At 44.6% G+C, this 1,153,433-nt stretch overlaps 9 protein-coding genes and 7 long non-coding RNA genes across 32 annotated transcripts in view; 9 read left to right on the forward strand and 7 right to left on the reverse strand.

The window, feature by feature from the left end:
- Nucleotides 1-3,362: 3,362 nt before the first annotated feature.
- PWP1 (PWP1 homolog, endonuclein) lies at nucleotides 3,363-28,338 on the forward strand. The gene is made up of 15 exons (XM_045466206.1): nucleotides 3,363-3,587; nucleotides 6,309-6,367; nucleotides 6,737-6,921; nucleotides 8,501-8,586; nucleotides 8,687-8,783; nucleotides 14,589-14,699; nucleotides 15,539-15,669; nucleotides 16,290-16,351; nucleotides 21,589-21,685; nucleotides 22,348-22,409; nucleotides 23,847-23,958; nucleotides 25,551-25,641; nucleotides 25,732-25,853; nucleotides 26,854-26,959; nucleotides 27,754-28,338. Exons 1-15 carry the CDS (start codon nucleotides 3,516-3,518, stop codon nucleotides 27,861-27,863), a joined length of 1,503 nt encoding a protein of 500 aa, XP_045322162.1. The 5' UTR covers nucleotides 3,363-3,515; the 3' UTR covers nucleotides 27,864-28,338.
- Nucleotides 28,339-48,319: 19,981 nt separating this feature from the next.
- PRDM4 (PR/SET domain 4) lies at nucleotides 48,320-75,384 on the reverse strand. 4 transcript variants are annotated; one of them, XM_045466209.1, is made up of 13 exons: nucleotides 75,109-75,270; nucleotides 74,641-74,907; nucleotides 72,140-72,273; nucleotides 69,463-69,648; nucleotides 66,348-67,142; nucleotides 62,299-62,448; nucleotides 60,727-60,845; nucleotides 59,644-59,729; nucleotides 58,904-59,031; nucleotides 57,729-58,043; nucleotides 55,956-56,124; nucleotides 55,563-55,680; nucleotides 49,924-50,006 (listed from the first exon to the last, which is right to left on the reverse strand). In XM_045466209.1, exons 2-12 carry the CDS (start codon nucleotides 74,649-74,651, stop codon nucleotides 55,608-55,610), a joined length of 2,166 nt encoding a protein of 721 aa, XP_045322165.1. In that variant the 5' UTR covers nucleotides 74,652-74,907; nucleotides 75,109-75,270; the 3' UTR covers nucleotides 49,924-50,006; nucleotides 55,563-55,607. The 4 variants fall into 4 exon arrangements, with proteins under 4 accessions (XP_045322164.1, XP_045322163.1, XP_045322165.1 ...); XM_045466208.1 differs by lacking the exons at nucleotides 55,563-55,680; nucleotides 75,109-75,270 and adding an exon at nucleotides 75,277-75,384 and having other exon boundaries at nucleotides 48,320-50,006; XM_045466207.1 differs by lacking the exon at nucleotides 55,563-55,680 and having other exon boundaries at nucleotides 48,320-50,006; nucleotides 75,109-75,295.
- Nucleotides 75,385-82,250: 6,866 nt separating this feature from the next.
- Nucleotides 82,251-102,729, forward strand: LOC123590848. Its single transcript, XR_006709003.1, has 3 exons — nucleotides 82,251-82,535; nucleotides 97,672-97,676; nucleotides 102,718-102,729. It is a non-coding gene; the product is annotated as an uncharacterized LOC123590848 (long non-coding RNA).
- Nucleotides 91,049-93,234, forward strand: ASCL4 (achaete-scute family bHLH transcription factor 4). Its single transcript, XM_045464402.1, has 2 exons — nucleotides 91,049-91,608; nucleotides 91,853-93,234. The coding sequence occupies exon 2, from the start codon at nucleotides 91,990-91,992 to the stop codon at nucleotides 92,509-92,511; it is 522 nt and encodes a 173-aa protein (XP_045320358.1). The 5' UTR covers nucleotides 91,049-91,608; nucleotides 91,853-91,989; the 3' UTR covers nucleotides 92,512-93,234.
- A 12,177-nt stretch (nucleotides 102,730-114,906) lies between the features above and the next one.
- RTCB (RNA 2',3'-cyclic phosphate and 5'-OH ligase) lies at nucleotides 114,907-137,118 on the reverse strand. The gene is made up of 12 exons (XM_045462466.1): nucleotides 136,913-137,118; nucleotides 133,810-133,888; nucleotides 132,570-132,637; nucleotides 131,146-131,245; nucleotides 127,938-128,094; nucleotides 126,516-126,672; nucleotides 125,360-125,519; nucleotides 123,827-124,002; nucleotides 123,151-123,339; nucleotides 122,127-122,237; nucleotides 120,411-120,530; nucleotides 114,907-116,017 (listed from the first exon to the last, which is right to left on the reverse strand). Exons 1-12 carry the CDS (start codon nucleotides 137,003-137,005, stop codon nucleotides 115,910-115,912), a joined length of 1,518 nt encoding a protein of 505 aa, XP_045318422.1. The 5' UTR covers nucleotides 137,006-137,118; the 3' UTR covers nucleotides 114,907-115,909.
- A 1,696-nt stretch (nucleotides 137,119-138,814) lies between these two features.
- BPIFC (BPI fold containing family C) lies at nucleotides 138,815-194,500 on the reverse strand. 7 transcript variants are annotated; one of them, XM_045463696.1, is made up of 21 exons: nucleotides 193,462-193,904; nucleotides 191,652-191,753; nucleotides 191,502-191,558; nucleotides 185,634-185,734; nucleotides 181,343-181,553; nucleotides 180,263-180,356; nucleotides 172,706-172,829; nucleotides 168,416-168,536; nucleotides 164,522-164,650; nucleotides 163,228-163,383; nucleotides 163,041-163,104; nucleotides 161,163-161,223; nucleotides 156,581-156,672; nucleotides 155,413-155,589; nucleotides 154,179-154,232; nucleotides 153,268-153,438; nucleotides 152,516-152,583; nucleotides 143,706-143,748; nucleotides 141,178-141,241; nucleotides 140,108-140,184; nucleotides 138,815-139,393 (listed from the first exon to the last, which is right to left on the reverse strand). In XM_045463696.1, the coding sequence occupies exons 7-21, from the start codon at nucleotides 172,827-172,829 to the stop codon at nucleotides 139,271-139,273; spliced, it is 1,524 nt and encodes a 507-aa protein (XP_045319652.1). In that variant the 5' UTR covers nucleotides 180,263-180,356; nucleotides 181,343-181,553; nucleotides 185,634-185,734; nucleotides 191,502-191,558; nucleotides 191,652-191,753; nucleotides 193,462-193,904; the 3' UTR covers nucleotides 138,815-139,270. The 7 variants fall into 7 exon arrangements, with proteins under 7 accessions (XP_045319652.1, XP_045319650.1, XP_045319651.1 ...); XM_045463694.1 differs by adding an exon at nucleotides 194,392-194,500 and having other exon boundaries at nucleotides 191,502-193,601; XM_045463695.1 differs by having other exon boundaries at nucleotides 191,502-191,750.
- Nucleotides 194,501-194,824: 324 nt separating this feature from the next.
- On the forward strand, nucleotides 194,825-217,371 carry FBXO7 (F-box protein 7). Of its 2 annotated transcripts, none has more exons than XM_045463691.1 (9): nucleotides 194,825-194,946; nucleotides 198,557-198,851; nucleotides 204,013-204,240; nucleotides 205,599-205,740; nucleotides 208,587-208,670; nucleotides 211,739-211,834; nucleotides 213,625-213,801; nucleotides 215,670-215,707; nucleotides 216,679-217,371. In XM_045463691.1, exons 1-9 carry the CDS (start codon nucleotides 194,825-194,827, stop codon nucleotides 217,066-217,068), a joined length of 1,572 nt encoding a protein of 523 aa, XP_045319647.1. In that variant the 3' UTR covers nucleotides 217,069-217,371. The 2 variants fall into 2 exon arrangements, with proteins under 2 accessions (XP_045319647.1, XP_045319648.1); XM_045463692.1 differs by having other exon boundaries at nucleotides 194,918-195,136; nucleotides 198,709-198,851.
- A 542-nt stretch (nucleotides 217,372-217,913) lies between these two features.
- Nucleotides 217,914-683,268, reverse strand: SYN3 (synapsin III). 2 transcript variants are annotated; one of them, XM_045463689.1, is made up of 14 exons: nucleotides 683,147-683,268; nucleotides 641,941-642,401; nucleotides 623,076-623,133; nucleotides 590,067-590,158; nucleotides 529,156-529,312; nucleotides 525,619-525,708; nucleotides 294,270-294,332; nucleotides 247,604-247,746; nucleotides 242,843-242,917; nucleotides 238,398-238,500; nucleotides 233,646-233,780; nucleotides 232,730-232,817; nucleotides 226,587-226,878; nucleotides 217,914-223,630 (listed from the first exon to the last, which is right to left on the reverse strand). In XM_045463689.1, the coding sequence occupies exons 2-14, from the start codon at nucleotides 642,249-642,251 to the stop codon at nucleotides 223,498-223,500; spliced, it is 1,740 nt and encodes a 579-aa protein (XP_045319645.1). In that variant the 5' UTR covers nucleotides 642,252-642,401; nucleotides 683,147-683,268; the 3' UTR covers nucleotides 217,914-223,497. The 2 variants fall into 2 exon arrangements, with proteins under 2 accessions (XP_045319645.1, XP_045319646.1); XM_045463690.1 differs by lacking the exon at nucleotides 683,147-683,268 and adding an exon at nucleotides 676,521-676,703.
- On the forward strand, nucleotides 265,146-266,677 carry LOC123590467. The gene is made up of 2 exons (XR_006708774.1): nucleotides 265,146-265,286; nucleotides 266,620-266,677. It is a non-coding gene; the product is annotated as an uncharacterized LOC123590467 (long non-coding RNA).
- Nucleotides 401,623-409,656, reverse strand: LOC123590468. Of its 2 annotated transcripts, XR_006708776.1 has the most exons (4): nucleotides 409,419-409,654; nucleotides 409,054-409,155; nucleotides 408,752-408,870; nucleotides 401,623-401,778 (listed from the first exon to the last, which is right to left on the reverse strand). It is a non-coding gene; the product is annotated as an uncharacterized LOC123590468 (long non-coding RNA). The 2 variants fall into 2 exon arrangements; XR_006708775.1 differs by having other exon boundaries at nucleotides 409,054-409,656.
- LOC123590466 lies at nucleotides 410,176-429,606 on the forward strand. Its single transcript, XR_006708773.1, has 5 exons — nucleotides 410,176-410,447; nucleotides 416,119-416,181; nucleotides 418,427-418,524; nucleotides 421,476-421,530; nucleotides 429,264-429,606. It is a non-coding gene; the product is annotated as an uncharacterized LOC123590466 (long non-coding RNA).
- Nucleotides 464,564-523,576, forward strand: TIMP3 (TIMP metallopeptidase inhibitor 3). Its single transcript, XM_045463700.1, has 5 exons — nucleotides 464,564-465,045; nucleotides 509,703-509,785; nucleotides 517,626-517,737; nucleotides 518,445-518,566; nucleotides 519,646-523,576. Exons 1-5 carry the CDS (start codon nucleotides 464,925-464,927, stop codon nucleotides 519,841-519,843), a joined length of 636 nt encoding a protein of 211 aa, XP_045319656.1. The 5' UTR covers nucleotides 464,564-464,924; the 3' UTR covers nucleotides 519,844-523,576.
- Nucleotides 683,269-683,331: 63 nt separating the features above from the next.
- Nucleotides 683,332-780,416, forward strand: LOC123590674. Of its 2 annotated transcripts, none has more exons than XR_006708913.1 (5): nucleotides 683,332-683,591; nucleotides 694,037-694,177; nucleotides 765,006-765,064; nucleotides 774,656-775,061; nucleotides 780,001-780,416. It is a non-coding gene; the product is annotated as an uncharacterized LOC123590674 (long non-coding RNA). The 2 variants fall into 2 exon arrangements; XR_006708912.1 differs by having other exon boundaries at nucleotides 780,004-780,416.
- A 33,133-nt stretch (nucleotides 780,417-813,549) lies between these two features.
- Nucleotides 813,550-1,153,433, reverse strand: part of LARGE1 (LARGE xylosyl- and glucuronyltransferase 1) — a 543,301-nt gene continuing 203,417 nt past the window's right edge. For 2 of the 4 annotated variants that reach the window (XM_045467269.1, XM_045467268.1), the window contains exons 3-15: nucleotides 1,111,455-1,111,756; nucleotides 1,095,094-1,095,176; nucleotides 1,077,332-1,077,455; nucleotides 1,043,565-1,043,736; nucleotides 932,833-932,937; nucleotides 895,563-895,675; nucleotides 893,736-893,861; nucleotides 870,148-870,303; nucleotides 855,315-855,478; nucleotides 844,703-844,981; nucleotides 824,079-824,225; nucleotides 818,131-818,326; nucleotides 813,550-815,079 (exon numbers count right to left, since the gene is read on the reverse strand). In XM_045467269.1, coding sequence (XP_045323225.1) covers nucleotides 814,882-815,079; nucleotides 818,131-818,326; nucleotides 824,079-824,225; nucleotides 844,703-844,981; nucleotides 855,315-855,478; nucleotides 870,148-870,303; nucleotides 893,736-893,861; nucleotides 895,563-895,675; nucleotides 932,833-932,937; nucleotides 1,043,565-1,043,736; nucleotides 1,077,332-1,077,455; nucleotides 1,095,094-1,095,176; nucleotides 1,111,455-1,111,756 — 2,165 coding nt within the window. In that variant the 3' untranslated portion in view covers nucleotides 813,550-814,881. The remainder of the gene's footprint in view (nucleotides 815,080-818,130; nucleotides 818,327-824,078; nucleotides 824,226-844,702; nucleotides 844,982-855,314; nucleotides 855,479-870,147; nucleotides 870,304-893,735; nucleotides 893,862-895,562; nucleotides 895,676-932,832; nucleotides 932,938-1,043,564; nucleotides 1,043,737-1,077,331; nucleotides 1,077,456-1,095,093; nucleotides 1,095,177-1,111,454; nucleotides 1,111,757-1,153,433) is intronic. The other 2 variants (XM_045467270.1, XM_045467271.1) reach the window with 2 other exon arrangements.
- On the reverse strand, nucleotides 929,901-932,819 carry LOC123592218. Its single transcript, XR_006709636.1, has 2 exons — nucleotides 932,201-932,819; nucleotides 929,901-931,157 (listed from the first exon to the last, which is right to left on the reverse strand). It is a non-coding gene; the product is annotated as an uncharacterized LOC123592218 (long non-coding RNA).
- LOC123592217 lies at nucleotides 943,482-972,784 on the forward strand. The gene is made up of 4 exons (XR_006709635.1): nucleotides 943,482-943,953; nucleotides 944,595-944,663; nucleotides 961,138-961,191; nucleotides 972,528-972,784. It is a non-coding gene; the product is annotated as an uncharacterized LOC123592217 (long non-coding RNA).

Below are 1,153,433 nucleotides of genomic sequence, written 5' to 3' on the forward strand. Positions count from 1 at the left end.
TCCACTCCTCATCAGCTACTATCGTGGGGTGAGCTGGAGGAGGGGTGAGAAACAGGGCCTAGTACAATGCGGAGGAGGGTACCCAGACTTCACTTCCCTCCCAGAACTCACAGCCAATCCAATATAATGTTTATGAGCCTAATTACACATGGCACCGAGCTAGAGAGTGTATAAGAGCCTCACTTGGGCCTGGGTCCAATCCTTTGGGACTTTTAGCTCTAAGAAGAGTCAACATGCATTTTTTCTGGCCTCTGGCAAAGAGACTTTTTTGAGTCAAATATGCTCATCAGTGTTCCCAAGAATCAGGCTTGGAAACAGAGCTTCTTAAGCTCCATTGCTTTCATTTCTTGTTACAAAGAACAAATGACAGGGCGCCTAGGTGGCTCAGTTGGTTAAGCATCCAACTCTTGATTTTGGCTCAGGTCACGAACGTGAGATCAAGCCCCAAGATGGGTTCTGTGCTGACAGCATGGAGCCTGCTTGGGTCTGTCTCTCTCTCTCTCTCTCTCTCTCTCTCTCTCTGCCCCTCCCCCACTTGCTCACACACAAGTGCGTTCCCTCTCTCTCTCTCTCAAAATAAATAAATAAACTTAAAAAAAACCCAAAGAATTAATAATGCCAACCACAGTTGGATTATTTTTGAAGGGAATTCACAACTTGGGTTGAAGTGGCAGAATGTCAAGCTTAAATAAGTCCAGTATATGAGTGTAAGCTTAGCAGGCCAAAAATAACCCGAGACCTAGTCCACCTTCTGTGATTTAATTTGCTCATTCGCTTAACAAATATTTACCAAGTGCCCACTCTGCACCAAACACCATCATACAGCAGCAGCTGGCTCCTAAGAGGGCAGCCCCCAGAGGGAATAGATCCAGAAGCAAATATTCAAACATAAACCCATTCCTTGTATTCCCATGCACACACCTGACTGAGCCCAGCCAAGTGTTAATAAATCAGCCTCTACTAATAAATCAGTGCATGTGCCCTATCCTAAATATAGCACAGGTTCTTGCCTGTTCATTATTATTGCTGCATTTAAAAAACCTCAAAATTTAGTGGTTTGGTACTTGATGCCACGGAATAGTACACTTAAAAAAGGTTAAAATGGTATTTTACCATAATAAAAAACCTAGGGAAGGATAAAAAAAAAAACTTAACACTTTGAAACAACTATTTAAGCTCACGGATTCTGGGGGTCAGAACTTTGGGTGGGGCCCAGTGGGGCCAGCTGATTTCTGCTCTGTGGTGTCTGGGTCTCAGCCAGGAAAACTTGAAGGCTGTGGGTGAATCAGTGGCAGGGTGCTGGCATCATCTGAAGGCTCTGACATTTACATGTCTGGGTTGACTCAAAAACTAGGGACTGTCTATTGGAGCACCCAAATATGGCCTCTTCATCTGTGGCTTTCTCACAGCATAGTGGCCTCAGGGTAGTGAAACTTTTTATAGGATAGCTCAGAGCACCTAACATGAGTATTTCCAAAAAAGGGAGGAAGGAAAGGCAAAACCTGTATCCCATTATGGCCTAACCTTGGACATGTCACTACCGTCATACTCTATTGCTCAAAGCAACCATAAAACTACCCAGATTCAAGGTTAGGAGGTGGGTAAGAATTAGAGTCCGTGTTTTGTTGGGGGACTATCCAAATTACGTTGTAGGAAAACACGTGTGAAGGAAGATATTGTTGCATCCATTTCTGGAAAAATACAATCTGCTAAATCACCTTTTTAAATGGGCCAAAAGCAAAGAAATCACAGAAGAATCAGTTTAGAGAAATAGCAGTGGAAGAGGCCTTAATGAATACATAGTCTGAGAAATGAAGTCCTGAGAGGATCTCTCCTCAGGCTGGTAGAGCACCCAGGGCATTAGGCTGAGTGGAGAGAGATGGTCCTGTCTAGTTGCAATTCTATCAATTCTGTCAATTCCCAACTGTGTGTAATCTCAGGCTAGTAAGGCTTTTCACCCCCGAGAACTCTAACTTCCTCATCTTTAAAATGGAGGTAATTCTTGATCATGTTTCATCAGTGTTGTTGTGAGAACCAAGTAAAATATTTTATGTGAAGACAAGTAGGTTGCAAAAATGCCCACAAATTGACCCCCAGGTGGACAGCCCACTTTAGCAATGCAACAGCTGAAGGCCATGTATTTCCCGTTTATCTTTGCCACCTCTCTCTCCAATTGCAGCCCCTCTCCTGGTTTTGCTTGCCCATCTCAGAGATAGGAGCGGCAGATGGAAGCTCACAGAGGGCAAATGACCTAAACAGAGTCACACAGCCCACAAAGGTCAAAACCCAGATTGTTCTGGGATGCGAAGACTTGCCATCCTACAGTGCCCCAGCCCCTGACATTTTCTACAACAGGTGACTCTGACTTTAGCTGAGAAGCGTGACACAGATTACAGCAAGTTTCTAGAGTCACACAGTTACAGGAGGGTGGGACAAAATGCTGGTCCTCGTCTCATGGAGCCAAAGAATGAATCTCCCGGACAACAGAGTGAGTAAAGCAATGAGTTTATTGAGGGAAAGTATGAAGCTCTAGAGTGAGAGCCCAGGTAGGGTCCCAAGTAGGTAGCCACAGAGGATTTCTGTTCCTGACTCTATGGGGACCTTATCAGAAGGTTTGTGAGACTCCATGCATGGTGGGTCTGGAATACTTTTACCCTTTTTTCCCCCCAAACCCTGCTTCTTCTTCAGCCTCCCGCTTGCAGCTGCAGCCTGCCTCCCTGAAGATCCCTGATATCGCCCAGCCTAATGTTAACCCTTTCCCCACTCAACACTGCCTGGGTTTATACTCTAACTACATCAGCTATGTGACCTTAGGAAAGATCATTAATTCTCCCCCATGTGTAAAGTGGGAATAAGACTTCCCACATGGGGCTAAGTAAGCAAATTAACAGAAGGCTTTTAAAAAGTGCCTTGCACATAACAAGCGTTTTATGTTTGCCGTTGCTACAACCACTACTGTGTACTTAAGTATATAATAAGTGCTAAATATTTTAAGCTGAGGAAGTAACACCCAAGAATGTGGTGAGATGTAATGGCGGAAGTATCTCCTTGAAATGACAAATCCGTTTTGGAGAAAGATTTAAAAGAAGAAAACGACAAACTTCTACCATTTGTCAGCTTTAAGACTATGGAACTTCAGGCAAAATAAAGACCTATGAAAATCCGCCTCTGACCCCTACAGTTCCAGTTTTATTTATTGCCTCCATGAAGCCTGCAGAGACCATCCCACGCGGTACAGTCCTAAAAAGCCCAGCCAGATCACACAGCGCAACCCACCCACGTGGAGTCCCCTCCCGGCTGCTTCCGCTTCCACCCCTTTCCCCGCCCCTTTCCCATTCGGCGCCCTGGCATGACGTCATAAGTGGGCGCGGACTCGCGGAAACCAGAGCCCGCGCGTGCGCCGTGCGCCGGCAGCGCACCCGGGGTTGTGCGCTGAGTGCCGGCTGGGAGTCGGTGGGAGTCCCAGTGCTGCTGGGGGCGAGTCTGTAGCGTGAGGTGCCCTTGAGCTGACGACCATGAACCGCAGCCGCCAGGTGACGTGCGTGGCCTGGGTCCGCTGCGGCGTGGCCAAAGAGACTCCGGACAAGGTGAGGCCTGGTCGCTGGAAGGTAGGGGGAGCGGCCTCTTCGCAGCATCCTCGGTCAGCCCCGCCTGGAGAACCAGGACCCTCTACACGCGGCCTTGGCCTGGCTGCTGTGACTGGACGGGGTGAGGCCGGCTTTGGCCTGATTGTCGTGAGGAGGCCTGAGGCTCCCCAGGCCTGGGAGTTGGGGGCCGCGCCCCCTCACGGTCCCCTCCCCCGAGTCCAGCCCCACCCCCGAATTGGCCGGCACGTGGGCCTCTTCGGTGGGAGGAGGGCGGGGTATTCCTCAGAGTGGGAAATCTCCCCAAAGCCTTCTTGACAGCACCCTGGCTTCGCGCACACCCCAGTGCGTTTTCAGGCATAACGGGAAGAGGGAGCACGTGTGTGAAACCACTTTCCACTCCTGCGTTCGGAGGAGTGAGCGGGGATGAGAGGTGTAGGGTAGGAAAACTGGTGTGGAGACCATGATGCCGTGAGGCCCGGAGTTGAATAAGGAATTTCCTGCGGCGATCCAAGTGAGATGTTGATGCGGCAGTGGGGGATGAGAGGTAAACGTGACACATTATGAAGGAAAGACCTACAGAAGTTACAGAATGAGTCTGTAGTGGAGGTATGACTTAAGTTGTTCAACTGATACTGACAAGTGCTTTCTGCGTTTTGGGCATTGTTCAGGGTCTGGAGATAGGCATAAACAAAACAGAAAGATTTCCGTCCTTTATGGAGTTGACAAGTGCATGTATGTCAGTGGGAGTAAAGGAAGGGGCGGGGCGTTGGATTGAATGTAATTGGGCCCGTGATGACCAGAGATGAGAAGTGATAGGAATGTAAGTGGCTGGGACGTCCAATTAACAGGAATGAGGGATTGGAATAGTCCCCGGGAGGTGTAAATTCCACTAAGGCACAGACTTGCTTGTTTTATTCACCAGTGCTTGGCTCCAGTGCATATTTATAACGGGGCCAGAAAATGATCTCATTAGAAGTTATTGAAGGAGGTAATAGTTGTTAGTAAAAAGGGATATATAGGCTTTTAAAGGCTATATGAGTTCCAAACATGTCAACATACTGGAACCACTTGGGGGCGCTTCAAAAAATACTGATGCCTAAGATGTCTGTCTGGCTCAATTGGTGGAGCATGCGACTCTTGATCTCAGGGTCATGAGTTCAAGCACCCCCCACCCCCTATTGGGCATAGAGCTTACTTAAAAAATACCGATGCCTGTGCCCCACTCCCAAATACGTGCTGTAATTGGTTTGGAGTGTTCAAAGATTTCCCCCATGTGATTCTAATTGCCAATATGTTTGGGAACTGCTTGAAGAGTTTATAGGTAGAAGAGGTGAGTTTATGCTACAAAATCCCAGAGAAACCCAGATCAATGAGAATAATTAGAAAAATAAGTATCTTAAAAGGGGGGGGGGGCGGTGCCTGGCTGTCTCAGTCCGTTAAGAGTCCGACTTCAGCTCAGGTCATGATTTCGCAGTCCATGAGTTTTTGAGCCCCTCGTCGGGCTCTGTGCTGACAGCTCAGAGCCTGGAGCCTGCTTCCGATTCTGCGTCTCCTCTCTCTCTGCCCCTCCCCCACTAACACTCTGTCTCTCAAAAATAAATAATCGTTTAAAAAAAAAAAAAAGAAAAAGAATTATCTTTTTTTTTTTTTTTCAACGTTTATTTATTTTTGGGACAGAGAGAGACAGAGCATGAACGGGGGAGGGGCAAAGAGAGAGGGAGACACAGAATCGGAAACAGGCTCCAGGCTCTGAGCCATCAGCCCAGAGCCCGATGCGGGGCTCGAACTCACAGACCGCGAGATCGTGACCTGGCTGAAGTCGGACGCTTAACCGACTGCGCCACCCAGGCGCCCCAAGAATTATCTTTTAGTTAAACTTAAAAACCCTTAGTTTCTGGAACAATGGAATGTCACCCCTCGAGGATTTCCATGTTACTAGAGGTGGTTTAGTGCAAACTGAGTGAGTGACTGATTCATACAAGGATCCCTACCATAAGCTGAGCATTGAACTATATGCATAAACACACAATGACAAGTTGGTTTCTGTCTTCAGGGAGCTTACAGTTTAGCACTGATGGGGTGTTTTAAAAGGTACTGAAGCACTGATTAGGCAAAAGACTGCAGTTTTGAAGAGAATGATTCCAATTTTGTACAGGATCTCCCAAGTGGAGAGGATCTTAAAGGCAGCTAGAAAGATGGAACTGGAGTGTGGGGCTAGAGAAGGGGGAATTTGGGGTAATCAGTTTGTAAGTGGTAGTTTTAGTCTTCAGAATGAATGAGCTTCACAAGAAAGCAACAGCATGATGAGTGAATTGTTGGCAGTGAGAACCAGAAAACGAGCAGGGGAGCAAGGCAAGGATGGTTTGTTTAGGAATACCCACAGGGAAAATGAGAAGTAACCAAGAAGAAAACAGAATAATTAAAAGAAATGAGATGGGCTATCATAGAAGTCAGTTTATGCAAGTCAGTCTTTTTTAGAAAGTCTGGGAAGAGGTAGACTGAGCATAATTTTTTTTAACAGTTTGAGGTAGGAAAGGATTTAATTACATAAAGACATGTGAAAACTCCCATTTACAGTGAATTTAGAGAGTCTAGATTGAAGTTTAATTCTTGATGTCTTTTGAAGTTATATTTTACATTAGTTTGCAAACTTCTTTGTAATTCAGAGATTTAGAATGATTTCCTTAGCCATGTCTCAATGAAATGTTTGCTCTCTTACAGGTAGAGCTTAGTAAAGAAGAAGTAAAACGTCTCATTGCTGAAGCAAAGGAAAAATTACAGTAAGTTTAAGATTGTTGATAATCTGGGGCGCCTGGATGGCTCATTCGGTTAAGTGTCCGACTTCGGCTCAGGTCATGATCTCACAGTTTGTGAGTTCAAGTCCTGCATTGGGCTCTGTGCTGACAGCTCGGAGCCTGGAGCCTCCTTCGGATTCTGTGTCTCCTTCTCTCTCTGCCCCTCCTCAACTTGTGCTCTGTCTCTCTATGTCTCTCAAAAAATAAAAAAAATAAAAAGATTGTTGATAATCTACTTTCGGTAGACTTTAAAGTCTAGGTGAAGTGGAAGTCTTAAACTGTGATGACAGGTGGTCTTGTTATTGAATGGTACCATTTGGGTGATTTCTTTATCTTTTTGCTCCCTTGGCTTAGAGAAGAAGGTGGCAGTGATGAAGAGGAGACAGGCGATCCTTCGGAAGATGGCATGCAGAGTGCACGTACCCAGGCACGACCAAGGGAACCCCTGGAAGATGGTGACCCAGAGGACGACAGGACGTTGGATGACGATGAACTGGCCGAGTATGACCTAGATAAATACGATGAGGAAGGTGACCCAGGTTAGCATTCACTCACTTCTTCTAGTTTTTAATCACAAGCTTCGTGTATTAGATCGTGCTTCTAGTGTTGCAGACTTTTACTGTGAGATTTCGTTGTCCTTTATGCCAGTTAAATAATCTGGCTCAAGGCTCGGGAAGATCGTGTGTTTCCTAAACTAGTTTAGAAAATAAGTTAACCCACTAATTTAAAACTAAAAAAAACACAGTATCATATATTTTATTGTAAGTAGTGAATATAACCCGTAACTCGGGTTGGGGGATGGGCAAAATGGGTGAAGGGGAGTGGGAGATACAGGCTTCCAGTTATGGAATGAATAAGTCATGGGGAGGGGGATGAAAGTTACAGCATAGGGAATATAGTCACAGGTACTATAATAGCATTGTATGCTGACCGTCAGTAGCTACACTTGTGAGCATGGCATGATGTATAAGAGATGGGAAATCCCTGTGTTGTACACCTGAACCTAATGTAATACTGTGTTTCCACTATACCTGAATGAGAAAAAAATTTTTTAATCTGTAACTCGTTTCTCTTTGTGTTAATGAGAGAGGAGTTATTACCCCCATTTTACAGAGAAAACTGAGGCTTACACAGATGAAGTAACATTACCAGTGTGACACAGCTGCTGAACGGTGGAGCTGAGGGTTTTCTTGCTCTAAAGCCTTTATTCTCTCCGTGTACTTCATTAGATGCAGAGAATAGTGTTTTCCTTCGGACTCGGGGTTGTGGGCCCCTAACCTTGCTCCCATCCTGCTAGGACAGAGTGCCATGGGAATACAAAGAAAGGAAGAGCTAACCCAGCCTGCAGAAATGGCATTCAGAAACTGCTTCCTCATTATCCCCACACTATGTGGACTGTTGGCTCTTTCTCATCCAGTTGAAATTCCCATGTCTGTTGCCGGTCAAATGTTCAAGAGTGATTCGTCCTCTTCCTTAAAGTAGCTTCCCCCAGCAATTAGAGTATCTTTCTTCTCCTGAGTTTTCCATTATTTGGGGTGTACTCTGTGTCACCCTTGCAGATAATGCCATAAGAGAATGCCAGTTGGAAGTACGTTTAGTGGAAAAGGCACAGTAGTGGTTCTTTCAGAGTCCTATGGCAAATTAGCATATCAGCAGTTCTCAGAAATCTTGCAATAAAGAAGCCCATTTAACTTTGTGAAACTCACCATTTTTTAAATTTGATTTGGCCAGGCCACCCTTATTTGTATCAATTCTAGTGTTTTAGGGTAATTTTATCTCCACATTTTCAAGGCCACCTCTCTGTAGCACTTTTTAATAATAACTACAAGGAGCAAGTTAGAGAATCTGAGCAGAGTTGTAATATTTTCTAAGAGAGAGCTTCACAGTTTAATTCTTTTATTGGAACATTGTGAATACCAAGACTATCAGATACGCAGTCCAAGATCACATATAAATGGCTTTTAAATTCCTGTTGATTACTCAGTATTTCCTTTCCTGACTAGGGATGATCCAGTTAGTTATGAAATAGACAGTTGGAGTTTAGTCTAAATATTGGATACTGTAGGAAAATGCTTTCGTCAAAATGACTTACTGGTTTCAATTTATGAATTTTTACAGATACTGAAACTCTTGGTGAGTCTCTTTTGGGTCTTACAGTCTATGGAAGTAATGATCAAGATCCTTATGTTACTCTGAAGGATACGGTAAATACTTACATGGCTTTTCTAATTATGCTTCTTAGTAAGTCTTTGGGAACCTTACCAAATATATGCTTCTAGTTAATGACTTTTTCTTCCCACTTAGGAACAATATGAACGTGAAGATTTCTTGATCAAGCCCAGTGACAATCTCATAGTCTGTGGCAGAGCTGAACAAGACCAGTGCAATTTAGAGGTGCATGGTAAGTGGGGGACATCGCTTGCAGAAAGGTCCTCTAAGATTAAAATAATCACTATAATAGTTGCTATTATGAGTTTTTAGGTGCCAGGTCCTGCTAGATTTCGTTTCAGTTACATGGTTAATTACATATAGTCTACAGAAATTCTGGTCATTGTGCCTGGGCATGTGTGGTCTGGTCTGTCACTTTGGTATCTGGCTTTATTTATGGAAATAGGTCTTCTGGAAGGTGCTAATGGGGTTTTTAAATCTTTTATCTGAACATTTTTGCCACTTTTTCACTCCCCTCCTGCCATCCTCCCCTCACCCCCCACTGGAGAAAACCTAGAAGTAAAACAGAATGAAAATGCAGGAAACAATGATAGTCTCATTACCCTACGGTAACTTGTTGCCCTGGCTTTTTACTGCATTCTCTTTTTTGGGTATTTTCTCTCTATGTGGTAAAGATTACCTTCAAAAGACAGGTTTTTATCCTACTTTCCACAGTCAATTCAAATATTTCCCTTTTTGCAAAACATTTTATTTCTTCACAATAATTCAGTGCTAAGGTCTCCATTCCTCTGGTCACCTTTCCCAGTTCAAGGAATGTTTGTACCACTGCCAGAGGTGAATGTTTTGAATCTGAAGTAGGCACTGACTTGAATTTTTCATTTTCATTTGGATTTTTGTATCAGATGTATTTAATGTTGATATTTATTCAACAAACATTAAATAACTGTTTTCTAAAAAATAGACCTTCAGGATGTCTACAATATTCTGCCTCTAGATTTTCCCTTTTGTTTTTCTTGCCCCTTTTCCCGTGCACACATCCTCAGACATGTCTGTCCTTCTCCAACAGTCTTCTATTCATCTGTCTTTAAAATTCGAAGCTCTACAGATATTATCAGGCAAAGGCCTTTTATTATAGGAAACATAGCTGCATAGCTCAAAAATTAAAATCTTTAGGGCACCTGGGTGGCTCAGTTGGTTAAGCATCCAACTCTTGGTTTCAGCTCAGGTTGTGATCTCACGGTTCCTGAGTTCAAGGCCCACCTCAGGGTCTGCACTGACAGTACAGAGCTGGCTTGGAATTCTCTCTCTCTCTCTCTCTCTGCCCTTCCATCTCTCTCTCTCTAAATAAATAAATACACACACACACACACACAAACTAACTTAAAAAAAAATTAGGGGTGCCTGAGTGGCTCAGTCAGTTATGTATCTGACTTGGTTTCGGCTCGGGCCATGGTCTCACAGTTTGTGAGTCCAAGCCCCACATTGGGTTCTGTGCTGATGGCGCAGAGCCTGCTTGGGATTCACTCTCCTCTCTCTTTGACCCTCCCCCACTTGAACGCACATGCTCTCCCTCACTCTCTCTGTCTCTCAAAAGTAAACATTTTAAAATGTATGTATTTTTTAAAAATTAAGATCTTTATGTTTAATGTTTTTTGACATCTTCTAGGTTACTTTGTCACTTATTCGATTTCGTAGCTTGGATTTCTGGAACTCTTTAAGGCTGCCTGCAGGAAGCCTGTAGATTAAGCCATTTTAATCCCATAGCCCATTGTGGATCTATTTATAAAATGAAAAGGCTTTAAATAGCAGATACCTCAGTGTGAAGTTATTCTTCTAATGATCTTTGATCTTTATGTATTTCAAATGAAAACCATGTTGGTGAAATTTTTAAAAGACCATTTTTTTAAAAAAAATGTTGGCTCTGTGCAGCTATATCTCGCCATCTCTCTCTCTCTCTTTTTAAGACCAATTCTAATTTCAGAAAATTGAAACTGTTCGCATTTGCCATCGATTTTTATACATTCTATGTGAGCTTACTGGAGTCATTCCTTTGAATTTAGTATCAGGAGTTAAGTTAAATAAAGCAGTTGCATTCCCTCTTCCTTCTAAGCTAGGTCAATAAGGATATATTTTATTTGGATTTGGTTGGATCTCCAAATTATTCAGCATCTCTCTAATCAAGAATGAGTTCAAGGGGCGCCTTGAGTGGCTCAGTCGGTTAAGTGTCCAGCTTTGGCTTAGGTCATGATCTCGTGGTTCGTGAGTTGGAGCCCCACAGTGGGCTCTCTGCCATCAGTGCAGAGCCTGCTTCAGATCCTCTCTGTCCCCTTCTCTCTCTGCACCTCCTCTGCTCATGCACATGTGCTCTCTTTCTCTCAAAAATAAACATTAAAAAAAAAAAGAATTCAAAATTGCACTCTAAAGCTGATCTGAATGTTGATTTGACATGGTTAAAAGAAGATTGTTTTGAAGCATCCTTATCCTTTTTATCTAAAATGTAAGCTGAGTACATTGACCATAGTTGAGATTCTTGCAGGATCACAAGCTTATCATTTTGAACATATATCTCAATGTGAAGTCATATGGAAGTCACATGACATGGAATCTGCTGATCCCAGGATCTATCCCAGATGCAGAAGTTTGAGGACTTCTTTCTTTTTTAATTTAAATTCCAGTTAATATACAGTATAATATTAGTTTCAGGTATACAATATAGTGATTCAACGCTTCCGTATAATACCTGGTGCTCATCACCACAAGTAAACTCTTTAATCCCCATCACCTATTTTACCCTCTCTCCCCACCCCCCCTCCCCTCTGCTAACCATCACTTTGTTCTCTGTAGTTAAGAGTCTTGGTTTGTCTCTCTTTTTTCTCTGTTGCTCATTTATTTTGTTTCTTAAATTCCACGTATGAGTGAAGTCATACAGTATTTGTCTTTCTCCATCTGACACATTTCATTTAGCATGATGCTGTCTAGCTCCATCCATGTCACTGCAAATGGCAAGATTTCATTCTTTTTTGTGGTGGGGTAATGTTCTATTGTGTGTCACACTCTACATCTTTTGGGTTTTTTGGTTTATTTTGAGCGAGGGAAGGGCAGAGAGAGGGAGAGAGAGAATCCCAAGCAGGCTCCGCGCTATCAACACAGAGCCCTCTGCGGGGACTCAGACTCACAAAACGTGAGATCATGAGTTGAAATCAAGAGTCAGACTCTCAACCGACTGAGCCACTCAGGTGCCCCTATACCATATCTTTTTTATCCATTCATCAGTCAGTGGACACTTGAGCCGTTTACATAATTTGGCTATGGTAGATAATGCTGCTATAAACAAGAGGTGTTATAAATAATAAGAATTCACCATAGCTGCACTTTCAGTTTCATGGAGGAAGACTTTATTAATTATAAGGAAAAGGAAGTATAAGTAAACAAGAGGGAGAGAATTACAGTAAACAAAGAGGGAGAGGTATAGAGAACAGAGAAGGCTTAATACATCAAGTCGGGTACTTATAATAGCCAACCTTCCGGCTGGGGAAGCCCAGCAGCAAACAGCCTGGTTGGACTCCCAATTGAGGTTCCTGGGCAGAGTGTCCCCCAGGTGAGATTTCCAACTAGCTGCTCCCTAGGGGCAATATATATATATATATATATATATATATATATATATATATATATATATATATATATTACCACTCGGGTGTGATTTATGTTTAGTTATTAAGTTTGCCTAAGTGCAGTCCCAAGTAAGCTGTTTTTTCCTGTTTCTCTTTTGGTATCAACAATCTTAGGAGCCCGGGTGTCTGCATATTCCTCTTCCCTCCCTGATCCATTCCAGGGGGACAGGCTGGTCTGGCTCAGGGAAGAATGTGAGGCACATTAATCCCTCTTAGTGTCAGGAACAGAAGGGCCAGTTTTGATCCTGAGGCCACATACAGAGTGTAAGCCAACTAAGCCCCCATGATTGTGTATGTGTGGCTCCAGGAGGAAATGCATAAGTCACACAACATCTGTACAGAACACCAGGGTGCATGTATGTATCACTTTGTATTAGTATTTTTGTTTTCTTTGGGTAAATACCTAGTAGTGCGATTGCTGGATCATAGTAGGGTAACTCTATTTTTAACTTTTTGAGGAACCTCCACACTGTTTTCCAGAGTGGCTGCACCAGTTTGCATTCCCACCAACAGTGCAAGAGGTTCTCCTTTCTCCACATCCTCGCCAGTACCTGTTGTTTCTTTTTACAAGCTTTTTTTTTTTTTAATTTTTTTTTTCAATGTTTATTTATTTTTGGGACAGAGAGAGACAGAGCATGAACGGGGGAGGGGCAGAGAGAGAGGGAGACACAGAATCGGAAACAGGCTCCAGGCTCTGAGCCATCAGCCCAGAGCCCGACGCGGGGCTCGAACTCACGGACCGCGAGATTGTGACCTGGCTGAAGTCGGACGCTTAACCGACTGCGCCACCCAGGCGCCCCATGTTGTTTCTTACATCATTGTTTAGCCATTCTTACAGGTGTGAGGTGATACCTCATTGTAGTTTTGATTTGCATTTCCCTGATGATCAGTGATGTAGAGCATCGTTCCATGGGTCTGTTGGTCATCTGGATGTCTTTGGAAAAACATCTGTTCATCTCTTCTGCCCATTTTTAATTTGGATTATTTGCTTTTTGGTGTTGAGTTTTATAAGTTCTTTATATATTTTGGATACTAACCCTTTATCAGATACATCATTTGCAAATACCTTCTCTTATTCTGTAGGTTGCTTTGTAGTTTGTTTTTTTTTGTTTGTTTGTTTTTTACAGAGGGCAAGAGCGGGGAGAGGGTAAGAGAGAGAGAATCTTAAGCAGCCTCCACTCTTAGTGCAGAGTCCAACACGGGGCTCAATCCCACAATCCTGGGATTATGACCTGAGCCAGAATCAAGAGTTGGACGCTCAACCAACTGAGCCACCCAGGTGCCCCTGCTTTTTAGTTTTGTTGATTATTTCCTTTGCTGTGCAGAAGCTTTTTATTTTGATGTAGTCCCAGTAGTTTATTTTTGGTTTTGTTTCCCTTGCCTCTGGAGACATACCTAGAAAGTGGTCTGAGGAATCTTTTTAAAAAATCCTTGGCCTCTCTTAATAATGCTTCTTTCTAATAAAAAGCGTATTTGGAGGAATTTCTGATTGGGTTCTATTTTATCAGTGTTTCATTATATAATTTTTGAAAGACTTTTTAGTCACTGATTTTAACAGTATTTTTTGCTCCTTAACAGTATAACTGCGAATGATAAGGAGCTGATTCTTTTAGTTGTCCGATTCCAATAGTAGTCTCAAGAGCTTTATTTACATTGTTGGTCTCTAAATATTAAAGAAGCAATTTAAAAAATAAAAGTAATTTTCGACAAGCTTTGAGATTTCTAAGTACGAGTTCTTTCCAGTATTATTTTCTGTTTCTTCTTATAAGCAGATAGACCTCTAAAAGATCGTAATGAAGTACTCCCTACGGAGCCCTTATGAGTGTTTTCTGTAGTGGGCAGACCGGAAGGTAGGACCGTGTGAACAGTGCGCATGCAGAGTGCTCAGGCAGATGTCCATTCTCTGTCCTTGCTCCTGGCTCCTTGGAGCGCACCAGATGACAGGAATATATGAGATTTGCACAAGTTTTGCTGAGCAGTAACAACTTTGGAGGCTCCTTTTAATGCCATCAAATGTGTCTCACTTTAAGCCCATGGCTCCGGTAGGTTTAATAGGGAGAGTCTGGGGGCGCCTGGGTGGCGCAGTCGGTTAAGCGTCCGACTTCAGCCAGGTCACGATCTCGCAGTCCGTGAGTTCGAGCCCCGCGTGGGGCTCTGGGCTGATGGCTCAGAGCCTGGAGCCTGTTTCTGATTCTGTGTCTCCCTCTCTCTCTGCCCCTCCCCCGTTCATGCTCTGTCTCTCTCTGTCCCAAAAATAAATAAACGTTGAAAAAAAAAAAAAAATTAATAGGGAGAGTCTGTTCTTTTCAGTGGGATGTGATTTCTTATTCTCATGCAATAAAGTCTTATCCCAATATTTTCAGTTTATAATCAGGAAGAAGATTCTTTTTATGTGCATCATGATATACTGCTGTCTGCATACCCTCTAAGCGTGGAATGGCTGAATTTTGATCCTAGCCCAGATGATTCTACAGGTAACTAGAACAACTCAGATGGCTCAGTGTTCCTGTATGTGATTCCATAGCATAAGTCATGTGTCCTGTGTGAATGTTTTCACAGTTGATGATTTTTTTATGAAGTTAATGTTACTTTATGAAGTTACATAGTTCTTAAAACACAATCACTTAGTTGTTTTGAGTCTGCATGTGTCTGGATGTCAGATAAAAAAGAGGTGGCTGCTCCACTGAGGGCAGAAGAACAGGGCCTGACAGCATTAGCCTCTGTAGAACTGGGTGAAGTTTAAAAAAAAAAAAAGCCCAGCATAAAATAGCATGAAGTGTCCAGGAGTTTAATGGTATGACTGTTTTCAGAAAACATCAAGTAAAACCAAAATGAAGAGAGAATTAGGTTCTCATGTTGGTGTTTTTGGCCACAGCTGCACATTACTAGTTGCACCCCCTTCTCCCTAAGAAAGGTGAAATCTGGTAATGCTCCTACCTTACATCTTGTTGGCCAAGCTTATTCACATTCATGATCTGATTAGATCTTCCTCCTCACAACACGGGTGGAGGTGGCAGAGGGTTTTTGTTCTCCTGACTTAAGTGAGGACCCTGGGCCAAGAGACTGAGCCCTCGTTATTCAAATTATTGTCTAAGGACCAGCAGCACAGTATTGACATCACCTGGGAACTGGTCAGAAATACAGACCTAGGGCCCCCCGCTCAAGAATTTCTGAAACAGAATATGGATTTTAACAATATTCAGGTGGTAACACATGCATATGGAAGTCTGAGAGAAACCACTCTGAGCCGTTACTCAGTCTGCAGTACAGTATTTTTAATTATTTAAATCAAACACCTCGTTTCCTCCTGTAGGAAATTACATTGCTGTGGGAAATATGACTCCTGTTATTGAAGTGTGGGACCTTGATATAGTGGACTCTTTAGAGCCAGTCTTCACACTTGGAAGTAAACTGTCAAAAAAGAAGAAAAAGAAAGGAAAGAAGGTAAACAAGTTAATTACTTAAAACTCCAATGACAGAGATAAATTTACTGGTTGGGGGGACAAAGAGAACATACACTTTTTCAGTTAGACACTTTGGTGGAACAGGACAGATAGTTATGAAGTTACTGTAGTTTCTGGTTTCAAAAAGCCCGTCCAAGGAAAAACTGATCTCTGATTCCACAAAACTTCCATTGGTACATTATACATCCTTACACAAAACAGTTTACTTACTCTTTGGTTATGATCCTTTTTGATAGGTGGTAACTATTCTTGCTAATATGCTGGTTTTGAACTTTTGAAAAATTTCTATTTAGCCTTTAGTATGTTGAATTCCAAATACCCATGGTATTAATTTCTGTAGCTTTGAAAGCTTGACTTTGGGGGTCGGGGGTGATATTTATAGAACTGTACCACCTAGATTAAGAATGACTACAGTTTCTCTTCTGTAAGGAGTATTTATCATGGGTCTCTAATAGGAAGACAAGGTATTTCTTTATCTAGGTCTTCAAGCAAGTTTGCTTAAGATGGAACAATAACCTTAAGATTGAAAGAATCTTTCAAATTAACCCATCAATTACAGGGGGCACTTTAATACAAAAACTAACTAAACAATTATTACAGAGTTCCTCAGCAGAGGGGCATACCGATGCTGTCCTGGACCTTTCTTGGAATAAGCTGATCAGGTAAAAAGCAGTAACATTTGGAGGATTGTTAGAGACTGTAACCACTGTCCTCTCACCTCATGCCTACACCTGTCTCTGTGTTGTGCGTTGGGGTCTCTGTGTCCAAGTCTTCTTTCCCTTTCCTGCAGTATGTCCACTTGAAGGCAAGAGCTCTGTTGTCTGTGTCCTTGCGGCCCCCACACCACCTGCCAGCTCTACGCTTGGTGGGCGTTCAGGCTCGTTACATACGTGGCGAGCAGGTGCCCTCTCCAACACCACTGGAAAAATTGTGTGTGTTGCGGCATCCACGGTGCCAAACTATATCTCTTCCTGGGAGACGTTGCCCTCACTTCGTTTAGTTTTCACAAAATCTCACCCACATTTGTTAAAATCTATGTAATTGTGGTAAAATATACATAATATTTACCATTTTTAACTATGTTTTAAGTGTATGGTTTATTGTTACGCAGCCATCATCACCATCCAACTCCAGAACTTTTTTCGTCTTCCGAAACAGAAGCTATGTGCCCTTGAAACCAGCTCTCCATTCTGGCCACCCCCAAGCCCTACGACCCACCACTCTACTGTGTGTCTCTGAATTGACTCCTCCGATTACCTCATATGGGTGGAATCCCGGTACCTGCCCTTTTGTGACTGGCTTCTTTCACTTAGCGTGAGGTCATCCATGTTGTAGCATGTGGCCAGCTTTCCCTCCTCTTTAAGGCTGAATGATACTCCATTGTACATATAGCCCACATTTTGTTTGTCCATAAATCTGTCCATGGACACTTGGGTTGCTTCTACCTCCTGGCTGTTGTGAATAATGCTGCTGTTTTGCACATTGGTGTAAATAACATGGGTGTACCAATATGTGTTTTCAGTCCCAGATTTCAATTCTTTTGAGTATATACCCAAAAGTGAAATTGCTGGATCATGTGGCAATTCTGTTTACCTTTTTGAGGACCACTCTTCAAGTGCTTATTGGCCATTTGTATATCTTTGGAGAGATGCTGACTCAAGTCCTTTGCCCCATTTTTGAATTGAGTTGTTAGGGTTTTTTTTTTATTGAGTTGTAATTCTTTATTCTGGATAGAATCCCTCATCAGATTTACGATTTGCAAATATTTCCCCCCATCTGGTGGATTGCCTTTAACTCCTTTGATAGTGTTCTTTGATGCACAGAAGTTTTTAATTTTGATGTAGTCCATTTATTTTTACTTTTGTTGCCTGTGCATTTAGTGTTCTATCCAAGAAGTCTTTACCAAATCCTTGTCATGAAGCTTTTCCCTTAAAAGTTTTACAGTCTTGGGCACCTGGGTGGCTCAGTCCATTAAGCGTCTGACTTCAGCTCAGGCCATGATCTCACGGTTCACGAGTTCGAGCCCTGGGTCAGGCCCTTTGCTGACAGCTCAGAGCCTGGAGCCTGCTTCGGATTCTCTGTCTCCCTCTCTTTCTGCCCCTCCCCCACTCATTCATTTTTCTCTCTCTCTCAAAAATAAATAAAAACGTTAAAGATTTAAAAAAAAGTTTTATTACAGTCTTAGCTCTTGGGTTTAGGTGTCTGACCCATTTTGAGTTAATTGTTCCATACGGTTTAAGGTAAGAGTTCCACTTACTTCTTTTGCATGTTTCATCTGCATATCCTTTATATTCATCCTTAAACAACAGTTACCCCAAAAGACCATTTTCCTAATAGCATAGTCGGCTTAAGGGGCTACTAAGGCAAAGAAGGTAAGCATTAGGTTGAGGGGTAAAAACAAACTGGGTTGTCCGAGGCACATTTTCTTAGCATTTCTATTACACAGGATACTTTGGAATTGTGAGCATTCTGGGGAGGATCCCAGCGTGCTAGCTTACCAAGGGACATCTGCATCTCGTTTGTGTTCGGACCTCTTTAGAGTTAGAACCTTTTGGTGAAATGGACCCAAGAAAGTTATGTAGGTTAGTATCTCCCAAACTTAACCTGCCAGTCAGAATCTTCTGGGTGACCCTTTAAGGTACCAGTTTCTAGGCTCTCATCCTCTCAAGATTGAGTCAGATCTGGAGCAAGGGACCAAAAATCTGTTGTGCTTTGTTTTATTTTGTTTCTGAAAGCTTCTCCAGGCTTTGTCTAAATTGGGCCTGTTCCTGATGAATGGGCAGATAAATGAGATCGAATATGAGTGTACCGTGCTTTGAGGAACCTGCTCATTTACAGATCTGAGCTGTCACAGTAATTACAAAAACTAAATTTTTATTGTATAGCAGCTGTTACTTTGGGTAACTGGAAGTTTGTTCTGATGGAACAGCCCCTCATCATCAAGCTGATTCCACAGTCCCTGTCCCCAGCCACGGTGGCTCCCTCTTCCCGCTCACATTCTGCCAGCCCCCCTGCTCCTGTCCCTCCCCGTCTGCGCTCACGTCTCCCTCACTGCAGTGCCTCATGTGTCTTCATCCCGAAACTCTTCTGCTTTCTCCATCTTATTTTAGACCTGGGTCTTCCTTTACCCTTTCTTTACCAAAAAGGTGCAGAATGCTTTTAAATACTTTCCATCTTCTGGTGCATAGGGTTTGGGATCATGGTGAAGAACAACATGCTGATGTTGTCTTTGTTGGGGACCTTGGTTTCTCCTAAAATGCTCCCAGTGACCAAATGCATGTTCTCTGCTCGTACTCTTATTGAAGAGTGCTCTTCTTGGGAATGGGTAGCAATTGGGAGTTTTGTGGGGGGTATTTATTTTTAAGCCTCATACAAGAAGAATTTTAATGTGGAAGGAATCTCAGATGTTTGAGAAAGGACTGGGATGAGAAACAAATGTACCATAAAATTCTTAACTTTCTGCTGTTGGCAATCATTGAATATAAATAAAATATTGGGAATTTAACATTTAGTCTGTGACATGCCGAGGACTTAAAACATTAATGACTTGTTTATGGGACTTAATGTTAGAAGGTTTGAAATTCATTGAGTAGGGGAAAACGCTAACATGATCTGAATACACATGATCATCTTAAAGAGAACCCTACCCGTGTCACTGAAATGGGAGTAATAAAAGTGAAAGCAGTTTGTATAATGGAAATACTTCTTGAGGAAATAATATCCAAAAATGAACCCATTGACATTTTAAGAGCATACTAGTTTTCTGAACAAATACTACTATCACTAATGACTTGATTCTGTATCAAGCCATGTCAAACTAGATACTGAAGAATGAGCTTTCAATTTCAGGAATATCTATATTTTTACAAGGAGAAAAGGCGGGCAACTAACATCAGGGGCCTACTGTATTCTGGTCATTCAGCCATGTGCTTGAATAGTAATAACTTTAAATTGATTGTAGCATTCTCATTGGTAGGCAAGGGGGTGTGACTGACTTTTAAGTCTTTAGCTAAGTCTTATAGCTAATAAATGGCAGCACCAGAAATCCGTCTCAGGTTTCCTGGGCTCCAAGCCTGTGTTCACTTGTAGAACTACATTATTAGTGCTTGATCCCTAAGAGATCGGCAAATTGGTTTTTCCTATTAATAGCATTTAATGCTTTTTTTGTAAAAAAAAAAAAAAAAAAAAAAAAAAGTTGAGGTATAAATTTACATGTCCTAAAATTCACTCTTTAAAGTGTGCAATTCAGTGATTTGGAGTATATTCCCAAAGTTGTACAACGATCATCACTGTCTAATTCCCTAACATTTTTATCCAAAAAGCAATCCAAACCATTAACAGTCATTCCTCGTTCTCTTGTCCTTCCAGCCCCTGGCAACCACTGATCTTTCTGTCTCTATGGATTTGACTGTTCTGGACATTCCTAGAAATGGAATCATACCATATGTGGCCTTCTGGGTCTGGATTCTGTTACTTTGAATAATCTTTTCAAGGTCCATCCTATTGTAGCATTTATCAGTACATCATTCCTTTTTATTGCTGAATAATACTCTCTTGTGTGGATATACCATATTTTGTGTATCCATTCACCAGTTAATAGACATTGGTTTGTATTTGCCCTTTGCCTATTATGAATAATGCTACTGTAAACATTCATGAACAGACTTTTGCACAGACCTGTGTTTTCATTTTCTAGGATATATACCTAATTGCTAGGACATATGGTAATGTGTGTACCGTTTACATTCCCACCAGCAAGGTAGCTAATTTTTCTGTTTTGCTGGCACTTCCTGTCTTTCTCATTATAGTCATCCTGTGAGTATGATGGTATCCCATGTTTTCATTTCCCTAGTGAACAACTTTTCACATGCTCACCGGCTATATAGATCTTTCGAGAAATGTCTGTTCATATTCTTTGCCCATATTCTAATTTTGTTATTTGTCTTCTATTTAGTTGAGAGTTCTTTATATATTCTAGAATCAAGTCCTTTATTATCAGATATATGATTTACAAATATTTTCTCCCATTCTGTGGATTGTCTTTTCAATTTCTTGATGGTATCATTTGCAATACAAAAGTTTTTCATGTTGATGATGTTTTATTTATACCTCTTGTTGCTTAGGCTTTTTGTGTTATATCTGAGAAACCATTGCCTAACCCAGGGTGCAAAGATTTATACCTCTTTTCTTCTGAGAGTTCTATAGTTTTAGCTCTTATATTGGTAGTCCATGATCTCTTCTGAGTACAGTGTGAGATAGGGGTCTAACTTCATTCTTTTGTGTGGGGATATCCAGTTGTCCCTGAACTATTTGTTGAAAATACTGTTCTTTTCCCCACTGACCAGTGAATAATATGAACCTTCTTGTCAGAAACAAATGACCATAAATTTGAGGGTTTATTCTTCATTCTATTGTGTTCACCTGTGTGTCCTTAAGCCAGTAGCACATTGTTAGGATTATTGTGGCTTTTCAGTCCATTTTGAAATCCAAACTGTGAGCTTATCAATTTTGCTCTTCTTTTCCAAGATCATTTTGGCTATTCTGAGTCCCTGGCATTTTCATATGAATTGAAAAACCAGCTTGTTCATTTTCTGCCAAAAAAAAAAAAAAGTTTGCAGGGATTTTGAAAGGGATTAATTGAACCTAGATCAGTGTGTAGATGGCAGAATTTCTGTCTTAACAACATTGTCTTCCAATCCATGAACATGTGATATCTTTCCATTCATCTAGATACTCTTTCTTCCAATAATCTTTAGTTTTGTATTTAAATTTTGAATTCTTTTTAAAAATGTATTCTTATGTGTTTCATTCCTTTTGTCGTTATTGAAAATGGAATTCTTACATTTAGTGCTCTTGACTTTAAAAAAGGATTACCTGATTTTTCTCCTCCCTTTCTCAGAAACGTGTTGGCAAGTGCATCAGCTGACAACACTGTAATTCTGTGGGATATGTCCTTGGGGAAACCAGCAGCTAGCCTTGCCGTACACACAGACAAGGTATGGTGATTGAGTGGATAAAATGGATTCTAAAAAAATCTGGGACACATATTGGCTACAAATAATCCCAAACATTTATGTATGGCTTTTTGTGAATTACAGAATGCTTTGACATACTGTCTTAGTGGATCCTCACAGAGCCCCGTATGATATAATTAATTACCCACCTTAGAGATGCAGACATGAAGACAAAAAGATGAAGTGACTGGAAACACTAGTACATTATAGCATGTTTACCGAGACCCTAAAAAGAGACAGGGGTGTCAGTCACCAGATGAGGTTAAAGAATGTAACAGATGTGTTACTGCAGAACTCGGGGATCTAATGTGCTGGTGTACATTGTGGGGCTTCCGGAGTGTGTGGAGTTGTCCAGGTAAGCTTGGCCACTCCCTGTTTTGTTCTGCACATATTTAGCATTTGAGGGACATCTGCATTCTGTGAAACACAACTTGAGAAATGCTGCATTATGTCTTTTAAGTGACTGCTTTTATTTGAAAATGTGTTTTGTCCTTTTGACTATGTAGTGCGTTTGTTTCTTTAAATAGTACTACATTTCAAAGGAAAAATTTATGGAAACATTGCCAAATTGATTCTGTTGAGTATTAAGCAGTTTTACCAAAACCAAACAAACATAGATCTGTTTTTGTGTTTCCTTCTTTTAGGTCCAGACTCTGCAGTTTCATCCATTTGAAGCACAGACTCTGATTTCTGGATCCTATGATAAGTAAGAAAACACTGCAGGAGTTGTCCCTGTTGTTTTTATCCTCTTGATATGATTTAAAAAGTATCACTTGATACTCAGAATATATTACTGAGTGTTTAAACTTTTAGTAATACTTAGTTTTCCCTTTCAACTTTGGTTCTTTCAGTCTGCATGGGAATGTGTTTTTGTCATAATAATGTAGTTCCTAACTAGCAGCTACTTTGATTTTTAGAGGGTGTATGAGTTAGCCATTGCTACGAAACAAGCTATCCCACAATTCAGTGACTTAAAATAATAAACATGTATTTCCTATACCACTGCAACATTGAGCTAATCTAGGCTAGATTCAATCGGAGGTCTGCTAATCTTGGCTTGTTTTGGTAGGGCCATGAAGATTCATCTCTCCTTGTGTTTCACATCCTCGTGGGACCAGTGGGCCAGCCCACACATGTTCTCAGGCTGAGGTCAGAAGCTTAAGCAGAGATACCAAGGCCTCTTGAGACCTAGGCTCAGAACTAGTATACTTCTGTCTTGCTTTCTTGGCCGAACGAGATCACATGGAGCAGGAAATTAACTCTGCCTTTATGGAAGGATTCCAGCATTATTGACTGAGGGCATGGATTTAGGGACAGGTGAAGAGTTAGACCCATTACAGTCCATCACGGAGGGTTTCTAGTCATGCGTCTGCATCTTTTTATGGATTGGGTCTGAAGGTAGAGATAGGTAATAGAAGCAGAAACCAATTAGCAGTCTTTGATTCCTTCTTCTTCTTCTTCTTCTTCTTTTTTTTAATCTATTTTGAGAGAGAGAGTGAGCCCAAGCAAGTATACTTGGGGAAGGAGCAGAGAGAGAGGCAGAGAGATAATCCCAAGCAGGTTCCACACTATCAGCGTGAAGCCCAACATGGGGCTCATACCCACAAACCAAGAGATCATGACCTGAGTCAAAGTGAGATGCTTAACTGACTAAGCCACCCAGGAGCCCCAGGGTCCTTATTTTTTTTTTGAAGAGTGATAGGTTTATATTTTTTGGTTGGGATTCATTCAGAATCACAACGGTGTATCCATTAGCTTCCCCCAGCACAGAAACCTACTTGTAGAGAGTAAATGTAGCTCAAACATGGGTTATCTGGCTCTGAGCACTGCTGGGAAAGGGGAAATTAAGAAGTTGTCCTGTCTTTTGCAGATAGGATTCATCTTGTAAGTGGAGGGTTCAGCCTGGAGACAGTTAAGGCTACTGTGATATCCAGAGCCACCAATGCCTTCAAGTGGTAGAACCAGAGTCTGCCAGTTAGTGAAAATCAATTCCTCTTTTCTGCTTTTAGAACCTTAAAACTGTCTGTAAATAATTGGATCTCGAGTTCGCAGGGTTGTTTTATTACCATTTCATTATAAATAAACATACAACATATAGAAGAATTGAGCTCTTAAAACCCTGACTTTGCTTGTCTGTGTTCAGGTCAGTGGCTTTGTATGACTGCCGAAGTCCAGATGAAAGCCATCGGATGTGGCGTTTCAGTGGGCAGATTGAGAGAGTGACTTGGAATCACTTTTCACCTTGTCATTTTTTGGTAAGACTACATACTACTGTTTTGCTTATCCAGGTTGCTAATGACTTATTTTTTTAAGTTTATTATTTAGAGAGAGAGAGAGAGAGAGACTATGGGGGGAGGGGCAGAAAGAGAGGGAGGGAGGGAGGGAGAATCCCAAGCAGGCTCCACACTGCCAGCACAGGGCCTAATGCAATGCAGGCCTTGAACTCAAGAACCTTGAGATTATGACCTAAGTGGAAACCAAGAGTCGGACGCTCAACTGACTGAGCCACATAGGCTAGGCGCCCTAGTAACAACTCATTTTAATTCCACTGTAGAGAGAATTTCTGAAAAGCTTTTTCTGTTGTTTTGTTTTCTTAAGTAGGCTCCATGTCCAACATGGGGCTTGACCTCATAACCCTGAGATCAAGAGTTGGCATGCTCTGCCCACTGAGCCTGCCCTGTTTTTCTGTATTAATCTTGTGAAGTATTTAGATCTAAAGATAAAAATAATAACATTCCACTGACATTTCAATCCATGGAGAAATAACATCCCAGCTTTCATCCAGAAGATTAAAGAAAGTGTGGCACATCCATATAGTTCCTAACTTTCGTAAAGTACATATCTAGTGCTTTATAAATGAGAGAACAACCGCTTTCTTAAATATGTGGACAGTTTTGATAAGGTTCCTGGAACAGTGATTCTGAGAACATTTAATCTCAAAGGTGCTCAGAGGTGCAGTGTCGCTCCCAGCTGTTATCTGAAGCCAGACTCCACTTAACTGTGATCGGGAGTGAGGTCCCGGTTGTATTTGAATGCCGTATTGTACATTGGCTCTCGACACTCCAGCACACATTTCCTGAGGTTATTTGCTGACAAGTTGTCATTGGTACTAAAATCACAAATATTTAGGAAGATGGGAAGGGATTACAATAAAATGGTGTAACCACCTTCCCACGCCTCCCAAGGATGAGACTTCTGTCCTCTTCTGTTTTTGTCCCCTTCCGCAGCCCTGGCTTCAAGACTGAGTCACTTGTCCTTTTTTTCTCCTTTTCCTCTAATGGCTCTTTTGCCCTCAGCCCATATATAGGCTCAAGTCTCTCCCATCCTTGACTAGGTCTGTCTCTTGGTTCCTTCTTTCCTGTCCCTTTCTTGGAAGTGTAACAACCCCCTGCTGCCTTCCAGTCCTTAGGGGATTAAACCTTTCCACCAAAATGTTGACACCATTCATCACTTTTCTTCAGAAACACAATTTCCTTGGCTTCTCTGACCTCTGTTATGCCCTTCTCCCTCTGATTCTTCTGTGAGTTCCTCCTCAACATGTACCTTAAATGACTCTGCCCACCCCCCCCCCCCCCCCCGCCCCAGGCCTCTGTTCTCTTGGATCTCACCTCTGCTTCCACATCTCTAACTGTAGTCCATACCATGACCAGCGCTTTGTCCTCATACCCAACTGCAGAGTTGTCTAAGAGGTGGATTAGTTCACGTAGGAACAAATTCAGCTTGTCCACAAGTAAATTTTGTAATAAGCTCCTCAGGTAATAGCTGGGTTTCATTATAACTTACATTGTTTACCCATTGCTAAGTTTTATTGCCATGTAGCATGATCTTGCCCATCTTCTCTTTCCAGGCCAGCACAGATGACGGCTTTGTGTATAATTTGGATGCACGTTCAGATAAGCCAGTTTTTACACTCAATGCACACAATGATGAAATCTCCGGTGAGCAAGAATAGTGTTTCATTTCTTTTAACTTAATGATAAAGTAAATCTTCATGTCAGAGTCTGAACTGATCTTTTATCTTCCTTCAGGTCTTGATCTAAGTAGTCAAATCAAGGGTTGTCTTGTGACAGCATCAGCAGACAAATATGTGAAAATCTGGGACATATTAGGAGACAGGCCAAGTCTGGTTCACTCTAGAGACATGAAAATGGTAAGACTCTCTCTGGGCATTTTTTCTGCTTTTGACCTGTATTGTCATCTTTCCCTAGGAATCACTGCATTAAAGAATGTGGATTTGTTGGGAAGTTAATTTTGAGCTTAGTTCAATTTGGTGCCAGGTTTATGACTTAATCTTTTGATTTCCCCTATCTGGCTCCTTTCCCACCTGACATGATTAACAGTTGCTTGGTAAGAAGAGTGGAAAGAGGCTTGTCTGGGACTCAAGTGGAATGGCCACGGTTTTCTTTTTTTAACTCTAAATTGAGGACCATCCCAGGAAAGCTTGGACCATTAGGGCATTGCAGCTATTAGGGTCAGCTTATTTAAGCACTGCCTCTTTGCATAACTAGTTTTGACTGCACTGAAATTGATTAGCATGTAGTAGGAAAAATTCAGAAATAACCAGAATTCATTTAGCAAATATTTAAATGCCAGGCACTGAGTTATATAATTGCATATGCAGATGTTTACAAACGTATGTGAGAAGGTAGGTTACAGACACAATTACATGGTACTATCCCATGCTTATATTTGAATGCTTAAGTCCTTACGAGACCTTGTCCCAAAACATGATGGTGATTATCTTAGTGATTTTTATACTTTTTCATGTTTGTATTTTCCATAATGTATATGCATTACCTAGTAATAAAGGTAAAAAAATTATAAGTTTAAAAAATGATTCAATGGTGACCCATAGTAACATCGTTGCTTAAAAGGGAAAATAAAGTTTCTGGGAATACTGAGCAGATTAGAGACCTGAGTGGTCAGAGTGCACATATCCTCACAGAACAGCCGTATCATGCCGAACTTGTCTGGCTTCATTTTGTAATATTCCTTCCACCTTGACTCTGAACTACTTCATAGGCTTAAAAGAGATACTGGTGAATTGGTTCTCTGTTACCATTCAGATAGGTTCATATAGATAGGAACAGGGCTTTACATTGGGGTTTGGAAAGACTGAAATCATTAACCTTCTGTTTTCATCTTCCCAGGGAGTTCTCTTCTGTTCTTCCTGTTGCCCCGATTTGCCATTTATTTATGCTTTTGGAGGTCAGAAGGAAGGACTTCGGGTCTGGGATATAAGCACAGTCTCATCAGGTGAGAATCTTAATTTCCTTTTTCTGAACGAGTGCTCTGTGGGCTAACACAGAGTGTGTGGCTTGAGTATATTTGGTAGATCCAGTGTTCATCCTGTAATATAGTCTGCTTGGGAAACAGACAAGATCACATTTAATTTGGAGATGTTCATATTCACAAATAAATTTGTCTTCATAATTTAAATGTAAACTGCTTTAAAAATATTTTATGACAAAATTTGAATTTCTAGAAAAGCTGGAAGGAAATGTAACATGGTCTCAAAGAACAGCCCTCCCCTTCCCAGTGTGAATCATCTGCCTTTTCTCAACTACTTCATACAAAGTCCTGCCTTCCTCAAGAGACCACTCACCTCCCTTCAGGGGAACCTGGCCACTTATTTATTATTTGGAGTTAATCTGGTTTGTCCTATAAACACAGAAGACATAGCTCCACTGATTCCTGAATCTTCCATGTAGAGAAAAGGTCCTAAATCCATAAAAAGTTCTCTGCTGGTTATGATACATACAGAGAAAGATGAAAGAAGAGACACTTTATCAAGGTGGATTACATAATCCAGGACAAGACAAAACACAGAATAAATGGTAGACCAATCTAAAACACTATTAACATCATTCAGAATGTTACCTTGGACTTCTTGGTAATTTCATTTCCCATTTATAAAGCATTAAATATATTTTCATAAACTAATTTCCACACTAGGGCAGAGAATCATACTGTTCATCTCTGCATCTCTATTTTATATTATAGGTTCTTAATCTTCTGATCTGGTAATTTCTTAACTATTTGTGTTTTAGTAAATGAAGCATTTGGAAGACGAGAGAGGCTTGTTCTCGGCAATACAAGAAGTTCATCTATTAGTGGCCCTTTTGGGAGCAGGAGCTCAGACACACCAATGGAGTCTTAATGAGGATCATAAACTTTTTATTACTTTAACTCCGTTTTTTAAAAAGCTAGCCTAAAAACATCCATGTATGGCTACAGCCATGTAGTGACTGAAACAATTTCATCTCCTACTGCCAGACATTTCTCCTGCAGCTATGGGGGCAGCACAAACAGGGTTGATCTTTGTGCTTGCCTTTTAAATGTGGTGTTTAGGGCTCCCACTGCATTTCTTAAAAAACAAAAAAAGTCTTTAAAAAATAATTCCTTAAATATGCCATCTGTCATAGGTAACCTAGGTTTGTAAAATAGTCATTTATGGAATTTTAGAAGAACAGTGATTTGGCCAAGATTTCACACTAGCCATGAACACCCAGGAATTGTTCTTCCTGAGTTGATTGTTCTCCAGTTGATGTTCATGATTTTAGAAGTGTTCTCTATGCTACTCATAAAGTTTAATCACTAAATTAAAAATGGCCTGCCTTCCCCGCCCCCCCCCAGCATGGTATTCATTGTTATCAAAGACAGGGGGCACAACATTATGATGGTATCAGTCCAACAAGAGGCTAGAACATCCGTAAATATCACAACCTAAGTATATAAAGCAAATATTAACAGACCTAAAGGGAGAAATAGTAATACAACAATAGTAGGGGACTTTGGCCTTAACAGACATGTACAGAACATTCCCTCCAGAAGTAACAATACACATTCTTCCCAGGCACACATACCACATGTACCACAAAAAGCTTTAATAAAAAATAATTTCCACACTAGGGCAGAGAATAAATTGCAGAAAATTGAAATACCAAGTATCTTTTCTGACCACAATAGTATGAAACTAGAAAATTACACGAAGCAAACTGGAAAATTTTCAAATATGTGGAAATTAGATAACAGGCTACTGAACAGCCAATAGATCAAAGAAGAAATTAAAACATACCTTGGGACAAATGGAAATACAATATACCCAAACTTCAGGGATACAGCAAGAGCAGCTCTAAGAGGAGTTCACAGCAGTAAATGCCTATATCAAAAAAACAAGCTCTCAACCTAATTTTACAACTCCAGCAACTACAAAAAAAAAAAAAAAAAAACGAAGCCCAAAGTTAGTAGAAAGGAAGGGAATAAAGATCAGGGAGGAAACATGGGAAACAAAAACAGGAAAAGATCAATGAAACCAAGAGCTGGTTTTTTGAAAAGATTGACAAACCTTTAGCTGGACTAAGGTAAGGAAAAAGGATGCAAACTCAGACACGAGAAGGAAGTTAACAACTGATACGCCACCAAAATGCAAAGGGTCATAAGCGACTTCTGTGAATAGTTATAGTACAACAAATCAGACAACCTAGAGGAAATGGAAAATTCCTCAAAATATACTACCTACCAAGTCTGTATCATTAAGAAACAAAATCTAAAGGGACCAAATTACTAGTTAGATCAACTCAGTCATCAAAAACCTCCCAGTAAACAAAAATCAAGGGCCAGACAGCACCACGCGTGAATTCCACCAAACATTTGAATAAGCATACTTAATCTTCTCAAACTCTTCCAGAAAATTGAAGAGGAGGGAATACTTCAAACTCATTTGATAAAACCAGCATTACCCTGGTACTAGACTAGAAAAGGACATCACAAGAAAATTATAGGCCAATATCCTCATGAACATAGGTGCCAAAGTCCTCAAAACCCTAACAAAATTCAACATGAGACGGATCAGACGTCATAATCAAGTGGGATTTACTCCAGGAATGTAAGGGTGGTGCAATACCTACAAATTAATCATACATCTCATTACGAAGGATAAAAACAGGGTCATCTTAATAGATGCAGAAATGATATCTGACAGAATTGAATAGCCATTATAAAAATTCAACAAAGTGGGTTAGCAGGAATATACCTCAACTAATAAAGGCCGTATATCACAAGTGTGATATGTTCAGTGAAAAGCTCAAAGATTTTCCTCTAAGATCAGAAACAAGACAAAGATGTCCACTCTCCCCACTTTTATTCAACATAGTATTGAAAGCCCTTACCAGAGCAATTAGACTTTGGAAAAAGTAAAACAACCAGGTCAGACCACCAAAAAACCTGAAACTAATAAAGTTCAGTAAGGTTCCAGTGTACAATAATCAATACACAGAATAGAATATAGTTGTATTTCTATACACTAACGAGCTAGCAGAGAAGTTTCTTCATCCCATTTACATTTGCATCAAAAAGAACAAAATAGGAATTTAACCAAACGGGAAGACCTATACACCGAAAACTATAACAACGTCCACACTACCCAAGGTAACCTACAGCAGTACAATCCCTTTCTAAATTTCAGTGGCATTTTTCACAGAATCCTAAAATCTGTGTGGAACCACAAAAGACCCCAAATAGCCCAAGCAATCTTTTTCAGATTTTACTTTCAAGTAATCTCTACACCCCACATGGGGTTCAAACCCACAACCCCAAGATCAAGAGTAGCACACTCCACTGACTGAGCCAGCCAGGAGCCACCAACCAAAGCAATCTTGAGAACAAGAGCTGGAGGCATCATGCTTTCTGATTTCAAACTATATTACAAAGCTACAGTAATCAAAATAAAATGGTATGAGCACAAAAGCAGATATACAGATCAATGAAACAGAATAGAAAAATTAGAAACAGAAAAGAACATACAATGGGGAAAAGAGTCTCTTCAATAATTGGTGTTGGTTAAACTGGGTATCTACATGCAAAAAAAAAAAAAAAGAAAGAAAAACTGGGCCACTATCTTCTACCACATATAAAAACCAACTCAGTGGATTGAGACTTGACCATAAGACCTAAAGCTATAAAACTAGAACATAGGTGGTAATCTTGACATTGGTCTTGGCAATGATTTTCTAGATCTGACACCAAAAACAAAGGCAACAACAATAAAATAAATAGGATAACATCAAATTCAGCTTCTGCACAGTAAAGGAAACCAACAAAATGAAAACGCAACCTACACAATGGGAAAAAAATACTTGCAAATCATCTGGTAAGGCATTAATGTCCAAAATATATAAAGAATTCACACAACTCAATAGCAAGAAAACTTTAAAAATGGGTAGAGGGGTGCCTGGGTGGCTCCGTCACTTGAGCAACCGACTTCAGCTCAGGTCATGATCTCGCAGTTCGTGAGTTCAAGCCCCGCATCAGGCTCTGTGCTGACAGCTTGGAGCCTGGAGCCTGTTTTGGATTCTGTGTCTCCCTCTCTCTCTCTGACCCTCCCCCACTCCTGCTCTCTCTCTGTCTCTCAAAAATAAATGTTAAAAAGAACTTTTTAAAAATGGGTAGAGCACTTGGAACACTTTTCAAAAAGATATACAGGTGGCCACAAGTACACGAAAAGTTACTCACCATCACTAATCAAGGAAATGTAAATCAAAACCACAGTGAGACAGTATCTTACATTCATTAGAATGGCTGTTGTCAAAAAGAAATAAGGGTTACCAGAGTGGAGAAAAGGGAATCTTTCTTTGTGCACTGTAGATGAGACTAACTTGGTGCGGCCACTATAGAAAACAGTACATTAGAGGATCCTCAGAAAAGTAAAAAATAGGGCTACCACATGATCCAGCAGTTTTGCTTCTGAGTATTTATGCAAAGGAAACAAAAACACTAACTCAAGAGGATATGTACACTACCATGTTCATAACAGCTTTATAACATACACACACACTGGAATATTACTCAGCCATAAAAAAAAAATCTTGACATTTGCGACAACATGGATGGAGCTTGAGGGCATAAATTATGCTAAGTGAAGTAAGTCAGAGAAAGACAATACCATATGATTCCCCTTGTATGTGGTATCTAATTTTTCTTTTAAATCTGAGCTCAGATACAGAGACCAGATTGGTGGTTGTTACAGGTGGGGGTTGGGTGAAATGAGTGAAGGCGGTCAAAAGGTACAACCTTCCAGTTATAAAGTATGGAGATGTAATATGCAGCATGGTAACTATAGTTAATAATACTGTATTGTATATTTGAAAGTTGCTAAGAGTAGATTGTGAAAGTTCTCATCACAAGAACATTTGTAAGTATGTATGTGAATTGATATTCGCTAGAATTGTGAACATTGCACACAATATGTACAAAAATCTAATCTTAATGTCCTATAACTGAAACCAGTATAATGTTATATGTCAATTATATCTCAGTTTTAAAAAGTGAATGTGAAAGTAAAGATTGCTCTCTGAAGCAAAAGACAGTGTATCTTAACTGCTTCTGTCAAGGTCAAACTATATTCTCTCAAATGAACTACTTCTTCCAACACTAACTTCCTCTCCCCCCAGATGAGTTAAATATAACCAAAAAAGAAATTGTATATGATGACTATATTAAAAGCAAATGAAACAGACGGGAACTCTACAGTAGATTAATTGGGAAGTATTCTAAAACAAAATCTGTAAGGAAATCAGAAAAGCAGAACTGGGCAGAGGGAAGAGCTGAACCATTATGAAGTTTCAACAGATGTCCCTTGCAGATCTCTAGTTCCAAAGCTGAAATGACCCTTCACAGAAGTCCTAATTGAGTCACTGTGGCTGAGACATACTCCCATCTCAACTAATCATTTAGTTCAGGCTATCTTCCCAGGCAAGGCAGCTGCCATAAGCTGAGCCATTTCCAGAGAAAAATTCAGCTGCGAGCAGTCACTAGCCAGTGTTATGTGGTACCTCTGGAAAGAGCTTATTCATGAAAAGGATTCTAGGTGGTACATCCCAGCATCCATTACACAGTTCAACATCTATTTCCGCAGATGCTGGATGGAAATACAGGTCATAGAAAGCCCAGAGGTACTGAGGAAAGAAGTCATTGAGAAAATAACGCACCAATAGTCCGGAGAAAACGTAAAACCCAGAAAAGAACCTGGCATTTGGGACGATTTATCCCTTAAGAATATTGTGGATTCCAGAAAGTGGCTAAGGGCCTGAGAAATATAGATTTTTTTTTTTTTTTAACCATGCAGTGCTAGTGGGAAACGAAACTGGTATTGAGAAGGATCAAGTAGGTGGTGCTTGAATACCCACCCCCCCCCCCCCCGCCAAGGCTTTGAGTTGGCCTAGAGCTAATGACTAACTAGAAACTGTTCCTCCCACAAACAGAAGTCCAGCTTTAAATCTTCTGAATTATAATTCATTACTGTAATCCAGGATTACTATTACCCTTAGCTGCCTACCAAAAATGTAAATCTTCTCTGGAGGAAGAAATGTCATATTGGGCCACACACTTTTATTATAATTTTTGATATGTACTAATCAGGGCATGAAAATAACCATGTACATAAGGAAATAAAACACAACTGTAAACTGAAAAATATAGACACTAGGAACATACAAGAGATCTAAATAAAGGCCCTACCAGAAACATATTTTGCAATATGGTCAAGCAAATTTAAAAATTGAGAATTTTGACCAAAAACTAGAAATTGAATTTTAAAATGGAAAACCTGGAACTGAAAGGTATAATATGAGAAATGGAAAACTCAGTAAGTGGCATTAACAACAAATTAGATAAAACTGAAAAGAAAAGCAAAAGGCCATGTAATTTCTCTGAGAAGGAAAAGCTAATAGTACAGAAGAGATATGTGTAAAAATACTGGCTAAAAAGTTTCCAGAACTAATGACATCAAACCAGATTTGGAAGAACCACTAACCCCAAACAGAACAGACCAAAGAAAACCACATCTAGACATACTGTGGTAAACTAAAAGCTAAAGCAAAGGTAAGGCACAGCCATGTGAGGCATGAAGGAGTGTATTATCTTGAAAGGAGCAACAGTTCAACTCCTGGATGACTTTTTTTTTTTTTTTCAACGTTTATTTATTTTTGGGACAGAGAGAGACAGAGCATGAACGGGGGAGGGGCAGAGAGAGAGGGAGACACAGAATCGGAAACAGGCTCCAGGCTCTGAGCCATCAGCCCAGAGCCCCCCGCGGGGCTCGAACTCACGGACCGCGAGATCGTGACCTGGCTGAAGTCGGACGCTTAACCGACTGCGCCACCCAGGCACCCCACCTGGATGACTTCTTAACAAAACTATGGAAGTTGGGAGATAATGTATAGATTCAAAGTGCTATAAAAAATAGCAGCCAAATTTTAATACTAAGTGAAAGTATGCTTTATGAAAACAAGTGAAAGTTTTTTTCAGATAAATAAAATGAGAGTACTTCCTATCAGGAGACCCACATCAGAGTAAGTGGAACAGGCAAATATTAAAATATACGAAAGAAAAATAATTCTACAATAAAGAGAAACGTTAAACCAAAGAATGAAAATGCCCAGAAGTATACTTAGCCATAAGGTGTTTCCTGATTACTCTGACCTAAAACAAGGGTTGGCAAAGTTCCAAAAATTTTCCAAAAAGTAGACATTCCTTTTAGCTATCTAGTTGCATCTGTCACTACACTTAACTCTGTTGTGGCACAAAAATCGCCACAAACAATCCGTAAATGGAAACCTTAAAAAACAGACTGTACATTCATTCTCAAACACCGAATGCCTATCCTGTGCCTAGTGCCATATAGAGCATGGGAGATTCAGTGTGAATAAGAAAAGTCTTTGCTCTCTAGCTAAGGGACAAAAGTTCTCTTAGGGGACCCGATCCTAACTTAGTCGGATAAAAGAGCTATCAGTCTTTTATGAACCATTAATATTTTCTGTGTGATTCAGGAATATGACATCAAGCAACACCCCGTCTCCTGACCCAGGCCTTTTGCATGGCCTCAGTTCTGGCAGCAGTGGTGGCAGGCAGCAAGTTGTATTTCACAAGCAGGCCAATATACTCCTTTAAAACAGGCCCGACGCAGCCAGCGACCAAACACTGCCCACAACAGGCAAAGAGAGCCACAGAAGACAACTGGGCTGAAAGAAAAACAGGCCAGGACTCAACAGCAGGGCACACGCAACACACACGGGAGACACTCCCTGAACTGCCGGGTACTGGGGAACAGGAGACACTGCATGGCAAGGCACTACCGGACCTCGTCTTCATAAGGCCATTACTTTCAAGAGCAAAAGATCTCCATCTTTTGATTTCCTAACACACAGAAGCAGAGAAGTAGACAACATGAGGTGACAGAGGAGTATGTCCCAAATGAAAGAACAGGACCAAATCACACAAAAGACCTAAGCAACACAGATATAAGTAACGTGCCTGATGGAGAATTTAAAGTAATAATCATAAAGATACTCACTGGACTTGGGAAAAGAGTAGAGAACATGAGTGATATCCTTAACAAAGAGATAAAAAAGAACCAATCAGAGATGAACACCATAAATGAAATTAAAAATACACTTAATGGAATAAATAGCAGGCTACAGGAAGCAGAGGAATAAATTAAAGACCTGGGAGACAGAGTAATGGAAACTGAGCAAATGAGAGAAAGAAAATTATGCAAATTGAGAACGGTCTTAAGGAGCTCAGTGACTCCATTAAACATAATAGCATTAGCATTATAGGAAGGAGAGAGAGAAAAGGAGGCAGAAAATTTATTTGAAGAAATAATAGCTGAAAACTTCCCTAATCTGGAATGATATTCATATCCAGGTGGCACAGAGATTACCCTAAAAACAAACAAACAAAAACCCAAGGAGGTCCACAATAAGACACATAGTAATTAAGATGGCAAAAAGCAGTAATGAAGAAAAAAAATTTAAGTAGCAGGAGACCGTTACATACAAGGGAAATCCCATATGGCTATCAGTGGATTTTTTTCAGCAGAAAATTTGCAGGCCAGAAGGCAATGATAGAATATGTTCACAGTGCTGAAAGGGAAAAATCTGCAGCCAAGAATACCCTATCCAGCAAGGCTATCATTCAGATTAGAAGGAGAGATAGTTTCTCAAACAAAAATTAAACAAGTTCATGACCACTAAACCAGCTCTACAAGAAATATTAAAGGTGACTCCTTGAATGGAAAGACCATAAGTGAGAGTATGAAAAGTAAAAAAAACACAAAAGCAGGAATAATAAACATTTCTGTAAAAATCAGTCAAGAGATTCATAAAATAAAAGGATGTAAAATATGATGCCATCTACCTAAAATGTGGGCGTAGGGGAGAGGAGTAAAGAATGGGTTCAAACTTAAGCAACCATCAACTTCATATAGACTGCTATATGCAGAAGATGTATGCAAATCTAACACTAACTACAAATCAAAAAGCAGTAATAGATATGCAAAGAATAAAGAGAAAGCAGTCCAAATATATCACTAAAGAACGCCCATAAACCATGAAAGAGAGCAAGAGAAGGATCAGGGAAAAAAAAAAAAAAAAAACTACAAAAACCATCACAAACAAGTAACAAAATGGCAATAAATACACATCTATCAATTTCTTTGAGGTGCCTGGCTGGCTCAGTTGGTAGAACGTGAGACTACTAATCTCAGGGTCAGAGTTCGAGCCCCATGTTGGGTGTGTAGCTTACTTTTTAAAAAAATTAAATAGTGGAAAAAAATACTTTGAATGTAAATGGACTGAACACTCCAATCAAAGGACATAAGGTGACAAAATATATTTAAAAAAAAAAAAAGACCAACTATATGCTGCCTACAAGATACTCATTTCAGACCTAAAGACACCTGCAGATTGACAGTAAGGAAATGAAGAAACATTTATCATGCAAATGGATGTCAAAAGAAAACCAGGGTAGCAATGCTTCTTTCAGACAAAATACTTATTTTAAGGTTTTATTTTTAAGTAATCTCTACACCCAGTGTGTGTGGGGCTTGAACTCACAACCCTGAAATCAAGAGTCCCATGTTCTACCAATTGAGCCAGACAGGCACCCCCAAACAAAATAGACTTTAAGGGGCAACTGGGTGGTTCACTCAGTTAAGCATCCGACTTCAGCTCAGGTCATGATCTCGCGGTTTGTGAGTTCGAGCCCCACATCAGGCTCTGTGCTGACAGCTGAGAGCCTGGAGCCTGCCTCAGATTCTGTGTCTCCCTCTGTCTCTCTGCCCCTCCCCTGCTCTCTCTCTCTCAAAAATAAATAAATGTAAAAAAAATTTTTTTAAAGAAAACAGTCCCATTTACAATTATGCCAAAAACAATAAAATATATAGGAATAAACTTAACCAATTAGAAGTGAAAGACTTGTACTCGGAAAACTATAAAACACTGATGAAAGAAAATGAAGAAGAGTTACCTGGGTGGCTCAGTCAGTTAAGTATCTTACTTTGGCTTAGGTCATGCTCTCACAGTTTGTGGGTTTGAGCCCCACATCAGACTCTGCTGACAGCATAGAGCCTGCTTCAGATCCTCTGTCTCCTTCTCTCTCTTCCCCTCCCTCGCTCGTACTCTCTCTCTCTCAAAAATAAATAAACATAAAAAAAAGAAATAAATTGAAGACAACGTACACACAAAAAAATGGAAAGACATTCCATGCTCATGGATTGAAAGAATATTGTTAAACTGACATACTACCCAAAGCGATCTACAGATTTAATGCAATCCCTATCAAAATACCAACAGCATTTTTCACAGAATTAGAATAAACAATCCTAAAATTTGTATGGAACCACCAAAGACCCAAAATATCCAAAGAAATCTTGAAAAAGAAAAAAGAAGCCAGATATTACAAAGCTGTAGTAATCAAAACTGTGGTACTGGCATAAAAATAAACACATAGATCAATAGAACAGACAAGAAAACACAGAATTATATGGTCAATTAATCTTTGACAAAGGAGGAAAGAATATACAATGAGAAAAGGACAGCCTCTTCAACAAATGGGGGTGGAAAACTGGACAGCTACATGCAAAAGAATGAAAATGGACCACTTTCTTACACCATACACAAAAATAAAACTCTAAATGGATTAAAGACTTAAATGTGAGACCTGAAGCCATAAAAATCCTAGAAAAGAGCATTGGCAATAATTTCTCTGACATTGGCTATAGCAACATTTTTCTAGGTATGTCTCTGAGGCAAGGGAAGTAAAAGCAAAAATAAACTATTGGGACTACATCAAAATAAAAAGCTTCTGCACAGCAAAGGAAACAATCAATGAAACAAAAAAGACAACCTACTAAATGGAAGAAGATATTGGCAAATGACACATCTGATAAGGGGTTAGTATTCAAAATATATAACCAACTTATACAACTTAACACCCAAAAAACACATAATCCAATTTGAAAATGAGTAGAAAACATGAACAGACATTTCTCCAAAGGTGGCATCCAGACGGCCAAGAAACACATGAAAAGATGCCCAATATCACTCATCATCACAGAAATGCAAATCAAAGCTACAATGAGATACCACCTCAGACCTGTCAGAATGGCTAAAATCAAAATCATAAGAAACAGTAAGTGTTGGCAAGACTGTGGAGAACAAGGAACCCTTATGTACTGTAGGGAATGCCACTGTGGAAAACAGTAGAGGTTCCTCAAAAAGTTAACAATTACCCTGCAACTCAGTAATCACACTACTGGGTATTTACCAAAACACAAAACAAAACAACAACAAAAACCACTAACTCAAAAGGATATATGGGGGTTTCTGGGTGGCTCAGTCGGTTGAGCATCTGACTTTGGCTCAGGCAGGTCACGATCTCATGGTTCATGGGTTCGAGCCCCACGTTGGGCTCTGTGCTGACAGCTCAGAGCCTAGAGCCTGCTTGGGATACTGTCTCCCTTTCTCTCTGCTCCTCCCCTGCTCACCTCTGTCTCTGTCTCTCAAAAATGAATAAATATTTTAAAAAGAATTTTTAAAGGATATATGCACTCTTGTTTATTGCAGCATTATTTACAATAGCCAGATTATGGAAGCAGCCCAAGTGTCTGTTGACAGATGAATGGATAAGGAAGATATGGTATACATATATACGGTGGAATATTCTACCACACAATGGAATAAAATCTTTACTTTTGCAACAACATGGATGATGCTAGAGAGTATAATGCTAGGCAAATAAGTCAGAGAAAGACAAATACCACACAATTTCACTCATATGTAGAATTTCAGAAACAAAAACAAAATAAAAACATGATAACTCAAAAAACACACTCTTAACTATAGAGAACTGATGGTTACCAGAGGGGAGATGGGTGGGGGGATGGGTGAAATAGGTAATGAGTATTAAAGACTACACTTATCATTATGAGCACCGAGTAATTGTATAAATGTTGAATCACTATATTGTACATCTGAAACACAACACTGTATATTAACTATACTGGAATTAAAATTAAAAACTTAAGAAAGAGTAGAGGAATATATATTATGCAAGTACCAAAATTAATGTGGTATGGCTATTTTGCTATCAAAATAGACTTTAAGGAAAGATACATCATAAAGACAGCATCCTTTTTATTTTATTTTTTTATGTTTACTTATTTTGAGAGAGACAGAGTAAGAGTGGGGGAGGGACAGCGAGAGAGAATCCAAAGCAGGCTCCAGACTCTGAGCTGTCAGCACAGAACCCAACACGGGGCTCAAACTCATGAGCTGTGAGATCATGACCCGAGCCAAAGTCAGACACTCAACCAACTGAGCCACCCTGGCACCCCAAGACAGCATCCTTCTTATAACAATAAAAAGATTGGTCCCACAAGATACATTTCTAGATTTTTAAACATTCAGAAACACAGTTTTAAAATATGTAAAGCAAAAATGACAGAACTAAAAGGAGAAATAGACAAATGTACAATCAGAGTGGGAGAACTTAATATATACCTTTCTTGGTAACTGATTTAACAAGGAAACAAAAAAGTAAGTTGATTATCAAGTTAACTATCAAGTTGACTTAACAGCTATTCATAGAACAATGTACCCCAAAATAACAGAACACACATTCTTTTCAAGTATGAAAGGAACATTTCCCAAAATAGTCCCAATACAGGGCCATTAAGCAAATATAAACAAATTTTAAAGAACTGAAATTATTCAGAGTATCTTTTCTGATCATGGCATTAACCTAGAAATCAATTTGAAAAGAAACTAGAAAACTCCTGAAAATTTGGAAATTCAGGAATTCATGTATAAATAATCTAAGTAGACTGTCTAAGGCGAAAGCACAGCAGAAATTAGAAAACATTTTTAACTGAATGACAATGAACGTAAGGCTCGTAACATCTTGTAGAATGTAACTACAACTGTATCAAAGAGATGACTTTCAGCCTCAAATGCCTATTAGAAAAGTCAGTTTTCAGTAGTCCTCATAAGATGAAAAAGAACAGCAATTTAAATCCAAAAATGTAGAGAGAAGGAAATAAAGAGAAGAAAATGTCATAGAAAACAAACATACACTACAGAAAATCACCAAAGCAAAAAATAGATACTTTAGAATGCTAAGAAAATTGATAAACCTATGAGCCGTAGTGATCATAAAAAAACACACGTTATCAACATCAGGAGCAAAAAAAAGGGACCTTACAGGTCCTATAGACATTCATAAGATATAGAACAACTGCATGTAACTAAATCTGAACATGTTTAGAAAATGGGCAAGTTCCTAGAAAAGCATAGTTTACTAGAACTGATACAAGAAAAAATGGAAAACCTTAATATCGAGGCAAACTTCATATTCCTATCCAACTGCCTAATAGACATATACGCTAGGTCAGAGAACCAGGAATCATCCATGACTGTCCCGATTAGTATCTTCCCTCTGGTAGCCATAAGGCTGATATGGTGATAAACCAGAAGCAGAGTCTGAGCCAGTTACTGATTTACAGCACAGGTTGGACTCACAGTTTCAACAGATTTCTTAAATGAAAATTATTATATTTCAGTGGGAAAAGTACAATCCCGAAACAGGGAATGGTGATACTTGAGAGAATTCCAATACTGTAACTCCAAGTACCCCAACAGAAGCTCCTCCTCCTCCCCTATCTAATGAGAATGGTTGACTTTCTTGAATACCCTCTAATGACCACACCAAAATAAAATTCCAATTCTCGTTTACCATTCATACACCTCTTACTGCCTCTGACCTCTGACTAAGCCAAACCCTGGAAAAGAAGGCTGACATATTAAAAGAGTTGCAACAACTTTCTAGCTGTTGAGGAATACATGTCAAAAAAATTCTGAGGATACTAAGCCAGGGGAAGAAAAACATAGTTTAGATCAAGCTGAATTGATTGAGTACATTTCATAGCAAGTGATCAAAGGTGAAGATCTAACACCATTCCAGCACAATTCTGTGTCCCATCTTCTAACAGTAGCTGGGTTCTCGCTGCCTTGAAATGCACCCAGGTCATATAACTAAAACTAAGATCACATTTCCTTGAGGATATGTTTCCTGCAATATTTCTGATACCAATTACTTAATCAATATTTGTATTTTCAAACAACAGAATCTCCTCAATCTAGTTTAAGCAGTATCGTAAACTCACAGTATCATTGAAAACGTTTGATAGGATTCTAGGCTGAATTCTAGGAATGACTCCCAATCCCATAACTGTAGAAGTAAACTCACCAGGCGCAACAGCTGCTTTTATGACCAAGGAGCTACCTGCCACGTCAGAGAACCTCCATCCATCACAGCCACTAGCTCCCAGATCACATCACCCTTGGTAAGAGCCAAGCCTGCATAATAAACAGATGCCTCAGGCCTTGCTTCTCTCCCCACATAACTCAGTTCTAAATCAAAATCTCATACAAGTCATCTGATCAGAGGAACTTTGGTTTTGTTTGGCATCTTAGCTCTGGAGGAGTCTGGGAAGCAGGTTTTAGCTTTAGCATAGCACAGGAAAGTATAAAACGGGACTGACAATCTATAGTATATTCTTTATACAATTCAGGGTTTTTTAAATATTAGATAGATAATAGAAGGTTAGACAACATACTTTTTCACTTATTATATTTTGGAGATAATTCTATGTTAACATATGGATTACCTCATCCTTTTAGATGGCAGCACTGTATTGCTTCATACGGATGTGCCATAACTTACTCAACATCACCTTTCTGGAGGATACTTAGGTTTCTTCCATCTTTACTGTTTGTTTATTTTTTTTTATATGCAATTTATTGTCAAATTGGTTTCCATACAACACCCAGTGCTCATCCCAAAAGGTGCCCTCCTCAATACCCATCACCCACCCTCTCCTCCCTCCCACCCCCCATCAACCCTCAGTTTGCTCTCAGTTTTTAACAGTCTCTTATGCTTTGGCTCTCTCCCACTCTAACCTCTTTTTTTTTTTTTTTTCTTTTTTCCTCCCCCTCCCCCATGGGTTCCTGTTAAGTTTCTCAGGATCCACATAAGAGTGAAACCATATGGTATCTGTCTTTCTCTGCATGGCTTATTTCACTTAGCATCACACTCTCCAGTTCCATCCACGTTGCTACAAAAGGCCATATTTCATTTTTTCTCATTGCCACGTAGTATTCCATTGTGTATATAAACCACAATTTCTTTATCCATTCATCAATTGATGGACATTTAGGCTCTTTCCATAATTTGGCTATTGTCGAGAGTGCTGCTATGAACATTGGGGTACAAGTGCCCCTATGCATCAGTACTCCTGTATCCCTTGGATAAATTCCTAGCAGTGCTATTGCTGGGTCATAGGGTAGGTCTATTTTTAATTTTCTGAGGAACCTCCACACTGCTTTCCAGAGCGGCTGCACCACTTTGCATTCCCACCAACAGTGCAAGAGGGTTCCCGTTTCTCCACATCCTCTCCAGCATCTATAGTCTCCTGATTTGTTCATTTTGGCCACTCTGACTGGCGTGAGGTGATACCTGAGTGTGGTTTTGATTTGTATTTCCCTAATAAGGAGCGACGCTGAGCATCTTTTCATGTGCCTGTTGGCCATCCGGATGTCTTCTTTAGAGAAGTGTCTATTCATGTTTTCTGCCCATTTCTTCACTGGGTTATTTGTTTTTCGGGTGTGGAGTTTGGTGAGCTCTTTATAGATTTTGGATACTAGCCCTTTGTCCGATATGTCATTTGCAAATATCTTTTCCCATTCCATTGGTTGCCTTTTAGTTTTGTTGGTTGTTTCCTTTGCTGTGCAGAAGCTTTTTATCTTCATAAGGTCCCAGTAATTCACTTTTGCTTTTAATTCCCTTGCCTTTGGGGATGTGTTGAGTAAGAGATTGCTACGGCTGAGGTCAGAGAGGTCTTTTCCTGCTTTCTCCTCTAAGGTTTTGATGGTTTCCTGTCTCACATTCAGGTCCTTTATCCGTTTTGAGTTTATTTTTGTGAATGGTGTGAGAAAGTGGTCTAGTTTCAACCTTCTGCATGTTGCTGTCCAGTTCTCCCAGCACCATTTGTTAAAGAGGCTGTCTTTTTTCCATTGGATGTTCTTTCCTGCTTTGTCAAAGATGAGTTGGCCATACGTTTGTGGGTCTAGTTCTGGGGTTTCTATTCTATTCCATTGGTCTATGTGTCTGTTTTTGTGCCAATACCATGCTGTCTTGATGATGACAGCTTTGTAGTAGAGGCTAAAGTCTGGGATTGTGATGCCTCCTGCTTTGGTCTTCTTCTTCAAAATTCCTTTGGCTATTCGGGACCTTTTGTGGTTCCATATGAATTTTAGGATTGCTTGTTCTAGTTTTGAGAAGAATGCTGGTGCAATTTTGATTGGGATTGCATTGAATGTGTAGATAGCTTTGGGTAGTATTGACATTTTGACAATATTTATTTTTCCAATCCATGAGCACCATCTTTACTGTTTAAAACAATGATGTAGTTCTTCATCCTAACCACACACCTGTAACAAAGGCCAAGGATGCTGTCCATATGTTTTTTTTTTTTTTTTCCTTCCTTTTTAGAAGCTTGAAATTGAGTTTCCTGGTCAGAGCCATTGTTTTTACTTACACATGCACCTCTCCCCTTGCCACCCTTAAGGTCTAACATGTTCCTTTCCCAAAGGGTATATATGCTGACACGCTTACTTGCATTTGGGGAATTTCAGATACAAAATAGCCGGGTTTACTTTCTTTTTGCTGCAGCATATCTGAGTCAGTCATCTTGGAAAAGTCCCTAATAGAGCACTGTGTCCTCTCCCACGCTTTTGAATAATTCATCTTTCGTAGAGTGCCAGTTCTCTAAACCAATTAAGAACAGTGGCTCACAAAGGCATTCTCTGTTTATAAAAATGCATTTCACAACCCCAGGGTAAACATACAACTACTACAGGGAGAGTGTGATGCCCGCTGAAATGAGCAGTCACATCATCAGATTAACATGAAAAAGAAGCTAGAAGAGAAATATACACATTTTAAGAAGTGCTCCCAGGTAGCAAATCATTGAATATGAAATGCAGAAAATCAATTTTTCTGAACTTCATTTTCACCATTTATAAAATGGGGTAAAACCCACTTTCATAATGCTTCTTAAGGACTAAACAAACATTAAAATAGCCTACTACTACTGGGGTGCCTGGGTGGCTCAGTCGGTTAAGCATCCGACTTCAGCTCAGGTCATGATCTCACAGCTCCAGCTCAGGTCACGAGCTCACAGTTCGTGAGTTTGAGCCCCGTGTCGGGCTCTGTGCTGATAGCTTGGAGCTCAGAGCCTGGAGCTTGGAGCCTGAAGCCTGCTTCAGATTCTGTGTCTCCCTCTCTCTCTGCCCTTCCCCCGCTTGCTCGCTCTCTCTCCCTATCAAAAATAAACATTGAATAAAAACCTAATAAAATACACTAGTACTATTACACACTAGATGTACAAGTAAATGTATCAAAATGCCCTAGGACCATGTTAGCTAAGAAGGGCTGTAAGTTGTCTATTGACCAACTTCTCCTAACAGTACCTTTATCCTTAAGTGATTTTCTCTTATTCTGGCTATAAACTGATTATATGTTTGTCCTACCCCAAAGCCCATCTCCAGCCTGTGCCTCAGCAGGTATGCAGCCAGGACAAAAGGGCAGGGGGAGGTGCTCCAGCAGAGACCAGAGACTAAAGCATGCTTTTCATGAGCTCCCTAATTCGTGTATACACATATGCTTTGTGTAGTGGAATAGTTTAGATTTTGTGATTTCCTTGCAAGACTTGTAACCTGGATATATGCCATGGTGAGATCCCAACTTTCACCAAGCCACTGCTGAAGAACCAACAAGGCACACACTACCGCTTACTAGCCGTGGAACCGTGTGCCACATAATTCTGCACCTCAGCCTCTTCTTACGTAAAAATAATCACAGGTCATCGTGCAGAGTAAATGTTATTTCTAACGCATTTAGCAAAATGCTTGCCACAAGGAAACAGTATCACTGTAATCAAAAATAAAATAATCAAAAAGCAGCTATTGATTTGGTAAGCTAGGTATTCTCTAAAATTTTTAGTCCTGGATCTCAAACGCATCGCCCCATCTTCATTTATTACACCTAGACCCAGTTCTCCCCCGTTTTACTAGGCTTCTCTTACGACTTTTTCACTCTTGCTCTTAGATTTTAATAATACTTATACCTGTAACACTCACCATGGTATGGCTTGCATCAGGTACAGACGTCTACAACTGTATCTTCTGTGGTCTCCAATAGAAGACTCCTGCAGACGGGTTCAGGATCACCTGGGGAGTCCAGGAGACTCATCAGTAGGTCTGGGGCTGACCCAGACACTCAACATTGTTTAGCTCCTTAGGTGAGCCAACTGTGCAATCAGGTCTCTAAGATTTTGAGTTCCAGGGGGCAAGGGCAGAGTCCTGGCTGTTCTGTTGTCCTCTACAAAGCCTTACACTGTGCTGGCGCTTAATAAATGTTTTGTTTTAAAAGATTTTTTATTTTTTTACTTCTGTAAAGTTTATTTGAGAGAGAGAGGGCAAGCATGAGCAGGGCAAGGGCAGAGAGAGGGAGAGAGGGAATTCCAAGCAGGCTCCATGCCGTCAGCACAGAGCCCCATGTGTGGGCTCAATCTCATGAACGGTGGGATCGTGACCTGAGCCGAAATCAAGAGTCGGATGCTTAACCAGCTGAGCCGCCCAGGCACCCCAATAAATGGTTTTGGAAAAGTTGTCCTTGTGTGAGGACTACACAGGCCTGGGGGCCTCCAGGACTCTCAAGTGTGTATACACGAGAAAAATGAAGGAAGAAAAACATAGCTGAGAAGTGATGCAATCCCTTTCAGAAGCACAGAAACCTGCCAGCGGCAATACATTCCACTACGAACTGTCGCTGCCATTCATGTTGCGAGTGATAAACTGTAAAGCTAAGGTTATAGTTATAATCACTGTACTGAAAGCTGTTCGTTCAGCATCCATCATAAAGGTGATACCTTCAGGTGGACAGTGTCTAGCTCGCCAGGGCTGCCACAATAAAGTACCACAGACTGGGGGACCGAAACAACAGAAATTTTCTCACAATTCTGGAGGCCAAAGGTCCGAGATCAAAGGATCAGCATGGTTTCCTCTGAGGCCTCTTTTCTTGTCTTACAGACGAGTGGTTTCCTTCCCGTGTCTTCACACGGTCTCCCTGTATCCAGATTTCCTCTTCTTAATTGGATCAGTCATACCAGATGAAGGAACTCACTTTTAACTGAATCACTTCTTTGAAGACTTTATTGCCGAATATGCTCATGTTCTGAGGTATTACAGGTTAGAATTTCAATATATGAAATTTTGGAGTAACACAATTCAACCCATAATAGTAATCACTTGTATACCTGAAGACTCATTGAGTAGTTGACTCTACGGGGTAGCGTTGGTGATCAGATACCGTAAGTTTACAAACCTGATGAGAGGTTGACCACTTCTGGTACGCTCAAGACACAAAGGAGGGTTTACTAGGAAGTGTGTATGGGGCACCTGGGTGGCTCAGTCGGTGGAGCATATGACTCTTGATTTCAGCTCAGGTCACGATCTCACGGTGAGTTGGAGCCCCGTATCAGGCTCCACATGGACAATGTAGAGCCTGCTTGGGATTCTCTCTCCCCCTCTCTGCCTGTCCCCCTGCTGTCTCTCTCTCTCTCTCAGAAACAAACTTCAAAAACAAAACAAAAAAAAGAGGAAGTGTATATATAGGCCAACAAGCTGAAGAGGTTGAAGGAAACAAATTCTTGTCACCTCTTTGCCGTTTGATGTGCTAAGGACCTGAGTTCACACACACAAGGTTATAAGCAGCTCACCTTTTAAAGAAGGAAACACCAAGTACTATATACACTCACATACAAGAAAACTAAACCAGCTTCTAGGCTTGGCCTTGAAGACTCCAATCATGCCAGTTTTACTTGTTTCACTAAAACCTGGAGCATCTTGAGTCAACGACAGACCTTAAGGCTAGAAATCTATGTGTGGCTAATTTAAAACTGAAAGACTATTAGCTAACACTGCTTTCTGTATGTGGGGCACTATAATAGCCCTTTACATTAAATAACTAGTAATTAGTATTAAATAACTTTAACATCGAACAGTATTATAAAATGGGAACTCTTATTATTCTCTATTTACAGTTAAGTATAACAGGCATAAACTGGTTGCAAAACTAGGCTAAGGATACGAACCATCATGCAGCAAGGCCCACGCTGCAGACATTCAGCAGGGCTCCAGAGCCCACACTCCTATCCTGTCTCTCAATGTGACTATCTTCCAACAACAGACTGACCCCAGCAGCAGCAACAGATGAGGCCACCTTTAATAGGTAGAGAAGGCAGAGTAAACTCTTGTCAAAAGGGCAGTTACCAGGTGGTTCATTTTCTGGGAACAACTTAGAACGTGCCATTGAGGTCGAAGACGTAAAAAAGGAGAGGCGGCACGCCTGGGTGGCTCAGTTGGTTAAGCGTCTTGATTTCCGCTCAGGTCAAGATCTCACGGTTCATGGGTTCGAGCCCCACACTGGGCTCTACGCTCACATTGCAGAGCCTGCTTGGGATTCTCTCCTCCTCCCTCTCTCTCCGCCCTTCTCCCTCTCTCTCCGCCCTTCTCCCTCTCATGCTCTCTCTCAAAAGAAACTGAAAAGATTAGAAAAAAAAAAAGGTAAAAAATGGAAGAGACAGTTGTAAATAAGCAACAGCTACATTCTCAAACTATTTTCCAGGCTTCCTGTTTTCATACCAGGCTTAACTATCTGTGATGGCATTTCAACCAGTGCTGGGAGATGAAGGAATTTAACCCAGCCTGAGCTCCGGAGACAGAAGGAGCAAGGGGGCCTGTAGTTCCAGCATCAGCAGTTTCCTGAGAACAGAGGTGGCCGGCCACTAGGATGCCTTCAGCAAAAGGCGGAGTTTGGAGCTGCCCCAGTCCCACCAGTGCTGCCTGCCAGAGGCTTCATGAGCCAGTATCAGCAGCCAGCCCTCACCCCATCCCTCAACTGTAGACCTGCCACAGTTCTCCAAGGAGGCAGCATAGTAAGGGACCCTCAAGGAGGAAAGAAGCAGGAGAGGAGAGTGGGAAACACAGGAAAAATAGTTTGATCAAGCCTTGTTATGCAGAAATACATTATCTCAAAGTTACACTACTTAGGAAATACTTTCTCCACTTCTAACCTTAGGGGGAAAAAATTACACCTGATTTTTCCCTAAATGACTCATTCTTCTTCCTCCACAAAATGAGATTACAAGCAGAATCCTGTATTTTAAAAAAGGCTTTTATTTTAATCCTTCCTAGAGGAATACAGATTTGAATGAAATACATTCATTCCATAAATACATTAGCAGCAAAACCTTCCTACCAGAGTCCTCTCTGCTCCAGCCCCAAGGCTGCACCTTAGAGCAGGCGCACGTTCTAGCAACCGTCAGCTCAGGAATGTGTCTGCCTCTTGCTGTGTAAACAGGGTACGCATGTGAGACCAAGTGAAGGACCGGAGGGATGAACTAAGCTGGGACCCTGAAACACACCCATGTGGTGACCATTAAGCCTTCTATACCTTCAAAATCCTTTGGCACCTGCCATGCTTAACAGAGGAGATCCTTCACCACGGACAACTGAGGTCTAACCTTGCAAATGCCCCAATGTGTTTGGAATCATTTGTCATTCCGTGCTGGCAACATTTTCATGGTGTCTTGTTCTTTTTCATAGGATAAATCAGATATAAAGGATCTTTCACTCATTCCTTCCACGGTCCAAGATACCACTTTGCCAGCTGAGTCCACATGTGCTTGTTGTCAGGAGATTATCCAGCAGGCATTACTTGGCTCACTACACCTCCGGGTCCCCTCTGTCTAGAGGCTGGAAGCTTTACTGGAGACAGACACATGTCTGAACCTACAAGGATCTCTAAGGAATAATAACCAGGTGGCTCAACATGGCTTCCGCCAAAGCTAGTTTTCTGGACAGTGACCCAAGTGTCTCTCCTTTTCTTTTCTCCACCATTGCTTGCTGCCTGGCTAGTCCTTTTTAATCTGCCCTCTCTAGGCATCTGCTGAAATTTTGGGAAGCAAGGTCTACCCTAAATTCCCAAGAAGCCAAGAGAGATTAAGGCAGGTGTTGCTTTAACTTTGTTAGCTGCAAAGTAACAAGTTTACACTGCCGTGTTCCAATCCACTCTGGGATGACTTAAGTCACGATAGTCTACATAAAACGAAACACCGGAACCACAATCAGCAATCAGGATGGCTATGAGGCAGGGACCAAGTCATGGGGCTGGGAGGAAAATAGAACAATGGAAGAATCTAAAATAAATCTGATTGGTCTGGGCAGAGGACAGCTCTGACTCAGGTATAAATGCACCACCTAGTTTCCCATGTAAATAAAGAACAGACTTCAAAAGCTGACGCTTTCCTCCCCATACATCACTTAAAAATAGGTTACCTGCTCTCTTTTCCCAATCTGTTCTAAAGTGTTTTCATTAGGATACTCTTCTCTAAGTGCTTTATCCATTCCCAGTCTGCTTTGACTGTCGGCTGGAAAAAAAATCAGAAACCATTTTATACAAAAACCACTGTAGTGGACAGCTAGTTGTACGTTTTTCCCTTTTGCATTTTCCATCCAAAATAGTTGGCTTTTATTTATGTGCCGAGAGAGACTCATCTGCTGAATACACAGCACTGTTAATTCGACAGTCTTCTGTCCCCACAGAGTCTGCTAGCTCTTCCTCCTCGGAGTCATCCTCTTCTTCCTCCTCTTGTGCTGATGAACTGGAGGTGGGACCTTTGCAGGTTTTCAGGTGGCGGGTGAGATGATATTTGGTAAGATAAGCCTTTGTACACTTTTCACAGACATAATCGCGTTTTCCTTCGTGAGAATTGAGATGTTTCTTTAAATGATTTGTTCTCAAGAACAGCTTATCGCACTTGGGACACTTGATCTGGCGCTCTCTAAGAGGAACACAAGGAAAAACCTTTGACTTGGGGTTACACACGACAACCGAGGCACACAATTATTCTGCACAACCTCACGTCTTTGTTAGAGGAGCTCTACTCTTCTGGAAATCAGGCTTTTTTTCATAGCAAACAGCAGAGTCATAAAACATTTGTATAGTTTAAACAGCAGAGATGGATTCTGCCTACCTGTATGTATCTCCTTTGTGTTTAATGTTCATGAAATGCACGCAAGTTGCTGTGAGAACGAGTACTTTGCTCCTTTCCACTGCTGTGCGCTACTTACAAATATACCACAACTTCTCTGTGGTACTGGATTTGTCTACTGTTTATGGATGTTTGGGTGCTTTCCAATTATTATCACAGGCAACAGTACTATGAATATTTTTATACTCGCATGTTGTTCTGCATATGCACGAGTTTCTCTAGGGCATGTACTCAGGGCGCTAGAGTTAGATGAAGGGATATGTACTTCCTTAGCTTTACTGAATAATGCTAAACTCTTCTCCACTGTGGTGGGCTGGTATTGTGGTTTTTTTTTTTTTAAGATTTTATTTTTAGGGGCATCTGGATGGCTCAGTTGGTTAAGCATCCAACTCTTCATTTCAGCTCAGATCATGATCTCATGATGCTCATGAGATCAAGCCCCACATCGCACTAGGCACTGGGAGAGGAGCCTATTTAAGGTTCTCTGTCTCCCCCTGCCTATTCCCTGTTCAAGTGTGTGTGCGCAAACTCTCACAAGCTCTCCCTCAAAAAAAGAAAAAAAAAAGTAATAATTTATTTTTAAATAATCTCTACACCCAACATGGGGCTTGAACTTACAACTCTTGCTGTTGTAGAGCAAGAGTTGCATGCTCTACTGACAGAGCCAGCCTGGTGCCCCTCCAATGTGGTAGTACGAATACACATGTCCATCAACAGCCACTTGAGAGCTCCTGTTGCCCCACATTCTCAACAGCTGGAAGACTCAAATTTGAACATTTGTGCCACCTGGCCAATACATAATGGGATCTCACTGTGGTGTTAATTGTATCCCATACAACAAAAATTACCCAGCTCAAACTGTCAGTTGTATCAAGGTTTGAGTAATCCTGGCTTAGACATTTGAGAGAGAAAAAACAGAGATCATGAAAACCTGGAATTTTTTAACTCTAGTTGAACAAAGCTTAACAAAGGCTCAGTATACAAAACAGGTAAAAGAAGGTTAAGATCCTCGAAGAGGTAGGGTGCAGTGAGAAGTTCTGAAGCCTGAGCCCGTTAGCATTTCTACCACCTTCTCCCAGCAGGAGAGGGCACAGAGGGATTCTGTGTAGCTACAGGATAAGGAAAACGAAGTCCCTGCCTTCAAGGAGTTTATGTTCTTTTTTTTCTTTTCTTTAAAAATTTTTGAAGTTTATTTATTTATTTTGAGAGACAGAGAGAACTAGTGGAGGACGGGCAGAGAGACAGGGGGACAGAGGATCCAAAGCAGGCTCTGTGCTGACAGCAGAGAGCCCAATGTGGGGCTCAAATTCACGAACCATGAGCTCATGACCTGAGGTGAATTCTAACACTTAACTGACTGAGCCAGGCACCCCTCAAGGAGTTTATGTTCTAATAGAGGAGTTATACCATAAACAAAAATAAGCAACATGATACCAAACAGTAAAAAGTACTATGAAAAATGTACTATGAAATGTACTATGAAAAGTACTATGAAAAGTACTATGAAAAAATGAAACCAGGTAAGAGCAATGGAGTTCTATTTTAGATAAGATAGTCAAGAAAGGCTATTCTGAGATGACAACATTTTTGAGTAAAACCTGAAATGAGACAGAAAGACAGATGTCTAGGGTGGGGGGATGTCTAGGCACAAACAGTTCAGTGCAAAGGCCCCGAGACTGAAGTGTGTTTAGTATGCTGAAGTACCTTCAAAGGGAAGGCAATGTGGCTACTGCAGAATATGAGGAGAAAAGTAATAAAGATGAAGTGGGAGACACGGCACTGCCACACCATGAAGGACTTCCAGACTACGGTAAAAACCTTCTAACCCAAGTATGATGGGAACGACGGAGAATCACGAGCAAAGAACGTTAACAGTCTGACTTGTGTTTTAAATGGATCATTCCAAGGGCGCCTGGGGGGCTCAGGCGGTTAAGCATCCGACTTCAAACCAACTTTGTGGGCTTGAAACCCGCATCAGGCTCTGTGCTGGCTGGCAACGAGGAGTCTGCTTGGGATATTCTCTACCCACCCCCCCACCCGCCAACTCACACTTTCTCTCTCTCAAAATAAATAAACTTAAAAAAAATAAAAATAAGCCAAATAAATGGATCACTGTGGCTGCTATGACAGAATACAGTGTTTTTATGTGTGTGTGTGCCTGGGTACCTGTGTTAGGGAATGCATGAGGAGAGAGCAGGAGCAGAAAGGGTGGCTGGAAGACTACTGAAATGGTCCATACAAAAGAGGCTGGTGGTCTGGACTGGGTAAAGCTGAATGAAGAATGGAAGACGGAGTTAAAGATGGCTCCAAGGCGTCAGACTTGAGTCACTAGGATGAATGGTGGTACCATGTACCGAGCTGGTGAACACTGGGGGAAAATCAAGTTTGTGGAGGTAGTATTAAGAGCTGAGTTTTGAACACACCAGCTTTGAGTTGCTTTGGTGGACATCCAAAATTCAGAGATGGTGACTGGTTAGATACAGAAGGTTGGAGATATAAATCTTAAAGCTGATATCCAAAAACCAATGGGACTAAGAAGATGGCCTAGGGAGTAAGTGTCCCTGCTCCTGTTCTCAAGTTCCTCTTTCTGAAAGGACAGGCAAAGTCAGTCTCTGCGATGTGCCTCACACTCTCCTCACACTGTGGGAGGGAACTCCTCCTGCATTTGGCTTTAGGGCTGTAGCCAGGTTTTTTTCTAAGAAGATAAAATGCATTCTAATAGCACTATATCCATTTTGAAATGTCTAAAGGTAAAAATACAAACATCTGAAAATTTTACCAATGACCTCCATAGGAAAGGAGCTGTGCTGACAGCTCAGAACCTTCAGTCTGCTTTGGAATCTGTGACTCCCTCTCTGTCTGCCCCTTCCCCACTCATACTCTGTCTCTGAAAAAATAAATGTTTAAAAAAAATTATAAATAAATAAACATAAAAAAAATACTTTACATATTGCATTATGCTGTGAAATGGCTACAGAAAAAGCAAGCGCAAATTCAGGCATCATGTGAAAGAAGAGAAGGTCAAGGTCAATGAAGAAAATAACTCCACTTTATTAATGTTCATTTCTGGGTACCAAATTTGAAACCAGGTGATGAAGGAAAGTTGCAGAAATTAGACGCATGAAGGCTGATGAAAAGAGGGCTTAAAGGGAACATGACAGCAATCCCAAGTATGACAGTCTGTGAATTAAAAGACATATTAAATTTATGGGTATCATTCCAGAAGACAGATGTAGCATGAATGGAGGCTGACATAAGTGGATTCGAGCAAAACTTTCCCTCAAAGTATATCAGTTGTATGGTATTCAAGAAGAAACTATTTAACCACTTGTCAGAAACACTGTGGAAACAAGTGGAGCATTTGGATGAACTCAGTAGCTCTCAACCCTGGCTGGACATCAGAGTCACTTGGGGAGCTTTTAAAAAATAAAGTCCAGGGCTCTCCCCCTAACCAACTAAATTAGAATCCCTGGAGGTAGGGTCCTGGCACCAACTGGTTTTCACATTTTCTAAGTGATTATTATGAACAGTGTTACAGGTTGAATGTCTGTGTGCCCCACCCCCCAAGAAATTCATGTTATAGACATAAACCACAATGTTATGGTATTTGGAGATGAGGCTTATAAGAGGTAGTTAGATTTAGATGAGGTCACGAGGATGGGATCCCCATGATGGATAAGTGTCACATGAAAAGGCAAACAGACCAGAGCTCGCTTGCTCTCTCCCCAATGTGAGGACAGAGCAGGAAGTTAGCTATCTGCAAGCTAGGAAAAAGGCTCTCATCAGAACCCAACCATGCTGGCACCCTGATCTTGGGTTTCCAGTCTCCAGAAGGTATTTTGTTATGGCAGCTCAAGCTGATTAACATAAGCAGCTGGATTAAATGACGCCAGAGATCTCTTTCAGTGCTAATATGTATATTCTATACAGTATTTGATAATTAGTGTGTCTAATTTCTAAAATTCACAATAATGAAAGTATTTCATGAAAACTTTGTTTTAAAAAGTCATTTTGAGCATTATAAATGTAGACCTAGACTCCTTGTTTTAGTGTCTCAGGCTGCATTTGATTAGGAATCAGACAAAAGAGCTAATATCTTTACTAAGCCTTATCAGAATATCAAGTTTCCATTGAACATAACTTTCTAAATAGTACCTCCCATAATATAAGCTAATATTTTCTCCTTCTTCTGACACTTACTGTGCTCAGGACCACAAAATCTGTTCTCTTCTCTTTACCAATACTGTAACTAACAAAGCCCAGACATTTAATTACACTTGGATTCATGTAATTTAAAAAAAAATTTTTTAAGTTTATTTATTTTGAGAGAGCAAGTGAGTGGGAGCAAGGGAGGGGCAGAGGGAGAGAGAGAATCCCAAGCAGGCTCCATGCTATCAGCACAGAGCCTGATATGGGGCTCAGTCTCACAACTGTGAGATCATGACCTGAGCTGAAACCAAGACTTGGACGATTAACCAACTGAGCCACCCAGGCACCTCTCATGCAATAATTTTTTTTTTTTTTTAATGTTTGTTTGTTTATTTTTGAGAGAATGAGAGACACAGTGCATGCGTGCGCACATAAGGAGTGGAGGGGCAGTGAGGGGGGTGGCTGGGGAGACACACACAGAATCTAAAGCAGGCTCCAGGCTCTGCACTGTCAGCACAGAGCCAGACATGGGGCTTGAACCCATGAACCATGAGATCATGACCTGAGCCGAGGTTGGATGCTTAACCAACTGAGCCACCAAGGTGCCCCTCATGCAATAAATTCTTAATGAGTCTCCTAACATTTGACCTTCTCCTTCAATCCTTTATAAAATGGAATATCTCACCTTGACATTTTTCCTCAAAGTCCTTCAACACTTGTATGAGTGTGAATACACTTAATATTACTGAACCGTACACTTAAAAGTGGTTAAGACAGTAAATTTTATGTGTTTTTACCATAATTAAAACACACACATGGCACAGAACGGTGCCTGCGACATGGGGAGGTAAAATCCTTCAGTGGCTCCCCATTACCTCCAGAATGAAATTTAATTTTCCCAGTTGGATAAAAGGCTCCTGACTTTACTGCCGCCTCTCTCTCCATTGTTCTCACATGCACACTATGCTCTAACTGTAAAGAACCACTTGCATTCCACAGTCCTTCTCGTACATGTATTTCTAAATATGCCTTTCTTCTGTCTAGAATACTATTCCCATCCTTTATCCTTCTCTGCCTCCCTAAATAATTCTAACTTAATCTTCTTTAATACTTAGCTCAGACTACCAGGAGGCTCTCCCAGACACCCTGGCCAGGTCGGTGACCCTCTTCCACAGCCTCTCAGGATCTGATGCTTACTCTGACTGCAGCATGGTATGGTAGTGCTGTACTGTTCTGCTTCTCTTACCGGACTTTGAGCTCTTTAAAGACAAGGTCTGTGTCTTTTATCTCTGTATATTCACCAGTTGGTATAATGCTGGACATCAAGGGGATGCTTAAATATTTGTTAAATCAAATCAGACTATGTGTTGGAAAAAAGCAAATACAGAGAAGTGAAAAATAAGAAAAATAAAGCAAACAAGTAAAACCTTCCAGGATAAAACCAAAAACTTAGGTTTCCAACCTTTGCTTGGCTGTGTGGACACAAGCAGTGGCTACCAGGGTGCCAAGCCAGGAGGCACACAACGGGTCAGTGCGAGCGAGCACTCGAGTTCACCACCCCAGGGGCGTGTTGGCTGTTGGAGGACTTACTGTGTGTGGATGAGTACATGTTGCTTGAGGTCCTGCCTCCGCATGAACAACTTGTCGCAGTAATCACACTTGAGATTCTTCTCGCCCGTGTGGATAACCATGTGGGACTCAAGGTGAGCCTTCTGGGTGAAAGACTTGTCACACAAAGTACATCTGTAGTTCTTCTGACCTGCACATGAACCCAAATTGCCACACTGTGACTAACACAATCATTAGCACTCCCAAGATGAATAGGCACATGTATGGGCATGTGGCAGAGGCAGAAATGAAAGAACTGACTGGTAACTGGAACATCACTTTCTAGGGCTGTCTACCAAGAACCAGTCAGAGAATATGAACTTATATTCTGTGACTAAAGCCAGGGAAGCTAATAAATCTGACCTCCTTCTAGGACCACTTACCTGGATGTATATAAATAATTTTTTACTGTTTATAGCTGACACAGGATATAAAATCTGAAAAAAAAAACTACTTATAAGCCTAGAGACCAACCTAACTCAATTATGTTTAAAAAACCTCATAAATTCTAGCACCTGTCGACAAACATACTTTTACAACCTAAATTTATAGTTTTCCATTTTTTAAACATATGACCTCATAAACCAGGGATGAAATAAAATACTAAGAATGCAGAAATAAGATTACTCTAAGTCAGGGGATGGCAAACTTTTTCTAAAGTCTAGTCTGTATCTTAAGCTTCGTGGGCCGTACAGTCTCTGTTATGACTACTCAGTCTTAATGCAAAGGACAAGAAAGAATTCTACTTTCAAAGATTTGGAGAACCAATGACTCAGACAAGAAAACTAAAACTTCATCAGATATTTTGTAGTATGTATTTTTAAAAGTGTTAAAACAGGGGTGCCTGGGTGGCGCAGTCGGTTAAGCGTCCGACTTCAGCCAGGTCACGATCTCGCGGTCCGTGAGTTCGAGCCCCGCGTCAGGCTCTGGGCTGATGGCTCAGAGCCTGGAGCCTGTTTCCGATTCTGTGTCTCCCTCTCTCTCTGCTCCTCCCCCGTTCATGCTCTGTCTCTCTCTGTCCCAAAAATAAATAAACGTTGAAAAAAAAAAAAAAGTTTAAAAGTGTTAAAACAAAGGGGTTGGTTTACATGGAATTCAGAAAACAGAACCTCAAAAAATAGAATTTGGCAGTGTTTACTGAGCAATATTCACAGGAGAGAAACTGGTTCTGGCTGGTGTCTAGGAGTGAGCTCTCATGAAAGCTCAGAGTGTTTCCTTAGAATTCCCTTTGCTTTAACGTCCAAACACAGGGGAACCTGGGTGACTCAGTCAGTTAAGTGACTTCGGCTTAGGTCATGATCTCATAGTTGGTGAGTTTGAGCCCTGGGCTGAGCTCTGTGCTAACAGCTTGGAGCCTGGAGCCTGCTTTGGATTCTGGGTCTCCCCCTCTCTCTCTGTCCTTCCCTGCTTGTGCACGAGTATGCTCTTTCTCTCTCAAAAATAAATAAACTTAAAAAAAAGTCCAAACATGGATCACCTTTCTAATTCAGTACATTTTCCCAGTCACCTTCACACTATGGGGTGGGGAGGGGGACCTGGAATGGGGAACACTATAATAACTGGAGGTAACACTCTCTGAGGAAGCACAATTATTCCACCCAGATTTATCACCCAATGAAGTCCTGCTGAGAGCCAGCTGGATTCATTCTCTAATATCTCAATTCTATACCTGCAAGACTATCTTGTTGCAATTTCTTTACTACCGCAATTTCTAATTGTCGTGAAATTCCATTTTGATGGTCCAATATAACGTACCTGTATGTATCTTGAGGTGGGTCCGCAGGTTGCTAGGATCACTAAAAGCCTTGCTACAGAAATCACACTTGTGGGGCTTCATACCCATGTGACCCATAAAGTGGACGTGAAGTTTGGAAGGAGAGATAAAAGCCTGGGGGCACATGGAGCACTTCCACTTCCTCTCTTTGCTGTGGCTTGGTCCATGGCTGCTGCTGTGGCCCTGGCTATGAAGATGGTTATGGATGTGGCTGGTAAGGTGAGCTTTGAACTCTGTATAGGAATTGCACTCCTTGCCACAGTTACAGAGGTGCACATCTGGGTGTTCAGGAACACCTTCAAAAAAAAAAAAAAAAAATTACTCAATGTCTTCTCGTAGTTAAATTTTAAAACTCGTTCTAGGTATTAATAATGTTGCTTGCATTCTCCATTCTACCAAAATTTCCACCTTGCCCATTACCTGTAAAACTAAAATGTCTTGTTCATTACTCCCAGCATCTCACAGAGCATGCCAGACACAAAGGAAGCACTTGGTAACACTGGATTGTAATACATCTTTCCCAGGCAAAAATTTTTTTTTTGTTAAAAAAATTTTTTTAGTGGGGCGTCTGGGTGGCTCAGTGTGTTAAGCATCTGACTTCGGCTCAGGTCATGATCTCACAGCTCGTGAGTTCAAGCCCCATGTCGTGCTCTGTGCTGACAGCTCAGAGCCTGGAGCCTTCAGATTCTGTGTCTCCCTCTCTCTTGTCCTCTCCCCCAATCGCACTCTGTCTCTCTCAAAAATAAACATTAAAAAAATTTTTTTGGTAGTACAAACTTTTAAACTTGTCATCATGACACAGGGCAAAGGAAAAGACTATGAAGATTAAATCCATTAAAGGAGATTGTCTGTTTTTTATGAATTTAAATTACAATGGTACTGGCTCAAAAAGCAGCCTCAGGAACTTCAAATACCCCAAATCAAAATCCTAACGCAAAAGTTCCTTTCATATGAATACTGCTTAATCAGTAACATTCAGTTTATGAAGAACCTCACAGATTTTAACACTTCTAACATAGGGTAATATCCCACTTTTATATATACGAACGTATGTAATTTGGTTCACCTAACATGTAAACCATTACCAAAACTACTTCTGGTTCTTGGTGTTTTTATCATGCTAGATTCAGGAGAAATAAGTCTTATCGTAACTTACCAATCTGCTGAGCATAATCCCGGCTGTAATAAAAAAGCAGTTCATTTTCAGGAGGGATATCTTGTGAAGTGCAGAAATAGATTTTTCCATCATGGGGATAAGCCACCAAATTCTGTTCCTCCCGGTTCCTAAGTTATCACATTTAATAAATCAAGCATATCAATTTTGAAATATATGCTAAACACATCATATCCCTAGAACAAAACTCTACATGAATACTTAGACATAACTATTTTCTTTAGGTTATTTTTCCAATTCCCTACCCTAGTGATTAGGAGGGACTCATATAGAAACAAAATTCATACTTGTGTACATCAGCTGATTGCCCTTTATAGTCAGAAACACTAGAGAGTTTTTCACCAGAAGAAAAGTTAATAAAATGAAATATTAAGAGCATATGACAAAGACACAGAGATAGAGAACTGAACAAGGACTACAACAGCCTGAGGGTTGATTAACAGTGGATATAAAGAGAAGGTACCCACTTGCAAATTCAATGATAACTGTATCATTCCTTATTGTTTAAATAAACTAGTTTTAAAAAGGATAGTTTCTTGTGTTTTGACTTACAATTGCCATTAATCAGCAACTACTGGAGGAAAGAAGGTAAAAAGCCTTAGGCCTTAACATATGTTCAGACAGCAGTATAATCTGGACTCTGACTCTTCCCTATTTTATACAAAGCTTCCTACTGAAAAACATTCAAATCGTAACTATTTCTTCATCCAGACTACTCTTACCTGGCTTTGCGCACAAACATCATCCAATTACATTCATTTTCATCAGTTGTAATGATGCAGAATTCTAGGACACCATTGTGGTATATCTGTCAACAGAAGGTAAACATACAATATCAAATGAACTAACAGACAACACAAAGCGCTATTAAACTTAGGCTAGCAACAATCGCATTTACTCTGCAGTAGATCTCAGGTTTCATAGTCAGTGTGGAAATCCATGGTTGCCTTCTCACACGTTTGTCATTCCACTAGTCCCCCGTTTCCAGCAACGTCATAAATACCATCAGAGACTGACAGTGCTCAAGGTACAGAATGACCTTGCTCTTGATTATTCACATTTTGGCTTGACTGGAAAACACAGAAACAGTCTACTTGTCTTCATCACCTACCATATGGTGGAGGTGGATCACTGAATGGACAAAAAGGTCAGAGAACCATCTCTTCTCATTCTTTTTCCACTGGACCTAGCGTTCTTCTGTGTTCTTTCTGGAAACCAAAATTCAAGTCCCCAGTGCCAGCAACACCATACCTTTCCACTGATCACAAGACCAACCTTCCTCTCACTCCAATTCTGCAGGCATCATTCCCAATCTATTGACTACAAGTGAATCTCTACAAACATGTTACAGGAATAGCTATTTATGTCAAAACCCTGCATTTCCAGCCCTCCCATTAGAAAACTAGAGAAATGGTCTCAGCTTCCAATCCCAGAACTGTTTCTCAAGCTATTTGAGAAACGTTTTCGTTGATTACAAAATAAGACTTTCATCATATAAACAAAGTCCATGGCCTCAGCTGCCACAAGGAATTAGAATGAAGAATTACTGGATTATCTAACAAAAGAAAGACTAAAAACAGTTTATCTTCTAAATTCAATAGCTGGTATTTTGCTAAATATTATAATTTGGTTATAAAGAACAAAAAGGACATAATATTAAACAAATGACTGACAGGTGAATGGCACCATGTGAGTCTTGCCCAATTTTGACTTTTACTACGTCACTTCTACTGCTTTTACACTTTTAACTACATCACTGTAATAAAAACATCCAAAAGTCACAGAAGAACTTCATGAACGCTGACCTTCCATATATGGTTAACCGCCTTGTCTGTCCATTCTGCTACTTCCATGGAGTGACTCTGCTGGCCAATGAGAGGCCCAAAGCAAGTCCGCACAGGAATGGTTTCTCCAGTCCATACACCTAGCAGGGGAAAGACACCAACTACCCAGTCAATGATTTATTTATTTATTTTTATTTATTTTTTTTTTTTTTTAATTTTTTTTTCAACGTTTTTATTTATTTTTGGGACAGAGAGAGACAGAGCATGAACGGGGGAGGGGCAGAGAGAGAGGGAGACACAGAATCGGAAACAGGCTCCAGGCTCTGAGCCATCAGCCCAGAGCCCGACGCGGGGCTTGAACTCACGGACCGCGAGATCGTGACCTGGCTGAAGTCGGACGCTTAACCGACTGCGCCACCCAGGCGCCCCAATGATTTATTTTTTTAATTTTTTTTTTTTTTTTTAATGTTTTATTCATTTTTGAGACAGAGAGAGACAGAGCATGAACGGGGGAGGGGCAGAGAGAGAGGGAGACACAGAATTGGAAGCAGGCTCCAGGCTCTGAGCCATCAGCCCAGAGCCCGACGCGGGGCTCGAACTCACGGACCGCGAGATCGTGACCTGGCTGAAGTCGGACGCTTAACCGACTGTGCCACCCAGGCGCCCCCCCAGTCAATGATTTAAACATCTAATAGGATATACAAGAGAGAGTAGCTTAGCTCACGTAAAGAATCTTATCCTCAGTGAACCAGAACTAACTGATACTCCAGCACTCCTGTGAGGTAGCTAAGTTTTATGGGTTCTATCCTATAAATATGGAAAATGTAATCAACAGATTAAAGGGAACTCAGAAGAAATATGCAGAGTAAGAACCACTATCAGAAATTCCTAAACCCAGTTTTATACACAAGGAACCAAAACAAGTCCTTCCCAAATGACTAGAGAACATTACTTGATGATAAAAACATAGACCAATTACTGTAAGTCAAACTTATGAAATCATCTGTGCTTAAAGCACTGCTCTATATTATCTAAGCTTTTTAATGCTTTCAACTGACTCATACCCAAACTACAGCTGAAAAATAATGAACCTAGTTCGGTATTTTCAAAGAAAAGGCACAGTAATTTAGAAACCATTTTAAATTCAAATATGGGTAACCAAACTCTGGCAGTCTACACTTCTTATTCCTTTCTCCTAAGGAGTATTAGGAAATTTAAAAACACTTGATCTTATTTTTGTGACAAAAGGTTATCAGTGGTGAATTTTCCATGTCTTAGAGAAGAAACTTAAGTTTCGAGGAGTGTTTTGTCATAATTGTTAGAGGATGATACAGCCAAGAATCAAAGTCTTCAGACTCAGGCCAAGAGTTTCTCCTTTATTCAATTTTGATTCTAAGAAAGGGGAATTTTCTCAATAAAGTTTCAACTTGATTCATTGCTATTACTACACAAATGTTTCTAAAAGAATAATGCTTAAGCCATAAATTAACTTTTGATCAACCAAATAATGATGAAATTACACCTATCCACTTTTACAACTCTACACTACAGAGAAAGAGAACTGATGGGCTTTGAGAGTTCCAAGGTTCTTACCAACTTCTGCTCCCACAACTGACTGGCGAAGAACAAGCTGCTTTGGGAGAGAAAGCCTCGCCCTGCTCTCTATTGGAGTGTCAGGAACAAAAGTCACTGGTCCGTGATCAGGGCAGTCTGAGGGATAGGCTCGGTCACAGAGCGTGCACCCTATGGATGAGAAATTTGAGAGACACAAACAGGGTTAGTTCAAGCAGCCTAAATTGCCACCTGCTTTTTAATTTAAATGCTAATTACTAAAACATAACCAACAAGAAGCAAAGTTCTAATAAAAATATTCTGATCAAACAATCACTTTCTTACACTAAAATACATATCCCAGTCTTAGATCTCTCTCTGACAGGATCTGTTTTTTTTAATCCCACAGGACAATTTTACTATTCAGTCCATAAGAGACTGATTGAAAAGTAGATTAGTTTTTACACTAATAAAAGTAGATTACACTAGATTACTTCAAAAATGAATTACATTATTCCTTACATCAGGTAGATACCTTTACATGTGATATCTAAAGTCCCAAGATTCCAACTCTACCCAACTATATGAGGACAGTGAGTTGAAATGCTGTCATGCAAGGCCAAAACGGAGAGGACAATACAGGTCAACAGAGTCAGAGACAGCAGCACCACTGTTCACTTTTCTTTCACTATCAACAAATTGGTCAACCAGGTTTTTATAACAGATTCTTTTTAAAAAAAGGCGGGGGGCAAAAAATGTTCTTTGGGACGATAGGTAGAATCAGATTCTTGCAGATATGTTTGCTTAAAATTCGTAATTTCTTACTGTTCATACTTTCTTTTTGCATTGTCAGAAAGGGTGCTGCCTTTATATACTGATCTCTATGCTTACTGTAACTTCACTTTTACAACAAGTGTCATTCTCTATAAATCTTCTGTTTTATTTCTGTTAAGGAAGAGCATACATGAGCCCTTTTTGTCAATGATTATGTTCAAACTTTCCGAATTCGCCCACAAATAGTTGGAATACATAAACCTTAGAACCACAGCCATCAAAGTGTCTTTCTCCTAAGCAATCATTACACATTTCCACTTATATGACATAAAATATCAAAGTTTTCATATTTAGGCAAAGCGGAGATAATATCTTACTTCAACTACTACTTGACTAAAAATTCCTTGAATATTAAAGATCCCCTACAGTTGGTGAGAACTGACTCTCCAATGCACTGAAGAATCCATGTTAAATCTCCAAATGAGATTCAGATTTCATACCAGAAAAATGCTTAAAGGCTTCTCCGAAAATACACAAATGGCAAATAAGAACAGACAGAGGTTCAACATTGTTGTCACTGGGGAAATGCAAATCTAATCCACAATGACATGCCACCTCACAGACACTAAGATGGCTATAACAGAAAGTGTTTAAAAGATGTGGAAAAATTAGAACACTCATACACTGATGTTGAGAATTGAAAATGGTGCAACTACTTCAGAAAACAGTCTGGCAATTTCTCAGAAAGTTAAACATAAAGCAATTCTACTCTTTTTTTTTTTTAATGTTTATTTATTTTTGAGAGACAGAGAGAGACAGAGTGTTTGGGGGGGGGGGGGGGGCGCTGAGAGAGAGAAAGACACAGAATCTGAAGAGGCTCCAGGCTCTGAGCTGTCAGCACAGAGCCTGATGAGGGGCTCGAACTCACAAGCCATGAGATCATGACCTGAGCCAAAGTTGGACGCTTAACTGACTGAGCCACCCAGGCATCCCAGAGCAATTCTACTCTTAAACATATATCTAAGAGACTTAAAAACATGTTCATACAAAAACTTGCATATGATTATTCATAGCAGCATTATTCTTAATAGTCAAAAGTAGAAACTAAATGTTCGAGAATGAAAGGTAGATAAACAAAATGTGGTTATCACCACACAATGGAGTAGTACTGAACCATAAAGAGGAATGGGGTACTGATCCATGCTACATGGACGAGCCAGGACATTATGCTAAGGGAAAGAAGACAAGGAAAGCCACAGGTTGTATGCTACCACTATATGAAGTGTCCAGAATAGGTGAATCTATAGAAAGATTAATGGATGCCTGAGAATGATGGCAGGGAAAGGAGGAGGGGAGGAGGGGTTAGAAGGGAAGGAATGATGAGTGACTGCTAGTGGGGTATCTGGGGTGATAAAATTGTTTTGGAATAAGATAGTGGTGCTGGTTCCACAACCTTGTCAATATACTAAAAGCCACTAAATTGTACAATTTAAAATGTACATGTGAATTAAAAAAAAACACATAGGAGCAAGAGGTTCTGCATACCCATATAAAAAAGGATCGATAGGCTTATTTAGGCCACCTCTTAACTTCTGCTAAGTTAATGAGCCTACATTCCTAAATTATTTCAAAATTATAAATTACAGACTTTAAAAGGTTAACATAAAAGTCCTCCTCACTGCTTGGCTTCTGAGGCACCAGAAGCTCTGTCCTACTTTTCTGACCCTCCTGTTCAATCTACTTTGGAAGCTCTTCCTCTGCCATCGCATCTTAAAATCCCTAACCCTCTTATATGCCATACTCGCACTAGGAGCTAATTTCACTCCACTTCCATGGCTGTAATTAACGTCCTAATGCTGAGGATCCCTAAATATCTGCAGACAGATCTCTGTGTTCCAGATTAATATTCTCACTAAACACCTCTACTGGGTATTTTATAGACACTAAAATCAACAGGTCTGAAACCAGACTCACCATCACTCCTCAAAAAAACAAACAAAAAACAGAAAACTACAATAAAAAACAACAGTCCTCCTCCGCCATTCATTATCCTAAGGAGTGGTACCACTACCCCCTAGTCTCCTGCCAGAAACCAGGGGTATCTCCCTAACCCTTCTCTCCCAACTTCTGTAAATATACCCCACTTTTCCTCACCATCATTCTTTCTATTTTAGGTTAGAAAATCACCTTTCACTTAAATTATGGCATCATCTCCTTTACCTGCTACTTGCCTCTAACAAACTAGCCCTCACCTTGCAGCAGAACCCCCATCCCAAACCTCACTCCTTCAGATCCTTGACTGGTCTTAGAAAACCCTTCGTGTTCTGGCTCCTACTTCTTTCTCATCACCCCCATTTTATGCTTCAGCAATTCTGAACCATGTAACATTCTCTTAGTTCTAGGCAGTTACGGGTGGCAACTCCTGTCTGGGATGCTGTTCTTCCTGATCCTCTGCTGCCAACACCTTTGATGTCCTTTGAGTCTGTGCTAACACATACACAGTGTCCCCTGATAAGTCTTCCCTATTGCTTCCATGGCGTTGTTAGATGCCCACCTCAGGCTCCTTTAGACCTGGCACTTAACCCCACCTTCCCACTTATCATACCGTATCTCGACAGCCCCTTTACTTGCCCACGCTTCCCATCAGATTATAAGCTTATTAAAGGCAGCTGTCCTCTGCTGCAGACTGCTTTCTACCCCGTGTCTGGCACAGAGGCCGGCATATACTAAGCACTCAACATGTTTCCTGCATGAATGACGCATGTAATGACACCCACAAACCAACAGTTTTTCTATTGCTTTTTGTTATTCTTGACCCATAAAAAGAACTTTTACATGCCCAACTACAGTAATTTATACGCAATCTGAGCAAAAATAAAATTTGCATTTGTATCTACCTACTATTTCCATAGGGATAAAGAAGTACATGTGATCTAATAAATCTTATGTTGAAAAAGCACACAACCTGACACACAGAATGCCTCAGAGAACACCTCACTACAGTTCTATAATTAACTCTATTTTTGAAACACAGGGATAGATCTTGATTACTGGGCTGAGAGTATCTGTAAAATACAGAAGGAAATGACTATGGTTTCATTACTTCAGGATACTGTAAGAACCAACAAAATGACTGTATGTGATCTGACTTACTTAAGAAAAAGCCATTAACATAACGGACAATGCACAAAGAAAAATTCCAAAGTCTATTACTTTCTATACTCCCTTAATCAACACCTGACTTTGTGATTAAATCTGTTAGAGATGATAGCCCTTTCTACCAATATTTCCAAAAGAAAAAGGCTAAGCACACTCACAAATTGTAAACAAGGTTGCCATATTTTCCTTGTTTGAATTGGAGTCTTCCATTTGCAGTGAAGGTGGTACAAAAGAAAGACTGTCTGAAGATACATCTACATGACCTGTCCCCATAGCAACCTCCTGGGTGATGGAGGAGACAGCCACAGGTTCTAGGCTTAGGCCAACTTCATGGAGGGAAACAGATTCTAAGGAGGCGAGGTTGTGTGAGGTAGAGAGTGCCACGCTTACAGAGTTGGTGCTCATGGCCACGGTGTGGATGGAGTCACTGAGGGCACTGTCAGACATCCCGTTGACCCGACTTGCAATGTGGTCTGTCTCCATGACCACAGGGAGCTCCAGGCCATTCCCATGAATGGGTATCACACCACCATGTCCTACAGTGTCTGCTGCAAGGTTGTTGCTCACAGAATCTACAGACAGAGGTTCATGACTTCTGGAGCCATTTGGGATTTGGGCATGCTCGCCTGCAACTCCGTCCATTGTAAGCTCTTCTGCCATTCCATCTGTAGAGATTGGGCTGGTAACCCTAGAGACGTTCTCCATAGTGATTGTTGTGTCCAAGGCCACCTCATGGCCATCACTGGGATGAAGACTTTGGGCACCATGTGTGTTCACAGAGCGAGAGTCTATTGAAACAATGCCTGGTTCTAATCCAACATTTCCATTGGACTGATAGGGATCTAGAGCTGAAGCGTTATTGGCGATAGATAATGCTGTATTACCATCAACATTTATAGAGTTAGGGTGGATATACTGAGGTGGTGGTCTGTCAGCTAAATAAGATAAAATGCCTGAAAAAAGAAGAAGATGAGATTTTAGAGACTTTTTAGTACATTGTTAAATATAAGGAATTCCAAATCTTAGAAGCTACTTTCCTTAAAAATGTAACTAAATTAATCTCTTATCTACTTCTTTGGTTTAATTAACATATATGCTTTATAAAAATAGCAACATAGGAGTGCCTGAATGGCTTAGTTGGTTAAGCATCTGACTCCTGATTTCAGCTCAGGTCATGATCTCATGGTTCATGAGTTCCAGCCCTGTGTTGGGGCTCTACACTGAAGAGCAGGGCCTGCTTGGGATTCTCTCTGTCTCTCTCTTTCTCTCTGCCCCTCCCCAACTCATGCTTGCTCTGGCTCTCAAAATAAATAAAAACTTAAAAACAAAAAACAAAAAACTTTAAAAATAGCAACATAAATAGGCCATAAAATAATCTCCTACCTATTTGGTTTAACTGATATATACCTTATAAATAGCAACATTCATATACCATAATTCAGTTTTCCCTGTGAAACTCAGAAATCGTAAAAAAAAAAAAAAAAAAAAAAAAATTAACTATGTTCCTTTGAAGTCACTGGAAATAGAGCATTTTTTTTTTCCCCCAATGTTTTTATTTATTTTTGGGACAGAGAGAGACAGAGCATGAACGGGGGAGGGGCAGAGAGAGAGGGAGACACAGAATCGGAAACAGGCTCCAGGCTCTGAGCCATCAGCCCAGAGCCCGACGCGGGGCTCGAACTCACGGACCGCGAGATCGTGACCTGGCTGAAGTCGGACGCTTAACCGACTGCGCCACCCAGGCGCCCCTGGAAATTGAGCATTTAAATGACGCCTTTAATATATATATAGTTGGAATTCCTGAAACCTAAGATACTGAAATTTCCTCTATTATAGTTAAAAGGTAAAAGGATTTAAAAGCAGATCTTCCACATGAAAATGTTAATTAATTTAATAAAATTTAATTAAATACAACTAAGTTTTAAGTTATTAAACTATCATAACACATTACGGTCTATTCAAAATAAGTCACAATTGTATCTGCTTTATTAAAACCGAAAGAAACATTTAAACACTCATGCTTGTAAGGATGTGGTCAAATGGTACTTGCTGCACTGCCAGTGGGAATGTAAATTACGAAAACCTCTCTGGAAAGTATATATATCTTAATATATAAAAGTATACATATACTTTTAGATATATATATAAAATTAAATATATACAAGTACATACATACTTAATACATATACTCATGTGCAAGAGCATATGAACCCCAAAAACACTTTCATAGGCTCTTGCACAAGAAATTCCACTTAATGGTAATCTTCACTAAATGCATTTCATAAATATTGTACACAAAGACATTCCTATAATAGTAATAAGAACCTGGAAAAAAACAAACTGTCCAACAATAAAGATTAATATAATAAACAAACGATGGAATATCCATTCAGTAGATTGTAATGCAGCCTTAAAAAGAATAATTACAAAAACCATGCAGAAGTTAGGAAAAATAACTATGTAAAAACACAGGAAAATATTAAGTGGAAAAAAGGACACACAACCATATAGAAAGTACAGTCTTAGTTATGAAAAACAGTAAAAATCTATACACCAAAATAAAAGACGGGAAGAAAGTACACCAAGAAGATGGATGATAGGACTATTGGTGGTTCTTCTCCCCATTTGCTAAATTTTCTGAAACATACACTGAGAATAAGAAGTCAATAAACTTAAAACCAATAAACCTTAATTTATAATAAATAGTGACACTAGCAGGACATGTGGTTGACAGGAATTACAACTGCAAAATTATAAAAATTAAATCAAGGAAACACTGGAGGAGAAAGGAAAAAAACTGTTCATCTGTCATTAAGAAATCATGCTTAGTCTGGGGCGCCTGGGTGGCTCAGTTGGCTAAGCGTCCGACTCCGGCTCAGGTCATGATCTTGCGGTTTATGGATTCGAGCCCCGCGTCGGGCTCTGTGCCAACAGCTCGGAGCCTGGAGCCTGTTTCGGATTCTGTGTCTCCCTCTCTCTCTGACCCTCCCCCATTCATACTCTTTCTCTGTCTCAAAAAATAAATAAACGTTAAGAAAAAAATTAAAAAAAAAAAAAAGAAATTATGCTTAGTCAAACTGCCATATTAATAATGTGTGATCTGTATATGCTAAAAGGAAAAGTACAAAAACATATAAAGATTTTTTTTCCCCACCTAGAGATTAATATCTAATACTGACAAACAGAAAATAGGGTTACTCAAGTCTTCAAGAAGTGAAGTTAATAGGAGGCTCTATTCTTTCTTCAAATTTCCCAAATAACTATAATACTTACCAGGTAGAATGGTTCTGAAGTAACTGCTCTCCAGGTGGGGGTAAGGTGGTGGAGGTAGGGTGTAGTTTCTTTCGGGTAACCCACACATCACCCCTCGATCCCCAATACCCATTGGGAGCATCAGAGACAAAGCAGAAGGCAGAGAGCTCAGGGAGGGACCCAGGTTTGGAATTGCCACTGGCAGGCCTACAAAAAAGTTTTTTTCTCAATTAAAAGAAAGTTAAGTACTTAAAAATTCTCTCAATAATCACTAGCTAAACTCAAGAAAGTTTCTGCAAATGGGGAAAAATCTCACCTAAAAGCCCTTTATATCCCCAGACAGGAAGTGTTGTGCAAATATCCACAAACAGGCCCTAAAGTTAGTTCTCAAGTCAGTTTTAAAATGGCCAAGTTGATCCTCCAGTTGTCTGTATTGCTTTTAAGTACTACAACATTTAATTACAATTAAAAACCTAGTTTAAATAAAATTTAAAAGAACAAATCACACAGAGATAAAAATGGGAAAAAATACCAAAGCTCACAGGAGTAGTCTTTGAGTAATGATATTCCAGATTTTTAATTTTTTTTTAATGTTTTTATTTATTTTTGAGAGAGAGAGAGACAGAGCATGAGCAGGGGAGGGGCAGCGAGAGAGGGAGACACAGAATCCAAAGCAGGCTCCAGGCTCTGAGCTGTCAGCACAGAGCCCAACACGGGGCTCAAACTCACGGAGTGTGAAATCATGACCTGAGCTGAAGCCGGACACTTAACCAACTGAGCCACCCAGGCACCCCTACAGATTTTTTTTAACCTCATTATTTATATTTACCATTTTATATGGTGAGAATGTTTTACTGTTTAAAAATTCTTAGCCGGGGCTCCTGGGTGGCTCAGTTCGTTAAGCGTCTGACTAGGCTCAGGTCATGATCTCACAGTTCATGAGTTCGAGCCCCAAGTCAGGCTCTGTGCTGATAGCTAAGAGCCTGGAACCTACTTCGGATTCTGTGTCTCCCTCTCTACCCCTTGCCTGCTCACATTATGTCTCTCTCTCTCTCAAAAAGAAATACACATTAAAAAAATTAAAAAGGAAATTCTTAGAGGGGTGCCTGGGTGGCTCAGTCAGTTAAGCATCCAACTCTTAATTTTGGCTCAGGTCATGATCTCACAGGTTGTGAGATCGAGCCCCACATCAGGCTCTGCACTGACAGCATGGAGCCTGCTTGGCATTCTCTCTCTCCCTCTCTCTCTCTCCCTCTCTCTCTCTCTCTGTCCCTCCCCCACTTGTGTGTGCATTCGTGCTCTCTCTTTCAAAATAAATAGACTTAAAAAAAACTTTAAAATTTCTTATATATGCTTCTACTTGGAAGTGCAAAACTGTACAAATATACAGTCTTTTGTACATATGCTGTATTTCATGATTTAAAAAAATTCAAACTTTAGATTCTATGTACCTTGGATTATATCTGCAAGGTGTGGAAACGACTCTTACTGCACCTAAGTATAATAATGAATACTGACCAACTTGAGCAGTGATTTATGTTTGCCCATGGCAATATTTTTTAATAGGCTCTTCCTCCTTAACGAGAGTGTTCACTAAAAGGAATGCCTAAGAGATAATCAAATGAACTCACTAATATATTGTTTAATTTCTTTTGTGGACACTGAAAGGAATGTGGAGACCCTAGTTCAGATGAATTTATTTAACTGCTGCACAGTAGTAATTAAGCAGGTAATTCCCTACAGAGAACTATTTAAACAACTTATAGATTTAAAATATCCTTAGGGGTGCCTGGGTGGATCAATCGATTAAGCATCCATCTTCAGCTCAGGTCATGATCTCACGGTTTGTGAGTTGGAGCCCAATGTCAGGCTCTGTGCTAATAGCTCTGAGCCTGAAACCTGCTTCCAATTCTGTGTCTTCCTCTCTCTGCCCCTTCCCCACTTGCATTGTTTCTAAGATAAATTTTAAAAACATTAAATAAATTCTAGGGAAAAAAATACCCTAAACATTAATTCTTATTTCGATAAAGAAAGTCCATTACGATGTCACAAATCTTTAACGACCACTAGCTTACCACTGTAAGAACGAACAGCTTATCTCTTTTCTATTTCAGTAGAAAAAAGAAAATAAAGCAGATAAAAAGGTTTTAAATGGACAGTGATAGAGAAAATGGGAGCTTTTTCTGCACAACTCCTCTCTGGATACTGAGGCTCCTGGGGAGCCCTACCTGGGAGCTCCATCTCTGCCATCTCCTCTTATAATTCTCAGCCTCATGCATTTGCGGTTGTTCCCGGTTTTGGATGTAATAGAAAATAAAGCTCAATTCCTCCTATTTACTGAGAATGCTTAATAGAGTAACTTTCATCCTCTTCTATTAACCCAGGGACAGAGCGCCAAGGGAGTGAACCAGATGAATGGGTAATCCTAGAAAAAATGCCAAGCAAATTACAGCTCTAGGTAACAGGCCACCCACCCCACAAGAGGACTAATCAGAAAAAGCTGCCACTCCTGTCCACTAGAACTCCAGGACTCCACAAAAACATTCCTTCCATTATGCTGCCACTCGTGGAACTGCTGTTCACACCTGCCTGGCTTCCCCTTCACACTCGTAAAGGGGCTTTGACCCCCTGCAGGCTCTATTTAGAACTGATAATACAATTAAGTGTTCAAATCCAGTCGCTCTCCCTTCCCACTCACCTGGGGCAGGGATGGCATTGTGAGTGGGTGAGGCAGCCAACCCTAGGTGACTCCCTGAGCCTGGCAAGGCATTGCTCACAGAGGATGAAGTCAGCTGCTCCATCCCCACTGGGCTCAGGTTCATTTCATTCATCCTAGGAAAGAGCACACACGAGTTAGGCAAAATCTTACCTCAGTGATTCCGTTTTTTGTTTTTTTAATTTTTTTTTTCAACGTTTATTTATTTTTGGGACAGAGAGAGACAGAGCATGAACGGGGGAGGGGCAGAGAGAGAGGGAGACACAGAATCGGAAACAGGCTCCAGGCTCTGAGCCATCAGCCCAGAGCCCGACGCGGGGCTCGAACTCACGGACCGCGAGATCGTGACCTGGTTGAAGTCGGACGCTCAACCGACTGCACCACCCAGGCGCCCCAGTGATTCCGTTTTAAGGTACTGCACAACCTGAGGCAATCAGGATAGGGAAATGAGAGCGGACCAACTACTAATTCATTTTTATGCTCACAGCTCTGAGACAGCGAATGTCATATTCTTTCTAATCATAAAAACTCTGGGATTCAGAGACGCTAACTCAGTCAATGTCACAAAGCAAAAATATGATTTAACTCAGGTGTGCTTTGTTTCAAACCCTACACACACTACCTGAAGCAAAGCACAATCCTTAGAGCACATGGCAATAAGAGTTTGTTTTTGTTTTTTTTAAATACCCAAGCTTTTTCTTTCACAGTATTTTCTCCAAATGGCCTATTACTTCAAACCAGACTTTTGTAGATGGTTTGGTTTAATTCACTCAAAAGAATTTTTACTAATTCTTTTTACAGGAGTTATAGTGATACTGGGTCTGAATTAAATTATTAATAATGAGGGGCACCTGGGTGGCTCAGTCGGTTAAGCGTCCGACTTCGGCTCAGGTCATGATCTCGTGGTTTGAGAGCTCGAGCCCCGCATCAGGCTCTGTGCTGACAGCTCAGAGCCTGGAGCCTGCTTCAGATTCCGGGTCTCTTCCTCTCTGTGTCCCTCCCTTGCTCATGTTCTGTCTGTCTCTGTCTCTCAATAATAAATAAATGTAAAAAAAAAAAAAAATTTGAAATATGTGATCTGGATGAAGCAATGCATCTTCATCCTTACTAGAAAGGCAACTAGAAGCATAGGATAAATGAGGTGCATCAAGGACAACACATTAATAACAGTACAAGTATTTAATTATGCTATAAAAGAATGCAAAAAAAATCCTATAGCCTAAAGAAACAACAGCTACCTATAATTCTGAAAGTTTCTAGGTGAGTTTGTTTAAAATGGACTTTTCCTGTAATTTCTTACAGCTATAAATGTAATTAAAACTCTACAACCACCAGAGCAATAACCTATAACAAATGGCTACAATATTTTTTTTAAGTAAGCTAAAAGTCTATAGCTTCAAATCTCAGTCTAAAAATTCCTGAATTTAATCTGTGTACCTAATCTCCAGATAAAAATCAAAATGGTGTTTCTGGGTTGACTCCTAGGCCTTCTTCTCAAACCAGTTCAAACCAGAGTTTAGCGTGAGGCTCAGCAGATTTCTGCTTTGTCGTGAGTCACTGAAATGTGATGACCTCAGCAGCCATAAACCAAAGGTAACAAATATCCCACGGAAAGCAAGCAGATGAAGGGAATTTACAATAAGATCCAAAGACTCTCATTCTAAAGTGCAATTCTATTCTACCTACCTTTCTCATACGGGTTCCTAAGAAGCAAGCTTGGAAGAAGAGCTAAAAATCAAGATACCAAGCTCCCTCTTCTTCCCTACTCATTCCTGGTAAAATCATTTCCGTCACACTTCTGCAGTTTGTATGTGTGTGTTTCTAACTGACTTACAGAATAAACCACTTGCCACTTGTTAATCTTACAACTTTTTCTTAGAATGACATATAAAAAGCTAACTGAAATGCACCCACTTTGCAAAAGGCATGGACAGGTTCAGCAACTTCAGTGAATTCGTCTTCCTCATCCTAAACATACAGCCTATGAAAGGGTCCCAAAACAACAGCCAAATGTAACTCTATCTGGCACCGATCTGTACTGGCATGGTATCATCAAGTACCTGAAATATTTGCATGAAACCTGCAAAACTAAGAACTTAATTCCCCCACGTTACCATCTGAGCCACAGGGTAACCAGCAAAAGTCAAGGTGAAGCATGGTGTTAAGCTAAAAATACACTCTGGAATCCAGATCAAGATATTAAACGCTCAAATAACTCAAAGGCACAGGGAAAAGGTGTGAATGAGCCAAAAATCAACGTGTGGCTATCTAAAACGATTCGCATTTGGAGTAAATTTGGTTGCATGAGGCTGGATTCAACCCAAGTCTGGTTTCTGGATTTCTGGTCTCCTTTGGGACATAAATCCATTTGCAAATCGCACCTGTAACCTCCCTCGTGGCACCAAAACCAAAGAAAGGCACTCTGAACTCTGATTTGCCAAACGCTTCCCAAAGATGTCACCAGCACAGGGCCCATCACTCACCTGTGATGCATCTGCTTGGGGCCAAGTGTCAGAGAAAAGAACACACGCGCGGCGGGGAACCGGCATCAGGGTTTGCGTTCCAGGGTCACGTGCTACCGCATCTTGCTTACAACCGCTGCACAAACGCGGCCCCTCGGCCCCGCGGCCGCCCGGGGCCGCCCAACTTCTCCCGAGGGCCGGCGGCCACGCACCCCGCCGCGAGATGGGGCATGCCGGGGGACACCCGGGGCTTTTCCTCCAGAAGCTTCGGGAGGGGGGCTGCCCAACCTGGGGGGTGGGAGGGAGGAGAGGACAAGGGCGGTCACCAAAACGGAGTGGATGCAGTCCCCGTCCCCTCGCCAACGGCGCGCCCGGGCGCTTCGGACACCGCCTCCCAGGGGCGGCCGACTGACTCGCCCGCCCGCCGGCGTGAGGCCCGCAGGCCCAGCCGCCCTCGCCCAGCCCCGGCCGGGCCCGCGCGCAGCCCACCTGCCGGCCGCGCGGGGGGCGCGCGCGCCTGCCCCACCGCTTTGTTCCTCATCCGGGCAGACCTTGCCTCGGGCCCTCCCCGCCCGCTCGACCCCCGCGCCCCGGGGGCCGCTGGCCTAACGTTTCCCGCCCGGCCCGGCCCAGCCCGCCGACTCCTCAGGGCCGCACCCTCCGAGGCGCGTTTCCGGCTCCTCAGCCACTCGGGACGCCTGCCGCTCCGCCCCTCGTGCGTGCGCCCCTCCCCGCCGTGGCCCGCTAGCGGCAACTGCGTTCCGGCGCCCCTCCCCCAGCCGAGCCCCTTCCGCGCGTGCGCACCGAGAGGACCCAAGCCCGAGGGGTGCGGGGCCCGGAGAGGCTCCGGAGGGAGCGTAGCGTCTCAGGCCGGCTGGATTGCGTCGAGCGCCGAGCTATCGACCCACAGTTGCTAGGCATCCAGCGCTGCAGAGCATGTATTGAGCGGGTTCTGAGTCCCCTAAATCCTCAGACTCGGTTTCAGTGTTCGTAGCGTTCTCCTGCTAGGGAAGCGTGGGTCCACGCAAGCCCAAAAGATTCGAAGTAAGGGACTTAGCCCAAAGATGTTGGCGCTGTTGCCCAGGAGGAATTGGGACTCTATCCTGAACAGTTTTCACCTTATGTTACACCTGAAGGTTGCCCAGTTTCCCTGCTTCAAGTCATAAATAGGAGTGTGTGGGATTTTGTACAAATTTTCTTCCCCTTGTCTCTTTGCCCTTCTTCTCTCCTGCATGCCAAGCATTGTGCTAAGCTCCGGGAATACTGAGGCGGGACAGTTTTTCTCTAAAGCCAAGTTCATGAGCACTGACATTAGAACTACAAACAAGCGGCCTGGTACCTTCCACACCAGCAGAGCAGCAGAGACCCAGGAATTCCTCCTTTCATTCAGGAAACATTTACTGAATGTTTCATCTCAAACATAGTAATACAAAATAAGACCTAGGTCTTAACCTTGAACAGTTTGTAGTCTAGTGGAGACTGGTGGGTTTTGAAAATATAATCCCAGGTAAAGGGCAAAGGCATGCACAATGTTTTGGATGAGAGGTGGGAGTGGTCTCAACTCAATATAATGTTTCCTTTACCTTCTCATAAAAAGAAAACACATTCCAAATGAGGAAACTAAGCACTTAACATTGACAGGTCATACTGGTTTTGCTCTCTTGGTAACAACAAATAGAAGTCTAAATCAGGAAAGTTATCATATCACAAGTGTATGAGACACAGTATTCCATAAAATGCCACTTCAAACCTGGGACCTAGAGAATGATGATGTGTCTTATAAAAGGCTGAATAATTTCACTCTGGTTTTCCATGCCTATTCTTTTTTTTTTTTTTTTTTTAAGTTTATTTATTTATTTTTGAGGGAGGGAGGGGCTGAGAGAGAAGGAGAGACAGAATCCCAAGCAGCTCCTCACTGACAGTGTGATGCCCAATGCAGGGCTCAAATTCACAAACCAGGAGATCATGACCTGAGCCAAAATTGAGACTAGAACACTTAACCGACTGAGCCACCCAGCCACCCCTTGAACAGTTTTATTAATTTCAGAGATGTAAAATCCATGTAAAAAGTCATGATTACATATAATACATGATTACATATAACCTAAAACTATAATAGTTACAGAAGAGAATATACAAGAAAATCTTTGTAACTTTGATAAGACACCAAAATCAAGAACCACTAAAAAATTGACAAATTGAACTTCATCATAATTAAAGCTTTTTGTCTTGAAAAGATGCTATTAACAAAATTAAAAGTCACACCAGACATGTGTATAAAATATTTGCAAAACAAATATCTGACAAGTGACTCTTATCTGGAATATATAAAGAGCCCTTTAAACTCAATAATAAGAAGGCAAGCAACCCAAATTTTTTAGGTGGGCAAAACATTTGAATAACCACTTTACCAAAGAAGATATGTGGATGGCAATTAGGCACGCAAAAGGATGACCAACAGAAATAGTTATTAGGGAAATGCAAATCAAAACACAATAAGGTAAAATGGGCAAAGTTTAAAAGTCTATAACAACTGTTGGTGAAGATACAGAATAATTGGAATTCTCACACTTTGCTAGCAAAATGCTACAGCCATATCAGAAAACAACTTAGCAATTCTGTATACCATATGATTCAGTAATCACATACGTAGGTATTTACCCAAGAGAAAATAAAAGCAGATGTACAAAGACTTGTACACAAATGCTCGTAGAAACTTTGATAGTATAATAGTCCCAAACTGTAGACAGCCAAAATGTCTATTAACTGGTGAATGAATAAACAAATTGGAGTATATCTCCATAGTGGAACACTACTTGGCAATAAAAAGGGGCACGCTATTGATATGTGGATGAATTTCATCCTTCATACACAAAAGACTGTGTTTCCGTTTATATAAAATTCTAGAAAAGGAAAAACTATTGTAATAGAAAACACGTAAGTCATTGTCAGGATTTGGGAGTGAGTGGGAAGGATGAGACTGCCTATAAAGAGGCATGAGGAAACTTTTAGGGGTGATGGAAATTATCTTGATTGTGGTAGTGGTTACACAACTGTGTCCACTCATAACAATTTGTCAAACCGCACACTTAAAATTGGTGAGTTTTACTGTATGTAAAAATACCTCAAAAAGTCAACTTTTAAAAAATGATGTCATGGGGCGCCTGGGGGGCTCAGTTGGTTAAGCGTCCAACATCGTCTCAGGTCATGAAATCATGGCTCATGGGCTCAAGCTCCGTGGAGGGCTCTGTGCTGACAGCTCAGAGCCTGGAGCCCACTTCGGATTCTATGTGTTTCTCTCTGCCCCTCCCCCACTTGCACTGTGCCTCTCTCTCTCTCTCTCTCAAAAATAAATAAACATACATACATACATACATAAAGTAAGTAAGTAAGTAGGTAAGTAAGTAAGTCATGGTCACCAAAACTTGAAGGATCCTAACCCTATTCCCTAGACTAGATTAGGTCCACTGTGTGCTCTCTCATCATTCTTGTCTTGATTGTAATTACTTGTTTCATTTTCTGTCTTGCCAAGTAGATTTTAAGTTTTGGGAACAAGATCCATATCTATCTGATTTAATGCCATATGAGATAATACAATACCTGACATATACTAGGTGCTCAGTAAATATTCGATTAATAAATGAAAGTCAAACTGGCATAATCCTAAACTATGCTTATTAACTTGCATATTGCCTTCCTTGGGACGATGCCCAAAGCAATGAATGCCCAAAGGTTGCCTAAAGAGATGATTTAGGGTGACTTGTCACTTTAAGGAGATAGCCAGGACCCAGTAAAGCAATAAAAACAATGAGAGAATTACTGACCTATCAGATCAATAGAAATGAAGAGTGTAGCTGTTTCCAGGACCCAAGTGTTCAAAAGACTGTGGAACAAAAATGTAGGTTTGCAACCACAGAGTGAACCCTAGAGATAAGTGTATATAAGACAAACAAGATGGGGCCCCTGGGTGGCTCGGTCGATTAAGCGTCTGACCGGCTCAGGTTGTGATCTTGCAGTTTGTGGGTTCAGGTCCCACATGGAGCTCTATGCTAACAGCTCAGAGCCTGCTTTGGATTCTGTGTCTCCCTCTCTTTCTACTCCTCCCACGCTTATGCTCTTTCTCTCATTCTCTCTAAATAAATAAATAAATAAATAAATAAGCATTAAAATTTTAAAAAGAAGAGACAAGATAACAACCATTCACATTTCTGCTGGATGGAAAAGGCAGAGGCAGAAAGCAAATTAACTTTAAACATTATCTTCTATCACTAAAGATATGGACAAGAATGGGTAAATTGGGGCCTGGATTGGGCTGCTCAGAATATCTCTTTTTTCACTTAACTCTAATTAAGGTATAAAGCCCTGCTACTGACCTCCCATGTTAGGGAGAGTCTGGAAATATGACTTTTTATGTGGATACACCTGTTCTTTGGCATTTTTTGAGATTCTCCCTATATGCCTGAAACCATTATAATTTATTGTATCAGATTCTAACTGACTCATTTCCTTATTTAATATTTTCAGAAAGGCATGGGAAAGCTAGAATTTATTCAAAAAACATTTGTTGAGTACCTACTATATGCGAGGTATTGCTCTAGGCACTGGGGATACAGCAGTGAATTAAACAGGGGAAAAAAAATGCCTCTCTCTAAAGAGCTAACCAACAAGCAACTAATTAAAACATGTAACATTCTAGATGGCAATAAATACCGTGACAAAAGTATGGTAGGGATAGAAAGTGCTGGCAGATAGCTGGCAATTTAAAATAACATAGAGAAATCATCATTGAAAAGGTCAAATTTGAACCAAAGGAGGTGAGAGAATGATCCATGTGCACATCTAGAAGAAGAGAGTTTCAGTCAGAGGTAAGGGAAAATGCAAAGACCCCGAGGCAAGAGAATGTCTGGCAGGTTTGAGGAATGGCAACAATGCCAATGACACTAGAATTGTACCTCCTACATGGCAGCCATTAGCCACATGTGGTTATTAAACCCCTAAAATGTACCTAGTTCAAATTGTGTAATTATTTTAGGGCAAGAGACTAAAATAGAGTCACTGTGTTAATGGCTCCAGTTTTGTACTCCTCCTTGAGACCACGCCCTTTGCAAGGTGACTTTACAGCTCATCTCAGTATCAAGTAGAATCCTTTGTTTCTGCCCCTTGATTCTGATTGGCCATACTAGACATTTACTAGAACTCAGCCTAAATCATTGCCCCTCAGGCTCAAGAACTAAATAAATACTCCTTGTCTTAAGCTACTGAGCCTTGGGATAGTAAACTTGGTGGCCACTCTGAAGGAGGCTGGCTTCCTTTTCTTGGATGCCACTGATTTTCTGCCACGATCTTTGGAAACTGTTACACGGGTATGAAAGATTCAGCTCTAGTATTTGGAACATTATTTCTCTTGGGTTAATGTCCAAGCACAGGCATACCTCATTTTATCGCACTTTGCTGATACCATGTTTTTTACAAATTGAAGGTTTGTGGCAACCTTCAGTCAATTGGTATCAGTCAGTCAATTGGTGCCATTTTTCTGACAGTATTTGCTCACTTTGTGTCTCTGTCACACTTTGGTAACACTCCCAATATTGCAAAAGTTTTCATTATTGTTATATTTGTTATGGTGCTCTGTGATCAGTGATCTTTGATGTTCCTATTGTAGTTGTTTTGGGGGCCAAAACCTCACCCATATAAGATGGTAAACTTAATTGATAAATGTTATATGTTCTGACTGCTCCACCAACCAGCTCTTCCCCCTTCCCTCCCTCTCTCCTTGGGCCTCCTATTCCGAAACATAACAATATTGAAGTTAGGCCAATAAATCATCCTACAAAGGCCTCTAAGTTTTCAAGTGAAAGGAAGAATTGCACGTCTCTGCCTTTAAGTCAAAAGCTAGGATTGATTAAGCTTCGTGGAGAAGGGATGCTGAAAGCTGAGACAAGCCAAAAGCTAGGGCTCTTGAACCACTTAGCCAAGTTGTGAATGCAAAGGAAAAGATTTTGAAGGAAACTAAAAAACGCTATTCCAGTGAACATACAAATGGTAAGAAAGTGGATATGGAGAAAGTTTTCACTGATATGGAGAAAGTACGAGTGGTCTGGACTGAAGATCAAACCAGCCACAACATTCCCTTAAGCTAAAGCCTAACCCAGAGCAGGGCCCTAAGTCTCCAATTCTGTGAAGGCCGAGAGAGATGAGAAAGCTCTGGAAGAAAATTTTGAAGCTATCAGAGGTTGGTTCACGAAGTTTAAGGAAATAAGCTGTCTCTATAACATAAAGGTACAAGGTGAGGAGGCAAGTGCTGATGTAGAAGCTACAGCAAGTTCTCCGGAAGATCTAGCCAAGATCATTAATGAAGGTGACGCCAGTAAACAACAGATTTCAATGTAGACAAAACAGCCTTATGTTGGAAGGAAGAAGATGCCATTTAAGACTTTCATAGCCAGAGAGGAGAAGTCAAAGCCTGCTTTCAAAGCCTCAAAGGACAGGCTGATTCTCTTGTCAGGAGATAATGCAGCTGGTGACTTTAAGTTGAAGCCAATGCTCATTTGCCATTCCAAAAATCCCGGGGCCCTGAAGAATTGTTCCAGATTTACTCTGCTTGGGCTCAATAAGTGGAGAAACAAAGCCCGATGACAGCACATCTGTTTACAGCGTGGTTTACTGAATATGTTGAGCCCGCTATTGAAAACTGCTCAGAAGAAAATATTCCTTTCAAAATATTCCTGCTCATTGACAATGCACCTGGTCACCCAAGCGCTCCAATGGAGATGGGCAACCAGGTTAATTTTATTTTCATGCCTGCTTAATGCAACATCCCTTCTGCAGCCCACGGGCCAAGTTTTGATTTCCACTTTCAATTCTTATTATTTAGGAAATACATTCTGTAAGGTGATAGCTACTATAAACAATCATTCCTCTGATGGATCAGGGAAAAGTCCATTGAGAACCTTCTGGAAAGGATTCACTATTCTAGATGCCATTAAGAGAACATTCATGATTAACTGGAAGAGGTCAAAACATCAATATGAACAGGAGTTTGAAGAAGTTGATTCCAGCTCTCATGGAGGACTGTGAGGTTCAAGACATCAGGGATGGGAGTAACCCCAGATGTGGTGGAAATAGCAAGAGAGCCAGGATTAGAAGTGGAGCCTGGACATGTGACTTCATTGCTGCCATCTCATGATAAAACTTGAATGGAGGAGGAATTGTTTCTTATGGATTAGCAAAGAAAGTGGTTTACTGAGATGAATCTACTCCTGATGAAGACGCCATGTAGATTGCTGACATGACAACAAAGGATTTAGAATATTCCATCAAATGAGTTGACAAAGCAGCAGCAGGGTTTGAGAGGACTCATTCCAATTTTTTTTTTTATTAAAACAATTTTTTTAATGTTTTTTAAATTTATTTTTGAGAGAGACAGAGCATGAATGGGGGAGGGGCAAAGAGAGGAGATACAGAATCCCAAGCAGGCTCCAGACTCTGAGCTATCAGTGCAGAGCCCGACATGGGGCTCAGACTTGTGAATCACGAGATCCAGATCATGACCTGAACTGAAGTCGGCCGCTTAACCGACTGAGCCACCCAGCTGCCCCACGACTGATTCCAATCTTGAAAGAAGTTCTACAATCCTATCAAACAGCATCACATGCTACAGAGAAACCTGTTCATGAAAAGAAGAGTCAGTCAACGTGGCAAATCTCACTGTTGTCTTATTTTAAGAAATTGCCACAGCCGCCCCAGCCTTCAGCGACCATTGCCCCGACCAGTCAGCAGCCATCAACATTGAGGCGAGACCCTCCACCAGCAAAAAGACTGTAACTCGCTAAAAGCTCAGATGACGGTTAGCATTTTTTAGCAATAACATATTTTTTAACTAAGGTATGTACATTGGTTTTTTTAGACACAATGCTGTTTATTGCAAACTTACTGGCCTGCAGTGTAAACATAACGTTTATAAGCACTGGGAAAAATTCATCTGCCTTGCTTTATTGTGATGTTCGTTTTGTTGCGGTGGTCTGGAACTGAACCCGCAGAATCTTGGAGGTACTCTGTAACGTGCAGAATGGCTTATTTTCCAAAGGTAGCAGATGCAGGACTGGAGCTGACATAATCCTATGTGTTCTGTTAACTCTTGAGACCTCAGAAGCAGAACACATGTGGCACTGAACGAATTCAATTTCTCAGATCTGAAAGAACTCCACTAGTTTCAGTGCAGGAACATCTAGGCTGTGCCTGATGAAGGAACCCTGACTCTGCCCAGGCTTTGGTGGAAGACCCTTCTAGGTGAGCCTGAGAAGAAGAAGAAACTGGGGGGAATGATCTGTGGAGTTTAACCTAAGAAATTTTGATGTTACCTTCAAATTTTAACCTATAAGCGTAAGGCTAAGGTTATTTAAACTTTGGGTTTTAATTTATCCCTAGCAATTTGATAATGGGAGATGTCTTTTTAAATTTGCAGTATTCTCTCTTACTGATGACTTATTTGATTATATAACCTCCAGCAAGCCATATTGGAATGGTCTCCATTAGAGAAAGGAAAAGATTCAGGAATGAGTTAACCCTAGCACACCAGGCTCTGGGGTTCATTTAACTAATGTATTGTTCTGATCTATTTTAGAGATTTTTTTTTTTTAAGTTTTCTGTTTATTTTGAGAGACAGAGAGAGGGCAGGGGAGGGGCAGAGATTGAAGGAGAGAGAATCCCAAGCAGGCCCCGCACTGTCAACGCAGACTCCTACACAGGGCTCGAACACATGAACCATGAGACATGACCTGAGCCAAAATCAAGAGTCAGATGCCCAACCCACTGAGCCACCCAGGTACCCCTATTTTATGGATTTTTAAGGGGCAAAAACTAGACTGTGATTCTAGGGTGATACCCAAAAGAGTCATAGTTGCCATTGAAGGAGGGTGGAAACTGGGGAGGAATAGATAAGAACATTACTAATGACCTCCAAAAATTCCAACAGTAATGATAAAATAAAATTTTAAAGTACCTGAAAATTTAGCTCTAAAGAAGTTCCGTGCATTTTTTGTTTGTTTGTTTTTTGGCTTGGGGGGGGGGGGTTGTTTTGTTTTGTTTTCGAGAGAGAGAGTGTGAGAGCAGGGGAGAAGGAAAGAGGGAGAGGGAGAGAGAGAGAGAGAGAGAGAATCTTTAGCAAGGGCTCAATCTCATGACCCTGGGATCATGACCTGAGCTGAAACAAAGAGCTGGATGCTCAACTGACTGAGCCACCCAGGCTTAATTCCACCATGTGGTTTTTTAATGGGTTTTACCAAATCTTCAAGGAATAATTTCCACCATTTACCAATGGTTCCAGAGCCTAGAAATAGATGGACATCTACTCAACTTATTAAGAGTTTGATGGGGCGCGTGGGTGCCTCAGTCGGTTAATCGTCTGACTTCAGCTTAGGTCATGATCTCACAGTTTGTGGTTGAGCCCCGTGTCAGCCTCTGTGTGGACAGCTTGGAACCTGGAGCCTGCTTCAGATTCTGTGTCTCCCTCTCTCTCTCTGCCCCTCCCCCGCTCATTCTCTCTCTCTCTCTCTCAAAAATAAATAAACATTCAAAAAAAAATTTTAAGAGTTTGAAATAATCCTAGAAAATCCTAAAAAATCCCAGAAAAGGAGAACATAAGAAGATAAAACTATGAGCCAATATGACTTGGGACTGTAGAAAAAAATTTTCTAGTGAAATATTAACAAATTGAATCCAGGGGCGCCTGGGTGGCGCAGTCGGTTAAGCGTCCGACTTCAGCCAGGTCACGATCTCGCGGTCCGTGAGTTTGAGCCCCGCGTTGGGCTCTGGGCTGATGGCTCAGAGCCTGGAGCCTGTTTCTGATTCTGTGTCTCCCTCTCTCTCTGCCCCTCCCCCGTTCATGCTCTGTCTCTCTCTGTCCCAAAAATAAATAAACGTTGAAAAAAAAATTTTTTTATAAAAAAAAAAAAAAAAACAAATTGAATCCAGCAGTATAATAAAAGAATTATGACCCCATAAGGTTTAATCCTAGGAATGCAAGACAGCTCAACCATAGCAAATCTATTGTCATAATTCATGGCAACAATAAAGAAGAAAATATACATGATTATCTTTGTAGATGCATTTGATGAAATTTAATAGGCATTAAATACTGATAATACTCTTAGCAAATTAAGAATAGAAGAAAATGTCCTTAATTTGATAAAGAATATCTCCTATACGGTGGAACATTAGAAGCTTTCCCATAAAAAATACAAGGATGTTAACTATTACTACTATGATTAGCATTGGACTGGGTCTCTCAGGAGGTGAAATTTAATAAGAAAAATAAATGGTGGCGTGGGTGGGTGCCCGGATGGCTCAGTCAGTTAAGCATCTGACTTCAACTCAGGTCATGATGTCATGGATCATGAGTTCGAGCCCTGCATCGGGCTTCTCACCGACAGTGCAGAGCCTGCTTGGGATTCTCTCTCTATCCCTGCCCTCACCTCCCAACAAATAAAATAAACTTAAAAAAAAAAGAAAAGGAAAATAAGTGAATTACATTAAAAAGAGGAAACAAAACTATCATTGTTAGTAGACAATATGATTATAGTTTAAGAAATCCTAGAAAATCATTTTTTAAAATTAACCATTAGAATTATCTTAAGTGGGATGTTATTTCACAAGTGAACACACTTATCAACACTCATTGAATTATATATTTAATATATGTACATTTATTTATTTTTTTTTTTTTTTCAACGTTTATTTATTTTTGGGACAGAGAGAGACAGAGCATGAACGGGGGAGGGGCAGAGAGAGAGGGAGACACAGAATCGGAAACAGGCTCCAGGCTCTGAGCCATCAGCCCAGAGCCCGACGCGGGGCTGGAACTCACAGACCGCGAGATCGTGACCTGGCTGAAGTCGGACGCTTAACCGACTGCGCCACCCAGGCGCCCCTAATATATGTACATTTAACTGTATGTAGATTTTGTCTCAACCGAAAACCAGTAGAAATAATAAGAGGTCAGTGAACTGACAGTTAAGTGTAGGACTCTTGATTTCCATTCAGGTCGTGATCTCGTAGTTTGTGGGTTCCAGCCCTGCCAGGTTCCATGCACTGGTGGCATGAAGCCTGCTTGAGATTGTCTGTCCCTTCTTCTCTCTCTGCCCCTCCCTGTCCCCCACTCACACATTCTCTCTCTCTCTCTCTCTCACTCTCTCTCTCTCTCAAAATAGGTAAATAAACTTTAAAAAAAAAAAAAAAAGATTAACATGCAATAAATCAATAGCTTTGAAAACCAGAAAAGAAAGTTCTATTCACAATAGCAACCAGACCTATCAAATGTCTTGAGATAAATGTTATAAGAAACACATAAGATCTGCACTAAGGGGCTGCCTGGGTGGCTCAGTTGGTTAAGTCGCCAGCTCCTGATTTTGGCTCAGGTCATGATCTCCAGGTTTATGGGATCAAGCCCTTCCTCAGGCTCTGCACTGACAGCACAGAACCTGCTTGGGATTCTCTGTCTCCCTCTGTCTCTGCCCCTCCACCTGGTCTCTCTCTCACACACAAAATACATAAATAAACATTAAAAAATACATAGAAAAAGAGATCTACACTAATAAATCTGTGGAACTTTATTAAAGGACAAAAAAAGAAGACCTGAATGAATGGAATTGTACTATGTTCATACAGGAGTCAATGTTTCAGAAAGTCAGTTCTCTCCAAACATATTCATATATTTAACACAATCCCAATTAGAATCCCAAATTTTGTTTCTGTGTCTCTTTACAGATGTCAAAATTGCATGTTACCTTCTCTGTTCTTCTTTCCAGATTTAGACCTCCTGTTCAACAATTGTTCCCCCAAACGAATTGGGCGGTCAGCCATCTATTCACCAAGCCTTGTGCTTGTCTCCTTTCTCTAATTCACACCAAGCTGCCAGACTTAGACAAGGAAAAGGCTTTGCGAAACTTGGGGCAGGAGAAGGTAGCCTTAAAGAAGAGAAAAAAGATAAAAGCCATAAGGAAAGGATGAATGTATTTGACTACAGCAAAATATTACATTGTTGCATGACCAAAGAGTGCATAGACAAGGTTAACATGCAAATAGTATTTGAGAAGGACAGAAAAGCTGGGAATAAATTGTACCTAAATATTTGCATTTCTTTAAATCTTGCTGTAAGTTATCTTTTTTTTAATGTTTATTTATTTTTTGAGACACACACACACACACACACAGAGTGCAAGTGGAGGAGGAGCAGAGAGTGAGGGAGACACAGAATCCGGAGCGGGCTCCAGACTCTGAGCTGTCAGCACAGAGCCCAACGCAGGGCTCTAACCCACGAACCATGAGATCATGACCTGAGCCGAATGTGGAGGCTTAACTGACTAAACCACACAGGCACTCCTCTTGCTATAAATTATCTTTAAAATAGAATGGAATGGTGTGGGTAAAGGATACATGAAAGTTTTACCCTTTTGGATGATAATTTGACCTTCAGTTAACTTTCTGTTTTCTGGCCCTCTGAAACATGATAAAGAGAGAATGTCAGCTATGTCATTAAGCAACCTCAACTTACATTAAAGCAATCACCTGATTGGTAGATTGCATCTGGACTGGCACAACTATAAATACCAGATGGGGGAGTATAACTCTGGGCTTCAGAATGTGAAGCCTCTTCCACTGGCCCCTGGTGAGACGTCCCTGGAAGCTATACCTGTGGGGTCCTTACAAGAAATACTGGCTCCTGAGGGGTGTGCGACTTCTAAGTCAGGACAGCTGGCCACATGGGTCTGTTGTGAGTCTTCTTTCCTTGCATCTGAGCTGTTACTTGGCTCCAGGGGGTTTGGGAGGAGCGCCTGCGTGGATTGCTGCACAGATTATCGCAAGGACTCCTGGAGAGGTAGAATGCCTAATTCTGCTCTGCTCCAAGCGCTGTTCCTGATCTATATCCTTCCAAGAAAATCTGATGTCAAATGTGGCCCCCCGAAGTCTTAATGAGTCTCAGTGTTTAGTTGTATCTAAGAATACCCCTCGAGGATGTTGCACGTGAGAATACAGATAGCTTATACCTGAGCTATATAGAACAGGACCAACAGAATAGAATCGGATTCCGTGATCAGTTTGATCATGGTTATCTGCACCTGTTTCTATCATGAGGTCATAACATATGTTTCTCTGTGTCCCCTTATGGCAGCTGATGCAGACTGCAGGTATGGGGACAGACAGGTATGTAATACCTCTGTGCCACCAGCCTAGGAAAACAGAATCTGTAATGTGATATCAAACATTTCAGAAGAAGAGCCGATCTAAGTCTTCATCTCACGTGTTTCAAGCAGGTGGCAAGGGCCCGCCTGAATTTTAGGGGTGGAAGTCTACCTTGGCCTTAGAGATACCTTTGAATCTGCTGAGCCTGATCTTCAGTGAATCTCCATTTCCCCTTTTACAGGCAGATCCGAGTAGGACAACCAAACATAGTTTCAATTGTCCTTGGAGGTTTAGTGTTTAGTCCCTTGATCTAGACATAACTATAACATACCTAGACTTGATCTAGATGGGAGACATCTTTAAAGTTGGAGAGAACATTTGTCTGGGTCAAAACTGACCAGAGAGATGGGGAGTCAGAACCTCCTCTTTGGATCTCTTATGTAACAAGAACGCAGCCCCTCCCCACCTCACATTGTGAAACAAAACGTTTTTCTCACTGAAGAAGCTACCTATTTCAAATGCACTTGCACCTTCAAAAAGCCTAAGGAAGACTAAGCATTCTTCATGACCACGTCCATACCTCATAACAGTATTCGGACCCTATTAAGGATGAGTAGAGAACCAGGATTTGACTTTTTCTGATGACATTTCAGTAAGAAAAGAAAAAAAAAAACAAAACAAGTCTTGTAGGTATTTATTCCTCAGAGACAGACTTTATAAGGAGCCAGAAAACCTGGCCCAAGACCTTTACATTACAATGATAAATACAAAAGTAATATGTGCTTTTGGTAATGAATTAAACAGTAGAAAGATCCATAAAGAAAAATGCATAACACCCCTTCTCCCCAAAGCCACCTTTCTTTGGCAACGAACGACAGAAATCTACTGTGAATCTTTCCACTTCTCTGTGTGCACATAAACACATATAAAGACATATATATCATGTAGAACAGTTTGTTTTAAATTCACACCGCATATATTATTCTTAATTTGCTTTTTTTTCACTTAACACATTATGTATAGCTCTGCAAGTTCTTATATATGGCTCTAGCTCATTATTTTTAATAATAGCATAATATTCTTAAAGTATTAGCCCTGTATTTTTTTTTTTGTTTTTAAATTTTTTAAATGTTTACTTATTTTTGACAGAGAGAGACACACACACACAAAGTGTGAGTGGGGGAGGGGCAGAGAGAGAGGGAGACACAGAACCTGAAGCAGGCTCCAGGCTCTGAACTGTCAGCACAGAGCCCAATGCGGGGCTCAAATGTGTGAACCATGAGACCATGACCTTTTGCTGAAGTCGGAGGCTTAACCGACTGAGCCACCCAGGTGCCTTGTCCTCCCACTATTTTTAAAAAATGTTTATTTATTTTGAGAGACAGGTCGGGGAGGGGGGTGCAGAGAGAGAGAGGAGAGAATCCCAAGCAGGCTCCACGATATTAGTGCAGAGCCTGGCATGGGGCTTGATCTGTGAGATCTGAGCCAAAATCAAGAGTCAGACACTCAACCAACTGAGCCACCCAGGCACACCCAGCCCTCTCTCTATTGGCGGACATTCAGGCTATTCCTTTTTTTTTTTTTCCTTTTAAGAATCACTATAAACAATGCTGCAATAGATATTATTGTGCAAGTAAATTCACACCAGTGCATTTATTTCTGTAGTATCTTTTGGTCAAAGGACATGTGATGTATGCTATTAATTTTAATAGTTATTTTCCCAAAAGCTTGTAGCAATTACGCTTCTGCCCCTTCCCCAAATTCTTGCCTGCCCTGGATGTTAACAATCTTTTTACATTTTCCAATCTGAGGATGAAAAATGGTATTGCTTACCTGTTTTCTCTTGTCCTCATTTCTAGTCTATTCTCCAGTCTGCAAATAGAGTAATTAAAACATTTTTTTGAAATGTTTATTTATTTTTGAGAGAGAGAGAGAGAGAGAGAGAGAGAACAGGGTAGGGGCAGAGAGAGGGAGACACAGAATCTGAAGCAGGCTCCAGGCTCTGAGCTGTCAGCACAGAGCCCAATGTGGAGATTGAACTCACAAGTGATGAGATCACCACCTGAGTTGAAGTTGGACGCTCAACTTACCGGGCCACCCAGACACCCCTAGAGTAATGTTTTTTAAAATCAAAATCTTACCATGTCACCTTTCTGCTTAAAATACATCATTTATGTCCCTTCACTCTTTTTTTTAATTTTTTTTCTTTAACGTTTATTTATTTTTGAGACAGAGAGAGACAGAGCATGAACGGGGAAGGGTCAGAGAGAGAGAGGGAGACACAGAATCTGAAACAGGCTCCAGGCTCTGAGCTGTCAGCACAGAGCCCGACGCGGGGCTTGAACTCACAAACTGCGAGATCATGACCTGAACCGAAGTCGGATGCTTAACCGACTGAGCCACCCAGGTGCCCCTATGTCCCTTCACTCTTAGAACAAAGGGCAAAATCCTTAACATGGCCCAAAGCATCTTGTGGTCTAATAGTCTTTCCTTCTCTATGGTGGGCTTGTCTCCCAACAGGAAGGACTTTTCTATGGATTGTTCTCAACTCTACTGAGAAATCAAGGTGACACATTAGGTTCTTTCCTGGCACAAGCCTCCCAGGGAGTTTTTAAAATGTGACTAACTAATGCCTAAAAGGAATCATTATTTCTATTTTATTTGCCTTGATGGAGGTGTTTTTGCAGTTGCTTGGGGCAGATCATTTAAGGTAAACAGGTAAGCGCAGCACTTGTCAAAAAAACATGTTAGGGCGACACCCCGGCTCCTGAAGAACAGGCTGAAAGTCTGATCATAAACGTAGGGGGTTTTTGCTTCTCTTGTTTTTAAGTTGGACTTTTAAAAGTAGAGGCTGCCTTTAATGTGCTGGTTTGCAGAACAAGAGATCTGATTTTCAGCGTGATAACGCATTTTTTGACATTAACCACTGTTGGATTTTTAATGACACTTTTATCTTCAAAGCCCTTCACCAACACGGATGGATTAATTATTCTCTCTCTCTCTCTCTCTTTTTTTTTTTTTTTTTTTTTTTTTTTTTGGTTGTGTGTTAAAAAGACAAGTCTTCAAAGCCATCATCCTTGATCCTTGGAGTTGGGGATCTCCACCTTTCAAATGTTGCTTTCCTGCCCCCAAGGGAGAAAATAAATTGCATCTTTGTTTCTTAAGACAAAAAGAAGAACACAATAGAAATACATTCTTTGCACTATGGAAAAATGTTCTTCTATCCTGGGTGGGATTAGAAGAGGTCGGGAAGCAGTGTTTAACCTGTGTTTACAGTAAGCACTGTGAGAAATAACTGGCTGAAAGTGTTTGTTACTGTTCAACCTTTTGATGTGCTCTTAAAAAGTAGCACAAATCCATAAAACGCCTTGCGATCAACATAAGCGGGAACACAACATTCGAATCCATCTACTCGTTGCTAAGGTATAGTCCTTTCCTCTTCTCTTCAAAACATGTCTAACTGGGCTTTTAAAAGATTTGGTTTTGGAGAAGAAAACCCTCAAGCCTGCCCGGAGGTCCTCCTTTGCTGGACACATCTTACAACCACAAGGGAGCAGTCTTTCCTTTGATGAGGTCTTCCCTCCACCTCCACAGAAATGGCAGAACTAGCGTAACTTTGCACACCGTCTGAAAGAGATTTCCATTAGCCCTGGACGCCGGAAACCGCAAAGGACAGCCAAGTTTTGATTTTCAAGGGGAAAGCCTTCGCTAAACTTTCGCTCAGCCGCCAGACCTGTTGGTTCCTGGGAGGGGCTCTTTGGAAACCTCGAAGATTCCTACACTCTCGAAGACCCAGAGCGGTGGATTACGGTAATTGAAAAGCTTGGGTGGTTTTGAAAGATTACTCTGTGTGGTGTGCGCTCACATTTCCAGGCTAAGGGGACCGAGCAGAGGAACCCCTTTCGTCACCTTTTGAAATAAGATCAGAGGGGAAGACAGGATCTGAAGTATGGATTAGGAGGTCCTAAATCTTTGCTTATCACCTCCGCCTGGATCATTATAAATGATCGAGTAGTGCAATGAATTTAGGAAATCATGCAAAGTTTCCTTGCAGTCTGTCCTGGAACCAGAAATTAAAAGCCCGGCTGTGCCAGGCTGTCTGAATGGACCAGCACCTACGCTTTGAAGATCTGAAGTCTCGCCTTGCAAGAGATCGGTCTCTTGGGTGATTTGTTTGCTTCCCCGCGAGGGATGGAGAAACGTAAGCCGGCCGGACTGCTGCCCCTGCGGTCGTGCCACCTCCGCGGCGAGCCCCTGGACCTGCCGGGGTCCCTGCCCCGCCTCCCCCTCGGGGACCCCTTCAGGGTCTCGTGGCGTCTCGACGCCGCGTGCTGGGAGCGGGCGCCCCGGGACTGCGCCGCGAGGCGGTCGTGCCCGCCGCTGCCGCTGGACCGCGCCTTCGAGCCCGCCTTCCTCCGCCGGCGCAACGAGCGCGAGCGGCAGCGGGTACGCTGCGTGAACGAGGGGTACGCGCGCCTGCGAGACCACCTGCCCCGCGAGCTGGCCGACCGGCGGCTCAGCAAGGTGGAGACGCTCCGCGCCGCCATCGGCTACATCAAGCACCTCCAGGAGCTGCTGGAGCGCCACGCCCGGGGGCAGGAGGGCCCCGCCGGCACCCGTCTCCCGCGCGCCGCCGAGTGCAACAGCGACGGCGAGTCCAAGGCCTCGTCGGCGCCCTCGCCCTGCAGCGAGCCCGAGGAGGCGGGCAGCTAGCGCGCGCCCGGCCCGGCCCCGGCCCTCCGCGCCCGCTGCAGCCTTGGAGCCCCTGCAAGGGTGGTTTGCATTTTTGCGCTGGTTTTTTAATCCAGGGCTAAATTTTAGGAAAAAGAAATGCGTGTCTTCCGGCGGGGAACGTGTCTTCTGACCTTTCTGGCTGCCACCCCCGCCCCTCGACCCAGGCCCCAACTGGGTATGTGCCTGCAGACTTAAAGGTGCTTATTAAGGAAACTCTCCAACGGTACTTCTCAAATGCACACTGTACCGGATCCTGAGCACCTCACTCTAAAAACTCAGAGGGCGATTGGAATTTCCCCGTCAGCGCTGTGGGTACGTTATGCACATAAATATTGACTTCAAGCCAACCTTCACCGAAGAACTTCCCAAAAATGAATAAATAAAAGACAGCCCTTAAGACGAAAGGAACGTTTTTCCTGCATTCCTTCCTTGGGGAGTTGTATTTGAGATTTAATTGACACGGTCGCTTTGGGTGAAGGGGACTCCAGGCCGGCACTTGAGCACCCACACAGAGCCCGCTGCTAGCCCAGCGCAGGCTGCGGACCGAGTTTGTGCCTGGCGGTGGTGCGGCCCACGTGCTGAATTTGATACTTCCGGTTTTATCAGAAAGTGGCCATCTGGGGGGCGCCTGGGTGGCTCGGTCGGTTGAGCGTCCGACTTCCGCTCGGGTCATGATCTCGCGGTTCGTGGGTTCGAGCCCAGCGTCCGGCTCTGTGCTGACAGCTCAGAGCCTGGAGCCTGTTTCTGATTTCTGTGTCTCCCTCTCTGTCTCTGTCCCTCCCCTGCTTGTGCTCTGTCTCTCTCTGTCTCAAAAGTAAATAAACATTAAAAAAAAAGTTTCTTTTTAAAGTGGCCATTTGGAAACTTCGTAGTATTTAGGCAATAGTAACATATGTTATTGTGCTAGAACTCAGATTTGTATAAAAACTTATTTTCCTCTCCGTTGTTTTTGTCCACTGGTTTTTCATTTTCCTTTTCCCCCTCCCCACTTCTCACTAAACCTAACCTTTGGTTAAATTAAAGTGACATCCTTGACTTTATAAAAAAAAGAAAAAAAGAAATGCATAGATGGTGGAACAGGATGGACTGAAGTTGGTATGTTCTCAGACTTTCATCCCCATGAGGGCTTCTAGATGTACTGGAATTACCCAGTGACTTTGGCTTTGTTCTCAAAAGTCTTTGAAGAACGTTTAATTCTGGTCATTTTTGTCTTAGAAACTATTACGATTTAAGTAGATATGTCACGTGCTTGTTGACCTACGAAGATAAACTTCCTCTCTCTAAAGCTGTTTTTTTTTTTAAGTTTATTTATTTATTTTGAGGGAGAGAGAGAGAACGAGCAGGGGAGGGGCAGAGACAGAGAGAGAGGTGGACAGAGGATTGGAAGTGGGCTCTGTGCTGACAGCTCATAAACTGATGCAAGACTCGAACTCATGAACTGGTAGATCATGACCTGCCCTGAAACCAAGAGTTGGAGGCTTAACCAACTGAGCCACCTAGGTGCCCCTCTAAAGCTCTTTTCTAATAACTTGGATTGACCTTTCCACAGAGGCAGTCCTGTATGGTGGCGGGGAGTGGGGCCAAGACACAGGAAGGAGAGAAAACTGGGTATGATTTCATCCCCCACACTGGCTCATGAGGTAGGCCAGATGTATCAACTTTTTACAGATGTATCAACTGAGAGAAGTTAATGTTCAATGAGTATCTTTTATGCGCCAGGAATTTGTGTGTGTGTGCTTTTTACATGTTGTTCTTTTAAATTCTCATAAATCTGGGGGTGGATGTTACACATATTTTGTGGTTAAAAATAATGAGGGGCGCCTGGGTAGCTCAGTCTGTTAAGCGTCAGACTCTTGATTTTGCCTCAAGGGCATGATCTCACAGGTCCTGAGATTTGAGTCCCAGGTTGAGCTCTGTGCTGACAGCATGGAGCCTGCCTGGGATTCTCTCTATTCCTCTCTCTCTCTTTCCTTCTCTGCCCCTTCTCTCTCTCAAAATATATAATAAAGGTTTTTGTTGTTGTTGTTTGTTTGTTTGTTTGTTTGTTTTTAATGAGGCCTTGTCCAGGTTTGTGTTGCCATGGTTAGTTGAGCTGTGACTCAATGCTGAGTTTGTCTGACCCTAAAGCCCAGGCTTGCTGTGTCCCTTTCTATACCCTCCCTTGCTCCCTCCTTTGCTAGCTGAGTGACAGAGCAAACATTTCTTAACCGGTGAGCAACTCAGTTTCCTCTTCTGTATTGTTTCACAGGAGAAGGTATAGATGAATACCTTGGTAGTCTGCAAGGTACTAACCAATGGTAAGTTAGTAGTGTATCATCTTTTGGAGAAAATACTATTACTCAGTTCTATGGAGAGTAAAGCCTGACCAAAAATGATCTCTAGGTGGGGGCGCCCGGGTGGCTCAGTTAAGTGTCCAACTTCGGCTCAGGTCATGATCTCACGGTTCATGAGGTCAAGCCCCGTGTCTGGCTGTGTGCTGACAGCTCCGAGCCTGGAGCCTGCTTCAGATTCTGGGTCTCCTTCTCTCTCTGCTCATGCTCTGTCCATCTGTCTGTCTGTCTGTCTCTCTCTCTTAAAAATTAACATTTAAAAAAATTAAAAAAAAAATTTTTTTTTAACATTTATTCATTTCTGAGAGACAGAGAGCATGAGCAGGGAAGGGAGAGGGAGACACAGAATCTAAAGCAGGCTCCAGGCTCGGAGCTGTCAACACAGAGCTCGACGTGGGGCTCAAACTCACGAACTGCGAGATCATGACCCAAGGTGAAGTTGGACGCTCAACCGAGCCACCCAGGTGCCCCTAAAAAAAATTTTTTTTCAATGATCTCTAGGTGGAATTAGTGTGATTTCTTCAGTGTGTCAGAAAGAGGACAGAGTAACCACATTGTATTAGGATTTTACCTTCTATTGGAAGGTTCCAGGGGACAAGACTTGACCTGTGGAAACTGAATCCATGTTAAAACATGTAATTACTAGTATTTGTAACAATGGGTTATAGTGGTGTCTGTGTTTCTGGCTGCACAGATAAATGCTTTGCAGTGATTCACAACAAATCTTTACTTTTTCTTTTTAATTTTTTTTTTAATGTTTATCTTTGAGAGATAGAGAGAGACAAAGTACAAGTGGGGGAGGGAGAGAGAGGGAGGGAGACACAGAATCTGAAGTAGGCTCCAGGCTCCGAGCTGTCAGCACAGAGCCCGATGTGGGGCTCAAACTCATGAACTGTGAGATCATGACCCGAGCTGAAGTCGGATGCTCAATGGACTGAGCCATCCAGGCACCCCACTTTACTTTTTCTTAAGAACCGCATGGAGTCTTTTAGTTTGAAGGATCAAGATGTAACCCTGCTCTTACCCGTTACTTAGTTACAGCCTCTCAACACCTGTAATATATCCGTTTTGGTCTCCAGGCAGGTTCTTATTCTATATAAAGGTTTCAGTGAAGCAAGACCAAATGAGATATATTTACTACTGGGAGGGGGGAGGGAGTTGGAAAACTTCCTGGCTTGATTGGAGGAACAGCTAATTAACCAAGTTGTTCCTAACCTTGAGAAACTTCTTAGGGGTCTTCGATGAGCAGTAATAACACTCTCCATTCCTTTATTCTACTCTAGCCATGATCAGCATCTTGACATTCTCTTTTCTACAGTAGGAATAATAACAATAAAAGAGTATGTTTTGTTTAATCTGGATACCGTGGTTGCTTTTAAATGTGGGAAAATGAAATAAAGATTTTTCTTCATTCACGTCTCTAAAATAAATGTGTAAAATGTGTGAATAAATATAATATACCTTGCTGAGATGAGCGGTTTATAAAGAAAAGGACAAAGGCAGTTTTAAAGGAGAACTTTATTGTGGATAAAAATGCCTCGAGAGATTTTTAATGTGGTTTTGTTCAAAGCCCTACTGAGAATAAGGCAATGACTTTGAGAAGCCTTTTGGGAAAAAAAAAAAAAAAAAAAAAAAAAAAGCAATAAAATTCCATCAAAATCATAAAACTTTTTTTAGAGAAAAAAAATCAGGCCATTTTTCTGGAACCTTCCTGATGACTTATAGGAGGAGCACTAATCCAGGAATGAGACCTTTAATTTTTTTTGAATGTTTATTTATTTTTGAATGTTTTTATTTATTTTGAAGGCTCCAGCTTGGAGCCTGGAGCCTGCTTCTGATTCTGTGTCTCTCTCTCTCTTTGCCCCTGCCACCCCCCCCCCCCCCCCCCGCCCCTGCTCTGTGTCTCTCTCTAAAAGAAAAACCAGGGGTGCCTGGGTGGCTCAGCCAGTTAAGTGTCTTCAGGTCATGATCTCACGGTTTGTGGGTTCGAGCCCCATGTCGGGCTCTGTGCTGACAGCTCAGAGCCTGGAGCCTGCTTCAGATTCTGTGTCTCCCTCTCTCTCTGCCTCTCCCCTGCTCACACTCTGTCTCTCTCAAAAGTAAATAAAACGTTAAAAAAAAAAAAATTGAAGGAGAGAGAGAGAGCATGAGCAGGGGAGGAGCAGAGAGAAAGGGAGGCACAGAATCCAAAGTGGGCTCCAGGCTCTGAGCTGTCAGCACACAACCCGATGTGGGGCTTGAACTCACAAACCGTGAGATCATAACCTGAGCCAAATTCAACGCTTAACTGACTGAGCCACCCAGGTGCCCCAGGAATGAGACATTTAATATGTTCGATCTTCCCTTTTCCTGTGGATGAATGCTTAATTAACTATTAAACAATTTGAGTCTTAAAAAGGACAAAATAGATTACAAAAAAGTTAAGTAGAAACAATGTGGTAAGCAGAGTTTTATGGAAACAGTGCATCCACAAAAGAAGAAACATTTACATGTCCTTTAAGATCTTTCCTGTTTTTTTTTGTTTTTTTGTGTTTTTTTTTTTTTTTTTGCCCCTCAGCCCAGACATACCCATTGATTATACTGTATTTCTTCTAGAATATTCCCTGTGGTTTGTAACTCTGACTAGTCGAATCTCTGTGACACCCCACAGCATACCACCCTGAGGGTGCAAAGGAGGAGGCTGTGGGTTGTGGCAGAGTGTGCCTGGCCTGTGGTGTGGTTCAGCACTGCCATCACCAGCCCGGTGACCTTGGGCAAGCCCCTGACTTCCGTGGTCTCAGTTCTCTATGCTAGGACACGTGAAGTTTAGATTGCGTGATCTTTTAGGCTCTTCCAGCTCTAGGATGCCATTCAGCTAACATGTGCCGGGTCTGGACTTGAGGAAACAAGTGTCGGCAAGACATGCCTGCTTCCTGCTACATAGTGTGGGGACAGCTTCTGTATCATCTTTTCCCGCTAGAAAAATCCAGGTCCAGAGCAGCAGTTACTCTTTTCTGAGTCCTTGTTGCTGTTACAATGCCCAAAAACAAAACAAAACAAAACAAAACAAAACAAAACAAAACAAAACTACATAATTTTTTGTTGAACGGAATTTGAAGAACCTTGCAATCTGGAGGGAAAAGTGGTATGAAAAAAGGTATAGATGGTATATCTGATGTCCAAAATGAAAAATGGTATCTGGGTACAGGAGTGCCTGGGTGGCTCTGTCAGTTACACGCACGATTCTTTTTATTCTTTAAAAAAAAAATTTTTTTTTACATTTTATTTATTTTTGAGAGACAGAGAACAATGGGGGAGGGGCAGAGAGAGAGGGAGACAGAATCCGAAACAGGCTCCGGGCTCTGAGCTGTCAGCACAGAGCCCGATGCAGGACTTGAACTCATGAACCAAGAGATCATGATCTGAGCCAAAGTCGGACACTCAACCAACTGAGCCACCCAGGTGCCCCAAGCATCTGACTCTTGATGTCAGTTTAGGTCTTGATCTCAGGATCATGAGTTCAAGATTTGCACTGGGCCCTGTGCTGGGCATGGAGACTACTTGGAAAAAAAAAAAAAAAAAAAAGAATGAAAAATGTTATCAGGATACAGAGAAGAGAGGGAGTTATTTCAGCCTCAAGTGAGTAGAAAACTAGGAGGAGATGCTTTTGGGGGTGCAGCACTTGATAGGTGAAACGGAATGAGGATTATAGGCAGAAGATCCAAGGGTGAGGAAACAGGTGCCTTGGAGGCAGGAACTATGTTTGGAGAATAGAAGCTAAGTAACAGGAGACTAGGAAGATTCTAGAAGGCTTTGAAATCCAGGCTGAACTTTAATTTTTAGACAATGGGGAACTATTGAATTTTTTTTTTCTTGGAGAGAGGGTGAACTGTTCAGTACTGTGGTTGAGGATCAGTGTGGTGGCAGGAATCAGCAGACCAACAGGATATTACAGTAATGAAAAGAGAGGGAGGGAGGGTCTCTGCCAACACAGTGGCCCTGGAAATGGGGAGGAGGGACAGGCTGGGAGGGGATGTGGTGTGGCCCCTCGGAGGCTGGGGGTGGGAGAAGGGAAGAGGGAGAAGTTAGAGATAACTCCTATGAGCTGCCATCAACTGAAACAAGGAACACAGAAAGAGGAGCAGATTTATTCATTTTTTTTTACATTTTTTTAACGTTTATTTATTTTTGAGACAGAGAGAGACAGAGCATGAATGGGGGAGGGGCAGAGAGAGAGGGAGACCCAGAATCCGAAGCAGGCTCCAGGCTCTGAGCTGTCAGCACAGAGCCCTAAGTTGGGCTCAAACTCACGGACCGCGAGATCATGACTCGAGCCAAAGTCGGATGCTTAACCACCGACTGAGCCACCCAGACACCCCAAGAGGAGCAGATTTATTTATTTATTTTTTTTAAATTTTTTTTTCAACGTTTATTTATTTTTGGGACAGGGAGAGACAGAGCATGAATGGGGGAGGGGCAGAGAGAGAGGGAGACACAGAATCAGAAACAGGCTCCAGGCTCTGAGCCATCAGCCCAGAGCCTGACGCAGGGCTCGAACTCAGGACCGCGAGATCGCGAGATCGTGACCTGAGGGGCTCGAACTCACAGACTACGAGATCGTGACCTGGCTGAAGTCAGACGCTTAACCGACTGTGCCACCCAGGCGCCCCAAGAGGAGCAGATTTAAAAGGTAAAAGTTGTCTGTTGGAGATGCTGGATTACAAACACCGACAGGCTACTTCTGTCTGCAAGCAGCTGGAAATGCCAGTGTCGAGGTCGGGAGGGAAGACCAAGACAGCTGTGGATTTGAGAGTCGTTCACCTTTGGGCAGTAAGAGGAGTGGCTTCGAGCTCCCAGGCTGAGACTGAGGGGAACATTAGGAGAAAGCTGAGGCAGGTCTCACTGAAGGAGGGGCAGAAGAAGAAATGGCTTTGAAGAGGACTAAGAGGTTGGACGGAGAACCAAGCTAGTGTGAGATCACGGCAACTACAAGCAGGTGTCATTTTTTTTTTTTTTTTTTTTTACAAGCAGGCATCATTTTATAAGAAGGAAGAAGTGGCTGACAGCATCTTATAAATCAGAGGAGTCAGCGAGTTTAGGTGTGAGGGGCACTGATTGGATTTGGCCACTAGAAGATGGCTAGAAACCTTTGTAAGGGCATAACAGGGGCGGGAAGAGAAAGCAGAGGTGAGGTTGAAGCCCGCCCTTTCAAGATGCTTCTCAGCGAATGAAAAAGACAGCTGGAATGATGTAAAGGGGAAGCCAAGGCAGGAAAAGATGGTGTATCAAAGGCAGCTCTGAGCCTGGGGTCTGACAGGTGAAAGAGTTCTAGTCGATTCAGAGGCTCATAGGTGACAAGGCTTCAAGGAGTCTCAAGTAAGGGGAGGGTCCTAGGAATTGGAAGAAGATTGACGAACTGGAAGGGCAGGGGGTTGGAAGGTAACAAGTTAAGACTAAGGTAGGTGTTTACGTCTCTCAAAAGATGGAATAGGTGTAGGCAATGGCAAATAAAATGAGAAAAAGGTTGTGTGCAAGTAGGACACTGGGTTTAATATTGATCCTTAGGTACTGCCTGGCTTTAAAAACATTGAGATAATGGTGTTTAATGACTTGGTTAAAAAGTTGCACAAAATCCTCTGTGATGACATAACACTTTAAATGATATTTGTGGGACGCCTGGGTGGCTCCGTTGGTTAAGCATCCAACTTCAGCTCAGGTCATGATCTCATGGTTTGTGAATTAGAGCCTGGCGTCAGGCTCTGTGCTGACAGCTCAGAGCCTGGAGCCTGCTTCAGATTCTGTGTCTCCCTCTCTCTGCTCCTCCCCTGCGTACGCTGTCTCTCTCTCTCTCTCTCTCTCAAAAATAAATAAACATTAAAAAAAAAAAAAGTCAACGATGGTGCTCCTGGGTGGCTCGGTTGGTTAAGTGTCCAACTTGGGCTCAGGTCATGATCTCGCAGTTTGTGAGTTCAAGCCCCATGTCAGGCTCTGTGCTGACAGCTCAGGGCCCAGAATCTGCTTCAGATTCTGTGTCTCTCTCGCTCTCTGCCCCTCCCCCACTCATGCTTTCTGTCTCTCTCTCTCTCTTAAAAATAAAATAAAACATTTAAAAACATTAAAAAAGAAAAAATAGCCTAGGGAAAAAGAACAGAGTCTGGAGAGTAGAATTGGGATGCCCTTTAGTTACCCAGATGCGTAGAGATAGTGTCTGCTCTTTTGGCCAACAGTTTTTGATCTGTGGGGAATATAAAGTCAACCTTGGCGACCTGAACCTACCTCTCATTGTCTTGACTCCAGGGGTTATTCCGCTCTTAGTGGAATTTGAGAGCAAAGTCCCACGAGGCCAAGGACAGCATTTCATGGGATGAGTCAGTGTTACCCAGCTACAACCAAGCCAAACAAGGTTTCAGATGGTGCCTTTCAAAAGCTTTTGAGCTGTTTCTGTCTAGACAAAGGTTTTCTTCAGAGCTTCCAAAGTCATCATTGTCATCTCCAAAAATGGGTGGCAATGAGACTTCTGATGGAGATGTGGACTGGTGGTGCCCTTCTCTGCAGAGCGATCGCTAGAAAGGCAGACTCTTTCCCTAGGCGAGCTCTCTGGACCCTTCTCTGTCAGCCACCGCCAACCCCGCCATCTGCTCGTCAGGCACACAGGCTGCTGGGAGACAGCAGAGGTGCCTAAAAGGGCTTTGTGTTTTCCTTATTGGCCCGTGAAACCATAGAACCATTTCTAGCTCTGTGATTATTATCGCTGTGTTGTGTATGTGCTTCACTGGCAGGCTCCCTGGGTGGTGAGATGGGTTTTTAATCCTTCCGTAGTTATTTAGCTGTGTCCTCTGGTGAAAGCCTGTCAGCAGCCTTTTCATGTTGGGTTACTCATTGTCATTAACCATGGCCAAAGTGAAACCACAGCTGCTGCAGAAGGAAGTGCGTCCAGACGATAAAAACTCTCCAAACTGGTTTTTGCCTCCAGAGCAAGCCTTGAGGGAGGCCACTCCTGAAGACATTTCTCATTTCCCTGACAGTGGGGGAAAAACCTCTCTGAAGGAGGAATCCTATCTCCCAGGTCATGAGACTAGAAAGAGCCTTGGAAAATGTCCTGATGCAGCTCTGGGGGTTTTAGTGAAATGAAGGATTAAACAGTGCAGGGTCAAAACGTATCTCTTCTCTCCTAAAAGACCTCTAATTGACAGAAATTCTCCACCAGCTAACATTTCCTGGGGGCCTTCCTAGATGGCAGGCTAGCCCTTTATATGTAGTATTCTCACCTGATCACAATCATCCTACGAGGTATGTATTGTATATCACTCCCATTTTAGTTTATGTTTTTAAAGTTTATTTACTTATTTTGGTGGGGGGGGGGGTGGCAGGGGCAGAGAGAGAGAGGGAGAAAGAGAATCCCAAGCAGGTTCCATGCTGTCACCTCGGAGCCCAACACGGGGCTTGAACTCACAAACCATGAGATCCTGACCTGAGCCGAAGTTTGATGCTTACCCGACTGAGCCACCCAGGGGCCCCAGTTCCTCATCTTTAAAATGGAAGTGACATGGGGCGCCTGGGTGGCTCAGTCGGTTAAACATCCAACTTCTGCTCAGGTCATGATCTTGCAGTGTGTGACTTCGAGCCCCACGTCAGGCTCTGTGCTGATAGCTGGGAGCCTGGAGCCTGCTTTGGATTCTGTGTCTCCCTCTCTCTCTCTGCCCTTCCCCCACTTTCGCTCTGTCTCCCTCAAAAATAAATAAACATTTTTTAAAAAAAGGCAAGGAACTGAAGCTCAGAGGTTAAATAACGTACACAGAAAAGTGGTAGCAAAGTAAAATAAGCCATACAGAGAAAGACAGATACCATATGTTTTCACTCTTATGTGGATCCTGAGAAACTTAACAGAAGTCCATGGGGGAGGGGAAGAAAAAAAAAGAGGTTAGAGAGGGAGGGAGCCAAAGCATTAAGAGACTCTTAAAAACTGAGAACAAACTGAGGGTTGATGGGGGGTGGGAGGGAGGGGAGGGTGGGTGAGGGGTATTGAGGAGGGCACCTGTTGGGATGAGCACTGGGTGTTGTATGGAAACCAATTTGACAATAAATTTCATATTAAAAAAAAAAAAAAAGAAAAGTGGTAGCAAACCATCTTCATCCATCCATTCATCAATTAGCAAACATCAATTATCTACATGGAGGAAGAGAGTCAATAAACAAACGTGAATATATGTTTCAGGTGGTGATAATGACTAAGAAGAAAAATAGAGCAAAGATTTTTGTAATTCAATTACTTTCCATCCTTATGTTCAGGAAACACATCTTCACAGTCCTGAAGCAGGGCCGTGTAGACATAAACGACTGGATAACTTTGAATCATAACAGCAAATCTGAAGACTGACATTAAGTAAACTCTTCTTGTTTAAGACCCATGGTTACCATACAGCTGAATATCTATGTAAAAAAAAGAATAGTAATGAGGGTCAAGAGAGTAAAGTGTATTTGGGATCCTGCCTGACCAGGGGATCCCAATCAGCCACCATTCACATTCACAGCCACCAAGCTTGATGCGGGGCTGTAGAACACTTCCCTATATTTTCGTTTGAGCTCTGAAGGGAGAGCAAAGTGTTCTCTACAGAAGGCCCATTAGATTCCAGTCCTAACTTTGGTGCTTACTGACCGTGTTTCCTTGGGCAAGAGACGTTACCTCTCTGGACTTCTTTCCTCATCTGTAAAATTAAGGCTGAGAACCTATTCCATCTCATAGGGCTGTGGTAAAGGGGAAACGAGTCTCCATAAGTGAAAGGTTCCTATAAACTAGAAAGTGCTGTCATCACTAGCCATATGCAAGTCCGTTCTCTGGAAGATAGGGATAGCTTCGCAGAGAAGCACAGCTACTCTATCCACTCTGAGGAAAATGCTTTTCAACATAAAGTCGGTTGATAAGATTCTGAAGTAGAAGGATGGAAATGGTGACATACTAGGTTTTCTAACGTTGTATAGCGAGCCATTCTTAGACTTAACGATGGCAGCAACTTGTTATCTCTCACCATTGAGGCTGTGGGATTGACTGGGAGGTTCATCTGCTGGTCGCCCTGAGGCTCACGGTTGCTGTCAGAATGCAGCCCGACTTGCCGATGGCCCCACACGGCCTCTCTCCATGTGGTCCTTCATCCTCAAGGAAGTCTGGGCTTCTTTCTATGATCATCTCAGAGCAGCGACAGGAGAATGGAGGCTGTCAGGCATTGGAGGCCAAGGCTCAGGAGTCACACAGTGTCTGCATTCTTTTGGCCGAAGCCGGTCAGAAAGCCAGTGCAGATTGGAGAGACTGCAGAGAGGTGTCCAGGGTAGGAGAAATTTTCATGGCCATGTTGGTAATTGACCTACCACACATACCTTTTAAAAAAATGTTTATTATTTATGTAATTTTTGGAGGCGGGGGGAGAGAGTGTGCACGAGTGGGGTCAGGGCAGAGAGAGAGGGAGCGAGAAAATCCCAAGCAAGCTCTCAGCTGACAGCACAGAGCCTGATGCGGGGCTCTATCTCACCAACCATGAGATCATGACCTGAGCTGAAATCAAGAGTCAGACGCTCAACCAACTGAGCCCCCCAGACATCCCTACCACCAATACTTTTATATGTCATTACAGTCTATTTTTAAATTATTTCAGACTTACGTTAATACTGCCAGAACAGTACAGAGAACTCCATACCTCCATTCACCCACATCCCCCAATTGTTCATATTTTACTGCATTTGTTCTTTTGCCCACTCTGATTACGTGCTAATAATCTTTAGTCATTTTTGGAATCTTCAAACATGATGTCCCAGCACCCTTCAGCACTCCAGTACATATTTTTCCCAAATGAGATCTCACGTGTGTTTTCTCCAACACCACCAAGCAATTCTCCAATTCTCAATGGACAGTAGCGTGTGTCCCACAATTTAACTCAATTCTGATACTAACTACTTGGAGATAGCCTCAGTCCCATAAGACTGCCCTCAATTCAGATATCAACTGTGAGTCCAGGTTGTTGCCTGTGATTCTGACTCACTGGCTGTATATCAGAGGTTCCTCTGACTCCTCTCTTCAGAGGGGGACCCTCCTCTTCTCATCAATCAATTTGCTAGAGTGGCTCATGGAACTTGGGAAACCAGTTTACTGACTAGATCACTGATTTATTACAAAGAATATTAAAGGATATGAATGAACAGCCACATGAAAACATCCATAGAGAGGTCTGGAAGGGTCCTAAACAGAGAAGCTTCTGTTGCTTTGGAGTTTGGGATGGTCTGCCCTCCTGACATGTGGCTGCATTCTGGTTCGCCAACCTGGAAGCTCTCTGAACTCTGTCCTTTTGGGTTTTTATGGAGGCTTCATAACATAGACATGATTAATTAAATCATCAGTCATTGGTGATTGAAGTCAATCTCTAGCCGTTCTCCCCTCCCTGAGATCAGAGGTGGGGCTGAAAGTTACAACCCTCTGATCATCTGGATGGTTCCTCTGGCAACCACCCCTGTCCTTTGGGGCTTTCCAAAGTCCCCTCATAAACCTAGGTGTGATTGAAAGGGGCTTGTTATGAATAACAGACCCCTTTATCACAATTGTCTTAGGAAATTCCAAAGGTTTTAGGAGCTCTGTGCCAGAAACCAGGATGGAGACCAAATATGTATTTCTTATTATAAATCACAACCCCACACAAGGATACTAACATGCATAAACACCAGATCAAGAAGTCAACATTTATATATCACTACTGACCAATTTACAGATTCTGCTCAAATTTCACCACTGTCTCAAGGATGTCAGTTTTTCCTTTTTGGTCCAGGATCCTATCCAGGAATATATATTGTCATGTTGTTCAGACTTCTTCAGTCTGAAGAACAGCCTCTCCCTGTCTTTCATTTCCTTGACAGTTTTGAGGGTACATACCTTCATTCTGTAGGAGGACCCTTAGCCTGGGTCCATCTAATGTTTGCTCACGACCAGACTCGGGCCATGCACTGCAGAGAACATCTCAGAGATGTTGCTGTGCCCTTCCCAGTGCCTCATGCCAGGAGATATGACTAGTCCTATCGTTGGCCATGTTAACCATGACCACCTATTTATGTTGGTGTCTGCTCTGGTTTCTCTACCTCAAATTCACCTTCTTCTTCTTTGTAGTTGAATAGTATTTGGGTAGAGAGAGGTAGCCCAATATTATGCCAATATCTTGTTCTTCACCAGACCCCCATCAATTAATTAGCCTTGGTGTTCACTGATAACTCCCATTTGCCCCAGTCATCCCCACAGTGGCTGCCAAATGATGATTCTCCATTTCCATTAGTCCTTCCATACTTATCAGCTGACATTCTTCTATAAAGAAGGGCTTCCCCTACTCTGTTATTAATTTACTCATTTATTTTTATCAGTTTGGACTCATTCCAGAGAGTTGTAACATATTAATCTTATTATTTTTGACAAATATTGTTTCTAGTTATTGAACTTGTTTCTAATTTGACTGGGGGAGGAGGAGCCCCTTCAAACTGGTTCCTTTTGACATGTCCTGTCATTAATTGAGCATTTGATTATTTTCTGGTACAAGATGACTCTCATCTCTCTCTCTCACACACACACATGTGCGTGTGAGCGTGCACACACACACACACACACACACAAACCTAACAAGGATTAAAACCCACAAATGACATGCAAACGTTTGTGTGAGTGTACGTTTTTCTGGGGAGAGAGTCGAGCCTGGCTTTCATCAGATTCTCAGAGAAGGTCCCCAACCTCTGAAAATTTAAAAACCATCACTAATACCTCAAGGAATTCCTAGCGATTTTTTCAGATCAGCCATTTTTCAGGTTTCTTATCATCAGGTAGCTTGGAGGGGCTTTAGCCCTCTTGCTACCTTAATTACTTCCATCCGAAAACGGTCTCCAGCTTATGAGAAATGCTCAGTGAATGTTAGTTGTTAAGACTGTGAGGGAGGATCCTCTGCTGGCAGTGGGGGGCTAGACCATTCAGAGTCTGAGTCCTGAGTATCTTAGTGGAATTTCCAGTCCAACTGGTTGTAGAACTTAGTGAAGTAAAGATAATGAAAAAAAAAAAAAATGTTGCTACTTGGACCTCGAGGAGGCGGGTGTTACTTCCCACTATGCCCCAAATAGAGGTTTCTCCAGTGTTATGAACTCAGCAACACAGCACCAGGACAGCTCTGGCATGCGAAGATGTCCCGTGGAATTATCCAGATGGTCCTGGCTGCTTCAGTGTCCTCCCTCCCAGTCCCCTAGGCTGTCAGTGGTTAGTTTCTTTCAGTTAAGATGGGAAAATACGTGTTCTTCCACACATCCCACACCCGAGACGATTTTGCTCTCTCTTTCTTGAAAGGCCAGAGCATGTGAGGTTTTATCTTCAATGAGTTGTGAATTGTTTGCTGGCGTTCGTTTCACTTTATCACACTTCACAGAATATTTACTGGAAGCTTCCTACAGGCAGGATTAGGCATTCTGTTGCTGTCAAATGTAAGACAATGTGAGGTGTAGGAAAAGCTCTCAACCAAAAACGAGAGCCCTTCACTCTGGCCCCAGCCCCTCAGCAACTTGCTGTGCGAAGCTGGACAAATTAGTTGAGGTCTCCGAGCTTTGTTTCCTCATGTGTCACAGGCAGCTGGATTATGGGCTGTCACAGTCAGTATTATGTAACTCTACCTTATTTAGTTCCTGCAATAGTTGACCTTGCAAATGTTTATCTTGTTCCCATGTGTAAATGAAGAACACCATTTAAACTTGTTTCCTCTTTGAGAGAAGGGACCTCGTCTGCCTTTGTCTTCCGCTGGGTCCCCAGGACCCAGGACAGTACTCACACAGCGCAGACACAGTGAACCAGGGGGGCACAATCCTGCTTACATGGTGTTCACATTCTTCTGGGGAAGACAAAACAGAAGTACAAACTTCCAGTTATAAAATAATAAGTCATGGGAGTAAGTACAGCATGGGGAATATAGTCAATGATACCGTAAGAACTTTTATGGTAACAGATGGTGACTACACTTACCGTGGTGAGCACTGCGTGATGTATATGATTGTCAAACCAGCCACTATGTTGTATCCCTGAAACATACTGTATGGTAAAAATACATTATAATACTTTTGTAAGGTGACAGATGCCAACTAGACTTATCAGGATCATTTTGTAACGTATAAAATATTGAATCATTGATGTACACCTGATACTAACAGGTTCGTTCTTTCTTTTCCTTCCTTCCTTCCTTCCTTCCTTCCTTCCTTCCTTCCTTCTTTAAATTTACATCCAAGTTAGTTAGCACATAGTGCAATAATGATTTCAGGAGTAGAATCCAGTGATTCATTCTCTACATATAACACCCAGTGCTCATCCGAACACATGTCCTTAATGCCCCTTGCCCATTTAGCCCATCCCCCACCCCCAACCCCTCCAGCAACCCTGTTTGCTCTCTATGTTTGTCTCTTATGTTTTGTCCCCCTCCCTGTTTTTATATTGTTTTTGCTTCCCTGCCCTTATGTTCATCTGTTTAGTATCTTAAATTCCACATATGAGAGAAGTCATGATATTTTTGTCTTTCCCTAATTTTGTTTAGCATCATACACTCTAGTTCCACCCATGTTGTTGCAAATGGCCAGATTTCATTCTTTTGGATTGCCTAGTAATACTCCATTGTGTGTATATATATATACACACACACACACACACACATATATATATATATACATATATACACACACACATACACACACACACACACACATATATATATATATACATACACACACACACACACACACACACACATATATACATATGCCATATATATGCCACATCTTCTTTATCCATTCATCTGTCAATGGGCATTTGGGCTCTTTCCATACTTAGACTACTGTCAATAATGCTGCTATAAACATTGGGGTGCATGTGCCCCTTCAAAATAGCACACCTGCCTGTATCCTTTGCATAAATTCCTAGTAGTGCTATTGCTGGGTCGTAGGGTAGTTCTATTTTTAATTTTTTGAGGAACCTCCATACTGTTTTCCAGAGTGGCTATGCCAGTTTGCATTCCCACCAACAGTGCACGAGGGTTCCTCTTTCTCCACATCTTCACCAACATCTGTCGTTGTCTGAGTTGTTAATTTTAGCCATTCTGACAGGTGTGAGGTGGTATCTCATTGTAGTTTTGATTTGTAGTGATAGGTTTTGTATGTCAATTATACCTCAATTAAAGAAATAGAGGCATAAACTTGTCAAAGAACATTCTTTATGTGTATTTATTTTGAGAGACAGAATGTGATCAGGGGAGGGAGACAGAAAGAGAGAGAGGGAGAGAGAGAATTCCAGGCAGGCCCCATGCTGTCAGCACAGAGCCTGATGTGGGGTTTGATCTCACAAACCATGAGATCATGACCTGAGTGGAAATCAAGAGTTGGGTGCTTAACTGACTGAGGCACCCATGAGTCACCAAAAAGTATTCTTTAGTTGAACCTACATTGAGCAAGTTAAGCTTCCTGGGGATTTTCAGTGGGTTTGTACTGACATGAAATCTTTGTTAAGGGCATAAGTCATGTGAGAATCACATAAGCGTTACTTTGAAGATCTTTGCAGCACACACTCTTCCAAGTTTGGTAGGAGAATATTTACTTTCTTAGAGCAAATGGGAATAAAATGAGAATAGTATGAAAAATGGGAATAATAGTATCTATTTCACAGAGTTGTTCTCAGGTGAAAGGGAGTAACTACATGTAAAAGTCTGTCACCAGTGCCTGGGACACAGCAAAAGTTACGAAATGGTAGCTGTTGTTTTGCTATCAAAATAGTCACTTGCCCAAATATCCTATTGAAACTGGTTAGTGATTTGCTGGTCACTAAGTCCAACGACTCTCAGATTTCCGTTTCTCTGCAGCACCGAACGAGGTTAATTGAGAAACTTGCTCCCATTTCTGTGGCCACGCTGTTTTATAATAGTCTATAGATCTGTTCCTGCTTAGTCCCTGCAGACTGAGCCTTGAGGGTAAGAACCAGGTCACCAGCCCCAGCAATCAGGACAGAGGCCGGTTCATTGTGGTTCTCAGGAATTGCCGAAGGACTGAGAGCACCACCAAGGCAGAGATAGTTCTGCTAGTCTTGTGTCCTGGCCTTGACTTCTCATTTTCCTCTCCTCAGTAAGCAGAGCTGTATCCTAAGACTCACCTGCAGCCCTCTCATCTCCAACCTGGTTCTCCTGAAAACCTCGTTTTCTCTGAAATCCAATGATCTGTTTAGAGTCTCTTTTCTGAGCTCCTGTAATACAACTTCAGCTGTCACCTCGATGTCCTGTAGCATCTTAAATTCAACAGGTCTAACTCCAAACTCACAGCCCTTAGGAAATCAATTTTTCCCAGCACCTCCTGGTTTCTGAGAGGGGGACCACCTGTGTTCAGTACCCCGGGCACAAAATCCTGGATTCACTGTCAACTTGTCTTTCTACACTTCCGTCGTCTTATCGCTGCATGAGCTAGGAATCTTTTGGTTGCAAGGAATTTCAACTCAAACTGGCTTGGGCTCTTACATAACTGGGAAATCCAAGGATATCCTGCTTCCACACACAGATGAGTCCAGGAGTTCCAGTCCAAAGTTACAGGGGCTCCTGCTTTTCTACCCCTCAGCTCTGCTTTCCTTTATGTGGGTCCCATTCTCAGGCAAATTTGCTCCATGTGGCACGATGGCTGTCAGCAAGTCCGGACTTCCATCACATCCTCCTAGCAACACCAGGGGAAAGAGAGCACCCTGTTGTCAGGTAATACAGAAACCCCGCCCCGGATTAGCTTTTATTCTAACTGGATCATGTGCAAATCCCTCAGTTTCTGGGGCTGGGGGCTTGAGGTGGAGGAAGCGATGCTGAGTATCCAGGTCTGAGCCTAGCGGTGGAGTCGATTCATCCAAACCACATGAACAGAGACTGGGGGTGGAGTGGTTGTCTAAGAAACATATGGGTCTGTCACCAGGAACAAAGAGGACTTATGTGGGGGAGGATACCAGCTAAGGAGACACCTGCCACAGTCTGAGAGATGGCAGATGAGGATGAACAGGTAAGTGATGTGGGCACAGAAAACGAAGAGAAGCATCTTAAAGATAGCCAGGAGTTAGAACTGACAAACTTGTATGAGGGTGAGAGAGAGGCAGGAATCCAAGATGACACTAATTTCTGGCTTAGGTGATCAGTAGGTGGTAACGTCTTTCCCCAGACCTGGAACATATTTTAAAGGAGGAAAAGTGATGACTGAGTTTACATGTTCAGTTTGAGGTTTATGAATCCTTAGGTGGAGATGTCCAGCAGATGTGGGCTGGAGATGAACGTGGGGTCACCAGCCATAGGTGATGGTAAGTCATGGAAATGGGTGAAAATGAGCCATGATGAATGTAATGTCCACAGTGAGAAGATGGCGAAGACCTAGCCCAGTGAGAACATTTTAAGGAGTGTGCCAAGAGTGGTTAACAGCCTCAAATACTACAGAAGGTATATAAAAACTAAATTGGTCCATCTAATTAGCAACTACAAAATAACTGGTGACTTTGGTGAGTAGTTGCATTGGAATGGTAATGGCACAAGCCAGGATTAAGCAGAATCAAGGATGGGATGGGAGCCGAGGAAGCATAGGCTTAGGGCAAGGTATTCCTCTGAAGGAGCTTGGCTGTGATGGAAGATGGGCCAGAATATAATGTCTTTCCCCTAAAGCACGCGTTCTTTGTGGTTATCAATCAACACTTAAATTGCTTTTAGTAGCTTTTATTTTAAGCATATGCACATCTGTTCTACATTCTCAACTAGACCAAGTTCTTTTTCTTTTTTCTTCCTTCCTCCCTCCCACTTTCTTTTTCTTTCTTTTTCTTTCCCTTCCTTCCTTCCTCTTCCTTCCTTCCTTCCTTCCTTCCTTCCTTCCTTCCTTCCTTCCTTCCTCTTTCTTTCCTCTCCGAGAGGGAGCACACATGCAAGTGAGGGGACAGAGGGAGAGAGAGAAAATCTTAAGCAGGCTCCATACTCAGTGCGGAGCCCAACATGGGGCTTGATCTCGTGACTGTGAGATCATGACCTGAGCCAAAATCAAGAGTCAAATGCTCAACCAACTGAACCACCCAGGCTCCTCTAGACTGTACGAACTTCATTAGGACCAAGAATGGTACTCTGCACAGTAAAAATACAATGCTTGTCGATTGATAAAACACAAATTTTGAACTGGAGCAAAGGGTATCCTTACATCAGTAACCTGTCTTGGTGCCAGACTACCCGGTTTTTCTTCCACTCTGGGAAAGAAACGTGCAGCAATTGAGGTGAGGCAAGTCCAGAAGACCTTCTAAAGCTGACACTCTAAAAGTGGGAACATGGTTCCACGGTGCTGGAGTCCCTGGAGGTGCTTGGTATTTTGGGGCTCCCTGTATTTTACGGACATGTGGACTATAAAACAAGGCAAAAGGAGGGGCCTCTTTCACACATTCATCCAGCAGAATAAAGCCTTTAAAAAAAAAAAATTTTTTTTTTTTTTTCAACGTTTATTTATTTTTGGGACAGAGAGAGACAGAGCATGAACGGGGGAGGGGCAGAGAGAGAGGGAGACACAGAATCGGAAACAGGCTCCAGGCTCTGAGCCATCAGCCCAGAGCCCGACATGGGGCTCGAACCCACGGACCGCGAGATCGTGACCTGGCTGAAGTCGGACGCTTAACCGACTGCGCCACCCAGGCGCCCCCCTTTTTTTTTTTTATTTTAAAAAAAATTTTTTTTTTTTTTTTTTTTTTTTTTAGAATAAAGCCTTTATAGTTCATCACAGAATCCTTAATGGTGGTCAGAATCTCTGACCTGCCTCAGCAAGGCCGAGCAATCCCATTTAAGAGATGTTTGTGAGTACTCCACATTAAAAGTTCCAGACTGGACTTGGCTGGTTCCAGTATTGAATAGGAAAAGCAGCACAAAATCGTTCCAGGAGCTAGTGTGACGTCAGGAAAACAGCATAAACATGATAGTCACAAGACCTTGTTCTCTACGCCTCTGTCATTAGTTGGGTGCCCTTGGGCTAGCTGCTAGACCTTTCTGAGGCCATATTCTAATTTGTTATTAGGGGATAATACCTACATTGCCAACCTCATTAAACTCCAGTGAATGGCTCACATAATCATCCTTTCTTTCCTCATTCAGTAAGAACTAAAACTTTATATAAAAGCATTGGGTTAACTACAGAGCAGGAATGGTGATTTTTAACCTGTTAAGTACCTACTATATGCTTGGCACTTGGCTTATGCACTGTGTCTCTGTGAGGTACAACTGAAATCACCACTCACTTCTCTGGACATGACCCTCTCCCGTAACATTCTCCTCTCCTTGGATCACTGGTGTTTCACATAGCAGATACGAGTTTTAGAACAACAGCTTTTAAAGATCCAGATCTATTAAAACCACTTGGCAGTATTCCCGATGTGCCTGATTGGTGATTCACAGCATCTTCATAACCAGCAAATCCAGATGGCCACGGATCATGTTCTCTGGATCTAAAAATCCCACATAGTCGAGCACTGGAGCAGATGCAAAAAGAATGATGGAAGTTAAGACGTAAGTACAGATGTGTGAGTTGTGTGCTGGAATTAGAGGCACAGGGAGCGGCATGTGTCTCAGCAACACAGGTGAGGTCTGCGAGGAGCTTTCAGAAATAGGAGAGAGGAAAACTTTATCATGAACATGGGGAAAAAATACGCAGTCTCAAGCAGGAAAGACAGGAAAAGCTAAAAGAAAAAAAAACACCGTGCTTCGGTGGTTTTTGAAGGTTATATGAAGTATAATTTGGAGATCAAAGTAGGATTTGCAAGATGAATTCAGTATTTAAACCTTCATCTCTTTGCTGCCCCAGGAAAGCTGTAACATTAGAAAATTAGCGATTGTTCCTATTTTGCCTAAATCCATGGTTTTCCCAACCATATACTGACGACAGGGATGTACCAATATACATCACAACCAATGTGAGGTTTTGAGAATATTAGTTATAAACAGACTGACTTCAGAGGTCCTCAGTGAGGGACCAAGATGTGCAGTGCTAATGACTCCTCTCCATGCCTGAAGGAGCCACACGGTGCCTTATCAAAGGGTGTTCTGGCTGTGCGTGAGCACGGGACGGGCCTAGGGTATTTTTACTCAGGGCGAAACAGCTGGTAATGTCCGCTTCATTTGAACATTTATAAGTGGCTTTCTGCCTCAAATGGGAAAATAACATCTTTAGAACAAGGAAAACAGTATCTGTGTCTTCCTTTCTGAACTCAAAATATTAACCATTACCCCCTATGGTCATTAACAGGGCTAAGCTCACTGCAAATGCGGCAGACAAGAAAAGCTTATACAGCAGAAATGCCATTGCATAAAGGATTCTCTGTAGTTCTCCTACGTGTTCCTCCTCTTACTTCTCTGAAGAGTAACTTTCAAAGCATCTAATAAAACTCAACATACGTATTTAAGATGATGCACAGCATTTCTTGCAATGACATCAGTTTTGGGAGGTGATCTTGCTTTGAATTAGTTTCAAATGACATGTCACCAAGCAAGGCCTGGTTAGAGGGAGGGAGTCTACACTCCAACACTGTCTCACCTCTAGAGTCTGGCGCCTGCCAGAAGCCTGTTCCTCACGTTGAAGTGCCCTCCAGTGCTCACCAGTAACCTGCATCCTTGTCATCTGTGCACAACAGTGGCTAGGCCAGACTGAAGGCGTTAGTAACCTAGAATTACTGCATTAAGATTCCTAACTGCTTTATTTTCAAACTCTACCATCAAAATATTTAGATTACTGAGTGCTCAGAGTAAAGACATGCCATGCTATTTCAGAACATCCATTTTTCAGAGGATGTCTACCTTCTCCAGCCTTCCAAATGGCAGCATGTACAAGATACTCTAGTGAGGATTTTTTATTACAAGTTGAAGGATAAGTTTTAGGATACAATATTTTGGAGTGAGTTGCTGAAAGTAACCTGCGAGAAAAATGAGGGAACAGCAACGCTAACCCAAGTGAATCAAGCAAAAATACTACTTGTCCTAGGCTATAAACTACTAAGCACAAAATATAAACAACATATTGTAACTTTATTAGATTTTTCTATTTTACTGGCTGTTTGGACTCAACAAAGAAAGGCCTTAGTAACCTGTAACTTTAACACCTCAGGTGTCACAGTACAGAACACAAAATCTGATTGGGTGGCACAAGACCAGTCAACCTGTCACACGGCACCCACTGACATCGCAGCTGTGATCATATCATGTTTTTATAATTCAATCACAAACGTAAGACATTCGGTATTATGTGAGGGTTCTCTGCTGCTGCTGTGCAAGGCATCACCCAACAACAGTTTACTAGACAGGCCTAATTAATGACAGATACTAGCAGGTGCCACTGTGCAGGGAAGTCAAAACTCTGCCTCATATTTAGAATGAGAAAAGTAGCAAGTCTATGAAAAACTATGTCCTCTTTTGGGCTCCTATTCCTACACCTCCATACACACTCCCTGCTCAATGTGTCCCATTATCCATTCATCTAATATCCAGGTAGGACTCCGTGGGTACTTTCCAAGTGAGAGCGGTGTTCGGGGTTTTGCTGGGTTCAGGGGAAGGGGGCAGATGTGTGGATAAATGGACAAACTGACAACAGGAGGAGGGCAAGGAAAACATTTCAAAACTCTTAGTTAATAGGAGGCTCTTCACAACACCTCTCAGAATGTAAACAGAACTTGGTGTAAACAGGTTCATTCTGATGAATAAAGACTTACAGGACTGAGTCAGGCAGTATCTTGGCCTATCTGCACCCCTCAACAGATTTTCCTAAAACCTGGGGGACAATCAGGGAGGAAGTATATCCACCCTTTCCAAAGGAGGGCAGTGGGACTCCTCCCAGAAAGTAATGTTACAACACTGGCTCCTGAAAGCAGCAGCCGCCCGCCAGCTACTTTGCAACAGGCAGTTATAGCTGCACAATTTGGAACCCGTCAGGTCTCGAGTCTGGCGTCTGAGGAGCATTTCAGTCCACCTCCATTCCGTGAGAGGCAGTGGCGTTCGGCAGCTTCGGTCAGTGCTCTATCCTTTGATCACGGCAATTGGTCTCAGTTTAATGGCCTTCTTGCTGATCCCAGCATCATGGCAGGTGTTCACCACGTCGGTCACATTCTTGTAGGACTCAGGAGCCTGCAAGGGAGGAGTTAGACATCATCAAAGTCTATTAAAATGGAATCATTGAAAGCATTAAACTTCATGTGGGATTAAAGAAATGCACATTAAAGTAATACTGAGTATTCTTTTGTCTGTCAAATAAGGATTAAAATGATGAACGAGCTCAGTGTTGGTAAGGGTGATGGTAAGATAAACACTTCCATCCTGTTTTGTATTTTTTCTGTAGTTCTCGTAATTTCCCCATAGAATATATATTACTTGTATTACTAGGAAAAGCAGTAATTGAATAAAACATATACACCAATACCCGACAGAGAAGACACGCACCAAACAATCCTGTTAGTGGTAATTATCTACGGATGGTAGTTACTGGCCATTTTGATTTTCTTTCTTTATATATTTCTGCAGTTGTCAAAATTTCTGGAACGCACATATACTACCTTCACAATAAGGGAGAGTTCTGTTCAATGCATGTGTATTACTGTCAGTGTATGTGCACACATTCATGCGCACACATGTACACACACACTGTTATCTCTGACTTTCCAGCAAAACCACCACCCACCCCTCCCACCTGGTCACTGTCCTGCCACCATGAGAACCAGTTTCCTTACACATGCCCTTTCTTTCTGGTCATGTCAGCACAGACGCTCAGGCCTCCCGCCGACTCCCACAGGGCTCTGCACATAGCCCTTTCTAGCTCATGTCCCATTCCCTGCCAACTTCTAACTTCCCCACCACAGCCTCTGGAACTCCCTCCAGGGAGTCATGTGCAGAATCCTTTCCCTCTTCCCCTCTTCTCTGAACATTCCCTTTACCTTCCCATTCTTGCTGAAACACAGATACTAGGGATACTACTTCGACCTCCAACTTTCTGAAGTAGTAGCTGTTTTCCCTCCTAAATGGGGTCCTATCATTAGGCTCAGACTTGTTGTTCTTGATTCTTTCCAGACCATTCGTGCTCCTTCCTCCGTAAGTACTCTCAGCTTTGAGTCTCACAGTCATAACATTTTTCTACCCCTTCTTGATGTAGTTCCCTGCTAGACTCTGAATCACTCCCTAGCATTACCTGAAGATTTCTTGATCCTGGCTCAGTGTCCCTCTCTCCTGCTAATAATTCCAAAGGATTTCAGTATCTAGGAAGAGGATCCTTTCAGTATCTTGGCCTCTTAGTTCCCCGAGTTTTGCTCCTTCAAGTTTATTTTTAGAGAGAGAAAGAGAGAGAGCGAGCGAGCACGCACAAGCAGGGAAGAGGCAGAGAGAGAGGGGGAGAGACAATCCCGCACTGTTAGCACGGAGCCCAACGTGGGGACTCAATCTCAGGAACTGTGAGATCATGACCCGAGCTGAAATCAAGAGTCAGATGCTTAACCAACTGAGCAACCCAGGCGCTCCGAGTTTTGCTCCCTCAGTGCTTACCTTGGCCATTCACTCCCACCCAGGGCCATACCAGTGATCACAACTCCTCCATAATCACATACCAGTTATCATTACCAGTGATCACAACTCCTCCATAATCTCAATTTCAAGCATGTCATGCTGGTGACGACAGCTAGGTTTCCAGCTCACTCCCCTCCTGTGCTTCATCTCCAACAAGACCTATAATCCTTTTGCAACACCCGTAACAACCTTGCTTCTCTCCCACTGCACCGTACTTGCAAACCTGGTTAAAGTTAGTTCAACATCTATTTCATGCCTGCACCTGCACGGCTGAATGTAGTTGAAAAACGCCCCATCACTGAATTTAGCTCAAGTAGGCGCCTGCTGCTGTCCTGGCAACCACCCAAAACTTCCCCAGGCTGATTACTATTTCTCTTAAATGGTCATCTCCTACCTTCTCCTGCAGCCTTACTCCTAGTTGCTGGTACTACTTTCTATACACTGAAAACAAGAGAAAAGCCAGAATACAATCTCCACAAACTCTCACCATATCTTCCCTGACTACCTGCATCCTACCTTCTGTCCTTTCATTAGTAATTCATTATCTGAGCTCTTAGCCAAACCAAGCCCAACCACCCGCACATCCGATTCCATCTCCTCTCCTCTACCCAAGCACACTGCTCCAGTAATTTCCCCTGCTTTCCTGCATTATCAATTTCTCTTCTAGAATATTCTCATCAGGGTGCCAGACCCTGTTACTCTTCCGCTCAAAATTCTCCAATGTCTTCCCATCATCTCACTCAGAGTTAAGAAGAGCAACAGTCCTTCTGTAAAGGAAAAGGCAAGGACCCACATGATCTGGTGCCCCTGCCTCTCTGACCTCATCTCCCTCGCGGTGGCCTCCTTGCTATGTCTCAAACACCCAAGCATAACCTCGCCTTAGGGTTTCTGCACATGGCTGTTCTCTGTGCCTGGAAAGCTTGCCCCTAGATCCCCACATATACCCACACGGCCCACCCCCTCACTGCCTTCAGGTCTTCACTCAAGTATCACCCTCTACACCCTACTTAAAACTGCACCCACTTCTGATTTTTTTCCCTATCCCCATCCCATTTGTACTTTATAGCACTTACTGTCATCCAACACACTACATCTTTTACTGTGTGCTGAGTTTCACAAGAAAGGGATTTGTTGGTTTTGTTCTCTGCAGCACCTAGAGCAGCACCTAACTATAGCAGATGTTTAATTAAGTGTTTCCCGAGTCAATGAAAAAATCATATGCAAAACATGCAACTAAGGAAAATACCAACTGTTAATAGAGGTTATCTCTGGCTGGTGGAATTTTACATAGCTTGTTTTCTTCTTTGCATTTTCCAAAATCTCTTAATTAAACAGGTGTTATTCTTAAAATCAGAAAAAATTAATAGTTGTTAAAAAATAAGGCTTTGTAATACTCTGTGACTCAGCCTACTTTTAGGACTTCATTCTAATTATTAAAACAGCTGGAAAAAAGCTTCATGCATGAAAACACACATTACAACTTAATTTATAATAGCAAAATCTGGAAGTCAGTTAAATGTCAAATATGGGCAGAAACTCATGGTACTTAACTGGGAGACTATTTGTCAATTATTAATTAAATTATTTTAATGATTAAATTATTAATTTGATCATTAAAATAATTTAATTAATGATTTGGCAATCATTAATAATTGTTTTATCTTTACAAGCAATACTACAGTAATGTGCTAAATTTAAAAAAGGACTACAAAATGTTTGTAAACTATGATTACAATTAGTTTTAAAAAAAGCATTTAGGGAAAAAAATGGCAGTCAGCATCCTAAAAAAGGAGGTAACAGTTGTGTTAGGGCACTGAGTTTCTGGATGACTACCTTTCTTTTCAACTTCAAAAAAAAAAGTTATGGGGCGCCTGGGTGGCTCAGTCAGTTGAGCGTCTGACTTCAGCTCAGGTCATGATCTCGCAGTTTGTGAGTTTGAGCCCCATGTTGGGCTCTGTACTGACAGCTCAGAGCCTGGAGCCTGCCTCAGATTCTGTGTCTCCCCCTTTCTCTGCCCCTCCCATGTTCATGCTCTGTCTCTCAATAATAAATAAAAAAAGTTGGGGCGCCTGGGTGGCTCAATTGGTTGAGCGTCCGGCCTTGGCTCAGATCATGATCTCACAGTCTGTGAGTTCAAGCCCCGCGTCGGGCTCTGTGCTGACAGCTCAGGGCCCGGAGCCTGCTTCGGATTCTGTGTCTCCCTCTCTCTCTGCCCCTCCCCTGCTCATGCATTGTCTCTCTCTGTCTCAAAAATAAATAAGAACATTAAAAAAATAAAAAATAAAGTTAAAAAATGTAAATGTTTAAAAAAAAAGTTATGTTGTTTCTATTTCCAATATGTACATAATTTCCAATATCTGTACATAACATACATATAATTTAAACAAAATCTTGGCTCCCTTTTGAATCAAAACTATTTCCCTAAACATCTTACCCTTCCCTTTTCAAATGTGCTTTCAAGTTTATTTTATTTACGTATTGTATGTATTTAGAGAGTGTGCACAAACATGGGAAGGGGGGAGGGAGGGAGAGAGACGGGGGGGGGGGGGGAGAGAGGGAGAGGGAGAGGGAGAGAGAACATTTTAAACAGGCGCCACACCCAGCGCGGAGCCCAATGTGGGGCTTGATCTCATGACTGTGAGATCATGACCTGAGCCAAAGTCAAGAGTTGGATGCTTAACCGACTGAGCCACACAGGTGCCCAGCTTTCAAATTTAAGTATACAGCTGTGCAAAAGAAAAGTTAAAATGAGTCAGCTCAAACAATTTTTAAAGTTTAATATGTAGAAAGGTAAGAATCATTCTTATGTATTTGGCTTATAATTAATCTCCACACAAAAGACAAAGATACACTATAACTGAGGTTATTTAAAAACAAACAAACGTAATACAGCAATACTAAAATTGTTCTGTGTAGTGGCATAAATCAGAGACAGTTTTATGCTGAATATTTATCAAAATTCACTTACCTCTTCCATAACCAGTTTGGGCGAGGCAACGCGGATTGCGATTCCCATATCTGCCAGTTTGTCCAAGACATCCTGGAAATCTAAATTACGTCGAGATTTTGCTCGGGATAATGCACGGCCCTGGATTGGGGACAGAATGAACTTCACTTTATAAATTCTGAGCTACAATTTATGTTCAATTCCAGCAATTATTTCAGTCCTTGGGATTATATGCCTTTTCCTTGACTTCTTTTTAAATTAAAAAATAAAAAAAAGAGTAAAAAAACAATCTTTTTCTGTATTCTCAACCTTATTAGGTGTCTTTTGTTACAAGTCTCATCATATCCTTCTGGAAAACAAATTTCCACCTATACAAAACTTCAGTATTTAAAGATTCAGGTTTGTGTTTCTAACTACTATTAATTATCAATTCAATATAAATACATTGATTTTAATATAAACAGTATGTCTATTATCACAAAAACTTTATGCTTTGTGATTTAAAACAGTTTCTCAACATCAGCACTACTGACATTTTATTAAATGTTTATTTATTTTTGAGAAAGAGACTGAACATGAGCAGGGGGAGGGGCAGAGAGAGAGGGAGGCACAGAATCCGAAGCAGGCTCCATCTAGGCTCTAAGCTGTCAGCACAGAGCCCAAAGCAGGGCTCGAACCATGAGATCATGACCTGAGCCGAAGGTGAATGGTTAACCGACGGAGCCACCAAGGCGCCCCAACACTACTGACATTTTGGACCAGATACTTCTTTGTGTAGAATGTTCAGCAGCATCCTTGGCCTGTACTAGATGCCAGCAGCAAAGCTACTCTCCCTCACTGTGACAGTTAAAAAAGTGCTTCCAGGTGTTGCTAATGTATGGTGTGCGATGTGCTGGTTTTGATCACTGGGTTAAAATTAGGAATTGGGAGGCAGCTGGACATGAGAAAGGATCAGAGAAAAAGGAGGATTTAAATATTATTTGTGAAGGTCTGTCCTATAAAAGATACTTTAGTTTCCATTTTCTACTCCATCACGAGCTAAGCATTCTCATGGCTTAGAACAGGGGTTGGCAAACTGGTTTGTGGGCCAAATCTGGTCTACCACCCGTTTTTGTAAATAAAGTTTTATTGGAACACAGCAATTCCCATTTGTTTATGTATTGTCTACGGCTACTTTTTCATTACAATGGCACAAGGGAGTAGTTACTACAGAGACCCCATGGCCCAAAAGTCTAAAATACTCACCACCTGATGCTTTACAAAGTTTACCGACACCTGACTTAGAACGAAAGAGGCGATATGGTAAATAGGTGTGTATGCAGTCTATGCCTGGGCTGTGATTTGCAAATCCCCCAAATCTTGAGTGGACCTACCTAGTAAGGAGCAAATTATGCAAATGACTAGGTCCAGTGAATCACTGAGATAAGCTTTGATGTAAACTTGCATCAGTTAAAGTTATATCCATTGTGTTGGTCTGACAATTTCTCAGTCTGGATTTTATAGACCTGCAGAGATGAGGAACAGTCCCTGGTGCTACAATGACTTCACTAAAGTAGAGACACTAGGTGACTTTAGTCAGTTCATTAGACAGTGTATACTATGGGAATAAATTCAGGTAGAAAACAAGACAGACCCAAACTTCAACTTTGTTAATGCTCAAATACATTTACCTATCGAAATGCAAAGAGACGATTAAATGGAAGAGGGCATTTCTACCTAAGTTTCTGTTTTCCTTACCGCTCCATGACAAGTTGTTCCGAAGGTCTCAGTCATGCCCTGTTCAGTGCCAGTAAGAACGTAACTACAGGTGCCCATGGTGCCACCAATGAGCACTGGTTGTCCAGTGAGCTGAGGATACACAAATCAAATATAATTTAGAAAAGCATGAGCTTTTTATGCCTGAGATTTACACTTCCTCTCACATTGTAGGACTGTGGGAAAAACCTGGGCCTCTAAATACATTATTTTCACAACTGTATTATGAAATTATTTTAACTCTTTGATAATCAAGAGAGAAGTGGAAGGGAGTGAAAATGTGAGGGCCAGGAAGGCAGCAGAAGACACACAATGTAAGAGCAAAGCCAAATCCAAACATTTGGGGAAGTGTTATTAGGAAGAACCATCCCAGGGAATGCACTTGCCCTTTTCAAGCTCTGGTTTTCTCATCTGTACAATGGGAGCAGACTAAGGGCCCTTCTACCTCTATCACAGCCAGCCAGCAAGAGAAGAAGAAAAAAAAATTTTTTTTCTTTTAATTTTAATCTTGCTTTCCGATCATTCAAAGGCCTTGAAAAGATCACCTTTATGGAGTAAAATAATGTCCATGCAGGACTTTTTAGACAGTCTACTGCAAGCAGATGATAGGGGGAGTCACTGCTTCAGAGAAGACTGGAAATCACTGTTCTCATGGATGACAGATTTTCTTTTCACAACTGCTGCCTTTCTCATTATTTTTTTTAAGTTTATTTATTTAGAGAGAGAGAGGGGAGGGAGGGAGGGGGAGGGGGAGAGAGAGAGGGAGAGGGAGAGAGAGAGAGAGAGAGAGAGAGAGAGAGAATCCCAAGCAGGCTCCACACTGTCAGCACAGAGCCTGATGCGGGACTCGATCTCACGAACTGTGAGATTATGACCTGAGCCGAAGTCGGATGCCCAACTGACTGAGCACCCAGGCACCCCAGCCTTTCTGTTTAAATTCACCCATGTTTAGAGCCACCTAAATCATGCCCCCATGGCTTGAAACCACAAATGGCTTAGTACATACTTGGTAATCAACAGCAATAAGGGGATGGTGAGGAGGAAAAGCTCGGGTGGATCCCTTCCTGTGCACCAACAGTGTCCGTTCCTTTCCATCCACCACGTGCTGTTCGACTTTGGCAATATTGTGAGAAACATCATAGATCACGTGTAGGTCCAAGTCATCAGGAGTTGTGTTGAAGACCTTGGCAAAAGCCTAAGGGGAAAAGCTTGAGTTAAAAGCAGCCAGAACCAGCTTTTTAGAACTCACCTAACTGATTTCAGCTCATCTGTTTCTGAAGGGAGTGAGGGGTTTAAGAGCTCAAATACAGCAGTATTATTAATCTTCACATAAAAGACAAAAACCATGTTTTACACCACATCGCAAATTCCACTCTGTAAATTCCAATGCTGGTTGAAAAGCTGCTGGGCTACTCTTGATCCCACCCTCAGAACTTCTTCCTCAGCCTTCTAGTCTTCGTGGATGGCACTTCTATCCTCTCTGCTGCTCAAGGCAAACTCTAGGAACAATTCTGGCTCTCTTCTTCCCTCATTCCCCATGCCTGATTCCCTGCTGATTTGGTTTCAGGAGACACCAAGAGCCTGGACATTCCCAATATTATTTGTTACATTTTGAAAACCAAATTCTATAAGCTCTGTTTTAAACTTCACCGTGAGTAACAGAAGAGCAACTTCAACTGTACCTGACGGGTTAAGAAGGTCATGGAAGAGCGGTTGACCCAGGCATAGTTCCCAGCAGCTGCCATTCCCTTCAGGTAGTCCTGACCCTCTGGAGAAGCGATCCGAGCACAAGCCAACTGCCGGTCGTTGACTATGATCTTGTCTCTCTTCATGGCTTTTTCCATAGCAACCAGTGCATCTGGACAAGAGAGAAGCAAGTCTGAACCAGCCAGTTTTTCCCTTTGTAATTCAGATTGCAAAAAAGCAGGCTATACTCAAGCCCATTCTTTGAAAAGCAAAATGCAACTTTCCCTTTGAAGTGTTTCTAAGTTCATCTTGGTCAAGACATACTTATTAGGCATCTTCTGTCAGAGCTGTGTGACAGAAGCTACGTGGGCTGCAAAGACAACACCTTCCCTCCAGGAACTTTTTAAGGGGAATGAGATGTGTACTCAAACAGCAACAATATGATCTTAGTTATTCCTTTCTTGGCATGAGAATGTATGAATAGAAGCAGTAAAGTACACTTTATTACCATCATGGTTTTTAAAAATAATCTTTGAATGACTTAACAGAAAAGAGTTGGAGACAGGTTGCTAGAACTGCAGAAAAACCAAATTCATGACGAAGTGCTCAGAATACTCAGTAGAAAGTTCAGTATTACTAGTCAATGCTCCATATATTTGCTAGATTAAAGATTCTAATGGGTCAGTCTGGCCCAAATTATTAAATTCACATAGGATGAAACGTGTATAGAAGGATGAACTGGGGCGCCTGGGTGGCGCAGTCGGTTAAGCGTCCGACTTCAGCCAGGTCACGATCTCGCGGTCCGTGAGTTCGAGCCCCGCGTCGGGCTCTGGGCTGATGGCTCAGAGCCTGGAGCCTGTTTCCGATTCTGTGTCTCCCTCTCTCTCTGCCCCTCCCCCGTTCATGCTCTGTCTCTCTCTGTCCCAAAAATAAATAAACGTTGAAAAAAAAAAAAAAAAAAAAAAAGAAGGATGAACTGTGTAACATGCAACTTAAGGTTAGTTATAATTTCCATGTGTCTACATACCTTTCCACATATTCATAAATCCTTTCACACACACTATCATCAGAGACTTTGCTATTCCCTGCCTCCTCTTTTGTCCGTGTTGTCTTTTGGCCATGAATGTCCTTTGTGCGTGATTGTCCAAACTGCAATAGTATGTGTTCACGCCACTCCCAAAATCTTTTTCCTACAGACTCTAGATCGACTCTTCTATAGCATTTTATCAACTACTATCTTTTCATTTTAATCAACGTGACATCTCTTTCTTGAGATAATTTGAGGGCAGGTCCTTGCCCATTTCCTCAGTGAATCCACCGTGATACTTAATCTTGCACTATAGGTACGTTAAGACATATTTGTTTATGTCATAAATGTATAAACACTTTACATATACTATTTCATTTAATCTTCAACATGACGTGAAATAGTAAAACCTACAGTATGGTTTGAGAGCTTTCTCTCTTAAATCTCTATTTCCATAAACACATGTTTGAGCACTAAGTCAAAACTCAGGTCCAGAATATACCTGTGGCTACTTGGTGGCCCAAGCCTCTGCTTCCGCTGTGGATCATCACACACACCTGTCCCTTATGGTCAATGCCCATTTTCTTAGCAGCGTACTCATTGAAAATCTCATCCACAACCTGGATTTCTGCATAGTGGTTTCCTGCTCCCAGGGTCCCCAACTGCAAAAGTAAGAATGATAAAAATATCTTCAATTCTGCTTTAAAAAAAAATCCATTTAAAAAGCAAATAGGTAAAAACAACCAGTAACAAAAAATAATCACAATGTTTTATATAACAAAGACATTTCTGAGCCTTAGAAATGCTTCATGCATTTAAAGCAATACACAGTAAAAAATATGGTACAGTAGTTCTTGGAAGTTTACTGTATCATTATCTGCTTGAGGTATGCACATATAAAAAGCTTCAATAACCAAAACTCAGACCATTAAAGGGCTCATAGGACACTTTAAACATCGTGGAGAGAAAGGTCAAATTTTGGGATGAACTCTGGTGAATGTGGACTCCTACACAAGGTCCAAATTCAAATGTTTTTTTTGAAACATCAATGAGTTCACTGACACCTACCACTATCCACCACTGAAAGAATATGTTCCGTAACTGGAATTAACAGATGTAGGGACCATGGAATAGAAGTGCTGGAAGAGTCTTTAGAGGGTGTCTAGTTTTAACTATTCCAATTTTCAGATAAGAAAACTGACCCAGAGAAGCAAAAGACTTGCCCACAGTCACAGCGAATTAGTGGCAAGCCATCCCAATTAGCTGTAGATTTCAAACATGTGGTATATTCTGATCTCATGAACACCATAAATTGACAACGTATGTCTTCTCACTTTTGGCTCCAGAAAATTCAGCCAAATCTGCAGATTGTCAAAGTACGTTCATACGCAATTTGAGCATACATTTTAAGCCTTATAATCATATCCCACTTTCCTCACATTCATTTCTAATTCAGCACACTTTGTTTTATTTTATGAACATCTGCGAGATCCTAATACCTTTCCAAAAGAGTAACAACAAAACATAAACAAGTTTGTGTTCTTTTTGATATACTGTAAAAAAAAACCTGGGGATTGTATTTGCCACATAGAAGACAACTTTTGCCCTCAACAAAAATATATGGTAAAAATGAGCATGTTGTTTTTCCGAAGTGTTACCTGAGGAAGGCCTCTTTTCTTAGCCCTTGCGGAGACCTTATTGGGATCGGCCTGCAACATCCTTCCGTACTCCTCACAGTGCTCCTTGTCTTCAGCCCAGGCGTAGCCTTCCCTCAGGGACCAGTCCACACCCATCTCCAAGGCCTCCTCCAAGTCTCTGAGCGAGTAATAAGGTCTGGTCATTTCACAGCCAAGGCAGAGCAAAAGCTACGATGACCACATCTCAACAGCGTAGAGGGAAGCAGTCCCATTTACTATCTGTCACCTGCGTACCAGACACTGTGCTGGATGCAAAGTTTATGCTCTCAGCAATTCCAGTATTTTGAGGAAAGCACTTACATGAATAATTGCAACATAAAATGGTAAGTGTCGGGGCGCCTGGGTGGCTCAGTTGGTTGAGCATCCCACTTTGGCTCAGGTCATGATCTCACGGTTTGTGAGTTCGAGCCCCGCGTCGGGCTCTGTGCTGACAGCTCAGAGCCTGGAGCCTGCTTCTACTTCTGTGTCTCCCTCTCTCTCTGCCCCTAACCCACCTGCATTCTGTCTCTCTCTCAAAAATAAATAAACATTTAAAAAAAAAATAGTAAGTGCCATACAAGAGATATTATAGTTTTATTATTTTTTAAAATTTTTGAGTTGTTTTTTGTTTGCTTGTTTTGTTTTTTGTTTAGAGAGTGAGAGTGTGTGCCAGCAGGATAGAGAGCTTGGGATTCTCTCTCTCCCTTTCTCTCTCAAGATAAATACACTCTAAAAAAAATTATTTATTTAAGAACGCTCACCCAACATGGGGCTCAAACTCATGACCCTGACTAAGCCAGCCAGGCACCCTACTATGATCTCTTTAACGTTTATTTATTTTTGGGACAGAGAGAGACAGAGCATGAACGGGGGAGGGGCAGAGAGAGAGAGAGAGACACAGAATCGGAAACAGGCTCCAGGCTCTGAGCCATCAGCCCAGAGCCTGACGCGGGGCTCGAACTCACGGACCGCGAGATCGTGACCTGGCTGAAGTCGGACGCTTAACCCACTGCGCCACCCAGGCGCCCCTTACTATGATCTCTTTAAACCTCAGTTTCCTTTCGTGTAAATTGGGAATAATACCAGGTTTACTATCTAGATGAAACGACAAGATATACATACACTATAGCACAGCGCCTTCCATGTGGGAAGTGCTCAATAACTGTCAGTTGGTATTATTCTATTATAAATTCTGTACGTGAAAAGCTGTTCTAATGAACATCTGTTGACTAATGTCTCTAATATATGGGCAGGGCCTCATGCTTAAAAGAACAATGCATTACCACTTCCTAAAAAGTGACTGAATAATCCCCATCTCCTCAGCGTCCTACATTAGATATGAATTTGAGGGTCATTGTGGTTATTTTCTTTCTCACTCTATTTATTGGAAAGTTGTCTTCTTACTTGGCATTCATGGGGATGACACCTTTTGATCCCACCCCAACAGGAATGTGGTCAAACATAGCCTGGGCAAGCTGCTCCTTCACTGGCTGGACATCGCTTTCATCTAAATTGGTTCTGAGCAAGCGGACACCGCAGTTGATGTCAAATCCGACACCGCCTATAAAATAGAGAAAAGTTAGTCAAAAATCAGCAAAACCAAGTAGTTGAACAATGTTACCTGTGGTTTTTCACCATTAATACAGGGTGTGAAAGACAGCTATTCTTTCAAAGGTTAACTTAAAACATTTTTTTTTTAGTCTTTATTTTTGAGAGAGACAGAGTGCGAACAGAGGAGGACCAGAGAGAGAGAGAGACACAGAATCGGAAACAGGCTCCAGGCTCTGAGCCATCAGCCCAGAGCCCGACGCGGGGCTCAAACTCACGAACGCGAGATCATGACCTGAGCTGAAGTCAGACGCTTAACTCACTGAGTCACCCAGGCGCCCCAAGGTTAACTATTTTTAGGAACCCACAAAGTAGGTAAAGTCTGATGGCATCAAGATGTTTAAAATGATGTACATACTACAGGTACTTGGTGGGCCAGGAAAGTGGTAATGAACAAGGAGTGTCATCTAGGCTAGAGATTAAAATGGGAATTATGTGCTTCTCTTTTTCTGTGTATCATTCTTGTTGGGGGTTTATGAGTTCTATTAGCTTTTTCAAAGGGCCAATATTTGTCCTTGTTCATCCTTTCTACTATATATCATTTCATTAATTTTGTTAATTATTGCCATCTTTCTATCTTTTTTGGGTTTGTTGTTCTTTAGCTTTTTGAGATGGATGCTTAGATTACTGATATTTCAGCCTTTCTTCTTTTCTAATTTGTACATTTAGGACCATGTGTTTCTATCTACATTTGGCATTAATAATAACCCAGTTTTTAGACAGTATTTTTTATTAACGTCAGTTACAATTATTTTGTAGTTCCCATTACGATCTTTTTTTTGACCACATGGGTTATTTATTTACATTTTATTATTTATTTTTAGAAGTTTATTTTGAGAGAGAGTGGAGGAGGAGCAGAGAGAAAGGGAGAGAACCCTAGGCAGGCTCTGTGCTGTCAGCACGGAGCCCGACATAGGGCTCGAACTCAAGAACTGTGAGATCATGACCTGAGCCAATACCAAGAGTTGGGCGCTTAACTGACTGAGCCGCCCAAGGTCCCCTATTTATTTATATTTTAGAGAGAGAGAGAGAGAGAGAGAGAGAGAGAGACAGACAGACAATGCATGCCCGTGAGGGGTGGGCAAAGGAGAGAATCTTAAACAGGTTCCACACTCAGCTCAGAGCCTGACACCAGGCTTGATCCCACAACTCTGGGATCAGAACCTGAGCCAAAATCAAGAGTCAGACACTCAACCAACTGAGCCAGCCAGGCGCCCCTGACCTGTGGGTTATTTAAACACACATGCTTACTTTGTAAATATATGAGATTTCCCCCTAGTTTTTGTTGTTGTTAATGACTTCTAACTTAATTCCACTGTAGTAGGTAATACCTTCGGTACCAGGAGTACTTAAGCCACTTTGTGGTCCAGGAGAGCTTTAAGGTCTGTAAGAGTAACTATAATAATGCTGGGGCATCTAGGTGGCTCAGTTGGTTAGGCATCCAATTCATGATCTCAGCTCAGGTCTTGATCTCGCGTTCATGAGTTCAAGCCCCATACTGGGCCCATGCTGGGCATAAAGCCTACCTACTTAAAAAAAATTAATGCTATGGGGCCCCTGGGTGGCTTGGTCAGTTAAGCGTCCGACTCTTGACTTAGGCTCAGGTCATGATCTCATGGTTCGTGAGTTTGAGCCTTTCATCAGGCTCCATGCTGACAGTATGGAGCCTGCTTGGGATCCTCTCTCCCTCTCTCTCTGCTGCTCCCCCACTCGTGCTGTCTCTCTCAAAATAAATAAACTTAAAAAAATAATGCTAACATATTATTTACATTTTAAACTTTTCTCTTCTGTGCAGTTTTCCAAAGGCTACGTGACAGATGATGGATAATGAAACACGTACTTGTGTGTTACTGTCTTAAACACTTCTCAGTTTTAATTTCTGGTAAGGTAAATACTGATAAAAGCCTTTGAGAACAGCCCTCAATCATTTTTCAGAGGATAAAGGGGTCGAGTCCAAAAAGTTTGAGAACTGTTGTTAATTTCAATGCTTTAAAATTTGAGACCCGATTTATGGCTCAGCAGTGTGGCCAATTTTGTGAACATTCTGTGTGCACTTGGAAAAATGTGTATTCCACAGTTCATGGATGCACTGTGACATGTGTGCACACACACCACACGTACATATTAGAGGTCAAGGCGTCAGGTTTGCTAACTGGATTGTTCAAATCTATATCCTTACTGACTGAAATCTGCCATTACCTCAGGAGAAAAAGAGAGCTAAATGCAGTGCTCATGTATTTGCACTTTTTCTCTGGTCTTTGCCTCACAAATTCTTATTGTTTCAAAAGCTTTCCTACGCTTCCAATCAGATGTGTTTTTCTCTCTTATTTTGTTTTAAAAATACTTTTATCTCTTTTATTTTGTTTTAAAAATTTTATTCAGCCTTTCTTGTTATTCTTGGCAGAGGATTGCTCTGAAACAAGTTTATCCGCCATCACAAAAGGCAGAACTCTCCAGATATAATTTAAACTTTCATTTCTTTTTCAGACTCTGAAAGCAAAGACATTATCTGGTGTGAAATATTTTCAGTGAAAGCACCCCACACCAGGAAAGATATATACAACTAGACATCAATCATAATGATGATGATGAGGGCAAACACGTCCCAAACACTTCCTACGTACTTGGTACTGTGCTAAGTATCTTACACAGCTTAACTCATTCAATCCTCATGGTGATGCTACGTGGAAATAACACTGGCTCCAATTTTCCCAAGAGTTAACTGGGACACAAAGAAGACACATAATTTGCCAGTGAAGTGTTTCAGTTCGCTCTGTAGCCAATGTCTAAAAAGTGCCTGGCACAGAGGAGGAGCCCAAATAATTTTCAATAAATGTATGCTTTACTTGACGTTTTAATAGCTTCTGAGTGCTCACAATTAATTCCCTCAGTAAATGAGAAAACAAGAAAGGATAGAACATGATGAGACTGAGAGATGTCCATACTCTGTTCCAGAAGGGCTATGCTTCACACCTGATGGCAGACGTGCACAGTGTGACCTTACCTGGGGATACCACTGCTTCGGGGTCATTCATATCAAAGGCTGCCATGTTCCCAATAGCAAACCCATAACCTGAGTGGACATCAGGAAGCCCGATAGATCGCTGAAAGAGAATTAGAAAATGAAATCCAGCTTTCTCACCCTGGCTCTCTGGTTGCCTGACAAGTCATATTAATTCTCAAATAGGTTATAGGCCAAAGTCTTCCCAAATCAAGATTTTGTTTTCAGGAAATCTTCTCTATTGGTGGAAAGAAGTGTAAAGTCTCCTAATCATAAAGCTAGCTACAGCTAGAAAAACTCTTTTTAATAAACTCTGACCATTAACTGAGGTAACAGAAAACAGAAAAGCCTCAATGTAACATGATATAGGATGGCCACATACTAACTTTAAGGTAGTATTACGTTTTGTTTTTTTTTTTTTTAAGTTTATTTTGAAAGAGTGCGCAGGAGGGGCGGGGTAGGGGGTGGAAAGAGAATCCCAAGCAGGCTCTGCACCATCAGCACAGAGCCTGATGTAGGGCTTGAACTCATGAAGCGTGAGATCATGACCTGAACTGAAATCAAGAGTTGGACACTCAACCGACTGAGCCACCCAGGTGCCCCTAAGGTAGTGTTACATTTTAAAGATAATCTTTAGACATGGACAAATTGTGGTCATGTCAGGCTACATGAAGGGAAATAATGTGATTTATACAGATCCTTAGTGCTTAAGCAATCACAGGAAAATATAATCCATTTGATGGTAGGAATACTGTATACTGTCTATATCTGGGGCCTGGAAACGGCCCTGATCCAGGAAGAATGCAGGTCAAAAATGGTCAGGACATATGGAGACACCTAGACACTTAAAAAACGCACAAGCCAAGTGCCAGCACAGTAAATGGTATAAAGACCTCAAAAAAAGTCTGTTGTAAGGATTTAATATCTTCTTCTGATGGTAGAACCTGAATGTCACACTGTGGAGGGGGCCCCACGTGGAGCTCCACCGGGCCTCCCTGTTACCGCCACCACCCTCCTTTTCCAGTCATGTCTACAACAGCTACATGTCCTTTTTTCTGCTCCACAGTCCTAACCCTTAAACTTCCGTCCATTCTTTCTCCAGTCATCCTCCCGAATGGGGCCAGAGTGAAACTTTCAATGTTGGTACACATTGAATCCAGGATCCAGGAATAATGATGGACTGTGACAAAGAAACAAGAAAACAACACTACTTCAAAGGTTTTTGAATGCTTACAGATTCTAGCAAAAGGGAACCGAAACTGAGATGTTACCCAGACTCAATTACTTAAGTCCCATGGTTATTTCTATGTGTTTGAAAGTCACTGTCTAAATGACACCACTATCAGTTATATGTGGCCAGTCATCCACTCAGCAAGTTTTTAGACGAAGAGAAATATAAATGATTAAAACTCTGAACATGGACTCACATGAACAATCCCAGGCAGGGCTGCCACATTGCCAATTTGTTTCATGGCTGGCAGGAAGCCACCAACACCTGAAGACAAAAATTCAATATTAGAAAAGGAGACACGGTTGATTTTTAGCATTCAGGATATTCATATGTTTCTAGCTTGCATGAAATGAAGGGTGGTGGTTAGGACTACCAGAACAACACAACATGAAAGGATGTTTGAGATGAAGGGGGAGGGCAGCACACACGAAGGAAGGTAGTGAGGTCAATCACAGGGATTAGAAACATGGCGTCAGTGTTCTGTGCATACCACGAGAAGGGTACTTGCAAACACTGTGCTGGGAAATGTAAAACAACTATTAAATTTTATGTTGCCCATGTAAAAAAAATGTATTCTTTCAACAGTTTATATTATTTACCAAAAAAAAAAAAAAAAATCAACACTGGATTTACTGTAAGAGACAAAGAAGGGCAATGTGGACAAGCTGGGAAAACACTGGACTGAGAGGCAGGGGATAGGGGGCTCTAGGCCCAGCTCTGTCACTTGGTTGCTGTGTCACTGTAGGCAAGTCAGGATGTCCTGGTGGGGAGAGGAGTGGGATTTAGTTTGTCGAGCTGAAAATAAAAGGGTTAAAACTAGGTTCCATTTTTGTATCATCACCATTAGAGCGTTATATTAGAGCTTTATACATTTATCTGTAAACATTACTGCAGTTCTGCAAGATAAATGTAATAAAATTCTCTTTTATAGATGAGATTAGCTGAAGTTCAGTGAGGCTACTCAGTGTACTGGTTAAGAATATGGACTTTGGAATCAGATAACTCTTGGCTTTGAGTTCTGGCTCTGTTACCAAGAAGCTCTGCAATCCTGGACAAATTGAAACTACTTAATGTCACAGAGCTTTGACTTACACATGTGTAAAATGGAGATAACATCTTCCTCTTAAAGTGACTCTAAGAATTACATGAGATCATCTATGTACAGTGCCTGGCACACAGTAAGTGCACAATAAATGATAGCTTTTATTGCCCAAGGTTAGCTGAGAAACCAACCAGGTCCACCCAGCTCCAAATAGTTTCTAGAAAGCCAGGTGGCTAACAATGTGATCACAAATAAGTAACAGGTTTTGGTCTCATTTAAGTCTTGATCATCAGCTACAATACTTTCGTATTTTAAATTATCACTGAGTTACTATTTTCAGACCACAGAGAAGACACTATTTATGTGGCCACACGTAAAACTCTAATGTACTTACCACCACCTCGACAGGCATTTCTTAATTCCTCAAACATTAATTTTTCCAGAGCATCATTCACATAGAAAACTCCTTCAACCTGGTACCAAAGAAAAGGAAAAACTATGTCTGAGCACATGCCCAGTGTCTAGGCAATGGATAGAATATAAATACTGCATATAATACTTACTTTGCTTTATTCTTTATAAAACACTTTCTCATTACCTTAAGCAAGCAGAAGATTTCCAAAGACTACAAGATGTTCCTATCTTTAAATGTATTTTAATGTTGCAATGTTCACAAATTATTTTGTTTTTCTCCTACTCTCGAAGCCATATTTTAGAATTCAACAGGTAGGAGCGCCTGGGTGGCTGAGTTGGTTGAATTCCTCTCAGGTCATGATTTCATAGTTCGTGAGGGGCACAGGGTACGTGAGTTTGAGCCCTGCATCGGGCTCTCTGCTGTCAGCACAGAGCACGCTTCAGATCCTCCCTCTCTCGCCGCCCCTCTCCTGCTCGCTCTCTCTCAAAAATAAATGTTAAAAAAAAATTCAACAGGTAAAATATTTTTTGCATGTGTGATGAAGCACAGTCTTCCAACTATGCTCTAAGGTCAAAAGTCCTACTGCTCTTGTGCTTCTAAAAATCAGTGGGTCTTGATAAATAGATGAATAAAAAAACAAAACAAAACAAAAGATTCTAAACATAAAAATGCAGTCATCTGACCTTAGTGTACTTTGCTCGTGCTTAAGACAATAGCACATTACACTTTATTGTGTCCTATGCTGATCTACAGATCTATACTTAGGTAAACAGCAAAAATTTAACATGTAGCTATGCAGCTGTGTGTTTAGTTCTATAATCTATATAGTTAGTTTTAATAGGATAAGAAAGCTTGATAATAGAACATAAAAAGGCAATGGGGGACATAATTATGTAACACCAAAGGCCAGAACATTTTTATCAAAGATCAAATATTATGAAGGAGCTGCCCACAAATGGATAACGGATAAAGACTTAACACTTAATCATCTGGACAAATCTGTTTCTTTTATAAGAGGATTTCTCCATGAACAACACTACTAGTTGAAGGAAAATGTCTCCAGTACAATTTTCTAAGTGCCACATTTATTTTTATACACATATATCTTAATGGCTATTTATTTTTGAGAGAGAGTGTGTGTGTGCATGTGCATAAGCCGGAGAGGGTCAGAGAGATCCCAATCCTCTGCTGTCAGCGCAGAGCCTGATGTAGGGCTTGAACTCATGAACTGTGAGCTCATGACCTGTGATGAAATTAAGAGTCGGACTCTTAACTGACTGAGCCACCCAGGTGCCCCATAAGGGCCACATTTATTAATTCACCAAACATTTACCGAGGACTCATGCTTCAGGCACTGTACTGGGCCACTAGGGGAGAAACAAAGAATATGAAAGATCCCATTTTTGAGGAATTTCCTGTCCAGGATGCAGCCCAGACTAGAAAATTAAGAGTACCACGAGGCAACTGCCATGACAGGTGCGTCCCATGGGAGAAACTGATGCAGAAGTGGTTCAGCAGCCTAGGGAGCCCGCAGAGGTTTCACGGGTGTTCACTGTTTGAACTAGCGTTCAAAGAACAGGGACATGACCTGAGCTTAGGAGACACTTAGGAGACAAAGGAGGCACAAAGATGACAAAGGTGGGAGGGGGGTGTTTTAGGGAAGAGGAATTTTTAGTGCATCCCAGGGGTCTTAAGGGAGGAACGGAGATTAAGTAGGATGGGGCAATCTCTGTGAAGTCGCTAATCTCAATGAGAATGGGAATACAATTCAGGGTTAGCAGAATCTGTATCTTTTTAGGAGCAGTATATGGAGATTTCAACTCACTTAGGCGAGAAGTGGTGGTGAAGTGTTTGTTGTACAAATAAACCACAAGTGCCTAGCAAAATGAGACTTGCTCCTGGGCAGAATCAGCAGCCGCGTGTGTATCACAGGTCAAGCCAGAATCACTACCAGACACGGACAGTGTGTTACCATGATCATGCCATGGTTAGTTCCTATTCCTTCTTTCAGGGAACCAGATTCCATCAATAGGAACTGGCTAAATGTAAAACAGCCAAAAAGAATCTTGGGACCGGAGCTTTTTCTCTCCTCTCTGCGTCTAGCTAGGTGCTTTGCTCAATGGAGGACACTCAGGAAGTTTTGATGTTGAGTAAAAGAGTGAAATGGCTATCAGGAGCTTTTACCAAATCACAAACCTTCAATACACTTACAAGGCACCTTAAGTGATTTCAGAAGCTATTTAATAACATATGCACCAAAACCTTACAAATGCCTTTTTTCCTTCACTTTAATGGAAGATAATAGACACAAATGGCAATGAAGCCCGAGAAATACAGTTGAGCCCGGGCTTTCACACTCCCTGGGACTGGGTCCCCAAGTCTCCGTCGGGAATACATCACTCCGCTAGAGGAAAGCGAAGTAAAATGGGTATCGAGGCCTGGCTGGGCTTCTTGCTGGGGGGGTGGGGTGGGGTGGGGGTAGAGGAAGCCGTGTCACCACCCGATCCTTAGCGAGGTGATTAAAAACAGGCTACCCTGACCTGTGAACTTAAACTGCTGTGAGACACAAAAACGTCTCATTAAAAACCCACACAGAACAGTGAAGGCTAACAACTTGCTTCTGCGTTCTGTAAACGTCACCCAGATGACCAGCATGACTCAGGAACGGAGTTCGTGTCCCAGCAACTCCACCCCGGACCGGCTGTGCCACCGGGTAAAAAAAAAAAAAAAAAAAACCCACTAACGTCTCTGAAGCTCGGGAGTGTAACATCTTACGGGGCGTTTTTGAGACTTCTGTGTCAAAGCGCTTCGCAAGCGCCGATTTCGTGTTCACGTACATTTCCCAGACACGCTCCGCTCTGCTGGTCCTCGTGGCCTAGGGACCGTTCCGGCCGGGAGGTGGGGCCGGCCGGAGGGTGGGGGTGGGGGCGGTCGGAACACTGCCGGGGGGCAGGGGCGGCCAGGGCGCTAGCTAGGGGTAGGGAGAGCGACGGGGAGGCCGGGCCGGGTGGGCAGGGAGGCGCCGCGGGCCCCCAGGCGAGAAGGCCCCGCCACCCCACCGGCTCCTGCTTCTCCGCCTCACCTGCATGTTGGGCACGAAGCCCTTCTTGATTCTCCAGCAGTTTTTATTGATCTTTTCCAAGAACTGCAGCTCATCATTATAGCTGCGACTCATGGCGGCGGCAACGATGGCGAAAACTCCCGGCTCCGCTTTGAAGAGCTACTGCCGCGCTGTCCCGCAGCCTGAAGTACCACCTTCGCGCAGTCAACGCGCAGGCGCGGCCGCCTCCGCCGCAGGACCGGCGACGGCAAGCGCCGAGGCTCGAAACTCGTGGGAACAATCGCTTTCCTCGCGTAAAATTAGACTGCCCTCTAGTGCTTACCTTTTCGGATATTTACTTGTCCTTCTCTTCCAGGTTGAAAGCTAATCTAAATGCAGTCGTTTTAAGTGAGATCTAGTCATCCTTCGTTTTGGAAGTGCTTGTCTGGATCGGGCCCACCTGCTGTAATGAATATCTGCCTGGGGTTTACATTCCCAGCAGAGAGGGGAAGAAGATATCTAGACATGAGAAACATGTCTTGGGGCTCCTGGGTGGCTCAGTTGGTTAAGTGTCCGACTTCAGCTCAGGTCATGATCTCACGGTTCGTGAGTTCGAGCCCCGCGTCGGGCTCTGTGCTGACAGCTCAGAGCCTGGAGCCTGCTTCAGATTCTGTGTCTCCCCCTCTCTCTGCTCCTCCCCTGCTCACACTCTGTCTCTCTCTCTCTCTCTCAAAAATAAGTGAACATTTAAAAAATTAAAAAAAAAAAAAAAAAGAAACATGTTCAACAAGTATATCTAGAGACTTGTAATGTTTCAATGAATTTATGGATGCAAATGAAGTAACTTTTCTGTCGGAAACGCACATTCCAAAGAAGGAAAGTGACAGTTCATCATTTATTCCACCAGACACCGATGAGGGTGGTAACTGTGGCCGACGTGCACGACAAAAATGAGTAAATCCAAGCCCCTGTGGACAGCCAGGCTTCCCTTCTGGGACCACTAGGGACCCTATGCTCATGCTCTTTTATACGCGTGTCACTTGCTTGCAGTAGTAAGTGATCTTTACATGATTATGTCTTCTAGTCCTACCTCACGTAAATAGCAGTGACTTTGGAATCAGTAAGACTTGGATTCAATTTCTACCTCTGCCACTTACCAGCCTTGTGTGATTCATTTCTCTTCACCTTTGTTTCCTCATCTGTAAAATGGGACCACAATTCTTGAGAGTGTCTGTGAAATGAGTGACACTCGTGGAGTAACCAGCACGGGGCGTGGTAGGCACTCCAGGAAAGGGCTCTCTTCCACACCTCGGCTGGACTGTCAGAGCCACAAAGGCGAAGTTTGCAGCTTCTGTTCATTTCTTAAGTTATCCATATGGGTTCTTCTTTCCTCCTTTTCTGCCTCAGTTTCACCCGATGATTAGGTCTCTAACAATTTAATATCATCAACTACCAACGATCTAAGTTTGGTACTCTGCACTGTCATTTCATTTAATGTGGCAGGAAAAACAGCCTAAAACTTAAACTTCCAGAGTCTCCTATGACCACTGTTTCTCACCAGAAACATCTAAGAGGCAAAGTATTCCCTTTTATTTATTTTTATTAAATTTTTTTTAGGTTTATTAATTTTGAGAGAGAGAGAAAAAGCAAGTGTGCGCGGGCAGAGAGAGAGGGAGAGAAAATCCTGAGCAGGTTCTGCATAATCAGCACAGAGCCTGACAAGGGGCCTGAACTCACAAACTGTAAGATCATGACCTGAGCTGAAATTGAGTCAGATGCTTAGTGGACTGAACCCCCCAGGCCCCCTAAAGTATTCCCTTTTCAAACCTTGAAATCTGCACAATCTCACTTTTCATCAACTTAAGGATGCTAATTCTCTCATCTTTGTCTTATTTTATTTAAAAAAAAATCCAAGGCAGGGAATTTTTCCAAAAAAAGACAAGGTTGACATTGATAGAAAACAAGTTTATTAAAAACAGAGGACAGTAGCAGTAAATATAAAACATAAAATCCAATATGCGGGGAAGTGTGGGAAACCCTGGGTTGCTGAAAGAGCTCAAGGGAGCCGTCACGCAAATCAGTTTCTCAGGCACCTCCTCAGAAGCGCAGGCCTAGCTCTTGGCCCCAGCACCTTATTAACACAGGAGCACACAAATGTGCATTCAAACACGAACACACATCCAAACACCCACCCCTCCGTACACGTGGAGACACACACCCTGATTTAGCTCTTTAGCCCAGTTTGCCTCCCTCTTCCCTGAGGGTTTGAGAAAGAAAACTGTCAGCCTAAGCATTTCACTAGGGCTTACAACCCAGTGTGTACTGTCTGCCCCTTCCGGGTTTACAGTAGCTGTGGGATTAAGGGCCATCTACTTCCTGGAGTGGACTCCCAGAAGGCAATCAAGCAGCTGGCTTCCCCCTCCACTGTCCATTTATGAAGTTCAGACCTTCCCAACCATGGAAACTTGGCTGCTGCTTTAAGGACGTTTCATACTTCAGGTCGGTGGAAATCAAAAGGAAACCCTGAAAAGGATGCAAGGGTGAAGACAACGTCACACTCTGTGGACCCGCAGCCATGGGCTATCTGAGTTTGCTGAGGAGTGAGGGAGAGATGGTCTCTTTATTGGGTTCTTCTGGGTCAAACCCACCCCACCCCCATCCCCTTGTGAGTGCCTCAGACATAGGAGCAGGCCACTTGGGATAACTGTCACCTTATGAGACTTAAGAGACTATAGAAGGAGAGGTGGGGAGGGAAGGGGGTGGGCAATAGTGTACAGGATTGGAAAATTCCATCAGAATCTTACTTCCACCCCCGTCCCCCGCCCCCCCCCAGAAGTGTCGAAATGGAAGAAAAAAGGTGTTCTGAAGCTTGTTTATCACGATTAATGAAGAAATAGCTCACAACAGATCCTGAACCTAGAGGAGGGTCTTTGGTTCAGGCAAAAGTTCAATGAGAGAATAAATGAAACAGACACACCACAGTGTACCGTCTCGTACTGTGGTGTGAATAGGTCTGGCTGTGAAAGGAAATCAGACTCGGGTTGATTTTTCAACTCAAGTTTAAATGCTTTTCATAGTCGACTGCAAACTTTAAGAGCTAAATGTTTTGTCTGTAAAATGTGGGCTGGAAACACACGAAGCGGAACAAAGTAGCGTAAAACAGAGGAAGCAAATTAGGAAGAGGCTTATTCTAGTATGAAAGAAATTGGGCAGTTAGGAGAATATTCACATTCTTACCTCAAAAACTTCAATATCTGAATTGACAAAGGAGATTTTGTGTGGGTTGGGCAGCGGAAATCCTTGCTGCAGTTTTGCTAAAATATAGAACAAGGTGTAAGATAACTAGGCACAGACACAGCAGTTTTAGCAAACTTTTTAGTAAAGGACAAATAAGCAGCTTTTAAATAATATATATTTTCCTTCTTCCTGATTTCTGTGTTTTCATTCTTTGTCCCTAGCATTTTCCTAGATGAATGCTTACTTAATTAACGAAGTGCTTAATAAAAATGCACATGCAATTATGTACATTTGGATGGCAGAAAAATGCTGGCAACTTGTCCAGTTTATATTTTGAAAATTCTGTAATATGTAGGTCTGAGAACATTTTGGTCTCTGATACAAAGTGTATTTTATTTTATTTAAAAAAATTTTTTTTAAAGTTTATTTTTGAGACAGAGAGAGACAGAGCATGAACGGGGGAGGGTCACAGAGAGAGGGAGACACAGAATCTGAAACAGGCTCCAGGCTCTGAGCAGTCAGCACAGAGCCCGACGCAGGGCTTGAACCCACGGACTGTGAGATCATGGCCTGAGCCGAAGTCGGACGCTTAACCGACCGAGCCACCCAGGCGCCCCTACAAAGTGTATTTTAACCAAGACAAACTCAAGATGTTGCAGTTTGTGAATGGTTGCATACAGGGAGAGGGACTAGGATTGTCCTTCATTAAAACTGTCTATCCAGATGGTGGTCTGTGTATAAAACCACAGAGATGCCCTCTAGGGAGAATAGTCTCATTTCTGCCTGACCCGAAGGAGATTCTTTACTGCCTCAGGAGGGGAGTTTCAATCTCTTTAACTCAACCAGAGTTTGACTGTTCTTGCTGAGTTCTGCACGTAGTGTTGTTAACAAGGCTTGGACTGGAATAACTAATTTTGCAATCACATCATTGATGGTACAAACTGTAAATTCTGCCATTGGCCTGGATTTACAAAATAACGTGCTACAAGTATAGGCCTTGGGGTGGAAAGTCCCAAACAATCCCCAATGTTTGATTACCTCAAAGTCACATGTTCCCCAGAATGTCTTACCGTTGGCCAGTGGGAGGATACCAAAGTGGAGAATGGAGGACAGAATATTCTCAAACCTCAAGACCTAAAATGAAAGGGGATACTAAATCAGTTGCCAAATCCTGGCATTTTGAAAGTACCATGCCTGGTCTGGATGTGCACTTCCCCAGACCTTATCACGACAGAGGGCGATAGTTACAATCTCCCCATAGAAACAGTCTCGCTTTCCAGACACTGAACACTATTTTGCAGGAAAGCATATTAAACAGTTTCCCAATCTTTTTTCCTCCTTGAGGATGGACATTTCTGCTCTTTGGGTATGCTAGATCATGGTGACAACAAATGTAGAGGGACCACACGGTGGCAGCGAACATGGCAATTAAGATATTTACCAAGTAAGACCATCTAAACAATTGATAAATATCCCAATTAGTAAGTAGTCTGCCCTAATTGAGGTCCGTTGCATTATGTTATGCTCTATATTTAACAGTCTCACCAGAACATCCAGTTTATCTTGAGTAAACTATGGTAGTAAATCTTAGCAGAGTGTCAGCTCCTGGGAAGGTTCAGGTATTCAAAATAAATGGACATGATGAACATTGATTCACTCAATGAATATATTTTGAACATCCTACATGCTTAAGCAAGCTATGCAGCCTAGCGAGGAGGGCTCTGAGGCTGCCTTCCTAGGTTTACCTCTTGTTTTTGCCACTTAGGTCATGTTGGGAAAGTCTTTAACCTCTTTATGTCTTGGTTTCCTCAAGTGTAAAATAAAGGTAAACAGCACGAATGTCACAGGGTTGGTCTCATGTTTGAACAAGTTAATATTATGTAAAATGTCCAGTATTAACCACTGTCATTTGTTTCAGAAATGTCATTGTTAGCATTCTCTGTTGTTGATCCTAAGCAGTTTTTTGGGGGGTCTTCCTAGAAGGCTTGGGACATTTGCCTTCTCTAGGCTCAGGAAATATTTATGAGAAAGTCAGCTATGCTTTCTCACGGACTATAGTTTGTCTTCTACCAAAGAGCTGTGCCACGGAGGCGCTAACCCACAGTGCATGAGACAATCTTGGTATTTTAAATTTCAATGTCTGGCATGAAAGATGTTATTTCCAGCACTGTTGCCACTGGCTCCTCATGTTCCCAACCTGAAAATCAGGATGCTCCTATAAAATTAAGCAAACAAACAAACAAACATCTTGTTTGGTCTCCTGGATAAATTCTCGGGTTTCTTCGCTATTTTCCGCAGTTCTATTTCTCTCTTAGTGGCTGCTTCTGGTGAACGTGGTAATAAATTCAGTACTTACTGTGTCCCAGGACTGCCCTGTGGGAGGTGAAGTGACCTGGCCAAGGCCACAGAACCAATAAGTGGGAAGTTTGGTCTCAGAGTCTGTATGGGTAACCGTTATGCTATACTGCCCCTTGACACAGAGGTGGTAATAGCTGAAATGAATTTTTGTAAAAACAATGGCCATCATTTATTTAATACCTGCCATGTGTTCAACGTGCTAAATAAATTTCGTATATAATCCCAGCTAATTGTCCCAACAACCCCAATGCTGTAATCACCACCTCCATGTTTACTTGCACCACCGATTCTCTTGCCCTGACTTGTCTTTCTCTATAATATTTTTCAGCACATACAATATAAATTTGCTTGTTGTCTCACCCTACCCCTGTCTCACTTACATATACACACGCATACTCACGCACTCACTCACTCACTCACTCACACACGTACATTCTAGAATAGGACTGCCCATCATTGGCAGTATTGACACTTTGGGAAGGATTATTCTCTCCTGTGAGGGTTGTCCTGTGCACTGTGGGATGTTAAGCAGCATCCTTGGCCTCTACTCACTAAGTGCTTATAACACACCCCAGATTGTGACAACCAAAAAATGTCTTCAGACATTGGCAAATGTCCCCAGGGCGGGGGAGGCAAAACTGGACTTAGGTGAGAACCACTGCTCTGGATTATGTGTACCATGAGCATAGGGACATCAATTAGTGATTTGGATGATCTTCCGGAAGTTTGGGGAGGGGCTTGTTTCCATGAGATAATACTCTTCCAATCAGGAGGTCACCAGGCTGGGGCCCCCAAAAAGGTATCTGCATGACCAGCCCTGATACGATTTTAGGAGATGGCTAGAAAGGCTTCAAAGAGCAAACTTAATCATGGCCTAAGAATTTACAGATAGCCTCATCTTTGGGAGTTTGGATATTATATTTAATTCTTAAAGATTCTTTATCCAAACAATGAAATATCCCTGAAAATGCCTGTTTTTTTCTCCCAACATTACATAGGTCTTAGTTTTAAAAAAGTTATTTTAAGTCTTTCTGAATTGATAAAAGTGAATTGGAGAGTTCCTGTCCTGTTTAAAAGTTAATGGGGTTGGTAGACAAGTAGCTACACGAGGAATTTTAAAGTTAAAATCTATGTTCAAGGGGAAACTAAGTACTCAGGGGCTTAGAAAACAGTCATCCAGCTACAATATAGGAAAATTCTCAGTTTTCCCTTGACAGAGAACCCTGTCTTTGACTCCTACCTCAATGTTGCTGCGATTGGACTCTGGTAAAGAGAGGCGGAATCTGAAACAAAACAAAACAAATGGGGAAATTTTAAAGGATGGAAGATTTAAAAACGACCATCTCAGTAGAAAGGCACAAAAAGGAAAGGGCATTTTTTTTAAGGTCCCTAAGCCACTACTTAAAAAAAAAATGCACAGACTTATAAGGATATAATGTTCTATTACATCTTTATCCCTGTATTTGCTACTTAAGAAGCAGAGCAGGAGTAGCAGAAGGCTTAGGTTTGTAACCAGGATGGATTTCTCAAGTGCATTTGTTATATGGGACTTACTGATGGCAACTCTAATGCAGCACAATCGTAAGAAACCGTTTTCAGTCTCCAGCCATACCACCCTGAATATGCCCGGTGTCATCTGATCTCTGAAGCTAAGCAAGGTTGGGCTTGGTCAGTGCTTGGTGGGGAGAAATAGTGTGCACAATTTCTTGGTCTGAACTCCCAGAGTACACATTTGATTTTCTGTGCATAGTAATAGTAATATGAAGCAGTAGTCAACAGGGAGGATCCCATCATTTCAAAGATGGGGAAACTGAGGCCCACAGAGGGGAAATATTAATGGCAGATTTAGGACCAGAACTCAGATCTCTGGATGGCCATCCCAAACCTCCCTTCCATTGTAGGATATTGTCTTACGTTGCTTTTCCCCTTAGCTTTCCATGGCTCACTTTTGCCCAGGTATAGAGCTTTACTTCTGCATCAGCCTTCTAATGCCTCTCCCTGTCTCCAGTCTGATCTCCAATCTGTCTTCCACACCATGCCCAGAGTCAGCTATATGAGAGGGATGTCTGATGAGGACACGCTCCTGTTCAAAATTCTTTAATGGCTTGTGATAGAGTTCAACTCACTTATATGGCACACAAGCTTTTCTGTTTTCTGGTGTCCAGTTACCTCTCTGCTCTCACTTCTGTTCATTCTCCACCTTGAACTTTATATTCAAGAACTCTGAACTGCTTAGTGCTATGCTGTTTTATTAATCAGGCACCATATATCTGAGGTTAAAAAAATATATTGGCTTTAGAACACATAACAAAAAATCATGAATAACTAAAATTAACACACGCCCACAATCAGTAACATTATGGCCACTCAGCACTTTAACTCAACTCCACTCATGGGTAAATTTAGATGACATTAAATGTGGAATAATGCACTTGAATATATGCAACATATTTTGGGCTGGATTCTCCAAAATTAGAGTAGATAAGGTCATAAAGATCTTAAAACAACTGTAAAGTATTTCCTTGCATATTCCATGTTTCTGGCCTCCATGCTTTTCGCTCATGCTGTTCCCTCTTTCTGAAGTTGGCCCTCCCCTTTTCTTTGACTGGTTAACTCCTTTTAATTGCTTAAGATTTAACTCCAGTGTTACTTTTTCCAGGCATCTTTATGTTATTACATTTAAGGAGCGGATAGATATTAATAGAAGAGGTAAGCTTGCTTGTTATCAGGAAATATCCTGTTATTATGAATTAAGTTTTGAGATTGCTTCAAAGTGACAGGCAAGAGTAAAAACCAAAAAAGACGGTTAGATCTGACAGGGATCAGAGATGGCATCAGTGGCACCGTGGCTCAAGTGGATCTCAGTGGGAAGTGAAGACCAGAATCCTTAGGGCATCTTTAGTAAAAGGCGAAAGATTTATGCGATCTGAAGAGAAACCAGAGTACAGGGCATCTTTAAAGGAGGAAGGTGAGCAGTTGAACAAACACTTGAAGGCATTGCTGGAGAAATGTGAGGGGGGAGTGTCTCCTCTTGGCCAAACTGCCATTTATGATGGGGAACCTAGGCCAGGTTTTAGAAAGTCATCTGACTGAGAGGTGGAACACTGTAAATTTCTTTCTTTCTTTTCTTTCTCTTTCTTTCTTTCTTTCTTTCTTTCTTTCTTTCTTTCTTTCTTCTTTCTTTCTTTTCTTAAATACTTTATTTTTGAGTAATCTCTTAAGTTATCTCTATACCCAACACGGGACTTGAACTTACAACCCTGAGATCAAGAGTTGCATGATCTGACTGAGCCAGCCAGGAGCCCCACGTTTGGAATTTCTGTCATCACAACTTCAAGCCATGACTGGCTGTCTCAGGATCACCTGCTGTGAGTAGAACTTGTCTGGAGTTTCCCATGAACTGATTATCCTTTCCTCCTAAGGCCATCTTTTTTCTATCTGCTTCCTAGTTCTCTAGGCATACTTACCAGGTTAGTTTGCTAATGGACACGTCTTACTAGCTGCAGAGAAACGGGTGGAGCAAAGAGCAAAAACGCTGGGCCCTCGTTCTGAAAAACACGCAAGCTCAACTATGGCCACTAGGTGGCGACCGAGTTCAGAGTTTTGACCTTTCATTCTGTAGGGAGCCCCTAACCTGTTGCTTAAAGCACAACTACTAGCAACTAATTTTTTTTTTTAATTTTTAAAATGTTTATTTATTTTTGAGAGAGAGGCAGAGACAGAGCGTGAGCGGGGGGGGGGGGGCAGAGAGAGAGGCAGACACAGAATCCGAAGCAGGCTCCAGGCTCTGAGCTGTCAGCACAGAGCCCAACGCCGGGCTCCAACTCACAAACCGTGAGATCATGACCTGAGAGGAAGTCAGTCACTTAACTGAATGAGCCACCCAGGTGCCCCTACTAGAAACTCGTTCGATTACAGAACCACAGAACTGGGGAGAAAGGGAGCTCAAATAGCCCTACCTTGCAGACATATAAGAGTAGAGCCTATTTAAAAAGTTTTGGAGAAGGTTTACTGCCCTGATTGAAAACCAGAGCAAAAGTGCAAACTCTTAAGCATGTCAGATGATGGTGGGGTCGTGATGTGGGTCGATATAGCAAATAGGACAGAATGAAGTTCAAGTGGACCAAAGTACGGGCACTCACAATGCCAGTACCCCAACGCTGTGGCCACAGCCGACATTGAAAATCGATCTTTGCATTCAAAATCTTATAACAATGGTTAACTGAGTTACCCAGGCACCCCCCTCACCCCATTTTTTGCCTTTTAATCTGAGTGTTTCTCTTACCAGGCTATGGACATGGAAGGTAGAAACAATTGCCTTTTGTTCTACTCCCTGTATCAAGAACAGTGTAGAGCACATAATAGGTGCTCAATAAATTCTCATTGAATTGACTAGATAAATGAGCAGATAAAGGATGGGTGGGAATTGTTTATTGGAATTGGGGTCACTCTGAGGATGAGCCAGTCTAAAGCAGAATGTTCATTTTAAGGAGCTGTGAGAGGTAAGATTGGCTGGCTTAGAAGGTAGTTGAAGAGCTTGACAACCCCAGGCTGTGGATTTAACCCAACAATGAAAGATTTTAAAGTGAGGAATGTGTTGAGCCCATTCCAGTATTGTAGAACTCTCTTGATGAGGAAGAGTTCCCTGATGTTTTATCTTTATTGCCTTCTGCAGACTGGAAATTGTCCCAACAAGTCTGGGAGAAGGGGAAGGAGTCGTTTGGGGTTTCCTCCTCTGACAGGGCGTCCCCCTATGGCACTCTTGTGCCCAGGCTTCCCCACAACCTCAGAGGAAGGGTGGAGATGGCAGTCAGCCCAGGTGCCAAGCCCTGGCTCTGATGGACTGTTGAGAGCACTGTTCCAACAGAAACTGAATCCATCCTTCCAGACCTGTTTTCTTTTCTGGGTTTCTCTCCAGAGGGCTCACATTGGGAAATGTTTATCTGCCCCACATGTGAGGGGTAGGACTGGGTGGTGACTCTATCTGCTTGTGGCCAGCTATATTTGCATTCTCTGATGGTGTTGGCTGGGAGGGGTTGTGGGGTGTGTGTTTGTGTGTGTGTGTGTGTGTGTGTGTGTTGATATTACTGGTGTGAGGTGCAGTTTGGGAGAGTCCGATGCCTCAGTCGTGTCAATGTCAAAATTGTTCCAACGTTCTAAATGGTTCAACAATAACGTATATCCGATTGCCTTGAGCTTTGCATGTGATTAAGAAAAAGGGTTAGAATTAAGTCACCTGTATGGGGACCAAAAAAAAAAAAAAAAAAAAAAAAAAAAAGAAAGTGTTGAAATAGAACTGTGTTTGGAATAAAAGTCTCAGTTGTAGATAGACCGGTACAAATCTGGTTTATGATTGTGAAGGCCAATTCTATAGCTTTTAAGGCTGTCCTGACTTGTCATGTCTCTTGGGATCAATTTTTCCCTCTTATTTGGTCAAAATGCGATCTTAGAAGGGGGAAAGAGAATAGAATACCACCACTAGTAGTAATGAATATTTCTTGAGCCCCAATTATGTGCAGAACATCGTGTTTTTCTCATTGAATGGGTTCTCATCTACCCATACAATAGCTCTGTGGATAGGTGCTCTGTTTTGCTGATGAGGAAACTGAAACAGGGAGGTTAATTAACTTGCTCAGGGTCCCACAGCTAGCAAATGACTGAGGTGGAATTCACAATCAGATATGCCTGACCACAGGGCTGTGCTCTTAATTAGACATACCCATAGAGGTCAAGTTGATTACTTAGTACTCCCTGCTTTTGCCTTCTTTATTTTTTCCTTCACTCCATTTCTCAATGCAGTGAGAAAAGGGCGGTGTGCTTTTTCCATCGCAGGTCACCCACTGCCAGCGGCTTCTCTGTTATCAATTCTTAACTTTGAGAAAGGACACACTGCCTGCTTCAATTTTGTGTGACTCCACACCCATGGGTTCCTCTTCTGGACAAGGGTATTTGCTGTCTAAATCTTCTAAGTCTTGGCTATGCACCACATCAAAGGCAGTATATTGTCTTAAGTTGAACACTCATGGGTGTGAAAAACGCTCACCCAGGTTCAAGTTCTGGCTCTGCTCTTTAATAGCTCTGTGACCTGTGAAACTCTACAAACTGTAAAACAGGGTGATAAGCTACCTCCAGGTCTATTCATTCAGTCTCAGACATGAATTGAACACTGTGCCAGCTCCTAGAGATACAGGGTTGTGAGGTTTAAATGAAGTAATACAGGTGAAGTTGTTGGCCTGGGACCAGTAGATGGCAAAGCCTCAATAATAAAGTAGCCATAGGGGCGCCCAGGTGGCTCAGTCAGTTGAGCATCTGACTTCAGCTCAGGTCATGATCTCACAGTTTGTGGGTTCAAGCCCCATGTCAGGCTCTGTGCTGACAGCTCGGAGCCTGGAGCCTGCTTTGGATTCTGTCTCCCTCTGTCTCTGCCCCTTCCCCACTTGTGCTCTGTGTGTCTCTCTCTCTCAAAAAGAAATAAACATTTAAAAAAAATTAAAAAAGTAGCCATGAATAGTAAAATAAAAGGCAATTTCTCCAATTGCCATCAGTGGTCAGGAGACAGGGCAATGAGGTGTTTCCTGACTCTTAAATGATTTTTCATAATTGAGCACCTCCTTCCCCTGGCTGAGGCCAGCCCCAAATTTTAAATAATAGCCATAGCCAATCTTCTTGAACACTTTACACATACTTTACATGTATTAACTCATGTATTCCTTACAATAACTACCTGAAGTGGTTTGCATTATATCCTAATTTTATAGAGAAGAAAATGGAGGCCCAGAGAGGTTAAGTAACTTGCCTGAGATCCCACAGCTTATGAATGGCAGGGTGGGGATCTGAACTAGCTAGTCTGACTCCAAAGCCCGTGATCTCACTGCCTATTTTATTTTTAAAAATTTAATGCATATTTATCTTTGAGAGAGAGAGAGAGACAGAGACACAGACACAGACAGAGACACAGACAGAGACAGAGAGTGAGCAGGGGAGGAGCAGAGAGAGAGAGAGGGAGACATAGAATCCGAAGCAGGCTCCAGGCTCCGAGCTGTTAGCACAGAGCCTGATGCGGGGCTCAAACCCACGAACTGTGAGATCATGACCTGAGCCCAAGATGGATGCTCACCCTACTGAGCCACACAGTCACCCCTCTCACTGCCTCTTTAAACTCACTACACTGGATTCGCCTCAATTTCTGTGTCTCCTGTCTACGTAGCCTGCAGTGAGCAGCTCTAGAAGGAGACACATTCAGGCAGGGGATGTTTACAAAGATGTTTTGGGGGTTGGTGTTCTGGGAGCCTGTTTTGTAGACCCTGTTTCTCAGGTTCTTATCAGGGATGCTTCACTGATCTCTACCTCCTTTATACCTCTCGGTGCTGTGTCTCTCTGAAATCACCTAAGACCAAATCAGGCCTTCCATCTGGAAAAGCAGTGCTTGTGGAACCAGGAGAGGAGGGCAGTCGTGGGGGAGGTCGGGCTGCCATTCTCGTGGCCAAAGGCCAGGGCACTCCTTCAGCACAGACTCTGCTCTTCTGCAAAGCCTTGTATCAGCTGCCTTGGGACTGAGTGATGCCTGGCCCATCTGCCTTGCCCACTGTCTTCTGACTGCCCCAGGTTTGCCATGGCACCCCTGCAGGAGCCACCTGCAGACTCAATGCTGGTGACCTGTGCAGTGGGACAGTGCCTCACTCAGAAGGGCCCACACTTGGTTTAATGCCTTGCTGTCTCCATCTGGACATTCTTCATAAGTTTTTGGAAAGGGGCTCCACATTTTCATTTTGTGTGGGGCTTTGCGAATTATGTATCCAGTCCTGCTCAGACCCCACTAAGGCCTCAGGAAGCCTAAGGTGCAAGAAGCCTCCCCAGCAGGAAAATCTAATAGGGATAGCAGGGAAATGGGGTGGTCGTCGGGGGTGGGGGGTAGGTGGGAGGAAGGTGAGACTCCAGGAAGGCAGGAGTCTTGATTTCAGCTTGTGCTTGCCAGGTCAAAGCTCGCTTGTGGGCTATAGGAAGCTGGAGAATGGATCCACATGTTTCTTTGGATGATGTGAACTTAGCAGTTTGTAATCCATTTTTGCAGTTATTCCCCATAAATAAACCTAATGTCCTCCGAACGTGCAGTTTCTTACCAGTAGGAACACTGGAGATGAGAGTCAGCACGATTTAAGCAGAGAAGTGAACCTAGTCTCTCTGCTCCTTAAGGTCTGTCCTACCTCTTGCCACAAGCCCGAGGCCCCATCCTTACTAAATCCTTCCTCCAAATCCTGTCAGTAAACCAAAGTCCTGCTCAAGTGCAAATGGCCTTTCTCCCTTCTCAAGAGCTTGCTGCCTCAATTAGTGGCCTTGCCCCCATTCTTCCCCATTCCCCCAGATTTCCAGGCCCCCTTTCCTAGCAGCCCTGTCTTCAGGCTGCAGACGGAGGGCTCCCCAGTACTTGTGGCAGTGCTGCGCAGGCAAACTGAAGTGCGAATTCTCTGCTTTTTCTCCTGGCCTAGTTCCTACCCCTCAGCTGCCACCCTTCCCCTCCTCCTCTCCTGCTCTCTGGCTTCCAGCCCCTCAGCTATTAAAAGATGCCATTTCAAAGATGACCCATCAAGGTTTAGAGTTTCATCAGCCTTGACCTTGTGGAGACAGGACCAAGTTATGACTTCGGGGGCCCTCAGGCACTTTTGCCTCCAGGAGCCCTTCCTCCATAAAAAAATTTTAAAAATCATATTTGAAGACCGTGTTGTTATAAAGTATAATCCAACCTGGATTGTATTCATTTTCTAATTCTTCTTTCAAAATATATCAAAACATTTTCATGGGTCTCTAAGGCATCCATGGGCTCTAGGATCTGTGCCTTTTGAGACTAATGCAGAAAATCAGTCCTGCATTGCAGAGCTGGGTAAAACGTAATAAAGCCTTTTTGAACTCTTTTCTCTCTGGGAAACCATACTACCTTTTTTGTTGTTGTTCCTTTTATTGCGAAAACAATATAGTTACAGAGAAAATTTTAAGGAGAAAAACCCACTCAATCTCATATCCTAACATAACTCTACATCTGTGATTCACTTCCTTGTCCGGATGGAAAGTTATTTCACACAGCTGACTGCTGTGTTTACGCAGTTTTGTATTCTGTTTGTTCCATTTAGTGTCATTTTATTGAAAGCATCTACTATGTTTCTGCAATAGTCTTCATAACCATCCAGTTGACTTATGGTGATTGACTTACTTTTCCCCTCTGCCGGTTTCCTGTTCTTCCCAGACTCTGCTTTCTCTGGCCTTTTTATAGCTTTTCTTCTTCCTTCCATGGATTTAGTCTGGGCCCTCTGATCATTCCGAATATCATGTCCCCTCCCCCCAGGAAGTTGGATTCATGGCTTCAACTATCTGCCTCACAGGGCAGAGGAAAATGGGCTTTGCAGACAGTTCTTCCAAATGGGAATTACTGTCCAATGGTCTATGTATATGACCTGCCGAATCCCTTCTACCCTGCATGGCATTCATTTGAGAGCCAGCTAGGCTATGGGGCATGGTTTTGTTAAACTCTACATTCTAGTAATGGGGTTGGAGTTTCAGAGACTGAAACTACCTCGGCAATGCCCCAGTCCAACGTCAGTATTTTACAGACAAGGAGACTGAGTCTCAAAGCCGTTAACAGACTTGATCATGGTGATGGAACAAATGACCAGATATTTGACATTTTGTTCTTTGATCTCAAAGTTTCATGCTCTTTCCTCAACAGCATGCTTTCTGAAATGGTTGAAGAGGAACATTAATTTATACTGGTGTGCCATTAGAATGTGAATTTATATTATGGATTTATATTTACAATTATATGGCTCCCTATTTTATCTGAATATTATCTAATGGGAAGGAAAAAGAAAAAATCCACAGCACAGTTTTTAGTGAAGCCCATACTTTGAAATTATCTGGGTCATTACAGGAGAAGTGCCTGTGTGATTCATGTTCTAGCCAATGGTAACTTCACTTGCTCTGTTAATGTTCACTTTGTCTCTATGGTCTGCTGACTCACTTATGACTAACGTTTTCAACACTCAAATCAATTAAACTTACCTGTTCAGAGACAATGAGCAGACCAGTCTTTGTCCCAAAATAACCAGGCCAACACTGGTACTGGCAACCTGGAGATAACAAAAGCATTCATCACTAAGAGAACTGAATCTGTCTGTTTTGGACACAAATATCATTTCTTATTTGGAAACAAGAAACGGAAATATTGTAAGCTCTACTTTCCCTTTCATTCCTAGAGGTACTAGAAAAAAAATAGCTCTGAAAATGCTGTCTTGCAGGTAGGGAAACTAATTATAAAGACTTTTTAGGGACCTCTCTTAAATTATTTTTCTATTTTCCCCCAATCTCTCTTCTCCATGTACTGTGTGTTTGTGTGTGCATGCGTGTGTTTGTGTGTATATGTGTATACGTGTGTGTGTGTGTGTGTGACATTTCACTTGGATTCAGTGTATTAGTCCCTTTCCATTGGGTTGCATTTGGCCTTCATCTACTTAAATAACCTTCATTTCCACCCTGACTTATTTTGGGGAAAAAAGAAAGTCAGCTATCAATGTAGCTGAAGTGAGAGAATGGCACACAGGAAGCTGAGGAAGGGAAGAGGTATTTTACCACATAGGGGGTATGAGCACTGGCCTCCCACACTTCCCCCACCCCAGTCTCACTCCTGTCCTCACTACTAACTGACGCATCAGATCTCATGCCCCCAAACAATGAGTATAACACTGCTGGTCAGTGGCCCACTGTAGGAACATGATTTGTGTCCACAGTCTGCCCTCCTGCCCCCACAGGCTTACAAAGTCCATGGAAACGATGGCTTCAGCAGTTGAGTTCTTGGACTGGGTGAGGATCATGATGGAGGCAGGGATGTCCAGGGTGAAATTACCCGGTAGTAAACTGATCACAGGAGGCTCCGTTGCCATGACTCGTACCAAGAAGGGCTGGGACAAGATGTAGATCTCTGCGATCTGCCCATGTCCAGGGAAAGAAGTGGAGAAGGGGGTTGAATTGATGAGGGAAAATCACCAGTTCAGGGTGGCATGGGGGTGATTAAATCTTACATCATGCAGTTAGGAACAAATCTCTTCAATAATTGTAACAACACCACACAAAAAACAAAGAATACCAGCAGCTGACATTCACTGAACATATCAGAATTATCTGGTTTAATCTTCACAAAGTTCCTGTGGGCAGGTTCTATCAGAATCCCTGTTTCACAGCTGAAGACAGTGAGTCTTCTTTGGTTAAATAATTTCCTTAACTTCCAAGTGAAGAACTGGGATTCAAATCTAGGACTGTCTGACTCAAGATCCTTGCTCTAAAGCCAGGATGCTCTATGAACATCTCTCTGTCCTCAGAGCAAACCTGAACCTTTCAGTATACTATGTCCAAATGCAGGTGCTACAAAGGCACAAGATTAATAGTTGCTTCACTAAAGGTACAAACATGGGCACTATTCCCTCATTTCCCATTTAAGCCAATTATTTCAGATGTGTGGTGGAACCTTATGGAAGGGAGAGTTGATTTATTTTGTAAACTTATAATGCCTTTAATATTAACTTGTTTCATAAATATTTGTGGATATCTTATTAAAAGAAAAGAAAACCTCTTCAGAATGGAAAAGTGGATTCATATTTGGACCAGAAAGGAATAGAAAGAACCCACGAACCTTCCAGAACTATCTAGGAGTTGAACCCTCAGCACTCACCCTGGAGAGCACGTTGCCAACACCTTGAGAGTTTTGAACCAAATGGTTGGAAATCTGGAAAATCAAGACCATCATGTCACTGTAAGATTTTTACCTGGGTTCTCTTTTCAGGGAAAACCTAGATTTCCTTATATTTTTAGGAATCATGAAGTTGTTATACCAACAAATGATTAGTGTTTAAAGGTAGCTTATCATTTTATAGCCCAACCACAGGAAATCTGAGGCCCAGAGAAATAAAGTAACTTGTCCAAGGTCACACAAGAAGTACGTTCCTTTGGAGTAATTACTTTCCTTTTGAGTAAGTGCCTTTTAACTTTGGCAACACTGTGTATGTCATACATGTATGATCCATGTGTAAACATTCTACAGTGGTTAACAGTAAGTCTTGTATTATTGCCCACCTTTTCAGAGATTACCGAGACAAAGGATGCTTAAGTAATTTATCTTCACAGATGAATGTTTTTCAAATCTGAAGCTAAACCTTTCTAATTCTCGGCACTCTATGGTAGCTGGTGTGGCCACACCTACTGTTTTGAACACAAGTTTTATAACCACTTGTATAATTAGGACCCATGGAATAAAAAGATTAGTAAGGGATGCTTGATAAAAGTTGTTGGTTGACTGGAGAGAGTATTCTCATCATAAAAGGGAGGGGCACGGCAAAGAGAATCCATGAGTATGTGTACTATTACCAGTCATTATAGACAAATCGGTTGCAATAACAATTTCTCCTCTTTGTGTAGGCATAACACAAGCCATAACAACAATAAAGATAATAAGCAACACTTATAGAACACTTACTCTGTGCTAGGCATTGCTCTGAATGCTTTACGTACATTTAAACCTCCCTAATGTCCACAGCAACTTTAGGAGAATGGAATTATTATTATCCCCATTTTCCAAATGATGACACTCTGGCACAGAGAAGTTAAATAAATTGAAAGTGCCCGAAGTCACAGGTCATAAGTGGTGAGGAGAGTCCTGGCCTTATTTAAGATCATTCTAGAACAGTGGCCTGGTATCACACAAAACTGAAAATAGCAGAACTGGAAACCCAACAACTTCCAGTTAATAAAAACATTAAATTAACAATTACTTCATTCATGTGCTGGTAGGATTGAGGGTCTAAAAAGGCCCAGGAAATAGAAATTATGACTTAAAATTCCTGTAATGGGCTACTTATAGTAAGACTAAATGCTGGCGCTGATTGTCACCATCCATTAACTCTCCTCACCTCTTTTGTGGAGAGAGTGACGTTGAAGGCTCCAGCTGTAAAGTAAGCAAAGGATGCAGATTTAAAGAAAAACTCAGAGATTCCAACATACAACATAGAGTCACTGCGTTCCGGCAGCACAAAAGGAACTGGCGAGAAGGGAGGGTCAGTGAGGTCTTCCAGTGGGTAGACTACGCCCTGTGGGAAAACGGAGAGAAAGATCAGTGTATCAGGTGAAGACTCAGACATACAGCACTAAAGAAAGTGGGTCCACTCATGTCAGAATCAGGAAAATACCAGAAACTCTCTGGGGATTAAAAGACGACAAGGCCTTCTGACTCCCTGACCAGCAACTTTGGTTTCGCAGCTCTGCTAACTTCTTGAGCAGGTATGGACATGTCTGTCCACCCTGGGATGTGACCTTCTCCCAGAGAAAGGAAGGCAGGGGCATTTAACTGGATATACAGCTCTGCATAGTTCCTGAGGTGCCACGTAGAGATACCAAACCCTCCACCTTCAAACACTATGACTAGCGAGCATCTGGGGTGTCACAGAGAGACTCAGAAGGACCCAGGACTTTCAATGGGTTAAAGCATCTTTGTGGCATTCCTAATGCTGCCCTCATTACCTATGTGGTGTTATCACAAAATGTGCCTTGAGTAACATTTAACTGATTTGAATGACTCTCAGTAATTGAAATAAAAGTCAATATGCGCTTAAGAAAACAATGATATTAACTTTGGGGCAAAACTAAACATAAAGACAATTAATCTCTTTTCCAGAATCAGCAAACACCATTTTCATCTGTGAATGGGCCTGACCAAGGTCAACATCCCTCAGTTAAATTGACTAACCGGTCAGGAATAGGAGTATTGATACATATGATCTACTGATGTATTAAGTTCTGATACACATAGAACCACTCTACCTCCTGCCCCTTAGCATCGGACCTGTTCCCAGAGACAAAGGCATCATGAAACTTTCCATGATACCCAACACTAGACACGTGTTGGGTAATAGTTGAATGTTGAATAGTCTTTTGAAAGAGCATAAGCATGAGGGAATTGCTTGAAGGGAAATTAAATTATATGAAAGATATGTAGTTATATTTCCTTTTGCACATAATATTTGTTCTTTGAATATTGGCAGTTGAGAGCCAGGATGAGAATTCTGATGGTGATAAAGTTACCTTCAAATTCAGGTCGATGTAATTCTCAGTAATTTCTGGAGAACTGATTAGGGAATAATCCAGGAGAGTATAGTTGTCTATCTTGGTTAAAACTAAATAACAAACAAATACAAAAGAAAATTTATATTAAAAGCATAGTATAGCAAATGATTATTATCCATCCAGAACAACATAATTTTAATTCTCTGTTATTCAAAATAATGATTACCCTTATTTATAAGTAATACATGCTCACTTTTCAAAACACAGGATAAGTAGGTAAGTCAAAAGAAGAAAGTAAAAACCCTTCTTAATCACATTACACTGAAGGAAACATTAGTAAAATGTTGTCGGATAGCCTTTTTTTTTTTTAAGTTTATTTATTTATTTTGAGAGACAGAGACTGAGCAGTAGCAGGGGAGGGGCAGAGAGAGAGAGAGGGAGAGAGAATCCCAAGCAGGTTCTGCACTGTCAGTGCAGAGCCCTGACATGGTGAGGTCATGACCTGAGCCAATGTCAAGAGTTGGACACTCAACCAACTGAGCCACCCAGGCACCCCAAGTATAGCCTTTTATATACACACATACACACATACACACACACACGAACACAATGCATATATACTTTTTTTTTTTTTTTTTAAATTTTTTTTTTCAACGTTTATTTATTTTTGGGACAGAGAGAGACAGAGCATGAACGGGGGAGGGGCAGAGAGAGAGGGAGACACAGAATCGGAAACAGGCTCCAGGCTCTGAGCCATCAGCCCAGAGCCTGACGCGGGGCTCGAACTCCCGGACCGCGAGATCGTGACCTGGCTGAGTCGGACGCTTAACCGACTGCGCCACCCAGGCGCCCCTATACTTCTTTTTAAAAGAGAAAATTAGACAGGGGTGCCTGGGCAGCTCAGTTGGTTAAGCGTCTGACTCCTGATTTCGGCTCAGGTCATGATCTCGTGGTTTGTGAGTTCAAGCCCTGCATCAGGCTCTGCGCTGACAGAGTGGAGCCTGCTTGGGATTCTCTCTCTCTCCCCCTTTCTCTGCCTCTCCCCTGCTCGCTCACTCTCTCTCTCTCAAAATAAATAAAATTAAAAAAAACATTAAAAAAAGAAAATTAGACAAATAAAATTCACTTATTAATATTAAACTGCATATATTAGGCTGGTATAAAGAGAGGCTTTCAAGTTCTATATTATAGCCTTCTATATAGTTAGAACTTTAAGTTTTTACAATGAATATGTATTATTATTATAATTAGAAATAATCTTGGGGCACCTGGGTGGCGCAGTCGGTTAAGCGTCCGACTTCACCCAGGTCACGATCTCGCGGTCCGTGAGTTCGAGCCCCGTGTCGGGCTCTGGGCTGATGGCTCAGAACCTGGAGCCTGTTTCCGATTCTGTGTCTCCCTCTCTCTCTGCCCCTCCCCCGTTCATGCTCTGTCTCTCTCTGTCCCAAAAATAAATAAACGTTGAAAAAAAAAATTAAAAAAAAAAAAGAAATAATCTTTAGAAAGAAATATTGAGACAGATAGACAGAGAGAGACAGATAGACAGGAATAAAATTCCCTAAGTTAAAGAGGCCAAGAAAATTTTCATGCAGAATCTATTAATTCAATTCATGTTTTGTATTATAATTTTCAGAGCACAGCGGAAGGCCAGGGGACCAGGGGACAGTAGGTGGGGTTCGCAGGAAGCATGATCTCAGAGTCTGAGGCAGGTTGTACACACAGGGGTGTGGCGCTTGGGGTTCCAGCCTGGCCTGGGAGAGCTGCTCTCCTGACCACCACCTTGTGTTCTGTGATACAAAGACCCCCTCCCTGTTCCAGAGGAAGGCATCTGAGAACCACATCTTCTCCTCTTGTGTGCCATGCTTGGTTTATTCCATGGGTGGTGATAAGAAACAAGCAGAGATGAAGGGACTTGCAAGGTGAGGGCCTAATGCTGCCCTATGTCACTACAGTTTCTAAAATGCTTTTAAATTCACAGTCTGAACAGATCCCATCACCATGCTAGGAGGGGAGCAGGACCATGCCCATTTTACAGGTGAGACAGTGAGGTTCCCACGAATAGAGAAACTTGCCCATGGGAAGTTAGAACATGAGTCCTTGACCACTTCTTTCCTTACTACATCTTTCTCTTTCCTGACCTCCCCAATCTTCATCCATCTGCACCCACTCTGATCCACTTGTTCAACCACCATGCATCCCTTCATTGGCCTCATATTCATTCACCGAGTGCAGGTTAGGCACTATTCCTAGTGCTGGGGACATCGTCAGAGAGTGCCTGTGCTTGTGGACCTCATCGTCTGAGGGAAGAGTCAGACATATGAACAGGAAATTACAATACAGTGAGAGCAGGTCTAAAACCGAGCTCCTCTACAGACTTATGCTTACAGTCTACCCCACCTTGGTAAATGGCCATTCCACTCTTCCAATTTTCTAGTTGCTCAGGTGAAAACCTGGGGTTGTCCTTGACTCCCTTCATGATGCACATTCAGGGTGTCAGCAAATACCACTGTCCCTACCTTCAAAGAACATCCAGAACCTGAATGTGTCCTATATCTTCATTACTCCATCCAGGCCAACTGCCATCATTACTCACATAGGTCGTTGCAGGAGCCTCTTAAGTGGTCTCCCTGCTTCCAGCCTTGCCCCCTTTCTGTCTGTTGTTAATAGATGGAAGCCAGAGTGAGCTTCTTACAATATAAGTCGGATCATGCATGCAAGCCTTGCTCCGAACTCTCCCAAAGATCTTCATCTCAGACTAAGAGCCAGCCTTTGTATTGACCTGCAGAGCTTGGAAGATCTGACCATTGCTTTCTCCCTTTCTGACCTCATCTCTGGCTGCCTTCCCCCCAACACCCTCTACTCCCAGTATGGCCTCCTCGTAGTTCCCCCGACATACTTGGCATGCTCCCTCATGGGCCTCTGTGCTTGCGGTTTCCTCTACCTGGAGTGTTCTCCGTCCAGATCTTGGAGTGGCACACTCCCTACTCCATTCAAATTCTTACTGTGATGTCGCATGCTCAGTGGTGTCTTTCCTGGCCATGCTCTTTTTTTTTTTTTTTTTTTTTTTTTTAAAGTTTATTTATTTTTGGGACAGAGAGAGACAGAGCATGAACGGGGGAGGGGCAGAGAGAGAGGGAGACACAGAATCGGAAACAGGCTCCAGGCTCTGAGCCATCAGCCCAGAGCCCGACGCGGGGCTCGAACTCAGGGACCGCGAGATCGTGACTGGCTGAAGTCGGACGCTTAACCGACTGCGCCACCCAGGTGCCCCTGGCCATGCTCTTTTAACAGAAATGCCTTTTCAGCTCCTTCTCTGCTTTATCTTTCTTCTTATCACTTATTGTATCAGTATCATAGATTTTACTTCTTATCTTGCTTGCTGTCTCCTCTGACTAGTCCCCATCTTGCTTGCTGTCTCCTCTGACTAGTCCCCATCTGACTTGTCTGTCTCCTCTGACTAGTCCAAAGAGGGCAGGGATTTCTGTCTCCTGGGCTTACTGCTGCATTCCCAGCACCACGAACAGCATCCAGCCTGTAACAGGTTCTCAGGACAACTTTGGTGAATGAACAAATAGAGTGCAAAGAGAGAGATACACCCAAAGTATCATGCGAGCATAGAGGAGGCAAAACCTTGGGGTACAGGCTATCAGGTAAGACCTGCTGGAGGAGACTATGTCTGAGCTGAGCCTTAAAAGATAACAAGGAGTGGACAGGATAAGGGATGGCTCAGGAGCAGCAAGTAGAAGGGACCGGACCCCTCGGGGCTTAGCTCAGTGCTAGCAAAGAAATGGGTGTTCAATAAATATCTATTAAATGAATAAATGGGTGGAGGGGAGGGGAAGGCAGGGAGGGTAGTGTGAGCCAAGCAAGGGCCTCGGGGACAGTAGAAGCAGTTTGATTGCTGGAGCAGAGAAAGGTGCAAGATGAGGCTGAGAGAGGTAACTTTAGCCAGAGCATGGTGGGCAGGTCTTGTAGACCATGTTAGAGCATTTGGACTTGATCCGGAGGCAGAAAGGAGCCACTGAAGGGGTTAGAACGGGGTCAGGGGTGTATTACTCAGTCGAGATTGGCATTAATCATCCTGAAGAGGATGGATTTAGTGCCAGAGCTGGGATTGAAGCCTGAGACAGTTTAATTCTCTGACCCACACTTAGTCGCCAGCAGCCCCCTGCCTCCTGCTCTGAAGTTGGTTAGCAGCAGAAAAGAGCAGGCCTGGGGCACCTGGGTGGCTCAGTTGGTTGAGTGTCAGACTTTGGCTCAGGATATGATCTCATGGTTCATGAATTTGAGCCCTGCGTCGGTCTCTGTGCGGATAGCTCAGAGCCTGGAGCCTGCTTCAGATTCTGTGTCTCCCCCTCTCTCTGCCCTTCCCCTGCTCACACTCTGTCTCTATGTCTCAAAAATAAATGAAACTTTTTAAAAACTACATATGAAAAAAGAAAAGAGCAAGCCCTATACACAGGCTTCCCGTGACTCAAGTTTGCAGAGTGTAAAGCAGGCAGGAGAGCTGGGGGATCTCACATTGAAACGCAAACCTGGAGAGCACCAGAGTGTGAAGGTGGGAAGAGACCCATCCCAAAGAGGCAGTTCTAGGACTCACCCTCTATCGTGCTGAGGTTGGCATTCAGGGCTTCCACCTCATTCATGATAATGGGACACAGCTGGCCACAATAGGAATAAAAAAATTGCAGGTTATCATATTGCACTTGAAACCTCTCTTTATGGCTTAGGTCCTGCAAACAAAGGCCTTCTGGTTAGGAGACATTCTCCCTTTGGTCACCAGGACTTTTCCTGAAATTAGTCGATGCCCTTGGGCCTCACGTTACGTACGTATGGCTGGCATGTCAGTGAATGCTGGCTAAACTTCAGAGCAGCCAGGACGACACCCAGTTAGCCCCATAAAAGAATGAGGCCTTGGCTTTTCTCTCTGAGGCATGATGGGACATGTGCCTGGTACCTGCTAGTGCGGTCACACCTGAGAAACCTGCTGCTGGAACAGCTGCCTTCCTGCTGTGCCGTGCTCTGCTGGGAGAGGCTACAGCCAGGGCCTCCACTTTCCTACTTGGCTGGCTTGAGATCCCTCTGGTTGGCAAATCAATCCTGAATCAGACTCAAGCTCATCTTTACGAAGCCACTGTGTGCCAGGCGTGTGCCAAGCTCTCAGCATGGTGGTTACGAGCAGAGGCTCAGAAGCCTGACCATCTGGGGTTGGCACCCTTGGCAAAGTTGTTTGTACTGTGTCCACAGTTTCCCCATCTGAAAGATGGGGATGATAATTGTACCCACTCAATTATGTTGCTGTGAGTAGAAATTGAGGTGATCCATGTAAAATTGCCCAGCACATGGCAAGTATTCAGTCAATGTCAGCTGTTGTGTTTCAACCCCATTGCCTCACAATGGTGCAGAGAGATGGGTGCCACTGTTGCCCATTCACAGATGGGAAAGCCAAAGTTTAGAGAGCCTCTGGGAGTTGCCAGGAGTTACATTACTAGGATTGGAAATCTAGATAGTTGTGCATGAGCATTCTTTTCTATATTCCCATGGCACAGAGGGAATACTAGAAGCAAAGCATCCGTGGTCTCTAAATCATACATAAACCTCAGGCCAGCTTAACTAGTGGCTTCCGTCAGAGGCCAAAGAACCATGTCTTGTTTCGAACGGAGGAACCATGGGGAGTGTGGGGCCTGTGAACGGGACAGCACTTTCCCAGTCACTCTCTAACACACATGTGCGCTGGCACTCAGCACCAGTCAAGTGAGGATGGAGAAAGACCGTGAAACTTCGGAGTCCCTCGACCAGCTGGGTAATTCCCTTGGACGAGCTGCTGAATGTGTTTGCATGTTGATTTCCTCACTGACATTCATTAAGCACCTCCTTGTCACTTATACTGTTTCTGGAAGTAACCATTCTTCTCCCCCACTCCTTACCTATCGAAATCATACGTGTACCTCAAGGCCCAGTTCAAGTCCTCCGTCCTCTAAAGAATACCCCTGCCCCCCCGCCCCGGAAACTTTCAGGTCCTTTTGGTGTAATCTTTCCATTTCTCTGAGCCTCTTCAGTTCAATCTACTGATCATGTAATTATGTATTAAATTCAAATACTCATTCAGTTATTTTTCCACAAGACTGAGTTGGGTTTTCCTAAAAACCTTTCTTACATTCCCAACAGCCTGTAGCCTAGTGCTGGGCATGCAGTAGGTACACAGTAAATAAACTCTTGCTGATTGTTGCCCCATCCTGTGGTGAGCGCTTGAAGGCAGGAATGCTGTTTTATTTATCTCTGCATCCCCAGCACTTATCACAGCACATGGTAGGCATTTGCGAAACTTAAATCGCAGAGGATGTGTGTGAAAGTGCCTTGGGTGATGCCTAGCATACAGTAGGTGCTCAATAAAGGTTTATTGAGTAAGAAGTAAGTAAAGCATGGCAGAACTGCTGCTGAGCATTTTACTGTGGCCATGTCACCTCTAAAGACTTACCATTTCATTTAAGTTCTTTAAAATGGGTTTCTCCATGGGCTCAGCGAAGGAGTTGTACAGGACACTGGGGAAGAAAGAAAATATGGGCTTATTCAGGAACTTTATCTGCCAGTTATAAACCTCTTCCTGCGCTGCTGGAGAATCCAGCCCCAGACTAGTGACCGCCTACCACGGTGCTATCACTCACCTGAGTTCTCCGGAAAATGAGACGTGGGCATGGTTCACTTGGGCATAGCAGTCTTGGAGCTTCAGGATTGGGTGACCAAAGTCATTTCGGGCAAGAACAATGATACCGGTGAAGTAGACCCCAGAGAGAAACAGATCAGCTCCTCCTGTGTCTTGGCTGTTGACAGAAAAAGTGCAAGGTTACCCAGGCCTGGGCAGGGGAGAGGGATCATTTCTCTGACTACTCACAGCCTCTAAGCTCCTGGAGGGCTTTGTCACCTCTGGATTCCTGGCACCAATAATGGGTCAGAGCAGAGTAGGTGCTGGATGGATTTACTAAACAAATGAAGCAATGAATATGTCAGTGGTGACAGTGTTAGTTTAGCTTTTTTATTCCGAGTGCTTTCTGGTGCCTACAGTGGCTGAGCACCTATCAAGCACTATGTGTATACAATGCTTGGAGAGAGAGAACACTGAATAGCCTTATTTAGGACAGGCACTGATGGGGATGTGACAGACGTAGTCTATGAACTCTCTGAGGGACTGGAGTGTGTATTATTCATTCCCTTGTCTCCAGGATAAGCACACAGAATAAGCACTTAATAGGTGGCTGATGAGTCAGTGAAGAAATGAATGAACCCTGAATCTATGTTACTTATGGCAGAATATATCATTCCTCTACAGTCTACAGGACTGGAGTTCTTGAGATGGGGATAAATGGTACTTGGTAGGCACTCAATAAATGGTTGTTGAATGACCAAGTGGATGAGTGAATGTGCCATTCTGGGGTGCCAACCAAGACAGACCTAAACATTACACCCAAGACATGTAGTAGGTGGTCTGCAAGCGTACCTTGAATGTGATACCTCCTTTCTCTAGGAGGGTGCAATTGGGCTCCAGCTGACTATTATCCTCTTACCTCCTTGTGAGGTACGAAGGTCCCATCTCTTAATCAGTTGCCCCTGTGGATGGGGAAGTATGTGGAATCACCTGAGATCCTACAGACTCACTGAAGGTCTGAAATCTTGAGTACGTGTTCATTCCTTCTAGCTCTTAGGAAATCTTAAATGACATTTTGCTCTGCCTTCAGGGGATGGATGCTTTTCAGTCCTCCCACAACCTCCCCCCCCCCCAGCCCCCAACAGAGATATTCTGATTTAAATCTCTCTTGGGAAAAAAAAATGCTCTTGAGAAAGACTGCTAATGGCTAAGGGAAATAAGCCTAATGTCAAAAACATCACCAAATTTATGTACTTCCAGTTTTTGTTCCACTTCTTCCCAGAATAGCGGCAGACTTTTTTCAGTGGGATACTCACAAGAGTGGAGACTTGATCTCCCAGTCGGTGCTGATGTTGGCAGTGCCGTGGTTAGTCAGTGCCTTGATCCCCACCCCAGGCACAAAGGCTAATGAAGTATTTAGAAATGAAAAGGCATTGATTTTTATGCTGTAGAACAAGAAACAGAGAGGTCAGTGCATATCTTCTAACACTTCTCTAAGTGAGGCAAAAATCAGAAAGGAGGTTTGTGGAACCCCTAATTCCTGTAGAGGAAGGAACCTCAGGTCTGCGGTGCCTCTGGGCATTGCCTTCTAATTCCCCTTTGGTCCTTGCCAGGAAGCCCCTTGTTTCTAATTGAGGGGGAAGTGAGCAAGTTTAGAAACAAATGTGAAAATAATACACTTCTTTAGTTTCATTAAAGACAATACAATACTAGTACAACATCGCCATCATTATTTTTTCCTTCAGCTGTTCCAGTGCTTCTCAACAGGGTGGGGAAATTAGTATTTGGGGTGGGACAATTAGTTTTGGAGAGGACTTTATATACATTTTAGGGTACCTGGCATATGTACCAACTACATGCCAGAAGTGCCCCTCCCCCATCACTGGACAATCGCAAGGGTGCCTTTCTCCTATTCCCAGATGCCCTCTATATGGACAGAATTTTCCCTAGTTGAGAAAGTTAAGAGTCTTCCCTAGTTAGAGCAGAATCTTCCCTAGAGTATTAACTTCCCCTAGGATTCTCTGAGCATAAGAGGCAATGGGCTGCAAGTAATCTATATAGGTAGATAGCTCATGTGTTGAGTGATTACTCCATGCCAGGCACCATCGTAAGCACTTTACGTGCATTAGCTCATTTTAGTCCTCATGATAATCCCATGAAGCTGTTGCTGGTTTTGCAATTTGCAATTCAGAGATGAGAGGATAAGGAAGTCATGAGCACTTGGTTGAAGTCATATGTAAGTGGTAGAACCAGACCTGGAGCCCTCCTCAATCTGTTTTCAGACTGTGTGCTTAACACTGGGCTATGCCACTTCATGTATTCCACAAGGGGCACTCAACTTGGAGATGAGTTTTGTGCCAGCCATGCAAACTTAGGTAAGGCACTTAACCTCTTTCAGGCAATCACTCAGAGGAAGGTTTACTCATGGGTAGGCTGAGAAGACAAAATGAGATCATCTATGCATAACTGTGGCACAGGAGAAAGACATTGTTCTGAACCAAGGTTAGGAAAAATGTAAAAGGTAAATGTGATAGCTGATAACAAATGCCTATCTACTGTTTCTTGTATTTTGCATCCTTTCCTACCTGTTCTTTGTCACACACCCTGAGTCCCACTGTGGGAAGAGGATGGTAGAGATTCATTTAACAGATCTTAGAAATATTTTCAGTTTGGTACCTATAGGCCTAGCCCATTCTTTATATTCAAGCTATGGATGTATCATGGAAGAGATAATTTCTTTGTTGGTGGACACCTACGTTATTTCCAGTATTTCTGTGTTATAAACAATGACACACAGAACATTCTTACATGCTGTTTACATGTGTGTCTTTCTAGTGATGATGCTGAGAAGTGGGATTAGTAGGTCAAAGGGCATGCATTAAAAAAAAGGTCCTTGTAAATTACCTTTTAAAATAGCACTGCCCAACAGAAATAGATAGTGAGCCACATATGTAATTTAAAAATTTCTAGTAGTCACATTTTAAAAAGGGAAAAGAAATGGGTAAGAGTGATTTTATTAGTATTTTTTTTTTTTACTTAACCCAACATAATCTAAAATGGTATCATTTCAACACATAGGCAATATAAAAATGATTAATGGGATATTTTGTTTTCCTTTTTTCAAAATAACTTCAAAATATGGTCTGTATTTTTACACTCATAATATGACTCAAGGTGGACACTGAATTATTGGTGTTATCAGAAACACTTGTTATCAGAATTATCAAGTGTTATCAGAAACACTTGACCTATATTTGATTGGATAAAATATTCAACTGATAAACTTACATACGCAAATTGTCCCACACATACTTAAAAGCTTTTCAATAACTGAACTGAGTACCAAGTTTTAAATTAAAATTGATTGAAATTAAATACGTAAAATTTCAGTGCCTTCATTGCACTAGTCATATTTCAAGTGCTCAGTAGCCACACGTGGCTAGTGGCTCCTGTGTGGGGAGCACAGATCTGAAAGTACTGTACCAGTTCACCTGCTCCCACTAGCAACGCATGAGGATACCTGTTTTCCTCATCTTCGCCACACTTCATAATATATGATTCACCCTGGATTTTTCTGCTGTGGGATTATCATCACAGTAATTAAATCATTCATTCTGTAAATATATCATGTCCATCTCTCTTACTGGACATTAAGGGCAGGAGATATATCTGTGTCATTCACTGTAATATCCCCAATCACTAAAACAAAGCCTTGGTATCTAGCAGTAGGTCCTCAATAAACACTTGTTGAATGGCTTCCTTTATTAACAACTAGAGAATTTGCCAGGAGCTTTACCTAGATTACCATCCTTTTCCCTACCCCATGCCCCAAAAAACTCATGATTTTATAGAATATTATCCTTGATAGCAGGGAAATTATTACTCCAAAGGGTTGGAGCCAGCAGGGAATTATCAGTGGATTGATAAAGCCTTGGGGCAAATTGTGAATCACAGATAATTCCTTATAAAATCTTGACTCTCTGCTTTACCTTTAAGACTGACCTCCAGATGGACAAAGACATCTTCTCTGTACACCGTCTTTGGGGCTTTTGTTGGCAACTGAGGCAGAGGTTGCCGGTTGTTGTCTGAACAGCCATTTCCCCTTCTTTCCTAACCGTCCCTGAATTTGTTCAGGATGTCAAAGGTGTCTGGTTAGAAAATGAATATTCCAGTCCCTCTTGCTAATAAGTATGGCCATAAGACTAAGTTCTATTATTGTATAGGCAGAGTATTATTAGAGCAGGGCTTCAGAAAAAAACTCAGTGAAGAGACTAACCCAGCTTACAAGAACCCTTTCATCCTTGCCTGTTGTTCCCTCTCAGGCTTGACAAACGGATTTGATGGCTGAGCTGCAGTGGCCATACTGGACCATGAGACAACTTTGAGGACAGAAGCCAGAAGTAAGGATGGTGGGGCAGAGAAAAACAAGAAGCCTGGGTTCCAAAGGATTTCTCTAGTCTTACTTTTGAGCTTCTTATGTGTGGCCTATTTCTTTTTTTTTTTTTTTAATTTTTTTTTTTTTTTTTTCAACGTTTATTTATTTTTCGGGCAGAGAGAGACAGAGCATGAGCGGGGGAGGGGCAGAGAGAGAGGGAGACACAGAATCGGAAACAGGCTCCAGGCTCTGAGCCATCAGCCCAGGGCCTGACGCGGGGCTCGAGCTCACGGGCCGTGAGATCGTGACCTGGCTGAAGTCGGACGCTTAACTGACTGCGCCACCCAGGCGCCCCTGTGTGGCCTATTTCTACGACCTCTGAAACCTTAACCAAACTTTACTAAAGTAAGGAAAGCCTTGATGAGAGTAGATTTGTTTTTGAGACTGTGGTTGAATCCTACATCTAGGTTTAGGGTGTGGGGTCAGCAATAGGATGGACAAGAATTTCACTTAGAAATTCAAGGGGCAAGGAGTTCTCATTTTAGGAAAGAGGCAAGGACATGGGACTCTGACTATATTCATCAGACACAACACACAAAACTAGTGTGCAGCAGGGATATGACTTAGACCCAGGTGTTCTGACCCAAATGCCACAATCTTTGTCAGCTTCATGACCCCTCTTTCTTGGGTCATTCATCTGATAAGCCTCTTACCAAATTTCGTTTACCTTCTACTGTGCAGGTCCTGGTATCACACCAGAAGACGTGGTGGCATATCCACAACCCTAAGGTTTTAAAGATTAATTTCACGGCTAAAAATGTTCTTTTTTACTTACTTTGAAAAATTGTAGTTCACATAATCAACCTTCAGAAATTCCAGAGATTCAGAACCCTGTAAGTCTGGGATGTTTTTTTCCTTAAGCATTTGCTCAATCATCTCCATCCCAGCTTGAACGCCTATGAAGGAACCAAAGAAAGCATTTATTGATCATGCCAGAGATGATAATGGCATAGCGCCATTAAACATATGCATGAAATTTACAGAGTACGTGCTCTTAGAAACTTAGAAAACAGCGACCCTACAAAGTGGATGTTACTGTCCCTGTTTTACAGGTGAAAGCACTGGTCCTCAGAGAGGCTAGTGAAGACACCAGGACCCCAGAACTAACTGTATGAGAAATTCTCATTATGTAGCCAAGACTAAAGGCCTGTTACTACAGGCAGTGTGAGGGGGAAAGTACAAAATTATTATCATTATTATCTCCATTTTAAAGATGAACAAACCAGGGGCGCCTGGGTGGCGCAGTCGGTTAAGCGTCCGACTTCAGCCAGGTCACGATCTCGTACTCCGTGAGTTCGAGCCCCGCGCCAGGCTCTGGGCTGATGGCTCAGAGCCTGGAGCCTGTTTCCGATTCTGTGTCTCCCTCTCTCTCTGCCCCTCCCCCGTTCATGCTCTGTCTCTCTCTGTCCCAAAAATAAATAAACGTTGAAAAAAAAAAATTTTAAAGATGAACAAACTGAACCTAAAAGGCATGAATTCGCACCTCATTCACACAGCCAAGAACTGGGAGCCCAAGAGTGAAATCTGGGCAGTTTGGTTCCAGACTCCATGCCTTATTAGGTAGTTATTCCACATTCTCCCTTTTCCCCTAGATTCTTTAAGCTCAGCAACAGCATGGGCTGTTGGGAGCTTGTAACCCTCCTGAAATTCCAGTAAAATACCATGAATAGGTTGTGTGTGTATGCGTCCATTTGTATCTCATATTTCAGGGGAGAGGGTCCATGTTTGCTTCAGACTCTCAAAAGATCCCGGGACCCCAAAAATGTCCTTAGTAAGCCCTGCTTTTGTGCAATTCAGGAATAAACCTGTCCCAGGTTTATATGGTAGTACCCCAGGACACATTTTTCTGAGTTCACGGAGAGAAAGAGCCCTTTTCTACATAAAGAGCTTGAGAAAAGTAACTTACATAGTAAATGAAGAACAGGATTTTCATTTTAACCTTCTTTTTAAAATTTTATTTTTATTAAAAAAATTTTTTTTAACGTTTATTTATTATTGAGAGACAGAGACAGAGCATGAGCATGGGAGGGGCAGAGAGAGGAGGAGACACAGAATCTGAAGGAGGCTCCAGGCTCTCAGCTGTCAGCACAGAGCCTGATGCGGGGCTCAAACTCAGGAACAGTGAGATCATGGCTTGAGCCAAAGTCAGACCCTTAACTGACTGAGCCACCCAGGCACCCCTTCATTTTAACCTTCTTAAGGAGGAAGCTTTGCCCTTATGCCTTATTTTGCAGCTTAAGCTCATTTCCACTTAGGCTGTCCTTGTGGAGATGGAGAAGAGCAGATTTTATCTTCTGTAATACCATGAGTAATGCTGTAATATAGGGATGTAGGGGTAGAGTGTAAAGGATACAAAGATGGAACCAAAGGCGCTATCAGACAGCTTAGTTTCGAATCCTAACATTGTCACTAGCATTGCAGGACTCTGCAATTTACAAAATCTTGCTGTCCCTTGCTTTCCTCATCTGTAACATGGGAACATTAGTAACTGTGGAAGCTTCTGTTCACACATGTGAAAATAACAGTAATTGATATTTGTTGGGCATTTGCTATTGCCAGACCCTCTTCCAAAATTTATGTCAATTCATGTGTTTTCCACAATAGCCCCATGCGTAGGAACTATTATTATCACCACCATTTTAAGAAATACCTTGAAGGTACTACTGATAATAGGGACATAACATTTTTCTGGAAAAATGTGGCAACATAAATATTTGATGAATTAATAAGAATAGCTAGTTTGTGTGCTTATATGTGCCAGGACTGTCCATACTCTACACATATTCTCTCCTTTGATCCTTATGGCAACCCAGTAACATAGGTATCATTATCCCTATTTCACATAGGAGGCAGTTGAGGCTCAGAGAGGTTCACCAGCTTGCCCAAGAGCTCACAGGTACTTAGTGTCATTATTGACAGTTTGGAGGAATAGGGAGCAGAGAACAAAGCGTAGGTTTTGAAATCGGCAGAGCAAACCTGAGATCTGATCTTGCCTTGCCCCCTTACTGGTGTGTGACTTGGGAAATTTAATTCAGCCCCTCTGAGGCTCAGATTCCTCCTCTGTAAAATGACTATCCCTTCTTTGTAGGGTTGTTGTTGGGATTAAATCAACCCAGAGCCCATAACACACATATCAAAGAGCCTAGCTATGATAGAGGCTCAAGAAATGGTTCTGATAGAAATCATAGCCAAGAAATGGTTCTGACTTTAAAGCCTGTCCTTCTTGATTCTATGCCATATTTCCACAGATGATCCCACATGATCCTCATGTTATTACACGGGGGCACCATTGTTGTCATTCCCCCATCCTGTTTTCCAGAGGAGAAAACCCACTGGCCCAACACTATGTATTGAGGAAAGGGGCAGAACTGAATGAGATTCATACCCATGTGGACTGACTAGTTCTGTTCTTTTAATTGCTCTGATCTTGAGGGTGGAATAAGCTGTTTTCACAATTTTAATACAGTTTCAAGATATCTATTTCTGTGCATATTAGTATATTAATAGAGTAACAAGATACACATATATGTACATATATACATGTGGATACACACGGGAATACCTGGTATGTAATTCTCATTATAGCCAGCTCCTATAACAATCATACAGATTCCCTGTGCCACATGAGGTACTGGGGGAAGGAAGGACAAGGATTTGCCACAAACTCAGTCTTTCCTTCCTCCATCTCTCCCTTCCTTTCTTCCATCATTTGTATTTTTTTTTTTTAAAGTGTGCTCCATGCCCAGCATGGAGCCCAGTGTGGGCCTTGAACTCACAACTCTGAGAACAAGACCTAAGCTAAGATCAGTAGTCAGACGCTCAACCAACTGAGCCACCCAGGCACCCACATCCTTCTTGTACTTCTTTTCTGGTGTAGCAGGTGAAGAGTTTCCTGGTTACACTTTGCTATTTCTGAGTGAGACTAGCAGTGCTTTAGTTAAGAAGGGATGGAGTTTTCTGTTGCCCGGATTCAGCTAACCTCAGGCCAAAATTTATAGGAGAAAACCCGGCCTACACATTTTGATTTTGCAGTCCCTCTGCTGTACAAAATCTGCCTTCGCCCCAGCTCTGCCCAACATTTATAAACACCTCTGAAGGGGTTTTTCTTCATCTTTCAGCATCTCAGGCCCCTTTTTGCATCTAATGAATGCAAGGAGCTTCTCTCAAGAAAAATACATGATCATCATCCACATCAAATTTGGCACAGTTTTAGGGGACTCTAAGTTCTTTTTGGGATCAAGACCTTTCTGAAGCTCTAAGCTACTTCTTTCACTCTCACATCTCCTCCCCTCTGTCCTATGTTGTATCCTCCTTTAGAGCAGAGATGTTCATTGTATGTGCATGGGGGGTAGACGTGGGGGAGGGGAGAGAATGAATATCTGTGGCTGTGTTTGGATAGGTCTACCATCAAGGTGATTGTTTTCTGTCTTATTTTATTTTTTTTTAATGTGTATTTATTTTTTAAGAGAGAGAGAGAGAGAGAGAGAGAGAGAGAGAGAGAGAGAGAGAGTGTGTGCACAAAGTGGGGAGGGGCAAGAGAGGGGGACAGAGGATCCAAAGTGGGCTCCTTGCTGATAGCAGAAAGCCCAATGCGGGACCTGAACTCACAAACTGCGAGATCATAACCTGAGCCGAAGTTGGATGCTTTACCAACTGAGCCACCCAGGTGTCCTTTTATTTTATTTTCATAAAATGTTTATTTATTTATTTTTAGAGAGAGAGAGAGAGCAAGCATGCATACACGTGAGCAGGGGAGAGGCAGGGAGAGAGGGAGAGAGGGAGAGAGAGAATCCCAAGTAGGCTCTGCCCTGTCAGTGCAAAGACTGAGGTGGGACTCGAATGCACGATCCATGAGATCCATGAGCTGAGATGAAGAGTTGGATGCTTTAACCGACTGAGCCATTCGGGCGCCCCAATATGACTGTTTTTTAGACACCACTTCCTTTCCAGCCATCTTAGCAGCCTCTGTATTAGGGGCTGGATCACCTGCAGTAGAGCTTGCCTCAGTCATGAGACAGTCTAGTATGAGCTTTCAGGTTTGGAGGGCTGAGAGCACCCCACTCACCATAGTCCAGAGCCCGCTGAGTAGCCCTAGCCTTGATGCCAGGGTAAATGGTCTGGGCGGATGAAGTGTAGAGATTCCACAGGAAGAAACATCCCCAGAGGACTCCGACTATCTTTGTATGCATCTGCAATCAACCAACATTTATGGTTCCTTTATTATTCTTGACTTTTTTGTTGGTTAGTTCCATCCAACTTTTCTATGATGTCTTGTTTCATTGCTTACTTCCAAAACTCACTCTACCCACCCATCTGTCCATATATCCATCCATCCATCCATCCATCCACCCATCCAGTAGTCATTTATTGAACACACCAGAACATGTGCTAGGTGCTAAGGATGCAGAGATGACCTATGTGTGCTCTCAACCTCTGCTTCCCACAGACTAGTGGGTGAGTCACACACATACACACAGATGATTATAACTCAACACAACATAATGCAATGCAACACAAGAGCCTTACCGTAAATGTAACAATTGTGATATGCCTTGGAAAGGATAATGGGGTGGAGATTCGGGATTCTTGACAGTTTTAGAATAAGAGTCAGTAGTTTAGAAAGGTGGCTTCAGTGGGTGTGAAACAATCACTCATCTGCTTGAAGACCCTTAATGACTCCCCGTTGCCCACAGGACGGGGTTTAAGCTCGCAGGCCAGCCGCAAGGCCCTGCCCTTCTCTACACCTCTACTTCCTCATTGACTTCCTTCCTTAACACACATGCTTGGCTTACCCCAGAGTCTAGTACAATGCTTGGCACATAGAAGATACACACAAAAAAATCTTAAATCAACATCTCCAAGGAGAGGGACCACATGTTTTCACTGCTATATTGCTATTGCTTGGCATATATTAAATATACAATGTATACTTATTTAATTAATGGACTCAATTAATTAATGCCAGCCCATTTTCCTGATGAATGAAACACAGGTTACCAACAGCAACAGTGACATGGGTTATTTTAATGACAGCGGAGTGAGTAATACATTCATAAGTCTTGTTTCTAGTTCTGGGAGTTTACAATCTGGCTGAACGACTATTGCTGCATTCATATGTGCCAAAGACCCACAGGTGACAGATACCCACTGAGTTAGCATACAAATGTGAAACAAACCAGGGAAGCATTTGTGGGGGTGTCAGGGAAGAGGAAGGTGTGGGAGTCATGCAAAAGGAGGGGTCAGGACAGGTGAGCAGGGAAGGATTTAAAGAAGGGCTAGAATTCAGGAGCAATCTGCATGAAGGAAAAGATCATTGAGAGGGGTGTGTGGGAGGTGCTTGGCCAAGACAAGCAAGAGGTTTGATAAAGGGGATTGTGTGGGCTTTATGGAGAAGGCCATAGAGGTGGGAATAGAATGATGTAGACAAAGGGGGTATTCCAGAGAATTTACTTGAGAGGAACAGAGCAGTCTGACCAGGGAAAGGAGTGTCCAAGCAAGGCTGTTGCTAGCCTACCTTGGTCTTTTGTTTGGAATGGGAAAAGGTGCCCTTTGAAGATATACCAGCCTTCTGGCACAAAGGGGCCAGCAGAAAATGTTTTAGGAAAATCCCACACCAGTGTGCCCAGCTTGGTGGGGAGAGCAGGAGCTGCCCCCCCGCCCATCCCTTAGGCTGGCATTTTGTCTAGCGCACAGGCTGCCCAACCTACACAGAGGACCTATGTTCAGATTAGTGAATGGTCATGTGGGTATTTTGCTGGAGGGCCATGAGGTTGAGAACTGGGATCTTGACCTCTCTGTTCTGTGGTGCGTAAGTCCACCTTTAGGTGTGAGAAGAGCCTGGCTCAGTCAACATGTTTACATTTCTCACCCAATCTCCCAGGAGCCCTCTCCATGTACCCCACTGTCCAGACAAACTGGACTCCTGGTTCCTAAACACCCACCATGCTTCATGCCTAATGCCCACGCTTATACTGTTCTTCACTTAGGCCGTCAGAAACCCTGTGCATCCTTAAGGTCCATTTTATATTTTTTTATTTTTAAAAAAAATTTTTAATGTTTATTCATTTTTTTTTAAATTTTTTTTTCAACATTTATTTTTGGGACAGAGAGAGACAGAGCATGAACGGGGGAGGGTCAGAGAGAGAGGGAGACACAGAATCGGAAACAGGCTCCAGGCTCTGAGCCATCAGCCCAGAGCCTGACGCCGGGCTCGAACTCATGGACCGCGAGATCGTGACCTGGCTGAAGTCGGACGCCTAACCGACTGCGCCACCCAGGTGCCCCAATGTTTATTCATTTTTGAGAGAGAGTGAGACAGAGAGAGAGAGAGAGAGAGAGAGAGAGAGAGAGACAGAGAGTGAGTGGGGGAGGGACAGAGAAAGAGAGGGAAACACAGAATCCGAAGCAGGCTCCAGGCTCCGACCTGTCAACACAGAACCCGATGTGGGGCGCAAACTCACGAACTGCGAGATCATGACCCAAGCCACCTGAGCCGAAGTCGGACCGACTGAGCCACCCACGCGCCCTTCCTTAAGGTCCATTTTAAACACAGCCTTCTTTCTGAAGCATTTCTGACTTCCCTAAATTAATTAATCTCATTTCCTTCTGAATGAGAAGGAATCTTTGGTCAATATATATATTTATTCATGTGTGTACATTTATTTTCTCACATATTGTCTGTCTCTCCTACCAAAATGTAAGTGCCATGAGGGCAGAGACCTCATCTGGTTTGGAGGTCCTAGAGCCAGCTTAATGTCTCAGATACAGAGTGATTGGTAAACATTGGTAGAATGAATCAATGAATTCTAAATGAAGAGTCCTTACCTCGCTCTGAATTATAATACAGTTCTTTGCAGAGGCGATTAGCAAAGCATTTGTACACTAGTGAAGCATAGGCACCCATTAAAACAGATGTTGGCCACAGTCTGGGGGCAGGGTTGGGAGGGTAGGTACTGGATCATGGGGACAGGAGAAGTCTTGGATGGACTGGCCAGTGTGGTTGGGGTACTGGGGATAGGGTGAGGGACTCACAGTGACTATTTACTATTAGAAACTGAGGCATTTCAATATCTTAACACTGCTATGGCCTTATGCACTCCGTGTGATGTTTCGGCCCTATAGAGTTGATTTGGTTGTACAGGACAATGTACAGAAAGGGGCAGCAGTGCTGGGGGCAGGGCTACAGAGGGGTGGCTTGGGGATAGTCAGGGTGCAGAAGACACCAAGGGAAGCACAGAGCAATGACAGTAAGAGCCAAGAGGGAGGGACTCGAGTAGGGGGCTGATCTCTGGTCAGAGAGTTGGAGGAAATGTGGGGAGTAGGACAAGCAAGTGGGAGCATGGTGATATCAACATCTTATACTCAGTTAGAATGGACGCAGGGGTTAGGTCCTATTGCCATCTGCACTAGGCTCTCTTTGATCCTTGTTGTCCAGGGGTCTCAGAGAGCGGGACAGGCAGAGATGGATGAAGCTATGGGGGTGAGGGGAACACTCCTGGGGCTGAGGTTAATGACTATTCACCAACTAGTATGAAAGTATTTCCACATTTTAACAAATGGTGAAGCCATGCTGATGTGCAGGCACACTGACATGGCTGTGGGCAAATAATTGTAAATGGATGTGCCATATACCCAGGAAGGCACAAGAGGGATTTTTTAAAAAGAGGGAAACATTTTCAAAGCAGTGGAAAGCAAAAGGAAAAAAAAATGTTAGACCAAAAATTCTATACACACTCCACTGTATCCAGATTAAGGTTGAAATGATCTCTCTGCCTGGCACATAATAGGACCTCAATAAATATTTTCTAACTGACCAACTGACTGGCTTACAAGATTTTGGTTAACTAAGAAAGGTTCTAGAAAAGTGTGAAAAAAAATGAGAAAACCAAACCATCATCTAAATAGTTCTTCATTACTACAGTAAAAAAGCACAATAAGCCAAAGCAGAGTTGTTACTTATTAATGGAGTAACAACTAAAATAATAAATTTGTATTTTTTTTTTTTACCATTTACAAAACTCACAACAATTCTTGGAGGTAGATGTTACTATTATCCTACCTCCATCTTAGGCATATGGACACAGAGACTTAGACAGTCTGGTGACCTATCTGAGACCATGTAGTAAATCAGGCACCTGGCAATCACAACTTGCTCTTCTGGCTCCCAATGTTAGTGTTTATGAATTTAATTACTTGATAAGTGCTAGATTTTTCATTTTTATCTGGGAACTTAATTTTTTTTTTGACATCTACATTTATTTTTGAGAGAGAGAGAGAGACATACACAGAGTGTGAGTTGGGGAGGGGCAGAGAGAGAGGGAGATACAGAATCCAAAGCAGGGTCCAGGCTCTGAGCTGTCAGTACAGAGCCCAACATGAGGCTTGAACCCACGGACTGTGAGATCATGACCTGAGCCAAAGTTGGTTGCTTAACTGACTGAGCCACCCAGGCGACCCTTCATCTGGGAACTTTAAATATGAGTTATGTGATGCCATTTTCTATGTAGAAAAAAAAATCATTAAGCATCTGGAAATTTTCAAGCACCAAAGTGCAAATGCTTTTGTATTTTCTTGGGCACAAATGGAATTTTAAATTCCCTTCCAGCAGCAAAAATCTATTTATCTTCTTGGTTAAAGGACATTTATGAAATGGTCTACTTTGATGGAGATCCAGGAACTCAAAACTGTACATAGAAAAACATTTTTCCTCTAGAAATTTTATGAGTGAATGAAATTACTGGGCTACAAAAGGATAGACTGTATGTAACTTTCAGTTGAATTGTTTGTTAGGATGATAATTTATGGACAGGGGAGGGAAGGAACCTTGTCAAGCAAGGAGATGAGTCCTAAAAGGTTAAGTAATTTGGCTGACAAGTAAGGGCAGGATAAATTGCCCTAAAAGAAGGAATCCAAGATGACTTATATATCCTGCCAACAAGTTACCTATTTTTTTGGTTCTAAGGATTTGTTTCTTTCCAAGATTCAAAACCTCATTAAATTTCTATACCAATGAACAGACAGAATAACACTTCTAAATTAGATGGCCCTACCATAGCAACATTTTTCTAGATATGTCCCCTGAGGCAGGGAAATAAAAGCAAAAATAAACTATTGGGACTACTTCAAAATAAAAAGGTTTTACACTGTTGAGGAAACAATCAACAAAACTAAAGGCAACTTATAGAATAGGAGAAGATATTTGCAAGTGATATATGTGATAAAGGGTTAGTATCCAAAATATATAAAGAACATATACAACTCAACACCCCAAAACCTTACAAGAATCTAATTAAAAAATGGGCAGAAGACATGAATAGACATTTCTCCAAAGAAGACATCCAGATGCCCAACCAGACACATGAAAAGATGCTCATTACTGATCATCAGGGAAATGCAAATCAAAACCACAATGAGGGGCACCTGGGTGGCTCAGCCAGTTGAATGACTGACTTCGGCTCAGGTCATGATCTCACTGTTTGTGAGTTCGAGCCCCGCGTCAGGCTCTGTGCTGACAGCTCAGAGCCCGGAGCCTGCTTCGAATTCTGTGTTCTCCCTCTCTCTGTGCCTCTCCCCCACTCATGCTCTGTCTCTCTCTGTCTCAGAAATAAATAAACACTTGGGGCGCCTGGGTGGCGCAGTCGGTTAAGCGTCCGACTTCAGCCAGGTCACGATCTCGCGGTCCGTGAGTTCGAGCCCCGCGTCGGGCTCTGGGCTGATGGCTCGGAGCCTGGAGCCTGTTTCCGATTCTGTGTCTCCCTCTCTCTCTGCCCCTCCCCCGTTCATGCTCTGTCTCTCTCTGTCCCAAAAATAAATAAACGTTGAAAAAAAAAATATTTAAAAAAGAAATAAATAAACACTAAAAAAAAATTAAAAAAAAACACCACAATGAGATATCACCCCACACCTGTCAGTATGGCTAAAATCAACAACACAAGAAACAACAAGTGTTGGCAAAGGATATGGAGAAAAAGGAACACTTGTGCGCTGCTGGTAGGGATGCGAACTGGTACAGCCACTGTGGAAAAACAGTATGGAAGATCCTCAGAAAGTTAAAAATAGAATTACCATATGATCTAGTAATTGCACTACTGGATATTTACCCAAAAAATACAAAAACACTAATGCAAAGAGATACATGCACTCCTATGTTTATAACAGCATTACTTATAACAGCTAAATTATGGAACCAGCCAAGTATCCACTGATAGATGAATGGATAAAGAAGGTGTGGTGTATACACACACACACACACACACACACACACACACACTCACAATGGAATATCATTCAGCCATAAAAAAGAATGAAATCTTACCAGTTACAACAACATGAATGGAGCTAGAGAGTATAATGCTAAGGGAAATAAGTCAGTCAGAGAAAGATGAATACCAGATGATTTCAGTCATATGTGGAATTTAAGAAACAAAACAAATGAGCAAAGGAAAAAAGATCATATATTATATAATATATATGTCATATGTACATGACAAACTAAGAAAAAGACTCTTGACTAAAGAGAACAGATTGTTACCAGAAGGGAAGTGGGTGGGGGGATGGGTGAAATAGGTGATAGGGATTAAGGAGTACACTTGTTGTGATGAGCACTGGGTGACGTGTAGAATTGTTGAATCACTATTTATACACCTCAAATTAATATAACACTGTATGTCAACTAGCTGGAATTAAAGTTAAAACTTAATAAATAAAAACACAAATATATTAGATGACCTTTGCCTAAGCCATTCTGATGACCAGAAATAAGAAAACTCCAGGACAATTTAGAAAATTCCTGAGACAGGTTGACTTACCATAAGTATTCACAGAGGGGACCTTTGACAGACTTTGGAAAAATCAGTTAAATGAATGATAAATGAATTAGATGTAGCCTTTAAAACAAGGGAAAGGTTGAAAAATTAAGCCAATTGGTTTAAAGGAGCCTAGGCTGTCAGAATATTCCAACTTAATGGTTAAGACAAAATGAATGTAAGGAGTCTAAACCAACAGGTATTGAATATGGGCAGAACTGGGGACTAATTTCAAGGGATTCAGCCAACACATCTGATTTTACCAAGATCTCTAATGACAAGGCCTTGAAAATTTACTTAGTCTTCCCCAAACTCTATACTTAACACAAACAGGTTAAACAATTCGGGCAAGTGGGAGTGTCCTTTGCTCTGGCAAGATGTAGGTCACTGATGTGGTTTAAGACCTGCCCCTAAAGCACAGAGATCACAGCAATTCCTTACTCCTACATCCGCGCTAGTTCAGAGATCAGCTAGAATTTTCTGCCACTGAGCTGGGTTCCTCACTGAAATGAAGGCATAAGTAAGTCCAGACGATTGAGCGACCATCTTAATACAACATTGCTGAATGATGCAAAACTAAGTTTATCCTCCAAACAAGCTCTCTTTTCTTTCTTAGGCCTATTCAGAGTCTTCTGGGGGAGACATGAGTGACAGAAAAACAAACACAAAACAGAAAAACCTAGGCAGACAGTAAGGACTCAGGCTATGTGACAGCTGACTGTCCAAGGTGTTCTACCAGATCCGGGGCATCTCCAGTAAGAGGGTAATCCCTGTTGGGAGATGTTGTGCTGGCAGAGAAGTTTGTTCATGATTCTTACCTCAAGTGGAGGAAGCGTCCAACGCTGGGGAGCACCTTCGATTCCTTCTGCCTTTGAAGCTATGTGTTCTCCACTTGAGCCTTGAACTCAGCTGCTGAAAAGACAAGATAATTAAGTCTGAATCATCTAGTGGTGGATTTTTTTAAATGCCTCTTTCAAAATGTAATGTATAATTGCTACACTTCAATTGCCCAATAACATGAATGAACACTACAGCCTCTACCTAGATGAGTAGACAATGCCACCCATGCAATGATTACCCCCTGCCAACACACACACACACACACACGAAATTATTACGACTACATTACCAGAATGATTAAGTTGAGACTTCCAGGATACTGGAAAAGGTGTCAAATTGTTTTGAATTGGAAGAGGAAGAATTTTCCTCTCTGGGAAAATGAGCCAGTTTCTCCTGGTCAGGGTCCCTGCAGTGGGTGGCCCCCCACTGCTCACAATACCTTTTGGACTTTTGGTGGATCAGATTCAGTCTGAGAGCATGAGGCTTGGTAACCGGGCTGATCTAGTTACCACCTTTATCTTGCAGGGTAGGAGCACAGATGATATCTCTAAGTGTCTGTTCCTTTTCAGGTTGTTAGTGCCTTCCGCTCCCAGCATTCCTTTGAGGTAGGTTGGGTGGGTGCAGCCACTACCATGTGACTTCACATCTGTAGGTTCTAAACCTCGTCTGTACTCCCATCCCCCATATTTTACTCATTACATTTTACATGGCCAGGGAATCTGCTTGTATAAAGTGTCTAACATCTTACTTACAGTTTTCAGGGTAAGATACAGTGACCAAACTGCCGTGGTTCCCCAGGATGCAGGGTTTTCCGTACTAAAACCAGGGCAGTCCTGGGAAAACCGAGGAGATTGGGAACCCTAATAAGAACAGGCACATTTCCAGGTTTCTCATCTAGTGTGCCTCCAGTTACATTTGCCTTTTTAACTTGCATTTCCTTAGGGACAAAATGGGAGTAAGAATAGTATCTACCTTGATAGGTTCTGGTGAAAAAAAGTGCTGTCAACCATCAGTCTGTTTGGGCTGCTACAGTGTATGAACAGAAATGTATTGCTCACAGTTCTGGAGGCTGGGAAGTCCAAGATTAAGGAGCCAGCACGATCACATCTTCCTGGTTCACAGCCAGCGCCTTCTGCCAATGTCCTCACGCAGTGGAAGGAGGCGGGGATCTCTCTGGAGCCTCTTTTATGAGGCATTAATCCCATTCATCAGGGTTCCACCTTCATGACTTGAGCACCTCACAAAATCTCCACCTACAGATACTATCACCTTCGGGGACTAGCATTTCAACATATGAACTTTGGAGGGACACAAACATTCAGACCATAGCAATAAGCCATAAGAATTTGCTCTTAAAATGGTAAAGTGCTGTAAAACTTTATTTATTAGTATGTGGCCTTATCAATGGCGATACAAGCCGGAAGACATTTTCCTCATAGAATCTTTTATTGTCTGTCATCACAGATTCCATGCATTAAATTCACAAATATTGGGCACCTACGGTGTGCAAAGACCTCTTCAGTAAAAAAGACAGAATCTCTGTCCATGTGGAGTTTATTAGATGAAGACACAAAATAAATACGTAAACAAAATAAATAAAAATGTATACATTGTGACATGTGCTATGAAGGAAATAGGGAATGTGGTTGTCTTGTAACTGGTAGGGTGATGTCACTGGTGGAGGCATGTTTACTTTGCAAGATGGTCCAGGAGGGCTTCTCTGAGGAGGTATATTTGAGCTGAGATCTAAGCACAAGAAGCCAGGTGGGCAAAGCACAGAAGGGAATGGGCGGAGGGAACAGCAAAGGTGGGCTGTGCGTCTATGATGTAGGAAGGGCAGAAATACTGGACATCTGAACAGCGGTGTCACGTGGGGAGTTGGAGTTCGGGGAAAGGTCTGCTGGAAATAACGAATTTCTAAGTCATCATCCTAGAGGCGAAGTGAAAGCCACAGAAGTGGACAGGTGCATGTGAGAGGCGGTTTCCCATGGTGCACGTGCTACTGGAGGGATGTGGGATCATCTCAGGAGCTGGAAACTTAAACACCTGAAATTTTATTGTGATTGTTTTTAGCACATGAGGAAAAAGAATGCAAAAGTAGACATGGGAGAAGAGGAGTGACATCACACATCACATGGAAAACGATTCATATTTCTGTCCTTTCCTCAGAATCTTCCCTGGGTGTCAGTGCCTGTTTCTCCTCTCTCTCTCTCTCTTCCCTCACGGTCCCAGGTTTCCTCCCATCTCTCCTGCCCAGAGCGGCTGCCTGCCTTCACCTTCATCCCCTGCTGCCCCATTCTTTTTCTGTCACAAAGATCCCCAATCCACTCAGCCTCCTATGTGCCTCTCCTGTCCATTAACCAGCTGCACAGGATCTGCTAGACTTACAGGAAAGCTGAACGTTGTAAAACAGCAGTACTTTTCCTGAGTCAAGTATTAATTTTTCCTTTTGTCCTAGAAGATCTGAAAGTCTTGGTGGAAACCTGAGTCACTGTTGTGTATTCTGGGGCATCTGGTGCAGGATTTGAGGAGAGTTTTCTGGAAGGGTGGCCTGGAGAAGGTGAACCAGGGGTCTCTGTCCTGCAGTGCTCCAGGACTCTCGCCTCACAGGGACCTGCCCTGCCCACCCCATCCAGCACCCTGGACAATTTACTCCACTTGTCTGGGTCTCCACCATCCTCTGTACAAGTGGAGACCATGCTTACCTTTCAGAGTCGCTGAGGCAATTAAGCTGAACGAGCTAGCACATAGTTTTTCATACAGTGTTAATAAGATGTGTTACTACTATATTTTCTCTTTTTTATTTTAAATTAATAATTTAAAAGATATTTTAAACAACTTTTGAGAAACATACAAAGTTGGGGTGCCTGGCTGCCTCAGTCAGTAGAACGTGAGACTCTTGATCTTGGGGTTGTGAGTTCAAACCTCACATTAGGTGTGGAGCCTACTTTAAAAAAAATACAAAGTTTAGTTTCTATGGTATTTATTTTTTACATTTACTCTCTATTTGGAAATGAGTATGTTTTCCCTTTATATAGCTTCCCTTTTTAAACAAATGTACATATAGTTTAAGAAGTGGGTTGATTTATGGGGAAAACTAAATAATGGTGCAACTCAGGTGGGACATGGAATAATGCTAGAAAAGGAGGCTCTAATAATTCGAGTTTAGGAAACAAAGATGGAAGAAGAGGGTGCAGCTACTGTGTTTTATTTCATTTGGAAGGGACCTGGGAAGTCAGCTCAGTTAGCCTCCTTTCTGCTAAAGGAGTTGCTTTAGGGCAAATTTGCTGAATTTGTCATCATGATAAAGCCAGTAGCACTGTGCCCAGTTTCATTATTTATTTTAGTTTTTCAGATTTAACTGAAAATTTGCTGGGAAATCCTGATTATCCAGCCTACCCTCGATGGCAATCCAGAAGGCAAGATTAATTATTTCACTTACTAATGGCTGACTGCGTCTTAGTCTCTACAGATCAAGGGATGCTTTTAATTAAAACTCCAAAGAAACATTATAATTAACTAGGTAGAATAATTGTTCATTAAAGAAAGATGTCAAGATGTTAGTGTTCCTTAACAGTGTTAAGGAACTGAGCATCCTGTTTCTTAGAATGTCCAGGCTATTCCCATATAGAAAAAAGCTGTCTGAATACCAGACTTCATTTGAGCTTGGAAGACAAATCTTATTATTCTTTGCAGGAGAGAAAAGTGAGAGGGATAGGGATCATCTGTATATGGGGTTGGGGGGGGGGGATGTGCCGACATTTTGTATTGGTGAAATCTGGTTAAAAGGACACCCTGAAGAAGGAATAGGAGGTAGGAAAAAATAAGAGCTAACATCTATTTTTTGTTATGGTCTGGGCACCAACCATATATTACCTCATTAAATCCCCACCAAGACTGTATGAGGTACCAATATTATCTAAATTTTATAGATGAGGAAACTAAGAGGTTAAGTATATGCCTAAGCTTAGGTGTCACAGTTAAGGCTGTAGAGCCAGGACTCAGGACCCAGGTGTCCTACCTCCCGGAGTCTGTTCTCTTAACCACTATGCCAAACTGCTTCTTCAGGAAGTGGTTAAAGGGCAGCCCACAGCCCAGGGGATGTGGAAGGTGAGGAGAGAGAAGGATGCTGTTGCTAGGTAATATATCTGCTTTTCCAAGTTGCTAACTGAATCTGTGACAGTGACACAGATACATGTGTTTGTTTGAAGTTGCTAGCCTATTCCTGACCAGAGGAAGCTGTCTGGAATTTGTGTGGCTCTCAAGAGAGATCAGTGACCCTACAGTTCACCCTGGAAGGGCTGAGGAGACATCTGGCAGAATCATCTTATCACTTGGAAGCGTCTCCCCCTCTCTTCCCAGATCTGTCCCAGGCCACCCTCTCCTGATGCCTGTGGTGACTGATCTAGACCATGGGCCTCCCACCAGTCACATTCTGGAATGGTTTATGGCACTATCTCCCCCCTGGTTTTGAAAAATAAAAAAATCCACTTACCCACTTACCTCTACTTATTATCAGTTGTGTGAAAGGGAACTACATTTTATTATTTGCAGTTCAAAGTGAATTTAAATTCATGTTAAATTTGAAATGTACATACATGACCCTTATGAGACGTGAGGGATATTGTGGAATCAAGCACTCATGATAGTGTAATGCAACTTTGAAATGTCTGAGAACCATCAGTGTGAGCCCACATCACACGGACAAGGGTTTCTCCACCTTAGTGCTATTGACATTTTGGGCCATACAATTCTTCCATGTGGGGGCTGTCCTGTGCGCTGTGGGACATATAACAGCATCCCTGGCCTCTGCCCTGATGTTAGTAGCACCATTTTCTCCTACCCTAGTTGTGACCAAAATATCTCCAGTCTATATCTGTCTAATGTCCTTGGACAGCCTTAGTTGAGAATCAAGAAAATAAAGTATATTCAAGTATTCTATCTAGCCCTTGCTATAGAACATGGCTCCTCTTGAGGGCCAGATTCTAATATTCCTAATAATATTTTTCTTAATTATACAATACATATTTGAAAACATTCTCTTGGTGACAGAGGTGACAGATTCAAACAAGACTGAAGTTTACATAGCAAATGGTGAAAATCCTTGGTGCTCTTCCCATCCCTTATCCCTGTCTTCTGTATGCTTCCTTCTAGTTTGCTTTCCAAGAATATTTTTATATTTTTATTTTGTTTCTTTCAACAGATTCCATATATCTTAATTTGGTCCTTGGATAGGGTTTTAATCATTTTAACAGCTTCTGAAGATGCTTTTTCTAGCTTGCATGGTCCGAATTTCATCTCACAACACTTATTTAAGGTCCATTTCAATTTCTTACCAAGCACACCTACCTCAAAGTGCTTCATACTGTTAAGACAACCCAAAACAACCACAGCAAGATCACATGGTCCAGACCAGTGGTTCCCAAAGTGTAGTTTCACAGCAGCACCACCTGGAAATCATTAGAAATGCAAACTCTCAAGCCCTTCTCCAGACCTACTAAATTAGAAACTGTGTAAATTAAAGCTCAAGATTCTGGAAAATGTATTGGATTTGTAAGTAAACACTCAAACTAAGCCCAATCTGGCATTCTCAGGTAGAGACAGAATGAAGATCATACTTTCCAAACAGATATACCAAGAACTCAGAGATAAGCATGAATATCTTTATACCATTTTAAATTTTGCTTAACCGGGCCTAACAATGGAGGTGGGGACTGGATGTTGTTGAAGATGGATAAAACCTGCCTTGTCCCCTTAAGAAACTCATAACCCAAGACTAGAGAAAGCCTGATACGCAAATAATTGCACTGTGATATGATGGATAACATTCAAAAGTATGTTCCAAGTGCTCTTGGAGCAAAAGGAAGGAGCAACACACTTTTCTTTGAAGAAGGTATTCCAGGCAGAAGGATCAGCATGTGCAAAATCACAGAGGCACACAAACTTACTTGTGGGAGAGGATGTAAAGTGGGGGGCCAGGGGGGATGTATTTTGGATTAGTGCAGTGTGAATAGGGATCATTGGGAAGATTGAAGAAAGTGGTTTCCAGCTGGACTATGAAGGGTTTTTATCATGCAAAGAAATTTGGTTTATATTTGGGAAACTAAAGGAAACTCAACAATAAGAAAAATATAATTAAAAATTGGACAAGACATATATGAAAAGCCCACAGCTGATATCATGCTAAATGGGGAAAAACTGAGAGCTTTCCCCCTGAAATCAGGAATATGACAGGGATGTCCACTCTCACCAGTGTTGTTTAACATAGTGTTGGAAGTCCTAGCCTCAGCAATCGGACAACAAAATGAAATAAAAGGCATCCAGATTGGCAAAGAAGTCAAACTTTAACTTTTTGCAGATGACACGATACTCCAAATGGAAAACCTTAAAGACTCTACCAAAAAGCTGCTAGAACTGACACATAAATTCAGCAAAGTTGCAGGATACAAAATCAATGTACAGAAATTGGTTGCATTTCTATACATCAATAATGAAGCAACAGAAAGAGAAATCAAGAAATCGATCCCATTTACAATTGCACCAAGAACCATAAAATACCTAGGAATAAACCTAACCAAAGATGTAAAAGATCTATATGCTGAAAACTATAGAAAACTTGTGAAAATAAATTGAAGAAGACACAAAGAAATAGAAAAACATTCCATGCTCATGGATTAGAAGAACAAATATTGTTAAAATGTCAATACTACCCAAAACAATCTACATATTCAATGCAATCCCAATCAAAATTGCACCAGCATTCTTCTCAAAGCTAGAACAAACAATCCTAAAATTTGTATGGAACCACAAAAGACCCTGAACAGCCAAAGTAATATTGAAAAAGAAAACCAAAGTAGGAGGCATCACAATCCCGGACTTTAGCCTCTACTACAAAGCTGTAATCATCAAGACGGTATGGTATTAGCACAAAAACAAACACAGACTAATGGAATAAAATAGAGAACCCAGAAGTGGACCCATGAATGTATGGCTAACTAATATTTGACAAAGCAGGGAAGAATATCCAATGGAAAAAAGACAGTCTCTTTAGCAAATGGTGCTGGGAGAACTGGACAGCAACATGCAGAAAAATGAACCTGGACCACTTTCTTACACCATACACAAAAATAAACTCGAAATGGATGAAAGACCTAAATGTGAGACAGGAAACCATCAAAATCCTAGAGGAGAAAGCAGGCAAAAACTTCTTTGACCTCGGCCACAGCAATTTCTTGCTTAACATATCTCCAAAGGTAAGAGAAATAAAAGCAAAAATGAACTATTGAAACCTTGTCAAGATAGAAATCTTCTGCACTGCAAAGGAAACGATCAACAAAACTAAAAGGCAACTGATGGAATGGGAGAAGATATTTGCAAATGACATATTGGATAAAGGGTTAGTATCCAAAATCTATAAAGAACTTACCAAACTTAACACCTGAAAAACAAATAATCCAGTGAAGAAATGGGCAGAAGACATGAATAGACACTTTTCCAAAGAAGACATCCAGACAGCCAACAGACACATGAAAAGATGTTCAGTATCACTTATCATAAGGGAAATACAAATCAAAACCACACTGAGATACCACCTCACACCAGTCAGAGTGGCTAAAGTTAACAACTCAGCAAACAACAAATGCTGGTGAAGATGTGGAGAAATGGGAACACTCTTGCACTGCTAGTGGGAGTGCAAACTGGTGCACCTGCTCTAGAAAATAGTGTGGGGGTTCCTCAAAAAATTAAAAATAGAACTACCCTATGATCCAGCAATAGCACTACTAGGAATTTATCCAAAGGATACAGGAGTGCTGATTCATAGGGGCACATGTGCCCCAATGTTTATAGCAGTGCTTTCAACAATAGCCAAATTATGGAAAGAGCCCAGATGTCCATCAACTAATGAATGGATAAAGAAGATGTGGTTTATATATACAATGGAATGAGAAAGAATGAGAAAGAATGAAATCCTACTATTTGCAATAATGTGGATGGAACTGGAGGGTATTATGCTAAGTGAAATAAGTCAGAGAAAGACAGGTATCATATGTTTTCACTCATATGTGGAAATTGAGAAACTTAACAGAAGACCATGGGGGAAGGCAAGGGGAAAAAACAGTTTCAAACAGAGAGGGAGGGAGGCAAACCATAAGAGACTCTTAAATACAGAGAACAAACTGAGGGTTGATGGAGGGGGGCAGGGGAGAGGAGAAAATGGGTGATGGGCATTGATGAGAGCACTTGTTGGGATGAGCACTGGGTATTGTATGTAAGAGATGAATCATGGGAATCTACCCCCAAAACCAAGAGCACACTGTATACACTGTATGTTAGCCAACTTGACAATAAATTACATTAAAAAAAGTGGGCAAGAGAGCTGAAAACACCTCACTGAAGATGTATTGATGGCAAATAAACATGCAGAAAGATGCTCAGCATTATCAGGAATTGCAAATTCAAGCAACAAGATACCATCTGTTAAAATGGCTAAAATCAAAAACAACCTGACAATACAAATTAATGCAAGTCTCATTCACTGCTAATGGGAATACAAAGTGGTACAGCCACTTTGGAAAACAGTTTGGCACTTTCCTGCAAAATTAAACCTAGTCTTGCCATATGATCCAGCAGTGGTGTTCCTGGGTGTTTATCCAACTGATTTGAAAATTTAGGTCCACATAAAAGCCTGCACAAACACAAATATTTATAGCAGTTTTGTTCACAATTGCTCCAAACTAGAAGCAACCAGTTTATCAATAGGTGAATGGATAAACTATAATACAACCATACAGTGGAATGTTATTCAGCATGAAAAAGAAATAAGCTATGAAGCCAAAAAAGACATGGATTAATCTTAAACACATATTGTTAAGTAAAAGAAGCCAGTCATGAAGCCAGAAAATTTTATCCACATTCTGATTCCAATTACACGTCATTCTGGAAAAGGCAAAAGTAAAGTGATGGTAAAGAGACCCGTAATTGCCAGAGGTTTGGTGGCGGGGGGGGAGGGGCACGTAAGAGTGGTGGTGAAGGAAGCTGAAGCACAGGGGATGTTTCAGGTTGGTGAAACAAGACATTACGCATTTGTCAAAACTGATAGAACTTTACGGGTCAAAGAGTAAATCTTAATGTATGTAAACTTAAAAAAAAATCATGTAGGAGATTGAGAGGTCAATGACAGAATGCAGAATGTGAGAAAAGAATCTAAATGTATTATAAATGTATGAAACAACCTTGCTGGAGGGGATTGGGGAACAGGATGGTGACCTGGGTCACTTTGGGAAAGAATGGAGTCTGTAAGACGAAGGGCTACAGGCACTGTTGTTGAAGCACTGTACTGCAGTTGACAAGGTTGTTTTTGACAAGGGTATGGGTTAAGAACTGTGAAACTGCTAGATACTGGAAATGAATGGTTAAATAAATGGATGGTGGATGGGGTGGAGCTAGATTTGTCACAGTTGGATTGGGAATTTACAGACAAAGCAAAGAAGGTGACCAGAATGATCATGTGGCAATGGATTAGAGTTGGCAACATGAGAATGAACTCATGCTCAGCTTCATATATAGATATAGATGGTTATGTATGGAAAATGTACATATACATATCTCTCAGATGTGTCAGCTGAGAAGGCTTAGAAGCAATAATACCCCAACAGCAATGAGCACACCTAGCACCCAGATATTGGTTTCTTTTTTTTTTTAATTTAATTTTTTAATGTTTATTTTTGACAGAGAGAGAGAGAGAGAGAGAGCGTGAGCGAGCATGAGTGGGGGAGGGGCAAAGAGAGAGAGAGACACACACACAGAACCTGAAACAGGCTCCAGGCTCCCAGCTGTCAGCACAGAGCCTGACGTGGGGCTTGAACTCACAGACAGTGAGATTGTGACCTGAGCTGAAGTCGGACACTCAACTGACTGAGCCACCCAGGCACCCCCCAGATATTGGTTTCTAATACCACTCTTCAGTAAAAGGAACTGGGGCACCGTGGAAAAATGGCTGATTCTAAGGTTGGGGCAGGATATATACAAAATTATCCTAAAGCATCTTATAGTAACAGAAAATAAGAAAGTGCTCAAAACCAGAAAAAAAAGAAAACACAGAACAAGTGAACAAAAATCCACAGTGATATCAAATGGATACAGTAGCCAACTGAAAGAGGTCCCAGTGGTCAAAGCCGGAACAATTTGAGCAAAAAAAAAATAAATGAAGTAGTATTAGATTATAAGCCAAAGAATAAAAGAAATGTAACTCCACACTGATATAAATAAAGGACTGAATAAATAGAAAACAGAACAAATCTCCTGTATAGAGGAAATTCAAATAATTTATGTACACACTCCACCCCTAAGGAGGTAGGGCATAACTCCCACTCTAAGTGTGGGCTGCACATAGTGACTTTCTTCCAAACGATACAATATAAAAAGGAGAAAAAAGGAATAACTTCACAGTGGAGAAGCCGGAGTGATCTGGGTTAACATCAACAGTGAGAAGTCATATTGACAGTATGCACTGTTGACATGAGAATGGAAACTGGACTTCTGCGGTCTACCTCCCAGGAGCACGTTACCTCAGTCTAATCATGAGAAAATATCAGACAAATTGAAGGATGTTCTACAAAATACCTGACCAGTAATTCTTAAAATGGTTAAGGTCATTTAAAAAAAAAAAAAAGAAAAAAAGGAAGTCTAAGAAACTGTCACAGCCAAGAGAAGCCCAAGGAGACATGATGACTAGGTGTAATGTGGTCTCCTAGGTGGGATCCTGGAACAGAAAAAGGAGATTAGGAAAAAACAGAGAGAATCTGAATAAAGTATAGACTTTGGTTAGTACAAATGTATCAACCGGGCATCTGGGTGGCTCAGTTGGTTAAGGTCATGATCTCATGGTTCATTCATGAGTTTGAGTCCCACATCAAGCTCTCTGCTGTCAGCACAGAGCCTGCTTTGGATCCCCTGTCTCTCTTTTCTCTTTGCCCCTCCCCTGCACACTGTGCTCTCTCTCTCAAAAATAAATAAACATTAAGAGGTTACTAATAGGGAAAATTGAGTATGTGGTATATAAGTCTTCAGAATCATTCCATAAACCTAAAACCATTTTAAATATAACATTAAAAAAAAAAGGAAGCCTTGTGAGCCAATGTATTCCCACAGAAGACTGACGTTATCCCTTTGTAGTATTCTATGAAATGGCTCATTAAAAAAAAAAAAGAAATTTACATTTCTGAACTCTTTGAAAGTTGCAGTAACTGTTGCTTGCAGACATTAAAGTGGGATCTGTAAGAGAAAAAAAAATTCTCAAGGAGAGAAATAGTTGAGAGATCATTGTCATGGATCTTTGAGGTTTTGGATGATCATCCTCTAGAGTACCTTAAATCTTGGCAGTGCCTTGGAGATGCTCTGGTTCTCTTCCAGGACCCTGCTAAATCCCTGTGATTGGATTACTTCTGCCATGCCGGTGGTTACACCCTACTGGGCAAAGGATTGAGACAAGGACCCTAGGTAGATTAGTTTTCCGTTGTTTTAACAAATGGTTGCAAATGTAGTGGCTTAAAACAAAAGACAGAACCAAAGGTATTCTCTCACTTAACCTTTACAACATGGCTGTCTGATACATTCTTATTACTATTTTCATTTTTATAGGTAGTAACTTATCCAGGGTTACACAGTACTGAGAGGTGGACTGTGGTAGATGGTCTTTAAAGATGGCCACCATATTAGCCTTGCACTGTTTTCTCCAAGAATGGTATCTCAGAGAGAAACAGACTTCTATCTTTTTTAGGTTACTATTCAGATCTCTGTTAGGGTAGCTGAAGCTGTATCCTAACCAATAAGGCCTCCAAATATAGCCATTTTCCAACTTCTATTATGTCTATCTCTGTAACATCATCCCTGCTCACCCATCGTCTACATTCTTACTGTCATCCCACTAATTGCTTTCTTCTTTCAGTTACCAAAAGAGTCTCCTAACTGAGCTGGCCCCTAAATTCAAGACAATTTTGCCTTCTGGGGAACATGGGGCAAAGTTTGAGGACATCTTTTGCTCTACAACTGAGAGAGAGGTTTCTAGTAGCATTTGTGGATAGACCAGGGATGCTGCTGAACATCTTACAAGGCACAGAATAGTCCTCCACAACTACGACTTACGAGGCCCCAAATGTCAACAGTGCCAAGATTGAGGAACTCTGATCTAATATATATCCCCTGTACTTGACCAGTGATAGATTCACATTTCAGATCTGACCTATGCCCCTTGTGGTGTATCCCCTGTACTTGACCAGTGATAGATTCACATTTCAGATCTGACCTATGCCCCTTGTGGTGTACACCTGTCAGACTCAGGGCTTCCTATCATCTTTTGAACGGCCTGTCTACACCTGGCAGAAATTCCAATTATTTTAAGTCTTGCCTTCCCAAGGAAGGAGTTCAAACTCCCAATCTCATTCTCCTTTGTAGCCAGAACTCAGACATGGGACTCGATCTCCCTCAAGCAGATGCATCCCTATGAGCCTTTGATTTAGAAGTGAGCAAAGTGAGGAAACAGGTTCTTTTGGAAACCTGGCATTTTGTTGGTGCAGGAGGCTGCAAAAACATGTGGCATATGAAGGTGGCAGCCATTCCACAGTGGTTCCTGTCAGGGTGACAGTTTCCTCTGGGGCCGGGTGGGGCAGCAGCAGCAATCCCAGTCATGATAGTTTCCTCATCAGGCCAGTTCTGCAGCATGGTTGAGTTCCATTTCTGGAATTATCCAGGAACCACTTCTTTAGTCCTCCCCCAAATTCCCTGAGCTATCCAGAATCCTTTTAAACATGTTCCTTTTCTTCTTAGCCAAAGCTAGTCTCTATTGCTCAGAAGTAAGCAACGTTTGATAAAGAATCCTCTACTTAAAACTCTTCATTGACTTCCCAAACATTCTAGAATGTGTCCCGAATCCTTTGCTCAGTTCAAGGCTCTTCTTTATCTGAAATGTACACACTGTCTTTCTCTCTGACCACATCTTCTGTCTTTCTCTCAGGACCTGAGCCACCCTGGTCCTGCCACCCTTCCTCAATCTCATATTCCTTGCCAATCAAGAACCCTACTGGCACAACCCTTCTCTAGGTACCCCTGTGCCCAGCATTGTTCTGATCTCTATCATAAACAAAACACTTATTATGCTCTACTACAAGAATTGACTCACTCAGCTGTTAACTCTGCACCGGTAGGAACATGCCTTTTCCGTTCTCCGAGACCCCAGCACCTGGAATAGTATCTGTCAGAAAGTCGGTGTCCAACATGTGCTTATTTCATGAAGGTCAGGATGTGGACAAGTACTGCCACCTAGTGGAAGAAACTTCATTTGACTCTTTTATTATAGTTTGGACAACCGGCTATCATACAAAGATGAGATTTTAAGATTCTCCAAGGTATCATCATCATCATCATCACTGTCAGACCCTCCACGGTAGCGGGCCTCCCACGTGGGTCCCGATGATCCCTGTCTATTGGTATTCATGCCTTTGGATTGATCCTCCCACACTGACGGGTTGGTTAGAATGACAGAAGTGATGTGTGACTTCCGAGGCTGCATCACAAAAGACATTGTAGCTTCTGATTTGGTCTCTCTGGGATCACGTGTTCTGAGGGAAGCCAGATGCCATATCCTGGGGACACTCAAGAGGTCCGTGCCATGAAAAACAGGCCTCCTGCCAACGGGACTGTGAGTGAGCTTATCCTGCAAGCAGGTTTTCCAGCCTGAGTCAAGACCTCAGACAAATGCAGCCTTGGCCTGCATCTTGACTGCAATGTCACAAGAGACCGAGACAGAACCACCCAGCCACTCCATGCCCAAACTCCTGATGTACAGAATCTACAGGACAATAACTGTTCGTTGTTTTAAGCTGCTAAGCTTTGGGGTGACTGCTATGCAGCAGATTACTACTATACCCTCGGATATAGGTGACGGACTAAAAGCTGTTTCATATTTTGCGGCAACACGAGGAAACTACCAGAGCCTGGGCTCAACCTAAGGCTTCTCAGAACAGATGCCTGCCGCTGGAGCTGGGCGCCACGGAGGAAGTGGGGTAAGAACCAGGCACGCCTGGGCCTTGCGGAGGGGCGAGTCACATACTGTGCAGCCTCTCTCTCGGCGCTAACATTCTCCACGCACGCCCGGAAGGGGTCGGCACGGCCCGGCAGCAGAATAGCGGCTACCATCGCCTAGCTCGCTCGCCGCGGCAGTCTCGGCGCCTGCGCATTGTGGTCCTCCCGCTCCCAGGCGGCGCCGTTGCGCGCCGAGTCATCGATCGCATGACGTCCAGCGGCCTGGGTTGGCGCAGGCCGCCAGCCGCCCGCTCGCCGGGTGGGCTCCAGGGGGCGCCCTCAAGAGAGGGGCGGGGCGCTCAAGTTCCAGAGACCGGCCGGCAGGGGCCGTGGCGGGGCCTTCCCTCCGCTGCTCTTCGGCACCCCTACGGCTCCGGTGGTTGCCGCTCCGGGCCCGCCGCCGCGCCGTCGTCACCGTCGCCGCCACCGCGTCCGGGCCTCCGGGCCCTACCGCCGCCGCCATGAAGCTACGGGTCCGGCTGCAGAAGAGGACCTGGCCGGTGGAGATGCCAGACGCGGAGCCGACGCTGGGGCAGCTGCGCGCGCACCTCAGCCAGGCCCTGCTGCCGTCGTGGGGCTTCAGGTAGGCGGGGGGTGGGGGAGCGCGCCCGCCCCGGGCTGTCACGTGAGGCCGGGCGACAGCGGGGCGTAGCGGGTCCGGGACTGTGACGCGCGCAGGCCGGGCGCGGCGCGGGCGCTGGGGCTGCAGCTCGCCGGCTCCCGGCTCGCGGAGGACATGGCCCAGCGTCCCGGGGGCTCCGTTCCCCGGCAGGGTGAGCCCTCGCTTCGCTTCTGCTGCAGAAGAAACCGGGGACGTGCCGGGGCGCAGACTTCTCGCGCCCTTTTAAAGTGTGAAATTGGAAATGAGGGGTTTGGTGTGGGGTAGACCTCTCCAGGCTCTCTGGGATTTAAGTTCACCGTCCCCAGCTGTCGCAGTATTCCAAGGGAAAAGTCTGGAAAGTTCTAGAAGTTAGAAACCGGCCCTCCGTCGAAGCCACCTGTGAGCGGGCCGCTGCTGGGGCCGTGGTAACCTCGAGGCCGCTTTGAGTGCTCACGTGCTGCGCCGCGGCGAGCACTTTGGCTTGCCCTCCGCAGAGTTTTACAGACTGCGGGCGGTCGGCATTTGTCATCTCCTTTTACTTCCCTGGGCGAGATGTTGTGTTTTTGCCAAAACTAAGATAAACGTTGGCCTTGGGATGTCCCCGGAGAGCTTGCAGTTTGGGGACAGTGACATTGAGAAATTAAGGATCAGATTTTGTTATTATGAGGTTGCGAATGAGATGGCTTTGCTTCCAGGGGAGAATTTTCTGGGGACAGTAAACTGGGAGTAGAGGGACAGAAATAAGGGTAGTCCTTTTCCCTTGCTGAGCTAGCAGATTTGGAATTTGAGTGTGCTAAGAAAAAATAAACGTGTTCGCTGGGGCTTTTTAGGTGAATTGTTCATAAGAAGACCTTTCTCTTAATTAAGTGGATCCTTTTTATAAGACTTACATACTTTCATTTGGGGGGAATTCAGTAAAATGAGGCCATATTATGAACTTCTCACCCTTTCATTTTTCAGGGTAAAACACCATATTAAAAGTAAGGCTGTTTTTCTCCAAATTAAAAATGAGGGTGTTGACATAATAACTTTTGAACATTATGTTAAGTGACATGCCTGCTGTTATTTATTGGTGTTAAAACCTAAGCGTTTTGTATGCTGGTATCATTAGCCCACCAGACAATTTCAAAAGTAATTTCTTTCTGAAAGATTTTTCATATATATGTGTATATTTATTATTATTATTTTAATTAGGAGAGACCGTCTTGAAAGGACTATTTATCTAAGAGCCCAAGTTAGTTTCTCCTTTGGGTTTGTTTTTACAGTTGAGGCTGGTTAACTGGAAGGAATGTAAGCTTCAGCTTGTGAAAGTAAATTTGTTCTTCTGAAAGTATGTTCATTTTGTAATAAATAGGCAGTTTTAAAATATGTCCCTGTGACATTATTATTTTTAAAAGTGGATCTGGGATTGCCATAAATTATCTTTAAAAGGCTTGATGTTTCTAGGATGGCTTTTCCTGATGGATTTAAATATTTCTTCAGTTTCAGAACACCAGTTTTTAATTCCTCCCCTGGAAAGCTCTATGTTACTTTAGAAATAGCTCTTCCCTTTTTCTAAAGGTTGGGGTGGGGGGAAGGCCAGCATTTTTATTAATGACACAGTTCTTTAGTTTTTCTACAGGGAGATGTTTGAATGAACATTGTATTAGATACTATTTAAAAAAAAAAAAAAAAACTTTTGCTGTGACAGAAGATCCATAAGAACATAGTTCATTTGAAGTGTGTTTCTTTTTTTCTGCTGAAGTCGGGATGGTGTTTTTTGGGGCATCTGGCAGATGTTCAACATTCTTTGAAAACAGAAACACAGCTACTTATTTTCTGATAAGCAGGAGTAGGTTCTAGAACTTCAGTAATTTCTCTACCAAAGGTACTTTAATTGGTAAGACAAAAATGTACTTGTGAAAGAAAAATGAATTGTGAACATTTGTGAAAATGCAGCATTGTAAGAATAAATAGAACATGATTTTCAAAGAACTTCATCCTTGGTTAACCTCTCAAAAAGTTAATGAAGTCAGCATTGCTGAGTGTAAATGTCTTGTAAAAAGTTCTGCAGTGGTTTGTTAATTACCCCTCACCACTTTGTGGTGAAATGATGGTTATTCTTTCAAATCAGGTAGTCTGTGATGTGGAAGGGATGAGAGTTCATTGCTTCAGGCTAATTTGAGCTCTTAGCTTGTTTAGCAGTGAGTTTTTGGATTTGTGCTATTCTTACTATAAAAGGTTATCAGTAAGAAAGGTGACCTTGTATTTATCAGCAGGAGGGATGTATTTGTACTCATCTTTTTGTGATCGTGAATATTCATTTAAGACGTGGGTCTAGTATTTTGGAGCAGATATAAGCTGATTGTCCTGTAAGAACACTGACTAGGTAACCCTGATTTCAGTTTCATTTTCATTTTGCCAACTACTCTTTATTGGTTGCGTTTATTTCATTAATACTTTTATTTGCCAAGAGCTGGAGATACAGTTTTGAACTAGATAGATGAGATACCTGATGTTATGAAGCTTAAATTCTGGTGGTGGGGGTGGAGGAGAGATGGTCAATAAATATGGAATTTTCACGTAGTGATGTTACAATAAAAATAAAACATAAAATGGAATAGAGTGGTGGAGGTTAGGCAGAAGGCATCTCTGTAGAGATGGCATTTGAATTGAGACAGAATGATGAGAGTCAGTCCTTTGAAGATCTGGAAGAGTAAATGCAGAGGCCCAGAGGTTGCAATGAGGTTGATCTGTTTTGAGAAACGGGATGGAAAGCTTATGTTAATAGGGAACAGTAAAGACAGGCTGGAGGAGATAGGAGAAGTGGGTAGGGGGTCACATGTTGGGCTTTGGAGGCCATGTTAAAGATTCCATTCCAAGTTCAGATACAAGTCACTGGAGGAGGATTTTGAGCAGAGGAATCATGTGACATAGTTTGTATTTTATTTTTAAATTTTTTTATTTCTAAAATGTTTAGTTTTGAGAGAGTGCAAGCAGAGGAGGTGCAGAGAGAGAGGGGAATAGAGGATCTGAAGCGGGCTCTGTGCCGACAGCAGAGAGCCCGTTGCGGGACTTGAGCCCACAAACTACGAGATCATGATCTGAGCCAAAGTTGGATGCTTGACTGACTGAGCCACTCAGGCACCCCTCATAATTTTCAAAAGAGTGTATTTCCTTGACTCTCAGATACTGTCATTCTTAAGATGCGTATTTTATGTAACACTAAAGGAAAAAAAATGTCAGTTAAGCTGTGATGTTATGAGTTTTAAGAAGCATCCCTGTTTCAAAGATATTCAAGTTACAAAGGATGTAAAGTGTGTATCTTAGAATTGATGAAAACATGGATTAATGATAGAGAGTTACTGTATCCTATCACCCAGGCTAGAGTTGTAGCCATTAGAAATCTATAACTTAGGCACTTGGTGATAACAAATAATTTTGATATTTTTTGTAAAACTTTGGCTTCCTTTTTATTTTTGGTTTGTTTTGTTACTTATTTCTTCTAGGACTATACCATGTATCTTATATATGTTCCTAGTGTATTGAAGGTAATGGTAGCTATGGGTAATGGTAGGTAGCTCTTACTATCCTTATCCATCTTTCTTGGCAGTTCTGATACCCGGTTTGCAATCACATTGAACAACAAGGATGCCCTCACTGGAGATGAAGAGACCTTGGCTTCATATGGGATTGTTTCTGGGGACTTGATATGTTTGATTCTTGAAGATGCCATTCCAGCACCTAACTTACCTTCATCCACAGATTCAGAGCATTCCTCACTCCAGAATAATGACCAACCCTCTTTGGCCGCCAGCTCCAATCAGTCCATCGTACAGGATGAACAACCAAGTGATTCATTCCAAGGACAGGCAGCCCAAACTGATGTCAGGAATGATGAAAATATGGTAGGTATTAACATCAAGATGAGAAAAGGGGTAATTGATAAAGGATACTGAACACCTCGATTGAATTCTGTATCAGGGTCATTATTGTTAGTAGATTGCGGATCGTATTCTTGTAGAAATTTTTAAACTGCTAAATGGTTGGACCATCCGAAGAGCCCAGTGTTTACCTATTTATTTTGTTCAGACACTCACTCCTTCAGATGGTTTGTCCTTTGTCTCCTGTTGTTGCCTCTGAGCTCATGATTCCCAGCCTAGCTTCTCCGGTCTGCTCCACCCATTAAGGCTATATAGAGTCCAGTTATTTCCAAATTGTTTGCAGGACATTTATACCTGGATTTTAAACATTGTTATTTCGGACTCTGTGCCAACATAAATTTGGAAATATGAACTAATGTTCTCTTCCCAAACTAGCTGCCCTTTCTCTCAGTGGCACCACTGTTTTCCTGAGCTTAAAACCCTAGAATGATTTTTGTCTACTTATATCCAGCCCCTTAACAAGCCCTGTCAGTGTTTCCTTTCCATTCCAGGCTTCCAGTGTCTGTCCTTCAGTCTATTTTCTGCGTTCATCTTTTCCCGACACGGTTTTGACTTTGTTGTTCCCTTGTTCTGTAGTAGCTGTGTGTCCTTGATACACCAGTGCTTACAATTTTTGAGCTGAAAAAGTCCAAATATTTCTAACCCTGTCATGCTACAGAGGAAGAAAATGCTGCCCCTAGTCTTTAAGGCTTTTCAGGGCCAGTTTCTGTTCTTCCCTCAGTAAACTGTCACCTGCAGTCAGATCAGAGTCCTTATCATTTTCCCTGTGCCAGCCAGCACATTCATGTGTTTGCGCACGTGTGTACACACACACACACACACACACACACAGACTGGTGACTGCTTCATGTCTTTGCTCTTGCCATTCACCCAGCCTGGAATGCATGGCCTTTCCTCCCTCTCCTGTCTCTACCCATCTTCCAAGGCCCTGCCAGCCACAGCCCCAATGATCATCTTTAATTTCTTTATCGATCATCTGTATTGCCTTGTAAACACCCCCTTAGTGATTACCCTGCCTTTTGATTTCTTGTGTGGCACAAATGATGAAATTTATTACTGAATTTTTTAATACTAATACATATGCAATCATGTTAATTGTTTTTTGTGTGTATACTTACTACTTAAGCTTAGTTGTTATTTTGTTTTTTTTCAGGCTTTAAACACTTATGAATATAAGTATTCATTGTGCCTGTAACCTCAATAAGTATAGACAGTTACTAAGAAGAAATGCTTTTTAATAGTTTGGTAATATGTTGAGATTTTTAGTAATAGTATATAGAGAAATTAAGCAATTTTAACAAGGCTTTATAAAGCTCAGAGTATTTTTATGATTTTTTTTTTTAGGAAGTATTATGTATCTCTGTGTTTCTGTCTCATGGAGGTAATTTAGGGAATAAGTAAGAATACCTAGCTACATATTTAAATTATATTTCTGAATCATCTTTGCTGTTAGATGCATTCAGAGATTCTGGTGGAAGGGTCCATTCCTTTTATTTCTGTATACTTATAAAATTGTCCAGTAAGATGGAACTTTTCATAATATATGTGATATTTACTTTACTAGTTTCCTTTTGAAAAATTTTGAGAAATTAATATTGCTTCAAGTTAGTAATTCTAGTTCTAAACGCGTGTTGTTTTGTATTCTCAGACTTGTATAGGGTGACCAAGCTTGTAATCTTGAAGTAAGTAAGCTTGAAATCTCCTAAGTGTGCTTCAAGTACTTGAAACAGTATGATCTGCTCATTAAATGTAGAATGATGTATTAGAAAAGGAAGATAGACAGGTGCCTGGGTGGCTCAGTCGGTTAAGCCTCAACTTCAGCTCAGGTCATGATCTCACGGTTTGTGGGTTCGAGCCCCATGTTGAGGAGCCTGGAGCCTACTTCAGATTCTTATTAAAATTCTGTGTTTCCATCTCTCTCTGCCCTCCCCTGCTCATGCCCTGTCTTTCAACAACAACAACAACAAAGGAAAATAGATGGGTAAAACTAGAAACAATAGGAAAATTTTATTTGTAAAATTTGAAAATTAAGTGTAATTTTCTTATTTTCATTTATTTGGGAATTCTAGTACCTGTTCAATCTTTAAGGGAAATGGGAATAATGTGGTATCAGACTCTAATATTAGCCCTAAAGTGCATTTTAATCACCTATTGCCATCATTTGTACATGACATGATAAATGATTTATTTAAAGAGGTGGTGCTGTGGGGTGCCTGGGTGGCTCAGTTGGTTAAGCGTCTGACTTCGGCTTAGGTCATGATCTCACAGCTTGTGAGTTCGAGCCCTGCATTGGGCTCTGTGCTGACAGCTCGGAGCCTGGATCCTGCTTTGGATTCTGTGTCTTCCTCTCTCTCTGCCCCACCCCTGCTCCTACTCTGTCTCTCTCTCCTTCAAAAATAAATAAACATTAAAAAAATAAAGAGGTGGTGCTGAGCATTTTCCTCCTGATTTCCACATGTATGAAGAATATCATAGATATTTCATATCCTATCAGAATGGCTCAGAATGTTAATGGTTGTTATGGAGTGGGAGTTGGGTTTGATAAGCTCACCAGGGAGTTCTGATACCTTCCTCCCATGGCTTTATCAGTTTAGAGTAACTCTTTTTAAAAATATTTTCTCCACATAGATTCTCTCCCACACAACCGTCAATAGTAGCAAATGGCCCAAAGTTAGGTATAGTAGATAAGTAAGATGCAAAGCGCTTATAGGCTTCATAATTTTGGTGATAAGTGGTTTTAATAAGTAGTTTCTGTTTGCCTAGAAGTATTATGGAGCCTCCTTTTTTTGGTAGTATGAATTGTCATTAGCCTCTAGGTTTTAACACGTGAATTTGGATCTTTTTCATAAGCCAATAAGGGCTATGTCCTCAGGGATTCTGGAGGAACTGCCTCTTGCTTTCTTATATTTTTCCATCCTTTCATTTATCCTATGTAATTTTAATTTCCTCTGCCCTTTCTTTAATGGAACGATGATCTTGAAGAAACATGTGTTTTGCATTAAGAGTTGAACACATGCTTAGGAGACAAACTTTCTGAGCAAAATTAATGCAAGTAACATAGTCTTATTGAAGCAGTGTATTGTGTCTGAAAGCCTGAACTGTGAGTCTGGAGATCTTGGTTCATTTCAGGTTTTTATTAGCTGGTAACCTTGATTGTGTTACTTAATCTGAGTCAGTCACAGCATGTATGAAAAGGCAACATCATCTGACTTTACTGTTTTATAGACTTTTTTATGGTACAAATGAGAAGACACTGAAAACAAAACCAAATTATGAAATTTTAAGATACTGTTCTTTTTATTTATTTTTTTCAACGTTTATTTATTTTCGGGACAGAGAGAGACAGAGCATGAACGGGGGAGGGGCAGAGAGAGAGGGAAACACAGAATCGGAAACAGGCTCTAGGCTCTGAGCCATCAGCCCAGAGCCTGATGCGGGGCTCGAACTCACGGACCGCGAGATCGTGACCTGGCTGAAGTCGGACGCTTAACCGACTGTGCCACCCAGGCGCCCCAAGATACTGTTCTTAAGCATTGGTTCAACAAGCATTTGTTGAGCACCTGCTGTGTGCCAGGTACTGTATTGGGATTAGAAAAGTGTGTGACATGTAGTCTGTTCCTTTTTTTTTTTTTTTTTTTTTTTAATGTTAATTTATTTTTGAGAAAGAGACAGAGTGTGAGCAGGGGAGGGGCAGAGAGAGGGAGACCCAGAATCTGAGTGCCTGAAGCAGACTCCAGGCTCCGAGCTGTCAGCACAGAGCACAATACGGGGCTCGAACCCACGGACTGTGAGATCATGACCTGAGCTGAAGTTGGACGCTTAACCGACTGAGCCACCCAGGCATCCCTGCTCTGTTCCTTTCTAAGCTTGCAGTCCTGGTAGGATATAGGTGTGAAATCAGGAAAGTGCAGTAGTCAAGGCCTTTGCAAGTCAGGGTGGTAGTCTGTTTGTACTGCCTCTTTTGCAGAGGTGGGGAACACTGGCGTGGAGAGGAAGGGGCTGGCAGGAAGTGGGCTTGAGAGTCAGGGATCTGATGAAGTGATGAAGGACCTCGTATGCTAAGGCGTTTAGGAGTTGGGACTTCATTTTCTAGGCCTGCATCTCACAGCATGTCCTCTATGAAACACTTCTTCCCTTAGATTATAAGTAAGTGTTCTGAGGATGCTGGGTACTAAGGAAGGAGAGTAGTGTTTCTTGGCTAAATATTACACACACATTATTATTGTTGGACTTCTCAGAGCTCTGTAATGCCACGATGTATTTTGTGAATGTGGAGGGTGAGGTTCGGTGGCTATAGCATGTAGTATTTTCCAAACTTAATTGATTGTAGACCTCTTTTTTCCTGAGGACATCTAGGGTCACATCCCAAGGTACAATTTAGGGGAATGCTGCGATCTGCACTGGGGAAATACTGGCAAGTTTTAAGCTTGGTTATGGGACATAATTGGATTTTTAAAAAAGATTATGTATGTATATGTTTTGGGAGGGAGCCCATGTAAGCAGGGTTTGGGGGTGCAGAGAGATTGGGAGGGAGAAAATCCCAAGCAGGCTCTCTGCTCACAGCACAGAGCCCGACACGGGGCTTGATCCCACAAACTGTGAGATCATATATAACCTGAGCTGAAACCAAGAGTCAGATGGTTAACCGACTGAGCCACCCAGGCCCTCCCATAATTGGATTCTTAATTGTCGGAAACTCTCGCAGCAGTGGGTGTCTTGGAAGACGAAACGGAGTCAGGGATCCTTGGGGAAGCTATTGCTGGATGTCAAATGAGTCTAAAGTACCACTGGAGTAGTAGGGGCAGATTTTAGAGGTATTTTGGACATAGATTCAGTGGAACTTTGATCACGACGAAAGTAGAGTTTAGTGAGGTAGAGGGAGGAGGCTAGGTTGATTTCCGGTTTTTGGCATACTGGCCAGGATGAACGGAGATAAGGAATTCAGGATGGGGGAATAGATTGCCAGCTCATTTATTTAGGAGGGCTTACTTAAAATGTGTCCCATTTCTGAAGCTAATAACATGCTTTGGCTTTGGGCACTAATTTGAGTTCACTTCAGGATACACAATAAACTGTAAAAATAAAAGTCTCTTTAATGAATTCATTGACTTGTTATCTTTTTCAGTCGGAGCCTAGCCAGACTTTTGAAACTGAGTCAGTTCAAGATGTTGTGGCTATGGAAGAGGGCACAGGTGTCTGTCCCTCAGAACCGATGCTCTGCAGTGAGTCGGTGGAGGGGCAAGTGCCACATTCATTAGAGGTCCTGTATCACTCAGCCGACTGTTCCAGTCCCAGTGATGCCCTGATAGTGTCAATACATCTGCTCATGCTGGAGTCAGGTTACATACCTCAGGTGAGGCTACAAACAGAATACATCGTGTTGGGGTTTCAGCCTCCCGTTGGGGATGGGGGTGTACTAACAAACATCACTAGGGTGTTGTGGAACTCTAGATCTCTATATTAAATGCAGTTGAGTGTTAAATGTAAAGTGCTGAATGCAGTGATGCGTATACAGTAGGTGGTCAATAAACGTTCCCTCTCTCTTTTTTTCCCTTCATTTCTGTTGTCAGTTTTGTCAGTTTGTATTATAGAAGTGGTGGCAATTATGGTAAAAAGATTATGATAATATGAAATGAACTGTGGTCAAGAGTGTGGGGCGGGCACGTCTAGAGGGATGGCTCACTGGATTATTTTTTATGTTAATGGCTTTGAATTGTCAGTAATCTAGTAAAGATTCAGTTAGGAAGAGGGACATTATTCCCTTCGTTCATTCATTCTCTGTTTGGTAAGTATCTACCACTGACAGGTACGGTGCTTTGTCCCTGCTTCTAGTTCAGGAGTGGGGGAGAGAGACAGTCTACGAACCATCAGTATATTGGTTAAATTCTAGGAGAGACGTATATGTATACGGGATGCCAGAGAGTCCTGGAGAGGAACAATTAGAGTTTCTCAAACCTTTGCCTAAGAATACCTGGGGATCTTCCTAAAATGCAGATTCTGATTTAGTAAGTCTAGGGTAAAGCCTGGATTCTGGGTACTAGGGTAAAGTACCCTAGGGTAAAGTAGCTAGGTAGCTAGGGTAAAGTAGGATTCTGGATACTCCTACACAATAGTAATGCTGCTGGTCTGTGGGCCACATTATAAGTAACAAAGATGTAGAGCAATGCAGTGATCATTGAATACCTGCAGCATGCCATGATCTGAGCCAGGAATTAGGATAGAAAGATATTGGGACAAGTCCTTGTCCCTAAGGAGTCCATAAGTGGGGGAGAGAAGTAGATAAAAAGAAAATTATAATGTATTACAATAGAAGTGTGTAACAATAGAAATAAGAACAGAATGTTAGGGGATAAAAGGGAATGACAAACGGGAGTTTTTTTTAAAGGCTTCACAAATGCACTGCTATTTGAGGTATGGTCTTCAATGATGATACTGCTTTGCTAGGCAGAGAAGTAAGTCTTTGAGGAGAGAAATCAGTCCCTGCCTCTGATGTGACTTTATCCATTTGAGCATTTTGATGGAGGAGAATACATTTAAACGTTTTTCTATCAAAATTTTATTACTAGCTGTAGTAATGATGTGACAGATTTTATTAAGGGGACTGTACGGAATGCTTATTTCCAGACAAGTTAGGGGCCTGTTGGATTTTTAATCCTTTTTGAGAGTAGCACTTCTTTTCATTATTTGTTTCTCTTTCCTTTCATTCCTCAGGGGCCTGAGGCCAAAGCCATGTCCATGCCAGAGAACTGGAGGTCGGGCGGTGTGTACAAGCTGCAGTATACACACCCTCTCTGCGAGGGCGGCTCTGCTGCTCTCACCTGTGTGCCTTTGGGAAACCTAATTGTCATAAATGGTAATGGAGGGCTGTTAGTTTACCAACACTTACATGTTTCCAGACTATAGCTGCTTCAGTGATTGGCTCTCGTGATACAGTTGCATCTTTCTCAACTTTGTTGAGTCTTTAGGCCGCTGATACCCCGAGCCTGAAAGGTTGTAGAATGTGTGGGTAGATGTTTAGGCTGGCAGCCTTCTCTCTCCGGGCAGCCGTAGCCTTCAGCTGTCTTAACCTTGCGATATTATTGCTGCGGGGAGTGTTGTGATCTTTGAAGTGAGATGATCTATTACATTCGACCACTTTGTGCCTGTGGGTGACTTTTTTTTTTTTTTTTTTTCAACGTTTATTTATTTTTGGGACAGAGAGAGACAGAGCATGAACGGGGGAGGGGCAGAGAGAGAGGGAGACACAGAATCGGAAACAGGCTCCAGGCTCTGAGCCATCAGCCCAGAGCCCGACACGGGGCTCGAACTCACGGACCGTGAGATCGTGACCTGGCTGAAGTTGGACGCTTAACCGACTGCGCCACCCAGGCGCCCCTGTGGGTGACTTTTTTATGTTTATTTTTTTTTAACAGAGATCTCGAACTGAGAGATGGTAAGAGGTGAGATTGAGCTGGGGTCACTTTTTATCCCATTTGGCGTCTCTGAACAGTAATGCATAGAAACACTGCTAAGCACCGCTTTAGTATGTGTGTGCTTGATCCCTCGACCTGCAGGAAAGTCACTCTGACTAGTTTGCTTTTTCTTTTTTTTTTTTTTTTTTTCAACGTTTATTTATTTTTGGGACAGAGAGAGACAGAGCATGAACGGGGGAGGGGCAGAGAGAGAGGGAGACACAGAATCGGAAACAGGCTCCAGGCTCTGAGCCATCAGAGCCTGACGCGGGGCTCGAACTCCCGGACCGCGAGATCGTGACCTGGCTGAAGTCAGACGCTTAACCGACTGCGCCACCCAGGCGCCCCTAGTTTGCTTTTTCTAGTTCTCTTTCATATTGGCAGTTTCACAGGGATAGCAGTGCCTGTATTTGTTTGTATTTCATTTTAGCTCAGAGGCCACCCAGAGGTCTGTACATCTACCAGTGGTCTATGGAATAGTCTCATAATCATGTGTTCTAGAGAGCCATTTGAGTGACTAGAATCTTTCATTTCCGTTCTGTTCTGATTTATGATTTCTTTATCCTTCAGCTAGCTAAGACAGCATGGTGGGGTTGCAATGGCTGCATTTTTGGTTTTTCAGTGCAGCTCACCTTTTGTGTAGCAAAGGCAGTTGCTTTGATGCCTCGTGGTTTCCCCGTGCTCTGTGGCACTGGTTCCGCCAGGATGGATGAGTGAGGAGCCTTCACGGAACGTGTATTGCCGCGTGCACCTTGAGCGGCACCGTGTTCTTCTGTTGGTTATCAAGGTCCCTTCTGAGAGTTTGTTTGAAACATGTTTGTTCTGCAGAAATTTACTTTGAAAACCACTGGCATACATGGTCATGATCTTTGAAGTGAAAGGTGGTTCCATGTCCCCTGCGATGTAATTTGTGGTATTTCCTTTTAGTCACTAGGTTCCTTGCGATGTTCCGTAAAAGTCTCAAATTTCAGCTTTACCAGTATTGGTGGTATCCTGTGCCGGTCAGAATGTGTCTGATGGCAGGTGGACTAGCCACGTGTCTTCAGTGACTCATCACAGTTAGCAAGCACGCCTTTCAGTTGGGTGTTCTTACACACACAGAGCCAGCAGTTTCTGCCTCCTTGCAGGCGTCCTGCCCCGTCACATCCTAATGTGCGAGGTTGAAGCTACCAACTTCATTTTTGCCTCCATTTCTTACAAAAGCACTTTATTTTATTTTTATTTATTTATTTTTAATTTTTTTTCAACGTTTATTTATTTTTAGGACAGAGAGAGACAGAGCATGAACGGGGGAGGGGCAGAGAGAGAGGGAGACACAGAATCGGAAACAGGCTCCAGGCTCTGAGCCATCAGCCCAGAGCCCGACGCGGGGCTCGAACTCACGGACCGCGAGATCGTGACCTGGCTGAAGTCGGACGCTTAACCCACTGCGCCACCCGGGCGCCCCACAAAAGCACTTTAACAACGCGTGTGATAATCTCTATTTACTAGTTTCAAGATATATAACTTATGAGAATGGCTGTTAAATGTCTCAAAGATATCTGAGTTTCTGGTAATTTGTTCTTTTATTGCTCCTGGCAGATCAGCTACTTGCAGACTTGTGTGGCAGCCAGCCATTCAAGGCTTGGTTCTTTGAAAAGGAGCAGTGTGTCTTTAAGTCTTTTCCTTCGCCCAAGACCTCCTGCTCAGTGCACATGTGCATGAGCACGTCACTGGCTCTTTCATGGCATGAGATGAAGTGAGCCTTTGTATATATGATTAAAATGGAACCTTCTGGTGATGTCAAGAATATTGGTCCTTTGGGTCTAGAAAGAGATGATGTTGTGAAAACTAGCAGGATTCTTTTAGTAAACAAGGCAAAACTCATTGCCAAAGATTAAATAAAAAAAAATAAATGGAGTTTTTGGTGACCTTGTTGGAAATAATGGTTTTATTATGTTTAACTGTCTCCTATTAACCTTGCTGCATATCTTTCAATGAGTAATAAGCTGTTGTTGGTAATACCTACTGGATTTTATATAGAAGTGCATACTCTAGTTTTTAGAGGTGTTTGTTTTAGAGTGATTTTACTTGATGTGATGGCAGGTTTCCACTTTGGACTTTGTTGTGAGGGAAGGAAATGAGTGTAGAGTAGTTTGTATAGTGTGTCCTTCGTATGTTGGGACAGGGAAGTGCAAGCCCATGCTAGATAATGAAGGCAACTGAGGAACTGACAAAAATGATTTGTCTCTCTTTTGCTTATTTACAGCTACACTAAAGATTAACAGTGAGCTCAGAAGTGTGAACAGATTGCAGCTGCTGCCAGAGTCATTTATTTGCAAAACAGAACCAGGTAACATAAGTATGGTTGAACTTTTGGGATGAAGCTTTGAGAGGTTTGCTTTAACAAAACTAAATGGTACTGTTTGAGTGACTGAAAATTTCTGAATGAGATTAAAGCAAATTTAAGACAATGTTGCAGAGTATCTGTTTCTTTCCTGCTTTCCTCTTGGAATGCTGAATTATATTTATGCTGCCATTATGGAATGACACTAGTATGTAATTCATTACTTGTGATGTTGATGCTTCATAATTTATGAATTAATCTTTGGATTTTTCTCGTATTTAATCAGTATGGAGAGGATCTGCATTTTGTGGAAACCGTACAGTGCAACTTCATTATTGAAGATTATTGGAGGAAAAACTACTCAGAATGTTAGTTTAAACCAACGTAGATTTGGTTGCTGTTTGATCCGATTTACCAAAAGTTTACATTCTAGGCATGGTTTTGCTTGTATTCTGTAAGATTACTAATAGATGCAAAGACAAGTTATCCTTTTTATTTTTTTAGTTAAATTCAAAGTATGAGAAGCAGGTAGGTGGTTGAAGGAGAGGAGATGGGTGGAGAGAGAACTCACATCTCTAAGCGCTTGTTTTGTGCTGGACATGTGCCTTGACAGGTGCTATTCCATTTCGTCTTTCTAGTAACTTAGGAGGGTTTTAAAATCTAAATGTGGTGTCATGGGGTGGTGGCATTGGCAGTGGTGTCTTTAAGGGAAGGCTACCTAGAGCTAGGTCTTTGCTTTGAAGGCCTAGAGACTGACTCTTGTTAGTTTCCCGGGCAGATCAGGCCGAGTTCTGTGAACGTCCGTGAACCAAAACTGATGGGAAATGGGGACATCTGGATACATATTTATAATGATCTCTGGACATTTAACATCATACTACACCAGTGTTTCTTAACCTTCGTTTTCTTATCCATCCCTTGAGGAACCTTTGTAGAAAATCTGTCCCCCTTCCATTCTCTTCCATGAAATTTTAATACCATAGATATATAGTGTATTTTCATTTGTGTACTGTGGCCCTTTGGGGGGTCACAAACCAATGGTGTAGCTAGGGTTTGTTTTGTTTCTGCCTTCCGAGAACCAGTTTTTGTTCCATTGTGGGTGGCACTGCCCCTGTTGAGGAGCATGAACTAGACTGATAAATGTGTAAAGATGTCCCACCATTGGGAACAGGAAAACTTGAAATTCTTGGCCACAACACTGTTTCTCTCCACACTAGGGAGTACTTTGCTATGGGGGCTAGAAATACACTCCACTCCACAGTAGTGGAGGTTATTTATGCCCATTTTACAGATTAGGAGACAAGTCTAGAGGAGGTTAAAGTGCTTCAAAGTCACAGAGCTAATAAATGGTGGAATCTAGAATTGGAATAGATTTGACTCCTCAGACTATTTTTTAAACATAACTTACAGGAATGTAGTTTAGATTCGTATTCTTTTTTATTTTTTTAACCTTTATTTATTTTTGAGTGACAGAGCATGAGTGAGGGAGGGGCAGAGAGAGGGAGGGAGACACAGAATATGAAGCAGGCCCCAGGCTCCAAGTTGTCAGCACAGAACCCAGTGAGGGGCATGAACCCACGAACTGTGAGACCATGACCTGAGCTGAAGTCGGACGCTTAACCGACTGAGCCACTCAGGCGCCCCCAGATTCGTATTCTTTATGTGGTTTTTGTTAAATAAAGAGAAGGGAAGTGAAAGGAAGAAGAAAGGTCATACTGTTCTATTACAGTAAGTTTATGGGCTGTATTAAATATTTTTAATACAGTATTTTTATGTTGGGTAGGGTTATGCTGCCCATTTGACAAGTAATTTTAGTTACTTTATACGGTGGCTTTTATAGTGGAGTACCTAGTATATACTTATTTAAATGCATATTTGTTTGTTTTTATTTGTCTTTATACTTGTAAGTTTCTGATTACTTTTGTAATAGATAACCGAAAGAAAAAACTTGTTAAAAAAATCATTTTTCACACTGAAAAGCCTTATCCAAATTGACTTTTTAGATATCTTGACATTTGACTTCAAGTCAAGATTGTAGTTCGTGTGACAAGGATTTAAAGTTTAGCTGCATATCTTTTCTTGTTTGTTATCAGTCAGGTGATAGTGTTTTGTTTCTCAGCGGAGTACCTCGTTACAGAATGGGGCATAGGCACTGTGTGTGGTGCTTTACGTTAACCATTCTTTGGCGCAGGGTGGTATGTATCCCCTTGATATAGGTGAGCAAACAGGTGCGGATCCGAGGGTTCAAGGTCATACACCTGGTCACAGTACAGCGGAATTGCAGTGGGAACTTGAGGTCGTATTTGGCAGTGCTTCCCATGCTGCACTGTGCAGGTGAATCATCAGGGGATCTTATGAAATTGCAGGTTCTGATTAAGTAGGTCTGTGGTAGGGCCTGAGATTCAGTATTTCCGAGCAGTTCCCAAATGATGTCAGTTCTGGTGATCTGTGAGCCACACTCTGAGCAGCAGTTTAGTGGCTAAAGTGAGTGCGTTGGAGCCAGACTTAGGTTTGTACCCTGACCTGCCACTTACTGTGAAGCTTTGGATGGGCTTCCATTATCTTGTCCTGTTTTTAAAATGGGGGTCAGAGTATGTCTCTCTTAGGGAGAACCATTGATGTGAAAGAAAGCTTTGAAGAATGTTTAATACATTTGGTGACACTTGGTCGTCATGTGACAAATACTGTTCTACTTCCGTTGGGATCCGGAGAGTGGTTCCCCACTGTACCCCCAGTGCCTGGACACTTTGGGCAGGTGCTCAGTAAATCATGCTGTGTGTACAGCTCTCTCACCACAGTTTTTCCTACTATAACTGTAGTCTGTGAATTATATAGGTTGGGTACAGCTCTGTTAATTTGAAATCATGAGATTTTTATCTTTACATCTAAGATTGAGTTTTCAGAGCCACACAGCATATAGTACTTCTACTAGAGACTTTGGTTCACGTCTGTCTATATAAGAATTACTTACGAAAATTTACAACTTTGATTTGTTTGGCAGAAGTAAAGGTTACCATTTCAAGTTTTGCCACTTGATTTTGTTCTGATTTTTCATTAAAAAAAAAATACTCTAGGGGAAAATGTGGCCAAGATCTACAAAGATCTTCAGAAGCTCTCTCGTCTCTTCAAAGACCAGCTGGTGTATCCTCTTCTGGCTTTTACCCGACAAGGTGAGAGACGATAAATGATCACAGGTCAGATGGCTGGAAAGAATAGTAAAAGTTTATGTCTTATGCTTGTGACCCTGACATATGACTCTTGCCTCTTTTCCCCTAGCGAAGTTATGTTCTTTTAAAACTAAGCTTTAATGTTAATTCCTCAAGTGTTATTTACTTCTTGTGTGTATTTCGACAACATTTTGGGCATGTCTTTGTTGTAACTCTTCTTCCAGTGTATCATAAGTGTTGATATGCATTCTTTCCACCTCCTGAGGTTTTAGATACCTTGGAAGCAGGGACTATGTCTTAGCCACTTTTGTATTCTCATGGCCTAACATAGGGTCTGGTCCATAATAGGTGTTTGACAAATATATAAGTAATGTATAGTCTGTAAATTAGGTCTCAGTTTGTTTTTTTTTTTTTAACATTATTTCTTGGGGTTCTATGCTAGCTCCTTTGGATATTTACATGGATTTTTATTTAGTGCTAACAACTTTGAAGGGGATTTCATCCTCATTTTATAGATGATGAAACTAATTCAGTGAGGTGTATATTTCATTCAGAATTCTTATGTTGGCTCTTATTTGTGGTGTAATAAATATGTTAAAATCTCAATGACTTAAAGCACTTATTTCTCATTCATATGCATGATGTGTGTGTGTGGGGGGGTGAGTTTTGGCTGAAGGAGTAGTCCTTCTTCAGGACATGCTCTCCTTGGAGCAGAGGGAAAAGAAGGCCCAGTGACCAAGCCACACGGTGGTTCTTACAGCTTTTTTGCTCAGAAATGATACGCTACATCCACTCACATTTTATTGGACGCAACAAAACGGCCAAGCCTGATGGCAGTGTGGCCATCAGGGGAAGCATAATTATAAGCTAGAAAATGAGAATCCTCATCTACCACAATCCCTTAGCTGGAGAAGAACTTCAGGTTTATACATATAGATATGTGGCTTTTATTTGCCATTTGTATGTAGGGGTCTTGTATTTTAGGTGTCCAATTGCATGTGCCTAGGCTGCTGTCACCATAGTTTTCTTCTTCATGTGCCGGTGATGGAAGGGAAATATGTGAATTTTAAAATGCTTTATTGTATTTTGATGGTCTTAGCTAGTGGAGATTAGTATCACAGATATTTAAAGGAGCTAATAAATCTCATTTGATTATATGTTATTATTTTTCCTTCTTGGCTTGCCTCTGATATTTATCTACCTCCCTTTTTTTCCAGCCTGCTAGACCTCAGAGAATAGTAATTGCGAACACTTGAGTGCTTGTTATGTGCCAGACATTGTTCTAAGCACTCTGTATATATTCACACACTTAATTTTCAACTGCATGAATTAGGTAGTACTCCTAACCCATTTTACAGGTAAGGAAATTGAATGGTAGTTTAAGTAATCCAAGTGTCCAAAGGCACACAGCTAATAAGTAGCAGCATTGAGAACCAGTCTTAAAAGCCAACAAAGCATCCATTTTCTGTAATTGAATACAGAAGTTTTTGTGGCATTCATTGAATACTGCTCGAAACAAAGGCCATTGGCTAATATTTGGAAGTTGTCATAGCGATTCATTGGTTTGTATGAAAAAGTATTTGTCTTTCCCCTAAAACATAGAGGGAATAAGGGACTTAGTAGTAGAGCAATATAGCCAACCTGGGGTTAAAATTTTGTTGTAGGTGATTCATACTTGGGTAATTGAGACTACCATCTAATTTGTCACTTAGGAACAAGTTGGTAACTTCCGTTAAATATGTGGGGAAAGCCAGATGTTCTTTACTCACTACCTGTTCTCTTTTTCTTTATAGCGCTGAACCTACCGGATGTATTCGGGTTGGTGGTCCTGCCGTTGGAGCTGAAACTGCGTATCTTCCGACTTTTGGATGTTCGTTCTGTTCTGTCTTTGTCTGCAGTTTGTCGTGATCTCTTTATTGCTTCAAATGACCAACTGCTGTGGAGGTGTTTATATCTGCGGGATTTTCGAGGTAATTGCCACAGTGACATGTTAACAGGAAAAGGACTCTTTCTTACTGAGGTCTTAATTACTCAGCTTGCCAAAAGTTTTTAGTTGTAGGCTCTTTGTCTGTTTGAGAGTTTCAAGTAATCATAACTTGCAGCCTTTTTGGAAGGAGATGCTAAGCCTCATATACTTGTGCCTATATCCCGAAAACTTCGCATTCATTTCTGTGTTCTGTATAACGCAAATATCCCAGTAGACTGAGAACAGTTCAGGATAGAAAAATTTCAGGTTTATTCTCTCTCTTAGACCATCCTCCATATCTGACTCTGCAGTCTGGTGTATTTCTAAACAACGTCCATGGCTGTGACCAGTGTACCAGTTAGGAGCGCCCTGCTTGCTACCCTGTGGTATATTGCGGGGGAAGCTTTATGTCTGTATAGTCACATTTATGATGACCTGGTGATTGTTGCAACAGTGATGGCAGTGGGACTTGGGGATGGAGAGAAGTTACCCCAAATGTACAAGCACTTTGCCTTTTGTATCAAGATTTCCGGATAGAAGCCTAGTGCCCGATTGTAGAATTTCTTTTCTGCGTATCAGTGTTTTGTTTTGTTTTTTAAACTGGTTTGACCCTAGAGTGGGTCATGAAATCAATATATTGGGTCATTAAAAAAAAATCAGTATTTTTTTTACAAAATAGGAGTAAACTTCTATTTCAGTATATGTATATATAAGTATATACTGCATTGTAAAAAAATACTTGTGGTTCACATAAAAAAAATTGATGTGCTATGTGTAACATCTTGGGAACTGTAAAAATCTTGGTAGATCCCCTTTGTTGTTTTTTTTTTTTTTTTAATAAGAATATTAAGTAGAGTCATTAGGATTGTTAAAGACTTTTTTCCTTTAAAACCTCGGATAGAAGAAGTGAATGATCTGGTCTTTCATATTCCTCCTTGATTCCTTTATGCCTCTGCAGAGTTCAAATGTTATTTTGTTCTAGGAGGCAGCAAGTGTCATCTCAAATTAAAAAAAAAAATTATAGTCGAAATGAAAACACGAAATGACCAAAGTATATAGAAGAACGAACCAAAAAACAGGCTATGATAAAAATAGGCATAAAAACCTTTTTACTTACATACTCAAATTTGGATTTAAAATACAGTCAGTCTCTCTCTCATTTCCAGATTATGGTCCACAAGCTCATCTGTAAGCTGTTCAGATCTTATAACGAATCTCCCTATGGATGTAACGTCATAGGCCTGGAGCTTTTATAAAATCTTCCTTCCATGCCCATATAATAGCTTCTAGGGAAGATATCTCTTTTATCTCAATTCTTCTTTAGATTTAAGTTGAAGAGGTTTCTCTTTCCTCATTTCATGTATTTCAAGTAAATGAGTATATTAAAAAATACTTAGTTGTTGCAGTCATACTGACGAAAGTTGGGAGAAAACAACCCAAATAAGAGAACTTCAAGTCATCTTTACCTCCAGTAACGATGGGCTGCGACACAAAGAGATGGTCACCCAGTGTCGCAGAGATTTGAGGTTAGAAGGAGCTGTCACTCTCAGCTGAGACTGGCGGCGGAGGCGCAGTGCAGCGTGGGGCAGTTGAGGAAGAGATAGCGGCCACCCGGTCCTCCATATTCCCGAGGGCGTCACCAATTGGTGTCCCCACGAGCACAGAACGGCAGCAGCTACCTTCTGCCAGCAAGAGAGGTCTGCATCGGTGCAGGAGGGTTACAAGGGATGCAGCGTGTTGTGAACAAAGGATTCCTGTTCCTGCGTGTGCGTCATGTGTAAGCTTCGGTTTCCTTAGGTCAGAAGCAAGATTGCTGTTTAACCTGGATGAATGAAACATTTTAAATTCTTATTTTTTGTTTTTTCTTTGTAGATGGTACTGTGAGAGTTCGAGACACAGATTGGAAAGAAGTAGGTGTTTTTAAATATCAAGGCTAATGTTAGTATTGGCGCCGAAGCAACTAGTGAATTAATACATTAAGGCCATATTATCATTTTTGTTATGATGTAATGAAATCTGCTTTTATTAAATTTATTGCTAATTTTCAGTAATTGAAAATATTTTTAGCTTTCATCTTAGACTCAGTCCTTATTTTCTTGTGTAATTACACAGGAAAAGAAGTCTTATTAACACAGCGATTGTTTTTTGACTTAATATAAAACATTCTTTCTTCCTCTGTTGCAAAACAATTTTTAAGCTGAGTTTTTGTGAGAGAGTGGTCTTCAGCTGTCCAGCTAGTTGGAACAGTGCATGCTTGTTTTATGTACAGACGCCTACTCTAAAAGACATTGACAGGACTGAGAAACGGGGTGGACTAGAGAAGGGTCCTCAAATGTGTCCTGAGTGAACAGCATTGTTCCTTAGGAGGATGTTCTGTCCTCTGAAATGGGCTTCTATTTTTTGTTGCTGTTTAAATTGAGATCCTTTAGGAACATGATTCAGGTGAAGAAGTGAATTTAAATGCTGCTCCCCTTCCCCCCAGTACCTTAACTTTATATTATGTGGCCTGATTTTCTCAACAGATATTTAAATTTTCCACCTTCAAGCAAGGTGGGCCTAAAATTGCATATTAGCTCAAGAGCTGTCGATTGCAGCCTTGAAAGCACATTCCACTCAGTTATCCTTCCTTTGGATTGAGTATTTCCCTGAATTGGCACAGTTGTTCAGTTGCAGTGTGGTTAAAGAGTACAGTTCATTCGGCATTGTGTTCAGAGCTACTGCCTTAGTCGTGCAGATGGAAACTGGTAAAATTTCTGTTGTGTGCACTGGTGTCTTTGCTCCATAGTGTGGGAAGAGGAAAGTGTAGATAAAGCAGTGGAAGCAAATTGGAACTTTGGGGAAACATCCAGATCGCTTACCATATCTTGTTGTGTTTCTACAGCTGTACAGGAAGAGGTACAAACAAAGAAAAGAAGCTCAGAGAGGGCGGCATGTGATGTTCATTCCATCGTCGCCCCACCCCCTCCCATTCTACCCCAACCCCTTGCACCCCAGGCCTTTTCCTCCCAGCTCGCTCCTTCCTCCAGGAATTATTGGTGGTGAATATGATGAAAGACTAACCCTTCCTTATGTCGGGGACCCGATCAACTCACTCATCCCTGGGCCTGGGGAGACACCTGGGCAGTTCCCTCCACTCAGACCACGTTTTGATCCAGTTGGCCCGCTGCCAGGACCTAATCCCATCTTGCCAGGGCGAGGTGGCCCCGGTGACAGATTTCCCTTAAGACCCAGTAGGGGCTGGCCCACCGACAGCCGGCTGCCATTCATGTGATTGATTTGTAATCTCACTTCTGGGGCTTGTTTGGTTTTTGTTTTTTAAAACTGCAGATGTCATCTTGTTGGGGGTGCTGATCTCTAGTGTGTTCTGAGTGCCATGGTGAGGAACGCACACGGTGGCCTTTCGGTAGATATATCTAAAGCTCCAGGGGTGGTAGGGCCCAGAGGTCACTGTATGACCAGGTTGGCTTTGGAAATAGTTGACTACTGACCTCCCCCACTCTGAATTTCCCTCTAGGATGAAGGTTGTTCACTGATAATGTTCTGCACCAGATTAAAAAAAATTAAGTATAAATTATATGGCAATCTTGACTTTTATTACAGAAAGATAATGGGATAAAATATTCAGAACAGCTTCACAACATTACTTGGCAATTTCAGAATGATAGAGAACCTATTCAGGGTCATCAGATTGTTGCACTTTTTTTTTTTTTTTTTTTTTAATTATTTTTTAGTTACACCCTTTCTCCAAACAAAACTGTTTGCAGAAGCATGATTTATAAAATGAATAGAAGCCAAGCTAGGGTGGGTGCTTAGACACCCACCTGCTCAACCCACCTCCTTTCTCTGCAGCTCTTTCCTGGGCTCTGTGATGAAACTTCTGGGCTCTGAAGCAGCATTTTTGGACAACTGTGGGGTTATGGGGACTCTTGTTTCTGGCTGCTTCTGGAGTGGAGTTACGATTTTTTTTCCTTGTGTTTGCAATGCTTGGTACCTAATTTGTAATCTAAATAGATGACCTCTTTCAACAAAGTTTTCCTGCTTTGAGTGCTGGTCAAGTACTTGTTCTTCAAAGTCGCCTCTTAACTACTCTATTGGAAGAACATTTTGCTTTTAAGATTTAAAATACACAAAATTCAAGATTTATTCTTCATACAAGAAAAAGGCCAAACACAAATGTCTTATCATACAGTATAGAAACATGCTATCGTGACAAATAAAAATCTGAATCACAACCCAGGAATAAAACACTATTATATCTGCAGACAATATTTAGGAATATTGCCGATGTCTTCCTCCTTTTTAAAAAATCTGTTTTGCATATAAGGAAATGGCTTGGAATGTTATATGCTGCAAGAATATTTTGAGTCCTACATACACGTGAAGGTATTTTTTTTGCTACACATATAGTCTTTATTTCCATCACAGTGAAGAAAATTCAGTCAGTACTAGGATTTTCTAGAGGCCATGTCACCCTTAGTAGCTTACTGTGTATAGGCAAAGGATTGGGGCTTTGACATTTCTTTCTGTGGTATTTTGTAATGTCTGAGCTATAGGACAGCTTTTTAAACAGTGTCCACTAGATGCTGTGTGGCTTTAACTGGGTCTGGGCTGAAAGAATCACCGGAAGCTTCGGTGGGCCCAAGTCCACCCTTCTCTACTTCTACATCCCTCCGTGGCCATCTGTGCTGTTAGGTTTGCACTGTGTGGGTATGTGTGCGGTGGGAGGATGTAGTGATGACCAGAAGCACCAAATCCTGTAAAACAATGAGTCTGCCAAGTGTCCTTTTTGAATGGTTCTCGAGAGGTCTGGGAACTGCTGGTGTCCCATGGATGTGAGTGCTCCTTTCTGACACCTCACCTGGGACTTCCTGGCCAGTGTGACACATCTCTTAATTGAGAGTGTGTGCCACACGCCTAAATCCTCCAGCAGTTCTAAATTCTTAAGACAGTCTCAAAGCTTTTCCTCTTGGACACCTAAAGTTACGGTTAGAAGCTTGTAAAACCCTACATCCTCTTCATTAGGCTGAGACTGTGGAGCTTTATATATTGCTGGTGCGTCACGAGCATGAAGTCATGGTTTGGCAGCAGCACGTCCCCCGCGCGACTCTGTGACCATCGCTGAGAATGTTGTGGAGGCAAGCTCATTGAGAGCGCCGCGGTAAGCATTTTGGGAAGATGCGGTTCTCCATTGGCTTGTAGCCTTAGCGGCTTTCTGTGGCCCCGTGTTTTTCCCTTTAGTTATTTTTATTAATGGGAGCTTGCCCTTTTTCTCCCCCTTCTCTTTATAAGTGAAAGCTATGGTTTGGCAAGGCTGGACATCAAATCATAGGAGGTATCCTCTCCTTCCAGTGTAAGGTTTTGGGATTCCTCATGTAAAGGCAGTTGCATTCTGTCCTCTCTCTGTCTGGCTTGGTGCTCCAGTTCCTGGGATCACTGCTTAGCCCCGTATCTCTGTAATTCTTATTCTGATGGAGCTGGACGCTCCTCCCTCTGCTCCCTGTGCTGGGGGCCCGGGGCCAAGGTCGGCTTTCCTCCTTCCCTGGGCAGTAGCTGCCAAGAGCCAACTTGCTTCTGCTGTAGACTCCATAAAGACTGTAGACAGCAAATACTTCAACTATAGGAGTTTGGAAACGGAAATTACAAGCAGGAGGACCAATCAAAACACAAATGATGGGAAACAAAAGGGATTTTAAAAGATTCACGCACACGCACTGTAGAAGGATCATTCAGTTTTTGATTGGTCTTCCCTTCGAGGGACACCCCCCTGACTTCAAGAACCATGTCCCAGCCATTTTCATCTTTCTTTCAGCCGGGGCCAGTCGAGAAAGAGAGCTCTGAACCCAGCATCTAAGAGTCCCAGTCTCATCTAGCTGGGCTGCATATTCTGTCTGCGGAAACACAAGGGAGGCTCTGTGCCCTTTATGCATTGTGTTTGGTTAATGGACCGATCTGACTTGCTTGTTGCCCAAACTTCCAATTTGTCTCCAACCAAACCCCAAGTGGCTGCCTTCTCTTAGAGTTTTAATACTAGACTCAAAGTCTGAATTTTATCAGTGACTGTGTGGGAGTCAGGGATAGCATTTGACATCTGTCAGTACAGTTAGTAACCAGCCGGCGTGCTCTCCAGGATAAAGAAGAACATGCGATATGAGAAAAGTGCTCTTAGGCCCTGAGCTACTCCTCCATATAATTCAGCCACTGCTTGGATCTGCCAGGCTGACTTAACCGGCCTAAACCCTGACTCTGACCTTTCACCAGCGCTAAGCACTGAAAGCAGAACGAACCACTGACCTGCTTTATGTAGCTGAATAAAACACCAGCTGTCTGCTCCCCAGACCTGGGAGGGGCCGGGTTCCGAAAGGAGGCGGTGTATCTGCGGGCCAGGGCTGTTTGTGAAGCTCTGGTGTGTGCTGTGTGCCGTGTCTGGAAGGGGCTCCTCGGCCCTGGGTCTTTGCTGTACAAGCCTTGGCATCATCCTGGCCTGCACGCCACAGCCTCTTCTGACTGAGGCTGATGTTTGGCTCCCAGCCGTGGTGACTCTGAGGCCCCCCACCTCCATGGTCAAGTGCACTACAGGGGATGCCTCATTGGCCCCCCTGATTCTGCTCACCTCCGTTCCTTTTCACACTCAGTTTAGAATCCGAGACCTCTTTCTGAGGCTTAAAAAAACAAAACAAAAAAACACCGTAGATTTTCTTCAGTTTATCTCATTTTACTATTATATGGGTTCACTTCTGTTCCTGGGCAAGTGACTTCCTCACACTGACACTCTTGTAAAGACAGTCCTTTTCTCCAGCCTGAACACTTTGTGTACATTTCATTAGTTTCCTAGTTTTCTAGGAAGGCCAACCTAAAACATGTCCTGAACACCTGTGTGCCGAGGAATGTGCCCTGTGCTTGACTCACGTAGCAAATTCACGAGGCACCCACGCCGGCTTGCCTTCCCCGTGAACTCCTTCCACTGCAGACTCCGATGAAAACTTCAGAGGGTAGCTGGTGTTTAGGCTCCTGGGCTGTGCCACTGTATTTGTTACCACGTGAGTGAAGGCCCTTCCTCCCTGCCCCACCAGCAGGGACTGAACGTCAGGAGGGAGTGCGGTAACGATGGAGAGAACACAGAGAGGCCATGGAAGAGCGAGGATATGCATATTCAGTGTCCCTGGAAAGCTGACTTCACACCTAATTAAACTACAGCACCATCTTGCCATGGTGAGAGGGGGAAGACCTGGACTGAGTTATTTTCTCTGGCTGGTGGCAGTGTCCCCTGAAGCTGCATCCTTAAATCCCCGTTCATTGTGCTACACCCTTGGCACCCATGGTTCAGCCTCACCAAGTCAGCCTGGAGGGAAAATGCCAGCCTTTCTTTGGGTCAAAGTTGTGCAACAAAGCAAAAACCAAACCACCTGTCAGAATCTCTATAGAGTGACTCCTTTACTCCCTTCTTTTTGCCCTTTCCCATTCAAAAATGTCACAGCTATTAAAGGTTAAGTGTTTGGAAGGAACACGTGTTAGCCTATGTGTGGCAACAGTCCATTTTGGGGGTCTATGGTCTCTGCAAGACCATTCCTGTTGTCTATATTCATACTCAGACCAGTGGGGAAATTGGCTCAAATGTGCCAGTTATAAACTAGTGTTATGTCACGGATCACATGTGTGCATGGTTATAAATATCAGGATGCCTGGCCTGATTAAAAAAAAAAAAAATCTTGTGCTACTGTAGTGGGAGCATCTGGGAGTTACAGCTTGAATGTTGAGAAGTTTTTAGGGACAAGGGACAGAATATAAGAAAGTGGGAAAATGTAAGCCACACAGTCACTGTTGGCGGAGCCACGAATTTTTGCTCAGCGAAGGAGTGGGTGCCTGGCTGTAAAGAGCCCATACCAATACTGATCTCATGCAGGGGGCCTTCCCACTGAGCTCAGTTCAGGGCTGCTGGTCTAACTTCAATTTGCATGCAAAATGTTTGGGGAGACTGACAAAGACAAGGGTCTGGGCCTTATGACCAGAATTCTGCCTCCTTTGCTCTGAATTGAAGCTAGATGTGCCCACGCTTTGAGAAACTTTGTCCAGCCTATGACCACTCTGTTGTGTGTTTCCAGTTGTGTTTTATTACTATGTGAGAATCAGGTGACCTTGACTTTTTCCGACCTTAATCTCCAATGTACAAGAGCAGTGGCTGCCTTAGGTGTTTTCTATGCTCTTGATCTCCCCAAACATGCCTCCATGACGTCACACCTTGCCCTAGAAGTTGTCCCTGCTCCTTTATTCAGAATGCAGCTCCACGCCACGGACACTTTCATTGCTACCTCCCTCTCTCCTCTGTGACCAGGGAGGGAGAGACCTGCCTCAAGTCGCAATGTAGGCTGTAAGGGGAGAGTGTGGTGGCTACGTTCAAATGTCCTGGGCTCTTTTTGGGACCAGGAGGCTGGTTCTGGCACCTACAATGTTTCTAGCACCAGGCACGTGGTGATTTGGGGGCAGCCCTGCACCCCATCTGGTCATGGGAAGCAGTCCGATGTAGGGAAAAAGCTTTGGAAAGGGAGTCATGGCATTGCCCAGCCCTGTAGCCCACTCGTTCTGTGAAGTAAGCTTGGCTTAAGCAAGGTTCAATCTCGTTTCTTCACTGCAGGAATTCCAAGAGCCTTTGACACGTAATGTGTACTACCCATCTCAAAACAAGAAATACAAAGTATTTCCTAAACATGTTTGACCATGGGACCCTTTCGTACCTGAGTCACCTACCAAAGCCTTGCTGTAAACCGTTGGTGAAATGCCAACCTGGAAGTTACCACCACTTCGCTTTCTCAGCCTGTGTTATTGATCTCCTGATTCTCTCCGGTTCCTCATATGTCCTTGAGGAGGGAACATTTCTGGTGGGAATTCGGGGAGTTCTTGGTGGTGTAATGCAGAATGGGTGGAGGAACCCTGACCTGACTCCTTCCTTGGGAAGTTGAGGGCATCTTCTTTTGGGAATTAGGGATGATTCGTAGAACTGTCATCTGCTCTTGGCTGTCCAATCTGGGGGTGAGCAGCACTTCAGGATTTCCTCTCCGTTTCTGTTGAGTTCTGAAAGGCCCCACTTGTTACACAGGATCTGATTTCATTCCACTGTTCTTAAGATCCCACCGGGAGCCACATGTGATGGACCTTTGCCTTTCTGGTCTGAGGGGTGATCGAGCCTGGATGGAGCTAGCATGGGTAGGTAGTATGTTCCCCTGGCTGGGCTTTTCTCCTTTTGTTTGCAAAACGTGGTCAAAAGATTATTGCCTCCTATGTTGCTGAGGTCCGACTATAGTGTCTGCATTTGATGGAGGTGAGGCAAGGCCTGGAGGGGACCTTCACCTGAAGGCGAGCAAAACACTAACAAGAAATGTGAAAACTAGCCACACACAGACATTTCACTTGGTTATCTGAGGCAGGGGAGCAAGCATCTGGGTGGGCAGGGTGATGTGATGCCGTTAGGGCCTGACTTGATGAACCCGGAGGCTCTCAAAGGCCCACCACTTGGACGATGATGCTGGAATGTCATGGTCAAGGGAGGTGGGAACACATATAGATACTCAGTTCCTGGATCAAAGGCATTTAGAGAGTATATTCTCAGGCCCTCCATTCTGTTCCCTTCGGGAACCAAGGCCGAGAAGGAAGAGAGGCAGGAAAAGGGAGAGTGTAACAGCACTCCCCTGTCCCAGCCCGGACAAGGTTAGTCAGAGAACAGGCTGGCAAAGGACTTCCTCAGGTTGCGGATGGTTTCGGCCTTGGCCTCGTCTTCACTTGGGGTCCCGCGCTGAGAGGTGTCAGATGTACTGAGGCTGGTAGTCAGGGACTGGGATTTGCTGAAACAGAAAGGCAAAGGGGGTTGGGGGTGACAAGGCCTGGGAAATGAGTCACAGGGCTTGCCGGGAAGCCAAGCTGGGTGAGCCCAGTCATCACGATGATAGGATGACCGAAAACCTGGCATCCCAACGCTTACATGATGCTGAGTGCATCACACACATTCTTTAACCTGCAAGGTGGTTATCAGTATCCTCCAATTTTAGGTACAGAAATTGGGGCTCTCAGTGAGTAGCAGGGGAGTGCCCGAGGATCACATTCGTTCCAGCAAGCCAGGATGCTCGCTGGCAGGTGTTAGTTACTAGACAGCAGCTTGACCACTCTCGTGCCTCCGCGCACAAACCTGTGGGGCCGACCGTAAAGTGCTGTATCAGCATCAGGTGGTGGCTGCTCCTCCTGTACTTTCTGGCACGAGTTTGGGAATCAGGAGGCCTGTGTTCTGGACCCCGCCCTGCCATCTGACCCCTCTGGCCTCGGCAGGTGGCGTACTGCTCAGGGCCTGTTTCACCTCATCGGTAAAAAGCAGGGCTGGTCTTGGGGCGCCTGGGTGGCTCAGTCGGTTGAGCATCCGACTTCGGCTCAGGTCATGATCTCGCGGTCTGTGGGCTTGAGCCCCACATCGGGCTCTTGCTGACAGCTCAGAGCCTGGAACCTGCTTCGGATTCTGTGTCTCCCTCCCTCCCTCTGCCCCTCCCCTGCTCATGCTCTGTCTCTCTCTCTCTCTCTGTCAAAAATAAACATTAAAAAAAAATTTTATTAAAAAGGGATGGCTGGTCTAGCCCACCCTCAGGCCTCTTCTCTGTCACTCTGGGCTTCACTTCCTGCCTTTCCCATCAAACCTTTGCCGCAGCCTCTGGCCTGCTTCGGGATTCTCAAGGTGTCCACTGTTTGAACCTTTGTGCCAACCTAGTGCTAGGTGACAGGGCTGTGGAGAGGGATGTGATTCGGGCCTTGCCCTCAGGAGGCTCACATTCTAGTGGAGGTGACAGACACAGGAAGAGGTGATACACGTAGGCCCCAAGCTTAAGAGATCCACACATGGTCTTGCCATCACCATACAGGTAGAAGCACAGAGAAGTTGTGTAATGCTTTTGAGGTCACGCAGCTTTTAAGTGGTAGAGCTGGGACTGGAACCCAGGCAGTCTGACTCTGGAGTCTGTGCTGTCAACCACGATGCCATATTGCCTGGAGGGACACTTGCTAATATCTATCAAATGGAAAATGCATTCATCCTTTGATCCTACAATATCATCGCTGGTACTTTCTCCACAGCTGAGCCTATACACATGACAAACACTGTGTGTTCAGGGTTGTTCACCGCCGGCTTCTCTGTAAGAGCAAACCAAAGTTCTCTTTGTGGTGGGTTCGATCACAGTACAACTATACAGTGGCATACGATACAGCTGCGAAAAGGGGAAAATGTCAATGGATGCAGTGGATGAGCTTTAGGATTTACTGTTAAATGTAAAAAGCAAGGAGAATGGTGTGGATAGTAAGTACTGCCGTTTGTAAAAAGTGGGGGAGGGAAGCAACATACATTTTTGTACTTGCATGAGGAATACACAAGGAACTAACAAATGTGGTCACCCCTGGGGAGCAGGGGGCCGGAAAGCACTGGCTGGGAATGAGAGGGGAGGAAAGTGTGTACCTCTGATGTCGTGTAGATCTTTGAACCGTGTGAATGCATCACCCATTCAGACGCATCCTGGTTAGCCCGATCCGTGGGCTGAGTGCCTTGTGTTCAATTCCAGCTCTTCTACTCACCAACAGTGGAGCTTCGGCAACTCATCTCCTCCTCGTTTGCAAAATGCGGATAGTAGTAGTTACTGACCCCTATGCTTGTGAGAATTAAAAAACCCCAACCAAGTGAAGTGCTTGGCAGGTGGTAAGCGGACAGTGGGTGCTAGGAGCGAGGCTCTGTTTCTGCACATTAGTGCTTGGTGGTGAAGGAAGGGAGGGGCTTTCCCAAGAAAACACAGCTGGGACTCTCTGACCTCAAAGCGAGAGATGGGCTTCAGAGGGAAGGGGACGGGTGTGTGTCGTGATGTGTCGTTTACAGACGTGACGTGACAGCAGTGGTTCCTCCTGGGGTCTAGCCTTTTGCAATGTGCTTTGGAGGCCCTCTTACCAAGAGTCTATATGGCTGCATAGGTTGCTTTGACCCAAAACACATGATGGGATAAATGACATTGTGTGGCTTCAAAGCTGGGCCCAGGACTTTGAGGCTTCTACTTTTGCTCTTCTGGGATGGGATTCTACCATGCGAGGAAGTTGGGTCCAGCCTGCCGGAGCTGGTGGCCTGTGGAGAGACAGGCCCCGCTGACAGCAGATGTGTGGTAAGGAAGGCCATCTTGGACCATCCAGCCCCAGTTAAGATGCCAGATAACTGCAGCCACTTGAATGATCCCAGGAGGGTAGTGTTGCTGGATTTAGTAAATAAAAGTCCAGGATACCTAGTTAAATCTGAATTTCAGTTGAAAAACAAATCCTTTTTCCAGTATAAGTATCTCCCATGCTATATTTGAGGGTATACTTATATTCAAAATTATTCATTGCTTATCTGAAATGCAAATCTCACCGTGCCTCCTGTATTTTACCTGGCAACTCCACAGGAGAGACCAGCAGGAGAATCTCCCAGCTGATCCAGACTCAGAATAAATTGCTGGGCCAAAAATTATGAGCGAAGAAAATGGTAGTTTGCTTAAGCTGCGGTTTTGGGGGAGGTTTGTTATGTGGCAAGAGATAACTGATGAGTATGTATCTGGAGGGTCGTGGTGGGAGCCAAGCTGTACTCTGACCTCCTGGGCCCTGCCTACCATCCAAGTTCCATACTCCGACCCACTGAGAGTCTGGGTGAGGCCTCAGTGGGTCTTCCTTGGTCTCTGAGCCCCTGAGTCAGCCCAGCTCTGCCCGCACCCCTACCCCACCCTCTACCCTGCCGGATCCCAGAGCACCTACTTGAGATGAGGGTGGGGTGGTGCTGGCTTCTTGGAGTCTTCCCCCTGTTGGGAGGCACTGCGGCCTTGAACGGGGGGCCGGGGCTGTGAGGCGAGGGGGGCGCCTGGCTTGGCGGCCTGGTTTGGAGAACTCCCGCTGGATGCCCGGGACAGCTGTGGTGAGCCTGGCGATCTCTGCTGCTGTGGAGACCCCGACGGGGAGCTGAGGGGCTGCTGGCCTTGCGGGGAGAGCCTCTGTTGGGAGGGGCTCCCGGTTCGCGGGGGCTGAGGAGACTGAGTTTGGCGAGGGCCCCCTACAGGGAGAAAAATGATTATGTTCAAGTTTTTCTTAAGATAAATATGGCTGTGCACAAATATTGCTTTGAGGATGTTCACTGCAGTTTTTTTTATAACAGCGAAAAACTGAAAACAGTGTAAGTGCCCAATCGGAGAACTGATCAGGAACATTAAGATACATCCATGTAATGGAATACCCTGTGGCTATCATATATTAAATGATATAGAACAGTGTTGATAATATATGCTAAATACATACTGCTAAACAGAAAAGGCAGTTTACAAAACAACATACGGTTTTATTCCATTTTAGCACATATGTATATAGCTATGTAAAAAATAAAGACTGGAGGGGTGCCTGGGTGGCTCATTTGGTTAAGCATCTGACTTCGGCTCAGGTCATGATCTCATGATTCGTGGGTTCGAGCCCTGAATCAGGCTGTCTGCTGTCAGCTCAGAGCCTGGAGCCTGCTTCAGATTCTGTGTCTCCCTCTCTCTCTGCCCCTCCCCTGCTAGCACTCTGTCTCTGAAAAATGAATAAAAACGTTAAAAAATTAATAAAATAAAGACTGGAAAGTTGTCCACTCAAACCGTGTGTCTCTAACTTTGACGTGCACATGAATCACTGGGGGGATCTTGTTAAAATAAAGATTAGGATACAGTAGGTCCGGGAGAGTGTTGTGGACTGCATTGTGTACCCCCACATCCCCCCCTCCCCCAATTCATATTTTGAAGTCCTCATCCTCAACGTGACAGTATTTGGAGACAGGGCCCTACGGAAACTAACTATCGTTAAATGAGGTCATAAGGGTGGGGCCCTCACCCAATAGGACCTGTGTCCTTAGAAGAAGAGACAGAGACCCCAGCGGCCACACAGAGGAAAGGCCATGGGAAGACAGTGAGAAAGCATTGTCTGCAAGCTATGGAGAGAACTTTCAACCCTGCTGGTACCTTGATCTTAGACCTCTAACCTCCAGAACTGCGAGAAGATAAATGTCTTTTGTTGAAGCCACTCTGTGGCATTTTGTTATGGCGACCCAAGCAGACTGCTCCAGGTGGGGTCTGGGATTCTGCATTTCTAGCAAGTTCCCAGGTGATGCTTCTGCTCACCATGCTTTGAGTAATGAGTCAGTGCTGAATGATTACAAAAGTGGTGGGGTTAATTCTCTTTCTTTTGCTCACGGATGTTTTCCACACTGAAGATGCATTACTCTTGAAACAATAGATTACCCCTTCCCTTTTGATAGCTCTTTAAACTTTTCTAAGAACTTTCAAAGGCAATATGTCATTTGATCTAGAGAGAGGCTGGTAGGGAAGATACCATCCTTCTTGTCACATAGAGCTGGAAACTGAGCCTCAAGGTCTCCTAACGAGAAAAGAGTAGCTGCAAAGAGCTCACAGGGGTCTTGGCTTTTCCCTCTCACCGCACAGAGCATGGAGACTTTCACCTACAAGGAAAGGGGCATCACAGGCTTGGGGACATTTTAGCCGCCCAGAAATGACTTCGAGCAGGGTTCCAAGGCTCCAAGCAAGCAAGGCGCTCTCTCCTCATCTACAAAGCCTGAGCGTCAGGGCTGCTGTGAATTGCATTTTGCCAAAACTGACTGGGACCTGCTCCTGGGAGAACGGGGTACCCCGTGGCTCTCCCTGCTGTGCTTGTTGAGATCACTGTGGACAGGTTAGGAGACTGGGAGTTCAGAGGGGCTGGAGCCTGTGTCTGTGGCCCTTTGCTCATGCTGATTTCTACAAGTCTTACTGAGCACACCTGAGTCCCCGGCCTTGGGCTCGGCCTCCTCACAGTAGTGCTGTGGGTTAGGCATTATCATCATCACCACTTGAGTCCCAGATACGCTGTGACTTGCTCAAGGTGTCACTTCCAGTAAGGGGACGAGCCAAGATTCAAACCTACATCTCTCTGACTCAAACGCTCTGTTTCGTTTTCTCTTTTTCCCTTAAACAAAAAAACCCCAAACAAAAATCACAAAACTGTGCCATGCAGGGTGGCCCTGAGTCCTCACATTTTTGTGCAAGTGAAAAAAAGGCACTCTCCTCCAGGGGAGGACATCTCTGAGCCAGGTGCAGGAGGAAGGGGGGACTTGACTTCTGCTGACCTCTGACCTCAATCATCGCAGCTGGCACATTACACCATACTGGCTCGCGGAGCCCCAGTTCTTAACTCCTGTCTTGCGTTAACTTGACTGAGTTTTCTCTGGCTTCCTGGGCCCTGGCTTGTAAAACGAGGCCCTCGGACCAGCCACCGAACATCCGGCCCCATGTGAACATTCTTGCGAGGCTGATGCGGCACTTTCTACGTTGGATTGAACTGAAGTATTGATTTAGCAACTGATTGCACGTGGCCTTGATCTGCTGTTCACCGCTTTTGTCACTGTATGTCCCAGTGGGTTGGAGAACCCATTGATCTCAAACACCTATAGGGCCAGGCAGGTACATAAATAAATGAAGCAGGCAGGTGTCCAAAAAACCATATGGCTTTAACATTTTTTCCTTGAGATAAAAACACAGTTCAGGGAACTCTAAAGAGGCGCAAGCTGAAGAAAATTGCACTTGATGCTACAGCCCTGTGAAAGAGACAACAGGGAGGAGCAGGGCCGGAGGCGAATGGCAGAGTCCTGTCGTTCACGGGAGGCCAGTGACTGCAAGTCAGCAGGCAGTTGCTGAGGAGGGACACAGGCACGTTGTTTCTAGAGCTTCTGCTCTATCTAGAGAACCTGGGAATGGAAATATTTGTGCAAAACCTCCTGGTTTCTAAATGCTGGCTTACTCTTTTATGTTCGAAACCTGTGTCAGGTTAGGAGTGCCTGGGTGGCTCAGTCGGTTGGGTGTCCTGCTTTGGCTCAGGTCATGATCTCACAGTCTGTAAGTTTGAGCCCCATATCAGGCTCTGTGCCAACAGCTCAGCCTGGGGCCTGCTTCAGATCCTGTGTACCGACCCCCCTCCGCTGCCCCTCCCCGACTCACCCTCTGTCTCTCTCTCAAAAATAAATGAACATTAAAAAAAAAATTGGGGGGGGGGGACGCCTGGGTGGCTCAGTCGGTTAAGTGTCCGACTTCGGCTCAGGTCATGATCTCACGGTTTGTGGGTTCAAGCCCCTCGTCGGGCTCTGTGCTGACAGCTCAGAACCTGGAGCCTGCTTCAGATTCTGTGTCTCCCTCTCTCTCTCTGCCCCTCCCTCCTTCTCTCTCTCTCTCAAAAATAAATAAACATAAAAATAACCCCACTGCAGGTCAAAGAAAACATCTGTTTTCTACTTTTATCTTAATTCTCCCTGTCCTCTCTCCTACCCCAGGGCCAGTAATATCTTAGAAAATCTGGATCCTCGTTCATTCATTAACTCTTTGTTGAGTCCCTATTATCCACCTGGGATTCCTCAAGAGACACTCTACTTATTTCTTTCAGCTTCTTGGCAAAGCAAACAATTTTGTATTTTTCATTTCAGCACATACAGAAAACCACTGACTTACACAGAGAAAGTATTTGCTGAAGCACAGGATTGGTGCTAAAAAATTATGAGGTTCACTAAAAGAAAAGTTCACTTTTTACGGTGAGTTCAAAAACAAGTTAATTAACTAGCCTTGTTATTTTTAATCTGAGTGTTAATCCAATGAGCGTTTGCTTTAATTATCTTAATTGGCTTTAAATGGATTGTTTTTCAACTCACTAATAGTGTGTTTAGCCTCATGTCCCTTAAAATAATATCTCTTTATCAAGCATGTCTGTACTCTGGGCCGGAGAGGAAACCAGAATACAGTAGCTCTCTGTTTTAAAAGTGCTCAGTTCAAATGTGTTTTAAAAAGTAAGTCCTGGGGCAGAGCAGGAAAGGAGAGGGCAGGGCAGAGGCACAGCCAGGAGCCGGGCAGGGGGATGAATAAATCATTTTTGAACACTTATAATGGTAGAATTATCGCCAGGCAGGAGGGCATTGGGGCTGCTTATAAGGATTGTTAATGGTAATGATCATTAAGAGGAGCATGTATATTTTAATTGTTAATAAGACACGTTTTTGATAGTAAGTTTTTAACAGTAAAAGTCACACAGTTATTAATAGTAAACTATTAGTAGTAAGAACGAACACCTACTAAGCATTCCCTTGTGCCAGACACCTTGCTAAGTGCTTCACCTACATTATCTCTTGGACAGCTGCCCATAACTAAACGAGGGAGCTGTTATATCACTGGGGAAACCAAGGCTCAGAGAAAGCATGTAACCTGCCTAAGATTGCAAAGGTACTGAGACGTAGAGGTGGACTCAAAACCACATTTGTTGGGGCGCCTGGGTGGCTCAGTTGGTTAAGTGTCTGACTTCGGCTCAGGTCATGGTCTCGCAGTTTGTGAGTTCAAGCCCAGCGTCGGGCTCTGTGCTGACAGCTCCGAGCTTGAATCCTGCTTCTGATTCTGTGTCTCTCCCCGCCGCCCCCCCCCCCCCCCACCGCCTGTCTCTCTCTGCCCGTCCCCTGCTCACACTCTGTCTCAAAAATAAATAAACATTAAAAACAAAAACACATTTATCTGCCTAGAGAAGAAACCCCATGTCCGTTTACACGGTTATGTAAGTTACACAATTTCCCTTTTCTTAAATACCTTCTGCTTTTCTGGGAAGAGAAGCAGACACAGGAAGGATGGATGGGGTGCTTTAAGACCTGTGGAAGAGGAAGCCATTTAATGCCCAAGGCCGATTTTTCTAAGAAACAATGAATATGTTACTTTAGTAACAGCGACTGGAAAGGCCACAAAATGTGAGAGTAAAGCTTTTTCTTCTGATAGGTTCCTAGCAGATTCTTAAAGAGATTGCCGTGAAACTGCCTGGGGGGCTTCTTGCTGTAGAGCTGCCCCGGAGATCCAAGCTGGCGCTAGAGCAGTGAACCCGTCTGGCGTCTAGAAGGTTCTGACTGCAAGAGAGGTGGCGGGCAGGTCTTCTCTCCAGGCCCCGCAGGTGAGAACGCCCAGGTCGCGACATTTTGTGACACAGTTATTGCCACGGCTTCTCATAAACTTATCAATAGTTCACCCATTCTCTAATAAATGGCAACATTTAGACAGTAATGCTGGAATATTTTTTGAGGAAGAATAATTTCAATAAACAGTTATATATAATATTCCGTTTTTCTTTCTTACTCTGGCTGGTTGCTCATAAATCTAGAACCAGGTACCACTGATGGCTAAGAAACAGAAACCTGCAGGGCACCTGGGTGGTTCAGTCAATTGAGCGTCCAACTTTGACTCAGGCCATGATTTCACGGTTTGTGGGTTCGAGCCCTGCATTGAGCTCTGTGCTGACAGCTCAGCGCTTGGAGCCTGCTTCCGATTCTGTGTCTCTCTCTCTCTCTCTCTGCCCCTCCCTTGCTCACACTCTGTCTCTCTCTTTCTCTCAAAAAATAAACATTAAAACATTTTTTTTTTTATAAAAAAGAAACAGATGCTTGTTCAAAGATCTGAAAGGCCATATTTGTAAACCTGCATTTTCTTGTGCTTCCTTGGGCAAAGCCTCAATGTCCACCTCTGCAAAAAGGAAATACTGATGGTTTTCACTGGGGAGTGATTGGGAGATAAAAGAGAAAACAAAAGAAAAAAAAAAAGGAAAATAGAGGGGAAAGTCCCTTGCACAGTGCCGGGCACCTATGAGGCACTCAGTGACTTCACCTGTCTTTCCCTTCTTCATTCCTGACTTATTGGGGTGACAGACCTCACATTCTCACTCATTCTGCACACAGAGTGAGCACACATACTCTGTGGATAAAGTGTTAGGATGGATTTTCCCAGAGTACCTTCTGGAAACCACACATGGATCCCTCAGTGCATTTGGACATCCTCACTACATAATTTCTCTTGCTGACTTGTCATGGGGCTCACCTTGTGTGGGTGGGCGTGGCTGGGGCTGTCCAAGTGGAGGTCCCAGCTGGGCTGGCCCCGGCGATTTTGCTGGTTTCATCTGTGGAGCCTAGAGCAGGAGAGAAGAGAGGCCTGTTGGGATTGCCGCAGCCATTTGCTTCCCGGGTGGGAGGGCAGGATTTATAAAGATCTTTTTATTATTGGAGTAAAACTTACATAAAGTGCACAATTCTTAAGTGCACAGCATAGCGGATTTTTACATGTGTATACATCTGTGTAACCACCACCCGAGTCAGGACAGAACCTCCAGTGGAGACGGCTACCCCATGCCCCTTCCCAGCCAGCAACCCCCTCCGGTAGAACCATCCTTCCCACAGCTATTATCATGGATTTGTTTTCGTGGGGGAGGGGGAAAGCAGGTTTTGAGATTTGCTTTTCCAGAAAGCTGAGAGCTAGCAAATTCTTTGGAGAATGAGCGAGGGAGCTTGTCGAGGTTGGGGCACGGAGAAACAGAAGACACAATAGTCTCTATTGACCGGGGCCCTGGGAACACACAAAGGGCACGTGTGTATACACACCCGTGCGTGCACGCACACACCCACACGCGCCCGCTGCTCCCTGCGCAGGCCCAGGAATGAGGGCACGGAAGGGACAACTGGCTTCTTACGTTCATGATCTCTGCCCACCAGTGCGGTTGTGACAAGGCTTTCCTCCCTCTGATGGTGGATGGGGGAAGGTCTCCTCGGAGCCCCCCCAAACTCCCCTGTCCGGGGCAGGGTGCAAACTGTCCAAGCCCAGCCTCCATCCACACCCCATTCCTTTCTCCCCAGAGTGCTTCCATTCTAGGGGATCTCCTTTGGATCCAGGGGCTCCCCATTCCCAGAGAGCCCAGCATTTCTCATGGCCATGATGTCTCCTGCGCTCCCGGAAACCTCACCCAAGGCCTCAGGGGCGAGGGCACTGTGCCCCCTGGTATCAGGAGTTGGCTCATTTTGGAGACCACGAGGTCGGCCATCAGCTGTTTGTCCTCTTCCACGTGCTCTCCAATCAAGGGCATTGAGCTGTCCATCACCTGCAGAGAGAAAGGAGGCTTGGGGCAGTGCGTCCCAGAAGGGCTGGCACGGCTCAGGACAGAAGTGACCACTAGATGGTGATGTTGTCCATGCAAACACCCAGCCCAGTGCCTCCAGCTGGGAATGATTCCTGTGGAGACACCCAGATCCCTGCAGTTCAGTCTAAATCAACTCTCTGGATCCAGTTCAATTCAGCCTACATTTGTTGGGCTACAGAAATGTGACCAAGGGCCAGGAAGGCTTTGCTGACCTTTTCTGCTCTTTTCTTTGGGGAGCCAGTCTCCGCCCCCTCTTTTCCCACCTTGGCTCCTGCCCAGGCTTGGGGCCGACCTCCTGAACTTTGGCCCAAGGTCAAGGCTTTCACAAGGCCGGAAGCAGTGAAGGTGGGGGCTCAATTATGACCAAAAAATGACATGGGCTGGAGTTGACCCAGGGTTCAGAGAGAAGAGGAATGAGGAAAGGCCTGTTTTCAGAGGCTCTGGGAGGACATATGCCTGGAGGGAATGGCCTTCTTCTCAAAGGAAGCAAAGTGCTTATATTGAGAGAGGTCCTGAGAGATCCTATTTGCTCATCCTGCTTTTTTTTGCAGATGGGGAAACTGAGGCCTAGCAATGGGAAGGGACTTGGCCAAAGTCACACAGGCCAACCATCCAGGTGATTCCCTGGGCACGGGCAGCTGTAGAAGGGCTAGAAGGGGAGTGAGGCCTAGGTGGGCTCTCTCTCCCTTCCTCCACTGTAGGAATCTAGCCTGTTCACTCACCCCACGCCCACCAAATGCTCAGCATTTGTTTCCCCTCTTCCCAAGCTCTGGACTCACCAGGTTCTCTCTTCTGACCAGGTCCTTGTGTATACCATTCTCTTCTCTCACTCTTTACTTAAGTCCTTCTCATTATTCAGGGAACACCCGCTAAGCCCTTCCTCTCTCTGAGTAACTTCTGACCGGCTGCTCCTCTGTCCTCCCGCTGTCCTCACTTTGGCTGCCCCGGTGGGGAGCTCACCCACAGTGCTGACATCTCCTGGTTACTTGTGTCTCTCCAACCGGACTGTGAGTCCCTGAGGTCAGGGATGGGCCCTGTGTCCTGTTCCACAGATATGCCCTCAATAAAGACTACAGTGAAGGGATGAAAGATCCTTGCCGTAAGTTCTGCTCATCACGATAAGTATACTAATAAGTACTATGTTTTATTAAGCACTTACTATGTGTCAAGCACTGTTCCAAGCACCGGGTGTGGAGGATCTCATACAAATCTCAGAGTAGCTCTTGGAGGCAAGTACTATTAGCATCTGCATCACAATGATGAGGAAACTGAGGGTCAAAGGAGTACTAAGTTCAAGGACACAGGACTAACAAGCCACAGTCCTTCCCTTTGTCACTGAGCACTGAAATAGCTCTCTGGGGTGAAAATCGGGATGGGAACCTGGAATCCAAGCCTATGTTCTACTACCGACTTGCTGTGTGATCTTAGGCAGGTCACTTTTCCTCGGTGGGCCCATGTTTTCCTCAACTGTAAACCGAGGGGTCTGTGAAGATGCTTCCGGCTGGGACGTTTAGGGCTCTGTGTGTAAAGTACCCACTGTGGTTGGGAAGCTGAAAAGCAAACTCAAGGATGCGTATGTTGATTCTAGCACAGTCCTGAAAACTGTCCTCAAATTGAGCTCCCTGTGGGTTGGGGCCTGAGTTCTTGGCACCCCAGATCTCAGTGCCCGGCACACAGACAGCCTCTCGGTCTACGTGGGCTGAACTGAGTTCTAACTGTGGAGTCTGTCTAAATGTACACAGGCCTGTCCTTTCTCCCCCTGACCCCACCCACCCTTTTCTGTTCTGGTTTCTGTTTCCTACATTCCCTGCAGTGGAAAACAGCCGCCACAAGGAACCTGAGGTCAGAGCATTTTGGAATCCCCATGGTGGACAAAGCCAAAGGAAGTGGACACTCTGGTCTCCCCAGGGAAACATTTTTCCAGCGAGCAGTATCATTCCCTGGACAGGCCATGGAGGACAAGTTCAAGGGTCTTTCCCCCGAGTGTTTCACTGTGAGGATCTTCATAAAACATGAAGTACAAACTTCACGTTCTCACCACAGAGGTGGCTGAAGCAAACAGTATTTTGCGTCTCTTCTGCCTTTTTTTTCTTGACTGGGGAAAAATACCTTTTGTCTCCGTGGTAGCAAAGTTCCTCGTCTCCCTTGACCCCACTGTAAACCCAAAAGCAAGGGAAACAACTCTGCAATGTTTCTGAGAGAAAAAACAATCTGAAAAGTCATCTTTTTTTTTTTTTTTTTTCCTCCTGGAACATTGTGAGAAGTTGTTTTCTTGTTTTTTAAAGTCCAAACCCACTAATTTTGCTTAAAAAAAAAAAAAAAAAATGTAAGAGAGCTTTCATCCCTGACCCTCTGAATGTCTGGAGGCAGGGAGCCTGGGCCCACGAGTACAGACTTTTGTTTCCTAAGAACAAAAGTTGAGGAAACTCAAGATAGGCAAGAGCTCTCGGGGCAGAGAGAATGCAGGAGAAAAGGGGCTACGCTCACAGGAGAGAGGGGAGGGGAGTCAAGGAGTCCTTCCTCCACGATTGCTGTCGCCTCTCTGGATGGAAGCTCTAGGAGGAAGGGTCCCTGTTACCATGTTCACTGCTCTATCCCCACCACCTGGCTTGGGGTCTCGCGCCCCGCACAGAGGCTCCATAGCGGAGGATGGATGAATGACTGAGTGCCACCGTGAGTTCATGGCTGGTGGTCCCTGTGAGTTGATGCAGAGGCAGGAGCGACAGGAAGGGTCTCAACAGATGCAAATCCTCAGGCTGGGGTTGGGGGGGCGCTTCGTCCACCCCTGGTCCAAAGCTCCCAGGGTACCCTCAGGAAGGCAGGGCACTCGTTCCTCCCGGATGCAGCCTGGCTCAGAAGCAAGTCTGCACACCAGTACTGCTCCTGGCTCCTCCAAGGCCTCCTCTGGGAAGGGGCTACTGGAGGAGTTTCAGCTATGGAGGGAAAGCAGTTCCTGGACTTGAGAAGAGCTGTTTTCCGGAGCAGGATGGAACCTGCAAATATAGATGCAACTCATCCTGGGAGCTTCCTGGCCTCTCTGGGGAGGGTGGAGGGACTGAGTCCATCCTGGACTCCCTCCCCTTCACCTCCAAGGGTGGCCACTCCTTGGGCACGGTGCGGATGCCCTCCTGGCACGGCCGGCAGTAAACAGTGGGACTCCCACCCATGGGGTCACCTGGGCCTGCCGCGCTGCGGGTCCGGGGGAGTGGCAGGCACGTGGGCCCGGAGGACTGGCTGGCTCCTGTGGTCACCCCAGCCATGTGCTTCCCATTAGCCGCCCACAACCCGGGGAGGGGGTGGCCGCAGGGCTCTCCCTCACGTGTCTTGGCCTTGTGTCAGCACCGCCCATCCGCTGTGGTTTGAAGAGAAGGCCATGGAAAGGGAGCCTCGGAAGGGGCCGTGGGGAGTGTGAATGTGGAGATGTTGGGGAGCAGTTGGGGAGAGAAGGGAGAACTCTGAGGCCAGAGGGGCATTTTCAGGGAAAAGCAGTGGAGAGCCACAGCTATGTCGGGGGGAGGCATGACAGGGGAGGGAGGTGGGGTGAAGGGGGAGGCTGTGGGACCCGGAGGGATGGGGCAGGGAGGGTCCTGCATGAGAGAGGGGATTGTGGATTGGGGGAGACATGGACAGGAAGTCGGAGGTGAAGGAGAGTATGGGGTCAGAGGTATGTGGGTAGGTGACAGTCCTGGAGGGCGGCAGGGGTTGTGGGACAGATTCTGGAACCCGCAGCCGGTCTCCAGCCTCTCTCTGACAATGACATTTCCCTACGTCTTTCCTTCACTCACAGCCCCGCAGGGCTGAGTTCCCTTTCCTAACTTCCAACGTCCTCTACTGCTTGTGTCTCATCCTTCTTCCCCACCAGCCTGGACACCGCATGTCGGTCTGGTTCACAGCTCTGTCCCCAGAACCAGACCCATGCCTAGCCTTGGGGAGCCCCTAAGGACATGTTTGTTGAGGGAACAGACGATGGACTCTCTGCATGGTGATGAGGGGAGTGTGTCCTTCTTATATGCTTGGACATAGAGAGTTTAAGAGACCCAATGGGACACAGTCTTGCTGACTCTTTTTTTTTTTTTTTTTTTTTTTTTTTTTTTTTTAAATTTTTTTTTTCAACGTTTATTTATTTTGGGACAGAGAGAGACAGAGCATGAACGGGGGAGGGGCAGAGAGAGAGGGAGACACAGAATCGGAAACAGGCTCCAGGCTCTGAGCCATCAGCCCAGAGCCTGACGCGGGGCTCGAACTCACGCACCGCGAGATTGTGACCTGGCTGAAGTCGGGCGCTTAACCGACTGCGCCACCCAGGCGCCCCAAGTCTTGCTGACTCTTGGTAATGCTCTTTCCCTACCCTGAGGCCCATGGGTTGTCAAACTTCATGTCCGGAGCACAGAGACTCTAAACGCTATTGCAGGTGGAGATGGGGAGGGGTGTGAGGCTGGTTGGGGAGAAGCCTCTGGAGCCACATGTGCCCAGGCCATGAGCTGGGACACAGCCAACCATGCTGGAGACCACACTTGGATTTCTTCCCTCTGGCACTCTGGCCCAGGAGCTGGACCAGGCCAGGAGGACATCCCTCACCTCAATGATGTAATCTCTGCCGTCCTTGCTGTGGACGGCCTTGACAGCACAGATGTCCAGGCCGCCAAACATTTCTGAGCAGCTGTCCACCCACAGCCTGTACCTGCAGGGATGGACAGACAGACAGTGAGTGTGGGGGGAGAGGGCAGGAAGAGGGAGCAGAGAGAGAGAGGCGGGGACAGATAGGGAGACACAGAGAGACACATGGACCAACAGGTCCCAGTACAGACAGCGACACATATGTATCCATTCAGAGATGGAGAGAGATGGTCAGAAATAACAAGAGACAGTGATGCAGTAAGAGAGACAAAGGCAGAGACACAGAGGGAGACAGAGAGGCAGTGGGAGAGACAGAATGGGTATACAAAAAAAGCAGAGACATAGATGGATAGAGAAAGGGACAGAGAATGGGAGAGAGAATACAAAGGGAGACAGGAAGCAAGAGAGAGGAAGAATGAGGGTAAGAAGGAATGAGGGGTGGAGGAGATCTCAGAGACCTGCCCCTCGCCCCCACCCCAGGACCTTGCTGGCTCCCCAGTAGTGGAGAGCTTACCCGGTCTCCATCCAGAGCCATCCTGGACACCCAGATACTCCTGCAGCCTTTTCCCTTGGGAACGCTGCTTGAAGGGCTCAGCAATCCCTCCCAGGCCGCCCTCCAAGCCCCGGCGACCATGCTAGATGAGAGCCTAGGGGGGACAAAGGGTGCATTCTCCCCGGATCCTGGGGAGGGGAGACAGGGGAGCCTGGCAGGCTGCTCTCGCGGCTGGGGCCTGGCCCTCGGGACCCAGTGCTTTTGTTCCCTTTCCAGCCACTTGATGGCTGCAAGGCCAGTTTGCTTTGCAGGGGAAAGATCTCAACGCTGGACTTTGACCCTGCAACAAGGGGATGGTTGTATCTGGAGAAGTCTTCCCCGGGCTTGCACTTGGCTTCCCTTGTGGTGGCTGGATTTGGGAGTCACAGGGGACTTTGTGTCAATGTTCTTGCTTCTCTCCTCACCCTCCAGGGTCACACAGGGCACTCCTGCTCTGAGATCTATTTGTGTCTCTGAGCCAAAAGGCCTGGAATGAGGAGAGATCATGGCTGAAGCGCTCTTAGAACCAACTCTCTCATCTTAACCGCCAATGCCCATGGAGGCCCAGAGAGGGAGAGTGGCTTGGCCAGGCCACACAGCAAGACAGTAATAGAGCCAGGATTACACGGATCTCCCGGCTCCTAGCTCTCAGTTTTTGCATCCAGCTGTAGCAAGGAGCATGTGAGATCACAGAAAGAAAAGGAAGGATGGAAACTCATGGCTATTGAGCCCCTACAGGCCTTCTGCGGGGGTTGACCCTTCTTTCTCCCTCTAACCCCAAACACAACTCTGTCAGGAAGCTTTAGCCCATTCTTACTGATAAGGAAACCGAGGCTCAGAGAGGTTAATCAGCCACTGTACTGGCTTCCAAACCTAGAGTCTGTCTGATTTCAGAGTCCAAGCAAGCCACCCTTCCTCTCCCTTGGGACACATTGCAGCCTGTTCTCCCTCAGCATGGGATACCAGTGACCTGGGGTCTTGCTATTAATTTCCTCAATAGTTTTGGGTCAGCCTCTTCCTCTTGAAACCTCAGTTTCCCTATCTGAAAAATGGGAAGGTCTAGGTATGATTCTAGTTGTGCATCAGAGTCGCCAGGAGAGTTGAGCACACAAACACAGAGTAAACATTCAGATTTGGGGGCCCTGCCCTACGTTAGCATAATCTCTATACGTTTTTAAAATTTCTCCTGTGATTCTCATGTGCAGCCCCAATTTGAGGATAACCTTTGGTCCTCAGAGCTCTAAGAGCTCCCTGGGCTCTCTGACCAGGGTTCCTGTATCTGGCACCAATGGCTAACTCCAGTTTAGGAAGACCTGTGCCCTAAGACGCACTCCTAAATCAGGTGTCTTCTCAAAGGAAGATGGAAGTCTGGACCAAGACCAGTCTGTAGAAGACTGGTTTCTAGAGGCTGTTTTCAAATGATGAATTTCTGGAATAGCTACTGGCTGCATCCCATGGGGCACAGCTCTCCCCACTCTCCACCTTCCCAGGTTCAAGGAAGGGACTTCAAGGGTGGAGCAGTGTGGGAGAACCTGGAGAACATGGCTCCATAGTCCCCTCCAGCCAGGTGGGACTAGCACCAACCAAGCCATATTATTGGTTTTGCCAAGGAGTCAGGCTACCTGGCAAACAGACCAGGTGGAAAGAGGGCCAGGGGAAATTTATGGGCCCCCAGAGATTTTCCCCTGTGGAGGTGGGATTGGGGAGTTCTGTCCCAGGTTCTGGGAGTACTGCCCATGGCTTTACAGAAGGTAAAGTGAATTCAGGCCTAAGTGGACTCATGCCTATTGTAGGCTCTTGAAGGAATAGCTCAAGTGGCTTGGAACTGTGCAGTTAGGGATATGGTGGCCTTCTGGGGTGATTTGTGAGCAGCTCATGAGGCATGGCGAAAGGCTGGGCTCACGATCTGGAAAGGCCACGGAGAAAAGGACCATGATGTCCCATGAATGCTCATTGGGGGAAGGAAATGATTGCCTCAGACCAGATGATTCAATTGTACAAGGTAATGAGCACACTCTCCCCTTCCCTGAGACTAGTTGGCACAGGTGGGTTCCAAGATTGAAGGCCGCAACTGCCACCTGGGGCTGCCATGGACCACTTCTGTGTTAGGCACAGAACAACCCCCTCCCATTCAGCACTCTGGCTTATTACCTCCACTGAACACTTGCAGAAGTTCACAGAGGTTAGTTAACTTACCCTAGGAAACATAAGTTGGCAGGGACAGGACCACTCACTTTTGTTCACATCCTGCTGCTTCTCAGAGCTCCAGAACCATAAGTTCCACAAGGGCAGGGACCATGTCCATCTGTCTGCCACCATTTTCCCAGGGCCTAGCTCAATAACGCTCCCAGCTGGTGCTCAATGGATAACTGACAGAGAAGTGAAGGAAAGCCTCCCAATTCCTACTCATTCTTTACAGGGGATTGTGGTTCCACCTCTTTCAGGAAGCCTTCCCTGATCTCACCCCTTCTTGCATTGGGTGCCCCTTCTCTGTGCTCCCTCTGCAAGCACCTAAAGCTTGCTTCCACCCCGACATACCACACTCTGTCTCTACCTTGATTGGGGAGCCGGGACTGTTGTTTTAGTCTGCATAACATTCATTTTCCCTCCTATCCTTCCTGATGTTCCTTGGCATCATACCCCTTCCTGTCTCCCCCAGTCATTCCTGCTATAGCCACCTGATCCCACCCTAATCTCCAGGGGGCTGAGAGGAGACAGAGGCCTATTGAATCACAGCAGTGTTGTTTTCTGGGCCATAGGGACTGGTTCAGGGATGGTCATGTGACTCAAGGCAGGCCAATCAGTGAATAAGGCTCAATTTCAGTTTTCAGTTGAAATGTCTGAGAAAGAGGAGTTTTGTCCTGTGGGACTTGACATTCAGGATGGGAGCCTGGAGCCACTATGGGCCACCCAATGAGTGTACTGTCCAGAATGAAGCCAACATAGAACAAAGCTGAACTGAGGTGTGTAGAATGAGCTTTAAAGTCTTACCTAGTGCTGCACCTCTGGAATTTTCATTGCCACAAGTCAACAAATCCCACTTTGTCTCTGACAAATGATGTTTGTGTTCTTACACTTGCCAAGGTCACACAGTCTCTAAAGGGAAGGGCTGGATCTTTTCATCTTGGCCTCCTCAGTGCTTGGCACAACATGGCATGCAGTAGGCACTCAATAAGTGTTCATTCAATGGATCTTTCTGACCCCAATGCCCACACTCTATCCACTCTCATTGCATGCCTACACGCAGGTCAGCTGGCTTGCAGGAAAGAACATGTGTGTGTGCTGCTGGCCCTGGTCGTAGGTGACTGGCCCTTCCTCAGCTGAAGGGAGCTCCCAGCAGTGTTTACAGGCAGAAAGACCTGAGGGACCGTCAGCCAGAGTGCACATACCACATTCATGATTCACTGGAAATACCCTCTCCCTCCTGACACTGAGATGGAGATAAATCAGAGAGAAGAGTGGACATTCCAGTAGCTCTGGTGCCCTAATAAGGATGCTTTCATGTACCTGTGAGAGCACAGAGGGGACTGGTGAGGACTCCCTGCTATCTCTGCAGTAGCTGGGCAGGGCTGGAAAGACCCTTGGACTTGGGGTTAAGACATCTCAGCTCTGTCATTGATGAGTTCTGTGACCCTGGACAAGTCACTTTCCCTCTCTGAACTGTCTTCTCCCATCTGTAAAGTGGGATTATAAAACATCTACCCTGCAGCTTGTTGTGCAATAAAGAGCTGTTGTGCCCAGGAAAGTGCTCTGTGCATGGCAAGGCACTGGCCAGAGGGTGAGGTGGCATTCCTTACAGACTTCCTGTTGTATCCCTCACCCACCTCCTGCTGTGGCTGGTGCATCGCCCTATTACACCTCCTTCCTCTCTTACCTCTCTGTCATGGCCACCTGCTCCAGCATGGCAGAACCTGTGTTGGCCTTCCAGTTTCCAGAGATGGAGGTTCTCCTGTAGCAGAAAAATAACACTGAGGGCATTAGGACACCTGTCACTGCTCTGCTTTCCATCTTTGTTTTGGCTGTTAGGAGGCACCGATTCATATATGTGGCTCACATGATGGCATGTATTATTAGGTACACATCTTGTCCCCAGCTTTATTTGCCTTTTAAAAATTTTCCTTTATGCTGTTGTTTTCTTTACTTGTTGGGCTTTATTTGTCTTCTTCTAAGCCACCTCTGATATCTAAGAGTTAAGTTTCAAAAATGCCTACACCACCAAATGAAATCTCCCAAACCTTGGCCTCTTGGTTTTGTAAAGGAGAACTAGGGTAGTAGAGCCATTAGTGATCCTGGAATTTCTTGAGGGCTCCAAAATGTAGGAAAAATGATCCATGGAGAGAAGTGATCACTTTTTCATAGTGAGGGGCAGGAAGGCCTCCTGGCCTCAACACCCTCTCTATTTGTTTGCCTTTTCTTCTTCTTCTTCTTCTTTTAACTTTATTTATTTATTTTGACAAAGAAAGAGAGAGATAGTGTGCATATGTGCGTGTGAGTTGGAGAAGGGAAGAGACAGAGAGGGAGAGAGAGAATCCCAAGCAGGCTCTGTGCTGGCAGCATGGAGCCTGATGAGACATGGGGCTCAAACCCAGGAACCATGAGATCATGACCCGAGCCAAAATCAAGAGTTGGATGCCCAAACAACTGAGCCACCCAAGCGCCCCTCGTTTGCCTTTTCTGCTCTAGCAACAGCTGACCTCCCTTGCAGTGCTCCAATGCCACAGATTTCTCCTGTCAAGGCTTTTACTCATATTCTTCCCTTTGCCTGATCCAGTCTTTGTCTCCATTTTTGCCTCCCTAAAACCTACTCATCCTTCACGTTTTGTGGTATGTGGCTTCCCAACTATCCACCTCCCTGACAAGAGTAGACATGCCTATACCAATGTTTAGTAATGCTTATCTCACTTGGAATGACTGCTTTCATGTCCAGTCTTCCCTGAGGGCAGGGACATATTTGACTCATCCCCTTTCCCCCCAGTGTCCAGTGGGACCCGGCATGTAGTAGGTACCCAGTAGCTAACTGCTGGGTGAGGAACTGTGTATATTGGGGAAGAATCGAGACAAATGATCCCCAGGGGCTGATCTGGACTCAGTAAAGCCTAAATGGGTGCAAGCAAGGTAGCAGAGGTGAAGTTTTCTGTTTTGTGGCCAAGGGAAGGCATGTGGTTAAAGTGAAAGGGTGAACTGGGAGGAGGAATTGCTACACAAATATACCCTTCTAAAAGAGAAAATAAAATGCATCTGAAGACAACAGATGCTGAGAATTTATAATGGCCAACAGGAGCTAGAATTGCTAAGGGGTGCAGTGACATCGATAAGCTTTATGCCAGTTCAGTTCAGCCCATCTTGATTCAATTCAATTCGGCAAACACTCATTGGGCCACCCTATGTCCTGGATACTGGACTAGGCTCAGTGTGCAGAGATGACCCCATCCTAAGGCTGGTCGCTACCTGGAAGGGTGGACTAGTTTGAAACCAGAGTGGAGGTGTGGTAAGGTTAGCAGCGTACCTGAGGAGTGAGCGGGGAGCCCTGGGAAAGCAAAGGAGAAACCAGACTCACTCAATGTGACCCCAGAAGGTAACCACGGAATGTGCCTTGGAGGATGGTAGGGTTGGTACAGTGGGATCTGTATGGTGGTAAGAGAAGGTAAGAACTGACGTGGGTCAGACAGATGCAAGTTTGAATCTTGGTTCCAGCATTTTCTAGCTGCATAACCATGCATATCTCTGAGTCTTTAAATGAGAGTGATCTCCATTCCGATATATTGTGTGGGCTAAAGGAAATATTCCCATAAATATCTTAGTACAGTGGGTGCTACTATTGTTTTTCAGTAAGCAGAGACACAAGAAGAAGGCACTGCAATGCCAGAAGCAGCAGAAACACAAGCCAGATTGCTCTCCTTCCAAGAAAATAATGATAGGGAGAGTTGCTATTCAATGAGTGCTTTCTATGTCTGAGACATGGGTCTAAGGTCTCTATAAGCACTAACTTGTTTCAGGCTTACAAAACCTCATGAGGAAGACTTACTATTATTATCATTCCCACTTAGTGACGGAAGCCACCAAACCATATATGAGAAACTCCATGCTCTGCACCATGACTCTCCATGGTGGAACCCATCACAGGCTAGGGGAAAAGAGTCAGTTGGTCCAAATGTGATGCACCTGCTGGAATGTAGGGCAGAATGTAGACTTCGACAGGAGAATCTACCTATATTCCAAATGTATGATGTTGACTCCCTTGCTGAAGAGAGTGGGGGTGGGTGGTAAGGTGCGGCCCCAAGTAACTTTGGTTGTGAGTGGAGGCTGTATGACTAGATATAAAAGGAGCCATACATGAACACTGTACTGCACTGGATGAAGCTCTTTCCCACGGGGCTCCAAGTTAATAGTTCTGCAATTGTATTGGGATCAAACAAATAAGTAAATAGATGGCAGATGGTAGGAGCCAGGTATTTCCCTGTTTGGTTGGGAAGTTCTAGATAAGCAATCTGGAAAGGCTGAGATGATTCATGTGGTACTAGATGAGAGTCAGACACATCGATATGAACTCTCTCTAGCTTTATATATAGCTGGTTATATATAGAAATAATTACAGATACGTGAGCATACAGGGGTTAAGGGACACATGTATATTTCCTAGCTCTGTCTGCTGAGAGGCCTTGGAAACAATGACAGCCCAGTAGCAACAAGGCAAAGGCCTGTGTGCAGGGCAGGAAGTGGGCCAGAAAGGAGGTTGGGGGCGGAGAGGATGCTGTATGCTGAGGTCTGACATGAACCCCCTCCCTCGGACCGGGGCCAACCCAGGGTCCAGGAAAAGCCATAACTAATGACAAATTGGAGCTGCCAGGGCAGAAAGGCTCAGCATAGAGCATAGAATGCGGCAATGAGCTAATCTTCAAGAAGAGAAACTGGGACAAGGTGTCGTCAATGTCAAGTGGAAATGCGAACAATGAGGAGAGGAGGGAAGTGATATCATGACGGATTGGTTGCAGGCCTCAGGAATGCCCTGGACTGCTGCACTGGAACGTTCCCCAACTCAGAGGGGGCAGGGAAGAGCCGATCTTATCACCCTGAGGGATCTGAGAGCAGTGACGGGTCTGGCCTGGCTCATGGGTGGAAGAAAGAGCAAAAGAATTCCTGGAGAACGGGCTCCATCCCTTCTTTGGGAATCTTTCTTTACCAGGTCAACTGCCAGCATCTTGTGCAGCCCACAAAACCTAAAATTAACATGCGGCCCCTTCACACAGAAAGTTTGCTGACCCCTAGTCTAGGGAACCCAGGTAGTGCCAGAGCAACCCTCGGTAATACATAAATGGATGTGTCTGGCTGTGGTCAATAAAACTTTATTTACAGAAACAGGTGGCAGCTGGATTTAGCCTGTGGGCTGTGGTTTGCTGACCCTGGCCTAGAGCACAAGCTCCACTGTCTAGCAGCATACAGAGAGATTTCCAACTGTCCATGGCTAGCCATTGTCGTCCTCACATATGGAGCCATGCACACAGTCAGCGTTCCATTAATGCTTGGCAACCCGGCACTGGTTGGCTCTCTGGAGTCTTGTCATTTTAAGCAGAACCAACAACCACATTCCAAAGTGAGACCCAGAGAGGCCTTGGAGCAGATAAGACCTCCCACCTATTCAAGGACTCATGACCGCAGCAGCTCCAGTGTGAGTCATCCTTTGCCAGAACTACCTCTGGGGTGAACGTGTGCTGGATTTTCTGGCATCCATTCCTCCTTCCTTTGTCATGGCACCTCAGTTTCCCCTGGGGGAATGACCCCACCCAAATGGCATTCATCTTGGTGGGACTCTCCATACTGGTTTTCTGCCTTTCTCTAATCAGTAAGCATGTGACCTAAGTTGGATTAATCAGCACTGTTTCCATGGAATCACAACCTTGAGTTAAGCACTGAAAATGATTCGGGCAGATTCATGTCCCAGTGGGGGTGCCATGAAGATTGCCTGTTGCTTCTGGCCACCCAGATTCCTGGAGCTGCCCTGGATCCTTATCTTTCTGAAATTGATAGTTTCGTGGTTTTGTTCTTAGAGTTTCTGATCATTCATTGTTTTCTAATAAAATCCCTTTGAAAAACTCCCTCAGGTTAGTCAGATGTGGTTATTGTTGCCTGCAGCTGGAGAGATCTGGTGTAATCTCCTAATTAGTCTTATTAGTTCCAGAGAACCCCTTTTCGGCCCATGGCTCCAGAACCATCTTTTTATAAATACAGGTCAGATGATGCCACTTCTCTGCTCTGAAGAGAATAGAACAAAAGCCCCAAGCCCTCAGCCCGGCATTCAAGACCCTCCTTGATTTGTCCCCAGGTTTCTCTTTCAGCTTGGTCTCCTATGGCTTACATCCCATACATACTCAAAGTTCCCTCAAACATGCCAAATGTCTGACTTGCTCTGGGAGAAACAGCTCTTTTTGGGTAGACAGATGTCTACCCTGGGATGCTTAGCTGTACTGACCAGAGAGGAAGGCAGTAAGGAGACATAAAGGGAGAATAACGATGTGCTGAAGGGTCTCTGCCCTGGGGTGGAGGAGACTGGCCTGAACATGTATCTCTAATCACTGTTCCTCCTACACTCTCCTCCCACCCTTCCTCCCAGCCCCCTAGCCCCCACCCAGGGACTCACATGTAAGCCTTGTAGTTGGATCCAATTTTCTGGATGCGGATGTCGTACTTCGAGTCAATGAAGGCCTCCGTGGTGGCATAGGTTTTGGCCATCGCCACCATGCTGGTGATGTCCTGGTAGTCATGCTGGTTTTCTACTTTGATCTGTGTGGGAAGATGAGGGGGTAAGTGCCACCTGCCCAGCGTTCATGGAGCACCTACCCAACGCCAAGACCCAGGGTTCCGTATATAGTGACCTTCAGAAAGTCACCTGCCTACCAGAAGAGAAAGACATGGGAAACTAGTCATTCCACTAGAATGTAGAGGAGGAAGGGAACATTCCATCTGGCTGGTCAGGAGAATCTTTATAGAACAGGTGAGCTCTGAACAGAGTTTGAAAGAATAAATACATGTTTCAGGAGGGGCATTTCTCTGGAGGATAGAGAGGGCGGGCAAAGCAGAGGCAGGGGAACCACTGGGGAACAGGAATGGGCAAGTGGTTCAGACTGGCCGACAGGGCAGGATGGTGAGGGATGGCTGAAGTGGGTTGTCAGGAAGCAGGCCTTGGGGGACTTCAGCCACTTTGGTAAGAGGCTGAAGGGTCTGGAAAACCACTGGAAGAATTGGGGGAGTTGAAACAAGAAAGTAGCCTCACTGTATTTTAGAAAAATCCCTCAAGTAGTTATATAGTGGGTTGAATGGAGGGTTGAGTGTGATATGGGATAGAGACCATTTAGGAAAAAGGGACTGTATGTATATGTGCATATGGTATGTATGTGCTGGGTGTGTGCATGTGGGTTGTATGTATGTGTAGTTTGTGGGAGACATGCATGTAGCATGTGGGGGACATGTGTGTGGCACACAGGTGCAGTGTTTGTGGTGTATTTGGTGTGTTTGCATGTGGAAGATGTGTGTTGTATGTGGTGCTCGTGTGTGCAAGCAGTGTGTGTGCATGTGTGCATGCGTGTGTATACACTGGACAAGGTTAGTTGTGCTTGGCCTAAGGCCTGGGAGAGAAACTCGCACTGTTTACTTAGCTGAGGCCAGGAACACGAATTTGGGCCCTGGGGTCAAGGAGAGATCCCAGGAGAACTTCCAAGGCCAAATGCAGGGGACCAAGCCAAGGCTCTTTGTGCTCTCAAGACAGAACAGAGGCTGACTGCAACTGGCTATGAACAGCTGGGAGGGCCGCCCCCTCCCGTGTCACTTCCGCCTGGACAGCAGAGGGTTCTGATGTTGGGCCAGAGGCAGGGGGAGCCCAAATTCCCTGGTGGGGTTGGCCAAGTGCTGGGAAGCTTGGGGGGGGGGCTGTTCTGTCCCTACGGTCTCTCCTCAAGGCTCAACCAGTGCCCTGACAACTCCATCCCTCCAGGATGATGCCCACCTACAGCGCACAACTTACAAAACAGCTTCACAGTTCTCTCCTGGGACACAGAATAGGGTTGGGAGGTGGGCAGCATGGGCATTAGTATGGTCATTTAACAGATACAGAAACATATCTCTTGCCTTGTCTAAGGCTATATGGCAGCTAAGCACAGAGCTGGGAAGGAAGCTCGGGACTCCAAGAGCACAACTGTTCTTCAAACCATCTTCAGGGTATCTACAGGTGCATACCTGCTGTTGCACCCCCACAGATGGGAAATAATGACGGGGAGTGAGGCTTGGTGCACCTTCCCTTTTTTTGGCTCTCGGAGAGTCCCAGCCTCGCAGCCATGACTCTGAGTCCCACTTTGCAGAGAAGATAAAAGTGGCCAAGCAAGAGTTCCCTATTTTCTATTCCTTTCCAAGCTCACCAGCTTTCTGCTTCTTCCTCCAGGTGGCTGTGTGCCGCCTCCCAACCCTGGCTGAACCTGTCCCTTGTTCTAGGTCTTCCTAGACTGACTGCTCACTGGCCCCTCCTCCTGCAGCAGGAGGACCCTTAAGCTCATCTGGGTATCTAGTCTCTCAGCTAAAGACAGCTTTGTTCCAGTCTCCCTCACAGGTAGATATGGCCAAGTCTCAGAGTCTGGTCAATGAACACGCGAGTGGTAGTTGCTGTGAGCAACCTCTGAGCGCTGCCTTTATGACAAAGGGAATCTCTGCTTTCTCTTTTCCTTCTTCTACCTGGCATCTCAGACCCCAGGATGGAAGCTGCATGTTGAAGATGGCTGACTAATAAGGTGGATGGAATCTGGACTCCCAACACCATGGAGTCCCCAAATCTGCCCTTGACTGAGCATGCTCAGACTCTTACATGAAAAAGTAGACTTTAATCTTGTTTAAGTCGCTGCTATGTTGGTGTTTGCTGAGGCAGTCACACTACTTTCCTGCCTTATCTTTATCTTTGGCTCTCTGTTGATGCTTTATCCTTTGGGTCGACATGATCATGGGAATCATAGATTCTCTTAGAATTGTTCCTGCTTTTCAATACCCTGGGGCCTCACTGTCCTCGGTGTGTCCCTCCACATTTCCCACTCACCCCTAAACCCACCGTCTTCAGATTTCATTCCCTACCATTCCGCTGAAACTGATTTGGCAAAGGTCACCTGTCACCTCCTCACTGGCAAATCCAATAGCGTTCTTTTGACTGGCATCCCGTTGGGCATTCCATGACATCCAAAATTGCTGAGCTTTTTGAAACTCGGTTTCTACCCCACTACTCTCTTCTGGTTCTCTTTTTTCCCACCAACTTCTTCACTTTATTGCCTCCTCTTCCTCCAACTTCCCCTTTAAGGATCAGAGTGTTTCCTCTTCAGCCAACATTTGTGATCCGGTAGAAAGAATTAAAGTTACCAACATAAAACAATGGGTGGGAGACAGCTTGTTTAATTCAGTTCTATCAATGGGTGGCTCTGGAAAGGACCAGAACTTCTTCTGCTCCTCGGTTTCCTAGACAGCACAGCATACACTGCAGAGTGTCTCGTAGACTTCTAGCTGTCCACAATGTCCCTTCTTTTCTACAGTCATGAAGCACCCAAACTGGGGGCATATGACCTCTCACAGAATAAATATCACACTTCCCCATCTCCCTGGCGCCTGTGTGTGCCCATGTGATCATGTTTTCTGCTTCTGTGAGCAGAAGTGGGGTCCGAACTTCCAGGCCTATCATTAAAGGGAAGGGCAGGGCTTTTCCTCTTCCTGCTGGCTGGAGTGTGGACCATCTATGACTTTGTGGCTGAAAAGCAACAGCTCAGGAGTGCATGATCAACAAGATGGAAGGAGCCTGGGTCCTTAAAACCAGGGAAGCTCCACAGGAACCCTGGGCTGCTCTTGCCCAGACCACTGTGTGAGAAAGTCCTGGATTATTGAGGCCACCTTAGGTCTTTGTTATACAGCTGAACTTTGTCCCAATTATTACAGGAGCCCTAAGTACATATTTGCTGAATGCTTCAAGCATGCATTCATTTATTCACAGGATAGACAAAAGAGCACAAAGAGAGACAGTGTAGACATAAGGGTTTAATTGATTAATTAATTAGCTAATTAATTAGTGGTCAGCCCAACCTCTTTTTGTGCTCCTTTTTGAGTGTTTCGGGGTGGGGGATGCCCATCCTCCCCTCTCCAGGAGTGAGGATGTAACTCAGGTTTCTTGTATATGGGCTCTTCTAACACCCAAGGACAAGCCCTGACCTGATGTGCCTCACCATTTTATGGTCTTTTCCTAACAGAGGGCCTCCGAATTGTGTGATGTCTGGGCCCCAAAAAGCTCAGCTCTACCCCTGGCTCTACCCATGTCTGCCTCCCATCACACTGTCGGCTTCTGAAGGACAGACGATGTGTCTCCCTCCCAGTCATAACACAGGTGCCTGGCACGTTACAGATGTGCCAAACATGTTTGCGGGATCACATTTAAGAAGGCTGGATAAAGATCCACTTGTAACTTGGGAGGGGGCAGGAGAATGGAAGGAAGGATGTGGGAGTTTGGGAAAAGGCCAAGAAAATGTGTCTCAGGAACATGTGTCTTTTTCAAGGTGAACTTTTCTGTAAATGCTCGGCCTGGATCCTGCACTCTCCGAGGTTTGTCCTTCTGTCATGAGGACCTGATTGAGTCAGAACCTCAGGAGAAGTGGGCAGGGGGCCTGGAGCCGGGTGGGTGGGTGCTGGAGGGGACTCTGGCATGGTCCTCAGGCCAGAGGCTAGGCGGGGTCAGAGGGAACTGAGGACGGGCAGCCACAGGGATGGTGAAATGGTTGTTGGCCTGGGGAGGGAATCTTGGCACTCTGCTTTATTTACTAGCTGGAAACCCCTCCAAATATTCACAGAGACAAGCTGAAAACAGGAAGTCCTAAATGAGCTGTGATTCAAGATTACCCATTTGCTGCTCTGAGAACCTGCAGTGGGGTCACCATGGACTCCCTGACTCTGAAGCCTCACACCCACGTCCCCACCTCCCACTCCCCTCCTCTCCCTTCCCTGTCCTTTCTCTTCTTTCCCTTTTTCTCTGCCTTCCTGGTCTTTGCTCTCTCTCCCCTACACTGCTCTACCTGCTGTTGTGTGTTTGTGTGTATGCATTTGCTTCATCCTGAGGGTGAGCAAAGTGGGAGCATGGAAACAGAGAGGGTGGAAAGGGAGGGAAACTGGAGAGAGGGGGTCAGGGTACAGTTCTGAATCTCCTTGACAGGCTTAACCTCAGAGGTCTCCTATTCCAGCCTAAGATGGGCCAGTCATTTTCTCCATCTTTGGTAGATTGTCTGCATTTGCTTGAACACCTCCAATAACAGGGAGCTCATTACTGAGCAAGGGGGAACTTGTTCTACGGTATAGTACAGCCAGAGTGAATGAATGGTCCCAGTTATTGATTACACAGGGTAATTCTGAGCCCTCAGCCTTGTGTCTGCTCTTCATGCACTTGAGGAGAGCCAGTCAGGTATGCCGAAGTCACTCTTCTTTAACTCACCTTCATGTGAGCAGTTTCCAGAGCCTTTTACTACCTTGAAATGCTCTCATTTGACAATGTCTTAAACTACGTGGTGCCCGGAATCACCAGCTGAGACTGGTTAAGACTGTACCTCCCTCTGTGTGGAATAGATCTGGCATACTCCTGCCTCAGTGCCTTTGCACCTGCCGTGCCTTGCTTGCATGGCTCACACCCTCACATTCAGGTCTCTGCTGCACATTACCTGTGCAGAGCTATCTTCCCTGACCACCAGATGTGGGGTGACTCCTCCTACCCAGTACTTGTCATCCATCATACCCCACTTAATTTTTGTCCATGGTGCTTCCACCACACTTCACACATTATCTATTTATTTGTTTGTTGTCTCTCTTCCCTACTGTTCTACTAGGATGTAAGCTTTGCAAGAGCAGTGCTGGATTTCAAGCACCTATAACAGCACTTAGGGAACAACAAGCCCCCGATAGGTTCAGTTAATGATTGAATAAATACATCTAAGTGTTTACAGATATGTGTGGAGTGCCCATTATATCCAGATCATTACTGTTTTTCCAGATACTATGCTGGAGGCTGGGGGTACAATAGGGAAACAGAGATTTATGATTTTTATCCAAATGGAGCTTTGAGCCTATTCATTACTTGCTCCTATTAATGTACCTTCATACAATGTTAGTTTTTCTAAGATCCATATGGGGCTTGTTCTAATGTCTTGAGGTCATTTTAAAACACAAGATCCTGATCATTCACATCTCTCTGAGCGTGTACTTGAGTGGATTTAGTCTCAGAGCAGGACTTTACATTTCCTGCTGTAAATGTAAGGCTCTCATGTTTTCATCGATCCCGTCATCTTCTAATATTTACTCTGTCATCGAACCTGTTAACTATCCCTCTCAGCTCCATTCATGGTTTTGGTGCACCCTTCCCACACCTAGATCCAGCTGTTTGATCTTATTTAAGTCACTTCTCTGAGCTTTCATTTCCTTATCTGTTAAATGTGATAACAACTACCTGGCAGGATTATTATGATTTATTATTATTTTTTAAAAATAATTATTTATATGTTTATTTATTTTTTGAGAGAGAGACACAGAGTGCAAGCAGGGAGGGACGGAGAGAGGGGGAGACACAGAATCCAAAGCAGGCTCCAGGTTCTGAGCTGTTAGCACAGAACCCGATGTGGGGCTCGAACTGATGAACCGTGAGATCATGAACTGAGCTGAGGTTGGTTGCTTTACTGACTGAGTTGCCCAGGTGCCTCGGATTATGATTTTTCAATGAAAGTATGAATGTCAAAGGACCTACGAAGCATAGTGTCCAGCACCTAGTAGGTACTCAATAAAAGCTCATTCTCTTTAATTAAATAATCATTGTGATTCTTTGTTGACATTGAACCATCAATAAATACTTTTTTATATAGTTATTTACATAATTATTCATCCAGCTACAAGATCTATCTCCTGTATAATCACCCAAATTGATGAGGAAAAGTCTTTTTCAGATCAATTCTAGCTAATTAATGCAGAACTAGGACATCATCCTTCTGCAATGATCTCCCTAATGCAATAATGGATCTAGGCAACATTGATCAAGGCAAGACCTTTGGGAAAGGCTGATGGGGAACTTCCTAATGTGTGGATCAGGCAGACAATACCTGAACTCAGATCAGTCTTAAATCTCAAAAGACAGACATGACTGTGTCTACAGATAGGGAAGAGACACACCCACTACCAGCTATATTCTTGTCAAAACCCAGACCCTGAATCAGATCAAGTCTCTATATTCAACCACCAGTTTATAGGACATACAGACAATAAGAGAACACCATGGATCTATAATTGGCCAAATTCAGACTGTAGAAAATTCTACAGAGAAAAGAGCTCCCCCCTCCTCCTTATAAATAAGTGACAAACCAACCACAGGAAAAGGAACTGTTACAGATCAAAAGAGACTTCTGTCATACCAACCACATCACGTATGAAGGCCTTGTTTGGATACAATGAGAGTAAATTAGTTAACAGGGAACTGTTGAACACTGACTATGTATTAGATGATATTAAAGAATTATTACTAATTTTTTTGTATCCTAGTGGTATTTGTCTTTGTTAAAGGGAAAAAAAAAAGGAGTCCTTATGTGTTGGAAACACATACTAAAATATTTATAGGTGAAGTTATGTGATATCTGAGATTTGCTTTAAAATAATCTGGTGAAAAGCATAAGAGACTCTAAAAAACTGAGAACAAACTGAGGGTTGATGGGGGGTGGGAGGGAGGGAAGGGTGGGTGATGGGTATTGAGGAGGGCACCTTTTGGGATGAGCACTGGGTGTTGTACGGAAACAAATTTGACAATAAATTTCATATATTGAAAAAAAAAATAAAGCTGACTGGGAAAAAATATAAAATAAAATAAAACTTGAATTCGGATAAAAAAAAAATAATCGGGTGATCCATAGAGACAGAAAGTAGATGTGTGGTTGCCAGGAGCTGAGGAGAAGGGAGAATGAGGAATGACTTCTGCTGGATATGGGCTGATAAACACTTCTTAGAACTATGATGGTGATGGTTCCACCTTGTGAATATACTTCAACACCACTTTAGAAGGATGAATTTTATAGAATGAGAATTATATCTCATTTTAAAATAATGAAAAAGTATCGAGTGGCATTTGCGAGGAAGTGTGGAGAGGTATGTACAACCTAACTGACCATTAGTGAATAATGGTTGAAGTTGGGTGATTGGTACAGGGGGGATACAGTCTACCATTTTCTCTTCTGATATGTGTATTTGAAAATTTCTGCAATGAAGTGTTTAAAAAAAAAAGCAGGACTAAAAGAGAAAGACAAAAAGTGAGAACATAAAATTGTGCTTCAAATGAGGTTACAAGCCATATGGTAATACCTGGCTAGGGGTGTGTGACCCCCTTTGGTTGTGTTCATTGTAGGAAACTTTGGTCAGTTACTCAATTCAGTCTCCCTAAGAGGAAACCAGGTGCCTGAGAGAATTACAGCCATTCTTGGAATTAAAGTCCAGGTGAAATCTCCTGGGGTCCTCCTATAGGGGGCGCTGTGATGTGTAACAAAAGTCAACAGCGCTCTCTTGATATTTGCTGTTTCTTATGATCCCCCTTAGTGGGGAGGCTCATGTGCTTATGTCATCTCCTTAAAGTGTGGTTTGAAGAAAGCAGTTTTGCAGATGGCCAATAAGTGCAATCCAATGATCAGTTTGATCCCTTTTTTATAGTTTATTTTTATTTGAAAAACTAGTACATATATACACACACAGCAAAATAAATAAATAAATAAATAAATAAATAAATAAATAAAAGTCAAAGATGTAAAAATGAAATCTGGGAAAAAATAAGTACGTCTTTTACTCTAAACCCCAAGCCCCCTGGTGAAAAGATCTCTGTACTCTTCTGGAAATATTCTACGAATAGAATAGTGTACGAGGCTGTAAGATGAGTCTCTTCTTGTCTGCGATGGTTAATTTTATGTGTCAAGTTGGCTGGGCCATGGTGCTCAGATATTTGGTCAAATATTATTCTGGATGTTTCTGCGAGGGGCTTTTGGTTGAGATTTACATTTATTTATTTATTTATTTTTTATTTTTTTTTTTTTTTAATTTTTTTTTCAACGTTTATTAATTTTTGGGACAGAGAGAGACAGAGCATGAACGGGGGAGGGGCAGAGAGAGGGAGACACAGAATCGGAAACAGGCTCCAGGCTCTGAGCCATCAGCCCAGAGCCTGATGCGGGGCTCGAACTCACAGACCGCGAGATCGTGACCTGGCTGAAGTCGGACGCTTAACCGACTGCGCCACCCAGGCGCCCCTATTTATTTATTTTTAATATGAAATTTATTGTCAAATCGGTTTCCATACAACACCCAGTGCTCATCCCAACAGGTGCCCTCCTCAATACCCATCACCTACCCACCCCTCCCTCCCACCCCCCATCAACCCTAGTTTGTTCTCAATTTTTAAGAGTCTCTTATGTTTTGGCTGCCTCCCTCTCTAACCTTTTTTTTTTTCCCCCTTTCCCTCCCCCATGGTCTTCTGTTAAGTTTCTCAGGATCCACATAAGAGTGAAAACATATGGTTTATATACACAATGGAATACTATGTGGAGATTTACATTTAAATCGCTGGGCTTTTGAGGTAAGCAGATTGCCCTCCATAACCTGAGTGGGCTTCATCCGATCAGCTGAAGGCCTGAATAGATCAAAATTCAGCGTCTTCAGCCTACCAGTTTACTCTGCAGAGTTTGGACTTACCTGATCCCCCACAATCGTGTGAACAAATTCCTTAAAATAAACCTCTTTGTCTACCTATATACACTTCTTATTGCTTCTGTCTCTCTGGACAAATGCACTGTTTCATTTACAGCTGAAGCAAGAAGAGACAAAGGTGCCACCTTCCAAAGTAAGCTGGGACAGAGACCTCTGTGGCCAACAATAGGGTAGACTTACACACACTGATATAACAAGGTTGGGTGGGTAGAGAGTCAAGATTGTGAGGTGATGATTTCCTTGGAGAAAGCTGTGTCAGCCTACTACTCCCCTTGATACATCTGGTAAGAGCAGCAGTGGGATGCTCAGCAAGCCTGATATGTGTCTTAGCAGCAAGGCAGGGCTGGTGCGCTGGAGCTGATGCCCTCCCAGGCCACCTGTGGCTGAGCATCCCAGACGATGCTGTATCCAGGCTAGGAAAATGAGTGCTTCCTGTTAACCACAGGTGAGCTGTGTGGGAGAGAGGCCAGCCCTGAGCCATTTAAAATCCTGCATGGAGGGAGCACTGGCTAAAGAGGAGATACTGCCACCTCCAATGTCACCACCCTGGTCCAAGCCACCATCATACCTCATTGGGCCACTGTAATCATCTTCTTTTAAAATTCCTCTTGCCCAAGCCAAACCTCAGATCGATTGAGGGTGTGGGCCAAGGCATCAGTATTTCTGGAAGCTCCCCAGGCAGTTGTGTGCAGCCCAGGTCGCAAAACATGACACTATGTGATCTGGGTCCTGCTTATTTCTCTTTTGCACCCAGCCAAACTTGTCCCTGCCTCACTGCCTCTGTCCTTGCTGTTCCCTCCTCTTGGAACACTTTTCCTGAATACCTTCTAATGGCCTGCCTCTTCAGGTCTCAGTCCAGATGACCCCTTAGTGGAGGCTTTTCCAACTCTCTGACATAAAGCGGCCCCCTTCCTTGCCCACTCTAGGAAGTCTCTACCAAATTACCCGGGTTTATTACTATTACTTCTTTTCTTACCATCTTTGACTATCTGAAATTACTTATCTGCTAATGTGCTTATTGTTTCTCCCCTCTGCAAAAGATGTAAACCAACAAGACCAGGGACCTTCTGTGTCTGGCTAGAGAGACAATATAACAGTGTTCAAGAATGCAAACTCTGGGATGCCTGGGTGGCTGAGTCGGTTGAACGACCAACTCTTGATTTCAGCTCAGGTCATGATCTCATGGTTGTGGGATCGAGCCCTGCGTTGGGCTCTACGCTGGGCGTGAAGCCTGCTTAAGCTTCTCTCTCTCTCAAAAAATAAAAAAAATAAAAATTAAAAAAAAATAAAACACACATCCCTATATATATATATATATATATAAAATGCAAGCTCAAATCCCAGCTTCATCATCTATTATCTGTGTGACTTTGGGGAAGTAACTTAGCCCATCTGTGTCTCACTTTCCTTATCAGCAAAATGTTGGATAACTTGTTGATGTAAAGTAGTCACTCCACCTCAAATGTGGATCGCTCGCCAGATTGCTATTGAACATGATTGGATTGTTGTTGTGCATTAAGTAAGATACCACATGTAAATGATTTGGAAGAATGCTTGGTCCCTCACAAGCATTCAATACATGTTAAGTTCTTATGATTATTATCATTCCCTTTTGTACCCTTGACAACCAGTATTGTGCTTGGCACACAGTAGGAACTCAACAAATGTTTGCTGAAAGAGCAAAGGAAGGGCCTGTCATGGTAATAGCTGAGTGAAGGGAGTCTAGGCAGCAGGAAAAAGCAAGTGCAATAGCCCTGAGGCTGATGGTACCTATTGAAAAGAGACTCACGAACAACAGATAATTGGGCCTTAACATCTTCTTGTGGAAGCTGAGAGCTAATAGGGTTTCATGCTTTGAACAGGGGCAATCCCATCTCCCTATACAGATGAACACAAACAATGGGGTCATGACCCTTCCCAGAAAATGGTCTGGAATCGACCCGAGACACATGAGCGACTGAAGTCTACTGCCCTATTTCAATAGCCTAGAAAACATTTCAGGCAAATGTGACCAGGGGCTCACCCCGGCCAGATCCATCTCCATTGAGTTCCCATAGGAGGCCCGGTGTGGAACATGCTTCTTCCTGGTATGATGGCCCAGACCAGCTTGTTTTCTTCAAACAAAGATAAATAACTACATGAGGCAATTTACAGAACCAGGTCATTTATGAATAAGCTAAAAGTTGGAAGGAAAGCTACCAGAAGTAATAACTGTAGCTTCAGAACACTTGCTCTGTGGTCTCTCTTTTTGGCGATGATCAGCTAGCAGGGCCAGCTGGACATTCAGGCCACTCCTAGCTTAAGATAATAAACCGTAACCTGGCGCACAAATGGATGCTTGTTTTTCTGTGTTTATAACAGGAACGCATACATCCAGCTCATTCCAGACTGGCGTTCACTCATTAAGAAACTAGTTAGATGGGGTGAAGAGGGACGGGCTGAATCTCCGTTTTCCCTCCCAGTAAATTTTTACCAGTCTTGCAGCTCCTGGACTCTCAAGGCAGGATTAAGTATAGGTTCTGTGCGTGTATGGCTAATGTCAGGCCATGCTTACAGGTTAGCTCAGAATTAATTTCCAAGGTAGGCACTGAAAGCTCAAAAGAGGTAGGTAAGAGTTGCTATAACCTAATGGAGAAGTTCCCAGACTTTCTGGGTTCATGGCTTCCATCTTAGGAACTATTTCACGACCTTCCTAGGCCAAAAGAAATACCAAGCACTTTTAATTATTAAGTACTTAGAGATAAATAGCTTACTAAGTACTTATTTCCTAACAACATCTTAGGAACTATTTCACGACCTTCCTAGGCCAAAAGAAATACCAAGCACTTTTAATTATTAAGTACTTAGAGATAAATAGCTTACTAAGTACTTATTTCCTAACAACTTGGTAATGGTTCGAAAAAAACACACATAATGTTTTTACTTCCTTTAAAATAACTACAATTACTTATTAATACGACATGTGTGCTTGTTGGGCACTGCACAAATCCTCAAACCTTGGAATTGGATCGGACACCATTACCGTCATTTCCTGTTCCACACTGATGTTCACATGGTACTTGCTTTTTTAGTACAACCACCACCAAAAACCCAGCTTTGCAAAGACGTGATGTCACTGAACAGAACATGTTGTAATCTGATGCTGAAATTGCTAACTACCTCGGCTAGTAATTTGCATGATGTCTGACAAATGTCGAGAATTGCTGTTCCCTTGAAAATTCAAAATATACCGTGCTGCCCCAGGGCGTCTGAATGCAGGGTTTGGGATCTGTGGACCTATGTTACTACTTTTGGCATTCTCCCCAGCAGTAAATAACACAAATCTCTGGTGCAATATCCCTGGCGAAAGCCTGCCTGTTTCTCATGGAAAATGGAGGTCTGAGAAACCAATGGGGGTGGAAATATCCAATGAACCAATCTATACTTCAACCCAGTCCACGCTTTAGGAAAATTAAAAGGGTACTACACTTTTTAAGATGGTATGTTGGCTCAAAAGGCCCATGTTCTTACTGCATAGGTGGTTTAGAGTAAGCTTGTTATTTAGTCCTTAAACATACCTGATATAAAATAAAATGTCATCCAAGGGCCATATTAAACAGATAATTAAGGCCTAGTCCCTGTCATTGAGGAACTCATTGTCCATGGAAGAGACAGATACACAGACAGGTCAACAGAGGGCTGCCCTGGGCGTGTAGCTGAGGGACCCGGGTACCTTCTGGGATGAGTGGGGCAGGAAAGGTTTCCCAGATGAGGGGCTGGATACCCACCCGACTTTCTTTGTAATGATCATGGGGAGAAGGATGAGTTTAAGTTCAAAGTTTTATCTTCTTTTGGGTTTAAATTAGAAGTTTTGTCTTCTTTATTTTATGTATGTATGCATGTATGTATAGAGAGGGGGAGAGAGAAAGAGAGAGAGAGAGAGAGAGAGAGCGAGCAAGCTGGGGAGAGGGCAGAGGGAGAGAGAGAGAAAATCCCAAGCAGGCTCCATGCTCAGCACAGAGCCCCACACAGGACTTGATCCCACGACCCTGGGGTCAGGACATGAGCCCAAATCAAGATTCAGATGTTCAACTGACTGAGCCACCCAGGTGCCTCTTGTCTTCTTTTTTAAATGGCAAAATAACAGTTCACAGTGATATTGTTATCGGGCTTTATTTATCTCCATATTGTATCGCTCAGCCTTTCGAGAAACCTTACCTATTTTTTAAATTTTTTTTTTTTTAACTTTTTTTATTTTGAGACAGAGAGAGACAGATCATGAACGGGGGAGGGTCAGAGAGAGGGAGACACAGAATCTGAAACAGGCTCCAGGCTCTGAGCTGTCAGCACAGAGCCCGACGCGGGGCTCGAACTCACGGACCGTGAGATCATGACCTGAGCCGAAGTCGGACGCCTAACCGACCAAGCCACCCAGGCGCCCCAAACCTTACCTATTTTTTAATGAGCACTAACTATGTGCCAGGAACGGTACTACACAGCTTACATATATTATGTCATTTGCTCTGGAAAAACAACCCTAAGGGCTTCTGGCCATGATGTAGCCACACAAGCCCTGTCTCTGTAAAGACATATAAAGCTAGAAAAAATGTACGAGGCGACTGTTTTGAGGCAGTGGAAATAGGCACTAATGAGGTGCAGTCCCTGAGAGAAGGGCAAGTCAGAGGGGGCACCCATGTTCTCCTGGCCCCTTTTCTAGCCTCATCTGTTACTCTCACTGGCCCGTGACGCTCCAATACAGGGTCTCCTGGCACCTCCTAAACACAACCTGCCTTTGGGCTTTTGCATATGCTGTTCTCCCTCCCCGGAAGGTTCTTTCCTTGTGTTCCTCTCGCAAGGCTGGCTTGCTGCCATTCCTCAAGCCCCTGTTTAAATGGCGCCACCTCCATCTTCTCTGAGAGCTCCACCATGCTGGTTTCCTTTTTAACAGCCTGTTCTCCTGCCTTGTACTGAATACAGTTTATAATCAGCTATCATCTGCTCATTTATATACTGTCTGTCTCTTGTTCTAGCTCATGACTTCTATACCTGGCATAGCACCTGGCATGCAGCAGGTGTTCAATAAAGGGAAGAAGGAAGGGAAGGAGGAAGGACACATTAGATCGTCCCCTCTCCTTCCTGGGGGGACATGGGGGATCAGGGAGTTAGGAGGAAGATGATGGAGACACAAGGAACTCCTCCTCTCCTTTTCCAAAAGTTCCTGAAAAGTTCGTGAAGGATTTAGAACTTGAAGACTGCATGTGTCCACTGTATACCAACCCCCCCCCCCCCACCACCCAGTAACCTTGAGAGGGAGATGTTGTCCTCCCCCTCTTACAGATGAGGCTCAGAGAAGTGAACGACTTGTCCAGGACCCCCCAGCTTGTAAGTGGAAGGATGGACACTCACATCCAGGCCTGCTGAGTTCAGAACCCCATGATCTGTTCATGACACTGCCCTGCCCTGCTTAATGGCAAAGGATTGAAGCGACTTTTCTCTTTTCCTACCTTTTCCTTTCCCCACTTATCCTTGTCTGGCTCTTTTTCAAGTTCTACTGACAGATGGATTTGGGCTGGCAAAGTACAGTTCCTGAGAGCACAGTGGGGCAGATGGCCAGTCTCTTCCTGGAAGGACCCAGGGAGGGCAAGCTCTACCAGCCAAACTCCACAGCCAAGGTATCCCCCAGCTGGAACCATGGTCCTGATGATTCAACCCAAGAGCCCTCTGGCCAAGGCAGCCCATGCCAGGGGACCCCGGTGTGGCTGAGGCTCAGGGCTGAGTCACAGGGCAGTCTGCCACCACCTGAATCACCCGCTCCACCTCTGGCTGGAAAGAAGAGTCTGGGGGGCTGGGGTGGGGCCCTGGGCTGGGACTGTGTGTCTCATCCTATGAATAAATAATAATGATGATTGTAGTAACAACAATAATGCACAATGACAGCTACCTTTAGTGAGTGCTTTACGTGCCAGGTGCTATTCTAACAACTATGTATTAACTCACTCAGTCTTTATTACAATCCTATGCAGTAAGTACAATGATTTCCCCATTTCACACATGATAAAACCATGGCCCAGCAAGGTTATGTAATTGGCTGCAGGACCCAGGGCTGGCACGTGGAAGAGCTGAGATACTAACCAAGGTCTCTCGGACTCCGAAGCCCAGCCATTCATTTGACAAATGTTTTTCGAGCCCTTACTACAAGCCAGGCACTGTTACGATGGTGAGGTTGGGTGAGAAATCAATAGACAAATACATGACATGTTAGGCGGATACAAGTGTTATGGGGAAAAGAAATGAAGCTAAGGTGGGTAGGGCTTACTGGAGGTTAGGGTGGGGATGCTATTTCACACAGAGGTTTTTTGAGCCCTCCTTAAGAAGGTGGCATTGAGCAGAGGCCTGAAGGGAGTGAAGGAACGAGTCACAGGCCTACCCTGGGCACAGAAGAGCAAGGGTTGAGACTGTGTGTACTTGACGAGTCATGAGGAGGCAGGTGTGCTTGTAGCCAACGGGCTGAGGCCAGAGGGGTGGATGTAGGTCAGGGCAGTGGGGAAGGGATACAAGTCACACAGGGTCTCAGAGCCAACGTGAGGACTTCAGTGTTTACTCTGAATGCCATGGGGCCCCAGGGAAGGTTTTGGGTAGGGACATGACATGATCTGACTTATGGTTTCAAAGGATCACTTTGCTGTGAGGAGACCAACGCAAGGGCTAAAAAGGCAGGAGATCTGTTGAAAAGCTAGTTTAATAATACAGTGATGACAGGGCTTAAACCAGGGTGGTAGTTTCTAGAATGGTTTTGAAGGCAGAGAGGAAAGGATTTGCTGCTGGGTAGGATGTGGGGTGCCAGAGGAATGCAGGACTGAAGAACGGCTTCAAGGGTTTCGGTTAGAGCAGTTGGAAGGATGGATCCCCCTGCCCCCACTCTCCCTTTGCTCCCTCCTCAGATGGGAAAGGCTGTGGAAAACCTGAGGGCCTAGTTGCGTCCACTGTCAGATGTCCTGGTGGACACTTCTGCATACAAATCTGGAGGTCACAAGGGAAGACTCAGGAGTCATGGATGTGCAGGTGGTACAGAAAGCTGTGGAACTGAACGAAATAGTCTATGGAGAGGGATGAGATCTGGAGGGGGATCCAGAAGTTAGAGGTTGGGGACATCAGAGGGAACTAGCAGAGGCACGGCAAAGGGGTTAGGAGGAGAACCTTAGGAGCCCTAGTGCTCTCTGCAGCGCCATCCTGTTTGGAAAGCCAAGCGGGGCTTAGGGACCCCAGAGCCATTAACTTCTGTCCAGGAGAACGGGTCTGGGTGGCCGTTCAGGGGCCATGCGATCGCTCATCTGCCCCCTTCTCACCCTTTCCTTCCATTCTCTCCCCGCCCCTCACCTGGCTTCACCCTTCATCGTCCCCTGCCTTGCTTCACCAAACACAGGCTTACACCTTCTCTTATGCCCCCTCATGCCTCCTCTGTGATAGGCACCGTGTTAGGCATGGGGGTGAATGTAGTTGAGGAAAGGGGCAGACCAGAAACAATGAACTGAAATCAGTTAGGATAAGAATCCTAACAAGTGGTCCAGAAGCTTAGAATTTCTTGTGCTCGTGTGGTTTACAAAGCACCTTCCTGTTCAATTTTCTCCTGAGGTTGCTGAGGACAAGCCAGAGGTGCTCAGAGCAGGACATCAGGGAAGGGCTGCCATGTCATCCCCAGACTCCATCTTGGGTTCCCTCTCGGCAGGGACAGAAGCAAGGCCAAGACAGGTCCTCCACGGTGGTGGCTGCCATGGTGTGCTACTGGGAACCCCCTCCAGGATGGAAGTGCTCATTCCCCCAGCTGTCTGGTGTGGCTCGTGGCTGAGTGGCTCTCCAGGAAGGGGCAAGGTCTTGCCCAAGATTATACCACATTCCCAGGGTAGCCCATGTGCGGTGACTGACTGATGCAGGAATTCAAAGGCCTGGCTTTCTTGCCACGATTTGTGACCATTCTGAAAACTCTCTGTGGGATTAGCTGAGGTCCCTCTTGCCACCGCCTTGAAGTTCACCCTCCCCTCCCCATCCTACTTCCCTCACTTCTCAAGTTGGGGTTCCCAGGTGCAGACTAATCCCGGAACAGACACCAATAAACAACCCGTATTCAATTCCCACCTCAGATTCTACCCACCATCCATTTCCCCACTTCCTCCATCCCAAGAGAACTCCAGTTCTGTTTAGGTTTCTACTCTCTCCAGCCAGCCATGGGCTTCAGCAGAACTGACCCTCCTCTCGACACAAAAGGCAGATACTGATTATCTTAAGTCAATCAGAAAACACAGTCCTCCTCTCTCAGTGGCCCAGGGATGGACACGTGAATAACCTGGCCCAATCCGACACAAGAGAACATCCTGCTCCATGATGGATGTGAGCAGGGAAGCAGGAAATATATAACTCAGAAGGCCGCAGGCGCCTGCATGGGATGCGGGAAATGTCCAACAAGGACGTTGAACCTGAGGCCAGCCGGCACAGACAGAAGGAGCCTAGGACCTTGATGCCTTCACCAAGATGCTAACCCCAGGCCTTCAGAGTGTTTAAGTCAGATTGAGGTAGAATTTTCTGCTATTTGCTGCCAAAATAATCCTGATACTGGGTGGATGCATTTACTGGCTACTGGCTGCCCAAACCTGCTTTGCTGGCCCGTGGGTGTGTCTGAGGGAAGGTATTCTTACTGAAGCTCCTGTCTGAGGGAGAATTTTTCACTCTGAAGGGACTTGGGGCCCCTGAGTTCTTTTCTTTAGCAGCAGAGTATACTTCTGGTGGGGGAAAGCAGTCGGTGTGTGTGTAAATCTCTTATTTCCAAACTGCGGCTTCCTTCCGTGTGCAGGGAGCAACACCCGTGGCCCCTCTGCCCTGGGTCATTCACCCCTCCTCAGAGGGAGCGACCTACTCGGATCAGAGAGTTTGGAGGAGAAATGGGGCAAACATTGTAGCCCAGCCCATTCTCCTTTCCTTTCTCTTTGGGAGCTGTCTTTCCTACAAACAGTGTATTTGCTGCATGTTTCCCAGATCATGTTTTTCAGGCAAGGTCCCTGAAAAACTTCCCCTGTGGGGAAGCCACATTGACAGGTAAGCCCAATTCGGGGGTTCACTAATGAGAAACCCATTTGTCTGGATACCTAAAGCCACATTCTTTGATATCTTCATTCCTCCTAAGGTGTTACATTTTATTTTTCAAATTCCTTACTATACCCCAATGCCTCACACAGAGCCTGCAACATGGCTGACTGGTTGTAGGAGCAAGGTCAAGCATGAGGTGGGCAGATGACCTTTAACGTCTCTTCCAGTCTGACACCCGAAGATTCTGTTATTTGACAAAGGGAAGTGCCTAGTCCTGTGGAAGAGACAACTTTTTTTTGTCCCCTAACACTTGATTCCGAAAGGCATTTATTTAGTGGTTCCTCAGAAGAGAGCTTGCACAATGAATAACAAATAGAACTATTACCAGTGGTTTTATAAAAGTCTCCAAAAGTTCCCCTGGCCCAACTGGAACCTCCTGCCCTTTCCTATCTTTCTTGTTTGCCCTGCTTTTTGGGCTAAGGAGAAGGCAGCGGGGCCCTCTCTCTCAGAACTCTTTAAGGTTTGATTTCTTTTCTTGCCCAACGTGATGCTTAGTAAATCTCCCTTTTGGGGCCTGAGGACTCGACCTTCAGGCAAGGCATCATCTCAGCTGGCTTGGAGGGGCATTACTCACCGTGAAATGATCAGCCCCCTGAGTGACAGGCCCTGACAGGGAGCCTGTCTGCCAGGGTTCTCTGCCCAGCCCCTGCTCTGTCTGGGCTTCCACAGGGAGGGCCCCGACCCTGGACTTGACCCATTCTACCTCCCTGTCAGCACTTCTTAGCTAAGCTGCCCCACCCTACTCTCTTTTCTGCCCGACAGGAGAATAAAGGAAGCCTCTGTGCCTCCCAGGCGGGATCAGATTCCAGACTGTTTGTAATGAAAACACACCAAGCCAAGCAAGCAAAGAAGATGCCCCCTCCGCTGTGCTTACTATTCAGTCTCACTGTGGACACTGCATTGCTTCAGGCCACGTCTGCAGGCAAGCACCCAGGGTCCTTCCTCCTCGTTGTTGGGGTGCATCAGCCTGGGTTTTCCTGGCAAGGACACGTGGCCAATCAAAAAATGAGAATAAGAACACTCAGAACCGCGACGCTCAGACCCCACTTCTGACTGGGAGGGGATCTCCCTGGTGGTCTTGGACAAGTAACCTTCCCTCTCTGGACTCCTGGCTTCAAGAATTAACCATGCTAGCTGAGCTTAGAAAAGCAAGGCGAGGACAGCATTATTTGCAATAGTCAAGTTACAGAAGCAACCTAAGTGTCCGTCCTTGGAGGAAGGGATAAAGATGTTTTGTGCACGTGTGCATGCACACACACACACACACACACACACACACACACCACACAGCACACACACACACATGCACCACTCACACACATACCCTCCCCCCCACACACTGGAGAATTATTCAGCTAGGAAAAAGAAGGACATGTTTGCCCTTTGTGACATGGATGGACCTTGAGGGCATTACATTAAGTGACATAAGTCAGACACAGAAAGACAAATACCATATGATCTCACTTATATGTAGGATCTTAAAAAGCCAAACTCATGGAAATAGAGTGTACAATGGTGGTTATTCGGGCCTGGGGGTGGTATGGGGAACTGGAGAGATGTTCAAGGGTACCGATATGCAACTAGAAGATGAATAATTTCTGGAGATCTAATGCACAGCATAGCGATTATAGACACAGTACTATATCAAGTAGTTCAAAGCTGTTAAGAAAAAAATCTTAAATGTTCTCACCACAAAAAAGAAATGATAATTATGTGATGTGATGGAGGTTTTGGCTACCTCGTGGTGGCAGTTATATTGCAATACAAAATATACCAAATCAACACATCATACACCTTAAACTTACACAATGTCAATTATATGTCAATTATATCTCAATTAAAAAAAAGTACACTGAGGTTAAGAGTGTGGTCTCTGCAGTATGGTACTGGCACAAAAACAGATACATAGACCAAAGGAATAGAACAGAGAACCCAGAATTGGACCCACAAATGTATGGCCAACTAATCTTTGACAAACCAGGAAAGAGTATCCAATGGAAAAAAGACAGTCTCTGTAGCAAACGGTGCTGGGAGAACTAGACAGCAGCATGCAGAAGAATGAAAATAGACCACTTTCTTACACCATACACAAAAATAAAATGGATGAAAGACCTAAATGTGAGACAGGAAACCATCAAAGCCCTAGAGAAGAAAACAGGCACCAACCTCTTTGACCTCAGCCACAGAAATTTCTTACTCGACACATCTCCAAAGGCAAAAGAATTAAAAGCAAAAATGAACTATTGGGACCTCACCAAGATAAAAAGCTTCTGCACTACAAAGGAAACAATCAACAGAACTAAAAGGCAGCTGATGGAATGGGAAAAGATTTTTGCAAATGACATATCGGATAAAGGGTTAGTATCCAAAATCTATAAAGAACTTACCAAACTCAACACCCGAAAAACAAATAATCCGGTGAGGAAATGGGCAGAAGACATGAATAGACACTTTTCCAAAGAAGACATCCAGATGGCCAACAGACACATGAAAAGATGCTCAACGTCACGCCTCATCAGGGAAATATAAATCAAAACCACACTGACATACCACCTCACATTGGTCTGCGTGGCTAAAAGGAACAAATCAGGAGACTGTAGGTGCTGGCGAAGATGTGGAGAAACGGGAACCCTCTTGCACTGTTGGTGGGAATGCAAACTGGTGCAGCCACTGTGGAAAACAGTGTGGAGTTTCCTCAAAAAGTTAAAAACAGAACTACCCTATGACCCAGCAATAGAACTATTAGGAATTTATCCAAAGGATACAGGAGTGCTGATTCATAGGGGCACATGTACCCCAATGTTTATAGCAGCACTTTCAACAGTAGCCGAATTATGGAAAGAGCCTAAATGTCCATCAACTGATGAATGGATAAAGAAGATGTGGCATGTATATATATATATATATATATATATATATATATATATATATATATGTAGTGGAATACTACTTGGCAATGGGAAAGAATGAAATCCTGTCATTGCAGCAACATGGATGGAACTGGAGGGTATTATGCTAAGTGAAACAAGTCAGTCAGAGAAAGACAGATATCATATGTTTTCACTCATATGTGGAACTTGAGAAACTTAACAGAAGACCATAGGGAAAGGCAAGGGGAAAAAATATTTACAAACAGAGAGGGTGGGAGGGAAAATGGGTGATGAGCATTGAGGAGGGCATTTGTTGGGATGAGTACTGGGTGTTGTATATAAGCAATGAACCACGGGAATCTACCCCCAAAACCAAGATCACACTGCACACACTGTATGTTAGCCAATTTGATGACAAATTATGTTAAAAAAAAAAAAAAAGAGTGTGGTCTCTGAAGTGAGGTCACCTGACTTTGAACTCTGACTCACCTAATACTCAGGGGCTTACTCCATCTCTTTGTCTTCCCGTTCCCTGAACTGTAAGGTGGTAGTTAGTACCCAACTGAGAGGTGCTATAGGTAAGAGAAGTAAGTTAACCATGTCTGGTCCTCAGGCAGAGTGCTGGCACAGAGCATATTGTCAATAAGTTCATGATCATAACCAGTGTTCCTAAGACTCTTACCATCTGTCTATAAGGGAAGTCAGGAATGCCAACTGAAAGTGCATTAGTGGGTTGCAGACGGGGCGGGGCAGAATTCTGCATGAACACGGCATGGGCACAAAGTTGGGGGAGGGCATGTGACATCCACTGAGGGGCTTTGGGAGTTCAGGAAACTCTTGAACTTGCGCTGAGTCTGGTATTGATGGGGCTGACACATGTGAGTGTGAGGCACTCATGGAAGATACAGGAAGAAGGGAAAAGAAGAGAGGCCTGGAACAGCCTGGAATGTTTGGGGATTAGAGAGGGGCTATGTGTGGCCAGAACCCTGGGTGTGAAGGGGTATATGCTGAGAGAGGGCCTGGAGGGTCTGGGGGACTCTGGTGGATCTCGCAGGCTTTACCCGTGGACAACATGGAGCCACTGTTGGGTTTTAAGCAGAGGAGTGAGGTAGCCAGTTCTAGGATTTAGGACCTGCGCTTTAGCAGCTACAGTGGAAATGGTTGGAAGGGGCCAACCAGGAGGCTGGAGATCATTTAGACAGTGACTGTTGCAGATTAGACAGAAGAGAGGCAGTGGGAAGAGACAGGAGGCGGGGAAATGCAGGAGATGCATTCGGTGGATGTAGGGGCCACGGGGGAGTCAGACCACAGAACCAATTGCTGAATGCTGACCACATGGCAGCTGAGGCTGGGAGTCATTCACACTGGGACTCTTGCCATGTTGCAGATGGGGAACCTGAGGCCCAGGGAGGGTTGAGTAACTTCAAGTTTGCACTGCTGGTAAGCAAGGAAGGATGCCCATCTAGCAGTCTGGTTTTAGAGCTCCTGGCTATAAGTACTGCACAGGGCTGTCTCTCTGTAAGAATAAATAACTTTTATCGAGTGCTTTCCATATGCAGGCATAGCTCCAAGTAACTTGCCCAAGGTTATTAGGTTATTACGTGGTAGATCTGTGATTCAAACCTAACGGTGGAGCTCTTGGACCACACTTCTTATCACTATGCTGAAATGCCTTGGGCGTCCCTGTGATATAGGTGGGCCCATGGGCATGGACATGATTGTCTAAGGCATCGCTATCCCTACAGCCATGTGTGCAATTCTAAGTTTTCTAGCCACATTAGAAAGGAAAAAATAAAAGCAGATGAAATTAATTTTAAGAACATACTGTATTTAATCTCATATGTAATTTTTTTTGATCATTTCCAGGTGTAACCTTTATTAAAAATCAGTAATGAGATTCATTATGCTCTCATTTTCTGCACGTAAGTCTTTGAAGTTAGAGGTGTGTGATGGGAATAGTTCTCTCCACACTCTCAGTTGGTTTTTCCCACGGAAGGGAAAGAGAAGTGTTAGGTGTTGGGTCTCAGTGTGATTGACGTAAGACTGGGATGTACTGAAGTTGAACAGTTCACATGTGGAGTTGATGTGGCCCACTGTGTGACCGGGGGAGCAGGTGGCTGCTCTGGACAGCGGGTCCTGATCCTGAAGTCATGGAGGCAGGGATTGCCATTGCCAGATCCCCAGATGGGACTGACAAGATACAGAGAGGGCAGGTGACCAGCTTGAGGTCACATAGTCAGTAAGTGGGAAGACTGGGCCCAGAGCCTGCTGCTTTTACTTTTCCATATTCCCAAATTGACAAAGCCCCAGGAAGAACAGGTTTGTTGAGTCCTTTGCTGACATGGGTTCCCTGTTACCTCTTCCCTCCCTTGTCAACCCTGGTTTGGGCCAGAGCCATGCCATTTTATACACAGATGGAGGTCGGGTGGGGGGAAGCTTGCTAATGAGGATGATCCCCAGTTCCAGAGGGGACTAGACAGTCAGAGGTGAAGAAACCTTCTGAATGATTCAAGCTTCTCATGGTAAGGGCCAGGTTGTTAGGGTCTTCCTGGGGCTACCAAGGCAGAAGCATGGTCAGACTTTGTTTCTAGCTTCTTGGAGGCACTTCTGTCTCAGGGTCCTGGATGATGCCAGTCTGCTCTCTCTGTGCCTTTGCTCTGGTCTCCTTACTTCCTGGAATGCTCTCCTTGATCCTCTACCTAATACCTATTCACCCATCAAAGCCCTAAAACCTATTGCCTCCTCCAGGAAGCCTTTCTAGTTCATTCCAATTCATAGGGGTTTCTTCTTCCTCTGAATTCTCACAGGGCTCTATACCATTTGGGGGGTACTTCCTAGTCATTTCATTCTGAGCATGTGCTCATTCACTTAGTCCCCAAATATTTATTGAGGGTCCTGTGCTCGGAGCTGGAAAGATGGTTGTAAATAAGACAGATACAAGGGAATATTTTAGTTGGGGAAGTAGAGAATAAATAAGCAGACAGATAAAGAGATATTAGATAGATGTATAGACAGGTAAGAAGCAGGTAAGAAGCAGTTAGTGTGCAGGTGTTTTGAAAGACACAAGCCAGAAGGTGATAGAAGATGGGTATTGATTGAATTTTTAGGGACCCTCTGAAGCTGATCAATCAGGCTACGTTTATAGAATTCCATTTAATAGGATCTGGGCTTTACTAAACCACACTTTTATTTTCCTTACATAAGTTACAACGTTGTTAAAAAAAATCAGATGAAATTCTGCAGGTGGTATAGCCAAAGCACAAACTATGGGGTCAGGCTGATCTAAGTTCAGATCCTGGCTTAAGCACTTATAAATGCCATGACCTGGAACGAGTTTTTCAATCTTTCTGGGGCTCAATTTCCTCATGTGTAAAACGAAGCTGATAATGTCTATCTATATCCTTCCTTGCAGGATCAGGAGGATCAGAAATTATATCTCTCTATATATCTGTCTTAATCTATTAATCTAAAATCCATCAATTTCTCTCAGTGATGGTTACTATTACATGCATAGAGATCTAAAAAAGTACAAAATGACTCACAAATGGAAGGAATTGCTTCAAGCATGGGTCTGGGAGTCAGGCTTTACCATTTACTCACTGTGTGACCCTGGAAAATTTCTTAAATTCCCTACACTTCGATTTTCATGTCTGTAAAATGGGTTTATAACAGTACGTGCTACACAGAGTTGCTACAAAAATTTAGTGAAATAAACTTTGTAAACAATTTCAGCAGAGCCTGGCACAAAGCAATGCGTATAGGCTGCTCGTCATTTGACTATAAGGACTTTCATGGATAATAACGTATCTGGAGATTTCGTAAAATCTGATAAACACTAATAGAATTCAAGCTATTTCCTTATACTTTTCTGGACCTGGTGGCTCACATTTTCTGGGCGTGGAGGTCTCTCTCCCAGCTGTCTGTAAAGAGGTTTTAACAGGGGCTATGCTGAGGGCGTGTTAGGTATAGTGATGCCATACCTAATCTTGCTCATGTGCAGATTCTGTGGTCGATTAAACATGGTATTTAATCCCCTTCCCTCCACACACTGCCCTTTTAGGGAGGGTTTGAAATGTGCTGGCTTTTCTGAAGGGCTTGGGGGTGTGTCTGTCTACAGCCAGACAGTGGAGGAGGATGCTGAGTGTAGGGGTCCTGGCTGGGAATGGTTAGACTCCTCGTCTGTCTGGCTCTCTTGTGAAATATTGAGACATTAAAGGTCATTGTAAACATTTTCAAAAAACAATAAGAGATTTCTTTTGTGTGGGTTGGGATGTGCCTCCCTGGCAAAGGGTGTCATTCACTTCACCAAATTTAAAGGGGTAAGAGGGCTGTGCTGAGGTTTGGAAAATCTGGAGTGTTTTTCTTCTAATTTAACAACTTACTTTTAATTTTGGGGGTTGGATCTGTGCAGGGTTGTCTCCCATGCAGATCTGCCTTGTAGTAGGGAAAGGGGGTGTGATAGGGTGGTGGGGGGACCCGAAGAGGGAGGGGGGAGGGCAAGGCGTGCCACCTTCAGTGACTCTACCCTTATAGAGTGAACCACTCAGAGCCTCAGTGAAGGGACCTGAGATAGCATCTGGCCAACTCTTTAATTTTATAGATGAAACAGTGGACACACAGGGGGGAACAGGTGACTTTCCCATGGTTTGCTCATAAATCAAAGACCAAGACTGGCTCCAAGTCTGCAGAGCACCAGGGATGCTGACTTCTTTCTACTAGCTGTGTCACAGGGCACTGTGCATGACACTGCTGGTCCACAGGATGCCTTAGAGGGCACACAGATGAACATTTAAATTTTAACAGGTATTTGTTTCAATATATATTAGGCAAAATTATCTGGCCCATAAAACTCATAATATATGTTAGTCATATAAAATGTCATTCAATATTTTAATTCTTTTTATTTTTAAGTTTATATATTTATTTTGAGCTAGCTAGATACAGAGAGAGAGAGAGAGAGAGAGAGAGAGAGAGGCAAGGAGAGGCAGAGAAAGAGAGAGGGAGAGAGCGAGAATCCCAAGCAGGCTCCACACTGTCAGCATAGAGCCTGATGTGGGCTTGAACTCATGAACCTTGAGATCGTGACCTGAGCCAAAATCAAGATTTGGACGCTAAGCTGACTGAGCCACCCAGTGTCCCATATAAAATGTCATTTAAAAATACATTTATTTGAGTAAAGAGAGAGTATGTGTGTGTTTGGGGGGGGGGTTGTTTTTAAAAGGCTGGATAAGGAACAGAATAGGAGGTAACCAGTAGGGTTGTTATATATCATGACTATAGTCCACCCTCTCTTTAGAGCTTATGGTACAATAGGGAGAAGACTGGGAGATCCTTTTAAAATTTGGTAATTTTAGTCTGTGTAGGAGCAAATCCTTGCTCCTGCCCCCACCCCCTATATTCCCTTCTCCACCACCTACCGTCCTATCATTATACTTTCACCTTCCTTACTTTGTCTTCTTCCTTCTGATCCCCAATGCCCAGAATAACCAGTGAGCAGTGAGAATGGCTGATCCTGGGCTAATATGTGAGCTTTCCCCATTCCAGGAGCTGGGATTCATACAGGGTCCTGGCTGCTGGGGAGCAGAGCCTGGGGTCTTTTTCTCGTCCTGTCTCCAGGAGTTTCAAGGTCACCCCATCTGCTTTCTTGCCAGAGCTGCCTAACCTGTGAAGCAACCCAGCGTAAGATATTAAGGGGTTACAGTGGGTAAATATGTAATCAGCAGCTTCCTCCTACAAACCCTGGTCTATGACAATGGTACATTAATAGCCTTCAGATATCCCAAAGTCATAATAAAAAATAAAATCAAAAGACTACAAAGCTAAAATGACATATCATTACCACCCAGAGTCAATAGTTTCTACATTAGAGCTCACTGTTGGTTCACTCTATGGGTTTTGGCAAATGGATAATGACATGTATCCATCATTATAGCATCATACAGAAAACTTCACTGTCCTAAAAAATCCTCTGTGCTCTGCCTTTTCATGCCTTCCTCCCCCTGGCCCCTGACACCACTGATCTTTTTATTGTCTCTATAGCTCTGCCTTTTACAGAATGTCATTGGGTTGGAATCATTTAATATGTAGCCTTTCCAGATTGGTTTCATTCTCTTAGTAATATGCATTTATGTTTCCTCCATGTCTTTTTGTGGCTTGATAGCTCATTTCTTTTTAGCACTGAATAAAATTCACCAATTGTGACAAATGTACCACTCCCGTGGGGGATGTTTATTGTGGAGGGAGAGTATACATGTGTGGGGGGAGAGGGTATGTGGGAAATGTACCTTCTGCTCACTTTTGCTGTGAATTTAAAACTGTTGTAAAAAAATCAAGTCTATTTAAAAAAAAGACTGTGATGGGTGGCCCTAATTTATGTGCCAGTTCTCTGCTGGGGTTAAGATAAAATAAACGAAATCCCTCCTCTCCTAGTCTTCCTAAGAGCAGTGATCATAGACGGCTATGAGAAAATAATTTAATGTGTATTGAGTGTCTTCTAGAATCAAAACCCTCATGAAGGCAGGGACTTTTCATTTGTTCTCCACTGAGAGAACACTGAGAGTGGCCAGAACACTGCTTGGCACATAGAAGGGGCTCAATCAATATTTATTCAGTAAATTAACAAAAAGTCAGGCCCCAGTCATGGTTTCTGCTCCGAAGTCTAGCCTAGAACACTGACAAGGTCTAGCCTAGAACATTTACTGTAGGACTTCAAGACGGCACAATGACAGAAAGCTGTGTTAGGTCTAGATCTGGCTCAAACGAGGGCAGGAGGGCAGGAGGGCAGGAGGGCAGGAGGGCAGAAGTCATCATGCTTGAGCAAGACAGAGAAGGCTTTAAAGAGGAGAAGTTGCTTTAGCCAAGCCTAGAAGCATGAGTCCCAAGGGGGAGAGATCTTAATGTATGATTTCAAATGCATGAAGTGCAAGTGGGCTTGGGAGGACTTGACTTAAGGAAGTGTCCCTCTGCCTGTCCCTGGGGTCATACTTGAGTCATTTCGGACAAAAAACTAGCCTCCTGGGCTTCCCATTCTTTTCTTTCCACCCTATTCTAGCTGCCCCTCCTGGGCTCCAGCCCAAGGCCTCAGGGTCTTGTGTGCCTGCCACTGTAGGTGTTATTTTGGGGTGATGGCATTCAAGGGGGCTCTACTCTACTCAGAAACACCAACTATGTATGAGGGCTGGGAGTGGTGGTGTCCTGGAGCTGACTCATACTGGCTTATGAGAGGCAATTGTTAAATACAAATATTGTGAGCCAGTGATTAAACCATTGCTAGCTTGAAATTGTCCACAGTGGAAGTGTTTACACCCCAGAAATTGGCAGACACTACAAATTAGGGACCTCCCACCCGACCCCCTGAGACAATCAGTTTGCCAGCATACTGGAAGACAGCTTATGCTGACCATCTTTCAGCGTCCCATGGAAGGATATGAAATGTTGCAATCAACACTGGATTACTGTTTGGTTAAAGTAAAATATTCAAAAGTATGGTTTTAAAGCATGCAAAAAGCACACTCGGATGCTTCATATACATTTACTTGGGCTGTCTGGGCAGTTGTTTTTTGTGGAGCCCTCAGAGTAAGACTTCTCTTTCCGTCTTGGTGTATTTGGAACGTAACCTGAGATTGCAGAGCAAGCAGGTATGAGGCTGGTGATTTTCTCAAAACTGTGCTCTGTGAGGACACAAAGTATAAAGGTACTTTGGGTGCCGAGGCTGATACAGACTAAGTTCATAGAAAGACCTTCAGTGTTCTCCTGATGGATGTGGTGATAAACGTTTTAAATGAAAAGTTATAGAATAAAATTATAGCTAATACAATACTACTTTTGTGTCTGTTATAATTTCAAGCTCTCCATAGGATTTCACTGGAAAGGAAAGTTCTGATGTCACCCAGTCAACTCATGTTACAGAAAAGGAAACTGAAGCCCCCAGAGGGACAGGTTCACTTCTGGTGGTGCAGCTCCCGGAAAGAAAAAGGAAGAGAGGAAAACCTGGGAGGGAGGGAAGGGATTTTCTGAGTTAGGGCTCTTGGATCCCCCATCCAGCATCTTTGCTTTGTGACAAGGGAATGTGTCCCAATCTCATTATCTCGGCAGGGGACGACATCACCATCATGGTGGGTGCCAAAAACATCTGAGGTAAACCCATGTCTGCACCTACAAGGGCCAACGTGCCTTGACCCTGCTGACCTCTCTGACCTCATCTCCTGACACCTGCCTCCTGCCTCTTTCAGTTCCTAGAACTTGCTGAACTCAATGCTGCCCCAGGATCTTTGCACTTGTTAGTCCCTCTGTCAGCAAAGCCCTTTCTGCAGTCATATCACTGGCACCTTCTCATAGTGTCTGTTCTGTTGTCACTTACTTGGAGAGGCCTCTTTTGATCATCTGACCAAAAGCAGCTGTTTCACTCCCTGGTCATACTCTATTACATCACCTTGGCTTGTGTTCTCCTTGCACTTATGGTCTCAAATGATCTTGTAGTTGTCTATAACACCTACAAAAATATGAAGCTCCAAGAGAGCAGGGACTTGTCTCTTAGATTCACTACCATATATCCCTTGCTCCTTGCACATAGTAGGTGTTTGGGAACTATTATCTGAACGAATACGTGAACAAATGGATGGTCTCTGAACACTCTTTTGACCTAAGGGAGTGGTTTTCAAATTGGACACCACAGAGAAGTTTTGGGGGCCCCTTCTTTGGGGATGGGACCATACAAGGAGACTAGTTGGGTAGGACTCTAGATCTCCTCCCTTCATCCTCATGGCTCCACATGGAAATAGTTTATATACTGAGTGTTTTCATCATTCATTGAACAGAAGGCTCAGAGGCCAAAGAGCAAGGCCAGGTCATCTGGGTAGAAGCTTGGGCTCCAGACCTTCAAACCTGATACTTAGGGGTTCATGAACAAGACATGGGGGGTGATATTGAGGGGTGCTAGCAGGAAGAGCAGGGCATGGCAGACATATCATCTGGGGGTCCCAGGTATGAGGACGGGGGTCTTTGGGAGAGTGGTGACCCGATTCTAAGTTAATTCTTCCAGCTGTCTCAGATCTTTGCCCCTGAGTCACAAACAAGTGACAGGCTTTTTGCTGAGGCCACAGCATTTTCCAACCACGACTTTAAACATAATGTTGGCTCCTGCCCTACCCGAGAAAGCAACAGTCCTGCTCTCGGTGGCCTCATTAAGTGGGATTCTATTTTCACAGCACTCATTTTGAGAACATTCTTATTTGCTGTTCCAGGCTCTCAGAGAGATGCCCAAGGGGCTCTGCTGATAGAATGGCTCTGGGCATGACAGAGATGGGGAGATGCTGAAATGAATAGCAGCTTTGTTTATTTGGCGCTGGAGCAGGCGAGAGGAGCTATATTAAAAAAGTAAATAAAGTTCCCCTTCTCTCAACAAGAAAAAAACATAGTCCGGCTGCATGGCCAGCCACACAATTTCCCTCACAAAACAGAACAAATGTGAGTAGATGGAGTTTAACTTTGGGAGAAGAAATTAAAAAAATAAAAATAAAATAATTATGGGGTGGGCGTGGGATAGAGCTTGAAAATGAGTAAGATCAAGAAGCATCTGAGATGCCTAATTAAAGAGCCAAAAATAAAAAGCAGCAACAGACTGGGTATGGGTCTAGTGATATATATACACCCACTACGGCATATATATATATATATACACACACACACACACACACACACACACACACACACACACACACAGGGTTCTAAAATACGACTGGCTCCCCTCTCTGCAGACTTGACCTGCGTTTCCTTCCCATGGGGGAGAGGAGATAGTAATAATTGGTAAGAGTGACGTTTTCTGAGCACTCAGTGTGTGCTCAGCTCAGTGTGGAGTGGAATGTGTGTACAATCACAGCATCACCTTCCCACTGACTTAGCTTTTCTGGGCTTCAGTCTTCCCTCCTGCAAAATGAAGATAATCAGACTGCCCACCTCATGGAGCTGTCGTGATAATCACACAAGACATGCAAATAAAACACAGGGCCTGGCACTTGTCAGGGCTCAATGAATGGTGTGAGGCCATTCTTACCCTTATTCTTTTCCATAGGTACCAAAATGTTGAAAACTGAGCTCATCCTTCCCGAATTTGCATTTCAGTGGATGGAATCATCATATTCTCCATTATCCTCTCCGGCCCAGCATCCAGTCTCTCAGGACATTCTTCCAAATCTGCTTTCCCATTTCTCTTGCCTACATCCGTATTTCATGCCTCACTGCCTCGGTTCCCGCCTGGGTTCAGCCCCTAATTTCTTCTCTGCACCTGCTACAGTTTATTCCTAATGGATCCCAGGGGCACTGATCTCCCCCTCTTCACCCCCACTCCTCTCTGTTCTCACACTGCTGCCTTACAAATCCAAACATGCCTATTGTCTGCTTACAGCCCACCAGTGGTGCATGCTTTCAGCTGGAAGATAAAGTGCAAATTCTAGAGAGCAGCAGAAAGTACATCTAGGGTCTGGCCCTATCTCCTCCCCAGCCTCACCTACTCTTCCAGCCCAGAGCTCTGGAATACTGGCCTTTGCATTAGCATCACCTGGGATCAAAAATTGCCAGTGCCTGGGCCCTATGCCAGCCAATCATGGCAGAGTCTCTGGGAGTGGGCCCCAAGCAAGGGTATAATTTCAGAGCTTCCTGGGTGCTTCCAAGGCACTGTTAAGCCTGGCGACCACTGTCCCCATCATACCTGGCAGCTTGTGATGCTCTCCTGGGCATCACACCTTTGTGTGTGTGGGTCCTGCTGCCTGGAATGTGTGCGTTTCTCAGCCTTATCCACCTGCTGTATGTGTCCCTATTGTTTGAGACACAACATAGCTCCTGCCTCATGGAAGTTTTCCTGGTACCCCATGCAGGTGCTCCCACTCCCACTGACATTTCCCTCAATCACAACTTAATTATTCATCAGCTGGCTGTCATCTCTATTAGAAAGGGAGCTTCCTGAAGGGGGTCCATGTTTATTTGTTGCCTCAGCACAGTGCCTACACATGCCTGGTTTTTAGGACAAATGAGTAGATCAATGAAATTCCCCCCTACATCATTGTTCAGTTTTATCTGGACTCCCTCGTTAGCACTTGGTTGGTATTTCTGCTGTAGGGTTTACTTCATTCAGCTTGGATTGTAGTCAGCTGTCTACATGACCTTCCACCACCTCTCCCCAACTCTCTGGACTTATTTCCTGTCACTTGTCACCTCAAGCACTCACTCCAGCCCCATTAGCCCTCTGCCCATTCTTGGACCACACAGAGGCCCTGCCTCAGGGCTTTTGTACGTGCTCTTCTCTTGCTGTTATGTTCTTCTTTCATACATCCACATAGCTCATTCTTTCCTTCCTCTACATGTCAACTCACAGAAAGGCTTCCCTAATAATACCACCATCATGCTCATCTTGTTTCTTTTGTCTTCAGAGTCCTTCTCATCACCTGATGTGTATTAGTTTTGTTTCTTCTTTTATTGTCTGCCTCCCACCATAGGATGTAAGCTTCATGAGGACAGGGACTTTGGGATGTTCATTACTGCATCTCCAGTGTCCAGAATAGTCCTAGGCATGTAGAAAGCACTCAATAAATGTTTCTTGAATAAATGAATGAATAAACATACTGAGCTTTCCAGTGACTGAGGGCTTGTCAAACTGTGGGTTGAAATGGGTTATGAATTTAATGGGTCACAAACAACATTTTAAAAAATGAAATGGGGCGCACCTGGGAGTCTCAATCAGTTGAGTGTCCAACTTCGGCTCAGGTCATGATCTCACAGTGTGTGAGTTTGAGCCCCACATTGGGCTCACTGCTGTCAGCACAGAGCCTGCTTTGGATCCTCTGTCCCCTCTCTCTCTGCCCCTTCCCTGCTCACACTCTCTCAAAAAAAAAAAAAAATGAAATAGACTGGAACAATATGTATCAGAATGCCTTGCACATAGAGCAAGTTTTATTCTTTCAAATTTATTGCAATATATGTTTAATATCTGGGAATCAGTAGGCAAGACAAAATCTACCACTTATTATGTTTTGCTATACAAATTTTTGGAAAAGCATTGCGTTAGACCAGGAATTGGCAAACATTTTCTATGAAGAGTACAATGGGAAATATTTTAGGCTTTGCAGACCATAAAAACTATTCAACTCTGATGTTGTAGTATGAAAGCAGCCATAGACGATATGTACACAAGTAGGCAGGGCTATGTTCCAATAAAACTTTATTGAAAAGACCAGGTCAGGGGTTGTGTTTGGCTTGTGGGTGGTAGTTTGCCAAGCCCTGCATTAGACTGTAGTCTAGTGTGAGCCTATGTGTTTTGTGTATAAATTCCCTATATTCAGAAGCCAAGTCTTTTTCATCTTGGGTCTTTTTTTTTTTTTAAAGGTTATTCATTTTATTTTGAGAAAGAAAGAGAGAGAGCAGGGGAGGAGCAGAGAGAGGGAGAGAGAGAGAATCCCAAGCAGGCTCTGCACCATCAGCATGAAGTCCGATGTGGGGCTTGAACTCACAAACCGTGAGTTCATGACCTAAGCCAAAACCAAGAGTCAGACACTTAACCGACTGAGCCAATCCCAGTGTAGTTAACATACAAGGTTATTTTAGTTTCATCTCTGGATCTTAACCAAGAGTCGTCCATCCCAGAATCTAGCCCACTCTTTGCACATAACACACGTTCATAAATATTTGCCAGAATATTCAATAAACATTTATGGAGTCCCCAACTCAGAATGGCTGAGCACCAAATCCATTAGCATTTGTTGAATGAATACAAGAGCCCTTGGCCTCAAGTTTTCGAAAGCCTCTGCCCCTCCTCCAATCCTTCTGAAGGCTGAGACCCAGGGCCCAAAGGATGTCCTCGCCCCAGCTGGCTTGGGTCATGTGTTGCCAGGGGTCAGAAGGAGTGGTGGGAAGTGATGAGAACAAGTGATGGGCTGTTTAGGCAACTGCCTAATTATTCTGCTTATCAGCTGGCTGGTCCCTTTCCTTTACTCTTCCCTGTAATAAATCAAAACTCCTTCTGTTGTTCTCGAGTTCCCAGGTCACTGATTCTTTGGCCTGCATGTTTATAAAGTAACAGTGTGACCGTGAGATTGAGTGGAAGGGAAGGGAGGCAACTGACAAGTGTCAGCTCTGAAGGGCACACCTCAGCTTCCCAGGCTCTCGTGCATTGCACAGGGTGAAGGCAGGGACTTGCCGCTGTCCAGGGCTTCGGCCTCGGCTGGGAGGGGAGGTGGAGTCCGTGGGTGCAGCGGGTGCACCTGGCAAGTTTATAATCCAGCAGGGGAAGCTAATTTGGTTCAGATTTTAAGAGGACCCAGAACAGGAGCCTGCAAACCACAGCCTGAGGGCTACTACCAATTTTTTGTGCGGCCCCCGAATATAGGACAGTTTTTAAGTGGTTGGGGAAAAAAAATCAAAAGAAGAATGATATTCTATGACACGTGAAAATGACATAAAATTGAAATTTCAGTGTCCATAAATAAAGTTGGATTGGAGCACGGCCATGCTCATTCATTTCCGTATTGTTTAGGGCCGGTTTCGTACTACAAGCGCAGAGGGGAGTAGTCACAACGGACCATATGGCCTGAAAGCCTAAAATATTTACCATCTGGCTCTGTATGGAAAAAGTTTGCTGAGCCCTGACTAGCTTGACTAGTTGACACAGATTAGCAGCACTGGTATCACCTGGGAGCTTGTTAGACTCCCGGACAGGCCCCACCCAGGCCTAGTGAATCAGAATCTGCATTTTAGTAAGGTCCCTAAGTGATCTGTAAGCAGCTGGAAATGTAGGAAGCATTTACGTGCTAGGGGAAGTGAATCGATATCTTAAGTATCTATGCATATTTTTTTTTCTTGAGAGAAAGAGAGAGAGAAAGTGCAAGTGAGGGAGAGGGGGAGAGAGAATATTAAGTGGGCTCTCTGCCCAGCACAGAGCCTGATGCAGAGCCTGACTCAGGGCCCAACATAGGACTCGATCTCACAACTGTGAGATCATGACCTGAGCTGAAATCAAGAGTCAGATGCTTAACAGACTGAGCCACCCAGGCGCCCCAAGTATCTACAAATTTTTACAAGTGCTTTATCTCAAGCAGTCAGCAAGGGAATCCCTCACCCACTACGGAGATATATATTAAGGTCATTTTACAGAAAAGAAATCAAAGACTCCAAGTGAAGTGTTCAACCAAAGTTATATACCTAGGCTGAACTGGGATGAACTTCTGGGTCCACTGCATAACCTGTGGCCTTAACTATTAGGTTCCATGGCCCCCAGTGAAGAGAGGGCAAGAGCCCACTCACCATCGGAAGTTGGAGGCACCCAACTGGTGCCCCACGGTGTTCAGTGGCCAACTGATAAGTTTTATTTGGCCTACATGGTGTTTCAAATATTTGAAAATTACTTGCCAATATTTTAAAATCAAGGGAATTCATATCAGAGACCCAGAGAATTAGAATCAGATGATCAGGTTGCCCTGGCTGCATGGTATCTCAGGGCTTTCCCGCTGGGGCTGAATTGTGATTGCTCATGCAGGTTGGCCTGGCCTTTCTGGGTCATTACAGTCCCCAGCTGGGCTCTTGACTCATTCTGGTGACTGCCAGTGGGCATCTGAGTTTGCATCCTCTGGGTATACAGAGCTGCACTGACCACTGAGCATCTTGTTAAAATGCTGCATCTGATTCAGCAGGTCTGAGGACAGGCCTGTGTTCTGTTTTTAAGGGGCTCCCAAGTGATGCTGAAGCTGCCAGTCCTTTCAGAGAGTCCACTGTGAGTAGCTGGGCTGTTGAGGAGCTCAGGCTGACTTCAGGGCTACACTCACTTGGTCTATCAGCCAGAGCATCTGTACAGGTGCTCTCGCTTCTGCTCCCTTGTCCCTTAGGGTGGCAGGAACCCCTCGGCCCTGTTCCTCAGTTGCCAGCAGCCTCTGCTCTTGACTCCACTGATTCCTCTAACGACAATCATTTCCTACAAGTATCACGACATGAAAAGGCATGAAGAGCATTCACAGTCCCACCATGCTGCCTCCTTAGTAGCATCTTCTGGCCTTGATCCTGGAATATGGGGTGTTGGTGTGAAGGTTTCTTGGAACTGGAGGCCAGGAGTTGAGGTAAGAGAATACGGTCTGCCAATAGCATCTCATTTGTCTGCAGGCTTTCAGAGACTGCTGAAAATCGTGTTTAAGATGCCTGCTCACTCTGCCCCAAACACACACACACACACACACGTGCACACACACACAGGTGCACACTCCAAAATGTAATAAGCTTACTGTTTACACCCTTCGCTTGCTTTCCCCCACAAACAGCCCTGCTGTTGCCACCTGTTGCAGCAATGCTGGCTGCCCCTAAACGGACCTACTTCCAAGAAGGCAGAGGTGTGGCTGGTTTCACCTCCAGGAAGCTGGGTGGAAGACTGCCCTGTGCCACAGCTTCAGGGAGGCAGGCAGCCTCCGCTTGCCTCAAGACATTGCTTGTCTTGCCTGTGATAGTAAGAATAGGTTGCACCTGCACATTTTGGCTGAGGGAGGCCTCAGTGGATGTGTAGGCTGTTCTCCCAGTGGAACTGTCTGGAGGCAGTGTCCCCTTGGCCTGGGTGCCAGGAACAGTGGAAAGAATATGCAGCCTTCGCAGCATGCTGGGTGCGACCTTGTGCAAACAATTTTGCCTCCTTGATCTCTGCTTGTCTCATCTGAAAAATGGGTATCATGGTAGCATTATCCACCTCAAAGGACTGCTGGAGCCTGAACAGGCCTCCATTGTGGATGTATTTTATAAATTGTATGTGACTGTCTGATGCTGGGGGAAAAGTAAGGAGCAAGTAATCAGACTGTGGCAAATTATACAGAGCATTCCTCACCTCAACAGGCAGCATGTGCACCCTCCTCTTTCTGAGGGGCTCCTCAAGTGATGACTTCTCTGATCTTTGTTACATACAATATCAAGATGGGTCAATGGACAATGGTCAATGGACCAGGAAAACAGAGAAGAGAAAAAAAAGAAATCTTACTGCTTCTCAATGTTTGCCAGTCCAAAAATATTCTGCTTTTTCACGGAGGAGTTGTGTGGTGAGTGCATACGAGAGCAGATAATTGATTCTTTCCAGATGAATCTGTTCCTGGGCCTTTGTCCCTTTTGACAAAATGGGTCTTGTAGGTGGTAGGGGTGCACGCTGTCTTTAAAACACAGTCCTAGTAATAGTAATAGTTTTCTTTTTCTCCTTCTCATTGTCTTGCATCAGTGTCCTTGGTCTTGGCTTTGGGCCTGGGGTGAGATCAGTCCACCAGACAAGAGCAGTTCATATGAAAAGGTCAGTGCTGGTCTCCAAGGTACTGACATGTTTTTTGGGTGGAGCCCTGTGAAATTCTTTATAAATCAACTCTCCAATTAAGTTGGCGGGTCGCCTTATCAAAGGGAAGAGATGATTCCACCAGTGTGTTCCCAACTGTCCCAGGCAGCCTGGAGGAAAGGGCTGAAGGGCCTGCTGACCTTGATTCGAATCCTGCTTTCACCACTTAACAGTGACCTTGGGCAAAACAACTCTTGGAAACTCTGCAAAGCTGGGATCAGAAATACTTCTCAGGGTGCCTCTGGGGATCAGAGGAGATGTTAAAGGCACATAACTTGGCTCAGGGGCACTTGGAATTGTTAATACCCCCTCTCTCGTCCTTGTCCATCCTCACACCTAGTCAGTTACGAGTGATCCCAGAGAAATTGCATAATCTGATCAAGGTCACAATGCTGGCAAATGGCAGAGTCAAGATGAGAACCCAAGGGAGTCCAAGTTCAAAGCCCATACTCTCCCTTGCGTACCTTCCCATCTCATGTTTACATGAGGCTTCTTACTTTTTAATGCTTTTACTCCCTAGCTCTTCCAAGTGATGGGGTGAGGAAAATCAGGACTATCTCACGTATTTGACACATAGCACTTATGTGTTTCAACAACTTGCCCAGGTGGATGCTGCTGGCCTCAGAAATGCGGGCTGACTGGAGGACCCAGGCCAACCAAGAGCAATTCAGGGATGTGGGAATTGGCAGGGGAAATGCCACCAGTAGAGATCTAAGCCTTAAGCCCTCATGAGAAAAATGAGTTGATAACCCAGGTGACTTTGCCTTCAACATGACAAACGTCAAGGTAGACAGAGTCATAAAATGGCTGTTTTAGTTTGCTTCTGTTTGTGCTCAGAATCTTGGCATTTTGGCATCCAAAAGAAGAAAGAGACCTTTAGGACTCTACAGAATATATATGTATGTGTGTGTGATACACACATGTATGTACAAATACTACGCGCACACACACACACACATGGGCACGCAGAGTTGAACCTCATTATTTGTGGTAGTTATGTTCTATAACATTGCAGCAAATACTGATTTAGTGAATACTGAACTATTGCTCCTAGGGGACATACAGGGTTCCTGAAAGCCTCTGGTCACAAGCCTTTTCATCAACTGATCAATACATAGCCTTGTTTTATGTGTGTTTCTGTTTAAAACCATCTTATTTAACATATTTTGTTGATTTATTAACACTGAGCTAGTAACCAACAGCATTATAACTCATGCCTGAACAAAACTTACCTAACACATACTTTTTCTTTTCCCCCAATAAGAATCATCACAGCTTTCTTGAACTTAGGACTTCTTGCACTAGACAGCACTTCAGCCCTACACTTGTGTGTGTGTGTGTGTGGGGGGGGGCGTATTTTAAACAATGAAATCACTACGAAAAAGTGTAAGAATGTGTAAGTGTGGCTCCAAATAGATGGAGAAGAGGACATTTGTGTACAGTACCAGAACTAAAATAAGGCAGAGTGTTGCCTTGTTTGAGCTCATTATTTGCTGCTCTGCACATGTCTGTGAATGACCATGAAAGTGCCATGATAACTGATTTGGGGATTACAAATAAATTTTAGTGAGTGGGTGAATTTGTACACATGGAATGCATGAATAATGAGAATGGCGGTATATATTGTGCTTGTCGAGAGGACAACCTCATGCCAGAGGCTGTGAGAAGGAGCTCAGTGCTTGAGATTTTTATTCATGTGTAAAGGACTGACAGACCCTCTGCTAAGGGCCCATTTTGCTCAAGAGAAGCAGAGAATAAATGAAGCCAGTGGCTGTCTCAAGGGAGTGGCAGGGTAGGTAAGAGAGGACATGGGGGAGGTGGGAGTTGACAGGGAGGACAGTGCAGTGGGTGAGGGTCCCTCCCTGTCCCCCTTCATAGTCGGGCAGGGACCTTGAACACTCCTTCCCTGGAACACCTTGCTGGCTGGCTCCCTTCCCCTGCTCACACCCACTTTGGCTTCTCCTGAGCTCTCTGGCAGTCTCCCAGGTGCTGGGGAACCTTCTGGTTTCTTAACTGTTCCCCTGGGTTCCATTTGTCCATTTGCTCATTTTCTAGCCTCCTTCTCCGGACAGTGTTATTGGCCCACTACTCCTACTTGAAAAGTGGATGGTACTGGGGGAAGCTTACTGAGTGAGTCAGCCCAAGAGATGATACCAGAGTCCTGGTTGTTCAGAGCTGCAGACAGTAGCAGCCGTAGCCAAGAGGGGTGTGCAAGCCGCCTGGCTGCTGGGAGCCTCAAGTTTAGGAGCTGCCACCTCGATCCTCCAGACCAGATAGATGCAGGGACACCTCAACCCTGTCACTCCCCACTCCAGAATTAGAAGGACAGCAAACTCTGTATACACTGGGGGAAGTGTTAGAATATCTGGGCTTATTAGCCTATGACCTTGTCAATGTCCTTCACCTCTGTGAACTCAGGTGCTAGAACCAGACTGGGCTTGTACCCCAACTCCACCACTTACTTCCCATGCCTCAGTTTCCTCATCTGTAAAGTGGGGATACCAACTGTACCTACCTCATAGGGTAGTTTTAAAGACTACAGTCAATAAGTGAATATATAAGAAGCACTTAGAACAGTGCCTGCACAGAGTAAACTCTATAAAGCATTAGCTTTTATCACTACTGTGGTTATTAGGTTACTGTTGTTATTACTGTTCTTATCTCTAAAGATAAGGAACAGGCTCAAAGAATCTCAAAGGTCTTTCTTTCCCCTTCCTGTTCTGTTCTTGGGGATGCTCTCTCACTGTGTGGCCTTGAGCAAGAGGCTTCTCCTCTTTGGGGCCCCACATTCGTATCTTCTGGATGAGGTGTCAGGACTCAAGCCGTGGGAGTCTGTGAATTATGAAATGAGGGTAAGGCAAGTCCCAGGGTGGAGTTAGCATGTCAGTTTGGCCTCTCCAGGGGATGTTGCCGAGATAAGCAGTTAAGTAATCAGAATAACAGTTTATATTTGTAGTGGGTTTTAAAAGTTCCTATTGCCTGAGTGTTTATCAGGCACCCTCCCAAGGCTTGATTGGTTTATTTTATCCCCATTATAACTGCAGGAGGGCGATATTGTCCCCATACTGGAGATGGGAAAATTGAGGTACAGAGATATTGAACACATCCCCAAGGACACACAGTTAGGAAACGGTAAATCTCGACCCAAACCCAAAACCCTGATTCCAGATTCTATAAACTTTACCCCCACATTATACTGGCAGTTAGCCTTGAAGTTGACTTCTAATCCTCTGACAGTAACCACCGAGTCTCATCATTGGAAGGTATGTAGGAATCATCTCAAGGTGTTTTAACCTTTGGAAGGGTGAGAAGCTGAAAGAAACTATGGACCCTTTCCCACCCAGAAAGTTTGTACCATATCTGCACACAAACATATACACAGAACCGACTCAATTTCAGGGGTTTCAAACATCTCACATGATGTTTAAATTCTCTTGGAGCCTCCCAGTAAGTATTCATCCTTGCTCCGACTCTGCATTGATGGGAACCTCTTACCTAAAGGACCGTCCGTTTCATTAATGTTCACAAAGCTGTGTCATCGACACAGTTGACATTTGTTTGTTTCCTCCTAACTTTGATCCCGGTTTCGAATTGGTCCCATCCATCTTCCCATGACAATTCTCCACATTTCTGAAGATGCTGGCGACACCATCTCTAGTGCTTCCAGGCTAGATGCCCCTTGCCTTCACCGCTGAGCTCATTTCCCCCCAGGACACACCCATTCGTCAGCGGCTCTCTCAAACATCCAGAATGGATGTACAGCCCAGAACCCAATACAATCTTCTGGCCATGGACTGACCAGGGCAGTGCAGGACTCTCCCTTTGTTCTGGGTATCAGGTCTCCATTAATAGGTCCTAAGAGTGGATTACAATGTTTAAACCTTACTTTACTTTGAAATACACCACATATACACAGAACTGCATAGTACAAAGGCAACAGTTCAACGAGCTATCACAAAGCACACATCCACATAACCATCACTCAGGTCAAGGCCCTGAACTTTGCCCACTCTTGCCTCACCCCAATACCACTCATTCGTCCTCCACAAAGGTAACTTCTACTCTTTTATGGTAATAATTTTCTTAAAAAATTTAAAATCTAAATATGTGCCCCATTTAACACTACAGTTTAGTTTCCCTGGGTTTTGAATTTTATATAAATGGAAGGATGTAAATAGGCATTCTTTTGTATCTGACTTATTTCACTCAATGAAATAAGCATGTGAGATGTATGCGTGCTGTTATATATAGTTGTAGTTCATTCATTCTCATTGCTGGTAGCTTTCTATTTGTCTGAATATACTTTAATTTATTTATCTAATCTATTATGAATGGATGCATGGGCTGTGCTCGGGTTTTGGCAATTATGAACAAGCTGTTGTAAACACTGGTGTATACACGCATGCATTTAAGCTGGCTATCCCTAAAAGAAGAACTTTTACGTAACTTCTCAGTGAGTGATATCAACCCGTACTCCAAAGCAGTTGTACAGATTCACCCTTTCAGTAGCTGTGTGTGTATGCTCTAATTCTCCCATGTCCTTGCCAACACTTAGCATTATTAATCTTTTTAACTTTAGCTATTCTGGTGGTCATTCAATGGCATCTTACTGTGGTTTTAGTTTGCATTTCCCTAATGACTAATGAGGGTGAGCCCGTTTTCATCTATTTATTGTCCATTTATGGATTAGAGGCTTTGGCAACTCCTTACTGATCTGACTCATACCGAAATTACAGCCAAATGAAATAGAGTCCCTGACAGATGATGCTGGTTACTCTTATCTCCTTTATTGACTTCATTTGGATTTTGGGTCCCCAGAGCAGGTCTGAACATTCTTTTTTTTTTTTTTTTTTTAATTTTTAATGTTTAAGTAATCTCTATACCCAACATGGGGCTTGAACTCATGATCCTGAGATGAAGAATTATATGCTTTATTGACTGAACCAGCCAGACACCCCTAAACATTCTTAATACTCATGACAGCTACAATTTATTGAGTCCCACTGTGTTCCAAGGCACTGAGCTGTGTGCTTGACATGCATAACATCTCCTAATCCTCACAACCAGTTTATAAGGTTGCAACTGTTATTATCTTCATTATACATATGAAGAAACTAAGGTGGGGGAGGCTAAGTAACCTACCTAAGGTCTCATAACAAGGTGTGTAACCTAGATTCACATCAATACCCTTAGCCACTATAACACGTGGCCTCCCAAACATGGAAACGTTTGGCTACGTTAAAAAATAACTTAAAAAAATGCTGAAAAACTGAATAATAAAACGGGCATGGAACTGTCAAATGGAGAAGAATAATTGCAAAGTATGAGAACGATTAAGGTACTGAGTAAGTAAAGAGTTCTTACAGATTAACAAAAGGACACGATACAAAAAATGGTCAAAGGTTTCTGGGGTCAAGTACGTGTGGGAAATTCAGCACGCCTTTCATGTTCTTTTACCACAACAATGTATATAAGCAAATTTATGACTCTTAAGTTCCACACTAAAAACTTACTCTAACACAGCATTTTCCAAGCCTAGTTGACCAAAATAGGCTTTAACATCTGAATAATTATAATTCTTTGGAACAGACTTTGAAGCATGTTGAACTCTGTAATAACCACTGCTTCCCCTGGTTTCTGGACTGGTAAAGCTTTCAACAAAGGAAATGAAATTAGTTTTGTCCAGGGTTTCTCAACCTTGACACTATTGACATTTTGGGTTGTGTAATTCTTTGTTGTGGGCTTGTCTTAGGCGTTGTGGGATGTTCAGCAGCATCCTTGGTCTCTACTCAGTAGATGCCAGATGACAGTAGTACCACCCCCCCACCCGCCCCCAGTTGTGACAACCAAAAGTGCCCCTTGGGAGCCAGGATTCCCCTCCCCCATAAGAACCACTGGTCTGGCCTGATTTCTAAAGAACTCAGGGTGCTCCCCATGATTACCTCCTACCTGAGTGCTCCCCAGACTGCATAGCATTTCACTACCTGTTGATTTCTGTGCCTTGTGACAGCCTCTATTCTTTGTAAGAGAGTACCAGTCCATCTCTTGTCTTGTTTGTTAGAACTCCCTTTACTTCCATGCACAGCAAACCACGTACAGTTCCCCAGGCAGGGGACTTCTTTCCACCTTTCCATCCTCTAGGTGGAATTAAGCTCTCTTCTTCAATCTCCATACTCACTGCACACCCTTCTATCAGACTCGCAACACACATTTTACCTATTGAGGTGCCTGTCTCCCCAGTTCCTTGACAGCAGAAACTAGGTCCTGTCCATCTTCTGACTCTCAGCACTGAGGAGGTGCTAATCAATATATATGATCAAAGGAGCAAAATATAATTGAAGATGGGTCAGTGGGGACCTAGGTGGATTTCCAACAACACTGAGTCCATTGGTAACCTCTTTACCAGTTTCCTCTTAGGAAAGTTCTCCTTGCTGGTCTCCAGGAAGACAATCTTCTTCCTTGAGAGAAGTCAAACTACCACAGAAGGTACCAATTTTGTGTTTCTCCCTCTCAGACATGAATATGACATCATCTGCTCAGTCGGCATGTCCAGGCCTTTCCCGATAGTTTTCTCATTCCAAACTGAAGGAGAAAAGCCCTTTTCCCTTGATGTCAGCACTTCTGCAAACCCTGGTTTATTCTAGCCGGTGGCACTTTTTATCCTTGGATATGTATGCATCTTCCTTTCCATGTTTTGGGAATCCCTTTGGTCCTGAGTTTCTCAGAGTACCCCTTCCCCCAAGCATTGAATCAGTGTCTTTAAGTATTTCCTGTCTGGGATTATTTGAAGTCTTAGAAACAAAATTTAATTCTTGGGAAGTCTCTAACTCTACCAGAATTGTCCAAGATGGTGGCAGTGGGCAGAAAGAAAGGGACGGGTTTGAGAAACTTTAACAATGGCAAATGACAAGACTTGACAACTGTTTGGAAATGGAGGAGGGAGATGACTCCAAGATTTCTGTTCTGAGACAACAGAGGGGCTGGCAATTCCTGCTGCAGAGACGGCCCCAGGAGGAAGAGGAGGAGGAGGAAGAGGGGAAAGACCAGGACAGGGAGCACACTGCCGGGACAGTTAGAGCCTGAGGTTTCCATGGGAGACAAGGTGGGGATGGAGTGGAGGGAACTGGATATAAGAGCTTGGGCTCTGGCCGGGAAATGGGACGGAGGACTTGGCATGCAGGTGGCCGCAGAAGCTGAGAGAGCAGACGAGCGCTTAGACTGCGTGTGATGCGGGCACAGACACATTAAAGATGGTGCAGCAAGAAAACGACATGAAGGAGACTGTGAGGGGTAGTTGGAGATACAGGGGCATGGGTCAGAGGCCACTGGAGAAGGAGTTTTGGGACAGAAGGGGTGGCCAGCAGCTTTAAGTGATACAGGGAGGTCAGCTCCTATATGGACAGAACAGTGCCTGCTGACTCAGCAGCAGAGGGTCACTGAGCACTATGGTGAGGGCAGTCTCAGTGGAGTGGAGGGGCTCTAGCCAGTGGCAGGGGTGCAGGAGGGATCGGGGGGAGGGCAGGTGTCTAAAGAGGGAGTCACTCATCTATCCACTTGCCCAAAAAGCTGAGGGGCCACTGGGCACCAGGGCCATTTTGGGCCCTGGGAGATGGCAGTGGACACATAGGCAATATCCCTGCGCTCGTGGTGTGTATTTTCAGGAAGATGTAGTATTTTATTTTATTTAAAAATATGTAAAAAATTGTTTTTTACATTTCATTAATTTTTGAGAGACAGAGAGAGAGAGAGAGACAGAGCACAAGTAGGGGAGGGGGAGAGAGAGAGGGAGACACAGAATCCGAAGCAGGCTCCGGGCTCCGAGCTGTCAGCACAGAGCCCGACGCGGGCCCGAACCCACGAACTGTGAGATCATGACCTGAGCCGATGTCAGTTGCTTAACCGACTGAGCCACCCAGGCGCCCTGGAAGATGTAGTATTTTAGGAGGAGGACTCATTTTAAGGATGGTTGTTAGGATCATTGCCATTTGACAGAGAAGGGCCAAGAGAGGTCAGATGGCAACTGGTACAAGTTCACACCAATGTCAGAGCCGTGGGTCAGGCCCTGACCCATCTGGCCCTTCGCACTCTTTGCTGCCTGAAGGAGGTGGACTTTAGGTGGGAACAGATGGCACAGAAGACATGATAGGGTGGAAAAGAATAAAGGTACCAGGTGCAGGATTATTGATGGCTGGGCCGGGCCCACCCAGATCAAGATTTGTATTTATTTGAGCCAGAGGCTTGAGAGGTGGCCTGTGGTAGCCCCCACACTTCCCCACATTCCCACCCCTCTTATTTAGGAGAACATCTCCCTTTCCCGTGGGAACCCTGATCCACACAGTTCAAGTGGGGCTGCAAACATCTCCGCATGCACTTGTTAGGCTCAGGAACCCAGGCAAAGCTGACCGGTGTCCCTCCATGGGATTTATACAGAGACGCTGGAAAGAGACAAGGTCCTTTTTCCTCTGGGACAGTGAGCTTGGGGACCAGGGTAGGCCACCCACAGCCACCTTCACTACCTGAAGTAAATACTAGGCAGAGATAAACAGGGTCAAGAAATACAGGAGACTGAGCTCTAATGGTATCCTTTGGGCTCCTGGATCCAGCTCTGCCTGAACCTATCAAGAACTATCCCAGACTTCCTGGTGGCTTGAACCAATTAATTATCCTTTGCCTCTTGATTTTGAGTTTCTATACTTGCAGCTGAAAGAATCTGACCAATACAGTTTGTCATGCTATGTCAGCTGTGACTGTGTCCAATATATGATTTGCTGTTGCAGAAGCTAAGTGATTACAGGGGTTTCCTCCACGGAGCCATACATATTCGCCTCCTTCTAGGTACTAGCCCTGTAAGTGGCAGGGAGATGACTAAGACATGAGCTTAGAGAGTAGCTGTGGAGATGATGACGGAACAAAGGCATCATCGTCTATAATATGCTTCACATCCATTTCCCCAAATGCACCATCACAGGAAACAAGCTGGCAAATCCAGGTAGGGTTCAGCAGGTACAGGCCGAGCTGGAGAGAGGCTCCAAGCTCAGAGGAAGGTGGGGTGGGGAGGAGGGGGTGCATCCTGCATCCTGGGCTCCTCTAACACTGTTCTGGGTGGCTGAGCTAAGGTGGGGCTGGAGGGGGACAGAGGAAGAGGGGAACAAGTAGTCTGGGGAGGCTGTGTGAATATTAGTGTGAGTATTAAGAGCTGCTTCTCATACCTTTCCCATTCCGGCGTGGGCGTGTCCCAGCTTGACCACCACAGGGAAGTGTGGGGCTGTGAGCTGTAAGAGACCAGAGGAAATCGCTCATTAGTATCCCAAAGCATTGCCACCAAGACTCTGGGCACCACCTGTTCTAGAGAAGGATTCAGTCATCTGCTATTACCAGGAATCCCCACAAGAATGCTCTGACAGATGGTCATTCTGCTGCTGCTCAAACACCCTACATGCCAGCGAACTGGGCTTCCAAAGGAAGCTCTGAGTATTTAAAGCCAGCCTGCCTGGGGCACCCACCATTCTGGAGAGACGGTAGGAAGCTTTCAGATCCTGGCTTTACCACTTGTGCAACCACAGACAAGCTCTGCAAGGATCTGTGGCTCAGTTTCCTCATCTGTAAAATGGGGATGATGAGTATCCATCCCATAGGGTTACTGTGAGAATCAAACAAGGTATTACATGGAAATCTTTACATTGTAAGTACTCAGCGAATGAAAGCTTCATTACTCCATCACGGTTCTGCCTTACGTTATCCTTGAAAAAAACCTTCAAGTATCTGGAAACTCATTCCCTCCCCCAGTCCCTATCCAGGCCACCCTAGGGGGTGTCTTAATAATAGTGGTCATGCCCACATGGGCACACACATTTACTGGTCGCACAGTGCTGGGCGCTGTTCTGAGTGACTGTCCTGTATCATCTCCTTTAGAGCCACATTACTTGTCTAGTTGGCTCCCTATAGAATCCTCAGTTCCAAGAACACTGCCTGACCCAGGGAAGGTGCCCAGTCTTCTCAGCAAGACCTATTAGAGGCATACATGCTTCTCCTTATGACACAGAGGAGGAGAGGGCACTCCAAACATTAGGTGCTTACCTATCCATACCCGTGGTCACTCTACTGGGAAGTGAGGGCACTAGGTTCAAACCCAGGCTAGGCATCTCCTCCTTCATTCTGTTCCTATGTTGCTTGATATGTGTTTGTTTGGTGTCGGGAAGTCTGTTTGGAGGTATTTGAGGGCAAAGGTCATCCCTTTTAGTTATTTAGTAATAATATCACTCCCCCTACTTGGATCAACCCAGCCAGGGGTGATCATGTTACTCTCTGTGCTGTCTGTTCTGGTGCTGGTCATTCTGTCCTGGCTTGTCTCCTGACAGTGCTGTCCATCCTGACCCTCTGGGTGCCTTGAGAGGAGGAACCTGGCTCTTCTCTCTTGGTGCCCAGAGTCTAGTCTGACCTGGAGGTGAGGCTGCAGGTGCCATGGAAGGGTCCGCTGTGGGTCCCAGAGCCATTCGATGGGCTTCGTCTTATTTTACCCGCGCAGGGGCTCCATCAGGCAAGCAGGGGAGGTATGTTTTTAAATCACCATTTCACAGGTAGGACACTGAGACTCAAGGCAGGTGCTGGGAAAGGGTGAAATTAGGACCTGAACTTGGGCCTGTCAGACCTCTAAGCCTGATGTGAACTATTTCCCCTAAGATCTGGCTCAGGGCTTCCTGCAGTAGATGTTGAATAAAAAAATTTCCCTCTTAATTTTGGCTACCATTGGTCATATCTTGGTGCCTAGAAAGAACAAATGCATGTTTTTTTTTTTTTTTAAAGAGCAATATTTGATTTTGAGTCCAAAAGCAATATGTACTCACTATAAAAAGTTTGGAAAATATAATAAAGTGTTATGTTGTTACTACACAGAAGATAATAAAAATCACCCTCAGACGTGTATTATCTGCTGATCTTTTTTATAAATCCATATTTTTTTTCATTTGCTCTACATTGTGAGTATAGTGAATACCCAATTTTGCTTCCTGTTCCTTCCACTTACTATTCTGTGATAACCATCTTCCCCGTGGTGATTACTTGATAGTTTAATAGTTACTATAAAATATTTCACAGATGAAAAAAGACTTAGGGAGCAATACCATGGACACCCCCTCACTTAAGAAATAAACCACTGCCCACACAGATGAAGCCCCTGATATGCCTTCTTATCACACTCCCTCCCTACTGCCCAGAGGTTATAATCATTATACAAATTCTATGTTTATCACTGCCTTGCATTTACTCACATTTTAATTACTACATATGATTCTCAAACAACACACACTCCACAATTTTAAACTTTATGTGTAAGTGGCATCAAAAGAATCTATTCTTGACAACTCTTTTCGCACGTTATGTTTGTGAGATTCACGTGTGCCCATCTATCTAGTGTGGATTCATTTTTATTGCTACTTTATGGACACGTTACCATTTGTTCACTTCCTGCTGATGAACGTTTAGGCGATTTCTATTTTTCCAATGATAAATAATAATAGTATAAACATTTGTTTTTTAATGTTTATTTATTTTTGAGAGAGAGAGAGAGAAAGCAGAGACAGAGGAAGAGAGAGAGAGAATCCCAAGCAGGCTCCGTGCTGTCAGCACAGAGCCCGATGCGGGCCTTGAACCCATGCACTGTGAGATTATGACCTGAGCCGAAACCAAGAGTCAGAAGCTTAACCGACTGAATCACCTATGTGCCCCTCGACTAGTACAAACATTCTTGAACTCGATCCCCTCTGCACCTGCAGGGGAGTCTCTCTGGGGCAGGGGTAACAGGACTGGAATTGCTGGGGCCGGGCAATGCTCCTCTCGTTTTTGCCAAATATTGCCAAATTTGGTCGCCAAAGTGGCTGTACTGACTATGCTCTCACAGGCAGGGAAAGAGCTCCCAACACTTGAGGTTGGAAAGACCTGCATTTTACCAACCCGAGGGATGTGAAGTAAAATGAATCGATGCATTTTCACCAAGTGGCTTTTGTTCCCCAGTAGAGCTGTCACACCCAGCCATCCACTCACAGACCCTGGAGACCTCCAGCAGTCCAAGAACTGCCCAGGTCACTACTGGGGCTTCATCTCCACGTCATTGTAAGGTGGAGTGGGAGGTGAGGGGGAACGGGTGTGCTCTGTCTCCCCCTCCTCCTCTCCCGGCCTGATTATCTCCCCACACACTGACGGGTACTGGAAAGAATGTGGATGTTGCAGTTAAACTTACTCTCTCATCTGGGGCTAGATATTTAACCTCTTCAGAACTTAGCTCTCTGATCTGCAAAGTGGGAATGATGATGCCTAACTCATGTGGCTGTGTGGGGGGAAGAAGAAATGAAATGAGGGATGTAAAACTGCTTAGCACCAAGGGGAGGTTCGAACTCAAAGTGTAGAGTAGGACTGAGCAGAGGAAGGAGCTAACACCTGCTCTGTGGGGTAAGGAGATGAAGGAAGGCTTGATGGAAGAGTAAGGAGAGCTAGAGGCTGCTGCTTGGTAGTATGTGATAGTATGGCAGAGGGGGAAATGAAATCCAACAAAGGAAAATCGGGGGGCTATGCCAGAGGGAATAATCAGAGGTAATTAAAGGCCGTGGCACTTTTAATCTGGAAGAACCTAGCAATCATCTTGTATACCCCCACGTGGCCATGTGGTGGTAGGTAGAATTTCTAGGAATTCTCCCCGAGGTGTCCCCCTCTAACCTCTGGAGGCTGATGAGATCATCATATGAAGTCTTACAACGATTGTTTTACATCATATGGCACACATGACCCTAAAGGATAGAGATTATCTGGGAGGACCTAATCAGATCACATGAGCCCTTAAGAGCAGAGAACCATCGCAGGCCGGTGGAAGAAGAGGGAGGCAGACAGACTCAAAGCATGAGAAAGTCTCAGCACACTATTCCTGCTTTGAGATGGAGGTGGTCACTTGAGAAGGAATGTGGGCAGCCTGCCGGAGCTGAAGGTGGCCCCTGGCTGATAGGCAGCCAGGAAGTGGGGACCAGAGGCACACTGTGGCAAAGAACTGGATTCTGCCCTAACAGGAATGAGCTCGGAAGGGAATCTTGAGCTCCTGGAGAAAATGCAGGATGCTGGCACTTTGATTTTGGCTTTATGAGACCCTAAGCAGAGAACCTTGACATGCCATCCCGGACTTCTGATCTACGGATCTGTGAGGTAATAAAAAGGTGTTCTTTTCAGGTGCTTGATTTGTTAGCGTGGCAATAGGAAACTAACACATGTGTGTGTCCTCCCAGAAACCGAAGCCCAAAGAGTAAAAAGTGATTGTTTTCGTGCCATACAACAGAACGAGAAGTCAAGGCCATGAGTTTTGGCTCTCAGTCAAGCACCCTCTCTATCAAGGCACCTTCTCTGGGGACCACGTGCATATCTAGAGTGCAATAAATTCTTTCTCTTAATTATAACGACCAATAAAATAATATCAAATCAAATCAATTCATGAATTGAGTGAAGACAAAGTGGCTGACACTGTGTGTTATGCTGTGCAGGACACGAGATTGAGACAAGATCTCTTGTTTTAGAGGGTGGGCTGTGCAATGAAAGAGCAGAACAGGGTGGCATGGTGGGCAAGTCTGGAGTGGGTGGAGTCATGAGCAAGTCTCCGTAAGAAAGGAAGGCTCTCTGGGTGCCTGGATGGTTCAGTGGGCTAAGCATTGGACTCTTACCTCCAGCTCAGGTCATGATTTCCCTGTTTGTGGGTTTGAGGCCCCTGCACTGACAGCATGGAGCCTGCTTGGGATTCTGTCTCTCTGTGTCTCTGCCCCTCCCCTGCTCACACTCTCTCTCAAAATAAATTAAAATTAAAATTAAAAATAAATAAAGTGATGCTTTAAAAAGTTGAAATAATAGCCTTCAAATGACCATAGAAATTCAAGATGAGGATGGTCCACAACCTCATCATCTAACCAAATCAATGTTTGTATTGGTCCATATTCCTTTATAAAGCTCATTTAGAATTCCAATTAAAAAATGGGATATTCTTGAATTTAAATAAATTAAAAAAACAAAAAATGGGATATTCTGCAATCATCTTAGAGATAGAATTGTGCATCTGTCTTCTCTAAGTTTTTTCCTACTTTGCCATAATCTTTTTTATTTTTCTCATATCCCTCCCCCACTCCCCAGCCCAGGTAACTGATCTCACCTGCCTGGTGTATCTAATGTGTTCTCCTGCCCGCTGCTTATCATGCTCAGGTTTGTAAACACATATGGACATACATGGTTGAGGCTGATGTTTGTTTTTTCAAAAATGGCTCTCCTCGCTGAATATCGCGCCATGCACACTCCCTCTCCCAGGATGGCAGGTACACCCCTAACCCAATGGTTTGAAGCTTCACAATATTCTACAGGACACAGTGCCACAATCAGCCGCTTTCCTGTTAGTAGACATTTGTGTAACATTCTCTCTCCGTGTGTCTGTTTCTGTCTCTGTCTCTGTGCTATTGCAGGCAAGACCACCAAATATCTTTGTACAGGTGTCCTTACAAACCAGTGTCTTCATTCCTAGAGGCCAGGCCAAGAACTTTTCATGGGGGACAATCAGCAGAATATGGAGACATTCTGATAGGTTTCTCCAGTGGTTTCCAAGAGCTCAGGAAATGAAGGTGGTGCCATGGTATTGCACCCTGGGTGAGACTGCCCACCATATAATCTCCCAGGCTAATGACGACCGCATGTATGGAGTGTCTTGTAACAACAAAGGATGGTGCTGGGCACTTTATGTATGGCAGCATCTTTCCTTCCCCACGAGACAGAGAAGAGATGAGAGGGAAGCCATCTGTCCAGGGTCAGACAGGTAAGGACTGGTGGGGCTTCTCCACCGCCTCCCATGTTCCCTCCCCTTTCCATCTTTCCCTTCCCAAGCTGTTCGAATGGGCTTCAGAGGCCATTCCCATTTCCACTCATCTGCAACATGCCAGCCCCTCCCCTGAACACAGACAGGTCACAGAGGACAAAAAACATCTTGTCGGCTATTTTCTCTCTTCCCTTCCCAACAATAGCTTTATTTAGTCCCCTTGGGGATGGGAGGCCGCACCAGCCTCTCACAGGCTCCTTGTCCCGCTCACATGCCCCGGGTGCTCCAGAGTTCAGCACTGTCCAATGGCGTGAGAGGCCCGACATCCTGTTAGAAGGGGCAGATCAATTTTTGAAACCACAGATCCCCACCCTGATAAGGGCCCTATTCAAAAGTCTCCCAAGAAGCCAGAATAAGTGGGGGTGGCCTAGGGCTCATGCTGGCCGTTCTCTTGGGGGGTTGGAGTCAGGGCAGAGTGAGTCCAGATCAGCGCTGTATCAACCTCACTTTCAAGCCACGGGGTTGGAGAGCTGGGGCCTGAGTGGTCTGGTTCAGCTTCCCCCTGAAGGAGGAAATCCCCTCTATATTCATGATGCTCTGGAGATTTCAATGCGTTCAGTGTCTGTTCCTGGTTAAGAGTGGAGACAACAAGTCCTGAAGAGTCTGGGGGAGGAAATCAAGGGCTAAAGAAGTCTGGGAAGATTTCAGTGAGGAGATGGACCTCCATCCCACGCCTGCAAGGCTCTGCCTGATCTAGCTCTTGCTTACTTCTTCTGTTTCATCTTGTGTTTCTCCCTCCTCTCCACCTCAACCCCTGCCTACCAGTTATGTACCACCCCACAGGCCTTTCAGTTCTTTACTGAATGGGCCACACTCCCTCCAACCACAGGGCCTTTACACATGCTGATCTCCGTCTCTAAAAGATTCTACCTAATGATCAATAAAATAATATTAATTCTAATCAATTCAGTGGGCACTAATTGAGTGAGAACTATGAGGCTGGCACTGTGTTTTGTGCTGTGAAGGACACACATAAGATTAAGACAAGGCCAATCCCTTCTCATACTTGGGGTCTCAATTGAAATTCTCTGTCCCCAGAGTGTTCCCCTGGACACTGGTCTAGAGTAGGTGCTTCCTGTTGTCTTTTCTATCACACCCTAAACTTTCCCTTCATAGTGCTAGGCAGCAACTGTGATTATATGTTTATTTCCTTTGTGTCCCTCTCTCTGCTCCCCTGTGGGTGCTCTGACGAAACAAGGTGCTTAGCTTGTTTTGTTTACCACCGTATCTCCAGGCTCCACACAAGGACTGGCATATAGTAGTAGGTGCTGGGTATGCAGTATATTGTCGGATGGGTGTTAGACAAAGCCTCCCACGACAGGGAGAGATGTCATGTGCAGAAGGGCTGAGTCAGAAAGATTTTGGGCATAAGTTGCTGATGAAGTTGGTTTGAGCAGAGCCTTGTTGGGAAAGCAGTGGGAAAGAGGGTGGAAATATGGGGAGTGGCAAGGTTGGGGGTCCTTACACCAGAGGGAGGAGGTTGGGATGCATTCTGAGGGCACTGGGCAGCCATTGAGGGTTTGTGTGCAGATGGTAGACATATACACATTTAGGAAGACTCTTCTGGAGGCTATGGTAACAGCAGCTCCCACTTTTGCAGCACTTAGAATGTAGCCAGCATGGTGCTAAGTACTTTACATATATCACCTCATTTAAGTATCTTGACGCTTCTTTGAGATAGCTCCTATTTTTAGCCCCAATTTTTTTCAACGTTTTATTTATTTTTGGGACAGAGAGAGACAGAGCATGAACGGGGGAGGGGCAGAGAGAGAGGGAGACACAGAATCGGAAACAGGCTCCAGGCTCTGAGCCATCAGCCCAGAGCCCGACGCGGGGCTCGAACTCACGGACCGCAAGATCGTGACCTGGCTGAAGTCGGACGCTTAACCGACTGCGCCACCCAGGCGCCCCTTAGCCCCATTTTACATACCAGGAAATGAGGGCCAACAGAAGTGAAGTTTCTTGACTAGGATTACTCAACAAGAAAGCAGGGGAGCTAGGATTTGGTCAGAACCCATCACCCTGCTTCCACATGGTGCTGCTTCTGGATAATCATTCTATGCACCATCGAGCCCTTGCTTCCCATGTGCCCAGAACTGTGTCCGCTCATTTGATTTGACCGGGTGGGTGGGCAGGGGCCAGCAGCCTGCTACTGCAGTAAGCAAGCAGTACAGAGCATGCAGGGATAGCATGAGCTTTGGCACCAGAGGACCCTAGAGTTCATATCTAGCTCCAGCACCTACGGTCGTGAGACTTTGGGCAAGTCGCTGACCACTCTGTGACTCAGTCTGCTCATTCGCCAAACCAGAAGATCCTCGACGAACTGACATTATAACAGATGTCAGTCATTAAACAGTCGCTGCCAGTGAAGAGGCTTACACTGAGTTAGGAGATGTCCAAGCGGAACATAGGACAGCAAACCACACAAGCTCCTATTCCCTTCACAACTGGGACCTTGGGGGGTCCTTGGGCAGGGGGATGTCAAAGGCTGATCGATAGGACTCAGTCAGTCCTCGGATACAGGAAGGGGAGAAAACAGGGGAGGGAAGCCTGATGCCCAGGTTGTGAGTAGGGGGCATGATGAAGACTTTGACAGAAATGGGGTTTGTCTTGGGCATTAAAAAAAAAAAAAAGATTCATTCAAGTGAGAGAGTAGCAATATCCCAACAGCTGCTTGATAATCTTAACCTTGGTATGTAGTATCTGATGGAATCTCCTCGGAGTTTAAGCACTGCACACAAAGACACTCCTGTCTGGAGAGAGGAGAATGGATAAGATGACCTTTGACAGTCCTTTCCAATTTTATAATGTTGTGACAAACCCATAAATTACCACCCAGATGACTGAAACAAGTGGGGACAACAGCTTACAGGGCTCTGAGGATTCTGGTCCCTGTCTTCTTCCCCATCCTCATCTCACCCATGTTCCCCTATCAGCCTCTCTGTCCCAGCCTTGCTGGATTTCTTTCTGACCCTGATACTAGCTTTGCTCCTTCCAGCCACAGGGTCTTTGCACATGCTGTTCTCATCGCCTGGAACACTGTCGCTGCTCCTCCGAGCCATGCTTCAGATCTCATCTCTAATGTCACTTACCCAAAAAGTTGGCTCCCACCTCCCTGCTTCAGTCATGGCCTGCTCACATCTTTCTCTTTCTTAGCACTTCTGCCATTTTTAACTTATCTGTGTAATTGTTGGACAAATGTGTAACTCCTTCACTGGACTGTAAGCTCCGTAAGGAGCTGTGGGTCTGTGTCTGTTGTTGCTTATCATTGAACCCTCAGGCCTCTCCTGAATTATAAACCTGCTTCCTGAACCCAGCCCCGGGATGGTCTCACAGGCATCTCCAACTCAACATTTCCAAGCAACCTCATAAACTTCCCCTCCAAAATACTCTCTTCTAACCTCAGTCAGTGGCCCCACCACCCACCCAGGTGCCCCGCCTGCCTTCTTCATTCTCACAACTGCCCTAGACCCAGGTCTGGCACACAGGAGGGGCCCTGGAAATGTTTGCTGAGTGAGGTCTGTGGTTTCACCGCCCTTGCTTAACGCTCTCTGCCCTTGGAATCCCACCTCTGAACCCTCTGCATCATGTCCTCCTACAGTTAGCGTGTCTTGGAAAAATACTGGTGGCATATTTAGAAGAATTTAACTAAACCTGCCCTACCAAAATACAAACATTCCTTTCTCTTACATTTCCTGTTTCCCTGAGAAACGGAATCGTCAAAAATAAACAAAGCGATAGGATGGCAATATTTGTCCGCAGATAGGCTTTTCTTGTTCTTGCCCCTGTGATGTTTATGGCACAGAACAGTCTCCGGCCGCCAGCCTGTCTCCCGTGAGGATTCTCCTGGGCGCTGCTCACCGCTCAGACAGTGTCCCCAGGGAGACTCTGGGATGGTCTGAATGTCTAAGACCACTCTGAATCCCGTGGACACATGCTGCCACAGCAGTTCCAACCCCCTGGCCTCTCTGTGTAATTTTCTTCCATTCGAGGCTGTTCCAGGTTCCATTTCTAGGTGGGACCGTTACAAGTCTGACGATCCTGAATATTGTTCCTCTTCTTGGTCACTTCAGAAAATAGCTAAATATCATATTTGCACAGCTCTAGTACCTGCATTTCTTTGTTTCAGTTTATGCTCACAATGCAATGTCTTAAGATTAAAGACAAACCTAAAGTTTTGGCTAAAGGTACACTGCTGGTACCCAGAATAAGTACCGCTTACTTGGGGCTATAAGCAAAGGGAGATACTCTTTTCTTCGGTTCAGGGAAGCGTAAGGAAGAAGAGCGAACTCAGGCTTTCAAGCCAGACAGACTAGGGTTTAAATACTGTTGGTGTCACTTCCTACAGGTGCACCCTCGAGCAAGTTTCCTAGCCCCTCGGGTCTTGGCTGCTTTGTCTGTAAATGGGAAGAGGCACACCAGCAATTAAATAATTGTGAAGATTTGAGTTTGTATGTCAGATACATGCTACCTATAGCTGGATCCCAGCCAGAAATTCTCCAGGGATCATTTGAACTAGCATTCATTTAAAATCAATTGAAGAAAACAATCCCTAATTACCACTGGATGCAATTATGAAGTTTTTTTTAAATTTTTCATTTCTGTACTATTTATTGTAAAAAGTTGCCTTGAAATTACAAATTATCATGAAATTGGTTAATGGGTCACTCTGATATTCCTTATATAAAGAATGCTCTATATACTTATTTTCTTGTGCGGAAATAAATTCAACCTCTCATGATTGCATGTTGCCTGTTTTTTATCCTATAAATCTTACATAGTTTTCTGTTTAATACAGTGAGATCTGCGGGCACATGGGCGGCTCAGTCGGTTAAGCATCTGACTTCGGCTCAGGTCATGGTCTCATGGTTCGTGGGTTTGAGCCCCGTGTCAGGCTCTGGACTGACAGTTCAGAGCCTGGAGCCTGTTTTAGATTCTGTGTCTCCCTCTCTCTCTGCCCCTCTGCCCCTCCCCTGGTTGTGCTCTGTCTCTCAAAAACAAACAAACAAACAAACAAACAAACAAACAAACAAACAAACAGTGAGATCTGACCCATCATAGCTGCAGTGATAGTGCCTGGCTTTTTTTTTTTTTTTTTTTTTTCTTAATAACAGCTTTATTGAGGTACAATTTACAGACCATAAAATTCACATTTCATAGTATACAATTCAGTGTAGGATATTCACAGAGCTGTGCAATCATTATCACTATTATCTAATTCCAGAACATTCTTGTCACTCAAAAAGAAACCCCATGCCCATTAGCAGTCACTCCCCAGGCATCCTTCCCTTTAGTCCCTGGCAGCCAATGCTTTGTGTCTATAGATTTGCATGATCTGGAAATGTCATATGAATGGAATCATTCAGTATGTGACCTTTTGTGACTGGCTTCTTTCACTTAGCATCATAGTTTTCAGGTTCATCCATCAGGTGTCAGTGCCTGATTTTTATTTATTTATTTTTATTTTTTGAGAGAGAGAGGGGGAGAGAGAGAGAGAGAGAGAGAGAGAGAGAGAGAGAGAGAGAAAGAGCAGGGGAGGGGCAGAGATTGAGGGAGAGAGAATCCGAAGCAGGCTTCACGCTCAGCGCCGAGCCCCATGTGGGACTCGATCTCATGACCATGAGATCATGACCTGAACGGAAATTGAGAGTCAGATGCTTAACCGACTGAGCCACCCAGGCGCCCCCATACATCTTGGAATGGCCTGGATGTGTATTTCCAGGGACTGCAAACCACTAGGGCAAATGAATGTCTTAGCAAGTTTCAATGAACAAGGATAATACTTTGGATCAGAACGAATTATCCAGCTGGGCATCTCATGAATTTATAATTATTTGCAAGGGAAGAGGATTTTTTACTGGCAAAGCAACACCAACTTGCAGGCATCTGCCTCCTGGGTGGATCAAACCTTGTCTGCTTCACCCCCACTCTTTCTTCAGCCCTTGCAAGCACAGGGCCTGAGCCAGATCATTGGAGACAGCAAGACCTCAGCTTGTAGAACATTTTTACTGACTTTGTTGTCCCACAAACAAGTTGATAAAGACAAGGGCTGAGATAGAGGAATGTTTGGGAGTCAAAGAAAAAAGTTTCAAGAAATGCCGGTATTGGGTATCCTTGAGCAGAATAAGAGAGATTAACCCTGGTTCTCCTTCCCCTTTACCGACCATTATCACTTCCCTTCTGAAAATGACCTTCTTTTTCCAAATGCTCATGACTAACTTTGAAGCCATTCAGAGAGGAAGCCTTGACGTGTGGATTTTATAATCCTATTAACAAAGCTAAAACTGTGATTGCCCTTATATGTTTATTTTCATGTTTATTTGTTGAGCTCCATGAGGGCAAGGCCAGTATTCATTTTGTTCACTGTTGGCCCAGCACACAGCAGGTATCCAGCATCTGTTGATAGAATTCACTGCACGAATGTAGAAACAGAGTGCTGAGAGCTGTGTCAATGATAGGTGCTATCAGTATGACCCACGATCATCGTTATCATCATGTACTGATTGAGCCACTTGTAGAGGTGCCCTCTCCCCTGTACTGAACCTCCGTCATTCCGTGCCTAGTATTCTCTGGGTATCTCTGTCCTTGTACAGACCCCACCAGGGCACCCTCCTTTTCACCCTCCTTCTCTACCCTGCTTCCTTCCATCTGTGGAGGAGGCTGCATCAGTACAGTTGCCTGGGCTGACAACTGGGCTCTACCATCACCGAGCTGTGTCCTTGGGCAAGCTTTCCTGTGCCTCAATTGGGCACTTTCCTGTGCCTCAATTTCTGCATTGGTATATACAGCTAAAAAGATTATGTTCCACATAGATTGCCTCAGAGTTTAAAGTGAGTTAATATATGTAAAGCACTTAGCTGTGAATGTGGGGAGGGGCCAGAACCATGCTGGCTGTCGGTGTTATTATTAACCTCTTGCTGTTCTCCAAGAGCCATTGTGTCTTCCTCTCTCACTGCTCCAGGCTTTCCAAGGTGACACCTGCCAAGAGGAATCTAGGTTTCCATGGTAAAGGCTGGCAAGGGTTTCATGAGTTACCCACAATGCCCAAACTCTGCAGTCCATGGATGTATGTTGGCAATGGGGAAGGATGTCCTGAGGTGATGACTCAGCCTGAATACAGAGATGGACAAGTGTCATTCTAGCCCTTTCCTGGCCTAGAGTCAGGAGCTCTGCCCTTGAGGGTCACCCCAGCCACCAAGATGCCCACTCTTCTTCATTACGCTTTACCACATCTCCTGCCTGATCTGACAGGAACCTTGTCCTACCCAAGGGGGTCAGACGTGGGAAGGGACCAATTCAGCACAACAGAGCTACTTCACTGTATGAGGAAATAGGTCAAAGAGGCAGAGACCCTGCGCAGAGTCACGTCTCCAGCTAACACCCTTCAGCCCCCACTTTGCTCTGACCTCCGTGGTTATTAATGGGGTGCAAAAGGTGGAGGCAATTGCCTCTGCTTTACAAATAAGGAAGCTGAGGTTTAGAGAGAGGGTGGTTACCCAAGGCTACAAAACCAAGCCTTGAACTCTGGGCTGAGGCCTCTAGCCAATTCAGAGGTATTTCTGCCCCAGCCCCTGTCTTCTCCACTTAAAAAAAAAAAAAGTTTCTTCTATGGAACACATGCCGTGCCTGCCGCAGGGAAGCAGCTCCTTGCCTCCAAGGAGCCTTTCATTCTGCAAGTTTCAGACAAATGTTGAAAAAAAAATACTGTTCCACGAGGAAGAATGGTGGGAAGCTTTAAAACTGCGTCTGCATTTTATTGAGGGTTGCCAGAGACAGATACTCCGTGCTGATGTGCATTTCCCACTGGAGCCAAACAAAAACCTTTAAGACGTGCAGCCAGACAGGGAAGGGGGTGAGACAACAGAGTCCGTCACAGCCACAGCGATCGCAGGGCCACGATTCCATCCAGCTCTGCCTGCTCCAGAGGAAGTGAGAACAGCCACCAGGTGGAAATGCTGCTCTGTGTGAGGAGTGTTGGAAGGGGACTCACTCGGATAAAGGAATGATCTTGGTCTCAAACACTGGCCTTTAGGCAGTTTTAAACCCAGATAATGTCACCCCAGTGTTCAGAGAAGATATAAGGTGGACTTTCCACGTCCATTTGCCTGCAGGAGTGGAGATCTGGGGAGGGGAGGGCCCTTCTGGGGCTTGTTCTCACCCTTCCTTTCACACCTCTCAGGGGTGCCGGGAGAAGGGGTGGGTGCCCAGGCGGGACTGGGACAGCATCTCAACGATTTTCGGGAGAGTGCAATAGGGCCTGGAAGTCTCCATAAGTCCCTCTGTTGAAGGTGTACAAGAGGATGCAGCTGAAGACAAAGCTGTGAGAGCCATCCAGGGTCACGACTGGCCTGCAAGATGGCAATTCCTGGGACCTGAGGTTTCCAGGGAATGCTGGATGATGAGAGTCCTGGGCGAGCGGCAGAAGGAGAGAGCACTGGTTTGCACCCAGCTGGGAGGCGGAGGGGACCCTGCGGGAAGGGGCAGGGTTCCCAGGACTTGTTCTTCTGCGTGGAGAGACAGAACGTGAAGGGTGAGCAGGAGCTCAGGGCGGCACTGCAGGGAGCTGTTTCGAAGCCCTTCACTGCAGGGCCCGTAGGTCAGGATGAGCGGGGAAATTTCCACCCTCTCTCCCGGAGGGGACCACCATCAGGACCTGAGCCAAAGGGCAAAACATGTCTCTGGATGTAGGGCCCCCTTTAAGGACGTAGTCAAGCTGGCCACCCGTGATAGAGGCCAACAATTATTCAGTGTCTATACGAGACAGGCTCCACGGCAGCTGAATAGACACATCTCATTTAATCCTTATGAGAGCCCTGTCATGGTGCGACTATTATCTCTGATTTCCAATGAGAAAACCAAGACTGCTGTAAACATCTGGTTGAGGCCAGAGTTCATGATTTGGACCACACTGTCTTTCCCATCAGTTCCAGGTACACAGAGAGCACCTAGGCCCTAGCGGGGAGGGGGTGGGGGGCTCACATGGATCTATAAACAAGTGATTTCAATCCAACAGTGTAAACATTCAAGAAAATTATGAGGAAAATTCTGTAGAAGCAAGGAAGAGTGAGTGTCATCTGTGAGGGAGAGGGATTTTTGGAAGAAGTCGGACAATGGGCCATTTGCACTGGGCTTCGCCGGTCAAGCAGAAGTTTTCCAGGTGGAGGAAATGACTTTGTAGGCAGAAGTGTCCACAAGGAAAAAGGCATAAGAGGGCTGGCCAGGGCTCCACATTTAAGATGGACCTCAAATTTGGGATCTCTAATGCTTTCTCCAAATGAGGATATACACAGTCATTGTTGTGTGTGTGTGTATCTGTGTGTGTGTATGCACATGTGTTAAAAACAATGGTTTTTAATTTTTTATTTAAAAAAATTTCTTTAATGTTTTATTTTTGAGAGAGAGAGCGAGAGAGAGAGAGACAGCATAAAGTGGGGGAGGGGCAAAAGAGAGAGGGAGACACAGAATCTGAAGCAGGCTCCAGGCTCTGGCTGTCAGCATGGAGCCCCATACGGGGCTCAAACCCATGAACCGTGAGATCATGACTTGAGCTGAAATTGAACACTTAACTGACTGAGCCACTCAGGCACCCCAAAACAATGTTTTTTTTAATGTATACATTAAAACTACACCACAAATTTGGTTACCCTGTTCTGGAATTAAAAGAAAAAACCTGGGGCGCCTGGGTGGCGCAGTCGGTTAAGCGTCCGACTTCAGTCAGGTCACGATCTCGCGGTCTGTGAGTTCGAGCCCCGCGTCGGGCTCTGGGCTGATGGCTCAGAGCCTGGAGCCTGTTTCCGATTCTGTGTCTCCCTCTCTCTCTGCCCCTCCCCCGTTCATGCTCTGTCTCTCTCTGTCCCAAAAATAAATAAACGTTGGAAAAAAAAAAAAAGACATAAAAGTATACATATTTGGGGCGCCTGGGTGGCGCAGTCGGTTGGGCGTCCGACTTCAGCCAGGTCACGATCTCGCGGTCCTTGAGTTCGAGCCCCGCGTCAGGCTCTGGGCTGATGGCTCGGAGCCTGGAGCCTGTTTCCGATTCTGTGTCTCCCTCTCTCTCTGCCCCTCCCCCGTTCATGCTCTGTCTCTCTCTGTCCCAAAAATAAATAAATAAACGTTGAAAAAAAATTAAAAAAATAAATAAATAAAAGAAAAAACCTGGTGTCTCAAAAAAAAAAAAAAAAAGGACTATCTTTGTCTTTCAGAAATACACACTGAAGTATTTTCAGATAAAAGGACACCATATCTTGGCTTTGCTTTAAAATAATCCAATGTGGGAGTCAAGGGCATTGAGGAAGACACTTACTGGGATGAGCATTGGGTGATATATGTAAGCTATGAATCATGGGAATCTACCCCCAAAACCAAGAGCACATTGTATACACCATTATGTTAGCTAACTTGACAATAAATTAAAAAATAAAATAAAATAAAATAAAATAAAATAATCCAACATGGGATGGGGATGTAGAGGTGACAAGATTGGGTGTGTACTAAAGTAGGGTGATGGGTACATGGATGTTCATCATATTTCTCTACTTTGTGTATGCTTGAACATTTCCATAATAAAACCAACATATTTCAGAGAGGCCCCTCTCCCTTACTCTGAGTGGTCTTGGGGACTCCTTGGATGTCCTTTGTCGTGAGAGAGGATGAATGAAGGGGAAGGGCTGAGAAGTAGATTTGGAGCCAAATTGTTTAAAGCCTCATAAACTGTTCTGAGAGGTTTGGACTTAATCCTGCAAATGACAGGGAGCCCAGGAAGACATTTGTAACAGGAGACTGACGCCATTAGATTTGCATTTGGGAAAGCTGGTGTCTGGAAGATGGAGAGGTATGAGTGTGTGTTTGGGGAGAAGAGATGGTGGCAGGTGGAGGCCCTAGCCCGAGGCCTATACACAGCAGGTCAGCTTCCCCTTCACACTGTCCCCAGGCCATGCCACCAGGAAGGACCCAAGCTAAGTCAGTGGCCACGGGACAGAAAGGAGAGATGGATGTGAGCAAGACCTCTTTTAACTTTGTTTCCCCAGCATCGGGCTCTCTTGTGGCTCTTTGTCACAACAAGTAATTACTTATTGCAATCGGCCAATAAGAATTACTTACTGTCTCCCTGGCTAGACTAGGTACAGCCAGACCAAGCCATCTTCCTCCTTATTCCAGAGCTGGAACGATGCCTGGCAATCACCAACTGCTGAGTGAATGGACGACTGTACAGCACAGGCCTGTCTCTGATCACTAAATCTCTGAGGAATGAACGAATAAATCCAGCACAGCACCTGACATATGGTAACCCCTCAGTAAATGTCTGTGGGTTGGTCTGAACTGATGTGAAATTGCAGGACACCGGTGCCCAAGGTGGGTGAGGACAGTTCAGATCTCTCCTTAGGAGAAAGCAATTTCCTCCCAGCACAAGAGCTTCCAAAAAGGCCGTGGTTTCTAAGCTGAAAGGGGATGGGAAAAAACAAGCCGGGCACAGGGTTTGCCCATTAATATGTCAGCCCTTGAAACTTATGTCTCCATCTCTCTCTTGGCTCCTTGATGGGTTGCTTCCTCCATTTCAGATGGATGGTGTTTTTCCCCCTTCTAAAAAAAGCTTCTTGATGCTTTTAAATTAGGCAAATGAGCAAGGGCAATGTTCATTTTTTCCTCCTTTCATTTAGAAAATGCGTGGCGTGCCAAAGGGCCATTGGACGGAATGTTCACAGGCCACATAATAGAACAACAGAGGCTGCCAAGCTCCTAAATCACTAACCAGACAGGACAATCTCAGCTCTTGGGACTTAGAGATCCCAGGGCCAGCACCATGAGTCCCCAACAAGTGAAAAGATGGCCCACAGCCCGAGGTCTCAGCCGGGAAGAACACCCACCCCTACCTCGAGGAACTGGAAATTCAAAGTGGGCCACACCTCCTTGAGCTCACCTCTCTGACAGCTTACAGATGGAGGAAAGTGGGTCCTCTTCTGCAAAGCGTCAGGGAGATGGTCCAATGCCGATACCTCCTTTCTGAACTTCAGTTTACCCATTGGTAAAATGGATCTAAGTGAAGGAATGCAAAAGAGTAAAGAGGATCTAAATGCAGGTGTCTACCTATCTCTTTGTGGCTTGCCTCTCTCTGGAATCTGTGATGTGTTGAGCTTTGATGCTCAAGGTGTGGGTCTGGCACCAGAGGCCTCGGAATCATCTGGGCCCTTGGGAGAAATGCTGAACCCCAGCCTCATCCCAGACCTACCGCTCAGAATCTGCATTTTAACAAGATGCTCAGGTGATTTCTCTACATGTTAAGGTTTGGCTCAGGTGATTTGTCTACATGTTAAGGTTTGAGGAACACTGGTTTCTCTGACCATGTGATCTCGGCTAAGTCACTTTACCTCTTGACTTTATTCATTTATAAAATAAAAGGTATTAATCTAAATGGCTTCTAGATCTGAAGTCCTATAAAGTCCAAGTCCTGCTAACAAATACCAGTCTTTGACCCCCAAAAGTTCCATCCCTGTTCTAAAATACCAGATTTTGAACTGGCCAGGTAACCAGTGAGCATGTGGTTAGGGGAGATTACGGGGCCAGGCTGTGTTGGGGTGATATGGAGATGTACGCATGACCATGCCTCCCAGACAGCCCCCTCTGAACTACTGTGTCACATTATCAACCCTTAAATCTCAGATTCAGGTTTAGAAAAGACAGGCTCCAGCAGCATCAGACACAGTCCCAACTCGATGGCAGGTCGATTGCATTGATGTTCCCAATTAATGGCTTCCCTGCATCCACATCCTTTACAATGTGACTTTACAGGTCCTTCCAGCAAGAGATGGACTCTTTTTCCAAACCCCTTGCATCTGGGATGGCCTTGTGACTTTCTCTAGCCAAGACAGGGCCACAAAATGACGCTGGGTCCTGAGCCATGTGTGCTCGGGCTCAGCATGCGAGAAGTGGGAGGCTTTCCCTTGGGGCGCCCCTGGTGTTCAAGGACAGGTGCTGTCCCTTCAGGATAGTGAGGTGGGCAGCTCTGTCTTGAGGGCCAGGTAAGGCTGGGTTCTGGCTACCTTTGTCTTTTTCTGCCTCCTTCTTAGGGCAGGAAGGAACCAAAAACTCATTCATACAAAGGTGAAAATGCCTTTCTCCATTTTTAACCCTTGCCAGGAATTTGAAAAGGGGATCAGTGACTTAGCTAAAGGCCTGGAGCTCTAACAGAAAAACAATATCTCAGCCCAAGTGCCGCAGGACAGCTGGATTTTGTGGTTGCTGTTCACACACAGCTGTGTGAGTGGTGGTCTGTGGGGGGCTGCGAGGGGCAAGAATGGGGACTCAGTCCAGCCCACGTTCCATTTGCTAAGCCATGTATGCACACGGGGGTGGGGACTGCTTTTCAGCTTGAAGGAATGCAACCTTTTCCAAGTCACCCCCCCACCCCCACCCTGCATAGGGAGTGCCTCTTTCCTAATTCACTCATAGTCTCCACATATGTTAATCTCTACTCCAGAGAGAAGGATATAGGGGCTACAGGGGTGGTCAAGAGAAGCTTGCAACATCTCCTGGGAACCAACTCTGGGTTGAGCACTTTCACTTTTATTTCCTCATTTATTCTGTCCTGTAACTCTACAAGGTTGGTATTACTATGGCCATTTTGCAGATGGGAAGACTGAGGCTCGGGAAGATTAAGAAGCACACCTAAGTTTACCCAGCTAATGGGTAGGGGAGCAGGCATCTTGACTCAAATCTGTGTGACCATCCTGATGCCCAGGTGAGACCTGCCAGGTTTGAGAGTGGTGACGGATAGGGATGAGTCCTGGACTCAGATTCAACTTTACCTGCGTGACCTTGACACCTCATTGCCTTCCCTGCAGAAAGGATGGAGTGAGCTCTGTAAGTACAAGAAGGGGTGTTCTGAACCTCCACAAAAGGCCCTGTTTACTTATCATCTCACAGCTGGGCTGGATTAGTCCAGCTTCGGAAATAGCTTTCAGAAATCAGTGGGCTGGAAAAGTCCAATTTGTCCTGGAGAATGTGCTGAGGCCCCACCCATTCTCGTCAGTGTCCCCTGCCCTGTATCCCCATGACTGACCTCTCTATTTTGTGGCCCATCTCCATCTCCTTCTCAGGGCCTCAATCAAAAAAAAAATCTCAGCATTTTTCCCTCCCCCATCCCCATCTCTGTCAAACTCTTGAAAGTCCACATCGGAAGAAGCAGAGAGGAGGAAATTCCTTTTAGGCTGAGCTGCCTGGATTTCCTTTTGCTTCCTGCCTCATTTCTTTGAGGCCTACTTTTATTGATTTGAGGCCTGGGTGTTGAGGAAGTAGAGGTTGTTTTGGGGGCCACTAGTGAAGCCCAAGCTTCTTCGTTCCTGAGGGGCAGCTCAGAGGGAGACTCGAGGTGACCCGGGAGAAGGGCAGCTGGAATGTGTTTTCCCACAGCCACACTTGGGTTAACATTCCAGGAAGTCAGAGCCAGGAGGGACTTACAGCTCAGCAAGTCCAAAAGGCTCTGACCCTGGGCTCCTTCACCAGCTGCAAGGGGGCTGTGGACCTCCAGAAACTAGGTGCAAAAATGTCCCTCTCTAAGTGTGAGAACTGCATTTTTTCAAGGAAAGGCTCCATGGGCTTCTTCTGTTTCTAAAAGGCAGCTGAGACACTGCCCCTCTTTAAGTTAAGTACATTGAACACTTCTGCTTTATCTGTATTTCTTGTAGAAGGGGAAACTGAGGCCCAAAAAGAGGAAATGTCATGTTCAAGGTCATTGAAGTGATTGAGCTCAGATTACAGGCCAGAAGAAGTATAATTTGGGACTGGTGGTAGGGGAGACTTGTTCTTCCTGAACTTACTTGCCCAAAGTGGGACCTTTTCCACAGTGTTTAACCACAGAGGGTCGACCAGATAGCTATAGAGTGAGCTTAAAGACTCTAGCAGAAGTGCAAAGACAAGATTTATGATCCAGGGGTAAAGGGAGTCAAAGGTTGTCAAAGAATAAATACTTTAAAATATATAACACATACCTGCACTGATCAATGGCAAAACCCCTCCTTCTCAACCTGCCCGCATAAGCCTAGCTGGTGAACCTGGATATGCCCCCGGATGCCTGGAATCCAGAAATGCTACTTCCCAATTCATTGCTGTTTCCTCCTCGCCCTTCATTCAGCCACTACGAATTGATTTCTCAACCCCATACCAGATGCCAGGATATGGTAGTGAACAAGGTCTCTGCCTTCATGGAACTTGTTCAAGTTGAGAAAACCAGTGACATCTTTGTAATAATAAGAGGGGACTCCAGCCCAGGGTACGGTGGCACAGCTCTGTGGAAAGAGGCTCTTCCTTGAGCTTTGAGGTGCCCCCTCCCTCCCCAAGAGAGGGTTCTGACGGGAAGAGATGACACTAATGGTCATTTGTTTAAGATTCAACATCCTCCATCTCAAAAGGGTCCCCGAGGTTTTCCTGACTCCAAGGACACTGCAGATTCCCAGCTCATAATAAATGATGCTCATGAGCATGCCAGCCCTTTCTTTCTATGAGGCAATCCTTGGAGGCCTCTGCCAAGATAAACTGTTTGGCCTTCTGCCTTGAAAGTTGATCCTCTTCCGAGTCTGATTATTGCTTTTCTGAAACACAGGGACAATGACATCATTGCTCCCTCCCTGGCTTGGGGATTTGATGGTCAGCATGAAGTCAGGGTTTGGAATGGTGCCTGCTCTTTGCCAATGCCCAGGGAGGCCTGGGGTGGGGGCCCTGGAGTGAAGCAAGCTTGTGAGGGAGGAGTGGACTCCGTGAGGTCCCCAGAGGCTGGGAGGAGGATTCACTTTCCAATCTGTTGCCGGCATCTGGGTCTGCCTTGCTGTGCAGTGGAAGGGCAGCATTCTGATGAGGGCTGAGTATGTATCAGTAGATACGCACCTGTCTGGCTACACCAGTTGTTAAAATATTGGGAAACTTTCATTCCTGTTGGTAATCATTTGCTGGGGTGTCTCCCTGCCACCCTGATGCCTTGGCTTCTCCCCTGGGCCAACTCCTCACAATTCCTGCCACCGAGCCCCTCCAGGCCCTGGCCAACAGCCCTCTGATGGCTGATGCCAGTGCCACACTACAGATAAAGTATGGCTACTACTCCTTGCAAAGGGAGGTGAGGACTTTGGCTGGTTTGTTGGTGGCCAGACACCTGTAGGCACACATGACCACGTGAGTTTGGGGCAGGGCCTGGGCACCACTAACAGGAATTCCCTCTTACCACCGTGGGGCCCGGTCCTCGTGAAATCAAGGGGGAACACTTCCTCTGCCTGAGGCTGGGAGGCACCTTAGAGATGTTCTAGTCCAGTCCGTTCTATGTGCAGAAGTCATCTATCTGCAGCTTAGAAGGGGGGAAGTCATTTGTTCAAGTCATAGCAAGTTGGTGACTGATCCAAGCCTTCAGTCTGTCCTTCAGGTTATGATACCCAAGGTAACCCAAAGGGCCTGAACTTGGGGAGAGAGATCACAGGTAGTGAGGTGGTCTATATATTCCATTTAGAGCACAACTTTCTCCCAAACAAAAAGAAAGATGGTGCCATGTTGGAGAAAACTCTGGGGCAGGGACAGCAAACCTGAATGCTCAGAGGAGCCCATCAGAGACTGATGCCAGTGGAAAGGAGGAGGTATCATCGTCCTGACACCCGAGGCGAGCAAATATCTTGGCTTCAAAGAGCCTGAAGACATTCCAAGCATTCTTCTACCCATCATTGGCTCCCTTTCTACACCCATGGTCAGTTTAGCAGAACAGTAGACATTTTCTCTAGCTTGAGTGGGTGTGAGACTTCGCCTCAGCAGAGAGTCAGTCATAATCACGTTACTCAGCGACTTGGCATGGGCCTCGGCAGTGGTCTCGATTTGGCAGCGCACGGGCTGAATGTGGCCTGCAGATCTATTTCATTGGGCCCACTTGGTGTTGTTGATTTTTAAAAATTAAATAAGTTGCCAAAGTGGGAGATTTTGTATAAAAACTTGGATACAAGGCTTTTCTTGAATAATGTTAGGGATTTGGCCATGTATGTGCCCATGTTTCTGCAGGAAGGGCCAGCCCCTTTTAGATAGGGCATGTGTTTCTGTTTGCCACTACCCACTCCCATCTCTCCAGCTGGCTTCTGTCATCTGCTGGCCCAGAGGTGCTCAGGGTTGCCACCCTTGGCCCACCATTCTCGGCTCACCACCCCTGGCCCAGAGTCTTCTTGCCACATGACACTCAGTTGCTTTTTGTTCCTTGGAAAAGTTGTGATCTGGAAAGAATAATCAGGCCACTTTAGCATTCATGATCTTTCTGTCCAAGTTCAGGCTGTTTTGGGTATGGGAGATGTTCAAGGTCTCAGGCCCGTCACAGAGACAGTCTTGGTTGACTGTCAGGCTAGGATTTCTGAGGCTCCTATCCTTCCTCTCTGCCCACCCCCTTCCCTAGCAATGCCCTTCTTTCCATCCAGGATACCCAGCTCCTGATGTTCTGTGGCCAAGTGCCACATCCAGACCACTGCACTGTGTAGACATTTGCTCGACACCTGTGATAAGTACTGTGTGGGGATTCAAGCATGAGACACATGTTCTGACTTTTTGTTTCAAGGATCTGGGTCATGTTGTGAGCAATAGACAGTGACATGGATGACCAAAAGTGAAGGCCAAAAATGTTACATCATAGGAAAGATTTCAAAAAGGACAGCTCCCATCTGCTGGGGAAGGGACAGGAGGGATCAGGAGCTGCCTGATAAAGGATAAAGTGTTTGAGATGGGACTTGAAGGATCACTAGAATCTCAAAAGATGGGAATTGGTTGGAGTGGGGAAGAAGGAGTGTTCTGGGCAAGCAAAGGGACTGGATTGAGAAGAGGTTGGTGGGAGGCGACGTGTGACCTAAGACTGGAAAGATGGCTGGAGCCAGGCCAGAGAAGGCCTTGACTGCCCTGGCAGGAGCTTGATTAGAGGAAGGATGGGAGCCCCATGAAAGCGTAGACAAGGGAGAGGCATCCCAGTAGTTCATACTTCCAAGTGAAGGACTGACAGCTTGTTTTGGAGAGAGAAGGAAGGAAGGGAAGGAGGAAAGCAGATGGGCACCTGGGCAGAGGTGGGAGGGAAGGGGACCAGGGAACGGTGAAGGGAGAAGCAGCATGGGAGCATGGAGTCATCAAGCTGCCATACTAAGAATCATGGCATTTCCCATCTGGAAGAGGCTTTGGAGGTGTCTGGCTCAACCTCCTCATTTTACATTGGAGGACGCCGAGGGCCCCGGGGAGGGGGCGTGGGGGACCCAAATCCTGAAAGTGCAAAACTGAGTAGTCTTCTCTTTCACAGTTTCTGACACATAGTAGGTATTTGGTAAATGTCTGTTGGAATGATGAAAATGTTGATTTCGGCCTAGAACTGACCTGGTGAATGGGAAAGTTAGGCCCCTGGACACCTGCTTGGTAAAAATTTCCATGTGTCTCCGCTCCCACCATTCCCAGGGAGCCCTCCTCTTTGGATGAAGACCCCATAGATACTTATGCCTCGACGTGGGCTGTCAGTTCCCATGTGGGCCCTAGTGCTGGCTCAGGAGTTGGGGTACAGGGGAGGTGTGCCCCCTCCCTCCTGCCCACTCTCCTCCCAGGAGGGTTATATAAGTGGGTGGTGGCAGCCCAGCAGGCTGGTGACTTCCTGCAGCAGCGGCAGGGCTGGGCATCCGAGCTGGCACCGTTTGAGCTCACCGCAGCATTCTGAACATTTGGGAACACAGGAAGGGCTGCGTTTTTTAAGCTCCCTTTGTTTTCAAGTGGGGTCTGGAGCCCACGGGGAGGAGAAAAACAAAACCAGGAAAACAGATGGCTTGCTTTGCAAAGACAGCGTGTACAGTTGCTGTGGCTTCTGTAAGTCCTAATGCACTCCTGTCCTTGTTCACATGTGTGTATCTGCACATCCAGACACACACACATCCCTTGACCTACACCTGCCTCAGGCACACAGAGACACAGACTTCCCAGAAGCTGAGGCTTCTGCACATGTAGACACCACCCAAACCTAACAATGGAGGGACAGCTACACATGCAGACAGCAAACGAAAGCATACACACATCTACCTAGAAACGTGGAGATCCCTATGCACACACCAGATACCCAAGACATCCAGACACACGGACACACAGAGACTCACTGGGAAACTCTGAGCTAGCCATTTTCACAGACAGATTCACAGACTGAACACACACACACACACACACACACACACACACACACACACACTCATCTCTTCTTACTCCCTAGGAACCCCTTGTACAAACACGGAGGAATATTTTTCTGAGGGGCAGGGGAGCCTGCTGGCCCCCTGCCCCTGTAAAGACAGGAGATCAGCAGCTCCTGCCCCAGCACCCCTGCTGCTCACTCAGCCTTGGGCCTCAGCCCTCTGGAGACAGTGGGCAGGCAAGACAGTTTCCAAAGGCTCCATGGTGCAGAGAGCAAGTCCTTTTGCCTTTCCCCCTTTCCCTGTAGCATTTGTGTTTCTTAGAATGTCCTACTTAGTGTCCTCATTTAATTTATGATTCTTTCACAAAGTGAACTCTTTATGATTAAGGAGAGGTGAGAGGAGATAGGCAGGGAGAGGCCTTGCGAGGAGGAGGTTTCGGGGGCTGGTTGGAGCAGCCAGCTCATGCACATTTCTCATTGTGCTGATCAAGTGTAGCCCCAAAGGGGCTGGAGAAAATAAGCTTGAAGAGAAGACCTGAGGGGTGGGCTTCACAACCTCTCTGAAGACAAAAGGAGAAAAGAAAATGAAAAGTCACTCGAATCTTCAACTACCAGCTGAGAGATGCCTGACTCTCCCTTCTAAAACCTGTGCTATCACTAGGAATGTTGGCTTTGGTGTGCCCTCCATTTCTCTAATTGAAATGGAAAAGAGGGGGCCTTTCTCTGGAGAAAGAGGCTCCTTTCTCCCTGAAGAGAGGCCCAGGGGAGCTATGGGGCCCTCTAGGGAGGGGATGAAACCCAGATGAGTCATGGCTCTGCCTGTTAGGGAATCTGGAGCTCTCCAGGAAATCTGGGAAGCCTGGGAGGGTGGGGCCTGGGAGATGGAAGATGAAGGCCCCAGGTGTGAGCATTTCCAGGGTGCCCCTCAAATCTTTGGTGACGGCCAGTATACTCAGGCATCGCTTAGGGTTCCAGTGAGGGCCCTGGCTCAGTGTCAGCAGAGTAGCACCCCTGGTCCTCCAGGGTATAAATCTCCTGGGAGGTTGTGAAGCAGATGGAGGTTCAAGAAAATTACATCTAGATCTCAGAGAGGCAAGGAAAGAGGCCCCACCAACATCTGGGCAACATGTGTCAAAGCATCTACACACTTTAAAGCACTGTGTAATGCAAAGAAGCATTTTCTATCCTGTTTAACACACACAAAAATCATCCTCAAAATGTTTGTGTTGAGTGGTTGACAATAATGAACATTAACTAGGAAAGAGGCTGAACTCTTTGGGTCAGAAAGGCAGACTCTCTGGGTCAGATTCCTGGGACAGCCAGCTCTAGCTGGCTTTCCTTCCTCCCTCCCTCCCTCCCTCCCTTCCTTCCTTCCTTCCTCCCTCCCTCCCTCCCCCTTTCCTTTCTCTTCTCTTCCCTTCCTCTTCCCCTTCTTTCCTTCCTTCCTTCCTTCCTTCCTCCCTCCCTCCCTCCCTCCCTCCCTCCTCGCTTTGCTTCCCTTCCTCTTACCCCTCCTTCCTTCCCTTCCCTTCCCTTCCCTTCCCTTCCCTTCCCTTCCCTTCCCTTTCTTTTTTTTTTTTTTAAGTTTATCTATTTATTTTGAAAGAGAGAGAGAGCACATGGAAGGGGCAGAAAGAGAGAAAGAGAGAGAGAATCCCAAGCAGGTTCTGAGCTATTAGCACAGAGCCCAATGCGGGCCTTGAACTCACAAACCATGAGGTCATGACCTGAGCCAAAATCAAGAGTCAGACGCTTAACTGACTGAGCCACCCAGGTGCCCCCAGCTTGGGTTTTGTTGAGCATGATGTGGGGGTTGGTTGGGGGGGGGCACGGGAGGTACTGGCCAGTGGAAGTTCACTTGTTCCCTGAGCAGCTAACCTTCCCCTACCAGCCTGGCTCTAAACAGCTCCTCTGCCTCTCACTTTCTTTTCTGTCATCCACAGGTTTATTTAGATACTTTCTAAATGTTTTTCTGTATATTTCGCTCTGTTGCAATCTTCCTTCTTGACCAGCTCCTCAGTCTAAGTATCTCTTGGCATGTTCTTCTTCAAAGTTCCTCCAACCATGATAGTGAGGCTGACCAGGCAAGGGAGGCCACCCGTGGGGTGGCTAAGAACATGTACCCTGGAGAGGGCCAGAGCTGGACCATCAGGGCCTGGACTAGTGTAAGGAGAGTGAGGCACTTGCTTCAGATACAAAGTGTAAGGGGGTGCCCCAAACTCAGCAACCAAAATAAAAATGTAGTGTAATATTTTTAAAAATAAAATTCAATGCAAGTAACTCCTTGACAAACAAAACACTGACATTTTAAATAAAGGCAGAATCTGACCCTGTATTTGTATGACCCTGCCTCACTTGCCTCACCCTGATCCTGGCCCTTTGTGGATTTGAGTCTTGGCTCTGCCTCTTATTATCTGGGCAATTTTCTTTCTTAAAAAGTTGATGTATAGTTTGCATTCAGTAAAAGGAATATACCTAAAGAGTGTACATAACATTTACAAAGGTGCACAGCTGTGTGACTACCACTTGATCAAGATATGGGGCATTTCTAGCACTCCAGAAAGTTCCCTCTTAGAACCCCCTTTCTTGCTTAAAACCCTTCAATAGGTTTTTACTGCTTCCAGGATAAAGATCAGACCTCTTTGTCCTGGCTCCTTCCTGGGCTGCGGGTATATCCCTTACCTTTCTGTCTGAAGCCAGATACAGGTATGTTTTGCCTGAAAACTCCACTCTGTCTAGCATATCCCACTGCTGAGACTCTTAAGGCAGAACTTGACCTTGAATTCAACAGCAACACTGATCCCGATCCTACCTCTAACCCTAGCTGGAGAGCATTTTCAGATGCCCTCAAAGGCCAGATGATCTTTGTGCACCTATTTTGAAATCCCTAGCTTTCTGGGCCCTTAAGTCATCTGAACACATCTTCTGCATAGCTCTGCTTCAGGCTTAAGACTGGAGATCCTGAAGTTCTTCCAGAGGCAAGGAGAAGAGATTTAAAATCTACCTGGAGTCAAGTAAGTCACAGATCCTTAGAGCAGGAGGGACCATTGGAAACCACCTGACACAACCCCAGGCTTTCAAAGATGGGCAATCTTATAGGTACTGAGTCTTTGCTAAGATTCAGTAGTCATTACATTTCTTATTGAACAGCTACTATGTGCCAGGCATCAACATGCTTTATATTCATAATCTCATTTAATCTTCCTGCCACGCTATGAGGTAGGCACTGTTAAGATTTTTGTTTTATGGAGGAAGACACTGAGGCCCAGAATGGGTCAGTGACTTGCCTGAGGTCACACAGCAACAAAAGGTGATGTAATATTTGAACCTGGAGTAATCAGACTCCAGCATCTCCACTCTAAAGCCTGCTTTGCCCAAGTCAGAGCCCTTTTTATACCACCAAAGGCAGCGAATGAATAGTCTAGGAAGTGAGGCATTTGCTTTTGGCTCTTGCTTTTACTTCTTACAAAAACAAGTCAGATAGCGAAGGGCCAGGATCATGTCACCCCTTCTGTTGGTTCACCAGGCACCAGAGAGATGTTGCAGATTGGCAGATGGGGGCTGCCCTGGACAGATAAAGGTATTACAGCATCACTTGGATGGATGGGATCATTGCACAGTGTGGGAGCATTGGGGTATGTGAGTGGGAGTGCTCCCATATCATGAGGCACATCATGGGGCTGTGGGTGTTCCAGCGCTGGCTTCTGTGACTTGGGAGGAATAGGGAGTGGTGGCTCTCTCAGGACACTGGAGGCAGCAGTTTGGCATTAAGAGACTTGAAATGGCAACTTGGACGTGCGGTTCTGCTCTGAGTAGTGTGTTACGGTGGCTGGATCATTTGGATTCCCAGATCTGACATTTCGCAGCTATGTGACCTCAGGCACATTACTTCCTCTTTCAAAGTCTCAGGGTCTCATCTGTAAATGTGACTATATTTATGTGCGTGCAATATTTGGTTAGTCCTAAATTAGTAGGAAACAGCACTGTGACCTTGAGCAAGATACCTTCTCTTTGAGGCCTTAGGTTTTTTTAATCTGTGATCAGGGAAGGGCCAGATGATCTCCAAAGTTCCTTCCTGCGCTAAGATTTTATGACTGTGAATCTGCAGTCCTGTGCTTAGGGGTTTGGGGCAGGAAGCTCAGTGCTGGGGCAAAAGAAGCCATTCAAGAGCTGTCTGGCAAAACAAAACAAAACAAAACAAAACAAAACAACAAAACAACCTTCCTTAACCTTCTTCCTATTTCTCAGTTTGGCTCAAGGGTTGATTATATTACTGACAGAGAAATAAACCAAGAGGCCAGGGCAATCACTGCTTCACTGTGTTTTCTTAATCTCATTTTCTATTTATGTAATGCACGCAGGACTTGCAAGAGTTAGGGACTGCCGTGGATGACTTTGGCGCTCACTTCCATTTGTTCACTGAGTAGTTATGGATAATAATATGAAGCCCGTCCCCCGGCCAGCACTTGACAGTTTATACAGTGGTCAAGAGTGCTGGCTGTGAAGCTACAATCCTCTGGTTCTATCCCAGGTCCTCCACAGAGAGGTGTATGACTTCAGGCCAATTATATCTCTTCTGCTCTGTACCTCCATTTCTTTACCTGTGAAATGGGAGCAATCATAGCATATAAGCCTGCTGTGAGGCTTAATTGATAGGATATCATGTGAAGCATTTAGCATCAGGCCCATGGTAATATCTAATGTACTGGATATTATTTATACAAAACACTTCCTATTCATTTCCTTTCTCTCTCTTTTTTAAAGATTTTATTATTTTTTAAGTAATCTCTACACCCAACGTGGGGCTTGAACTTACAACCCTGAGATCAGGAGTCGCATGCTCTACCTACTCAATCAGCCAGGCGCCCTTTAATACTCATTTTTTGATTGCACACACCTATCAACTCTGCCAAGCTGGCAGGGTTTTATTACCCCTGTTTTTGGCTCAGATGGTTAGTAAGTGGCAGAGCCCCTTGGTTTCAATCCCCCAGTTTCTGAAACCAAGGCCATTTTCACTGTCCTCCAAGGCCCTGACCTCTCTGTGGAATAATAAGGCAGTATTGGATGAAGTGTCCCCAAGAACAAGTGCTTAGGCATTAAGAAAAGCAGGGGGATCCTGGTGACTGGGGAAGGCCCTGGGTGGGACTCTGAAGACAGCAGGTTTGGACACCCATGGCGTTAAGAGAGGAAAGAGCATCATGGGAGGGAGCCGACAATACTGAAGGCCTGACTTCAAGAACGACTTAGCCTATTTAGACAGCATGCAAGGTGCTGCTACTTGGGGCAGAGCATTCTTGGAAGAAAGTTGCAGGAGACAAGAATGGAAGCAACACTTGCTAATGTTTACTTAATGTTTATGAGGCGCTGTTCTGAGCAGCCTATAGATAATTACTTATTAAATTCTGACAATCACTTTATCAAATAGGGATCGATATTATCCCTGTTTCATAGATAAGGAAAAAGTAACTTGCCTGAGGCCACATAGCTGATGAATAGAGAGGAGCCAGGGATTTAAACCTGGGTGGGTAGTCTAGCACCAGAATCTATGTTCTTAATCACTATGCTATACAGCCCAACTCAATAGCAGCATGATTATCCAGATAAATTCATGATTCTCAGCATCTGCTACATGCTATGGAATTGAGTAAAAATACTGTGAATCTCTGTTCACAGAGGTGACACAGACATCCCTGACAAGGATTTTTAGCTAGGCTCTGAAATACAAACCAGACCGCTTCACTCCCTTGTTAAATTCACCAGGCAGCATCCAACAACAGAAGCGATGGTGGTTTCCTCTTTACCCCAAGGGGTTTCATGGCTTTTGCTTTTGCTCATCTGTTCTCCTTTTTCCTTTTCCCTCATCTAACTACTACTCATCTTTCAGGACTGCCCCCAGGCATTGCCTTCTCCCCAGGAAGCCCTCCATGGTTTCACCATGCTGGGTTCCGTGGCTCCTCTTTGATGCCATTGAACTATCTGCCCACCTCTACCCCACACCTTGGGCAGAGATGATGTTTATCAGGAGTGCTCACATATTCTCAACTCTGTGCTCCATATTTATCAATCATCCATCCATCCATCCATCCATCCATCCATCCATCCATCTTCTATCCACCTATCTATTTTCTATCTTCCATCTTCTTTTTCTTCATCCTCAGAATCTGGTACTGTATTTGGCACACATTGGGGGATCCATAGATACTGGCTGAAATAAATGGACCAGAATTCCCAGTGACTCTGATAGAGATATTTAATCATAGATGATATTGCTTCACCCCACTGACTTTCATCTTCTTAACCCAAATCAGGGCATATCTGTAGACAGTGAAGCCAAATACAGTAAAACCTTGGATTTCGAGTAACTTGTTCTGTAAGTGTTCTGCAAGACAAGAAAACATTTCTAATAACTTGAATTTTAACTTGATGAACGAGCAATGTCTTGCAATACAAATAGTACGCGATGCCGAATGTCACATGATCACAACTAAGCCAATGGTTCTTTCTCTCTTTCTCTCTCTCTCTCTGCAGGATTGTGGGTGATCATCTCCCATGCTTGGGTCTCGGGCCATGGTGTTTGACAGAAATTTAATCAATGATTTTTCAGAACATTGGAAGGTGCCCACAACTGGCACTAGTGTATATGTTGTCTCTTCAAAGCACCTATGGACAGTCTTTTGCTTTTCCATCCAAGAATAAGCTTAGGAATGCTTTGCTTCATTCTAGGTCAGGCTTTAGACCCTTTCCTCTGCTGCCTTATTGCCAGTTGCATTAAGTACAGTGTATGAGAAGAGTTTATTTATACTGTACTGTAGTCAACATCCGCATGAGCATATACAATGGCCCCCAAGTAGAAAAAGATTCCATCAAGCTAATAGATAGCAGTGATTCTGTTAGTGATAGTGAAAGTCGTCCTACACAATCATCCTCCTCTTTTGTCTCCCTCATACCAACCACGAAGGTTTTCAAAGGTTAAGCACAGGTTAATTTGTTTCATTTTCTTAATATTTTGTATTTTCTTTATTATTTTATGTTATATTACAGTATTGTAATCATTTTTATATGAATATTTTTGGGTTGTGGAACAAATCATCTGAGTTTCCATTATTTCTTACAGGGAAATTTGCTTTGATATACAAGTGCTTTGGATTACAAGCATATTTCCAGAACGAATTATGCTTGCAAACCAAGGTTTTGCTGTACTTGAAATAAAGACATCCAGGAAATCAGAGCACTCTTCTGCATGGTGAAGGACCATTCTGTCTTTGAGTCTCAGTTCAGGCCTCACCTCCTCCAGGAAGCCTCCCTCTCATCCCCAGGCCACATTAGCTGCCTCCTCTGCCCATACTCCCAGGTATGAACTTCTGGTATCACAAATTTATCACTTATATTGTTACTTGACCCCCTGCTAGCCCCTTGGGAACTTTTTTTTTTTTTTTTTAATGTGCCCAGAATCTACTACATACAGTGCTTGGCACAAGGCAGCTGTTTAAAAATGTTTAGTAAATGAATAAAATGGTTATCTCATTTAGATTAAAACTTCCTTGAAGAATGATTTAGAATTCCTAGACCAGTGGTTTTCGAACTGTGTTCCTCAGAGCACTAGGGGTTCCATTAAGAGGCTGCAGGGGCCACTGATGGGATAGGGAAGGGGTTGAGCAGGTAGGACTTCTAGCCCCTCACAGTCTCCATAAATATACTCATACCCGTCAGAGCACATGCATTCATCCTTGGTTTAGAAAACAGAGCCAGAAGAGGTATTATGGACAAGCACGGGACTTCAAGTCAGGAAGCGCTGGTTTGCCACTGTGGCTTTTATAGCTAGCTGTGCCTGGGCATTGGCTCATCTGTGTCTTTACAGCAATCTGGGGGCAATCATACTAGTCTCTCAGACCAGTTGGTTTCATGGCATCATCACATATAAGAAAAGCATAAATAAATTGTGCACAAACATCGGTGAGTGGTGATTCAATTACAGAACGGCAGGCAGGGCAAGCCTCCTTCTGACTTGTGATTCCGAAAGTTATTTTGTTTTATTTTATTTTAAGTTTATTTATTTATTTTGAGAAAGAGAGAGAGAGAGAGAGCAAGAAAGAGCAGGTGAGGGGCAGAGAGTTTAATGGCTATGAGGTTTCTTTTCAGGGTGAGGAAAATGTTCTAAAGTGAAGGTGGTGATGGTTGCACAGATCTGTGAATGTCCTAAAAATCACTGAACGGCATACATTAGATGGATGACTTATCTGGTATGTGAATTACATCCCCATAGAGTTGTTAGAAGAGCCATACAAACACCCTCTGAGGGAGTGTGGGGGGGGGCCCCACTGTTTGAGAAACCCTTTTCTGGTTTCCCAAATTAAGCAGCGCTGGATTCAAGGGGTATGGACTGCTCCTCCTTGGTTTCCAAAGATGGGAACCCCTATTTGCAGTGCATTTCCTCTGGAAAGCTTCTCCCTGTGCTTCTAGTTAAGGATTTCCTCCATCTTCTAGAAGGGTAATCTGAGGCACAAAGCTGTGAGGTGCCTGGAACCATGGTCAGTGTTTCATCCCAAGCTGTTTTGATCAGATGCCCAATGAAAACAATTTGCACATATATCTCAATGTATGATATTATTTGTGTTTATGTATTTAAAAATTGTTCTTGTATTACTATGCAGATCCATTATGAGCATGATCAAATAAGCATGCAATTTACATTTTTAAAGGTGCGTTTGAAAAGGAACAGGGAAATCTTTGAGTTAGCTGCATGAAGTTTATGCTCACACTTTCTTCTTGCCACCTAATCTCGTCCTGGCAATTGGAGGTCCAGAGTGTCTTTGAAACCAACAATCAAGGTGTGTAAGAATACTTAGGAGGGGAATTAAAGATATATGTGTGGGTAGTCAGGTCAGGCTCATAAAGGGAGGACAACTGGAGGGGTGCCTGGGTGGCTCAGTCAGTTGGGCATCCGACTTTGGCTTAGGTTGCGATCTCACAGTTCATGGGTTCAAGCCCCGCGTCAGGCTCTGTGCTGACAGCTCAGAGCCTGGAGCCTGCTTCAGATTCTGTGTATCCTTCTCTCTCTGCCCCTCCCCTGCTTGCTCTCTCTCTCTCTCTCTCTCTCTCAAAGATAAATAAACGTTAAAAAAAATGTGGGGGGAGGACAACTGGAGATCAGAGGAGGGCCTAAGGGGGAAAGCTCTAGCTGAAGAAATCAGAAGTACTCATGTCCACATCCCAATGTCTCAAAGCTCCAATAGTTCACTAGCTGGGAGAAGTTGACCTTGAGCTTAGCCTTTTCATTTGTAAAATGGGGATAACAGTACCTCACAGGATTGTGCAGAACATTAACTGGGAGAATGTGATTGAAGAAACAAAAGGAGGCAGGTAGGAAACCAAGTTCAGTTCCTCAAACATATATTGAGTACCCACTGTGTGCCAGAACCTACTGAGTGCCCAGAGTGAGATACGGAGGGGAATTCGACTGAATTACCACCCTTCAGGGAGCCTACAGTTTACAGGGGAGATAAGAGACATAAAGAGAGGGTCAGCATCCAGATGCTGACAGTGGAGGGAAGGAGGCAGGGAGAATGGAGGAGGGGGAGAGAGGTGCCTCCTGCACTCCCAGAAGCTATCCATCTCCTGGGTGCCAAGAGGAGCTGTCCTCCAGGTGAGTGTCAGGTACCTGGGGGTTGCCTTTTCAGCAGGCCCTGGCTCCATTTAATGCTCCCAAATGAATCCTTCCTGGCCCAAACAAGCAGGGAGTTTGCCAGGCATGCAAACAGATAGACAGACACATGCACAGGAAGTAGAGGGAACTGCTGGGCAGATTATTTTTGTTTTCCCCTCATCACCACCACGGGGCAATCAATGACATTCCTTTCTCGCCTAAACAAACACCTTTGTGTCCTGGAGCCTGCCAGGAAATGAAGAAATCCGCTCAGGAATAGCCTCTCACCACCCCTGGACTCCTCTCTCCTTCCTTTCTTGGGGAGGCTGCCTGGGGGCCTCCCAGTGACGAAGACTAAGGGAGAACTTGATTCGGGTCTCCAGAATCACTGAGCCTCTGTACCTCTGAGCCTCACAACTTGAGCCCAGCTCGATTCTTGAGAATGATTTCCAATGTCAGAGTGTGAAACCATTAGGGGATAGGAAGATGGCAAAGTGGGGGTGGGAAGAGGTTTCCAGTTCTAAGAAAATACAGATGGAGCAGAACTGGGAAAGGACTCAGGGGTAAAAAGGGGTATTTTGACAGTGACATTCCTTCCTCTAGAACATTTTTATTAGAAATCAAGGAGTCAAGGGGTGCCTCAGTGGGTTAAGCGTCTGACTCTTGGTTCAGTTCAGGTCATAATCTCATGGTTCAAGAGTTCGAGTCCCACATCAGGCTCTACGCTGACACAGCAGAGCCTGCTTAAGATTCTCTCTCCCCCTCTCTCTGCACCTTCCTCTCTCTCTCTAAAATAAATTAAAAAAAAAAAAAGACCATTAAAAAAAAGAAATTAAGAGTCAAATGCAAGGGACCCAGGGTTCTTCCTAAAACCAAAGAAGAGTCAAAAGAGAGCAAGGTGTCTAGGAATAGCAGAAAAATACCTCCTTGTATCTTAAACGTGGCTGCTTTAAACTATTTGCTGTAAAAGTAATATGCACTTTCATGTTTGTTTAATGTTTGTGAGGCTGGATGATAGTTCTGAAAAATTAACTGTTTTTTTTTCTTTGCTCTGGTTTTTCCTTTTGCTCTTGAGATCCTCCCTGATTTGAGACATTTGGCTGTTCTGTGGTCACTGCCTCAGGAAAGGGATGTGACGGTAAAAAACAGAGGAAAGGAAGTGTCTTCTGGCCTTTAAGTTTCAAAAGCTTAAGTCCTCAGGAAAACCCAAACCACTCTTGGCATAGTAGGCCATAGATCTGGGAGAAATAGGGCGAGTGAGAGCAAAGCATCTCACCCCTAAGATGAGAAAAAGAATCCCCCTGTCTGGGGGAAAGGTGAGACAAAGAGGTAAAACCATAAATGTGGATTTTTGTGGGGAGAGAAAAAGGAGCCGTACCCTGTTTCCAGAGCATGGGCCCTGGAGTAGGTGGCAACTCCCAAGGAAGTTTTGTGGGATTCAGGTGCAGAGGGACCTGTATACTCTTTTCTGGCAGAACAATATCACTGGGGAGGCAGCAAGGCTCTAGAGAGGAAATGGTTGCATGAAATGTCTAGGTAGATGGAGCCTCCAGCAGAATTTCTTGTGCCTAATGAGAGGTCTTAGAAGAGCAGAAAGATTCCTGTGCATCCAAAAGGGACACAGAAGCAGCAGAGAGACCTGAAAAAGGACCATAGGGATGGAATTGATTTGGTTCAGCCCGTGTGGACTGTTAACTCAGGACCACAAGGTGATAGACATCTCAGTGGATGCCAGTTGGACCAATGACACTGACACTGACTGTTCCCTCCCAATACTTGGAACTAATTGAAGCTCCAAACTTTGGCACAACTCTAGGAGAATGAGAGGGAACCACAAATTGACTGGGTTTTGTCCATGGCAGGGCTTGAAAGAGAAAATAGAAAATAAGTTGAACTCTAGAAAAATCCAGTTCCCTTTCTTTACATCTGAGTCATCCTGGGATGGTGCAGAAAAGATTCATACTCACATGCTTGCTTAGTGTTGGCAGTTTTAATAAAGGTTTACATCTGAGTTTTAAACATTTCTCGAGTATTTCTCTGTGCTAGATGTTTTTGGGATAATAGATGAATAAAGACAGAGAAGAATGTATTATAAGAGGTGCTTCAGGAGGGTTGCAAATGCAGTGCTACAGAAGCAGGAAGACCTTGAGAAGGTCTCCCCCAGGCTCTGCAAACTCTGGGTAAGGTTTTCCCAGGTTTGAGTGAAAGGCACTCTGATGGGACTGCACTTTGTGAGCAAAGTCTGAGAATCAAAGAATGGAGGTGGATACTGGAGGAAAACAGGGACAGCACATACCTCTGCCCCTTTCCCTTTGTGGTTCCATTTCAGAGATCTGCTAATGGTGGGTATTTCAGCTGGAGTAGGTGGTGCGAATGGAGACCCTCTGGGCTTTTGGGAGGGATTTTCGGTGAGCAGTTCTGCATGGACAGCAAGAAGCCCTCAGGGTGGAAGACAAGGGCTAACTTCCCTGAAGTCCTTGCCCTGTGTGCCTGGGCAACCAAGTGGACCCCTCTTGGACTTGAATCAGCTCAGGTATGCATAGCCCTGGGACTGCTACAGGCTTGCAGCTGGTCTGGTCACCTGTTTCATCTGTCTGGGCTTTGTCTCTTCCACTTATTCTCAATGTAATGAGGAAACTGGCCTTTGCCTCTGGAAGACCCCATCAAGAATGCCCCTTCTCCAGGTCTGTGGAGACCAAACCCAACGTCAGCAGGAAAGGGATCAAAGGACCTGTAAGAAGGTTGCTTGGTGGTCTTTTTCTGAACCTGCTGAGGGCTCTTCCTGGAAGGCTGCAGGCATATGAAGCTGAGCTGGGGTTCCTGGTGGCCCCTGCAAGGATATCAGTGATGCTTGGATATAGTAGCTAATAGACTGGAACACATCATGAGAGGGTTGCTCCCTTTCAAAGTAACTGTCCAGCTTTCAGATTCCATCAAAGACAGTCTCAGCTTGGTGCCCTTTATTACCTTCCCACCTGCCAAATTCTAACTTGCTCTTGGAGCTCATAGCAGACAAAGGTCTCTAGCATGAATTTCCTAATGTTCTTTGTTTTTGTAAACATTTTTGTGGTTACCTTCTTTTGTTTATTGCATTGGTTTTCCATGTATGGTAGTCATATAGAGTTTCTTTTAAAATACATTTAAGTTAAAATGGATGAGATTTAAAGAAGAACCAATAATTATGTGAATTATAGTTATAGAAAGTTAATAAATATAGTAAAAAATGTACTGGTTGTAACTGATGATTGAAGTCTGGGGACATCCAGAAGTTGTCCCTAGTAAGAATTCTGTCCTCAAGGGTATATTGGAAGCATTGGTGCAACATATATGCACTTGAGACTTGACTCTTTGAGTCATGCCTCTTTGGGGCATGACCTTGGGAAAGTCTGATTAACTTCTCAAGGCTTGGTTTCTTTAGCTATAAACTCAGAATGTACTATCTCATAGGGTCGCTGCAAGGATCAAATGATATAATACACACAAAGCAGAGGCTGAACACAGAGCCGGCTGCACTAAATACTAAGGTGAGCAATTATGATTTTTGTTGTTGTTAGAAAAGCACCTTTAGGGGGCGCCTCGGTGTCTTAGTTGGTTAAATGTCTGACTCTTGGTTTCGGCTCATGTCATGAGCTCATGATTTCATGGGTTTGAGCCCCGTTTCGGGCTCTGGGCTGGCAGCTCAGAGTCTGCTTGGGATTCTCTCTCTCACTGTCTCTCTACCCTCCCCTATTTGTGCTGTCTCTTTCAAAATAACTAACTAACTAACTAACTAACTAACTAAAAACCAAAAAAAAAAAAAAAAAAAAAAAAAAAAAAAAAAAAAGAAAGCACCTTCAAACACTGAGGTGCTACCCAACCTTTATTGGTTGTTTATGTGATGAGCACAAATTTTGCATTCTTTCCTCAAAGTGAATTTTTTTAAACCTTTTTTTAATGTTTATTTATTTTTGAGAGAGAGAGAGAGAGAGAGAGAGAGAGAGAGAGAGACAGCAGCGTGAGTGGAGGAAGGGCAGAGAGAGAGGGAGACATAGAATCTGACGCAGGCTCCAGGCTCTGAGCTGTCAGCACAGAGCCCGACGTAGGACTCGAACTCATGAACTGTGAGATCATCACCTGAGCCAAAGTCAGATGCTTAACCGACTGAGCCACCAAAGTGCCCCTAAAACCTTTTTAAAAATTGAAGTATAGCTGACATACAGTGTTATATTAGTTTTGGGTGTGCAACATAGTGATTGGACAATTCTATACATTACACAATAGTTAGTACAATAAGTGTAGTCACCATACAACATGATTACAATACTATTGCCTATATTGCCTATGCTATACTTTTCATCCCTGTGACTTATTTATTTTATAACTAGATGTTTGTACGGCTCAGTCCCTTTGACCTATTTTGCTCCCCACCGCCTCTCCCTCCCCTGTCCCCGCAGTGAGTTTTGATGAGCATGAAATGAAACCAAGAGGCTTTGGGTGTGGAGGAGAGTGGGAAATAAGGAAACAAACATTTCCTGGCCATATATTGTCAGTGAGGTGATTGCACTGTTGTTAGGAATTCTTCACCCCTCTCTGTATCAATACCTTTTGCCAGGTGCCTTTGTAGTTTCCTCCACTACAGAAGGATGTACACATCCCCTGCCCTTAATTTTGGGCTTGGCCATGTGACTTGCTTTGGCCAATGGAATACTAGCTGGCATGAGGCAAACGGTGGGGTAATATATGCTTGTGCGCTTAGGTGGGGGCTCTTCTGTCGAGGAGACAGGACAGTGGAGGACTGCCTGGCTAGCTTGCTAGTGTCTGTGGATGCAAACCCTGTTAGGCCCAGTCTGCATCAGCTAACCACCCAATGGTTGTTTTTTAAGCCACTGAGTTTTGGGGTGGCTTTTTAAAATTTTTTATTTATTTTTATTTTTTGAGAGAGAGTGAGTGAGCGCCAGTGAGCACGTGCTAGTGGGGGAGGGGTAGAGGGAGAGGGAGAAAGAATCTTAAGCAGGCTGCACACCCATCGCTGAGCCAGATGCAGGGCTTGATCTCATAACCTTGAGATGGTGACCTGAGCTGAGATTAAGAGTCAGACACTTAACTGACTGAGCCACTCATGCACCCATAGGGTGGCTTTTAATGCACAATAACTGTGTTGGTGTTGGTGACCCCCTACTAAGCACCTGTACAGGAGCTTTTTCTTAGTTGTTTAATTTGATCCTCAAACATGCCCATTTACTAAGACTTGGAGAAAGCCGAGAAAACTGAGGCTTGGAGAAAACCCTCCTGGTCCACGGCTGCACAGAGAAAAGAGCAGAACTTGGAGGCAACCATGACTTCAAGAATGTGCTCTTTTCACTACTTCATGGCAGACTGGGATGGTGAGAGGTAGAACACAATGTGACTGGTTTCACAGCCTGGTCGAAGGCTGGTCCCATCTATAGTCATCCCTGAGACCATGTTGGCCAACATCATAAATCTAGGACTGTGACATCACAGGATGATTCAGACAGGAGGTGGCAGGACAGGGAAGCCCTGCTGAAGGGCTGGGCGGTTATAAAACCTCAGTCTAAATAGGGACAGGGTGGTAACATTAGTAGACAGGGCTGGGTCGCAAAGTGGGGTGGTTTGGGTCAAATAATGACTGAAATTTATTTTGGAAAATATTTTCCCAAGTGTCTCACGGAGCCTTGTGGGAATGAGAAATTGATGGGGAAAGCCGAGAGGGAAAGCTGACCAGGTTGAGAAGGCATGGCCAGCAGGGCTTGATTTCATAAAATTCAGGCATCACATGTTCCTGGGAGCAAACTTTTGCTCATCCTTTAGAACTCTTCCCTAGTTCCCCTGCCATGAGATCTGTCCCTATCATAGGCCAACTCAATCCTAAATCCCTCTCTCATTCTTCAGTGATTAAATCACAACCATTTACAGAACACGTATTAAGTGCCAGACACTGTTCACTGTTCTCAGCACTTTATACCTTTGTTTACTCTCTCAGTCTCCCCTACAACCGTGATAGGAATAGGAGATATTCCTATTATCCTCATTTTACAAATGAAGAAGAAAAAGGCACAGTGAAGTGAAAAACCCAAGCTTGTACAGCTATTGAGAGGCTGAGAGTTTAATGCTGGAGGGTAGGGTCTGAATTACTATGCCGCGTGTTTACTGCATAGCCTTGTAATGATCTGATTCTATTATTAAATGAGATAATGCACATCAAGCACTTAGCTCATGGTCCAACATTAGGGAGAGATCCCCAAATATTCTTATTAACACCAAGTCCTACTATATTGATATGAATTTACTTACTACCTTCTAATAGCTGCTTCCATAGTTCTCCTTAGGGGGGGAATTTTTTGTGGGGAAAATACTTCAGTGAGTGGTTGGGATGGAAGATGAACCACCTCAGGAGCTGGCATCAGCTGGAACCAAGGCCTCATGGCAGGAAATGCCCTGCACAGGAAGATGAGAAGAAATCAGGGATTTGGTGAACTGGAGCGAGTTGAGGATGAAGATAGGAGGGCAAGAAAGAGCAATAAGATAGAGGAAGATTCTGTCATGAGATGAGACCCCTTCCTGGGACCTGATTAAGTTCATCAGTGCACTTGTTAAATTTTTTTTTTAACGTTTATTTTATTTTTGAGACAGGGAGAGACAGCATGAACGGGGGAGGGTCAGAGAGAGAGGGAGACACAGAATGTGAAACAGGCTCCAGGGTCTGAGCTGTCAGCACAGAGCCCGACGCGGGGCTCGAACTCACGGACAGAGAGATCATGACCTGAGCCGAAGTCGGATGCTTAACCGACTGAGCCACCCAGGCGCCCTGTCAGTGCACTTGTTAAACAGACCATGCCCAGCAGGAGAGATTGTTGTTTGTGGTGGGAGCAGGAGAAGCAGCTGAACTTGATGTTACAGTTGATGTGCTGTGGGATGATGGCCCTGGAGATGCCAGTTTCACAAAGACTGTGGGTATTAGAGAAGATGAGCCCACTAGGGATTAGCAAAAATCCCAGGGAGGCCAAGGAATTTTCCTTAGATCCTAAAGGATCAGGGGATCTCCATCTGACATCTGGGTGAGGTTGTTATTACCAATGCCATTATTAACATTCCTTTCCCTCTCTATGGAATGTAGGCTTCTGGAAGGCACTGTTCATTTATCTTGGCTTCCCAAGGCCAGTTCAGTGTATGCAACTGAGCAGGCCTTTGACACATGGTTCTTGAATGAATGAATGAAAGGGCTTTGAACAAGGGTCAACAGTGCCTGTGCAGATGTATGCCAACTCAGCCATTCTTTGTGTGTGTGTGTATGTGTGTGTTTTAAGGAGGCCCTGTGCCCAATGTGGGACTTGAACTCATGACCCCATGATCAAGAGCTGCATGCCGAGCCAGACAGGTGCTCCATCAACTCAGCCATTCTTAATATCTTATCACAAGGAGGTGCTCTGGATATCTCAGTTTGTTCATATCTGAAGTTGTGGACCTGCCTGCCCTGTTTTTGACCTGCTTCATGCTTTCTTAACTGCTACTGATGCCACACCCAGCTGTAACTCTGGACTCATTCCTTAGACTTGAATTTGAGCATGGTGCTGTATGGGCCTCATGGCTGCCATTTTCTCCTCCTACCATGGGCTGACATTACAACAGTGGTTCTCACCTTGAGACAGTTTTCCTGTTCAGCAGACATTTAGCAACATCCAGATATATTTTTGGTTGTCACTACTAGGGAGATTGATAACGGCATTTAATGGGTGGAGGCCAAGGATGCTTCTAAACATTCTACAACGCACAGGACAGCCCCCTGTCTTGGTCAGCGGGGGCTACTATAACAAATACCGTAGACTGGGTGGTTTAAGCGACAGGCCATTATTTCTCATAGTTCTGCAGTATGGGAACTCCAAGATCAAGGTGCTGGCAGATTCAGTTCCTGGTGAGAGCCTTCTTCCTGCTTGGTAGATAGCTGCTTTCTTGCTATGTGCTCCTGTGGCCTTTCCCAGGTGTGAGTGTGAACAGAGAGAGAAATCTCTCTTTTTCTCCTCTTATAAAGGCACTAATCCCATCATGAAGGTACCAGCTTCTTGACCTAATTAAACCTAATTATCTCATAGGGTATCTCAAATACCATGTCCAAATACATGTCTAAATACCATCATATTGGAGGTTAGGGCTTCAACATACGAATTTTGGGGAAACACGAACATTGAGCCCATAACACACCACAAGAAAGAGTTATTTAGTCTAAAATATACATGATGCTGAGGTTGAGAGACCTGGCATAAGAGTGTTATGGTTAAGAGTATATTTATTGGAATGTAGGAGAACGGTTTGGGTCCAGCCTCTGCCAGTTACTTTAAGAGAGAGATGAAAATTTTATCTACCTTCAAGGTCAAGGGGATCAAACTGGGTCTGGCCAACAACTAGCTCCTACCCTCTCTTCCCTGTAGTCCCCAACACACACATTTAAAGTAGTGTGGACAGCCAGATTTCTCCATGGCCACGGGACAGACCTCGTGTGGGTTCAGATGCCTCCAGGGCCATGTGTTACTAGTTCAGAGGCCAAGGCTGGAGAAACTAGCTCTTTGTCCCATGAGCCATGACATGCTTCAGCCCTTCTATGCACCCAAGTCTGGGATGTGAGCCCCTTTGCTGGAAGTAACTAATTGTTTTGCTTTAATCATCTTATACCCTGGGGAGTTAGTTTTGGGGCATAACATAATTGTGAATGTAAATGGGTACATTCAACTAGGCACATGAGATTTATATAAAAATCTGGTTTTACTAAACGAAACACATTTTTGGGTGGGTGGGGGGACAGGCAGCTCTATTCTCAGAAGCGGTAGCTCAATCTCAGAATTTATGCTACAAAAATTTATTGCACATTGACAGAATGTCAGAGCAAGAAGTGATGTCAGAGACCATCTTGTCAAACTCCCTCACTTTATATTTGAGAAATGGAGACCCAAACGGGAAGATGAATTTCCTCAGCATCACATCTTAGTGACAGAAAAGTCACAACTGAGGGCTCCTCACACCCTGTCCAGGCTGGTTCTACCCCACCATGACGCCTCTTGTGAAAAGGGAGTCCCTATCAGATTAGATGCCAAGGCATAGATGATTTCCGCCTAACTTTTAAGTTCAAGCTTCACACTGAACAAGAATTTGATTTTCAGAATCATCTCCTGCAATGGGGCTTTAATTGAATTTCTTTTTTCTTCTCTTGGCCTGAAGAGAGCATTGAAGCCACTCCCTCTGTGGGTGCCTCGCTCCATACGTAAACACATGTCTACCATATATACACAGGCACACACATTTGTCATTCCTTCCCAGAATGACTTAATGATTTCCATGTAACCAATATGTTGCAGCTGTTGGTTTCCTTCAGGCTGAAGCACTCAGAAAATCATCAGTTATCAAGTTGCCTTCCCGCCACTGTCTTTTTTCCAAGCCCCATACATGTTCTCCCTCTCTCCTTTAAAAAACAAGGTAAGAAAAAAGTAAGAAGAAGGTAAGAAAACAAGTTATGACACAAATATTGGGACCCTAATTCTAGCCAAATCCTGGCACAGGGTCTGTAGGGAGCAGCTGTGTTTTTATGGGGGTATTCCAGTAGGCGACAATTTTAGTTTGCTCTTGCACGGCAGACAGCTTCCAATCAGGAGACACAGGAGAGAAAGGTTAGGGGTCAGGAGGTGGGAAAGTGTGCTTTAGAGAAGACAGTATACTCTGTGGATTTGGTCAGAAAGACTTGGGTGCACACTCTTACACTGCCATTTGCTAGCTTTGTGACCTTGAGAAAATTGCTCAACATCTCTGAGCCTCAATTTTTTTAATCTTCAAATAGTACCCGAAGATTAGAGGGAGTGCTCAATAAACATATGTCTCCACCTCCCTGCTTCCTTTCCCACCCTTTGATGTTTGTTTGTTTGTTTGTTTGTTTTTGGGAGAGAGACAGACCGAGAGAATCCCAGGCAGGTTGCACCACCCAGTATGGAGCTCAACTCGGAGCTTGATCCCACCACCGTGAGATCATGACCTGAGCCAAAATTAAGAGTCAGATGCTCAACCGACTGAGCCACCCAGGTGCCCCACCCCCACCTTTGATCTCTGGCCCATGGAATATAAGAGATAGGTATTTTCTGTGAACGAGTGACATTGAACCTTCAGTACCTGCCTGACCTTGCCCATGACTTCTAGAAACTGCTTGCCTAGACTGTGCAGAGGACCTTTCTGTCCTGGCTTTAATGCCAGCTCCTTGGACCCATACTGGGGGCTACACTGCCCAGATGGCTGCTGCTAGGCCCAGGCCTGAGAGATAAGACTGGTCACAGCAATGAGGTAAGTCTGTGAGGAGCAGCCAGGACCCACCTGGTTGCCTAGAGCTCTTCTTGTCTGTTTCATATTCTTCATCCCTCCTTACCATCTATCTATTCCCCTCACCCTATGTTTGGTCTGGACTGTGCTGTTAGTCTCAGCTCCATCCTGCTCACTCTGCTGCCTTCTCACCTTCTCAAAGCCTGGCTCCAGTCATACCTGATTTAGAAAATGTATCTGTCAATGGTGACCTCCTCAAGGGACCCCCAGAGGCGCCTGGGTGGCTCAGTCGGTTAAGCATCTGACTTCAGCTCAGGTCATGATCTCACAGTTTGTCAGTTCAAGCCCCGTGTCAGGCTCTGAGCTTGCAGCTCGGGGCCTGGAGCCTGCTTTGGATTCTGTGTCTCCCTCTCTCTCTGCCCCTCCCCCACTCCTTGTCTGTCTCTCAAAAATAAATAAATGTTAAAAAAAAGGGACCCCAAATCAAGTTCCTGGACTCCACATTCAAAACCTCCTGTGATCTGGTCCCCATCATGTCCTCCACATGCCATCCAAAAGGAAAACTTGCCTCATGCCTTTCTATGAGCTTTTGCCCTGCTGTGTCGCTCTCAGAAGGGCCTCTGATCATAGGTCAATATCCAGTAAAGCATGCTTCTCCCAAGACCCCGGGTCTAGTTCTCTCCCACTTGTTCATCTGTTTACTTCTCTGTGCTGGGGTTGGGGTCCACCCCTTGGAACTTCCCAGTGCCTGTCCCTTGTCCTCTCTTGACTTTTATACTTTCTATCTCATATTGTAGTTACTTGTGTATAGGTTGCTTTTGGGGCTGAACCACAAGGGCAAATGCCTGCGGGAGGACGACATGATGTGTTAATTCCAGAGAGGAGGAAGAATAAATTTGGCTTTCTCCACTTCAAGGGTCTGTGAGTGGAGGACAGGGAGAGAGAAAAGCGGAGGGAGGGGCTGGTGAGAAGCTAGGTGCCAACATCGCCTCTGAGCTCAAGTGCCGTCTCACAGGGCCTCTCTGGGTTGAGGAGAAAGCTGATGAGGAAGGTAGGGGGCTTCTGCCTGATTCTCGTTTGGACTTCCAGGAAGAGACACCCTCATGGGCATCCTCCCCACCCCCACTCACTCCCACTCTGTCAGCCTCAGCTTGAGAGAGCCTGAGTCTGCATTCTGGAGATACCTTCAGTTCTCCTGTGACGTGGAAAGGAACCAGGAGCTTCCATAAGTACCTGAGGGGCATTTAGAACTTAGTGGAGGCTCTGGCTGGGGCTCTTGCTGAGGAAGATTGCCTCAGTTGCCAACCAAACATGGCCCAAGTTCAGACCCACAGCCCTCCCCCACCCTGCAGTGCAGACTAGCCAAAGACCATTATAAGGTCAGAAGACCCCCACCTTCTCTCCCCCTGCTCCTTCCTTGCCCCAAAGACACAGTAAGCCCCAATATACCCAGACATGTCTTGGGAACGAGGTGGGAATTTGAAAGATTGAGTATTTATCCAAAGGGATCTAGTCATCCCAAAGACACCACTTAGCCCAGCTCTGTTGGAGTTATACCTGTGATAGACTGAACCCATAAACTGAAAGGAGACTATCCAAACCACAATAGGCCGAGATATTACTAATTGACAAGTCTAAGTTTCTCTACCCACTATCTGTGGGGTGAGGATGCCTATGAAATTCTAGAAAATAAGGAATGAACAATTCCTTTGTACATCTGAGTGTAGCTAAAGCCTGTCAGCCTGATATATAATTGTTAGAAAAGGTGTTTATAGCACCTTGTGTTATAGAAGTAATAAAAAGTCCTTGTGAATGAACGGATGCAAGCATGAGTACATGAAAGAATGTAGGATTCGTTGTAAGACTGTTTCTCAGTTCCTACTAAATACCTGTTTTAATTCTTTCTTCAGGGTCTCAGGAACAAACAAAATACATCCCAGCAGAATATACATGAGGTGTGTTAGAAAACAACATGCTTTAGAGCATTAGCCAATATATAACATTGCACAGTAGACTAATGGTAATATTAAATATGGATTAAACTGCATATTCAGTATAGATAGGCACTATATTTGGGGATAGTCTCTGATAACTCCCTCATATGACATCTAATTTTTAAGCTCACTACTAAACTTTAGAGTCCACCAGCAGCCCTCTGTGATCCTAAGCAACACAATTCAATGCAGAAATAGAAAAACAGTGGCACAGACTCCTCAGAATTTAGCCACATCTCTTTGCTAGGCACAAAGGAGGATGGTGAAACTAAGGGTATGTGCAGAGGTGAGATAATTAACTTCCCCAGGGCTATGAAAGGCAGAGAAGGGCGACATTGAGCTGGACCTTGAAGAACGAGCCATTGTCCATCTGAGAGAGAAGGTAGGGATGGGCATTCCAGGTATAGGGAACAGCATGTGCAAAGAGATGGAAGCATGAGGAAGCAGGGCATACTTAGTGGTAATACTTGGTGATACCTGGGAGGAGAGAGTCTTAACTATTAATGACAGTTATTTTACAATGAGTGCTTAGATTACATGTTTTACATTAACCCATTCTACACTGCACCCTGTGAGGTAGATACTATTGTTCCCACTCTATAGATGAAGAAACTGGGGCACAGAGAAGTAACATGCTCAAGGTCACAGAGCTGGGAATTGATGGAATCAGGAATCAAACCTAAGCAGTATGTCACACTAAGGTAACCCATTTCTCCATATTATCTCATTTAATCATTCCCAGAGTGATGCTCTGAGGTATAGATGCTGACATTATAGAGACACAGAGATGTTTGTTAACATGCCCAAGATCACACAGCTGGGAAGTGGAGGAACAGAGATTCTAACTTGGACAGAATTTAGAGCCCACTCCTAACCTTGCACCCCTTGGCATCCAGGACACTGGCAGAACTGTATTGAAGTTGCCAGTTTTATAGCTACCTGGTTCCCTCCTCAGAAGTTGGGCTACTTTAGGGCATGGAGCATGCAAAATTCTTTGCCACTGTATCCCCTGCATCTAGCATGGTGTCCAGCACACAGCAAGTGCCCTGCCCAGAGGGTATTTGCATTTTAAATCATTGAGAGGCAGTACAGTAAAGTCACTAAGATCCCAAACTCCAAAGCCAGCCTCTGTGGGCTCAAGTCCCAGCTCAGCCACCTCTAGCTGTGTAATCTTAGGCAAGTTCCTTCACTCTCTGTGCCTGTGTCTTTATCACTGAAATGATGATAACAACAGTACTAACTTCATCAGGTTGTGGCACTGAGTTAGTGCACATAAAGATGAAACTCTCACATGTAACACATTCTTTGTAAGTTTTTGCCATAGCATTCCTTGTGCCACCCAGTCCCCTGGTATCTGGTTTAGGGAACAGGGAGACATCATACAACTCAAATGACAGATTTGTAGTTTATCCCAGCAAGTCTGGGGCTAAAGAACACGGGAGATATTCAGCAATCTTGGGCATGTGTGATGACAGTTGACAAAGATCGTATCTGCCCTGACACTACCTTCAGAATGCTTATCACTGGGCTCTGTATCCCACTTACCAGTGTATTGCATGTGCTGTCTGCTGTATGAGAGCATGGTTTAGGGAAATGAAGCAGGTTTTCAATTTTATCTCTGCCAGTGAGTAGGCAGAGATAAAATTTACTATCTTTAGGTAAATTCCCTAATCTCAGCTGTGTCCACAGTGAAGTGGGGATTATGTAATAGAACCTACGCCGAGCGGTGCAAATTCTGGGGAATAACCTAAGTATCTGACATTGTGCTGGTAAGGAGCAGACCCTCAACACATGTTTGCCATCCCCTTCTGTCCCCCAGCCTGGTGTTTACATCTATTCATTGCTAAATCTCCCACAATTCCTTGCAGAGAGTAAGTGCCTCACACAATGCTTGATGAGTGCACGGAGGAAGGCTTGCTAAAGGCCCTGAGATGGATTTGAGGACATAAAAGCAAGCTGCGGGGGAGGAGGGAGGAACAAGGGAGAGCTAGTGGGGACCCAGGAGGGGACCTTTACATTATTATGGTAAACACAGTAGAATTTACTTTTTAAAGTTAAGGCAGAGCCTTACTGGAGACAGGAGGGCAGTCAGGGTGGCTCCCAGAGTTGGGGAGAAACCAGAGGGGGTAGGTGGGTGAGGAGCATGTTGGGTCCCCAGGGCTCCCCGGCCTATGCCTTCCTTGGAAGGGTGGGCAGGAGCTGCCAGCGCCTGGGAAGCAAGCATGGGTGAGCAGGAGTGCAGAGGGAGCTGCAGAGGGAGGGGGCACTGCTGGAGGTTGGGGCTTGGGTCACTACAGTGAGGGACTGGTTGGTCCTGCCATGGCAGGTCAGAAGCAGGGCAGCTGACATCCCTTCTGAAATTACAAAAACATACATCTCTCATGCTTGTCAAGGGCTCTGTAATTTGCACAGCCTGTAGGATGACTACGGAGTCACCCATCTGATCCACGAGGCATCATGATCCATAGGTGCCATTACCCCACGTGGCTGATGGGGAGTTTCAAGGTGTCAATGGAATTTCTGATGAACATGCAATAGAGTGTATACACTGATGAGGGTGAAGTTAACTTCATCTGTGGCTAACAAAGGGGCCATTAAGCTGGCTCTTGAAGGATGAGCTGTTGTCCATCTGAGGGACAGGGTAGGGAAGGACCTTTCAGGCACAGGGAATAGAATGTGCAAAGGGATGGGAGCATGAGGAAGCATGGTGGATTTAGGGATAATAATAGTAACTATTCCTAACATATACTGACAACACACATGTGCTAAGCACTGGTTAGAGGCTTCACAAGCTGAACTCAATTGATCCTCACAATGACCCAGTCTGGTAGATGCTATTGGGATCTCCATTTTACAGATGAGGAAATGGAGGCACAGAGAATTAAGTGATTTCCTTAAGGTAACAGTGATAATGAGTGGTGAGGCTAGGACTCCACTTAATCCACTCAAGACAGGCAGACAGTGTGATCAAGGTGTCAAGGGCTAGGCAGTTAGGGAGGAAACATATGGCTAGGGGGGTGGAGTGAGGCCAAATGATAAAGCAAGGCAAAGGGATTCGGATTCTATCCTACTGGCAATGGGGGGGGGGCACCAATGGTCTAAGCAGGGAATTGTCAGAAAAATCAGTGTGGCACCAGGCAGAGGGTGAATTTGAGAGAATGAGGTCACTGGGGGTGTGTTGGGGAGACAGCCAGACTCTTTGTTCTTATATGTGGACCAGGCTGCTCTTTCCATCTGGATGACCACCACTTACCCTGAAGTTCAAGTTCACACACCATCAGCACATGGGTTATGTTATTTCACAAGCTCTCCTGGGAGGCAAGGGACACATGTGACCCTAAGATATGGCTGTGGCACCTTCTGCATCACATTCTCTTGTGTCCAGTGACTGTGTTTTAGCTGTTTCTATATTCCTTGGATTGCCAGACATCTTGTATCTCTATATTCAGCACACTATCTAGGATTCCTTATTTCCCCAGAAGCATGGGCCAGTATGAGAGTCCTTGAAAAGGTATTTCAAGAATTCTCCCTGGAAAGCTCTTCCACCAGGTATAACTCTAGACAAGTGCCTGGTCTAGACAAATGGGCTGCTTTGCTTTGTTCCTCATGTAAGCGTGGGCTGAGCCTGCCAGACAACCATAGTGGCAAGTCAGTTGACATGCCCACCAGTCCCAGCTCTGAGACTAGCTGTGTGACCTTGGTCAAGGCATTGCACCTTTCTGTGATGCACCCAAGAAAAAGGGGGTTCTATCAGACAATGTAGACAGTATCTCCATTCTCCAGCAAACAATGTTTGCTGTTTCTGGAACTTTACTTTCACGTGTCTGATTTCGCTCATTTGTTCAACATATTTTTGCAGGGCCAGGCACTGTGCTAGATGCTAGGGACACAGTGGTACAAGACAGACACAGCCCTTGCTATCATTCAGGATGATTGTTTACAGCAATTGATTCCATTTAACATCTATGTGCTCAGCACCTATTAGTTTCCTGATCTTTTTGTAGAAGCTATGAGAGACATAGAGAAGGTTAAGATACAGTGCCTGTTCTAAAGAAGCTTTTCATCCAAAAGCACCTCCTTAAGGGGAGACCAGCCAGCTAAATACGGACAGAAGGACTACTTAAAAGATCTTGTTTACAATTAGATAAGTAGCCATACCGGACTCTGTTTCGTTTGGGTATTGTTTCCAGGGTCAACCCATCTCTAAGTGCCCCAGGAGCAGTAGAGCTGTAAAATGAATATGGCTCAGTGTGCCCACAAGATGGCGGCATTCTAGTAAATTCCCAAACAGCTAAGGCCATTGGGGAACAGTGCCCTCTGTTGACGTGGAGGAGAGAGGTCACTTCATCTCTTAGAAGGATTGAGAGTAGGTCTCATCTCCAGTGTTCAGTCAAAGTACTGACCTTCTGGAAAGTCCTGGGGGGTGGGGGAGACAGGAAGCAATGGTGGCTGACAAAGGAAAATGACACTAAATGTCACTTTATTCAATCCAGAAGATCTTTCTGGATGCCTTCCCTGGGCTCCCCCATCCCTAAATTTGTGTTTGATGATCTCCTCTGGGCCCTTCCACCAGAGCACCTGCCATATTGAATTTGCGTTGTTGATTTATCAGTCTTTATCTTCTGTACAGCTAGGACCATATCCATTTCCTATCAGAACACCTGATGCCTACACAGAATCTGGCTCAGAATGAAGACAAACCTCTGTTGAATGAATGGAGTTTATCCTAAGCAAGAACTTAAAACAGACTCTCACTTGACTACCATGGCCCTTAGTGAGGGCATTCTGGGCCATTAATATCCTTGTCCTCAAAAATGGAAATTAAAAAGATGGGAGACCAAGAGATGCAGTCCAAAATATCCTAATGTGAGTTGTTGGGGGAATGGCCAGGATCAACTTTACATCTACCTCTGCCCAAAAGAGATCAGCCTTGTCCACATAGCCAGAAAGTCAAGGTAGGATGGAAAATCCAGATCTGGTTGACTCTGGTGCCTGTTGGAGAAAAGTGTGGCCTTTAAACTGGGTTTCTGCCTCACTTACATCTCTACCCAGGGAGGGAGGCATGAGTTTTAGCACTGTAAGAGGGTCCACCAACTGGAACAAGCAGGTTCAACCTGCTTCTCTGCCACCTTCCATCGAGGCCCTGACCCCTGCTTCCTGGCACCTCTGCCTCTGCTGCTGGAGCTCCAGCAAAGAGGAAAGCAGTCAGAGGCACTCCCAAGGGCCCATTGCATTCCCGCCCTGGCCAACGCCAGCCCAGGAACAAGTGGAGAGCCCCTCTTGGAGGAAGTGATTCAGAAACCGCGATGGCCTGGCGGCCCGCCGTGACTCACAGCACATCAATGGGGGAATTGTCTGTGGAGGCTGTGAATACCAAAGCTCTTTTCTTTCCTTCCTCTTTTTTTTTCCTTTCTTTTTTGCCCTCCCCATGGCGGCACTGTGCAACACGAGGGCTGCCCAGAAACATGTGTTTCTCATCATTGGCTCCAATAGCTGCCTTGGAAGACTGGGGAGTAAATAAGACCGAGAGGGAACAAGTCCCACGAGGGGACTGCAGCGGTTAAGGGGGGGGGGGCTTCTCTTTTCCTGTGCCTGAGTCCTATTTCACCTTCCCTATCAACACCAGCATCCCCAAAGGCCATCTGGAATGGAGGAGAATCAAATTTTGGGCCCGGGAGAAAATCTTAGCGTATGTCTCTTCCAATACCTTTGTCTACAGATGAGGAAACTGAGGCCCCAAGAAGGGAAATGGCTTGCCAAAGATCCCACAGCCAAGTTATATCTGACGTCTTGCTTCAGTGACTGCGTTTTCCTGTACCCCAAATCAGGAAATGTAGTTTGACAAAGGATGGATTTTTTTTTTCATGAGTAGTGAAAAATGAGAAGTCATACTAAGTTTCATTATAAATCTATCAATTGTCCCTTTGCCCTTATCTACCAGTCTCAGGAAACTGGCCTGCATAGGGTCACTTCTGAGGTCATTTGCAAAATCTACAGGCCGTTTTGCAGTCCTTGACTGACTGGCTGTCTCTGCAGTATGTGACGCTGGTGCCCACTGGCTTCCAGGCAGCACCCCTCTGTTTTGCCTTCCTACCTTTCTAGCTTCTCCTTTTCAGCACCCTTTGCTCCCTATCTGGCTCTCAAACGTCCAAGTTGCAGAAGGTTCTGTCCTAGGCCCATAAACATGTTCATGGTTTCAGTGCCTAAAAATTAGCTGATGACTCCCAGATCTGAGCTACAAACGTATGTACAGCTGCCTTCTCAGCATCTTCGCTGGATGCCCCAAACTGAACTCACCATTTTCCTCCAAAGTTCTTTGATCGCTTTGACTTTATTGCCAAGCAAGATGGGAAGACTATAGCTAATGCTTTGAAGCATGTGCCTTGGAATCTCACAGACCTGGGCTCAACTCCCAGATATGCCACTTAACTAGCTATGGGGCCTTGATCAAGTTACCTAACCTTCCAATTTCCCCATCTGTAAAATGGGGATAATAAAAATACCTACTTCATAAGACTACCATTAAGAGGAAATGAGTTAATTCAATTGCATTAGCACGATGCCTGGCACATAGTAAATGCTCAATAAATGTGAGCTGTTATTTTTATTATGCATCTCAGCACCCTCCCCACTTGAGCCACACTGAATCCTTACCATTTCCTAAAGACAAAAGGCCCTTTTGTTATTACTCCAGGCCATTCTCCTCATTTAGGATACTATTCATACTCTTTCTCTCAGGCAAATCCTACTCACCCATCAGACTGAGTCCAACTGTCATTGCCCTTATGAGAAATTAGCAGCTCATTCTTTTGTTCTTATAGAGCACTTTGTTCCACTGGTACTGCATACACTGAGTCCTAATTAGCTCCCTCTCTACCCTCATCTCGCACTGCCTCTCCCATCACACTCAGCTCCAACAGTATACAAGTGCCCAAGATAGCCACATTCTTACATATCTTGAGGTCTTCCCATGTGCTGCTCGCTCTGCTTGCAAGGCCTTTCTTTTCAGGGCACATTATCCTGTAAGAAGATGCCTCTTCTGAGAAACCTTCTTGGAAGTTGAAGGCTGAGTTAGTTGTCTTTTCCTTGTGTCTCCATGGTGCCTTCAATAAATTTCTGTAACATAACTCACTGGACTCCATTTTCAATGCTGAATTATCTCCCTTCTCCATTAGACTTTACTGGGTCTTACTCATAACAAGTACTCATTGAATATGTTCTGTGTGCCAGGCACTGTGCTTGGTACTGAATTGCATTAAGGGATGAATGAATTTTCTATTTCAATGTCTATTCTTGCTCCAGACTGTGAGCTTCTGAAGATGATGAATGAATAACATGAGAGGAGATGGGAACTGTCAAGGAAAAGATCCACTAGTGGTTGTGGGCTAGGGCATTAGAGAATGACTTGTAGTAATATTCATCCCGCAAACATTTGATGAGTACCTACTATGTATCATGCACTGTGCTAGATACTGGCACTATAACTGAGCCAAATGCCTTACAGTCTAATGGGGAAGATGGACACAAAAAACAAAAACAAAAAAAAAACAAGCCTCATGGACAATGTGATCAGTGCCATGATGGTGTTTGCAGAGGGAGACTGACAGTAGGGTGAGCTTCCTGGATGCATGACCTAGGCAGGTGCACAGAGCGTCACACTCAAAAGGGCCCCCTGCTTGGTTTAATTCTATGCTATTGCCACCTTGAAGTACCTAGTAATCTCACCTTTGAGATTGTGAGATTGTGAGATTGTGTGAGTAAGTGGTGATAATGGAGCATGTACATTAGGAAAGGAGATATGTGCAATGTGTGTGTCCTCTGCTGTTCCTTGCCATCCCATTCACAGACAGCCTCCTACATAGCCCACGAGAATGGAATCCCAGTGGGCCTGTGACACATGAGAGTTCATTGACACTCATAGCAAGCACAAGTTAAGTCTGTAACATCTACAGCTGAATAAGTAGGAAGTGCTATACTTGCTGTTCGAACCAGCACTTGCCTCAAATGCAGAAAGAAGGCACTGGTGTCCTAAGAAAAACAACCAAGAAGTCCTCTCCTTGTCTTTCCTATTGGCCAAAAACTTATGCTGAAGGAAAGAGAAAGATAAGACAACCCACAGTTCCTCCTTCCAGTCTTTCCCTACCCATCAATAAGCCAAAAGTAGAGAATGTTGGTAGACTGCACACATATTGAGAAGTGGAATAAAATGTCTGGTTTTGTGATGCCTTTCTACTATTCTGGTAAAAAGGAAATACACATGTGTGGGCTATGAAATATGAATTTCATTGATTCTGTATGTGAGTTAAATGCTCTTACATTTTCCTATCAATTTGGCATTGCACAATCTAAAAGCAAGTGGTAAAGTCCATGCTTATGATTTAAAAATTTGTTTATTAACTTTTTGTAGTTAGAATGCTATTAAATAGCAAAATTAAAAAAAAATACAAGTTGGGAGAGAGAGAGAGAGACCATGGGAAAAAGGAAAAGCTTTATATTTTAGTACCTTTGATGGTACATCTCCCCTGTGTTTTGAACAAGGGACCTTGCAAATTATGTAGTTAGCCTGGATTGAGAGAGAGAGAAGTGTCTTTGAGTTTTGGCTTTGAGTAGTGGATATGAAAAGCATCTCAGTGGTCCCCTGGTCAGGCCTTCTCTGTTCATCACCCACCACATTGCATTTGAAGAAGCTGAGAGCCAGAAGTGGTCTCAAGGTCACTCGAGATGCAAATGGGTAAGCTAGGGCTAGAACTCAGGTCACATGACCCCATTCTTTTCTTTTCCTTTTTTTTTTTTTAACGTTTATTTATTTTTGAGACAGAGAGAGACAGAGCCCGAATGGGGGAGGGTCAGAGAGAGAGGGAGACACAGAATCTGAAGCAGGCTCCAGGCTATGAGCTGTCAGCACAGAGCCTGACGTGGGGCTCGAACTCACGGACTGTGAGATCATGACCTGAGCCGAAGTCAGACGCTTAACTGACTGAGCCACCCAGGCGTCCCAACCCCATTCTTTTCTTAAGTCTAGTGTTCTGCACATGATATGTGCTCTTCCGTCTGTGAGGAATCCTACCTTAGGAGTTGGAAATAAGATACTCCTATGGAGGTCAAACCATCTGCTCAGTACATGGGGATTGATATGCAAACTAATATGGTTTTGATCCAAGGCCAGGGAGGCTGGACCAGCACTTGGTTAAAAGTAAGATGTTGTGTTCTAGGGAAGATCAAGTGGGCAGTGTTTGAGTCCTCATGTTTTTTGACTTAGCAGACACTATTCAATCAAACACTTGCTTTGCTTGGCCTCCCACATTCCACCTCCCTTAGTCTCCACCTTCCTGACTTTGTAACATTAAAGTGTCTCAGGGGTCAGTTCTCCGACCTTTTCTCTTTTTATGTCCATGCTCATTCCTTTAGTGATCTCATCTAGTCTAATGAGCCTTAAAACAATCTACATGCTAATGACTCATCTATTTATATTTCTAGCCCTGACCTCTCCCCGAATTCCTTCCAACATATCTGATGGCCTACTGGACATCTCCACTCCAATGTCTAACAGGAATCACACATTTAAGAAAAAAAAAATCAACCCTTGGATACCTCTTTGCCCAAAAAGTGCTCCCCACTTCTGTTAATGGCAGCTTAATCATTCCAGTTGCTCAGGTCAAAACCTTTTATATCTCATGTCCAATCCATGGGCAAATCCTAAAGGCTCTGCCTTCAAAATATACTCAGAATTTTACCCTTTCCTACCACCCCACTGCCTTGCTTTGAGGTCCAAGTCACTATCATCACTCACCTGGATTATTCCTATAACTTCTGGACTGGTCTCCCCATTTTGTCCCTCATCTTTCTTTTAGCCAGAATGATCTCCTTAAACCATATGCCAGAATGTGTCACCCCTTTGCTCAAAACCTCCCGATGGTTTCTCATCTAATGCTGAAAAGCAGCCCAACCCTTATAATGGCTGCAGAACCTGCCAGCATCCAGTCCTGGGGCCTCTTGGACCTTAGCCCTCACTTATCCCCCTCAGTCGCTGGCTCTGCTCCAGTCATGTGGCCTCCTTGCTCTTCCTCCAATTCACCTGAGATTCTCCCACCTTCGGGCCTTTCTCCTTTTGTACCCTTTCTGTGGAATGCTCTTTCCCCAGAAATCTGCAAGGTTCACTCCTTCACTCCCTACACGTTGTTATTAAATGCCACCTTCTCACAAGGCCTTCCCTGATCACCTACTGAAGCCTGTAGGCACATTTCTCTGTCCCTTTCTCTGGTCTTTATTCCCTGTAGCACTTATCACCATCTATCATGCCATGTAGTTGGCTTTATATGCTATGGAATTTCTGTCTTCTCTCGTTAGAATGTAGCTGCTTATTTGTCTGTTTTTGTGGATTTTACTCAAGTGTCTGAACCTGCCATGAGAGTTAAGTCATAGATGACCAACGGCCAATGATTTACCCAGATATAATGGAGCACTCAGCCATGCCCCATGAGCCTCTCTGACCTCATATTCTCGCCTCCACTTGGAGTGTCCTTTGCCAATTTATCTTGGTTGAAAAATCAGGCCATCTTTCAAGGTTTGGTTTAACAGTCATATCCTCTTAGAAGCCCTCCCTGACCTTCACCTTCCTTCACCTTGATTTAACTACACTCTAACAGAAAAGTAAGCAAAATAAGAAACAGGTGAATAGCCTTTATATGATTGTTTATGGGGAAGAAAGTGAATACACACTGAAGTATACACTGGTGTATATCTGGAAGGCAACTGGCCATTTAACAAATTAAAATGTGCATAGCCTTTGATCCAGCAATGCACTTCAAAGAACTATCCTACAAAAATCCTCATCAAGTATACAAAGATACGTGTGCAAAGACTTTGTAGCACTTTTGTATGTCAGCAGGGGCTGGTTTAATAAATTTTACTTCTATAGACTACTCCATGCTGATGGAAAAATATGTCAAGATATTTGTGAGGTGAAAACTGCCCAACACTATGCATGACATTATCCCATTGGTATTAAAGAAAGCATGATGGAAGAAAGGAAAGAAGAAAGGAAGGGAGGGCATGAGGATGGATGGAAGGAAGGAAGGAAGGAAGAAGGGAAGGAGGGAGGGAGGAAGGAAAGAAGGAAGAAAGGACGGACAGGCAGATGGAAGGGAGGAAGGGATTGTTTGTTGGTTCTTTTGTATGTTGTAGAATTTGATTCTAAAGTATAAGACAAAAATGATACATATAGTGAAAATTACCCTAGAAAACCCCTAATATGACCTATAAGAGACAGTATAAAAGTTCTGTCATCTTTCAATGCTTTCCTCCAATACTGGAACAGAGTCCTTTTTTTTTCCACTGACCACAGATAAAGTAATTATTAGAATGTATTTTGGGTCTATGCTACATGAGAACTACCCACTGTGTTGTAAAATGCTAAATGCCCTTCAGTCGGTATCAGTTCCTGTGGGAACAAGAGGGATGCATCTCTCTTCCTGGGCCTCCTCTGGAGTGTATGCTCATTGAGGGGAAATGGGGAAGGAACTTCCTGCTATGTAAAGTGCTTGTCTCTGTCACTCTCCATTTCTGTCTCTTTTCTCTGAGCACATTAAATATGTGTTTGGTGTGACTACTGTATGTATGTGTGTGTCATTTGCTTTACTTTTATTCCTTTTCAGTGTTTGAATTCTATATGAGCACATATTACTTTTACAATTAGTAATGAGATAAATGTTTGAAAAATCACCTTGTAGGTGCAGAATATAAAGTATATGTCAAGATTCTAAATTAGCTTTTTAAAAAAAGTAATCAATTGTTTACCATGGGGGCAAAAGGGACACTGTTAACTGTTATTGCTTTTCAATGAAAATGACAATTAGCTTTGTCTCTTCTCCCTCTCTTGTTCCTTCTTTCCTTTCCGTGGCTTTTGTTGTTGCTGGAAGTTGCTAGTATTTCAAGGAGGCAGCAAGACCCTTGCAGAACTGATGTAAAGGGACTTCCTGGGCATGGAATTAAGACCATCCCAACACAACACACAATGCACAAAAATGCTTTAGGTGATCTATTTTGGGAGGAGGGCAGGGAAAAGAAAAGGAAGTAGGGGTTTTGCTTCCTTTGCTTTCCCTCTGCCCTCCAGGATCTTGCTCTCTGCTCTGTTAAAGGTCTCAGTGCTCAGACGCTGCTACCAATTGCTCCCATGAGATCCAGTGGGTCCAAGCTCATGGTACCTGTGTTTCCAGGAACCACATAACTGCAAGGACTCACTCTTGTATTTCCCATACTCTTAACACAGTCCTGGCACATAGTAGGCACTTAATAAAATAGCCAACATTTATTGAGCTCTTACTGTTACATGCCTGACCTGGGTTAGCTGTTGTAATTTTCAAAAATCCTATGAAACAGGTACATAAATCTGTATTTTTAAGGTAAGAGTACCCAGTTATAGAAACATTAAGTAATTTCTCTGAGCCTGTAGATCTGGGATTTGAAGCCAGGTAGATAGACTGTAGGGACAGTCCTTTCAACCACCATCCTGCCTCTGAAAACTATGTGTTGAATAAATAAATGAATGATGAGTGGATCAGACTTGCCCTTACAAAAAGTCTTGTCAGAAGATATTTCTCTAATAAAATGGGGGTGGGAGTAGCATGTGTAGGAACTGAGTCATTCACACTTTCTAGCTTGTCATCTCTTGTGAACTGGCAGGCTGGCTAGGGTTAGGGCCAAAATTCTTTGGGAAAGAGACAAACTGAACCATAGGTTCTGTTCCAGAATTCTTTAACAGATCCATTTGGCCCAAAACTCCAAGTGAGGTTCACTCTACTTTCCCCGTTTCTGCAAACCACTTGGAGTCATAAAGATGAAGTATGTGTAAAGAGGACAGTGGGGAGAGAACAGGTTCTGAGAGAACCATGCTTTCCACTTGGCAACAGTTGGAGTAACCTCTAGAAAAATGGCAGAACTGTTAAACGTAAGAATTATAACAATAATGGTGGGCACATTGTTTTCTAATATCCAGTCTCTTTCTTCCATGGTTAAAGAACTATTAATTTGTAGTTGTATATATGGCTGCCCAGACTCAAGGATATATTTCCCAGGCTCCTTTCAAATGGGATGTGGCCATATGACTATGTTCTGGCAACTGCGATTTAAGTGAAAGAATCATATGGCAGCCTCTGAGAAACTTCCTTAAGGGGGAGATGACACAAATATTTTTTCCCTCTTCTTCAACCTTTTGTCCTTCCTGTTGGCTGAAATGCAGATGCGATGGTAGAGAGAGAAGCAGCCATCTTGGGCCATAATATATCAATATCTACATTTTGCAGATAAGGAAACTTAAGAGTGGAATGAAGGCAGGAAGCTAGAAGGAGATGGGTCCTCAGGTCTTCATGGAGCAGAGCCATCCAGATGTGGACTGCCTACTTTGGGACCTCAATGCACAAGAAAATTAAACCTTCATCATATTTAAGGCATAATGTTTTGGCTTTCTGTTACTCATACCAATTAATAGACATCATCACGGTTTCTTTGAAAGAGTCTACATTGGTAGTCGGAAGACTTGCTTTATTTCCACTTTTCCCTCTGTTTTCTTATATGCTTCTAAGTTCTCCTGTTCCTAACCTGGAAGTTAGAACTAAATATAGCTCTTTCACATGCATTGATTTTTATGGTAAAATATATCTGATTAAAAGAAGAATGGAGATTTGAGAAGTGAATGCCAAAAAGGTTGGGGGATATGGTTATTCTGTTGTTCTCTGGCTTTGGGTAACAAGGGGTAAGAGACCTCCCTTCAATCAATTAATTTAAATGCAAAGGAGAGTGTACTGGTTCACAAAATCCAAGGGAAGGTTAAACATTCAAGCTACAGGATGCCCAGAGATGAAACCGGACCTCAGAAAAGCTGGAAACAGGGTTTGTTCATGTCTTTTAACCCGACTTCTCTGTATTTCAGATTTAGTCTCTTGCTGCAGACCGACTCTTAACACAAGACAAGTTTCACAAGAAAGGGACGACCCTCTGCATTCTGTTGTCAGTACTATCAGGGAGGAACCCTGATTGGCCCATCTTGGTTCAGCTGCTCTCCCTGGAGACTCATTGTCAGAAAGCATGCTATGCAAGAGAACCACACCTGCAGAATGTGTATATGTGGATTTCATACAACGTGGAGACTGAATTTTACACAATTGAGTATGTGTTACTCTCATAATGAACGATGAGGCAAATTTTTGGAGCAGTGAGATAAGTGTAGGGAGTGGGGAGTAGGAAGGCATAAATGAGTGGGCACACTTTCTAAAAAGATGAAGCTGGACAGCACACACCTTGGGTGACCACTGCAGATGTTCAAGAATGGGGAGAGTAATTCTGCTGCTAATGGAGCAAAGCATAGTAGACCAACTGGAAGTCAGGAGACCTGATTCGTAGCCCTGACAATATAAAGCTATTTGGCACATCTCTTTCTTCAGTGGGTTGCAGTTTCCACATTTATACAGTGATGAGGTTAAATTAGCTTCAATTTGCTCCCTTGTTTTCAAAGTTTTGTTTTGTTTTGTTTTTTTAATTTACAGAGGTTTTTGGGGGTACTGGTTAGGGTTTTTGGGATCCTCACTAGGCCTTCTTTCCATTCCCTGCAAAAACAAAATCCTCATAACCACACACACATTAACACATTCACTCGTGTGTACTTACTCTCGCACACCTTATACCCCCAACCCCACACATACACTCACACATACACATATGGTGAACCATGAATCATGTTTGTCCTTCAGAGTTTGCTGGATTGGATGACCTCAAGTGTCCCTTACAGGTTCTAAATGTTCATGAGTCTATAAAAGTGGGAACTGTCTGAGGCTTTGAACCTAAAATTCTAGAGAATAGCAGTTGATACAGAGAAAAGTAATAATTATGAAGGTTCAAACACATGTGTAGGACTTTCTACTCTCCTTTGCTTTTGCTTTCCTATTTGCCATAGCCTGTGTCTTCTCACTAGAGGCAGAAGGCAAAGTGTAATCTGTAGATCCCTGAGGAGCTGCACTCACCAAAAAAAAAAAAAAAAAAAAAAAAAAGGTCTGCATAAGCCCTATTTATACACAGTATCTTGCTCATCTATGCGTATCTCTATCCTTATTTCTACCTTTAAGTATATATAGATTAGGAACAAAATTAAGATGCATGGTATTTTTTAGTTTGAGGCTATTTTCTGAGTGAACAGTAACTAAAGTAGAGAAACTCTGGTGTGTGGGGTTTTGATTGTCTTGGAGAAGGTTGGGAACAGCTTTTCTCAGAGTTAGGTTTTGGGTCAGGAGTCTTCTTCCCTTAAGCAGGTATGTTTCCAGTTTGTCTCGCTTGGGGCAGGGGTGGCCCTGCCATCCTTCACTGATCCTTCTGATCCCTCCACAGGACATGATTCCCCTCTGCCTGGTAAGAAGACAGATTCTCTCAAGCACAAAGCCATGCTGTCTCAAGCTGGCACCTTCCTGCGTGGGAACTCAAAGCCACTCTCAACGGCCCTTTCTTTCTCTCTGCAGCTTGTGAGCCAGGGAGGCAGCCAGCTGGGTGGTTCCCACATTGAGAAACTGGGTGGAGCCTGGGGAGCCCTTTGGCCTTGGTTGAAGAGCCAGACCTAGGCCCCTCCCTGGGAATTCTATATAATGCAGAAATGGCCAGAGAAAGGGAGCTTTGTGGAGAGAGCCCCCTCCCATCAGGCCAAGACTCATTGGCCCCTGACACTGATGGGGGCAGAGAAAAGTGGCTGGCTGTTTTATCACTTGGCTAGGCTGGGGCACAATCCCCTTTTGAGGGCCTTGGGTAGTGTGTAAGTGGGGGCACAAAATGGACCTCCATGGAGAGTCTGATGTGGCTCCCTGGGTGATGTAAAATAACCAAAAAATACTCCTTTTTCCTCCAGGGATGTAGAGGAAGTTTAGCAAAACAAACAAAATCTCTTGGGATTGAGGGTGGGTGGGATGTTCTTTGGCAAAGTGGGGACCATGTTTTGGAAAGGGGGTTGCTCTATGGAGAGTTGGTGAGGGCAAGAGAAGACAGGAGATCTCCATATATAGGACACTGTGTCAGAAATGGAGAGAGAGGAGCCAGGTTGTTTTTCCTTCATCATTGTCCCCTCCTGCTGAAAGGGACCCAGTAACATGAGTCAAGGGTTGTTTGCCAAATTAAGACCTTCACCATCATGGGCCTTGATGCAAAGCACTGGCTGTTTTGTCACTGCAAATGGATGAAATGACTGGGTCTGCCTTCCATGTTCCAGACACAATACGTGAGAGAGAGATTTCCTCTGAATTAAGGAGTTCCCCGTCCAGTAGGGAAAGCAGATGAGCCAACAGGCAAACATGATATAGCACCATGATAGAGGAGCACAGGGTGCTGTGCAGGTCCTAGCAGGTGAGCCTCCTCAAGACTTGGGGAACCAGGGAGGCGTTTGGGAGGAATCTGAGAGTTCAAGGATGAGGTGGGATTAGTCAAATGAACAAGGGGTGGGTGTGTTCTAGAAAGAAGGAATTGCACGTGCAAAAGCTTGGTGGTGACAGAAAGAAGTTGAGCTCCAGGAGTTCAATATGGCTGAAGATTTCACTCTAGGTGAGTCAAGGAAAGATGGTATGATGTTAGAGAAATGAACCTGGGCCTGACCAGGCAGATGTCTTACCGTGCCACTTGAGCTCAGGACTCATGCCAGCATTACATAAACTGTCAGTGGCAGTGGGATTTGGACCCTGGGTAAGGAAGAGTCTGGCTCTGGAGGGTGATGGGGAGGGAGAAAGGGGAGGCAAAGGTAATGCCAGGTTTCTGGCTCAGTAGAGATTGGGATTTCCAAGCTGTGAATTGTACTTTTATAGCTCTGATGAAGCCAAGTCTGCAGCTCATGAGTCCCTGAGGAGTGGTTCTGCAACTGGGGTTGGGGTTGGGAGCAGGGGAAGGGATGTTCCCATAAAGACAGTGGCCCTGACATAAAGACTAGACTATGGTTTACATATTTATCATCTGTCTTCCCCACTAAAATGTTCTCACCATGACTGTAGACTTTGTATTGTTCTCTGTTGTATCCCAGTTGCTGGAATAATGCCTGGCACACAGGAGACTTACAAAAAATATTTGTTCAGTGGAAAAATGGTGGAGGCTACAGACACAGCGTCAGGAGATTTGCCATTCCAATTAGTGGGATGAAATTATTGGACTCCTTTGAGATGTCACAGAGATGTCATAAAATGACTCTGGTTTCATCATTCTCTTTAATCAAAGGGTGGCCAGGATGGGGGAAATGAACAAGAGGAGGACAAGGATGGTGGCATTTCTATGTACAAATGAGCATATGCCGTACATAGCCCAGGTATTCAATAAGTAAATATGCACACAGTGATAGCTGAGTAAGAGCATCATTGCCATCAACAACAACCACACCATCCCCAGCTTTGACCGAGACCTCCATGTGTACCAGGAACCAAACTCATAGGCACTTTATATACATGACCTCAATTATTAGAGTAGCTCAAGAGAGTAGATCCTGCTATGAACACAGGTCTCTCTGATTCTAAGGCCACCTTTCCCCTAATCCAAGCTCCCATCTCAGGTAAGAAATAAAAATATACATATGGTTGCAGCAGAGACTACGGGCAGAGAAAAAGCCCTGAAATGTCCCAAGAGAACTCTAGGTTTACTAAAGTCCAACTAGACTGGAGAAATCTGCTTGGGCCCTGGCCCATCTGAGCAGTTAGCAGAAAGTAGCACCTTGTTGGTTGGTTTCTTTATCAAGAAATTACATGCAGGCCTTGTCATACAGTTTCCAAACCTGACAAAACACCAAGAAACCCTCACCTAACACAACACTTAGTTTCTCTATAAAACCACTCTAACTCTGAGTACCCCACTGAGGAGAGCCAGGAGCAGGTGCCTGGGATATTCTCTGCAGGGATCACAGGGTGACCACTTGGAATTCTTGTCCAGCAGCTGAGGCTGGGGCGACTCTGGAGATGTTATAAACAGTGTGCTTCACATAATTCTCCACCCTCACTCTGGCCCCAGAACATTGAACTTCTTCTCTCACACCCAAGGACACCTTTTGCAGAGATGAGTCACATCTTTGGGGGAAGAGGGTTATTATGGAACCCGAGACTGAAGGTGCCACATTTATGAGTATTAAGCTAAAAGATGGCTAAGTTAAGTGAAGGCTGATACATTCACTTGCCTGCTTGTGTTCTTTTTGTTCTTACTGCAGACTGGATGAAAACTTCCCAGTGACAGTGATGAGGACAGAAGTGAGACCACAGACAGGGAGGGAGGCAGACTGGCACCTCTACCCTGGAAGCCCCATGAGGGGTCAGAAGCTGAATCAGTGTTCAGGTAACCTTATCTTGCTGTCCCATGAGGACCCAGGTGCATTGTCCAGCAGAAGGAGACATTTGTCCCCAAGACATTGTTCAGCTCTGATCCAAATTGCCATCGTGTGATCAATCCCTATTCAATGGTCCAGGATACTCTTAAGCCCCCAGAATAGACTCTAAGGAAAATGTGGAGTGAAACAGGAAAAAAACCAGAAAGCCTCATCTGAATCAATACCTGACAGTTATCTTAGATTGCACCAGCCTAAGATCTCCCCTGAGGACCCCTCCCCAGCTCCTGCCCCAGTTACGCCTATACCAAAAACAATACTGATTGCCCCCTCTTCACAGCTCAGTGTGTTGGCCTGGAGAGAAGTTTTGGGTCATGTCCACAATGTTTGCCCATCAAGGTGTGCCATGGGGATTGGAAGCCAGTCATCTCCACCTAGGTATTTATTGCTTCAGTATTTAGAAGAACGGGTAGAGGCAACAGGTTCCAGACAGCTTGGCACCTGCAAGATTTATCTGGACATTTGTCAGGGAAATGTCAACGTGTTCTAGGGAGGTTCCCTATCTGCAAACCCTGGAGGTTCATGGAAAGGGCCCAGTGCCAACTCAATCTCAATCTGGCTTCCTTCTCAAGGACAATCATAACATCCTTTTTGAAAAAGGTTTATTTATTCATTTTGAGAGAGAGAGAGAGAGAACGTGAGCAGGTGAGTAGCAGAGAGAAAGAGGCAGAAAGGATCCCAAGGATCAGTGCAGAGCCTGATGTGGGGCTCGATCTCCCGAACCAAATCGTGAGATCATGACCTGAGCTGAAACCAAGAGTTGGACGCCTGACCTACTGAGCCACACAGGTGCTCCCCACCCACAAGCACCCATTTTTTAACACCATCCATATGCCAGGCCGAGTGCTACGTGATCTCATTTTATCCTTCCAGCAACTGTACACATTTGGAGATTATTTTTCCCCTTTACACACAGATGATAAAACTAAGCTCAGAGGCTAAGTGACACAGCTAGTGCATGACAAAACCACGGTGATTCAACCTCCAGCCAGTCTGGTTTCAAAAACCCAAATTCTTTGCAATTTAATTCAACAGATACTTATCAGACACGCATCTTGTGCCAGCCTCAGGGGATTCAGAGATAAATAGCACTGTCCTGGCACTCATTTGCTTCCTGTCACATAGACTTTTACTAGAAATGTCAACACACCCCTGAAAACATGATAGAGATGTAAGCATACAGGACTAGGAGCAGAGGAGTGGAGATTCACTCTTTCCGGGTAATCGGTGATGCTTTTTCAGAAGCAGAGATTCTTGGAGTGACTTTTGAACAATGAGTAGAAATGTGCCAGGAGAAGTACCTTCCAAATGTACCAGTGTGTGAAACATACATTCTAGGATGTGTACTGCACCCTTGTTCACAGAAGATTTGGGAGGCTCATTGGTAGCAGAATGGCTAAATGAACTGTGGTCCAATCACACCAAGGAGTATTTTGAAACCATTAAAAAGAGAGGGTTAGAGTTACATCACAATGACGTAAGATTTGTTGGGTGAACAGCAAGTTGCAGAACTGTTTTGAATGTGTGTGTGTGCACACACATATCCGTACACATTCCTTGCAGAAGACAGAGTATGGTCAAAGTCAAGGAGATGTAAACCACTGTTAGGGGAACTACCAAGAGCTCAGTTCTGCTCGAGTGTCATAAGGAAGGCGAGCCCTCAGTGGGAAGCAGGAGGTTCCCAGGAGTTGAAAAGCGGGCGTGGCTGGAGTTTAGGGTTTACTTTGGCAATTGGGCAGACATCTTCTGGCATTGGCCTGAGCTGGGGAGACTCAAGGTTCCAACAAGGATTTGGTGTTGCAATGGTCAGTGGTAGAGAGAGGGTTGACACTTAATTTGGACCTAGAATGAGAGAGCGGATGGTGAAGTAGGGGAAATGTCCAGGAGTCTGGGCATTTGTGGCTCTAGCACAGACTCACTGAGGACTCCTAGAGTTTCTTCTCCTCCCTAGACTTTTCCTATTCCCAAATCTCTCAAAATGTGGGGTGTCAGATCCCACATGATACTCATGCCATACCCAGGAAAGATCCTTTAACAATTAGCCTAGGCAAGACAATGAGCTACAACCACATCTCCGTCCCTACTGCTCTATTGAAAGAGCTCTTGCTAAGATCATCGATGTCAGCCAAAGACTTTCTCTTTCTTCTTCCTTCTTCCCTCAGAAGTGTTTGATTCAGGGGTCATGCCCTCCTTCATGAAAATGCTTTTCACTCTTGACTTACATAATAGAATATTCTCCCGAATTTTCTTCTCTCACACTGGCCTTGATCTTATTTGCTGGCTTCTCTTTCCTTATCTGAAATCTTAATACTGGCGGCTTTAGATATGATCATGAGCCCTCTACACTCTCCCCAGGCAATCTTATCTAGTCTTTTGTGAGAAAGGCCAAAGAATGTTTTTTCTTTATTCCTGTTGACATAAGGAGGGACATTTCTGAAATATTATGAGCTTCTTGCCCCACTCCTAATTCTGTCCTACAGAAATGCTACTTGGAGAGCTTGGGAGAAGAGTTCAGCCTCCACAGTAGTATTCTTGATGCATACTGCTCTCCAAAATTATCTTGTTCATTTGTCCACATCTTTATTTTCTCTCTCCTCTACTAGAATATAAGCTCCATGAGGGCAGAGCCCCAGTCTGTTTTATTTGCCACTTTATCCTCAGTACTTCAGTGCTTACACATAAGAGGGATTTGGTAAATATTTTATAACCGAATAAATGAAAACATGACCCTTGAGCTCTATCTATGTCTGAAGGGAGATGTTAGGATTACCTACTTCTAAACCATAGCTCCCTGTGGTTCCTTGGACAAATCTCTCATCCCAGCCAAGTCCTCAAATATTTCTCCTGCTTTTCTGTGGCTCTAGCTCAAGTGCAACCTTCTCTGTGCAGTCTTATTTAATTCTTTCTGGAAGAATTTTTCATTCCCTTCTCCATGTTCCTGAAAACGTTGCCTCAGCCTGAATTATTGCACTTCTTTAATTCTATGTAACAGTAGAATATGTTACTTCCTTCTTTGTCTCCACTACCAGATGGCAAATGTCTTGATGACAGAGGCCATGTTCTACTTCTCTCTGTATCCTCCAAGCACTGAGCTCATTGTGTATTTCAATTCAATGTACCTTGTTGAATGGGATGGAATATGGTTGACAGCACCCTCACAGCACTGCTTGTGTAGACTGGCCAACTCCTTTACCTACCTTGCCCAACAAAGCCTCCTTTGGTCAAAGTTGACTCCCTGTTCCAGAAGGCAATACTTTCTACTCAACTTGCTAGATGGTTTTCATCCTTTTGGATTTAGATTTTCTTATTTATTCAGAGTTGTAAACTTCAATGTCCAAACCACAAATCCAACTCCATTCATTGCTTTCTCTTGGCTCATGTTACATTTCAAAATCAACATCTAAAGTTAAGAACTGAAGGGTTTCCAAACTTGATTTTCCTCTTTTCAGGTTCCTTCCACATATCTAGGCTATCAGTAACATCAAATATCCCAGTTCCAGACATAGAGGCTGGGCACAATAACTCCTTCCCTTTCTAGAAGAAAGTTGTGAAGCTCAGCTAAATATGGTTCCTCTGCTTTTCCATACATCTTCACTCATTAAATTCTACTTATCCTTTAGGGCTCCACACAATGTAGTCTTTTCCATGTTTCACTTATCACTTTTGTCATAATAATCTTTGCAATAATTGAGCACCTACTATGTGCCTCACCTTGTTGTAAATGCTTTCACCTATACAATCTCTGATCGTCCCAACAGCCATGGAACTTACATAGCATCCCATTTGCCATATGAGAAAACCAAGACTCACAGAAGCAGAAGTGCTTGACCACAGTTACCCAACTAGGAGGCAACCAGGGAAAGATTGAAGTTCATCTCTGCCTGACTGGGAAGACTGTGCTACTCCTACTGTATTAAGCTGTCACAGCTGCTGACTCAATTCACCGTTCTCAGTGGCACATCACTTTATTCAACAAACATTAATCGAACACCTCAATATGTGACAGGAACTGTTCTAAGGAGTCAATATACAAGTGAATGTAGCAAAAGGCTCTGCCTTCATGAGAGTTATATTCTAGTGGAGGGAGATACACAAAAATGATGAACAGAATAAAAAAGGTGTAAAATAATAGAAAGTAAAAAGTGGTATGGAAAAAAATACCAGGGGGAGGGAGCTAAAGAGTCCCGAGAGCATGTGGTAGTAAATCCAGTTTCAAAATACAGTTGTTGAGGAGAAATTACATTGAGACGATGTTTAAGCAAAGACCTGAAAGATGTAAGAGAGTTAGTCATGGGGGGCTGGTGAAAGAGTCTGAGGAACTCAGGCTGGGGAAAGAGCATTCCAAACAGGCAGATGACACGAAGGTTCTGGGCTGAGAGCCCACCTGATGGCTCAAGGAATGGCAAGAAGGCCAATGTAGTGTGGTGGAATGAAGAAAAAGTATAGGAGATGAGGCCACAAGTGTTGCAGTTGTGTAGAATGGTGGTTTTCAACCAGGGGTGATACTGACCCTGGAGGGTATTTGGCAATGTCTGGAAACATTTTTGGTTGTCACAACTTTGGCAGGGTAGATGCTACTGGTATTTAGTGAACAAAGGCCAAAGATGCTGTTAAACATCCTACGATGCATGGGAAAGCCCTTTCACCACCCTACAAAAAAGAATTATCCCACCCCAAATATCAATAGGGTTGAGACTGAGAAACTCTGGGGCAGAGCCTTATAGGACTTTGGCTTTTGCTATGAGTCAGATGAAGCATCTGTTGAGGATCTTGAATAGAGGAGTGACATCTGATTTATACTTTGAAAGGAGCTGATGTATTGAGAATAAATAGGCTGTGGGTAAGAGGCAAGGGAGGAAGCAGAGACCAACCTGGAGGTGACCACCATAACCCTCGTGACTACTAGGGAGACCAACCTGGAGGTGACACCATACCAGTATGGTGACAAGGTACCATACTACCACATCCCTGGGGTGACCCATCCCCCTCTAGGGTATCAGGTCTTGGAAGCCAGGTAAAAAAGAAGTAACACTACTGTGCACCTAGAGGGTGCCAACCTTTCATGTTCATTATCACTTTGCACTGTATCTGATCTTTCTTAGCCCCAACACTTAGATGGGAGTTAGTTTCACATCCCTGAATGCAAGCAAGGGTTTGAACAGAAAGAAGAGAATGTTTTTATTTCACACTTTCTGACCATTCAGAAGATTTGTTCTGGATGACGTTATTTCTCTACCAAGAGAGTAGAGGCCTGGCTGTAGGTTAGGCACATGCCCTTCCAGAGGCACATGAAAAAACCTCTTGGAGACACCCAGGTGGAACTCTCCTGTGGTCCCCTTATGTTGTCATTCAGCAAACATGCCCTTGGGAGGTGTCTTGATGAGGCTATTACACATTCTGCTAAGAATAGACACTGGCACCAGGCACCTCAAAGAGTTGATGCCATTCTTCCTAGCAGAGCCAAGTACTTGAAAATGTCTATATTAGGGTCTTTCCTCCAAAGACTGGAAGGTCATACATACAAGATCAGACAAGCAGATATAAGCAGGGCGGGGGGGGGGGGCGGGGGCAGAGCATTGCAGGAGAGCAAGAAGCTGAGCCAATAAAATTCCAGAACAGTGATTCATACTAAGTGGTGATGACAAGTGAACTTGTCTTAGTCATGCCAATGGCATAATCCATGGTCACATCAATACTATGGTCCTGGTCTGCCTCTGCTGGTGAGAGGACTGGTGCTAATGTACCTTTTCCCCATCTTTATCACCTTTCACATCCTAGGGTAGATGATCCGGCTGACTGAGCCCCTACTTCCTGGAGCACTCTCTTCTCAAGGCTTCTATGGCCATACTTTTTATCCCCTCAACCATTACTTAAGTCATTTCTTCTGCTTAATATTCTCCTAGTGCTGCTGTAAAGATTAGGTGGCTTAAAAGAGCAGAAATTTATGATCTCACGGTTTTGGGAACTGGAAGTCTGAAATCAAGGTGTTGGCAGGGTCACATTCTCTCTGAAATCTGAGAATCCTTTTTTGCCTCTTCCTAGCTTCCCTGGTTTGTCAGCCATCTTGGGTGTTCTCGGCTTGCAGCTCCATCACTCCAAGCTCTCTGCCTCTGCCACCACGTGGTGTTCTTCCTGTGTCTCTGTTTTCCCATGGCCATCTTTTCTTTAAATTAAAGTAATTAACATGTTTTCAAGTTTAATAGCATTTAGGTCCAAACAACTAATCCATCACACTGATTTCTCTTTTTTTAAAGTTTATGTATTTATTTTGAGAGAGACAGAGACAGTGCAAGTGGGGGAGGGGCAGAGAGACAGGGAGACAGAGAATCCCAAGCAGGCTCTGCACTGTCAGCATGAAGCCTGATGTGGGGCTCGAACCCACAAAACTGTAAGATCATGATCTGAGCCAAAATCAAGAGTTGGTTGCTTAACCAACTCAGCCACCCAGATGCCTCTTGCACAATAACTTCTGTACATATCTGTGTCCCCAATGAATTGTGAACTTATTTTTTTATTTAAATCCAAGTTAGTTAACATATAGTGTAATAATGATTCCAGGAATAGAACTCAGTGATTCATCACTTACATATAACACCCACTGATCATCCCAACAAGTGCCCTCCTTAATGCCCATCACCCACTTAGCCCATCCCCCCACCCAACACCCCACCAGCAACCTTCAGTTTGTTTTCTGTATTTAAGAGTCCCTTATGGTTTATCTCTCTGTTTTAATATTATTTTTGCTTCACTTCCCTTATGTTCATCTGTTTTGTATCTTAAATTCCACGTATGAGTGAAGTCATATGATATTTGTCTTTCTCTAACTTATTGCACTTAGCATAATACACTCTAGTTCCATTCATATTGTTGGAAATGGCAAGATTTCATTATTAAAAAAATTTTTTTTAATGTTTATTTATTTTTCAAGGAGAGAGAGAGACAGAGTGAGTGGGGGAAGGACAGAGAGAGAGGGAGATACGGAATCGGAAGCAGGCTGTCAGCACAGAGCCCGATGTGGAGCTCGAACTTACAAACTGCGAGATCATGACCTGAGCCGAAGTCGGATGCTTAACCGACTGAGCCACCCCGGCACCCCTAGATTTCATTCTTTTTGATTGCTGAGTAATATTCCATGGTATATATATATATATATATATATATATACACACACACACACACACACACACACACACACACACACACACCACATCTTCTTTATCCACTCATCAGTCGATAGACATTCGGGCTCTTTCCATACTTTGGCTATTGTCAATAGTGCTGTGATAAACATTGGGGTGCATCACATGACCATCATATAATAATGCCAGTCATAGTGCATTAGGGGCTCCCCCTACTCCAGTATGACCTCATCTTAATTAGTTACATCTGCAATGACTTTATTTCCAAATAAAGTCACATTCTGAAGTACTGGGAATTAGGACTTTAACATATCTTTTTGGGAGGACACAATTCAATTCATAATAATGTCCTTCTCTATAGTGGTCTTTTGGTAGCTATTATTCATTCCCAAGGAGAACAAGCCCTTTGCTACCCCATATGATCCTAATGGAGCATCAAGCATGATGGAAGATTTCCTGACAATAGTGGTCAATCAGAGTGTTGTATATCCCTGGGCACAATAATTGATCCAGTGGTGGGCACACGACCCAATAAGGGACAATCATAGTCCTTCTGTAAAATTTTGAAATAGGGTATCAAAAGGATATCTCCCTTTCAAAAAAATGTTTTATTTATTTTCAAGAGAGAGCATGAGAAGGGAAGGGGCAGAGAGAGGGGGACAGAGGACCTGAAGTGGGCTCTACGCTGACAGCAGCAAGCCTGATGCCAGGCTCGAACTCACTAACTGAGAGATCGTGACCTGAGCTGAAGTCAGATGCTCAACTGACTAAACCACCCAGGTGCCCCATAAGGGTGTCTCCCTTTTGTTTGAACTCAATTGGGCCTGGCAGAGGACTTTTTGGTCTGCCACATAAAGACTGATGGAGGGACAAGCAGAGTAGAGAGAAGGGAAAGTGACAGCACCCTCGTGACATCGTTTCAGGCCCTAGATCCAGCTGTGCCTGATGCCATTACCCTCTGAGCCTCTGAGATTCAGGAACAAGTGAACTTCCTTTTACTCTCAACTACTTGGAGGTGAATATTCTGTTACTTTCTATTGAAAGTGTTTATGAATTCTGCTGCCTTCCACAATCATCAAGCTTTTTTCAAAAAGAAGAAGCATATCATCTTTAAATATTGCCATTAAGACTCTTATAGCACAAGACACTTTACAAAGAACTTCCCTGCACTTTAATGCACTGAATTATGATCCCTGAACTCTGAGTCCTGAAGCAGCCTATGCATTTGAGTGAGTGGGACAGGACCTTTGGGCACTGGGTGAGAGGCAGAGCCCAGGCACTCCAAAGTGGTAGCTGCCATTCAACTCTGGCTCACTGTCACCACATGGGGATTCAGACTCAGTGAAGGGGATCTTCTTTCTTTTTCAAGAAAAGCCAGAAATCTGGATTGTGATGGGAATTTACCAGTGATTAAACTATCTGTGGGCCCAATAAAACACTCCTGTGGCCTGAACCCAGCCCCCAAGCTACCCATTTGAAATGCCTGCTGAAAAACCATGAGACATTAGAACTGGAAAAGACAGTGGCAGGTAATCTAGACCAATTGCTACATATGACTTCAGTATTGTGAAATGACTAACCCCAGGCCACCCAGCTAAATCTCGCAGAGCCAGAACCAGAGCAAAGGAGTTCTGATTCGCAGACCATGCTGTTACAGAATGGGATTCTTGCTACCATCCCAGGCCTCCTCTCACTTTTCCCAACTCAGGGAACTGGCGCTAGCATCCCATTGGGTACCAAGGCCAGAAGGCTGGGTGTTATCCTTGGCACGGATTAAGCATGAAGACCCTAAATTAAGTCTTCCCCTGGAGTACATCTTGTATCCATCCTATTTCTCTCCCTTTCCACTGCTACCATCAGTCTGAGCCCTTGTTATCTCTTGAAGAGCCCACTGCAGTAGCTTCCTAAATATTCTCTAATCTCATCTCTCCTCTGCCTTCCAAGTTTTATAAGACCCAGCATGGCCCCACCTCCCTCTCTGACCCTAATCTGGATCTCTCTCCTCCAGCCTTTCAGCCCCTCTAACCCGCCATTTTCCTCTCCTCTGAGGGCTTCTGTCCACGCCATTCCATATGTCTGGAATTCTTTCTCCATGTTCCTTCTTGGTGTTAATCCCAACTAATCTTCCAGGTCTCTGAACAGTGCTGGCCCACCCTAAGTACTATATAAGTAACAGCTATTATGATTTTCACTATTATCATCTCAGCCAAATGCCACCTTTTCGAGGACTCCTTCCCTGGTCAGCTTGTCCTGTGACTTACCTTCATAGTACAATCATAGTTCTGTAACAAACTGCTTTTGCTTGTTTCTTATCTAACCCCTCCATGAGACTTCAGGCACCCCCACAACAAAGAATGTGTCTGTCTTGTTCACCTCCTTACTGCAGTGACTGTCAGAGTCCATATAGCATTCAATAAATATTTACTCACTGATGCTGAGTAAATACTTGCTTATATTTGTACACCTGTATCCAGCAGAACATCCAGTGGAGCCTTCAATACCACTTCCATGTTGCCCATTTTACAGATGAAGAAACTGCGGATCAATGGGGCCAATAAATGACTCCATGGTCTGTGGCACATGAGAACATAATCCCCCCCACCCCTAAGTCCTTAGCCTAGTGTCTTTTCCTGTGCTTCTGGCTCTGATGGCTAGATAGATTTTTGACTTCTGCTATGTCCTGATTCAGAATTGGTACATACGTACATACACATTTTTGTTTTCAGTGGCAGGAAGTCTTGCCCTGGGGAAATGCTACTTGGTTAGCATCTGGGGAAAGAGAAATATTTTCCCCTTTGTTAGTTGGCTCTGGGCAGCCTGAAAACTCTTGATCCCCACTGTCTGCTGCTTTGAATGTAATGACCTGTTTTCAATCCTGTTTAATTATGGGATTTCTGATAGGAATTTGGAAAACAACTCCTAAATCCCGAGGCTTGGATGGTAGCCCATGTTTTATCCCCAAATCTCTATGCCCAGTTTTTCAGAAAGACTTTTTATACCTGGTCCTCAGGCAGAGGCCTGTCCCCCGTTGCCCCCATTCCTTCTCAATTCCCCACCTGGGGACTGTCTAACCATGCTTGCTTCCCAATTGTCTCACTGAGTGGAAGCCTCCCTTTGTTTCCATGCTGGGCTTTGCTTCTGTATTTTCAGTCCTGTGTGTATCCTGAGGCCGTCCTCAGCAGGCAAAGTACCTGGGCTGGTGTCCCACGAGAGGCAGACTCAGATAATGGCCTGGGAGTGAGCAAAGCCAGCTTTGAGTCTTTGCTCTTCCTGTGTTAATGCTGAGGCCTTGGGCAACTGACCTAAGGCCCTAGGCCTCAATTTCCTTAACTGTAAAGTGGGAATAATAATATCTCCTTTAGGGTTAGTGGTAGAAAAACCCAGCAAATAATAGGCACTAAAAAATGATTTTCTTTCCTCCTCTAGCGTTTGGTAGGGCTGGGGGTGGGGATGGGTGGGTGGTGGAGATAAAAAATAGAGACATGGGTTAGGGAAGGGAGGGTCTCTGCTAAGTTCAGGCAGCTGAGACGTCGAGTCTAGAGAAGTAGGGAAGGCACCCTTTTTGGGTGTTGAGTGCCAGTGGGTGGCAGAAAGTTAATGGCCTCTGGGCATTAGAGCTAGACAGACCTGGTTCAATGCCCAGCTCTGCTACCTAATAGCTGAGTGACTGCATGTCAGCTGGTCTGAGTCTCAGTTGATGAATCTGTAAAATAGGAACAATGATCCCCATGTCACAGGGCATCATGAGGACTGGAGCAAACATACAGCTAATATACAGGAAGCCATTCATCCTGCCCAGTGACCCTTGCTCTGGTGTCTTCTCCCGCCCGAAAGGCCTGGGGGCCACCCGGTTCTGAACCTGTTTCAGGGCATCTCCCTGGCAAGGCACAGATAGGAATTGGGATCCATACCTACCTGCATTCCCTGTTTCCTAAAGAACAAACATTACAGCAACTACCTTTTATTGAGTTCCAAGTCTTCTTAGTTCTTTTTTATAGGGGAGAAAACTCAAACTTGGAGACTGTCACTTGCCCAAGGTCACCAAGCAGGTTGATGAGGGAGTGGACTGTCTGGCTTTCCCCCACACCAACCTCCTGTCTGACCCCATTCTCACTGGTCTGGACTTCCTGGATTCCTGGGGCTCAGATGGGCTCACGCCAGCTGCTATGACCTTATTTGGATTCTGGCCACTCACAAAGGGAGCAGCAGTCTCACTATGGTCCTGCACTTGGGAGCCCCTTCCAGCTCTCAGTGTCCTAGATTCACTCTCTGCACTATCCCCAGCATGTCAAGCAGGGATTTGGAGGAGGGGATTCTCTACCTTCCATGCATTCCTCCACCAGGTGGGAGCTCTGGCAAGCAGAGGAAGACCAGGCACTCCCAGGAAGGCAGGGAGTTAGAAGTCATAGATTATCAGCGAAGGGCACCTGAGAAGGGTCTGATTTCAGGACAGAGGCTATGTACCTCCATTTCCTCTGCCCATGTGGGAGGGCTCATGTGGCTGCTCCCTCCAAAAGAGACAGAGATGCCCACATATGCAACTGTACAGAGACGGAAGGCTGGACTTCCAGCAAAGGCGACATGGTACTAAATCTGAGCCCCACCAAATGGGGAAGATTTGTGCTCAGACTGCAGGGAAAGCCAAAATGGTGATGGAGAGGGAGGCTGGGGTTGATGAACCAGTGGAATGAGCCCCTCCTTAATTTGGCTTCTCAGCCCATGGCTGTGCCCTCTTCTGTCTCCTCCAGAATTTCCCCCCAACTTCCTGCAGTCTCAATGAGTCTGAAAAGGGGTGCCTTGCTGGGGGCTCCAGCTCCTTAACCCATATTCTGGACTCTGGAACATCAACATGGCTTGATTCAAAATTAGGAAGAAAACTCTTTCCAGGACAGCATTGTGTTTGTCAGACTGGTCAGGAGGAGGCCACTGTGAAGGCAGCACTAGAGGCAGCTAGTGACCCTCTTGAATTACTGGTTAGAAGTGGATGCATCCCAAAATGAGTGGCCATGGGCTGTTCTTTCCTGGGAGACTTTAAAAGGAAGCCAGGTGTTCACATGTCTGGTAAGATATAGGTAAGGTCATGTGTAACACAAGAGAAATAGATTTTTGCATTTTGGAAAAGTGTGAATACGTGTATATCCACCCTCTCATAATCTTAGGATATCTCAGTGATACCAATGATGGCAGAGCCAGGAACAGGGAGACTTTGCAGGAACACTTGAAACCCTAGGACAAAGAGAGTAGGAGGTAATTATGGGGGAAGAACGCTTGGCTTAAGCTGCCTCCAGAATGCTGTGAGCCAGGCGTGAGTCTGAGAGAGTAAAGGGGTATCTAAACATAAGTGCAGCCAGGGTCAGAGAGCCAGTCCAAATAGGAAGGGATGTAGCCACCTGTGAACATGCCCATCAATAGGGACAGAGTTAGAAGACAGATTTAGGCCCTCACTCCAAAAACCATTCCTCAGTTTCATGCATAAAGAGCCGGTTCCTGGGGCCATATTTCTATTCCCTGGGCTTTAGGCCCCTGGCTATAGCCAACTGAACCAGATTGGATCCTTGACCTCTACTGGTCCATCAGATAGTCCCTCTTGAGAAGTTGGAACAAAACCAGCAAAACTAGTGGGTAAGAGTGGCCATTTTTTGCCCTTGGTACAGAGAAGCAAAAATAAAATAAAATGAAAATTAAAAAATTAAAATAATAATGAAAAATAGACAAAAATAAGAAAAAGCTGTTGCTGAGAGAAAAGAATGAAGCAGACCTGCAACCAAGAGTTTGACCAAATACACAAGTTAGTGGGTCCTCCCCTTCAGAAACTGCTGCACAGCTCGCCTGCTCCTGAGGGTGGCAGGGCGGTGCAGCCAAGGGCACAGGGAGGCCCTGAGAATCCACCTCCACATGCCTGCCCTCCTGCCAGAGCTCAGAGGATGGCTGGCCTCCACCTCCCTGGGTAGCTGCCCCTTCTTTCCGTTGCTCTCTTTTGAGACTTCTACACGGCTTGTCAGTTAGCATGCATTCAGACCCCTGGAGGAGCAGACCCTAGCTCTGACCCACACGCAGTGAGCTCCCACCACCTCAGGAAAATCCCTCATTTGTGAAAAATATGTGCACTTCTCTGACTCGGCAACCTCTGCCTTGTCTGCTTGATCTGTACTCAAAAAATGATGGCCATTCTTTAAGGCCCAGCTCACAGGTCATCCACTTTCTGAAGCCTTTTCCAACACTCCAGGCGTAACTGGTTCCTCCCTCCTGTCACCTCCCAAAGCCCTCTGTACATTCTGCCATGATGGCATTTCTACTTGCATTCTACTTGCTTGACTTTAAGTTACATTTTTTTTTTTAATTTTTTTTTTCAACGTTTATTTATTTTTGGGACAGAGAGAGACAGAGCATGAACGGGTGAGGGGCAGAGAGAAAGGGAGACACAGAATCGGAAACAGGTTCCAGGCTCTGAGCCATCAGCCCAGAGCCTGATGCGGGGCTCGAACTCACGGACCGCGAGATCGTGACCTAGCTGAAGTCGGACGCTTAACCGACTGCGCCACCCAGGCGCCCCTAAGTTACATTTTAAAACACAGATCTCACACATATTTTCTGTATAAAGTGAAGACCCCCTCCCCCCCATCCTTCCAGTACCTTCCCCCAAAGCTAATCCCTATTAGCAATTTCTTTGGAAGGCTTCCAGAAATTTCTAGAAGTAAGCATATATGAGGATGTGGGGATGTATAGTTAGTCATTTGATCCAAAATGGGTCATACATAGTTATTGCTTTGCAACTTGCACCTTTCCCTTATTGGACATCTTTATTTTTGTGGAAAAAACACTATTTACATTAATGGTTTATCAGATATATTTGACCTAAAATCTGTCATCTTATTTTATTTATTTTAATACAATGTTTACTTTTTTATTTAATACAATGTTTACTTTTTATTTTTTTGCTATGTAATCTCTTCCTTTTTCTTCTTTCCTCCCGTCCTTCTTCCTCTCTCTTTTCTCCTCCTTCCCCTGTTCCCCACTCCTGTTTTTTTTAGTTGTGAGGTTTTTATCCCCTCTATTCTTCTAATGGCTCGGGAAGTTTATAGTCTGTTTTTAACCCTTGAAGTCATCACCCTTATAACTTTAACCAGTATACATAAACATCTGGATTTATCAGTCTTGTTCCATATCCAATCAACACACTCTCCACCACGAAAAGATATAGAAATTGGGACATGTATACATCCCTGCATCCTTTCTCTGCCATTGTTGTTGGCTTAACTTTTCCTTGTGTACTGCTGTGGTTTGGAACATTTACATTCTGTGCTGTCACCATAATCTCCACAGCTGTTCAGCCTTAGTTCCATATTTAAACGAATATAATATTCACCACCATCTCACGCATTTCATCTTCTTCATTCCTAACTTGGTGATTTTGATATATTTTGAGGAGGGACTAGGTTTCATTATCAAGTCCCCTACTTCCTGACCTTCCCCATAAAGTTGAGTGCTTTGTGCCATTTTCTGAGTCTATGTGTTGGTGAATGTCTTTCAGCTACTTTTATACATGAAAGACAACCAGACTGGCTACCAAATTTGAGAACATAACTCATTACCTTCAGAATTTTGTACCCATTGCTACCCCGTCTTTTGGGATAAAGGATAAAGTCACAGGCCAGCCTGACTTTTCCTTTGGAATATATCCTAATTTTACTATTTTTTCCATCAAAATTCCATTGACATATTAATAGCCTTAATTATTCTATAGATTGAGGCATTTCTTTAGTTCAGAAGTTTTCTTTGAATATGTTTGTAGCCCATTGTTCTGTTCTTTGCTTCAAGAATGCCTGGTATGCATATTTGAATATCCTTTGTATTTTGTAGGTATCACCTTCTATTTTATTTTATTGTCTTTATTATTTCCCCCTTTCTTCCATTTTCTTTTATCCCTACCTTCTGTATTATTGGCTCTTCTCTCAATAAATTCCACACCCTACTGATACTAGTTTTTTCCCTTATTTAACAAATTTTTTTTACATTGGGTCCTATCTGCTTATTTGTAGTTTTTCTTTGGAAATGTTTTAGTGTGGTCTGTTATTTTCTCAGGGATATAATGTGGTGTGATGGGGGAGTGAGCTGGGGCTGCCAGCAGATTACCTTTGAGTTTCTTATCTTAGAATCTGTTACCCAAGTATGCTCTGTCCTGGGAATGCATCTATCCTGGGGTTTCAAGCATCCCTCCATGGATAAGGTCAGTGTGGGTCATGAGGAAGAACCAAAGTTCACTAATCCTCTGGTCATTTTATGTGTATGTATCTCTTCTGGTGATTAGCTGCAAAGTTAATTGTTGCTTCCCTCTTTCTCTTCTACTTCACCTCTAAGACATCTAAGGAATGAGAGTCAGGGATGAAAGGATAATACTAGTTACCTACATAGAGCCTCTTTTGGCCCTATGAATAGAAGTGCTCTATGTCTCCCTTCTGGGCCAAGGTGTTTAAGATCTCTTCTCTTCTCTTTTCTTCTCTCCCTCAATCTCTCTCTCCACCTCCCTCTCTCTACCCTTCCTCTTCCCTCCCACCTGTGGACCTGAGTCACTATTTGGGACCTCACTCTTCCCTGGACCACCCTCACCTCTGTTCTTTTGCTCTCCAGCAAATGATCCTCTTTCTTACTTTCAAGGAAATCTGGCAACGTATGTGACTCCTTTTATTGTCTTCCTTTGGTGAAGTCCAAGCTTCACTGAATGTGGGTTTTAGCTTGTTTTATGTAGAATAACATTAGCTTCTGTAACAACAACCTTACCCCCCCCATTTTTATTTTTTTTACTTTATTATTTAAAAAAAAATTTTTTTTTTAACGTTTATTTTTGAGACAGAGAGAGACAGAGCATGAATGGGGGAGGGTCAGGGAGAGGGAGACACAGAATCCGAAACAGGCTCCAGGCTCTGAGCTGCCAGCACAGAGCCCAACGCGGGACTCGAACTCACAGACCGCGAGATCATGACCTGAGCCGAAGTCGGCCGCTCAACCGACTGAGCCACCCAGGCGCCCCTACCCCCCCATTTTTAATGGTTTAACATAAGTTCATTTCTTTTTAAAAATTTTTAAATTTTTTTTATTTTGAGGGGGGCAGAGGGAGAGAGAGAATCTCAAGCAGGTTCCATGATCAGCATGGAGCGTGATGCAGGGCTTGATCCCATGACCTTGGGATTATGAACCAAGCTGAAATCAAGAGTTGGATGCTCAACTGACTGAGCCTCCCAGATATCCCAATTCATTTCTTATTTGTGTAAGAGTCCACTGCAGATGTTCCTGGTCAGTGGGCAGCTTGCCACATGGTGATTCAGGGGCATGGGCTCCTTCTATTCAGTGGGGTCTTAGAGGACCCTCTATCCAGCAAGAGGAAGGGGAGAGAGAGGGAGGTGGAGAGAGAGATTGAGGGAGAGGGGAAAAGAGAAGAGAAGGGATCTTAACCACCTTGGCCCAGAAGGGAGACACAGATCACTTCTATTCATATTCTAACTATGAGAACTAGTCACATGGCTCAATGAAACGCAATGGAAAGGATGGGAAATGTGGTCTCTGCCTAGGCAGCCGTTCCCCACCCGCTCTTCTCTATTATGGAAAGACAAGAATGAACTCTGGCAAGCAGATAATCATCTCAGCCCCACAGTGATTTCCTAATTGAAGATGGAATTTTCTTTACTATTTCTATTCTTTGTGTTGTATTCAGTGGGTTTCAGAGAAGGGAGTACAGTAAACATCTTGTAACTTGTTTATACATCCATCTCTCCTACTAATCTGTGATCTTCTCTAAATAAGGGCCATGACTTAGACTTTTGATATTTTCCAGCACCCAGCATGAGGGCTGATACAGAGTAGATGCTCAATAAATGCTTCTTGGATGAAAAATGAATTCCTGTCTGGGTGAAAACTGCTCTTTTTATCTTCCTTATTCTCAACTTAATCTTCCTACGCCCTCTCTGTTCTCAGGGCTGCTCCACTCTCTCTTCTCCACTTTCCCTTCCCCTCATGGTTTGGCTCAAGGCTTGTGTCTCCTGTCTCCCTGCACTGATTCAACCTTCCCCTGGGTGAGGTCTAGTTAGAGCCTCGCCTGTGGCTCAGCAGGCTTTTTTCTGCCAAGGCAATGTTTAACAATGTGTTTCCTTGCAACTTGGCTGTAAGATTTGACGCCGGGGAAAGAAAAGCTCCCTGTCTGGGGAAACATAACTCTCTGGTGAGGACACCAGGTGGGCTACCACTCCAGCTGGTGTTAAAAGTCATGCACATTAAGTGGGGCTAGGGTGTGGATCAAACATATGTGAGGAGAAAAAGACTAACCACAGAAATGACTCTTCCCTGCTTTAAATGCCCTGACTTAAGTGGTCCAATATATTCAAATCCACTTCCTCATAACAAGTTCTTGTTTTTTAAAGTGGACAGTCCCCAGAAAGGGGCATTAACAGAAAAAAAGTAGAATACAGTAGCTAAGAGCTTGATCATTATAATCCAACACACCTCTATTTAAATCCTGCTCTGCCATTTATAGGCTGTCTGTATGAACTTGGACAAATTATTTAAGCAATTTTGAGCTTCAGTTTCTTCATCTATAACATTAATAAAATAATATCTATCTTGCTGGGTTGTTATGAAGATGAATTGAGTTCAATATTAGACAGGAAGGAGAAATTCAATATTTGTTGAATGAATAAATACCAAATGCACCTAAACTTCTTAACATAGTACCTGGCACATTATAAGCAATCAATATAAGATGATTATATCAGTAATGATAGGCTAGATTTGGTAGGTTTACTGCAGTAACAAAACCTCAACGTCTCACATGTTTAAAAAAACAAGGCTTATTTCTTGCTCATGCTACACGTTCACAGAGGGTCAGGTGGGGATTCTGCTCCAAGTAATCCTCAGGCCAGTGGAACAGGCACCACCTGGAATGTTGTCAGTCACTATCCATTAATAGGCAAAGTATATTTTCCACTCCTTTATTCTGAGCGTGGTCATCTGACTTACTTTGGCCAATGGGATGTTAAGAACCTTGAAACAAGTAGAGACTTGAACAAGCACTTGTATATTTCTTCTTGAGCTCTTATAACTCTGTCATCAACATGAGAACATGCCTAAACTAGCCTGCTGGAGCAAGAGAGATATGTGAGGCAGAGCCAAGATGCTCTGGTCACTCAATCAAGGCTACTCTAAATCAGCCCACACCTAGTTGACCCAGACATGTGAGCAAGAACAGTCAAGATCAAAAGGGCCTCAAAAGCCTAGGTGATGACAGATTGCTAAGCAATAAGCAATTGCTATTGTATATTGAGGTTTGGGGGGGTGGTTTGTTACACACTATTATTGTAGCAATGGATAATTGATATACCTTGTCTTGGCCTCAAGTTGTACCTCTTCACATCTCTCAGAAAAAAAAAATCATATGGTAGATTTAACTGAGGATTTCAAGGGAAAGTCTAAAGAGTGTTTGACATCACATCACCTCACCTCACCTCACCTCACCTCACCTCACCTCACATCACATCATGAATTTCCACTTAATATGGTTTCTTTCCTGTTTCTTTGGCTGAAATGTTAACCAAAGTTTCTCCTTTACTTTCACACAGGACACTATTCTGCCAGGTAATAGCTACTCTTTTCCCCATCTGTTCATCCTTTCCCTAAAATCTCCCACCCTTCCATAGAATAATTTGGATTTGTTCCACATATTCCAGACCTAAGTACCTGGCACAGTTCTTCTGTCTGTGGGAACTATCCTCCTTAGATGCCAGTGGTCTGTAAATAATAATATTCTTTGGAGTGCCTAGGGGGCTCAGTTGGTTAAGCATCCAGCTTTGGCTCAGGTCATGATCTAGCAGTTCATGAGTTCGAGCCCCGTGTCAGGCTCTGTACTGACAGCTCAGAGCCTGGAGCCTGATTCAGATTCTGTGTCTCCCTCTTTCTCTGCCCATCTACTGCTCATGATCTGTCTCTGTCTCTTAAAAATAAATAAACATTAAAAGAAATAAAAAAATAATAATATTCTTTGATTTTCTTCATTATTAGGAAGCCCCCCAAGGGCAGTGATGGTGCATTATTAATTTTGTTATCCTTAGTGGAAGCTAAGCTAAGGTTAGCGAGGCAAGGTTCCTGGATCATTTTAGGCACTTAGTAAATGGGTTTGGAAATACTCAATGTTATTGTTAAAAATTTAGAGCATATCCTCAGTACTACTCTTTAATGGGTAACTGAGAGCTAACTATGAAGTGTAAACATTATTTATCTTCTGTGCACATGAGGAAGATATAGGACATTACACTTACGTAAATACTCTGTGACATAAGATGGAGTAATATGGATAATGTGCTCTAAGATTGCAAGGTGACATTGTATCCATTTTATCCACACATGGTCATGAGGCCCCAACAGGTCATTGAGGTCCAAGGTCAGAAAGCCAATAAGAGGTCAACTGGAGACAAGTATCTGGACCTCTTACTTTCTCCGCTGAACCAGACATTGAGCCTCGGCGCTGGACACTCTGAAACTTGGCCTGCCTTCACACAAAGCTTGGCCCGGGGTCTCCAATGGCTTCACTGAGCTTGGCGGGGCACCCTGACAGAGTTGGCCCAGAAAGGCTCCAGGACAACACCCAAACTCAGCAGTGCCCCCACCACAGAACACTTGTTTTGGGGGCTTTACCTGACAGAGGGCAGTGCATGGACAGCCTCTGGCATGTGGACTGAAGTTGGTTCTGACAACCCAGGGCTGCACATGTGCTGGTGGCTTCCCCTGAGCCAAGGCCCGCTGGGCTCAGTTCAGGAGAGAAGCTATTGCCAATGGGCAGGGAGATTTAGCATTCCACCCCTGCTCTTTTAATCCCCTATGTGCAGGAATGTTCCACTGCAGAGACAGCAGAGCTTGAAGAGACAGGAGGTGGTGCCAAAAGGGAGGGGGTGGTGGAGAAACAGCTTTGTGGGATTTAGGGGAGGGGAAGGGATGCTGGGTTAGGTTCAATCACAGACTCACTGTGTGACCTTGGACATGTCATATTTCTTCATCTTCAAAAGATGAGTATAGATTATGCGTATATATATATGTGTGTGTGTGTGTGTGTGTATATATACACACACATATACATATATACACACACATATATGAATGATATATGAATCATATATATGTATATGTGCATATACATGCATATATGCATATAGATGCGTATACATATGCATATACATATAGATGCATATACATATGCATATATATACATATATACACATATGCATATATATACATATATACATACACACACACACACACACACACACACACACATATATATATATGATTCATTTCAGGATAAAGTTCTAAGATTCTAAGAGCTATTTTGTTTGTGAAGTTTAAGATGAGATTTTTGTTTTTAATGTACAAGTCCTCTCCAGATTTCTATATAAGCATATTTGTAGGAGATAGGATATCTTATTCAGATATCTGAGGGACAGTCCACCTCTCAATTCAATTTTAGGAGTTTAAGCATCTTGAAGCAAGGCCTATGATTCATACTGCCCAGCACACAGGATTCTTCTGAATGTCAGAAATGGAGGGTTAGTTAGATGTCATCAAGTCCAATCTTTTCAGTTTTTCCTCTTAGATGAGGAAACTGGAGTTTAGAGACAGGAAGTTATTTTCTCAATATCATACAACAAATCGCAGGCCCAGAATTCAGAATCGCTCATCCCCAAATAAAACTGTTTTTAATAGTTGAAGTTTTCTGCAATTCCAAGGCTGAATTCCAAAGCTTTCAGATATTTTAAAATGAGGTTAGCTCTTTCCTCCGTTGGGCAACTTTCAGGGTTAACTCAGATTGACCAAAGAGACTGACAGTCTTAGGCTTATGTGAAATCTGTGAAACCCAAAGCATAAGTGTCCCTTGGGGCTCCAGAAGATTTCCCCCAAGCAGCCCAAACCTTGGACAGCAGCCACCCTGGAAGGAATGTGGCCTTCTGCATAACTGGTCCCAACTTCAGTTCCAAGATAGGACATGAGACCCAAGTTGACATGACACAATCCTTATTATGAACAAGAGAGTCACGACCCTCTACTGATGACTAACATGCTAATTTGAAAAATCTGCCTGCAACCAGAAAAACAAACAGGGACAATGAAACTTCAGGCAACCTTTTAGACAACAAGGAGGCAATGGGAAGCTCAAAGCATGAAAGAAGGAGTCCCTGATTGTCATTGTCCCCTTCACAAACACCAACTAAGCTTCTACCATGTGCAACCAATTTACCAGGGACTTTGGGGGATACAAAGTAGAAAATAAACCAAGCCTGCCCCCTGAAACCTCACAGTTTAAATGGACTGGATAAACACTCATATGGCTAATGTTTCCAGGCACTAAGTGAAAAACGTCTCTGCCATCTTCCAGCAGCTCCTAGATCCCTCTTTTGAACTCCAGACTCTAATAGCATCAACTGCTTGAATGTCTCACAGACAACATAACTTTTTCAAACAGAACTCCTGGTCTTTCACCCCAAAATTTTCATTGTTCTATCAGAGTACATGACACTATAATTTACTGAATTGCTTTTTCAAATGGGAGTCATTCTTGATAATTGCTTCTCCCTCATCAGCCCCTTGCATTTAACTAATCACTGAGTCCTATCAATTCAAAACATTTTAAATATGCACCTATTGTCCCATCTCAATTGCTGCTTCCCTGAGTATAAGTCAACAGAATCTCTTGCCTCAACAGACTCAGAATTGGCCATCTACAATCCACTATTTCTTCCAATTCACTCTCCACAGAGCAGTAAGACTGATTTTTTTTTTCAAAACACACATTTGATTTGGTTACACTCCTGCTTAATAAGTCTCAGTGGAGACTTGTGATTCCACCCATGAAAGATTTAAATCAATATAGGAGTTGCTCTAGCAACTCCACGAACAAGTGGAAAATTGGGCAAAACATATAAAACGATGGTTTTCGGACATTGGACAATAGGCAGCACAGGACCATGATCCCTGAGAAAAAAGAAGCAAATAGGGTGAGCCATATGATTGTCCCAGTTTACTGCTTGGAGCCAGTTCCTGGGCTGTAGCACAGGGTTTGGGGGACTGGAACAGAACCTGACAGTCTCAGTGAATTAAGGAGACAGAGAGTGAAGTTAGGGGATGCTGAGGCTAGAATTTATGGACAGAATACTTGAAGAAGAGGACACTGTACACACACACACACACACACACACACACACACACACACACAGAGGGAGGGAGGGACAGAGGGAGAGAGAGAGAGAAACACAGAAAATCTCCAGATCTTCAGAGGAATCTCCTTGAGTCTTTAACTCAATACTGACTTGAGCACACATGAGAGGAAGCTACCAGATACTAGGGGAAAAGACACAGGAAAGCAGTAGGCCAAACAATTCTTAGAGCTCACACACGGATGGGAATATTTTGTGTTCCTGGCAGCCAGAACAGAGAAACCTTGTAATTCAGAGGCATGAATAGAGTCCTCAAAAGTGTAACACCTTAATAATGAGAACTAAATTAGTCCCCAAATAAAGGTTGATCTGGATATGTCACAGCAAAGCTTAAACCCCCTAAAAGACAAAACTGACCCTAAGTTATTTAACTGCTCACCAGCACAAAATCCACTGCTCTTGAAATACATACAACAAAATCCAAGCACCCAATAAAAAAAATTTGCAATATCAATTATCCAGTAAAAAAATTACCAGATAAGTAAAGAAGCAGGAAAACATGAACTGTGCCCAGGATAAAAACCAATCAATATAATCAGATAAAGAAATGATAGAGATGTATGAATTAGTAAACAAGGACTACTAAGAAGCTGCTATAAGTCTTCTATATATGTCCAAGGATATTAAAAAGAACCATGAATGTGATGAAGACATAAGGGGAAGATGTAAAAAGGGTGTACTTGGAACTTCTAGAGTAAAAAATAAAATATCTGAAATGAAAAAAAAAATTAAAAAGGATTAAGAGAAGATTGTAACTGCAGAAGAAAAGATTAGTGAACTTGAAGATGTAGCAACAGAGTGTATCCTGTTTAAAGCACCGAGAGAAAAAGAAAACTGCCCCAGCAAGCCACGGAACAGTATCATGCAGTCTAACATATGTGCAATTGGAATCCCAGAAGAAGGGATGAGTACAGGAAAAATTTTGGAAATAAGTAGACAAATTTTCCAAATTTGATGTTAATTTTAAACACAAGAAACTCAATGAACTTCAAATAGAAGGGAAAAAAAAAAAGCAAACAAAATAAAACAGTGACACCTGGGTGGCTCAGTCGGTTTAGCATCTGACTCTTGGTTTCAGCTCAGGTCATAATCTCACGGTTTGTGGGACTGAGCCCTGCATGTCAGGTTCTGTGCTGAGTGTGGAGCCTGCTTGAGATTCTCTCTCTCCCTCTCTCCCTGCCCCTCCCCCCTCAAAATAAAGAAATAAACTTAAAAAAAAAGAAAAAAAACCCATAAAGACTACCATACTGAGGAACTTCTAATCAAAGTGCAGAAAAACCAGTGAAGAAGAGGACATTTAAGAAGTAGAGCAAAAAGACACCTTCAGTACAGAGGGATGAAGAGCTAAATGGGAGCAGAAACCATGTGGGCCAGAAGAATGGAACAATGTCTTTAAAGTGCTGAAACAGAAAATGGTCAAATTAGGATTCAGTGCCTAACAAAAATATATTTAAAAAATTAAAGCAAAACGAAGACTTTTACGCATCAACAAAAGCCGAGGTAATTCATTAATAAGCAGATCTGTATGAAAAGAAATGTTAAAGGAAGCTCTTCTGGCAGAAGAGGGAGACCAAGAGATAAAAAAGAGACTGAACGGAAGACTGAAGGATCTGAGCAGGGAGACTGAGAAGGAGTTAATTTGCAGCAAATTGATGTTCATTTATTTCATGGACTTGGAGCCCTTGGTGCTGAGGCTTTCTCTGGCTTCTGATCAGTCATTCTTATCACACCCCCACTGTTTGCTTTTGCCCCTTCTCCAGGAGAGTCCTGCATCTGGTCCCAAACCTGCTCCCTCTTCTCCTCTCCCCTCCAAAATCACTCACTTCATAGCTCTACTGAACCTTGACCTTCTTCCCTGGACTCTGTCATTCCCTGGAGGTCTGCACCCTTCTCCCAACCTCCCTGCCTCACTTCTCCAAGAGACCATCTTCCTCCTGCTGCTTCCTCTGCCATCCACCCATATTGGAATGCTCACTCTCCCTTTAAGACGATCTCCTTCTGTGACTTGCTTTTTGCTGTCCTCCCTTCAGTATCTTTTGAATTAAAAAAATTTTTTTTAATGTTTATTCATTTCTTTTTTGAGAGAGAGAGAGAGAGAGAGAGACAGAGTGTGAGTGTGGGAGGGACAAAGAGAGAGGAAGACACAGAATCCAAAGCAGGCTCCAGGCTCTGAGCTGTCAGCACAGAGCGAATGTGGGGCTCGAACCCACAAACTGTGAGATAATAACCTGAGCTGAAGTTGGACACATAACTGACTGAGGCACCCAGGCGCCCCAGGTATCTTTTGAACTTTTAACATGAGCATGTATTACTTTAATAATAATAATAGTAACAATAATAATATTGTTGATAAAAACCCATGACGGGTAATGAACTAATGGACAAATGAATGAAGATTCTCAGTCTTAGACTCTCTCAAATGATACGAGTTTAGAATTTGTGAGTGTCAGGTCATGATCTCACAGTTTGTGAGTTAAAGTCCTCTGTTGGCTCAGCAGAGACGGCACGGAGGCTGCTTGGGATTCTCTCCCTCTGTCTCTGCCCCTCCTCCCACTTGTATGCTCTGTCTGTCTGTCTCTCTCAAAATAAATAAACATCAGAGAAAAAAGAATCTGTGAGTGGATGCGGACATGAACATCCGCCTCCCTGGGAGCTAGGGGCACTTGCATGCAACTGATCTGGGACCTGTGGTAGTGTAAGGCAGGAAAAACCCAGGCCACATGGAGAAAACCTGAGTCATCCCTTTTGCCCCTAGTCCTCATCTCGGAACCACTGATTCTGAGAAGCATGGGACTCAGCATTCCTTTTCCCAGATAGTCCTTGCTCAGAAGCTCAGAATCCTCACCTCTTTTCCGGTCAGCCATGCGGTCAGGCCCTTCCTTTGCTCAGGCCCCCCCCCCCCCCCCGCCCCGGGGCGGCGTGGGGGGGGGGGGATAAGAGGGAGGGGAAGGCGTTAGTTTCACATTGACCAGGGTTCACTTTTGGGCTCTGACTTTTATTTGTCTGTGCGACCCCAGGGAAGTAAACCTTATCTTCCAGAGATGTGGTATCCTTTCTTATGAACTGGGGAGACCGGACCTGCCCCTGAGGTTTCTGTGATGCCTAAATGAGATGAATGGGAAAACCCTGTAGGAAACAGCAGTGCTTTCCCTTTCTCTTACCAGTTAGCTCTGAGTGCTATGGTTGTTCTGTTCTCTCCCTACTGATCATCTCTGGGGACAGTGCTTGAAGCCCTGGGCCCCACAGAGGGCTGGTGGGGAAGGGGCTTGGAGGCACTGTGTCTAATTTCCATAAATGCCCCTGGGCTGGTCTCACCTGTAAAATGGGCACAATTGCACCTACCTCCAAGGGCCATGTGAGCATTAGGAGGGGTTATGCCTTTGAAAACACTCTGTATGTGGCCAGTGCTCCGCAACGCAGAGAAACTAACATTTAGGACTATTAGATGATCTTCTCAGGATCTCTTCCATCTATCATACTCTGGCTCAGTACTCATATTCTTGCATATGAATGAGAGCCAATTATGTACAGTTGCTCCTAACATCTAATAATACAAGTGTGCCATTCATGGAGTGCGCCCCCTGTGGCAGGCAATGGTGTGCCCGGTTTGGGGGTGACTGAAACAGTCAACATGCAGAGTATTTCTCATTGGCGTTGTTTAGAAATGTTGATGTGTGGGGATACAAGGCAGACCAGATTTTAGCCAGATTTATAATGGCTTGTGAGTTATCTACAGGCACTGCCAGCCCCTTTTAGCCTGCACCCCAGGTGGACCATTCACCCTGCTCTGTGGGCTCGACGGGTGGCAGGCTGTGGAGCAGGTAATTCCAGGAAGATGATTTCATATAACATTCATGCCAACCGGGAGAGACGTATGTTTCTCTGCTCGTTCACAACTATGGAAACTGAGGTACAGCTGAAGATCCTTTGCCCAAGTCACCTACCTAGTGGCTGCAGGGAATACGGCTCTAAAACCATTCCAGGTGAGGCTTTGATGGTTTCTAGGAAAGCACAAAGGAGCGGGGTCCTACCAGAGCCCTTTGGGGATGCTTGTCTGGTGGCTGGGTGAGTGTGCTGCCCCAGCCCACTTCATGGAAGTAGTTTGTCATCACCACATTTGTCTCCCTCTGCTTATTCTAAGAGTCCTCCACGGAGCCAGGGTGCCCACCTTTAACAAAGCATTAAAAAGGAGCAGGATGGAGGTTTTGTTGGTGAGGAGCTCTGGTCACCACTGACACTGTCCTCGAGGAAGCCATGTCCTGGTCTGAGCAGCTCTGGCTGAAGGATGGCTTCATGCTGCAGGAATGTCACCACAGGCTGCACAGCCCAGATCAAGTTGCTCTGGGTGACCGTGCAAGGGCCTGGCCTGGAAGAGGGAAGCCCCTAGGCACTGTTGGGCAGTGGGGCCAGTTCCTGCCTGTTCCTGCCAGTTCCTGCCTCATGGGAGTAAGCAGAGGGTAAGAGCTGCAGTGACACCAAAGTCCTGGGGCAGCACAGCTCTGGCCACATAGTGGTCAGGGCCAACAGACCTCCTGGAAATGTCCCAGCTGTGGCTTTGTTCTGTGCCCTTGGGAAATGGCTGCTTGCAGGCCCTTCCAGGCTGAGAGACACAGCAATTTTCTGGATAATTCAGGCTTCCAAACCTCTCTCTGCCTTCATTCCAATTATTCAAGGTTCTTGTGGGGATTCTGAGGAGTGACTTGAACTACATATACTATAAACCAAGACTAGCAACCAACTACTCGACAGGCTGAATCCTAAACCAAACCCCAATATTAATTTTCTATAAATGCAATTCAGATGGAATCAACATTGTTTTTGTTTTTAAATAAAACCAAACCCAACTGGATCAGTTGGAACCTGAATCAAACCTCTGTGTGTCCTAAAATTAATGGACCAGAACAAAATTGGAAAATAAAAACATCTTTGAATGAAAACACCATTTCATCAGATTTTGTTGGACCAGGATGTTTTATGTTTTTTAAAAAATGGGAAAAAACCCAAATATGGAAATAATAATTACACATTGAAAGGCATTCAGAAAAAGTGAAACAGCTTAAAGATGAATATCATGTGCAATCTCACCACTGGAATATTTCCACATTTTTCAATGTGCTTCCCCCCCACCTTGTTTTACATACATGTGATTATTTATGGAATGATAAATCTCCTTTTTGTTAAGAATAACTCATAGAAAAATTCCACATCAATATTTAGAAAGCCACATCATTATTTTTAATGGTCACAAAGTATTCACTGGACATATCCTGGTTTATTTCACTTAATTGTCTATTTGTAGTTACTTAGGGTACATCCATTATTTTACTTTTACAAATAACACTTTGGTGAATGGCTTTGCTCATGAATCTTTGCATTCTGGTCTGATTACTTTGGAGAAATCATCAAAATGGTTCTAAGTCAACGGATATACTTATTTTTTACTTTTCATAAATATTTCTAGATTTTCCCCCACAAAGGTCATAACAATTTTCACTCCTACCATCAGTGGGTAAGAAATACTGATTTTCTCATACCCTGTCTACCACTGACATGCTGAAGATGTCTGTTACTCTATCTGCCCTTCCAGGAACTCCAAAGGGAACCATCCCACCCACAACCATAGGGTGACTAACTGTCCCAGTTTGTTCAGAACTGAGGAGGGTCCTGAGACATAACTCAGTTTTGAAGCCTGGAAAGTCCTGAGAAAACTAGGATGAGTAGGTCACCGCACACTGGATAGCTGTATTTTTCTGAGAGCCCACATGGCTCCAGTCATGAGGTTAGCGACAGCTGATTGGGCCAGGAGTTGACACCTGGACCAAGGGCATCTAATCACTTGGCACGAAGAGATGATCTGAGGCCAATCAGACTTCTTTTGGGAATTTGCTTTGGGAATAGAGAAAGAATGTATCAGTGAGCAGTGGGAAATAGGTCTGAAAGTTCACTAACTAAAGAGTGGACAAAAAGGGTGAGTTAGCCAAGCACCAGCCAAAGTAATGTGGGAGGAAAAAGTAGGAGTAAGAAACTAATGGTTGTAGGAGGCCGAGAAAGGAGCAGAGTCATTGTGTGGTGTTAATAAAGAAACAAGATTCTTCAATGTTTTTGTACTTCCCAGGGCTTTCTGGTTCTCCTCTCAGTTCCTGTGCAAATATCCTCACAATAATAGCTTATGCCCTCTTAGAAACTCTCTTGAAGGGATCTCAGTTCTTTGCAAGTCAAAGAGGGGCTGTTCAATACTCCTGGATACTACTCATCATTCTCATCTTCGATCAACCTGACTGACCAAAATGGACTTCTCATTTAATTATGTTAAAACTTGCATATCTTGAATAAGACCAAGTTTGAACACCTTCTTGGAAATTCATGCTTCTAGAAATTAGTTTGTGGGCCAGGGGCAGGTGAAGAATAAGGTACGGGACAAGAATTTCTGGATCCTCTGATGGGTGTTCAATACCGGCTCTTCAGTTTGGCAACCTGCTCCCCTTTCCAGCACGGACTCTGGCCTGGTGACTTGACTGTGGTCATGTGGGCTCCTGTCCTATCTCCTGGTCCTTATGGCTTTTTAACCCCAGTCTGATAACCTCACTCAGAGTAGCTGAGCAGGAAGGACCTCAGCCTGACCCTCCAGTCAGGGCTGTCTTTGTTCTTCCCTCTGCCGGGAGCACTCTCTACTTACCCCATGGCCAGGGGCTTCTTTTCATTCTGGTTTCAACTCAGATATCAGCTCCTCAGAGAAGCCTACCCTGACCAGCTCACTTGATGTGTCTTCCTCCTCCCCCTACCTCCCCATATACCCTTCATAATATTACTGTTTTATTTTCCCTGTAGAATTTACTACAATTTCATATTATAGGATTAATTTTTATTGTTTGTCTCCCCCACTAGATATAGGCTCCTTGGGATTTCTCTGGTATGGTTTGCTCACCGTATTCCCATTGTCGAGGACAATGCCTCCCAGGTGAGCAGGTACTGATGGACTGAGTGAATCAATTAATTAATGATGGGAAGAAAAGTCACTGCAGCAAAGGTGGGTTGGTCTTACCATGGTCAGTTTGAGGCGGCCAGGTGTGAGCTCCTTTGCTTATCAGGCTGTGATCTGGGGTTCTGATGTATTTCCTCAAGACATCTGGTGTGGTTTGCCAGCTTGAAACCTTTCCGTGGCTTCCCACTGCCCTTGAAACATCCTTAGCTGATAAGGTTAGCTTTTCCTTGGTGGCAAAGTAACCAACCCTCAGTTATCAAAAGTAAGTTTGGGTTTCAGTTGACATATCTCTTTTAGGCAATGAGTTCTGAAGACCTTTGTGTTTAGTGGAAAAGGAATCACCCAGGGGCCAAGAAGCTCAGGCTCTGGTCTAATGTTCTGCAACTGACTGCTGTGTGACTCTGGACAGGCTACTTCCCCTTTGTGGGCTTCAGTTCCCCCATATATAAGATGAGAGTTACTCTGGCTAGTCTCTAAGGGCCTTTCCATATTAATTTCAGTGTTCTCAATCCTGACTGCAGGTTACAATTCCCTTGAGAGGGTGGAGCTCAGGTACTGGAATTTTTCCTTAAATTCCTTGGAGATTCTGAAATCTGGGATACTCTGCAGTGTCAGCCCATGGCAGATGACAAGTAGGAAGAAGACAAGATGTGGGCCAGCTGAGACTTTGAGTAACTTTTCTCTTATTTTCTAGAAGTGTCTCTGGCAATTCTAGATGACTACATTCTAAGTATAGCTCATGACCTGTCTACTAATCACTTAATAAACCTTTCTAAAATTACTTAAGTCTTGTTGCAAATACTTCCCCATTAGACATTGTGATCCCTGATTGAGATGGGCTTGTGCTGCCAATTTCTGGCTGTGTGAAGTTGGGAAAATTCTTTGATTTTTCATTTTCTCATTTTAAAAATGTGGGTCATATTTATAGCTTTCCCAGTGTTGTTGTAAGAATTAAATGAGATAATGTACAAAAAGCACCAACATCTTGCTGAGCACACAGCAGAGGCTTAATTAATATAAGTCCCTCTGAATCATCTCCCTTGGCATTTGGTTAAAGTACTTTTGCATAAGACAACTTCCCCCACAAAATGTTCTGTGGAACATTACTTCCCCCAAGATGTTTCCCACCGGAGGACAAAGGAATGTTATGGTCAAATACATTAGGAAAACCTGCATGTAATAGTCTCTTCCTGAAGTGGTATTTAGTAACATGCGGGTAAGCCAGCTTTCTGAAACAAAAACAAAACCCCAAACTTGTAGTGTTTGCTGATTTCTGTGGTGCAAATAGTCCCACCATGGCAGATTCAAGTTACCAATGTTACATCATTGATTGTGAAATTGGGAAGAGATGTACAGAACTGGCTCTCTTGAGCTGGTAAGAGCCAGTCCCAAGATACTACTAAAATAATTGTTAGCATGTTATAGTCTCTGATATGCCCTATAATAAATAAACCTTTTTAACTTAACTTAGGTCATTGTTTCCCAAATATATTAGACTATGGAATGCTCTTTTCTCATAATACCTCTTGATAGCCCACAGAACTGGTATTCCTTTGGGAACTACTGATATGTGTGTGTGTGTGTGTGTGTGTGTGTGTGTGTGCGTGCACACGCACGCACGTGCTTGTGTGTTTTTGAAAACAAATTCATCAATATGCCATCAGTTAAAAAAAGTATGAGTGAAGTTTGCACAATTAGGTATAGTGTGAAAACAGAGGAGTGCAGAGAAGAAAAGCCACAGCTCCCATCTTTAAGGAAGACATAGACACAAAGTAATTGGTGGACAACAGCTGAGCCAGAGCTGAGAAGTACATTGGGGCTTTGATGCTCAGCACAGAGAATGGGCCCTTAGGAGGGTAGAGAAGTGGGGAGGTGGGGGGGGAGGCTCTGCTGGAGGTAGCCATTGGCCAAGGCTGAGAGCACGGGAGGGCTTGGAAGAGTTTGAAGAGGATCAGATTGGCTGCTCCAAGCAGGCAGAGTCTGAACCAAGGCCTGGACAACGTAATGACCATGTGGTTGGTTTCCCCACCTGCACCTCATCCAGTTTCCTTCAGGGTCTTACCTGGACGACCCATCTCCAGAGACCAAAGTCCTTTCTTAGATTACCTCATCTCTTCGCAGCCCTTCCTGTCTGCCTCCTTGGGCATTCTATGTGTCCATCCCTTTGATATGTCTGTGTGTATGCGTGTCTAACTGTCTGCAATTCAGAGGGCTTCTTAGGTAACCAAGTTCCTTGGTGGAACCCCTGGAGGACTTGAGTTTAATTCTGTTCAGTGGGAGAAGGTGCTGGAGCCCAACGAGGAACCTAAACTCCATACTGGAGGAGAATGCTGTTCTTCCTTCCTGGGGGCAAAAATACCATGTTTACCTTAGGTCTGTCTCCATGAGGAGCTAAAGGTAGCCCCATCAAGGAATAATAACAGCTGTTACTTTTTAAAAAAATTATGGTAACCTACACATATATAAAATGTACCATCTTAGCTATTTTTAAGTGTATTTATAGTTCAGTGGCATTAAGTACATTCACCTTGTGTGACCATGACCACCATCCATCTTCAGGGGTTTTCATCTCCCCAAATTGAAACTCTGTCTCTGTTAACTACCGACTCCCCCTTTGCCTCTCCTGACATTACTTACTGACGACTCCTTAGATCCTAGGCGCGGTTCTAAGAGATTTACATGTATCAACTCCTTTCATCATAATGGAGCCTTACAAGGTAACTATTGGCACTTTACATAATGAATGAAAACATGAAGAAATGGTTACACAATCTGCCCAAGGCCATAGAGCTAGGAACAGCAAAACCAGTATATGAAGTCAGCAAGACCTGACCTCTGAACCCACGATGTGATACCTCCTAATTTCCCTCAGGGTTAAGACTGCACTCACCCCAGACTCAGCAAGAGAAAAGATCCCCATAAGGCCCCTTGAGGCTCCTGGGTGCATGAGGGCTAGAACCCCTCAGCCTGTGGGGGACCAGCACCTGACACCATCCCTCCCTCCCATATCAGATGATCAAGCCCCCAGCAGAGTAGATTTGGAGTATTCAGACCACCCTGATCAGTGAGAGCTGTGCATATGGCTGGGAGGGATCCTGTCTCTCTGAGATTTGTCAGCTAGAAATGTCTGGGGCAGATTGGGACTGTGTCTGGCAGTCACAGCCTCTGAGGTGGCTCTTTATTCTGGGGGTGGTGGTGGGGGTTAAGGGTGATGTCAGACTTGGACAAGCCGAGGGCCCAGGCCAAGGAAGTGATTGGCAAGACAAGCTCTTGGCAGAGATGGCTCGCTCCGTACTTGAAAACAGCCACCTCTGAGCCGCCTGCAACGCACAAGAATAGTCAAGATGGAGAGTGGGGACAGAGATGAAGGATTCTTGGCTGTGGGGACGGATTTTTGGAATCTGAGTGACAAGGCCTGTCAAACACCCTCCACTGGGGATCTGATTTGAAATTGAAGCCTTGGTCTCAGTTCCTGTGCAGAGGCCTCTATGGCCTTACCCCCCTGGTGGCCTCATTTTAAACCTTCCTGTTTGTGCATGCAAACGTGTGTGTGTCGTTGTGGGTTCAAAACGTTTAATAAGGAGGCTCTCTGTAGCTATTTCAGACCCAATCACGTCAAGCCCAGACAGAGATCTAAGATGACTAGCTTGTGTTGTTTCCTGTCAAATTCCTTGGCCTTCTTGGAATTAGACTCACAAGGTTAGTTTACACAGCCAGGATGTCTTTCCCAGCTGGAGCAGGGTGGAGGGTAAAGTGATTGATGCTGTACTACTCCCAGTCTGGCTGGTAGGCAATTACTATGGAGGGGGCCCAGGCTGGAGAGTCCACACCCTTGTCACCCACATACTTCCACATCCCCTTTATGGAACCCTCCTTGCTGTCCTACCCTCCCCATAAGAATCTCCCCAGATTCTGCCCCACCAAATATGTCAATCGTGGTATCTGCTATGTCCACCATGCCCTTTGGAGGAATGCTACTCTGCCCTCAAAGGTCTGCCAATGTAAAGACTTTAGGCTGCTTCTTTGAGCAAGAGGTGATTACTGATGGATACCTGACCCGAAGGCAGCCAAGCATTCTAAGAGACAAGACCAAACGACTGAAAAAACAAAGGTAGGCAATATAAACAGATCTATAGGTGATCCATATATTGGTGTTATCAGCCACAGACTGGGAAATAACTGATGAATATATTAAGAAAATAGAGGAAAAGATGAAAACTTTCTACTGAGAAATGAAACTGACAAAAAATCAACAGGAAATTCTAGAACTGAAAGATGAAATAACCCATTTGAAGCACCCAAAAGATATGCTTAGCATTAGTTTAGACATAGCTGAAGAAAGGATTAGTGATCATGAAGACAGGTAAGTAAATCACGTGTGAGATAGAAAATCCCCTATGACTCTTCACTGTTTACCTGCTGGTACCCCAAATTCCTATAATTGTCTCCAGTTTCATTTCTCCCCTGCATTCACCCTCTGCTCTACCTACATAGGAATGTATATTCTGCATTCCCAAACATGCTGTGCATATTTTTGCTTCTATGACTGTCCTTATTCCAGGAAGTATTTCCCTACATTTCTGTCTGGTGAATTCATCCTTGTCTTTCAAGGACAAGCTCAGAGGTTACCTTCTCTGTGAAGCCTTCCTCAGGCTTCTCCTGTTTCTTTCCTCATCTCTTGAAACACTGGGGGAAATTTCTCTAAGACAGTTCTTAGCACCAAGTATTGCAATTGTTTAATACTTCAATTTCTCGTTCTAGAATAGACCTTCATCAAAGGCAAGGTACATGTGTTATTCGTCTTTTTTTTTTTTAAATCTCTGTTCCTAGCATAATGCCTGGAACATAGTCTCTATTAAATATTGTAGTGAATAATGCAAGACCCAAATTATTTCAGGACCCCACAGATGAGTACCTTACTAATCTTTAGTAAACTCATACCAGTGAAACTGTGACTTAATGTTTAATATTTTTATTTGTTCATTTGTTCTTTTTATACTCCACCACCTCTCCAGAATACAAGGTCCATGAAGACAGGGATTTTCTTTTTCTGTTCTGTTTGCTGTTGTGGCTCAAATGCCCAGCATATAACAAGTGTTCAGAAAATTTTTGTTAAAGGAGGGAAACACTCCTTCTAATACCCTGGAGAGGAAGGTGGGCAAAAGAGACCAGCTAGCAATCTGGATTGGGAACTTTGTGCCCACTGAAGACTGGACACAGGTTGGGCCCTCAGAGGCAGGCAGGCACCCAGAGAAGAGGGGAGAAGGCTACAAGGAAGAAACTTTGAAGAAGAGGTGTGTGACTTGGCATATATTCTAAAGTCCAACCAACCTTCCTCCTTTCTTTTCTTTTCCTTCCTTCCTTCCTTCTCTCCCTCTCTTCTTTCTTTCTTTCTTTCTTTCTTTCATTTTGAGGGGGGGGGGCAGAGGGAGAGGGAAAGAGAGAATCTTATGCCAGCTCCGTACCCAGCATGGAGCCCATCACATGGGGCTTGAACTCACAACTGTGAGATCATGACCTGAGGTGAAATCAAGAGTTGGACGCTTAACCAACTGAGCCACCCAGGCACCCCCAGCCTTCTTTCTTTAAGTCCTGGTTCTAGTTCTTTGGGGAAAACAGTAGTACTTGCCCCACATGTTGTTTTGGAGAGACTTAAGATTCTGAGAACAGAGCATGGGACATTGAAATCATTCTACTATTGTTACCTTTATTGTATTGTTTGGCTATGAGTCCAGCCTGGATTTGTCTTCTGATTTGGTCACTGATTTCCCTGTTCCTCCTAAGGTCTTTGGGCAAATAAGTTTCCACCCTTATCCTTAAGCACCTATTTAGTGCTAGTAGTTTGTGTCTCTTCTCTTTTAATCTTCACCCCATGCCCATGTGGTTGATATTATTGGTACTGGTTACAAATGAGAAGACAGGTTCAGAGATGCCAAGTGACTTGCCCAGGCACTACTGGCAAAGTGAAAGGAAGAACCAGAATTTGAACTTAGGCCTTCTTTTTTTTTTTTAATCATCCAAGACTTACTGTCCCAGCCTGCATTGCCCAAAGTCCACACCCAGCAGAACCAAGGCTAGAACCCAGGTCTTCTGGGCCTCAACTTAGTGCTGTTTTCACTGTATAATAGATAGCAATGTTGGGATTCTCACTGATCACCATCAGTGTGCTCATTGCACAGCTGAGAAGACTAAGGCCCAGAGTCCACAAACCAGGTCTTGTGGCTTCCAACTCAATGACCTTCCTACTGGGCTACCCTGCAGTTGGCACCTTGGTAGCCCCCAGAACAAGAAAGCTATTGTTCTTATTAGGTGTTGCCCAACTTGGCTTCCAGACCTAGAAAGAAAAGAATGATTGGAAGGCCCACAGTTCAAAAGCCCTTCTCCTGAGGGCCCCTCTCAACCACCTATATGTGAATTCTGCTCTTGCCCCAACCCCCACTTATCAACAGCCCCTTTCCTCTGTTGCTGAGACAGCTCCATGGCCCCAGAGAGAGAGAGAGAGGAAAAAGGCCCTTCAGTACAGACGTTCATAGCCAGGTTCTTGGGGGCTTTCCTTTGCCTCCTGGGTTCTCAGGGCTGTGGCCAGAGCCAGAAAATCTGTTTCTCATTAGCTGTACTTTTGCTGTGAAATGAAGTGCTCTTTGAACCTGTGGGAGCAGGAAAGCCATTTACACCCCTGAGAGGACAGGGACGCCAGCCTTGCCAGCACATTCCTCTGGTTCCTTTTATCTCCTGGGTGGAGCTCTGGGCAGGCGGCTGCTGCCACTGCCATCTTCCCAGGGCAGCCATGAGCAAAGGTGGTCTGTAGGGTAAGCAAGAAAGGAAGGAGGGGATCACGCCCCTCTCTCAATTGGCGTAAAAGAAGCAAAGTCCCACTGGACCCTCCCTCTTTTCCTGTCCCCATCTTCTTCCTGATACTTTCTTTGTCCTGGGTGGCTTTAATAAAACCCCAGAAATCATCCATTGTCTGTCCATCTGCCTGTTCATTGATCCATCCATCCATCCATCCATCCATCCATCCACTTACCACTCATCATCCATACATCCCAATGGGAACTTGAGAGTCCAGAGTCAGAACCAGGAGAGTCCTTTGAAATGATCTGTCTCAGGGCGCCTGGGTGGCTCAGTCAGTTAACTGTCTGGCTTTTGATTTCAGCTCAGGTCATGATCTCACAGTTCATGGAAAGGAGCCCCATGTCAGGCTCTGCACTGACAGTGTGCAGCTTGCTTGGAATCCTCTCTCTCCTTTCTCTCTGCCCCTCCTGCACACACGTTCTCTTTCACTCTCAAAATAAATAAATAATCTTTTAAGAAAATGAAATGGGGGCACTTGGGTGGCTCAGTCGGTTAAGTGTCTGACCCTTGGCTTTGGCTCAGGTCATGAACCTGCAGTTTGTAAGTTCAAGCCCAATATCAGACTCTGTGCTAACAGTGCGGAGCCTGCTTGGGATTCTCTCTCTCTCTCTCTCTCTCTCCCCCTAAACTGCTTTCTCTCCCTGTCTCTCTCTCTCAAAATAAACTTAAAAACAATTAAAAAAAATTTTTTAATTTATTTTTGAAGGAGAGACAGAGCATGAGAGGGGGAGGAGCAGAGACAGAGGGAGACACAGAACTCGAAGCAGGATCCAGGCTCTATGCTGTCAGCACAGAGCCCAACGTGAGGCTCGAACCCATGAACTGTGAGATCAGGACCTGAGCCGAAGTCGGATGCTCAACTGACTGAGCCACCCAGGCACCCTAACTTAAAAACAGTTTTTTAAGAATGTTTCCTTCTCCTTTATTTTACTGATGAGGAAACTGAAGTGGAGAAGTTAACTTGTTCCAGGTCATACAGCAAGCTCCTGGATTCATTCAACAAATAGTTTTTGAGTCCTTTTCACATGCCAGATCCCCATTCCCACTCCTACTAGAGGTTCACTCTGGATACAACTGCAAAAAAATGCACACGCCTCAGCCTTCATGATCATTCTAGTGATGGGGCAGATGGTAAATGATGAATAAATAAATAAACACAATAATGTCAGATGATGGTAAATGCTCTAACAAAACCAACAGAGGCACCTCTCTGAGAGGAGTAGTTGTGGAGCAGGAAACACATTTAAACAAGGTAGTTGGGGGAGTCTCTCTGAGAAGGTAGCATTTGAATTGAAATCTAGGCAAAAGGTCAGTCACAGAAACATGTGAGGGCAGAGCATTGTATGCAGAGGAACTGCCTGTGCAAATGTCCTGAGGTGGGAATGGGTTTGGCTTGTTTGAGAAACAGAAGGAAGGACAGTATGGCAGGAGTGAATGAATAAGAAGAGGGAGAGTGGTACAGGATGAGGCCAAATAGTTAAGTACTCCCAAAGTGCCTAGAAATCATGTCAGAACTTTTATTTTTGACTATGTAAGCCATGGAGGAGGAAGGTTCTAAGCTAAGGCTGACAGAAAGTGTTTTGTGTTCTCAGAAAGATCCCTCTGGCTATGTCAAGAACAGATTCAAAAGAGGCAGGGTCAAGGTGCACACAGGGAAGCCTGTTGGAGGCTACTGGGGTAGACAAAACACGAGATGGAGAGAGGCCACCATGCCTTCCCTGGCCCACGGTGGTGATATCACGATGGACAGGATAGGGCAGAGTCAGGGCACACTGGGGGACACAGTGAAAGAGTCAACATAATTCGCTTGTGGACTGGATATGGGCTATGAAAGAAGAAAGGGCTGGAAGGTGTTAATTGGCTTGAGCAGTCTGCGTAGACGGTTGGAGCACTTCCTAAGACGGAGACTGGGAGGAGCAATTTCAAGAGGGAAATCAAGAGTTCTGTTTGGGTGGATTAAATTGGAGATGCCTGTTAGACAGAAGGCAGACGGACAGATGTCTGGAGTCAGTGGCCAAGGCTGGTCATACAGGCACCCACACACACAGACGCCTGTACATAAACTCAGAGGGTTGGGGAAGACGCCCGGCCCTCACAGGGCTGTAGACTCTGACTCAAGGCTGCTGAGAAGACACTGTTCCCCTTCCACCTCCAGGCTGGGGAGGGGGCTTTGGAATGGTCAGGATGTCAACTGGGCCTTCCTCCTGGAGATTCCCCCCCGCCTCGCCCTCCCAAGTAGAGGCAGCCCTACGTGAGGGTGGCGATGGAGGCACAGGTGGGTAGAGACTTCTATGGGAATAATAACAATGGTAATAACCTCTGCTAGGAGACTGCTTATCTTGTTCTTGAGCTTCTTGATGAATAATCATCATCTCAAATTCCTCACAGACTCTGGGAGATTAGCAGTGTGGGGCCAATGGCCCCATTTTACAGATGAGGCTTCAAAGAATTCAGCAACACCTCCAAGGCCACCCACATGATGGGTCCAGGACTCAAATCTGGGCCCTCTGAGACTGATGTGACTGCATTCTTCCCAATATTAAGCTGTCTGCCTCCAGAAAGGTCTTATTTTCAGAGAACTAGCAGGATGGGCTTTGGAACTAAACTGCCAGGGTTCAAATCCTGACTAGTCAACCTTATTTCTATTTCCCATATAAAAAATAAGGATAGTAAAAGTGCCCACTTTGGAGGGTTATTATGAGTGCTAAGAGAAATGATACTTATAAAGTGCTTAGAACAGCACAGAAAATTCCATAGAAGTGCTGACTACTATTGTTAAAATTACCTTAATCTATACTGAACAGTCTAACCGAGAGACCTGGGGGTGCTTAGAACCTAGAGGGAGAACCCAAGCCCCTCATGTAACAGGGAAACTGAGGACCAGAGAAGGGAAGAGGGTAGCCACCTAAGCAAACTGGGCCCATGAACCTGGCTGGTGGAAAAACTCTTTTTACTCTCTGAAAGTCACCACCCACTAGGCTATTTTTTTTTTCTTAAGGAGTCAGACTTCCAAGCTTTCTATACCCTTAATTCATGTGGAATTTCTGCTCTGGGCTTGGCTCCCAGGAGGAGCCCCTCCACCCCTTTATGAAAATAGAGTGGAGTCATTCGGCAAAACCTCAGCCTAATGCTTTTAAGGAACTGGCAGGTTGAAATAGGAAACTGTTCTAAGTAGAAACCACAGCAACAGCACATGCTTGCGGCTGCCGGCTGCTGCCTGCATCCTTGCCCGAGGCCCTGGGGATAGGGAAGATGTTGGCCACGCCACGTGAAGGGGCCTCAGGAGCTTGGCCCTGGTGCTGCTGATCGTATGTGGCCATGTGACAGCAAACGCCATGTCTTGTGGGCATGATATTTTCAGGTCAAATCAAGGTGAGATGGTCAGATGGGCTACCAGCATTAGAAACATGGAAGGCTAGTGTTTGAGCAAAGTTGCCCTTTTCTTTGCACACCCCTCATGTTGTTATCTGTTGAAACAGAGGCCCAGAGAGGGGAAGCAACTTTCCTAAGTCACCCAGCAAAGAGTGATGAAGTAGGAAAAGAGCTTACATCTTCTAGTACCTAATTCTCTGCTCTTGTGCAATACTCATTCACCCCTTCTGTTAATAGTGTCCTTGGTTCCAGAGCATAAACTGTGGGTCAGAAGACCAGTGTTCAACCTCAGCTCTGCCTTTTCTTACCTTGGTGATCTTAAGCAAGTTACTTAACCTCTGTGTGCCTCGGTGTTTTTTGCTGTTGTAAATAAAATTGGGTATAATAAGACTACTTACCTAATAGGATTGCTGGAAGGATTCAATGTGATAATCCAGGTGAAACTCTTGGTATGGTGCTTGACAAATGGTAAGAACTTAATAAAGTTTTTATTTTTAATGTATTAAATACCTAGCAGTAGCCACTTTCCCCCCAAAATGCTCAGTCAAGTGGGAGAAACAGGAAAGTAAATTTTGATATATTACTAAAAATGTGTTGATAGTAGAAAGCAGGATGCCATGACCCAGGTGAAGGTCCTGACCCCACAGAGCAGGCAGACCCCAAGAAGAGAGTGGGCCAATATTTGCCAAACATGTGTTATGTGTATAGATCAGAACCCAGGTCTAGGGGCTTCTTTCCACTGCTATATGTTTTTTTTTTTTGTTGTTGTTGTTGCTTTTGAATATGATGTCTTCGTTTCCCAGGAGAGGGGACATGTTGCACAGACCTATTCTTTTTGCCTGCTACCTTGACTGTCTGGCTAGTGCTGGGATGCCATCTGAGGCCAAAACCAGAATCTATTTCTTATGAAGCACAGCACAAAATTTAGGTTCCAGTTCTACACCTAAAAACACACTTAGTGTGGTGGTAGTCGGAACAATGCCCCTTCCTCCCCACACCAAGATGTCCACATACTAATCCCCAGAGCCTGTGAATACATTCTTCCACCGCTAAATGGATTTCACAGGTGTGATTAAGTTAAGGATTTTGAGATGGAGAGATTATTGTGGATTATGGGCCCAATGTAATGATATGGGTCCTCAGATACGGGGAGGATCAGAGTCAGAAGCAGAGACTGATAGATGACAGAAGCAGAGGTTGGAGTAATGTGAGGAAGGGGCCATAAGCCAAGAAATCTAGGTAGCCTCCAGGAGCTGGAAAAGATAAGGAAAGGGATTTTCCCTTAAAGTCTTCAGAAGAAACCAGCCCTGTAGACCTATTTTAGAATTCTGACCACCCAAACTGCAAGACAATAACTTGTGTTGGCTTGAGCCACTAAGTTGGTGGTAATTTGTTATAGCAGCCACAAGAAACTCATACATGTAGTCAACATTTGCCCTGATTCTGCTTTAATGTGACCTTGGCCACCTCAGCCTTGTCCTTTGTTATATGTGGTTTGGGTCTTATTTTTAGCATAACTCCCCAAAACACAAGTGCTCCTGAGCATGACATAAAAGGCCCTGCATGATCTGGCTCCTCCCTGGCACCTGTCTCCTTTTCACCTCTCTCTTATCCTAGGATAGGGTCTTGGGGGGAAACAGGAATACACAGGTGTGCAATGTGAGCTTTCTTTTCCACCTTTCCCATGAGATATTCAATGAAGTCTAGATTTCTCACTAATAAGCCCATGTGGATTTTTTTGAGATATCCAGAGGGGCTCTAAGGTCTGTATCCATGTTGACCTTAGTGTCATGTGTCATTTGCCATCACGGGGCCATGTATGGCAGCCATGATAGCAGACTGTGTGACACAGGACTTGGAAGAAAAGTAGGTGACACCCAGGTTAACAATACACGAGACATTGTGGTTTGGCTGTTGTTGATACAGCTCACATTTCCCTCCTCCACCATATACACCTATGTCAGTCTGCATTCTCGTAGATGGGAGCTTATGTCTTGCAAGGTGGAGGGTACTGGGTGGGGGAAGGGCATGGTTAGGAAAACAAAAGATCTAAAGATCCAAGGGGTTGTCTGGTCTCTGTCTGGATTGCATCCTCAAAGGAGAGTGGGTGTTAGAGGCAAACCCCAATGGAACCATTTAAGAGTGATTCTGAGACTCTAGTCACAGCAGAACCAGCCTCTTAAGCAGCTGTGGCTTCCTCTCCTACTATCCTACAACCTCTTCTCAACAACACACCAGGAGGAATCTTCCAAAAATGCAAATCAGGTGGGGTTCCTTTCCTGTTTACTACTCTCCAATGCTTCAATTAAACTTGGAGTGAAATCCAAGCTCCGTGTCATGGCCCGCCCTTACCTACCTCTCTGACTTCATCTCCTACCAGCTCTTATCTGTCCCTGTGCTCAGGCTACACTAGCCTTCTCTGTTCCCCGAGTTTTCCAGCTCCTTCATGTCTTAGGGCTTTGGTTCCTGCTCCTCCCTTTCCCTGGAAAATTCTCTCCTCCAGATCTTGACATCTTGGTTATTTCACATAATTTGGGTCTCAGCTCAAACATCACTTTCTCAGTGACGTTGTCCTTGAATGTATAGCTCAGGTTGGGTTCCCTACAACCAGACACGAAGACAGACTTGGTGACTTATTTGCAAGGTGATCTTAAGTGAGGGAGTCACGACAGAGATGGGAATGTTGGCAGGGTGTGTTACTGAGTTGGTTACTTCTTCAGGAAACCGAGGATCGGTCCCATTGGAGACCTCTGAGATATCATGAAGAACATGCCTCAGAATTGTCCTGCAAAGAGATGGATAAGTTGGAGTATTTATCCACTGGTTATTGCCCTCCTTGGTTAAAGGTTGGCCTGGGGACAGTCAATCTCTATGTGTGGCTGGGGCACACTCCTACGGCACCAGAAAATGCCCTCAGAAGGAGAGATGGAGAGAGGCATGTGGGACAATGTTTGTGTGCCTGGTAGTTGACCATTGCAGTTGCTAGTGAAGTCAAAGGTGGGCCAAGAAGATGTGGGGTGGGGCTTCAACAGTGTCTTCTATGCCATCCTATCTAGTGCTTCTCTACCCTGGCAGTCTTATTTTCATTATATTTCTTATATTTATCTAAAATTTTCTTATTTATTCAGCTACCCATTTGTTAATTGTTTATTCTTCATACCCCAAACTAGAACATCAGCTACACAAGAGCAGGGACCTATTAGTCTTATTCACCATTCTTTCCCCAGGTCTGAGAACAGTGCCTGGCACAAAGTAGAGCATCAGTAAATATTAGTTGAATGGATGAATGAATGAATGAATGAATGGATAAATGAAAGTGCTGATACATGACCTTGGTACAAAAGCATGGTCCTGGTTCAGTAGGAAATTGACTCCAGGTCGCCATGTGGATGATGGACATAAACAAGTAGAAGGCAGAGACAGAGAGAAAAAGGTAACTGATACCCACATATGATAACAGTTAATATGCTGTTTATGGGTAGATGTGAGGTATCTTTGAGGGACACTCTAGAATTATTGGGGACTACACCTATTGGGACTACCAGGTGTTTGGGAACTTTTAAGCCAGCAGTCATATTAGTAAGATTACCAATGTTTGTACAAACACTTCCTCTTTTAATAAATTAAAGTAGGTTCAAGGTTACCCCTATAGTGACATCATTCTCACAGACTTTCAATACAATCTACTTTCTTGAATGGGAGGGAAGAGGCTGAATTTACAGCATGCATTTATTTGCTCAGCAGGCATGCAAAGCATGATCCACTTTATCTGTGTGGCAGAACAGCAGTGTGCTGAATGCAGTTGGAATTCCTTCTCTTCCATTTGCTTGGTGACTTTGCGCAAACAACAATACCTATTTGAACCTCAGTTTCTTCTTTATTCATCTGCACGTTGAGAGTGAGAACAACTACCCGGTAGGGTTATTGTGAGGATTCAATAGGATAACATCAGTAGCACTTAGTACTGTGTCCTAAATGTAGGCATCAGTCTCTAGATAATGATCATTCTCCATACTACTGATGATGATGATGATGATGATGATGATGATGATGATGATGGTAAAGGCTTATATTGTTCAGGAGGGCAATGTGCTCAGGCTCTGGACTATATCCAGGATAAGTAATAGTTGCCTTTGGAATCACAGCACACTAGCACCATAAGGGAACTTAATGTCCTTAGACAGTGATATTAAGACAAAGAATAGTCATTGTCTTAGTGGCTGGCATTTACTGAGGGTATACCTCCAAAATGTTCCATCCCATTGGCCCAATTGAATCTACTGCAAAGTGGCTGCAACAGGATGTCTTAGTCTGGTTCTATCAAACTAATTCCCTTCACTCATATACTTCTAAGACACTTGGCTAAACAGCCACCTGAGTATGCTATGGCTTCCCATGTGTTTCTGCTTTCAGAGGATGGGCTAGACATGAAGATTCCAGGATTTTTATCATTTCAGTGGATTTTCTCATTATGAATTAATAGATTGGAGTCCTTTTATTTTTATTTTTAATTTTTTAATGTTTATTTTTGAGACAGAGAGAGAGAGAGCGAGAGCGAGCATGATTAGGGGAGGGTCAGAGAGAGAGAGAGGGAAACACAAAATCTGAAGCAGGCTCCAGGGTCTGAGCTGTCAGCATAGAGCCCGACACAGGGCTTGAACTCATGAACCGTGAGATGGTGACCTGAGCCGAAGCTGGATGCTAAAGCGACTGAGACACCCAGCTGCCCCAATAGATTGGCATTATGACTGCAATTAAATTTCCTACATATTTTGATGGAAGAAGATGAACTGATGATGTCTTCAAGGGTGTTCTGATCTAAGTGTTAACTATATGGTTCTCATTTCAGTTTTATACAATAATGCTGTGAGTCTGGTTAACATGTTAACCCACACCTAAATAGTGTATTTGTTTAGGGTTTGCTGATAAGTTCTGCAGAACCTGGTTCTGAGAATCAGGAGGTTCTGGTACCTCCTTACCCACATAAACTGTGATGTAATAAGGTGTTGTGTTAAGCTGATAAAAGTGTGGTAATTTGTTAGGCAGCATAGAAACTAATACAGACCTCAAAGCCTTCCTCATCTTGCCTGTACCTCCACACCAGTCACATTTCTTGCCACTTTTATTATGTTTCAGTTTCTTCCATGAATCTCTCTCAAGATGCATATTCAAGTACCTGGAGTTCTCTCTCCTCTTCACCTGAAACAATCACCCTCATCCTATGTGTCACCACAAACACCACTTTCGACGATGGTCTCTTCTGATGTCCTGCACAAGGTATGTCACCTAATGTGTGGTCCCAGAGCCCTCTGTGCTGTTCTCTTCATAATATTCATCACAGTTGTAATTACTCGTTAACCAGGTCTATTCCTTGCTGGCCTTTTGAGTTCTGTAAGAGCAGGAATTGCATCGGCCTTATCCACCTTGCTATCCCTAGTGCCTACTGAGGCACATAGTAGGTGATCAATAAATATCTGTGCAGTAAAAGAATGAATGCAACACCATGCAGGGTGAGGGTCTTGGATTAAGAGGCTTCCAGACTTCCTGTCTGACCTCTGCTGCCCCTAGTGGTGTGATCTGAGGTCTCTGGCCATTAATGCTGTGGACGACATCTGGGGGACTAAGAGTCACATCCCTGTACCCACCTGTATGAGGACACCTTGAAAAGGTCACTTCCTGTTTCTGGAGCCTACTGCTCCACAATCTATAAATCTAGGATGAGGCTGCCAGCCACAGTTTCTGGGGAAGTTGATAGAGGACAAGTGAGGTAATGCCCAGGAAGTTCTCAGCAAGATACAGCTTCATAAAAGCCTATGGTCAGGCTTTTAGATTCAGGACACAACCCAGGCACTTGGCTTGGCCAGCAGTGATGTAAAGGCCAGTGGTGAGGTAACTGCCAAGGCTGGGAGATCTCGCCAGTGAATGCCATGGCGCTCTGCTCCCCAGCCCTTCAGCTGAGCATCTGTCTTTATGTCTAAAGTAGGTGCAGGATCAAGGCCAGGCTTGACTAGACGATGGAGGCTTGTGGGCTAAATTCCCCATACTTAACGATAAAGCCCTTTACAAGACTTCCAGATGTTTCTAAATATATTCCTGAGATACAAATAACCAGAAGCAGCAGTAACATGAAGTGGAAGCCACATGATGTGATATTTAGGACTAGAGGCTCTGAAGGCAGACCACCTATGTTTGAAAACCAGCTCCAGTGCTTAACTGGCTGTTAATTAATAACCTCTCCAGGCCTCAGTTTTTTCCTGTGTAAAATGGGAACCAATTATGATGGCTTCATGTGATATTTTGAGGGGACTGCTGTAGAAGAACCACACAAAGAGCTTAACATAGTGCCTGGTGCAGAGAAAATGCTTCATACATTGTACCTGTTAGGGTTATTGTTGTTTTGTTTTAATCAGAAGAGCTGCAAGCACTTTCCACTTGCTTAACACTAACGACAAACTTGTGTTTAGGACGCACTTCCAAGCACATGATCTTATTCTCTCATTAGACAGCAGGGCAGGGACCTGATCTGAGACCAGCTCCTGTCTCTTGCTCAAGCTTCATCCCCAGCACCTAGGACAGTGTCTGACACACTGCAGGCTTCTGACAACCATGTGTTGAACCAATGGGTCTAATGAGATCTATGTAGGAACTCTCAGGCATAAGTTGTTATTCGTGTCATTTGCTAATAAGGAAATGGAGTGATCTGCCCACAGCCACCATCATTGTGAAGTCAGACTCCAACCTTCCTGACTGCAAATCCAGCTCTCTTTCCACCACCTTCTGCATCCTGGTGACTCCTCCCATTCACTTAGCTCAGTAAGATGATGCAGGTAGCAGAAAGGAGTGGCAGGAACATGGGCTCTGGAGCCAGAGAGCAGGTTCAAATCCTAGCTCTACTGCTTCCCAGCTCCATGACCACAGATAAGTCACTAAGTCTTTCTGTGCTTCATCATCTTATTGGTAAAGTGGGGGTTAACAGTGTCTATACATCATATGAGGTAGATCTTATTGCCCAATTTACAGATGGGGATGTTTCACACAGGTGGGCCTAATCACTCATATTTATGATAAGGAACCACCTATCTTTATGATAAAGACCCTAAGTTTCTTTTTTTTAATTTAATTTTTTATTTTTTAAAATTTACATCCAGATTAGTTAGCATATAGTACAACAATGATTTCAGGAGTAGATTCCTTAGCGCCCCTTACCCATTTAGCCCAATCAAAAAGAATGAAACCTTGCCATTTGCAACTACATGGATGGAACTGGAGGGTATTATGCTAAGTGAAATTAGTCAGTCAGAGAAAGACAAAAATCATATGACTTCACTCATATGAGGACTTTAAGAGACAAAACAGATGAACATAAGGGAAGGGAAACAAAAATAATATAAACACAGGGAGGGGGACAAAACAGAAGAGAGTCATAAATATGGAGAAAAGACCCTAAGTTTCTCAAAGGTGGGGACCACGTCTCTTTCTTTCTTTCTTTCTTTCTTTCTTTCTTTCTTTCTTTCTTTCTTTCTTTCTTTCTTTCTTTCCTTCTTTCTTTCTTTCTTTCTCTCCCTCTTTTTTTTAAGTTTTATTTTTATTTATTTTGATAGAGATATAGAGGGCAAGTGGGGGAGGGGCAGAATACCAAGGGAGGGAGACAGAATATCAAGCAGGCTCCATGTTGTCAGCACAGAGCCCAACGTGGGGCTCGATATGTCCATTTATTTCACCAAACCTGCCTAGAACCGATAAATGGCAACTATATTTATCGGGCATCGGCTAGGTGTCAGTAAAGTGCTGGGGATTTTACCTATGCTGTTCCATTTAATCTGGATATCAACTCTATGAAGCTGTTCCATAAGTCTTATTTTCCACATTGGACAAAAACAAGACAAAACAAAATCCTGAGGTTCTGAGGTTAAGAAAATTGTCCAAGCCTTCATGGCTGGTAAGTGATTCAGACTCAGGGCAGTTAAACTTCTGAGGCTGTGCCTTGCCCTCACGTCACAATGCCTTTAAATGGAATCAATCCCTTTACATGGTGGCAGAAAATAGGGGGTGAAATCGATGGAAGGAAGTGGTTCCCAGATTTCCAGCTCTTTGGAAGGCCATATCAAAGACCACTGAAGGAAGTGTGATTGATGGTGGCCACAACAGTTAGCGCATCAACAGAACTTTAACTTGCCTGACCAGGATATGTCAAGGGGTGGGGCGGAAAGAGGGCAGCCATATTACACAATTATGATGACGCACAGACCTTTCTTGGGCCTAAAAGACTTCCCAAGTCCCGAGGGGAATAGCATGAATACCTCATTGTACCCATGAAGGAGGAACTAACAAAGACTTCTTATCTTCCAGCTTCTTATGCCAGAATCAGAATTATCTCTGACATTCTGGGCCTTCGTGAGTTCTCCTTTGGCTGTCTGGGCATAGGGGAGCAGTTCCTTGTAGATGGCTTTTGGTTGCTATTCAATGCTGAACATGGTCAGTGCCTGCTGGAGCTCCACCTTTGCCATATCTGTGATCTTCTTGAAGGCAACAGCCTTATATTCTTCATCTCTGTGTTCCTTCATCTGGCACAGAGTTTGGTGTAGATTTCAAACTCACAGAATGCTGAACCAAAGCCCAAGAGTTTGGCTAAATACAAATGGCCAAAGCCCATGGATGTTCTTAAGGTCTTCAACCTGGGCATCTCAGACTGGTCCAGCCAGGCTGCTGGACAACAAGAGCTGGAGGTTAGTTTTAAGGTAGTGGGCTATGGCTTTCCTGGAGACACTCTGGACATGGAGGGACACTATAGGAGCACATGGCCAAGCCTAGTCAAAGCCTGGTTGAGAGAACAGAAATGTACAGTGTGGAGACCAAAAACTGACAATTAGCCTAAAGGGCCAGAAGCCAGGATTGAGTTGAGCAAAGCGCCAAGACTCCAGAGATGTCATTTGAATGAGAAAAGGTCCAAAAGTAAACGTAGATTCTCTAGGGTTATTGCTGCCATGGTCTGTGGGTGTATACAGAGTGGCTGAATCTGCTGCCTTAAAGGGCCTGAGCTAGGTGAATAGATATAATCCCTTGTCTGGTGTCTCAATGTCAACAACTTGGGGGCATCTTTTCACATAGGAGCAATCTAAAAAATCCCTGAGCCTTGATTAGGCCAGTGAATGGTGTATAGTGGATATATATATGTAAGATATATTTTGGGGAGTGTTTGTAGCCTATGGACCAAAAACTTCTCCCTCCCCACCATCTTGACTGCCCACCTTTATCTCCAGAAGCAGGGAATAGGTGGGGAGAGGGGAAGAGCAGCTGCTGTTATACACAATATATTCCCAGCTATTCCAGCTTTCATACATATGACCAGGGGCAGGCACTGACCCAAGCTCAACCAAATCAATACTCTAGGCACTTGGAATTGGTAGAGGGAGGGAGGGAGGAAGGGGGAGAGAGAGAGAGAGAGAGAGAGAGAGAGAGAGAGAGACTGACAGACAGACAATTACTGTATGAGGCTGGCCTTGCAAGGGCAGGCATGCTTCATGCTGCATGGATCTGAGAAGCAGAGGAAGCCCATCTTCAAGGTAGAAGAAGGATAAAGCAAATGCACAGAGCAGGGATGAGACCAGAGGTGAGAATGTTGCCTGATTCTAGACCATTTCTGAACTTATTGTTGTCTCTGGATTCCATGAGATATTCCCTATGCATCTTAGGCTAAATCTCTGACTAAGCATGCTTCCTTACATTGGTTTCTGTGTTTTCTTATCCAAGAGTCCCACCTAATACTCCATGCATCCCCTCCGTGGTCTTTGACTCAAAGTTGCACTCAAAGTTGACTCTCAGGGTAGATAGGGTCTTTCGTATTTATTCCACGTTCATTCTAATGTGTTTGCTTGTTCTGAAAGAAACAGGAAAAGCTAAAACTATATCCATAGACATCTTTTTGAGCTAGAGTCTAAGTGTGGTTTAGGTCTCCCTGATTATGTGCACCTGTACAAGATTTGGGAGGCAGAAGCAGGGGAAGGCCACATTCCTGTATCTTTCTGTGGAAGCATTCACAGAGGACTCTGGTTCTGGTTACCTGTTTTGTATGTGCTGAAGGATAGGACATCAAGGCATCTGCGTTCTTCAGGCTCTGGCATCAGATGAAGTAGGTTCAAGTCCCAACTCTGCCACTTAAAAGCTGTGAGATGGGCAAGTGCCCTCTCTGTGCCCTGACCCAAAACCTGACCCAATTTTTTAACCAGAAAAATAAGGATAACGATGGTATCTATGCCATATAATTGTTATATAAGTTAGCTTGAGATAATGAATACAAAGTCCTTTAAGGAAGGGACTGGCACAAAGTAAATCCTCAATTAATGCTAGCTGTTATTATGATCACTACAATTAGTAGTTCAAACCCATAATGTCACAGTGGGAAGCAAAATAATTTGTGTAAATCACCTAGCACAGGCTGGTACCTTCCCATCTCCTTTCTAGCTTCTCTCCATATCTAGCCCTGGAAGTTCTGATTAGCTAAACGGGGCCCTGTCTTATTCCCAACATAGTTGCTAATGATCAGTAAAAGGCCAGATCCTGAAGTGTCACCATCAGCTGACTCCTCTGCTGCCTCCCACGCTGGCTCGTGAATCATGGTCAGCAGACTCTAGCAGCCAGAAGGGTCACTGGGTCCCCCAGCCCACTGGTGAGTAGGGGCTGCAAACATTTTCATCACCATTATGAGCTAATAGCTGGGTCTCCGACTCATGTCTAAGGCCTCATACTGCTCCAGCCTGCATCCTTATCTTGGTTTACTGAAACAGCAGAGAGCTGCAGTTGGCTGACCTGAGGGCAGGGAATGGGACCAAGATGTGCAGAGATGGCCCAGAGGAAGGGAGGATGGAGAAAAAGGGCTCCTGGCCTGCAAGTCCTATTTGGAGGATGGAACAGGGGCCATACCTGTCAGGATCTCTGAGAATTGGACTTAGAACTCATCTAGCCCAACTGTTTAAAGTTTTTTGTTATTTTAGTTTTAAAATCTACTTTGCTGAAGTACAATTTACATGTGAAAGAAGCATTGATTTTAAGTATTCAGGTCTGGGAGTGTCCACAAATGGATCCATCCATGTGACTATTCTCACATTCAGAATATAGAACACTTCCATGGTCCCCAAATTCCATTGTGCCCCTTTTACAGTGAGACCCCATATTAGTCAGGATTCTCCAGGGAAACAGAACCAATAGGATATATACAGATAGACATAAAAGGAAATTCATCATAGGAACTGACTCGTGCAGTTATGGAGGCAATAACTCTCATAGCCTTCCATCTGTAAACTGGAGACCTAGGACAGCCAGTGGTGTCATTTAACCCAAGTCCAAGGGCTTGAGAACATGGGGAGCTGATGGTATAAGTCCCCATCCAATTCTGGATGTCCAAGAGCCAGGAGCGCCAAAGGAGGAGGGCAGGAGAAGAAGGATATCCCAGCTCAGGTAAAGAGAACAAATTCCCCCTTCCTCTGCCTTTTTGCGGGATCTTGCTCACTTAGTCTACCAATTCGAATGCTAATGTCTTCTGGAAAGATCCTCACAGACACACTCTGAAAGAGTGTTTTATCAGCTATCTGGGCATCCCTTGGCCCAGTCAAGTTGACACAAAGCATTAATCATCACAGACCGCATACTCCAGGCCTTAAGCACTTACCTGGTTTTTCTGCCGCTGTAGATTAGGCTAGTCTTTTCTAGAGTTTCATAAAAATAGAATTAGTTTGTACTTTTGCATCTGACTTCTTTTGCTCAGCCTAGTTTTTGAAATTCATTTATATTGTTGCTTGTATCCATAGTTAATTCTCTTTTGTTGCTGAATAGTATTCTGTAGTATAGAATACCTCCCCCCCCATTCTAATAATATTTTCCAACATTATTGGATACTTATAAAACAATACATGCTAATAATTTGTACAGAATGCTAATAATTTGTACAGATTTTCTTCCCAAATTCCCACAACAATCTTATAAGTACTATTAGTGTGCTCTTTTCATGGATAGGAAAACTGAGGCTCAAGAGAGATCATGTAATTGCCTCCAAACACAGTGTAAAAGTTGGAACAAATATTTGAATCAGGGCAGTCTGATTCTAGAATCTATGTCTTGAGAATCATGCTCTACTATCTCCCATTTTACAGATAGAGAAACAGAGGCAGGAATGGAAGCAATTTGGTCAGCATTATGCTGCAAGTCAGAAGCAGAGTATTTAATATTTTGGGAACCCAAGGGCCCAGATTTCCAGCATATCATGTAGCCTCCTTTGAAAGAGGCTCAAAGACCCAGGTAGCCTCCTTTGAAAGTGGCTCAAAGACCCAGCCAGTCCCTTTCTTACTTGCTTGGAGCCTGTGCATTCTTTAATGCCAAACTCAAACATGTACTGATTACCAGATTAGGGCCAGGCAATGTGCTAGGCCCTGGTCACATCATTAAGCAAGCAGACATAGCTCTCTGGAAATAAATCAATGGATCCAAATAAACAGCTACAGAAGCATAGGAAGAGAATTGCAAACAACAGTTCAGGGTTTATGTGTATGCTAAATTTAACACATTCAATGATGTTACAGACCCAAAAAGAGCTCCAGACCCAACTGATATTTTTATAGAGCAATCATTATAGGTCAGCCCCACCCTATATATTGTTATATTCATCACCCAGAACGATCTCTTGAGGTAGGTACTCTTAGTATTTTCCATTTTGCCAAAGAGGAAACTAAGGGCTAAGTACCGCGACTGACTAAAGCCCTTTGAATCTTTTCTATACATGGTCTCATTGTTCCCAAATCGTCCTTGAAATGGGGTGAGGAAACAACCTATTCTAACCCACCTAAATAATTATGGCAGAGATGCTATTAACCATCAAATACCCCAGTGCTTCCCCACATTTCCCATCCTCTTCTGAAGCCAGGCTTGGGCCCTTGGACCAGTTCTGGCCAATAGACTATGCGCAGAGGGTTTGGGACATCACTTCCGGGTGGAAACAGTTAAGAGCTGAGGTACCTCCTCCATCTCTCCCTTCTTTCCTATTGTGGTGACTGTAGAGACTACCTGTTCTACATGGTGTAGTTACCAGATGGGGAGAACTGCCTGACCCACATCAGAGGTCACATGAGCAAGAAATTAGTCTTTACTGTGGTAAGCCACTGAGATTTCAAGAGTTAGTCTGTTGTAGCATTTGAACATCAATTGTCCTGACTAATACAGTAATGATAACCACAACTAATGCCATTTAATGTTTACTCTGCTCCAGGCACTGTGCACTAAGCACTCCACATCTGACAGTTCCTCAAATTTCTTACCTTTCTAGTTTATCTACATACTTAAGAGATACGCAGGCTCCAGTGGGCTCTGGATTTGTTAATGACCTATGAGCCAAAAAGACTTTCCCTTGGAGGCAGAATTCTCAGGCCTAAGCAATTCTTTTACCAGAGATAATACAAACATTTGAACAAGTCTGAAGAAAGTAGAATCCACACTTATTTCATCAAGGGGCAAGAAACACAGGGCTCACATGGGAAATAGAAATCGAAAGGCCTTTAAATGTACTGGATGGGAAAGAAAAGGGGCCCCAAGGAGACTTCTTCTCTCCCTCCCCATTAGTAAATGCAGGGTGCCAAAAGGAAGCTCTTGCTGCATGACGATGAATATGAAGAAAGTTCTTCCTGGAATCTGATCTCCTGTAAAAAACGAATCCCATCAGGTTATTCCGAATAGCTTGCTCCCAATTACACTCAGGATGAAGTGTGATGTCCAGAGCCCCCAATTTAAGTTTATAGGTAGGCTTAGGCTTTGGAAGAGGGAACATGTAAGCTAGTATTAATAAGTGAATAAGAGGTTGTTAGCCAGAGACATGAAGGACAGAACGTTCCATAAAGAACAGTAGGCAAGGCATGGGGTTATTTAGAGGGCTTGGCATGTTCAGAGACTGTCAGAAAGCTCAGTGTGGCTGGAGCATAAGGTATGACAGAGGCAGAGCTGGAGTCTTAGGTGGTGGCTGCACTGTTGGGGGAGGCTGAACCTGGTCTGGTGCAGCCTGTAACCCTGAAGGTGAATGGGTCTAATCCTAGGGTCAGTTAGGAGCCCGCTCACCTGCGCATACAAGCCCAACCTTCTAGCCATTCTCAGAGTAGTAAAGGTGATATTTTCATTGCTATCTGCTCATTCTTTTTCCTTATTCCTTCATTACTTCTGAATTTTGTCAGAAAAGAGGGGTGTTACTTTTTGTGTCCCTTCAGAGACCCCAAAATAGGTACTGCTTCCCACTCCATATCACAGATGAAGAAACCAAGGCTCAGAGCATTGAAGTCATTTGAATCTGGTGACAGCCAGGACTCACAGCCACCTGGTACACGCAGGTATGGCTGTACTAACTGTTACATTATTTAGGTATTTCTGTAGTGGTTATTAATTAGCTGCCACTCTGACTACCTCCTCTTCACTCCCGTCCTGTGGTTCAAAAGCTAAAACGATACCATTAGGCACAGCAGGGGCTTTCTGCCTTCTCTATAAAGCTATAGTTGACTGGTGAATTCCTGGGCCATGCCAGCTGTTGAATATTTTGAGTTACATCAGCCTGGTTACATGGCTGATGGACACCAATGGCAGAGTCTGAACCCACATCCAACTGTTTCTAATGCCTGCACTCTTTCACACTATAAGCCGCTTCATACCCAGACATGGGAAAACAGTCCTGCCACCCCTGCACATGCCAGGTCACCACAGGGACTAGGGTTCAGCTTTGGAAGACAGACTTGCAAAGGACAGGAAAGACCTGGAATTTGTCCAGAATAGAGTGACAGGGTTGAAGGGGGACTTGAAACGACATCATATAAAGAAAGGAATGCAGAACTGGGGATGTCAACTTGGAGAAGAGAAGATTTACAGGAACCTGGAGGACTATCTTCATACATTTGAAGGGCAGCTGTGTGAAGAGAGATGGAATTTGCACCAATTGGTGGACTTAACAACCAATTCAGCCCTCATGTGGCCACTGGGTAAATAGTTTCCAGGTACCTCTTCTTTGCAGGTGTTAAATTAGGTCTGGGGACTGGGGAGTACGATGTTGAAAATACATTTAATTTAATTTAATTTTTTAATGTTCATTTGTATTAGAAACAGTGTGTGAGCAGGGGAGGGGCAGACAAAGACAGAGACAGGATCTGAAGCAGGCTCCAGGCTCTGAGCTGTCAGCACAGAGCCCGACGCAGGGCTTGAACTCACAGGCTGTGAAATCGTGACCTGAGCCGAAGGTGGACACCCAACTAACTGACTGAGCCACTCAGGCGCCCCAACGATGTTGAAAGTAATTAAGAGGTTGCCACTAATGGAGGAGACAGACAAGTAAACAGAAGTGTTGGAGAAATTTGGAGAATGGAGCTCGGAAACACTGAAGCCCATTGGGAGACCTGGCAAGGCTCTTGGAGGAGACAGGTTTTGATCAGAGTCAGGGAATGTGTAGGAGGCTGTCAGTCAGAGAATGGAAGAGAGAGGGAATAGCACATTCAAAGTAATGGAGCCAGAAAACAGTGCAACATTTACAATGAGACCAGGACTGTGGCTGGAATATAAGGCTTGTGAGATAGAGGTGCAGCTGGAGACAATGTGAGGGGGTCTGAGGAGTAAAGACACAGTCCCAAGGGGAATGAGGAAAAGGCAGGTTGTGACAAATTATTGTCATTGAAAGCACTCAAGGGCCAATGGGAGGGTGGCTTTGAAGGGAGGTTAGCAAACACAACCCAGTAACCAAAGTGGTCAGATGTGATGGCCTTGATAATCCACTACAACCTTGGGCTTTTCTGAGAACTAAAGATAACAGTCCTGGGAGGGGCAGCAAAGGATGGAAGGAGAAGGTTTGGACCCACTATGGTGGTTCTGTAGATAAATGTTCCCATTCTGGCTACCGCTAATTTTATTTCCATGTGGCTGAGAACAAGGGAGAGTCTAGTCTTTATTCTGGGAATCAAGAATAGGTTCCAAATGTCTTTCACTGGGGAGGAGGGGCATGGAGAAGAGGTGACAATGACAGGCTGGTACATACATGGTAACTGTTCTCAGCATTTTATGTTGGTTAGCTCATTCAGCCCCCACACTGAAACTGTGCCTATTTTACAGATGAGGAAACTGAGGCAGAGGGAGGTTATGCAACTTGCAGAAAGTGCCAGAGCTTGGATTCAAACCCAAGGGTTCTAACTCTAGAGCTCAGTTCTTAACTACTGTACCACAATAGTGTGAGTTCTGCCCTTGTGGGACAGGCTTCTATTTTTTATTATTAAACAGAACTCTCAGCATTAGTACCGACCTTTATTTGCCCACAGATAAATTAGCAGGAGATGGAATTCACTTTATGGGTGGATTTCTCACAGGGTCTCTTTAGGGAACATCCTCTCTAAGGTATGTTATTTTTATTTTATTTATTTAATTACAATTTTTTTATTAAGTTTATTTATTTTTGGGGAGAGAGAAAGAGGGAGAGAGAGAGAGAACAAATGTGGGGGAGGGGCAGAGAGAGAGGGAGAGAGGGAGGGAGGGAGGGAGGGAGGGAGAGAGAGAGAGAGAGAGAGAATACCAAGCAGGCTCCACACTGTCAGCACAGAGCCGATGCGGGGTTTGAATTCACAAACCGTGAGATCATGACCTGAGCTGAAACCAAGAGTCAGAAACTTAACCGACTGAGCTATCCAGGTGTCACCTCCAAGGTTTGTAATAACCAGATGATAGCAGTGACCCAAGCCAAGGGTTCCAAACTCTTACTTGATAAATATGATAAAGCAAATATGAAATTAGTTTTTTAAGCCACATAATTATCTTGCTAGTTTAAAACTTCCCATTTTACCAGATAGGAAGTTAAAGCTCTAGGCACCTGACCACACAGCCCACAATGGCTCCTATGCCTCAGCTTGCACTTTCATGGGATCTTCCAGAAACTTTCAGAAAAGCAGTGCACAGAAAGGGCAAAAGACCTGGTCAAAGCAAACTGTCTAGCTAGCTCAGCAGTGAAGGAAAGGGAGAAAGGTCAGGGGGAATGGGAAGTGATGTGATAATCATCACCATGGAAGCTGTTTGAAGGTGTTTGAATGCTATTCTTGGACCAAGCAGAGACATGTTCTATGCCACTTTACAGATAAGGACACAGAGGCTCGGAGAAGAAAAGCAAGCCACTGAAGGTTGCCCAGTGAGGAAACAGGTGAGCTGGGATTAGAATGTAGCTCTACCTGATTTCAAAGCCCATTTCATCTCTTTGGGTTGATTGTCTCATCTGCAAACTGAGCAGTCTACATTATTGACAACTCTCCCACAATGCATAGTGTGCTTTAAGATACTCCATCTACTCATGACATTAACAGCAACACTAACCACAAAAACAGCTAGTAATGGAAAGTTACCAGGTGTCTGGAAGTGATCTAAGCATTTTACAAGTATTAGTTCCTTTAATCCTCACAAAGTCCCTGTGAAGTATGATAACTTCCATTTATAGAGGAGGAATCAGAGACATTAAGTAACTTACCTAAAGTAACATCGAACTGCCTATTAAATAATAATGAATAACTGCAAGTCAATAAAACCTTTTGGGTTAATCAAAGACTTCTACAATCATCTATCAGTTGATCAATATGAGATAATCAGTATTTTTTTTTTTTTTTTTTTGAGAGAGAAAGACAGAGGGAAGGGGCACAAGTGAGCAAGGGGCAGAGAGACAGAGAATCCCAGAAGGGACAGAGAGAGAAGGAGAGAGAGAAGCATGGCTCACCCAGAGTGGAGCTCGTGTTCGCCTGAAGCAGGGCTCATGTTCACCTGAAGTGGGGCTCGTGCTCACCCAGAGTGGGGCTCGTGCTCACCTGATGTGGGGTTCGAACTCATGAACAACGAGATCATGACCTGAGCTGAAGTCAGATGCTTAAAGACTGAGCCACCCAGGCCCCTGAGATGATCAGTATTTTTAAGGCTATTTCAGTGACCCCCTGCATGAGTATAAAGGTATGACTCACATGTGGCTTTGGGAAATATAGGAAATGGCTGATGGATTCCTATGGGCTGATGGAGAGTGTTGGGTGGGTGGGGCCCATGTTGGAAGTCACAGGGTCTAATGCTTAATATGCCAGCTCTGTTTTGGAAAAATCTCATCAGCAGTACAATCGTTGGCTGGCTTCTGCAGACAACTCTGAGCTATCCTGGTGCCCCAAGCCAGCTAGTAGCCTGGATCCCCTTCTCACCGGGGGCAGAACACACAGGGAAGCATGACTGAAGGCAGAGGAGAGGGAGGGAGTGTTAGGGAAAGAGAGGGACGGAAGAAAGAAGCTGATGGCTAAGCCAGCTGTTGTTGGTTGTTGCCAACCTGTTTGGAAAGATGTAAACCTCATGCGTTCCACGAATTTCACCAAAGTCTTCATGTGTTTGAAAATAAGAGCTGCGCAGATCAACCACTATCCCACCTCAGGCAGATAGAGGGCTTTCAGCATCCCTGGGTTGCAGGTGACAAGTCTTCAGCTACCTCCTCACCACAGATACCAATTGACACAGGTGAACTTGAATGCCCAGCTGGACTGTCAACCTTTCCCACCTCTGCCCTGCTCCTTCCCTCTTGGACTCCAAGCTACCTGAGGCACCCCTGGGTGTGTGTGGGAGGCAGTGAGTTGGTCTTCCTGGGGTCCAAGCCTCTCCTTTGGGGCCCCTTTCCTACTAGGTGGTATCCAGGGGGAGCAGGTATCATAAAAAACCCAGTTCTGAGGTCCAACATACCCAGATTGGAATCCTGACTCACCAGCTGGAATCTTGAATTGTGTGGTTGTGAGCACCCCCAGTTGTGTGATCTTGAGCAAATGAAGACTAGGATATACTTTGCTAGTGTGGTGAAGGGATTATTAATGAGGTGACCCACTTGGGGTCCTCCCAGGCCACTCCCTCTCTTCTGTGCAAACCAGCTGTCAGAGAGTGGCTTGTCCATGACTCCCCTACCCTCAAAAGTTAGGGACCGGCGAAGTCCAGCTGCTATGTCCTTTCATTGTAATAGAGAACAAGCAAGTCTATGAACATGTTTATCAGAAGTTTAAGCAAATCTCTTTCCTTCTGTGGGGTCTCATCTTTTCCTTCTAAATGTGGAAATGGGTAGCTGCTTCCTGAAATCCTTCTGAGTTTGAGACTACGAGCACTCCCAGCAGCGCCCCCCCACCAAACTAAACTGTAATAGCAAAGTCACCAATGGAAGTCATTGCTCTTTGACAGCTATTCCGTTCTTTCCATGTCTACTTAGTGAATGCCTAGCACTTTGTACTCAGGACTGTGCTAGGTACCGAGGGAGCTAAAATGCCATGTAATAACAGCTCAAACAGACCCCTGATTCATAGAGGGCTTACTGGGTGCCTGCTGTGCTAAGCTCTTCATCTATTTAATCTTCAGAATCCAATCCTGCTGTCACTATGCCCATTTTATAGGTTCCGTCATTGCCCAGGCACATGACTAAGAAGTAGAGAAGGTCAAATCCCAGCCTGGATCTAGCTGACCCTAAAGTCCATTCACCCAATACTCTGTGGTGAGTGCCTCCCTTTCAGCACCGTCACCAAGAAGTGATGGCTCCCTGTGTCAGCGAGGAAACAAGGTGTCAGCAGACAACAGTCTGAGGACTAACGATAGCAACGGGAATAGCAGTGACGATGATGGTGTGGCTATTGCCTGTGCTGCAGCAAGGAGGTCTGGCGGGAGACTGCTGGGCCATACAGATCAACAAAGGGCTGGAGGGAGCAGACAGTGGAATTGCAGTGGGACTTGGGCTTGTCCAGGAAGACTTTCTGGAAGGTGGAGGAAGGGACTGGTGTGCTCCCAGTGCCCAGTCCCTGCCACACTCTGTGCTAAGTATTTTAGAGAAGTGACTGCTATGGTCGCTCTATGAGGGAAGAAACTTGGTTCCCATCAGATGGGTAAGGAATTAAGAGCCAGAAAAGGACAGTGTGAGGACCCAGGATTGGAACCAGTTAAGTGGGGATAAGAGCGAGACAGAGAAGTACTTCCTCTAAACCCCGAGCTCCCAGCACCCAGCTCCTCATCCAGAGCAGATAGACAGCATGGACTTTGCTTTTTTACTAATCCTGACTCCAGTTTCCCCATCCACACCCTCCGTTCCCCTTGCTTAGGCTGGCTGTGAAGTCACTGCCTATTCCTGCAAACTGCTGCACATCTGGAGGGGTGGACTCCACCCTTCCTCAAACCACAAGTTCGAGGGAGGGACTGTCACTGACTGATGCCTCCTGTTTGTCTCTTCTCTGAAACTTCTCCTTCCTTTCTTACCAAGAGAATGTGCAGCTTTGGGCAGGGGCTTTGTCAGATTTCTCAGCAGCATCTGCTCCCACTGGCCCAGGAACTGGAGGCTGGGAACCCAGAGAGGTCTGCAAGAGTCAGCTGCTGTGCAGCCCTGGGCTAGTCAGAGCAAAGCTGTGTGGTGCCTCTGAGTACCTGCATAGCCTTCTTGCACAGGGGAAGGGGCAAGGAGGGGAGAAAGGAGAGACAGAGACAGAGACAGAGACAGACAGACACAGACAGACATACACGCATCGGAGAGACAGAGCAGAGAGAGAGGGAAAGAAAGAGAGAGAAACAGACACCACAGAGAGAAAATAGAGAGACAGAGTAGGGATGGAGAGAGTAGGGGAGAAAGGCAGAGAGGAAGACAGAGATAGAGACAGGGCAGAGAGGGGGAAAGAGAGAAACAGAGAAGGGAAGGAGAAGAGAATAGGGGAGAAAGAGACAGAGACAGAGCAGTACTGGAGAGAAAGACTCAGAGAGACACAGAGAGAAGGACAGTGAGCTATGGAGAGAGAGACCAGGATGACAGAGGCAGGGCCAAAAGGCAGAAAGGATAGAACCTGTCCAGAGACAACACTCAGCCACATGCCAACCAGTAATTTCTGCTTCTAGAAGGCAATGTCATAAAAGAAGAAGAGAAAAGAGTAGAGGGTAAGGAAATAGTTACATACTTTTAGTAATAAAATGGACTTAGAAGTCAAATCATGATGTTGACTAAGGGCTCCCTAACTTCTGAAATCAATTTCCCAGCCCCAGAATCACATTTAGGGATTGTTGTCCAGCCTCAGTTTCCTTATCTGTAAAATATGTTAAACGATAGTGGCTTCACATGGAAGGTTGAGAGGCATATGGTAGGCTATGTAAACTGTAAAGTGCTGTGGAAAGACAATGGGCAGAAGAAAAGGAAGCTCTAAGAATCCCCCTCTGGATTTTTTTTCAAGACCAGCTGGTGTCCTTTTCCAGGGAGCTGATCTGATTGGAAATGGGTGCTCAAGAGACACTGATCTTCACATAAAAGCTGCCTGATGTGTCCCATAGACCTACCTGGGTGACCTGAAAAAGCCACTCAGCTCTCTGGGCCTCTTAAGAATGACAGCTGAATGAAAGAATATTTTAAAGCTTCCTCTGGCTTAGAGTGTTGACAAATCTGTGACCACCAAGATGAGGAGGCACTGGTGACGTGAAGGCTTCGCTTGTGACCTGGTGGGGGTTGAGCTCCTGTTGGATGCTCCCCCTCCCTCCAGGAAGCCTTCTCTGGTTATCCCATATCATGCGCAGTGCCTTCCTCTGGGCTTCTGGACACAGTGCTACCCTATCCTATTGTCTTCATCTGTGATGTGACTGTTTCCCCACTAGACTATGAGCTTCTGAGGGCAGAGACCATCTTGCTCTACCACTGGGTCCTCAGTGCCCAGGGCCTGGCACAGAGCAGACACTCCGTGGATGCTTGTGGATATGAATGAGACTCAACTGCCAGCCCACATTCCTTCCCATTAGGCCAGACATTTTCAAGGAGGAAGGGCTGGGGCCAGGCTTAGCTGCCGGAGGCTTTGGAAGCAACCTTTGGACAATTTGTGCTGTGCTCTGAATCCTTTCTGGGAGCCAACTGAGATTCCAGGGTAGCTGAGAGCCAGAAAGGGTGGGAGGTAGACTTCCTGGCTGGGGAGAGCCTGGGTGCGGTGGGAGACAAGAAAGAAAAGCCGTCTTAACACAATAGCTAACATTTCTCCAGCATTTTATGCTTTACATAATATTTCCACATCCACTATTTTGTTTAAACCTCACGGGAATCCTAAGGCTAAGTAGGGCAGGTTCTAATACCACTGTTTCTCTTTTTTGGATGAGTAGAACAAGGCTGAGAGGTGAGGTAGCTTGCTGGAGGCCACAGAGCCAGATCTGAAGTTGAATCTTTGGACTTTGAATCCAGTGTTCTTCTAAGATCAAGATAAAGGTGGGGGGGGGGTGATATCTGAGAGAAGTCTAGATTACTGCTCTGGTTCATTGTGGCTTAATGAATTGTTCAGTTTTTCTTAACCCACGTGTACTAAAAAGTGGTTGTAAGTGGGACTGTCATTGATGGAACCTTGTTAAAGTGCTTTGTTCAAAGCATATTATTCATGTTATCTCATTTAACCCGAACTGTCACCCTATGAGATAGGTCCTACTTCTAACCTCATTCTACAGATGATGGAAGTGAAGCTCAGAATGAATGAAGAACCAAATGAAGACCAGACAGCCAGTGAGTAGCCTATATCTGAACCCAAGAACTTAGATTCTAGAGCCTGAGCTCTTAATCACCCACCATACTGCTAAGATCTAATCCTCAGCACCTAACGAGGAATCATGCAGTAAGTAGCTTCCTGCAGGAGCCATTGTCAGAGGAGAGGCATGGTGCTGGCTCTGTTTCCCCAGACGTGGAAACTGACAGTCCTGGACTTGCCCTGACTACTGATCCTTGTGATTCTTCCTGGGGCCTGGCCAGGGTGAGGGTATAGTGGCCTCAGTTTGCAGAGCTCGGACAGCCCCAAGCTAACAGGCACAAGGAAGAAGCAAACTGAAGCCCTTCTCTCAACAACTTGTGCCCATCACTAGGGAGTCAACCAGCCTGGACACTGCCTTGCATGCTGTGCGTTGTGGCACAGGGGAAAGAGCTTAATGTTGGAGTCAAATCTGGGTTCCAATCCATCTCTTAAACTTAGCAGCTGGATGAGCTTGGGCAAAGTGGGTACACTTACTGACCCTTGGTTTCCCATTCGTAAAAAATGATAATATGAGTCTCATAATATGGAGACCAAACACAGCAAACCACCTGAGGTGTGTTAAGGCAGTAGCCTGCATACAGTGGACACTCAATAATTCTTTACTCAAGACAGGGTGGCCCAGGAGAAAGAGCATGGGGCTTGGGGTTAGACAGCTCTGGTTTCAAATGCTCGTTCTTCCAGTGATAAGCTGTGTAACCTTGGGCAGATGACATCTTCTCTGAGCTTCAGTTTTCTCATCAATAAAAGAAGGATGACAGCAACTACCTTCAGAGGGATTGTTGTGAAACAGGAACTGGGGTACAATCAGAGTTCAATGAAGAGCATCTAACACCAACAGTAATAAGGTTGATTCTCCCTTTTCCATTCTTTGGAGTGGGAAATGAGTGTATCTATTCATTCACTCACTGATTCATGCATCCAACATTTAGGAATCTATACTACAGCTCCTGGGCTTATTCCCGGGGATACCAAAATGAGCTCTGAGGGTTTCCCTACTTTGAGGAGAAGACTGACTGCCATGTAGATATAATCATGATACAACTTGGAAGGTGCTTAGACTGAACTATGTGCCAAGTGCCCTTGCCAAGCAAGGAACAGAACAGCTGTAGGCAAGCAGACCCATGCCTTATTCTCCACCAGCACAGAGGCTTAGATGTCACGGGGCCACCTCAGATTGAACATCAGCAGCCCCTGCTCTTTGGCTCAGATGCTCCCCAGGAATACTCATAGCCCCTGTCTCCCTTGGCCTCCTTGAGCCATTCCATGGGATTGTTCTGGCTTAGTGGATGACCAGAATTCTATTAGGATGACACTCTTGGGTTCCCTTTCCTGAGCTTCCATGCACTGTGGTTTATTGAAACCTCTGGAACATTTTGTACCCTCCCCTTAATTCCCTCTCCAAATAGCTATCCCTGCTTATCTCTCTTGGACTGTGTCACTTTGGCATTATATAAAGATCCTTGATTTGCAATACTATAGGCCTAACCACCATCCTAGCCTCTCTCTGGAAAATGATAAACATTAATTTGGTAGGGTTTCAAATTTGGCTGGAGACAGACGCAAAGTGACTGGTCCCAGGTCAAACTTGGGATGTTGAGCTTTTCTTGAGGGTGGCTAGTCAGGGCCAAATAGGCATCTATTTGTTTTTGTTTTTGTTTTTGAGAGAGGGGGGAGAGAGAGAGAGAGAGAGAGAGAGAGAGAGAGAGAGAGGCAGAGGAAGGGGGAGAGAGAATCCTAAGCAGGCTCTACATCCAGCACAGAGCCCGAAGCACTGGGGGTTTGGAGCAGTGGAAGGGTGAAACCACATATTTTTAATTTAGTTTTTAAATTTACATCCAGGTTGGTTAGCACATAGTGAAATAATGATTTCAGGGGTAGATTCCTTAATGCCCCTTACCCATTTAGCCCATCCCCCCTCCCACAACCCCTCCAGTAACCCCCTTTTGTCCTCCATATTTAAGAGTCTCCCCCTCCAGTAACCCCCTTTTGTCCTCCATATTTAAGAGTCTCTTATGTTTTGTCCCCCTCCCTGTTTGTATATTATTTTTGCTTCCCTTCCTTTGTGTTCATCTGAGGGTGAACCCACATTTTGTAGTGCCATTCTGCTCTGCTGAGAATACACTGAAAGTTGGCAAGGGCAGAAGCAGGAAAACCAGTTAGAAGGGGACTGCAATAGCCAAGTGAGAGATGGTAGGATTCTGGATTCCGGATAGATTTTGACAGTAAGGATTATAGATTTCCTGATGTATTGATTAGGAGGGAGAAGGGGTAGTGAAGGAGGGAACACTCAAGGAAGACCCTAAGGTTTGAGGTTGAAAACAGAGCTTCCCAAGTTAAATGGGAGAAGGCTGAGGGGAGGCAAATTTGGGGGAAAGACCAGAGTTCAGTTTTGACATGTGAAATTGAATCACTGTTGGATGTCCTGAGGAGATGTCTAATGCATAGAAGTCTTGGATACATGTGTCTGGAACTCATTTAGAGTCATGATACTAAGTGAGGTTGACAAAGGAATAGAGGCGTGGGTTCAGGTAGAGAAAAGAGGAGGTCAGCACTGAGTCCTGACAGACCCCAGACCCCAGACAGCGTGAATGAAAGAGTAGAAGAGACTGAGAAGGAAGAGCCAGGGAGGCAAGTGTCCAAAAGACACATCTGATGAAGGACTGCTATCCCAAACACAGAACTCTTAAAACTCAATAGTAAGAAGAGAGACAACCTGATTAAAAAATGGACCAAAGACCTGAACGGACACTTTTCCAAAAAAGATAGATAGATGGCAAATTAACATGTAAAAAGATGTTCAACACTATATGTCATCAAGGAAATGCAAATTAAAACAACAATGAAATACCATTACACACTTCTTAGAATGGTTGAAATCTGGAATGCTGACACCACCAAATGCTGACAAGGATGTGGAGCTACAGGAACTCTCACAAATTGCTAGCGGGAATGCAGAATGGTACAGCCACTTTGGAAGACACTTTGGTGACTACTTACAAAAGTAAACATAGTCTTACCATATGATCCAGCAACCATGCTCCTTGGTATTAACCCAAAGGAGTTGAAAACTTACGTTTACTCCAAAACCTGCACAGATTGCAGCTTTATTTATAACTGCCAAAACTTAGAAGCAATCAAGATCTCCCTCAGGAAGTGAACGGATAAATAAATTGTGATACATACAGACAATGGAATATTATTCAGTGCTAAAAAGAAATGAACTATCAAGCCATGAAAAGATGAGGAGGAACCTTAAATGCATATTACTAAGTGAAAGAAGCCAGTCTGAAAAAGCGACATACAGAATGATTCTGACTATATGATATTCTGGGAAAGGCAAAACTATGGAGCTACTACTACCACCACCACCACTACTGCTACTACTACCACCACCAACATCACCGCTACTACTACTACTACTACTACTACTACTACTACTACTACTACCACCCCATTACTGCAGTTGCTGCTGCTGCTACTACTACTACCATTGCTGCTGTCTCTACTACTACTACTACCCCTATCTCTGCTCCTGCTGCTACTACAGCTGCTGCTACTACTTACTACTACTACTACTACTACCACCACCACCACTACTGCTACTACTACTACTACCACCACCACCAACACCATTACTGCTGTGGCTGCCTCTTCTACTATTTCAAATACTACTACTACTATTACTACTACCTGTCTTTTTACTGAGTGCTTGCCAGGTGTTAGCTCTCCACTATCTCTTCCCAGTATTTCATTGTCTCACTTAATCCTCACGGCAACCTTCAGAAGTGCTCTATTATTCCTAGCTTACAGACAGCCAAGCAGTCAGTACCTTTGCCTAATAATTTATATTCCTTCTGGAGTCCTGATTCCATTGTCAATCTCTTCTGCATCTAGAACAGGGTCTGAGACAGAGATGACACGGGCATGGCTGATGTGCCAGGGGCAGTGGATGCCATGTTTTGCTGTAGGAAGTGCACGAGCTGGCTTTGCTGACAGAGGGGTAGAGTGGGGAGCAGAGATATGAAGGGAGGTGAGCCAAAGCCCCAGGACTCAAGGGAGAAGTTGCGAACTCTGGGGAAAGTCATGGCCTCCCCCGGAATCAGGGCTGTTTAAGCCCTGAACAACACGGATTTCCTTATGGTGGTGGGGAGCCCAGTCCCAGAACCTCCAGCTGAGGCCAACAGGAGCCTCTGGACCCCTGAGTAAGACATGCTATAGGGGGCAGCACTGCCCTGCTCCATCTCAGCCTAAGCCCTCCCTTCTGCAAAGCAAACCAAACATTAGAGCCAGGCAGGGTCAATAGGTCAGAGTGCATGGAAGGGTCAAAGGTTATGGGTCCTGCCGGTGTGTGACATTCAAGTCAGGCAGGCGGGTGCTTCTTCTGAGTCCCAGGACCAACCCCAAGGGTCAGTATTTGATCACATCCAGAAATTCCCAATCCCTGACTCAGGCTGTCTCCAGAGGAGCTTCTGGAAGACCCTGACCACCCTGTGACAATGAATCACGGAGAGCTTCCCAGGGGAAGGGTCTTGGGAAGGGTTGGCTCCACCTCAGGGAGGGCCTCAGGCACAATCAGACTCCCCAACAGGGGTTTATGACTAGTGACCCTGGGGCCCATCAGATCCTCCATTGCCCCTACTGCTTACCAAAAAAGTCTGGATCACTGGCATCCAAGGTCCTCACCACCTTACCATTCTTATCTACAACCTTATGCTCTATGACCCCAACTTCAAAGACATCTTTATTCTTGAACATCTATTTTATGCCAGACGCTTCACAGGCGTTATGTTCTTCATCCATTCAGCAAACACAGACGAGGGATCATCCTGGTCCAGACATTGTTCTAGGCCTTGGGCAAACAAGAGCGACAAGTGCCTGTCTTCATGGACACTCTGATGAGGAATCATCCCCGTTTTACAGGTGAGAAACTGAGGCTCAGAGAGGTGTTGGGCTGCAGAGCAGTGACTTGAACACGGACACGCCTAACTCCAACACAGTTCTTTCCACCCCTATACTTTTCTGTAGCCACCTGAAGCCCCTAGACTGTGGTGGTGAGTCATACCTCCAGGGCTTTGCATGAGCAGCTCCCTCTGCCTGGAACGGCCTCCTCACCTCTTCTCTAACCAGCTGATCCCCTTTTGTTCCTCCAGGCTTTTCTCAACTTCACCTCCTTCTCTTCCTCACCACCTCAACACCCCCTCCTCCCTGGGCTGGCAGAGGTGCCCCTCCTACTCCCAGACACCTCAGGTCCATATCCTTGCCTGGAGTTGCTCATGGCCTTCTTTGATTGTTGGTCTCTACTGAAAGGTGGGCCCCTGTGCACCATTGTCTCCTCAGGTCTGAGTCACCAATGTCCAATGTGATTTGGGTCAGAGGATCAGGGCCTGTCGGTTCAACCTCCCCTTTGTCCTGAGATGCTTCCCCAGGGCATGGCATAGTTGGAAAACCAGTCCCCTGGAAGAAAGTTTTGGTGCATGTTGAAATAAAGTGGCTTCTGGAGGAGCTGGCTTGAATCACTCATACCTCCACAGGAACAAGTCTTCCAGAGCTGGCTTGGGTAAGAAGGAGCTCCTGTCTGAAGGTCTTGCTGCCAAGGATGCCCTCTAGGGAGCACTGTGGGAGAGGGGCTGTCTGGGGAAGGTGGTTGTGTTTCTTTCCCCTTCCATACAGTTTAGTTTCCCCCCAGTCCCAGATGGCCAACTGAGCCATCCTCTGCTGCCACAGACCTCCTGCCATGTGAAGATTCCAGCTCTGACCAAACAAGGTTCTTCTATATCTGGCCTGTCTCAGCTCTTCCACCTGGATCTCCCTTCCCCCTTTGCATCTACATTATACATTCCAGCAAGTTCTCAAACATTCTCTGAGCATACAATACAGTTTTACACCTTGACGCCTTGCACCTTGAACATTGGCTAAAAGGGAGGTGAGAGTCTCCATTTCTTATCGGCCAACCCCTTGTCCAGAATCTCCAGGCTGAGAAACTACTTTCCTCTGCTTTTCCCAGTGGGTGAGGTCTTGAATCAGGGCCAGAGGGACTCCAGAAATTCTCCCTATCTTAGTCACTTTTCTCCCCATTGACCCCACAGCTGGCCAGAGAGGGAAGTGGAAACTCCCTAGTGTGGGGGGACTTCTAACCTTTGCTCTCTGTGCAGGGACAAGATGGAGACTCAGCACAATTCCACTCCCTTCCCTTCCCAGCCCTATCCTGGGATGGGAGGGACAGAAGAACAGTGCAGGGGGCAGAGGTTGGGAACTGATCTGGGGAGGCTGAGGAAGGTGTGGAGGTTGGAGGAAGGGAACTGACATCTAACATTTACAGAGAACTACTGAGCTCCAGCACCCATTGCAGATTTTATTTGTTACCACCCTAACTGTCATCTTAACCCCCAAAAGGTAAGACCATTCTAATTCCCATTTTACGAGACTAAAGCTAAGAGAGAAATAAAATACCACAGGTCATTTTGGCATTTCCCAAAGGTGGCATATCCAGGTTCAAACCTGGTAGATGTCTTATCACTTCCACCCCACCTCTGCCCCCAGACCCACTGTACTGATGCACTCTTCCAGAAGCATAAGGAACCTTGAGAGCCCTCAAAGACTGATCCTGGAGCCATGGAATTTTATACCACAAGATACCTTCATCCTGGTTCAAAGTACTCCCTCTATCATGTAGGAACAAAGGCCAGGGAGGTTTTGGTTGGTTTCATTTTCAGGAACTAGCAGAACCAAGATTCAGGTTCATGTCTTTTGACACCAATCTCTGCCCTTTCCATTCAGTTATATACATTAACAACAGACAGCTTTCAAGGCCAGGTAATCATGCCCAAGTCTACTCCAAGTTCTGGAAGCACAGTTGCCATTCTGTCCTTGATGGAATGATGGAGTGACAGAGTGGCAAGGAAGGGCTCATGGCCCTTCTGTTGCAGGTAGTCACCCTTCTCTCACTGTAGCATGCTACCCCCACCTTCTCAGACCCATGCTGTTTCTTTAACAAATGTTGTGTAATGCCCTTTTACTATGTGGAAATGAAATTCCTGGTTAACCTACATGCACAATAAAAAAAAATTAATAGGGTGCCCTAAATATAATATGAGAAATCAAGTAGAAATAATTCCTAATAAAAATTAAATAAAAATAATTTATAATAAAATAACATGTTTCCATTTATAAACACTCTCCTGTGACTACACTGGAAGACATAATGAAATAGTCCGATGCTTGCATTTATGCATAAAATAGCCATGGTCTTAACATCTACAAATGTGGACTGATTTGGATGTTTCATTAGCAACTCAAAGGCCAGGAGTGGGGTTGCCACTGGTGATATGATTTGTTGAAACAACTCTTGGTAAGATTCCAACAACACAAAGTGAAGTCTGCCCTGAATTTATATGGTGGTTGCATTTGCAGGGGAGCATATATTAAAACTGCTCCCTGTTCAAATGCTTTGTGTGCAAAATAATGTGGAGTTCAGTCCTAGGCTTAGATTATTATAAATGGGTTTTCATCTGTGTGGTGTCTGGTGGGATAGTCAATGGCCCTGTGGGGTACAGGACTGTCCCAGGCACATCCCTGCACCCTCCCACTAAGGGCCAACCCAAAGTTTCCAAACTGCATCCTGAGGGACAGTACTGCCCCCGTGGAGAACAAATGATCATATTTTTAAGCTTTACTCAAAGATTATATCCCAACCTCTTAATATCTTTCTAAGGTATGCAAACCCTGGAGTTAGCTGTGGCATCTGGATGGAAAAGGCTGCAAGCAAAAGAAGGTGGAAAGATCCAGAATCAGTTAGGAATCCAGGTTACACTGCTTGCTGCTGTGTTTCCAGGTCTATCTGGTACATACTGGCTGATCAACAAATATCTGTGCAATGAAACTATTAGCTGTGTGACTTTGGGAAAATTTTTTAACTTTCCTCAATGCCCTCACAGTGAAATGCTGGTCATACTGTGGGGTTCAAGATTAAATGAACAAAGAGGGGAAAGCCTGGAGAGGTGTAGAATGAGCTCAACAACAATTAGTTGACAATAAAAATCAAAGTCCTGCTATGATCTGGCTGGGATGAAATTCTGGATCATGGAAAAGGTAACAGATGAGTGTTTTCAAATCAGCATCTGACTAGACTACTTGACCTTTTGGATAGGTGGTTCCTTTCAACCTTGAGACTCAGCAATTCTGAGGCCCTTGTCTAGACAGAGGCGGTGGTGAGGAGCCACGTTGCCACCCACACTTGCCCACCACAGGCCAGTGCCTTGCACATCCCTGAGGCCCTCCAAACATTCCAGGAGAGTGAGCTCCCTCCATTCTACTCCTCCACCCTGTTGTTCAGGTGAAGGAGAGAAGCAAACATTTACTGAGCACATCCTACATACCAGAAGTTGTATTTTCCCCTAAGTTATGCCATTAGATCTTAAGTTGGGATGAGGTGGGGAGCAATGTCCCACGCACGAGGGACCGGGGCTCAGAGATGGTGAGTGACTTGCCCCGGGTCTTAGAGTGAGTGTGGTGTGGTGCCTCCTTGAGCTGGCTTTCCTTCTATCACAGTGGGGCAGCTTGACAGAGGCTCATGTAGAGCACCATGGATATGTCCACCCAGCCTGCCCACTTCCCACTACCCAGCTCCTGGGATTTACCAGGCACAGAGTGGGGTTCCTCTGCTCCCCACCACTGGTTCAGAGGCACAGAGTTAAGATGGACTGGGAGAGAAGATGGGGAACATGTCAGAAGGCCTTGAATGCCAGGGATAATGGGGATGGACTGGGACTAAGGCAATGAAAGATCTCAAGCAGGGCAAAAGATTCTCAGTGAGATGCTCTAAGAAGACTCTATCCACCAGTGATGAACCAGGAGACTTCAAAACTGGTCAGGTGGCTGCGAGGGTTCTCCTTGAGCGTTTCTCTCAATCTCTCACCTCCCTACTCTTTCATTCCAGCAGGAACTCTGGGAGCTCCCAGGGGACAGGGAGGCCCAGCCAGTTCTCCCATCCAGAGTATGGTGGCTCTGACAGCCTCTAGATGGTGGGGTCCACTGACTCTCTGTCTTCAATTCCTACTTTGACTTTGCACACAAGGTGCTATGTGTCCCAGGGTCAGCTGCTGCTCTCCTGGCCCTGGTCTCCATGGCAGTAAGATGATGCGCTTAGACTAATGGATTATCAAGAGCTCTCCTTTTATCTTTATGGGGGTGAGGCGTCCAGAGAAGTAACAAAACATGAACTAGAGTCTAGGGGTGGATGGTGGAAGCCACATGCACCAGAAGAGGTGGTGACCCCCAAAGGAAAGGCAGCACATTCACAGAATATCAGGCCCTAGGGGCAGTTCACTCCTGGTTCTTCTCCTATGTTGGTGGGGGACAGAGGACAAGAGCAAGGTCAGGCCACCCAGAGGCCTTAGGATGTAGCCAGTTTGCCCTTGAGGGTTGGTATCATTTTTGAGCACTGCTGAGAGGGGCTGGACAAGTTCTTCTCTGGTGGGGGTGCCTCAGAACCCCTAGGATGAAGTCTAGTCCCAGAGAGGCTAGGTCCTACAGATTCCTTTGATGATGACAGATGCTTTGTTTTTTTGGAGAACCAACAGAATTCCTTTTGAGCAAGATTTCCTTCCTCCATTTATTTATTTACTCTTTGCCTAGTGATTCAGCAAAACAACCTCAAAATCAGTCTCCATTGGGAGGCAGGAAGAACCAAACCTTCAAATATCAGTGATCCTGTGAGGTTTTTGCCTTGTGGAACTTTCCTTAAAATAACTGCATCAGGAGATTGTCCAGGGAGGGGTGGTGGAGGAAGGAGACCTGAAGGCAGAGTCCTGGTGGCTCCTGAAGGACTCAGGTAACTGGAGTGAGGACTCTCAACAGCTGCCCGTCCCTTTTCTCCACAGCAAGGGCTTATCATTGGTTTCTCCCACCTTGCAGATTCTAGAGGGGGCCATCTTCCTGAAGAAGGAATGGGTCAGGGTCTGAACTCTACAGTGTAAGATAAGTGACTTGAGTGATAGGCACTACAGTTATAGCAGTGGAATATGAATTGGAACCTTCTTGCCTGTGTCTGTATGTTCTTCACCCATGCTATAATATCCTAATTCTTGATGCAATGCTTTGGTTCCCTTAATTCAGTGGGAAAAACAAAAAAGTCTTTAATGCATCTAAATTGGAATCGGGCCAACAAGATAAAAGGTTGTGGAGGAAATAGTGCCAGACTGGAAATTCAGAAGATGTGGGTTCTATTTCAGCTTTGGTTTATTAAGCCATGGGACCTTGTGTAGGTCACTTCCCGAAGGACACAGAAATGCCCGAGGTCAGGGAAACCTGGTGTTTGTAAGCAGGAAGTCTGGGTAGATCTGAGAACAGAGGTGCTGATGGGCAGAGCAAGGTGGGGTGGAAGTCCTTGCTGAAGAGTCACTCAGACTTGAGTCTCATCTCTCCACTACTGGCTGCATGATCTAGGGCAAGTCAACTCTGTGCCTCTGAGCCTCAGCTTTCCCATCTTTAAAATGGGGGAAAATAGGGGCACATGGGTGGCTTAGTCGGTTAAGCGTCCGGTTTGGGCTCAGGTCATGATCAAGTGCCACATTGGGCTCTGTGCTGACAGCTTGGAGCCTGGAGCCTGCTTCAGATTCTGTGTCTCCTTCTCTCTCTGCTCCTCCCCCACTCATGCTCTGTCTCTCTCACTCTTTCAAAAATAAACATTAAAAGAAATAAAACAAAATGGGGGGAAATAGCCATCTCAAAGGCTGTTGTGATAACCGGAAGTGAGAGAATGCACAAGGAAGTGCTTCATAAATGGGAAAGCATGGGAAAAATATGAGGTATCATTACTCTAAGTACTTAGGAGGAAGATGGGGTGCCTGGGTGGCTCAGGCGGTTGAGCGTCTGACTTCGGCTCACGTCATGATCTTGCGGTCTGTGAATTCGAGCCCCATGTCGGGCTCTGTGCTGACAGCTCAGAGCCTGGAGCCTGCTTCGGATTCTGTGTCTCCCTCTCTCTCTCTGCTCCTCCCCTGCTCATGCTCTCTCTCTCTCTCTCTCTCTCTGTGTCAAAAATAAACATTAAAATTTTTTTTAATACTTAAGAGGAAGAAATATTAGTCCTCAGAGAGCCCAAGTTTAAATAATAGCAGCTACTGTAACAAGTATTATTATGGAGGGTTTACTCTCTGCCACCCTGAGTGCAAATGTATAAACTAATTTAAGTATATAAACTCAATCTTTTTTTTTAAGTATATCACATACACAGCAAATTGATAAAGTGCTTTCATCTTAAGAGTACTGCTTAATGAATTTGTACATTTGTATATATCATGTGAACTCACTGAATCCTCACTAAGAGCCTTACACTGCTTATTCCCATTTTACAGATATGGAAACTGGGGCACACTGAGATGCAAACACTGCATGCTGATAGCCACATGGTACTGCCTCAGGGATCTAGTCCATCAAGAGAGTGGCTGGAGAGTGGCTGGGAGACTGAGAGGTCCCCAAGAGGCCATTGGAAGATTCTGGCTCAGGGGGAATTTAGTATTCACCTGCCCAGGTGAGGAGAGCCCAGGGTCTGAAACAGAGGGCAAGGAAATGAATGCAGCTGAAAGTGGGAGGCAGAACAAGTCTTTGGAAAGCAAGTTCAAGCAGTAGGAGCAGCTCAAGCAGTAGAAGCAATGATATGAAGCAAGGGGATAGTGGCTGCTGATGGCCAGGGAGGGTTTTGGATGACTGATAGCTCTAAAATTTGATGTAGAAAATCCAGTTCTTGGGGCACCTGGGAGGCTCATTCGGTTGAGTGTCCGACTTCAGCTCAGGTCATGATTTCATGGTCTGTGAATTTGAGCCCCACGTTGGGCTCTGTGCTGACAGCTCGGAGCCTGGAGTCTGTTTCAGATTCTGTGTCTCCCTCTCTCTCTGCCCCTCCCCTGCTCACTCTGTCTCTCTCTCTCTCAAAAATAAATAAACATTAAAAAATTAAAAAAAAAAAAGAAAATCCAGTTCTTGATCAACTGTCTGGTGAAGTGGCAGAGACATAGATCAAGTTCAGAAATGGAATTTGTCCCTTTCTAAGTGGGCATGGTCCCCCCAGCTGGGACCCTGAGCAGGTGGCACTCATTTTCCTGGGGACAGCACTGCTTCCCAGAGCTTCCATTACACCCTCAGTAAAGAGGCAGGCCAAGGCTGGGGTGAGAAAGAAAGTCTGGGAGGCACCCAATTGCCCCACCGCTGATGGTGATGGAGGAATTGGCGACCTGCCCCCAAATGATAGGAAGTGAACAGAACCACAGCAGAAGGCAGCTTGGTGCCCGAAAGAGCTCTGAGCTGGAGGGCAGGAGGCCCTGGTTCAAGTCCTGCTCCCACCTCTGGCTTCACAGAACCTGGTACTCATGCCCAACCCTGGGGAAGTGGCATCTCCTCTCTGGGCTGTGGATCCCCCCACTGTGGAATTTGAGGCATGAAGAAGATGACATCTGTGGCTTACACTTTAAAATTCCATGAATGTCTATGTCATGAGTGGAGAACCTGGTGAGACTCTGAACATGGTGACTCCAGGAGGCCCAGGTTCACCTGCTGCATGAATACTGAATGGGCACTGGTGGTGGACGGAGCAATGGCAGGCATCCATCTGTCTGGCCTAACTCGCATTGCTGCTCCTTGATCCTCTCTCTTAAAGGCTCTCTCTTAGAGGCTCTACAGAAGTCCTGAGCTCATGACTGCGATGAACATCATCTCCTTATTTGGGAGGCAGGAAGCTGCTCCCCACCCCCACCCTCTTCTGTCCACTCCCAGGACTCCCACTCCACGCCCCCCTATTCAGTTTCCTGCTTCCTGAGGGTCTTTCAGCTGGTGGGGGACCAGGACTACAATTGCTCTTCACTGATTCCAGAGGCAGCAAGAGAGCGTGGCTTGTGTGAGCCAGAGGTCCGGAATGAATATGCCGAGCAAAGGGGAAAGGCGGGGGCCAGGGTCACTTAGAACAAGCCAGTCCCAAGAACCTAAAATTAGCTCTGGGAACTGGAATGTTAGGGCTCCAAGGAACTGCAGCTGTGAAAAGAAAGCACGAGACAAGGAAGGAAAATGCACCCTGCCCACACCCACTGCACACTGCTCGCCCACGCCATCTGCCTTGGGGTCTCTAGAGCTTTTAACCCACCCCCAAAATATCTCCAGCCTGGCTCACCAGGCCAATCAGTGGGAATCCCTCCCACTCTCCTCCCATGCTGTCATTCTCCTCTCTGGAGACCGCAGAACAACGTGGCCTAGGATCCCTGATAGGACAAGGTTTAATTGGAAACAGGAAAGAGGAGGACAAGTTCGGGTCTGGGGTGGTGACCATAATGAGAAAATGACAGGCCCACTGAAGTGGGGGCGGTGACAGTGCAGGAAGGTCACATGGCAAGGAGGGCCTGCGGGAAGGCCCCCTGGGAGAGCTGGGCACGTGTGTGACAGCAGGCACACTGACCAGGGGCAGCAGACTGGAGAAGAGCTTGAGGAAGGGGGGGAAACTGGGGGCTGTGCTGTGTGCACCCCTTTGCATACATACAATTGGGTGGTTTTCTTTGTTGTTTGTTTTTTGTTTTGGAAAAGACCATACACTAGTGAGTGTGTGATCCTGTATTTTTAAGTGACTAGAGCTCATGCACCAATCGCAGGCCATGGGGAAGAATGTCCAGAAGAGGCAACCGGTAGAGTGATCCTTTACAAGCTAGGCTTGAGACTTGGGACCTGGAGTTCCAGGGGATCCAAGCACTAGGCTTCTTCCTCCAGCTCCTTGTCCAAATGGGAGAGCTTGTTTTCCAAGGATTTTTGCTCAAACCCAGGGAATCTTGCATCTTTGTGGTATGGAGACTGGGGGAGGTATTCAGAGCCATGGGGAGAAGGGCTAGGGGTGTGGGTGAGCAATGGAGCCTTTCTGAAAGCCTCTATGGGAAGGGACGGGGTGGAAGTGACATCTATTGAGCACCTTTTGCCCTTTTCATGCCAAAGGCAGCTTTTCTTGCTCTCCTCCTCACAATCACCTAGAATGGAAACTCTGAGGAGAAATACAGAATGTCTACTTTACTGAAGTATCCCCAGCCTTGGGAATAATGCCTGGCACATGGTTCCAAAGCAAACTGTTGAGTGGATGTGATCTTCCAAAAGTTCTGCAAGGCCTGTATTATCCTCTTTATATATATATATACATATATATATCATATATATGTATATATATATATACCATATATATATATATAAATATATATATATGATACATATCTCAAGCTCCCACAGCGAGTAAGAGCCAAGGTTTGAATCCCTGCGGCTCATAAGGTCATGCCCAACACATCACGTAGCCAGCCTCATCCTTATGCTATACTGTTTATAAAGTTAAGCGATTTTGTCCTGGGTTCCCATCTCAGCCTCCATGGGGCTCCCACACTTTTGCCATACCACTGAGAACCAAATGTCTTGATGCTTTTCCTCAGGTACCCAACCTAGTCCATGACTTCCAGATATGCTTTAATTAATCCTTCCTCAAACAAACAAACAAACAAACAAACACTGATCAGTCCTTTGTACTCTTCATTCAGAGGTCACTCTAGCTATGTGGCTATGGGTAATAATCCCAGCTGGATGATGCATTAACTGGTCTACACTCCTAGACTGCAGAATTAAATACATGTATACTAAAATACAGTAAAACCTTGGTTCGTGAGCATAATTCATTCTGGAAGCATGCTTGCAATCCAAAGCACTTGTGTATCAAAGCGAATTTCAAGAACCATTGGCTCAGTTGTGATCATGTGACATTCAGCATCACATACTATTCATAAAGTAAGACATCGCTTGTTTATCAAGTTAAAATTTGTTAGAAATGTTTGCTTGTCTTGCGGAACACTCACAGAACAAGTTACTTGCAATCTAAGGTTTTATGTACATGCTTTGTGCATGCAGTTCTGATAGATCTTTGGGTATTTGTAGAAAATGGTTTCTTTCTCCTCTCTCCCCTCCTCCACCCTTTCTTCCTTTTTTCCTTCTTCTGGCCATTCCAGTATCTCTCCCTCCTTCTCAAATGCAAGCTAGTGGAAGGCATGTGCCATCCATAATAGAAGGGATCTTATTTTCAAATCATCAGCAATGACTTAGTCCCTACTATATTTCAGGACTGTCTCACATTTGTACACTTTCCACCTCTGCCTGCTCACGACTCCTTTTCCTCTGCCAACAAACATACTTGAGCTTTGCTTTTATAAACAAAGTATTCTTTTTATCCCTTAAGTAATCTTCCCTTCTTGTTTTATCTCCTTATTTCTTCAATGAGTATTCTCTCACTATTGCTTTTACAATCCCCTGCAACCCAGCTTCTGATCCAACTGCTTTTCTAGGTTTGTGCTCTCAAAGAATTGCTGGTGACTTTTTAAAACACACACACGCACGCACGCATGCACGAATACACATTTATTTGCATGTTTGTTTGCATGTTTGTTCTTTCTTCATTTTGAGATCTTTGTTCTGGTCAAATTTTCATTTCACTAGAGTACATCCCTAAGTTATTCCCTTTGAAAGAGTATACGGATGGTATGCCTTGAGTCCTTGCCTGTTAGAGCCCCTCTAATAGGAATGACATTGTGACCGGGCAAAGGAATCCTGTATAATGCACATTTCTTTCAGTCTGAGAAAACTGTTCCACTGCCTTTGAGATGCCAGCGCTGCAGACGAGTGGTCTATTGTCAGTCTCCTTCCCTTTCCTTTGTAAGTAGCCTGTAATCTCTCTTTCTCTGAATACTTTTCAGGTTTTTCTCTTTACTCTGCAGCTCAGACTTATCATCAGATTTTGTCTTTGTATTTATTTTGTCAATCTTTCGAGGACTCAGAGAACCCCTCTGATCAGATGACTCAGGGCTTTCTTTAGTTCAGGAACATTTTCTTCTATTTTATCTTTAAAGTATCCCTTCTCTTCCAGGAACTACTTTTTTCTCTTTCCAAAGCTCCTATTATTTGTACATAATTCTCTTGGGTCTTTTCTTTCATGCCCCTTACATTTTGCTCACAAGTTCCTTTTCTTTGCATTTCTACTAAGTGCTCTGAGGTAATCCAGTACTGGCTTCCTTTTGGGCATACCCAGAAGTACTTCTCCTTCTCCCTCACCTCCCTGAATGATTTTTCCTCCTTTTCACTGAACTGTCTCATTTATAGGCTTCAGGAAGAATATGCTTCATTTAATTTTTCAGCACCTTTCTCTGCCTTTTTTGATGAAGACTTTCTTCTTTCCACTCCCTAAAATGGGAGTGTTTCCCAAGTTTAGGCTTTTCTCTTTATACTTCCTTTCTTGGACTTTACACCTACTTTCTCAGTTTCAATGACTCCCTCTTTGCTGATGACTCTACCTTTATCCCATACCTTCTCCTAAGCTCCAGATCACACATATAATCTGTTTCGTGGCCATTTAAACCCATAGGCACTCAAACATGTGTTCAAAACTGACCTTGCCTTCCTACTACACATGTCATTCTGTTTCATCTGATTTTGGTCTCAGCTGCAAAGGTGATTTGAATATACCACGTCTGAACATGTCTGGAGAGGAATAAGACCATTAGTTTGAGGACTCAGGACTGCTGTCATCCTAGTATACTCCCTAGAACATTCACTGTCCCATTCTTTTAGGCAACTATTTAACACTGTACCCTTTCTTCTCACACCTTTAACATCTTCTCATTCTAGATTCTCAGTAATGAAGACCTTGCTTTGCACGAGAAGCGACCAGAGGAGATCTGCTGAAGTTCTCACCACCACATCTACTCACCTTATACTGTCCTTACACCTGTCACCATACACTGTGCCTTCCCTTAGGTTCCTCTGGATGAACTCTGTGCTCCTACCAACAGGAACTCTTCATTGTGCCCCAGATATCACTTCCTTTCACCAATCTTAGGACACTGCTCCACCCCAGTTTCTCCTTTCTCTCCTGTTACCTACCTTTCTTTTATGGTTGAAACATTCCGGTTGTCATCCAAACATGCTACTGTAGTATCTCCCTTAAACAGAAAACCCTCTTCTTGACCCTATATTCTCCTCCAATTACCAGCCTATTTTTCTATTCGCCTCTATAGCAAAATCTCTACTTCCGCTTCCCCTCTTCTATTTTCTCCTGAACTCTCTCTCATCCCTCCACAGGTCAAGGTCTTCAATGACCTCCACATTGCTAAATGTGATGACCAAATTGCAACTCTCATTTTACTTTACAAACAGTTGCATCTGACACAGTCAATCACTCCAGCTCCCTGGAACACTTTTCTCACTTGGCTTCTAGTACATCACTCCTGATTCTCACCCACTGCTTGATCTCCTTTGTTGATTCCTCCTTATCTTCCTGATCTCTAAGTTTTGAAGTCCTCTTGTCTATGCTCTTTTCACTCCACACTCTTTCCCATAGTGATCTCATTCAGTCTTGTGACTTTAACTATCACCTACATACTGAAGACTCCCCCAAATTTGTATCCCCACACAATCCTCTTTCTCTACCCCAGGTTCAACGTCTTCAACATCTCCACTCAGATGCCCAAAAGGCATTGCTAGTGAAATATTGTAGCAGCCAACCTCTCTAACTGCTTGACATGTAGACTTTCCCATCTCAGTGAATGGCAACTCCTTTTATTTGATCAGCCCCAAAGCCTTGGTGTCACCCTTAGCTTTTCTCTTTCTCTTATACCCCACATCAAATTCATTGGCAAACTCCATAAGCCACACCTTCAAAGTAAGATCAGAATTGACCACAGTCTACCATATCTGTTGCAAACCCCTGCTGGACCAAGTCACCACCACTTCTCCTGGATCACTGCAATCACCTCTGTCCACTCTCTCTGTTTCTGCCCTTATCCCACTATTTCTTCTCCTCAGGGCAGACAGAGTGTTGCTTTCAAACATAAGTTGGATGTCACTCTTCTGCTCAAAGCCCTGCAATGACTTCCCATCTCACTCTGAACAAAAGTGAAATTCTTTATCATGAGCTACAAGGTCCCATACAACCTGCCACTCCTCACGCCCATCCTATCTCTGATCTCACCTCCCGACTCTCCCTCTCACTCCCTTTGCTCACTTGCTGCTCCTTGAACACACTAAGAACACCCTCATCTCGGGGCCTTTCCACCTGATAGTCCCTTAGTCTACAAATTCTTCTAGATATTCACACAGCTCTCTCCTGCTTTTATTCATGTGCCCACCTCATCAGAGAGACCTTCCCTCACCTTCCTATATAATACAGCAACTTCCTTATTCCTGACATTTCATATTCCCCAATTATTATGTGTGTGGCCTGAATCAAGGTTCTTAAGTAAGTGTTCTGCATCTCAGTTTTCTCCCCTGGCTATAATAAGAGCATTCATAAGGATGCTGCGAGGATTAGAGCTAATCCATGTAAAGCATTAGAACAGTGCCTGGCACATAATGAGGGCTCAATTCAATGATGGTTATTATTATTATTATTATTATTATTATTATTATTATTACTGTTATTATTATTATTTTATACAACTAGTCTGGCCTCCTGAAGTTGTTCCCCACATGGATGTTAAAATTCTGAAAACTGAGTACCAGAGAGAAAAAGTTCGCCCACAGAATTAGTGATGGACAAGACACCAGAAGCAGCCTTCTAACTCCCAAGCCAGGCCACCCTCCTGGGACACCCTCCATTCTGCCTGTTATACCATGGACCCTGCCCAGGCCAGCAGAAACCATACTAACCGGGGAATGGGCTCCAGGACCAATGCCTGCCACCTACTGATGTTAGGCCAGTTACTCGACCTTTCTGAGCTTCAGTTTCCCTTCTGTAAAATGAAGATATCATCGGTCTGCCCTCCTCGCAGGGGAGGATCACATGACATACTGATCTCCAGAACTGATGCCCCTACTCAGGGTACATGATTAGCCATTTCAAATACCCCATGGAAAGATGAACAATGTCCTCTGTTTATTTTCAAACTTGTGGAGTGTGCAAAAAGGATGCCCAGTCCACATGAAGCAGAACCCGTGGGCTTGTGAGGTATTCATTTATTCCCACAGCAAACATTCACTGATCACCATGCTTGTGCTAGTTTTACCAGCCAAGGAGGTCACTGGAAACTAACATCTGTTTCCATGACCAGACAATGAAAGGGGAAGTAGAGTACATTTCTTAGCAAGCTGCTGCTTGAGAAAGTTCACCTTGGGAAGGGTAGTTGTTTGCTGGGAAGGATGGACTAGGATGTCTAGAGAGAACTTTCAGCCCAGAGAGGATGGGCAAAATCCTCCTAGGACATCTGGAAAGGCCATCGGGCCTGCAAAATAAGGTAAAGAAAGGGTCCTATACTAGAAAACAGAACTTGTTTGCTAAAGACCTTTCTCATTCTTTCTGTGCCTGAAGACAGTGTAGGGCCATAGAAGAGATAAAAGTAGGACCCGAAGATCAAAAAATGTTGCAGATGTTGGTGTTGTTTTGTTATTATTTTTTTGCAAAGGGCGGGGGCAGGGGTGAGGAAGACATAGGCAGTCCTTGGAAGTGTTTACAAAATGGCGAACCCTGATGTGGGCCAAATGCAGATGTAGGATGAGATGTGGGGCCTTAGAAGGCAGATCAGGGGGTGGGAGCTGACGAGTCTGGGAGTGGCTTCCCTATCCTTCTAGAACAGGGTCAGCAAACTTTGTAAAGGGCCATGTGATAGGCTGAAAAATGGTCTCCCAAAGATAACCACATCATAATCCCCAAAACTTGTAGTTTCTTATTTGGAAAAAGGGTTTTTGCAGATGTGATTAAGTTATAAGGGTCTTGGGACAGGGAGATTATCCTGGACTAGCTGGGTGAGCCCTAAATGTCATCACGTGGATCCTTATTAGTGGAAGGCAGAGGGAGGATTAACACTCACACACGAGCACATGTGTGCCTGTGTGCAACCTCCCCCGGGGGCCACGTGAAGACGGAAACAGAGGTTGGGCAGATGCGGCCACAAGCCAAGGAATGTTGGCGACAACCAGAAACTGGAAGAGGTGAGCAAGGGATTCTCCCCTAGAGTCTCCAGAGGGAGTTCAACCCTGCAGACACCTTGGTTCCCGTCCAATGACACTGATTTTGGATTTCTGGCCTTCACAAATGTGAGAGAACAAATTTTTGTTGTTTGAAGCCACCAGTTTGTGGCATTTTGTTATGGGAGTTCTAGGAAATGAACATACCCATTATCTTAACAAATCTTAATAATAAATAAATCTTAATAAATCCTCAAAGTAACCAGGAGGTAATAAAATCTGACCACTTATTATGTGCCAGAGAGTTTTTACTCAGTATTCACAACAGCCTTGGGAGGCAGATACTGTTATCTTCCCATTTTATAGATGAGAAACCTGTAGCCCAGAGAAGAGATCTAACTCTTCTAAGGTCACACAGCCGGCACCTGGTTGAGCTGGCCTTTGAACACAGAGGTCTGGCCCCAGGTTCCACGTCCTGGGCCACCTTGTGGTGAGCTCCCTGCCCCCAATGGTGCCCTTTCTACTGAACCACATGGCCTTGAGCATTTGATTCCCACTTTCCTAAGTGGCAGTAAACTAAGTGGCCTCCTCTGGGGTCCTGTGGGGATCAGATGGGACAGCGGACAGGAAAAGTGTTTGGTAAACTACAAAATGCAGTCATGGGGGAAGCACAAGAATTCAAAGGAGAAGCAAATCTGCTTACCGGCTGGGCTTGGCGAGGCTGCCCTGGACACTGCTCTGAGGTAGGTGGGGCCCCCAGAAGTGGAAGCCACCCCCTGCCCCCTGGAACATACACAGGGAAGTTTCTAGACCCATGGGCAGAAGTGCCCATGAGTGACCTCACAGATGTCACCCCCAAAGCCCCCATGATGCTGACCCTGCAGGTGATCACTGGACTTCAAGGCATCAGTTTTTCAAGCCTGAGCCCTGCCTTAAGCTTATCAGTATCTCCTCTGACTTGCCTTCCCTGAATTTTTCAAATTGAGACCAACCCCTCCCAGAATCGTACAGTTTCATTCACTGTAATGACTCCTTTAGTCCACAGAGAAGTAGACATTCAGTGACCTATCCAAGGCCACACAGCAAGTGTGCTCTGTCCAAAGTGCCTGTGGATTTTGATGTTCTTGGCTCCTCCTTCATTCCAGGAAGCTGGGAATTCTGTCTGGTGGGGAGAATCCAAGAAGGGGGTAAGCTGGCATTTGGGCATGTTAGCTTTCATTTCATGGCCTGGAGCCAGCCCAACACTCTTCTACCGATCATTATCACACACAAATACTATTGCTCCCAATGCCCCGGGAAGACCCCAACCTCAGTGAATTTGTCACTCGGCCCAAGATGCCGAGCTTGTCCTACCATTCAGTCATCCATGCATCCCACATTCACTGAATTTGTTGAGCTCCTATGTGTCAGGGACTGTGCTAGTGCTTGAGATGTAAAGAGCAAAAGACAGTCTCTTCCCCCAAAGAAATTCATAAATTAACAGGAAGAGAGGCAAATAAATAAATAACTGCAGCAATCCTGAAACTCATACATTAGCTTTTCACATTTATTTCTGCCATTTCCTTATAACAGTTTACTATTAATATTTACTTAGCATTTTCTTTGAACCGACTCATTTTTTTTTTTTTTTCTCATTATGTGCCAGCTCTGGGTTTATTTAAGCAATACCATGAATTTGTGGATTTAATTTGCTAGTTAAATTTTTTATGCCACATAATGTGCTGAAAAGTTAACTGTAAGATAAAAAGTTTGTGGGGACACTGCCTAAAACGTGGGAAACAGTAAATTATTGCAAAGGAGGGTGATACGTGCTACATTAGAGGTCTGCAGGCTGCCAGATCAAGAGGAAAATGCTTTTCTCCTATCAGGTCATGGCTAGTCAAGACACATTAGGGTTAACGGTTCGATAAGCAGCATCGCAAGGCAGGAAGTTTTATGGCAGGAAGCAGATAATTCTATGCTTTCACCCCAGGATCTCAGAAGCATTAACTTCTCAATGTTCCCGCCATCTGAGGGAGAGAGAGGCCATTCTTGTCTCCAATTTTCTAGACCAGTTTTCTAGAGACTACAAGCGGAGGGGATCTGTGATGTAAGACCACATTTTTCAACCTTCTGCTTCCATCAGACCCAATGACAAATGACATTCCCGTGGGAGACATTCTCATGGGTTTACGCCGGGTGGAATGTAATCCCCAGGGCTTGCATTTAACTGCAGCCCCACCCGAGAGAAAAACAGGTCAAAAAAAATGCAAGAGAGGATGACACCATTATACAGATAATCTTGAGTATGCTTTAATTATTTCTTAAAAAGGAAATAAGCAGCAAACTGTGGGACTTTCATTATTAACAAAAACTTATTTGTAACACTCCCTTGCAAACAAATGGAACACACCAGTCTATTGGGATACTAATAGTATTACTCTACTCTGCAAATATTTACTGAGCACTTATTATGTGCCAAGCCTGTGTTAGACAGTGGGGTTATGGTGAGGGCCTAAGACAGATAGATACAGTCTCTGCCTCCATGTGGCTAATGAAGGAGGCTGATGTTAATCAAATAACCATCCAAATAAATGCACAGTGTGATGCATACTACAAAGAACTGATATATGGTGCTGGCTTGTAACAGTGGATTGTGATTTGGTGCTGGAGGTAAGAGAAGGCTGCCCTAAGAGGAGGACAATGGCAGAGAACTAGGGATGTGAGGCAAGGAACTACTAGTTACTCTTCATTAAGTTTCTTCCATGAGCTGGGTGCTGTCTTAGCCAATCTTCACAGTGACTCTTTGAAGTGGGTATTATTATTCCCACTTGGCAAGAGAGGAAACCCTGGCACAGAGACGCGTAATGACTTACCCAAGGGCACAGAGCTGGCTACTGGCAGAGCTGGGAATCAAACCCAGGTCTGCGTGACCTTCACATTGTGCTTCCCCCCTCAAGGCACACTGCCTCTCCAGGAAATGCATTAAATAGGAAAAAAAGGCTATTAGCTGTATTACCAGCCATTATTTTGCAGCTTAGAGCTGTGGTGTCATCTCTGTCCACCCCTTCAATCCTCAGCACTGGCAATGATCAGGTTGGGCAAGTACTGGTGGCTCCATTTTGCAATGGGAGAACCAGGGCAGAGGAATGAAACACGGCAGAGGGAGTCGGAACACAGAGCTCCCTCTTCAGGTAAGGCTGCGCATGCCTCAGTGTTCAGCTTCTAACCTTGCCGAGTCCAACGTGGGAAGGAAATGGCGTGCCATGACTGAACTCCTAAAGCTTTCTGCCCTGAATTCTGTTTTCCTCTGCCTACCTGCCTGGGTGCAAATTAAGCAGCTGCCCGCTCACTAGTGTGGAACACTGCAATTGGTTTGTGCTTTGCTGAACTGGGCTGAAATTGCTTGGGCTGCAGCTGGTCCTGGGGGGATGAGGAAGCAAATGAGATGGGATCTCAAGAGTGTGTCCTGGAGGGTAAAAACTACAGATGACCAGAGTATTGCTGTGCAAGACGGGCCGGTGCCTGAGTGGACAAGGCCACTAGTGGGCCTCTGAGCAGTGCGCCATCGGCTGCTCTGGTTTCTGTTTCACATCTCTGTAAGCCTTGGCATTTTGCACCTGAATGTTAGCTACGGATTGCTGGCTGAGTCTCGCCAGAAGTTGCCGGAAATTTCTGTTCATATCTCCACCCTTGGAAACCTCGCCACAAGAGTTTTGTAATCCACCAAGTACCCTGCAAGTGGGAGGAATGACACCTTGACCTCAAATATTTACTGTTTTCATTACCGGCTAGGAGTCTGGGCACTACAATTACACTGCCTGGTCAGAATCCTGGCTCTCCAACTTACCAGCTGCATGACCTTGGACAAGCTACTGAGCTTTCCATGCCTCAGTCTCTTTATCCCTCAAATGGAAGTAATAATATTAACCATAGGAGTGTTATTATGAGAATACAATGATACAATGGGGGTAAAAGCACTTAGCAGTATCTGGCCTAATAAACACTTGATAAGACCTGGCTGCTATTGTTGGTTATTGCTTCTATTTCTTTTCTTTCTCCCTCCCCGCCCCTCCTTTTTCCTCTCTCTTACTCCCTCCTTCCATAAACTGTTTTTTAATTGTATAAGGCACTGAAACTACTAAGACCTGCAAAACCCAGTTGCGCACAGTCTAGCCTGGGTCCCATAGCCAGAAAGTGGACTGCCTCAGAAGACTCAACCAGGGTCTTGCTCTTTCCTCGTGTCTCCCTCCTCCTCCTTCTCACCCCCCTGGTACCTAGCATGCCTTTCCCATGCACCTGCTCAATCAGGGCTTGAAGGTCCAACTAGGTTGTGGTTAAGAGCGTAAATCTTACAGCAAAACTACAAGGATTGGAATCCTGGCTCTGCCACGGATGGGCTGTGTGGCTTTGGGCAAATTACCTAACCTCTCTGAGTTTCAATTTCCCTACCTATCAAATGGGATTATGATAATGTGTTTGCCCCACAGAGCTGGGCTGAGCTCTAAAGAATCAATAATAAAGTCCTTCTGTTAGTACCTGGCACATAGTAAGGGCTACTTAAGTGTCAGCTATCTTTATTGTTATTGCTGGGTTAAGGTGGACCCAAGGCACAATTGCTATTTAAGGGTTTCCCAGTTCCTTTTCTCATGCATTTTCCTTTCTCCAGGGGCTGCCTTGGGATTCTTGGGCAGAGATTTAAAGTTCTGAATAGATCTGCAGCAGAAAATGCTTCTCTCCCTCCTTTCCCTTTTCATTCTCTTGAAGAATAGCTTTCTTTTTTTAAACAGAACAAAAAAGCATCAGCAAAGAACTCCTTACCTCACAGTGAAGTTTTCTCTCTAGGAGTCCTCCCCTTCCTATTTTCTCAAAGGTTGGGTTTTTTCCCCCCTTTGTAACTATTTCTGAAGGAAATTTCCAGAATAAGAAGGAAAACAAATGGGTTTTCAGGTCTTGTCATTCTAACACACAAAAAATCTGGCTTTCCTTAGGCTATGGATCTGGGCCCCAAAGGCTGTTTTAGGAGTTAGTCCTATTCTCCAGGATCTCACTGGATCTTCCCAAGGAACCGTCTCCCATTATACAGGAAAGGAAGCTAAGGACCCAGTGAAGTGAGGAGCTTAGTCTCAGTTCCCAGCAGAGGCTGAGCCCCTGATACTTTTGTATGTTAGCTGAGCTTCTCATAGTCACTAAGGCCTACCTCCTCCTTTGCTTCCTCCTGTGACCACGGTTTAGATTGCCTGAATGCCTGGCCTGGGAGTTTACGGTGCCATCTGGGGTCCTGAAACAGGCCAGGATGAGAAATAACAGATCTGTAGCCTCAGCTGAAGATACAGCAGGGAGCGGTGGGGATTGTGGTGTGCACATTTGCCTAGTTTAACCTGGATAGGTGCTCCTCAGCACCTGCTACTTATGCCCTGGAAATGTGGACCCAGAGCTTCTGGTTTTTCAGGAGAAGCTGAAAATCTGAATTTTTCTGAACATTTGTGGATTACATTAAAAAGAAGAAGAAGAAGAAAACAAAAGTGTTGAACTCATAGCTTTACTTGCTTTTTATCATCATAAGTCCCTAATCTACCACCTAATAGCTATTAGCCTTTGGTCCTAGAGTCTTTTGGGGGAAACTCAACCTCATCTTCTAAGGACTGACAGTCCTTGCTAGACATGAACTCTAGAGGCAGGCTGCTTGGGTTCAACTCCCAGCAATACTATTCAGTAGCTGTGTCACCTTGAGGTGTTGCTTGAACTACCTGTGCCTCAGTTTTTTAATCTTTAAAATGGGGATGATAATAGTATCTACCTTATAGGGTTGTATGGGGGCTAAGAGAACCAATATATGAAAAATCCTCAGTGTTTGTTAATATTATTTTCCTCTTTCTTAGGTTAAACATTTCAAGTGCCTCAACTGTTCTCCACACTCCATGATTTCTAGGGCTTTCAACATTCTGATCACTCTGTTTGGAGGGTGAGCCAATGTGGCTCCCATGATCCCCTCCTCCTGGTATTCCCATTCTTGCATAATCCCTCCCCACTCCCGAGTGTGGGCAGGGCCTATGAAAAGCTTTCTGCCAACAGAATATGGCAAAGGTGACAGGATGTACGTGATTATGTCCATGTGGCCACATTGTATAAGACTGCAATGCCCATCTTGGGAGGAGATGCTTTACTGCTGGCTTTGAAGAAGCAAGTTGCCATACAGTAAGCTGCCTGTAGAGTCACATGGCAGGGACCTGAGGGTGAATTCCAGCCCACAGCCTGAAAGAAACTGTGAACTGAATTCTTCCTCAGTGGAGTCCCAGATGAAACTGCAGCCCCAGCTAACATCTTGATTGCCGCCTTGCAGAGGACCCAGCAAAGCCAGGCCTGGACTCCTGAATCCATGAGTGTCATTTTAAGCAAGCCACTAAGTGTGGGATAATGTTGTACAGCAACAGACAACTAAAACAGTCAACTAGTCACAACAGTAGTTCTCCCACATTCACCCTACATTGGAAACCTCTAATATGTCAGTGGCCTACTTGAAATAGGGTCCTGAAATAGAACAGCATATCACAGGGGGCATCATTTGCATGCTGCATGAGGTGTGGCCATGAAATAACTTCACGGCTTTTCTAACTGCATAAGAGAACAAAGGTACCTGTTCATACAAGAGCAGGCCTTGAGCCTATACTGTGAAGATACTGGGCTGGATGTCATGAGGCAGAGGAGTCACGTCACCCTCCAAGGCAAACCCGCCTTCTGGCTCCAGGAGTGATTACCTGGGGCAGGTGATACCTGCAGCTCATCTGTTTTCCTCCTAATTCTCCTCCCTCTTTGTGTAACTTTTCTCCTTTAAAGAGGAGTCAGAGGAACTAAAACAAAACAAAACAAAACAAAACAAAACACAAAAACAGAAAACAAAACAAAAGAACAAAAGGTGGACTCCCCTGTGACACTGGAGGGGACATGAGGGACCAGACAGTGCCTCTTTGTGTTATGGAGGCTTATACCAAGACTCTACTGCTCATAAATAAATAAAAGCCAGGGTTGAATCATGACTTCCAACATTAGTGCAGCACTCTTTTCTCAAATTAAAACCTTTCATTTTCTCACTTGAGAGTAGTAAGAGGTTGACACTGTGGAGTTTTGGAGCTATGTGCTGTCAGAGGGCCCCTCCTTACTTTCTCTTTGCTTTTGGGCAGATGAACTTGCTTCTCTAAACCTCAGTTTCCTCATCTATTAAATGAGGCTAACAACACCTGCTTCACCAGGAGTTCAGGAAGGCTGAGGGGATAATATATGGAAAGTGCATGGCTCCAAACAAGTGGTAGAGAAGGGCATGCTCCTATTATTATGTTCTTATGGGAATATTTAACTCTCATGCATCCCACCATGAACTTGATCATGAGGAAAACATCTATTGAGCAATTGAATTGTGTCTGACATCTTCCCAGAAGGCACTTTCTTAGATGAAAAGTATCTAGTAGAAGTTTTACCTCATCTGAGAAGTCTTCTCTGGTTATCCTGACCAAAGGAGTTCCCTGGATGCTCCCTGCTCCCACTCGGTTTTTCTCTTCATTGCACTTACAACTGAAATGGTTCATCTATTTGTTTCTATGTCTACTCTGTCTCTGCCATAGAAACAGGCTCTAAGGACAGGGACTACATCTGTCTTGTTTCCTGCCCTATCTTAGCACCCAGAACAGGGGCACACCCAGCATGGGTGCTTAGTAAATAAGGGGTGAATGAAATGATAGAACCTGTCTTGCTTTTTCCTATGAGAATTGGCCTGAAGGAGAAGAAGTACAAGAAGAATCCAAACCACTTGAAAGAAGGAAAAAAAAAAGAAAGAAAGAAAGCATTCTAGCAAAACACAGTCCCATTTACTTACTGTGCACTTTTCATGTTCCAAGTACAGTGCTGAGCCCTCAAAATGGGGTATTTCATTTCATTCTCACATTGGCCTTATGAGTTAGTCGCTCTTAGTGTCCCCAATTTATAGATGAGAAAGCTGAGGTCAAGAGAAGTGAAATCTGCGTAAATGCATACAGTTAGTAACAGGCAGAGTTGGGGTTTGGAATGCAAGCCCTAGGGACTGAGCTGCTCTGCATTTCCAAAGCCGATGGTGGCCTTGCCTTTATGGAATGAAAGCTGAAATATTCAGAGGTAAAAAGGCATCAAGTCTGCAGCTTACTCTTAAGTTATGTGTGTGTGTGTGTGTGTGTGTGTGTGCGTGTGTGTGTGTGTGAGAGAGAGAGAGAGGGAGAAAGAGGACGGAGAAATGAAGTAGGGAAAGTGGAAATGCAGTATATGTTAATGAATGAGGAATCTGGGTGAAAGGTATCTGGTAATTCTTTGAAGTATTCTTGCAACTTTTCCGTAAATTGGAATTACATCAAAATAAAATGCCTTTTAAAATGCCAATGGTGGGTCGGGGTGCCTGGGTGGCTCAGTTGGTTAGTCGTCCAAATTCGGCTAAGGTCATGATCTCATGGTTCATGAATTCGAGCCCCATGTTGGGTTCTGTTCAGACAGCTCAAAGCCTGGAGCCTGCTTCGGATTCTGTGTCTCCCTCTCTCTCTGCCTTCTTCTGTTTGCATTCTCTCTCTCTCTCATTCTCTCTCTCTCTTCCAAAAATAAATAAGGATTAAAAAAATTTTTTAGAGCCAATAGTAGGGGTCCCTGGGTGGTTCAGTCAGTTAAGCGTCTGACTCTTGATTTCAGCTCAGGTCATGATCTCGCGGTTCATGAGATCAATCCCCACATCTGGCTCTGTGCTGAGTATGGAGCCTGCTAGGGATTCTCTCTCTCTCTCTCCCTCAAAATAAATAAATAAACTTAAAAAAAAGCCAATGGTGGGAAGAAGATGCGATTTGTATCATGATGAGGAAGGTACAGATCCTGCTTAGTGAGAACAAAGTCAGGGTGGGGGTTATGTTGGGGCAGACTTTGGGACCTAAAAGGCCAGGCTGGGCAGTCAGGCTTTCTCAGGGAGACGATGCTTGAACAGTGATAGGAGTGGTGATGACATCGTCATTTAACCCTGCCTGCCCATCCTCTAATACTCCCCAAGGCTTTAAAAGCCAACTTCTCAATCCAGCTGCTTACTCCTGAAGTTACCCTCAGGCCAGCTCATGCCCATGGTCAGGGAAAGCATCCCTTCCCCAAGGTATGGCTTCTGCTCTAGTGATCCATACAACACACCAGCCTCTCCATCCCAGGACAGGAGAGGGACATTTGAGTGCTGGGGCTTCACACACTGTCATGTAATTGTCCCCTGGGGAAGCAGAAGAACAAATTCTCTGCACATTCCAAAAAAGCACCCAGAGAGGGTAATTAACTCATCTAAGGTCACACAGGTGGCAGAACTGAGATTAGAAGAACACCAGTGTTGTGGGTTTCCATCAAGTGCTTACATTCTTATTTCTTGGTGCCACCTTCATTATACTACTACTAAAGGGCTAATAGTTAGCCTTGAGTCTTGGTTCCTTCTCTTGAAATACACCATCTTTCCACTATTTTCTAAAGTAGATGTCCATGGGGGAAGGTTGTGCATACTTACCCTAAAACAGGGATTTTGGAGTTAGACCTTAGTGACATCGATTCCTATGGGATAACCTTGGGCAAGTGACTTAACCTCCTGAGCTTCAGTTTTTGCATCTGGAAGATGAGGACAATGACGTCTGGCTTTCTGGGTTGTTGTAAAGATCTACTATCTCGACAGATATTTATTAGACACTGATCTAGGTGTTATAGATACAGAACTGGACAAAATAGATGAGGGCTCTGCCCTCAGGGACCTTCCATTCTAGTTGAAAATGCAGTGAAAACACATAAAAAAACAAACAAGGGTTTTCCAGATAGTGATAAGTACTGAAAAAAAAATCTGAAAAATTTTCACGATGGGAGCCGGGAGTGACTGGGGATGGGTGTGCTACTGAAGCTATGGCAGAAGTCTCTGAGAAGCTGGCAAACATTTAAGCTGGAAGCTGAATAAGAAGAAACCGGTGTTGGCAAGGCATGAGGAAGGTCTAGGGAAGGGTCTAGGGCAGCCCTGGAGAAGGGAGTGAGATCAGCCTGGTGAAAGCATGTTCCCAGCGTGATGGGAACACGGTAAGCTTGAGGGAGAGCGGGGGATATAAGGGCCGTGACGGCAGGGACTGTAGCACACTGAGCGTGCAAGGGTGAGGCATTCAGAATTCATTTTAAATGCACTAGGGATCTTTTAAGCAGAAGAGTGACATGATCTGATTTTGTGTGTGTGTGAAGGCAGATAATGTATGCAATGTTGTTAGTGCAGGACCTGGCACAATGTAGACATTTAAGAAAGGAAAGCTTTATCATTGTTTATCATTCCTAGGCAGCACCACTAATCATTAGGGACTTCTAGAAGGTGGGTGGCCAGTGAATATCTTCATTCTAGAGGCAGTGCACCTGGATGCACCTGCCAAGGGGAGGGGGAGAGTAATGGGAGCTACTCCTAAGTGCTTGACTTCCTCCCTCCTCCCTGCCATCCTCTCCACCCCAAGGCAGATGCCAGCCACCTCTGCCAAGCCAAGGGGCAGCCAGGGTAGGATCACTGGGCCCCCCTCCATCTGGCTCTAGCTGCAGGCTTCCGAGCCGCCTTCACATTGCTGTAAAAATGCAAAGCATTCCAGCCATTTTAATTACTGGGCGTTGCATAAGCCAGCAACCGGTTCACACAAAGGAACAACAGACAAAAAATGATTTTTCAACATGCCTTCAGCCTCTCCCCTCCTTTCCCCCTGAAAATGCCTCCAATCACTGGCTCCCAGGCCTTGAAAAGCACTCCAGGTATGTGCAATCTCTTTCAGAGTTTGTTGATGTGACATCAAGATCTTTTTTTTTCTCCTAAATACTTGAGGCAGAAGCAGTTCCAGCTACCTTCAAGTGCTTTGGAAAGTTACTGGTCATATCCCTACTGACACACTGAGACTGTCATAGGGGCTCCATATCACACACACTGAGAACTTCATTGTAAAACACAGTTCAGTGTGCGGTGGGTCTGTCTGGGCACCAAGTAGGGGGCTTTTAGTTTTGGAAAATCCAAAATGGTCTCATTATAAGGTACTCCAAAGCATGAACCCCAAACAGAACACTCCACTGATGCTTGGATATGGAGAACTTCTTAAAAGTTTGTAATGTGATTAGAGAAGCTTCCAAGTTTCCTAATGCTGACTTCAATTTTTTATTATTTATTGTTTTTCAAATTTTTTTTAATGTTTATTCACTTTGACAGAGACAGAGAGACAGAACATGAATGGGGGAGGGGTACAGCAAGGGAGACACAGAATCTGAAGCAGGCTCCAGGCTATGACCTATCAGCAGCACAGAGCCTGACGCGGGTCTCAAGCTCACAAACCGTGAGCTCACAACCTGAGTGAAAGTTGGGTGCTTAACCACCCAGGTGCCTCCCTAATTTTGACTTTTAGTGATCTTTTTTGGCACTACTGAACTCTTTCTTTCCTCAAAATTTAATCTAACAGTTTACTGAGGACCTACTGAGTGTCAGGCATTGTGGTAAGTGCTCAGAAAGCTCAATTAGCCTCTGTCATTAGCTCACTTTCTGAAGAGGGAAAATGCTACAGAAACAGACAACCTAATGTAGTGTGGTAACTATCAAGTCAGAGCTCACCCAGCTTGGGTGGAAGGAAAAGCTACGTGTAGGAGATGATACCTCCTAATAACGTTGTCTTAATATTAATACTGACAGTGGCCATGCATTGATGGCTGACTCTATGCCAGGCATTCTGCTAAATCCTTTTCATGTATTGTCTTGTTTGCTCCTCACAACTTTGTGAGATATGCTAATGTACTAATGCTGTCATTACTTTATTAGATAAGAAAATTGAGGCTTGGGAAGATCACTTGTCCAAGATCTCAGTCGAGAAATGGCAGTGGCATGTGGGTGAGTATTTACCACCTAGCTGTCCAGGAGAAGAAGCCTGATTGGTGCCATCTCCCGAATGCTGTGGTATAAATACTCCCATCATGGCCAGCGTTAAGTTACCAGTGTGACGTCACTGAGTGCAGAGTTGGGAAGAACGAGTAGCAGCACACCATGATACAACACCCCCCAACACAGACACAGTAGCTGGAAAGACCCTCAAGACCACAGGTGAGAATATGATGTAATGAAGTCACTAGGAAGTGATGAGTTCCACGTATTCATTACCACGTTATTAATACAATTTGATTATATGTTAAAATAATTAAATTCTTAATAATGGCTGTGTTTAATAACGGACTCGAAAATTCCTAGAAAACCTAACAACCAGGCGCTCATAGGCCAGTGTGAGCCAGCTCCAGCAGGCCGGCATCAGAAGCCCTCTCTTTACCCCTCTGTACAAGTAAGAGGCAGCCAGGTGAGAGGAAGAAAGACACTCCAGGGCAAGGAAACAGCACGGACAAAGACCTAAGACACAGACATGAGAATTGAGCAACAATACCATTTAGTGTTTACAAAATGTTTCTGACCATCCATCAGAGTCCAGAAAGGTGGTGAGAAGCACAGAGTCTAACACTGAACTTCGGATTCTGGTTCCGCCACTTACTAATTGTGTGGTCTTGGCCAAGTTACTGAACCTCTCTGTGCCTCAGCTTTCCTTTCTGTAAAATGGGCATGATAATAACAGCCCCTGTGTTGTACAGTTGGCACCATTAAATAGATTTGTATCCCGAAAGTACATAGAACAGGGCCTGGCACGAAAGAAGTGCTCAATGTTAGTTATTGCTTAATCCTTGAAAATACCTCTGCAAATTAGATGTTTGTCTTCCCTTTTTAGAGAATAACTATAAGCTAGAGAGAAACTTAGTAGATGGACAAGATGGGACTTGAACAAGGGGTCTGATTCACTAGCTTCAGTGCTCTTCCTGAGGGCTGGAAATCACACTGAACCTATTGAGTATTACACTCCAGGAGGGCCCGCAAGGTGCTCGCTGCCCTCACTCTTTCCTCCGATAGGGGCCACATCTGATTCATGTTCTCACATTCCTTGATCTGAGGGCACAAGGTGTTCTGGGAAAGAAGACCCGCTGGTGACAGGCATGGGCATCTGCCTTTTGCATCCTTGTTACTTTCTGCGAGCTCCCCTTCTCCGGGACGAGGGAGGCTAGCAGGGTGGTTGAGAGCATGGGCTCTGGCATCGAACCCAGCACTGCAGCATCTTGATCATGTCATCCTGGGCAAGTTACATAAGCTCTCTGTATCTTTGTTTCCAAATCCGAAGAAAACACGGATGGTGAGGATAATTCCATCTACCTCACAGTTTTTGTATGAATTAATATATGCAACCTGCTTAAGATAACATCTGGCACCTAGTAGCTATAAGAATTAACAATTATTATCAATGTTTTGTTTTGTTTTCCTCTTCCTTTTACCCCATCCCTTCTTTGGGTATTACTTACATGGTCAAAGGGGATAAGGGATTATGTTCATCCTTAATCAACACAGATCGTTAGACTATAGGCTGCTGGAAGGTAGAGGCCTCGTTCACCTCTATACCTATAGGGCCACACCCTGGTACATACAGGTTCTCAGTGAGAATTTATTATGTGCCAGGCACTGAGCCAAGTGCCTCACTCACCGTACCTTTGATCCTTAAGAAAATCCAATGAGGTATGAACCTCTCCTCCATTTTACCACTAGACATCTGAGGCTCAGAGAAGAGAAGAAACTTGTTCAAGGTCATAGTGAAAAAGTGAAGGATTAAAACCCAGTTTTACTGATGTCACAGGCCTTGGTCCTTGACCCCTTTGTCAGTCTCCTTCCAAAATACTCCACTGGGAAGTTTTGAGAGATCATAAAGTCCAACCCCTTGGTTTTACATTTGAAGAAAAGGGGTTCATTGGTTTACTCATGGTCACCCAGATATTTTGTGTTGCAGAACTAGAAGAAAAACCTGGCACATTGACTCAATCTCATGCTTGAAATTTCAAGAGGAAACGAAGCCATATTCAATAGCTGTTAAAAATGTACTGATCAGTATTCTATCAGCTTGCTTCTGGATTGTGGGCCCTTTCTTTGTAATACAAATGTAATGCTCCTGTGGCATCCATCCAAATCCTGAGTAAGGAAGGGCACACCTACGCTCCCAGAAATTGCCTGCTCTCTGATAGCTCCTGCCTTCTATCCACTGCTAACCAGGAAAAACAAGGGATGCATCTCACCTGCCTTCTGATAAAGCTCCCTCTCTGGTCCTTGGTGGGAGGTCCTGTGACTCCCTCTGTTTGGTTCCAACAATGATCAAGAGCTCTGAGCCCTCAAAGAGAACCCAAGAGACAAAGAGGAAATCACTAGCACTTCCAATATCCTGATGACCCTAAGGGTATAGTGACTTTCAATCTCCAGAAATACTAATGGTTTTGAAAGAGATATCTGGGTCTGAATCACATCTCTGCTTCTTCCTTGCTTGAAAGAAATTAGACGTGCAATTTAACTTCTCTGAGTCTCAGATTTCTTTCCTTTTACCTTTTGACCCCTCTTACCCATTTTCCCATCCCCCAATATCTATGTGCCATTACCTGTATCTATGAGCTGTTTTGTTTCGTTTTGTTTGTTTGTTTTTAACTTCCACATATAAGAGAGATCATATGGTTAGGTGTCTTTCTCTGACTTGTTTCACTCAGCATAATACCCTCAAGGTCCTTTCGTGTTGTCACAAATGGCAAGATTTCTTTCTTGTTTACAGCTGAATAATATTCCATCATATATATACACCACAATTAATTTATCCATTCATCCCTCATTGGATACTTAGTTGTTTACACATCTTGACTATTGTAAATAATGTGGCAATGAACATAGGCGTGCATATTTTTTTAGTTAATGTTTTTGCTTTAGTTTTCTTAACTATAAAACAGACATAAAATAAAATAGTACCTATTATTAAGGGTTGTGAAGATTGAAGACAATACTTGATTGGAAATTAATTGTACATGGTTGGTACACAACTAATGTGAGTCCCTTTCCCTTTTTCTTGTCTTAGAAATCTTTTTCAGCTTACCAACTCAAGGTTGATGTGTGTTACAGGGCAGAGAAGCCTAGATTGATGGGAGGACGATGAAGTACTAAAGAGTCTGATTTCTTGTCTCGCCTTTGCCAATAATCCCATGTGATCATATAAAAGCCCACCTCTTTGGGCCTTTTTCTATATCTGTAAAACAAGAGGGTTGGATTTGGTGACCTACAGTTCTCTCCTAGCTCTTACCATGATATGGGTTCTCAGACATCCTTCCCACTCCCTCGTTGGGTTACCCAGTGCTATGACCTCCTGGCACCCTTGATCCTCCTGTTGTAGTTTGTACAAGCCACTATTGTTTTCATGTCTTTCTCTCCCACTAGACTGGGAACTCCTTGAGGGCACTCCTTGCTCACTGTCAGATCTCTAGTGCCTACCATGTAGCAGTGGACGCTTAGTCAATATCTGGGGGAATATCTGAAGGAAGCAGGGATGGAAGGGGACAATCTTGTTCCTTTCTTCCAAAGAATTGTTAATCACACTGGGACAAACAAGTTGTGAGGCAAATAGAGGCTGTTGGTGGAGCAATGATAATGAAGAGTCCACCCACAACTTGGAAAGAAGGCTATCTGTCTACTGAGCTCTGAAGCCATAAATTCACACACCACACAAGTGCTTGGCCATCTGTGGTAGCAAATAAACACACAGTAAAGGAAGCATTCAAAATCTAGAACCCAAACTAGTTGACCTGAAGGTAATCATTGGTGGTGACTGTAATCTAAAACACAGAAACCAAATGGATTATAGTATTCCCAGTGAAGAAAAAAGTCTGGGTGAAAGAAGAGAAGAGTGGCCTGTTTGGAGCAGAGAAATGGGAAGACCGAAGAGTCCAAAGTTGGCAGTGTGTATCCGGCATTGCTATGAGAGGGGCTCTTGCTAGTGACTGTGAGCAACATTACTCTCTTAGAAAAGCCTTTGCCTCGGTCAGGAGAGTTCTACAGCATTTCAACTGAAAGACTTTACTTATGACGACCTCAGTCCCTGTGTTCTGATTCCATATACACCAAAGCAACATTCTGATGAGAAACTAGCCTCACACAAAGCTCTCTATGGTTCTAAGGAGGAAAACATGGGGGGCACATTGATATAAATGTGCTAACCTATGTCACAATTAAATATTTCATTGGAAGCAAAGACAATGGAATTGTGACCGGCTTACTGGTCTCTTATGAATCATAGTATCCCTGGGACTGATCAAGTCTGGGAACTGAATCTAATTGAGTTTCTGTATTTAAGAAGCTACATTCCAGAACCTCTGTAATGGTAAGTTTGTAAAGGAAATATTCTGATCACCTCCCTCTTTGTTTCCCTGCCATTCAATGGTTAGTTTATTCTTTCAATATTTAGTAAGTGCTTATGCAGATTCTGTGCTAGGTTTTTGAGAGAAAGACATATTAACCACTAGGGGCAACAGAGTGTGGGAAGCATTGGGTAAATCTGGGAAAGGAATGAGGGAGGAGAGGCCAAGGAGGGGTGGTCAATTCTGTTCAGGAAGAGAGACTCAGAAAAACATCCATGAGGTGGTGACTCTAGTTGAATCCTGAAAGATAAGAGAATCCTTACAGAAGAGATGGAGAAGGGTGGAGGAAAACATTAGTGGAAGGTGGATTCCAGGCAAAGAGCATAGTGTGAATAAGCTCAGAGGCAGGAAATGGATAGCTGGAACTTCATGTTGGGTTGGAAGATGGGAATGAGGGCATAGGTTTGGAGAGATAAGCTAGCAGGGTCTGCTGTTGCAATCACACTGTGTTCTACAGGAATGGTTTTCCACTCTGGGGCCCTGGGAAGAGCCAGATCACAGCAGAGGGCCTTGTATGCCTTTCTTTTGGAGTTTAAGCCATGGAAACAAATAATCATTTTAAGCAAAGGACATCATGATTTCAGATTTATATTAGAAAAACTTTACACAAGCAGCAGGGCATAAGTTGCATTTGACAGAGAAAGACTCTAGAGAGGGTGACCAATTATGCGACTATTGAAGTTGTCAGGAAAGAATCTATATAGGCCTGATCCAAGGCAGAAATGGTGGGCATGGGGAGAAAGAGAGGGTAAGAAGAGATATGTGGAGTGAGAATTTATAGGACTTGGTTAAAGGTGGTGCCCTTAGCAGGGATGGGTACCACTATAGCAGGGGAAAGACAGTGGAGTCTGAGGAGGTGACAGGACCTCCAAATGAAATTATCCAAGGGGGAAGCTGGATATGACTGGAACTCAGAGGGATATTGCTGCTTGCAGTGTCCACTCCTGTGCACACAGCAGAGTGGTAGCTAAAACCAGGGGGGGGAGAGTTAGCCAGGGAGAGCGTGGAGGCTAAAAGGGAAGGGAAGGCAGCCAGGGACAGAAAATTGGGAAACACCTACATTTTAGTGACAAGAAGAGTCCAAAGGGTCTGCCAAGAAGGCTGAGAAAGGTACAGTTGGAGAGGTGGAAATCGAAAACCCAGAGAGACTGGAGTCTCAGCAGCCAAGTTTGAAGAAGGATGTGGTCAATGGCGTCAAATGCTCTTTGGATCCTCCTTGCCGCACAGGATGGGTCGTTTTCAGTTCTAGCAGGTTCTGCTGAAGAGAGCTCAAGTGCCTTTCCAGAAATTGAATCTCCAGCCCCGTCGGACAGAAGACTGGCCATACGTCCACCCCATTCCCTCCAAGCTGTGAGAGAACCCGGCAGAGACACTCACATGCGTCTTCTCTGTGAAGCTGCACATGCAACCTTCAAAGAAACCACAAAGGAGCTACTCATTTTTAAAGGAAAAACACATGAACTGCACTGGCATAAGGAAGACATTAAGACAGGGTCGAGGAGGAGAAGGTCTCCCTCCACTTAATATTACCTTTCACAGAAATAATTGACCGAGCAAGCACATAGTCATCTCAAAAAAATAAAAAATAATTTTTAAAAGCAAGAGCTAGAATATTAACTCTGTTCCCCAGCTCTCACCACCAGAAAACATGGGGCACAAAATGTCTCTATAGCACACATGTGTTTTCTGGCTTAAAAATCCCTGGAGTAGCTGGGGGTGGAAAGAAATGTGAAAAGCTGAGGATTCAGGTGAATGCAGTCAGAGACTCTTACTGAGGGGGTCTTCGCTCCATGACAGGACTAGTGGGGAGCGGGGGTAAGAGGCGCTGTGCAACTTTACTGCCATGAAATTGGCTCCAGATGGAAATAAGAAAAGGTGTTTACTCCCGGCCAGTGCCAGACACAGAGAACCAGAAGTACTTACCATCTCAGGTTCATAATTCCCAGTGCTGGGCAGCAACCCCACTGAGGGTCTGGCCAGGGCTCATGGTGATGGGTGGACCAGGGCTGTCTGTTGCTTGGAAAAGGCTATTTTGAATGTAATGACTTTCAGATGAGGTCTGTGGGTTTGGGGGAAGGCACTGTGGCTAGGGTCTAGAGGGGAGAGGGAAGGGAAGAAAAGAGGTGTTCCCTATGAGGCAACAGAAACGACACATGTCTTGTCAGCACCTTCTCCCGGTTTAATTTTCAGAGGCTAGCTTTGCCCCGAGAGAGTGGGATCGTGGCATTGTCTGCTGTGTTCCCAGATCTTCCCGATCTCTCCAAACCCATGATTCACAAGTATGTAGCTTTCTGAGAGCACATCTCCCTTGGGTTGACATGTGGTCAGCCCGGGGGTGGAGGAGCAGGGCAGCTGCGGACCCAGACGGGATGCTGACTGACAGCTTTGTGGCCCTTGCAGACGGGAGGGGTTAGCTTCACCCACTCAAAGTGGGTGACTAGTGTGGAACTGCCTCTCCCGCCTTCTCAGAGACTGGCAGAGACTGCGGTCTTAAGGAATGGGTGTTCTCTGGCCTACAGCGCCCCCTAGCACTGGCCGGAGGGATAGGGCTCCGTGAACTCTCCAAGGAGCTACCACCTGCCTATCTGAACAGTGGGAAGGGGTTGGTGGGGCCAAGCATTTTGACTCATTCAACCAATACTTGCTGATGTCTTGGTTACTAACACTGTCTTCAAGGGGCTTCCTCTATCCTGGAAGGGAAACAGATGGTAAACAATCACACTGTAGTCAGCTAAGTGGTGTGAAAGAAAGCACAGGGTGCTGTGGGGATACACTGCACTTGATTGATGAAGACTGGGGAGAGGAGATTACAGAAGGCTTTCTGGAGGAGGTGACATTTCAACTGCAACAGTGGTTCAATGAATTTTGAAAATAAGGTATAGAGACAATAAGAGACATATTTCCTGACCTTTTCATGCTTAACATCTAAGAGGTAAACAGACAGATAAATAAGTAGTTTACACGGGGCCCTGTCAGAAACAAGAGCTTCGGTCTCTCCTATGACTTCACCATCACCATCTTTGTTTTCATCCTGAGTCTTGAAGGAGAGCCCAGAATAGGAACTCAATAAGTGTTGACTGAGAGATTGATGGTTGTGCTTCAGTCTTGGGCACATTTGATTTGTCTCAAACCTGTTTAAATGGCAAGATCTATCTTCCCTTCTTTGTCCTTGAGAGTTTCCCAAGAGATCTTAGACTTTTTGAGCCAAGGGGGACCTTGGGGACCATTAAGTTACAGCTCTCATCCAATAAACACACAAATTGAGGTCTGGACAGGTGATGTGACTTGTCCACACACACACCTGTCCTTCTGTAGTGACTTTTGGAACCAATCTCACATCATTTGCTTTTTTTTTTTTTCCACCCAGCCTCTCTTTGTCCCCCAGAAATAAAGGTTCATGCATTTCTTTGCAGTAATATGTTTGGAATGTTTTCAAAAAGTATTAAATAATAATACAGAAAGGGAAAAAAATAAACACACAAGACATAAACCTCTGGGGAGAACAGAGCGGTATGCATTCTGATTGGCTCAGAGATGATTATTATCATAATAGAGAACCATTTAGCCAGTGCACGTGGCAGGAGGAATTCTCCACATGTTACAGACTGTGCAAAGAGTCTCTGAGACTCTGAAAGAAACTCATCTACAGATCTGAAATGCAGATTCAGGACCACGAGTGGTTGGAGTTTCGATGACTAGGGTGTAAGCATTAGGTCATGTGCTGCAGATTGGGGGAACTGAGACCCATGAGTGTGTGGGAGAGAGCCAGGTAAGGAATTAGGCAGCTGCAACCCAATTCTGGCTGTGCCACTAGCTGACCGTGATAGGTTGGGCAGTTTTTTCACCTGTCTGAATCACCTTACCTTCCCCACCTATAAAATTAGAATGGGTAGTCTCTTGGGTCCTTTTATAGGACCTCTAAATGTCTGTGAGAGACTTCTCATAGATTCCAGCATCCTGTAACTTGATATAAAGGGGGTGGACGTGGACCCACCTTCCCTGGAAAAGTTCCAGGAAGGGGGATATCAGGTAAGCTTGGTAAGTTTGAGGATAGGCCAGAGAGATTTCGAGACTTCTGCAGTTTTTCAAGGTTTACAAATCTATCACTGTTCTTTGCTGTCAAGAGAAAGTAGGTGAGTCGGTATGGTCATTGTTACCACCAGCCGCAGGTCCACTCCATCTAGCTTATAAAACAGTCTTGAAAAAGTAATTCTTACATATTATTATGTAGGTCTATGGACACCATGATATCCAGATTGATGCCTGTGAGGTCTGCTTGCTGACGGGGCTGACCCTAGCAGTAAGGCACCTCTTCCTCAGGGAGAGGACTGAGCTGAATTCTCATGGGTGGGCTGAGGGGAGTCCCCTGGAGTTCGACATTATGGGCAACTTCCTGACTGAAAGGGAAGCTGAACTCCAAAGGCTGTGTGAACCAGCTTAGGATAGGGAGCAGGAGGAAATAAACCAAAAGGCAATTTCATTACCTTTCAGCTGGAAAAACAATCAGATTACTCCTGGTGCTTACGTAATTAAGTAGCTGCCATAATCAAATGCTTCAGATTCTTCCCATAAGGAACCTACTGCTTGAAGTTCAACAAAAGTTACCTGCCTGATACTCGTGTTCGAGGGAAGCCTTCCCTTGGAGAAAATATTGGCATTTTGGACAAAACCGTAAAGTGACAAGAAAAAAAAAGAGAAGAGAGGGTCTTTATCACATAAGATGCTTATCCAAAGTGGACTTGGTCTGGAAAGGCTTCTAAAACCTTCCACATGACTGGCATCATGCAAGGTTAAGTAAAACTCTCAAATCCCACCAAGTATGCCCTGATTCAACCTGGATCCTTGGAGTGGACTCTGGAGTGTCCATTGCTCCAGACTCAATGGGCTGCTGGCCATACCCCCACCCAAGTCTCCTGGGACCCTATTGTGTTCAGAGGGCTAAAAAACAGTGTGGCCAAATATCTCAGGTCTCAAAATATTTTAGTGTGCTTGGGGGAAATGATACAATTATATTCCATGAAACTGTAAGCCAAGTGCTGAGGTAAACATTGAAAGAGGGGAAAGATCTATCTGGGCCAGACCACGGCTAGAGTTAAGGTGGGAAGGGGCTTAAAAGCTGGGGAGGGGATAAGGCAGAAAAATGTAGAAAACTCGATTCCTTCTTTATAGCTACAATTCTTAAGGGGGAGGGGATGAAGGAGTTTAAAAAATGTTCTTGGAAATACCATTTTCAATGAAATTTTCTGCTTCTGTCATCCCAGTATCACTTCTCTGAGATGTAATAGGGTTTCTAAGAAAGAAGTTGAACTTGCATTTCTGAGGAGTATTCCCGGTCCTTATTTTGTTCCAAATTTTCAGCATTTCTATAGCCAAAACATTCAAGTGTCTTTCTAAACAGAATGAGTTAGGAGAGAAAGGGAGAGAGGGAGCACGAAGAGAAAGATAGAAGACTCCAGCTGCAAAAGGGCATCTGCATGGTGACAGCTAGTTACTGCTGAAGTCCAGGGAAATCAAGCCTTTCTTTAGGTGCAAATGAATGAACTGAGTTCCTGGCTGGTTGCCAAGTCATGCCACCGTTCTGTGCCAGTTTCCTCATCTGGAAAGTGTCAATAATACTTTGTGCTTTTCCTATCTAAAAGAAATTTTGTGAGATATAATGAGGTGTGGCATGGAAAATATAAGGCAGAATCAAGATGTTACTCAATAATCAGGATAGTTATAGTATTAGTTATCGGCAATTATCCATTACAGCTAGTAGTCTAGCATCCTGGATAGCTCTCCAGAATCTGGTGTTACCGCAGGGTGGGATCAGTTCACCCCCAAATTCCTTTCTGAAGGATGGAGACTTGTCTGGCCTTGGTGGGGTTACCATTCCTCCTGCCCTTTCTACTCACTGCTTTTCAAATCAACTCAGGGCCTTTGCACTTGCTGTTCTCCCTGACTGGTGTTCTCTCCTCCCAGATTTCCACAGGAGTTCCTCCCACTCCTTTTTCCCTGCTCACATCTCAGCTAGAACGTCACCTCCTTAGAGATACCTTCTCTTACTGGCACATAGAAAGCGGTGCCCTCCCCAGTGATTTCTAACCCATTACTAAGTTTTGTTTCTTCATGGTACTATCACCATAGAACATTACCCAATGCATTCGTGAATTCACTGATGCATTGCCTGCAACTTTCATGCAAGCAAGGAATCTGTTTTGTTCATTCCAACATCCAGAACAGTGTTTGTTGAATGCCTTCACGGTTTACTCTGGGTGAGCCTGGAGAAACCACAGTCCATTATAGCTAGCTCCAAAGGGCAGATGGCTTCCTCACATCCAGGAAAGTCGGGGGTGGGGGCGTAGGTCGTCAGCTGGCTCTTTCCCCTCTGACCCTGCTCTCTCCAGAGAAGGCGGAGAATTTGGCCTTTTTCCTTAGCCTTTCCACCAGGCACAGTCAGGGTCTCCAAGGCGAGGACCGCCTCTGACCCGAGGACGGGTTGGTGGCAGTCGACCGTGGTTTGGATCAGAAGTGCGCAGAGAGAACGGTGGGTGTGTGATCAGGGTACCAGAGAGATGGGACACGCGAGCGCCGCTCCGGGGGCCCCTCCGCGAAGCGTAGGTCCCGAGCGCGTTCCGGTTCACCCACTCCTGTGCCCACAGCCGCATTATTCCCTATAAGGATCTGAACGGTCCGGGGCGGCCCCGCCCCGTCGGCCCGCGCCCCCGGCCCCGCCCCCTTCGGAGGGCCGATGAGGTAATGCGGCTCTGCCATTGGTCGGTGGGGGCGGGCCCCGAGTGCCTGAGAGGGGGTGCCCGGGGGACCCGCGCTATATCACTCGGCCGCCCGGCAGCGGCGCAGAGCGGGCAGCGGGCGGGCGCTCAGACGGCTTTTCCTCCTTCTGCTCCGCCCCAGCTCCTGCTCCTTCGCGGAGAGACCGCCGGCCCGCAGAGTCGTGCGCCTGCTCCGAGGCAGCCTCGCTGCACCCCATCCCGTGCGGTGGGCACTCCGAGGGCAGCGCGCCCGAGGTCAAAGTTGCCCCGCACGGCCGGGCAGGCGAGCTCGGGCTGCAGCGGCCCCTCCAGCGGCGCGCGCTTCAACTTTGGAGAGGCGAGCAGCAGCCTCAGCAGCGGCAGCGGCGATGACTCCCTGGCTCGGGCTAGTCGTGCTCCTGGGCAGCTGGAGCCTGGGGCACTGGGGCGCCGAGGCGTGCACATGCTCGCCCAGCCACCCCCAGGACGCCTTCTGCAACTCTGACATCGGTAAGCGCTCCGGGTGTCCCCGCCAGAGCCCCCGCGGTGCCCGCTCTCGCGCTGCAGTCCTGACCCCGGCGCAGCTCCGGGTGGCATGGCGAGCCCGGCTCCTTTTCTCTGCCTCAGCTTGGGGTGGGGTCGCAAAACCCAGTTTCTTCGGTCGGAGGACCTGGCACGGCTGAAGGCGCAGATGCCCTGCAGAGAAAACCCGCGGTGGCTGAGGGAACCCCTTGCAGCCTTTGCTCTCCTGTTGGTCCTTTTGACATCTGGAACATTTCCCTTTTCACTATCACGAGAGGCAGTGCTGGGGGAGAAGGGTGGGAGAGGATTCCTAAAACTTGGAATGCCAACCAACTAAAGTACTGGGATGTTCAGTAGTTTGAAAAAAAGTTGCCGGCCATGTGCACAAAGTTGCAGGAGAATCTTGAAGTTAGTTCTGAGTTTGCATTTTCTCCTGCACCCATGAAGTTCGTTCCTTTCACTGAGACCCAACGCAGTCTCCCACTTCCCAAGCAACTGCTAACCGAGCTTCTTGGACTGCCAAGTTTGAGTGGATTTAAGGGGGGAAAATGAGAAGAAAGCTGTGGGGTTGACCCTTCCCTGGAGGAACTGTATTTGAGAGTGTTGATAGCAAGCAGGAGGCGGCGTGTGTGAGGGATCACTTATCACATAGCTGTGAGAATTCACAGGAAGGCTATTTTTTTTCCCCCTTGACTGTGTGTGGGGAGGGGGAGAAGGAGCAGTGGGAAACAGATTTGTCACCAAAAGAACAAAGATGCCAAGGGTCACATCATGGTGATGATTCCACTGGAGTTAGTGTCTTGGTTAGAGACTCAGTAAGAAGTAGAACCAGTTTCTACCCAGGGCCTTTCGAGTGTCCTGGGAGAACTTGTTTGGGAGTGTTTTGGGACACTTGTGTTTGGATGGCCAGAGGTGGAGTAGCAGCTGGAAAACATCTCTCCTCTCCTTTCCAGCTCATAAAGCATGCAAGTCCAGTGGCCCCTGCTGTGTGTGTGTGTGTGTGTGTGTGTGTGTGTGTGTGTGTGTGTGTACTTGGGCTGGGATGGGGTGGGGCACAGTCTAGCTGCCCTCTGCCTGTGTCGATTCAGAGGTGAAGAATGGAGCGTGTGTGTTTTAAGTCATAAAGAAGAAGGAAAATTTTCCACTGGGTCCTGGGTGAGGGCCTCCACAAGTGTGCTGCAGGGGCGGAGGGGGAGGAGACAGGAGCCTGGCAAGGGAGGCAGCTAGAGTTGGGAGGGGCACTGCTGGTGGGCCCCGCTGAGCCTAGGAGAAGTCAGGGAGGTGGCTGTGGTGACCAGAAGGTCAGTCCAGTTGGCAGGCGTGGGTGTTTATGTGACCTGGGGTCACCCTTGTTAGAGTTTCCTGGGGCCCATGCTGTGCACCCTTCCCATTCCCCGGGGAATCTGGCTGGCCCCTTGGTTTGTGGATTGCCTGAAGGATTCTTTCGGGCTGCCTGAGACCTGGAAGGTTTTCCTCTTTCTCCTCTGACCGCCCCCACCCAAATTCCACTTGGCCTGTCCCTCCTCCATCCTCACCCCTTTGGTGACATTCCCACCTGGGTAGTATTGGAAGCCACTCTTGCTGCCGCTGGTGGGGTCTGGTTTGGGTTAGTGAGGAGTCCAGGAGGCTGACAGGTGGAGTCAGGGCATCCTCTTCTGCTTGACAATGGTTTGGGTGTGTTCACTTGGATTTTTTGGTGTGCAGGGAGAGGGGAACCTCATGCCTCCCCCTTGCCCTTGGCTTTTGGGTTTTCACCCTGCAAGTTCACCAGAAAACAGTGGAAAGAGCAGCAAGGAGACCCTGCTTTTAATGGCTGCGCCGATGGACTCTGTTTATTGTTTAGATTTCCTGCTGTGGGTCCGGGCTGATGCAGAAAGTTTCTTGTGATTCCTCTGGATTTCTTCAAGAAATCTCCTCCCTCAAAAAACTGCCCAGAGAAAAGGCTAAGTTGCCAGGAAGTACCCACATACCAGAACATTGTGGTAGCAAAAATAAAAAAGAAACAAAAAACCTTCGATATGCTGGCACCACTCCAAATCGTCCTGCCTAGCTTTGGTGCACTGCACTAGTGGTGGGGATGAGATAATGCTTTTAAAAATGGGAGGTGTGGATGTGGGCTGCTTGCTTGTTGACCTCCACTGCCTTACACTACTCTGCCGGTGTCCAGTAGGTGGCTCCCAGTTTTTTCTTGCTTGTGGCCTTTCTGGTTTCCAGTCTGGGTTGCAGCTCTGCCTGTCCTCTCAGTGAAGGAGATGTGTAGAAGCTCCCCATCCTTCTTGACCCTTACGACCCCACTAATCAACGCTGTAGCCCATTAAAGACGCTCAAGCCAGACCACCAGCTTCCTCTTCCAGAACCTTCCTGGCTGTTTTCTCTTTGTGGCCGGCTGCCATGTTGCCGGGCAAAGGGCGCCGCATGCCTGACTTGGCCCTGTCTAAAGAACCCCCCATGGTCTTCCCTCTCTTTTCTCCTCATCCACAGGTGTCTCTTTTTGCCTTTCTCCCCCCAAACCCTGGGGATTGGCACTGCTTTCTGGGTGGGGAGGAGTTAAAAGGTGTTTCTATGGCAACTCCAGGCCCTGCACCCTAGTGAAGTGTTTAGGAGAAGAATAAACTACATGCTGGCTTATAAAACATACTGTGGGGAAAAGAAAAGGACTTGGCAGCAGCCAGGATGTCTGTGGCCCCCTCCCCACCAGTCATTGCCCCTGAAACTCCTGACAAAACCTTGACTCTGGAGGCGGGAGAGGAGGGGGCTGGGAATGAAGAAGGCAGCCTTGGCTGGCTAGATCCTGCTCCAGCAGCTCGGTCCAGCTCAGGAAGGGGCAGGCAGTGCCAAGAGCCTTCTGAAAATTGGTGTGTGTGTGTGTGTGTGTGTGTGTGTGTGTGTGTGTGTGTGTGTGTGATTTCTGCAGGAGGCGGGCAATAGAGAGAGAGAATTTTGCTTCAGAATGCCAAGCCCTTCTCTCCAGCCTCCTTTGCATAGAGGAATGGGGCTGTGCCATAGAGTGTTGGGGGCCTGCCTCCTGAGACTGTTGGGAATTCAAGAGTGAGGCTCAGCTTGGGGGCCCGCTGCCAGCCCTGGAGGACAGTCTCTGGATATCTCCAAATTGTTTTGACAGGGACCAATGCCAGCAGATTCTTTTGGTATCAGATCTGAGGTTGTGGTTTTAGCAAAGAAGCCATTTTCAAAGAAGCCAGATCTATTCTCTCTCTCTCTCTCTCTCATACACACACACACACACACACACACACACACACACACACACACAATTACACTCCTCACTGGGCTTTGTGACCTAAGGAAAATAAAAAGGTTCAGACTTCAGAGAGGAGCCAGCCACTTGGGGAGAGGACCCAGGCTTTCTGAATCTCGGGAACTCTAGAAAGAGGAGAACTGCACTACATAGGAAGGAAGAGACATCTCCCAGACCCCTACTAGGTGCAAGCACTTCACAGATCCTGTGTCTTTCATCCACCCAGCAACCTTAAGAGTAGGTATCACACCCATTTTTTCAGATGGAAAACATCAAGTCTGGGAAAGGTTGTGCTTGTCCAAGGTCACCCAGTTACTAAATGCTAAGGCTAATTCCTTCTTAGTCATGCAGTTCTTCAAAACCTTTTCAAATTTCATTTACTCTTGATATGCTAAGGCAAAAGACCCTTCCTTGGACTGAAGTGGAATGAAGGGTTAATATTTGAAGAATGCTTTACTTATTAATTTGGGGAAGTTGTCATTAAAAGTATGTCATATAATTTCACTCATATATGGAATTTAAGAAACAAAACAGATGAACATAAGGGAAGGGAAGGAAAAATAAGATAAAAACAGAGAGGGAGGCAAACCATAAGAGACTCTTAAAGACAGACAATAAACTGAGGGTTGCTGCAGGGGAGGTGGGTGGGGGATGGGCTAAATGGGTGATGGGTACTAAGGAGGGCACTTGTTGGGATGAGCACTGGGTGTCATATGTAAGTGATGAATCACTGGGTTCTACTCCTGAAACCAGTACAATACTGTGTTTTAACTAACTTGAATTTAAATAATTTTTTAAAAAAGAGAGAAAAGTTAAAAAAAAAGTATGAAGAGAGCCAGAATGACCTGAGGTTTTAAGTAAACATCATCTTCTAGGAGGGAGAAATTATTATTATTACTGTTGTTATTGTTATTATTGTTATCATTTTAGGGCATAAAGAGAGAAAAATAAAGAAAAATTTCTAATGTTCTTTGGCTATGAAAGAGACCCTCAAAACCACCAAGTCAAAGTAAAGCAATGACTCAGTTTATCGCCCTGAGACCCAGGAGAAGTAAAGCTAATGGAGACCAGACATCTTGGGCTTTATGACCCTTCCTCTTCTAGATGGGGATGAGTTGGGGCTGCCCAGGATGAGGTGCCCACTCTATGTAGATGGCTGGTGTGGTGGCAGGAACACCAGAGACTGGGTCCTGGCTGGCTGGAGAAGGTGCCTCTCCCACGGTTCTGTGTCCCTTTCACAGTCCCTGGATAGATAAGGCTAGAAAAGTGGCCACAGAAGTGGCTTGGGTGGAGGACTTTTGTTTGTTTTGCAGGAACAGCAGGAACTATTCAGCTCCACTGCTGAATGGCACATTCCAACAGGTTCATTAATTAAAAACAAAAACAACAACACAATTCTCCATTGCATTTGGCTTTTACCATTCTAGCCACTATGGACAAGGAGGCCCCTTCTTCTAGCCTTTGTCATCGTCACCTCCTGGGTGGCCTTGAGAGGCAGCCTGGGGTGGTGGAAAGGCCTTGCGGCGGGCAGAGCTGGGTTTAAATCCTTCCTCTGGGGCTTGTTGGTGGTGTGCACTTAGGCATGTTATTGGACGTCTTTAAGCTTTGGTTTCCTCATTTATAAAAGGGGAATAATAATTTGCAACACCTTGGCCTTTTAATTTTTTTCTCCACATTTTAAAAGTCACAAGTATTATGTAAATACATTCTACACCCATGTATGTATGTATCTGTGTGTACACGTGTATCCCTCCATCTATCCATCCATCCATCGTCCATTCATCGCCAGTCATCCATCCATATCTATCTATCTATCTATCTATCTATCTAATCATCTATCATCTGTCTACAATTAGATAAGGGTAACGTCCTTTTTGAGCACTTTCTGTCATTCTAGCTTCTCTGGATCTTTTCCTCCTGATGCATTTACATATGTAGGTACCCAAGGAAAATGTATAGTAATTTTTCCCTTAGACACAGGAACAGTAGAATACCATAAATAGTGGAATATTGCATATAGCATTCTGCTTGTTGTAACCGAACAATATGTATTAGGTCTTGTTCTCAGCAAATATACATATAGATCTGCTTCATTCTATGTATAGTATTCCAAGGGATTGCAATTAATTATAATTAAAAAGCTAACAAGCATAGAGTGGTTACTGTATGCTGGGCACCATTCTAAGGAGGTAACGTGCATTAACTCATTTAATTCTCTCGATAATCCTATGAGGCAGGTGTGCTATTCTGTCATCTCCATTTTATGGATGAGGAAACTGAGGCTTAGAAAAATTAGGTAACTTGTTCAAGATAGTAGCAAAGCCTGTATTTAAAATCCAGCAGCCTGGCTCTAAAGTATAATCAACTACTATAGTATATGCTAATTGCCTTATATCATATCATTTGTCATACTATATGTTATATATTACTGTATACTATTATATTACTATAATATATATCCCTGTAGGATGTATTTGTTTGGCCATTTCCCTATTGACAGATGTCTAGGTTTCTAACAATGTTTAAAAAAATTTTTTTTTATTTTTGAGAGAATGAGACACAGCATGAGTGGGAAAGGGACAGTGAGAGAGGGAGACAGAATCAGAAGTGGGCTCCAGGCTTTGAGCTCTCAGCACAGAGCGTGACGTGGAGCTCAAACTCATGAGCGGGGAGATCATGACCTGAGCTGAAAGTCGGATGGTTAACCAACTGAGCCACCCAGGCGCCCCTCTAACAACTTTTCATGTTTACAAAAAGCACTGCAATAGATAGTTGTCTCATTCTCTTGTTCACGTGTGCAAATATTTCTTCATGGCAGATGTGCAACTGGAATTCTTGGACATAGGTAGGTGCATTTTACATTTTAACAGCACCTGCCAGTTTGCCCTCCAGAGTGGCTTTGTTCACACGGTTCTTTTCAGATATGCAACACAAAGGGATAGAAGAACTATTACAGCCTTGTGCTGGAGAGACTTCATGCTTCTCTCAAATGGCAACACAGTTTATCATTTTTAGTGATTGTCTGAGGTTTTCCTTTTTGCTTATCCTTTTGTCCCTCTGAAAGGGAGTGAAACTAGGGCCACTTGGACCAAGTTGATGGGAGCATTTTTATAGGGAGAGAAGGGCTTAAGTGCCCCCAAAAGCCATGGCTCTTGACTTGTTGCAGCTTGGGAGTCATTCAGTTGAAGATGGTTTTATTTTTTTGGTTTCACAGTAAGCAAGGGGCCTTTCATCACATTAAGTTGCTTGGCTTTGGGGTTTGTCATGAGCTCAGGTCTAGACACATGTGGCTGTATGTTGAAGACACGTGCTGCCTCAAAGATGTCCCCTCGTTGCCTGGCCCTGGCCAGACTCATGGTGACAGTGAGAGAACTCCTCCCTTTGTGTCGCCCTACTGCCCTTGCTGGTGCATTTGGATGGTGCATGGCTGGGAATGGATGGACTGCGGAGAGGCAAGCATGGTGGGTTCTAGTCAAGAAACATGTTGGGGTCAGTATGGGAGCTTGAAGTGCTGATTTAAGAGACAGTTTCACTGTCTTGCTTAAAACCCTTCATTGAACTCTTGGGATGAAGTGTCATAAATGTTTCCAAAGAGGGCCAGTCTTACCCCTGCCTCCCTCTTCGTCACCCTCTCACCACGCCCTTCTAGCTCCTGCTGTTCAGATTCTGTCTGGGTCTTGCCCCATGCTGTCCCCTCAGCTTTGAACACCCTCAATAACTTCCCGTTCTTGAGGTCTCATTTGGTCCCATTTCCCTGCCCACTCCCTAGCACTGGTGCAAAATAGTCACACCTTGCCCAAATTGTGAACATGCTGAAAACACCATCTTTAGTAAAAATCAAATTCTCCAAAGCTGCATGGGAAATTCCCAGAGTGAGTCATTCTTGAGCTGGGAGAGACCTAAGGGCTGTGTACCACCCAGAGGGACACATCTAACCCCTCTGAGAGGGGAAGGACCTGTTGGGCTGTCTGCACTACTTGCTAAGTCCAGTCCCATCTTCTGACCATGGTGCTCCATCATGCTTCCAGAAGAAAAAAAGCTTGGAGACTCTAAATGTCACTTCAGAAGAGGATCAACAAAAATGACAACTACCTTTCCCTGAGAGGTATGTATTATGCTCCAGGCACTGCACCAAAATCCTTGTGTGCGTATCGGTCACCCTGTGAGGTGGATACCACCCATCCCAGCTGCCTGGGGAGCGATCTGATGCTAGAGGCATGAAATTGCTTGTCCAAGATCATACCTCTAAGAAATGGAGTCTATGCAAAAGTTGTATTCTGAATCGGTGTAGACCAAGGGCTAGGATTCCTTAACCTTGGAGCTTCTCCTTTTGCAGCTTCCTCCACATGGGTTTTTGGACTCCCTGCTGCCAGGGTTCCCCTCGGGATGCTTCTCTTTGGTTTTCTTCCATAGCCAGCCTCGCCAGCTCTGTCCTCCCCTGCTGCCCCCGATTTTATTGCCGTATGGTCCTAACAAAACCAAGCCTCAGACCCTATGTCTGATCACTATGCCAGTGCTCCTTCCACTGAACCAGCGATTCCAGCCTTGTCAATGCCAAGGACTATTTTTATTACCTTTCCCTCCATGGATTCCATGTTTGGATAAATTAACCATCCCATTTTTGTGTGTCAATTATTTTTCCACAAAAACCAGTTAAAAGATATTTATAATGGCCGATGCTAGCCAGTCATTTTTCTGACATAATTAGCTAACACACAAACTAATTGCAGCCCAAAGCAAAGAAACCTGGTGTCTTCTTAAGCCTGAGAAGCTTTCTTATTGGATGATTTATTGTATGATTTGGGTTGGCTTACTGAAGTGCTAAAAATAGCTCATGGACCATAGCAGATCACTATTCTTCACTCTTCTGAGAGTGGTTCTTTAGTTTTACACCACTTTACCATCCCTTCTCCACGTGGGCAGGCCCATGCATTCACTACCCTTACCATCTTCCTGGTTACCCACAGTGCGAGGAGTGGGCTGGAAGAGCTGGCAGGTCACTAGCACGTCCTGGGTGAGTTGTATACCCTCTCAGAGGTTACATGGGTTCAGGGATCTGTTTTCCTATGTTAATCTCTGACAGGCTGGAGTAGACCGGTATGTATTGATTCTAGCTAAAGGGACTCATTAAATAGTGTTTGACAGGAGGTTACAAGGTGTCCATCTCAGCCGTGGTGGAACTAAGAGGATGTTTTGCTCGGTGGCTAAAATATTAATGTCTGGAGGAGGGAAGGGGACCTAAAGAACCTCTCCTGATGCACTTATAGCCATCTGTGAGCCCCAGATAGTTTGGCTGCCACAGAAAGAATGGTCCATGTGGCCCAACACCCAGTTCTGATTTATGTGCATGTAAACCTTATCCCCTAACAGTGGCATTCACAGCACAGAGAGGAGAGACGCTAAGTATTCCCAGGCCTGTGGCCACCTGGCTTTTTGTGGGGGTGGGGAAGCGAAGGAAAGCTGTGAGATTTGTCCTCAGAAAGCCCAAGGTAAAGTTCAGCCAGTGGAAAAACAGAACCCTTGAATGACAGGGGGTGGATGGGCAGAGGGGCGGGGGATGGAGGGAGAGGAAATCCTGAGCAGATCAGAACCATTCTGGAACCAGAGACCTTAAATAGTGCATGACAATTATTCCCTCCCCTCTTCCTCTCCTCCCATCTTTGATCTGTCTCAGAATGGGGGTGTTAGGCATGAGATAGCCCAGTTGCTTGCAGAGAAGGATGGTTTCATTCAGAAATTCAGGGCTTCTGTAATCCCCCAGATTAAAGTGTGGGAAGGTGAGCCTGGCAACCCAAGTCAGACTTCATGAGGACATGGTTTTGTGACTTGAAGGATCGATCACCAGTGTTTGGCCGATCCTTGTGGTTCAGAAGTTAGGAGGGATTCCCTTTTGACCTAGACTTGATCACCATGAATAGACTCATAGCCTTTAAGATTTGGAAACATAGTAGCTCTTGTGAGCTCTGCTGTTCCTGAGCTTGGGTAAGTTCTCTGGCCTCAATTTCCTCATGAGGGGGAACAATAGTACCACACTGGGTTGGTAAATAAGTGAAATAATTCAAGGAGAATGTTTAGCACAGACTAAAAACTCAATAAATATTGGCTTTTAGTTATAGTGTTGTTATATTATATGGCAGAATGCATGTTCTCACTTAATTTTGGTATGGAAAATGGGGCTCGGAGAGATGAGATGTTTTTTGGGGTCACATACAGAGAGCTGAGTTTCAAAACCATGGTTGTTTGGCCCCTATTCCTCAGTCTAATGCTTTCCCACTCAACCATACTGACTCCCACAAAACAGAGGAACAACCAAGTTCCCTACTTTAGAGTCTTAAGTCCACCTGATCTTATTTGATGATCACAACACCCCACCCAGGAAAACAGGATGGTGAGGGTCACTGTTCCAATTAAACAGATGTGGATAGTCAGAACTGGTGTGGTTCCAGAACCTGGCCACACAGCCTGCATGTGAAATTGGGAGGCCAAGTCCTATACTCCTAGACTCTGACAGGCACAGGTAGAAGATGCTGGGGTGGCCAATGGGAGGGCCTGGGAAATGGATCAGTGACACTGAAGTTGGATGTAGAGTGCATATCCTGTGCCCCCATCTACCCCCGTCTATCCTGGGGCTGGGAGATGTGCAGTGTACAGGAGTGAGCACTGGAATCAGGACACCTGGGTCACCACCTGATTTTGGAAACACCTTGGTGATGTCAGCATCTCTGGATTTTAGGCTTCTCTCTGTAAAATAGCAGGATTGGCGTTCTGTGGGATGTATGCACCTCTTCCACAAATACACAAATTATGGTATTTTCCTGAATGTTTACTACGTGTCAAGTTCCCTTCGAGGGGGCTCTCTAGTCTGGCTGAATAATTGGGCACCTAAATCCATCAACAACACCTTTCAGGAGGTAACTTCTTTAGAAATATGGTCTATTAAGATAAGAGCCAGGATCTCTGTGGTTGTAAAAGCGGATGAGGGCTGCAACCGAACAAAACCGCTAACGAGCTGACATGCTTTATCGGATGACATATTTGGCCATCAAACTTCCTGTTGGAGAAGAGTTGATGTGCCAAACAGATAGCAACCTTGCAGACCTAGTCAGTGGCTGGAATTTAAAATCAAGGTCACTTTGGTGTCTGTCATTGATGGTTGGAAAGCTTGGTAAAAAGTCTTTTGATCCCCACTAACACCACCACTGGAGCTGACAGAAAAGAGGTGGGATTTAGATTCCATATACATTAAAATAAGGTCTTCCTGATCCACAGTCTACCTGAGCTCCAGGAAATGTGGCTAATGGCTCAGCTCAAACCTCTGTAGCTGAGAAGAGTTCTCTTGGGAAAGCCTGGCTCAGATGAAGACTTGAGATTCAAATGTGTGCGATCTGATGGAACTTGGTTTACATAAAAGACGAAGGGGTTTAGAAGACCCAGATCAAGGGGCGCCTGGGTGGCTCAGTTGGTTAAGTGTCCAACTTTGGCTCAGGTCATGATCTCACAGTTCATGGGTTCGAGCCCCACATCAGGCCCTCTGCTGCCAAAACAGATCCCACTTCGGATCCTCTGTCTCCCTCTCTCTCTCCCCTTCCCCCTTTTACACACACTCTCTCAAAATATATAAATAAACATAAAAAAAATAAAGAAGACCCAGATCAAACATGTGCGCTATTGGGCAATCATAGTCCACTCCCCTCCCCAACAATAGGACAGAGACCCCAGGTTCCCATGACTGTAGCTTCTTGCTACAAATGTTTACCAGAAGTACTGAGAGATGCAAGAGAGCCCCAATATCCATATTGCTCTTGGGGTACATTTCTAAGCAAATGAGTACAATGGCAAAAGGCTACCCCCGGAACAGGCAAGTGTAGGTGTGAGTTCCAGTTTGTTCGTTCATTCTCTCTTGGCCTAGGTCTTCCTACCTCTCATCTAGGTCAGATCACAAACCCTAATGCCTAAAGACACCCTTCACAGAAGCTTGATGTCTGCCTGGGAAACATATGGAAACATGCCTCATTTGTACCAAAAAAATGTACATGGGGTTACCTGGTCTCTTGTTTTCCCACTTTGGTACTAAAAATATTTCTTTATTATAAGCCACAGCAAAAACAGTGGACAAATGTGATGTTAAGTAGCAGTTCATCATTGGTACTGGAGTTGGGAAGGCAATAGAGCACAGTGGCAACTGTGGTGAGCTGAAGTGTCCCATGTGCCTTTTCTAAGGGACAGCTGGTGCTCCAGTCCCTCAGAATGTTGAGCCTAGTATCACCAGATTGCCAGTCTTCTAGGAGAGAAGCTAGATACCCCAAATTAAAAAAAATTTTTTTAATGTTTATTTATTTTTGACAGAGGGAGAGACAGAGCACGAACAGGGGAGGGGCAGAGAGAGGGAGACACAGAATCCGAAGCAGGCTCCAGGCTCCGAGCTGTCAGCACAGAGCTTGATGCGGGGCTCGAACTCACAGACTGCGAGATCATGACCTGAGCCGAAGTCAGACGCTCAACTGACTGAGCCACCCAGGCGCCCCTAGATACCCCAAATTTTAATGTGAAATCCTCTGATTTTTAAATGTTGGCACAATTAGAGAGAAACACACACATGTGTGTGAGGCAAACAAAACGTCCTTGGGCCAGGTTCAGCCCTGTGAGTTACCAGTTGGTGACACTGAGTCTAGATAATCTGAACTGTAGGATCTCTAGGTGAATAAGACCAACTGATTTGTTTTCAGGCAAAATGATGTACCCTGTTCTCTTGTTTTACAGAGAACACTGCTTGTATGTTTGTTATCACACTTTCTGCAGCTTCTGAGGAGGTTCAAAGCACAGGTTTGGAGCTGGAATGCCTGGTTCAAACCTTGGCCCCACTGATTGCTTGCTGTGTGTCTGGGGCAAGTCAGTCATCCTCAGCCTCATTGGTCTTAGCTGTAAAATGGACCACACCATAACAGTACTCAACCTCATAGGGTTATGGGAGGATTCATTGAGATAATGGGAGTCATAGGCTTGGCTCATTGCCTGGCATGTAGTGAGGGTTTGATAAATGTCAACCATCAGATTATTACTACTTGGTGCCTCCCTCCTAGATGGTGAGCTAGCTGGAGTACAGAGAGTCATGTCTTACCAGCTCATTGCCTGATGCGTAGTAGGCATGAGATAAGAGTATCTTGAATGAATGAGGACATCTGAAGAAGATATCATTCCAGCCTTCCCAGGCAATAGTGCACCCAGCTCTGTGGGTGTATCACAGAGAGACAGAGATAAGAGAAATCGGTTTCACATGTTAAGCGCTGACCGGCTCCGTAAGAAAAAGCCGTCCTACACCGCTAAGCGTGTTCAACAGTGGCGACTGTCTTTTAAAAGGAAACCAAAGCTGTTGCCCATCCTTTTCCAACAGAGAAGACAAGAGATGGGTTGGGCAGCCAGAGTCCAGATGTCAGACCTCAGGTGCTCATAAGTCTGCTAACATCTTGGGATGCTTTGGCGGCTTGGCGGATTTAATATTTATTCAGGGCCCCTTTAAGCGAGGAGATTCCTGGAGGCTCTTAAAATTTAATGCCCCACCTGGATAGTCAACATCTGTGTTTTATTTTGTTTTAAAAAAGTTAACCCCAAATAGTTCAAATTCCTTCTGCGTCCCTTGGAGAAGAATTTCTTATTAGGCGACTCATAAGTAGGGAGACAGAGAAGCTAAGGCTAGACCAGTACCAACCAGGAGAGATAATATCGAGGGCCACAAACACAGGACATGTATGTAATCTTAAATTTTCTCATTAAAATGCCACATTAAAAAAAGTAAAAAAATAGGTGAAATTAATTTTAATGCCATCTTAACACAATATACCGAAAGTATTATCATTTCAACAGGTAGTCAGTTAAAAAAGCATAGTAAGGTTTTAAAATCTTTAAGTTTTTGAGATTCGGTATGTAGTTTACACCCATAGCTCATCTAAGTTTGGCCTAGTCACATTTCGAGTGCTGAACCTGTGGTTAAGGGCCACTGTATTAATAGGATGGTGCAGGTCAAGATAGTACGTGCAAAGGCAAGGCATCTTTTCTTCTCCTTCCAGTTGTTCAATGAGCTATGCACAGAAATGTGGGGGAACTGGAGGTGCATTGGGCCAATCAAGGCTCTGAGGCTACTGACTCCGCTTTGCTGCAAGTGACTTTCGTGCTTTGCTGCAAGTGACTTTCAGGCCACATGGGTCCCCAGTTCAGGGGACCCCTGAACCCCCAGTTCAGTGGGCCCCTATGCTCTGATACTGGAGAAGCCATGTGATTTAGTGCCCTTTCTCACTTGACAAAATGGGAAACTGAGGTCCAGAGAGGTGGAGTAGTTTGGCCTAAGAGAGCTGGAAAGACAATAAAAATAATAGTATCTGATAAAATATCTAACACTTATCGAATCACTTTTGTATTACGTGAGCTTTTTCATGTATTATCTCCTTAAACTCTCATAACCACCCAATGAGAAGGCACTCTTATTTCTATTTTGTACATAAAGAGATCTGGGCTCAGAGGAATTAAATATTAAAGCAGCTAATATTTACTGACAGCTATTCTAAGGACTTCATATGCATATACATTAATTCTATTATTTACTATAAACCTACACATTAGGAATTATCATCATTATGGTCACTGTCATTCCACATTACAGATGGGGAAAGAGGCTGAGAGAGGCTATGTAACGTGCCTAAAATGCAGCCAGTACATGATGGAGCCAGGATTTGAGCCCAGAGTCTAAGCTCTCAATTACAAATTGTGCCCAAAGTCAGCCAGCTGTGCAATGGCAAAGCTGATATTTGAGCAGAGAGATCTGTTCCCTGGTCCAGAGTCTTTCTTTCTCACCCTGCTTTACTGCCTGCATCATACTCCTCTTGATTCCTGGCACTTTCCGCCTCATTGTGCTGCCAGTGAGAACCAGAACAGGGAGGCTCTGGACTCCAGCACCGATTGAGGGTCCAGCCAAAGCAGGCACATGTTTCCTCTGGCTTGGCTGATTCCCAGCCTGCCTGAGCCCCTAAAGGCCGAATTCCTGGCCCAGGGCATGAGGGTGGGAAGAGGGTGCATGAGGCCACTTGTCCATTCTGCCTTCCCAGTTGGGCGAGGTCAGCGTACCCGGTTGGAAAGTGGTATGCGTCTAATTGCAGGGGGGGGGAGGCAGAGAGGATTAGCGCTCTTTAAATAGACACCAGAAAACTAAGAATAGCCTTGCTGCCGGGAAATTGATGGGTATTCCTGACCACTGGCCATCCCACCTAGTAGGTGCTCAATAAACGCGGGTGAACTACAGGAATAAACAAATACTGAAGATGGGTCATGGTGGGGGGGCCTTGGCCAGTGAGGCTGTGCTCTATATAAAAAGAACTTCAGACTTAGGTTATTTGGGTCTCCCTGCAGGCTGGAGACCTATGTTACTTTTACTTGTCTACTTTTGCTGTCTTGAGGCCAATGTCTTTTATATTGGGCCAGAAAAACAACAGACAATGAGAATGTCAGAGAAAGACAAATTCACTTTGCTGGTTGCCTGCTGTCCCACTAGGCTAGAAAGATGTGAGTTCCTTCCTTTTGTTCTATCATCATGACTTTAGTGTTCTCTGGAACACTTTGCAGATTCTAGTTCCTTGGAGCCTCAAGACATGAACCTCCAAATTTGTCATCAGACTGTTATCCATTCTCTGATACCGAGTTCCTAGGTCCTTCCTGAAGGCTAGCTACCTCTTTGTCTGGCTCAGAAGAATTGAGGTTGCCTTCCTGGCAGAAATTCAGCAACGCCACCTCTGGTAATTTATCAGATGAGCTGTGAGGTTAGGGGCAAGGAAGGTTTCCATGTACTGTGGGAAAGCCTACAGCAGTGTTTCCCAGGGTGTGATCTTCTGAACACCAGTCCTAAGAGATGTTCTTTCAGCCAACACATTTAGGAAAGCTGTTTATTGTATCTCCCTTTTGGAGATGCACAATGACCATTAGCATAGTAAAGGCTCTGCGAAGTCCTGCTGTGCGGCAACCTGTTTAGTTCTGTTCCATCCAGTGCTTCCCTGATCAAGGGACCAATTTTTGCCAGAAACATCTCTAAGCCCCACTGGTGAGACCCTGCCCAGGTGAGGACTACTTTTGCCCACTTGAAACTACTTTTGCCCACTGAAAACTACTTTTGCCCACTTGCCTGGACTGTGATTGCTGAGGGGGGAAGTCTCCAGAAAGTGACACTGTTTGCACTGCACAGGGAAGTGGCTCATCTGGGGATGCCAAACAGAATGGCTGCATCAGTGAGTGGGCCCTTTACAGGTGCTGGAAGAAGGAGGAGGAAGGGAGGAGTGACCTTCAAGGCCAAACATTGGCCAGATTTAAGGATCGATCTTCAGTCCGTGACTTGTGTTACAATCTTACTTGGCTCAGTTCTGGGCATGCTACAGATTTTTAAATCCTGATATCTTGTTTATACCATTAGGGGTTTTATGGAAGGTAACTGTAGCTGGTGTGAATGTGAGGTATTTATGACTTGAAAGTCCAGGGGAAAAGTACTGTGGAGAGAAGGTAATGGGCAGCTGAGGGGCTATACAATGTGTCCCTATCCTTGGTTCCCGCCCCCCTGGTCTTAGCCTGAATTCTCACTTCCTTGGCCTATGCTTCTCTTAGATGGACATTTTAATTTTTTTTTAATGTTTATTCATTTTTGAGAGACAGAGAGAGACAGAGTGTGGATGGGGGAAGGGCAGAGAGAGAGGGAGACATAGAATCCAAAGCAGGCTACAGGCTCTGAGCTGATGTGAGGCTCGAACCCACGAACCGTGAGATCATGACCTGAGCTGAAGTTGGATGCTTAACTAACTGAGCCACCCAGGCACCCCTCTTAGATGGGCATTTTAATCAGTTTATGGATGAGAGCATCTCTGAGAATCTGATTAAAGCTATACATACAAATTTCTAGGGTTTCTGACACCTTCCTGAAGGCCATCTATAATCATCTCCCATCCACCCAGTTCAGAACACTTGTCTTCGAAAATCACTAAGTCGATGATGATGTGTTAAAACAAAGTAAGAAACAAAACAAAACAAGAATAACCTAACTTAATCCAAAATTGTCTGAAAGTTAGTGGCACCGCAAATTCAACAGTTGCTTGGAATGTTTTGGTGCATGAACTCATTGTTGAATATTTTGCCTCAGTCCACACAGGATCTGAGTTCCCCAACTGGGATTCCATCTCCTAGTTCATGGTTCTGGGCTAACCAAGTATGGACACTCCAGCCTATGCAGCACATCGAGTATGTTCACATTTGTGCCAGAAGAGTCTTGGCTAGGGGTCCTGGGGGCTAGCATAGGGATATAGAAAAAGGGGTTGGTGCCCCCAAGGAATAGGGCCCCAGGCCTGGCTCTGCTCCCTCTGGCTGTGTGATTCTGGGTGAGTCACCTCCACTTTGAGGCCCCTTGATGCAGTTAATGAGAAGTCTTGGGTCCTGAGCCTTGACCATTCATTCAGACTCTAGCTTTCAAGGTATTTAAACAAGAGAGGGAAGGAAAGAGCAGGGTGGGGCTGGAGGAGGCAAAAGGCTGGGTGTTTGCCTAACCCACGCCCAGCTGTGGGTCTCCTGACTGACCCCCCAGCCCCTGCATCCTTAACTCTAGTTGGAAAAGCCCATGGAGCTGTGGCCAGACAGAGAAGCCTCAGGACGAAACTGCTTCCACCTGGGCCTGGAGAGAGGGAAGTGTCTGGCCAGAGAGAAGCAGGTAGGGCCAGGGGAGCGTGGGGAAAATCCCTGTCATGGGGCCATGACGCCACAGGCCAGGCGGGTAGAGGATCCAAGCCAGCGGGGTCACTTGGCCCCTGCCACTCCTCCTCGCCCCCTCCTTCATAATTTCCTATTTCCTGCCTCCTTCTCCTCTGACACAGTTATAAATAACCTCCAAGGCTGGCCTCTGGGCTTCAGCATAGGTGTGCCAGAGGAAAGTGGAGGGGACGAAGGTGGAGCCGGGTCCTGCCACTTAGCCAGAGGGTCACAAGGTTTCAGGTTGCTCCGGGGAATTTTGTTTTCTTGTTTTTTCCACTCATGAGTGAGGTAGTGAAAGAGGAAATAATCTGTGTTGGCTTGAGGAGGCTTGACCTCCCTTGGGCCGGTGCTGGGTTACGCCTGCAAGGAGCTGTCTGTCTGTAGGCTGTAGATGCCGGGGCCACAGGGCTTGGAGAGGCTTAAAGAGAAGGCATCTCAGGATACTCAGAGGGCTGGGTGCCATGTTGGCAGGACCTGTAGCCTCCTTCCCAAGCCCAGCCTGGCCCCATGTGGGAGGCCAAACACGCAGAAATCTGTGTCCCAATTTCTACTTTCTTCCTCAACCATCAGCCACGTCATTCATTATGAACACCAGGCACGGGGCCTCCATCACCATCATCTTCCTATCTGGCTGCCTCCTGCCCTGCTGGGCACATGGTTTCCCTGACTGTGTAAAGGTCCCATGAAAACATTTGCTCTGGGCACACCCATTCCTTGAGCAAAGATTTATTGAGTATCTACTATATACCAGGCACAGGGAGAGGTACTAGGGTCACACAGGTGAATAGGCCAATGACCCATCCCAAGGCTGCAGCTTGGCCTGTTTCCTCTTTGCTGTGGCTCTGCCCTCCCTTCCCCGCAGCTCCAGGTTGGACAACTGAAGACATGCAGGACGCATGCTCAAGGGCCCCCATTTCCCACCACATCTTTTGTTTTCAGAAAACAAACAAAAAAAGGGGTTTCTGGAGCAGCCAGTGTATCAACTCTCTTGTAACCCACTCATTGCCCACCTTTCTCTTCTGCCCACGGGCCCATGGAGAGTTCTTGCAACCACGCCACAGTGGTTTTCTGTGGTACCCATCTGACCATGTGGCTTCCTTAGAAACCATAAACTTATTTTTTTTTCTGGATCCCAAGAGCACTGGACCTTAGAGGTATTTTTTGGGGTGGTGTGGGGTGCAGGCTGCTCACACCTAGAGGGGTGCCTTTTCTTCATTCTCATGAGGTACAGGGTACGTGTTGCTCCTGGCTTAACAAGGGCAATGAATCAGACCTCTTTCCTGGCCAGGCCCTCTCTGAGGCTGGCTCTATGCCCAAGGCCGTCCTCATTCCTTCTGAGCATGACCACATGTCATTCCCCAGTCTTCCTTTCTTTCTCCACTGTGTGTGTGTGTGTGTGTGTGTGTGTGTGTGTGTGTGTGCACATACACACACACGCACACGCATGTGTCTGCTCTGCCTGTAAGCCCCATCCACTGCAGACCCTGGCACTACCTGGTGGCCGGAGAAAGCTGAGGCCGGGGACAAGGCCTGGCATAAGGGACCAATGGGTATCTAGCTTGTTGACTTTTTTTTAATCCACCCCATTTACTTTTAGGATAAGAGATGGTCTCCAGAGTCAGCCTGAGATTTCCTGACTCTTATTTCATTGGAACAGGCTTGCTTAGAGATGAAAACAGTCCCCAGAGAGTTCAAGTCCTGGCATCACCAGGACCTGGCTACCTCCAGGTGTCAGGAGGCACCTGGGACCAGGTTAGGAATGGATTTTGGGGTTTGGGTTCTGTTCTGGGGTAGAAATCACAGAAGCTTGCTCACACCTATTTGTAATCCAGGGCTGTAGATGCTGGTTCTTGGAAGGAGGAAAGGAGGCTTCCTGCTTACTTGCTGGATGAGAAGTACTAGGTGAAGGTTTAAGAGGCTGAACGGGTTTTGCCAGACACTGCTAATTAATTCTCTCACTGCTCATTTTATGGATGATAAAAGGAAAGGAGAGACACGTTAATTGGCTTGGAGGTCCTGAGCCAAGCATGACCAATCTGAGAAATCCAGGTGACTTCACGCTTTTCCAGCTTTCAACCCTACACTAGAGAATTTCGTATTTCTGAGCACGAAGAAACCTTCCGTAGGGCTGGTTGGACAGACAGTGGAAGGCGTTAGAAAGAGATGGAAGTTGAAGTCAAATAGACTTGAGGTTGAATCTCAGCTCTGCCTTTTACTCATGGGATAAGTTTGATCACAACGTAAATTCTGAGTCTTGGTTTTCCCAGCTGCAAAGGGGAAGAACCCCATTTACAATGCAGGGAAGATGGGTGAGCCCCGTCAGCGGTACCTGGGCTCTCAGCAAATGCTGAGCTAAAGCTGAATTTGAAAAGCATGTTCTTTACTTTTCAATGAAGAGCTGCTCTCTCTCTCTCCTGCAAACCACTGAGATGTCATCAGTGCTATGCTAATAAAAACTGAAGCCAAATACGTTGGTGTGGCTCTTCATGGAGGTAGTTTATATAAATGGGTATAATGAAGAGATCAAAGAAAGGCAAATGACTTGGTGAATGGAGAGAAAATGGGGTGGAGACCTCTGCTCTAGTCTTAAAGCTAGTTCTGAGATCAAAGAGTTAAGAATGTCAGACAGATCAGATGGAGAAACAGAGGCCCAGAGAGGTGAGGCCCTTCCCAGGGGCCACAGGGCTGACTGAGGAGTGGGAGGCAGCTTCCAGTGATCACATTTCTGAGCCAGGTATCTCACTGCCCCATGGAGTCCCTCCTGTCACTCTATGCCCCACCCAATGGAGGGACACTTTGGGGAGAAAATTGGAGCCTCATGTGGCCCCCCAGCACTTTGGAGCCCCTCCTGCCTGTCCTTTCCTTGACTGCCAGCATCTAGTTTGTTTCGTGTGCTGATGTCTTTAGGGATTTCTGGATAGGGTCCCCGGACTGGGCACAGTGGTGTGGGGAATCCAGGCACTTGTACTGTCTACCCTCATAGAGTTTGGTCTCTCACCTTCACGCTACTGATGAGAAAAGCAACTGGTGTAGCCTCTTTGGTGGAAAATGTGGCCTTGAGAATCAAGAATCTCAGAATTGTGCATACCCTTTAACCTGCAGTCTCATTTCTAGAGATTAAGTCCAAAGGACTAATAAAGCAATGGGGTCCATGGCTGCGTTGTTCATCCTGCACACACACAAAGGATTAATCTCAATGTCTATCATAAATGGATTGCTTAAATTATGGTGCCTTCATACAGTGGACAACTGGGTAGCCATAAAATAGCTTGAAGTAGTCCCTAAATATTTATGTGGGAATATTTCCATGCTGCTGGGTAATAGAAGACAGTTTTGGGTAACAGAAGACAGTTAAAAAAAAGGTATGAATATGAGTACAGATGTATACAAGAAAGTCTGAATGTCTATATGCCAAATATCAGCCCTCATTACCTCTCAGTTGTGGGATCTGGGGTGGTTTTAATTCTGACCAGTATTTTCAGGAAAATGAAATTTCACAATGGTGACACATTATTTTTATGAGATAAAAAAAAAAAAAAAACAATGGTGGGAAAGTAAGGACTCAGCTGATCCCCTCGACTGGGTCTAGAGTACTGCTGTGGGAAGCCAGTAGCAGCCTGCCCCTTTCCTGGGTGCTCACCTTTGGCTCCTGGGGGTGGGGGCCACTCTGTCCTCATGGGTTCCCTGGAAGCCCCTACCGCTCATCTGTCCTGCTTTCGGGGATCTGTGCTGGATTTCCCCATGTCTCTGGGTGACCTGCAGTGGTGGTGGGAGCAGGGCTGCTGGCACTCGCCAAAGGGGATGTGGGAAGGGGGTGTTCCCATTGTGGGCTATGGGCAGGGTGGGTTTCCTCTACTTCTCTTCTAAATAGATGCGCCAGATCTGCACCTGGGGGTTTGCCAGAGTGTCAACCTCTGAGAAACCAGGATGCAGTGGACCCTCCCTGTCCCAGTCCAGAAACAGCAAGGGTGCCATGGGCTGGCACAGAGCTGGCCAAGCGTGGCAGGGTGGGGTCTGGGACCGGCTGAGCGACCACCAGCAGGAGGAAGAGTTGGAGGGAAGGAGAAGCATCACCAAGAGAAACTTGGGCCATAAGGGCTGGGCTCTGGACATGCAGCCTGGTGACTGGCTGAGGCCAGAAGAGACTTGCTAGGCTTTCAGGGGCAGGGAGTGAATGGTCCACTCAGAGGGAAAAGAAATAATGAAATCCTCCATTGTCCGTGGGATCTTAGGCAAGTCACTTTACCTCAGAGCTCCCATCTCCATACCTAGGAAATTGGTGTCCCTATAGTCCTGTGTGCAAGGTGATGGTAGGGGAAAGTCTTCTGGCACCTATGGATGTAGAGGTAATGGAGAGATGCCTTAGGAAGTCACCACATAGGCAAAAAGCTACATTTAGGAAGTCTGAGAGCCCTTCAATCCCTCTAAAATACAGTGCTATCTTTCAATAATTCCATCTGAGCCAGCTCTTCCTTCAGCATTTGCACGAATCACCATTCAGCCTCGGATAGAGGGGCTGGGTTGTTTCTGGAGGAATGGGAGGGAAGGACACAACCTAAGATAATCACTTGTTGTGTCTCTGAATTCCTTGGCCATACAGGGTCTGCCACCACTGAGGCAGAGGATCCCTGGCAGAGCTCACTTAGAAATCAGGGGTGGGAGGAACTGGCCAGACCTTTTAAAACTGAGAATAGGTATTATATATATATATATATATATATATATATATATATATATATATATATATATATATATATATTTTCCAATAAAATATATTTAAGTTATGCCAAACAGAATCACTGAGTTCAGACTGGTTAAAGGTGTGCATGTATGGTGTAAATTCCCTGTACACATATAGAAGTTACTTTTATTAGTTGAATGTGTTATTCTCATAGCTTTTTTTTTTTTTTTACAAAAAACATTCTGATCTGTTTCCTCTCCTTTCGATGTCATTCTTTTGCTTCAGGACCAGTGTCTGAGGCAAATGCCTTTGATACTAAGCACAGAGAAGGGAAGGCAGTTTGCATTCACTCTTTGACGAAAAGGGATGCCCCCTACCCGTACAGCATACTAAAACTGCCCATTACAAGCGAGACCTTTTATAAGTAGAAAGGGGCACATAGAGGCAGGAAGAGACCTTGTTTGGGGAGGAGGCTTTGACTAGTGACTTTATGACATAAAAGATCGGACTCCTCTTGGTCCTGCCTGTCCTGGGATGTTTACTCAGACCTTGTAAAAACTGAAATAGCAGCCTGGGTCCAGTAAGGCAGAAAAGGGATGGAACTCAGGCAAACAGAATTTCTTTCAGGCTTGATCACCAGCTGGCCTAGGTGGGGTAGGAACAGGGGCTGTGGGTGGGAGGATGTTGCGGGGGGGGGGGGGCGGGTAGGTAGGAGTAAGTTGTAGGAAACTGCCCAATGCTTCATCAGTTACGCTTAGTGCAAAACTTAGGTGTTTCCAGAGTAGCTACCTGGCTCGTGAGTGGAAGGATCTGCTGACTTGGATTCAATTAATATTAAAATGACAGGTTTAAAAAGTGTTGAAAATTCTAGATCCATAGGAAATGATCAGGAAAGTATGCTAAGATGTATGATGGATATGATAATGTGTTTTTGGATGTATGTGTATACGAACATTTATATATGTGTATGCTGTAGGTAAACAAACACACAAGGATGTTTATCACAGAGTTATTTATGAAAAAGTCAAACAAACTGCTGTGTGCCTATGCAATTGAAAATAATGCAGCTATTCAAGGGAATGAGGCAGAACTATATGAACTAACAAATTAGGAGTGAAAAAACCCAGGATCGCCAACAAGTATGTTCTATACGAATGTGACCCTATTATATATTACAGGGATATGTAAGCACAGAAAAAGGTCTTGAAGGTGACATATGAGTACGAAGCATAGTTATAAGTGGGTAGTAGGAATTTAGGTAATTTAGACAATTTTTTTAAAATGCAGTTTTCTTTTTTTAAGCACTTTTTTCTCCCAACTTACTTTTCTTTTATATATACATTCTTATATGTATGTATTTCTTATATTTACATATATATATACATATGCAAATGTTTGTTTATTTTTGAAAGACAGTGAGAGAGAGAGCATGTAAGCAGGGGAGGGGCAGAGAGAGAGGGAGACAGAGGATCAGAGCCTGATGCGGGGCTTGAACTCAGAAACGGTGAGATCATGACCTGAGCCGAAGTCGTACACTTAACCTACTGAGCCACCCAGGTGCCCCTCCCAACTTACTTTCCTTAAGTAAAGTTGGATTACTTGTGTAAAAAAGAAATAACACAAGAAAATAAAAATCATAGAGAAAGTCCCAGAAAGCAAAAAGGTAGAGTGTGGACCAGGAAATGCAGTAAAAAAAAGACACTTTGATCTCATTTTGTCAAATTCCAGCTGTGAGGCCTTAGATTTCCACATCGCTCCTCTAGAGAGGACAGAGAATTGAGGTTCTGAGAAGTTAACAATTTTTTTTTTTTTAACTTGACACTTGGTACATGTCACCCTGTTAATTATTCTCTTCTGTGAGCTTCCTGGCACTTTAGATAGTATTACGTTTTAGCTGGAATGCAATTTCCTGTGCATCTTCAGATGCCCCAAACATTTACTAAGCACTGTTCAGTCCTAAACCTGTCACTGGGAAGAAGCCCACGAGTGAATGGAGCCAGGCACTCAGCCAGGCTTTCTCACGTTTGCTGTCCCTACGACAGCCTTCAGAGGCTGCTGCTGCTGCTGGACTTTGTGTCTTAATGACGACTGAGGAAACCTAGAGGCAGAGATGGGATTTGGATCCACACCTCCGGCTTCCAAGCTGGTGCTCCAAACCCCAGCAGAAGGAAGTGGGCTGGAACCCATCCCGCTTTCAAGCCTGTTGCTGTGAGCGCTGGGATGCGTTCTCTCGGGTGCCAGGGCTTGGCTGACCATGGTCCTTGCAAGGGGCCACTCTGAAATAAAAAGCCCCTCAGTGAACGAATCTCCCTTTCTTTTGCTCTTTCCTTCCCGGTCTTGACAAGTGGGGCCAGGAGAGATGAGCTTTTGCCAGTAATTCAGCGAGTGAGTTTGCGTGGAGTGTCAGCTTCGCCACATTGCTGGGTATTAGCTTACCGCCGTCCGGCACCAGCAGCAAGAGCAGAGCCAGGCGTGGCTCCGGGTTTAAATATGTGAATTCATCTGGGCCTGGACAGCTGCATAGCTCAGGCAGGGAAGAATCTGCCGCCCTACCCTGTTTCCTTGAAATCCATACAGGAACACAGTTCCAAATAGCTGGTGCCAGGCTCTGCAAGCTTCTACTTGTAGAAGTGGATTGAAAAACATGGGAGGATACGTACCTCCTCCCGTGCCTCTGGACTTCTCTAGGTGTCAGCATGAATCTCATGGGAACCTTACAGTAACCTTGGGTGGTGGGCAGGGAAGGGGTGATTGTGACTGGTATGAATTCCCTTGCTTTCACTCCAGCCACCCCCCTCCAGTCCATTCCCAAAAAGCAGAGTGACCTTTTCAAAATGTCATTCAGATCTCAGCAATGCTCTTCTCAATGCCTTTCTCAAAGCTTCCCAGCTCCTTACATGAGTTCTAGAAGGCTCTATGGGATCTGGCCTCTGTCTCCTCTTGCCCTGCTCTGGCTACATTGGCCTTCTACCTGTTCCTTGAATGCTCCAGTCTCCAAGTCTGTCCCTATCTCACAGCCCTTGAACCTGCTGTCCCCCTCTCCCTGGAACACACTGTCCCCAGATTTTCACTGGCTGGCTCCTTGTCATCATGATGGTGTCACCTTGACTGTCCCCTTCCCAGAGAGGCTTTCCCTGGCTACCCTATCTTAAATATCACCACCCACTAACACCAATCCTATCATCTTTTTTCTCCTAGCACCTGACATCAAATTGGGTATTTGTTTATTGTTTTGATGCCTTGTACATCATTACTTAAGCACCAAGAGAGTAGAGACATCACTTGTCTTACTGCTTAGAATATGTTTGCAACTCTAATATTTGTTAAATGTATGAATGAATCCCTTTGCTAGACAAGGAAGTTGAGGCTCAGACTGCTGAAGGGTCTTGTCCCAGTTTACCCAGCTAGTGACTAGCAATGCTGGACTCCAACTTAGCTCCTATGTTCCAGCCTACAGTGGGTGAAACCCAAGAAGGAAAGTTCTTCCAGGGCCACTTAGGAGCAGACAGCCTCTCAGGGCAACATTCTTTTATGTTGATGTGAAGCAGCAGATCTTTCAGGGCTACAAGCCTCTGGGAGATTCTGCCATCTGTCGGTTGATGTGTTAGAGAGCCTCAGAAGGAGGTCAGCAATCCAGCCACTTGCCAAATGGTGCCCATCCAGGAAGGAAGGACCAGAATTTAAAGAAACTTTTCCTGCCCATCTAGATAAGTTTTCTTGACCACAGAGAGGGGCATATGGACTCACAGATTTTTTAAGGACCTTTATTCAATCTCTTTGCTTCCCAGTGACGGGGAAGTAACTTGCCCAAAAGGCTACCCCATGACTTAGTGGTCCAGGTGGCCAGAACCAAGGTGTCCTGACTTAGCCAGACTTCTTGTCTACCCGCTTCAGACTTGCTGGGGCTGGCCCTGGGACAGAATACATCACCCTTCCGTACACATTGCTTCCATGTGTTTGGCTCATCACACTGGATTGAGCCTTCCCAGATTGAACACTGGGGCCAACAAAGGGGAGTGGTGTTGGGGCCAAAGTGTCCATTGGCCAAGTTGGAGGGAGACAGTCACATAAGGAAATTCACACTCTTCCTATCTTATTAGGGGTCCCCATGATGGGAAAGTGGAGGAAAAAAATAAGGCTCTCTGAGGCAAATCAGTCCTTACTGGCCCACTGCACCAGAGGTAGCCTTGGGGATAGGAGGAGACCACTGACTTGCTCCCTATAGTGGACTTGAACTGGCGTAAAGGACCAACTGAAACTGGCACCATTTCCACCTGCCAGAGTGTACTGCTGAAGAAGAGGGGGCAGGGATAAAAAAGGAACTGCTAAATACAGCTTGGCACTGCTTAGCAGCCCCTACCACCAATACTGACTCCAGTCCCAACCCAGAGAGGCACAAGTTATGTTGAACATTAAAACCGGTACCCTCTTTGATCTGAACCTTCCTTTCTTGATCATCCCTGGTGGTTCAAAGAATTCCCCCAGCTTACTGTTCCTGGTAGTGCTGAAAGAATACCCATAATCGTTACCAAACAGCGGACGGAGCAAGGAAACATGCCCCCTTTGCCCCACTGGCTCCCAATTGGCACTTCATTATAACAGGATAGGAGGGTGTCCCTGGCACTTCATTTATACACACACGTAGGTTTGCTGCTTGATCTGGGGTTTGATGGGTGCTAACGAGATGCTCCCTCTAGCCAGCATGCTCACCATGGCAGGGCCGCCTGCCTCCTGTTTCATGAAGAACAGCCCTGGTTTCCATCATATCCTAATTGCACTGCATCTGGCCTTCACTCTACCATGCCCCCCCTCCCCCCTCAGAATGCTGGCTTCTGGCTGTTCCCTCCTCCGGCCAGAACAATGCCGGGCTCTGGCCGCTGACCCAGACCCGGGCAGGCCTGCCAACTCCATGGCTCTCAATCCTCACTTTGCACATCAGGGCCGGCTTCCCATACCCATGGCCTCTCTGCAAGGAAGGTTAGGGAGGGTTACCCACACGCTCTGACAGACCACTTAGGGCCCATCCAAACTCTCCTTGTCCCTGGGTAGAACGGGACCAAGATGTGATCCTGAAAGGCTTAATTATTTATTAGCATTTCTAGCAATGTCTCCTCTCCCTGTCTCTTGCACTGCTCTGGGGTGTTCATTCCACTTGGACTGATACCAGTTAATGTCCTTCGCTTCAACCTGACCTGAAATTGCAATGCCCTGAACAAGAGTAAGTGGGGCAGCCGACACTTCACGAGGGGAGAAGGTTGGCAGCCAGGCCGGGAGCTTGCAATGCCCCATATGGGTCCCAGCTAGTACTTTGCATTTTCTTTTCTCTCTTCTTGGAACTGCTTTGTTCTCCTACTGCCCTCTAGCTTCTTCACTGCCTTGGGAAAGGGGTGGGGGCTGTCATGAAATAATAATCATCACCACTGTTTATTGAGAGATTACTGTGGGTGTCTCACTTTTGAGGCAGGGATGATCACATCTCCAGTCTCAAGCCTAATAGGGGTTAAATGATTTGCCTGAGAATCTACAGCTTGGACAAGTCAGAGCTGAGATTCAACCCCAGCTTCTTTGGTGCCCAAGTCCTCATGTTCTTGGCCACTGCATTGTGCATCCCTCTTTCACAGAGAACGTGGCTTGGCTCAACCCTGGAACCCTTGAGAAGCTGCCTTTGACCTTTCTTATTCGGTCCCCTCAGCACCAATCATGCACACTCAGATGGGAGTTGAAGGAACTCCCAGTGGAAAACACCAGAGGGACCTGCGAGGCCCCCACAGCTGTGTGTTTGCCCTCCCAAGGCCTGGAATCCCACAGCCACTTCCTGTACCCCGGCCTGGAAAGCCAGTCACACGGACCAAGAGTATATCTGCCTTGCACTTCTTGGTGGCCTCTGCTTTCCCCGATGGATTCTGCAAGGTGTTTCCTGTAGATCTTGCTGACAGTCTTTGTTGGCACGTAGCAAAATCCGTCCAGAACATCACGATCTGCTGGCTTCAGCCTGGACCAAGTTTTGTTTTTGTTTGGCCTTAAAAAAATCCTTCCCCCTCTCCCGCCCCCCCAACCAGGAGCATGGGGGTAGGAGGGAGGAGAAGGCAAATGAAGGTAAAAATATTGACAGAGTGAAAAATATTGACTATTACTTCTGTTTCAAAGATGGAAACCTCTGGGGCTGGGATGCGTTTTGGCAAGTTCAGGTTGGGCTGTGGTTGAAGTTTGGGATCAAGGTGGCAGCCTTGCCTTTATGCCTCAAAGTATACCCTTCAGGAGGTAATGGGGGCCAAGCCTGGGAAGAAAAGAGAGATCCCTCCTGTTTTAAAACTCAGCTTTTTCTGAGGAGCTCAAGGAGCATTTGAGATAAGCCATCCAGGGATGACAGGCGCAAAGGGTGCCCTGTCCCAGAGAAGTGGAGGTGACTGGTTTCGAGTTACTCAGAGCACTGGAGTGGGCTGCAGAATCAATGTAGCTCTTCCATCACTGTCTTAGCTGCTGTTAAACTAACTCATCAGGGCAAGGGTGGCTGGATTTTATCTTCAAGCATATGGCATATCCCCACTTGGTATGTGTCAGGTTATTAGAGCATAGTCCCTATGGAGATGCCATTTTATTACCTCGGATTAATATACAATCGGGGGATTACAGACAGAAGCCCTCTGCTTGGCATTCTTTAGAACTTTCCTGTAGGTAGATATGGGGACATGCCGAGCAGGGGACCCAACCTGGCCAGTAATGTCCAGTGCTCCCATACACTGTGCTGTAACCACTGAGATTATCCCAGGTTTGTTTAAATGTGGGAAATGAACTCTTAGCTGGACTGCCAGCCTCAAAAATAGGCTGCTGCTGCGGCTGCTGCTGCTGCAGGAACAACAGCAACAACAGACAGTGGCTGATCAAGAAAACAGATGGCTTGCTCAAGCTGTCCAGCTGATGGACCAGGTGGGGTGACTGAGGAGCCAACTGTGTACTTGCTGCTGTTGCCAGTTTGGGCAACTGCAAATCAGACAGACAGACATCAGGAAGGCGCTTATGACAGAAGACCCTTAAGACAGGGCCAGAGGAGGCACCTGAAGCACCTTAATCACTTATTTAAGTTTGATTAACTTTTCAGAGATGTGATTGGAGACCCAGAACACAGGGAGAACATGACCTTCTGGATCATTGCTGATGAAGAGAAAGTAGAACTTGGGGGAAATATATGAAGGAGAAGGGCACATAACCTGAGACCTTTAGGTTGTAAGGAACCCTAGAACACATCCAGTGCAACTTCTCCATTTTGCAGCATAAAAAACTAGGGCTTGAAGAGGGAAGTGATTTGTCAAACTCCTAGCAAATGGATAGAAAGGAAAACCAGAAAGAAAACCCAGCTCCCACCTCCTGGCCCAGAATAACCTCCTACTACTCAATACTTTCTATATAATAAGACTCTTTTTCCTAAGAAACCTCTTTTACTTCCAAACCCAAATAAGTACCATTATTTAGTGGAGTAGGTAATTTATTAAATCATGTCAAAGCTGAAAGACAGAATCTGTTTTGAAAATACTAGGGGTTCTCATGGATGGTGGAAGTGTCTTAGACTGCACTGCCAGCAGTAAAAGGATCCAGAGGGAGGACGGTGAATCTCTCTCAACTTTGTACGCTGGGCAGCACCCCCCAGGAAACTTGCATTCATCCCCACCAACAGATTAGAGAGCTAAGGGTCCCCAGTGAAATGAAGATGGAAGGAGGCTTGGGACCGTGTGTCACAGTGGGGAAGGGACCATCAACATTGATGAAAATATTTATTCTGCAGATGGTTTAGGGAACATGACCATACTGTTCAAATACCTCATTTTGTGTAAGCCTAAGATGTCAACCGGTTGAGGGAAGGCCACAGAGAGGAAGTATGAAGAATTTTGGTATAGTCAAAATATGGCTCAACATGGAACAAGCTGACCTGGCTCATAGATGTTTGCATAGTTGCCAGATTAATCCTGGGCTGGGACTGTAGAAGAAATTCAGGGGAGGTTATACTGAGTGGCTGTGAAGATCCCACTCCACCTAGATCCTCAAGCCTGCAAACTGAGACTGTCCCACCGCACTGAAGTCAAATGTGTGCTCTGGAAAGGAGATAGGACCCACTGGGGAAAAGAAGCAGCTCCAGAGTCAGGCTCCCTGGACCGGCATGCTGGGCCCAACACTTCCTAGTTACATGATCTTGGAAAGTCACTTACTCTCTACATGCCTCAGTTTCTATGAGATGGGGCTAATGACAGCGTTTACTTTATAAGGTTTTAATGAGGCTCAAATGGAATAATCCATGTAAAGCATTTGGCACTGAATGTGCATAGTAAGTGCTTGCTAGATGATGGCATCTACTATAATTAATGACATCCTTAGAATCAGCATTATAGTCAATGACAGCAGTATTTTTATCAATAGGGAAAGGTGGGCACTGCCCCCAGTGACCATTCCGCTTTTTGTGGCAATGTCTGGCCAAATGTGTTAATCTCTGATATTCTCATTACTTATTCTCTGAGAGCATGGATAACATGTCCCTGTTGGCTCTGTGTTATTCCAGTTGGGAACATCTATGGGCACTGGTTGAGGCTGTGCTTCAGAGACTATTTCAGCCCACCTTTCAGTATGAGCTTTCCGTGGACAGACTAAGAAGCTCGGGGTCACAAGCGGTCACTCTGCAAAGCCCTGCCAGCCCTCAGATGTACGGCAGAAGTGGTCAGGGGTGGTCGTTTGTGCTGGGAATGCTCTGCAGATGCTCTGTGGCATGGAAACTGGCCTTGCGGGCCCCCCAGCATGCAGCAACAGGGCTAGCTATTGCCAGGCACAAGCACTGTTTATCTGGCCAGACATCTTCAGAGGAGGAGAGCTGTGGAGTGCAGCCGGACCCCTACTCTGTCGGGAGAGGCGCACTCTGGGTGGTTCTAGAACCAGAAAACATGACTCGAGTCTGGTCTGGTGCAGGGTGCCATCCCAGCAGCTGGATAGGGGTCCCCACAAGATGTGAAAACTGCCTTTGGGGTCATCTATGTTCCTAACAGTGTTAGGAGCATTGGGCTCACAGGCAACTCTGTTAGGAGGGAAGGAGCCTGCACATTGGGGAGTAACTGGGAGGATAAGGGAAATCAGGGCTTGGGTTTATTTTGGAAAACTTGTGTTAGGTTGTTTCCATTTTCATTATTTTTCATCTTCATAAATATAATAATCACCTTTTTTCAGAATGAGGGAAATGAGGCTTGAAGAGTTGAACCATCTTGCCCAGCTGGGATGAGTCAGTGGGCTGGGTTCAGAAGTCCATTCTCTAAGACCCCCATGAGCCTGTGTATGGCCAGTGTAAGGTTATCAGAACTGGACCAAGCAGGGTATTGGGGGGCTGAGGATCCCGGGTACAGAGAAGCAGCATCTTTGTCTACAGACCCGGATCATGAGACAGTCATGAAAAGTCCCCCCATTGAAGCTCCTATCACCCAGGAAACTTGACATTTGCTTGGGTTAGGATGAGCTAATGGGCTTCTCTGCTCTTGCCAGTTGGGGTCTCCATGGTCCATTAGCTATATGACCTCTCACACTCCAGACTCAGTTTGACTGTTATGGCCTTGCTTAGCTTCTTTCCACTGCTTAGAATATCCCCCTTCTTTTCTTTCCATGTTCAAACCTCAACACATTTCTTCTTGGTCAGATCATGGTAATAGAATTGGCCTTGGACAGCTGCAGCTAGATACAGTGGGCGCAGCAGTTGTGCAGGAAAGGAAGATGGAGTTGGAGGCTCTTGAGAGGCAGTCAGTGGGTGCCAGGGTGGAAAAGACCTCTTTCTTCACCCAACACCTATTTACTGAGCACCTACTACATTCTAGGCACTGTGTGAGACAAAACAAGTCATGACCCCAGTCTAGTGTGTAATGCTGGGAAATGACACATTATTCAACTGAATTCACAAACAAACTTACAAACTGGGGAATATGAGACTATCTGGCAGGAGTCCTGTTCTAGTCTGATGTTGAGGGAAGGGCAGGGAAAGCTTCCTCTGAGAAAGTGTCCTTTGACTTGAAATGTGAAGGTTGAATAGGAGTTGCTAGGTAAAGAGGGGCAGAAGAAGCTCTTATGCAGAGGGAATGACATGTTCAAAGGCCCTGAGGCTTTGCACTTGAGCAGAGTTAAACCAGAGCTGCCAATCAGGTGTCCAGTAAAATTCACTTGTTTCCTCTTTGTCACTCTCCTTGGTTCTAAGGCCTGTGCTCTCTACCCCTAAACCATGGGGCTTTAGGCTGATTGCTGGACTTCTCAGTTTTGGGGAGTTAACCTCACCTCAAGGTTCTCACCATTTATGGCTTATGTGAGTCCTCGATAATTAAGCCTTGAGAATTTTCCTTTACTCTGCATTTCTGATGCATTGGACTTGGCTAATTGTTTCAGATTTACAAAATGTCAAGTAGTAGGCAGGCTGGCAGGGCATATGTGGATTTAATTTCTGGCTGTGTGACCTGCGACACGTTTCTTACCTATCCAGAGTCTTGTTTTCTTGGTCAACCCAATGGAAACAGTGCTTTTGCAAGTTAGTTTTAAGCATTGGCTATAATATTTGGATGGTGTGTCTGTTTTGCTTACTGTGTGTTTCCACCACCCTGACACAGTGCCTGGCACATAATAGTCACTCAAGAAACATTTACTGAATGTGTGAGAGGCTCAGGCACCATGGACTACGTTAAGAAGGTGTTCCACGGGCAGGCAGTCTTTTCCTTTTTACCACTGACACCATTTCCTATGACACTGTCAGGTCAGGGCAGGCCTTTGGAAAATACCAGACATAAGCTTTGTAATTCTGCTGTTACCTACTTTGACCAAAGAGGGCAGCCGTCAGCATTCTTCACTTTATTTTCTTAAAACAAAGGTTGGCTTCCTTAAAAGGCACTTGTATCTCATCTCCAGCCATCCCTCCACACTCTCAACATTAGCTACCTTTGATAAGTGCCTCTGGGCTTGAAGATCTATAGTCTGGCCTTGTTCTTCTTCATATCTGTTTTTGCTTGAGTGCCCACTGGAAGGTCCTGAGCTGACTGGAAGGTTCTGAGTAAGCGGAGCAGAGGAGAAGCAGCGGAGACTGCTTTCGAAAAGAGCCTCTGAGCTGTGTCCACCTGGTGTCCACAGTCTTCCTGGCTGAAGTTAGGGAAGTTAAAGAGAGAAAGGGGGAGTCTTGACTGTTTTAAAAGCTACCCAAAGGGTAAGTTACAAATGTACCACGTTCCTTTTGGCATCTGTGCTATATAATCCCCGGAGACAGAGAGTGGACATTACTTCTTATTCAAACCACAACAAAGTCCCCCACCCATCCTCGCTGCATTTTGAGAACAGATTTGCTGTCTGTCTGCAAAGACACATCTGCAGGTCTGCTGTACAAACGAGTGAAGAAGTCCTTTTGCTTAACAGTTCCTTGGGTTTCCTACTCTTGGACCTATCCTGGAGTCCCTCGGCTCTCCTAGCAAACAAAATCCCAATTAGTAGAAAAATAAAATACTACAGACAGCTCCTGAGATGTTGCCAGCTGTTCTGGTCTCACAAAAATGACCTGACCTGAAAGCTCTAAGTTCTGAGAACCATTCGTCGGCACGGTATTTTTCTGGGCACTGCTTCAAAGGGGCCATGGTTGAAGACCAGGCTGCTATTCTGGTGGCCTCTTGTGTGGGATAAAGTTTCCCATGGGCCCCTGGGGAGGGCTGGAGAGATCAGCAGGGGGTGTTCTGAGCACCCCTGACCTGTGTGTGCCTGCATGACAGTGAGCAGGTCAGTGCCTCTGAACCAAGTAGAGTAGAGCTTTCTAGAGGTCATCATGCCTCCTAGGCTCTGGCACATGCTGAGCTGAGCCAGTCAATACACCCAAGGTAAGACCTCTGGGAGAAGTTAAGGGGCTTGGAGGGGGATGTTGGAGGAGACAGGGATTCCTTAAATCTTAACTCTGAAGATCAGAAACAGGATGTGAACTGGAATTGGACCATTGGTGGGTCTCAGGCAAAGTGGGGCAAACAAGGCCTGGACTTGTTTCTAGGGGTTTCTTGTGGCTTTGGCACCCTCCAATCAGCTGACCAGTCGGGCACCCATTTGGGCAGATATCATCCTAAGGGCTGTTGGCAGGGACAAAGTGATGAGTTTATCACTCCCCACCTGAGAAATGTCATGTGTTGGGGCAAGACCCAGCCTATATAAAGTTGGGTATCCCTGCCTACTCTTGGCTTCCACTGTTCCCCTGCCCCTTGTCACACACTCTGTTTTCTGTTTCTCTGATGGGCTAGGCTGTCCAGCCCCCAGGCCTTTGCCTCTGCTCCCTCCCCCATCTGAAGACCTTTTCACTCTCTTTCTCTCAGCTGACTTGTGATTTCTCAGATCCCAGCTTAGGCAGGATGTCTCTCTACAACACGCATCTATATAGCACCACCAGGGTCTTACCTAGGGAGTAAGCACCAGCTTAGAAGGAAGAGGGTGTTTCTGTGGTCTGGGCTTCTAAATGGCTAGTAAGGCAACTTCTGCTACCAAAGTGCTCACCAAGCATGATTAAAATGGCTGAGGCTTTGCTCCACAGGGGGTGATCAGGAAGGGAATGTCAGCACCCCAATGCACAGAAAGTGCCTAGCTTGGTTGGGTGTGTCTGATACATGCTCCGGTGGCTCCCTGGGCTATAACCATTTATCTTCTTATCTTAAGATAGAAATAAGCTTCTTGAGGGTAGGGCCTTGTCCACCTGCTGACTACTGGATCCCCAAGACATAGCACAGGATCTGAGGCATGTAGTCAAACACTTGTGAAATAATGGTGAATGAGTGAATTAATTCTAAGTACTCATGTTAGAAGGAGGAAAAGGAGGGGGAGGGAGGAGGAGGAAGGAGAAGGAGGAAGGAGGAGGAGGAAGGTCAGGGAGGATAGAGGAAGGAGAAGGAAAAAGGAGGAGGAAGAGGAGAGGGAGGAGGGGAGAAGAGAAAGGAGGAGGGTCAGGGAGAAAGAGAAAGGAAGAGGGTCAGGGAGGAGGATAGAGGAGGTACAAGGATAGAGGAGGAGGGTGGAGGAAGGAGGAGGAAGAACAGGAGGAGGGGGAGGAGAATAAGGAGGTGGCACCACTGACCTCCTTTCTGATGCTGAGCCTTGGGTTTGTCATCTGTTGGTGGAGTATGGGTGCTGTCACTCCACAGGCATTTATGAACTGAGGCCTCTTGTAACAAGACCCCATGACTCACCTTTTTAGACATGAATTTTCAGCATATGGAGATCAGGGTTGCATTTTAGCATCTCAGATCACGTTTTACCTGCCTCCCTCTTCTTCTCTGGATGACCTTTAGGAACTCAGACTCCTGACCTGCACTACAAGAGCTAAACAGGAAACCATCTCTGTCTCCCTTTATTGTATTACCTTTGATTCCCTCCTGTAGCCTCATCCTTCATTCAAGAAACATTTTGAGAACCCTTGGCACATTCTAGGCACCGACCAGGTGCTAGGGGTCACAGATGCAGTCCTATTGTCTTGTAAGTCAGGCTGATGAGTGCCAAGGAACTGACCATTAAGGTAGAACGTGTTTGGGAAGAAAGGAAGCCAAGAAGACAGGAAAGATTTAGTGAGGCCTGGGATGGGCAGAAGGCTTTCTGAAGGAGGTGGCATTTTAGCTGGGTGGGTCTTACAGGGAAACAGACATGTAGGCAGATGACTGAGGGGAAAGTCATTCTTACTGAGACAAGGGGCATCACAGGACAGGTCAGTGTAGTGGGGGGGGGGGGAAGTGATAGTGTAGTGAGGTGGGGGGGGGGGCTTTGCAGTTGTAGGACCTGAGATGAGGCCTGAACCCCAGAGAGCCCTGTATACATCACTGAGCTATTCAAAGTAATCTTCTTATGCTGCAAAACCAGGGGAGGCTTGAGGAGGAGCTGCTGTGGGTAGGGTTGCTGTTTCCATCTCTTCCTGGGAGAATGAGGGGGATATGGGGAAAGGATCTCCCTTCCTACTTCCTGTGCTTTGGGGTGCTGACATTCCCCTTCTGGCCACCCTTTGCAGAACAAAAGCCTCAGCAATTCTAATCATGCTCGGTGAACACTTTGGGGCAGTTGCCTTACCAGCCTTTTAGAAACCTGGACCACAGGAACACCACCTCCCTTCTCAGAAGGTCCTCACTCCCCAAGTTAAGTCAGTCCTGAATCCAGGAACCAGCCAGTCCTACGACTTTTGCCCTGTCCTGGGTCAAATGATCCACACCTCTGTCCCAAGCTGGCTGTGACTACAGGAAGAAATTGAGGGTAGCTGACTCTAAAAGTGGTTATGCTGAGAATGAAATGTAATAATACCAAGTCCAGATGTATGCCTAGGTGGTGACTCTTAAATTTTGTCTTTTAATAGTTTAAAATTGAGATCACCACTTAAAACGGGAAAGCGGGAGTGAGAGGTCGGTTTTGCTTGTGTTCCTTTTGGATAATCTCAAAGTTCCAGGCAACTTGACCTTTCTGGGCCTGTGTTCCCTTTGCTCATCTCTCTGGGCCCCTTCATTTCATACACAACCGACGTCAGCTGGGGCCCCAGCATGTTTCCTAGACTGCTCCAGCAGAAAGCCACACTTGCTTCCAAGGTGAGGGGAGCTAGGAGCTGGCACGTGCCCCTCCTCCCCCTTGGCCAGGAGGTCCAGGACAGGGCATCCCCGGCCGGCCTTGTCTGAGGACCCTAGGGCACAAGGCGGGCACTGAGAAAAGAGGCTCTGTGCAGAGAGAGGTTTTAATATCCTCCTGCCTTTAATAGCTTTCCCTGAGATGGAAACTTGGGTTGAAATGATTTGCAGCTCTCCAGATTTTTCTGAGTGTGTGTGTGTATTTGGGTTTATTTTTAGCCGCAGGGGTTCATTCCTTGCCAAAAAAACCTGCTTAAATAAAACCAAGATTAATATTTTTACTTAACGGAAAGAGTTAGTCAGGACAGGCTTTGAACTGGAGACTCCCTATCTTGATTGGGAGTGCATCTTAACTGTCTGGCCATGGCTTCCACAGCAAGGAAAAAGCCCTTTGAAACTGACCTAGAGAAGTGCCCTCAGAGTAGGATGCAGGAAGGGCCTATTGTGAGACCTCGCCAAGGGGCATTCTTCCTCGAACAGGCTGCCCCTCCCTGCCCCCCTCATGTTCTCCAGGGCCCTCTTCCTGGAAAGGCGAGGTCCTGGCTCCCATCAGAGCCCCAGGACTCTGCCTCACTCCCAGCTCCTTCCGTAGACCCTCCCCACCAGATCTGGTCCAGGCTTCTGCTTCCTCTGGATTCAGATAAAGCAAACAGTCTCTCCTCCGGGATGGGCTGAGGCCGAGATCCGCTTCGGCCTCTAGGGGAGTTCCAGATGCCTCTCCCCATGGACAGACCTCCCCCCTCTTTGTGCCATGCCAGCAATTTGTTCTTGCTCATACTGCTCTGTTTGCTATACTTGAATATCATTTACCTGTCTCCTTGCCTGCCTTTTTAAACTTGGCCCCTGAATTCCTCAGGGCCTCATTTATCTCCGCGTCCCTGTGAGCCTAGCACAGTACTCCATAAATGATTGTTGAACAGATGTTTATCTGGCCCTGTGAACTGAGAACTGCTATTATCCCCTTCTGATGGAATAAAGCTCAGAAAGACTTGGTCATAGGCCAGAGCTTACCCAGAGGAGTTATTTATCTAATTTTTTTTTTTTTTTAAATCACCCTCCACGTATGTGGCACTTCCCGCTTCATGTATTCAGCATCTACATATTAGGGACTTGTTTTGTGCCTGGCTCTCTGGTTGCTCAGGCTATAGCTGTTAGTAAAACAAAGAACCTGCCCTCTGGTGAGGCTTGCATTCTAGTGAAAAGCAGAGGGACATAGGCTATGTCAGATGACGCCAGTGCTGTGGAGCACAGTAAGGCTGGCCAGGGGCTATAGGGAATGGATGAGGATGGGATATGGGGGATCGTGGAGGCCTCCTGACCAGGTGATATTCGAAAGAGGTGAAGGAGGGAGCCCTGTGGCCACTGAAGGGTGTTCCAGTGGGGGAACTTTAAGGGCAAAGGGGAGGTGAACAAGGGGTAGGGGGCTGGGGCCCAGAGCAGAGCAAGTTGCCGTTTCCAAAGGGCAGGAGGGTTAATAGGACTGGGGTGAGTGAGGGGCATTTTTAGGAGCTCAGTTTTGGATGGCTTGAGTTGGAGATGTCTTATTAGACCTCCAAGCATAAATGTATACTACGTGTAGACTCGTGTCGCGGACATTCTGGGATGGAGGTTGCAAAAAGGGGAGCTGCCAGTTGTACAGATGGTATAAAGCCACAAGCTGGGTATAAGTAAGAGGAGGACGAGGAACCACCACTGCCTGGATTGAGCACGGTGGAGGTCATGGGTGGCATTGACGAAAGCTGCTTTGGTGGAGTGGAAGAGGGAGTTGAGGTCATGGCAAGAAGCTTTCAAGGTTGGCAATCATCACCCCAATTTGTAAGCCGGGATGGGAAGTGACTTGCCCAGTGTTACACAGTGACGGGACAGTGACTGCATCCAGGTCTCACGTGCTCCATGCTTGTTCATTCCAGTGTATCATGGCCACTTCTCCAGGGGTTTGCTTGATCTGCCCTTTCAGCCTCGGAGTTTTTGTAGAGGGGCTTTTGGGGCTTGAGGTTGTGGTGACAAATGGGGTGGAAACCAGACAGATCCAATCAGAGCCTTTAGGTCTCTGCCCTCCACCCTTAATCCCTAAGGCCCTTTCCTCAGACGTGGACATCATCAAAGCATCCCCAAAGAGGCAGCAGGTAATTGAAAAGAACTCGGAAACGGGTCACCGGAGGTAGATATGAAAGATTCCCGAGGGGGGATGCTGAGTCGGGTCTCTTGCTGCCTTCCTCTGATTAGCACATTTAAGAGCCTACAAGTAATCACCGTCAGCAACATAACAGTATAGCATCTGTTTAGCTTCAGGGTTACAGCGTGCCTGTTTATATATACATTGTCTCATCTAATTAATCAGCCTAATTAACCTCAGACTCATGGTATTGTGAGAAACCTCAGGGATCATCAGGTTTTGTGGTTTCTAAATTATTTTATTTTCTTCCTTAAAAGCTTGCTGAGGAGCATAGTATGCTAAACAGATGATATTCTGTTATATTGCTGACGGTGATTACTTACAGGTTCTTGTTACTAATCAGAGGGCATGTGTGTGACAGTGATTGGGACAGAGTAGTGGTGTGGTCCAAAGGATAGGGGATCACTGGGGGCTTAGCAGGGGGCTTTCCTCCTAGGGACCAATCCTCCTCTCTGATCCTTAGCAGACCTGACAGGGTGTGGGGAGGTGGAGGAAATTATGAACTGGTTTTCAATCAGTACAAATCCCATGAAAAGGTTTTCAGGCAGTCTGCTTTCCTGGGAGACCCACCAACTTTTGTTCCACTAGGAAGCAAAACCAGCCTCAGGGGACTTGACTTCCTTTTCATAGTTGGAAAAAGGGGACAACAATAGCCACTGCATAGAGTTATCATGAGAATAGAGCAGGATTGCATGCATGCACTGCTTGGCACACAGGAGGGGCTTAAAAAATGGTGGTTGTTGTTATCAATGTGTTCTAGACCCTCCCTCTCCTCTACACTTACTGGTGTGATGCAACGAAATGCAGGGAGCTGATGGTTAACGAGTGGGTGGGCAGCTGGAGAAGCAAGAGAGCCTGACCCTGCCCTATTTGGACAGGCTAAAATGCAGCATCTCATGGGGCACAGGACCAGGGAATTGCTTAGTGGGCTGAGCCAGATGGTCTGTGGGCCTGCCTTGCGGTGGGTCCCTTGCTTGTCTTTGTTAGGAGCTCTCAGCCTCAGAAAGGCCCTGTGGATGGCAACCAGGAAATAACCATCAAATGAGTATCAGAGACATCCTGACCCCTCTTTCCCTGGAAGGAAAGTCCAATTCTGGGAAGGCAAGTGAGCCCACAGTGCAGGCCTTTCTGCTTACCTAGACCTTGCCTGCTAGGGTCCTGTCAGAAGAATGTTTCCCTCCCTGGGGTTGACACTAACAGTGACTTCTGCTTTTGGAGAAATTCATTCTAGCTGCTGGCCAGGTGGGCCTTCCTTAGCCCTGCTATCCTCCTAAAAATCATACCTTAAGCCAGCAAAATCATTCTATAGGGCCTTCAGAGAGACAGGAATGGGAGTGTGTGTGTGTGTGTGTGGGGGGGAGGTGGGTGGGTGTGCATGTGTGTGGCACTGGAAGTATCATACTCACTAGATGGCTGAATCACCTCCTCTACTGTGGGGAGGATTTGTAGTGTTCTCAACAGGATCCTAACATGGGTAGAATCCATAGTCTTAAGTTGGTATACATTAATTCAGTTAAGGGATCCTTGATCCAAAATCCAGCCAAACTTTCAGTTTTCCAGCCTACTAGTAGGAAACTTCAACTCTCGGATCGGGGTAGAAATGTCTGGATTTGATTGAAGATGGTTGGATGGGGGGTAGTAGGAGAGGGTGAGGCAGGGGGTTTCTCATGGGTGTCTTGTCCCCCTCTGACTATGCTGATGAATAGCGGATGTGCAGTTTCTGGACACAGCAAGCAGTAAGCTGCAATCTTGTTTGCCACTGGAATTGTTCTTTTGCTCAAAACTTGTGCCACTTGTGGTCTACATTACTATGGATGGAGGTGGGGGCAGAGAGCACACAATTATATTTCTGGAAGGGAGGTGCCTTGTTTCTTTTGTTTTTGCAAGCTCTTACTAGCCCTCCCCACAAAAAAATTATTTAAAGAAAGAATATGATATAGAGATATTACCTTTACCCCTGGATCCTCAGGTGTATGATATATTTAAAAGGGCCCTACATATGTTTACAGATCTATGTACCAATTACATAAGCACACATAGCCTGGTCAGTTTCTTCTTATAGACGTTAAGTGAAAATACTGTTTACTCTGTTTTCCTTTGACCTCCATACCTCTGGAAGCCCAGGTTCCTTTCACAAGGGGAAATAAGAGGTTCCAAGACTGAGAGTCGGGCTGGGCTGTTCGTCATTCCCCCCTTCTCTGACTGATGCCTTCATACCTTGGAGATTAGCCCTCTAGCCATGAACTTTTAAACTTTGTCTTCCCACTAGGTGTGCTCTGTGGAGGTAGGAAATGGGACTTCTATTTCTCGTCATCACCCCCGCCAGCACACCAACCCAGCTCACGCCCATGTTGGTTTGGCTGCTGGGGGACGCTGGGTAGACGGTGTGGGGCCATGTTCTAGCCTGAAGGAGCATAAAGAAAACCTGTGTCTAGCTCAGCCCCTCTATAAATCTGGCTTCCAGCCACTACACCAAGGTGGCAGGAACGGCCCACATGCTGCCAGCTCTAAGTTTGGAAACTGTCTTCTGTTGTTGTTGGAGAACCGTGACCTCCCACACCTCCCCTGTCCACTGTGGCCCCCAGGCCAGCGAATGCCTAGGAAGCACCCTTAATGCCAAGCAAGAAAGTACAAAATAGCACACATTTGCATTGCAGAGAGAGAAACCGAAGCAAATAAAGACATGTTAATTCATAGACCTAATAGGCAGATTTGAGGTTGGCTGGTGTTTTTACTGTGGACGAACTTTGTGGATCTCTTTGGGAGAGCAGAAAGTTACTTAATTTTAGTCCAGTTGGGTGCAGTTTTGTTTTTATAAAGAAAACACTGGTGTGGTCTCTGTGCTGGGCCTTTTCTGCTTGTCTTTCTGGACCATAACCATGTGATCTCATTTGGTCCTGGTTGGCTGCTGTTGGATTACATGTGGGTGATGAGATAGGATAGGTACCTGCGATGAGGTGGGTACTCCAGACTTAAAAACACCTTGTACGTTTGTTCTGACCAGTTTATGTGTGTCCACCGACATCTCCATGAAGTTCTGCATGATATCTTGAGGGGCTTGCCTTTCTTCCCATCCCAGAGAGAACCCCTAGGCCTTTGCTTACAGTGTATGTTAGAAGCTGAAGATGCTCAGATAGACAAAGAACAACAGAAGTCACAGTGGTGGTGGTGGTGGTACTCTAACAGCAGTGACAGCAGACACACTGTTCTCAGTGTTTGTACTTAACCCTCACAGCATGAGGGTTAGGAGGAAGTGTTATAGATTAAGAAATGAAGGCCTGGAAGGGTTTAATGACTTCCCTAAGGCCATGCAGTACCAGTGCTGGGATTTGAACTCAGGGCAGGCAGGCTCCAGAGCCCTGGCTGTTCAGTGCTTTGCCATATTGCTGCTCCACTAGAATTAAGTATATCACTTGTAAGCCACATAATGGGCATTGGGCCAAGACCATCAGAAATATTTAGGCGAAAAGAGGTGGGGAGGGCAGTCCACAGGGGTTTGCCTGAGGCCACACGGTAATGGTGGAATTGAAATGTGGCTTCCTGACTGCAAAAACTTACTCCCTTTTCAAAGAACTATTCTCAGATGAAAATGTTCCAAGCTCAGGCCATTTCAGGGTAAGGAAGGAACTGGCTCACTGTGTGTGCAGAAGCTTCCAGAAGTACCTACCTTTATGGGACAGGTCTGCTGATGACGTGTTATGTCTAAATGAAGTCAAGCCATTTTTGAGCCAGGAAAGGGTAGACGTTACTATTTAAAGGAGCCCCTTTTGCTATTTCTCCCCGCCTAAGGCAAAGACTCACTTGCTAGTTTACCTTCTGTGTTAATGAAGCAGGAGAAGGTGGAGCCAAATCAATTCAGGAAGAATCAATAGTAAAGTCCTGGCAGATATGCTTTCTGCTCAACAGTTAAGCTGTTACAACCTGACTGTGGGAGTTACTGTAGAGGAAATAGTCCCTGGGCCTCTGGGAGGCTGGCTCCCTGCCGAGGATGCTGCAACAGTTAGACACAGAGGTGGAAGCAGAATCTTGAGGGAGCTTGGCCTGGGATCTTGCCAACCTCTTATTTTACAGCAGACTTGGAAACAGACACTCGCCTCCTCCCACTGCCTCAGCTAAATTGCTAACTTTGCCAATGGGCTCTGTGTTTTACCCTCCCTGGCAAGAAGGTCTAGAGGGTCTGTTGGTTCATCTGGGTCCTGACATCACGTCTGACTGGGAGAGAAGGATCCAAATTCGTTTGGGGGAGGAACAGGACAGAATCCAGTTGAGATGGGGGAGATTGGTCCCTAATAAAGGTGTTTTGTTTTGTTTTAACTTAAGAGATTAGAGTCCAATGAATTGAGAAACACTGTGGGACATCCAAAATGGAGGATAATGGAACTACCAGAATGGGCAGGGCTGTGTGTGTGTGTGTGTGTGTGTGTGTGTGTGTGTGTGTGTGTGAGAAAGGTATTCTGCTTAACAGACATTTATTGAGTGCTTATTTTTGGGGGGGCTAAGTACAACTGGAGATAAGAAAGAGTGACAGGATCTTAGGGCTGAAAGGGTTCAATTTGTGGCTTAACGCATGGCTGCTAATGTGTGCAAAATCCATTCCATCCTGGGCAAGGTCCTAGCATGAGAGCATCCAGACTCCCTTGATGGAGACACTCTCTGTCCCTATGGAAGCTTCCCCATCTCTTGTTGCCAGTTTTGTTACTAGAGAACATTTTTGGTTGAGTCAATGAATACAACTTCTCTGCAATTTCTGCAGTGTCTTTAAGATCTCTCCATTTATTCCTCCATGTGCCCATTCTATAAATACTTTAAGACAGCTTTTGGGTACTTCTTCACTTAAAATATAAAGAGCACACACAGCCTCTTATAATCTCAAAGTAAATCCCTTCCCTCTCTGTGTTCTCAGGGCATGTAGTAAATGCCTCTCTTCCAGCCTTCCTCACACTGGGTCTGTCTAATTGTTTTCTTGTTCATAGTCAATTAATATTTACTGAGCAACTCCTTTCTGCCAGACATTGTACTACGAAATTTCAGAAGATCTTTTGTTGAATCCTTATTCCAATTCTTCAATGTAGGTAGAGTCACACCCTCTTTACAGAGGAGAAAATTGGGGTTCAGTAAAGGAGGTGGCTTCCCTTCCCTGTCTTCTTGTCTGTATAATGTGGATGCTAATACTGTCCCTGTAAGGCAGTCATGAAGAGTAAATAAATGAGGTGTACTACTGCACATAGTCGGTGTGTGACAAATGGGAGTGACTTCTAATGGCAGCAATCCTTCCATGGTCAGCCCATTCTGCTTTTGGTGATGATGATGATGATGATATTAATCATGTTTATGTAGCATACACCAAGTCTGAGACACAGTGCTGAGTTTCATGTGCATCATCTTACCTAATCCTTTCAATTAAAGAGATTGGTACCATTATCATCCTAGCTTTACAGAAGAGGAAATTGGAGGCCAGAAACCAAGTTACTTATCCACAGTCCTAATAGCCATAAAAGCAGAGCTGGGGTTAGAACAGTTCGGTTGGCTCCTGGGCACTCCCTTTTCCCATATGCTCCATCCCTCACCACATCCTAACTGTGCCATGCCATCTAAGTGCTGGGTACCCAGGGCCCGCTCAGAATGCTGACTGGGCATGGAAGGAAGCTGGGTGCACATGCATTGCAACCCTGCAGGCATGTCAGGACATGCAGAGGAAGAGCCCCAACGGAGACAGCACTCAGAAAGATGCATTGGTAGGAGAGAATAGGTCTGGGAGACCATGCAATGCTTAGATGGACAGTGGAGGAAAGGCAAGAGACTTTAACAAGAGAAGTAGATTTTCGATTATGGTGAAACCACAGAGTCAAGAAACTCCTCCAGGAGTGAGTGCAGCCTAGGAATTTCCAGGGTCGGCAATTGTGAACATTTGGGATAATTAACTTGAATGATGACTGCCTGCCTTCTTTCCTCCATTCCTCTCCCACCCCCCAGTGTCTCTCATCTGAATTCTTGCTTTTATAAACACAGTCATGTATTCAACTTGGCCCAGAGGTAAGAAAGCAATTCCAGGCACCCTGGGGGTTGGATGGCCCAACCTGAGACATGGTCCCTGATGTGGTTCAAGCCTCCCTAACCTCATTCCTGTCTGCGTCTTGCCTTTTTCTGCAGTGATCCGGGCCAAGGTGGTAGGGAAGAAGTTGGTGAAGGAGGGGCCCTTTGGCACGCTGGTCTACACCATCAAACAGATGAAGGTGAGTGACGGAAGCCCGTACCAGGAGAGTTCCTGGGTTGTTGTGTGTTTTTTTTGCCAGAAGAGTCCTGGCCAGGGGAGGCAGAGTGGGTGTATGTAGCCCCTTCTCACTGCTGGAGAGGGTGTTGCTAAGGCAGAAGAAAGGGATGGGTAGGTGAGGGCGGGGATGGGGGGTGGCTGCTTCACCCTAGGGCCAGCACAGGTGGAGTTCCTCAGAGGCCATTGTTAAGAGGCTCCACTCTGGAACCACACGGCAGAAAGCCTTGTTCCCTGGCAACTGTGAGACCTTGGCCAAGTCACTGCCCCTCTCTGGGCATTGGTCTTTCCATCTGTAAAATGAGGGGATGTGACTAGCTTGTCTTATGGGTTCTTCTGAGCTCTGACTTTTGAGTTTCAAAAGTTCCTACCAGTCTTATGCAGTTGCTGAGGTTACAACTTATGTTTAAGTCCTCGAATCTTTACACTGAACTTCGGCTGATCACAGGAACCTTATCCTGGTGTAGGAACTGCCCCTGCTTTCCCTATTTTCCCAGATCGTGCCTCCCAGCTGGTTAGCACTGTTTATTAAGCATCCTCCTATAACTGAACATATTCCTGAGCATATTTGCACCATGAAGCACACTAAGGAGGTCCATCTTAACAAAAAGAACATCAGATTTGAAACCTACAGAACTTGCTTCCTTGTCTCAGCTCCACTCCTGACTAGCCTGCTTCCCTTAGAACCACCCTTTCCTGGGCTTCAGTTTTGCCATCTGTTAACAGTGTGGGGTTGGGCTAGGTTCCCCTAAGAGCTCTTCCAACTCAGGAATTTCAGGATTCTAAGTGCCCTGGGACACTGGTGGTATTACATCTAAGGAGGAGCTGCTTTGGGTGCCAGAAGGGGGTACTTATGTCTGCCTTCGCAGAGAGGGCTGGTGGCACTTACTCACCCTGAAGAGCACAGCTGGTCCACCACCCCACCTTTGTCAGCACCTCCCTATGTGCAGCACTCTGTGTCAGGAGCCTTGGGAGCCACAAGAAAGATGGGATTCCCATGTTTAGGAAGTATAGTCAGGCTGGGAGAGAAGACACATGTGCGCGACTAAGCAGAAGTTCAAGGTGGGGTGTGCTCAGGTCCAAGGGGACTGCCAGCCCTTTTACTCACTGCCCATATTTGTGTCCTCAAAAACTAGAGCAGGACCAGACTCGCATCAGGGACTTGGTGGATGTTTATCCATCTAATGGAGAAATGAGGGTGGGACTCTACTGGCCTGAAAACTCCCCAGAGGAGACAAGCCTTTGAGCCCCAGGGTAGAACTGAATGAGAGTAGTGATAGCCTGTGGGTGGTACCCAACCATTCTGGAGGCAGACCTCCAGGCCTCGTTATTCCTGCGTCCTGAGGCCTCAGGTTTGATGTACTAAGTTTGTGGAACCTGTTGCTTTCGATTCAACTTTGGAAACATCCACAGCCTTCTGGTTATGTAATGTCCAGAGTCAGCCCTGGCTAGGTGCCCTTGGCTGCCCAAGCCTGGTCATGGGACCAGCTTATGTCTTCAGATGGCCATGGGGAGAGAAGAGTGTGGAGGGGGGGAAACCAACGAGATCAACAACAACCAAAGAAACCCCCACTGTACAGCCCCCGGCAGCCAGTGAGCAAACGCCGAAGCATGTTAGGCAAAGCAGAGGTTCAGGAAACACCCCCCTCCTGCTCTGGTACAATCCATCACATTGTGGACGCTCTGTGGCCAGCAGATCTGAGGGAAAAGCTGGGAGGCAGTGGTTCCTAAGCTTGCCCAGCTTCCCCACTTCCTTCAGGGCCCGGATGCCAGGGTGATGAGAGGCCCTTCCTGTGGGCAAAATGTCCCACTTCCCCCTGGCTGGTGCCAGGCCGGCCTCTGCGGGGTGTTCAGAGGCCAAGTTACATTTGTTCACCCATCAGCTTCAGAGCACACACTCACTCCCGGGCTGGTGGCGTCACACTGTCCGTTCACTATCCTTCACCCAGGTTCATGGAACCAGGGTGCTAGACACGGGAAAGTAAAATTCCTTGTTTTACTTCTGACACAGGCTCAGAGGGGAAATGACTTGCCCAGTCATGCATTTAATTAAAGACAGATCTGGTTCCCAAGCTAAGGTGTTGGGATTCCTTCCCAATCCTGTGTGTTCTTTACATGACTCCTCAAATCTCCCTGCCATGTCGCTTTGATCATTGATCACTGTCTAATGCCTTTTCATTAACTCTGCCCCTCCTACAAGCCCAATATTAGATTACTCCTGGAAGGGTCATTGCCCTTCTATCCTGAGAGGCCACTGAATTCTGCTGGTCTCCAGGTAGCAGTTGGCTAATCAGGTGTGGGATGTAGGAACTGGAGTAGTTCATCCAACTGTCCCTCCCCGCTCCCCTTGCCTTCTCACCTCTCTCTGTGCTGAACACTATGCTTCAGGCCTGGGATAGAAAGATAATGTTTGTTATAATGAAAATAAGACTGTATTCAAATAACATGTTTTGAGCATTTACTGTGTACCCGGCATTCTGCTAAGCCTTTGCATGGATCAGTCCTCACAACAGCCCTGTGAAGCAGACACACATTATTCTCTATTTTACAGGTGAGATAACTGAGACTTAGAAAGGTCATGTAATAGTCAAGTTCATACCACTAGAAAGTGGCAGACTGGAGGGAAGCTATAGAGCCTTTGCCAACAAGGAGATTATAGAACAGCCGAGCTGCATTCATCAATCCTGCCCACCCCCACCCCAGTTGTATGTAGTTCCCCCAGGGAACAAAAAGATGTTAGCTTGGCTTTGTCGTTTATCTTCCAGCAGTGTAGCTCTTGACTTGCAACATCCTGCAAAGGGTGTACTGAAAACTCTTTGTAGGAGGGAAGGAGGAGAGGCCAGGGAGGCGAGCCTGCATGAGTTTTGGCACTGGTCCCTGGGTGGCTTTGTTCTAGTGGATTAGAGAGTCTACCCCAGAGAGTCAGACGGGGTGAGCCAGGGCTCCCTTAGAGCAGGACTGAAGGAACTCTGAGAACGTGAGAATTTGAGCCATCCTGTCTAACCTCTCTCTTCTGTCTCAGAGTTCCCACCCCCTCCCCTGGAACTTCTTACACAGATGAAAGGCAGGCAGACCCTCTCTCATATGCTAATTCCAGAACCTCTGGTCCCACTTTGCAGGCCCCTCTTGAGTGTGCAGAGACCCACAGGTGTGTGTGTGTGGGAGCATTTGAATGTTAAGGGGGCTTACTGCAAGCCTAAGGTTGGAGATTAGCTGGAGCAGAGGCACTGGGCTGCAGTGCAAAGGTGGAAGTTTCCAGAATTGGTCGCTCTAATCTATAGGGACCTTATCTCCCATCAGGACCATGAGAAAGCGGTCTGCTTTGCCAGGAGCTGCAGTCTGTACAGTGGAGACATGCTCCCAGGCTGGCGCAGCGGGGGACAACACGTGGGGAACATTATGTCCCAGCTGGTCCCGGGAGGGTCCCATGGGGAGGCCCACTGGTCATGTGCTTTGCATGTCCTGACTCTGGGCAGGACAGATTTGCTGGGCAAATGGAATGCTTGGCCCCTGGGGACTTCCTTCCTTCAGTGGTCTGTCTAATCAAATGAGCACTATAGCAAGGTCTCGCCTTTGAAGCTCCAGCTGGAAGCCTCTCTGACCCTCCAGCCCAAAGGGAACTGTTCTCTTCTCAATGCCTGTAACTCTTTCTGGTCTGGGTCTCTCGTCCAGCCCTCAGCAGAGACTGCCTGCATTGTCATGTGCTCTGCCCCCCACCCCTTGCTAGACAGCCTGTTCTGTAAGAGAAAGGCTGTACACTTGGTATCTCAGTCAAGCATCTAATGTCTCTGAAACTCAGGTTCTTGGTCTGCAAAGGAGAATAAGTTGGGGGTTGAAAGGAGTTCACGATGTAAGACAGCACCCAGCACAGTTCTCACCTCTGGCAGCCAAGCCAGAATTATTTGACATAGTGATGACATTTCATGCTGTCAATGTAGAGTGAAGAGCAGGCTTTCCATAAGAAATACTCAAAGCCCCCCAGATCCAGAAACTTCTTTCTTACATTATTTGTCTCTTTACCCCAAGGGAAGCTAACTTCTTAGAACTTTTGTGTACATACTACCAAGAGGGGAGGCCCAGAGGCTCATAGAGTCCAATGTGGTGTGTGTCTACACACAATAGAACATTATTCAGCCTTAAAAAAGGACATCTTTTCATTTTGACAACATGGATGAACCTGGAGGACATTTTACGCTAAGTGAAATAAGCCAGACACAGAAAGACAAATAGAGCTTAATCTCACTTTTATGTGGAATCTAAAAAAGCTGAACTCACAGTTGAACCTCTCACAGAAGCAGAGTAGAATGCTGGTCACTAGGGGCTGGGGGTTGGTGGAGATGAGGAAAAATGTTGGTTAAAGGGTACAGACTTTCCGTTCTGTAGGATGAATAAGTTCTGGAGATCTGATGTACAGCATGGTGACTGTAGTTAATAATACCAGATTGAGGGGCACCTGGGTGGCTCAGTCGGTTAAGTGACTGACTCTTAGTTTCAGCTCAGGTCATGATCTCATGCTTTCGTGGGTTCAAGCCCCACATCGGGCTCTGTGTTGGCAGTGTGGAGACTGCTTGGGATTTTCTCTCTCCCCCTTTCTCTCTCACCATCGCTGCCTCTCTCTCCCAAAGTAAATAAATGTTAAAAATAATAATAGCAATACCAGATTGAATACTAGAAATTTGCTAAGAAAACAGATCTTAAGTGTTCTCACACACACACAAAAGGTAACTATGGGAGGTGAGGGATGTGTTAATTATCCTGATTGTGGTAACTATTTCACAATGTATACATATATCAAAACAGCCTGTTGTATACCTTAAATATATGCATTTTTATTTGTTGATCATACCTCACTAAAGCTGGAGAGAGAGAGAGAAAGAAAGAGATAGAGAGAGAGAGAGAGAGCGAGAACAACCTGCCTAGTCTGAAGTTCAATCCAGCTTTAAATCTCTGCTTTAAAAGATAAGGTTGGGCAAAGAGCCATGGAAAGAAGAGGAACAAACCTTTCCCTCTGCTGATAGAAATTTCAGTAGAACTAGTTTTAAGCTAACTTTTAGTGAATAATGTGCTCCAAGCACTATTCTAAGTCATTTAATTCTCAAAAACATTTTATGGAGTAATACGTTACCCCATTTTACAGGTGAAGAAACTGAGACCCAAAGAGGTAAAGTAGCTTTCCAAGTGGCTAATAAGTGGCAGAGACAAGAATCAGACTGGCTGGCTGTCTCCAGAACCAGAGTTTACCATTAATCCTCCAGTGCTTTGACTGGATTTGATTACCTTTAACATCGTTTCCAATTCTGAGATTCTCTGATTCTCTGATTGCAGGACACTTCAAATGTATTACAGTCTTCCTAAATTTGTCAAACCAATTCTCAGTCTCTATGCATATAGACCTAATGATACTTTCGGGATCGATATTTAGGTCAAGATGGGATCATTATAAAGAAAAGATAACGAAATGAGTACCATCTGCCTTTACCATATTGTCACACTCAAAAGTGACGCTAAGTGGCAGTGCTGTGTCTGTCAGACCCAATCACTTACGATGTACTAAAGTTCTGATACTGCATGCAAGTGCTACAAGCCCTGTTAAAATCAAGATTCCTTCAAATTCCAAAGTAGTGAGAACTGAGCAGCTGAAGTCACTGGACCCTAGACAGGGACTGATCCTCACTCATAAAGCAGAAAGGAGATGAAGGGGAAATACCAACAAGGATGTACTGAGGCTCTGATGGCCTTGGGTCTGCAATATCTCAGAGCGAGGACTAAGTTGAAACATTTGCCAGGAACTCAAGGAACATCCACACCAGAGGAGAAGCTGATGGGCACAGAGGGAGTGCAGGGAATGTTTTTGGAAGGCCACACTGGATGGCATGCACACAGCAGTGCTCTTAAGCATGGTTCCTGTTAAAGCCAGAGAGGCACCATCCATCACTGAGGAAGTGGGGGGTACGATCTGACCCGCCCCTGCTCCCCCGCGGCATAATTGAAAACTGAGTGTGGACAGCACTTCTCACAGTGCTTGGCTGCGTTTCCTCGTTCAGCTGGTGAGCCTCTCGGGAGAAGAGGGCTAAAAGAGAGGCCAGGTAAATTAAAACCATCTGCACTGATGGTTGCACACAATTAGGGCAGCGTTCCCCTTAAAAAGGCAGAGGCTCCCAAACTCTGTGGGTCCAACAGACACTCTATGACGGTGGAGGTCCTCGTGGACCACCTACCCCCACCATCCAGTCCCCACTTAATAGAAAGTAAGGAGAAAACCCGGCCCATTAGTACAAATGGGAGGCACTTAGATGAGACACCAATGAGCGATGTCTAGCTTTTTATTAATTACCATAAGTAAATTAATAACGCATGCCAGGAGCTAAAGGAGAGACGTTGTCCTGTTGTAAACCCCTGGAGACCACCAGCCATCCAGGGCCTGTGTGCTCTGAGAGCTGGGAGGATAATGGGATTGGGCAACACCTCGCTGCCCCCTTCTACCTTCACCCACTCACACAGTTAACACAGATTCCTTGACAGATCTGAACCCATGTAAGACTCATGGCCATGACCTGGAATCACCAAGTGGGTCCAGCCTCATTATGGTCATACCAATGGCTCTGAGCACATGCACATAAAGGAGGTGCAACAGCCATAAATAGCATTTGCCTGTATCAGAGGCCCTTGGGCATGACTGTGTGAGGCCACAGGAAGAGAGACCATAGGATAATGGTTAAGAGCATGGGCTCTGGAGCAGATGTGCCCATCTGGAGTCCTGCTTCTGCCATTTGCCAACCATAAGGCCTTAGATTAGCCACTTAACCTGCCTGGGGCCCAGGATCCTCACCTATAAAATGGGCATAAATAGTTCCTGTCTCATGGGGACGTTATGGGGGTTAATATTAGAGTGGGATTTCTCAACTTTGGTACCACTGATATTTGGGGACAGATAACTCTGCTGCAGGGGCTATCCCATGCATTACAGGATATTTAAGAGCATTCCGGGCCTCTTCCCACAGACGCCGGTAGCAGCCACACCCCCTCCTGTTTGTGACAATCAAAAATGTCTCCAGACACTGTCAGATGTCTCCTGAGGTGGGGATAAAACTGCCTCCAGTTGAGAACCGCCGTCTTAGAGGATGTTGTAGATAAAAATGGCCAAATATCACCATTTTCATACAGTTCAACTTAACAATTATAAAGTGTTTAGTTTAAAAATCTAGAAATTTTTGTATACATGTTTATAGGCTTTGCCTGGGGTAAAGGAAACCAGTGCTTTCAACAGATGCTCAGAAAGATACAAGCATGGAGAACCCTGGCCCTGAGTTCAACTTCCACCAACCAAACACAATTTCTGAGTCCTTGTCTGTAAAATGGGTACAAGAATGCCTACCTCTTTGGGTTCTTAGGAGGAGACAGTGAGGGGAATGTAAATGGAATGCTTTTATACACTGAAAAATGTCAGGGAGATGTCATCAGAATGCTGGCCATCTGCCTTTTCGGCACGTGGGGGTCAAGGTTGGTGAGGTGGGCAAGGACCCCTTTCACAGCAAATTGCATGGATTTCTAGAAAGGTTTGGGATCTGAGAAGAGCATATGTCTGGTGCCGTGCTGTGGGTGTGTTAAAACGGGAGGTGTGACTGGCTGTATGGGAAGGTTTCTCCAGGATGGCACCACCGTGGCTCAGACAAGAGGAGGAGAAATGGCTGGGGAGGTCAGTGGCCACACGATGGTGGATTAAGGGAGTCAGATTCCCATAGAACAAATGACAGCAGGCTCTCCGAGCCCTGGTCCTGTTCTCATGACGTTCCTTCTGCCCACAGATGTACCGAGGCTTCACCAAGATGCCCCACGTGCAGTACATCCACACAGAAGCTTCTGAAAGTCTCTGTGGCCTCAAGCTAGAAGTCAACAAGTACCAGTACCTGCTGACAGGTAACAGCCAACTCTAGCATTTAGGTCAGGGTTTGGCCAAGGTCCAGCAGTCCTTCACTTCAGAAGGCTAGAGAAGGAGTGATTGACCCAGAGGTGTCCTTAGGACTTTGGCTTTTCACCCAATGAATTATAAGGACTGTCTGGTGTTGAGTGCACTTGGCTTGGCCTATGGTAGGAGCTCAAGGCGCTACACTGAGCTGGGTTTTAGTGTGGATGCCACCACTGGCCCTGTGACGGAAACGGAGTTTTGTCTAGTTTGACACATTCTCAGCTTTACTATATAAATCAAAAGGGATTGCTAGGACCTGTTCCTCTATACCCCCACAGTCAACCTATTTATTAGGTCTGTTTGTGAAAGTTACCCACCTACAGGCAGTCAGTGTAGGAAAGGAAAAAAACAAGAACAAAACCAAGAAACCACTGACGGGGACGGGAAGGGTTGATCTCCGTCCCAACTCTAGGGCTTCATGGGTTTAAGAAGCAAGTCATTTAACCTCTCTGAGCTTTGTTTTCCCCACCTGGGAAATGGGGACACAGTTTTCCCTAAAACGTATCAGGAAGGATGAAGTAAAATCACAGGATTGGAAAGTATTTAGCACAGTACCTGGTCTAAGGTGGGTTCTCCATAGGTGAGAATTCTTTCTCACCAGCCCTGTGGCTGGGCTCTGGACACAACAACTCTCCTCTTGTCCTCTTTCCTCCTCTAGGCCGCGTCTACGATGGTAAGATGTACACAGGACTGTGCAACTTCGTGGAGAGGTGGGACCAGCTCACCCTCTCCCAGCGCAAGGGGCTCAACTACCGGTATCACCTGGGTTGTAACTGCAAGGTAATCCCTGGAGAGGGCAGGCAGGGGAGGTGCTGGCTCATGGCCCCCAGAAACATCAGTTCCTGCTGTACTGGGCACTGGGCCCTTGTGCTGAGAAGGGTCTGCATGTCGGGCCAGAGCGGAAGGTCGAGTGTGAACAGGGGTGGTGAGGAATGTTGCCCCCTGGCTGAGTGGTGAAGAAGGTGGGGGAAGAATGCCTTTCTGCTATAATCTGCCCACCCGAGGCTGCCCACTTGGCAGCAGCTGGGGCATGAGGACTCTTCAGTGTCCCTGGCCTCTCCTGTGGCTCAAGGTTGTGGCAGGTACCAGATCCTTATAGTGGCAGGTCCTGCAAGCAGTCCCAAGTGAGTTCACCAGGGCAGCTGCCTCACTGATGGGCAAGCTGGCACAGGACTACTGATACCAAATGCTGTGGAAGGTCTAACCAGGGCCAATTCCTTGACTCAAGCGCAGAGTTCATGGCACACAGCCTGCCTGCTGTGGGAGGGAGCTGGGCAGTTCTGTCACTGAATTCTCACAACTTTGTGTAGTGTTTATTACTACTATGCTCATTTTGCAGATGAGAAAATAGAGGCTCAGGGAGCTTAAGTAACAAGCCCTAGGTCACACAGCTCCCCGATTTCACACAGCTCATGTGATTTCTAGTCGATGGCAGCTAGATGCCCAAAGTTTATGCTTTAATCTTTCTAATTCCTCAGTTTCCACCACAGCTGAGATCTCTCATCCTTGCTTGTTACCACTTGAGAAAGAAGAGTTTTCTCAAATGTCTAGTTCCACCACTTTCTGGCTGTGTAAATCAGAGCAAGTTCCTTAACCTCTCTGAGCCTCTGGTTCCTTATCTGTAAAGGGAGATAGATCTGTTATGAGAACTAAAGAGAATAGCATAGAAGCACTTAGCAGGATATCTGCTACACGGTGGCACTCGGCAGGTGTTAGTGGGTGTTACTTACATTATTTTCACCAAGGGACTGATGTGGCTGGGCTCCACCTGCAGTGCTCTGAATCCAGACTGGAGCAAGCATCAGGACTGGGGCCACCATGGCAGAGCCCACCAACCTCTGGCTGTTATCTAATTGCAGATCAAATCCTGCTACTACCTGCCTTGCTTTGTGACCTCCAAGAACGAGTGCCTCTGGACCGATATGCTCTCCAATTTCGGCTACCCTGGCTACCAGTCCAAACACTATGCCTGCATCCGGCAGAAGGGTGGTTACTGCAGCTGGTACCGAGGATGGGCGCCCCCGGACAAAAGCATCATCAATGCCACAGACCCCTGAGCACCAGACCCTTCCCCACCCTTCCCTCCCTTCCCGCTGAGCTTCCCTCGGACACTAACTCTTCCCAGATGATGACAATGACATTAGTGCCTGTTTTCTTGCAAATTTAGCACTTTGAACACTTAAGGAAAAGTCTATGCTGTCATATGGAGTTTATTTGGAACCATCCTCCTGGCCCCACCCTGCCCCTTCTTTTTGGTTTTGACATCACCCATTTCCACGCGGGAATTTTTGGTGCCATGCCAGAAAGAATGAGGAATGCACACTCCTCTTCTTCGTGATGATATAATCTATTTTTTTAGGAAAACAGAAACCGAAAAACTACCCCATTTGGGCATTGTAACACCTACCCCTCTCTCTTCTCCCCCACCTCACCATCTCCCAGACCCGCTTCCCTCGACCCTTGTCCTCCATCCCAGTACATAAAAGACACAGACAAGGAAGTTGCTGAAAGGTCAACTGTTTCAGGATGAGTCCAGGGCAGCAAGCAGATAGACTCAAGGTCCGCAGAAGACCATATACACTGAGGAGATGCTACTGCATTGTCCAACCAGACTATGTCTGTCTGTGTCTGCACGTAAGAGTGAGGGAGGGAAGGAAGAAACTGCAGGAGAGGGTCTGAGAGGGTGCAGCACACTCAATTCCCCCCAGCCCAGTGATGCTGGGGTTGACCAGATGTTTCTGAGTCCGGCAAGCAGCCAGCACAGAATAACAGAACTTTCTTAGTTGATGAAGACTTAAACATCTGCCTGAGGTCAGGAGGCAATTTGCCTGCCTTGTACAAAAGCTCAGGTGAAAGACTGAGATGAATGTCTTTCCTCTCTCTATCTCCCACAAGACTTCCTCCTGGAAAACTCTGGTAGATTTGGCTGGGAGCTTGCCTTTATGTAAATCGGAGGAATACACACATCGTACACTATCCACAGATATAGTCAAGTAGAGCTGGGTAGAGAATACTATTTCCAAAGTAGGGTTTAGCTCACCTAGGGGGATGTGTTTGTATACACATTTGCATATACCCACACGGGGACATAAGCTAATTTTTTACAGGACACAGAATTCTGTTCAATGCTGTTAAATATGCCAGTAGTATAATCTCTTCTATTTTGTTGTCGTTGCTTGTTTGAAGAAAATCATGACATTCCAAGTTGACTTTTTTTTTCATTTTAATTAAAATTTGAAATTCTGAACACCCTCGACATCCCTTTAACTGGGGTCATCTGACCTCTGTCCCTCTCCTTTTCTCCTGCTTCATGTTTGGGGCCTTCATTTAACTGCCTTACTGGCTTGGCTCAGATAAGAAATGAGAGTTAGTATGGGTCAGGGGCCTGGGCACAGGAGGGAAAGCTGCCTTGGCTAGACAGCCACTTTCCTGGATTTTGGGACAGCCTGCTCTTCTCCCAGCTCACTGGTGGGCGAACACCATCTCCTGAGGTACTCACCTCATGGGATTAAAATCGGTGGTCACTAGGGAAGCCTGACTCTGCAATCAGCTGTAGGGTTTTTGTTGTGTTTTTGTTTTTTGTTTTTTTTTGAAATAAAACTATAATATAAGTTCTCTGATTAAATAAAATTATTTTCAGTTTAAGTGTTGAAAGTGAGATGCCAAGAGTAGGTGATAATGCATATTTCACAGAGTTGGGGGTGGTAGGATGGTGATATTTAACATGATCACTCTGTCTCTTCTTTCAGATTATGGCTATTTTCCTCTTAGTATTTGTATCTTCAGTTCATTCCACTTTAGGAAACAGAGCTGCCAATTGAAACAGGATTTAAAAAAAGAAGCAGACAACACATTGTGATGTCTTGCACACACACAGACACACACACACACAGACACACACACATGCAAATACCCAGGCAAGGTATTTGGCAGAACTCCTGAGTGGGAAGGCAGTGCAGGCATCCAGTTTCCATGGTATTCATTGGATTATCTTGTACCTTTCACCCTATGGTCATGCCATTTGGCAGGTGGGAAACGGGAGGCTTTGCCCTCTCAACGCAGCTGTGTAAGCAAAAGGAGCTGAGGTCAGCGGACCAGTGGTCTTTAAAGGGTAAGCCCAAGTCCTTGGTGTTCTGAGATTTTCTTGATTTCAACCTCCAAGTCTTACAAGATGGAACCCCTGACCCAACCACACAAGTGCCCTCTCACAATTGGACATCAGCATCCCCTCTATGAAGCATTGGCCATTCTTGGTCCTTCATGGGGTCACCTCCACTCACACAAGGAGGGACCTGGGGTGAGGCCTGAGCATGAATCATCTGAAGTTTCCCTGTAGAAATGTTGGTGGAACCACAGTCCCATCTGTCAGGCCCTGTCAAAGAGAATAGCAGGTCCTGGGCAAAGAAGGGTCCTTTGCAAAGCGATGTTGGCAGAGGGCGGTTTTTGAGCTTTCTATAAGCTATAGCTTTGTTTATTTCACCTGTTCACTTACTGTATAATTTAAAGTCATTTATGTAGCTGAGACACTTCCGTATTTCAATCATATCGTGAACGTTTTATTTTGCTAAATCTTGTGTCATGTGTAGGCTTTAATATGTGTACATGTGTTTAAGAGAAAAAAAAAAAAAATGAAACCCACATGCCGCCATTTTCCTGAATCAAATTCTAAAGTGGAATGGAGGGTAAAATACTTCTACTGTGCAGGCAGCTAGACTGGCGAACTGGAGAAATGAGAAGGAACTACCACTTGACACTAATCCCTCCTCCTCCCTATCAGCATCCCAGTGCTTTCTGGAGTAGGAAGGAGGAGGGAAAACAGCAAGTACATCCATGTCCTTGCTCTGTATCAACTGGCACTGGGCAGTCTGCTGGTCATTCCCATTCTTTTTCCCCCCTTACTTTTGACCACTCAATTGGGAAGCCATGATTTCTTCTAAAAACCCAGGGCCATGGGAGCTGTGATTCCAAGACCTCTTGGCCTCATCTGGCCATCTCTTCTGCCTCCCTATCCAGAAAGCATTATACCTGGGGCTCTCTCCTCTCAGACCTGTGCTCCATCTGTCTGGGTAGATAATACCAGAGACTCCCATCCTTTACCATCACCCAGCTCCAGACCTACATCATGGCAGTCATGGTACAGCCCATGAATATCATTTTTCATATGATGGTTCTTGAACAGTTAAAGAAACAAATGACTTATTGGAACAGCTCTGTCTCAGAAACACTGTGGCCCTTAGGAGACAAGTACCCTCCCCTGCCCAGCCTTTCATCTTGTGTTTGATGATCATCAATATGGATTACCCCAAGATGGCACCCAAGGGTTTGGCTCCTGGCTACCAAAAGTAAAAATATCACTACAGTAGTTTTACACAAGGAAAACACTTTAAAAATCTGATGATAGAAGCAAAACAAAGTGTGAGAATGTAGGGGAGGTGGATATCAACAGCCTCCAAAAATTAGCATTTGGGAGACATGAGGAGGGAAAGAATTTAAGACCAGTTCGTGCTCTCGGGGGAAGGGCTTCACAGATCCTCCCATGCCCTCACCTTTTCCCTTAGCCAGTCTGCTGTCCTGAGACCCAGAAGTGATGGAGAGAAACCAACCAGAGAAAACCCTGTCTGGAAGGAATGTATTTGTTGCTAAATTTTGTAGCACTGTTTACAGTTTTCCTCCATGTTATTTATGAATTTTATATTCCGTGAATGTATATTGTCTGTAATGTTGCATAATGTTCACTTTTTATAGTGTGTCCTTTATTCTAAACAGTAAAATGGTTTTATTTCTATCACACACCTGTAGTCCCTTGCCTCCTTATATCCTGACTGCCACTGGGGGTAATATAGACAGCAGAGGGCCTTGGAAGCTGGTCCCACCTGTCCTGGCTGCAGGCAAATGAACATTCCCCTCCCTTCATTCACTTCTAGGGCTTGAGCCCACCCTGCCCCAGTCCTTTCCCAAGGTAGGAGCAGGCATTCTAGATTTCCCCCCAACTGCTAATCCAGCACTGACCTTGCTCCCTGTTTCTATGGCCAGGGTTCTCCATAGCTCTACAGAATCTGGATTCCTATCGAATTAACTATTAGTAGTTCAAGTATTCCCAGACTGGAGCCCTGACTTGGCTTTCCGTTTTCATCTAAGAATCTCACACCATGAAACTGAGAGGGGAAGGTTGCAAACATCAGTGCCTGATGCCAAACACCTGCCTGAAATTCCAAGTATGGCTTGGCCTAGTTGGAAATGCTAGGAACTCAAGAGGTCCCACTATAGCCGTGAGCCCCTCCTAGAGCTTACAGCTGGACCTGTCATCCTCAATGAGTTGGGTTGGCTGCAGACCCCTCACCCAACTTTCATCCCATTGTTGACAATGTTCCAGGGTATAGCTTTTGCCCCTATTTCAAGCTAATCTACTTTGATCACCTATCATATATCACGCACAGCACTCTACACACATGATTGCATTAAATTTCCACAACCCAATGAGGTTGTCCCACTATCATCCATAGTTTTTAGCTGAGGAAGCCAAGACTCGGGTTAACTCATTGCTCAAGACCTAGTATGCTGGCAGACTAGGATTTAAATTCATTCTGGTTTGATGATAATCCCTGAATTTTCTCTATAGTGTTCATACTTTGTTGGAATATGCCAGGTTCCACTTACCTTTCTTTTTTTTTAAATTTTATTAATTTATTTTGAAAGAGAGAGAGAGAGGGGCAGAGAGAGAAGGAGAGAGAGAATCCCAAGCAGGCTCCACACTGTCAGCACGAGCCTAACTCAGGGCTTGGACCCACAAACTGCAAGATGATGACCTGAGCCAAAGTTGAACACTTAACTGACTGAGCCACTCAGGCGTCCCTCCGCTTACCCTTCTTATTCCAACCAGCATATCTTGGATTCTATGACTCTCATTGGATCAGATATAAAGGAAAGATAATCAATGGAAAAACCTCTCTGCCTGTTTAGACTGCCCCCACCTGGGGCCTGCAGTCCTACCACTCGTGTGGTAGAATTTCCAGGTCAGCAGCCTGAGCGTGGGATTCTACGAACAGGCCAGTCCCCAGCTGGGACATTCGGATACCTTTTTAACTACACTGTTGCCCAAGATTCACATTCCTTACATGGCAAGCATGGGGACATGGCCCTGCATTCCTTTGACCAGTTTAAGAAGACCACCAAACACACAAGCAGATATATTACAGGCTATTTCCAGCTGCCCAGAACTCTTTCCACCCAACTTCTTTTGGTTGTGGGATAAAGAGCTCTCCACCTTTTCAGGAAGATGTCACCCCTCCCACCCAGGTGTCCTATGAATGGGCTCGACCATGTGCTCCAAGCTAAGCTCCAACCACTTCCCAGAGACAACCTCAGGTACATCCATAAGTCAGAAAGCAAAGGGAACACACAAGGAAAGTGCCCTTCGATGATCAATGCAAACAAAATACAACAGCTTTTATCAAAATAAAAGTTGGAACCAGGTTCTGCCCAGGGCTCAAGGGAAACAACATCCAACCTTTGAAACATCTTTTATCTTTATTATCAGCGTTTGGCTCCAAAATGCCAGCTCAAGTTGTCCCCGAATTTGCTGAAAATTCCCAATATCCCAAGGGATGCCATCCACCTTTGTCATTTGTCCTGCTACCTAAAATTTCACCTGAAGACTTTATTCTTTCCCTAAGAAAGCCAGGTATTCTGACAGGACATCACAACTCTTCCTTAGAGCCCAGGCAATCAGGGAGTGGCCCTCAGCCCACTCCTCCATCCAACGGGACTGAAAACATGGACATCTGTTTCCATTCCATATCATTAAGACAATCAGAGTCAAAAAGGGCACTCACCATTGGCTTATGGTTGGGGAAAAATGTTTGCTCCACAAGTGGGAACTTCTCAGGACCCAGAGAATGGAAGATCTTAATGAGTTGAGAGAACTAGGAGAGAAGAGGAAAGAACATTGGTCAATCTTTGTTATCCAGTATGGTGGAACTTCCCACTTGATCCCAGACCTCCAGTATCAGACTATTCTGAGCTGAGCGGCAGTAGCTGTTCCCTGTTTGCAGGATGAAGACCAGATTCCTTGGCTGGAATCTCATCCTCTCGATTATCTGGTTGCATAAGCCCTTCATTCCTGCCAGGCCGCTGAGTTCAGCTCACTTACATTTGACGAGCATTTACTACCCCCTCAACATTTCACACAAGCACAACGTGCTGACACTCATGCCATGTCTCCAGCCTGCAAAGCCTTTCTTTCTAGAGAGGTAGTACTACCTAACAGTTTAGGGTGTAGACTCTGGATTCAAATTCTCCACCACTTAACTAGCCCCATAAGCCTGGAAAGTTGCTCCAGGCTTCTGAGCTTCAGTTTCCTCATTTGTAAGTGGAGAAAGCAAGAGATCCAATATTGTAAGGATTAAATATGCAACGTATTAAAAGCTGTGTCTGGTCCCTAGAGGCACTTGAATGTTAGATATTATTTATCATAAATACAGCTGACCCTTGGACAACATGGGTTTGAACTGTGCAGGTCTACTTACATGCAAATTTTTTTTTTTGGATAAATACAGTACAGTACTGTAAATATATTTTCTCTTCCTTATGATTTTCTTAATAACACTTTCTTTTCCCTCACCTAATTTATTGTAAGAATACAACATATAATACATATAATATATGAAGTATGTGTTAATTGACCATGTATATTATTGGTAAAGCTTCCAGTCAACAGTAGGCTATCAGTAGTTAAGTTTGGGGAGGGGAGTCAAAAGTTATACAGATTTTCAGAGTTGGCATTCCAACTCCTGCATTGTTCTAGGGTCATCTCTGATTTCTCTGTTTTTACAACCATGCTCTTCTCCAGCAGCTTGAACAGCATCCCTTCCACACCTGGCTCCTTTTGCTTTAGCACTTTCTGGTTTCACTGTAGAGGTTGCTAACATCTCCAGAGCTGGGTGGTAAGCTTCTGAAAGGCAGGCCTTGAGCTTAAATTTTTCTCCATCAGCCCACACCACCCAGCACCCTTGGGAGCTCATTTTGTTCTTGGCACTGTGCTTTGATATTGGGATAACAAGCTAAGCATGGAAGACCAGGCTTGAGGGGAGACAACGTGGGCAGATGGCTGAGATAACAATGCCTTTCTGGAGGAAAGCAAGGGGATTGAGAAGCCTAGAAGAGGAACAGAGAAGGGGTCAGGATGACTCCCTGGAGCAGATGACACAGAGAAGATGGAAGGGCACTTCAGGTATGCACTGGAGACCCTCAGTGGCTGTCATAGCTGTGGCCCTGGATCCAGGGGACAGTGAGAGAGGAGGACGAAGGGTGATCCATGACACATCCCTGGGAGCCTTGGAATTTATCCAGAAAGCAAAAGGGAACTCCTGGTGGACATAAGTGGGAAGGGCATGGAAAATTCTGATCAGGATTAAGAATGCTACAATTTGTGGCCTATGGTGGGTGTCAAATGGCTAGAAGGCATGCCAAGTCTTGTACCAGACTTGACTTGGGAGTAAGTCAACACTAATGGCTCAGAGAGAATGGGTAACTTAAGAACTTTCTACAACTAGACTTGGTCTGCAAACTCCTGGGGTATAGTCTGCAGGTGTGATGCAACATGGAGTCCAGTTAGAGGGTTTGAGGGATCTCAGAAATATGAGAAATGATGGAGGATCTCTCAGTTTACAGATAAGGATGCTGAAGTCTAGAGAGAATATGTAACTCTATGATCAAGCACACGAATTTTGGAGATGTCCAGCTCCAGTTTCCTTATCTGTACAATAGAGACATTAGCAAAATCTACTCATCAGGGTGGTTCTAAAGATCAAATATAATATGTATGTTAAGAGTTCAGCATAGCACACAGTGCTACTGAATGGTAGATGCTACCATTACAATGTCTATGTGGAAAAACAAGGTAGGGGGTGTGGGCTAATGCTATCTAGGTCCCTTTCCAGAATCTGGGATGCCATAGGCCAAAAATCTCAGGGTAGAATAAAAAGACCAGAGCCATGATAGCAGTGGTTAAAAACTATCTATATCTACTAAATTAATGTATATATCCATTCAATAAATATTGAGCGCCAACTCTGCAGAGACCTTGATGGCATTCACTATTTACTGAATGAATATAATAATTGTCACCATGTATTGAGTGTGTGCTTTGTGGCAGCCACTTGTATTAACTCACAACCTTACCAGGATGACCCTATTATTATCATCATTTTACAAATATGGAAAATAAACTCAGAGAGATTAAACAAGTTGTTCAAGATGATACAGCTCATAAATTGAGGCTCCTGGAACTAAGGCAATCCAGCTCCAGAGCCCATGTTCTCGACCACTGCCCTCCCACCAGGAGGCCAAGCAGAGGGAAATAAAGCAAGAGACAAGATGGCTTAGAGCTTCACAGAGCACACTACAGTATGTACCCCCAGCCTCCACATTTCCTATCTCCCTACCCTGCTTTATTTTCCCTTTTAAAAATTTTTCAAATTTTCAAAATTTCAAAAATTTTCCCTTATGAACCACTTCTATGACATATTACATATTGGGCATATTTATTAATAGACTGCATGTGCCCCTGGTCACTAGAATATAAGATCCATGGAGCAGGGATTTGGGTCTGATCTGCCCACTGCCATGTTCCTAGGACTTAGAACAGTGCCTGGAACATAGTAGGCATTGAATAAATATTTGTTGCATGAATGAATTACTTTGGTAGGGAAAACAGATAATACACAAAAGAATGGATAAATATATCATCCTAGATGGAGGTAAGTATTGGGGGGAAATAAAGCAGGGTAAGGGAATTGAGAATATTTGGGGGAGTGGTATCCTCGGAGAAGCCTCTTTTACAGGTAACGTTTGAATGAAGACTAATAAATCAAGGGACAAATGAAATTAATGAATACAAAGCAGGGAAAATCAGTCTTGGGGGTTGAAGAGACATGGCTTCAAGTTCTGATTTCACCCCTCCCAGGCTACATGACCCTGGGTGAGTTCCTTAGCTGCTCAGAAACTGAGATTCTTTTTCTGTAAAATGAAGTAATGTCCACTTCACATGATAGCCATAGTTTGAGCACCAGGCAGCACGATTTTCAGATTAATACACAGTAAGTGTTCAACAATGCCTACTGTTAACAAAAGTGATATGATTTAATATAAGTAAGAACAGTAAGGTACCTTAATGTTACCACTAATGTTATTTATAAGATAACCAGTATTCCTTAGGCAACAATTACAAGAAGAGGCCTGCTTATTGAGTTGCTTAAAAAAGACTCATTACTGAGGCCTCCATGCTGAAGGATGGGACGGGCCCGTTTCAGGGCTGGGACGCCACCCACTGCCGCCCACCTCACTCCAGGTCAGCCTGGCCCATCACCTACCACCCAGGGCTTGCTGCAGAAGTTGTAGACGGAGTAGAGGGAGTTGACAGCAGGCAGCCCTCCGTACTGGAGGCCGATGACCAGGCTTCGGTAGTCTTCGCCCAGCGCCATGCTGTAGGCATGCTGGCGGACCAGGATGAAGTCTGGCTTGAAGGATCTGCAAAGAGAGGGGCTGGCAGTAGTGTCACCACATTGGGTATTGACGGAAGGTCAGGGCATCGGGCCACAGCCTGCTGGGGATAGCACTGACCTGGCGTGGCTGCTGCCAGCAGGGAGCTCTCAGGTCAGAATGGGGAGGGGGTGGGGGAGTGTGGAGGGGGACAGTTGGATGCAAAAACACAGCAGCTACAGAATCAAAGGGCTGAAAACAACTCACATTTTATCCATTTTCTTTTTTAGGTGGTTTTCTAGATTTTCTACGTTGAACAAACGTTCATTTACAATCAGAGGAAAATGGATCAACTAACTCAGTGAATACACTGCCGTTTTTACTAGGCAGCACGTATTGCCTCACTGAATCCTCATAGCTTCCCAAGGACGCGGGCATTGCTGCCAGCAACTGCATTTTACAGATGAGCACCGATAAAGGGAATTTTCACCTTTACATTTGTGTGTTCCAGGCTCCCAGGGAAGCTATACTTTAACATTTACCAAGGTCAAAATGACTCAGCAAAACCTCAACGCATGGGATCTGTTTCTGCCCTGAGTGCACATTGTGTATATCTGCTTTGTTAAAGAAAATAACCAAAAAAAGGAGCATTCTAAACACAAAAGATAGGAAAAAGTAAGAAAATTCCCTGGTTTCTGTAAGATTAAAGTCACACAGCCCTGCAATTATTAGAAACTTAAGATAAAGCCTGCAACTTTCTGAAATGTTCTTTGTCTAATAATTTGTAAATTTTATGTAAAAAAAATGCATATAGCTCTCCATCAAATGTTTCCTTACTGGAGCACTCTCCTGTTTCTAAAAACCGTGTGTCCCTGGCAGCTGTCGTAACTGGGGCTCGAACAAAACTCTCTCTTTCTCTCTCTCTCTTTTTTTTTTAAAGAAATTTCCAAAAGGTTTGTTCATTTTATGTGCATAGCACCGAGGCTCACAAAGATTAAGTCACTTGCTCAAAAAGACATACTGCAGGTTCATAGCAGGGTCCGATACGTGTAACCTCATGGCCCTAGTTCTCAACTACCATGCAGCATGGTATGTATATATATATACCTATATGTACGTGATATGTATATATTTATATATACCCTGTATATTTCAAACATGTCCCTTTCAAGCAGCAACCTCTGGAAAGCAGCAAGAGTATTAATATGATGGCCAAGAACATGCCAGGCTCTTTGCTGGGCCCCTTTGGAGACGTGATCCTGATTAGCACTTACAAGCAGATCTGGGTAAGGTTGGGACTATTTCTCCACTTTATAGATGGGAACACACAGCTCAGAGAAGTCATAAACTTCCCCAAGTCACAAAGCTGGGAAGCAGGGGAGCCATGTGTGAACTCAGGTGATCTCGCTCCAAGTCCATACACTCTTCTTCCCTCCATCACATGGCTCCAGGTGGATTCACACACTGTTTTGCTCACACTGCCGAGGTTCCATCTATTTCTAGATTCCTCACTTCTAGCTCACATGAGGTAATCAGCTTCCCAATGGGTGGGTGGTTTACACTCAAAATGGTATGATCTGTTTGTCTCACCCAGAGTTAAGACACTTAGCTTCAAATAAACTGTTTCTCTTTAAAATAATTCAAATGTAAGTTAAAATAACTGTCAAATGGGAAGGACTTGTCCCAGTGGAGACAGAAGGAAAGAATGTGCAGCAGGTGCAGACATTTCCCAAATCGTTCTGAGCTTGGGTCTCGTTGTACACCCCAGGGCCTGGCACCATGGAGCATACATGGGGTGTAGTAAGTATGTGTTGGAGGAATCAATGATGTACATGAATATTACTTCCTCGTCCCTAAAGGAAATGGCAAGGGTTTCGCCCACGAAGTTGTAACTCATCCCAGAGGAGACATGTGGATGCTGACATCTTGGGTATGGCTGACACTGGGCTCATGGAAATGGTCAATCACATCACTCTGTAGTTGGGTTAGAGGCTTGGAATTATTACGCCTATATCCTTATTGCATTCTTAGAGCTGAACCAGTCCAACTAATGGATTTTACAGATGGGGAAACTGAGGCCCATAGCAAGGCAGTGATGTGTCCCAGGACACCAGGCAAAACCATGCCAGAGCAGGAGGTCACACTCAGGTCCCTCCTCTGGCTTTCCTGCTCTTTGTGCTCCACTTCATTGGCTCTTACAGCAACAGAGGGAAGGAAAGAAGGGGCGAGTGGCGGGTCTCTAACAGGGATCTGATGACAATAGAGAGCACTGACAAAATATAGCCATCTTCTGCTTTCATTTGATTGTAAAAGTAACACATGTTCATTGTGTGAAACAAACAAACAAACAAAAAAAACCCTTGAAAACACAAAAATGTCAACAGAATTACTTGTAATTCTCAACTCAGAGAAAATCCCTAATAACCTTGTATGTACTTCCTTATATGTACATTACAATCCAATGATCTATTTTTTTTTTCAACGTTTATTTATTTTTGGGACAGAGAGAGACAGAGCATGAATGGGGGAGAGGCAGAGAGAGAGGGAGACACAGAATCGGAAACAGGCTCCAGGCTCTGAGCCATCAGCCCAGAGCCCGACGCGGGGCTCGAACTCACGGACCGCGAGATCGTGACCTGGCTGAAGTCGGACGCTTAACCGACTGCGCCACCCAGGCGCCCCAATCTATTTTTAATGTATATAATATGCATTCATACTCATAATTGACTTCATGCTTTCTATTAATTATTACTTTCCTATTTTCCACATATTATAGTTTAGGCATTTCTCCTACTAACAAAACATCTTCAAAAATATCCTTTCTAATGGCCACCTAACTGTCTACTGAATGGATATACCATAATTAAGTCAAGTTATCATCCACCATTATCAAGTAGGCTATTTCCAATACTTCACACACGTATATCTTTGCACACAAATCAATGCCTTCCTTTTTAGTGATTTCCTTAAGATAGATTTTAAGAAGTGGGATTACGGGCTCAAAGGGCATGAATTATTTCTTTAAAGTACCCAGATGTACCCAAATCTTTTAAAGGTGTATACCACCTATTGTACATGACAGTGTCTGTGTCACGGCAGCCCCACCAGCACAGCAGTTTTTTTTAAATACATCCAAAAAAATACATGTTTTAAATTTGATAAGCAACTTTCCCCAAGATACTCTGTATCCCCACAGCTGTCTTACCTTGCATATCTCTGACTTAGGGGAGTTTGAGTACTTCCATTAACCATTTGCATTTTCTTTTCTGTAAAATTCTGCCCACATCTCTTTACTGACGTGATTTCTGTGTATAGGATGCTGCCCTTTATCACACTGTCCTGTGTGGCAAAATTTTTACTAGCTGTTTGCTTGCCTTTTTTTTTTTAATGGCTGTGCACCTTCAAAAAACCATATAAATTCATTTTCTATTTACTCTTAGTCAAAACTATGAGTCTCTCCGTTTTTTACTTCTCTGCTTTGATGATCAGAGGGTCTTCTAGGGCCCTGGTTCTCACAATGAGACACCTCTTACACCCAGCAGCGTGACTTTCCCCAGAGAAAACAGTGGCAGCAAACTTGGTGTCTTACTAGGGGTAACTCCACTCTGCCCAGGGGGAAATAATTAAAGGTCTCATGCTGGCTAGCCTGCCAGTTTTTCACTGTTTGTGGAGAACTCATAAGAGAGACATAGCCTGGTGGGGTGGAGCTGGGGTTGGGAAGCAGATCTGGCTCTCTAGAAAAAGAGGGTGCCCTTCCAAGATCATCTTCCAGGAGGAGTATCTGAGGGCCTATCTTGGGAGACTCCAATTCCAGTCCCAGATATTATGATGCACTTTCTCTCGAGGACTTCTAGAACTCACCTCTAAATTGGAATCTTTCTGATTCTTTGAAATAAAAGTAGCGGTCACTTCCTCTTTGTCTTAAAGATTTGAGACATTTAAATCTTTAATTTAATTTAATTTATTTATTAATTTAAGGATTTGGAAACCTACCTCAAGATGCACTCAAAGTGTTCTTTCAAAATTATACAGCCGTTCCTTGCTGAAAGCCCTCTGAAGGCTCCCTCTTTCTGACAACAGATCCTAGGCTCTTTACCATGGCAACAAGGCCCCTGCCCACCTCTCCATCCTCACTTTCTACCTTTCTCTCTCCCTCACCTCCCCTGAGCCACACTGACACCTTCTCTTCCTCTAACTCTCTCCCTGGATGCTCCTCCCCAAGTGGTGCCGAGGGGGCCTCGATCTCCTCACTTACTCATCAGCTTGGATGCATTTCCTCAAAGACACCTGTCCTGCTCACTCTATTGAAGTTTGCCCCAAACCCCATATTGCCCTATTTTCCTTTCTTTATAGCTCTTGTGGCAATTTTATTTCTCCTGTTTTATCTGTTTAGTCTTTTATTGCTGTCTCTTCCCTCTAAAGATGACAGCTCAATGAGAACAGAGGACGTGCTTGTCTTGAACAAAATAGACCATACCAATGTTTTTAAATGAATGACTGAATTAATGAATGTATGTATAAATGAGTGAACAAATGAATGAGAATGAGGTGAACTGACCACTGGAAAAGGGCAGGACCTCTTTATTTGTGGTCCTAGTGAAGAGAACTGGGACTGACAGCCAGAATTTCCAGGAGATAGCATGTGGCCCCTAACAACTAGGGACTGCCTTACAAGGTAACATGTTCTATACTTCTGGAGATATGTTAGCATCATCAAGAAAGTTTTAACCCCAGGGAATTCAAGATGGACCCCATGACCTCTTAACATTCTCAAGTATAATATGTGGAAAAACAAACACTAAATACGAGTGATATATCTGGGCAAACCAGGCACATGTTATGGTTTGAATACTGCCAATCATTGCTACATAGAATGCACAGGGTCCTTCCTGACAGCTTGTGGTATGAGGAATTTGCAAGGAATGCAGAGAAATTAGTGACTTGAGTCAGGCGACCTGTGGCATGAAGTTCTGCCCTCCATACCCAGCACCTCAGCCTCTCTATCCAGTCAAGGAATGGCCATGCCCTGATGCCACCCCAACATCCAAGAATGTGGCCACCAGAAGTTCTCAGGCCCTGACAGTGGGCTGAAGTCCCCGGTAGAGGCCAGAGACCCTGAGATGACAGGGACATGATCCCTGCTTTCAGGAAACCCACAGTCGAAGAGGAGTTGAGCGCAATTCTAAAGGACTAGGACTCACGAAATGCACCAATGAGTAAGTGAAATAATAGAAGCATGTACAAGGTATGAAGGTGGACCAAAGGTGTATTCAACTCTGTCTGGGGGTGGGTGTGGATAAGTGTGTACCGGGAGGCTTGGGTCTTAACAGGAAAGTAGGGGTTTGCCATGTGGGCAGGGGTTTGCAGGTATTCCAGGTAGAGGGAACGGCACCTGTAACCATCTTTTTCTTCTGAGTTATATGAACCATTAAGTTCCCTTTGATGCCTACACTGGCTTGACTTGGGTCTGTTGCCTGCCATCACTCTTGCTCTGACTAATATTGGGAGGAAGTGGCAAAGTTTGCAATTGGTTACATGGCTGGAATATAAGGTCTGAGGAGGTGGTGGCAAGAGATGAGGCTAGGTAAAAAGTCTCAATGGCTCTCATGAGCCCCTTCCTGCCCCCTTGTCTCCACGGTCCCACTGGGTCCAAGCCCTGCATCTTTCATGCCTGGGCAAGGCGGCCTCCTTCAATACCATACAAATCAGCACATCCCAGCTGGAGCCTATGCCTGGGTTTTCTCGTTATTTCAGCTTTAGACTTAATATGAGCTGTATCACTTGGGTCCCTGGTTCCAGAGCTTTCTCAGAAGTGGTTGTCAGTATTGGAGAGGAAAACCAAGGACAACATATAATTAAATGGTAGAGACGGGACAGGTGATGCACTGCTGGGAGATTACTGGGTGCTTCAGGCAATGTCAGGAGGCAGGGGGCAAAGCCTGAGTGACTTTTAACCATCAAAGAAGTGTTAACGATTTCCTCAAATAGGCAGAAACTGTGGTGGCAAGAACAGATCTTGGCTAGGCTGTGCCTGGGACCTAAGTTAATAAGCAGAAGCCTCATTAATCTCAGCCATTTGACTGCAATTTTGTATCGGTCCCTCATTCCCCGAGGGTCAGGATGACAAAGGGTGATGATGATGCTGATTTCAGCCATGCTGACCCATCACGCCCAGATCTGACCTCAACTGTGCCTGGGAAGGCTCTAGACTTTCTGACATAGGTGTTCACCAGCAGAGAGAGGCTTCAGGTTCCCTCTGAAGTGTCTCCACACTCCTTAATCCTTCTCTATCTGAAAACTCAACCTTGGGTACCAAATCTGGACCAACAGAACTGATAAAAACCAGCAGAAACAGGTGTCCAGAGAAAAAGGACAGGGGGAGTTCAAAACACTGAAATGGTCTCCATACCCCTGAGTGTCTATGGACCACCGTGTTGTGACAAGGATAGAACAGAGAGGATGTGCACACTTTGCAGACGGAGAGCCATATGGAAGGACTTTGGGAGTTAGGGATGCTTCCCACCAGCCTGAGGACTGCAAGAAATTAGTCCAGGCTGAAAAGAAATTAGGTGGCAGCCAACCAAGAGTCTGGCAAGGAGAGGACAACAGGATGCTGCAGCGAGGCTGTGGGGCCCGCACGGCAGCTGCCAGCGGCGCAGCATAACGATGGTGGGGAAGGGGCCCAGTGGGGCTTCTGGACGGCCGGGCTCTCTGATGAATCCCGTGGCCCCCTTTGTGAACCATTAGGAGGTTAATAAAACACAGACGTGAGTTGCTGGAGGAAGTGGGCTTCCTCATCTCCCTTCTCAGACTCAGAATCTCCATCTCTCTGTCCTGGCCTCTCATTTCATTTCAGAGAAGGAGTCCTTGCTGCTCTCTCCTTGTTCCACCCTCCTCTTCCGTCACTCTGGGGAACCCCACATGTTATGCATTAAACTGTGTCCCCCCGGAAAGGTACACTGAAGTCTTAATCCCTGTTACTGGTGAATGTGACCTTATTTGGAAATAGGTTTTTGCAGATTTCATCAAGCTAAGATGAGGTCATACTGGAGTAGACTGGGCCCTCATCCAATGACTGGTATCTTTAGAAGAAGAGGGAAATTTGGATACAGACACACAGAGAGGAAGAGTAGAACGCCATGTGATGAAGGAATCAAAGACTGGAAAGATAGGTCTACACTCCAAGGAGTACCAAGAATTGGTGGTAACCACGAGAAGCTGGGAAGAGGCCAGGAAGGACCCTCCCTACATCCTTGAGAAGGGAACATGGTGCTGCTGACACCTTGATCACACACTTCCAGCCTCCATCACCATATTGAGGATTCATTTCTCCTGCTGAAGTCACCCAGCCTGCGGTGCTTGGCCACAGCAGCCTCAGGAAATGGGTATACTGCCCATCGCCAATATTTCCTCCTCCTTGCCACTTTCAGAACTTCCTGGCCTCCTGTGCTCTTGTGTGTGCTTATCCCCTGCTGCCTCCCCACTTCCCAAGACAATAACCCCAACCCCAACCCAACAATAAGAAACTACCACTTAAAAATTTTTTTTAAATGTTTATCATTTTTTGAGGGGGGGGGGAGGGGCAGAGAGAGAGGGAGACACAGATTCCAAAGCAGGCTCCAGGCTCTGAGCTGTCAGCACACAGCACAATGAGGGGCTTGAACTCATGAACTGTGAGATCATGACCTGAGCCTAAGTCAGACGCTTAACTGACTGAGCCACCCAGGTGTCCATTATTATTTTTAAAAATAATTTAGTGTCACATTAATTAACACACAGTGTATACACTGTAGTCTTGGCTTAGGGAGTAGATTCCCGGGATTCATCGTTTACATACAACAACCCAGTGCTCATCCCAACAAGTGCCCTCCTCAATGCCCATCACCCATTTTCCCTTCTCCCCCAACCCCCCCCACCCCACCATCAACCTTCAGTTTGTTCTCTGTATTTGAGTCTCTCATGGTTTGCCTCCCTCTCTGTTTGTAACTTATTTTTCCTTCCCTTCCCCTATGGTCTTGTTAAATTTCTCAAATCCCACATATGAGTGAAAACATATGATATCTGTCTTTTTCTGACTGGCTTATTCATAATACCCTCCAGTTCCATCCACGTTGTTGCAAATGGCAAGATTTTATTACAGGAGTGCTGATTCATAGGGTCACATGGACCCCAATGTTTATAGCAGCGCTATCAACAATAGCCAAATTATGTAAAGAGTCTAAATGTCCATCAACTGATGAATGGATAAAGAAGATGTGGTGTGTGTATATATATATATATATATATATATATATATATATATATATATAAAATACACACACACACACACACACACACACTGAAATACTACTCAGCAACAAAAAAGAAACTTCCACTTTAAGGCTAAAGATGGACTGACAAGTAATGTTCGTATTTACATAAAAGAATGAACAAATCAACACATCAATAAATGCATGGAGATTTGCTTGGAAGGATGTTTATCAAAATGTTACCCTGGTTATCTCCGAGGAGTGGGATGGAAAACAGGGGTTATCATATTCTTCTTCAGACTTTTTGGTACTCTTGGCATTAAAAAAGACAAAAGGCACAGAGTATTTTTACAACCAGGAAAAAACAATGAGGCTATCTTCATCTTGGAAAAAATGATAAATATAACAATGATGTAACATCATGGAAAATGCTTATAGGACAATTTCATGTGACATAAAACAACAGAAAAGGTAATCTGTGTTATGACCATCATAACACAGTAAAAATTATGGTCCTGGAAGAGGAGATGGAAAATTCCTAATTTGATAAGGTGGTGAGGCTGCAGGTGATTTCTTTTGTTTTGAAATTTTCCGCTTTTGTTATACAGTTGACCCTTGAACAACATGGGTTTGAACTGCTCAGGTCCACTTATAAACAGGTTTTTTTTCAGTAACTACAGTACAGCACTGTAAATGTATCTTCTCTTCCTTTCCTAATAACATTTTCTTTTCTCTAGCTTACTGTGTTGTAAGAATACAACATAGAATACATGTAACATACACAATAGGTGTTAATTGACTGTTTATATTATTTTGGTAAGGCTTCCAGTCAACAGAAGGCTATTGGTACTTAAGTTTGGGGGAGTCAGCCATTATATACAGATTTTGGACTGTGCAGGGGATCAGCACCTGTAACACCCTCTATGTTCAGGAGTTGACTATATAACAGTTTGGGCATTAATCAAAACTTTAGGTTGGCATCAACAAATAAATGGATGTGAACCACACTGGCCTGGCAGTCATAATTAGCCCCTTCTTCCTTCCATTGCTACAACTGCTAGACAGGGAAGTCTATACCTGCTAGCCCCAATTCCCATATACCATCTCCAAAACCCTCTGCATCTGGCCCAGCCTCTTTCCACCTCGTGAAACTTCACTGAGATCACTCCAAAATGCCAAAGTGAGATGAAGCTGCTATGCCCTCCCTTTTCCTGATTTCTAATAATCGCTAATGTACTATGAGTCTCTATTCCAAGCCCTGTGGATATCTTCATTCATGTAAGTCCGACAGCAGTCCCACAAGGTATGTATTATCATCACCCCCATTTTCCAGATAAGGACACTGAGGCACAGAGCAGTTAAAAAACTTGCCAGGATCACAAATCTGCTAGTGGTGTACCCATGAGTCAAATCCGATAGCCTCCTGGCTCTAGAGCAGGGTTTCCCAATCTCGGCATTATTGATATTTAGAGCTGGATAATTCTTTGTTGTGGGGGGTTGTCCTGTACAGTGTAGGGTGTTCGGAAATTCCTGGCCACTACCCACTAGATCCAATAGCATCCCCAAGCCCAGTTGTGACAACCACAAACGTCTGGAGACATGTCAAGAGCCCTCAGGGGAGCAAATTTCCTCCAGTGGTGAACCCCTGCTATAAGGCTCCTCTGTGGCCTCTGTAGCATGATCTTGCTCCTCCCTCCCAAACCTTTTCCTCCCTCTCTCCTTTTTCCCAGCTGCCTCTTCCTGGCCCCTCACTTCACCATCTTCTCCCTTCCTGTGCCTCTTCTCCAAGGCTCCATGTTGCTTCTTTGCCCGTGGAATCATCTCCGTTCAGTGGGTTGGCCATCTTGTCCTCACAGGCAAGAGTGAAAATGACTTGGATTTACCTAGAACTTCCTCTGAGCCAGGAGGAAGCTTTTGATTTTTTTGTTTTAAGCTTTTAATTGTGCTGTCTTTAATCCCCACCAGGATCCTGCTTGGAGGAGAGTATTTTCAAGAAACTAAGGCACAGAGAGATTAAGCACAGCAAGAACAAGGTCCACATGAGACTTGAGTGATTCAAAGTCAACGTGCATAAGCACTCCGCAACCAGCACCATCCACTCACCTGAATACTCAGCTCCTCAAGTTATCAGCCTCCCTCAAAATGGGATCTCTCTCTCCCTCTCTCTCTTACCCACCATGCTCCCAGAAGCCCAGGATCTGTCGCCCTAAAGTCATCTGCAACTCTTCTCTCTGACACCAGCTGTGCAAAGAGCCACCAGTGTTGCTGATTCTCCCCTCCAGAAGAGTTTCCCTCTCCCTCTGGTGTTCCTCTCATTGCCTCATTCCCAGGACATCTCAATAGACCCTCAGTTCCTAGTCCCTGGGGTCACAGTCCCTTACCTTATTCCTCTCTGTAGCACAGGTCCCGTCTCAGAGTCCAAACTGTTGAGTGTTACTCATTTTCCCTGCCTCTACCCCAGGGACTTCCAGGTTAAATGCCACAGGGCCCAAGTGGGTGACCTCAGGGCTGGATGAAGTGGGCTAGCCTGTTCTAGTACGACCTTCAGTGGCATCTAACACACTCTCTGTTTCCGTAGTAAACACATAGGATTATTATTAATTTCCACAATGTTGTCTCTGGACTGTTTTACACACAACTTACTCCATCTTTCATTTTCCCACTTTTCATAATGACTTGAGTTCAAGAAACATTTCATTCTTCTGTAGGCAAAGACAACCCCTTAGATAAATGGCAGCTAACACAGGTCTCTGTAGAGAACCAGGGGGAATGGAGAGGGCTGGTGAATGATAGAACAGCCTGAGCTCTAGTTGTTATGGCCACGTAGGAATGAGGTCCCAGATGGCCCTAATGACTTTTTTTTAAAGCCCAAATCTGGATATTTATATGAAATTCTCAAAAACTAAAATTTTGATGACTCATTCAAGAGAAGTTTTAAAAATCACCATGCAGACTGGCACCAAAAATAAATGAAGCAGGATTTCTATGGGAAAATTCTCATGGAACTCAAAGCGGTACCTAAAGGGACCATGGTGACCCAACTCTAGCAGGTTGTGGCCCTGTAGAAATACTTGGTCCAGTCTTACCAAATCCTGTTTTTCAAATGAAGCTAGAAACCTGCCTTTCATGTGAAATCTTTCACATGAAATCTCCCTTTTTAAAAGTACTTGACCACCTAGAGTAGGCAAACCCAACTTGTCTGGACAGAGCATGTGGCCTGTAAGTGGTCAGTGCATGACCTCCAACTTGGGGAGGTAGCTCTCCTGCCAGCAATCTCTTCTGCATGCCTCTTCTGGACTGATCTTCAAATCCTGCTTTCCTCGTACTACTCTGCTGCTCAAGACCCTCCAGTGGCTTCTACTGCATACTGGTGGGAGTTCCTACTTCTTCACCTGGCATTCAGTGCTCCCCCAGAACGTCGCCTGGGCCTCCTCTTAGCTCCATCTCCTCTGCATGAGTCCACTGGCTTGGCTGCCTTCCACACTCATCTTCCATCCATTCATGGTACACTCTGTCCATGCCACTCCCCATGCTCAGGAACTGCCTCCCCAAATTCCTCAGTGATTTCTCCTTACCCTCCATTCCTAGCACCTCCAGGGGGTCTTACTCATGTGGAAATTACCCACATGGTGTCTCCTGGCAGCTCACAAGTTGTGGCCTCCTACCAAACTCTTCACCTGTTTGAGGGTGTCTCCTTCTGGGGACAGAGGTTTCACCTTGCCTCTCAAGTCTCCTCTTCACAGTGCCCAGAGAGATCTTTGTAGGACCCACATCCAAGTGTGTCACTGTCCTCGACAAAGGGTTGTGGAGGCTGCCCGCTATTTGTAGACTGAAGCCCAAATACTTTTGAATGACACAGAAAGTCCTGCATCCGCTGTGGTTTTGGTCTACTTCTTGAGTTCCACTAGGGCCATCCCCTGGGGTACTATATACTCCAATCACATGGGACCACAGTTGCCCCTGAGAAGACACGATCTGTTTCATGTTTGTAACTCTGTAGACTTGGGGGAAAGGAAGGGGATGTCAAAGTGGCATTCAGAGAGAGCACTGTGGAAATTAAGAATATTCCTAAGTGTTTAAAATGGAAACAAAGCAAGTCCAGAAATACCCTTGCCTACCTGCCTGCTCTTATTGTCTTGCAAAGCTTGCTCTTTTAATAATACCTCCCCTGTAGAATGGGCTGGCATTATTCATTTCTTGGGAAAGTTAGAGTTAACCACCACCCCCCCCCCAAATACACGTGTGAAAACAGGTGAGCTCTCTGCCACAACCAGCGGTTGGTGTATACATTTGTGGATCCTTCCCTGAGTGCCTGAGGCACATAGTAGGTGCTAAAGAGATCCACAAAAATTGGTGTTCTCTGACTTCACTTCTCAGGGTTCTGAACCATCTAAAGTCAACAACACTTCAGCAACTAGTAGGGGAAAAGGATGTGAAGACGCCAAAATGGCAGGCAGAATGAGGGGAGAAAGCAAGACATCACCTAGTCCGGCTCAGCCCCTGACTTGTTGTGGGTCTCTGAACCTGCTGCTTCTCTCTGGGCCTCAGCGTCCTCACTGGAACAAAGGAAGTTGGGCTAAGCGACCTCTGAGGGCCCTTCCTGGGGTGGCTGCCTCCAATTCCAGACTCAGAACCAAGGCTTTCAACACCCACCCCTCTGTTGTGTCTGTCCGAGTTCTCTTGGGACATTCTGTCACATAGCAGTAGTTGGTAAGAATCGAGATTACCAGCTACTGAGTACTTGCTGAGTGCCAGGCACCTCCAAGGGGCTTTTCAAGCCTTATCTCATCAAATCCTCACATAAAGCCCCTGTGAAGTAGGTACTTATCTAGGGCTGGGTCCCCTAGAAGCCAAGCCCAAAACAAGCTTCCAAAAATCTATGATTCACGGAGGGAGGGTGTGCTCTTGAGGCAAAGCTGTAAGGGAGTGAGGGAAGCAGGAAAGGAAGGGGAAGGGGCCAAGGAGAGGTGTAGTTGTGGGTAAAGTCCAGTCTTGGCCTAATCTCCAGGGCTCTGAAGTTGTCCCACCTTAAGGAGAGAGGCCTGGGTTTTTACATCCTCAGTATCACTCAGTTACCAAGTCCCCTGACAAAAGGGGGAAGGGTAACAGAGGGAGTCAGCCTTTGGGCTCTCTCAGGGATACAGCTGCCCTCAGCCAAAGGCTCTGAAGAAGCTGGTGGCACAGTTGTTACCATGGCACTCACAGTGCTGGGGGATGGGAGCACCGGCTGGCAAAGCGGGTCGGAGCAGAGAACCACAGCGTCCACACATCACTGTCATTAACCCATTCTGCAGATGCGGGAAACCGAGACCTGCAGTGACTGAACATGCTCTCAGGGTCACAGAACTATGCAGTGTAGAGGTTTGTACTGCTAGGTACAAATTGCACCTCCCATAAACAGTCCCTACCCCTGAGGGGGCAGGATGCATGTGCCTGTGTTTTCAGTGACTGGGGACTGAGATGTGCTTGGAATGGCGGAGTCTGGGAGCTGCGGCTTGCTGGTGCTGGGGGGCCCCGGGGCGGCATGTGTCTGTGAGGTGGGGGCTTGGCCCTCACCCCATGCAGGGGCCAGGGGGCCGCCCCGCTCTCCCACAGCTGCCTGGGCTCCTACGGCTGTCAGCGGCCTGCTCCATGCGGGGTGGGCCTCCTGCCAGGCTGCTGCTCAGGGAAGGGGAACATTATTCATCAGGGAGATAAGGCAGCTGATGAGAGACGGACCTCAGAGCAGCTGTTCCTCTGCAGCGGCCGGACCGGATGCTGGAGAAGCGGAGGGGAGGGGAAGGTGGGGGCAGCCCATTTTGAGATAAAAAATGATGGTACTTCGGGGAGGTGACGGGAGAACGCATTTGCAACCCGGGCTGGGCGGTAGTGAGTACTTGTACCCAAGGCTTCTCCACAAATATCCATGCCTGACAAGCCACATATGTGCTTCTGTCAGGTTAACGATCCAACAAGTCAGGGGCCCTCTTATCAGCTCGCTCGGCATGAAATATCCACCTGGTGGGGCACACGGTTCCCAGGAAGCCTCTTTCCCCAAGCTAATTGCTCAGGGCAAGCGTCTTGGGGCCCAGGGAAGCTAGATGCTCCTGGCTGGGCTACAGCCTTAAATCACTCTTTCCTGACACTCAGGTGGCAATGGCTTCAGGAAGGCTAAGTCCCCTTCCTGCTGCTCCCCTGGATCTCCCCTCTTTCCTCAAAGCTAGCCCTAACCCTCAATGCTAGCCCATACATGGCGGAACTTCCCAGATTGGGGAGCAAGAGTGGTGGCTGAGGTTTCTTTATCTTTTGTCTTTTGTTGATGTTTTGAAGGGAGCCATTAAAAGGGACCCTGAGGATTTCCCAGCAGGGGAGAGTTGGACGTGAGGTCTGTGAAGGGAAATGGGCTCCTAGGTAGGGTTCATGGACAACACCTGGGCTCTTCATGGTCCTCCGAGCCCCGGCCATCTCTCCAGTCTCCTCCCCTGCCCATAGCCCACCTTCCTTTCTGACCCGACTGGAGGTGGTCCTCAGAAGCCAGGGTCTCCCCTGCCCCATGCCCTGCCGTGGATTTGCCCACGCTGACCTCCCAGCTAACATTTATTCTATCTTAGCAGTCAGAGCAGGGAGGGGTGTACAGAAGGTTCTTTAAAAGTATCTATAATATGATACTTCTGTTTATATAAAAAAAAATCTAGAACAAATGCAGCAGAATGTTAAGATTCCAACAAGCAGGGTCAAGAACACACAGGTAACTGTGTTTATTAAGCACATAGTGTGTGTGAGGACCTTTTGTCTTTTTAAAAGATTGACCTTAATGCTGACAATTACCTTTTGAGGTAGATGTTTTTAAAAACAAGACAGCAGCACAGAGATATTAAGTAACTTCTCCAATGTCACACTGCAGAGGCAGGTAGCCTGGCTCCAAAATGGGTGTACCTTAGTATATGGGTGTTTGTTATATTATTCTCTGTACTTTTTTAATGCTTGAAATACTTTAGAATTATTTGTTTTAAATGTTTATTTTTGAGAAAGAGAGAGAGAGAGAGACAGACAAAGTGCAAGCAGGGGAGGGGCAGAAAGACAGGGAGACACAGAACCCGAAGCAGGCTCCAGGCTCTGAGCTGTTGGCCCAGAACCCAACTCAGGGCTTGAACCCACGAACCATGAGATCATGACCTGAGCTGAAGTCGCACACTTAACCGACTGAGCCACCCAGGCAACCCTAGAATTGTTTTTTTAAAGTATCTGAAGTAAGCATGGCAAAATGTTAATATTTGTTAGATTGAGGTGTTCAATTATCCATGTTTAAAGTTATTCCAAACTTTAAAAAATATATATGAATATTTCAAAAGAAAAAGAAAAAAAACCCTCAGTGTCGTTACTACTTCTCAGAAGCCTTCGGGAGCCTTCTCAAGCCCCCTCCTAACCCGCCTCCTCTAATCTCTCTTCTCTGTACTATCCCCCCTCATGGCTCTTATCATACCATATCTGTATCATACCATATCTGAGCTGTAGATTTATTTCCCGTTTCTCCCTCTGGGCTGTGAACTCCACCAGGGAAGGGGTGATGTTGGATTTATATCTGTATTTCCAGGGCCTGGCCTATTGCGGGCAATCTAGATGCTCCATAAAATTGTTAAACTGAATGGAGCTCCTCCAGGGGCCCCCTTGGGTGAGGACTGAGCAGTGGATGAAGGCAACACTGTGGAGGGTGGAGGGAACAAATGTGGGCCCTGCCCTCCCTGCTGGAGACATATGGCAATGATTTTAAGGACTATCACCCAGTCAGGGTTTCCAGCATAAATGCTTCCAGCTGCACCTTTCTCTGTGCACAGAAACTTCCTAAGACAGGATCTTGGCTGCTTCCAGCCCAGCTCACACGCCCATCAAAGACGTAGAGGGTAGAAGCAGCTTTCGAGGAAGCCATCTGGGCTTTACCCATTGCATCTCAAACTGTGACTCTGCTGGTTTGGCAGCTGCCGGAGGCTTCTTCCTTCTGGCGTAGGGGCCCTCGATCCAGACTGCACATTGGAATCACCTGGGGGAGCTCTCAAAACCATTCACACCTCTTCTTCCCTCTTTTCAGCCCACCTCCCCCCACCTGCAGAGATTCTGGTGTGTTTGGCTTGGGGCTGGAGGGTTTTAGAAGCTCTCCAGGTTGATAATCATGGGCAGCCAGGGCTGAGAACTGTTAGGTGCTCTTTGCAAAAAAGACAGCTGCCACTAGGTGAGCTGTGAAGGCACCTTCATTCAGTGCACCTTAACTCAGCATCTATTATGTGACAGGCATGGAGGAAGGAAGGAGTTTGAGATTTCTGTCCCATGGAGTGGCTAAAAAAAGCAGAAGAATTATTCAGCCAGTTTTGGTGTGCACAGATCACAAAGCCAGACTAGGAATGGTTGGGTCTGAGTACCTCCTGAGACCACATCAGCTACCACTGATAGACCATGAGATAATTCCCTGCTGAGTCCATAGTGATGGTCAGTTAGTGGCAGTGGAACAAGAAAGCAAGGTGGTAACTCTATATACTATCCTTAGGTATGTTTCCTCAAGGTTCAGCGGGGCATGGATTTATTCTTTTCCCGGCTTCTGGGGGGCAGGGGGCACTTCATATACTCAGTGTTGTTCAGGAGACATGTCGGCATGCAGTGATCACATAAAGCCAAGTCTGGCTGACCTGGGCAATGTATCTAAGTATTTAAATATACTTCCAACAAAATTTTAACACTGCTGTTGCATGGACTACTCTTTGAGAATGTCTGGTTAAGGCAAATGCTGGCTAAGCACACATGAGCTCATTTAATCCTTCCAATAACCCTAGAGGTCAATAAGTGGAATGTTATGGGCATGGCCTTTGGGCTTAATTCCTGCTTTTACCACTTAACAACTGTGTGATCCTGAAACAGTAGTTACCATTTTGATGCCTCAGTTTACCCAGCTGTAAAAAAATAGGATATAATAGTAGCATGCACCTCACAGTGTTGCTACAAGGATCAAAGAAGCCAATTCAGATAGAGTTGAGGCTGACAGTCCAGCACGTAGAGAGCCCTTGATTAATGTGACGGCAGCCGGGAGTGCCTGAGTGGCCCAGTCGGGTAAGCGTCTGACACTTGGTTTGAGTTCAAGTCAGGATTTCACGGTTCCATGAGTTCGAGCCTGGCATTAGCTTGGGATGGTCTCTCTTCCTCTCTCTCAAAATAAAGAAAGAAACTTCAAAAAAAATTTTAAAAATGTTATCTTAGCTAAACATTGATGCTGATAGGTAGGTAGCATTTGTGACATTTGGCAGAGTTTCTATGAGTATGACTTGTTAAAAAATTTCTTGAATACCTTAAACATAGAAAATTCATGTACATGAGACACATACAACAGTGCTATGTGCCCGCCCAGTCCCTGAGGCTTGCCTTCCAGAAGCTGATCTTGCCAGCTGTTTCCATGTTATAGCTCCACCCGTGGGTTTCACAGATTTCCTGCTGTTGTTAGTAACATGCTTCTCACAGTGCCATTATCACTTAACAACTCAGGGACCTCGGGGACCTCAGGGTCCCATCCCTGGTGAAAATTCTGCTTAGGGTCGTGTCTACCTTCCAAGTTCCTTGCCTGTACCACCAGTCCTGACAATGAACTTCAGATGCTTTTCCATGGCCAGAGACTTCAGAGTCTTCTCTATACTGCTCTGACTCATTTTTCTACATAGCAGCACACCTTAGAAATCATTTCATATCGGTACAAGTGGGTATACTTCTTTAGTTTTAATTGTATCTCATTACATGGCTTTTTGCTAATTTGTTTATCCAATCCACATGGACAGGTTGTTTCTAATCTTTAGCTATCAAAAAACACTTCTGAGAATGAAACTAATTCACACAATGTATGCCATACAACCTTTAAGTTGATTTATTTATTTTGAGAGAGAGACAGAGAGCATGAGTGGGGGAGGGACAGAGAGAGAGAGGGAGAGAGAATCCCAAGCAGGCTCCATGCTGTCAGTGCAGAGTCCAAGGTGGGGCTCGAACTCACGAACCATGAGATCATGACCTGAGCCGAAATCGAGTCAGACGCTCAGCCGACTCAGCCACCCAGATGTCCCTCCGGCCATACAACTTTGAATGCAATGTAGTGCCAATCAGTGCTTATAAGAATTTTATGTGCCATGGAGTTGGGTGCAAGAAAAAGATGTTTGACAGTATCTGCTTATATCTTGTGTATGCAAGATGATTTGGGCTACAAATAAGAACAATGAAAAAGTCAATAAAGAAAGTGTATTACTTATATCACTGGAATGAGGGAGTCACAGAAGTGAGTAAATCAGGGGCTCAACACCATCCTCAAGGACCTAAATGCTTTGTCCTTTTATTCTCAGGGATGGGCTTTAGTCCTCGTACTGCCCTTTCACGTTATCAGTGAGCACCCAAGCGCTCTGTGCTTGCAGGAAAGGGCCCCTTTCTTGTATTGCTTTTAAAAAGTTTGACAGACTTTCCAGAATCCCCTGGCAGATGCCTCTCAGACCTCACTGGTTGGAACTGCATCTTGGGCTCTTACCTAAACACATCTCTCTCAGTGGGAACAGAATGACCACACTGGCTTAAAGAAATCAAGATTCATCCCCTGGCACCGGAGAGGGGCCTATGTTTCCTTGAAACATATGGCCACCAAACATCTGAACAGACTCAGGATTTGACAGGGAAGAAAGAAGGTAAGAAACCAATAGCATACAGCATATCTTCTGAAAACTTTATTTTCATGGACGACCATATGTTGTTCTCTCAAGGAATTGGCTCATAGGATTATGTGTTTTCAGAGAACAATATTATTAAGTGTATTTACAATGACACATATGGATAAATTTAAAAATGCATTAATAACCCTTAAAATCTGCTACAAGGCTTTAATGAAGTCTGGCAGACCTAGTGGTACAAAGAACTCTTGACTTGGAATCAGAAAACACAAGTTTGAGACTCTCTGCCACTCTAGGCAAGACCTAGCAAATGTTTCCTCGGCACCCCCCCCAAGCCTCTGCTTTTCTCCTTCGTGAAACTGGCAGCTTGGAGGAAAATAAGATAATATGGACAGAGGAAAGAGGAATGGATTTTGCAGTTGGACCTGGCTCAGAATTCTAGTTTCATTAGCTGTGTGGCTATGGGAAAGTTCTGGATCTCACTTTCCTCATAGGTTAATGGTGATAAAAATGTGAGATTCATAAGGCCATTAAAAACAAGATAGAGGTGGGACCCCTGGGTGGCTCAGTCAGTTAAGCATCTGACTTCAGCTCAGGTCATGATCTCGCAGCTCACAAGTTCAAGTTCACAAGTTCGAGGTCCGCATTGGGCTCTGTGCTGACAGCTCAGAGCCTGGAGCCTGCTTCAGATTCTGCGCCTTCCTCTCTCACTGCCCCTCCCCCAGTCATGCTCGCTCTCTCTCTCTCTCTCTGTCCCAAAAATAAATAAAAACATTTAAAAAATTATTTAAAAAAACAAGACAGAGGTATGAGTCGCATAAAATAAAATGTATCTATTTAAAAGGTATAGTTTGATGAGCTTTGACAAATGTATATGCCCATATAACCATCACGCCAGTCAAGATAAATACTTTTATCACTAGAAAACTTGCCTTGTGCCCTCAGTAGTCAACCTCCTCCATTCCCTTGTTCCCTAGGCACACATTGATCTTTCAGTGACTATAGATTACTTAGACTTCTTCTAGAATTTCATACAGATGGAATTATAAAGTATTTATACTTTATAAGACTCTTTTGTGTCTAGCTTCTGTTGCTCAACATAATATCTTTGAGATTCTGTGTTACGTGTTATGGAAGATGGACCGGAAGATAGCCCAACATGACTCCTGCTTCCTGTGTTCAGGCACCTATACGATCCCCTTCTCTAAATATGGGCAGGACCTGGGACTTGTTCCTAGAATACAGCAAAGGTGATGGGCTTTCACTTTCGAGACAGCATTACATTATATAAGTCTGTCTTGCCAGCAGACTCACTCTCTTTTTCCCTTGCTTTGAAGGAGCAAGCTGCCATATTGTTCAAGGGCTTATGGAAAGGGCCATGTGACAAGAAATTGTGGGCAGCCTCCAGGAGCTGAGGGTGGCCTCAGCTGGTTACCAGCAAAAAGCCTTTTAAAGCCACGAGGAAAATAATTCTGCCAACAACCTGCATGAACTTGGAAGTGGTTCCATTGCCAATCAAACCGCCAGATAAGAACCAAGCCCTGGATGATATCTTGATTTCAGTCTTACAGAAGGCATGGCTACACTGTGCCCAGACTTCTGACCTACAGAAACTGTGAGATGATAAATAGGTGTTATCTTAAGTCAACATATTTGTGGGGATTTGCTACTCAACGTAGAAAACTAATATGTATCTCTCAGTGGTTTGTTCCTTTTTGTCACGGAGAAGCATTCCATTATGTGAATGTATCACATTTTGTTTATCTATCCATCGGTTGATGGACATTTGGATTGTTTCCAATTTGGGGTTATTATGAATACAGTTGCTATGAAAATTCTCGTATGAGTCATTTAGTAGACATGTTTTATTTCTCTTTGGGGAAAAGTCTAGCAGGGGAATGGATGGACTATATGAGACATATAGTTAACTTTACAAGAAACTGGCAAACTGTTCTGCAGAGAGGCAGCACCATTTCACACTCCTACTAGCCATGTACGAGAGTTCTAGTTGTTCTGCAACCTTGACAAAAGTTTTTGCATTGTCAGTCTTTTAAATTTGATATCTCGTTATAGTTTTTATTTGCATTTTCCTGACAGTAAATGTCTGGCCTCATTGCATGGGCTTATTAGCCATTTTTTAATGTATCTTCTTTGCCAAGTACCTGATTAAATTTTTTTTAATGTTTACTCATTTTTGAGACAGAGAAAGAGAGACGGACAGTGTGAGTAGGGGCAGGGCAGAAAGAGAGGGAGACACAGAATCTGACGCAGGCTCTAGGCTCTGAGCTATCAGCACAGCACCCGATGCAGGGCTCAAACCCACGAACTGTGAGATCACGACCTGAGTCAACGTCGGAAGCTCAACCGACTGAGCCACTCAGGTGCCCCATGCCAAGTACCTGTTTAAATCTTACGATACTGCCATCCCAACATCTTCTTTTAAGAAAGCAATACATATATAATGTGATTGGCATTTAATAGACACCAAATAAAAGAAAGCTATTATGACTTATGCTATCTTTAACATCACTTAAGAAATAAAGCTCTATGATTCTATAAAGAGCCCACAAAGTATACTTTTAATAATATATTCTAAATCCTTGTCCTGAAGAAGGGTAAGAGGAGAAAGAGTAAAAGAGGTTACGTAACAGTGGGGGAGGAGCAGAAATGCCAGAGCCCCTAGGATTTGAGCTGGATGACTTTATGGGCAGGAGGTATTGTCCAGTTTAGGGATGGTGGGGGAGCTTTGTCTTAAAGATGTTGGGGATGAAGGGAAAGCTGGCATCGGAGGGGCTTCATTGCAGAGCCTCAAACTGGGGTGAGTGCTGAGGGCCCCCCTGACCTGTCATCCAAAGGGTTCCAAATACCTCTATTTAAGGCAGCAGAGATTTTGATCATTTTGTTGCAAGCTAAAGTGTATTACTTTGTGTGTTGGCCCTGCAGTCACTGGGAAGGGGGCTGGAGGACAGAGCTAAGCACGTGTGAGGGGACATCACAGGAATCCTGGAACAACTCTCTATCAGAGATGCTAAAATTAGCACATCTCCTTCCTCACTGCTCCTCCTGCCCCAGCTCTAATTAATCCCATGGCCCCAAGCTCCAGGCCTCAGATCTAAACATCCTTGCTTCAAGGGGCCTCAGAAGGTTGATTTTCTAAAGCATCTGGAGAAGGCAATAAAGGCAATGACTGTGCCAAATAAGCTTCTCAAAGCCCAAATTTTCTCTCAAAGGGGAGAAAAAAAAGTTTTATAGGGATTTTTCTCCTAATAAATGTGACATGTGCTTAAAGAAAAGAAAAAAAAAAAAAAAAAAAACCCACAGCCCAGCAACATGCAAGGAACAGGGTAAGAGAATATAGTAGCCCCAAGATCCAGAGACAATGTTGACATTCCAAAGTATTTCCTCCCATATTTCCAATATGTAAACATGCCTATAAATGCACATATTTCTAACTAAGATGGAAGTATACAAACATGCTATCTTGCAATCTTTCTTTACACTTGCTGTTGCACAGAGATCTTTGCATGCCAAAATGTAAACATCTAAACCTTTTTGTTGGCTACACAGTATACTTGCTGCCTATTTAGATTATTAAAAATTATTACAAAAAAATACCCTGGGAAGAATGCCTCTATTACTCTATCTCTTTGGACTTTTAACTTTTTCCTTACCAAAGGTCTTTAGTAGGGAACTTACAGGTCAAAGATCATTTAAATGTATACTGTACTCCAGAAAACTCATATTAATCTTCACTTACATGAACGGTTAGTTGGAAGGCCAGCTTCCTCTACCCTCAGTAACATGAAATCAATCTTCTTAAAATCTGAAAAACACGTCTCCGAGTTTCCTTCATGTTTCCTTTGATAATTATCGAGATTTAACATCTTTTTACCTATTTGTTCATAGGCCATTCTTTTTAACGAATTAGGTTTATATCCACTGTTTATTTTTATATTCGGATATTCATCTTTAGTAAGTTATAAGAACTATTTAAATATGGGAGTAGTCATCCTTTGTCATAGTTTGCAGTATTTTTTCCGCATCTATCATTTTCTCTGAACAGGAGGTTTTATCCCGAGGGAGCTATGGGGTTGAGGGTACAGAGAGGTCCATGGTAGCAGCCAGGAGGCATGTTAGCTTTACTGGCCCTTACTGTCCCACTGGTGTGAGATGTATCAAAGCTTCTCTGTGCCACCGGGGGTGGATGCTCACACAACTTGCAGTCCACCCTCTTGCTCGAGTGTCTTCTTGTCCTGCAGAGGATGAAACGCTGGGAACTCTGTTCTCAGACTCTCTTGTGGCTAAGATTCTGAATATAAATCAGATTTGGCCAACTGGAAGCACTTGCTGAAATTTGGAGAGTAGAAGTGAGGTGGTGATCATCTCCCTGCCCCCTCTGTCTGTTTTCTGCTGGCAGACAAGTTTCTGGAGGCATAAATGTGGTTTCTCCAGGGCCCTTCTCCAGCTTCTTGGGTGCTGAGAGGCCGCTGAGATGGCAGAAGCTTCCAGATTCTGGCTTTCTGAATCCCAGTGACGTCAGAGTGCTCTTGAATGGAAACATCTGGTGGGTCACTTCTGCGGTACTCCAGAAGCTTCTCAGAGGCCCAGCCTGGAGCCTACTTCTCCATTCCTGTCAATGGTAGCCTACATACCTAAATTCCTATAGCCAGCTCCTTTCTGCTTAAAAATTCCTACAATATTTTCTGCTGCCAGCACTGAATTACAATAGATTTTTCCAGTATCTCCCATGGCTTCTAAATGCTACCACTTCTTTGTACTTGCTCGGGATTTTTCTCACCCCTCCTCTCTGCAGGTGTTTACTACAGTGTCTCTAGCATCCTCTAAGGCTTTATGTAATTCTTTATATGCAGATTTCCTTGCAAGTGATATAACGGAAAAGGATGAGTTTGCCATCCTGCTTGGGTTCACATCCTGGCTCAGCCATTCCTGCTTGAGCAAGTTGCTTACACTCTAGATGCCTCAGTTGGCTTATCTGTAAAAATCATACCATAGGGATGACAACACCTGATGCAGGGGACTGTTCTCAGAGCCATGCATGCTCAGATAAGCAGCAGGTACCCAGTACTTTCCTCCATATAATGCATTGAGCTGCCTTTCCTTGTATTAGCATGACTCTGGGCAGGTTACTAAGCTCTCAGAACCTCACTTTTCTTCCATGCAAACTAGGGACTCTAATAACTACCTCTCAGAATTGCTGTGACCATCAGAGGAGACAGTACAATTGGAAGTAAATTCTAGGCCTAAGACCAGGCATTGCTTGAAGACTACTTCTTAGCTAAGAACAAAAGCCACACAATACACAGTCATTTCTTATTCAACAAGGATTTGCTGTATACCTATTATGTGCCAGGTACTGTGCTGGGACCTGAGGTTATGGAGGTGAACAGGATAGATGTGGTCCCTGCTCTTATGGGAGAGGGGGTGGGCACACCAATCCAGGTGAACACACACATACAATGATAAATAGTGCTGAGTGCTACGAAGGAAATAGTTGGGGGTCTGTAAGAAGTGAAAACCAGATGCTCGCATAGGGGTGGGAAAACTTCCTGTTACAAGACAATTAAGTTCTGGGGATGCCATGGACCCCGTGGTGACCATAGCTAACAATATTGTACTATATAATTGAGAGTTACTGAGAGAGTAGATCTTAAGTGTTCTCACCACACACACACACACACACACACACACACACAAAATAGTAACCATGTAGGGTGATGGAGGTGTTAACTGACCTTACTGTGTTAATCATTTCACAATATACACGCATATCAAATAATTACAATATACACCTTAAACTTGCATGATGCTGTCAATTATAACTCAATAAACCCATCAGGAATGAAAAAAAAAGAAGTGGTCTAGGAATTCATTTCTGATAACTGGACATTTAGGATCATTTGTCCCAGCCACCCTAAGCCCTCAGAATCATCTCCCGCCCCATCTCCCATGCCCATCCATATCTATCCTTCTGATGAGAAAGTCAGATCCTCAGAAAGTGGAAATGCAGGTCTTGGCCAGGACAATGATGAGGAGCTCTCTGCCCTCGGGTTGTGGGTGCTTCAGGAATGCCAACTTGTCAGGGACTGGAGACTACCTGGGAAGAGCTGGAGTGGAGTTGGGGTTGGGGGATGACTGGGTGGCAACAACTCAGAGAGGTGAGTTTAAGGAAAAAGGAGAGGAGAAGCTTAGAGAAGTGGAGAAATTGGAATTTAGAGAAACATGGGGGAGAAGGTGCATGTGCTTGGGATACTGGGAAACGGCCAGGAATTCTGATAACCTGGAATCAATTCCTGGTCTTCACAAAATGAAAACTGGGCCCTACTTCCTTCAGGAAGCAGCATGGTGAAATAGAACAAAACTGGATCAGCTGAGCTAGGTTCTGGTCCCACTGTGTCACTTACCACCTCTGAGGCCACAGGCCTAATGCTCTGAAGCTCAGCTCCTTCCCCTCTTTGTGGGCATAAGCGTGTCTGCTATGCCCACCTCTAGGGCTGCCCGTTCTCTTCATTCCTCAGCTACTTATTGGCTCATCTGGTACGAGACGCAGCACCGGGCACTGGGCTACTGAGATGAACGAGGCACAGTCTTTGCTCTCAAGTTGCTCAGGGAGCACTGGAAGAGACCCCCATATACACCGATACTGCTAAAATTATCAAGAAATGGCAGAGAGAACACAGAAGCCCAGAGAAGGGAGCCCTACATCAGCCAGGAACAGTTTCCTGAAGGAGTCAACCCTTGAGAAGAGTCTTAAAAATTGGGTGTGTTGGGTGCTTAAGTGCAGGAGACTGGAAATTAAGGCACTGCGGGGAGAGACTGCAAGTGTAAGCATTTTGTAGCTTCCTGATTATACATGTGTGGGGAGGGGACATTTTCACTCCAGAGTCAGGGGAACCTGACAGGTTCACCCCGTACTACATATGCTGTTGCCTTGGCCTCCTCTGCCTGGCCTGCTGGACAAATACCTACTCATCCTTTCAGATCTGGCTCAAATACTACCTTCCTGGTAATGAAAGCCTTCCCTGAGCCCTGCAGGGGAGCTGGCCTCTCTCTGCTGTGCTCCGCTGTTATCTCATACACTTCTCCCTCAAGGCCCTCAGCCCCCCAGTGGCGCACATTTATTTCACAACTTGGTTTCCCACCAGTTGGGAACACGTCCAGAGTACATACAGTACCTTCTCTTTTGCAACATTATCACAGCCCATTATTGTGACAGTCAGATAGTAGGTGCTCAGTAAGTGTTTGTTCAACTGGACGAGTCTTATTCTGGAGTGAGACTAGATCCTGGGCCCCTGTTACTGGCCTGCTTGTGTGTATTTACCCTCTGAAAGTTTCATCTTGTAACACTTACAGGCTGGGAGGTAGGGGCTGGCGAATCACTGCTGAGAAACAGAAATTGAAACAAATGTGGAGTGAGGGCTTCAGATGCAAAACTGTAGTCTAGAGAATAGAATGTTAGTCTCCTTTACATATTATATAGAAAGGGGGAAATGGTCCAAGGTCCTACTTTGAACTTTTCTGTTATTGATCCTGTGCCCCTGGCACAGGTTGCCATGATAGATGGCCAGTGGATGGCCAGTCGTTACCTCAACAACTCAACCTTCTCTTTTGGCCTTCTATTTTCCCAACCTCCCTTATAGCTAGTTCTAGCCATGTGACCCAATTCTAGCCAACGAGGCAAAAGTGGAAATCTGGGAGGGGCTTCTGGGGTGTTTCTACTTCCCTTAAACAGAAGAGGCATGAGAGGAGAAGGGCCACCTGGGACCTCTTCTTCCTGACCCAAACATTGACACGATTCCTCCAACTACAGGCAGCCAAGTTGGGACAAATTGTGACAGTTACTTTTATGTGTCAACTTGACTGGGCCATGGGTGTCCAGATGTCTGGTTCAATAGTATTTTGGGGGAGGGGGGTCTGTGTGGGTGTGTGTTTCTGGATGAGATGAACTTTTCAATCTGTAAACTAAGTAAAACAAACTGCCCTCCCCAGTGTGGGGTGGGCCTCATCCAATCTGTTGAAGGCCTGAGTAGAAGAAAAGGCTGAATAAGAAAGAATGCTTTCTCTCTGCTGGACTTTGAGCTGGGACACCAGTCTCCTCCTGGCTTTGGACTTGAACTAGAATTTTTACCATCAGCTCTCCTGCTGCTCAAGCTTTTGGACCTGGGTTAGAACTACCTCATCAGCTCTCTTGGGTCCAGCTTGATGACTGCAGATCTTAGACTTCTTGGACTCCAAAATCATGTGAGTCAACCCTTGTAATCTTTATGTATTTGTACGTAATATTTAATATATGTATTATACATATTTACATATTGCTCCTATTGGTTCTGTTTCTCCAGAGAACCAGGACTAATGCAGACACTGAGGTGTTCCCCCATGAGAATAAAAAGCCAACATGCTAAGTATGGCAGGGTAGAAAAACAAGAAGCACCTAGATCCTTGACAGCAAAATCTCTCGCTGCACCCAATCTGGAAACACCTCCATCTAGACTCTGATTATGTGAGGGGAAAAAAAATGTCTTTACTGCCTACGCTGCTACATGTCAAGTTTTCTCTTACATGCAGTGAAAGCATTCCTGACCCACCCAATTATCTCACATCTCTGAGCCTCATTTCCTCAGCTACACAGAGTAAGACAAGGGGAAGGGAATGGCCTTAAATGAAACCCACAGCATTTTCCAGTGCCATCGAATGCAGGGTTCTGAGCAAGGGGCTTCAGGGAGGCAAAGGCATTAGTGTCAAGGAGTGGGGACTCTGGGGCCAGATCTCCTGGCTTGGAAGCCTAGCTCCACCACCCATTTAAACACATTACTTAGTCTCTATGTGTATCAGTTTCTTCGGGAGTAAAGTAGGGATCATAACAGAACTGTTTAATGGGGTTCTTGGGAGGATTCACTGAATTCATGGAAGGCACCTCAAACAATGCTTGGCACGTAGCTAAGAATTAGACATGGGTCAGACCCTTGGGGGTTTGGAGTTTAGTTTGGAAGTCAAGAAACACACACACATACAAACACGACACAGAAACTTTAAAGATGAACATTCACAATTGAAAAAAAAAAAAGGGAGAATCCCTTTTCTTCTTCCACTCTAAAGTAAACCTAGCAGCTCATTATCCTGAGAGAGGAGAGGCTAAAACCTTAATGGCCTTCAAGGAAGATTCAGATAAGTCGGTGGATGACAAAACCATAACCATGTGCTAACAAAGAAGCAAGGCATTTGGGGATAACCTCAGGATTTGACATTAACTGTGACAATATTAAATAGCAAAAGCTAATACTTCATAGCATTTTTTTTAACAGTTTTTAAAGCACTGTCATGAATTTGAACAATTGTGTTTGGAAAGGGCAATTACTATGTCAAATTCTTTCCAAACCTGGTCTCAAATTTTGATCCTCACTGCATTACATAATGAACATAATTCTGGTTTTACAGATGAGAGACCACAGGGGTACTGTGACGCTCACGTGCGACGTAGCAAGTGAATGCACTCTAACTTTTTAAAAACAGGTGTTTAAAAATGTGCGAGGTTATCACACGTGGTAGCTCAGAAATCATACACTCTCCAGTGATGTTTGGGAACCTATACTCCTACCCCCCTCCAAGACCCCTGCAAGGGGCCCACAACCCTCCTGAGGGCCCTGTTTGACACACTTCTCTCGCAGAGAACTCTCTCCGGCTCTCTCTGGGTCTCTAGACTCTCTCAGGCAGGTTGTGAAGGAGCTGATCTGACCCCACCTCAGCCAAGCCGCCTGCCCCACCTCTGAGCACTGTGCCCTTCAGGAATGTGAGTGCCTGGGCCTGGCGCCTGCCAGTGTGAGGTAAAGGTGCACTGATGGCATTGCTTTCCTTTCCTCTAAAGTCTCAGATTCCTGAAGCATGAATCTGCCTCTAAACACCTGCGATCCGAGGCCCACCCTTGGGGAGCACCACTTATTCAAGGAGGTGCTTCACGGGCCAGGCTGCACTGCAGGATGCTGTTTTGGAGCTGTCTCACCCAGGAAAGGGCATCCTTTATTTTCCAGGAGCAGAGCTCTCAGTCATGACAATTACACAGTGACACTTGGACGCCCACAAGGGTGGGGACTCTGAAACTACTTCTAGCTCCCTCCTCCTGCAGAAATGGCAGCAGTAGAGTCCATCAGACCTGGATTTCAAGTAGGCTCTGGAGCCAGACTGCCTGGGTTCAAATTCCCACTTAGCTACTTCCGAGCCCTACGATTTTAGGCAAGTAACTTTCATGCTCTGTGACTCAGAAGAGAGTAACAGTACTTCATAGAGTTGTTAAGAGTGCTTAAGTGAGTTCATGAAAACTTCCTGGCATGTAGTTAGCACATGATGAATTTCAGCAATTTTTGTCCTGTGATTTTGAGCAGGTCTTGAAGCCTCAGTTTCCTCATCTGTATAATGGGGAGTAATAACACGATGCTGAATTCACTCTCTTTTCTCCCTTTGGTAATACTCATCACACTTGTAATTATTCATCTGATGTCTGTCCCCATTCATGCTGCATATTCCCGCAGCAGGGCTGACTAGAGTGCCCAGCACATAGTAGGTGCTCCACATTCATTTGACAGAGGAATGGTATTGCTGTCAGGACTGAATGAAACGATGAGATGCAGTCTGGTCTGACAAGGAATCCTAATTTCACTCTGTGTGTGTGTGTGTGTGTGTGTGTGTGTGTGTGTGTGTGTGTGTTTAGGTCTCTCTGTGTGTCTTAAAGAGGGATTTGGAATCTCAAGAAACATGGGCTGGTTTCCTAGCCTAGTCCTTACTACCTGTGTGACCACAAGTGAGTACCTGACCTGTCTGAACTTCAGTGCCCTCCACTGTAAAATGTTGATGGTGGAACTGACCTGCTTAGGAAGATCAACCAAGACAGGTATGGTAAGTATCCAGTCCTGCACCCACTTCCTAGCTGGTGGCCCACACACAGCAGCTCCCTTCTCCACTCCTCTGATTTGTATGGATTGAGCCAAATGCACAATAAAAATTATAATAATGAACACTTATTGAGCACTTACTCTGTGCCAGGCACTGCAGTAAGAGCTTTCTCATTAAAACAAGGCACTGGTTTTGAAGTGAGACTTAGGAGAAGGAGTCTTTTTGTAAGCAGGGACGGGGTTAGGGCATCGAGACAGCATTTACATATATCCTCAGAAGAGAGAGAAAATGCTGACTGTCTCTTGTGCTTGTAGAAAGGGAAAAGCTGGTCTGTGATGGAGGTTATGGGTCCACCACGGGCCCTCCATGAGGCTTTGTCCAGGGCAGCTCTGCATTTACCCACATGAGCTTCTACTTAGGAAAAAAAAAAGTTCTGTTGCTTAAAATAAAAATAAATAAATAAAATTAAAAGGCCTGGAAATCCTTCACATAATGGAAAGAACACAGGCCTGGAGTTAAAAACCTGGCTTCTGGTCCTGGCCCCGTCACTAACCAGCCCAAGACCTTGAACAAGTCAGTTCCCCTTTTGAGCCTTAGTCCCTTTATAGGTGAAATGAGGAAGTTAGATATGTAACAGTTTCTGAGGCCTTTTTTAGCTAAAATATTCTGAAAGGGTGTGACCTTCTGTCTCTGATGGAACTTTCCAATCAAAACCCGGACCAGTACATAACGATGCACTTGAATCAAGAGAGGGTTGAAATGGAATATTTCTTAAGCAGCCACTCAGCCCAGGGCCATCTTCATAGATCCTTGTTCTGAGAAGATCCTCTTCCATCTTTCAGCCCTGATGGAATCCCTTACGTCTTGGTCTTTGCCAAGTTCTAGGCAAATTTCCTCACAAACTTCTATTTATCCTTCAAACCCCAGTGTAGATATCACAGACATTTAGTCATTCAGTGACTATTTATTGAACACCTACTATGTGCCAGGCACTCTTCTAAACGCTATACAGTGAACAAAACACAATCTACGCCCTGTTATTTTAATGTGGAAGGTGTTTTCTATCCAGCCCTTTGCACAGATGTCTGTATTTACACAATTAGGCTTTAAATTACACGTCAGCCTTCCTATTAGACTGTCCACTCTACGAGGACAATGGCTATATATACTCCTTCCTTCATCCCTAGTTCTCCATTGGAATGTCTGGCAGATGGTGTACACTTGATACATTTTTTCCCCTGATGATATAAAGAACCAGGAGCACATAATGCCGTCATTAGTACTCCATCCCAAACAACAAACTGGCATTTATTAAGTATTGAGTATCTTTTCTGGACAAGACTCAGTACCTAATACTTTTCTACTTAGATTTTAAGATGGCATGTTTGATTATTTGATTAATATCTTCCCCTTGCTCATTACACTGTGAGCTACACGAGAGCGAGAAATAGGTCTGTCTAGTTTACTGATGTAGCAACACCATCTGATATAGGTATTAAGCACACAGCACTCAAACATGTTGAATGAATGAGTACTGGGGAAAGGAGGGGTAAACTCAGGAGATGCAAAATCATGAGAGTTGCAGTCTTCAGTGCGAATCAGTCTAGGCGGGTCCTAGAAGCACAGTAGATACCATGTGCTTATTAGAAGGCACTTATGAATGGGAGCTGGTCTTCCAGTAGAGTAACAAGCACCTGACAGTCAGCTAAAACGGTGCGGTGAACGACAAAGGGCTGCATTCTCGCTACAAACAGATTAAACGTTAGACAATGGGCTTTGGAGCCAATAAGATCTCAGTTCAAATCTCATTTCTGCTACTTACTAGCTGAGTTGAGTCTTCGGGTGACACTTAACCCACCTGAACATCTGTTTCCTCATTGGAAACATGAGCCCTGAATGAGCAAATGCATGTTATGCACATAGTATAGTGTCTGGCTTTTAGTTGAAGGTGCACAAGTGTTAGCTCTTACTATTTCCTGCCATTAAAGCAGACCCACAACATCCTCCAGCCCTGAGTCAAGTTCCTTTGTCTCAGCAAACCTTTTTTTTTTTCTTTTTATCATCACACAGCTCCCATTTAACTGTCCCTACCTTTTGTTTCTCTCACAGGGACTGATCATATACCCTACTTTTCCTGTTTAGATTTTTATTTAACAAATATTTTTATCATATTCATTATGTACCATATTCTATTCTAAATGCTTGAGATTTTTTTCCAGTTTTATTGAGATATAATTGACATCCAGCACTGTATAAGTTTAAGATGTACAGCATAATGACCTGACTCACATATGCCATGAAATGGTAACTACAATAAAGTCATCTCATATAAATACAAATTTTTTTCCCTTTGATGAGAACTCTTAGGATTTACTCTCTCAACTTTCATATATAGTGCAAAGCAGTGGTGAATAGTCATCAGGTTGTACACTACCTCCCTAGTCCTTATTTATCTTGTAACTAGAAGTTTGCAGATTTTAATTCCTTAGTTCCTAGGACAACCCTCTGCAGTCAGTTACCATTTTACAGAGGAGGAAATTGAGGCCAGGAGATTTTAGTAACTTGCTGAGGGCACACAGCTGGGAAGTGGTCCTGCCAGGATTCAAACCCAGGCAGTCTGACTGAATGCTGCATTCTGGAACCCAAGGGCCACACTGACTTTCTGCCTCACAAGGTCCACTAATCATTCTCTGAGCCAGGCGCAGCCCTGCCAGCTTGAGCTGAAACTGCTTATGGGAGGGACAAGTGGGCTCCTGCCTCCCAGCATCTCTGTTCTTCTGAAGTGAGCAGAGCCATGTAATAGTGCAGCCCAGCTGTTAGGAGAGGCCCGTAGACCCCTATAAGAACTGGGAGGTTGTATGGCTTAGTCAAAGAGGGTATTCCAGCTCTGCTCTGAATTCCCCAGAATTCCCCACCAATGGGAAGGGAAAGAAGGCACATCCCACGCCACCCTCTGGGTTGTTGCTGTTCCCAACACACATTTCTTTTGCATGAGCATAGGGCGTGGTGCTAGAGATAAATTCTTGAGCAAGACATCTGCTGCCCTTGAGTACAGGATGGTGTTGGGAGACAAGCAAGGACACGGGCCATTCAAAACAGTGCTGTGAGGGTAGCCCATGCAGCTCCCAAGTCCCAGGCTGGGCTGACTGAAGGAGAACGTACAGTGAGGCTTCTAAATGCAAGCATTAGAAGGGAATGAGCAAGATGGGTGGGAGTTGGCCACGCCAAGGATATTCTCTGAAGGTGGCAAAACAGGTTTTTCAGGCAAGAATGGCGGACACCTCGACACCACAGCCTTATTATGGAAAATAGTTTTTATTAGCCCATTTTTCAGATAAGAAAATGAAGGCTCAGGAAGCACCTTGCTTCAAGTCACTCTGCAAGTAAGTAATTGTTCCAAAGCATCCACACCTGAGAATAGAAGCTTTTATGAAACATGTACATCAAAGGGTGAGGGCGCTAGTGGGCAGATTTAGAGACCCTTATAGACCCAGCTTCTAACGGAAGATCTGGTACTGTCACTGACTGTTGGGAAAGGCTACTTAAACTTTCTAAGCTCCAATTTCCACATGTGTTGGCATCTGCCTCAGGGTCAGTTTCACTTCTATTGGCAAACAGAGCAGATCTGACTATGCCTCAAGTCAGAAGTTGCACATCAGTGGCCTGAATTAAATACAGCCCCTGGAGGCAAAAAGAACCAGTGATTTAAAATTTGTTTTTAATGTTTATTTATTTTTGAGAGAGAAAGAGAGAGCATGAGCAGAAGAGGGGCAGAGAGAGAGGGAGACATGGAATCAGAAGCAGGGTCCAGGCTCTGAGCTGTCAGCAACAGAGCCTGACACGGAGCTTGAACTCACAAACTGCGAGATCATGACCTGAGCCAAGGTCGGACGCTTAACCGACTGAGCCACCCAGGCATCCTAAGAACCAGTGATTTTAGACAAACTCTACAGATGAGGTTTAGAGTGGTTCATTATTTTCCCAAGTTTTCATTGCTAAAATGTGGCAGAGCCAGAATTTAAGCAATGCTGGTCTGGACTCAACGTCCATGGCCTTAAAGCAGCACATTCTCTACTGTTTTTGTACAGAGCAATGGCAACTGACACTCAGCCTCTAGGTCTGGGAGACATTAGGGAGTAGTGGGGACTATGGTGAACTACAGAGTCCATGCCTTAACTAAAGGAATGCTTCTGTGATTGATCCTGGGTAAGGCCAGCAAATGTTATGTGCCTCATTTTTATCTTCTGTATAGTGGGCATGATAATTAAGCCTACTTCATAGGATTATCTTGGAAACTAACATGCCTACCACACAGTAAACATTATATAAGTGTAAGCTGTTACTATTGTTACTATTTGACCAATGACTTTGTCTTAATGTGCACTTAAATATGGTATGGTGAGCTAGGAACATCCTGATGCACAGCATCACTGCAGCCTCTTCTTCCTCCTTTTGAGTAACAACAGGGTCCATGGAGGGATCAGGGAAAAGAACCAACATCTCCAGGCCACAAGCCATGAGCTTCATGCATCAGCAGCAGCCTTCACAGCTGGCTGCAAAAGCCCCTCAGTGAGCTCATGGTTACCACCGGCCGCTAGGCTGAAAAGAATGTGAGGTGCCACGGGCAGTCTTCCAGGGACCCAAGAAGGGAGGCCTCATCCTTTCAGGATGTCTCAAGCTTCAGATAAAACCCTTCCTGTGTTCCAGCTCATAGCTGGCAGAGGCAATCGGCAATGACTGATTGCAATGGGTGAGTTGTCGAAAAGATGTGTGTGTGAATCAAATGCCAGCTAGCGGAGGCAAAGCGTGCATTCAGGACGCTGGTGGGAAGACCATCAATTGCACAATGGTTTGTTTTGCACCTACTATATATTCGGCTCTGGGCCAGGCATTTAGGAGGTAATGAAGTTCACCTGTCTGTACTGCTTCTGCACACTGTAACAACAATTATCTCTCTTGATCCTTGGCACAACCCTACAGTGCAAGCAGGCCTTATTTCCTGGGTAAAGACAGGTAACAGCAGAAATTACCAAGCACAGCAGAAACTAGATACCTGTTGGCCAAACTTGTTTCCTTTGCCACCTGGGTACCCAGCTGGACTACATTTCCCAGCAGCCTTTGTGGTTGGGGCTGGCAGGTGACTGAGTTCTGGCCGCTGGAACACGTGCCATACTGGTGAGAATGATGAAGAAGCCTGGCCCATAAAAATCTTTCCAAGCAATCCTCTTTCCTCTCTTTCTTATCGGCTAGCAGATGCAGACAGCCTGCAGAGGATTTTGAGGACCTAGGGATGATGGAGCCACAAGATGCAAGGGGCCCACCTAGGCTTCTGAGTAACTCATGAAGTTCTGCCACATGTAACTTTAAGTGAGTGAGAAATGGGCTTCTTCTGTATTAGGCCACCAAGGCTGTTTTCCCACAATTAGCCTACCCTAACACACACAGTAAAACCAGGACAAGGATTTTAGAGGCATTTGGCCTCTACACCTGGTGTTTTCCCACCCTCTTTCCAAACAAGCAGACAAAGCCCCTTATGTTTGTAGGGTCTCTGGATTTTACAAAGCATTTGGACAAGTAATGGGCCGGGCTCTTCCTCCACACCACTAACCACCGGGATGTAACTATCACCCACTGTGGGAAGTTTTCAAATGGGGTAAGGTGTGGGGGCTAGCCACAGCTCTGGCACCCATTACCCAAGAGCAGGTACCCTTCTCAACTAGTTCTGGGACAAAATTAAGCCCCCAAATCCAAAGGCATCCCTTATATGTAATGAACTAACTTCTCTCTTGTCCATCTATAATGGTACAAGTTATGTACCAGCCCTGGAAGAACTGTGAAAGTACACATTCACAGAGTTTTCTGTGTGCTGTGGTTCAGAGAAGGATTCCCCCAACTGCAAGGCACTTCCCTTCTCTGAGTCTTGGTTTTCTCATCTGTTAACACTGCAGGGTGGAATCCGATGAACTTGAGAATTTCTGGCCAGCTGTAACTTTCTATCATCTCATTTAAAAAAAAAAAAAAAAGGCAATATTTTGGTTCTAGGATGGGCCAGACAGGTTTTCCACATTATTTCATTCAGTTGTGAAACCAAGAGGAATAAGATTTGGGGCGGGGGGAATAAAAGAGCAGATGGAACTCCTCACTGCCAGCTGCCTTCCACGAAGTTGGTATTCAGTAAGATCCAGGTGGGTGGCAAACTGACAGAGTATTATGTGAGCTTGTGGCTTCACTGCGCTTACAACCTGGCTGGGAAGACAAGAACCACACATGCAAAACCCAGAAACATGGTAGAGAGTAGGGAGCAGAGTCTAGGCAGTCAGGTAGCAGGGGGGGAAAGCTCTACCCTACCTCGCCCCGCCCACCTCCAATCACTGATTCTCTACAGACACAACTGCACTCAGCACTTGCTGCAGGCCAGACGCTGCTTGGGTGCTTTGTCTTCATGTTTCATTTCACGCTCCCAGGAGCTCTGCCAGGAGGGCATGACTGTCCGTGTTCAAAGAGGAGGGACACAAGAGGCACATGCATATTAAGTACAGGCCAGGGCCCCCACACAGGTCATCTGAACAGGTGTGTGTGGCTGCAGGGCCTGTGTCTCTGCCCTCCCCTGTCCCAACCTTCCAGTTGTTCTGGCTTCTCCAGCTCTTGAAGAAGAGACGCTGGCATCCTGCCCTTTGATGGTCAAGAATGACAAAGCCAGATCCCTGGGGAGACCTCAGCTTGCAGGGCACCCCTGGCAGAGAGGTCCCATTCTCAGCTGAGGGGTGCAGCAGGGTAGGCATCCTCAGCATAGCCCCCAACACATGCTGAGAAGTCCCTGAGACAAGAGAGCCAGAGGTTTGCACAGCTGGAGGCCTTGGGGAAAGGCCTGGGAGCAGCTGAAATGAACTGACCCCATCTGGAAGCAGAGCCCCCTCCAGGGACAAGGAGGGAGGGAAGGAGACAGGAAGTGGCTGATCTGCTTGTTCTCAGGAAGCCACAAGGCCTGAGAGAAGCCATTCCCTGGAAACCAAAGATCTGGCATTTCTCAATTTGTGCTCCTGGGACCCCCTGCATCATGTGCACCTGGCATTTTGGAAAAAGGGGATTCTCAGGTCACAAACATAATGAATCCAAATCCCTGGGAAGGGGAACAGGAATCTGCATGTTAGAATAACTCATCAGATGGTTCTGAAGCTCACCAACGTTTAACAACTGAAATCCTCACTTCTCTGAAACAATTACACCAGTTCTTCCTTAGATGCACTACTCATTTCTGCCAATTTGTCCATCAGTGATCCTTAACCCCAGGAGAAAAATAATAAAAAGGTTAATTTTTACTGAGTGTTCATCATCTGTCCCATATTCTTCTAAGCACTAGATGGATCAACTCATTTAAAATCTTCACAGCCTCCTTATAAGATTAGTACTATCATTAGCTTCACATTGCATATAAAGAAAATGAGGCACAGAAAGAGTAAGAAACTTTAAGAAGTCACACAGTAAGTGGCTGGTCCAAATATGGACCCAGGATCTGACTCTCAAACTTGAGCTCTTAACCCCTATGACACACAAGCATTATGGGAGATTCCATTTATGGAAGACCCACTTGGTGCCAGACGCCTTGCCCAGGCACTTCGGGCATTAAACAGACATTCACTGAATGTCTTCTATGTGCCAGGAACTGTTGTTCAAAGCAAGGTCTGGCCAGGCCGGGACCAGGATAAAGTAAGTGAAGTATTCAACTTGGGCACAAAATTTGAGGGAGAAGTGACCCAAAATTCAGTAACCAAGGTAAATAATATTTAAATTCAGTATTTAAAGAACCAAAATCAAGAAACTGTCTATGGGCTGGCCACCTGTCTTTGTAAATAAAGTTTTATTAGAGAGGGATAATATAAAAAAAAAAACACTCAAACGTTCATACCCTAATGGAGCTCACATGAATGGTATCATCCAATCTTTACCACAATGGCCCCAAAGGGCAGGTATTAATATCATTACTGTTTCACCTACACTAACCTCCCCATGGGTGGCTAATGATTATAAAAGTTAATGATTATAAAGGCTGACAACATGCCAGATGCTGTTTTATAAGTACCTTACAAATATTATTTTATTCCTTACAACCTCCTTGTAAAGAAAGGGTCATCATCATCCCCATTTTACATATGGTAAAAGTAAAGCACAAATAAGTTTTATAATTTGTCCAAGGTCAATACAACCAGTAAAAGGCAGGGCTAAAATGTGAACCCAGGCAGCCATACTCCAAAGGCTATACTCTTAACCAGAAGAATAAGTATACATGTGAAACTACAACCCACAGGCCAAATCTGGCCAAATCCAGCCCACCATCTGTTTTTATAAATAAAGTTTCATTGGCACACAGCTATACTCACTCATTTATGTACTGTGTAGGTCTACTTTCATGCCACAATGATAAAGTAGAGTAGTGGTGACAGAGACCATATGGGCTGCAAAGCTCAAAATATTTGCTATTTTTACCCTTAACAGAAAAAGTCTGATAACCGCTGCCCTTACCTACTATGGAATAACCTGTGATCAGCACAGAAGCTCAGAGAGTAAAGTTATGTGCACAGTTAGAAGGGAACAGAGATGGGATAGGAACCCAGTTGTGTCTCTGAGGACCATTACTTTTCAATCTCTGCCTGGCTATGTACTCCCCCATGAACGCCAATGCCTCCTTGTTTCCCAGAGCTTACCACGGTGCCTGGCCCAGGAAAGGTGCTCCACAAATGTTCACTGAATGAATGAATGGTCGAGTCTTAGGATATCATATTGTGATCAAGCCGAGAGAAACAATTAGACGGATCCTACCCAGGAATATCCAGTCTTCCTATTATCTCCATTAGGAGCCAAGACTCTTGAGGTCTTGTTGCTATGGTAATCTGTCCCAATAGCCTAAATGGATTGGTAGGCTTAAAGTGTTCTGAGGATGTCTTCATTATCTGTACCTAGCATGCTGTCCATCCCAGATTAGAGAATCTCAATGGTCTCCAATGAAATATAATCATTAGTCTAAACACTCAACTTAAATTGCTGTGCCCTTGGCACTAGAGTTCAGGGTCCTAGTCTTAGGACCTTGTCTCAATCAAGAGTGGGGATCCGGGAGCTGGAAAAACCTGGCTAAATCCTGGCTCCTTCTCACCCATCAGCGGTGTGACCTTGAGTGCGTTCCTTCGCCTCTGTGAACTTCAGCCTCCCAACCTGTGCCACACAATTCATTGCAGGGAAAGAATCTATGCATAGCTAGCAAGCACAGGCCACTGAGTAGGCCTCAGAGGATGGCTGCAATTCTTTGTTGTGATGGAGACAGTTTGGGAGAGCTGTCTGCTAAAAGACCCCAAATCCATTATGCATGTTTTATCTTTGTGCTCCCAAGGTCTTGAATAAACAATGTCTTCATCCAGTTTTTTAAAAGACACTAATTCTGCCTCAGAAAAACTACCCCCTCCCACCCCAACTGAAATTTGGCCGGCTCTGTGCCTGGCTGTTGGCCTGGATTTCCAAACACTGTCGGTTTAGCATTTCTCAAATGTATCCCATTAACACTATGAACCTGTCAGCCCTCCCTCCTCTCTGAGCTCAGGTCTGACCTGCACAGCGAGAGATGGGGCCAGCAGTGTGAAGTCAGCCTCCTGGACTTGCCTTTGAGAAGCAGGGTGGTGCCAGGGTCAGTCTGCTTGGGACTGGGGGGCACCTGTCAGCATTTGCGTGAGGGGGTGCGCCCAGGTCAGACACAGACATGGGAGGTGTACTCAGAGATAGTGAGGAAGCGTATTGGAATGAGGGGCTCTGGGAAATGGGAGCAAAATGCATTCTCCAGGTTGCCACTTGAGGGAAAAAAAACAAGACCCCGAAAGAGGCTCAGCAAAAGGCCACTGCTCTGGGAATCAAGAAACAGCTCTGCCCTGGCACGGTCTTCAACTCACTCACTGTGTATCTTTGAGCAAGATACTTGCCCTCCCTATGGCATATTTACTTAAAAACAAATGGGCTAAGGTGGGCTGTGTGTTTTTAAACTCTTGCTTGGCAGCAGAGCTTTTTTTCAAACAAAGTGTCACTTGGAATTTTGATATATAAATAGATAAAAGTGGAACTGATTCTCTGGGTGAAGACGGTGGCTGTGGGAAGGGGGGAGATGGAATCGTGTCCACTCAGCCCCCACCCCGGACAACCTGAAAAAGACCAGGAGGTACCTGTGTGGAACAGGGTTCAAAAAATAAGAATAAAAAACACACATGACATGATAGCAGATCTACAGAATCTCATGTCCTGGCAGCCTCTGACCCTGGTAGCTACAGCTGCCACTGCTGATGAAAGTAATGGCTTTTATTTATTGAGAACTTTCTTTGTGCCAGGGGCTGGATGTGCTTTACTTTGAGAGTTCAAAGACAGCCATGACTTAAATCCCAGCTTCAGCAATTTAGGAGCTTCGTGACCCTGGGCAAGTTAGTTCATCTCTCTATGCCTGGGATTCTTCATCTGGAAAACAGGTTGTTCAGAGGATTAAAGAAACTAATCTCTGTAAGAATACCTAGAACAGCAGCAGGTACATAGTAAGCAATTGATGTTTGCCATTTTATCATTACTACATAAATTATTAAATGTAATCTTTATAAGCACGACTTTGTTTCACTGATGAGGGAACTGAGGCATGGAGAGGTGAAGGGAGTGCTCCTAAGTCACACGGCTAAGAAATGATGGAAGGAGGACCTGAATCCAAGTTTGTTCAACTGCACAGCCTGTGGTCTTAACACAGACGAAACTGCTTTGCTCTTGACCCTAGAGGTCAGGGTCTTGGTTGTAGTAATTTACTTAAGGAGTTCTAAGTCTAAGTGGAAGGGAAGTTAATGATGACTATGGTAATTTATGCTTAGGAGTTTTGGTATCACAGCGTATGGAGTCTGGGCATCTTAGTGAATGCGAGTCCCAAGCAGAGACTGGGAAGTGTGTGGTTGCCAGAGCCCAAGTCTACTGACAGTCCTTTCTCCAAGTCACATTCTCCAGCCTTTCCTGACACATAAGACATCTTCATGTAAATTAGGAAAAGGGAAGAGGCAGCCCCAAGGTAGACTACAAGTGAACAGAGAATACCAGACTCTCGGCTCCCACTTGGAGGGTACCATCTGCCTTTGAAGCAGTACACAAACTGCACACCCTTACACAACGACCCTCACTCTTAAGTAAATTTGGCTGGGTGAGAAATAAAGAATGGTCTCTTGCCTTGCTCTGATGCATGTGGTAGTCCCGGATGAGAGGAGGGAGCATGGAGGCTGTGTAGTCAGGAATCTCTGTTTGATCACCCAAAGCAAAGGCAAGCCACACAGTCACTTTATCTCTTTATGTTTCTTTCTCTCAGCATGGAGGGCAGTAATAAAAGATGGCTGTATGGCTCTCTCTGGGGAGCTGAATGGGAGCCAAAGCGTCATATGGTGAACAAATGCTCCAATTGCCCAACTGCAGAGCTGCTGTTGCGTGTTATTAAAATGGCAACAACCTCTCCCCTGACCCCTGACCCATGGAAATGGGTAGTCACCAGCCCACCCACCCAGAGAGCCCCTGTGTCCTGCCACCAACAGAGGGCCAAGCACTGGCTCCAGCATTAAGGAAAAGCAGGGGGTGTGGGATAGTTGTCAGAGCATAGTCTACATTCAGCCAGAGCTGGATTCAAACACCAACTCCACCCCCTGCGAGTTGTTGGACATTGGGTTAGATACTGAACCTCTTCTGAGTCTCAATTTCCCGACTACTAAAATATAGCTTGTCATACTGACCAGGCAGGAAGGATGTAAGAATTGGAAATAACAAATGCAGAGGCACCTGGGCAGCTCAGTCAATTGAGCATCTGACTTTGGCTCAGATCATGATCTCACGGTTTGTGAGTTCGAGCCCTGCATTGGGCTCTGTGCTGACAGCTCGGAGCCTGGAGCCTGCTTCCGATTCTGTGTCTCCCTCTCTGCCCCTCCCCAGCTCGTGCTCTGTCTCTCTCACTCAAAAATAAATGAATATTTAAAAAAAGAAAAAAGAAATAACAAATGCAAAGTGCCCAGCATAGTGCCTGAGGCATAGTAAGTGCTTAAAATAGCTACACAGATCAGTTCTTTCACATAATTAATGAAGATTGCAAGCCCCCTGAGGACCAGGCAGAATGAATATCCTACAGGAGGGTTTAGCTGGTTTCTCTAGGGGAATGGCACGTGAGCAGAGATCTGAAGGATAGGCAGGAATTTTCTAGGTGAAAGAGGGAGGAAACAACTTCACAGGGAGAGAGCACAGAATATGTGGGGACCTGTGGTAGGAAAGAGCGGATTGAAGACCTAAGGAAAAGTGGATGTGGCGGACTCAGAGCAAGGTGGAGGCCAGGGAGGTGGGCAAGGACTGGCACATGCAAGCCACAGGAAGTGTTTGAACTGATGGAGTGACACGATCAAATCAGAGTATTAAAATCTCATTCTAAAAAGAGTACACATTGCATGAGTCTAACTATACAATATTCTGCAAAAGGCAAAACTATAGAGACCGTAAAAAGATCAGTGGCTGGCAAGGGTGGAGAGGGGAAGGAAGGAATGGATGGGCAGAGCACAGGGGATTTTTAGGGCAGTGAAACTGTTCTGTAGGATACTGGTAGATACACACCATGATACATTTGTCAAAATCCATTGAATGGGCAACACCGAGAGTAAACTCTAATGTCAACTACAGACTTTGGATGATAATGACATGTCAGTATAGGTTCATCAGTTGTGACAAATATACCACTCTGGGAGGAGGGGGGATGTTGATAGTGGCAGAGGCTGTGTATGTGTGGGGACAGTGGGTATTTGGGACATCTCTGTACCTTCTGAATTCTGCTGTGAGCCTAAAACCTCTCTAAAAAAGTAAAGTCTATTAATTACAAAAAAAAAAGAAAAGAAATAAGCAAAAGAAGGAAGGGAGGAAGGAAGGAAGGAAGAAGGGAGGGAGGGATGGGGGAAAGAAACAGAGAGAGAAAGAAAGAAAGGAGGGAGGGAGGAAGGAAGGAAGAAAGAAAAAGAAAAAAAACTGGCTGCTGTGTGGAGAATGGATTGGAGGTGGGCAGGGAGAATGGGGCGGACAAGTTAGGTTTTTCTGTTTTCTTACTGAGTTCCTTGGGGCAAGTTACATAAGCTCTGAGAACTGCAGGTTTTCATCTGTGATATGGGGACAAACATATAAAGTGACACAGTGTATAGGAAACACCTGACAGAAAACCTGGCACAAGGTGGGCACTCAGTTCACACTGGCTAAATGTGGAAGGATGAGGGTGGCCATGGAAAGAATGAAAAATGTGTAAGGACACAAAAAGTCTCGGTGGGGGCTAGCAGACATCCTGCGATGGTAAAACACAGGTAGCTGCATAGCAGGTAAAAAAATCTCACTGTTTATTAGCAGAGGCAAAAGTATTTATCAGAATGCATGCCCCAGGGCTGACGCTGTGTTCCTGTGCTTTGGGGGCAATCAATAATAGTAACTGCTAAGTTTTATTGAGTGCTAATTATGTGGCAGGTATCATTGTAACTGCTTTATGTGATTAAGCCCATTTTGTTTTCTCAATCAGGCCTTGTGTTAGGTACTGCTGCTATCTCTGTTTCGTATCTGGGGAAACTGAGTCATGGGAAAGTTCATCAGTCTGCCCAATGTTAGTGACAGCTGGCTTAAAAGAGGATCAAAAGATGCAGACCTGAGTGAACCAGGAAAATAACAGGCTGTGCCAACAGAAACCAGCTTTAAAATGGCACAAAACAGACTAGCTATGATTAAAGATTAAATCACGTGGGAAACAGTACGGTATAGCTATTAAGAGCATGGCACTAGAATTAGCCTGCCTGGGTATAAATCCTGGCTCTTGCACTTTCTGTGTGACCTTGGGCAAGCTATTTAGCTATGCTTTGACTCAGTTTTCACATCTGTAATAGGGGGATAGTAACGGGCCACATCATGTGGAATTGTTTTGATGATTAAATGATAAAATGCATGTAACTCACAACTTATCACATTATATGGAAAATAGTTAAGAGCTCAATATATGTTTCGGAGCAAAGGAGGACAATAGGAATTTCTGAAAGAGTAAAGCCTAGGGCTTCAAACAAGGGGTGAGGCTCCAACCCAACCAACACCCAGTTAACGTTTATCAAGTACCATGCTAGGTGCTGCTGGCTGCAAGGATGAAAAAAAAAAACCATGATGTCTGCCCTTGAGGACCTCTCAGTGTGGTGGGAGGGAGGTAGGCTCAAATGCAGAAAATAAACAAAAGGCAGGATGTAAGAATCAGTCACTCATTCAACCAAAATAGTGCCAGCCACCATTCTTTAGGGATATAGTGATTGGCAAAGCAGATGAGATCCCTGTACCCAAAGAACTTAAATATTCATTCTGCAGATGGGCAAGGAACACTTTCTGTAGGGGCCTTGCAGACATGGTTAGGACTGTGAATTTTACTCTAAGAGGGATGGGAAGTCCTTGGAGGAGTTTTAACATGGGCTTGGTATCTGATTTAATTTTAGAAGAATCACTCTGGTTGCCGTTCAGAGAATGGATTGAAGGGGGCCATGGTGGATTAACGTGTCCTCAAACTCTCTGCTGCTCCTTTAATTGAGAGGTGTGGTCTCCTTAAATCTAATTTTCCCCTATGTCTGTCTCTGGTCATTAGAACGTGGCAGAAGTAATGCTGTGTACCTTCTAACTCTGGCCTTAACACACTGACACCTTCCACCCCTCTTGTAACCTGCCCTCTTGAAAACCAGCTGCCATCTGACTCTCCTGGGACCACACTGCTATAAGGAAGTGCAACAGCCACATGAAGAAAGAGGGATCACGTGGAGGGACACTGAGACACCAGGCATGAGCGTGAAGCCTACCTTCCAGCCCAGCCAAGCCACGAGCTGCACACAGCAGGAAAACTGCCCACCCGGCCCTGCCCAGATTCCTGACCCACAGACGGGAAGCAGATAAAACAGTTGTGGTTTTAAGCCACTAACTTTTGGGGAAGTTTGTTACATGGCAATGGAGACATGAGTAATGGCAGAAGCAAGGAGACCACTGAGGAGGGGACTGTAGAAATCCAGGAGAGAGAGACAGGTGACTTGGCCTATGGAAGGAACGGCAGGGGAGAATCAGAAAATGCAGGCAAGAGAAAGTTACACACACATCATCATCATCGCCAGTGGGAGAAATTCTGGGCTGTGGAGACCCTACACCCCCCATGGTGTTGGCACTGGTTCCCTGTCTGCGGCTACTTCTTTCGAGGAAGGACCGATTGTCTGAGGGCTGACTTGGTTGTCAGACACGTCACTTCCATCAGGATAAACACCACAGAAGACACATTCCAGACTGCCAGAAAATAGGGTTACGGGACAGAAATATTATTTATTAGCAAAATGGAAAAATGCCCCGGAAAAAAAAAACTGTTCATCTTAATATAACATCTACTGTTTATACACGGCTTTGTAATTTATCAGGTATGTGCATACGTATTACCTCCTTTGATTCTACCAATTGTCCATCCTCATGTATAAATGAGGAAACAAACTCACAGAGGAAACAACGTTCTGAAGCCCCACTGGCAGGAAATGGTAGAGCTACACTTTGAACCTGTAACTTCTCTCAGCAAATTTAAAATTTTTTTAGTATATGTCACTAAAATTTCTACATTTATTTTAAAACTACATACTGTGTTTCTACTAGGTATTTATCCAAGGGATACAGGTATGCTGTTCTGAAGGGGCACATGCACCCCCATGTTTATAGCAGTGCTATCAACAATAGCCAAAGTATGGAAAGAGCCCAAAAGTCCATCGATGGATGAATGGATAAAGAAGAAGTGGTATATATACAATGGAGTATTACTCCGCAATCAAAAAGAATGAAATCTTGCCGTTTGCAACTATATGGACGGAACTAGAGGGTATTATGCTAAGCAAAATTAGTCAGCTGGAGAAAGACAAATATCATAGGACTTCACTCATATGAGGACTTTAAGACACAGAACAGATGAACACAAGGGAAGGGAAGCAAAAATAATATAAAAACAGGGGGACAAAACATAAGAGACTTTTTTTTTTTTTTCAACGTTTGTTTATTTTGGGACAGAGAGAGACAGAGCATGAACGGGGGAGGGGCAGAGAGAGAGGGAGACACAGAATCGGAAACAGGCTCCAGGCTCTGAGCCACCAGCCCAGAGCCTGACGCGGGGCTCGAACTCACGGACCGCGAGATCGTGACCTGGCTGAAGTCGGACGCTTAACCGACTGCACCACCCAGGCGCCCCCATAAGAGACTCTTAAATACGGAGAACAAACAGGGTTACTGGAGGGGTTATGGGAGGGGGCATGGGCTAAATGGGTAAGGGGCATTAAGGAATCTACCCCTGAAATCATTGTTGCACTATATGCTAACTAAACAAAAAAACCCCACTACATACTGTGTTTTAGTTGCCTGCCTCCTGCTCCTCTCCATAGGCTAGCTGTGCACTGGGTTGTTGTTTTTTTTTTTTTAGTTTTTTAATGTTTATTTATTTTTGAGAGAGAGAGAGACAGACTTAGTGCAAGCAGGGGAGGGGCACAGAGAGAGGGAGACACAGAATCTGAAGCAGACTCCAGGCTCCGAGCCGTCAGCACAGCCCCGACGTGGGGCTCAAACCCATGAACTGTGAGATTGTGACCTGAGCCGAAGTTGGATGCTCAACCGATTGAGCCACCCAGGCGCCCCCAGTTGTGCAATGGTTTTTAAAGTGGGGTCCAAGAAATTGGCATCAGAATCTTGAAGATAGCGATCGACAAAATGCAGATTCCTGGGCTCCACCCAGAGATTAGGCTTTCTGGTAATGGGGCCTCTGTATTTTAGTAAGTAGGACAGGAGGTTCCTAAATTGTTTGCCTTCATGGAAAAGTTTGAAAGTCACTGAATTGGTGGATCAACACACCCTCAGGAAGCAGATGGACTCGTTTAAATGAAGGGAGGGTCTGAAAACAGTTTAACTGGGAAGTAAATGAATCACTGCATCCCTGCTCTGGGGCTCTAGCTCTACCGTGTCGCGTGGGGTGGGGAAGCGGTCCTAGAGTCTCCTCCTCCCCCTCCCAGGCTTGTCCTGGAGGCCAGGAAGGGAAGACGTGTGCAAGATGAGTGGTGGGGTGGCAGGGTGAGGAAGGGGCAGAGTGGACTTTTGGAGAGCAGACACTGCTCCAGGCACTGGCGGGCTTTCCCTGTTTTTGTCCTCCAAGAAGGCATTATTTCCATTTTACGGTTGAAAGGCCTGGGAATCAGGAGGTGGGGTTACTTGTGTAGTCGCACAAAGGGCAAGTGGGGAGTGAAGATTGGAACCCAGGACTGTGTGACTCCAGCCCTAGAGTTTCTCCCGGTATAGATGTGCCAATCAGGCGGTAGGATAGTGTGATATGAAATCACGGGGAGTTTGCACCCCACTCCTCTACTCGTTAGCTGTGTGGCCTCAGACTAGGCATTCCCCTTCTTGGAAAGTGTCCATGTCTGTCAAAAGGGGATGGAATTACCTACCACTGAGAAGTACTGGGTACCCAGTAGCCTTTTAGTAAAGTGTAATTGGTTAGGAATGAAAAAAGGCCAGGACGCCAAAGTCAAAAGGGTGAAGTGACCATCGGAGCAATTTCTTCCACAGTGGACTGTGTTAGGTCGGGAATGAGTCCCCCGAGGGAATGGGAAATGGAACCCAGCGCTGGAGCTGTTCCCAGGAGTGGTTACAGCACGTGGGAAGGAGCAGAGGGCTGCAGGGCTGGCTGGTGGTCTCACAGGTTTCTCCCAACCCCAATTTCTATGATTCTGGGAATCAGGAGCCACACTGTTTTTCTCTGTCAGAGTGCCGCTCTTTCTCCTGGGGGAGCTGGCAGACCTGTCGCTGGCCCGCTGGCTGGAGACGCATGGGCAGCAGAGCCTGGCATTTCTTTACAGACTCTCACTGTCTCTTTTTTGTACAGCTTTCTTCCCGTTCCCACGCCCCACCTCTGCAAGTCTCCAGGGATCCTGTTTTTTCCTGCAGTGGTGAGGGCAGAGGCCCTGGGCGAAGAGATAGACTGGGGCCTCCCCGCTCCAAGGCTGCTCTGCTGGGACCCTCAATGATTCATTGTCCCTGGCCTCCCAGACCCCATCCCCTCCCAGGGAGAGGAGGCAGTGGGTGGTGTGCCGGTCAGCAAGTCCACGCCCGGTGCAAGCTACGGCTGGAGTCTTCTCAGTCCTGAGCTTTTTACTTTGCAAAGTTGTGGGGTTCTTATTCATTCGAAGAGTCGGCTGGTCCTGAATGTGTTCAGCAAAGATTTAGGCACTGTGCCAGGCACTAGGGGTACGATTCAGAAAAACAGTCCTTAACCTGATCCTCAAGGAAGGTCCAGTCCAGTGGGAGACATGAGACGTAAACAATGATGATGGGTTAAGGGCTGGTTCGTTCCCTCACTCACTGAACAAATAGACATTGAGAACCTGATATATGACAGGCACTGTTCTAGGGCCTGAGAATACAGTGGTAACAAAATAAAGTCCCTGCCTACATAGTCTTCTGTTGTAGAAAATAATACAATAAAATAAACTGCATCATATTTATATTAGTTACCTATTATCTAGCTAGCTAGATAGCTAGGTACCTATCATCCATCCATAATTTCAAGCAGTGATAAATGCTTAAAGAACAAAAAATGCACAGCTGAGCCTCAGGGGCAGAGATAGTATGTTCTGGCAAGTCCCCCTGAGGAGGCAGGATTTGATCAGAAATTTGAAAGGAAGTCAGAGGGTTAAGGCATGGTAATAATTGCAGAAGCGTTTTAGGACAAAGAAAGCCAGTACAAAGACGGTACGTCAGACACTATACAAATCACTCTTCTTCCCTCTTTACAGATGGGGAAACCAAGAGCTACAAAGGTAGACAGACTTATCAAGGGACTTGAGGCTTGTGGAATATGGGCCTGGGACCCACCCCAGGTAGTCTGCTCTGCTTCTTATAGGGATAGGTGGGCTCTCCACCAGAAAGCCATGCCATCTACCCAGGCAAGTCCTAGACGCCATGAGCACAGAGGGCGTTGAATTCAGCTGCAGGGCAGAAGGCAGAGAAGAGGATGTGGGAGCATGGCTCTGATGGACATGGGAAGCACACCAAGCCAAGGGAGGCTTCAGCATTTCCTCTCTGCCTCTTCCGGCCCCAAGGCTGTCCCTTACCTGTACACCTGTCTACAGTCACGAGAAAAGAGAGGGACGCTCTTCCCCCAAATCCACAGGGCTCACTCTGTTTGTTTGGATTTCTATTTAAGTCACCTTCCCTGCTCACCCTTCCTCAGATACCAGTCCCTCTGTCTTCTTTTGCTTCAACCATTTCTCACAACCTGCCATTAGAATGCACATTTGTTTGTTTGTTTTCCATTTTCTGCAATTTAGACCTCAGTTCCACAAGGGCTATTGTCTGTTTTGTTCACTGCTGCATCCTCTGTGCCTGGCACATCTTTAGTGAAGAGATGAAAAGAGAGCAGGCAGAGCTCGATGGGTATGTAACCATTCGGGAGGTTAGCACTTTTCCGAACAGACACAGGCACTGGGGTGAGAGCAGAAACTGCATTTCCTAACACATGCTGGAGTGTGCCTGGCACTATGAATTTGCTCAATAAATGTTTGTTGAATGAGTGAATATCTGGAATTTTAAATTCCAGGTTCATGAAGTTCAGAAGACTCTAGGAAACTATGTGTAAAATAAAGAGTAAAGGAACATTATTTTCGAATGTGCTCTGATGGGATGTTTGAGAGTTCCCAGGACAGAGACAGGGAAGTTGACAGCTGATTGTGACTCAGGAGCTAATGTGCTAGGAGGTTTGAAAAAGTCACCCTCTTCCCTGCCTCCCTGGCCACCATTTTCCCACCTGTAAAATGGGGACACACAGAAAAGGGAAGAGGGACTCTTCTAACTCTGAACCTCTAAGATTTTATAAAATATCCTCTCCTCTGGGACAGGTCCACACATCTCCAACTTGCCCCAAACATCTTCCCTGGAAACGGTAAGACTGGGGCAAGTACCAGGGGGAATATCTGAGCCTTTGATGCTCTCCTCAAGGTCTTGTGTTACTTATGCTTTCTGGCTCCCTCTCTTCAACCCACTCTGAGGTCTGACCTTCTAATGAGCGGATGCACATTATCAGCCTCTGTGGTTTGAACGGGTGCCTGTAATTTAGTGTTGCCTAATGCTGGAAACTGAGAGTAGGGCTTGTGTAATTAGGCTGGGGCCTCATTAACGTCTGCCTCCTTGGGTATTTTTCATTCCTGATTTCTCCTGTCCTGTATTTCTAATCCCATCTGTCTGTATAGGCACGACTGCTTTTTTTTTTTTTTTTTTTTTTTTTTATCACTCCATTGTGGAGCCAATCTTGAATTTGGGCCCAGAATGGCCACGGCCATCACAAAGCATGAATCTTAACATGCCCTGGGATGGCCCCTGCTCTGCTTTCTAAATAGAATTTTGCAACTTTACTGAGAACCTGGATGTCTGGGTTGCTCTTAAGCCCCTCGAGCTGCCTGGCAGTGCACCCTTAGTTTGGGTGTGTGACAGAAACCAGAGTAAGGGACTCTATCATTTTAATTGCTGCAATTACTGATGACTTAACCAACTTGTGTACAATACTTTGCTATTTATAAAACACTGCTAGAATCTGACCTTGAGCAGAGACTTGATCTGCTTTGTTCATGGTAATTTCCTAAGACAGTTAATCTCTTTTTGTGCCTCCTGCCCCCATTCTGTGGGGTATCTGTAGATGGCATCGACTCGGCTCTCTTTCTCCCTGATCTCTACTTGGCTTTGGCCAAAATGAGGCCCCAACAGAAGCCTGGAGGGCAGGGGAGGGAAAGGTAGTGATGTTTCTCGATAGTGCCCACCCTGCTTCAGTACTATGACTCTGGAGGTAGCTGTGTTCCTCCACCACTGCTGGTTCAAGCAGGTAACTGTCCTGCTCAAGTCTAGGTGAACCCTACTAGATTAAATCTACTAATTCTATTTCCTCTCCCACCCCTTCATCCCTGGGGATGATAATGGCTTCCTGCTGTTGTTAGATGCTGGATGCATCATGTTCCCTTAGCTCCACACACTCCTCTGTTAAGTGGTTCCTTCACAAAAATGTTTATATAAACCATTTGGGGATGAATTCTGTTTTCTGCCTAGCCCCTGTCTGATACAATGCTCCATATCTGGAAAACAGCCTGCAACCTAGCAGGCCCTTAATAAATATTTGTGAAATGAATGAGCAAACTTTTCGCAAAAACAATGTAAAATAATATGATCACCTTTTACAGATAAACAAGTAAAGGCACAGAGAGGTAAGTTCCCAAATCTGAGCAATGATTTTCTAAGGGACAGCAAAACACACTCATCTTATACCCTGGATGAGCCTGTATCACACTCAGCGCCCTGGAGAAATCTCTGACTCCTGCTGCCTGCTGTACAGACTCTGAGTCCACACATGCCAGCCTGGGGTGGACTCAAGAGGGACAAATGCCATGGAGTGGACAGGGGTAAAGTGAGGAGGAGATTAACAAAATCTCAGGATTTAAAGACATTTGGAAACTCATTTGGCATAGAACCAGAAACCCGGGTTCAAATCCCCAAATGCTGCCTGCCACTTCCTTTTTTCTCACTCTATTGAGATGTGACTGACCAATAAAAATTGCATATATTTAAGGTGTAAACATGTTTTCATATATGTATACTTTACGGAATCCTTGCCACAATCAAGTTAATTAACATATCCTTCATCTAACAAACATAGTTAACCAGTTTTCTTCCTGCTAAAAGCACTTGAGATCAACGTGCTCAGCAAATTTCAAACACACAATACGTTATTATCAACCATGGTCACTATGCTGTACATTGTCCCCAGAACATACTCATCTTATAACTGAAAGCATGTACCTTTGACCAAAGTCTACCCATTCCCCCAAATCTGCCAGCCCCTAATAACCATCATTTCATTCCTTGTTGCTATAGGTTCAGCTATTTCAGATTCCACATAAAAGTCTACCCATTCCCCCAAATCTGCCAGCCCCTAATAACCATCATTTCATTCCTTGTTGCTATAGGTTCAGCTATTTCAGATTCCACATAAAAGTGAAATCATGTGGTATTTGTCTTTGTGTGTCTGGCTTACTTCACTTAGCATAATGTCCTCTAGGTTCATCCATGTTGTTACAGATGGCAGGTTTCCTTCTTTTTTTTTTAAGGCTGAATAATATTCCATTGTCTATATACCACATTTTCTTTACCCATTCACCCACTGACAATTATGTAGGTTGTTTCCACATCTTGGCTACTGTGAATAAGGCTGCAATAAACACGGGAGTGTACATATCTCTTCAAAATAGTGATTTTATTTCCTTTGAATATACACCCAGAAGTGGGATTCCTGAATCATATGATAGCTCTATTTTAATTTTTTTTAATTAAAATTTTGACCTCCATACAGTCTCCCATAGTGGCTGCACCAATGTGCCTTCCCACCAATAGTGCATGAGGGTTCCCTTTTGTCCACATCCTTGCCAATGCTCTCTATCCTTTGCCATCCAAACAGGTGTGAGATGATATCTCACTGTAGTTTTGAGTTGAATTTCCCTGATTAGTGATGTTGAACATCTTTTCATATGCTGGTTGGCCATTTGTATGTTTTCTTTAGAAAAATGTCCATTCAGGTCCTTTGGCCATTTAAAAAGATTGGATATTTGGTCTCTTGCTCTGGAGTTGTATGACTTCTTTATATATTTTGGATATTAACCCATTATCAGACAGGTGGTTTGCAAATAGTTTCCCATTCTGTATGTTGTCTTCTGTTTGTTGATTGTTTCCTTTGCTGTGCAAGAGTTTCTTAGTGTTAGTTTAATTTTCCTTCTGTTATATTTTTTTTCTAGTTTCATATAATTGTGGTCTGCAAAGACACTTGATATTATTATTTCAATCTTCTTAAATTTGCTAAGACTCATTTTGTAATTTATAATCTATCCTGAAGAATGTTCCTTGTGCACTTGAGAAGAATGTATATTTTGTTGCAATTGGATGCAATGTTCTGTGTACGTCTGTTAGGTCCATGTGATCTAAAGTGTAATTCACGTCCAATGTTATCTTACTGATTTTCTGTCTCAATGTAACCAATGTTGAAGGTAGGGTACTGAAGTTCTCTACTATTATTGTATTGCTTTTTTCTTCCTTTAGACTTGTTAATATTTGCTTTATATATTTAGGTACTCTGATATTGGGTGCACAGATATAGTTACAATTGCTATATCCTCCTGATGAACTGATCCCTTTATCATTATATAATGTCCTTTGTTGTCTCTTGTTACAGTTTTTGACTTAAAGTCTATTTTTTCTGATATAAGTATAGTGACCCTGTTCCCTGTTGATTTCTATTAGCATGGAATATCCTTTTCAAACCCTTTACTTTCAGCCTATGCATGTCTTTAAAGTAAGTGCTTTTAAAGTCTCCTGTAGGTAGCATATTGCTGGATCTTGTTGTTTTTTTTTTTTTTCTTGTTTTGTTTTTTAATTCATTGAGCCACTCTGTGCCTTTTAGAGAATTTAATCCATTGACTTTGTTTTTTTTTTTTTAATTTGAGAGAGAGAGAGAGAGAGAGAGAGAGAGGACGAGCCTGACACAGGGCTCTATCCTCTGACCCTGGGATCACAACTTTGAGGAGAAATCAAGAGTTGGACACTCAACTGACTGAGCCACCCAGGTGCCCCTAATCCATTTACTTTTAAAGTAGTTATTAATATATAAGGACTAACTATTGCCATTTGTTAATTGTTTTCTGGCTGGTCTGTAGTTCTTTTGTTTCTTCTCTTGCTGTGTTCCTTAGTGATCTGATGATTTTCTGTAGTGGTATGCTTTGAATCCTTTTTCTGTTTCGTGCATCTACTATAGGTTTTTGCTTTACGCTTACCATGAGGCTTACATAAAACAGAGTTATAACAGTTCATTTTAAGCTAATACTTATTTAACTTCAATCACATACAGATTCCTTTACTTCCCCCACTACATTTTATGTTTTTGATGTCACAATTTACATCTTTTTGTATTCATTAGCAAATCATTATAGCCATAGTTATTTCATAGTTCTATAGTTATTTAAAAGATAAAAGTATTTTGTCTTTATACTAGAGTTAAAAGTGATTTACACACCACCATTACACAAATACAGTATTCTACATCTGACCAGATACTTAACCTTTATCAATGAATTTTATACTTTCGTATGTTTTCAAGTTACTAATTAGTATCCTTCCATTTGCTAAATTCCCACCGACTAAAAGTCAGGTGCTTGGATCCCCTCAATATTTTCTACCAAATGGCTGTCGAACTTTTGCACACCACTCCTAATGAGGAACTTACTGCCTTCTTTTAAGCAGCTCCTACTATGAGACAGTCTCTCCTTTGTTAAAGAGGTGGTCCAGGGCAGTGGTGCCCCACACAGGCTCTGGGGCTAGATTGCCTAGGTTTGAACACTAGCTTCGCCACTTACCGGCTGGAGGCCTTGATTCCATCACCCAACTCATTGGTGCTTCAGCCTTCCTATCTAGAAACTGTGGATTATAATAGTACATACCTTATAGAGTTGTTGAAAGGATGAAATGAGTCAATACATGTTAAGTGCTTGGAGCAGTGCCTAGCACGTAGGAAATGCTATAAAGTGTTTGTTAAATAAATAAAAATTCATGAATTTTGTATGTGCAATTCAAGCTGGCTTAATCAAAAAGGGATTTTTTTTGGCTAAGGTTTGGAGATGAATCTGGATCCAGGGCCTTGAATAACATCATCCGGTCATCCATTCACTGTCTCTCTCTTGGCCATGTTTCCCTTTGCCTCAGCTTCAATCTCAGCAAAGCCTTCCCTCAAGGGGAAAAAGAGATGGCAACCAGCAGTTCCAGGTATGCATCCCACCAGCTCAGCAGCCCCAGCAGAATACACATGTTTCTGCCAGCCAAGGGTTCCAGTAAAAATCTCACAATGGATTCTCCCTGGCTTGGCTTACATCCCACTGCAGTGTTCTGATTCAGTCTGACACCAGCTGGCATCAGCTCCAGACACCACACAGACCGTAAGTTGGGGAGGGGTCACCCAAGTGGAGAATCTAGGTCCCGTTCCCCAAAGTAGAAAAAACGAATGCTGGAGAAGACCAGCAGTGGTCTGCTCTACCACGCATCCTGGTCAACTTTTAGGGAAGAACTTCCTATGAACATGACTTCAGAAGACGTAGGCCTTGCTCGTTCTGCAAACTTGGAAATAAATGATCAAGGGCATTGTCAGTGCAACACCCGAGTCTCTTTGAAAGCACGTACTGCAAGCCAAGCACACTGCTCAACATTCCTACTTTGGAAGACCAACAGTTAGGGCTCGAAACAGCACTACCTGCCTGACACCCTGTCTGTAGGACACACTGTGAGTTGGGCTGGAACTACGTGGTTTGTGTGCACATTCTCCCAGGTCTGTAACTTGTGGCTTGCCAAAACAAGCTGTCTAGTGAGACGGTAAGCACCATTCTGGGCGTGGATACAACAAATCTCAACAGCCTCATGGACCCCTAATGCCAGGTCTCTGGCTAAATTGGCACTGCTCTCATGGCTGTCGCTACTCAAGGTAAGGTCTTCCACCACCACCAGCAGCATCTAGGAGCTCATAGGAAATTCAAAATCTCAGGTCCTACCTGAAGACCTGATGAATGAGAATCTGCAGTGGAACAAGATCTTCAGGGGTTTATACGCACATTATAATTTGAAAAGCACTACGTATTAGTTTTCTAGGGCCGCCTAAACAAAGTAGCACAAACTGGATGGCTTAAAACAACAGAAAAGTATTCTCTCACCGTTCTAGAGGACAGAAATCTGAAAGCAAGGTGTTGGCAGGACTGGTTTCTTCTGAGGGCTGAGAGAGAATTTGTTCCATGCCTATCTCCTAGCTTATTGATAGCAATTACTGGCATTCCTTGGCTTGTACACTTATCACTTGAATCTTTCACCATCACTCGGCACTTTCCCTGTGTCTCTGTGTCCAAATCTCTCTCTTCTTTTTTCTTTTTTTAATGTTTATTTATCTTTGAGAGAGAGAGAGAGAGAGAGAGAGAGAAAGGGAGGGAGAGAGAGAGGGAGAGAGAGAGTCCAAGTGAGGAAGGGGCAGAGAGAGAGGGAGACACAGAATCTGAAGCAGGCTCCAGGCACTGTGCTGTCAGCACAGAGCCCGACACGGGGCTTGAACCAATGGATCGCACGAGATCATGACCTGAGCTGAAGTCGGACACTTAGCCAACTGAGCCACCCAGGCGTCCCAAATCTCCCTCTTTTTATAAGTACACCAGTCATAGTAGATTAAGGGCCCACACTACTCCAGTGTGACCTCATCTTAACTAATTACAACAACTCTATTTCCAAATAAGATCACATTCTAACAAACTAGGGGTTTAAGACTTTTTAATACATCTTCTGAGGAGGGACACAATTCAACCCAAAACAACTGTCTTCAAAGCCTGCCATTCCTAAGCGCTGGGAGACTAGCTGATTAACAAATACCTGGAACATTTTTGAAAATTTATTTTTGCAAACAATTTTGCAAATTCAGGAAGAAGATGGCATGTCTGGAATGAGGCTTGGGGATATCTATTTTGCAAGGGGATTCTTGCTCAGGCAGCACACCCAGCAGGGTCCTCAGCTTTACAGCTGATCCAGCCCCAGTGCAGGGATGATGTGATAGCTATCTCGGGAGGTTCTCCATCAGGCTGCTCATTGGAGAATTAAAACTAGAGATGCCCAAATCCTACCTTCAGAGAGTCTAATGAAATTGGTCTTGCATATTTCCTGGCCATCAGGATTTTAAAACATTTCCCAGGTGATTCTCATCTGTACCCAAATTTGAAGACTAATGGGATGGACGTTCTCATTTCTATGTATTACAAAATAAGACAATTTGGTTCCTTTTCCAGATAAAGAAGCAGGACAGAAGCACAAATAATTTTGATAATTTTTGAAGTATAGTTTGAGGCAGTTTTGTTTGGTGCTTATAAATTTAGAATCTTTATCTTTTCCATATATTTATCATAATGAATTATCTTCTTTTCCCTAGGAATGCTTTTTACCTGGAAGTCTATTTTCCCCCTGATATTAGTAAGCTACATAAGCTAGCTTTCTTTTGACCAGTAGCCATATATATACATATGGCTTTCAAACTTTCTATATTGTTATGTTTTGGATGAGTATCTTGAATAAAATATAGCTGGATTTTTAAAAATCTACTCTGAAAAATTCAATGTAGATGCTCTGTAAAGTAGAGCGTTCAGTCCTTTTACACTTAATGCAAGTAATGATATATATTGGTGATGATAAATACTTAACAACTCATAGCTCTACTTTGTGGAGGTTGTAGTTCTCACAAGTGACCATGAGAGGGCGACTCCACTGGACTCATAGGCATTTACAGCTTTGAAGGGACAGAGGAAACCAGGCACATTCTCTCTGGGGTTCCACCATTGCTTCCCAAGGTGTGCATCCCCTACAATGTTTGGGCACTCTCTGACTACGGGAAGAACAAAGGATATGGGCTGGGGGACAGAAGTCTGGTGAACTGGGGGACAAAAGAGCAATCCAATGGTCATGCCTCTCCATGGGTTATGAGTAGCTGAGGGCATTCATTTGCCTCAGGGCAGAAGCTATTTACCAACTTGTATAGAAAATTTTCAACATTTTAATAACCAGTACTACTGTGCAAGTCATTTAGAATGATTATCAGTCTTCTTATACATTTGGATGTAAATCTACCACCTTATTTTATTTGTAATATCCATTCGATGTTGGTTTTTCTCTCCTTTCATGTCTTTTACTATTTTTTTCCCTCTCTTGTAGCTTTTAAGTTTTACTACATTCTTTTTTTTTTTTTTTTTTTTTTTTTTTTAGTAATTACCCTAGAAATTACCTCATGCATCTCTGACTTTTTAAAGCCTGTTATTAATCAATACATTTACTTACCTCCCTGACAATACAAAAACTTCAGGACACCTTAATTCCATTTCTTCCCAACCACTACTATCTTACTATCATGCATTTTAATTCTTCATGTATTTTTTAAATCTATAAGGTGTTATTATTATTATTTGGAGACAGTGTTTATTAACATTTACCACCTTCTTTGTCTTACATATCTTCTTGCAGCTCTATGTTATTCTGGAATCATTGTCTTTTTGCCTAAAGCATATTCTTTACAATCTTCCTTAGTAAGGGTATTCTCCTCACTAAATGTTTTTATTTTATGTAATGTTATGTAAATGTTTTAAGTAAAAAATTTGTAAAAAAAATTTTATGTAAAAACATTTTATGTAAATGTTTTTATTTTGCCCTTATTCATAAAAAAAATTTTCCCTGAAGATGGAATTAGAGCTTGGCAATTAGTTTCTTCTGGAACCTTGAAGATGTCATTCTACTACTGTGGCCTGTGATCCGTCAGTCTGTTACTCCAATAAAATTAATCAGCCTTTTTCTCTCGCTATTTTAAGGATGTTTTTCTTCATCTTTTTGTACTGACACTATTGCGTGTTGGTGTATAATTCTTTTTATCAATCCTGCTTGAAATCTGTTAAGCTTCTGGTTTTGGTGGTTTGGTATCTTTCTGAAAGATTCACAACCATCGTTTCTTAAAATGCTGCCTCTGCTCCATTCTCTTGTCAAGAGTCTGTTTAAATGTTACTTTCTCACAAAATCTAATCAACTGTTCTGCATTTCTAAGCTTTTTCTCTTTGTGCTTTATTTAGGATAATGTCTTCAGCTCTACCTTTCACTTCATTAGCACCTTTTCAGTCGTGTGTAATATGCTGCTAAATAGAACACATCCAATAATTTTAGTGATTGTAGTTTTCATTTCTAGAAGTTCTATTTGGTTTCTTAAAAAAATGGTTGTGTCACTTTTTATTGTTTTCTATTTCTGGAAGATACCTTCAAACCTGATTTTTTTCTACTTAATAAGTATTTTTTTTTTTAAGAATTGGTGTCTGATAAGTCCAATATCTGATATCTTTCTGGGTTTTCTCTACTGTCTATTGTTTCTGTTTCTTCTCATTCATGGTGTCTGTGCCTGGTTATCTTTGACTATGTGCTAGCTATTGTAAAAAAAAAAACTATTTGAAGCCTAGGATGAAAGTACCTCCCTGTATATATGATTTCCTTTCACTTCTAGTATGTTTGGGATCACCATAAACCAATTTTAATGCTTGAGGCTCCCAGAAGATCAATAAAACTGCAATTCAAGCTGCAAATACTTGTGAGGGCTCATCTACTTATAAAACACATTCACCTTGAAGATGTGGTCCTTTTGGGTCGCAGCTTATTGTGGAGAGAGCCTATCATTACGTTCCCCACCTTGAGTGTCCCTGAACATTCATATCTTTCTCCTTTGCTCCTGCTAGGCTATCAAACCATTTTTAAATTTGCCAGACTTAGCAAATACTCTTAGGAAAAAGGTAACTTTTGTACTCATTCATCTCTCTGGGTTTCCATTTCCGCATCATTCTCTTCTTCGTAATTCCTTACTGTCATGCCAACTCTTTGAAGGCTTTCAAGGTGCTCATTATTTAAAACCAGTTTTTAAGTTGTTTTCAGTGGAAAAGATGGTCTAAATCATCTAGGCCATCATTATTAGAAACAGAAAGCTACATATGTCTTGGCACATGGTAGGTACTCAGTAAATAATGGCTGAATAAGGGGTGCTGGGGCAGCTCAGTCAGTTGAGCTTCTGACTCTTGATTTCAACTCAGGTCATGATCCTAGGATTGTGGGATCAAGCCCCACATCAGGCTCCATGCTGAGTGTGGATCCTGTTTAGGATTCTCTGTTTCTGCCTCTGCCCCTCCTCTGCTGTCTCTCTCTTCCTTTCTCTCTCTAAAATTAAAAAAAAAATTTTTTTTATAAGGCTAGGATGCCTGGGTGGCTCAGTCAGTTGAGCATCTGACTTCAGTTCAGGTCATGATCTCACAGTTTGTGAGTTTGAGCCCCACATCAGGCTCTCTGCTGTCAGCATGGAGTCAGCTTCAGATCCCCTGTCTCCCTCTCTCTCTGCCTCTCCCCTGCTCGTACATGTGTGCTCTCTCTCAAAAATAAAATAAGCATTTTTCAAAAAAAGACAAAAATGGCTCAATAAATCGAATTAGCATAATTTCCCAAACATGCTCTTTTTTTGCCTGTCTGCATTTACAAAGACTGCTTTCTACTCTTACGATGCACAGAATGCCCATATTCCACCGCTGACAAGGCTTAGAACCAAGGCCACCTCTTCCTCAAAATTATTCCTGTTTTCTCTACTTCCCCAAATCTGAATCCTATTTCTTCCCCAGCTGAACCCTCACAAGACCTGATCTGTGTTACTCTGGTTGCTTAACTAGATAGAAGTATATTAATACAACACTTTATCTCTTCTGTGGATTTGCACTTTCTTGACTTTTCTCAGCTAACGAAGAATTCCCTCACTCCCCCTCAAGTTCAGCATACATTCTAAACAGATTCTTTGGAAAATGTTATATCCAGTACTTTTAGGTTTGATGTCCTGAGAGGGGAGGCTTTGAACATTTAGGCTGCCATATGCTGGAAGCAAGCAGTAGCTCATTCTAATAAACCCTGACATTTTATGGTGCTTTAGAAGAAAGAGGGCACTCACTCTCACATACATGACTCTTACTTGAGTGCTGCAATCAGCCCGCTGCAGATGAGAAACAGAGGGTAAGAAGGACTAAGTAATACACCCAAATAGAGTCACAAAGACAGAAATGGAACCTGGTCTTTTCTCTGCAAGCCCAGGGCTCATATCGCAACGATACCTAAAACCCTTTGGAAGTAATCCTTGGTATGTAAAAGTACATGGAGTGCAGGAGTTGGGTCAGAGGCAACAGACAGAGGGTAGCTCTGTGGATATCCCACACACGCCTCTCAAATGACGGTTTTCTGTATCTCAGTGCTCCTTACCTCACAACCTTGGTCCCATTTCTCAGGACTTGCATGTCCACCATACAGCCCCCAGTAACATAGGCAGCTAGGTTCAACTCTGAGAATTCAGCCTGAAGGAGAAAGGAAAACAAAAAGGGATTCATCAAAAACTAACGATGCTAAAAACTGCTAACATTTATTGGGTACTTCTATGTGCCAAGTACACATTTATACTTTGCCCGAAACTTAGGAAGTTGGTGATATTATTTACTTCCTTTTCTGAAACGTGAGTAATCTGAGGTGTAGAGGCATGGTGCCACGTCCCATAATTAATAAAAGGCCAAGCTGGATTGAAACCTACATGTCTCTGATTCAAGCACCTATGCTTTTAACCATTTCTAATTTCTACTTCCTTGAAAGTGGAAGAAGTAACTTTAGCTTCAGCACTGTACAAGGCCAGAGGCTGTTCAGTATGACATTTTCCCTAGATTTCTCCAGCTTCAGGTGTGTGATCACTTATCACTGTTAATGGAGCCTTCCTCGTCTTCTGCCCACTCTTACCTCTTTTGGTCATGGCCCTTCCCCTCACCCCCCTACATGGTTACAGTAGAAGCACCATGTCTGTGCACTGAAATAATGCTCCCTCAGTCACAGCTGATGGGGTTGGCACCTGACCCAGGGTGGAGGAATAAGGTCCCCTTGTATTAGAATTTGGAACTGCTGAGTGATTCATGCAGTTTCCTTCTAGGGGCTGTATTTAATACATAGAACCTGAGTACAACTGAAGACCATGTTTTCTGCCATCTAGATTGGGAAAGTATAGAACACAAGGGGACTGGTGGGGGTGGGTGGATGTCACAGTCACTAAGAGAGGGGCAGAGAGGCAAGAGGTGGGGAGCACTCTTGATGTTTATGTGCCAGCTACAATCCTGTCCTTGGGTGTTATGCAATACCTCCATATCTTTATAAACTCATCTTCTTTTTTTTCTTATTTGCTTAAGCAAGATCTGCTACATTTCTTTTGCTTGTGACCAGAGTCCTATGGAAGATATCCCTCCTGCCAGATTATATACTCCCTGGGGATAGTGATTCCATGGTACTATAACCATCTGTATTAGTTTCCTAAGGTGGCCATAACAAAGTACCAGCACTCGGTGGATTAGACAGCAGAAATTTCCTTTCCCACAGTTCTGGAGGCTAGAAGACCAAACTCAAGGTGTTGGTAGGGTGGGTTCCTTTGAAGGCTATGAGGTAAAATCTGTTTCAGGTTTCTATCCTTGGCTTGCAGATGGCCACCTTCTCCCTATGTCTTATCACACTGTCTTCCTTCTACACGTGTCTCTGTATCCAAAGACCCCCTTTTTATAAGAAAACCAGTCATACTGCACCAGAGCCCACCCTAATGACCTCACTGTAACTCTCTAAAGACCCTCTCTCTAAATAAGTCACATTCAAGGGACTGGAGCTTAACGCTTCAACGTGTGAATCTTGGGGAGGCACAGTTCAACTTGTAACCCCATGTTAGAAAATGCATAGTAACAAACTGTGCCATACACACAGTAAATGCCAAAAACCATTTCTCTGTATTAAATGAATGAAAATAACTTCTCATACATATGAAAAACTCAACTATGTGCCAGATACTGTCCTAAGCTTTTTACATGTATGAATTAATTTAATCCTCACACTTGTCCAGATGAAAACAACAACAACAACAAAAAAAAAAAAAAAAAAACAAGGCAGAGAGAGACTGAATAACTTGCACAATATCACACAGTAAGGAGCAGAGCCAGGATTTAAACCCAGGCAGTCCGGTTCCAGCCTATGCTTTTGACTGCTACACCCCACTCCTCCCACTGTTTAGCTGAATAAGGCACTGGGTGGATTACAACTGGGAATTTTGGGGACCTAAAAATAGCCCATTTGAAGAGAAAACCAAGTTTATATGGAAAGGAAATATCATTTCATAGTGATTTAAATGTATCCCCTTGGAAACATTTAACAGAATTATGACCAAAGACCTAGTCATCTCCCTAGATGGCATTAAAGGAAACCCAGAGTGCTTATGTCTCTTGCTTTAATTAATAGCCTCATTATGTTGTGGCAAGGTGAAAAGCAAAGAGCTCTGTTAATGAGTTCAGGTTAGTAAATAGTGGTAATGACCTGTTTATTAAGTCTAATGTCTTAAAAATTCAGTCCCATCATGTTTAAGATACTCCACTGGCGAGATTACAAAGAAGAATTAGCAATAAAAGTTGTTGCTTGAGTGTGAGGAGAAAAAGATGTTAGAAGAAAGTTGCAACACAGAACAGTTGGGCACCAAAAACTTGAAGAAAGGGAGCAAATAAGAATCTTGAATCATAGAATCTCCAACTTCGAGGTGGCCAAGCCCCAGGGGCTGTCTTGCTGCCCAAATGGAAAGAGATAATCTGGATAAAAGACACACTCAGCCTTGGATATACAAGTTAGAAGTTCATGGTGTTCAGAGCAAGGTGTCTAGAATTATTTCCTAGTTATGTTTATGAGTAATTACAGGAGGCAAATACCTGGGTTGTTAGGGTAGCCAGCATCTGTTGGATCAAGTACAGAGAGGGTAGTGAAGAAAGGGCTCTCTTCTGTATTTTACTTTTTAGAAACTTCAATAAACAAAACTTGGAAATGAACTCAGAGGTATCCAAGCACTTCTCCTTCAAGGTAGTGATTCTACTGAGAGGAGAATCTCAAAGAGCAGCTGTTTTTGAAGAGCCTCAGAACTCTCACAGAAAGTGTAGTAGGTTGAATTATCTCCCCCCAAAGATATGGCCACATCCTAAGCCCTGATACCCACAAATGTGGGTTTGTTGGAAATTGGGTCTTTGCACATTTACATCCGTAATCCATCTAGAATTTTAGTTTTTTGTGTAAGATCGGAGGTAAGACCCAAGGTTCAGTTTTTCCATATGGTTATTCAAATACTTTGGCACTATTTATTAAAAGACTCTTCTTTCCCAATAGAGTTGCGCTGGTGCCTTTGTCAAACATCAAGTCACCTCACATGTGATCTATTCGTCTATCCTTGAGTCTGTTCCAAGTTGTCTCAGTTACTGCAGCTTTACAGTGAGTTTTGGTATCAAGTAGTATAATATTCTAAGAGGGAAGCAGCCCAACTAGGTTCCAGTGATAACAGGTTCAAAGACAAGACCACACCTCTTGTCTCCTCAACCTGCTGAAGCAGATCGAAAGTTTTCCTACTAACCCACTCCAAAATACAGTCATTGGGCAACGAGGTGACCTCAAAGGCTCTATCCTGAATAAACCTATTGAATGTTTCCCTAGTGATGTGATTGGTTGAACAGAATGTGTTCTATCCTCTGATTCACACTGCAATCCACCATCGTGGCCAGACCTCTCAAAGAGCTCCTCAGGGGATTCCCACCTCTCTTAAAGGTTTAAAAAAAAAAATCAAGATCTCAGCCCCTTCAGCTTTGTCAGTGTGGCAGGCCAGCTGAGAGGCTAATAAATGGAGAAGCAAGCACTTCCACGACTTTGAGTCTTACCTGTACTGAGAAATGGCGCCTGTGGAATTCTATTGCCATATTCACCTGCTCCCATAAATTTCTCTTGGCTTTATAAATGAACTTTAGGGTTTCAGGACAGGTCTAAACATCATCTTTTATTTGAGCTTCTGTACACCCTATTGAAAGCTCAAGCCCGCTATCTCATCTGCATTACTTTTTCCCTGTCTGCTGCTATGAGGGGGAATTTTAAAGAATTTCTTTCCCTTCTTTTTAACAGAAAAAAAAGTCTGTGTGTAATTTTGATTGTGAAGATTCTGTTTTGAAAGGGAAAACTGTCATATTACACATTTGTGGGAGATTTTCTCTAGACATCATTAAAGACAAGTAGGTTTTTGCAATATGAGGCACATATAGGGACTTTGGATTTTGTTACTCTTGTTACTTTTGGTACCTGGTATGGGAGGTTTTTGTCACTGACCTCAATGATACCTGAAAGTGCTGGATTATCTGAGTTTTCCTATTTGTGACTTTTTAAAACATGTACATGGAGGAATCAAAGAATAGTGGAAAAGGAATTGGTCTTTAAGTCTGGGGACCAGGGACCTAAACCTTGGATTTGACCTAAACCTTGGATTTGACCCAATAACAATGACTGCAAGCAGACCCCTCACTCTCCACTTGTATTCTCTTTGACTTTAAAATGAAAGAGTTATAAGGGGAGCCTTAGGTGGCTCAGTAGATTGAGCATCTGACTTAGGCTCAGGTCATGATCTTACAGTTCATGGGTTTGAGCCTTGCATCAGGCTGACATTGCAGAGCCTGCTTGGGATTCTCTCTCTTCCTCTCTCTCTGCCCCTTGCCCACTCACTATCTCTCTTTCTTTCAAGAAAAAAAATGAATAAACTTAAAAAAAAAGAAGAAAAAGTAAATTAAAGTGTTATAATCAATAGAGTCAATATCTTTCTTTCTCAACTAGTGTCCCCCAGTTATCACTGAAGGCAAAATCTATCATCACATCTTATGAAAAATGAATCCTATGCATTAATATTTTTATTAGAAAGCTGTTCATTGCTTTATACTCAGCTTCAGGCACATAGTAGGTATCCAAAAATTTTTGTTAAATAAAGTGTTACTTTTATTTTTGGGGTGCCTGGGTGGCTCAGTCTGTTAAGTGTCTGACTCTTGGTTTGGGCTCAGGTCATGATCTCATAGTCGTGAGTATGAGCCCTGCATTGGGCTCTGTGCTGACAGTGCAGATTCTGCTTGGGATTCTCTCTCTCCCTCTCTCCCTGCCCTTCCCTCCCTCCCTCCCTCCCTCCCTCCCTCTCTCTCTCTCTCAAAATAAATTAATTAAAAAAAAAGGAATGCCATGCACTAATATTTTTATTAGAAAGCTGGGCACTGCTTTATACACAGTTCTAGGTACACAGTAGGTATCCAAAAATATTTGTTGAATAAAGTGTTATTTTTATCTTTGATGAGCAGATACCTATGCATGCTATGCAGCATGCCTTATGAAACTCTGTCCGTTGCCAGATTCACTAGACCACAAAACTGAGGAGAATGTTTCCAGGCACAGAGGAGGGGAAAGGCCCAATGTAAGTTGCTAGTAACAAAAGCACAGGTAAAAAATACAGGGCTATCGGGTCAATGGAATGGTGAGATGTCTTTAGTAGCTGGGGCATGGAGTTAATGGAGGAACAGAATAGGAAAAAGAGCTAGAAAGGTAGGTCAGAGACCAGTCCAGGAGGATCCTGAACTTCCTGTGAAGGAACATGAATTTCACTGTATGGTACATTTTATCTTCTGTTACTCATAGTTCTGTTACTTCATTACAGATTACCACAAGGTATATAACTTCAAACAACACAAGTGTATTATCTCACTGCTCTGTAGGTCAGAAGTCCACGTGACTTCGGCTGGTTTCTCTGTTCTGGGTTTCACAAGGCCCAAATCAAGGTTGTTAAGCATCTAAGCTTTTACTGGAAGACTCTGGGAAGAAACTGTTTCCATACAGTTTGGCTGTACAGGTGGCTGGCAGACTTCAACTCTTTGTGGTTGTAGGACTGAGGTCCTGTCTTTTCTGGTGTCCCCTGGAAGCCTCCCCCAGCCAGCTACGGGCACCTGCGTTCAGCATCACATAGGACTCTCCATCTCCAAACTAGTAATGGCACATTAAATCCTTCTTATTCTTTAAACATTTTTAACTTCCTCTCCTGCCACATTTCTTTCTCCACCCAGAGTAAATTCAGTTTTTAAGGGCTTGTGTGGGCTCACCTGGATAACCAGGGTCACTCTCCCTATCTTAAGGTACATAACTACAGTCGCATCTACAGAGTCCCTTTTGAGTATCACTTTCACAGGCTCTAGGCATTAATGTTTCTGGAGGGCTACTGGGAAACAGGAAAGGCTGCAGATGAGGGGAGTGGTTACATATTTAACAACAAATATTTCTGCAGAATTTTCTAATTTCCAAGCTGTTATAGGTACTAGATATGGCTGGAATCATATCCACTAACAAAATGTCCTCTACAGCCCCCTAGATCAGAAGGCAATAGAAGCACCTTTTTATAATTAAACTCACATCCAGTTCCAAAACACAAATGCACGCAGGTGCGTGCATACACACACACACACACACACACACACACACACACACACACAGGATGGAATGCATTCAGTTTCCTGTAGGGTCTTTGGCTGCATTGTCACTGGAACTGGCACCTGGCGAGCATGTGATGCCAAGTAGATAATATTACTGAAAGCATGGGGTATTCATGTTTAGTTACTAGTAATTGCATTTGTGATGATAATGACATCTGATGACAGAATGGAAATGGTGATTGTAATCATAATTACGATAAGCTGAAGAATGCTATTAGGTCAACAGATCAATGGGAAAGAAACTGAAAATGGGGCTTGGATTTGGATGACTGACAAGAATGTACCCAAGAAACCAAGAATGTGTGGGAATGTGAAGGTAGCAGCTATCTGCCTTGACCATGAAGCCTGACTAAAGGAGGATTTCGACACAAAAAGATGTTGTCCGGAGTCCTGAGAAAGGCAAGATGCTGGCAGACAGACTGTTCTGGAATCCGAGGGTGGCTGATAAGATACTAGAAATTCCTGTCAGTTTGTGAAATCTATCTGGCCCAGACTGTACTCTTAAACCCTGAGAGTGTGCCCCCTAGTACAGCCTTAGGTATTCCATAGATTTTTCAGGAGAAGAGAGAGAGAGAGAGAAAGAGACAGACAGACAGATACTGAGTGTATAGGAGAAGGTGGGCAGTCTCCATCCAGTACCTTTTCCAATGCTAGGTCAACTTCTGACACTCAGCCTTGTTCTCCAACCTTTCCCATTACACCCCATAAAGAGGAACTGTTAACCTATGGGTCAGGACATCACAATGCTACAGTTGACAGCAGGCAGGGTCACTGCTAGGCTGAAAAGGCAGGCAACGGTGTGGGATTCTGGCTTCTCTGTAGCTGAGTGCCTGCTGGTCTGCATGGTCATCATGTCAACTTCCTCCCTTGCCTGTAGCTCCTCAAAGGGGTTCATCTCAGCACCCATCTTTCCCTCTGCTGCTCTCTCTTCCATGAGTTGGCAACCATCGGTTCGGATTCTCAGAAGCCCCAGATGTCCTGCTCTCTCTTTTCATAATCGTGTTTGTTGTACCTTGGAACTGTTTAGTGATAACAGCCACATATTTAGTAAGTAACATCCACAAATCTACAGGACTCACGCCAGCTCTGGCAGAGAGCCCTGCCCTCGGGCTGGGGGACCTAGGCTGGCTAACGCTCAGTGGTGTTTCTACTCTTATTTGCTATTCCTTCCTGTGTATTTGGCTACCTTAGGAACCTAGAACAGGGGTGCTGGTAGTGATTTTCAAGGTAGGATTAGGGCATTCCTGCATCCTCCAGCAAGTTATCATCAAAATTCCACTCTAATCCCTAACAGACTGTTATGTTTACTCTTGGGAACAAAACTGTGTCATTAACAAATTCTTTAAAAAAAAAAATCAACATTCTGCAAGTGCTGTGATCTTCACGTCTTAAGTTCTTTCACAGAGTCTCTCAGGGTCTAAGAGGTTCATTAGAAGGACAAACAACAACAACAATACTAATAAAGTAGCACTAAATACAGAAAACCTAAGCCCTGCCTGGCCTCTAACGTCCTGTATGATTTAGACACTGATGAAGTGATGACCTCTTTGACACCATCCCCTGTGCCCCACACTGGCCTCCTTTCCATTGTCAAACACAGTGAGCAAGCTCTGGGCTTGCTCCAGTCCCCAAACCTCTAGAGCTTCCTGGAGAAGGCAGCAAGGCCACCTTCCTCACTCCACTCATAGCTTTGCTCAGTGGAGCCCCCAGTAGCACCTCCTCACAGAGCACCTGCTGTACTCCCTGTCCTGTTTCCTTGCTTGAACTCATCCCCACTGACAAAACTGTACATTTGTCCGCATATGACATGATTTACATCCATCCCAATTTAATATTTAATGGTCCAGCTCTCTCACCAGAATAGAAGTTCCAGGGGGCAGGGATGTCTGTTTTGTTCATGGCTCTATCTCAGCATCCAACCAGTACCTTGCATTACAGCACAATGCTCAAATACGTGAATGCCTATTGTAGGTGTCCAAGGTGAGCCCAGGGAGGCAAATGACCTTTCCCAAAGTTACAACCTGGTAATTACGTCAGCTGGGACCCAAACCCAGGTCGATACCTTCCACATGGCACCAAGTGGCTCGCTGGAGATGATGCATGTTATAATTCACAGAGCTGGGTCAATTAAAGGGCGACTTGGCCAGCCTTGGGCTTTCCTTGTGCTGCGACCTCCCTTGTTTTCATACCTTCCCACATCAGTGTGCGGCATCCGTCAGCAAAGCCCACGGGCCCCTACCCCTCCTTCACCACTCTGCCTCTTCCAAATACCCCGCTGCTGCAAACACTTGGCAGGTGGCCCAAGGCCTGCTGTCGGCAAGAACTGCTTCCTGTAGATTTCCCGGCACAGGCTGTGTTTTTAGTTCTGAGGGCCCCGTGGGCTCAGTGACTTCCTTGGCTGGCATCTGAAGTCTTTTCCACCGGTTCAGATTCACCTTGCAGACAAAAGAGGCTTTGAGAGTCTGCAGACTCTCTGAGTGGCCCCTTACAGACAAGGAAATCTCACTCAGGAGCAGTGCTCAGTGAAGGCCCGGGCCACTGGGTCAGGCTGTGCCGAGCACCCAGCTATGACAGGTAGACGCAAAGACATATTCTGCTCATCAAAACATAATACTCGTGTGTGTGTGTGTGTGTGTGTGTGTGTGTGTGTGCGCACACGCGTGCACGCACAAAGGCAGGGCAGGGAGCGATAAATACATAAAAACATGTCAAAACAAATATAAAAATATAGAAAAAGATTGCAATGACAAAACTACATTCTTAAATGTTCAAGTAATGGAAAATCCAAAATTAGGTGGAGTTAGCCACATTTTAAAAACAAAACAAAACAAATCATCAACAGTGATTTGCAGTTTACAAAGAGTTTGGTATAGAGTGGTTTTCAGAACCAGACTACAAGTTTGAATCTGAGCTCTACGTCTCACTTGCTGTACAACTCTAGGCAGGTTAGCCTTTCTATGCCTTAGTTCACATCTGTAAAATGAGGCTAAGAATGGTGCCTTCCGAGGGTGGATGTGAGCATTAAATGAATTAATCAGTTTAAAAGCCTGTACTCAATGGGGTGCCTGGGTGGCTCAGTCAGTTAAGTGTGTGACTTGGGCTCAAGTCATGATCTCACAGTTTGTGGGTTCAAGCCCAGTATTGGGCTATCTGCTGTCAGCACAGAGACCAATTCAGATCCTCTGTCCCCCTTTCTCTCTGCACCTCCCAAACTGGTTCTCTCTCTCTCTTTCTCTCAAAATAAATAATAAACAATTTTTTTAAAAGGTCTTACTCAAAAATAAATAAATAAAATAAAAGCCCTTAGCAAGGCATGCAAGTGAAAATAAGTACATAATGAATGTTACCTATCACGGTATTTAATTGGATCATTACAACAACCTCTTGGTAAGAGGGTTAAGTATTAGCATATTCATCAGCCGACAAGAAAACTGAAGAGCAGAGAGAACAAATGACTCAGCCAAGATCACAAAATTACTGAGCAAGAGAGCTATGACCCTGACTCTATTCACCCATTCATTCATTCACTTAACAACTACTATGTCAAGGACAGGGACTGATGTCATAGCAGCAAATGGAGCAAAATTCCCTGTTCTTATGGGACTTGTATTTAGTAGGGAGACAGACCATTAACAATAAACAATATATCAGGGGAGGAAACATAGCTTCTGGTAAGAGGACAAAGTGCTGGGAGGTGTTATGTCAAATAAGGGGGCGGGGGATCAGGGGAAGGTGGCACTTATCAGTGTTATAAGCAAAGTGAGGGAGCAAATCATACAGTAAGAGAGGGAAAGGCTTTGCAGGCAGAGGGAACAGCAAGGAAGAAGGCCCTGAGGCTGGAGTATATGTGCAGAGCTCAAAGAACAGCAAAGAAGGCAGTGTGGCTGTAAAGGAGCTGGTGAGGAGTGAGTGGAAGGAGATGAGGTCAGAGAGGGGACAGTGGATCCATCATGATAAGGATTTTATTCTGGATGAGAGGGTTAAGATGTTAGTACCATCACCATCCTCCTCAGCAACATCATCATCTTCACATTGCCAATGAAGATCATGATGAAGATCCAACATTATCACCACCACCACCATCACATTTGGCAATGAGAGAACTCAAGAAGCCAAGTTTGCAAAAAATCACCAATAAATGTGGCACTCTCATCTTTAAGGAATTTTTTTAACAGCCAGGTTTTGTTCTCCAGAGCCTAGATGTACATTTGGTAGAGATTAAGCCAGAGCACGGAGGCATGCCCTAGTTCTGTCCTGACAGTCACCCCTTCCTGCTCAGATTCCCCAGGAAGCTGTACCCACAAGAAACAACAGCAACTGAGAATCAAAGAAAAACATCCTTTGCTTCCATTGTCCTTTTCCCTCTGTCAGGTCAGCTTCAAGGGTGAGGAGAGCTTTTGATAATGTCTTGGAGGAAGAAAGGAAATGAGGAAGGAGAGGAGGGAAGGGAAAGGGAAAGGGAAGGGAAAGGCAGAGAAGGGAAGGAAAGGCAGGGAAAGCCTTTAGGGGGACAAAATGGTGGGACCACCATAGCCTCCAAAGCTTTTAAGGTTGAGAGACCTAGGAAAGAATTTTGCCACCTGCAACAAACTTTTCCTACCTACAACAGATCGGGGCAAACATTCAGAAATTTTAAGACCACACCTTAACTACACAGAAAAAAAATTATGGTTAATGTCTGCTTGACATCCACTTCTCTTTCTGGCCGAGCTGGCTCCACACGTTTGAACACTATTTGGCTGAATGTTCAGAGAAGTGTGTTTATAGGATTAAGCAAACCAGGTGTGAAAGTCTCCCCACATTTCTCCAGAGGGACGATGGACAGTTTGGGGACTTGGAGACTGGGATGTGGAAGCAAAGGCCACTGCTGGGCAGCTGCTGTGTCCAGTTGTATCACAGGCATGTGTGAAACTGGATGGCTGGAGCTCCGGAAGGGGCTGTCTGGGGTCAGAAGAGCTGACACGTCATAGCACACATGACCCTGAACAACCCAGGGGAGACACTGAAAGAACTTAAGTAGGCTGATGGCATTTAATTTCTATAGTTTCTTTCTCCAAATTGAAACTTGTAATGTGATGGCAGGAACGTCTTATCCATCAAAGCTCTGAGAAATCCAAATGCTCTTATCCTGCCTTCATGCACTTTTTTTTTTTTTTTCATTTGGAAGGTACAAAACCATTTTCAGGGTTATAGAAATTAAAAGAGCATTCAGAGGCGCGTGGGTAACTCAGTCAGTTAAGTGTCCAACTTCAGCTCAGGTCATGATTTCACGGTTCATGAGTTCAAGCCCCGCATTGGGCTCTGTGCTGACAGCTCGGAGCCTGGAGCCTACTTTGGGTTCTGTTTCTCCCTCTCTCTCTGCCCCTCTTCCACTTGTGCACACACTCTCTCTCTCTCTCTCAGAAATAATACATGAATAAACTTTATTAAAAGAAAAGAGCATTCAACCTTCTTTTCCTACCCATTGCTCCCCTTCTCTCCCCAGAGTTGCCTCCCAGCTGTCTCCCTGTGTCTCACCTTCTCTTAGTTAATCCAGTCTGCACCCAGAGATGAGGACCTGCCACTTCCTCCTACGGGGGCCCCCGGACACACAGTGACGTTTGAACCCTGGAGACAGAGGCCCTGCTGTTCTAAGGCACCTCCAGCTTGGTGCCAGATACTTTGGGAAGATCAGCATTTTAGGACTCAGGGTGCTAAATGCTGTGAAGGAGAATGAAGCTGGTGAAGAGATACAGAGTGACTGAGAAGTGTGCATGGAGGCGGGGGGGGGGGGAGTGTCACTTTAGGGAGAGTGGCCAAGCATTGCTGAGGAGGTGGGAGGTGACACTGGCACAAAGAACCTCAGTGAGGAATACAGTGAGGACACCTTGGGGAAGGGAGTTCCAGACCAAGAGAACAGCAAGGGCAAAGGCCATGAGGCAGAGTGCGCTCACTTGTTTTTTAAAGTTTGCTTTCATCGTGGTAAAACGTACCCAAACATAAAATTTACCATTTTAACTGTTTTTTAAGCGGATAGCTCAGACGCATTAAGTATATTCACATTGTTGTACCACCATCACCACCATCCACCCCCAGAACTTTTTCATCATTCCCAACAAAAGCTGTATACCCGTGAAACAAGAACTCCCCAGTCCCCTTTCTCCTGGTAGCTACCATCCTACTTCCTGTGTCTTTGCATCTGACTACTCTAGGGACCTCATATAAGTGGAATCATACAGTATTTGTCTTTTTATGTCTGGCTTAATTCACTGAGCATGGTTTCAGGGTTTGTCCATGTTGTAGCATTTGTCAGAATTTCCTTCCATTTTAAGGCTGATACTCCATTGTATGGATAGACCACATTCTGTCTACACATTCGTCTGTCAACATTAGGTTACTTCTATCTGTTGGCTGTTGGGAATAATGCCACTGTGAGCATGGATTTAAAAACATCTGTTTGAGTCCCTGCTTTCAGTTCTTTGGGGCATATACCTAGAAGTGGGACTGCTTGGTCATAAGGTAATTCTGTGTTTAACTTGAGGAACTGCCACACTGGTTTCCACAGCGGCTGTGCCATTTTACATTCCACCAGCAAGGCATGCAGGGTTCCAATCTCTCCCCAACCTCCCCAACACTTGTTTTCTGTCACTGCATTTTAGAGAACAGTGAGAAGGTCAGCATGCCTAGCTCAGAGTAAGCAAGGAAGACAAGGCAGGTAAGGGTAGGAAGAATGCCAGAGAAGTCTAACCACGAAGGGCCTATAGCTGTGGGAAGGCCTCTGGCTAATACTTGGAGTGAGCCTGGGAGCCTTCAGAGAGATGTGAACCATGAAAGGTCATCATCCCATTTATAGTAAGGAAGGTAAACCCAAAGCTCCCAGCTCCAGAGGCATGGGGCCTCCAAGGGTAGCCCCATCCTCCTTTCTCCCAAGCTGCCAAAGGGTTAAGTAAATGCAAACACGGGTAAATGCAGTGAAAGGAGAGATTTCCTTCCCCTGGCTGACAGACCTGACGCAGGAAGCAGATTCGTTTTCCCTGTGCAGGAGAGGCCTGGCGGACTTGTGCTTCAAGAAGAAGATGAACGTCGCCTGGACACGAGATGGCTTAGCACTTCCCATGTTCGTTTCTGAGAGCTACTGAACAGCCTGAGGCCCCATCTGTTTTCAATCTTGTTAAAAGGGCCTCGTGTGCTGGCGCCTATTTAAAATAATGCACACATGGAGTTTCTAAAATGAAGAAGAAAAAAGGCCTAAGCTTTCCCTGCCGGCACAGCTTATGTGTTTATTTTGGAGCAGGCTTTGGGAGTTCTGAGACAAGACATAGCTAATTTCTCTTCCCGGGGTTGATTTGCAAGTCCCCATAGGCTTCTACTCCAAGCATTTAAGGCAGCTTGGTATGAACCAGTCACCCCTTCAAAACTCCACTGTGAAATATCTCCAAATTAAGGCAGGGCTCAGGAAAGGGGGAGCCCAAGGGCCACTTTCTCCTTGCAAAGGAGCTGTTCCTTGATTCCTTTTCCTCAATAGGGACTCTTGTTTCTAGAGGCCAAGTTCATCTTCTCAGATGATCATTGTCTTCCCAAGAGGCCACAGTAGTTCCAAGACAGCATGATCCAGATAAGGCTCAGAGCCAATCTGAACCGAATCCCCAAATGGGGAGTGCAAGGGACAGTGTCAGGGAAAAGAGCCACCTGCAGTCAAGGCATTTCCAGGTCAAGAAGCCAAGGCAAGGAGGGTTCTCTGCCCACTTCCAGGGAGCAGAGTGGCCCTCTGAGCTGCTGACTCACAATGGCACTCACACACATGTCAGGCACTACCAAGAATTTTAATGGGTCATTTCTGACTTTGCAGGCTCAGGGAAAACACCTCATAAGCTTAGAATCACACATACAACCTCATCGGTGGCCCACATGACTTCATAAATAACTCCCCCTAAACCAACAGCAAGGAGAATACAGACAAAGGTAGAAGGGAAACAGGATGAGTGTGTCCGTGGTGGCCCAGCAGTGATGGCTCATGTCTTTTTCTACACCTTCACACCTGCTTTAACTCTAAGAACCTGGCTGACATTACTTTCACTTGGCGATAGTAATGTCCAATGGTTTATGAAAATGGTTTATCCCAGTAGGAACAAAAGTAGGAGAAGCAGCAGCAACAAAGGCTAAAGTAGAAGAATCAGTGATTGTAGTCTTTGGAGAAGCACCAACAAAAGTAACTGTAATAGGACTAGATGAGGTAGCTGTATGAATACAATTGGTATTTCCGGTGGCAATATAATAATGATATTTATGATTTCATATCATTAATTATACTTATATTAGGATTAAAATGTATCATAGTTTTTAAGCACTTCCTATGTGCCAGGCACTGTTCGAAGGGCAGTAACCACTTAAGGAAGGTCGTCTAATTATTATGCCCACTTTATACCTGGGAGCATTGTGGTGCAATGAGATTACATGTAGTTCCCAAGGTCACACAGCTGGGAGGTTACAGACCAGGTGAACACAAGTAGTCTGGCTCCAGGGTCCCTGCTCTTAGCTACTTCACTAGGCTTCTTGCAACCCATAGCAGTACCTGAGACAAGGGGAACAGCAGGCCTGGAGGTCATGGTAGGATGACAGCAGGAGAATTACCTCCAAAGAGGCAGTCTAAGGAGGGGCCTTAGTCACCTTCTGGAGGTTCAAAGGATTCAGGGTTTTCCAGCTATGAATCAAACAGAGCAGTAATTTTTATGTTTTAATTTGCTTAAATTTGGGGGTTTTATATAAGATTTAATTGGAAATAAAAGAGTTTGTTTTTAAAAGACTATTAAAAAGGGGCGCCTGGGTGGCTCAGTCAGTTAAGCGTCCGACTTTGGCTCAGGTCATGATCTCATGGTTTGTGAGTTTGAGCCCCGAGTTGGGCTCTGTGCTGATAGCTCAGGGCCTGGAGACTACTTTGGGTTCTGTGTCTCCGCCTCTCTCTGCCCCTCTCCTGCTCATGCTCTGTCTCTCTCTCAATAATAAATAAACGTTAAAAATAATTCAAATAAAATAAATACTATGAAAAAAACTACAGCACGATGAGGCTTGGGACTTAGACAGGTGTATTAGCCATGTCTTATTTTCTATATTCTGATGTATTCACATCTTGAGGACTTGCTGACCCTGGAAAGACTGCCTCTCCCAGTTAGCCAATTCCTAGAGATGGTAAACAATTCTCCATAGACAGTGTCTTTCAAATGCAAGCCGAAACCAATCCAGAGCCCGTGGGTTAACTACCTGCCCTATACCAGGTTCTCACACTCCAGGCCACTATCCCCCTGCTCGAAGACCAACAAAGGCTAGGTTCCAGACAACCAGGGACAGCCCCCTACACCCTAGAGCCTGCTGAAATTATTCCAACTAGTCAGTCCTAAGGCTGCTTGCCCTGCTAGCCCTTTCCTTCCTGCAAATCCATAATAAAGGCTCTTGCCCACATTTTCGCCTAGCTCCCTCTGCCTCCTGATTGGCCATGGTGCTTCCTCATGTGGTCCCCAAACATGGCAAGCTATGCCTCCTGCTTTTAGGGGACTATGAACACAATGAACTTCATCTTTCATGTAAGTTATTTCTGTCATCTTTCCATACTTAACTAAAACAAATCCTGAGTACTTTTACAATAGGCTTGGTCCAGCCCTTCAGGATTTCAACAGACTCTAGGCCTCTGCTGGGTTACTGGTACAAGCCAGGGGACACATTTATTATGTGGGGTTGTGTTGCAAAATCACACAGCATGGGCTAAGAGAGACCCAGGTCCAATTCCATTCTTGGAACATTCAGCTGTGCGATCTTGGGGAAATCACAGGAATTTCAGACTCAGTGTCTTTGTCAGGTAAGAATGGGGGAGAAGGTCCCTGCCGTGTCCTTGTCCCAATGCTACTGTGCTGACTAAAAGGGAGTGTGAAGGTGAAGCTTCTTTGGAGAGGTCTGGTCTGGGAAACCCACACCATCATACACTACACTGCTATCACCTGTCTTTAGGGAACCATGGGGCTCCCTGCACAAAAGGTCATCTTTGAGTTGTTTCTGTCTAAAACAGGGTTTCTCCACCTTGGCACCTTGACATTTTGAGCTGGATAATTCTTTGTTGCAGGTGGCTGTCTTGTGTATTGTAAGATGTCCCTGGCCTTTACCCATACACGTCAGCAGCATTTCCATCTTGTGACAACCAAAAATGTCTCCAGGCATTGCTAAATGTCCCTCGGAGGGCAAAATCTCCCTTGGTTGGGAATTATTGATAGAGAAGAAGGAATGACTTAAGCTCTCTTCCCTCCCTGCTTGCCTGCCTTCTTTCCTTCCTTCCTTCTTTCCTTCCTTCCTTCTTTCCTTCCTTCCTTCCTTCCTTCCTTCCTTCCTTCCTTCCTTCCTTCCCTCCCTCCCTCCCTCCCCCGCCTTTCCAAAGATGCTCAGTAGTTTGCGCCCCAGGTATTCCTACACTATGGGTCTAAGGGATATAACCAGAAAACAGTTGTTCCTGTAGACAACTCCAGGTTACAGATCGCCAGAAGAAAATTCAGAGGTCTGTTGTTCAGTATTCTTGGTTTCATTCCCATTGTATATTTATTAACTGAGCTTATCTTTCCAGGATCCAACCATCTTATCCCTAATTTACAATCCTTTTTAAGTAGGCTTGTATCAAACCCACAGAATGTGAGAACTGAAAGTTCCTTTGGGGTCACCCAATGGGTTTCATTTTACTGCCAGCTCTGGTTGCTGTGTAGAGAATAATGAGGCTGCCCTAAGCTCGGCTGGGAAGTATGCCTTCATTGAGCAGTGGTATCTGTTGGGGCTGGGGAGAGCTGGCAGGTAGAAAGCGCTCCAAACATTGGCTAGTTTCTCCTTTTACAAATAATCAACCTAGATCCAGGGTCCCCTCTGATTTAATGAAAATGGACCACATTTTTACAGTGTGCTGAACACAGTAGCAGTGCTATGATCTCTCCATTTGGTGGATAAAGAAACTGAAGTTTAGAACATTGAGTCACATCCCCCAAGTCCCACAGGTAATAAGAGGCACTGTCAGGACTTGATCCCTTGCTCTTCTGATCTGAGGCATAGCTTCATCCATCACACCAAATTGCCTCAAAATATCTCTACTTTATTTTTAAAAACATTTTTTAAAATGTATTCATTTTTGAGAGACAGAGAAAGAGAGAGTGTGTGTGCATGTGCAGGAGTGGGGGAGGGGCAGAGAGAGAATGAGACCCAGAATCTAAAGCAGGTTCGAGACTCTGAGCTGTCAGCACAGAGCCAGGCATGGGGCTCGAACTCATGAGCCATGAGATCATGACCTGAGCTGAAGTCGGATGCTTAACTGACTGAACCACCCATGCACCCCAAAATATTTCTTCTTTCTTCTAAGGCAACAAAAAATTTTCCTCCACATGAGTAAAATACAGAATAGTAATAAGAATTAGTAAAAATAAGCCTGTTTACTTCAGAATCTTAATGTCATTTCCCAATAAATATATAGCGAAGGATAAGTAAAGTGAGGGTTAGAAGAAACCAGAAGGGACAGTAGTAGATTCATATCCCCCAAAATGAGGGGTGAGGTTGCAGTGGGAGTTAGGAGAATAGGGTATGGGCTGCTTGGGAACCAGGGGTCGAATCATGACTCTGCCAACTGAAAGCTGCTCTGCTGGGCTTCTCTGAATCCTCATTTCTTCCCCTGTGATAGTAATAGATAACTTACAAGGCCACTGTGAGGATGAAGGGAGGGTATGTATAGCAAATCTTGGTGGAGTGTCAGGCATGCGTGTGTGTATGTGTGTGTATGCAGCAAATGCTTAATATATGGGAGTCCTTATATTATCACTATTATTGGTACTATGAAATACTAAATTTCATGAAGGTGTTTAGGGGAAAGAAGGCTAGTTCTAAACTATTAGAGACCACAAAAAAGGAGTGGAGCATGACCTAGGTTTTAGAGAGAAGGTGAACACATAAATAAAAAGGTATAGGAATGGAAGAAGAGACAGATGGATAGATATTCATAGAAATCACATTTTTGGAAAGCGAGATGTGGAACCTAAGAGAAAAGCTGCTGTAAACAACAGACCATCGAAATTAAATATTGGCTCCTCCAAGGACTTTCGGGGGCACCACTGAGCAGAAAGAGGAAAAGAGAGGTGGTGAGAAAGGCAGGCCAGTGCCTGATTGGGATGAGCCATGGGGCTGCTTAAGGACTCTGGCCTTCATCCCACAGACATGGAGGAGCCTGGACTGAGGAGGGCAAAGCTGCACGAGAATAAGCAAATTAAGACAAATGATCAAAACCTGGTTCTGTCCAATGAATGCAAAGTTAGGGTTCCTGGTGTGTGGCTGGCCCCGCCAGGGGAGATTCACCCGTCTGTTTCCCTTGCTTTTCCTGGCAGCCAGAGGGGTGGGCTGCCGGTCTCCTCCCTGTCTGGACAGAATGTAGGCCCTGAGGTGGGGTGGGTGGGGAGGTCACCTGGTTCAATTCCATCTTAAACAGGCTAAGAACCCACCCAGAAGCCCATGAGGGGAACTTCAGGGTTGTTGCTCAGGGAACAAAGAAAGGTACCAGCAACACAGATACAGGGAGCTCAGAAAACCTACATGGGCTATCCATAGTCTCCAAGAAAACCAATCTGAAAAACTGCATTAGGCCAGACGTAGCAAGCCTTTTTTTTTTTTTTTTTTTCCAGGGCTGGCTGGGCAATGGGTGAGTTAAGGGGAAAATTATAGGCTTTTGGAACAGGCAGATAGAGGTTCCAGTAGCAATTCTGCCACTAACTACACAAATACCTACTTCACCTCTCTTGGCCTCAGTTTCCTCATCAGGACAATAATGAGACTCACACCTCAGGCACTGCTGAAGGGCTGAATACAGCAGCATGCAGGAAGCATGAGGCTGACGAGGAGCACACAGCTGACCTGCAGTAACTAATCTTCCTTCTTTCCTTGAATTTGCACTCAGAACCTCCAAAGCGCAACCCTTGATGCCCCCAGATGAGGCTCAGTTCCACTTCCTCTCTGGTGCTGCCTTCTTATCACTGCCAAGTTCTTCCCCTGGGAACTCCATTCTTTTTTTATTTTTTAAGTTTATTTATTTATTTTGAGAGAGAGAGGCAGAGAGAGAGAGAGAGAGAGAGAGAGAGAGAATTTCAAGCAGGCTCCATGCTGTCAGCACAGAGCCCAACATGGGGCTCAATCTCACGAACCGTGAGATCATGACCTAAGTCAAAATCATGCGTCGGATGCTTAACTGACTGAGCCACCCAGGTGCCCATTCCCCTAGAAACTCCAAAGCCAGACTTGGAAAAGAAGAGACAGGGTGGGCATAGTTTGGCTCTCTATCACCAGCACCACGACCTTGGGTGAGGAAGTCTGCCTGATGAGCCCCAGTTCTATAGAAGGGTGAGAGGCAGTGAGATGTAGGATCAGCAGTGTGGGCTCCAGGGCATCTTTGGAGCCTCCATATCTCAGCTCTCCCGCCTACCAGCTGTGGGGCCATCAGCAGGATACTTACCCTTTCGGGTCTTATTTCCATCAGTATTTCCTTGGTGGGGTTGTGGGGAGATTACATGAATTCTCAGACAGTGGCTGGCACGTCGTGTTCACTCAAGCACGTTTTACCTGTATTGTAATGTATCATTGCTTTACATGTATCATTCATGTCAGACTAGTGCTTTACCTGTGTCATTTACCAGACAATAGGGTATTTTGGTAAGTCTATCTCCGGGGAAGTTCTTATGGTGGATCCAATATTTTCCCTGTCACTGTTTGATTTTTCCTTACCACAGAGAAGTTAGACAGATATGAAATGATGACAGATTATGTATCTGGGTACTTGGAGCACCTACTAAGTACCTGAATAAGTACCCAGTGGTAGCCTACCCACCACATGCTACTGTAACACTGTGTATCTTTCTTTCACAGCTCCTAATCAATTTGTAATTATGGTGTGTGTGTGTGTGTGTGTGTGTGTGTGTGTGTGTGTGTGTGTGTGAGAGAGAGAGAGAGAGAGAGAGAGAGAGGGGGAGAGAGAGACTGATTATACGATTCGTATCTGTCTCCTCCATTAGATTTTAAGCTCTATCCAGTAGAGACCACACCTGTGTTTTCTGTTTTAATTTTTTTAATGTTTATTTATTTTTGAGCAAGATAGAGAGAGTGTGAGAAGGGGAGGGGCAGAGAGAGAGAGGGAGACACAGAATCTGAAGCAGGCACTAGGCTCTGAGCTGTCAGCACAGAGTCCAATGTGGGGCTCGAACTCATGAACCACGATATCATGACCTGAGCTGAATTCGGAGGCTTAACTGACTGAGCCAGCCAGGTTCCTCGAGACCACATCTGTTTTCAATCACCACTGTAGCCATAGCACATAGTAGGCACTCAATACATATTTATAGAATGAATAAACATACTGTCCATGTTCTTAAAGGGAGTGACAGGCCAGTGGACTAGTAACCTCAAAGCAATCTGGTAAGTGTAATGGTAGAAAATGGTAGAAATGCTTGTGTGAGAGCATGGATAAGGGGCAACTGGTCCTGCCTCCTGTGGGTGGTCAGGGGAAGCAGAACAGAAACAAGGCCAAGGCTAAATCTTGAAGACGTTGCAGCAAAATTTGGGAAAGGATGTCCTAGGAGGAGAGATTTCATAAGCACAGGCATGGATGGGGATGTAGAGAGAAGATGGTAGTGTTAGGATGGGTGGGGAGCTACCAGGGGTTTGCTGGGACTACAGCCTAAGTTAGATAATGAAGGGGATGAAGAAAGAAAGGTAGGCAGCGACTAGCTCACAGAGGACCTTGGAGGCCAAGCTTGAGTCCCATGGAACAAGTCTCAGACACAAGCCGGCCCTTTACACATGAGAAGAAATTCACCACGTTTTGCCCAGACTTTACTTCTCTGTAATACACCTTGCCCCCTAAAATAGCATCTGGATAACTGTGAATTCCACCTCTGCCACTTGTAAGCTGTGCCCCCTTATAACCTCTCTTAGCCTTAGTTTCCTCAGCTAGAGAATGGGGAAACATGTTAATACCACAGGAAGTAATGGGGATTAAATGAACTAATCCATATGAAGTGCTTAGTGTACACATGCCATGTAAGCATGGGATCAGACAGTGGCTATTCCCATCGATCCCTTCCAAGCCCAGAACAGCACCATCCATGGAAATTCATTCATGTCACTCTCTAAACTTCCTGAGAGAAGTGGTCCCAGATAGGTTCAGCCTGGGCTGAATTCTAAAGTAAGCAGCTCCTTAGAATAGCTCCTATGTGATCTTAAAGGTAGACATGGTGGGACATAGGAACTCATTCTCAGGTATCAGCATCCCCTCTTTTACTCAAGGATTGGAAAATGTAGCCAGTCTGGGTAGGATCCAAAAGAATCCATTTCAAAGCAGAAGTCCTGTTTATGTGCGGGCCTGGCTTCTCTCCTCAGGAGATTCTGGTCAGGGCGGGTTGGGAGATTCCTTAGACAATCTAATAGATTAGTTTCCAGTTTAGCATAACAGCTAGACAGATTTTTGTGGTGAAGTCATCCCAGTCAATTAAAAGGCATTTTTCCCTGCTGCGAGTTCAGAAGTCCCTTTGGTCTGTTCCAGCTTTCTGGGATGTTTCATAATAGGCTCCACCCTGGGTTAATTAATAACCCTGGATTCTACTAAAATGCAAGGCTGAAATCCTGTGTGTAAGCACATCCGGGCCGGGGCTGTTGGCAGAGTCAGGGTGAAAAGCCAGGGGGAGGTCCTCTCATCAGGGAGTGGGCCAGACCCCAAATGGTAGACAGGACAGCAGAGCCAGCTCAGTAAATGTAAAGAGTGGCCGAGCAAAAGCTGAAGGTCAAAGCTGGAGAGGGTATGAGGAGGGGCAGAAGTCGGGAGGAGGGTGCAGAGGAGGGAGATCATAAGCAGTCAAAGGCATCGCAAGGCCAGAGATTAGGCAGACTGAGAGCAAACTGGAATGTGGGGGTGAAATGGGTCAGGGCAAGCGGCTGACAAAGGTGGTGAATAAGAAGCGGTTGACAGCGCTTGCTTTTATGGGATGCCAGTGCAAACACATCATGTGGTTCTGGTTCCATCCTCTCTGCTTTAAAGAAAAAATAGGTCATCTCTTCCCCTTTCAAATGCAAGTTGCAGGTACAGAATGAAGCTAAAGACCATGTGGCAGGGACTGACATGCATTCACTGGATAGTTACCAAGTCCTTTCCCTGAACCTCAGCCCCAAGCACAATATTCAAGGATAAGATGCCTTTTTCACCCAACCCAGAGCTGAGTTTCTCTGCTTCCAGTCTCAGGCCACCACTCCTACCCAGCTAATCTTCCAAACTACTATCAGCATATTCATCCTGAAACAAAGACCTGATCACATCACTCCATGACTTAAAAATCTAACAAGTATGTCCTCACTGACTCTAGGATGTGATTTCCAGCGGTAGGCCATACCACACAAAGCCCATCCTGATGAAACTATTCTCTGTCTTCTTTTCTAGCTTTATTTCCCATTCCCCCTTCTCATGCACCCTATAGTCTGGTCATTTTCCCCATCTGTGACAAACTAAGATTTAAAACATGCCTATTATTATTATTATTATTATCATTTTATTTTAGAGAGAGAGTGTATAAGTGGGGGAGAGGGACAGAGGGGGAGAGAGAGAGAGAGAGAGAGAGAGAGAGAGAGAGAGAGAGAGAGATTGAGAGAGAGAATCTTAAGCAGGCTCTGTGCTCGGGGTGGAGCCTCGATGTAGAGTTTGATCCTATGACCCTGGGATCATGACCTGAGCTGAAATCAAGAGTTAGATGCTCAATTGACTGAGCCTCCCAGGTGCCCCTAAAATGCAGTCTTTAGCTGGCAGGACTGATATGCACATCTCCCTCCTTTGCAGCCTGATACAAAGCTAATTATTTTCCCCAACCCCCCACAGAGTATTAGCTTCTCTGTGAAACCTTTCCTAAGAATGTTCCAAGGCAAGGGTGGTGATCCCTCTTCTGTGCTCACTAGGCTTTGCAAAGGTCTCTGACACATTACAGTCACTGCCCCCCACTGTCTATCCTTCCACTGTGAGAGTGGAAAGCTCTGTCATTGAGGCCAAGGGGAGAGCAAGTGCTCAGTATGTGTTTCTTGAATTAAGGAGAGGGTTGAGATAAGTCAAGTTGTGTGTATTTGTTTTAATACACAGCCCTCAAGAAATTAAAGGGTTTATTTAGCTCTCCTTCAAAACTGCTCCTTAATTTCCACTGGAGTCTCATTCATCCATGATACTAACAGGGGGCAGAGGAGATATTGATGGAGGGAGGTGGCAGTGAGGAAGGGTAAGTGACCACACATAGTAGGTAGAGGCTACAGAACTATGAGCTGGATTGCCCAGCATGAGAAGATCGACTTGCTTCCATTCTCATGGCTCCTGCCTTCTCATTGTTGATTAAGGAGCTGAGTGGTACAGCTAAACCAGGGAGGTGGGCCGTGAAGTGATAAAGCAGTCTGTGTTGTATTTAGAATCAGCAGGGCTCATGCAGCCACCGTCTCAATATCCACCTGCCCCCTCAATATCCACTCGCCCCGGCCCTCATTTGGGGCTCGCCTTTGGCCATCCCCTGTGGCTCAGCATCCAACCTAGACATGGCTGCCCCCACAGGAAGGCCTTTTGCAGGTAAATGTGGAAAATACAGACTTCACAACTAGAGAATGAGATTAACTTGTTTGCTACCAAAACCATCAGAAGGGCCTAGTGGCTTCTTAAAAGCGGAAGACAAAAATCACACTGGCAGGTGGAGATGTAACAGGAAAGATGGTGACATGGGAGACGGGAGCCTGGTGTCTCTACACTGGACTCCAGCCATAATGTGATGTGTGTGCTGGGTACAGTTACTTCCCTGCTCTGAAACTCAGATGTTAAACAAGCAGGTTGGATTAGATGATCCCCAAGGTCTCTTTCTAGCCCCACCGTACTATGATTGTACCACACCACCCATCCACTCACACATCTACTCAACATTTATTGAACACCTCTACCAGGATATTTGCTATCAAGGAAAAGTTAGAAGTTTGCACCAGATGCCAGTTGAATGCCATTATGTTTTGGGGAAATATGATTGGACATATATGTAAATAATAAAAAAACACACACATACACATGGACATTTTATATTTCTTATCCCACCCCTCCAACTACACAGCAAACTTCTTTTTTTTTTTTTACAGCAAACTTCTTTAAGCATGGATTATATACTCTGCATTTCTGAATAATCCCAGAGACTGACACCTAGAAATTATTCTGTTGATGTGTTTAACAATGTAAAGATGATTGTAAGACTAGCTACTAACACTTAGCACTTTCTATATGCCAGGCTCTGCTTTGAGTGCCCTACATGTGGTAATTTACTTTGATCATATAACTCTGTAGGTACATCTTGTGATTGCTATTATTACTACTATTACTTTCATCTTACATATGAGGACATTGAAGCACAGAGAAGTTAAGTTAGTTGCTCAAGGTTGCTCAGGGAGTGGGAGAGTTGGGATTCAAACCCAGGTGGTCTGGCTCCAGTTGGAGCTAATATGCACTTCATGTAGTCCAAAGCGTACAGCTACACTTAGAGACAAAGAGTAAACATTTACTCTTGGGGCGGGGGGAACAACGAACAAACAGAACTATTAACAGGGGAACTATCCAGCAATAAGCCAGAAACATCAAATGATAAGTAAGAGCCACCCAGGTTAGTAAGGAAAGGAAGAGTCTGGCTGGAAGGACATCTCTTAATTTGTAATTTACCCAACAGATCAAAAGAGTAGGGTGAAATGGGAAAGGACGGTGGGATTACGTGCTCGAGGAACCTGGGTTAGAGAGGAAATACAAAAAAACTCGTTGAAGACAAATTCAAGACCCAACATATACTCTGATAGATCTACTTTGGTTAAGAAGCAGGACCCTGGAGTCAGCTGGACCCAGGTTCAGATCCCAGCTGCAGGACATTCATACAAGCTATGTGACCTGGCTGGGCAATTTATTTAAGCTCCCTGAGCCTCAGCTTCCTCACCAACAGGCACACTGTGTGGAATAAGTTAAGGCACAGGAAGCATTTAACATGACACCCAGCATACAGAAAATATTCAAAGTTAACCACCATCACCATTCCTATTGTTTCTCCATTTCTCTATGGCCTTCTTAAATTGGTGAGTCTAAATGTAGAGCCAGGATGGTGATAAACTCACCCATGTTAATCAATGCCATGGTTAAAGAGAGACACTTGCTCCTCTAATGAGTTATGTTTCAGCTAATACTCCCTAGTGTCCCACCTGCTTTTTTCATTCCCCCAGCTGGTTCTTAGATTTGAAAAGAAAAAGGCCTCCATGGAGACCTGCACGCTTTTAACAATAATACAAAACAGAACGTCTGAGGTCAGGGTAAGCCAAGCCAAACAAATAAATCTTGCAGGATTGTGCTAACAAAACAAGGCTTAGTGGATCAGAGTGGGTAGGGTTCTGCCGGACTCAGGCCCTGCAGAGAAATGCCAAGCTCTGGTGAATTTCAAACACAAGGAGGTCAAATAGGAAGAGCAAAATATGGAGCACTTCAGAGTTCAGCATCAATGCTTGCCTGAAACCAGGAGAGCATTCTGTGCATGAAGGACCCCAGAAACCATGGATCAATCACACTCCTAGAACTCCACACCAGAAGGGTCTTACAGATCATCTATACAGCTTCTATGGAGAGCAACTTGGCAATAGCTATCATAATGGTAAGTGTATACTTATACTGGGAGGTACACTCTGAGACAGACACTAGCCTATGGGAGGTCCATCAGGGAACACTCTGATGATCACCATCACTGGATGGGCAGTAAGAGGAAGAAAGCAGCACTGGGGGGAAGGAGAAGGCAGGCTGCACTGCCATCTCACCAAAGAGCTCTGAAGCTGGGAGCTTCAACTCCTTCAGAGTTGTCCCAAACTGAGGTAAATGGGCAAGGTCTTCATACTGTCCAGTCACTGAATGTGGCTGCCACCAGGAAAGAGATGTGAGCTTGGACAAGTCAGCTCTCCTCACCTGAGGCACTTCCAAAAGAGGGCTGACTGCTGAGAGCTGGCTTCTGGTAGCAATGCCAGCAGCTGGGGAAAGTCCTTTATTCCTCAAGGTGCATTACAGCACCCACGGCATACAATACTCCTGGGGCTCGTTCTATTTCCAGGAAGGAATCCTATGGATACGCTACCAAATGTTTGAAATGACATAAGTTCGGCATTTTTGTATTAGTAAAATTACGAAATATAAATTATTGGATATCCATATGACAGCACCCTTGGCAATCATTAACAAGAATGAGGCAGCTCTGCACATACTCTTGTGGAATCACAACCGGATACATTAAGTGAGAAAGGGTACGGAACAGTACAGATAAGTATGTGTGAACTTTGAACAGCTAAAGGGATAGACTGTACTGCTCACTGTCTATTGCCACCCAGTCCCACACCCATCCTTGTCTCCTGCACTATGGGGGTTGAAAGCCTAAATCTATACTTCCCAGATTCTTTTGCCACATGGCTCCAGTTAATTTCTACCAATGGGAGCCATTTATGCAAGAGTTGAAGTTAGGAAGGAGGTAGCAATCATTCTGCTTCTGGTGGTAGTTATGAAAGCTTCCCCAACAGCCTCAGCAGATACAGCAGGTTGGTGGCAATTCCTACAGCATCAGTGGGAGCACAGGCTCTGGGTTCTCCACTGGCCATAGTGGTAGTGACAACAGCAGCAGTGAATGTAGGGCTGTTGTGGCTCTGGATATGATTTTCCCTTTTGAACCATTTGGAATCAATCCTCCCATTAAATTTTCTTCTGAAATATCTATAGTGGTTAATGTTTTTTGAACAAACTGCTATTTATGAAAAACAAAGGAAAATACACATATATGTATATTTGATCATTGCATTTAAAATCTCATCTGACTTTGGCTCAGGTTATGATGTCATGGTTTGTGGGTTTAAGCCCCGCATTGGAGGCTATGCTGACAACACGGAGCCTGCTTGGGATTCTCTCTCTCTCCCTCTCTCTCTCTCTCTGTCCCTCCCTAAGTCATGCTTTTTCTCTCTCTCAAAATAAAAAAAATAAACTTTGGAAAAAAACCAGATAGTTGCCCAAGAAACTAGTGGCTAAATGAACTGGTTAATAATGGTTAAAGAAAACAGATTAGTAGGGGCAAGGTTGGAGGTAGACTTTTTATCAGATACCATTTTTTACCTTTTCAATTTTTGGCTATATGTATATATTACCTTTACCCAAAATAAAAATAAAAGAGAAAAATAATAAATGTTCATCTCCTATTAGGTACATAAATTTCCTGTGAAATATTCCCAACAATAACCACCCAGTTTCTGCTGGAACTCCCCACCTACCCAAGGGGCATGGCCCAGTCATCATTACTCTACTGATTAATAGTTTCTGTTTAGAACAAGTTGAAATCCATGTTCTTGTAGAATTGTACTATTAGACTGAACTCTAATCCTAGTGACAGAATCTAGGGTGGTTTTTCAGCACACCTGCACATGAAGCCTGGGTTCAAATTCCTCCTTTATCACTCATTTCAAACAGGGTATTTAACCTTTCTGAGCCTCACTTTCTTCATCTGCCAAATGGGGGAGTCATTCATAGCAGCCATCTCAAAGGGTGGTGGTGAGAATGAAATAAGGTTATGCATGTGAAGTGACTTAACCAACATATCTGGTTATTGCCCTTGACCTCTGCACACTGGCAGAAAAATGCAATAGACAGTAGGAGGGCTCCGAAGTCAGGCTGCCTGGGTTCAAAGACAGGATCCTGCCAATTAAAAGTCGGGCAACCTTGGGAAAGCTACTTATTCCCTTTGAGCCTCAGTTTCTGTAAGATGGAGGCAATGACTGTGTCATCCCAACAATGAAAAGCATTCCGCCTTACCTTGCAAGTATTCAACATACAGTAACTTACTATCTCACCTACTCCTTCAGATGAAGATACTCTGCACAGAGCAAATGGGATCCTACCAAAGCCTGTTCTGCCTCCGCACTAAACGTCTCCAGTTCCTTATGCTGGTCCACTTTGCTCAGGGATGTCAGACTTCACTTACACCAATCACTCTCCTCAGAAGGTATTCCATGGAATACCTCCTTATGGTGTGACATCAAAATGGGATCTGTCACTAGAGTCTGACTAGCATAGTATCTGTGTGTGTGTATGTGTGTGCATGCACGTGTGAGTGTGTCACAGAGTGTATTGTGACAGAGACAGGGTGTGCATGTGCCGTGTGTGAAAGAGCGTGTGCATATGTGCGCATGTGTGCTTACCATCGCCTTCCTGGGTTCTAAATGCTGTACTTTGATAATGTAGCCTGAAGTAGCATCAGGTTTTGGGGGAGCAGCAACCATTAGCTGGTTTATCGAGAACCTAATATATGTGCCAGAAACCACGCTAAGTTTGTAATTTACACGGACTCATTTAATCCACACAAAAACTCTAGGGAGCAGATATTATTATCCTCATTTTTCAGATGAGGAAACATGCATAGAGATGTTATAAATAGAAGGTCAACAACTAAAATACTGTAGAGCTGAGATTCATCTCCAGACAGCTGAGATCCACCCTGAAGCCAGTCTTAACCTCCACTCTATACTTCTCCCACAAATATTAAGAATTTGTTCAAATCTTAGTTCTTTCCTTTCCTCATGTGATTTTAGTAAGCTAAGTCTTTCTAGTCTTGCTCTTCTTCCGCTGAGTCTTTCCATAGGGAAAACTCCATGTTTCCAATATGAAATTTGATTGTATCTAATTTAATATAGCATATTCTCTCTCTCATTCAGCTTCAAGCCATCAGCAAATGTAATTTGATAAGTCTCTATTAAGGAACAGAACAAAGCCAAGGGCACAGCCCTTAAGCAAGCCATTACATGTATTTCTCTCAAGGTATATCTCTACCAAGTAATCATTTCCTAGTCCGGGTACTGTTCAACCTGTTCCCAACTCACCAATCTGAATTAACATTCAACCTTCATTTCTCTATCTTGTTGATAATTATTTCTTGAAATGTCACATGGTCTTTACAGTTAATCTCTACAGCAAAGGTCCATTCGAAGAAAGGTTGTCCCATAAAGAACTGTGGATGGAAGGCTGACGTGGGTATGCAAAATATATACATGATGGTGTTGAGTGTTTAAACTATTTTAAGAGAAAAATCCCACCCTTGCTTCCATAAGACATTTGAGTTGAGGAAATATATGAAGAGCAGATGAACAGGACTTGAATCAGGAGCCTTTTCTGGGATCTACACACATCCACCTAACCCCATCCCAACTCCTACATCACACAAAGGCAGGACTCAAAGGGAGCCACTGGCATTCGTATGTAAATGTGTGGCTTTGTCCAGCTTCCTTCACTAGAGTCAAGGGCAGATTCTTTACCTTCTCTTGCCTTTCTTTCCATCTGCTAGAGCAGACATTGGCATTCCTTATGCCTTGGTACCTCTATTATCATGGAGGAAAGTCTCACCATTGTAATTGCAGCCTTTTTTTATTAGAAAGGAATGAAACCCACGGCTCTGTCCCACCAAGTCCTAGTCTGCTAATTTCTCAGAACTGAGTCTGTTTGATATTAATCCATTCATCAACCTCATTGCTTAGTCCCACAGAGGGGTAACTTGTACCTGTGGAGAAAAAGACCCTTTGCCTCAAATATAAATAGAGGAGAATTTGACATGCCGGCACCCTGGCTGGAACGTCTCAGACCTTCTGAGGACACTGCTGTGAGGCCCCACAGAGTCAATAGGGCATTCTGGGTAATAGAATGCAACATGATGCAGTCCCCCCTTTGGCCTCCCCAGAGTTTCTTGATTCGTGGCTCTGCAAGAGCTGAGGCAAGCAGTTTTTGAACTGGGGGGAAGAGGGTGGAGAGAAGGGGCGGAGGCTTCCTCTAGGCCAACCACAACTAACTGATTCGCTCTGTCCAGCAAAACCCAGACAGTGCAATTATCTGGTTAATTTGGCCCTTCGTTGGGAGACAGACTTCCAAAATGTGAGGCCAGCTCAGACTAAACAGTGCCTTCTATCCTAAGACTTTTCCCAAGTGCGAGAGGATACATGTGAGATTCCTGGGGGGTTGCTTATGTGTCCCACCTATTCATCCAGATGGAAAAGGCAAACAATTTGGACTCTAAGATGGGTTTAGGAAGGCATGTCTTTCAGGGAAAAATGCCCAAATAACCTGCTATTTGGTCGCCTGGCTAATTTCCCTTCCGGCTTCTATGGAGGGGGATGGCTGGAAATCAGGATGACTCTAAATTAGCCAACATTTTCCAGAATGATTGTAGCCTTCATTGATTGGCTGAGTGTCCCCAGAGCCCCTGAGTGAGTTATTCTTAGGGCAATTCTCAATGATGCTCCTGATGACTCCTACTCATAGATTTTGTGCCCATAAGTGGGTCTAGGGGCATCACTGAGATAAGTGGGTAAAATTAAAACATGCCTCTGGGGTTTTCACAAATGGGAGGAGACAGGGCTAGCTGAATTGGCAACTGAGCATTTACCAGATGGTTTATGGAAAACCCAGATTTTTGAGAGAAGATTAAGAAACAGTGATTTATCTCCCTTGGAAACGGACAAGCAGCCTGGAATCTGTGGAATCTATCAGTTATTCATTCTGCAAATATTTCTTCAGTTCTAGAATGTGCCAGGCCCTGTGCTACTTAACAAAGAGAGTTCCAAATAGTCATTGTCCCTACACTCATGCAAATAATCCCACACCTAAATATATGGATAAGGGCTAGGAAGGCCAAGTTGTATGTTATGATAGGGAATAACCAGGTTAGCTGATCTAGATCCAGGTGTGAGGGCTCAGAGAAGGAGTCTTTGAGGAAGAGATTTAAAAGTGAACACTTTAAAGAATCTATTTGCTTGTTTAGAAAGATCACCCTGGCTTTAGTACTAAAAATAAATGGGAAGTGGGTGAAAAGATAGAATTAGAAGGCTATTGATTAGGTAGACTGGATGAGAGTTGATGATGGTTCAGCCAAGGATCTAGATAGTAAGGATGGAAAGAAGTAGATGGACTGGAGACAGGGCTGTGGAGTCAACAGGTTCTGGTCCCTGAATAGGTGTAGTGGCAGAGGGAGGGGAGGCACCTAGGAGAATGTACAGGCTTCTGGCTAATGTGGAAGGTTAGAGGGTGCCACTCTTTATTGAGAGACGGAACTTGGGAGGACAAGTAGGTTGGGGCTAGGGGAAGATGATGTGTCCTATTTTGAAGTCAACCAAACTAGACTCCTACCATCCCATAACCTGTACTTCCAGTCTCCTTAAAATTGCTCACACTGCTTCCTTCTCATGTACTCTTCATGTTGCCATCTCCACTTGTGGAAATCCTACCATCCTTTAAGATGCCCTCCAAATACCACCCTCTCCTCAGAGCCATCCTGACTCCCTCAATTAGTTGTGGCCTCTGCTGCCCATAGCGCCAAATTTGGACCTCTCTTTCTTGGATTTCACTTGTAATGAGGTTCTGTGAAGACTTATCTTGCCTCCCATCCTAGACCACAAAATTTTGGGGACAGAGCCTCTGTCTCTATATCCTCATTCCCCATGTTAGCTAGCTAGCGTAGTAGACAGACGCTTGACAAATATTTGTTAAGTGAACAAAAATAACCTGCTCTTTGCCATGGAAGGAAAACCAGTAGACATTGGACTGACTTGAAAGCCACAGGATCAAATTGAAATTCAAGTTTAAGGTGTTTTAATACTAAGCCAACTCAAATTGGATGCTCAGAAAGGCTTTCTGTTCCTCCAACACACCAAACTCAAAGAATGCTGAAAATGTCACACCCCTCTATTTTCTTATTGCACTTTTCTGAGTTCATCTTATAGTAGAGACCTTGTCTATCTTATTAACAATTTGTCTTTGATGATGATGATGCTATGACGATGATAAATGAATAACATTTACTAAGTACCCAGTATGTGCCAGGCGCTGTTCCAAGTACTTTTCATGGACTAACTCATTTGATCCTCACAGTCACCCTATGAAATTCATGCTATTACACCAATGAGTTACACCAATGAAATTGGTGCTGTACAACAATCAGTTGTACAGATAAACAGAGTTGCAAAGAGCTTAAGTACTGCTCAGCCAAGGGGTGGCACCAGGATTCAAACCTCGACTCTGGCTCCAGAGCCCATGATCTGATGTGCTCTCCTAAGGCTGAGCACCATGCATGGCATTTAGTAGGCCCCCAACAAGTGTTCACTGAATGAACGGAAGGAGCCCTAGATCTGGAGATCACAAGTTCTAGTCCTAATTCTGCCACTGACTTCCTATATAGCCTTCAACAAGTCTGTATTTCTTTCCCCATAAAATGAGGTGCCTGGATGCTGATATTGACAGTAACAACAAGAGTCAGTATTCATAATTCTAGCCTCTTTTGAGGTTTTAAATCATCTAATCCCAACAACAATGATACAAGAAAATTGAGGCACAGAGCGAGTAAGTCACCTGCCCATTACCTATTAAATGAGAGAGCTGGGATTCAAACCCACTGTGTTCCCTAGTCCAACTGGTTCCAAGGAGATGCCTTGGGGGCCATGGGGAGAATAGGGAAGGTGGAGCAGGATGGAGCAGACAGATTTTTGGGTTCCCCATGCCCATCTAGTCAGAGAACATCTACTTGTCTCTAGTTTGTAGAATGGGCTCCTACTTGAGATTTCCTCTGAAGAAAGGTTATGATGCTAAAACAAACAAACAAAAAAACACATTAAACTAAAGAAATGTAATAAAATTCCCAGGTATAAGCCTGGATTTTCTAGTAATCTTGGCTCATGGTAGCCACATAAGATGAGGATCAAGGCTGCTCCTGGGAATGGCTCCTGCTGTGGAAAACATCAGGGCGACAGCACGAAAGACCCAGCTCCAACCTACCTGCTCCACTCGGATTTCAATCTCTCCATTCACCTTCTTTCCATGAAAGTATTTGGCCCTGTTAAAGAGAGGAAGAAAACTACTGAGTAAGGATGCAGACTGCTTTATTATTTTCTCCCTTGTCTCAAAATCCTTACCCCCAGGGGCACATGTCAGACACATTTGTAACTTCATGCTCTTTCCTCCCACCTTGACTACTTTTCTAATTACTTTTCTAATTATTTTCTAATTATTTGTATTTTCTAATTATTTGTATATACTATGATTTTCTAATTATTTGTATATACTATGTGCAAGAGGAGAAAGAATACTGGATGGGAAGACTGGAGACTCAGGTTCTGTTTCTACTTGGCAACCTTGTTTCAATTTTATAATCTGTAGAAGGAAGATAATACCTGCGTGACTTATTTCTAAGGGCTATTTTAAAGATCAAATGAGATAAAGAATCCTACATAAGTAAATAATGCAGAATTATTTTATTATTGTATTGAGTTATACTCTACATACTCCATAAATTATCTATCCATCCACCCATTCCTCCATTTGTCCATCTGTCCAATGAAGCAGCCCTCATCTGTCCTTTTATCCATCCATCCATCCATCCATCCATCCATCCATCCATCCATCCATCATCTTTCCTCTATATCCCTACTTCTATCTTCTCATTATCAGTAAATAGCATCCCATCTACCCATTGCTCAAGGCAGAAACATAGACATCATTCTTGTTACCCCTTTCTCTCTCCCTATCTCCATTGATTCTACATTCTAGTTGTTTCCCAAATCTATCCAAATGCCCATTTTTCTCAGTAAGCACCATAATCTTGGCCCCCTTTCTCTCTCTTCTCATATAGACTTTCTTTTCATACTCTTCTTTCATAGTACTTATTACAATTATAGTTAGTTATAATTGGTAACTGTGTTTAATGCCTGTGTCTCACTAAACTATAACACAACTACTTAGAGTAAGGCACAAATACTCTCAATACCTACCAGAGTGCTTAACACAAAGTAGGAGCTCAATTAATATTTGCTGGATGAATAAATGAGTGGAGATAGATGGGGAAAAAAACCCTACTTGTTGAGTATTTACTCTGTGCCAGAAACTGTGCTGTAGGTTTGAGCCTATATAGCCTTTCTCATTTAATGCTTACAACCACCACCATGAAGAAGGCATTATTATTTCCATCCTATAAAAAAGAAAACTGAAACCCAGAGAAACGAAATATTTTGCCTGAGGGACTAGAGTCCTGGACTTCTAATTCCACATCTATGTTTTTGCTCAACCCTGAAAAAAAGCAGCAAATGTTGGGGTACTCTGGGTTTAGATGTCCTCCCACACACAAGGCAAAAGTAATAAAAGTTTCCATTTGCTCTTTTGGATTTTTGGTATGGAGAAACTAATAGTTCTTAGTCACTTGCTGTAAACCGAGCACTGTGTTAAGCATTTCCATAAACCATTCTGGGGCAGAGACAGCTTTTTGTTCCAATACTCATTCTCCTCTTCCCCACAATAAGAGAGTTTACAGATTGGGACACACACACACACAAGAATGAATATCCCAACTCTCCATTCAGCTAGGGGGGGCCATGTGACTGAGTTCTAATCAATAATTTGTAAGTAGTACATCCAAGAATCTTCTTAGTTTCCTCTATTCTTTTTCCTGGAACATCCATGTTACCATCTATTTTTTCAGCCTTCCATTTGTGAAAAAAAGAATCCTTCCTACAGATTCTCTGACTAAGCTTCAGTCTGTTTGCTTCCAAAGAGTCTCTATCTACACTTAGGCAATGCCAGTGGAGTTCACCTCTTTCCAAGACTGCCCAAATCGCTGATAGCTCTAATATTAAGATATTTTTTTCTTACTAGGTTGACAGGCTTAGACATGCAAAACTTTAGTGGTATAGGAGCTGTTGTTGTGACTTGAAAGGATGGTTTTGTTATCTCTCCCAGACATGGTGTTTGACAAAATGTGCAGTGAGGCTCATACAAAGGGAACCTTTCCACATAGTTTGTGAATTTTATCACGAATCCTTAAAGGTAGTGTCTGCAAACTTCAGACACTGGGATAAGTCCACCTCTCATATCTGTGGGGGCTGGGGCAAGAGAACAAATGGACACCTGTGCATCATATGTCTAATATTTACAATTTATAAACAAAGCTAGCAAACATTTAAATAAAACATGCCTGTCTTCCTTCCTTGACAATGACAACTTCATCATGATCTGAAGGGGTCAGAACTTCAACTTCTTGGAATTCTTAGAGTTCTACCCAGAGCCAGGCAGCATGGGGACTGCCTTCTCTTGGTTCCTACAGTCTTCCCTGATTCTCCTCCCACCCTCCTCTCAATCCTGAATCACCTGGGCTTCTTGTGCAGGCTCATGGATAGCTCAGCCCATAGGCCACACTCCATCTCCTCACTCATTCCCCCATCCACCATTCTTCCTTGCCATGCCTTGCAAGGATGGACAAAGGAACTGGCCTACACAGGGCATGGAATTGGGCCAGGGTCCCTTTGGGCAAAGAATTCTAGGGTTCTTTGCATCCACTGCATGGTATAAGGGTGCAATTTGTGGGGTCCTGGCACAGGGCCCTCCTTTGCTGTCAGAAGGGGTACAGCTAGTCAAGGCTGTGTGGCTCAAGGCAAAGTTCCCCCTAGCTTAGGTTTAAAAGATGTACTAGGTGAGCCTGGGACCTCATAATAGTAACTAATGAGAACAATCACTGGTATACTGGAAAAAGCATGGTTTGGGCAAAGTCTGAGCCATACAACTCACTCACCACATGTTCTAAGCCAAGGTACTTAACCCCTCTAGGACATGGTCTTCTCATTTGTCAAGCGGTGATAACATCTACAGCCAAGCCTGTAGTGATCAATTCACCTCATCCTCTATGCAACAAGGCAATAGAGTGTAGTAGACTCAGGGCAACCACATGGATGGACTCTCAGCTCTACCACTCACTCACTGTGAAACCTTGGGTAACTCACTCAACCTCCATGTGCCTGAGTTTCCACATTTGGGAAGTAGGGTTAGTTACAGTAACTATCTCGCAGCGTTGTTGTAAAGGTTAACTGAGACAAGATGTATAAAGCACTGAGAACAGTTCCTGCACATAGTAAGCTCCAATGTATACAGCCCAGGGCCTAAAATAGAATCAACAACAACAAAGAAATATTGAGTGTTTTCTCTGTACCCTCATGGAGGTTACGAAACAGAAATGTGATTCACCTCCTTTTGATCTGTTCCATCAGTGCAATGAGTGATGGGTGATGATAATAATAATAAATAGACACTGTTGGTATATAAGGCCTGCTAGTACCTTCGTATCCCTCCTCCTATTAGACCCTACTAGGTAGGGCAGGGATCAGTCCCCACACATTCCAGATGGAGAAGTCCCTGTTCAAAGATACATAAAAACTCTAAGTGGCACCAGTGAGTTAGATCTTGTGCTTCAAGATTTTCGGGATTCAGCAGGACCCTGCTGACATTGGCCATTTCTCCTCCAGTTTTCTATCCATCTCTCGGACACACTCAACTTCCTACAACTCCCTAGCCATGTCCCACACTTTACACCACTGAGCCTTTGCACCCGCTGTTCTCTCTGCTTAGGATGGCTTCTTGCTCTTCTCTGACTGGCTGCCTCCAAGATCCTCGCTCACCTCCTTTATCAAGTTTTCCTTGAAAGTGCCCCCCTAATGAGGCTGGGTTAGGTGTTCCTCCTTGGGGTTCCCACAGCATCCTGTACTTTACAGGATGTATCAGTCCATGTTGTAATGGCACAGTGTTTGTCTGTACCCTGCCCCAATACACCTAGTCTACGAGCTCCTGGAAACCTGATACTGTGTGTCAGTGCTCAATGAATTCGGTGTCTGGCACAGAGTGCCAGGGCACAAGGCACATGTTTAAGGAATGTTTGCTAACTGGGTAAATGAACAGTCTTCCAAGGATAAGCCATAACGTATCCTGTCCTCAAGACACTTTACTGTCATCTACTGGCACACTGTTGTAATACACTTACAAATCTGCACTGATTACAGTGTGGGGTCGTTGTACAGTGTCCAACCTGAATGACTGGAAGCCCTCAACTCGATTCTAACCAGAACCCAGAGCACTTTATACCATACGAATACCACCCAAGCAGCTCTAGCCTTCACAAGGCCTCACCTTCCCAGGAAAAACACTTGTTTTGCCCATCTCTGGAATGTTTACTGCAGAGCCTGGCAGACGGACTTGGGCTGAAGCTGAGGGTCAGGCAGTCCATCCCCCTGCCTGGCTGGGAGTCAGAAGTCTGTCTCCTGACAGGCCACACAGACTGCTGCCTCCTTGCCGGGGGCTCATTCAGGCTTGAGCTGCCTCTGAACAGTTCTGTCTGGCAGAGGGAAGGGTAGGGATGGTCTGGAATTCTAGATGCCTTGGGGGCTGGGATTGCTGCCTTTGTAACTGCGTGGCTGTTTGACCTCAGGCAAAACGGACGGCCTCACTGTGCCCGAAGGCTGTCTCCCTAATGCAGACTTCTTCCTAATGCCCCAATATGTTTATTCTTATAATGAGCTCCTGAATATCCCAGCCAATCACGCAAGGCCTTGGCCTTGGGAAGAGGGTGGGGGAAACTCTTGATTCCAGGAAGCTTCCTTCTCTGTGGGTGGTCTCATATTTTACTGCCACATCAGAGGCACCAGGAAGGAGAATATTATAAAACCAGCGCTGCCTGGGGTGGGAAATCCCAAGTTTGGGGAGGCGGGATGTGGTGTGTGAATGAGATTTATGAGGAGCGGGTACTCAGTTCTTTCATGGCGACAGCAGGGGCAGAAGGAAGAGGAGAATTAGCACAAACAGGATCCACCTGTGTCCAAGCGACACCCTCCTAATAAATGTGTCTGGGATGTAGAGTCAATGTGGCTGGGCCTTGGTTATGTCCTTCCCAGGGAGGAGGGGTCAGGAATGTTCTGTCTCAGGCACAGCCCTCTTCCCACAGGTCCCCCCTGTAGGAGGAGGGAGGGAGGGCAGGGATGCAGGGATCTGGCCCAGGAGAGTCTCATGTTTCTGATGCAACATATTGGTTGCTTATTTGTGGCCTGGACTTAAGCAGGGGGAGATGGGCTATGGATCATGCAGGAAATCATTGAAGGTAGACAGGCTCAGGGCTTTCCCAGTCAGCAAGATGAGAATCACATGGCATGCTGGTTGGATGGAGGTGTGGCAAAAGCAGGACCTTTGAATACAGAGGTCCAATTCAGAGATCCATTCTAGCTCCATTACTTACTTGAAAAAAATAACTAACCTGCCTGGCCCCTTCCCACTGCCAGCGGGGACCCTCCAATTGTGGGACAGCCTCTCCATACCACCTTGCAATTAGGGAACTCCAGTGAGTTAGGGAGGGGAGGGATCCTCTGAGGATGACAAGGCCCCTTGCACCCATACAGGGATCTCTACAGGTAAGAAACTAGAGCCCCAAGTCACTGGATATGACAAATGGCCCCTCATTGGCTTCTGACAGCAACAGAAAAGGAGATTTTCATGAGTAGGTCTGGTCACTATTCACTCCCTTATTTAACCACCATTTCCTGGGCCTCATATAGACCAGGCACCCTATTAGGCATAAGAGGAAAGGTTGCTCCACAAGTGCCTGCTCTTGTGGAGCTCACATGCTCCCAGAAAAGTCAGAAGACTAACCAGGTGAAAAAGAAATGGTAAGAATAAAATGCACAAATGCACAAATGGTAAGAATAAAATGCACAATGGATGATAAGATGTGAAGAGCAGGGGAGATCTGACTCAGGTTGGTCAGGGAAGCCTTCTTCAAAAGACGCTTAACACATATTTATTGATCAACTACTATGGGCCAGAGCCTATAGGCTCCAAGGAAGTAAGTATGAAGAAAACATAGTTCTTGGCCTCAGGGAGCTTACTACCTAACAGGAGGGAGAGACTCATACATGGACAATGACCACACAGGGCACTAGCCCAAAGATCCAGGTCAGCCCACAGAAGGGACACCCAACCTAGTCTAAGGGTCAGGAGCCACTTCCTTGGTAAAGTGGCCCAGGTCATCCATTAACCAATCCAATATTTGGAGCCTATTCATTGCCAAGGCCAAAGGCTACAAAGATGACTGTGAGAGGCTCTGGATGTGTGTGTATGTGTGAAAGGCACAGACAAGGGCAAATGAGTTGGGCAGATGCGGGGGTACTCAGGGAGGGGACAAACCTTCCTGGGGCATGTCCTAAATGTGCAGGAAAAATGAGTAGCAGGCAGGCACAGAAGACCTAGATTTGAGTTGGCAGCTGGGGTACCTGCTACACGATTTTGGACAAGCCGTTACCTTCTCATCTGTAGAACAGAGATAGGAAGATCTACCCACAGGTTAGCATAAGGATGCAGATTTGAAGGACTCTGGGAACCTGCCAAAAACATGCTAGCAAGTGTGCTACTCCCTGGTGGGCTGCGAGGGTGGAACTTCACCTCTCCAGGTAAAGAGGTAGATGGGCACTGCTAGCACTGGAGACATATCCAGGTCCTGTCTAGCTCTATTTATTTCCTTGTACTGCCTCAGACAGACATCGACCTTCCCAAGCCCCAGTTTCATTTGTAAGTGCCCATGAATGATATCCTGACACATGGCAGATGTTTAATGTCCCTCTCTTTCTCTCCTGACCTTCACCAGGATGGGAAGAGGGCTGAAGTCAGTTGGGTGTGTCCCTGGGGAAGTGACATGTCATTTTCTCTCTCCAAGAGGAGGAGGAAGGTGGCAGTATCTTCCTTGCTCTAAATGAAACTCCTGCTTCATGTCTAGCCTAATGGAAGCCTGCCTGGACTTCTCCCTGGGATCTCCTCTTCCTCCCCAGTATAGGCCTTTAGGGTACACAAAGTCATCAGCCACCCACTCATCATGACTGCAGAAATTGGGCTAGAATGTCATCTCAGTCCTTACCCCTCTCCTTGCCAAAGACACTACACTGTGTCACCTTCATTCCTACAGATATTTGAAAGTCCACAATCTTTATTACACAAAGAGAATTAGTTAACATTTAGAAGGCTAAGCCATTCCCCACCCCCATCCCCTGCAAACATTTAATGAGCATCTGCTAAGAGCCCAAGCCGGGGAAATGCCCATGGAAAGGTAATACACTGAAAGATAATTCATACCAAGGTACAAGTGACTAATATCTGATCATTCCAGAAAAGGGTATAAGAAAAGATGGTATAAGGAGGATGAGAAGGGGACCATGAGAATATTGAGTGTTTGGTTTAGAAAGGGGGAGCTGGGGGTTAGGGGGCAGCGGTGCCTGGGTGGTTCAGTTGGTTAAGAGTCCAACTCTTGATTTCAGCTCAGGTCATGATCCCATGATCCTGGAGCCCCACATGGGATGGAGCCCCAGGTTGTGGGATGGAGAGATTCTCTCTCTCCCTCTGCCTCTCTCCCCCATATGCACACTCTCTTCCTCTCTAAAATAAATAGAAAAATTTAAGTCCAAAAATAAGACTGTGGACTTCATGAAGTTTACCAGTTGGCAACTTCTGATAAAGAAGATAGGAGTCAGGATAAATATGTATTCTAGCTCCTCTGGGTCTGTTTCCCAGCTAGACTGTATGTACCATAATGGCAGGAGGGCTGTTTTGTTTAGTGCAATACTATGGTCTAGCGCAGTGCTGGGCACATAGGGGACCTTGGATAGATGGGTGGATGGATAGAAGCATGTATGCTCATATGAGGTATGAGGCCTTTCAAGGTGTAAAGGGCAGGGCACAGAAGGAAAAGGCTGAGAGAAGTTATTTTCCATCCATTCTTCCCTCCTTCACTCCCATCCATCCATTTATTTACCCTTCCTTCCTTCCTTCCTTCCTTCCTTCCTTCCTTCCTTCCTTCCTTCCTTCCCATCCATCCACCCATCTACCCATCCATCCATCTATCCATCCAATCACTTACTCATGCATGCATGCTTCTATCCATCCACCCATCTACCCAAGGTCCCCTATGTGCCCAGCACTGCGCTAGACCCGAAGTATTGCACTAAACAAAACAGCCCTCCTGCCATTGTAGTATATACAGTCTATCCGCGAAACAGACCCAGAAGAGGAACTAGAACACATATTTATCCTGACTCCTGTCTTCTTTATCAGAAGTTGCCAACTGGTAAACTTCACGAAGTCCACAGTCTTATTTTTGGACTCAAATTGACTACTTACAATAGAAAATTCATATAAAAAATTCAGATTTCTGGCTGTTCTTGGAAAATCAATGACTTAGCAACACCAGGCCCTTATTCCTGCATGGTGACAACTAGGTGAGTGAACTGAAGCTGCTGCCTTCAGAGGGGACATCAGTTCTTACACCCAACACAGTCCCCATGGTTCTGTCATTTTGTTGAAGCTGAAACCAAGTGGCAGACACCATTTGTCATAAATCATGTGCTGTTGTTTTCCTTACAGCAGGGAAATATTTCTCTATGCCTGTGCCTTTTCCTACCACCTGCCCCTTCACTCACAGACCATCTTGTCTCCTGTGAGCAGCTGCACAGGCAACCCCTAATTTAACTAATTCCATTCTGAAGATGGCAATCAGCTCAGTGCAAATTTTCAGGAAACCCACACCCTTACCCTTCCTGAAGATCCAGGGTGAGTGGTCAGGAAAATGGACACAAAGCACCATCTTCTCTCTTGCCATCACAGATAGCCTCCCTCCTGCCAAGGAAACATGTCCTAGGCAGGCTTCCACAGGCCCCAGGAGAAGAGACGTTCTGTAATGAGGCTGGCATCTGCCCAGTGACCTGCCTCCCCCAGGGCAAGGCTGTAACCAGGTGGGGTGAAGTCTGTAGACTCAAGCACTGGAACAGCTATTGCTAAGAAAGTCATGGCATCTCAGGGACTCCATGAAAGGTCATTCAGAGGACCTGGGTGAGAAAACCACGTTTTGGAGGAAGAGGAGAAACTCACAAGGTAAACAGTTGAATTCTTCAGAGAAAAGCAAGGCAAAGTCAGAGAAGTGACTGAGACATAAAGTCATAGAGTAAAAAACAAAAAACTTTAAGCTCAAGACTCCTGCGAGGGCTTATAAGCCAACCTCTTTATAGTTGGAGCCTCTTCTGCCTCCTTCCTTCCAAGTGGCCAGCCCAGTTGTGCTCGAACACCTGCAAGTGATGGGGAGATCATTCCCTCACTAGGAAGCCCGTTTGATCTTTGGATGACTTTTCCATTCTATATATTGAGCTGAAATACATCTCCTGCTTAGTTGGCCCCACTGTTCCCAGGTCTTGTCTTGTAATGAAAGAAGTCTTGTAACTCAATAGCTTTTAAGTTTGGCTCATCATCATTAAAAACAAAAACAAACAAACAAACAAACAAACAAACAAAAACAATTTCCCAAGCTCTACTTTGGATATTCTGAGTCAGTAGTTCTAAGGGCGCTCTGCAGTGTGGCCTGTCCTGCACCTATCTGAATTTCCAGTAATAGCACCTCCATTTGCATCTGCACTGATGGAACCAAGCAGCTCTCTTGCACGTGGTCTTGGTGGAACTGTCCCAGGACATACTGTGGAACCAGCCAGGTTTGTGTTTCCCCAAGGTTTGGATTTGTTGGCAAAGAGGCACATGGCTGGGAGGAAACACGAGCTGGCTTCTCTAGAGAAGGCTGCCTACACAAGTCCCAGCCTCCTAGATCCCAGGGGAGCCCTGGGCCCCAGCCTCTCCGAGACTTGAGTCTTTATATTCTCTTTTGATTCTGTGAGCCTCCACATCCAAAACATCCCCATTTTGCCTAAGTCTGCCAAAGTCTACTCCTTTTTCTTACAAACAAAGAACTCTATCTAACACAGAAGGTGTAGGGTGGTTCCTGGGAATCTGAATGTTGTTCTGATAGAAACGGTCTTTGGGGGAACATGATCTTAATCCATCATCATTTGACTTATGAGAAAAACGAGGGCCAAAGAGAAAAGTGGCTCCACTATGATCCCATAGCATCAACAGAGAAGGAAGGAATCTGGAAGAAACGGCATCTATCAGATTTCTCCCCACATTCCCTTCTGCTCAAAGACATTTCCCCCAGATTTTCTAGCCAGTTTCAGAGGGTGAAGACTCTACCAGGGCGAGAGACAGCTCTTCACTGTTTTCCCCCTCCCTCTCTCTCTCCCTGAAAGAGCTGGGTAGGAAGCAGCAGGGGCACCAGGCCTCAGGATTGGACAGCAGGAAGACCTCACGGAAAGAGGTCAGCACTTGAAAAATTCCTCAAGTCAAAGGGCTTGGGGCTTGGGTGCCACACAAGGCCCTCACTGTGTGCGTACATTGTCTCCCTGATAAAAGGGGCCGGGCCTGGGAAAACGGAGCCTGTCTCCAGGAGACTAGGCAGGCTGCTGGGGAATGCCCAAGGCCCCTCCCCTCCCCCAGGCACCAGGGCCAGGGAAGCAAGGGGGAGGGGCAGGAGTGCAGGGCAGGTGCCCAGAATGGGAGGGGTGAGTCCAGACATCCAGAGCCACTCTAGGTGCTATTGGGTGGCCTGTGTGAATTGGTGAATGAAGTGAGGAGGAAGGTGACATTAGGCCTTTCCTTTCTTCCTCTCCCTTCCATCCCTGTGTTTCCCCATAGGAAACAGCCAAGGCTTGCCTTGTTCAAGGAGAGGTTTGGGGGTAGAGGAAGTGGTGGGGCCAGATGTGAAGATTTTGTTTCCCAGAGCCAAGTCTCTCCAACAGAAAGGTGTGTGTCTCAGTTGTGAGACCCCCGAGCAACTCTAGGAGGAGGGGACCAGTTCAGGCCTCCATCTTGTCATCTTCACAGTAGAGTTCTGCCAGCTTACCAGCATCCAGACACCCCTCCTCCAGGCCTTCTGGAAGACAGCCCTCAAGCATATCCAGCTGAACTGAGAAGCATGCCAAGTGGCTTCCTTCCCCTGGCTTCCAGCACTATTATATTCATCAGCAATTAGTAATTGCAATTAATTGTTAATACAGTTACCATTTCAGTGCCTGTTATGACAAGCTAAGCCCTGTCCCAGCCTCACCCGTGCCATCATCTCTAATCTTGGCAAGGACCCTTCGCAAAAGATATACCATGATTCTGCCTCACAGGCTGGAATGTGAGGTTCAGAGGTCAGACCTCCCAAGGTCATGTAAGTGAGAGGGAGAAGAGACCTGGGCAGTCTGCCTTGAGACTGTCTACTAGTTTTATTTCCTCTCTGCTGGTGACTGACAACTCTCAGTCCTTGTCACAGGCAGGGAAAGCTGAGAATGGGGTCAACTGAGGGGCCTATTTTGGTTCTCTGACCAGGAAGCAAGAGTGCAAAGACCAGCCTCTCACTTGGGCCCATGTTAGCAGGCTCAGATGGTGGCAACTGTCTCTTGTTGCCATCCTCCATAAGTAGGGTATCTAGATAAAGACGGGTCACCCAGTTCAATTCGAATTTAGGATAAACAACCAACAATTTGATAGTATAAGTCTATACCAAATATTGCAGGAGATAAATTGATTGCTTATCCAAGTATTAACTGAGTGGAATCCAGCAACCCTGCCCCAAAGCCACTGCTGGTGAGGGCAGCTCAGCGTTCAAATACCCCCTGTAGGTGATACAGTAGGAAGCAGAATGTCCTGGTCACCATGGGGCCAATTAGGCCCATTGCAAGGCTTTGAGGGGCCTGCCAACATGCCCTGAAGTCCTCATGCCTTCAGTCAAAGCAGCCGGAAGCAGTTCAGCTCAAGTGGAGGCTGGAGCCTCAGAGTTACCAGCTGAACAATGAGGGGTGGGGGGTGGGGAGGGAGCTTGGGCAAAGCATGGGTGTCAGGTACTCTTCCTGAATTCCAGGGCAATTGACTATTTTCTGAGAAAGACTCTCCCCGAGGGCATCCTCGATCCTGAACTCTCCCTTAATAATAAGATCAGCCTTTGGCAAGAGCATCTATTTGTTTGTTAATTAAATCATCCGTGTTTCCTATCTTACCTTGTGCCAGGTGCTGTGCTGGCCTCTGAGGATACGGTGTTCAAGCAAAGGAGGCCTAAACTCCACCCTCCTGGAGCCTATGCTCTAGCACAGGACCACAGCACAGGCAAAGAAACCATACACATGGAAAAACGCCTGTAAGGGAGAGGAACAGCGTGTTCTCACTGGAGCCTTGGAACATTCCTGTGAGCTCACTGGTATGGTGACAGTGGTGGCATTATGGTCCCCACTTTACAGATGAGGACACTGAGGCTCAGAAAGGTAAGGTGGCTTGGCCAAGAGCTGGTAAGCGGCAGAGCTGGGACTTCAACCCCAACCTGCCACCAGCCAGCCCTGAGTTCTCTGCATTTTACTTTCCTTCCCATTTTAACTCTCTTAGGAAACATGTCTGACATGTGTTAGGAAATCACATATTTAATATCAAAACACAGGGGGAAAGAGCAGAAAACATCCTGTTGGAGCCTGAAACTGAGGAAAATAGCCCAAAGGCAATTTCTGTGAAGGATCCAATTCCCAAACCTGAGACCAGGAGTGTCTGGATGGCTACAGGAACCCTCTTTCCTCCTGGCATCTTCTCGTTCCAGCTGCCCACAGGGCTCCAGCAGGGTGGGGCCGCCTGGCTTGAGGTGGGGCACTTTCCTCTGAGGGTGAGGTCACCGGGATCCTGTGCTTGGCTGCAGTGCTGTTACATGGAGTCCTGCCACCCTGTCTCCTCCCACTGCTCTCAGACACGGGGTGTGTGCGGGTGTGTGTGCATGTGTGACCCTCTCTTGAGCAGGCTCTGCCGGCCAATGCCCTCACACACAGCACGGGAGGGCTTGTACTCAGGTGGGAAAAATGTTGAGAGAACAGGGTGTCCAGAATGGTCTGAGCTGGATTCCCAGATGCCACTGACATCTGTTTCGATTTTGGGCTCGGGGCCTCCGTTTTCCTTACGTATAAAATGAGAGCAGTGAAAGTGCTCCATCCAGTTGTTGGGAGGACTGACTTAGAGCATCTATGGAAACCTTTTTGGTGGTACAAAGTACACAAGTGTTTGCCACATGACAATGATGAAGACATGACCCCAACCCCAAAGAGCTCATGGTTTATTCATCTGTGTGTTCATTCGTTTTTTGACCAAGACTTTTCAGCATCTATCTCTTGCCAAACACTGAAGTCCTGTGCAGGGGTCAGCAGGAGCTGTGGCTCCATCAGAAATGCCTTTTAACAAGTACCAACCTAGCCACCCACCTGTTTTTGGTTCCCTGAGCAGGGGCCTGTGTTCTGTGTTCTGCTTCCTCACCTGTACAATTGCCCTCCAGGCCAATCAAGAAATGCCTACGACCAGAGCTATGTTGGCAAGTGATTAGACCAGAGCTGTGTTGGCAAATGATTAATAACCAGCTCTCTGGGGAGAACTGAAAGCCCTATTTTGTAGCATTTGCCAATTTCCATGGTGTAAATGCTCTCATGTGGCCACTGTGACTTTCTGTTGGATTGAGTATGAAAGGGGAAAAAGAGGATTTCAGAATGTCACTCAAGTCACTCCTTAAGTGTCACTGTCACCATCCTCATCCGTCATTACCAATAACTCATCACCTCCAAAGTTACTCATTCAATCAACAGACATTTCCTAACAAACTACCTGCCCCGTTGTAGGTGTTGGGATACAAAGACACCACCTGGGAGTGGGACAGATGGGGTGGTCGTAGGAGGGACACAAATTATTATACAACGTTTCTTGGTGAATCTAGAAATGCACAAGGTGCTTGGATGGGTACCACTGACCATTATTGAGTAGGACAGCGTAGCCTGATACACTCCAGGCTGGAAGGATAGTAGCAGAGGGGTGTTTCAAATCAAGAATACCTTTTCATTTCCTCCCCAACAAATAAAAGAAGAAAGAAATGCAGGGAAGGGTGGAGAATAGAAGGGAAGGTAACAATAGATCATTGTTGAAATGGAATAGCAGACATTCTGGGAACAAGGCCATGGGTGAGGTAAGAGGGGAGGAGAGCCAGAGTTCCACAGGCCATTGGAGGGAGGGATTGGGGGCAAAGGCTTAGCCGCTTCTATCCCCCTCACCCCAACACCCTGCTCCTCAACCCCATCCAGCCTCTGGAGATTTTGTAGGTAAAACCATGAGCAGGGAGGTACACTCAATCCAAGCATGATTATGAGCAATCTTTTTTTGGTCACACTCAATGTTTTGATTTTGAAATCAAACCTGGAATTCTGGTATATTCTGTGGGCAATAATAAAACTTTGTGCCAACTTTTTTTTAGACAATCTCAAATAGCAGCCTTACAGTTATCCTCACATACTGGAAAATAAAGAGCCAAGATTTTACACATAGGTGAGTAAAAACAGACACCCCTCGACTGCATGTATTATACTGCTGAGTCCTAAGGTAAGGTGACTTTCAGGCCCCGTTATGCTCATTAAAAGTTATCCTCATTGGACTGGAGTGGGGGCAATGGTATGCTAATTGAACATTTACTGTGTGTTAAGCACCAAGGATATAAGGAAGAACAAGACACAGGCCTTGTTCTGGCACAAGAGACAGCCACCTGCTAGCCAATGATCATACAGTGTGAAATTACTATAGCACCATGAAATACACTTTACGTTATATAAAGGAGGTGGTTGTTAGCAACGTTGGCAGGGTCAAGGGTGTCAGGGAAGACTTCACAAAAGAGGTGACACCTGAGCAGGCTTTTAAGGCTGAATGGAAATTGGACAAGTGAATGAGATAGGGAAGGGCATTCCAGGTAGCAGGAAGCAGAATGTGCTAAGGCAAATGTGTTTGAGAACCATAGGTTGTTTTTTTGTAAAGCAGGAAGTGGAGCTGGAGACAGAACTAGAGGGAGGCAGGCAAGCTGATGAATGAATCTGAACTTGAAGACAATGATGCAGCAACAGAGGGTTATAATAGGGGATGAACGGTGGGAGCAAACCGATCAGGTCTGTGTTTCACAAAATGACCCTTTGATGGTAACATGGAAGGTAACCAGGGGGTCAAGACTAGAGGTCTGGGACCAGTGAGGCTGCTGGAAAATTCTAGGCAAGAGAAAGAGTGGGCAGGCAATAAGGCTGAAGAATACTGAGCCTGAGATTCATTTATTTTATTTCTCTTTTCCCTTGGTTCTTGTGGTTCTTCAAGATTGATTGGTCTCCCCTCATCCCAGAGGATAGCACCAACTTGAATTCAGACCTGTTACTGAACTGGGCTTTATGGAGGCTGGCCCAAAGTTCCCCAAACACCACTGCTGTAGCTGGGCTCACCTCCATGGCCAATCTCAAAAGGTGGTAGGATCTTACAAAGCTCAGCCATGAGTTGTTTTTCCCAGCAAAGGTGGCTTTGGGGCCCTCTATTTCTCCTCAGAGGATGAGAAGTCCTTCTCCCTGGGTCACTCAGCAGGTAACAGATAGTCCTTGGGGGACCCAGGCTGGTTCAGAGAGTCTGCAAGCTGGCCTCTGCCAGGAGGGGGAGCGTGGGGGCTTCCTGAAAACTCCCTCAGCACAAGGAAACTTGATTCTGCAGGAAGGCCCAAGACCCAGAATGGGAAGACAGAGGATGTGGGACTGAGAACAGAGAAAAGGGAGCAGCATTGTTCCTGGTGGGTTCACTCTCAGTCCAGACAGTGGCTATCTCCCCCTTCATTATCATCTCAAAGGGGGGTAAAAAAGGGGCCCTGTGAGCTGGCTTCTCCCCTTTAACAACTTCTTCCTCTCAGGAGACAGTTTGCACAATGGAGGAGGGGCCGGGTGGGGGCTGACCCAGGCAGCCCACACTCTGCCAAAGCTGCCCAGGACAGTGGGGCTGGCCCGCCACCTGCTGGCCACTCCTGGTGGCGGGGAACAAACATCTTTCGGAACTCTGCAGGGGCAGACTGGGATTTCCCAGGCAGCCGGCATCAATCTGGAGAAAGCTGGGAATGTATTAAGATTCAGAGAGGTTAGGAAGCTGAAGAAGAATCTAGGATGGAGTTCTGCAGAAGCTGAAGTGTCCGCAGGCAGGAAGTCCCCATCACAAACATCCAGTGGATGCAGAACCAGTTTCCAGGAAAGTTAATGTGCCTCAGTTTCTCCATTCTCCCCTTTTTTACTCACTGAAGGGCAAGAGAAATACTGCTGTTTGGAGACCTAATTAAAGTGTGGGTATAAGAGGCATGATTGACACAGACTGGGAGACACTCCTCTAGCCAAAATCATGCCCCCCATCAGCATACACAGCCTAAAATTCACACATTCACACATGGTCTTCAGATTAGAGAGATGGAAACCAAGTCAAATTTAAATGTTACTTGGATGGGTGAAATAGGTGATGGGGATTAAGGAATGCACTTGTCATGATGCACAGGATGATGTACAGAATTGGTGAATCACTATGTTGTACACCTGAAACTAACATAACACGGTATGTTAACTAACTGGAATTAAAATAAAGACTTAAAATAATAAACATTACTTGGGTGAGGCCATTGCATTTTGGCCTCGTTCACTGTGCCCACACACCATACTACTACATACCGCATGGGCACCGGGAGGACAGATATTAATTAATAAGACCCAACCTTATTACTCAGGAGTTAACAGGCACAAGTGACCAATAGAAAACTGCACAATAGGATAAATCCTAATCCACTCTGCCCATTATTGGGGATGAAGAGATTAAATAAACATGATTATGAGGGGCTGCCATCAAGATGATTAATGTCGCATAGGTCACAAAAGTCTGCAAGAGCAACATACACGTAAGTAGCATCTACTGTCTACCAGACACATCTTAAGCACTTTTATATTAACTCAGATTTTAACCCAATTGCATGCATTAACTCTACTAGGTAGGTACTATTTTATTCCCATTTAGGTACAGTAACTTGCAAAGGTCGTTTGGCTACTATGGGGTACAAATGGGATGTGAACCTAGACAACTTAGCTCTGAAGTCTGTGTTCCTCACCATTGTACGGTGCTGTCATTTATCAGCTCACCCTCCAAACAGAAAGTAACTTTCTTGATAAATAGGTTTTTAAATAACCCCTGACCATTGCCATATCATGGCAAACCCTGGCTGAGGCCGAGGAAACATGGTCAGCACAGTACGGTCAAAACCAAGGTCAAGTATGGGGCTGAAAAGAAACAAGAAGACTGCAAAGGCCATGCAGGCATTTTGATTAGTGGGCAGACAAGCAGCAGGGTTGCACAGGCAGCAGTGCCTGGAAGCAAAATCTCTGCAGAAATCAACCACTAAATTCAGAACCTAAAGATGCTGCTTTACATAAGCACATAAACAGATAAACAAGGCTTCATGAGGAGAGGCTTCAAGCAAGCAGCAACACTGTAGATAATGCAGACTGGATCAAAACAGAGGCCATGCCCATGATCTCACCTTGCTTAAGATGAAGTAACTTTTTAGCAGGAAAGTAAAGACTGCTGTCTACACCTGCTGAACATGCTTCCATGTTGACTGTACTGAATATCATACACTATAAATATCTCCCATTCCAAAGTACAGGGTCAGTCATTCCCAACCTGAGTTAACTTCTCAAATGAATGTGAGTGTGCACATGCATGTTAGAATAACAGAGCCTGTGACATGCTCGGTGAACTGAATGCATTAACTTATTCACCTAAGACCTATTTGCCAGGTGCCTATGATGTGCCTACTACGTGGCAGCCTTTGAAGACACACGCGTGCAACTTTGCTCTCCAGCCCCATGACCATTTATGAGTCCACTGTCAGAACCGCCCTGGATGGAGTGCTTCCAGGTCTCCACACTTGGCATTATTTTCTAGACTGCAAATTCCATGTCCCCAACTAGGACTGATAATATTTAGCACCCTCTCCACCAAATATTTGGTGTAGAGACCTATCCTCCAACTTCAGATCCATGTGAGCAAGGTCTGCTCACCACTTACCTGAGCACCTAAGGCTGTGACTTGCACTCCACTGGTGCTCAGTAACTATTTGTAGAACAGTTTCAATGACCTTGACGTGTCCAATCTCTGACTCTGGAGAGCTTACCATGGATCAGCATGCCTAACAAGAGACTGGAAGGCATATCATTTCTGCCCATGTTTGATGTTAAGAGAACAGGTTCTGGACAAACTCAGGCACTCTGGTCTCAAGGGTGTTAGATAAGGACTGTGGGTCTCTGTTCATTTCTTTTACCCTCATAACAACCTTACTGAATGGATGGAGGATGGCTGAGGCTGAAAGAGGCTAAGCAACTTGCCTGAGTTATTTCGGGTTTTTAAAGTTTTCCATTCTTAGGAAGGTAATATGGTATGTATACCATATATTATATAACACTTCTGGTGAGCTCTGAGCAGTACCCCATTGCAAATGTATTAACATGTAAATCAAGGGGGCGCCTGGGTGGCTCAGTTGGTTAAGCATCCGACTTTGGCTCAGGTCATGATCTTCCAGTTCCTGGGGTCAATCCCCGCATCGGGCTCTGTGCTGACTGCTCAAAGACTTGAGACTGCTTCAGATCCTATGTCTCCCTCTCTCCTTGTCCCTCTCCTGCTCACACTGTCTCTCAAAAACAAATAAACAGTAAAAAAAAATTTTTTTTTTAAAAAGATGTAAATCAAGATTGCCATAAATCATTTATGGTCACACACAGTGAATGGTATAACGAAGACTGTTAGAGTCTCACTTTCCCTCAGATCAGGCTTTGCTGCCACATGGATTATAAAATATTTTCCAGTTTTCAGAGCTTTTTGGATTTTTGGATTTGCTGGCAAGGGATTGGGATTGTAAACGTAAAGCATGAAACAGGTGCCATGGTGCCTGGCATGCAGTAGCCACATAGTAAATGTAGTTTCCTGCCCTCTGGCCAGTCTCTGATACTCTGATCAAACCTCTCAGCTTTCCCTTCTCTTCCCTCCCCCAGGAGTGAGATAAGCCCCCATCACCTCTCTTGCCCCTAGGCAGATTCTGGCTTACCAATCTGTGTGGGCATCATCAATCACCAAGAGGATCCTGGGCCTTTGAACAACGGGAGCAGAGGGACCTGGAGGCTCCATCAGCCCTGAGGGGGCTGCTGAGGTCTGCTTCATGGCACTGGAGAAGGAGCTGAAGAGGCTGGATCCTGGAGAGGAGAAGGAGGCTGCCAGGGGCTGGGGGTGCCTCCTCTCCATGGCTGGGGATGCAGGGGAGCTGGTAGAGCTGTCTGGGCGCTGCAGGTCTGTCATGTAGCCATTAGGCAGGTTGGCCACGAAGCTGCTGTCAGAGAGGCGCCGCCGGAGGAAATTCATGGCTACAGATGGAAGAGGTGGCTTGTTCCCACACAGACTTGTCTAGGTGAGGCCCAGAACACAGGCGGCCAGGGATAGGAGATGGTAGGGTCTTAAGCTGGAAGAGCCAGGGGAATCCTGCCCAAGTAGGCTTCAGCTGTCTTTGCTAACCTGTGGAAACAGGCCAACACACACATTAGTGGAAATGACCTCTGCCCTGTAAGAGCAAACAGATATGGCGCCTTCCTGCCTCACTGCTGGGGGCAGTATAAAGTGGGACATCTTTTTGGAAAAGACTTTGGCAACATGTAATCAGAGCATAACCTTTTAACCTACAATTTCCATTTTCTGGAATTCTCCCCCAAGAAAGGAATCTCAGTTACAGAAAAAGCCTCCTGCACAAATATATTTTTCATAGCATTATTTACACTAGCAAAATATTGGAAGGAACTTTAATCTTCAGTCACAAAATAATGAATAAATAAGCTACAGCACACTCAGTGAAAATTTTTGTGGCTATTAAAAGAGGGAACATAAAAAGAGCTTTTAGTACCACAGAAAAAATTTCATGTTGTACTTTGAAAGGTCATGCTACAAGTTTATAGGTACAGAATGACTACAACCACATAAAAGATGAAATGACATAACTTTGAATAGAAAATACATTGGAATGTTAACCACAATTATATTGGGGTAATGTAATTACATGGCTTTTTTATTCTTTTCCACTTACCTATCTTTTCAAGACTTTCTAGAATATATATTGCTGTGGACTGAACTGTGTCCCCCAGTTTTCATATGTTGAAGCCCTAACCCCCAATGTGCTGTTAATTGAAGATGGTGGATTTAAGGAGGTAAAGCTGGATGAGGGGGTGCCTGGGTGGTCCAGTAGGTTGAGCGTCTGATGTTGGTTCAGGTCATGGTCTCACAGTTCTTGGCTTTGAGCCCTGTGTTAGGCTCTGTGCTGACACCCCAGAGCCTGGAGCCTACTTCTGATTCTGTGTCTCACTCTCTCTGCCCTTCCCTGGTCACACTCTGTCTCCCTCTCTCTCTGCCCCTCCCCTGCTTGCACTTTGTCTCTCTTAAAAATAAATAAACATTAAAAAAAATTAACATTAGATGAGGTCATGGGGGTGGGGCCCTCATGATGAGATTAGTGGCTTTATAAGACGACACACTAGAAAGTTTGCTCTCGCTCCGCCAGGCGAGGACACAGAGAGAAGGAAGCTGTCTGCAGGCCAGGAAGACGCCCTCACCAGAAACCAGCCATGGTAGCACCATGATCTCAGACTTTCAGCCTCCAGAATTGTGAGAAAATAAATTTGTTGTTTAAGTCACACAGTCTGTGGTATTTTATTATGGTAACCCAAACAGACTAATACACATATGTACAGCTTTTCTGAACAGAAGAAAATAAGTTTAAAAACAACAACAACGGATTATTCATTGGAGATTGAAATATCCCACTGAGAAAAATGATCATTCAAATGATGCAGATAGACCCCTCATATTTTTTTGAGATTTTATATTTTTATTGAAGTAAAATTTACTTCAACTGAGATGCACAGTCCTCAAGTGTACAATTCTTTGAGTTATGATAAATGAATACACCGGTACAAGATTTATTATACTTATGTCATCTCAGAAAGTTGTCTTGTGCCCCCTTCCAGTTAATCCACACATCCCCATAGGCAAATGCACTGCTGATGTCTGTCACCATATATTAATCTTGAACTTCATATAAATGTAATCATATGTATGATTCTTTTGTGAAGGGCTTCCTGCCCTCAACACAGTGGTTTTGAGACTTATCTAGACTGTATGTATCAAGAGTCATTCTGTTTTTCATTCCACTGGATGAATAAATGACAAATTTTTATACCCTCTCCTTTTGATAGACATTTGAAATGTTTCCAATTTGGGGTATTATGAAAAGAATTGTTGTAAGGATTTTTTATTTAAGTGTCTTTGTGGAAAAAGAAAGAGTGAGAGGGAAAGAGAGTGAGAGGGAGATTTTTCTTCGGGAAAATATCTAGAAGTGAATTTGTTGGATCATAGCGTAGAAACATGTTTCCCTTTACAAGAAACTGTCATAAAGTTTCCCACAGTGGTTATGCTGTTTTCACATTTTATTTGAAAGTTCCAATTGCTTTACACCCTTATCAACATTTCATTGTCAGTCTTTAATCTTAGCCATTCTGATCGTTCTTGAGCAAATGGCTAAAAAAGAATTCTTGAGACGTCTTTGTTGCAAAAGGTGATTTTATTAAAGCACGGGGACAGGACCCATGGGCAGAAAGAGCTGCACTGGGCTTGTAAGGAGTGACTGATTATATACTTTCAAGTTAGTGGGGGGTGAGGGATATCTTAAGTTTCTAAGGAATTTCAAAGCAAGGCTTGCAGGATGTTGAGGGGCTAGCTGCTATTAAGACACGCTTGCTTTTAGTCTTTAATAAAACAAAAATATTAAGGAAGTAAGGCAGCCATGAGTCGCTTGAGGAATGTCACATTCTGCATGTTTCAGGTGTCTGTCAGTGGGTTGCCAGCTGTGAGATTTAATTTGAGCTACATTTCTCTTGCCTTTGTTTCCCTCATCAATTCCAGAGGGTGTAAAATAGTGTTTAATTGTGTTTTTAATTTATTTTCTCTGATACCTGATGAGGTTGAGCAACTTCCATGGGTTTACTTATCATTAATATATCTTCTTTCATGAAGCGTCTGTTCAGGTCTTTGGCCCATTTTTTAAAAAATTTTTATTTAATTTATTTTTTTAACTTACATCCAAGTTAGTTAGCATATAGTGCAGCAATGATTTCAGGAGATTTCTTAATGCCCGTTACCCATTTAGCCCATCCCACCTCCCAAAACCCCTCCAGTACGCCTCTGTTTGTTCTCCATATTTAAGAGGCTCTTCTATTTTTGTCCCCGTTTTTATATTATTTTTGCTTCCCTTCCCCTATGTTCATCTGTTTTGTATCTTAAAGTCCTCAAATGAGTGAAGTCATATGATATTTGTCTTTTGCTAATTTTGCTTGGCATAATACACTCTAGTTCCATCCACGTAGTTGCAAATGGCAAGATTTTATTCTTTGTGATTACTGAGTAATACTCCATTGTGTGTGTGTGTGTGTGTATACATATATATATATATATATATATATATACACATACACCACATCTTCTTTATCCATTCATCCATCAATGGACATTTGGGCTCTTTCCATACTTTGGCTATTGTTGACAGTGCTGCTATAAACATTGGGGTGCATGCGCCCCTTCGAAACAGCATACCTGTATCCCTTGGATAAATACCTAGTAGTGCAATTACTGGGTTGTAGGGTAGTCCTATTTTTATTTTTTGAGGAATCTCCATACTGTTTTCCAGAGTGGCTGCACCAGTTTGCATTCCCACCAGCAGTGCCAAAGAGATCCTCTTTTTCCACATCCTTGCCAACCTCTGTCATTGCCTGAGCTGTTAATTTTAGCCATGCTAACTGGTGTGAGGTGGTATCTCATTGAGGTTTTGATTTGTATTTCCCTGATGATGAGTGATGTGAGCATTTTTTCATGTGTCGGTTGGCCATCTGGATGTCTTCTTTGGAGAAGTGTCTATTCGTGTCTTTTACCCATTTCTTCACTGGATTTTTTGGGTGTTGAGTTTAAGTTCTTTATAGATTTTGGACACTAACCCTTTATCTGACATGTCGTTTGCAAATATCTTCTCCCATTCTGTTGGTTGCCTTTTAGTTTTGCTGATTGTATCCTTTACTGTCAGAAGCTTTTTATTTTGATGAGGTCCCAATAGATCATTTTTGCTTTTGTTTCCCTTGCCTCTGGAGACGTGATGAGTAAGAGGTTGCTGTGGCTGAGGTCAAAGAGGTTTTTGCCTGCTTTCTCCTCAAGGATTTTGATGGCTTCCTGTCTTACACTTAGGTCTTTCATTCATTTTGAGTTTATTTGTGTGTATGGTGTAAGAAAGTGGTCCAGTTCATTTTTCTGCATGTCGCAGTCCAGTTTTCCCAGCACCACTTGCTGAAAAGACTATCTTTCTTCCATTGAATATTCTTTCCTTCTTTGTCAAAGATTAGTTGGCCATATGTTTGTGGGTCCATTTCTGGGTTCTCTATTTTGTTCCACTGATCTGAATGTCTGTTCTTGTGCCAGTACCATACTGTCTTGATGATCACAGCTTTGTAATACAGCTTGAAGTACAGGATTGTGATGTCTTAGGCCCATTTTTAAAATAGGAGTTGTTTATATTTTTATTATTGATTTGGATTATCTGACTAGGAGTTCTTCATACATTCTGGATATAAGTCCTTTGTCAGATATGCACACTATGAACATTTTCTCTCAGTGTTTGGTTTGCCATTTCATTTCCTTCATGAACAGAAGTTTGACAGAATAAATAACTCTTACAAAAAGTGTTTGTTGTTTACTTGAAATAAAAACATCCTAATGAGAAAAAAAATTGTATCATAGGATAAGACTATACTTCCATAGCTTGGTTATTAAGAATATTTTCATATACATACAAAAATGTATATATACACATATAAGTATACATATTTATATGTACATATATGAAATCTGTTATATATATCTGCAGATGTTTTGATAAACAAAAATTTAAAATTTTTATGAGGTCCAAGTACCAGATTTTTCTTATGATTAGACCTTTCTGTATCTGCTTTTAAAAATTTTGCCCACCCCAAGATCATGAAGATATTGTCTTTTAATTTCTTAAAGAAACTTTATAGTTTTAGTTTTTCTGTTTAGGTCTATAATCCTTCCAAACTTGATTTTTTTAAATTAATTTATTTTGAGAGAGAGAGAGTGAGAGATAAAGAGTATGCATGCATGCACACGTGAGTGGGGGAGGGGCAGAGAGAGGGAGAGAAAGAATTTCAAGCAGGCTCCATGCTGTCAGCCTGGAGCCTGATGCCAGGCTGGAACTCATGAACTGTGAGATCATGACCTGCATGGAAACCAAGAGTCAGATGCTTAACCAACTGAGCTACCCAGGTGCCCCCAAACTTGAATTTTTTGAGTGGTGTGAGGTAAAGTTCATTTATCCAGTTTTCCAGCACTATTTATGAAAAGATTTGTTCCCTAATGAATTGCTTTGGTGGCTTTATTGGCACCAATGAACTGTATCTGTATGGGTCTATCTCTGGACTCTTTATTATGCTCCATTGATCTGTCTGTACACAGTCTTCATAACTGTGGCTTTATAGAAAGACCTAAAATCATGGAAAATGAGTCCTCCAACTTAGATTTTCTTTCTCAAGATTGTGTAGGCTAATCTAGGTCCTAAGTTCATATGCATTTTTAAAATCAACTTGTATGAAAAAGTCTGTTTTGGGATATGATTTGGGATTGTATAGAATCTACAGCTCAGTTTGGGTAGAAGTGACATCTTAACACTTGAATTTTCCATTTCATGAACACGGTAGAGCACTCTACTTATTAAATCTTTAGTTTCTCGGGGCACCTGGGTGGCTCAGTTGGTTAAGCATCTGACTTTGGCTCAGGTCATGGTCTTGCCGTTCATGAGTTCGAGCCCCGCGTTGGGCTCTGTGCTGACAGCTCATAGCCTGGAGGCTGCTTTGGATTCTGTGTCTTCCTCTCTCTCTGCCTGGCTTGCTCTCTGTCTCTGTCTCTCTCTCAAAAATAAGCAAACATTTAAAAAAAGTTTTAAAAATAAGTAAATAAATAAATCTTCAGTTTCTCTCAGAAATATTTTGCATTTTCCAACTTTGGAGTGTTGTACATATTTTATTTAAGTGATTCCTAATAATTTCTTTTGTATTTTTCTTATTGTAGTTTAAAAGACACCATTTTCTAAGTTTCACATTCTATTTGTTTGCTGCTAGTATCATGTATTTGCCAATTATTGTCAATATGCTGATGCGATTAATTCAATTTTTGTTTCTAGTGGTTGTTTATAGATTTCCTAAGATTTTCTTTTTAATAAATCTTTTTTTTTTTTCAACGTTTATTTATTTTTGGGACAGAGAGAGACAGAGCATGAACGGGGGAGGGGCAGAGAGAGAGGGAGACACAGAATCGGAAACAGGCTCCAGGCTCTGAGCCATCAGCCCAGAGCCTGACGCGGGGCTCGAACTCACGGACCGCGAGATCGTGACCCGGCTGAAGTCGGACGCTTAACCGACTGCGCCACCCAGGCGCCCCAAGATTTTCTTTTTAAGTAATCATGTCATCTACAAATAGAGACATCTTTCCAACCTTAGTGCCTTTCTTTCTTTCACCTCTTCTATTACAGTGCCTAAAACCTCCACCACTGAATAGAAATGAATAGAAAGTGGACACCTTTCTTTTCCCAATCTTAGGGAGACAATGTTTACCATCTCACATTACTAAGATGATAGCTATAGGTTTCTGTAAATGCACTGTATCAGACTGAGACAGCTCCCTGGTAGTCTTAGTTGGTTGAGAGTTTTTATCATGAATGGATGTTGAATTTGCCCAGCGATTTTCTAAATCAATTGAGAAGACTATAGTTTTTGTTTAGTGTGGTGATTTTCCAATGTTAAACCAAACTTGCATTCCTGAGATAAATCCCAGTTAGTTATAGTGAATTACCAGTTTCATGTATTGCTGAATTTAATCTGATAATATTTTGTTGAGGATTTTTGCATCCATGTTCATGAAAAACATTGGTCTGAAATTTTCTTTTCTGGTACTGTCTTTGCTAGATTTTGGTATCAGTGTAATACTGAGCTCACAAAATATATTGAAAAGTGTTCCTGCCTTTTCTATTTTCTGAAAGAGTTTATGTAATATTTGGTGTTGTCTTTTTTACTTAAATTATTTGAAGAATTCAACAGTGAGGCCATCTGGGGCTGATGTTTTCTTTGTGGAAAAGTTTTTAATAATGAACTCAATCTATTTTATATATCTATTCACAGTCTCTGTTTCTAATTCAGTACTGGCAATATGTGACTTCAAGCAATTTGTCCATTTCATCTTAGTTATGAAATACACTGGCATAAAATTATTCATAATATTTTTTATTATCCTACCAGTTTAGGATATGCAGTGATTTTTCTCTGATATTCTTTTTTTTTCATGTTTATTTACTTAGTTTTGAGAGAGTGAGAGTGAGAGAGAGAGAGAGAGAGCACAAGCAAGGGAGGGGCAGAGAGAAAGGGAGACACAGAATCTGAAGCAGGCTCCAGACTGAGCTGTCAGCACCCAGCCTGACACGGGACTCGAACCCACGAACCACAAGATCATGACCCGAGCTGAAGTCAGATGCTTAACTGACTGAGGCATCCAGGAGCTCCTCCCTGATATTCTTGACACTGAAAATTTGCTATGTCTGTCTTTTGGATTAATCTGTGTTACTAAGAATTTATAAATTTTGTTAATCTTGTGAAGACCCAACTTGCAGACTTTTCAATTTTCTCCATTGTTTGTTTTCTATTTCACTTGTATTGGGGTCTTTACTACTCTCTCTCTTCTTACTTTGGGTTTAAGAATTCAATTGTTCTTCTTTCTAGATTCTTAAAAATGTAAATCATTAACTTTAAACCATTTTTCTTTTCTAATATAATCATTTAAAGCAATGTATTTCCCTCTGTGCACTGCTTTGGCTGCATCTCAGAAATTTGACATTTCATTATTTTCATTATTGTTCAATTCAAATTATTCTTAATTTCTTTGTGATTTATTTTTGATTCATGTATTATTTAAACATATTGTTTAGTTTTCAAATTCTAGTACTCCTTCCGATAATTTACTATTGTTGCTTTTAATATGATTCATTTGTGAATAATAAACATAGTCGATAAGGTTTTAATCCTTTGACATCTCTGACGTTCATTGAGATTAATGTTATGGCTCAGTATATATATGGCTCAGCTCCCTCTGCACTTGAAAAGAATGGATATTCTGTAGTTGTTAAGTGTAATGTTCTATAAATATCAATTAGATTGCTGTAAGTCAGGTTCCTCAGCCAGGAAGCTGACTCCCGCTATGGTGATTTGCAAGCAGGAAGTTTATTGGAGAATGCTCCCAAGATTAACAACTCTGGGCAAGTATGAAAAGCAGAAATGAGTTGAGCTGCAATACAGTTTTAACAGAAGTGTCAGTCAATCTCACTGGGAGCAGGGGGCTGGGTATCTCTTTGGATTCCTTCATTTTCCAGCCACTTTGTTAGTCTATACTCTGCTGACTTGTCAAACCAATACAACTGCAGCTTTCTGCTTTGATTTAGCTGCTCCAAGTCATGTGGATTGGGGATTGCTCTCAGAAAGAGTCACATAAATGCAGATCTCACCTAGTGCTTCTGTCAAGTGTCAAATCCCCTCTAGAGTCTACCTACTTTTTGCTTCTCTCTGGGAACCTAGAGAAACCTAGTTTCTTTTAAATATTTTATTGCAAGTTTGTAATTATCATCTATGAGAGCTCAGTCTAACACAAGCTACCAAATCATTACTAAGTCTGAACTCTTCTATTTTTAAAATACTGGATAGAAAGGTTAATAAAATACTAGAGGTGACAGGACTCCAGAGATCATTTAACAACCCTGTCTTAGGAGCTCTGGTCAATCTTTATGGTGGTGGGAATTCCACACCTGCTGGAGAATCACCTCAGTATCTTTGACCAACTCCAATGTTAGTCAAAGGCTCTTCCTGTAACTTCTCCCCACTGCAGGCCCCAGTGGGAGCTTACAGTCTGGTAGAGGGAGGCACATCATAAACAAGTGAACACATATTCATGGATTGGGGCAAGTGCTAGTACGGAATACACAGAGTGCGGTTGCAAAGATTAACGTGGCAGTGGGGCAGGGAAGGCAACCTTTAAGCTGAGACGTGAAGGATAAGGGGAAAGAGAAGTATGTATGCAAAGGCCCTGAAGTAGGAAAGAGCTAGGTGCATTTGGAGAACAGAAGGAAGGCCAGCCCAACCAGGAAACAAGAAGGATATTTTTGTAAGAAAATGTTTAGAAAAGTAGAGGGACAAGATCAGGAAGGACCATGCTGATCTTGTGAGCATGGTGTGATTCCAGTGTGAAAGTGAGTGAGAGAGAGACACGATCCAGTCTACCTGGCCACTGAGTGGAAAACAGACTGCAGATGTGGACAGAAGCAGCCAGCCCAGTTAGGAGGCTGTTGCAGTCATTTCGGGTCCTTGGTTATAAAAGAAGAGAGATGGATTATGTGATTTGCAAGATGGTTTCCTATTCTGTAAGTCACTCACTTGTGCTATTAGACAGTGGATATCACTTCAGTGCCCAAAGTAATGTGATAGAGAGACAAAGTGGGGATGAGAGGGATTCAAGGAAGAAAAGAAGAGTGAGCAGGAAGTCTCTCTGGGACAGAATGCAGTAGGCCAGCTTAGTGGGCCATGCTGCCCCAATAGTCGCCACTAGAGGGCAGGAGTGGCCACACAAGAAAGGAAAAATACAACAAAAACATTTTAAAGAAAGCAACTTTGCAAGCTTGCTTCTTGGAGGCTGTGGCAAGACTTTACTGGGAAGGGTAAAAAAAAAAAAATTGAATAGTTCTCAGAATTGTTGGTTGAGCCACAAGACAGAAGTAAAGTGTAAATCATAGGGACACAAGTTTTGCATCAAAACAGGAAAGACTCCATAAGAATGAGAGCCGCTCCACAGTAGTTAGTACCAGCTAGCTACTTTGGGAAGAGATGAGCAATTGATCAGCCTGGACAGCAGAGTGAACATCTCTGCTCAGATGTCTCACAGACACCCCAGATTCACTTCCTTGCTCATTCTCAAAAGAGTTTACGCACTTGCTTGCTCCCCCGCCCACTTCCTCCCAGAAGTACCACTATCCATCCACTCACTTAGACCAGAAACTGGAGTCTCCTACTTCGCTCCCTTTTGAACCTCACCATGTCAGCCACCCAGGCACCAGACCCTGTCAACACTGTCTCTCCCAAAATCTTTAATATCATCCTCTCTTCTCCACTATTCTTACCATAGTGTTGGTTCACATGCTGCTATATTTAAAAATGGGCCAAAGACCTTAAGAGACACCTCACCAAAGAAGATAAGACGGATGGCAAATATGTATATGAAAAGATGTTCCACAGTGAATATCGTCAGGGAAATGCAAATTAAAATAAGATGCTCGTATACACCTATTAGAATGGAACACTGACAACACCAAATGCTGGCAAGGATGTGGAGCAAGAGAAACTCATTCATGTCTGAGGGGAATGCAAAATGGTAAAGCCACTTTGGAAGGCAGTTTGGTGGTTTCTTATAAAACTAAACACCCTAGGGGCGCCTGGGTGGCGCAGTGGGTTAAGCGTCCGACTTCAGCCAGGTCACGATCTCGCGGTCCGTGAGTTTGAGCCCCGCGTCGGGCTCTGGGCTGATGGCTCAGAGCCTGGAGCCTGTTTCCGATTCTGTGTCTCCCTCTCTCTCTGCCCCTCCCCCGTTCATGCTCTGTCTCTCTCTGTCCCAAAAATAAATAAACGTTGAAAAAAAAATTTAAAAAAACAAAAACAAAAACAAAAAAAAACTAAACACCCTTACTGTACTATCCAGCAGTCATGCTCCTTAGTATTTACCCAGTGGAGTTTAAAACTTAATGTCCATGCAAAAACCTGCCAGGGGCATTTATATTAGGATGTTCACTCATAATTGCCTAAACTTAGAAGCAACCAAGATGTCCTTCAGTAGTGAATGGATAAATAAACTGTGGTAATCCAGACAATGGAGTACTATCCAGTGCTAAGAAGAAATGAGCTATCAAGCCATGCAAAGACATGGAGAACCTGACATGCACATTACTAAGTGAAAGAAGCAAGCTGGAATGCTTCATACAGTATAATTATAATTTCAACTATATCACATTCTAGAAAAGGCAAAATTATGGTCAGTGGTTGCCTGGAGTTGCTGGGGCAAGGGGGTGGGTATTGAATAGGCAGAGCACAGAGGATTTTTAGGGCAGCAGAAATATTCTGTATACCATACTGATGGATACATATTACTATACATTGGTCCAAAACCATAGAATATAAAACACCAAGAGTGAACCATAAAGTAAACTAGCAACTTTGGGTGATTATCATGTGTCATGTAGATTCATCATTTGTGACAAATGTACCACTCAGGTGGGGAAGTTGATAGTGGGGAAGGTTATGCATGTGTGTGAGTAGGGGATATATGGGAAATCTCTGTGCCTTCCCCTTAATTTGTTGAGAAACTTAAACTAAAAAAAAAAAAATGTCTTTCTGAAAAAAAAGGGGGGGGGGGTCCTTAAGTGCAAGACTGCTACCAAACCCAGGCTAAGAACCATGATGGCCTCAGCATTCTGGTGCTGGACACAGCAGGACAGAGGGAGTAAAGCCTGAAGGTTAAGCTCACAGACCCTGGAGCCAAATGGCCTGTGTTCTTAGTCCCAGCTCTGCTACCTACTACCTATCTAGCCTCAGTTTTCTCACCTGTAAAGTGGGGATTGTAACAGTATCTACCTCATAGGGTTCTTGTGGGTGTTAAGTAACTTTATATTTATATTTAGAACAGTGCTGGCTCTTGAGCAATCTGTGTTAGCGACTGTTACTATTCTGATTGCTTTTTAGACAGTGTATGTGTCCCATTGCCTGAAGGTCTGAGCAGCGTGGTCAGTGTTAGTTTGGGAGGCAATGTGGGAGGGACTGTAGTATTTATATGAGAACTGGCTTTGGAAAGGATCTGACTTTGAGACCCTTGCAGCTGAGTAACATCCAGGCCACGGTTTTTTGATCTGGAAAGCAGGAGTACACTAATCCCTGCCCTTCCTACTCCACAGGTCTTTGAGCAGATCAAAATAATATGCATTAAGATGCTTTTCAAAATATTTACTTTGTAAGTTAACATAAAGTAAAACAGACTTTTGGGCATAGAGTTCTATGAATTTTAACGCATTTATGTAACCATCACCACAACCAGGGTACAGAACAGTGCCATCACCCCCATGGGTTTGCTTTTTAATCTTTAAAGTACTCTGCAAATGTCAATGGCATAATGTTTCATGGGCTAACACGTGGATCTCCTATAGGGGGGAGATCGGCTAAGGAACATTCAAGGCCCAGCACATTTCTTAGAAAATACATGAAGACGAATTTTAACAACTGAACTTCCTGCTCACCAGCTGCCTTTGCCCTGGCTGTTCCTTCACCTGGAACACTCTTTCTACACAAACCTGCAGGGCTCACACCCTCATGTCTTTCAGATCTTTGCTCAAATGTCACCTTCCCAGCAAGGCCTCCCCTGACCACCCAATGTTAAACCGTCTGGCACTTTGGATCTCTCCTTCCGCCCTTTACTTGTTCTTTTTTCCATAGCATGCACTACCTTCTATAAAACTGTATACTTATCTACCTGGCTTGTTGATTCTCTGCTCCTTCTGATAGAAAGTCCCCTAAGAACAGAGAGCATTTTCTGACTTGTTTGTTGATGTATCCCAAGCACTTAGAAAAGTGCCTAGCATGTAGGAGGGGCTCAATAAATATTTGTTGAGTGACTCTGTTTAAAATAACATGAATGAGTGGGGTGCCTGGGTGGCTCAGTTCATTAAGCATCTGACTTCAGCTCAGGTCATGATCTCATGGCTCGTGAGTTCCAGCCCCACGTCAGGCTCTGTGCTGACAGCTCAGAGCCTGGAGCCTGCTTCGGATTCTGTGTCTCCTCTCTCTCTGCCCCTCCCCTGCTTGTGCTCTGTCTCTCTCTGTCTCTGTCTCTCAAAAATAAATAAACATTAAAATAACATAAAATAACATAGAATAAAATAACATAAAATAAAATAAAATAAAATAAAATAAAATAAAATAAAATAAAATAAAATGAAATGAAATAACATGAAATAGGGATGCTTTGGTGGCTCAGTTGGTTCAGTGACCGACTCCTGATTTTGGCTTAGGCCATGATCTCTCAGTGTGTGAGTTTAAGCCCTGCATCAGCCTCCAGGCTGTCAGTATGGAGCCTGCTTGGGATTCTCTCTCTCCCTCTCTCCATCTCTGCCCCCTCCCTGCTTGCTCTCTCTCTCTCTCTCTCTCTCAAAATAAACATTAAAAAAAATAAAATATAATAACATGAATGAAATTAAACCACACTTACCTTTTACTTGTGAAGACTAAATGTGTGATTATATACAAGAAGGCAGCTATCACAGCATCTGACACATAAGCCTAAGCTGAATCATAGCTGGAAAAATGCAAAGGGATTTCTGACTTAATTTCTAGTGAGCTCCTCCCTCACGGAAACACACCAAGCCTCATAAATTCTCTCTCCATCTTCTGCTCAGTGTGTGTTGAAAGATTTTCCTTTTCCTTACCCATTAGGAACGAGCATTTGAGTAGTTAACAGCTGCTAAAACCCCTTTTACATGAGCAGAAAGTTTAAAAATTCATGCAGGCAACATGGGCTGGGCCTCATCAATATACTGATAAGCACAGGCAGTGTGGGAGTCGAGGGTGAGCCGAGAAGCGAGAGGCTGTGCCACTCAAGTTGCAAAGCTAAGAGACACTTAACTTCCTGAAAAAAAAGGTCAAACCCACATCTGCCGAGGGAGCAGCTCTGTCTCCACATACAGACAGACCCGTCAGGCCTTTCATCTGCAGAGCTCTGCTCCAGCCACATCTACATGAAAGTGTGTGCTGTCTTTGATGAGTTCAAATCCACTCACACAGGCCTTGATCTCCTATGAGTGGCAACGTTCCTGTTCCCACAGGTGGGACACTGTGGGTCCCCAGCCAAGGAGGATTCAGGCTTCAGAGGTAGGATTTGTGGGTGTGGCAGGCTTCTGCACCAACAACCCCCTCCCCTTGTTGGAGAGCACCTTGGGGTGTCAGGAAATTTTAGAAGAGAGAGTCTCCCAGGGCTCAAGAGAAGTGAGTATCTTCCATTTATTGGAGACCGACCACCCACCCCAATCCAAAATATATTCAAACAGAGAAATGCCAAGATAGGGTCATAAAAAATATGCATGTACATGAACACTTACATCAAACAAGTTCGTTTTTTTACATTTTTTATGTTTATTTATTTTTTGAGAGAGAGAGAGAGAGAGCACAAGTTGTGGAAGGTCAGAGAAAGAGGGAGACACAGAATCTGAAGCAGGCTCCAGGCTCTGAGCTATCAGCACAGAGCCCGATGCGGGGCTCCAACTCACCGCAAGATCATGACCTGAGCTGAAGTTTGACACTTAACTTACTGAGCCACCCAGGCGCCCCAAATAAGTTCAAGTTCTTAACCTAAAATTATAAAGCAACTATAACTGTTATCCACAAAATAACCACAGGGTTTATTTACAATTTATAGAGCTTTCCAGGCAGCACCAGGTAGGATTGGGACATAAGCTTAGTGTTATCTGACAATCACACTGGCTTGTCTCTGATTGATCTAGACCTTCATCTGAAGGTCATGTCAAAAATCTAAACAGAAGCCCTTGATCACCTGAGGTCTGGAGCTAAATGGCCATCTTCGGCCCCTCTGTGATGGCTGCCCATGATAGGCCCTTAAGTAAATAAAGGTGATTTTTAGCAATGTTACCTTACTGTAAAACAAACCACATATGGTTTGGGGGGTATGTTTCACAACATTACTTCCAGGGAGTTTCATTCTAAACTGGGGCCAGAAAGGTGCCCACTTTGGTGACCATCTAGAGTACAGGCCTCTCTGGGCAAGCCTCACATGAATAGCTCTGCCTCCCTCCCCACTTCCTATTCACACCAGTCAGGCTCAACCCCCGAAAATACCTCCCCAGTTTTGCTTCTGCTGCTTCTCCAGTGCTCCATGGGTTCGGTCTCTAAATGGCTGTGGCATCCAATTTCATCTCCCAGCAATGCCGGGCCACCCTCCTCTCTCTCGGGTGCAAGAGTGACATCCTGCACACCTGCTTCCACCTCTAGTTCCTTGCCCACGTGGCACCAACCGACCTCTTGGGCACTCAGTCTAAACGTGATCATGTCACTTCCTGCAGAAAATTTTCCTGTGGTTGCCCATGGTCTCCAAGTTAAGGTCCCTCACATTCAGGCTGGAAACTGCAGCCCTCTCCCCTCCAGCTTGGAATAGACCACTCCTGTCCCCACCCCCAAGCTCCTTTCCTTTCTCTGGCTCCATCCCATTTGTCTGTTAACTCACTCTCCAGGATGCCTTCCCTGGTCCTCTGTTCCACATGTACTACATGGGGGGACCCCTGAACATGGCAGGTCCTCTCTCAAGGACAGCTCTTCGATATGCAGTGACCTCTGCTGGGCACAGCCTTCTCCACACATCATGGTTAAGTGTCTCCTTCCTTCAGCACTCACCTCCGACACCCCTCATTCAGGACGGCCTTCCTAACCACCCCCAGCACACTCCAGGCTGGGCAAGGGGGGTGGTTCCAGTATTCTCGGAAACCCCTTTTGGGTTTCTTTCCATCAGAGGCTGAGTGCTCTGTTGGTTTACAAGCCTCAAACTCCAATATGCACCCACCTCCCCTGGAGCTCCTAACAATACAAATTCCCAGACTTCACTCTTAGAGGCTCTGATTTTGTAGGCAGGAAAAGTAGCCCAGAATATGCATTTAACAAGCTCTCCAAATGATTTGCTGCTGTTGATCTCTGTGCCACATTTTGAGAAATACTTTTCCAGACCAGTCTCCAAAGTAGGAAGCACATCCCCGAGGGCTTTTCAAAATGATGCACTGGAGCGCAGGGAAAAAATTGTTTGAACTTTTATTTCCCTATTTTCAATCTCACCCTTGAATTTCTTTTTGTGTGTGTGCATTTTATGGTTACAGTATATTGGTAAAGTATTCATAGTTTATACATAGACGAACACACCTATGTTGGGGTGAGCAGTTCTATAGTTTCAATTCTGTACTCCTCCCAGGATCTACACAGTTCAAAATCAAGTGACTCTGGAGTTCTTTGTTTCCACTAGTAGCTGAGTGACTCCCCTGCCCACTGACTTTGGGCCTGGCCATGTGACCAGTTTGGGCTGATGTGACAGCTCACCAGTTCTGAGCCACAGACCTAAGAGACACCATGTTTCCACTTGCCCTCTTGTACCTCTGCCAGTGCCATGAGAACATGTCCCATGGATCCGAGGAGGATATTTTTGGAGAAGACCTAGATTCAAGCAGTACCTTAAAGCCACCCGGATGAGCCCAGCCAAGATCAGTCAGCTCCCAGTCAACTCGAAGATGCATGAGCCAAACAAATGCTTATCATCTATACCAATGAGTTTGTGATTGTTTGTAACAGTAGTGGCTCCTACTTACAGTGATGAAGGGTTAGATCTGACTCACTGAGGGCAGGGGCTGTATTTCAGCTCTGCATCCATAGCACCTTATGCAAACTCAGTAAATAATAGAATTAATTAATTAATTAATTAATAGATTCTCTATTTCCTGAGAAAAATTCTAATAAATACTCTCTGTGGCCCCTTTTGAAAGGATTTAGGATTAACTCACTTCTCTAAAGCCAACTTCAAGGGCTGGGGTTCCTGGGGTCCTCAGACCACCTTTTCTGCCAGTCATATGCAGAGCTTGTCCAAGGGTACCCCAGGCTTCTGTATGAATCCTGAGGTCAAAATACCACTTCCTATTACCCCTGACATTAAATATCTGAGTGGCCCAAGGGCTGACCTTGGTTTAGGCTATTTTCTTTTCTATGACCAGTTGGGACTCTGGTTCACCAGCCCCCAGAAATCCAACAAGACTCCAGTATCCAGTCTGCCTTGAATGCATGAGTGGAGTTCTGGAGCCCTCCTTCAAAAATTGGCCTTGCTGGGGTCCTGTTACCTCTGGTGGGGAGAGAGGGGAATCCACTTTCCACCTCCTGGGAGAGCATCTCCAACTCCTAGAACTATGGCTGTCATGCCCATCTACCTGGCTGGAAAGCCAACTCCTAGCCACTTCCAGGATCAGAGCTGAGAATGCTCTGCTCCCTTGATCCCTGCCAGTGAAAACCCAGAAAGCCCCTATGTCCTGATTTTGTTGAGAAAACCAGGTTGTTGTATACATGAGAAAAAATTAGTATCCAAGGGAACATCTGAGTCTCCGAACACATCACTGTGTGTCTGTGTTCCCTGGTGATGATGCCCTTGAAGAGGCATCTGCCTGAAGGTCCTCCTGCCCACACCTCACTGTGCAGCAACAGGCCAAGAAACAGAACATTTGGATCATCTCTATATGAAGTCAGGAAATTCTGAGGTTTGGGTATGCAAGTGGGGAACAGAGTGCGGCTGGGAGCAGGGGGATGCAGTGGGGGATCCTTGCTGATTCCTCCAGCAGAGTTCCTGGTGCCTCATCTTGCATGTGGACCTGCTCTGAGATTGCTCTGATTTGGGCTGCATCAACTCCAACCTTCTTGTCTTTGTCCCACTTACAAAGAGCACTTCCACAGAGGCTCCTTCTTAGAATCTGAGCTGTCTTTCCTTCCCTCTTTCCTCCATCTCTTCTTCCTTCCCTTCCTTCTTTCCCTTCCTAATTCTTTATTTTCCATTTCTCCATTAAATCAGAGCTGCTTTTTCAGAAACTAATTTAGAATATGAAAGGGACTTGGAAGTTGATACTATTTCTTACTCCATACAGAACTTCCTTCTAAGGAGTCTGCAATGTAAAACTAACTGCTATCATTTATTGAGCACCTATGAAGTGCCAAACACTGTGCAATCGTCTGCAGGATATACCCTGCTCAGAAAGTGCCATCACCCGTAATTTACAGAGGGAAAAAACTGAGGACCAGAGATGACAAGTAATTTTCGTGATCACTCAACTTGTAAATAATCATTACAGCTTCTGTCAGGCATTGTTTTGATTTAAGTTTATTTTATTTTGAGAAAGAGAGAGAGAGAGAGAGAAAGAGAGAGAGAGAGAGAGAGAGAGAGAGAGAGAGAGAGAATCCCAAGCAGGCTCCACAGTGTCAGCATGGAGCCCAACCTGGGGCTCGATCTCACAAATCATGAGATCATGACCTGAGCTGAATCAAGAGTCGGACACGTAACCAACTGAGTCACCCAGGCATTGTTCTAAGCACCGGACACATATTAACTCATGCCATCCTTCCTTTAGCCTTATGAGGCAGGTGTGCTATTATCATCCACACTTTACAGACATGGACACCGAGGCCCAAAGTTAAACTGCTGATTAGTGGGAGAGCTTCAATTCAAACCCAGGCAACTTGGCTCCTATGGGCATGGTCCTAATCACTAGGTAGCACTGCCCCTTCATGATATTAGGATTCAAACCCAGGTCTTTCTGGGGCCAGGGCCTACTGATTTTCTATCATGTCATGGTACCTTGAGCCTCCATGGGCCTGGAATCTGGCTTCTTGGGTGCTGACAATATAGCTTAGCTATACAGAGCTGCTTAGAGTTCCTGGTCACCTACGCCCTGGCCCCCATGTAATGGTTTCACATCTCTGTTCTCTCTGCCTAGCATGACATTCCCTTTGCTCTCCTATGTTCTTTAGCTGGCTACTTCTGACACAGCTCATTCCCTTCTCTCCTACGGAGGCTCCCCTGACTACTTTCACCAATCAACTGGGATTAGAGAGGTGCTCTGTGTCCCTGCAAAACTCTTGTGCACACCTGTCCCTATGGTTTTGGGGGAGGGACCATGTCTGGCGATGGGCTCATTGAGTTGAAACAGTAGCAGACACAGCTGGGAACCCAGTCAAGAAAGATGCCAGCATTGCCAAGGTCCAGGCACCAGACATGGTGTTTTCTTCTGCCAGATCAGAAAACACACAGAGCCAAATAAGTAACCTTCTTCCTAGAGACACAGGAGACTTTTGGGAGGCTCCCTCAGGCAAAGGAAGAAGGACTGAAATGAGGGACTACCTGGAACATCTGAATGAAGCTATTGACAGGTGAGAGAGGAAGAGATAGAGAGACAGGGAGAGATAGAGAGACAAAGAGGCACACAGAGGGACAGGGAGACATGGAGATCAAGAAGGACACAGAGAGAGACACAGAGAGAGAAAGAGACAGAGAGAGACACACAGAGACACAGAGAGACAAGGAGAGATGAGAGAGACAGGGAATGACAGAGACGCACAGAAAGACAGACAGGGAGACATGGAGACAGAGAAGGACACACAGAAAGAGATGCACAGAGACAGAGAGACAGAGAGAAACACACAGGAAGAGAGCACACCAATGAGAGCAGGCTGAGTGCTGCACACTCACTCTTATCCCCTTCAGTTGTCCGCAGCCCCCTGCCTGAGCTCGGTGGGCAGACAGCCAGCCTGGCGGTGCTTCTGACGGGCAGGTGCCGCCCTAACGAGGAATTTAGCAAGTGCACTCTGCAGAGCTGCAAAGGCACGCTATTAGGCATCTTAAATGTATCCTGTCCAAAACAGAACTCCATTTCCTGTCCTCCCCCACCCCAAACTGCCCCTTTTCATCTTCCCATCTCAGTAAATACTGCACTTGGTTGTTCTTCTCTCTCCAGCAGCACCACCCCCGGGCCGTCAACCCTCCTCCCCAACCCAGCCTCCCAGTGCATCTACTTCTTCCGACTCCATAGCCACTCCCAGGGTCCGAGCTACTGATATCCTGACCTGGACCAAGGAGGAAGCTCCCCTCTGGCCTCCCTGCCGCTGCACCCGCTCCCCTCCCACAACTCACACCCCTCTGCTCTGGATGGCATTTAAGCTTCCTTCATGGCCTGTGGGGGGACATCACCTGGACTCCCTTTCCCTCACTCATTTTCTACACCCAAACTGGCCCTTCTGTTTCTCACACAAGCTGACCTCACTCTCCAGTATCCCTACCCCACCCACCATGGGCCTCAGCCCTTGCTGTTCCCACTTCCCAGAATGTTCTGCCCTCTCTCTTCCCCTTGCCACCTCCTTGTCATTCAGGCCCCACCTCCGATGCTACTTCCTCAGAGATCTTCCTGGCCACTCCATTTAATGTTGACCCTAGTGGCCCCCACCAACTACAGCAGTTCCCCCCTTATTCATGAGGGGTCTGTTCCCAGACATCCCGTGGGTACCTGAAACCGCGGACAGTACCAAACCCTCTCTACACTAAGTTTTTTCCTATGATAAAGTTTGATTTATAAATTAGGTGCTATAAGAGATTAACAACAACAGCTAATAATAAAATAGAATTATTACAGTACACTGTAATAAAAGTTTGTGACATGGTCCCTCCCTCTCTCTCTCAAAATATCTTATTGTCCTGTATTCACCCTTCTTGTGATGATGGGAGAGGATAAAACGGCTATGTGATGAGATGAAGGGAGGGGGATGACACGGGTATTGTGACGCAGCGTAAAGGCTGCGGTGGCCTTCTGACGGTTCCTCAGAAGGAGGACCATCTGCTTCCAGATGGAGGTTGACCACAGGTTACTGAAACTGTGGAAAGTAAAACCGCGGGAAGGGGGGCCCAGTGTGCATCTTCTTCCATTATCCTGCAGCAGTTTCTTTATATTGAGAATGGGTTCACTTCCTGCCAGACTCCCCGGTGACCCTGCCCACCCAGGCCTCATCCTGGCACCGTGTACAGGACGTGGATGCAAGACTGGCATGCTGGGCACTCACTAATGATCCAGTGAAGAACTCTGGGATTCTGGGGGGTGTGGGCTGTGCCCTGGCAGAGACAGTCACCTGGTGGGGCTGGACCTGGAGGGGACCCCTGGAAACACACGGAACTGTGCACTGTGGCCGCTCTGCTCCCACGACTTTGTTGCCTGATGGGGAGACCAGGCACAGCCCAGGAAGTGGCTTGTCCAAGGTCACTCCGTGAAGTAGAGCTAGGCCAGGCCCAGAACGCAGGTCTCCTGAGTCTGCAGGTAGTGTGTGTTTGTTTTGTCTTGTTTTGTTTCCTGACTCCAAAATTACCACAATTAAAATACAGGATTCTCTGGAAATCAGCGCATACTTGCCAGTTGCTCACTTCACCCTGTCCAAATGGGAAGCACTTTTCTCCTAAATAGCAGAAAGTAATAGCCCTCATGCAGCCCACTACTTACTAGCACTGAGCTCATTACAAGCATTGTCTCATTAATCCTTACAGAATCCTACGAAGCAAGTACTACCATTAACTCCACTTTACAGATGAGAAAACTGAGGCTGAAAGGGGTGAAGCAACCTGCGGAGCATCATGTACTAGGTAAGTGGCAGAATTAAAACCTGCCTCTGTATCAGTCTAGTCCATCCCCAGATGCAGCCCTTCAACCACTGTGACGCCCTGGCTTGCTGGCCCACCCTCCCCTCAGCTCTCCTGGTGCTCAACGTCAGTGGGATACTGCTTGTAACCCGGCACCTACTGGGCAGCACTGTGATGGACTCTGCAGTGCCCTTCGCTTCAGAGAGCCTGAGCCCAGGCACTGGCTCCGAAGGTTCTGGGAACTGCTCAATTATGCGGTCTCAGCTGCAATTATAGGGACACGGTTCCCTCTCCTCGGCTAGGAAAGCTGTCAGCCTCACCACCTGCGTAAAGGGGCAGATGTGGGCAAGACTAGCATGCATTCCCACTAAAGGCGGTCGGTGGCTACCACCACTGGCCCACTGTGTGACCCTAACACCAGTGGTTGTGACAGTGACAGCAATACTAATCACGGTGTTAACAGCACCTAGTATTTATACAATGTTTCCTATGATCTAGGCACGTTTTAAGCTCTGTTCATATATTAAACCAATTAGTCCTAACAGTAATCGTTTGTTATCTTTCACTTAACACACAGAGGAAACTGAGGCCTGGAAAGGGAGAGGAACTTGCACAGTTGCCACCGTGATTCTGTGTGGGATGAGGACTCAACCCAGATGGTTTGGACTCCACACTATCAGCGCCCCCTAGGCTGAGTCACCTCTCTATCCACGGGCTTCTTCACTTACCAATAAGACGAGGGGCTCAGATGGGAGGGACTCCATTGCACATCTCCAATTCTCACTTCCAAGAGTAAGAACCAAACACAGAAAAGTGGTTTCTTTCTCTTCCTTCCTTTGTACTGATGTCTTTTTTTTTCTTTTTTCTTTTTTTTTTTTTTCCCGTGCAAAAAAGGTGATTTTATTAAAGCACGGGGACAGAACCCATGGGCAGGAAGAGCACCATGGGGATTGTGAGGAGAAACTAGTTATATACTTGCGAGCTGGGAGAGATAAAGTCAAAGGGAAGTTTCCTATCAATTTTCGTATGCTAAAGAAGACTCACAAGATACCGAAGGCCTAGCTATTGTCAAGCTAATGTTGTTTTTCCTTCTAACAAAGCATTAACATTAAGACAGTAGGAAGTTCCTGGAGGAATGTCATACTCTGCCTGCCTCAAGTATTTGTCAATGGGCTGCAGGTTATAAGGAAATTTAATTTTACCAGATGTCTAATAGTATTTGTCAGACTACATATTTTTTTAAGTTTATTTATTTATTTTGAGAGAGACAGCGCACGAGCAGGGGAGGGGCAGAGAGAAAGGGAGACAGAATCCCAAGCAGGCTCCTCACTGCCAGTGCAGAGCCTGATGTGGGGCTCAGTCCCACAAAATGAACTGTGAGATCACAACCTGAGCCAAAATCAAGAGTTGGACGCTTAATTGACTGGGCCACCCAGGCACCCCTTAGACTGTATTCATAACAACATTGCCTGAATTCTTGCTACATGCCAGGCTAAGTATATTACCTATACTGCCTCCTATACTCCTAGTGATGAGGGAGCATGAGGCAGACAGAGGGGCAAAGCACAAGCTAGCACCCAACCCCCACCCCAGGTGGGATCTGTGTGATATTCCTTGGACTCTCCCAGCTACCCAAGAACAAAGAAAGGGGGTTTAAGTGCTTGCCGTGGTGATGTGGGAAACTAAGACAAATGAAAAATTAAATTCCTTTACTGCCTACAGCCCATTGACAAGTCCTTGAAACCAGCAGAGTGACATCCCTCTAGGAGCTCAGCTCCCTTGATGATGACACTTTGCTGGGGGCAAAAGAGAACCTTGGCTTAACATTGTTCCAACCTCAAGGGTCCTGGAAGTCTACTTCCTTTATGTCAACTGCCCCAGGATATATGCTGGCAATCATGCTCCAAGCTTATGCCCTCCCATATGCATCTGAGGGGGTCTCATGACTGAGGTTTTATTAAATGGTGATAAATGGTGTTTCCCTAGCAACAGCTAGCCCCTCAAGGTCCTGGAAAACTTGCTTACAAAATTCCTTAGAAACATACTCTATCCCTGTCCCCCTCCCAACCTGAGGGTATATAATTAGCTACCCATCAGGACTCCAGCACAGCTCTTCCTACCCATGGATCCTGTCCCTATGCTTTAATAAAATCACCTTTTTGCACCAAAGACATCTACCAGAATTCTTTTTTGGCCATGATCTCTGGACACCACGAACCCCACATCACCCCAAAACTTCATCACTAGCAATCCTAGGAAGAAGGTTCTAGTACTCTGATTGAAAGCTGAAGCATCTGAGGCTCACTTGAAAGGTTCAGTAACTTGCCCAAGGTAACACATTGAGGATGTGGCCAAACTCTAACCAGGTTTGTCTGACTCCAGAGATTAGACCACTTACTACAGACTTTGCCTGTGTATTTCTCCTCTTCTGGCAGCAACTAAGCTTCTGAGTGCAGGGAAGGTGTTATCTGTGCCCTGGGCTAAGTGCTGCACAGAGAACATGCTTGATGGATGGATGATGAATTAACAAATGAGTAGATGAAAAGAAGGAAAGAAGGGAGAAGAAAAAGAAAGATCTAAGAAAAAAATGAGGATAGATGGAAGAAGAAAAAAAAGAATGGGGGTGGATGAATTAAATAATGAAACTGAATACACACACACACACACACACACACACACACGAAAACAGAAGACTCAGACAAGGAAAAAAGGGAAAAGGAACGTCTTACAGGAATCCCAATCAATGCTGTACTCTCACTCACTCCCCTGCTGGGCAGCGGCTTGTTGCCCCCAGACCCTCCCCCAAAAGCAGCCTTGGGAAGTGGTTGGCTTTAGCCAGGCGGCAGTAATGCCCCCTCAGGCAGACACCATGACACCAATGGCTGATGACACATGACAGGAAAGAGAAGCACCATGGGCAGCAGAGCTGTGTTCCACCCAGGGAGCCCCAGCAGCTGCTGCTGACTCCTTCCAGAGAGCAGCCCTCTCCTCTGTCACTTGCAGGCATGGAAGGGCTTTTTCACAGCCAGGACTGGAATGGCGGCCTTGGCAGCTGCCTCCTCCAGCCCCTGCAGAAAAGAGCCATTTCTGTTGGGCTCACAGGTAAAACTGCTCACCTTCAGAGAAGGTGAGAAGCCAGACTCATCTTCACACCCACCAATTTTCACCTCCATTATTTCTTTAAATCACAAAAAGCTTTTTCTCACATCCTTTCCCAGGGGGTTGAGACCTGCCTAGGGACAGAATTCTTCCCAAGATGCATGGAGACTTTCAAGGACCACAGCACCCAGGCATGACACTGGGTCCCATGGCTCTCCTGTCCTCTTTATCAAAGAGGCTGTTTGGGGACTTTTGCCTCTCTGCCCCTAAGGCCCCCTGACTTGGTTCTGCAGGGCCTGCAAAGGCACAGTAGAGATTCCTGGTCAGGAAATCTGTTTCAAAGCCCCCTGCTGTACCTCTCAGGGCCCCTTTCCTGTAAAGCCCTGGTGATGCCCTGCCAGAATCATCCCCACCATTATGAATATGTACCATATAGTGAGCATTTTCAGCGTGCCAGGCCTGTATCCCATTTTAGAGATCAGAAAAGCCATGTTCAAGGAGGCGAGGTAAAATGATGTGTCTAAGGTCACCCAGCCAGTATGGCATGGAACCAGGATTCAGATTTAAGTCTGCCTTTCCCCAAAGGTCATGTTCAAAGTTGCTATACTGTGAGGCCTCCATGTAGGTAGCTTTGCCTCTATATTTGTATACTTAGGATAATGTTCCTTTTCCCCCCTTTAGCTCTTTATTCAAAAGTTGCCTTTTAAAAACTGGCAGCCCCTCCTCCAACACCCCTCTCCTCCTTCCCTCCTTTGTCTGTAATGCCCACTACCATCTAACACATTATCTATCTTACCTTTGCAGTGTCTCCCCTCTGTGCTCCCTCCAACTTGAATGGGAACCCCACGAGGACAAGAATTTTGTTGATTTTTTTCACTCTCGTATCTTGAGCACCAACCAGAAAGGGCTGGCACACAGCAAGCATTCAAAAGATATTTGTGAATCAAAGAAACGTGATGAACCCATCTCTTGTACTGCCAATGGTTTCTGAGATGTCTCTATATTATAAACTTTTTGAGGACAGGGATCATATCAAATTCACCTTCACAGGGAAAAGGGGGTTATTCTGGGCGTGAGACTCAATAAAGGGAAGCTTTGACACACGCTTCACCTCTCTCAGCCTGTAGCTCAGAAAAGCGTAATGTCTTGCATGGACCACTGCAGAACCTTCCCTCCTGGCCTCCCTGCATCCAGCTAGGTGTCCTCCAAATCCACTTCCACAGCATAGGCTGTCAGAGACATTTTTTAAAAAACAAAAATCTGACCATGTCACTACCTTACTTAAACGAGGCAGCTGCTCCTTAATGTAAGCCCAAGCCCGTCCATGCAGCACGGGGGCCCTTTCTGATCGGTGCCAGCTTGGGCTGCAGCCTCATCCGGCACCATTACACTCACTGACATGTATCTGCTTCCCTGCCATGTGGTCATATGCCTTTGCACATGCTCTTCCTGCTTCTTGGAATGGCATCCTGTTTTATCCTTCTCTAAGCACCTCCCCACCCCCGCCGGATTAGTGAACTCCATCTTTCAAAACTGAGCTCTAGGCTCCGAAAACCTCCTTAGAGCTCCCTCTCTACCTCTGCCAAAAGAAACTTCAAAACTCTTCTAGATCACATTGTATTCGTTCTGGGCTGTCAGGAGGTCTCTTGCATAGCACACTCAGCTACCCACATGCTATGGGCTGAGGGTTTGTGCATCCCCCCACCCCCACCCCACCAATTCCTATATTGAAGCCCTAATCCCCAGCCTTTGGAGATGAGGCCTTTGGGAGATAATCCGGTCATGAGGGAGGAGCCCTCCTCACGGGGACGGGATTAGTGCCCTTCTAAGAAGAGACATTCAGAGAGCTTACTTCCTCTCTCCCTGTTCTCCAGATGCTGGGACACAGCAAAAAGATGGCCATCTGTGTACCAGGAAGAAGGCCCTCACCACAACCCAGTACACTGACACCCTGATTATGGACTTTCCCGCCTCCAAAACTGTGAGAAGTAAATGCCTATTGTTTAAGCACCCAGTCTACAGTAATTGGTTACAGCAGCCTGAAGTTACAAATGCCAGCACAGTTGAGAACCTTGAAATAAGGGGAAGAGGCCTCCAGACCCATCAGTCTGCAACACCTCTCTCTGAACTTTACAGAAAAGGAGAAAAGCCCTTTAGTCAGAGCCTGTTGACTCTTCCTTAGGAAGCAATCCACATATATTTGGTCATTTGCTTTCTTTGACTTCAGCCAAATAGATGTGGTAAATCAGAAAGAATTCTGCTAGAGGAAAGTACGCTACCAGCTTGAAGCAGGGGAAGTTAAGGAGAAAGACAAAATTAGAAGAGCTCCAAAAACATAATACCCTAGGGCCATTTCAGCATAAGGTCGAAAAGTTCCACACATAACAACAACTTTTAGGGGCATCATGATACCACAACACCTTATGTTGCTATTTCATACCTCACAAAAGATATACCGTATTGTTATGAACCTGGCAAGAAAGAATAAAAATAGTAAGTTTTAACCCAAAAGCTAAAATCAAAAAAGAAAAATCTTTCAACATAAAAGTGTATTATTGACATAGTCCCCAGGGGCACCTGGGCAGCTCAGTCAGTTAAGCATCCAACTTCGGCTCAGGTCATGATCTTGCGGCTTGTGAGTTCGGCCCCACGTAGGGCTCTGTACTGACAGCACAGAGCCTAGAGCCTGCCTCGGATTCTGTGTCTCCCTCTCTCTCCTAGTCTGTCTATCTGTCTGTCTCTCTCTCCCTCTCTCAAAAATAAATAAACATTAAAAAATACATAAGAAAAAAAAAAGGAATAGTCTCTACAGGGAATAACCCCAGGAAGGCCGCAAAACAGTGACGGGGCTGCAGTAAGTTCAGTGCTTGAGTTATTGCAGCCACTCATCCTCTAAAGATGCCCCTAGAGGGCGGATGCAGCGTAACAATTCAAAGCGTGGGCTCAAGTCAAAACCACCTGGGTTAATATGCCAGCTCTTCTATTTTGTAGCACTGAGCCCTTGAGCCAGTCTGTGACTCGGCTGCTCATCGTAACACAGAAATAACTGTTCTATCTCATCCATAGGCTGTTGGGAGAATTAAATGGGTTAATCCATGTAAAGTGCTTGGAACTACGCGTGGCACACAGTGAGTAGTAATTATGCCACAGGAAGATGTGGCTCAGCATCCTTGGGAAGTAGGCATGATGAGGTATGAAAAGGAGAGGCAGAGTCTGTGAACTTCAAGGAAGGCCCAAAGTGGTCCTGGGGACAGGGCATCCTTCTGCAAACCTCTGCACACAGCACCCCCAACCAGCTTGTTCCCCAGGGGGCAGCGGCTCTCCTCAAAGGCACGTGGTCACATGCGACTTCGAAAGCCAGCCACTCTGCACACCCAGCATTGGACTGCCCGGTCCATTTCACCACGGCAGACTCCTTGTTAGTACCGGGGAGCTGCTAGGTTGTGGTAATCACATTAGACTCATTGAGCACAGGAAGTCACATGACTCCCACTCATCACCTATGCTACTCTAGGATCCAGCCAGTCTCCATCATTCTTCCAACCCTTTGCTTTCGCTCTTCCCTCACAAAACTGTACCTTGCCTGGCTGCCCTTCCCACAGCCTTCTCCAAGTCAGAATTCCCACTAAACGCTGAAAGTCGACCGCAGACATCACCTCTTCTCTGAAGTCCTCTCAGTTCCTCCAAGGGTTTCTCACATTGGTCAACCAATCACCTGCACAGAATGATCTGTGGTGTTGCTAACCACAGGCCTCTTACTCTTGGGGCAGGAGCCTAGCCAGCTGCATTTTTAATAACCTCCTCACCTGATTCTTACACACATGAAAGTTTGAGAGTGGCTGCCAAGAGCACAGGCCTTGCAAACCTTACACTCAGTCATTTTTCCATCAGCTGAGCTCCCCCAGTTCTTTCTACAAGACCTCTGAGAGCACACCCAGATGTATTCCAGGTGAACTGCGTATAGTAAATCTCCTCTCACTAGATGGTGAGCTTCTTGAGGGCAGATGCCATGCCTAAATTACATTTAAATTCTCAGCCCCTCCAGCACTACAGCACTATGGCTATCTTATCTGTGACTCTTCTTTTCCCCCATATTCCAATTCCACCCATCACCAAGTTCAAATGGCTCTACTTTTAAATTTTTCATTGATTTTGACCACTTCTCACCGCTTTCACCCAAATGAATTCCATTCAAACTGCCATCATCTCTCCCCATGGACTACTGCAACGGTCTACTCACTGACCCTTCTGCTTCCACCCCTCCACACTAGAGCTTCCCTCCCACACAACATTCAGAATGATGCCTTAAAAACAAGTTCAATATTTATAGATCACATGTTCAAGAAAACACCGATATCCAGAAGATACAAAGCATACTCAAAACTTAACAGTTAGAAACACAAAAGCAATTTTAAAAATGGGTAATAGACTTGAACAGACACCTCTCTAAAGAGGATATAAGGATGGCAAAGAAACATGTGAAAAGATATTCAATATCACTGGCCACTAGGTAAATGCAAATTAAAACCATGGCAAGATATAATTAAACGATTAGAGTGGCTAAAATAAAAAGTACTGAAAATGACAAGTGCTGACAAGAATGCAGAGCAACTGGAACTTTCATACCCTGCTGGTGGGAATGCAAAATGGTACAGTCACGTGGGAAATCATTTGGCAGTTTCTTATAAAGTTGAGCGTAAATTTGTTGTATGTCCCAGCAATCCAACAGTTGGGTATTTACCCTAGAGGTCCAAAAATGTGTGTTCATACAAAAACCTGAACACAAATGTTTATATCAGCTCTTTTCATAACTGCCCAAACATGGAAACAACCCAAGTGTCTTTCAAGGGTGAGGGAATGGACACACGGTGGTATGTTCACACAGTGGGATACTAGCCAGCAATAAAAACGAACAAACTATTGATACAACATGGACAAATCTCAAAGGCATCATGCTCAGGGAAAGAAGCTAGCCTCAGAAAGCTACATACTGTATGATTCTACTGGTATCATGTCCTCAGAAAGATAAAATGGTAGCAATGTAAATGTAAAGTAGAGTTGTGGTTGCCAAACGTTACAAGTGGGGAGTCTGTGACTACACAGAGACATTAGGAAGGAGGTTTCTGGGTGATGAAACTGTTCTGTGCCCCCATTGTTGTTGGTACTTCCATGAGTCTATACGTGTGCTGAGTCATAGAACTGAACACCAAAACAAAGTCAACTTTACCACATGGCAGTTTAAAAAATAAAACCAATTAAAAGAATAAGCCAAACCATGTAAACTCTTTGCTCAAAACCTCCAGCTAAGAGTAGAGTCCAAACCTCACTCCACAGTCCATGAATCCCAACCAGACCTGGTTTTGGATACCTCTCTAGTTCTACCTTCTCAAACTCCCCTCCTCCTCCCCACTCTGCTGAAATAGCAACTCCTTAGAGCCCTTTGATGGACTTTTCTATAATGGCATCTTCTTATGCCCTTATACTGTTTTTTCTTATGGCCCTCACCACTGACATCTCACAATGTAATTGTTTTGTGGTTATTTTCTATTTCCCCAGAATACAAGATCCACGAGGGTAGGGATCTTGTCCACACTGTTCATTGATATATCCCCAGCACCTAGGATGCTGCCTATCACAGCATAAACACTCCGTAAATATTTATTAAATGGATGAATGAATAAACCCAAGGGATGAAAATTCAATGATGAAATTTCTAATGCTTTGAATGCAGAGCCATACTTTGGCTTCTGAAGCACGCTTCAAATTACCTGTCCACTTGACCCCTGAGTAAAGCATATTTAAATCAGCTACTGGGGTTTTAAAAATGGGGGCACCTGGGTGGCTCAGTCGGTTAAGTGTCTGACTCCTGATCTCGGCTCAGGTCGTGATCTCCTGGTTCCGTGGGCTTGAGCCCTGCATTGGACTCTGTGCTGATAGTGTAGAGTCTGCTTGGGATTCTCTCTCTCCCTCTCTCTCTGCCCCTCCACCACTCATGCACTCTCCCTCTCTCTTTCTCAAAATAAATAAATAAACTTAAAAAATGGATTAAGCACAACATCTCCCTTCTGAGTGCAGCTTTCTGGTGTTTGGTTAGGTGACTGCTGTGAACATGAGCTAGAAGGGGACAAGGCTGCAAGACAATGCATTTTTAGAGCAATGTCAAGAGGTTTCCTGAAGGTTTGTACAAAATTCTCTAGAAACAGAGGTGCCTGGGTGGCTCAGTTGGCTAAATGTTCAAATTTGGTCCTGGTCATGATCTCGTGGTTTGTGGGTTCGAGCCCTGCACTGACAGCTCAGAGCCTAGAGCCTGCTTTGGATTCTGTGTCTCCCTCACTCTCTGCCTCTCCCCTGCTTGGGCTCTCTCTCTCTCTCTCTCTCTCTCTCTGTCTCTCTCTCTCAAAAATAAATAAACATTTAGAAAAAAATATCTAGAAATACTACTAATGTGAGCAAATAAGTTTGAGGTGAGAGTGAAAGGGGAAAAAAAAAAACACCTTTCTGTAACACCTTTTGGTGGAGAACAAAGAAAGTAGCCATTTATAGAACACCTACCCTATGTATGTTCCAGTCCCTTTCTAAAGGTTCTAAATTAAGCCCCCATCCACCCTTCAGGGTGGGCCTACCGATCCAATTTTCAGAAGTGAAAAAAACAAACACAGAGATGTTAAGTAACATGGCCAATGTCACAGAATGATAGGTAAGGGCTGGTGTCTTGAATTCAGGTCTGTGAAGTTTCCGATCTCATTATTCAGGGACAAGAGGGCGAGCACTGTGCAGAGGAGCCAAACAGGACATGCCAACCTCAAATAGGAAATGCCAGCCTGGACACAGCTTTTCAAAGACCAGCAGAGACAAGTATGCTAAAGCAAGATGCTGATTTCCTTCCGGTACAAATGTACTAAGCATCTACTCTGTAACAGTTCCTGGGTTCGGTGTTTCCACATACATTATCTCATTTAATTTTTAATATCACTTAAAAAACCTGTTGATGGTATTATTATAAACAATACCATATTTAATGGTATTAGAGATTGTTTACCAAACAGAATAGCATAATACAAGGAAGCAAGGACACTTGAGAATTCTCTATCCCCTACCCCATGCAAGTCAGAAATTTTAGCTACCTTAAAGATAGAACAGTAGAAAGACCCAAATAACAGCATATAGGCTTTATGTTGCTACTTCTCTTAGCCTAAATCAGTGTTTTACACACCAATTAGCATACGAATTACTGTTCAGGATTGCATACACAAAAAAACATATGTAATGTAATTTTTTGGCAATTAAAATATTTTAAACGGTTGTTTGGACTGTGAATGATTTCCACCCCATACTAAGACTAAAAGGCAGCTCTGTTATACTCTAGGCCTCCTCTCATTTACTCCTGCTTGGTAGATAGATTATCAACAAATCTTATGTCTAGAAGGGGCATTAGAGGCTACCAAGTGCTACTCTTGGCTAGGGCAGTAATCCCCAAGGGTTACCACCCTCTTCTGAAGACAAGAGTGTGGAAGGTGGACTTACCCATTGCAAAGCCCCCATCATCAGTACACTCTACCTCTATTTATCTATCTGCTCCCCTCCAATTTCCACCCATTGCTGCTAGCTTTGCTCTTCAGTCCTGCAGAATAATGATAACTCCTCTTTCCTATAACCGTTAGGATGTTTGAAGCCTGGTATTAAGATGATTCCTTTTTAATGTTACAGTGATCAAGGAGGGAGTCAAGTATCTGCATTGTGCTTTTTAATCATTATTTGATGGATTTTATTTCTGAGTGTACATCTCTGCACATCCAAGATACTGACACCCACCTCCCCATTAAGCAGCTCCACTGATTAAGTTCCACATTTTGGGAAACATGCAGCTTAGTGGGAAAGAAAAAGAACAGAGACCACATGCCATGTAGCAAGTATTCCTATAGTGGTATAAATTAGGTGCCAGTCACACACAGAGGAAAAGGGTCAGAGTCCCAGCTCATCCACTAAGAAAGACTGCTGACCTGTGAGTTAGATTCTCAGGAAATACAATTTTCATCCTGAGTCTCCTGAAGGAGACTGACCATGTCTCACATCTCATACTCAGCTTGCCTACCACCCCCACCCTCCTTTCATGTTTCAGACACCTGCCACAACACCAAGCATGGGTTAAGTGTCCAATGATTCTTACTTCAACCCTTCGGCATTTCAAAGGGGCCTGGTGAGAACAGACAAAGGTTATGTTCAGAACAGTTAAATTCAAATGATCCCAAATTTCTCAGATGAAGGTATTTTTTTTTTAAACTCATTAATAATACACCTTCAAACACCTAAATCAGAGTTTTGGACTCCATCCCCTGCCATCTATTGACTCACTGAGTGACAGAAAACAAGTCACCTAACTTCTCTGGACCTCCATTTTCTCAGCTATAAATTGAGGGGCCTGGGCCATAGGACTGTAAGGTCCTGTTTAGATCCAGAGTCCCCCAATCTTCTGCTGTCTCAGATATTAATGTGGAGAGTTCACATCAATCTGGCTGAACTAGTCAATTTTAAAATCAGTGCTTGATTTATAGTAGAAAGAAGAGCATGCATGGAAGCAAGGGTAGGTGAGGACCCCAGTTCCAGCCCTTCCATTCTCCTGACACATACCGCTATCCCAGTATGATCACCTGCACAAATACCAGTATCAACATTTACTGTATGATGATTTGGGGTAATTTCCTATCTGGAGAGTGGGGTAAACACGACCTACTTCCAGAGCTATTGAGGGGGCAAAATGTTAAAATGTTTACAGCCTCACACCTAGTGGGCACATGCAGCATATTCCTTTATTCAAAGATTCTTTATCCAGCCCACTTAATCAACAACCTCAGATTCCAAAGACTTTTTACAATCCAAAGTACAGAGAGCCAGAGCTAGGAGAGCTCTAAAAGTCAGCTAAGTCCAACTCCCTCTGGCCCTGTGATTGACAAATGAAGAAAACAAGCTCAGAGAGACTCGGTAACTTGCCCAAGGACCTACACACATATTCTTCAGCAGCAAAGCCTGACCCAGAACACAGGGCAGCAGGCACCAAGGGTCATACAAGACACAGAGAGAACACTGCAGCCTCCACTCTACCTAAAGAAATTGGTAACTCCCCATACATCACTAAATACTGAAAAATAAAAGAACTTTTTAGTTATATATTTTTTGCAGTGTTGCAGGGGAGAAGTAGCATCATAGCTTGTCTGTGAAATGCAGGCTTTCAAACTGAATTACCTATGAATTGAAGGTGAGACTTCCTTGCTATCAGCCTTTCCCAGTTATTCTGCTCCAATCTCCCTCACCCCACCCCATTTGTCCTTTTTTCAGTTTACACCTGGAGGCTAATACGCTTGCATTAGGACCCTCTTTGGACAAGGTGAAATGTTTCAGGCTGGGCAATAATGCATGCCCCACTAAACACACACAAGAAAACTGTCACAGCTAAGTTACTCAATAAAGCAAAAATAATTCTCCTCTGCTTAGAAGCTCCAGCATGGGACAACTAGGAATTAATCAATTCGATTAATCAATTAATCGAATTGATTAAGGCACACTGATAACTCAAGGGTCGGGGGCCCTAAGGTCCTCCCAAAGGGCATGATCAAAATCCCTGAGACCGTTCAGGTGTTTCTAGAGAAACCTCAGCCCAGAGTCTACCAAGGGCTTCTTGGCCACGTGGGAGCACTGAAGAGGGAGTCCAGACAATATAAGGAGGAGCCTGGGTTACAGCTAGCTCCAAGGAGACCGCCCTCACCTGACACTCCCCTGCTGCCCAAGATTCCCAGAGCAAAGCATGTATCTACACAGATCATTTGACAGAAAGCTACACCAACAGTATGCTTGTTTACAGCTTCAGGTCAGCACACTCCCCAGTCAGTGTCTCCCAGAATTCAGAGGGCCCTAATCTAAGCCTCACATTGTGCACTTGAGCAAATAGACCCAAAGAGGGAAACGGTCCTGCCCGAGCTCATACCACGTGCCAGGGCTATGGGATGGAGACTATGCTTGACCTTCAGTCTAGAGCTGTTCCCTCCCTTTAGACCTCCAGTCTAGAGCTCCTCTCTGCTAGGCCCACTCCCTCTTCCAAAACCCTGGGCTCACCTCCTGGTTCTGAGGATCCTGCCAGGTTGAACAATGCTCAGAAGCAGGTGGCAATTTAGCAATGCATCCAGTGGGACATTTGTAGGCCAGTGCAGCGGGGGGCTGTGTCCGTCCCCAGTGGCAAGGAGAGACTGCAGCGTGGAACTTTGAAAGGGCTCTCTCTTCCCTAAACGATCCTGATCCTCCTCTTCCTCCTCCTCCTCCTCCACCTCCTCCTCCTCCCCCACTCCCTCTCCCCCTTCCTCCTCCTCTGTAGTACTACGGAGACATGTGCTCTGCTTGGGAGGAGGTAAGGAGGAAGATGCAGCTGTTTATTGGAAGAAGGGCAGCAATCTGCTGAGCTGGGCTATATACTCACACCTAGCAGAAGAGGAATGGGGAAAAAAAAGAGATCTGTTGCCACAGAATTATTAACCCTTGGGCTCCAGCTTTGCTCCTCACACAGCTGAAGCAGCGAGAGAAACAATACACTTAACCAATGGAGTGCCAGCCAAAGACATTACATCATCGGTCAGCACTGTCATTGGCTAATAATTCCTAGAAGGCAAAATTCTGCTTCTAGGTGCTTAACCCTTTCATGTTCACCATAGCAATGACTCAAGTGTTTGGTCAAACCAATGGTTCCTGGACTTCCTTTTATCAGGATCATGTGGGCTGCTTTCTAAACATACAGATCTCTGTGCTTCATCCAGAACCATGAAAGCCTTCAGAGGGAAGACGAATATCTGTATTTTAAATAGTGTACAGAATGTGAGGACTACTGGTCTATTCAGAAACTCTTCCTCTCCAAAAGATAAAAGAGATTATCGGTTGTCTGAACATTTATTATGTACCTAATATTTACTGCATCATTTAATTTATTTACTATACTAAGCAATGAACACTACTGGATCCATTTCATAGGTATAAAAAGTAAGGTTCAGAGAGAATAAGTCACTTGCTCAAGAGATGGGACCTGGCTTTAAAAACCAGGCTGTTTGGGGCACCTGGGTGGCTCAGTCAGTCGAGCATCCAACTTTCGCTCAGGTCATGATCTTGCAGTTCTTGAGTTCGAGCCCCGCATCAGGCTCGCTGCTATCAGCACGGAGCCCGCTTCAGATCCTCTGTCCCCCTCTCACTGCCTTTCCCCCACTTGCACTCTCTCAAAAATAAATCAAATATTAAAAAAAAAATTAAGAGCTCGGCTGTTTGCATCCTACCTCATTCCCCCTCTGAAGCTCCCACTTGAAATCAAACTAAGCCATGTGCCTGCTTTTGCCTCCAGGGTTATAGAAAATGTAGAAAACCCTCTCAATGAGTTGGAAAATGCCAGTAACCTATGAAGAATGGTGGAATGAAGAGAATGGTGAATTCCCATAGTAGTTGTTCGGGGATCATGAACCCTCCAGAGAATCCTCTTTTTCTCAGGCTCCATTCTTCTGCTTCTGCTGCAAATCTCAGCTTTGCTGTCACTTTCTCTAGGAAGCCTCCTCCCACTCCCAAATCTGGGGCAGATTCTCCTGCTCCAGGCTCCTAAGGTCCCCTGTATCAGTGGATTGCAGCTGCTTGCTTAGTGGGTAAACTCCATAAAATTAGAGCCATTTCCACTTTCTCCACCAACATACACCCAGCACAGTGCTTGCCACATGTGAGACTCCATCAGGACGAGGAGGGATGGGGAGGGAAGGCCCTTGCTGAAGGTCTAAATGGCATCATGCTGAGATGGGAATGGCAAAGCACTGGAGGCCAAGGGATACACATGAACAAAGTGTCTGACGTTGGGCAAGTTCATGTCCTGGGGGTTGGGGGTGGGGTGGGGAGGGCTTGGTTTCCTCATCTGAAAATGAAGACAACAGCACCTCCCTCATAGGTAGATATGAGGATCAAATTAAAGAATGATCCAGGCTGTGATGTGCTCCTTTACACTGTCTCTCCCTAGATCTCATCCATTTTGTTGGCTGACATCTAAGTGCTGACAACTCCCATATTTATAGCTCTAGCCCAGACTTCCTCCCCACCCCAGGCTCCACGTGGATATCTCACAGGCATCTCTAACACAGCACGTGAATTTCCTCTCCGAACCACAACCTGCTCCCCACCTAGTCTCCTCCACTCTGTTATTGGTGCTCCCATCCAGCCAAGCTTTTATCTATTTTTGTTTTTGTAATTGAAATGAAACTCATACCACATAAAATGAACCATTTTGAAGTGTCCAACTAAGTGGCATTTACTACATTCATAATGTTGTGCAACCACCACCTCGATCTAGTTCCAAAACATTTTCATCAACCCAAAAAGGAAACTATTTACCCTTTAAGCAGTTATGCTTCATTTACTCTTCTTCCCCAAGTCACTGGCAAACACCGGTATGCTTTATGTCTCTATGGATTGATCTACTCTGGACATTTTATGTAAATGAAATCAGACACCATGTGAACTTTTGTGTCTGTCTTCTTTCACTTAGCATGTTTTTAAGGTTCATTCACATTGCAGCATGTATCAGTACTTCATTTCTTTTTATGGCTGAGTAATATTCTATTGTAAGTATATACCACATTTTGTTTATCCATTCACCTGTTGATGGACATTTGGCTCCACCTAATCTTAAACCATAAACCCATGGGTCATCTTTGGTTCTTCCGTTTACTGTATTCCCAACATCTAATCTATCAGCAAGTCCTTGTCCATTTTGTAACCAAATATAACTCTAATCCTTCTACTTTCCTCCAATACCATTGCTATTCTGCAGCCAAGACACCAACATCCCTCTCACCTAACTCTTAATTGGTGACAAAATCCCATTCCTCTCCCTCCTCCATTTTTCACCAGGTAGCTACATAAACCAGATCATTCATCAACTCTAGCAATATTTACTGAACACTTTGCATCATGGAGCTTGCATCCTAGAGGCATGACAGACAACAAACAAATATATAGTATAACCTCAAGTCATTACTAGGCTTAAAATCCCTCAATGACCTTTCAATGCACTTCAAATAAAATCCAAGCTCAGCATGGCCTTCCAAGGACCCGTCTACTTCTCCAAACTCATCTCAGGCTGTTCCCCAATCACACTGGGCTCCATTCCTCCACCTCCTCCAAACTCATCTCAGGCTGTTCCCCAATCACACTGGGCTCCATTCCTCCACCTCCTCGTCCTTGAACAAGCTGTTCTTTCTGCCTCTTGATCCTGGCATTGTTTAGCATTGCTGGATCCTTCTCATCCCTCAGATCTCAGGATAAATATCACTCCTCAACATGACCTTCCCTGGCCACTCTTGTTAGGCAGATCCACACCTCATTCATTTCACTCATTCAAGAAGTATGTGCTAATCACTGTGCTGGGCTCTTGGGATAAAGCAATATGTGTCCTCCTGGAGCCATCAGTCTAATGGGGGGGGGGGGTGGCAAACAACAAGGAAATAAATAAAATGAATGAGCAAGTGCTATGAAGGGAGAGTAAAAGGGAGGGGACCTGCCTTACACAAGATGGTCCAAAAGGCCTTGCTGTGGAGATTATACTAAAAGATTCAGTTGGGAAAAGGGCCTATTACTCTCTATCACTTCCTGGCTAGGCAATGGGATGTTCTTTTTTTTTTTTTTTTTTCAATATATGAAATTTATTGTCAAATTGGTTTCCATACAACACCCAGTGCTCATCCCAAAAGGTGCCCTCCTCAATACCCATCACCCACCCTCCCCTCCCTCCCACCCCCCATCAACCCTCAGTTTGTTCTCAGTGTTTAACAGTCTCTTATGCTTTGGCTCTCTCCCACTCTAACCTCTTTTTTCTTTTTTTCCTTCCCCTCCCCCATGGGTTTCTGTTAAGTTTCTCAGGATCCACATAAGAGTGAAAACATATGGTATCTGTCTTTCTCTGTATGGCTTATTTCACTTAGCATCACACTCTCCAGTTCCATCCACGTTGCTACAAAGGGCCATATTTCATTCTTTCTCATTGCCAAGTAGTATTCCATTGTGTATATAAACCACAATTTCTTTATCCATTCATCAGTTGATGGACATTTAGGCTCTTTCCACAATTTGGCTATTGTTGAGAGTGCTGCTATAAACATTGGGGTACAAGTGCCCCTAGGCATCAGTACTCCTGTATCCCTTGGGTAAATTCCTAGCAGTGCTATTGCTGGGTCATAGGGTAGGTCTATTTTTAATTTTCTGAGGAACCTCCACACTACTTTCCAGAGTGGCTGCACCAATTTGCATTCCCACCAACAGTGCAAGAGGGTTCGGCAATGGGATGTTCTATCATTCAATGTTTGCTCTTGCAGAATCAAAGCATTTAATGTCTGTCTCTCTCTGTCCCCTAACAGACTGCACTGTATCCCCAGCACCTAGGACAGTGCCCTATCATTTAGGATGCACTCAATGCACATTGTTGAATTAATAATTGGTAAATTAATTAATTAATTAATCAGACCACCAAAGAAATCACCTCATAGACTATAAAAAATCATATCATTTTGATTGCTGCTTTTGTTGTTATTGCTATTATTTTATGGCAAAAGGACACATACTCTGTTGGGTTTTAGAAAAAAGACTGGGTTGACTGTAAAACAAGAGTTAAAGTACTTGACTCAGAATACCACTAGACAACTAGGAGAGAATGCATATAGATAATAGGCACTCAATAACAGGAAGTGGTAGTCATTGTAGCTATTATTATTAAAGATCCTTTCCTCTAAAGCCTATTTACCCAACTCTAACTCCCAAATCTACTTTCAGATGCAGTCAAGAAGGTTAAAGGCAAAAGAAATGAACACTTTTTAAATACCTGCTCTGCACCAGATTCAGTGCAAACCAGTTTCTGTCAAGTTATCACATTTACTTCCCAAACCCACCCTGCAGAGGTAGCTGCTGTGGGACAGCTCTCAATCCCTCTCCAAGACAGAGGCACCCCTTCCTCCCCTGGGCCCTACTGCCAGTTCCGTTGGCTGAGTCCCTCTTCAGGAACTGTCTTGCTGAAGGGACAACCAAAGTTATGCCTTTCCCTGCATCCACTGGCTGGCCAACATGGGGCTTCCAAGGCCTGGCCCCCAGGCCTCAGGGGATCAACTAAGGCCTCTTTTGCATTGCATCACAGATCTACCTTCCCTCTGCCCAATCCTGTTTTCCTCACCTGTCACCCCCTTGGACAGTGAGACGACTCCCCCCAAGTCCCCCTACACACAAACCTCAGAATCTCTGAGTCTTTTACCAGGGAATTTGATCTTCTAAAGGTAGTTACGATATTTCCTTTTAAATCAGAAAAGTGACATTCAGAAACATTGATTAATGTCCCCAAAGCACACAGCTAAAGTGACTTTCTGGCCTGACTCCCCAGTGACACCTTGCTTTTTATTACAGCCTCTAACAGCCAAGACTGTGCCTCTGCAAGGCAGAAAGAGGAGGAGAGAGGTGCCCTTCCCAATCCTCCAGGGTCCATGCCTGATGACAAGGTTGAGGTCAAAGCCTCCTGAAACAATACAAAAATGACCTGCAGGTTGCAGAAGCAAGTATCACAGAGGCAACATTTCCTGGCTCAAATCTTTGTCCAGAGGCCAGGGAGCAGGGCTCCTGGGCAGTTGGGGCTGCTTTCCCGGCCCAGAGCATTTGCAGCCAAGTCCGAATAGCAACTACAACTTACCGGCTCTCTGATGCTCCAGTCTCCATCCATTTTCCAGAGAGCTGCCAGAGTTACCTGGTCACTGATCAGAATTCCTCCACTGCACTCCACCCCAGGACAAAATTCAAGACAGTCAAAGGCTGCATTTTAAGGTCTGCGCATGGTTTAGCCCCCCCGCCATGCCGACAGCTCGTTTCCTACACACAGTAAGCCCTGGTCCTTCGTGATTACCTAATGGGATACTAGACTTTTTCAGCTTCCTTACCTCTCTCTGGAATTCCCGCTATCCCAGCGGCCCTTCCCCTTGGCTCCCTCCCCCCAGCTCTCAGCGGGGCAAACCCTCCGCCTCCTCCAGTCCCCACTCAAAGGTCGCCTCCGCTCCAAAGCCGTCCTGGCTGCCTCACGCCTCCTCTACACCTCGTGTCCCCTGTACTACGGTGCTCGGAAACTGTTCCTCCTACTGTCCTTCTTGGCCCCAGGAGCCCCTCCAAGGCCCGTCTTCGTGCCACCAGGGCTCAGCACAGTGCCTGGCACACAGCGGGGGAGCCGATAAATACGGAATAAACACGGGGCGCGGCATCAAGGCTAGTCCCCGCTGCGAGCTCGGCCAGGGAGCCGCTCGGAGGTTTCTTCCTGCGCCTCAGAAAGACTGGAAAAAGGCAATGGCGTGACAAATCTGACCCTTAGCCCCAGGCCAACAGGTCCTGAGGGGTCTGAAGACCTGGGTCGAGCGCATGTCCGGCCGGGGGCTCCCGGGCCCCCGACATTTCCCGCGCGCCGACCTGTCCGTCGCAGGGTCGGGCCGGGGCCGGGCTGCGGCAGCCTGTGGAGGGAGAGTGGCGCGGCGGCTCGTCGCCTCCCTCCCGGGCCCTCCGCGCGCCCGCACCTCACGGGCACAGGGCCGGCGCGCCGGGGACGAGGACGCCACCGGCAGCCCCGTCTGAGGGGCCGCGGGCGGGGACGGGGGGCGCTCCCAGCTTCCGGAAACCCCACAAAGTCTACTTCGCGGCGGCGCTCCCCTTACCGTGCGAGCCACCAGGAAACCCGCGCCAGGGGAGTGCCTCGGCCGCGGCGCCCGCCTGCGGATACGCTCCGGGTCCGCGAGCTCAGCCTCCGCACCCGGCCGCGCTCCAGCGTCTCCCCTCCGCCGCCCGGCCTCCCCGCCGCGCCGCACCGCCCCATTGGCTCGGACGGCCAGGCCCCGCCCCCGGGGGCCCCGCCCCGCGCCTCCCACCACTGCGCCCCTCACGTCTCCACGCGGGAAAGTTGCTTCCTGACTCTGAGCTCTCCCCCGGCTCGGGCAGCCGAGTGCAGTGATCATTCCCGATCCCAAAAGCGTCTCTACGCCCCTTGGGGAGTGCGAAGAGTGCAGCGTCCTTGGAAGCCAGCTTTGAGCAAGGCACCTGACCTTCCAGGACTTCAGGAGGCGCCTCAGAGAAACCCTGCCTCACTGTCTGCTCGCGTCTCAGGTACTGTGCCGGTCACTCGGCGCGGGGGGTGCAACAGGAACCAGACAAAGTCTGTCGCCCTCCTGTAGTTTGCGTGGAGTCGGGATGGGGGCAGGTTTAATGAAGGTACACGAAGAAGATTTGTCAGATTGTTATGGGAGGGAGAGGTGATTTTAAATAAGAAAGGGGCCTTGGGACGTTGTAAATAGGAGGGTTTCTTGCGGCCACTGGGGGAGGTGATAGTTGAACAGAGTTGAAAGAGAAAAGGGATTCCAGGACTGGAAGGAGAGCATCGCCGGCAGGGGGCAGTAGATGCACCGTGATTCTGAGGCCACAAGTGGAGACTAGGATAGCCCAGAGTGCTGAGCAAGGAAGAGGTGCGCTGGTCTGGAGAGAGTGCGTGGGGCCGATTTCCCCAGAACCCGGAGGGGTGGGGGTGGGGGGGGGCAGCCTGAATAGCTTCGGTTCGTTATAAGGACAAAACAAAAATAAGCCATCGAAGGGAGGCTACGACATGTTTAAAAGACCACTGTTGCTTGTGTGGAGAATAGATTTTGGAAGAGAGAATGAAATAGCAGCGAGACCAGTTAGGAGGTGTCTTAGTCGGCTCACGCTGCCATAACCAAATACCATAGACTGGTTGGCTTAAACAATAGACATTTATTTTCTCACAGTTCTGGACGTGAAGGTCAAGGTGCCAGCGTGGCCTGCTTCTGGTGGGAGCTCTCTTCCTGGCTTGTAGATGACTGCCTTCTCCCCGTGTCCTCATAAGGCAGGGAGAAAGAGAGCAAATTCTCTCCTGTCTCTTCTTAGAAGGACACGAGCCCCATCATGAGGTCCCCACCTGCAGGACTTCACCTAAATCACCAAAGGCTCTGTCTCCATATACCATCGTGTCGTGGGTTAGGGCTTCAACATATGGCGGGGGGGGGGGATGCATAGTTCAGTGTGTAACTTGAGTCTACTGCAGGAGTCCAGGCAAGAGATGATGGTGACTTAGATTAGACCAAGGTGGTGGCAGTGGAGATAGGGAGAGTGGACCAACTGAAATACGTTTTTAGAATATCATGGAAAGCCTTGGTGATGAGTTGGTTTTAAGAAATGTGGAAAACAGATGAATAAAGAATGACTCCCAGGTGCTCACCTTGAGCCATCCTTGAGATAATGGTGCCCTTACCAACATGGGGAAAGACTAGGAAGGGACAGGTTGGAAGCAGAATGGAAATAAAGGCTCCACCATGGACATTTGAGAAACCCATTAGGCAAGCTACAACAACTGTGCCAGGCTCTCTTCAAATTGTTTTACATATATTAACCAATTGTATACATAATTCTTATAGTAACTGTGTGGTGGAAAAGGACTCTCATTGTCCCCGTATCACAGTGGAGGAAATGAAGGCACTAAAAGATTGAGCAACTTGTCCAAAGTGAGGGCTGGTTACCCAAGTAGAAAGCACAGATGTGAGCTGGGGCTGGAGATATGCACTGGGGAGTGTTCTGACCTGGGACCATATGAGACCACCTAATGTGAGAAGAAAGCGGAGCCAAGGACTAAGAGCCCTTGGAAGTTTGTGTTCCAACATCTCTGCTTACTGCATGGCCCTTAGTAAGTGACTTCAGTCAATAAGCGGGAGTAACCCGACTTCAGTAATCAAGGGAGGAAAACTGGCTCAGGAGTCACAAACTTTAATACTGTTGGGGACGGGCAATAATGTAATAAGTGAAGTTGGCAGGGTGTGATAGAACAGGGCGGGGTAGAGACTGTGGTGCACTGAGGTGTGTGTAGACCTGCCTAAGGGGGCAGGCTGTTACTTAACAACGCATGTTTGCCGTATAGCAGTAGGGACCCTGAGTTGCCAGATGATCTGATTTTCATTAAATTTTCATTAAGAAAAATTCAGATTATGTTACATCTCCAAGTGTTTAAATGTTGGCGATTAATTTAAAAAAAAATGTAAAGGACTGTGTGAACCAAGATTGTTGAGCAAAATCAAACCCATGCATAGACTGGACTTGCTCCTTTGGCTACTACTTTCCACCTCTGGATCAGGCAGTACCTCAGATCCTTCCTGAGTTTCTATTCAGACATGGATAATGACAGTAGTGGACATAAGAAGATGAAGAAGATCAAGGAAATCTCAGCTCATAAACCCTGCATGGATTTTTGCCCCATCGCTGCCTCTACCCACCCTGGAATATCCTTTCTAAGCTTCCGTCTCCCCTACCTGTGAAATGAGGTCAGAGAACAGCTCTGACTTCTCTCAACTCTAAGATTTGGACTTATATGTAGTTTTTGTTGTTGTTGTTGTTGTTTTTTAAGAATATTGGCCTTCAAATGTGCACAGGAGAGTTGCTTGGAGAAAAATGGAAAGGATGTTCTTGTCTAGGCCTATAAATTCAAAAACCTTCACTAGTATCAGTTTTAAACAAAGAAAGGAAAGAGGAAATGGTTAGTGGGATAAAAGTGTAGATGAGAAACCAGGCAAATTATGGCATGGAAAATTATTTTTTATTGCACTGTGAATAAGGGGGATAAAAGGCAGTTAGATGCAGAAGTGCTTAGTGGTTTCTATTGAAAATTCAATGTATCATAGCCAGTTCTCTATATTTATCATCAAGGGTTTAGCAGTAATGAGATTCTCCCGTCATGTATTGGAGGTCAGCTGCATTCCAGAATTATTTATTCTTATGTGCTGAGCTTATGCAATGAAAAGAGCCTGGAAACAGATAATGACTCTCCATAGTCAGTCCCTTTTGTCCCCGCCCTGAGATAGTGTTTCAAGCTGGAGAAGCAGCTCACGACTTTATAAATTTCTGACTTTTATGTGAGAGTGAATGTGGGGTTGGAAGTCAGAAGACTTGACACCTGGTCATGGGATAACCTCTCTGAACCTTCTTCATCAATGAAATGAGAGCTGGACCAAAGATGGCTTCCTAGAAGATATTTGTATTTATGCCTCCACATTTCTTTGGGGGGAGTTTTTCACGGTGGGGAGACCTGGAAATTCCCAGGGCTAGATCCTTCAACAACTTGCTAACTCCTAGTCCCCAAAAATACTTGAGGGAGGGATGTCACCTGAGTTGGGCCAGTTAGATTTTCACTCCTGGGACTTTGTCTCTCCAGAAAGTGATAAGGATGGAGAGAGATTGACCACGAGATTGATCAGACTAATGATGACAGCAGCAGCAGCAGCAGCAGCAGCAGCAGCAGCAGCCTAAGGAGGCTGGACCAGTGATTGCTGTTTAGTCCTGAATCTTGTTGGCACACCTCTAGATTCCTTTGATTTCTGCCCATTTCACAAACTTGATCCTTCATGCCATCCCTGTCCCCCATCTAATTTTATTTTGTGAATCGTCCATCTCTGCTAAATTCCCTTCTTGTGTTAAATAGCCTACATTATTTCTCTTGCTTTTAACCAAGAATCCTCCCAATGGGTCCATGAAGGAAAGAAATATATTGTCATAGGATCTTTTCCCTGGGGAACAATTCAGCTCAGGAATTTGCATGCATATGGATGCACCCACAGTGACAGGTGTACACATTGTCTTACAACTCAGTAAGAAATCCAAACCCACAGAGTGGTGGTGGTGGAGGCTAAAAAATATATTTATTTTTGATAAGAAGAACTCAGATCTGCTATTCTTATCTAAAAAAAGATAAGCAAGTTCTTTTTTTTTTTTTTTAATTTTTTTTTTCCAACGTTTATTTATTTTTGGGACAGAGAGAGACAGAGCCTGAACAGGGGAGGGGCAGAGAGAGAGGGAGACACAGAATCGGAAACAGGCTCCAGGCTCTGAGCCATCAGCCCAGAGCCTGACGCGGGGCTCGAACTCAGGGACCGCGAGATCGTGACCTGGCTGAAGTCGGACGCTTAACCGACTGCGCCACCCAGGCGCCCCAAAAGATGAGCAAGTTCTTATAATAACAAAACAACTGTAGCAATAAGTCCTTTTTATGTAAATTCTGTAGTTTGCAAAGTCCCTCATTTCATGTACCCTCCTGTGAGGTAGGCAGATTAGATAGTATTCATGGATTAGAGTAATAGTAGCTGTCATTTATTGAATACTTTTTGTGACCAGGCACTGTGCTAAATGCTTTTCATACCCATGGGCCTACACTGTTAAAGAGATGTTATTCCCGGGGCGCCTGGGTGGCTCAGTTGGTTAAGCCGCTGACTTCAGCTCAGGTCATGATCTTGCACTCTCTGAGTTCAAGCCCCACATCGGGCTCTGTGCTGACAGCTCGGAGCCTGGAGCCTGCTTCAGATTCTGTGTCTCCTCTTCTCTCTGCCCCTCTGCCTCTCGTGCTGTCTCTCTGTCTCTCTCAAAAATAAATAAATATTAAAAAAAAAATTTTTTTAAAGAGATGTTATTCCCATTTCATAGGGAAAGAAACAGACTTGTACAAAGTCACTTAGATGATACATAGTTGAGGTGGGAACTCAAAATTCTGTCTGACAACGAAAGCCATATTTGCTTTTAACACGCACAGCTTCGTGTCACATAACACAGCTGGTGAATGACAGAGCTGCCGTGGGAACCTAGGTCCTGAGTCAGGAAAGTTTCACAGTTGCCAACAAGGGCAAAGTTAATTTTGTTATCCATCCATGGCAAGAGTTTTAAGCTCACAAGAAAGATCTTGCAATATTTCCTCCTCTCTACCTATCAGGGAGCCTAAAATCTGCACAAAGATGAATTGCTATAATTAAAGATTGATTAGGGGGTACAAGGGCAAATTAGCCTGCGAGGGTTAAGACACAATGTCTTAACATGTGCAAGAATAAAAGGGCTCTGGAATCTATCCAAAAAGGGTTGATGTAGTAATCATTTCACTATGTATATGCAAATAATCGTGTTCTATGCCTTAAATAGATACAATTTTTATTTTTAAATAAATTAATTAAAAAGCATTAAAAATAAATTTGACTTATAAGAAATTTTAAAAAAGTAAAAGTGAGAGAACTTTTTTGTTTCATAAATTTCATCTTTGGATTAAAAAACATCTTAGAAAGATGAGGAGGTGGGGTATAGAATAAAAGAAAAGCTGAAAATATTAGTCTACTTCCTGACATGAGGCAATTCAGTTCATCTCTGAGCCCTACCTAGTAAAATGAGGGGAGTGCTTAGAATGCTGTAACATCTACAGTTCTTTTCTAGAATCCCTAGGTAAATGCTCAGAAGGGGCATGGCATGATCTGGAGCTGAGGTGGATTCTGAGCTAAAGATTTTGAGTGGTTTTATGGTTGCTTGTTTGTAGCACAGAACATTTTTGCTGACGTTGCAAAAAATTGTCATGGTAACCAGAAAAATAAGTTTCCAAATCCTTGGAGTACCCCTTAAGGGGAGGCAGATGTCAGTGGGTGTTCCTTTGCAATTAAGGGTGCTTGAAGGTTTTAGCTGATCAAGTCACTTTCAAGGTAGTGTTCTAATACATTTGCCCTCACCACAACTCACTGGGAAGCAGCTGTAGTAGGGCAGAAAGAGTGCCAGGTCCACTGGAGTGGGCAATGAGAACACCGAGGCAGTAGTTCTCGCTGCTGGTATATATTTTGGCATATATTCTCACTAGCAGGTATATATTTTGTCAGCATCCCAGGTGACATCATTGTGTAGTCGAGGTTGAGCACTGCTGAGCTGATTTTGAGTCCTACATCCACAGCTTCCTGTCTGGCTGTGACGTCTTGGACTGGCCTCTTCACTTCTCCAAGCTTTGGGTGCTTCCACTATAAAATAAGGTAATAGAACTAGCTTTGCAGGACAGTTGTGAGGCTTAAACATGAAAGTGCCTGTCACCATAACTTCAATATTAGCTGCATTTGACTTAGAACGAGCATGGAATTCGGAAACCCACTTTTTATTTTTTCTAATTTTTTTATTTTTTAGATTAAAATCGCCCTTGCTGTCCATTTCTACCACTTTGAGGGTCTGGATTCTGTCTGCACAGGAACACAACAAAGAACCTACCCCTTCCAGGTCATTTTCCTTCCATCTTAAATCCTACATAATAATGACGCTGCATCGGTTGGCCTCTAAACAGACCCTGGTCATTTCAGCCGAGCTCAATCACCAGAGGAATAGCCAGGCCACACTGAGAATGGATTTTTTTCCCCTTTAACTACATGGGAAGGCAATAACTGTAGCTGTTGAGAACATGAAAGCTGTAACTATACCGTGTTTGAATCCTTGTTCTGCTACTTCTTAGTTTTTGACTTTGGGCAAGCTGTTTGCCTAGGTTCCTTATCTACCCAAGGAGGGTAATAATAATAATTACTTTCGGGAGTTGCATGAGGATGAAATCTATTAAAACATATAAATTAGGGCAGTACCTGGTATATAATAAGTGTTCTTCAAGTGTTCCCCATTTTATTTGCATTGAAATGATCAACTCTTAGATTTCCCAAAAAAGAAACACATAAATCTTACCACTTAGAGTTCAGACAATGAGCAGACCCCTTGATCCCCGGGTTATGAGGGAGTGTGCCCCGGAGGTGTGGAGCTCAGCCTTAAGCACTACTGGTCTCTATCTTATTTGTCCCAGACTACAACTGCTTTATTGGACCATGGGTTTTACAACAGCATCCACCGTGTGTGTCATCCACCTCTGTCCCTATCTTCTCAAAGTCAGCTATAAAGACAGTAAAATGTGGTCCTTTTCTCCTCCCTCTTTCACTTTCTTCTCTTTCCTCTGACCCTTAGAGATTATGGGCTGGCTGTGGCATTCCACCTAGGCCCATCTTCCCTGGCAGATACCCATAGTACAGGCAGGCCTCTGGATGGCATAGTGATCGCCATCATCATTGTGGCAGCTGCCATGGGGAGCACTGGGCTGACCATTCTGCAGTCATCCGCTTACTGAATTATCCCAACAACTCTGAGAAGTAAGCATATAAACACATTCCCATTTTACAGATTATTAAAACTGAGGCCTACAGTGGTACACGAACCTGCTAAGATCCCATATCTCATACATACGGGATCAGGGACCTAAGCTGGTAATTCATTGCCCTTTGCCAGCATGCCCTTGGGCTGGCTCCACTGCCCTGGGGGATGGGGCTCCCCCTCCTGGCTTTCGAGCTCCTGAGAAAAGAGTAGAGTTTAGCTTCTACCATTGACAGACCATTGCCTTCTCCAAAACGATCTCCATCCAGACATCAGGGAAATGACCATCATATTAAGTGAGAGGATCCATGCAAAAACACAGCTTGATCTAAAAACTGCTGTGTAAGAGTTAGGTATCATTTTCAGCACCATCACATAGGGACTCATAAGTATTTGCTGAAAGAATGCATGCTTATGGCTTTTCCTTTCAGGGAAGGAATGAAGTAATAATAACAAAAGTTGGCCTTGGCATTACCAGAGACCTGTATTCAAACCCCAGCTTTATCATTTAAGTGGTGTGTGACCCTAAACAGTAACAATAATAATGGTAAAAATTGTGTGCACATGTACCAGCATCTGGTCTGGTGCTTCAACCTCTAATATCTTACTTAGTTCTTCCAATGACACTTTGAGATAGGTATTAATATCCCCAATTTACAGATGGAGAAACAAAGGCTCAGAGGAGCTAAGAAACTAACTCAAAGCTGCACAGTTTATAGTAGCAAAACCAGGAATTAAACCCAGATCTACATTATTTCAGAAGCATTGCTCTTAAGTTTTTTGAAGGATTCCCTATCTGCTGAACTTCAGTTCTGTCTGTTTTTCAGAGTGATCATGGGGATCAGTTCTACTGTATACAACCTGTCCAGTAATCCAGAACCTAGATGTACATTTAAAGGCAGGTGGAGCACAGGAAACAGTAGTTTTTTACATGGAAGAGAGCAGAGGGAGATCTTTTATTAGTGATACTAAAATACACTTCTGTGCTTATGATTTATGTGATAGGGTCACGTCCTTATGGGCAGATAGGACCATGCATAAGGATTTTTGCCACCTCCAGATTCCCCATGAGGCTGCTGTATCAGCATTATGTGAAAAGCACATTCCAGACAGGTGGAGTTATGAAATCTACAATGTGCTTCTCTGGCTGTGGCCACTGCTCCTGGTGTGAATATCTCTAATCATTCATTCATTTCTCCTCTGGGAACTGGCAATCTCCATCATCATGTTACCAGGCAACCAAAACAGCACCTGCATCAGGAGGTGAGCAAACCAATCAGGACGGTCAGGGGAGGAGTTTTACCTGGTTGGCCTCGGTGATGGAAAGAGGGCTCTCTGGGTTCACTCAGGACTATGGCTGCTGGAATCAGCATCAGAGCTGAAGAGAACTCCGGAAATTTGAAACCTCCCATTTTAGGTAGCTAAGTGGGGGCCTGGTTGTGTAGGAGTCAAGTCTTCAAGGTCGCACAGCAACTCCAAGGCAGAATCAGGACAAGTCAGATCTGATCCCTAACCAAGTGTTCCATCCCTTATACTTTACTGTCCTCATTTAAAAATCATTAATGGGGCACCATCTATATATTAGGCTCTCTGTGTAGTGGGTGGGGGATGCAGAAGGCATGTAGACCATTCCTCAGTCATCTAACAGTTATGCTTATTATGCTTCCATATTTAGGGCAGTATAGCATAGTGGTTAAGGGCACAGGTCCCACAGTCAGAGCATAAAAGTCAGCTTAGGCACTTACCATTTATGGGAGAATTCAGATTACTTAACCTTTCTGTGCTTCAAGTTTTCTCAAATAAAATGGTGCTAAGGATGAGATAAAAGAAACAACTCGATTGTGTTGTTGTTAAGCCTGTCCAAAGGAAGTTTCCATCAGTATTGGTCATCCTTGGTAAAAACATGTGGGGCACTTGAGCTTGGACTCTGGAACCAGGCACCTTGCCAGAGTTCAAGCCTTGACCCTGTCTTGCACTCATTACATGATCATTGCCAAGTGATTTAAAATGTCTATGCTTTAGTTTGCTTATCTATAAATGAGTATAGTAATAGACCCTCATAGGCTCATTATGGAGCTAAAATAATTTAATATACATAAAATGTTTAGAACAGTTTCTGGCACATAATAAGTGCTCTGTAAATTTTAGCTAATAGGATTCATCAACAAATATTTATTTGAGCTCTCAGGATGTACTAGGTACTGTCCTAGGAGCTGGGAGGTATAAAAATGAACAAAATAGACAAGTCTTTCTCAGCCATCATAGAACTATGTTTATTATTACAATTGTAATCACGTCCATTTACTTCTCGACTCCTGCAGCTTAAAGGTGGGGCAGGTGTTTTGTTCACAGTTGTATTATTACCTGTGTCTGGAAAAGGTCTGACAAGAGGTACATGTTCTGTAAATATTCGTTTCATGAGTGCCAGGCACTGCACTAGATATAGAACAGTCGTTCTCAGCTAGGGATGGTTTTGTTCTTCCAGGAAATATCGGACAATGTCTGGAGACATCGTTGATTCTTGTGACTTGGGGGAAGAGGGTAATGTGACAGGGAGGCTACTGGCATCTAATAGATAGAGGCAAAGGATGCCACTAAACATCCTACAGTGTCCAGGACAGCCTCTCACAACAAAGAATTACCCAGCTCCAATGTCCAGTGTGCCAAGGTTGAGAAATTCCGGTATAGGAGAGAAACAAAACCTTATAAAGACTCCTTCCCTTCAGAAACTCATGGTCTAGCAGGACCATGATCACATAGCACACTGAGTGCTGTGTGGGAATCATGAGAGAGGACTCTGAGGACATACAGAAGAAGCAGCTGAACAGCAGAAACTTCTGGTGGAACTGATGTCTGAGCTGACTCTTCAAGGACATGTATTGTCTTCAGGCAAATTCTGTGTGCCCTGAAGGATGTTACAGGGCTTGAAGAATGTGTGTGTGTGTGTGTGTGTGTGTGTGTGTGTGTGTGTGTGTGTGTGTTGGGGGGCAGGCAACATGCATAAAGTCTTAGAAGTAAGAGGGAGTTTGGTTTTAGTAAAGTGCAAGAACCAGAGCAGGAAGCAGAGGCTTGTGCAGGAGGTCACGGGGAACCCTATGACACATAATGCGAATGTTGGGCATGATGTGGCCAGCCAGAATTTCCCAAAGTCTGTTCTCTAAGCACCATTATTTAAGATGTGCCCAAAAAGGGCCACAGTCAACTAAGAATGATAATGTGCTGAATATTACTTCCCCCCCTTTTTTTTACTTATCCCCTCTTTTAGAGATTTAGAAGACTCATTAGTATCATAATCCTTTATTAAAAAAATTTGATTCAGGGACGCCAGGGTGGCTTAGTCAGTTGAACGTCAGACTCTTGGTTTAGGCTCAGGTCATGATCTCATGGTTCGTGGGTTCAAGCCCTGCATTGGGCTCCGTGCTGTCAGTGTGGAGCCTGCTTGGGATTCCCTCTCTCTCTGCCCCTCCCCACTTATGCGTGCTCTCTCAAAATAAATAAATAAACTTAAAAAAATAAACTTGATTCATTTAACTTAATTTATCCCAGAGTCTTCCACAGTTATTTGACCATGAAAACTTCCTTTCTAGACATCTGTCTACATGGAGTCTACAGACCTTCTTTGGGAAGAGGAATCGTAGGAGAACTATTGACTTTCTTCAAGCAGTATCATGGCTGGATTTGTGTTTTAGGATAATCTCCTTGGCTCCTGTGTGGGGTAGATTCAGAAGGTAAGAAATATCGATGTGTATTGTTCAAGCACTTGTCAAGTTGATGTGACGTATTGACCGCTGGGCTGTCTCCCCCACTGGACCTGGTATAGTGAGCATACTTATTAATCATTGTGGCCCCAGTGCCTAGCTCAGCTTGGCAGATAGTAAGCACTTCCATGCATTTTTTTGAATGAGTGGATATTGTTTTTAGTTAGGCACCGTAGTAGCCATGGAGGCTGAGCAAATCAGATGCATTTCCTGTTGTCATGCAGTTAGCAGACTGGTGAGCATGTGGTAGGCACTTTATACACGTTTATGGACTGAGCAGATGATTACCATAAATAAGACAGAAAGTGGCAAGGATCATAATGGGGTGAGGCCTGGGAATCTGTATTTTAAGCTAGTTCCTTGGCTACTTCTGATGTCCAGGAGCTGGTATTTGGGAAGCACTATGCTGTCAATCACAGATGATGTGTCTTTGATTGGCCAGCTGACATCAAGGCCCCAACCTTCGGACACTGGCTGTTCCTGACTCTTGCCACTTGGGTCCTCGAAGCCCCTGGTCTCATTGCCCCTTAGCCACCACCATGCCTTTCCTGATCCTGCTAGAATCCTCTGAATTGAGCTTGGAGTGCTATGGGTCCTTTATAGCCCAAATCCTAATGGGAACCATCTCTAAACACTGAGTGAGATGTTTGCTTCTTGTTTCCGCCTCTCAGTACTCTTTCTGAAACACTCATGACTCCCTCATGCATTCCTGAGTCTACATGATTGTCTCTCAAAAGTTGCTTGAAGACAGCTATGTGGCAAAACCTATTTATGTTTTGATGTAGGTTGTGTACACATTATAGCTCTATTTTGTTTTTGGTGTGAAATTAAAAAGAAGGAGGAGGAGGATGGGAGGCAGCAGAAGGAGGAGGAGGAAGAAGAAGGGAGGAGGAAGAGAAGATTGCATGGTCTTTTAGGAGAGATTGTGAGACTTTTCTTCATTTTGTCCTGAAAAGAGTTTACTATGGAAATGAAAACAAAAAAAAAGTCCCTGATTGACTAGTTTGTGACAAGTGGAATCATTGCTTTAATGGTCTGGTTAGAAAGGGAATAGTTGTGATTGCCTTAACTGGCAGTTCTGAAATTTTGGCATATGAGTAAGTTTCACCAGAATTGTATGAAAATGAAAAATCATGCCCAGGCCTCATCTGAGATCTTCTTAATCAGGGTCTCCACAGGTAAGGTGCAGGAATGTGCATTTCTAAAGATAGTCCCTAGAGATTCTGATATGTAATCTGACTAGCAGGTGCTGGGCTAAGGTTTGCTGGGTGATGGACTGCTTCCTAGCCAGACACAGCCTTCTCCTCTCAGGAAGTCAGCTCTGATTCTCTTTGCCCAGCTCTAAGTCCACCATCCCAGACCATAATTTGTAACCCCAGATCCTTTTTCATTCTTTTGGGCCCTGCTTGTGCCAGAGAAGGCTGTTCACCATCCTGGCTGTCACACACTGGTCTAGGAAACTCCAGGTCTGGCTTCTGTTCCAGCTGCACTCCCCATGAGTCCCCAGCACAGACATTTCTGAGCAATTTTTCTTGCAACTGTCTCAAGGGATATGCGTTTCCTATTCTTCGAGTTGTTAATTTCCCTGATGATGTAAGGATCATGTCAACTCTCATCCAATTTAAACAGGTCATCTATTGACTGGCTTTTCTTCCCCTTAGGAGTTAAAGGTGGTAGCAAAATGCCTCCTCCTTCTGCTCAAGCAAAGACTGAGGATTTGTTTTATTCCCTTTAAACGTTATTCCCAAAGTTTAAATAAAACTTGCTGATATTTTCTCACTTGCCTTCACCAACAATTTTTTTTTTCAAAATTTTGAATGTATATTTATTTTTGAGAGGGAGAGAGACAGAGTGCAAGCAGGGGAGGGGCAGAGAGAGAGGGAGACATAGAATCTGAAGCAGGCTCCAGGCTCTGAGCTGTCAGCACAGAGCCTGACATGGGGCTCGAACCCATGAACCCTGAGATCATGACCTGAGTCGAAGTCGGACACTCAACTGACTGAGCCACCCTGGTGCCCCCACCAACAAGTCTTTCTTGAGAAGAGCAAAGTGGTTTGCCTTTAATGGAATAAAGGGGCTTGCGTGTCCTAACCCACGTCTTTAGTGAGTGGGAGTGAAGTTCTAGACTGAAGTTTGCCCGTAAATAACCCTGATTACTGGACCGTGGGTTAATCTCTAAATAAAGTCATATTTTTGAAAGTCCAATCTAGCAATCAGAAGGAATTTTAAAGGAATTTTAAATGATACTTGGCCCTCTTGAGGACCAATAAAAGGAGTCCATTTTACAACCTAGAGCAACTCTCTAAGATCCCCTCCAATCCTCTCCATTCTGTCTCACCCCCATGGGTGCTCCAGAATCCATTCTAATGAAATGCCTCAGACCCTAACACCCAGCCCCTATGGCTTTTGTAGCTTTTTTTTCTCTTTTCCTTCATTTTGGATCTCTAGACCTGTCTCTCCATTCACATTCTTTCAATTCTTCTGAACTTATGTCATAAAACCCTAATAACAGGAATAGTAGGCCAAAACTCAACTAATTGCTGAAGAGTAAAAAAAACAAAAAAAACAAAAGGGTTTGAATGGGGGTGATGTAGAGCATATGGAGGCTGGGAACCTAGACATGCTGATAAATCTTGTGTCTTTCACGTGTGTGTTTGGGGGTATCATCTGTACTACAGATCATAGTCCCATAAACAGCCACTGTAATGATATTCCTATGGTATTCCTATAACTGTCCCACAGAACTTGAGGACGTTTGGACCTCCTGTCTCTCCTAACTAGAGGTTTCCTTACTGTGTCTCTCTCCCCTTCTCATCATAAACAAGCTCATTCAAGCTATTCCTATTATGTTTCTGTGCTGTGAACTCATGTCAACAAGAAGGCATGGTGAGCTGGCTGAATCAACCAAGGTTGAGGTTAGCATTTGTAAACGTTAGGAGGAGAGGACAAAGCTTTGTTTCAAGCCTTCTTCCTCACTTTTCTTTAATGCCTGTGTCTCTTGCTCCTTCATTCGGACCGCCTCCCACCTTTCCTTTCCTTCCATAGAATTCACTCCTTCACACATCCTTGTGATGTAGAATAAAATATCTCTGATGAGATCTCCCCCATACTGATGATTACAGTTATCAACTGCACAAAATGGCCTTAAGAAAAATATGTAAATGAAAAATAAGTTATGGTTTCATAATAAGCAGATCTACAGAAGAGAAAAAAAATCCTGTCTTTAGTCTTCTGTCTGGGAAGTTAGTAAAGGGGGTACCTACTCGAAGGGCCTAGCTACTTTATGTCTGGTTGGCATGTTCTCTATCTTGTGACACTTATTGAGCCCCTATTATGTGTCAGATACTGTTCTAAATGCTTTATACCTATTAAAATTTTCAATGTCATAACATCCTCATAAGATGGTTGTTGATATTATCCACATTTTACTGATGTGTAAATCCAGGATCAGAGAGATTTAGATACTTGCCCAAAGTCACTCAGCTTGTGACTGGTAGAGTCAGAATTTAAGCCAAACCACTGCTAGACCCTGAATTATTATCCATCTTTTAATCCAGGTAACTAGATTGATTCTTTTTGCTTTAATTTTTTTAAAAGATTTTATTTTTAAATAATCTCTACACCCAACATGAGGCTTGAACTCACAACCCCAAGATCAAGAGTTGTATGCTCTACCGGCCTAGCTGGCTCAGCTAGCTATATTCCAGCACAATAATTATGTTTTTGTAGCCTGAGGAAGTAAAAGTTGGGAAAGAAGGGAGGAATAGTAGCTAATCTATGCTAGATATGAGGTTTGAGGCCAATTCTGACTTCAGATCTCATGGCTTTTTAACATTTGGGCGGTTGAAGAAATTCATTGGCAGTGACAAGGAAAATCTTTATGCCAGTGTTTATGGAGATTTCCTTCATGCTTTTTCTATAAAAAAAATGTATTTCAGCCCCCTTAAGGGAGTAAGTCACCTGTGCCCCATTTCCTCTGCTTCTGCCTGCCACTGTTTTATACCATGTGGTGGCAAATTATCTCATTATTCCTCACAGTGCCCCAGTGAGGAATCACAAGTCAGACAGTCCTCATTATACAAAAGAGGTAACCGAGACTCAGAGGACTTGAGTAACTTTCCATGATTACATAGCTAGTACTTGAATAATTGTTGGAAGCATCTTGGAGGAGAAAGATTTAGGGTGATCCTTATTTATATCAATAGAGACTCCTTGAAGACCTTTACACTGACTATTATAATAAATGTAGTCTTCAGTGATTAAATCTATAAATCTGTATTCCTTCACAGAGGCACATTCTTTTCCCTTTCAGCCTCTCATAGCTGCTTTAATGGAATGGGATTAGTGAAGCACGCAAATGGAAAGTTTTCCTTTCATGAGCTCTGAGAACTATCTACCTAAAATGTATCTTCCAGACAAGATGATGTCATCCAGATTAGACATGTCCTTAGAGACTGATAACATGCTTACTGGGAGTGAGTCACCTTCCTCTGGGACGTCAGAATTAGGCAGCATCAAATCTAATAAACACTGATAGGCTGGAAAGAATTCTAATGTACTCAATGATGTCAAAGAAATGCAGTGTCTGAATCAGGGTCGGTAGTAACTTGGATCTGTTTCTCCTCTAATGAACCTTGAAACTTGTTTCCACCCATGCTTTCAAATTCAAATATATTAGGAAGGATATAGGGGATAGGAGATAGTAAATAACAATATTAGGAAATGAATCTTCCTAACTGACTAAATAAGGATTCTTTTGGAGCTAAAACCAGAGTACCTGACTTCTTTCTTGATTCCTGTTTAAGGAATTGTCACTGCATGCCATACGCATGTCACTAAATATATACACAATTCTTCTGCTTGGTGACACCAATACACTTGAGATGAATTATAACTAGATTAGTTCTAGGAACTTAGTTCTTGGCTTCAGATGTGTGGCCTCGTGGATGCAAATATCCCTCTCTGTTCCAGGGACTTGTATTTGGTAATTTCTAGGATTCTTCCTAAGATCTTTCTGGATATTTAATTTGTGTGTGTGTGTGTGTTCTGAAATATCAAATCTTTATGAATTCTGAGAGGAAGGATGTTCCTAATTCTAATAGGTTTTTGTCTGCTGTCCCTGGTGCTGAATTGTACAAGACATTAGGGTTCCAAATGTGTATATTTTCAGCTGGTAGGGGAAAGGTAAAAGAAATAAAACCAAATGTTTAGACTTCATAAAGACTTATAGACCTGGATATAGTATTATCCATATGAACAAAATGAACATGTACAAACTTAAAAGAAACAAATATATATTAAGTATATTAAATATTTGTGAGGGAAAGACTCTGTGTCTCTATTTTTTAGTAATATATCTCAAAGTGGGTTGGTACTTAGCCCAGAGTAGATTCTCAGTGAATATATTTTGAGTGAATAGTGAATAAATTCAGGCATAGTGCTCAAAAGAAGTGAAGATAGAGTTAATGCTCAAAAATGGGAGCTCTACTCCCAAATATATAAAACAATCACAAACATAAGCAAACTTATTGATAAGAATGTGGTAATTTTAGGGGACATTAATACCCCACTGACAGCAATGGATTGATCGTCTAGACACAGAATCAATAAAGAAACAAGGGCCCCGAATGACACATTGGATCAGATGGGCTTGACAGATATATTTAGAACTCTGCATCCCAAAGGAACAGAATATACTTTCTTCTCAAGTGCACATGGAACATTCTCCAAGATAGATCACATACTGGGTCACAAAACAGCCCTTTATAAGTATCAAAGAATTGAGATCGTACCATGCACACTTTCAGACCACAATGCTATGAACTTGAAATCAACCACAGGAAAAAGTCTGGAAAACCTCCAAAAGCATGGAGGTTAAAGAACACCTTACCAAAGAATGAATGGGTCAACCAGGCAATTAGAGAAGAAATTTAAAAATATATGGAAACAAATAAAAATGAAAATACAACAATCTAAAAGCTTTGGGATGCAGTGAAGGCAGTCCTGAGAGGAAAATACATTGCAATCCAGGCCTATCTCAAGAAACAGGAAAAATCCCCAATACAAAATCTAATAGCACTCCTAAAGGAAGTAGAAGCAGAACAACAAAGATACCATAAACCCAGCAGAAGAAGAGAAATAATAAAGATCAGAGCAGAAATAAACAATATAGAATCTAAAAAGACTGTAGAGCAGATCAATGAAACCAAGAGTTGGTTTTGTTTTTTTTTTTAATTTTTTTTTTCAACGTTTATTTATTTTTGGGACAGAGAGAGACAGAGCATGAACGGGGGAGGGGCAGAGAGAGAGGGAGACACAGAATCAGAAACAGGTTCCAGGCTCTGAGCCATCAGCCCAGAGCCCGATGCGGGGCTCGAACTCACGGACCGCGAGATCGTGACCTGGCTGAAGTCGGACGCTTAACCGACTGCGCCACCCAGGCGCCCCAAGAGTTGGTTTTTTGAAAAAAATAGACAAAATTGATAAACCTCTAGCCAGGCTTCTCAAAAAAAAAAGGGGAGAGGACCCAAATAGATAAAATCATGAATGAAAATGGAATTATTACAACCAATCCCTCAGAAATACAAGCAATTATCAGGGAATACTATGAAACATTATATGCCAACAAACTGGACAACCTGGAAGAAATGGATAAATTGCTAAGCACCCACACACTTCCAAAACTCAAACAGGAAGAAATAGAAAATTTGAACAGACCCATAACCAGAGAAGAAATTGAATCAGTTATCAAAAATCTCCCAACAAGTAAGAGTCCAGGACCAGATGGCTTCCCTGGGGAATTCTACCAGACATTTAAAGCAGAGATAATACCTATCCTTCTCAAGCTGTTCCAAAAAATAGAAAGGGAAGGAAAACTTCCAGACTCATTCTATGAAGCCAGCATTACTTTGATTCCCAAACCAGACAGAGACCCAGCAAAAAAAGAGAACTACAGGCCAATATCCCTGATGAATATGGATGCAAAAATTTTCAACAAGATACTAGCAAATCCAATTCAACAGCATATAAAAAGAATTATTCACCATGATCAAGCGGGGTTCATTCCTGGGCTGTAGGGCTGGTTGAATGTTCGCAAATCAACCAGTGTGATACATCACATTAATAAAAGAGAAGAGAAGACCCATATGTCTTATTGACATGTCAATCGATGCAGAAAAAGCATTTGACAAAATTCAGCATCATTTCTTAATAAAAACCCTCGAGAAAGTCAGGATAGAAGGAACATACTTAAACATCATAAAAGCCATTTATGAAAAGCCCACAGCTAATATCATCCTCAATGGGGAAAAACTGAGAGCTTTCCCCCTGAGATCAGGAACACGACAGGGATGTCCACTCTCACCGCTGTTGTTTAACGTAGTGTTGGAAGTTCTAGCATCACAGACAACAAAAGGAAATCAAAGGCATCAAAATTGGCTATGATGAAGTCAAGCTTTCACTTTCTGCAGATGACATGATACTATACATGGAAAACCCAAGAGACTCCACCAAAAGTCTGCTGGAACTGATACATGAATTCAGCAAAGTCGCAGGATACAAAATTAATGTATAGAAATCAGTTGCATTCTTATACACTAATAACGAAGCAACAAAAGACAAATAAAGAAACTTATCCCATTCACAATTGCACCAAGAATCATAAAACACCTAGGAATACACCTAACCAAAGATGTAAAAGATCTGTATGCTGAAAACTGTAGAAAGCTTATGAAGGAAATTGAAGAAGATGCAAAGAAATGGAAAAACATTCCGTGCTCAGGGATTGGAAGAATAAATATTGTTAAAATGTCGATCCTACCCAAAGCAATCTACACATTCAATGCAATCCCAATCAAAATTGCACCAGCATTCTTCTCGAAGCTAGAACAAGCAATCCTAACACTTGTATGGAACCACACAAGACCCCAAGGAGCCAAAGTAATATTGAAGAAGACCAAAGCTGGAGGCATCACAATCCCAGACTTTTGCCTCTACTACAAAGCTGTAATCATCAAGACAGCATGGTATTGGCACAAAAACAGACACATAGACCAATGGAATAGAATAGAGACTCCAGAAGTGGACCCACAAAAGTATGGCCAACTAATCTTTGACAAAGCAGGAAAGAGTATCCGATAGAAAAAAGGCAGTCTCTTTAACAAATGGTGCTGGGAGAGCTGGACAGCAACATGCAGAAGAATGAAACTAGACCACTTTCTTACACCATTCACAAAAATAAATTCAAAATGGATGAAGGACCTGAATGTGAGACAGGAAACCATCAAAACCCTAGAGGAGAAAGCAGGAAAAAACCTCTCTGACCTCAGCCGCAGCAATTGCTTACTTGACACATCTCCAAAGGCAAGGGAAGTAAAAGCAAAAATGAACTATTGGGACCTCATGAAGATAAAAAGCTTCTGCACTGCAAAGGAAACAATCCACAAAACTAAAAGGCAACTGACAGAATGGGAAAAGATATTTGCAAATGACATATCGGACAAAGGGCTAGTATCCAAAATCTATAAAGAACTCACCAAACTCCACACCCGAAAAAGAAATAATCCAGCGAAGAAATGGGCAGAAGACATGAATAGACACTTCTCTAAAGAAGACATCCAGATGGCCAACAGGCACATGAAAAGATGCTCAACGTCACTCCTCATCAGGGAAGTACAAATCAAAACCACACTGAGATATCACCTCATACTGGTCAGGGTGGCCAAAATGAACAAATCAGGAGACTATAGATGCTGGAGAGGATGTGGAGAAACGGGAACCCTCTTGCACTGTTGGTGGGAATGCAAACTGGTGCAGCTGCTCTGGAAATCAGTGGGAGGTTCCTCAAAAAATTAAAACTAGATCTACCCTATGACCCAGCAATAGCCCTGCTAGGAATTTACCCAAGGGATACAGGAGTACTTATGCATAGGGGCCCTTGTACCCCAATGTTTATAGCAGCACTTTCAACAATAGCCAAATGATGGAAAGAGCCTAAGTGTCCATCAACTGATGAATGGATAAAGAAGTTGTGGTTTATATACACAATGGAATACTACTTGGCAATGAGAAAGAATGAAATATGGCCTTTGGTAGCAACATGGATGGAACTGGAGAGTGTGATGCTAAGTGAAATAAGTCATACAGAGAAAGACAGATACCATATGTTTTCACTCTTACGTGCATCCTGAGAAACTTAACAGAGGACCACAGGGGAGGGAAGAGGGAAAAAAAAGTTACAAAGAGGGAAGGAGGCAAACCATAAGAAACTCTTGGGAACTGAGAATAGACTGAGGGTTGATGGGGGGTGGGAGGGAGGGGAAAGTGGGTGATGGGCATTGAGGAGGGCCCCTGTTGGGATGAGCACTGGGTGTTGTATGGGAACCAATTTGACAATAAATTTCATATTAAAAAGTAAAAAAAAAAAATAAAACTCCTTGATAGAAGTGAGGAAAATAATGGGAGCTCTATAGTCAGACTGTCAGAGTTCACATCCTGGTATGCTACTCACTAGCTGTGTGACCCTGGACAAGTTGCTTCACCACTAGCTGATATACTACCTCAAAGTCTATTAGGAGGACAAAAGAGTTAATATACAGGGTGCCTGGGTTGCTCAGCCGGTCGAGCATCCAACTCTTGATTTCGGCTAAGGTCATGATCCCAGAGTAGTGGGATAAAGCCCTGTGTCAGGCTCCATGTTTAGCATGGAGCCTGCTTAAGATTTTCTCTCTCTCCCTCTACCCCTCTTTTCTGCTTGTATGCCTTCTCTCTCTTTCTCAAATTAAAAAAAAAAAAGAGAGTTAATATACAGAAGCTGTTCAAAACTGAACCTGTAACATTGAAAGTGCTCTGCATTATTATTTTTTTAATTTTTTAATGTTTATTTATGTTTGAGAGAGAGAGACAGAGACAGAGAGACAGAGTACAAGCAGGGGAGGGGTAGAGAGAGGGAGATACAGAATCTGAAACAGACTTCAGGCTCTGAGCTGTCAGCACAGAGCCCAACGTGGGGCTTGGACTCAGGAACCATGAGATCATGACCTGAGCCGAAGTCGGATGCTTAACCAACTGAGCCACCCAGGCTCTCCTTTATTTTTTGTAAATTTTTAAAAAATGTTAGTTTATTTGAAAGTGCTATGCGTTATTATTGTTATTATACTTCTTTTCATTCCTTTTGTCGAGGATATATATGAGTAATATATTCTAGACACATAATAATAATTAAAATTTATTGTGAGATTATTATGCAGGAAACATTTTAATTTACTAATTCCTTACGACAGTTCCATGATCTAAGTGCTATTATTATCTCCATTATAAAGTGAGGAACCTAAGTAACTTTCCCATGGCCCCATAGCAATTTTAAAACTAAGATTTGAGGGGCGCCTGGGTGGCGCAGTCGGTTAAGCGTCCGACTTCACCCAGGTCAAGATCTCGCGGTCCGTGAGTTCGAGCCCCGCGTCGGGCTCTGGGCTGATGGCTCAGAGCCTGGAGCCTGTTTCCGATTCTGTGTCTCCCTCTGTCTCTGCCCCTCCCCCGTTCATGCTCTGTCTCTCTCTGTCCCAAAAAATAAATAAAACGTTGAAAAAAAAAATTTAAAACTAAGATTTGAACCTAGGCTATCTAGACCCAAAATCTGAACCCTTAAACACAACACTTTACTGCTTCTCAATATTTTTGATATCCCAAGTTGGTGATATGGAGGGCAGTCTGTGTCTGGAAGCAGCATTTTCTGTAGATGAGAAGGTAATGGCTCAAAGAGAGTTCGCAGGCTCAAAGATTTTTTTAAGCTAAATATCTTCCTTCAGTATTGAGCCATACTACTAATCTCACAGAAAACATGATGAATTTCCAACATTTCTGTCTTTTTTCCTTGAGGAGATAGGAAGGGAAGGGGTATTTTTTCCATTCCTTTTCCAATGAACACAATTAGCATGTCGATCCTAAACATATACTGTGTATATCATATCAGCTAATCTTGACACAGAGATTAGAACATGTTATGCTTTTTGGCTGACTGTCTTCACCTCTAGTCCAGTTATTAAAATAATTTCAATGACCCATTTTTAGTTTATTGGGTCAATATTGTAAACTTGAATACTGAATATTCTTCACCTGAAATTCTGCTTGCATGCTGAGTATAAATAAATTGTAGTTCACATCCAATGAGGATGAATGTGCTTTTACACCATTGTTTTGTTTCCATTTCTTTTCAAAACGAGGTTCTTTTTCAGAGATATCTGAATTGCATGTACTATTTTCAATTTGCAGTAAGAGACTGGCATATAAAAGAAATAATGAAAGCTACATTATTATGGTCCCAGAAGATAACTGGTAATGGTGTAATCAATTTTCTCAGGGTTATTTCTTTTTTCCCCATTTTTGACTGCTCAACCTCCATCCATCTGAATGGAAAATGTTAAGCATGTGCTGATTGCTGTTGGGCATGTACTAAATTACTAGAGTATAGCGGCTTTACAGATAGATTGGTTTATACCCCTTAGTCTGCCAAGTTGTCATCATTTAGCCTTGTTCATCTGAGCTATTTTCTTTTTAGTCAGTGATAGGCATGGCTATAATGCACCTTCACTGTGACATGTACCAGGATGCTCAGGCAGAAGGAGCTAACATTTATTAAGCATACACTCATTAACTTATTACGTTCCAGGACCCAGGTTAAGTTCTTTGCTACATCATTTCATTTAATCCATGCAGTGACCAATTAAGGTTTATATTGTTATTGTTCCCATTGTATAGACACACAAACTGAGGCACAAAAAAAACCCCACAACCATTTCCATGGTCATACCTGTGAGTTATGAAAATTGATGGCTGGTATTTGAGGCTAAGTGGTCTGACTCCAGAGTCTATACTCTCCATTGGTATGTTCTACTGTCTTCTGTGTGCTCATGGTTTTCAAATCCTTGCATGTCAACTCATTAACAATAAATTAGCTTTTATTTTGTGCCAGGGACTGTGCCAGATACCAAAGATGCTAAGATTATTAAGATGTAGTCTCTAAGGCACTCATGGCTTAATGTGAAATTTATTGTAATCAAGGCATAGAGTTCACAGAAGAGAAAGTAAAGAAAGAAAACCTCCCTCAAATGGGAGGATGGGATTAGAACTCAGAGCCAGCTCCACAGTGAGATGGTCCCGGATGTAAGTTTTAAAAATTCACAGGAAACAGCACATGCAAAGGCGTGGAAGTATGAGACAGGTGAGAATAACTCATAGTGATTGGAAGCATGGACCCTGGAGCCCAACTGCTTGGATTTGAATCCTTGCTCTACCTCGTGACTGGTGGCAAACTCCTTAGCTTCTCTGTGCCTCAGTTTCTCATCTATACAAGAAGGATGACAAAACTAGTAACTCCCTGATAGTGCAGTGGGATTAAATGGGTTAAGGTCCACAAATCACTCAGAGAAGGGCCTGGCATATTTATTTAAAAAGCACACCATAGTAGTTAGTTATCACTCTTATTACCCACAACCTTTATTATTTTTGGTGCCTGTTCCTCCTTGTTATATGAAAGATCATACCAACTAGACTGGACCACACACTGTCATCTTTCAAGCCTGTCCCAGCTTTCCAGAGGCATCAACTGTTACCAAACCAAGTTTCCTCACAAAACAGATTGGCAAGAAGTGGCCTTACTCTCCTTTCAAACCTTGAACTGTCTGTTCTGCTGAGGATATCCCAGGCAATTAGTGCTTCTTGGAAATTTCCATTCAAGGCACAGTTTCACTCTGGGCCACAAGGAAAGAAGGAGAGGAAAGGATGGATGCTCTGCTGGAGGAAAAATCCATCAAAACGAGTCGCTGCCCTTCTCCCCAAACTGAAATCATTGGCCAGAGTGACCCACTCTGGCCAATGCTCAGGAACTTGTCTTCAGGAGAAGCCATCCTCCTAGTACTAGGTTTCTTAGGACCAGAGGCAGCTGGCAGGTAGGGATAAGACTTCTGCTTACCTCTTCTCCTTCTCAAATGTTCTTTTGTAGATCGTAGAGTAACATTTTCGTAGGTGAAAATCCTGTCATAATCCTACTCAGAAAACCTGAGTTCCAGTCCTAGGTTTAATCTTAACTAAGTAATAATTATAAGCACTTATGTCGTGTTTACCATGTGCCAGACAGCGTTCTACACATGATACTTTCATCAACTCATTTTTTGAAGTTTTTTTTTATGTAAAAAAAATTTTTTTAATGTTTATTTATTTTTGGGAGACAGAGAGACAGAGTAAGGGAGGGTCAGAAAGAGAGGGAGACACAGAATCTGAAGCAGGCTTCAGGCTCTGATCCTTTAGCACGGAGCCCGACGCAGGGCTTGAACCCACGAAGCACAGGATCATGACCTGGGCTGAAGTCGGACGCTCAACTGACTGAGCCACCCAGGCACCCCAAAGATATCTTTTTTTTAAGTTTATGTTTCAGAGAGAGAGAGAGAGAGAGGGAGAGAGAGAGAGGGAGAAAGAGAATGAGCTGAGAGGGGCAGAGAGAGGGAAGCACAATCCAAAGCAGGCTCCAGGTTCTAAGCTGTCAGCATGGAGCCTGATGTGGAGCTTGAACTCACAAACTGTGAGATCATGACCTGAACCAAAGTCAGATGCTCAACAGACTGAGCCACCCAGGTGCCCATCATCAACTCATTTAATCCTCACAAGAGCTTAAGTGATTTGGTATATATATTGGTCAGGGTAAACTAGTTATGCTGTGATAACAAACAAATCTCAGTGGTTTGTTTCTAACTCATGTATGTTCGTTGTAGGTCCATGGGAATTTTGTTCCACACTATGTTTACCCCGGGATTCATGCTAACAGAGAAATCTCCATCTGGAATGTTTCACATTTCACATCAGGGAGAAGAAAAGGACAGATTACGCACTGGCTCTTAAAAACTCTCATATGGAAACGACACAGTTACTCAATTCACAATTCATGGCCATACCTAACTTCAACTGGGTATGGAAGAGATATCTTACCATGTGTCTGAAAGAAGAGAACCAGAATGTTGATGAACAGTTCTAAGGTTACCATAATACAGTATTTTTATCAGCATTTATAGATGAGAAAACTGAAAAACAGAGAGGTTAAGTAAGTTGCCTCAAATTACCTAGTTTTTAAGTGGTAAAGCTGGGATTTCAACTCTAGTGGTCAGCTCCAGAGACTGCTCTTAATAACTGTGCATAGACCTTTTCCAAGGCACTGAATCTATCTAAATTTGTTTCTTCATCTGCAAAAATGGGGAGAAAAATGCTTTCTTCCGTATCTCACAAGGGTACACTCAGAAGTCATCCATCCAGGCATCTATCCAAGCATCCATCCATCCATTCTTGCAGTAATTGACATGCCTATTGTCATGCCAATTGACATGCCAATTATTGCTCTAATTGATGTGAATCAGTAGTGAATAAGACTAAGTTCCTATGCTTGTGGAGGGTACATTCCTCTATACCATATGAAACATTGGGTAAAAATAAAATAAGGGAATGGATCAATGAACAAGGCAAGGATAAATGCTCTGAGGTAAATAAAACACAATGATATTGTATGGTCTGGATTTTGTCCCCCTAAAACTCATATATTGAAGCCTTAACCCACAATGTGATAATATTTGCAGATGGGGCCTTTGGGAAATAATTAGGTTTGATGAGGTCGTGAGGATGAATCCTTCATGATGGAATTAGTAGCTTTATAACAAGAGGAAAAGAGGGATCACTCTTTCTTCATCATGTGAGGACACAGTGAGAAGGCAGCCATCAGCAAACCATGAGTTCTCACCAGAAACTGAATCAGCCAGCACCTTGATCTTGGACTTACCCAGCTCCAGAACTGTGAGAAATAAATGGCTGTTGTTTAAGCCACCCAGTCTATGCAGCATTCTATATCCTGCATAGACTGATTATATATATGATAGAAAGGCACAGGGTGGGAGAGGTGCTCTTTAGAGTGGGAGATCAGGGAAGGACCATCTCAAGAAGTAATATTTGAGCTGAGTTTATCATGTGCACATCTAGGGAGCAGAGAGAATAATAAGCAAAAGGCTCTGAGGCAGGAACGAGCATGGCATGTGTGAAGAACAGAGAGCGGGTTAGAGTAGTTTGAGTATAATGAATGAGGAGGAAAATGGCAGGTAATGAAGGTGCAGAAGGAGGCAGGAATGAGACCATAAAAGATAGATATGGACCGTGAGTTTTAAACCTTGTTTTTGGGTTAAAAACCCCTTTGATAATCTGCTGAAAACCACAGACATGCTCACCGGAAAAGACAACACTCACAGAACATTTTACGTATAGTATCAGGAGTTTCACAGTCCCCAACTCTTCTGTCCATCTAGACCACAGTTTGGAAACTTGTGGAAGATGTAAAGATGTTTTGAATAGTACATAGGGAAAGAGAAGGGAGAAAGAAACTGACATTGTTTGCAAGCTTTCTCTGTGCCAGAAGCTTTGCCAGTTGTAATAAATTATTTATCATATTTTTCAAAATCTTATTTGATAAATGATGAAGCCAGGTATCAGGTAGGCTAAGCAATAGGCTTTAGGCTAGCCAGGTAGTAAAGGACAGACAAAGAATTTGAATTGAGGTTGGCTTCACAACAGAGATACTATTATTAGATGTAGGGTCCAGTTTCATTCTGCCAAGGGTATTTTTATTATTAGGTGAAGGGTCTGTATTTTCAACCAGCGGAGGCAGTATCCATTTCCTTTTCAGCTCGCTCTAGTTGAATAGCCGAGCAGCTCAGATTCTGTTTCTATTTCTTTACATCCACACTGATTACAACGTCAGTCTTTATTACTCCCAGCAGAGCAGTGAAATATAATCCCTACACCACTACCAATTAAGGCAGCACCAACTCTATCCACATATGTTCTCTCTGTGTGAATGCCAGAAGACCTGCTACAAGAGTTTTCCAGTGGTTTAGTATTCTGCTCAAAAAGCTCATTTGCCAAGCATCATCTTTCTTAATTAGGAACCTAATGTATTACAGCCAATCCTTTAAACAAGAGGAGGATGGTGACCTGAAAAGGAAGCATGACCATTCATTTCAAGATAATCAGCTTTGAAGCTGCTTGACAATAGATATTGATTTCTAGTGCCTGAAAAACCTCCTGAGAGAGGTTTCTGGTCTCAGCAGCCCGAGCAATCTGTTTGTCTCCTTATTCACTTACCATATGAGGCCAGGAAATGACCTATAATGTGATGAGCAAAGAAACTACCTTCTCTGAAAAACCACATGCATGAGAATGAGTGGAAGGATCCTCTTAGACTAACGTGAAGGAGGATAAGCAAACCATTCATTCCATTTTCTTACCTCTTACAGCCTTCTATTAAAGGTAATATTAGCCATCCTTTAAAGAACACACTCTATGTTATTTCCAATGTCAAAACGCTATTGGTTTTATCACCCAGTTTTCAGGATGAAGAAACTGAGGCGCAGAGATGTGAGTTTCTTTTCACAGTGTCACACAGCAAGTGAAAGCCTGAGCTGAGAGTTGAAATCTGTCAGAGTCTAAAGTTTTTTTTCTTCCACAACACTAGGCTGCCTCATTTTTCTAGATATGCATTTTCCTCCTTTGACTTTCTACTTGCTGAAATTAATTTTTTGAGCCAGTAAAGTCATCATCGTTCAGAAATAATGACACCATATTGGTGGAATTTGGCTTCTTTAGTGTCTTACACAAGTATCTACATACGGCAATAGAGCTAGGTTGCAATACTACATGTTGCCAGTAGGTGCCACTATCTTATCTAATGCACTACATATTCAAAAATATTTACTGAATACCTAGTATATGAAAGGCTCTGTTATAGGTGCTAGGGATATAGTCATGAACAAGACAGAGTCTCTGCTTCATGACATTTCCATTCCATTGGGGAAATCTGAGCCACAAGCAAATATATATCAGACAGTGATCAGTGGAATAAGTAAATGCTGAAATTTGAGGCTTCAGGCTCTGAAATACATCAGCTGTTTGAGTTTGAAATATGTTATATTCTAGTGACATGAAACCAGCTGCCCTGTAAGAATTCATCTCTCAGGAAATGTCCCTGCAACTAACTCTGTTCGGCGAACCAGTAAAAATGACCAGCGTTTCCATGTCCCCATTGAAACAGATTAGGAAAGAAAAACCTCCTGGGACTAGAGTTTACATAGTTTACTGGCTGAGTGTACCATCACCTACAAAATAAGTCCCAATCCAAGCATGCTCTATTAGGCCCGTTATGATCCAACTGACCTCTCTAGTCCGATCTCTGGCCACACCTTTTTCACATTTTACGGCCTTATAAGCCATATTGCTTCTCATTCCCCACATGAGTATACTGTTTTACCCCTTCAGGCTTTTGCTAATAATAACTACTACATTGGGAAGCTATTTTAATTTTTTCTCACTTATATAATCCCTAATCCTCTGGTTAGGGACCAGCTAGACCTGGTGTGGTCATATCCAGCTATCACCACCTCTAAGAAGTCTTCCTTGTTTTCCTCAATCTAAGTTAGATTCCTGTTAGATTCCTAAGTAATCCCTGTTCCTTCTTCCACATCTTTTGGATCCTATCACTTGACTTCCATACTGTTTTACCATGAGATATCTTTGTGCTTCATTTTCTTTTTGAGGCAAGGAACTAGATCGTATTCACCTCTATATCCTCTTTGCCTAATTCAGCACTGTCCAAGAGAAATATAATGCAAGCCATATATGTAATTTAAAATTTACTAGTAGCCACATTAAAAAGTAAAAAGAAACAGATGAGATTCATTTTCATAATGTGTTTTACTTTACCCAATATATTCAAAACATTACCATTTCAACACATAATTGATGTAGAAAATAATCAACGAGATGTTTCAGAATCTTTTTATCACATTAAGTCTTCAAAATCTGGCGAGTATTTTGTGCTTACAGCCATGTCAATGCAGAAACTAAATTTCCATCAGAAATACTTGGTCTATGTTTAGATTTTACAAAATTTATTCTCAAAGTATAACCACATGCTCAAACTGTTCCAAACATACTTAAAAGTTTTCTAAAAACTGAAATAAATACAAAAATATCATCTTCCTTTAATATTCAAGTCCACATTGACAAAACTGGCTCATCACTTTTAGAACAATTAGACTTTCAAGCTGAAGCATATCCATTTCAAAACTATGTCCACAATAGATTCACCAACTCTTCTGTCAATTCAACGTTAGCAGTGGGTTCAAAGGGTATTGCATAAATTGAAAAGTAGTTCTAAATTTACCAGTAACAGAAAAATTCTTCAAATTTTTCTTGCCATTTTTTTAGCCAATGTACATAATTTTGTTAATTGCAATGACAATCTTCTGCATATTGACTCCCATTAGAAAAATACATAAAATTATTATTGATCTGTGTATTGGAATTTTTAATTCCAGCAAATTCTCATACTAGTCATGCCGGGTCAGAAATAAGCTTTTCCTTTTCACTAAACTTCAAATTTAGCCTGTTCTTTTGTAGTGTCATATTGGCTAGGAAAGTTAAGTCAGACTGACATTTTTGTCTTTGACTTACTGAATTTTATTTCAAAAAAATCTTGAATTAGAGTTAACAATAGAGTCGATTTTTACAAAACAACTCAACTGATAAGTATTGGCAAACCCCCCCACCAGATAATTGACTTCATTGTCTTCTGTTTTGTTCAACAGATGTATAAACTGGCAATGATTCACAACATTTACATACATGCACTAAAGAATTTTAACAACTGTAAACAATAACACTTTTCATAGAGTATGCTTTAGAAGCTTAATTTTTTTAATGTATGTTTTTAATGTATATCATACAGTGAAAAATGTATATCATTTTTTGTATGTTTTTTATGTATGTTTTTAATGTATATCATACAGTGAAAAAAAATAAAGTATCAGGACACCTGGATGGCTTAGTCTGTTGAGCGTCTGACTCTTGGTTTTGGCTCAGGTCACAATCCCAGGATCATGGGATGGAGCCTGCTTAAGGTTCTCTCTCTCTCCCTCCCTGCCCCTCTACCCCACTCATGCTCTCTCTCTAAAAACTTAAAAGTTAAAAAAATTAAGTGTTTTAAATTAAAAAACACTTTAAAGCTAGAGCATCATCCATCATAATAGGAACTTTTATTACATCTAAGTAAAATTCTTCTTTGACAGATACAAAAGATTTAAAATGATCTATGCCATAAATTCTGTATTTTCAGTTCTGTATTAACAACATTTATTGTAAATCTGAGACAACATGTACCCAAAGTATTAATTAGGCGTTATCTCACATTTACCAATTCATTGAAAGATGAAAACAATACTTTAAATTTTACAAATTTTGGATTAAATGATTTTGATACCATTAGAATGATCTTACAGTCCTTAGGCAATTGTTTGCTGGCTTAATTGAAGATCTTCCACTTTTTGTGAAGTATCATTTTTAGTATTTTCCTCATAATTTTCTAAAAAAAATTTCATAAGTATAATAATAGTTCATTTTACTATCTATCAAAAAACAGTTCTGTGTATGTATGTGTAAGAATTTGTCTTATGGCCAGAATTACAAGCTCAGATTCTGTTAAAAATCTTTAAAAATTTTTGATTAATGCTTAATTCTGATATTAGGTGACTAATTTAGTCAGTTATTTTTTGACTGTTGAGAAGAAACATCAAATTCATCATATTGCTGTAAATTTTCCTAATATTGTCTATTATTTTTATTAATTAAATAGAGATCTTTTTTTATTCTACTGCAATAAATTGCAATTGCCATTCATTGTAAACTTTTCTTCCAATCTTTTCTTTTCTATTCTGATCATAGTGTTAGCTTTTGCATTTCCACTTAATTCTGCATCAGTTGTCTGCTTTTGTTTTAAAAATTTTAAATTTATCCATACCTGTTTTTTTATATTGAAAAATCTAATTGTATTACAATTAAAATAATAGCAAGATTTCAATTTAATTATCCATGAAATTTACAGTGGCTGGAGCTGTCAGCATAAAATATTCTAAGAGGGGCGCCTGGGTGGCGCAGTCGGTTAAGCGTCCGACTTCAGCCAGATCATGATCTCGCGGTCCAGGAGTTCGAGCCCCGCGTCGGGCTCTGGGCTGATGGCTCAGAGCCTGGAGCCTGTTTCCGATTCTGTGTCTCCCTCTCTCTCTGCCCCTCCCCCGTTCATGCTCTGTCTCTCTCTGTCCCAAAAATAAATAAACGTTGAAAAAAAATTTTTTTTTAAATATTCTAAGAAACACATTACCATATTGCATGTATAGAAAAAGAATCATTCAAGCTGAATCAACCCATCAACTTTAACTAGACCAGTGATACGTTTATATATATTAGTGGAAACAATCCATGTACCCAATAAATACATTACTATACAACAGTACTGTCTTATGCAATACAAAAGCTAAAGTGAAGTGTTCTTTTACTGAAACAAAGCTGTGTTTAATAGAAAGTATTTTACAGTATTTACATTTTAAAATTAAAATTTTGGGGTGCCTGGGTGGCTCAGTCGGTTAAGCGTCCGGCTTCAGCTCAGGTCACGATCTCGCAGCTTGTGAGTTCGAGCCCCGCGTCGGGCTCTGTGCTGACGGCTCAGAGCCTGGAGCCTGTTTCAAATTCTGTGTCTCCCTCTCTCTCTGACCCTCCCCTGTTCATGTTCTGTCTTTCTGTCTCAAAAATAAATAAATGTTAAAAAAAAATTAAAATGAAAATTTTAAGTAATACAAATTAAACAATATTAAAAATTCAGTACCTCAGTACTGACATTAGTCCCGTATCAACTGCTCAAAAATCACATGTGGCCAAGAGCTACTGCCCTGGACAGCACAGACCTAACACATTGTATCCAGTCAACAACTATCTTTTGGATTAATGGACCCAGGTATATAACTTTCCCCACCTTTACATTTGAACCTTGGCAGTTAAGACCTACACAGAGTTGCATCACACTCAACTCCTCTCTAAGATCAATGGCACGGAGACACTGTTCAAGTTTTAACCGACCAGTGGAGATTCTAGAGGTTGGAGTAGTATAGACAACCATGTGTAGTTGAAGGCAGCATGGTGCAATGGAGAAAATCATCAGACTTAAGGCCAAATGACTGGGATTGTAGTTTCCACTCCCTAGCTCATTAGTTGGGTGTGTTAGATTTCTTCCTTCCTGCCCTGCCCAATGCGGGGCTTGAACTCATGACCCTGAGATCAAGAATTGGTTGCTTAACTGACTGAGCCACCCAGGCACCCCTAGATTACTCCTCTTTAAAAGAGACTGCTTTCAATACTTCATATATTTGCTGTGAGGATCAAATAAAAATATTTCTATTTATAAATGTTAAAACACTGTCCAAATGTTAGTGTTTTTGTCTTGTCTGTGCCAGTAGGAAATCTGTCTCAGGCTGAATGCCACACCAATCAGAAAATGTCTGTGTCAATAGAAAGCTCTGTTAAGCAGCTAGGGAAACCCATTCTGCTGGCAGAATATGTGTAGGCACAGTGGATACCACAGAGGTGTCTTACTATTAGCCAAGCACAGGGACACATACAATTCAGAGGCTAATGCTTAAATTGTTTTTTTTTTTTTCCAAGCAGTGGAAAATAGTTAAGAGTCCAGGCTCCTGCTAGCTCCTAGCAGACTACCCGGCTGCTAGGGGATTGAAAGATTTAGGATTTAGGATTTGGCAGCTGTATGACTTTGGGCACATAAATTAACTTGCCATGCCTCAGTTTTGTCATCTATAAAATGGGGGTAATATTAGGGCCTATCTCCTAGAGTTGATTACAGCATGAGATAACCCATATAAATTGTTTTAAAGAATGACTGATGTATATTAAGTTCTCAGTAAATAGTTAATGATAGTTATCATGCATGCCAAGTGTACTGTGGATGAACACGTAGGAATTTTCCTCTTATTCTTTTTTATTGAAGTAATATGAGTTTCAGGTGTACAACATACTGATTCAACAATTCCATATAAGGGGCGCCTGGGTGGCTCAGTCGGTTAAGCGGCCAACCTCGGCTCGGGTCACGATCTCGCGGTCCGTGAGTTCGAGCCCCGCGTCGGGCTCTGTGCTGACAGCTCAGAGCCTGGAGCCTGTTTCAGATTCTGTGTCTCCCTCTCTCTGACCCTCCCCTGTTCATGTTCTGTCTCTCTCTGTCTCAAAAATAAATAAAAACGTTAAAAAAAATTAAAAAAAAATTCCATATAATACTCAGTGCTCCCAGGGTAATTGTAGTCACCATGTGCAACTATAGAACATTATTACAATATTAATGACGTATACCCTATGCTGTACTTTTCGTGTCCATGACTTCTTTATTTGATAGCTGGAAGTTTGTACCTTTTAATCTCCTTTATCTATTTCACCCATCTCCCCTGTCACCTTCCCTCTGGTGACCACCAGTTTGTTCTCTGTGTTCAAGAGTCCATTTTTTGGTTGGTTTGTTTATTCATTTGTTTTGTTTTTTAGGTTCCATATATAAGTGAAAACATAGGGTGTTTGTCTTTCTCTAACTTATTTCACTTCGCCTAATTAATGCCCTCTAGATCTATCCATGTTGTTGCCAATGACAATATCTCATTGTTTTTTATGGCTGAGTAATAATCCACTGTGCACATACCACATCTTCTTTATTCATTTATCTATTGATGGACTCTTGGGCTGCTTCCAAACTTACCTATTATAAATAATGCTGCTCTAAACACAGGGGTGCATATATCTTTTCAAATTAGTATTTTTTCTTTTGTGTAAACACCCAGTAGTGGGATTACTGAATCATAGGGTAGTTCTATTTTTATTTTGTTGAGGAACCTCCATACTGTTTTCCACACTGGTTTCACCAATTTTACATTCGCACCAACAGTGCACAAGTTTCCTTTTTCTCCACATCCTCACCAACACTTGATATTTCTTGTCCTTTTGATTCTAGCCATTGTGACAGGTGAGACGTGATGTCTCATTGTGGTTTTGATTTGCATTTCCCTGATTAGTGATGTGAGCACATTTTCATGTGTCTGTTGGCCATCTGAATGTCTGCTTTAGAAAAATGTTCAGGTCCTCTGCCCATTTTTAATCAGATTATTTGTTTTTTTTTTTTTGTGTTGAGTTATATAACTTCTTTATATATTTTAGATATTAACCCCTTATTGGATATGTCATTTGCAAATACCTTCTTCCATTTGGTAGGTTTTGTTGATGGTTTCCTTTGCTGTGCAAAAGCTTTTTTTTTTTTTTTTGGTGTAGTGCCAGTAGTTTAATTTTGCTTTTGTTTCCCTTTCCCTGGGAGACATATCTAGAAAATTGTTGCTAAGGCCAATGTCAAAGAGATTACTGCCTTTGTTTTCTTCTAGAAGTTTTATGGTTTCTGGACTCACATTTAACTCTTTAATCCATTTTGAGTTTATTTTTGCATATGGTGTAAGAAAGTGGGCCAGTTTCATTCTTTTCCATGTAGCTGACCAGCTTTCCCAATATTGAAGAGACTGTCTTTTCCAGGAATTTCCTTCTTTTTCTGATTTCTCTCTCTCTACCTCCTCCCTAATCTCTCTGTCCTTCACACAGTGTCCTGGTTCTAACTTAAGAAATCACAAGTCCTGGGACACCTGGGCGGCTCAGTTGGTTGAGAGTCCTACTCTTGATTTCAGTTCAGGTGAAATGATCTCACAGTTCGTGGGTTTGAGCCCCTCATCGGGGTCTGTGCTGACAGCATGGAGCCTGCTTGGGATTCTCTCTCTGTCCCTACCCACCTCCTCCTTAAAAATAAAGTAAACATTAAAAAAAAAAAAAGAGGGGGCACGTGAGTGGCTCAGTTAAGCATCCATCAGACTTTGGTTCAGGTTATGATCTCACCGTCTGTGACTTTGAGCCCCGTGTCGGGCTCTGTTCTGACAGCTCAGAGCCTGGTGCCTGCTTCAGATTCTATGTCTCCCTCTCTGCCCCTCCCTCATTCATACTCTCTCTCTCTCTCTCTCTCTCAAAAATAAATAAACGTTAAAAAATAAAAGATTTAAAAAAAATCACAAGTCCTTAAGATCCAGCTCATCATTAGAGGAGACAATAAGTCTTCCATTTTCTGCAGAATGAAATATCTGTTAAGTCTTCCTGCTGATGTTGACTATATTTTATAGCTGAATTTAGCTGTGTTATCTCATTAGGCAGTTTCTACCTCTTTACTAAGGCTTACCAAAGAATCTCTTCCAAAGAAGGACAAAATAAGAATGAAAGGAAAATCTCATTCATTCATTCATTCCAAAAATATTTATTGAGTACTTACTTTGTGTACAGACATTTAAATGTGCTTGGGAGTCAACTGTAAACAAAATGATTTTTTAAAAAATCCTGCCCCCCTGGAGCTTTCATCCTAGTGAAAGGAGACTGGCAATAAATACTACCATAATAAATAAGCAAAGTATTCAGTATGTTAGAAAATTATGAACACTATGAAAAAAAATTGAACAGTCTAGGGAGGATTGGAACTGTAGGATATAGAGGTGAAAAATAACTTTAAGAAGAATTCTCAGGTTGAACCTCATTGAGAATAGAGTTTGGGGGCAAATAACTTGACGGAGGTCAGGGAAAGAAGCACAGAGTTATTTGGGGGAAGAGAATGCTGGGAAATGGAGCAGCCACTAGAACGGACCTAAGGAGTGCACTTGGCCTGTTCAAAGCACACTAAGGAGGCCAATGTGTCTGGAATGGACTGACAGAGGTGGGACCATAACACATGGCCTTGTAGGACATTGTGAAGAGTGTGGCCTGGCCTTGCTAATTGCATAGTGATTTCAAGTCAGTTTGGGCACTGAGAGTATAAATAGACTGCAGATTCTTTGAGCTATTAGAGACCTTTAAGGGAATTGAGTTTTCTTGCTCATCAATCTATGAATTCCTTCCACAGTATTGCCACCATAGAGTCATCTTGCCTTTTCATGGGGACCCTGGTGACAGAGAGCTCCCATCTTCCCAAGACAATCCATCTTTCTAGTTTTGCCTGGTGGAAGATTTTCTCTTTGATCGAGCTGACATCTGACCGTCTGTCACTGCCATCCATAACCTTTATTTCTACCCTCTGTAGGCCTTTCAGAATATAAGTCTAATTTTTCTTCCTCATGACAGCTCTTCAAATATTTGAAGACAGCTGCCACATCCTTAGAGTTTTCTCTTCCCCATGCCAATACCCAGTTCCTCCTGTCATTTCTCATATGACAAATGTATGCAATTTCTGCTCTTTCTCCTCTGATTCTGCTCTGGCTCTATTTATTCAATGGCCAGAAGGGAGCCCAGATGTGCCTGGCTGGAGAATAACAGTCCGGAGCCATCCCATCCTTGGCTTAGGGCTTGGCCTTGCATCCTGGCAGTCATGTAATGAAGGAGAAAGACTTTGAAATCAATAGACAGGGGTTCAGATCCCAGCACTGCCCCTTCATTGTTGTGTGGCTCTGGAGAGGGTTTCGTCTCTCTGAACTTTGTTTCCATATATGTAAGGTGAAGATAGTAATTCCAACCTTGGAGATGTGTTGCAAGAATTAGTAGTTTGATGAGTTTATGGTTGCCTGGCACCTTGTAAGGGTGTGAAGTTGATTTTTTTGAAAATCTCTTCTGTGCCTTTGACAACATTTTTCTCTCCACATCCGTTGTAGCATTTTATTCCCAGAGCCAGATCTTATACAATACGGCCTCCTAAGTCCCTAGTAGAAATACTCTTGATGCTCTTTTTCTAGTTCTTTAATAAGAGATATGTAGAGTCTTTAAGGTTTTTTCCCCTTCTTTCCTTCCAAAATTAATAAATACAACAGTTTCATTGGCCCAAAGTCCAGCTCCTCAGAGGCTGTAGAGGTGGTTTGGGGAGTTATTCAAGGGGGTCATGGGCAAGTACTATAAGAAAGAGTAGATGGAGTGATCACCTACATTCTGGCTGCCTAACTTTGTAACAAATAAAATGTGCTTTTATTCTAAATCCAGGAGAGCAGGCTCTTTCTTTGTAATATGATATAAAGAATGTAACTAGAACTCTCTCTCATCACCACGAACACAGCTCTGCAATGAATATGACTTTCCACTGCCCATCTGAGGCTGAGGGATAAGGACAGACACTGCCCCTGAAGAGTTGTAGCCATTCTGGTGTGGGAGGTGGGGCATTGGGGAAAAGGCTGCAGCATGTCTGGGCCAACATGAGGACGGGTATTTAGCCAAACTGAGCCTTTCTCTCTGCCATCCTGGTTGAGAGGCTCCTCATCACTTGCTTGGACTATTGTACTTAGCAATCTCGTAACCAGGGCCCTGCCTCCATTCTCCACTTCAGTTGTCTCTGTGATCTGATTATGACGTCACTCTCAACAGCTCCCCTGGTGATCAGGAGGCTCCTGTGCACTTAACTGTGTGGTTTCAGGGGAACTTCCCAACCTCATATCCAGCCCACTCTTAGCTGTGGTCTTTCAAAATTATTTGCCATTCCCTAAAAATACTGTTTAAATCCCAGCCAACCCTCTGTATGTGCTATTCTGCCTGAAATAAACTTCTCCACTTTTTTTTTTTCTTACTGAATTCTCATCCATTTTTCGAGATCCTACTCAAATATCACTTTATTTAGGAGGACTTCCTGGTTCCTTCAGGAAGAGTTTATTACTCCCTCCCCCATGCTCTTAAAACGCTTTTCACATAGCTGCATTGCGTTATAATTGGTGTATTGTATTACAATGATGTGTTCACCTTCTCCTCCACTAGAGTGTGAATAGAAAGACTGAGATTATGGGGCGCCTGGGTGGCTCAGTCGGTTGAACGTCTGACTTCAGCTCAGGTCATGATCTCGCAGTTTGTGAGTTCGAGCCCCGTGTCGGGCTCTGTGCTGACAGCCCAGAGCCTGGAGCCTGCTTCAGATTCTGTGTCTCCCTCTCTCTCTGCCCCTCCCCTGCTCATGCTCTGTCTCTCTCTGTCTCAAAAATGAATAAAAAACATTGAAAAAATTAAAAAAAAAAAGAAAGACTGAGATTACTTTCCTAGGGCTACTGTAACACAGTACCACATACTGGCTTAAAACAACAGATATTTATTCTGTCACAGTTCTGGAGGCTCCAAGTCTGAATGTCTGCAGGGCTGTACTCCCTCTGAACGCTCTGGAGAAGGATCCTTCCTTGTCTCTTCCTAGCTCCTGGCAATTGCTGGCAATCCTTAGCCATTCCTTGGTTTACAGGTGCATGTCTCCAGTCTCTGCCTCTGTTGTCATATAACCTTCTTCCCTGTGCCTCTGTCCAAATCTCCCTCTCCTTTCTCTTATAAAGATGGCAGTCACAGGATTAGGGCCCACTGTATGCAATATGGCCTCATTTTAACTTTACTACATCTGCAAAGACCCTATTTCAAATAAGGTCACATTTGCAGGTTGAGGACGGTTAGGACTTAAAAATATCTTGTTTGAGGGATACAATTCAACCTACAATGCTAGGTTTTATGTATTTGTGTATTGTCACTGCCTGGCATATAAGAGATACATAAAAATGTTCATTAAATGATGAGGGCATAAATGATAAAGGAAAAATAAGCCATCTCAATACACACTCATTCCCTGTGTGCCTTCATCCAGGCTAGGTCCTGTGCTAAATGCTGAGGTTACAGAGGAGAGTAAGATGTGGCCCCTGCCCTCACTTCCTCCCCGTGAAGTGCCTGAGCTCCCCGGCCATGTCTTTTACAGTCCTCAGCTCACCCCACGTAAGGACTTTAAATAGATCTACCAGTGTTTCTGATGCCAGAGTGCTCATGACTAATTGAGGACCTTCCTGGCAGTAAGTTCAGGGGTGTGGGCATCCAGCTGGGACCCCCATTACCCGAGGATCACTGGGTCCTGTTCCCATTCAGCAGCAGTGAGGGTTTTACTCTCTGCATCTATACAGAGAATAAACCTGTAGACTCTTTTGAAGCAAGTCCCCAATTCTCACCCCTATTTTGCTCTGAATTTTATTCCTTCACTTGTGGAGATAATACCCAATCTTGAGGTAGCTGAGATAGTGGACATGGAAGTAATTTTTTAGTTATTTAGTTTTCAAAATGTATTTTGACACATATTCTTCCTGTCCCTGTGTCCTCACTTCTTTGCACAGTGATCCCATCAAGAGGCAGAGACCATTTGCTCCTTAAACATCACCTTGACCATGTGATTCACATTGATCAATAAGGCAGTAGCAAATATGATGCCAGCACTTGGTTGAAAAGCATTTTAATATTGGTGCTTGTTCTTGTGGCTCTACCAAGAGTAGGCTTTAAAATATTCCCTTAGGACTCTGAAAGAATGGCAGACCCCACTTTCCTTCTAGACAGGCCGCAGAGTTTAGACATACTGGAGTCCAGTAACTTCAGATATCCTAAACCTCATCATTAGTACCATACTCACTTATTAATGAGTCTCTTTCTTCAGACTATGTATGCTACTGAGCAAATAAAACACTGGCCTTGGCTTCTGGGAACTCTCTAAGACACTTTGCAGAATCTGTAGAGAGAGCCTGAAGCAGTGCTGAATATGTATATTAATTAAATATATCAAAATAGGGGCATCTGGGTGGCTCAGTTGATTAAGTGTCCGACTTTGGCTCAGGTCATGATCTCATGGTTCATGGGTTCGAGCCCCTCATTGTGCTTTGTGCTGACAGCTCAGAGCCTGGAGCTTGCTTCAGATTGTGTCTCCCTCTCTCTCTGCCCCTTCCCCACTCGTGCTCTGTCTCTCTCTCAAAAATAAACTATTAAACAAACAAATAAATAAATAAAATATATCAAAATAATTGCTAGCCTTATAAATTGATCCTAACTTGGAAAGGGATTTTAAAATCATATGTCAGCTGACCCTCACAGCAGTCCTGTGAGCCAGGATGGTGATGCTGTGCCCTTTTATTTATAAAGAATCTTGCGTTTGGAGAGTAACATGACTTCCTCAAGTCACATGGCTAGTTTATCAGTTAGTGTTTGCTGTATAACAGCCCTTGCAACAGTTAGTGGTTTAGGACAACACTCATTTATTAGCTGATGTTCCTGCAGGTTGACAGTCTAACTTAAGATTGTTTGGGCAGTTCTTTTGCTGGTCTTGCTTGGGCTCATTCATGGAGTTGAGAACTGGTTGTTTTAGGGTAGTCTCACTCAGATGCCTGGTTGTTAACTGGGGTTGGTGCTGGTTGTTGGCTGGAGTGATAATGATTGGGCCATGTCTCCAGTAGATCAACCTGGGCTTATTCATATAGCAGCTCTCACAGAATTTCCAAGAGCCACAAGGGAAGAACTAATGTTCAAGTGTTTTACAACCTGTGCTTGCATTGATTGTATTTACTACTATTTCATTGGTCAATGCAAATCATAAGGTCAAAGTTAGTTTCAAGGAGTTGGGAAATTGCATCCACCTTTTGATGGGAGGAGCTTTAAGGTCACTTTACAACGGGGCAAGAATATAGTGATAGGAAGATTGGTGTTTATCTTTATAATCTACTACAGCTAGTAAATGGTAGATATGGTACAGGAACTAAATATTATTTAGTATTCCTTCTGCTCTGGCAGGGCCTGAGAGTGTGATCAAACACTCAGCTGATCAATGTTCTTTTTTTGTTTTGCTTAATAAGTTATAATTACGATTCTGCCCTAAATGTATAGCACATTACAATTTTTCAAATAGGTATATGTCCTAATACAAAGACAGGAAAATAAATGAGGGCTGGTTGTGAATAGGGAACAGGAGAAGCTGAGAGCAGATGTCAGTGGCACCCTCAATTTCAATTTAAGTCAGTATTTTCATTGAGCATCTATTATGTCTGACACTGTGTTAAGTTCATGAATACAAAAGTGGTTAAGTCCTGGTCCAGTTGCTCAAGGAACTCCCATAAGTCTAGTGAAAGAGATAAACATAGGACAGAAATTAATTATAATCCAGTGGGGAAAGTTCCATTAAAGAAGTTTCACATATAGTTCTTTGGGGAGCACAAAAGGAACAATTAATTCTGTCTCAGAGATTTAGAGATGTAGTCAGAGATGCCTGCAGAGAGAAGGTACTGGTGACAGGTGCAATTTTACCTGTGCAAAGGCACAGAGGTGCCAACTTGCATGGAATATTCTGGGAACAGCGAGACCACAAAGCATGGAGGGGATGGGTGGGTGCAGTAGCCAGAGATGGAGACTGGAAAGGTTATAAGTGACTTTGAATGCCAGGCTAAAGGGTTTTAAATTCATCCTGAGAGTTACAGGGTGACATGGAACACTTCTAAAGTTGTGGGGTGAGGTCAGAGAAACACAGTTTAATATCTGCAGAGTAAGATAATTGCAGGCTACACTTAGGAAGGAAAAACCATGGGGCGCCTGGGTGGCTCAGTCGGTTAAGCGGCCGACTTTGGCTCAGGTCATGATCTCGTTGTCCGTGAGTTCAAGCCCCGCATCGGGCTCTGTGCTGACAGCTCAGAGCCTAGAGCCTGTTTCAGATTCTGTGCCTCCCTCTCTCTGACCCTCCCCTGTTCATGCTCTGTCTCTCCCTGTCTCAAAAATAAATAAAACGTTAAAAAAAAAAAAAAAAAAAGGAAGGAAAAACCGGAGAGTGCAGACCAACTCAGAAGCTTTTGCCAAGTAAGAGGTGATGATAGACTGACTCACGGAACTATGAGTAGGATTGAAGAGGACAGGATGAATTCTAAAACCAATGAATGGTTGTGTGTGGGAGATGAAAATGGGCAACGAAATGAGCAGAAGCTGGGGCAATAAATGACACAGAAGCAGGTGATGGGGAGTGAGGGACTGAAAGGCAAAAGGACAGGGGAGAAGGGATGGCAGATTCAACTGGTGACATGTACAGCTGAGAGACCTGTAAGGATCTCCAGAGAAGTGTCCAGATAAGTAGGTCACTGAATACCCAGGTCTGAAGCTCCAGAAACAGACATAGGTAGATGTCCATTTGGAGATCATCTACATACAGATGAAAAATTTGTTACAATTCATTTGATGGTAATGGATGGAAAGTTCAATCCAAAGCACCTTAAAACAAAACAGTAAAAACAAAAAGGTGGAGTTTTGAATTTTACTAACAATATCACTAGAAAGTCCTAGGAAAGTCTTTTTCAAGCATGGCTAGATCAAGGGTCCCAGTGATGCTGTTATTGCAATTCTCCTTGCTCTGCTTCCTTCTGTATGTTGGCTTTATTCCAAGCACGTTTTTTTCTTTCTAGATGGTGGCAGCATGCTGTCCATCCATCACTTATTCGTGATATTTTATCAGTTCATCCAGACTCGGAGGACAAAGTTTTAGAACCTATGCTGGGCAAGGCCAGGGCATCCCCGAGAACTGTCCGGACTTTAGACTCATTCGGTTTGTAGCCTTCTGGAAGTTCTGCAGGGTTTTGAAAGTATCTGAGTCCATTCAGTGGGATGACTGGCCATATTCAAATCACAGTTCTTTTTCTGGAGTCAAGTGATTCTAGTTCTGTTTTAGGCAAGGCTGGGGCACCCCCAAAGAACTCTCTTAAGGTTAATAATTTTGGAATTCCTGGATTTCCTACATGAAAGATAAGGGGAGGGGAGGGGAGAGGAGGGAAAGGGAGGGGAGGGGAGGGGATGGGAGGGGAGGAAGGGAAAGGAAGGGAAGGGAAGGGAAAGGAAGGGAAGGGAAGGGAAGGAAAGGGTGGAGGAGAGGGGAAGGAAGAGGAAATGAATGGAAGAGAAAGGGAAGGGAAGGGAGGGGAAGGAGAGGAAAGGAAAGGGAAGGGAAGGGAAGGGAAGGAAAGGAAAGGAAAGGAAAGGAAAGGAAAGGAAAGGAAAGGAAAGGAAAGGAAAGGAAAGGGTGGAGGGGAGGAAGAGGGAAAGGGAGGGGAGGGGAGGGGAAGGAAGGGGAAACGAACAGAAGAGGAAGGGAAGGGAAGGGAAGGGAAGGAAGGGGAGAGAAGGGGAGGGAAGTGTGTCTTTAAATGTCACCCCAGTTGTCTCGGGTTCTTTATGCTCTTTACCTGAGCCTCCTAACCTTGCCTCCTGAGACACTGGGTATATGAGAAGGCCCATGGAGAGAACGCAGCACTGGAAGAAGGGGTGTCTGGACATAAACCTTGGGAACATCCACATTTAAGAGGTCAACAGAGAAAGAAATAATAGTGAAAGAAAATGAAAGAGGTCAGTGAGTTTGGAGGAGAACCAGGAGAAAGCTACTTCATTTATCCTCCTAACAGAAGGACACCAGCATTGTCAGACATCCTGCCTTTCTGTCTCTTGCTCTTCTGTCTCTGGAGTCCTCTTCACCAGACAGTTAATTTCTTTAGAATGTTAAGTACTTCACCAGTTGCTGTAAACAGCCCCCTGGTGCACATCCAACACTTATCATGCAGATTAAGCTACTAATATAGAGGAAGGGGGCAGCAAAAGAGATAATCAAATTTAACTTGATTCTTTTTCCCAAAAAAAGCATAAGTCAGGACAGAGTACTGTATCTTAATGACCTCTAAAGACACCTCTATCCAAGAGAATTAACTCATTTTCTTTGAATCTTAGCATAAGGAGCTTCAGTGCCTCCTACAGGAAGATATTTTGGTATCTTTTGCATAGCTAACTCAAGAATTAAAGAGGTGGGGCACCTGGGTAGCTCAGTTGGTTGAGCCTCTTCGGCTCAGGTTGTGATCTCTCGGTGTGTGAGTTCGAGCCCCGCGTCGGGCTCTGTGCTGACAGCTCAGAGCCTGGAGCCTGCTTCGGATTCTGTGTCTCCCTGTCTCTCTGCCCCTCCCCCACTCATGTTCTGTCTCTCTCTCAGAAATAAATAAACATTAAAAAATAAAAAAAAAAAAGAATTAAAGAGGTTAGGTCAAAGAAGAGGAAGGTGGGTGCACTTATTCTGATTGTCCGTTTCTTCATCTAAAATAATACCACTACTCTTGGGGCGCCTGGGTGGCTCAGTCGGTTAAGCGGCCGACTTCGGCTCCGGTCATGATCTCACGGTCCGTGAGTTTGAGCCCCGCGTCGGGCCCTGTGCTGACAGCTCAGAGCCTGGAGCCTGTTTCAGATTCTGTGTCTCCCTCTCTCTGACCCTCCCCCGTTCATGCTCTGTCTCTCTGTCTCAAAAATAAATAAACGTTAAAAAAATAAAATAAAATAATACCACTGCTCTCTCAGAGTTACTATAAAATTATCACATGACGTAATGTTTGTCAAGTACTTCAAATGGTCATGGGATATAGTGGCAAACTTAATTATATGATAGCTATTAATAGATAACTAGGTACAAGAAATCCATGGAATGTATGTTTTGTTTTTCTATCCCTAGTATTTAGTATTTGCCTTCATGAAGCTTTTTTGAAGTGAGACCATACAAATTAGCAAGTAAAATATAAAGCATGTGTAGGGGATCAAAATATGCCGCCCCCAAATATGCCACTTTGGCATAAGGATTATTTTTTTAAGTTCATTTATTTGTTTTTGAGAGCAAGAGAGTATGAGCAGGGAAGGGACATATTGAGAGAGAGAGAGAGAGAGAGAGAGAGAGAGAGAGAGAGAGAGAGAGAGAAAGAGAGAAGAGAGAGAGAGAGAATCAGAGAATCCCAAGCAGGCTTGGTGCTGTTAGCATGGAGCCTGATGTGGGGCTTGAACTCACTAACCATGAGATCATGACTGGAGCTGAAACCAAGAGTCAGATGCTTAACCAAATGAGCCACTCAGGCGCCCCAACACAAGGCTCTTTTAAAGAGACTTCACAAAGGGTTATGAGATCACAGGGAAATAAACCTAGGGGAACAACAAGTCTAGAATCTGTGCTGCTCAAAAAGGTAACCACTAGCAACGTGTGGCTATTTAAATCTAAATGTATCAAACTTACATAAAAATAAAAATTCATGGGGTGCCTGGGTGGCTCAGTCCTTTAAGCATCCCACTCTTGATTTTAGCTCAGGTCATGATCTCTTGGTTCCTGAGATCGAGCTCCACATCTGGCTCTGCACTTGATAGTGTGGAACCTGCTTGGGATTCTCTCTCTGCTCCTCCCCTGCTCTCTCTCTCTCTCTCTCTCAAAATAAATAAACATTTTTTTAAAGCAGTAAAAAAATTCACTTCTTTGTTCATACTAGCCACATGTAGCCAGTTCTTATTACATTGGAGAGTGCAGATATAGGACTTTCCCATCACTGCACTGGCCTAGGTAATGTGGCTCAAATGCTACTCAAACTTGAATGTGCATATAAGTTGCCTAGGGATCTTATTAAAAAGCAGATTTTGATTTATTAGGTCTGGCGGTGGCACCTAAGAATGTGCATTTCTTTCTATTAAGCTCCCTAGTGATGCTGAGGCTGTTGGTTCACCAGCCACCTTTAGTAGCAGGGACTTAGAAGTCAGGGAATGTTCTCCAGTACTCATAAGAAAGAGAGGTGCCCAGGGAGCTTCTACAGTAACTCCTCACACACCCATCCTGGGTCTTATTTCTCCCTCCAACGTAAAAGATGTAGAGGCATATTAGTCCCACTGTCCCTTACTAGAAATTCATGTCTTACAGACAAGTGCATGGATTAAAGAATCAGAATGACAATGTTAAATTCCTGGCTTTAGAATCTACTAGCCGTGTGAACCTAAGCAAGTTACTTAACCTCTCTGTGCCTCAGTTTCTGACTATCATCAAAATAGAATAATATCTTACAATGTCTGAAACTTTGGAAGTGTCTTGTAAGTGTTAGTGATTATATTTATAAATCAAATAGGTTTTGCTGCAAGGCATATTTCCCCATGTATTTATGCTAGGGACTAGGAGATACAGTAGTGATCCTTATCTTGAAGGGTTCCCAGGTAAAACTGCAGATGTCTGGCATTTGTATAGGTCTTTGGGAATGAGATATTATGTCCTTTGTTTAATAAGAAAAAGATGTCTCATGATGTTAGATGGCACATTTCTATGAAGATCTATGCCTATTGGCTCCTCTTAAAGAGTGTCTCAGAGGAGGTAATTTATAACAGTGCTTCTTAGGATCTTTTTTTCCCTGTTCCTCCCAATGCCCTTTCTCATTCTCATCTCCCACCAAATCTTTACCTGAAATCAAGTCCATGATTCTTTCCTGCCTCCTTCTCGCTGTTCCCTCCTCACATAGTAGACCCAAACCTTGCCTCTCTCACCTGCCCATCCCTCACTCATCAGTGGTTTCCTATGACTTCCTCCTCCTCCTGTCTTGATGTCCACAGGCCCACTTCCTTCCAGAAAGTCTGCACTCCTGGCCGTCTCCACATCTTGCTGGGAGAGGAAGTGTGGCTGTAGCTCTCACTGCTTCTGGGTGGACATCTGTCCAGTTCTCGGGTTACAGAGGAGAGCTTCGAAACTGACCCTGAATGGGGCGCCTGGGTGGCGCAGTCGGTTAAGCGTCCGACTTCAGCCAGGTCACGATCTCGCGGTCCGTGAGTTCGAGCCCCGTGTCGGGCTCTGGGCTGATGGCTCAGAGCCTGGAGCCTGTTTCCGATTCTGTGTCTCCCTCTCTCTCTGCCCCTCCCCCGTTCATGCTCTGTCTCTCTCTGTCCCAAAAATAAATAAACGTTGAAAAAAAAAATTTAAAAAAAGAAACTGACCCTGAAGGCAAAACTCCTTCCTCCATAGAAAAGAGAGCATGGAATGTATGGGGGCAGAATTCTGAGGTGTTCCCAAAGATCCTCACCTCCTGGGGTACACACCCTCCATTATGTCCAGGACTATAATATGTTAGATTCAAACTCTTGTGGTGAGTGTTACATGCTTATTGATTTCAAGAAAGGGAGATCACTCAGGGGTAGCTTGATATAATCAAGTGAGTGCTTTAAAAGCAGAGGGTTTTCAGAGTGCCTGGGTGGCTCAGTCGGTTGAGTGGCTGACTCTTGATTTTGGTTCAGGTCATGATCCCAGAGTCATGGGATTGAACTCCACATCAGGCTCTACACTGGGCATGGAACCTGCTTGGGATTTCCTCTCTCTCTCTCTCTCTCTCTCTCTCTCTCTCCCTTGGCCCATTTAGCTTGCTCTCTTTCTCTCTCTCTCTCTCTCTCTCTCTCTCTCAAATAAACTTTTAAAAATTAAAAATAAAAATAAAAGCAGAGGGTTTTCACATATATGACATTGATGGACTAACTTATCAGTCCATAGAACAGAATTTAGAATCCTGAAGCAGATCCTCACATATATGATCATTTAATATTTGACTAAAGTTGTGATTTTACAAAATCAAAAAGTGTGGGTAATTTAATACATGGTCGTAACAACTAGCTATCCAAACGGAAGAAAATAAAATTGGATCCTGCCCTCAAACCATTAAAAGAAACCTTCTAGATATATCACATACATAAATGTAGTAATAATAAAATTGTTTCACAGTATAATCTAAGAGACTATGTGTATAATCTCATGCAGGGGAGATATTAACCAAGATTGGAAACCCAGAAGTTATTAAAAACATGTAGATATGTTTGATGCCAACAAAACCAAAGATAAGTTGAAAAAAATGATCACATAATGAGACTTCAGTGATTAATATCTACAGTTAAAAAATGAGCTCTAGCAAGTAGACAAGAAAAGATAAATAACCCGAAAGAAAAATGAGTAAAAAAGATGAATGGGCAATTTAAATAAGTGCAAATAACCAAGAAACATGTGAAAATGATAAACTTCACAGTAAAATGAAAATATGTAATAAAATAATAATACAGTCACTTTTCTCCAAACAAAACATTTAAAACCCTTGTCTTCAGTAGTTAGTGTGGATGTGGGGAGACACATGTTCTCAAACACTGCAGGGACGCCTGGGTGTCTCAATCACTTAAGTGGTTGACTTCGGCTCAGGTCATGATCTCGCAGTTCATGAGTTCAAGCCCTGCATCGGGCTCTGTGCCGACAGCTCAGAGCCTGGAGCCTGCTTCAGATTCTGTGTTTCCCTCTCTCTCTCTCTGCTCCTCCCCTGCCTGCACTCTGTCTATCTCTCCCATTCAAAAATAAATAAATATTAAAAAAATTAAAAAAAAAACATTGCAAATGGTAATAGGGATTGGTATAACCTTCTTAGATACAAATCACTGAATAAAGATTAAAATTAATATATATGTATATATATATCATTTTTAATTTTCAAATTATAATCTATATAGTGTACAATGTGTATTTGTATACAATTATACAATGTGTATAATTATAATGTGCTTTACTAAAAAAAATAATAAACTATATGGCAAAGCAAACAAAAGCAGAGAGTTTTCTCTGCTTGGTCACTAAGAAAGAAGTGAGAGAGATGTGCTCCTTCTGGCCCTAAGGAAGAAACAACAGCCATCTTATGAACCAAACAATGTTGGAGGCCAAATGGCGAGGAATGTGGGTGACCTCTAGGAGCTCAGAGAAGCCCTTGATGAGGAAAACCTCAGGCTTACAACCGCAAGGACCAACAACTCCAATGAGTTTGGAAGTGAATTCTTGCCCCAGAGCATCCAAAAAGGAACACAGCCTGGCTGACCCCTTGATTTTGGCCATGTGAGACCCTAAGAAGAGACCCAACCGTGCCATGGATGGTAGGATGTGGCGGTTGGAGAGATCAGAGAAAGCGTCCAGGTGAAGGGGTTGACTGAAGGAAACATGTAAGAGCATGTTGGGGAGAAGGAGAAGGGTGCTCTGGATGCTGCCTACTTTCCCCCTTTGCTGCAGATGGTCCGGATGATTCCCTGCACAGGTCAAGTACTTTCATACCTCTCGGAATTTTCCATGTGCCCTTCCGCCTGCTGTGCCTCCCTCTCCTCCTTCACTATACTTGTCTTTCAAGACCAGCCCAAGCTTCCTCCCCGCGCACCCCCACCTTCCCAGTCTCAGAAAGGCTAATCCCCAGCCCGGAAGCAGAAACTCCAGCAGCCTTGCTCATTCTACTGTTCCATGTTCAGTGAAGAAAGAAAAGAAACTCTTTGCTAGGTCAACGATCAACCTCACATTCATCCCTCTTGCCTAATTCTCATTTCCAGATGGCAGATTTTCTTAAAGCAGGGACACTGTGACCTGGCCAGGCTGGCAGCCCTAATTCTATAGGAGCCTCTGGCTGTTGGATTTCTAATGAAGCTGGAGCTGCCAAGTTGCTGCTGGAGGCTCCCAATAAGAACTGGAGGGCCCCGGGCTCTTCCCACAGGATCCTTGATCATGTTCTCATTTCCTCCTCCAGAAAGTGGGGCTAAAATAAGCCCAGGGGCTGAGGAAGGGGTGAGTCAGAGCTTTCAGAGTGGCACAATCACTGCATTGCAGCTCCTTGTAAGAAACGTCCCCCGTGGGCCCAGGGTTGTTTATGCCAAGAGCTGTAAGTCTGAGAAATGAGCTCTCCTAAGACAGGGTGGCAGCAAGCTCCCCTTCCTGGAGATAGCAGGGTGCTTCATAGCATGGAAACTTTCTGTGCTAGTATAAAGGAGGGGCGGGCATCCATCTGAGCTGGGGAAGCCTGGTGACAAGGGAGGAGGAGCCTGGGCTGGAAGCCAGGTGACATGAGGATTAGTCCCAGCTTCACTGCTGAGGAGCTATGTCAAATCAGGTAATATACCCTTCACCCCTCCGGGTCTCCTTTTAGTCAGATGCAAGATAAAAATGTAAGTCCAGATGATTTTCAAGTTTCCCTCTGACTCGAATTCTTTCAGTTTATCTGAGCAGCTTCCAAGTGTCAGGTCTCCTGGACCGGCGTGAGATGTTAAATGTGGAGAAAGGAACGCCCACATGGCCAATGGCTGACGTTGTTCATGTGAAGCAGGCTCAATCAGCATGCACTGATTGGGCACCTCCACTGTGCCAGGCATCTGGGAGACGGCTGGGGATGAGAGGTGAAAGAGAAAGTCTCCCTGATGAGCTACCCGTCCGGCAGATAAGGGTGTGCACAGAGATATGGACAAGAAGGTTGTCAGCAGCACACAGCTTTGCTAAGCCCTGATTGTATGATATATACAAAGTGCTCAGAATGAGGAACAGTCCATGGTAGTCCAAGTGGAAGGGGGCTTTAACCTGTTACTAGATTTTCCCCACCTCAACCAAAGGTTTTAATGAGAGACAGGTCAGTACGAAACGACCAGAGAGGTGAAAATTCATTTTCTTCAGATTATCTAACATTTTAATATCCATATAGTGTTCTCCAGACCAGAAAAATAGTTCAGGATGGTTTCCATCCCAAAGAGATAATTCTCCAAAATTGAGAGAAAAATCATTCACATGCAGTGATGGGGGCCCCTCAGCTGAGAAAACTTTTAAGCCCAAGAGTAGGAGACTTCATAATGCCTAGGAGTTAAGATTCTAGTCCTACTGTGCTCATCATCCAATACACTTACCACAACCAGGACTTCCAATATGCCTTTCAGTCATCTTAAAACATTTATTTAAGACATTGCATCTTAAACCACGTTTAAAACATGTATTAAAATTTAATTACATATTTTAATATTCCAAATATTGCGAGGCTTCTTTTAATTTTGTGGTTTTCTCATTAGATTATTTTTGCTTTCAAGTTTTTGTTTTGATGCTTTAAAAATTAAATAAGAAAAATTTGATATATACTTATGGACAATGAATAAAATATCAGGCATACAGAAGATTGAATAAAACATGTATGTATCCATATATAATATATATAACCATATATATGTGTGTGTATGTATATATATAACCATATATGTGTATATGTGTATGTATACATATAAAACCACAAGTCAGGTTATATCATCCTATAGATTCCCCTCCTTTTCCTGAGCTTCTCTGAATCACATGTTTCTTGTCTGTAACCACAGCTGTAATGCAGCTCGTGAAGCGCCTAGGGCGGTACCTCATACACAGTCAGAGCTCAGTAGGTATTCATCCTAATTGTGATTAGCGATTCATTCAACAAACATCCACAAGTTTGTGTCACGTGCCAGCTCTGTATCAAGCACTGAAGAAGGAAGCTGGCTGGCACATGGTGTCCCTTTCCAGGACTAAGAGGGAGACAGATATGAAAATAGATGCAACAAGTAAATTACAGTCTCTGCTAATGGACAGCTCTTTGCCCTGGTTCCAGGACCTAGGGGAAGGAGTGATTCATCTGAAGAAGCAGACAGAGTTCATCAGTCAGCATGGGGGAGGGGAACTGATCGTTCCACCACAGGGAACACCAGGAGTGGAGTGTGGAGGCCCTGGTGAGCAGGCTTGTGGTGCACTGTGGTGAGGGCAGAATCCAAGAAGGAGCGGGACATTTTCCTTGAGGGACAGGAGAATCATCAGAGTCCTATAAGCTCATCAAATTTAGAGGGATGATTGTGACAGTGGAGTGGAAGTTTGGGGCTTACATAGAGGTATATTTCATCACTGCATGTGACAAATAATAATAGTTCATGATATTTATAGAGCCTTCTGAGCACTGTATGTGCATTGTATCATTTAACCACCACAAAAGTCTGCTGAGATACATACTATTATTACTGAGAAGCCGTAGAATTTCATTATCATGAAGCCATGCTTTGAAGCTAAACCATTTGGGTTAAAATCTTGACTCCACACTTAATTAAATGTGTACTTTTAGGCAGGTAACTTTCCATAATGCAGTTTTCTTCCTTTTATAATGGGGTAATAAAAGTGCCAGGATGATGGGGTTGTAGAAAGGATTAAATGAGATTCTACCTGTACATTGTTTAGAACAATGCCTGTCCAAACCATGATGTTTAATGGGTGTTGAGCCACTATTGACCCATTTCACCTAGAAGGAAACTGAGGCTTCAGGTGAGAGAGTCACGTTTCCAAGGTCACACTATGAATAAGTTGCAAATTTTAGCTTCAAATGGGAATGTGAATCTACTTTGCCATTGTCATCTTCAAGACCCTGGTTAATTAATTAATGGATTGATCAAACATTTATTCACTTATTAAGCCCCTAGTAAGGGCCATGGTGAATTATCTCAGGTGCTCTCTACCATACAATGTGTATGACTCTTCCAGTTCTGTAAGTGACAGTGTCCATGTTCAGAGGAGTTGAGTAACTTGTCCAAGACCACAGAATTGCTGTTGACTTCCCAACATCCAATCCACACCATCTGTAGGGGCAGCACTTGATTCATCTCTGCTAATCATGGAAATCATATCCCAGTTTCCAGAGGGAGAACCCGGTCCTAAGCCAATTAGTGCAGAGCATTCTCTTGGCCACAGGATTAGCTTAGAAATGAGTGTAATTTGGATCAAAAAGGAGTGAGGGAAAATTTTCTGCAGCTTCTGCAAATGTTGTCTCCACTCTTTCGAGAAATCCTCAGCAGAAGACAATCTCGTCCTCTGACGTTGTGTGTGGGTCTGAGGTCTGGGGGTCGTGTAGCCTTCTCACTGTCAGCCTGAGGATGACCATGGCAGGGGGTGGGCATGGCCAAGAGAATCACAGAGACCACCAGATGAAGCTAACCCTGAAACTACCATCTATGTGGGCCAATGGATGTCCTTATTGTTCCAACCAGTCCAACTAAGAATTTCTGCACAGCCAGCAAAACAGAGAGCTGGGCTCCAAGTGCAAGTCCAAACCAGGGCGACTCCCCGATCCATGCCTTCCTACAGTGCTTGGCTGCAGGCATGGCTCTTCTACCCAAGTTGTTTACCATCTGGCAGAAGGCTTTTGGCATTCTGCTGTAGTGGCAGATTTGATCATCAGTCACAATGCCAAAGTAATGGTGGTTTGAGTCATTGTTTATCTGTTGGTCTAATTCTCCCATAATAAATATGCATTGCTTAGATAATAAAAAACAACAAAGGGGAAAATTCCATGTGAGGCAGAGATAAAAAAGCTTGGCTAAAAAAGAAGGCATATATAAAGATAAAGCTGTATGATGTGCGTCTGGCATGTTTTAAAAAATGCTAAACTGAATTGGGCCAAAGACAGAGCAAGGCGCTGAGCCTTTTATCACGCACTAGTGTGTGATAGGTTCCCTTGGAGACCTGATTATTAATTAGGAGGAGCTTGTTGTAGCTATTATCAAACTTCCCTGATTTCCCCCTGTCAATAGAGGACCTTACAGAGAAATGTCCTAATCAAGACAGCTTCTGAAGACAATGGGTCCAACTAAGAGAGATTCTAGACCTACTTTTTTTTTAATGTTTATTTATTTTTGAGAGAGAGAGCGTGCACAAGCTGGGGAGGGGCAGAGAGATGGAGGGACAGAGGATCCGAAGCAGGCTCCGTGCTAAGAACAGAGAGTGGGGCTTGCACTCACGAATGGTGAGATCATGACCTGAGCCAAAGTCAGAGGCTTAGCTGACTGAGCCACCCAGGCACTTCAATTTTAGAACTTTAATGAGAGGTCCTAAAAGTTCATGTAATTTTCAGACCAAGACAGCCTGAGAGGATACATGCCATCCATTAGAAGTTTGGTTTAATGCTGTGTTTTTGTGTGGATTTGTCCACTTCCCTCACCCATCAATGAGATCTTCAGGGATAGAGAAGCTCTGCATGAGGAAAGAGAGCCCCTAACACCCAGGGGTAGGCTCAGTGTTTGTGAGGTTGTACCATATTGGCAGAGTGATGGAGGGGTGTTGAAACCAAGAGAGGACAGCCTTCTGAGGAGGGGAGGAGGGCACTGGCCTTGCCCAGTGTCAATCAGCACTAACTGCAAAGTGGGGAGCAGTCATTTCTGGAAAGAAAAAACAAATGAGCGAAGGCTTATCAGGAAATGGAGTTGTTTGTCCACTGTGGGATCCTAATGCAACTGTTCTAAGGCCTTCTTTTTTTTTTTTTTTTTCAACGTTTATTTATTTTTGGGACAGAGAGAGACAGAGCATGAACGGGGGAGGGGCAGAGAGAGAGAGACACACAATATCGGAAACAGGCTCCAGGCTCTGAGCCATCAGCCCAGAGCCCGACGCGGGGCTCGAATTCACGGACCACATGATTGTGACCTGGCTGAAGTCGGACGCTCAACCGACTGCGCCACCCAGGCGCCCCTCTAAGGCCTTCTTTAACTTTAGGCCTTCTGACTTTGGTTCCTTACCTCAAACATATTAAATTGCCCCCACACCCCACATTAGATGGAATTTATATATGATAAATTATAAAACTATAAAAATTGATATAATGCATTTCAGACACACTAATCAAAACATATATTAATTTAAATTATACCGCTTTCATATTTCAGAGCCATTAATTTTTCTTTCTAGTTTTTAAAACATTTTTTAATATGAAATTTATTGTCAAATTAGTTTCCATACAACACCCAGTGCTCATCCCAACAGGTGCCCTCCTCAATGCCCATCACCCACTTTCCCCTCCCTCCCACCCCCCATCAACCCTCAGTCTATTCTCAGTTCCCATGAGTCTCTTATGGTTTGCCTTCTTCCCTCTCTGTAACTTTTTTTCCCTCTTCCCCTCCCCCATAGTCTTCTGTTAAGTTTCTCAGGATGCACATAAGAGTGAAAACATATGGTATCTGTCTTTCTCTGTATGACTTATTTCACTTAGCATAACACTCTCCAGTTCACTACCAAAGGCCATATTTCATTCTTTCTCATTGCCAAGTAGTATTCCATTGTGTATATAAACCACAACTTCTTTATCCATTCATCAGTTGATGGACACTTAGGCTCTTTCCATCATTTGGCTATTGTTGAAAGTGCTGCTATAAACATTGGGGTACAAGGGCCCCTATGCATAAGTACTCCTGTATCCCTTGGGTAAATTCCTAGCAGGGCTATTGCTGGGTCATAGGGTAGATCTAGTTTTAATTTTTTGAGGAACCTCCACACTGATTTCCAGAGCAGCTGCACCAGTTTGCATTCCCACCAACAGTGCAAGAGGGTTCCCGTTTCTCCACATCCTCTCCAGCATCTATAGTCTCCTGATTTGTTCATTTTGGCCACCCTGACCAGTATGAGGTGATATCTCAGTGTGGTTTTGATTTGTATTTCCCTGATGAGGAGTGACGTTGAGCATCTTTTCATGTGCCTGTTGGCCATCTGGATGTCTTCTTTAGAGAAGTGTCTATTCATGTCTTCTGCCCATTTCTTCGCTGGATTATTTCTTTTTCGGGTGTGGAGTTTGGTGAGTTCTTTATAGATTTTGGATACTAGCCCTTTGTCCGATATGTCATTTGCAAATATCTTTTCCCATTCTGTCAGTTGCCTTTTAGTTTTGTGGATTGTTTCCTTTGCAGTGCAGAAGCTTTTTATCTTCATGAGGTCCCAATAGTTCATTTTTGCTTTTACTTCCCTTGCCTTTGGAGATGTGTCAAGTAAGCAATTGCTGCGGCTGAGGTCAGAGAGGTTTTTTCCTGCTTTCTCCTCTAGGGTTTTGATGGTTTCCTGTCTCACATTCAGGTCCTTCATCCATTTTGAATTTATTTTTGTGAATGGTGTAAAAAAGTGGTCTAGTTTCATTCTTCTGCATGTTGCTGTCCAGCTCTCCCAGCACCATTTGTTAAAGAGACTGCCTTTTTTCTATCGGATACTCTTTCCTGCTTTGTCAAAGATTAGTTGGCCATACTTTTGTGGGTCCACTTCTGGAGTCTCTATTCTATTCCATTGGTCTATGTGTCTGTTTTTGTGCCAATACCATGCTGTCTTGATGATTACAGCTTTGTAGTAGAGGCGAAAGTCTGGGATTGTGATGCCTCCAGCTTTGGTCTTCTTCAATATTACTTTGGCTCCTTGGGGTCTTGTGTGGTTCCATACAAGTGTTAGGATTGCTTGTTCTAGCTTCGAGAAGAAAGCTGGTGCAATTTTGATTGGGATTGCATTGAATGTGTAGATTGCTTTGGGTAGGATCGACATTTTAACAATATTTATTCTTCCAATCCATGAGCACGGAATGTTTTTCCATTTCTTTGCATCTTCTTCAATTTCCTTCGTAAGCTTTCTATAGTTTTCAGCATACAGATCTTTTACATCTTTGGTTAGGTGTATTCCTAGGTGTTTTATGATTCTTGGTGCAATTGTGAATGGGGTAAGTTTCTTTGTCTTTCTGTTGCTTCGTTATTAGTGTATAAGAATGCAACTGATTTCTATACATTAATTTTGTATCCTGCGACTTTGCTGAATTCATGTATCAGTTCCAGCAGACTTTTGGTGGAGTCTCTTGGGTTTTCCATGTATAGTATTATGTCATCTGCAAAAAGTGAAAGCTTGACTTCATCATAGCCAATTTTGATGCCTTTGATTTCCTTTTGTTGTCTGTGATGCTAGAACTTCCAACACTACGTTAAACAATAGCGGTGAGAGTGGACATCCCTGTCGTGTTCCTGATCTCAGGGGGAAAGCTCTCAGTTTTTCCCCATTGAGGATGATATTAGCTGTGGGCTTTTCATAAATGGCTTTTATGATGTTTAAGTATGTTCCTTCTATCCCAACTTTCTCGAGGGTTTTTATCAAGAAATGATGCTGAATTTTGTCAAATGCTTTTTCTGCATCGATTGACAGGATCATATGGGTCTTCTCTTCTCTTTTATTAATGTGATGTATCACACTGGTTGATTTGCGAACATTGAACCAGCCCTACAGCCCAGGAATGAACCCCGCTTGATCATGGTGAATAATTCTTTTTATATGCTGTTGAATTGGATTTGCTAGTATCTTGTTGAAAATTTTTGCATCCATATTCATCAGGGATATTGGCCTGTAGTTCTCTTTTTTTGCTGGGTCTCTGTCTGGTTTGGGAATCAAAGTAATGCTGGCTTCATAGAATGAGTCTGGAAGTTTTCCTTCCCTTTCTATTTTTTGGAACAGCTTGAGAAGGATAGGTATTATCTCTGCTTTAAATGTCTGGTAGAATTCCCCAGGGAAGCCATCTGGTCCTGGACTGTTACTTGTTGAGAGATTTTTGATAACTGATTCAATTTCTTCTCTGGTTATGGGTCTGTTCAAATTTTCTATTTCTTCCTGTTTGAGTTTTGGAAGTGTGTGGGTGCTTAGCAATTTGTCCATTTCTTCCAGGTTGTCCAGTTTGTTGGCATATAATGTTTCATAGTATTCCCTGAAAATTGCTTGTATTTCTGAGGGATTGGTTGTAATAATTCCATTTTCATTCATGATATTATCTATTTGGGTCCTCTGCCTTTCTTCTTTTTTTTTTTTTATGAGAAGCCTGGCTAGAGGTTTATCAATTTTGTCTATTTTTTCGAAAAACCAACTCTTGGTTCCATTGATCTGCTCTACAGCCTTTTTAGATTCTATATTGTTTTATTTCTGCTCTGATCTTTATTATTTCTCTTCTTCTGCTGGGTTTGGGGTGTCCTTGCGGTTCTGCTTCTATTTCCCTTAAGTGTGCTGTTAGATTTTGTATTTGGGATTTTTCTTTTTTCTTGAGATAGGCCTGGATTGCAATGTATTTTCCTCTCAGGACTGCTTTCGCTGCATCCCAAAGCATTTATATTGTTGTATTTTCATTTTCATTTGTTTCCGTATATTTTTAAATTTCTTCTCTAATTGTCTGGTTGACCCATTCATTCTTTAGTAAGGTGTTCTTTAACCTCCATGCTTTTGGAGGTTTTCCAGACTTTTTCCTGTGGTTGATTTCAAGTTTCACAGCATTGTGGTCTGAAAGTGTGCATGGTATGATCTCAATTCTTTGATACTTATGAAGGGCTGTTTTGTGACCCAGTATGTGATCTATCTTGGAGAATGTTCCATGTGCACTCGAGAAGAAAGTATATTCTGTTGCTTTGGAATGCAGAGTTCTAAATATATCTGTCAAGTCTATCTGATCCAATGTATCATTCAGGGCCTTTGTTTCTTTATTGATTCTGTGTCTAGATGATCTATCCATTGTTATAAGTGGAGTATTAAAGTCCCCTGCAATTACCACATTCTTATCAATAAGGTTGCTTATGTTTGTGATTAATTGTTTTATATATTTGGGGGCTCCTGTATTCACTGTATAAACATTTATAATTGTTAGCTCTTCTTGATGGATAGACCCTGTAATTATTATATAATGCCCTTCTTCATCTCTTGTTACATACTTTAATTTAAAGTCTAGTTTGTCTGATATAAGTATGGCTACTTCAGCTTTCTTTTGACTTCCAGTAGCATGATAGATAGTTCTCCATCCCCTTACTTTCAATCTGAAAGTGTCCTCAGGTCTAAAATGAGTCTCTTGTAGACAGCAAATAGATGGGTCTTGTTTTTTTATCCATTCTGATACCCTATGTCTTTTGGTTGGAGCATTTAGTCCATTTACATTCAGTGTTATCATTGAAAGATACGGGTTTAGAGCCTTGTGATTCTAGGTTTCATGCTTGTAGTGATGTCTCAGGTACTTTGTGGTCCTTGCAACATTTCACTTACAGAGTCCCCCTTAGGATCTCTTGTAGGGCTGGTTTAGTGGTGATGAATTCCTTCAGTTTTTATGTGTTTGGGAAAACCTTTTTGTCTCCTTCTATTGTGAATGACAGACTTGCTGGGTAAAGGATTCTTGACTGCATATTTTTTCGTTCATCACATTGAATATTTCCTGTCATTCCTTTCTGGCCTGCCAAGTTTCAGTAGACAGGTCTGCTACTACCCTTATGTGTCTACCTTTGTATGTTAGGGCCCGTTTATCCCTAGCTGCTTTCAGAATTCTCTTTATCCTTGTATTTTGCCAGTTTCATTATGATATGTCGTGCAGAAGATGGATTCAAGTTACGTCTGGAGGGAGTTCTCTGTGCCTCTTGGATTTCAATGCCTGTTTCCTTCCCCAGACCAGGGAAGTTCTCAGCTATGATTGGTTCAAGTACACCTTCAGCCCCTTTCTCTCTCTTCTTCTTCTTCTGGAATTCCTATGATGTGGATATTGTTCTGTTTGATTGCATCACTTAGTTGTCTAATTCTCCCCTCATACTCCTGGATTTTTATCTCCCTTTTTCTCAGCTTCCTCTTTTTCCATTATTTTATCTTCTAATTCACCTATTCTCTTCTCTGCCTCTTCAATCCGTGCTATGGCTGCCTCCATTTTATTTTGCACCTCATTTATAGCATTTTTTAATTCCTCATGACTATTTTTTAGTCCCTTGATCTCTGTAGCAATAGATTCTCTGCTGTCCTCTATGCTTTTTTCAAGACCAGTGATTAATTTTATGAGTATTATTCTAAATTCTTGTTCTGTTATATTGCTTAAATTGGTTTTGATCAATTTGTTAGCTGTTGCTACTTCCTGGTTTCTTTTGAGGAGAATGCTTCCGTTTCATCATTTTAGGTAGTCCCTGTGGTAGCTCCAAACTACAGGGCACTTCCCTGGTGTTGTCGGGAGAAACTTGTGTTGGTGGGTGGGGCTGCAGTCAGAATCGATGTCTGCCTCCAGCCCACCACTGGTGCCACAGTCAGACTGGTGTGTACCTTCCCCTCTCCCAGGGGCAGGACTCACTGTGGAGTGGTGTGGCCCCTGTCTGGGCTGCTTGCACACTGCCAGGCTTGTGGTGCTGCTTCAATGGGATCTGTCTGGCCAAGGGTGTATTAGAAGGGGTGGATCCGCAAGGTGCACAGGGGCGGGAGGGGCAAGCTTAGCTAGATTTGCCTTCGGTGGTCCCCTGCGGGAGAGGCCCTGCAGCACCGGGAGGGAGGCAGGCCTGTCGGAGGGTTAGATCCACAGAAGCACAGCATTGGGCGTTTGCATGGTGCAAGCAAGTTCAGTGATGGGAACTGGTTCCCTTCGGAATTTTGACTGGGGGATGGGAGAGGGAGATGGTGCTTGCCAGCGCTTTTGTTCCCCCACCGAGCTCTGTCGTTCCGGGACTTAACAACTCTCCCTCCTGGCGTCCTCTCGCCCTCCCTGCTCTCCGAGAGCAGAGCTGTTGACTTTTAACCTTCCAGATGTTAGGTCCCGCTGGCTGTCAGAACTCTCCACTTTTGCAAGCCAGACTTCGGGGGCTCTGCCTTGCGGGTCAGGCTGCCCCTCCACCGCCCGGCTCCCTCCCACCAGTCCGTGTAGCATCCACCACCTCTCCACCCTTCCTACCCTCTTCTGTGGGCCTCTTGTCTATGCTTGGCTCCGGAGAGTCCATTCTGCTCTTTTTAAAATATTTTTAATGTTTATTTATTTTTGAAAGAGAGAGAGAGACCATGCGAGCAAGGGAGGGGCAGAGAGAGAGGGAGACACAGAATCTGAAGCAGGCTCCAGGCTCTGAGTTGTCAGCACAGAGTGCAATGTGGGGCTCGAACTCACAGACTGCAATATCATGACCTGAGTGGAAGTCAGACATTTAACTGACTGAGCCACCCAGGCGCCCTACATACACACACACACACACACACACACACACACACACACACATACACATATATGTATGTGTATATATATATAGGTATATATATATACATATATATTATAAAACTTTTTTGAGACAGAGAGAGAGCACACATGAGGAAGAGGGACAGAGGGAGAGGGAGAGAGAGAGTCCCAAACAGTCTCTGCGCTGTCAGCACAGAGCCTGACACAAGGCTCAATCTCAGGACCGTGAGATCATGACCTGATCTGAAACCGAGTGGGACATGTAACCGACTGAGGTTATTGGTGCCCCTAGAGCCAATAATTTTGTATTTGAGATCTCAAGGATTTCCCTAGACACTTGGGAAGCTTGTCCCCCCCAGCTCCTGTTCCCATGGAACCTAATAGATTCAAGAGCCCTAGCAGATGAGAAGGACAGTTGTCCATCTGCTGGGCTGGTAGGCAATGAGCAGTTACATGCATCTCTGTTTTTCTCGGTGCATGGCAAATAGTGGACACTCAGTGGTTGTGAGCAAACTGACACTTGGATAGGAGAAGAGGGAGCTCAGATCAGCACTGGTCTTTCAGGCACGTTAGATGGAGGTTTAGGCCCAAAGCTCTGGGCATCCCATCCTACACAGGAATCTCATGCATTTTCTTAATTCCATTTCTGTAGGTGTAGGACAGTGGCAACATATAGATAAGTTAAAGAAAAAAACAAAAGCCTGTCCATGTTCCAGCCCTGTGATAGTCCCTTTTAATATAATGATTTCAAGGAAATCACAAGAATCCTCTACAGTAGCAGCACTTTTATTAATATTTTGCAGATGAGGAAACTGAAGCTGGCGGGATGAGGCATGAGAAAGCCCCATAGCATAGCAAGAACTCAAAAGAGTTTTGTGACATACTGAGGACCCACCCTTCCTAGAGGGTTTTCAAGTGAATAAGTGAGTGCAGGGTGAAAGAGTGGTGAAGGAGAGGTGATAAGAACTCTTTGGAGCCGATTTCTGGAACCCTGGCTTCTCGGGATCCCTGCCTCCCTGGCAAATTTCCTTTCTGCTCTCTCGCAAGTGCCCTGCTGAGCCTCTGACTCCCTAGAACCGACCTCAGCTACCCCTTCGTTGCTAAGGACGGATAATCTTGCTGGGCTTTGCCAACAGCATTAATAAATCAGCTCCTGTCATTGTAGCCACACAAAGGTAGACAAGGAAATTACTCTCAGTCAAAAAGCAGGACCCCACTCTCCAGCTGCGGCTCAATTCTGACCTTTCCACCCCTAAGGGCATAGGTTAAGATGCCTTTTCTCTCCATTTATTAGATTAGTTCCAGCCTCACAGACAATCCCTCCCTCCAGTTGTGTTTACCTGCCCTTGTTTCTAACCTCCACAAACGTCATGGCAACAAAGCTCAGAGGAAAGATCAGTGTCTGGAGACAGACCGACATGAGCTGGCACACTTACCCTGCTGCTTGCTCCCACTCTGATTTTGAGCAGGTCACTTGAGGTCAGTTTCCTCATCTGTAGAGGGTGGAGGATGAATTAAATGATGCAATAGAAATCTGGCAAATGCATTAAGTTACCTGGGAATTCCTGTGCTTTTGGAGGAAGTTTGAAGCAGAGAAGCAAATGAGATGCCTTTATCTTCTCCCAGAGATGAAGGCAGAAGGCAAGGGACACTTTTTGAGCTGAGGGCACAGACCGTGCAAAGCCTAGGAACAAACAAAGTCTGGTAGAGCTGGATCATAGACTAAGAATGAGGGCAGGTAAATTAAGTCTGGAGAGCTCAAGGGAATCCAGATAGTTCAAAGCCATATAAGGATTTAGCACATTATCATAAAAATGCGGAGCCACTGAAGGATTTGAAACTAGGGAGCAACATGGCTTATGTATGTTTGTATAGCTTCACCTTGCTGAGGTAGAGAATAGATTGTAGAGTGTCAAGGCTGGAGACAGACAGCCCAATTAGGAGGCGGAGGAACCAGTCAAGTGACGGAGTGGTAGGCTTGACTGGGGAGGTGCAGGTGGGTCTAGAGAAAAGTGGACAACTCAGTGCTGCTTGCTCGATCTGTGACTTTGGGCAGGCTACCGAACCTCTCTAAGCCTTCATTTTTCTTATGCTTTGATTTTCAACCATTACGGAGGATAGTAAAAGTAGCCTTGTCCCAGAGCTATTAGGGGATTAAATGAGATCATGCATGCAGAGGACACAACACAGTGTCTGCCACATAGCGAGTGGAAGGGGTAATTGTCATCGTTAGCAGTGGCAGCTCTGGTCACAGGATGCACTCAGAGAATGTAACTGATGAAACCAACGAATGAGTACAAGAAGAAGCCCTTTAGAAAATGAAATCCTGGTTAAAAGGTACAAATGGTTCTGGTGTGAAGGAAGTCGAGAGGTGGAGAGAGCTGTTGTCTAAGGAGGTCAACATACCTGGGTGGTGAGCTTTCCTGAGAAGTAGGACACAGATAGGAGGTGTCCAAAAGGTGGCAAGTGGGGTGGGCAGGCTCGAGCCCCTTTGAAGAGGGTCTGGAAAAAGAAACACCCAGGTTGGTAGGAAGGCTATTCTTAGTTTGGCACAAGAAGTCCACAGAAGAGGGGCGCCTGGATGGCTCAGTTGGTTAACCATCTGACTCTTGGTTTTAGCTCAGGTCATGATCTCACAGTTTCATGAGTTCAAGCCCTGCATCAGGCTTTGTGCCAACAGAGTGGAGCCTGCTTGGGATTCTCTCTCTCCCTCTCTCTGCCCCTCCCTTACTCTTGCTGTGTCTGTCTCTCTCAAAATAAATAAATTAAGAAAAAAAAAGTCCACAGAAAAAGCATAACTGTTACCAGAGCCCTCTTTGCCCCTGTCCTCCCCGTCAGGAAAATTAATCATTGAGTCAGGTGAGTGGGAGCTAAAATTGGTTGGAGGAAATAGAAAATGTTGAGAGAGGGTCTTGTTCTGTTAAATGCATACAAGTCTTATTGTTTAGACATTCATTTCAACATGGGATTGTTTTTATTGTTTCTGCTAATTCTGAAGGAATGTGTGTTCATTATAAAACTCTCAAAATATCCATAGGGACTATTTTGAGCACTAATTTTGTGGCAGGAAGTTGGCATAGAGCTTTATATGTATTTGTGTCATTTCATTATCACCCCAAACTTATCATACAGGTAGTGTTTACCCATTTTACAGCTAATGAAGCTGAGGCCAAGAGAGGATAAGCAACTTGCCCACAGGCACTCAGCTATGTCCATGACTTGCTAGTTGAGGAAAGTTATTTCACCTCCTCCCTAAGCCTTGGTTGTTTCCACTTGTTGAGGAAGGGTAACAACCAATCTGTGCATTCAAACAATGGGACCATGCTCTGGTTTGAAACCTGATTCTCCAATAACATTACATCTTTGGGACAGTCCCATAGCCATGTGCCCTACTGACTCCTCTGTAAAATGGTAATACCATTTTAGTACTCACAGTTGCCACGAGGATCCAATTAGCTAATATACATTAAGGGCTTAGAACGGTACCTGGTACATAGTGACTGTTAACTGATATTAATATTATTGGTTGTAGCAGTGTTCCTAGGCTATTTTGCTAGGAGAATGTCAGTTATCCAGGCAAGGTTCATTAGAGGGAAAAGAATGGGATTTTAAGGGCAGGCAGATCTATTTTGAAGGATGAAAGGGTTAACACCTGTAAAACACTCAGCTGTGAAAAATAGTTAAGTGCTGATGTCCATTATTTATTATCTATAAATTCCAGAGCATATGCTCTCTTTTAAAACAATATTTTTTTTACATTTATTTGTTTTTGAGAGAGCACGAGCAGGGGAGGGGCAGAGAGAGAAGGAGATGTAGAATGTGAAACAGGCTCCAGGTTCTGAGCAAGCATTCAGCACGGAGCCCAGTGCAGGGCTCAAACCCAGGAACGGTTAGACCATGACCTGAGCCGAAGCTGGACACTTAACCGAGCCACCCAGGTGCCCCAGAACATGTGCTTTTAACTGCTGTTTATAGCTTCTTCACACTACATTATGGTGGCTAACACAGAGGTAGAAATTGTTAACAGCTTCTCTTGCATTCTTCTGTACTTTTTTTTTTATTATTATTTTATGTTTCTTTATTTTTGAGAGAGAGAGAGAGAGAGTGCATGAGCGGGGGGAGGCCACAGAGAGAGAAGAGTGAGAATCCAAAGCAGTCTCCATGCTATCAGCACAAAACCCGACATGGGGCTGTAACTCATGGACCATGAGATTAAGACCTGAGCCAAAGTTGGGCGCTTAACCAACTGAGCCACCCATGTGCCCCATTCTGTATTTTGGAAACAAGCATATAAACTTGTTTCTGTGTGATTTTCACTTTTAACTATGGGTAAATGTAGTGGGTGTGATTTCTGGTTGTAGTATATAGACTACATGATGTTAGGTAGGCTATTTGCCTCCATCTTAGTTTCTTCATCTGCAAAAATGAAGCTAATAGCATCCATCTCATAGAGTAGTAGTAAGGACAAAATACAATAATTTAAGAGACTTATAACTGAGCTTTGTCACATAGGTTTAAAAAAGACTTAGTGGGTTTTTTTTTTTTTTATTTTTAAAAAAATTTTTTTTTCAACGTTTATTTATTTTTGGGACAGAGAGAGACAGAGCATGAACGGGGGAGGGGCAGAGAGAGAGGGAGACACAGAATCGGAAACAGGCTCCAGGCTCTGAGCCATCAGCCCAGAGCCCGACGCGGGGCTCGAACTCCCGGACCGTGAGATCGTGACCTGGCTGAAGTCGGACGCTTAACCGACTGCGCCACCCAGGCGCCCCAGACTTAGTGGTTTAAAATAGATACTCCACACAATAGCCAGAGTAATCCTTATAAATCAGATTGTGTTGTTTTCGTGCTGAAGCCTTAAAGTGTTCCACTGCATGAAATATTCCTGTTCTTATGCCTTACCTTGGTCTATGTGAGGGTTTTTGGTGGTCTGGAAAATGTTATTTTCATTCTCCACTTGAATTCAGAACTGATGAAACTATAGGTAAATATTTTTCGTACATTTGTTTGGAGTACATGGCATTAGTATGTGGAAAAATAAGTTGAAATCTGAGGGAATTATAGACTGAGTTGTGTTCCCAAAATTCATATGTTGAAGCCCTGACTCTCAGTGTGACTGTATTTGGAGACAGGGTTGTTAAAGGCTAAATCAGGTTAAGTGAATTCATAAGGGCAGGACCCTTCCTTATAAAGAATAAAAAGAGACTGGGACATGAACATACACAGAGGAAAGACTGTAAACACACTCAAACAGATGGCTATCTGCAAACCAAGGGTTTACCAGAATGTGACCATGCTGATCTAGAATTTCCAGCTTCCAGAACTGTGAGAAAATACATTTCTGTTGTTTAAACCATCCAATATGTGATATTTTGTTATGGTGGCACTAATACAGGAGGCTTACTAAGACAGCACCCAAGAAATAGTCTGATTATAGGCTCATGGGCAGATGTAGACAACCTCAGGGTTCCTCCCTAAGGGTTTAACTGTATAAGATCTATGGCAAGGAGGAACCGAGAATAGCTCTCCCCTGGAGATACTTTAGATGCTAAAGAGGAGAGAGGAAAGGCTGGGGTTCATTTTCTAAATCTGGGGTTCATTGGATAAATCACTCCTCCTGCTAAGGAAGAGTGGGGGAAGGACGAAGAGCCCAGAACTATTACTCCAGGTGCATCCTGTGGAGACACAGGGGTGGAAGATGGAATGTTCCTACTGAGAGCCTATAAGGCCTGCCATAATTGGCCTCTTGACTCTTTCTCTTATTTGGCCTCCCCTCCTTCTTGCTCCCCATACTCCCTCCAGGCATGTGAATCTCCTTTCTGTCCCTCCTGAGTCCTTCCCAGTGCTTTGCCCACTCCAGGGACTTTTCATTTACTATTCCCTTTGCCTGAAACATCTCCCTCATTTTCATGCTTCATGTCTCAGTCCATATGTCACCTTCCCAATGAGTCTTTCCCTAACCATCTTACTTAAAGTGGCCACTGGAAGTTACTGGCTAATTGAAGGTCCTGCTATTTAGTTCCTTCGTGCATAGAACCTAACCAAATCTGTAATTGCCCATTACATTTTATTTGTGTACATATTATATGTCTCTCTCAGAGAATGTCAATATCGAGGAGTATCTGTAATATAGTTGGCGTTCAGTAAACATCATGTGTTACTGGAGTGCATGTTGAGAAAAAGAAAAGCAATCCTGATGTCTATGAGTTGGCCAGGTGCTGGCAGAGAGGTCTTGATGTTCTAGGAGCCAACTTGAAACTCACAGCTAGGCCTGTTGAACTCATTCAATTTCATAGAAATGCCAATAGTAGGTGAAGTCACTCTGTAACTATCATGGAACAAGATAAAAGCATCACTACAAAAATAACCAAACATCCTGAGTAATGTGAGTAACTTCTGCTTCTTTTCCAATTACCCCTTAAATCTTGCTCCTGTCTTCCCTTCCTATAGATAAGATTTATTAAGATATCCAAGCAGAAAGTAACCCCTGCTTCTTGACATTCTCTAATTCAGAGCAAAACCTACTTCCTTATAACCCTCCCAAATCACCCAACCAAAGCCAAATCTTTTAAGTCCTTTATAAGTCCTTTTACTGAAAAGGTCCACTGTTCCTCCTGTCCCTGATTTTCTACCACAATCATCAGTAACCCCAACTTGTTCAATTACAGGAATGTCACTGGGGATCTTTGGCCGGAGAGCATTGACAATATAAACTGGAAGTCCCAGGACACATCTGCTTCAGAATCATCTGGATTTAGGGGCTTCCACGATGTCAGGACACTTTTCTTCCTATATTTTAGATCCACCTTCCTCTTGTGTTGGCTTCATCTTCTGGTAGGATCTTTCTGTGAAGCAGGTCAGATACCCACGGGCACTCCCAGCCCTACATCCATACAGTCCATTATGCAGATGAGGGGAAATCTGTTTTCCAATGACCTAACAGCAAAACTTAAAATACTCTTGATTTTCTCTGCTTGGTTTAGATACTTCTCTCTAGATCAATCATTGTACTAGAGGATGGGGTACATTGGCAAGTCTGAGGCACATACCTGTTCTTGGGGTAGGAAAAAAAAGATTCCTTGCTTGTCAATTCCATGAGTATCACATAGAGTGGGGCTGGATTGCTTCCTATATCAGAATTTGGTTAGAAGAACAGGAAACACTCCCTATTTTGTGGGCAGTAAGGGGTTTTAAATGTTTATTTACTTTTGGGGGCAGGCAGAGGGAGAGTAGACAGAGGATCCAAAGTGGGCTCTGCATTAACAGCATAGAGCCCAACGTGGGGCTCAAACTCAAGAAATGTGAGATTATGACCTGAGCCTAAGTCTGACGCTTAACCTACTGAGCCACCCAGGCGCTCCAGCAGTAAGGGATTTTATATAGAAAATTAGATGCTTATAAAACTACAGTAAGAGCCAGAGGGGAAGAAAGCCAAGGAAGATGGCAGCTAGTTTTCAGTTAAGCTGCTAGTTTTCAAGCAATCAGGAAGGCGCAGGACCTCAGCAGGAAGCTGCTGGCGGTGACTACAAACATCTTCAGTGCAGTGGTGGGTGAGTGGCAAGAAAATGCCTGGAGGCTACTCAAAATCTCACATCTGCTGCAACCCACAGATCTTCTGTTTCCAAAGGAGCAGTGACTATCTATGATCTATCTATCTATCTATCTATCTATCTATCTATCACCTATCTTTCTATTCTTTCCAGTCTTCCAAATTTTGTGAAAATTCCTCACATTGGCACACTAGTTGTCAGGGACTCTGGGATATGTGGTCTACCTTCACATTTTCTGGCCCCTGTGACACAGAGCACAGAGGGGAAATGGCAGGCGATGGCACTGAGTTGCCAGCAGATAGTCTGATGCAGATTATCAAAGGAGAGGATGTTGGACAAATGATACAAACAGTGCCCTCAGTCATGGATATTATAAATACTTTTCTCAGGTTATACCCCTCCCCTCCTTTTTTATTGACATGTAAAGGTTCAAAGGAAGCTTAATTTGTTTGAACAGCTTTAGGAATCATGGGGGTATTGAGACTGGATTCCCGGAGATACAGGAAAATGTCTCCATTTTCAAATACAGGAGGAAAATGGATGTCATGAACTACCATTGATAGCTTGATGGAAATTTTAGGAGAGTTTCTAGGTAAGAATACCAAGAAGATAGTACACAAGGACTCAGAAAATAAAACTGTGATTACAAAGAAACATCAGAGGTTTACTAAGAACAAATCATACCAAACTTGCCTTATTTGTTTGTTTGCTTCTAAGTGAATTACTGAGGGGGATTACTAGAGTCACAGGGCATGTGGGTTTTAGTGTGGCATTTACTAAAATCTCATTATGCCTCTGTGAACAAATGACCAAGTATTGATGGCATTATCGTTGAGTGGAATGAAAGCTGAATGGCTGTGTCCTGACAATGCTCACTAATGGATCAATGTCAACGTAGAAAAATGATCTCCGTGAAGGAGCTCCAGGTTTGTCTGGTCTTGTCCCATTCAAGATTTTTATCAGTGTCTCATATGACAGCATTGATGGCCCTCTAATCAAATCTGAGGATGCACCAAGGCTGAGGGGAAAACAAATGGATTGTATAATAGAATTGGGATTGACAAAACTACCAATAGCCTGGCATGAAGGGAAGAAAAGAGCAAGTTGAATTGTGCTGGAAATAAATTTAAAACATTGCCTCTAGACCTCCACACACTGTTGTGAAGGTAAGTGAGAGGGATGGCTTAACCGAGGACTCTTGGGAAAAAAAAAGACTAACACCTTGTCTTTATTGTAAACAACATAGACTGTTGAACATATTGAACAGTGAAAATAATGGAATGCCATGTTAGGTTGCATTTATAGAATTATTTTGAATTGAATAATGCTACACATATAGTATATGCTCAGCAGATATCACTTAAATAATTTATGATTTAATGTTTTTTTTTTCTTTCTGGAACACTATGTTGAGTTATCCACACAGTCATTCAGCAAATATTTTTTGAGAACCAGAGCCAGGCTCTGGTTAGGTGCTGAGAACACATCAGTGAACAAAATAGACAAAATCTCTGCCATAAGACAGCTGAAACATTCACTGAGCACCCAATATGTTCCAGATACAGTGTTAAGGCTGTAAAGATGAATAGAGTTCCTGCCTTCAAATTCTTGTTAAGGAAACAGATGTGAAATTATAATTACAACCCAGACATGCTACAATGCCATTTTAGTTCTAGAAAGAGGAGTTGTTCTGAGAAAGGCACAAGGAACTCATAGAGGGGTGTCTCGGAAGGGGTTGCAATGAGTGGGACACAGAAGAGTTGTTTTATGTGTGTATTTAATAGATATTTGCCCATTCTTGGTGCCACCTTTATGAATGTGTTTTGAGTAAGACAACTAGAATAGTGGGAAAACCTCAAACCTGAACCATAAAGGGCAACAGAAAAGGAACTTGGATTTTGTTTTTTAACCTAGAGATGAGAAATTCTAGGAGTAGGGCCAGCTTCATAGGCATGCAGCCTGTGAAATGTTGCTATAGAAAATGAAGATTGGGGGTGCCTGGGTGACTCAGTTAAGCATCTAACTCTTTATTTTGGCTCAGGCCATGATCTCACAGTTTGCTAGATCAAGCCCTGCATCAGGCTCTGAGCAGACAGTGCAGAGCCTACTTGGAGTTCTCTCTCTCTCTCTCTCTCTCTCTCTCTCTCTCTTTCTCTCTGCCCCTTCTCCACTCATGCTCATGAGCACGCTGTCTCTAAACAAACAAACAAACAAACAAACAAACAAACATGTTTTTAAAATGAAGAATAGTCTCGTACTGTGTGGCTACAAAGGATGGCTTTAGGATATTGCTGGGTGTTTCAGAGCAGCAGATTTGGGTTCACAGGAGGCAGATTTTTCTGGCAGAGTAGTTCATCAGTGGAAGGATAATGTTTGTGAAGTAGTGGATTCCTTCTCATTAGAGTCATTCAAACAGAAGCTGGGGAGTCCCCTCACAATACGCGATGAAAATCAACTCCTTGATTTGTGTTGTGGACTGAATGGCCTCTGAGGTCAGGTAGCCCTGAAATTCTCTTACTTTTAGATCTTCCATATGCTGCATTTAAATATTTGTATCATGTATTGCTATTTTGCATCATGTCTGTAAATCATTACCTACTTCACTCAATTATGGACTTCCTGAGACCTTGAGAAAAGGGCTGAGTGGTGTATTGGAGAGGCTGTAGATTTGAAGTTTGTTCCGGTACCAAAACACTGTGTTCCTTTGGGGCAGGCTGTTCACCTTCTCTGCAACTGAATTTCCATGTCTCTAAAAATGAATGTAATAAAACTCATCCCGCCTTGTTGCTGTGAGGATAAGAAATAGTGTGTGGGTAAAGCATCTTGAAGAGAGTAACACACAAAATGGATATACATTTAATGGTAGTTATATTTATTCCATTCTTACATACTGCTGTCCCGCTGGCGTCTGGCACTGAAGAATGTAGAGATCCTTTCTGTCTACAAAGCTCCTTGCTGGGTGAAGGCCAAGTGCTCACTGAAATACTGTGGACCAACAAACCAGAGAACCAATGGTCATGGATTCTTTCCTCAGAAGGAGGAGGATTTTGCTCTATATTCTGGTTTTTGGTCTTTTTTTGTTTTTTGAGGGTTTTTTTATTGGTGGTGGTGTGAGTTTTTTTTTGGGCGGGGGGGAGGGGCTCCCTCAGCTTCTTCTTTGTGTTATTCCTGCTCTGGCTCTTCAGTGTTCTTTACGTCATGTTCTGAAGCTGCTTGAGTCTAGATCAGTGGATTCTGAGCACCCTCTAGAGACAGAAGAGGGATTTGTCTCTTCTTGAAAGAAGATAGATTTTCCTCATTATGCAGCTGCCGGGGCAAAGTGAATGTGCCAGGAGCAAGTGAGATGTGGAGGGAGGGAACACACAAGGGAGAATCCAGCTTTTCTCAACCCACCCTTCCCTAGTAATGCGCTTTTCTGATTGCGTTCTCTTATATGTCCAAATCCCCAGGTGTATCTGAAGATAGGGAGCCATGCAGGATGCACAAAAAGATTCACTTCTATTCTTGAGTACAGGTAGTCAGTTGACAGTGTTCCAGTGGGGCCATCAATGAATCTCTAGTGAATTCCAGACATGCCAGTGACTCAGATCTAGGACTAAGTATGTGCCTGAATTCCCTCCTCTGACTGTCCAGGCAACATGTCCTGCTCAATCATCAGAAGGGAGGGAAAAACTCATTCAAGCGCAGTGGACCACAGAGAGCAATTTTAATTCTAAAATCTATCTCCAAGTATTTAATCTTCAGGTTTTTTTCGTACCCAACTCTTAAATTTCCACAGCACTCCTGTCCCTCAGTAGACTTAAAGAACAACCACTTTCCTGCCACGAATGTAGAGGGGACTAGGGTGATCATAAGGGGGAGGGTATGATAAGACCCACTTCAAGATTGTTACATCTTGGATAATTAGCAAAAGTTATCAACTAACTGAAAACTCAGAACACTTATACAGGCCTCCCTTGGAGATATTGCAGGTTCTGTTCCAGACAATTGCAATAAAACGGATATTGCAATAAGTGAATGTCGCAATGAAACATGTTGATGAATTTTTTGGTTTCCGAGTACATACAAAAGTTATGTTTACACTATACTATAGTCTTTTAAGTGCAAGATAGCATTATGTTTAAAAATACAATATACATACCTTAACTGAAACATGCTTTATTGCTTAAAAAAAATGCTAACCATCATCTGAGCTTTCAATGAGTTGTCATCTTTTTGCTAGTGGGAGACCTTGCCTTGATGTTGATGGCTGCTGACCAATCAGAGTGGTGGTTGCTAAAGGCTAAGGTGGCTGTGGAAGTTCCTTAAAATAAGACAACAGTGAAGTTCATTGCATCAACTGACTCTCCCTTTCATGAATGATTTTTCTGTAGCATGTGATGATGTTTGATAGGATTGTAGAACTTCTTTCAAAGTTGGAGTCAATCCTCTCAAACCCTGCTACTGTTTTATCAACTCAGTCTACATAATATTTTATCTATATTTTTTATTTTTTTATTAAAAAATTTTTTTTAATGTTTTTTATTTTTAGTTTTGAGACAGAGAGAGACAGAGCATGAGCAGGGGAGGGGAAGAGAGAGAGGAGGCACAGAATCTGAAGCAGGCTCCAGGCTCTGAGCTGTCAGCACAGAGCCCGACACGGGGCTCGAACTCACAGACTGCGAGATCATGACCTGAGCTGAAGTCGAACACTTAACCGAGTGAGCCACCCTGGTGCCCCAGTATTTTATATTTTTAAATGTTCTTTATATGTTTTTGGAGAAAGAGGGAGTACAAGCCGGGGAGGGGCAGAGAGAGAGGGAGGGAGAGAGAGAATCCCAAGCAGGCTCTACACTCAGTGCAGAGCCCGACACAGGGCTTAGTCTCACGACTGTGAAATCATGACCTGAGCTGAAATCAAGAGTTGGACACTCAACTGACTGAGCCACCCAGGTGCCCCTATGTCATATTTTAAATTCTTTGTTGTCATTCCAATAATCTTCATAGCATCTTCACCAGGAATAGAATCTGTCTCAAGAAACCACTTTCTTTGCTCATTCGTAAGAAACAACTTTCCATCCATTAAAGTTTTATCAAGAAATGGCAGCAATGAAGTCACATCTTCAGGTTCCACTTCTAATCTTAGTTCTCTTGCTGTTCCCACCACATCTGCAGTTACTTCCTCCACTGAAGTCTTGAACTCCTCGAAATCATCCATGAGGCCTGGAATCAACTTCTTTCAAACTCCTGTTTACGTCGGTCACATGTATCACAAGTGTTTTTAATGACATCTAGAACGGTGAAAACTTTCCAGAAGGTTTTCAGTTTTCTTTGCTTAGATCCATCAGAAGAATCACTATCTATGGCAGCTACAGCCTTGCGAAATGTATTTCTTAAATACTAAGACTTAAAAGTCAAAATTACTCCATGAACCATGAGTTGTGGGATGGGTGTTGTGTTAGCAGTCATGAAAACGACATTAATCCCATTGTATATCTCCATTAGGGCTGTTGAATGACTAGGTCCAATGTCACCAAGTGGTACTAATTTGAAAGGAATCTTTCTTTCTGAACAGTAAGTCTCAACAGTGAGTTTAAAATACTTAGGAAACCATTGGGGCGCCTGGGTGGCGCAGTCGGTTAAGCGTCCGACTTCAGCCAGGTCACGATCTCGCGGTCCGTGAGTTCGAACCTGGAGCCTGGAGCCTGTTTCCGATTCTGTGTCTCCCTCTCTCTCTGCCCCTCCCCCGTTCATGCTCTGTCTCTCTCTGTCCCAAAAATAATAAAAAAAATAAAATAATAAAATAAAATAAAATAAAATAAAATAAAATACTTAGGAAACCATGTTGTAAACATATGTGCTGCCATCCAGGCTTTGTTGTTCCATTTCTAGAGCACAGGCAGAGCAGATTTAGTGTCATTCTGAAGGCTCTAGAATGTTCAGAATGGTAGATGAGCATTGGCTTCAACCTGAAGTCACCAGTTGCTGTAGCTCCGAATGAGAGTCAGCCTGTCCTTTGAAACATCAAAGCCGGGCATTGACTTCTCCTCTGTAACTATGAATGTCCTAGATGGGATATTCTTCCAATATAAGGCTGCTTTATCTACACTAAAATCTATTGTTTAGTGTGACCACCTTAATGATCTTAGCTAGACCTTCTAGATAACTTGCTGCAACTTCTATATCAGACTTGCTCTTCACCCTGCACTTTTATATCATGGAGACAGCTTCTTTCCTTAAACTTCATAAACCAACCCTTCTAGCTTCAGAGTTTTCTTCTGCAGCTTCCTTACCTCTTTCCATCTTCACAGGATTGAAGAAAATTAGGGCCTTGCTCTGGGTTAGGCTTTGGCTTAAGGGAATGTTGTGGCTGGTTTGATCTTAAACCCAGACCACTCAAACTTTCTCCATATCAGCAATACACTCTTCCATTTTCTTATCATTTGTGAGTTCACTGGGATAAAATTTTTAATTTCCTTCAAAATCTTTTCCTTTGCATTCACATCTTGGCTAACTGTTTGGATCAAGAGGCCTAGCTTTCAGTCTGTCTCAGCTTTCAACATGTCTTCCTCACCAAGCATAACCATTTTAAACTTTTGATTTAAAGCCAGAGACATGCAACTCCTCCTTTCCCTCGAACACTTAGAGGCCTTTGTGGGGTTATTTATTGGCATAAATTATATTGACATAAACATAAATAAAGTAAGTTATTAATTTCAATGCTGTTATGTCTCAGAGAACAAGGAGGCCCAAGGGGAGGCAGACAGAAGGGGGAACAGACACTCAGAGTAGTCAGAACATAACATTTATTGATTAAGTTCACTGTTGTATATTTACACACTTCATGGTGGTGCCCCTAAACAATTACAATAATAAAATCAAAGATTATTGATCACAGATCACCATAACAAATATAATAATGATGATGAAAAAAAGTTTAAAGTAAAAGTTTGAAATTTTGGGAGAATTATCAAAATGTGACTGAGAGACACAAAAGTAAGCAAATGTTATTGGAAAAATGGTACCAGTAGACTTGCTTGACGCAGGGTTGTCACAAACCTTCAATTTACAAAAAAAAAAAAAAAAATGCAATATCTGTGAAGCACAATACAATGAGATATGCCTGTGCTTGGTGGGGTACAAGAGAAAATTTTTTTATTACCTTTTTCCCATTAGTCTTCAAACAAGTGCTGTTGGCTCTTCCTTTCCTGCTCCTTTGTGACATACTGGGCAGATGTCACAGCTTTCCAGACACTTGCCCATGTTAAAATGTCCAGGCCAGCTAGGCCAGTCTAAAATCTTATTCTTATATCCAACTCAAAGTATCTCCTCTCTCCATCAGCCAAGACCTGCCTTGCTCATTGGGAACTGGACCCTTTTGTTTTTGCTTCTCCTTTATGCCTCTTCTCTCTTCCTTCTGATGCTTCAGACCTCTCCAAGATCAGGATCTGAAAGGAGGAATTCGAGGAAAGTGGTAAAATCATTTTTTATTCACAGGTCTGGTTGATGGTTCTTCCCTGGCTATGGTGGACTTCCATATGAGGTGCAAATTTCAGAGCTTCTGGAAGTCCATGGGGCTCCTCACTGCATGGTTTCTTGATGTGGGAGAACCTTGTGACTTGACCTTCTCCAAACAACCACTTCCTTCCTGCCCCAGGGGATACATACTCCAGAGTACCTTATTACTATGGTAGCCTCACCTGTTGGCCAGGATCCGTGCAGATGCGAAGGAGGGTTGCTGGCAAGACAGTCTCACCTGTGGCCAACTCTTGATTTCCAAGAGACCCACACCAGGTAGTGAGGATGCAGGCTGCTCTGCTACCAGCTCCTCTCTTCCCCCTGCCACCAGTCCATTTCTTCCTTTTTCCCTTACTCAAATATACACAGAGGAGGGAAACAGGGAGATGCTGGTCGAGAGGACAGAGTTTCACTTCTGTAGGGTGAATAACTTCTGGAGATCTAATGCATAGCATGGTGACAATAGTTAACAATTCTGTGTTATGCACTCATTTGCTAAGAGGGTAGATCTTAAGTGTTCTCACCACACACACACAAACAAAAGGAAGGAAGGAAGGAAGGAAGGAAGGAAGGAAGGAAATGATAACTATGTACAGTGATGGGTGTGTTAATTACCTTGATTGTGGTCATCATTTCACAATGTATACATATATCAAAATATCAAGTTATATACCTTAAATGTATATAATTCCTACTTGTCAATTAAAGCTCAATAAATATGGGAGGAAAAACAGATGTGGAGGGAAGATGGCAAAGCCACTACTCCAACAGATGTCCACAGTGCAAAGGGATGCTGGGCTTTCATCTTTCAGGTACACACAGGCTTTACAAGTGGTCCTTTCAGAGCACCACCCGCCCAGTTTGACTTGGGTGGAAGTGAATACCATAAAGAGTAGAGGGGAGAAGGAAAAAAAACAGCTTTTCTCCCCCTGAAAGCAATGACTCCATATTCTAACAAATTCCATTTAGTTGAGGCAATCATTGTCAAATTTTTAGTCTTTTCTCTCTATAGACAGGAGAGAGCATGGATGGGTGTTGATCATAGTACTGGAGGGGCCTCGTCATAATAAGCCTGAAGAGGAGTGTGGTGCTCACAATGCAGGATGCTCAGGGCTGATTCCACTCAGTTTCAGGGCATCAGCTTGTGGTTTCTATTATACCTGTATAGATGCAGATGGTCTAGAAAAAAAGAAATTAAATATGAGGATCTTAGAAATGGAAGACCAAGAAAATGAGATCTAAGGAAATTTTGCAAACCATGTAGAACAGGCTGGAAGATGTCTCTTGATATTTAGCTCCAGGAAAATAAGGATGTGTCTGTCCCTTCCCCCTGCGTGTGTGTCTTAAGTATCAAGCAATCCAGCATTTTGAAGCTGTGTGGGCTCCTTAGTTAGCAGGTAACAGGAAGAGTACATGGTGACTACATCATTATTCTTCCTCGTTATTCTTTGTAGTAGTTCTTTGTAACCTTTACTCTTTGTAGTCACTGCATTCCAAACTTTCCTAGTGTGATGGCCATTGGAAGCCTACAAGTGTCCTTCTGGAAAAATAATGGCAAGAGAACATATGCCCAAAAAAGACCACTGTGTATCTAGTCACCTCTTTTCTTTACAGTTCCCAGTTTGAAGTGCCTTTCTATGGTTCTTGTCCACAACCCCAGCTTTCCAGAACTGACAACTACATAGGTAGCAGATGGAAATCTATAGTAATTTGCCTCCTCCACTGGTACTCTTCAGAGCCATAGTGTGTTGTGTAACCCATACACAATGTGACCTAAAGCAAGCACTTACTAGATATCTTTCAAGTGGAATTCAAACATAGGAAGATGTGATAGTGTGAAGGTCAGTTCTACTGACTTTCCTCTATTCTGTTTTGCTCATGAAAGCAAGTTCCTAGAGTGCATTTCAGCGATGATTCAATTGATGGATATTTGCTTTACATACGTTATCTGGATTCACAATAATAGCCTGCAGCTGTGATTCCCCATCTTAACCTTGGTTGTACATTAAAAATGCCTAGGGTGAGGCGCCTGGGTGGCTCAGTCTGTTAAGTGATCGACTTCAGCTCAGGTCATGATCTCACAGCTGGTGAGTTCACCCCGCATCAGGCTCTAGGCTGACAACTCAGAGCCTGGAACCTGCTTCAGATTCCGTGTCTCTATCTCTCTCTGCCCTCTCCCACTCATGCTCTGTCTCTCTTTTCTTCAAAAATAAACAGTTAAAAATATTTTTTTAAAAATGCCAAGGGAGCTTTCAAAGCTTCCCATGCCCACACACCCAACCCATTTACACAGAGGATCTTGAGAGTGGGACTCAGACCTCAGGTTTTGTTTTGTTTTGTTTTAAGGCTTTCCAGAAGTTTCTGGTATGCAGCCAAAGTTGAGAAACACTGCTGTAAAGTAATCCAGAACTGTGTGCTCCAAATCCAGGAGTCTTTTTCCCATTAACTCCTTCTCATCCTTGGTCCTTGACCCTGCCCCCACCCCACCCCACCCCAAGCCTCCTTAGGCCTCTGGGACCCTGATCTTTGCCCCTCTGTTTAACACAGCCATAGTGAAGACGGAAGCCTCGGTGGCCCAAGGGTGACATCTAGTGGTGAATATAAATTTGTCAATTGTCCCATTTCCTGGAAAATCACAAGAAAAAGTCACCAGTGGAACCTGATCTGTGTGCATCCTTGCATTGGCTAACCCGTGCTTTTCTGTCCCATGTAACTGATGACATTCTGGGAAGATCACCAGGCTGAACTGCATTTTTGGAAACCACAGAGGAGAGGTTTTGGTCTCTGCTGAACTCAGTCTTCACTTTCAGGGTGCTTTGCCCACCCTGCCAAGAGGTCTACTGTTCATGGCCCTTTTATCACTCACAGGCACAGCCTGACAGCCCTTGCCTCAAGCCTGGCAAGCATACCAAGCTTTCCCTGTTTCACTCCCATTGCCACTAAGTGCTTGTGTGCACATGGGCTCACCTGTCCAGGCCCCTCAGGTGGCAGGCAGACAGGGGGTGTGGGTGGGGGTGGTCTCTGATTTTCAAGTGCTCAAAGGCCCTCCTCATGCTCTGTGCCTCCCTCCATCGATACCTCCGCTGCTCCCAGCAAATGTAGGGGAGTTGATGCCTGTGGGCATTATATTGGATTACTAGGTCCGCCATAGCAAGGGACCACAGACTGTGTGGCTGAAACAAGATAAATTTACTTTCTCACAGTTCTGGAGGCTGGAAGTCTTGATCATAGTGTTGTCCAGTTGATTCTTTTGAGTCTTCTCTTCTTGGCTTATAGATGGTTGACTTCTTCCCGTGTCTTTATATGGTCTTCACTCTGTGTGTGTCTGTGTCCCCATCTCTTCTTATAAGGACACCAGTCATATTGGAAGAAGTCCCACCCTAATGACCTCATCTTAACTTGATCACCTTTTAAAGGCCTCATCTCCAAATACAGTCATTTTGAGGTACTTGGGGTCAGAGCTACACCAGATGAATTTAAGGAGGTGGGGACACAATTCAGCCAGTGACCAGCATGTTTAGCTAATATGCGAGATGGAATCCAGTAGATAAATTCTTCTCCCTTTTTCCCTGTTGACTGTTTGGAGACACAGTAATTTTAGGCAGCCTCTCTGAGCTTGACCTTGGAGACCAAGTAACCTTTTGGCCCCTTAAAAAGCTGTGGCCAGCTCAGTAATGCATTCTGTTCTTCTTTGTCACACAACCCCATTTCCTTCCTACTTCCTTCAGATAGTGCTCCCTACTGAAGTGTTTGAATGTAAGATTTTCTTTCTAGAGTCTAGTGGTGCCCATCTTTCATATGAATTTCTCTGGTTTCACCAAGCTTAGGCACAATGAGAAGTTGCTGGACATTGATTTGGCTTCCTTGTGTTGTGTCAGATCAGTTTCACATAGCCAACCCTAAGTACTTAGTATATACAAGAGGATATAGAAGTATAAAACCGAATGAGGCCTCGTACTTGACATAGATAATACAGGGCTTTTATAAGAGGCATAAGTAAAAATGGCTTTAACACAATGAGAAATTATTGTTAAATTTTTAATAGTTTCTTAAAAACTCAAAATGGTAAGAGTTGTGAAAGGGATAACGTCTGAGGTGTCTGTAACAGATGTAAGCTCAGGACCTCACCCAAGTTTCTCTGAATTAAAATCTCTAGTATTTGTGACAAGGAACCTGCATCATTAATAATCTCCCTCCCACCCAGGAGGGGCACGTGGGTGGTTCATTCGATTAAGTGTCTGACTCTTGATTTATGGTTCATGGGTTCAAGCCCCATGTTGGGCTCTATAATGACAGCGTGGAGCCTGCTTGGGAGTCTCTCTCCCTCTCTCTCTGCCACTCCCCCCACCTCTCCCTCTCTGTCAAAAATAAACATTAAAAAAATAACCTTGGGGTGCCTAGGTGGCTCAGTTGGTTAAGCGTTCGACTTTGACTCAGGTCACGATCTTACAGCCTGTGGGTTGGAGCCCCACGTTAGGCTCTGTGCTGACAGCTTAGAGCCTGGAGCTCGCTTCGGATTCTGTGTCTCCATCTCTTTCTGCCCTCCCCATCCCCCTCCCAGCTCATGCTCTGTCTCTCTCAAAGATCAATAAACATTTAAAAAAAAATTAAAAGCAAGTCTCCTCAGGAGAATTTGGTATGTGATAAATATTGAGAGCTTTTTTTAAAATTATGCTGTCCAAATAGTTAGAATAGTGCTTTGCACAGAATGGGGATCCAAAAGCATTGACTACATCGGTGAACAAAAGTATGAGCCAATAAGGCATTTATTTGGAAAGGGACCCCACATCTTCCATATCTTCTAGATTCCAAATCCAGTGCTGTTTCCCTAAACCCCCTTGGAGAGCACCATTTGGGATTCCTTAAGTTAGGAAGGCATTAAGCCATTGTTGGAAATGGGCCTCTGCTGTTCTCAGTTCTGGAGGATTTTCTGCAAGCTGCCAGAACTCAGACACCACGCCGGCTGGACTCATTGCCCAGCCTGTCCACGGAGCAGGTGGTTGGCCTGAAGCTTCGAGAGGCAGTTAAGGTCAAACTCCCCACTGTCACCAGGGACAGTTGTTCTCAAGAACAGCTTTCATAAAAGAGTGAAATCCTCCTACTCAAATAGCCTTTGTCCTGAGAAGAGAGACAACTTTATGATTACTTTCTAATAAAAGTCTGTGCTAAGCTTGATTTCTGTGGAGCGTTCTGCAAGGGCTGATAACCCCTGGGATCATCCAGCTTGATGGTGGATTGAATTCAATCCTGAATTCTACTACCGTGGGCTCTTGGGGGGTAACTTCTAACCTCTCTTAATGGAAAGGGACAAAGAAAGGCCAGTTCTGGATTTGTGAGGTCAGGCACAGCTCAGGCAGCATGGAATTTACGGAGTTTGCTGCCAGCTCAAGCTGTTTTCTCAAAATGACCGTCTCTCAAGGGAGAGATATTATGCTAATATTGTTAGAAGCTCAGAGGTTAGGTTATAAAACAATATTTATCTGCTCTTTTGTCAGCTTTATTTTTCGTTTTGGTTTAATGGTTGTTGAAAATGTGGGGAAATCAAGGGAGATGAAAAATTGCACCAAATAAAAAAGACTAAAGAGAGAAAAGGAGGGGAGTAGAGAGTCAGCAAAGAGCAAGTGAGCGGAGTATATTCACACATGAGAGAATGTGGTAGAGTGAAAGGGGAAGAGAATTTAGGTCCTGCCTCCCTCCTTTTTCCTTTGAAGAGAGTACGGTGTAAGCTTCGCACTGTCCTGACCCCGCCCCAAATAGTCAGTGACCCTGTTTTTTCTTTCCTCTAAGCCTGAAACAGGTATTGAGGGGTAATCTTAGAAAGTTGTAAATTGCCTGAGCACAACACTGAGACTCCCCAGAGACTACTGTAAGTCTAATGCTGTCTAGCAGAGGGTGCAGCCACAGAAGAATAAATCTCTGGACTTGTGCCTTTGTCCGGCCCATGCCGGCTGCCCTCCTCTGTGTCTCACCATCTCCTGGAAAAGCTTTCAGCTGAATCCTTCATGCTCGCTCTCTCAGAAATACAGCCTCATGGGGCTCCTGGGTGGTTCATTCGGTTAAGTGTCCGACTTCGGCTCAGGTCATGATCTCACGGTTTGTGAGTTTGAGCCCTCGAGCCCAGCATTAGGCTCTCTGCTGTCAGCACAGAGCCTGCTTTGGATCCTCTGTACCCTGCCTCTCTCTGCATCTCCCCCACTAGTGCTTTCTCCCTCTCTCCCTTCCCTCAGGCTTGTGAGGGAAGAACAAGGATTCTGGACTCTGATCTGCCCCATTCTCCTTTCTCTCTCTCCCATACGAGGGTGAGACACTGAAAAATTGGAAGGTCAGGGAGGACGTTGTCCCATGGGACCTCTGGGTTTCCGCTCCCCACCACAAACCCCTAGAAGTAGAGGTATGGGACATCCTCCCACTGTCAGGAAACGTATTACAACGCATTCTCTTCTGCTCAGCGCTTTGCCCTTGTTGAAAAGAGAGAGGGGAGAGCAAGAAGGAATTAAGTGAAAAGGTTATTTCAACATACAATTCTGGTTGCGAATATTATGTTGTTCACATCGTTAGGAGGGTCAGTTATGAATGTCCAGGGGGAATGACTGTGCCCTCTCTTCTTCTCTTATGTTCTCTCTTTCTCTCCCCTGCCAGTCTTGATACTTTCCTGCAAGGAGCTACCTGCCGAGTGAAGGTCAGGACATAATTTTGAGGTAAAAATGTTGCTTCTTCCCTGTATGAAAAAAGATGTTAATCATAAAAGAGGAGTATCATTCAAGGTAGTCCTGCTTGTTTATTTTTGCTTGTGTTGCCCTTACTTTTGATGTCAAATTCAAAAAATCATTGCCCACAGCAACATCAAGCAGCTGACCCCCCTCTGTGTTCTTCTAGGAGTTTTATGGTTTCAGGTCTTACATTCAGGACTTTAATCCATTTTGAGCTGATTTTTATGTATGGTGTAACATTGGAGTCCTGTTTCATTCTTTTCCACATGGACATCTGGTTTCCCCAACACCATTTATTGAAGAGACTATCTTTTCTCCATTGTATGTTCTTGGTGCCTTTGTCATAAATTAATTCACCATATGTATATGCATGGGTTTGTTTCTGTGCTCTCTATTCTGTTCCATTGATCTATGTGTCTCTTTTTATGCCAATAAGATACTGTTTTGATTACCATAGCTTTCTTGTATAGTTTGAAATCCGGCAGTGTGTTGACTCCAGCTTTCTTCTTCTTTCTCAAGATGCTTTGGGTGTTTAGGGTCTTCTGTGGTGTCATACACATTGTAGGACTGTCTTCTCTATTTCTGTGAAAAATGCAATTGGAATTTTGGTAGGGATGACATTGAATCTGCACATCACTGTGTATAAAAATTTTTTTTTCAATGTTTATTTATTTTTGGGACAGAGAGAGACACAGCATGAACGGGGGAGGGGCAGAGAGAGAGGGAGACACAGAATCGGAAACAGGCTCCAGGCTCTGAGCCATCAGCCCAGAGCCTGACGCGGGGCTCGAACTCCCGGACCGCGAGATCGTGACCTGGCTGAAGTCGGACGCTTAACCGACTGCGCCACCCAGGCGCCCCCACATCACTGTGTATAGTAGGGACATTGGAACAACATTCCCGGCCTTTTTCCCCACAGAAGGCAAGATGACTTGTGACGGAGGTTTCAAACCCCCCCTATCTCTGCTACTTGGGATCTGTCCACCTGTGTCTTCTCATCTGCTCTCTGCTGCCCCTATCAGGGGACGCATGTGACTATGAACAATTTGTGCCAGTGTCAGGATAAATAAGCACGTCTGACTCAGGGTTAATTAGCAAGACCACGTTACATCAGGCCTGGTCCGTTTTACTCCAGCTTCATCGGTAATAAAGGTGATAGTTTTAGCTCTATCTACCTGACTTTTTTGCCCATCTTTCAGGGGGAGACAGCAGACTGTTGCTTAATCACTTCTTAAAAGTTCGAAACAATCAATGCTAAAAGGGCAAGGCAGAGCCATGAGCAGAAAATGGGCCAAGAATTTTGATGGTAGACCAAATCCAGGTCTACCTGGAAAAGGAACACAATGCCTGGTGTGAAACTGCTTGGGCATTTGCCAAAGGTGCCTCTTCCTTAAGACACTGTACTTCCATCTACCAGAAAATGGTCATAAGATACTGATTTGCATAGAATGAGACAGTTTACTATCATTCTTCTGGAAATTGCCACATTTTGGGTGCGGATGGATGTCTAAGATGAGACTGGTGCCCTCCAGAGTTGTGCAGTGCCCTACCTGTCCTGCAGGCAGCACCAGTAAATGCTGGTGTCCCACACCGTATTGGGAAAATGGGGACACCCATACACCAAGTTCCTTCTTTCTTCACTCAGTGCAAGAAGCCCTCGAGTAAATAGGTCCCTCAGAAGCTCCTTACTGGATTGGTCTTGCCCTGTCTGTGACTCAGTTTGGGATCAAGGAACCATACTTTTATATCTATCTGAAGATATCTGAGTTCTCTACGAACCAGCCTCTAACATTATCTTATTTTAGGTCTCGGATACCAGATCTTTTTTAGAAGCACCTGACCCTACAGCTTGTTATTGTTAAATACCAGTCACCCAATCCCCAAACAATTCACTAATGCTTATGCAGGCCAGCCACGGGCCAGGATTCCTGTGCAACCACCACTCAGTCTTCCCCATCTCCACAACAGCCTAGCATAGTGGGTACTCAAAAAGCTGGTGAATGAATAAATGAATGGATAAATTCCTCATTTGTATACATAGTACAGCATCCTCTCTGAGTCATGTTTGTCTAGAACGTATTCATTCGTATATCGCCTTTGTGCCTTTTCCCAGAACTATTATATTGTTAGTGTTCTTTAAATTGGCCTCACTTTTTCCCTTAAATCTTTTGAGTTAAAATCCTCATTGAGTGAAAAACAGTATCTCGGTATCTTTGTGCTATGGTAAAATGTTCAAACCTCACACCACTGAAAAACATGTTACGTAGTGACTATTGTACAAATATCACAACTCAGGAAGCATTGCCCTAGGTCCTGGGGTCCACCAGGAGCTGAATCAAGATCCAACAAACTCCTAGATGCCAGCTGAATAATGCAACCTGCAGGCCTTGTCAAAGGCAGTACACATTGTGACACTTGTTAGCAATAGGATAGGGAGAGCTGGTAGCACCAGGAGAGGTTGGCCATAGGCTCACAGGCTCGCAAACTGTCAACCCTGTCAAAAAACAAAACAAAACAAAACAAAACAAAACAAAAAACCCAGAGCCATGCCTGCCAGCCAGAGGAAATGAATCAGAACAATTATTCAGAGTCATTTGTCTGGAAGGGGGAAGAGACTTTTTTCTTAGTTTGCAGGAAATGCTTAGGTAAGCATGAACCCTGCTGGGCAGGCTAGCACCTGCCAAGTCACTGTCTGGAAACCCAGATAATTCCAGACTCTGCACTTCCCGATGAAGTCCCCTTGGCATCAGTTGTCAGGGCTGTCCGATGGCTCAGTGAGAAAGCTTCTGCTCAGCATCCTGACAGAAGACACTGCGTTCCTACATCTGCTTGCTTGTCAGGGAACAGGTGTCTCTGGGTGGTACTGCCCTGGGTGTGATAAACACCAGTCAGGAGAGGCAGGTGAGGCTGACTTGCCTAGCAAAGCTATGGAGGCCACTCTGGGCCCAGGAACAGGGCTAGAGGAGACGCCACCCTCTTGGTTCTAACTGTGGGGTGCCTTGGACATACCTTAGTCCACCAAAAATATCAGAAAAATAAGGGGAAGAAAATGCACTAGGCACTGTGCTGGCTGCTGTAAGGATAGACATTGTATATCCATCTTTTACAAAATTTTAGAGCAAGCCTTTATTTGTAAATAACCAAATAATAAAGCACTCATCCTGAACTTACTGGAAGGCCAGGGAATTTCCCAGGCATTTCTGAGAGTTCCCAAAGACAGCTTTATGTTCCCCAAACCCATTTGCTTTCCTCTGGGGTACCTTCTGAATTTAAGTTCATTCATGTTGGCTGCGTCAAAATCATGTCTCCACAGTCCAGTCTCTCAGACCACTTTGCACATTGCCACACACACACCTCACCACCAGAGTAGATGCAGGGTCCTCCTTGAAGCCCCAAAGCACAGCAAACACAAGGTTGCCATGCCAGATGTGTTTGATCAGAGTGTAAGAATGACATGAGGACACTACACTGTAGCTGGACATCTGTTGTCACTGCTTCTAGGACACATCAGCCCTGCCCCTTCCCAGGTACCCATTCCTGTCACTGTCACTCATAGCTGCTGACCTCAGGGCATGACATAGGGGCTCACTTATCTACCCAGACAAAAATCCTCCTTCAAAATTCCTATATTTATAATTCCAGCCCCCTTCTGTTTTTCCCCATCCTCAGGACCCCACAAGAGGAAGTAGAAAAAATTTTTAAAAGGTAAAAACAACTCTCTAGAGACAGATCACCTGTGATGAAGACAGCCCTGTAATTATTAAACAGGAAGTTTGACCATCCTGTCTAAAGTATATGCATTTGAATCTTGCCATTTGCCTTTACCTCTGAATGACTAAATTATTTCTGTATTTATGTATGTATTCATTTATTTAGTAGACCTGCATAACACCTGCTGAGTGCCAGGCACTGTACTGTGCAAAGATTAGGTCCTTTAATCTGTGTAACAGTCATACGAGATAGTGTCTACTTTCACTCCTATTTGACAGATGAGGGCTCTGAGGCACAGAGAGACTGAATAACTTGTCTGACATCACACAGCCAGCAAGGAGCAGAGCAGGATTTAACCAGGTCAGTTGGCTCTGTAGTTGGTTCTTAACTACTTGACCATACTTCTCTGCAGTGGTCCCCATCCGCACTGAGGGAGACCTAGTCCCAAAGACAAGCCCAAGCTTATACAGTGGGGCATAAGAAAAGAATTGCTGTCCGGTGTGTCCCCTCTTCCCACCATCAAGGGTTCAGAAATATTGTTGTCTTAAAGCCCCTCCCCCAGTTACATTATCCAAATTGGTTTTCATAACAACCCTATTCGTTGTATGTTCTCTTGATTTTACAATTGGGAAAACTGAGGCACAGTAGGCAGTGGAGCTTGGATTTGACCCCAAACCTGGCTGACTTTAAAAAACGTATGTTCGCAGGGTGCCTGAGTGGCTCAGTTGGTTAAGCATCTGACTTCGGCTCAGGTCATGATCTTGCGGTTGGTGAGTTCATGCCCCACGTTGGGCTCTGTGCTGACAGCTCAGACCCTGGAGCCTGCTTTGGATTTTGTGTCTCCCTCTCTCTCTGCCCCCCTCCCGCTCACATTCTGTCTCTCTCTCTCAAAAATAAATAAACATTAAAAAAAAATTTAAAGGGGAACCTGGCTGGCTCAGTCAGTTAAGCCTCTGACTTCTGCTCAGGTCATGATCTCACACTTTGAGGGTTCAAGCCCCACATCGGGCTCTGTGCTGACAGTTCAGAGCCTGGAGTCTGCTTCAGATTCTGTGTCTCCCTCTCTCTCTGCCCCTCCCCTACTTACGCTCTGTCTTTCTCTCTCAAAGATGAATACACATTAAAAATTCTTTTAATTTAAAAATTAAATAAAAAATAAAAATAAATAAAAAAATATGTTCTCTCCACCATACAGAGCACTGTATCTATATGATGCTACTAAAGATAGTATATTTTTTAACTTGCCTCATTTTAAATCTTTTACGTACAATGCTAAGTAAGGCTTGAAGAGTTCAGAAGGAGAAAAACTAGATTTCAAAGAAAAGCTTACGCAATGATCAACTGCATAAGTGATGTGTTTGAGTTCTGTGTGAAGGAAAAAAGAAACTTGCCATAGTTCTAGTTAGAGTGTAAGTCTTTGGGCCAGGCACATTCCTACACAGCTTCCTTAACATGCTTTCTGCCTCCAGGTTCTCTTGCCCATCAACCTCCCATTCACTCACAGCCAGTGAGGATCTCTCTCAAAGGCATTCATCTCCTCCAAATATGGTGATGACAATAGTAATAATAATACCTTCAACAGCCCTGTTCATCCAGTGGATATTTATTTAGGTGCTCATTGGAAGTGCTCATCTATCAGGATGCCTGGATTTGAATACTGAGCCCACCATTTCTTAGTTATGTGACCATCGGCAAGCTATTTAACCTCTTTGTGCCTCAATTCTTTGTTGTAAAGATAAAACGGAATTACATATGTAAAGTGTTAATAGCAGTGCCTGGCATATAGGTAGGAGCTCAATAAATGTTAGTTGTTACGGTTAGAATTTGCCAACCATAACAGTAGGTACTGGTGACACAAATAAAAAATAAATGTAGTGTGACCGCAACTCAAGTTAAATCATAACTGAGATGAACGTGCATCCTTAACTATGACTGCTACTTGGTTAAGCAAACGTTATGTGGGAGTAAAACTTTACCCAGCACGGTTTTCTGTCTCTTGACCAGTGCCTCAAAATCAGAGGGATCCTATGGAAGCAATGCTGAAGTTATCTGCATATTTTTTCAATCTTGGCTCTAGGTGAAAATTAAGAGTCCATGATGTTGGGAGAGGGCAACTTCTGACAATATGTCAGACTGAGCTCATGTTGCAGGACTTCCTTAGTGCGACAAATCCTAGCTAAATTAAAACTAGAAAAAAACTAATACATAGTCTTTTAAATATATACACTTTCTCACATCAGCCATGTGCTTGGCTTTATGTTGAGTGCTAACGGTATAAAAAGAAATACCTCGGTGCTAGAAACAAAATAAGAAATTGAGGCAAAAGCATTAAGAGATAATGCTGTACTCATCCACAGGGTTACTGGTCTTATGTATAGGTCACATGAGCTAGTGATTGAGATTTTTACAACCACACAAGGGCAAGAGACTTGGCTTTGGAGAGAGAGAGGAGAGAGAGAGAGAGAGAGAGAGAGAGAGAGAGAGATTGAGCTGTAACTAAGCCCCATGCATAAGGCTGGGAACTTTGGATGCTATTCTATAAAAAGGAACATAAAAAGAATCCACAAAAAGGAGATAAAACTTCATTCTCCATTTCATGGAAGTTTCTATATAACTGTGAAAAAACAAAGTCACCATAAGAAATAGAAAAATGTTAAGCTTGAAACACGTGTAGTAGATGACCAGAATTCACATTATTATTGTAATTCAGAAAAACCCCAAATAGGAAATAGAGGCAAAATTTGTTTTGGAATTAGTGTGACGACAAGGATCTTAGCAGCTAAAAATCCAAAACCACTCTGCAAGGATACTTCCAGGACACATGGGTCTCCCACAGGGGAAAAATATATGTATATCTCTGAACATAAGTTCCCAATTAAATTATAAATTAAAAAACAAAGTTATCACAGGGAAATCCAGCAGGTAATAAAAAGAATTAATACACAACATGGAAAAAAAAAAAAAGAAAACAAGCTTAAAAAAAGATAATATGTAAAATAGAGACAGAATGATGAATCAGAAATCATATTAAAAATAAGGAGTATGAACAAAATAATATGCATATTTGAAAAAAAAGCAAATAAAACTTTGAAGAATAAAAGATATAGTCATTAAAATTGAAAACAGCAAGCCGAATTTAAATAGAAGATTAGATACAGCTGCAAAGAGAATCAATAAACCAGAAGAGAAACCTCAGGAAATAAAGTAGATTATGTCATAGAGAAATAAAATTATAAGCCATTTTTAAATGAGGACATAAGAAGAAAGTTTAAGTGTACATGTAATAGAAATTTCAGAAAGAGTGACTATAAAGATTTCAGAAGGAAAGAATAGAAAGGATGAGAAGAAAGCAATATATAAAGAGATAATGGCTGAGAATTTTTCAAAGACGATTTGAAAGGCACACTGAGTCCTGAGAAGAGAAAATAAAAACCATCCTATACCTTTACATGTCATGGTAAAACTTCTGAACCTTAAAAGCAATGGGAGAGAAAAAAAAGACCCTATGACCCTACAAAAGAATTAGAATTAGATTGACTGCAGAATTCCTATAAACAGCAAAAGAGACCAAAGAACTGTAAAATGATGTCTTCAAAGTTCTTAGTAAAATAACTGCCATCCTGAAATTCAGTGCCAGCTCTCATATTCAAGAGCAGTGGTGAAACACTACATTGGTGAGCGTTCTAGAATGATTAAGTCTAAGCCTTGGTCCCATGGAGCAGCAGATTAAAAGGATACTGGGAATCCCTGTAAACCAATATTCGTGGACTTAGAATTTCCCAAAAGAAAACAGAATCATCTTTTTCTTTCTAGAAAAAGAAGGGAAATCCATTAGGACTGATTTTAGGTTCTTAACCTACTCCAGCCTCTGAACACAAATCTCCAAGACAAGCTGGGTTCATATTACAGGCAGGTGATTGAACTGGCCTGGGAATTCCTGATGGAAAACACACATAATTGTCTGCATTGGTCAGGAAAACTCTGAAATTGTCACAGTTTCCAAGAGCTTATTGGATACTGAATGAAATGGTAAGTTTATAATTGTTATAAAAAGTGGGTATGCTCTAAAGGTGGGAAGTAGGGTGCCATGGCCACTCAGAGAGAAGACGCCGACTCCTCATTGTCTGTAGTTCAGACTTAGCTTGACAGTCTGTCTTTCACCATAATGTCCTGTCGTAACTTCTCCAAAATAATCTTTCACTACTCCCCAAGCGAACACTCCCCTCCAAATGATTGGACTCTTCACTAACCCTTGAAAACAAGTCCCATTTTAATTAAAGTCCCATGTTAAATAAATATGGGCTGTTTGTTGGTTGATTAGTTGACTGGTTGAGTAACAAAAACAATTCAGATCTCCTTATGTCTTGACATTTCAGTTGTGCTAAACCGCTGTGGACAGATTATAAATCAGGTTGTACATAGAAAGAGAAATCTCTGTTATAAAGCCATGTGACCTAACCTCCAGGTTGCAACAACTTTCGTTAAAGCATGTAGTATAGTACAGAAGTTTAGATGCCAGCTTTGGAGACCGATTTCCTGAGATCTAATTCTCATTCTACGATTAGCTCTGTGACCTTGGGTAAGATATTTAATTTCTTTGCGTCTTGATAGCAAACCATAGGAATAAAATTAAGGCGTTACTCATAAAGTACTTGCAAGAATTTAATGAAGCAATATATGTAAAATTAAAATGTGCCTGATAACTGGCACATACTTAATATAAGTTAGCATGCACTGCCATTATTTTTATTAATGCTTAAATACAGAACAAGGAAGAAACATCTGCTATTTGATTTATGTATTATTGCAGGTAAGAGAAGGGCATCTAAATGAAGATTTGGAGAGGACCATGCAATCTTCCAATTTCCTATAATTCTACACCAATTCTCAAAATATAGAGTAACTACTGAGACTAGATACCAGGTCCTCAATCTACCATTCATTCTATCAACTCTATCACTGGTATACTACAGGTCTCCTGACTTATAACCAGCACTTTCATCATTTCATTATTATTTTTACAACAACTCTACTGATAATACTTACCTGACAACCATTGCTATTATCACAACCATAACTAATGCCACTGTTGTGTTATCATTGCTTCCTCCCCACTAGAAATCATTTATGATGCACCAGCCTTGTGCCAAACACTCAAAAAAGTATTTTCTCAAAAAAAAAAAAAAAAAAAAAGGATTGTCTCTAGTCATTATAACAACTCTGCAAGAATTATATTTCTCTCCCCATTTTACAGATAAGGAAATTGCTAAATAGCTTGTTCAACATTCACAGCCAGTGGGCAGAAGGGTCAGGATTCAAACCTAGATCCTGCTACCTCTCAAGGCCATACCTTTTCCACTTTGCCAACCTGCCTCTCTACCTAAAATGTACTGGAGCACAATAGAACAGATTTTTACCAGTTTTACAGCTGTTTCTCTCAGCCTGCAAAACAGATTGCTCCCAGTTGCTGAGCCTGATGATTGGTGCCAATTTGTCAAAATGCCAGTGGAGTTTTAATGACTTAGAAAAAAGCACAGGCTGATGGCTTTTTCTACACCCAGCAGATGCCTCTGTTCCAAGAACTCTAACAGCATCAAAGTGGAGCGCACCCCCTGACCTGCAATGTTTCCTGCAAATGACAAGTCTGTGGACGTCATCTGGGGACCAAGGGCAAGGATGAGCTCTGTCAGGCTCATCTGCCGGGAAAAGGGGAGCAAAAAAAACAACCAAGATAAAACCACCATGGGGCTGGAAATCTGGCAGAGGATGGCCTGAAGATTAGTTTTAGATTAGATAAGTCCTGTCTTTCTCTTGGTATTTGGAAAGCCTTGAAACTTCAGCTTCCTTACTTTGGCTCTTCTGTTCCAGCTCTTGGCATAATTATTTTGGTGAAGTGCATCCCAAGATGAGAGCCTCACTGAAGTCTATTTGACAAGAACGCAGAGCAGTAAAGGGGAGAAGAAAGCTGTGTGTGCAGCTCAGAAGCCACAGATAAATGGGGTCTATTCACAAGGCAGTGTGAAAAACGGGAGAGTGATGGTAGCCATTTTGCAAGGTGCGGGACTTATGGACTCATAAGTCTTTTAGAACTTGGCAATTGTGCTTCAAAATGATGGAGAAAAATGAGCACGTGACTGCACACCAAATATAACCCACCTTTCTGAGAGCAGGAAGCAGGAGCCCACGCTCATGCCTCATGTGGCATTTCTGTGCACGATCCATCATCTGGGCTGGGGAATTCACAGGCCTTGGAAACCTCTGCAGAGCTTCAAAGGTAGGATGTGCTTTGAATTCTGAGTTATTACAAGTCATTCAAATTCTCATTTTCCACAGGGTTGCTAAATCTTATCGGGAGCTGCTTTTCTAAGGTAGGTCCAGCATCTTAGCAGACAAAGGGGACAAGGAGGAATTCTGAGAGGCTCTAGGGAGAGAGAGCATAATGAGGGTGTAAGAGTGGTAAACTTCCAGGTAAAGGGAGTTGCCTATGGCAGGCTGTTAGAAGCCTACATGGTGGTGGTGGTGGTGATGATGATGATGACGATGACAACGATGACAGTAATAGCCCCTCCTACTTGCAGAGCATTTACTCTATGCCAAGTCCATGCCAAGAGCCTTCATAGACAACAGGTGTCATATGTCAACAGGTGTCATATGTTTTCTTCTCCCTCTGGCATCTTACGTACTTTGTTTTCAGTCCCCTACCTGTTTTTTATTTTAGGCTTCAGGATTGAAAAGTCTGGTTTGTGGGAGGGTCAGACCATGGAGAATACATGATCAGGTTTTCTGAGATAGAGGTATGGTTGCAGATGAAAACAGAGTTCTTAGACTAGGGTGGAGGGAGAGTGTCAGAAGGGACACAAAGCTTTGGTATTGATGAGGGTCTCTAAGAAAAGAGTCTTCTAGCTGGACACCCTGAGAGCTGGCTATCTTAGTTTTTTCACTAAGTTTTTGGCTGTCATAATGAAATACCAGTGGGGGACTTAAGCAACAGAAATTTATTTTCTCATGACTCTAGAGGCTAGAAGTCCAAGATGAGGTGTTGGTAGGGTTGGTTTCTTCTGAGGCCTCCCAGAAGAGAGGTTAGTTTCTTCTTGGCTTATAGATGGCTGTCTTCTTCCTGTGTCTTCTTCCTCTTGTGTGTGTCTGTGTCCTAATTTCCTCTTCTAGTAAGGATACCAGTCATTTTGGATTAGTGTCTACCCTAATGACCTCATTTGAACTTAAGTTCCTCTTTAGAAACTCTATCTCCAAATACAGTCACATTCTAATATACTGGGGGTTAGTGCTTTTACATACGAACTTTGGGGGGGCAATCATTCAGCCCATAACAATGGTCTCAGGGACAAGGAGCACAACAAAACCATAGGTAGTTTGGGGAAAGAGGGGAAAGTACAGAGGATTCGCTAGATTCTCTTCCCAAATAGTATAACAAAGCAATAAGACCCAATAGTAGAAATGGCTGTGTGTTGTATTTATGCAGGAAAGCATGAGTTCACCTCACAAAGTTTGTAAAATCCAGAGTGGCCAAGCCCTTTGTCCCGAAGAGCAGGTCAGACAAAGCACAGATAGGTGGAGGCTCTAAAAAACTCTGTCAGCAGAAAAAAGGGAAAATGAAACAATAGCATTCTACCTGAGATACGAACAAGGACATCTCAGAGAATATCAGCATGTATAGATGTTGATAGCCAATCTTGCCATTTGTGTAACACTTACTATATGCCAGGTTCTGTTATAGGTTATAGCTTCATTTGAATCAGATCATTTCATTCTATCATCAATCCTACAAAATAGCTATTATTATTACTCACACTTTACAGATGAGAAAATTGAGTCATAGAGAGAACTTGCCCTAGGTTACAGACAAGGAAGTGAAGAACCAGAATTCAAGCCATAGGCCAAGCTCTTGACCAGAACAAAGATTAATCACTACCCAACAATATATCCACACTGATTATAAAAATATCAAATGCTTCTATATATGTTGGCGTACAACTGGTAGTCCAATACTCCTTAATGCTTTCTTGCTGCCCTGTCCACCAAGACCCCTCCCCTGGGACCCCAAGAACAGAATCCCTACATTAACAATTAATTCCAGGGTCTGCCAGGCTCCTGTTCCAGCTCTGCATGTCCCATTCAGACTGATGAGACCCAGTGCCATAGTGGTGTTTCTTTTTTATATATATAATTTATTGTCAAATTGGCTAACATAACAGTGTGTAAAGTGTGCTCTTGGTTTTGGGGATAGATTCCCATGGTTCATCGCTTACATACAACACCCAGTGCTCATCCCAACAAGTTCCCCTCCTCAATGCCCAACACGCATTTTCCCCTCTCTCCCACCTCCCCCATCCACCTTCAGTTTGTTCTCAGTATTTAAGAGTCTCTTGTGGTTTGCCTCCCTCCCTCTCTGTAACTATTTTTTTCCCTTCCCTTCCCCCATGGTCTTATATTAAGTTTCTCAAGATCCACATATGAGTGAAAACATATGATATCTGTCCTTCTCTGACTTATTTCACTCAGCATAATGCCTTCCAGTTCCATCCACATTGCTGCAAATGGCATGATTTCATTCTTTCTCATTGCCAAGTAGTACTCCATTGTATATACAAACCACATAGTGGTTTTTAAATATCTTGAACATTAGTCCTGCCTTATACCCCTGTATCATATTGCCTCTTGTGGGCCAGAATGTCCCCACCAATACTTTGGAAGCATTACATCATTCAGGATCAGCTGTAGCCACAGCCCCCACAGCCAGTGGGTTCATCTAAAAAGTCTTGCTCATGCTACATGTCCAGCATGTGTCAGCAAAGAGTCTCTGCTCATCATAGTCACTCAGGGGCCCAGCTGATGAAGCCTCCACCCTAAGGCGTGCTTACACAGATACCAAGGGAGAACCAGACTGTGGCATATCAAATGCTGACTCTTAATTCTCCTACCAGGAAGTGACATATGTCATGTCCACATACATTTCAGTGGACAATGTGAATCACGGGGTCATGCCTATCTTCAAAGGGGCCAATCCTACATGTGTCTAAAAGAAAGAAAGTAGAAATGTTTGGCACAGAGCACTGGTGAGCAACCCACATGGCCAGCACTTTGTGACAACACATGGAAGCTGAGAATCCTACATGTTCTGAGACGATGCTCCCTTTTTTTTTTCTATTTTTTAATGTTTATTTTTGAGAGAGAGAGAGAGAGAGAGAACACAAGCAGGGGAGGGGCAGAGAGGGAGAGGCAGACACAGAATCTGAAGCAGGCTCCAGGCTCTGAGCTGTCAGCACAGAGCCCAACATGGGGCTCAAACCCACAAACCATGAGATCATGACTTGAGCTGAAGTCGGACACTTAACTGACCCTGAGACACCCAGGCACCCTCTGAGATGATGCTTCTGACATGGAGGACTTATAATAAAAAAATCAAGTTCTAATAACATTAAGTAATTGTATTTAAAAAATACCTGGGTTCCTCAAATGATATTTATATATGCAACACTTAAATTATTTCATCAAATAATTATATAAAACACTTTAAGATGATATTTTATTCCTGTTTTATAGACAAGGACACTGAGCTACGGTAAGTAACTTGCGTGAGAACATTACCAAATACTACAGCTAAGATTTGAACCCTTGTCTGCCTGGCTCCAACACCTTTCCAGTTTTAAAACACATGCTGTCATTTATTCATTCATTTTACAGTTACCTACTGAGAGCCAACTATGTGTTAGGCACTATAATGAAGTTGAGAATACAGCAAGGTCTCTCCTGCATGAAGCTTAAATTAGGATAAGGGAAGAAGACCCAGAATAAAAAGCAAGGAAACAACTATGTAAACAAGAAGATATTGAGTAATAATAATATGATGATGATGAAAAGAAAATGGAGAGTTACATGATAAAGGGGCTACTTTAAGGAGGTGATATTTGAGCTCAGACACAAATGACAAGAAGGAGCCACCGATGTGAATGTTTGAAGGAAAAGGCATTTGGCCCAAAAAGAACAGTTAGTTCCAAGGCCTCAAGGTCAAGATAAGCTTGGAAATGAAAGGACCTCTTATGTAGTTACAGTCAGATGTCAGCTGAGGCTACAGTCCAATGAAGGATCCACTGGACTGGATGTGCAAGATGGTTCACTCAATATATATGGCTGGCAGCTGAACTGGGGCTTCACCTATGCCCTCTCCATATCACACATGGCCTCTCCGAGTAGCATGAACTTCTCACAGCGTGACAGTGGGGTTTCAAAAGGGAATGTCCCAGACCAAACATTCCAAGAGGCAGAAAACAGAAACTAGCTTGGAGTTAGCACAGAATCACATCCACAATATTCTAACAGTCAAAGCAATGACCAGGCCTGGCCCAACTCAAGAGGGTTAAACTGGGTTAAACAGTGTTTCCCCCAAATTCAGGTCCATGCAGAATCTCAGGAGTGTAACCATATCTGGTAGGGTCTTTGCTGATGTGCTTAGGTAAGTTCAAATGAGGTCATACCAGATTGGGTGGGTCCTAAATCCAGTGACTGTGGGATGAGTCCTAAATCCAGTGACTGGCATCCATATTAGAGGAGAGACACAGAGACAGAGATGCAGAGATGGAAGCAATGCACTGGGAGCCAAGGAACAGCAAGGATTGCCAGCAGCCTCCAGAAGCTGGGAGAGGCAGGGAACATCCTCCCTGAGTTCTCTGAAGGAACCCACCCTACACACACCCTGATTTAGGAACTCTGACCTCCAGAACTGTGAGAAAATAAACTTCTGTTGTTTTAAGACTTTCAATTTGTGGTAATTTGTTACAGCAGCCTTAGAAAACTAAGAAACAGACGGAGAAATAACTCCTCCTTCTGAGGAATGTGACGGTCACACTGCAGAAGAGAAAAACAATGATGGCGGATATTATCAGGGCCATCCTGGGAAAAATACCACCTGCTACTAGTGTTCATACCCCAAACAGGGTAATAGTCTCAGGAGCTATCAGGTTGGTTTCTTCTTCCTTTAATAATTTGTATGTTCTATGTTTATGTGAGTGTGTGTGTGTGTGTGTGTGTGTGTCTTGCTGTAGGGCTCCCAGTATCTTCCGGTATCTTCTTTGGAAAGTGTTGGGGTATGAACAAACCAACAACATTCTTGTCCCTGCGTTAGGGCTACAGCCTACACCTCAACCTGTGAGTGTCACTGTTCTTTTTGCCGGACTGAATTTCAAACTTTTTCTCAGCAGGATGTAAAGATTGAGCTACAGCTTTGACAATTTCTGAGCTCTTGCTGTGGCTGAGATCAAGGAACCATAGTTAATCACCAAGGGGTTGGTGGATGCTGCTGCCACTTCTCCACACAAAGCACCAAGGCCAACCCAGCCCAAAGCTAGAAGACCACAGGACCTGGGCATATTGACAGCTACTCATGGGTCTGAAAAGAAGGAGTGTGTCCCAAGCACTGAAGAGGCTTCTGCAAGTCTCCTGTGCCTTCTGAACATGCCTCAGGAAGCTGTTCTCCAGCTGTTACCTAGGAATTTGAGATTTAAGGCTTGAAGCTTAAAGACCATGGAATCACTGGCATCTCATTGGGAACTGAGACAGTGGATATGGACACGCTTTGAAAGATGTAACAAATAAAAGCAGAGATTATTATGGATGCTTAGTGTCAAATCCTTCTACCATATGCCTCCACTAGCAGGAAACTCACTACCATATAAACATGTTACAGGCCCAGCCCTCAGTGGTGAGGAAGTTTGGTCTCTGTCCAGATAATTTGGTGGTAGGCAGAGGAGGTGGGGAGAAAGTCACCTGTGAGATAGCAAAGTTCCATTACCATGCATGGATGTAAGAATTAAACCTGCATGACGAGAGGCCCAAGTTGAGAATCCAAAAATAAAATTAGCCCAAGATGATTGAAACCATAGGACAGGTTTCAAGCAGGATTAAATGTAAAACTACCCCGAGGGAACATTTTCATAATACAAGGTAATAATTTGCTCTTCCCATTCCCAAACAAAAAGGAAATGTAAAAAACATTCTGCCAAAGCTTGAGTTTACTAGGGAAAAAGATTACAAAATACATGAGCAAATGAATCTTCATGAAAACATGTGATAATAGGAAAATTATCTGCCCCCCACTCCATTAAACTGGAACTAATATAGTAAATCTCAAAAAGGTGTAAGTGAGCCTGGGTGGCTCAGTTGGTTAAGCATCCAACTTTGGCTCAGGTCATGATATCATGGTTCAGGGGGTCAAGCCCCACATCTGGCTCTGTACCGACAGCTCGGAGCCTGGAACCTGCTTTGGATTCTGTGTGTGGGTCTCTCTCTGCCCCTCTCCTGCTCATGCTCTGTCTCTCAAAAACGAATAAACGTTAAAAAAAATATTCTAAAAGCTGTAAGTATATTTGAAATGAATAAAGTAATGAATAAGTATATTTAAAATGAATAAATAAAAATACTGATAGATGGGGGACTAAAAAAAAGCTATTTAGTGTTTTTAAAAATAACAGGTAAAATTTCAAGAAGTTAAAACCGAACTATTGAAATGAAAAAACCCAGTGGTTAGCTTAAAATTAAATTAGATACAGCTAAAGACAGAACAAGTAAACTGGGAAAATTATCTAGAATGCAACAAAAGGATATGGAGAAAAAATGTGAAATAAGAGTTAGACACTGAAGATAGAATGAGAGGGTCCAAAATATATCTTCAACCTATTTGTGGCTAACCAAAGAACTTCAAAACATAAGGCAAAAATTGACATAATTACAAAGAAAATATGACAAATCCATAGTCACAAAAAAATGTTTTAAGACATCTCTCTTAGAAACTGATATATTGAAAGACCAAGTATGAGTAGTATTTAGAACATTTGAAAAATTTAATAAGCAACCTTGAGCTAATGGACAAATAGAGAAATCCACCACCACAGAGAATACATTTGTTTTCTGGCTCATGTAAAACCAGTGCAAAATCTGACCACAAAATAGCCCTTAAGTAAAATCTTGGAAAATACCAAAGAATAAACATTTTGTAGTGCCATAAAATTAGAAATCAATAACAAAAATACAGTCTGCTAAAGCCACACTTGGTAACTGAAAATACATATCTTCATAATTAATGGTTCAAAGACAAAATTATAATGGGAATTAGAAAATATTTAGAACTTTGTATGGAAACCAATTTGACAATAAATTATATTTAATATAAAAAAAGAAAATATTTAGAACTGTGTAACAAAATCAGCATATTCAGAAGACTTTGTGACATTGCTAATATAGTACTTTGTGGGAAATTTATAACTAAATTTGTATATTGAAAAACAAGGAATTCTGAAAATATTTAGCTAGCTGTTACAATAAAGATAGAAACAACAGAATAATCACAAAAGGAAAAAGGATGGAATAAATAGTAAGAATGAGAGTACAAGTTAATGAAATGGGAAACAATAAAACCAACCAAATCAAAATTATCTTCAAAAGACTAATAAATTATACAAAAGATTGATAAAAAAGACAAGAAAAAATTAACAAAAGATTAACAAAAAATTAACAAGACAAAAATTAATTCTAATAGAAATGAAAAACAGTGGACAGATCTGCATATATTTTAAACCGTAAGAGAACACCATGCTGTACTGAACATTCTTGGTAGTTTATTCATATCAGAATTTGGGGGAAGGGGTATATACCTAGTAAAATTTCTGGGTTGAAGAATGTATATACCTTCTACTTAAATACATATTGCCACCTGGCTTTCCAAAAGGGGGTTGTAGTACTCACTGATTTATAGGCTTGCCAACATGTAGTATCAACAGGTTGTTATTTATTGTTTTGGGTTTTTTTTTTTTTGCAGCTGGATAAGCATGAGATGGTCTATCAGTGGTTTCAATTTGCATTTTCCTGGCTATTAGTAATATTTCCATATATTCTTTTCTGTGAATTGTCTTTCATATCTTTTTCACATTTTACTAGAATATTGTTTACATTTCTCTTTTAGATTTGTCGGAGCTCATTGTAAACTCTAGACACCAATCTTATGGCAATTAAATGCAAAGCAAATTTTTCCTGATATGGAAGAAAATATATTTGCAAGCCATTTGGTGAACATATGTTTTCATTTCTAAAAAATAGATACCCAGGAGTGAAAAGGCTGTATCACAATTCAGAAATGCATTCAACATTATGAGAAACTGCCAAACCATTCTCCAAAATGATAGTACCATTTTACACTCCGCTAGCAATGTATGAGAGTTCCTATTGCTCCACGTTCTCATCAACATTTGATTCTGTCTGTCCTTTCTTTTTTCAAGTTTACTTATTTTGAGAGAGAGAGCATGCACGTGTGAGAGAGTGAGTAGGGGAGGGGCAGAGAGAGGAAGAGAGAATCCCAAGCAGTCTCCACGCTGACAGCATGGAGCCCAGCATGGGGCTTGATGTGGGGCTTGAGCTGGGGCTGGATCCAACGAACCATAAGGTCATGACCTAAGCTGAAACCAAGAGTCAGATACCCAACAGACTGAGCCACCCAGGCGCCCCTGATTTTTGTCTTTCATTTTTACTTTAGTCATTACAGAGAGCGTGAAATATCTCTTGTGGTTTTAATTTAAATTTTCCTGAAGACTAGTTATTTGCATACTGCCATTCATAAATCATTAAAAAATTTTTTTTATGTTTATTTATTTTTGAGAGGGGGGGGAGGGGCAGAGAGAGAGAAAGGGAGACAGAATCCAAAGCAGGCTCCAGGCTCTGAGCTGTCAGCACAGAGCTTGATGAGGGACTGGAAACCACGAACCGCAAGGTCATGACCTGAGCCGAAGTCAGATGCTTACACAACTGATCCATCTAAGCCCCCCTCATAAATCACTTTTTAAATGTCACTTCAAGTCTTTGCCCATTTTTATTGGGTGTTTGCCTTTTTATTATTGATTTGAAGGACTTCTTTACATGCTTATATTTTGGGTATGAATCCTTTGCCATTTTTTCTTTCCAAAAGAATATTCAGTTTGTACCATTTGTTAAAAAGACCTCCCATCCTTGTTTGATTGACTTTGCCTTGGCCAGTAGTCAGTTGACCTTATATGAGTGAGTGTATCTCTGGACTATTTTCTTCCAATGATCTGCTTGTCTCTCCTGTCAATAACACTCTGTCTCAATCATGTAAGTCTTGAAATCAGGTCATGTAAGCCCTCCAACTTTTTCCTTAGATTTCAACATTGTTTTCAAAATTCCTTGTATTTCCAAATAAATTTTAGAATGAGCTTTGTCAATGGGGTATTGATTGGTATTGCATTGAACTTATGAACCAATTTGAGGAGAATGGGCATTCTTATATATTGGTCATAAAGCCATCTACTTTGATGAACTCTGTCTTGTCCATTGCTAGCCCTAGGTCTAGGTGACACTACTTATTTCCTTCTTCTGTGTTTGAACCTCCAGTTAAACTCAGTTTGTATTAGTACTATCTCTTCCTTTGATGCCTTTATTCTCCTCTAATTACCAACCCATAACTTATCCAAGTTCATGGCTTGTCTCCTTCTTCCTGGGTGAGTGCTGCTCAGATTATGTGCTCAAGGCATTCTCATTTCCAGCTTCCATGGGATGCCTTGTACTCCTGAGAATGGACACCAAGTCTCTGAATAGCTTAACGTGGCATACAAGCCCTCACATGGTCAAGCTCCTTCATACCTCTCTAGCCTTATCACTTAAATTACTATCTTGTGCTCTTCCTTCAGCCATAATAAGCCACTAGGAGTTCCTTGAACACACACACTCTCTCTCTCATCTGGACCTTTGCATATCCTATTACTATCTCCTGAAGCATGTTTCCCTCCCCAGACACACCCATCCCCATCCTGTTAGCTTAGAGACCTTCCCTGATTCTTCAAGGCTGGTTTAGATGCCCTTCTCTGAGCTCTCATAACAACAGCCTGCAATTCATCATAACAGCCCTATTACGCTGTGCCCTTTGAAGGCAGGGACTGGGTCTTTCTCACTGTTGAATTTCCAACATTTATTTTTTTTTAAATTTTTTTAAATGTTTATTTATTTGAGAGAGAGAGTGTGAGCTGGGGAGAGGCAGAGAGAGAGGGAGACAGAGGATCTGAAGCAACTTCCGTGCTGACAGCAGAAAGCCCGCTGCTGGGTTCGAACTCACAAACTCTGAGATCATGACTTGAACCGAAGTTGGACACTTAACTCACTGAGCCATCCAGGCGCCCCTCCAAAATTTACCACGTTGCCTGGCACATAGCTCTCCATCAATATGTGTTAAATGTATGAATAAATGGAAGAATTAATAATAAGTAGACGCTGTCAGTATATCCATTATATACTCCTAGGGGATGGGAACCCTGACTCACTAAAGACATCATGGCAGTTATGTACCTGTGGTAGAGACAGATGACTCATTCTGCTCCCAGCACTTGTTAAAAATATCCCTTATCCATATTCAATTTTTATGCACCGATCAGTCTTCTAATCTTAATGCACTTTCCAAGTAGATTTCTTAAACTAGGGCGGAAATGTATTTGCTGGTAGATACATTCTTAGCCTATCGGTAGATAGAGTGCACATTGTAAATGAGTTTTTGTTTTTCTGTTTTTTAAAGCAATCTTATGTTATTTTGGTTGACATGGATACAATCTTAGAACTCCTGCTGGGAACTGAAAGAACTGTTTTTCTTTCCCTTTTTTTTTTCCCCCCATATATACGTTCCCCATGGAGGGCTGTTCTTACTTGTGTTTTCCCCACAGGGCCTACCTAACATAGTATAGAAACACGTTGATGGCATTCAATAAACATAAGTTGGATTTAACAATTAGCAAGGCTGAAAACTAAACTCTAGGGACATGTATTAGTTTGCTAGGGCTGTCCTAACAAAGTACCAGAAACTGGGCAGCATATCAACAAAAATATATTGTTTCCCATTTCTGGAGGCTAGAAGTCTGAGGTATTGGCAGAGTTGGTTAGTTCTGAGGGCTGTGAGGAAGAATCTGTTTCATGCCTTTGTTTTAGCCTATGGTGGTTTGCTGGCAATCTTTGGCGTTCCTTGGCTTACACATGCATCACGCTGATCTCTCTGCCTCCACCTTCACACGGTGTTCTCCTGTGCATACCTCTGTGTCCAGATTACCCCTTTTTATAAGACACCAGTGGTATTGGATGAGGGGACTGGCCTATTCCAGTATGACCTCATCTAAACTTACCTAATTAAACCTGCAATGACCCTACTTCCAAATCACCACATTCCTAGGTAACAGAAGTTAGGGCTTCAAGATATGAATTTGGGAGTGGGGGTGGGACATACAATTCACCTCAACAAGACAATTAACCCTAGCCATTGAAAACCTCAGAAAGGCTTTATATCAAAATATAACCTTAAATAGACTTCACTTAGGTATAATATACATTTAAGTATACAGTTCAGTGAGTTTTGATAAATGTATAAATCTATGTAACTACTACCACTATCAAGAAGATATAAGACAATTACATCACCCCAGAAATTTCTCTTGGTCCTCTTTTTAGTCAATATCCCCCACCCCAACTACTGCTCTGGCAACAACTGATTTCATTTCTGTCACCAATGATTAGTTTTGCCTATTCTAGAACTTCATATAAATGGAATATAATAGTGTGTAGTCTTTAAACAATTTTTTAATGTTTATTTTTGAGAGACAGAGAGAGAGAAAGGAGGGGAGGAGGGGCAGAGAGAGAGGGGGGGAGAGTGAGAGAGAGAGAGGCAGAAACCGAAGCAGGGTCCAGGCTCTGAGCTGTTAGCACAGAGCCTGACATGGGGCTTGAACTCATGAGCCGTGAGATCAAACCTGAGCCAAAGTTGGACACTTAACCAACTGAGCCACCCAGGTACCCCATTATAGTGTGTAGTCTTTAGTGTTGGCTTTTTTTCTCCCAGCATACTATCTGTGAGATTCATCTGTTTTAACATTTGTAATATCTGTGTTCATCAGCAGTTTGTTCCTTTTATGTTGGTTTGTAACCCTCCCAGGGGCTTCCCTGGTGTAATCTGAAACTGGCCCCTGCATTCAGAAGGCAGGGAGAGACTGAAGAAAGAGGCAGGCCACTGATGTTGACCAGAACTCCATCTCTCAGAGCTGTGGTCTCTCGTGACTTTCCTTAACCTCCCAAAGCTTTAGTTTACCTGTATCTAAAATATATAATTATGCTGTATTAGTTTCCTATTGCTACCAATTTTGTGACTTAAAACAACACAGATTTATTACTGTTGAAGGAGGTCATCAAGAGGATGTGACCCTTGGTTGACCTGCAACCCCAACAGAGTCTTCTCAGTCCTTCCCCTGTCCTTGGACTGTACGTTCTGCCCACCTCCCCACAATAGGAGCCATTTTCAAAGACATAGTCTGGAGAGAGTAAGGTGTTTTTGAGATCATCTGGACTGAATACATTACTGAGCCTAATTAAGGCCTGTATATAAACTTTTAAGATTCTGGCAGGTGGTTACATATATGACCCCTCTTGCAGCTGCCCAGGACAAGCCTTGTGTGTAAATTTCCTTGCTTATTAGAATAGCCACCTGTCAATCTAGAGTGGTCTGCCTCTATTTGGTCACCCCTTGCCCTCTGTATGGGGGCCAATTTTCAAACCAACAATTAATTTTCAGTTTTGGAGGTCAGAAGTCCAAAATGGATCTCACTGGACTAAAATCAGCAAAGTGGCCTTCCTTTCTGGAAGTTCTAGAAGTTACACCATTTTCTTACCTTGCCCAGTGTTTAGAGGCTGCCTGCATTTCTTGACTTGCAGCCTTTCCATCTTCAAAGCCAGTAATGGCCCAGCTAGCCTTTCTCACATCCTATCACTCTGAAACTCTCTCTTCTGCCTCCCTGTTTCACTTATAAGGATGCTTGTGTTTGTATTGGGTCCACTCAGATATTCCAGGGTAATCCCTCATCTCAAACTCAGCTGATTAGCAATCTTCATTCCTTCTGTAGTCTCAATCTCCCTTTGCCGTGTAACATAACATAATCACAGGTCCCAGGGATTGGGTTGTGGATGTCTTTAGGGGGCCATTCTGCCTATCACAAATATCTTGCCTCTTAACTAGGTTCTAAGGATTAAATAAGTTAACATGAGTTAGGGAGTTTGGCACAGTACCTAGCCTATGGTTAACTCTCTGATCTGTTGGTTCATCTCAAGAAAATTCTTGACTGACATCAACTAGTCTGGAACTATGTTTTATTCGTCTTTGTTTTCCTAGGGCTTTCCTATGATCTGCCATACTAGGGTCGGTACATTTTTTCCATGCGTAAGTGAAGAAACGAATGAACAAATAAATGAAAACTCCCTATTCTTGATAGTGACTTACAAATGCAACCCTCACTTCCTATTTATGCACTTGAAATTCAATTAGAGAAAGCTTGGGTACCCCTAACATATAACATGGGTATCAAAGTATCCGCTATCATAGACTTAGAGTTGGAAAGGACAATAAAAGTAACTGGATCCCCCTCAACCTCGGTAGAGAAGTGCAAATCAAAACTATAATGAAGTATCATCCCATACCCATTATGATGGCTATTATCAAAGAAAAAAATAACAAGTGTTGATATGGTTGTAGGGAAATTGGAACACTTGTGCACTGCTGGTGGGAAGGTAAAATGGTAAAGCTGCCATGGAAATAACTCAAAATAGAATTACCATATGATCCAGTAATTCCACTTCTGGGGATATACTCAAAAGAATTGAAAACAGGGCCTCAAAGAGATATTTACCCACCTATACTCACAGCAACATTGTTTACAATAGCCAAAAGGTAGAAGCAACCCAACTCTCCATTTGTGGGTGAGTGGATGTACAGAATGTGGTACATACATACCTTGGAATATCATTCAGCCTTAAAAAGGAGGGGAATTCTGACACACACACTACAACACTGATGAACCTTGAGGACAGTATGCTACATGAAATAAACCAGCCACAAAAAAGACAAATACTGTGTGATTCCATTTATATGAGGCCCCTAGAGTAGCCAGACTCCTAGAAATGAGAAGTAGAGTGGTGGTTGCCAGTGGCTGGGTGGGGGGAAATGGGGAGTTGTTTAATGAATATAGAGTTTCAGTTGTGCAAGATGGGAAAGTTCTGGAGATCTGTTGCATTGCTATGTGAGTATACATAACACTACTGCACTATACAGTTAAAATGGTTAAGATGCTAAACTTTATGTTATGTGTATTTTACTACAATTTAAAAAAATGTTTTTAAGTGATTGGATCCCTACTCCCACCAGCATCAATTATTTTCCAGTGTCTCTGATAGGTGATTATTCTCTTATACTCTAAAATATCCAGCGACAAGAAATGCCAGAGTTACTAAATGCCCTTATTGGATGATTCTACTTGATTAAAAAAAGTTTTCCTATTTGGAGCTGAAATTACCTGCCCTATAGGTTACTAGATACAGATTTGTCCACTGATGTAACAGAATAACTTGACTCCTTGTATAAAACACACTTTCAAGGATTTGAAAAAATTTAGATCTTCCCTAAAGTAAATACATAGGACATAGTGCCCAAACCATTTGGAGGAAGATAATTTGGGTACCCACCACCTGTAAACTATGAGATTTTTAGCATCTCAAACACTCTGAACCTCAATTTTATTCATTCATTCATTCATTCATTCATTCAACCAGTCTTTATTAAGCTCTGTTTTTTTTTTAACCAAGCACTGTCCAAGATACTAGGAATATAACGTTGAATGACACAGACATAATCACTATATTCATAAAACAGGTAATCCAGTGAGGAGTGAAGATAATCAAGCAAGTGTTAACAAGAAATTGAGACAGGTGCCAGGAGGTGGAAATTACAGAATTAAATGTGAGCATGGAACGGAATCATCAAAATTTGTTTGGGGACTGGGGTAGACTTCCCCTGAGAAGTAACATTTAATGTAAGCCCTTAAGAATATATAACAGTTTGCCAGGTGAGTAGCACCTAGAACCTTAGGGGTTATCAGGAAGATTAAACTGGATAAAATAATTTAGAAAAATTTTATCCTTGTGCTCTCATTTACCCCTATGGATTCAAATCTTTTAGACCCTATTATCATTTATGGAGCTGCTGTATGCCAGGCTCTGTGCTAGCTTCCCATATCCTATCTAATTTATTTATGACAACCTCATGAAGACAACTCAGAGTGCTGTCATCTTTTTTAAAAAGTGACAAGAACTATTCCATTTCGGATGAAATTATGCAGAGTGCAGTGGGAAAACACAAAGAGAATGAAATGCTTTTGCTAATAGTATATTGTGAAATGATAAGCCATTATTATTACCATTACTTTCTTACATATTTATGTCTGGACACAATGATTAGCGTAGCCTGTAGTTTCATTAATATTCTGATGCTGAATTGGTTTACTTGCATATGTGGTCCTACAAATATTTTCTCTTTTGTTCTTATAAGAATTCTGTCCATTTAGGTCTCCTTCCAGTCTGCACTTATGCAGTTGAATTTTGGAAATTAAATGGACACATTTCGTGTTACCCTACACATTTTTTACTTAATTGATTTGGATGCTTCATTCTAGTCTGTCAAGATAACCTTGAGTTCTGCTTTTGTCATTCGCGTTAGCTCTTTTTCATTAGATTTGATAAGCATCTCTTCTGAGATCTGAGATTCAGTGACCAAGGTAATAGCCTTACTTTGTTTCCTTTGATTCTGCTGGCTCCAGTGGAGAAAACTGAGCCAATGCCAGCTTTAACCTGTCTCAAGCTCCTAAGAAGATAGAGGCTGGAGCAAGATTCACTAGGCTTCTCCCATCACGTCTCATTGGTGGGGTTGGTTACTAAATCTTGGTCTCACGTTCTGGGATTTCACGGTCTAGTCATGCCTTTTGCGTCCTTCTTTCTTCCCCTGTTTATGAAGGTGTCCTTAAGGTGACATGTGGACATGCCCCTTTGGTGGCACATCACATTCCATATCCTGACTTGACTATTCCCTTACCCTATCACATCCCTATCTGTGTGCTAAGAGTACACCCCCCACCCCAAATAGTCAGTGCTTTGCAAGTGGTTTGGTAGTGGTAGATAAAAGCAAGGAAATAATTTTGTTCATATATTTTATATGAATTATAATTACTTCTGCTTTTTATAGAAATCTCAGTTTCTTAAAATCATTGCATTCACTAAAAGTTTTATGCATGCCACACATGGCCGTGGTATAATACTGTACATCATTTACATTATCAATGTGCTTGTTTTCATTTATAAAATTTTCACTTTTCAATGTTACTCTACGGTGTTACCTTATGTTCCAAAATGTTCTTTAAAAAATGTGTCATTGCCTCCAAGGAGTTTTTTTTTTGAAACATAAAAGTGATAAAAATAGTAATAATATTATAAATGTAAACTGTGGAAAGATCTCCATACAATACAGGGTGAAAGAGAAATGTAAAGTAATATTACAAATTATGGAAAGGTCTTCATATAACATAGAGTAAGGAATAAATCTCCAGCCAAAAAAATATAAATATAAAATTTAATAATAAGTATCTAAAAATGTATTTTATTGGGCTTGTAATCCATTTGCTTCTGCTGCCCCAGGAACTGTCAGTTTTAAATCTTTGCAAATACTGACAGGTAGCCAAAGAAATGCTATGCATTTTCAAATAAAGCAGGAACTTCTTTGTTAATCCAGTCACTTTTTCCCCCAGTCCTTGCACCAAATAGTATTTGCTAGTATGATTTAAGTGAATTGTATAGCCAGATGTAGAAGAGAGTCCAACACTCCAGAGGCGTCCATTGCTGGAAAACCTGATAAACTAGCCGAAAAGTTAGTGAAACTTTGCAAAATTCTTTAATCCAATTAATGCTTTTGGGTATTACATACTATTAATCCTAAAAAAAAAAATGTGAAGAGAAATTGCTAGATGAGAATTTCTGGCACATCTTTTGCTTTACATGTAGATCAAACCACTCATATGCAGAGTGTAAATCAACCCCTTGAATGTGTGTAGGGCATATATGACAGAGATATGTTCAACAGCTCATTATCACTGAAAGCCTGTGCCATCAGCAGACTTTTTTCATTTAAGTTAAAACGATTTTGTGAGCCAAGAGGAGGACAGTACAAATACACTGGGACCCATACCAATAGTGCACACATATTTTCTTGAATATTTTATTCACAGAGACTCATTAGTAGCCAACAATATGCCTCTCGATTTTGATCCAAGGTTGAAAAACCTGTGGAAATTTTTACTGTGACTGAATCATAGCCAGTATATGTGCATCTTTTCACTGCGACGTGTTGAGAAATAGACTGACACATAGTGGTTGATAAAAAACAAAAATGGATGTTTTAAAGTTAGGAATAAAAAGAAAACATTTCTTTGTGACTTGATCACTTCAATTACTTAGAATGTACTAATATATATTTCAAAGTTGGAGTCAGTATCTTGAATAAAGGGAATCTGTCATTTCAGAGCTAAACGATTATAATTTCTAGTGTTCAGGACACAATATTAGGATTTCTTAAGAAGATCGGACTGTGAAGAAATCCTTCAATCATTATGGCTAATAATTTTCTTCCAGTGTCAGAGAGAGAAACTGATGATATATTATTGATAATGTCTGAAAAATCACACCCAATGCTGCCACAAAGCATTTAGAAATATATTCCAAAGACACATTCATCCAAAGAATGAATTGGTATTTTCATTTTTCAAGTTGAAGGATTCTCTGAAAGTTAAAACTTTGCCTATGATGTATTTATGTCTAATGAAACATGGAAAGCAATCTTCAGTGATAAATCTATTCTTTCTGAGGCAATGCTTTATTTGAATATCCAGGATTATCTAACTATCTTTATAATTGTAAATTTGTATCTTTCAATTTAGAAGGAATAAAGATTGTAGCACCTGGACATGTCTTGAGCTACTCATTGTCAAGCTGGATATAAACTAAAATTGGTGGTCAGCTTGCAACACGTGAAGTGGTCTGCAAATGCTCAGGCATTGAAAGACTGTGCCAGAAATTCTGACCAGGTTCAGAAAGCCCCTACCCCCAGAGCAGGGAATTACCCTGAATCGCAGAGTGTTGACTAAGCTAACATCAGTCCTCATTTTTGCCATTTCTTTTTTCCCAAGATTGGAACCTCGTTCATTGATTGTTGACCCATGACTCTATCTGACTGTATCTTTTGCTCACTACCTGGACCCTTGATTCCCTACGTGCCCTACTATGTTGAATATCCTAGAGCCAATTGCTCGAGCTTTGGTAGTAAGATAGACTACTGTGTTCCTTTGAATAGAATTCACCTGTGTGCTCCCTCTGTAGCTCATTAAAAAAGACACGCTTCTTTTCTCTTTTACTCCTGATGAGTCCCTCCATGTGACAGTGTCTCAGCTAGTGAAATGCCCCTGGCCTTAACTATCCTTGCTTATCAGACTTATGAGTTTTGAAGGAGAAATAGCTTTGGTAACCCAGCGCCTTCCTCCTGTTTCTCCTTGGGACTGTGCCAAACATGGAACAGGGGTTGCTGCCACTTGGCAATCTGGCCAATGATGGATGATGACAGGATATAAAACCTGTGACAGGATGGATGGATCTGTCTATTCTAGGGTTCAGTATCAGTATCAGCAGCTGGCCTGCAGATATGTGACATTTACAAATATCAGCTTCTTCTCTTGGTAGTACAAGTGGCACTTTGGCTCTCTTTGCCTATTATTTTCACATGTCTCCTCCAACTCAAAGGGTTAGAAAAGGAGGTGCTATTACTTAGCTTTGTTCAAATTCTAATACCAGCCTCTATTGCTGGATCAATTTTCTCCACTGCTGTCCTGCCTTGGGGCCAGAAAGAAGGTGCACACTGTTTCAGCTCACTTCTCCTCCCCACCTTCTGGGAAACAGCATGCCTGGGTCTCAGAGAAGCTCAAACTATGGTTAAGACCGACAGGTAGTCAACAGTCTCTGGTGATTTAACCAGTGATGGAAATATTTAGCCAGTACCAGCCAGTCCAAATCTCCCCATCTTGTCTGTAAGCTATTGGAGTCCATTTCAGAGAGCTTGCTGAAATCTGAATGCATCCTCCTGTTCCCCCAGACTGGCAGGTAGTTTCAGGAAAGAAAGTGAAGCTAGTTCTGAATTTTTGTTAGTAAATGCTACTAGCTTGGTGGTAAAGCAAAGCCTTCTATATTTTTATAACCTCTGTGTCTCACACGTACTGCATACTCAATAAATGTTTTGACAAATGAATAAATTAATCAGTCCCATAAACTATTGCTAACTCCTAATAATTATCTTTTTAAGTTGTGAGTGTTCACAGACCATCTTTTTAATGATCATTCTTTCAGTGCTTTCTTGTTCTAATTTCAAACTGCATATATAAAAGGAGGGGGTCTCCTTTTTACCTCGTGGTAACACAGAACAGTATTTACCTTCCCCCGGCCTTCCAGCCTAGCTCTCTTTCTGGATCATTTCTTAAAGAGCAGAAATGTCGATCCATCAACAGAGACACGTTTTATTAATACATCCTGTGCCCTGAGGTAGAATTATTCTGGTTGTGAGAATTTGAATTCATTTAAAGCATATTAAATCCTCTCTTTATTATCTTCTATCTTCTGGGAAGTATCTGGTTGGAGATAGCATTTCTAGCATTTATTAATTATTCCCCTTGGTGGTAAAGGCAAGTAGGAACTGAGCCATTTGCTTTTCTCTCTCTCATGCGTTAACATTCTAATATCGGCCCTAAGAACTGAGTCTATACCCTTGTCTCCTTTGTAGTATTATTTACAACTTTGCCAGCCTCTGCTTTTCTGGCAATATTCTTATGGGTTCCATAATTTGTTGTTGTTTGGCTATGGTTCCCTTCTTCTGTATTTTTTTTAAATTAAAAAAAATTGTTTGAGTGTGTTTAAGAGAGACAGCATGAGTAGGGGGAGGCAGAGAGAGAGAGAGAGAGAGAGAGAGAGAGAGAGAGAGGAGAGAATCCCAAGCAGGCTCTGTGCTGCCAGCTCAGAGCCCGACGCGGGGCTTAAACTCACGAACCATGAGATCATGACCTGAGGTGAAACCAAGGTTCGGATGCTTAACTGACTGAGCCACACAGGTGCTCCTTTTCTTCTGTATTTTGTACACATGCTTTCATTTAAAAGACAGTCTAGAGGACCCTTCTTGAGGTCACTGTCTTTCTCTGAGAGCCCACTGCCAGACTTAAAGTTTCATGCAAAGCCATCATCTTCCTTGACCACAGTTGATTAGGCAAAGAATGAACATCTGGGAAACCAGACTCTCTCTCCCAGGAATTCAGAGCTGAGATGGGATTGCTATTTGAGTCTAGGTTGGCCACTTGAGTGGAGAGATTAGGACCTCAGAAGTTATGAAATGGAGCATAGGCAGACTGTACACAATGAATTGGTAAGAGGAGAATGGACAGATGTGTAGAATGAACTGGAAGCAGTGAGCCAAGGAGATGAGCTCCTGACGACTTCCCAGGTCCTAGCAAATCATGGCAGGATAATCTCTGGAGATTTCAATTTGTATTCTTGCTCCTTCCTGCTCCCATTATGAGGCAGGAACTAGACCACTGCTATTTCCTTGACTGTCCACATGACAGGGCAGAAAGCAAACACTGCTTAAAGGAAACACAGAGAAGCAGTGTAGAGCTGCAGGGGTGAGAGCAAGAGTCTCGGGCCAGGCCATCTGGTTTTGAAGAGTCTTGTGTCACTTCCTGGCTGTGAGAACCTAGGCAAGTGGCTTAATCACCCTGCTGTCCCATCTGTAAAATAAGGGTAATGCTGCATCCCTTGTAGGGTTATCATGACAATTAGCTAAACATGTAACATTCTTAGAACAATTACCATCATGTCACAAAGAAACTAATAAGTGCAAGGTATTTTTATTATCTTAGTTTTGTTTTTGTTTTTGTTTTTTTCCCTCCAAAGCCCGAAACTAGTTGAAGGGCAGTGCTCTGTGTCCCAGAGGGTAAAACAGAGAGAGGAGCACCTCTAAGGACACGGAGTGTGTCGGGGGGAAGCCGGCCAGGTGGGGTAGAGATTAGAATGGCCTGGAAGAGCAGTGGTTCCTACGACATTCTGACACAGTGTCTGGGGAGGATGCGCTGGACCTCAGACAGGAGGGCTGCCTCGCGAGTCTGAGAAAGCAGAACCCTGCTCCCAGGACCCAGAAGCTGGAGTTGATGACTGCTAGCTGCTTCCCAAATGCTATTCTTTCCTTCTCCCTGCTAAATTTTAGCTGGCCTCCCGGGTCAAAGTGGCTAGATTTTTTATGAATGAGAGGCAAAGAGACTTCCATCTTAATCAAGCCTTGCTATTTTGTTTTTCATTTTCGTATGCAGCCAAAGCTAATCCTGTCTGCTTCTACACAAAAGTGACGGAGCTTCCTGACCTGAACTACCAACTAGGAGAATGGGTGTAAGTAAGCCCAGGACTGCTGTCCAAAACCTGGAGAGGCTCTTCTGTTCTTTGGAGCCCCCTTGGACAAAGTGGGCAAGGAGGTCCCCCAGATAACCAAGATTTTATATCCCTCCAACATGGCAAGATGGGAGAATCCAAACCAGGTGGAAGTTGATGTAGTATTCCTCACGTTATCTGAGTTTATTGTTTGAGATTAAAGAGGTTTAACAGCCACCCTGGGATTTTGTGCTTTACCCTAGGACCCTTTAAATAGATTCCTCTTTGACTTCTTAAACTTAATTCAAAGTGATTTTTTTCCTCGCACCCAAAAGGACCCTACCTAAGACACAGGACCTACCTGTGCAAACGCATTACTTTCTTAAGGTGTTTCTTTCATCTCTGGCTAGGGATACTTTAAATTATACTGTCAGATTTCATTTTTAGGCTCCTTCTAAAGCGGTTTGCTTTGGTGAAGTGTCAGTTCCTGGCATCATGTTCGTTTTTTGCCTCACATTTGACATCTGCATTGTCAAAGTTTCAGGCCTGGGGAGGGGGGGGGCTCCCTCCCTTCACCCCGTGCCAACCTGGTTCTCTTCCTGGTCATGTCCAGACAGTCAGCTGTTCCTTATTGATCTAAATCAAGTCCAGGATGGCAGTTCTTGCCGGTTCCTCTACCAGCTGGGCAGGGAGCTGTCAGCGAGGCAAGGCAAGAATTTATCAGCTTATCAGCGGTAATTCTTCCAGAGGAATTAACCTACCTAAGGATGGCAGGCTCCTTGAATCTTTCAAATGTGGTTTTTACAAGTGCAGAGGACTACAGAAGAGATTCTTAGGCAGAGCTTGGATAACACCTCTGAGGAAGGCCTTTGTTATTTAAGCCATTCACAGATGCCCCACATTCTTTGATGCTGGTTGGCTGTTGAAACAAACTGAAGCCAAACACTGGAGAGAAGCAACTGGAAAGAGCACACAGGGGAAATGGGCAAGAGCAGAACTCCTGCATGAAATGCAAAGCCCCTCAGCTTTGCCACTGATTCACTCTGTGATCCAGTACAAGCCACTCGAACTCACTGGGGCTTACTCTTTCCATCTGTAAAATGGGGACAATTATCTCTCTTCTCGATACCTCACAAAATTGTCTGGTACAGGGTTTGGAAACATGATTAGTTCTGTTTAAATGTGTGGTATTGTTATGATCTGACTGTGCTCTCAATCCCAGCTTCCATCCCCATATTAATTACATGTGCATTTTATTTTCTTCTTTTATTTTTTTAAACACGTATTCATTTTTGAGACAGAGAGAAAGAGAGCAGGGGAGGGCCAGAGAGAGAGGAAAACACAGAATCTGAAGCAGGCTCCAGGCTCTGAGCTGTCAGCACAGAGCCTGATGTGGGGCTCGAGGTCATGAACCCACAAGATCATGACCTGAGCCGAAGTTGGAAGCTTAATCCACCGAGCCACCCAAGCGCCCCATTTTTTTAATGTTTATTTATTTTTGAGAGAGAGGGGTGGGGGAAGGGTCAGAGAGCGAGACAGAATCCCAAGCGAGCTCCGCAGAGCCTGATGCGTGGCTCCATCTCACAAACTGTGAGATCATGACCTGAGCTGAAACCAAGAATCGGACACTTAACCGACTGAGCTACCCATGCACTCCAATTACATGTGCATTTTAATTTAACTTTCCCACCAGCCCAGTGAGGCGTATATTAACATGCATTTTTGTGTTCACTTTGTAGACTTCCCTCCCAGGTTCTGGGAATTGAAGCGATTACTTACTCAGAGTCTCATAGTTGGTAACTTTTAGAGACAAAATTCAAGTTCTAGGTTTACTCCAAAGCCAGTGTGTGTTTGTACACACTGTGTGGGGCATCTGTGATATACTGTACACAAAGAGGAAAGGGAGTAGGGAAGGAGAGGTTGGAACTCTAAGGCTATCTTTTTCTAAGGCATTTATTTGTGTTTGTTTTCTTCAGCAATGGAAGTGTCTTTATGACCTGACACAGATTTATGGAAATAGAACTCCAGGGAATTTATACCTTTAGAGCATCTGAGGTGCATTTGTGATAGCCAATCTGTTCACTGTCATCCAGGAACCCAGTCAGGTCCTAAATTCACGTCACTTTTCTTCTCAAAGCCCGCCAATGGTTTCTCATCTCACTCCGAGTAAAAGCCAGAGTCTTACAATGGCCCACCATTGTCCTGTGTGTTCTATGCTTCCTGTCCTTCCTTTTGGATTCCTCACTGTTCCTCATTCCTCCCCAACTCACTTTGCCTTCTTACTGATCATCTAGCCTGCCAAGGATTCTCCTGCCTCAGGGCGTTTGCATTGGCTGTTTTGTTCTATCTGATTACTCTTTCCCAGATTTCCACATGTCTCACTCTTCTTCTAAGTCTCTGATCTTATCAGTGAGGCTTTCCCTGGCCACCCATTGACATTGTAAGCCCCTCTTCCCCCACAGCCTTCCCATATCTTAAAGAAGTTCTTTTCTTTTTCTCCTTGCAATGAGGAGGAAATAGACCTCGCTAGGAAGTAACACCGCCCCCCCTCCCCCCCCCCCCCCCCCCGCAGGACACAGAAAGCCTTTGAACAGCCCATTACAACATAGAAACAGGAGAGGCCTTAAAAATCCTTGCAATCAGTTCTTCCATTTCACAGATGGAGACAAGAAGGCTCAGAGAGGGAAAGTGAGAATAAGAAGCTGTGTAGAGATGGGTCTGGGAAGAGAAGCCAAGTTCAACTATGCATTAATTCATTTACCAAACATCTACTACAGGGTAGGGTCTTGAGCTACCCTGGTGAATAAAACCAGTTTCAGTTCTTCCCTACCTCTCTCTAGAGCCTCCAGCCTCATCAGAGACAGTCACTGAACAAATCACTACATACACAACTGTGAAATTCAGCAGTGGCAGGTGTTTTGAAGAAGTCCTCGGTGCTATGACAGCACAGTTTGAGGTATTGACTTGGACGGAGAGATCAATGCACGCTTCTTAGTGCTGGCGATGGACGAATGACTGACAGGTGGCTGGATGAGAGCAAAGGGCATTTCAGGCAGCCGGGCAGAGTGCGGTGTGAGATGAAGACAGAAATGGAGGTGGAGGTTAGAGTCTGCGGCTCCCTATAAGCCACGATAAGAAATTTTATCCTCATCCTAAGAAACACTGAAAGGTTTATCTGATTCCTATTTCCATTCCTTACCTTTAAGCACACTGACAAATAATGTTAAAGATAAGTAATAGGGGAGGCAGATTCAATTTCTATTTATATCCATGAACCATCCAGAGAGTGAAAAATACACTTGGAAAAATATTCCTCCCATCCCTTGCCACATCATACTTTCCTGGCCACCTGGACAGTCAGATGCCTTCTGTTTCTCTGCAAGCCTGATTTGTATGTGCACTGCACGCACACACACACGTGCACACACACACACACACACACACACACACACACACGCTTTACATATACCTCTTCATTTTAGCAATGTCTTGACATTCCCGATACAGGAATAACAGGGCTTATTCTGATTAATCTCATTTAATTCCAATTAGTTTATCCACTTGGGTCATTTGATCTGCAATTACTTGCTGTCAGGGCGCTGAGAATAATGCCCATCCTGACTTCTCCAAATGATGGTAATTCAATTGAGAGGTCTCTCCTATTGTTAGGGAGTCCCACTCTCTGGTTCCAGAACACAGAGAAGCACCCAGGAGCATCATTATTAGCCACTTTGAAAGGTTTGTGATGTCTGTTTGCCTGGTTGAATGTTGCTTTTCTGCAAGAACCATGAGTTTCTGACATCTGGAACCTTGCTGACCCTGGAGAGGCTTGTCCCTCCCAGGGCCGGCCTTCCGTATGCAAATCAACCAATGCAAAGGTCTTACCCCCCACCACCTTCTGTATCTGGCTGTTACACTGTGGGCCACTCCCCTGCTCCAGTCACCAGAGGGCTGGGTACCAGACAACTCTGGGCCCTAACCCCAGAGCCCACTGAAGTTATTCAAACTAGCCACTTACCCTGCCTCACGAGTCCCTTCCCTGGAAACCGTAATAAAGGCTCTTACCAGCGTTTTTCTCCATCACGTCTGCCTCTGACTGACCCTGGTATCTCCCCATGTGGCCCTGCATGATGTGCCCCGCCCCTTCTCTTGGCAACTGTGAGTAACAAACTGTCTTTTCAATAACAGTCCTCTCCTGAGGTGCCTGGCGGGCTCTGTCAGAGGGGCGGAGGGGTGTGCTCTCCTCTCCCCCTTCCTTTCTCCTCTCATAACTCTTGGTTATGAGTTCGAGCCCCATGTTGGGCATAGAGATCACTTAAAATAAAAAAATAAAATTAAAAAAAATCCCCTGATCTGTTGGCCTCATCATGTCTGAATACAAATAAAACCTACATTTTCAAGCATCTTCCTCAGACTCTTTTTCATTCCCTTCTGAGGAATCCCATGGGAGATCCCTCTGCCTCCCTGGGGTATGTGTTAGTGGAAAGACACAGATTTCAGAGCCTGGCAGACCAGAGTCAATAGCCCTGGGGAGCCAGGGACCAGCTGCTTCACCCCCTTGACCTTCCCCCTGCCCTGCCCACCCCCTACAGAAACCAGGATCACACAGTCATCTCAAGAGGTTGCTTGAGGCTTGGATGAGATAATACAGACCATGCATCTAGCACAGAATCCAGCACCTGGTGTCTGCCTAACGTGATAGACCGCCCCCCCCCCCCCTTCAGTAATCTGAGAGCCTCCTTTGCTGTCTGTTTTCTGCCTGCCGGTTTTATTGTTCAGTCAACCGGGAACCTTGAAGAAAATCCGTGGATGATTTATTGTAAGCTTTTCAACCTTTGCTTCCTTTATTTGCTAACCTCCAGCCAACCAGAGCCTTTTATTTCCCCCTCCCTAAGCCCCCTGCAGACTGACAGGTTCTGAGAGGGTGTTTTTCATGAACTGCTTGGGCCCAGCACTCACTCTAGCCGCTCTCTTGCCAAGCCTGTCAAAAGAGGGCTCCCAGGGACACAGGCCTGGGTTCCAGCTCTGACTCTACTTCTCATGCATGCCTGGGGGCACAATAGTTCACCCCTCGGAGACTTCACTTCCTCCTGTGTAAAGTCAGGATAAAAATGCTTGTGTTGCCTCTTAGTACTGTTTCGTGAAGCCCTATGAAATGATAGGACACTAGCAAAAACCATCATGAACAACACGAGAGGCAGTCAGGGTTGACCCTCTGTTTTTCCTCTTCTGTGTCTCTTGACCTCCCCTCTCTCCTTCCTGGTATAGCAGGTATATCCTGTCCCCTACCATCCAGGCCTCCTACCGCCCAGCCCTTCCCTTCCCCCTCCCATTCCTGCCCTGTGGCTCTGAGTCCAGCCTGAAAGACCTTCCTTTCTCCCTTATCTCGAGGATTCATAGAGGGAACCTCTGTGAAGGGGGCAGAGAAAACCACAGGGAAGAAAAAGGGGGAAGGATCAACTGTGTGTGTGCAGGTGTGGGCACATGTGCAGACTCACTACGTCCCAGGTGCTGTCCCATGCAAACCTCTTAGGCCTGGAAAATGGGGATCCTAGTGTCATCACCTTACAAGTGAGGACAGGAGACACAGATGTGCAATAACTAGCTGGGAAGTGAGGACTTTTTTGAGCCTGAGCTCTCGACTCCTATGACGTCTTGCTCCGCAGTCACATCATAAAAATGCTCCCATGCAGCCAATCCCAGGAAGGAAACTGCCCCCCCCCCTCCGCCTTGGGGTCGCTGCTGTTCCTGATTCACCTGTGTTCTCCTACTTGACTGATGGTTTTTGTGTGCTCATCTCCTGCACTAAGCAGTGAGCCTCGTCTTTCTCTTTCAGAGCCTGTGGGGCTGAAGCCAGCACACACACATTCTCACTGAATGCTGCATTTAATTTAATTAAAAGTAATTTAATTAAAAATCCCTGTCCCACCCTGGGAAGAGAATGCACACATGAGAACAAGAGAAAAACGATCATGAAGCAGCGAACGGGGAGTGAAGATACCTGTCATGGAATGGAGGGGTTTCTCCCTTCGGATGTCTGTGTTTTCAAAATGAAAAGGTTAGTGCCTGGTGCATGTTGGTACCACGCCTGGCATTGCCCAAGCCTGGCATCAACAGAGTACAAGCAGGACGGTCTCTGTGGCATCAGGTGATTTACACTGAGCAAGGACTGAGTGCCGCTATGGGGACAAAGTACCAGTCGTGGGACCCAGTGGCAGCCCTCTCTCTCAAGGAGTGTGCAGTCGGGCCGGATAGAGGTGGGTCACGTGACTCCTTGCTTGTGCCAACAAGAGGTTTCTCCACACGACATTGTAATTGATACTCAGACTTTTTCTTTGGATTTATCTTCTCTCACAAGTTTTGCAATGTTTAAACGGCCAGAGAGCGATGAGAATTGGGATTCTGCGGTTCTGTCTCAGGCTCTTGGCTCTAATTTACCTCTGCTCACTCGTTAGACGGCCTTAGGGGCTACTCTCGACTAAAGGCACTGGGGCCGTTTTTCTGGGTCCCAAATTCAAATTGTGATTCAAAAGTGGCTCTCTGAAGGAGAATGTGTGAAAAGGTTGGTTATTTTATAAAAAGTGTGAAAAAGGAAAAAAATGAACCAAGGCTAAGATGCAATACAAGACAGAACAAAACCAACAAACCCTGAGCCAAAATCAAACCCAAACACTCAAACCTGTTGTTGATTCTAAAATTTCGGCGACATGCTTCTACACCCAGCGTCCTGTGTGTTGAAGTGTGAAGGAAATGAATCCTGAATAAAGGACTGTGTCTTCTCTGTCACGGGTTTGAGAATTCATTGTGTTTTTGCTTCTGTCTTCTCATCCCTGAAATGATTTATTTGCCCTCTAGAGCAGAGACTCAAACTGTGTGGCCACCAACCTCCACCATGGCTATGGCAGCTCCTCCCAGGTCTTCAGACAAATGCCCCAGAAGAATCTCTATTTCAGGGATATTCATGATAACTAACCTCCTGGCTCCTTTTTCCCACTCAAAAAAGCACAGATACTGAACAGGAAAAAAAAGTGCGTGAAGAGTTTTCTTGCAAACAGTACTTTGTATGGATGGAGTGCTTTGAGGGTAAAACATATCCACTCACGCTGATGCCTTCAATCTTGACAAAAATCTTAAGAGACAGGCAGGATTTTTCACAGTGTTTTCTTCACAGCTGAGTGAACCCAGGGCAGAGATGCTAACTGGCTTCACCATCACCTGGCTGTGAAGCGGTCTGGGAGACACAGGAGCTCATGCGGGTCTGATCTCAAGTACAGAGCTCTTATGACCAGGCCATTCTAAAAGAACTTCTGGAAAATTCTCCCTCCTCCTTTGATTTTGGCCAAACCCCTTCTGGGGCACAGGGGGTAGACAGGAGAGTCACATTCTTCTCTATTAAAGGCCTACAGTCCATCCTTGCTGGTGTCACCTCTGGTTCTTCTGCAGTGGGGAGACACAGAGGCCATCCCATCTCTCCCACAGCCTGGTTCTTCTGCATGAAGGCCTAGGGTCCTACCCACCTCTCAGTGTGAAGCTCACAGGTAACCTCCTTAGGAAGCCGGAACTGACGCTCAGCCTGGGGTGGGTGCCCCTCCATGCTCCCACAGAATGTTGTGCCTTTCAGCTGGGCTGATAACTGATTAATTCCTTTTCCCTCAAGGGCAGTGGACTTGCTCCGCAGAAATCCTTCTGACCACAAATTCACATCGGAATCCCCCACGCCCTCCCACTCTGTGGCAGCAGGATTCTAAGGAAGCCCTGAAGTTTTTCATACCCTTGTGTGCTCTCCCTGTAGAACTCTACCCTGCCCCGGGTGTGGGCAGGGCTTGGGGATACGATGAGGTATCACTCCCATGATTATATTACCTTATAATAGACTCTGTCTTAGCAAGCTGGAGGGAGAGGTTACCTCTTGAGGGCTTCAAAGAAGGAAACAGGCATGTTGTGCAGGGGACCACTTGGCAGGGAATGATGGGTGTCCTCTAGTTGCTGAGAGTGGCCGTGGCCAACAGCCAGCAAGAAAGCTGGGATCTTGCAGCATCATTTATAATAGTCAAGATATGGAAGCAACCCGTGTCCATCGATGGATGACTAGATAAAGAAGATGTGGTCTATATACACAATGGAATATTAGTCATAGGAAAGAATGAGATCTTGCCATTTGCAACGACATGGATGGATCTACAGGGTATTAGGCTAAGTGAAGTAAGTTGGACAGAGAAAGACAAATACCATATGATTTCACTTACATGTAGAACTTATAAAACAAAACAAACAAGCAAACAAACCAAGAAACAGACTCATAAGTACAGAGAGCAAACTCGTGGTTGCCAGAGGGCATGTGAGGGGCGGGGGGGGGGGGAGGTGGGGGCTGGGTGAAATAGACAAAGGGGATTAAGAGTATAGTTAGGGGCATCTGGGTGGCTCAGTTGGTTAAGTGGCCAACTCTTGATTTCAGCTCAGGTTATGATCTCACAGTTTGTGAGTTTGAACCTGTGTCAGGTTCTGTGCTGGCAGCATGAAGCCTGCTTGGTATTCTCTCTCTCTCCCTCTCTCTCTTTGCTCCTCCCCCTGCTCTCTCTCGCTCACAAAACAAGTAAACATTAAAAAAAAAAGTACAATTGTGCTGAGCACTGAGTACTGTACAGGAATGTTGAATCATATTGTGCACCCAAAACTAATATAACTCTGTATACTTTAATTAAAAACATAAAAACATAAGGGCACCTGGGTTTCTTAGTCGGTTAAGCATCTGACTTCTGCTCAGGTCATGATCTCATGGTTTGTGAGTTTGAGCCCCACATCAGGCTCTGTGCTGACAGCTCAGAGCCTGGAGCCTGCTTCGGATTCTGTGTCTTCCTGTCTCTCTCTGCCTCTCCCCTACTCATGCTCTCTCTCTCTCAAAAAAAAAGAAAACATTTAAAAAGTTAATAAATAATTAAAAAAAGACAGTGGCACCCTCAGTCGTACAACCACAAGGAACTGAATTCTCCCAACAAACAGTGAACTTGGAAGAGGTTCCTGAGTTCCAGATGAGAACCATACCATGGCTGGCATCTCTGTGGCAGCCTGGTGAGACCCTGATCAGAAGACCCAGCCAACCCATGTCCGGACTCCTGAGCCTTGGGAACAGTGAGATAAGAAATGTGTATTGTTTTAAGCCACTTAGTGAGTGGTACTTTTTTACACAGCAATAGAAAACTGATACACCCAGCAAAGATATTAAATGCATAATGAGGAATCTGTTATAATTGCATCTTTCTTTCCCCATCAGGGAGGCAGTAGCACATAGTGGTTAAGAAGTGAACTCTGGGGGCACCTGGTGGTTCCGTCAGTTAAGCGTCTGACTTTGGCTGAGGTCATGATCTCACTGTTCATGAGTTCGAGCTCCACGTCGGGCTCTGTGCTGACAGCTTGGAGCCTGGAGCCTGCCTCAGATTCTGTGTCTCCCTCTCTCTCTGCCCCTCCCCTGATTGTGTGCTCTCTCACTCTCTCTCAAAAACATTAAAAAAAAAAAAAAGAAAAAAGAAAAAAGAAAAAAGAATGTGAACTCTGGGGCCAACCTGCTTGATTCATATCCCAGCTCTACTAATTACTGTGTGATTTTGGGCAAACTACTTAACCTCTCTGTGCCTCAATGTGCCCCTTGACAAGATAGGTCTGGTAATAGTACCTACCTAAGGTTACTACTTAAACTGATTTACTAGTCAATTTTCTAAATGTAAGGTGCTTAGAATTATGATACATAGCAAGCACTACCCAAGTGCTTCCTAAAATCATTAGCAAATCAAAACCAAAATGGTATAACAGAATTTGTGTTCAGAGACACACACAACCAACTGCCTCATATTATAAACACAGAAACTGAGCTCAAGAGGTGTCTTGTTCAAGGTCAGAGGGACGGTTTGAAATTCACCAACTACATTTAGTCCTGACGGTAAGGCTCTTGGAGCCCACAGGATAAAATCATATTGTAATCCATTCACGGCAAAATCAGACTTGAATTACGGTAAAGAAAAACAAGCCAGTTTCAGGTCTCTCCCTGCTGGGCAGGCCACTTAAATCAGGTTTGCCTCCTGTTCTTTAGGCCAGTGATTGTCCTCTGTCAGATGTGACAAAGACTCTCTCCTTGACCCAACTCTGTATGGGCTCCTCTGAGCCCTCTTCGTGACATGGTCTGTTCCCGTTCTGCGGTGAGCTCAGCCCATTGTAGCAAAGAATCCTGCTGACCAAGTTAGCTTAGTAAGAATCCTCTACCCTTGACAGATGATCAGCCTTGACATCTGACCAAGTTCTTCACCCCCGCCTTTGATGCATAAGTCCTGTATCTGCATGGGCAAGAATCCTGTTAATTTGGTTTAGAAAGACTCTCACTACCCTTGAGGTCTCCTCTTGGTGATTTTCCATCTACCAATCCGCCCCCCCCCCTGCCGCCACCCCACTCAGCTTGTCTATAAATCCCCCCTGTATCTGGAGCTGAGCTCAGTTTCTCTCCCCTACTGCAACAGTCTTAACACCTGAATAAAGCCATCCTTACCATTTTAACATGTGTCAATCAATAATTTTTCTTTAATAGGAGTCATCTGTCTTGAGAGCCTTCCAGGAGCCCAGCCTGGAGTGAGCTCCTTTCTGCCAAGCTCCCATAATACCCTCAGCCCCTCTCCCGATACTTCCCCATATGTCACTCATCACACACCTCTCTTCCTACTGGACACGGGGAGGGAGGGTGGGGAGGGTGGTTCCATGAGCTTGAGGACTGTGTCTAATTCATCTTTGAATTACCACCACCTGGCACAGTTGCTGAACCTTAGTCACTGTTTCTTAAAAATGAACCAATCTCCTGAACGGCAATTTTCCGAGGTATCTAGTGATGCCTGCTAGGCATGCTGTCAGAGCTCCACAAAGATTTAGAAAGAAGCTGAGTGACTGATGCTTAAAGGCATGAGACCATATCATGTGTGTGGACCAGGAGCCTCCGCATCACGTGGGAGTTTGTTAGAAATGCAGAATCTGGGGATGCACACACTGAATCAGCTTTTTTTTTTTTTAATGTTTATTTTTGAGAGAGAGAGAGAGACAGAGCATGAGTGGGGGAGGGACAGAGAGAGGAAGCAGGCTCCAGGCTCTGAGCTGTCAGCACAGAGCCCGACGCAGGGCTGGAACCCATGGACTGAGAGATCATGTTCTGAGCCAAAGTCAGATGCTTAACCTACTGAGCCACCCAGGTGCCCTGCACTGAATCAGCTTTTAATAAATGCTCACAATCCATGCACGTTAATGTTGGAAAAGCACTAGTTATAAGCCAAAGAAGAAACACACCCCACTGATGACTAGGCTTTTTCTCATTATTAAGGTCCTTTGAAAAACAAAGATTCTATGACCTTGTGTTAGCCAAATCCCTGGGCAACAGTGCAGACAACTGGCAACATCATGAGCTCTGGAGTACCTAGATCCGGCTCTTTTCACGGCTCTTGTTTAACGTCTCTGAGCTTCTGTTTTCTTACCCTTAACAAGGAGACACCTATTGCTGGTTAAATAAAATAATGCAAATTGTATACTAGTCAGCAAATGTCTGTCCACCCCCTTCCTTCCCAGCTCTGACTGATCCTTGCCTACATTGTTCAGAATGGTTCACAACACCAAGCAACAGAAGAGGACCTGGACTCTCGGGGAGGGAGACCATGAGGTCTAGCTTTATGTACACTGGGCTCAGGAATGCTGCGGGAGACCAGCAGAGACTCCCCCCACCCCATACACATTTACTTCCATCCACCAAAATTGTGGAGTCAGAAAAATAGTGTTTGGCTTGTGGCCCTACCAAGTACTTCCACTGAGCCTTGGTTTCCCCATCTATGAAAATAATCCCTCCTCTCATGGGATTCCTCCAGACAACAGAAGAAATTTAGCACACCAGCACATAAGTGCCGCATAAATGGTAGCTGGGATGGCTTCAGGTAGCCCTGAGCAATATTAGAATGTTTGAAGTGGATTTGTTGTCAGGATTAACTGGAGGTTTCCCATCAGTCTCTTCTGCTGGGCAAGACATAGGTTTTTTATATTCAAGGAACTCAGAGTTAATGACATGCCCAAGCTCGGAGTTGCCATTGTTTAGGCATATAGACAAGCCACGCAGGACTGCAGGGTGCCTCAGGGAGGGGCCCCTGGGACTTTGGAATCTGAGAGTGGCTAGCTTGGTATAACACAGTGACCAGGGACTACCAGGAAAACAGGCACTTTTGAGTGGGGCTTTTGGTTTTGAGGCCAGATTACCAAGCCAGGGTATACAAAGAGGGCTCATTGTCCTTCCACACCAAGGGTATTGGTTATCAGCGGGTCAGACAGTCTTCTCTCACCTACTTAGAAGACATTTCTGATCCTAGTAGATGTTGACCTTAATATTCATGGGGAAGGAAACCTAGTTGCCCAGCTCTAAGTATTAAATAATCTTTGGGAGGTTGAAAATATTAATAAGTTGGTGAATGTGGGTCCATACATAATGAAGTCGGGGGGGGGAGCGGGGAAGGTAAGAATTCTTGAATTGTTTTATCTTTTCTCTTGTAGATCTGAGAAACTGAGCTAAAAATGTCCACATTTACATCCACATGTAATATGCATTCATCCTAACACACAAAGCATTTCGACTAATGCGTGTATCTTAAAAGTGACTACTTAAATTTCAAGTAAGTAGAAAATGATCACTTTCATTGGTGATAAGATAACTAAGTGGGATTAGTGATGTGTCCCCATGGCTGCATGTGCTGCCTGCCATAGCATCCCACCTATTGGACCATCTCACCAATGCACATGCACACACATTGATGGTGAACCTTCTAAGGACTGGCTTCTTTAACACTATTTGCCATACAATTTTATGTTATACAATATACTATATAATATTAATGAATTTAGAAAGTCACACATGCATATGTACCAATTTCATGAATTGCTTTGTATATGTATATCTCTCATTCAAAACACTAAACTATTGCAAAATGACTGTGCTTTTCAAAAATGTCATTGTCATAAAGTGCAAAGGACCCAGGAATTATTCCTGATTAGAGACTGTAGGCAACTATGCAATGTGTCTTAGATTGGATTGGACCCTGGAGTTAGAGGTGGGATGGATGTGGTTACTGTTACACAGAAATTATTAGGGCAATCAGCAAACTGTGAATGTAGACTGTGTAATGGATTATCATATTGTAGCAAACTTTTCTTGAATTTCATCACTGCATCATGGTTATATGAGAATGTCCTTTAAAACAAATACATGCTGGGGCGCCTGGGTGGCGCAGTCGGTTAAGCGTCCGACTTCAGCCAGGTCACGATCTCGCGGTCCGGGAGTTCGAGCCCCGCGTCAGGCTCTGGGCTGATGGCTCAGAGCCTGGAGCCCGTTTCCGATTCTGTGTCTCCCTCTCTCTCTGCCCCTCCCCCGTTCATGCTCTGTCTCTCTCTGTCCCAAAAATAAATAAACGTTGAAAAAAAAATTTTTTAAAAAAAATAAAAAAAAAAATAAATAAATAAAACAAATACATGCTAAAGTATTCAGATTAAAGTATTCAGATTAAAGTATTCAGATTAAAAAAAGTATTCAGATTGACATCTACAATCCACTGTTAAAGGTTCCAGAAAAAATATAGACAGATATAAAGCCTAAGTGGTCAAATGTTAACAATCATTGAATCTAAGTGAAGGGCATACAGTTCTTTGTATTATTCTTACAACTCTTCTTTATGCAAATGTAAGTTTAAAAAACATAATCTGGGGTACCTGGGTGGCTCAGTCGGTTAAGCATCTGACTTACTTTCGGCTCAGGTCCTGATCCCAGGGTTGTGGGATTGAGCTGAGTCAGGCTCCATACCCAGGTTAAGATTCTCTCTCTGTCTCTCCCTCCCTCTGTCCCTCTCCCCCGCTCCTGCGCTCTTTGTCTAAAAAAAACAAACAAAACACCAAAAAACCTAAAATTGTTGACGTGAATGTAATAAAATAAAACCTATTTCAGCATTGTATGTTTTTTTAGCTCTCCAGGTAAATATATTACCTGAAAGCTGGCTGTGCCTGGGTCGCTGCTGCATTCACAGTGCACATCCCACAGTAGATGCTCCATAAATTCTTTGTGGAATGAAGAAATATTAGTACAGTGAAATTACTCTGACGCCACCACTAGAGCCCTTCCTTCCTTCCTTCAGAATTTCAGCAGCATAACGTACCCAGGAATCTCTTGACAGTTCTTCTCTGGGCAAACTGTTAGTCATTCCATGACATCATCCCAGCCTCACTGGTCCCAAACCTTGGGAAACACTTTCCCAAAACTGACCGACCTCCTTTCATTCCAGAAAACACCGTCTCTCAAGACTGTGTTGGAAAAAAACAAGGACCAACTCCATCAAATAGTCACAATAAGAAACCCAACATTTCTGTGGTGCCCCCATTATCTCCTTTCCGATATTACCAATCATTCCTTGAAATCAGGGGAGGGGGGTTCTTACTAAGAACATTTTTGTTAAATGAATGAAGACAAAAACCATGGTATCTCTGACATTAGATTCTATGGGTCTGAAACTACTTAGAATGCACTTAGTGGATAACTGACATTTCATAAACTTCAATGGCATTAAATTGAAGATAAACACACGATTAATAAGGCAAGAAAAAAAAAAAGCATATCACCATGAACTACATGATGATGTGGCTGCATAAGCCTGTAGCCAAACTGATTTCAATGTCATATGGGGAGACAGCAGCACAGAGTGGAAAGACATGGGTTTTTGAAGTCAGCCAGATTTTGGCTCAAATTCCAGAACCTTCATGAACAACTTGCGTGATTCTGGGCAACTCACATAATTGCTCTGAGGGGTTGGTTCCATTAGCTAAAGAGTAGGGATAGTCAAACCTTCCTTATATTATTATGCCACTGTGAAGATTCATCAGTGCCAACTACCATAGAAGTCTTAGTTCAGTAAATGGTGGCTCTTATCTTCCCCAAGAGTGTGCAGGAGCCGTGTTGGAGGGGATTTTAATCACGTTTCTTCCACTAACACAGAGCTCCCTAAAGGCCGGGTGACCACAAATGAAGCCTTAACTCAAAGACAGTAGAGTCTTTGAAAGGAACAGAATTAAAGTAGGGTCTGTCCTTTCATGATGGGGTACAAAGAAGCTATTAGTCAACTCGGCAAATATGTGCTCTGTAAATCAGCTCAACACTCAGAGAGATCACTTTGAAGCAGCAAGCTGGGTTTGGTTCTAAGGGCGAGATTAAAACATAGTGTCTCGACCTGTGCCATGTAATCTAGGAGGTAACCCAGGAGACGCATTCAGGGAACGAATTACTGCTTCCTACAGTTGATCCCAGCCATGTTTAAATATGATTATAGACTGCCGGGCCTATTTCACATGAATTTTCAGTCCATGAGCATAGCAAGATTTAGAGCTTCTAGGGGAGATTGCTGTCTGGACAGTGTTATTGGATGGATGTTGGAGAAAGTCTAGAAATCTAATACTCTTTCCATATAGGTTCAAATGCTCTCATTGGCCAATATTTAATAGATTTCTTTCTTACTGGGGAAGGAAGGAGCATTGCAGGTTATGTGGTTTTGGATCCACCCAAGTAGGCATGGGTTTAAATTCTGGTTCTGCCGTATATTATTGATGTGAATTCAGGGAAGCTACTTAATTTCCCAGAGCTCCCTCGGTTTCCTCATCTATAAGCAGTAATTTTCATTTTGCAGCCTTGCTGCAAGGATTCAGTGAGCTAATGCATGCAAAGGCCCTTTTACATAGTAGTTACTTGATAAATCTTAGCTCTCCAGGGAATAGTATGGGGGCTAAATGAGAAGACCTTTCTTTTCCTCCCAGCTGAAAGCCAAGATGGTATTGGCTTCTTTAGGCATGAAAACATCCGTGTGGCCCATTTATAAGCTTGTTTTGCCCTGGGGAACTGATTCTAGGGAATCCACATCGATAGTGATTGCCTCTGCCCACAGGCAGCGCCCCCCACCCTTGAACTGGGATGTGCAGTGAGATGCCGCTGTGGGCTAAGTTCTGGAAGTTCCTTCTGTTGGCTCTGCAGACCTCAGCCTCCACTGACTTGGCAGCCTCTGTGTTGAACTTGGGCCTTAGCATCTGAGCTCTAGCCTTAAGTGAGACTGGCTTCACTGTGTCAGGCACCTGTCTTTGGGGGAATAGGATTTTCTCCTGTTGGTGTGGAGAGTCAGTTTCGGGCTCTAATAAATTCAGTGTGCATGAAGCTACATTGTCCTCCAATTTATACCTGTTGTCTCAAAGCACTTAGTACCTTCTCTTCTTCTCAGAGGTGACCCAGTCTGCATGGTAAGTGATACGGTCATTCTCATACCCATAGAAACGCAAGTAAAAGCAAGGTGGCTGGGCAGGATCCAGGGGCTGTGAAAAATTTAAAACATAAAAGGCTTTAGGGAATTAAAAATTGATTTTTAACATCAAAGAGCTAGTACTACTGTATATTCTCACTTGGCTCAAGTAGCTGGTAGTGATTAATTAAAAATTACATCTATTAACAATGGTCTTCTCTAGAAAAGAGAGTTTTTGAGTGAGTGAATGAGTGTGTGTGTGTACACAATGAAAATAAAAAGGCACTGGTGTGCTGGTAAATGTTTAACAACCAGCTCTTGGGGGGCGGGGGCGGTGCCCTGATTTGTGGTTTTCAGATTTCCCATGGTGTAAATACTTCCATCATGGCCAATTTCAAACACAAGAGTAGGAGAAAGATGCACACAGTAAGTCCTCATGAGCTGGTCGGGGCTGGCTCTCACACACCTATGGAGAAAGGGGACTTTACCATGTACTTTGAATACTTTTGTGATAGTCTACTTTTTACAGTATTCATATATTGTGATATGCATGCTACCTATATGCTATATGTATGTAATACCATGACAGACATACACACATGCCTACAGACACATAAACTTATCCGTATCTGTGTGAGGGTGAGTCTTACTGATTGTTTTCCTAAGTTTTTAAAAATCAACCTGAGTGAAATCTCCCCTTGGGCATATAACACATGGAAGGGTCTCATAGGTCAGATTGCGGTGGGGTGTCACATGGCCACCAGGACAGAGTCTTAGAGGCTCACTCTGCTACTGACGACCAGGTTTTAACGTGCTAGCATCTGCGATATAAAACATCTGGCTTCCGTGCCGAGACAGAAGCTGGACGGAGACTCTGAAGATGCTTTGAGGGTCAGAGGGTGTGGTGAGATCTAACCTCAGAAAAGGAGAAAACAAGGTTAAGGTTCAAATGGTGAGAAACACAAAACGGGAGAACACAAAGTGTAAAGTTGCTGTTTATCGATCTTGCTCTCTACCCTGGAGCTACCCTCTGCAGCTTCTTACACGAGTGGAGGGAGGGAGCGGGGGAGACACAGTCCGTACTTTCGTTTATTGAATGCAGCGTTCGCTGGTCACATTGCAACTCAATACAAACAGCCCAGCCTAGAGGAGGGCGTGGACTTTTGTTCTCATCAATGTAAACACAACATTAATATTGAAGATTCAAGAAAATGGGTAAAAAGTCCAGCGTCTCCTCAATCCTTGTAATGGTAAAGGTGCTTGCCTGCCCTCTGGACAGGTCCCAGAGGGAGCCCGAGGCTGTGACCTCCTCCCACCCGCAGCGAAGCAGCACAGAGTCGGAGGAACCCAACACATTCTTCCTCAAGGTCTCCAAAGGGACATGTGAATCTTCGGAATTGGGCATGTGTGAACTATTAAAGTTCTTCTGAAGGCCTGGGAGGTTCGTACCTTTCATGTGCACCGAAGCAGCCCCTTCAGAGCCCTTTCTTCAGGAAGCGGTCACTGCCAATAGAAAATGTGACTGGTTGTAGACGGGATGGTCTTCCTATTTCCACAGTCCCCGTCTTAGCCCCTGGATTCTGGAGAGTAGGGAATTCAAGGTCACGGGGGCCTCAGTGAGAATCCTGAAGAGGGCTGCCCATGTTTAAATACTGGCTGAAGACTCTTGTCCTCCTTGCTGGGCCACTGCTCATAAGGGGATGTTGGTTGACACAGCTGATTCTCTTTCAGAGACTTAAAAGATCAAGTTTTCAATTTTGGATTCCCAGACCAAAAACAAACAAACAAACAAACAAAATCCCCTCAAAGGAAAACAAATCAAAGCAAAACAAGAGCGACCTTGAGGATAAAGAACCAACCCACCCCACCTCCAGGTCCCACCAGGTATAATGTCCCCACTGGGTCTTTCCACATGGTTGGTTCAGATCATTGGATGGCCCCCACCTTGAATACACAGCTAGATTGCAGGACACAAAAGAAAGTTTCCTCTGGACAAAAAGACAGTTTTGCCTTTATTTTCTGGGATTGCTAACCCCCAGCACCCTGACTTCCCTTTCTTAAAAAGCAACAAGAACATCCCTAAAGACCAGCTCGGTTTTGTGGCTTTTTAGTAGGATAACCCCTTTGTTCCCTCTAACACCCCTGTGTCCCGTTCTTGAAGAGACTGTGTCGATGAGCTACTCTTCCACATTCTGGGAATGCCAGATTGTGGAGCAGAGAGGAGCTGGCTGGATCCTTGTCCCAGATCTCTGTAGTGTGGGCGGCTTTGTTGGGCCAAAGAGACAAATAAAAACAAACCAAAAAAGCATTGCTCAAATTTTGAGTTTGAAGGCTGGGCCCCAAATAGCAAAGTGGCTTTTCCCCTGCAGAATAGGTCTCTTCCTAGGGGTGGGTTTCCTGGTGCTAGCTGTTGTTCTCAGCCGTGAGATATTTGAGGGCGGCAAAGCCGTAGCGGCGGGACATGTCCTGCTGAAACTCTTCCTTCAGGGTTTTGAGACAGATGCGGTATTGCTTGTTGGACCGGAACTTGGTGATGTCAAAGCTGGGGGCGTGAGGCATGTGGATCATGTAGGCATTGGGCAGCACGATAAATTCATATTCCTGGAAGACAAGAGTAGTGTGAGAGCGCTTGCAAGAACCCTCCAGAATGCATGATGAATGCCCAAGTGCATGACCAAATGACAAAGTGACTGAATGAAGTGGGGAATGATGTCAGCAAGGAGGGTGGGGCCATGGAAAGCCTGCCATGCTGGAGAGGGACAGAGCAGGGCTGTTTCCCTGACTCTGGACAAACATCTTGGCTTCTCTATGCCTTAGTTTTCTCATCTATAAAGTAAAAGTAATAATACCTACCTTGAAAGATGACTAATAATGTGTGGATGATGCTGGGCAGAGCTCATGGCCCATGAAAGGTTCTTGATAAATGTGAGCACATGCCCACGTGGTTGTTCTAGAATGACATAAGCCACGAGAGACTCTGTTGCTCAATTAAATGATGTCTGTTTATGTGATTTCTCATAGGGCTTGATGAGGTGTGACAGACTAACATACTAGTACACAAGAGGGGACAAAAAAGGAATAACAAAAAAAAAAGATCCCAATGGAATCTCATAGATTCCATGAGCTTTCATGGAAAGCTCATTAGGAACAAAGCTCTTGCCTACCTATCCTTCTTACACGTCACATCGCCATACAGGGGCCTCCGCTTGGCAGAATACAGATAGAAACTCAGACCAAAAATAAAATGTCTCCAAACAGCCCAAATGGGTGACATAAATTTAGAACGTGTAACAAAGGAGAATCCGGTGCACCTTCACTCAGACTCTGTGTATTCTGGTTTTGGACATAATGTCTGATAGGCTTTGATCATCTAGTTTCCCGGCCCAGAACAGATCAGAATAAACTATGAGAGGGAAAATCAGAATGGAGAAAGGTAGGGGCGCTTGGTGGCTCAGTCGGTTAAGCGTCTGACTTCGGCTCAGATCATGATCTGTGGTTCACAAGTTCAAGCCCTGCTTCTGGCTCTGTACTGACAGCTTAGAGCCTGCAGCCTCCTTCGGATTCTGTGTCTCCCTCTCTCTCTGCCTCTCACTCTCTCTGTCTTTCTCTCTCAAAAATATATAAACATTAAAAAAAAATGGAGAAAGGCATCTGTTACAGATAGAAGAACACTGACCGCAGCAAGAAATGACAGGTGATGGTAAGGAGGAGTAAGAAAAATTCCTGAAAAGAAAATGCAAGAACTGTCAGAGCTTAGCTGTTGCGACATCTCCTACAGGGACAAAGAAGCTCACCGATCCCATTAGCCCCAGTAGGTGTGGCTGGATTACCTGTCAGGTATGACCTCATTATTTCCTTCAATCACTGGAAAGGGCAAAACTGGCTGTGCTATTGGCAAAAAAGGGAAATAAGCAAGAAATGCTCAAGAATCCCACCAAAATTGCCTAAAACAAACAAAGCCCAGGTTTTAGTGCTGGAAAAATTAATTTTATTTGAACCAGTTCACCTCACCACACTGCTGGATACAAAAATAGTACTTTTCTTTGGATACAAAAATAGTACTTATCTTTTTGTTCAGAAGCTGAGGCAGACTAAACATTTCTGTCTGTGAGTAGCACTAGACTACCTCCAAGTATCAATGACAAAATGAATACTATCAGTCATGCTTCTGTTGTTAAATATGGACACTAGTCTACAACCTTCCATCTACACAGGTGGTTTGCAACCCTAGATACTTATTAAAACCACTTGGGACTGCTCTCAAATATAACGAGCTGTTGGAAAACTCTCCAGGTGATTCTCAGGCCAGGCAGCACTGAGCATATCCAACCTTGCTTTTTTTTTTTTTATGAATTTGGTGCTCCTGTTGAGAAGTATGTGCACTGTGCTCCATGAACAGGTGCCTTGGAGAATAGACACAAAGAGAAAAAGGTGGAGTTGAGAGGCCCAGGAATCCTTCTCCTAACTTAACCAGATCAACTTTACTTTTGTTTGTTTAACACGGGGGCTGATGAACTGCAACATGTCCGGCTTGCTGCATGTTTTTATAAATAAAGTTTTATTGGAACACAGCCACACTCATTGGTTTAGATACTGCCTACCACTGAATGACAAAGGCAGAGTTAAGTAGTTGAGAAGGAGACCTGTAGGCCCCACAAAGCCCCCCAATTCAAAAAAAAAATTTAATGTTTATTTATTATTGAGAGACACAGCATGAGCATGGGAAGGGCAGAGAGAGGGGGAGACACAGAATCTGAAGCAGGCTTCAAGCTCTGAGCTGTCAGCACAGAGCCCGATGCGGGGCTTGAACTCACAAAATGTGAGATCATGACCCGAGCTGAAGTCGGACACTTAACCGACTGAGCCACCCAGGTGCCCCTAAAGTCCCCAAATTTTCTATCTGGTCCTTTGTGGAATAAGTTTGCAGACTCCTGGTTTAACCTGTTGGAATTCTACTGATTTCTTCTGAAGCAGGTGTTTAAATTTCTTTTTTTTTTTCAACGTTTATTTATTTTTGGGACAGAGAGAGACAGAGCATGAACGGGGGAGGGGCAGAGAGAGAGGGAGACACAGAATCGGAAACAGGCTCCAGGCTCTGAGCCATCAGCCCAGAGCCTGACGCGGGGCTCGAACTCACGGACCGCGAGATCGTGACCTGGCTGAAGTCGGACGCTTGAAGCAGGTGTTTAATAAGTATTATTGAATGAATGAAAGTGTTTCACAACTAAATACAGTCTAAAGACCATCACTTATAGTTATAACGTACAATAATGAGCTGTCCCTCAGCCTTAAGCCTTGTGTCACTCATATAGAACTCCTAAAATGCTTTGGGCCACTTATATGGCTCTAACGCTAAGTGACGATTTTTCATCCTCATCATTAAATTGGGTAAGGATGGGGGGTGGAATGTTTTGTCACAGGACACTCACACTTGCCTGGGTCCTGGTCAGGAATCGAACTCTCACCCAAATGTAGAGAAAGAAGGTTTGGAAATCAACAGCCCTAAGAATTAGCACTGCCATTTTCTCACTTCTGGTCCTAGGCCATGTGTTGTTCCCTCTTGGGCTCTGCTTTCTCACCTCCAAGGTCCCCTTTCAGCCCTGAAGTCTAGGCTGCTTCTTTCCTCACAGCCATGACAGTCCATTGTCTCACCTGTGCATCCAGTTCCATGATATGAGCCACCTTGTTCCATCCAAAGCCCACAAACCTCCGGTCATACTCAGGGCAGTCCCTTCTCACAACAACATATGGCTCGAAATCAGCTTCCCACTCAACACGGTAAGGCGTGGTGGCAGTCCGCCACTTGGCGAAGTTTGTGGGAGCATGGCCTTTTGTCCAGACATGGTACCTAGGTCACAGAGAGAAAAGCCATTGGGCAAAAGGAAGGAAGGAAAGGTTTATGCCGATACGGTCCTTGTGGGTTGCACTGTGTCCCCCCCAAAAGATGTTCAAGCTCTAACTTCCAGTACCTGTGAATGGGACCTATTTGGAAAGAGGGTCTTTGCAGATATATCAAGATGAGATCATGGTGGAATAGGGTGGGCTCTAATCCAACCACTGGTATCTTTATAAGAAGAGGCAAATGTGGACACTGAGACACACACTGGGAGGATGCCATGGACAGGTGGAGGCAGAGATGGAAGTGATGCTCCCACAAGCCAAGGGACATCAGAGTTGGCCAGCCTCCACCAGGAGCTGGAAAGAGGCAAGGAAGATTCTTCCCTAGAGCCTTTGGAGGAAGAATGAACCTGGCAACACCTTGACTTTGGATTTCTGGCTTCCACAACTACAAGAGAATAAACTTCTGCCGTGTTGGGCTACCCGCTTTGTACAATTTTGTTATGGCAGCCTTAGGAGACTAACCCAGTCTGTTATGTACATCTTTCACTAACGCCAAGACTCTCACAATGAAGGGGTCGGTGAATTTGTGTATCATTTATATGGAATGAACTGCAGGTGAGCGTGTGCTGGTTGATCCTACCAGAGAACACGGTGCCCCTGCCCTCGTACAACATTCTCCTCCCTGAGGCTGAACCTGTGACCGTGTCACTCCTGTGAGTATGTTACATCATATGGCAAAAGGGATCCTTGTAGAATCCTCATAGATGTAATTAAATTGACCAATCAGTTGACTTTGGACTAATTAAGAGGGGGATTCCTGGGGTGGGTCTGGCCAAATCATGTGAACTTTTAGATCTGAGTTTGGAAGAGAGTGAAGAGCCATGTGTGGGCTGCCTGTGGGGGCCACGTGGCAAAGAGCCAGCAGGGAAATGGTGACCGTGGCCTTCCAAGTGCAAGGAAAGGAAGTCCATGAGCCCAGAGTTCAGGAGAACTGTAGTCTTGCCCTCACTTTGATTTCAGCCCTGTGAGACCCTACTGAAAATCCAGACATTCCATGCCCCAATCTCTCACCCTCAGGGACTGTGAGGTAACAAATTTGTATTGTTTAAAGCTTCTAAATTTGTAGCAACTTGTTATACAGCAAATGAATACAACTATATAACAACAATCCTAACAAGCTAATAGTTATTAAGCACTTACTATATACCAGTTATATTGTAAATACTGTATCTATAGCTTTAAATTGGTATAACTTAATACCAAGTTACAAATAATAAGGATGGGCTGGGATTCAATCCTAGACAGACTGGCTCAAGGGCCAGGACCCTGAACCACTATGCTAGGTTATCTCTCTTCTATGTCATTCTTACCCACACTCTCTGGTCTATACACACAGCAGAGAGTCAATAATCAGACACTAAGTTGAATAACTAACTAATGAGTAACCTAAAAACCTGAGGGGTACCTAAGACAGAGGGCAGACAGTAGGGCAGGAATCTGCCTCTGGAGGCAGCAGACCTGGCCCAAGAGCAAGGGGTTAGGGACAAAGAACACGGTAGAAGATAAAATGAAAGTGAGACTGAAGGGTAGGACCGTAACATCTTAGGGAGCTACAGGGAGAACGGAGCTCATGGTCTGGGGGTTCCACCTCCACGCAGGGAGGGTCTAAAGCATGTGAGATTTTTTTTTTTAATGGGTATTTATTTTGGAGAGAGAGCGAGCAAGAGGGAGAGAGCACGCATGTGAGTGGGGCAGGGGCAGAGAGAGAGGGAGAGATCCGAAGCGGGCTTGGCGCTGAGAGCAGAGAGCCCAGTGCAGGGCTCGAACTCAGGAACCGTGAGATCATGATCTGAGCCAAAGTCAGATGCTCAACCGACTGAGCCACCCAGGCGCCCCTAAAGCGAGTGAGGTTTAAGTGAGAGTGGGTGGTCAGTGGAGCCCTGCTGGCAGGGGAGGCGGCCGCTTACTTATTCTGCTCCCTCCTGACGGAGGCTGGGCCTGCCCTGAAGCCTGAGGAACTCCCCAGTGCGTGGGCACTGGCCTTTCAGCAAGCTGTGTTGTGGGGCGACGTGGCCAGGCTGGCAGAGAGCAGGGACTTGAATCCTCAGCTCTACCAGTTCAGCAACTGCCACCTAAACCACAGTCACACAATGGGAAGAAAAATGAAAGGCTGAGTCACATCACCTTAACAGAGTGTGAAAAGCAGGGATACTGCGAGATGTCGGGATTAATCAAAAAAATCAGGCCGGGAAGGAGTTGATTTTCCATCTGTGAACTAGCCCAACAGGCAGCCTTGACATCTGAGACTTGCACAGAGCCGGCCCAGCACGACCGGTGGCCGTGAACATGCGCTAGGCTCAAGCATGGCACAGTGGGACCACCGCACCAGGGTTTAAAACCCACCTCCGCCACTTAGGAGCTGGGGACCTCGGTCAGCAAAGCATTTAAACGAGGCTTCACTTGCCTCTTGCATCCACTGGAGAAAAGAGTATCTATCTTGTTGGACTGCTCAGGAACTGAAATGAGAAAATGTTTATAAAGGGCTTGGCACATTGCTAGCACACAGCAGGCGTTCAATAAATGCTCCTTCCCTAGAGGCACTTTAACAAGGCGGCTGAAAACAATGGCTCTAGCGGCGCCTGGGTGGCTCAGTTGGTTGAGCGTCCGTCCGACTTCAGCTCAGGTCATGATCTCACGGTCCATGAGTTCGAGCCCCGCATCGGGCTCTGTGCTGACAGCTCAGAGCCTGAAGCCTGCTTCAGATTCTGTGTCTCCTTCTCTCTCTGCCCCTCCCCTGCTCATACTCTATCTCTCTCTCTCTCAAAAATAAATAAACATTAAAAAAAAGTGTAAAAAAACAAACAAACAAACAAAAAAAAACAATGGCCCTAGAGCCTCCCTGTCTGGGTTTGAATTCTGTCACTTAGCAGGTGCAGAAAACTTACTGAATTCCTCTGCTCCTTCATTTCTTTCTCTAGGTGAATTTATTAATAAATAATAATTAATATGATTCATTTCTTCCTATAGGTAAAACAGAGATGCTAATACCTACTTCATAGATTTCTGACAACTATGTGAATTCACATAAAGTATCCAGAGCAGTGCCTGATATGTAATAATTCCTCAAAAAATGAAAATATTCTCATTATTTCCCCTTGTTTGCCCTAACTGCAATGTCAATTCACAGTGGTCTTACTCCCAGGGATATCAATGCATTAATAGCCTTCTTATTTAGAATATAAACTCGTGGCCTACTGTATGAGAAAGAGGAAATGGGGGAGGGAGGCAGCTGGCTCAGTCCTCTACTCCTGGGTGGGAAGGCAGCTTTCCTTAGCTCAGCAGGAACACTGACAAGCATACTGAGTGGCTGGTCAGCACAGAACAGGGTGACATTACAGTTCACCTGCCATGAAAACACATCACAGCCTGAATACTCGCTCAAGGAACCTACCGTGAGTCCAGTAGACACTGGACTTCAAGGCTGTTCTCTGGGACCATCAGCACCAGGTAGCCTCCAAAGAAACAGAGATGAGAGAGGTTTCCTGGATATAGCATGTGGGATGCTACTTCTGAGAGATCTGGGGGCATTCTGCTTTGAGCAGTGGTACTTAGACTTGAGCTGAGTACCAGACTCACCTAGGAGACTATTTTTTTAACCAATCACTGGGTTCCACCCCCAGAGCCTCTGATCGGTTACATCTGGAATAGGGCTTGAGAGTTGGCACTTGGAAGTTTCCAGGGGATGCTGGATGCGACTTGTCCAAGGAGACTTGACAGGTCATCATTTGGAGGGAAGGTGACAAAAGCAATTTCTTGGAGGGAAGGTCTATAATTTAGCACTTGGCCTTGTGGCTTGTGAGCTGTTGGCCAGAGCAGCAATCACGGACGCGGCAGGCCAAACCTCAGCTCTCATGACCACAGACATGGCCTTGAAATGAGTTCTCAGATCACCTGGGGATGGGGATGGAAGGAAAGATGCCTTGGAAATGTACCAGGCGTGGAGCCATGAGGCTATGGCATCTGTAGGAAACTCAGACTGATTTTGGTCTCAGTGCCTCCATGTTTACCTTTATCTTCTGACACTGACTGGTGGGAACATTCAGGACCCAGTCCAATGGTATTAGACTTAAAAGCACTGGCTGTGCAGCTCCTAAGACCGGGTCTGAATTCAGGCTCTGCCACGTACTGGCGATGTGTCTTTGGGCAAGTTATTTAGTCTCTTAGAGTCTCCGTTTCTTTATCTGTAGAAGGGGAATAACAGTTATCTGCCTCATGGACTTGTTGTGAGGATTCCATGAGCTGATGACAGTGTCTGGCAGAAGTTATATATTCAAAACCTGGTAGTTGTTGTTATTTTTTCTCCAAGAAGAAAGAAGTCTTCGTTTTGGGGGGCAGGTATTAAACCAAGTGATTTCAGATCACTTTCCAGAATTCTGGATACAGGAAGAAGGTTGGGGTTCAAGTCCTGGCATGAGCAGGTCCCCTCCACTCCTCAGTTTATCTGTATAAAATGTGTAAAAGCATCATCTCCGAATTGTTGAATGAATAACCTATCTCATGAAGGTACTTTCCCAAAATAAAACTTGTTTGAGAAAGCCTTCTAGAAACTTCTAGTAACTTAGTAGTAGTATGGAAATTTAAGTTATTATTACAATCTTTTTTAAAAATTTATTTATTAAAATTTTTTTTTAATGTTTGTTTATTTTTGAAAGACAGAGCATGAGTGGGGGAGGGGCAGAGAGAGGCGGGGACAGAGGGTCTGAAGCAGGCTCCAGGCTCTGAGGTGTAAGAACAGAACCCGATGCAAAGCTTGAACCCATGAACCGTGAGATCATGACCTGAGCCAAAATTGGCCACTGAACTGACTGAGCCACCCAGGTGCCCCACTATTACAATCTTTTTGGTAAAATTCGGGTTGCCTAGAAATGTATGATTTTTCACTCCAAGGTGGCGTTGGCCATTCTTGCACTGTTCAAAGCAGAGGCTTCTCTGTAAAATCGGAGACGGGAGCAGTGGCTCTGTCTTCAGACTGTTCTGTCATGAGACCGGGGAGGACTCGTACTTCCCCCAAGGGCACTACACTTACTGTTTACACTTACAGCTTGTTTCTGGGAGTCGGAGCCCCTTCCCACCTGTGCAGGTGCACACGCTCCCTGGGCACTGTGGACAGGTGGCAGGGCAGCTCCCCTGCGATGCTCCTGAAGGATTTGGGGAACTTGGAAAGTCAGGCAAGTGAGAGGCTTGTTCAGACCTGTCACTTGGGCAACAGCAAAGTCAGTGGCCCCATCTGCTATATCTGACCCTGCAGTCACCTTGATGCCATTAGTTGTTGAAGCTACATGAGCCCATCCTGGGCCTGAGGACCTTGGAGACCAGACCACTCACAGAAAAAGGAAAAGGGGGAATAGGAGTCATCATGCTAACAGGACGAACCCATTTCCCAGATGAATGAAGTAACAAACAAACCAAAGAGAGGATTCAGAGAGAGGAGATGGGATCAAGTATAAGCTGAACTTCCTACCTGACGACCCGATCCTTCCATCTGGACACATGATGTCCACCACCCATGTGCAAAACAGAGCACATGGCATGTGGGAAGAGAAAGAATATTCCAAAGACCTAGCGGGGGCCAACGGTGCTTCTTCTGGCCTTTAAATGGTTTAAGGTAGCAACAAACTTCTGGGCCAGCAGCTCTGGTGCCTGGGTTTCCAAGAAGGTCCCGGACACCCCCAGGAGGGATGGCACTGAGGGCAACTCACCTGAATGTGAAGAGAGTCCCCATGTCCAGCATTGACAGCAACTCAGCTTTGGACTTGGGGAAAGACAGCCGGTAGCGCAGTGTCTCGAATGCAGGGACAATCATCGCTTTCTTGGTGCTGGCAAGGTCAAGCTGGATGATAGACTTCCTGAAAAGAGAGGGCAGGCAGAAACAGGGTCTCATGATACCAGGCAAAGGCCTTTCCCATGTGAGGACAGGGAGAGGGTTGGCACAAGGGGGTGGAGGACAGAAAGCCCAAGTCAAACTCTCAGTTTAAAGATGGGGAAACCGAGGCTTGGGGAGGCCAAGCAGCCAGTCCAATACCACTCAGGAGTCCAGAGAAGCAATGTCACCTCTGAGCCAAGTGCAGGAGGCAGGTCTCCAAGGACTCACGGGGGGTTGGAGCTCAGCCTGCAGGAGCCACTGCGCTGGCCGCACACTCCTGCTGTGCCACTGGCCACATGGCATCGTCAGACGTAAAGCTGATGACGTGATCACCAACCTGGGCATTTCTGGGTCGCCTCTCTTGGACTCCTCAACCCCTTGAATCCCCCAGACCCTGAACCTTTAAACTAGCCAGGCCTGCCCCTTGCAGCCAGCACCCAATACAATAGAGCTTTGGTATTCCATGCAAGGGTGGGACATTCTCCATCCTCTTACTCACTCCTACCTTTGACCCTGGCCTTCTGCTCGACTCCCCTGAGACCCAGCTCCTGCCCTTCTAAATTCGTCTGCCATTGCCTAGCTCTGTGGTCACCATTCTGAAGGGGAGAAGAGCAGGAGGTTTGTAATGGACACAGAAAGATGATGGGTCTTGTACAAGGCAAGTAATTTAGCTTCTTACTACCTCAGTTCCTCCTCCCTAAAACGGGGCAATGATCTCTCCCTCCTGGAGCTGTTGTGGAGGCTGAACGAGGTAATATAAATACAAATGCTGTTCGGTACACTTGGCACATGGCTGACTTGTAGCAACAAAAGGTCACTATTCTGCCACGACACCATCATTATTCCGGCTTTGGTCTTCCTATGAGCCCTTTTGGCCACAACTATGGTACTTCATTCTGGCTTCCTGTTCAGACCACTGACTCTCGGGTCTCAATGCCAGCAAGGGCTATTTGCTTATTATCTCTGAAGTCTTCCTTGGGGGAATCGAGGCACTGGAAGGCATTCTGCAAAATACTGGAAGCAGCAGTTCCATAGCAATACAACTTATCGCCGTATTGTTAAAGTCACTTCACTCGACACAACTTTGAGCCTATGCGTAAGCAGGGACTGGTCTGCAAAGGGAAATCATGCTACCATTTAGTAACTGTTAGCCCGGGCCAGCATGGGGCAAGAACAGAGCCACAGTTTGAGAAGGATGAGGCAGGGCTTGGTATCCATCCATGATGAGGTCAGAATAAGGACAGGTCTCAGAAGTTACCCTTGCTTAAGGGGTAGCACCAGTGTCCCCTTGAGTAGAGGTGGCTGAGAGATGGACCAGAAGGTCATTTTAGAATGCTCTGAATATCATTTGTAGTTCATTCTTTAGAATTAGGCTTGTGTTATGTTCACTATATACCAAATCATATATGGTCCCGATGGCACTATTTCTGGGGAGACTCATAGAGGGTGACACCAAGATAGAATCTGGGTGAGCTATATTTAGCCAGTTGGAGGACAAGTCTGAGTCAGACAGCTTTGGTTTGCGTTCCTCTCCTGCTTTGTGTCTCTGAACAATGACTTCATGGTTTCAAACACCAAAGATTCCCTCATCCACGGCCAAGCATTCTCTTCTATAGCAATCCTATATTAGACATCAGCAGAACTGAGGCTCGTCACCTTTCCTCCAGGAAAACTAGATACCTTATCTACTGGTTCTGGGTGTTGAGGATGGGACACATGGGTCTACAGAATTTCCCTGGACTCACCAGGTAGTAGAGCCCCGGCAACTACCAGGAAGGAGGGGTTGGGAGGTCCCCCCCTTCCAGCATGGATAGATAGTTGCTACTTATTGAACAATCACTGAGCACACCCACTATGTGCCAGGCACCACGCTAGGCACTGGGAGACACAGACTGAACAAAATAGGCCGCATCTTTCCTGCCTGGTATTTACATTCTTGTCTCAAATATCTCAGGATGCTAAAAACCCAAGATTGCATTTGCAGATAATTGTGTTAAGATAATTGGAAAAAGCGTGGGAGGCCAGTAGCTCTGAACCACAAAGGGATGGGCGAAGCGTGCATACACATCCACAACAGAGATCCAGGAATGCGTGTGTGTCTATCTCTATTACTTTTATAATCACAGTCACGGTGGCCACTTCTCAGGCTGCCTGCTCAAAGATGACTCCCCTTCTCGTCGTCCCTGTGTGGAGGAGCAGCTCCCAGAACACACGGGCAGGGCAGTGTTTAGAGGCAGACACTTGACTCAGGCTGAGCAAATCAGTTTCTCCCTCTTGGAAGTTTGAACGGAGATGCAGAAACTGAAAACCAAAGAGCTGACATGTACTAATGTCAGGCAGCACTCTAGAGGCTTCTGAACTTCGAAAAAGATTTTTTTTAACATCTTAATTTATTTTTGAGAGACAGAGAGCACAAGCAGGGGAGGGGCAGAGTGAACAGAACACAGAATCCGAAGCAGGCTCCAGGCTCTGAGCTGTCAGCACAGAACCTGATGTGGTACTCGAACTCACAAACCATGAAATCATGACCTGAGCCGAAGTCGGATGCTTAACTGAGCCACACAGGCGCCCCGAGGCTTCTGAACTTCTGCTGCAGAGGGGCCCAGAGCTGCCCAGGTTAATTATGGTCTCAGGTATTGGTTTTTCCAGATTCTACTTTGATTCCATAAGAAATACCACTCAACTAGTTTTTGTCTTGTTTTCCTTTGATTTCTTTTCATTTTTATTAAGCTGCCTACCATTGGTTTCTGTTGCTTGCAGCCAAACCACCCTGATCGATATGTTGCAAGGCCCAGAGTAAGCAGACCCAGTAAGCAGCATGCTTCGCAAAATGCAGCCCGAGAAAGCCTTATTTCCCTGCATAGAGAGCATCAGATTCTGGAGTGCTTTCTGCAAATTCCCTTTAATCTCCCTGAAACACGCACTGCCACAAAGATGGATTTGTCACTAGGTAGGCCCATTACAGACTCAGTTCAAAGAGGTTCTGATATCGATGTCCCGAATGGGTCTCATTACGAAGTTGTTGCAGCAGTAAAGTGGTTCCAGGATACTGACTCTGAGCACATCTGCTCGTGGACATGGCAAAGACAGCTTGGATCCTTCCACGCGGCTTCCTTCCCTTGCTGGGCGTTTGTGGACCACCTAGGGATGCACAACACGCCTCCACTATTTACCTGGAAAGTGAGTCCTGCAGGAGATGGAGTGTTTCCAATGCAGAATCTTCAGGGAACAGAGGGGCAGTATACTTGAGGTGAGAAGGCTAGACCGGGAGCCAAGAGACCTGAGTTCTGGAGCCAGCCCTGACAGGCTGAGTGACTTTTGGTCACTTCACTCATTCCTCTTAGAATCCCAAATCTAGATTAACACTGAAGATTCTAGAAGGCAGTCTGGTACAGGAGCAATCAGACACACTTAGCTTCTAGTTCTGACTCTAGAAAGTCACTTGAACCATTCTGAGATTCAGAGTTCATGCTCTCGTTAAATATTTTGGTGAGGAAAAGCACACGTGCATATGGAAATACTTGGTGCCATGCCTAGCACACGTTAAGCACTGCATATGTGATGGTTCAGCCTATGACGGTTGCTTTTATGTGCCAACTTAGGGAGGCAATGCTGCCAGCTGTTTGGTGGAACCACTCATCTAGATGTAGCAATGAAAATATTTCATGGATATAATTAACGTTTACAATCAGCTGTCTGGAAATAAAGGCCTGAAAACAAGGCCCGAACCCACAACTGTGAGATCATGACCTGAGCCGAAATCAAGAGTGGGATGCTTAACCAACGGAACCACCCAGGCGCCCCTGGAGTGAGGGACTCTTAAAAGAAACCTTAGGCTTCTACTGAAGTAGTTCAGAACCCTGTGCAGCACATGCAAGTGACCTGGGGCCAGCCAGCACTGGGTTCAAATCCTGCCTGCCACCCTGGCATGATGCTCCATTTCTCCTGCTCACAGGTTCCCCGTCTACAAAGTGGAGATGATGACTCTTACCAATAGGGCTGCTGAAAGGATGAAGCAGAACAGTCCCTCTAGAGCCCGACCCAGTGCCCGACTTAGAATAGCTGCTTCACAAACAACCCCCTTCCCCTTTCCGGCTCGGCTTACTGATGGGCCTGTTGCAGGAGATGCGTGAGTGCAGGGGAGGTGGGAAATAGAACACACTCTCACACCTGGGGCGGGACTCTGGCTGCCAAGCTGCTTATCTACGGAGACAGACTGTGTTAGATCTCTGTCTCCAGCCAGCTCTCTGGGTCCTTCTTCATGTCCAAAACAAGTCAGGTGTTCCCGGCAGATTAAGTTCGGCCCCGTCTGATCTGGCCGAGCTGACGGGGGGAGGGAGACCGTGCGCCAGGTAGCGTCTGTCTTTGAGCCCTCCTAGTGCTCTCTCCTGCACATCTTCCCTAGGCATCTCCCCATAGCTTGCTCAAGTCTACAAATACCGCCTGCTTCGCTCTTGCCTGGGAAAAGTGGTGAGCAGGGGAGAGGACATGAGCAGTGAGGATTCCTATACCAACTGACGGGGTGGCAGAGAGCGGACTGTAGGCTCGCCCGGGCTCAGTGTCATGTCAAAGAAACAGCACGAAAGGGTACCCTGTAAGGTAGACAGGCTTCCTGGGGTTTCGAATGACCAAACCCCAAGACTGGTCCTGACCAGTGCGTGTGCACATCCATACACACAAGCACATACACCCCTCCCTCCATCTCTCTCAATCTCTTTTCACCCCATCCTCTGCCCAAGAGGCAGGTCTCTGTCACCAGGGAAACGGGTACCAGGCACGAAGAGATTACGGAAGAGCATCTCAGAGAAATAAGGAACAGGGCACTGCAGAGCTCTTCTGACTTCGCCCCATCAGTGGTGAGGACAAGGGCTTGGGCTGCCTAGCATTGCATCCTGGCGGATCACTTATCCTCTCTGTGCCAGTTTCTGTATCTGTGATCATGGGGGAGATGACAACAGCACTAGTCTCAGAGGGGGTCTGTGAGGACCACATAGCACTTAAACAGAGCCCTGCAGACGGTAACCACACCATGCACGACAGCCACTAGCACGACTGCCCACCCATCTTCTCACGGCGGCTTGACCGGAGTCCCAAAGGCTGGCGCCAGCACTGGCCAAGGTCTGACTCTGCTACTCATCTGTTCATGTCCTCACTTATTCCACCACGTGCCAGAGGCTGTGTGAGCACTTGGGATACATCAGTAAATACAACAGGCAGACATTCCTGTCCTCGTGGAGCTGACATTTCCAGGACGGAGACACAACAGTAAGTGAATTACTGTTGGAAAGCAAGAATTTCTGTGAGAGAGGAAGGGGCTGGGTGAGGGGTATTAGGAATGCCAGGGGTGGGGAGTGGGTGGCAGTTTTAGATAGGATGGTCCAGGAAGGTCTCACGGAGAAGGGTGAGCAGCAGGTGAGGGAGCAGTCATGTGATCTGGGGCAGGCGCTTTCCAGGCTAAGGAAGCAGCCAGTGCAAAGGTCCTAACGACGAGAGCACAATAAGGAACAGGAAGAGTCCCTAAAAGTGGGGCCAGAGAGGCAACGAGGGAAGAAGGGGTGCTGCAGGTCACAAGGGGCCGTGTAGATCACTGAAGGTTGAGGTGGGCAAGAGAACAGCACTCCCTCTCCTCCGAAAAGTGTCCATGTCCTAATCCCAGAAACCTGGCAACATGCAACCTTACTTGGCAAATAGGACTTCGCAGATGTGATTAAAGATGCTGAGATGGAAAGATGATCCTGTTTTACTTGAGTGAGTGCAGTGTAATCACAAGGGTCCTTATAAGACAGAAGCAGGAGGGTCAGAGTCAGAAAGAAAGATGGGATGATGGAAGCAGAGGTAGGGGTGAGGTGGCCACAAGCCAAAGAATGTGGATCCCCCTAGAAGTCAAGATATTCTCCCCTAGAGCCTCCAGAAAGAATGCAGCCTGGGGTGCCTTGATTTCAGCCCTGAAAGACTGATTTCCGATCCTGACCTCCACTACTGTAAGATAATACGTTTGTGTTGTTTTCAAGTATGTTCGTGGTGATCTGTGACAGCAGCCACAGGAGACCAATACAGAGGTCTTGGGATTTTACTTAGTGAGATACAGTGCCACTGGGGACTCTGAGCTAAGGGGTGAGATGAGCTGCTTTCTTTATTAAAAGAATCCTTCTAGGGGTGTTTGGGTGGCTCAGTTGGTTGAGTTTCTGACTCTTGACTTCAGCTCAGGTCATGATCCCAGGGTCATGGGATTGAGCTATGTGTTGGGCTCCATGTTGAGAGTGGAGCCTGCTTAAGAGTCTCTCTATCTCTCCCTCTGCCCCTCTCCCCTGCTTGCTTTCTCTCTCTCTCTCACTCTCTAAAAAAGAAGGGTCTCTCTGGCTGCCTTGTTGGTAAGAGGTTTCAGTGCTGCACAGGCAGAAGCAGGGAGATCAGTCAGGAGGCTCCTGAGGTGATGCAGGTGAGCTAGCTTGGACCAAGCTAGTAACAATGAAGGCAAAAAGCCTAGCCTGGTTTTAGAGCCAGCAGGATTTCCTGACCCACTGGGCGTGGGCTGTGAAAGTGGAGTACAGGAGGTGACCCAAGGCTCTTGGCTTGCATCATGGGAAGACAAGTTGCCATCAACAGAGATGCTGGCGTGGGCTTTTGGGGGAAGATGAGACTTCAGTTTTGAACAGTTCATTTGAGATGCTCATGGGAGAACTGAGCAGAGGCACCGAGAAGGCCATTGGGACATAGGAGTTTTGAGGTCAAGGGACAGGGCTGGGTGGAGCTATATTGGGGATCAGTGGCAGATGCCTTTAAAGCCACAAGACTGAACATCACAGAGGGACGGTGGAATGAGAAAAGAAGTAGCCAGCGATGAGAATTACAGAGAGGGACTAATAAAGTCAAGAACCACCAGGAGACAGGGATGTACTTCGGTAAGCCACGAAGAAAGAAATGGAGCAGCCATCAGTGGTCAAATGCTGTGGAGGAGTGAAGAGGAGAAGCGGGCACTGACCACTGGATTTTGGCAACGTGGTTTCTCCCTTGATGGCTGCCACCTGGACCCGAAGCAGCAGCCAAGACCAGCTAATGGGTGGGTGTGAGAGCCATGGCCGTTTGGCATGGCCTGCCCGTACTTCTGCAGAAACGAACCAAATCAACATAAGAGGAGGGTCAAATCATTTGTCAGGAACGGGATCCACGTCACCATGCTGGCCCCTCATCCCCCACCCAGCATGCACGCTGATGGTCAGAAGAGGCTGGCTATGGTGGAAGCAGGGGTGTTCAGAGAGGCCAGGGTCACTCACCAAGAAATGGGACCTTACACTTGGCAAAAACATACAACCTTGTTGTCACGAGTATCTTTGCTGTGGAAAATGTTTAGTTTCACCTTATGTGATTAGAGGTTGGAAAGAACTGACCGGCATGGTGCGTGGAGAGGAAATAAGTAAAACCTCCTGACACCTGACCTCTTAACAGTGTGCTGGGAGCCAGGAGAGGAGGCCAAGTTTTCCATTTAGACCCTCTAGGGGTCCCACAAAGGGTCACGATTTGCCTGCAAATGGGACTTGAGTTACTTGCCAGTTTCCCTCAAAGGATTAGCTAACTCCTTCCTCTCTATTTACCTGCACTCTGCTCTGTTCAGAATTCCCTGCAACAAAAGCTTCCTCTCTCACGGGCATGGGCTTAGGCACTGCCAACCCCATTTGATGTCATTTTTAGGAAAACAAAATGAGAAAAATAATCTACCTCCAATGTACATAAAAATGAGAGGGGCATCTGGGTGGCTCAGTCGGTTAAACATCTGACTCTTGATTCTGGTTCAGGTCATGATCTCACGGTTTGCGGGTTCGAGCCCTGCGTTGGGCTCCATACTGAAGTGAAGAGCCTGTTTGGGATTTTCTCTGTCTCCCTCTCTCTGCCCCTCCTCTGCTCATGCTCTCTCTCTCTCTCTCAAAATAAATACAACTTAAAAAAATTTTTAAAAAGGAGACAACACAGTCAAATTTGAACAGGAAGAAATGGTTTTGGAATTATCTCCTGTTTCGGTCAATATTGGGTGGGAGGGAGGGGGGCACAGCCGCAGGGCAGGCAGGGCGGAGGATAGCGGACATCAGGTGTCAGTTCTGGGCAGGCAAAAGGGAGAAGGGCAGGGGATGGGATGAACCAGGACCCACACCCCTCACTGAGATGCTCTTCAACTCCTGCTGTGTGGTAGCCACATGGCATTGTGGCATCCCTGTGGCCAGGTAGTCTGAAGTTTCAGGAGGAGCCAGCTAAAATTCAATGCATTTGAGGGCTGAATCTCCCTCAGGGGGGGTACCAGTTTGAAGGAGGCTGAATAGTAAGAAAGAGCGTGATCTTTATTTAAAAAAAATTTTTTTTTAAGTTTATTCATCTTGAGAGAGAGAGAGATTGCAAGGGAAGAAGGGGAAGGGGGCGGGGAGAGAGAATCCCAAGCAGGATCTACACTGTCAGCACAGAGCCTGATGTGGGGCTCGGACTCATGAACTTTGAGATCATGACCTAAGCAAGATCAAGAGTCGGACGTTTAACTGACTGAGCCACCCAGGCGCCCCAAGTGTGATCTTTTAGATGACAGAGATCCTATGTGAACTCTACCCCTTCACTAATTGTACAATCGGGGCAATTAGCTCACCTCTCTGGGCTTTTGTTTCCTTATCTTGATAATAAACATTTCACAGACTTGGTTATTAACAGAACTGAGATACTACACTCATTAATTAATGGACATTTATGAAGCCAGGCATAGAAACGGAGTAGAGAGCTGAATGAACAGATATAACCTCTGTCTGCACAGAGCTCAAAGTGCAGGGGGGGAGGAAGACAGGAGTGCAGGGCTCTCTGGTGCAGAGTCACAGAGAGTTTCCCACCACTGTGTTCGAGGAAGCAGGAGTTAGCTGGTTAGGGGAGGGGGCTCTAAATATTTGCACAGCTCTGAAAATGAGAAAGCACATAAGGTTTGGGGAAACTGAATTTCTTAGAAATGCCTGGTACATTCATTGTAGGTGGTCAAGAGATGGTAGTAAAGAATGCTTATGTATGTTCAGTACCAAGCATCTTAAATACTTTATATGCTTCACTTCTTGAACCATTGCCATGTAGGACACAGGCACCAGTATTTCCAGTTTACTGATGAAGCCACTAAGACTCCAAGAGGCTGAGCAATTTGCCTTATAACCCAGCTGGCAGGTGCAATCACCATCATCACATCATCATTATCAAGTGAAGGTGATGACAATCACTGTTTTAGTTAAGGCTGCACCAGCTTAGAAATAACTGGGAAAGATCAATAATCATGGGATCTGTCTCAGCCAACTCTGTTCATGTGGGGAATTTACACCTGGAGCACTGAGCCTCTTGGAGTCCATGGGTCAAGGCAGCCGATGGAAGAGCCAGTGGGAACGGGAAGGAGGGAGACACCGGTGGCTACAGCCTGTATGATTATCCTCATGGCAGACCCTTCCTCACAGCAGCCAGGTGGGGCAGAGGCCAGAGCACAGGCGGTGTCTGGAGACGTGAGCACCGATGTGCTGGCTTACTGAGCCTCCCACACTGGCGATTTCCTTTCTTCAAACAAGTGGAGTCTGCCATCGAGGCTCCGGATCTGGCCATGATCAGTAGTGTCCCTTCATTGTCAAATCTGACACTTCTCCATTTCCATCTTCCCCGACTCCTCTCTCATTTGGTACTAAGACCACACCCTCTGCCCTCAGCTGGAGAACTCCATCCCAGAATTTCTGGACAGCAGCTTCCCCCTTGCGTCGGCTTTGATCAGGGAACTGCTTTGGGCATCAGCCCTTGTGGTGCTGGTTACCATTTGGATATCTCTTGTTCCCTCTACCTTTGGGCAGGGGTGGGGGTGGGGGGGAATCCTTGATCTCTGCTTGTGTGAACTTCTGCTCCCATAACAGAATTGGCTGAGCTGGTATTTTGTGGCAGTGCGATGAATGGCTGGGGCCAATGCTGACCAGTGACAGACTGCTGGGAACCACGGGCTGAAGGCACTGGGGCTGGCGTCGAAATGCCAGGAGAGAAGGAGGAGGCTCATCAGCTCTCGGAGCCTTGCATTTGCACAGCCCAGTCGGCAGCATCCGATGTCAGAGAGCATGCTGTTTAATCAAACCTGAGCTGTAAGGAGTCCAAGCAGCTCTTACGGGCTCCTGGGGACTTAGGTGAAAGTCATATTCAAAAGGGATGGGAGGCGGGAAGGAAAGTTATGCTGGAGTGTGCACCTATTTCTGAAACCCCAGAACGGCCTCACGCTTTCTCTTAAGGCTTTGTGCACAGCCAGCAGGAGGAGCTTTGCCCTTGCACCTCTCCTGCCCACCTCTGCTGGCCTTGACGCATCCCTCGGATGATGGGCCCACATCTTCTTGGGGACTGCTTCCTTCTGGACAGCTCTGCTCGCTGGGGATCGTGGGAGGTGGTTCTGGACAGTTCTGCTCGCTAGGGATGGTGGGAGGTGGCAGCGGTCACAGCATGCAGACAGCCTGTGTGTGTAACCTGTCAGCTCTGCCAGGCCTGAGGTCAGGGACGCACCTCGTCCACGGCTGTGTATCTAGCTCTGGCACACAGTAGGCACTGAATAATTGTACAGAGAATGAAGGAATTCGTCTATGGTTGTCCTATGGAGGAGAGGACGTTATTGCGAAGGCTATCCTTTGGAAATGATGGAGTTTCCAAAACTGGGTTGAAATTGTGGTTGGTCCTGCCCCTTAATCCACAGGACCTCTGGGCACATTTAGCTTCTGCACGTTCATCCTCTCGCTTGGATAACGGGCATGGAAGCCCTGTGCACTGACTGGGTCGCCATAAAAAGGAGAACGTTTGTCGAGCACGTAGCACAGTGCCTGGTACACAGAAGGCACTTGTAAAACGCTCCTTCCTTCCTTGTTCCTTCGCAGACTGCTTGCAGTCACATTCTCTGGTGATCTTCTCCGGGAGTACGTGGGCACAGCTGGGGTGGTCCCTGCTCGAAGAGAAAGCTGAGGCACACGTCTGAGGCTCACCCTCAGCCCCTTTCCTGATTTCAGCTTCTTCCTGGAGCTAGTGGGTGGGCAGGGTGCAAACCAAACCTGTAAGTGAGCTCAGATGGTGAGAAGCAGCAGGCTAGTGTGGCCACAGGTGTAACCAACCGGGGAGGGGCAAGGAAGGGCATTCGTGTGTGTGTGTGTGTGTGTGTGTGTGTGTGTGTGTGTGTGTGGTGAGGGAGCATAAGGCAAGCTGACACCTCGCAACCCCTCCCCCACTCCGTGGGATGTGCATGATAGTACTCAGGCACTCCTGGCTGCCCAAGGACACAGGAAGGGAAAGAAAACAAATGGTTAACTGATAGAGATCACAGTCCTGCAGGACCCAAGTCTTCATTAGTTTACAAATGTCTTAGTAAACTACAAGAAAAAGGCAATCTTCTCAACAGCCTAATCTCCAGAAATCCTTAGACTTAGTTTCCTGGAGCCCCCAAATCACCCTCCCCTCCACAGTGATGTGGGGAACAGGCAAGGAGGGAATGGTGGGTAAAGTTAAGTTGCTTTATAACCTGCAGCCCACGGATAGATACTTGAGACAGAACACAGAGTCACACATTTCTCCAGCAACCCCTTCCTGTCCCAACGCTAATGTCTTACTAGAGAGAAAACAACTTTAACTTGACAATAGCAAGGCCTCAGGTATCCTAGAAGTCCTCTTTAGCATAGAAAGCTCATTTGGAAATTCCACCCCCCACTGCCTTTTTTTTTGTCTTTACCTCCCCTAACTCCCTAGTATACAATTTTTTTTTATAATGTTTATTTATTCTGGGGAGAGAGACAGAGCATGAGCAGGGGAGGGGCAGAGAGAAAGGGAGACACAGAATCTAAAGCAGGCTCCAGGCTCTGAGCTGTCAGCACAGAGCCCGACGTGGGGCTCGAACTCACAAACCACAAGATCATGACCTGAGCCGAAGTCAGATGCTTAACTGCCTGAGCCACCCAGGCGCCCCAACTCCATAGTATGTAAATGGTCACCCCTCACACTTATAATGCAACTCTTTCTGCCCAAGGGTCCTGTCCCCGTGCTTTAATAAAATCACCTTTTTTTGCACCAGAGACGTTTCAAGAATTCTTTCTTGGCCATCAGCTCCACACCCCCACCACTCCACAACCCCATCGTGTATGTGTGTGTGTGTGTGTGTGTCTCAGGGAGGCTAGGAGAGGCCCCTGTCTCCAGTTGCCCCCACCCCCACTCCTTAAACCACCTAGCTTCAGTAGCACTAGATGTAAGCATGGCTTTAACCAGAGTGTTGGGGCTCTGAACCAGGTTCAGGTTCACCTGAACCGCATCTCTGAGGGCTCAGCAGCCTCCCTCAGGGCGGGGGAAGGCAGGGGCAGAGTGCCGCTGTCCTGATTACTGTGCTGATAACCTTAGAGGCAGGCCCCACACAGCCAGCCCTGCTTCCTCTCTGAACAGGGAGGCAGGTAACAGGGTGGACTCAGACCCTATTCCAGTTGCCTAGGAAATGAGCTCCTGGCAGACAGGCTTCCAGGAGGTGTGTGGGGACAACAGCAAAGACTTGCAAATGAGGGTGATCAGGCTGCCCACAGAGAATGCGACTGTAAAAGACACACATAATGGATGAGGTCTGGAGAGCCAGGGGGCTCCCAGGCCCCAGCAAGATCCCGTGGCTCCGAAATTGGTGGCATTAACATATCCAGAGAGAACGTGTCAGTCAGAGGGGTCAGGAAGAAAGAGAAGCTGAAAATGAGTCTTGGGGGCAAATTTTTAAACAACGAAATAGCTATAGTTACAACACCACGCTCCACGCTAGGGACTCCATATTCACCACCTCACGTAATTCTCAACATCCCTACCGACCCCTATTTAACTACCCCATGGCCACCATATTTACTGTTAGCAATCAGGGCTAAACTTCGGGGAGTGCTTTCTCTGTGAGGGCACTTTGTTAAGTGTTGGCTGTGGGTTATGGGAGGGCAGTCAATAACCCCGAAGTTAGGAGGGCAGCTTTGGGGCAGGCTGCCCGATTCACATCCTACCTGGACCCTCACCAGCTTGTGCTCTCGAGCAAGTTACACCGTCGTGCCACAGCTTTCTCTTCTCTGTGCGTGTGGTAGGGGGTGGGGGGCAGTTGTGAGGCTTAAATGGGTTATCTCATGTAGAGGTGAAGACAGCTCTCCAATGCATGGGATAGCACTTGACAAATACAACCCGTGATGATGGGCGTGGCCATCATGATGGCGGTGGAGATGGGCCCATCAGGCAATGGGAGCAATAAACAGCATAAGCGTAGAACCCTTGGGATAAACCCAAGATAAGTGAGTTGTCCCCTTGGCAATGCTGTGCCTGAGGGCATGCTTCTTAGTCTAACCCACCTCGTCTCTAAAATGAGTTGTGATGAGGTGAAATGAGAAGATACAGGCAGAGTGCTGGTAACAGTGCTTGGCACATAGTAAGTGCTCAATAAACGGTAAATGTCATCGAGATAGCAGGATTAAATGATGAATTAACCGGAGGAAGTGCCACGTAGTCATGGCTCTTGGAAGGCAGCCAGTCGGCCTTGCTTGGTGCTACCTCGGCCTGGTCTTTTCAGATTTCTGCACTCGTTCAACAAGTATTTATAGAGAAGCTATGTGTGCCAAGGGAAATTTGATGCAGGAAGGTGGTTAGACATCATCCTGGAGAGAACAGAATAAAACTGAAATCTGTCATTCCTGCACGCTGTCAGAATACAGTATCTGCGTAGAGTGGCATGTTCGTCCCCTAGAAAGCAAAAGCAACATTTGCAAAGCAGATGTTTTAAGTTTCAGGCAGTGAACAAAGATGAGGATTCTTCAGGATTAGTGAAAGGGGCGGGAAGCTTGCCCAGTCTCATGGATCTCCCTCTACCTTCTGGAACAGCCCTTGAAAGTGCCAGGATGTATCAGGCCTCTACGCCTGTTAGTCCTTCGAGTCCATTATTGACTACCCAACTCTTTTCGAGGCCTCCCCTGTCCACCACACTGGGTCACCTGGTTGTGAGTCTGAGCTCCTGGATCTTCTCTGTCTGTACCAATAACAAGAACAGCAACAGCAACCACAGTTGAGAGTAGCCCCTAGAATGTAAACCCCATGAGGGCAGGAACCTACGGGGTCTGGAACAGTGCCTGGAACAGTGCAGGGCCGCGGCAGCCATGACAATTCGGGGAATGAAGCACGTTCCAAGGCATTTTGCCAGGTGCTGTGCAAATACTACTATATTTAATTTTCCCAGGACCTTAAGAGGGAAGGAATATGATCCCCATTTCACAAATGAAGAAAAAAAAAAGTTACAGAAAGTTAAGTACCTTTCTGGAGGCCAACTAAAAGCTGAGTAAAGCGTACTCAGAATTGAAAGGCAAGGCTGGGGGCACCTGGGTGGCTCAGTTGGTTAAGCGTCTGACTTTGGCTCAGGTCATGATCTCACAGTTCATGAGTTCAAGCCCCACATCAGGCTCTGTGCTGACAGCTCGGAGCCTGGAACCTGCTTCGGATTCTGTGTCTCCCTCTCCCCTACTTGTGCACTCCCTCTCTCTCTCTCTGTCTCTCAAAAATAAATAAACTTAACAAAAAAGAAAAAGAAAGGCAAGTCTGAATGACTCCGGGGACAGCACTGTCACAATGCAGCACACTGCCTGGCACATAATAGGTACTCACTAAATATCTTTTTGAATAAGTGGATATAACTACACAGCTTCTCATTTTATAAGAAAAAAAGTGGAGGTGGTTATATGAAGTCACCCGGTGGCATTAAAGCTGGCAGTCTGCAGTGGGAAGGGGTGGGGGTGGGGGCCTGGCAATGAAGTCCAATTCTGAGTGTTGTAAGCAATTCTGAGTGCTGTATACTGACCATTCCCTCACACGAGGCTATCGTTAGCCCCTTTATTCATCGAGAAAACATAGGATTGGGCAGACGAAACTGCCCCAAGTCACACACCTGGTAAGAACCAGGATTCGGATGCAGGTCTGCTGCGCCCCGCTGGATCCCACTTGACACTTCTGAGATCCAGTGAAAGCCACACATCTACCAGCTCCTTTAGGAGGAACTGGCGAAGAGGCGGGGGAGAGATTTCAGTGAAATTCTGCAGCTGTGTCCGTGCGAATAACTGATTTCATTATTTTCCAATTGATCTGTTTGTTTTTGCTGTAATATTAGCTGGTTGGTAAGCAACTGCTGAGGGGAGCCATGATGCTGGACTGTGTGGGGAAAGGTCCCCCCAAAAGGACGATACGAATGTCTGGGCGGGGGGGGTCCAATGAGAGGGCTGCCAGTCAGCCTGTGCTGGTGTCCCGGGGTCTGAGAGTGGTCTGGCCCCTTCCATTAGTGAGCAGGCTGTCACAGAGGCAACCCCACCTTCCTCCGCTGGGGCCTCAGTTTGGTCACCTGTAATAACCGTTACCTCACAGAGAAGTGTGAACAAGAGAGGTGACGTATAACAAGGCAGCTGGCAGGCTTGCTGGCCCATGTTAAGGGCTCAAGAAATTGTAACTATCCTCATTTTTAATATTAACGTTTTAACAGAGTTTGGGGAGAGCGTTTTGTTGGAAATCGATGCTGAAGAAGTCAGTCTCGAAGAGGGTCCGCCGGCCTTGTTGGGGTCCACGACTCTCATGGCAAGCAGTACTCTTAACCTCATCCCAAAGTAATGATATAATACTGGTCACGAAGCACATCCACTTTTAGTGTCTGGATCAGAAACACATTCATCCTGTTCACTGGGGACAAAATTTTCCAGAAGCCGATGGCAAGCCAATATGGTTATCTTCATATGAGAAGAACAGTACGTGCTTATTTGGGGCTCCCGATAGAATCATATTCTTGACCAGTCCCCCCAGTTCTGGTGCCTAGGAATTACCTAGGTCAGAGGTCACAAACTGGTGGCACAGGATGGGGGTGGGAAGTTCTATTCAGCCTGAAGACATATTTGATTTGGGGCTCAATAGTGTTTTTGTTTTTGTTCTTTAAATTAGTTGTCAACATTAAAAATCAAAACACAAAAATCAATATATGGCAGCTGTACTCTGCCCGGCACACGGGGTGAGTGGGAACAGGATTCCTGGGTCTCAGCCAGCGTCCTGTCCACCATAACACTCAAAGTCAATGCCAAGATATCCTGCCCAGTCCTGGAAGGAATGGGCACAGCGGATCAACAGGTGGCCAGCATGTGGGCCAAAGCAGGCAGGACTTCTGGGTGAAGGCTTTGCAAAGGAAGACTTGGGTGGCAGCACTTGGAAGAGATTCCTCTTCCCTTTCAAAGTCTAGACACCTTTGCAGAAAGTTACTGATTTCAGCTGCAGGATCCCTCACTGGTCCATCTAACTGTCGCCCTGCTGCTTCTGATCCCTGCGTCAGGCCCTCAGTGCCTCCCACCTGAATTAATGCAATCGTCCCCTCACTTACCCCCTTCCTCTGGCCCTGCTGATTGAGATCCTTCACAAAGCAACCAGAATGATCTTCCTGAAATGAACATCTAATCCGGCCATTCTCTCCATGATCTTCCATTGCTTTCCTCCCTCACGGAGTCCAAACTCCTCAGCATGTTTTACACGAAGTTCTGCGGGACCCACTCTGGCTTACATTTCTGGCCACATCATCTCTTGCTGTTCTCTTCATCAAGGCTCTCACCACCCTGCACCTCTGGAATGGACAGCTCCTTCTACCTGGAACATCGCTACTTCTACCAGCAAATTCCCACTCAGCCTCCGCTTAGATCTATCTTCTTCAGGACATCCTTCCTCCCACCCCAGACTAGGTGAATTCCACTGGGAGGGGGCACGGTCCCTCACAGAACCTCAATAATTTACATCTTTAATGGTCAGTCCTGCTGGCTTGGCTTTAATGGTCAGTCCCTGCTGGTCAGTCCTGCTGGGATTCATAGTTCCTCTCTGTGTGGCTCACATACATGGGGACACATAGTAGGTGCCTTATAAAAGTTCATACACTAAATGAATGACAAGATGGAGGGGAAGAAGAATCAGGAGAGTCACAATGTCTTTTCACTCTAGATGGGCAAGACACAGCTTCCCTGTTCTCAGTTTCCATATGTATACTTTAAAGAGAAGACTGGATAATACAATGCAACACTCCAAAAACAAATAATCCAACTAAGAAATGGGTAGAAGACATGAACAGACACTTCTCCAAAGAAGACATCCAGATGCTCAACAGACACATGAAAAGATGCTCAACATCACTCATCATCAGGGAAATGCAAGTCAATACCATGATGAGATACCACCTCACATCTGTCAGCATGGCTAAAATCAATAGCACAGGAAACAACAGGTGTTGGCGAGGATGTGGAGAAAAGGGAACCCTTTTGCACTGTTGGTGGGAATGCAAACTGGTGCAGCCACTCTGGAAAACAGTGTGGAGATTCCTCAAAAAGTTAAAAAAATAGGACTACCCCACGATCCAGTAATTGCACTACTGGGTATTTACCTCCAAAATACACACACACTAATCCAAAGGGGTACATGCACCCCAATGTTTATAGCCGCATTATTTACAATAGACATACGGAAACAGTCCAAGTGTCCACAGATAGATGAATGGGTAAAAAAGATATGGTGTATATATATACACACACACACACACGCCCCACAACAGAATATTAATCAGCCATAAAAAGTAATGAAATCTTGCCATTTATTACACATAGATGGAGCTAGAGAATATAATGCTGAGCGAAATAAGTCAGTCAGTAGAAGACAAATAACATATGATCTCACTCATATGTAGAATTTAAGAAACAAATAAGCAAAGGAAAAAAAAAGAGAGAAACCAAGAAATACACTCTTAACTATCGAGAACAAACTGATGGTTACCAGCGAGGAGGTGGGTGGGGGGACGGGGGATAGGTGATGGGGACTAAAGATATGCTTATCATGTTGAGCACTGAGTCATGTACAGAACTGCTGAATCGCTGTATTGTACACCTGAAACTAATATATCACTGAATGTTAACTATACTGGAATTAAAATGAAAAACTTAATAAAGAAAAAGATTGGACAAGATCATTTCTTCTCACTCAGGGTAGGGTCTCTGGGCTGCTACAGGGCCTGTGAAGAGAGCAGCAGAGCGGCAGAAGCCATGTGCACGATTTCAAAACCCCTGAGGGGACCACGCACCTTCCTGTAACAAGGTGGCAAAGGCCAACCAAGCCTCAGGTGACTGGGTGTTAAGAAAATGTTAATTAGTGGGCAACACTGCTTACCTCATATTGAGTAAGGTCTTGATTAGAGATTAATAGAGTCTTTGATCAGTACAACATAGGAGTACAACATAGAAACAATCTGTTCATGTGTGATGGTTTTTAAAACCGTTATGCCCATGAGGTAAGACAATAAAATAGTGCTTGGAGGTGGGGAGCAGACCACACACTCTTAAGAGAGGACCAGTTCACCTTAACTCCTGGGAATGGAGGCCCCTCAGGTGCTTCCGCAGAATAGCTCCACAGGGGGAGGACGGGCCCCACAGTCTAACCCTGATTCCTCTCTCTTCTTGGTGGAGGGCGGCCCAACCACTGTCTGTTCCTGAGGGACTCCCAGAGCCTGCAGGCTGCAGTGGCTTCAGATCTACACGACTCAGGCGCTGAGAACACAGTCTGGCCACACGGGGGCACCCTGAGCCCACACACTAGGCTTCCAAGGCCCAGCTGGAGCAAAGCCGGAGGACAGATCCATTCCTGGAGCCCCGAAGCCCATGCTCTTCAGGAAGACACCTCCCATCCTCCCTGGCCGAGGGTTATGCTGCTCCAGGGTCACAGACCCTACTGGTGGAGACAGAGAGAGATTGGAAGGGGCTCTTCCTGTGCACAGGGGAGGGATTGAAGTTATGAAACCCCAAGATCACCCTGGAAGGAAGTCCGGTTCAGAAAAGTAGACAGAGAACACAGGCTGCCTTCCCTTGCTCCAGAGAGTAGGGTGGGGAGGGAGCTTAGATCACACCTGTGCTCTGGCTTCAGGACAAATGGCTGAAAGTGTTTTGGAAGAAGAGGCTTTTTTAGCACTGGGAGCAACAGGGGCACCTGGGTGACTCAGTCGGTTAAGCATCTGACTCTTGATTTCAGCTCAGGTCATGAGTTCACGGTTCGTGAGATCGAGGCCCATGTCGGGCTCTGCACTGACAACAGGGAGCCTTGCTTGGGATTCTCTCTCTCTGTCCCACCTCCAGCTTGTGCGTGCTCTCTCTCTCTCAAACATTTCAAAAAAAAAAAAAAAAAAAGAGAGTGATGGAGACAGTAAGACTGAGAGACAGAGGCAGACGGACACACACACACACACGCACACACACACACACAGAGGGGAGGGAGGGAGGGCAAGAGAGCAGGAGAGAAAGGATTCAGATCCTACCTGGTTTGGGTGCAGCCAGACATGTATGAAGCAGGGCGGCTTGCCCACTTGGAATTTAACAGACACTGGTTCAAATTCTGGAGCAAGCAGGGGACTCTGCCCGTTTGAGCCTCACGGTTGCCCACAGTCTGAGAAGGGTAACCATGCCTGCCTTTTGGGTTTGATGTGAGGCTCCAGCGGGATAATTCGTATGTGCAAACCACCTCTCATGGTACCTGGATCCAGGCAAACACTCACTGGGTAGCAGAGATAATTTGTGCTGACAAAAGCCAGCAATAATGAATGAAAACAAAACAAAAGGCTTGACCACTTACATCTTGTGACTTTAGTTTTCTCACATGGGGACTTTAGGGCTATATGAATTCAACAGTCCCTTTCAGTTCAGATTGGTTGTTATTTCATAATAAATGCCATTCCCCACACAGCCATCTATGCCTGACATGAGCCAAGGGCTCTCTCCAGCTGCTGGATGCCTGCCCCTCCACATGGGCAGAACTTCTGGAAAGGGTCACTGGACAGTCAGAGAGGCAGCCAAGATGGAAATTCAGCACGTGGCTCTGGAGTCGGGCCGGCTGACCCCAGCTCCCGCAGTAGGTGTATAACCTTGTGCTAAAAGCTCGCGATCTCAGCTGCACACACTCCCATTCGGAAAATAAAGATAATAATAGTCCCCAGCGCAGGGACTGCAGGGGGTGGGAATGAACTACTTGTCACGCACTCAGAACCACGCTTGGCACTCAGCAAGCACTTCAATAAATGTTAGCCTTCACCATCACTCTGATCTGTTTTACAGAATAGGCAGTGATCTTTCTAGAATGGTTAGATGAAGGTCATCTGATCCAAAACTGGAAGAGGGACGACACGTTTTCATAACAGCTACAGAAAGAGCATTGGACTGGGAGCACAAGAGATGTTTCTGAGACCAAGCTCTGCCACTAACATTTCCATATGCAAAGTGAGGTTCCAGCCTGCTCGTCAGGAAAATGAAGACGCTGGCTTGCCTGATGGCCCTTCCAAACCCGAGAGGACCATCTTTAAGAGGGAAGGATTGGACTAGAGCCTAGGGAGCATCCTGCACAAGCTGATGTCCCCATGGTCCTCACCTGAGGTACTCATAGAGCCCGTACATGGGCAGGAAGTCGATGTCCGACAGGAACATGTAGGGTGTGCCGACGTGCTTCATGGCCACGTTGCGCAGCAGGTTCACAGGGTAGAACTGGCCCTCCTTGTACACGATGTGGTAGGCCACATTGTGGCGGCTCATGAGCACCTCGGAGCCCTGTGCGTAGCGGAGGAACTGCTGGGCCTCGGCATCCGACAGGTAGAGGGCCAGGCTGATGGGTCCCTCCCAGTGCTTGCAGATGGCCTCGAGCATCTGGAGCCTGGACGAGACAGGGAAGGTGAGCCACGGGGCCCCGGTCCACGTACCATCCACCCAGCCTCCTGAGGGGGTGGGGCAACTCCACCTCCACAGACACCTGGTCAACCAGCTCCCAATCCAAATCCCTGCTCTAACATTAATCACGGTGCAATGAGGGCAAATCCCCAAACCTCAGTTCCTTTATCTATAAAATGGCCATAAAGACACTTACCTTTCTGGTTCTTGTCTTTATCTGCTTCCAATTGAAGGTGTGATACTGACAGAGTCATGTCCTACTATCAGCCTTCTCTTTTCAGACTCCTCTTTCCACAGGGGTGGGGATGATTATATTAAATGATATAAAGATCCCCTTCCAGCTCAAAACTCCGTTGCCTCTCCTCTCTCAGCAAAGATGTACAAGAGCCACACTGCTCTGCTAAAGCAGTGACCAGCCATAGAAGATTTAGCCAAACTGGGGTCATAAGTTACAAGGAGCATTAAAACAGGGGTGATAACAACTATGATCACCGACTCATTAACTATGCACCAGACCCTTTCCAGAACTCCCTCAACAACCCTGTGCATGACCATCATTTCTCTGATGGAGAAACCAGGGAATCCAGATGTCCAGTCAGCTTGGATTCTTGGATGTGGACCAGACCCGTACAGATGGGTACTGGGACAGGGCCTTGGAGACAGTGAGAAGAAACAAATACTGGGAATGGAAAAACATGTGAATGCCAGGGACAAAAGTTTGCCTGGAGTTACGCTGTCTTCATTTGTCAGAGTCCTTATTGCCTCAGGGTCTGAGCCAATTTTGCGAGGCAACATGACAGGCACCAAGCCAAGGATTATGGGCAGGGAAGAAGAAAGCCCAGAGAAAAAACAAGAGGTGCTTCCAATGGAGAGGATTCTACAAAAATGAAGAGAAATCTATAAAGATTTTTTACCCCCCAAAGGCATTAGAAGTGCCTGGCAGATAGGATCTATGGTTAAGAGACAGCAATAGCCTATTTCAATTTTTTCTCTGCCCAGCAAGAGGTACATAATCAGCAGTCTCCTGGTCGGATGCCCACTTTATTCGGACAATTACCAGGAAATAGATTCCATGCATTTCCCTGCTTCTAAACAAAAGAAAACAGGCACACCTATCTTGTGTCAATGGCTTTCTCGATGGACTTTCAGAGTTTCCTCTCAGTAATTCTGTGAATTGCTATTGCCTGGAGTTGCTTCCTCTTTCATGACGGGGGATTAAGATATTCACTAGGATAAAATGCCCTCCATTTCTCATACTTTATACTTACTAATCAAATTGACCACAGCCAGTTTTCAAAGAGGGTCTGCATTCTCCACAATGCCTGATTTCCCTGAAATGTGCATTTGGCTTAAGCCACAGACCCTGTTCTCCACTGGGCTCAGAGAACCTGGGATTTTGAATGATCCCACATGCACCGCACTGTCGCTATCTGTGAAGCAGGGCGGGGACTGTGCATTTGGAAGGGACAGCTGTTTGTACAAATCCTTTGAGATCTGGGGAGTGAAGGGCAAGAATAATTTCTAACATGTGGAAGGAAGAGCTTGCTAAAGGGACAGCGATGTGGGAGGTGTGCGTGTGGGAAGAGAGGTCAGTTCCTGTGGTGGAGTCCCCCACTGCCTGGGTTTTTGACTCTGAGCTTTCTTTGTGGGGAGCCAGCTCTGCCAAAGGTTTAGCATGAGAACAGAGACACAAATACTCCAGGTTCTCAGGTGCTGCTGATGTGGTATACATCACACCCACATGGGCTTTACTATAAAGAGTACAGCGAACAAAGAGTAACAATGACCCAGCCACTCCTTGTCTGTCCGCCGCCAGCCCTAAGCTTTCCCACCTCTCCTGCCTCAAAACTAAGCTTTCTGGCAGGACCTGAACAATAGTGGGAGACTGAGGTCTATCATAATGATACTACAGAAAATTTGATTGTGATACAATAAATCTCCACCATTTCTCTGCTGCTTCCAGTGTGCTGGCCACATTTTCAGTTACTGGCTTTTAACATTCACACTAATTCCATAAAGTTGAGATTCTTTTAAAAATTTTTTTAAGGTTTATTTAATGAGAGAGAGAGAGAAAGAGAGAGAGAGAGAGAGAGAGAGAATCCCAAGCAGGCACAGAACCCGACTCAGGGCTTGAACTCACGAACCATGAGATCATGACGTGAGCTGAAATCAAGAGTCGGCTGCTTAACCGACTGAGCCGCCCAGGCACCCCTAAAGCTGAGGTTCTAACCACTGTGTTACAGGTAAGGAAGTTCAGGAGGTGAAGGGACCTCTTTCAAGTCACGTAGCTGCAAAGTGGGGAAGCTGGATTTATACCCAGGTCTGTCGGACTCCAGGGCGTAGAACACAGATGGTTATTCCATGTGGATGGCTGGCAGGCTGAGACAAATGTCCCCAAGCAGCTTCTCTTTGTTTCCCCAAACGTGAATGTGTTCTTCCCCTGGTGTCAGCTTCTATGCGTTCCTTCCTTCCTTCTCCTCCTCCTCCTCAGTCTTGGGTCTGTCTCAAAGACCCCGCCATTCTCTTGACCCTCCTCCTGGTTGCATGTCCCACACCTGTTCCTTAGGGTCCCCCTGTGCAGCTCTTGTTCACACAAAGTTCTGTGCTGAGTTGCTCTTTGGTCTCTTACACTGGAAGATAAAGTCACAGCAAGGACTGGGGACAATGGAGAATGGTTCAAGAGACCAAGGTTCATTCTGAAACTATGGAATTTTCAGTTTGGAAAGAATCATAGAGGTTTTCTTAGATCTTGCCATCTTTATGATCAAAGAGCTCAGCCTCGGAGAGGGGCTTGGCTTGACGAGCATGTAGTGAGTGAATGGAAGAGCTCGTTAGCGCTAGGACCCATGGTCCCGACTCTCTTGCCCCATGCTCTTCTCCACTTCCACCATTGCTTCATGTCTGGAAGGAGAGGGCAAAGGCTCAGGAAAGGACAAAGAGATGGCGGGAAGGGCTAGATTGAGGCCAGCGCCACCCCAGGGAGTCCTACTGAGACAGGAAGCCTCATGTGCTCTGTCTAGAATCAAGGGAGCAGGCAAGGAGACAGCCAGGTCAGAAACCTGTAAGACTGGGTTGGAAGGGACTCTAGAATGCCAGTTGGCCTCTGCTGACATGGGGAACTCACTCCCTACAAGACAGCCAATTTGGTTCACCAGAGCAAGGCAGGATGCATGGTGTGGCAGTGCAACCGTGGGTTCCGGAGTCAGAACTGGGTGGGAATTCTGAGCTGTGTCAGTATCCCTGAGCAAGTCATGATGGTTCTTTTGAGCTTCCATTTCCACACGTGCACAGCGTGGACAGTAATAACCTCTGTAGATCACCAAAGGGCTACAAGTTATTCCTCACTCTCAATCTACACCCTCGGCTAATACTCCCCACACCGATTCTGGGATGGCCATGTGACTTGCTTCCAACAGGACACAAACACAGGTGTTAAACCATGCTGACATGGTGGGGCTTGGCCCTAGCTTTGTGACAACCACCATGGGACAAGCCTACTTACTATGCTTCTATGAGGCGTCTGGCACAAAGCAAGGTACACAGCAGGTACTCAATATATGGCAGCTGTACTCTTCCTTAGGTTCTGTTTCTGCCTTTCAAACATTCACCCAGCCAACAGATACTTATTATCTATAATGTGCAGGTGAACGTGCTGGGCCCTGCGATGAACAAGAAAGACAAGGTTCCTGCGCTCCTGGAGCTTCTTTCCAGTGGAGGGAAAAGACAGAACAAACCAAAGTAGATTCTGAGGGAGCGAAGGGCTAAAGAAGACAACCAAGACAGGAAACAGGATGGAGTAACTGTGACGGCTGGCCGGGGAAGGCCTGATGGGCACATGAATTTGAGACTTGGGTAAGGAGAAGGTCCCAGCCTTGAGGAGTCAGGGCGAGAAGCTTTCCAAGGAGAGGGAGCAGCCTTTGGGATAACTGGGTATAGCATGTTCAAGCAAGAAGAGAGGGAAGATGGGTGAGTGAGGGGCAGAGAAGGTCAGAAGACGCTGGGGAGTAGGCAGGTGCCAGGTTACGCGGGGCCCGGAAGGCCACGGTGGGCTGCTGTAATACTGTTCTGAATGTGGTGAGAAATCATCAGAGAGTTTTAAAGATGGTGACCTGATGTACAGACAGATCCCAGCTAATGATGGGCTGACTTGACAAATTTTCAACTTGGGGCTCCTGGGTGGCTCGGTCGGTCAAGCATCTGACTCTTGATTTCAGCTCAGGTCATGATCTCGTGGTTGGTAGGTTTGAGCCTGACATTAGGCTCTGTGCTGACTCGCACGTGGAGTCTGCTTGCGATTCTCTCTGTCTCTGCCCCTCCTCAAAATAAATAAACTTAGAACAATTATTTAAAAAACAAAACAAAAAACGATTTTTAAACTTTATGATGGTGCATTCGGTAGAAACCATCCTTGGGGTTTAGAATTTGCATTTCCTCTCCGGGGTATCAACATGCAGTGTGATGCTCCCTCGTGATGCTGGGCAGCCGTGGCCACGACACTCAGTCAGCTGCACAGTCACAAGGGTCAACAACTGATACACGGACAACCAATCTGTACCCAGACAGCCATTCTGCTTCTCACTTTTGGTACACTATTCCAAAAATTGCATGAGACATCCGACATTTTATTATAAAATAGGCTGTGTGTGAGATGGTTTTGCCCAACTGCAGGCCAAGGTAAGCGTTCTGAACACATTTAAGGTTGGCGAGGTTAAGCTAGGATGTGTGGTAGGTTAGGTGTATTAAACGCATGTTTGCCTTACGATCTTTTCAGCTTATGATGGGTTTACTGAGCTACAGCCCCAGCCACTGGACGTTAAGGAAGATCTGTATTAGAAGATCACTCTGGCTGTTACATGGAGAAGGGATTACCTTCCACTCTCTAGAACGATGCTTTTCAAACTTAAGCATGTTCAAGATCACCTGGGAGGTTTATTACAACAGATTCCTGGGCCCCACTCTAGAGGTTGCCGTTGGCTAGGTCTGGGTGGGGCCAAGAATTTGTCTAACAGGGTCCTGGGTGATCTAAAGCAGGGCCCCCTTCACCTCGGCTAACATCCCTTCCTCCACTCACAGAAGGCAGAGAAGACCCATCAACCACAGGATTCCCTGGAGCTATATTCAGTATGTCAATAACCTTTGTCAAAGGAACACGAAAGAACAAGCTCTCCTGGCCAGGTGGCAAGGATGCTGTGACCAGAATCCCTCCTATCGACCGTTCTCGTGTGCTGCTAGGACGGGAGGGACATCTCCCGTGTGCTGGGAGAGAACAGACCTGCCGGTTTCATAGCTGTGGCAGGCGACATTCATTCTTTCTGAACAGAATTCTAGAGGGAGCCGGACACGGGAGCCTGTGTGCCGGCTCCCCTAATTCGTTGTGGCGTTCACGTAGGGCCTACTTCTGACTCAAAGGTTTACAAACACACCCGGAATGTTTCTTCAATTAAGAATCAATCCAACAGGCACCAGTCAGCCTGCTGCATCATAATTGGATGTGTAGGATGAAGCGGAAGGAGGAATTCCTACCGTCTCCATCGGCTTGTGGTACTGCTCTATAATTTTTTATTATGTCCCGCTAAGCATCTCTCGTTAGGGTGTGGAACTCCTTGGGCTCTCTGGGGTATTGTTAGGATGGCAACACTTGTCACAACACATTAGAGGAGGGGATCATGCACCTGCTATGCCGAGGGATGTGCGTGCTTTGAAGGGAAGGTCTCTGTGGTCAGTGTTTGTGGCAGATGCGAGAGGGGCCAGGGTTTTCTTTTCAGAGGGCTGGGAGAGGGGGGCCTGCCGGGGTCCTGCAGCCCCAGCTGGGAGGATGCTTCCAGCCAGCACTAGCAGGAGCAGTTCTGTTTTGCCTGGATCCTTTTATTGATGGCAACTGCATACAGAAGGATGGCTGTGGGGTGCTAATCACTTAAACAATTTTCTAGTTGTCTATAAATTCCAGATCGCGAATTCCATAGCTAGCATAGAGGTTAAAAAAAAAAAAAAAAACAACCTAAGGAAAGGGAAACTAGCATTTGTTGTAGACCTACATCTCACTGAGCACTCCAGAGCCTCTTATTTCAGAACACCTGACACCAATCTGTGACCCTGACAGTATTGTCCACTTCACAGATAAGTAAGATGAGGCTCAAAAAGCCTAAGTAACTTGCCCAAGTTCATACAGCTAGTAACTAGTGCAAATGGGCTTTGAACCCAGATGTTTCTTTTTGTTGTTCCCACATCACTTCACCTCTCCTAAATACATACCATGTGCAGATGCTGTGGTCAGGGTTTTGAGATCTGTAAGCATTTACTGAAGGCAAATATATGCCAAGGGCTTTCACAGACACTCTCTCATTTAATCCTAATTGGGACCCTATGAGGCAAATATTTTTTTTAACTCTTTTTATAGAAGGAGAAAGATAACCAAAGTGCAAGTGGTGATCTTGCACAAGATCACCAGCTGAAGAGTAATGGAGTTGGTGGGATTTGAACCCAGAGCTCTTTGTGAGATGAGTGTCCTTTTGTGCATTACTACAATATTAAGATTTTGGCCAACGGTGCTATCAAATGATAAGGAGCCTCTGACCACACACCAGGGCTAAGTCCTGGGTATGTACTATCTCACCTGATCATTACAACAACCTTAGATGGGAGCTACTGTCATTAGCTTTCCCAGATTACAGATGAGGAAACCAAGGCTTAAGAGGTGATTTGTTCAGGGGCACCTGGGTGGCTCAGTCGGTTGAGCGTCCGACTTCGGCTCAGGTCATGATCTCGCGGTCCGTGAGTTCGAGCCTCGCATAGGACTCTGTGCTGACAGCTCAGAGCCTGGAACCTGCTTCAGATTCTGTGTCTCCCTCTGTCTCTGCTCCTTTCCCGCTCACACTCTGTCTCTCTCAAAAATAAATAAAACATTAAAAAAAAAAAAAGAGGTGATTTGTTCAAGGGTCAAAGTCAAGAAGTGGCAGTACCACCAAGACCCCACAGTGTCTGATTCCTGAGACCAAATTATTCAAGGTCAGACCACTTTATTCAGATTAGAAAGGATGCCAGATTTACCTCTTTCATTTTCTCCTGAGTTTGGAGGTGCCAGATAGCTACTAATCTTGATTCAGCATATTTTGTTGATAAACTGAATGTATTAACAGGAGGCATGAATTGGACCAAGGAAAACCAGGGATGGTGTGAGAGCTGAGAACCTGGAATTGTCTGAAACTCACTCACCTGGGCAGATTACAGTATTTGAGCTTCAGGGAACCCATCTGAGGGGCCTGACGTGCGTTTATGCTGCCTGAAGAATATAGAAGGCCAATCTCAAACATCATTCAGCATGAATATTTAAGGATTAGATTTTATTTTCATTTTAAATGGCATAGAGGAAAAGGAAAAAGAAATGAGGAGACTGGAATGGCCAGGTCACTCACTAAAGTGCTGCCTGGTGAGGGGAGAGCGTGCATACCCCAACTGAAGGCTGGGTGAGGAGCTCAAGGGACATAGAAGTTTAGGGGTGACTCTGGGGCTCAGGTCTTGGTCAGGCCCTTATGGAGCCTCACAGGGAGCTTGACAGGGTTGAGCAGGGGCAGGGGGCACCGGCCCTGGCATCCCCAGCCCCCTCTGTAATCCTACCTGGCCATGTTCATCTGATCTCCTCTTCCTCACCAACCCCCGAAACTCGAACCACACTCGAGCCTGGGGTCCATGGGCCTGGGGTCCTCTTTGTCCCATGAATACGCTTAGCTCCACCTCGGGAAGCCTCCTTCTTTCCCTGTGCACTTTCTCCTGCCCACCTACTCAGCCTCCAGCTCAATGTAGGCAACACCTCCCTTCGGACGCACTCCCTGTCTCTTCTTTTCTCTGCCCCCAGGCTGGGATGGGGGCTCCTCTCATAGCATCTTCTCTACAGTCAGAATTCTAAGGATGAATTCTAAGCTGGGCTCCCCAACTCCTGCCCCCCTGACATATAGACCTGTATAACCTCCTCCCTTGAGTGTGAGCCAAACCCAGGGAAAGGGATGGAATATTGTTCCCATGGATTACGTGATATAACAGACTGCAGAGTCTCCTGCTGGCTTGGAAGACGTAAGCTGCCAGGCTGTGAGAAAACCACAAGGCTAAGACCTAGGGGTGGCCTTTTATTGCTCAGAAGGACCTCAACCCAAAAGCCAGCAAGGAAATGGGGACCTCAGTCCTAGCACTGAGTTCTGCCAAAAGCCAAATGAGCTGGGAAGTGGACCCAGACTCCCATGAGATCACAGCCCCAGCCAACACCTGGATTGCAGTCCTGGGAGCCAAATAGGGGACCCTGCCAGCCCGTATCCAGACTCCTGATCCCCCAAACTGGAAGATACTAAGTATCCATTTAAGCTGCTCCATCTGTGGTTGTTTGTTCTACAGCAATAGATAACACACACACCGTCTGAGCCATGAATACGCTATACACTCCTTGAAGGCAAACATGGGGTCTTCTCATAAATATCCCCAGCTTCACAAAAGCCTGGTACAACACAGGAGTAGATGCCGACACAATATTTGCTGAGTAGTCACACGAGTTTTGGAGATTAGGAAACTGAGGCCATAGGAAGGGAAAATCTTGCTTGAGGTCACACGGTAGGTCAGGACAGAGCTGGTACAAGGACCTATGTGCTCTCCTCTTGAGTCCCAGTTCATCTCTACCTGCCACCTGTTATGCTCAGCAAGTTCTGTGTATTTCTGCACAGGATCCCTGAGCCTGTGCATCTCCAGGAAACACCCAACCAATGGAGCCACTTAATTCCACAAGCAAGCATTCGCCAACACACAGTGGCACTCCCACAGTGAGGAGCCTGCTTCCATGAGCCACACTGAACTCGACTCATTCCAGATGTCTCTCGATGCCAGGTTCCGCTCACTCACTCCTTGGACTATGTGTGAACCTTCTCATGTCTGAGTGCTTACCCCTTCATTGGCTTGTACAGTCTTCAATCAGTCCCAACTAATAACAACTGACATTTATTGAACACCTAACAAGTGTGCCAAGTACTGTTTTAACTCCTTTAATCCTGAAAACAGGCATTAACTCCTTTAATACTGAAAACAACCCCATGGAATCTCATTCATAGGCTGGACAGGCATCTCCAAGGTGACTCAAAGACAGAGTGAGCCAATCAAATTCCCTTCCCAACTGTGGGAGGTGAGGGGGAATGATATGAAGGAGGCTGGGGCTAGGGAGCCACTGTGGGCCATGTGTAAATCAAAGAGAAAGCCGATCACTCAAGGTGGGAAGGAGACACATAGGACACCCAGGCAAAGAAAAGTATAGCCTTGAATGTGTGACCTCAGGACTCTGAACCCATATACCTCCTGGCAGCCAGAGAGAGAGATTTTCAAAAACCTAACCTGGATCATATAACTTGGTATAAATGTCTTCACTAAGTTCTCACCACCCTTAGGATAAAATCTGAATATTTTGTGAGTTTCTAATGTTCTATAATCTTACTCTCATGCCACTTTCCTGCTAGGCTTCAGCCACTGCTCTTCTATCACGTTTTTGAATGTTGCAAGACCCTTCTCACCACAGGGCCTTTACACTCGCTATTTTATCCACCTGGAAACGTTTTTCTTTCAGCAACCCACATACCTGCCTCCTTTTCTCATCCTTTAGATCCCTGCAGAAATGTCCCGTCCTTATAAAGATTTCCCCTGACCACATCACCTAAAGAAGGTCCCTGTCTTATCATAGTTTTATCAATCTCTTTTCCTTCCAAGCACGTATCACAATTATAATCATTTTATTCAACCATTTGTTGCTATTTATAACACTATTCCCACATTCTCAACCCTGGCTGCACATCTCAAACTTAAAACAATGCAAGGTCTCTACCACACAAATATTCTTACTTAAATGGTGTGCAACAGAGCTTGAAGGTGAATTTAAGAGCTCCCCACATGATTCAATTTGTCCCCAGCCAAGGTTGAGAATCAGTGCGTTAGAGTGTAAGCCACATAAGGGTGGAATCACGTCAGTACTTCCTGATAAGGGGTTGATGGACGTTTGCTGCATCAATCCACTAAGGAAAAGGAACAGCAATTGCTTTCCAGCAGTGACAGTGGTTCCAGAATATGTGTTTCCCTATAACACACCCCTTCTTCCTTGAGATAGTCTGAGTAGAGCACTGTTCTTACTCTATCCTCAAAACCACCACCCTCACTGGAAGACAAGAGCCCTTGGGTTTCAGGGCTGGAGAGGGCTGTGACCTGAGCCTAACCTGTGAAGCCATCTCTCCCTTCTCCGTATGACTGGGTATAGAGCTGCAGGGAGGGCCCTGTGGGGAAGGCAGGGCCCATCTGCATACCTGTCCATGGAGAGCTGAGCGACCAGGGTGACATCCGTGTTGTCTGAAGCGGGCTCATACTCATAGTGTAAGAAGTACAGGTGGGTTCGGTGGACAGTGAATCGTTCTCGCCGGAACTCATAACACAGGTCATCCTCATCCAGCTCAGAGAGCTGCTTCTGGAGCTGAAAGATAGAAGAAAGGGGTATGGGACCAGGAAGGGAAGCCCCAAGGAGCCAGGAGCCTGCCCTTGCCTGAGGTGGTTACTCATTAGCCATTGTTGATGGGTCACACACAGAAAGACAGGATCACTGTTTTTAGTTTCCTTGGCAATTTAATTTTATAAAGGCCATGATGAAGAAATGAAGGCCATGAAGATCTCACGATCTGAGAAACAAGCCTCTCTCAGCTGAGAATGATGGTGGTTATCATCAACAAACATATAAGCAACCACAAACTTCTTATAAACAGAAAAATGTTTTGGTAGATGACCTAGTACAACAATTTCAGATAACAGGGCAGAACGTACTGAAATCCAAATGCAGCAGTGCCTTTGTGTGAGCTGATGCTTTTCTCCCGCCTAGAGCTACAGACTTCAATCTCTATACCAGCTATTGTGAGAGAAAAGTAAAACCAACCCCCAAACAAAATTTAAAAATCTGTTTCTTTCATTCTATCCAAGTTTAATCAGAGTCTTGGCATCCACTCTTCTTTCTTCTTTCTAACTCTCAGGAAGTCGTGCTCTCTTAATCTGCCTGTAGAAGTTCTTAGCTCTACTTGCCTTCCAAATCCAGCATGTAAGAGCAGGCTGACCTGCCAATAGGGAACCAAAGACTTAGCATCCAACGTTGACAGATGCAGACGCACAATATCCAGATTTGTCTGAGGATGCACAATTGCCTGACACACAACCATGTCATGCCAATCCCACCATGTCCCTCCCAGGCAAGGGTGACTGTGTCTACTTCACTGACAAAGATTTGCAATGAAAAGTAAAAGAACTTCAGCAGGGATAGAAATTAGATCAGTGGATGTGTGGGGGCAGAGTAGATGGACTGGGCAGAAGCAGGAGAGAAGTTTTTTGGGGGATGGAAATGGAGGACACTTTGTCTGTGAGACCCTAGCTGGCCCTGCCAGGTAGAGCTGGGTCCACTTCTCTGTGCCCCAAGAGCACTTGATTCATAACTCTGCTAAAGCACTCATTAGTTTGAACCGAAATTAATCAAGGGTAACTTCCGTGGCACCATGGTGACACTTTACCATTGCCCTTAGCACTGTGCCCATTGCATGACAGGTGCTTAATATTCATGTGCTGCACACATGAGAAATGTTTGCTGCACATACACTATAATCATTGTGCATTAAGGCCTGTCCTTCTAATTTTCCTTCCATATCCTCTAATGCTATACATAGAAGGTGATCCTTCTTAAGCCCTTTATTTGCTCCTATATTTGCAGTTCAAGGGTCTGTAATGGCTGAAAACGTTTTGGACAGCAAACAAGCATGCACCAGGCTCTCTGCAAGGTGGCGGGTGCATGTGATCCCTTGGAGCCCTCCAATGAGGCATGTACAGCCTCATCTGACAGATGAAAAGCAGTTTCAAGATCTTGAGGTCACTCAGGGAGGCCGAACCTGGGTCTGCCACCAAGCTGCCTCTCCGGGAAGGATGCTCACTCAGCCTTGGGTCAAGAAGCAGATGCAGCACAGTGGCCGAGGCTACTGGTTCTATCCCAATCCCGCCTCTACAATCTTGGGTGAGCTGCTTAACCCTTCTGAGCTTCCACTTCCTCAATTGTAAAATGGGGTTGATATAGTAACTACCCCAGGGGGCTGTAGGAGGACTCCAAGAGATCCTGCATATGCAGAGTACAGTGTTTGGAGGGAAGTAAAGACACAGCCAACGCTGTCTATTACCAAGGTTGTTATCACAGTTAGGAAAGGGAGACACGTGGGTGGATGCTTTCCATCCTCAACCACCACCTGAAGGAGACAGTACAGGGAGGGCAGGGGAAGCAGGGGCTGGGTGAGCCTGGATAGCACTTCTGTCTCATGCGTGTCAAACACAGTCCCTACCTCCTCCTCCTTGAGGAACCCAAATATACCTAGAAACCACAGTGTCACCCCCCAAGAGGAAACTTAACCAATTCATATCCTCCTCCTCTCCCACCCACACTGCAAAAGAACACAAGCAATTATTCCCTTTCAGAGAATATACATCTGCAAAGTTCTTTGCAAAAGTAGGGTTGTTTGGGGCGGGGGTGGGGTTGATTTGTGTGGTGTTTTTTAATGTGTTGACAGGAGTGCATGGCTTCTGGTTCAGTGAAGACAGGTGTGGGGTCGCATGTGAGGATAGGTGTGGACATGCGTGTAAGGGTGGCCACACACGTGTGCATGGAGAAAAGCGTCTTTGATGAGCTTTAAAAAGAGAAGGTTATTTTGATCATGTGAGAAAGTAGATTAGTGGGCAGAACATAAGAAATGCATGGGTGTATAGGGGTTTCTCTTCACTTATGCAGGCACATACCCTTGAGTTAGGGGCAAAAACCATCCCAAGGTAAATGGCTCCTCCAGGCAGGGGCTGTTGCCCATTCATCTCTGAATTTCCTGTACCTAGAACATCTAGAGCATCCTGAATGTTCACCAAGTCTCTACTAGATGTACTCATAGCCATGTACTCAGGTTAAAAAAGGGAACAGTGACCAGTGACGCTCCCAGAACTCTCAAAGCATGGTCTGACCAAGTTGGGAGGGTCTACCAATAGTCCTGAGGGATAAGTAGCCTCTATGAACTTCATAGTAACAACAATGTGGTTCAGTGGCATCCATCCCTAGGTCACCTGTGGCTTAAGGGGTAGGGTCTAGGGAATACTGTTGCCTTCCTTGAGCTTTAATGTTCTATTCATTATCAACATGGTGGTCTGTACCTTTGCTCAGCTAACAGGAGTGAAACACCTGCTCTGGGCCAGGTGCGGTGCTAAATGTTTTCAGGTGGATTGTTTTATTAATTTAATCCTTCAGCACACGTCCGATTTTACCAAGGAGGAAACTGAGGCTCAGAGGGTTTCAGTTATCTGCCAGTTACACAGCTAAGGAGCAGTCCAGACTGAGAATCCAGTCTTCAGACCTCACACCAGGGACATCTTCGCAGTGTGGTGACTCCTCTTCCAGGGGATAGATACAAGGATCAAGGGAGATGGTGGAAGACACAATCCTCCATGAAAAAGCAGGCCACAAAAATGCATATGCAGTACGATCCCAATACAGCAAAAAGACAAACAAAAAGCCACACAGAAAACAGACCAAAGGGAACACATTACAATGTTAACTAAAGCTTTTCTCTCGACTGGTGGATTCACAGATGAATTTTATTAGCTTCTTTATACTTTTCTGTATTTAACAAATTCCCTGCAATTTTCTCAAAGGAACTAATGCATGTAAAAGTGCTTTATAAACTGTAAAGTGCTACACAAAACCTAAGCAATGTTATTATGATTCCATTATGTACCTTTCCAAATTCTAATCTAGGAATTCTTAGTGCTGACTGCATGGTTGATGTTATCTCAAGGGGAAGACTGGAACAGCTTAAAAACTGCTTAAAACTACCTCTTTTTCACCCAGGGTAGGCGTAATTTCTCCAGGGAGATGCTGGGCTGGAGGGAGGGATTTCATTAACAGGGCCTGAATGCGCCCGCACTCCGTATTCTGGCCATGGGGGAAGGAGCAGGGGGCTCCTGACAAGCAAGTCACAGAAACAAAAGACAGATTTCTCCTGAGATAAAATGCATTTGCTAAATTGCTTCTTTGGGCAGCCAGCTGAGGCACAGGGAGATTTGGACTCAAGGGAAAATGGTCCTTTAAGCACTTTGCATTTATTTCTTCCCATCCTTAAAGACAGTGGCCTGGATTGACCTCTGAGCTGTCAGAGATGACGGCTGGTCATTCCTGAGGATTCAGAGGGGTTGCAAGTGCGTCCATGGCTCTGGCCTAATGGCCTTCTGTTCAAAGTCAGGCAAAACTACAGAGAGAGGTTATGGGGATAACCAGAAACTGAGACCTAATCTCTCTGACATCCATTTTCTATGTGACCTTGACCAAGTCATTTCCCCGATTCATAAGACCAAGAGTTTGGGCTTCATAAAAAAGCACTCAAGGATCAAATGCTCACTAGGGTCAGCAAACGTGCTGGGAACTTTCTCTTTTAATACTCACACAGACTCCATGGGTTAGGGACAGCTATCTGCCTGTTTACAGATGAAAGCATTCATCATCTGAAGGGTATAGCCACTTGTTCAAGGTCACACAGTGAGTGGACGGAGCTGAGGTATTACCTCCAGGTGTACTTCCTTTGAGTCCTTGTAAGTAATCAAGTCACTACAATACCTTGTTAATCAATCTCTGGGACTCTTTCTAGTTCTAATGCTAGATAGTTCTGTGACTATAGGAGACTGAACACGTATTCCGCACAGTGGCAGAGACCTTCTGCATTCATCAATATTCATGTTCTCTTCTCTTCCTGGGTGCACAGCCAGGCTGTGTTCCCAATCTTCCTGCAGGTAAGCTAACTGCATGGCAAAGTCTGGTCAGTGGAATGTGGGCAGGTTCTGGCTACTCTGGGCACCACTTTCGAGGCTAACTTATGCACCTCTGTCAGAGAGAGCAAGGGCATCCAGTAGAGTTCAAGGCTCCACGGAGGGAAGAGCCACAAGATGGAAGGAGTCTGGGTCCCTAAACCTGGAAAAAACACATCGGCCAATCAAAAACATCCATTTGGACTTTCGTGAGTAATAAACAGCTAGCATGCTGAACCCATTTTACAATTGCTTGTGTTACTTTAACTAACAAGCCTACTTGCCTCTTCTAGCCACTGAGTGATGAAGACAGAATCCAACAGACCAAGTAAGAAGTCTATTCCTTCTTAGGACACTTCTCTTTCGGATGCCTTGGGAGCACAGGTGGAAATACCTGGTGGGTAAAATAACACTCCAGAATGTTGCTTTATATTTTCAACTTACTTTCGGTATTCTATGGCCTCGACACCCATGGCCTTATGTGTTCCTCTCAATCTCTGAATGAGACAGGCGGGGCTGCCCTATTGCCCTCAGGTGACTGATGAGGAAACCAGGGCCCCAGAGATTTGCTCTGAGAAGTTGGGCTCTAACGCACGTCTCCTGAAACCTACCTCAAGGCTCTTCCCTGTGGTTTTCCGTGAAGCAATTAGGCTTTATTAAACCACACAGACAGGTAGAGAAAGATTACTAGCTCACACTGGCTGCCTGCAGTGTGTATTAATCAACGAAGTTCCAGGAACTCAAAACATCTACTAAGGAAAAAAACCCATGCGCCACTTTCCTGTTTTTGTGGGATAGGAAAGGCATGGGTTTAGGTCTATTCAGGGAGTCTTCCCAGAACTCAGGCTCTGGGGAAATAATGAGGAAAAGGCCTGGTCTCCTCCCACCCAGGTTATCAGTATTAATTCGTATGTGACACACACAATGAATAGGCGCTTATTATGTGTCAAGCTGTGTGCTAGGAATGGGGAATGAACCCATTTCTACATCTAAACTGTTCATAGGGTCTGAGTGGGGAAATAAATGAGCAAGTTAGCAATTACAATGCTGTGTATCCAAAATACCAACAAAACCTAGTGTGTGTGTGTGGGGGGGGGGTGGTGTGGGCATGTGCTGTGTGCCACGTTGCCCAAAGTTCCTCAGCTCTCTTATATTTAGTTCTCACTGAGCCTATCAGGCAGCACTAGTTACGATGCCCATTTAACAGAAGGGAAAACTGAGGCACAAAGAGTTTAAGTAAATGGCCTGAAATCTCATATTTAGTATTCCTAAGATTTTACATGCGGCAACCCTGCTCCAGAGCTGCCCTATTAGGTACGGCACCAGGAGCTGGCCAGTGGAGAAAAAGTCCAGGAGAAGAAGGCAGGGAGCTGCTGCAAAAGCACACGAGGGGAGGGGCACCTGAGCGGCTTACTCGGTTAAGCAGCCGACTTCGGCTCAGGTCACGATCTCATGGCTTGTGGGTTCGAGCCCTGCATCGGGCTCTGTGCTGACGGCTCAGAGCCTGGAGCCTCTTTGGATTCTTAGTCTCCTGTGTCTCCCTCTCTCTCTGCCCCTCCCCTGCTTACATTCTGTCTCTCTTTCTCTCAAAAAGAAATACACATGGAAAAAAAAAAAAGCACATGAAGGGAGAGCACCTGGCACATTGGGACAGATTCCAGCCAGAGCCTTGAGGCAGGAAGGAGGGATGCGTGCAAGTTGGAGCCAGATGGGAACAAAGCAGATAGGCCACCATGGCGTGCCTAGCACCCAGACACATCCCCTGAGCACCAGGACCCCATGGCTCCTCCTCTTCTCCCTGCCCCCGCCTCCCAGGCAAACACTGATCCTTCTGGGCTCCTCCAGAACAGAATATGCCCGTGGAGGGCCACCAGAGGCTGGCCTTGGGCAGCCTGTCTTAGGGCCCTGGTGCCATCCACCCAAGGGCTTTTCTGCCCACCGCGTGAGCAAAGAGCTGGTGACATGCGGCTCACACGTGAGGGCAATAATGCATTCTGGTTTTTCCTCTGGGGTTTCTCTGGGATACAGCTGTTTCCAGAGCCATCTGTTCCCCGGCCCTGCCGCGCAGACGGATGCTGTAAAGTGTTTATAGAATCCACTTATATATGTCTTATTTTTAACTTCTAATTGAGCCACGGTGATGCTGTGGTCTTTTCTTTTTGGTGGGCTTGGTATGAGGGAACGTGGCCCACACAGGCAGCCTGCCACCCTCGTAGGATGAGGGCGTTGAGCCTGGAAACCGTCCTTTCAGAGGCGAGGGGGCGCTCTCAGAGCAGCTGGAAGGGAAGGTGTCAGGACAAGCTTTCTGGCCAGCGTGCCGAACCTGGCCTCCTGTGGATGTGCAGCAGTCCACACACCTTAAACCCATCAACCTGCACAACAGCCTGAGCTGGGCTTATTTATTATGGACCATTCTACAGGTGAGACCATTGAGGCCGTGGGAGGTGAGAGTTATACCTAAAGCCCCATATCTAGTCTTCAGGCCAGTTGTTCTGATTTCGAGCACAGGGGTCCTTCCAGTACACCACAGGTGCTTCCAGAGAAGGACTTATAATAGCTCATGTGTTTGCCAAAATTTACTGAACACATACCAGGTGCCAGGCGGTCGTTTATGGGCATGAAGATACACTGATGAATGAAACAGACAAAAATCCTTGCAGTCACAGAGCTTCCTGTCTAGCGGGGAGAGACATAATCAACAAAATAAAAAAGTCAAGATTATAATATATCTAGTGGTGAGAAGTGCTGTGGGGAAAAATAAAGGCAGGAGCCCTGGGAGACAGGGATGCTGGGGTAGAGGGCAGGTACTACACTTGTAGATCGGGGAGTGTTTTAAATACTTGTAGGGGGGCGCCTGGGTGGCGCAGTCGGTTAAGCGTCCGACTTCAGCCAGGTCACGATCTCGCGGTCCATGAGTTCGAGCCCCGCGTCGGGCTCTGGGCTGATGGCTCAGAGCCTGGAGCCTGTTTCTGATTCTGTGTCTTCCTCTCTCTCTGCCCCTCCCCCGTTCATGCTCTGTCTCTCTCTGTCCCAAAAATAAATAAACGTTGAAAAAAAAAATACTTTTAAATACTTGTAGAAGGGCCACTCGGCTGTGGGTCAAGCTGCATACAGGTTCCAGCGCTGCCATCAACCTGTTGCATGATTTGATTCCTCGGACCTGCTACCTCCTTCTCCAGAAATGGAGACAGTAACTACCTTGCAGGGTTCGCCTAAGAGTAAGAAGTGGTGATAAGTAAAAACCATGAGGACAGTCACCGAATAACCTGCAGTTCTCATTATGTTCATTTTCTATACGGAGCTCCATCCACATGGGAATCACGGCCCCAGTTCATCACTCCTGAGTAAGACAGACCTGGTTTCCAATCATGGCCCCACCACTTAGGAGCTGTTTGACTTTGAGCAAGTAACTCATCCCTTCTGAGCTTTGCTTTCCTTATCTGTGAAATGTGACTCATAAAGCCTACCTCCCTCGACTGCAGTGAAGATTAAAGCTGCATTTCCCTTTCTGCAGGAAACCCCCAATTGGCAGAGGCTGCTAGAAAAAGCAGATAAAAGTCTTGAAGCCACACAGAGAGCTGTCCCCATTTAGGAGACACTAGAGTGACTAATGCCTGGCACAGGGAGACTCAACAGGCTCCAGCATCTCTTATGTCATCACTTGGAGACTGGTGCTGGTTTCCTGAAGCGCTGTCCTGGCGAGGATGCTGGGGATGGGGCTGAGCCCAAGTACAAAGAGAGGGGTCATTGATTAGTGATGTCTGCTGTGGACATGTGCTAAGGAAGCTCCAAGTCTGCAATGTCCATTGACTTACAATTCCACATAAAGGTGAAAACTCATCAGTGGCCAGTTTTTTGTTGTTTTTTCTTTTTTTGGCACATTGTGGATGTTTGCTATGTTTCATAATTTAACTTCTCACACAATAATGTGTGATTCTTTTACTAGGGTCTTTCTGACTTACATATAATTGTTTTTACTTTTTTTCCTTCAGCTGCCAGGGGAAGGATGAACGGGGAGGTGAGCCCAGAAAAGGTTGTTCTGAAGCTGATAAACTCAAAGTGACAGCTGTCAGAAAAGAATTTGCAGAATAAGCAGGAGAGTCTGAGGCCATTTCCTGCCAGGATAAACAGCACCCTCCTTCCTCTGGCCAATTCCTGCCTCCTCAGTCTAGTCAGTGCGGCCTTAGTCACTGAAAATTGTAAACTGAGGTTAGTATACTTTAGTTATTAAAGGAAGCACATGTACTTTATGAAGATTCCCATCCAAACTGATGAACACACCTGTATTCTAATGGTTCTGCATTTGAAAAGGTGAGCTTCCTTTATCTGGAAAATTCCCTTAGGTAGAACAAGGCACTCTTGATGATAAAACATCACTTTACAAATGCAATGCTTAGGGAGAGTTGCCTGTTTCTGAATCACCAATGTATGGAAACACGCCACCCTATCTGGTAGGCTGTCAGGGACAACAGGGGTGTATCCTTATTTTCATTGCTCTAGAGGACAGGACTCAGAAGGGAAGGCTACACTCAACATAAGGAAGAACAGGTTAGCATCTGGAGCTTTCCAACAGTGGAGTAAGCTGTTGTAGGTGATGAGCTCCCTGTCTTTGGGAGGATTCCAACAGAGGCCAGATGCAAGCCTGTTAGAGTTGCTGTAGAAGGATTTTTGCGTGGATTAGGGGTGGGGAGTATCTGTGATCATCCAACTGTGTTCCAAGGAGCCCCAGGGTTTCCTGGATACACTTGAGGGACGGGGTTGCTGAGGAAAAGGGACGGAAATGCTAAGGTATAGAATTCTGGACTCCACTGGAACTTCAGATAACAACCAATGCCCACTGAATGCTTACTGCATTACATAAATTATTGGTTCCAGGGAGAGATGTTATGGGACAGGAGAGACCGTGTGTCCCATCGGCTGTTCATCTAAACCACAGATGGAACCTGCTCTTCAAACCAAACCATCTTGTCCTCAAGCAAGAACCTCAAACACAGTCTAAAACGGGGGTCTGCTCCTTCCATCACATTGGGTTCTGAATGTATTTACTCTTTGGCAGCAAAGTCAGCCAAATGGGCTCTCCTTCTCACCCGGAATCTCCTACCTGGTGGGAAATCCATTTGGGATTGTTTGGCCCAGAGCAAAGGTGATAGTCCCCTGCTATGTTTTACAGCAAGGGCTCTAAGCAACGCTGTGTTCCTCTCTCTGCCAGGCCTGCCTGGGAAAAATGTTCATAAGATCTGAAAACCATTTGTGGAACAACAGATTTGGACTTAGTATCAGAGGGATTTGGAATCGCAATTGGTGAAAAAATGCACCTCAGTGAATGCTGTGTTCCTGGTGCTGAGTCCCGTTTTTGGTGATTTAACATAAATTATGCATAAAACACTGTGACAAAGGCATCACTGTCCCCACTTGTCTGATGGTGAACTGAGGTTCGGAGGCCTCGCATGAATTCTCTGAGTCATATGTCCGCTGAATGAGTGATCTGTGATGAGGGAGCCCACTGTCTTCTCATCACCGCCCCGGCGAAGAAATAATAGTGAATTCGTGTGGCTTTTTATGTTCTCACATTGCCTTCCTTTGCATGTGCCCTGTTGTGTCCACCTCTGGTCTCCACTGCCTGTGCTGTTCCCTCCTTCCCACCAGGTCTACTCTCTGTACCCCCTCATTCCTCCTTTTTTGGCCTTCAACTCTTACCTCCTCCAGGAAGGTTTCCCTGATGCACCTGCTCTCCTGTAGTGTATGGAATGGCCTTCTCGTATACTATCGAAGCACAACCTTGCTCTGTCACTTCTCACACTGAAGAACGACCCCTGCGTGTCTGCATCCCTCACTAGAACAGGCTGCAATTTGCAACACTCCCCCTGGATCACTAGTCCTGTGGCCGGTGACTGTTTGAACAACTATATGCCCAGCAGATACTCCCTTTGGAGCCCTCTCCCCTCTGGGACCTGCAGTCCCATGAAGAGGTTCCCGACTTCATTTCTTCAAGACTGCACTTGTCAAAGCTCTACTAATGACCTCTTCCCACAGAGCTGGGAGTATCTGGCTTCAGCCCACGTCCAAGATCTTACCCTTTCCTTCTGGCTGTGTTTGCCGGTGACACTTGACATGCTAGAGGGCCAGGGCTGGAACTCCCTACAGGGATGCCTTTCCAGGGACACAATGTTGTCCAGCCTCTCTCCTTGCCCCCGCCCCTGCCACTGGGGGCGGGCTCAGCCAAAGGAACCTGGCAGCTGCAGGGCACAGGAACCTGTCCTCTTGACTTAGAGTGCTAGTTTTATTGCTCCCCCTTTCTGAGCTGTTCCCTCTGTCCCTGCTGCTGCTGCTGCCCTAGGTCAGAGCCCCACCTCCACTTTTGCCTGGGATGTGGCAATGGTCTAACTGGCCTCCCAGCCTCCAACCTGTCCCTCTTACTGTATTCTCTATATGGAGCGATTTCTCTCAAATATAAATGTGACCTTGATTAAAGCCCTTTAGTGGGTCTTCACTACTGACAGGTCAGTCAAAACTCCTAAGCGCAGCCAAGGTCCCTCTAATCAGTTTCATTCTTCATCACTGTCAACACGTCTGTGCTCCAGGATACCAGCTGCCAGCACGTTCTCTGTGAATGCCCTGCTTTTTTATCCACTCTGTCCTTTACCTGGGACTTCCTTCGTCTCTCTTATTTGTTCAAGTATTCCATAAATATTTGTTAAGTGCTTATGAGGTCCTTGCTTCTCTGCTAGAGGAAGGAGTCCCAAGAGAGGAACAAGACGAAGTCTCTAAAGGTCTTATATTCTGGTCTTCTATTAGGGAAAAAAAGAAGAATAAAAAAAAAGAAACAACTGTATGAACCAACTAATTGTGGACAGTAGCATGTGCTCGGATGAAAGGAAAATGGAGCACATCACAGACAGTGACTTGAAGCATTACTTGAGGTTAGGGGCAGGTCAAGGGGAGTTTCTGAGGACGCCACATCTGAGACACTTGGGCACCTGGGGGCAGGGTGTTCCAGGCAGAAGCGAAGCAAGCACAAAGGCCCTGCCATGGGAAGGAGATTGGAGCAGAAGGAGCAGAAGGAGGTGGGTGTGGCTAGTGCACAGTCAAGGGCAGAGTGTTTGGGACAACCGCTGCAGTGAGCAATCGAGAGGGCTGTTCTCTCCTTCGTGGCCCTCCCTCTACTCGGAGAGACCACCCCCTTGGCAGCGCTAACACTTGTTGCACAGCAAGTGACTTAACGTACAGGGACTGGGCCAGCCTCTGAGTTCAACCCCAGTGTCCTGCATGGTCTGGCAGACGGCTGGCATTCACACCTGCTTGTCGAGCAAATAAATGCGGCTACAGATTCTCAGAAGGACCACTGAGGACTTCCCTACCCTGATGACCCACGGGGGAAAGCTGGTGGTAGGAGAACCAGGTGGGTCATTTATAAAGGGAGTCTCACCTCCTAAAACACAGAAGAGCGCACCCGGGGAACTCACTGATAGGGACAGCTAACCGATGGCTTCATCCTGCAAGGCTTTTTATTTGAGCCTCTTCTATGCAGGAAGAAACAAAGGCAAGAGAACAGTTTCCATTTAGTGTTTGGGGAAAAAAGTGCCGAATGGGCACTTAGATATTGACAATGATGGCAAATACGGATTAGAGAGTGGAAGGAAAAACCAGAAGAACACGGTGTCTGTCGAAACCTCTAAGTGCTTCCCAGAATCCAAGCCAGAGTTCAAGTGCTTAATGGTCTTCTTTCCTCTACTGCCAGTGGTAGGGAAGGGCAGACACTGACAAAGGCATGGGGTGATGCAGAGGAGGGCCAGAGCTTGAGGGGAGTCCACTGTGACTCAGGGGTCAAATACTAGAGGGCAGGGGGGCCTTGGGACCAGTTGTCCTGATAAAGGTCCAGCCGAGCGCATCCTCCAGACCTTCCACACACTCCCTCCCCTGCCACTGGGAGCCTAAAAGAATTCTCATGACATCCAAGATAAGAATATAAACAATAACAATAATAGTAACAAAACAAAATCCTGACTCTTTAACCTGCCTACAACATCCTTCCGATCTGGCTCCTGCCTTCTTGCTGCTCAGCTTCTTGTGTTCTCCTCCTCCCCCTCCAGCCCCTGGCCATCCTGGCCACCCTTCAGGTCCTCTTGTGGGCCTGGCCCTACCCCAGGGCTTTTGCACTGGCTATTTCCCCCACGTGGAGTGTTCTTCCTTTGCCCTTCCACCCCTGCCCCCCCCAGCTTTACTGAAGTATAATTGACAGACAGAAAATTACACATAATGATAACAGTTTGGTGACTTTGGACATACACTACATTCATTCATGTATTTTCACTACAATCAAGGTAATAAACAAATCTATCACCCCCAAAACCTTCTTAGATTTTGAGTGCGTGTGTATGTGTATGTGTGTGTTAAGAACACTTAACATGAGGTCTACCCTCTTAAAACGTTTGAGCGCCCAATACTCTGTTAACTGTAAGCACTACATTGTACAGCAAGTCTCTGGGACTCATTCATGCAGTGCAACTAACTTTACACCCACTGAACAACGACTCCCCACGGCCCCTCCCCCTGCCCCCTGGTAACCACCATTCTGTGGTCTACATCTCCAGCTTTTACTATTTTAGATGCATCTACATACATGAGGCATCATGCAGTATTTATCCTTCTGGGACTGACTTCCTTCACCTGGCATCATATCTGCCTGGTTCACCTATGTTGAAATGCTAACATTTCCTCTTATTTTTGAAGGCTGGATGATACTCTGTCGTATATATACACTACATTCTATCCACTCGTCTGTCGACGGGCAGGTAGGTCATTTCCACCTCTGGCCGTCAAGAGTAATACCACAGCGACCATGGCAATGCAGACACTGCCTGGAGATCCTGATCCTGATTTCAATTCTTTTGGACACATCCCAGAGTGGGATTACTGGGTCATGGGACAGTTCTATTTGTAATTTCTTGAGGAACTGCCATACTGATTCCCACAGCAGCCACAGCATTGTAAGTTCAACCAACCATCCTGGTTTCTCCTCATCCCCAACAATTCTTGTTACCTTTTGCTCTTTGGGAATAGACATTCTAACAGGTGTGAGGAGGGGCCTCATTGTGGGTTTGATCCCTTGCTCTTCCATGACTGGCTCTTTCTTGTCACTCAGGTCTCAGATGGACCATCACCTCCTCAAAGAAGCCCTCCAGACCCTGCAAACCAGCGGAGTAGCCAGCTCGTCATTAATATGCTCAGTACTATGTAGTATTTCCCACTGGCTGATCATTTTTCCTGAATGTTCTTGTAGTTATCAACTATGTTTCCCCCATGAGAATATTAGCACAGTGAGAGCAAGGACCATCGTCCTTTTTTTACCTATGAATACTCAGTGCTCAGCCTAAGAAGGCCCTCAGTAAATGTTTGTCGACTGACTACATGAACAAGTTACTTCTGTGTCTAATACTAAGGGTCAAGGCAAGGGAGGAAATATTTATTGAGTGTCTAACACAGCAGACGCTGAACCAGGTGCTTCAAATGCAATTTCATGCTTAGTCTCAAACACGCCTCTAAGGTTTTCGTCCGCATTTGGCAGTTGAGGAAACGGAAGCACAGAGAGGTCGAGTAACTTGCCAGAGGTCACATACTTGGTAACTGGAAGGGGTTAAGGCCAAACCCAGGTCAGCCTGACCCTACATGCCCTGCTTTTTCCATGATAGCTTGCTGCTTCCCCCCTTCCTGCTCCCCAGAACTTCAAGTCACTGTCAACTTCGCCCCTTGCTTGCTGTGCACAACCTGCTTAACCTCTCTGTGCCTCAACTTCTCAACTCTGATGGGGGGCGGGGAGAGGGTTTCTACAAACATCAAAGGAGACAGAACATATAAACGATTATAAACAGTGAAGAGACAGGAAAGTAGAGGTGTTAGCCATGCCACGTACCTAACACTCTCTTCACCTCTGCTAACCCTAAAGGAGCCAGCTACTTGTGCAAATCTTTGATGCCCCCCGGGCACTGACCACTGAAGCCTGGGTCTCCCCTGTGGCTGCCAGGTCCACAAGGATGTCAGAGTTTCCTGGCTATGGAGAGACATGGCATCTGTTGTTTCACTGGCGCTCGGCTCGTCCTGATTCCTCTGCTTGGACACTCACTTCCGACCTCACCCCGTCTGGGCCGCACGGCCCTTGCTACACCCGCAGCGGGGAGCACGGCAGGGATGTGCTGACTCACCTGCCTCCCCCACCGCCTGGGGCAAGGGTGGTGGCTTGTGTATCTCGGGGGCCCTGCCCCGCACCCCCAGGCCCCACGAGCCACTTACGTTTTCGCTGTTGACATCGGCTTCACTGGGGCAGCCGAACAGCTCTCGTCTCAGGAGGTTCCCGTCGTACTCCAGGAAGGTCAGGTAGAGGTTGCGGAAAAACTCCACGTGCTTGTTCTTCACCCGCAGCTTCTTGGGGGAGTTCCAGTGAATGACCTGCCCGGGTGACGAGGGGCCGTCAGGCCGGGAGGACTGTGCAAAGACTCAGCTGGGCGCCGGGCTAAGCAGTATTGGTGGCTTGTCCACTCACTCACTCACTCACTCACTCACTCACTCACTCACTCACCATCTATGGTACAGTGCTGAAGAGGAAGGGCGCAAAGGCCAGACTGCCTGGGTTCAAATCCTGGCTCTGGTCTAAGTAGCTCCTTCATCTTGGACAAGTGACTTACTCTCTCTGTGCCTCAATTTCCATATCTGTGAAATGGGGAGAGCAACAGCTGCCGCCCATGCCAGCATTTTAGCTTCTGTCTCTCAGCTCCAAGCTTGCTTTGTGATGCTGAGGCAGGGACTTTGCAAACCCTATTTCTGCCTTGCCAGCCGCCTCCCATTAGATGCTGCCAGCAGGGGCCGTGACAGGGAGACTGACTGACAATCTGGGAGAAGGAAAAAGGAATGTGGCCCTCCTGTTGCTTCCTGTTTCTGCAAGCATCACCCTACCTCCTTTATTTTTATTTTTTTGTCTTCAATGTTTATTTTTGAGAGGGAGACAAAGCATGAGCCGGGGAGTAGCAGAGAGAGGGGGACACAGGATCTGAAGCAGACTCCAGGCTTGGAGCTGTCAGCATAGAGCCTGACGCGGGACTCAAACCCACAAACCGTGAGATCATGACCTGAGCCGAACTCCATCGCTCAACCAACTGAACCACCAGGGCGCCCCACCCCCCTCCTTTCTTCAAGGTGGCAGTGGCACGTCCTCCCTTTAGCAGCAGCTAGAATCATTCTGCAGTTTTCCCAACACTGAGAACAAGTTTCCTCATCTGCCCTGGAGCTGCCTGCTTTCCCCAGCCCAGGTCTGGGTTCCAGCCCCAAGCTCTAAGAATCCCCCCACCTCTCCCTCTGTTCCTTCAGCCCCGGGGGTGGTAATGGTTTCCTGCGAGTTTCTATTTTTACTTAGTTTACCAAATCAACACTTTATGTGTAGTTGCCATTTTTTAAAAATTAAATTCTCTGTTTAAATATTTGGTATGGTTCCTGCCTCCAGCCGGACTGAGGGATGCTCCGTCTCAGAGCTGCCTTCAACTCGTTAATACATGTAAAGCATGTAAGGAGTGTCTGGCCAAGTGTGAGCGCTCAATAAAGGCTGGCTAGTAAGTGCCAACCCTGTACCAGGTTGGGAGAGGGGCAGCGCCCCCTGCTGACAGTGCTCGCCCTTGGTTGGCTGGCGGTGGGCGGGAGACAGATCCACAAACAGGACTCAGAACCTGACCATGGAGGGAGGGGCGTGGACAACGGGAGCTCTAGAAGAGGAGCTCCAGAGGTGCACCTGCTGGGGCCTGAAAGATGAAGCAGAGTTTCCTAGGAGGCAGAGGCAGGCACGGAGGGGATGGTGGTGGCACAGTCCAGCCAGAGGGAAGACCGGTGGGAAATGAGAAGTCACGTGCTGCAGCTGGAGCCCAGGTGTTGGGTGGGGTGGGTGGGAGATGAGGCTGCAGAGGTGAGCAGGGTGCAGGGAGAGCCCAGCTCCATGGAGGCTCAGAACTCAGCTGTGGCACTGGAGATTTTACAGAGGAGGAAATTACTAACTCCATGTTTGAGTAGGATCCTCTGACTATACTGGACAAGACATGAGTGGCAGGGTGGACGGGCAGCAAGTGACGCCAGTTAGGAGAATTTCCCAGCAGGCACAGCTCATGCTCTTGGCAGGGGGGACCCCTCACCATCAGCTTTGTATTCGTCATCTTTTAATCCTTATGGTGACCTGATCAAGGAATGCAATTTTAAATGTTTTTTTAAATCTATCTGAGAGAGAGAGAGAGAGAGAGAGAGAGAGAGAATCCCAACCGGTCCCCATGCTGTCAGTGCAGAGCCCGATGCAGGGCTGGGACCCACAAACCTCAAGATCATAACCTGAGCAGAAACCAAGAGTCCTAGATGCTTAACTGACTGAGCCACCCAGGCATCTCAGGAATGCAATTGTAAAGAAGAAACCGGAGAAGTGACTTGCCCAAGGCCACAGAGTTGGTAAACATGGGAGCCGGGATTCAAACCTAAGTCTGAATAAACCTGATTCCAAAGCCCACGTTCTTCTGTCCACAGGGCAGAGAACAGGAGAAGCCAGGTTGTAAAAACTTCCCCGTTGATGCCTTGTCGCACCGCAGAAGAAATAAACTAGCTCTCACCTTTCTCCAACTCGCTTCACGTGGTGGGGGGACCAGCAGAGCTGACACTGAGACAGAGGAAGGGAATGGGGTGTCAGAGCTCAGTCTTTTCCTGGCTTCCTCCTTTAACCACATTCTTTCTGCAGGAGCCTCAACAGGCTGCCATTTAGAGAGGTCTGGAAGGCCTACTTCCCCCTGCCCGCTCTCTCAGGGTCCTCTGGAGGTATGGCAGCCACAGCCCTTGAGGCTGGCTGGGCAAATACTCTGCAAGACCAAGTCCCTCTCTCAAGGCGAAGGGAACAACAGGAGACCTGACTGGTGCAAACCACACCCCCTGCCCTCCCATGACCAGAATGGGGTGATGGCAGAGCAAGAACCCGGGATGTCAGGCCAGCCTGGGTTTGAATCTCAGCTATGCTCCTCATTAGCTGTGTGTGTCCCAGGGCGGCTCGTTTTGTTTCTTGGGGCCTCAGTTTCCTCGTGTGCAAGGTGGGAATCAGTAACCCTGACTCCACAGAGTAGCTAAGAGGTTTAAACAGATGCCTACCCGGCCTAGTGCCTATAGGCCGGGGCGGGCCCACCTTATGTGGGTTCTCTTCTCTCCTCAAAGACGGTGGCAGCAGCCTGCCTACTGGCATCCTGCCCTCCCTTCTCCTCCTGCCAGCCTGAAGTCCACTGGAGCAGTAAGTCAGGAAGAGAGTATTTAGCATTCAGGACAGTGCAGAACAGCCAGCAGACCCTTCCTGGAATGAGGCCACTTGGTGGCACTTGCATTTCAGGGAAGCAGGAGTGTGCACAATGCGTTCTCTTCCTGTGTCTTCTGAAGGATGCACGAGGGAAGGAGAGGGAAGGCTCTCCCCTGAGAACACACAACCCGGGCAGGAGAAGGTCCTGGGCCACGCATTAAAATAATTGCATACGAGCTGGTGTCACTCACACCCTGTGGGGATCATGTCTTTGCTGCAAGACATTTTGGTGTGTGCCAAGTGCTGAGGAAGCAGGAAGGCTGATGGATATGCATCTGACTCAGGAAACCTGAACTTCCCCAACAGGGAGAAACTTACACTAAGTAAAAATCAGGGCTAGCCTCTGTGTCCCCAGACAAACAAATCTTCACTCTCGGTGCACAAATCTGCCAGGCACTTTGGAGACACTGTGTCATCACATCCCCCAAATAAGCCCATTTGGGTCCTAGTGTCCATTTTATGGAGATGGTACTTGACTTGCCCGTGTCTCACAGCGGGTAAGTGGCAGAGCTGAGACACGAAGCCAGCTCTAAACCCGAACCCCAGCTTCCTAACTGCTATCACACACGGCGCTGTGGGCTGAGAGCTTTGCAGACAAGGACAGTGAGGCTTATGGAGGAGGTGGCTTGCCCAAGATCACATGGTGAGTATGGACTCAGTCAAGGCTACAATGAGGACCCAGGCCTCCAGATGCCCCCGACCCACTCCAGGCCACCTCTTAACCCATCATGCCTCACTCTGTTCTGTGTCTGCAGATGCGTTAGGTCTGCCTATTGCATCCAGGTAAATACTGGTGACTGGTGTTCTATAAAAATTAGCCAAAGTTAGAGGGAGAAGACGGTGGTGACACTGGCAGGCCAAGGGGATTCTGGGAAACCCTTTGCCACCTGGGTGGCCTGTGACAGGGAAGCTCACCCCAAGATCCTGGTGCTTGCCAAGTGCTAAGCCCGCAGGAAGGCTGAGGGATGTGCATCTGACTCAAAAAACTTGAGCCTCTTCAACAGGGAGAAACAATGTATATTCGGATTTACCTTTTTCTCCTTAGTTTTTAATCAGCTAGACACAGCATACTCCCTTCCCCTGTGCTAGGCTCCAGAGAAGTAAATGATAGCTATGTTTATCTAATACCCATCATACCCTAGACATTAGGCCACGGTTGGCGTGTGTGTGCATGTGTGACATTTTCACATCCAACCCTCAAAACAACTTGGTAAAGTTATTTCTATTATCCCCATCTTTGCAGATGATAATTCTGAGGCTGAGCCTAACACAGAGTCACTCAGTAAGTAACCAATCCTAATCCTAATGCAAAATCAGGTCTGTCGTGCTCCCAAATCTTTTTCTTTCTATCACATCATTCATTTATTCAATATATATTAAAAATGAGCACTGACTGTGTACCAGGCACTGAGAGGGGCCGTGAATGCAGAGATGAACACAAGAGATCATGACTCTCTTTCTGGAACTTACAACTGAGAGAGAGAGAGGCAGATATTACATAGCTGTCCATTTTAAATTACAGGTATGATGTGTACTCTTAAAGAGATGTTAAAGACAGGCGGTTATTGATGGTTCCTGAGCTATAATAAAGAAACCAAGGCCCAGAGGGAGAAAGTGACTTGTCCAGAGCCACACAGCAGAGGGAGAATTTGTGCCCAGGATCTGTCTCCTGGGGCACTGTTCCTTCCACTAAACCATATGCCTGCCTCTGAAAATCTGACTCAGGATTAGTATTGCTGATAATTTTGATCAGCGCTTGTCTGACGACTGAGAAATGTCATTTCCTGGTCCCTTGAGGGACAGAATCACCCATCATTGCCGGCTTGGGGGCAGCAAGCTGGCGGTGTAGATGACATTTGGTGACAAGTTTTCACACATGAGATGGAGTGACACTGGAGAATGTGTCCCCAAAATAGATTTTTGCAAGGAGCTGGTAAGTGCGTGTGAGTCTCCCAAGACTTGTGGTAAAAACCCATCATAACTTACTCCACTTACTGAGGCACATTGGCATGGCAAGAATACTCAGTATCAGCAGCTAACATATATGGGAGGCTTGCGAACGTGCCATGGCACTGCTCTGAATACTTTGCTGTCATAGCTCACTTAACACGTGCATTCAACACTACAAGTGATCATCTCCTTATCCCATCTTACAGGTGAGGAAAATCCAGCAAATTGCCCTAAGTTACATGGCTAGGAAGCAGGAGAGTCAGGATTTGAACCTGAGGGAGAGAGACATTAGGGATTCCTCTCTCATTTCTCTCATGTCTATAATCATCAAATGACTCCATTCACAGCAATGAATGTGAGTTTTACTGAAAAATTATAGGATCATAAAAGAAGCCTACTTTCCCCTTCCAAGCACGGGACCTCACCCATCCCTGGGATACTGAGGCCGAAGGATGGTTTAGGGGTTCTCAGATACAGGGGCTGAACCTCCAGCTTGGAAGGAAGCAGAGAGGAGGTATCCAGGTTGCAGGCCAGGTGGGCTGCAGAAGCTGTCAGGCACCGAGGGGCCCCGTGGGCGTGATCTGCTTGGGTCTGAAATGTCTGTAAAGGCTGAGTGTATGTGCAGACCTGGAGTCAGCCTGGAGTGAGCCAGAGAAATTGACAGAAATTGATTACTGTCCGGGAAACTTAAACATCATCTGGGAAGACAGCAGAAGTCAACTTGTTTAAAGGAGAAACAGGAGACTCTATCGCCCATCAAGGAAAAGGCATTTTAAAGGTAGAAACGAGACCTCAATACAAGGACAAGGCTATGGAAAGAGCTCAAAAATTCAGCTTCTGAAGCACTCAGAACCCAGAGGGTTCATAAAAATAACGCATGGTACCAAAATGCTAAGACATCAGAGCCTGCATGCAAGTGCCAGGTGAGCAGGAACATCGGCCTTATGTCTTCCAAGTTTACGGGGATAAGGGGTATCTGGCAAGTGGGTATGTGTCTCAAGACCTCCCCTGATTTTCTATGACTCACAGAATAACCCCTACCCTCCTTGGCCTGGTAGTTAAGCCTATTGCAAAATGGTTCCCACTTACAATTCCTGCTCTTATCTCCAGGCTAAAAGAATTTCCTGGTATTTCTTGAGCCTTTCATGACTTGGTGCCTTTGCATATGCTCTAGCCCCCCCCACCCCCCCAAGAAATCCTTACTTCTCTTTCACGTGAAGACCTGCTCATCCTGAAGGGCTGAGTTCAAATGCATGTCTCTTCTGTAAATCTCTGCTTGACCGCTTGTGGCAGAAGGTTCTCTCCCAGTAGGTCTGTCTCTCCAACCCATTCTCCATTCCTGACAGAACACTAACTCTGTAGTTGCAACTGCCAGCTCCTGTGAATGGATCATGATCCATTTAAGATCTAAGCTAAACATGATGATCCTGTTCTCTGATTTCCCAGACCCCCTTGCAGCCAAGGTGGGCCATATGATTCAGGATTGCCCAAAAAGATACACGGGAAAGCATATATTTCATTTCCTAATAATAAGGTTCAGTTAAAGTGCCATTCTTCTCCCACCCCACTCACCTTTCTGCAGTAAACAGAGATGTGATGACTGGAACCATGACAGCCATCCCATGACTATGAGAAAGAGCTCAACGCACTGCTATCCACAAACCAATGTCTGTATCTACTGCAGTATTCTTAGCTAAGAAATTAAACTCCCCCCAATATAGGGGGTTTAGTTTAAGCCTCCTGCAAACTGGGTTTTCTGATTCTCACTGTAAGCATTCTTAATGTAACACCTAGGGCTGTTGCTGGGCCCTTCTTCAATGCTCCATAGAATTCTTGCACTTAACTCTATGGAGGACTCATTGCACACTCTTGTAGTTATTTATTTACATGCCTGCACCTGGCAGCAATGGAATGTGAATTTCTGGGCTGGCAGGGAGCATGACTTATTATTCTTCCTGAGTGCCACAGTGCCTGGCAGGTACTTAGTATTCAATCGCTGCCCTTTGCTTCAAGAATGGAAATCATGATGATGACATTCTCAATAATCTTCACATTCTGTCTACAGCAAATCATTTATAAAAGCCCTATTAATGTGGACTTTAGGATGGAGAAATATATTCCCCTCTTCTTTGTCTAAGGGCCAAACAGCTTGTCATGTTCTCTTGAAGGAGTTGAAGCTCCCTCTGTGCTCCCCCCTTGTTTGGTATTTCAAGGAGGGGATGATAGTCTCACAAGTCCTTTTCCCTGTCATCCTCAGGATTACGCTGCATGGGAGAGAGGGGAGAAGCAGACCCACCCACACACCGGCTGCCATCAGCGGCTGGCCTGTGCTAAGTTGCCTAATACCATGGAGACAGCCCCTCATCTACAAAAGGGCTGTCACAGAAACCACCCTGTAGTTCATGGTCAAGCCCAGAACCGATGGATCGATGCACATGAAGGTACGTCGCATGTGCACCTCAAGTCACAAAAGAAATCTGGGTTTGGATTTCACAAAATGGCCACCTTACGAACTAGGAAGGCTGGATGAAAATGGAGTCTCTGTGTGGGAAGGGGGAACGAGAAACAAGAATGGAAGCTAGGGACTACAGGTGGTTGCAGGCTGAGGCAGAAGGGTAGGATGGGTCGGACGACACAGCCCAGAGAAGAAGCTGTGGTCCTGGCTGGACCACACGGAGAGGCTTGAAGAGGGACTACTCAGTAAGGCAAATAGGTTTAACATACTGAGCAGGCACTGAGCAGTGCTGATGGGCAGAGGAACAAAGCAAATTTCACCTCTGCTTCCTCTCGACTCTGTCCCCTAAACAACTTGATGTGCACGAACCTCGACTTTCCAATCTTGATACAAGGAAATAAGAATGCCTGCTTCAGAGGATCCACGAGACAAGAAGTGTCAAGGCGCCCACTGCAGAGTCTGGAGCAGACTGGCGCTCAGTTCGCGTGGAACACACACACTCTGTTCCCATGGGATGTCCTTTAAAGTGACACTATCTCTCAGTCTCTAACCGCCTGACTGCCGGCTCCCTGAATGCGAGGCCTGTGTTTGTCCACCTCTGCATGTGCAGTGACACGCTTGGCCAATGTTTGTCGACTGACAATGGAATCCACCTCATTTCTTTTATTGCCCCCACCAACTGTCGAAGATTCTTTTCCAGCTCTCATCCTTCTCTGTTCCCATTCCTGACAATTACCGGGAGTAGCTATTAAACAAAAACAGTGTGTCTGAAACTCAGATTTCAAGCCACAAAGGCTCTGTTGACTCTTTGTCTCCTTTTTACACAGGTCCTTTGCTGCTTCTTGGTTCTTACAAATCCCAGAAAGAAAAAAAAAATTCTTCCCAGACAAAAGTGCATCATTACCCATGAAAGGAGCAGAGTACAGACCAAATTCAGTGATTATTTAGTCTCCTCATCTGGAAAAGGTAGACACGTAGGCTCCTGCATGAATCCGAGGCCCTGTCCTACATCCTTCCATCTCTTGTTCTGTCTCTGTAACATTATTTCTCCCTGTCTGAGGAGGGAGAGGATAGGGAGGGGGAAAATAACAATAGGAAAATGGATACCCTTGTTAATGCTCAGGGACGACAGGGTCAGGAATCCATGTGAAGGTCTAACCATCTTCTCTCATGTTCATCACGCTCAATGTTTTCAGTTCTCTTTTGCTATAAAATGGGGTTATTAATCAGTTTGAACTGGGTTTTTGGTATGTGTGGGGAATTCCTGATGGACCACTGACGGCAGGAAATGGCAAAGCCATCCAAACTGAAGACTCCCTCAGTGAGTGTTGTCTTAATGTGGCTTCTCTGCAGACATCTGTCTTAAGACTTGTGGATGATAACTGGCCCCATATTCTTCCTCTCTATGAAATTAGCTAATTACTAGGACTTGACTCACATTTCACAGACTTCTCCCAGTGTCCTCCTGGGGAGTGTGTCTATTGATCTGGGGACAGGGAGGCTAGAGGGAAGCAGATGCCACCTATAGGGACAGCATGGATCTTTAGCGGAGGGTTTCTCCCAAGGTTGGTTGAGGAGCAGCTGGGTTTGTAGTCCAGTGGGATTTTGCCCGTAGGGGGTAATTAATGTCCTTAGGGGCGGGCGCCATATGGATCTCTGCTCCAGGAAAGGCAGCTGGCTTCCTGGTTCCCAGCAGACACCTTCCGTGATGGCTATTGCCTTTCTCTGTGCCCTACATCATTCCATCACAGAACCAGACCTGGTCCTCTTCGGATGATTCTCATGGGACTATCAGTCATGCCCCATATGCCAGAAGCATGGGCATGTGACTCACACTGACCAATGAGCCATTCCTGACCATCCCTAAGAACAAAGAGTTGGGTTCAGGTGTGGGCATATGTCCTAAGAAGCATCAACAGAGTCATTTAGCTGAGGCACTGAGAGAAAGAGGGTCTCCTTCTCCACACTGGGATTATGAGTGCCAGTCATGGTTACATCACTCGCTTTGATTTCTTCATAGCCAGTTCGATTGCCTGGAATGCCCCATTTGACCGTCTGTTTTCTTGTTTGGTATCTATATTCTGTGCTGGCACATAAGCTCATGGAGAGCAGAGCCTGTGCCGTCTCACTCACTACCGTATAACCAGTGCTCAGGGCAGTGCTTGGTCTACCGCACACATGTAGCACGTATTTGCTGAAGAACTGAGTTCTGCGTACTTACTGGTGGGGGGACTGCTAAAAGTTACCCTGCGGAAACACAGGCAGCCCGAGAGAGACAGAGAAAGGGAGAGAATGAGTTCCTATGTCATTTGAGCGCCCATATTTCGCGGTGTCAGTGCAGAGGGCAGAATGTGGAGCTGTCACATTTTGAGACATATTGGAGTTTAAATGTGTGCGCGTAAGCATTCCACCAACCATTAATATCTATTGCTAGTACATTTAATAATATTTAATAATATCAATATTTAATTAAAATATCCCTCACAAAATGGAAAAAATGGCTTAAAAGGAGTCCTGCATGATAGCCCAAAGTATAAAATAAATATACATGCGTCTACATGGATATAAATAAATATAAATGGAGGAGAGAAGCAGATCTCCTTACAGAACAGCCCTAATATGTAGATTCGAATCCCTTATTGGGAAGTAGAACTTAATCTCCCCATTTCCAGTGTGGGGTGGGTGTAGGGACTCACTTCCAAAAAATGACGCATGAAAGGGGAAAATAATCACCGTGTGGTACAGAAACCTGGAAACGCTCTCCTAACCAAGTACAGAGAGAGCCCTTAGTGAAGTTGTGTGTGAAACTCAGGTCCTCCCTGAAATGATGTGATGCCCTTGTGGGGGTGGGCACCCTTAACCTGTACGATACTCTCTCCAAACACTCACAATCTCAGTCTCATCATGAGAAAAAATACATTGGACAAACCAAGTCTGAGGGATATTTTATAAAATACCTGACCAGTCCAGCTCAAAACTATCAAGGTCAGTCATGAAAAACATGGGAAAACTAAGTTGGTGTCAGAGGCTAGAGGAGACTAATGGAAACACTGGCAAAATGTACCGAAAGCCTGCAGTTCAGTGAGGAGCAATCTACCAACGTGGGTTTGTCAGTTTTGACAGTTCACCATTATCCTGTAAGATGTTAACATTAGGGGAAACTGACACTAGATGGCTGGGGATACAGGACTCTCAGCACTGCTTTTACAACCTTTTCTTTCAAAATCCTTCCAAACAAAAGTGTGTATTAAAAACAAAAGAGAGGGTGCCTGGGTAGCTCAGTTGACTAAGTGTCCGACTTCAGCTCAGGTCACAATCTCACGGTTCGTGGAATGGAGCCCCACATTGGGCTCTGCGCGAACAGTGAGGAACCTGCTTGAGATTTTCTCTCTCCCTCTCTTTCTGCCCTTCCCTCACACACACACACTCTCTCTCTCTCTCTCAAATATAAAAAATATATGTATATATATTTAAAACAAAACACAGTCCTACAAAGCATCAACTGATCGAGAACACCAGTGAGACAAGTTCAGGTGACCAGCAAGATAACAGCCAAGCTGATGCTTCTGTTTCCAATATGAGCACCTCCTAGCTACATTCCCAAGTACAGAAATGTCTATCTCATTAGATCTGACAAGAAGCTACAAAAAAAAAAATTAATTCAAATATGGATTTACAACCACTATCATTAAGGAAGAGCTTCACCCCAAGTGTGTATAATGCCTCGAGATACCATTTGATGTTAGTACAAAGAGGCATGATTAGCAAGACATTTAAAAACAAAGCATCCAGAATATGAAGACAAGCCTCCATAATTTTTTGATGATGTTTAAAGTCTTGTGAAAGTCAGTCTAGAACTTTATAACATTCCACTAACCCCCATGAAAAGAGTTTAGCAGTCCCTTTGGGGATTTATACGTAACAATGAAAGATAATAAAATCCAATAAGGGAAACACTTGTTTTTCCTGCCTAGGCAAAAATGGCTGAAAAAAATACACAAGATAATACAGTAACAAATGAAGTAAATTCCTTTGTCAGCAAATGCTGTGAGAAGAGTCACGAAAACAAATGCTGAAGGCCTGAAGATACACGTAGGAGAACAAATTACATGGGAGATTTGCTACCGAGTTAAATCAAAGCATAGAGGATCCCGGTGTGTGTCAGCTTAGGCTATTTGCAAGATTCTGTTTCAATAACGAAATACCCAAAGACCAACCTTCCAGTGAGCACTAAAAGAAAGACAAGTTATAATCTGAACAGCAACTTCCTGCTTTCATGATGACAGTGCTTTTATGGAAAGTGCATGTATGAAAGGTACAGTTGCTTTAATTGGAATAACCAGATTCCAAGTAAGGTTACAAAGTGATACTGAATTCTTTCACCACATTAATGAAGTAAAGTTTGCAACAAAGCCCTTGAGGCCAGCTGCACACTGAATGTCACTGATTTGGTTACTTTTATAAAGGCAAGACTGAAAATATCATAGAATTTTTACAATACTTGGGAATGATACCAGGAACGACAATGGGTATCTTTTGTAAAATACAGAGTTCATAGCAAAGCCCTTTAGAAGGCATACATAAAGGTGATTTATGCATGTTTTTATGAAAAAAAAACCCGGTTATCTTTTGTATGCTATCTCGTACTTTTGAAAAAAAAAATACACTTTTAATCTGACCCTTCAATGTCAAGGTAATGAATGGAGAAGTAACTACTTTTAGAAAGAACATGTGATATAGATAGGGCTTTTAGAAAGTAAATGTTTGAAATTGTTGCCATTGTTATGGGGATTTTGAGGTAAAAAAAAAATGCTGTGTTACCTATCAAAACTCTCATTTCAACATACTTAGAAATTTCAGTGGTTTGATATCCACAACCACCCAATATTGCTTAATTGGTAATTCCCTCTCTCAAAATCTTTTCATTCGAAAGCCCAGAGTATTTAGGGAAGTGTTTTCTTACAGTGGGCTTTTAAGGAACCAGTCCCACAAGATATTCTATGATCAAAGGGATCTGTTCTGTGTGTTGATGCAGAAATGCTGAGGGTCCACCAATTCCATCAGGATTCCTTACTGCAGGACTTCATAATGTGCTATTTTGTATACACAGTACACAGAACTCCCCCTCTGCAGCCCTCCCCAGCTCCCGCCTGTTTAAAGCAATCCCGTTAACAATTCTTAGACTTGTTTGGATACAAACAGCACTACATAGGGCAGACCCTCCAGAGGCAACACCTTGCTCCTAGGAATGTTGTTGATGTTTCCAGGAATAATTGCATCTCAACTTCATCAGCTACGTATAACAAAAGCCAATGATGGATAACTTAAATCACTAACACCCAAAGGAGTTAAGTTCTGAAAATTACCTCATGAGCAAAGAATGGGTGAGTGTTGAAGGAAGACAAAAGACCAAAAACTTAAATTCTCCAAAGTCTCCGACACTGGGTATGCCATTCTCCAGCACACTAGTAGGGCCCAAGACCAAGTGCCACAAACCAGGGCTTAATCTCGGGGGACAGCCCTTTCCCTCCTCAGGTCCCTATTTCTGGTCTGTGAAATGAGGGCATTGGGACAGATGAGGAAGAAGATCCCTTGTTTACATGCCCACTAGCTGACTGAAAACGACTCTAAGAGAGAGTGGGAACATTACTAATTATTAATTATTGGTAAGAAGGAAACGAGGCTTACTATGTGTCTCCCAGCTCGGTACCAACTGCTTTATACATAGTCCCTTGGACTAGAGTCATGCGATGAAACTGAACAGGCCCTGGCCTGGAGTAAAGAGAGGTCTGGCTGGGAGGTGGTATTGTAGATTTTAGATCTTCTCCCCCACAGCAACTGTTTTTTCTTCCTGATCCATCCTAATCTTCCAAAATCAACCTTACCGTTCATCATTCTTACTACCCTCGCTCTGGCTTCCCCGGCCTCATTTTTCACTGTAGTCTGCTCAGCTACGGCACGCTCAGTATGCTAATGCACGGCGGCCCCTCATCTTCCTCAAAAGATGTGAAAACTGACACCTCTCTAAGTATTATAAAATGTTTTAAAACTTGAGTTATGTGCTACTCCTTTTATGCAAATGGTACAGATTGCCTCTAGGCACATGCATCGTTTCTCCATATGGATGGCACGTTTTCTCTTGGTTTTTCTCTTCTTTAGGATTTTTCTTTTAAGTGTACTCAGCTCCCAATGTATGAATGGATGGCAGTCAAAAATCCAGTCTCTGACTCTGTTGCTTAAAATCCAAATGTTCTTTCAAGGAGGCAATGTTATATTGAGAGTCTCTGTTCTGGGGTCAGCCCTCAAAAAGCCATTGAATGCAAAGAGGGCTCACATAGAATAATCCTACAGAAGCATTATCTCACATAAAATGCTTTCCTGGGAAACTATATTAAGGTGGGAACTCAGCCCTGTATCGGAGGAAAGAGCTCTAGAGTTAGGGTCAGGCCAAGGTGAGTTCAAACCTCGGCTCTGTCATAGTTTGCTGTGTGACTGTGGGCAAGCAACTAAGTGACTTCATTCATATGATCCCTAATTTTCCGATGTATAAAACAGACCAATATTCAGCCCGTGATGCTTCTGTAAAGATTGAGTGATCCCTGCCTGGCACACCACCCCCACCCCATCCACCTGAAAACTCCAGGTCATCCTTTGAGGTCCTGGCCACAGCCTGCTTCCTCTGAGAGGCATTTCCTGTCAATCCCAGAAAGGATCAGTGCATTCCGGGCAGATGTTTTTGGAGCACTGCTGTGGTCCCTGCTAGGCAAGTATCTACCAGCCCCCGGTTCACTATTCCTAACTTGCATGGGGGTTACTGCTCCTTCCCATTCTCCAGGGTCATATTCAGGGGAGGAAAAGTGGTTACACAGAAGGACTGGGGAGAGGAGTGGCAAGGGTGTTTGGGGGCTGAGAAATGACGTGAGGGCAGAAGACGAGGAAGGAAGAGACTTGGTATCACGACTGAGCTTGGACGTCCTATAGAATCCCTCAAGACACAGATTGCATCACATTTTCTCCCAAGAGGGGCCTCCTCCGGTTCTCCCAGGCCCCCTTTACTTCCTTCCACTGCAGCACTTAGCAGGCTGCACTTGGAATCTTCTGTTTGCTTAATGCTTGCTTCTCACTAGACTGTGACCCTCCTGAGAGCCAGGAGCTGTGGCTTACTCAGCCCTGGGGCTCCAGTAACTCTTATAGACGCAAGGACTGGACGCCCTGCTTGCTACCTCCTGACCATCACCCACTGTTTGTGGCCAGGACTTCCTTCTCTAAACGCCTACTGCAGATTCAAAGACTAGAACACAGTGTCATAGCTACCCTCCGAATCTACCTTCTCCCAGCCAATGCACAGCCCTTTTGCTCATCTCCTAAGAGCTTGTGCTCTGGGTGAAAAGACAAAAAGATGCTCCGTTGGGTCCTTCTCTTTTTATTTAAGACTCAGCCAGGGAAGGTTGAGTCATCAAGCTTTAGGACTGAAAGATAAAAATGAAGGTCTTTGAAACACAAAGACTGAAGTAAAAAGTCAAGTGCATTTCTACGGAGTACTCAAGGGGCCTGGTTGATAACAGGGCCAAAAATCATGGCCTCTATTTTACAAGAACATAACTGACATGGGGAGAATGTACGTGGTTTATACAAGTCCTTCAGCTGGTAAGAGGTCGAACAGGCATTAGAGTGTAAGGGATTGCTTGGCTCCAAAAGCCCATATGCTTCTTCCCCTTTGTCAGTGAAACCACTTTTCCCTTAGTTGTGTCCTTAACCAATCTCTTCTTAGCATAAATTTCTCTACTGACACCCAGGGCAGGATAGATGCCCAAGGCTGGTAAGCTCCTGTCTGGTAGGATGTGGGAGTATGTCTGCTCCTACAGAGTGAGCTTTATGCTTACCAACAGTGAGCTGTGTGTTGCCAAATGTGTTTTGATGCTACTTTTATTTATAATGTAAGTGGAAATGTATGTATTCAAATATTCTCTGAATTAGGAGAATGCAAAAAGAGTTGCTATTTCCATGAAAGGCAAGCCAAAGCTTTGGGACAACTTGATTAAAAAAAAAAAAAGTCCCTTAAAAAATGGCTGTCAGATTAGTTGTGGGTGAGAGACCATAAAAATCTAGGACTGTCCTTCACCTGCTTTGTAAGAGTCCTTAAGTTCTTGCTCACCCTTCCAGGAAAGGAATTGGAGAACCACAGAAGATGGATAATGAGAGATGTCTATGCAGGATAATACAGCACAATCAGCAGACGAAAAAACCTGGCCTTGGTTGAAAAGACAAGCTAATCAAGGTTAACCTATTTTTAGGATTCTTGCCTGAACCGACATTTTCAATCAGCTGACCCAGCACAGGTGCCCTGGGTGACCCACAGGTGGGCTTCTCAGGTTGGCTACCCTTTGGAGTGTGAGCTGAGGGAGGACAGCATTCAGGGTATCTCTGGATACTCCCCAGGGGGGAACATGGTACCCAGCAAACAGGAGGTCCTTCATTCCTGTTGAACATGATGGATGAAAGAAAGGATGGGAGAAGGAGACAGAATGAGAAGAAGAAAGAAAATGACAAAGATGCACCTTTACCTGGAATCTGAGGCCCAGGTTGGCCTGGAGGGACCTATAGACACACTGTGTCATTAAACCAGGCCCTTGGACTCCATGGCAATGTACAGGCCCCGATATCACCCAAAGGGTGAAACTTGGGCTGCCAGCCCTTCTCTTTCATCCCTTAACCCTCTCCCCACTTTTACGGATTGACTGTATTTTAGGGTTCTGTGTAAGATTTTGGTGGAAAAGGTATTAGTGGGTAAAATGACTTTCAGATTTTTTTTTTTAGGGTTTATCTAAAAAGATAGGAGTTAATCTGATTTGACTCTGTCTTCCTGATTTTGCTATTTGATACAAAGGCCTCTACTTGTACATAGAATAGGCTGCCAAAAAGAGTTGGTTCACAAATTATTTTGTTTGATAGTTTCAAAGTGACAATAATTAAGCAACCACTAAGCAATGTCAAAGTGGTGTCACCACCTGCTACATGAACATCTAATGTTAAATCATTCTGGTCTTTCCTGGAATAAAGCCAAGTTGGCTGTGATATATTATCTATCTATCTATCTATCTATCTATCTATCTATCTACCTGTCTGTCTGTCTGTCTGTCTGTCTCTATGTGACCAATGGCTTTGTCTGTTTTGTTTCCCATAGCATCACAGCGCCTGTGACAGTGTCTGGCATATAGTAACCACTCAGTAAATGCACAAATGCATTGGTATGACTGTGAGGGACAGATGTGACACACTTTCACTTGGACGCCTAGCTAGCTTTGTTGGCATTTATGAAATGTCTAAGTTGAAGGTTCACCGAGGAGATCTCCTCTATTTTATGGTGCCTTTCCTTGTCCCTTTTGTGGCTGCCAATTTAGAATCTCTGATAACCCGTCGAATATACTGGCTTATGAATACCTGTCCGGTTTTTTTTTTTTTAATGAAACTCATACTAATCCTGCTAAAAACAATCAATTAATTATCCAAGACACTTGCCACAGTCCTCCCCACCCCTGAATTCTTTTTATTGTGATAAAATGTACATGATATTTACCAATTTAACCATTTTCAAGGGTATAGTTCAATGCCACGAAGTGTATTCACATTGCTATGCAACCCTCACCACCATCCATTTTGAGGATTCTTTCAATATCTCCTATGGAAATCTGTACTCATTAATTCCATGTTTTCCCTTCAACCCAGCCCCTGGTAATCATTCTGTTCTGCTTCTGTTCTCTGTGAATTTGACTACTGCAAGTATCTCATATAAATGAGATCATCAATAGTTTTCCTTTTTTGTCTGGTTTATTTCACTTAGCATTTTTTCAAAGTTCATCCACATTATGGCATGTGTCTGAACTTCCTTTTTTTTTTTTTTTATTATTCTGCATCTATATTTAACGTTTATTTATTTTGGGACAGAGAGAGACAGAGCATGAACGGGGGAGGGGCAGAGAGAGAGGGAGACACAGAATCGGAAACAGGCTCCAGGCTCTGAGCCATCAGCCCAGAGCCCGACGCGGGGCTCGAACTCACGGACCGCGAGATCGTGACCTGGCTGAAGTCGGACGCTTAACCGACTGCGCCACCCAGGCGCCCCTGAACTTCCTTTTTAAGGGCTGCCAAGGTTTTTAGTTGCAGTGGTTTTTATAGAATTTTTATGTTTTTATTCTTTTTGTGTGTTTTTATGTTTTTATTTTATTTATGTTTTTATTTTTATCCTATATGAAAATAGGACTTGAGAGTTTAGAAGTCTCCTATCAAGGAGACTTGCCTGGTCAAGTGCGAAAGTGTTTTTCCAATTTTGTTGTATCCATTGACACTTCTGTCAACAGGATTGGACGCTTCCTACAGATCAGCTGAGACTTGACAATACCACTCTTCTAATTTGGTGGGGGTGAAATGATATGTGGTCTTAATTTTCACTTCCAGGATTTAATAAAGAAGCTGTACATCTTTTCAAGTGTTTATTGGCCATTTTCTTCACAATCGGTGAAATGACTGTTTATATCTTTTACATATTTTTCTTATTAATTAGTAAGAGTTATTTGTGTGTTTAGTTTACTAGTCCATTGTCAGTTGTGTTGAAATGTCTTTTTCTTTTCTCCTTTTGACGCTACCTTGATGGGAATTATTAATTTCAATGTGGTTGAATTCACGGATCTTTTCATTTGTGACATATGCTTTTGCTGTCTTGTTGAATACATTCTTCCCAACTCTGAGGTCATAGGCCAGTTACCTAAATTTTTTTTAAATTAAAGTTTAATTTGGTTTAGTTTTAAGTCTCTAATCCCTTAGAATTAATTTTGTGCATGGTGTGATATAGGGACCAATTTTCACTTTTCCACTTGGATAATCAAGGTGCCTCAACACCATTCGTGGACGATTACATGCTTTCTCCAATGGCCAGCAAGCCATCTCTTTATAGATCACATTCCCATTTGTGTGGGCTCTCTGTTCTTTTTTTTTTTTTTTTATTAATTAGCACATCCCTAAGCAAATGCTCAGCAAAACATTGCTGTAGGTTTTCAATGGATACTATTTATGAGAGTGTTTCTCATAAATGAATATTCAATCTTATCGAATAACTTTCTTGCATCTATTTACATGATTATGTGGTGTTTCTCCTTTAATCTATTAACATGCTGAAAGATACTTGTGGATTTTTCAATGTTAAATCATTCTTGTCTTTCCTGGAATAAAGCCAAGTTGGCCATGATGTATTATCTATTTTCTACATGGCTGAATTCGATTTGCTAATATTTTGCTTAAGGTTTTTTCATCAATATTCGTGAGTGCTACAGGCCTACAGTCTTCTTTTCTTGTGCTCTCCTCGTCTGATTTTGGTATCGAGGATACTGTGGTCTTTTAAATGGGTTAAAAGTGTTCCTTTTTTTCTATTCTCTGGAAATTTACTTAAGATGGGAATTTTTGATTACAAAAATTGGTATAACTTAATCTCTATTTACCATCTAGGGATGCTGTGTACTTTGTAAGAGGGTTTAATGGCTAGAAGGTAATCCAGAATTGATATTTTTTCCTTAGGTCAGTTTTGGTAAATTATACATATGTAGGATTTTGTTCATTTCATGTATATATATGTCACTGTATGAAACGTATACAAGTCTGGAGTTCCTGTATCTTCTTGGTGAACGTTAATTTTTAAGTTGTGATCATCTCTACACCTACCAATGCTCTGTCTGACACCAACACGGTTATCTTGGCATTCTTTCTGCATCGTCAACTGTTCAAGTTGTTATACGTTAGGTGTGTCTTTTATAAACAGCATATGTTGCGCACTATTTCCTGTTCAGTCTGACAATTGGTCTTTTCATTCTCAAACTTAGGTTGCAATTATTTGCTTACTGATATATTTGCACCTCTTTCTATTATCTGATTTCTTGCTCTCTATTTCCCCCCACTTTTTCTATGCTGTCACTTTTTTTTTTTAACGATGGAGATATTTTGGTTGGTTTTGTTTTTTCCAGTTCTATTTACCATCCTACCCATCACAGGCTTGTAAGTTATGCACTTTTCTTCCCCATTCTTTTCAGGGCTTCAGCTTGAATGGTTAACACGTACAGCTACTTAGCAGCTAAAATTACTATCTCATTCCCTTTCTCAACAAAACTCTGATTCCAGAATACCTGAATTCTCATCGCTTCCCTCATGACTTATGTGATGTCATTGTCTGATATTTTAGGTATAACCTTTTTAAGACCACAGTTACATGGTATTATTATTACTACTCCTACAACTACTATTTAGAAATTATTGAATGAAATCCCTACATGTTTCTAATTTGTTCAGCATTCCTTCTTGGATCTGGAATCACACGCCTTATTCCCGAAGTAAATCCTTTAGAAGTTTCTTCACAGAGGTATGTTTGCGGAAAATTCTCTTTGCTTTCGCTCATCTGAATACTCTTTTCTCATGCCTGAAGGACTGTTTTGCTAAGTATACATATTGTTATTGTCACCCCGCACCCTGAAGGTATTACTTCCACTCTTTTGGCTTGCACTGCTGCTGATAAAAACTCTCATTCCCACCCATGAAATGTCTTCGTAGAGAATCTGTTTTTTTCTCTCTTGGTTATTCTAAAAAAGTCACAGTAGGGTGCTGCAATTTTACTACTGTAGGTCTAAGTATAGCTTTCTCTTAATTTAAACTGCTTGCATCTGTGGCTACTTTTAACAGTTCTGGAAAATTCCCATTCACTATAAAGATGCCTCACTTCCAATTTTCTCTATTATCTCCTTCTAACATTCTAATTAGACATATCCGGATATCTTAATTTCTCTCTCAGTTTTTCTTTTTCCCTGTGTGCTCGGTTTTGGATGATTTCTTCAGTTCTCTCTTCTAGTTCACTAATTCTCTCTTTACCTGGGTTTAATTTACTGCTTAACACATTCCTTCAATTTGAAATCTCAGTAATTGTATTTTTCACTTCCAAAAGTACTATTTGATCCAAATAGGTCTGTTTGCCTTCAAAAATCTCTTGTTCTTCCATCCTGTTCTCTTTTATTACTTACACATAATGACAATTCTTCTGTTTTATATCTGATGAGTCTACCACCTGAAGTTTTTGAGATTAGTTCTATAGTCTCTGCCCTTTCTCCTGGTGGCTGATTTCCCTATATGTTTAATGATTACTGAATGAGAACTCATTTTTCTTGAAATGTCACCTAAAGAATTCTTTGAAGTCTTTCTTGTTTTTGAGAGCATTCTTCTAGATCATATTTCTGTTTATTTCTGCCAGGCGCCTGGCACATTTTCATTTTTTTCTATTTCTGTCCCACACATATAATTTTAGTCCATCAATTAATATGAGCACAGACTTGAAATGAGAGATTCCCATGGGAAACATTTCTCTTATTTTACCTAAAGCCTAGGATAAAACATGTAACAATCCCTATCATCTTCTTCTATGGATATTTTTAAACGTGTTATCCATTGAGGATATCACTTTTCCTGGATCTTGACTTCAGCAAGGATCTTTTAATTGTCTTTCTTGGGGTTGAGACCCAAATTCCAACACACAGCCTTCCGATAGAATGGTTGTACATAGGTTTGCCTGACTTTGATTTAGGCCTAATGTCCCAGTGTAACTAATAATAGCATTCCTTTGTTTAAATTATATAGTTACCTACATTTAAGCCAGGGCTCCAGCTACCAACGGTCAGCAGATACCCAGCAAACGTCAGATCCAGCTGCTTTTTGCTTATCCTTCTGGATCCATATTTTATCATGTGTCTGGTCTCTCCTTACTTCATTTACTTTATGGACTGATCTACTATGCTTTCAAATCATTAAAAAAAAATTACTTATCCAATATTTTTTGGTGTTCTCTACAGGGCTGGTTTTATTTGTTTCTCTTTTAAACTTCTAGTTCTTGACAGTCTTAGAAATATTCCTGAGTATTTCATATATTTTCTTTATGTCTAAGAAACACATGACATAGTGAAACTGCATAAAAGTTGGTTGAAAGATTCAACGATGGAGGCACTTCTGTTTTAAACACTTTCTAAGATTTTGCAATGAACTTTAAGAGCAGTGAAAAAACAAAAAGAAGTTCTTTCTTCTTGACTATGTAATTTCACTAACTTTAGACTGTTCATTACAACACAGTTTATCTTTGTGAAAATTAAAAACAACTAAACTAACAGCAATGGCTCAGCAACAGAAGTGTACAAAATTCTATGTGCCTGAGGACAATAAATGAGATACAACACATACCTACTTGGAAAAGACTGATGTCTTTGGTCTCATGGTCTCATGGTTTGGGAGTCTGAGCCCCATGTCGGGTTCTGAGCTGACAGTTCAGAGCCTGGAGCCTGCTTCAGGTTCTGTGTCTCCCTCTCTCTCTGCCCCTCCCCTGCTAGCATGCTCTCTCTCTCTCTCTCTCTCTCTCAAAAATAAATACATGTCAAAAAAAAAAAAGTAAAAATTTGAAACTTTTGTTACTGCAGTGTCACGTGGGCAATGGCTACACATTTTAAGTGACATGAACTGTTGATGGTTATAGGTGTCTGCTTCCTGTTTGATACAGCCAGAGAAGCAAACACACCTGCTGTCAGGCAGGCCTGGGTTCAAGTCCTTGTTCTGTCACTTATCAGATGAGGTCGGTTCCTCACTCCTCCCTCTGCAGGTAGGATATTCTGACACACCCTTTAACTGGGCTCAGCCCTATGGGTACTCTGGCCGACAGGATATCAGCAGCAAGGGCTCAAGCTTTCCTTGCAAGCACTAAGACTTCCTCTCCCACCTCTGCTTTGCTATGACAAACCAGCCTGGCCTGCTCATGGGACATGGCAGACACTGGAGGAGGACCAGGTCATACCAGCCACCAGCCATCAGATCCAAGGCTGACCACAGACACTTGGTTAGGCCAATGAAAATCAGACAACCATCCCGCCAACCTGCAAACTCCTCAACTAAATAAATGGTTATTGATTTAAGCCACTATTAGACTATGGCAGCAGATAACTCATACATCCTGTTTTCTTCATTGTGTGGGGGGATGCACAAGGGCTCTCCATACAGGCCACCAAACGTGGAGTCTCCCAATTGGATGGGGGGTGGGCACCAAATGTGGGACAACCCAATCAGGTGGAAGCTGGCTGCAGGGTGGTGAAAAGAATTCACCGAAGGCAGAACAAAGGACACAGAAGTTTACTGAATACACCACAAGGGAGCGGTGGGCAGGACAGGAAAGCAGAGACCATCTGATGCAAAGCAGTGGTGTGGGGGCTGTAGTTAAAGGAGGAGGATGAGGAGGTATGGGGAATATGGAATTTTCCTTTTTTGGTAACGGCGTCCAGATGTTAGTAACTCATTGGTCAGCTAGGACTTGGGGCTATCTTGAGGTGAGTCACCTGATGGGCCTGTTTGTATTTGGTCAGGGGGTTGTGGGGTCACTGCGGGTCCTTGTACCTCACTCAGGTTTCCATTGTTCGGGCTGGTCACCTAAAAGCAGCCTCTGCATTACTCTTTCTATGTCCCGGCCCTACCACTATGTCCAGTACCTAGAGACCAACATTGAAGGCTTTTCTGTCACTGTCACTGCTGCCTGAGGTAGAATGAGACATTTGTGCTGGCGTTCCCACCCCTACCCCACCCCACCACAGCACCTGGCAGGCGTTTTTACATTCATTTCCTCACATGTGTCTCTCCCCTAGCCATGACTGACTTGAGAGTAGGAAGTAAGTTATTCCCATGCATATCTATGGCACCTGGCACAGAGTAGTCCTTCAGTAAATGTTTCTGTTGCAATTAAATGACTGGATTTGGGGAGCAGACAGGAACCAAAACAGCCAGCAGCAGGTGGCAAGAAGAATAACCACGCAAGCTGGTTCTTACGCTTTCTAGAAAGCCCAAACAAGAGAAAAAAAAAAAAAAACAAAGGAGAAAAGCACATTCTCTCTGCTCTTCTGTGTCCTTATCTCTCTCACCACATGCACACAAAGCTCAGAGCCATTCATCCCCCGAAGAGCCCTCCCCATCTGGCTTCCGTCCACCGGCCACCACCGCAGGACACCTCCCTCCACCTCCAGCCATGGGCCCTGCATCCACTGCAACCTGTCCTTCCTCTACCTTTAGATCAGACACGTCCCTGTAGCACTGCTCAGAGCGGGTGTGGTCCGACAGCTGCACATTCCAGAAGCAGGGGAGCTGATACACGAGGAAGGGGTTCTGTTTGATGACAGCGTTGAAAATATCCTGGGAGATAAAAGCCAGAGATAGAATGGTCAGGAGCGTTTCACTTAGGAGGCCAGCTCACGGGCACAGCACCTCCTGTGCAAAGGCCTCTCTTTAGGCTCCTGCTCTGAGCACAGGATGGCTTGCGCTGTGAGGCATTCCCCTTGGAACGGACGGGGGAGCGCCCCACGCGCGCTTGAAGCTCATGGGTTCTACTGGCCTCAGGAGGCGCCATCCGGCAAGGGGACGTGGGAGCAGACACGGCTGGTCTTTCATACCGGAGCCAGCACAGATGAAATGAAGTCACTTTTCCACCCCTCTTCCCACCTCATCCAGGAGCCCTGTGTCATCCATCCTGGGCCTCCTGGAGAGGAAACTGCATGATGACAACTGCTCTGCTCATTCAGGGGCTGAGACAAATTATAGATCTTGTTTCATCAGTGCTTCCTGGGGCTTCTGGCGGGGACTCGATGATGGATGCGCCTTGGACTCCTGCAGGCCACGGTGCCCGAGGACGCTCTCCCCACCTCCAAATCCAACTCCGACTTTTCTAGGGAGTTTTCCTTCTTTTGGGCTTTTCTCCAAGCTCTTGTCGCACCAGACCACACTTATTAACTAGCTGCTGACAGCTGGTGCCGGGGGGTGAATTATGTGCCTTCGCAGAAGGAGATGACTGGATAAACTACCCTCATTGGACACAGATATGCAACTGCTAGCTTTTGGGGACATGCTGGAGTCATTGTGACCTGACTTAAAATATGATGATGGAGGACAATTTTCCCCTCAGGTTTAAAACAGCTACCTGGGTAATTTTTAACTCATTCATTATACCAGATCTCATGTTTGAAAAAGGAAATTAGTTTCTGGCTGCTTGGGAAATACTGAATAATAACAATGCTAAAAAAAAAAAAAATAGTAAAGTCACCCTACAGAGTTTCTTGTTTCCTCTGTATTAGAAAACTTTACAAAAATTCAGTGACTCAGACAGTTGAACATCGGGCAAAAACATGGGACTGCACTTGCTTTTTGGATGAACAGTAAAGGGTAAAACGCAGAGAACCCAGACAAGTCTTCTCCCCGTTTCAACACAGCCATCTACACCACAGGGAACTCAAAATCTAAATGCGTGAGCCTGGCAGAGCCAAGGTCAAAGGCTCGGGCACCTGCATTTGCTAGCAAAAATGAGGAATGGGATTTTTATGCATTCACATCAATGGTTTGGTGGAGTTCACAGACTTTTTCAGATCGCCTGGATTAGAAGCTGGTTATTCAAGACAGGTAGTTTGTCTCTTCCATTTAAATGCATTTCCCTTGAGGATAGGGTCATAGCACGGGATCTAAGTGAAAGGCATTGCTTTTAAAGTTAGACCCTATGTGCCGGAAAAGCAAATGTAACCTTGTCTGGGAAATGTGCTGTGGTGTTCTATGCACCCCACACCAAGATGAAGACAGCAAGCTCCTCCGAATGCCTCCTCATCAGTCTCCTTTAATAAGCTAGAAGCTCTCTGAGGCCAAGGACGACGTCCTTCATTTACCTCTGCAATCCTGTCTCTGAATGTCATCCTTGGCTCACGCAGCATGCAGTGAAGGTCTGCTGAAGGAAGCGATGAATGGGTCACACGACAGGTGGAGACACCATTCAGACCCCTCTACTTCCAAGCTTCCTGGAGAAACCGCACAGGGCGTCCAGGAACAACTGCACCTTCTCACCTGGCCACTCACCTGGTCCGCTAAGGACGTGGACAGCATGCCCATCAGCTCCCTCTCTGCGGTCAGCCGCCACATCTGTTCCCATTTCATCTTCCGTAGTTTGTCCAGAAGCAGCAGGATCACCCCTAGGCAACAGCATAGGGTGGAAGAAGGAAAAAACGGCAGTCAGACAGACAGCCAGACACACCTGTCCACGTCTTGGAGATGAACATACCTGGGTTCAATCCCAGGCTCTGCCAGTGACTCAGGATGAGACTTCAAACAGCCTCCCTGAACATCCTCGTTGCTGGAAAACATGACAATAGCATCGAAAGCTGTGGCCGACACTAAGTGAGATGGGCCGAAGAGCCTCGCACTTTCTGGAGAGGGGAGGTGGAGACAGTGGCACGACGTCGATGTGCTTAATGCTTCTGAACTGCACACTTAAAGCAGGTTAAAGCGGTACATTTGTGCTATGGAGATTCTGCCACGCTAATCTTGAAAACAGCCTCGTATTGCACCTGATACGTACTATACTCCCGAGAAGCATTTGGTTCTTCCCTGTGTTTTTGTCCCAGAGACAGGACAACCTCCCTAGGTGTAGCTGATGGAAGGCGTCTGTACACTATACGCTGTTTATCTTTACACGCACAAAGCGGCTCCTCTGTGACTTTTTTCCAGGTGAGACTGGCTGATTTGCTTTGCATTTATTGACAAGCCATGGGAGCGTGCTTCAGTGTTCTGATTGCCAAAGTCTTCTCTGGTCCCCACAACGAACACAGATGTAAACTACAGTGAAGGTGGTGCTGATGCTCTAAGATGCACTCCATCTTTCTTTTGTTAGTTTTTACGGGGAGGGACCTGGGTCAATGGGGGGGGTCGTGTAGCGAGACAAACTGCCATTGCATACCCTGCTGTTGTTATTACTTTTTTTAATGTTAAAACAACTCAATTTATTACTCAGGTAAAAATTAACTAGTAAAAGCCTAAAAAGAAAAGCACATTTTGGCTTTGCTGAATGACTCAGAAGCAGCTGTCTACTTCCAGGTCAGTTAGAGCATATAGAGAATGCACAGAGCACAGAACACGAGGAACCAAGAGAATTTCCCTGCAGGCCGCTGCAGTTAATTTGGTGGATGGAACTGTAGCACCCATGGGCTCCCAAATCAATCCTCCTCAGGATGCTGAGCTCAGCAGAAAGCTCAGCGGAGAAAACTCCAGGCAGTTGACAAATGATCTGAGTTGATACCTAGTACATACATTTCTAAGAGTTTTGGAGAGAACCTGATTCCCCAAATCACATATAAATGTCAACTCTGGGAGTTTTTTTTTTTTTTTTTTTTATAAACCTATTCCAGTGGCACATATTTGGAGAAAAAAAGTAAATTCACCATATAGTCAAAGGTGTTTGGTCAGGTAAAGATGAAATAAGAAAAAAAAAATATATATATATATGGTAGTGGTAATAATGGGGTAATACACAGATCTGAACTCGTTAAGCCAAAGGGTCAAATTACATCCTTTGCACATCTTTTATGGTTTGCTCAGTTTTTGCACGTATCTTTTCCCTTTTTGCTCCCAAGATCACTGCAGGTTAGATATTGTCATCCTTATTTCTTAGGTGGGGAAACTGAGAAACTAAGTCAGACGCTGGAACAATTCACAGTACCAGAGAAGGTACGCCAGCTTCAAACTCAGATCTGCCTGGCTCCAAGGCTAGTGTTCCCTCATCTACACCACAAAAACTGAAGCCTCAGCACCTGAGCCCAGGGACTCGGGCCAAGACTTTTTCCCTTTGGTGACCTTTGGTTTCTATATGTGTAAAATGAGAAAAATGCTACTTGCCCTGTGCAACTCAGAAAGCTGTTATACCCATTCGTGGTACACTGGTAAATGTTTAGCCACAAGCTCCCGGGGCGGGGGGGCGGGGGGAGGGGACCCTGAAAACGTGATTTGTGGCATCTGCTGGTTCCTATGGTGTAAATTCTCCTATCGTGGCTGATTTCAAACTACCAAAGTAATCTCACTGAACACCCCATTGGGAAGACCGGGCACACAGCTGACCCTCGCCAGTCAGTACAGGCGCTGAAACTGTTCACAGAAGCAATTTCAGAAACAGCAAAATTCACCATAAGCATATTATTTGCTTCTTGTGGAGAAAGAAAAGAAACAATTTACAGAGTTATAAGCCAAGAGAATATAGTGATAGATTCAGGAAAATAGATCCCTAACACGTAAAACAATTTCATCTTACTGTAGAAACTAATCCTAATTAGGTTGGATAGGTGCTCTAATATACAGAAAAAATGGGAAGGGAGTGGAGGCTACAAACAAGATGAAGGATATTAATGCACATTTCAAAGCCTCTAGAGATGTCAATGGGAGATCTATCAGTCTCAGGGGACTCAGAACTAATGCTTTTTAATGGGTATTAAGACTTGGCAAGTCCTCTGTGGCCAATGTGATTCCACCCTGTTTCCCAGACTAGTTGAAGAGAGGCAAACGTCTAGACCAGAAGACTAAATGCAGAAATGTGGGGTTATTCTCCCAGTTACCTAGCCTTTTTTTTTTAATGTGATTTTTTTTTTTCTTGAAATTCATCGTCAAATTGGTTTCCATACAACACCCAGTGCTCCTGTTGCGATGAGCACTGGGTGTCGTCATGTTGATTTTTAAAAGCATGAACTATTTCAAACCACCAGAAAAGTCTAGAAACTACTATGACAAATACCCACCACCCCAATTTAATAAATGCTAATATATTGCCACATTTGCTGTGAATAATAAAACATTACAGATAAATCAAAAGCTCCTTCATCCCACTCTGGTTCTCTCTCTCTCTGTCTCCCAAGGGAAACCACTGTCCTGAGGTGGTTGGGTTTCTTTTCCATGCATATTTTTATAGTTTTATTCTCTGTGCATATATTAATTAACAATCTATGATGCCTTTAGAGTATTTCATTTCTCAATTCTCATTTACCTTTTCACCCAACATTACGTCTTTAAGAGTTAACCATGTTAAGATTGCAATATCTCACTTCACTCATTGTAAAAATATACCACAAGTTATTTATGCATTGCCTGACTGAACAACATTCTGGCTGCTTCCTTTGTTTCTCCTGTTACAAACGATGCTGCAGTAAGCATCCTAATCTCAATTTGTGGGGCACATGGCTGAGAGGTGAGCTGGGGTCCAGTCTCCAAAACTGTGCAAGGATCACTGTGTTGATGGTGCCACGTGCCCCGAAACATCTCGAACTACTCTTTCTCCTCTCCCGTGTTTGGGCCATTGCAGCATCCCACAGATGCTACATTTAAAACGGCTTTTGCGGGGCGCCTGGGTGGCTCAGTCGGTTGAGCGTCTGACTTCGGCTCAGGTCATGATCTCACGGTTCATGGGTTCAAGCCCCGCATCGGGCTCTGTGCTGACAGCTGGGAGCCTGGAGCCTGCTTCGGATTCTGTCTCCCTCTCTCTCTGCCCCTCCCCTGCTCACACTCTGTCTCTCTGTGTCTCTCTCTCTCAAAAGAAAAACCAGGGGTGCCTGGGTGGCTCAGTCAGTTAAGTGTCTTCAGATCATGATCTCACGGTTAGTGGGTTTGAGCCCCACGTTGGGCTCTGTGCTGACAGCTGGGAGCCTGGAGCCTGCTTCGGATTCTGTGTCTCCCTCTCTCTCTGTTCCTCCCCTGCTCTCACTCTGTCTCTCTCTCACTCCCTCAAAAATAAATAAAGATTAAAAAAAAATTTTTTAAATGGCTTTTGCATCTCTTCCTTTATTCACCCATTCAATGGTTATTTATTGAGCACCTATTTTGTGCAAACAACTGAAACAGACCTGTACATGTTTTTCTTCCCTACTTTTCCCAATTTCTTGGGTTTTATTCAAAATATTAATTCAACACATATTTACTGGATGGAGAGCATTTAGTCTTGGTCATGCCCATCTGTGGAAGACACATTAAGCATCATGATTCAAGGCCAGGGCTGTGAACACTGAGAACGTGCACTGTTCATTAAGAGAGTCTGGGGAGGGTGGCGGGGGGGGGGGGGGTCGGCCTGCGCTATGATCAGGCCAGGCAGACACGAGGGGGACATCTGAAGAAACACGGACAAAGGCAGAGCAGTAAGACGTGTGGGAACAGGTGTGTGTGATGGCTGGATGGCTGAAATAGAGTGTTTTGGGGCAAATGTCAGGACATGACCTTGAACACGTGAGCAGGGATGGATCAGGAAGGGCTCGTGTCTGTGCAAGAGGTGCTTTCCAACCATTTTCATGTCATTTCTTACATAGAACATGAGATCCTTACAACCTGCTTGGGGCTGGAAAGGCTGACCCAGGGGTCTGGCTGCTCCAGGCCCCATTCAGGGGCCCCAATGGCTGATGGGATCACTATTTTGGCACATCCATTACCCACGTGTGCCACACTGGTTGGAAAGTCCTGCTGAGGGCACCTGGGAGCTAGCGAAAGATTTTGAGCAAGGGAATGACCACAACTGGGTCTGTTTCAGAAAAGCCAACCTGAAATGTTGCTTTATCAGGTCATTTCACAGGCTCAAAGGCCTCTAGTATCTCAGGAAGCCTAAAGAACAAGCTGTAATTCCTTAGCCAGGAATTATAATTCCACAGGAATTACAGCCACACATTTACTTTTTTCCTTCCATCAGACTATGCAGCAAAGCTGGCACAATCAATCGCACTTTGCCACTTAACTATCTCTCTCTTTGCAAACTTGACAAGCCAATATGCAGTTTGGCTTTCTCATCAGAATCCAGAATGTTTACTAAATATACTACTGCCCACCCCTGATTCAATCAGAATCCAAAACAAACAAAAACTCGTGAACGAACATGTTATAAAGCTTATGAACTTCACTGTCAGCTTCTGCATTTAAGAGTTTCCACATTTATCCATTTCTGACTCCACCATATCCTTAGGAAGGAGACAGGCTACTCATCATCGCTTCTGGATAGACGTGGGAAGTGAGGTGCTACGAAGTGACTTTCCAATGTCATTGTAAGTGTCTCCCCCTGCCCCATCTAGAAAAGGGTCTTTATCGTAGAACATTAGAACTGATGAAGCCGGTGTATCCCCTGTGCCAGCAAGGTCTATGGGATGTATGTATGTATGTCTTGATTTTTTTTTAAGTTTTTTTTTTGTTTGTTTTTTGTTTTTTAGAAATATGGCAAAGTCTTTGTAAAAAATTTTTTTTAACATTTATTTATTTTTCAGAGACATAGCATGAGCAGGGGAGGGGTAGAGAGAGAGAGGGAGACATAGAATCTAAAGTAGGCTCCAGGCTCTGAGCTGTTGGCACAGAGCCTGATGTAGGGCTAGAACCTACAAACTGTGAGATCACGACCTGAGCCAAAGTTGGATGCTTAATTGATTGAACCACTCAGGCTCCCCTTAAAGATTTTAAGTACTCTCTACACCCAGTGTGGGGCTTGAACTTAACCCCCAGATCAAGAGTCACATGCTCTACTGACTGAGCCAGCCAGGAGCCCCTGTCTCAATGTTTTGAAACAGCTGCCTCATGCTAAACATTTATGCCAAGTGCATACTTGGCCAACACAGGCCAACAAAAGCTCATGGGAATCAGGGCTCCCAGGACCTACAGCCCGGCCATATGTGAGCTTCTCTTGACTTGTCAAACAAACCAGTGGGGATCCTGTCTGGTCTTTATTCATGGGGCCTGCATTCAGAAGTTATTTCTTCTACAATTCATTTAGAGGTATGTTTTGAGCACCTCCTACGATTCACTGGGTTAGCTGGTGACTTCGCAGTTTGTAAAACGCAGTCCTTGCTCTTAGGGAGCAAGATCTAATAGGGAAGGGAGATGGGCAATCAAGACAATGTAAACACTGTGACAGATACAAGATGGGGTAAGAAGCATGGGATCTGGGACTGGGAAATGTGATCTGAGTGTGGGAGGAAGCATTAGGGAAAAGCTTCCTGAAAAAAATGATGTCCAACCTGAAAGCTGAATCCTGTCTAACCTGCAGCCTCTGAAAGGATGCAAAGGATCACCTGTGTGAAGGTCAAGCCAGACACGCTTGTCCCTTCAGGGCTGTGACTGCCTATCAGGTAGCAGATTATTTTCCACCACATTTGAACAGCAGACCTTAAAAGGTAATGACCCATTTCCCCTTCTTCTCCCCAAAAAAGAAAGTTAAAAAGCGGCCACATAAAATTGTCTAGCATGGGTGAAACCATTTGTCTTTGCTCATAAATCTGTAATTAACCACAGGTTATTTGTACAATAAATATCCTCACATCCTCACGCTGATGCAGTTGAGTGGATTCTGGGAATACAGGCGTTTCTGTAGCTGTCACACAAGAGGAAACTGTATGTTAAGTGGAAACCTCAAGTTTTTCCAACTGGACTTGAAAACAGAAGCCCTGGGTTTGAGTCCTGACATCATCACTTACCACCAACTTCTCTTGAAAAAAGCCACTGGGATTCTGAGCCCCAGTGCCTTACCTATAATATATGGGGACAATCCCACATTAACTCAACATGACTAGGAGGACTTTTTTTTTTTTTTTTTAATTAAAAAAAAATTTTTTTTTCAACGTTTATTTATTTTTGGGACAGAGAGAGACAGAGCATGAACGGGGGAGGGGCAGAGAGAGAGGGAGACACAGAATCGGAAACAGGCTCCAGGCTCTGAGCCATCAGCCCAGAGCCCGACGCGGGGCTCGAACTCCCGGACCGCGAGATCGTGACCTGGCTGAAGTCGGACGCTTAACCGACTGCGCCACCCAGGCGCCCCTAGGAGGACTTTTTAAAAAAGTGTATCTTTAAAAGTATCTGGTATAGGCCACGATCTATTATTTCCTACCTCAAAGTAAAAATCCCACAACATTATGAAGTACCTAGGGGTGCCTGGGTGGCTCAGTCGGTTGAGAAGCTGACTCTTGATCTCAGCTTGGGTCATGATCCTAGTGTCGTGGGACTGAGCCCTGCATCAGGCTCCGTGCTGAGCATGTGGTGCCAACTTAAGATTCTCCCTCAAATAAAAAAAAAAGTAGCACAGCAGGCACAGTACTTAATATGGCTGAACTGAGAAATATTAATTGATAATAAATATGCATGCCTGGTAATTCACTCACTAGCCTAAATTAACTTGTCTTTCTAAAACTCTTTAAAATCCCCTCGTGTGTGGAATGCCCCGGACACTCAAAATATTTGAAATATCTTCAAGCCTATATTCTTCCTCAGATTTCTGTCAAATAGTCAGCTTATGGTGTCACAACCAGCATGATTAGGAGGTCCCCTGGGGTTATTAAGTGGCAGCTAAGGGATGTGACCTACAAGGAAGAAAAAATAATAATAAAGGAAAGAAAATCTACCATAAGTAAAATTATGTGCATAAATGATGTTTCTAAGCAGCTAGGGAGTCTGTATAGACTGTTAAATACGATCACACGGTACACACTCATAAGAGAATCTGCCTGTTTCTTCAAAGGTTAGGAGTCTGCACACAGATTGTACAAGAGCTGAAAAACAACATTTCCAACAGAAACAGAGCCCTAGCTGTTTATTGACCTCACTCCTATGGTGCTGGGGAGATATCCTAATTAATGATTGTAAAGGGCTTTGAAAATATGAAGTGGTACATAAAAGCTTATAAATAACAGTTACAGAAACTATACATTTCCTCATTAAGGTGCCTAATTAGCACTCACTCAACTTGCATAATTCCCACTAGAATGAATACAAATTATATGCATGCATTCAATGTGGGAACAAGCTTTTTGAGTGAATATTGGTTAAAATGATGAAGACGGCTCCTTCTGAAATTGGACCCTTTCGAGCCGAAACGACACAGATTTGGCTTTGCGGGGCTTGCCCCGAGTCAGACTTTGACAGCGCTTTCCTGCTGTCAGGGGGATGGTGGTACCAAAGACCTTGACTTTGGCCTTTGGCTGGTATTTGCTACTGCACAATTCCTCCCACTTCCATACTTGCTGCCCGGATCTGGGAGCACAGACAGAGCCCTCGGCCCTGGAGGCCAGCACTCTGCACAGAGGCAGCACGCCTTCCATTTGACAGGGACTCCCAACGGAGCTGGCTGGGAGGCATGGGGCTGGCACCGCTTTACCTTCAGCTGTTGTGCTGGGAGCCTAAGAGACCAAACGAAATAAATCAATGAATAAATAAATTAAAAATCAAAGGCTTCTCCTGCGAACATCTGGTCCAGTGGTAGGGTGTTTCATCTGTGGATCAGAGGGCAATGTTTCTGTTTTCCAAACTGAATATGTAGCAATAGCTTGCTAGCCAAGATGGCAGGGAAAGCAAGGGGGAGGTCTATGAAGAGAGGAGGGAGAAAATCATGCTTTTTTAAAAAAGCCAGATACTGGTTCTTACCAATGGAACTGCAAGAAGGAGAAGAGACTAAATACGGTACCAGGGTTGATAACACCCGCCATTTCTCAAGCAACTGCTGCATACTAGAGATGGGGCTTTACTTACAGGGCCTCCAAGTCTTAGGACAAACCTGCAAGGTGGATAGAATCATCCCCATCTTACACTCACCTAGCTAGTGAGGGGCAAAATTAGTCTCACCCTTTGACCTGTAGCCTTTCAACCATGCCATGTTGCCTCCCAGTGTGTGTGTGTGTGTGTGTGTGCATGTGTCTGTGCACATGCTCATGACTGGATACGACAAGACTTAGCTGAATCAGTGGCCCAAACCCAAAACAAGTCAGGTAGCTCTTTAAAAAACATAAGTAAATGCTTGAAGGACTGTGTGAAGACCACAGGCCATAAGCAGTTTACTTGTACGAAAACATACGGGGAGATCAGGCATTACAGGAGGCCAGGAAAGGGCGGGTTTCCCCATAGAGTGGGGCCTGATCAGCTACAAGGGAGCACAGGTGACCAGTTGGAGAGAGACGCAGTCAGGACACTGTTTCAGAGCTATCATGTCATCTCTCTCTCCTGGGTGGCACAGAGACCCTCTTCTTTCTGTGTCTGGGCCCACTCAACTCGGACCTCAGCTCGTGTCCCACCACCTCCTGCCTACATTCTTTAGATTGTGCAAGAATTCTGTTTGAAAGAGTCTGCCACTATTTTCTTCCTTTCTTTCTATGCAACCTGCTTCCACTCTTTAGTCAAGCTCAAGAATACTGCCAGAATTGGGTTGGTTAATTCAGACCACGTACTTTCTTAGTTCAGGGGAAACTGAGGTCCAAAGTGGCCACATGACTCCTTCAGACGAGATCAGAGCAGGCTTCAGATGAGACCCCTGTTCTTACACTTGTGCTAAGTCACAATGTATTGCGTGGTGTCCTGTAGGATGCCAACTGGTGTGTGGGAAACAGGGTCAAATCAGTAAATTAAGTTTAGGAGATGGTCAGTTAAACACAGTAGGCTGTATCTGTGTGCACAGTGAATCTCAAAGGGGGCTACTGCATCCAGCATTTCCCAGATTTATTTACCAGGACCTCTTCTCCCCTTTTCCCCAGGAATCTGGTAGGATGTTGCTTTTCCTTCACTCTGAGCCCTCACTGGCTTCTGTCTGCCTTTTCTTGGCTCTCTATCTGCAATGCAGGGACCAGCACATGAAGATACAAATCTCTTCCCCTCGTCCCTCAGCATTTCCCGTGGTTTTGCTGGTTTGAACCAGAGAAACAAAGCCTTAAGTGGGTACTGCACATCTTCTGTACCAGGGGCTCAGGGGAACATGTGGGCTCTCATCCCAGAAACGTTCACGAAGATGACCCTCAAAATCACCGCTTTCCTCTCCCGCTTTGAAGTTCTACATTTCTCTTCTCCCGCATGACCCACGAGAAAGTGAGTTTATTAAAAACCACTTAATTTAAAATCCCCTGCTGATTTTACCTGGGACTCACTTTTGATCACATAAATTAAAAGCTTCTACTTTTTGTTTGTTAAATCTTTTCGTTTCTGAAAGCTCTTGAGCACAGAGAGAAAATGGAGATCCTCCCACCTGAAGCCTACATTTGCTGGGATTTCTGAAAGTGTGGATGGATAGGAAACAAAGGTCAGTTCATACCTTACAAGAGGCTGGTGGTCATTCACTCACTCAATCATCCATTCAGTTAATATTTATTGAGGAATTTCTACGCACCAGATACACGGAGATGGAAAACAGAGCGGTTCCCGCACGCCAGAGTGGGAAGGATCTACGGGTGTTCAAACAGAGAGGGGTGTTCTGGAGAAGGGCAGGCTTGGTTCAAAAATATATCTGTCACTGGACAGAATGTATTTGGCTACGGTTGTGATATGGCTAAGAACATGAAGGGTTTGGTGGCTGGCAAACACTTATTTTAAATTTATTTATTTATTTGGTGGGGGGAGGTTGGAGGGGCCAGAGAGAGGGAGAGAGAGAATCCCAATCAGGCTCCACACAGTCATACTGGAACCCAAAGTGGGGCTTGATCCCATGAACTGTGAGACCACGACCTGAGCCAAAATCAACAGACGCTTAACCGCCCAGGTGCCCTGATTGCCAAACACTTTCAACCAAGACTTGAAGAACATTTTTGTTTTTGCGACTTACAGGAAACTTTTAATTGTAGTACCATATACATTCAGAAAACCACAGGGACCCTAAGTGCACAGCTTCATGAATTTTCAGACCCCTGAACTCCTTGCTGGAACTAGACCCCAGACAAGGAAACAGAACATCACTGACAGACTAGAATGCCTCTTACAGTCACACGCACACACACCCGCCATGTTGCCATTATCCCAAATTCTGACATCATACCTTCGTTTTATCAGTTTCTGAATTTTATGTAAGTTGAATCATATAGTATGTGGCCTTTTTATGACTGGCCTTTTGGCTCAAAACTATGCCTGTGAGATCCAGTCTCATTATTACACGTGGCATTTTGTTCACCTAATACTGTATAATAACCTATCATGTGGATAGAACTCACCCTAGTTACGTATTACATTGATGATGAACATTTAGGTTTTGCCAGTCGTGAAAGTTACAATCATGCCTGATTGGGTCTCTTGGCATTGTATGTATGACTTTCTAGGTCCCGGGCTGTGCACACGTGCAGTCTAGGCAGACACTGCAATTGCTTCATCCTCTTTACACAGCCACCAGCAGTGCACGAGAGGTTTTTTTTCTTTTTTTTTAATGTTTATTTATTTTTGAGAGACAGACACAGAGCATGAGTGGAAGAGGGGCAGAGAGAGAGAGAGAGAGAGAGAGAGAGAGAGGGACGGACACACAGAATCCGAAGCAGACTCCAGGCTGAGCTGTCAGTACAAAGCCCGACACAGGGCTTGAACTCACGAACTGTGAGATCATGACCTGAGCCAAACTAGGATACTCAACTGACTGAGCCACGAAGGTGCCCTTGTCCACTTTTAAAGCAAAGGATTGTGGGTCTTGGAGCTGACTGATGCTGATTTATGTCCAGTTCTGCACTTACAGACACCCACTGCTCAGAGCTGCCTGGATTTTCCTGGGTGGGTGGTGTTCCCTGCCCACATTGCTAGTTTTGTGGAACCAAAGAATATTAAGCTAGAAGAAACCTCAAAAAGTTATCAAATCCATGCTCCCACCCCTATCTTCATCTTTATGAGGAAACTGAGGTTCAAAAAGGCTTGGTGGGTGGCTCAAAGTAAAATAACCAGCACGAAGCAAACACAACTTCCCCAGGAGCCCACCCTTCTCCTGGGCTTTCTCTTTGTCTCCTGGTCCCCATTTCTCTCCAACCAAGCTCTTGAAACTCCTCTCGGTGTGGTCCTTCTAGACTCCTGGACCAAAGTAAGGGAGATAATTCCTGGTCAACTGCACAGACCCAAGGAGATTCTATAGGTAGGTCTTTTTTCTTATTTAAAAGTTTGTTTATTTATTTTGAGAGAAAGAGCATGGAAGAGGCAGAGAGAGGGAGAGAGAGAGAATTCCAAGCAGGCTTTGTACCATCAGCGTGGAGCCCAACACGGAGCTTGAATTCACGAACTGCAAGATCATGACCTATGCTGAAGTCAGAAGCTTAACCAACTGAGCCACCACGTGGCCCTACAGGTAGGTCTTCTTAATCAGACAGTGTTTTGCAAATAATAAGTGGAGGAAAATCACTATTATGGGGTGAACTGAGTCCCCCCAGAAAGGTGTGTCCACATCATACCCCCTTACCTGTGAATAGGACCTTGGTGGGAAACAAGGTCTTTGCAGGTATAGTTAAGTTAAGATGAGCCACACTCAATAAGGATGGGCCCTAACCCAATGACTGGTGTCCTTATAAGAAGACAAGACACGGAAACAGATGTAGAGTGAAGACAGGGGCACATACTGGAGTGGTACAGCCACAGCCAAGGGACACCTGGGGCTGCCAGAGCTGGAACAGACAGGGGAGGATCCTCCTTGAGAAACCCAGAAGGGAGCGTGGCCCTGCCGACACCCTGATTTGGACTCCTAGCATCCAGAGCCATGAAAGAATAAACTGATGATGACACCAAGTCCTTGGCACTTACAACAGCCGAGGAAACTGACATAGCACCAAGACCCCAAATCCACTTGATTCTCAAGCACCCTAAACTGCTGTCTTAGGCCAAACTTATTCCTGCCATTTTTCTTTTCTTTTCTTTTTTTTTTTTTTTTATAATATGTGAAATTTATTGTCAAATTGGTTTCCATACAACACCCAGTGCTCATCCCAAAAGGTGCCCTCCTCAATACCATCACCCACCCTCCCCTCCCTCCCACCCCCCATCAACCCTCAGTTTGTTCTCAGTTTTTAAGAGTCTCTTATGCTTTGGCTCTCTCCCACTCTAACCTCTTTTTTTTTTTTTTTTTCCTTTCCCTCCCCCATGGGTTTCTGTTAAGTTTCTCAGGATCCACATAAGAGTGAAACCATATGGTATCTGTCTTTCTCTGTATGGCTTATTTCACTTAGTATCACACTCTCCAGTTCCATCCACGTTGCTACAAAAGGCCATATTTCATTTTTTCTCATTGCCACGTAGTATTCCATTGTGTATATAAACCACAATTTCTTTATCCATTCATCAGTTGATGGACATTTAGGCTCTTTCCATAATTTGGCTATTGTTGAGAGTGCTGCTATAAACATTGGGGTACAAGTGCCCCTAGGCATCAGTACTCCTGTATCCCTTGGATAAATTCCTAGCAGTGCTATTGCTGGGTCATAGGGTAGGTCTATTTTTAATTTTCTGAGGAACCTCCACACTGCTTTCCAGAGCGGCTGCACCAATTTGCATTCCCACCAACAGTGCAAGAGGGTTCCTGTATCTCCACATCCTCTCCAGCATCTATAGTCTCCTGATTTGTTCATTTTGGCCACTCTGGCGTGAGGTGATATCTGAGTGTGGTTTTGATTTGTATTTCCCTGATAAGGAGCGACGTTGAACATCTTTTCATGTGCCTGTTGGCCATCCGGATGTCTTCTTTAGAGAAGTGTCTATTCATGTTTTCTGCCCATTTCTTCACTCGGTTATTTGTTTTTCGGGTGTGGAGTTTGGTGAGCTCTTTATAGATTTTGGATACTAGCCCTTTGTCCGATATGTCATTTGCAAATATCTTTTCCCATTCTGTCATTTTTCTGATTCGGGTAAGTTTTCAGATAATCATTAAGTCTTAGAAGGTAAGTGAGTTTGCCCATTTTATTTAAAAAAGTTTTCTTTAATGTTTATTTACTTTTGAGAGAGAGAGAAACAGAGAGAGTGTGTGAGCAGGGAAGGGGCAGAGAGAAGGAGACATAGAATCAGAAGTGGGTTCCAGGTTCTGAGCTGTCAGCACAGAGCCCGATGCAGGGCTCAAAATCACAGACCGCGAGATCATGACTTGAGCCAAAGTTGGGATGCTTAACCAACTGAACCACCCAGGAGCCCCAGAGTTTGCCCATTTTAGACAGTGAGTGATAAGAAAAAATCCAAGGCAGAAGCCATGCCTGCTGGTCTGTAGTTCTGGCTCTCCTGCTACCCAGAAAACACATCAGAAGATGGAGTCTCGTATAGGCCCTGCTCTGAGACAAGGACAGGCTTTCATTGGCAGACCATCAGATAGCAGGAGACAACAGATACTGAAGAGATATTCTGACCATGCCCAGCCCACTGTCATTAAGGTGGTTATTAAAGAGTCTCTGACCTGTCTCTTCCAGCAAGAGGAAAGTATTTTCTGGAGCTGTATATGGGAAAGAATATAGAGAGTCCAAGCGGTAGACCTAAAAATTATCAGTAAGGGGTGCCTGGGTGGCTCAGTTGTTTAAGCATCCGACTGGCTCAGGTCATGATCTCACGGTTTGTGAGTTTGAGCCCCACGTTGGACTCTGTGTTGACAGCTCAGAGCCTGGAGCCTGCTTCGGATTCTGTGTCTCCCTCTCTCCCTCTGCCCCTCCCTGCTCACACTCTCTCTCAAAAATAAACAAACATTAAAAAAAATTATCATTGAACAAAAATGGAGCATATTACAACACTTAGAAAAGCCAGAGGTAGATGCAAGAGCCAAGGACAGCGCAGCAGAACCTGTCTGGGGGGCCGGGAACCCCGTGACATTTCAGCAGGTACGGAAAAATAATTATTCTCTGAAAAGAAGTCGTACCTGCTGACCAGCTCGTTGGCATGGAGATTTTAATTTTTTACAAATAATGAGCCTGCCTCTCCCTACCAGTCTGGCTGGATGCTCCACTGCACAAGACGATGTCTCATTTGCTTACCAAGAAGGGCGAGGCGGTGTGGATGGCCGGGCGATTCTGACCAGCTGAACGTGTGCTAGAGCCTGGCTGAATGCGGAGCTAATGGCCCGCAGAAAGGGCAAGAAGCTTTTTGCAGTTTCAGACTTAACCAAAGTGAGTCCACATGGAAGGATGCATTGTGTGCCTCTTCACTACTCACTCGTTCACATGCTCAGAGAAAAAGCATGTACTGCAGGACAGCCAGTGAGGTAGGTAGGGGTGCACAGCCGCCTTCTTCACTTTTCTCCCTCCATTTATGAAGTGGAAAGAAATAGCACTTCTGGAGTGTCTCTCATGCAGCACATGCCTTGCCAAGTGGCATATTCTCCATCTGTCCGCTTCAGCCCCACTCTCTGGTCTTCTCTGCACCCTAAGAGATGCTTCCCCACAGACAGAATTACCTGCGACCCCTGCTGGATGATTCCTAGTTGGAGGCATTGGCCACAGACTGGAGGGTGGGAGGAAAGAGAGGGTGTTCTCTTCTCATGCACTATCCAGTTTGGGCAATGTGTCCTACAGTACCAGTGTCCTCTCCTGCTTCCGCTTCTACTGGGTAGCCATGTAGGTAGCCATGTAGGGTAGCCATGCTGGTTTCTTCTCTTTGTATCTTGTTAGGGGCTGAACTGTGTTCCCCCCCAAATTCCCAAGTTGAAGTCCTAACCCCCAGTACCTTATCATGTGATTGGATTTGGAGATGAGATCTTTAAAGAGGTGCCAAGTGCAAATAACATCATCAAGATGGCCCCCGATCCAGTATGGCTGGTGTCCTTCTAAGAAGAGGAAATCTGGACAGATAGGCACAGAGGGTCAATCAAAGCTCAGGGAGAAGTGGTCACTACAGGCGAAGGAGAGAGGCTTCAAAATGAACAGCCCTATGGACACTTGATCATGGACTGCGAGTTTCCAGAATTGTAAGAGAATGTATTCCTGCTAAGCCAGCCGATCGGTTATACTTTGTTATGGCAGATCCTGAGAAACTAACACACATTTCCTGGCCCAGGGGTGGCAACAGCTTGTGGCTTCTGCTCATCTCTGGTGCCTCAGCATCCTTGCTGATACCTTCAGTGCTGCCCATTCACCTCATACATAGTCTCTTCATTACAACACCTTATGTCTGATGACATCCTATTACATGTATATTATAATCATTTCATCCCCTGGACTGTTTCAAGAAATTTGGATGATTATATTCAGCTGGAAAATAAGGAAACTGAAGCTGAGAAAAGTCACACAGCTAGTGGGTGGTAAAGTTGTGATTTCAACCGAGGTCTTTCTAACTCTAAGGGCATAGCATGCTGGCTCTGGGAGACCTGTGGCAGGTGGAATGAAAGAGCCATCTTGCAGAATTAGAGGCCCATGGAGTGGGTAGGACCCTTGGACAACATCTAGGGCAATCTCTTCATTTTATAGATGAGGAAAGCGAGACTCCGAAGACTGAACTCAGTAAAGTGAGGAAGCTCAGGACGCTCATATAAGTGGCTAAATTAGGGCTTGAGTGCCAGTCTCTTGATTCCAGCTTTGGTATGTTCTGTTGCTTCCCTGACTGGCACCTCTTAAGCCCCCAGCCTGGACTATCTGAGGACTCCAGCGTAGGTGTGAAGAGTAAGGGTTCCAGTAACAATCCACATGCTTGCTCTATGCTTATTAGCTATGTGACCCGGGGCAAGTAGAGTGACTTAATTACTGCTCTATGGGTCAGTGTACTCTTCTGTAAAATGGGTATTCATAACTCCTAGGATTGTTAGGAGGATTAAATAGGACAAAATAAAACAGTCAGCACAGCAACTAACACACAGGGTAGCCTTCATTAAATAATGAGCTATTGTTATTATCCAGGGTAGACTTTAAAACTCAAACCAAGTTCTTCCTACTGATGTGTAGGCACTGAATTTATTGCTCAGAAGCCAAATGATAATAAATAATGGCACTGATAACTAACAAGGATGGCAGAGCCCACTAATAGGCCCCCTCTAGGCCCCAGGCACTGTGCTACGCATGTCCATGACCACTACTCCTTATAACATCCCAGGAAAGTTGGAAGTAACAGAGAAGCTAATACGGAAGAGCCCAGATTCAAACCTAGTTTCATCTAGTTAGCAAAGCCATGCATTTCCCAGGCTCAATGTTGATAAGATGAAGCTGGACAAGCTTAGTAAGCAAACTGGCTGTGAAAAAGTCCCAGACAACCCTGTCTACACAGATGTGACTTTAACATCCACAGCCATCGTGCATGCTTTGTGCCACAAACTGTGAGCTCCCGGAGGGTAGCATGTGTCTCACCAACTGCACCCCAGGTTCAAACAGTCCGTGACACACGGCAGATCTGCCCAAGACAAATATAGTGACCTACCCGTGGTGTTGCACTGAATTCTGGACAGTTGCATTTCAACCAGAACAGTGCCTAGAGCCACAGGAGGGACCAGATGTGGTCCCTTGGTTAAAGTGAATCCCTGTTACACTAAAGCTGAATTTAAGCGAACGTTTTTACAGGAGGAGTAGGCAGTTCTGTCTCCGTATTTCCTAGCACATCCACACTTCTAGAGAAGGCTTTGGGTTTGGCCAGATGCTGTAGGGTAGCACCGTAAAGACTTGAGGGTCTGAGACACAGATCGGTTCGTTACTTGTTTTCCAAACAACCTGGGGCACACTGGCTAATTTCTGTAAACCTTCTCTTTCTTGGTCTGTAAAATGGTTATGGCGATAATTATATTTGTTTTTTCACTCAACTGATATCTGCTGAGAGTCTGTGTACCCGAACCCATTCTGAAAACAAGCATCGTCCTCACGGAGCCTATATGCTGATAGAAGAGGAAAGACAATAAACAAGTAAGCAGGTTGAGGATAAAAGTGTGTTCTCTGATGATAACAATAAAGCAGGATGGGAGATAAGGAGCAGTCGGGCAGGGAACCTGTTGAAATCTTGAATGGATGGTCAGCAAAGGCTTCTCTTCAGAAGGTGATATTTAAGCAAAGACCTGCATGAGGCCAGGGAGCATGGGATGCTGACATGGGGGGAGGAAATCAGGCTGAAGGAGCTACAGGTGCAAAGGCCCTGGGCGAGCTGATCTACTGCAGGAACAGCAAGGAGTGTCTGCCTCCTGGGCTGCTGTGAAAGTTAAACAAGATAATAATCCATTTGAAATATCACATTCATAACAAGTGCTCAATAAATGTTAGCCAGGACTATTAGCATTATTCCCGTGGGCACACAAAGGCCCATATCTACTGGAAAGCGACTCCAGCAGGCAGAAGGCCATGGTAACCCTTCGGGGTGTGAGCCTGTGCTAATGAATGAGCCTACTGCTCTTTGCCAGCCTGATCTGGGCAAACCCACAGGCTGTCCTGTTCACGAGAGAGGATTTGGTATAAATTGGATTAGTGGGGTGCACATTGAATGCTGGGCAGAAAGAAGGGAGAACTTAATCCAGCTTTGTTGTGGTGTCAATCATTGAAAAAGCAGGCGCAAAATTACCCTGGTCCGAGCTTTCAGGCAAGAATGATAAACGTCCTTCCCTTGATAACGTTTCCAGCGTTCAATAAAACAGAAAGAAGGAAGGAGTGGGGATCGGTGGAGCCAAACGGCATTATCCTTCCAAGGATCTATTTAATGCAGGGTGAAATTTCTCCCCAGAAATGAATTTCTGCTTCTGTTAAGTGGGGGGAGGGGAAGTGTGGTGCAAGCTGTACCTGGGAGCAATTATCTGGGGTGATTCTTAGTAATCAAGATAATCAAAGAGGACACAAGAGCAGGAGCTCTGTGTTGGGAGGGTGGGGATCAGCGTTCGTTTGGCTTTTAAGGGCGTATAGTCATCCAAAGCTACGCTTTAATGGACACTGAAATTTGAATTTCATCTAATTTTTATGTGCCACAAAATGTACTTGTCTTTTTTCATCATTTAAAAATGTAAAAACCGTTCCTAGCTTGAGACACACCAAAACAGGTGGTGGCTAGATCAGGCACGCATCAATCCCTGCTGTAAACAGTTGAACATTAGGAAGAGGTTGAACATTAGGAACAGCTGAACATTAGTCTATTTAGACTGAGACGAAGAAAATAAATGTTCCCTCAGTATATTTGCCTGGGCACTCCAATTCGATCTTGGGTTTGCTGAAAGCAAGGGCTATGTTTTCTACTTCTTTTGTTGTCTCCGTTGAGCATAACTAAAGATGAGCTTGTCTGCACTGTGCCGGGCACACGGTCCATGCTGGATACATGTGGGCCCAATAAGCAAAGCTTGCCTCTGTGCAATAGCACTGTCAGCTAAGAGACGGGTGATTTCTCTTGGATAATTGTCTGAGCTAAGATTGCCTTCACTTTGAGGAGTCCCTGAGGGCCCTGCTAACCAATTCAGGATATTCCATGCTATTCTGATTCAAATACATCTGACCTGCTGTGGGGAAATGTCAAATATGGTCTAAAAGGACATCTGGCAACTGAGGGCTCAGGAGGACACAGTGGGGGGGGCGGGTGTGTGGGAGTGGGGGGATGCTTAAACATAAAGGTGGACGACAGGAACAGCTTTCAAGGAAAGGGAAGACAGCGAGGCTAGTCTCTCTGATGTCACTGGCATTTTTGCCGGGTTCTGTCAGTTCCAGGGAAAGTATAGGATAATGGGTCATAATCTGGGCAACAATGGGGGTGCAAATAAACCACTGGAGGTGCATCCTTGCACCCCCCTTCCCTGTAGCCCAAGACTTTCTTCATCTGGGCACTGATGCATTACAACCTTTTTTATTTTTTTTTTCTAAATTTTTTTTTTTAACGTTTATTTATTTTTGGGACAGAGAGAGACAGAGCATGAATGGGGGAGGGGCAGAGAGAGAGGGAGACACAGAATCAGAAGCAGGCTCCAGGCTCTGAGCCATCAGCCCAGAGCCCAACGCGGGGCCCGAACTCATGGACTGCGAGATCGTGACCTGAGCCGAAGTCGGAGGCTCAACCGACTGAGCCACCCAGGCGCCCCCTTTTTTTTTTCTAAAAATTTTTTTAAGAACCTTTTATAATTGTTTCTGGGTCTGTAACATTTAACTTAACTGTATTGAAGAATAACCAACACATAGAATTGTATATATTTAAGGCGTATGATGTGATGATTTGATATACCTGTGTATTGTAGAATGATTATGAAGATCAAGATAATTAGCACATCCATCACCTCGCATAGTTAACAAAGGCAACTCTCCAATGGAATTGAAATTAGGATCTTGAAGAGATGTCTGCACACCTATGTTCACTGTAGCAGTAAATAGTCAAGATAGGGAAATAAACAAAATGCCCTTTGATGGTAAGTGGGTAAAGAAAATGTGGTGTTACACACACACACACACACACACACACACACACCAACCAGGAATATAATTCAGCTATACAAAAGAAGGAAATCCTGCCATTTGTGACAACATGTACGAATCTGCAATGCCTCTATCCTGGGTCTTTCTGACAACAGTCTGAGGCCAGGATTCTGGTTTCACTCAAGTATGCCCAGATACGTACCCAGATACGGGGTCTGATATTACACAAAGCTAATACTCAAAATGTCTTTGCTGAATGAATGTACACAAAATCAAACAGCTATGGAGTCCTAGAGTCTGGTGACGGTTATAGAAACAAGGTGAAGATAGAGAAGGTCCAAAGAAAGCTGTGGAAGGCACATAGGGGTACCTATAACTACTTTATAATGTAGTTTTGGGAAAGATTAGGGGGCAGGCCTATCGAGTAGAAAGGAAACACCTCAGGGGTGCCTGGGTGGCTTCTGACTCTTGATTTCGGCTCAGGTAATGATCTCACGATTCAGGGGATCAAGCCCTGCGCTGGGCTCTGCGTTGACAGCACAGAGCCTGCTTGGGATTCTTTTTCTCCCTCTCTCTCAAAAATAAACAAATGTACAGAAAGAAAGAAAGAAAGAGAGAGAGAAAGAAAGAAAGAAAGAAAGAAAGAAAGAAAGAAAGAAAGAAAAAGAAAGAAGGAAAGAAAGAAAAAGAGAAAGAAAGAAAGAAAAAGAGAAAGAAACAAAAAGAGAGAAAGAAAGAAAGAAAAAGAAAGAAGAAAGAAAAAGAGAAAGAAAGAAAGAAAGAAAAAGAGAGAAAGAAAGAAAGAAAGAGAGAAAGAAAGAAAGAAAGAAAAAGAAAGAAGGAAAGAAAGAAAAAGAGAAAGAAAGAAAGAAAAAGAGAAAGAAAGAAAGAGAGAGAGAAAGAAAGAAAAAGAAAGAAGGAAAGAAAGAAAAAGAGAAAGAAAGAAAGAAAAAGAAAAAGAGAAAGAAAGAAAGAAAGAAAGAAAGAAAGAAAGAAAGAAAGAAAGAAAAAGAAAGAAAGAAAGAAAGAAAGAAAACAAGAGAACACATGTTTGATTTTAGAGAAACTAGAGTTGGAGGTTCTAACCGGTTTGAGGTGAGCCCTGGACAGTAGGGTTTTTAAGATCTCCCTAGGGGATGCCAGTGCACAGCCATGACTGTGAAGCACTCTTCTAAAGGAAAGTTTTGAATACCTGTGCAAACCGGACAAAAGATACACTGAGAGTTAGATGAGATAAAGCATAAAGTGCACTTAGCACAGGACTCAGCAGAGTAAATGCTCTGTGAGTGTTAGCAGGTGATACTAACATAATGCCTGGCCCTCAATGCGTGGTTGTAAGACTACAGCTGCCTAGCCCTGTGTATTGGGGAAGGGGCTGGGTAATCCTCCCTGGGGTAAATGCTCTCTCAATCTCAAGCACTGAAGGCCAGAGAAAAGACTGGGAAGTAGGCGCAAGCACTGGGCTGTTTACTGGCTCTGCTAACTTCTGGAGCCCATCAGCCCCTCTGTACCTCCACCGACACCTCTGATTACGTGAGCCAGTGCACATGAAAGCATGAGTCGGCTCTAAGAGATGGGTACCGTGCACTGGAGAGGCCTCAAGGAAATCAGATGCCTCCCACGTAAACATGTCTTCAAGGAAACAGTGCACTGAATGAATGCCAGATTATTTTCTTTATGGCAGGAAGATTTAGGATCATATCCTCCCTTCTTCTGCAGACTGAACCACCCAGGTGTCTGGGTCAGGAAGAGCTGACCTTCTGTGGACCAGCAGAGTAGGGCAGAAACATTTTCAGGAAATGACCACCCCTTGCGTCCACCGATTAGGCCTGGTCAATACGCTTCGTCCAGGTGTGGCAATGCCAGAACCAGGCAGAGCTCCCCACCGGAAGGAAAGGGCTCCGCTTGAGTTGGCCGCTGCTTTGTGATTCATGGCTTCCAAGGCCTGGCTGGACCTCTCAGTCAGAGACTGTCTGCCTGGATTGGAAAAGGCTGAAATTGGGTTTTGTATTTGGTGGCTCAGGCTGGTGTAAGAGAATACCGAGGACTGGGTGGCTTCAGCAACGGGCATTTCTTTTCTCACAGTTCTGGAGGCTGGAAATCCAAGATCCAGGCAGGGTTTCTGGCAGGATGGCTTCCTGGTGAGGGCTCTCCTCCTGGCTTGGAGAAGACTACTTTTTCATTGTGTCCCCTCATGGAAGGGGGAGGGGGAGGGAGGGAGGGAGAGAGCGTGAGCCTCTCTGGTATCTTTTTTTTTTTTTTTTTTTTTTTTTTTTTTTGAGAGAGCATGGGTGGAGAGTGAGAGAGAGAACCTTAAGCATATTAAGCAGTCTCCACGTCCAGTGCCGAGCCCACCAGTGCCAAACCTGACGTGCGGCTTGATCTCATGACCATAAGATCATGACCTGAGCTGAAATCGGCAGTTGGACACTTAAGCAAGTGAGCCATCCAGGCGCTCCTGGTGTCTCTTCTTATTAGAACACTAACCCTATCATGAGGGCCCCTCTCTCTTGGCTTTATGTAAACCTAATTCTCTCTCAAAAGCCCCATATCCAAATACCATCACATCAGGGATTAAGGCTTAACCTTATGAATTTGGGGAGGGGGCACATTCAGTCCACAGCAAATTCCTATTAAGTAGGTACTTGGCAAAATACAGATTCTTCTGCAATATACAGACTGTGTTCCCAGCAATGAAAACAAAACACACGCATATACACACACACATTAGATTTTTTTAAGTTTACTTTTAAATATTACCTGTTTTCACCTGATCTCCACATATTTAGCATTTTCTAATCTAAAAAAATTTAAAATATCTATGTTTTTTTAAGATTTAAAAAAATTTGTTAATGTTTATTTTTAGGAGAGAGAGACAGAGACAGAGTGCGAGTGGGGGAGGGGCAGAGAGAGAGGGAGACACAGAATCTGAAGCAGGTTCCAGGCTCTAAGCTGTCATCACAGAGCCCGACACGGGGCTCAAACTCACGAACCATGAGATCATGATCTGAACTGAAGTCAGATGCTTAACCAACAGAGCCACCCAGGTGCTCCCTTTTTAAGATTTTTTAAAAGTTTATTTATTTTTGAGAGAGAAAGAGAGAGAAAGTGGTGGAGGGGGAGAGAGAGAATCCCAAGCAGACTCTGCACTGTCAGCACAGAGCCCAATGTGGGGCTTGATCTCATGAACCGTGAGATCATGACCTGAGCTGAGATCAAGAGTTGGATGCTTACCTGACTGAGCCCCCCAGGTGCCCCCACAATGTTTGATATAGCAGTACCCCTTCTTAAAATCCATTGTGTATAAATACACATAAGCAAACAAATAAATATAAGGGATGTTTCTGTGTATTGTTTGTAAATGGAGGGGGGCAAAGCCTAGCAACTAAAATAGCAATTAATCAGGAAATGAGATCAATTATGGCACATTCATCAAATGGAAAAAGCATGCAGTTCTTAAAAAGAAAATGCAACTTTATGTACCAATGTAGGAAGATATCCCAACATCCTATTTTTAAGTAAACAGAGCACATAACTAAAAAGGAGATGCATATGTAAAGAGAAATAATTACACAGGCAGAAGAAGTATTAACCTTGGGGAAGGTGATGCGGAGAGGGGATTTCACGTATTACGGCATCTCGGTTAGATGCTGGCAAATGTTTAACATTTGCATCTGCAGAAAGACAAGCTCTGATTTGTAGTGTTTGCCAATTCCCATGGTGTAAATACTCTCACTGTGGAAGATTTCAAATTACTAACACAGTGTCACTGCTGGGGCTGGGAGGAGACGTGCAGTAGCAAATCACAATACACTACTCCCACCGTATAAATCTGGCAGATATAAATAACCTTAAGAACACAGATAGTAGTGAGATGTTTAGGAAGTAATGAGTTTTGAGCATTTATTGCCTGTTTAAAAAATAACTTATTTAATGGTAAGTTTACAGAATTTGATTTTAAATAGTAGTTGTGTTTAACAACCAGATCTCGTATTTCCTGAAAATTTAACCACAGGCTCTCACAAGCCAAGGCTCTAGTACGTCACTGCACTTCTTTACTATTTGTCCTTTACAACAAATGTGGATATGGATTGTTGTCTAAATTTTTTTACATGCAGTTTAAAATTAAAAAAAAAAAAAAGTGATCCAATTCTTTGGCAGTAATCTAGTGCTCTCACAGCACCTGGCAGAGTCTATAATGGAATTTTAAAGCTCTTTCTGAAAGGCCCATTGTGTGCCAGGTTCTACAGAAAGAGTTTATTGAGTGCCTGCTATGTGCCAGAATATGGATTTTTTTTTTTTAAAGTTTATTTTTGAGAGACAGAGTGAGAGTGGGGGAGGGGCAGAGAGAGAGGGAGACACAGAATTTGAAACAGGTCCAGGTTCTGGGCTGTCAGCACAGAGCCCGGCATGGGGCTCGAACCCACGAACTATGAGATCATGACCTAAGCCGAAGTTGGATGCTTAACCAACTGAGCCACCCAGGCGCCCCCAGAATATGGATTTTTAAACATACACACTATACATACACCTTACAAGATCTCTACTTCTGCCCTGAAATACCCTAAGTAGGTATCAGGATTTGAGACTTTCAGACCCCTGAGAGCCCTCTCAAACATCAAGGCACAGGAAGCCCTGTTTATGAAGATGACCACCATATACCCTGGGGAGAGGGTTTCTAGCTGCACAGTGAGGAATGGCTGAAGATAAGTGGATAAAACAGGTGTGATCAGGCTGGAGAAGCAAGTGGTGATATGTAATTAACAAAGCGGTGTAGGATTGGTGACAGGCGCTCAGATGTTAAGAAAACACGCTCTATAGATCTCTACGCTTTTACCTTCTCAGCAGTAGGGTGACATTTCAGGGCAGGTAATTATGACAGACTGAATGTGTGCCCCCCAAACTCCTATGTTGAAGCCTAATCCCCACTGTGATGGCATTAGGAAGGGGGGTCTTCGGGAGGTGATCAGGTCAAGACAGCAGGGACCTCATGAATGGGATTAGAGCCCTTATAAGAGGGACCACAGTGAGCTCCTTGCCTTCTCCATCATGTGAGAACACAGGAAAAAGATGGCCATCCATGAACCAGGAAGCAGGGTCCTCAGCAGACACCAAATCTGCTGGCACCTTAGTTTGGACTTCCCCTGTCTATAGAACTGTGACCAATAAACGTGTGTTATTTATAAGCCACTCAGTCTCAGGTATTCTGTTACCAGCAGCCTGAATGGACTAAGACAGCACTGTTGCTTTCAACTCACAGCAGAGAACACCGAGGCTTGGAGAGGCGGCTGGACTATCTTCCGTTCAGGATGCATAGCAGTTTAAGGACAAACTCAGCAGCAGCCAGTAGCACCCCCTTGTCTAGGTGACAGATGAGGCCATTCTAGCTCACCTGGACAACTGCAGATGAGGCCCAGTGGAGGCCAGTGGACAAGTTTTACTATTGTTCTTGGCTTTCTCTTTATGATTTACTTAGCAAAGAGAGAAGAAAACCGTGAGACCCTGGTCAGAGCTACCCAGGAAACAGAATCATTTATAAGGAAAATAGTTCAGGCGAAAAGATCCCAGAATGAGAGAAGTCGCGAAGCAGACTTCTTGCACTTAAGGTCAGATTCTGGAAGCCTTAAATTAAACACACATTCTCTCTCATGAGGCCATGCCAGGGGAACGAAGCAAACGACAGAGAAACTCTTCTAGAACAGGGGCTTTTGCTCAGGAGGGTGGGGGATGAAAAATCTTGCCATGTTTTCAGAATGCTGCAGTTAGGAAAACACTTCAGCAGTTCAGGGTAATTGGAGGCCCCCCATCAAGTCTGACAAGTGGAGGGGGGCTCTTGCTTGGCTGCCTTGCGAGGGTACTACAGAGAACCCAGAGCTACTGAAGGCAATGTGGTGGGTTAAGTGCCCTGGGCCTGCTGATGGGCGCTTTAGCAAAGTGTCTGCACAGGCTGTAACCCCAGTGCTCAGATGAGAACCTGGCTGAGAGACAAGACTTAAATGGAGACCATGAAAAGGGAAGAGAGTGCTGGGTGAGGACAGTTTCTCCCTAGGGCCAAGAGTGAAGCTGTGCATTGTTTAAAAACCTTCCAGCCTGTCCAGTGAAGCTGGATGGGCCCTTTAGCATTCAGACATTGGCCCTACCTAAGTTCCCAGCCTCTTGGCCTACCACTGTGCTCTGTACTGCTATGCCAGGAGTCTTAGCTACCATTTATTGAGTGCTTACTGTTTGCCAGGCATTTTCCATTCACTTACGCTTTCCAGCAATCCTCTGAGTCTGTACCGACACTCCCATTTTACAAGAAAGGCAAAAAAAAAACAAAACAAAAACAAAAACAAAAACAAAAAACCCAAAAGGTGAAGGGATGTGCCTAAGTGACCACTGTATGGTTGCTGTAAGGCCACTGAAGGAGCCAGAACTTGGGCTCTTCACCACTCCCCACATGCTGGGCACATACTCTACAAGTCACATCTTGGACTAAACTAAAAGCCCAAACCATGGGCTGTTTGGTTTCTGTGCTAAGAAATTCTACATCTCCTAGCCTGGGCAAGGGGCAAAGTTGGGGGGCGAGGGGGCTTGCTGCTCTATTGACCTGGAATGTCCACCCCCACCCCCATCCCCACCTCCAGTCCTCTTGGCTGACACTTCTCAATGCATGCAAGCAGGGACTGTGGGCACACCCCTCCATCACAGCACCCAACTGCATTGTATTTGTCCTTAACTTCCTACTTTAAATCTAACGTGACCGTGTGGGGGGAGGGGAAATGGGGGTGCAAGCAGAGACCACACGGGACTTTAATTTCTACTCCTAGTGTAGGACCTGATGCCAGGCACCTGTGACCTGCTTGCTGAGTGCATGCCTATCGAATGGGCACATCCTGTAAGACACGGGGACATAGATGGTTTCCCACTAGTGACTTTCCAAGTTGTCTTCTATGTCCAGAAAGGCAGGATTGATGGAAGCTGGAATGCATTTATTCATTCAGCAAATATCTGAGAACTTTCCCTGTTCTGGATGGGGACATGGGAGCAAACAAAACAAGATTCTCACCCCTCAAGGACCTTGCTTTCTTGTGGGGAAAGACAGGGATACAAGGCTCCTGTTGCTGCCATAACAAATTACTTTAACAGCTTAAAACCCACACATTCATTATCTTGTAGCTGTGTAGGTCAGAAGCCTAGGGGTGGGGCTGGGTTCTCCACTTAGTCTCACAAGGCCAAAATCAAGGTGTCAGCCAGGCTGGGATCTTAACTGGAGGTTCTAGGGGAGAATCTACCCGCAAACTCATCAGGTTGTTTGCAGAATTCGGTTCCCTGTGGTTGTAGAACTAAGCTCCCCTCTTCCTTGCATGCATTAGCTCCTGAAGGCTACCTGCTCTCCTTGTCACACACTGTCCACCAGGGTGGCATGAGAACTCTTCCCCACGCTCCCAGTCTCTCTGGCTCCCCTTCTGTAACATCTGTCCTGTTGTCAGGTGGAAGAAGCTTTCTGCTTTCAAGGGCTCCTGTGATTAGATTTTTGGGCACATCGGATAATCCAGGATAATCTCTCCATTTTAAGGTCTGTAATTACAGCTGCAAAGTCTCTTTTGCCATGTAACGTAACAGAATCACAGATTCCAAAGATTAGGGCATGGGCATTTCTCGGGGGCCCATCTGCCTACAACAGGCAGCAGCTGAATAATAAAAAATGTGTCTTTTATAACACTGATGAAAAGCACAATGAAGCAAAAGAAACCAGGGTGAGGGATGGGGAGTGTTCCCTGGGAGAAGCAGGCCAGGTAAGCCCACCTTGAGGAGAGGCTGTCTGAGCAGAGCACTGAAGGTAGTAATGGAAAGAGCAGTCCAGGCAGAGGGTTCAGGCTTAGGGGTGAGAATGCATTTGGGTGACAGTCAGGAGGCCAGTGTGGCCAAACAGGAATGTGCAGGGAAGAGGAGGGGCCATGTGCCTGGAGAGGTAGCCAGGACCGGCCCAGAATGCCCCCCTTCCAATGATGCTACACTTTGCCACGATTCTCTCCGGGCTAGTGGTGATCTTTACAAACCCTAGACCAAAGCAGGAGAACAGGACCAGATGCAAGGCTCCAATGTGTGTTAACGTGAGTCAGAGCTCCCAGGGCCTGCAGGGCAGAATCTTGGGGGCATTCTGAATCTGCATACTTGAAGACCCTGCTTTGAGCATCACTAGATTTCTAGAGGAGGGCTTGGACCCTGCAGGTAAGGAATGGCCCAGAGATGGGTTAATCCTCCATAGCTTGGTGAAGGTGTGCTTGACACCTGTGGCCAGGGGGTGTGGGGTGTGACCATGAGAGGAACATACACATCCAGGTCTACTCCTGCTGGGGGCCTCTGCTGTGTTGGCCGTTGTCTCTGGAATGCTGTTGCAGAACCCAGCATGGCTGCCAACTTTCTTCCTTTCAGGTCTGCTGCTCAAATGCCATCCACCCAGAGAGCCCTTCCCTAAAGAAATGGCTCTTTCCAGAAGAATCCAATTCCCTTCTATGCTTCTCAGCACATCATATTACATCAGGGTTTCTCAAACTCAGAAGCGTAAACATTTTATGCTGGACATATTTTTATAGGGGACCTTCCGTGCATTGTTGGGTTGGCTGCATCCCTGGCCTCTACCCACTAAATGCCAGAAGTATCTCCCTCACTGTGACAACCAAATACATCTCTGAACAGTGCCAATGTCCCCCAGGAGCCAGATTTCCCCACCAACTCCCACTGATGACTGCTGCTCTGTGCTACTGTCTCCAAAACACTTACCATCTTCCAAAGTTATTAATTTCATTCAACAACAAATACTTAATGCCTAATATATGCCAGGCGTGATTCTAGGGACAGGAGATAAAGCAGGGAAATTAATAGACAGAAATTACTACCCTTGAGGAACTTAAATCCTCATGGAAAGAGACAGAAAATTAAAAAGAAAATGAGGGAAATTATCGTAGGTCAGATGGCAATTACCACGACCGAGGAGAGTAAGGCAGGGAAAGGCAGTGGAGTGAGGCTGCTCTCTGGAGAAGAAGAGGCCCCCCCCCCCCCCCAGGTTCAAACAGGTGTGTTTGAGGAATGGCAGGGAAGGCAGAGTGGTTGCAGCTGAGTGAGTTCAGGAGCACCTGACACCAAGGCATCACAGGATACAAGAGGGGGATTGCTTCTCTCCTACAATAAGGGACCTCCCACAAACACAGCTCCTTTTTGCTCTGTCTGCAGCATCCCCTGGGCCTAGAAAGGTACCTGGCAAGTCGCACATGCTGGGTGTGTGAGGATTATGTGTCCAGCGAATGACTGAACACACGGATGGCTGGTGCTGGGGGGGGAGTGCTCAGGCCCAGACCTCTTCAATGGACTAACGATTGGATGACTATCAAACCATGTTCAAGAGCCACAACTGTTTTCCCTCTATGGGAACCTCATAACATTTTTTTAAAATTTATTTATTTTGAGAGAGAGTGAACCAACATGAGTGGGGCAGAGAGAGAGAGGAAGACAGAGAGCTCCAAGCAGGCTCTGCACTGACAGCACAGAGGCTCAATCTCATCAAACTGTGAGATCATGACCTGAGCTGAAATCAAGAGTCAGACGGTAAACCAACTGAGCCACCGAGGAGCCCCGGGGAACCTCAAATATAAAAAGAAAGTACTAATATCTGACACTGACTGATCCAGAGATCGTCCCAAGCACTTTATAAATATTATCTAATTTTGTCCTCAAAGCAACCCTGTGAGGTGAGAATGCTTCAAGTCCTGATATGATAAAGACTATTAGATGCCCGGGTATCATAGAGCCAGAACCAGATGGCGCCATGAGTTGAACCCACAACTGTTCATTTCCACAAGTAATACTGTGTTTTAAAAGGAAAACGGAGGGTCACCTGGGTGGCTCAGTCAGTTGAGCAACCAACTCTTGATTTCAGCTCAGGTCATGATCTCCTGGTTCGTGAGACTGAGCCCTGCGTTGGACTCTGTGCTGACAGGTGGAGCCTGCTTGGGATTCTCTCTCACTCTCTCTCTTCCCTTCCCCTGCTTGTGCATTCTCTCTTTCTCAAAATAAATAAACTTAAAAAAAGAAGAAGAAAAACTAAGGCCAAAGGACATTCTGGTTCAGGAAATGAAGTGAACAAGCTTTGGGTAACTTCACTGAGCCTTAGAAGAAGCGTAAATGCAGAGAAGTAGCTAGCGGCAGTATTGCTACAGAGACTTCCAGATGAGTGAATTTTCCCTCTGAGAGGGGAGCATATTATCTTATTCATTGATACTAACCTTGAGGGAGATCACAAGCAGGTCACGGCTTTGCACTTGGGTCCATCTGTTGAACAGCTGCAGTGCCTTGAACTCATGGCTCTCCATGGGGGCAATGCCTCTTCTTCCCAGGAAAGGCTACCACAATGAAGACTATTCCTGCATCCCATGGGTCCCCCTGGACATTTGTGTTTAGGCATTCTAACTATCTGAGCCCGAAACTCATACTCCTTACAGAAACAGAACTAAGTGATGTTTTTTCAATGGTTTTAATAATAGACAATGAATTTAGAGTGCAAATTGAGGGAGGAGGATACTTCCTGCTAGCTGATAATTTGCCAAGGGATGGTTACCACTTTGGGAAAACATCTCACAGATCACAAACACCACTCGTGGAATCTGGATTGCCAGTGCCCCACTGGTGATGTTCTACACTGTCAGCATCACACTGAAGATGGCTCTACCCTGAACACAGGCACAGAAGCATCTGACTATTCCATCAGGTCCTGGTTCCACTGGAGCCAAGCCTGAGCAATTACATGTGAAGTCAATATTATTTTATAGTAAATTAATTTCCTTTTATTTCTTCTGTAAATTATATAGCCAGGTCACTATATCGATTTTTTTTTTTTGAAATTGTATTTGTAGACAGTGTAATATAGGTAACCTTTGAATTTTATTCCAGGATTGTAAAAAAAGCATTCAAAACATTTGTTACAAAAATGAGGCAAGGCCACTGGCTGAATGAACAGAAGACATTTTCATTATTTTTGTGGATGACCCTAAGTTGAGGACTAAAATGAAGTCAAATAAAGTGAGACAAAGATGGGTCTAAATCAGATAAAATTCAACTAGAGATAAATATAAAGTCTGTGCTTTGGGGTCAATAAATCTAGTACAGAGGTACAGAATGGGGAACCTTTGGCTCAACAGTCACTCATGGAGCTTCTCAGTTGAACTCAAGTTCAATGTGAGCTTGATGTGCAAATGGCAATAAAAGTGTGTACCAGGAGGCTGTCTCTCAAATTTTAGCATGCATCAGAATCACGTAGGGAGCACGCTTCGAAGCACAGTTACTTGGCCTCACCTCCAGAGATTCAGATTCACTTTATGTGGTTTAGAGCCTGAAAGCTGACATTTTAAAGCAGACATTCTAAATGATTCAGAAGAGCGGACAGAAATGTCCAGGTGGAGGCGTGAACCTCTGACAGTTTGATAACATCCAGAACGTATCATTCAGATCAGTGTGTCGCCCTCACAGAAGAGAAGTTGGAGCTACCTAAAATGGCCAACCCAACAGGATGGTGGAAGATCTAGAAGCTATCTCACACAGAATTCCTTCCTATGGGAAGGAGGATTTGGAGAGCTGGCAACTGGCTTCAGACATGCAATGATACCGAAGATGTTGACTAAGAAGGTGCAGTAAGAGCACGTCTACATCCTTACAGTACAGAGATGGATGAGAAAATACAGTACAGAATAGACTAGACATGTCTACTGAGTGAACCATGCTTCGAATGGCAAGCATCTTTCTATGGGCTTATTCTAAAAACTATTTAAACTCTTCTGTGCCACAAGCTTGGGATACAGAGCTCAAAAAGTCATAATCCCTGTCTCCAGAATTAGCGTAGAAGTAGTTTTTTTCCAAACTTCTTTCCATAGCCCTAGGATCAAGTAAGAGTGGAAAATCCACTGGGCTGAAAAGCCTCCCTTACTTTTGACTTTCCAGGATCTCGAATACACCAATACTCAATTTGAATCTTTAAGGGAAGGATCTAGTGTACAGATTTCTCAACCTTATCTGTCCATAGTTTCTAAAGATGTATCAACATCTCCTGCAATGACTTCTGGAATTAGTCTAGAAAATGCTGGTTGAGGTTTATTACGAGATCAGCATTCAACTCTGAATCTCAATCATCCTAGGGGCTCAAGTCACCCTAAGTCTCTGTGGATATGCAAACTTTCCTCCACTAAACCACAATCTTCTTAAAGGAAAGTTCTTGGTAGCACTCATTTTTTTTTGTTTACAAATCTTTTTCTACCCTGAATATAGACATTCAGTAGCATGTGTTGAATGAACTGCATTTAAAGCTAGTTTCTCTGAAAGCAATTATTGCAGACAAATCATCCAATACTAATATTCCTTCAGAGCATAAACAGTTCTTAGTTCTTGAGCCAAGAGACAAGGAGAGCTCTGAGAAATGAAAGGACTTGCCTTGGGCTGCAGAAGACTGGAGGTCAGGGGCAGAGCAAAGGGTCAGCGGACATCCCACGCTCTGGGCGGCCCTCGAAAGCTAATTGTTTAGGAGTTCTTTGGCAAGTGGTCAAACATTGGCACCTTTTGAATCCCTGCCCTGGAATCACTGTGGCACCTGGCTTTGCCAGGCCTCCACCTTCCACTTGTACCTCTTATTGTGCTCTAGCCTCAGAGCTGAGTCCACCCTTGAATGTCCCCATTCGATTGTTCTGTGGATAAGGATTCCTAGAGAAATTCCTCCTCCCTTCCTGGAGAGCCAGGTCTCCATCTGCCTGTCTCTGGCCTACTTTGGAGACTGAAAGGAATTGGGATACATTTTATTTTTAAATTGTTTCTTAAAGCACATCCTCTGGTTAACAACCTCATCTCGGGGAGGGCGCACCTTGTCCTGGAGTAACCTTTGGGATCGTCCACAAACCTCTCTGTCAAGCATCTCCTTTCTACCAGCCTGACTTCCCTCACCTCATTCTCCGGTCACCTGCTACTTGTAGCTTTCCTTCTCCTTCTCTTCTTTGCTGGTGTTTGTTTTTTTTTTTTTTAATTTTTTTTTTTTTCAACGTTTATTTATTTTTGGGACAGAGAGAGACACAGCATGAACGGGGGAGGGGCAGAGAGAGGGGGAGACACAGAATCGGAAACAGGCTCCAGGCTCTGAGCCATCAGCCCAGAGCCCGACGCGGGGCTCGAACTCACGGACCGCGAGATCGTGACCTGGCTGAAGTCGGACGCTTAACCGACTGCGCCACCCAGGCGCCCCTACTGGTGTTTGTTTTTAAGATATTCGCCGTCAGCGTAGGAACTGAAGTGGGCTGAATCTTAATGAGCCTGTCATAATCTTATTTAAGGAAAGAAAAAAAAAAAGTCCTGCAGACAGCTGAATGCTGGGTGAATGACAGCTTCCCGCACCTAGATGATGAATGGACAGAGTGGTCGGGAATGAACCCATCTCGATGCAAGGATGTGGGAGGTGCCCTTTAATTCCACCCGAGTGCTCATGGCAAAGGCACTGTGCTGGGGTCGGCCTGGTCGTCCACAGCTGCTGTGGCTCAGCAGTTCTGTGAAGATGGAATTAAGTTGTAAACAGCTCTGGTAAGAAGGGAGGGGAGGATGTGGGAGATGGCGAACAGATCTGCTCTAATCGTTTAGGCCCTGTGAGCTTTGTGCAAGCAGACTGGGAAGGAGAAACAAAAGGAAGGAGGAAGCTGGCTGGCTATTTTCAGGGGAATGTCTACCGCACAAGACAATTCTAGGAATTAATGAAGATAGTGCATAGTAAAGTGTCTGGTCTGATGCCTGGTGAATGCAGCTGAACTTGATAAATGTGGACAAATCTAAATGACTGGAAAACAGTTACTCAGCTAGGCTGTGGTCCGGAGGAGATATAAAAACTGCAACCAACTCCTAATGCATTTCGGTTCACCAGGCCCTTGTAGTTACACTACCACAACAGAGCCTCACGATGGGTTCTGGGTGGGCTTATTCATTCTCCGTTCCCAGAAACAAACCCAAGGCTCAGAGAGCTTGAGTAGCTTTCCAAAAGGAACCATGTTGGAAAGCGATAAAGTTATCTCTTGAAGACAGATTTTCAACTCAAACAGCCTATGCTTCTCCCCTACCCCTGAGGATTTTTAAAGTAAAACACAGTTAGGAAGCTGGTCTATGAAGTAAAATCATCTCTTTTTCTAAAATGATATGAATAGGTAACTTTTTCCAGATAGTAGAGAAACAGGAGAAAAAGTGCTAGGTGGCTGCACTGTATTTAGGGAAGAGTGAAAATCTCGGTTTTTTTTTCTGACCTGAGAGGGCTTTGAAGACCTTAACAAACGTCACGTAACCACCAGTTTAAAAGCAGAGGACGGGTTCCATTCCCCCATAGGACAAGTGACAGAAAATCCAAGGGAGCACAAACTAAGATTTACTGAGCACTTGTTTTGTGCGAGACACCGGGCTAGGCTTTTGAACTAGTTACCTTGTTAATCCCCCCATACTAGGTACTATGATCCTATTTTACAGGGGAAAGAATTAATTGAGTTTCAGGGAGATGAACTAACTTGGCCAAGCCTACATGGGCACTTAGTGGCTGAATCACGATTCCAACATGGATCTGCCAGAGTTTGCCAAGACAAAGCAGAAGTCTCAACGCGGGGCTTTGTTGGAGATACCCCTTTTGGAGGCCTGCTTTCCGTTAGGATTTAGGGCAGCGGGCTCCCTCCCAGCAGAGTCCTCAATTTCCATGAGAATCTAAGTGCTTCATGACTCATCCACTGATGTGTGGTACAATTCCTAGTCTTAAAATAACAAATCCCCATCATGAAAGCCAATGCATTCTGATGTCGCATAAATCCTTTTATAATGATCACTCGGTGTCACTGGCTTATTTAAATGGACACATCACTTCTAACAGGGTTTTCCTCATCTGCTCTGCCCTTTAAGCAGCAGCAAGTGGGAAAGTAACTCACTGCCTTGGCATATCAAGGAGGAGCTGGAGGTGGTTTAGAGACTTGTATGTCTCCTGACCTCACACTGAGGCAAACTGGGAGAGGCAGGACGGGACATGTCATTTTTGTCATAATAAATTCCCCAGTGTGCCACATTCTTCTCCTCCCTGCAAACCCAGATTGATGACCTGTGGTTTTTGTTTGACACAGATAACCACGACCCTGATGCTGTGTCCTCGAGACCACTGCAGTATATATCTCTGTGTGACACTGCCTATTATTCTGTGTTGTGGAAGACAGATACCAGGGTTTACTTGAAATCTCCCTTATCCCACCCAACAGACATGGGTGTCTTGGGCTTCCTGAGAGCCTGGAGTGAATGTACTGGAATTCAGGCTTTTACAAAATATCAACATCAGATGATAATTCATTTACCAAAGGAAAGAACGGGGCAGGGTGGGAGGAAGGCATATGATTGGCCCCACAGTGGGTTCCTAAAGGGTCTAGCCTCAAATACACTGGGAAAGCCCTCTGGGAAGGTTTGCTTGGAGAAGAAACAGAGCGCCACATTTCAGAGCAGACTCTTCTGCTCCAGAAACATCCTGGAGGCTTATGAGGCAAAATTCTAGGCTCGTCTCCAGATGGTTGAAAGACAAGAGTCCAGAATTCCACAATGTATAGTATTCTTGATCTTGAAGCCAGTGAAGTTCAACCTATAGGAAGGTCAGTAGTTAACAAGGCAGCCTCCTTAATGCTCAGACTAGAGCCTCAACCCCTCTCAGTGTGAGTTTCCTGGGTATAAAATAGAGATAAGAATAGTGCCTGCCTGGTGGGGTTAGTGTAAGGATTGAATCAGAGTAACTTCTAGAAAGCACCCGGTATATACTCAGCTGGTATGCCAAGACCAGAGATGTTGTCTTAGCCATTATGAAAATACTTCTACACCAGCTGAGGGAGAGCTGGTGCTCAGAGCCCTTCTGCCTCCCTCCCCCAGCCTGGCCCCTCTCAGGGATTCCTCAGACATCCTCACCCTCTAGCAACTTAAGGGTTAATGCCCAGCGCAGCAGGGGAGCCTCCAGGAGGTGCGTGAAAGGCCTGTTAAAATTCCTCAGCTGCATCCTACAAAGAAGGCTGTAATGCCTGGAAGGTATCACAGGAAAAAATTCCATAGAGGGAGGCATGCCTGGATGTTCTGCCAAATGTCAGCTAAGGACGGCTCCCGGCCCCCATCTCAAAGGACAGCCTTTACAGGACTCCCTAACTGGCACCTCTGGACATGGACTCTGACACTTCCTTTCCTTGTCCTCCTCCAGCTTTGACCCCATCTCTGAACTCTCACCTCTGGAAGCTTGACTGTCATCCATTTTTCTTTGGCCTCCGGGGCCCCTGCATTCGCACCTGACCCTCAGCTCTCAGAGTTGACTTTTAGCCCCCAGGACCTTTTAGGTGGCGCCATCCCCTGACACCCACCCCACCCCAGTCAAGCTGGTCTCAGATGCCAGGTCCCAGTCCTTCTGGGCCTCACCAAACCTACTGCCCCCTGAGCTCCAAGTTTTGATCCTGACACAGGCCACACATCTACATCCTTCAAGAGCAAGGTTCCAAAGCGGTGGCAATAGAAGATAAAGGAGAAAGGGCAGAAGGATCCAGAAGCACTGCAACAATAGACATTAGCAGTCCTGAGCTTAAGGAGAGGGATGTCGCTCTAGTCTCTTATTGATACACTCTGTGAGGTCATGGGAGTTATCTGGCCTACCTGGCATGGGGTCTAGGGTCTAGTCCACACCAGGCACTCTATACATAGCTGTTGAACACAGAATGAATGAATGAAGATACCATTAGCCAATGAACTATTAGCAGAAATTATGTCACTTCTGACCAGAAACCTTCAGAATCAATAAGACATCTGCTACTTTCCTCCCTATACCGGGAAGGATGAATCCAGATGGATCCGGAATGCCTACGGTGAGCAAGATCCAGCAGGCCTCACACGGACATGGAATGGGAGGAAAGTAAATTTTTGTCGTGGTAAGAAGCTGAATGTCGGGTTCTTTGTCACTGTGGAACGATCTTTGTATCAACGGAGCCAAGGGACCTAGAGGTCGTACTTCTAAAAACGCCCAACGGGATCTAGATCTGAAGGTGAGTCAGGAGGGAGGCTTTTTGCTAAGGTTGCAACTGACAGCCAAGGTCTGACAGCCAAGCTGACTATAGTTGTGGCTCTAAGAAAGAACCGAAGGTCAGCTGTGTAGGTACCATCCACTGCAGAATTCAGGCAACCAAGTGGTCTCCTCCTATCCTTTGCCTGCCTCCTCCCTCAGAGGAAGGCACACTGAACCCTCACGTCACCTTCTGAAACCCCCACCATGTACCACCCTCACGATTTACCTGTGTTGTAGCCCCTTCCAAGGGCAGGCCAAGGACGGTGATTTTTCCACAGGTTTCCAAGGTACCAGTCACTCTGGTTCTCTACCAAGCCCAGGACCTGCTGACCTGTAGAGTACAGAGAAAGCAAAGGTCTTAAAAGAAGCCAAGCCACACGGAACAGTAAGTAAGTACTGAATAGGAGATATAGTAATGGTAAATCTTATTGTAGTTTTTATTAAGTGTCAGGCCCTGATCTAAGTGCTTAACTTGTATTAGTGTATTTAATTTTCAAACTTTGGCAGCCCCGCCATTTTTTTTTAAGTTTATTTAGTCATTTTGAGAGAGGGAGAGAGAGAGAGAGAGAGAGAGAGAGAGAGAGGGAGTGAGCATGCGTGCATGGGGGAGAGAGAGGGAGTGAGCATGCGTGCATGGGGGAGGGGCAGAGAGAGAGAGAGGGAGAGAGAGAGGGAGTGAGCAAGCATGCGTGCATGGGGGAGGAGCAGAGAGAGAGGGAGAGAGAGAATCCCAAGCAGGATCTGAGCAGTCAGCACAGAGCCTGACTTGGGGCTTGATCTCACAAACCACCAGATGATGACCTGAGCCAAAATCAAGAGTTGGATGCTTAAACGACTAAGCCACCCAGGTTCCCCTTGCCCCGCCATTTTTATTATCCCCATTTTACAGAGAAGAAACTAAGGAGCAGATAATTAACTTGCCCAAGGTCACCAAGTTACTCTGTGATAATACCGGAATCCCAAACCAACCAACCAACCAACCAACCAGCCGACCAACCAGCTGACCAGCTGACCATCCATCCCTTGACTCATGCAACACATATTTACCGACACACCTCAAGTGTTCCAGCTCTACTATCCCCCACTGTACATGAGTTCACTGGCTGTCTGGGCATCAGATGAGATCATTTGCCCCCATCGGAGGGAAGAAATGCCCCTTGGTGAAGGAGATGGAAGCCCACAGAGAAGAGCCCCCTTTTGGCCACTTCCCCACAGTGTTTTCACCCTCACGTCCATTTCATCATGAGTCCCCAAGCCACTGTGTCATGTCAATGCAGGAGTGCTTTCTAGAGGAGCAATTGCTTCTCTGTCCCCAGCACTCAGCTCTGACGTTGGCCTGTGTCTGGTGTACTGGGACCAACAGCACGGCTGAGCCAGGCCTCTTTGACTAGTTTCTCAGCACCTGAGGGGAGTCAGTCACTTCTCTTGATTTCTTAGAACATAATGTTCCTGGGAGTCCAGGCCTTCTATGGAGGTCAAGCAAGGCATCAGACCCACCCATATTCCACAAGACAAGCCCATCATCTACTTGCAGAAGGTATTCATTCCCTTGGATTTAACTGTCAACTATTTACACACCAGGAAACTGAAGTTCACCAGGATCATGATGTGCACAGGCAGTGGTGGAGCCAGCACATAATTTAATACTTGTGCGACACACACACTCCTTCCACCGTCTCAATTTCATCTCGTTTGCCTTTACAACAAGCATTTGTGGGAAGAATGAAAAACCCTTGTTATGGAAAAAGAAACTGACGCTTGGATATTTTAAATAGCTTGCTAAGGGTCACATGACTAATAATCATGGTCTTCCAGAGCTAAGCGATGCCTTCTGGGGCTAAAATCTTGATATTATTGGCCAATCTGAGAAATAAAGACCTTTCTGACCAAATGAAAGCCTGGCAGCATGTTAAGAAAAACACGACATTTCTCCCGGAACAGCATGCTGCATGATATAGAACCTCCCTGGTGTGATGGCAGCTCCCTGAAATGATGGTGTGTGGGCTCGGCGTAATTTATTTGATCAATTTATCGAGCTCCTATCTAAATCATCACCCCGGCACAAATACATAAATTAGAGGCATGGGAAAAATACTACCACCCACTTTGTCATTGTATATGATCACATCCCAAACTTGTAGAATCCCTCAGAAAAACACATCAACAATTCAAGAAGTGCAAGAGCCAATCAATTCTACATGTAACGAGCTTGGGATGTTCGTGCAAAACAATGAGATCTGAAAAGCAGGTTGTCCTCAGCCGAGAAAGATGTGTGCCGCATCCCGATGCTGTGACCTCCTTACAGAGTCCACGTGATAACCTCTCACAGAGGTTGGGGTGCAGGGGGGCTACAGAGTCCTTGAGGGATCTAGTTCATAATTACTAATGACCCCGGGTTCAGTATAATGAACACGGTGTCTGTCACATGCTCGAAAATGACAACAGGGGAATGATCGGTCACTGACTTTTAGGGTAGCCACCTGAAGTTCAGATACGCTCATCTTCAGCACCTTCAAAGTACAAATCGTATACTCTGGCATTCCATGAACTGTGTTCTGCCTCAATCTACTTCTTCAGAAGCTTTCTCTCCTTTTTTTAAGTTTATTTATTTTGAGAGAGAGAGTACATGTGCATGTGAGTGAGCAAGGAGGGTCAGAGAATCTGTGCTGTCAGTGCAGAGCCCGATGCGGGGCTCCATCTCATGAACCACGAGATCGTGACCTGAGCTGAAATCAAGAGTTGGCTGCTTAATGAACTGAGCCACCCAAGCACCCCAGAAGTTTTCTCTATTTAACCACACTTCATTCCTGACAAATGAAAATGTACAGTTTTATTGTTTACATTCTCACCTCTGGCTATTGCTCATTTGGCTCTTGCTTGACGGGAACTGCCCTGACCCCCAGACAACCCCTGCCCGTCAACCCTTCCCGTTCATCTAGCATGAAGCCACCTATGAACACCCCTAAGTCTGAATGGTCACTCTACCTTCGCTCCCACGAGATGGGAGACAGCTCTATTTAGCACTTCCTCCTGGCATGTTTTGCATAGCCGACTTACGCCCTGTAAAGGACAGAGTGGGTGATACGCAGGTACACCCACACCTCATTTGTAAATATCCACCTACATTAGTCCGAGGGCAAGGACTGGGTGGTATCTAACACACTAACGGGTGCCAATAAATACACTAAATCAATGACGTCTGGTGGATAAACCTCTCCCGACTGGGAGACCCGCAATGTTAGTGTATTAGTACCCCCACACTTCTGAAGCTGCAAAGCATTTTGCCCTCCCCCTACTCACCAACACATTCTCTGGCAAATCTAGCATCTTCCTCACCTGCATGGAAAACTGCAAAGGTGGGGTGGCACCACCTGAAAGCATGTTTATGTTGGTTGCTCTGCCCAAGGCTCGAACCCAAGGTCTTGATCTCCAGAGAAGGAGTGACATACATGATTAACCTAAGTTAATGTTATCCAAACTCCCCTCTCAATTTGCACCTGGGCTGCATTTCTCATGACGGTTGCATACGACTCCTTTACACATGCCAGCCCTCTTTAAGGTTAAAAAATCCTTAATTAGGAACACGATAGCTGTAATTTTAACATCCGCTGGTTGACAAAATGCAAAATAATAAATAGCTACTAAGATTTCATTTTGCTTTTTCAGATGGATTCATTAGCTGCTCTGTCAGGGATTAAAAGGGGAGCTGGGTTGGGGAGCCTGGGTGGCTCAGTCGGTTAAGTGTCCAACTTCAGCTCAGGTCATGATCTCACAATTTGGAAGTTCAAGCACCACGTCAGGCTCTGTGCTCACAGCCTGGAGCCTGGAGCCTGCTTCAGATTCTGTGTCTCCTTCTCTTTCCGTCCCTCCCCAGCTCGCACTCTGTCTCTGTCTCTGTCTCTCTCTCTCAAAAATAAAATAGAACAATGGGGCTACTGGGTGGCTCAGTCGGTTAAGTGGCTGATGTCGGCTCAGGTCATGATCTCATGGTTCATGGGTTCAAGCCCCATGTTGGGCTGTGTGCTGACAGCTTGGAACCCGGAGCCTGCTTCGGATTCTCTGTCTCCCTCTCTCTCTGCCCCTCCCCTGCTTACACGCTCTCTCTCTCTCTCTCTCTCTCTCTCTCAAAAATAAATAAACATTAAAAAAAATAATAAAACATTTAAAAAAAATTAAAAAGAAAAAAAGGGCAGCTGAGCTTTGCAAGTGGGCTTGTGAGTACCTTGGACTGTCTGATGTGTCCTATCCTGCAGAGGTCTGTTGTCCATCCACAGGGAACCATGCAGCAGGGTAGCCAGAGGTAAAGAGTGGAAACCTCAGGTCCCACTGCCTGATCCCAATTCCTGGCCCTGCCCCTGCCCCTTTCCAGCTGTGTAGCCTTGAGAAAATTACTTGACCTCTCTTGGCCTCAGTCTCTAACCATTAGGGCTGTTTTGTCTACACATGTCTGAATGACTTCATGTGTGTTAAGGGTTAAGCATAGGGCCTGAAACCTACTAAGCGCTCTGTAAGTCATAGCTATTTTCACAGATCATCCAAGCTCCCCTGGAAGCTTCTGGAAGAGAGCAAGCCCATCCACAAGCTTTTCTTTGAAGGTCAATCTAGCACAACAGTTAGGTCCTTCTAGGACTTTATCTAACTGTGGTCTGAGAACTGAGTGCTTCTGAGGTTCTTATTAACTGCAGGTTCCTGGGCGTCAACCTAGACATTAATTATGACCCAGAGGCAGCTTCCCACTGCCTCTCTGGTTTCTAGAAGGAGGAATTTCCTGGCTGCTAGCCCCAACCCTTTGTCTCCTCTATCACACAGGAGGACTTACCTGGCTGGTGAGCTTCAGAGAAACAAGCCTACATTGCTTAACCCCTCCTCCATCCCTTCTCTGACAGAGGGTCCCCTTAACCCTGTCCTTTCCTGGGGAAGGCCCCTTTCCACGAGGCCACAGTTGCCCCACACTTCTTGGGATGGGGTGGGGGGGGCCCAATTCTAACTCAGAGTGTTGATATGACAAACATCCACAGTAAGCCCTCCAATTTAACTTGCACTAAAAAGGTGACATTTTGCTCTCTTTTACCCTTAAATTGGCTCAGTGTCTGGGAAGGTGGGGTTCATGTCATCTATTAATTCTCTCATGCCTCAATTCTAAATAAGAATTTTGGTCACTGGGTCTGGTCATCTGCATTTTCAAAAAACAGGTAATTGGAAAGGACATTAACGTTTGAGAATTAGTGATCCAGGTGTGGAAACTCTGTCCCTGACAGTCGAAGGCAAGGGTCGAAGGCGAGGTTCACCAGTCGGGTCCCCAGCACACGATAAACTCTTATGGCATCTAAATCTAGCCAACAAACCAGCAGAACTCAGTGGCAGCCTCCAGTGGTAGGCTTCTTGAGGACAGTGAAGGGATGAAAAAAGTGAACATCAGAGCCAGACCACCCATGTCCAATCCTGGCTCTTCCACTTATTAGCTGTGCAACCTTGAATGAGTTACTCAATCTCTTGGTGCCCATTTCTTCATTCATTTATAAAGTGAATACGTAGGACATCCCTTAGAATTAATTTTTTTTTCTCTAGGCACTATTTTGTGTTCTTTGCTTATTCAAATGTTACTACTAACAATGCCTGGAAAAATAGTAAAATGTTCAGTAAATATCTGCTCTTATCATTACACCCAGAATTCCCTGGCCCCACCTTCTGTCCCATCCACCTGGATTCAGGCATCAGCAGTCTCGGCCTTCTCCTCCGATCCTTCCTTAGCTGACACGGTCCTTACTCTGCCTAGACTTTGGTTCTGTTTAATATCGACTGAGGGTTTGCTCTGTGTCAGATACCACACAAAAACTAAGGAATCAAAGACAAATAAAACACGGTCCTTGCCCTAGAGGCAGCTAGAAGAGGAGACAGATAAACAATTATGAAACAGCATGGTACCCGCAGTGACAGAAACACTGATAAGTTAGAGGAATGGAGGGCAGGGAATAATTGATTCTGTGGGGGAGGGTGGGTGATGCTGGCTTGGGGTCTCCCCGGGGTCGTCTACTGCATCCTTACCTGCACTGTGGGCTACACCTGCTGGTCCACACAGACCTCCAAACCCCCAAGCTTCCCCACAAGCTTTTCTGATAACAGTGCTATCTCACAACACCGTTCTCAGCAGAGACGGTGCATAAGACAGGCCATCCTTTATAGCTTTGCCAATCCCAGCTCATCAGCCAGATGGCATCTGGTCTCCAGAGGTCAAAGTCTAAAGCCTTAACCTGGATGATGCGAACACACATGAGACCTGCCATCCCATTAAGAGGAAAAGTCCCAGGAGACTCCTCTTGGGGGGCGGTGTGGGGGGCTGGGGGGGAACACGGGCCACTGGCATGCTGCCTCGCTCAGCATCCCGCACTGTCTCGTCTTCTTAGGAGTTATTATAATAAACCACCGTGACTAACAGAAAAGGCTTTGTCATTGTTTTCCGTGCAGCCCTGTGGTTATGATTAAGTGCACTGTTCCCCGTCTTCCTTACTCCAGGCACAAGTTAACTTATGAAAATGAAGCTGTCTTCTTTGCTTATTCATACATCACCACTAACAGCCAGACAAGAGCGAACAAGCTTGCTATTCTGCTGGGGCCCTGGTGTCGGTGTCACCAGCCAGCAGACGGATGGCTCCAGGCTGGGAACTCCCCTCGCTCCCTCCTTCCGCAGCTTTTGGCTCAAGGCAGAGAGCTCCGTTCAGGAGGTGAAGCCCCCGAAGCAGGGGGATGGTGATGCTTCCACGTGGCACATGGGGGCATGGACAGGGCATGCTGGGCTTCGCCTACCAGGTGGCCAGGAGGGAGGCAGACAGCATGGTGAATTAGACAAACGGTTTGTGACCCAGATGAAGAGGGGTCTAGCCCTGATTCTGTATGGTTTGGCCACGGTCTTACTTTTCTGAGCCTCTATTTCCTCACTGTAAAAGGGCAAGGACAGAATCTACCTCCCGCCTCCAAGAAGGGATGTGCAGTCAAGTGACACAGGCAAAGAGCCCTGCTCCTGGCAGGTGCCTGCCTAAGGCACTGCCCTTCCTCTCCACGGTGATGGTCACTGTGCATATGGTGTCTGAGTCTTCCTATCAAGTGCTCACACCGGCTGCACACACTAGACTCTGCGAAATCTGGCCCTACTGCCCGCACCCTGTCCTGCTGGCCCTGCCGTGCCTTTCTGAAGCTATCAGCTGCACCAGTCTCTTGGCTGTTTTCTTCCCTCTGAACATTCTTTCCGTGCCTCCCCTTCGATGCTGGTGCTCCCCAACTCCCATCCTTGCCCCCCGCCCCACTCCTTCTTGTTCTACATTTTATCCCTGGATGACAGGATCTGCTCCAGTGGCCTCAAGAACCACTGACAGGAAGTTAGTCACCTATCTCCATCCCAGTTCAGACCACTTTCCAAAGCATCTTCTCTTAATTCCTTGCTCTTCACATCCTTGGCATAACCAAACCCCACAGATTTTATCTGCTCTTTTTCAAACCTGTCCCCTGGCCTGCTCTGTCACCCCCTTATCACATTTTCTTCCCAGATTACTTGGCAGATCGCACTTGATCACCTTCTCTGAGGGGAGCCGTGCCATTCCATTCTGCCTATGTAAAAATATTTGGAAGGTGCAAATTTGATAATTTTGCTTCCTTGATTAAAAGCTTAGTGCTCCTGGGGGCCCAATATAGCACGGATGGGTAGATGAAAATCTATCACGGACCACCCTAGCCCTTCTGGAACTGGTAAACTCTTTCTAGCTGAATGGGATGGAAATGGATGCTTACAGGTTAACCTCTCCAGGTAAACGCCAGGAACAGAGTTCTAACACGGATTGCAGATGCTCCCAGGGCTGCCTCCTTTCCCCCGCCCCCAGGAAAGCTCCTGGATGCACAGAGGAAGTCCACCAATCACCGCTGCATATCAAAACTGCTCTGCTTGCACCAGCAGGTGAATATTAAAATGTGATAGCTAGGGGCTGTCCGTAGTATCAGCAGAGAAAGCAACAATGACTTTTCAACCTCATATTTATTCTAATAAGCTATTTTAAAATAGAAAAGTCTTTAATAGTACCATTCAATAACGCATGTCTGAGCACAGGACGGCTGTAATAAGGAAAACGTATAGTATCACATTACCGTTTACTACACATCCTGAAAGGACTGTTCCTCGCCCTGGATGCCCTCTGCTAGTGGGTGCGGAATAACAAAGCATCCCCTGAGAAGGTGCAACACAAAAGGTATTTAAAACAACCCTGGATGGGTTGAAAAGGACTGTTTCGGGAACCTGCACGGTTCCCTACATCCTACATCCTCAGTATAACTCCGCCTGAAGTCACTCTGGGATCACCGAAAGTCCCAGGCACAGCAAAGATCTGAGTACTCACTCCGGAACTGCCTGCTTTTACAGGTGGAGCCCAGAGAAAGGGAGTGAGGTGCTTGGGAACATACCATCCAATGCTGGGGCTCAAGTGCTGACTCCATGCTGGCTGTGTTTTCTATGCGCAAGCTTCTCCAACCTGGCTGCCTCTCCTTTCTTTGAACCTGAATATAATTCTCACCTTGTTCAAATTCTACTTGAATGGTAATCCTGGGTCAATTCGTAGTCCCTCAGTCTCCTCCTCTGTAAAATGGTAAAGGGATCTACTTCATGGGGTTCCCTGAGACTCTTGGTTAGGTTTATGTACCACAGGCTCATACTGTGCGTCCTTGCGTTGGAATGCACGTGCCCTAGTTAAAAAAAGGTCTCTCCAATCATTTTCTTGCCTTGGGGGTGCTTCTCTAGTTTATTCATTCCAGTCAACCTCGATTTCATTTGGAGATAAAGACCCCATTCTTGCTGACCTTGATAGCTGAGGGATAATCCCCTCTAAGAGGAATTAGAATCCGTGTCACTCTAGAAGGCAGAATTAGGCTGAATGAGTGAAGACCGAAGGAAGATAGATTTTGCTTCTTATAAGCAAGGCTGTAAGTTCCCTTAGAGTTCGCCAAAATGGAAACAGGCTGCCTTTCTAGGGAGCAGCTTTTAAATACTGGCGTAGTTCTGGAAAAGGCTGCATGATTCAGCCCTCAGCCAGCAGGTATTCACCAAGATCCTACTGTGCACGGGGCTCTGTGCCAATTGCCGGAGACACAACAGCGAAGAAGAAAACAGGCCCAGTCCCCGCCTGTCGGATTTTATGATCTCTACACAAAGCTTCTCAAATGGTTTAGCTACCTTTCGCCAGGCCCCACCCCTAACCTCACTGAAGCAGATTCTCCTGGGATGAGGCCAGGGGATTTCTCTGCAAAGACAGCCCCCTTAATTCTCATGCATGGCAGATTTGGGGGCCTTTGGAGTGGGAGGGCACCCAGGGATTTCTGTACTAGATTTGATGACCTCAAATCTCCCTTCCAACTTGATTATAAGATCTCTTTATTAGGCGGTGTTCAGATTACTCTGTTGCACTCTGTTTCCACACCTACATTTGTGGTTAGGAACAACCTGCAGGGCCTCTCCCTCACACTGTGGGTAAGACTCCAAAGGACAGGAAAGAATGGGTAGAAAGGCTGGCCAAGGCATATTTGATCTGCACACCTGTCCCTGCCTGCACCGCCACCAGAGGCTGTGGGTTGGGGTCCTGAATACGGCAGAGTCCTCTGTGGTTCATCTGAGTGTTAATCCCAGAGCACTGAGCTGAGAGCACTTCCTACCCCAGGGGCATCTGAGGAGAACAGAAAAGGACAGCCTGAGGCTCAGAAAAGAGTCTGCAATCCAATAAAGGTCCAGGTAACGATTCCATCTGCCAAGATGCAAGAGTAAGTCCCCACCCACCTCCTTAGGTCAGTCCCAAGTGAGCCCACATTAACTTAACTTACAATTTAAAAAATCCTGCTCAATCTCAAATAATGATTCTCTCTTCTTCCTTCCTTGATCTTTGGTCTTTGGAAATGGGAAAAACTAAAAAGGAACACAGGGCCAGCCGCTGGGCAATCTTCCAAGGCTGCTTTTATCACACCAACTCCCAGGACGCTTGACTGCTGTCACCTCTCAGACGAGGCCTCCCCCAGGGGAGCAGAGCTGGCCTGGATCCAGCTACAACTTCCATCCGTGGACTCCTTGGATCTTTTTTTAAAAACACAATTTGTTTGGGGGCGCCTGGGTGGCTCAGTCGGTTAAGTGTCCGACTCTTGATCTCGGCTCAGGTCACGATCTCACGGTTTGTGAGTTTGAGCCCCGTGTCAGGATCTGTGCTGGGAGCAAGGAGCCTGCTTGGGATTTTGTCTCTCTGTCTCTGTCTCTCTCTGCCCCTTCTCCACTTGCATGCTCTCTCTCTTTCAATAAATAAATAAACTTAAAAAAAAACACCCACAGGGGCGCCTGGGTGGCACAGTCGGTTAAGCGTCCGACTTCAGCCAGGTCACGATCTCGCGGTCCGTGAGTTCGAGCCCCGCGTCGGGCTCTGGGCTGATGGCTCGGAGCCTGGAGCCTGTTTCCGATTCTGTGTCTCCCTCTCTCTCTGCCCCTCCCCCGTTCATGCTCTGTCTCTCTCTGTCCCAAAAATAAATAAACGTTGAAAAAAAAAATGGATGATGGTAAATTTCATTCTATTTCCATCATACAGTTATTTTAAGAGTAAAATAAAATGTTGTAAACCATAAACTACTGCTCAACTTTAAGTATTACCATTATTAGCCAACATTTTTGTGTCTTTTGTAGCTAGCACTTAATTTTTTTTCCCATATAGTTTTTTTTTTTTTTTTTGAGAGAGAGAGAGAGGAAGGAAGAGAGAGATAGCACGTGTGAGGGGGGAGGAACAGAGAGAGGGAGAGAAAGAATCCCAAGCAGCCTTCACAGTCAGTGCAGAGCCCTACACAGAGCTCGATCCCATGAGTCTGGGATCATGACCTGAGCTGGAATCAAGCGTTGGAGTCTCAACTGACTGAGCCACCTAGGTGCCCCAGAGCATCTTTTGTTCTAATGAGGTGACTCTTGGTGGGCTCCTAGAGAGCTACATTGGGTGGGGGAGGCTGGCTGCCAGAAAGACAAAGCCTTGATTGGAAGCTTGGGATTTTCACCCCACTGCCCAACCTCCAGAGAAGGGAGAGGGATCGGAGACAGTTCATCACAAATGGCCAGTGATTTAATCAACCATGCCTACCTACCTGACGAAAACCTCGAAAACCTCCGTGAAGACCCTAAGTAACGGGATTAGAGAGCTTGCGGACTAGTGAACACGTCAGGGTGCCTGAGGGGAGTGCACTCAGAAAGGCCACGGCCCCTCTACCGCACCCTCCCTCTTCAACCTCGTCCTCAGGCACCTCATCCATGTGGCTGTTCCTGAGTTGCATTCTTTAGAATCAACCACTAACAGTAAGTACAGTGGGTTCCTGAGTTCTGTGTTCTAGCAAATAGCAAACCGATGTGAGAAGGGGGTTGAGGGAGGGTCTGACTTTGTAGCCAAGTCAAATGGAAATGTGGGTAACCTGGGGGCCTGATGCTCATGTCTGGTGTCCGAGGGACAGGCAGTCCTGTGGGACAGAGCCCATAAGCCTGTGGGGTTGGATGCCAATTCCAGGTAGTTGTGTCAGAACTGAATTGTAGGATGCCTACTTGGTGTCCCCAGGGGGCTGGAGCACTGGTTGGTGTCAGGAGGAAAATCCACCCCTCGAGGGACTGATAGCCAACGCGGTAAATGTGCAGGGCCTCATGGTGAAGGAGTAAGGAGCTTCTCCGTGCAGGATAGGCAGGGACACAGCTGAAGGGTCTGAGGCAGGCAGGACCATCTGCTCACACAACACCGGGCACCATGTGCAAAGAAGACAACGTGAACCGTGCCCCGTGGTGTGGTGTGGCACTGAGGGGAACTGTACAGCCTCATTTATGGCCATTAAATGCCCGTGTGATCAGAGTTTGGATCTGAAAAGAACGTTGCTGCTGCTGTGCGGGGTAGGACGAGTGGATGCTTGGAAGGGTTAGCAACCAAAGGTCTTATTTTTTTTTCCTTCTATTAGAAACAGCCCATTGGAGATCCACATGCCTGGAGATGCGTGGAGATGTAAGGGCTGCAGACGTGCATCATGGTCAGTAAACACCTTCTGAAGGATCTGGGTGCAGGTGGCATGCTTGGGCTGAGGGTCATCCACACCGAGAGGTGGAGGTGAGGTGCCTGCAATCCAGTAAGGGGGTGGGGCATGTAGGGAAGGGGATAGACTCTGACGCTCCCCTAACCCTGGATCTCCCAGGGCTCCACATACCCCGGAGAGCACTGAACTGCTCTCTCCTTGCTGGGGATGGTGCTGTGGTGATAACAAGTCAGCCTGTGCCTGGAGCCAATCAGCCTCCTGGAAAGAGGTGGTAAAGGCAACTTGATGGAATTATTATCGTATGTGCCTTGAGGGACGCAAAAGAGATGCTGCTGGGCATGGGGTAAGTCTCCGAGGAGGTGAGACTCACCCCCTAAAATAAGTCAAATCAGTAGAGGGAGGGGGAGGAAGGGACAGCAAGGTAAAAGGAGGAGGGGAGGAAAGTTCTCAGGTAAGAACTCCCACACATGCTCTCTGGAGTCAGCGTGGGGAGACACGAAGCCATAATAACAAAATAACATACTCAGCCATAAAAAGAAAGAAGTATTGATATGTGCTACAACTCGGGTGAACCTTGGACACATTATACCTAGTGAAAGAAGCCAGACACAAAAGATCACATACTGTACAATTCCTTTTATATGTCTAGAGTAGGCAAATTTATAAAGACAGAAAGTAGGTCAGTGGTTAACGGGCACCGTGGGAGGGGTGGTGGGGAGTGATCACTGGCTGGGTATGGGGAGCTTTTCTAGGGTGACAGGAAATGTCTTGAAAGTAGAGAGAGAGAACAGCTGCATGATGCTATAAACAGCTAAACACTACTGAAATGCACATTTAAAAACGGGCAATGTTTGAATTGGATTTCGCCAACATAAAAGCTGATGACAACGTAGCTAATACATTGTGGAAGTAATATATGCCAATAATAGGTCTACATGGGGCATCCCTCTGTGTCTTCACCACTGAGGCCAGAGTGCCGAGACCTCACTCAATCCCTGGAGCTTCTCTGTTTGCCAATCATCTGCCTGCATCCCCAGTGACTTCCCTCCAGGCCACTGCTTTATTTACTTATTAAAAAAATTTTTTTTAATGTTTGTTTATTTTTGAGAGAGGGAGAGTGTGAGTGGAGGAGGGGCAGAGAGAGACACAGAGAGAGGGAGAGAGACAGAGGATCCGAAGCAGGCTCCATGCCGACAGCAGCAAGATCTAAATGGGGCTTGAACTCTCAAACCATGAGATCATGACCTGAGCTGAAGTCGGACGCTTAATCAAGTGAGCCGTCCAGGTGCCCCGGGGCCACTCTGCTTTAAATACTGCCCACGTGTTGGTAACTTTCAATTTATATCCCCAGTCTGATTTCTACACTGAGCCCCAGAATCATAAATCCAGCCGCCATCTCACTTCTCTCCTTGGGGCATGTACCAGGCATCTTGGACTTGGTGCATCCCATATTGAGGTCTTGATCCTTCTCTGCTCCACATGTTCTCACCTGTGCTACCCACATCAGGAAAGAGCAGCTCACTCTGTCCACCTCTCTAGTTGCTTAGACAGAAACTATGGAATCATTTCCTCAAGCTTTACTGAAATACAGTGGAATTCAATAAACTCACTGATCTGGAGTTTAACAAAACTTTGGCAAATATGTCTAGCCATGTAACCATCCTCACCATCAAGATACAGAATGGTTCCAACACCCCAATGTTTCCTTGGGGCCCTTCTGCAATCTATTTCCTTGAACCCCAGCTCCAGGCAACTGCTGATTTTCGTACCGTCACATTATCGTCGAGCCTTCTCTAGGACTGCACTTAATAGAATCACAATCACAGGGCACACAGTTTTTCATATTTGACTTCCTGTACTTAGCATAGTGTTTCTGAAATTTATCCAAGCCATATGCATTAATACTGCTTTTCTTTTTATTGCTGAACCGTATCCTAAAGCTTGGATATATCACAACTGGGGTAGAATCAAGAGTTCTTGTTTGGCCTAAATTAAGCCTGCGATCCAAGCTGCAGATTTGGGGATCACTGCAACACAAATGGCATTTAAGAACATGAGCTTATGGAGGGGCACCTGGGTGCTCGGTCAGTTAAACAGCCAACTTTGGCTCAGGTCATGGTCTCATGGTTCGTGGGTTCAAGTCCCACATCCGGCTCTGTGCTGACAACTCAGAGCCTGGAGCCTGATTCAGCTTCTGTCTCTGTCTCTGTCTCTGTCTCTCTCTCTCTGTGCCTCCCTGCTCACAGTCTGTCTCTCTCTCAAAAATAAATAAACATAAAAAAAAAAAAAAGGACACAAGCTCATGGAAAGGAGAGGCTAATGGAGAAGACCAAGGCAGAATGCTGAGCCCCATAATGCTTTGCTGTTGAACAAAGGAGAAAGAAGCCAGAAAAGGAATCTCCCCTGAATAATAGCAGAAGGGAGGGCAACCGTCTGTCACCCGTCAATGGGGACTCTAAAGGTAGGGATTCTAGACGATATCGGCTCTCTCTCCATCTAAAATTTGCAACGAAGCAGTCTTGACTCCCAAACCCAGACTCACCCTCCCCCGCTTCATTACACCTGCCATCACCTTTCATTCACACAAGATGCTGTCTATGGTGAGAGTTGTAACTGGCTTCCTTAGCATTGGTGGTGAGAAGCCAAGGTCTCTGTACTCCTCTCACCAGCTTCGGATTGAAGCGCCTGATATACACGCCTTGTGATACACGTCCTTCCGGGAGGGAAATCAGTTGCCACTCTTCTTCCCTGAAACAATGTGCCAAAGCAGCCCACTGGGGCAGGAAAGCTGAGCTCAAAATCACATTTCTCTCTGTCGATAACCTGAGGACAAGTGCTCACAGAAGAAAACTGTGTCTCGTGTTTAGAAAAACCCCCTCACCACCCCCCCCCCCGCCCCGTGTCTAAGGAAACTCCTGCATCAAGGATATGGCTTTTTTACTTAAAAAAACGAAACCAAGAAAAGAATGAACAAACCCATTCCAGCATCATGGCATAGGACATCAAAGTGGCAAGGGCCTGGGGAATATTTTGGACCACACTTTCCATCTGAATGATAAAGAAATGTTAGCAGGTGCCCTTGTCCTTCCCCTGTGCGGTCTCCGCTGCCTGCACAGAACATGAATTAAGCATCTGCTATTTTCCAGACACTGGGCTAAAAAAAGAGTAGACACTTTAGTAGGTGCCATGATGCTTAGCATTTTATAATCTATTGTGCAAAAGTGAGTATAGGTACTCCAAGATAAACAACAGAGGTATCATATCCTATGGTGTCTGAAGAACAACCACCAGGGGTTGCCTGGGAAAGCTCTGAGGGTGTCTTGAACTGAGCCCTGGAGGGAACAATTAACATTACTTAGCCCTGTTAGGCACTGTGCTAGAGGTTACTTAATCCTGTGACCAACGCTGCAAGGTTAGCGTTGTTCCCATTTACAGGTAAGGCTCAGAGGTAAAATGGGACTAGCCTGATTCTGCACAGGCTAATGATGGAGCTGGGATCCGAGTGTGACCTGAAGCCTAGGTGTCGTTTTTCTGGGATGAAGATGAAAAGAGAAGGAAAGGGGGTTAAAAAAGTTTCCTACGGGTGCCTGGATGGCTCAGTTGGTTAAGCGTCCGACTTTGGCTCAGGTCATGATCTCACAGTTCGTGGGTTCGAGCCCCGCGCTGCACTCTGTGCTGACAGCTCAGAGCCTGGAGCCTGCTTCCGATTCTTGTTTCCCTCTCTCTGCCCCTTCCCTGCCTGTGAGCTGTATGTCTGTCTGTCTCTCAAAAATAAATAAACATTAAAAACATTAAAAAGTTTTCTATATTGAAGAAATGTGAGAGATGGCATATGAGAGTGATCAGATTCTCAGAACTTATGCATGGAGGATTTATGAATTTTGCACAAGCCACCTGTGTTTTGGGGCATTTCACTGCATAATTAAAACTCCATCAGCAGGTACTCAAGTGCAGGAAAAGAGCTGAGTCGCATTGTCCACACAATGCACAAGTATTGGGCACTAGCTCTGACTATGGGTGACAGACCCATAGACAAGACAGGGTCCTCCCCCTCAGAAAGGCCACGGACTCATCGAGGAGAGAAAGCACGTGATCAAATACATGGCCTGAAATGTGTAAGAGAGACATGCTAAACAGCAGACTTCAAAAGGGCATTAGAACAGCTTATCAATACCAGGTCCTAATGTGGTTAAAAATATTACACTTGGAACAACTTAGTAATCATCTACTCTAACCTTGTCATGGCATAACTGATGGAACCGAGTTACAGCAAGAGGAAACGGGATTCTCAAGATTACACAGCTCTGTAAAGACCAGAACCCTCGAGTCTTAACAAAACAGTGCTTCTCAGCTGTTCAGGATCAGCATGGGAAGGAAGGCTGCTGATACCAACAGCTGGCGTGGACCCTGGCTTCCTGGGGCCCTTACACACACTCTTCTCACGCCACACCTGCAGGAGCTGAACAGCAGACACGCCACATAAACCACGGGATTCTGCTCGCAGTCTCGAAGCCTGCTGGTTGCCGTCCTCCTCGGAGAGAGTCCTCTCTTAGCAAGCCAAGGGCAACACACCTGTAATAGTCAGCTAATGGTCTTCTTTGGCATGGTATTAAGTCGCCAATAACAAAACGCAAGACCTTGCTTTTCAACAGTTTTGATATCCTTTTTGATGCAGACTATAAATGGAGGCTTGCAAGTTCAATGTAGAAAATAATTTGGTCTGGTGAAGTCACTGGGCAGTGGTGGGAGAGAGCCAGACAGGGGATGCATGTATGTGTATGTAGATAAGCACATAATTCTGAACAAGGAGCCAGCATTCTAATCTAGATCTGCTCAGAGCCAGCCAGCCAGCCAGCCAGCCACCCATTCAATTCATCCAGCATTCATTTATTAAGTGCTGATTATGTGCCAGGCACTGTTCTGGGCTCTGAGTCATAAATAACAACAACAAAGCCAAAAACCTTAAGGTCCTGTCTCATTGGCACATCCGTTCCAGTGGGAGAGCCAGGCCACAGACAGATCCACAGTAAAATGCCAAGTGGGGCTAAGAGACATGGGGACAGCACAGTAAAGGAGGGGGTCCAGACTGATGGTGGCAGCAGGAATGGGAGCCTACCAGAGAAGACGGGGTTGGAAAAGCATAGCTGAGGTGACATTTGAGGAGAAAGAAACTCTCCCTCAGCTCAGGGCAAAAGTAAGAAGAAAGAGCGGCAGACGAATGGGGAGCCTATAGCACCGAGGCGTCCAGGAAAGGAACCAGGGGCAGCTGCAGTCTGTCTGTCTGTCCCAGGTGAGCTGGCTGCATGAAAAAGCTTTTGTCGAGGCTCAATCTAGAAAAGGTCACTGATTTAGTAGCAAGTGGCAGGTAAAAAAATCTGCCTGGATGGAATGTGTTCCTTACTTAGAGCTCAAGGCTGTTGGAGAATAGGTCAGAAGGCACAAGGCTGCATGCTGTATGTTGGAAATACATTTCAGAGCCATCGAAGGAGGGAAATGATGCCCATCTTGGCCAGAGAAAGAGAAGTGCATAGAAACAACACATTCCCTGAGCCCAGAAGTTGAGAAGTGTACGTGGATCCCAGGGAAGATGCCTACAGCTTTCCCATCCTTTTTTTGTAGTCAAAATTAGGACATTTCAATTCATTTAGGCTTTAACTTACAAAACAGTCATTTCTTTTGCTATCAGAATTTAACCCTGCATGATTTGCCATTGAGGTCCTGCCAAAGGCCTGGGAGAAAGGAGTCACAGTGATGGATGACTGGTTAAGGGCCAGTGGGGGGATTGCAGAATGCTGCATGACGGGGCCACACTGCCTGGGGCCTGTACAAAACTCCCATGCCTGGCCTCCAATTTTCACCAAAGGACACTGAACAAAGAGCTCTACAAAACTCTCCATTGCATTTATTGCAAGGATGTTACTGAGGACACCGTCCACTGTAGATTGAGTCCCCTCAAAATAAACAATTATATATTCTTTTGGAGCAAGAATCCTTCAAATGACCGAGTAGACCTTTTTACTTTGGCAGCCTGGAAGCTCAGAGCTCAACTTTAAAAACAGCACAGGATACAATGAACCTTGTACACAACTTATTGTGTAAGTTGCTTAAAACCCTTTGTAGGATAAAGTGGGCTATGAATGAGTGATAAATAAAACAGAATGTTTGTGCAAACATAGAGCCTGTTAGGTGTTTAACTTTGTTTAAACTTCTTACATGGTTTCTATGGTTACTATGGTTTGTTAGACACGAATCTTTGCAAAGTGTTTCCCATTTTCCATTTTCTAGTAGTGGCCAAAGACAAGCTGACTTCTTTGTTACCATGTAAGGTTTGGAGCTCCCTTAGAAGGAAGACTTTGAGATGTTGTCCTTTCACTGACTTGCTAACTTGGACAGCTACATATGCTCAGTCCAGTCTCCCAGGAAGTAGCACAAATTACCCCACTCCAGAGGTTAGAGTTTATAAAGCTTCAACCGATGTGTAGAGTCAAGCACAGTCAAGGACAGCCGAGTTCACCCGTTTCACCGAGGGGCCCGGTCCTTTCCATTAACCTTGATCTGGAGCACATCTGACCAGCAGCTTGCGGCCAGTCCATCCTCATTCTGTCTCTGCATCTGTCAGGCTGTCCGTCTCTCCTGGATCCTGGTTTTTACATGGATTCTGGCTAAACTCCACGGAAGTGACCTGGTTCTGACCTCCAGTTCCTATTTCCGTTTCACTTCCTGTAGCTTCTGTTGGATGTCTGGGTTTTCTCAGTTTTCTCAGAAACCTGAGAAATGGGAAAACTACTCACTTTATCCTTTTCCTGCTGCATTTTGAACATACATCAGAGGCTCTCTCTGTTGAGCTACATTTAATCACTGCGCTGAATTAGGTACCTGGGAGGACATGGAGGGATGAGATTCCAAGAATAAGAGCCCCTTGGGGCGCCTGGGTGGCTCAGCCGGTTAAGTGTCCAACTTTTGGGCTCAGGTCAGGATCTCACGGTTCATGAATTCGAGCTCCATGTCAGGCTCTGTGCTGACAGCTCAGAGCCTGGAGCCTGCTTCGGATTCTGGGTCTCCCTCTCTTTCTGTCCCTCCCCGGCTCATGCTGTCTCTCTCCTTCAAAAATAAATAGACATTAAGAAAAATTAAAAAAAAAAAAAAAGAAAGAAAAACAAGAATGAGGGCCCCTACTCTGGGTCAAGTCATCACAAGGCACTGCAAGGAGAGAGGAGCCCAGAACCGTCCCGCCCCAGTCACTGCCACACTGAAGAGAGCTCTGGTCCAGATTTCACACACGAGGTCTGTGAGCTATATATCCTGTCATCACCAAACTAACGAGAGCTGTGTCAGTCATACACTGCTATGTATATGCCAACAGTTATGTAGTTACGTGCCACTGTCCAAGGAGCAACTGCCCCATGAATCTGTTGACTCGATTTGTTTGCCATGTGCTGTTGACTGGGTATTTGCGTGCTCCTCAAGTTCTTATGTTGAAACCTAATCACCAGTGGGGATGGTACTTGAAGGTGGGGCCCTTAGGAGGTGATCTCTGGGGTGATTCCTCACCCCATCAGCCATGTGAGGACACAGAAAGGAGACGGTCAACTATGAACCAGGAGGGAGTCCCACGCCAGACACCAAAACTGTTGATGCCTTGATCTTGGACTTCCCAGTCTCCAAAACAGTAAGGAATAAGCATGCCATGCAGTGTAGGCAATTCTGTTAGAACAGCCCAAATGGATGAAGACACCAGACCAGGTAGAACCCTCAAATACCATTAATGTGTTTGATTGAAGGTCTATCACCTTTCTTTTGTTCCTGGGTCTGCAAGGGGAGGGAATAGATTACAGTACATCGAGGGCCTCCTGCCCATCCTTCCTGTTTCCCCAGGAATGTGTTACATGGACTGGTGCATAGGGCACACAGAACAAGGTCTACTGAGTTCTTCAAGATGTCTCCACTTTCCCGTCTCTGCCCATTGGGCCATGGGTGAACCAAGAATGAGTTGTGGTTGCTCCAAAACCTGTGTAGGCCTGTTGTTATTGTTGCAATTAAGTATGCTAAGTCAACATTATGTAAATTGATTAATTAGGAGTGTGAGAAGAGCTGTTTCTCTGAAAACTAAATTGGATTCTTGATAAAGATCTGATGATGGCAGTGAGTAGCTGAACAACGGCTATTGTATTAGAGAACTCAGAAAGGCAGTAAACATTGGGCTGGATTCTGCATTCCCGGGCTTGGAGAGTGTCTTTGATGCTACCTCTAACTGAAATTGGAAATGACATTACAAGCGTAGGCTATATAAAAAAATGCCAAATAAGGATAATCAGTGGACTCTAAATCAGAAACAAAGCTGTGACTTCAAAACACCTGCATTTACAGCCACGGTTCATCTGTACGTTTTCTCCCCATATTATGGCCATCTTTGTGATACCTGAGCAATTATCATAGGCAGTCTCAGAAACAAGCATCACGAGGGGCGCCTGGGTGGCTCAGTCGGTTAAGCAGCCGACTTCGACTCAGGTCATGATCTCGAGGTTTGTGGGTTTGAGCCCCGCGTCGGGCTCTGTGCTGACAGCTCAGAGCTTGGAGACTGCTTCCGATCCTGTGTCTCCCTCTCTCTCTGCCCCTCCGCCGCTCTCACTTTGTCTCACTCTGTCTCTCAAAAATAAATAAATGTAAAAAAAAAAAAAAAAAAAAAAGAAACAAGCATCACGAGAGTTCTAGGCCAGGCCCAATTGTTCCGAGACCTGGGCATCCACTTTTGTGAAATATTTCCACAAAATAATCCCAAAGGTCCATCTGAGTTCTGACACTAGAATTCTGTGGCTGTCAATTAGCTCATAGCTGCTTAAGACCTAAGCACATCCATCAATCCATCTGTACCAAAAAGTCTCCCATATGATCTAAGGACTCTGACCTACCTTATTATAATCAGTGCTCCCCACCTTGGGTACTTTTATTCTTCCTTAGAGACAGGAAGATTTGGGACATATTGTCTTCATAGTTTTCAAACACACAGTTCTTGGTTTGCCTGTGACTTCTAAATGTATTCCTAATCAAAGTGTGGAAAACTCTTAAACATCTTATAAAGTCCTTTGTGCTGCTTCTGTGCTTGACGTTTTCCATTTCAATTAACTCTGTATTAAGGTGTCATTGGATGAAAGGCATCAGAGAAACAGAGGAACCTGTTATAAGCGCAACCTTTTAGCCCCCGGGAGATTCTAATTCCGTTCCACTTATGCAATTTTTGACTGCTGCTGACCCGGTAACTTAGGGGCAAGCTTCCTCATCATGAATCATTTTAAAGAGCTTGTACATGTGGGCAGCTGTGGCTCTGAGCTAACAGAACTCAACATGCTGTCCACTCACCTTTTGTAGATTTGGAATAATGTGCCAGGTGAGAATGAAGCCAAAGGGGGCCACCGAGAAAGATACAGACAAGGAACAGGAGCAAACCTGCAGTCTGGGAAATTCTGTGGCCATCAACAAAGCTAGGCACTAAGGCAAAGTGAGTCAACTTTGTCTTCCACTAACAGTCACTTGTACACATCACTGAAGATTTAAGGACGAGTATGTGGAAGAACATACTGAATCACAACCAGAATTTTTATTCTTTAATTCGATACACATTTAGTGGACATCTAGGACAGGTCATGGATTATTATTAAGTAAAAGAATGAATGAGATAGAACTGCTGACTTCAGACACACTGCAAATAAATATAGGAGACGTTTATGTGCATGAGAGACACAAGAGAGTATCAACTGTGCCCCAGTGGAACCTAAATAAATTCCCATGGAAATACTGCAATGCATTAATTCTTTGCAACTGAGAGAGCCAGGGGAGGTGGTATTTGTGTTGGGTCTTAAAGGATGAATAAGATTTTGGTGGGCAGATTAAAAGTAGAAGGGCCATTTCAGGCTGAGGAAAGACCCCAAGTGTAACAATCACACAGAGCCCAGCATGGGGAAGGGAAGGCTGCATACGTATCAAAGACACCACCATCTTTGTTTCCAGTCCCAGCTGAGCCACTGGCCACTTGTGTGTCCTTTCAAATTCCTTTTATTTTCTGGGCTTTAGTTTGTTCTCTGCAAAATGGGGCTGATAAAACCCATTTAGGTACTATAAAGACTAGAGATAATATAGGTAAAGTATCTATACCTACACTGATGTTGTTTAATAAATGAATTGTGGTTTTTACTGTTACTACTAGGAACTAAATCTGGGCAAGTGGACTGGGGTCAGCGTGGACACAGAAATCTGGTCTTGACTTAGATGAAGTGAGTGGGCATCAAATTTGCTAAACAGGAAAAGAATATGAAACTAATCCTTGTCCTATTTATGCCTTAGGGATTTTAGGAACCATAATAACAATAGCAAAAGTAACAAACAGAAGTGTCCATAAGACAATTAGTATAGGGCATTTAAAATACACTGTTTCATTTAAGTTTTCCAATAATCCTAGAAGATAGATATTGTTACCTTCCATTTAACAGAAATGGAAACCGAGGCTTAGAAAAACTGAAATCCTTTGCCTGTGGACATGCTGCTAATAAGCTGTGCAGCTGGATTCAAACCCAGGTCCTTCCTGAGTCCAGATATGCAAACCTTGTGAACTGTTCAGGATCTCCTTTCAATGTGAATCTAGGGGTGTGGTCCATTGTGAAGACTTTTTCAGGTTACTGAAGAGTACAACCAAACTCTCCTGACACCACAGGGTTTGATACAGCTTGGGGTCCTGCCAAAAATGGACCCGACATCCTGAGGGCTGTCTCCTGTCCAGAATCCTCCTGGCTCAGCCAGTGTAGCTGAAATTCTCTGACTTTTCAGCACCTGACAGCTCGGACAGCCCACGCCATACTCTCAGTAGGACCAGAGAACAACGCAGGTAGGTTTCTACTCTGTAGGCTGGAACGGTGGTGGCTAAGCCCATGCAATGGGCAGACACGTGGACGGCATTAGGAAGTTTGAGAACCTCATGCCACAAGGTCGGCCACCTCACAAGGTCTTGCTACACACACAGTGAGAAGATGGCTGCCACCTGGTGGACATTCCCCGGGGGCCTCCGATACATGGAGCGATGCTGATGTTGGATGCATACCTATGGTAAAGCTAACTGCAGCAGAGGATGAGAGGGAAGGTTTAAAAGGGGTAAAAAGCAATTTCCTCCTCTATAAAGCCTTCCCCAACTTCATGGGCCAAATTTAGCTCTCCTGCTGCACTTCCATTGCTCCTGGACCATGTCCTCATTATAATAATTATCTCTTAGTATCAGCGGGCATCACGATCCTCTGAGGAGGCTTTTTAAAAGTACGTGCACTTGGCTCCCCATCTCAGGAGATTCTAATTTGCTAAGTTTGGGTTTTGGACAGGGAATTAGTATTTTTAAAGAACCCCTCCCCCAACCCCGAGCATTAGTATTTGACAGTATGGAGGATAATATATCCTGAAAAACAAACAAAAAATCTTGGTAGAAACCTAAAAATGCTGGATTAGTAATAATGATGATGATGATGATGTGGGGGGAGGGTGTGTAAAAAAGGAAAAAAAGGAATAGACAAGAACATAAGGATAATCTTCAGAGTCAATAAAGAAATTGATAAGAAAGCACAAATCCAGAGAGGTAAGCAAGCTGAAAGCAATACATGAGCTGGGGAACCTGCCTCCATGAGCATCATTAAGCACTGGTTTTAATAAGCCAAACACAGGAAGAGAGACAGACTAGGACTGTAGGACTATGCAAAAGCAGGCTGGGCAACAAAGACTAAAGCCAGGAATCCACCCTGCCCTCCACAACCCCTGGAGAAGCCAGGGCCCTGGTCAGTGAAGCCAGCCCTGCAGAGGGAGAGAGAAGGGACATTTGCCTGTCCTGGCTCCAAGTCTGGGTGAAAGACAGTGACAAAGAGGTCTCTACTGAGAGTTCTTAACTCCAGGCCTATCCGCGGGTATTTGGGGGCCAGAATTCATAGCTGTCTTTTTGGTTTGAAACCACTGTGAACACAAATCCTCCCTGGAGGCATGTATTTTAAAACCTGGCATCAAAGAGTTCTCATAGATAAATCTCCAACTCTCTTGCCGCCGCCCCCTCCCCCCCCCCAGACACACACATATACACACAGTTGCAAAATCTATCAAAAAACAAATCCTGCAGAAGTCAAAATGAATTCAACCCCAAAAGACTGACTATTGAAAACATTACGTAAGAACATAACACAGACCCACAGACTAAGAAGTAACAGGGAATGGGTGGTGGTTTAAAAACATCCCCAAATTCTTTCACGCTCCTTCCATGAAAAGGTAGAGTCTAATCCTCTGCCCATTGAATGATTCATTTCGATACCAACCTGCCTCACACCATTTGCTCACTTTGAGAGAACCCAGTCTCCATGAGACAAGGACACTTGAGAGGCCTCCATGAAGGGTCAATAAAGCCCCCAGCCTACATCAGGCACCAACTTGCCAGCTATGTGAGTATACCTTGAAAGTCAATTACACAGCCTCTTCAATAAATGGTGCTGGGAAAACTGGATAACCACATGCAGAATGAAATCAGACCCCTATCTTACACCACTCATAAAAATTAACTCAAAATGGATTAATTGAAACTATAAAACTATAAAACTCCTAAGAGAAAATATATAGAAAAAAAAGCTCTTCACTTTGGCAATGATTTTTTTGGATATGACACCAAAAACACAACCAATAAAAGCAAAAATTAATGAGTGGGACTGTATCAAACTAAAAAGCTCTGTATAGCAAAAGAAACAACAAAATGAAAAGGCAACTGATGAAATGGGAAAGATATTTGCTTAACCAACTGAGCCACCCAGGCGCCCCATGAAAGATATTTGCAAATCACATATCTGATAAGGAGTTAATATCCAAAATATATAAGGAACTCATACATCTCAACAGCAAAACAACAATCTGATTAAAAAATGGGCAGAGGGGCGCCTGGGTGGCGCAGTCGGTTAAGCGTCCGACTTCAGCCAGGTCACGATCTCGCGGTCTGTGAGTTCGAGCCCCGCGTCGGGCTCTGGGCTGATGGCTCAGAGCCTGGAGCCTGTTTCCGATTCTGTGTCTCCCTCTCTCTCTGCCCCTCCCCCGTTCATGCTCTGTCTCTCTCTGTCCCAAAAATAAATAAACGTTGAAAAAAAAAAAAATTAAAAAAAAAAAAAATGGGCAGAGGACCTGGAAAGATGTTTTTCCCAAAGAAGACATACAAGTAGCCAACAGGTACATGAAAAAGTACAGCCACCACTAATCATCAAGGGAATGCCTATCAAACTACAGTGAGATGTCACTTCACCCCTGTTGGAGTGGCTGTCATCAAAAGGAGAAGAGGTAACCTGTACTGGCAAGGATGTAGAGACAAGGGAACCCTTGCGCACTGTTGATGGGAAAGTCAACTGGCATAGCTATTAGGGAAAATGGTATGGAAAAATTAAATACAGAACTACTATATAACCCAGCAACTCCAGTTCTGGGTATATATCCAAAGGAAATGAAAACAAGATCTCAAAGACACATCTGCACTCCCATGCAGCATTCATTATTCACCCTGGCACTATTCACAATAGCCAAGACATGGAAACAACCTAAGTGTGACCAGACAAATAAAGAACATGTGGTATATAGAGTGGAATATTATTCAGCGATAAAAAGAGGGAGATCTTGCCATTTGACACAACTTGGATGGACCTTGAGGGCATTATGCTAAATGACATAAGACAGAGAAAGACAAATACTATATGGTATCACTTATATCGGGAAATCTGAAAAAGCTCATAGGAAGTATAACGGTGGTTACCGAGGGCTGGGGGTGGCAGTGAGAGGGAGGTGGCAGTGAGGGGAAATGTTGGTCAAAGGGTATAAACTTCTAGTAATAAGACAAATTAGTTCTGGGGATCTAATATGTAGCAGGGCGAATATAGTTAGTAAGACTGTATTTACATACTTGAAAGTTGATGTCAAATGTTCTCATCACAAAGACTGGGACATGATGGTAATCATTTTGCAATGTACAATGTATCAAATCAAATCAAATCAAATCAAATCAAAAACACGTTGTATACCTTAAACTTACATAATCTTATAAGTCAAATCTATCTCAATAAAGCTGAAAAAATAATTGAAACAAAAATAAAATACCAACACCATAACACAATAAAATATTTTGTGTGTAAAAAAGGGGGAAAAGATCAATTATCCAAACCAAGATGACATATGCCTACAACAGCATGAGTCCCCAAATGAGAAATGCCCAGCTAAGCCCTTCCTGAATTTCTAACAGAAATCATAAGACATAAGTGACTTGTTTTAAGTCACTAAAGTTGATTTTAATTTGGTATGGATGAATAGGTAACTATCCATACTATAAAAAGTATGATAAAAGAACATGAAAGCTGTCAAAAATGACCAGGCATATATGAAAAGAAACCAAGAAAAGGATGTGGAAATGAAAAGTGACTGACAGCTGACTTATCAACAGAAACAATGTAAGCCTTTAGAGAGTGGAAGAATTTCTTCAGCGTGCCAAAAGAAAATCCTTATCACCTAGACTGGTGGATACAGTGAAAACATCCTTTAGGATGGCAAAATAAAGACATTTTTTCAGAGGATCAGGAACAAATTTGACTAGGAGCAGACATTCATTAAAGGAAATTTAAAAATATACATTATAGGGAGGAGGAAAATGGTTCTAGAAGGAAAGTCTGAAATGTGGGAAAGAATAGAGAGAAAAAAGCAAATTTATAAAGTTTTAAAAACATACCAACTGAAAATCAACAATGCTACCTAATGAAATTAGAAGAAAAGTGAAATATGGCACAAAAACAGACACTCAGATCAATGGAACAGAATAGAGAACCCAGAAATGGACGCACAAACGTGTGGCCAACTAATCTTTGTTTGACAAAGCAGGAAAGAATATCCAATGGAATAAAGACAGTCTCTTCAGCAAGTGGTGCTGGGAAAACTGGACAGCGACATGCAGAAGAATGAACCTGGACCACTTTCTTACTCTATCCACAAAAAGAAACTCAAAATGGATGGAAGGCCTAAACATAAGACAGGAAGCCATCAAAATCCTAGAGGAGGAAGCAGGCAAAAACCTCTTTGATCTGGAGGGCATTATGCTGAGTGAAATTAGTCAGTCAGAGAAAGACAAATATCATAGGACTTCACTCAAATGAGGACTTTAGACACAGAACAGATGAACATAAGGGAAGGGAAGCAAAAATAATATAAAAACAGGGAGGGGGACAAAACAGAAGAGACTCATAAATATGGAGAACAAACAGAGGGTTACTGGAGGGGTTGTAGGAGGGGAGGATGAGCTAAATGGGTAAGGGGCATTAAGGAATCTAGTCCTGAAATCATTGTTGCACTATATGCTAACTAACTTGGATGTAAATTCAAAAAATAAAATTTAAAAAAAAGAAGAAAAGTGAAACAACCTAACATACTTTAAACAACAAGCATGTAATTCAAGAGGAGGTGATTATAGACAAAGCATTCTAAAGTTCTCATGGGTTTTTTTTAGGAGAGGGAAAATATTGATTTTAGACTTTAAGTTAAATATTCATGTTAAGATTCCTAGATTCCTCAACCTAACAGAGGTTAAAATCCAAAGAAGATCAGAAAGGAGAAATGAGGGAACCTAAGAAGTGGGACCAGTAGGAGGCACAAAATCAAATGGCAGAAGTAACTACCACCATATGAATAACAGAAATTTGGATAAATAGACCCATACCTTCTGGGTGAAGGATTTTTATACAAAAAAATTTTTTAAATCCAGCTACATGTCATTTAAAAAGGAAAAAAAAAATAAAAATAAAAAGATAAAAAAATCTAAAAGGCGAATATGAAATACATCTATTAATATACCAAAAAAAGACATCACTAGAGGTAGTCTTTACATTATGAAAACATTGAAGTCTATCAATAAATTATTAGGATCAGTAAAAGTCTATCGATAAATTATTAGGATCAGTAAGAGTTTAGTAGATTTCTGCATATAGTGTCCATATACAAAAGTTAATTGTCTTTTCATATATGGACAATAAGTTAAAAATACACTAAAATATCATTTGCAATGGAAAAAAATACATCAGATACCCAGAAATGCATCTACAGAATATGTGTAAGACTTTTATGGGGAACACTATAAAGTGTTATTGGAAGATATTAAAGAACAAACCAAAAGAATAACAAATCATGTTTACGGATTAAAAAAAAACCCTCATTATCATCAAGATAACAATTCCTGTCAAACTGATTTATAGATATTGACTTGATAAAATTCCAATCAAAATCCCAATGTTTATGAGTGTGTGTATACATGCACGGGACCTGAGAAATTTATTCTTACACATATTTAAGAATAGGCAAGACTCTGATAATTCACTAAGGTATAAACACCTATACATACTGTATTTTTGTTATAGTTCAATTTTAAAAAGCTTTTTTTTTTTTTTTAAAGGGAAAGAATAGGTGAGGAGACCACCACTACCAGCTACCAAGACCTATTATAAAGGTATAGTAACATAATGTGGTACTGATACAGGGATGCGCAAATAGTCTATGCATATGCAGGAATGTGATCTATGACACATAAATGGGAGAAAGTTGATTTGGAAAACTATCTTGGAACAAATGTTTATAAAAAATAAACAAACTTTATACTTTATATAAATCAATCCCATATGAAGTTAAATATGAAAAACTCTTTAACAAACTAAAAAAAAAATTAGAATAAAATGTGGAGAATATTTTCATGACCTCAGGGTATGGGTTATTTTCTTAAACCAAATACAAAAGCATGCAAACCATAAAGGAAAAGTCCGATAAATTCAACTGTGCTCTAATGTCAGTGTATCAATGGACACAATAAAAAAAATTAGAAAGACATGAAATAAACTGAGAGATGATTTTGCAGCATATAGAATTTGCAAAGGCTTAGTATCTAGAACATATAAAGAGTGGTTACAAATCAATAAGGAAAAGATGAGCAACTCAATGGAAAAATGGGCAAAGACATGAATATTTCTAGAATAGAAAATCCAACCAGTCAATAAACACATTAACAATGTTCAACCTCATTAGTAATAGAAAAATGCAAATTAATGCACCAGTGACATATCATTTTTCACACAGTAGACTGGCAAAGATTTTAAAAAGTAAGACAACAAGGAGTAATTACCAGTGTAGATGGATAGCCATAGGAACCCTTAGTCACTACAGTGGGAGTATAAATTTTAACAACTACTTTGGAAAACCACTGGCAATCAGTAATCAAGTTGAATATATATATATTCTATGATCCACCTCTATGTGTAACCCCTCAGGAAAGCCTCAGGAGGTATGCACCCTAAAATATATATAAATAATATTCATACAAGTATTGTTGGGAATAGCCAAAACTGTGGCAAAAGAAGGGATACACTGTGACTTAGGCATACAGAGCAGTGAAAACAGAATGAACTCAAGTTACATGTTGCAATGTTGATGTAGCCCACTAATAAGACATGAGCAAAAGAAGGAAGTTACAAAAGTATATAGGCAGAATGCTTCCATTTTTAAAAAATGACAAGAGGCAGAATAAATAACACAGTATTTGAGAATGCGGATTGTTAAACTACAAAGAAGAGCCAGGAGGTGATAAAACATACTGGATTCTGGATTTAACTCTGGGCAAAGAGTACATAGGGCTTCAAAGGGTTTGACGAAGGTTTATTTCTTGAGCTAGATGGTGGATACATTGATGTTGGATTTATTCTTCTTTAAGCAGAATGTAAATATCAAATGTATTCCTTTCCGTGTAGACCATGTCTCATATATTTTAAATACATAAGAACAAAAATGACAACAGTTGCTACAAAACAAATAAAGCTGGTGGAGGCAGGGGGACAAGGGGTAAATAAACAACCCAGGGGATTCTGCCAAGCACCTCCAGTTGTGTGCCAGTGGGTCCTGTTGTTCTAAGTGTTTATTTGCACATCTGTCTTCCTGTTACAACCGTGAACCCGGTGAGGGCAGCGATTGTATTCCGCTCCCATCTATTTCCCCAGCCGTGGCATTGCTGACGTGCCACGAACATTTGTTGACTAGTGATGATGGCATCCTTCCTCATACTGCCTGAGCCAGAAAGCTGGAAGTCAACTCTGATTCCTTCTCTCCCTCACCAACCATAGCCTAGCATCCTAAGTAGCACATCCAAAATACATCTGAGATCCAGACACCTCTCTCTGCAAATGCTGCTATCCTCCCCTGCCCTAACCAGTCACCCTGCTTTGATACTTGTCTCCTCCAATCCCACTTCCACGCTGTAAACAAGCTATGTTCTCGGAACGCAAATCAGATCCCCACCAGTACCTTACTGTAAAACTATTTAAACATAAAAACCAAACCATTATTGTGGCCTCCAGATCCCTACATGAACAAGCCCCTGCCCATCTCCTTCTGCCCTTCCTAATGTGTGTCCCTGAAGATTACTCCAGCCACATGGGACATCCCGTTCCTCCAAGGCCAATCGTTCAGATGCCATACGTGCTGGAATGTTCTCTGCCAAGCTCTTCCCTACTTTTCTCAGGGTCAGCTCCTCTGCACTCTTTCAGCTTAAGGTTCTCCTTCCAGAGAAGCCTTCCTTCTTGTCCCTCTCCCCAAATACCTCCCCACTCCTTTATTCTCAAATTCTCTCATGTTTCCTTCAGAGGACCTATCACATTGATTTTTCTCTTGCCTCTCTTTCATACTACATAAGCTTCTGAGGGGGGTTGTTATTCTATGTCTAGAGCCCAGTAGTGTCAGGAATATAGTAAGTGTTCAATAAATATCTGTTGAAGGGGAGGAAAAAAAGGAAGCCCAGATTAATTACAATGGAAGATACTCCTTGGATATTTCATGAACCTTAACTGTGATCCGAGGTGTTTCCCCTCCTTTCCTGATCTCCTCACTTACCCACTCTCCCAAGGACAGGATGCTTCCTGTGGCAAAGGAGCTCAGAAGAACCAGTCCTCACCTCATTCTCCCCTGAGTTTTCTCTGTTCTCCCCTTTACCACACACACACCTGATGTGGTAGTTCTCTCACACTGATCCTATCTGTCACTTCTAAAGGAACGATATTATTGTCTCAATGTTCTCTTACATTCTCCAAGGGGCAGGTGCGAACTGTAAGGAAAAGACTGGAGATGCCCTGCCTTCCCTTGGCCGCTCTTCCTTGCTTACCTGCCACATGGCTGTCTCTGAATCTGTACAAATGGTGACACTCAGCCCAGGGTGCTCAGTGTTGAGATGATTCTCAAACTACGAGAACAATTCAAAGGAAATGATATGGGCTCATTGGAGACGCGGCGATTATTAGAACAAGACCTCTAATCTCATGAACAGTTTTCCTAATTAACAAGTCCCATTTTCCCTTAACTGATGTATATTCTAATTTTTTTAATGACAGCTCATTCATAAAGAGGCGGAATCCAAAAAGAAAGCCTTCTGAGTTTTGTTCAAAGGATTCAAGTTTAAAAGCAAATAGGTGAAGGATTAACGGAAGGTTCAAGTTTCATTAAGTAGATGTGTTGATGTTACGGGAAAGTACAGAGGGCCAAGCCTTTCCATCCTAAGGAACACGTCGCCTGTAATGAATTCTGTACAGCACTGCTTTCAACCCTGCGATATTTCATTCATTGATTTTATTGTCAAATGAAAAGGCTCTGGTTCCAAGTGGCATTTCGTGAGACAGACGGGAGTGACCCAGACTTCATTACTCGGCACTTGCTCTCTGGATAATTTTAATGCTACGTGGGCGGAAAGCAACAGAAGAGGACAGTGTGCTGATTCCAACATCTGGAATCACTTTGGTTGAGGTCCATGCTACCAATACCCCCCAGCTATTCGATTCCATCTGTCTCTGGAAATTTGTGTGCCTGCCCTGGATGCTAATGAAGGGCCTGACCCCAGCTTCTCTCCCTCCCCTCTGAGGCTCAGAGGGGTGACTGGCACAGGTGGTCAATCTCGCTAACTGTGGCAGAAGATGAGGACAGAGAAGGAGCTCAGCATGTGGCGGGAACACCCGGGAAGCATCCCGATGAACTATTCAACAGCATGCTCTCTGCACTGTGGCAACACCGGGGAGGGCACAGAGCACAGAGAGCCCCGTCTCTTCCGTGATCTTGTCACCTTTTCAATAGAAAGTTCATTTTTTTGCCAGGGGCTCTCTCCATCAACGTCTCTGCCTCTACGCGTGCCTATCGAACCTCGTATGAGTTTCGGTCCCAGATCACCAACTCTACACCCAACATTTCGACGCGGCTGTCACTCAAATTCAGCATGTAACAGCCCAGACTCCAAATTTTTCCAGCACGGTTGCCATTTTTAGGCAACAAGTCTGGGGGCTTGAACTCAATTAATTATCAAACCCATTAGTAATTCCTTTGGAAAAAGAGGACATAAAGCCACAACATTTATTATTTCCTGGGAACAGGTGCTCTGAAAATATTATCTGTTTTATTTTTCCTAGTAGCTGAAGTACATATCTCAGTCTCCATTTTTCAGATGAGGAAACGAACTGACAGCTGAAGGGCACTCAGCTGGAAAGTGGCAGAACCAGAGCCCGGCCTTACACGGCTTACGGAAAGTCCAAAAGCAAACCCCCAAAACATTAAGCAAAAATAATCATTACTGTTGCAATAATTATTAATAACTAATAATAATGAAAACCATTGCCTCTCTGTACAAAGCATATGCTCAAGTTCTCAATGCGTTTAAGGATTTATCACTGGTCTTTTCTTTCTCCGGTCGCTAATTTTTTGTGTCTTAACCATTTCATTTCCCACCAATGTGCCTCACCAAAAGGAATACCAACGTGGACTGGGGTGCCTGGGTGGCTCAGTCAGTTAAGCGTCTGAGTCTTGATTTCGGCTCAAGTCATGGCCTCACGATTCATGAGATCAAGCCCTGTGTCAGGCTCTGCATTGGCAGTGCAGAGCCTACTTGGGATTCTCTTCCTCTCTCTCTCTCTGCCCCCTCCCTGCTCATGCTCTCTCTCTCCCTCAAAATAAGTAAACTTAAAAAACAAAACAAAACAAAAAAACAGGTACCAGTTGAATAACTGGTCAAGACTGAACACAAGACTGCCTGGGAAATTCTTTCGTTCAAGGAGGTGTGGGTCTTAGCTCCTTCCCTCTCTCCCACTGCCAGTCCCGAGGACACAAAGAGGGAAAACACAGGCTGATTTTATGATCAATAAAAAGAAGCGAAACCTCAGCTCAGGGCTAGTGGAATTAATGGGAAGACCACCCAACGAATTCAGTTACAGCTGGAATTCAGCAGACATTCCTGATTCAGGGTCATTTCGGTCATGTTAGAGCTGATCCTTTGGTTGGTTTGATATGTCCAAGCATACCCTAAGCAGTTTGGAGACGAAGATGGTTGTTATCTGTCCCAGGTGACTTTGTAGGATGTTGTACACAGAGAAAGTCTCTACAGTTTGTGGCTGATGAAGGACAGGAAATGAGAGAACAAGGACAGGAGAAGGTCTGCTGTACCTGATCTCTCCTTAAATATTCACTTCTTCTCAAATGTGTAATATAGTGATTTCCACTGAGGGAACTACTGCCTCCTAGTGGGTGGTCTGGAAATCTGTGCAGGAGGTTTCTGTTATTGCTAAGACTGGAGAAGCCACCGGCTAAACTCAGAAAGTAAAGTCAAGGATGATCAATATTCCACAGTGTGCAGGACAACTCCACGCCACAAAGAATTGTCTCTTGCCTCTCTTGACTTTCAAATACCTCACTAGATATTCATTTAAGGGGAAAAGATGTCAATAATCATCTGTGTATGAAATCAAAATTATATTTTACAGTTAAACTCCACATTTTTCTGCAGACATTGATACATGCTGAATTTTCCAGCAATGCAACTACTGAGTAAAGAGAGGGAAGATTCGGTTTTGTTTGTAATTTTACCCAGAGTTCATCATTTTGTGAAATAATGCTATCGACAGCAGCGTCACTTGGAGTATCAGAGTCACCACCACAACACATCTGTATCTCTCTGCATTTGTGGCTGTCACCTGCACAGGAATTCTACCTGTTGAAGCTAGCACATCATGTCTTCCTGCCTTCCAGGGTAGGCATTTCTGAGCATCAGGGTGACGAATTGTCCTTGAGGGGGTTCCTGAATGTAGAACTCTTAATGCTAAATGAGAAAAGACCCAGGTAAACCGGGATGGGTTGGACACCTCATTGAACAGGAACACATAAGCATTATACTCTCAAAATCATGCCTTCTTTCCTTCTTTATACCCCCCCATATACACAGAGTGCCTGGCACAAGGAAAGTTCTCAAAAAATATTGCTGAATGAATGGGAGAAGGAAAAAAGAAAAGACCATTCTCTTAGAGTTACAAAAATTAATTCCCCTCCATACACATGCTTGCTTCTTTCTAGAAACATGTGACTGAAATACAGGCTCACCTTCCCGCCACCCCACAGTTTGAAGACATCTCATATTGTTATAGTTTTCTGCCAAGTAGCTCCCCAACACTTCTTTGGAGGGCAAAGAAAGCTGGCCTGGATTTTACAAAGGAATTGTAATATCACAGGATCACAGATTTTTTTCAAGGGAACTTCAACACCATTACATCTGAATAATCACTTGTATCCAAAGAGTCCCAGACATGTATTGTTGGCCATTGTGTTTAAGTTGCCTGTTAAAAGGCAACATAGGGGCACGTGGGTGGCTCAGTCGGTTAAGCGTCTGACTTTGGTTCAGGTCATGATCTCAGGGTTCATGAGTTTGAGCCCTACATCGGGCTCTCTGCTGTCAGTGTGGAGCCTTCTTTGGATCTTCTGTCTCCCTCTCTCTCTGCTCTCCTCTCTCTCAAAAATAAACATTAAAAAATAAATAAATAAAAGGCAACATAACATGGCAGGTGACTCACCTACTTACAATCCCAGAGACATAAAACCTACCGACTTATACTTGGAAAGTTTTGTGTATTCGTATTACACCTGCCTTCTGCTTGCATACACATGAGTTTGAAACATTGCTCTAGGGGCGCCTGGGTGGCGCAGTCGGTTAAGCGTCCGACTTCAGCCAGGTCACGATCTTGCGGTCCGTGAGTTCGAGCCCTGCGTCTGAGCCATCAGCCCAGAGCCTGGAGCCTGTTTCCGATTCTGTGTCTCCCTCTCTCTGACCCTCCCCCGTTCATGCTCTGTCTCTCTCTGTCCCAAAAATAAATAAACGTTGAAAAAAAAAATTAAAAAAAAAAAAAAAGAAACCTTGCTCTATGCCTTTGAGACCCAAACAGCTTCTATATTTTTGATAAGTGATCCTGAGCCTCACCTTGAACATCTGCTGTGAGATAATAAGCAGTAACTGGAAAACAGTTCTCTGTTAAGATTAAGAGGTGGTCACAAGAGGAAATGAACCAAAAAGCTTCCAGGGAAAATAAGCAATGCAGACAAAGAGCAGGATGCTGTGGGTTAGCTGGTGTCCCCAGAGAAAACTCAGCTGTCAGCACGATGCTAAACCTCCCGAACCCCAAACCACTGCTCATCTGTAATCCTGAAGCAATTTAGTTCAAGGGAAGACTGGTAGGAAAAGCAGACAGTTTTTGAGTCTCTTATGTTTTGGCTCCCTCCCTCTCTAACCAATTTGACAATAAATTTCATATTAAAAAAAAAAAAAAAAAAAGAAAAGCAGACAGATAGAAGCGAAACGCCATGAACATGGGTTTCTGAAAGGACTACTGGATTTACTGAGACCTATGGCCCTCTGTCAGGCTGCACTTCTCTACCCATCACCATCTTCCGGAACCACAAGGGGTAGGACCAGGGGGCAGAAGACCTGAGTATGGGAGTAGGGAATGGTAGAGTCTTTTCACCGAAACAAAGCTTTAGGGTTTAAAACTGCATTCAGAAGTTTTTGGGCTTTTTTCTTTTTTCTTTTTCTGAAAGACTGTCTAATCCAGTGTAGGAGGTGATTTCTGGAGCTGGACTACCAGGACTGATTCTGGAGCTGGACTACTCAAATCCCTGTTCCATCTCTTCCTACTTGTATAACTTCATCGGTCAAGGTCAACTGGCATACCTTCAGTCAGCCTCCTCCTTGTTAGCTAAAGATGGTAACAACAGAGTTTACATTATAGAGAGTATTTACAAACACAAATTGAGAGACAGAATGCAGAGAAAATGTTGAGTCCTGTTCCTGGTCCATTTTGGATACTCAGTATCAGCTGTTATTATTATTATTATTTTTTACAGCTTGATTTAGATACAATTAACATGCTGAACAATTAGCTATTTTTATTAAATTTTTAATTTTGATTCCAATATAGTTAACATGCAGTGTTATATTAGTTTCAGAGGCAATGATATAGTGAGTCAACAATTCCATGCATCACCCGCTGCTCACCATGGAAAATGCACTCTTTAATCCCTGTCACCTATTTCGCCCATCCCCCCACCCACTTTCCCTCTGGTAGCCATCAGTTTATTCTCTTTAGTTAAGAGTCTGTTTCTTGGTTTGTTACTTTCTTTTCTCCTTTGTTTTGTTTCTTAAATTCCACATGTGAGTGAAACCATATGGTACTTCTTTCTGATTGACTTCTTTCGCGTAGCATCATACTCCAGCTCCATTTGTGTCACTGCAAATGGCAGAATTACATTCCTTTTTATGACTGAATAATGTCCAGTTGTGTGTATGTGTATATGTCTTCTTTATCTATTCATCCATCCATGAACACTTGGGCTACGCTCATGATTTGGCTATGGTAAATAATGCTGCAGTTAACACAGGGGTGAACAGATCCTTTAGAATTAGTGTTTTCATATTCTTTGGATACTCAGCAGTGGGATTACTGGGTCACAGGTAGTTCTATTTTTAATATTTTGAGGAACCTCCATTTTTTTTTCCACAGTGGCTGCACCAATCTGCCTTGCCACCCATAGTGCAAGAGGGTTCTTTTTCCTCCACATCCTTGCCAACCCTTGTTGTTTCTTGTGTTGTTGATTTTAGCCATTCTGACAGGTGTGAGGGGATACCTCATTGTAGTTTTAATTTGCATTTCCCTGATGATGAGTGATGTTGAGCATCTTTTCATGTGTCCGTTGTCTTCCGTATGTCTTCTTTGAAGAAATGTTTGTTCATGTCCTCTGCCTATCAGATGTTTTTTGAGTGTTGAATTGCGGAAGTTCTTTATATACTTTGGATATTAGCCCTTTATCGGGTATGCCATTTGCAAATATCTTCTCCAATTCAGAAGGATGTCTTTTAGTTTTGTTGATTGTTTCCTTTGCTGTGCAGAAGTTTGTATCTTGATGTAGTCCCAATAGTTAATATTTGCTTTTATTTCCCTTGCCTCAGGAGACATATCTAGAAAAATGTTGTTATGGCTGATGTCAGACAATTTACTGCCTGTGCTCTCTTCTAGAATTTTTATGGTTTCAGGTCTCACGTTTAGATCCTTAATCCATTTTGAGTTTATTTTCTGTATGATGTTAACAAAATGTCCAGTTTTTCAACACCAATTGCTAGAGAGACGTTTTCTCATTGCATATTCTTGCCTCTTTTGTAGAAGATTAATTGACCACATAATTTTGAGTTTGTTTCTGGATCTTCTATCCTGTTCCATCGATCTATGTGTCTATTTGTATGCCAGTGCCATACTGTTTTGATTACTACAGCTTTTCAGTGTAACTTGAAATCTGGAATTGTGATGCCTTCAGCTTTTGCAAGATTGTTTTGGCTATTCAGGGTCTTCTGTGGTTTCATACAAATTTCAGGATTGTTTGTTCCAGCTCCAGAGAAAAATGCTGTTGGTATTTTGATAGGGATTGCATTCAGTGTATAGATTGTTTTGGGTAGTATCACATTTTTAACAATGTTGCTCTTCTAATCCATGAGCCTGGAATGTCTTTCCATTTTTTTGCATCATCTTCAAGTTCTTTCATCAAGGTTTTACAGTTTTTAGAGTACAGTTCTTTCACCTCCTCAGTTTATTCCTAGATATTTTACTATTTTTAGTGCAAATGGAAGTGTTTAATTTCTTTCTGTTGTTTCTTTGTGTATAGAAATGCAATGGATTTCTGTACATTGATTTTGTATCCTGTGAGTGTACTAAATTCATTTATCAGTTCTAATAGTTTTTTTGTTAGACTCTTCAGGGTTTTATATATATAATATCATGTCATCCACAGACAGTGAAAGTTTCACTTCTTCCTTACAGATCTAGATGTCCTTTAATTCCTTTTTCTTGTCTGACTGGAAGCTAGGACTTCCAGTACTATGTTGAATACAGTCTTCTTCCTGACCTTAGGGGAAAAGCTCTCAACTTTTCACCACTGAGTATGATGTTTGCTGTGGGGTTTTCATATACGGCCTTAATTATGTTGAGGTATGTTCCCTCTAAACCTACTTTGTTGAGGATTTTTATCATGAATGTTTGTCAAATGCTTTTTCTCAATCTATGGAAAGAATCATATGATTTTTATCCTTTCTCATATTGATGTAAATTAGCCATTCTTTTAAAACACATCTCTCCTGTCCCTAAACCACCTAGAGCCCATAGTTTAGACAGGTGCAACTACAATGTGTTGTCATTTAAATAAGGTAACTTTTCACTCCGATTCTGTTCCACACCTCCACCCCTAGGAAATAATTAGGTACTATTTAGGCAGGCCCCAAATAATGGTAAGGTCATGAACAAAGAGGGCAGAATTAGACACCCAAACAGTGGTGTCAAAATGTTGTAACACAGGATTTTCTTCATCAATGCTGACAGCAAGCTTTAGTGACATTACCTGGAAATGTACTGTGATATGCTACCTGCTGTTATGGACTGAATGTTTGCATCCTCCCCAAATCCTTATGCTGAAGTCCTAACCTCTAACGTGATGGTATTTGGAGGTGGGCCTTTGGGAGGTAATTAGAGTTAGATGAGGTGATGAGGATGGGACCCAGTCTGATAGAATTAATCCATTATCATAGCCTTAGAAGAGACAGCAGACAGCTTGTGTACACCCATCCCCCCATGTGCACGTAAAGAGCAGGTCACGTGAGCGCACAGCCAGCCGGCTATAGCCTCCCGGCCAAGAGAAGAGATCTCAGGATGAAACTTACCTCGCTGGCACTTTGATGTTGGACTACTTTGCCTCCAGAACTGGGAGAAAATAAATGTTCAACCCACCCCACCCCATTTATGGTATTTTGCTATGGTGGCCGGTGGCCGAGCAGCCTACCATCCCTGCTATTCTTCAGCTTAGTTTACCAGAAACAAAAGGCAGCAGGGGGCTCAGGACCGCCCAAGACGTGAAGAAACCATTTTTTGGGGGGGCTGCCTTATGAGCCTGCCACACGTTTTCTTTTCTCAGGTCATGTAGAAATAACTATCCTGGAAAAAGTTTTCAGAGAGATGAAAAAGAAGGGCTAAGAGCTGCACTGTTACTTCGTTTTCAAAGTGCCATGGGTGCCAAGGGGATTCTGTAAGAAATATTCTTAGAAGAGCCCCACCTGGGGTTTGAGAGATCTTGACACTTGTGTGTGTAGATTCTTCCTTCTTATACAAGTCAGGAGGGGATCAACAGAGTATAATTATGACACTTCAGCAAGAGTAAGGCGAGGCCAATGGGTCCCTTCCAAGAAAGCATTTGCCTGTCAGCTGCAAGGAAAGGGGAATTCTGCAATCTCTGAAGGGCTCTTTGTTGAAAGTTTCTATTTGATAATTATGCTGTCTGAAGATTTTCTGACAAAAGTCCTGCTTTGTTTAGAAACCATGCAGTCTTGCTCTTTTGGGTTCAACAAAAGAGTAGGAAAAAAATTGTCTCAGTATAAGGTACTGAATAAGGTACAAGAATGCTGTTTTGTGCTCACAGGAACTTAATTTCATGTCCAAGGGAATCTATAAAAGGATTCAGAAGATACCCCCAGAAGCTTGTCCACAGGTAAGCATAACCAACCCCCCCCAGCCAAGGATGCAGACCACACCCACCCCCCTAAATGTGAGTCCTTCCAGTCCCAGGGCTCCACTGAATAATCCCACTTCAAGCAAAGGGCTAAAAGCAGTATGACTATGACCTAGGTAACACTAAGAAATGCAATGAATTGCTAATAAATGGAGAATTAAAGCCTATGACTACCATCTGTCTTTTCAGATCTTGCACAGTCCATTTCATTGCAATAAAAATAGCCCAAATGCCCAGAGAAAGGATCTCTGATTGCCAAAGAATCTAAAATCCTCACCCTGCCTTACCCAGATTCTTTCTACATTTCCCCAACACGCAGCCTCTCTGCTTGAACATGTGAGTCATGGGCCGTAGGACCTTCTTCCTGGAAGCCTTCTTCTCAGTTCTTCAGTCAAGGTCAAGGCCCATTTCACACACCCTCTCAGATATGGATTAGGCTGTAGTGATGACAAGTTCAGTGGGCACTGGGGAGGGAGGGAGGAATAGGACACAGTCTAGAGAAAGGCAGGCTCGCAGACCATGGGTGCCATTCTCAGAATAGCTCATCAGATGGTTAAAGGAATGGTATTTCTGAATTTGGCTTTCACGGGACACAAGTGCCATGATGCACTGTGTGTTCATGTATGCCTGCCACAATGTCCTCTCCGAGCCTCACAGGACATGTATGTAACCTGAAGAGATAAAGAAGCTCCCTACTTAAACCTGTTTAACCCAGCATTTCCCCCAATGTATTTAACCATGGATGCTTTTTCTGGTTAAACACCTATTAACATCTTTGTTCCCCAAAATAGTCTGGGAAACAGTGCTGCGTTACCAAGTAGGATGAAATCATTGCCAAAAGAGAACTTCAAATAAAGCACCAAAGGGTAAACCCTCCTCCATGCTGTTTCCCTAATTGCAGAGGGATGAAGAGGGCAGACAGCTGTGTTTGGGACTCAGTTATGCAGTTCGACACCTGTGACCTTGGCCAAGTCAATTAACCTCTCTGAACCACAATTTCTTCAGCTGTGAAAGCTTAATAAACTGTCACAAGATTTCTTTGAAAATTAAATGAGATAGCACAAGGAAGTATCTGGCAAAATGCCTAGAAGGAATCTAATAGGTGTTCAATAAAAGCCTGTTTCTTCCCCCTCTCATTTTATGGAATTCCTGTAACACAGACACGGTCCACATCACTGAGCTGGCACTTACAGGTGGTTAAGTACTGATGGCTCTCCTTCCCATGGGATGCTGCTTGGGGTTTACATCCCCAGTCTTCGAGGCTCACGGAGTGGGTGCTTCAATACATAGCAGATATCAAGAATTTTACCAGTAAAGTAGTTATTTTTCAAGGAACCCTACCATTTGTGTTCCCTGGTGGCAAGGTGACACCTCTTGACTTCTTTCTGCGTGATTCCTGAGGCCAACTTTCCATCCAGAGCAGGTGAGTTGCAGAAGCAGGAACTAGATAAGGACAGGCATTCCTGTAGCCAGGAAAGAGGTGATCTGTAGCTGATGTGTTTGTGTGGGTGGTGCTCCCATGTGCCTCCACTGGGCGTGCTGGGGTTATGCCCAGCATAACACTTACCGGACAGTCCCTGATCTTGTCTCATTTCCTCACTAGACCTTCCACTTTTTCAGAACAGGAACAGGGCCTTGTTTATCAGTATCTCCCAATTCCTACCACAATACTAGGCATCAGATGAGCACTCGATAAGTGATGGATAGATAGATGGGTAGATGGTTAGAACAAGGAAGGATGGGGAAGAGGGGGAAGGAAGGAAGGAAGGAAGGAAGGAAGGAAGGAAGGAAGGAAGGAAGGAAGGAACTGATCTCAATTCTACTGAAATATGAGCTTCATAAAAAGTGTCTTTTTGTCCCCTGTTAGTCACTGCTGTATCCAACGGGACTAAAACAGTGCCTGGCACTAACAGACACTAAATAAATATTTGTTGAATGAACAGATGAATAATTGAATAAACTAAGCTGAGCTACCCATTTGGAAAATTAGCTGTAAACAATTACTACTCACTGACAAATCAAATTGCTCTCATATTATTTCCTGATCTGCTGATTCCTCAACATTATTAGGACAGTTTAACATTCATGCAAGTCAAAATGAAAGCTGAGAGACAGTAGCAAACATGAAGGTCTCCTAGGGGTCAGGCAATGTACAAAGCTGAGGGACTACAAGACGTGGCCCTGCCCTCCAGGAGCCACAAAGACCTAGAACCACGCCTCAACTCAACGCAGTGGGTTGACAGCAGCAGGAGGAAAAGGAACAAGCACCTTCTGTGGCTTCACACATCGCAGAGCAGGGCTGTGCCACCCCAGCTAGAGTGCGCTCGGGGAGGAAAGCAGAGAATGACAGTCTCAATTAATCCCTTCATGATCCTAATGTCAAAAATGTAAGCCTTTTATGATGCAGTAAAACTATTTTTATGGGTTTTTCCATCCGTCTCATGTCTTGATGTATTTTTTAATCAAAAAGGATAAGAACAAGAAGTCAAGTGGGTATAAATCTCCTGCTCATTTTTCTGGTTCTCTGCCCAGGGAGGAGAGACAAGCCCCACAGTGCCCCACAGGAGATTCTGTAGTGCTTCCTGTTCTCCCTGGGAGTATTTTCCAGAAAGAAGCCTATTATTCCTGGTTTGGAGAGCTGGGCCTTGCTTTAAACAACAGACACATTCTCTAAAGACTACATGTAAATGAAATCTCAGTAAATCAAAACCGCACGTTTCCAATAACTTATAGGTTTATCATTCTTGATTTCTGATGGTCTGATGAAGAGACCCCAAAAAAAGTGTTCTTGCATGAAATGTGCAAATCAGAATAAAGCACAAACAAGGAAATAAAATTACCTGCATTCTTATCACCTAGAGGTAATTTTAAAATGTAATCTTAGACTTTTATTCCATATTGAGATACAGATACATATTCTGACAAAAAAAGGGTAATGGTAGAGGCACTATGTAACCTACTTTTGCAGCTGGTCTATAAATATGTCATCAGCATTTACTCATGTCAATATTCTACCTTTTATTTACTAGTTCCATTAGCATTCTGCTCTATGGACACACTACAATTTAACAAGTTCTTGATTTTGGATGCTGGATTTGTTTTCAACATTTTATCACAAATAATGATAAATATCTCCCATAATTTCTCATCTCCCATAATTTCTTAGAAATAAAATGGCCATGTCACATACATGCATATTTTTAAAATTAGATACATTTTGTCAACTTGTCCTGAAAAAATGCTTTGGCCATTTATACTACCTCTAGCAAGAAAAGAAGTCCTTACATTTTTATCTTTACCATCACTGGTGTGTGTGTGTGTGTGTGTGTGTGTGTGTGTGTGTGTGTATGTGTATATATGTATATTTATATATATGTATATATATGTGTATATATACACATGTATATATGGTAGTGTTTAATTCCTGTTTTATTTTTCATTTTTTGATTAGTCACAAAGTAGAATTTTTTCCTATGTTAATTGGCCTCTGGATTTTCTTAAGCAAAAGATATCCATGTTCTTTGCCCATTATTTTTTTCTTATTGATTTATAGCAACATTTTACATACTGAAATACTGATACATTATTTTTCATCTATGATGTACATCTTCCCTAGTTTCTTTCGACGTTTTTGTTTTTAAATGTTTATTTATTTTTGAGACAGAGAGACAGAGCATGAATGGGGGGAGGGTCAGAGAGACAGGGAGACACAGAATCAGAAGCAGGCTCCAGGTTCTGAGCTGTCAGCACAGAGCCTGACACGGGGCTCAAACTCACGGATCGCGAGATCATGACCTGAGCTGAAGTCGGATGCTTAACCGACTGAGCCACCCAGGCGCCCCTCGACGTATTTTTTTTAAGTGTTTTGTCTCGTCTCTTCATCCACCCTCCCAATTTTTACTTGTAGTTTCTCTTGTCTCCTTACTTATCAAATAGTTATTGGTAAAATGACAGGAGAGAAAACCACCACCGTTCACTCCAAGTTTATCAGTAATTTATCTATGGGATGATCAAAGGAATTTTCTTCAAGGTGGTAAACTTCATCCCTTAAAGCAATCACCAACCCAAGGAGATGCTGGCAGTTAATGTAGAAATTGGTCCCTACAGAAACCTTACCAGTTATCTTAGCAAAGTCAGGCAACAGCAGCCTCATTTAGAACAATACAATTTTGAGGGACATGGACATCACCAACAGAGTTGAGAATTTGGAGTTCCTCAAGGGACTCTGAGTTTCTGGGTCAGTAAGGCCACTTCCTGCATGTTAAAGGAGGGTCTCACTTGTAGGGAGATGCTAATCAATGAGTTACTTCCCCTAGAGGAAAGTTCCTCCATGAGCAGAGAAATCAGAGTAAAAAGACCCTTGTCTCTATTAATGGAAAGCTGGCTTTGTTGTTCCTCAAAATGATGATGCCGAGAGTCTGAGCATTGGTGCAACTCCCAGTTGGTGGGGACAGGTATGGTGCCCTCTCCACAGGGTGCTGGGAAACCAGCAAAGCAGAGATCCCACCTGAGATAGGACAGGCCTTACAAGGTCTTGGAGCAAACCAACCACTACAGAACCAGAAACTCCACCGTTGATCTTTTACTGTCATGTCTCTTGTGGTTCCATTTATGAATTACATTTCCCCACTACTTTCTAATTGCAAATTTTGAATCTTTTTGAAAGACCTGTCTGGTGTGCATTGGGTTTGGCTCACACTTGGGCCAGGGCATTAAGGGTTAAGTGGTATTGTCCCAAGGGCCACCAATATGGCAGCAGTGAGAGCGGGGAGAAAGACTCTAACAGAAGGTCAAATTCAGAGGCCCTCTACCCTTTCTTAGAAAAGGCATTTGTACTTCCACAGCCACCCTGGAGATCCAAGATTCCATTTTATTAATGAGAATGCTTTCCTGCACAGCCAGCAGTCCAGCAAAGCTTGGGGATACATTGATTTAGGGGATGGGAAGGCATGCAAAACTGGCCACTGAGTTCTCATGCCCAGAGGACTGAGCACGAGGTAGTTTACGGACAGGGGAGGAAAGGATAGACTGAAGGAGGATAAGGCAGTGAAGAGGCAGGCTAGAAATCAAGATACAGAAGCTTAAAGACAGATGGGAACAGGTGAGAGTGGGTGGGGCAGTAGCCACAGGCGGCTGAGGGAGAGAACTGCACCAGGACAGTGGATATTTCTAATGACCGCTGACACTCTTAATTATAACCGCGGGCCACTAAAGCTCCTGTCTCGTTAAAAAACAATTAAATTATCTTCACTCAGTTAAACTGATGGAGGCAGGATAGTGGGCCACTGGCTTTTAAAATTCTCTTCAGAAGCAGGAATGACACAGCAATGGGTTGGAGATCTGGGGAGGGTGACACAGGATGAGAGAGTGCCAGTCTGTGTCTGGGCCAGGCCTGGCGGTGGGTGTAGGCATCACGGTGGTCGTCTGGCACAGTGAGATCTACAACCAAGATGGCTGCAAGTTTAGATTTTTCTGGTAATCTGTGAGCATGTTTGAGGAGACTGTGGGTACAAACAGTGGAAAGCCATGATCTGGGATGATGACCACCATCTCCTTCCTACAAATGCATTTATCACTGGGCTGTAAATGTGGGACATTTCAAAGGTGCTCCTCACCAAATACAGGAAACAACGAGATAATGGACAGCGTGGGGGAGATTCTGATATCCCTATGTTTAAAAAAAAAAATTAGCTGTATTTCCATTGTTCTTCTCACTTTATCAAACAATCTTTTCTAATAAAATCAATAAATATTTATGGAGCTAGGTGCTATGGGGGATACAAAGAAAAATGAGCCACGGTCTCTAACCTTGAGGAGTTTCCACTTAATGACTATTTAAGAGACTTTTTTTCCCCCTACAACCAATGTCATCACTATTTAAATGCAGGAACAGGAATACTCAATAAATCTTACTGCGAATCATACTTGGAAAAGAAATAATGTTTCTAGAAAAAATGTTAAGGGATGATAAATTCCTCTTTTCCCATCTTCTCAGAGTTTCTGCATCTGTAGGTACCAGCAATGTTAAAGGGCCCGAGGATCCCGCCATCTTGAAGTGAGCTGGGAAGGGCATGCAGGAAGGCTCTGGGGGGCTTGTACTGGAGGACACAAGTGCAGGAGGGGTCCAGGGCTCACTCTTTAGCTGACTTCAAGAATCAAGCATAATGGGGGCACCTGAGTGGGCTCAGTCGCTTGAGCGTCCAACTTTAGTTCACGTCATGATTTCATGGCTCATGGGTTCAAGCACAGTCGGGCTCTGTGCTGACAGCTCAGAGCCTGGAGCCTGCTTCGGATTCTGTGTCTCCCTCTCTCTCTGTCCCTAGCCCACTCGCATTCTGTGTCTCTCAAAAATACATAAACATTAAAAAAAAAATCAAGCATAATGGTTGCTTTTGATCTGTTGCCACATTTTTACTTAAATTTGCCAACAGGATGCTGAGCCACGCCCCATCTGGTTATTTTCGTTCAACTTCTCTCTTTCCTCCACACTCATTGTGGCTTGTTAATCTATCACTTCACTACAGTGAAACCCCCCTCACTCACAGTAACCGATGAATCTTTTATTATTATAAAAGTAATATATATTTCTCGTGTGAAATGCTAGGAATAAAAATATAGTGAATAGAAAGAACTGTAGGGGCACCTGGGTGGCTCACTCAGTTGGTTGAGCATCTGAAACTTGATTTTGGCTTAAATCCCAGGGTCATGGGATTGAGCCCTGTGCACTGGGTGTGGAGCCAACTTGGGATTCTTTGTCTTTCCTTCTGTCCCTTACCCTGCTTGCACTCTCTCTGTATAAAATAAAAATTAAAAAAAAAAAAAAAAAAAAAAGAACTGTAATCCCATAAGTTAAAGATTCGCACTGTGAACATTTTAGAGGGTATTCAAGGACTTTCTGGAGCTTAGACGCTGTTTTTTCTTAGACCACCACCCAAACTCAATCATCAGCTCAAACACCATGCTATCAATCAGTGAGGCCTCTCAGACTGTACTTCCCAGTTACCATAGCAACTCCTCTCCTCCCCACCGCCCCCCCACCCCCACCCCATGCATGCTCCACCACCTAAAACACTATGTATTTATGTGCTGTCCTGGGGGAGAATACCAGCTCCACCAGGACAGGGACTTTGCCTGTTTTGTTTGCTGCTCTGTCACTAACACCCAAGGACAAGGCAGTGCTGAAGGAACGAGCCGTAATTACCTCAAAACAGCCAGCACTCTTCTCCACCCAGTGAAGAACTGTTAGTAACAAAGACCATCACTCCAGGGGACGGCCTCTGCAGGTCTGCCACTTGTGCTGGTGGAGAGAAAGGGGCAGGGAGGCCAGGAAAGAGCATGGGAGCCCTGGCCGCCAGGGCTGACTCTACACTTACTTTTCTGGTTGAGCTGGAGCATATGGCTTGCCCACACTGAGTCTCGGCTTCCTCACTTATGTAAATGAGAGGGCTGGAGGGACCCGAAGCCCAACGGCTCTTGGATCTATCTGTTCCTTGTTATCATACGGACTGTATGGAGAAAATAACACACAGCCACCAAAAGCAGGGTGGATGTCTGACTACTCTCCCTACCATCCCCCCTGTGCCACCCCCTTCCACTGGCACAGCATTTGACAGTTTACTAAGTGCTGTCATCTAGATGATCTCATTAACTTTATCTATTGGCTAATCAGCTCCAAGAATCTCAAACAGAGCATCAAAATCAAGCTCAGTGCGCTCCCAAAATGCCATGACAAAGACAGCAGGATTAAACAGGAGTGATAGGGAGAGCCAGCCAGAGAAAGACTGAGAAACTCCATCGATGAGATTAAATGTAACTTCAGAGAGGGGGAGAAAAAGAGCACCAAGAGGCAGGGGAGCTAATTTTCACATAACTCACCCAAATTGCATTTAAATACTCTTCAGGCAACTGTCACCCTCCAGCAATCCCATGGGGATTACACAAACCATGCCAATTCAGCTCTATGTCCTTACTCCTGGCACCTCCTCCCCCACCTCCCTGATGGACAGGATGAAACTAGGTGGTTTCACAGGCTCCCACTCCCCAGACTTGGCTTGAGGGTTCCAGGATCCTCAGGAAGCGGCTGCCAAAACTTTTGTAACAAATTTAGGAGGATATATCTAGATTCCTATCGAATCTGTTTACTGAGTTATATAACTGTGCTCTTATTGTGATTCTGTGACTTTTATCAAAAGGCTGGATCTGAATTGCAGACACAAATATTCCCTTCTTACATTCTCTCCCAATGAGTGACTACAGCCCCAGGTGATTCTCCAGTCCTTCCAGATTGCTATAGAAGTTCGCAGAAGCACTTTTTTTTTTTTTAGAAGTCCTTTAGGGCAACCGTAAACTTATGCTCATCAAATTATTTATTCATTCACCTGTTCATCCATCCAACAGATGACTATTGAAAATCTCCTGTCAGCAAGGCAATGGGGGTAAAGAATCTCATTGGAACTGGAGAGAAAGATGTAACTCACTTGCACCAGGGGTTAGAAGGCTGCCTCCTGTCGTCATCACAAGATGCTGAATTCCCTGGCCCCACTCCCTGGTGCAGGCCACCAATTCCTCTTGCTTCGATTTACATCAGTCTGACAGGGTTCTCTGCAGCAGCCTAAGGTCTTTCTCCTTTTCTCTTCCAAGTCCTTTTACCCAACACACACCCCTCTGAATGCTTTTCTGGCTCATGAGTTACTCTGTCCAGTACCTTTGGGGAGCACTTTGGTTTTAAAGGTCTTTCTCTCCTGCTGCCAAGCCGGGAAATCAGAGAACATGCCTGTCCATCTCACAGGGTCAGTATGCCTCTCGAATTAAGGGAGTTTTGAGAACACGTTGCTAAGGATGCTGTGTTGTTGCCACTGTTAAGAGGTGATTCTGTTTCGCAGAGTAAAGAGGAAAAACTCACTGAAGTCTAGAAAGTAAGTCTGCTTTCTGGCCCAGTGCTTAGGAAAGTACATTCAGAATCTCTCTTCTGCTACTCACTGGCTGCAAAACCGTCATGGACACTTGATTTAAAATTCTGTGTTTCAGTTTCCCTATCTACAAATGGAGATCATGATAGCTCCCCTTAGGGTTACTGCCAGTGTTAAATAAATGCTACCTTTATTGAGCATTTACTATGAGTCAGGCAGTGTGTGAAGAAGTACTTTTACAAATAGAATCTGTTCCACTTCACTTCAGCCTCAGATCAAGGTACTGGTGGGGGATTTGGGTTTCCTAGAAAGAGTGTTTCTGGAGCAACTACGTTGGGATTAAATACTTCAGTGATGAACAGGAATTGGGGAAATGTCAAACGAGGTTGGTCCAGATAGCTAGAGTTGTGCTAGCCATGTACCTACCTAATACAGCAGCCACCAGCCACCTGCAGCTGCTTAAATCTAATCAAAACTAGGTTCGATTAAAATTTAGTTCCTAGGTTACACTAGCTGCATCTCAAGTGCTTAATGACCAGTGTGGCTAGTGACTACCTTAATCAACAGTGCAAACATAAAATATTTCCATCATTCTAGAAAATTCTATTGGAACTGGGAAATATAAAATAAGTTACGGAAGGAGAAATGAGAAAAATCAACACCAGGGTGTGAGGGTCAACTCCACAGACGCTTGTGAAATTTCAGCAGATTTTCAGTAATTTGTCAGGGCTAATAGGGTGAGGCTGTTCCCCTTTGTGGTCTGTCCTAACAAAGTGCCTTGGGGGCATCTGGATGGCTTTGTAGGTCACCTTTAGTAGTTGTGGTTACTAACAGTTCAGCACCATTCAAAGGTATTACATTTTCAGATCTTTTACTAATTAGCACAGATCAAATAAAGACACTTATTAAAAAGTCATACAGAATCCACTCCAACAAGCCAAATGGCTCCCCTACCATTTGCCCTGACAATATTAATTCTGATAACCTAGCACTAAGGAGCCATACCTCAAAAATAAATCATGTGCTCAATCATTATGACTTGCGGAAATGCTTCGCAATACTCTCGGATGTAAGGAGTCTTCCCTCCAGATATAGCCTACTCTCTATTATACAAGCTCTAGTGTGCTCCCAAACTCCCTCTGGCCACACCCAATGGCCCTTGTAAAATGCAACTGTGATCAGATCCCCCAGCTTCAAAAATTTCACAAAGCACTCTTCCCTAGATTACTTATCAAAAGCCCTCGGCTTGGCATAGGATCCCCTGCACAACCTGACTATAGTTCGCCAAACCCACCCTTACTCCTCTGCCCCAGACCCCTAACTACTCCTGCTGCATTCAATCTCACAGAGACAGCCTCGTTCAGCCATTCATTCCTTCAAAAAGTATTTATTAAGCACTCCTAGGTGCCAAATATTATGCTAGGTACTAGAGATACAAACCGTGAAGGCAAGAGAAAACAAGATCCCATCCCTACACTCATGGATGTTACAAGGTAGTCGGATGAGACAGACAAGAGATAAGTAAATGTATTTAGATATAGGATATGCCAAATGGCGATAGGTACTACAGAAACCAAAACATGGGTGGTGGCCTATTATTTTCTTAAATCCTTTGAAATTATCATTCATTCATTCAATAGATTTCTATTCGTATTTGCCATGTGCTGGGAGGTGTTCTAAGCGTTGTGGCTACAGCAACAAACAAAACAGATGCCCTGACAACACCTGATGGAGCTTATGCTCTAGTGGCTGAGAGGGATCATAAGCAAGGCAACACTGTAGTAGCTCAGCTGATGGCAAGTACCGAGGATAAGGGAGGTGAAAGGATATAGGAATGCAAAGATGCGGATGGAGAGGTGGTGTTCCCGTCTACACAGAAGGTCACTGCGCCTGGACATGCAGACTGTACACGCATCTTTTATTGTACATGCACTTGCATATACGTGGCCACTTCCTCCTCTGTTTCCTCTCCAAGCCCTGACTGCAATGGTACTTTCTGGAGCTTGTCTGATTCTCCCCCTGATGGATTTCTCCCTGCATATTATAAACACCTTGATTCATCTAGTATCATACAATATTACATTATGGATTTAGGTATATGTTAGTCCCAGTGGGTTCAAATTCCTGAAGGGCAGGGACAGTGTCTTATCCATGTTCGTTTATTTATTCTAGAAGCTTTCACGGAACACCAGCTACAAAGCTTGCCCTGTTTCTCTACCATAGAGGATAAAAGAACCCCTATCATTTTGTCCTAACTTGAAAAAGACCTGTTTTCTGTCCACCCTGCCCACCCACAATAAAGCACTGATGTGCCATTTAAACAAAATAACGCGTGCAGAAGTGTTTGAAATCGCACCAAGACCATGAAAATTCCTCTGTAAATAGGAATTGTTGCTATTATAATCATTCCTAACCTAAATCCGTTGTTTGTCTGTCTAGTATAGTACATGCACTCTTATCTAGTAAGTACATTGTGGGAATGCTTCTGATTTTAGTGTCTGATGATGGTAAGATACAACTCTAGCACGACCTGACTAGTAAACCTGAAAGTGGGCACCTGGGAATCCTGTACAGCTTATCTGCTCACTAAAGAGACAGCTCATATGTGAAGGCATTGCAGTGACTTCAAGGTGGTTACTGGCCCTCCACATCATCTCCAACACTCTCAATACTCAGTTATGGCGGAGATACTCTTTGTTTTCAAAGCCTGTAAGTATGGACATGGCTCTTTGCCCCCCACCCTGAGCTGCACAGCGGCCCCACCTCTTGTGTCTTTTCTGCTGTTCACTTCTTCAAACCTTTGGCACCAACTCCCCAGACTCTCTTCCCTCCTAACCCATGTTTCTTCTCTCATATGTTACCTATATATTGTCTGGAGAACGTGTAAAAAATCTCAGCAGCTCAACGAGACAAAATTGAGCCCTGCACCCTCGTGCCCCATTGAAATGGCTGTAGGACCACGGGGGCAGATCTGTCTCTGGGTCTTGGAATGTTCTTTTGTAAAAGGGAATAGCATCTGCTTTCAAGGCAGTCGAGAGGAGGTACATACCTTAATCCTACAGTGCTGGCAACACAGTGTCTGGAAGTTCGAGGGCATGAAAATGCTCTTTCCTGAATAGATGGCCACCTACCACATGTGGTTATAGAGATACAGCTTAACAATTATATTTTAAAATCAGAAAAAGTTTTTAATGTTTATTTATTTTTGAGAGCGGGGGTAGGGGCAGAGAGGGAGGGAGACACAGAATCCAAAGCAGGCTCCAGGCTCTGAGCCCAATGCAGAGCCCCATATAGGGCTCGAACCCATGAACCATGAGATCATGACCTGGGCCCAAATTGGCGACTGAGCCACCCAGGCACCCCTATTTTTAAAAAAATGTTTTAAGTGTATTTATTTTGAGAAAGAGAGAGAGAGAGAGAAAGAGAGAGAGAGAAAGCAGGGGAGGGCAGAGGGAGAGAGAGAGAGAATCCTAAGCAGGCCCCACTGACAGCAAAGAGCCCGAGGCAGGGCTTGAACTCACAAACCATGAGATCATGACCCAAACCAAGGTCAAAAGTCAGATGCTTAACCAACTGAGTCACACAGCACCCCTCAAGAAGTATTAAGTAGGCATGAGCAGGAACCATGTTTTTATACATTAGCTGTTTGTGGATAGGAAGACTGAGGTCAGTTGACCTGTACCTGTGGGGGGGGGGGGGGGTCAGACAGAACCTCTGATAAAAATAGTTAGAAAGATGAATGCATATTCTCAATTGGGCTACACCAGGCAGCTAGGGCTCAATAATTTAAAATACAATGCTGGACTCTCATTTCAAGGTGAGAGAAAATTCTGAAGAGGAAAGAATCTTCTCCAAACTTACTTCAAATGAAAGTGCTGGTTGGCTGCATTTCCCCTGAGCTCAGGTCTTGGTCTATGGAGGGGAAATCACATGGGGCTTTGCCTAGACAATGAGCCACTTCATTTAAACTGGAACTCAATGGCGGGTTTTCTAGCCCCAGTTTTGTGCCCAGCATTGGGTAGGCTTGAAAAGTTTTTGAAAAGTATGAATTCAGTCTTTTTTGGCCAACACTGCCTGCATAGTTAAAACTAAGCAAAATTGTCGAATTGACACAGGAGAGAAATTTGAGATGTGGCTGAATTACTACAAAATGCAGATGAGGTTAGGAGAAAAAACAAACAAACAAACAAACAAAAAAAAAAAACAAAAACCCACCATTCCACAGCAAGTTGTAAGGCAAAATTTCTGCCGAGGTGGGGACTGACCCACCGACGGGGCTGCAGGGCTCAATACATGAGAAGAGTTTCACGGAATATTTGAAAACTGAAAACTTGCAGAAGATGCTAATGTTCTGCGCCGAGCAGGTGCCAGAAAAGTGCTGAATTACCAAATGGGCGATGACAGAGAAGAAAAAAGGCTGGCGGATGAGCAAGTAACAGTAAGATTGATGGGACCGGTCAGCCACTGGCAGGTGACAGATGAGCCAATGCATCACCAAGGAAGATGGAGGGAAAGGCACAAAAATACTCTGAGCTGCAGGGTGAGCTGCGGGATGGAGCCTCTCTAGCTGTGAGAAGCGCAAAGAAACCAGAGCTCTTGGGCTGTAAGCTCCATGGCCCAGGGAACAGAGCGGGCCACCCTTGATTCCTGAATATGCCAAGTGAAGCCAAAGGAGGGTGGGAGAGAACACTGGGTGCAAACCACCTGCCAGACACTGTGCTCCACCTTTACATATGTTATCTCCTTTGACTCTCCCCCAAATCTACTGAAGTAGAAAGCAATATCATCGTGATTTTATAGCAGAAGAAACTGAATCTCCAACTTGTATACTCTGGTGACACAGCAAGCAGGGAGCAGAGCAAGGACTTACAGCTGGTCTGTCTGAAGGCACAGGTTGGATGCTCTCAGAGCTCTGCAGAGTTTTTCACTAACGTAATTCCTAGGACCCTGGGGAATGAATACACAGCCCAGATTAGCCTGCCGGTAAGCAAGCCATTTCTTTGAAGTCTCAATTTTTATTGTAATCATTTGTGCATTTTATCTTGTATTTGTGTTTTAACTGAAAAATAATGTTTTAAATTTCTTACCATATGGAAGGACATACTGTCCTTGTCCTGGGGGCTTGGAACAGTGACTGGAGTCATAGCAGGCACCCAAGGGGAGAGGGGAGAACAATGGGTGGGCCATGTGCACCCTGTCTTGAAAGGCAACATATTCTACCATGCTGCCTCCTCACACTCCATTTTCAGGGCAAAATAGGGAATATCAGAGTGCCCCATTAAAGTCAAAATTATGTTTAATGGCTGGATAAGTGAGGAGAGCCACAGTGCTCTGGCAAATAACTCGCATGTACTCTCTCCAATTGAGAAATAACCTATCTAGGCTACTTTCCTGGTAAAAATCCTCTCTGTCCAAATGAATACTCCCATGGGCATGGTGTTTTCTTACAGTCTGCATCATCTGTGCAGCTGACATTATCGCTCAGCCTAATGGTGACAACAGGTGACTCTGACCCTAGGTGACTCTGAGTGTTGGTCTAGGTACTGGCCAAAGGGTTTTACATGGGTTGCCCCCAATTAATCTCTTTCAACTACTCTATGAAATAGGCTGTACTATCACATCCATTTTGCAGATGAAGAAACTGAGGACGGAAAGGGGCACCTGCATGGCTCAGTTGGTTAAGCATCTGACTTTGGCTCAGGTCATGATCTCATGGTTTGTGGGTTCAAGCCCTGTGTCAGATTCTGTGCTAACAGCTCAGAGCCTGGAGCCTGCTTCAGATTCTGTGTCTCCCTCTCTCTCTGCCCCTCCCATGCTCATTCTGTCTCTGTCTCTAAAAAATAAACATTGAAAAAAATTAAAAAAAAAAACAAAAACCACAACTGAGGACAGAAAAGCTGAACTGCTTGGTCCAAGGTGATCCAAGCTAGGGCATCTTGGGGCTGGGATTCACATCGATGTAACTGGATTCAAAAGCCTTCATTTTAGCAAATCGCCCCAGGTAGCCTGGCTCCTTGGCCCACCTTTGCATAGTACAAAGCGAAGAAATATCAGTAAGCTCATTTCTCTTGACACAATTAAGAAGCTCTACTAACCCATTTGCTGAGTGGGGTCTTCTATCTTCTGACTGGGTAGCCATCATTAGCACCTTCTATTGGTGCCAAGGGAATAGTTGCTCAATCCTTGCCAAAGGTTCTCATCTAAAAGATGCTGCTCGGAGATTGCAATGCCCACTGTCAGTTTAACACAAGTACAAGGTAAATGCCCAAGGTAAATTTGCTTTTGTTAAGCTCCTCAGCCCAGAAGTCAAGTTTGAATGCTGGGTAATTGATAGATACTGGCAAGGCTATGGTTGTATGAAACTCTGTCAAGAGAAAGCAGTGTGGAGTCATGGTCAATCCGTTCTGGAACCAAACAGCCTTGGGTGTGGATGGGGAACCTTTCCACTTACAGGTTGCATGGTTCTGAGTGCTGAACCTAACCGCTGCGTCTCTGTTTCTCCCACCTGTAAAGTGGGGTTAGTAATTCTGGCCCCTCAGTGCTGCTGTAAAGATAAACTGAGACATGCTTCCCTAAGGTTAAATGCTATTTGATGACTTGTGTGAATGTCCACAACAACCGAGCTCCTTCTAAAACACGACACAGATCAGTGTATTGTAACGATCCCCGGACAACAGCAGGGTTAGGGGTGCTGCTCCCCCTGCCCCCACACGGTCAAAAATCCACATACAACTTTTGATTTCCCCAAACTTAACTACTAATAGCCTACTGTTGACCAGAAGCATTACCCAGAGCATAAACAACTGATCAACACGTGTTTTGTATATGCCATTATGACAAAGCTAGAGAAAAGAAAATGTTACTTAGAACATCATAAAGGAAAATACTAGCATTGTCCTGTGTTTATTGAAACAAATCTGCATGTAAGTGGTCCCGGGCAGTTGAAACCTGTAGTTAGCTGTTCAAGGGTCAGCTGTGTGCGAATGTGTTCAGTTTGGTGCCTAACACACAGTGAATGTTCAATATGCTGTACATGACAACGGCATCACAATATTGGGATCTGTGCTGCTGTGTTATATTTTTAATTGTTCGGATCAATAACATCAATACCTTGCAAACGTGTCTCTTTAAAACCGTTTCAAACTGCTTTCCTACCATCTTCTCCAATTGATAATCACAAACCCCTGGCGGGCGGGTAGCTCAACTAATATTACACTTCTTCAGCAGATAAGAAACGTGAGGTTCAGAGAGATTGAAGAACTTGCTTAAAGCCAGGAGGCTAGTTGGTGTCACTGTTGCAGCTAAGACCAGAGATCGGATTCTCCTTCTTTTCCTTCTGCCACCGCTGCTTTGAAAATACCTGCAGGTTCTGGGAGATCACAAGGAAGAGAGATAATCGGCTTCTCCAGGATCACACAGCAAGTCCACGAGAAGGCAGGAAACCATCCTCAAGTCTAGTCTTCCACTGTGCTGCAGTCAGGCAGATAACTGCACCTTATGCTTCACAGGGAGAGACAAACTCCGCTCAGGAATGCTGTATCTGAGCCCCAAGTCAGACAGCGGCTGATTTCCTCTGTCCTCTGCCTCCAGTTCATCAGAAAGCCCTCCATGAATGAGCCCCACACCCTACCTCCTGACTCCCCTCCTCCTCCACTTGCTATACTTCGGTGATACCTGCTTCCTTGGTCTTTATCTGCTTTTTGCATTTGCCGTTTGCTCTGCTTAAAGCACGCTTGGCTCTTGGAAGCGTTGGTGTCTTCTCTTGGCTGAAAGTCCTCACCCACCCTTTGTGAGTTCCTACAGAAGCAGCCTTACATCTACCCACCCATCTCTGTATTGTTGCTCTTGGGTCCTTCATAGCCCTTATCACCATCGCAAGTTGCTTCTGTGCAGTCTGCTTTCCTCCACCAAGAGATCTAAGCTCCATGGGCGCAAGTCCCTCGGCTGTACCTCATGCAGTATGTGTTACATGGTGTAAAAAAATTTTCCAACCCCAGCAGCACCTGCCTAGGAGAGATCAAAACTGGAAGTGTGTGTTTCAGTGTAACTGCTCTTAATAAGCAGCTGAAGCTGTTCAGAGACCGTGATCATGGCAGGCTCTAACTGGACCTAAAAAGAAAAATTCTTTCCTAGCCAATGAACTGTATTACTTTCTCTCAAAACCTCTGTGCAAACCAATGAACTCATCCTGTCCCACTGAGAACACAGTTTTCAAGTGTTCTTTCCTAACCTACCTCCCTCTTTTGCATTTAAAAACTGACTTTTTCTCTCTGCCACCTATTCGGTAATTTTTTTTCATTGGTGTGTTCCCTTACCTGGCAATGAAATAAACAATAAATTCAACTTAGTTTTGTTTCTTTGTGTTTGTTATATTTTATTTATTTATTTATTTAATTTTCTTTTTTGCTCTTGTCAATGAAAATAGGGCTCTTCCTGAAGTATTCTGACATACCTGGAGAGGCAGTATACATAGGGACCCGAATCTCAAATTCGGGAACAAGACAATCAAATTCAGACCCTAGTTGTGCTATTCTCTTAGGCAAATGGAGTAATCACTCTATGCCTCAGTTTCCTCACTGCAAACTACAATGATGATGATGATGATGATGATGATAATGATGCCTGTGTCATAGTCTGGGCCAGAGCAAGAGCTATCTAAGGGCCAGCTACCATAATTATTCAGCACAATGTCAAAAAAGAGCCTCATAATTTGTAGACAGGATTCTTACAAGGTTGTTGCCAGAAGCTAGGGCTAATATGTTTATCAGTTTTTCAATGTGATAAAACATACAAAGTATCCAATACATATTGAATAAATGAGAGCAACTCTTCTTCTAAAGCAAGGCATGAAAATCAATACAATGTATTATTACTTTCAACTTTTTACTAAGGCTTTGCTAAATAATGAAGTTAGTACAGGCAATGAAAATGATAACAACCTTACTGTTTTAGAAGAGCTTTTAGGGGTGCCTCGGTGGCTCAGTCAGTTAAGTATCTGACTCTTGATTTTGGCTCAGGTCATGATCTCCTGGTTCGTGAGATAGACCCCTGCTGTGCTGACAGCACGGAGCCTGCTTGGGATTCTCTCTCTTTCTCTCTCTGCCCCCTCCGTGGTGCATGCTGCCTCTCTCTCCAAACATACAAACAAACAGAACTTTTATATACTTGATCTCAGTTAACTGACACTGCACAAAGGAAGGTTTAACGGGTGCTCATTTTATAGATAAGAAAGCTGAGGATCAGAGATGGAATTGTGACTTGTCCCTGGCCCCACAGTGCAGGGGAGTCAGATTTAACTTTTTCGCTAACTGTATTTCCTAAAGCCTCAAGTAAGGGAAAGTCACTCAAGTGGAATTGTTCTATAAAAATAATTTCTAGAATTCCTTAGAATGACTCCGTAGGAGAAAACAGGTTGTGATTAGGATATTTCTTCCTTCAGAATAGTAATCTTGAGTATGTATATTCAAGATGCTGCTTTGTTAAAATTAGTACTGCTGTAGTAATATCCTAAAGCATTTTCTGAATACCAAAGGACTGGCATATCTTTCCCTCTGAGAGTTGATTTAATTTTCATAAAAAGTCAAGAATCCCATGTACTTTTAAATCTTGTAAATAAGATAAGTGGTAAAGAAAAGTAATGAGGGTTTGTTCTTTTTTAAAAAAAAATTTTTTAATGTTTATTTATTTTTGAGAGACAGAGAGACACAGAGCATGAGCAAGGGAGGGGCAGAGAGAGAGGGAGACACAGCATCTGAAGCAGGCTCCAGGCTCCGAGCTGTCAGCACAGAGCCTGACACGGGGCTCGAACCCATGAACTGTGATCATGACCTGAGCCAAAGTCAGATGCCTAACTGACTGAGCTACCCAGGTGCCCTACCCTCCCTACCTTTTTTTTTTTTTTTTTTTTTTTAAATAAAACTGACTATAAAAGGAGACTCACATGGTTTACAAGGTAGTTTTGTAATAGGACTTTGGCGATGATGGACATTTAGAGTAGCCTCTTTGATATTCCGTTTTGTTGCTTGCTGTCTTCCATAGAATTAGGCTAATGCTTTGTAGCAGGGTAAACTCTGGGGTCAGAGCGGACCCCAAGCCTAGGGCTTTCTGCCCTAAATGCAATAAGGAAACCAAAGAAAGGTGCTATGTAGCAGACTAATAGTTGCAGCTGCCTCTTATCTTCTTCCCTCCTCTATTTTGTAGCAGCCATTCAGTTTACATGGGAGTCACCTCACCCCTGCTCAAAGCTTGGACCCAACCTGATCTAGGCAAGGAGCATAATCCGCTCATTTAGCTATACAGATTGGATGAGGAGTGGGGCTATGGCCTGAGATAGCGCAATTAGAGTAAAGCATAGGATTCTTCCTCCCTTAGAGATAAATGAGGAAGCTGGCAGCCCAAGGGATGGATAGAAATCATGTGCTACTAAAAGGGAAGTCAGCCTGAGGACAAAGATGAAGAATCTTTGAGAAACGAGCCAAAGCCCATCTGCCACCTGCAATTACACAAAGCAGTGCGTTCACTTTTTATGCCAGCATGGTATGGATTTCCTTACAGCACGATTCCTCTCTCTGTTTCCAGAGCACCCTACGTCATTCCTTACATCAGATTTTAAGAATGTAAACACATAATAATTATATCATTTCCTATGTACACATTAGAACGCATATACGTAAGATAATATGTAAATCTGCATATATGTTCTTTTTTCTTCTACACATAAGTTTTTCAAAGTAGAAAAGGATTCACTTTTGAATCCCCAGTGCTTAGCACGCAGCTTTGCTAACTAAGTGGGAGAGGCTTCTCTCAAAAGACCATTCAAGTTTTAGAACCTCTTGGGGATGCCTGGGTGGCTCAGTCAGTTAAGCAACTGACTTTGGCTCAGGTCGTGATCTCACTGTGTGTGGGTTTGAGCCCCGCATTGGCTCTGTGCTGACAGCTCAGAGCCTTGAACCTGCATCAGATTCTGTGTCTCCCTCTCTCTCTGCCCCTCTTCCGCTGCTCTAAGAATAAACATTAACAATTTTTAAAAAGTTTTAGAACATCTTCAGGCAGCAAAGGAATTACAAGGCACTTACTTCATATCTCGATCTTTCCAAACTCCTAACTTTACCTGTCCAATTACAGGTACAAACCCACTTTGAGGACCATGATGTTGACAATTAAAGAGAGAGGAAAAACATCATTACAGGCAGAATCTCCTATGGGAGGCCATTTGGATATAAAAATTCTAGTATGTATTTATTAAGGAAAAACAAGTTCCATAGCTTCCTGGTTTATAAGGTGGTTAAGTGCAGGTGTGTGCGTCCCTCCCTGATGCTACCTGGGGACTCTCTCCTTGCTAACTGTGGGCAAGCTACTTCACCTAAGTGTTTGTGTCCTCATCCACAAAATGGGGATGATAAAAGCACCTTTCCTTAAGTGACTGTTGGAGATTAAATAAGGCAATATGCATGAAGCCATTAGCCTAATGACTGGCATTATCAATAAATGGAGTGTATTATTATTACTAATGTTATGACTCTTATTACTTCAGCACTTGCTAACACAGAAGCCAATCCAGGCAAGTGCCTTAATGGAAATTCACAGCTAAACCAACAGAAGAGTTGCCATCCCCGGAAGGGATGCAGGAGGAACATCTGGTCCCAGCACAGGTGTAAGCTCAGGGGAGAGATGGCAGATGATCACTGCTGGACCGGTGACGAGATGGAGGTTTCAAGGGAGCCTATGGATGGCTTCCCGACCCAGCCCAGGACCCTGCTGGAACATAAAGAGGAACCAAGAGAATGGGGAGGGGGTAGGGGCAGGCTGTGACACTTCAAAGCCATTTCGGGGCTGCATCTGAGAGGTACAGGATTGAAAATGATACATTAAAGAGCTGGACTCAGAAGGCGAGTGGATTAGAGCTACTCTCCAAGTCAGGGACGAAGCTAATGAGGCTTTTCTTGTCACCATCTGTAAAAGTTTATTACTTATACTTCAAAGGCAGTGAGCAGCAGAGGGGCTGGGGAGAGGGACTGCTTCTCACAAGAACAGGAGCAGGAAACAGAAGATGCTGACTTTGGGGGGAAGGTGGGAGGGGGGTCACCCCCTGCATCACTGCTTCCAAAAGAACTAAGCCCGGGGGCAGGGCGGGGCAGTAGTCTGGATGCACACACCTGTGATGGTCAGGAGCTGGTGGTGGTCGCAGGGTGGGAAGAAGATGGATAGGAAGGAGGATTAATTAACTTTATTATGAGGCAGGAGACGGGCTGGTTACCCTGAAATTACCTGCTGGCAGCCCTCAATTCTGATCTCACACACTCTGGGTTTCTTTGCCGGTAGAAAGTGCTCCAAGTCTTTGTTAATATCAACCTACTTAACACCTGGCTGTCCGTCAACATATATTCCACTTGAACACGGTCATCCAGACAGGATGGCAGGCGGCTTGCACAATGACTCTTCACTCACCCATGAGATGGATGATGCCTTCCTTCTAGCTCAAAGCAAGTCACTTTTGATAGTTTGTAATTACAGGGAAAGGAACAGATATTCATTCCCTCATTAGATATTTACTGACTGCTCACTACTGTGTGCCAGATACCAGGAATACAGTGAGGAGCAATGATAGCCCAGGCCTTGCCCTCCTGGAACTTAAGAGTCTAGTGGGATATATGGGACATTAATTAAAGAATCATGCAAAACCGAAGAAATTCAAAATGATAGCAATCCTAAGTGCTATGAAGGGGTAACATGATGTAGGTATAAAATAAGAGGAATTGATCTGAGCAGGCAAGGGTCTCCTGAAGGAGTGAAGACAGGGCTGAGGATGGCAGAACATGTAGGATCAACCAAGCAAAGGTGGGGACGTTGGCCTAGGAACACAGGGAAGAAAGCTCCAGTGTGAGGGAAGAGCATGTGCCAAGGCCCTGTGGTGGCAGGGAGAACGAGTCACTCTAGAAACACAGAACGCCAATATTTCTAGAGTGAGGCAAGGAGTATGTGGAGAGGCAGGTAGGCATGGACTTTTGTCTGTATTTTTCACTACTTACCCTTTTGGTTCGTACTATGTGCTTTTACACCACATAGTAAAGCTCAAGTGTATGGGAATGCAAACTGGTACAGCCACCCCGGCCGGAAAACATATGGAGATTCCTCAAAAAATTAAAAATAGAACTACCCTACGACCCAGCAATGGCACTACTAGGTATTTATCCAAGGGATACAGGTGTGCTGTTTTGAAGGGACACATGCACCCCCATGTTTTATAGCAACACTATCAACAATAGCCAAAGTATGGAAAGAGCCCAAATGTCCATTGATGGGTGAATGGATAAAGATGTGGTATATATATACAATGGAGTATTACTCGGCAACTAAGAAGAATGAAATCTTGCCATTTGCAACTACGTGGATGGAACTGGAGGGCATTATGCTAAGTGAAATTGGTCAGTCAGAGAAAAGACAAATATCATACGACTTCACTCATATGAGGATTTTAAAAGACAAAACAGATGAACATAATAGAAGGGAAGCAAAAATAATATAAAAATGGGGAGGGTGGACAAAACATAAGAGACTGTTGAATATAGAAAGCAAACAGAGGGTTGCTGGAGGAGTTGTGGCGGGGGGGGCAGGCTAAGTGGGTAAGGGACATTAAGGAATCTACTCCTGAAATCATTGTTGCACTATATGTTAACTAACTTGGATATAAATTAAAAAAATAATAATAAATTATAAAAAAAAGTTCAAGTATAAATGCTGAAGTGAAATGAATGATTTACTACAATGTCATCTTACTGTATCTTACTGATTTTATGTACTGTATCTTACTGAATCCATTAATTCACTGATTCCCGCTCAATCAATTCCTTTTACTCTTAAAGAAAGAACAGCTGATAAACCCAAGGTCACAGAGGTGGTAAGTCCCAAAGTGGAGATCCCAATCAGGTACCCTTCAGAAACTTTATAGGTAGGCTAGTCCGTGTAATGTAGCTGAAATTCACGAGTTAGGTTATCAAACTAAAATAATGAGTCAGGAGAGTTTGCTCACTTAAGACATGATTCCTGCACTCAAAAAAAGCACTCAAAAACAATGACTAGGAAATGGGAGCAGCCACTCTGAAAAAATGGCTCGGCAGTTTTTCAAAACACTGCATATGGAGTTATTACCTGAGCTAGAAATCACACTCCTAGGTATTCACCAAAAGAAATGGAAAGACGCCCAGGAAAAACTTGTACACGAGTTTTGTTAGTAGCATTATTATTCATAATGTCAAAAAGTCATTAGTAGCATTATTCATAATGTCAAAAAGTGGTTAACAGCCTCAGTTCAGTGTCCAATAACCATGAATGAAAAGATGAAATGCGGCATATATCCATACAATGGAACATTACGTGGCCATAAAGAGGAATGAAGCACTAACAAGGGCTACAAGATGGGCGAACCTTGAAAACATGCTAAGGGCAAGAAACCTGTCATAAAGGCCATATGCTGTCTGATTCCATTTCTATGAGATGTTCAGAATAGGCAACTCCATGGAGAGAGGAAGGAGATTAGTAGTTACTTAGGCTGGGTAGGCTGGGGAGTGATGGTTAATGGGTACAGGTCTCTTTTTGGAGTGAAAGTCTAACATTAGATTGTAGTAAGGGTCATGTAAGTCTGTGAATATACTAAAGAGTACTCAACTGGACACTATAAAGAGGGGGATTTTATGGTATGTGAAACACATCTAAAAAATAAAAAGGAATAGTGACTAAGACTCTGACAGAGTCTGAATCTTTAGTCTGAATCCTTGCTCTACTAATCACTAAGCCATGTGAAATAGGGCAGGTGAATTTCTCTCTGCAAGCTTTAGTTTCCACATCGGCACAAGATCCACACCCCCAGCTCACAGGGGTAAAGAGGCAGCAGCACACTTGCCATAAGACCCCCCCACTTAAAATACCTTAGGTGGATGCTGTGATCATCGAAAGAGCACATGACAGTGAAAAGCACAAGTAATCATGTGTCCAGCAAGTGCTACATCTCTTGCCAGCTCACAGGTCACCCCCACCCCCTAGAAAAAGTGCAGAAACTGAAGAGAGTTTCCCCTGGAAGAAGAGAATAAAAGGCTCACCAGGTCCATTCTACCTGCCCCAGACATGTGAAGGAGAATTCTAGGAAGGGGGATTTATTCTGCCTGGTGAGGGCAGATCCTGGAACAAAGAAAGGAGTTACAGAATGAGACATGGGGTTGAATATGAAGAACTTTCAAAGGTCACTGTTCTTTGGAGGCAGAATGTGTTGTTGTGATAGTGAGTTCACCATCGCTGGGGGTATGCGAGCTTAGCTGACGACTTGGGTAAGACAAGTGGGTACTCTAGGCCTTGAGGATTACTTGTCATGCTGAGATTGTCATTTGAGGCGCCGTCTCTTGGTTCCTGTCATTTGGAATCAATTTCTCTTCTCTTCCCTCAGTTCCTAGTACTTAGTAAATGACGGATCTGACAACCGCTTTGCTCCCAGAGCAACTTGCCCTCTGCTCTACTAAGCACTGGTCATTCTACATCAGATATAATCATCATGCCATTCTCCTTGCCAGGGACTGCTCTTTTCATCCCAGACACCCCAGGGCCCTGAAGCACAGGAGGCACTGAGTGTGTGGGTCAGGGCAGCAACATTCCCTATGCTTTATAATTACAAACTGTCCTCACTCAATTATAAGACTCACTGCAATGCATTCTGGACACTTGCTTGACTCCCCTCTGACATTAGATCTTCCCTGAAAGAAGGAATGGGGTCTCATTCCAAACCTCTTTACCTCACAGGATGCCCCGAGCACGGTACACACCACATAAAATATAATATGTATTGTGTATGTGTGTATGTGTGTGTGTGTGTATGTAGATATATATATATATATATATATACATATATATATATATATATATATATATATATATATATGTATATATATATACACTCCCCCCCCCCCCCCAAATCAGAGCAAGACATCTTCTTACTTAGGGCTAAAGAGGCAGCTGCTGCTTCTGGAACAATTTTCCATTTACACCTAGTAATAAATGACAATTCTGAACAAGGCATGAAAACCATACAGCTCCTAGAGCCAGAGATCAAGCCCCTCAGGGCAAGAATTTGGCATCAGGGACATACAACTATAGATGTATCTCACAGAGGCCCTTCCTCATCACCTAGGCTGGACTCAACTTGCAAAATTCTACTCGGGGAGGAGCTGGGGTAGTGTAATGGAATCTGCGAGGTCCCAAACAGATCTCGTTTCTTATAAAAAAAAAAAAAAAAAAGATTCTACTAGGATTTCTGGGTTTTCTTGCCTCTATTTAGCAAGCTGCTCAACAAAGGTTACTGAGCACAGACCGTGTGCCGGGGCTATCTTCCAGGTACCTGGGAGACACTAGGGCAAGGGATACTCACAGGCTGAAGGGAAAAGTCATGGAGAGAGAAGGAAGTGGGTAATTACAATAGTGTCGCACGCCATGCAAACATGGAGACCATGAGTACTGAGCTCAAGGGGACCCCAGAGCGATGCCCTGAGAATGAGTTGGAATCCAGCAGGCTGATGAGATGGGCATCCCAGACACAGGAATTAGAATACACAAAGACCTGAGACCTTGTGAGCAGTTTGGTTTAATAACTTTGTTTGCCAGGGGCTGGTGGGAGAAGGAACGGGGAGTTGGTGTTTAATGGGTACAGAGTCTCAGTTTGGGGAGATAAAAAAGTTCTGGAGACGGGAAGGTGGTGATTGCTGAGCAGCGTGAATGCACTTAATGTCACCAAAATGTACACTTGAAAATGGTTAAAATGCCGATTTCTGTTATATTTTACAATAATTAAAAAAAAAAAAGATTATGCCCAGGAAGCATGCCCAGGACCCCCCTTCTGCAGTCTATAAATTCAGGAATCTTGGCTGGCACTGCACTGGTGTGGTATGGGAACCAGATACCCACGGGAAATGTCTCAGACTCCTCTCTACAAATAATCTAGCAGTTTTAAAAGCTGTCGCCTCCTGAAAGAGGTGAACCTTTAAGTCACGCAATTTCCCCCTCGTCCCCAAGTTTTTAACAAACTCCCCTAATTTTACCCCTTTGGGTTGTGAGAAGAAATGAGGCAGAGCTGAAATAGGTAGGCATCCTTTGATAAGGTGCTCCCTCTCCTAATTAACAGGACCCCACACAACTAAACATCTGCCAGCTTCAAAAACTTCCACGGTGATGAGCTTTGATCACGGTAGAGCACAAAGTATCTGTACCGAAAAGAGAATTTCACACAGCCGAAATCAGACACCGCTCAATCCAACTTGACTCAACTCAACCCAACATATGAAGACAGCTGTGAGAGTCAACCCACGTAAGGCATGGGGGTGCTGCAGAGAACTGGGATTGAGCAAGATACGATCCTTGCCAAATTGAAGGCGCCCCACGGTTCCAAAGCAGCCTTTCTCTTCTTCCAACGTGCACCATGTTCATGGACAAGCTAATGGGAGGCTCGTGTTAATTCTATCTCTTAACATTTCCTGCAAGTTTCCTAAAGCCTATGTTTGGTAACTCAACACCACGGTTGTCAAAAGTTTATGAAGTTGCCTTTCTATCTGGAAATGATCCTTTCTTGGTTTCTCTTCTTTCTCTTTGGTTCTAGTCTCACAAAACTCAGAGAGAACTGTCATTTGGTGAGCTCATCCAACAATTTCTGACAGGCCTATAAATCATTTTCTGCTTCCCGGAGAAAGTTACAATGTACATCCTGACATCGCCATAGGAATTATGCAGGTGCATCCAAAAGGTTGATTCACAACTTTCATATACACCCCAACTGAATCAGCACGTCCTGGCAAGCATTAAAAAAATACCACTGCATGTTATTACTTCATGTGATCTTGTCTCAAGAGAAGAATCCATCCAACTGTGATGGTGTTTTGAATGCAAAAGAGAAACATGGCAGAAAAACGTTGAGAAAACTCAGAGTGAATTCAAATGGTGGGGATGTCTTTGAACCACAACTGTTTTCCTCTCTAGAGTCATTAGTGCTAATTACTAACAACTACCCTGGTGACAAGTGCTGGCAGTTACTTAACTGCTAATTGGCTTCAATTTACCGCTCTGATTGTGTGGTCACAGGTATATATTTGCTTGGGGAGTGAGGAAAAAAGAGCAGGTATCTCAAGCCTTGAGGCTGTCCTTTAAAAAGGCATCAACTGTCTAAAATGTCCAGTTTAACCCCAGTGGGTCTCAAACTTTCCCGAACGTCGGAATCACCTGGAGGTTATTTAGCACAGACCTGCTGGGCCCCACCCCCCATAAATTCCGATTCCGCAGGCCTGGGGTGGGGCCCAAGAATCTGAGTATCTTAGAAGTTCCCAGGTGATGCTGGAGCTGCAGATTCCAGGGCCAGCAGCTGAAAACCACTGGCCTCCTCAATCCTCTACTCCCCTCAGCCAAGGTAGGCTCTGCCTCTCCTGCCTCAGCTGTCCCACCTGTTGCGAACGGACGGCCGGGCGCAGCCCAAGACCACCGAGCGCCCTGTAGGGTCTCAGGGTGCACTGCCTCAGGGAGGAGAGTGATGCTGTATGAACGCGGGGGATATCTATTGAAAGACAGGGATTTTAGAAATGATTTGCCCCGCCCCCACACAACCTAACTGGGCATTTTACAATCTTTCTGCTTTTTCAGATGGACAGAATGAATCCAAGAGAGAGTAGAGGAAAAATGAGTAAAGCTTCCTCACCTGGGGTTCACCCAGCTGTGACTTGGCAGTTAGAAAACGTCCTGTGCTTCATTGCTAGGACCCCTCTCCACCCTGCTCTTTATACACATTTTAGACCTAAAGACATAGAATGTGTAAATATGATAATAAAGGTTCCAGCCCCTAACCTAACAGATTAGAGAAAAAACCCGAGGAATGAGCCTTATTCAAGAAACTGCCATAAGCAGACAATGTGCTGGGAGTCAAGGATATAATCATGACAATGGGAACTACTGTTAATTAAGTCCCACCGCACACTAACCAGTGCAAAGGACAGTGCGGGGACTTCAGCACATGCCTACAGCGTGCCTGTCAGGCCCCAAGTTTCTTCTCAGCACTTGGCACATACTTATTTAGTCCCAACAACCCTGGGAGTTGGAACTTTGCAGGAGAGGCTACTAAGCCACAGAGAGGTTCAACAGCTTGGCCAATTTGCTCATAAAAGGTGAAGGTAACAATTGCACCCAAGTCACCGGCCTCAGGGGATGTACCAAACCCTAACCTATTGCCTCTGTTGGTCGGTGACGTCACCCACGTTCCACTGATAAGAAAACAGAAGCCCACGGAGGTTTCGAATGGACTCGGCTTCTGATTCTGAAGTCTGTGCTACATGCCCCCGGGCTCTCCGATGATTGGCATGAGGCAGCCCCTGTTCTCAAGAGGAAGACGGGCGTAGAAACTAGGAAACACAACTCAAGGTGGCGGGTGCCATGACGGTGCAGTAATGTTAAGCAATCCTTCACACACAAAGTGATTTTCTTCCCGTTCTACTGATGGGCTGTTAAATGACTAATGAGACTGATCTGGGGCAGCCAGATTTTGCTCCCATTTGGGCCAGATGTTTCCACATGTGGCAGCTGTACTCGGATACCTTTGCATGCAGCTTTTATCGCCACCTCTTTGTTATGTTGCCAATGCTGCCCGCGTTGAGTTGTACCTGTGTGCGTACTTCCTTGTGCCCCCATCTGGAAGCTTAATACCCTACGTGGTAATATTTGTTGAGTATCCTTTAAACTGTTACGGAGACTTGAAGGCTTTGACACAGACAACACGGGTGGTATTTTCCTGGCATTTAAAGAGGTTTTCTATGTGTTATCCATGGTGCCGCTACTGAGAGCAAAGCAGGAATCAGCTTTGCATCATAAACCCCAGAGCATTTCGGCTCTGCTATCATCGTTCCCCAATATTCTAAAGATTTAGGTGAACTAAGCAGTTTCACCCCTGAGATTAATCCCATAAAGACAGGATGGCTCCAGGTTAGAGACAGAACTCCCCCAAAGCTGGGATGTTTGCAGGCCCCTACGGCAGAGATGGAATGCCTCACCCTGGACTCGGCAGAAGGAATGTGTTCACAAGGAGGAGTGGGTCTTCTCCTCTCTGACGGCCTCTGCTATATTCTGCATCTTTCGAGGCAGCTTCTGCACACCCCAGCTTGGTAAAGACAAATCTGAATGATGTCAAGGTTGCCTTTTCCCATGAAACAGAACATCATTTTTCTACTTAATGGCCAGCTTTCCTCCTTCAACTCCACCAGAAGAGATGCTTTTGTCGAACTGTCCAACTATATCAACCGCCCACACCTGTGGATGGGACTGCAGGGCATCACCTTGTCTGACCTCTTTATTTTACAGGGAGGAAAACTGAGGCCCAGGACAAGGAACCACTTACTTGTCAGTTGGTGGTCAGGTCACACAAAAATTTTTTTTTAAGCCATTCTTTTTTTCTTTTTTTTTTTTTCTTTTATAAAAAAAGTACTGTGAAAGAAAAATCAGAGTCAGAACTTCATTGTGACCTACAACATTAAATTTATACCTCCGCTAGGGCTCTCTCTGACATCACTGGCTGTACTATACAGCAACATGCCTTGTAAGAAGAAAACTGACAATTTCAATGAGGAACCTTCAGAAAATTCAAACCCCAAAATCACACTCTGCTAATTTATACTGAAAGATGAATCTGGAAGAAGGAATGCTATATGCCACAGAAATTCAGTAAAGTCTTAAGTAAATCTTCAAAAAAAAAAAAAAAATCAGAAACATCGTAATTGGCCCCAAGTAGTGAGAATGTCTTAAAATAATAATGATATATCACTAAGTGGAACATTACCTAGATAGTGAAAGTGATGATTATATGGATCAATAATGTTAAGTGAAAATATAAAGAATCAGAATTGCCTACAGAAGCAACACAACTGTCTTGAAAAATGTAGAGAAAAACTGGAAGTAACTGATCAAATAGTGGTGATTTCTAAGTAGTAGATGTATGATTTCCCTCACTTCTCCCAATCTTCTCGAGTCTCCAACATATTCTGTGATGCACAGACTTTATTCTATAATGAGGAACATGCACTGTTATTTTTCTTTTTTTTTTTTTTTTACATTCTTTTTTAAATGCCTGAGTGAGATGTGCTATATCACCCTGACCAAGGTTTTTTTTTGGGAGGGGGGGGGAAGGGGGGGGCAGTGGCACCTAACACCCAAGGATCCCGGAAGATGCAAACATTGCATTCAGATGTTTTGCTGGAGAAACATAGGTGAGAAGCAGGGCTGCCAGGATGTGCTTTGGTGTGACCATTAATCAAAATGCTCAAACAAAAGTAAGGAATGTAAAAGAAAGGTACTGCAGAAGAGCCTTTCTGAGAAAAGGAATCGTGCTGGAGAGGGGGGGGGGGGAAAGATTTGTAACAAATGCAGCCATTTAGTAAGATTAATGAAAGGAGAAACCACTTTGCATGGCGGTCAATCTTCAATAATTTAAGGGTAATCGAGACTAATTTCAAGGTAATAGGAAAAGCTACCCATGTCTAAATTTTGGCTGAGATTCCTTTGTGTGCTAAATGGGCTAACCCTTGTGAAATCTGAGTATTACTGAGCATGGGGCAATTCCAGAACCTTTTGGTTCCTATTCCATACAGTTGTATGACCAGGCTCCTGAATCGTAGAATTGGCATGCAGACGACGGAGACCAGCAGCAAGAAGATGTTTCTGCTCCAGGAAACTAGTTAACGGTAAGCAGAATGATTACAGATCCAGGAGAGCAGAATAAACAGAAATAAAGTACGTGCAAAAGAGGAAATTAATAAAAATCCCCATGGACCGCACAAGGATTGATAGAATCCTTGCACTGGAATGGGCAGAAATTAATTTCTCTGACCCTGGAGCACAACCCCATATGTGAAAACGCATCATCGCTCAGGAGCTGGGATACAGACTACAGACTGCAACGACAGAAACAGAAAAGCTCTATAGACCTACAAGCTGAGGTTCTTTGCACACACACACACACACACACACACATGATAAGGCATATGTACATATATGTATACTTATGTACACATATATGATACATATCTGTATACAGGCACAGATATAGAGACCTCATACTGCCATATTTTAGTTGCCCAGTATATATGTGGAGGAGAGACTATCATCCCAGGTCCAATACTACTTAAACTGAGTCTGAAACAGACCCATGTCGAGCTGAAACAAACACTTGGTCTTATAGAAAGGGACAGCCAAAGTCCAAAGCAAGAGGCCTAAGTTCAGAGAGGGTTCAAACAACATGAATGGACAAAGCATCATGTGCACACAGGAACCAGGCACTGGGCTGAGGAATTGACGTGCAGTATTTCCTTGGCAGCAGGTGGTGTGCCTGGCCCTATACGGCATGTGAAAACTAGCAGCTGATATTGAGAAGTTGTTTGCTCAAGGGGTCAGCAAACAGCACAGCCGAGATTGAACCCGGTGTGGTGTGACTTCAGAGGGTAAACTCTTGATCTCAAAGCCACTTTTGTCAGTGGTGAGGCCTGGATGGTAATTCAGGTTTCTAGACTTTGGGCCCAAATGTTCCTTCTTTCACACCATTACAAGTGGCTTTTCCAGTGCTAACTGAGGCATCGAGACCTTGAGAGATAGCAAATCTATCCATGCCAGTGGCTCATCCTGGACATCTATGAAAAGGTATGTTACAAAAGGCAGAGATGTGGTTTGGTTTCACTGCTCTTTTTTGAGGGGCTCAAAGAATCCCTAGCACATGACAGGTACTCAGCATACATCTGCTGGCTGGCTGAATGAAGGAAGGAATATCGACAGCAGTTAGAGAATAGAAAGCCAGGACTGTCTTTTCCAGAACGTTGCAGCTGGACAAGAATTCTGGGCTCACTCAGCACACATTCAATAATAAAATTAGAAATGCCATCCTTGTTTTATAGACTGAAGAACCCAGGTAAGGAGGTGGGGTCTCCTGACTTAATCTGCCTGGAAGGGAGTGCAGAGTCCAGGAACAGGCATTTGCCAAAACACCAGGGTGTCCCAATGTGTACTTCACAGATGAACGGTGCCCTTGAGATACTTGGTGAAATGAATGAATAAGTTTGTGAAATTCAGTGCATGTCAGCACACACAGGGCTCTGAGAACCCTGAAGTCAAAAGTCAGGTCACCTTGTTTAATCCCCCACTCCCTCCAGCATATCTGACCTCAGAACCGTCCCACACCACAGCTGCAAACTCAATGCAGGAAGTAGTGTGTTTCAGCAGATTCTTAAAATTCAGTGGCGACTTTGGCCTCTTACGTGCCAACGCCTGTTTTCTGTTTCACAGTCAAGGTCCTGAATCTTACAAATGGCACAGAGTCTGAATCAGACTCATGGAGACCAAGAGGAAGAAATGCTTCTGCCTGAGCAGATCACTGATAAAAGCAGGCAGAGCCAAGAGCAAACCCTCAGCCTTCTCTTGAACCCTCACACCTGGTTTGGCTTTGCCAGATGGCAAAGAGCATCCCCACACAGGCACGCCACACATACCAAGCAACAAAGGTGTGACTGGCACTGGGCGAGTCCTACAGAATACATAGAGCAGTGAGCAGCTCGGATCAAGTCCCAGCCCTCCAAGAGCTTACACTTCACTGGGGTAAGAACAGCAATAATGATGAACCGTATGTATGGAGAGAGTCAGGTCTTTGAGGCAAAGGGTGTAAGGGAGAGTGTTTGCAAAGGCAGGGAGTGCTATCTGGAGGAGGGTGCTCAGGGAAGGCCCTTCTGCTAAGGTGACGTCTGAGCAGGAACCTAGGTGGGCCCTAGGGTGACCTGGGGGCACAGAGTTCCAGGCAGAGGGACAGCAATTACAAAGCCATGAGGCAGGTATGTGCACACTGTGATGGAGACACAGCAAACATCCAAAGTGTGGCAGGCATAGGGGATAAGCCCCCATCCCAGCATCCTTCCAGGGCTGGCCTCATGGTCTTATGACCCATTTAGCCACCAAAAACCCCAAGCTGCACTTGGATTAACACTCTGCTGTCACCATTCTGAAATTCCTAACAGTTCTAGAAAGAGGAGGTCTTATGTATAATTTCGCAACGGGCTCCACAAATTACACAGTCAATCTGCTGCTCACAACACCATCCACAGAGGACCGGCCAACGTTACCCTCAAGACCAGTGCCTGTATCACTGGGGGAAGTGCTCCCCACTTTGTCCTGTTTAAGCCCTTTTCTCTCCCACTTACTAGACAGTGATGATAAGAACCCCACAGAAGTCCACAAGGGGGGGGGGCACCATCATTTTTTTTTTTTTAATGTTTACTGGAGCTTTAAAAAGAAAACAAACACTCTTGTGTTGGGGCCCAGACCTCCAAAATGTTACCAACTCTTTATTATCTATATTAATAAGGGGAATACGGAGTGTGAATAATTCAAAAGAAGTGATGAAAATCTCCAGTTCTTGAAGGTAGCATGTGGCTTTTTTTTCCTTTCTTCCCCTGCATAGTTTCCTTAATTGTGAATAAGCATTGACTGGTAATCCTGAGGCCGTACAACCTGAGCCACGGGAAAGCGAACTCTCCGTTACTGAGCAAAGCTGCTGAAGGATGAAAAATTGCGAGGTGGTTACAAGCTTACTTCCCTCACCACCAACTCTCCCCTTCCTCATGATCACCTGTCAAGTATCAGGGGCACACTCTCACATCCGTGACAGTTTCCATCTAAGAAATGACAACCCATGTGTGACAGTGCCACCAAAGTTGCACCTAATACACAAACAGTTCTGCACATACCTTTTGAGGGGTCTGAGAACTGCCATAATCTATGGACCCCAGGTAAGAGCCCCCCCCGTCCCCGGACTTAGGAATGGGGTGCATGGCAAGGAACTGGCCCAGCACCCAACTGTTGTATCACCAGACGCAGCACACCCTGGGAAGGAAGGGGTAGATTTGGGTCAGCCACGGTGGCTTCTTCTACAAAAATAAGGCCACAAAGTTGGACCCCAGCAATTAGGTCCAGGAGATTACAAGTGGAAGGTGACATTCCTTACCATCTTTAGATAGACTTTTCTATTACTTGGGGCTCTCTCTTCCCAAGGCAGTGGGATTCAGGATAGGACTTAAGGCTGTTTTTATGGCCAAGAAGACAACCACAGGAGAACTTCGGGCCTTTAAGTGAAGGAGCTGGAACAATGGCAAATGTGCACTGAGCATCTTTTGTTAATCACTGTTCTAAACACGTAACATATATTATTACCTCACTGGATGGTCACACTAACCATATGAATTAGGTTCTGTTACTGTCATCCCCATCTTATACATGAGGAGACTGAGGCCCAATTAAGTTAAACCACCTGCCCAAAGTCACACAGCCGGTAAGTGGTAGGCTCAGGACATGGGATGCTGGCCGATGGGTCCTTCTCCACTAGTGTTGACCATAACAGGATCCCACGTAAGTTCTACCCACAGGACCCTCCTAAGTCAGCAGGCCACGGACAGTTCTCCAGGATAGGGGTCGATGTGTGAGAAATGAGGCTGACAGTCCATAGTAAAAAGAGTGCCAGCTATTTCCTGGGAGGGTCCCTAAGAGACTGATTCAGACAAAGGGATACGGCTGGGGGTACTAGACAAGGTTTAAAATTCTGGTAATAATCTGATATACCTAACAAGAACAGACACGAAGAAAAATTCCATTTAGTCAGCTGGGTGTAACGTGTTTTAGGAAAAGGAAAATAAAAGGTTTCACTTGCGGCCACCTGATACCACAGTCTAAAGGGACTTTGGCTTCCACAGGAAGCATGAAATCCCACGGATATGCCTAAGCTGCTGAATGAAAATCCAACTCCTCCTGCACACTGATCTCTGGCAAAACCCTGAAGGCCTCTGAGCTGCCCACACGTCAGGAGGACACGTGTGCTCTAGAGAGAGGTTCACGCCAAGGAGACCGGGGAACTCTGGGAGGTGGATGGCTAAGGTACAGATTCTACCCCAGACACAGAGCGCCCAGGATTTTGCAAGTTCTAATGTTAAAAACCACTCACGCCAGAAGGGGGCACTGTTACCTCTAAAACTCACCTTAAGCTCCATCCAGGTCCTGAGGCAGGTTACCTGAGCTGATAAAAGGAAGCCCCAGCCAGACCCTTCAGGTTTCATTCATGGGGCAAAGGGCACATCTTTCAGGTTCCATATCACAAACTAGGCTCCCCATCCCCCACCCCTGAGGACTTTACTTCCTACATTAAAAAAAAAAAATTGATGATTCCCTTCCCAAATTTCTTTTAAATAGTTGCTATTTTTACATCTTCTCTGCTCTACTGAAGTCTGTCATTTAACTAAAAGAAGAAACAATATTTTAGAAGTAAAGAACAAGCGGGGGGGGGGAAATAAACCACTCATTTCTTCAGAGGCCTGATCTGGGATGGCTACATCACTAGCCCACATTGTTTTTAATATCGGACATAAAAGACAACATTTCCAAGTTGTGTTCTGAAGGAAAGGGGGATTTATTTCTTCTTGGTATTTATTTAAAGAGCATTTTCTTTTCCTTGGGTTAGAAAGTTGCTCCAGCTGGCTTTCCCTTGTCGAGAGGCTTGTCTCTCTTGTAAGAGACCATGATTCATCAATTTCAGTAGTTCTTAAACTGCTGTGAGCCTGAGCCCTGCACACAGGGGTGATAAAATGTAGTCTTCTGGATCCCACAATTGTGCAGGGAACATCCTCCAGGCTTCCGCATTTCTAACAAGCATGCAGGGAACTCAGACCTCTCTCTGCAGAGCACAGCAGTTCAGAACTGTCATCTCCAACTCACGCTGCCCCTGACACATGTCCAGCTACTCCCTGTGCATTAGGCTGAAGCACAGTCCACTCCCTGACTGCTTCTGCAGTCCACAGTGGAGTCCTAATCCTGGGTTTGCTCTGCTGGACTCCCTATGGTTTTCTCTGTATTTCTGTCCTGGTTTCTGTAATGCTCTGTGAAACACAGACTGCAAGAAATTCACGGGATTACTGTGCAAAACACGAGCTATCACTTTGTGACTTACTTCGCTCATTTGTGAAAGGCAAGCACTGAGCGCTAAGTGCCCTACACTTCCCTCCTTGTCAACTGAGGGAGGGCATCCCAACCTTCCCAATTTACTCCCATCACTGCACTTGCCAGCACCTGAAATAACTGTTTCTATTTATCTCTTGCTGGAAGGTAAGCTTCCTGAAGCCAGGGCATCTGACTTTGAGTCCTTAGCACTTGCCAAGTAGAGTCTTGATGAATATTTGCTGGTACTGCCTGTCTAACTGAAGATGAGATTGAACTATGAGTTATCTCAGGAATGATGATGAAATGGTGAAGAGAGAGCATGACAGGGCATATGTGGTTCTTAGAGAACTTGTCTCAGAAAGAACACACTGGGACCCACACTGCTGTGTAACAAATCACCCCAAGACGTACTGGCTTCAACATGCAGGTGGACCACGCATGGTCTCATGGCTGAGTTTGCTCCGCATCTGTAGTTGGCTCGTGGATCAGCTGGGGTTGGCTACTATGTGATGGCCTCTGCAACCCTCATAAGGCAGCTCAGGCGACAGGGACTTCTCTTCGCATGGTCTCTCATCCTCTGGCAGGCTGGCCCAAGTGTGTTCACGTCACAGCAGAAGGCAGCAGAGGGGTGAGCCCCAAAGCTTTCCAGTCTCTGCTCAGGTCGCGTTTGCTCCCATCCCATGGGCCAAAACAAGTGCTAAGAGCAGCCCAGATTCAGGAAGTAAAGACAAACTCCTCCTCTTGATGGGCGGGGCTGCAAAGCCATGGTGCAGGGCATGCGCACAGGGAAGGAAGGAACTTGTGGCCATTTCTGCAAATGTGCATGCGCACACACGCATACACAGGCATGTTTTTAATTCGCATCCTACTGCTGAGTTGCAGCAGACACATTGCTGGGAAGGGTAGCCCTTGGTTGCTTAGCCATGTTCCAGCTATAGCTGTATCACTGGGGAAGGGCAAAATGAATTTTCTCTGTTCCAGGAATTTTGTCAGTTCTGCCGAGTCGCCCGTTCATACTCCCACCAGAAAAGCCTGAGAGGGCCGCTTTCCCACAGCTCCGTCAACAGAATGTGTTAACCAAATTTACAGATCTTTGCAAATCTCAGATTTTAAAAGTGGTATCTCAGTATAGTCTTATATGCATAACTGTTTGTTTTTTTAATCTTTGAGAGAGAGGTTGAGTCTCTTTTATGTTTAGGAACCACTTGTATTTCTTCCTCTGTGAATGATGTGTTCGTATTCTTTGACCATAGTTGTTGGTCTTTTTCATGTTAATTTCTAGGAGTTCTTAGCATATAATTTTGAGATTAGTCCCTTGTGTGACATGAGCCAAACAATTTCCTCTTGGGGAATCTTGATGATGGACACCACACAAGCCACCAGGGGCTGCCTTCTGGTTTGAAATGACACTATTTGTCAGAAGCGCAATAGAGGTTACACCTAGTTAGACGCTAGGACATTATTTGCCCTGTCCATCGCATCATTTACTTTTTTTTCTGCTTGCAGTACTATTTCCTTTTTTTCCTCCCAAGTTAAAACAAAAACAAAAACAAAAACAAAAACAGAACCTTTTTTGGTTTGAAATCATTACAGATGTTGCAACATAGCACAGGGAGGTCCCACGTACCCTTCACACAATTTCTCCCATGGTGATGTCTGACATTAAGTACACTACGATATCCAACCAGGATACTGATGTTGGCACACTGTGTGAATAGCTCTGTACCACTTTATCGTACACGGAGACTCAACTAACTACCCAGCAGTCAGGAACCTGACCTGTCTCATCTGACTGCAAACACCTCCCTGATGCCGTCCATTGCTTTCAAAACTGTAGCTACTCCCTTGTACTCTCTCATCCCTGGCAACTGCTCATGCCATTTCCTTTCTAACCTACTTATTTTTCTTTGTGCCCTCATCATCTTCTAAAATCTCTACTGCTCCAAGTATAGGGTCCCATGTAAAATTTGTTTACTTGAACCTGGGAAACTACCAACGCAAACCTGGGACCCCAGAACGTCTGCGTCGTCATCCCGTTCCGCGTTCTCTCATTCCCTCCAACATGCACCCTTCCGGAGTGAGTTCGGGTGCCAGACAACTGCCTTCATCCCAAAAGCCTTTCAGTCAAACCTTTCTCTCGTTCCAATACAGGTGTGAGCCTCCTAGAGGTCTGAAAAGCCACTCCTGCTTCCTGGTTGGCTGGAGTCACTGGTCTACCAAAAATCACAAGGTAAAGCTAAAACAAAACAGAACACCTTCAAATCAAACAGAAGCCATAAGAAAAGCTCAGCCCACTGTCAGTAGGCATGGTACAGAGAGCCCTTTCTCTTCCAGTGTCTCTACAGGGGCATTTATCTCTGGTAGAGGTAGTTTGTTGTGGCAAAGAAACCTGGCAAGAGGGACCCCAAGGAATTCTGTCTGAAATGCAGTAAGGCTGCTACCACTGAGGTGGTTTTGCATTTGTCGATTTAGTACACAGACCTTCTGGTTTAGGAAGGATCTAAATGCTTGTTAATCTTCTGTTTAGAATCTTTCCATTAGAGAGTGTGGTGTTGTCATGAAGATGAAAGTCCTACCTCAGTTGAGACAAATAATAATTAGGGCAGGGAGAAAGGAGGACAAGAGTCAGAGCTGACCCCGCACTGCAGAAGGTCTCATTACCTGCTCTGCCATCAAGAACAGAGGGACCCTTGACCTGCCGGCTCTAACAGACTCTGCTTAATCCTTTAGGATAGAGGCCCAGAGGAAACACCTTCAATGAAAAACAGTCTCCTGGGCAAATCAGTGGCCACCTCAGGGCCATGGTATCAGCACGATTTGCAGCATAGAAGGTGTGACCTCCAGTAAGAGATTGGAGGTATTATGAACCTTGATTGTAACTATTGTACAAAGTAGAGAGACGGAAGCCGAAAGCTGCAGGAAATAGCCTCTCAAGCAATTCTGCTGCATGCCACTGAAGAGAAAGAAAAACAAATACAACTGATACATGATGTGTGATCAGGATGCAGGCACCCGTCATGGAAATTTACCTCTTAGATACCATCCTGCCTTTGCCTCATGGCTAAACAACTTCATCTGTCCCAAGGCGACCCCTAAGCCCTGGATCCTCTGTGTCTTTACCCATCACACTGGACCCACTCACTGTGTCTGAATTGGGCCTCAGAGTGGCTGCAGTGATGGAGGAGTCTGCAGCTCTTTGTTCCACATTCGTCACCTGTGTTTCACCTGTCTGATTAGCTGGCTTTCAACGAAGACACGGGCGTTGGTATTCTTAGCACACGAAAGGCTAGGTCTAAGATACAGGCTTGCAAATGGGACACTTTGGAAAACAGTTTGGCAGTTCCCCAAAATATTAAACAGACCTTCTGTTTAGTATATTCCCAAGAGAGCTGAAAATACATGTCCACACAAAAACGAGCTATGCAATATTCATAGCAGCATTATTCCTAAGAGCCAGAAAGTGGAAACAACCCAAATGTCTATCAGCTGATGAATGCATTAAAAAATGTGGTATAGGGGCGCCTGGGTGGCGCAGTCGGTTAAGCGTCCGACTTCAGCCAGGTCACGATCTCGCGGTCCGTGAGTTCGAGCCCCGCGTCGGGCTCTGGGCTGATGGCTCAGAGCCTGGAGCCTGTTTCCGATTCTGTGTCTCCCTCTCTCTCTGCCCCTCCCCCGTTCATGCTGTGTCTCTCTCTGTCCCAAAAATAAATAAACGTTGAAAAAAAAAAATTAAAAAAAAAAAATGTGGTATAACCCTACAATGGAATAGGACTTGGCCATAAAAAGGAATGATGTACTGATACATGCTACAACGTGGATGAACCTTAAAAACATGCTAGACAAAAGAAGCCAGAAAAGATCACATAATGTATTATTCTATTTATATGAAACAGAATAGGTGAATTCTAGATGCAGAAAGTAGGCTAGCAGTTGCCATGAGCTGGCAGGGTGAGGAATGATGGGGAGTGACCACAAAAGGCTGAGAAGTATCTATTTTGGGGTGATTAAAATGTTCTAAAATTAAAAAGTTCTGATATAGTTGCACAAGTCTTTGAATGTTTGACTATGCTAAAAATCACTGCACTACATACTTTAAAAGGGTAACTTTTATGGTATGTGAATTATATCTTAATAAAGCTGCTAAAAAAAAAAAGAAGAAAAAGATATGGGCTTACCTAATACAATAAAGACCCCATGAATGAATGCCTGCTAAAAAATTACTACGAGGGGAAAAAAGTCAAAGCAAAGTTAACTAATATCTTTCCAACTTTGGAAGATGAGCTAAAGTAATTGCTCTCTCTGCTATGTATTACAAATGATAATAAAGAGCCCCAAGTCCATCTTTTAGCATCTCCTCCATTCACAGCACGATCCACCGCTTAATTATTCATTTTCTGATATTCAGGAAAATCAGACGCAATGAGATGAAGTCAGCTAGTTCCTAAGAAGCAGAGCTGGTATCAGAACCTGGTCACTTCACTAACCATTTATTCCGGAAGGATTTATGTGCCTACTATGTACACAGCACATGAAGTTCTCGGTCTTCAAGGGCTTCTAGTCTAATAAGGGAGATGTGAACATTTTAAATAACACAAAGCAAAGCTCTTGAGGAGGCCGGTTTTCGAAAGAGATGGCACTGAAGTAAAGGAGAGACTGACCCTGCTTGATCTGGAGAAAAACAGAATGTGCTTCAGGAGAAGGTAATGCCCACACCAGGCTTAGGGTCTGGAAGCACTCGTCCGATGAGTAAAGCCCAGTGCAGGCGTCTGTTCACAATACAGGTAAATTCCCCACATAAGGGTCTGGCTTGACACGATCCAGGGAGAGCAGCGACAATGGGGCCCCAGGAAGAGTTCACACGGAAAACGCTGAACACAAGTTCTTAAGTTGCAAAGGCCGTTCTGATCTTTCAGGGCAACTGATTTATACTGTTTTCCTTTACTCTCAGGAAACTTGCATTTCCTGAACTCCTTTCTCTTCTCTTTGTATACTAATTAATCAAATACTCAATTAGCCCACCCTTCAATTAAAAAAATAATCAGGCAAGGTGCTGGGACTGCACAGATACACTCACAGACTTGTTCCCATGCAGCTCACAGTGGAGTGAAGAAGCATTTCTCAAAGCATGACCCAAAGATTGCATCCGTGTGACCCATGAAGTTGGGTAAAAATATGGATCTCAAGGTCAAATCCTGGTAGGTCTGGGGGACCTGGACCTGGAAATCTGTTTTCCTAAGGAAGCCCCACATGTTTCTAGGCTGGTGGTCCTCAGAATAACATGTTGACAAACACTGGCTCAGTGACAATGACACTGGCACGTGGCAGGGGCTCCAAAGACCCAAGTAGGTGATGTGGTGGGAGCACAGAGCATGGACAGAGGAGATTTACCTTCAGGGAGATCAATCCTGACATGACTCTTTCTTGGTGAGAAGTACTGGGATGGTGGGCAGCTCAGAGACCACCTCAAAGATGAGCGTCAACTTGAACCACTTTCGCCATTTCTCCACCATCAAGATGACGTAACATGCCCCTGTATCTGATGTGACACCTCCTGACCCAGCTTCTGAGTGCCACAGAGTCTGCAGTCCCCTGGCTACCTCTGTGGAAGGTACAACCATCTGCCCAGATGCTGACCCCATTCAAGGAAAGTGCCAACACAAAGAGAAAGTGACTGATTATGTGGGTGAAAGGAACTGTAACTGCAAGAGGGAAAAATGAGAGGAGAGAGAAGGCCCAGAAAGGAGAGGAGGGAGAATGAGCCGGTGTTCCTAAAAGACAAGTCATACCCTACCCTAGAGCAGGGCTAGACGTCCGTAGGCAGAAACGCAGTTCCCATATGGAAGAGCAGAAGAACAGCTTTGGTGCCAAGATACTTCTGAGCTTGAACAACTAAACAGCTGCATGGGAGCAAGCCTGTGACTATATCTCTGCATCCCCAGACCTCATCTGCTGTATTTTTAATTGAACAGTGGGTTAATTGAGTATTTGATTAATTAGTATACAAAGAGAAGAGAAGGAAGTCCAGGAGATAGAAAGTTCTAGTTTCTTAAGAGTAAAGGAAACAAAATAAATCAAACCGATTTCTGGACTTGAACAAATAGCTTAATCTTTCCAGGGCCCCCAAATTTTCTGCTCTGTAAAATCAGTATATTAATATCGATCTCAGTCTATTGGAGGAATAAAAAGAAAATTTCTAGCAATAGATCTTTGCACAGAGTAATTAATGTACCTCCTTTCTTCTCCTTCAAACTGTGGGTTTTAGAGGGTCAAATCTCATACAGTTTCCAAGATTAATAATAGCAGATAATTTAATACATGTCTACTAAATATTGGGCACTATACTCAGTATTTACATTTGTGAAATTCTTTAGTCTTATACCCTTACTTTCCAAGGTGGAGAGGTTCATCAACTACAACAATTATTGTACACCCACCATCAAAAGTTACAACGTTCCATCTCCCTTACCCAACTCCCTAAACATGGAACGGTGAATATCTTCTCTACTCTTTCTCTTTTTTTTACTTCCCCAGTATCTTTTCTACCAGCCATGTCCTACCAAAAAAGAACTCTCTGAAGAGTTGGAGGAAGATGAACTTCAAATGGTATCTTGCGTGCTTTTCATTAGAAGAAATATCAAACCCTCTTTAATACCTGGCTCATCGCCACTGAGTGTTGTGATGGCCTCCTGCTTTATCAACCCAACCTCAGGTTGGGTGGCCCCTCAGGTTGAACCAGCACCGTGGGAATCACAACTCCACCACTAAGGTCCATCCAAATGCAGTAGCTAAGAATCTTCCTAATTTACTGTGGATACCTAATTACCTACAGGAATCCAGTCAAGGGCATTTACCAAGTGGGCACCTGGAGGCAAAAACGATAGTGGGCAATGAAGTACACAGGAGACAAAAAACAGCCTAATGTGTAGAGCTGTTGGCAGGGCAGAGAGCACTAAGTACCCCAAAGGAAAGACGACATAGTTCAGTGGTGGAGGTTCTTACTCTCAATGAAAAGGTAGGACTTCCAGAAGAGAAAGGATTTTCACCTTGCTTTATCCTTCTTTAGAAACCCTGGAGTAAAGATAAGATGGCCTGGGCCATGGCAGCCATCTTGCAACCATGAAGCAAGAAGTATGGAGACAAAAAGCCAACACACTAAGAATATAAAAAGATGGGAAGAATCTGGGATCTTGAGGATACCGTGGAGCTGCTGCAAAGGCCCTGGGCTTCCCTACCTCCTTATGGCTTACAGCCCTGTCACTTGCAGCAAAAGCTCACCTAACTGAAGTGACATATATAGCAATTGGCCTAGAACTTGGCAAACCAAAGATGTTCACTTCCTGTAGGGCAAGACTGTTTCACTGAAGCATTTTTTTAAAGCTATCAGATAAGCCTCCTAATGGCACTGGTTTTATATTTTCCCAGCAAACTAAAAATGAAGACCAAACAATCCAGGGGCAAAATGTCCTTTTATCCCAGGTCTCATATGACCTCAGCTCACCAGTATTGAGAAGTTAGGTGTGTTTGCTCTCTTGTGCCCCCTGAAGTCAACTGTGTCAGTCTCATAGTGCACAGACCTCACTCTGTACCTGTAGAATCTGAATCTTCAAGCACGGGACCCATGGTCTGAAAGTTCCCTAGGAGACAGACTTTGAAGCACATCCAAATTTGAGAAATACCAGCCTGCATATGGACTCAGACTCGGATATGATCATTTGGTTAGCTGGCCCTTTTCTCCGGACTGGAAGGACACTATCTTATTGTCTGGCCATCAGGTACCACCCTGTGCACAGCAAGAATTGCAATCAAGTACCACCCTGTGCACAGCAGGAATTCAGGCATTGTAGAGACTGGCCATCCTGACTTTCCACCCGGTCATTCAGGGCACATACAGGGCACTGATATCCAGCCTCACCTTGACCTTCTAACAGACATTCCAGGCTGGGAGGTTGGAGGCTCACGTGTCCTGATGGTACGTCAGCATCTTCATCCATAACCTGAGACCTGACCCCATCAAGTCAGAAGTGCTGCCCGTGTGGACAGCTAGACACACATACAGCACTACTGTGCAAAGCTACATCAATTAATCCTTCAACTATCCAGGGTCGACATCATTGTGACTGCCCCTTCCTTTTGAGGAGCCTAGAGACTGACTCACTGGCTCAAGGTCACACAGCAAGAAAATGGCAGAGTGGAACATGAGCATGGTCCTATGCTGGTTTTGGGATCATGTGCTGCCACCCCAGACAGAGATCCCGGTAAACATGGAATCCCACTTCCTAGAGGAATTCAGACATTGGGCCTGACGGAGGTGAGCCTTGAAGGCAGCCCTGAAGCCAGCCGTTAATTACCTGAAAGGACATCATCAGAAAATCAATCAGCCTCAGCTCTAGGTCTTGGAGGACATGACTCTAAACAAGGAGAAGAAGACAGGCAGTGGTTTAGGCTTATCCAAGCTTTGCTCAAGATGTCCAGAAGCAGAGAATATTGTCCTGTGAGGTTAGCTTCTTTCCAAAGGATGCATACAACAGAGGCTGAACACCTTACCTGCAAGGCAGGGCTTATACGGAAGGGTCTGAAGCCTCAGGAGTGCTGACATGATCCAGAAAGCCATTTTAGCGTAATTGTGCCATGAACTTAGGTGTAGCAGTGGTATCCAACTCTGATATGCTTGGCACATAGTAGGTGCTTAATTAATGCTTACTAAATAATGAATAAAAAAACCAGAAATGAAGAGGGCCACATATATCCTTTAACTCCATCACATGCTAACTGTATTAACCTAAGTCTTCCTCGTGTGAGATCTAGGAACTTGTTAATAATCTCTTAGTGTCCCATTTCCCCCCACCTGTAACACCTGTTATACTGGTCTCTGTCCCCACAGGCTCTAGGATGGGTTTGTGCAGGCAACAGATGGATGCACAGATGTAGAAGTCCTGAAAAGGGGGGAGACTAGGAGCCCCATCTATTCAGCCCCTACTCTTGTGCTGGGTGCCACTCTGTGTATGTCTCATGGAGCATCTCCAATAATCCAGAAACTAGTTACTCTAGGGCAGAGATTTTTCATCCCCAATTTACAGATAAAAACACTGAGGTGGACTGAGGTGGTCACTGACCCAGGAGCAGACAGCTACTAGGTGGCCTGGTCCTTGTCTGCAAGTGCTTATCACTGCTGGCTTAATAAGTTCTGGGCTCATCAGCCCCTCCTGATATTTCTAAGACATGACATTAAGACTGTGCTGATTTTAAGTTTATTTATTTTGAGAAAGAGAACACATGCATATGCATGAGTGGGGCAGGGGCAGACAGGGATAGAGAGAATCACAAGCAGGCTCCACGCTCAGTGTGGAACCCAACACGGGGCTTGATGTCGGGAACCATAAGATCATGACCTGAGCCAACATCAAGAAGAGCTGGACACTTAACTGACTCAGCCACCCAGGCACCCCAAGACTATGCTGATTTTCAGAATGGAAAAGAATTCAGTCCTAAGACCCTTTCCCCTTGTACATACAAGAGGTATATGCTAATTTCTAAGTGCCAAGCACAGTGGTCAGCACAATTGGCCTGAAAATGGCTGCCAGATAATGCCCAGCTACTAATTCACTAGGAATGGACACAGAGAGCACGAACTCGTATACCAAAGGGCCAGCACAGAGCAAGATATGGCATAGGTTAGAGCTCAAGACATGCGTTGAACTCGAATGCTTGGTTTCTTTCAGTGGGAGAAAAAAAGGTAAAAATATTTAGAACAAAGAAACATCAAGCAGATGTATCTGCTGTAGGGACAGACCATTTTAGAGATGGGGGTAAAAAAAAAAACAAAACAGTACATAATTGAGCATCCCAGGAGGAGAGAGGGACTGAGGTCCAGCCACTGAGCACGGATACTAGTCTTTTAGGAGCTAACAGATGTTCATTTTATGGGCAAAGACAAGAGCCGTTTGGCCTTTTTAGGTAGCTATAAAAATCTGGATAATTTTAAGTTATTCTAATAGCTGCCTGACAATTTTATTAACATCGTCAGCTGCTGGGTGGCCCTGTCCATGCCTGAAGGAACGAGCCCTCACTTGGGATTATTCTTATCAGCTGAGTCCTATTCGGAACACCTTCCTGGTTTTAAATTGGCCAGAATAAGAGGCTGTCTGCCCACATGGCCCCTTCGAAACTTCACGGCAGGCTTTCTCTCTGGGCATGCAGTCCCCTTTAAGAGGCTGACAGGAGCTTTAAAATCAGGCAGTACTTTCCGCAACCCGGTTTCCTAATGTAGTGGGTGTAAAACACCCAGACTTTGTGCACTTTTACCAGCAATAAGCAGGATGATGCAGAGTTATCCCAGAGACTGACACTTGGTGTTCAATAAGTTGTTAGTTTGTGTTTTCTTCTCCTTAGCCCAAAGTCATCTGAAAGAACCTAGGTGGCGAGGCTCCCCATTCAACAGGGATATGAAGCCAAGAATTTTTCTGACTACTACTACTACTTATTATTATTAACAAAATGTTTACGTCATCCTGTGTCAAGAACTATGCTAGATGTTGGTGTTACAGGATTTAAGCTCCCAACAATTTCCTGAGAGACTAAGTATTGTCATCCCCATATTCTTTACAAGAACACAGAAGCCCAGAGCCATTTACTAACTTTCTTAAGACCAAAAGTTAGCTGAGTGCTCCTTTTCTCCCTCATCTCTGTTTCTTAGGTATTCCTTTCTTTCATCTGTCAAAATGGACCTCTGACTTTTATATTAGAGATTTTCCTCCAATGCGTACTGACTCTTCACAGTAGATATGAATGACATACTAAAAATGGCTTGGCAGCTTTGAGTTCACGGGTAAGCTTTTTAAAAATTTTTTTTTAATTAAAAAAAAAAAATTTTTTTAATTCCCCCCCCCGCCCAGCTTTACAGAGATATAACAGACATGCACCATCAAGTTTAAAGCGCACAGGGTGTTGACTGGATATGCCTATAAATCTCAAAATGACTATCACCAGAGTATCAGCTACCAACTCTATCCCATCACATAATTACTATTTCTTTGTCTGCGGTGAGAACATTTAAGATCTACCCTCTTAGCACTGTTCAAGTATGATACAGTATGATGAGCTAGAATCACCATGCGGTACATTAGATTCCCCAAACTTCTTAATCTTATAACTGGACGTTTGTGCCCTTTGACCAGCATCTCAAGTGGGTGGACTTCCTGGCTGTTGGCCTTCACTAAAGGGTGATGAAACAAGTATTGGTCTCTTATTAGGTCCATTAGTCAGGGTCCAGTCAAGGAAGAGGAACCCCACACAGAGAAACCTTAGTAAAGGGTTGTTAGCTAGGTATGGGGGGGGGGGGCTGGAAAAGCCAAAAGGAAAATACTGAAATGTCACATAAATAGCACCTGTGACAAGTGCCATTCAGAGAGCCAGCACAACAAAGGGAAGTGAGGAATTAGGATTACTAGAGTTTAGGAGCTAGGAAGGGATGCCCCCCTCAGACCTGGGGCCCAGGCCCCTGAGAAGGAGGCACCACAATGTGAGTGTTGGGAGGGGATAGACTAAAGTTGGAATGAACTGCACACCCAGGTGAGGAAGTCCTGCAAAAAACAGACTATAGATAAGCAACAGCAAGCCCCTTCTTCTCTCCGGCCTTAGTTTTCCTCTAGTGCCCTATTCATAGAACCTCACAGGAGCCAAGGGCAGGACTGAAATGTTAGCAGAGTCCCAGCCCCAGCATCGCAGAGCAGAGCACACGAGGCTGGGTTTGAAGCTGAGAGTAGAAACTTAAAATGACCTCAAGTGAGCATACGGGCTGTCCTAAACGTCAGTGCCAGACTCTTGGGCTGGGACCTTTCCCCACAGACATCAAACGATTTCTTGTCTAGAAGGACAGGAAACCTGCCACACATATTCTGAGCTCTGGGTAGAGGAGGAGACTGAGGGGTCTTCTCTGTCCAGGACACAGACTTGGAGGCAATGTCCCGACATTCACTCCAGCGTCCAGTCCCAACCCCATGTGTGCGTGAAGGGGGTGGGGGGGCGTCAGAGCCATGGGGGTGCAGTGCCCCCCATCTGCCTTCTAGATCCCACAGTTACTGATGCCCTTGTCCGTTCTCCTCTCTCGTTATCTCTGTTCTTGTGAACTTGTGTCATTTTTTATTCCTTTCCTTCCATTTTAGTAGACTTTGGGAGGGTCCAGAAATAAACGCATGTGTTCAATCTGCCATGTTTTATAATTCACATTAAAAAAAAAAAAAAAAGTATGTGTGGATCCCTTAAAACACGTGTGCAAACCAAATCTATCCTCTGGACCATCATCTGCAACATCTGCAAGGCCTCACAACGCTGTCCTATGAATAAGGGAAAGCCAAAATAATTTGGGTCATTTTGCTTGGGAAGAGAAGGCTGAAGAACAAATTAATGGTAGGGAAGAGACCATTTGAGGACAGTGTGCAGCTGTTCTCTTGCTCTGCGAACAGAATTAAAGGGCATGAGCATAGAAGTATGACAGGAGGGATGCTAGCCAGACAGGAAAAACCCCTTCTCACCTGGATTACTGTGGGGCCCACACTGGTCTCCTTACCTGCTGCCTCTCCCTCTGTTAACGGCCTTCTGTGCTGTGCATTTCCCCTCTCTGATCTGGAACCTCTAAATACAACAGAGCATGCATCCAATCGTTTATCAATTAATTCTAGAATGCAAAACATGCCAGGGCCGTGCCAAACGCTGGGGAGACAGGGATAAACCCAACAGATATGGTCCCTTCGCCTCAGTGCTTAGTGCTTCGCTAGAAACAAAGACAAGCCAACAAGCATTGTAGCAAAAAGTCATTCTGATCTGTGATGAGGTCTCTTATTTTTATCTACTTTAAATAAATAAATCTTGCCTACATGCCAGGTAGCTGGCTAATCCCCGTGTTAAAGGAGACACACATAATCCTCACCAAAACACAACATGAGGTTGCTGCTGTCAGCATGATTATTCCCACTTACTCCCACTTTTACACACACGGCTTAAAGAAGTAAATTCCAAAGGCCATCTAGACACTGCATTAGTTTCCTAATTGCTGTAACAATCACCACAAACTTAGTAGCTTGAAGCTAAATGTATTACCTCACGGTTCTGGAGGAAAGCACGGAATCTGACGAGGCAACCATCAAGGAGTCGGCAGGGTTGCTTTCTTCTGGAGACTCTGGGAGCAGAATCGGATTCCTTGTCCTTTACAGCTACCAGGGTGCCCACGTTCCTTGGCTGGTGGCCACTGCCTCTGTCTTCAGAGCCATTACTCCAGTCCCTGCTTCTGTATCACATCCTTTCTCTCCACAGTCAGATCACCCTGTCTCTTCCTGGAAGGACCCTCTCTGCTGTTTCTACTCCTAACGCCTCTGACACCAGATATGTAGGACCTTTCCTCACACCAGCCAACTCTCCAGATACCAACCATCCTACAGCCCAGTTCGATTCTGACACTAACTACCTGGAGTCAGCACAGACCCACAGCGTTAAGGGCTGAGTCCTACAAGACTGCCCCACTTCAGACACAAGTCCCAAGTACTGGGTCCCCAAGTTACTCACACTTCTGTCCAAAATGGCTACAAAGTCGAGGGTTCCCACAACCCTCACTGTTCAAGTTCAGTCACCTGCTAGAATGACTCACGGAACTCAGGAAAGCATTTTACTTTCTTATCACCTGCTTATTATAAAAGGTTTTACTCATGAATGACCAAACGGGAGAGATGCATAGGGCAAGATGCATGGGCAGGGGCATAAGAGCGTCCACGCCATCTCTGGGTGTGTTACCCTTCTGGCATCTCCAGGTGCCCACCAACCTGGAAGCCCATCAACTCCCAGGGTTTGATGGAGGTTTTGTCACATAGGCATGATCGATTAAATGACACGCTGGTGATTAACTCAGCCTCCACCCCCTTGCCCTTCTGGATGTAGGGGGCCTGCAGGGGAAGGGGGCTGAAGATTTCAATGCTGTAACCATGGCTTGGGTCTTTCTGGCTACCAGCCCCATCCTAAAGCTATCTAGGGGCTCATTAAGAGTAGCCTCAATAGAGTAAAAGACATTCGTATTACCCAGGAAATTCCAAGAACTTTAGGAGCTCTGTGTCAGCAACTGGGGACAAAGACCAAATATATACATTTTCTATTATATCACAGACACTCCTTACATTTTTAGCTCACCCATTATCTTCCAAGATAACCTCTCCATCTCAATACCCTTAGCTTAACCACATCTGCAAAGTCCCTTTTGCCGTATAGTTTCATTTCCACAAGTTCCGGGTATCGGGATGAAGGTATCTTTGTGGGCATTATTCAGCCTACCACAGGTAGAAAGAAAGGCCTGAAATTCAGACCTGTGTTTTGTGCCTCAAGGCCGAGTGTTTAACCACCTGCTGTGCATGCCAGCTGCCCCAGGAGCCCGGAGCTTAAGCCCTAGCCACAATTAATGTCCCCCAAATCTACCCCGCGGGACCACTCCTTTTTGCCATTTCTAAGAGGTTCCTTTTGCCTGGAATTACCATCTGCTTGGCCCCTACAAATTCCTACTAACCTTCAAAGCCCAGATCGAGTACTTCCCCTGTGTGTTTGCCCCTGCCGCTCCCGACCAGAACTGGTTCTCCATCTTCCATGTCCACACAGCACTTTGGTAAACTCTGCACAAGCAAGGACCACATTACTTGACGGCTGCTTCTCCTCCCCCTTCCTCTTCACTTATACAGGAGTTCCTTAAGAACGAGGATCCCTTCCCTTTCTTGTGCACTCACCGTATGATATCTTCCATGTCCACCATTACTAGGCACACAGTAGGCATTGAGTACATGCTCCTGAATTGCAGTTAGTTAAAAACAAAACCGAAAGCAAATGAATTGCATCATCCAAGCGGATTGAGCCATCTTCCCCAAAGGTTAATGAGAAAAAAGAACCGAGCCACCTTTTTTTTTTTTAAAGATTATTCCCCATCGATTTACTGAGTCCAGTGCTGAGCATTACACTAGCAGCTAGGAAGAGAGAGATGAATAAAACCCGACACCCGCCTGGGAAGAAAGGACAATGAGATGTATGGGGTCCCCCACCATGTGCCAGCCACCGTGCTGGATGCCACCCCACACGTTAGCTCACTGAAGTGGAGGTCGGCCAGACAAGGGGGGAACAGACTAAATGAGATCCCTGTGGCCCCTTCCAGCTCATGGATTCTAGAAAATGAGTTTATGATCTCCTCTCTGATTACTGGCAGCTTTGCTGAATTTTAGAATGCTCAACACAGAGTTAAAAGCCATCTTAAGAGAATTTCCAGTCCAATGTTTTTTAAACTAGGGTGTGCCACACATTAGGGGGTTGTGAAAATAACTTAGTGGGTTTCGACAAGCATTTTAAAAATTAAAATCCTTTAGATCGATCAGAAGTATAAAAATTCACTGAACATTAGTAAGGTTAAGTATTGTTTTATGAAGATACTGTGTTTTAGTTACACAGCTGTGTCCGTATAATGTGTATGTGTATACATGTATAGACACATACACGCATTTTCCTTTAGATTGCGATGTAAGATATATTTATTACTGTAGGATATAGTCAAAAAGGTATAAAAAGTACTGATGCTCCTACATCTATACTTAGATATAAGGAGCAAGAAAGGCTGGGTAATGGATTCCTGTCAGCTCTGTTAATAAAGGGCCCGACAGGTAAACTCCCCAAGCCCATGGGCGTCTGCACTTGACATTCAGTCCACTGCCGTTCCTGAGAAACGGGATGTCCTTTTACTAAAGGAGCCAGTGGGGTTCCCACGTGAGCCCCATGGGGAAAGTCACCCACACAGGTATGTCTTGTTCTATTCCCTAGGCTGTCCTGACAAACTTACATGGAAAACCTTTTAATAGTTTACAGTGAGATTTCCTTCTGATTGTCACAATCAAGATGGGATGAGCCAGAAATGGTCTAATTAAACCCCCTGAACTCCTAAGATGTGGAATCCTGAGGAACAGGTCACAGGCTCTGAAGTTCTGCCGACCTCAGATAAAATTCCCACCTCGGCCACTTGCCGGCCAGGTGGTGACCTCAGGTGCGTTGGCTGCACTAGGGAAGTGGGCCCAGTGTGAGGGGGGCACCCCTTCAATCCTGGGAGGGCCTGCACAAAATATAAGCTCAGTAAACACCAACATCTCCCGCCTTCCACTCCCCTTTTCTTTCTACGAATATTTGCAAAGAAGTTAAAAAATAACCACATGCCAAGTACACTAATGAGTCAAGAAGAACAACTGCTGAGAAAATAGCATTTCTCCTCCTTCGGCAAAAGCAACAGAGCCACGTGAACCTCCATTCTGTGGCTGGGGCGCCGTATGCCTGGGCCCTGCCAAGTCCCCCCGGCGCTGTGTGCCAGCTCAAAGTTTGGAGTTGACCAAGCGCCAAGCCCAGCTCGGCTGTGTGCGCTCGATCCTACGAGCAAGCCCAGTCCTGACCTTTTCTGGTATTTATGATGTCGGATTGGATTTTGATCACTGTTTGAGCTCTTGACACAAAATAAACAGGTTGGCACTTTTCCCTGGGAGGCATGAGTGCCAGGATTCTAATCCTGTCTCCAAACACTACCCTGCCTCACCACCCCACGACAAAACAGCCACGACACAATGTCTCTTTTGCAGCAGCAGCCAGCAGACCCCGGGGCCGAAACTTTCGAGCAGGGAGTCTCAACCTTGGTGGCACAGGAGACTTATAGAAGGGGCTTGTCAACATGCCGTATCCAGAGCCCAGACCAGAGATTCTGACTTGGTTGGTAGAGAGTAGGTCTGGGCACTGCTCTTCTTAGAAAGCTCCCAGCTGATTCCAACTTGAAGCCAGTGTTGAAGAAAACTACATTTGGGAGAAGGGAAGGGAACAGAGAGGTACATGACTGGGTTCAACCCTCAGGTCAGCCCCTGTGAACTGGGGAGAAAGTACCTGGTTTTCATAGCAGGAATGTGTAACAGAGAGACGTTAACTGGCTCATCCAAGATCACAGAGCCAGGGCTGGGACTTGAACACAGGGTTATCTGACTCTCTGCAGCCATGACATTGTAGCATGAGGCTAAGTGAGCTTCATATGTCAGCAGCCTCAGGGTTCCAAAGACAGGGTGAGCATTTTGCTCTTCTTGAGAATACCAAAAACCATTGGAAATGGCCCAAGAATCTAAAACAGAAGGCCTGGATTGGCAAATAATAACACAGCCATACCACAGGATATGAGGAAGCATAAAAAACAACATGGCACATCACACTGGAAAACGGCCGCAATGTGTAGTTAAGGAGAAAACACAATAATGTGCAAACAGTATTACAATAGGATCCCAATTTTATACAAAAAATAAACAATTTTATATGCATGGAAAAGTGTCTGAAAGGAAATATACTATAATGTTAACACTGAACTCTAGGTAGTAGAAACACAGGAGGAGTTTTATTTTCTTTGTGCTGATATGGACGCGCATTGTTTTATTCATGACACATACATATAAAATGGATCAGTGTAGTGAACCTTAATGATGCCCACGACAGAGCAGTCTGTTTGCGAAAGGATCTAGTAAATTCTTGTTTTTGCCTCTGGAGATGAAGCTCTTTCACTATTACAATAATGCCCAGAGGGCGTCTTTATGCTGCCTGCACCCTGTCCTGACTAGACTTCTCTTCTTACTGTTTTACAAAGAAAACATACTTTCTTCCTCAAAATTTGAAAGCAAAAACAACAACAAAACAAAAACGTAGAGCCGAAGTCATGGGCATCAGTGTGCCTCTAAAAACCTAAGTCAGAGGAACAAATGCTATAGGGATGGGCACCTAGCGTATGCCGCAATGGAGAAGCATCAACAGGTATTCAAAGCCCACCTCCCATCATTGGTGCTTCCACACCTCTCTCCAAGACAGAGGCCAGAACCTGGCGTGGGTTTGGAAGCCCACTGTCAGGAGCTTCTCACTGGACTGAGCCAAGCCAGCTAGTCGCCGTTCACTCTAGAAGTTCTAGATCCTCATGGGAACCCTACTTTGGGGCTGACTTCATTCTCCTCACTGGATCTCCACTCCTGTCTTAAACTGTTTCATGCCTGCCTTGAAACTCACTGCTTCAGGTCCCCTTGGAGACTCCAGGGCAGATGATTTCCTACTTTATAGGAGCAGACAGGGGAAAACAAACAAACAAACAAACAAACAAACAATATTCTAGAATCCAAGGAGCCACAGAAGCTGAAGACCTAATTTTGTTTATTCAATAACTAATTTTTTAGCATCTCCTAGGCTTGGATTGAGATACACCTTGAAGGTGGTCTCACAGGACTTGCTGGTAGATAAATGCAGGGACAAGGGAGGCATGAAAAGGACTCACGTTTTCTGTGATTCTGGCTTTGCCTCTAGCCATGTGAATTTGTGTTAAGATTCACAGACCTGAAAGGGGCATTGAGATTGTCCAGGCAAACTCATTCATTTTACAGATTCATTTCTGCACGAGGCACTCAATAAATACTTATCAAAGAATTATCCTTGGGTCAGAAAGGTAGAGTGACCTGCCTAAGGCTAGTAGTAATGACAAAACAGAGACCTGTACCTAAGTTAAGTTCTCCTGCAACTGCATCTCACAAATTAAAGACCTTCTGGACCTCTCTTTACCTTTGCGACAGAAAGCACTAAACTAGCTCACAATTTCTTAACATCCTTCCAGTCCCTATTTCCTCCATGTGAGCATGCCAGCAAAGCCACTACAACACTTCCTTTGTTTTCTACTGCTTCTATACAAGACTGGAAAGAAAATTCATCTTTCAACGTGTCACCTTTCCACTTTGACAAACACTGATTTATTTTTTAATTGATGTCCCAGGAAGGCACACACCTAATCTGCTTGAATGATGACATAGTTAATTAGGCCAAACAAGGAAGAATGCCCAGGACAGAGCCCAAGCTGGAGGCACTACTTACTAGAAGCTATGGCCAATTTCTCAGGAAAGAGTAATATGTAAAAGGGAAGATCAAGGAGATATTCAGTTAGGTCAAACTTTTAATTTAGGTCACATTCGAGGATAAATCGGCTCCAAAATCTACCTTTTCAATCTAGACAGAATACTCCTCTAAAAAACTGAAGAAAATCTGTTCACGTGCCAAAAATTTACCATGTCTATTATAGGCTAGTCCTGGTCACCGAGGAAGACCCCATTTGAGACAAGGAACAGTGATGGGGGATTTGTGGTAAAGAAGTTAAAAAAGAACATTTTAGGTAGAATAGGGTTTATTGGCCAGTGTGCTTCTTAAGACTGTAAGTGACAGAAATTTAAATTGACCTAAGAAATTAAAAAAGGAAAATCTGCTTCAGGCATGGCTGGAACTAGGGACTATAATACAATGTAATCTGGAATCGGTCTCTCTTTTCAGGCTCTCAGATCCGCTTTAACTCTCAGACAGAAAAGCTGTGCAGGAAAGAGGCATCACAGCCGGCCTGATACTTTTCTCTTTTAAAAGGCCTGCTTGCCAAGTTAGGCCTTGGCTGGCACCTGTGAACCTGGGTTCCAGGAAGGTTCCCGCTCTTCCCTGGTAAGAATTGCCCATTGTCTAAACTGTGCAAACATTATGGTTTATTATGAACACCTGCTTTCCTTCTGGGAGTCTGGTATTTCGGTATGGGCTAGTAGAAGGTGCCTACATGACAAGCCGCCAGTAAAGATCCCAGGTGCTAAATTTCTAATGAGTTTTCCTGGTGAAGAGCATTTCACTAATGTCACCACAACTCATTGCTAGAGGAATGAAGTGTGACCTGGATGACGGCACTAGGAAAGGACTCTGGAAGCCTGAGCCTAGTTACTCCTGGACTTCACCCATGTACCTTTTCCTTTGCTGACTTTGCTTTATGTTTTCTGCTGAAGTTAGTCATAGCCATGAGTATGACTCACGCTGAGTCCTGTAAGTCATCCTAGGAAATCACAGAATCTAGGGGAGGTCTCAAGGAGCCCCTGACACAGTGGCAAAATGACTGATGGAAGTTCCAGTCTCATCTCCTCATAGTTTAGCAACTGGAGTGGAAAATCTTTTCCAGAAGTTCCAGAAAAAATCCTTGGCCTCATGTTCTGATTGGTTCAGCATGGGGCACATAACCACCCTGAACCAATCAATCACTAGAGCCAGGGAGATGGCTGGGGTCCTGACGCTGACCAGAACTGGCTCATGCCCTTACTTTGCAGCCAGGGATGGATTACCACCCCTGAAAATCAATTAAGACAAGAAGAGGCAAGGTTTTCAAAAGAAAAAGACATTCTGCTGATGTTTATGGAAGGGGGACATGGATGCTGAGCAGACAAACAGGACCTCTACCACAGTGGAGCATAAATGCAGTATATTATGAGGAAGCATCTAATACCATTAAAACATCAACCTCCGGTACTGACACTAGCACGACTATATCACATGTAGAAGAGTTGAACTCATTTTCTCACCCAGCACTATGCTTCCTCTTGTATTCACACCCAATCTGCTAAATTGTGAAACAAGAGTCATCTACAAATCTCTCTCTTGTATCACATTGTATCTGGACATCCATCCATTTCTAATTGATTCTGTCATTGCATCCCACCACTACCTTTGTCCAGGCAATGATCATTTCTTACTTGGATTACTGACATGGCCACCTAATTGGATTTTGCTTTTGGTTTTATACCATCCAATTCATTCCCCCACTACAGCACATCACCTTTTCATACTGGTGACTGACTGGTCTGACTTGGTCAATCTTTTTAGAGACAGTCAATGGATTCTCACTATCTTCTGAATAAACCCAAACTCCACGGCATGGAATGCCAATGCCAGCCCCCACCATGACCTAGCTCCTGCCTACTTTTCAATCTTCCATCACATTTCCAACCCATCCTCCCATGCTCCATTCTTTGTACTAATTTTCCAGCCACAGGGAACCCCCTGAAGTCTAAAGAACACGCCATACTCTTTCATGTCTCGTGACTTTGGCCCATTATGTTTTCCTGCCTGAAATGTCCCATTCCCCTCTTCCTTCGTGGAGATACTCTAACCAATGCACAAAACCAATGTATCTTATGATGTAGGTGACGTCTTTCCCAGTCCCCAAAGTTAACTATTCTCTCAATGGTGGTGCCACTGTGCTTGGTACATGCCCTCCTATCTCTGCCCACAGTCCTTTCTCAGGAGCTGTGTGCCCTTCTAATTCTCAATGAGAGTGTCCTCTCCCTGAAGGCAGGTGTATCACTCACTATCCTCACAGCTCAGTACCAACAAGGAGCAGGGCTGAAAAACCTGTGGGCTTATTGACAAAGGAAAGAGGCTATCATTGTGGCCCTGCCATGTACTAGTGAGGTGACTTGGGTCTGTTATTTAACCTCTTTAAGTGTTGGGTTTTCACTCTTATAAAAAACGGAGATTGGACTATCCCTCTGTCAGGACTGTTGTGATGAAAGAAGCATATGTATGTAGAGCATCTAGGCTGCATGCACAGTCTGGACTGTACCAGGCAGCTTGTAAAAAGGCAAGTTCTGGGGCACCTGGGTGGCTCAGTCGGTTGAGTATCTGACTGTTGATTTCAGCTCAGGTCATGATCGCAGGGTCAAGAGATTGAGCCCTATGTCCAGCCTGCTTAAGATTCTCTCTCTCTCTCTCTCTCTCTTTCTCCCCCCTCTCTGCCCAGCTCAGTGGAGCTCACTCGCTCTCTCTCTCTCTCTCTCCCTAAAATAAAATAAAATAAAATAAAATAAAAGACAACTTGCCCCCCAAAATGTACCGTACTAATGTAAGATGTTAATAATAAGGGAGAGAGGGTGCAGGGCGTACAGGAACTCTGTACTAGCTCCATAATTTTTCTGTAACTCAAAAATTGTTCCAGAATTTTAAAGTTCACTTAAAAAAAAAAGTAAGTTCCATCCCTACCAACCAACCCTCCTCCTTCCCCTTCCCTCCTCCCTGCTCCCCCCAGGCCCTTCAAAGGCTGCCTCCTCCTTTTTGAAAACCTAGTATCACATCATTTCAAAAATAAAAATGCTCAGTGGCTGGATTTGGGGAATCTTCTTTTTAATCTTGTAAGACTTCTTGCCATTGTGGCATCAACCTGGGTCTCTTCTGCCATCTCAGGAATAAAGAAGAGAAGCCCCAAATTGTCGTGACCTCTTTGCCTCTGAGACCAATCAAAAGGCAAACGAAAAAACAGAAACCAGACTTCCTTTTCTAATGAAGATGGTTGTGAATGAAAAAAAAAAAAAAATACCCTCTGCTTCTAGGGAAGCTGGTAATTTTACCTGGTCCTAGGCTGGCTGACAGTGTTCCCTTAAATGGCCCCTCCATCCATCTCAATAAGGAATCAGCACACACACCTCTGCCCACTGCACTCTTCCAGATGGGCAAGCCCAGCGCACCTTGCAGAGAAGAGAACAGTTATTTGTCTTCCTTGACAGGCCACGTCCGTCCTTGTCATATATTAGATGCTGCTAATAATCTATGTATATGCATTTCGGAGGGAAAAAAAAAAATTGTGTCCTTGCAATAGTCAGCGAATGACATGCGCCGATTTCCTCTTTTCATGAGGATGTAGATGAGGGGTAAGTTGGTCCCTCTTGTAATTTCGGGGGAAGATGGTAAATTCCAGTGGGTCCTAACAGGATCATGGCCTTCTATGGATATGAATGCATCTGAGTCTGGTTAATTCAATCACACTTTCCCTTAGTATCATGTATCTTTCCAGGTACAGGGGAATGAATGCACTCATTTATTTTCTGAGAAAGGAAATTCAGTACTGGCTGTTCAACTCTATCTGTAGCCCTAGAAAAAGAGAAAATTTACGGTTCAAGCATCTTCGAGGCTAGCATTGAGGATAAACAAGGGAAAAGAAGTCTGGAGCATATAGAACAGGAACTTGAACATAGGGATGATTCAGAAATCATTCAAAGGGCATTTGGTTGGGGGTTTTCCAAGATAGGAACTGATAAAACAAGTTATAGAAAGTTCTAATTTTATTTCTTCTTTTGAGCGTTCATTATCAACCACTTAAAACCACCATCACCACCAATGCCTGACTGAGCCCATACACTTTCATCAGTAATGGTGGGCCACTAAGGAAGGGGTTCTCAAAAAGATAGATTTTGCCCCTCAGGGGACATTTGGTGATACCTGGAGATGTTTTTGGTTGTCCAGACTGGGGAGGGTGGTGTCACTGGCATCTAGTGGGTAGAGACCAGGGATGCTGCTAAACCTCTACAATGTACAGAACCAGCTCCCCACAACAAAGAGTTCTCCAGCTCCAAATCTCAGCATCACCAAGCTAGAGAAACACTGCATGAAGGCAATGAATCTCAGATCACTGGTGATGTCCAGGCCAGTGTGGGGGACAGGAGTGTGCCTTGGTGATGTGAAATCTGGGAAGACCTTACAGGTAATTCTGATACCAGAAAAGGGCCTCTCCACCCTAGAGCTACCCTTCATGTAAGGCCCCTTTAGCCAAAATACTTGTAGAGCAAACAAGAAAAAAAATTGAGCATATGATTCCAAAGATGGGCTCTGTCATTGTCTCCATCAATTCATTCAACAGGTATTTGCTTCTTTCCTCCTACTGCCTATTCTGCAGCTGTCTCTCTCTCTCTCATGCCTTTATTTGATCCCAACCTGCTCCCTCACCCTCCCTCCCTTCCCCCAGAATGACCCAGGACAGCCCTATATCCTCTATGCATCCACTAAAGCTACATTCACCATCAAAATCTCTTTGCCTCAAGGTAGCTGATTATCAGCTAACTGAAAGAAAAGCAACCTGAATAATTCACATTAATGGCAGGTACCACCTAGTGGCACTCCCAGTGCACTGCGCCCTCTCCGAGTCTGGGGTCCCGCCCTGAGCGGGCAGCAGGTACACAGACTGCTAAAGTGTTCCCAGAAAAAAAAAAAAATCAGAACGATCTGATTTTTTTCAAGGAAGAATGAATTAGTCGCATCAATTTCTAATAGACTGAGCACTAGAGAGCATCGCTTGTGTGTCTGGTACCAAGTAGGTGCTCAGGAAATATTTACTGAATGTCTGAATGAGCAAAAAAAGACTTCTGGGCAGAGCAGTTTCCTGTAATTCTGGGTTTGATGCTTAAGCTTTTTGATAGCTCTTTCTGAAATTTTCAAAGCCTAAAATGTTTCCGTTCCATGACTTGATGATCTCCCCTTTTCTCCATGCCCACGACATATTTTTTATTTCCAGGAAACACGCAGTCAGTCTCCACAGCAGAAGGGCCCGTTAGGGGTGGTAACCATTCCAACGTGGGAGCCACAAGCAAGGTGTTCACCAAAAATAGCAACAGCACAGATGACCCAGGACCCTGTGGTCATACAATAACAGGAGATCAAAGAGTGGCCTGCTAAGACCCCCCCACCCCCGCAAATCCTTCTCCTTTACTGATTCTAATCACCCTCCCAACTCCAGTCTACAGCCCTACCCAAACTCTGTCCCTCCTCTACCACTCCACGATAAAAGAAAAAGCTAGAAAAAATAATAACACCATATTTTCTGGATTCTAAGAGGCCACTGATTATAGGATATATCAAAACATTTTCCAGGAGAAAAAGACCATCAGGCAAATTACTTTTGTAAGTCACACATCTCAATTTTGCAGATAGTAAAATGTGAAAACCCCTGCATGGAAAAACTGAGCTAACATAACAAATACCTACAAAGCACTAGGTGAATTACATATTTTGCCTCCCAACTGTTATTCCCATTGAGATTGAGCAACAGACGTGCCAACTGTATGGGAGAGCCAGCCTCAGACCCAGGTCCTGGGACTGGCACACTCCACAGGGAGAGCCTGTGCTCTCCCCACGGAGACACGTAGCTGATGCTCTCCAGTTAGGACAAAACCCTGACTTCCCCCAGGACCCTCCTCCCAGGCTCCCCTCCTCCACCATGATCATGACTGGGGCTATCTGGGGAGTGCGCCTTACTCACAGAGGACTAAGGTTGCCTCCTCTGATATCCAGATCCTCCCACCCTGAATCTTAGGTCCCCAAACAGCTGCCCTACTGGGATGGCCACAAAATGACTCTAATATTAGTACCAGCAGCAGCTACACACGGTCAGTGCTGACTCTGCAGGTACTGAGCTAACCTCTACGTGCAATATCTCACACGACCCACGCAGCAATACCCTAGCAGCATTATTATCCCCATTTGACAGGCAGGAAATTTGACTTGAGATGGTACCGAGGGTAGAAAGGGGACCCACCCAAAGGAAAGGGCCTGGATGTCTTTGTCCCACTCCTTGGCAGTGGACATGTGAATTAGGGAAGAAGGGAAGGAATACTTCACAGCCACTTCTAGAAATGTGCCTTTCCTCCTCTTTGTTGGGAGCCTCCCAGTGTCCTGGAGAGCCCGGAGCCGTGTGCGTTTAGGAACAGCCACGCAGTTGACAGAGGTCCCGACTGCCCAGTCAGGGAGCTCCTGGGGATGTATAGGGCATGGCTGGCCTGAGAACACACGGCCACATCAGCAGGAGGTGCCCTCAGTCTCCAGGTATGTGCTGCACAATCAGGGCAAGGTCGGGGATCTTTCTCGGATGAATTCAGCTCTGCACTCGCCCTGTCGCTCCTGCTCACTAACCACGGCTTGCCAACCACACCTCACCCTGCTTGGTGCTTGCTGATTGCTCATTAGCCTTCTATTAGGGACAGCAAATCCTGCCACTCTCCCTTCGGAAACCAGGAACCACAGAAAACAGAAAACAGATGCTACACTAGGGCACACTGGGAAGTTCAGAAAAGGAAACTGTAAGAGCCCAGTGAGAACACTATTTTAATACCAAAAAGGCAACACCTAAAGATACCTCCAGCCCAGACCTTTGCTGTAAGATTCAGAGCTGCTCATCCGTCTCTGCACGTTCCACCCTGAACTCCAGGCACCGGGTGCTATCCACTCAACTTTCCTAGTTCACCTCTAATCCAGGTCCTCTGCTTGCTCCCAGGGGCACTATCCTACCATAGGCCACATGTTCTGCTTGGACTGAAGCAGTAGCCAACCCAATGCATACTGTCACAACTTTCTTTCAAGGTATGGGTTTCCTGCCTCACCTTTTGGATCATTGCCCACACTGCAGCCAAAGAAGTCTTTTCCAATCTGAGAATCTGAGCATACTTCTCTACCTGAAACTCTAAGCCTTTTAATTACCTGTGGATAAAACTCAAAGCTGTAACTTAGAAGACCCTTCCTAGTTCTCTTACTTTCCACCCCACAAATCACCTAGAATCATATGCTTTATTTGTTCATTTACCTAACAAATATTAACTGAGCACCTATTATCTATCAGGCACAGTTCTGGATGCTGGAAATGTCTCAGGAATAAGACAGACAAAGGCAGTATTTATGCATCAGCAAGAAAGACACACAGCAACCAGGTAAAGCCAGAGGCATCCGGGTACCCAGGTCTTGGCTGCTTAGTGGGTAGCGTGGAGCAGCCATCTTGGTAAATCCTTGCAAGACAGACTAGAAGGTGACAGTTACTATAAAACATGAAAAGAGCAGGGTGGGAGCGAGAGGCTGGCATCTCAGGTTGCAGGATTAAAGGCAACAATCAGGAGAAGCTCACTGAGAAGCTGAGATCTGAGCCAAGACTTGTAGGGACTTGGGGCAGCAGGACAGAGCAGGCTAGGAATAAGCATTCCCCAGCAGGGGAACGTCAGAGCAAAGGACCAGAGGCAGGAGCCCTCCCAGTCTGTCTGGGGAGATTTGATGTTCCCTTCAATGCCTGTCTGCACCATTCTCTCTCCAGGATCTGCATGTGGCATTCTCTCTGGGAGGTGACACGGAGGCTAATATCACCATGCCTCTTCCCTCCAGAAGCCTTCCTGACTCCCTCAGCCCACCAGACCAGGGCTGCCTTCCCTGAAATGTGATTCTACCTCACCCTGAATTCTCCCTTTCAAGGTACTTTCCACATTTTATGTAACCATGTGTTCAGCTGGATCTAGAATCCAGTGGTCAAGAGCACGGGCTCTGGGGCCACCCTGGCTTCGGTCTAGTCTCTGCCACTTGCTGTATGATCTCAGCAAGACAAAGACTTTTATGAATGCTAAATGAAATAGCCCACTGCCTGACACGTGAAAAGCACTTATTAGAAATTAGTACCGTGAGGGCAGGACTTGGGTCTGCCTCATTCATGATTTTCTTCTCCCAAGCCTGAGGCGGGCCCAGGGGCTCAAAAGATAAGGAGTCAACGAAAGAATGAGTGGATGAATGAACATGGAGGCAGACAGAAGGACAGGGATAGGGTGGCAGGGAAGCAGGTGGGTTTCTGTTCCCCCTAACTCCTCAGGAGTTGCTGGTTGAAGAACAAGAAAACAAAGACGCAGATGGGAAAGGGAATTATCATTGATGATTAAGTAGCATGCAAGGCAGAGCCATTTCCTGACTTCACCACCAAAATAAAACCTATGGGGGGTGTTTATGGCCAAATTATTCCCCCACTTTCATAGAACAACAGCAAAAAGGAAGCTCAGAGAAGTCAAACGATTTTTCTAATATAGTGAAAGAAGGCAGATCCCCTTCCAAGTTAATGGGAAAAATAATTAAAATGTCTTCACCAATTTTGCCAGGAACAGAATCCCTTGACATTCCACCAGTGATGAGCATTTCAGCCTGTCCAAGGGAAGAACCGTGAGCTTCTAAGGAGAGAAGCCAAGAGCTAGTTCCTGGGGGCACGTGGGGGGCTCAGTCGTTGGTTGAGTCTCCAACTCTTGATCTCGGCTCAGGTCACAATCTCCCAGTTGGTGGGTTTGTGAGTTCGAGCCACGCATTGGCTGTGTGTTGCCAGTGCAAAGCCTGCTTGGGATTCTGTCTCCCTCTCTCTTTCTGCCCCTCCCCCACTTGCTCTGTATCTCTCTCTCAAAATAAATAAAAATAAACTTAAAAAGAGCTAGTTCCTGGACTCTGAATGGAAGGCAGCATGGACAGGACAACAGACTCGAAGAAGGAAGTGGATGAGGACATAAAGGGCCCTCAAATTTTCCACACGGAAAATCAGCTAAGAATTAGCAGTTAAAAAACAAAGCAATGAAAACTGGTGGTGAGCAAGGAACTTTACGAATAGGAGGAGTTCAGGAGAACATTCGAAACCACGGCACAGACGAAAAGAAATGCCCCAGCCTTTGACTGAACCCTAAAATGAAACACAAACCCCACAGAAGAGACTCACCCCATCACAGCAGAACCCCAGCACCTTCCACACTTACAGAGCACCACCCACACAGACACAGGCTGTCAGAGTCATTGGAAAGCACCTGATTTGAAACTTCATAGCTTTCAAAGTTTCTGCTTTTCTTCCCTGGGGCCGAGCAGCCTCTCTAGGAAGGCAGGAACAGATGTGCAGTGAGGGGGACCTTGTCCAGAGCAGGCCTGGCCAAGGAGGGCTGGCTTTATTCAGGGAACATGGGCCCTTTGACTCCCTGTAAGTCAGCTGAAGGGGGAGGGGAGTGTGGAACTTTACTTGCAGGTCAGTGAAGGGAGGGAAGGAGAAGGATCTAAAGTCAAAGGAAAAGGGGCAAATGGGATAGGACAAACAGTAGACACAGGAGGGAAGAGGAAGAGGAAGGAAAGGAAAGGAAAGGAAAGGAAAGGAAAGGAAAGGAAAGGAAAGGAAAGGAAGAGGAAGAGGAAAAGGAAAAGGAAAAGGAAAAGGAAAAGGAAAAGGAAAAGGAAAAGGAAAAGGAAAAAATAATGAGACAAGGAAGGAAAAGCGTGTACTGGGCACTAGGGTTCCTCAAACCCACAACCCTGTGAGGTAGCATCTGTGTTTTCTTTCTACAGGTAAGGGAGCATGGTGGAGAGGTTAAATGACCGCCCCCCCCCCCCACCTCTCAAGATCATCCCACTGATAAGCATACCAGCGGGGACTTGAAACTTGAGGTCTTCCTTTAAAGCTTTTCCTACTCCACCAGTTCCGTTAACAGAGGGAGGGAGGGGGAGGGGAGAAAGGAGAAGATAAGGAGAGGAGCAGGGAAGGAGGGGGGAGAGAAAGGGGGAGGGGAAAAGGGCAGGAATGGTAGAGGGGGGAGGAGGGGGGAATGGGGAGGGGGCAAGGAGGGGGAAATGGGAGAGAAGGGGGAGGGGAGGAGGGAAAAAGGAAAGAAGGGAACAAGGAAGAAGGGAGGGGAGGGAGGGAGAAGGGAGGGGCAGCCTTCACAAGACAAGAAATAGACCTGACCCACTGGAAGAAATGTTACGAGTGTTTAAAAACTCCTTCAAGGCAAGTGGTTATAATCACAAAAGTTCTACAAGTGTCTTTCCAGAAGCCATACTTTCAAGGTTTTTCATATTCAGCTTTTCTACATTATTTTACCCTTACAGCCACCCCAGTGCTGAGGAGGGCTTTGTAGACAAAGCTGCAAAGTAATGGAGCAGACACACTTTAAGGATGTCCACCATCATCCCATACTCCGGTGGGAGTCCTTAGAGAAAGTGGAACCTGGGGAGAATGACGCACGTTATCTTGTGCACTCCTCACAAAGACGTGCACTGTCCCTGGTTCATTTGAGCCCAGAGAAGTCAGTTAACCCACCATGGTCACAGAGCGACCCCGATTCTGCCTTCTTCTACTGGCCATGATGAGCACATGAGTAGAGCTCTTGGGGCTCACGGCTACTTTAAAGATGATGTTCTGGGATGTCACAGGCTGGGCCAGGATTCTGGAAACCAAAATTTTATTTTCAAATCCTGGGAAAACCACACTTCTCCATGGCCCTGATTTTGCCTCCACACCTCTGTTCTCAGGATGCCTATATCACCCCTACAGCCCAGTTCACAGGGTCACCCAGACTGCTTTCTTGTTTCTAGCTTCGGTCTCTCCACGGAGACTCTAAACTCCATCTGCTCCTCTGGGAAGTGTAGGTGCAGGGTAAAGGGTATTGGATTTAGAGTCGGGTCATCTGAGTTCAAATCCCAGTTCTACAATTTAGGAGCTGAGGTGCTGGGCAAGCTACTTTGTCTCCCTAAGCGTGAGTTCCCAGATCTTTAAAATGGAAACATTAACAATAATTACTTCATGGGAGTGTTGTAAGGATTAAATGAGTTTCACCTAAAGTGCTTAACAGAGTGGTTGGCACAGAGTAAGTGCTTAAAAATGTTAGCTGTAATTGGTCCACAGTGAGTCTGTTAGCTCTTGAAAAATATCCACTGGTATCACAGACCCACCCACACTGTGGCACCGTGGGGGTGAGCAGGGCAATACCCGCCTGTGCTTGGTACTCTGACCATACCTGTTCTGGGGCCAGAACTTTACATGATGGCAATATGCTCTTCCTACAGGGAAGGCATTTCTTCTCAAGAATTAAAAATACTAGGTTGAACATGCAGCATGGAGTTTTTCTAAAAGCTTCAGATTATGGGGGTACATTTATTATTTATGCCTTCCTAACAGCCCCTTCCAGTATTGCTAAAATCAGATAGTGTTTCTAAATATTTGTGCAGTAAAACGATGGCACTCAGGGGTGGTGGGTGACTCAGGATCAGCGGTCACAGCCGAACTAAGGGCAGCCCCCCCCTCCAGCCCACACACCCCCCAACGACCCCCCCCCCCTGCCCTGGAACACACACAGCCCCCTCACCATCAGGAAGCCCAGAAATGCAGGAGGCAGAGCGCAGACTCCACAGCCAGATGGTCCAGGGCTGAGTTCTGCTGTGAATAGCTCTCTGAGCAGGAAAAGTTATTTAGCCTCTCTAGGGCCCAGTTTATCCTGCTTTTCAAAAGTACAAAGCTTCTAGCTCAGGGCCTGGACCAGAAGAAGTCCGTAGGAACCAGTATTTTCTCTTTGCTTTCCAAACACTCATTTACCTGCCTCCTTCTCAGCATCTCCGTGTGGATGTCCAATGAGGCATTCCAAATTTAAAGGGTCCCAAACCCAAATCTTCTTCTTGCAGTTGTGGTGGGGTCTGCCAAACGCCGGCTTGGGCGTCCCACACTCTGTGCCCTCTCACCTCCCACCACCTTGACCTCCAAAATGTACCCCTACCCTGACGATGCCTTTCACCTGTGCTGCTCCCCTCGGGTCTGAGCTAGCAACAGGCCTCGCCTGGATGACTGCCACGTCTCCTGAATGGTTTCCTTGCTTCCTGTTATTCTCAAATGGGCAGCCAGGATGACCCAGTAAAAACATCAATCAGGGGGCACCTGGGTGGCTCAGTCGGTTAAGCGTCTCTCGATTTCCACTCAGGCCATGATCTCACAATTCGTGAGTTCAAGCCCCGAGCTGGACTCTGTGGTGACAGCACAGAGCCTGCTTGGGATTCTCTCTCCCTCTCTCTCTGCCCCTTCCCTACTTTTGCCCCCTCCACGCCCCCAATAAACTTAAAACAAAACATCTGTCAGATCACATCACTCCTGCTCAAAGCTGCACAATGGCTGCCCTTATCACAGAAGGGTAAGGCACAATTCTCCCTGTGCCTGACAAAGGAGACCTCCGTGACCAGACCCATTAGCCCCCAGCCATCCTGGGCTCATTCCATCCCATTCCTCAAACAAACCAGGCCACAGGGCTCCCGAAACGTCACATTTGCTGTTCCTACTGCCTGGGACACTATTCCACTTTTCCCTAGGCACCTGGCATGCCTATTCTTTCAACTTCTTCATGTTTCTGCTTAAATGTCACTTTCCATTAAATGTCACTCTTCCATTGGAAGAGCTTCCACTGCTGCTGGATTTGAATACTGAAACAACGCATGTGTGCACACACAGAGGTATTCCTCATCTCCTTTCCTCCAGAGCAACCACTAATCACCATCTAATATACTGTATATTTTACTTGTTTGTTGTCTGTCTCCCCCCGACCACCCCACTCAACTATACACTTGCCAGGGTAGGGGCTGGGTTTCTTTCATTCTTGCAACATTCCCAACAGTCAGGAGATGATCTGGCAACTATTAAGCTCAGTAATAGGACCGAATGGGTGGCCCTTCATTCTCGCTATCCGTGGCACATTCGATTCTTTTTGCTGAGAATCACTGAAAATCCTCCAGCAGTGGCAGCTGGTGGTAAGGGTGCGGAGGGAGGCACCTGCCATTTAGGTCAAGTCAAGTCTCCGGGGGCGTGTGGACATTTCCAAGAGGCACCCGAAGTTTCCCATGGTGGAGGCGGAGCAAAGATCTAAGCCCTTTCTAAAAGGCTTCTTACTAGTGTCTCCGTGTAAATGGATTTAGGTGAGGGGAATTTCACAGCATTACGAAGGAGTCAAGCATATGTGTTCTGAACACAAGAGCCCCAGATAACTAGCCGTTGTGAAACAGAGAAGAATTAACAAGGCCAAACTACATCAATGTCACTCAAAATGTTTATGGTGAAGAACGCCAAATGCAATTGCCCTCAGGAGAGGGGAACTCTCCCTTTGGGATCAGAACTTCCTACATTCATGAGTTTGTCCTATGGGGCTTTCTTCCTATTCCATGTTCTGGCTACTAATCGTTCCAGTTTAGAAAAAAATAATTAAAAAACAACAACAAAAAAAGCTGTAGAAAAGAGTGCCATATGGAGAAGAGAAGAGCTTGCTTATTTTCTTTTCACCTCCGTATTATCTCAGAAAAGTTAGAGTGGGCATGGGAAAACCTCAGATGTTTTTATATTCCTTTGTTGGTGATAGATAAAAATACAACGCAGCCTGCCTTGTTTGTGAGCTCCTTGAAGGCAGGGGCTGTGTTCTCGACCGTTTTAGGTAACAACAGCATCTAATATATTCCTCTGCACGGCAGGGGCCTAACAAATGCTAGAAATAAACCAATGAAAGAATGCACAAATAAAATATAGCCCATTAACTCAGCTCCTTGCATTCAAGTGCACACTCCCCCTTGGCTCCTGCCACCCCCAGGTCCCTGTCCTGACCTTGGCTCATATACTCTGCTCTACCCCAGGATCCAAATCCTTGGGCCACAAGCACCTTGGGAGCCTTTCGTTCACAGATGATATCGAGGGATTTAAAACCACAATGATGCTATTGTTGTTACTGGCTTCAAAACCCCACCAGCACTATGGCAGGTCCTAGCTGGGACAGAATAAATGGTATTTCCTAGCTACAATGCTACAATTAGTGACCACCTGTTCTAGTGATTTTGCTGAGTTACATTTCTCCAAGGGAGACTTATAGCTTTAAATGCATATTTCAGGGTGAGTTTCTGGGGAAGCAGACTCTGATACAGAAGTTAGCATGCAGGAGGTTAATTTAGGGAGCGGGTCTTGGGAAGAGCATCTGAAAAGAAAAGGTAAGAGGACTGGGCAGAGGGAGAAAACCAGCTGCGAGGGGTTCTCCAGGGAGTGTTAGAGCTGGCTCTGCAAGACTCCACATTCTCCAGGAAGGGGACGTGGCCCCAGGCATGTGGCTCTTCAAGGGGCTGGTAGCTGAGGGCCACATGCGAGCAGTGATCCCAGCAGCTGGAGGTAATACATCCTTTATTCCCAAAGGGGAATGTCGGCATCCACCACACAGAACCACTTCTCTCTGGCAAGTGAGAGCATGATGACCACCTCCTCTGTGAAGCACTCCCAGCTGCCTTCTCCAATCCCCTTCAGAAGAAGTCTCCAGAGCCCAGCATACCAGGGACACCCAGTAGGGATGCAATAAATGCCTGCTGAATAAACACATCACTGAATACTAGACATTGGCATAAAAGTAGGAATATCTTAGAATTATTTTTTAAAAATTGTCCTCAAGGAGTTCAATGTAATCAGAAAAACAAGCAGAAGTAATAGGGAACTCAAAAAGAGGCGTGCACGGAAGCCAACACACATACACATTCTGGTCTCGACTCTGGGCTGAATCCTGCATGCCTTCAAGGCTCAGTTTCTTTGTTTGTGACACGAAAGGACAGACCCCCAACATTCCGTGAAGAAGAGACCAGAGCTGAGCCACATGATGTCTCTATTAGTGTCATTACTGACATGGGTAAGGAAAGTATGTTTCGATCTTAACAAGGGAAAGAGTCTAAGGGTCAGAGTGTCTCCCCCATGAGATGCTGAGGACTTTTTTTTCAATTAGCCTAGAGCTAAGAGACCCCCAGAAAGAAGCAGGCCAAGACCAGAGTAGGTGAGGAATTTACTCTTCTGTCCATGAGACCAACTGGAATACCCTGAGATTTAGGAAACGGCTGTGATTTAAAAATCACCGAGTAGTAGCTCACCTTCATAGGATAAGAAGCTACAGAGAAGTAGCAGGAGGGATTTTACACACAGAAGCCAGAATGCAATTTTAAAAAGGAAAGTAAGAAATAAAAAGGAAAAAAAACCTCTCACTCCCAAATTTATCTCCCACTGCATTTGTCTAATACAGAGAAGAATTTGTAAGATAATGCAATTTTAAGAAAGACATCTGGAGGGGGGATTAGAATTAAAGCCCGAGATTTGTGCTAACCTGTCACTTCTCCCATGCATCCACACCAGAGTCAAGTACACCTACTGGGCTCACAATTCCCCACCACATAATCTCATATACCTTGAGGCAGTGACAAGAGCCACAATAGCTAAGAAAAAACTAACTGGATGAGAGGGAATGTCATAAAAAGCCAAACTTATACACTTCCTAAAAATGATCAACCACGACATTAATGAAAGCAAAAGCCATAAGAACATTTTCCAACACTCTAATCAGTACCCATCTCTACCACCTCACAGGCCTTCTTCGCAATCAAAACATCATTTGATTAAAAAAAAAAAAAAAAAAACACTGATAAATGTATGTCTCTACACAGCTAAGTCAACACTCAATTATCCGCATACAAAATATACACATTTGACGTTTCTCTCTTACAATGCATCCTAAATTGGGTTCTTCCTATGAACATAAACCTTACCTCTTTATTTACTAAAGAAATGCAAACATATGCCAGTTTGATTCAAACGTGTTTCAAATGCCAGTAGAGTTGATACTTAACTAGATTTGTAATTCCTTGTCCATTAGTATGGACCCATTAAGTGTCGGCCTCACATTTAAAAAAAAAAAATACAATCCCTCTTCTTGGCATGGCGAGACCTTTAAAGATACCAGGGAACATGGGGTACAATTACCTTTGAACTTGTGGAACACGGCCCACAATTCTGCAATGTCAGTGGCAAAGGTGATATCCGTGTCAAGGACAATGACCCTCTCCAGGTTGGCAGGGAGAGTCTTGGTCAGGACGAGCTTCATTAGACCATAAATGCCAGAGTAGTGTTTGTTGGGGATCCAGGAAACTTCAGACTACACCAGGCAGGGAAGAGAAGGAGCAGAAAAAAGAAAAACAAAAAGAATCATTACATTCATTTTTTGCATAAACATTATAAATAGTGCCTGGTACATAAAAAGTATTCAATAAAAATTTGCTGAGTAAATGAGTATTTCCTTAAAGATACGTTTATGTGATGTACAGTTTGGCATGTGAAGTTTTTTGGAAGAAAATGCATCTGAATCAAGGGAGAGGAAAAGCAATATTTATTAAATAAATATTATTTCAAATGCTAAGCTCAAATTTTTTTAAATAAAACCTTTATTATAGAGAGTATACAGGCTCACTGGGGGAAATAAGAATATGTGCAAAAGAATAAAAATATAAAAATTGGATCATACCCTCATTTTTACAAATAATACTTAATTGTTCCTAGGTAGAAATATTTCTTTAAATCATATTCTGCTTGTCATTAAAGACTGCTACTTCAGTGGCATTGTCAAAGCTTCTGCTTATCTATTTTTTAGAGCTGTAATTAAACCAATGAGTGTTGCTCCTTTCCTGCTTCTCCAACACATGAGAAGGACTTGGTCATGACCCATGCAGCACTCTTCACTGGGGAGTAAGAGGATACACACCCATAGACAGTAATGAACCACCAATGGAGAGCCACCACTGAAATCCTCACATGATATAACAGGACAACCAACGTCCCAAAGGTCGGTAACTCGGTCAGCAACTCACACATCTCAGTACCACTTGGGACCCAAAGGCAAGGCGAAAAATAATACAGAACACCAGTGTGCTGAAAGTTTGCACAGGTACAGGACATATATGAATGTAACTACGGGTGGGGTCCCCATTCTAGCTGCCATGGGGAATCTCCATGGAGGCAAAAACACACTTATTTTTCACGAAGTTAACACTTGGGGGGCCCTGGGTGGCTCAGTCAGTTAAGCGTCTGACTCTTGGTTTTGGCTCAGGCCATGATTTCACAGTTTCATGAGTTCAAGCCCCACACCAGGCTCTGTGCTGGCAGCGTAGAGCCTGCTTGAGATTCTCTCTCTCTTCCTCCCTCTGCCATCCCCCTGCTCGTGCTGTCTCTGTTTCTCTCAAAATAAATAAACTTAAAAAAAAAGTTAACACTTATAATGGAATTCTTTAGTGGAAAATGAGGCCACCTTATTAAGATTCCAAAAAATACCCCTCCCTTTTGCCCTTTAGGGACATTCTGAGGACTCTGTTCTTAAAAAAAGTCACATTTAAAAGCAAGAAACCAGTTTTGTTCCCAAAGATGTTCATCACCATGTTATAAAATAAACAGAAACAATCCAAATACCCCTACACTGGACAGTTAATGAAAACATGCCTTTTTTTTTTTTTTTTTTTAGCTTGATAGCATACTATTCAATGGCTATGAGCAATGTAGATTAAGATGTACTGAGAAGAAACTTGCATATGATGTTAAAAGAAAAAAAGTAAGTTTTAAAATGGTTTTTGCTTAATAACCACTATGTATAATCAACATGAAAACACCCAAATTTACGCAGAGAAAGAAAAAATAGAAGCACGGCACTGAATTATAATAGTGGTCATTTTGGGATGACAGGTCCCTCTCTAGATAAAAGGATATGTATACTATACACACACATACATATATATTTAACTACACTTTTTTTTTTAAGGTTTAATTATTTTTTAGAGAGCAAGAGACAGAGCATGAGCAGGGGAAGGACGGAGAGAGAGAGAAGGAGACACAGAATCTGAAGCAGGCTCCAGGCTCTGAGCTATCAGCACAGAGTCCAACGTGGGGCTCAAACTCATGAACTGTGAGATCATGACTTGAGCCAAAGTGGACGCTTAACTGACTGGGCCACCCAAGCACCCCTACACTTTTAAACACTTCTCAACTTTTTAAAGTGAGCAACTATTACTGTTGTAAAGAAAACCTAAGCCCTGCATTCTTTTTAAACATGCCCACATCTAGTAATGGTAGGAAAACAGGGACACAGAGGCTGCCTTGGGAAAGCTATGAAAAAGGAGCCCTATGGTAACTCACACAGTCCGGCCCATCTCTGAAACCCCCTCCGGATTCTGCGTTCATCTCCAACGTACTTGAAAATACCATGTCGGCTACTCCTTATCAGTTTTACAATGGTCCTTTGCATACATGTGCAATTAAAAAAAAAAAAAGAAAACACATAAACTGATGATGGACGAAACTGCTCACCACGTGTCGGCATCAGGAAAAGAACCTTGAACTTTGTCACCCCCAACACTGTGTTCCCAGGCAGCAGAGAGGAGGGAAAGCAGAGACAGAAGGCAAAATGTGAACCCCTGTCCCATACAAGGGGTTGACCTAAGCCTCAGCTCCTCTACCTGTAAAATAGAGGCGGTGCCTACATCACATGTTCACAGAAAAATTAGAGATCAGACGGGGTGAGTGTTCCATACACAAAAGACCCTCAGCTCATAGAAGCTCCCACCCTTCCTCCTGATCTCTCTCATCATGTCCAGGATTTAGACAGCCATGCCTCTTTGCTCCATACCAAAAAGGGGGGTGGGGATCCAGAGTTCTGGAGTCGGGCACACCTGGATTCAGATTCTGGTGTCCCTTAATCACCATGTCACCTTGGACAAGTTTGTTCAGCCTTTCTGAGCTTCTGTCACTTAAAAGAGGCAGTTACTTGTCCTGCTTACTGCACTATATCAAGGTGTGGGTGGAAATGGCACACTCCAACTGGGTAACCTGAGGAAAACAGGTAATAAAAGAACTATCTACGAAGCGTGTGCATAATTTAGGGCCAGTTGTGAGGCACCATATGGCACCCGAGAACACAAAGAGTGGAGGGTCGTCACCACCCAAGGCCCAAAGGGCTGGTACCAGTGGCTGCTGGAGTCTAGACAGGGCGGCCATACACATAAGCCACCAGGAAGGAGCAGTGAACTTCAGTAGAGAGACACGGCCAGTCTGTGGCAATCTCACAGGACAGAGCAGGGAGACACATGTCACTCGGCTTCTCTCCCCTCCTACCCACCAATCTCCTGTGAGGGTGTCCTTCTGCACAAACCCAAATGGAAGCCAGAGGGAAAGGGAGCTCAGAGGCATGGCCCTATGTAGCAGCGTCACAGGGCACGAAGCAGGGTGGAGAAGGGCCAGAGAGCACCTGGAGAGACTGCCTGATACATCCAGCAGTCATTAAACGAATGATGGCCAAGACCAAAAGGCAATGCCTTCTACATGACAGATGCAAAATGCTATCCATGATGGGAGGTGAGTGGGCAAATGGAAGGATGGACAGAAGGATGGGCGGGTGGACAGATGGGCATATGGCACCGGAAGGTGAGCGATTTGCCCACAATCCCACAGTGAGCAGGATGCAAAGCTATAGTTAGAAGCCGCCAGGGGAAGGCATGCGTTCCTTCCCCAAGCCACGTTATCCTTCCTTTGAAGTGAGCACCCTGACTAGCCGTCAGCTTAGATTGTAGGGCTGGGGGCTCCTCAAGTAAGTGCCTCCAGTGGACTTTAAAGAACTCTTCCTCATGAAAGCCCTGGCCTCTGGAACTCAGCTCAGCTTCTTCTCTCCCCTGAGAACCTTCCTGAACTGAAGCTTGGCAATCATAGGTCCACGCGGCAGAGCTGTGCTATTTAATCAGACCTTTGATTAACTTATTCATCTATTTTGGTTACCATCAAAGCCGGAGAGCTTGGTGAAGACTGAACACCAGAGTGTTGGGCTGAGCCATCTAATTAGATTGCCCCGACTCTCGGCTTTATTTTTAACACACATGTGAGGCACTCAGATGCATCACAGAACGGTAGACAGACAGGAATAAATTAATCTCAACATGAGCCCAGGCCGGAATGTCGCCCCAAGTCCCCGACTTAATACATAATCAATTAAGTCAGAGTGTTCAATTAGAGGTAAAGGAAGCATTCGGAGGAGTTTGTATTCAGAAAGAAAACCTCAGAAAGAAAACCGAGGAATCTACAGGGGGAAAGAATGTGTGGTAAGAAGCTGATACATTTATTATAAATGGTGTTCTCTCTTAGAAGTAGAATATAACATGCCCCTTCACCCCCACCTTAGTCTAATCCTGTTCTTCCTTCCAGCCTCAGCTTAGAAGGCACCCCCCAGTCGCCACCTCCCTGGGGCCCCAGGCTGGGCATGGGCTCCTGGAGCAAGCCGCTTCCCTCCAGCACGGCACACTCTCATGCTGTGTCTAATTTTCCATGTCTCTCACCAGCTCTGGGCTGGAACTCCCCGAAGCAGGGACGATGTCATTTTTGCTGTGGTAACAACACAGTCATTACTCAAAAAAAATGTTTGATGGACGTGCATGACTGCTGAGTTTAAATCCTACCTTTGACGTTTTCTGCAACTAGCAGCAGAAACAGCCCTAATTGCTCAAGTCCAGGGTCAGAACAGTGCAAGAGAAGAGGCACAGCTTGCTGAGCCCCGAAAGCGTGGGATTTAGCGCCATCCCATCATTTCAGCTCTGTGAGGCTTTTCTCATCTGCAAAATGGGGGCTTGGAACGCTCTCTTTACAACACCACTGGGAGAAAGGCAAAGCACCGGGCCTGGTGCTGGGCACCCAGCCGGTCTCTGCAAAGGCCACTTCTCCCAGGGGAGGTCTGTCAGCACAGTGGAGGCTCAGATGATTCAGGATGTCGAGCTTGATAAAAGCAAGGAATGAGGCTACCTTTAACAGTAAAGGGAAGTCAGGAATGAAAATGGCTTTGTCAGAGGAAAAGGTCACTCATCACCTTTCCCTATAGTCCTACATAGATTATTAACAAAATCCTAAATTGAGACCTCTTTGGAAACTCAAAGCCTCTGCTGGTAGTTCTCCAAACTGGACAGGATACCCTTGGTTTTAGGAGTCAAAACCTACTTATCCACCAAATTGGGTGAAGTGGTCACCCGTGAAACCTTTGGGACAGTCTCTTGGTGTAACCCCTGCTGCTATCAAATCTCACTCCCATCCTGCAATAAACTTCAGTCCAATCAGGGACATTAAGTCATGGGGTCAGCAGAGAGAAGACCGTCCTCAGAGGCACACTGCAGAGACCTGGGGGCACCCCAGGCAGACTGACCTCAGAGCATCCTAGAAGATGAAAATGTGTCACGGAACAAGAACCTAGCATGTTCATCATTCTAAACACACCGAAGGGTTTATGTAATTAAAACAATAATAAAAATGAAAGTTAGGTTTATTTTAATGGACAATTATCCTTGTAATGGCTGTTAATAATTCTAAGTGGCATGTTCTAAGATTTAATTAGCAAAAATGCAATTGTGCTCAAGAATACTACCTAATGCACACATCAAGGAGCATTAGCAATCCCAGGTTTTCAGGATTTCTATGCAGAGGAGGGGGTGGGGGATGCTCTCCAGGGAACATTCACCTTCCCCAAACTGCCAGCTCCTTGTCAGACAGATCCCAAGGGGAGTGTCTATGAAGTGCTACAGGTGATTTTAAGGTTCATCTGATGCTGGGTTCATCTGATGCTCAGAGAAGTTACTCAGAAAACCTGACCGGGGTAGTAACAGGAACATGGAAGCACAGGGTGTGAAGGGAAGCGATGTCTTGATGTGATGCCAGGCTCCTTACCTCTGACAGACAAGGGAAAGACAGGAAGAGAGGTTGGTTTTATCAAGGAATGATGCAAATTTCTTCCTGAAGACGCTGAGTTTCAGGAGGCACTGGGGATGCCCCAAGGATAAGAACAATAGAAAACACCATCTAGCATTTCCTGAGTGCTTCCTGTGGGTCAGGCATTAGTTAAGAGCCTTCTGTGTAAGCTTTCAATTAGCCACCCCCATCCCAGTGCCTGAGTCCTTCCTATCCGGTCTCTCAGCCCCCAGCCTGAGACATTCCACTCTGAAACGATGAATGTTTCTCTCCTCCCGCCCCCTGCCCCTGGTCCCAGGAGTGCTTTTCACCCCGGTGGGATCCTGTATTGTCATAACCGAGCCTGTCTCCATCCAGACAAACAGAGAAGCAGCTTTTCATGCCAATTTGGTGCGAAGGGTTTGGGGTTGGGTATTCCTGGCTGCCACATTTCTCTGGGCCTGAATTGTCTCATCTGTATAATAGGGATAATAGTAGCACATCTTGCTCTCTTCCTAGGGAGTTATTTTATTTATAGTCTCTAAGCTTTCCCCCATCATCCTGGAAATATTTATTGCTCAGAATAGATTTCTCACCCATATCAACATTTTCCTGTGGATTACAAATCACCTTGACACCTTTTTAAAAATTAAAAAAGAAGTCTTCCTACCCGCAGAATGTTCGAAAAGTCATTTGCCTTTCATGTTGTTTCTGAGTGGTCGTCTTGGCAACCAACCTGTATGTTCAGAACATAATTGTTGAGAAAGGAGGGTGAGGATCGCAGATGGGGCAGGGCTCTGGGAGACACCACAGTGAAGGGCCACAGAACAAGCACAAGCTCAGGCGTCTGGTTGGCCACATTCCCAGTCCAGCTCCATGGCCTCTAGACCAGCAAGCTCATCTCTCTAAGCCTGTACCTTGTCACCCATAAAATAGAGAACATGACATAGATCACATGAGGTTTGGGAAAGTATTAAATAAGTCAGGGGAACTAAGGTATCTGGCCCAGTGCTTGCCCCATGGTAAGCGCTCAATATTTAAAATGCAAGATTTTAAGGGGCGCCTGAGTGGCTCAGTCGGGTTGGGCTTCCGAATTCGGCTCAGGTCATGATCTCACAGTTCATGAGTTTGAGCCCCGCATCGGGCTCTGTGCTGACAGCTCAGAGCCTGGAGCCTGCTTCAGAATCTGTGTCTCCCTCTCTCTCTGCCCCTCCCCCACTCACGCTCTATCTCTCTCTCAAAAATAAATAAAACATTAAAAAATAATTAAAAGGCTTTTAAACTGATTAACAGTGTGCACTCTGGAGCCTGACTGCCTGGGTTTGAATCCTGGCTCTATCCCTCACTAGGTGCGTCACATCAGGCAAGTGATTAAACCTCCATGTATCTCACTTTTCTCATCTGTAAAATGGGTATTCTTACAGCTCATACTCTACAGGACTGTGAGAATGCTGGTGCTATATAGAAGTATTGGCTATCGTTGTTCATTGTTAATATTATCAAAGATATTTAAAGCAACAGAAAAGAGGAGATTCATGTCTATGAGATAAAGTCATCTGCAGTTATATTTACGCTTTCCAGCAAAAAAAAAAAAAAATAAGAAAAAATCCACTTTAGCTCAGTTGTGATCATTTAAATAAGCGTTTCTAGAAAACTTAATGTGGGCCAGGTACTGAGGAGAGGCTAGGGACCACAGTCCATGATGAATAAAACATAGCTGATGCTCTCAAGGAGTCCATGGTCTACTAGATATTCATTATCCATAACAAGATACCTCAAAACATAGTAGCTTAAAACAGAAATATTTATTATTTCACCCAGTTTCAGCGTCAAGGATTTGAGAGCACATTAGCTGGGTGGTTCTAGCTTAGGATTTCTCTTGAGGTTGCGGTCAAGGTGTCAGTTGAGCCTGCAGACATCTGAATGCTTTGGATCTGTTTCTAAAATGGCTCACTCCTACATGCACGGCAGGTGACGCTGGCTGTTCATAGGAGACCTCAGCTCCTCACCACATGCACCACCTGATAGGGCAGCTTGAATGTCTTTACAACATGGAGGTGGCTTCTTCCAGAGTAAGTCATCAAGAGAGAACCTAGGGTGTCTTTTACGGCTTGGCTCAGAAGTGACACAGTGTTGGGGTGCCTGGGTGGCTCCGTCGGTTAAGCGTCTGACTCTTGATCACTGTTCGTGAGTCCAAGCCCCGCACTGGGTTCTGCACTGACGGTGCAGAGCCTGCTTTGGATTCTCTCCTTCTCTCTGCCCCTCCCCTGCTGTGCTCTCTTTCTCAAAAAGTAAACACACTTAAAAAAAAAAAAGTGGCATGGTGTCATTTCTGCAATGTCTTATTGGTTAACTTATTGGTTATTGACAACGTGGTTAGAGAACAGACAAGGGTGTGAATACTAGTGGACAGGGATTATTGGGGGACATCTTAGAAACTAGTTACCACATCTGTAATTCTAGAATATGGTTATCAACTGGATTCTGATGAACTCCAAGTGTATGTATAAGAGCAGTCTAGTAGAAGTACAATTAAAAGGGAGAGAGAGGTGGGGAGGGAAGGGTAGCCAGTTAGAGATGTTTGGAAGAGATGAGCCTTAAACTGGTCTTAAAAAATGTGTTGAAAATTGAGTTTCTCAGATAGTGAGAGAAAAGCAGGATAGTGGAGATATTATCATCAGTGAAGGCACAGAGATACAAGTAAACAACTGTGCGTGCATGTGTGTGTGATAGTCTGATACACCCAGGAAAAGCTTGGAGCTGGAAGTGATGAAGAAGAACATGGAGACGAGGAAAGGGTGGAATGTTGCAGAATACTGTATGACCTGCCAAAGAACACTGGACAAGGTCCTAAAGATGGTGGGAAGAAACAAAAGGGTCTTCACTAGCAAAGAGACATAATCTCAACTGTATTCTTAGAATAAACTCTAACAACTTGCATAGGGAAAAGATTAACAGAAGACAGCTCAGAGGCATCAGAACCTTGGAGGATGCCTACAGAAAACGCAGATTCCCAGGGGCACCTGGGTGGCTCCATCAGTTAAGCACCCGACTCTTGGTTTCGGCTCAGGTCATGATCTCACAGTTTGTGAGTTTGAGCTCTGCGTCAGGCTCCATGATGACAGCATGGAATGTGCTTAGGATTCTCTCTCTCTCTCTGCCCCTCCCCTGCTCATGTGCTGTCTCTCTCTCTCCCTCAAAATAAACAAACTTAAAAAAAAAAAAAAGAAAAGAAAATGCAGATTCCCAGAATCACACCCAGAGGTGGTGCGGATTCATCAGGTCCAGGGTAGGGTCCAGAAATCTGTTTTTGGTTTTCCCGCCCCCGGCAATACAAGAAACAGACTCTTAACTTTAGAAATAAACTCATGGTTACCGGGGGGAGGTGGGTGGGGCCACGGGTTACATAAGTGATGAAAATTACAGAGTGCCCTTGTTGTGATGAGCACCAGGTATTGTATGGAAGTGTTGAATCACTATATTGCATACCTGAAACTAATATTACACTGTATGTTAACTTGAATTTAAATAAAAACTTAAAATTTTAAAAAAAAATCTGTATTCTTAAACCAGAGCCCTGTGTGGTCCTGAAACAGGTGTCCCCACACTATACCCTAAGAACCACTAAGGAGACACAGTAAGCACTGTATTTCTCAAGGACTTGTGGGTTGAATCATTTACCTTGGATCACCAACCAGCTAACTGTTCAGAAACGTGACATAAGATAGCCCAAAACTTAAGGGTACCACCTGAACTTGATACAGTTGGATGTACAGGGAGAGAAGACCTTTCTCAAAGATTAATACAAAAAAGAGCTGATGGAAGGTCAGGAATTCTTTAGATAACCCTATACCTCGTGGGCAGTTTATGACTGTGGAGCCTAGAAGGTTTCCTGCCTGTCCTTTTTAAAAGTAGAAATCCCATTTCCATAAAAGCCACTCTAGGTCAGCTACTGTGAAATTCTAAGGAACCAGTACCAACAGGAGAGCTGAGTTACAGATTTCACATCTTCCCACAATGGAAACTTGGAAGGGAACCTTGTAAGAGCCCCCAGGTTGGTCTTTTCAGGTGACAGCCTTCTACACCAAGCGTCAATGAACATCATTCAGACCTCACAACTCCAGCCTGAAGTTAGCTGGCTTCCACCTGAAATGCTCAGTGTTCATGAATCTACTGAGAAACCATCTTCCATAAACATAATTAATTCTAGAGTGATGACACAGGTAGGATGAATCAAGAGGAATGTGCCCATGGATCTATTATAAACACATTCCTCCTCATATCAGTGGCAATGAAACGCCTTCCTCTCACGTCTGGCAAGAAGCACTCTGTATTTAGCTTTGTGAAGCTTGGAGGGCATTGGTCACTGGAGCATTTATGGACTGCCCAAACATCCCTCAGTACTTTACATTATGAAACGAAGCATTTCAAAGCACTGGGAGTTCTGATTTGTGAACTGGACTGTTACAGTGGTTTAATTTCCTGAAATATAGCTGCCCTCTTAACTAATAGATTTTTCAATGCACTGAGGAGAAAACTGCATTAGCTCCTGCGTAGTCTGGACTTAATATTTTTAGAAGCTGCAATTCTTATTACAGCACACAGCAGCACACAGTATGTATTTATGTATGTATACTTAGCGCAGTTTCTGACACACAGAAGGCACTCAACGAACAGTTCTGAAAATGTGAAATCATACAAGCGCACAGGCGGTGAGTATCGAGAGCCACTCCTCAGGACGGGGATAGAACCTGTTGCGTTGACCACTCACTCATCCTTTCAAACACCAGATGACGGCTTGAAGAGACAAAAACAATCGTTTCAAAAAAGCATTATTACAGCATTCAGGATACTGGTTTGTGTTAATGGAGGCTACAGGTGGTAGGGGGGCGGAACAGGAGGATATCCTGGTGGTTCTGCTGATACTATTCTAGTTCTAAGTTAGATGGTGTGGTGTTTCATCAGTGTCATCATAACCTACTTCTCTACAGTCTTCAAATGTGTGTATGGGCCTATGTGTACAGGAAGTCATGGGTGACCTAGAAGCAAGAATGTCAACTAGAGAGAACACGGGATTTGGGAGTTAGAGAGACCAGGCTTAGCCAGTTAAAAACCCACCCCATTCCCTCACCTCTCTGTCTCTCTCTCAATTCCTGCTCAAAGCGCTAAAAAATGGAGATAATCATTTTGCTAGTAAATGCAAGGGGGGGGGGTGTCTGGAAAAAAACCTCTTCTTTCCCTGTTACTATAAATTTATTCTTCAGCATACATTCATAACAAGGCAAAAATTGTTTTGTGAGGCAAAAAAAAAAAAATCTTGGATATTACCATGACTTGTTATTAAAATCTCACAGGTGTAATTAGGGGGAAAAATGTATCTAACTAAGCTCCTAGGGAAAGGCTGATAATAATTTTTTTCAAAGGTTGAGAAACTTTGCTCTACAGGATTACAGGACACCAAGCTAGCCACAAAACAGAAAAGTGTACAAAAACACAAACAGAGGTGCCTGGGTGGCTCAGTCGGTTAAGCGTCTGACTTTGGCTCAGGTCATGATCTCACAATTTGTGGGTTCAAACCCTGCGATGGGCTCTGTGCTGACAGCTCAGAGCCTCGAACCTACTTCAGATTCTGTGTCTTCCTCTCTCTCTGCCCCTCCTCAACTTGTGCTCCCTCTCTCTCTCTCTCTCTCTCTCAAAAATGAATAAACATTAAAAAAAAATTAAAGAACAACAACACAAACAAACCAAAGCCCCAAATCTGCTGAGCTAAGCAGTTCTTCCTGAATTTACTCAGAAGGCAGGTTAATCACAAAACACTACAGTTATCTGTTCTCAAGTTCATCTGGAGATTTTAGGAGAACACTTGCCCAGGCTTCCCTCTCTCCTACTCCAACCACTTCCTCACAGGGAACCTTCCTGTGAAGGAACCTTCCTGTGAGAGGCAGCCTCAGAGCCTACAATTAATGAGGCACCATGCTGCTCTGCATTAATGAGGTGCTTTTCATTTTCGGAGGGCTCTGCAATCCTTTGGAGGTGATGCTCTCTCCTGTGACATTCTCTGGTCCCAGCTTCAGAGATCTAACCTGCAGGTCAACTGAACTCTAAACATATGGGAGGGCAACCTGGAGCAGGTAAAGAGGGTTAAGGAGGGTGAACGAGAGTTGCCACTTAATTAATTCCTGGTTGGTTTAAAAACGGTCTTCTCTCGTAAAGCATGGAAGGTGAAACTATCCTGGTATAGTACAGATGCAAAGGAAAACCTTGACAAAGACCAACAAAAACCTTGTCAATGACCCTCTTCACTGGTCATGCCTGAAAAGATGGTGCCTTTACTCAGCCCTTGTAATACATCTAACAAACATTAACCAAGAGTCTTATTGAAATTTAAAATATTTTTACCTTGACCTTGAAGCCTTAGACTGTGGTTAGTTATATTGACATTCACCTCCACAACAGGCCCTTACTATTTATTTATATGAAGGGTTGTCAAGGAAACCAGGTGTTGAAGATAGCTAACTTGTCTAGATTTAGAATTTATCATACACAAGAATACAGAAGGGAGATGAATGTCACCCTTAGAAAGTACTGTAGACGATGGTAATGGCATGATATAATTCCATTAAGCCTGTACTTTCCACTTGGGGATTTGGTTACTGATCAAAAGAATTCCTAATGCTCTAAATCCCTCTTCAAAAAAAAAAAAAAAAAAAAAAAAATCACCTAATTCTGAAAGTGACTCATTTCTCTAGACATTCACTGTGTGTGCCAAACTCTCGCGTAGATGTGAAGGAAAGAGCAGTGAATGTGGGATGTTCTTATTTCTTAGGAGATCATGGGTAAAAAGGAAAGAGTATTATTATATTTATGATGATAATAATATGGCATTTGTTGAATGCTCACTGTGTAACAGACACGAGAAGAAACTTATAAATACTCTCTTTTAACTCACACAATAACCCTATAAAGTAGACATTAAGGAAATCACACAATCTCAAAGAATTATAGGAGCCGGGACTACATATCAGATTTGATTTGCTTCAAAAATCTTAATCTTTTTGGAAACTGACTCAAATAAGATATTCAAACGATCGTCAAGCAGGGAAAGCTATAAAGTCTCACTAGAATTCTTGGGGATGGAGCAAACTGGTGGTACCTGGAAACAGGAAGTACAGTCAGAAAAGGCAAAGGTAACTACTACCTGGAGCACATACCTTCGGCACAAAGGTACATTCCACAAGTCACAGTCAATGCAACCTGTGAGGAGTCACATACCTTCTCAGTGCAAATGTCTCCCCAGCATCTACAAGGCTGCAAGTGACCAGTAAGAGTTCAAAGAAGAACACTGTTAATAACACCAAAATGAAAAGCAGAAAGGGAAGACTGAAAAATAGACCCAAAGAGTGTTAAAACGAATTCGTAATTTCTGCTCCTTAGCACATAACAAGAATGTCAGAGAACATCTCAGCCTCTGATGCTCAGCCTTTATGTGAACAGTGCGATCGAGGGCCCAACTTATCTAGGCCACTGAGGAACACCAGCTGGAGGCGAGGCCCGGCACCGGCCGCACATGAGAACCACCTCGTCCCACTAACTGGGCCTGCCCCAGGAAAGCCAGCGGGCAGGCCTGGTGCTGCTACTGCTTCTGGTTTGATAAAGATCATAAGCGATGCTAATGTGCAATCAATGAAAGGCCCTGCCATTGTTTTGTGGGTGCTGTTTTGTGTCTGTAAAGTCTATCAAGTGATTCTTAGGTGCAATCGAGCCCGAGGTACACATGCAACAATTGGGGAAGTGAGCCAACCAATCAATTCTAACTAAGCCTAGCTGGGAAATCAAATTAATGATGGCCCAGCTCTCTACCTTTGGTTCTTTTTTGTTTGCACACACACTGTCCAGTTCCCAGACAGAGTATTTGTTGTTGTTGTTGTTGTCTCTCTTAATTCCCTGGTGTGGGAATATTTAAGCATTCTTGATCTGGAAGCAACATGGAATAAAGACACGAGCGAGCGCTGTACTCAGAGTTTGAAAACACACGCTGGGAATCGGGTCAATTCCCTTCTCTCTCAGATTCTGCACCTGAAAGAGAGAGACAAAGCCGCTCACTGTTTGTGGGAGACTGAAAACCAGATGATGTCTGGGGAAGCACCAAGCGGAGTGCCTGACAGAATCTGCACTCACAGCTGCTGCTTAATTCTGGATATAGAAGTAAGGAATATTTCTTTACGTGACAAGTAGAATAAAGGCCTGATCACAGTGAGCAACTTGAAATGCCAGAGCCTCACCACATCTGCCACCGCTGGTGATTTCCTCTTGCTTCTTTATAATGGCTGGTTTTGGAGGGTAGGGCTATGTATTATGTATATGTAATGTAAAGGCGACAAGCACATTCTGGGACACAATGTACGTTAGGTAATAACACCATATTAATAATAATAGGGGAGGAGAAAGGGGAGTCGCAGCAGTGCTATTATGCCCATGAATAAGATGTTGATCATTGCTTGCTATTTTCTCTTCAAACATATTATTTAGCCAGTAGTGAGCAGATTTAAAACCCACTGGGGTTCTTGAATTCAGCCTAGCTGAGTGGTTAAATCCAATGAAAATATCCTAGTTAGATGAGTTTTTAGCCAAGGGAGTTGAGTATATAAAAGGATATTTAACAGGGCAGTTTGTGAAGACGTCCATCTTTCAAAAATGATAAGGGGCATGATGATAATACATGATGATAATACATGCATAGCATTTCCTAGTTTGCAATGCAGTTTCAGATTTATGTCATTTGATTCTTGAAATAACTTTGTGAATTAAGCAAGAACTCATATCCCCACTTTGCACAAAGGAAACGAAGACTTGAAAACAGCGTTGTCCAAAGTCACACAGCTAGGAAATGGCAGGGTTGAAACTCATCTCTTTTGGCCTTCAGGAAAATCGCTTTTATGAGGTCCCCCCAGCAATGCTTTGACTTCATCATGGTAAGCAGATGGAACTGGGAGACTCAAGTATTGTCTCTTGTTCCTCAGCAAGAAAGCTCACATTCGGACACCTCTGTGCACCTTTTTGTTGGTTACATGGCACAACATGTTTGTGTAGAAATAATTCTGTGTAGAAATAAGTTTGTGTAGAAATAATTCTAGCTTGCTTTCCACATTTCCATTAGAAAACAAAGAATCTGGCCCTTCAGTGTCCCAAATGAGGTAAGAAAGAGTGGTGAATGGACATCACCCTGGGGTCCACAGGTAAGGTGTCCAGAACAGGCAACACATGGGTATGTCATGTGACTGGGCATAAAAAGACATAAATCTAATTGGCTGGTCTCTGACTTAGCAGCTTGAATTTTCCACTCCATGGCCTTCAAGAGCATCACAGTCAGGGCTTGCCTAAACAGCAGACTCACCTCCAATTTTGTCAGGTTTTAGTGCACTGGTTCTCAACTAGGGCCAATTTTGCCCCCCCATGGGGCATTTGGCAATGCTGAGGTCATGTTTGGTTGCCACATCCTGAGGTTCTGGAAGAGAGCTACTGGCATCTAGTGGGTAGAGGTCAGGGATGCTGCCTGATACCCTCAGATAGGACAGCCCCCCAACAAACAATTATCTGTCCCAAAATGTCAGCGGTGCTAAGGTTGAGGCACCTTGTTCAAAAATACTAGTGAAAACTTGAAAAAAGTATATAGGTGAACAGGGAAAATACTGATTGCATCCTAGTACCATAGTACAAGTTTGCCTCAGTTTTGAGGCAAATACTGGAAACTACTGCATTACCCAGAGTTAGGGAACTATGTCTGAAGAGGAGGAAGGCAAGGGTTTTCAGTCCTCAGCATCGTGAGCTAAAGGAAGAGAAGCAGTATTTCCACAGCCGCACAAACAAGACAGAAGAGTAAATGAGGCTTAGAAATAGAAGAACACAAAGTTTCAACGAGCAAGACTGCCCAGAGGCTGATTCAAGGAGGACTCTCCTGGCTGGCAGCGGCCATGGCAGCCCCTCTCCCAGCAAGAGCGATTCCCATTTCCACCAGACCCAGGCGCTCCCTCCACCCGGCAGATAAGGCTCATCCTAAACACGACTTCGTGAAAAACCCAGGACTCCAAGCTCCAGGCGCTGGGCAGCTGTCACTGTTTTGTATCCTCCTAAGCACTTCTACCTAATCCCGGGCTCTCTCACTCCAGAGCCCCAAATGTTAGGTTCCCTCCCATCCTTGTGCTATACAAAGCACAGTAGTTTCTTTCTGCTGCGTCACAGTCCCAGGATGCACCTAGCTGTGTCCCAACGGGCTCACCTCTTACTTAGCAGGTTGCCTAAAGAATGATGCACTTGTGTTCCTGATGACCCTGCATTATGCAATTATCTAGGGGGGAGAATCACATTCATTATGAGCACTTCCAGTAACACACATTATACTCCCTAAGTGGATATCTAGATGACAGACAGAACTCTTGCTCTTCGTGAGAAAAGGTGTCCCTTTGTCAGTTTCCTTCAATATAGGTGACACCACCACACACCCACCAGCTCCTTACAGGATTCTAGGAAGTGAACTTGATCCCTCTCTCCCTCTACTGCCATACCCAACAGGTCCAAACCCTACGAAAGCTATAAAAAATCAATCTGCCTTTAATACTAGTCACCTGAAGAGGAAGAAGGAGGTCTAGGGAGGAGACTTTTAACCAAAACACGTCTATACCTTCTTTCTGGGAACTGTTATAGTGTACAGCAGCAAGTCTGGAGTAGATGAGCCAATTCTACTGTTTATTTTTCACTCATCCACCATGACATCCTGCCCCCAAGATCCATACTGTCACCAGGTCACTGGTCCCGAGAACCTTAAGATCAGGGTCTTGGACTTAACTGTTCATTTTAGCATTGCCCCGAAGCACAAAGAGTTGGCATTCTGTTTCAAGTTACCTAAGGGAAACGGAACCTCAGGAAGGAATTTGACAATGCTCATCCCATTCAGCTCCCCTTTTGTCCTCAAACCCACTGAACAGATCAGTGTCATTGATTTCTAAATAGATTCTGCACACTGCAAAATCAAAGTTCAATTTTCTAAATACAAGGCCAGTCAGGTCCACACTCATCTGCTACGAAGCATGCTTCTCTCTGCCTTTACTCCATGGGTAACTTACATATATACACATATCTCCTCCATCTGAGCATCCTTTGTGGTAGATTCACTATGATACCTCAGAAACTCCTCTAAACGTTTTCTAAGATAGTTTGCATACAGTAGTCATTCAACTTGTTGGCTTTATGGTGGATATCATGACTATATGGATACTGAAGACTAAAAGGTAAAAAACAATCAAACTTTTCTCCTATCTGTATCCTGAGCAGTCCTGGGTGATAGTCTTAGTGAACCGGTTTATTCGTTTCTTCTACTATCAAAAGGTCTGACCTTCATAAGTGAAAAACAGAAGGCCAGGCAGATAAAAGAAATGCATTTCTTTCTTTTCTGACAGAAAAAGTACAAAGATGAGGGTATTAAGTTTTATAGTGAAACTCAGCAGATAATAAGCAGACAAAGGAGTCCTGCTTGGGGAAAGGTATTCTCTTCTTAGGGCAGTGAAAGCCTGTCATTAATTCACAGAGCAAGATAAAAAGCTCTTACGCCTTCTCTCCACCCTCTTCCTCAAACCATGTTCTGGATAATGATGTACCCAGCATGGGAACGCCCCTCTCTTTCCCCTTCACTTCTGGAAATTGCACTAGCCTCCAAGGCCCAGCTCCAAATCCCATTTCTTCTGGGAAGCCATCCCTTGCTATCTAGCTGGTAACTGATTGGTACTGCATCTCTCCCTATTTTTATTCACTTTCACTAAATTCCTGGAGAAGATATTAGCTGCTCTATCTCTGCACTCTCTTGGAATAGTGTGCATTCAGCAAATCCTTATCTACTCATTGACTTATACCAAGGTACAGACCTGAGTTGCTTCCTCTTAATTGAGAATTCAGCTACCTAATAATTAGAGTTAGCATCAGGCTTTCCCCAAGCCAGTCAGTCTCCCTGGGCTCCTGAGAACATGGAAACCATTGGCAGTCTGTCTACCTTGATCCTGGAGGGACTGGGAACTTCCCCATGTACAGACTAAGTGCCTTGGGAAATCCCAATGAAGTTACTCATCATAAACTCCAAACTAGTTAACTCAGAGCAAGTAGAGAAAGAATACACACACACACACACACACACACACACACACACACACACACACACACATATAGGGGTTATCCCTGCCTAAATATGCATTTTCTTCTCACAACAAACCTGAAAAGGGAAGTGTGAGAGACTCTACTGCTTGTCTACCCAGAGCTCTTCCAGCTCTCTAGCGGAAAGGCTGCAAATATGCAGACACACAGAAACCCTCACTTTCCCAGTCTCCCCTGAAGACAGGACATGGACACATGACGATCCTGACCAATGCACCTGAGGGGAAGTCTGCTGGGAGACTTGAGATTCCTTCCTTGCGAGAGAGAGAGAGAGAGAGAGAGAGAGAGAGAGAGAGAGTGAGAGCAGGCAGCGGCGGCTCTCCTTTTCCTTCCCAACGTCCTGAGAGGAGATGCCTCCTGGATTTTGCTATGGCCTCTGTGACCAGGAGACCAAGAGAACCCCCAAGACGACTACCATCTCTCACGGAATGGCCAATCTTTGGGCTTCTTGCTGTGTAAGAAACTGAATAGGTTGCTTAAGCCATATTTACTGGGGTAGTTCTTTTACTTATACCAAAAGCAATCTAATTGATAGGAGATCATGTGAAACACTGGGAACCATACTTCTGGAACTTCTCTTTGGGAACTGTCATAGTATAAAACAGTGAGTCTAGAATAGATGAACCAGTTCTACTCTGACCACATAAATAATGCAACCAAGAGTCACTGGGGCTGCTCAAGAGAGCAGGAGGCAAGTCCTTAGTGACCTGCTTCTCCATTATACTTCTTCACCTGTCCCACAAGAACATCTCAGACATGATCGAAGCAAAGACGGTGGACTTACTAATATGCACAAAGCCCCAAGAAGTTCCGGGGTGTTCTTCCAACCAGATTCTCACCTGTGACACAGCAATGGTGGTGCCCTGACAGCCACGATTCACAGGCAGATGAGACAAACCCCACAGTGTGCGTGCGCTCTCCTACCTTTGAACATGCCGTCTGCTCACCACACCTGGAGAACAAGGTTTCTCCTCTGATTACTTGCTTGACGTCATTATTTTCTCTTTGTTTTTCTCCTTCTCTCCCTCCCTTCTTTCAAAAGGAAAAAAATTTTTTGAAAACTGAGCTAACTATATAAATTTTGTATAATCCAACAATGACAAAAAAGAACCAGAATCCCTGTACCCAGAGGAAAGCTATTAAATGATGCCCTGTGTGCTTCCTTTTTCAATAATTATATAACCACACAGATGGCTTTAAACTGGGGGGGGGGGGGGGGGGGGAGGGGAGTAGCTTTGTGTCTTTTTTTTTTTTAACTTAAAATACATCACAAGTATTTTCCCTTTTCATTGATTCAAGTAACACTCCACCTTGTTACTAAACCAATAAAAATCTCATCAAAAGAGAGATTTTGAAAAGTTTCAAATATCCCATTGTGAAAATGTACCATAATCTACATTTTCACCACTCCTGGGATTTAAGTTGTATCTAATTTTTGCTACTATAAACAATACCATCACGAAATCCTCGGACTCCACACCTCTATTTCCTCAGGACAGAGAATTTCTGCATCCTATAGCTTGCGTATAGTGCATATAAGTACTGCCACACTATTAAAAATAACACTATCCTGGGGCGCCTGGGTGGCTCAGTTGGTTGAGCGTCCGACTTCGGCTCAGGTCACGATCTCACGGTCCGTGAGTTCGAGCCCCGCATCAGGCTGTGGGCTGATGGCTCAGAGCCTGGAGCCTGCTTCCGATTCTGTGTCTCCCTCTCTCTCTGCCCCTCCCCAGTTCATGCTCTGTCTCTCTCTGTCCCAAAAATAAATAAACGTTAAAAAAAATTTAAAAAAAAATAACACTATCCTGATGTTCATTTATAACAGAAATTTTCACAAGAGTCGGTCCGACTGGATACTTGCCAATAGTGGGTAATACATCTTTTTAAAGCCTTTCCCATTTAGATATAAAAATCTTATTTTTCTATTTCTTTGAATGCATAGCAATTCATTAGCAGTACCCCATTTGTGCTGTATGTTATAACAGTACATACCCCCTTTTACCATTTGTTTTTCTTATTTTGTGAATTCCTTTATTCATATCCTTTACCCATTTTTCCATTGGTCTATTTTTCCTATTGATTTGTGAGTTTTATGTGTTATATGCTATGTGGGTTTCAAGTATCATTTTCCCAATTTATCACTTGCCATTTAAATTTGTTTCAATTGCTGACAGACATTCAGAATTTTTCCTTTTTTTTTCATTTCAATTAAATCTACTAGAGTTTTCCTTTGACTATATTTTCCCCCATTTCTTTTTGGCATATACAAATTTTCCTCACTCTTGACTGAAAATTTTCATATTTTTTCTTCTAGTTTTAATGCTTCTCCAAGTCTTCAAACTATCCAAAATTTATTTTTTGTATCTGGCATTATCCTATTTGATCTTTTCCCAAATGCTCAATTTCACAATAATGCCTTTTGCTACAGAATCCATTTTTTCTCTACAGGTTGGAAATTCTTCCTTGAGCAAAGGTTGACAATTACCCTGAACATAAGAGATCACTCTTTCCTTTCATATTCACAGCTGATAGAAGTAACAGTTCCTGGGACTCCTCCCTGCTGAGTGGAGGAAAAGCCTCAGCATTCTTATTAAGACTCCTTCATTCAAACATTTACTTAGAGTCAATTACACACAAGCACTATGCTAACAGTAGAGATAGGCAGGATAAGAACAGAGGGGGTCCATCCAAGTGGACTGCACATTGTAGTTAGAAGAATCAGACTTATAACTAATATTGGGCATTGAGGGTATTTAACAAATAATCATACAAGAGAGGTGTTTAACAAATAATTATACAATGGCGAGCGTTAGGGAAAAGGAAGCAGAGGGGCATGACAACTCTGAGAACCCAAACATTAATAGGATGTTGGGCCAAGAAGAGTTTCCTTGAGATTTAGGAAACAGTCAGTGGGGAGGGAGGTGAGGAGGGAAGACCACTATTTCAGGTGACATGGTGAACTAGATGACCTCAAAGCCTTCTCAGTGAAATATATGTAGTATATATGCATATAGAATATGTATATACCATATTACATATATGCATATAGAATATGTATATACCATATTACATACAATGTATGCATATGAGATCCATCCCATGCATGTATATTACATGTACCTAACACACACAGTATATACTAAAATGTATATTCTACATATACAACTAAAATACACCTATGTAAGGGACGGCATTTTACAGTGTTATGTTCTAGGAATCAAAACCCAGACACATTATCAGGCTGAAGGGCTCCAATCCTGTTTCCACCCCCTTCTAGACCATAGGTCTTGGCCACATGGTCTCTAGTTTCAGGTTCCTCATCTGCACAATGGGATCATAACAGCACTAATCTTAAAGAGTGGTTGTGATCACTAAAAAAGCTAACCCACATTAAATACTTAGTACTGTATCTGGTACATAAGTACCACATAAATGGCGGCTACTATTGCTATTTTATTACCATTTTCCATGTGCATTGTTCTATCCCATCTTATTGTTTAGCTTATTAATATTTTCTCTACTCATTACTACACTTGCCAGAGGACTGCCATTTCCTACACACAGAACCAGCTTTCAAACATTTAATCCTAGCTTTCTGGTTTTCATTTTCCTTATTTCACAGACTTCTGCTATTAACTTTATTTTCCTTCTGCTTTCCTTAGGTCCACACCATTGTTCTTGTTCAAATTATCGAGTGGAATGTGAGGTTCATTTATCATCATCTTTGTGTTTGAATAATGAAGGCACTGAAGGCTATTAAAACATCTCCAATGACAGCTTTGAGCACACTCCATAAGCTTTACTGTGAAATATTCCTCTTTTGTGGTTTTCAAAATAGGCTATAATTTTTAGTTTTATTTCCTTTTGGATTAAATAAGCATTTAGAAAAATTCTTTACCTTCCCCTAATTTCCAGGTATTTGTAGCCCCCCATCTAAAAGTTTGTGATATGTACGACTAATTCATTGCAGTCAAAACTGGGGCCTATATAATCTTTATGGTTCAGAATTTAATGAGGTTTTCTTATGCTCTCAATTTATGTAATTTTTTTCACAAACACACAAAAATCCATTTTTATTCCATTTTATGGATATGAGCTTTGATATCTACTCATAATGATTATATTCTTAAAACTGCCTTTGTCATTAACAATATGATTTGCCTTGTTAGTGGCTGAAACTCTACCGATATATCCTATATTTCTATCAGTTTTTGCTTTATTAGAAAGCTTTCTACTTGGAAAACAGCTTGGCTATTATGTCCTCTTATGGATATCACACTTGTCAACTTAAAATTACTAGTTTCAATTAAATATACTTTATATTTGAGATGGTCTGAAATTAACATATTCGTACCCTATTTTTCTTCGTATGTCTGATATTTGTCGTACCCTATTTTTCTTCGTGCCCTATTCGTACCCTATTTTTCTTCGTATGTCTGATATGTCTTCGTATGTCTAATATAAATTTTATTTTTAAATTTTATGATTTATTTTACGTATGTTTCTTTAAGATTGTAAGCATACGGTTACGATACTGCTATCTAATCAAGCATCTGAGTTTTTCTCCAATGACAGAAGTTTCATGCTTGTATATTTGTTGGTTTTGCTTCTGGAACAGTATTCTTGTGCATCATTTTTCAGCTTTGAGAAAAAATTTACATGCATTATAATCACCCCTTTGAAACGAAAAACTCAACAAGTGTATACAGTCTGCAACCAGCACAAAATTGCTTGATACAATTCTATCACCCTCTCCCTGTGTCCCCTCAGCCCCTTTTCAGGTGATCCTGAAAAGATCCTACTCTTTGGCTCCTCGTAACTTCCGTCTTGCTTTCGAGAATGTTGTACGAATGAAGTCATATAACGTGTAGTCTTTTGCGTCTGTTTTTTTTCACTCAGCATACTACTTTTGAGATTTACTCATATTGCCATATATATCATATTCAATGCCGAGTAACATTCCATTAAATGAATATATCACAACTGTTTCCTCTGGCTAATGGACATTTGTGTTCTATGAGTAAAGCTGCCGTGAATAATCACAGACAAAGTTTTGTGTGCGCACGTTTTTATTTCTCTTGCATCAATACCCAGGAGTGGTACTTGTGGGTTGTAACATACGCCTCATGGCTCACGAAACTGACAAACTGTTTTACCAAGTGGATGTACCACTTTACACGTCAGCTAACTACAACAGTTCCCGTTGTGCCGCATTCTCACCAACACTTTGTACTGTCAGTCTTTTTAATCTTAGCCACTGCAGGGGGTGTGATGTGGTATCCTGTGATGACCTTAATTTGCATTTCCCTGGTGACTAAGGATGCCAAGCATTTTTTAGGGATTTGCTGGCTATCCCTGTCTTCTTCAGTGATGTCTCTTAAAATATGCTGCCCGTTTTTAAATTGGGTCATTTGTCTTCTTGTTACTGTTGTATGAGTTCTCTACTTATTCCAGATACACATCTTTCATCAGACACATGCTTTGCAAATTTTCTCTCCAAGTCTGTGGCTTGTCATCTTCTTATTAATGTCTCGGAACAAAAAAACTATCAGTTTAGATGAACTGCAATTTATCAATATTTTTTTCTTTTAGTTTGTGCTTTTTTTCAGATTCCGCTTAAGAAATCTTTGCCTAGTCTAAGGTCTCTAAGATTTTCTCCTCCGTTTTTTTCCTACCACCAGTTCTATTGTTTTTAGTTCCTATCTTTAGCTGTAAGATTCATTTCAAGTTAATTTTTGTATATGGTATGAAGAGGGTCAAGGTTCATTTTTTCCGCATACGGGTATCTAACGCTCAGCATCATTATTATTTTTTTCTGCTCCCTACCTACTTTATATAGACTTTGTTTCACTTGCAATATTCACCTCCAACAACTCAGTTTTAATTCTATTTATAACTTTACCAGTGGTCACCTTTGATTTTTTTCAGAAACATCTTGTCTCTCCTTGACGATCAGAGAGAAGGGTTACAAAATTCCACCTGAGTTATACAAAACACAAGACACTTAGCAGCTTTGAGTCCAACAGCACCTCCCAACCTGTTTTAAAATGACTGATCAGACTTCAGTATTCAGTACAACATCATTACAACAGCCAAGACACGGATGCAACCTAAGTGTCCACTGATGGATGAGGAGAAAAAGAGTATTGTTCGGCCATAAAAAATAAGATCTTACCATCTGGCAACATGGATGGCCCCTGAGGGGATTATGATAAGTAAAATGAGTAAGGCAGAGAAAAACAATTAGATATAATCTCCCTTACATGGGAATCTTAAAACAAAAACAAACAAAAAGAAATCCAAACCAAAAACAAAACAAACAAAAACAACCCAAGCTCATAGATCCAGAGGAGATAGAAGATAGACGGTTGCCAGAGGTGGGAGGTGTGGGGCGGGCAACACAGGCCCAAGAGGGAACAACAACCAAACGAACTGGTTATTTGTGTGTGTGTTTTAAAGAACAACTTCAGGCATTTGCAGTCACCTTTGCAACTGACTTAAAACAATTATTTACAGATCATTCCATGTGTAACTTCTTTCAGTACACACTGCCTGCCCCTTTAGAATGAGATCTCTTCATTCCTGAATACTCATTTTGATGACTGTTTTGGTTGGCTGGCAAATTACTGATGACACTTCCTCCAGAGGTACACAGTGGTGTGTATTTTGTGAGCTGTTGCACTGAGTATCATTTTTCTGTTGTCTTTATACATGAGCAAACGTGGCTGGTGTTCTGAGGTCTCTCTGTCTTTCTAGCTCAAAAAGTGTGGTAGACATTTTATTAAGAACATTTACTACCCCAGCAAAAAGGCTTATGTAGAACTTTTACTCTTCAGAGATGTGTTTCTCTCTACCCCTTGCCCTGGAGTTACGGTGGAGCCTCAGAAACCAGGTTTTGCTGCTTCTCCACAGCTACCGGTTGTACGTGGCCATTGAGCCCTTGAAATGCAGCCTGTCCTCACGATCTCGCGGTCCGTGAGTTCGAGCCCCGCGTCGGGCTCTGGGCTGATGGCTCAGAGCCTGGAGCCTGTTTCCGATTCTGTGTCTCCCCCTCTCTCTGCCCCTCCCCCGTTCATACTCTGTCTCTCTCTGTCCCAAAAATAAATAAACATTGGAAAAAAAAAATTAAAAAAAAAAAAAAAAAAAAGAAATGCAGCCTGTCCTGGTTGAGATGTGTGAAATACACATCGACTGTTGAAGATCATATGGAAAAAAGTACATGAAATATCTCATTAGTAATTTTTAAAATACTGATGTTGAAATGGTAATATTTTGGATATAGAGGATTAAGTAAAATGTTACTATTAAATCCCTTTCACTTGGTTTCATTTCGCCCTTGGAAATATGACCAGCAGAAAACTTGAAATTATACCTATGATTTGTCATTGTATTTCTATCAGACAGCACTGCTCAAGAGCCAGATTCCAGTCGTATTCTGGCTCACAATGCTGAGTAATTTCAACAAGTCTCTTTCAGAAGATTCCATTTCCTCACCTGGAAATGGGTGAAAATAATTATACGAACCTCAAGGCTTACTGTGGGGATAAAATAATAATATGTGTGTAAAACTACTGTGTTGGCACATAATCAATTCTTATTAATGAGAGCTATTATTATTCTTAAAGGAAGGATTTTTTTGTATTTTTTGTAATCCTTATGACTCATAAAGTTTCTAGGGTGTCCCCTGATGTGGCCAACTTGTTGCTGATTTTGCCTGAATTGTAGGGGCTTTTTTTGATCTGTGTGCATAGAATTCTTCTCCCTTCTTGAGAATTTTTCTTGGATTTCATCATCCTATGGATGGACCACCCATCACCACCCTTGCCTTGAAGTTCCTGGAGTTCCTAATTTGCATTAACTTTTCATCACGCAGTCTCAGGGTAACATGTCAAAAAATACACCTCATCTGAAACACTGAGGGTCTAACATTTCACTCCCCAAGTCCAGCCTTTTATTCTTTCAAAACATTTGGAAGAAGAGTCATGTTCTCACTGGGAAAATGTCTTAACTTCCTAATTCTCAGTTCACTCTGCCCATTCCTGTCACTCGTCAAATAGCTCTGGTTTTATTTTGTTTTGTTTTGGTTTGGTTTGGGGCCAGCTTATATTCCAAAATCCGTCGCTGTCACCACATTGTGGAATCACTGATGTTGCTTTTTAACTCAAGCTGTGGATAGGTACAATTTTTTAGTACTAGGGAAGAGCACTGTATTCAAAGCCAAAGAAGTAGATTCTGGCATCAGTTCTGCCTCGGATTAGTCCTTTGGTAAATTCCTTATTAACACAAGAAAACATGTGCTGTTTCCACAGCATGGGATTCTTGAGGACACAGTAGAATAAGGCACAAGAAAGCATTTCCTTCTTTATCAGGGGGAATGGATTACAAAGGAGAAGAGGACAGCAGTGAAAACGGGAAGGGATCGACACTCATGATGGGGAAAAGGTAGGCAAAGGGACACTTAATTACTTTGAATGTGTTTAGGTCTGAGCCCAGGCCAATTACAGCTCCTGACGGGGCATGTCACCTACATATATGTGACACAACTGTTGTATTCTGAAGGACCACAGAGAATGGTGGACAAGACAGAGACAAAAGTCAGCACATTCAAGGAAGGCAACAACTTGGAAACCATGTATTACACAAAAATGTCACAAGGTATATTTAAGTGACAAAAGCGTTTGCCTTTGTGCTGGTGTTTGTGGAGTACTGCAGAGGCTCTCTTTAGATAACTGCACCCTGCTGTCCGGTGGGAGACAAACTTACATTGTTCTTCTCATGGGGGGTGGATAAACTGCTACCTACATTTCCCTACCTGTTTCCTAGGAAGATGTGCTTCCAGATGATGGACATTTTCACTTAGGAGGCACTCATGCAAACTGGAAATCATAGGGTTTCAGGGTTAAAAAGAAGCCCAATAAAAATAGCTACTGTTTTTAGATAGATGAGGCCCAGGGTTGGGGGGGGGGGGGGCGTTGTTAAGAATTGTCTAGGATCTCACATGTGATTCTTTCTAACACAGTCTCTTCCCCAAATTGGGTCTGGACGTTTGGACTGTGGAACCTGGGATGTAGTTCGAAGGGACTGCACTCGGCAATAGTTGAACTTCACGTGCAGTCTCCAAATACCCCCATGGGGCTGGAGCAGGTTCCAGTTAGACTCTGCCTGCAGAGCAAAGACAGACATGCTGGGACGTGTCTCATGGAGGATATGATCTGCTCTAAGATGCCCTGCAGAAGAGTAAGGAATGAAGTAAGGTATGTGTGATCTTTGGGATTGTTTTGCGTGGCTTCTGTAATAATATGGCAATACCCAGAGTAACATACATTGCTTAATTGTCTTTTAAGATTGTTACCTCTAGCTCCCCTTTATTGGTGAAGATTAAATGCAGGAAATGAGGTCTCGTAATGGAAAGCACAGTGCTTGGCACATTGTGGGCACTCAAAAATTCTATGTTTTCCCTTTTCCTCTCATATCTTTGAAAATGGCTATGATTAACCTCTTAAATCTGTTCTTGTTCCTTCTCTCTCTTTGAGTCTCATGTTATATAGGAGGGCTGGCAGAGGTTAAATCTTATGTTCAGGTATGGAAAAGTTACCATTTTCCCATTCTCTTTACTGTCTTGCTTGGGCCCTGGATTATTCATGTGGTTTGTGAATATAAGGGTTGGTTCTGTAAGGCCAGCGATGGACCTCTGGCCTTTGTGTAGCAAAGGTGAGATCATAGGATGGACGTGGATGATTGAAATGCATCTGAAAATGTATTTAGAATGCTAGTCTTCGGCTTTTAAATATTACACATGGAAAATTGTAAGCAACCAACAAATTATAATCTGCGTTAGAAAAGAATCTTTCTGTGTGAGTTGTACAATTCACTTTATACACAGGCAAATATTTCTTTATATAATGGGGTGTCCTAATGAGCGGGGCCTGTCCCCTTCTGAGAATCATAGAATCTTAATTAGGAAGGAACTTGGCATTCATCGGGCATAACCTTCCACTTTCTTCTGTAATATTCTATATAAATGGTCATTAATCTTCTGCTTTTGAATACTTCCAGAGATAAGAGACCATTACCTCCCAAAGGACCTTGTTCCATATTTAGAAACTCTATTAGAAATATTCGCCTTGTGCTGTACTGAAATCTTTTATCTTTTTGATTCCCTCATTGGTCCTGAGCATTAATAAAGACCAAATGCAAGTGTGTATATCATTGTCTGTTAACTCATGTGCCTGCCCCACTAGACTGTGAGAACCAAGAGGGTAAGGCCTGTAACTTTTATCTCTGTGCCCAGCTTTTCGGACAAAACCTAGTCAAAAGTGGCTCCAAGAAAAGCATGGATTCCATGCTTTGGGGCGACAGAGCAAGTCAACCAGCTGTTTGGAGACTGGCAGATCTCCTATGTAGGAAGCTGATTGTTAAGAGTCAGCCATCAATATTTTCTGTAACCATCATCCTGAATCCCACTTCATAATCTTTCTGATGTTGGTAACAAGCAGGCATCAGGCCTAAGAGAAAAGGAGATAAATCATGACCCTTGACTGGACAGGTGAATCATGAAACAGCCCCTACCCCAGAAGCTTCTCATTGCTAGCTCGGGATCATCCTCACCCCAGTTGATGGCATGGGGGTGACTTTCTGAGCCAAGTGGGGCAAGATCAAAGCTGGTATGTAGGTAAGGTTTTCTCTGAAAACTGACAAGATATATATTGCTGATTTAAGGCAAACCGTCCAAGGTAGTGACTACTTCGTTTAGAAAATAATCCTTGGGTGCAAGTGATAGGGCCGCCCTGAACCTCAGCAGCATCGTTGGTGGGGTGTCTTTTTATCCTCAGCAGGAAGCTCCAGTCCCAATAGGCCTTTTTTTTTTTTTTTAATTTTTTTAAAGGTTTTATTTACTTTTGAGAGAGACACAGAGCATGAGCAGGGGAGGGGCAAAGAGAGAGGGAGACACAGAATCTGAAGCAGGCTCCAGGCTCTGAGCTGTCAGCCCAGAGTCTGATGCGGGGCTTAAACACACGAACTGCGAGATCGTGACTTGAGCCAGAGTCGGATGCTCAACTGACTGAGCCACCCGGGTGCCCCCCCACCCACCCCAGTAGGTCTTTAACAGAGGGGTCATGCTTAACATTTGTTCTTCAGGAACAACCAGAAAAAAAACCTCCACTGACAGCTTAGAGGACCCTTGTGCAGACACAATAACAGGGTCCCAGCTTAAAAGTTGGCTACAGAGAAGGAAATTCAACACCAGGGAGCACAGGTTTTGGAATCAGGTAGTTCTGAGTTTTAATTCTGGCTCTGCCATGTATGAGGTGCATACATGACTTGTGGTTAACCTCCCTAAGCCTCAGGTTCCTAGTCTGCATAGTGGGGGTAATAATAGCACCTGTTCCACAGAGTTCTGAGCATTCTATGAAAGAACCACACAAAACACAAGAAACAAAGTGTCCCATCAATAACACCTGTCACACTGCAGGCTATGGGGTCCAGAGGCACCGAAAGCAAGAATTCTGTGTTCAAGTGCAACCAACAGTGGCAATTTCATTCCACAGCGGCTGCAGCCCATGCCTCTCTCCTCCTTTTCGGATCTGCTCCACCTCCGTGTCTACTGAATTATACAATCCCGTATCTCATCTCATTTCATTTGGAAAGGGAAAAGTTAAACAGCAGACTTGGCATTCATTAGATGCCTGATCTTAGGCAAATACTCCTCAACTCTGTGCTTCAATTTATAAATTATCTGTGAGATGGAGGTAATAAAACTTCTCAGTCCACCCCACAGGGCTGTTGCGAGGAGTGACTGACGGCATGCCGCCATCTACAAAGCTCTACACAAAAATAAGCCCCCCCCCCAACCCCCCGCCTCCTGCTCCTCTCTCCTCTGTTGAAAGGAGCTGCATGTCTTGAGTGGAGATTGGGGCACAAAGACGCACTCAGTCCTGGTAGCCTGTTGACATGGGGACTTGGAGGCTGGAAATGAATGGGCCCTGTAAACATCAGGAAGACCAATGAGCATTTCACAGGCCACAGAGACAAGCAAGCTGAGTGATCACTATTTGCAAATCTACACTAATTGGTCATTACTGAGAGAAGCATACCAGTCCACTGCGAATTTCCCACAGTTCATTTTTAATCATGCACCAATCCCTCATAAATTTCCTCTTCCCTCTTAGTCCATTCTCCAGCACTAACGGATATAATAAGGGGCCCGCAGGAGTATTTCTGAGAAATGCCATTTCCAACAGCTGTACAAAGCGATTTCTCGGCACCAGATCGGGGAGGCCATCATGTGTGTCTGCTGAGGGTGCCATCTGACACGCTTCCTGAACGCAACTACAGAACACAGCACACGTCCCTTCCCTTCCTATTCTTCCCCCTTTGCTAACATCAGGTAATGGATGGTGTTTTAATGCATTCATGGAAAGACACTCACCTGTCCCCAGGGATGCTCTTGGGACTTTACACGGGGTAGCACAGATGCAGCTGCCTTATTTATGCCACTGCAGGGTCACTGGTAGACAAATATCTGGCGGCCCGTCCGTGGCCCAAGGCACAACGGGCCTCACGAATGTGGTGAGCCCTGACAGTGATAAAGAAACCCCTTTCTAATGGCTTTATTACTCTTGGGAACCAGCACTGAGCTTATTGCATATCATCATTTTGCAAATATTTTCATAGGCCAGGCATCACACTAGGCACTGAAGACAGCAGGGTGATGAGAAGCAGATGTGATCTCGGCGCTTTGGAGCCAACTATCTGGGGAAGAGGACATTTACCAGCTTACTACACCAAGGCATGAAAGAGCACACAGGGATGAGTTTACTGAAGAAATGTAGGAGACCCTATAAGAACCTATAACAAAGGAACCCCTATGAGATTATGAAGGCAGGGAAGATTTCTCAACGTAAATGTAGCTGAAGCAAAAGAACACGGAATTAACCAGCAATGGGAAAGAGGAGGCAGGCTGGGGGACAGAGGTTAACAGACAGAAAAATAACCAGTGCAGCGGCCCCCTGGTGGGAGGGAACGAGGAGAGCAGACGTGATGTTCTAATGGAGGGAGGCAGGAGCCAGAAAGCCCAAGGAGATGCCACTCAGGACTGTGGTCTTGATCTTAGGAGCACGGGGAAACCATGGAAGGTTTTATCCACAGGAAAGGGGATGGCATGGTTGGGCATGCCGTTGGGAAATCCAACTCATGCTACTGATGGAGAATACATTTGGGGGAGGCGGAGTGAGCAGAGCAGAGGGGAAAAGACTAGTCTGGACAGAGACTGCAGTTGTGTTAGGGAGAGGTCACAAGAGCTCAGAGTGGGATGGTGGCAGGGGAGATGGGAGACCAGCTAGGATGTGGAGTGGACAGACACACGGTGAGGAAGAGGGGCTGTCAAAGAAGAACTCTTAGTTCTGGGGGTGCAGCTAAGCAGACAGATAATGGTGCTACAGCCAAGAGATGCTCAGGCTGCAGGGAGTAGGCAGATCATGGTTTAGAGTTTGCAGAGCTGGATTATGCATAAATCATTATTACTGTGATCATCAATTATGGCCAAATTATGTGTACAAAATGGTTTCACACCCATTGTCCTTACAGGATTCGGACAAGAGTCTCATGGGATACAGGATGGTGGGAGATGGGTGCTAACTGGTAGGGAGATAAAATGCAGGTGTTCAGGACCTTGCACAGTGTAGCTGGGAGCAAAGGTCACACTAGAGGACAGGACACTGAAGACAGCATCCTTTGGAACACATCAGATTGTTTTTGTTTTTTGTTTTTATTCCTATTTTTTAAGCCATGGAATCACCCATTCAAATGGATAAAAATCCAGTATATAAAGTAATAAACAGCAGGTCCACCTGGGTTAAAGTGGTCATGGGAGAGTCAGAGCACCAACCCTCCTTCCCCCATCTTGTTCAAGACCTCAGGGAAGCCCTGCGTCCCCAGGAGATTATAGCCCTTGCTATACTCCTTGCCTTACTCCTTCAGTTTCCCAATGGTCCACAGGTTTCCTAACAGGCCATATAATCCAGAGTATTTTAATCCTATGTTGCCTTGGCTGCAAAGGGGAGTGTATGGGGCATTTTCAAGAACTTGCATTTCAGGCACTGCTGGGCCTTCATAGGAATTATCTTGTTCAGGGTCTGACTTGGTGGCCGGCCCTGATCAAGCCAGGGCTCAGGACCCAAATCAGATGGTTCTTCAATGGCGAGTGAGGATATGAACCTGGGGTTTTTGTTCATCTACTTTTGTGTTTTCTTAAAGAGTAGGGTGTACAGGCTTACAAGGGACATGGCAGAGGATAGTCCCAAAAAGGAGAACGAAGAAGGAGGCAGGAGCATCCGTGAGAGCCAGGCGCTGTGCCTCCCCTCCCGCTGCTTTTCCCCACTGTGTTGGCGCTTAGACCCTGGGAGACAGAGAGGCTTGCTTTCACCTTAATTAGTGCAGCAATTTGCTAAATTCTGTTTTTCCCTTTTAAGAGTGTTAATCAATTTTAGCTCAGAATAGATTGGAATGGCACACAAATTACCACGACAATCCCCAAATGCTAAATTCTGAACATCTCGATCAACCTCAGAGCCTGAAATATGGGAAAATCAGAAACTCCGGCCGGCATCTCTGTGATCTGTTTAAAATGTTATGGCTCCGAAATGAAAAGATAATGGCTTTATGAGGTTTGGAACAAGCAATTTGCTCGAATCTGCCTCATGCCTAGGTGTTTAGTCCTTCCCAAGGTGACTGGAGATAGAACATCAACATATTTCTGCAAAGTTACATGTTCCTCTAACAACAGCAATTTGTTAAATCCACAAGCATTACAGGGTACCAACTGTGCACTAGAAATTAGAAAGGAGTAAGATGTGCTCCCCGCCCCCTCCCCCATTAAGAAGGTTCTAAACTAAAGCGGTAGACAGACACGTGAATAGAGAACATCTTCCTCTTTTCTGGAGAGGTCAGGGAAGGTTCTCGGAGGAGGTGCCAATGCCGCAGCGTCCTGCAGGATGAGGAGGAGTTGTGAAAAGGCAGGTGCAAGGGCAGGCCAGATAGAAGGAACACCATCAGCAAAGGCTCTAACACAGGAGAGCCAGCAGGGACCAGAGGTGGTTTCTTAGAGCGGAGTATGGGACTGGAAGAAGAGTCAAGAGCCAGAAGCAGGACTTCTTAATGAGACCGTGAATCTCAGTCCTGATGCAACGATGTAGCACAACAACAGATGGATTCTAAACGAGGAAATGGCATGACCAAATGAGTCTCGTTTGGTGAAACCCTCCAGTCCAACACAGTCTGTGCTATTGATTCAGCATAATCTTTTAAAGCACACTGACACATATTCTCTCGCTTTTGCCTATTAATTATCCAATTGAGGTTGATATTACAATCACCTTTTCACTGATGAGAAACAGACAAAGCAAAGGTCTACGTTATTTGCTTTTTATCTTATGACCAGTAAATGACAACATACGAATTACAACCCGGGCCCATCTGACTCTGAGTTCAGCACTGACCTCACTGGGGAGCAGAATTCTCTAGAACGGCCACCACAGACCTCTTTCAGATGTATACGAGGCCAATGGCCTCCACCTCTAAAGAAAGCCCTGGTGGCCAGCACCGCACAGACCAACATGGATTCTGTGCTGAGGACGTGGTTGCTCTAATGCTTTCCGCAGTCAAATCTGATGCGGGTGGCAAACAACCTTAATTATACTCTGGATGTTTCCAGTTGAAAGCTGAGATTTCCTCCACTGCCAGTCTGCCGAACCACAACCAGGAAAAGCTTCCAGCATGAGGAGCTGAGGGGGCCACCTCTCCCCTCCCGCCTGTACCTTGAGCTCATCCGCATTGTAGAAGTCTACACGTACGGCGGGCACCATCCACGTCTGGAAGAGCGTCGCCAGGATCTGCTCTGCGATGGAGTCGGCGATGAGGTGGAAGTGGAGAGGGTTCCGTCTGTAGGAAGCAGGGAGAAGACGGGTCAGCAGGGAGAGTTCCAGCCATAGAATCACATGCTTACCAATTTCACAGCAGCTGTGAAAGTCAGTCAGGCACATTACCAACCCAGCGCTAAAAAGGAGAGAAGGCATCTCACGCAACCTCAGGATTTCAGAGAGGGTAAAATCATTGGTAACGCTCCATCCAAGCCAACCACCATACCTGTTACTAGCATATTTGTGTTTCCCGAAATCTTAAGCATATGTAACAATTTGGTCAAATGGTATCTGCATTGGTTTCAGAAGCACATGGACAGAGAAGGGTCTCTGGACTGGCTGAATGCAACTGGGAAGATTCTGAGTTCTGTTTTCTGCTTGCTCCTCTCTAAAAGGAACCTAGGTATCCAAGATGGCATCACCGGGGGCTCCCATCACTGAATGTCAGCTTACCCTCACTTAACATTCCTACAGCTTTTCTTTGTTCCACCTCCATCAACCAGCCATTACTGAGGCAGTACCCAAAATACAAACTAGCATTACACATGGGAAAAGCTTCCGGAGTCAACCAGAAATGGGTTCAAGTCCCAACTGTGGTATTTATTAGTGGGGATTCTGAGCATGTCAGTTCTATTTCTTCACTGCTGCTGCTTCATTCTGTAAAACGTTGAGAAACATCTCCTTATCGGGCTACTGTGTCGATAAGTATAATATATGATGCATATCAATAATAAACACAGATAGGACAATAAATAGCAGATATGTTCTCTTGAGAAAGCACCAGGCACAAAGCCATAGTTCAATCCAGGAGGACTACTCTCATAAATACTATCGAGCTAGTAAAAACAGCAGCATAAATTGTAACACCATGCATGAGCACCTTTGGGAAATCTAAAGATGAGAATGACCTGGTCCCCGTGACTTCAAGGAGCTCATAGTCTTTAGAGGGACGGGGGATCCACAATTAAACACAAACACAAGGTGGAACATAATGTTGGTAATAACCACAATAGAACACAATGTTCTATGGGAGTAAAGAAAAAGAAGGGCTAATTCTGACCGGCTCAGGAGTACAAGGAAGAGTTGGGGGAGCAATACCTCAAAAGATAAAGGGGTTTGAAAGGAAGCAAAGGGAGAGGGGGACACAATCCGAGGAGAGTAACAGGAGACTATGGCCAGAGCCGAGGGGCATGCCAGGAGTATGTGGGGACAAGCAGTTAGCTGGGACCCAAGGGTCAGAGCAAAGGAGGACAGAGTGCAGGAAGCAGTGCAGTGAACGCCCAGTTAAAGAGTCCAGACTTCATCAGTGAGGCGTGGTAGCAACATGACTGATTTCAGCTCTTGGCCCCCCGTGCAGCCTCTCCCCAGCCCTGCTCTAGACCCTCCCTCAGATTCCCATGCTCCCATGCTGTCTTCATTTCGGCCTTTACATATTTGGTTTGCTCTGTAAGAAACCTTCTTGCATTTGCTCCTTTGATAACTACTTATTGAGCACCTACTACTTAGCAGGAGATGAGCAGAATGCTGGGGACAAGGTAAGACACGCCATCGCTGCTGTTGGAAATCTCAGGGTCTGGCCCTCTCCTCTCCCACCATTCACGCTGCCCAGTCAGCATCTATCTCTTATCCAGCCTTCAGTTCTGAGGTCTACCACCATTTTCTCCTAGAGTCCTCCCCTGACTACCCATGACTGGGTCAGGGGCCTTCCCAACGAAAAGCCATCTTAGTGCCATGTACCCACCCTTAGGTTTTGATCACCTGTTTACCTGTCTAGATCCTCGCATGACTGTGAGCTTAGGGAGGTCAAGGATTGTGCCAGTCACGTTCAAGTGGATCACCTTATGATGTAGCTCTGTGCATGGAATGCAGGAAGAGTTCAATAAATGAACTGAATGGATGGATGGGTGATGGAAAGTGGACAGATAAGGGGAACCAAGGTGGACACATCATTTGGAAGACGGGACTAGGTGAATGTGAAATGAGGATCTGAGTAGGACTGAGTCTGGGGAAGAACAATAAGGGAGCTGAATCTAGAGGGATTTTAGGAAAAGAGATCTTAGATATGAGGGGAAATGGAGAAAAAGAAGCAGAAGGGGACACTGAGGTTCCTGGGTTGGTGGTGGTATCTCCAGGACAGGGGATAGGAGAAGAAAGGTATATTGGAGGAAAATGATGGGTTTGGGATTGGAGGCACCAAGTTTTTTTTTTTTTTTTTTTAACGTTTTTATTTATTTTTGAGACAGGGAGAGACAGAGCATGAACAGGGGAGGGTCAGAGAGAGGGAGACACAGAATCTGAAACAGGCTCCAGGCTCTGAGCTGTCAGGACAGAGCCTGACGTGGGGCTCGAACTCACGGACCGCGAGATCATGACCCGGGCCGAAGTCGGCCGCTTAACCGACTGAGCCACCCAGGCGCCCCTGGAGGCACCAAGTTTAAGATGAGGGTGGTAAAGCCAGATGGAGCTGAATGGATGAGTCTGGACCCAAAGGCAATTATTATCCAAGGCAAACCCACCATCTACATAACAGGTGCTCAAGGGTGACAAACTGAATAAATGAATACAAGACCCAATCAGCACTGCAGAATTTCTCCACGGGGACCCATTGCCTGAAAAGTGCAAATTTGCCCATAAACTACCTATAGTCAAGGGGAAGGGGCACACCTGCCCTACAACATTCCCTGGAAGCCCTAAGAAGCTTCCCCATAAGAAGCTACCAGGTGGCCCGAGGGAGGACTGGTGCCAGTGGCAGGGGCCTGTTTATCAGCCAGTGACTTGCCTGAAGGCTAAGTGAGAGGCAGCTCATCAGAGTCACTGGGAAGACACATGGGTCCATTTAGCCCTCAGTGTTGGCACGGCCACCCCCCCCCCCCACAGGAGCCACAACGGAGACTTATGCATCCAGAATGGATAAAGGTAAGCCTTTGTAACTGTCAGTTTACATTTGCATCCACAATAGAGGAACGGCATAATTTTCGACACCGAATGACAATACCAACAGACCAACCTACATATATTCGTTCCAACACGATCACGCTGTCCACACGTCTGTATCTCCATGTGTGCTCTCCAGGGAATACTCGCCCCTACTTAGAGGTCCCACGAATTCCTGTTCATCCTTCAAACTTCCCTTTTTAAGTCATTTCCTCCAGGACACCTCCTATAAGCCCTCCCTTGTCCTTTTTCCTGCTAACCTGGCATCTCATACGAAAAACATGACTACCATTCCTAGCACGGCACTACGATACTTATTCAAACATGTGGCTCCTTGTCTCTACTACGAGGCCCCCAAGGACAGAAACCATGTTTTCACCTCCATCTCCAGTGCCCTGCAGAAAGCCTGGCACATAACAGGGGCTCAACAAACACGTGTGCAACAGGAAAAGAAAGCCAACGTCCCTCCTTCTAGGCCACCATTAACTTTACCGTAAGAATGGTAACAATAGTCAATGGCAGTCTACATCAATGCTTCAGAGCTGGGGGCTCTGCTCCAGAATGTCTGGAGTGGAGCCCTGGCTGCGCGAACTGCTAACTGAAGGCCCAGAAGCACATCACTTCATCTTTCTAGGCATCAATCTATTCATCTCCAAATCAAGAATGGTAATGGTAAGTAAACAATACCGCACTGTTCAGACTAAGTGACATAATGTATATAATTTATTTTTAATTTTTTTTTTCAACGTTTATTTATTTTTGGGACACAGAGAGACAGAGCATGAACAGGGGAGGGGCAGAGAGAGAGGGAGACACAGAATCGGAAACAGGCTCCAGGCTCTGAGCCATCAGCCCAGAGCCCGACGCGGGGCTCGAACTCACGGACCGCGAGATCGTGACCTGGCTGAAGTCGGACGCTTAACCGACTGCGCCACCCAGGCGCCCCTGTATATAATTTTTTTAATGTTTATTTATTTTTGAGACAGAGAGAGAGACAGAGAGAGGGAGAGAGAGACGGAGAGGGAGAGAGAATGAGTGGGGGAGGGGCAGAGAGAGGGAAACGAAGAATCCGCAGCAAGCTCCAGGCTCTGAGCTGTCAGCACAGAGCCTGACACGGGGTTCAAACTCATGAACCACAAGATCGTGACCTGAGCTGAAGTCGGATGCTTAACTGACTGAGTCACCCACGTGACCCAGCATAATGTATATATAAAGTGTTTAGCAAAGTGCCTGGTGTGTAAGATTTTAACGTATGTTAACCCCTGGAATGGTCTGAATGTTGGTGCCCTGCCTGCTCAAATTCCTATGTCAAACCCTAGCCCCTAAGGTGAAGGTATCAAGACGTGGGGCCTTTGGGCCCTACTCCCAAAGCAGGTGAGGGTAGAGCCCCACTGAAAGGGATTAGCGCCCTCAGAAAAGAGGCCCCAGAGAGCTCCCCCTCTCCTTCCATCATAGGATGCAGACAGAAGTCAGCAACCTGTAACCGAAAAGCAGGAAGGCAGGCTCCCCCCAGAGCCAGACCACGCTGGTGCCTGACCCTGGATTCCCAGCCTCCAGGACTGAGAGGAATCAACATCTGTTGTCTATGAGCCCTACCCCGTCTGTGGTATTTTGTTATAACACCCTGAGTGGATGGGCCACCATTACCAGTGTTAACTCGGGGAACTTATTTTCTCTACTGCTTTACATCACTTTTCAAATGAAGTAATTTCAATTAGTTCCTCCATCCATAAACCCCAAAATGAGTTGAATGAATAAACATGCAACAAAGAGCTGTCAAGCAGTAAGTACAAGTAAGGCATAACAGGAATTTAGGTGACTCAGGAACTGGAACTCTCTTCTCTTCGGGAAGCTATCAGGCTGGCAGAAACAGAGACAGAGAGGACACAGATAACTAAATAAACATTGGAACACGGGTGGGCTGGAACACGGGGCTACCTCACACAACTGCTAAGTTTGGGAACTGCACACCTCCCGGGGAGACATTTGAATGGACAGTAAGTGAAGGGTACCCTTAGAGTTGGGTGGTGAGCAACTGTGCAACTGTACGGGATGGCTCTGCAAGGAGACACAGAAAAGCTACAGGAGTGGAAGAGGCTACTTCTCCATGGTGGAGAATCTCGGATGTTTGCGTGGACTGCGTGGCTGTTAAACCAGACATTCAGGTAAGAAAAGATGGGAGGATGAAGGCGTTCTGCAGGGGTGACAGAATCAGGAAAGGGACAGAGGCAGGGAAGTACACAGCATGTCTATGACGGAACAACAGTTTTATCTGGGTTGACCACACTGCTGCATTTGGTGGACACCTCCTGCATGCCAGGAATAGGGAGGATAAAAAGAAAAAATGAAAGTCCTAATGGAAGGCTGAGCCAGCGTGTGTGACCTCTTAAGATCCATGACTTTCATTCTCTAAGAGAAAGAGACCCAGACAAGACTTGGGTGCCGAGCAGGAAGGAGACCAAAGCTGTAATTCGGGACGTTAATCTGGCAACAGAGCAGAGGATGCACCAGCATGGAAAGAGCAATAGGCCCACAGAGGGCACGGAGAGCGCTTGTGTGAGGCCTTCCCCTTACAAGCTCTCACTCTGGTCTATTGCAAGTTATCTCCCCAGAATGAAGAATCAATCCAGAGAGACATTTAGCTCATCTTTAGGGCAAAACTAGCTGTTTGCTTGGCCAAAGGGGTCCGTGTGCCTCATTAGAAGACTATGAAAATGTTTAATCAGAGGGCACACCAGGGTCCCCAGTCCAGGGGACCATGGAGGACCTGGCATTTTGCTGACGATCTCCGCAATCCAACGCAGCTCACCAGCAGCTTGGTCTCACTCCCTGGAGGCAGAATGCCTGGAAAGGCTCTACTGAGCTCCGCCTTCCACACCACTGTGAGAATGTGGGTCCTGTCAACCGCACCTCTCGGCAGCCACAGGACAAGCATGTGAAAACACTGCCCAGACCACTTTGTTTCAAGTTTCTGTGTAAACCAGAATGTTTCCCTTGAGCTTTAATCTATAAATCCAACCATCCACTAGACGGTCCCACCTTCATACCCACAGACCACTCAGAATCAAGATGGCCTAATTACAACCCTCCTAATACCAGGTTACTACGAGTTTTGCAGACTGTTTAGTACCCATCGTCCCTCAAGAATGTAAGCTCCGTGAGGACAGACATTTGGCTGTGATCCATGGTGCAGCCTAGCTCTCAGAACGACACCGGGCATATTAAATAGGGGCCTCTTATACATGTCTGTCTTCTGGGATTCCCTGCCGGGGCTAAAGGCACATCATTCAACATGGGAGTACTGCTTGGGCTCCTTACCAGCCCATCTCCCACACCCCCTATCAATTCCATGCCCTGAGAGGCAGCTCAGCCCAGTGGTCAGGAGCCAGATCTCTACAGCCAAATTGCCTGGCTGCTTCTTATCATGGTTTGTCACAAAGTAATGATATGAAGTTGAGCAAGCCACTTAGTCTTAGAGTCTCAGCTTCTCAGGTTGTTATTATCAGATTGACTTAAAATGTATGAAGCACTTAGAACAGTGACCCACAAGGAGTAAGGACTTAACACACATTAGCATTTATTAGCCTGTCTGCTCTTTGGTGAGATCTCATCAATATATTCACCCCTTCTCTCATATAGGGTCTCTGTGCTGGTTCCCTCCAACAGATCCTCTGTCCTGTAAGCCCTCAACTCCCTCCAAAATGATCACACAACCCCCTGCTCACTGTACGATGAGTCGCGTCCAGCCTCCTGCTTGGAGCTAGCAGGACCTTTGATAATCTCACCCTGTCCATCTCTCCAAGCTCACGTCTTCCTACTCCCTCCTCAAACCTGCATTCCAATCATTCTCTTGCCCAGACCTGCATGTGACCAATTCCTCTCCCTCTTCAGGAATAAAGAGTGACCTGCTCAGGGAGGCCCTTCATGGCCATTCCCTCCAAAGTGCCCCCTCCCTCCCCTATGGCTCTCTACCACATTGCTTCTTCCTAGCACTTCCTTTTATTTTTATTGTTTAAAAAATTTTTTTAATGTTTTATTTTTGAGAGACAGAGAGACAAAGTATGAGCAGGGGAGGGGCAGGGAGAGAGGGTGACACAGAATCCCAAGCATGTTCCAGGCTCTGAGCTGTCAGCACAGAGCCCGATGCGGGGCTCGAACTCACAAACTGTGAGATCACAACCTGAACTGAAGTAGGATGCCTAACCGACTGAGCCACCCAAGCGCCCCATCTTCCTAGCACTGCTTAGCACTGGAAATCTCTACATTCATCTTCAGGTCTACCTCCTGCCCACCCACTAGAATGTGAGCTGTGTAGGGTGGAGTTTCGCTATTTCACAACATACCACCCTCATTTTCTCTCTCTACAAACCCAATGCTAAGCAAGTGCCTAGTTGTGGGTACAGATTAATCACATTTTCCTGCAGGCTTGTGTGCTTGCTGTCTCTCTTCCTTAACCGCGTTCACGTTCCCTCGCTACCTGCGCTTCTAGCCTTCTGTGGTCAAGTTTCAGCACCACTGCTCCGGGGAAGCTATTCCACTAGATCAGATGCCCTTCTTTGTGCTTCTCATGGACGCCGGGGCTCAAAACACATGTGACCGCAATAATCTACTGACACTCACTTCTCTGTTTCCTGCTAGATGGAGTCTAGGCACTGGGATTGTATTTTGTGAATAATCTTATCCTCAGAGTTTCAATAGCCCCTTGTAGATATAACATCCAGTACCTGTTTATTGAAAGAATAAATAAACAGACAATAATTACCAAAGAGATCCAAATGTTCTCACAGTTTGACACAGTTACCTGGATGTTACAAGTAGAAGCACTTACAAGAAAATGATGGAGTAAATCTTTTGGCACTGGGTGATAGAATGGTTTCTTTTTCTTTTTTTAATTTTATTTTCATGTTTATTTATTTATTTTGAAATTTTTTTTATGTTTTTATTTATTTTTGAGACAGAGAGAGACAGAGCATGAGCTGGAGAGGAGCAGAGAGAGAGGGAGGCACAGAATCTGAAGCAGGCTCCAGGCTCTGAACTCTCAGCACAGAGCCCAATGCGGGGCTCGAACTCACAAACTGTGAGATCATGACCTGAGCCGAAGTCGGATGCCCACTTGACTGAGCCACCCAGGCACCCGTCATGTTTATTTATTTATTTTGAGAGACAGAGACAGAGCACAAGCAGGGGAGGGGCAGTGAGAGAGGGAGAGAGAGAGAGAATCCCAAGCAGGATTGGATTGGGGCTCAATCTCGCAAATCACAAGATCTTGACCTGAGCCAAAATCAAGGGCTGGATGCTTAACAGACTGAGCCACCCAGGCATTCCAGGGAATGGTTTCTTTGACACAAAATCCAAAGCACAATCAACAAAAGAAAAAATGAACTGGTTTTCGTCAGAATTTAAAACATCTGTGTTTCAAAGGACACCATCAAGAAACTAGAAAAGATAATCTCAGAATGGGAGTAAAAATTTGCAAAGCTTTTCATAAAGGACCTGTAGTCATAATATATAAAGATCTTTTACAACTCAAACACTAAGCAAGCTGATCAAAAACTGAGTGAAGGATCTGAACAGCTATTTCTCACAGAGGAGATACGATGGCCAACGAGCACAAGGAAAGATACTCCACATCGTCAGTCACCAGGAGATGGCAATCAAAACCACAAAGTATCAGTTCACAGCCACTAACATGGCTCAAACAATAATAATGAAAAAAAAAAAGGACAATAACAAGCGTCGGTGAGGATGTGGGGAGACTGGAACCCTTATTTGTTAGTAGAGAGATGGTATTAGTGAGAGATGGTGTAGCTGCTTTGGACACAGGTTCTTGGAGTTTCTCTAAAAATTAAGCATAAAAAGTTACCGCCACTGAGCTCCACAGCAGTCCTACTCCTAGTTATACACAAAACCCGTGTTCACACAAAAGCTTGCACACAAACCTTTGTAGTAGCATTATCCATAACAGTCACGAAGCGGAAACAACCTTGATGGCTACCAAGTGATGAACGGACAAACAAAACGTGCTTGAGCCACGCAGTGGAATGTTACTGGCAATGAAGCACAATAAAGCACAGACACAGGCCACAACACGGATGGAAACATGATGCCAAGGGAAACAAGCCACTCACGAAAGACTAAATAGTAGAAGGTCCCATTTCTACAAAATGTCCAGAACAAACACATCCACAGGAACAGAAAGACAAGTGGCCGCTGGGGGATGGAAGAAGGGGAAACAGGGCAAGACTCTGCGTGGGTACAAGGGCTTCTGAGGGTGTAGAAATGGTCTAATATTAGGAAGCAGCGATGGATGGACAACTCTGAATATTAAAAACCAACAAGCAGGCTGTGAACATTTAAGGAGTGAACGCTACAGTATGTGAATCAAATCCCAATACTTATTCATTTGCTTGTGATGGGATGTGACCTGTGGGTTTGGGGGGAGGAAAGGAGACCCGGTCCGCTCGGCAGTCTCTGGCTTCCTTCCTCAGGGAGCTGTGTTGTACAATAAATGGTCCGCCACATGGGGAAGGCCAGCCTCTGACTGGGAGGGAAACTCAACTGGTCGGGACCAAAAAGAGTCCAATTGTGCCCACATTTGAAAGAACATCCCACAGCCCAGAGCAAATTGCAATAAAGGTGGCATTTCAATCTCCAGGTGTGACTTCTGAGTCTTACTTCACTTTCAGTTCCTAGCTCAGGAAGGCGTGAATTCGTTGTGTGTATGTGTGTGTGTTTAATGTTTGTTTATTTTTGAGAGACACAGAGACGGAGCACACGCGGGGGAGGGGCAGACAGAGACACACACAGAATGTGAAGCAGGCTCCAGGCTCCGAGCTGTCAGCACAGAGCCTGACGCGGGGCTCGAACCCATGAACCAGGAGATCATGATCTGAGCCCAAGTGGGACACTTAACCGACTGAGCCACCCGGGTGCCCCAAGGAATAGTTTTAACAATACGGTGCCTTCAAATTCCAAAATCAGCCAAAGGCCGAGAGCCTGCCACCTATTCTCTTTTGTTCAGTGGGAGATTAGCAAGAGTTAGACAGATGTTAACGACACATTCACACCAACAGAACTTTACCAAGGGAAGGATAAGCACTTATCCAGAATTTCTTACTATTCACACACACACACACAAAGATAATTTCCTCGATAGATGATTCACTGTTATTTAATTTTATTTCTGTACAACATCAAAAACAGTCTTTTATACCAGCCGCCAATTATATATGCATTTGGGGAGCGTTGCTTTGAGCCCACGAGAAAAGGCTTCTATGTGAACAGGCCAGAATATCTTAATATAGAACGGGTCCCATGTAGCTTGCCGGGGCCTGAGCGGCACAGACGTTAAGTCTGGTCTATATTCAGACCAGATCACGCTTTGACAACAAAGAAAGAAGCAAGTGCATGTTTTATCTTCAGCAGAGCCTGCGGACTTCGCCTATAATGAGCAATGCTCCTGCCGCCTCTGATTTCCTTAACTGCTCCCCTGGTCCAGGTTGGGATGCCGTAAATATGGTAATACAAAGAGCAAAGATGATTAAACCCCGGCTTTCTCCCTGCCTTTCCTTTCTTATCTTGTCAGGAATGTGCCACAGCCCCTACAAGGCAATCTAGGGTCTGCTTTTATTAAAATACACAGGGACGTCTGAGCTGAAATAATCCTTAATTATTAAGTTTACAATGGAATGGCGATTTTTAGAAAAAGAAAGAGCCTGTGACAGCGGCTCCAATGCTCAGTGAATCTGTTACACTTGGAGATTTAATACAACTTATTGCAGAAAAACACAGCCGCCAGAATGAGGGTTTCTCAGTGTGCGTTCCCAGTTAGAAGGAAGAGAGGTAGCACTGATCGTGTGGGAAGGTTCAAGGACGAGTCAGCATCACATCAGAAGAGCTCTCCGTGGGAGAAATACAGAGCAAGTTTCCAAAAACAAACGAAAAGGCCTCACGGATTCCAGGCTTTGGCACAACCAAGGTTAGAATCCCAGGAGCATCATTTACTCACCTGTGACCTTGAACAAGCTATTTAACCTCTGTGAGCCCCAGTTTCCTCATCCATTTGTGGGGACAGTGGCATCTACCGTACCGGGTTGGGATGAAGGTCAAATACAATGGCCTATGTGATGCCTGGTATCTGAACTACACATATCACTTTTCTTTGGCTTTACACGTACGTGCATGACCAAATAGCATAGGTATCCTACCTGTTCGAAGATATCACATGACCACAGCACTTTCTCTTTTCCCTAGGTTTCCTGAGGTCGAGTTGACAAAAACTGTATATATTTAAGGTATACATTAAATATATTACGAACGTTTAAGGTGATGTTTTTACATATGTGTGGAATGTGAAATAATCACCACAATCAAGCTGATTAAGTTAACCATCACCTCACAGTTACCACTTCCTTTCCTCCGTGCTTTTTTTCTTAAGTTTTACAAGAACACTAATGTCCAAGCCTTTAAAACCACTATTTATTTTATACTCAGCACCTCAAAAATACATACTTCAGTGGAGGGATGAAGGGGTGATTACAGAGATCATAGTAGCAATAACAATGTCCACAAGGTCACCCAAAATGATGATTAAAAACAGAAAGAATAATGATATTCAAAATAGTCACCCCCCCCCACCCCACCCCACCACCCCCCCTGCCACCCCCAGTTGAGGGCTCAGACTCTGAAGCTAGACTGACTGGGTACCAACCCATATCTGAGCATCCTGTGACTCTGAGCTAGGACTTAACATGAATATCAGCTTCCTCATCTCTAAAAGGGGGTGATAATAGTACCCACCTCCTGGAGTCACAGGAGCATTAAATGCATTAATATCTGAAAAACACTTAGAGCAGAGCCTGATATAGAGTGAGAGCTACATTTATATTTGTTCAATAAACAGAATACAGGGGTGCCTGAGTGGCTCAGTGATCAAGTGCCCATCTCTTGATTTCAGCTCAAGTCATGATCCCAGTGTCGTGGGATCGAGCCCCATGCCGGGCTCCATCTGAGCTTAGGGTTCTCCCTCTCTCCCGTTCTGTCCTGTCCCTCTCCCCAGCTCCCATGCTCTCTCTCTCTGTCTCTCAAAAAAAAAAAAAAAAAATACAGAAATGTTTCACATAGATTATCTCTGTTGACAGTCAAGCTGGGCTGTAAGAAAGGTTACAGAACAAGCCAAAGCTCTAAGAAGTACAGAGACTTCACTAGGGTCACCTGGCTCATAGATGGCAAGACCAAAATCAGAACCTACTTCTGTTTGTTTGTTTTATTCAAATCCTAGGTTCTTCCCTTCACAAGCTAGACTCTACTTATATAATAAGCTTAAGCCTGAATAAGCAATAACACAATTAGAGACGGATACTTGGCACAAATAGGCTGTTTTACCCTCCATGTTCTTCAGGGGCACGAGTGAAGTTAAAAAAAAAAACAAAAAACAAAACAAAAACAAAAATCCAGCTGCTTGATATGCAAAGTAGGGGAAATCACCCAGCTTCTTCCTGCCAACGGGACTATACAGTGTAAGAATCAGTAGATCATTCCAGCAAACAAATATTAAATTTTTACAAGCTGGCCCACCTTCCTGCCCAGGAGGTAAATACTTAGCTACTAAGTAATTTTTTTTCGCTCTGCTCACTAAAAGCTTAGCTTCTTTGAAGAACAGCTACACTTCCCAGTTTATTTGCAAATGGGATTGGAGTTACAGGTCGTCCTCCAATTTCCTTTAAAAGCCCTTCCATGGACACATATTGTGCTATTCTCTATGAGATAAACCTTTGTTCACATGTATTTTGTATTCATTCTTTCTCATCCACCTTTTTTCTTTGCACAATGAGATGACCCAAAATACACGTAAAGAGAAAACAAAAACAATATCACCTTTATTTCTACCTCTCCAAACACATGAAAAATTCCATTTTTAAACAAAGTCTCTGCTACTCTTTCTCCTACCAGTGTTTTGAGAATATTTGTGCACATCTGCACACGTGACACATATGTGCTTGTATTTATACAGCAGAATATTATGCACATGTTTTGAACTGTGTTATCACTTATTTTATATCATAAAATACAATTTGTCCACCAACTGAGAACATGGGTTACTATATAAAAGAGTGATCCACTATTTAGTCTTATTGTTTTTAAGAATGATTCAAATTTAAAAAAAAATTTAGTGTTTAGTTATTTTTGAGAGAGAGACAGAGACAGAGCGTGAGTGGGGGAGGAGCAGGGAGAGGAGCACAGAATCTGAAGCAGGCTCCAGGCTCTGAGCTGTCAGCACAGAGCCCAATGCAAGGCTCTAACTCACAATTGTGAGATCATGACCTGAGCCGAGGTTGGATGCTTAACTAAGCCACCCAAGCACCCCAGTATGATTCAAATTTTTATCATTATAAGCAGTATGTCATAAAAGTGTTTTCTATGATCAGGATTATCCTTTTTTTTTTAAAGATTTCTTAAATATTTTGATTTTTTTAAATGTTTATTTTTGAAAAAGAGAGAGAGAGAGAGAGAGTGAGAGCAGGGGAAGGGCAGAGAGAGAGAGAGAGAGACAGAGACAGAGACAGAGACAGAGACAGAATCTGAAGCAGGCTCCAGGCTCTGAGCTGTCAGCACAGAGCCTGATGCGGGGCTCAAACTCACAAACTGTGAGATCATGACCTAAGCTGAAGTCAGACACTCAACTGACTGAGACACCCAGGTGCCCCTTAAATATTTATTTTTGAGAGGGAGGGAAGGAGGGAAAGAGAGAGAGGGAGAGAGAAAACCAAGAAAGCTCTGTGCTGTCAGAGCAGAGCCCGATGCAGGGCTCGAACTCATGAACTGTAAGATCATGACTTGAGCTGAGATCAAGAGTTGGATGCTTAACCAATTGAGTCATCCAGGCCGCCCAGGATTATCCTCTTAAGACAGAGTCTCTGAAGTCGTCATATAGGGTCAAGGTCTTGGGCATAACACCATAAAATTTCTTTCCAAAAAGGTTATAGCAATTTCTGGTTCTGGTAGGAGTATATAGGAGTGCCTGTATCACTCTTTTACTCTCTTTTAAAGTCAACTATGTCAACTGTCACCAGGCATACTGCAGAAGTAAAATTGATTTGATGTAACAAAGCAAGCCTTAAATGAAAATTTGCTGAAAGTCTTGTCTGGAAAATAAATCTAATTGCTGTAATTAACAGAGAAAGCCAAAAGAAGCATCCTACACCACTATTATTACATTATTATTAACACTAGAAAGGTACTTCATTTGCCAAAGTATTTTATAACCATGTATTGGTTAATCCCCATAACGTGCTTCGGAAGCAGTGAAGCTATTTATAGCTGGACTTTCTGAGCTGAAAGTCTTTCAAAAGTCCTTTTGTCTTGATATCTCCAGTCATTATCACCAGCACATCAATCCACAGACATTCTCATTGTAGAATTTCAAGGATGGGAGGGATTTAAGTGGTCATCTGGGTGAAGATCAAGTCCTCACTGACGTGGGGTGTAGAATTTTCCTAACGCATACTAAGAATTTGCTTTCTTCTCAAATCCCCAGGCCGCCACCAAAGCACGGCATGCCATTGGCAGCCAATTATAAATCTATTGCTATTTTTAAATGTAACATCTTTGTGCTGCGCAGTTACCGTAGGAGTAAAAGTTTACACTCAATGGGATTCCTTAGGGTTTGGGCAACTACTGGAATTATTTGATTTGTAGCGAAGCAACAGCGATAATATTTACACCCAGCAACACAAAACATTTTTATGGCTTTAACATGAGCCATAATTGAGAGGCAGCACATTTGACTGTCTGTAATCATGCGAATACTCTTCTCTTAACAGGGGGGCTTTTCCCCCCAATCAGGGAGGGACCCAAGTTTTTTACTGGTGACAAGAAACAAACACAAAACGGCTGAGAACCACTCATCTAATTCAGTGCTTATGGGACAAAATGCCCGGTTTCAAGCAGATGAAGGCTGAAGAACCACAAGGAGTCTCAAACGACGCACAGGAGTGATGGTGGTGTAGAAACGGTATCTCACTTTAAGTCAGAAGACATGAGGTGGAGCCCCACTTGGGGCTTTATTGGTATCTTTATTTGGTATTCCCATTTCCTCCTGAGAGGAGCAACTGAAATTCCAATACCAACCTGGCAGAGGTAAGAGGAGGGAACGGAGAGCCCCTCCCATCAGCCGACCTCATTCTCTACTTGTTGGTTACTCAGTGCTCCCCCTTCCCCACTCCAGGGCAGGGACTGAGCAGGGAGGAAGGCAGGGAATCTCCTGCTCCTGGGTGCAGATCAGGGAATCTGACATTTTGTGGGCCTGCTACCTGACTACAGGCACATCAGGGCACCCACCAAAAGACCCGCCCAGGTGAGTTCAGTTTAAACAGTTGAGCTAATAAATTTTGTCTTCAATCTAATAAATATCGGTGTGAACTGATTCACAGCAAAAGGTAAGTAACCTAAGCATGAAAGTCTAAAGGGTTAAAATGATCTGCTGAAAATCACTCAGCTGTAGAGTGGCATGAATGTGTAGCTGAACCAGGTCTGAGCTAGATCTATTAGTTAACTGGTTGAATAAATTTATCTTCAGGTTATTTATTAATGAAGTTCCCCAGATTCACTTGTTAAACAAGTAAACATTCATGGAGCACCTAATACATGTGAAGTCCTTTGCTAAGATACTGAGAATACAGAAATATAAGGCATGGTTGCTGTCCCCAGAAGTCCCATATTCGACTACAAAAGACAACATGAATACAGAAATAAAATACAATGTACTAAGTCCAGTAACAGAAAGATGCACAGGGTATTATGGGCTGGGAGAAGGGGAGCCCCAGCCCAGACTAACAGGTACAGGTGGGCCTCCTGTTAGAAGGATAAGGAGGGGCACCTGGGTGGCTAGGTTGGTTAAGCGGCCGACTTCAGCTCAGGTCACGATCTCATGGTTCATGAGTTCGGGCCCCGCATTGAGCTCTGTGCCGACAGCTCAGAGCCTGGAGCCTTCTTCGGATTCTGTGTCTCCCTCTCTCTGCTCCTCCCCTGATCTCTCTCTCTCTCTGTCTCTCTCTCAAAATTAAGTAAATGTTAAAAAAAATTTTTTTTTAAAAAAAGAAAAAGAAAAAGAAGGATAAGAAGTTTGCCAGGCTGGGAGGAGGAAGAGGCTGGAGGAGGTGAGAAATGGACAAATAGACAACAGGCAGGGAGAGGGTGGGAATTCAAACAGGTCAATGTTTCTGGAGAGTGAAGTATCAGCAAGGGGAGGAGAGAGAATCACATCAGGTCCTGATGGTCTAGATAGAGCCTGGTGAAGAGGTTTAATTCTCTCCCGTCCACAAGGAGGAGCCAAGAAAAGGTTTGAAGAAATCAGATTTGCCTTTTTAAAGTATCACCTGGTGTTGGAGAGGCTGGATCTTTGGGGACTGGGAGGCCAAGTGCAGGAGGGAGATTATGCAGACCTCAGCACTGACAGCTAGAGTCGGGCATTAACGTGACATTGATCTCTGTTCAGTTGAGATCGAAGAGCTTCTCGTGATTATTCATACTGCCCAGATCCTTCTGCATCTTGGCCACAGCCATGAATAAGCTTTATCTAAACCTTTGGTAAGAATGTTAGAACAGAGCCAAGGATACTGGCTAGAACTACAAACTCAATTCTGGATACACCCTGAATAGGTCTATCAATCTATCAATCAATCAAAATAGTGAAAAAAAAAAAAAAAGCACACAAGAAAAGTCCTGTAAAAAAGTAGAAGCAAATGGCAGGAGTTTAAGTTGGATAAGAGAGGACTTAGGAGAAGCAGAATCACTTCCAGGTGGAGGAGAAACCTGTCCTTTATGTGGCTAGTTCCATGGGGATCCACGAGGACCCACACACATTATATACAGGTTGGAAAATTTCAGTTTAATGTAAGGCAGGACTTTCCAATTGTTAGAAATGCCCAGATATGGGACATGTTACAACTGGAATACAGCAAGCAACCTCTATGAGCTAACTAGGGCTGCCATAACAAAATACCACAGACTGGGAGTGCTTAAACAAAAGAAACTTATTTTCTATGGTTCTGGAAGCTGGAAGTCCAAGATCAAGGTGCTGGCAAGGCTGGTTTCTCCTGAGGCCCCTCTCCTGGGTTTGTACATGGGGGGGTCTTCTCCGTGTGTCCTCACAGGGTCTTCCCTCTGCATAAGTCTGTCTCCCAATCTCCTCTTAGTAGGACACCAGTCATACTGGATTAGGGTCCATTCATATTGCCTCAATTTAACTGAATTACCTCTTTCGAGGCCAATCTCCAAATACAGCTCACGTTCTGAGGGAGTAGGGGCTAGGGCTCCAGCAGATAAGTTTTAGGGGGACACAATTCAGTCCATAACACAACCTGTCAACAGGGATGTGTAAACAGAGAGGTCTGGTGACTGTCGGGAGAGGAAGCCAATGAAGAAATGGAAGCCTCAAATCTGAAGTGTCCTTGAAGGTCCCTTTAGGTCTAAGAGCTATAATCCTAAACGTTGTGGGACAGCACCTAACTGCTCCCGTTAAACATTATTAACACAATAATCTCCCCAGGGTTTCAGACAAAAAGCATATTTTCACAGCAGCTTCAGTGATTGCTGAGAAATGCTGCCCTTCTTTAACTCTCTCCAGAGGAAGTGTGCAGGCAGGCAGCGACACGGATGGATCACACGCACGAGCCACGCGCCCCGGCCCCACGCACAAGCCCGCAGAGAACAATGGCCGCGCTTACCTGTGAAACAGGACAGACTTGACCAAGGTGACGACATCGCGGCTGGCGTTATATCCGGCACAGACAATAGCAACGTGGATTGTCTGGGAAGCAAAGAAAACCGGGCGAGCAGTTAAACAGATGGAAGAGGGCCTTCCTGGTGTTCCAGACCACATGAAAAATACAAACCACCCTCATTTCTTGTTGGGATCATTAGAAAACAAAGGGCATAGTCTGCAGCTGTGGAAAATAACTTGAGAGAGTTTTATTAAGGCCTTTTTAATCGGTTTATGGAGCTATCATCATTTGGAAACCATTAAGGCTCTTTTCAATTACATTTTGGGGACGACAGAAAGGGCAATCGGCTCACATAGGCAAACAGTGCGTCCCCTGCCTCCAAGCTGGGGGACAATGACAACTGGTCACATGAGAGAAGAAAGAAATACACCCTGAAAGGAAGCAGTGACCATCAGGGATCTCAGACTGAGAAGCGATGGCTCAGAGCTGGGAAATGTTCTCGCAAGATGACTCAGGTTAGGGGAGCCTGACCAGGCAAAGACACCAATGAACACCTATAAGGGCGCTAGCTGGGACATCGTTCCAAGAACTTAAGACAGGAGAAGTGAAGGGGACTTTATGGGGCATCTCATCTGAGCAGTTAAGAGCTCGGGCTCCGGAAAGGAATCCTGGCTTCCTCCTTTAGCCCAGGGTGACCCTGGGAAAGGTGTGGAATCTCACAGTCACACAAGGGCCATGACGCACGTCCTGCAGGAGGTCATGGAGCACATAAGGAAACAATACCAAGAGTGGAACAAATATGGCGCTTGGCACACAGCCTTCCAATCATAGCGACGATGTTCTCTGGAGCTGGGCTTCCCAAATGGGGTCCCCTTGGCACCCTGGTGTGCTGTCAGTGACTTACAGGGGACAAAGTCACTCATGTCCTGAAGCGAGGTCTTAAGGCTTACCAGGCAGGGCTGGCCCCTCAGGCACGGCTACCCTGTGTGCTGTAGCAACTTGACAAAGACTGGGAAACCCTGTTCTAGGGCAGCCCCTACAGAAAGCCATCCAGCCTCTCACAACAGCTCAAAGAATAGAGGGGTCACGCCTCTCAACGTTGTACCTTTTGCCGAAGTACAGTCCACCTTGGACTGAAACCGGCCTCCTAACAGCCACCCCAGGCTTGCTCTGTCCTGGGAGTATTGCAGAACGAGCACGTTCCCTCTAGCACCCAATACTTAATTAAGAGAGGGGCCTCCAGAGGTGCCTTCTCCACCTTCAGAACTACTCACAGCCCTCTCCCCATGGCATGGCTTCTGGACTCCCCATTATTCTCATCAGCCAGTTCAAAACACAGTTCTGTTGACCCTACGTACTACCTTTGCAACTTCCTAAAAGTCTATAATTACTTCAAAATACAAAGTTAAAAAACAATAATAAAAATAAAAAAGCAGTTCTGATATCCTGGTTGCTCCCCTACAGGCTTTCAGGATAATGACCTCTGGTTCCCAGGCCTACTTTACCACACTCCCCACCCCCCCGGACCCCCACCCCCCGCAATATCACCAGGGGAAGTTTACTCAGGCTTAGATGGGATTCGAATTCTGGAGCAGACATTCTTAACCATGATAGTACATCAGAAACACTTGAAAGGTTTATAAAATACACCCTGTGCCCCAGCCCCACCTCAGACCAATGAACTCACAATCTCTGGTGTCCAGGATCTTAAATTACTCTGCTGGAAGGCAATGGTTCTCCACAGGAGGCAAAATTCATCCCCCTCTGCCTTACCCAAAACATCTGACAGTGTCTGGAGTCATTTTTGGCTGTCACTCCTGGTGTGTGCAGGCCTACTGGCATTGAGTGGGCAGAGGCCAGGGATGCTGCTTGACCCCCCTACAAGGCTCAGGGCAGCCCCCCAACATGGCATTACCCTGTCCAAAAGGTCACAGGGCTGTTGTGAGGAAACCCTGCTTTTAGAAAGAAAAAGAGAGGGTACAGGGAAACTCAGACCCACAAGCTACCAACCCGACCTTGACTCAGTCTAATTTATGCATATTTTAATTTCTCCACCTGTAAAATGAAGAGAAGACACCATCACTTATCTCTGGATAATATCTCCAAAAGACTTGGGATGAAAGACTGTTATGCGGATGCAACCATCACCGTTTAAATCACGAAGGAAATGAATAGGAAAATGCCTGCACGCAGGAGACATAACCAGGAAGGGGACAAGAATGGATAAAAGCACGCTGAATCAAGCTCTTTGCAATTGCAAATATTTAAACATGCGGCCTCTGAGATATCAAACTTTGTCTTGGCTTCAGGGTTCAGGGGCTTTTTAAAATGGGCCCATTAAATGAAAGCACGAGCGTGCACATTCTCAAACATTTTACATAATTTTCCAATCTCTTTAGTTTCATCCAATACACCTGCCACCATGAATAAATTCATCATCTGGAGCCGTAGCAGCAAGGCCCTGCTACCAAGAAAGGCAGAAAATTGGAGCACTGTGAACATGCTCTTGGAAGAGTTCTGGGTGGTCCCAGCTTTTGTAGGTGTAGGAGTGAATGCCAAGAATGGGTCAGCGGTTAGGCTTCAGAGCAGAGAGAGTAGGGGGACAGGGATGAACGTCCCTTGAAAGAGCAGAGCCATAAATATGGTCTCACCATGATAACTTGGTTTTGAAGCTACAAAGCCCAGGTTTCAAGTGTCTCTTTGTGGTGACTTAAAGATGGCCAATAGCCAGGGTCACCTGGGTGGCTCGGCCGGTTAAGCATCTGACTCTTGGTTTCAGCCAGGTCATGATCTCACGGTTCATGAGTTTGAGCCTCACATCCGGCTCAGCACTGGCAGTGCAAAGCCTGCTTAGGATTCTCTCTCTCTGTGTCCCTCCTGTGTGTTCTCTCTCTCTCAATAAATAAAATAAACTAAACTAAAAAAAAAAAAAAAAAAAAAAAAAAAAAAAGATGGCCAGTGGCCAAACTACTTGGACATTCATCCCATCAAAGTGAAGCATCTAAAATATCAGATTGGGTGACCACAGGCCAGTCATCAAGACTTGCTTACATTTTATATAGATGTCATACTTACCTTTACTGGTCACAAAGCTCAGACTGGGCTGGGGTGATGATCTTAATTTGTGCCTCCAAACTCACTCTTACCCTCTTTCAATTTGCTCTGTGCCTAAGTGCCTGACGTTTACAGACTGAATAATTGGGCTCCCACTGCCTCTGGTTTCTGGTGGAGTTTGGCCACTGGGAGGCCTGAGGGCAGGCGGAAGGAGAGATCAGATCCCCTGCACCTGTCAGAAACCCTCCCCCTGAGTTCTGATTCTGCTGGGCTCCATTAGGCCACCTGCCTCCTATCCCTCAGGCCCAGGGGTTCTAGTGGCTTCACCACCCTCACCAGTTCGCATGTCTGTGCTGCCTTAAACGCTTCCTGCCTCCTTCAAGAGTGCCATTGATTTCCTGCCAGGGCCTGACCAATTCCAGTGACCCTTCATAGCCTCACATTGGTCCCGGTGGCTGGAAGGGAAGCACAGAGGACTCTGAAGCATTCATAGATAAACTGCCCATCCCTAAGCTGAAGAAGAAAAAAAAAAAAAAAAAGGCAGGAGAGCACCAATGTAACAAACTTGAGAATGTAGAAGCTGTATGTATAAACTTTAAGTCGCTTGACAAAGTTCTCAGACACATGGACCAAAAGTTCTTTCTGAGGAAGCCCACGAAGCTTTGTGCTCACTCCCTTTAGTCCTGAATCTGGCACTCAGCACATCCACAAGCTGCCCCTGAAGACATGATTAGCTGAACTAGGTTTGAGTGAGTGACATCAACTTTTAGGACTTATAAGAAGGATTCAGGCATGACATGGGCATTCCTGGGGTCCCTGATATGCCAGGCACTATGTTGAGCTGGATGGAAAGGTGAAGCAGTCCCCCGGGATGAAGAGAAGAGGGAGAAAGACAGCTCACCAGACTACCCCATCAAACACTGGGAAGGATCCTATGTTGACAAGATCAGAGTCCTCGCAGCCTAGAGCAACCTGCACCATCTAGGCCAAAGGGTACCAGCGAGCTTCAGGGAGGAGAGGGCCTTCCAGTGACTGGACCAGAGCAACTGTCACTCCTGACATTCAGGGCCACCTGGGATTTGTAACTGTGTGTTAGCCTTCAAGAGAACCTGAAAAAGAACATTCTCTGTGTTCTGGCCTCCCCTCCCCCAACCCCAACACACACAAGAAAAATCTCCACAGGGTTGTCTTCTCAAATATGGACGCAGGGAAAAAGTTCCCGCTATCCCGAAAGAAACATAGGAAAAAATTAAGGGACGGCAGGCAAGGTATGGCCCCAGCAGAAGTAATTGATACTGTGCCCACCTGTGCTTCCCCCCAGCAACACTGCGAGAGAGACTGTGCGATGGGAGAGAGGGCGGAACCCCATTTCAACAATGTGCTGTGAGGATTCAGGCTGAGCCCACGTTCTGATTGTGTGGTGGGGGAGCAAGGGGCGGGGAGGCAGGACTCCAGGAGGACAGGCAGCTGGGGAGAAGCACACAGCTAGAAACGGAGGTGGAAGAAGGTTCATGGGGAGATCTGGTCTGAGCTGCAACATCAAGGCTAAGCTACTGTTTTGTGACTGAGGAGCATTCATTCAATGTCCCTGAGCCTCACTGGCTTGTCTGTAAAATGGACATAAAAATGGGCGCCCCACTGGCTTGTTGTACGCAGACAAGTGAGGGCAAGAAGGTGCACCTCGTGAAGTAATGCTGTTCACCAAATGCCTCAACAGCATAAAGAAAAGCTGTTCAGCATCTTTGTGCTTTAACCCCCTTGGGAGAGCTGGGTGGTGGCTGCAGCTCAGCCTCCGGCCAGCCGAGCGACCTTGTGCAAGTAACGTAACCTCTCTGATCCTTGGTGAATCCTGTCTAAGAGCAGTGTAGAATTTCTATATACAATAGTGCACAGGGGATACTTTCCAAGACACCCCCAGTGGACGCCTGAAACTGGATAGTACTGAACCCTATAATATACTATGTATTTTCCTACAGATACATACCCACCATAAAGTGGAAGTTATCAATCAGGCACAGTAAGAGATTAACAACAGTAACTAATCACAAAATAATTATAGCAACATACTATAATAAGTTATATAAATGTGGCCTAAGTCTCATATTGTCTTGTACTCACTCTTCCTGTGATGAAGGAAGAAGATAAAATTGCTACATGCAGAGATGAAATGAGTGAATGACGTGCGCATTCTGACGCAGCGTTAGGCTACCACTGACTTGACGAATCATCAGGAGGAGGACCATCTGCTTCCAGACCACAGCCTGACCACGGCTAACTGTACCCGTGGAAAGCGAAAGCATGGATCGGGGGATTTCTGCAGTCTTCCTAACATCCAGCGTTTTCCAAATTTCAAGATGACGAGTGAGCGACACAGGGTGGCTAAGTGTCTCTGGCTCAGCCAGTCAGTGGCAAACCGAGGGGTTGAATTCACAGTCCTACTGTGAAACCCATACCACCCTGTGACATATGTGACTATTAAAATGAAACCAATGTATTGCTAACGAGCCATCTAAAATCATCTTACAAACCTCCAGGACATCCCTACTCTTCTGGGAAGCCAGTGATCGAACTCTGTTTTCTCTAAATACAAAAACCCATGGACTCAAAAGACAAAATTATCTGCATCCTGTAGAAAATAAAGGTAGAACACCTCCTAAGGTATGTCAACATTCAAAAAATTAAAAATCATTTAAAAATAAAAGTAGACATCTCCTGACTGTAACGGGACCCAAGCTGTCAGGGGCTCAGCAAGGAAGGGCAGGTGGAACCACGGGGGCTACAGGGCCAAGGATGAGGACAGGAAGGGCCACCCCTGCACTGGGGACTTCGAGCACCTTCTCCATAGCCAAGGCCTAATAAATGCACAACAAACGAATGAACCACCAGGCGTTCTCCATCCTGCATATTTCTGGTCCACTTTAGGATTTTCCTGTGTTACAAAGAACAGAGTACCCTCACCCGATCAGAAATCCAAATGTTTTGGGGAAGACATATTAAAGGGGCAGACTGATTTTTAGGGTGAGTCAACAGAAGTCTAACCAGGATTTGGAGCAGGTGCACTGTCTGAATACAGCCCCAAACGAACCTGCCACGCATGGTGTGTGTTACACCCCTACCTAAGGTTGACTTGCCTGAGCCAAAAGCCTACCCACATTCGCCAAACCTGCAACCATTCTGCAAATGTAGACTTGAGCACCTACTATGTGCCAGACTCAACTGTAGGTGCTGGGGAAATAGCCTGGAGCAAAAGAGGGAGCCAGGCTGCATGGCAACCAGTCCACAAGAAGAAAGCCAGGAGGTGAGGAAGACCTTCTAGAGTTCACAGCCATTTGGAAGAACTTGGCTTTTCCTGTGTGTGAAAAGAGAAGCCACTTGAGGGTTCAGAGCTAAGAAATGGCATGATCCTACTTCTTTCTTATTTTTAGTTTTTTATTTTATTTTTATTTTTTTAATGTTTATTTATTTTTGAGACAGAGAGAGCATGAGCAGGCAAGGGGTAGAGAGAGAGGGAGACACAGAATGTGAAGCAATCCTATTTCTATTTTAAAGAATCACTCAAGCTGCCCGTTGAGAACAGAGCATGTCTGTGTGCAGGTGCACGGGGAGGGCGGCAGAAGAAGCAAGCTGGAAGCAGAAAGGTCAGGAAGCTACTGCAATCACCTAAGCATGGTGGACACGCCATGATATGCGGCCCAAATGCCCCTTCAATGAGGTATGTATTGCCAGGAACTACCTTCCCTGCAGAGAATTGTTTGCTGGGGCAGCTACCTGTAACAAACCCCACAGAGCCTTCAGGCGCCGGTCCCAAAGGCACACCTTCATAGACCGCACATGAAACTCCGTCTCAGGTGTGTCTTACCATTGCACTAAGCCAGAGGTGCTACAGCACAGGGAGGCAGAGGTGGGGGCGGGGGGAGAAACAGCCACACAACGTATTCTTACAAAGTCCTTGGTGATCACTTTGCAGTCAACTTCCCCAGCAGAGGAAGCAGACTATCAGATACATAAAGATTTACAATCTGTGGCAAGGATGTGGAGAAACTAGACCCTTGTGCACCATTGCTGGGAGGATAAAATGGTACAGCTGCTGTGGAAAAGAATATGGTGTTCTCTGGAATAATTAAACATAGAATTACCATATGATCCAGCAATCCCACCTCTAGGTATATAGCCGAAAGAACTGAAAGCAGGGTCTCAAAGAGATATTTGCACACCCACGTTCACTGCAGCATTATTTACAATACCCAGAGGTGGGAGCAAACCTGAATGTCCAGTGTCAGATGAACGGATGAACAAAATGTGGGCTATACATTCGGTGAAATATTATTCAGCCTTAAAAAGGAAGGGAATCCTGTCTCATACTATAACTGAATTTTGAGGACGTCATGGTAAGTGAAACGAGCTAGTCTCAAAGACAAGTACTGGGGCAGCTGGGTGGCTCAGTCGGTTGAACGTCCGACTTCGGCTCAGGTCATGATCTCGCGGTTCGTGAGTTTGAGCCCCGTGTCGGTCCCTGTGCTGACAGCTCGGAGCCTGGAGCCTGCTTCAGATTCTGTGTCTCCCTCTCTCTCTGCCTCTCTCTCTCTCTCTCTCTCAAAAATAAAGAAACATTAAAAATAAATAAATTAATGGGGTGCCTCATTCAGTTAAGCATCCAACTCTTGATCTCAGTCATGATCTCACAGCTTGCGAGTTCAAGCCCCATGTTGGGCTCTGCACTGACAGTGCGGAGCCTGCTTGGGATTCTCTCTCCCTCTCTCTCAGCCCCTACCCCACTCGTGCTCTCTCTCTCTCTCTCAAAATAAATACATAAACTCAAAATAATTTTTTAAATAATAAATTAACATTAAAAAAATTAAAGGTACAGTAGAGCTATATATACTGATGTTGGCTATTAACTGCTTAATTAATGTGGATATGGATTAATATGGATATTAATTAATATGGATATTAGTTACTCCAAGATATTTAAAAACAAACAAGAAGTAAAATTTTTTTTTTTTGAAAAAGATGCCCATCAGGGCACCTGGGTGGCTCAGCTAGTTAAGTGTCCGACTTCAGCTCAGGTCATCATCTCGCGGTCTGTGAGTTCAAGCCCCGCGTCAGGCCCTGTGCTGACAGCTTGGAGCCTGGAGCCTGCTTCCGATTTTGTGTCTCCCTCTCTCTCTGCCCCTTCCCTGTTCATGCTCTGTCTCTCTCTCTCCCTCTCTCTCTCTCTCTCTGTCAAAAATAAACATTTTAAAATAAAAATAAAAATAAAAAAAGTCTGACCTTCAAAGTTGGCCACATTTTCCTGAAGCTTTCTAGAAAAGCTCACCTGGGCTCTGGCCCTTAGCTGGTCAAAGAAAGCCTGTGGTTGGGGCGCCTGGGTGGCGCAGTCGGTTAAGCGTCCGACTTCAGCCAGGTCACGATCTCGCGGTCCGGGAGTTCGAGCCCCGCGTCAGGCTCTGGGCTGATGGCTCAGAGCCTGGAGCCTGTTTCCGATTCTGTGTCTCCCTCTCTCTCTGCCCCTCCCCGTTCATGCTCTGTCTCTCTCTGTCCCAAAAATAAATAAACGTTGAAAAAAAAAAAAAAAAAAAAAAAGAAAGCCTGTGGCAAAAAACACTCTGTCCAAAGAGAATACTACAAACTCATAATACCTTGGAGCCAGAACCAAATTTGGCTACTGGAAGAAGGGTCCTTACCCTGGCCACCTTCTAACTCAAGGTTCTCATCAGGATTCCCTGGAAGACTTGTTAAAGACAGATGGCTGGGGGCGCCTGGGTGGCTCAGTCGGTTAAGCGTCCGACTTCGGCTCAGGTCATGATCTCGCGGTTTGTGAGTTCGAGCCCCGCGTCAGGCTCTGGTGCCGACAGCTCGGAGCCTGGAGCCACTTCGGATTCCGTGCCTCCCTCTCTCTCTGCCCCTCCCCTGCTCACACTCTGTCTCTCTCTCAAAAATAAGTAATAAAACATTAAAAGAAAAAAAAGACAAGTACTGTCTGGCCCCATTTATATGAAGTATTTAAAGTAGACACATTTACAGGAAGCAGAATGGTGGTTGTCAGGGTCTGGGGGGAGGGGGAGGGAAAAATGGGAGAGTTGCTGTTTAACAGATATAGTTTATTGTGCAAGATGAAAAAGTTCTAGAGATCTGTTGAACAACCGTGTGAATATACTTATCACTACTGAAACACACATCTCTTTTTTAAGAGAGTAAATTTCATGTTAAGTGGCTTTGCTGTACCACAATTAAAAACAAAAAAGATTTATAATGTAGACCTGCACTTTTTAGCCATGTAGCCTCACCAAGCCCAAGCTTCCACAGCTATAAATTTAGGATGATTAAGAGTCCAGGAGCTCACACACGTAGCGAACACTTGCTCACAAAGTGAAAGCAGACATGTTTAGCATCATTCTCACCAAAAGCCCAGCCCGGCCAAGCTGGATGGCTTGCTGGGTTTCTTTGCTTCCGTAATGTGCCCTCGATTTAATATGCCCTAGTCCTTCACCTCACTTAACAAACGCCTCCCCATCTTTCAAGATACACTAGCACCTAATGGAACCTCAGTTTCTCCATCTATAAAGAAGGGGTAAAAATTTCTCAACTCACAGAAATCTGGACAGATAACTGAGATGATTCATCATCTTACAGGAGCCTGGCATCCTGGAAGTAGGAGAGATGTATCAGAAATCAGTAGTGTTACTATTAATGTAAGAGTTTATAGTATGCTGAAGGGTCCACCACCTTCACGGTATTGAGCCTTAAATATTCTGGAAGGTCACACATCAGTTTCTTTCCTTCTGCCCTTATCCCCAACTCTCCTTCAAGTAAGGATTGGGATAGCCTTTCCCCCACTATTGAAAAGAGGGCTTTCGGAGCTGCCCAATTCCCTCTGCTGTGTCAAACGTTGGTGCTTCCTTCGCCTTCCTCCCATACAAGAGGGCAGAAGACACAGGAACGTGGAAATGAACCACTGGAATCATTCGTTATTTCGGCCTTGGTGGCAACTGTGTAAAATTAGGACAGATCCTTTATCTTGCTCAACTTCAGCTTCATCATCTTTAACACGAGAGGGTTGTACCTTTACTTGTTGTTCTTAATGGTACATTTTAGAAATAAAATATAGTAAGAGAGTACAATATAGAAAAGAGATCAAGGCAGGACTGCTCCAGGGGAAGCACAGACAAGAGACTGCAGGAGACAGGGCCCCTTGCCACTGTCATGGTGAGGTGGCCACCTCCAAGACTGTCTGCGAAGATCCCTGCCAGCTTGTGTAACCCTTGAATAATCTCTCCTATGCTGTATCAGGGTCGGTCTGTATGACAATAGCACTGGGCAGAAGTAACGGTATATGATATCCAATGCTAGATCATAAAAAAAAGACTGTGGTTTCTGCCTTGTTCTGCACTTATTTGGGGGGGAAGCCAGCTGCTACAATGTGAAAACGCTCAAGCAACCCTAAGGGACTGAGGTCCCAGCCATGCCTCTGTGCCGTCTCTGAAGCAGGTCCCCGTCAAGCTGACAGATGGTCACAGCCCCCACCGACATCTTAACTGCAACCCCACGAGAAAACTACAGACACAACGTCCGACTAAGCTGCCCCCAGATTCCTGACTTTCATAAACTGTACGACAAATAGATGCTCGTTCCTTGAAGCCATTGGGTTTGGGGGATAAGTTGGTGTGAAACAGTAATTACCAGATTCGGGGACAGGAGGTAACCTAAGTTACCGCTGTAGGAGCTAGGGTTCCCTGAAAATCAACACGTAAGAAAATCCTACTAAGTTTCTTCCAGTTGTACCCATTCCCTAATTCCAAGGCCTGACATTTAGGGAAGATATTTTAGCAGACTTACATCCTTGAAGGAGCCCCAAAGACCGCCTATGAAGCTAATGAAATCTGAATCCAAATGTTGCAACAGCATCTTCCAAGAGCAACGTGCATACGGGAGGATGGCAGGCAAGCCCTCCACTGCTGAGTTATTCCATAAAATCCTCAAAGTAAAAACAATAGATCGAAATACCGTATAGTTAGTTAGGGGCCCAGAAAACGAAGCTGCAAGATGTCAAGTTTTATAAACATAATGCCTAACGTAAAACAGTACACCTCTACTAAGTTAACAAATGCAGTCACAATCTGGAAGGCAATTTAAAACAGAACTTCTTTTATAAGAACAGACATACCCTTGCCTCAACCTACTGAGAAATGAGTATCCCTCACAGGGCTACCGTAGCCCCCAAGGGAAAGATGACCTCCATCATGCCTGGTCACCCTGAAGCCTTCAAGGTGGGGCACCTGCCAGACTGGGGCTGTAAGTGTGGGTCCCGGGCGCTCTAATTCACAGAGCGGGAGTGCAATGGTTCCAAGCACAGGTTCTACAAGCAAACTGCTTAGGTTTAAATTTGACCTCCGCCTCTTCCAGGCAGTATGACTTTGAAGTAATTATTGAACCTTTCTTAGCAGCCTTCTAATGGGTAAAACAAAGTATGCTGCTGTGTGGACCGAATGAGATATTTTATGTAAATTTTAGCATAGTGTCTGATCTACTTTAAAGGCTGAGTAAATGTTAACTTTTATTACTATTACATTAATACTAAGAAATGAAGCTCAAAGCACAGTGCAGAAGGAGAGACATACTTCCCTAATGGTGGTCTCACATCAGAGAGTACGATTCACTTGATCTCCCATAATAACAATATTAATTGTTGCCATATTACAGTATATCCACAAATGCTTGACATTCCTCCCACTGAGAGATGAGAAATGTGTATCCTTTTACCCACGAAACTGGGTGAGCTTTTGAGCCAGTTTCAACTAACAGATTACACTATCAGCAGAAGTGATACTGTGTGACTTCTGAGGTCAAGTCATAAAACGTGCTTCTGTTGTATCTTGGTCACTGGAGTACTTGTACTTAGTCTTCAGCTGCTACGGAGGCAGCTGACTGCCCTGGGGCCGCCATGTTGTAAGGAAGCCCAAACCAGCCATAGGGGCAGACACAGAGAGGCCTTGAGTCTACAACAGGAAAGAAGGATGCTGGGTCAGAGCCCACTGCTCCAGCCCTCGCTGCTCAGCTCCAGCCACGAACTAATGGCAACTACATGAGGGACCCCCAAACCAGAACTGTTCACCCAAGCCCTTTCCAAATCCTTGACCCCAAAAAAACAGAGAGCTAATAAAATGATCACTACTGTTTTAAGCCATTACATTTTAGGTGTGTGTTAGGCAGCATTAGGAAAGTGGACCACCCAGAGTAAGTATATGTGACACTCTTGCAGAATTAGCTTCCCAGCCGCTATCTCGTTTCGGCCTTACAACTGCACTGGGAAGAACATATTATAACTCTCATTTTGTAAGGATGAAATAGACTACAAGAGGGTAACTGAATCACCCAAGCTCACATGACTAGTGACTGACAAAGCAAAGATTCCTGTTCAGGAATTTGGATTCCAAGTTCCGTGACTTCTCAGCTGCACCAGAGCAGACTCTCAGAATACACCAGAACCAGAAAGGCAAGAAAAATACACAGAGCCATACGCACGCTGGCCCGAGTGGAGATCAAAGAGGATTATTCTGCTCCAAGTTCCATGGCACACAGAAACCAGTGCCTTGCTGAAACAGCACTGCCCTGACAACAGAGAAAGGCAAGAATAAAATGGACAGCTATTTGAAGGCCACATCATTAGGAACGATAAGTGGGCACAGGGACTGGCGAAGGCCCATTGTTTCCATCACCAGATATCTCGGCTGACAGCCTGGCATCATTACAGAAGACTTTTCAGAAATACTTGTCATACCCCAGAGAAGTTTCAGTGCAACAAGAGAGGATGACAACATCCTTGGTTATGAGGCGCTGTGCTCTGACAGGGTGTCAGGACCAGCTTTGGCGCTTGTAATCGCAAAGTGTCGTGACGAAGGGAGACTTCTACTTTGATGCCACTCGCCACTAACTGACATTTCTTGTTTGCTTCTATGGCTTCTTCACTGAAATCTTTAAAGACACCAAGTGATGGAGACAGAGAAAGCATTTATACTGTAATGGGTATGAAGTCAGCATCTCATGGTAAATGTGGACCCAGGAGACCACGCTGAGACAAGACGCCAGCAAGATGAAGACTTTCAAATTCATCTACGGAAACTCTGAACAGGACCAGGGTTTCATCACAGATAATTCTACCAAAACCAACCTTAAGGACCTAAGAAGTAACATTATCAAGACACAAAGGGAAAGCAAAGAAAAATGAAGAAATCTTAATTCCCAGGTGCAAGTCAAAAGACTAAAAAGAGAAGTTATGATGAGAATCAACAATCCCAAGATCTTAATTCCTATAGTGCTACTTTATCTTTCAAAGAGTAAAAGGATATAGAGAACCCCATTGTTTATGTTGTGCCTTCAAGCAGCGGCTTCCAAACATGCCCCACTATCTCGAATCACCTGCACAGATTTCTTTAATGCCCATGTTCTTGCAGCCTACACTCAGAGATCCTCAAGTAATAGGTTGAGGGTGGGTCCCACGAAGATGCATTTTGGGTACCCAATTCTAGTCACAACCGAGTCTGGGCACAACCCATGTGATAGGGAATGTTCACTGTAACCCTAACATCTGTTCTCTCGAGTGGCAGAGCTCCAAAATGTTAGCAGAGAACATGGTTTCCTTGGATAAAAACCCAACTTTTCCAGGCTCCCTTGCAGCTAGATGGCAGCTGCCAACAGCCCTGCAGTAATGTTTTTCCACAACGTGCTCCAAGGGGAACAGATGGTGAAATGTCTAACACGTGTTATTAAAGGAAGGTGACATGCCCTGCCTTATCGCTGCTTCTTTCCTGCCTGCTGGATGGCATGCACAGATATGACCAGTGCTGGGACAGTCATTATGGACCATGAGACCCCCTTGGGAATGCCAGTCAAGCAAGCTGAGCGAAACGTAAAGGAAGCCTGTATCCCTAAAACAGACGTCCCCACTCAAAAGGTCTCCAGCCTTCTTAAGCTTCAAGAGAAGACTCAAAGCCATGGTTAGCTGGGATGTTTTGACACTTTAAAGTGAAATCTAATGCCAATAACAACTATTTTAGCGCTTGCCTCTAGTTCTAATATATATCGTCACCCCTGACATAGTACGAGTCAGGAGCTTGATTTTTATCTTTTTACCGGTAATTTACAAACGAGGAAACTGAGACACAGAAAATGATACAACCTGCTTGTTGCCACATGGCTGTGAAGCTGCGATGGGGTCAGGATGTAGGTCAATGTACCACCAGCCTCAGTAGCTGTTTTGCCTACACGATTTTGCAAGGCGCTCCAGGCAGTGCCCTCGTTAGAAATAGGAGGTGTATCTCTGAAAACTGAACGGGGGGAAGGGAGCTGCTGGCCAGACAGACCGTGGTAGGAAGAGAAAGCCCCCCATTTTCTCCCTCTGCTCTACATGTGTCCTCCTTTTTTCTTTTCCTTTCCCATCTCCACTTTTTACCTCCTTGATGCTCGGGCAGCTGAGTGGGTCTCAGTCATAACAGCATAAATACACTTCCTCCCTCTGGGCCCTCCTACCTGGGCCATAACCTGAGAGCAGACAACATGCAAGAGAGCAAGCAAGCCTTCTCCCAGGCAAGAATACAAGTTCTCAAAACTACAGCCCTCCCAGACCAGCCTAAAGTGGGGGAAGTTGATAACACTGCCGAGTCCCCATTTTCGAAGATGTAAAAGACAGATACTCAGTACCACGGGCCACTGGCGATGGCAGTGGAAGGTTACGTGGATGGGACCAGGCATGCAGGCAGGACTGAATAAACACACAGCATTTAACAAGTCCTGATGTTCCCAACTTGCTGTTTCTTGAACATTTCTTCCTCCACGCCCCACCTCAACATGAGACAAGAGGAGTTTGGTTCATTGCTATTTCCCAGCACAGGGAACAGCATGGGATACATAACGGAGGCTCAGTAACTGTTGGACGAAAGAATGGAAGAATGAATGAAAATACAGTTTGATCATGTCCTGGCCCAGGCTGTCTGTGCTTCCTGACTAGCCCCCCATGTCCTGCATTCTTTCTCGCCTTGCTTCCTATTCTTCATACTCTCATGTACATTTCTCACTGGACAGCCTCCATCTACCTGTGTCCACCTCTCCACCCCTCATCCAGGCTGGAGACACCATGACAAATCCTCCCAGCCCAAGGGCTCTCCTCCTTCACCACTGACCTTCTCCAGAACTGAGTCTATGTTGCTCAGCAAGCCCTACATTCCCTGACTGCAGCATGAGCAACAGAACCAAGGACTCCCCTCACATGAACAACATGTTGCTGTTTGCCAAGTGTTTTCAGGGGGGTTGAAGTCTAGCATTCTGAGAATGTGACCAGGAAATGGAATAAAGCAACAGCAGGTAATACATCTAACCAAAATTAACAAAAGTTAACCACAATTGAACACATATTACGAACGAGGTTCCGTCTGTGGCTTTATATGGCCCATCCCTTTTACTTCTCATAAATCCCCCACGAGGCAGGAATTATTTTCTCAAATTTATTGGTGAGGCATCTGAAGTTCAGAGAGGTCAGGTAACTTGCTCCGGCACCTACGGCAGAAACCATCAGAGCTGGGATTTGAACTCGGGCTTGTCTGGGTCACAAAAGGCCTTGCTCTTAACAGGGGTGCTCTAATTCCTGTCCTTGGGAACCGGGAGAAGCAGGAAGTGAACGTGCATGCCATTGCGCTCAGTGCACACAGAAGCACAGATGCAGAAACAAGAGGGAGGAGGGTGGCAGGGAGAAGGGGCGGGTAAGTTCTCCAAATGTCCAAAGAGTTACTAACACAGAAAGCGTACTCTAAAAGTGGGGGCAGGATATTCAGTTGTAAAAGTTCAAGACACTGCCTTAGAGAAGCAACAGGTCTCTGGTTCTCCAGAAACTGATCGTTAAGTGAGGAAGGAGGTGGCCAAGGGAACTGTTGCCCAGCAAGGCCACAACTCCAGGTACACCACTCACACCATAGTCTAAATTAACAGGTGTCCCCAGGAAGACAACTAGGCATACAGACCCTGAGTGGGTCAAAAGGAACCGCAAAGAAGAAAGCGGTGGTTTCCATCCCTTTGCTCCTCGTAAGCTCTCTGTGCTGGAGGCCTTCTCGTACCCACTTTTCAGATGGCAAGGCTGAGGCTCAGAGAGGCTAATCGACTGGCCAGGCCACACGGCAACGGTAGCGACCGTGCAAGGTTCCCACGTAGGCCCGAGTCAAAAATGCCAGCCCTTCGCGGGCACCTGGCGGTGCTTCCCGGTGGCGTCTGTGAGGGGTGAGGGCCGCTGGCCTCTGGACCACCGCCCCCGGGGTGCTCTTTACCTCACACTTCTCCACGACCGGCTGCTGCCCGCACTCCGAGCTGTTGCCCGCCACGATGCCCGCGCGGAGGTTCTCGCTGTCCCCGGTCCCCTCCTCCATGGAGTAGGTCTTGTTGTGGTTGCCGCGGCGGTGGGCTGGGGCGCGGCCCTGCGCCAGGCTGAGCTGCCGGCGCAGCGCGCGGTTCTCCTCCTCCACCTCGCGCACGCGCACCTCCAGGCTCTCGTGCTCCCGCTGGCCGGCGGCCGCGTACCGGGGGCTGTGCGGCTGCGACTCCAGCGGAGACAGGGACACCGGCTTCCCATCTGGGGAGGCGGAAAGACCGGGGGACGGTTAACCGCGACGAAGCACAACGCGAGCCCCGACCCGCACCCCACGCATCTGTTCCGCTCACGAGGGAGGTGGGTCCAAAGCGAGTGACCAAGAGATGCGTCCAGACTGACCTGGGGACAGAGTTGAGAACGGAATGACTTAGGAGGTGATAAAAAGTAACATGCTATTTAGAGAGGACAATCATAATTTTTCCTAACTAAATACCCTGTCGTCTTTTCCCATCTTGGCACATTTCCTGGTAGGTGTTTTTCTTCTGGATAAAACACACATGAATATGAAGAAACAGCAGGAGGAAGGGAAAGAGGAAAAGGAGAAAGTGGAAGAGAGCAAAAAGAACAAATATTAATAACGACAGAAGTTTATTTTGGTCTTCCTATGTGAACTCCTATTCATCCTTCAAAACCCTGTTTCTGAAGTATCACCTCCCAGGAGTGTCAGAATTCGTCCCCAGGTCTCTCTTATGTCTCATCCTATACACTCTCCACTTAAATACAGTTTCATAAGAGGCCCTATAGAGAGCTATTGATTTTTAAAACATTTTATTAATGCAACATCCCCATCTCCCAAAGGTACTTAGCATACCACATCTTGTACACAGGTGCCCCAGGAACACGACACACTCAAAGCTGTCTGTCCTCTCTGTTCCTGTGCTGCAGACATCCCAGTGTCCAGCTACAACACGGCTGCCTTAGGGACTACTAAGGAAAAATAACATCTCTAGAAAATTACCCTCTCTTAGCCACCCGCCAAAAAAGAAGCTTCTCATTTTCCATACTTCAAGTTTTTCTTCTTCCTGCTCAGACCCCACTGAGCTTCCAAACCATCCCAGAGAGTCTCTGCGACCCACAAAACTTGAGGATCAAAGAACGCAATGAATTACACCCTGCGGGGTTCACCTGTGCTGCTGAACTGAGTCGGCCTCTGCCCAGGGCTTTTTGATGTGTCTCTGGGCCTTCACAAACATGACTCATTTCTCTCCCTCTTAATCACCTCGGGGTTAAACACCTGAGCTCCTGGCCCCCTCCTATCAATGTGGCATATAGGACTCGCTGCATCCCACTGCCCAGGACCACAGATCAAAGGCCGAGGCTGAATGTGTGGGTACACAGAATCACAGGTGGCTTAGTGTTGTATTGTCCCCAAGCTGGCCAATTACAAGCTCTAACCCAGGCTTTTGAAACCTGTTTCCCTGTTTGGTAAAACCAAATTAGTTCCACTGAGAATAAAAACGAATAGGCCACTGACAGCAATTGTGTTTGCTCAACTGGCATCGACCCTTCGAGCAGGGGTGGGGAGAGATGAGCATCAGGGCCCCGCTATGCATCCATGCAGCGCTAGGTAGCTCTGTGCTGATAATGTCTTAGGTTATTCCGACAAAAACAGGTGTCAGACTCTAAACACTTAAGCCTTCCTGTTGGGGTGGAGCCTGAGCAGAAATAAAGTTTCCATGACTGTATGGGGCCACACCCCTGCTTTCGTGCTGGGAGTTAAGAGTTCTGGGGCTTGAGTGGTCTTCTTGTTATGGAAACAAAACAAAACACCGGAACATTTAGGAAGGCACCCAGAAGCTCCGGAAAATTCACAACAAAGGAAAATGAGAAATTTGTTCTTTGGAGGGATTACTTAAATGCTCTGAGCTTCAGTTTTCCAGTCTCTGAAATGGGAACAGAAGCGCTAACCTCACAGGCGCAATGGGAGGCTTAAGTAAGACATGGAAATACAAAGCTCTGGGCGCTTTGTTTCTCATTGGGCAAACAGTTCCAGTAGTTTCCAGTGAGAGTGAGTGGTATTATAAGTAAGCTGAGTTGATGACATAAATTAGCGTGTTAAAGGCTGTACATTTTCTGAACTCGGAGCTGTTCTCTGAGTAGTGTATGGGAGAAAAGGGCCAACAAACCTTGGCTTATTCTGATCTATGGCATCTCTGAACCTTCTTCCCTTCAGCCTCACTTAGGTCCAAGTTCATCCAGAAGCAAAGTGGAGGAGTGGGTAGGCTCCCAGGGGGACCTCATCACTTCCTCTGGCTCCCCTCCCAAAAGCCCCACATTTTGCATGCCTATAATTCTTTGATTATGTGCTTATAAAGTCATAATTATGTAATCCCCAAGCAATTCCAATTCCAAGGGTAGTAAGGGGGGAATCCTATCAATATTCTTTAGACCCCAAATGGTGTTTTTTTTTTTAAATGTTTATTTTTGAGAGAGAGAGAGAGAGAGAGAGCAAGAATAGGGGAGGGGCAGACAGAGAGGAAGACACAGAATCTGAAACAGGCTCCAGACTCTGAGCTGTCAGCACAGATCTCAACATGGGGCTCGGACTCATGAACTGGGAGATCATGACCTAAGCCGCAGTCAGATGCTTAACTGACTGAGCCACCCAGGTGCCCCTGGACCCCAAATGCTTTTAACCAAACTTAGCTCTCCAAGGCCTGCAGGTGTTTTCTTCACTCTATAGATTTCTCAGCGTGCCTGAGTGGCTCAGTAGGTTAAGTGTCTGACTCTTTGTTTTGGCTCAGGTCATGGTATCACAGGTCATGAGTTCAAGCCCCACATAGGGCTCTGCACTGACAGTGTGGAGCCTGCTTGGGATTCTCTCTTTCTCTCTCTCTCTGCCCCTCCCCTGCTTGCACTCTAACTACATAAACTTGAAAAATAAAATAAAAAATAAAGCTCTATGGATTTCTCAACCATGAAGACACAGAAAATAATAAATGCCAGGCCTTAAGGAGGGGAACCAATGTTGGGAAAGGCAACATGTATGCTGTGCCCTACACCTGGCACATAGGAAGTGCTCAATCAAGAGCAGAATTCTGGTTTGTTCTAAAGGTAGGCTGTCCTGAGCTGCCCTTCCTCTTCCTTGGCCAGGTTCAGCTTCTGGAAGGGAGCATACTGGAGAGGTACCTCAGGGCCTTCTCAGCTGACTTTCCCTGCCTCGTGTGCACAGGGACCCTGTGTCTTTTCCCTGGCGGATGGATCCCAATGCCGCTTGATACCAAAGGGACCTGTTGCTCTGCCAAGTTCACAGCTCATTCTAATTTCATTCATCCTGATTCTTGCTTTTGTTCCTGGGCTACTCATCTCTCTGGTTCCTGACCTCTTTGTTTTGGCTTGTCCTAGCCCTCTGGGTGGGGAGGGGGAAGGGTTAGGACAGCGAAAGTTCACCTTTTCAGAGGTGCTTTGCAAACGCCAATGATGGGGACATCTTATGGGCTCTGGTCTCTCCCGGGAGTGCTCCCCTAGCTCTGGGTACAGCTTGTCACTACAAGGCCCATCACATGGGATTTTATGGCCTATGTCGACAGCTGTGCCCACACCAGTACTCTCAGACCATCAGTGGAAAAGAACCAATTTTCCTCCCAACCAATCCTGGATAAAAATCTGGCCCTAACACATGCACCCAGTACATAGCTTGACCCACATGCAATACGTCACATGAATTTGACAAATTGGCCTATACCCTCTTCATCAAGTCTACTGATCACATGCTTGGGCTGCCACAAAGTCCAATTTCTCTAGAAGTTTCTTATATAATTTTCATACTTCCTTATTGTAGAACACTTTGGGCACTGTAATGGTTTTTTTTTTTTTTTTTTCAACGTTTTTATTTATTTTTGGGACAGAGAGAGACAGAGCATGAACGGCGGAGGGGCAGAGAGAGAGGGAGGCACAGAATCGGAAACAGGCTCCAGGCTCTGAGCCATCAGCCCAGAGCCCAACGCGGGGCTCGAACTCACGGACTGCGAGATCGTGACCTGGCTGAAGTCGGACGCTTAACCAACTGCGCCACCCAGGCGCCCCTGTAATGTTTCATTTTGTGTGTCACTTGACTGGGCCACAGGGTGCCCAGATATTTGGTCAAACATTATTCTGAGTGTTTCTGGAGGAGCTTAACCCTTTGAATCAGCACACTGAGTAAAGCAGGTTGCCCTCCCTAATGTGGGTGGGCCTCATCCAATCAGTTGAAGGCCTCAAAAGAATAAAAGGGCTCACCCTCTCCTCTGTAAGAAACTTCCTCCTACTTGACAGCCTTCAAACTGGGAAAATTGTGGGGTTTTTTGTTTGTTTTGTTTTTTCCCTCCCCCCTTTGGTTATGAACGGAAACACTGGCTCTTCCTAGGTCTGAAGGCTACTAGCGTTTTGAATGGTATTACATCGTCAGTTTTCCTGGGTCTCTAGCTTGCCAATCACCCTGCAGATCCTGGGACTTGACCAAATCCATAACCGCAAAAGGCAATTATAATAAATCTCTTTACACACACAAATGCACGCAAACCCTAGTAATCTATTTCTCTGGAGAACCCTAATGCAGGGACCAAGAACAGTCTGAACACTGAGTGGCATGGCCCAAAACCTGGTCTCTCTATCCTCAGGGCCTGGCACACTGCCTGTACTTAACAAACATTTGAGGAAGGGATAGAGGGAAGGAATGGCATCTAGAAAAAAGGCATAAAAAATTGATCTAGCAAATCTTAAACTACAAGTTACTTAAAAAGTGGCCTCATCATATACAAAAAAGAAAAACGTGGCCTCATGATAATATTAAGTGCTTAAGGAGAGGGAGAAATAGCCAAGAAAAGGAAATCAGGTAGAGTTATTCTGAATCCCAGACGCTTATAAGAAAGAACTGAATTTGAGTTACAGTTCCACTTACTAATAAATAACAGCCTTAGGCGAAGGACTTAACTTCTCTGTGACTCAGTGTCCCCATCTATAAAATGGGGGGGGGGGTATGTGTGTATGTATATTACTTAGCATCAGGCCTAATCAGAGGAGACACACGAATTTCCCCTTTCCTCCTACCCTACCACACAAAACCTGGAAGCAAGAGAAGATCCCTCATTCTGAGTTCCTTTACTTTTGCTTCTCTATTACCTTCCCTTCCAGGTCCTATTATTCAGATATACACAGTCTATTTGTACACATGGTACATCTCTGTCACATAACGCCTATACGTGTTGATCCGCGGTTCAGCCCACTTGAGAGTTTAAAATGTCAGAACAGACATTATTCAAAAGCTTAGTTGACAACATCTTCCTCCTCCCTCCCAAATTCGCAACAAACGTGAATTTATCATCGGATTTGAATTTCTGAATCCACTTGAGATGAATGCTCTGAATTAAGAAGCAAAACATCTAAGATTGAGAACAAAAAAGGTAAATTGAAAATCAACCTCTGTGCAGTGTGGTGACAGAGATTAGGGACTTGCCATCCAAAACGTTCTAAGTGACGACCTGAATCAATTTGTGTGCCCTGAATCGCTCTGGATCTCTCCAGAGTGCTAGTGTTTAGCATTGTGTGTGATATCCACCACCAGAACTGCGGGTGGGGAGGGGATCTTAACAGAGGCAGGGTCAGGACCTGGGTGGCCTCCCAGCCCTTAGGCCACCCATGTAGGGGACTCCACCAGCCCCTTCCAGTGGGGACAGACCTAGATCTCTCTAGTCAAGGACACCAAAATTCTACACTCATGCCCAGATTTCAGGAAGCCTGTCATTCTGTATCATTCTACCCACGACAAAGACACTGCATCCTTAACCTGTATGCAGCAAAATCCCCCTACGTACAATCTGTCACCAGGGCCTGAAGATTCTTCCTTCCCCATGTTTAAAGTACTTGCTTCTATCACTATATTTCAAGCATTCCATCCCAAACCAATTCTTTTAATCTTATTTTAAACCAGAGGTCTGTAAATACCCAGAAAATAAATACATTTTACACTGCAGGCAATACAGCCTCTGATGCAAGTACTCAGCTCTGCCAGTTCAGCACAAAAGCAGCCACAGAAATGTGTAACACATGGGCATGGCTGTGTACCAATAAAACTTTATTTACAAAAACAAGTAGTGGGCCAGATTTGGCCCATGGGCCATAGTTTGTGAGCCCCTGTCCTAAGAACATTGGCCTCCAATCTCTCCCTATTTCTGCCAGCTTCACTCACAGATGCCAGGGATAATGTTATTCAACCCCATTGGTACCGCACCCTGCATTGTGACAGTGCACAGAAGCAACTCCATCTACTTCAAGGTCCTCTATCGCTTTCAACAAACACTTGGTCACCATTCCTAGTGAGCACAAGCCCGTGCGTGGAAGCCATGTGCGCTGTCTCATTTGATTTAGCAACACTGTAAGGAAGCAGGCATTCTCACTTTCCCAGCTTGACTATGAAAGGGGGGCAGGAGGGAAATAAGAAATAAGACACACGAGTTAACTTGTTCAAGGTCATCCCAGCAGCAAATGGCAGAGGGAGAGTCTTGAACCCAGATTCACTGGCTCCAGATCAATGGCCCTGTTATGTTCTAAACCAGAATGTCTCCTGCTCGTCCTCTCTCCAGACAAGTCCAGTCTAACTTTTGTGTTGCCTCTGCTTCATTTCCTGGTCCCTTCGTCCAGTGGTTCTCAATCCTGGCTGCCGTTACAATCCCCTGGGTAACTTCTACGGAATCCCAATGTCCTTATGCCCCCTCTCCAATGAATTAGCTCAGAGGTGGGGATCCGGTTAGCATTTTTAGAAGCAGCCACTCTCATGGGGTCCTCCTGTACAGTCAAGGTTGAGAAACCCTGATGTAGGCATTTCCCCCAATCTTCTAAGGCACCATAACCCCCCACTTGCAAGTGTGCCTGTTGGCTCCTGAAGGCAAATTTCAGAAATGGCTCAGGTGCAAAGGAGGTCTTAGCATTGCCACACTTAATTCCATTACTGCTCTGACACTGGGCCCCCGTTTCCCGGCCCGAGTCTCAACTGTATTCTTAGGACAGCTCCTATTGTATAACGCAGGACCTTCCTGAATTCCTAGAAGCTAGGTTGCCCGGTGTTCTAGTTCATTCAAGCTTGGGGCTGTTTTGATCCTGTCAATGCCTCCCTTTCCAAAGCAGCTACCGACCACCACCCCCCACCTGCTCCCAGACCTTCCAGCTTCCCTGGTTCTAGGCTCCCTTCTCTTGACCCACAGGTCACTTCATGCCGAACGAATTCTCCAACTTCTCACCTTCCACATAAAGCTGTGTTCATTAAGTAAGCATTTTGTAATTTTTTTAAACACAATGTCCTCCTCTTTAATTAACATAAAAATTTCACACCCTCAATACATTCTGAAATTGCAAAATAAATATTGCAGCCAGAGTCACTTCAGAAAAATTTAGAGAACTCAATTTCATCTTAAAGTCTCACATTTAAAAAAATTTGGGGGGCGGGGCACCTGGGTGGCGCAGTCGGTTAAGCGTCCGACTTCAGCTCAGGTCACGATCTCGCGGTCCGTGAGTTCGAGCCCCGCGTCAGGCTCTGGGCTGATGGCTCAGAGCCTGGAGCCTGTTTCCGATTCTGTGTCTCCCTCTCTCTCTGCCCCTCCCCCGTTCATGCTCTGTCTCTCTCTGTCCCAAAAATAAATAAACGTTGAAAAAAAAAAATAGATAAATAAATAAATAAATAAATAAATAAATAAATAAAAAATTTTGGGGGGTGCCCGGGTGGCTCAGTCAGTGAAGCATCCAAATTCGGCTCAGGTCATGATCTCATGGTTTGTGGGTTCAAGCCCCACGTTGGGCTCTGTGCTGACAGCTTGGATCCTGGAGCCTGCTTCAGATTCTGTGTGTGTGTGTGTGTGTGTGTGTCTCTCTCTCTCTCTGTCCCTCCCCTGCTCACACTCTGTCTCTCTCAAAAATAAAGAAAATGTAAAAAATAATAATAATTTTAAAAAACATATATATTTTTTTAACATTTTGATCTATGGATGTCCATATGACAGCTGAATTGGATATGGCACTAATTCTGGGCTGAGTAAGACACAGGGCTCAGCCTGGACACTTTCCTAATTCCAGAATTGTGGAACTAGATTTGCTGCAGGGAGGAACATGGCAGTGGTGATGAGCAAAGGCTGCTTACTTATGTTGGGGTAAACAGGGAACATTTTACCCAAAAACTCCCCAAAGTGATTTTCTGGAAGTTGTCTTGGCAACCAAAGTAAACTTGAGTTCCAGCAAAGACCTTGGAGATCCTCTGGCAAAGACTAAACAACAGTTAAGAAAACAGTTCCCCACAAGCTTCTAAAAAGCCAGGGAAAGAAGCCTGGTTCTGTTTCGTCATAATAGGCTAAAGCAATTTGACTTTTCTCCTCCAAGAAAGTATTTTCCAGAACCTTGCCTTAAAGAGCTTCATTAAGTCAAGAAAATGAAGACATTTTTAGCACCAATTTGCTATAATCCATAGCTGGGTTTTTGCTACAAGTGCTTGAAGTATATCTTAATGAGCAATGATGTCAATGTTTTGCCCCTTGAAACTTCAGGTTCAAGGACTTCAAAGCTCCAAATGTTTTCTGCCGAATATCCTAAGTTCTGGAAGTTTGAGACAGTTGGTCTCTGAATTACTATTCTCACAGCAGAGTAACTGAGTCTTTCCAGTTTTAGATCTGGCCAATTCTATTTCTCTTTGATTCCCAAGGAGTCTAAGTACAGACAGAAGGACCTTGTTGACAGCATTCAAACCATCACCAAACAAGGCAAAGGATAATGTGAGCAGTGCTCTATTTTTCATATGTTTGAACAATTTGACAGTGGGGTCCAGTTCTTCTCTTAGATCCCCGGAAATAACTACCAGACATGGTGTGTCCCAGAAAATGTGAGGAGATAGTCACTCCAAAACTGGAAAAACAACCAGTGGGTAATAATAAATTCACATTCCAAGTAATCTTTGATTACCCTCTGTCCCCACTTAACTCATTAACTTCAGTCACTTTTAGCATGGCCTCCAAGTCACCCAGTTTTCATAGTGGCCTCCAGTGGTTGAGTTTGGAAGGTGGTGTTTCCCCTTCCTTTGGTATCCTGAGCCACATTTCCTAGGTGTGCAACAGTTGAACACCATTCCCCTTCAGGGACAGTCCTCAACACTCCAAGGAAAACAGGCATGATGATTTTATCCTTAGCAAAACATCAACTAGCCATCCTCACCGGAGTCATCAATATGGTGATCGACTATAGTATCAGACCAAGAAATATTCTAAAATTTCTTCTTTTATTTTCTCTTTGGCAGTATTCAAGATGAAAGATTTCCTAAGTTATTTTTCCACTGATCTAATTTTTAAAAAAAAATCCCAGCAATAAATGTGTTATTTTATATGAAATATTCATAGCCCTTATAAAATCCTACTAATAGGTTCCAAGAGTGGCAAATCATATGTGCTGGGGAGAGTCATATTTTACAGTAAAAATTTTGAACAAGGATTTTTGTGTGTGTGTTTTCTTTTTAACAAAATCTTGTTCAAATCAAGAGAACCACATGGGAGGACACTGTAGCAAAGTTTAAAATTTTTTACGCTGGTCACACCAAGGATGTTCAAAGCTATCCTTTCCTAATTATGTGAATCCATACTTGCCATAAAACTCAAACCATCATTCTTGGTAGCCATATTAAGTATTTACCAAAAAGGAATTCTGTGATTTTTTTTTTTTTTTTTTAAATGGGGAATGCTGACAATATCTGGTTTGGATGGCAAAGGGATAAAGATTTCACTGGCAGGTAGCCGGTGTTACAGGTCTCCAGACAAATCAGCAAAACTCTGGCCCCATCCCATTCTTGCTCCTTACCCTCCCCCGGACGTTTAAGTCATCTTCTTTCAGGGGTGGAGTGTCACAGTGAAATTCACATCTACGGGAAAGAATTAGGGTCTCTTATTCTTTAAGAGAGTGTGTCTTTAAAGATTTTTTTCATTTTATTTATTTTATAGAGAGAGAGTGGGCAAGGGCAGGGGCTGGGGGGAGAAAGAATCTTAAGCAGGCTCCTTGCTCAGCACAGAGATCCTGATGTGGGACTCGACCCCATGACCCTGGGATCATGACATGAGCTGAAATCAAGAGTCAGACACTCGGCTGACTAAGCCATCCAGGCGCCCCGCGTGTGACTGTAATTAGACTGCCTCAGACTCGAACAACAGTGCTCTGCTCTCCTAGGGAGGGACAGGGACTACCAGACAGCACTCTCAGACATCACTACTCTCCCCTGTGTTTGGAAGGCAGTAGTCTCACAAATGCCCTAGGTAAGAGGAAAACTAACTGCAACACAGGACTCAAAGTCTAGCGTGTTCTTCACGCCCTATGTCAGTGACGGCACTCGGTTTGCCCACCTCCAATCAGGCACACGCCAAGTCTGAGCAGAAGTTCTCTTCCTCTGCATTGGGTGGAAGTGAGGATTAACATAGGAGAAGACTCCTTGCTCCCACTTCTGGTGTTTCAGGTGGTCTAGTGTCAGCGAGGAGCGGCTGGGTCTGCATCATGTTCTCTGGGCCCTCTGACGTTCCCCTCTCCTCCGCAGTGAACTGGTTTTGAGAGACAAAGCCACTGCCCTTCACAAAACACTTACCCAACCGCCTGTGGCTATCATGCTGGTGCAGGGCACACAGCCCCGGGGGAACCCAACTCGGGCATGTGGTGCTCATGATACAGTTAAACCTGATGACATACTGAAAGGAAGAGGCTAGAAGGCAGGTCAGTAGGAGAAGTTAGTAGGGCTCTTCATGTGCACAGGGTTAAGTGGATAATGGCCATGGAACCCACAACAGCATGAGTAGCTGCCGCGAAGAACAATCTAACACGTTTCAACAAGAAGAGGAAGCAAATGTTTCTGTGAAGGTGGTTGATTCCTTCACTAGCACCCCTTTCCTGCAAACTGCCACGTCACCTAAATCAATGCCATCGTCTTCAGCTCAATTGTAAATTAAAAACAAGAGAAAACAAGCAACAGCCTGCCTGAACATCCCCTCGCCTATAAATGTCTGCCCTCCTTTATGCCGTCTTCTTCCCCCTTCTAAAGAGTCTCCGAACCTCCTTTATCAGTTCGACTTACTTAAAGTTATATTCCAATTTTCGTGACTATCTATATTGAAACAACGGGGGAAAAAAAAGAGGGAAAAGCCTTATCATCCCTTTTTTCACCCATTCCTGACAAATCCAAACCATCCCTCGGGAGGAAATCAGAAATGAAGTATGAGGTTTTATCAGGATAGATAGGGTGGGGTTGGGGAGAGGGGAAAATAGAAGATTTTATCAGAAGCTCAGCTTGACAGAAATAACACTTTATCAGGATGGGCACTTGGCAAAGATAAGACATTTCCAAGAGCAAGATAGATGTTTGGGTAAAATATTGCGCTAATACCTATTAAGCAAAACCTGCCATCTCTACTTCTGACGGATTGTTATTTATTTGCAAGTCCTACTCCTGGGTTGACGGTGATTTTTTATAAGGTGCTTCCACCAGTAGCAAAAGAGCAACAATAATAAAACCAAGGACCCTCTGTGAAGCAGAGGGAGGCTATACCTCAGCAAGTTGAGAGGAAGCTGGGCTTGGGTGTGGGGAGTGCTAACAAACACAGAGGCCCCAAGAGATGCCCTGATGGTGGAGCCTCCAGGACAAGACCCCAATTTCCTGGCCCCAAAGAAATGAGTCCCTTGCAGGACCCAGACGAGGCTTTACTAATGGGACTGACCTCAGAGGCTAGGTCGGGACAGAAACCCTGGTGTTGCTGTTGAAACGCCCTGCACTTTATGACTCCACCTTCTGGCCCTGAAGGGTACCTCAGACAACCCGTGACCTTCGCCAGTGAGTAGTTCCAAAGCCCCGACAGGTGCAAGCCCTATGCTAAGTTACTGGGCACCATGACTGGCAACTGGAAGGAGCCTTAAGGATCTGTGCGATTTCCCCTGCGGGCCTTGTCACCTGGCAAGTTACCATGGACTCTCCCCTACCTGAGAGATCATTCCTAGGAACCCTTCTCCCATCCGTCCAGGGTGAGTCAGCCACTCCTCCGTTCTGTCACTGGATTTCCTGCAACCTGCTGCAATACAGACCTCAGGCAACAGCTCTTATTACATTTGTGATAAGTGTTGATGTAGCCTGCTTCGCCCTGTGACTATCCATTCCCTCAACACCTGTTTGGGGCAGACACTGTGTGGGTGAAGGCAGACGCCACGCTGAGTCCCTTTGTTCCCGAGTACCACAGAGACAGACTCAGGAGCCCCTCGTGTCTCCATATCCAAATGAGAGCCCCTGGTTCCCACCTCAAAACCCCCTGCTCTCTCAGCACATAGCATCACTGTTGTTACCAGCACACAGACCACAAACACAGAGCGCAGTCTTGAACTTGAACTTCTTCCCTCCTGTTCCATAGACCTCTTTAACGATATATTTTAATGTGTGTTTTACCTTTAAATACACCCCAGATCCAAACTCTTAGGCCACCATCCAAGTCCCAGGCCCCACCTTTTTTCACCTGGACTCACACAACAGCCACCTAACCGGCCTCCCTACTTCCGACGGTCTACTTACCACTCAGCACCTGGACAACATGTGAAGATGGTTCTCAGATCCCATTACTGTCCTGCTCAAACCGCCCCTCTTATGGCTTCCCAGCAAACTTAAAGCCCAAATACCCTACAGTGGATTACAAAACTTTTATCAGAATTATCTTTCCGACCTTAATGCACTCCTCCACACTGGTCTTTTATTTATTTTTTGTTTGTTTATTTTTGAGAGAGACAGAGCACAAGAAGGGGTTGGGCAGGGAGAGAGGGAGACACAGCATTGGAAGCAGGCTCCAGGCTCTGAGCTGTCAGCCCAGAGCCGGATGGGGGGCTTGAACCTCCGAACCGAGAGATCATGACCTGAGCCGAAGCCAGATGCTTAACCGACTGAGCCACCCAGTTGCCCCCACCATCTTTTAGATGCTTCTCGAATGTACCAAGCATTCTCCCACCTTGGGGCCTCTGCACCTGCTGTCAGAGATACCACTGTGCAGAGAAAACTCGGGCCACCCTTCAGCCAGAATCTGTCTCTCACTCCTTCCCCTGGTGATTCTTCCCCTTTGCACACATCCCAGAACTCCCCTAAGTATAAACGTCTTTGTTTTCTTTCTTGTGTGCCTGTCTCCACACCTAGAATGCAAGTTCAGTGTTGGAAAGGTCTTTTGTAGATCAGTCTTATCCACCATTATGTGCCCAGGGCCCAGAATGGAGAGCACACCGTAGGCACTCAATAAATATCATTTAAATGATGAAAATTAATGGGGGCAGGCAAGGACTAGAAAGTTCAGTGGTGGGAACTGATTTTCAAAAGAGAATGATTATAACTCCCTTCCTGACCACCCACTTTGGTTGAGTGGGTCTCACGTATCACCTTATTGTACGAGGTAGGTTTGATTGTCCCCATGTTAAGGTGGAGGCGATAGGTTTGTTGAGCTTAAGCAACTTGCCAAGGCTTAGTGCAAAAGTAAAAACGCCCAGGATGAAAAAGAATCTGACACCCACCTCCAAAGAAAAAGTCTGTTTTCATTCCATCTTCTACCTCTAAACAGCTCTCTGTCCAGAAAACAAAGGTTGCCTTTTGATGTGACAAGGAGGAGACACACGAGAGAGACGAGGGCAAGACGGTTGCGACAAGCATCGAGAAAGTTAAGAGCGTCCTGTGGCAAGAATGCTGGGAGAATCCAAGTAAAACCATCTGTGCCAGCCTGCAGAACAGAACTCTGCCGAGGCACAGCCGGAACAAGGGAGTCTGACAAAGCAGCCCAGGTGTTACTTCTACACACCCCAGAGGCAAGTGCACACACAGAAGAACAGGAGAAGCAGAGGAAAGTTTTGGATATCGTGAGCTAGAGATCCTGGGCACCCTGCCTCTGGGTCACCCTACGTCCTTCGGAGAGGATGCCGTTGGTTGGTTCTGAACAGGAGAGCTACTGCAGGGAGGCCAGTATTTCTAGGGCTGGAAGCAATCCTGCCATGGCCAATAGAGATGGGTCTATTCTGCCTTCTGTAGCCTGTAAAACAGAAAGGAGGTGGGGGCACAGGAAAGATGAACACATGCTAACACGAGGGGTCAGGAAGACTCAGCTGCCAGGCTCCAGCCAGACAGGAGGGGGGACAAAAGGGGGAAATCAGAACCTTTGTCTCCAATCACCGGAGTATTCAGAGGCTAGGGGAGGCGGCATATCCGGATGGACTAGAAATGGTTAACTCACAGTTTCTCTCCTGAGGAGCAGCTTCAGCTGCTCATCAATAGAATCTCCAGCTGATAATTATTAAGTGAAACTTGGGGCTTGCATTTGCATATGTAAAGCACACTTCCCTCGGAAGCCACAATGGGAGGAGAATGCACTTCCTGATTGTGCAGCCCTGGGAGGTTTGGGTGGGGTGGGGCTCCAGCCTGCTTTGCATGTGCTTCTCCACGCTAATCAAGCCAGATATTCAGCAGAAATAAACCCCACATCCCAAAATACACCATTTGTCAAAATCCAGAGCTCAAATAAGAGACCTCTTTTCTCCAGATCTGAGGATGCATCCTACCACAAAGCAGGTCTGTAAGGAATGTGATTACCCAGCCAGGTGCACATGAGCTTGTACACACACACACCTGGGTTGTTTTGCCGGACAGAATGGTTATTAGTTTCTCCCAAAGCAAGGCTTCTATCTTCCTCGGGTTTCCTGGCATTTCTCAATCTTTGCACCTGTCGATTAAGAAGCTTCTGCCCCGAAGAAGAAAGAAGGAAATGCAAAGAGCATCAAATTCCAAGTATCTGATGGCTTATCTCTGTTATGACCTTTGTCTTGGCTTTGGAGGAGGAAAGAAGTTACTGAACTTGTCTCTCCTCCCATAGGAAAGGATGCCATATGGGGAAGAGCCATCAGTCCCAGGAGTATAGCGAGGACACTGCCCTTAGCATGGCTTCAAAAATCAAGGACTTCAAATACCAATGCCATTTCTAGGCGCTACGACTTGATTGTGATAAGGATGCTGCTGGGGCTGTCTAAATTTACAGGGTGTCTAAAATTACACCCATGACATTCTGAAGACAGAAACAGACAACAGGATTAAAAACAACAACAGCAACAACAACAAATTGTCAACTCTGGATCTCTTCATCCTTGGTCAAGCCCATGATCCTTTTGGCACCTCAGTGCCCTCATCTGTAAAATGGGAGTAAAGATTCTGCAGGAACCCTCTTACCCAGCATCATTGGGGTATGTATCTACTATAAACTTTTTAACTGATAACCTATAAACACACATTCATTTGACAATCTTTTGACATGAGGCCAAGGCCTTTACTGTAAAAACAGGCCCACTGTGTGAAAAGGCACAATACCTCTGTTGCTTAAACCAGAAAGAAACTGTCAAACACTTCTGGCTAGAGTTTGTTTGTTTTTTTTTTTTTTAATGCTTATTTTTGAGAGAGAGACACAGAGCATGAGGAGGGAGGGGCAGAGAGAAAGAGACACAGAATCTGAAACAGGCTCCAGGCTCTGAGCTGTCAGCACAGCTGACAATGTGGGGCTCGAACCCACGAACCACGAGATCATGACCTGAGCCAAAGTCAGATGCTTAACTGGCGGAGCCACCCAGGCATCCCTGGCTTGGGTATCTTTAAAATACAGGGGAAACTTTAAAGACATTTGTGAAGTAATCAGAGTACAGAATTCCTTTCATATTTTTATCTCCCCCCCCCCCGTTTTTTTAGCTGTCTTGCTTACATTTGACAGCTGTTTTTACAGCAATCTGCCTTTACGTCATTGTTCCAAAATATACAATTTAGTTTTCTATAGACCCGCTTCTTCCTGCACTCATATTTCACTGCCTTCTGTAATAACTGTATCATTTAATTATATGATAAAGATACACTATAACAGACTTGAAAATAGATTAAAATATTTTTTTTTGCTAAGCACAAAATTCAACTGGTGGGATCAAATGCCAAACAGTTCTAGAAAGCAGCCCAATATCCAGGAGACTGCATGCAGTGGGCTAGGAACAGTATTTTGATAGAGGGAATGGAGGAATGCATGGTTATTGGGTGTGGTTCTTTTTTGTTGTTGTTGTTTGTTTATTTATTTTTGAGAGAGAGAGAGAGAGCAGGACAGGGGCACAGAGAGAGGGAGACACAGAGTCTGAAGCGGGCTCCAGGCTCTGAGCTGTCAGCTCAGAGCCCAACGTGGGGCTCGAACCCACGGACCACGAGATCATGACCTGAGCTGGAGTCGGACGCTCAACCGACTGAGCCACCCAGGAGCCCCTCTTCAGTGGAGGTGCATTAAGAATCTTCCACTGAGTCTGCCTTGTGGTGCTGCGGGAAAGAATAACAGATTTCCCAGGGGCATTTCACTTCCCAGGGTAGGTGGGAAAGGAGCACTTGGGAAAAGTTTTTGCCATTTTTCTTAGGCGGGGTCAAGTCACTGCTTCTGTAAACTATGGCTGCAGGCTTTGAAATCACCTTCCATATGCTTCTGGTAAAAAATACTCCTCCTTTATGCTGGTAGAGCACTGTGAGACCACGTTCGGAGCATCTGTGGGTCTTTGGTCCCCCTTGGTCTTTCATGTGAACGGACACAGGCAGGGAAGGGGTTACGGCTGTTCCCACTCTGCATGAGGCAAGTGAGGTGTGGAGGCGCAGAGGCACATGCCCGGGAATGTCAAGAGCAGGACCAGAAGTGTTGGTTCACATTCCCAGAAATTGCTTCTCGTGCACATTGGCTGCTTCCTATCACCTTTGTAACTTTGGAAGCAGCATAAGCAAGCATTTCATGGAGTAAAAAGGTGCACAGAAACAGATCTTTGCTCGCAATAGAGAAAGGTCACAAGAGAGCAGACTTGAAGCTTCTATGCAGACCCCTCAGCCAATCCTGTCCTTCCACATAAAACATTTCCACAGACCTGGAGTCCTGAAGCCTCAGGCTGTGTCAAAGATCTTCAAAGGCCCACAGGGCTACAGCATAAGTGAGAAAAGTCTCCCCTTGCAACAACTGAGCCCTTACAGAAAGGAAGCAGTAAAGGGTTATCAGCTGTGCTGACCTTGGGCGAGTAATTTAACACCTGTAAGCCTCAAATGACAGGGAACAAACTTTCCTGTCTACCTTACAGGGCTATTTGAAAATGCATTAAAAAGAACAGGCCTATAGGAAAGGCCTAGGTAAGAGAGACTTATGGGAATGGGACATGATCTTTTATTATTATTTTGTAATGTTTATTTATTTTGAGAGAGAGAGTGTGTGTGTGAGTGATGCAGGGCTCGATCTCATGAACCATGAGATCATGACCTGAGTTGAAATCAAGAGTCGGACGCTTAACTGACTGAGCTGCCCAGGCGCCCTGGGACATGATGTTCTTAAGCAAAGACACACAGTAACTGCGAGTACTGTTACTAGACATTATTCATGAACCATGTTATTTTTTTTTGAGAGAGAGAGAAAGAGAGGGATTGCACATGACAGTACATGTGTCCATGGGAGGGAGGGGCAGAGGGAGAGAGAGAGAATCTCAGGCAGGCTCCACTGACACGGGGTTCGATCTCACCACCCTGAGATAGTGACCTGAGCGGAAATCAAGAGCCAGACGCTAGAATGACAGAGCCACCAACATGTCCCATGTACCATGTACCATGTTATTTAATTTAGCAGTAAAAGCAGCCATCTGGTTCCTTATAGCATTACTGTCCCCATAGTCTAAGGATAAGACAAAACTGAAGGAAAACAATGTCCACCAAGCTCTAAAAAGCCACTTGAGTTATTTTTAGCCCCGTGGAGGACGTGGCCATCCTTCTTCCTTGATATTCATCTCATCAGTTACAGGAACAGATAACAGAAACACAGACGACCAATGCACACTTAGGTGACCACCGTCTGCTAGTTGAGGCCCGAAGAGACCTCTCCCACCTGCTCTGGTGTAAACCCACGTTCTGCACCCCCTGACAGGAGCTGGGCCACCGTCCCCAAGCCTCCATCACCTGGAGATTAAATGACCACAGCACAACTGTATTTCCAGTAATGCTACAGTATGCCGGCAGTTGGAGCCATCAGGCAATGTAACCTTTTTTCCCCTAAAGGAAAGAACAAACACATTTGAAGCAGGTTATACCTACAATTTCCCAACCAAAAAGATGTGTCTATGGGTCAATGTCTCGCAACACGAATAAATGCAAAAGGCTCAAAATGATCTCCGCTGTGGTTTATATTGAAATTCAGGAGGCCATGTGCTTATACCCAGGGAGGTCTGCAGGATGCAGCGAAGGAGCATATGAGGTCACGGAGGGCAACAGACACTGCGTGTCGCTAAGGTCAGGCTTTTATAAAAGACATCCTCATACAAATGAGAAAAGCCCTGTAGTTGTCAACCTTGTCTGTTTGGAACACTTATTTCCTCCGGTCTACAAGCTCATTCTGAATAAGATCCAGTAAGTTACTCATTTATTCACTCAAGGTACACATTTACAAAGCATCCGCAATATGACAGTCACTACACAGGTCCTTTCCTTTGAGCAGCTTAAAGCCCAGGGAGAAAGATGAGTGAAGCTAAAATGACAGAGATAATGTTTATCTCTGCAAAGAGATAGGATCATAGGATCTCTCTCTCTCTCTATTAAGAGATAGAGATGCTAACAAGGATGATGCATCCATGGGGCAGCACCCCTTAGCACGTAAAGGCCCAGGGGAAACTTCCAGGAGTCCTCATGCTGATGGCTAAAGCATGGGCACAAGAAGCCCGATGGAGAGGAAAAGTGTTCAAGCAGAGGAAACAGCATATGTAAAAGCTAAGAACCACAGTTCTCAAACTGTGCCCAGATTCCCCAGGGTGACCCAACAGACCCACATAGGCACCCCAAGGTATTCTAAAATCGCTAAAGACGCACAACAATTCTTAGTACCTGTTGGGCATTGCCCGAACTACTAGCTCAGGATAGTTCAGTTTCAACAGGAGGTTGTACCACATTCCGTATCTTGGGCAAAGCTTGGTTTTCAGAATTTGCTAGGAAAGAAAGCAATGACTGCACAAGAAATCAACAGGTGTCCAGGCTCCTTCCAAGATTTGAGAAGTTATGCATCCCGTAAGTAAATAACGCTGTGTGTCACTTTATGTGTGTCCTATTTTCAAGCAGCTACTAAATTGTTAGGACATAAACACTTAATAAATTGAATAGTTTGGTATTTCATTTGACCTATGAGCAAGGTGACACTACGGGGCCCAAGAAATGAGAAAATGTGGGAACCTATGGCTTAGAGATCAAAGGGCCTGGAGCTTATAATGGACAAAAAAGATTTTCACATAAGGCACTCAGGGCAAGGGGTGGAGGGTGGAAAAAGACGCTGGAAAGACAGGTAGGGCAGATCACAGAGGGTTTGGGGGCACCATCAACAACTTGACCTTCATTCTGAGGCCAGTGGGACCCACAAAAGGGTTTTGAACTTCCCTGTTGCACTGAATGCAATGCCGCCTGAGTTTTCCCGGACTCTCCCCAGTTCTCAGAATATCTGCACTTCACAGCCCATCATGTGGGTACCACACAGCTGAGGCCACACTGAGGAGTGAGGTACGCTGAGAACCAGACCAGTTCCAATGAAAGCCATCGAGTCTCTGCAGAGAGGCTTGCAATTTCATCTAATCCACTGAACCTAAGTAAAATCACACTGTCAAGTGTAAAATGCCTTGCAAACAAAAGTTACCATTATCTAGCATTTATATGTATGCTTCATATTCTAATAGTCAACCCACAGTGAATTTAAGTCCTCTCTGGACCTCTCACAGCTGTTAACACCTCCTCTCCTTTTTCTACATTGTTGCCAAAGCTCAGGCTTGCTTAGTCCTCTAATCCCTAAACCAACTTTTGGATTCAAAGAGAAGGAGCTGTATGGTGAAATCTGAACTGCTCAACCTCGCGTGTTTGATATGCTGGACATGCTGCAACAATGTATGTTGTCATTTCTCCAAAGCTAAGATTTTAAAGAATGTTGACTCTTCGTATCTGCAGGTGTGATACATTGTACAATAAATTACAAAGACTATTGGGAACAAATTTACTAAAACATTTCATACGAAGATACTTTTCCTTTAAAATGTGATGCTGAAGAAAAATTTCTTGCCAGGCACAGAAAAGCTTTTATCAACCTAAAGCTAAGCTAGACACATCATCCCAACTTCCCTCGAAGTTCCAAAAGTCTGAAAACAGCAGGGTATTAAGTAATTAAAAAGTCACCATATCCACTGGGTCTTAGAGAAAAGAACAACGAACGAAGAAGAGAAATTGTGTAAAGGCTGTCCTAGAACGAGCCCACAGGAGACAGGACCCCACTGGTGGCTCACGCACAGTCTCTTATAGAGGACAGAGAATGGTCAGGGGACCAGGGGCTTTGGCCAGTCCCAAGATCTTACCCCAGAAAAACCTACTCATTCTGAAAATGTCAGCAAGAGCTACTGTTCTGTATTTATTAGCCCTTCGACCTCACTGCACAGGGTCCCAGGAGGAGCGAGCTCTGCCAGAGCAGCAATCCTGGTCCATCACGGCACCTGCCGCTCCTCCTAGGGAAAAGGAGGCTATGTTTGCCCATCTGTGCGAATGACTTGTGCGTGCTCAGCCTTGCCTGGCTTCCCTGTTCATTCGGGGTCCATCAGCCTGTGGAGAGCATGTGCCACATGTCCCCAGGGGGAGAACCTGATGTTTGCTTTGCTAAGACAGTCTAATTTGGGTGAGGAATTAAGTCTGCCTGCTTGAGACACATACATTCTCCAAGTGGCTTTAACAAAAAGGGAAGTTCTGATCTCTTTGGGCTCAATCCCATGCTCCTCCACCTGTTCTCATCTCACACACAGGACAGAGGGGTATTACTTTTTAAAAAAATTGTTTTAATGTTTATTTATTTTTGACAGAGAGAGACAGAGCATGAGTGGGGGAGGGGCAGAGAGAGGGAGACACAGAATCCAAAGCAGGCTCCAGGCTCCGAGCTGACAGCACAGAGCCTGATGCGGGGCTCGAACTCACAGACCGCGAGATCATGACCTGAGCCGAAGTCGGTCGCTCAACCAACTGAGCCACCCAGGTGCCCCAGAGGGGTATTACTTATTGATCCTGAAACCTTAACACTAGAAATAAGCCAAAGCACCAAATCAGCAAATGGAAAGGCAGACTTGATAAACTACACTTCAGAAGCAGGATGTGGAGCACCTAGAATGTGCAAGGCTTCAGGCTAGGTGCTGGGGATACTGGGTGAAGCGAGCAGACATGGTCTCTCTTTGGGTGCTATTTCTAGTTCACCAGGAGGACAGCCGACGGCCGATTAATTATTTAGCTGTAAGTGTGATTAATATAAAGTCTTGTGATGGATCCTATCAAGGTTCTGTATCTTGGCAAATTATTCCCCATTGGGTGGGCAAAAGCCCGAGCCCCAGGAGCCACACTCACCACATTCCTTCTCACCCCCACATCATGCCGCTGCTAACCAGTTCCCAGTCCCCATCGGTTTGACCTCCACGGTCACCTTTCAGGCCAATCCCGTTCTCTCCCATCCCTCCCAGGAACCCCACGTGCCAGACTCCTTACCGGGTTTTCTCCCCAATGGTGTCTGTAGCCTTCTCACTGATACGCTTGGATCCATTCCTGTTGTGTTTTGTTTTGTTTTTAGTTACTTTTAATTGTGAAATAAACACACGAAACTTTCCATCTTTGCCATCTCTAAGTGTGCAGGTCAGAGTCAAGTACATTCAGGCTGCTGTGGAGTCACCTCCACCATCCATCCCCAGAACCCTTTTCTGCTTGCAAAACTGTAACCGTCCACACACAGGAGCCCCGTATTCCACTCCCCTCCGCCCCTGGCGACCGCCATCTACTTTCTGTCTCTGTGAAGGTGACTCCTCTAGGGACCCTGTCTGAGCAGAATCAGACAAAAACTGTCTCCTTATGACTGGCTTGTTTCACTTAGCACATGGCCTTTATCCCCCTTCTATCTGCAGGGCCCAGCACGCCTGATGGCACCTAGCAAGGTCTCAAAAAGGCCTTTTATTTGCTTGTTCATTTAGCAAATTGACACTACAGTAGAACCCTCCTTTAAGTCCCCAAGACCACCCCCCCCACACACACACACACATACACAAGGATTATATAAGGGGCAAGGACTCTAACTTCTTATATCATTATCTCAATTAATCCTCACACTGCTCTGAAGTGGTTATTCTCTCTGATTTAAAGGACAGTAAATTGAAACCAAGAAAGTGAAGCGAGTTGGCCCAAGGCCATTCAGCTGGTGAAAGGGCCTGAAGTTTGGACAACGATCTGTCCCTAACATCCATGGGATTTTCATCAAACCATGGCTCTTAGGAAGCCTAGAATCTTAGGGGGTTTTTTCAGTTTTTTTTTTTTTATACTTATGTAAATTCTTATTCCAAAAGAACAGTTTTATGTTTTTATGCATTTCAGACACCAGCAGTGGAAGTTGTAGGGTGATATTTTGGTAACAAAGGATATTTTTGCATAAAAACATGAAAAAGTGGTTTATGCAGATTCACTGCTCAGTATACTTGCTGGGAAACTCGGGTCACAGCTCGGAGGTTCCCCCAAAGAAGCCAGATCCTGGAGACGGAAATGGAGAAGCAGGAGCCGCTCCATCACAGGTGGGAGAATCCTGAGAGAGGTCACTGCTCACATGCTGTTCTTTTCACATAAGAGTACGTCTCGTGGGTTAAACCTGCGTGTCGTATCACTGCAGATCAAAGGCAGGGGGAAAAATTGCTAGCTAACCAGAAGCGGTTTAGAAAGACAGTGAAAGAGAACAGAGAATTACATACAACAGACAAGTAAAAACGAAAATACACATCAAAGGCCAGAACTATATAATAAAATCAAAAAGCCAAAGTCTACGATACACAACAATAACAGAAAGCTATTTTATGTATTCGCATCAAGACCCTGAGATACTTGAACAAGGGTTGGAAAACTTTTCCTATAAAGGTACAGATAGTAAACACTTCAGGCTTTCCACGCCACATGGTCTCTGTCGCAACTACTCAGCTGGGCCACACTGTGGCTCAAAAGTGGCCACGGACAGTACATGAAGCTGTGTTCCAATAAAACTTTATTTACAGAAACAGAGTGAGGCGGATTTGACCTGAAGGCCATAATATGCCAATCCCCATCCCTGAAGGCCAAGAATAGGTCTTCTCCCATCCTTCAAGGTAGTAACACAGAGCCTGGAGATCGCACAAGGAGGAAAATTAAAATTAAATATCTCCCAGAGTTCTATTTGATTTTTAAAAAACTCTATTCTGTGAACTAAATGCCATTTATCCCCATTTTTCAGAAGAAGGAACTGAGGTTCAGAGACCTGGAACACTTTGCACAGGGCCACCCAGGTGGCAGAGCCAGGAATAGAATCCAGGTGTGGTGGGCTCTTACATTCAGGTGCTTGTCACCATACTGGGGCTAACTGCTTATGGAGGGGGCAACAATCTGGCTGGGAAAAGGATCGGGGAAGGTACAGAAATGGTCCTCAAGATGCGACCGCACCAAGTGGGATTCCGTCTGCAAAATTCCAGGGGCAGAGACAGAAACTCACTTACACTGGTCCAAATGGAAAAAGACAGTTTACCATAAACACATGGGAACCGTCTAGGAACAAAGGAGTCGGAGTCTCGGGGGACTGAAACCACTGGAAATCAAGGCAGTTATCTCTCCATATCCACCCTCCATTTTCCCCTCCCTCCCTACTCCCCATCCATAGATTTCTCTGCATCTCTACCAGAAGCCTGAGGGACTCTCCTCTGTGCTTTCCTCAGAGTGTTCGCAACACTGTCCCCTCCACCAGCTGATGTCCCCTCCACCAGCTGATGTCCCCTGCTGGCTCACAGTTGCCTACAGTCGCATCTCCAGCTGACCCATGAACAAGGGCACCTGCCACAGTGGTACCACTGCCCTGGTGCCACCCTCTGCTCTAGACCCACAGCCGATGCTCAGCATCTGTCCGTCCAAATTCTCAGAACGGAGCATCCAGTCCTCAGGCACGAGCACGGGGATTGACCAGGCGCGGTTCACAACGGCATGTGTTCTCTGGCTAGCCGTGGCCAGAGATGCAGCAGACCTGGGGTCCCAAATGCCTGTGGAATATGCCGGAGCCACAGGCAGAAGCCAGTCCTCTGAGAGATGGGCACACACTTCCACACGTCTGACGCCACAGGGAAGACTGGTACCTACGATCCGAGAGAAATAGCAGACAGACTGGTGGAGCACAAAGCCAGGCCGGAATAAAAAAAAAAAAATTACTTAAAGGAAGTGGGATGTGTTTACTCAATTCAGGAAGAATATGCAGGAGTTGGAGACAGACCAAATGAGAGCGATGAAAATAATCATCTAGATGAAAAATCCAATATGCAAAACTACAAAAATTCAAAGGCGGTGGCTGCTCTTATTTTCTGTAAAGGGATACTATTCAACAACTGTGGAGAGCTGCAGCGTGAGTGGGGGGAACAAGAATCGAAACCAGGGCCTCCTGTCTGATTGAAAGAAGCTGGCAGTACATTCCAACAGGAGTTGCTAAGGGGTGCAGCAAAGTTTCTGAATCACCTTGAAAACACAGTAGAAATGATCACCTGAGCGGGTACACAAGGCATTTGGGGGAAGGGGAACTAGCATTGCAAAAAAAAAAAAAAAAAAAAAAAAGATTCATCACTTGATGGCAGATTTCAATATGGAGATCCCTACCGGGAAGCTCATTGTCTCTGATTTCTCTGCCCGAATGGTCCTTCAGCAACAGGAAAATAAATCTCTGCCCAAGTTCTGTTTTTAGCACGAGCCCTAGAACCAGCTCATTCTCTTTTCTGCTTCTCCAAGCTGGCCCAGATCTCTCCGCATCTCTTTTTTTTTTAATTTTTTTTTTTTCAACGTTTATTTATTTTTGGGACAGAGAGAGACAGAGCATGAACGGGGGAGGGGCAGAGAGAGAGGGAGACACAGAATCGGAAACAGGCTCCAGGCTCTGAGCCATCAGCCCAGAGCCTGACGCGGGGCTCGAACTCCCGGACCGCGAGATCGTGACCTGGCTGAAGTCGGACGCTTAACCGACTGCGCCACCCAGGCGCCCCTCTCCGCATCTCTTAATGACGTGCTGAGATTTGAGGAGAGCATGGTTATTATGTGATATATCCTCCCAAATCCGAGCCGAGTGCACAGAACAACGGAACCCTTCACAATGACCACGAGGACAAGGCACGCTAGAGGCAGCTCTGCCTCATGACATCCAAGTCATTGTAGTGGCAAGCGAGGTGACATCCCCATACATCCCTTTTCTTGATGCTGGTCTAAGAAAAGAATTGACCGCTGGGGAAATAGTATCAGTGCTTCAGGGCAATGATTCTTAAAAGCAGAATTATCTTCAGAGCATTGTTAATAATATCTTCGGAGCGCTGTTAGAAAAACAAACAAACAAAAACAAAACAAAAAACATACTTGCCAAGCACCTACTGCAAAACCCCAGTTTAGTAGGTATGGGTTGGGATCTGGGAATCGGCCTTCTACAGAACCCTCCAGATGGTTCTGTCATACAGTCAGCTTTCAGAACCACTGACTGAGGGCATGAAACACTCAAAGGATACATAGGGCCTTGGGCAAAGAGAAAAGGCAGAGGAGTAAAGGATCTCCATGGGCCAATGACCCAGGTTTGGAGCTGTTGGTCTAGCAATGGAGTGGGAGGCCTTAAATAGGGCAACTGAGTTATCTATCCAAGGGGTGGCTCAACAGAGAGCTGAATACACAGCCCCACTGGAGAGGTTAGAAGAAGAGGTTCACATCTACAAACAGATGGGAAGAAGGTTGAACAGACTTGGAGTTTCTTTGAAACCCCGTGAAACTAAGATTCAAACAGGGATAGAGGCCTCTGAAATTGCTTTCCAGGCCAATGTTCAGATCAAATGTGACACAAGATTTTAAGAGTTCTACTATGCATTTAACGCAGCTGCTTTTCCCTAAGGTTTTTCCTTCCTTCCTCTCAAATATCAGAACTCACTCCCAAGGACTTCCAGGGTGTTTTAAAAATAAGCCTCAACCCCAACGAACCCTAGCGACACGTCATACTTAATGTGCAACTGGGGAATCACCACAGTCCAGGCCACAATGTCTCCAGATCTCCTCATGGCCCAGGGAAGTTTTGGCTCAAATGCCACCGGCTCCCAGACACCTGCCTTGACTCCATCTCAAACAGCTGCCCATGGCACACACCAGTGGTTACCTGCCTCCCCGTTTTTCTTCAGCACATCACTACTTTATTTTTATTTTTTCATGTTTGTCTCTCTCTCTCTCTCAAAAATAAACAGAGTGCAAGCGAGGGACGGGGAGAGAGAGAGACAGATAGAGAGAGAGGGAGACACAGAATCCGAAGCAGGCTCCAGGCTCCGAGCTGTCAGCACAGAGCCCGACGCAGGGCTCGAACTCACGGACCGCGAGATCATGACCTGAGCTGAAGTCGGACGCTCAACTGACTGAACCATCCAGGCTCCCCTCTGCCTTTTTTTTTTTAATTTAAGATCTCCCCCAATTAAGATATGAGCTTCCTGGGGCACCTGGGTGGTTCAGTTGGCTGAGCATCCGACTCTTGATTTCATCTCAGGGTCATGGGATTGAGCCCCGTGTTGGGTTCTGCACTGAGTATGGAGCCTGCTTAAGATTCTCTCTTTGGGGGCACCTGGGTGACTCAGTCCATTAAGCGTCCGACTCTTGATTTCAGCTCAGGTCACGATCTCACAGTTTGTGAGTTCGAGCCCTGTGTCGGGCTCCATGCTGATGATATGGAGCCTGCTTGGGATTCTTTGTCTCCCTCTCTCTCTCTGCACTGTGTGCAGTCTCAGTCTCTCTCTCTCTCTCTCTCTCAAAATAGATACGAACTGATCTTCTATGTACCAGCCACTTTGCTCGTGTACAGGCTGGTATGGGTTGAACTGTGCCCCTTCCCCAAATTTATATGTCAAAGTATTACCCCCTAGCTCATCCGAAAGAGACCTTATTTGAAAATAGGGTAGCTGTAGATGTAATTAGTTCAGATGAGGTCATACAGGAGCAGAGAGGACCCCAAATGCAATATGCCTGGGGCCCTTATCAAACGAGAAGCTTGGAAGCATGCAAGGAGAATGGCATACGTAAAGATTGGAGTCACGCTGCCACAAGCCGAGAGGGAACATGGCCCGGCCAATACCACGATGTCGGACTTCTGGCCTCCGGAAATGCTGAGACAAAAGTTCTGTTGTTTAAGCCAGTCGGCGTGTGGTATTTTCTCACGTTAGCCCTGACAAACTAATAGGCAGGGATTCCAAATTCAGGAAGTTACGGAATGTAACACTTCACTCTATAGCTGCCCCAGGTCACCATCTGGGCCACCCAAAACAAGGTACCGCATGCAGGTTACGCATCCAGCTTCAAAAACTGGGTTTCCGTGGAGCCCCTGACCACCATGTGGTACGTACTAGGAGTAAGGGGACGGTGTGCGAGGGGATGACCTCCAGGGAAAACACTCAGGTGAACTCACAGGTATAGGTATTTTTACTGGGGTGTCTTGCCTGGAGCTTTCTAACTCCAGAACGGAGGCTTTTACAAATCTGTACTGATCTGGCTGTACAGTAACCATGGGCTGAGAACAATCCTATCCTCCTGCTTCCCAAGGAACAGACTCTTGGCTTTTGGAAAGGGCAAAGCCCACCCGCGAGCGTGAAAGACGCAGCTTGTCCTCGAGTCTAGCAATGAGAATCTTGACTTTCAGATGTCTCATTGAGACATTACCCAGAAGGCGAGTCATTATTTCAACTCAGATGTCTTCTCAGAATACCCTCTTGTCATCTGCTTTCAAAAAAAAAAAAAAAAAAAAACTGAAAAGATGATGTTGTTGGAAATGTCATCTGCCTGTTACGCAGAAGCAAAATCAAAGTGCTCTTTGTGTTAAATGTGACTGTCCCTGCACTTGTGATCCAGGGCACAAATGTTACTAATATCCTCTGCAATCACCCACCCAGTTATCAGCTGGCAGAGGCTACAAGGACAGATTCGGATTTCTTAATTTTGCCACTTATTTTTTTCTTGTTAATTTAAAAATATCACAGTGTTTTAATTGCACTCAATTTAATGTACTATACCTGCCAGTTCCAACACACTTCATTATTTATATTGCTGGAAAAGCACTTAAAAGTCAGATTGCATAATTTGTACTTGTATATCTTTAAGGTAGATTTATATCCGAAGTTGTCAAATAGCTGTGGCAACATTGCTCTGAATATTAAATTTTAGCAAGTTGTCAACCCCTAAACACACACAGAAGCTAGTGGGAATCAAGTCATTAGTTATTGGAGGAGATAGCTATTACAAGAGGAGTTGAAAAGTCCATTCAAATCTGCAGCTGTTAGGAGCAAAGGGTCCCAGGCCAGACTGCCTGGGTTCACATCCTGACTCTGTGTTTGTGTCCCTAAGCTGTGACCACAACTTTCTGTGCTCCGTCTTCTTCCTGTCTGGTAGAAATACTACTGGAGGAGTGTGGTGGGAATGAAATCAGAGAACATACAGAAACCCTCAGAACGGTGCCTGGCATACAGTGAGGACAATTTAAGCACGTGCTAGCATGTGAATTTCACTACCTTAACGGTCTCTGGCTAGTGAGAAGGGCAGAGAAAGAACAGATTCGTCAATGATGCAGTTACACCTCACAAAGCCCACAAGTCTGGTGCAAAGTGGTTGGGAGCTCTCTGGTGGGAACAGAGGAAAGTAACAACCAAAAATGAGCCATCGTGTGGCACATGGGCATTCCAAGTTCTAGGCCACGGTGACATATCCCTTAGCCAAGAACACCGCAACCACCCCCCTCCCCGACCCCGAAATGTTAAAATCAGGTTGATCATTTGCACTTTTTATTAATGTTGCAGTTGTATTGGAAATATTATATACATCTGTCGTGCTCTTCTATACTTCATTTGAGCTACTTCTATAGAGGTTGCACGAAGTTGCACATGTCAATAATATCATGAAAATTATTTATGTCAACACAGAGGGCTGTGGAAACAGCATTCCTTGGGAACAGGATGGCAAGGTGCTAAAGGTGAAGAAACTCAGCCCTAATGGACCCATGGAACAGAGGGCCTGCGCGCTGGTCCTGGCTCCTCTCCCATCCCCGTGCTTCGTCAGCAAAGCACCCACTTCTATCCCCTGTCGCCGGCCTCCACTATCTCCCCCAGACGGGAAAGTCCTAGTCTGCTCTCAAGTGCCCCCAACACCCATCCACGGGAAGTCTGGTGATTCCTACAGCAGAAGTTAGCTTGTCTTCGACCTGGTCCCGCTCCTGCTATGAATGCAAGCTTCTACTTCAGCCATTACAGCTTTGTGCAAAACCCTCTCTGGTCACATCTGTGTTCTCATGGAAGAGTAGGCTGCTTCAAGCCAGAGACCATGTATCTGTGAATCTCTGGATCCCCAGCCATGAACGCCCAGTCTGGCATACAGCAAGTGCTCAGCAAAAACACGCCCACGAGCGAGTTACCTACTGTGGGCCAGGCACTCTGCTGTGTGCCTGCTGCTGTGTTCACCTGAGCCCACAGGAAAACCAGAGACGCGTGCTTGGATTTCACTGGGGACACAGGAGGCCAATCTATAGCCCAAAGTGACATCGGCAGCAGGAAGCAGAGGTGCAAGTTCAATGCCAGGTTTCCTGGCTCCAACCCACCATGTAAGAGAATCCACGACAGCGATGATGGAAATAGCAACAGGTAACATGTTATAACCTCCCATGTAACAATATTGCGCTTTACTTATAACACCGTAAGACACAGGTTATTATTATCTCCAGAGGACAGCTGAGGATCAGTGCTCAGCAGACTGAGTGATCAGGCAAGATACCAAAGTCGCACGGCTTCTAGAAGTTGGACACAGTATTTGAACATCTACCATCTACCCTCTCTTCCCAGGGTGACTGAACACCACCAGAACAGCAGGGACCCTCCCTGCAGCCTGTGATGAAATGCCCAAGCACGTGTCCAGAGGTACCGGAACAGAACAGAGGGTTCACTGAGGTAAAGCCTCACCCCCAGCCCAGAGTCTAGTAAGCGGATACCTCCTTTGTTGTCACTAACAGTGGTGGTAACAGCAAGACCGCTCTAGGCTGATGGCTGTCCCTTGGCATGGAGGCCAGTCGGGCAGGGAGGCGCAGAGAGCAAACCATTCTGAGCTAACGTAACAGTTTTACGGTGAGCAGCTCTTTAATAAGACGCGAAGCAAGATTTAGTGCCCAATGCGCTTCCCCGTAAGTCAGCAGCATCAGAAATCACCACGGGTGGGGACACCCAGCGAACGTGGCATGTGTTCAGGGGAGGAATGTTCTAGGACGCCTCTCCCCGGAATCCCTGCTCTGTGGCATCTGATCCCTCCTCCACACAAGCTCCCCACCATCGGCCTGGGACAACAAACTCACAGGGAGCAAGGGGAACCACGACACAACTACCGAGGCCAATGAGAGATTGAGAGACTGGCCCTGGGCTCCCCATGTGTTCTTTTCTTCACGGCCCTGGCACCTACCAGGTAGGACCTCCCCTCAGGAAACAAGACTGATACCGGGGAAAAACCTAGAGAGAACCCCACAAGGAGCTCTCTCTTTCCTCAAAGAGGACTCACCTGGTGTTTCATCAGTTTCTTAAGTAGCATTGCCTATCAGCAAGGGGACGGCTGCACAGACCCCATGAGGAACTGGGGAATTTCAGGACCTCGCTCACTGGGGGTCACTGTGTATGGAATGAATGCCAAGGTCCTCAGTAGTACACCCAGGGATGAAGAAAAATGTTGCCAAGCCAACAAAAGTGTAGTTAAGAAGCAGAGAACTCCTTATATAAGGCTACCCTCTCTTCCACATCCTGTACTCCCTCAGGATGCCACTCCAGGCCCCCTGCCCTCCCACACCTATATTCTCCTCCCCCGACCCCCAACTTTTCTTGGCCTCGGTTCTGAGCTTTTACTTCACTTCTCTGAGGTGCTGGATGAGATCTTCTGAGGCTCCACATCACCCTCATTTTGAGGACACCCCAGGTGCCTGGCGCAGAAGCACCTTACTTCACCAAATTTCCACCAGCAGAGTTTTCCTTTGGGATGAGCATGTAACCAAAACATATTCAATCCACGTTCTTCCCCAAAACGTGCACACGGGGTGGGGTGAGAGCACATCCGGCTGAGGAAAGCACGTGTGAGCGGCCGGCACAGGTCCTGGATGTGAGAAGGGTAAACGCAGCCTGATGGCTGGGGGGTCCTGGAACCCTTGGGACTGGGGGAAGGTACTCAGCAAGTGGGAGGGGACATCAACAGGCAAAAGAAACCCAAAGCCATTCTGCCCGAAACACTGACTGCAGATCTTCCCTGAGGCATCTGGTAAACGATGTGGAAATCCCTGAAAATACGAATCTGAGTAACCTATGCGATCAAGCCGTGCTCAAAGTGCATCCCTAATGCCCAGTGACGGAATCCAAGCATGTCCCACTGGGTTCTGTTTGGCATCATTAAAGCAGAGTCACAGAGTATTTCTCAAAGAAAGTAGAGGAATAATGACATCACAATCGACTGTAGGGTTTGTCCGAAAACACATGCCCAGGCCATACCCTCCAGTCTGACAGAACCAGAACCCGAGGCATGGGTCTCAGGAGCGTGCATTTTTAGCAAACCTCCTAAGTGGCTTGTATTCCTACTCAAGACTGAGAACACTGCTATATAAAGTTATGGAACTGGGTTCTAATTCTGACACTGAGGTTTTGGACAATTTTAGGAGATGTCCCTCATGTGAACAACGCGGCTGCTGAGGGCCAAATGTGGGTCTGATATTCACATGCCCACAACACAGTAGGAAACAGAGGAATAACCCAGACACCAATGCACCAGGTAGCAGGCAAGTCACATGGTCTCAGACCCTTGATATGCTGGGCTGTAAACTGTGGATGATCCCAGCACGACCCCACCTGGTGGGAAATGGGGGGCAATCACATAAGAGGAAACAGTTGTAGAGAGCAATTAGCTGAGAGCCTGGCACAGGTTAAGGGCTCAAAAGATGAGGTATTCATCTAGCATAGTAACCACATAACTAACTATCCAGGCAGAGCGCATATAAATTTAGTGAATATAAAAACAAACGCAGGGGCGCCTGGGTGGCTCAGTCGGCTGGGCATCCAACTTCAACTCAGGTTGTGGGTTCAACTTGCAGTTCATGGGGTCGAGCCCCATGTCGGGCTCTGTGCTGACAGCTCAGAGCCTGGAGCCTGCTTCAGATTCTGTGTCTCCCTCTCTCTCTCTGACTCTCCCCCACTCACACTCTGTCTGTCTCTCCCTCTCTCAAAAATAAACCAGCATTAAAAAATAAATAAAAAAACAAACAAAAAAACAAATGCAGCAAAACGTGGCAAATTGCCCTGCGATCTGTGGGCACCTGAATCTAGCTCAACAAGACCTTAGGTAAGCAGCAGGCGACTTGGTCTACAGCTGACCCTGTAGGACTCCACGCTTCCCCTCATGAACTAGAGCTTAGGACCAGCCCTGCCTGCATCCTCTGTCTCCCTGTCATGTCCAGTCTACTACCAAGTCCCAAAACATCCAATGTATCTACCCAAACACTTCTCAGCACACCTCCACTGGGGCCACTGGGGCCCAAACCAGCCCCACGTCTATCTTGGGGATGACTGCCTCCTTCCCGGTCCCCTGATTGCAAAATTCCTTCTAGCCAACAGTCTCCAAACAGCAGGCCTCTGCTCTGAGCCCACTGATATAGGGTTGCCAGGTTTAGCAAATAAAAATACAGGATGTCCAGTTATGTCCAAACTAAACAATTACCCATCATTTATCTGCAATTCAAATTTAATTGGCCATGCTATGTTTTATCTGGCAACACTGTATCAATGGCCTCTGCCTGCAATTGAAATCGAAACCTCCTTTCTAGCATCTGTGAGCCCCATACCATTGGCACTGGCCTAACTCTGCTCCCACGTTGTCCTCCTTACTGTCCCTGGAACATACCAGACTTGTCCAGCCTCAGGATAGCTACACGTGTCGTTCACTCCATCTGGGACACGATTCCCTCCAATCTGTGTGGCCTTCATCCCTCACTCCATTCAGGCCTTTGCTCCAAGAGAGCCTCTTCAGAGGTCCTCTCTGACTAAAACCACACTCTCTATCTACCCAGTCCGCCAGGTTCTATCTCCTTCCCTTGCTCAAGTTTTCTAACATTCATTACTAGCTGACAGGCTTTATTTAGTACCCGCCGCCCCTTCTGGAAAGTTCTACGAGGTCAAGACCATCTGTCTCAGTCATGAGTATATCCCCAGGGCTGAGAGCAATAGGAGGCTGGTCGTAGGTGCGAAATAAGCATTTGTTGAATGAATAGATGTTCAAGGAAGCACCGTGTTCCACTCCGCTCGAGAGAGCCACGCAAGGAGGGCACTGTGCCAGGCCTGAACACCCCGGCAGGTGTTGTTGACGGCTCTGTCACATCTTGTACTGGGAAAGCGTGGGGGGCGGGGGGTGGTGCAGGGGGGCACGTGGAGCGGACGCTCCCTCTCCCAGGGAGGACGGGGAGGTGGGAGGCAGAAAGGGGATCTGTCAGGTGGGCCCCGTGCCAGCATGGGTGCTGCCCACCTAACAAGTAAAAATACCCCAATACTAATTCTTGTCCTAATCTTCCTCAAACAAGGCCTGCACTCAGCTTGTCTCTCGATGGTAAACACTGAGACATCACGCCTGCGGACAACTTCCATATGTTCCTTCTCTCCCAACAATTCACCACAACCTCATGCAGACGGTATTACTGCCCTCATTTTCCTGGGGGGAGGGCGGAGGAAATCAAGGCTAGGAACGGTTAAGTAACTTACCCCAAGCAACATAGCAAATAAGAAGCAAAGTGGGGATTCACGTGCAGGGAAACGTAGCAACTGGAGTGTAGAAACCACAGCCAGACTGCCCGCGATAGAATCCTAGCCCTGATGCCACCTTTACCACAATGTCCATCTACAGACGTCTCACGAAGACGTGAAGATTCATGACTGAGCCCTCTCAGATAGGAAGCACTACCCCAGTGTTCATCATTCTTTGTGCTCAGATTTTAAGCATCTAAATTCCCTGTATGTTGCACAGATTTGAGCCCAGACCTCTGGCTTCAAAAGCTGTGCTCCTTTCAGCCTCCTTTCCCAGCCACATCACTTTTCTCTCTGGACCCTGCTCTCAGCTGCAAGTTGATAGAAGTGGCCTTGTTGGTCCTGAAGCCTCCCATGCTCATGAGCCAGGCTCTCCAGGATTCGTCTGCCTCTTCCCTTCTGAAGGTTATGGGCAAACTAATGGCCCCATTCCACCTACCTAATTTTTCAAGCCTTCCCCCCACTACAGCATCCTTCAGTGACTACCCCCAACACTGCCCTAGCTTTGCAAGGTTTTATGACCTTCCCGAGCACATATCCAAATGTAAAAACACTACATTAAGCACCAAGCCCTGGTTTAGAGCTCCAAGCCAGTAAATTAAAAATTATAGTTCCCACAGTAACCATCTCTCTCCCTACCATGCCCATATTTAGAACTGTGTGTTACTGTACAGGCTGACAAATTTACTGCCTTTAATGTGTGTGTGTGTGTCTGGCTAAGTTATGAGGAATGCAAAAATTCTGTCGCAGAACTTTGCTGACTTTGGGGAGATTAAGTTCTCAGCCAGAGTCCTGCACGGGGATGTCCCCCTGCCTGAGAAGCATCTCCTCTGGCAGGAATAAATAATAAAGACGGGCACACCCTGGTGACGGCCTGAGGAGCCACACTCCACCCTGTGCTGTGCCCCCAGGAATGGGAGGGCCCGAGGCTAGCACAGACTCCCCAGTGCTCCCACTGTGCCTGGAGACAGGGGCTGACTTCCATCCTTGCTGGATTTGGTATGGCAAACATCAAGACGGATAAAAGCAGAGAGAGATGAGAAGGGAGAGAGGGACAGGCATGAAGCAGAAAGTGGGAGGAGAGATTTAGGGAGACAAAAAGGAAATGGAGAAGGGGAATATACTAGGGAGTGCAAAAAGGAGAAAAGATCAAAAGCTTTAAAGAGGAAGGGGGGCTGGGCCAAATCCCCAGGAAAAAGGGCGTAAGAAGTGTAAAAAGAAGGAGAAAGGAAAAAAAAAAAAAAAAACAGGACCATTAATAGAAAAATATGAGTGATCTTTTAAATAGTTATAATTTATAATTATACGCCCAATACATACATTGTGCATCTTTCACACTGCACGTTAAGGAACTTTCGCCTGAAATTGGAGACGACACGAGAAAGTGAAAAGACCTTCCACACTCATGGATTCTTAGAACAAATACTGTTAAAATGTCCATACTACCCAAAGCAATCTATGTATTCAATGCAGTCCCTATCAAAATGCTGACAGCATTTCTCACAGAGCTAGAACAAACAACCCTAACGTGTATGGAACCACAAAAGACCCCAAAGAGCCAAAGCAATCTTGAAAACATAAAGGAAAGCTGGAGGCATCACAATTCCAGACTTTAAGTTCTATTACAAAGCTATAGTGGTCAAAACAGTATGGTACTGACACGAAAACGATGGAACAGAATAGAAAACCCAGAAATAAACCCACAATTAAATGGTCAATTAATCTTTGACAAAGCACGAAAGACTATCTAATGGGGGCGAACAGAGTGGCACCTCCACCCAACAGCTGCTGCGGCTGTATTGGCCCTCGGGTGGTGCCAGAGGGTCTGTGGAGTTGGCACTCAGCCACGCAGCTCCTGACAGGCAGTGTGGGCACTCGCAGGGGCTGACCTCTGCTGCTTCCTCCTCCACCTCCACCTCAGTTCCTGAAAGAAGGTCCCCATCTAATGGCCAACAGACACATGAAAAGATGCTCAACGTCACTCCTCACCAGGGAAATAACAAATCAAAACCACACTGAGATACCACCTCACGCCGGTCAGAGTGGCTCAATGAACAAATCAGGAGACTACAGATGCTGGAGAGGATGTGGAGAAATGGGAACCCTCTTGCGCTGTTGGTGGGAATGCAAACTGGTGCAGCTGCTCTGGAAATCAGTGTGGAGGTTCCTCAAAAAATTAGAAGATAGAGCTACCCTATGACCCAGCAATAGCACTGCTAGGAATTTACCCAAGGGATACAGGAGTACTGATGCAGAGGGGCACTTGTACCCCAATGTTTATAGCAGCACTTTCAACAATAGCCAAATTATGGAAAAAGCCTAAATGTCCATCAACTGACGAATGGATAAAGAAGACGTGGTTTATATATACAATGGAATACTACTTGGCAATGAGAAAGAATGAAATCCTGCCATTTGCAGCAATGTGGATGGGACTGGAAGGTATTACGCTAAGTGAAATAAGTCAGAGAAAGACAGATAGCATGTTTTCACTCATATGTGGATCCTGAGAAACTTAACAGAAGACCATGGGGGAAGAGAAGGGGAAAAAAAGAGTTAAAAACAGAGAGGGAGGGAGGCAAACCACAAGAGACTCTTAAATACAGAGAACAACCTGAGGGTGGATGGGGGCGTGGGGGAGAGGGAAAATGGGTAATGGGCACTGAGGAGGGCACTTGTTGGGATGAGCACTGGGTGTTGTATGGAAGCCAATTTGACAATAAACTATATTAAAAAATAAAAAAATTAAAAAAAAAAAAAAGGTCCCCATCTGTAGCCCCAATGAGCCCTGAGGAGTCCAAACCATGGGACCAATCCAAGGGAATGAGCCTGTGGTTTCAGGTCATGCATTCTTTTCAAGAAAGAACAGGTCACTTACACACGTCACCAGGCTTTTCTGTACCAGCCAGGACACCAAGGAACCAGACCCTCTTCCACAGCCTCCAAGCACTGTGGTAATGTCTGTAGCTGGCACCATCGAGACTGCACATAATCAAGATTTGTCACAGTTCACTGCACTCCCTTAACTGATTAACTGCCCTAAATCCCTTTAAAAATCTTTGGGCCAGACAGAAACCTTGGAGTTGGCTTTTGGACAAGAGTCTGCCTTCTCCCCAGGTGGCCAGCCTCTTGAATAAACGTCATATTCCCTTCCAATCAAAAACTGAAAAAAAAAAAAAAAAAAAAAAAGAATGTATAATGGGAAAAGGACAGTCTCCTTAACAATGGTGCTGGGAAAACTGGATAGCTGCATGCAAAAGAAAGAAACTGGACCAGTTTCTTACACCATACACAAAGAAATACATTCAAAATGGAGTAAAGGCCTAAATATGAGACCAGAAACCATAAAAATCCTAGAAGGCAGCACAGTTAGTAAATTCTTTGACATCAGACATAGCAACTTTTTTCTAGATTGGTCCCCTGAGGCAAAGGAAATAAAAGCAAAATGAACTATTAGGACTACATCAAAATAAAAAGTTCCTGTAGAGTAAAGGAAACAACGAAACTAAAAGGCAATCTATAGAATGGGAGAAGGCATTTGCAAATAGCAAATCTGATAAAGGGTTAGTATCCAAAATATATAAAAAACTTATATAACTCAACACCCCCAAAGAGTCCAATTAAAAAATGAGAAGACACGAACAGGCACTTCTCCAAAGACAACATCCAAATAGCCAACAGACACATGAAAAGATGCTCAGAATCACTTACCAGGGAAATGCAAATAAAAAACACAATGAGATACCACCTCACACCTGTCAGAATGGCTAAAATCAACAACACAAGGAACAAGTGTTGGTGAGGATGTGGAGAAAAAGGAACCTTTGTGCGCTGTTGGTAGAAACGCAAACTTGGTGTAGCCACTGTGGAAAACAGTACAAAGGTTCCTCAAAAAACTAAAAGTAGAACCACCCTATAATCCAGGAATCTCACTAGTGGGTATTTACCCAAAGAATGCAAAAGCAGTACTTCCAAGGGATACATGCACCCCTATGTTTATAGCAGCATTATTTACATTGGCCAAGATACGTAAGCAGCCCAAGTGTTGATCAACTGATGAATGGATAAAGAAGATGTGGTATATATACAATGGAATACTATTCACACATAAAAAAGAATGAAATCTTGCCATTTGTAATGACAGGGATGTGGCTAAAGAGTACTGTGCTAAGTGAAATAACTCAGTAAGACAAAGACAAATACCATAGGATTTCACTCACGTGTAGAATTTAAGAAAGTAAACAAATGAGCAAAGGGGAAAACAGGAGAGAGACAGGCAAACCAGAAACAGGCTGTGAACTATAGAAAATTGAGGGTTACCAGAGGAGAGGTGGGGCGGAGGATGGGTGAAACAAGTGATGGGGATTCAGGAGTGCACTTGTGATGAGCACTGGGTGACGTGTGGAACTGGTCACTCGCTCTATCGTGCACCTGAAACTAATGTAACACTATTAGTTAACTGAAATTAAAATAAAAACTTAAAAAAAACTTTCATCCGTAGATGTCCAATAAATGTTAGTCCTTCATTTCCCCATGTTCCAGATGCTTCCATGGATAAACTTGCCATGGTGTGAAGGATGGGGCCAGGCTGGGTGGAGACACTGGCTTCCCCATATAATAGCTGTGTGACTTTCAGCAAGTTGGCTGCTCTCCAGGCCTGGTTTTCTCATCTGTGAATTGAAGACAATAGTCCTGTCTCATGGATGGTCCTGAGGATTGAGTGCACACATGTAGAACCAGTAGGTGATATACAAACATAAGGGCTATAAAAGTTCTAGTGAGCGCAGTCATTATCCAGATCTCCCAAACAGCAAGGATGTAGGTATCTGCAGTCAACCCTCTAAGACACTGGTGCCCAAGTTCCGACACACACTCAATAGGACACAGAATTCTAACATGCTCCATGTTCCTTTTTCTAGAGACCACGGGGGAGAGACAAGAGGAAAGGAGAGCAGGGGAAAGAAGAAAGTAAAGGGTGGGAGAAGCACCCTTTCCCCCTCAGATCACAGGGGAGGAGGGGTGAGAAGGAAGAGAGACCAGAGAAGAGAAAAAAAAGGAAAGACATCCTGGGAACTTCTTGACCAAATCAAGGTCTGTTTCTGGACCATCTCCCTGTGGCTCAGTGGGGTCAGTGCTGGGAGGGGGTCCCATGTTGCCACCTCCCCGCAGTTCTGTCTGGTTTCTTCTCCAAGAGCATATATCCAGGCATCCAAGACTCCCTTGGACTCTTCCAGTATCGCAAAGCTACAGCTGCTGCACAAAACAGAGCTCACGGGGACCCTGCCTGGAACACCCTCCACAAGCACTGACCCCAGGCTGAGTTACTGGAATCATCCTTTGGCTTGAGAACAGGGTAAATGTGCTACGGGCGATACCGAAGGGAAACACAGAAACCCCACAGAGGCTCTGTGCGATTGCTTTCCACAGTCCAGCCACACACCGTAAGCAGATGGGCAGGCAGCCACACCTGCAAGATGTTAATCCAACTGTCATTCTGAGGGCGCGAGGGACGGAGGGAGGGAGGGAGAAGAGGTGGCTGGTCAGTATCTTCTACCTTTCCTAAAAGATTTGTCAAAGCCCTACCACCACTAGCCACACGCGTGACATTGATCACAGAGAGAATCAGTGAGGCTGAGCATTAGATGCAGTACTGGTCGACTGGCTTCTCACCAGCAAATATTGACTGCACACTAAGATAGCTTGTGAGCCCAAGATTGGAAACACTTACTACTAGGCTCTTCACAGGCCAGGAGGTGGCAAGTCAGCAAGCAAGCAAAACACACAACCACACATCCCCATACAGACTCAAACATAAAAACTGACTAAGCCCCATTAATCTCTCCAAGTTTCCCAGCATGCCTGGCCCAACATGGCGGATTCCTAACAAGTATTTGCAAAGGCCATGACTGCTCCCACTCTCTAGGTCAGTCCTTCCAGAAGTTTAGACATGCAGACAATGGGAGACACCCCCCCCTAAGGAACCACAAAGAGCCACGGCCTAGGAAGGTTACCCCACTCTTCTCTGGGCAGCTCTAAGGACACCAGAGGACCAGGTCTCTTTCTCACTCTGCATCCATACTTTTTCTCCTCTTCAAAATGTGCAGTGTTATAGCATCCGTGATATACCTCAAAAGGCAAACAAACATTTCCCTTGTTATTTCAATAATTCATTCCTGAAAGTAAAATGCTCTGTGCCAAAAAAGCTACCACGGAACCAATTTCCCATGATTTTAAGTGGGAAACGTTATAATTAAAATTATAAATTAAAATTATAATTAAAACTTATAATGCATTACACATTAAGCCAACTCCCTCCTCCCACTCAGTTTTATAAAATGAAATGAAGACATCATAAACATTAAATACCTGTATAGAAGTGACACATTCTCTCGTTAGGATGTGAAATACTTACAAATGTCACTTCCTGACCAGAAAACTACTCATGCAGCTATCAGCCAACAGTTGCTGTGCATGCAGCCGAGTGACCTTTCTGAGTACCAGCAACTTCCTAGAGCCACATCCCCATCTTGTTGAGGCTTGGGCACTTCTAAAGTCTCTACACAGGATTCTGATTTTCTGTCTATTGTATCTGCCCTATAACTTAATGCTTATCACAATACGTTATTTCGTTAAAAGTATTATATTGGTTTTTGCAATGAAAATATAAATTCTCCCTATGTAAATATCACTTCAAAAGTGTGGTGTTGAGGGGTGCCTGGGTGGCTCAGTCGGTTAAGCATCCGACTTTGGCTCAGGTCATGATCTCATGGTCCGTGAGTTCCAGCCCCGCGTCGGGCTCTGTGCTGATGGCTCAGAGCCTGGAGCCTGTTTCAGATTCTGTGTCTCCCTCTCTCTCTGACCCTCCCCTGTTCATGCTCTGTCTCTCTCTGTCTCAAAAATAAATAAACATTAAAAAAAAATTAAAAAAAAAAAAGTATGGTGTTGAGATATACCCAAACTTCATAGAATGCACATAAGGAAAAAAAAAAAAAAAAAAAAAAAAGAGGCAGCAGCTTTATCTATAATCACCAAAAGACAGAAAAACCCCACTGTTCATCCACAGATGAGCAGATACACAAAACATAATACACATACATACAATAGAATATTATTCAGATTTAAAAGGGAAGGAAGTTGTGACACACACCGCAAACACAGACAAACCTTAAAGATATTCTGCCAAGTAAAATAAGCCAGTCACGTAATGACAGATATTGTATGATTCCACATATATGAGGTCCTTAGAATAGGCAACTTCACAGAAGCAGAGTAGAATAGAGATTACTAGGGGCTGGGGGGCCAGGGAATGGGGAGTTACTGGTTAACGAGCACAGAGCTTCTATAGAAGATGGTAAAACAGTACTGGAAATCGATGGTGGTGATGGTTATACAACATTGTAAAGGTACTTAATACCATGGAAGTGTACTCTTAAAAGTAGTTAAAGTAGTGAATTTTATGTTTATTTCACTATAAACAGACAAGATGCACTCTACTAGGAACTCAACCCAGAAGCGTGGAGTATGGATCCAGAGACCTGTGGAAAGGATCTGGATCTAGTTTGTTTTCAAATGGGGTTTTCTTGGTGACCTGGTGGCTTGTTAAAATAAACGGCTGGTGGAATTTAGAAAAGAGCTCTGACTGGTGAGATGTTCTCAAGAAGTGTAGGCAGGCTGAAGCGTTTTAGAGACTCTCCCACCTTTCCATAAACAGACTGAAAATCTAGAGACACCCCAGTTGCCATCCTCAGCAATAGCATCTTACAGGTGGATCCCTAAGTAGTCTTGTTTCCAGCCACTGTTTGGAAAGACTTCTGTCTTCTTGACACTAGTTACTATGAGAACAGCAATGGTCCCTGTAATAATGCTGCCATGCCGGTCTCTTGTCATCCTTTCTGTAAAATGGTAGCCAGAGCATCTGAAAGCACAGAGGACAGAGACATCACTGATATTTTTAAGTTTGCTTCAA

The sequence above is a fragment of the Leopardus geoffroyi genome, chromosome B4 (assembly GCF_018350155.1).
Source record: "Leopardus geoffroyi isolate Oge1 chromosome B4, O.geoffroyi_Oge1_pat1.0, whole genome shotgun sequence".
NCBI classification, from domain to species: domain Eukaryota; kingdom Metazoa; phylum Chordata; class Mammalia; order Carnivora; family Felidae; genus Leopardus; species Leopardus geoffroyi.

Excerpts from the sequence above, each read along its gene's own strand:
- PRDM4 (XM_045466208.1), bottom strand. Across the intron at positions 59,730-60,726 it reads CGGTTAACCATATATGGAAG|ATATACCACAATGGTGTCCT; the intron begins GTCAGCGTTCAT and ends TTCTGTTGACAG. Across the intron at positions 59,032-59,643 it reads ATGTTTGTGCGCAAAGCCAG|GAACCGGGAGGAACAGAATT; the intron begins GTAAGAGTAGTC and ends GTGATAACTTAG.
- ASCL4 (XM_045464402.1), top strand. The coding sequence starts at position 91,990 with ATGGAGAAACGTAAGCCGGCCGGACTGCTGCCCCTGCGGTCGTGCCAC.
- BPIFC (XM_045463694.1), bottom strand. The coding sequence starts at position 172,829 with ATGCATACAAAGATAGTCGGAGTCCTCTGGGGATGTTTCTTCCTGTGG. Across the intron at positions 143,749-152,515 it reads TGCTCATTGTCTCTGAACAG|ATTCCGCCTCTCTTTACCAG; the intron begins GTAAGTTTAATT and ends GTTTTGTTTCAG. Across the intron at positions 141,242-143,705 it reads CCAATCGCAGCAACATTGAG|GTCTTGAGGTTTGAGAATAT; the intron begins GTAGGAGTCAAA and ends CTTTCATTTTAG.
- FBXO7 (XM_045463691.1), top strand. The coding sequence starts at position 194,825 with ATGAAGCTACGGGTCCGGCTGCAGAAGAGGACCTGGCCGGTGGAGATG. Across the intron at positions 198,852-204,012 it reads TCAGGAATGATGAAAATATG|TCGGAGCCTAGCCAGACTTT; the intron begins GTAGGTATTAAC and ends TATCTTTTTCAG. Across the intron at positions 211,835-213,624 it reads TCTGGCTTTTACCCGACAAG|CGCTGAACCTACCGGATGTA; the intron begins GTGAGAGACGAT and ends TTTTCTTTATAG.
- TIMP3 (XM_045463700.1), top strand. The coding sequence starts at position 464,925 with ATGACTCCCTGGCTCGGGCTAGTCGTGCTCCTGGGCAGCTGGAGCCTG. Across the intron at positions 509,786-517,625 it reads ACACCATCAAACAGATGAAG|ATGTACCGAGGCTTCACCAA; the intron begins GTGAGTGACGGA and ends TTCTGCCCACAG. Across the intron at positions 517,738-518,444 it reads GTACCAGTACCTGCTGACAG|GCCGCGTCTACGATGGTAAG; the intron begins GTAACAGCCAAC and ends TTCCTCCTCTAG.
- PWP1 (XM_045466206.1), top strand. The coding sequence starts at position 3,516 with ATGAACCGCAGCCGCCAGGTGACGTGCGTGGCCTGGGTCCGCTGCGGC. Across the intron at positions 8,587-8,686 it reads ATGTTACTCTGAAGGATACG|GAACAATATGAACGTGAAGA; the intron begins GTAAATACTTAC and ends CTTCCCACTTAG. Across the intron at positions 8,784-14,588 it reads GTGCAATTTAGAGGTGCATG|TTTATAATCAGGAAGAAGAT; the intron begins GTAAGTGGGGGA and ends CAATATTTTCAG.
- RTCB (XM_045462466.1), bottom strand. The coding sequence starts at position 137,005 with ATGAGTCGCAGCTATAATGATGAGCTGCAGTTCTTGGAAAAGATCAAT. Across the intron at positions 133,889-136,912 it reads GCTTCGTGCCCAACATGCAG|GTTGAAGGAGTTTTCTATGT; the intron begins GTGAGGCGGAGA and ends CTTTGGTACCAG. Across the intron at positions 122,238-123,150 it reads TTATTGCTGTTGATTACCAA|CTCACTGGACAACCAGTGCT; the intron begins GTATGTACTAAG and ends GTGTATCCTCAG.
- SYN3 (XM_045463689.1), bottom strand. The coding sequence starts at position 642,251 with ATGAATTTCCTCCGGCGGCGCCTCTCTGACAGCAGCTTCGTGGCCAAC. Across the intron at positions 590,159-623,075 it reads TTGAAATCCGAGTGGAGCAG|GCTGAATTCTCAGAGTTGAA; the intron begins GTAGGTTGGAGC and ends TTTCTCCTTCAG. Across the intron at positions 247,747-294,269 it reads CCCACGCCGGAATGGGAAAG|ATCAAAGTAGAAAACCAGCA; the intron begins GTATGAGAAGCA and ends CTTCCCACACAG.